General features: G+C 40.3%; 3 protein-coding genes and 2 long non-coding RNA genes across 24 annotated transcripts; 4 read left to right on the forward strand and 1 right to left on the reverse strand.

The window, feature by feature from the left end:
* Positions 1-144249: 144249 nt before the first annotated feature.
* STXBP5 (syntaxin binding protein 5) lies at positions 144250-259904 on the forward strand. 7 transcript variants are annotated; one of them, XR_015708265.1, is made up of 29 exons: positions 144250-145110; positions 146924-147021; positions 174677-174758; positions 175627-175727; positions 187619-187753; positions 188875-188938; positions 192518-192601; positions 203223-203346; positions 204698-204776; positions 210937-211091; positions 212167-212239; positions 214449-214596; positions 215009-215076; positions 216159-216199; positions 218334-218554; positions 219397-219575; positions 221401-221526; positions 221998-222149; positions 230035-230100; positions 233733-233792; positions 233888-233935; positions 241002-241052; positions 245199-245438; positions 246959-247328; positions 249908-250073; positions 250888-250999; positions 253329-253549; positions 254250-255093; positions 258249-259904. XR_015708265.1 is itself a non-coding variant. In XM_087774910.1 (28 exons), exons 1-28 carry the CDS (start codon positions 144958-144960, stop codon positions 254289-254291), a joined length of 3459 nt encoding a protein of 1152 aa, XP_087631036.1. In that variant the 5' UTR covers positions 144250-144957; the 3' UTR covers positions 254292-259904. The 7 variants fall into 7 exon arrangements, 6 of the variants coding, with proteins under 6 accessions (XP_087631036.1, XP_009464591.2, XP_087631037.1 ...); XM_087774910.1 differs by having other exon boundaries at positions 254250-259904; XM_009466316.2 differs by having other exon boundaries at positions 230038-230100; positions 254250-259904.
* A 33320-nt stretch (positions 259905-293224) lies between these two features.
* On the forward strand, positions 293225-860814 carry SASH1 (SAM and SH3 domain containing 1). Of its 13 annotated transcripts, XM_087775787.1 has the most exons (22): positions 293566-293699; positions 293855-294056; positions 294205-294952; positions 759229-759357; positions 795691-795741; positions 795863-795912; positions 807318-807358; positions 808933-809019; positions 810326-810438; positions 812140-812241; positions 826939-827071; positions 831100-831446; positions 835910-835981; positions 838418-838561; positions 840747-840882; positions 841890-842059; positions 843189-843398; positions 844111-844261; positions 846966-847079; positions 853493-854631; positions 855205-855336; positions 856985-860814. In XM_087775787.1, the coding sequence occupies exons 3-22, from the start codon at positions 294491-294493 to the stop codon at positions 857243-857245; spliced, it is 4044 nt and encodes a 1347-aa protein (XP_087631913.1). In that variant the 5' UTR covers positions 293566-293699; positions 293855-294056; positions 294205-294490; the 3' UTR covers positions 857246-860814. The 13 variants fall into 13 exon arrangements, with proteins under 13 accessions (XP_087631912.1, XP_087631913.1, XP_087631911.1 ...); XM_087775786.1 differs by lacking the exon at positions 293566-293699 and adding an exon at positions 293225-293383 and having other exon boundaries at positions 293855-294952; XM_087775785.1 differs by having other exon boundaries at positions 293855-294952.
* Positions 305039-324926, forward strand: LOC148053307 (uncharacterized). The gene is made up of 4 exons (XR_015708574.1): positions 305039-305085; positions 306899-306951; positions 322710-322811; positions 322902-324926. It is a non-coding gene; the product is annotated as an uncharacterized LOC148053307 (long non-coding RNA).
* Positions 860815-904352: 43538 nt separating the features above from the next.
* Positions 904353-1072197, forward strand: UST (uronyl 2-sulfotransferase). Of its 2 annotated transcripts, XM_087777011.1 has the most exons (9): positions 904353-905008; positions 968801-968844; positions 985226-985381; positions 992811-992890; positions 1009203-1009356; positions 1035615-1035712; positions 1037947-1038104; positions 1068966-1069242; positions 1069621-1072197. In XM_087777011.1, exons 1-9 carry the CDS (start codon positions 904726-904728, stop codon positions 1069796-1069798), a joined length of 1428 nt encoding a protein of 475 aa, XP_087633137.1. In that variant the 5' UTR covers positions 904353-904725; the 3' UTR covers positions 1069799-1072197. The 2 variants fall into 2 exon arrangements, with proteins under 2 accessions (XP_087633137.1, XP_087633138.1); XM_087777012.1 differs by having other exon boundaries at positions 1068966-1069757.
* A 148-nt stretch (positions 1072198-1072345) lies between these two features.
* LOC148053308 (uncharacterized) lies at positions 1072346-1076236 on the reverse strand. Its single transcript, XR_015708847.1, has 3 exons — positions 1076107-1076236; positions 1073468-1073654; positions 1072346-1072630 (listed from the first exon to the last, which is right to left on the reverse strand). It is a non-coding gene; the product is annotated as an uncharacterized LOC148053308 (long non-coding RNA).
* Between the last annotated feature and the right edge of the window lie 42909 nt (positions 1076237-1119145).

The raw sequence follows: 1119145 nt of genomic DNA on the forward strand, positions 1-1119145 counted from the left end.
GCTTATACTTTTCTCTCTTATACCACACAAATGGGGCATTAGGGGATGTGAGGTTCAGCTAATGAAGGAATCAGAAGCTGCTTCCTCTCACCTTGTCCTTACTCTTAACAGAATGAGTTTCACAGCACTTCCCTGGCATCATCAAAAGCATTAGGAAAAGCAAGGGAATGCTTTTCTATCATTCCAGTGCAAAAGTTTGGTTTCCCGAAAGCGTATTTCTCAGACTTGCTTAAGTGGCTTTCACCGAAACTGTTCAGTGTTAACAGTTTCAAAGATTTCATTGACATCTTAGCTTGTTTGAGTGTTTTCTTTTTGCTCCCATATATATTACTGGCTTAATACATAGCAGCTGCAACGTTGCAGATGGCAAGTGTTTTGATAATTGATGCTCTGAAATACCATTTATGCATAGACTCAGATATTCAAGTGCTGTTTAGAGTGTTTGTCCATCTATATCCATATCTGCTTTTTCTTAAAGAGTCTGATTTATTCACCACCAAACTAAGAAACTGAAAATCTGGAAACCTGGCTAAGATGAGAAGAATGCATTTCCCTGTCATACCATTTACAAATCGGATGCACAGAAAAGCAAGTCAAGATGAGGTGGCATTCTATTTCCAGTCTTCTCACTGACCTTAACAAGAGCTAGAGATCTGTTATTTTCTCCCACGTATCTATCAGCACGTGTGCTGAGTATATCATCTATATAATTTAACACACAGTCAGCACAGGTACAACAGTGCCGACATGCAGTGCAGAACAATTGCAAATCAGGTGCAAGACATTTTGTAAGATAAGGTCCCTGCTCAGTGGAATTCAGCTGGAGTTTTGCTAAAGGGCAGGACTTCGCCAGTAGGTTGCACAGGGTAGGACATGGCGAGATATCACCCTTGACAGCCTGGTTAAGTACTTTGCTTTCAGCTGCTACAGGGCCCAAAGTCTCCTTGTTCCATCCCACTAAAAAATTGCTTCCACTGGTCTCATTGCTGCTTTCATACTGTCACCCTGGTAGCAGTGTAGCTAGATGGGGAAGTAATACAGATAAAGTGGAAATGCCTTTAAATAGAAACCTACAGAAAGGTTGTGCCACAGTCATTTTTTTAATCAAAGATAGTACAGATAGTATAGAGGCAACGCATAACTGGCCAACTAAATCTGGAGGCTGAGTCATTCAGACCCTTTTAAAAATTCATAATGATGATTGTTGCCTGGAGGAATTTCTAAAATGAGATGTGAATTGTGTCAATGCCAACAGGTAATGTACACTGTGAATAAGGTAATTAAGAGAGTATTCAGCTTACTAAATGGCTTGTAATTTTTTGTGTAGTCCTAATGCTGTTTTCTCATGTAAAAATCAAAAATGCTTTATTTATTAAAACAAAATATGACAGCTTTACAGTCATTCTGAGGAGTCTAACACCTTCTACCCATATCAGGTGTTTCCTAGTCTCATAAAAATACAAACCAGGCAAACACCCGAGTGCACTTCCAGTGCTTCTTTGCCAAACTGAAGATCAATTTTTTTTCAGAGTAGTTGCAAAAAGAAGTGTCTTTCCACCACGAGCTTAGATCCCAGCACAAGCCTAAGGCTCCCTAAGATCCTGGGCCAGATGCACTAGTCTCCTCTCCTGAAGGAGGTATTTATTAAGACCCCTTGCCCAGAAGGGCTGCTTTTCCCTGCAGAGCTCAGCTTGCTGAGGCTCCGGCTGGGCGCCTGGTGCTCCGGTTTCTGGCAGAGGCAGGCAGCGACCGCGCAGGCACCGGCAGCACTGGGCGAAGCACCTTCCCTAGACTGCGCCTAAACCGAGACCAAATGCCGAGCTTGGCAGCAAAGGATGGACGCAGAGCCTGAAATGGCTCAACCACCCGTGAACGCCCGGCAGCGCTTGCCGGATCTGCTCACCAGCGGGAGGTGTTTCTGTGCCTGCTGCCTGCCTGGGCAGGCAGCCGACCCCTGTCCCCGGGCCCGGTGCTGCGGTGCTGCCCCTGCTCCTTCACCCCTTGCCCAGCCGCCGTGCTGCAAACTGGGGGGACAGGGGGACCCCAGGGGAGGTCCTGCTCTGAGCTGTGTCCTGGGTGGGCTTCACCAAACCTGATCTCTGAACAATTCACAGCTGCAAGAGAGAAATGCTGAATTTCTAGCTGACCTGGGCTTATTTCAGAGAGACTGCAGGCAAGGGTAGCGATCCTTTTAGTCTTTTATCTACCCCACAGCAAAATATGTACTCAGTTTTGAGTAGCGCTATAAGTAAAGTAAAAAATAGTAACTGAAAGGCACTGGTCTGCAAAATAACAAAAGCTTAGTGCTTTCAGCTAGGCCCTTCAAAGCTGTGCCATGTCTTGCCCTATTCTGCTTTTGAAGGCGAATGAATCTGTGTGAACTGGAAGGATTTTGCGTGGCTTTCAATCCCTCTGCCCATTCAGAGACAGTCTGTGTAACTGCTCCACAATAAATCTCAAACACAGCGCAGCTAACCAGTGGATGAATCCTCACTGCTGCGAACCCCCGTGAATGCAGACGCTGTGTCTAGCTTTAGTTGCCTCAAGCCTTTGAGTCTTGGAATACTTTTCCACTTTTTGTTTTCAGTGCTTGTCCTCAGGCCAGATAACTGCTCAGCTGACCTTTCTCCTCCAGCAAGGTTGACAACGGTACACACTATTGATCTCACTGCAGTACAAGAGGTGCAGCTGAAATACCGATAGTCACTTACCCTGTACAGTGTAGTACAGTGAACTTCCAAAAAGTACAAGTGCTTGTTCAGGAGACTGATAGAGTAAATCATTAAAAATACCTACTGTCCATTGTGCCTCTTGACATTCATTGTGCGGTAGCTGTGACTTGGTTTATTGACTCATTATAAGGATATAATGCACTGCGGAGTCAGTAACTTGCAAAGGGAAGTATCTGCTGTCCCATAAATTGTCCCTCTAATTTTGTAACACATTACAGTTTAAAGGCAGGTCATAATGTTCCCAATCAGCTACCAAAAGGTAGGTCTCTAACTAAAAATGACTTGATTTTGTGAGGAGCTGAGGAACTTGCTTCAAATTGGGGCACTGAAAATCAGGCCAGTTTGAATTAACTGCTGGTGGAGTCTAGCTCTGAAAACACGGGCTGCCATCTCCGAGTACAAGGCTTGCCTTTTAAAACAGATCCAGGGAATGAACAAGCATAAAAATATTCCAGACAACTTCAGGGTGCTGTTCAGTGGCACTGACCCTGCCTGTGCCAATGAGGAGTTGACCTGGAGGCCCTCGCCTTGAATGAAGACACAGTACAAGTGCCATCTCCACTGGATGTGCATTGGCTTGACCCTGGACAGGTTTTTCAGCTGGGACAACAAATCCACGCTCTGCATGTTGTACAAGAGGAAAATGGGGAACTGGGATAAGTGAGGGTCTGCTTTGTCCCCTCCAAGTACTCTTGCACAGACTGAGCAGCTAACTGTACAAGCAAGCTGAATCATACCAGGGGCTGCTTAGGTTTTTGAACAGCTGATTGACCTTCTCCTTCCATTTATGAATCTGATACATATTAGCATGCTATTTTCTTTCAGCAAATTTTTGAGTTGCAGCGCTGAGAGCTGCAGCAAACCACTTACATTTGTTTTAAGTTTTGTTTATTACTTATTTTTCAAATGTCAGCATGCACCAAAGGTCTGCAGGAGCCCATCAGTTCTCAGGGACAAGACGACTGCGAGAACCTTCTGACGGGGCACAGTCCGCGCAGTCTTCTGCCTACAATAAACTTTTTTTTCCCAGTATGTGGGCAACAAGACAGAATATCACAGAGATTAAAAAACAGATTGAAGCTCTCATTGTGTTTAAGCTGCAGTATATATTAGGATATGGCATTTGTCTAATGATGAGTCTTATGGCTGAGGTGTTAAAAAAGAATTAGTCTAGGCAATTTAGCCACCAGACAGCTATTGATATTAACAGAAGCAGTCTGATTGACTTTGAAAGTCTCCAATTATAATCCTTGCTATAATTATGATTATGCTTCTCTGTAGAGCACTACTGAGCCTCCACTATTGACTCATACCAGATTCCCACTGAAGTCAGCGGGAGCTGTGCTTGCAACCGGGCTCTCATAGGCAGTACTGTTTGTCCGAAAGTAAACAAGCTGTTCCTGTAAATTGGCTCCTTAATATGGACTGGTTTCCCCTTTGTATGGTAATACAGCTTTTGCTTTGTTCTGCCACAGGAACAAAGTAAGGTTTAAGGGACCGATGGTCTGGAGTATTTTCAGACTTGTCCAGCACTGTAAAAGTCTTAACCAGACTTTTCAGGCTGGCAGATTTAGGGGCTAGCTTGAGTCTCTTGAGTCTCCATCCAATAATTCACTACCAAGAATACCCTGCTTGCCTGTAAATCTTCTCCTCATTAGTTTTTGGACAGACAAGTAAAATATCTTTAATTGATTTCATCATCATGATTAAAAGGAGGTAAGTAGATTTACTGCAAGAGAAGTAAATACTCAGGTTTATTGTGGAAAGCTTACACGGGAAAAATCTATCTTCATCTCCTTACCTACTGCATGATATACTCGGGAAAACTCTGTGTATTGATTGTGGGTGAAGTTGTTAATTGCCTGGCCAGCACTGCAAGTGAGGAAACGTGTTTGGGAAGCCGCTTTCCATTTCTGTAGAAAAAGAGGAAGCAAAGACCAAAAGCCAGGGAAAAACTGAGGTAGCAAAATTCATGAGACTATCATTATTCGTGTTAAGATGCACAATGTGAGAGGAAGATCTTCATATTAGGAAGTTTCTGCAAAGGTCAGCTTGCTGACAAATTGCCCCCATTATGTCTAGAATCACTTGCTAAGCTGTAAAAAACATAAATCTCTCATCTTGCAAGCAGATCTGTGGAAGAACAGTCCCATGGGATTCTGCATGGCCCTACCAGCCTGGTCAAGTCAATCAGAGGATGGGGTTAGGGCTGCCACCTCAGGCTATGTTTGAACGTTGTTGTATTCTCTTATTTCTGAGAGAATGGGGGTCTTCACCCCTTCAGTATTTGTCTGGCCATCAACGAGCACATATATCTACAATCAGAAGTATATGGAAATTTCTTCATGGAGAGTTTTCAGATATATAATTACAACTGTCCTTAAACACCATGTTCTTCACTTTCCTGTGTCCTTAGCACTCTGCTACATGATGGCTGTGTTAACCTAAAGCTGTACCAGTGTTTTAATCTCAGGCTTTTTTTTACTGACTCCTCTTTCCAAAATTTGCAGTATCAAATACTTATAGTCAAGCACTGAAACAGAATGGAGAGTATCACTCAAAAAGTTTTCCATTGCAGTGGTGGCTACAGCATGTTACCCTACGGTATTTGAGCACTTGCATACAGGAATGGTTTCTGTCTCCTAGGAGCGCTGGGTGGCAAGGAGTTGTCCTAGTTTTGCAGAGAATAATTTGGGTATTAGCAGTAATACCACATAAGCATTGTGGCCTTTTGAAAGTGGTGTTAGGTGGGAGGCACAGCATGGCCACGGTTTCATAGTGAGTCTGGGGTCTTACAGGACCTGGGCCCTGGGCACACCATACTTTTGACAACCAAATCAATGCCTTCTCTCATTAATCTGTAGCCATGCTGCACAACTCAGCAGGAGAAACCCGCTGGCTGAGCACACATTACCTTCCTTCTGTTGGGAGGGAAACCAAAATTTGAAAAGTCAACTCATCCCTTTTTCTCACCTAACTTTTGCAAAATAAAAAGTGAGGCTTCCTAATGTGCAACCACTTGCATTAACCAGGCAGTGACTGTGTCTGAGAGGCACTCAGGAGTTCCCACCTGGAGAGGAGATGCCAGGTTAATCTCAGATTTTAACCTTTCAACCTGCAGCCAGCGGCGGGGGCGGCAGGATCCTTTTCAAGAGACACGAGTGTCATCTAGTGGTGAAACAAACCCACTCGATGACACCCCAAGGGCCACCATCTGCCCACTGCTTTCCATAAAGAGCATTGGGCGACACATTTTGTTTCTGCTGCACTTTAACAAGCTAAAGCAGAATGTATGTAGTAACGCTTATTTTAGCTTTTGTCCTTGTGGGATTTATTTTACGCAGGCTAATGGAAAATAATATGAGCCAACCGCAGTTAAGCAAGCAGCAGACACTAATGGCTCTTCTGCCTGAGGTTTTTCTGTCCCTGCGATGAGATACAGAAAGGGTCTGTCTGCCTGGGTACAATGACCGCCAGCACCAGACTTGCTCCCCAGGAGTTAAGTGAGAATTTTACAGGATAAAGGGCCGTTTAAAGCTTTATTTACTTGTCATAGTGTGTAATGTGCCCGTTGCAGGAATGGACATTCAAGATCTTTGCATTTTAGAGCAGATTTTCTCCCAAACTCTTTTGCCTTCTTTCACAAATAAATACAGATCCATTAGTGAAGCAGAGCATAAACACAGTAATTCTCTTTTAATCGGTCAAATATAAAAGAAGAAACACCTTCTCACCAGAAGCATCGCTAGTAGAGGAACACACAGGGAAAGGTGGCTGAGCTGATAACAAAGCAGAGTGGAGAAATACTGCCTGGTTATGTATCATTTTCCTGATTTGACTTTCTGGCAGTTCATCACAGTAATTGCAATGCAACAAGCCCAGCTCAAGGTGTTGTGCCAGTCTTCTGAGGAAAAGCAGACTTTGAATGCCTGCAAGTCACCTAGAAATCATCATGTTGTAAAATTGCTCCCACAGTTGGGATCCACTTGAGTGTACTCAGTGCACATTTCCAAGTGCAGAACTGGAAACCCACCCTTTTTCAGGACAAAGGTGAACTTCCCATATTTTCAGCTGATGCCAAGGACTGCGGCTTAACGAAAATCCTAAGTCCTAAAATCAGGGCAGTTGTGTAGGGGTTGAAGAATGGACGAGGGTGAGCCACATGGCCTCGTAGCCCTGCTCCCACCATGGGCAGTGCGAATAGAAAGCCCACAGCATCTTCTCACCCTTCCCTCCTGCTGAAACAAGGTCTGCAGGCTATGCCAATGGAGAAAAGACCTCTTCTCAACAACAAAAGAAAAAAACCTTTTGACTCAACTTTTTCTGAGGAGGAATCACACACCAAAATGACAAGTGCCCGATGGCCCTTTGGAACTGGCAAGGGAAGAAGTGTGGCTGGTCCCGACTATCCCTGGGACCATCTGGTTCCACGTGTGTCTTGCCACCAGTTCAGTGCCAGAGAAGCGCTCCTGTGTTTAAGAAAAGGCACATTTCTAGTTCTGCCCTTGAAGCTGTGAGCAAATGATGCTCTATCGGCAAAGGATTCTCTAGCGGCACAGAGCAAAGGATGCTGTAATTCCCTTCCCAGGGCAGAAGGCCTCCTTTCCCACCCTTTCACCCCTTCTTACAATTGTCCCCAGCCTGTCTTCTGTCTCTGTGCTGTTTCCTTTCTTTGATGCCAGATCCTTTCCCATTAACTAGACACTCCTGCGTAGCTCAGCATCTGTCAGGGGCTGACCTGCCACCTCCTCCCCAGTTGCTCACCCTGTGAGATATCGTAGTGCTAATGCTGCTGCCAGGAGCCAGTATGGCAGTGAAAAATGTGCATGAACCTGAGAGCCTAGGCTCCCCGATCCTCCTCCTCCTCCTGAGCTATGCTGCTCTCTCTGTGTGCTGTGCAAAGGTAAACACGGCTAATCCTAGATTTGCTCTGTTCACCAGTGCATTCTATATTGTGCCAGCAGCAGAGGACACACCAGTTTGCAGTGAGGCTTTTGAACAAGCAGAATCAAACTGTGCCCCTGGCTGCTCACTGATTAGCTCCTGACCCCAAAGCCCCTGTGGTCACAGGGACCATGTTGTGAAAATTTGAGGATCCAGTCCCTCTTCTGAGGAGAGAAACTAAGGGCATGCTTCATCGGTCTTCAAATGGCGCTTCACCTCCCACTGCCTCGCAGTGTTTTCTGCTAGAGCAGGCCCTGGGCAGTCACACCACGCATGTATCTTTATCGTAGAGGTGCATGCAAGGGGAAAAAAACCAGCAAAAACAACTTAATAAAAAGCAATGAATCCCTTTGCAAATTTGGCAGCTGGCAGCGTAACAGTGCACTGGGCAGGGCTCAGATCAGCCAGGTAGTCAGGGCTCTTGGAAGCCGAAGGCAGTAAAGCATATGGGTCTTTCTCCTGCATTGCTCCACACCCAGAGCCACAAAGGGAAGGGCGATCAAGAGCCACCAGCTCTTGCTGTTTGCCAGCCTGTCAGCCTCCCTCTCCCGTTCCCCATAAAACTGACCCGGCGAGGCTTGTGCTCGCTCTTTCATTTGTCAGCCCACCTGCGTCAGCAGTAATACAGGGAGCTCAGCTGCTCAGCATCCCAGCTGGTAATGTCTCGGGAGGAATTAGGCAAGGCATGCTGGTAAGAGGGAGAGAGTGGGTTTGAGGGAGAGTAATCACAGGCACAGTGATGGGAAATAAATGAGATCTGAAAAAAAAACCTCAAATGGGGTATTCTCAGGCTAGAAGGGAGTGTATTTTTAGGAGGATGGGGATGTTTCAATCCCAGCCGTGGGGAGCCATGGGATCAGCAGCAGGTCTCCCCGGGATTTCAGCAGGGTTTGGCTCAAGGCTGCAGTGAGCGAGTTGCCACAAGGCAATTAGCACTCAGCTGTGCTGCAGAAAAGCTAAATGGGTGGGCTGAGAGGCTGGGTTGTCCCCTTGTCCACAGATGAGATGTGGCAAGAGGCAAGGGAGGGCTCGCAGACACTGTCAGGTCTGCGTGGGCGCTGTGTGGGCTTTCCCTCTTCTGAGTGAAAGCAGGAAGCTTTGCTTGTCGCAGGCGCTCAGTCACACACCTTCGGCTGAGATTTGAAGCGTTCTTTCCCCATGAGGACAGTGCTAATGAGGAGTAGCCATGCCACAGACAGTCTGACTGAAGGCAGGGGAGGTCCTGGCGATGCCAGGAGCGTTATTCACTGTGCAGCAGCCAACTGGAGTCCAGTCCCTCCTACCTCCCTCGTCAGCAGAGTGAGCAAACAGAGTACTGTATCAAAAGAAAGCATACATTTAATCAATTCCTGTGGTGCTGTAAAACTCAAATTTAATTTGAAATTTTAAATCTGCTTCAGTGTTTTGCCCACTGCTAGCACCACAGTAGCATTATTCTTCCTCTCCCTGTCATGCCCCAGCAGAATGTGTCTCTTTCTTTACCCTGAAATTCAGTACAGATTAGGAAAATACTGTGGCAAGGTCAAGGATGTTTTGCAAAATCTTTATCTGTGTAGCCTAAATGGACCTGGCAACAAAACAGATTGTGCTCTGAACTTGGGGAAAAAGGTGAAATAACTCATCCCCATCAGTTATGTTATTTGTATGTGGGAGTAAAATTGGGCTGATAGTCCATCACCAAATGCTGCACTGACCTCCAGATACATGGCATCCAGAGTCGCAGTGCCTGGATTGTCCAGTGGTGTGCACCACGTAGCGGCTTGGCTCTCCCAAATGCCACAAAGTGACCACTGCAGGAAAGCCACGTGTCCAGAGTGCCAGCGCTGGGCTGACCACAGAGCTACAGACGAGAAGTGTCAGTTTAGAAAGCTGCCTTTCATGGATACCAGGGAAGGAACAGGTATGACAGTGCAGAATGAGCATTATTTGTTTGTTTGTTTTTATGAGTGTTGTATCATGTCTGCACACCTAGAACCAAATACTGTAATAATTTATGCCCATGTTTTGTTTTTTTGGAGATATGTTTCATTTTGGACATACATTTTCCATATCTCCAAATTCTCTGCGAAGTTCAACAGTAAATGATTATTTAACAATCAAAAAAAATGGCTTCCTCACCCTTTTTTTTTCTTTTTCTTCTTGCTAACTGGCCACCAACAGAAGAAGCACCATGAGAGTGATGCTGAAAACAGAAGCTTTAGCTAAGATTGTCAGAGTGACTGAGGGAGAATTGTCAAGGCAAAGGTGTCTGTTCTCTGCATATCAGGCCCCAAAAGGTAAGCCCTAAAAGGGGACACCTTGGTGATTGAATTCTTCGCCAGTGGCTACATTCGAATATTAACTGCTGTGATGGCAAAACCTCCCTTGAAATGAATTATTTTGCCTGACATCATGCCACCAAGTTAAACTGCATTTCATCCTCTTGCACAGAAATTATCCCATACAGTGTTTTTCCTTTCAGAACATGCCTGGAGTAGGCAGACATCCTTTGCTAATAAGCCCGAGAGGAAAAGCCTAGCTTACAGAAGTTAAAAATTGTCTGAAGGACTGATAATTTTGTCAGGAAGAACTTCATGCCCTCTAAGGGAAGATCATAAGCTATCGCCTGTCAGCTAGCTCATAAATTACCAAGCTAGAGCAAGTCTGATTATTCTTCCATTTATAAGAATATTTAAAATAAAATTAACCACCAAGGTTTACACTTTGTTGGTTGGTCCTCTATAAATCGTTACGCACGGCAAAGCCTTTCCCCAGGCAGTGTATCTCTTTGGGTATCAAGCAGGGTTTGGGGAACAAAAACATTGGTGACAGAAATGGAAAGAAAGTTGTGTTCATCAGAAACATCCCTTGCACTAGCGCCAGCCTCAGCACCCACTTTTGGCTTCCAGGTCTTTAGTGTTTCTGCTGCCCCTGGGGTCTGGGAGCAGGGGAATTTCACCCAGCCACCAGGATAACCATCTTCCATGAACAGCAAAAGTCTCTCGTATTATACAGTGAATTTTACAAATAATCAGGTCAGCTTAACATTATTATAAACTCTGGGTTGCTTGCCCTTATTTGACTTTGATTTTTGTTTGGGAAATTCAAAAGTCAATCCAGCCCCTCCGCAGTCTTTCAGCCAAGCTTAACTTCATTACCACCTTTGGGAAGCCTTCTGAAACGCATCACATCACCACCTACATTTACCTTGTTTCCCTGTTCCGTCCAACTGAAGACCTGTTTTTGCACAGCACATACATGTCCAGCCCGGCTTTTGAAGCAATCGGAGAGCAGCCTCCTGCACTGCAGGTGCTCTCTGCAAGAGCTACAAACACTTTTCTTCTGTCATTTCAGCTGATATTTTTCCCCGTAGGGCTTTGCTAGCTACAGTTGCAATAACTGGATGCAAATGCAGAGACCTGGGAGTAAGGCCCTTTGTTTTCAGTGAGACCCCACAGGGTTATCCAGACACCTAATTCCCCTTATAAATTAATCATCTAGATGATTAACAACGTAAGTAATGCCCTTCGGTGAATTCAGCAATGTGCGGGTGGTCCAGGAGAAGCTGTAACCAGCAGCTCACAGATGGAGCAGGCTTCGGTGCTGCAGGAGTGGATCTCATGGCAAGACTTCGAGAGTCAGATGAGGCCTCTTGGTGACGGTACCCCTCCTCCATACAAACCCAGGGTCCGTTTGGCTCAGAAGAAACTCTTGTCTAAACACTTCCTTAATTCCCTGCTCTGCTCTGTCAGCTCTGCTTCCCAAGGGCTGCATCCCTGCTCTGCCCCACACAGCAATGTGCCAGCCGGGAAGGGGAAACCTCTCTGGGACCTCTGTCCTGACATTAGCTCAGAAAAAGCTCAATCCTTGGATGGGTTAGGGCCTTCCATGAAAGCTGGGCCTAAGCAGAAGAAAGCCGAATGAAGAAAGCAAGCAATGCCTGGTGAAGGGACCACACAAAAAGAAACCTTGCCTCAGGCTGGCAGCAAATACAAAGCAGATCTCTTGGCATCGAGGTATATTTTGGGCTGAAGAAAAGACAGCTCTAGGTTAGCTGCTGTGAATAAATGGACTGAGAGCAGAGTTAAATGATGAGAGGCTATTGATGGAGAAGATGACTGGGTACAGGCTGACAGTCTGAAAAACAGGCTTTATCAGGATGGATGTCGGATAAGACAAGCAGCGGCTGGTACAGCATCCACAAGGACTGAAGCAATGCCTGCCATAAGCAATGCAGTGAGGATGGGACCAGCTGCCAACATCCTTCTGTGTGACAGGGCCAAGATGTCCGACAGTGTCTGAGTAACCATCACAGGGGCTTCTGCACCCAGGGAACAATTTAGGTAGGGATGCGTTTGGGCTTTTTACCCCAGCAGTTAGGGATGGCTAACACTGCTGTCCCTCTCTAATGAAACAAGCCCTTTTAAAATGTTTAAATATCCTGAGGTGCGAATTTTCTTGAAATCTGTCCATTGCATCTCTGTTTGCTACCTGCAGGACATAATGGGACCAGTGCTTACAGGTTTAATTGGTGTCCATTTGTAGACCGGTGGGTGAGTTAATGAATTATCCACTATGCTTGCTCCTTACTAAAAGTCATTTGTTCTCACTTTATAATACTAGCCGGAGGCCAGCAAAATCAGACCCTGAGATGACTAGGATCAGTCTATATGTTTCTGTCTATATCTTGATAGATATCTACACACACATGCACACACACACACGTAGAATAAACTGCACTTGAAACATGCAGGGTTCAAGACTAAGGTGGGAGAAGTGTTATCTGCATTTTATAGATGCGGTGCTGAACAGGAACAGGAGATGACATGAGTTTCAGCTCATACTCAACATCTGTGATATTGAGCCTAAACCTCCAGGGTTAACAGGAAAACAATCCCTCCTTCCTGGAATGGAAAGAGGGAAGCTAATACACAGGAATAAATAGGATTGTACCTACTGTAGAGTACTTGTGGTATTAAAATAACCTTAATTCCCTGCCTGAAACAGTCTCCCTGCTTTTCCTTCATTTTGCATTCAGTAGTCTAAAGCAGGAGGTGTGACACTTATTTTTGATTTTTTTTTTTAATTTCTTCATTTTTGCAGCAAAACCTACAATAAATCAGACTCAGAAGCTCTGTGAAGTTTGCAAAACCCAAGCCCTACTCAGCTCCAGGCATTTATACATGACGCATACACTCATCAGTGCTCACTGCTGTTGTTTCTCTGCCAATCACCTTACCCAATGTGAAGATGTGTCACAACACTGAACAAACATGGAAACAGCCACTTTAATCAACCATATTTTCCCCATCTGGTAACTTTCCTTTAACATGGTAGTCCAGCTTTCACACAGATTTTATAGAGAGAAAGTTTACAAGCAATAAAAATTAACAGCCAGTATATATGCAACAAACAAATCAACAAAACCCCCCTATAGTGTGTGTCTGAGTGGATCTAATTCAAACTGTGACTAAACTGTGGTTGCATTTCCATGAGATATTTTGCCTGGGGATGTGCAGTATGCAAAGAGTGTGTGATTCATCTCAGTGAGAACCAGACCAGGGGTGACAGGAAGAAGTTCGGAGGACAAGCACAGAAAACCAGCCATAACAGGAGAGGGAAGCCGCACAGAACTACTTTGCCCATGCAGCGGTGCCCATTGCCCTCAGAGCAGTAACTGGGCAGGGGAATTAGGGCCTTCCCTTCCCTCGTGCCTATGAAGAACTTAATGGGCTCCCTTCGTCTTTACCTATCCCTCCCCGTAATGATAAAACCAGAGCAATGTGGCTAAATGCTGGGATAGTTCATGTTTCCAAGCTCTCCCTCTACTCTGCCTCAGATCGCACCACAGTTAGAGCTCCTCCATGCACACCTGAAGGACATTTCTGTAATCACTTCTTTCCCAGGAGAACAGGCAGTCTCTGGGGGGACAGGGAGTGGATGCCTTGCTAGAAGTAATCCTCTCAGTTGTCTGGTTCATGTGTTGTTAATGCAAGGGCATCGTTTCCACTGGCATAGATTAGGAGTATTAATGGCAACAGAACAATGAATATCTGTGCAACCAGAATCTGACATCTTGTATTTGTCATGCCACCAAAGAGCTTGTTTTCAAATTATAAAACACTTGTGTGGTGTGAATGGAATCAGGCTGTGATAATTTGTATGTATGAACGATATTTTAAGGTCCAGTCTTTGTTGCATCTCATTCAAATACTGCAAGGATGGATGTTAGGTGAATGGAGGAGCATACATACGTACGTTCTGCTTCAAAGGCTTCTCTTCCCGTCCTTCAGTGTGGCTGATTAAACTGCCCCTCGTCTGGTTATTCACTTTCAGTAAGACTGTTGGGAAGGAGAAGACAAACCGAACATAGGCCAGCATCTGAGGACATAGTGTTTTCAGAGTTGGCTGTTTTCCTAAGAAAACAAAGATAACGTGACAGTTCTGCCTGCCTCTTTTTGTCTAATCTTCTTCCTTCCCCTTGCCCTTCCTCTTCTTTTCCATCAGCTGTCACCTCAGTCAAATTTGTCAAAAGAATTGAGGGATAATATCTCAGAGATACTAAGTGCCTACAGTTTTTGCCAAAACCAGATGCAGAGAAAGAGACCCTACTAGAGCCTCCATTGAGGGAGAGGCAGGCTTTAGCCATTGCGTTGCAGCCGCTCACTGGCTAGTCATTGCATACATTGCTCCCTGTTCCTTCAGTCATTTGCTGCTTTTTGTCCAGTTATTTTCTGCTTTTTGTGCAATTGAGAGGCCAAACACAAGTGAGGCAGTGGGATGGGATCAGGCTACATGTGGCAGTGGGATGGAGGGGGCCACAGGAAGGGCACAGAGGGATTGCAGGAGTGCTGGGCGCAGGAGATAGAAATCTGCAGCAGGGGTAGAAGTGGAGCTGGGGAACTGGAAGCACTGCAGATAGGACTGGGGATATTGCCGTGTGTGTGAGTGCAAGGCCCCTAAAGTTAGTGATGAGGAGAAGAGGGAATCCAGGAACAAAACTCTATCTATAATATTAACTCATCTTGTCTATTTTTGGTGCAGAACTCAAGACTGAATTAAAAGCAATGAGTCAAATGAGATGTTTCACAATTCATGCTTCCCATAACAAACTGTTTCTGAGGAATGCAATGGAAATACCTTCTAAGAAAAACAAGGGAGAAGAGAGGAGAAATTTGAGTCTCAAAACCAAGGAAAGATAAATATCTACATTTAAAATGTTCTTTATTTCCAGTTCTTTGTTCAACTGCTTAACCATTTCCTTTGATAAAATACACTTGACTAATTGGCATAATTTACTTTATTTATAACAATGAAAGTTAATCTCAAACTCAGTTAAAAGATGCTTTGTGCTCTCTGGTGATTACATGACAAGGTGGACTTGCAGTACCTACTATCCAGCTTGTGTTTTGGACTTAGCGAGGAGAGCGTTGTTTCCTCTTAGCTGCTTGGGCGGTTTTGAGAGCTAGTGAGAGCTGACGCCAAGTTAGCAGAGAGGAATGTCTCATGGGTAGATGCAAACAACTATCTCCAAGCATGAAAGGAGTGGGAAAATGTACGATCAATAACAGGAATGCCAGGAAGATATAGCTTTCTAGCAAGAATTATTACGGCCAGAGCAATCATATGACACCGATCTATGGGAACCTAGGCTTTCCCAGTTCCATACCGATGGAAATACTTGTTCTTGCAAAGTTTGCTGGCTTGGTGACTGCTCTATTTAGTCTTTGTTTCCCTGAAAGGACTAAGGGAATAGAATGCGAAACAACTAAAATAAATTCTTAACTGAGGAGTCTTCCTGGTATGTGCTTATATTTTTGCTCAGTGTATTAAAATATATAACGTTGTTAAGTACAGAAATAAACTACATTGACAAATTTGACTTCAATCCCTTCAACTCTATTCTCTGAATGTACGTAATGTACATGTGATCCAATATGAATTTCACCAATACAAATTTAATTGCCAACTTATCATCTGAGACTTTTCTTCATCATGGGATGTTTCAGCATTAAACTTTGCACCCCGACTCTGCACAGCGAAGATGCTGAATGACGAATGCTCTTTAAACGGCTCCTCCAGAAACAGTTGAAAATGCCCAGTGATCATCTCCTGCATCTGCAGCTGCACACTCAAAATGTCAGAACATTTCAGAACGCCTTTCTCCTCTGCTCCTTTTGGTGGTGGTGGTTTAGGTGCAGTAGTGCTATGTTTGGCCAGAGGAAACCGCAGCATTTTTGCAGAGCAGGCAAGTGCCAGGAAGTTGTCTTATATTCTGTCTTGGCATTAACTCCCAAACTCTCCCATTCATTTTTCTGATATAATTTTTTTTGTTTAAACAATCTCACAAACAACAGGCTTCCTCAGAACTGATAAAGATTTTTTTGCTCTTTTGACTGTGGTAGTGCTGTACTGTTCCAGCTCAGCTTATCAGGGCAAATTTGCTCGCCTTCATTAACTGCTAACCTTTCCAAAGATAACAAGGGGAGACGACAGTTTTTCTTTTCCTGATGAAAAAGATTTGTGAGGTCTACCAAGGCACTGACTTTCTCGTTCTCTAAACCCTTTTTCTTTTTTTCACCTGGTGATTGCTGGCATGTTGGAGAGCGGCTGACATTTTGGGCTGCCGAGTACCTCACCCGGCATGAGGACCTGCTGTTATCAATTCACGTGGGGCCTCAGCTTATTCTAGAGATTAATCAACTGAATACGAACAGTGAGGGTGATTATCACATAAATAGCCAGCTCTCCAGTAAATAACTAAACCATTTATCCTGAGATCTGTTAATTAACTTTATCAAGAGTGGAAGATGAATAAACACCTAAGTATCTAGGTGCCAGTAAAAGTATAATTTTTGCTTATAATAATACCAATCCTCTATGAAATCCCTACCTACTTTTTTGATGGTGAAGAAAAGAAAAAAGAGTTTGCCCCGGTGCCTGACCTTTGAGCAGACATGCAACAGCTGATGGGAATTCAGAGCTGCCTGTTTGCAAAGTCCTTTTCTGTAGGATGTTGTTTCAAGCCCATCTAGTTCACAAAACTCCCGAGTCACCCTAGATCTGGGTGTCTGAAACTGTCTGTCTGCAGTACTGAACCAAAGTGGAGGATAGAGCTGACACTCAGGTGCGATCTTACAGATGCTCTGACTCAGTTTTGGAGCTTGCCCTGCATTGGGCAGAAGAGCTTTTTGGCTTAGTTTTCTGTGGAGATGAGGCCTGGATGCCTGCAGGTTGGCCAGTGATTCTGCCCATTCTGATTGTCTGGCCAATTTCAGCCAAATTTGCTGGAAACATGGAGCTCACAAAAATTATGGTTTCCCTATGCTTTCAAAAGTTGTCAGCCAGGGAAAGAGGAGTTTGTAGTGCTACTGAAGGTACAGCCTACTGGCAAGGGAAGATGGGTCCAGTTTTCTTTTGCATCAGTTCATTTTACTCATCAGCCAATTAATTAAGAAGGAAGATAGTAAGTCACAGTAACTTTTCATCTTCAGCCCTAATGCACACCTGTCCTTCACATGGCTGTTTCTCCAGAGGCAAATCCTACAGCTGTGCTGTCTTGCTTTGAAGCATGGGCTGAAAATGAGGCCCCTGCAGAGGTTTCTCTGTAAGAAGGTTCCCAGCACCGCTGTTACATGTTTCCTTTGGATCCAAGTGGCCCCAGGCCCTAATCTCTTTGCTGCAAAGTGCAGCAGTGTGGCCTGTACCTTTGCTTAACTCTCTTGTTTCCTGAGCCCTTATCAGGACAAACAAACAGAGTCCTCAGCTCTTCCCATTTTTCAGGACCCGCTCTGAAGATTTGTTCAGTCAGCTGCGCGTGCAAGTCTTCCTGTGGTTTTAGAAATGGCGCAACATTTAATTTGCTGCTTCTACTTCTTAACCTCGAAGGAAAAAGGTGGTAACTGTTAATTGCATCACAGCGTGCATGTTCTGGAGAGCACAGCACTTTGCTCTGACTCTTGGTGTCCATGGGCCAGCAAACCTAACCAAACACAGACCCAAAGCACCACGTGCAGAAACCCAAGCCCAAACCGCACTGCAAAATGTCTATGTTTATTGTTCCTGCAGATTTGGAGGCAAGAAATCATTAAACATCCCTCAGAGCTCCTGACGCTAATGCACACAGATATAAAAGACTGTGGGAATGCTGACACACCCACTGGTGAGGGCAGTTACACACTGAAGACATATATGTGGCAATTTAAAAAAGAGACTGAAGCTGTCCAGATCAGGCATGTTGCAAGAAATAGGTTTCGAAATCTGATTTTGAGGCTCCATTCTTTTATTTTAAAGTTATGCCGGACCTCAGGGGTTTTGTTTGTTTGGGGGTTTGGTCTTTTTTGTTATCTAACAGTGGCTGCAGGGTGCACGGTGGGGTGTGCATTAGTCTACAGGGGAAGGATTTTGTGTGAAAGGCTGCAGGGATTAGGCTCCAGGGTGAATTCTGCAAGGTTACAAACTCTCACTGTTCCTTCTGCCTCAGGCTTGACCATTCTCCTTTTTCCCCCTCCCTCCTCCTTTCTCCTCTCTGCTCATCCTTTGCCAAGCCTAAAGCTGTCATTGTAAGAGGTAAGAGCTGTAAAGGTCTGTGCTGCTTTATAGCAGCTTGCAGGGAAGCTGTGATGATGGAAATACAATGCAAATTGGACATATTCTAATTAACCTCAGGAAAATTGCCATCAGAAATGCAGAGTATTCCCCTGGAAAAGATGCTTTTAAGTGGCTGATTGCGTGTTTGTCCATGAAGCTTTTATCAGACCACATAACAGCTTTGGGGAAAGCTTGTGAAGACTGTTCTTGAATAGGCTTCCATCAGAGAAGGAGGGGTGGGAAGCCAGCTCAGATGCTGAGAAGCAGTCTGTTGCATTTAGGAAATACAGTGAACAGCCATATAGAAGAGCAAAAGAAATGGAAAAAAACAACAGGGCTCTCTGTTTAGTGGCTCAAAGGCTTAGGGGCACCTCAGCCAGCAGAACCCAGCAATTCCAGACTGATGAGCCCTTAATCATCTCACACTGGTGAAAGCTTTTCTGCACCAGAACAAATATCAAATCATATCGCCACGCATAGCAACAGAATCTGATAAACTATTTAGGCCAAGCTACAAAATGAAGATATGAACTGGACTCGCAACAGACAATAATAAGATGCAACCCTGCAACTTCAGTGCTGTTTGTGATTTTTTTATTAGTTCAAAAACTGCTTCTGTGTGATTTTGAGAAGTCCATTTCAAATAGCACTGCAGGGCAGTGTGGGGCATTTTCCCGGACTGTCTTACCTGCCTTAGGGCTTGAGATACTTGTATTGAAAATGAGTCTCCCCTTTCCCCCTCGCCCCTTTCCAAACCTAGAGTTAATTTGTTCCCACACCTCAGTTTGTGTGAACAGATGCCTCCATCTCTGAGCTCACAATTGCTGGCTGGGAAGTGATTCAGCTACTAAACAGTTATAAGTGAGCAGGGGAATAATCACTGGGTATTGCTGACATCTGAAGAAATAATCTTGTGTTCATGGCTCCACTAGCAAATGAAAAGGGACAAAAATAGAGGCCCAGGCTGCCTCAGAGCGGGGCCACGTCTGAAGTCATCTGCAGCGAGGAGCCGACGAGCACCATAGTGCTCGCTGCGGACGACTTCAGATGCAGCCCCACTCTTAAAGGTGAGCCCTTCTGCATGCAGCACTGAACCTAAGCTTCTGGACTACATCCTCACATGGTCAATGCTGCTGACTTTCAGTGCAGAAAGAGCACTGAAAGAACAGGGCCAGATTGGTAGCTGTGGGCATTGCCTCCATGTCTTCCCACCATGGTCTCCTGCCTCTCCCCACAGTTCCTAGATGGGAGGTTCGACTTATAAGTGAGCAGTACCAGCTCCATGGATGATTGCTACCATGGCAAATAGATGGAGCCACCAAGGATGTGGAGACATGATACCCCTGTACCTGGGGAAGGTGTTGCAAAGCACCAAGTGCAGTCAAGCTGTGCTACAGAAGATGCCATGAAAAAACAAGAACCAACAAACAAAAAAATCCTAAACTCGTGGGTTGTAATGAGCCAATGGAGGGTTGCAGACATTTCTGACTCATTTTATGATTTTTTAAAAATCTTCAGAACAAGCAGTTAGTTTTTATAGTCTTGAATGGGTTTTGTGCATGTAGTAAATACATTGGATTCAGACTTAAGTGTTGAGTAGTTCCTAGCTTGAGTAGTTTCTTAGTGAAAGTAGCTGAAATAGCTTCTCACAACTTATTAATCTTTGTAGATGCAGTCTTTTCTTTTTTGATTAAATTATGTTCAGTTTTATAAAGAGAAATTTGGGGATTAAGATCACACACAGGTATTAAAGGAGAAGAATGTCAGTTTGCTGATTCTTTCTGTGTTGCATAATCTAAAGTGCAAAAGGATGAATTCAGTGAACAGCCAAAAATAAAACAAAAACTTGTGCCAGAACAATAGCACCTCTGCAGCATACTGACTGGTGCCTTCTCTTTTGTATTCTCTCCACTGCAATATTCTGTTAAAAAACAGACTACTCCAGTTAATAGTACAGGGGCATAACAGAATCTGTGGTCCTCCCAGGCTGATAAATCTAAATTGCACAGTCAGTCATCAAAATAAGGACCATAAACAAAGACTGTAGATCTAGCTCCAAATCCCTTTATCTCCATGATGGGCAAAACTATGATCCAGCATCAAAGTATTAATGTGTGATGGGACTGGAACCCCACATCTCAACATCATCAGACCCCCAGGCCTTAGCTTTTGTATATACTGCACGTAGGGTGACCACAGCTGTGAAAGGAGATTCTGACATCTGCTTCTGGGTCCAGGTGAGATTTTCCAGTTTGAGGATGTGTTGTATGTTTAATAGTCTTTGTCTACTTTGAAGATCAAAAGCCATCATATAGACATTTTGTTAGGCAATAGATATTAGGACTAACCTGTTCCCTGAGCACTTTTTTGCTTCTAAATAGAGAAATGGATTGGCATAGAAATTAGAGAAGTTATTCTGCTATACGGGTTCCACAGAAAAATTCCCACTGTGTACAGACAGTACTGAATATTGCCACTCATATTGCAGATAGGTATCTGCACAAGAGCCTGTTTTGTATTACAGTAATAGAACTCCTTGTACCACAACTACACTGATTTCACTCCTCATGCAAAGCAGCCGGTAGCAGTCCTGTCATCAGATTAGCAGGAGGTCCACAGGGAGTTCTATTTCTGGTTAAAAAAAGATTATTAGTTTTCAAGTGATAATGATCATGACAAAATCCCAGCTATAATTCATTCAAGAAAAAGGAATTCTTTCAATAAGTAAAAATTATTACCAGTACCTAAAACCATTGTGACTGTTCACCAGTTTCTTGTTAATGTAAATTGGTTTGCAATGATGTCCTGCAAGCCAACTTTAAACAGGGTGGATTGACAGAAATGAATATTGGTAAGGAAGGGGACATGAACACATCTTACCACTATGAGCAGGTAGGTGGACCACTATAAATGTTACCATAGAACGGAGGTTTTGAAGAGTAAAGGATTCAAATGCTTTGGTTCAGAAGTTTCTGAGGATGGCTGTCATGTTTAAGATAGCACTGAAAGTGTTTGGTATAAAAGTCCTCTAGCAGGAAGGAGTTTTATGTCAGGAATGAGAAGAGGGCAGTTCAATTAACAAGCATTTAACTGTCTTTCATCCTATTAAAATATATAAAAAATGATAATTATGAATGAGAGGCATCATATGCTCCATCACAGAAATGAAGATGTTGAGATAGTCTCTCCTGATAAAAACTGAAATAAAGCTGGGAATGCAAGTAAAAACAACCGTGGAACATAAATCCCTGTTGGTATGGGTATCCCCTGGAAAGAATTGTTTGGATAGTAGTTGTGATAATGGTGGGAAAAGAAAAACAAAGGTATAATTAAAGACCACACCTGAACAAGATTGTCTGGACAGCTGGACACCAACAGACTAATCTGGATAAGCTGGATTTATTTTACCTGGATAAGATATTGGTGAACTTCAAAGCTGTCAGTTTGCACAGTGACCTGGCAGAGAGCTACAGCACAGAGTCATGACAAAAGGCGTAGGATTAATTCTGAGATTCAAATACCTCAATGTAGATGTCTACATGTAAATTGGGTCTCTAAATTCCAAGTACAATCAATAGAAAGTTGGTAAATTCAGGCAATGGACCGTGAAGAAATACACAGCTGATCAAATGCAGTAGTCTATTTAAGATGAGCTGAAATATCTTTCTAGACTGTTGATGCAGCTACACCAAATTACCTTAACCTGGAGCTAAATCAAAGCCAAAATTGTCAAAATAAAGAGAGAAGGGGAAAGAGAGAGGAAAAGAGGGAGACAAGAAAGGAAGGAAGGTAAAAAGAGAGAGGAAGTGAGGAGCTCCTAAGTTTTGTAATTACTCAGAAAATCCATTAGAGAGAATCCAAAACAATCACCTGTACTCTGTGCCTCTGGAGGCATGGTTGTGGAACACTGCACCCCTGTGGAACAGACACTACAAGTTTCCCTGCCAGGCATGATGCCCCATCCCTTCTCTTTAAGGTAGGACAGGAGGCAGGTGCCTCCATGCCATTGACAGAGCCCATGGGAACCTCTATGGGTACCTGGCCATACACTGAACCTTACATGTTGCAGTATAGCTGGAAGAGCCACCCCACACCTGGCCCACACACATTCCTATATGGTCCTAGGGTCATTGCTGAATAATACAGAGCAGAATGATGTATATATGTCTTGTGAATAGGTCTTGGCTGGATTTTATCAAAGTCTGGGTATGTGGCATGCAGGAAATGCCACAGGAGGAACTCCAGAACCATTCTCCTGGATCTCTCATGGACCAGTTGAGGTGCCCTGCCACAGTTCCCAGCATAACCAGTATCTATCATATGGTTGTGTGGGCAGAGCTGTATCCTACCCACTACTTCCTGCTGAACAAATCTCATTACCCAGTAACCCTGGGTACAAACTCCAGAATTATAGTTACATTTTCTCCCAGCCCTCTAAGTGATTTCACAGGCTGGCAGTCCAGCCTGGATCTTTGAAGTGCCATCACAGAAGACATCTTGAGCAGCATGCTTGTCACCGGCAACATCATCATAGGTGTATTAAATTTGCAGTTGCACCAGTCTGGGAAGGACTGTGAATGTGCTGGAGACAGGATTAGAAATCAAAGTTAATTTGAAGAATGTGATGAATTGATGACCCCCTTCACAATGACATGAGATGTGGAACAGTAAGGTGGGCCAAGGCAGAAATACAGGAATGCATATGAATTGCATGAGTATCAGCTGTCCAGGGACAAATCCTGCTAGAGATTTCAGAGAGTAACAAGCTGAACAGGAATCAGAAACGTCACACTGAAAAGAAAATAGCACATTTCATGCTGGGTTGTAGTTACCGGAGCACAGCCTGAAAGACACATGCAGTAACCCTTGGGTGGATTGGCAGTGGATGTTCAGGTAGGATTTATTCAACTGGGCCTCTTTAAGCATGAAAACCCTCTCTTCTCTCCTGTTTGAAAGAGCAAGCCAGATGAGGAGAAAAACTGATAAATAGATAAGAATTCTGTGCACAGCAAGTAGTACTGAAAAGGGAGAAAGTGAAGCCAGAGATAGAGTTATTGCCTCATTTACCATCAAACTGATTATGACAGTTCAATCTACCTCCCAAGTTCTCTTTTCCAGTCTGGAAGGAGAAGCAGACAGCCTCTTTTCACATTACCAGATGGAAGCAGCAATATACACATACGAACATTGGCCCTGTGTCAGTTTTGCCCTACACCCACTGGAAGGAATTGCAGAATGCTCATTGACTTGAGTGGACCAGACCCAGAAGAAAAGGTTACTGCATAAACCTTTCCCAGTGTATTTGCAAGCTAGTGTGCATGGCTACATAGTCAAAGGCCTCTCTTCAATGGCATTATTAATTTCAGTCTTCTCTTATTTAATTATTTCATATAAACTCTTTAACAGCATCTCAGTCAGGGCTCCAAAAACCTCTGCCAAAGCCTTCAGTGAAATCCCTCCTTGGCAGGCACAGCTCTCAGAAATTTGCTTGCTATTTACCTTCCCACAATTACCCCTAACCACTGCTGTGGTCCTCATAATCTCAGAATTTGGCTGTGTCACACGAAGCCCAACACTGTACAAGCCCAAAACTTATCCCTAATCTTTAAGGTAGACTTTGTATGCAGCTTCTGCTCTTTATTTTCTGCACTTTAGGTCTCAGCTGTTTAATTTACATATGCTTAGCCCATCCAAGCTTTGTCATATTAACACAGAATAAAGATTAGACAAGTAAATCTGCCTTGCTTGCATTTTCTGCCAGTTTGTGTCTAGCAAACTTGGTATGATGACATGATAATGTTTTAGAATTGGTGATAGTATTATATAGTGATGCCAGCCCCACAGCAAAGGTCTCTATAGTGTGTAAACTGTAGACGCTACTGAGCCATCTGGGGTGGCAGGAAAGGAACATCTGAAGAAGCAGCAAATCACATCTTCTGTTTACAGCCAGCCCACATCAGCCTAGCAATAGCGGTCTGAAAGGCAAATTCTTCTGGACTGCTAAGAAATATGTGATAAAGCATCGTTTGTTTGAGGATTTGGATTGACTCAGCAGGTCTTGCAGCTATACTGCTTCCCCACACCAGGATCTTTCTTTTACCTTCTGTTTTTCTTAGAGGTTCATCTTTAAAATCTTTTGCATGAAACTAATTGTGGCAAAGTGAACAGTAGACAAAAAGCTTTCCCCTGGCAAGAACAAGGATGATACAAGTATGGAAGTAGTCTTCCTTATTTAGAAAGGAATGCTCCATCAAGCACATTTTGATTGAAAAATAACTGATCACTAACTTAAAAATCATAATAAAAACAGGTAATGTGCCTGAACGTCAAGAAGGCTGTGATCAGGGCTTTGGAGACTGGCACCTAAAATGGATCTCATCAGCATCAGTCCCCATTGTGTTGGATCCCTGGGGACCAATAATTGGGTTTTAGCCTCCTGAGACTGGCAGGCTGAGTGTACATAACAACTAGGAATTTTTTTTTTTAATTTTCCAAAAAGCGACAGCTTCTCTTCCAAATAGCTGAGCTCAGACACTGCTGCTTTGAGTTTCTCTGCAAACCTCATGGGTCCTGCTTCCATCTGGAAAGGTAGGCGCTCAGTTCATCAGGCCCAGAAAATCATTTAGAGGTGGAAAATTGGGGAGAGCTATGCAAAGCTTTCCAATGCTTTGTGTAATAAAGTAAAGTAATTCAAATACCCTGCAGACGTCAGAACAATATTTAATAAAAGACTCTGCTGTCTCTCAGGTCCATAGAAAAACAGCTGAGGATTTCTTGACTTCAAAAGTCATACTGAAAATTATTTTTACCCCAGAACCCTATAAGATGACTTAAAAAAAACCCTAACAGCAGCTGTTTTCTGTGAAAAGATATTGGATTTTGGAAAAATTTATTGCTTAATTATCTATTATGGAACCCTCCCAATATGGTTATAGCAGGAGTCAGCAGATGGCACTGTTACTCATAGTGATAAAATTTTTTACAGCTGTGCAAAGCTTGTAACATCTTTGAATAAATTCTGCATTGCTGCTCATTTTCTAGTGAAATGCCCTTGTCCAAAAACTAGGCATTGGCTCCCTGCCTCACCTATCAAACCAAAGAAAATACTTGAGACAGATCTGGCCTTAGAGAACTGTTCAAATTCCTGATAAAGGGGGTTGTTTGCATGCCGAGTACCTCTGTTGCAAAAAAGGAGTAAATAAATGAATACTTTAAAGCGAATAGTCATACTTTTTGTCAGTGACTTCTCCTCTGCTGGGAAGTGGATGCTTTCCAGGATACTGGTGCATGGGTCATATGGAGTCCATCTTGGAGCCCATGAGCACTGATGGAGAGGCTAGATGGGTAATACAAGACCAAATGTGTGCAAAGCAACCTGAGCCACACAAACCAAGGGGGTACTTCAGTTCTAGTAGGGAAAAAATCTTTATAAAAATACATGGTCATCAGATCACAGAAACAGGGTGAAGACGGTAGTTGAAGTGAAGCTGAGGAACTTTAGAGGACAGGGAGAAGGACTTGGAAACATGAGGAGACTCACCAGCAAGAAAATGGTGGAAGCACTTGAGAAACTGAGGTAGAAACATGTGTGGAGTGTTGCGGGGACAGCAAGACTGGAGAGAAATGACAAGGGCTGTGACAGGTACACCCGGGGACAGGGAAGTTTGCCCCGAGGAGAAGGGGCAAGGGAAGGCCACAGGGCACTCAGTAGTGGTTATTAATTTCCCGGGAAGAAGCAGCACCTCTCAGAAGACTGCTGGTCCAGTCTGAAGTATTTACCTCACTGGTGCCATGGACTGAAAGAAACAGTGCATAACACCCAGTAATTTTCTCTATAATTGCATCTGTCTTCGTTAAGGTTGTTTTTTCTCTTAAGGGTCTTGTAAAACCTCTGCGAACAAATTCCACTTGTCAGTGTTTTGCTAGTGTTTCTGGCTTCTGTTATTAAAATTGTGACATCAGTCACTTCAATCTGTCTGTTAATGATGAGTAGGCACACAGATGCAGACATGCAGACACTTTTTGTCTCAGAATGACTGTTCCTAAGGTGAAAAGGATTTTACTATTTGACTGAGGCTGCATGCTGCATAAATCATCAGCGGGGTCTATGCCTGGTGAGGACAAAAGCTTGTTTCTAGGAATTTGCACTAGGATGTTCCCATCTGGCTTCAATTCTCTTTGGTATATGCAAATCCATACAGATCCAGGTCCCACCAGAAGCGATTTGAAATTCAGTCAGGGTTGAGGTCTGATGGGCACCCTCCACTCTTCACAGCTGTGAGCCACAGCTGAGCCAGGTGAAGCAGAGCTGGGGGTGGGGGGAGAGCTAATAGGGCTCCTTCTTCCTCTCCTCTCTCATTTAAAAATATCTGTCTTGCTCTGTTTCTGTCAGTTAATGTCAGCGTCCCATCCCCAAGATACAATATAGAGTCTCTATGCCCTGTAGAAATTTGGAGAGTGCATTCTTTCATCAGAGTCTTCACAAAGTGCTCACAACTGGGTAAGTTTATAGGCAATTAAGAAACACAGAGCTCTAAAAATAACAGCCTATTTATAGTCTCTTTATAATCTATTGTGTTGCTACTGTAGTGGTCACAGTTTTCTCTAGTTTGCAAAATATATTGTAGGTTTTTTGTATTTAAAAAAAAAAAGACAAAAGTAAATAAGGACTGCTATAATGGTTGTGTTGATTAATGTTATGCTTTAGGCTCTAGGTTTTCTTAGATTCTGCAGCCAAATTGTTCATCAGCTATGAAATTTATTAAATCAAAAGAACTAAAAAAGATCTTTAAAACTGCAGGAGGAACACAGGCTACATTCTCAATCTGCTTGCAAAAAAATCTGTTGCTTGCTTGTAATCCATCCTGCATTTGCCTGTGCTAGTCAATATTTGCTCCATTATTGATTAAGGCAGGGGTGGACAATAAGGGAAACTGGTAACATGGACTGAGCTGCAGTACACAAAAGGGAAAAAAAAAATACAACTGCATAATAGACTTCTATTTTTATTTATGAGTTTCTGTACCCAAACGAATATTTTCTTACATTAGCTTCTCTGTAAAGTTTTGTTTAACTACTAGCTGAATTAATGAGAGAAAACTATGTCCAAGGCATTAAGGAGTGGGAACTGGATGCTAGAGAGATCCCTATTTACAGGCTACTAAAATATATGAGGAGCGCTGCTGTACAATGTGTTGAGCATATGTTCAATAAGAGCTGCAAGGTTGAAGACCTGCTAAAATCATTTGGAAACAAGTCACTTGCATGGCTTCCTTCATATGCCTTTAGGCAATTACATATTTAAACTCTCAGCATCTCTATCTTCTCTCTCAATGAACAAAGAGCTACAAAAAAATCCTTTTAAAATCCTATTCAATCAATGTCCAATTCTGCGTTTGTATTCCCACCTAATTTTGGTAGGTTCAATAATTTTTGTTGAAAGAAACACAGTCTTCCTATGTATAAAGGAAGAGGCCATAATCTGGAGGGGTGAGGGGAAAAAAAAGCACGTTTTTACAGTGAAGTACTATTACAGATAATGATTCTTCTCTATTCATTTGGATGAGAATTGCAAGGTAATAATGCTTAAACCTTTCAGTCTTTGTTGTAGAACAGATAAAAAAAGGCATGACCTTATTGTCTAGCAGCCATTTGATATCACCTGGAGTGTTATGAATTTGGAGACAGCAGCATGTATACCACTCTTCTTGTTATTCTTGGTTTTTGGACTTGATTGATTCAGCCTTATAAGGGTTTCACTGGCAGCACCCAGCCCACCTAGTTATTTGGCCTTTATCATAGCTGCCAGCTTATGGAGCTCAGGGGGAATATCTGCAAGCAGGACAAGAGGAATGGATTCATTACTTCAATGAAAAAGTACTCATTTCTGGATTGTTATTTGCTGGGCAATAAAGAGTTGAGACAAGTTATCAGCAAGGCTTTGTCTGCATGTATATCAAATATCTCTGGGTTAATGTGAACAGTTCATGGCCAAAGCCAACTTGCAATTTAAAAGGGAGTCCTTAGATCATCCTGCCTTCTCCTCCCTCCCTCCCTAAGTTTAAAAAGGGTATGACACAGTAAGTGTAAAAATGATCGTGTAAGAGCTCAAGACAAAGCTCTTGGATGTAAGAGGATACAAATGAGAATCCAGTTCTTTGTATGCAAGGGTTGCCTCTGTACCAAGCAACACCTGCCTGCCTGAGCAGTCTCCATTAAGAGGTTGAACAGGGCCAGTGCTTTTGAACTTGATTTTACTGTTCTCCACCAATGTCCATGGATAGCACACTGTAGCTGGCTAGAGTCAAAGTGTCACATACTGCCAGGAGGATTGTTGTCTCCTAGCCAGGGAGTCCTTTCTGGTGAGGCCCTGGGACACCACAAAACTGAAGGACGTGGCTCCCTGTGTGAAGTGTGGAGGCCCACGTCTAGGGTATGTAAAAGCCAGGGGCATAGCAAGAATCATGGGTCTCCAGAGACTCTTTTCATCAAAGTTGTGCTGGCAGAGACATCTGTTTAAGCACTGGTAGCCCTTTTACAGGCCTCACATGGGATTTGTCTCCTTTGCCAACATCTCTGATTGGGATTTCAAAGATGTCATTATTTGGAACCAGGCAAAGTAGAGGGCTATCTCATGCAAGGAGATGGCCTTTCTGAGTAATATCCCAGATCTCTGACAGAGGTATTTTGTAAATTTAGCATAAAGGCACAGGGCTTCACTCCTGTTTCTGTTGTTTTGTGATTCAGCCCCTTCCCTTCCCGGGGAAGGTTTGTTCACAGCCGTTCTGTTTTGCACAGCCTTGTATCATCAGATTTTTTTCAAACCTCAGCCTAAGAGCATGTGATCCTGAATCACTTCTTTTCTTCTGAAATACCCAAGGATTGTTTTTAGACAAGAGCCTTTGCTCATGGTGTTGTTTTACCGGAGAGGCAAGCAGAAGAGCTGTCCCGGGCTATGTTTTGCTGCAGTGCTTGGTTGGTCTGTCTGTGTAATTTCAAAACTGCTGATTCATTTCCAGGCTTTGAAACTAGTGACCCCAAACATGGCCCTTTCTAACTTGAGGAACATTTTTTCATGGTATGCAGACAAATGACATGTTAATGTAAATCGTCAGGTTTAAGCTAGAGTTAATCTGATTTGCTGTATGGAAGGCAAAACAAGCAAATTCCTTCAAGGTTGTTTCTCAGATTCAGACATTAGCTCAAGTCATAGCCTCTTTCTGTAGCTGCCAAAATATGAGCAGTGGTCAGAAAATGTTGTGCTTCAGCACAGGGAGTGTAACAGCTAACAAGAGCAATACCTGACCCATCCCTTGCAATCTAAACCAGTGAACAAAGGCAGCTTTGCAAGAGCACTTTCCAGACTCTCTCCTTCTCCATTAATGCTTTTGAGTTGGGCCATGTGCAGAATTAAGTGAGGCAGAAATATTGCCACTTCTCCCTCTCTATTTTTTTCCCTCTGGGGCAGAATGCTAATGGGGAGGGGGAGACGGAGCGTGTGGAAATTAAGCCTGTGCATCATACAGGGGAAAGTTCACTACAGGTCACACAGCTGCATACCCTGGGTTGGGTATGCATACCAAGGCTGCGTGCACTGCTAGTGAAACAATCTCTCATCACTGGGCTTTGCATACAGTCATATGGTATTGTGCACCTCCACAAGAGATCATGGTACAGAAGCCATGTTTCTGAAATTAGATTAAAAAGCAGGTGCAGGATGCAGTAAAGGCATGGGATGGGCAAGTTACTTCAGAGGTATGAATGTCTGAGCTAGTGCATGTGTGTGGGTTGCTTGCATGAGAGCAGGTTCAGCTAAGAATAAAGGGAATCCTTAGGAGATGTGTCCCTTTGCTTGTGTATGTATTTCACTTCACTCTAGAAAAATGTGTAGGGACTCAGCTAGTTCCATCAGCATTTGAAGGGTGTGTGAGCTGCAACTCTGCCTTTAGGTGTTTCCAATTACAGAAAGTACAGATCTTGCAGAACCACCTCTTAGCTGCTCACAGGTAAGCGTCTGGATGGATGTGCCTAGTACTTGATCTAAACACAGCTAAATATCTGCTTGAGCTACATTTTGGAGCAAAGAAAAAAAAAAAACACAAGTAATTAACATGTAGTGTTCTCTTCTTCTAATTGTTAAATGTGTATATTAGCTACCAGTGAAGCAAATACTTGCAGCTAAACCAGCTAAATGCGATAAATCTGTGTTTCGAAAATAATTGATTAAAGTAACTTAAATTTAAGCAAACTAGGACTGGACCTTGGCTCCAGGTATCAAATCCCATTTCCCTATAGCTTTCAGGTTCTGGTAATTTAATATTCCAGGGTGTATGTGATTTACCAGGGAAGAAAACCTATATCTGTTATTGAGATAGATATCTAAGCTTCTAATGTAGGGTACAGTTCATGCTGTTCTGAAAACAAAATGTCTGCAGTATATTCACTTCTGAACAGAAGAATTCCTTTTTCACTCTTCTGCAATGACCCATGTTTAAAAGGATGGAAAAATAGATAGGAACGGTGGAGAGGATGCAACTTTGAACTTACTGTTTTAGAGAGTATCCCCGCCAGATGACTCAAAATTCAAGCTGCTGCTCACTTTGCAATGTCAAGTGAAAGTCAAGTACCAACTTCAGTGGTGTGAAAGAGGAGACTGGATTGGACTGAAATACCTTGACCAAAAAGTGAGGTGGACCTGTTTAGTTGTATACCACCATCCCATAATCTTTCTGGGCTTCCCTCCAAGAGATGCATCCTGTAAAACGAAGATGGAGCAAGAAAGAGAAGACATGCAGGGTCACTACCTACAATTTTTAATAATGAAAAATAGTTTGAATGGTCTATTGGCCGTCTTCCATAGCCTGCAGTTAACTTCGCTAGAGCATTAAGTATTTATCTGTGAACTTAGAATTCTGGCTGGTGATGGTGTCGTAAAAGGGAAGAGATGTTTTGACATTATTTCACATAAAATTCTTCTGAATTAAGTAGGGAAACATGGTCTTTAGGAAAGTGGGTTGGGTGAAAAAATTATCATCTCCAGATAAGCTGCAGTCTGAATGTGGTTATCAATGTTTCAACTTCAAAATACAAGCAGGAGATATCAAGATGGATTCTTTGTATGAAAGGGTGTTTTGGGGTTTTTTTTGCTTTTACAAAGCATGAAAGAATAATCTGATCTCAGCCCTTCAAAAACAGAGCAAAAACATCTGAGTTCATTGAGCATTTTGCTCAGTGAGCTTTAATTGCAACAACAGAGGTAGAGATCAGGTGCTAGAAAGAAAAAAACAAACCCAAACAAAGCAACAATCTAAAAGTAAAGATAATGAGATACTGTCTTAGACTCGGGAAGCTGTGGAGGTCTTTAAGAACAGATTGGACAAGCCTCAATCAGAAATGGCAAGACTGAAGCTGGACCTGGGCACACACACAGTATGTCACTTCATAAAGTCCTTCTAACCATCTTGTCGTATAGTACTGTAACTTATGCATAAAGCTTATATTTGAAAAGGAACACACACATATTGCCTTCATGGAAAGGTTAACTTCTGAATGGCTGAACCAGAAGAGAGGTCTTTTTCTCCTAAGAAACTGGAAAATACTAAATTGATAATGATGTACTGAGTAATTCTTTCCACTGCACCATCAAATTACATGCCTGCATCTGTCAGCCATATGCCATTCCAGTCTTTCCTGTCTTGATTTCATTAATAGCACTGGGCAAAACCAGGCAGAATTCCTGTTTGTGTAGGCAGGTGACCTCTCATTAATATCTTCTTGCTTTCTGTTTTAGTGAGTATAACCCCAATAGTATGACATTTCAAAATCGCATACTTAGAGTTAGTTCCCAGACAGCAGAAATAAAAATGCACTGTTTATTTTCAGTCCCCTGCTTTTTGCACCTTACAGGGACCTCTCTTATGCTGTGGTGTTCCTGGATTGCTTGTTCTGTACCTCATCCTGAGCAGCGGGACTGCAAATCCTAGGAGGAGCTGTTGTAATACTGACAATGATCTCGGCTGACATGAATATGAACTCTGTGCTTTGTCTGAAAATAATTATTCTAGTGAATTGATCCTCTACTGAAGTGATGGCTTGACCTCCCCACACTGAGTTATTCCCTTAGAAAACTCTGTGGGACACATGCAGGAGGCTGTTTTTGTAAGGCTGGACGACAGTTCAGAGGTATGGGATGTAATTGTTCTCTGGCAAAAAGAAAATCTCAGTGGGACAGATATGCTAATAGACCTTGGCTGCTTTAATGAAAAGGCACCTAAATGTGTATTGCTGTGCCCAGAAAGCTTTTGGAAGATAAAGCCCAGGCTCTGTAATACAGCTAAGCAACTTGTGTATGATTGCAGTTTTGGGACAGGAGCTGGAGGTTGTTTTCTCTGAAATGGTGAATAATTATCACACCCCATTTTATCAGCTTGCTAAGGCGGCACTGTAATGGGGTTAATTCTTAAACTTCCTCCCAAACATTTCTCAAGCTTTTCTCTGTGCCCATGAATATGAGCTGGAAACCCTCAGGCTCCCTGTGAAAAACCTTGTGATTCAGGTGTTGGATTCAGGGTAGTGCAGTGATTACCCCATTGGTGCTGCACTGCTGTGAGTCATGGGGAGTGGATAGGCCAGGAATAGGTTTCTGTTTTTTAAACACTTGGCAAGTGCTGGGAAGAGGTAACAAGGACAGAAATTTTGACATGAACAAGAAGCAAAGTGGTGTACTACTGCAAAAATTATGGTGCAATGAGGAAGGTCTTTATATTTACGATATTATTCAGAGGGCTAAGTCGTGCTACCCCAAGACACTTCCTCCACAGGTGGAAGAAAAGGGTTTGGATCTAGCTGAACCTCATTCATCACAGAAGATGCCAAGTCAATGGCTTTTTTTCCCTGACTACGTTTAAATTATTTTATTTACTGAAGGGGCTGCTTTTTCAAAAATTGTGGTTTCCCTGACCTAACTTAATGTTCAGCATAGTTCTGTGGTTTTATAGTCCCTTCACATTAACTTTACAGTAAAGTTAATACGGTGGAATGACTTTGTGCCAGAATCTCTCAACATATTTTATTAAAAAAAAAAAAAAAAATCAAAACCACAAAACAAAACATTTTCTTCTCAAAAGAAAAGGGATGCTCAATCATTTGAAGACTCATCCAGCTGATGTGGAGGTGAGTTGTTTTCCTTTAAGGGGTATTTTTAGAAAATATCTAGTCTTCACTTGTACTCAAAGCAATTTTTTCTATCCTTTCTCAGTCCTCAGTTTGACCACTGACAATGTCTTTTCCTAACATCAAGCTTCTGGTTAAGAGAGATTTACAAACCTTTTCCAGAACAGAGTTGATACTTGGCCCTCCTACCTAAATCTGTTTACATACAGATTGCTTCTGATTTGGGAGTTTTTAAGCTCTTTGAGAGGGAATGGTATTAGCTTTTCCATGTAGATCTCAATTTTATTCTTATCTCAGATTTTATTTGTCTGTATCCAGGGCTGTTTTGTGAAGAAGAAAATGTTGACTTTAAATTTCAGTTTGTTGCAGGAATCTATGTAAAAAAAATTAACAACAAATGTCACTTTTCCCTTGAAATTAAATCCACCCAACTGTTGTTTACTTTGCAAAAAATAAAACTTCCGAAGGTAAATATATAGTTTCTTATGTTTACAGCAGAGCTAATAGATTTTGAAGTCTGACGTGATATGTTCAATTCTATTTGAATCGGTTCCATTTCGGCATTTCTACTTAATATAACCGAAGTGGCAGAAGAATTATTTATTTGATTGTTGAGAAGGTAAAGCATAATCTTTTGGTTTTCTATTTTTCCCTTAAACTGACAGACTGAGACCTGCATTTACAAAGAGATCCCCTTTCTATTCAAGAACAGTAGATGTAAGATAGAATGTGAAGATTGCCCTGAGATTAGCCAGGCTGTGTCTGGGATGGGAAGAGGTTGAGCTGAAGTGGATTCTTCAGCTCGCAAGTGTGTGTGTGTGGGGGGGCAATACATAATCCAAGGTGTATACTTGTATATATGCAAAGCAGTGCCTCTGGCAGCAAGACAATTCCCTTGGATTCCTTGCCCACAGGGTTAGGAAGAGGTTAGAGTGGCTAACTTGCCATGAGTCCCTGAACTCTGTTTTAGATGTGGATCCCCAGCCTCCTCCAAGTCTAGGTGCTCTTCTGTGCTGCAGGGAATAAGGGAGGGAGCAGATTTGCTCAGAGCAGGTTGCTCATGGTAGTAGAAGGAGTGACTGGAGTGGTGTCTTGCCTACATGTGGGATTACATTCTTTTTATGTATTGACATATGGGAGAAGAGGGTAAATCACTTTTACTGAGGCTAGTGTAACTTCTACAAGTGCCTATAGTGTTACAATTTAGGAGTGAACCAGTAATTGATACTATTTCTGAGATACCTCAAAAAGTATGGATTTTCTGCATAACTTGGCTAGAATATTTGTTTTCAAGTGGTGTGTAAAAGGGCCTTTCATTGTGTACAAGTAAATGCCAGACTACATCAGATAAGACCTACAAAAATCTCAATGCTCTTCATGGCCTCATAAGCTCATAAACTGAGCTGTATTAATTGGGTGGAGTTTCCCAAGAGCAGAGAACAGGACAGCTGGAAAGAAGGCTCAACTGGGCTAATACTGAGTAAATGCCCAAGAGGTTTGAATAGTGACTGAGATAAACATGGCTGAAATGAGGGAAAGATTTTGAGAGTCCTCTAATGAGATGCAAGAAAATTGTAGGGTCCTCACACAGAATCTAGACTGGCTTTTTTTTAAAGAGCAATAATTAAGTTTTTATTGGGATGATATTTGTCACAGTTGATATCCGGAGATAAAATGTATTTCTTTACTTCAGCTATTTAATATGGTGTGGGTGGTGTGTGATGTTATTCCTGAAGTTTACTTGATTAGCGTGGACTGAACCCATCTTGCTGCCCTTTGATCCATTTATGAAAGTTCATATATTATTGTTTCATTGCAAAGTAAGCAACAGAAATATTAATAGCATAAAGACTTCAGCCTCCATCACAGTCAGGATTTCAGTAGGATCAAATGTGTTGCCAAAACCACTGGAGAGTGTGAATTGGACAAATACACCTTCCCTCATCCACAGCTTTTCATGGGCTCTGGAGGAATCGCACATTTCATGAATGGGAGTTCTAGAGGATTGTGGACGGTGGCAGGGATACTAGACAGCTCCTTTATATCAGTAGATCATGTAACGCTCATCTGTAACAAAAGGAAATGTGCTTCAGACTGTTGAGACTGCTGATCTCTTGTTTCTTTGCTACATACCAGTGACACACCATTCACAGCCGCATAGCTGTCTCCTGGAGTGGGTGACAGCTGTACACCCAGCCTTTCCCTGGTCACACAAGCTTTGGGCACATAGAACAAGCGTCATGCAGCACATAGTCTCAATTAAGTCTTTTGCTGCTTTGGAAGTTGACACAAAAAGGCAAGCCAGAAATATACTCAGCTGGAAAGGTAAGTAGGCTGCATACCATCTATAGGTCGCTGTAGAGTTCTGCTATATGTATTACCTCAAATGCAAGGGACAGTAGGAAATTGAAAACATAGTTCATTAAATAGATATTGATTCTAAAAACATGGCTTCCTAGAACTTAATGTCTACAAATACTGGCATATTCCTGAAATTTACCAGCTTTTGTAGCCTTTGTACAGGGAACACCAATGAAACAAAATTGGCCTTGTTTCCTGTACCCATAGCTTTTCCTACACTGGGGAGGCTGCAGATGATGTGGCAATGGGGAAAAGTGGGGGATTTCAGGGTTTCAAGCAGAGCAATATATGAGTGAACAGCTGCTGCACTTAGATCAGTTGAGGGGAAAGACCAAAGGGTTTGAGCAACAGGGCTTGCCAGGATACTAAGGCAGGAAGGCAAGAGAAAAATATGTGGAATGGGAAATGCATCAGTAGCATGGAATTTGAGTACAGATTTATGGCAATGAAAGAATAAAGAAGTTCTTTACCTTCTCCTTCCCACCTCCCTTCCCCTCCTCCTCTTCCACTCTTTTCTTTGGTAGAAAAGTCATGTCTTCTCCCTTGACCTCAAGTAGGATGTCCATATGCAAACTGACCTGGCAAGGGTCCCTGTAACATCTTAGGTTTAGAAGCATGCCTATGAGTTTTTGGTATGGTGCTATTTGATAGGACCATGCGAACAACTTAACAGTATAGACCATCACATCCCCGTTCCCAGGAACAATCTCAAGTGTTATTTAATTAATGAGGATAGACAGCACCAGTATTCCCTTTCTGAGACACTTTGCTGAGTGTTCCTGGGGAGCTGCAGTGAAATGACAGAAGCTCTACTGATATTTAGCTACTGAAAATCTTATAGTTAATTGCCAAGAGGAAAGCACAGTGAAACAATCATCTCTTTGATTTCAAGAGATCCCTCTTCTTTTAAAACCTCTTCATCTGTTACATGCATACTTTTGTAGAGATGGTATTCAGATCCATGATACCTTGTTCTTGAAAAGCTGTTGGTTGTGGTAAACAGTGTTCATATTTATCCTGAAAGCCAGATAAGCTGATGTTCTGGATCTGTAGTTCCCATGTATCTGAATTAATCTAGAAGCAAGGTGCTATGCATCTTCAACTTAATATGACAATAGAAAAGAGACTACAGGTCAGACTAAGGATCCATATGGCTTACTAGCTACTAGTTCTAGCTACTACAGTAGCCACAAATGGAGGCATGTGGAAAAGTGAAAACAGTGCAAACATGGATAACCCCAAATATTCTCCCAGCTACAGCTGCTATTGTCTTGGAGAATGTTGTATATTAAACCTTATCCTTTTGTTTGCGCTGAACCTGGCTCCAAATGACTTTCTTTAATGCCTCATTTATTTTACTGGCAAAGAGGGCAAACAAGAAATCCCTTTTTAACCTGTTTGTGAGCTTCATGATTTTGTAGACCTCTACCATATCTCCCTTCGGTCATCTCTTTTTGTGACTGAGCAGTCCAATCCTGTATCCTTACTCTTTGTTACTTCCCATCTCTGAATCTGTTCCAGACTCCCACAAGAGATGACGAGACATAATATTAATGATATAATATTCATGATCCAAATGAACCATGGCATAAACAGAGAACAAAATGAGACCATCGTTATTACTTAACAGTGCCTAAACTTTAAGTTTTTAAGCATTGCAGAGTATTGAGCTGGTGTTTTTTGTGGAGCTTCCTATTACATTTATGTAGTTATATATTATGTTCCTATTTCTGTTATAGTCTCAAGATACCACTTCTGAGCGGTAATGGTCAGCTCAGTGGTAAGGGCCATCACTTATAGGTGAACCTGGGATTGTGCTTTTTCTTCTGTGCATCCTTTATTACGACCTCCACTGAATTTCCCCTGCCCCTTTATTGTCCATTCAGCTCTCTGGTCCTGCTGTTTTTCTGTTGGCCCACATCCTTAATAATTTAATATTTACAAAATAAGAAAACTTTCTTACTGCATTGTTCAGCCTACCTCATGTCCTTCACCAAGATGAGAACTAGCATTAGTCCAGGTAGAACCAGTAGTCTGCAAGAAATGAGCATTTACTTCCAACCTCTCTTTCCAGTCCTTTCAACTGATTATTTGTCTATGCTAACACCTTCCTCTTTTCTGCTGTAGTTGCTTGTTTCTACCCCTTTAATAAGATATCCTTTGGGAAATCTAAGTAGATATTATCAGCTTTATCACTCTTATCCATAGAGTTTCTTGCCCCCTTCAAAATAGTTTTGCAAGGCATAACTTGTCTTCAAAACCATGTTGACTCCTGAAATTGGTCATTCAGATGCCTATTAATTCTGTTTTTTTTTAATTGGAGTTGCCACTTACTTGCCCACTGCAAACACAAGGTCAAGAGGCCTGGGGCTCCCTTGAAACTGTTCATTAAAAATTGATGTCACATTTGTCACGCTCCTCAGGTACCAATGCAATGAGAGGCTGCACACTATCCTTGGTAATTCAGTTATTTCATCCTTGAGCTCCTTTAGAGCTCCTGGGTGAATACCATCTGGTCTTGGCAATTTGTTAAGTTCATTTTGTCAGTTTGTTCCATAACTTATTCTACAGTCGCTTCAATTTCAGAGAGATCCTCCGAGTTGCTCATTTAAAAAAAAAAAAAAATCCCTCAAAAGACCCCCACCATTTTTTTTTTTTTTGTTTTGACATGGGAATCTTCCCAGCATCTCCCAGAATGAACAGCAGTGCAAGAAATAACATGTCTTCTCTTCATAGGTTTCTGCTCTTACGTTATGATCAATTGACTCTTCATAATCTTTGACAGGTTTTCTGCTCCTCATGTACTTAAAAGTAGATTTATTACTGATACCTTTTATCAATTGTGCCTCAAAGTATTTTTGTCTGCTTCACTGTGTAGGCTTTAATCTGCAGGAGTTCATGATCCTTTTTATTCCACTCATTTGGACACACCTCTTCAGCTTTCTGAGGACTGCCTCCATTAATGTACCATGTAGCAATAGTGAACTCCTTTTGCTCCCTTTCTCGAGGATTTCTCAGTAGATTATATTTATTGGCTCTATGCTTCCAATATGGTGGCTTTACACAGCTTTGATTATAAGGATGTAATTCTTTTAGCTATACTGTGTCTTTAACAAGTTTTTCTTTAATTTTACATAGAGTACGGACTTTTTGCAAGTAATTTTTCTGCTGTGAAGAAGAAGAATTTTCATTTCTCTTTAGCTCTGAGTGATCAGGTCAGGGATTCCTTGTTTTTTTTTTACCTTGAAATTTGTTCTAGATATCAGCAATAGTTAGGTACTCACTTAGGCCCTTTGTGCACTCACTGAACACTGAACCCCCCCATATATATATTTTATGTATATACAAATTATACATACACATGAATAAAAGGGAATTTGTGTTGCGTTTTGGATGTTCAACCCACCACATGGGTTGAACTGGATAATTCTGGATCATTTTTATGACTTCATATAATAAACGAGTTCCTGATGATCCTGTTCCATAACCTTTTGATGTTTTTCTATGTCTCTCTCATTGGATGGCAGTGGCTGCAATGAACAGTTCTGATAGCTCATAGTTGCTAAGCACCAAGCAGGCCTTCAGTAAAAAGGAAAAGATAAGTGTGAGAATTTAAAAATACACCAGAAATTATTTTAATCCCTAACTGCATCATTTGCTTTGAAGTTACTTGACTTTGTCATTCTAAAACAAGCAATTAGGGAGAGTAGTGGTCTAACCTGAGCTTTGCTTCCTCTGGTTGTATATGGCATGTCTTGGAGCATATCTTTAGGAGGATCTTAACATAAAGGTAAGGCTACTCAGTGAGGTTTCCTGCTTACAAATTAATTTTATCAGTTACTAAGAAACACAGGCAATATCTGCTGGTAGCAGCTCTCTGCATGTGGGCATCCTGAAATATTGCCATATATTTAACCAGAACAGTCCTGTGCAGTTACATCTTTAAGGCTGATTAACATATCAGAGGAGTTGCATCCGAGTTTTAAATGTAATTATTAAAAGTAATTAAAAACCCCTCATTGTATATTTGCTTTCCTAATGCTATGAGTCCAGCTGACTTGTGGGCACATTCTTGTGTACTACACATATATCGTTGTCTTCCTGTGAAAGATGAGAAAAATGCCTAGTAATGAGATGAGTAAAGGGAGACATGCTGTTACCTTCCTAGCAATGACAGGTTTTACATCTAATGCTTTGATCCAACTGGCCCATTAGCAGCGAGCTTTGTGCCCTGTCTGTGCACTAAAATTTGTCAGAATGTGTCACAAAACAAGTCCCAAAAGGTTCATTTGCCAAAACCAACTCTTTTTGTTTGGATTCTGTTGAAATGCTTAATCTTGGGAAGGTCAAAACAATTTAGTTGTGATAAGGTTGAGGCATTTTAGTTCAATTTTATCCAGTGAGCTCTTCTCTTACTCAATGTTAGAAATTCTATTTTAGTGTATTTGAACCAGCTTTTAATGCTGTGTTGTGCCGTGACCAGAATAGCAGGCAGGGTGTCATGTAGAGGACACCCTCTGCGGGCACCCCTCTGGGAGCAGTGCCAAACCAAAGCAAGTATGCCTGAGTCCCTCCAGCTACTGCTGTCATCTGAGAAGAGGGAATATGATTGTTCCCTGTAAATACATCTTGACATAATGACCAGCAATTCCATGGATGTACACTGCATTATATAATACAGTGTGTAGGCATTCATAGAAAACTTTGCAATCACTGTCTCATTTCTTCTCCTTGATCAGATGCTGATTTACAAGGACTTTCTGATCTCTTTCAGTGGTGGTAGAATCACAACTTAACATTTCTTCTGGGCTCTAACACCAGCATAAATGCTGTTGCAAGTAATAGTTTATTTTTCAGTGAGATTGTTTAATTTTTTGTTATATGCCTTAATGGCTTGCAGCTGTTGAAAGACCAATGAGAAACTGCGATGGTATTTTCAGCCACTTGAATATGGTTTTTAGTGAAGTTAAATTTGCCTGCTCATTTATAAGATGCACTACATATGGTGAAATAGGATTTATTTTGCCTGAACTTTGTTCTCTGAAACTAGTCTAGGCAAGTTGTTTTGGATGTCTGTAGTTGATGCACAGAGGAAAGTACTTCCAGTGCTTGATTCCTCCCATGCACTGTGGTTGCCTCCATTTGGATGTGACAGATTGTCCTGTGGAGCAGGCTTTCTTTTTTTGTTGGCTGCATGTCCAGCTCATAAATGGCTTTAAGTTGGGTGCATAAAATCAGGGGTGTAGTTGAAGGATTAGGACTTCAGCAATCCTGTGGTAGGATTAATCTATGCAGGTAGGTCAAGAGACTTCTGCTTCTTTCATTTGCTAGGTAACCCATGCTGTTTGCTCAGGCATGGGGTAATGCTATGCCATCTTTTTACTTTTGATCTGTGCAAAACCAGTATTGTCCACTGCTCTCCAATGTATAATCCACAATAGACTTCTTTACAAACTGCATCTTGTTGTGTAAGCCTTATCAACAGGCAAACAGTTATTGTTTGCTGAATATAAAATATCTACTCATGTTAATATGCCTGGCTTCTTTAAATGCATCACGTCTGAGCTTTCCTGATGTATGACTGCACCATTTTTCTCTTCATAAAATGCTAAAATGCTTCTGGAAGAAGGTTCTGCTCTCCAAGTGAATGGCCTTTCTGAGGTAGTAACTTAAGGTTTGAGTATGTATCTACTAGGATTACTAGGAAAAACTTCTCTCCTTTACAAAACAAAGGGACTGCAGGTGTTCAGAGGCTGTGACGGAAAATCATGGGACACATCCCAAACCTTCTATAAACTGAAACAATCTCTCAAATTGTGGACTGGTGACTTAAATATATGGCTAGAGGCTGCCTTTTGAGAAAAGAGGTCAAAGGTATTTTACATCATCTTGGAGGCGTTCTGGTGGAAAAAACAAAATGCCCCTGAGGGAGTCACACTCCCACCTTGATTCTCTGCCACCTAAGTTTCCCATACAAACATATTTCGGTATTGAGTAACACTGCAATGTTAGCACCTGATAGTTTGTTTCTACAATTATACTTTTGTCTCCCCTCCCTATAGTCCTCAAGTTATTTAGTGGTGAAACCATCGCTTTGAGTGTCATCAAAGTTAAAATGCAGCAAATAAGCTTGGAGGTTGGAAAAGGAGGAGACAGAACATATCTAACTGTCTTGTCACTTACACCTGGTTATGCAGAAGGTGAAAACATGTTTAACCTCTTCCCAGCAGGGATTGCTGCTCAAAGTGATTCCTGCTTCCCCCTTGATGTGGCACTAATACATCCTTTGGGAAGGACTGTGAACACCTGAATGATGAAGGAAGCCTTCCTTCTCCAGCAATGAAAATCTAATGGCCTCCAGCACCTGCTAGCTCCAGGGATTATCACTTGCTGTGGCCTGAAGTGGTGGCAGAAGTGAGGGGTCATTAGCAGAAAATGCTTTTTTTCTTATTCATTTCCATAACCCCAGCTATGGAACAAAGGATTGTTTCCAAGTAGTTCTGTTGGGTAGGGGCTGGTATGTCCAACTGTACTGCCAATGAGTTTAAAAAAGAAAGGAAAAAAAAAAAACAACAAACAACAAACAAAAAAACCCCAAACAAACAAAAAAACCAGCAACAGGACACAATGTCTGTAGTCTCCTCCTGTATACAGCCGTCTCAATTGAGGCAAATTGACCGTCAAGAAACCTCAAAAGCAGAAAGACGAGTGTAAAATGCTGTGACTTAAACTACTGTGCAGCGGATGATATCATTTCATACGCAAGTACTGTCTGCAAGGCATGTCTAGCTAGTAGGATTATTATTTTTTTTACCTAAGCCTCTCTTAATTACAAAGAAGAAATTGCTGAGAAATTATTTCTATTAAGTTTCTGAAAGAGGCATTTTCAGTTGCAAGTGGTAATTATGAAACATAATTGTACTTAATTTAATTTACATGTAAATTAAATTGTATTTTGGTTGCGACTCAAGTCACTCTTGCAAGATTATTACTGAGTGGGAAGAATGAGTCAGACCTGAAAAGAGAGTAGACTTTATGAACTGACAATAAAATTCTAAATTATATTTCAAAATTTCAGTTTTAACTATATAATTGGTGTCACAAGTGCAAGACAGTTGAGAAGACAGAAAAAGGTTTGTAATAAAGACCTTTAATTTTCTGTGCACTGCTTAATATATTTGATATGAATAAAATCTGGTTTATTTAGTCACGTTTCACAAGTTAATTCCTGCAAATTCAGAGGGTCTTGCCTGAAAAAGGTGAACAAGATTTGGCTGGTCTGAGTCCAGATACAGCATACAGCTAATTAAGTTCACAGACCACCCACCCACAAAATAACTTTTACATCAGCATCTAAAAGCACATTGTATTTAATAGGCATACTGGAGATATGCAATCTGGGAGTAATGAAGGGGGAGGGAAAAAATATGCTTTTAGAGTTTCAGGCTCCTTGATCACTCTAATGAAACAAGAAACAGCCAGTCTTCTGGATTTGGAGTCTAATGGGAACATTTCCAGCCTAAGTGTAAGGGAAACATATCCCCATCAGCCAGGTACTTTTTTTTGCCAGATGTCTTTTAAATTAGTAACTAAACCAGCACCTTTGCTCCTTCTGCCTGCAGTTACCTATTGAAGCAGCCTGGCACATGAGTTTGTCTACCACATTTGCCTCATGAGGGGATCGCTTGGCCCGGAGTTAATATAAATATTGCTGCACTGAGAGTGGGGCTGACCATTCCAGCGATGTGTTGCTGTTGTGCTCCATTGCAGTGCAGCAGTACTGCCTGGCAAACAGATGTGACATCACAGCGTAGCCTATGAGACAGGCCAGGGTGCAGCTTCAGCCTGGCCTGTAAAAACAGCCCCAAAACCATTCACTCAGAGGCAAAGTAATTAAGTTGTACAAAGCATACGTTTGCTCCCAGACTCTTTGTGTATTAGGAAAATTGTTCTTGGAAAGCTTCACCTTGTTGTAAGTCATAGTGCTTGTGTTCATGCTTTGACCAGCTTAGAGTCCCTATTAAACAACAAATGTTTGTGGTCCTGCAAAACCCTGGCAGAGCTGCTCTGTGAGAAAGGCAAGAGAACCTGAAAGTTACTGAAAATAGCTGTACAGAGAGAGGCATAGGTGTTCTAGCTGTTACTGGCTATAGTCATGATCTGGTGAAGTGCGCATCATTGGTCTCAAACAACAGGCTTTATATTGCTTAACGCAACAGCTTTTTTTTTTTTTTTTTTGGTGACTTAAAACTTTCACAGGTTGCCACAGCTGAGCTCCAGTACCCAGTTTGCAGGGGGTGGGGAACCCAAGCAAAAATAAATGGCTTTAAGAAATTCATGGAGAAAAATGTAAGTTGATGATCAAGTTAGTTTTTTCAGTAATGTTTTGAAGTTGGCTTATTTACACTACTCTATTCAAATTTACACAATACAAGAATGTGTGCATATTACCTTCCTCACTTTTTAGGGAAGAAAACAACTTTTTTATGGCATATCAAAACTCCTAATTGCTCCTGGTTTAACTTCCTTTATTGGTGCAATACAAATATGGCATATATAACTAGGGTACTGTGTAAGAATAATAACTGAATCTTCTTGAGTTTCACTTCTGGACAATAGGTAGTGCAAGCACCCTATTATGTTATTTGTTGTGCTTATTAACTTATGTACCATTTAATGTTGTAATTTTAAAAAAAAAAGCTTCTTTTCAAGTATTATTTCAAATTAATTAAAAATGGAAATACATACCCATGCATTCTCAATACAAAAAAAGTGAAAAATGGGGAGGAATTATAACATTTTAATGTGGAACTCTACAAAGCTGTTTTTATGGCTCAAGTTTTTTTTTTCCATGATGGCTCAGCATGTACAGAGTCAGACTTCTTTCAGCTGGCAAGCACTTGCTTCTAATCATTTAATGAGAGGCAGTGTTCAGCTCCTCTCATATTTGAGCCTTCTAGATCCTGTGTTCCCATACTAACAACATTTTTCCTAATTGGAAGCAATCTGGGATCTTGCTGGGATTAGCACTAGGACTGTGAATCTCCAAGTTGACTTGCTTTGCAGATTGTTTACATATCTGATAAATTAACCCTGTCATCAAGAAATATGGTAATTATGTAGCAATCACTTTTAAACAGGTATGTCATGAATAAGATAAACTGTAGTCTAAAGGAATATATATACACATCTGTGTGCATATGCATGCACGTGGGCAGATACCTTGTGCACAGTTTTCTGCTGAACTTGCTGTTCACCTCTTTTGCACCAACAGTCAGAAGACCACTTAGGATTGCCAGAGGTTCCTGCCAGGATTTGTTCCAAGTGGTCACACTTCAGCCTGGTGCGGCTTTTGGCACTTACACTCAATGAGTAAGATACTGTTAGGGTTGGAAATACCTTAAACACTGCCACACAGAATCAAAAAGCTTTCACATTTGGAGCTAAGGTTCAGAGCAACGTCAACCTCTGTATTCACCAATGCAGAGGAGTGTCTTTTCTGTGCAAGGTGTCTGAGTTGGATTTCTGTTCCCGCTTCTTTTATGTTCTGTGTCTTTGTAGCTATTGTTTTATACAAAATTCTATACGATAAATTTATTTGCCCAAAGGCTAGTTGAAGTTGTGAGTTGACCTTGTCTTGTCTAGTTAAGGTCAAGAGGTAGACAGCTGGTAAAATCCTGACCCAGATGAAGATAATGGTTGTTTTGCTATTGACATTGAGAGATAACATTTTCCTCCACCAAATTTTCCCAAAGGACGGGCTATTTGTGTAAGGGACAGGGTACAGATGAGTGTTTTGATATGTACTATCTACTGGTAATAAGCAATATAATCAGCCCAACAGTCAATACTAACAATTGTGCTACTGAACTGGCTCAAATCATACCTAGGAAGAAAGGAGGTCAAGAGGGTTTTTGTTTTAAGGGTTTTCCCCAACAGTTTCATAGAACAAATCTAATTCCTCCATAGTTTCACTCCAGAGAGACTCAGATAGACCCACTGGTCTTCATTTTGCGGTATCTCCACTTTATTTTTTTTTTTTTTTTAAGCCCATCACAGATGGAATTAATACATGTATGGCTTTGGTAGTCCTATATGACATATTAAACTGAAGCAGTGATGAATGATCCACAGCTTGTTTGCAGAGCCATATTAAATATACAATGTTTCTGTTTTCCTGTATTTGCCAGAAATTTTCAGGCTTGGTCCTTCAGTCCAAAAAGCAAAGGCAACTGAAAGAGGTTCAACTTCTATCTAGTCTACTGTGCAACTGAAACAGACGTTTAATTGCCCTCCATAGTGTCTACTGATAGCAGAAATGTTTTTGTAAGGTAGAGCTGATCCTGAATGCCCCCTTCTCCCAGAGGGAATGCACCTCCTGGCATTAGGCTAATGGAGAATGTCCGCAACAGTGCATTTCTGCACAAGCGTGTCTTGCTTCCTTCTTTGGAAGTCCAAAAGCAAAGCCAGGCCTCTTGAATTGCAGCCCCTAGAGCGTTATTTCCTTCTTTCTGTACTGCATGACACACCTATTTGGTTTCCCTTTGTCCAATCCGATAATAATCCAGGAAAATAGCATATTCCTAAAAGCTAATGTTGTTACAAATGGATAAACTGAAATCCATTTATTGGTTTTGGAGAGACTTGTCTAAAGCTGAACAACTTTTTTTGCAGTCATGAAGGAAGTATGTGAAGGGTCCTTTGTTCATCTCGCTACTTTACAGAGAAGATACTGAGATATAAATGCTTCCATAAACATTTTCAGAAAATTGGTATTTCTCTTCCTCTAAAGTACCCTCTTCTCCTCTCACCTTTCTGTATAAATAGAAGGAAAAAAATGCTCAAATAATATGATGATGATAAACATAATTATTAAATATCTGGAATAGTTTTGGAAATGCGTGCGGTGTAACTGATAAAGGTAATAAGAGATGATGATGTCACATTTATCACACCTTGCTAAACTCCTTCATAAATAGCAAAGTTCTTTCATCTGTATGCAGAAACCATACTCTTTCTAAGTCTGTATGCATCTGTATTGGTACAAGGCCAGCTAAGCAACCTGTCGCACATTCAAATAACTCTTCATATGCAATGAAGTTAGAGCTTTATGTAGATATATTGCAAGTATTCAAATGGCTACATAAGTGTCTATATACAAGTTTGACTTCTTCCAGCAGCAGAAAAACTTTTGCAATACTCCTAGGCACGTGCTTGTTGTACTACTACACCTCCTGATGGGGTGAGAATCACAGCAGAATTTCAAACCTGCTTAGCTAAACCCAGTTGCCATCTAACCTGCCAAGGTGTGCTGGTAGTAAACTCTCCAAGTATGGGTTGGATAGCAGTGTCAGTTATACAAGCCTAAATGGCTGGTGTAACTTCAGAGCAGCTGTATATTCAGGACTTAGATTCCCTCTTCACGATCCTTTTCTGATTCTGAGAAGTACATTGCCTTTAGAGAGCTGGGTGCTAGTGTTCTCTAGGCATATACTTTTTTTAGGGTTTATGGTGATATTTTTGTTGCAGTTCTTACTGGAGTGAGACACCCAGAAATGAACTGCATGCAAATATGCAAGGTCTTGCCACCCTTGTACACTGCTTTTATCTTAGATTTTATGGTTTCTGTTTAAAATAAATTAAAAAAAAATAATCAGGGCAGAAGAATTGCAATCTGTTTATAGAGTTGCTACCTATTTTCTATGTAATATAGTTGTGTACTATCAAGGGACTTCTCTAAGTATCAACAACCAAAATGTGAACGTGTTAGGACTCTGCATCTGCTCAAGAACAGCAATCAGGGAGGTGGAAGGGGGTGGAAACCTATTTTTTAAAAATAACCATTTTATATTTGAACTCACCCAAAAAGAGCTGGGATATTACTACTGTGTTACAACAACAATAACAATGCTGAGGACTCTTGCAAGAAAAGCCCTTTTACCTGCTGTGCATAGTATAAGGTCTTTCTTGTGCATTAGATCTATCATATCATATAAAGGACAGATTACATTCAGTTAACCTAAGGAATTGTCCAGCCCCCTTGAAAGAGTGCAGAGGATAAGAAAATACTGTTGTCACACTCCACTTAGAAAAGAATTTGGAACTAATGCATATTAATGCTGAAGAATCTGGCTAATATGCATGGCAAATTAGTTTCCTACAGACAACTACATAAAGGAATATTCTAAAATGAAACCAGTATATAATCCTTAACAAATACTGAGGTGGATAGGAACAGGCAGTTGACTGAGAACACAGCAAGTTGCTAATGATATCCTTCAAATAAATGATTCTCACGCCAAGCCTTTTGCTGTAGTCTCACTCATACAGTACAGGTCTCTGAGGGGAAAGAACAGAAATGAATTGTGTTTTGCATCACTTGGCATCTCAGTATAATCAAAACCCCAGATCCAGGTGAGTGTGCTATTGAATTGTAAAGTATTCCGATCGCTTTCCTAAAAATGTCTGTTCACATGTATCAACTCTGCAGTCCTTGTTCTATTGCTTGAGCTCTGCTGCCAAGCTACAGGGAAACTGCAAAACTCAGTTCAAGTTGAATGTGATCATAAATGTCAGTGATACCAGGATTTCTGTGAAACTTGCAACAATAGGATTAGAAGGAAAGTCTGAATTTGATCCATGTTGCAGAGAGGTAAAATTTTCAAAGTACTTAAGTCCCAAATGAGGCATGGGGTCAGATTTTTCAAAGTCATGATGCTGTGTAAACAGGAAGGTAGGTAGATGCTAATTGGGAGTTTCAGAAGCGTTTGAGAAGCCTGGCTTCCTAAAATCAGCACTGACTCACGTTGACTGTGGTGTTTTGTTCTGCATGCATGTTGATGGTCATTTAAGTGTCTGTATACGAAAAGAATACAACTTTCCCAGCTGTAGGTGAAAAGGTGCTGTTTCAGTATGTTTTAGTTTTCAACATGCTCCATGAAATATAAGCACAAATTTAATTTGTCTTTAGTTTTTAACCTCATTCTGATCAGATGTTTGACTGTGAGCTGGCACAGTTCAATATTATTCTGCACTACGTTGTACAACTTGTACTACCTTGTACAACTGTATGCCAGCCCATGAAACTGAAACTGTTGGTTCTGAGACCCAACCCTGACATTAGTTGCTCTGTTTAATGACAACTTAGTGAAGTGTATCTGACAAATGTATCTATTGAATGTGTTTACCTTGCAGAGGGTTACTAACAGAAACTGTATGCTATTCCCTGTTCATTTTGTTGGTGTTCAACTCTTGTGTTTTTCCCCTACTGCAGTTTTTCACTGACTGTTTTTCTCCTAATGACCACATGTAATGACCAGTAACTCTTTCATAATTGCAGCAATAGTGTAAATGCCTTGCAAAATTTTTTGGGTTTGCAGAAACCTTAAGTTTTCCAGATGCCATTTTTTCCCTAAGATTTCAAGTTATGGTGTGCACCATGTAAGTGACTAACCAAGAAGTGGAAGGAGGTACCACAGCTGGGGTTTGGGGAGGATGACACACCTTAGCAGTGAAGTGACCTTAGAGCTTGACTATATTTTCTTTCTCTCTGTTTAAATTGGCACAAGGCATTCAAAATAGTAATACAGTCATGCTCAGATCAGAAGTGGTTCAGACCCTTGATATACATAATCTGTCATGGGACCACCACTAAATAACTTAAGTCCTGTATGAGTGCAACTTTGTACCAATCCCCATGCTTCTTCTCTGCCCTTGAAAGCCTCAGCAGCGTTGACTTGGGCTCCAGAGGCTTTCTGCTTCTGGAACTAAGCACTGCCACCAAGCCCAAAGAGGAGAAACTCCCTCATTGAAAACTGAAGTCTTACCAATTACCCTCAATCTTTTCAGTCCTTTAAGGAATGCTTTAGGTTCTCAGTATCTTGTTGTAAGGCTGGTTCTCTCCCTATGATTTTTAATAGCCAGAAACACGCCTTTTTTTTTTTTTTTTTTTTTTTTTTTTTTCCCTGCTGTGGGACACCTAAGGAAACTTGCCCTTCCTGCCCTGTAGCCCCACAGAGAGCAGCAATGGTTTGGGCTCTGAAACCTCTGGCTTTTCTGACCCAAAGTGCACTCCCAGAAATACGTGAGGTACTCACAGGTGACCATGACAAAGCTTGCAGAGGAGATGCCACCTCCTTTGGGACCAACAACTGGTGCTTCTCTGACTCAAGTCCTCCTTATCCCAGGAATACCTGAGATCCTGCAGTCTTTCACTGAGACTCAATCTTACACTATTGTTGTCTGTGTTCAGAAAGTCATGCCCTACCCTTTGAAATGTAAAAGGTCATTAAACTGCGCCAATACTAGTCCTCAATACCAAACTCTGTAGGCCCTACAGAATTCAGCACTCATTTGGACTTTTAAATAGAGGAGGCAAAATTGAATTTTGCTACTACAAGGATGTGGGACAGGGACCAGCCCATTGCTGCTATAGGAAGAGGATGGGGAGGCAGGGGATTAGAGAGGAGCAGGGCTGAGATGGAAGGTGGCTGTGGGGGTTGCCAGAAGATCTAGCCCTACTGCTCTTTCCAAGGCTTAATGAGGAAGGGATGTGGGAAAGGGAGAGTTTACTGCTGCTACAGACCCCAGCAACAGCCTGACCTACAAGCACTGAGCCCTTCCTTGGCAGTAGGGGTGTTACCAGTCCCACCACCCAGGGCTATCTCAATGACAAAGCAGTCAGTGAATGGTAGGCTGCTTTGCCACTCCAGCTGTCTGTCGTCTGGAGAGCTGTACTATTCTGATGGCCAGAGATGTGATGTCCCACTGCCCGCAAAGCCATCTTGCAGCAGATGAAGGAGCAGAGCTCAGCTCTAGCCGTGCCTGAACAGCCTGCTATCTTCTCAGGTCTGCTAACATTGCAAAATTTGAACAGGAGTTTTGGGAAAAGCGTGTCTAACAGATAAATTGTTTGGTAATTAAACTGTGGTCATTCTCTAGCTTTTTTCTTTTTTTTTTTTTTTTAAAGAATGTTTGTTACGAACCAGATTAATCTTTTCATTGATTGATCAGTTCACCAGACTCTGTCCCTTAGCAGCTGTGGAGTGTTTTGAAGCCTGCAGTAATTCATGGGACACTTGTCATAGGTTGTCCCTGGAGTAGACAGAACTGGGGAACTTTTGATCCTCTGCTGTGGTGGAAGTATTTCCAATGAAGGGTGTATTTGTCTGTTTGCCAAAGCTTCTCTCTTCTTATCTTCTCCCAAACTTGGAGTTGTAGCCATGCTCAGGGCTGAATGTCTGAGTGTGCAGGCCTACACTCAATTTCAACAGCAGTCAGTATCCCAACTTCAATCATTAGTTCAGGTTTTTCCTTCGGTTAGGAAATCAAGAGCTTTTCCTCACTAATCTTTAAAAGATATTTTAGTCAATTTTATCCATTTTTACATATTCTGCTAGGTGGCAATACAGTCTCTGGCTGTGTTCTGAAGGTTTTTTTATTCTATAGTTTTCACTTTGAGTCCTCTTTTAATAATGTTTTGAGCAATGTGATCATCCCTATTGAGTGTCCATTTTTTCACCTCCTCCCTTGAGACACAAATGTGTTTAGGAAGCTTCTTATTTTGGAAGGATGGGTCCCGCTCTGGTCTGAAGTGAAGGAAAAAGTTCTGTTGCATTTTAGGGGGCTATTTACTTTAATTAATACTTGCATTACCATGCGATTATGCTATAGAAGACCAAGTTCAAGAGATGTACCTTCTATTTGGCTTGGAAGCAGCACATTTTTTTGTTGCTTTTTGGAAGTTAATTTCAGAATAAATGTGTTCCCCAATTTCAGACTTCCAGCCCTTCATAAAGTTTAATGTGACAGCCTTATAAAATACAGAGCCAGATTTTCTGCTGGAACAACCCTTATCTTTAATAATTTATAACGTCTTGTCTTGCAGTTTGCCTTTCTTTGACATTCTGTGATTTTATTTAAGCTGAGTTTAAGCAGGACAAATGAAAAAACTAGGAGCCCAAGAAGAATTAGTTCCAAGGTAAGCATACTGGCCAGATGTATAAAATGTTTGGATATGATTTCATTCCAGGCTCACATTCAGCTGACCTAACACAGAACGGTATATTGGCACTTCTTTCTCACTGACATCTTGTTCCCAAGAATCTGTTTTCTTTCTTTTTAAATAGTTTCAAACAGTCACTGAGAAAGCTCTGAAAGCTGTGTTGTCAGTATAGTAGTGGCACTGGGGTGCTATGTCTGCTTGCGTTTTTGGGAACCTGAGAGAATGGCTTTGCAAAGGTATGAGTGTTCCATTCGTCACAATGCCCTGTCACGGTGTTTTAAATGCCAGCCACCTAATGTGCCGCTTCTCTAAGCGTATGGAAAAGGCCTGGCAGGAAAATCTGTCCTACTGTGAAGATGGCTGACTGTGGCAGTGTTACAGAAATACTTTTCCTAATCATCAGAGAGGACAGTGACTATCCCATACTTGGAAACAATGAGGCCTTTCTCCTCTCCCATCATTTCTAGTTGATATCCATCCCTTAAAGCAGCAGTTTTTGCAGTCTGTCCTGAAATGAATAAGCTTTCTATGTGGAATGACATTCACTCCTACAATTTCTATTAGTCCAGTCTGCAAGGTCATCCATTTCTTCCAATACAATTGTCTAACCCTATTACATCTCCATAATGCCTCCCAACTTCACAGGGTCAGCAAACTTCACCAGCATGCTCCAAATACTAACAAGAACATTATGTAAGATGAGACCAAGAGAACAATTGCTGAGGAACTGCCTGCCTTCTTTCCTTCCAGCTTGATACTCCCTTCCAAGCCACCTTCTTTAGCTGTTTCTTGCAGCTTACAATTCTCATAGGTATTCCCTATCTTCTCCAGTTATTAATTAATAACCTCCTATGTGGTAGCAATTTAAATAACTTTCTGATTTTAGATCAGCCATATATTTCCCTGTGTGAACACTAACTATCTCACCAGAGAAAGAAATCAGTCTAATCTGACCTAACACTGGCGAATTCACATTGTGTCTTGTCCTGTTTGCTATTACCTATTTCCTTCCATGTCTATAATGATTCTTTTCTTTAAAATTCACTTAAGTTTTGGTAAAAGCAAAGCCAAACAGATGGCTCCATTGCTGCCAACATAATTTCTGGTGCCTTTATTAGACAAGGGCATTGTATTTGCAGTTCTTCAGTCAGATAACACAGCTGACCCCCACCTCCCATATAAACCTGGCATATCGCTGGTTGCTGTCCCTAAAACTCTGGGGAGTGAATTGTCAGGTGCCTTTATTTCAAATGCATCAATTTCTTCAAGTATTTTACTTCTACCTGGCTTGTGGGTACTTCATCTCTATATACTAAGTGTCCTATTCTTGCTTTTTCTTAATGCAAATCTGAACCAAAACCTTAGTGTTTTGGGACCATAGTTGAAATGCCTTTACCCTGAATGTCCCTCCATGGCAGGGTGGATGGGCCCTGTAATGGCTCAGGAAAGCAGCTACACTCTGTAGGCACCGAGTCAGCAGAAGGGAGGACTCCCAGCTGGTAGATTTAAATAGCATGTCTCTCTGGGGAGATTCCCGGAGGAAACTGAATTCAATGAAAGCCTTTACAGGTGGAGGAGGTTTTCTTTCTCAACTCCAAGCTGAATGAAGGTATTGAACCTCAAACTTAGTATCGGCTGATGGTTTTATCCAGTTTTAGAGGAGTATCTGTGGCAAACATCGCTTAGATTGGTAGACGGCAAGAGCCCATGTGCTGACCTTTCCCAGCCTTAAAAATAGGAAGGACAGAGAGTGAAAAAGAAGGAAAGAATCCTCTTGCTTTAAAGAGGAAAAACACTTGAGGACAGATGCTGTCTCAGTTTGGGAATGTGCCATTGTGTCTTCGTGCCAGTCTCAATGAGAGACAGTAGGTGCGTCTGTGCCACTAAAAATAAGTCTGCAGTTCACTCTCTTTCCACAATTGCATAAGCAGAAGCTGGAATCTGTTCCAGTGTATAACCAGTAGAGACTGTATCTTTTCTAGTGCTCTGAAGTCCCACTCATGCAGGCAGAGTTCTGGGCAGAAGTCTGCAGTGCTTCACAGTGAAAAGCTATATGTGATTATGGCATGGTACCCTGAGAAGCTGTAAAACCTACTTCAGCTTGAATATTCTGAGATAAATTGAGCTTTTAGCCTATCTGTGATCTACTTAAAATGATAAATAAGAAATAGAAGTTGTTGGGAGTTTTTTTTGCCCAATGTCTTGTGGGGGAAGGGTGTGGGGAGGGGACAGGCTCCCTGAAATCCTACTAGGAGGGCAAGATTGAGCTCCTTTCCCATCAAAATGAGCACTAGCAGTGTGTGTTTATTTTCATGGTACTGCAAGCACAACCAAAAGACCTGCAGGGTCCTACTGCAAACCTCTATTCTGCAGAAGCAAAAAAATTCAGTGATGTAGCATGATATACAAGATGATAAGCATAGATTGCACTGTTGATCTTCTGTGTACCTTGCCTGAGGAGATCCTGTTGCAAGCATTTAACAGCCTAATTGCAATACTAGGACGTAGTTTGGGATGGGCAGTGAAGATTGGCTTTATCATAGAAAGTGAATTAAAAAACAGATTGGAAAAAACATTAGGAATGAGACCAGGAAGTTAGCCAAAGTGATGGAGGGTAGCACCTTACTTCTGTGAAAAATACTGAGAGACTGATTTATAAGACTACAGTTCTGAATAAACTCTGGTACCCTATGGGGACCTTTGATTTTGCTTTAATAAAAGTAGCTCCTTCCATTTTATTTTTTATCTTAACCTGTATCTAAAATATGAGAGGAGGAGGAGAGTATGTACATTCTTCCATGGGCAGACACCAGAATAATAAGAATTCAGTATTTTCAGTACATGCAAAGAGTCTTAGCCATCACCTTCAAAATAAATTATTCTAATCACTCCAAAAACAGTTTGGCAACCTTTGAGGCCTGCAGAACACCAAATGACTTATTTTAGTGTTGAGTTAAAAATCACGACTTAGAATAGACACTGAAAAACAAAATGCTAGCACAGTGACCTTTTTGTCAGCAGTCATGAGAGCTTACTCTGCTTGACTGAGCAGACTGGACAGTCAGAATACTCTTTCACTGTGGAAAATTGGAATGAAAAACGAACGGAAGTGGCAAAAGGCTGCATTCCTGCATGGAGTATGTGCATAAGAACAAATTTGCAATGGAGTGATCAGTGATATAAAATTGCTAAGAGTTTTCTGACTTTGGAGGAAAAATGTTCAGTAGACTTGAAATTACTTGAAATTTCCAGGCCAAATTGAACTCTGATATGCTAGAGAAAAATTGTTTTGCTATTCTTCTGTAAGGGTTTAACACATCAGTACTTAACAAGCTAAGAAACCTCACACTGTGATGCATCAGATCTTCTCTTTATGGCTGTGAAAGTAAAACAATCCACAGGAGGCAATACTTCAGGTGTAAATGCAAGGTTTGTGCCACAAGAATTATATACACACACAAGTACAGAGCGGGAGAGGTGAGCAGGATGCTTGCTGACAGTTTGACTTGTCCAGAGGAAGGTTTGCCCCAATAAGACAGAGCTACTTTACTGTTAGTTTTAAATCATAATATTGCAGCATTCAAATTCTCAAACACCTTGACGTTCCCCTGTCTGATATGTTTACTTACTATTTCCTCTCCTAATGTTCTGTGTAGTTCATTCTTTCTGAGGCCTTAGGTAGAGAAAGACAACCTTATTTTAAGCTGTCATCAGTGCTTCTGTTGAATGACAATCAAGTAAGGTAGAAACACTTTGTGGAGATGTATGGGAAAATGTTTTTTCCATTGTGTGATAAAATGGGCACTTGGCTTATTCTAATCCACAGCACCTCAGAAGGCACCCTGCTTGACATTAGGTCTCTTTCGTGTGCTACAAGAAACAGTAGCTCTAGTAGAAACATTGCTATCTTGGCTTTCAAGAAGCACTGAGCATTTTAGTCTGTGCCTTGTTTTCAGGGCCCAGTATGAAAACTCAAAAACTTGCATCAAATCTCAGCTATGGTCACCAATGCTTATCAGTCATAAATCATAGCCTTTCCTGGAAGCATATGGCAGAAAACTTGGTCAAGGTTCACTGAAATTTAGCCCAATCTTATCATAAAGCTGTGGCTCTTGGTGAATCATAGCTGAATTGTGGAGCTATGCTGGGACTGTCAAGCAGAGTCAAGGGAGCTTTGGAGGTGCAATGTTTTATCTGAGTGTTACTGAGCATGTGCTGCAATTAACTCTAAAAATGAATTGCAAAATGTTCTTTTCAAATAGGGTAAAGGGAGCTACCTCAAAAGCTACTCTGCAAAAGATCGGGAGAGATTTCTGATAAGATTTGTCCCAAACAGTCCTGTTTGGGGGCAGGTGTGGAATGTGGTTTGCAAGCCCTCAGCAAGTGCAGATGGCAACACAGTGTCATTGATGGTGAACTGCTGCTTTATTCACTGAGCCCCTGTTTGAGCATTAGTTGGAAAAGGATGTACATGCAGGTCCTTCTTACATCTGCCTTATAAAGGCAGATTTTCACAGCTGTGGAGACACAAACCATCTGGCTTGACATTCACAGGGGAATTATAACTGGATCTGTTTCCTTGACTTTCAATAACCTGGACCACATGTGCAAAGTGGGTAAGCGTGCACAGGGGTAATATAACACTTTTTGTGTATAGGTGTAGGAGATGTGTTTTCTGACTATGAAAATCTGTTGATGAGTGCTTGAAGGAGAAGGCAATATTTGTTATTCACATTTGCACGTTACTTATGAGGCTATGCATTTAAAAAGAGGCATGCCATTTTTCTCTGCTGTCTGCGAGTTGCTCAGTGTCATTGGGATGTCTATAGCCCTGGCATTAAAATGACATCTCTTTTATCTCCAACTATTTTTCATCTGCAAAAAGCGCATTGGCCCTAATGTGCTGCTGTTTCCAAAAGCCTGATACATTTTCATAAATATTAAGTTTCAAAAAATAGTGTTCCTCTTGACAATATTAGGATTTCAAAAGAGTTTAGAAACCTTCTTTTTCATTCAGTGCAAAACAGAAGTATAGCTTTGTTGTTAAAGCCAGATAATAATTGACCTATATTTCACATACTTTTATTTCTAAAAGTTGACAAAAGCAATGCACTCTTGAAGCTGATAAGAGCTTGTACTGGAACTGGGTTTAAACTTTTTGTGGTGGTCCTTTTTGCACAGGTTTTGAAGCTCAAATAACACTGATTTAAAAACTGCTGTACACTGAAACAGTTAGTGTGATGAGCTGTAGTTTGAGAGAAGAAGAACAACTCCTGTTCTTTATTACAGACAAGTTATGGGATGCTGTCCTATTAACCTTCACAAGTAAACAAACAAACAAAAAGACTACTGCCTTCATCTTTCCTTAGCCAAGATATGATCTACCTAAAATGATAGGGAAACCATAAGGTTTACAAAGTCTTTGTTGGTAGCAAGAGGAGAGAGAAAAAATCAGAAGGTCACAATAAATCAAAAGAAGTTGAACCCTGTAAAAAAACCCTAGCAGTAGCCTATAAATTAATTTACTTGCATGATCTGCAGGGCTCTTTATTTTAACCTGACCTAAGGCTGCCCAAATGCTTTAGTAATTCCAGTTCATAAAAGAAGATCAGACAATCACATCTTTCTTTGTTTATAGCGGGAGTTAAGAATAAGCATAACAACTTTAAAACATCTTGGATATGTATACAAATACTTGCAAGCTTATCTCAAATATAAATAAGTTTAGGCTCAGGCTTTTCATTCTTACCTTGCTCTTTTGTACCTCTGGTTCAGTCTTGGTTTTTTCAGAAGAATAGTCTCTGTTCCTTACAAATATCACATTTCCTTGAAAATGCCATGGGTTTCAGGTGTTCTTGTCATTTTGAGATTGGTGAACTGCATACATAATTAAAACATAGTGGAGTAAGGAAGATCATCTGTGTCATGAACAAAGTCTATGCTCTCCAGATAGTGTGTCTGGGTGCAGAACTGAACCAAGCATATGTGAGGATGCGCTCTTTCGCAAGGTCAGTGCTCCCTGACAGCCTGGGAAAAAAAACCCTGCAGAATCATGTCCACTAAACAACAGCCTAGGTTAGGAAACAGGCTGTGATATAGCTAGTCGGGAGAAAAAGTCCTGTTTTAAGGAATGAATCAGAGCTCCAGGGTATTACTGATGAGCTGATGAGTACCCTCTCTCAAGGTGGCACAGTCTGTATACAGAGTATGAGCTGATTATGTGTAAATTAGGTATGGCAGTGAAGTCTCTACAGACACATAAATTGAATCAGGACTTCTACAGCCTTAAAAGCAGTTATAGGTGGGAACTGGAGAAATGTCAAAAGCAAGGAATAATAGTCAATATACACTTGATTGAGTCACATCCTATATTTTGTTTTTCTCTATCTGGTGTAATTGCACTATGCCATGAATTTAAGCTCGGGTTGTGAAAAGGGAAATACTTTGGGGGCTGTTGTTGTTATAGAAAATTTTGCATTTATTTCTGATAGATTAGGCTTTTAATAGGTTTTATGGAAACTAAGTCTTTTGATTTGAAAACTGTTTTCCAATTTCATTAAAACCCTCACATCCAACATAATAAGATTTTGTTTGGTTCTATTGAGATTTTCCAGCCAGTTTTAGTAACTAAGTAAAAATTAGACATGTATAACTCGCAAAGAATTTTTTGTTTCAGCTTTTTAATTAGTCCAGATTTGTTTTCTAAAGCTCCCTTCCCCTATCCCACCCCAACCCCCATGGACTGCTGTAACCATATATTACTGCTAGTCACTTAAGGGAGACTGGCATTTCATAGAATAAGTATTGAAAGCGCAGCCAACCTGATGATGCTACATGAAGGGAACAGCCAATTTTCTAAAGCAAAGGTAATGCTGAAATTAGCAGTCTGCAGGTTGTCAGACACCTCTGGCCTCTTCCACTTGTGTGGAGTCCTGAATTCCTCACACACAAGTGAAGTCTCTTCTAAACGGCCACATTGTTTTCTTTAGAAGTTTTCTAACAAAATGTGTTTTCTGGTTTGGGGTTGGGTTTCTTTTTTTGTGATTAAATTTAAATGATATCTTCCCAATCTGGAAGAGAGAATAGGATGCATGAAAGAACAGGACAAGGCTGCAGACAGCTGTTCTTAATATGCTACAATTTATTGCAAGATTTGTTGTTTTGATTTATTAAATTAAAACCAAAATTCTTCTTCCCCTTACTAAGTACTGCAGTCTAAGAATAAAACAGATTCATTAATTAAATAAGGCAACAAATAAGGAAGAACAAGGAAAAATGTTGGTCAAGGAGAGAAATTTGATCTAAGTATCAGCCATGAGTGTGTATTGAAATGCAGTGTGTGGGTAAAACCTGCTGGCAACTTGAGACTGGGATGCAAATGCTCTGAGTTTGCTTTGCCAGCCTGTGTCTCCTCATTAGACATTTTCCTGCTTAAAAATGGAGCAATTCCTATTCATCAAAGAGAATACTGTTATATTCTGTGCTTAGGAGTATGTATTATTTTTGATTCTATGATGAGGTCTCTCTCTTTGTGAATACTCCAAATCGTAATTTCTTTTTTCTTTTAAAAATGCATGTTACAGAGCTTGGTTTATTACCAGGGAAAGGCTTTCAGGTTATTTTCCATTTCAAACAAAAAGGGAAACATGTTATATTCAGAGTTGACTGTAATTGACTGTTCTCTAGCAAACTTTCTGAGTAATGTCTGGAGACATTCAGTGTGTTGACATTATATTAAAAAAAAAAAAGGGGGGGGGGGGAAGCTGGGAATTTAAAGTAGATTCAATTCAGAGATGCCTGTGTGTATATTTGAACACTTAAAAACCATTCGTATTTTGGTGGGAACAGGTAAATGGTTAGTTAAACATGATTAAAGCCTTGGATGAGTATCCATTACTGAAAGCATGATCAACACTGATCTAGAATTACTTAAAAGATCATTAAACTGTGGCCCAAGGGACCCTTAGTCATAGATGTAATCTGCTCTGCATTTGGGGCTCGAGGGATGACAGCTGATCTGTGCACCCGTCGCCGCACTGGGAGCATCGCTGCCTGGTGAGGGCTCCTCCTGCCTCGCCTTGGCGCAGCATCACACAGGTGAGCTGGGGGGAAGTGGCCGTTCTTCCACCTCAAGTGCCATGTACCAGACGTTATCAATATTAACTAGTCAAAGCAGCACATAACCGGTAGCAGATCACAAACATAGTATCTGGTGAAGACTGGATTTCCTGACAAGGATTTTCTTAGCCTTGAAAAAAGCATATTCCATAAGAAAAACTTAAGCCTTTTCTCAGAAGAAACTCTAGTATTGTTTTTGAATTGTCTCTCTCAGTTCAGTAACATCCCAGCTCTGACTCACTTTCAGTCCTGCTTTAATGCTTGAAAGAATAGTAGTCTTTGATCTCTTAGAAGGACACGCTTCCCAGATAGCAAGAACTTCAGAATCAAACTTGGAAAAGAGGCTATCTTCAAACCATTCTGGGTAACTGGTGTTTCACCAGGTCATTCATAACAGGTGACTTTTTTTCTGAGGCAGGACCACCAGCTGTGTTTCTGAGTTTCTACCTCTTCACTCTGCATCTGACACAAATATAAATGAGAGAGAGGATGTTTTGTGAGAGTACCTAAACTGAAATAATCCTCTCCAATCCCATAATAAGTTGTGGTTTTCATAAGATTAACTCATAGGAAATGAGTTTTTTTACTTCTTCCTCTAGCTTCGGTGGGAAAATTCCACTCAGTTTTGGGTTGGCTTAAGTCTTAGTGTTCTCTGCAAAAAAAGCATGACTTAAATAAGAGATTCTCTTCAAACAGGTGCCACATCTTCCTTCTCACTGGCACCTGGGGATTTGTGTGTGCCTCAGCAAGTACAGGTGACCTCCTGTCTCTTCAGCCTTCTGGCGGTTTAGTGGCCAGTGCAAAGCTGCTCTGTGCAAGAAGGCTGATGATGGGAGTAAATGACACTTTGGTTTCTCTGACGCTGTGAATTGTAAGGTACAGCAGGAAAAAATGTTTGCAGGGGTAAGGATAGTGCAGATTTCTCCTCTGGTCCCTAAATTTTTATGAGACCATTTATAGCATGTCTACACTCAGGTCCCAGCAGTAACATGTCAGGTCCCTGGCCACCATGTTGAGCCAGCAGGATGTGATCCTCCTCTGGCAAATGATGTCAACAGCATTTGGCTGTCCAGAGAATGATGATGGCGGTGCAGGTACTGCCACATGTGCTGATGCAGCCCAGTAAGTGGCCCTGCTGAGCCAGAGGGTGAACAGAGCCCTTCCCTGCAGCTCAGCCAGGGCTGCTCTGCCTGGGATGTGCTTATGGGGCAATGCAGCCATGTGTACCCCCTGGCAAGGGGTCAGCTAGCTCTGCACCTCCTCAAGAGCCACTTTCTTAAAGTTAAGTTTCTTGTCTGGAGGGAAGAGTTGCTGCACTCATAGACACTGGCACTCACAGACAGGAGCGGCCTCGTGAGCTCTGTCTTCTTTAATGCCCTGCCATTGTGGGTCTCTTGCGCCCCCCTACCCGACACTTGCAGGAGGGCTTGCAGGTGGCAAATACCCAGCAAAGACTTACCAATATTTGTCTCTCAATATTAGCGAGGGGAGAGGATTTCTGCTGCTTTGTGCTCATAGGTCATGCCTTATCCCCAGAAAACTGCTAAGAGGAGGGATTGTGAAGATGTTGAGGGAAAAGGAGAGAAATAATGAGATCCGAATCAGGGATAAATCTCTGGAGAGGTACAGGCTTCCTCCAAGTCATCTTCTCTAGGTACTAGTCTATTCTGTCTTATTTTTGGCATGATTCAGCTTCAAAAGTTTCCAATGGCTATTAAGATTCTCTTGCAGAAATTGTTTCTACTATTTCTGGACTACTGGCTCGCTGCCCCCTGCTCCGCTGAGTTGACTCTGCGGGGAAAAAAAGCACTTGTCCAGGCAGTGACTGACAGCCCGCTGTCCCAGCAGCAGTGGCACCTGAGAGCTGGTTTATGGCAGTCAGCAGGGGATGTCACACATTCCAGGTCCTGCTGCTCCCCCACATGTACAGGCAGCACAGCTGAAGAGGAAACCTGCTTAATGTCTCAATGCACAGGTAGCACTGGATGCCAAATTAACGAGCCTGGGCGTCAGTGTTAATAAAGAGCCTATGAAAGGAATATAGTTTAAATGAGCAGCTGATCCTAGAAAGAAAATCTGTCAAAAAGTCCGTTTGTGTAATCCTGTAAACCAAGCACACAGTGCATCGTCTTCCGTTTGACACCTCTTGTAGCAAAAGCTTTGTCTCTGTAGCTGGGGTGGGGTTTGGGGGGCTGTATTGCTGTAATATTGCAGTTACTAAGTGCCAGCCTGCCTAGTGAAGCTATAGTATGTTCACATAAACGGCAGGAGGGAAAGGAGTAGTACCGTGGAAAAGCTAGCTGGCTGCTCGCTGACGTTGTTGTCAATCACTTACAACATCACACAAAAGCTTTACTAGGGGTTAACATAAGGAGCTACACTGCACAACCACATCTGTGTAGAGCAGGCCAAGGAAATCAATTTGGAGGAAGAATAATTCACCTTCTTGGAGTTTGTGTTTGCTCTAGCTGGTAGTTCTCCTGCCAAAATCTTAGTTCAGCTGCAATTTCAGAGGTGCATCTTCAGTGCTGAACCTTGCAGCAGGGTGCTGGAATTGGGCGTGGTACAGCGAAGGTTGGATGCGGGCACAACTAAGATCAGTACTTCTGTTCCTGTGTCCTATTTACAGCCACAGCATTCGGAGTGCGCTACAGACAGCATGGGAGTATGGAAGGACAGGCCCTGTGCCGAAGAGCTTAAAATCATTATAGATGCAGAAAGTGGAAGGAGGAGAGGAAAAATAGGCTTGGTATCAGACGTTGGCTAAAATGAAAGGGAGCTCTGGTGAAGAACTGCAGGACTGACATCTTAATGCAAACAAGTTTTAAATTTTCAAAATGTATTTAGAGGTTTCCTGGATGCCTAACTTCTCCAGAAGTGCTGAGCGTTTACGCTGGGGAAAAACAAACTTCCTTAACGTGACAAGTCCTGAATGCAGAATTGGCGGCATCTAAAATTATTGGTTTCTTTCATGAATTTTCACTTATGTACAAAGATCCAGATTAAAATACACCGTATTTCTGAAAAAAAAACTATTAGCAATGTTTTTAAACAGCTCTCACTGGTTTTTAGCAAGGGATTGTGGGCTTTTAAATAGAGATAATACACTGACAAAAAGTCAGTTCATGAATATCAAGAAAGAAAATATTTCGGACTTGACGGACAACAACAAAATGCCTTAAACTTAAACCCACAGGACCTGAACTTTAAACTCAGATCAGACCCGAAGCAGTGAATCAAACATGTGACGTAGGACATAAGCTGAGCCAGCAGCCTGCTGAGCTGATGCACTGCCTGGAGGGGAGGCCAGTGGTGCTCATGTCATGTATAATACAGGCCAAACAGGCTACCGGCTTCGAAACGGGAAGAATGCGCTAACCCAGAGCAAGTCAGACCACAGCGCTTTATACCAATTTGAACTGTCAAAGTCAAGACTTACTAGAGCCTTCCTATAGAGTATCAGAAGCAGGTTAGCTCCCAGGCCACAAACCCACAGACAGCCGTGTGTGTGGCTTGTGTGGTAAAAGGACTGTTGACTGCAGTGCTGATAGGGAATCAGTAGAGCAGGAAGCTACTTCAATAAAACAATTAAAAAAAATCATGGAGAAAAAGTTTAAAATATATATATATATGCAAGCAAAAGAAGTGTGTAAACAAAGTGCAAACAAAAGCACGGTTTAGCTCCGTGACTGTTGTTAGAATAGAGCTTTCTCTCTGTAGCTGCAGAGGAACCAGTTTGCCTCTTCTGCACTAGAGTAGCATATAGGAAGGGGCCTGCAACCAGTAAGAAGAAACCGTCCTTACTGGTGAGGGTAGGTGCCAGCCCGTGCAGGAGCAAGGCCTGTGCCTTACAGCCATGCCCACTTCTGGCTCTGGTCTCCTTTCAGAAGGAAAGCTCAGCCTCAGGGTGGCAGCCACAGCTGTAGGGCAGCCCCTGTAGCCTGCATATCGATGGATGCCCTGCAGCATGGTCTATGGGGCTCTGTGTGTGTGCAACGGGGCAGAAGACTTCTCCTCAGACAAAGCACAGGGTTAGTTAGAAGCAAAACTGGATACAGCTATATATGTACACTGATTGCTCTGGAGTGTTACCACCTTGGGCTGCTCCAAACTGTGTTACAGACAATATTTACACTACTTGTGCCTCCTGCAGGAATTCTTTTTTTCAGATTTCCTGTGCCCGGTGCAAATGTTTTTTGAAAGTCTGGAGTTGTAACTGAGCCCAAAGTAACCCAACTAATAAATGCTCAGTCTCAAACAGGAAGACTAGAAACAGATTCCTGGGAAAAGCCCTGTCTTAAGCCTACCCTTTGTCTTATATCTGTTTTCTTTCTCCAAAAGCTGCAGTTTTAGCACTGCTTTGTTGTTGGAGCCGAAACTAATGAATTCACCTTTATACTCTGCTTTTTTGTCTGTGCTCTGGTGGTTACAGAGAAGCCAGAGCTCCCTGAAAGCAGAGAAATAGAAGTAGTTTACAAAGTAATTGCAGAAATTTGCAGTTTAATTTAGACAGAGACATCATGGCACAACTGCGGCTGCAGAGTGCCTCTTAAGGGAGTGCTTTTAAGGTAACAGCTTCTCTTTTTCCCCTCCTTCACAAAGAGAGGCCACACACAAAACACGAAAAAATTGGCATCCTTGTTGCTTAGAATTTTTCACTAGGCGTTCAATGCTTTTAAAAGGTCATGGTGGGGTATTGCTTGTTAGATGTACCAATCACTGCAAACTTTTTAAACTAGCTTATGTTCTCTGCATACTTTTAAAATTTCTGCTGAAGTGCTTTTGATGTTTTGCAATATTTCACAGATGACAAATACCTGAGAAGGTTAGAATTGCCATACTTACTGGCTAATACCTTCTTTCTGCTAGAGAGGGGAAGATTTAAGACACAAAGGATGGTGAAAGGTTTTCATTTGGAAAATATTTGTATAGAAAACAGGTCACAGAGGCGACACTGAACAGACAGGATTAAAGGGCATGCAGGATTGCTCAGAAATGCTACTTAAAAGATAGTGATAACAGACTAATTAAAAGAACAGCAAAGCATTAAAGGATTATGTAATCTAAAGCTAACAAAAAGAATAATTCTTGACAAAAAAAGGGGGAGAAAGAAAAAAGAAACCTACTTCTTGTACAGGCAGAGAAGGCTCTTTCTTACAGTAATCAAATCAAGTTTTGACATTATGCTTTCTATTTTGCCATATGGATATGCTTGTTGACTTCCAAAAAAGAACCACTCCCCAAACATTCCTAACTTCCCAACCTAGGTAAGCATTGCTCCTGGTTACTCTTCCTCGAAGGAGTAATGACCACATGTAGTCCAGGCCATTAATTATCCTCCATATCCAATTCCTACTCCTTTCACACCTTCTCTGTTTCATGGTGTGCACACATATAGGGTCCGTAATTCTCACTTAAATGCATTAATCTTAAGTTCTGGGAAAATGGTAGTTCTTACCAAAAGGTAGAGGAAAATGTGACTTCAGTATTTGTTTTAAAAATCGCTGTGAAGTTAAATGTGTACAGCCCGCAGAGTGCTGGCTGGTACTTGAGTTGATGATATTTTTAATGAACTGATAATGGTTGATTCTTTGCAAAAGAAGAGTCAGTATTCTTTCTAAAGCCAAACCAAATCAACGTTGTCGTCTTAACCGCTGTCTATTCAAAGAGAAAATGGCAGGCTATGGGTCATTTCACTGTCTTTCCCAGGTTTTCTACCCTTGGATGACCCTGGTTCTTCCAGCTCCTTCCTATTAAAAATTGAATTATTTCCCTTGCTTATGGCCTGTGCTTTCCAACATCCCTACTGTTTTTTTGGTACCATTTCCATCAGGAGTCCAGCTCCAAAATCAAGCTTTGTTAAAAGTAAAGAATCTTTACTTGATATTGGCTTTCCTTGAGAAACTCACCTATGAAAAATTCTAGCAATAACTTTAGACCTTTAATATTTCTGCTCTTTTTGTCTGGGTCAAAAACATTCTAAAGAAAAATTACTGCTTGAAATGTAAATCCATTAACATTTATCTTGTAAGTTAGAAGAGCTCAAAGAAATGGAGAAAACATATCTCTTTTTGAAAAGGAAGAAAAATCAGAAAATTCATTCTAAAAAAGGTACCACTATGCAAAATATAAAATTATTTTTTTTAAACTAACACCAGAGGAATTCTAAGTCCTTCTGTGAACACAAATTTAAAAGCAGACTTAATTATATAATTTATTGAAATAATTATAAAGATGATATTTTGTATGGCTGAATAGCTGGCAATGACCAGCTGGCAATGTAACAGAGCCTGTTCCTCTGACACTTTCTCGCCTCAGGGTGTTATTTACAAAAAAGCAGACCCTTGTTTTCTCCTTGCAGTGAGTGGCTATAAATGACTGACAGGTGCTCAGCAATAGTAAAAATGCAGGTCTTCCCTCCGTAGTTTGATTTCAGACGACCTGGGTGCTGGGAAAGAGAAGTCAGTTACTGTATGCGTATATTTATGTGAAGTAAGTGTGTATTTCTCAGCTGTGTGGCCAAAAGACACCTGAACTTGCCACACAACACCCCCATTGTGTCGACACCAAACCAGATACTTTCCTCATGAAAACTTTGGGTTTGCTGTGCTCGCTAGCAGAGGATGAATACACCAACCTTTCTAGGAATCATGTACTCTTAGAGTTTCTTTTAGGTCAAGTTTATGATTGGGTATAAACTGCAGTCTGTACCATGCTGGTCTGGGGGCCAAAGAGAAAAATTTCCTCAAACGGCAAAAAAACCCTACTAAATGTGCACACAGGTTTATTAAAAGAATGGAAAAAAACCCTGCTTGCTAGCTAGCCATTTCATGGCTCACTTTATCATGTTGCAAAGGCAGAGGAAAGGACAAGATTCCCGTCTTACATCTGAAGTTATGGTGGAGTACCTCAGTGGTGCCACAGCCAGTTAGTTGATCTACTAGCTGTGTCTCGCTGGCTTGCACGGCAGGGGCAGAAACCATGGCACACAGGTGAGAAGGTGTTGGGACTCCTTTGCAGGAAGGTTGTTTGCATTCCTTTCTAACTCACAGAGCCAGTTACCTAGATGTAATTAAGAGATAAAAATACTTTATAATGGCCAGGAAAACCAGGCCCCTCACCTAGAGCTGTTTTGAGTGCCTTCCCTGGATGCAGCTGCGTAAACATAAGGCTCTTTTTTTTTTAGCCATTCAGGACAGAACAAGACTTTCCAACATGTTTGCTCACATTGGTCTGCCACTGCACAGTTCAGCACCAGGCTGTAGCTTTGCAAAGGTCAAGAGGAAGTTTAGATCTGAGATTTTGTTTCAGGTGCACTGTGAGAAAGAAAGTCAGATTTTGAATATAAGAGTGGTTTGGCCAGCTATAAAAGTGCTGGCTGCTCAGTGATTGGTACTTGTCATTTCCATATGCTCTGAGTTTCAGTCAAATACTGAAAATACAAAACAGGCTATTTGCTATGCGCCATACAAATACAGGTCTGGGTGCAGGTTGGGTGCTCATTAAACCTAATCTATTTGCCTAAGGCTTTTACGCCTGCAGCCTTGTAGCAGAAATTGGAGAACGAAGGAAAAAAAACCCACCATGTTCCTCCAGCCTTGACTCCTTTCCTTTTGTTTTCTATTCAGCAGGGCTTCACGCTAGAACTAAAGGGGTGACATCACTCCACTAGATAAATTAATTTAGATTCTCACCAGAAAGCTGGCAGTCAGTACCAAGGAAAAGAAAGGACTGCAGGAGGAGTGGGAAGGCCACCATCTGCACAGTGAGGTGGCTGGTGCCAAATGGGCCCAGGGCTAAAGGATGGAGAAGGGGAGAGGTTGACCACTGTTCTGTGTGCACAGCTTTTGTTGTTCTCCTAGCTACAGATGGGACGTGCCCAGCATTTGGAAGTTGCTGAGACTGCTAGGAAAGAAGAAAGGTGGAGAACCTGGTACTGGAAGTACATGGCCAGAATTTGTCTGGGGGACAATTTGTAGTGTCTAAGCATGTGTGATGCAGTGAATTACATCAGTCTTGTCCTTCTGACAGTGTTTATTTTAGAAAGTTGAAAGGTTTAATGTTGTGAAATGATCAAAGAAAGAGTTACTTCCTCATGCTTAACTTTCATCAATTTGTTATCTGTCACTTTTATCAAAGCAATATTTTCCTAGTCTGGAGAATTCAAGACTGTGATGATGTGTAGGAAATATCAGGATCTTCTCTCTGTATAACCCCATTCAGTCACTAGGAATCTGGTATCAGCTGGAGACTGCTACCGTCGCATCTTCAGTTCAGACACAGGCTGTTGCAGAGGAGATGCAGCCTGTGTTCTCCCACAGAGTATTTACTTTTAGCTTCTTTTGTTGTTCCCTTTTATGCAAAATAAGTATTTTTGAATGTAAATATAAGATTAGGACTTGTATATGGAAAATATGATTAGTGAGTGTGCGCCTACCAGCATGCATCTTATTTTCATTAATCAATGGTGACAGTCATTTTGTTTTCATGGTTTTTGGCAATCCGTTTGCTCTATTCTGAGAAACTTAGTATCTAAGGAGTTTGCTGGAAAACAGAATTTTGCAAGAAGACACTGGAAAAACACATCCTTTCAACCAGCTAAATGCTGTCATTGACAGTTACTCTCACATTATATGCAAACCCTGTGTGAAAGCACAACACAAGCTCCCCCCTTCCCCTTTTGTCTGGTGAAGGCTCATGGGGGTGTATTGCACATATTCCAAGATAAGGTTTTTTTAACATGCTCTTTAGGTCCCCAAAACAGGTTTCTGATTTTTATCAAAGAAGCGTTTGTTATATCCTCTAATCAAAAAAACAGTGAGATTTCAACTAGACCAGGTGCTATTACCTAACCTATCACCACTTCTAAACTAAGACTGTTTTCTTGCTTGGGAGATATCTCTGACTTTATGGCTATGTAATTTGGCTGTTGGCCTAAATAAGCATACATATGACTGATGTGTCAATGGTAGATTTCTTCTTGATGAAAACCAGGTGTTTGACAGTACTGCCTTAGCATCTCCTCTTGATAATGTTAATCACAAAGAAATGGGATCTGTCTTTTCCAGCTGTAGCCATCAGAAAATTGTTCCAGGTCATTCACCTATGCTCTTACAATAAACTATGCAGGCACTTCTTAAGAATAATTTGTTCAGCCTTTATCTCTTCCTACCAGCTAAGGAGATATGCACATGACAATAGCAGATATCTAACATGGCTAACCATAAATGAGGTGTTTCTTCCTTAACATGAATGATACAGTTCTGTCTTAAAGTAGCCATTTATGTAGCTGAGATGTAGCCTTTCATTCAGTTCCCTACCCAGCTGGGACAGTTGAAAAGTCACATAGAGCTAAAGCTACAAAAGGACTCATCTTCTAGGTTTCTATGACTTCAGTTCACAGTTTGAACCCACATTCTTGCATCTGGTACTTAAACAGCAACAACCTTGGATCCCCTCTCCTCCCTGGGGAAGCTGGCACTTTGGTGGGATGTTTCTAATAGCTTGAGCATTGAATTTGTAAATAGCAAATGCTTCAGACACAAGTTTGTATCTTAAATCTTACCCTTTTTCTGAATCACATACAGCTTCACTTGTTATAGGACTCCAGATGTTACTTAGACTACTTAGCGTAGTGGTCCGGAGTACCAAATCACTTCCAGAGCTGGGAGCCTGAAAGACTCAGGAGGCACAATTCTTTTTTAAAACATCTATCCCTGAGAGAGTCCTACTAGTATGAACTAACATCAGCCAGGCATGTATTTGATGACAAATAATGAATGAATGAAAAGTATAGTTACTACAGTTAGTGCTTTGAGGCTCTGAAAGGTTAGATGTGTTCTTGCTGCCCTGTGATTTCACATCTGTATAATGGAGGTTCATGTTCAAGAGTTGGGATGGGAGTACTATATCAGCAGAGGTCTGGTAGTTGAGAAGTTTTGTGTATCCCAAGGCTAGAGACAGCAAATCCAATTTGAATTAACTCATAGTTAGGGTACTCCCTGCTACTGGAGGGAGTAAGTATGCACGTGTTCATATGGTGAGGAAGGGACACTCAATGGCATTTCTCCTCTTTCTTTCTCTGTAGCTTTAAATGAATACAGCTTCCAGCACTGTTTTCACTGGGGATCAAACCTACTTATGTATATGTTTTCTAAAGAGTGTGCTGAGGACGTCTGCTAGGTCTGGTTCACTATGGCCAAGAAATATTTAAATTGAGCAGCCTGTCCAATTTTGGGAATTAAATAAATTTGTTGAGCCTGCGAGATGGAGGACTTGCTCTGAAGTTAAGCAGAAGAACTTCAGGGAACTTATCAGTGAAAATGCAAAATAGCTAATTTTTTTTTTTTTTAATTTCTCAAAGAACTAAGCAGAAAACTTGATGAGCACCATCAAGACTCTAGGACTCCAAGTTGCCACTTCTCATGGACTTGCTCCTTCAGCTCTCTAATAACATCTAAGTATTAGGAGAATAAATTATTAAAGTCACAAGTTTAAGATTCCGTGGCAGTGGGAGCCCCATAAGCACTCAAGAAATATAAAAAAAGAAGCCTCGAGTCCTCACTTCACCCACTTTCAGAACTGTTTTATGGTATTAGGTATATCATTTATGACAGTTTTTGAATGACTGTTCTGCTATAAGGGTAGAATATTAATTCTAAATCCAAAGTGTATTTTGGTATCCTACACACATATTGAGGCCTTCTTGCACTTCAGAAGAGGAACAATAAAAGTGGTATGAGACAATACAACAAAAAGAATAAAGAAACCAATTTCTTATTATTTGTCCCTTAAAGTATTACTCTGTTTAAGTTCAGGCCTCATTCTACTTGTAATACACTTACAAAGTTTAAGAGAGAGGAATACTACTCTATTGCATTTTATAGCATCCTAGGAGTAGTGGTCAATCTATTTTCTTTCCTTACTGTAAGTATATTTATCTCATACTATTCCACCCAGCCACCGTGCCACAGGAACAGTTATTTCATTGGGGTCATATGTTTCAGTCTCTCTCCCTTTTTATTTTGTGACTTCGTACCAGATGTCAGTGGTTACTGCCATAGTCAGACTCAGTTTTCTCAGCGGTCTTGCCTTAAATCTTCCCTGTCCAAAAATGTGTCTATTCTCATGGTTCAGGGACTGAAGCTGTGACCTTCCTAATTGCTTTCCAGGTATTCTTCAACCTTTTAAGATCACAGGAGAGTCTTTTAGAAGATGAAATGGCAAACAACTTTATTTGGAAAATATACAATATAGTCATATACATAAAAGTGAACAAACCCCACTGCATCAGCAGAGTAGCCCACAGTCCCAGTCTTAATAACTGCTTGGCTTATTAAGGGTCAAAACTCTACCCATAAAACATTCCTTGTGCATCTGCAGTTTCCCTCGTGAAATTGTTTAGACTCAGTCAGGTTGGCTGGTTGTTCTTCTCCATGCTCATACCCCCTCCAGTCCAATGCAACCCAGGTGCCCGGAGTCCACTCAGCCTTGCCACAACCACCTTGCTCTTGATGATGTTATGGTTTAACCCAGCAGGCAGCTAAACACCACACAGCTGTTTGCTCACTCACCTCCTCCCCAGTGGGATGGGGGAGAGAATGGGGGAAAAAAAAAAAAAAAGTAAAAAAGTAAAATTTGTGGGTTGAGATAAAGACAGTTTAAAAGGACAGAAGAGGAAGGGAAAATAATAATAATAATGATAAAAGAATATACAAAAATAAGTGATGCACAATGCAACTGTTCACCACCCGATTCCCAGCCAGTTCCCGAGCAGCTTCTTGTGCACCTGGCAGAGCATGGGAAGCTGAAAATGTCCTTGACTGGTGTAAGCACTACTTAGCAACAACTAAAACATCAGTGTGGTATCAACATTTTTCTCCTAGTGAATCCAAAACACAGCACTATACCAGCTACTAGGAAGAAAATTAACTCTATCCCAGCCGAAACCAGGACAGTTGAATAAGGCCAACCCTGCCTAATTTCTCTATTCTTGCCAAGGCTACCAATACAAAGAAACTGAACAAAAGAACTTTCTCAAACCTCTTGTCTTTCAGAGACAGCCCTGTTATTGAGTGGAATTTTTCTACAACAGTAGCCTAAGTTCACCTGACCTTTAATATAAAAAGCACTGTTGCTGTAAAGTAATTCAAATGAGCATTTCTCTTGAGCACCAGCTATAAAACAGTGCAGTTTTTTAAATGAGTTCATGGCAAGTACGCTGGGTACATAGATAACAGCTGCATCTCACTGGATAGCTGCCCTTAGCCTCTGTCTTTTTAATTCCTCCTGCCATTAATGATTTTCCCTCATGTTCCCAGTACAGATACAAAGAGAACAATTCCAAACCCACTAGAAAGCCAAATGTTCAGATGCAAATACCATGGTATCTACAATGATTCTGTCCTTCCTCCTTGTAGACAGAACCAAATTCGCCTTTGGTGTCATTTTATCATGGTCAATGGAGTTCCACAAGAAATGACTTTCAGGTAATGCCCAGTGGATACCCCAGGAGGAGCTATTTACATTGATGCTGATTCCCAGAGCTGTCCATGGTCTTTTTAGGAGAGAGGCTAGGAAAAGGAGTTTTGATTTTTCAGTATGGTGTTTCCAGTGAGTATTTCCCTTCTGAGTAGAAAATAAAATAACTTTAAATGCACAAAAAGTAACATAAAACTGTATGCAATCTCTTTTATTGGACTAACTAAAAATAAGAGGCTATCTTCCATTACTTTTGGCAAGCTGTAAAAGACTGGGGATGTGATTTAGTTGATAATCTTATTGAGCTTCTCTGACAAAGGTACACCCATCAATAACTTCTGTTATTATATTTTTATGTCCTCTAAAAATAGCTGCTTATTTGCTTTACATCTTTTTTCTTCTCAGAAACGGTTTGTGGGACAGCTCCCTTTAAAGAGTAATTAATTTTAGCTTATAAATTACAGGACTCCTTGAAGTTTCCCTGAATAAGTTAAAAGACATCATAAGTCATTCTATCTCCATTTCCCTTTCTCATACTTGTATTGCATTGCCTATGGAAGAGGAGAAAACTCCCATGCCAGTGTGGAACTGAGCAGCAGTAAGGGAATCTGGGGTTGGCCCATGGGCCAGGAGTTAGCACACCTAGGCACTGCTGTGCAGGAACAGCCGGTTACCACCTGGTGACTTCAAGACCTTTACTAGGTCATATGGAGGAGATTTAGGACCCCTATGTCTCTCTGTGACAAAGAGATCACCATCAAACTCATAACACAGGTAGGAACAGACAGGTAGGCATAAAGAAAAAATACAGCCTCATCTCGTTTCAAACAGCAACACCAGCCCCCATCAGGAATGTTCTCTGGGGATTAATATCTGCTAGCGGTTAATGAGCCAAAGCACAATGTGGGCCATTAACTCCTCCCAGCTCGTTATCAGTTCCCCAGGAAATGTCCTACACCTCAATCATTATTGTTCAATTACACCCACATCGCTGGGTCCTGCAGCCTTGCTGCGACATCACATTTCTAACAGCTGTGTTTGGCCAGCCACTAACTAAAAAGCTGCATCCCAGTTTGAAAGTCAGTGGAGGGAGAAGGACATGAAGGCTGGTTGATGAGCAGCTGTGGTCAGTCCTGCGTCTCCCTGGCTTTCCAGAAGAGCAGAGCAGAGTGGGCTGACAGTAGATTCAAGCGGAGAGGAAAGAAAGCAATAGTCATGCTGGCTCCTTAGCTTAGCTGTGGGCAATGATCAAGCCCACAGAACACGACAGCTTTGGTCAGTGGTTCCCATGCAGAGGTGTTCAGAAACCTGACTAGCCGCACTGCATAGGCAAATCTGATTTCTCGTTTTGTTTTGTAAAGCCTCATCTCTCACGCTTCCTATGAATAGGCACTGTGGAAACTGCAGTGTGAATCTGCTATCAAAATGTTTGCTTCTGATACTGTGAAACCTTTTTCATGAAGTTAAATCATTAGGTCGCTCTTATGTCAGAATACTGTCTATCTATACTGCATGTATGTAACAGCTCATTTAGTATTTAAGTGCACAGTAAACCAAAGTGGTAAAAGTTGAGATGAGCTGTTTTCATAGCATAGAATTGAAATGAGAAGGCTCATTTTTCAAATGGGAAGAGTCCAAATGAATCAATGCAGTCATCTTTTTGTGAAATGTGTCAATTTTAATAGAACTGTCTCTTTAACGGAAACATTATTTTGTCAGAAATTTTCCAACCAGTTATATACCCAGCAGCAACTGGTAAAAATGCCAGCACTGGCTTTGAAGGCTGTCCTGCTAGCCCAGGGCAGTCTGGCCAGTGAGCCAGCCAACAACCTCCTTTGCTTGAGAGGAGCTGCTGCTGCTTCCATGTGAGGGTGCGAGCAGGTTGCCCCCTGCCAGCCCCAGTGGTGGGACCTGCTCCCACCGCATGGCTGCTTGCAGAGTCCTCAGTTTTCCTCCTTCTCTGCCACCTTACATCTAAGTATCATCTCCTGTAGTGTCACATACCAAACTACCAATACTCTTTCAGGCAGAGTGTCAAACTGTGACATCCAAGGGGTTCACATCCCACCCAACTGTTCAAGTCCTAAGGGGCAACTAAGAAGGCACCTTCCAGTCCCTTGGAATATTTTTTATTTGCATTTTATGGGAAGGCGACTTTGCAATATTTTCTTTATTCAGTGTATTAAGTGGAATGAGTCAAGATTAAATAAATGAATATGTAAATACCTGGGGGAAAAAAACTGAAGTTTTGAGGAATCACAAGCACATTGGACGCTAAAAATGAAGAGTTTGCAAAGCAGATGGCTATTTATTGGCTTTAAGGAACAAACTTAAAAACAAAAATCCCAATAATGCCATGAAATTTTAAATTAATTTGCATCCACTGAGAGCTACATATGCAAGCACAGCAAATAATCACAAATGAAAATCTGAAAGTGTCACTTGTTTTCATGCATAAAAATGTAAGTAAGTTTTGGATATCCATGGGAACTCCCAAAATACCTGGAACTACATAGTTCAGGGAACCAGTCTGGAAAACTTTATCCTGCTTGCTGCTTGCAAATCAAGGCATAGTATCTGTATCTTTTACACCTATTAAATTCTCACCAGGTAAATGTGTGTTTTATCTGGGTTTAGTCAGAAAAAATGGGCTACAAGAAGTCTATTGTACAGGATCTACTTTTTAAAATGTAAATTAAACAAGGTTTCTTTTCCCGGATATAGCATTGTATCTTTTGTCCAGCTGGAATCGTCACTTGCAAGCAAGGTAGTATGAGTGTGAAGAAAAAAAAAAAAAAAAGACTTAATTTAAAAGAAGTATGTTAAGAGCAACATCTGTAGAGTGAATTCCAGACAGTCTCAAAATAGACTTTTGATCTTCTGTTCTCACCCATTGCATAGTGAGAGGCTGTTGCTACAGCAGAATGCAAATAAAGTAGGTAGTCTGTTTCTCGATACCGAATCTTACAAATCTCAAGTCCACTTGTACTCCTAATCGCGTACCTAGCTCGTAAAAAAATAATCCTTAAGAATAAAGGAAGTAGGTTAAAAGGTGTGAGGAGTAGTGATGCTGATTGAGAGCCCTGCCGTGTTATGCAGGCACACAGTTATCACCCTCCTTGAGGGGCGTCAGGGCCTTGCTGCAGGCTCTCTTGGGCAGACCTTGGTGGCAGTGGCAATGGCGATGCAGTCCGCATCTGCACAGCACCTGCCAGGGAGAGGGGGAATTGGGACAGCATTCAGACAACTTTTTCTTTACGCATTTCAGAGGCCAAACACCTCTACCTTCCCATTAGAAGATACTCTTTCTGCTGGCTCTTTTTGCTTTCTCTTTCCAGGTTTTGCCCTGAACTGACCTTGCAGTTTTGTCTCTCTTCTCTTGTCCCTCAGACCAAGCTGGACTGCCTAGAAGGTAGCAGTGCTACCAGGATGGAGTGGAGCTCAGAGCAAGCCTCACCCCCAAGTACTTGTCCAGCAGATCTCTGTGTCCTGCATTATGTTCATTATTATTCTGTTAGCGGTTTATTTTTTGTAGTTACTTTAAATATAGTTTACATGAGCTGCAGTTGCATCTTTGACAGGAGTAGCTAGGAAATCTCTATTGCCTTCTGAATGGCAGGTGCTTTGTAATCTGCCTTCAGAAAAATCCAAAATGCCTAGAGCTACAATGCCTAAATGGCGGCTCCTTCAGCAGTGACTTCAGGAAAGCTTTCTCCTACACACCTGTCTGTCAGCGTTCTCTCCTGCGAAAGGCAATGAGAAGCTTCTGCCATCCTTGCACTTGTAACTTGTGCTTGTAACTCATGAATTGTGCTACACTGCTATGCTTTGCAGACTCCAGCAGCAAGGTTCCCAGAACGAGAGCCAAAACAACTCCCCATAAATGCTAATGAGGGTCATGTGGATAAGTCTTTATTTGCTGCACATTAAACTTAGCCTGAAGGACAATTTCCAAGACTAAAACTTCAGTGAGATGGGGAGGGAGGAATATTAAGACTCTCTTCTAACATCAGTGCCTTCTGGCCAGCTTCGTTATATTCCTTGCCACTGATCCTTAAATAGAATTTATGGTTGTCCATTTTGCCCTCACCTTTCTCATAGGGTCACAGATGTATCCATGCAGAATGATTACTATCATATAGCCAGAGGAAATAAATGCTCCGGGAAAAAGAGTTCCAGGAAAAAAAGGAGGATAAAATCTCTTGAAAAAAAGTAAGCTTCTCCTATCTGCTGTAGAAAAGACCCAAAAGAGACAGAATAACTTTTCAGCTTTGCATACGTTATGGCAGCAGCTTTGTGGTTAGTCTCACCATGTCCGGCATTATCCTTAGTAAGAACACAGCTTCACAGAAAGAATCCAAAGTTCATGGAGGAGAAGTTATGCTTGTCAGCACGCTGGCAGAAAATAATCCATTTACTTGTAAGGATCATATCTTCGCATGCCATGAGAAATAATATGCAGTCCCTGAAAGTGCCATGCATAAAGTGAGGCAACAAAACATACACACTGTCCTAGTAATATCTTCGACAAAATCACCAAAATTATAGTTATACTTCACTCTGTTACTGTGACTCTTATGTGCCACTTCACTGGTGGTGTCTTATCACAGGAGCATGTTATTATGTTGGATTGGTTTTGTGTATCAGATGCAGTAGAGTACCATCTTTGATGTATCATTTCAGTGACCCTTTCTCACTCGAGTCAGTGGTCAGGTTTCTATCTTGAGGTGCCCTGCATGCAATGCTGCTCCAATATGTGCATGTGTGAAAGCCAACGTGTCACCATCTAACCTGATGAGCCAAGGAAATACTGCTGACAGGATGCGGTGTCCTGAATGTACTTTCTGTAAAGGGATTATGTAGTGTCTACAATGCCATCTGCAAAGAAAAACCTGCAGAGACCAACAAAGAAACACAGAAATGGAGAGGATCCTACTGGTTTCGCTGGTTTTTTAAGAATTCAGAACAAGGCCATGAATAATTTCCTTCAAATTGGCTGAGCAAGATTTTGAAAATTTTCAGAACTTCAGCCTTCAAAATGAAAGATAACACAGTAATTACTCCAGAAAACTAACACTGAAAAACTGTCTTACTCAACAGAAAAGTAGCTCTTACGTGATCTCTGTTAACTTTTGGCATTTTTTTATTCTGAGAGATTGGCTTTAGTGTGACACTAGCCATGTTACCTACTTATAACCACAAAATAGTTTACTGTGAAAAGGCAGAAAATTTTGAAAAGTTTACCATCTACTTTCGAAGAAGTATGTACAAGAATCTAAGTAAACTGGTCTTGAATTTTGAAAAATAAGATCTATTTTTTTTGTCTTTCATCCCTTAGCTTCTGTGTATCTTTTCACTTGGTCATACCTGGGACTAGAATTAGAAATGCCAGTATAACCATCAAAAAGATGCTAGGCACTCAGATCCTGTTTCAGCTGGAGTCGAGCATTCATGTACAAGGAGACCCTTTGAAAATCACAGTTTTCAGTGTTACTTGCTAGCTACAAGGGATCCCAAAACATTATAAGTTATGAAGGAGATAGGGGGTACACTTTAAAAGATGTCCACTGTACCTCAGGTGAAGTTACTCATGTGAAACACCTAGCCTCCTCAGAAGAAAGAATTATACAAAATCTTGCAAACATTTGTCCTTATGAAAACTTCCACTTTTTTTTTTTTTAATAACTCAAGAACTTGTAGATCTGAAACACCTACCTGTGGTAGTACTTAAAGTGAGGGAACTGGAACCTTTTGGAATATTTTCACGCTTTTTTTCACAATCAGCAGAGGTTTGCGAAGTGAAAGGTTGACATATGGGTCACTTTTGCTGACACACTTGCTAGATCGCAAGCAGCTGCCAGACAATTTGTTTCAAGGACACAGAAATCATTGGGTTACAGTAAGAGAGCTGCACACATCTTAATCGGTAGCTCCTCTGCAGAAATGTATACCTAAGTTTTAAAGTGGTCTCCTTCACTAAGTAGAGAATATATAGAAGAAAAACTGCTTTTTAGATCTTTTAGAAGAATTGATTTGCTAATTGTAAGATATTTTCCTCTTTCATAACATGATAGATGGACCAAAACTGGCACGCATAAAAATTCACAAACATAAAATATTTCTAAAGAAATAACCTTCCTCCAGAAAACCAAAAGCTACTTTTCAGACTTATGAAATTTCTCCTGAAAAATATCATACTTCCTTCACTGCTTGCTCAGATGGTGGAATTAGTGTGGCATTTGAAGTTCTTTATGGAAGAAGTCTCCATGTAAGGTTTGCACTTTCTCTTTTTTTTTGTGTTTGCACCAACCATGTGTACAGCAAAGAGTCTGTTTATGGTCCCGAAAGAAATTGGTACTACTTGTATGTAATCCTTGCTGAATGAGTCTTCTTCGTTGGCGTATTTTTTCTGCCAAAAAAGCTCTTACTAACGTTCTCATTTCTAAAACCAACGCAACAATGCAAAAGTGAGCCGAGCTATACTGTGATTCATGGAGAAGAGTTACACTTCAACTGATGGTCCTTATTACTGCAGAGGACACAACTTACTTTCAACTGGAGCTTAGGTTTATTGGGCGACAGAACACAGTTAAACAGACATCACTGAGAGACAGTAAAGATAAAACCTTCACTGACATCTGTAAAAAATTAACAAAACCTTCCTGAAAATATAAAATATATGGCATGTAAAGACAACTTCTGAGTAGATTTTTTTTCCTCTCAGGGCACACACGCTCCAAGAGACAAAATTATTAATGATGGATTAATCTTTTCCTGCTGCTTATTCCTCACATACACCTCAGTCTGTAACACTGCAGTCATTTGCTGTGGAGGTTGTGATGGTGCCATGGAGAGTAATGATTGCAGTTGACAAATTAGGCATGGAACAGGCTAACTGCAGCAATATTCTTGTTTATATCACTTCAACTTGCTTGCAGCCTTGAAACTGAGCACACAGCTAGTTTGTGTAAGTTCTTCTGCTTACCCTGGTTACCTTAAATTATGCCTTATTTCATCATGTCTTAATGTTGGCCTGAGTCTCTGAGTCTCTTCATGGTTGTCCTGCTACCACAGGCACAAACCAGAGTTCCCAGTCTTTACCTGACAAGTTTTTTATTTTCTTTTGCAGAAACTGCTCCATCTTCCTTGCCAGTTCACTCTTTACAATAGTTCTCTCCTTGATCCTAAAGCTGCTTCTGAAAATTGGCTACCTCTCCTCTCCACCCTCACAGATAAATTTCTTAGTCCCCTGCTATGACCAGAAGGCTCCTGCAACCATCCTTTTCCTGGCTTGTCAGTACCGTCTTGAGGAGGGTGGAGAGGTTGCATTCACTGGTAGAAGGAACTATTCATCTGAAAAAGAATTATCACAGCACTACTTGTCACTTCAGCTATGATCCACTACAAAACTTTTCTCTCTCTTTCTCTGCTGTGACACACCTGCCTAGACTATCCCCTTGTTTCTGCTGTTAACCCCTTCCTCGGCTTTGCCAATATTACCAGTCGTCTTGTGTTTTCCTCTCATGTAAGAAGAGGTCTCCAGAAGTTCTCCTACTTCAAAACTGTCTCTTGTCTTAATGCTGACAAAAAGCATATGCTTGTTAAAATTCAGGCAGCAGATAAGCTGGGGTTACTTCATTTCAGGCTAACTAGTATTGAGTCATCATTATCTCTCTGTTCCGCCTCCTGGTTCAGCAGACATTTTTCATTACTTACATTACACTTAGGTTTTAAATTCCTGTATAAGGTATGTACTCTACCTTGTAGGATGAGGCCTGCATACTGGATTAGTTTCTGACAGCTGCCTCAATACAATAACAGAAATAATGTGTTACTACCTAAGTTGTGGAGAGTAAGACCTGAACTTATAGGTTTGTCAGTCTAACTGGCACTTTTGACAGCCACCATAATTTGCATTAAAATAGCTGACACAGGACAAACTCCTGTTTTATATCAAAACACCTAGCAAACACAGACATAAAAGCTCAGCCGTAATGGAGAGAGTCAGAGGAAAGCTATTGATGAAGCAATACTTCACGGTGTTTGGCATGTGTAGCGTTACACGGTGTGAGCACTGTGTGTGTTTGGGACGGGGTGGGAGATTGGGGATTGTATAGGTACCTGTGAGACAGCAGCTCTCCATTAAGGAGTGTTTCTAGTTGGAAAGGGAAAGAGAAAAGCAAATGAACAAACTTTACATGGGAGATGGTTGCCTTTCAAAAAAAACTCTTTCATAAATGAAAACACAGCCTTTTGTCCACAGCCCAGTGAAGCCTGTAAGACCAGTTGGAAAAGCATCAGTCCCTCCCCAACAGGGTGCCCTCAGCAGGCCCAGTACCTCCTGGGGCAGGGGAACTGCCAGGGGAGGTTTTGCCTCTCAGCAGCATTGCTTGCCCCTGAGCACACCAACAAGCCATGGCTGAGGTCCCTCAGCAGACCCCCCCCTCCTCCTTTCCCTGGGCTCTTGTTCAAGAAGCAACAGGTCTGCCTGAGAAGCTGCATTTGGTGTCTGAGATGCTGCATTTTGTGATGTGGACACAGCTTGCCCCAGATACCACTGCTAAGGGATGCTGATGCACTACCCTTTGAGCAGAGGCAGGCTGGACAGACTGGTACAAGATACACAATGCTTCTGAACTGGCTGCTTTTCACATCCACATGAAGCATTGATAGCTTTGGAAATATATTTTTAAAGTAAGCTTTTTATAACAATGAGTGAACTCAGAGCCAGGTGAAAGCTAGCTATTCAAAAGTCATTTTGAAAGGGGAAAGTATATGCATAGCTATACAAGAAGTGTTTTCTATTAAAAAAAAGACCATAAAGTAAAGAAGTGATATGACAAAAATGAGGTCTATAATGTGGGCCTATAAACCCAATGTACTGCCAGCAATTATACATTATTTGGTATGGATGTGTTGGGTTTTTCTGGCAATGTGAAGAAACCATCTTATTTATGTCCTATTAATCCAGTGTTATCGTCTCCCCCGGCCACCCTTTCAAGTCAGATAAAACAGCATAACCCATTCTGTCTCCACAGGCTAATCTGCATTGTCCTCATCTTGCCACTTCACTGGTATTTAATGTTCTCCCTACAAATACGCTGATTCAGCTTGACCTTCATCTCACACTTAACATCCCCTCTCAACCAACTTTACAGCCACCTCGCCAGCAATCTTTAGTTCAGACACAGTCTGGGTCCTTGCTCCTCTGCCAAACGTTCATTTTTGTGTGCATCAGTCCAGATTTTCCATTCCTCTGCTTTGCTGTGACTCAGTTATGCTTAATTGAGTTACCCCTGACATCCTGCAGTGGCAGAGAAGAGACCTGGCCGATCGTCTTTGTTTTGTCAACTGTAATTCTCAGTTACAGTTTTCTTAAAGCTATCATCTCCAATTCACTGCCTATTTCAGAGCAGGGGTCGACAAAGCTCAATTTGTATGGCAAGTTGTACGTAAATGGCTTATTAGACCAGTCCCTGGAGTCCCTGGGGGAGCACCAGCCCCCATCGAGCTGGAAGCTGCCCAAACACCCAAGAGAGCCTCTGCACTGAAGGGCAGACAGTTAAAATAGACAAGAAGGATGGCTGGAGGGAAAGTGTCACCATAACAAAGATGTGGAACTGAGAAAACGCTGATTTGCCAGGCTTGTATAGAAGAAAACTGAACAGATAGAATTAAGGTTTGACTCACTATCTTTCTTGACAATACTCTTGACAATACTCTTCCTCCCCTCCACAAGCCCATTTTAAAAATGTATTTCTTCTCCATTCTTTCCACTACTTTTTTTCTAGCTAAACAGAGTTAGAGTTGGCCAGTTTGTTACCTAGTGCAAGGCTTGCTGTCCCCACTGAAGTCAGCAAGGGCACGCTGTTATACATACCTCACACATGTTGAGGCTGATGACTTTTATTTCTAGGAAATGCAGTGCTGCAGAAATAGTGTCTGTTAAGAATCTTTTTGCAGAATTTCTCAAGCTTTTACGGACACTTCAGGTAGTATTTGATGACTTTGTATTTTCTGAGAGCAATATGAGTGCCACCAGAGAAACAGCATGGGAAAGACAAAAGTGGTTAGTGTTTTGCCTCTTAAAGATTTTAGAACAAAATTATTGAATGGATGTAACAAATATGGATTTGCATGCCTGTTTACTCTGAGAAATGAAAATGGCTGACAACTTTTTTTATGAAGACGGTATAGAAAATGAGCCGTGTCAGAACAAAAATATTTCATCCTGACAACTCTTGTTTGGAAGGCACTATTAATTCTTTGTCACATGGCTCAGTATTTCAGAAAATAATTTTGTGCATATGTGCGCATTTAAAGATTAGCTAAAGTTCTTCCATCTTAATGCAAGCAAGTAAAAAGGTACTTTGTAGTTTATTGCATTACCATTATTCATTGTGTTTTATTGGTACGTTCTCTTTATTTTATTAGTACTTTATAGTAAAAACTTTGAGTGTGTTATGCTTTTTGAAAGGAAAGATTAAACTGCTTACTATTCTACAATAAACAGATGTAAAATAGAGGCAGCAATAAAAGCAAATAGTCTTTTGGTAAGCAGCTGGACGTGATATCAGGATCAGTGATTCAGGCTAAATAAATTTGCTATTTTAAATGAGAGCTGAAAAATAATCCTTCAAAAAGTAAGTTCTAAATTTGTCAAAATGTATGTCTAAATGTATGTTTTAACAACCATACCAGCATTGTAAAACAAAGGGACTATAGCAGAATTTCTTAAGCCTGCATTTCCCTGGTATGTTCTGAAAGCATGGCAAATGGCACCACTGAAAATTGCAAATCCCAATTTTCTTATATTCATGAAATTTTGTTCTAGGGAATGCTGTGATCTCTTTCATTCTTGTGCTGCCAGTGTTTGTGCATATATTTAACTTTACTTCCCTGAATAGTCTCATTAATTTCTCTAAAATTGATCATAATTTTAGAGTTAACAAGGGAGATGAGAGCTTGCAGGATCTGGAGTGCACTTTACCCTTCCAGTCTTAAACTACAGCTAATAATTTTCTAACTTTTACCTCTAGTAGAGTTCTTCTAGTCCCTTGCAACATCTTGCAATTTTGCAAGTCTAGAAACAAAAGAACAGTTTGCAGTTTTGGGGCTATGTTTTCTTAAGTATTGTATTTCAGAGCCCTTGTTAAGTTTAGAATAATGCATAATTGAAGCTGAAAATTATCTTCCTCCTCTAAATTTGTCTCTATGGACTTCTAGACCTCAGTATTCCTTGCCAAGTTTTAGATAATAAAACATGAAAAGGATTTTTTCTTTGACTATGAAAATAAGTCTTTTCTGTTGCTTCATTTACAAAGTATTTTAAAAAACAAAACCTGTTTTCTGAAGTGAAAAACTAGATTGGGATGCTGATATACTTAGTAAATCATCACTCCTGAAAACTGGTGCTATATTATGGTGTTTCACACCTTTCTATAAACAAAAATCATGTCACGCTGGTAAATGTTGCCCAAGGAGTCTTCCCTGCCCCACCTCACCCTTATTGTTTTTTGATGACTTCTATTAATGCCTAAGAGGAAATACCACATATTTCGTGTATAATATCATCTTATGCAGAATGCTGTATATGAAGTATTTTGATTCATTATTTGTCCTTTGAACAGATGTACCTTCAAAGATTTATAAAACAAAACCCCATTTTTTAAATCTGATTATGCAAACTACTGAATGCCCCTTCGTCTTATATAAAAAAATAAGTAAGCAGAGAGAATCAGAAAATCTATTATATCACTAGAGTTGTCTAATTTCACAAGTATGAAAATGGGCCCATTTCCAAGAGACATCTGCTTTTTTATCAAAACCTTTCCTGGTCTTTTTCCTGTACCTGCTCAGTTGCCAGAATCTGTCATTCATTGACCCTTGCATTTGCACAAACTGAAAAATTCGATGTAGCCTTTTGTTATAAATCTAGACTCAAGAACAAATATGACCTGATAAATCTGAAGACTTAATGAGGGAACTGCAGTTTATATGATAGTACACATGTACTCTGGATAGTGGGAATCCCTAACAAGTATTTGTTCATGTACTTTGGCTTGGATACTATTAACAATCTAAATATATTTTAAAATATATATATAACATACATATTTATGTTCTCATATATGTTCTGATAGCATTACTGGTATGCAGCTAGGGTACATGCTGGCATGATATATTCTGTTTGGAAAGAGGTACGGATTAACGCCTATTCATAAAAAGGCAGCTATTTAATATAAAACTCTAACAATGAAATAACTACCTGAAAAGAGGTTGTAGCAAGGTGGGGGTCGGTCTCTTCTCCCAAGTAACAAGCAATAGGATGAGAGGAAATGGCCTCAAGCTGCGCCAGGGGAGGTTTAGGTTGGATATTAGGAAAAACTTCTTCACCGAAAGGGTGGTCAGGCATTGGAACAGGCTGCCCAGGGAAGTGGTTGAGTCCCCATCCCTGGAGGTATTTAAAAGATGGGTAGATGCGGTGCTTGAGGACATGGTTTAGTGATGGACTTGGCAGTGATAGATTAACAATTGGATTCAATGATCTTAAGGGTCTTTTCCAACCTTAACGATTCTATGATGTTAGTATAATTAATGTGACAGCACTGATGTGAAGATCTATCTAATGTCAGCTATAAGGCACCAAAACAATTAAATCTGTGCATGGCTAATAATCTCTGGAACACTTCTTCCTAGGAAGTATGCTCCTTAAAGAACAGATTATCAAGTCTTTGTCTTTATCTTGCACCATGCCAACATAATTTACGTTCTAGAAAATAAAATAAGCCACAGCAGGCAACAAAAGTCCATGTTAATCTTACAGGTCATGATATAAAATTTCCACTTCTCACTTAATTTTTTTAGTATGGCTAAAACCCTGTTCCTGTCTTCTAGGCCTGTGAAGAGTATGTCATCTTCAACTTGTCTCTCAAAATCTTCACAGTTCTTTGTGTAAAAAATTTAGAAATTATTCCTACATTACATTTCTAAGAAAATGCCTTCTCATCCTCCTTAAAGTGGGGCCCTTATCTCACATGTCAGTTACTGCAACATCCTTTTCTTTCTTTGTGAAAGGCGGTCTCAATCTTACTCCCACCCACCCAGCCTGCTGCAAAGGTCTTTTTCCTACCATGCAACATTGACCATCAAGATTTCCCTGTGCACCTCACCCCTGGGCTTCCATTCTCTATTTCACTGACCATGCTGCTTGATTTATTTCTGTAAGACTGCTGATACCCATCCCGGCCATATGCACTTATTTCTTATAAAAATCCTGATCTCTGGCCAGGTATAATGCCAGCCTCCACTTCTGTTGTTAACCTTCAAACACAGAGTCTTCGTTTTTCTTCTCCTTCATACTCTAAAAGAAAGGTCCACAACTAGTCACAGAACTACCTCATTATTTTTCTTCCCTATCATCTTCCTTATAATTTTCCTTTGCTCTGATGCCTATAAACTTTTGACAACAGAATGCTCAGAGCATATGATAATCAATAAATACTGTTTCTTTACTCTTCTATTAGTCTTCTCACTTAGCCTAAGTTCTCTCAGAGGCAGAGGATGTCTTGTGGTTCCTATTTCCACAGTGCCAAGGACAATGGGCATCTGTCCATGAATTAGGCATCTAAATGCTATAATATTCTGAATAGTGACTTTTATTCCCTATGAGTAGGTCTCTACCCATGAAACAGATACATAAACAGGATTTTAGGAGCTTGAATTAGGAAGTAATGTGTTCTAGGGCATTTTCATGCTAAAGCCTTAAGGAAGTGGCATGATTGACTTTTGTTATGGGATTTCCTATTGTACATTTCTATTTTATATGCCCAAAGAAACCCTCTTCCACAACAGACTTCAGTTTGTCTTGTTCTGTACAAACTGCTGGCTGCTTCAGGGGAAGATTAGAAAAACTCTGTAGAGGAAAATTATGTAAAAAAATATGATAGAAAGTTTGTTTAATCCTGTATGTTCATCACTGGTTTATATGCTGAAGCACGAAGGTCCAAAAGTACTCATTTTCTCAAAGGAAAAACAATCCTTCCTGTAAATTATTGTGTGTATGACTATAATTCTGGCTTTGGAGATTTTAAAGGGAGGGATAACTAAAAGAAAAAAACCTGAAACATACTCTTTGTTATACTTTTCAACATTTTTCCCCATCTCCTCTCATTAGGAAAAAGCAAAGACCAGAAATAGTCACTGACTTTGGAACAGAGATTAGGAAATAAGATGGACGTTAATTACCAACAAAGTAGTAGGACTAATGGCAAAAATACAGCGATATTAACCTGGATAAGCCCAGTAAGTTAAAGATAAAAATGTACTCCTGACATGAATAGTCGTTGCCAGTTCCTGCAGAAAAGGAGAAAAGTACCCAAGGCAATGATGGCTTAGACACTCATGTAAAAATGAAGATTTTACCTTTTTACTGTAAGTGAATGAAATGCTACATGAAATGCTACATGATGGAAATCCTGGGACTGTATAGCAATAAAAAGAAATGACTATATGAATGAACTCTGCGGCACTAGGAAGCAAATAAAGAGAGTACTAGGTCTAAGGGATGACAAATGCAAAATGTCAGCATATGTGGAGACATTCTCGAAAGAAAAGAACATAACAAAATGACAAATAAAAGACAGGTTTGCTATGAAAAAATATTCTAAGTCATAGCTAAAAACCTAATCTTAAAGATACTATTACTAGAAGAAAATAAGTATGTTATGTCTCTTAATACGCTCACTGTAGTACCAATTAATAGAAACTAGAGAGATATAAAACATTAAGTGCAAATTTACTCCCTTTTACAAAGTGCTCAAGCATGAAGAAATGTCTTTGCGTAGAACAATGAAAATAAAGCAGAAGCAAATAATTGAAAAAGAGGGAAATCTAAAAGGCCACTTTCCTTAACAATACTTTCAGAAGTGCTGAGGGCTCTTGAACTTTCTCATGTCAATAATCTTCCTCACACTGATTTTGTTTTAGGTTTTCCTAACATGAAGTTTCTAACCTTGTCTGACTAACACATGTGTGTAACCTACCCATGTATGATGCCGTTGGAAGGGTTACACCATTAAGATAAGAAGAGCTTAGGGACTTCCTGAGCTAGAGGTCTTATCTGTGACTGTGCCGTACAATCTGATAACCTGCTGTGAAGAAGTGGTAATAAAACCCCTTCATACTGAAATAAATTAATGTGGCCAGTGTTATTTATTTGCTAGATAATTGCAACAGCAGCGCATTTTGCTTTTGAGATTCTTGACACTGTGAGATGACATTCAGAGGTACAATATCTAAAGTCTCTAGGCTGCCTGTCTGCTTACACACTGCAGCAAACTCTGGCACTGAACTCACCTCAGAAAAACACAGTGTCCCTGCTCAGGGAAATATAAGACTTCAGACATGCTGTTTCTTGCATTTTTCGTATTATGTAATAGCCACAGTTGAGAAAAGGTCTTGGAGCTCTCATTTAAAGAAACACCACCTGAACAGAGACTGTCTGAATCCTGAAACCATTGTTGATAGAGAAAAGATAAGCTCACACTTGAAGGAATATGATTATTCTTAATGTGTCATACCAGGGTAGTTTGTGAATCCCTAGTAGGGATAGGTCCCTGGATCTTCTGAGTGTCTTGCAAATACAGATGAGTCTTGCAAATGCACCAAGGATGACTGGGGCCACCTGAATGCCAGCAAGTTGTTCTAATTCGTGCACATTGATGTACACCTAGACATTCTCATTACCTGTCGGCAAAAAGTCATCATTTGAATCCCACTTAGGGGCTGCCATCACCTTCCACCAGCACTAGGAGGCCTCACAGAGTATTTGTGTTGGATACCCGATTGAAGGAAATCATGTGAGCAAGGAAGAAATTGTCACGTGATCAAGGTGTTCCTTCAAAATAAGGTGTCCTAGACAAATAGTTCCTGAATAAATACTTAAAGACACTGGGTTAATAAGGGAAACATTAATACAATTTATACTTCTATCCCGCTGTCTTGGAAGAGAACTTAATTGTCAAATATCCAAATGCTGTTCCATTAAGATAAATGCATGTTTACACTGGGTTTAGCTTGACAAATTTGATTTGATAATTTACATTAATGTTGTAGCTTATTGACAGTTTAGCTAATGCCTCTTGCATCTTCTATGCAATTGTTTGACAACATTGCTTTATGACTTTCCTGAGCTGTCAAACACACTGAATCTACATCTCCACATGAGCACGCATGAATGGTTCAGTAGCTTCTGTGTACATGAAAGCCAGAATGATGAAACGCAGAAATACAGTTAAAGGCATAGATAACCAAACCCAATTACTCAACAGAGTTTGCACTCTGTTGACTCTGGTAATTTTAATTGTTTTCAATCACAAACAAGACAAAGGTCAACATGAATGTGAATCATACTGTGTCATGTGGTTCTTGCAGACTTACAAACAGGTTTGTCAGCATTTGTGGCATACAGCAGCTGCATGATGGTACCAAATGTCTTATGTCTAAAGCTCATTAGTTTTTTCTTTGCTTTACAAAAATAGAAATCTGTGCACGCTTTGAAACAGGAAGCTCTGAACTCAAACTGTACATCACACTCAGTTATCTTTCTCTGAAATGCCTGCCTCAGGTAAGGCCATTAACATATTTATACTGATCCATTTTCATTATAGAACAAGGAAGTAGGTTAGTTACGAAGAAAATGGATCTATTCCTCATAGCAAAAATCACTCTGACAGTTTATTTGTAAATATAATGTAGCAACGGGGAGTGAGACAAGATACACAAAACTACCCAAGCTAGGAATAAAGGTTTCTTATGCTTTCTGTACCATTGCCCTCGCTTTCAAGTGCACTCTGCCCCACTAACTATACTGACGATTTTCTTTTCATAAACTCAATCTGTAAGAAATGATCAAATGAATGAATGAGATAGATGGGAAAAGGAGAGGTCAGATATGCTGGGTAAAATGAAATTGCTATTAGAAACTGTTTAGAAGGATAATCTCCCTATTTCTTTAACTTTCTGTATTTGCTTATTACAGAAGTAATTGTTTCAGTTGTTGACACATACAAGGGCTTGTCACACCTCACAATTTATAACCACTAGACTTTTTTTACCCTGTGACATTGATTGTTCACAGTGTAGCCAGAATGACTAAAACCTAATGTATGCTCTTCTAAAATGTTTCATTTGGGTTACAAATATATCTTAGGCCTGATTTGTTTAAAATCTATATGCATGAATAGATCAATGACACAGGATGCTAAATAATGAAACACTGGAAACTCTGCCAAGAGGGTAAGGGAATGTTCACTTTCTGGCTTTCTCATGATAGAAGCAGGATGGCCTGGAGGCAGGGCAATGAAATAATTAAATGGGCATTGCGAAGCAGGAATGGACACAGCCAAGCTAGCCACAGGATGTCTGTATTCAGAGGTTTTCTAAGCTGCTGAAATAAGTTGCAAATAAAAAGATTGGCACACTGTAAGCCAGTGATGACCCACTTCTGGCTAGCAGAAAGGAAAGAGAATTCTTGGTGTGACTGTAACCACACAGACTTTCAAAGCTGGAAAAACAGAGGAGGATTGTTTCTCTTCCCTGCCTCCTTCCCCCTCCCAAAAAAACCCCAAAAAGCATAATGACAATGGGCATCAGGGCCCAGATTTTGCCAAGATACCTTCTCTTCAGTGTTGTGATTTTTAACAAACAAAATTAAACAATAACAATTCCTGTGCCTATCTCCTTGGATGCCAGGAGGAAATATATTAATTTGCCTGGGCAGAGTTTTGCAATTGATTGATTTGACGCAATTTCCATGCTGCCTCTGTGAAAAGTCCCCTCAGGCTGCAGGTAGGAAGTGGTTGCAATATACACCATTATATTTTCCGTGTATGATATCTGTGCAGTGTCCATTACCTCCACCTCAGAACCTCATAAGCTTTGACGCATTTACTGTCTAGCTGTGCTGTGAGGACATGTAATGGTGCTACTCTTATTTATTAGTGGAGAAAATGATGTATTGGAAGGCTAAGATCTACATATTTAAATAATTAATTCCAACTAACCCCATCTGAAAAAAATTAAAGCAGTAGGATACAGACACCTTTATACCCCAAAAGATTTTGTTAAAACAGTGTGTCTAGGGGTACCACAGGGGCTTATGGGATCAGGGGAACTGGACCCGACTGTATGCTCTAAGTACAGATCCAGCCTTTCTCCCTAATTGGTTATTTCCAGTATCTCAGTATTCATCTCCTTGTAGGGGAACACTTATTTAGTGTTAGGAGTGGAGATGAGTTTATTTGCTGACTGTAAAGTCAGTACACTATCTAGCCTGAGAGAATTTATAAAAAGCTGTTATTACCCTAGGCATGTAACTGCATCCTTATCATGTGTTTCTGGGCATACGTGTCCTAGTATGTGCTTGTGTTACTTTACCTCTATCCATTTTAAAACCTATGAACCGGAATGAAACTAACCTTGTGTTTGAATGAGTCTTCAGTGCAGAAGCATAGCTCAGTAATGCAGAGAAACTCTCTTTTTTTGGCATATGCAAAGCCTGTTGTTAATATGCTTGGCCTTAGGGCACCAGGAACCCCACAAAGGTTTATTCACGTTTGACTGCTGTGTAAAAGGTTCATGCAGATGAACGGGAACATTTCACAGGAAACCGTAGGAGATTCTGGCTACTAGATTTTTGTGTCAGCTTCTGAGTTGCCTCGGATGTAGCTCATATTCTTCCTTTTGTTTTCACTGTTGCTCACAAGACTGTTCAGGGAGAATTATTTTGTTATTGCTATGATTGTTTTTCACTTGGACTGCTCAAGACCTTATCCAAATGCCTCAGAATCCTTCAGTAGTGTTCAATGAACCTTTACTAGCTAGAAGTTGGAATGGCATCTTCCCTTTTGTTCATTGTATGTTGTCCTGGACACACCTGAATGGCTTTCTTCTGCTCTGCCAGCCATTTTAATACCTACTTTATTGTAAGAACAATTGGCTACTAGGACAACATCAGCTTTCAGTGCAAGGAAAGCCTATTTTTGTATTTGAGAGCAACAACTGTTTTCTTTCCTAGTCCATAAATTTTCGGATTAGTTCCGTCTGCAGCATGCAGCTCTAGTCTATGCTGAAGTTCAGCCCTGAGGCCTTTGCCAGATCATCGTAAAGATAGAAGCCATCTGTAAAATCTGGATCTCTGTGCAAACTTCCTCAAGACTGGAGCCATTCAGATCTGAGGCTTTGATTTGCATGACACACTTCTGAATATTGACATTTGGCTGTGTCAAAAAACACAAGTTAAGCCAGCCCAGAGCTTTCCTCTCCACCTGTTTGTACAAAGCTGCCAAGCAGAAAAATTAAATGCTTATATTACTAAATGGGAAAACCTGTTCAAACTCCTGAGCTGTTGATTTCTGCAGTTAGTTTTTGTTTACTTGTTCCTATAAAAATGTTGCTAGCATCTCTTATCAAAGCTGGGTATCTGTTCAAGGGTGTTGAGAACAGTAGATCCCAAGTCTGGCTTCTCTTTTGGGATACAGACTCACAGAATGGCAGAGGCTGGAAGGCACCTCTGGAGATCATCTAGTCCTGTCGCTGCAGCTCTGTAGTGGGGTCATGTCTAGCTATCAGAAACTCCTGTCAGTGTAGATAAAGGGTTCCTGTATGGCCATAACAGTGGTGTTGCTCGGACCAAAAGCTTGGGGACAAGACTTACTTACCATCACTGCACAGCCCTTGAAGACTTATTCAGAGCCAGTTCTGCTATGTCGGAAACTGTGGGGCAGGCTGTGCCTCTCTTGTTTGTCTAATTTCAGGCCAGAACATCTATTTTACCCTCCACCAAAAGAACGGCACACAGGAACATAATGTGATAGCAATTGGAAATATACGGAAGGAGAAGGAGGGTAGTGACACTAGCTTTGAACAGAGGAAACCAATTACAGTCAGCAGACGGGGAAACATCTCGCCCATCTCTTGCTCTTTCTCTGGAACAGCTCAGGGTGACACTGACCTCCCCCTCACCCTCCCCTATCACTGCCCTGAAAACAAATCTAACAGCTGATGGGCAAGTAGGTGACTGAAGTGATCAAACACCTCCCAATATGTGCCAAACAGTAGGCACAGCTGTATGTTTGTTGCTAGACTGCTTCCTCTGCAGAGAAAATCAAATGGCATTTGTTCAGTTCTGTCTGGGCTGATATTTCACATCTCGCTTTCGACTCTTTTTGATCTTCAATCTGTTGACTGCATTTCCCTCCAAAATAATGAGGGAGCCTGCTGAGGAGCCACAAAACACGCGAGAGCCGGGGGAGAGAACAGCACAGCCCAAGGTTCATCATAATGGCAATTTAATGAGGCCTCCAGGGACCTGTACTTTAAGTGGCTGGGGGATATCTTACAGCATAAATTCTTATTTCCCTTGCAGAAACTGCACATTAAGAGAGTTACGGGAAATTACTGCTATGCCTGCTCAGTCATTACTTCACAGATGTTCATGCACCAAGCATCAAATCATGGTGCAAATCATGAGCTTTTTGACTGAGAAGCATAATTTGACACAGTTTGTAATTTGAAAAACCCTTTTCTGAAAGGCAAAAAGCGAATCTTTGCCACTGATTTCTAAGAGGGGGTGGTTTTGTTTCAGCTAGCCTGGGTCTTTTTTTAAAATACTGCTTCTGTTAAACCATCCCCATTCAAACACCTTCTCTTCCTCCTTAGAAGTTAAGCTACATACTGCCTATAACATATTACAGTTTGTCTCAGAAATGTTAAACTCAGTGCCTCAGTTCTCAAGATTAAGTGGCACAAGGCCAGTGTAAATTCATTCCTGCAGTGGATCCCTCTTTGGCTTAAAAAGTAGCAAATCCTGCTAAAAAAATATCATAAGGAGCAATGCAACATTTGGAAGCAGGAGAGCCTGTGAAGAGGCAGCACTGCCCTCTGTATGACATTAATATAGCACAGTGGAAATGTGTCATATTCTGAAACTAATTTTCTGTTAGGGATTAGAGAGAGAAAGAAATGGGTGGAGAAGCTGGAAGGAATCAGATTATATTTTTTTAATGAGAAGGGAATCCTGGAAATAAGAATTCTTTTAGTGTTTGAAAGGAAGAACCTATGGGGCAAAGGTGGAGAGAAAGCTCTTGCAAGGAATGTGTTTCAGAAATCACTGGGAGCATTTTGCAGACCGCATGACAGCACACTGGGGAGGAGAAGGTTTTCTTAACTTGAAGTAAAAAACATAGCCCAGAAAAGAAACCAGCTGTTCCTGATGTACCCTCATCCTGCTCATCATTGCCACCAGCATCCTGCAAACTGTGTAGTCCTGCCCTTTTCATCAGACTTATGGAAATCCTGGGTCCAAGCAGAATTTGGCTCTTACTTTTCCACTACAAGAACCTGACAGATATTTTATTCTTTTCTTCCCATCCACTTTCTAGATCTAGATTTAATTTCAGAGCTATTTATCCATTCAGGATTAGCTCCCTATCTTCTGTCTATAAATCAACATTGATCTCCATATTCTTTTAATTAATGCTTATTCACTGAGCAGTGCATTGAGACAAGTTTTACAAAAGACTGCTGCTGCATGGCAAATGAAGTTGGGGGGCATTGGTGGGAAGGGTTGGAAACAAACAGGAGGATACTGCCTTTTTCCTTTGTTACATTTCATATATCTCATGTTTGTTATAAAAGACAGTGGTGTTGTGTTGAAGCCAATCTTAGGGAAAAGGAAAGAAAGAGTCAGAAATAGAAAAATACCATCCCTAAGTAACTGAATGGCCAGAGCATATATAGAAAACACACTTATTTGTCCAGGATAGCTTAACTGCAGGCTGTTTCCAGCAGTCCTTTTCCTTCTGGATGCACAGCTTTGATGTTGTCTGCAAGGACTGCCTGGAGAAAAAGTTGCTTATGTCGGGTTAGAAGAGAAGGGAAATAAGAGAAGAGGAGGGAGGGGAGGGAGCCCAAGCTCATCTCCACTCTGTAGCTGCCTCAGTCTCTGCTCTCAGCTCACAGTCACTGGTTCCTGATTAAAACATTTTCGTTCATGATGGTTGTCACCCATCTGACAGTTGCCTTTCTCTTCCTCGCTGCCATCCATGGTCTCAGTAGCAGTATTCCACATGACCCTGTTGCCTGCATAGCTTGTAAACCAGCAAACTTCTCTGGCGTGGCTTCTACCTTCCTGCCTTCACCCTAAATCCCAAACACCATCAGTGCACACTAGCCCCCACACCGGAGACTACTGACAGCCATAACTGATGCCCCATCCTTGGCCTGGTGATGCCAAGTGCTGAACATGGATAAGAAATCCCACTTGTGTTATGTGTTCTGACACCGGGTGTTGAAATAGCTGAGAAAAACTAAGTCTCAACTTAATAAGTTCCATTCTAAGAAGACCTGTGCTTGTGAAACATGAACTCTGAATGGGTCTAACCAGCAGTGAAATATCTTTCACAGGGCTGTGTCCCAGACGGCCTGGTGGGCCAGCTGCGAAAGCTCACTTTGAGATAAAAAAAAAGATTTCCTTCTGGGGATCAGTAATAAATGCTGATCTATGACGTGCATTTGGGTCAGTCTGAGATGTGGAGAAGCAGTGCATTGGACAATGAGTTCTTCCCTCTGGCAAAAGAGGAGTGAAGCTCTGGGGGCAGAAAAGGGGCTCCAGGCCCCCACCAGACTTTGGGGAGGTTATTGGCTGTTTCTGCACATCAAGAGGGAAGCCAATTTACAGAAACTGTGAGTTCATGCCAAAATCTGAGGTGTTGTAAAGCACAAAGGGCATAGGTCACTGGAACACAGCTCTCCTGGGCATAGGCAACAGTTTGCGTTTTAGTACTGTCACACGCAAAGTTATTCAACCAGAAATGAAAAATTAAAGCCATGATTACAGGAAGGAGGTCCCAGGACACAGTGACTCTGAAAAGGACTCGGGGCACTGATGAACTGGACATGAGGGCTCAGTATACCTATATGGCCACTATAGCTCTGGGGAGACTGAAAAGGGAATATTGAGTAGCACTACTGACATTATGTTTCCACTGTATTCCTCATTTGCACAGCCACTACTAGAACACTTAGTCCAAATTTGGTGTTACAGATCAAAAACTACACAGATAAATTGGAGAGAGATCAGAGCAATGAGGATAGTGCAGAAACAACTCCTGGGGAGAAAGAGTGAAAGAACTCAATATATTAGCTTACACAGATAAACAGTGACTTGGTCTCAGTCTGTAAGTACAAGAGTAAAGAACAGAAATGTGGTAATAAGGTCTCTGAAGTCTAGCAGACAAATGAATAACAAAATCCTGAGCAGGTGATGAATCCAGAGAATTTCCTGAACCTTCAGGAACAAAGTTTAAATTTTAGTAGAAAAGATAATTAACTGTTAAAAGAAAATTTTATATTTTGTAATGGATCTTCTGTCATTGGAAAATTTTTCGTCATTATCGGACACCTTTCTAATAATGGCTTCAGTGCAAGCAGGAATTAATTCAGCCCCTAGCTTCTGTTACAGCAGAGGTCATGAAGGGACATTGATCAATTTTAACACCAGGATTAATTAACATGTATTCGTCCCATAGTCCCAGGAATATGCTTTTAACATCTGGACCTATAAGACCAAGATCCCCACCCATTCTCCCCTAAAACTCTTCGAGAACTCAGGGACATGTCCTCTAGAGGAGTTTGAGCCATATTATCAGGTGATTTTAGGAAGGATAAAACATTACTCAGAAAACCAAATTTTCCTCAAAACCTCCGGAGGAGAAAAGACGGTGAGAGCTATTTAAGGCTGTTCTGCTGCCACATGTCACACGTTGTGACGCACTCTGTCAGTGTGGTTACACAACACTGCCACCTCCTCAGACACAGCCGCCTTTCCACACAGGGCCTGCGCCCCCCCTGCCACCCCCCGGCCCCCCACCATGCCAAACACAAAGTAATAAAACTCTGCTGATATCTATCAAACCCACCAATTCTGAAGCAAGAATGCATTCTTCTCTTCCTAGAGACTTCTTGCCTCTCCTTGGCACACAAAACCCTTGCTATGTTCAAAATACAATTGCTGTTTTATTTGTATTAATTATTTACTGACATTTAATTTGGTGTTCTATAGAAGTCTTAAAGGATGCTGGCATTGCATATGAGAGAATCAATCCAGCAGTCTTTCCATCTCCTGGCACCAGAGTATGAAGCTATACAGTAAAGGTAAACAAGCTGCACAGCTAGTTTTGCGTACAGCCCTTCTGCAGCCTCACACCCATCAGTAGCCGGGTGAATCACTGGGTCTGTTCATGCAATAGGAACACTGGAGGGCCCTGAAATACTGTTTTGTGATAGTGTTTTGGTCAATATGAAAAATCATTAAAAATTAAATTACAACTATGATAGCTAGCAGAAACTAGATAAAAACATGTAAGTAATTTAACATGAGTATTTTGCCTGTGTTTTGACTGAATGACAAGCACTAAGCTTAAAATATATACTGCTGTGGTTATGATTTCTTTTTAAAAATGTTTCCAGACTTTAGAGATAAGCATGTGTTTACATAATAAACTACTGGCATGAAATATGTATATAACAAATAAGGCTACCAGTAATCTCTAAATGAAGGTTGCCCAATACTTTCCAGAACAGGGCTGTGCCTTGAAGTATTTACGGACCTGCCAAATTTTTTCCTTTAAACTGTAATATTATAATGTGGGTGTCTGCTTTTGAATGAATGTTTAGTGGGAGGGGAAAAAAAAAGATCAGCTATTTCTGACCTTGAGACTAAAGGAAAATACCAGGCTCTACCATTTTCAAAGTATACTTTCAACCATTTAGTTAAACTACTCAGACGCTGCTGTGTTTCTTTGACAAGGGAGCCAACTCAGGAGCAAAGGAGCTGTCCCTTGGGAAAACTCTGCTCAAATAGAAATTAAAAGCCTTTCAAAATGTGCATGCTCAACGGAAATTTCTTTGAGTATTCCAGCTAAACACCCCCACCATTCTGCCACACTAAGAATAATCCAGTCCACGATGCTTGGGCGAAGGGAAATGCCTGCACTTGCTCTTTGTCTGTCATGCGTGGCTCTGGCCTGAGCCATGGGAATACAGGAGCCACGGGAATACGGGAGCCATGGGAATACAAGGAACTGAAAGCAGCTGTCTCTGCTTTCATGTCCAGGCAGTATGGAGAAAAACAATGTGACGTGACCCAAGTGTGTAGGAAGGGAGAGTAAATGAAGGATAAGTGTAAGTTTATCGGTGACTGGATCAAAGACATCTTGGGTTGCGGATGACGTTAACTGTGAGGACTAAGTTAATATTTCACAAGTGATATTAGTGATAATGCTGAGTTTGCAAATTTACCATTCTCTGGAGGAAAAGAAAACACCGAATTTGAAAAGTTTATTCATAACAGAAGAGTCAAGCACTCTTGAAAAAAATCTTACCTTTATTTTTTTATTTAGATTTTTAGTTTTTTGCCTGCACAAACCAAAGGGAGAGGCAAACGCCACTAGTATTTTGATAATCCCAACCCATCAATGTCTTCCAAGGCAAACCATGTTTTCTTTTCAAAACAGCTTCACATAAAAATATCTCTTCCTTCTCTTTCACAAATACAAATGCAGCAAGCATTTCCAGAACTAAAGATCAGTGCTCTCTGGGATTAGTTGTGTTTTCAGAAGCTGCTAAGAGCTTTCCACCCTTCTAAGCCAGCAGGAGCCCAAAGCACAGAGGAATCTGCAGAAAGTTCCCAGTTTAAAACTGCCCAGTGCTGCTTCTGTTAGGATGGCTGAGTGCAATACACTGATACTTTGCTTCAAATACAATTGGTGACTCTCAGCTTCACAGAATCACAGAATGGTTGAGGTTGAAAGGGACCTCTGGAGGTCACCTGGTCCCACCCTTCCCTCCTCAAGCAGGGTGACCTAGAGCCAGTTGCCCAGGATCGTGTCCAGATGACTTTTGAATATCTTCAACGATGGAGACTCCACAACCTCACTGGGCAACCTGTTCCAGTGTTTAGTCACCCTCAGAGTGGAAAAGTGTTTCTTTATGTTCAGAGGGAACCTCCTGTGTTTCAGTTTGTGCTCATTGCCCCTTGTCCTGTCACTGCTGAAAAGCACCTGGCTTCTCTTTGTACCCTCCCTTCAGGTATTTATATACATTGATAAGATCCTTCTGAGCCTTCTCTTCCTTAGGCTAAGCAGTCCCAGCTGTCTCAGCCTTTCTTCATATGTGAGATGCTCCAGTCTCTTCATCATCTTTGTGGCCCTTCGTTGGACTCTCCAGTATGTCCATGTCTCTCTTGGACCAAGAAGCCCAGAACTGGACACAGTGCTCCAGGTGTGGCCTCACCAGTGCTGAGTAGATGGGAAGGATCACTCCCCTTGACCTGCTGGCAATACTTTGTCTAATGGAGGATACATTAGACTTTGCTGCAAGGGCCCGTTGCTGGCTCATGTTTGACCTGGTATCCGCCAGAACCCCTAGGTCATTTTCTGCCAAGCTGCTTTCCAGCTGGTCAGCCTCCAGCATATATTGGTGCATAGGGTTGTTTCTCCCCAGGTGCAGGGCTTTGCACTCTTCCATGTTGAACTTCTTGAGGTTCTTGTTGGCCCATTTCTCCAGCTTGCCAAGATCCCTTTGGATGGTAGGATGACTGTCTGGCATATCAGCCACTCCTCCCAGTTTTGAGTCATCAACAAACTTGCAGAGGGTACACTCTGTCCCATGATCCAGATCATTGATGAAGATGTTAAACACGATTGGACCTGATACTGACCCCTGGGGTACACCACCAGTTACTGGCCTCCAATTAGAATTTCCACTGCTGAACACCACCCTCTGGGCCTGGTCATTCAGCCAGTTTTCAACCAACTTCACTGTCACTCATCCAGCCCATACATCAACAGCTTGTCTATGAGGATCTTGTGGGAGACAGTGTCAAAGGCCTTACTGAAGTCTAGGTATACAATATCCACTGCTCTTCCCTCATCTACCAGGCCAGCCACTTCATCATAGAAGTTTATCAAGTCGGTGGAGCATGACGTTCCCTTGGTGAAGTCATGCTGACTACTCCTAATGATTTTCCTGTCCTTAATGTGCCTGGAAATGGTTTCCAGGATTACCTGCTCCATCATCTTCCAAGGAACTGAGGTGAGGCTAACTGGCCTGCAGTTCCCTGAGTCCCCCTCTTTCTTCTTGAAGAGGGGGGTGACATTTGTTTTCCTTCAGTCTTCGGGAACTTCCCCCAGTCACCATGATTGATTATAGATTATAAAGAGTTGCCTTGCAATGACATCTGCCAGCTCCCTCAGAATTCATGGGTGCATCCCATCAGGGCCCATGGATTTATGTGTATCCAGTTTGCTTAAGCATTCCCTGACCTGATCCTTTTCTACCAAGGGTACATCTTCCTTGCACCAGCCTTTCCCTCTGGTCTCTGGGACCTGGGATTCCTGAAGGCCGGTCTTGCTAGTAAAGACTGAGGCAAAGGCGGCATTCAGTACTTCAGCCTTTTCCACATCCTGCATAACCAGGTCCCCCATCTCATTGTTTTGGATTCAGTATGAGAATGATGTAGAAGATATATTCTGACATACTTTGAAAATTATTCGGTTCAGTAACTAGTTCAGGTTCAGCTCAGCTGAACAAGAGTTGAATCGAGCAAGATTTCAAAAATATTCCCTGTGTGTTTCTGACCAGCTCTAATATTGCTTGCTTTCCCAGAACAGTTTTTTCTTTGCTCTTCTCTAAAATAGTGATTTTATTGATTTAGGGATTTGTTCAGCTAGCCCTGTACATGTTATTAGAGTGAGCAAGCAAGCTGGGAACCAATGAGAAGAAAGGTCTAGTTGATAAAGGGAAAGAAATGAAGAGTGCGCTTGTGGGAGAGCATGTATCAGTGATATACCCCTACTACCATTCAGCTTTTCTAGTCCATTTTCTTAAGCTTTAATTCCTGAAGTCACCTGAAGAACTTAGAGTAGGAAGGGAAAGAGGTGGGCTGTGTCTATCTGTGGGTAATTATATTAACCTAAAAGTGTACACCTCCCTCGTCTGGTCCTCTGCTCAAGATTTTTACTTGATGGAGGCCCATGGAAATGCACTTCTGGTACAAAGCCAGATGTACTCAGGACAGAATATGTACTGAGGGGGTAAACTAGAGCCCAAGGAGAAGATACCATGGCATTGGCCTTAAGAATATAACAGCTGGGAGTGCTGGGGTCCTGATGGCAATACAAGGGTGTAAAGTAAAACAAATGAAACATCCAAACAGTTGATGATTAAGAACCAATTTTTAAATTGCCTGTGGTAGCAGCACAAGCCAGCAAGGGGATACTCTTCTACGTTTAAATAGCTGCTAAATCTTTGAGGCAGTTCTTCTGCTAACTGAGGTAACAAGAGCCAAAAAAGCATGCATTTCTACCCTGTCAGAGTAAGGTGTGAGTTCTCCATCTAGATTAGCGTCATAGGGTCCTAGGGAGGTCATGGCCACCCTTCCTCTTCATGGCCAGAAATGAAGGGAAAGGAATCCTAACTGTGTTTGTCATGGAGGGTCAGGGAAGACTGGGGTCATGCACTGTATCTTCATAGTGGTGAAATAAAAGAAGGGAGAAAGTAAAAGTTGGTGTCATTGTGAGGGCAAGCAGAAGGGTGGAGAGGACTGCTAAAAGCAGCAACACATTCTGGCTGAACTTCTCAGCAAGGGGAAAGGCAACCTTCAAACCCTCCCTTATCATCACAAAGGCAGAAAATTACTGCAAATAGCCAAAGTGTAACTTATCCAGGAAACACATTCTGTCCCCTTTTGGGAATATGACGTAGCCTCAGTGTCAGGCACTGCAAACTACAAGAATGGAGTGTGGATCTCTGCAGGTATTACACAAATGAACAAAAATCCATATTATTAAATCTGGCAGTACAGGCACACACATGCAAAATAAAAAAATATATTTAAAAAAGCAAACTTAATCTACCAAAACTCACCAGATTTAAAAATAAAAGCCACGTGGCTACACAAACTCACTGAATGGAAAGGTCCTGATATGTTCACACAAGGTTCGTACAACATAAAACTCCATAAAATTCTGTAACTCAGGAAAGAGGTAAGAGTTAAATTCTCTTATTGAGGAGTGCTGACCTTTTTTTTGTAATAGTTTACAATTTTCATTGAGGTTTCAGGCTGTATTGAGAGCATACTTAAGCTACTCAAGTGTAGTCATCTTTGTTAGCTGATAATATCCTAAACCTCTGTAAGCAAGAGGGCAGAAAGCCCTGTTCCAGAAGGCAACCCATCCAGACACAACTCCTGCTGCAAATTGCCCCATGAAGGAGCTTCTCTCTCCATTAACTCTATGGAAAGCTGAGAAAGACAGGCTGGCCGTTCAGGTAAGTGGTTTCTAACATTGCGGGTGTGGAGAAGAATGCAAATGCAAGAGAAGATGGGAGAAGAATAGAGTTTTCTTCTGAAGGAAGGAAGAAAACTTGCTAACCAGTAAAGCAGAGTTTCTTTTTTTTTTTCCATTGTCCCAGCAGCTTACACGCAACACAAGGAATTACTAACAACAGTGATCCAATAAACTATTTAAGTATATTCTTGACTTCAAATATAGGACCATCTACTTTAAAAAGACTGCTTGCATACTTAAGAATGTACTTCAGAATTTGCTGGATCAAGGCCTGTGTCATGAACTATGAAACCATCTGAGTGGTTTATTTGGAGGCTAGATCTTGATAGAGTTTAGCTCTTCCTGACCTTATTATTTCTACAGTGCTGCTTGCTGTACCTGTTTAATACCATGATGTGTATTAAATCTGCATAACTACCTATAGCAGGATTTGTTTATCAAGCTCTCCAGATTCAACGATTTTCCCACTCAGTAGGCAAGTCTCTTCTGCTTTTGATCAAACATATCTAAAGTTGTAATGACTTCTAAGATTTCACTCTGAAGTAATAGGGACAGGGGCTTTATCAGAGTGCTCAGAAATAGTATTTGTTCTGTGGTGTTAATTCTCCAACTTTGTTTGGGATCTGTTTGTTTTCTACCCCTGGAAAAATTTTATTTACTTAAAATCTGCAGCACAGCTGGGTAGGGCTGTTCCTTCAAATTAAAATGATTTTCCCTCAGAGAGTTTATGTAAATCTTTGGAAATTAATTTCAAAAGCCCTACTCTGGAGAATCCATGCTGTTCTTGTAGAACACACAATTATATCACAAAAAACCCCACTTCTAAAACAACATAAAACAATGCACATTAAATGGAACAAGTTTATTCCTTTCAGTAGGCCAAATCCTTGGCTTGTGTAAATTGGTACAACTTCCAGGTCTTCAGAATGTACTGGTTTATCCTAGCCAGCCAACTGTTTTCAAAATCTGAATGTCCTGAGACATACATTTAATTTTATTATATTTTGAATAAGTAGTTAATTAGCATGTTCCAAGCCCCAGACTAGAGGATTGCTGGAAAACCTGTAGAAAGGAGTTGCCAATAGCTGGGCTAGGTTAGTCAACATTAAATTAATGTGATGTTTCATGGCACATTGAGTAGAGCATTCATAAAACCAGTGGAGCAGGTCTTTTGTTTTATATAGGAGCAAGGGAAATCAGTTATGGAAATAATGCCATTCAGGAAATACAAATATCTGCACCATTCATCTGCTGCCAATGCATCATTTTCAAAGGTCATAAGCCTTATATATAGCATGAATGTTCTCCTCAGCCTCATTTCTCTCATGATTTTTTTTTCTGTTTGCTCTCCCTAGCTCTTCTTTTTCTAAATGGACCTCCCTGGGGTTCCTTTCACCCTCCATTGATCTATATGTATAGATATGTCTTCCTAGAGATCTATACTTCTTTCCTCCTTTCCTTGCTGTTAGTATGTCTCATATATACAAATTAACCTTTTGGTGTTAGTTCATCTCATATGTACAAATGGAGGTGAGATTTTTATTCTGCCGAAGAATAATTACCATTCCTAGACACAACTAATAAATCTATCCATGATTATTAGTATCATATTTAATCAAATATAAGCTCATTTCTTGTGAGTCCCAGTTTCATTTCTTTCACTTTTAGCTTGCCAGTCTAACCTAAGATTTTATGGGAAAAAGTAATTTATTCCTAATTAGCCAAATTTCTGTTGTGACCGCCCGGAATGTGTGAACAGAACAAGTATGCTCTTAGCAGAATTAGTGAAGTTCTCTGTAGTCTGCTTCGAGAGATCAGATCTTTATTTAATCAGCATCTTTATCACTCTTCTCAGAGAAAAATTATCCAAACTGCCTTTTGAGAACCCTTTTTCCAAGAATCAAAGGTCATCTCTTCTAAAGTCATAACTTCAGCCGGGAATTGCAAGATTGTAAAATCATTAGGGACTCTTCCTCAATTTGATGCTCCTTGTATGTTCTATGGCTTCAGAGTTCATTAAGCAGTTCGTCAATGAAGATGTTATGGTTGATGAGGTGTCTTCATTAAAATCTCTGTCATTAAGTCTTCATAGTTTTAGGGGAGAAAAATATTTTTTTTCTCTGACTTTTCTCTGCTAAAAAGTGAATGCTTTGTAAAATTTGGTAAAATTCCACTTGGCCTTTCCTGACTGAGCTCAGAGTATAAAAAATTATGTTCATTGATGAGATTCTTGGTGTGCTTCTTTTGCAGTCAATCAACTCCAAAATGGTCTCACCTATAAAAAAACCCAACAAAATCAAAAACACCCAGTCCTCACAGATGACTGTTTTAACTTGTTTAAAAAATGCTAAACTGTAAACAAGAGTATCTCTTTTATTCCAAAAAAAAATAGAGTCAGCAGACAGTAAACACGTAATTTGGTAATGAAAAAAATGCATACCAACAATGAGAATCCATGCCAACAGATCTAGCACTCTACTCAATGAAATAATTATTCATTTGCATGTGTTGCGTTTTATATACATCCAAACACAAATCCTTGGCACATTTGACTGGAAAGCACAATCAATTAATCATAATTTGTAAACTCATTGCAAAGCCTTTGTTCAGCAATGTCAGATCCATCTTATAAGAATAAGCAGTGGCTCAAGCCAGCCATAGAAAGACAGTAAGAGAAACAAATGGGATTTAGGTGTCCTTGCGTCAGAAAGGCTTTTATACAAAGCTGCTGATGCCTTGGAAAAATCTTTGAAGAAGTAGTGTTACACTACATATAACTTCTAAATCATGTTCCAGACCTTATGGTTAGGCATCACCAGATCTGACAAGCAGGAATAACCATGTCACCAGTTAGTTAATGCAGATTAGCTAATCCCAAATTTTGATGGGGCTAGCAGGTTTATGTTAAACCCTGTTTTAATTATTGTTTCAACCAGCTGTGTGCAGAGTGAGAATGAGAAGGATGGCGAACTGGCTAGTTCACCGTGCCTGCTCTCAACTCTAGGGGCTGTATATTCACAAGAGGGAATTCCACTTGTGCCAGACGGTATATGAATTCAGAACAACAATGAATTTGGAAACTTTTGTAATTTCCTGTTATTCTCCGTGACTCCCTCTTGACTTTATTACAAACTTACCTCCTTATTTATTATTCGTATCTTTATTTTACACACAGAGCATCTAATATATTGGCCCAGGAGCTAATGCAGTTATTATTATCCAGGACATGTAACTAAACTCATGCTTATAAATCAGCTCCTGCTCTGGGTTCAAATAGGGAAACAATATGCGAATAGTTTTCTCAACAACAATGTAATAATATACATCCCTCCCAATGAGAGCAAAATTCATCTAAGATCAAAGACTTTTTATATGCCTTTTCAAGGGAATGATCAATTTCTATAGTTTGTCCTTAAAAACTGACAAACCTAGTAAAGTCTAGAAAGTGTTGTGGGACTTGCTGCAAAAGCAATTCTCTGATCTCTGTTGGCTTTGGGGCACTGCATTTGCAGGGAATGGGGTAACTGATAAACTCCTCTTCGCTCCTGATCTTGCACAGTAACTTGCAGGCCACCATGGCATACAGGTCCCTAGGTTACCTTTATACTTGTAGCTACCCAGCAATAATGCACCGAGGCTTTATTCACAGCGAGAATCCCACAGAGATGGAGGCACAAAGGGTACAGGTTCTCATGAAAATCAGTGGCATACTGCATAGACAGAAAGGCATATTTTAAATGAAAGATTGAGACCTAGTAGTTTGTCAATACTTATAAGAGTCTGGGTGTTGATTTTTTATTTTTTTATGGTTTGGGGAACTTTGTAGTTTCCTTTCCTTTACATCAGTGCAGTAAACATGAACTTCATCACGTTTGATGCAGATTTATTTGGAGAATCTCCCATTTCCAGAATGAACCAATTAAAGATAAGCTGCATATATTGCAGTAATCTGTTCCTGCTTGTATAGTATTTTGGCTAATGTCAGAACAGTAATAAAGCCTGAAATAAAAAGGAGCAAATCAAAAATTCATAAAGCAGCTGTGCATTTCTGAAGTAGATGAGGGGAATTTTGGAATTCTGATGAATGCTCACATCCAGTTGTGATTTGGGACTTGATTTCATTTCATACCTGTAAATCCAATGGTGTTAGCGACCCTCCAGCCATAGTTCTTCAAATGATGGGCATGTTTTGTATGTGATTGGGGAGACTAATCTTCTAGGAGTTTATATACTATATGGGGTAATTAAAAGAACAACACTCTCATATAAAGACTATTTATGGTCATATAGAACTGCCACCTGAAACGTAAAGCCTGAAAAATCATAGCCGTTTATTTTATCTGCATGCTGTGAAACTGGTTAATTTACAGCCTTTTGATTTTCTTAAGGATGTATGGTGAGGAATGATATGTGCATTTTAAAACTAAGTTGATTACAATAGACATGAAACAGTCATTTTCAAAGATGCCTATATAAAGTTGATGCTTTCATTTGGTGTAATTATGAACATTAAGAAACTTGAAAAAGCAGGTTAAGATATTGAAATAAGAATGCAATACTTTACAGATTATCCTGAGATGACCTAATACATAAGTGAAGCCATTATGTTTTATCCTCACAAGGAATATTTAGCTCATGGAAACATCTATAAACAAACAATTCATGACCTTGATTATCTTCCCTTTTGTGGGTTTTTTTGGGGGCCAGCCCTAACTTTCTCTGCCACAGTGCTCTGGTATAACTTTGAAAGTTTCTGACTTCCTCCCAGTTATTCTTCTACTTCCAGAAGTGTTGCGCTTTAAATAAAAGAATAAAACCCTCATGCACTGAGAAGCTAAGCAATTAAAGGCCCTGTGGATAGAAGCCAATAGCTTAGTTTTCTTCCTGCAATTGTAGATGAGAGTTGGAAGGTGTTCTTGTATGAGAGCTACAGTACTGAACATTAAGTAGCTGTATCTAAAAATATAGGTAGAAGAACCAAAGGTCTTTCAGACAAATTATTAATAGTTTATTTTTATTTGAATGAAGGAATTAATACCACCATCTGTCACACAAAAATTCCTTTACTGAAGTGAGAGATACTATGATTCAGAGAGGCAAAATAACTCCATTATTATTAGACAGTCATTTCTATTTAAAAGTAAATAAGAAATAAATAGCAGTGACACTATAGAACATGCATGGGTCGGCAAAGAAGAGAAATAATTATGTTGCAAGAAGTGAATACATTATTATGGAAAGAAATGTTATGAGAGTAAGAAAAGAGTAAAAATTACCTGGTCTTTTTTATCACAGTAAATGGCTACATCTGTAAAAAACCAGAAACGTATCAAAGTTCCATCATAAGACTCCTTTTGCTTCATTATATTTTCAACAAAACATTATTAATCAATGGAAATCTTCATGCATTTAAAATGAAACAAATGTTAAAATGTATTTGAAATGGAATGGAAAACTATATAGAAGATATACTAACCTCATCCTATAATCAGGTCCATCCCTGCTGTAGAATGTTTTTTGCACAAAATGCAGCAAAAGGAGTTACTCTCCATAGTTTTACAGAGGCCAGAAGCTAAAAAAAAAAAAAAAAAAAAAATTTAAAGTTTTTCAAGGTCAGGCTGGACGGGGCTCTGAGCAACCTGATCTAGTTGAAGGTGTTACTGCTCATTGCAGGGAGGGGTTGGATTAGGTGACCTTTAAAGGTCCCTTCCAACCCAAACTATTCTATAATTCTATGATTGAGCACCATGTTAGACTGAAATTGATGGGAGTCAGTATTTTTTATTTTTGGTTAATTAATCTCTGAATATTTTTCAAATAATTACAAGTTCTCAGGTTTACTTCAGCGAGCCGTTCGTAAGTTTAATGTTCTTTTATTGTGAATAGCAACAGTTATCTCCCATCAAACCCTCCACAGCAATCTGTTGGTGTTTAGTTATATCCTTTCACACACAAAACCTTGTTCATTAATTTTATTTAAGGGTGCAATCTAACATCAATACACATCATGCTACAGAAAGTTAACTCCTTCAACAATTACTATTTCTCCTAAATATGCTTTTACTATGGTTTTCAATCTGCTTGTCATATTTATGTCCTCTATACATCTTAACCATTTTGCATATTGCTAGCAATGCCTAAACCTTCTTGGCTATACAGATTAGTGACATCAAGTTACAGCAACTGAAGTCAGCACTGATCGCAACATCATGTTTTCATATTATTAGCACAACTTTACTTTGCAAATGACTCATTAAAATTCCAGGTATCAAAACAATTCTGTTACCCAGCTCATATATCGTGATCAAAATTTTCATATCTTTTGCTCTGTTCTCCTAATCAGCTCTACCTTCTTTTGACTAAAATGAATTTACTTATGCCAAGCTACATGTTATACCAAAATTTTCCCTGTGTGCTTCGTTGCAAGGCAACACCTCAATAAATTCAGTAGAAGTAAGGATAATACAATCTAATTCTAATTTTAAAAGCACGCCCTTGGGCATAACCTGTAGTTACCCGAGTCTGGAATAATTTTACTGGGATGCTTCATAATTGCCTGCTCTGGTTGTTTTTGTACCTCTGCTGACAGACAGCAGTTTGTGTGCAATACACCTCAGATCTGATCCAGTATCACCAATCCCATGTTCCTAAACAGTAGCCCGCATTGCTGGAAGATCTAGCTGTGTACACCTTTGGTAAACAGAAAGAACTGATCGGAGGTAACAGTACTGGAATATTACAAGTAGCACAGAAGTTCCATTCCATTTTGAGGGTGGGTTTTTTCTCTTAGTAGTAGTTTAGATGTTTGCCAAAAAAAAAAAAAAAAGAAAACAAAAAAATAAAAATAATAATAAAAAAAAAGTCCTTTTTTTTCAAGATTCGAAATGATTGCACTTGCATTTGTTTTATTTCAATGAATATTTTCAGTGAAGGGCAAATCATTTTTGTTGAAAGCCTTTTACCATTTTGCAGAGTTTTTTTTGTCAGTTCCAGCTGAAAATGTATAGAAATGCTCCCTCAGCACCTGGCTCTTTAGGATATTAGCTATAAAAGCATCACAGCATGCTATGTTAGTGAAAAAAAAATTGCTTTGACCAAGTGCAGAGTCCTGTTTTCAAAAGCCTATAACTCAAGCAAATCAAAACAATTTTTCACTCAATTTCAGCTTTTAACATCTCTCCATTACAGTTGTACAGATGTTCAAAATAACACCACTGCCTTTTTTATAATGAGAAATGTCTGTCTATTTTCCCACGCTCACACTCTGAAATGAATTTCTGATCAAACATTTTAAAAATTATTTTTGGGTAGAAACCAAGCAAGGAATACTCTAGCCAAAAGCTGATTTTTTCTGAGTTTGAGAATAACTGAATAAAAAGGGAAATCATTATGCTGCCTCAACCAAAGCTTTAGTTAGCAGTATAATCAAATAACAGGTTGGTATAATAAAGTGAGATTACCTGAGGTGTGTGCTCACTGGGAAAAGAGGTAGAATTAAATGTATGGCTTTATCAAAGTTTAATTGTAGCCTGGTATTAAAAGTTACTAAATTCCTTGTCAGGGTGGGTTACCCATGCTGTACAAAATATTCCCAAAGTTGCAGCACCTGCGTATTCAACACTTATCTGCAGACACTGAGGTAAAATGCACAAAAGCACAAAAATTCTCCTCTAGTCCTCGTGAAAGGTTTAACAAGGCAGAAATAATTTGATACATACCCAGTAATATTTTATTTTCAAACACATATTTGGTTATTATATTCGCTTTTGGCATTAAAGAGAAGGTGAAAGTTCAGAGATGATAGCTGAGGAATGTACTGACTATAGTGGTGCTAACTAGGAACTTTTGTGCTGGTCTTTTCTTCGTGTTGCATTCATAAATCACCTGAAATAAAGTCTGCATCAAAGTCCAGCAATTTAAAAAAGAAGTCAAATTAAAAAATTCTACATGAACTTCCATCCAGAAAGCACAAATATACTTCTTAACAGACCTACACAGTCATGTTGCTAACATATCACGTACCATTAGTGGACCCACACTTATTCTGAAGTGTTATGAAATTTATGCCAAAGTAAGGTTGATGGTCAAGATTGTAAGAAAATGGACTCCAAAGTTAAAAAAAAAAAAAAAAAACACAACAAAACACAACACAAACAAAAAACAAAAACCCCAACCTTAGTAGATAGGCTTGCGTGCTTTCAGATGACGATAAAGGATTTTGAGCACTTCTAGTCCCACTCATACTACACTGCCAGGTACCAGAGACTATGTCATATCCAAATGGTGACTAATGGAATATTTCTTCTCCAAATTCAGACTAGGTTAAGGTTGGGACGTTGTAAGCTTGCTCACACCAGTGCTGAATTTAGGTTCTTGTGGCGTCAGAACCTATGACTGGTTTCACCAGCCTTACTTTGAGTACTTCCCTACTCACTGTGCATATTCCCATAGAGAAGAACTTTGTTTGAATCAGTTAAGGCTGAGTAAGTATGACATCCATGCAGAGAAAACTCTTGAAAGCAAGAAAATGTCAGATTACGGAACTCCTCTTAAAGGCACCTCAGTGCCCACACAACACATTTCCACTGACATGAGTAGACTTCACACCTCCCCACAGAACTTCCTTCTGCCTCCCAAATATAAGGGATCCCATCCAGCTCATTAATTTCACACTATTGAACCCCCACACTATAAGCCTAGCTCAACACTGATTATTTCATAAAGTTAGTAAGGTCAAGATGATGTATATGTGTGAGATTTTGAAATAAAGAGGAGATGGGGGTGTTTGAATTTTATTTATGCTTCAGATTTGTAATTCAGAGCTGTCCAACTGACAGCAATTTTATTTTTTTTTTTAAATATAATAACATACAGGATCTATTTCTAATTCCGTATTTCAAACTACCAGTTTGGAGAAAATGTTCTGCATTCATATAACAGGTGAGGCAGCAGAGGAGTTGGTCCAAAGATTAAATGAGGATAGTAGTAACTGAGAAGAGTTATTAGGTTAAGAATATGAATTGAAACATGCTGGATGAACACATGGGCAATTTTTAAATGGGATAAAGATACTACTTGGTTTCTGCTGAGTTCCTTTTGCAAATATCTGCTGTCCCATAAGAAAAAAAAAATTAGCATCATTTGCTAAGGCAGTCAGTTCCTGTGTCTTTCATAAACTACCCTGTAGTACTACTACCTCTTCTTATTGCTGTCACCTGATGTCTATATATGAAGGAATCCAGAATACATGCTTTGTAACAGCACTTGCTCACATATATTCTGCCTAGAGTAGGTAGCTCACATTAATGTTGAATGAAAATGTAAACTTAATGAGAAATAAAGTAAGCAGTAATGAAATTTTAATCACACGGTCACCTGAATATTGCTATTGCTTAATAGGCAAACTGGTTCCTTAGGCTCAGATTAGCAAAGCTATTTAGGATCTTCTGGATACAGAGAGGCACCAGGGAAATCTGCAAGTTTACATAATCACTCAGGCACTTTTGTAAACCTCCCTCATCTGCATGTCTAAATAGCTTTGAAATTCTGGTTTCATCCTATTTCGGGATTGGAAAGGCATCTTTGGTTGATAAAAGCTGAAGGGGCAAAGGAGAAGTCGTAGTTAAAACTCTCTTTTAAAGGAATTTTTTTGCTTGCTTGCTCCACCACTAGAAGTTTGGAAAGTGGTTTCTGCATTACTCTGAAGTGTACCTAATTTCGACATCAGCTGCCATTTCTTATAGTGCAGGTATTCTGGTCCAATCCCTACCGAATAAGATGCATCTGAAAAGATGGGAGAGTTATGAAAGCGTGATCCAGAAGGCATCTATAGCAACTCCACACCACTTGAGTAATCCTTAGTAGCAGGAAAGGTTTGAACTCCTGATAAAATAAGGGTTTTCATTTTTCCTTTTGTGATTGGAGCTATGCAAACGGGACGCAAAATGGAGCTGAACCTGAAACCACAACCGTTTTTAAATTCTACTGGTTAATTCAAAGAACATTTGACTGTAGGTGAATGAGAGAGCATGGTAGCAGAAATATAGGGGGGTGGCACAATAAGCATTGGATTTGAGGAAAAGGAATAGAAACTAAGATAGCGTAATGAGGGGACAATAAAAAGCATCAATGTACTTTTCTCATTACTGGAAACTATCACAATATTTTCATGTGGGAGAAGATGGGGAAAAGGGTCTTTTCATCATTTGTTTTTCCTTCCAGTAAAATACATTCCTGTGATCCTCTTGAATACTCTTGATCACAAGGTAGCAGTATTTCGTTCTCAGAAAACCATCATATGTCAGAGAATGCTAGAACTAGTTTGGGAAAAACAAATGTCTAACCCTGTAACTGAATATTTTAATGCTAATGCCACATTTGAGTCACTCTTTTTAAAGAATAGTACCTGAACTTGGAGCATATACACTAGGCACAGTAGAGCTGAAATGATGTTTCAAAGAGAAATTGCATACAGAGGTTGTTAAGCAGAAATAATGTCTTCTTCAAATGGATTTTCAGATATTTTTGGTTTTTGAAAATAGGGAATGTGCTCCTCCCTCATTAAAGCATAAGTAACTAGGTAGCAGGACTTAATCTTTAAAGGAGAGTTTTGATAGTTCCAGTGTTTAGTTGGCTCTAAATGAATACGGCTTACAGAATGAAAGATATATTTGCCACCAGAAACCTCTCTAAAACGCTAGACAAGCTAAAATGTTATGCAAAGGTAGCATGTTCTGCCATCCCCCAGACCTTTAAAACATTCCTGAAATTATTTAAATGCTTTTTGTATTTTATTTGAATGTATCTCTGTACATATACTATTACCATACTGTCAGCAATTCCTTCCTTGCAGAAGTTTATAGTTAATTTTTTTCCTTTGATTGAGTCAGATTTTCCCTTTTTCTGACTTGGGTCTGTTGCTTCTTGTCCTTCCATTGTGTGCCTCCAAGAAGAGTCGAATTCTGGTTTTGGACAGCAGAAATGTCTCCCCTGAGCCTTCTCTTCTTAAGGCTGAACAAGTCCAGCTCTCTCAGCCCCTCCTGGCTGAGCACCATGTGCTCCAGCCCTCTTATCATCCTGGCAGGCCTCTGTGGGATTGCTCCAGTATGTTGATGTACTCCTTAGCTTGGGCAGGCTTGTGAGCTTGGGCACGGAACTGCATGGATAAACCAGTCTGAGACTGGTACATCCTAATAGTTGGGTGTTACCACTCGAGGAATGTTCTTGCCTGGGACTTGCTCAGGCATCTCTCCACTGAAGGTTACTTCTCCTACAGTCTCAGCCAGAGAGGAATCCACATCCTCAGTGGTGATGAACTAATCTTCTTTCCTCTGCTCAGACTGTTTAGATTTCTGGTTTTGTTTCAAGAAATCAAATTCTAATCAGTTCCATGGATGGAACTGCATGCAGTCCAATTAGATTTAGGCCTCACAAGAGAAAATGTGTAGTCTGACACTAAATTAGGACCAAGTTCTGTCTCAGAAACTCATGAGGAAAACAACATGTCACTGGTATCCTAGTCAGTGCCACAGTGAGGTACTCCGAGGCAATGCTTCCAGACATTAGGAAGAAAAAAACATGTTAGGGACAGCCTCAGGCATGATTTATAAAAATCTGAGGTAATTATGAATGAGAATAATTAAGGCAGAGCTCCTATTTAAAAATGAACAATATTTTTGTTTCAAAAACTTTCACACCTTAATCACGGTAAACCTCTGCAGATTTTACTTTAAAAAATTAATCAACATAGCAAATCAAATATTGCTTGCAGAGCCCCGGAAGAAATTTTCTTTAAGGAAGACCTGAGTGAAAGAAGAATGAGATCTGTTTAGCATTTATTATTTTACTCTGCAATTTTTCCATATCAATCCCTGCATAGGAAATGTAATCGCAAGATTTATCCCTTTGCCAACCCAAAACTGGTTCCTCCTTAGTTTACCTCTGTTAGCTCCAGACTAAGAATGCATAAGCTTGATATCTGTAAGAAAAAAGAAGCAAAAGCAGATTTTTTTTCCCCTCCCTATGAAGCACCTGTAGTAGTTCATAAAACAATAATCTTGTCCCACTTCTGCATCCATGGATATCTAGGTAAAACAGGCCCTCATCACAACAGGGTAAATACACAGTTTGGCCTTCTAATTGTATTTTGTATACTGTCAGAAGAGCTCTCTTTTTTTAAACTGTCAAATGTTTAAAAAATGCACTTTAAAAATCTGCAAACCTCTAAAAGTATTAGAAAATTTCCATTCTTCTCATCATTAAAAAGTATCTGTTTAGATACATGGGATATGTGATACATGGGTGATTTTCCAGTTTCCAAATTTTCCTTGATTTTCAGCTGCCTAGTCCCGCCTTTGTATTTAAAGGGGCTCTTGCCTTTTGGATGTCTTGGTCTTAAAATTGTACGTCTTGGTACTTTTATGACCTAAGACCCCAAACGATCTGTTCAGTCCTTAGTGTACATCTCATTGCATGCTAGCCACTGACTCTCTGGCAGCAAGTATACGGCTGTGCCATAGACAGGGGCAGCATTGGCAGGTCTTAGTTTCACGCTTCACTCTGCTCCAAATGTCCTAGGCACATCTCTACAACTAATCTGTGCATTCCTTCCTTTGGGGATAGCAGCATGTCCCCCTTCAGCAGGAGATGCTGTAAGCCATTCACTGGTGTTTGCAGTATGTGCAGACAATGCAGCACTGGAAATAATTGCTTCCACTGCAACCCAGGTATTTATTTGCTTTTCACCTCCTGAAATCTTCACACATGCTTTCAGTCTGAAATCTTGAAACATATTAATATTTGAAGATATCCAACTTTAAAATAAGAGGTCATAAGTAGCTATAATTTAGAAAGGAAATTATTCTTCTTGATAAATCATGCTGAATATACTGCTTCTTTTCCCCAGACTGGCCACGTAATTAGCCACCGAAAATGGTTTGTATACAGTGAGTTTTTTTATTCTGAAAATGAGAGTCTGTTTAGGCATCTGTACAGAGTCTATAGAGGGTCCTTCACTCACAGTTGCCACTCAGCAGCATCCAGAGCACAATCAGTCTCCTACACTGGCAGCACTGTACATTGTGTCAACAGTAGTAAGCAGTAATGTTTTTATGAGCAGAACTGAAAACAATTTCTGCAACTGAAACTGTAGAGGAAGGTAGAAAATGAGCTTGGAAATAGCATGAAATAAAGTTACTCAGGAGCAAAGCAGTGAAGTGATGTGTGCTTGAGCTATTCTTGGCAGCTTCCAGAAGTGCCTAATCACAGTTTTTACTAAATATGCAAGGCGAGGGTTGAAGTTACTTCCGTACTTCCAGTGGAGTCACCTCTGCTGTGGGGAAGTTAATTATTCTTGAACATACACTTGAGCTTTAGGAATGTATTGTTCCCAAAAATGAACAAAAAGAATATGCATTTATTTTATTGTCTAATATTATATCTCCTCTCTGCCCCCAAGATGGCATTAAAATGCATTTTTTAAATAGTCCTGTGGATTTCTGGATAGAGCGACATATCCGTCAAGGTTTGTCCCCTAATCATAGCTCTCAGAAGTTATATTCTGATCACTGTACATCTCCACTGGTTCTCTTTGTATAGTTTTCCGTGCATTAACAAGGATTTCTTCACTAAGATGCACATACTACAGTCTATTTATAATAATAACTTTTAAATATTACATTAACAGTTAGACTTTACTGGTTTATCTTATTTGTAGTGTTATTAATGTTATGAGTAACATATAGTACTAAAACATCTATGTCTATATGATTTTATTTGTGTATATTTATTATTGTTCATTTATTTACACAGACATATATTAGGGTCCAAACGAGAGGCCAAATAAAGGAGGCTTGAGTACTCTAGGGCCTTTTCAAACATATGTGACAGCACATCCCTTCCTCAGAAAGGAAGAGAGCCCTAAACCAAAGGTATTAAAACCTGAAATATACATTGCCAGATAAAGGACTGGAAACAACAATAGTGAAAAAGGACAGATAACACAGTATGTATTTTATTCTGAGATCTGCTTTCTTGTAGAGGTAGACTCCTTCTGTGTGCAGCTCTGACATGGAGGAAGCACAGTAATGGGCAGTCCTAGCGCTATCCATGGAGCACGGTGGAGCAGATGGTTTCTCCAGGCTGGAAACCAGAGGCCCTTCCTGAACCGCTCCCAGTGCCTACACAGCTGCCACAGGCATTCAGATGATGGGCTTTTCCACGTCTCTCTTAAGCCTGTAGCAGAAAACCATATGTAGGCTGGATTGGATTCAGCCATTGGTCACTACTTGGATCATTCTCTAACAATAACTTTTTGAAAATACAGGTACTTTGATCATGTCTTTTTCTTACCAGACTTGATGTGATCTTTATAAGTCTATGGAAACAATAGCTAAGGGAATTAAGACTGATGTCTGATATTAATTCTTTTCCTGAGAAAGTCATGTGCAACATCCATGCTGCTATTGACATAGTTTTTTAAGGTTTGACAAATATGGTGACTCAAGCCTGTTTGTTCACTACAGGTACAACTAGGACTGTTTTTAAGGAGTGCCTGTTCAAATATGTATGCCACACCCTCCATATCAAGGGGAAGGCCTTGCTCCACTGTGTTGGTTAATCCTTCTAATGTTTTAATGATAATGCTACTTGTTCCAAAGTACTTAATTTGTTTGGAACAATGTATAGGTGTCATAGTACCTACAATATACACTGGACTATTCCATTACCACATATGCACCCATTAACATCCATTCAATCATCTCTTTGTGAGATGTTTCATTTTCAGTGGTCTCAGCTCTGAAATTCCCACCTAGATAAAAACTACTGTAGCTGCTGAGACTTCTGCTAAAGTAAGTGTACCAAAAATGGACAGACAGTCATTCTTCCCACAGAATTAGTCTGGAGAATGCCAAGGTTGATATTTGAGATTAGTAATACAATATTAGAGTGCTTAAATCTTAATATTCTATTGGTGATGTTTGCTGATGGTTCTTGCATACTGTCTATGATCCTTATAGCCTCAAACGCTAGGGCAGGTGAAAGTAGATACTGGCTTAGAGTGTTGCCAGAGACACAGGTACAAAGATATCAGGGAAGTTGTGCCTCTTAACATTTGTGCATCTATGTTTTGTGCTTACCCTGGTTGCAGGCACAGATATGAGTATCCACGCAGCTGCCCTGTCCCCTTATCTGGAATATAGCAGTGACTTTCTTGCCCCTTTCTGGAAATTCATAGTTTTATCATGAGTCTCATAGTGTCTGGTGTTTCTTTTAAATCCAGTCACCTGGTATTACCAAGTAAAATGTGCACCTCTTTTAATTTTCACAAATGAAAATATAACTAGCCCTTGCATTTGAAAAAAAAAAAAACCAAAAACAAACACAAAACAAACACCTCTCAAAGAATGACAAAAGCATAGCTCAAGGTTCAAAACATAGACTGTGAGTACAAAGAATCAAATTCATCCTCATCCATTCACAAAGAGGTAGGGAAAGCTGATGTCTTAGAACTCTGGTTATCAAAATACTAAAACACATGCTTAGCATTAAGCACATGAATGTCACATACCCTTGAGTGCTTAAATTTAGGCCTATGATTTTATATTTTGCTCACTCAATGTTAGTATATACATTCTATGAATGGACACTTACTTTCAAATAAAATAAAAAAAATCAGTTACGAAAATAATCACTACAGTATTCCACTTTGCTACTCACTTGAAGGAGAACTAGTTCAGGAGGCTTAGTATCTGTTTTTGAAAAAAAGAGGAAGTAACTACCACACTGAACAGCTGTTTCTGACAACAGGGAAGCCACTTAGGCAATTTATATTTGCAGTGTTGTTTACATATGGGAATCATACTCCAGAGCACAGTATGTGAGCTAAGGAAAGTAAACATACACCCAATTTGTAAACTTTTAATATGCTTGTTTTATCATAAAAATAGACTTGTAATTAGTTCCCAGGAGTTTTGGTACAATAAGATGAAGTCTAATTTCGTGCAAGATGAACAGAAGATTGTTGCTTTAGCTGAGACTTAGACAAGCATGCTAAGACCGATAAAATGAATGGGAGTCTTCCTACATGTTTAAATATCTTTACATCAGAATCAATAGCAAGAAATTGAGAGTCCTGACTGACAGTCCTGAAAAAGATATAGCACTATATCTCTAGACCAAAGGATTTTCTTTTCCTGTCTTCAGTCTCTGAGGTTGCTGTGTAAACACAAACATACAGTTTTGAGCAATTAAAAAAAATAGGATGACTAACTGTTCTGAGAAGGAGAAGGAGAGAAAGAAATCCTAAAAAGTAACAAAGTTCTAGATCCACAAAAGCATTATGGTATAAAATGCCCTTTGATTTCAGTTTTACTGGATCTAGACTAAAGATCCAATCCTGTAAAAATTTATTCATGAAAGCAATGAATTATAGTCATTTCCACATGACTACTAATATAAATAAAACACCAAAAAAGCAGGCTTGCAAAATTAGGTCCAAATCATAACACAATATGGTGAGGCTCTGCGCACATAAAATACGTGTAACACATAAAATACATTTAAATGTTTAAAGCTATTTTAGCAACTCAAAAAATGAGGGAAAACCAGAAACTGCAGCCTCCATGAGCATATTTGGTATAAGAAAATCAAATGTCTATGAGCAAAAGCTTGAAGGTTTTTCTGCCATAGTCATTAAAGACAGCTATAGTTTTGGGTTTCTTCTTGCATGTTTAATTTAGGTGATCAGCACAGGTGTTTCAGAGCTCATTTGTCTTTTTTGGCAGTATAAGCATGGTCTCATTACATCCCTTTTCCTTACATCCAGAACTTTGGAGACTCAGATGCAGTTTTGAGCATCTTGAAGAAAAGCTGAAAAAATTTTTTTATTTTGTGGTATTTGTAACAAGCTCCTAGAAGACGCTGCATGCCTAAGGCCACTTCAGTAAACTCCCTTGGAAAAATACCCCAATATGCCCTTTATATGCACGGATATGGTCAAAAAAGTAATAGCATATTCCCATTTCAGAAGATATCTGATTCCTATTCCTGCAATGTCTGATACAAAATCTTTAAAGACCCTTTTTTCTGTTCCCACAAAACATCATACAAACTTTCTCTGTAAATGAGTTGCTTTCAGTTTCTCTGTGCAAAGTAATTAAATTATTATCAGTGCTGTAATATGTCCCTCTCTTCCTATTGCTTTCCTTTTAAAGAATTACTTTTGTGTATATTGCTATTCCCTAATCTGGCTTTCAAATTAATAACACAGATATAAGCTCTAGAACTAATAAGTCCTGTTTGTTACTTTACCTCATCTGATGGTGGACTCCTCCCATGATATAGAGGGACAGGGGTTTCCCAAACATGACCACAACGTTCTTTACACAACGTTCTTTATAACAAGGTCTCTGGCTCTATCGTGTCTATCTAGTTGGTGATGTTTTATTTCAGAATGGATGGGTTTTTTCCTGCTTGTTATTTGGTTGGTGAGAAGAGAATGTCTTGTACCAGTTTAATCAAGGAAGATTATTATATAACATCTGTCAGATTGACTTGTACCATATGGGCCCTGGGCCATCTTCTGTAAGAGAACTTACAGAGACATCTCAAAATGTCTGTGAAAATAGAACATATTTTTAGAATTGTAGAATATCCTCCTACACTGCCAAATGAACCTGTCAAAAGCGCATCTTGATTTGTTCAGCTCCTACAACTCATGCTTGTTTGCAGTAACGATATTTATTGACCAAAGGTGGGTGGTAGAGGTTTTTCGTATCTGCTTTTGCAGATGTGAAATTAACAGTATGGAAGGATTTTTAGGGTGGAGTTTTTTTGCAAAGTTTTCTAAAAGTTCTGAAGCAATTTCTTTTTTAATTTTGCATGAGAGGAGGAAAGATAAGACACCAAATAATAAGAATAAAAGAGGAAAACAAAAAGTAACAAAATCAATAAAAAAATTTACATAGTCCAGTATTGTGGTTATGATCCAAATACAAAGATTACAGGTGCCTGACCCTATTCATGACCCAAAACTCTAGATTTTCAGTAGCAGTAAGAAGTAAAATTTTGAAATAATAATGCTTGGTTTGGGGGTGGCAAAATGGCACCTTGGCATGGAGCTACTGGAGCTGGTTTGAGGACAATGAGGAAAACAGGCAGTAGCAGTGCAACTTATCTGGCTGGGGTAGAAGGGCTTCAACGGGTCAGAGGGGAACTGTCAGGAGAGCATCTGGGAAATGTGGGAAAGCATCTACTGTCTCAGCATGTGGCTTTTTGACTCCATGTATTTTACTTACTTGGCTAGTGGTCTTTGAAGGATACACTCTTAGCCTACTTACTATGGTAGAAAGAGAATCTGCTATTGCTGAACAGGCAGGTATTCTAGCGAGTTCCTAAGAGGAAAGTCATCAAGCAGTTGGCTGCTCAAGTCATAGCTGCTAGGGTATGGATTTCTAAATGGTGGTGTCTAATAAATGAGGAAGCCTGAGAATAATTAAGACTGAACACAAACAAGGTTAAAAAGAAACATAAAGAAAAGGAAAGTAAAGGTCCAGAAATTGTTCTAAACTTGTCCGTTGTCCTAAGACTAACAGTAATATGGGTCTTTCATTAAGAGAGGTGTCCATGGAAGATCACGTTGTTTAGATGTATGCACTCACACCTGTCCATTGAGAGCATCAATGTGAGCTGGGAAAGAATGATTCACATGTTGTAAAGGAAGGTATACCAGTGGCCCACAAAAATGTGTCTTGTACTGAAGAAAGTGACTATTCCTGCAATCATCAGACTGTTATCAACTATGTATCAACTCTAGAAACCTACATACATCTAGGACTAGTTTTTTAAAGACAGTAAAGGCAGGATTATAGGTGCTTATCAGCGTCATGCAAGTACTACTGTCAAAAGCCACAGCTCCGTCACTACTTACCCTCCCAGCTACCTGGAGCAGAGCTACAGTGCACAAGGAGAGGAGTGCATAGCTGTCTGAACTTCTGTCAAATGAGCTGGTATGACAATATGGTGTAGCACATGTGCCAGCGTGCTAGTTTAGCCTCAGGAAGGAGTCTGGCTGTGAAAGGAAGCCAATGTGCATGAACTAATAAGCTTTACATCTCAGCAAGCCTAATGAGCTTGGGATGACACTGTGCTGATATAACTATATTGTGGACCATGCTCCTTTTTGCACTACGGACATATCCTTTTTCTCCATCTGCTGGCATCTGCTAGCAGCCTAAATGCTGCTTCCACCTCCCAGTTTGCAAGCTGCTCAGATCCTTAGCTCAAGTCACAGCTTTGAAGATGCTAAAGGATTTTAAGTTAGTAGATAGAGCGTCTCGGAGCATTTTTCAGGGCATACCCAATACCTGTGCCATGTCCCATACCTTTGTATTTTGGCACAAAGCCTCATTCTGAGGCCTGACACTTGGTACAAACATGACAGCTTTCCAGGCCATGTAGCTCTGAGTAGGAATATAGGCAAATGCCATTAATAAGCAGATGTACCAACACTCGCTCAAAGAATGCATGTCTGGACATGTGGATGCTGAAAGGGAAGGATAAGACTGTAATCTTGAGAAGTACAACAGGGAGGTATTTAGGATTATGATGTTTACTGCCTCTTTGCTTACTGTTCCTCCCGTGTAGCTGCCCAAGTAATCCAGTCTGTTCAAGGCAAAGTCAGCTTCAGGGACTAGAAATACTTGCATTGCCTTTTATCAGTTCTCACCCAGGAACCAGTAACTAACAGTTGAGCAACTCCTTGAATTGCATCCTAATGCAACAGACCATGTTTGTTTGAGGGCTGTGCCCTCAAAGGTTGGCCTTAAATCACTGGCACTTTGCACTGAAATGCAGTGAAGGAGAAACATTCACAATTCAGGCAGTAGTATCACCTGGGAGGCCACAACAAAAAGCTGAAGGGTGGTCTCTGTACCTTCCAGGAAAGGTCTTTCCCTGCCTGTGGGAGTGATTGCTGCCTTCTGTTGTAGGGCAAACATGGAGGAGCAACATGATTAAGTGCTTGCAGTAAGGAAGCAATTTCTGCTAAGAGTTTATGCAGCTAAGGCTACCATTTATTTGAGAATACACTGGGCAGAAGCAACAGCGAAAGACCATTAACATAGTCAAGAAGAGCTGGGAGTCAGTTTAGTATGCTACTGCATCAAGGCTGTCGTTGCCTGAAAGCACAGGTTAGCTTAGCATATGCTAAATACATATTTGGCTGTAAGTGACATTGGCATGACTTCTGTATTACTGGGTAAGCTGATAATATTTTAAGATGCTTTTGGAAGAGGTCTGGATGCAGCTGCCAGAGGGTGGAAGGGCAGTATAGCTCTCATCAAAACACAGCTGAGGGGCACAGTTAGCACAGTGCACCTCTGTGAGATACCACATGTAAGACAAGAGGAATTCAACTGCTGGTCACAGGCTACTAAGGGCTCAGAGACACCATCCAAATTTACCACAGCATAATAAATTACTCTGCTATAGCTGTTGCTGCATTTGCTCCTTGTGCATGTTACTGTTTGGCTAAAATTCACTTCAACTTTATTCTTTGAGGCTTAGGCTGAGGGACTTCACCTCTGTTTGTCAGTGCTCTGACTTTGATGTATAACCCATCCCCTCTGAGTCAACGAGATTTGAGTTCTGCATGTGCCCTAGCTTTCATGAGATTTACATAATGTAGATTTTTGGATTTGAAGTCAATAGGGAAGAACAGATTGATTAATATGCAATGCATGTAATGCAACTATGGCTCCTGACTTGGCAAATTAGGCAAGTAACCCGTCCTGTGCACTGCATGGTTGTTTAACCAACATGGTACTTGCTAAAATCCGTTGGGTATCAGGCACCTTAGTGGAGAGGTGCTGCCCCACTCAAACAAGCAGTCTTTTAAAAAATCTCCTAAAAATCTGACCCCATGTTTCCTGCCTCCTAAAGAACACGTGGTAGTGCAGGCAGCCACTTCTAAGACTTGCTATTTAAAGGCACTTAAGGTATAAAGAACTGGCATAACTGGTTGCCTGTATGTAAGCATAACATGCATGAGCTTCCACTGTAGATAGTCTCGGGCATTACCCAGTGCAACAGTAGCTAACTGATGCTGCTGACATGAAATGTACTGTCAATATGGAGCAGTTAAGAAGAGGACCTAATGCCAATTTTGCATCTCATTTACCTTCAGAGAAGGAAAAGAGATCAGTAGGAGGTCTACACTGCTCCCAGAAGGCTGAATGCGGATCAGATGCAGATCAGAAGCAGTATCACAATGTTAACATGCAACATGTGCTCAGGATAACATATGCTTCTTTTTAGCAGAGATTTGCAGCTTGGGCACAATGTCATGCTAACATGGCTATGTGATTTCCAGAGAACCTGGAGTACAGGCAAAAGTCATTTGAGTACATCCATACCTGCCACATAGCCACACAGACAAGAATGCATCTAAATTTACTTTTTCAACTTTTGTTGCAGTTATATAAAATTATGGTGCATCTGCATTGTTTCATTAAAGACAAAGACAGCACCTGCTTTCAACATAGCAGGAAGAAAGCATTGCTGGCTAGACCAACTCTGAAAATCTGAAAGTGGCCTTTGAAGCCTGTTCTTGCCTTTGAGGTAGCCATATGCATTCCAAAATGCAGGTTATTGTCTGATAGGCAATTACAAGGTTTTGATTTATTCATTTTCACAAGGGAGACAATTTGAATACAAATATAAATATTGCCAAAGCAGATTGCATAAATGGCAGACTTCTTATGTAACTCTGGATATGTGTCATAGGCAAGCATTTATAGAAATTCAGCAAATTTCCTTCATTAAGTACAGGTTAATTCTAGCTGATCTCTAGCTTCAGCTGCTTCAGGTCCAACTGAAAATGAGTCTGCAAAAATGCGTATTTTCTCATGTCAGTTTGAAAGCTTCTGAACCATTGATCAAACAAATTTGGAAGATTCTTGAAACATGCAGCAAAGGGAAAACAATCACATGTATTTCTTGAGCATAAATTGGCAAGAGGGAAAGGTCATTCTATTGACAGGCTGCAAACAAAGGGCACTTTTTTCTGGCAGCTGCAAACAAAAGTCACTGTTCCCTCAGAAGTGTAATATTTGAGAGCTTGAAACGTATTTTCACAGCAGGCAAAAGTCAAGAAGCGGCTCAGCCTGTCCAGTACACATAAGATGTCCCCTGTGCCTACTGTCCCCACTTTTCCTGCCTCGACCTCTCCCCCAAGAACAGTGCAGCACCTGCTAAGTAAAATTAAGAGAGGGAAAAAACCAAATTGGGCAGCTGAATACTTTTAACATGTTGGCTTCCGCTGTCTAACTGCTATGGTAACCAACCACATAAAGTAAGAACTGGAGTCTACTGACAAAATTGTCAATGTTAGTATTCTGAAATAATGGTGTTTACAAATAAGACATAGTTTAGAGAAACTGAGCTGATAACACATCTTACAGCTATTGGTTTAGGTTAAAGCACTGATGAATGCATCACTATATCCATTGGCTTTTAGACTATTTTCCTTACAGACACATGCATAAAGAAAAAAAATCTTAAAATCTGCTCAAGACAAACAACTTATTAGTTTTATAGTGAGAATGGTTTTGGTGCCTATAATCTGTGTATCATAGGCATATAATGCTGGTTGATGCCTTTAGGGCTCTTATTAGGCTTGGCAATGGCTTGTGGTAAGATTGTGCCTACATTTACTGAGATCATCTCAGCTTTTGCTCTGCGTAAGTTAAAAACAAACAATATTTTCTATGCAGTAGCATTAAAAAATAATTATTGGGAAGGATTGGCTTTTGCTATTTTAGAGGTAAATTTAAGCATGTTTGCGTTCTTTCCCATAAGTGGCAGATACTCAGACTTCCAGATTTTGCAACAGCCTAATGCTAACACTTATTTGCTAGGTTCAGATTTTGGTTTTGCATTTAATGTGCAGTTCTTCTCTATTCTGCTACATAACATGGGGCATCACTTTAACTGTGTTCTCTGCTTTTAGTCAGCTACACCACATCAATTTTCATACAATATACATAGTATTTCTTAGTTTTGTTACAGATCCAACAAGACAATGGGAAAGTGAACCAGATTCTATATTGCCAATAATCAAAACACTTATTCCATCTTCCATATGTACTGTGTGATTACAACAGTGTAATTAGAGGCAAAACAACTATTTCTAATATGTTTAGAGTGCCAAAGGGGTGGTCCATTATCATGACACGTAAGTCAGTAAAACGGCAATCTTGGTTTTCACATCCCAGAAGTAGTACGCTTTGCTGCCAATTAGAAAAATCTTTTTTATCTATGAAAAATCTATCTTGGCAAATTTTAGCAAAAAACACAGAGAGTCAATTCTAATTTTCAGAACAGAATCAACAAACTTGAACACAAGCCTAGCAAATGCAATATTTAGAAAATGTCATTTATCACATGAATATCAAGAGGCATCAGTTTCATAAAGTTCATGTTGTCTGTTTAAGAAGTGCATCCTCCTAATATTTCATGTAAGGAAAGGATGTTTCGTTATGCAAACAAGTTTCTTTTTGATATTATTCTCAACTGCACATACTGTGAAGTACAATTTACAGTGCAGAGACTGCAACAACTACTACACTGGTCTCTTGGTATATTTAGGAAAGTAAAACATATACACACAAATTTGGGAGGCTGCTCACCCCTTGAAATTAACTAATTTCCTTACCAGATGCAAGATGAAACTGAGGAAACTCTAAAGACTAAGTCATCTTTTCATATTATGAGAAAGCTGGCTGTAAAATTGGTCTACCCATAAGACTCCTGAGACTTTTTCACTGGGCAGGATATTAAAGCCCCAGTCCAACTTAAAGTTAATACATCATTTGTCACACAGAAGATTTCTATTAAAAATTTCAGACCTACATCATTATGCACCATCATTAAGTATGTTCTTCATGGCTGACTAAAGTTAGCAGAGACACACTAATAATCGGAGAGATATTACTGCTGAGAATTGTTAATGCCTCCTTTCATAAGGACAAGCTGCTGACTATGCTCAGGCATGCAATGGTTATATCTTCTTTCCAGCTATCTTTGGATACCAACAGATTCACAAATTATTGTCCTGCCTGGCATCTATTCCTTTTAGAGAGCTATCTCAAATGGTGTTAGGTGGCTGTCCTGGTTTCAGCTGGGATAGATCTGATTTTTTCTTCCTAGTAGCTGGTATAGTGCTGTGTTTTGGATTTAGTATGAGAATAATGTTGATAACACACTGATGGTTTAGTTGTTGCTAAGTAGTGCTTACACCAGTCAAGGACTTTTCAGCTTCCCATGCTCTGCGCGGCGCACAAGAAGCTGGGAGGGGGCACAGCCAGGACAGCTGACCCAGACTGGCCACAGGGCTATTCCATACCGTATGACATCATGCTCAGTATATAAACTGGGGCGAGCTGGCCCCGGGGGGGGAAGGGATTGCTGCTCGGGAACAGGCTGGGCATCAGTCAGGGGGTGGTGAGCAATTGCGTCGTGTATCACTTGCTTTGTATATTATTATTGTATTATATTATCATTATTACTACTATTACTAATATTCTATTTCATTTTACTTCAATTATTAAACTGTTCTTATCTCAACCCAGGATTTTTCTGACTTTCACCCTTCCAATTCTCTCCCCCACCCCACTGGGGGGGGAGTGAGTGAGCGGCTGTGTGGTGCATAGTTGCTGGCTGGGGTTAAACCACAACAGTGGCTAAGTATAGACATATATAGAGACTTCATTTTATTTTATCTTAATCAGACTGTACAGACTAACAGGATATTAAGCTTGATGGAAGGTCTCCTCACAGCAAGAATCAGAAGTAATTGTCCTGATTTTTTAGGTCTTCTCACCATTGACCATAATGTACTTCTGGCCTATATGGATGTATTTCAGGGATTTCACTTTGATAGGGGATTCCAGACTGCTAGAGAATTGATTTGTTCCTTGAACAAACTGTACTCTCTTTTGACCCTTCTCTTGTTTCATGAGTTATACAAAAAAAAATCAAGGGGATTCCTACTTTCATAGTGAGTTTAATATCTCCAATGTTTTTTCATTAAACACAAATTCTGAATTTCTCATTCCTTTGCCAGCTCTGACAGCAAGGGACAGCTCAGTCCAGGATTGAAGTTTGGTGGTAGAAAGGCATTTGGGGGAGCAGATAGAAGTTTTTTCTGCCCTGTTCTTTGACAGCATGTTAGCTTTTACCTCCGCACTGAGTTTTACTTGGAGGGTAAGACAGGAGTTGCTTTTAAGATGTTGATGTTGAGTATGACTGAAGCCCTGGGCAGCCTAGAACAACTGCAGGGCAGTCAGAGGGCTCCCTGGCACAACCCCAGCGAATTGTTCAGCGCCAGCTACAGACTTAAGTCAACACATGTATCAAACACCAAGCTTTCTATCTCTCTAATTAGGGATTTTATAGAGTTCCTGCCACTCTAGTATCTGAGCAATTATGGAGTCACTCCTGCTTCATGTCAATGTTGAATTCAGTCATATCCAGTGGCAGGAATTTCTCACTTGAGTGATTCTACCATCGGGACGTGCTGCCCTCAAAGGCCTGAATCTCATACCCTCCAGGGCGTGATGCTCTGATTTTTCAGATTAGCATTTGATTCACTCTTTTCCTTCTTGTTTTGATTTTTAATCTCCACAATAAAAACATTCACCAAACCCAATGCTCATAAATTACATTTTAAAAACAAATATGTATATATAAAAGTATATATATATATGTAATTATAGTATTTGCATACTTTGAAACAAATAATTCAAGGGTGAATTTCATTGCAATGTTTTGGGATAAAAAAGCATTGTGATAATATGAAAACCTGTAAGTGAAATAACCAGTCCAATGTTCACTCTCGAAGCACAACACAGCTGAAAAACAGATATAGAGTATTAAAATTATGTATGTGAATGGTCATGTTAAGTCTATAATATAGTAAAGAATCTTTGAAGACCTATATGTACATGCAGTGTTCTTTTAAAAGGCTCTTCGAGTTAGAAGTGAACATCCTCTGTAACTCCCTTCAATCCTGAAACACTACAAATGTTTCACAGAAGAAGCAGTTTCTTCATACGCAATGAAAATTTCCTACAGATATCCAGGCATATTCACTGCTTGAATTTCAAGTGTCTTCCAGGATTCTTGTCCAAATATTGATAAGATTTTAAATGTCAGATACTATGTTTGCCAGATATTTATAAAGTTTAACATGGTTTCTTAAACACATACAAACAATACAGGAAAATTTTCATATTTATATTACTTACGAAGCGATGAATCTTCCCATTAACATTGTTTAGAGGGTGGGAAATGCTTGTTCCAAGATATGAAGGGAAATTTCAGAATTCAGAGAATAATTTCAGGAACAGAAAGGCTCCTGCACAGAGGTTCAGTCTCTGCTAACAATAAAGTGAGATACTTACAAATATTGTAAGCAGAAAGAAACTCAGTCATAAGTAAAAAGCTATCACAAAAGAAACAAATGCTGTTTTAGTTGGGAGGAGAACAGCAGTTTATCAATGGAATTAAATCAGTGGTCCATATAATCCTGTTTCTGACAGTGGACAATACTTGATAGGTACAGGAAGTTAGAAAAAACTCCAAAAGGAAGAAATACAACTGATCTCTCTGTAGAGGAAATTCCTTCTTTACTCCAGCTAAATTCTGATTAATTTAGTCATGTATGTCTATATGTAATATTTTTCAAAATTGTCAGCTAATTATCAGTGGATGTTCTTATTAATCATCCAAATATCTCCTTTTAAAATCTTTCAAAACTCTTGGCTGACTAATTTTTTGCATGAAATTCCAACACTTCATTTTGTGTAGTATAAGAGATATTCCCTGTTGTCAATTTTTAATTTGTTAGCTCTTAGTTAAATATTTGTCATTTTTTTCTTGGATGACCAAGTATAAAGTAGACTCATCCCCTTCTCATAACACCTCATAACCTTCTCTTTTTCACTATTATTTGTATATAACTGATGCCTCTTCAATTCATCTTTCCTGAATGTCATAGACCCACTCTCCAGTATCTTCTTACAGTTTTCCTAAACAGGTCAGACTCTCCTTACCTATTTTCATTTTACAACAATGTTTAGAATGACAACATTAAGTCTCAATTCAATGTGCCACTAATATCTTTTTAGAAATGTGTTCCATTGATTGTGCACAGTAACGGTTTATTTGTTTGCTATTACCAAGCACAAGAGTTCTCCCTGAGCTTTCTACAGGCATGATGCTGGTAATTTAAAATGTGAAAATAAATATTCATATTTATATTTCAAATTTTCCCACTCTATATATTAATTTACCAGCGTTTTATTCTGCTTGTCATATGGCTCTTTTTAGCTTTGCGAAGTCTTCTGACTAGTTCTCTCACCTAGATGTCATTGACTGTCTTTTCCAGATCATTAATAAATATATAATATAGCAATACATACATTAAGCATATCTTGGAATATTCTGTTAGCATTATTATTGTTTTTAATTTACTACTTATTTCTATTTCTTTTTACTTTCCTTTTTTGTCTTTTACGCAGCTCTAGCCAATGACTTTTTTTTTACATAATAGCTGTTCAGATGGACATCATTAAAGATTAAATAAGACAAACCAAGTCTTCCTTTATCTATGTTTCCTTTGACAAACTACATTTTACTAAAATATTCAATATAGTAAAGCTGGGGTTTTTATTGTGCTTTTATTGGCTTTATTTGTTTTTTTTTTACTCTGTTAAAGGTAAAGTAAATGTACCTCCACTTTGAGGCTGTTTTCAGCGTCCCTGGTAATGTTAAGAAAGGAAATAGTCTTAGAGCAACCTCAGACACTTAAAATAATCCTTATGTGTACAAAGATACTTTAGAAAAGAAACTGCTCTTATTTTCTTTCAAAACAATCTCCTGTGATGCTTAAGACTTCTGCGTATAAGGTATATGAATTCAGATCCATTATTTTCATTTCTGTTATGATTTTTTTTGTGACATTGTTTACTATGCGGTAGGAAGGAAAAGAAGTTCATACCCTATGAGAAAAGTGGTAAATTATATATGATAATAGACATAAAAAACATTTTTTTCCCCTTTTTTAAGCCTAACTTCAGTTGCATGAAAGGAATAGGACTTTCTGAAAGGCCTACTCAGCCTTGTAAATTGATTTCAGAAACTTTATGTATATGCGCATAGGGCAGCATGGAAGAAAAGAGGAGACCTTCCCAAGAAAATAGCAAAAGTTAGGAATATAAGTATCAGAAATTAATTTAGGTACCTAAGGAGGAACAGGGTCTTACAGAACTTGAAAATGTTGACAAAATGCTTGCAGTTGAGATAATATCAGGTGAAGAGTAAGTAGGGGTAAAGAGAAAGAACGATACAATGGTAAATGATGGGCAAGGATGGTAACTTGTGTTGCTGCAGTTCATGGAAAAAAATGTGTGAAAAGATGTTTTTAAAGAAGCCAGAGAGATGGTACATTAGTTGCTATGGGATGAGGGCCCGAGAAAGGAACACACCCTTGAGGAGAGAAATCTTTGTGACACTGAGAAAGAACATGAAGTAAAATTGGAGCTCTTATTGCTGTAGAGAGGGAGCAGAGGGAGAATTCAAATATACTACTTTTAGTGCTGGTAGTGTGAGCTCACACTGTGAGCTGTGTCTGATGTATGAGCAACATGATGTTCTGGGAGGAAGACCAAGGGGTCTGATTCTCTGTGTGTTAACTGAAGGCAAACAAGGGTATATGCAAGACATAGTTAAGAGATGGTGCAGGTCTTTGGTGAAGGGTGACAGGCTTACAGATCAGCATCAAGAGATGGTAACTATAACTGTGATGAGATAGCTCCCAGGAAACATTAAGTTCAAAGTTCCTTCAGGATGCACCAGAATAAAGTATGAAGGACAACGAACCACATGGGGAGGTAGCCAGGATGGAGAAAAGCCAAGAGTACATAATATCTGATACTGCTCCTGATGATTATCTGACATCTGGCGGTATAGCAAGTAAATATTTTTGTATCTTTTGTTACCCTGTTACTGGAAAGTCCTCAAATTTTATGCAAATCTACACAATAAATTATCTCAGTAAATCTTTTCTGGTTCAAACATTTTCATAAAACTGAAAGCAATTTTTAAATACTTTTCCCTTGGATTTCCAAGTATCACATATACCTTTACATTAGAGCAATAAAAGGAACAGTTGAGGGTCATGAGTGCTGAATAAGACAAGTCCAAGAGAAAAATGCATAAAAATATGGGGGCAGGGTGGGTTATATCATCCTTTGCATAGTTCTCACTCATGTAATACTGTGGCAGTTGAGGTCAGTTGAAGCACTGTTGTGGTGTAAACTTAGCCAGCAATTAAGCACCACACAGCCGCTCACTCACTCCCCCCTCCCTGGTGGGATGAGGAAGAGAATCAGAAGAGTAAAAGTGAGAAAACTCATGGGTTGAGATAAGAAAAGTTTAATAATTGAAATAAAATAAAGTAAAATAATAATAATAATAATAATAATAATAATAATAATAATAATAATAATAATAATATATTTCTCATTTTCTGGCAGTTTATTATACAGTGGGGCCTCTTCAGCATGTATCACCTGCTCCTCTGGCGATATTCCAAAATCTTCGCCTTCTGGCCAGTCCATGATCACTTCCAAGATTCCTGGGTGACTGGGGTTTCCTGCTTTGAGCCCGTTGTGTAACCAGTGCAACCCACTTACTCCATGTAGCATCAGTTGCATGGTGTGTACAGGGGATCCTCCCTTTGAACATCCAGCCCAGCACTGGCAGTCGGGGTGCCAGGAGAAGCTGTGCTTCAGTACCAACCACTTCCGAAGCAGCTCAAACCCCTTCATATGCTGCCAATATCCCTTTCTCAGTTGGACTATAGCGGGCCTTGGATCCTCTATATCCCCGACTCCAAAATCCTAGGGGTCGACCTCGAGTCTCCCCTGGTGCTTTTTGCCAGAGGCTCCAGGTAGGGCCGTTCTCCCCAGCTGCAGTGTAGAGCACATCTTTTACATCTTGTCCTGCCCAGACTGGCCCAAGGGCTACTGCATGAACTACCTCCTGTTTAATTTGTTCAAAGGCTTGTCGTTGCTCAGGGCCCCATTTGAAATCATTCTTCTTCTGGATCACTTGATAGAGAGGGCTTACAATCAGACTGTAATTTGGAATATGCATTCTCCAAAACCCCACAATGCCTAAGAAACTTGTGTTTCCTTTTTACTAGTCGGTGGAGACATGGCTGTTATTTTGTTGATCACATCCATTGGGATCTGACGACGTCCATCTTGCCATTGTATTCCTAAAAACTGGATCCCCTGTGCAGGTCCCTTTACCTTACTTTGTTTTATGGCAAACCAGTCTTCAGAAGGATTTGGACTATTTATTTCCCTCCCTTTCTCAAAAACTTCTTCTGCTGTATTGCCCCACACGATAATGTCATTAATGTATTGCAGGTGTTCCGGAGCTCCAGGTCACACTATTTTTAACCCACTCATATACTTTGTATTACACAACAGAAATATTCAGCTTGTTCTGACTGGGGTGGGTGTGATACCTTAACGCTGTTTCAAGTTGCATGTTTATTTCACAAACACTACACAAGGCACATAATTACTTCAGAAAGTAAATATTAGGCAGTGGTAGATTATGATCTTTTTCAAACTGTATGAAAAGCAAGGCAGAATCTTGCTTTTCCTTATTTATTCTCTTCCTTTAATTTGTTTAATTTTGGTATTTTCCAGCATGAAAATACCTGAGCACATTTTGCTCCTATTAAATGTTAGAATGTTTTACTTCTACTAGGCATGAATTTTGCTGGTTGAACTGTCTCACAGTTTTTGAGTAGCAAGAGCTCTGTGGGGAAAGTTTGTTTAGAAAACATTCCCATTTTTTAGTATTTACTTATTCTATTTATATTCTTAGAAGAAATATTTCTCTCTGCTTTTGCCTTTATGAAAGCTTTTTATTTATTGTTTAAACAAAGTTCTATTTTTTCACTAAATTTAATTTACAGTTTTGATGAAATATGGATTGTCACAAATATTATCATTTTCTGCTTGAAGCATAAGGCACATTTCTTTGATCATACTTTCTCTCACATAAAAATACAGCAGTGCGTATGTGCAACCAACTCTCCACCTCAAAGAAAAGTACCAAAGGGAAACATTATACTGCTCACATAATTCTCCTTGGAGACTGAGAGAGAACAAGCTGTGTATGACAGATGAGAGTTATAATGCTGAATACAAAACTGGTGTTCACTCAACAGCTACAGTGGTGATAGTGGTAATAAGAACCTATGCAGAACGGAATAGGGAGACAAGATAAACTTCTTATTTCACTTAATCATTTACTTAGCTCAAAGATACCGTGCTTTCAAAAGACGTGAGGAAGAATTATTCTTCAGCGTCATGTAAACAGTTTCATGTATGTTCAGGGTTTTTTGGGGCAGTGTTCATTAATGCTTATATGTTGCATTTCGGAAGAGCTGAAGTTTTATCATAGCGTAACTCTAATATGCTTTTTTTCTGGGAAGACACCTTTTCAATAAATCTGTCCACACCTGAAAGCTCCAAAGTCACAAGCATTATGAATCCAGTTGTTAGAGATACACTTTACCAAATGTATGCTTAAATGAGAATAAATCCTTGAAAATACTATTCAATGGCCTAAATTCTTGGATCTAAAAAACTGTGTTTAGTGCAGGATCAGTGAGAGAGACAAAGGTATGTCAAAGCACCTAACAAAAGAAAGAGCAGCCTCACGACTCTTGTAAGTATGTGGTGGCTTCTGGTATGTGGTGGCTCTAGGGGAATCCTGAAACACAGTGTGCCTGTGAGTGCCTCCAAACCTGAATGAAGTAGCCAGGAGGAAGTCTGTAGATGTGGATATAACATCTAATATATGGAGAATTCCTAAATACCTGCTCAGGAATTGAGGACCATGTAAGTGGTGGAAATGTAGGTGACCTGATGTCTAGCCTAGCCTAGCCATCGGTCATCCCTTATGGATTTGCTCAATTTCAAGGGAACAAACTATCCTAAAAGCTAGTGCTAGGGACTGCACACTATTTCTGATAAGACTGGGGACAAAAGAACAAGAATAGCAAAATAGATTTTGGAAATCTTTCATAATCACTGCTTAAAATGCAGCATTTCTTTGATTTTAAGATACATACAGGTAGTTCTCCAAATCTGTGTTAGGCTTACAGTGCATAATAAAGAGCAAACAAAAGAAAACTACTTGTTTGCACTTATTTGTGATAACTTATTACAAGTCCTGTTTCCTTTCATTGTCACTTGTGAAGCCACCATGTAGTGCTGGAAATAAACAGGAGAACTCTATTTTAGTGGCAAACACTATGCAGTCAAATGAAAACATGCGACAAGCGAGACAGACAGTGTGAGTGACACAGATCAGAGAAGGCCAGGTTTTATTTATTCTTAAATTGGCTCTCACAAAAATGATGGACTCTCTTGCTTGTGAGTCAGAAGACTGAGAATGAGAAGATCTTTCCATTTACTTCTGTAATAGGAAGTAAGTGACATTGCACAATATAAATTGTAAACTCATTTTCACATTAAGTGAAACAAAAAAAAAAACTTTAATAATATCACTCATATTACATAACTATTACCAGATTTTCCAATTTTAAATTTGGGAATGGAGCAACTTTATATAATTTTTCCCCAAAAATCATTCTAGGAATATGAATGAATGCTGCACTAAACACACAGCAAGGAAATAACTCACTTACATTTGATATAAGGATTATTTATGAGATACATTTTTCTCTTTTAAAAATTTTGCTTTTGTGGAACCTCTAGACAAAAATAGTTATGACATAGAAAAGATTTCCATGGGACATAAATTAAGAATGCCTGTTGTGGTTTAACCCCAGCTGGCAAGTAAGCGCCGCACAGCTGCTCACTCACTTCCCCCCTGGTGGGATGGGGGAGAGAATCAGAAGAGTAAAAGTGAGAAAACTCACGGGTTGAGATAAAGACAATTTAATAGGTAGAGCAAAAGCCATGCACGCAAGCAAACCAAAACAAGGAATTCATTCCCTACTTCCCATCGGCAGGCAGGTGTGCAGCCATCTCCAGGAAAGCAGGGCTCCATCAGGCATAACGGTTACTTGGGAAGACAAACGCCATCACTCTGAACATCCCCCCCTTCCTTCTTCTTCCCCCAGTTTTATATGCTGAGCGTGATGTCCTATGGTATGGAATATCCCTTTGGTCAGTTGGGGTCAGCTGTCCCAGCTGTGTCCCCTCCCAGCCTCTTGTGCACCCCCAGCCTCCTCGCTGGTGGGGTGGGGTGAGAAACAGAAAAGGCCTTGACTCTGTGTCAGCACTGCTCAGCAGTAACGAAAACAACCCTGTGTTATCCACACTGTTTTCAGCCCAAATCCAAACCATAGCCCCATACTAGCTACTATGAAGAAAATTAACTCTATCCCAGCCAAAACCAGCATATTGCCCTTCAGATATGAATTGCTACTTTAGATGTCAGCATGAAAACGTCAGGGCCCCAGGGGCACCACCAGCCCTGACTGTTCCTGCCCGGTTCCCTGGGGCTCCCTCATGGCCCAGGACCCCACGTCAGCCCCTGGGGCCCTCAGCCCCTGCCCCAGCAATGCTGCAGCAGGGCCGGTCTCCAGCTCCCCACAGCCCTGCCCTGCCACAGGCCCACATCCTAACCCAGCCTCAGCCCATCCCCAGGGAGGTTCCTGGTGCCCAGGGCTGGGGCTGCCCTGGGACCTGCTGGCTGCCTGCTCCTGGATGGGGGTGGGTCGGGCCCTGGCTGCCAGGCCCTGTCCCGATGGACCCCCATGGTCAGCCCCCAACAACCCAGGGAGCCACTGGCCCTCACAGCACCCTGACAGAACATGTATCAAGCCTTCTTTACAATGAAATCTTCATGGCCCAGAGTTAGTGCAGTTTAGTATTTATTAGTTAGGCTGGAGTGCTTTTCAAAAGCTTGGCTGTCATTTTTGCCTCAAAAACTTCACAATGGAACTAAGGGCCGCTCAGCCTCCATGAGAAGCAGCCCACTGTGTGCTGAGGGAAAGGAGAGAGGGAGTGGGGCTGGCCAGGGAAAGGGAAGAGGAAAAATTTCTCCTCAACCTGGCAGGGAGGCAGAGCTGTGGGTACCCTCAGGCTGTGCCTGCAGCCTCCGCGATACCTCCAGACACGCCTCAACATTGTTACAGGAAAGCTATTTGCTTTATGGGTAAGGGGAAAAATGCAAATCTAATGCAAATTAAACAGCTTCCCCTGCACATCGTAGTTTAGGCCTAGCTATATGAAGCAGTACAAATTGTACCAGATACTTGCACAGGTAAACCAGCACGGCTTTACTTGTGTGTGTGTCTCAATTTCCAGTTGCTAAAATGAAGACAATCTTTTTTCCCATTCACCTGTCTATCTTGCCTAAAGATGTGGGCCTCTGCGCCAATAGTCCTTCTCCCACTGTTTCCCAGAAACTGCCTTTTTGGCCTGACCATCTACATGGTAATGCACTATAAAATATAGTCATGATTAATAAATGTTGGCTATTCCTAATTGGCGCTTTAACCAGCCCTAACTGGCGTGCTACAGCAGAAGGGATGGTGACTCACAAGGAGATCTGAAGGAGCAGATACTAATGACTCCTTACACACCTTGCCTGAAGTAAAGCTCAAAACTGTGATAATACATCAAGTTGCTGAACCTAATCCCAGCAATAGGTCTAAATTCTGGTCAGGACAATGCCATGCACTATAGCACTTGCTGAGCTGATCTAATTAAAGCTTACAATTTCCTCTAGGCTTTAATTCAATCAGTTACTACATGCCAAAGTTCAATTGCCTCAATTAGGGTTTCAAAAAGTCTTAGATTAAGTCACCAATTGGACCTAAAGCCTACTCAAGAAGCTCGCTGACTAGTGTCTTGGGAGAGAATCTAAAAAAATGTAAAGAATGAGAGAAATGAGAATTGTCAGGCTTATTGACTTTAATAAATTGGAATCTGTTCTGCATACTCTAGGCTTCTCCTACTCATTTACGTTGTTACCCATTTACTTTCTCTGAAACAATTATTTGCCTTGTTAATTTCAAATTAATTACATTCTTCTTAAATTGGAGGGCATTAGCATTTTCTTTGAAAAGTCTCAGCTGTCCTTGCATTTCACCTCCTGTTTCACTTGTTGGGAGGGACGGGGGAAGATGCGGAAAGAGGTACTGTTTGCCATGCTTGGAATGAAGTTAAAACTATACAGAATACTCTTGTTTTTATGGGAAATCTTTTAATTGTCTTGAAATCTGACGTTTTCTTGCATAACTGAGCTAATCAGAAAATTTAAATATGCATCTGGTATTATTATTTCTGAACTGGTGTTACAAGAAAGGCTTACATTCACAGAAAAATGCTAACATGAATGAAAATAAATGTACTAAAAAAAAAAGCCTAAAATTAAATGAAGCATAGATGCATTTTGGATCTTCTAGCTTCAACATCATTAAAGGGATTGTCCGCTTGCTTGTTTGCATGCTTAGCCTTGCAGTTTCTGTAATTCACCACTTTTAATTTAAAGTAAGAAGAAAAAATACCAGTGAAATAGTAGCCATTTTTAACAAAGGCCTAATGTTTGTGTAGACTAAATGAGTACTTGTCTAGGTTGTTAAACTGTACAACAGGAATCCCCTTCCAACTAATGCATTGTAATTACAATGACAGTAATAAAACATATGAGCTTTTTTTTTTCTTGTAGTGGGCAGTCACTTAAAATGACTCATTGATGACAGATCCTGTCTGAAAGGCTACACTTTGTACAAAATACTGCATATAAACAGATCACTATATTTGAAAGACATTTTTAAAATTGCAACACTATAAATCTATTCTAAGAATAGATAAATTAGTTTTGTCCATCATATTTTAGCTTTAATTCATTTAGTCCAAGAAAATCCTTCTTCACTTGGCAGACACTCGTACTTCATCTTAATTTGGCTATTTTATAAAGCTTGTGTTGATTTCACTTGTAATATTTTGCTGCCTTTTAATGGAGACAGATTGTATTTCATATTTACTTCACTCTGTTACTCAAGTCTTAAGTGGCACTGTAATAAGAAGCACTTGTATTATACTTTACTGAATACCATAAAATGTGTATGATAAGTACATATGAAACAATATTCTTCATTCAGTAAAGTATCAGCCCATATTCTTCTAGATGGATAAAAGACTGACCTTGTTTAAAACTTGGTCTGACTGTACTAGCATTTTATGTCTGAGATTTTAATCCAGGCTTAGGCCTACTATTAATGTAGAACTGATAAAACAGAAATAGCAGCACATGGGATGTGAAATTGTAGTTTTATTTTGTAATAATGCAAAAAGCAGAGGTTACAGCATCTCCATCTTTGGAGATACACAAAAATTAGACATGACCCTGAGGAACATGATTTGACTTTGAAGTTGGATTCAATTTATGACTGAATGGACACAGTTATTCAGTGCTTATATGATCCTGCATTAATACGTTTCAAACATCCATCAGAACAGAACAAATTGCAGAAGCAATATGATATAAGGCAAGTAATGATGCAAATTTTGTACTGATGACAAGTATGTCATACTATTAGTCGAGTAAATCATGTCTTCTCCTGATATAGCTTAAGCTTATACAAGAAGGTGCAGACTGCATTGAAGGAAACATAAGGTTAGTTACATGTTGAAGTGATGGCATATATCGGGTTAAAATTAGAAATTCCTTAGTGTCATTATTTGTAATTTTGCTTTGGTACATAAAGAACAACTACAACATATTAAGCAAACGTAAATGTTGAATGTACATATTACATGATCCTCCTGTAAATCATTACAATCCACTAGCAGTATCTGAGTAATGATTTTGTCATAAATACACAGACTGAAAACCCCAAAACACTTCAGTTTGAGTGAGAGATAAACATTATGAGATTAATTCATACACAAAAAAATCCATAAAAAATATAATTAGTTAGGAATAGAGGAAAATGACAAAGGATAAGATCCAAAGTATGACAGACGTGGATTTTAGGAGCTTAAGCACAACACTGCACTTCAAAACTGCTCATTCTGTGGCTGCCTAGCCCTGGTGGTGCTTATTCGTGACAAGAAAATGAGAATTTTAATTCAGACACCACACTTTCCACCTAATGAGTAGACACAATCCAGGGCAAAATGTCATGGGAAGAGAATCTATCCTCTACTTACTGTTTTTTTTCCAAAAAGAAAGTAGGTGACAGAATGAGATGATCTCTGCAGCTTACCAAGTATCCGCTTGGAAGGGAGGCATCCTGAACAGTGAACCCTGCTGCTAGGACTGTTTATGCACTATACCCTAGAAAATCATGAACAAAAAAGAAATACTCTGCCACCAAAACTGCCTGTTTTGAATGCACAAGAGATTAATTTAAAGGGTACAGGACAACCGAGGAAGCTGTTGTAACTACAAGTGTGAAGCAGGCGAGTAGAGTACATGCTAGGGTTGAAATACCTCTATTCTTAACACAGAGCTGGCCCAGGCACAAGTCAAACGCGATATAGAAAGCAGACGAAATCAACAGCCTGCATGAACAAAAGAGAACTGTGCATTTTTAGGACAACATAAGAACGAAATTAATTAAATGCCTGCACTGGCCAAAGAAGATTTGGATAAACAGAAAAATAAATTATTCCTTCAGACAGTGATAAAAGGAAAAGATTGGCTGGAGCCAAATCAGTCAGACTATGCTGCTAGGATGACCTAACCTTAGGTACTGAAGACATGGCTCAAAATAATGAAAGTGAATTTGAAAACAAAAAATGTGGTGTTAACGTGATCCTTAAAAATCACGCTCAGCATATAAAAAAAAAAAACCATCACGCTCAGCATATAAAACTGGGGGAATAAGAAGGAAGTGGGGGGGATGTTCAGAGTGATGGCGTTTGTCTTCCCAAGTAACCGTTACGCGTGATGGAGCCCTGCTTTCCTGGAGATGGTTGCACACCTGCCTGCCAATGGGAAGTAGGGAATGAATTCCTTGTTTTGGTTTGCTTGTGCATGTGGCTTATTACACTGTTTTTGCCTCAACCCGTGAGTTTTCTCACTTTTACTCTTCTGATTCTCTCCCTCATCCCATCAGGGAGGAGCGAGCGAGCGGCTGTGTGGTGCTGAGTTGCTGGCTGGGGTTAAACCACAACAGTCTTTAATAAAAGATGCCCAGGATCTGTGAGCCTGTCAAAGACCAACTCATCATATCAGTACAGGCATGGTCAATCAGGGTGTTTCTGAAATGGGTGAATTTACAAACAGTAGACAGTTAATTTCCAATTGAGGTTATGGCAAGTGCTAGCATAGCTTTTTTCCAGGAGCTGACTAGCTAATTGACACATGCTCTTCATTTCCTTCTTGTTTACAGATTATTCAAATTAAGCTGCAGAAATATCAAAAAGTTCACCTGTAGCTGGAAGACCTCCTTAGGATTTGTCACCAATGCAGATTATTGGGGGAGAAAAAAAAAATCACAGATGTTTGTTTGGCAAAAGCTCTGAGTCTAGAAAGCTTGAGCAGTTTCCCAGCAGCCAGGAAAGATTCCAAAACTCACTTGGAGCTGTGGTTACACTGCCTTTTCCAATACATTTGAGTAGAACAACCTGAATAGGATTAGTTCAGAAATGTTTCCCGGCTTGTTTCTATTTATGGCAAGGAAATGTTTGGCTAGGGCTCAGTCGATCCTGACTTTGCAGTGTGAGTGACTAAGCACCATTAAGAAGTTCTCAGGAAGGCTAAGCATCTTAGTTAGTCTTCAAAGCCTAGATTGACTGACTGTCAAAAGCTTTAGTGCAGTTAGAGGCCAAGTAGAGATCTTGAGGTCACTTCTGGTGGTCCTTTTCTCATCCATGCTGAGTAGTGCAATAATTACTACGGTGTGCAAATCACCTGGAGTACACTGCCTTCTCTGGATACAACCGGTAACACTTTAGGGGCCTATGTACAAACCAATGACAAACATCACAAGTGGACCTGTCACTTCACTACCTACCCACTGCTCTGGGATTATTCCATCAAATCTTAGCATACATTATAACTGGGTTGGCTTTTACTCATTCTGGCTTGTGTGGGACTATCATCATTCTCTTTCTTCTTCATGCTAAAGCTGGTGGTATACTACCCCACAAAAAAAGGAGAAAAAAAAAAAAGACTGTAAGCACAGTGATGGTTGCACTCTGCAGTTATCTGTGAAGTTATTGAGATTCTCTTGAGGCAAAAGACCCAGCAAGTCTGACCCGCACCAACTAATGATCTGTGGGATCGCACTGGTATGTAGGCCAACACTACATTCCCCATTGCCTCAAATATCTGCTAGGAATAGTGGTTGCTTATGTGGTATCTGTAGAATACTGATCAAGAAATGAGCAGGTGATCGTCTCTCTGTAGAATACTGATCAAGAAATAAGCAGGTGATCGTCTCTCTCCTTTTCTAGGAGCGGTAAATAACAGGATCAGTAAGAAAAGGTGGGCAAAGAAGACCAAAGCCAACTGGATTCATTTGGTATCAGGGATTTGTGTGGCCAATGAAGATGCACTGCTGGGGACTAAGTGACTCGTGAACATTTAACAGTGGCTCTGTCACAGCTGGACTCTGTCATAGTTGAGTACAAAGATGTTGCAAACTAGTTGGGTCTGATTGCTTCTTCCCCAGCTGTGCAAGATGCTTGGGCTTTGGACTGGGGCATAAAACACTGCTGAGAGATTTCAGACATCAGAGGCCGGAAGGTCTGAGTGGGCAACATGAAGTAAGGAGGTTAAGCAGAATTGGTCTCCTTTGTAAACAGGATGTGGTTATTGGGTAAGAGCTGGAGGGCCCAGAGAAGCTCTGAAATACAGCAGCTAAATCCTGAGAGATAATGGGGACGTTCGCTGAACTATAAAATTAAAAGGCCGACTACTGTTCCCACTGACCTCCAAGTGAGAGGGAAGGTTGCCACTAATTTTTTACAGGAAGAGTTGAAGTCCCAGAAAGCATTGCTTTGTTGAATGGCATCAACTAGAAAGTATGCGGGAAGAGACTGCTGGTGTCTCAACCTTGTGTATATCATTTGCTTAAATGTTTGCAAGTATTGGTACAATGTTGCAATAATGAATGAGGTTCTCCTGGTGTTGCGCGCTAACGTAAACAGAAACTGAAATCCAATCTCTCTTCTAAAAATGTTTAGCCCAGTTGAAGAACAGATTCAAGGGCCAAGCACATAGGAGGTAAGAACATGAAAGTGACTGTAGTATGCAAAACCAGTGCTTTCAAAGTCCTTTAATTCTTCATCCAGTTTTGAGTTTTATTGTTGTGGTTTTTTTTTCCTGTAATTTAATATTACTATAAATAATGAGGCTAGTTGTGCTATGAAAGTTATAACTAGGAGTGTTTGCAGGGCCAGGCCTAACATAGGCTGACAACAGAACTCAAATGGAGTATAACTTACATTCTTAAAGTTATACCTGTACACGTCTTTACCTGTAACGGTCTGTATTTACCATTTAGTCAAACATGGCCAAATTCTACAAGTTTTCTTCCCAGTTTAGTGTGTTACAATAAGCATGTGTGAGTAGATGGAAAAAGTAGACATTATTTCTGTAACTTATAAACTGTTGGCTAAAATATGTAATGGACAATTAAAGACATACTGAAAATGTACACATTTCTCTCTTAAAATTAATTTTTATATCAGATATTTACTGATCCTTATTTAAGTCTACTTCTTTTATTTCTAGGACTTTTGCCACCTCTGGAAGCATTCTTTCACATTTGATCAAGATGATTTGAGGAAGTCTCCAATAGTCCTGGTAACACAGGGGAACAGCTATGTAAGTTCATAGTCACTTTTTGTAAGAATATGTAAACTGTCTTGGTTTCTTTCAAATGCTGCTATATCATATACCTGCTGGTAACATGGCTGTAAACTGTCATGGGGTTAAGGGTCTAAGGGTTTGTGGAATTTTTACTTTTGAGGTTGTGATGACGGCTGTATCATAACTATTTTGCTGCATTCTGATGACGCTTATCCCTCTGTGCACCTTTACTGTGCTAATAAAGCATGCCTGGCCATCAGGCTGAAAACACCACTTAAAAGGACCATTTTACCATGTGCAGAGCCTTTTACTGCTAAGGCATTGACGCTGTGGCTAGGAGATGCGAGCCGATGTCTTGAATCACAACTCTACAAGTTTTCCCTCCAAAAGTGATGATTGATCTTCCAGTTCATTTTAGTTGAAAAGAAAGTTCAGGAAAGAGTCACAAATAATAATTACCTTCAGCAATATAACAACAGCTGAGACAAGAGTAATATCTATTACCTGGCCACTGACTAGGTAATCCAAAAATGTCATCTAGTACTAAAAGAAAAATAAAAGCAGAATACAGAATACAGAATACTGTACAACAGCGGTTAGCGGAAAGAAACGTTTAACTCTGTGCCAGCTGCTTAAACCACTTTGGCTGCCGCAAGAAGGAATGGAAGCACCTTCGCAACCCCAGCGCCTCGCCTCGCAACGCGAGGGCTGGCGGTGACTTCTTCGGATGGCGCCGGCCGGCTCCGCAGTAGCCCTCGGAGCGGCCGGTTTTGGCTACGAAGAGCTAACGCTCGCTGGCCACCGGCACGGTGGTTCGGGTGAGGGCACGGGGGGATCACACCCCGCCGGTAACCGTTGCTGCCGTTGGGAACGCTCCCCTCGCCTCGCCCCCAGCCCGGCCGCCGCTCCCCCGGCCCCGGTGGTGCCGCCAGCCCCGCCGCCGCACCGTGAGGTAGCGCCGCAGGGCCGCCGCCGGCGCTGCCCCGGCCCTGGCCGGCTGACACCCGCCGCGACGCCCGGGCCGCCGCCGCCGCCGCCGCGGGATGAGGCGCAGCCCCTCCGCCCCGCAGCCGCTGGGGGATTTTCCGCGCCTAACCACGCTCCAAGCGCGGCTCCCTCCAGGGCAGCCCGGCTCCCCGGGAGCCGCCGTGCGCCTCCAGCGCCCTGCCAGCGGCGGGGACGGCGCTGCCACCTGTTACCTGCTCCCGCCTCCGCCTGGCCGGAGGCCAACCCCCAGCTTACGCCCGGCGCGGTGCACCTCGCCGCCGCGCCGCGCCGCGCCCCCCCCGCACCCCTCAGGCCGCCCCGGTCCCCGCGGGGCGTCGCGGCGCGGCGGGGGGGAGCGGGCACCGCCACATCCGGGTGCCGGCGCTCTTAGCGCGCATGCGCGGCTGCCCCGCCGCTGCCAGGCAGGGCGCCGCGGTAGTCGCCGCCGCTCCTCCCCGGGGCGCTGCGCTTCCGCGTTGTCAGGCAAGGGGGAGCGACCGTGAGGCGGGGGAGGCGCCCTCCGCGGCGGCAGGAGGAGGAGGAGGAGGATGGTTGTGGGGGCGGGCGGCAGCAGCAGCAGTAGCCGCTGGCAGCAGCCGGGAGAAGCCCCGCTGGTGACTGGCTGGCGGCACACGTAGCTCTGAGGAGGCGGAGGGTGCCTGAGCCGAGCCGAGCCGCGGGGCGGGCGGCTGCGAAGGGGGGAGAGGCTGCGGCGGCGGGAGGGCAGCGGCACACGCACGCACGCAGTCACACGCAGACGGATGGCAGCAGCGGCGGCCGCGGCCGCCACGATGTGAGGCGGGCTGCGCGGGGGGGCGCGGAGGCTCCGCGGAGAGGAGAGGAGAGGCGACCCGCACAGCCCCGGCGGCGGGAGGGGCGGCCGGGCCGGGGCGGGGCCGGCCGGGCCCGGGGCGAGCCGTGCGCCCCGGCGGGCGGGGCGCGGAGCGGAGCGGCCGCGGGCGGCGAGTCTGGGACCGGCGGCGGCGGCGGCGCCGGTGGGCTGACCGGCTCCTCTTTGCTTGGCTCCAGTCTCCGTCTCCGAGCCCGCGGGCCCCGATGAAGAGCGCCCCTGCGCTGCCGGACTGACGCCTCGCCGCCGTCCCCGCGGACGAGGAGGAGCGGTGCCCCGCGGCGGAGAGCGCGGCGCCCCTGATCGCGGGCCGCCCCTGCACCGCCCTCCCCGGCGGGGGCTCGTCTGCCGCCTGCGGGGCGGGCGGCGCGGCGCGGCGGTGATAGCGCGGCGGCGGCGAGGCCGGGGGTGCGTGGAGCGCCGCCGCCGAAGACCATGAGGAAATTTAACATCAGGAAGGTGCTGGACGGCCTGACGGCGGTGTCCGCCGCCGCCTCGGCGTCGTCCGCCGCGCAGCAGCAGCAGGCGGGGAACCGGGAGACCGAAATCCAGGAGACGCTCCAGTCCGAGCACTTCCAGCTCTGCAAGGTGAATGAATGCTGCAGCCCCGAGCGGGCGGCCGGGCGGGGAAGGGGGCGCACCGCCGCGCTGGGCTCTGCGGGCTCGGCTTCTCGGTGCCGACCTCGCCGAGCCTGCCCGCCGCTCCTGTTGACTCGTTTGCATTTATTATTTTGGGGAGCGGGGGGGGAGAAGGGAAGGAAGCGGTGGGTGTAGCTGTACGGGTCCGGCTGGATTTCCGTAGTCATCTTTCCTGGAGAGTTTCAGGGTTTGTCGTCTTCTAGGCTCCTGCATGCGTGTAATATTGACCGTGTCCGTGAAGGCTTCGTAGAAAGAGTGGGATGGCTGTGGGAAGGAGTGATACCTAGCTGTAGTGCAGATCTGATTATCGCGGCGTTTGAGTAGGAGCCTCTGCTCATGGGCCCGAAGGACAGGGCATCTGTCGCTCTGCATTATTTGGAAATGCATTTATCCCCTTCCCTTGTGCCTGAAGAAGGCTGTAGACGTTTGTGGTGGTTTCGCTGCAGTGTGTTGCCAAGCTGCCGATGCTGCTATTGCAAATGTTCTCCAGAGACAGAGGAAAAGTTCCTGGTTTTTTATTTGCTTGTGTGTGATACAATAACTGCAGTTTGTGTCTGCACACTTCAGAAAATGATGCAGCGAATTAATCCACCAGCTGTACCAAGAGGAATAAACACTGATTTGAATATCAATACCTATTTTTATCTTTACAATGCACCCATGGCCTAGCTTGAGATGGATGAGCTTGTTTGTGGATCCTCCTCCTTCTTTTATCTAGTATTGCAGGTGTTTCTGCCACTTTGGCAAGTTGTTCATGAAGGACATGGACAACAGCAGAGCTGTTACCAGTTAGTATTTCACAGTGAATAAAATCTGAGAGTTGTGGGGTATGCCTGCAACTTCAGTGAAGTAAAAGAAGTATATCAGAAGTTTGCTATGCATTTATGAGGTTCTAAAATAACTCTACTTTAAACTAAAGGTTTTGAAATGGAAAAGCTGCCATTTGTGTGGCTTACATTGTGTGTATAACAGAAATAAGAGTAGGTGACACTTCTATTATATTCCCGATTCTGATTAATTGCAGCCTGAAAGTGTAATGGAGTTATTGCTTGGTCAGTTACCAAATTAGTCTTGGCTAACCAAAAAGCTGAATGTGCCAATAGCTTCATGTTAAGAAAGAATCTTGAGGGGTTTTTTTGCTTTGTTTCGTGGGGTGTTTTTTGGTTTTGTCTATTTCGGGGGCTGGTTTTTTTCTTCTTTGAGGGAAGCAGAGGGTGAGAGCTTGGTTCTGTGGAGCTTGGGTTGTTTTTTTCTTAATGTGCTGAGAGGTTGCACTGTCATATGAGGCCTGTTGGATTGAAATTGAAGTGATTCTCAGAAAAGCAGGTCTAGTAATTTGTAATAGTTTTAATGACAAGTCTGGCTTTGTTGCCAAACTTCCTAGGAACATCTCAGATTTTAATAGTTTAGTGCCTTTGTTAGAGCTAAAAATAAGATTACTCGAAGAATGAGGTAGGTGAAAAAATAAAATGCTGACTTCATACACTCTTTGTACAGAAGAAATGCAAAATTCAAATTAAGTTTCAGTAAGTATGATTGTCACTTGATGATCAAGGGTGAATGAGTAATTATGACTAAAAAAATCTTTTATAACTGGTTCATGTAAGACAGCTGATTTTCTCAGTCTGTTGTTAAAATGCTTTGTAGTTCCTATCTTAATTGTGATTAACACCGAATCCTGTTTCCTAACATGCGATATTGATTCTGTTTATTTTTGGTCTGCTGCTTGACCCGTCATTATTGCGATGCTCTGACTTGTTAGACTGTACGCCATGGTTTCCCCTATCAACCGTCAGCCTTGGCATTTGACCCTGTTCAGAAAATACTGGCCATCGGGACTCAGACTGGAGCACTAAGGCTGTATCCTTTTATATTCTGAAGTGGATTTAGTGCACCTCACGCAAGTGATATTTTGATGCAGCTGCTGGAACCATTCAGAAGTCTGGTGGGAACCAGGTATGTAGGAGGGGAGAAAAAAAGCTCTCTTTTCGGTTGGTGGGTGGCCTGGCTGTTCTGGTTGTTCTTTGTGTCAGTTCAAGTTGTATTAATGATGTGAGGTATGGCTGCTCAGTCCCCATTATCTCGAGTTAATATATACATTTTGTAGAGGGTTACTAGTGTGCTGACAGTTTATGGCAGCTGACTGTAAATCTAAAGAGACCTGGGCTGAGCTCTGTTTTGCTGTTCAGCTATATCCTCTGGGATTGACAAATTCCATGCTGGTTTGTAGTTTGTTTTTGGTTTGGTTTTTTTTTTTGGTCTTGTTCTTGAGATGAGCTTTGTAATACCGTATCTACCCGGTACTGCTTCTGTGTTGCCAAAAGATGGTTTCAAGTGGGGACGCTAAAGGGTACAGGAATTGTATCTCGCTAATAGTTTCCAAGTGACTGAGATGAGCAGAATGAATTTATGGAATAAAGCACCAGTAACCCTGCTTCTTTTTGTTCACTAAAAAGTGAACTACCCATATGTTCATAGGCATATGGTACCATAGCCATATGGTAGTATCCCAGCCATGTAATAACATGTGTTTAAACTTTTATTTTAAAAGAAGATGCCCTGTAGATTCTTTAATCCACACTGCCATTGCCCGAACCTTATTTTTCAGCAGAACAGAATGAATTCAGTTCTCTGTTGTCCTGAAATTGTCTGAACTGTGACCTTTTGGGGAAAGGCTTACGGCACCTTGCTAGAAAAATTGACTTGATCCTCTTTAAACTGTAGGTAAATCTCATCTTTTCCTTTGCTGCTTATATTAGTCTGCAAGTAGACCTTATTTTGTTTTCTTCTGTAACATCACTATGCTGTCTGTAAGGTTAATTGCCTTAAGAAGGTTGTCTTTTACAAGTTGAAAAATTAGAACCTCAGTATCAAATCAAAGGCTTGAAGAAGAGGCTGAAGTGAAGTAGCTTGTATGGTATCTATAATGATATCTATTATGAACTCCCAAGATCTCTTAATTCAAAGTATGAGTAACAGTAATGACCATGCAGTGTTCTTAATGCTGTATTTGAAACTACTGTTAGATCCATAAATTTTGGTTTTAAAAAGGTGGTAAAGGTGATTTAAATGAAGCATGGGTGGGTGGTGCTGCTAATTACTTTCATATTGGTAGAATAGATGAGAGAACAAAGACCTAGAAGTAAGGATTTGGGTTGGAGGAAAAGGAGATATCAAAATGCACCTGTTTAGAACTTACTCACCTGTAATTTTGGGCAACATGATGTTGCAGTTTGGGTAATGACGACTTGATGAAACTTGTTTACTGGCACTTACCCATGACTACACCTGTGAATTCTCAGAGTGTGAATTGCTTTCTAAATAATCGAGAGAAGTATTGCAAGATTGTGAGGGAAGAAAGAGTTACTGTGACAGGAAGCAGTAACATTGACGGAAAAATGTATTTCCTAAGGGAAGAAGTTTCATGCAGAAGCTGAAACGTTTGTGCTCCCCTAACTTGATGAAGGAGATGAATGTGCTCCTCTGTACCTTGATACAGATCTTGATTCTTGGAAGAACTGGTTAAAGGCCCTCAGCTGTGCCTGATAAGTTGGCCCTGTAACCAAACAACACTGCAGAAGTTACATCTTCTATGATTACTTGCTCTTTGGGATGGAGGAGTGCAGGCAGAAGGGATAGACTTGGACATGTTCTCAATGTAAAACCAGGCTCTCGCTTTCTGCCTAGTGAAACCAGTTTGAAAAACATTCTTTGGGAAGGAGTGAAACTTGCAAGAAGTGCTTATTTCATTCTATTGCTCAAAGATAAAAACACAACCAAAAAGTGCTTGTTGACCTACGGGATGCTTTACCTGGTAAGTTTTTTTGCAAACAATAAATTATGTGCAAGGATTCATTAAAGTGGGAGCCACTTACTCTTCAGAGCTGCAGAATTGTTTTTAATTGAAACGAGGTGTGGACTAGAAAGGTTGAGAGTCAGGAAAGAGGTATTCATTGAGGAGTAAATCTTAAAAGTGGGAGAAAAGTCAGTCCTCATTTTCTTCTGCATTCATGTTATGAGAGTATAGAAGTAAAGGAATGATAATGCTTCTTTCATTGACTACCAGCAGATGGGAGCTAGGTATTAGTGTTTTCCTTGCATCTTCAAGTATAGGTGCGTCTTGTCAAGCCTTCGGTTCCTTCCTATTGCAAGTAAATGATCTGAGGAACTGTGAAGCAAGGTGTGGTGTTTTGTTTTTTTTTTTAGAAAGGGTATTGATAAAATATTAAGTCAAGAAATGAGCTAACTAGTTTTAGATTTCATTAATATGTAAAAAAAAATAATATTACAGTCCTGATTGACTTTGGGCAATTTCTCAGCTGACCCCTTTACAGAACATGTTCTCTGTATTTGAGCAGTCTTCAATTCAGGTATTTTAACGTCAAAACCAGCATTGATGAGAACAGATTAATGTAAGCAGGAGTTTTCTTAACCACACTCCCATCTCATTCTTCTTTACGAGGACTCTGTAACCACTACTGGAGGAACACAGAATTTTAATACACAAATACGAAACGTTGTCTCTAGTATTGATATAGGGATATGTAAAAACAAAACTAAAGCTTTTTCTGAAGAACCAAAATCTGTGGATACAAATATACTGGGAGTTCACTGACTTAGTGTATTTATCGATTAGCAATAATTAAGGACAAAATAACATCAACACTGTAGTGAATTCTCTGAATCCACAAAGTAATTGTGAAAATGGAAATACCTAAACTATAGGTGGCGTGTTTCACTAATTGCATTAGAAGTAGAGTTACTACTCTGTTAGTATTCTTTGTCCTCGATCCTAGGCTTGGGTTGAAATTGGAGGAGAGCATTGTGGAGTTGGTGACTTAGTGTGCCAGAGGCAGTACTTTGAACTTCAGTGCCCTTAAGCAGCAGTTGGTTCTAGATCTTGCAGTTTGAAGAGGGAGAGAAGTCCATAAAAATATTGGGAGGAGACTGCTTTTAATGTAAAACTTTAACCTTATGAGTCACCAAAATTACAGTTTGGGTTTATTCACTAGCTTAACTTGCGCAGTGTATCCCTTGTATTCTTTTAAAAAAAAAAACCCCTTGATTCTATTTCCAGAGTTACTTAGAAATATTTCTAACTCTGATTTAGCTAGGAGACTTAAAAGCAAGTGTTTGAGGCAGACTGATACTGCTCAGGTATTATCCTTGATTAGAGAAGTATTTTGTGCCCTCCATAGAAAGGAACATTTTGAGCAATTAATAACAAAGGCTCTGTTCTTCTGTTTTCAGCTATGGACAACAACTTGGTTCCTTTACTGTGTATGAGGAAAAGTTACAAAGTGTATAGCTTAGTAGAATACAAACCTTGGAGAGAGGTCAGATGCTGGACCCACTACTCTTGACTGTAGAACAGCCAGCTGATGTGACCTTCTCCCTGACATTAGGATCTGTTGAAAACAGTTAAGCTGTTTGATTCTGTTCTCTGTATTGCAGGGGAAACTTAGTGATGATGTAGGCACAAGAGCAGAAGCACAGTGCTGAGTGACATAAAACCTTAAATTTATTTCTCACATACACCCACACTCATCTGCTCATGCTGTTCCTCTGAGTTCATGGGGCTGATCAGAGGACACTTGTTCCAGCTGCTTGAGGTGTTTGAGTCTTGGCTGGTGGCCTGGCTCTTATGTGTGGCAATTCCACCTCAGGCTCACCCTTCGGCACAGCGCTGGATGCTTGAGGATGTGTTCCCCACAAGGAGCAATTGTGCTCACTATTGATTTCAAGCTGCAATGGTCAGTGTAAGCTGCTAGTGGCCTCATTTGTCACTGCAGGCCAATATCTTTGACTTTCTCCATACTTAAAGTGATTTAGCTGTTGTTACTAGGGTGGCTTTCACCTTTTGATCTCTTGTCCCAAATGTGTTAGATATCAAGTAGTTAAAAGTTCATCTATGCTTTGCTGCTTTCCTGTGCATACCCAAGTCATTACAGCAGGACACATAGTCTGTAGTCTTTAGGAAGTTTTGTGCATAATTGGTTGTGCTTTGTTTTCCCAGCAGATATCAAAACCTTCTAATGAGTTGGAGTTGAGTGTATGTACTCAAGGTTTAACTTACCTGAATGGTGTGATTGGGTAGACTTTACCCTGTGACATCCTGACTGTGTTCAGTGTCATAGGTAGTAGCCCTGCTTCTGTCCTGTTCGTTGTTTTCACTCTTCTGCTTAAAAGTCCCTCAGGAAGTTGAATGTGATGTGAACAGGGTAGCACTTAAACTGTAAAGAGGTTTGAGAAAGGTCAAATGGACTTTTTCAGGATTTGTCTGTCTTTAGGATGTTGTTCCTCAGAAGTTTAAATTATTAATTGTACAGCGCTCTGAACTTAATAGTCAGCTGAGCTTTTTTGTTTGCTTTTATAAGAGGTAGAATAAGCTTTGAAGCTAAAGCAGAAAAATTGAAGGAATTCTCCTGCTCCCTGCTGTTTAACTGCTCCATCTTAAACAAGTTTCTTCAGTTTTCTGTGCTTTAATTTCTCAATAACAAAACCAGGACAGTATATCAAATGAGATGTATTTTGATTGTCTGCCAACATGAATGCAACATCTTTATTGGTGCTTCGTGCCTTAAAAATACTCATTTGCGGCCTGGAGCTCAGTCTCTCTCTTGATAGAGAGAATTCTAAAAAGGAAGACCATTTCCACTAGAAAGCGTTGAGAATAAAGGGGGTACCTGTAGAATAAGCGTTGTGCCTTCCACACAGACCAAATTGTGCCTAGAACTCTTTATTCCCAAGCAGAATAGGTTCTTTTCTTAAAGTTTGTTTTTTTTCTGTTGCAAACCCAGTTCACAGGAAGGAGAAAAATTAGATTGTTTGTCATTCTGTCATTAAATATCTGAAAGTCCCAATTGTTCTGAATGTCAGTGTCTGTTCATTTCCCCACATTCTTTTCAGCAGTAAAAGATGACTTTTGTGTAAACAAATGGCTGAAGTTTTCATATATTTGAGGCATATAAAACTTGCTGTCTGTGACTTCCATTCTCTGGCCTTTTGTGAGAAGAATTCAACTGTTACTCTTCGATCAAAATAGCTCAAAGCCTGGATGTGGTTCCATGCAGTCAGTTTCTGATGAAATCTTTATGTTGCTGCATCTGGATAGTTTTGCTGTAGATGTATACCAAAAAATTCAAGCCATTCGGTGAATTCTCTGAAGCTCTAACAAAATTCCATTTCAAACTCTGATGTTGTGATATCCATTAAAAATACTTTCCCTTTGGATCATTCAGACTATGGAAGGCAGTCTGACTGGTTTTTTTTTTTGGTTTTTTTTTCTTTCACTGAAACATCAGCTTGAGATGTGGGGTTTTTTTTGAAGTAGCTCTACACCTGCTCTTTCTCCCTGCTGGAGAAAGGACAGTAGGGTAATGGCTGGAGTTGTGTTTACAGTATGCAGAGCGAAGATTTCAGTTTTTCAAACTGAGCGTCTAACTGTGAAGTTGGCACAGCTTCAAGTGGGAGACTGGATCAGATGAACCTGGGGGGTCCTTTTCAACCTAAATTATTCTGTTATTCTATCTATTCTGTGAATATACCAAAGTTGAACTAAACTACTGCTTTGTGGATTGTCAGGGGTTTTTGGCATTTGTACACTGAAAAGAATAGTCTCAACCTTTGCCAACGTTCTTCTGGACTTCAAAGAAATCTTCCTGTTTTGGGAGGGGTACATCGGTAAAGCTGCTAAAAATATTGCAATAGTGTCATGCCAGAGCAACTCTGTGATTATCTGTTAATAAGAAAATGTTTATTGGCTACCTTGCCACCTAATTCACAGAGAGTAGCTTAAACAAGAAAACTGCTTTGCTTAAAACATACATTAATCCTATCACATTTCCATTTCTTTTAACACTACCACATTTCTTATCATATCTTCCAACACTTAGTTCATGTGGGTATTGTTAACTCTCTTACATCTTTCTTTCCATGAAAAATCCCAATCCCTTAAATAAAGAAAATCAACTACCTTTGCATATTCTGAGGTGAAATAAGGCCAAAATGCCATGATGAGACATGTAACTCTTAAAAATGTATGGAATTATAGCAAGTTAGTCCTACACAGAGAAAGCTATGATTGAATTCTTCATAATAAATAGGATGGTGTACTTGTTAAATCTATGGTTACGCTTGTTGGGAGACTTGATAATACTTCCATCAAAGCAAGAAAACTAAATGCGTCTTTGATTAGATGTATTATTGCATATACCGTAGTTCTACTAAACAGCTTTCAGTAGTAATTGCTTTTGTTCAAAAATACCTGACATATAACTGTATTAAATCTCATACTGTAACTTACAAAAATGAACTTTTCATAATGAAAAATTTTTATTCCCTATTTTACCAACAGAGTAGAAGCCTAATGGATATAGCCTTGCAGCTTCAAACTTGCTGGGTCATAGTGAGCTTGGGGAAGGAAATGTCTTCAGAAAGCACGTGAAGTTTGCAAGGCTGCAGGTGTTACCGTAGCACTCGATAGCCTGTTTCCTTGTACCTCCTAGCTATTTGTGAAACACCGAGGTGGTATGGATTGTGTGATCTGATGTTGTTAGGGTAAAATGTACCAGGGAGTTGGACAGCTGGGGCCCATCTTGGGCTTTCAGACTTCTGGTACAGTGCTCAATTCACTAGGCTCTTAATTTGACATTTTACTGGATTTGTTCTTTCTGAGTCATTCTAGAAGGGCTTTTAGAACTGAAGTAGCATTATTGCTGCAGGAGAAGAAATGAGCAGTTTCAGTAAAGTCATGTCTGAAAAAGTAGAAGCAGCTCACATTTGAGATGTGTTTAAAGCTTGAAAGTACAAATCAAGGTTGTAAACCCTTCTGAACAAAACTTACTGTTTGGCAGAAATTTTCTAACTGCATTAGACTTCTAAGAGTCCAGGTCTCTATTTTTACAAAGGTTTCACAAGGCAAATATAAGTGTTCTTACACATTACCTTTAAGGTGACTATAAGTGCCCTCTGTTGTTATTTTTGTTTCCTATGGCTCTTCTAGAACTGTTTGTTATTTCTCAGTTCAATGGAACAGTAGAAACCCGCATTATTTATCAGGGTTCCCATAGCACATCTGGTTTTGTAGGGTTATCTTTGTAGAAGCTCAGTGAAAAACAGAATAAAACTTGTGAATTATTATATTCTATATGAAATTAAACAAAACTGGAGGATGTGGATTTCGGGAACAGTTCATTTTGTCCTTAATCTTAGCTATGTGGTAATGGTTTCACACTTTGAAAAAATTGAGTCCTTAGCAGTGTTGAGAGAGTTAATTCTGCAGTAGGTCTTTCTTTAATCTCTTGTGTCTTTTCTTTTCCTCTTGCTACTCTTGATGTGGCCCATCCTGGAATGTACCATCAAACTGATCGTTCTAATTTTTTTTGAAAAATGCAGATTCTGAATCCTGCAAAGTACATCTGGTTAAGTAGAAAAGACTACTTCTCTAGAGATCCAGTTCTTTGACATGAAGTGTATTTATTTGTTTGCCGGTCTGAAGAAGTTGTTTGTGGTACTTGTGCACCAAAACAGCATATGAGAGCGCATTGCTTACTTGCTGCAAGTATGCCGTCTTTCAGCAGCTTTTGAGTTTACCTTATTTTGCTGAACCATAAGTTTAAATTGTGGTATCGTAATTGGTACTTGGGTGCTAATCAGCATAGCCTCTTAGGATTCAACTGGTGATGACTTGGGTGACCTTTTTCATGTCAACGCTTCTATCATAGGCACTTGATAATAATACAGCTTACATGTTTATCAAAGGGAACGCCAAGTAGTGATATTTCTATCACTGGATTTAGCACAGTTTAAAATAGTGAAAGTCTTGGAAATAGCTAAAACTGAAATATTTCACTAGTAAGGACTGTGGTAGAGTGGTATAATTCCATATTTAGTAGATTTCTAAAATATGTAGCAATTCTGTCAGCCTGTGGAGACTCATACTGAATCCTGATTCATCTTGATTTTTTTACAATGCTTTAATGAAATTACTTTTTCTGTGGCTATCATTTAGCCTGATCTGACACCTTGATGTTCAGTTTAAGACTCTATGCCACAAATGAGAACTGTGTTGTCTTACAGTTAAAATCTCTCCTTGGTAAGAGATTCCAAAACTGCTTTTTATGTCTGAGATCTGTACAACTTGATGATGGTCTTGATCTGTGTACTAGTTGTTCTAACTTAATCGCTTCCTGCAAAGACTTAGTCTACTTTGAATCCCTAAGCTTCTCTTAAAAATATATATATTTATATATAAAAGTTTCTAGTTATTGATAGTGCTTGTATTGAGGCAGGTATATTAATTGCTGACTTAAGATTGATTCTAATATTGTATTAGTAAAAATTTTTCACTGAAGTTCAGGAATAGATCTTCCGTAGTCATTTGTCCACAGTAGTTCTACTCTGCATTAGTGGTTCTGTACTTATGGATATTTCTTTTACTTTGAATTTTATCTTAATTATCTTAAGTGTCAAGAATAGTGAAAGTAGGTGCAACTTGAAATGTGTGTCTGATAGTATAGAAAACAAAGTGCAAGATTAAATGCTTTGAGGAATGCTAGGTTATGCTGATTGAGCTAATTAAAACATGTGAAACTGAAATTTTTCGTAATAACAATGATGCTGATCTTGTAATACTTGAAAAAGTGCAGTCTGAAGTGTTGCAGTTTGCAAAACCTACTACTTGATCACTCTTCTACAGAGAGAAGTTCATAGCTTCATAGAAATAACTAAGGCTACTTTATTCATTTTACTGAATGTCATGGGCTTTTGTTTCCTAAGTGCCTTAAAAAGGTAGTAACAAAACCTGGCTTTTGTTTGGGCAACTTGAAGCTTAATTTCCTTCTAAAATTGAGATAATTGCGGTGACCACTGCTTCCATGTCCAGAATAAGTCTTAGCCTGGTCCACTCAAACCAGACAGTGTTCGTAAGAGCAACACTGGTGGAGAGGGGAGGTCAGGTTCTCTTCCAAGAAGGCTGTACACCAAACTCACCCTTTTTTATGAGGTGTCTCCCATGGATTCTCCAAGAACTAATTGTCTCCTCCTGCTCCTGTATTCTTGTGAAAAATCTTTACAAGAGCTGTTTTAACTTTGGAAACCAGGAAACTAAAGAAAGAATGTGGATCCAAAGGAAGCAAGGCCTTTGTACTTCTGCTTAGCGAGCTACTATTGTATTGTGTGATTTATGCCATTTCAAAGCAGGGGATTGCATTGCAGAGCCTCTTGAAGCTGCTGCCAGACTTGTACTCTGTATGTGTTTGATTAACATTATTAGATCTGTGGTTCACTTTAAGATGATATGTTTAACACTTCAAGACTAGCCAACTAAAGAGGTAATCCAGCTGGTGTCCAATGTTTTTGATAACCTTTTCTACTAAAGGTCCTGTGTCTTTCCCACCAAGTAACACCAACTCGTAGTCAATAGAAGCAGATGGACAAAAGCAATTTGCATTTTTTCTACTTGCTCATTAGAGAAAAAGAATAGAATGCTAATTTTTCGTGATCACTTAATGTTAAATTGATAGGATTAGCTTGTCTGTAACTTTTTTTAGCATATGCTCTATCCAGTCTTACTACCTTGTTAAACGGAGCAGATGTTCATCTTCGCAGTTGAAAAACATTCTTGATTGAACTTTGTAGTGTTGATACTGGAACAGTTACTAAGCTTTAGTGATGCTTATTAATACGCAGAATGGGCTGCATAGCAATAACTTGCCTGGCATTCCCTTTTATACGTGTTCCAAACTTGTGCAGTAAACTGGTGCAGTGAGATTAGCTTCACAGCTGCCCTTAAATGTCAGATAAAAAGGAAAGCCACCAAAAAAAGCCCCCAGTAAACTTCCATTTAAGTGACTGAATATAATGAGATTTCTTGCTGGCATGGTGAATATCCCTTCATTCTTTAAAATAATTAGGTGGGGAACATAACACTTTGGAAAGAAATCCTGGTGAGTTACTAACCTGGAAAAATGAGATCAGGTAGCCTGCCTCTTTAAAGTACACAGTCTTATTAGTAATGTCCCCATGTTTTCATAAGGGCCCCTGGCCAAAGGAAATAGTATTTAAATAACAGCCACTCACAAAGAATACTACCATTTTCTTAATCTTGTTTTGTACTTGCTTCTCTATCTTTCAGTTAAAAAACACTAAATGAAAACATAGGTCCAAAAACTTTTTTCAATTACCCACAGTATACGTGGCTGCCTAGCACTTGATTGTACTTGTTTTCTTACAGACATTGCCCATGGAAGTACTGTGAATATAGTCCCTATTATGTTAATAGTCAAAGGGATAGTAAAAAAAAAAAAAGTAGTAAAATAGAATGGGATTTATACATGCTTTAGAGGATGCTGTGGGGAAGAGGCAGCAGGAGTTAACTTTTATGATATTGTTTCTTTTCTTATTTAAGTAGCAAAGGACAAAAACTGCTTAACTTTTGAATTATGGCAGTTTAAAAGAACTGTGGGGTTTTTGCACACCCTTTCCTCTGCGCCATGAACATTCTGCCAATGAGTTCCAGATCTAATAAATACTGTTCTGGATAAAAAGAAAAAAAAAATAGGAGGAGGAGGTGGTAGCATTTCCTGAGCAAACTTTACTGACTTTTGATGATCTGTTCTTTCTGCTGGCAATTCCCAGTGGGAGAAGCAGCACATTAGAAGGTGCTAACAGTGAAGTTTGGTTACAAAATATTTGGGAACTGCAGTTTTGCATTTTAGCATATCCTATCCAGAAGCAGTTCCAGTACTTCGTGATTGTCTTGTTGCACGTAACAGTGCATTCTGTCATTTCCAGACCAGGTTTTTCAATGACATTTGTGCAGCTTCTTTCACCTCCTGTGATTTTTCTATAGATAAACTGACTGAAACTTAGTAAACACATCTCAATACAGGAAAGTTACCTGTAGCACATTCAGTGTAGTATTAGTGCTAACAGCTGTAAAGGCTCCTGTTACAGCAGTTTGCAAATACAGCTCTACAGAAATAAAAACTTCTACAGGTCTGCAAGTATATGTACATGACAGCTAGTGCATAGCTATAATTGGAGAGCTAAGTGATCAGTATTTGAATGCATCAGTATCTCTGTGGTCCCCTACTTTGCAGAACTGATTTGTATTTGCAGCAGACTTTCTTTAAAGCTAGCTCTATTTTAGTGCCAGAGATGACAATTCCAAAGGGGTCAGAAATGTGATGGTGTGTGGTTTAAATGTGTGTGTATATGGTAGTCACTAAAAAAATTGTCTTGATGGGTTTTCTTGATTATAAAATAGCTAAAAATGAGGCTGTTACTGCTCTTGTGCCAGAGGGTAAGGTCATCTACCTCGGTATAATAAGCAGTAGAGGTGATCACTGTCACCAGTTCCTCTGGCAAATAGGAGCTGCCTGCATTTCACTTCAATGGACTAAAGTTGTAGAAATCCTTACTCTTTTGTTAAGGTTATGGACAGGGTCTTTTCCCTTAAGTGCTCAGAAGTGGCCTCAACTTACCTGTGTCTAGTGCACCCTGGCCTGGGCAGAATACTTACAGGCTTTAGCTGTTACCTTAGTGAAACCCTTTTAGAAAAGGATAGTTTCTAAAACTGGGAGGAGGGAACTATTTTGTTGTTGCCTACCTACAAGCTTTCATGACTCAGTGAAAGTTAGGTTGTCCTTTATGAATGTAGGCTTCTCCTATTTTCAAGATTGACTTGGGGGGTGGGGGCAGGGGTATGTGTGTGTGCAGAATAAATTCCTAGTCAGGCTGAAGAAACTTGGGAGACACTACTTCAATTCCAAGAACACTACTTAAATGTTTAGTTTGCAAGTTTTGTGTAAACTTCATAGAATTTCACTTGTCTGAATTCAAGCTGATATTTACTTGAGATTATACTAATACTTAGTGTATTATATATTTAATGTACTATATTATATGTAGCATATACAATATATTAAAGAAAAATAGGATTGGCTTAAACTAGGTCTTTGCTGCGATATAAAGATCATAGCAGTCAAAGTACAAAGCTTCAAATCAGTGAATACGTATTTTCGCTGAACCAGCCACTGAAACTTGGCTTTTTGATTTGTTTTTACCAAATCTGCCCAACAAACTTGGAAGAGCATGGTGAACAAAAAAGCATCATTTTACTGTTATATAGAACAACGGTGTGTCCACATCTTGAGTCCTGTGTTTTCCTGGTTTCTGCATTTTAAGTGGCATGGATTTCGAGGAGGGAAACTAGAATTGTTGAGAATAGAGTGGCTGCCTTACAAGAGGATTAACAATGCTTGGTCTCCTTAGTTTAGAGAGGAGGAGAAGGGGTAAATATGATCAAGGGTTGTAAAATCAAGAGGACACTGGTTAAAATGCATGCTGAGCTCTCATTCAGCAAATTTGCAGTGCAAAAACTAGGGGATATTCACTAAAGTACTATTAGACTGATTTAAAAGAGATAAAAAGCAATTTTTAGTTTGAATATAATGAGTAGTGCAATTCTAGAATTTGTGGGTGTGGGAGATGGTGTTGGCAGGCTGTACTGGTGGATTTGGGAGGGGAATGGACAAACTCGCAGACAACAGCTCTATAAGCAAATGCTAAAGGGACTAGACTGGGCTTTGTTCTCTAACACACCTAATCCACCCGGAGTGTTTGGTTTGGGAGTGGAAAGGCTGCAAAAAGTGGCCAGGCTTGTGTGCGCTCCTTCAATAACATTGATTGCTGCTGTAGGAGACAATGCTGGGCTGCATGGACCTCTGGCTTGAGTCAGCATGGTGGCTCCTGTGCTCTTAGTCTGGCTGACTCCTGTCAGAGGAAAGAATTCCTTAAACATGAAGTTGTTCAACTGTATGGTTGCACAAGCCTCATTTCAACTCAGTATTTCACGATGTAATCATTTTTATAAACACAACTTAAAATTTTCTCAGCTTCTGTGGTTTGTTAGCAAGGAGATAATCTTTGCTGCTTAAGCAAAATTTATCAGATGCCTGAACAGTTGATGAAACAGTTTCTATGGTATGGTAAAACATAAAATGTCAAGAGTGTTGGTGTGGTGTAGTGGTGAGTTTTAACATCAAGGAAGCTGACATGAGAACTCGAGTGTGGTAATCACACTGTGATCTGATAATGTTCTCTGCCTTTGCTTTTTTGTCTCCAATGGAGGTTACTCTTGCAATTAGAAGAGAGTGCTGGGCAAGCTCAGAAAACAACGGCCTTGAGTAAGTTTTAAGGGGAAAAACTACTTTGTGCCATTCTTCAAATGTCATAGTGTGCTATTACAGTTGTATCCAGTTTGACAAAGACGACATTAGTAACGCTTCCTGTTCTATCCTGCAGAGTAATGGACTGGCATTTTTAGGAATATAATCTCACTTGCTGGGAAAGCTCATTGAAAGAGACTTCTTGCAAAATATTCCTGAAATTATATTTAGCGTCAAACTTAAAATCAGCAGATTTCAGTTACGAAATACATAAAAGCGTAGTTTGAAAACTTTGTCCACATAATTTGTTCTACAGAAAAAAAAAACATCCAAAAGTAGAGAAACCTTTGTATTCTGAAACTTCTCATTGTCTGCTATAGTATATTAAAAGCATATAATTGTAAATTATACAAATGTACTTAATTTGGGGGGGAGTTCACTTCTGACGAAACTAGACTGAGTTGGGGATACTTGTTAGTGTTGTCTTAGTGTGTTAATGGTTAATCTTTAAAAATGGTTAGTGTAAGTGCATTCTGTATGAGTGATACTGAATCATTATAAATATATTATTTTCAGCTCCTAATAAGAACTTTTAAAAATATTTAGTAGTCTAAAGTATCTTAGTAGCTCAGTGCTGGTCTCAGCTATTATTTGGTATGTTACTACTTTGGTTGTCTTTTTTTAAAGGCCTACTAATAAATGCCATTCAGCAAACTATTTTTGTTGATGTGTGACTGGAATGCATGTATCAGTCTTGTGGTGGTTTTTAGTAAAACAGACTTCATCTTGGGTTTGCACAATAGGCCGCTAGTTAATGTTCTTTTTTTCACTTGTGTTTGAGGAGGTTATATGAAGAGATTGTTCCTTTTATAGTTGCTGTTTTGAATTATTGGAAATTATTGGTTAATAGAAATAATCTCTGCTTGTCTTTCAAAACCTAGTTAGTCTGTCTTTATCTTAAACATATGCAGTTTTCAGTGTCTGTACATGACTGATTTCTTTTTATCACTAAATGATTCTTCAGAAATACTATTTTACAGTTTTCAGGTGAGCTTTAGTACAGTGCTGCTTCTGGTGGAGTTAATTGTAGCTCTTGTCCAATAATAGTTTTGAAGCATGTATCCATCCTGGAAGAGGCCATCTCTGGTAGTCTGGGGTGAATGATTTAACTCTTTCCTCTTTCTCCCCTGCTTCAAAAGGATCAACTTTGTGTATGTATGTGGCTTATGAGGAAGGATGAGGCTTGATTCTGAAATGTTTCTTTGTCCCGACTGTGCAGCCTTGTTACCACACAGTGAATTTGAAGACTACCTGTTCTCTGTAGATTCGCCAAGTTTAGAGAGTGAAGCAGACTCAGAATGTGTGTGGGGATTTATAGGAGATTCTTGATTAAATAGCCTACTTCTTTCAGCTGTTCCTGGAGGCTGAAGTTGGGAACCTAGGCATTCATGGGGAAAAATGAGTAGTAATCAGACTTAAGGTTGCAGTGCTAGAATATCAATTGGGTTTTTTTTATAGTCCTTTGTTACAAAAGAAGTTGGGATACTTTGCAAGCAAAACACTTCCAGACTTGTAATGCTTCAAAGGATTAAAGTGAATCTGCATGCAGTTGGCCAGTAAAGATTCTCTTCTGGTAAGTGAAAATACACTTATCTTTTTCTTATAATATGTATGTGACTTGAATTTAGCTCTGGTGGAATTCTTTGCCATCAGAAGTCTAATGCTTTTCTTGAAATTTTTTTTTCAATTCACACAGAGCTACTGACCACTGTAATTATACAATGGGCTTTTTTCTTCCTGATTAAGATCGACATTGTGCTATGCTAACATTTGAAAGAAGAAATAAACTTTGAATGGTACCTTGTAAAGATGGTATTTATTCTCTTCAAACTTTTCTAGCCAAATCTTGGAAACAATATTTTCCCCTGTGTTTATTTTTTTCTTTCTAGTAAATGTTTAAGAGGGAACATCACAGGTGATTTAGTCTGACAGATCTCAAATGCTTACTACTCCAGCCTATATCTGAGCCTCCTGTGTTTTTACTCCTCACCATGCAAAGCACATGTAAAACTTCCACATGTTGCAACTCTAGTGAGTTGCAGTAGCTGGTTGAGAGTTACATCGCTGGTTTCCTCTTGTATTTTTTGATGGAAGGTTTTACAGAAGTGAACTTTGAAAACTAATTAATTTCATTTTCTCTATTGCTGAGTAGAAAAAGTTATCTGACATTCAAAACTTCAAAACAAATGTTTTAAAACATTTTGAGCAGTGAATTACACTGTATCAATGCAGGTTCTCCTGATTCAAAGCAGGTCTGAACTGACTAGGCTACAATGCCACATTAAAGTTAATGATCTGGATTTGCTGCTTAGAAACCATCTTGAGGTTGGATGAAGAGTCCTGTTCCAGACAATACTTTTCTTTTGTCTGAGGCCCTGGATATTTTCATGTTATGGCCCTTCTGAAGCGCTGTGTTTCACAGCTGGAAATTTCCCTAGAGAAGGTGGGAAACCCTGTCTATTTGACATCTGTAACTACAGGCTTTGAGATAAAAACCTCAGTAAAGCTCTGGACTGTGATAGTCTACCTCAAACAGTGTGTATTTGGTTTTTTTAATGTCTTTTTAAAATTTTATTTGCAGGGCTAGTACCGTGACTAGTGCTGATGACAGGGGTTACTTTTTTGGAAGATGCATGATTGCTAGGTTTTTAAATATTTTTCTTTTAACTAAGCAGCAGCCATTTCACTCTTGGAGTGGTTCTTGTGTAAATAAGTTGCTGAGGATTCCAGTGGGAACCAAATTGCTAAAAAAAAAAGTCCAAATTTCCTTAGTTTTGTACTTTAAAAACTGTCATTTTGAAAGTAGTAATTTTTTGAGGATTCTCACTGTATTTCTCTTCAAGCAGTTCTTTGTGCAGACTTGCTCTTTACCTTGCCTTCTTTTTAGCTTTTAAAAAAAGGGGGAGGAACAGTGGAAGTGTGAATGTCTTCCCTTGGCATTAGGGGAGCAGGGTGGTAGTGAAGGAGACAGCAGCACTGTGTGGAAAGGAAAACCTCTACTCTGTTTCTGCATTCCTTGACTATGCAGCAAGTGTAGACAAATGCTCAGCTTTCTTTACCCCCCATGACCCTTTCCTTGCTCGTAATAAATCAGAGGTCAAACTATTAAATTTCAGTGTGTGTATTTTTTAAGACAATCTCATTCTTGCAGAATTATTGCTAGATATTTCAGTTAAGCTTACAGGATTGTGGAGAAATGTTAGAAGTGCTGAGCAGCATAAACAAGTATAGCTCTGCATCTTTGAAGGGCTCGAAACTCTGATGTGCTGTAATAACACTTCCTTCAAGCCATCATGTGAAGAGAATGGCGTTTCCCCTTCCCTTGGAACTGGAACAGTTTCAGTTATAGGAAGCGAGTTGTAATATATGGATATTCATTATTTTGGATACTTTTATCTAGAGGAAAGAAACAGACATTTTATCTGTGAAACCTGCTATCATATGGCTCTATCTTGTAGTATAATTACCTTTTGAAATGTTTCCTGTGATTGCAGCATTTTATACAGAGCCTCTATTTTAAGATATTGAGGTAATGCTGCCACCTTTCTCCTTTTGATGGGATTTGGGCCTGATCTGGGTTTCTCCCCTCTCTTCAGCTTCCTATTTTCATAAAACTTACAGCAAAGTATTATCTGCAAGACTTCTTCCCTTCTGTCAAAGTTGATCAAAATAGCTCTTCAGCCTCAGAAATTACTAGCAGATGACAAACAAGTAAAACAAACATTCTTGTAATAGCAGGGCAGATAGATAATCACTGCCTGAAGTATCAGATGTTACTTGGAATCTGACAGGAACTGGAAGTACACAAGGCTAAAAGATGAGCAGATTCTCTAACATATCAAAAAAAAAATAAACGTCACTGAAACTAGATTTGCAAGGTAATACCTTCCCTCCATCTAGTAGTTAATGTGCCTACTAGAAAAACTGCAGGAAAGATGCATAGGAGAACTACCTTGGACTGTGCTTTTCTGTTGATGATCTGTTTTCCATCCTTTTGCAGTCTTGAACTGGGCTGTGGGTACTCGGAAATGCCGTAACACTGTCTGAATTATCCCTTTCCCGGTGCTAATAAAAGCTATTTGTTTCTGACATCCACAGCCTGTACGAAACAGTAGCTCTGTTCATACTCTCATGGGAGCTCTAGCACTGTCGAGTGGTGCGTTTCTTGGGACCAAGGAAAGCACCAATCTGAGGTCGTCAAGTACACTGAGAGCAGACTATAGGATCTAAGGTGGCATCTGCAACAACTTTAAAAAGAAGAGTTAAGATGGAATGGGTGGTGTTATTTTTAATGCTATGCTTCACATTTTAACGATATTGAAGAACTGCATGTTTTAATGCTAGGTTTCTTATCTGGCAACTTAATTTAGGTTTTTCTAATGACCATTTATCTCTTTTTGACACTATTTTTAAACAGAATTTAAGCTAAATAATGCAAAACATTTAGTAGTGATGCTGAGAGAGTGCATAAACTTTTAAAAATAAGTTACTGTAATACATTTGAGGAAATAATGAATTAAGGTTGCATAAGCAACTTATAGGGACAATGTCCACGTTTTAATAGTCCATCTCAAGTTGGATTTCTGGTAAACACAAGCCACAAAAATACCACTTCATGCAACACTGATATGCAGCTCTTTTTGTGGTGTGAAATGGAGCTATGTGTACTAGCACAAATGTCTGGACAAAATAGCTAAGTAAAATTACAGGTATTTCAACAAAACATAGTAATCCCTCTTAATATTTTGGCATGTAATAAACTATTTTTCCAAGTTCTATGAAAAGCACAGAAGATTTAAGAAACACTCTAATAAGTGGGAACTGGTTTTGCGTATTAAAAATAAGAATTCCAGCTCCAAGGTACCCCTTGTTTATATGAGGACATAGTTTCCCCTTTTGATTTTGGTGGAAGAGTGCCATCTACTGAATTGCTTGAATTGTACCTTAGTTTTTCGTTTGTAGTGGTAATTTTGAGCAAACCTTATATAAAGTTGCTGCTACTACTTTGATAGTAGTGAAATAGTAAGTTTCTCTGTTCCTTTGGTGATTTGCAAAACTAAAAATTATGCTATAGTGGAACCTGAGGAGGCTTAAAATAAAATTGAAAACACTGTTCTTAGAGTCTATATTGCAAAATACTTAAAGTAGCAATGAGAGGATAGTTATTGGTGGCTCGTATACATTTGAGGGTAACTTTAAAAATCTTAAGTGTCATTTTGAATGGAGAAGATTTAAGATGTCTCTCTACTTATGCCTTTGAGCTGGCTTCAGGGAAACTTTCTCCTGACACCCATTTGTTGCATTATGTTTGAATTAGGATTTAGACACTGCTAGCTGAAATATTTAAAAAGCAATTGCAGCAGTACTGCTTGTGAACATCACTTCAGGTATTTGGAACATCTTCCAGCTTGTGACCACTACCACTATAAGTCTGGGGACAGATTGTCCTGTCAGGTTGGTATAGACAGAGAGGTAAACTTGTATCTACCACCTTAATTTGGGGTTTAAGTTTCTACTTTTTGTGTATATAATGGAAGCGTTGGTACTTCTAATCTGTTACCCTGTTAGCACTTCCGCAGGTGAATTTGCTGGTAAATATTCCAAAAGGCTGCATAAGCAAAAAAAACTTGCTATACCTGCATCACTACATTGATAAAACTCCTAGTGATGAAATAAACTTTTTCCAAAAGGACGTTTGGAAGAGGGAGTTATTTCCATTATTGTTTCAAGGCAAAATGGTGTGGGAAGCAGAAGCGTGGATTTAAGCCTCATCCACAAGTTAAGTGATGAAGGATTGTGTCCAAACGGGGGAGCTCATATTGGTACTGGTAGACTGCAGCAAAATCTGGGGGAGAAATCTGTACACATGACCAGCTTAAAATTTAACTTAAGGTGGTCTTTAAGACCTTTTCCTCATCTAGATGTACCGGCACTCTGTTGATAATGTTTTTAGTTCTGTCTGCTTTAGTCACCTGCTTTTTATGCCTTATTTCTCAAAGAAAGTGAGTAAAAGTGGATATATGAAGAGTGATAAGTTGAATAGCAAAGGTGAAGGATGGTGCAAAACCTGGTTTGGGATAAGAGAAGAGTTAAAAGGGATTTATAGTTAATTTGAGAAATAAGGCATTGGTGCCAAAAAGAAAGATGATGTGAGAATAACAATTTCTGTAAAAGGAGAGAAATATTAACTGAGTGAAAGCAGAGGATCGGGAAGGGGGGGAAACAGTGTAGCTTATGTAAGTTGTAATAGTACCTGTGGTCTTACTCTATATAACCCCAAAATGATGTAAAGGGTTAATGAGATACAACTAAAAGTGGGACTAAGCAGACTAGACTAGCTACTACTCAGTTTGTAGGGAGGGGATTGAAGAATGAGCTTGTATTTGAACAAAGTTGAGATGAAATGACTAGTGATTACAGTTAGTGTCTTCTGTCATGAATATCCAGTAGTCAGTGACTTGAAAAGAACTGAAGAGGATTTGTTTTGCAGGCAAGAGTTAAGGGAAGTATTTTAGATCATGATGTATGAATGAAGAGAGACTTCTGGACCTAGCAAAGAATTGCTTGGCAGTCAGAAATCAGTGTCGATGGACAATAATTGATTGGGCAAGGATTGGCTATGTTCTTTGAAAATGTTAAATTGTCCTTCTTATTAGATAATATCTGTGGTTCTTTATGCTTTCATAAGTTAAACTAAGTAGGTATATAAATTCACTTAACATCTAGTTCAGAGCATTACATTTGTTAATGCTGCTGTTGGCAATGTCTGTACAAAATATTTGGACACTGGGAAGAGACATCATTCTTACTGCAAGTATTCCTCAGTTCTAGGAGCACAGAATGGCCCTGCCTTTAGTCTTGGCCAAGAAGCTATGGATGCAAGAGGAAAAGCCTGGTTAATTATTGTGATATAGTATGTGCTACCAAAAGGATGGATGAGGTAGGATATCTGTAAGAAATGTTAAAATTTGACATCAAAATTAAACTGGTTTAAATGGATGACAGAAGAGCAGGACTTGGAAGCATGCAACAGAACACAAAGATTTTTGCCTCTGAATTTCGATGAAGATCTTTCAAAATATATAATTATTTCCTGGATTTACTTTTCTGTAAAAAAAAAAACCCAACCAAACAAAAAAAAAACCTTTGGAAAAACTTTAGTGATTTAGCAGTTACTACTCATTTCACTGAATCTTGTGTAGTTGGAGGAACCATTATGCAGATGGATTTGTAGCAACTTCCTACTCTTTCCCTTTGTGTTCTACCATTCTCCTTCCCTTCCATCCCACCCAAAAAAGTACCATATTAGTCTACCTTTTTTGCAGTTAGTGCTGAAATACAGCTTTTAGACAAAAGTAGTAGAACCTCTTAGTACTAGAACCTGGATCAGGAAACAAAATGAGTAAAATCATGGAAAGCCTGTAGCCTTTTAGATTTTGTTTTTCAGTACTATGTTTAGTCTAAATTGATGTTTTTACCTCTTCATTTAACAGCATGCTTTGCTATCTGTGAATTGTGCATGTAGAAACTTATAATTAAAAACAATTTTGTTTCTTGTTTGATTTTAAATCAGAGATTTTTTTAATCCTGTTTGCATTTGTACTACTTAATTACATCTTGTTCTAACGAACGATTGCCTCTCACTGGCAGCTATAAGAAAATTCTACCAAATGAAGCCTTTACAGAAAATTTGCTGGCACTCCTCATAGCTGTTTGGGAAATACTGTATTTGTGCATATTTATGTAAGTAACTTTGAAGTTTAAGATGCACTTTGACTCCTAGCTATTATCATTGTTAGAAAATGGATCGAATATAACTACTCTAACTATAACAACACTATCCATTCCCTATCAGTTTCTATGCAAGCTAGTTCAATAATTGTTTAATTTTAAGATATAACTCATACTAATTTAAGCAAAAAAAGGAAGTGGTTTTGTGCTTTAAAATTGCTGCAACTTCCTGTATACAGAAACTAGTTAATGAACTTTAACTGAGATCTATGTACTTTGGTATTTTTTAAAACAGCTCCTTTTTCACCCTATCAATCTAAGATTTTATTTTTTTTTAAGGTTAGCATTGAATCAATTGGCTTCTGATGGAAGTCAGGGAGCTGAGCATTGTTTTATAAACAAAGTGAATACTTAGGGAAGTTGATCTGCATTTGTGCAGGAAATAATGTTATTGGTAGCTGTTTTGGAAGTTGAGAAATTCAGCTTCCAGGCAGTTGTGTAGTCAGCACTTCACTGGAATTTCTCAAGCTGCATTAGCAAACAGCAGTAGTAGTTTGCTGTAACCTTTTAAGGTAATATGATATTTGTAATAAGATCTGACATCAGCTGTTTAAATACCATACCTGTTGTTGCTCCCTTTCCCCCAACAGGAAAAGGACAAATGATATGCTCCCCGCCTCTCCCTAGGAAAGCATGAACTCTTAGGAGTGTCAAGAGATGTGAAAACTGCTGAACTCAAATGGTATTAAATAATTTAATGATAATGCATTTCAAATACTTTTTTTGGACAAACATAAACTATCTGAATGCAGCTTCTCAGCCTTCGCTATTATTTAAAAAAAATGAAACACTGAACAGTCAATACCGTTGCACTTTCAAAAATATTTGGGACCTTTGTATGATGTTAAGATTCCTAGAAGACGAGAAAAATAATGCATTTTCCAATATTTTGGCATGTAAATGGTTTCTTCCAATTTATCTTCCTGTTGTCCCCCCCTTCCTTATCACAAGAGAAGGGAAGACCTTTGGGAAAAACCTTTTGGTACCCTTCCAGGCCTGAGATCCTAGCTCTTTCATCTCTGAGGTGCCTTGCATTATTTTCATCCTCATGACTAACAGAATGAAGCTGAATGTAGAATTTTTTTAATTGCCTGGAAGTTAGTTCTTTACTCTCTAGGGACGCTGGATTTGGTTTCCAAGTATAATATGTGATGTTGACTTTTTTTCTGTCCAAGTAATGAGGTCAAACTGTATCTAGATATCAGCTAATTTGCAAGTGTTATATTTGCATGGAAGTTGCAGCCAGTGTCTTCTGACTGTCTGTATCTGATGCCTTCCTTTTCCTTATCCTGCTCCCTTACCGTCAGTTTTCTTGCCTTCTCAGTCTCCTTAGCCGGCAGAAGGAGACTGCATCATAATGGTCTGGCTGGAATTCCCATACTAAATTGTTACCAGTAATTTGATAGTGTTTCTACCTGACTAACTTTAATCTCACTTTTAAAGGCCTAGCTTGTTTTGCTTGGTGCTGTTATTTACATATAGGAAAGTAGATCTGAAATTTTAAAAAATATTATTGTATACTTTTGCAGACATAAATACTGAGACATGGGGAGGAAAAAAGACCTGCTTAGCTGGGTGATATAAACACAGCAAGATGCTATGCAGACCTCAAGCTTTAGAAGGAAACTCTAAAATCCTAAAGTTGTGGAAAAACAGCAATATGATACCACATCAGGATTGGTATGAAGTCTAAAACTCTCCCACAAGTATTTTGTAGATTTTTATTTTATCTTGTTTGGTAATACATGGATGTGAAAGGTCAAAGTCGGTTTAGTAGACAGTGTTGACTGTAGTACTTTCTGACTTTTTGAATAACTCTCTCTTGCTAAATAGCTGTGTGTCTTGATAGATTGTTCTTTATGAGATTGTTTCTGTGAGAGATCATGCTTTTGTATGTGGAAGTAATAGCGCTGAGTAGATCTAGGTGCAGGTAAGTGACAAACAGTTAGGAAAGTTGCATGAAGCTGCTCTTGTGCTGCTTAAGTCCTGCTTAGGTGTATCACCAGGACTTTATGGTATTCTGTAACTTGATGTAAATTAAGTCTTTGTTTTTTATCTGTTGTTGGATTGCATCCAGGCTTGGCAATGGTGAGTAATACCAGACAGACTTCTAATCTTTATATACTTAAAATACTATTTGGAAGTCTCACCATCATTGTGCGTTTCTTCTATGTTACAATAATTCTTGGGGACTGCAATCAAAGCACATACAAAAGTGTGTGCAAAATAAGTGGTGGCTTTGTCTATAAAAATAATTCAGGGTCTGATTATTAAGTAAAGTGGAATACTGCTACATAGCAATGCTATAGTAAAACATGCAGGTATAATAAGCAGTCCTGGAGAGCTATATGCTACAGACTAGTATACATAAGAATACTGTGAGTAGTCTACTGCCCTTAGTGTTTTGTATGTCATTCAGATCAGTGGTATGTTTCCCTCTAGTTGGAGATCTATTTTTTGCATCAAAATTGTCAAATGTTTAAATACTGTGATGTGTTACAGCTACAGTTTTGAGAAGTATTTAGGAATGAATTTGAAAAGCTGCTACAGTTTCAGATTTGTCTTAAAAATCTTGAGCTATAATAACAGTGGCAAATCTGATAGAGGAACATGGTCCATATCTTGCGCTATACCATCAAAACTTTTTATAGCAGTGTAATGACATGAAGATGCAAATATCTGGTGATAGTTTAGAAGGTGATTGATATTATAAATGTGTCTCTGTATACATAACTGACTTATGCTAGGAATTTAATTGATAGCTACAGTTTTTGCAACTGTCTCCTATGTCAGATGGGTCAACCACAGGTGAAGAACCCAATAGTCCCTAGGTCTACTTAGAGTAACTTAGCTTAAAGAATTAAAAAAAAAAAAAACAACAACCAAAACCTTTCTGAGGCTTTTATAAATATTCTGCAATTAGTTTTCTCTTTCAAAATGTGACTTCTAAGGGCAGATGTACACTGAGTTGCTCCTATGTAGATAAGCTATAAATAATAGTAATAATTTTTAAAAAGAATATTTTGCAGAGAGAACTCACGTATCACTAATTGAAATGCTTTAATTTTGCCTGGAAAAAAAAAAAGTGTAAGCTTAGGTCTGAAGCTTGTTTGGAAAAAATATCTTTTGGAACTGTTGCCTTTTCTCACAAATCAAAGCAAAATCAGTGTCATGCGATATTAAATTAGCGTGACACTGTGCTTTTCTTATGCATATGTTCTTATACACTTCTAGTAGTTACAAAAATGGACACTGATGTTAGGACATGAGTATGTTATCTCTTCCTTCTCTCAGCCACAGCTTTTGTCTCTTACTTGCTTTTTCAAAAAACGTGCAGTGAAGACAATGAAATACTAGTGCTTTCCAGGGTTAATTTCCTAATGGCAGCGGGGAACACAGAAGCAATATTCAAAGGTACACCTGAGAAGCTATTAATTTACCCTGTTTGTTAATATTTAGAATAGGGGATGAAGCAGGAATAGTAGAAAGAAATGCTTGGAAGTGAAGGAGGAAGGATGGGTCTTAGATTAGAAAACTGCTCAGAGCAGCCTATTTCCTCTAGAGCTACCCTAGGTCTTTGGCAGAGAGTTTTTGCTGTCTACAAAATTAAAATGCTTTGCCTGTCTTGTCATTATTCATTATAATTTTTGCCTGTTTTGGGGACTACTATGTGGTAGATGATCACTGCTTAGTACAGTGAGCTCCCTTGTCTTAAGCACACATAGGCAAGTATAGAGGATTTGGACAAACTGCATTCCCTGGGATGCTGCCTGTTTTGTGTGGTTGAGAAATTCTTAACATGTACTGAAATGGGCATGTATTATTATCCTTCTACAGTCAGTATTTGTGATGTGCTTTTTCAACTCAGCATACCCCGCAAAACTGGGAGGCTTTGCACTGCTTTAGAAAAGAAGATTAATGCTGGTTAGGAGGATGATATTAATTTGAGATGAGAAGAATAATTTTAGCTAGTAGGTGAAAAAGTGAAGATGACATAATCCTTGGGTGAAGGAACTAAATGGGACTAGCTACAAGGACTATTTTTATTTTTTTGATAACTGTAAGCACTATAAAGGAGGCCAAACTCTATTTTCAGATCTGTGTATAAGGCTTCTATTAATTTGTCAAAACCAAAAAGCTTGCTCTGAATGTTTTTAAAGCCTGTGTAAACATACTTGCAGTGCTGCATATTTACTGGTTTCTGGAGAGAGAACTGGTTCAGATGTCCTGGAAAATGCGAAAGAATTTTGTATTTAAAGAAATGTTCAAGTATTCTTAATAGTGAAAACTTTAATGACTAGTTATAACAGTGCTTTCGGAAATATTTGTATCAAAAATGCTTAAAAAATATTTGAGGGATAGAATTTGAAGGTTGGAGTAACTTGAGGAATCCATGGGTTTCTCTGTTTTTCTGGGTCATACTCCTCTTGTTTTGAGACAAGGCAGTTGTAAAGCCTCAATTCCAAATAAACTGTGGGTGGGTGAACGAACAAGGGTTACATTTAATTATGTTGGAAGCTGATGTTCAGGGGAGGAGCTGGGGAAATCTTCTTTTGTTGGAAAACTACCTGTGCCAGTGTAGATAAATACTAACAAGTTTTAAAATTCAATTCCTGTAAACATCTGAATTTCACTTTCAGAAATTGCTTTTTCTCTATTTCTGCAAATAATTATTAATTCAAGTGAATGCAAAAGCATGAGCAAGGCTGAAGCAAATCTGTTCTGAAACTTCTGGTATTCCTTGTGGGGATATTTTTTTCCAATCTAGCAATTTGTGTAGTCGATACATAGTTAATGCAAAAGCAATGATTTTACATTAGAAGTATTCTCAGTTTGTGTAGGAAGGTATTATTTATGGGGACACACTCCCCCTCCAAGTTTTAAACTTTGTCTTTTCCTTTTTTTTAAGAGCCATAAACTGTCAGTGGAATACAGATGACTTCTTTGTATAGGAAACACATTGATAAGAAATAAAAATACATGGGGAAAAAAACAGGTGAGGCAAGCAGGCTCCTTAAGCCCTTCCATGCCAGAACAAAATTAAATTACTAATTCTGTTCGGGGAAGAAAGCTGGTATTAAGTTTGCTGGATTATTCAACATCTGTTTAGTATATCTCTCATCACTTGGCTGGATGTTATGCAGATTCATTAGTCTAGGAGAAGAACGTGATTGAAGTTTAAAAGTTAAAATATTGCTGTGTATTGAAGCAGACTTGTTCCTGTTGTAGTTCTACTTACATTTTATCTTGCCAGTTAAGAGGCTGAACAGGAGATGTGTTTGAGTTTTGATTTGCATGCAACCTAATAGCCTCTTCAGCCTTTCAGCTGTCTCTAGTGTGAATGCGTATATTTTTAAAGGGTATTTGTATGCACTTTGGTTTTGATCAACAATTTCTCAGTAAATGGAAAACTTGCAGAATGGGTGAGAATTGTACCGTTTTATTAATTTCTAGCATATACTGAGAGAACAAATTGTACATTATGTTCCCTGTTTTGCATACATCTTCGGAATTATTTCCTTTCTTCCAAAAAATGAAGGTGCCTGTTTAAAACAAGAGGTGTTCATCTCTTTGACAAATCATACTCCAGAAGCCCTGGGCATACTATATAGATGAAATACTGACTGCTTTGCATCATTCATCTGGACTTGTGTTATTTCTGCTTTGCCTCCTGGAGATTGGTGAATTTCCTTAATTTCATATCAGAAGAAAGGAGATAACCACATTTGAAATACAGAATCTTTGCAACTAATAAATGAATCAAGTATGGAGAATTGAAAGAATCTGTGTTGCTGCTGCTTGTATTTGATATTCATTATGGAAATATAGGACTGATTTATGTGTGGGAGGAAAAATGAGCAAGCTTTTGTTATCTCATAGTTGGTGTGAATCCGGGAAGTCTTGATACAGAGATCCTGGAAATTTACGTTATACATAATTTCCCATTGACTCCTCCATATTTTGGCTACTGATCTTTTTATCTCTGTCACAGCAGATTCTTTTTAACATGCCTTGCATTATTCAGCTCTTTCATCTGTAAGTAGTGTTTAAAAAGGAGAGAAAGCTCTTTTAGCACTTGAAAAATGTGACTATTTGATTATGATGCTTATTTAGATTAACTTCCTTTTATACTAGTCCTGATATTTAACACTAGTAAAATAACTGCTTCATCATTCTCCATTATGTTCTTGTTGATGAAGAATCCCTTAAATAACTATAAGTTAAGCAGTTACACATAATTTTTGTATTCCATGGGGGTAAATAAGATGGGCCTTTTAACTTCTTTGTGTTAACTTTGTTGTTTATAAATGATTTTTTTGGTGATCACTCAGATCATGTGGTTAAATATGTTGAATGCACTTGCTAGAAGCAGGATGTTAACCTGTTTGAATGTGGTATTAGTGATAGTGACAATGTTGGTTATAGTGTTTGGGGTTTTTTTTTTTCCTCCTACGTTACATACAATTATTCCTTAATGATACCAATTCCAGCTTTGGTCGGCCAGGGGTTGAATGCTACTGCCAACATGACAGTGGAGCTGCAGTAATCCAGCTTCAGTTCCTGATTAATGAGGTTAGTAAAATGATGTACATATTCCATAATTCAGAGAAGACAGAGTGTATTTTCTTCAATTTCTCAATAAGCAAGCATCAAAATCAGCTAACAGAAGTGACTCTTAGCATGAATGGCAAACAGTAATAACAGTTATAAATAAATTAACTTTTTAATTTTAGAAAATGCTTGACTAACTGCTGAAAATATCCTTGTCTCTAGAGTACTCTTTTGCTATAAGCAAGAACTTTTTTCCTAGTTGTTTTTATTCATGTCATTGAACATTACAAGTTATCTCTTGAAATAGTAAAGTACGTTTTCAATAGTATTAACACTTTCAGTAGGTAGTTAATTTTATTTTGGTAGAGTTACTGTTTTAGACATGAGCTGAGCAATGATCTCTAATCTGATCACAGTAATTTCAGGTGTGTTTTTTCTAGGGGTGTAGCAGCTGAGATCTGACAGCAGTGCTGTTCTTGAGCTAGCTGGGGCCAGATTTGTAGAGGGACTTCTAGCTCAGAGGAATGGTGAAGTCAAACCTCAGTAGCTTTGTCAGCACATAAATATTAGCAGCTGAGTTCACTGCTTAATTTCTCTGCAGAGGTGGGCATGAGGGAACTGATGTGCATACATCAGAAAAAGCTTCTCCTTCCCCGCCACCCCTCAGTATAGCACTGAACCAAATGTGGGTGAGCTGAATGACATGTGATCATGTCAGTTATCTCGTTACTACTACTTAGAACTTACCTGTGTTATGGTATTTATGCACATGCTTATAAATATTTTTTTCATTCTGGTAGCAAATACGTAATATATTTCCACCATGATGATAATACACTGTTACTAGGGTTCTGAAAATAAGTTGACTAAAACTTTTTCTTTCTCTTAGGGAGCTCTTGTGAGTGCCTTGGCTGATGATACCTTACACCTGTGGAACTTACGTCAGAAGAGACCTGCTATACTTCATTCACTCAAATTTAACCGAGAACGGTAGGGATTGGATTATTACTTCTTTGCTCCTTACCATCACACTATGTGCTATTCTAAGATCAGATTTATTAATGCAGTCCAATTCATAACTTGTTAAATAATTGAAACTGGATTTACATTGGGTTTGAGTTGCAGGCTGTTAGGGCCCAAAGTATTTGTGAGTAGACACACTAGTGACCTAACCTGAGATTATTTTTCTATCACTTTCCATATTGCAATGCTCAACATCAATTTTCCCATCTTTAAAATGTGGAGGGATAGAAGACTTTCAATTTATGTCTCCAAAGGAATTTTGGAACAAAAGAAAAAATTGCGTGTATGTGTGTGCACCAACAAGAAAACAGGAAAACTAGTTCAATTTTTTAATTGGAAGTTTTACCTCCTCAGTGACAGGTCAGAGTTCTGCAATGTTGTAGCTCCTGTGTGTATCAGAGAAGCTGAAAACAACGTGCGTTTTGACTACCAATTTTGAGACTCAAGTAACAGTGTTGTAAGCAAGCTAGGGAGACATTTTAGATTAAATTTGTAAAAGTCAGTTGATTAAATTTCTGAAAAAAAAATCTGTCTGTCTTTTTTTAATAACAAGTAGTCCTTCCCTTTTAGGAAGTAGCCCTTCTGTTCCAGTATGGGTAAAGTCTCAACTGGAATGCTATGTCTACTTTTGAGCAGTGTGCTTCAGAGATGGACTGCTTGAGGAGCTCAAAGGATACTAGCAAGAACACAGAATAATCTGTGACTTGTACCCCTGTTGAACAGGGCAGGAAGTAATAAGCTTTAAGTAATGGGTAGCAATAGAAAGAGTAAGTTAAATATTTATGTAAAACCTTCTAATGTAATGTCATACTGTCATACAAAGTGCTAAACAGACTGTTGGGTGGGTTAGAGAGTAACCTTGTGGTTTTAAAGAGCAGGTTATAAACAAATTTGTCAGGAATAACATAAATGCAGATTACAGGGTTTTTTTTGAGGGTAGAGGACTAAGTGATTCTAAGTCCCTTTTGAGGTTGTTTCTATGATCACTGCATAAACTTTTTACCAAGGCCTGTAGGGATAGGACAAGGGGTAATGGTTTTAAACTGAAAGAGGGTAGATTTAAATTAGCTATAAGGAAGAAATTCTTTACTGTGAGGGTGGTAAGGCACTGGAACAGGTTGCCCAGAGAAGCTGTGGATGCCCCATCCCTGGAAGTGTTCAAGGCTAGGTTGCATGGGGTTTTGAGCAACCTGATCTAGTGAAAGATTGTCCCTACCCGCAGCAGGTGGGCTGGACTAGATGGTCTTTAAAGGCCCCTTCAGAGCCAAACCATTCTGTGATTCTAAACTCATGCTTGAAACAGAAAGCTCTGACAGAGCAAAGATCTCCTCCCCAAGGGAGTGATGGTGTTCCTTTATGCAGTATAAAAATCAAATGGAGAGAAATGCAATTCACGACCTCTAGTTTAATAAGGATTGTCCAACTATAGGAGTATAGTTGTGTATCCAAACTGAATTTTTTCCCTCTCCTTTCTCCCTTCTTTCTTAAATGACTTTTCTCTTGCCTGTAGCACCTACTTAAGTGTCAGTATGAAACTTGGATTTGCAGCCTGAAACCACACTTGGACATTGGCTTCTAACTAATGCTTTAAAGTAGATATCTGAGGAGGTGATTCTGGTTGTATGCAAATCTGGTGGAAGTTGGCTTAGAGTTTTAGATGTATGGATAACTTTGGTTAAACAGAGTGGATGTTTTAAACCATCCTTTTCCTGTAAATGTGGTAGTCTCACTAGCAAAACCTGTCACAGGGAGTTGAACTGCATGTACTCTTACCAGAAAGAGGGTTGGGAGTAGAAAGGAGTCTAGGTCACTCATGTCACTTCAGTGGCTGTATTTGTTATTATTTTGGACAGAGTACTGATTTTTCCGGGAAAACCTGTGCCTTGCTAAAATAGGTAATGAGAGCACCATAATTGCCAAGAGTGGTGAAGGTATAGTTTGATACAAGGCCTTATTCTTCTAGTAATTTTAATCTTAAAGTATCCATTATAATAGCATATAGAAGTATCCAGAACACTTAAGATCCCAGAACCATACATTGTCATAGCCACTTAAGTCATGCTGGATGACTGTTAACTGTTTTCAAATATTCTCTTTTCTTTTGAAAAGTTTATCAAATTGTATATTATTTATTTTTAGTTTATAAAATAAAGTGTAATCTCATTACAAGGGAATTACTCTGAACTTTAGAGAATTGTACAAATTCACCGTTGATAATTCCAAATAGGTGTCTTTATAACATTGAGTTCTTAGTAATTAATTATACCTAATAGGTTTGATATATGTGAATTTGAAGTAAATGGGCTTTGTTTAGGTCAGTTTTATGATGTATATTAACTACTAAGTTTATTGAGGAGAGTGTTCATGAATAAAACTGGGTCTCCTCAATTCACAAATGCCAAGTTGTTAGATACCTAATTAATAAAATCTTTTAAATAATTTATGTTGTGTGATTAAGGTTTGCTTATAAGGATAACTAACTTCTCAAATAGGAATTAATTAAAATATTAAATACTACTACAGAGCCTTGTAGCAATATCTTCTCTTATGATACTTTAATTTGCCAGCTTGTGTAGGCAACTTCAATATCTTGGAAATTAGTTTGGGTAAAAAAAAATAAGTATGTTAACAAACTGGAAAAAATGTCCTTGGAGGGGAAACAAACCCAAATCTTACTACATGACTGAAGCAGCTGTTCCAGTTATATCAGTGTTTGCTCTAGGCCTCTGAAGATGCTAAGGTTTAAAATTATATACCTGACTGGAAGTACCTGGAAGTGTGTTGACATTGCGGAAAAGCAGTATTTGTGTCCTATTTATTAGGAGTTGAGCTCAACATGTCACAGGCCAATTTTTATTCAGCTTTTGTTTCCAAATCAGAGTTTGATGTGAACTAGAAGGTTGGTTGTACCATAGAAAGTTAACTGTAGCAGTTAGCTACCCAGATTAAAGGATGTTCTACTCTTGAAAACTATTCTTGAACTATGTTTAAAAAAAAAAAATTAAAAATTAATGATAAGGCTATGACTTGTTAGTGAATTCTGTATTCTCCTGGCACAGCCTTTTACCTGCTCTGGCTAATTCCCTGCTTTTAGCCATACGGAAGAATTACTGCCCAGTGTTTAGCAATGCAATTTCTAGATTTCAGATTTGTTTCTCCTGTTGGTAATCTAGTTTGGCTAGCTTGCTTTCAGGCCTGTTTTGAACATCTTTCAAATAAGGACTAAAAAACAAACATAGCTTGTTTATAAATGCTTGTGTCCTGTGTATTTTGCATACTTACCTGAAAATTGAATTGTAGTATTAAGTTACCTGTAAACTAATTCAGAATGCAGTGTCTAGTATATGACTGGAAAGCGTTGTGAACTCTTGCTTTTCCAGTCACGAATTTTAACAACAGGGACTGGTGAGAGAGTTGCTTTTTCTTTTAAAATAATTCTATGCCTGTTACAGACTTCTTTCTGAGCTGTGGAAAACGTCTTCATTGGGTAACTTGCAGCTTTTTAGATTTGAGCAAAACATTTCTTTAAAAGTAGTGGCCAAGAATCTTTAAACAGGCTGCTTTCTGTTGAATCGTTAAATGAGTTGAGTATCTGTAGATAACAAACTGGCCATTTAATAGATTCATAACTCTTGACTGCCTTTTGTACCAGTGGTGGTTAGTAATTTGAAGCAAGTCTTCTGAACTGGTGATTGATGATGTTTGTGATGTATAACAAATTGTTAGTTCAAATTACTGGCAGATGTCAGAAGCACAGTGCAAAACAAGCTAGTTTTGGAATTTTTCTAGCCTTTTGTTCCTGTTGCATTTGTGTGGGTTTTGTGGCTGCTTCATGTTCTAGTTACCAAACAAAAGTTAGAAGATACTAAACCAATGTCTTACTAAGCTTGGTCACTGTTCCTTCACTGTGGGAAGCAGTATGTAGGGGCCAGGAAAAAAATGCATGATGATGCTTACATGGGCAGGGGCGGGGGGCATTGCTTGCATGACTTGCCATGCAAGTTAAAAGTGTGTAAGTAGGACCTCTTTGCGGAACGCACAATTTGGTGTGTGAACTTATTTAGTATCAAGTCTTGTACTTCTCTATGATTTCTTCAGTGAATCACAATGTAGTTTTTGTCATCCACACACCTGTATAAATACCCTACACATAATAAAATTGTTGTGTGTTCACATGTAATGCAAGCCTCAGGTCAAACCTGTTTTGACTTAGTAGCAAATGTTAATGTTAGGCTAGATTAACACTGAAATAAGCGTAGTTAACACTTGTTATTAGAGTAAATATTGAAAGCATGTTGTGAGAGAGATATCCAGTCTGGCTTTAGTTTTCTTGCCATGCAGGAACTGTGAAACTTTGTGCTGATCTAAGGTGTGAAAGGTCAAACACACATCACTGATGAACCGGGGACTTTCACAGAACCAATTTGAGAGGGTGAAGTGACAGACTAACTTGATTAAAAAAAAGTTGTGTGGGATGACAAATTTGAGTCTCCCTTACTGCAAACCAAACCCCAAACCAACGAGCTTTACGTACAAGTATGAAAAATTTGTTTAGTTATCTAAGACTTGCATGCTTCCTGAGCTGAGATTCCCTGTTCTAATGCCCAAAGAAAGTTTACTTGCTTTGTGACTTAGCATAAAGACAAGAACCAGAATCGTAGCATAAAAATAGAATGAGTGTTTAGTGTGTGAGTGCTTTGCATATCGATCATTGAATGCATTGATAGCAGTTTAATTTTTAATATGTCAACTTTTGTGCTATGGGATTTAAATAGTTTTCCTCAGCATGAAACTGCACAATTCAGACTTACAAAATTATGCTTTAAGTATCGCTGGTTTTGTATCCTGCTGTAAACAGCAACTTCAGCATTGTGTTTAAAACACAGTCTGTCTACAGTGAGTGAGTGAAAAATCCTGCTTGTATTTACTTCTTTATTAATAAACAAGACTTTAAATTTTATTATGACATATACTTTACCTTGTTAGATACTGTAGCTTTCTACCCAGCCTGTGCATTAGCAGACATTAGTTGCGAGAGAATTTTTCCTTCCACCTCACTGAACTTATAAACTGACCAATTCTGCCACTTTGTGGATGGCAGAAGGACGTACAGGTCATCTTGCCTGTGAGAGCAGGTGATGATAGACATTGTTTGTGGGTTTTTGGCTGTGGTTTTTTTCTTCCCCTTTCTGTGTATCAATATCATTGTTTCACTTCTAGGCTTTGTTTGAGGGCTGGCTTTTTCCCCTTTGTCTTGTGTTCTGGGGTAGGATTATAGTATAACAGAAGGATTACAGATACATATACAAACAATGCTTCTGAGAAGTTAAATATTTGGAGTCTTTGCAGAGTCAATGATATACCAAGCACAAGTTTAATATGACACAACTAAGTTTTTCACACATAACTAAGTTTTGTAGACTTTTTAAACTGGCTTTCTTCTTGAGAGTGAAAGGAAATGATCACCAGGTCTGCTTACCTTTATGGTGTCATATAAAGCCTTCTTTTACCTGGTTGGCTTAAAAGTGTTACTCAGTGGTGATCCACTAAATGATGTAATTAGGAGGAGTTTTATCTTGTTTCAAAAAGTTGGCAGGAGAAAATGAACTTCCTGACTGTCTGGATTTGCTGCAGATGTGAATCTCTTTCATGCAAGATCAGATTCCTTTGAAAAACCTTTTCTTGAGGCCGCGCATGCACTCAGGGTCCCATGTGTCAGTGCAGTTCATGGAACTGCAGTTGCATCAGTCACCTTCTGCCGCCTTTGGCACTGAGGCAGAACTGAAGTGCTGAGTCCTATTACTCTGAGATTTCACATTTCTAAGATTTCATGTTTCTAAGAAACGGTTTTTAAAAAACTGTCTCCATTGTCCTGTTAGCTGTTTTCCTTGCACACTGATGACTTTCACAATGGTATGAGGCACATAATGGCCATCTGCCATGTTCCTGGGCAGAATTCGACATCTAGTCTTTAAGTCCTGCCTGTCTGACAGACCTTTCCCCATCAGCGATGGGCGTAATTCTTCTTTCTCCCATGGGAAAGCTACATCTCTCACATGGCTATTTTTTAAGTTGTGGTGTGTGACTTCCCAGATTAAATGTTCAGCCTGAACTGTGTGTGTTAGAGCAAGCTACCCAAGTGTCTTCTGATGCCAAAGGTCTGTTTACTTTGAGTCATGTCAGGTATACCAATAGGAGCTCATAAATATGTAGTGCAGGGGATTTTATCAGTGGTAAGAGATCCTCAAATCTTTAGGGTATTTGGTGTGGATTCCTTCAATATTGAAAAATTTTCTTAGTTTTCAAATCAGTTGCCGCAAAAGGCATGTGTGCATTGGACTTTTGTCAGTATTACAAGCAGTGAAGCAGTCCTTTTCTCTTTTTGTGTATAAATAAAAATGTAGAGACCCCTTCTGAGTGAAGTACAACTGAAGCTTGAAAAGCCATCTTAAAACGGAGAGGTGAAATGTGACTTCAGAAAAGAAAGAACATGTAAGCTATGAGATATATTAGGAACATTATATCGTAAAAATACAAATACCTGCAGCAACCTAAAAAACCTCTAAAATTGAGCCTTTTTTCTGGAAAACTATCTAAATGGCCCTAGTATTGATCGCGTTGGTGGTGACAATTTTATTTCTGTTCTTGGCTTTTGCTTCCTCATTACTCCGTCTTGGCATCACTAGTGTACACCACAACTCAGATATTGAACATAGGTATTTTTCAGCTGTCTTGAGGCAGCCCTTCGAGTGGACATATTTGGAGAAGCATCATTTGAAGTGCTATTATGGGATATAAATGGAATTGAAGTACCTGGTCCAGTTTCTACGATATACTGCATTTATCCACGTAGTCTTCGGGAGGGACAATTTTGGGATTCATTGAAGAGGAACTCTTCCTATACATTTTCCTTTTGTCCCTTCAGGCCTTTTTTGTACACGTAGGTATTTTAAGCTTATTGCAGTTACCAGATCTGAAAACAGACCCCTTGCAGTAGCCTGGCAAAATCACAGGCACTGCTTGCTTCCATCAGTATGTCATTCTGACACTGGCTCTTAACTTTTTATGCCTATTGAAGACTTAACAAGAGACTGTGGACATGGAGTCTAGGCTAACATAAGAATTAAACTTTTCAGCTTCTGAATTTTGTGCAGTGTCTATCTCATACATGAAAGGCTGAAGACAGAGGTATGCAGAATATAACTTTGGTAGCTTAACACTTTTCTTCTTAGAAAATTTTTATTTTGCTTATACAATAATGATCTAAGCAGCTAGTGTAATTACAGTAACTGCAGACCTATAATGATAGCCTGAGGTTCTAGAAATAGTTCTAGTGACTTAAACACTGATAATGGATTTTATTTTTGTCATTCATGAAAGTATTTGTCACTGTGCTTTGTTAAAGCAGTGGAAAATTCTGAAGAACATATAATACTTCATAGTGCAGTAGACCAAGGAAAGGTAAAGATTAATTTAGAAGGGTTTTTGTTGTCATAATAACGCACTCAACATAACAGCCTGTCATTTTTACTTAATATTTCCCTTAAAAGCCTAATTCTTTGACTTACATATTAATTTAATAAATTGTATTCTTTGATATTTCTGTAATTAAATTCCTAGAGGAAATACTGTCACTTGCTATAATAACTGTTTTGATATATATTGTGAAACAACCACAATTAAGAATTTTTTCTTAACTAACTTTGACAGATGATCAGAAAAGACACATGGTCTGTAGTTAAGAAAGGAAATCCTTTCAGTAGGTTTACAAACAGCTTAAAGACACTCCTGTCACTGCTAATACTTTCTCATATGCAATAGCACAAATTATATTTTAAGTACAGTAAGGACAAGGAATATTTTGTGAGGGTTTCTCTTTTATCAATGTTTTCTACTGCTAGTGTACCACTGGGTTTTCTGTATATAATTTTGTTTTCTTGAACTATTGGTTTAACTCCTACAAATAAACTTCACAGGAAAGTGAAATTTCTTGTGTTTTTCTTCGGAAGGGGCAACAGGGGAAGGAGCAGCTTTGCAAATACATATGCAGTGACGAGGAAGATTTTGTACTTCGGGAAAAGTACAGCTACAGTAGAGTTTAGAACTACCCTGACTGTTTTGTGGTTGCATAATAGTACTTCATTTTAGCAGTGAAGTTAGCATATATTAAGATTATACTGTAGACTTTGGATAAAAAAATCTCTTTAAAGCATTACTTTTTTCCATAAAGGGATTTTTTTTTTTCTTTGTACAGGTATGGGGAAGTGGAATATTTGGAATAAAGTGCTGTGCACAATACTTGCATTATGCTAAAAGTTCAATCCACTTCACAAAATGTACTATACTTGCTGAGGTAGCTGAAATTTTCTTGGAGATAACATGAGGAATCTGTCGTGCCATGAAGGAGCTGCCTGCAAAAGTCTGCTTTCTGTGATCACTGTCTTGCAGTCCCAGGCTGTCTCTTTAGATGCACAAAACTGGTCTATTATTTTTGTATAGATGCTTCTGTTCTAGTGTTTTTGGCCAGAATGGCTTGATACAAGAGAGGCAGAGTATAGTACTCTGCTTTTGAATGATACATTGTTTTCATGCAGTTGGGATTTGTGTGCAAAAAAGACTTGCAAAAATTTTTTACTTGAGTTGAGTGTATCTGTAGTCTTTTTGATATGTTCCCAACAATTAATTGTATTTTCCCCATTTATGTATGTATCCATTTGTGGGTAAGGAGAGAGGTGGAAGAATGCTTGAGCTGTAGAAATGGCCAGAGCATTGTATGACAACTTCCACTTCTGTTGATCTTAAAATATATATATACACAAAGATAATATATGGAGTATATCATTCTAATCTTGTAGTGGCAGAAAGATAGGTTTCTGAAAGAAAAAAAAATCTGCGTTTTTCAGAAAAAACATATCCTGTCCTTTGCCAAGTGTTAAATAAGCAAGTATTGCTTCACCACCAAGACGACCTTGACCTTTTGTTTCCATCCTCCAAAACAAGTTTGAATCCCTTTAATCCTCAGTCTAATATTCAATGGAGCAAGCGAGGCCACTGAACGTAGCCTGTATGTTGACATGGTAGTGTGTTGTCACTGGTCTTTCAGATGGTCATAGCTTCACTGAATTTTAGTTTTTAAGAGGGCTGTAACATTCCCAATATTGTTTAAAATCTACATAGTTTAAGGTGAAGCCTTAATCACTGAAGAGAGAGAAGCTCAGTACATGGACTGTAATGTCGGAAATGTTATTCTGTAAATTGCTAAAATAAATGCAGTTATCTGAAATGAATCACTTTATACAAAAATATAATTGAATTTCTGAAAGTTAGAAGACATACTTTTTCTATTCAGAAAATAAAGAAATAACAAATAAAATTATATTTGCAAATGGAGAAACATTTACCACATTCAAGGTAAAATGGTGATTCTTTCATTATAGTAGGATGAGCATGACAAATACATGTTGGATTTAACTAGTCGTCAGTTGTTCTGTGAAACATAAAAGCTCTAAGAATATTTTTTAGGTTATATAAGAATCATACAAGACACTTCTGATTGTAGAAGACTGGTAAAAGCTCACTTTGAAGGATAAGGTTAAGAACCCTGTTTTATATGTGCCTGTACTTAACAATTTTGAAGTCTCTTCAACCTCCTGTCTTTGAGAGTTTGTAAACATTTTGTGAAGTTACTTGTTCGACTCTAATTTACTCTTGGTGTGGAATCATTTCATTGCTTGCTAACTCTTGACAAAAATTAATCTCACTTGCACAGAGGAGACAATAAATTGAATATGGCTCTATATTCAAGAAGAGTATCAAGAGTATTGAGGAGCTGGAAACTTCTTTAAGTGTTGCCCTTTTGATATAGCAGTCAAAGTTGCAGCCCCAATTTATGTTTTTGATCATCTTTAAATGACATGAAATAGATTGGTTTTTATAATGAAAGTGTTGGACAACTGTAATTCACAATACTAACTCACGGATCAAGACAGACAGGCCCATGACCCTGCTCCTGAATATTATTTCTGGCTGCTGGGCCATGTTTTTAGATCCAACTGCTCTGGCTGCCAGCTGCTTCTAGCACGTCGAGTCCTGGCACGAAAAGAAGCTGTGGCGCTGCAGAGTGTGGAGGGTTTATGTTTTCATGCTGCATCTCTTTCCCCTTCCCCAAGACTTGCTTGTAGTGGAAGAGCTCTGTTACTGGGCAGTAAGGTTTTGGGGCCTGCCTGGGAGGTGCATGTACAGATGTATGTGACTTAGCTTCCAATAAAATATTTTTTTCAAGGATGTTGAGGAAACTCAAGTCTCTAATCTGTGGTGTTTGCAGATTACTGTGGTTAGTAAAAATGTCACAACTTCTAGAAGTTCAGTGAGTTGGAAGAGCATTTTAAATCTTGTATATAGTCCTTTTTCTGTGAAACATCAATGAAAAAAGTTAGTGCGGCCTTTTGGCTTAAATATTCAAGCACAAGAAATCAAGGAAGTTAGGAAATTAATAAATAAAAGATTTGCTTGAGCAAACTGCATTCCCTAACTAGAAAGAAATAAAAAGTAAAGTGGTACACTTTTGATCCAGGTAGTATTACTATAGAAGCTTTAACTTTTGAAACCTGTAATACAAATTAACATCTTTTCAGCCATTAGCAATTTTTTTTCATTGCTGCTGTTAGCCTTTGCTTTTGTGCTGAGGTTAAATGTGTATATACAGCATCTAATGCAAAGGATCTAAAGCTGTTCTTTGCATAAGTAATTATTAACAGGCTTGTGAAGTGATGCATGGATTTGGCAAGGGAGCTCAACTGGGAGAAAACAAGGACAAAATATCTGTAAAGCTAAGGATTAGAGCTGACAGAACAAATTTCCATTGAATAATTATTTTAGCATATAACTGAAACATTTCTGAAAGCCCAAGTTTGCTAGTCCAAGTAATTTGGCAATTTCTTTCAATATTGGGCCCTGTCAGATTAAAATGGTTTAGAGTTTCCAGTTTCCAGAAAGATTCTAGACTCCAGTTTCAAGTTAGTATTTGTGTTGTATAGAAAAATCAGAACCTTTAGCAGCTTCAGTTCCTACAGACAGTTTTTCCTTATCAGTTTTGAAGAAATGGTAAACAATAAGCAGGACCCAAGAGGACAGAAATAACCAAGCTTTCAAATATTTGTGCTGGAGCTATGGTCAAAGAGTTCTCTGCTGGTACAGTCATTAGCTTTTGGGTTTTGTTCAGGTACTTCCTTCTAGCAGAAGAAAAAACTATAAGGCAGAAAATTAAAATGTGATTTAAGTAGAATAATAGCCCCAAATTTTAACTACTTTTTAATATGACTTTTATAATTGTTTATGGTTGGTTTTAGGTTCGCTTTTTAGGGGATACTTTGGGTTACATGTAAACTTACCTTTCTTATACTTTGTTTTCTGCCTTTTGTCTCCTTGCCTGGAACCAGCTGAATCTGCATAAGGCTACTTCTAAAAATCCTTTGTTCTTTAAAATGTGAAATTAGATAGATTTCAAAGGGAGATTTAGAGATTTTAACATAGGGATATTGTATTTTAAGTTTAAAATGACAGCAATCTTGAGCAAATACATTCAATATGATAACATTCAGATAAAAATCACACAGCCACCTTTAAGAGACTTACTAGTTTTAGAATATCTTGGTTTCTGTTTCTTGTTTAAGTTTCTACATTGTCTGTGCATGTCTGTCTCTTGTCATGTACTGGCTTTGCTACTTTTCTCTACCTGTAACTTGTCTTATTTTTTCCCGTTTGCCTATTGCCATTCTTCTATTTTTTGGCAACGTAGACCTTGAAGTGTAGGATATCTAAAAGACTTTAATTCCTTTTTTGGTGGCTTTCTCTTTCAGGATAACATTTTGTCATCTGCCTTTCCAAAGTAAATGGCTCTATGTGGGCACCGAAAGAGGAAACATTCACATTGTCAATGTGGAATCATTTACTCTCTCAGGCTATGTCATCATGTGGAATAAAGCCATTGAACTGTGAGTTTAATCAAGTATTGTCTGTTGAGGGGAGGGAACAGAAGTGTTCCAGATGTTATTAACATCAGTTGCAAAAATGTCACTGTTGCCTCGAGTGGCCTCCATATTAGTCTCACTATACCATGTACGTGATCAAAGTATGTAAATAGTCATGTAAATACTTTTTATTCTCATAAATATGAAGTATTAATGTATATGTTTCTGCCTATTACACTATCATAGTGCCTGGAATAGACATAAAAATAGACAAAATAGACAATATAAAAATAGACATAACATCATTATCTGTAGGGATAAAGAACTAGAAAAATAATATATGTTAAAGTATGATGTGGCTGGTACTTGGGCAAGCATGTTACTTCTACAGTTTTGGGGGTACAGCCCAAAGTATGAAGATACGCATTATAAGAGGGCTGATGCATGCTGAGTATAAAATTACTGGCTGAAAATATAAATTTAAATAAGCCTGTTCCAAGAGCAAAATATACTTTACAGTTATTGTCATTGCTCCTCCCTTTTTAATAATAAATTTGTGTATGTACATATAGTGTTTTATGAGTAAAAACATGTACTTGTGGGCTGCTGTTCCTGTGCTGTTATTTTGTTTCCAGAATGTTATGTCTATCTTCAAAACATACATGAAATCCATCACTTGTCAAAGGCTGTTGAAACAAACACAGCTTATTAGTCCATCATCTTCAATAGCAAGAAGTCAACAAAGTCTTAACTCTGTGTTGTTTTCACAATGCCCAGCTTGGAAAGTTTATGAATAATGGCAAGACCTGTTTTCCAGCATAAAAATAAACATTTTATCCAACTGTGTCAATTCTGTAACAACATTGAGATAGACATTATAAAGCTAATGGCAATTTTTTTCTGTATTGTGAATAAGCAGTAAATAAGCCTTTCCTTCTTACAGAAAGACAGAAACTAAGTGCCTAAAAATAGACAGAAAATATTTATGGGCTTGAAGATAAAAGTGACTCCATGCTGAGATGTCAATAGCTTGCTTACATGGAGTCTATCTGCAGAATCTGTATTACTTGCAATCATTTTGAGATGCAGTTTTGGGCAGGGGAATTTTTTGTTTTTTTAAATAAATGGAAATATTTCTTGTTTAGGTCGTCCAAATCTCACCCAGGACCTATTGTCCACATTAGTGACAATCCAATGGATGAAGGAAAGGTAGGATATGTTTAAAGACTATTCAATACATTATTTTTTAAGCAAGACTTTTTTTAAAGTATAGATACTACTGCTTTTTAAGGAAGGATTAAGTAGATGAGGACAATGTTGAAAGCATAAAGGAATGCTAAATCAAGGTTTTAGGCTCTGAAAATAATGTGAAGCAAGGTGGAGATATGACTGTAGGACCCTTTACTGGAATAACTGAATGCATCTTGTAATCAGAAACATTTGAAAATACAGCTGAAAGTGCTTAATTGCAAAAATTCTTGAAAATAAAAGCAAAGAACTTTACTTATGGTGGTAAAAATTAAGGTGTTACTAAAAAATTCCAGTCATGACCTGAGTGCGGAAATAGTGGAATCGAAATTAAATAAACTTTATAATGGTCTTGGGTGTTGCTGTTTCACAACTTTAAAATGCTTATTTATATAGCATATTTATGTTGAATACAGTGTACTTCATCTTCAGTTTAGCTAATCCAAGGCAGCAGTTTTTATGGGATTTAAGGTCTAACTGACATACTCTCATTTAGCAAACAGCATCTAGTGATTATAATAAATTGCTTAAAACCTAACTGGTCTGTAGCACAACTAGGTACTAAAAGTCAACTAAAACATGTAAGAAAGAGCTATGTATTAGACTTGTCTTTTCCTTCTTTTGAGATAATATTAACATAATCATCTTTTTATCTTGACAAAAAGTTTTACACTACCTGTTCTTGAAGCCCTTGCAAGACAATAATTTTTATGTCCTGTGACATAGCCACAAAGAACTTGAGCTATGAACTCAATGGTCATGAGTTCCTTCTGTATTATTAAAGTAAATCTACAGGTATTACCTTTTGCTTTGGGACATCTGTTATGAGGCTCATGCAAAAACAATGTAGAATGCATAAATTTTGTTCACAACGAAGGCTTCATGAATTAAAAGAGAAAGTAAGGAGTTAAAATGTTAGTATGCCTTCTCTAGGTGACAGCAGTTACCACAGTACCAATTCATACATTATCCACTTAAGTCATGGTTGCAAGACTAAGTCTGTGCTTCAAGGTAACAGACCTCTTCTGTGAGTCTTAGAGGGGAAGTCATGTGATCCCACACCATGAAGGATCTTCAGCCTCTTTAGCTTGTGTGCCCCATATAGTTATTGAGCAAATCTTAGTGGTCTGCTGCAAGTTTTGTTCAGATCCCTTGGTCCACACTGAAGAATAAGCAGTAGGGGTTTTGCAAGTTTTGTTCAGATCCCTTGGTCCACACTGAAGAGTAAGCAGGAGGGGTTTTCCTTAATTTTGACGATAGGAATAAAGCAAAATATGAAAGGATTTGAAAACAGCAGTCTTACATGTGTCTTTTCCAAGAGTGCATAGACCCCTGACAAAAGTATGGCTATAACTCAGCCAGAGACACCTTGATGCCAGTTTAAACAGATTTTCATTAATGACTCTGCTCTAGATTAATCAGGCATAAGTGATTTAATAGATTGAATTAAATTCTGAATTAATATTTTTCTCAGTGTAAGGTCTCAGAAATATCTTAGAGTTTTGAACTCCCATTTGTGAAGAATCTTCAAGGAGAAAGAAAATAATTTTGCTTACTACTGTTCCACATACTCAGGAGAAATATTTTTTGGTTTACTTGCTTTTCATTTGACATGTTAGTGGTGGATAAAACAGAGAGAGGGAATGATACTATTCTCTCAGCAGTGGTTTGAATATTTTAATAGCATGCTAGTTTATAAGCTGGTATCCTAGACACCTGAGGTTTCAGTCCAACAAGGAGAATTTCATGAGTAGCTTTTTTTCACTGGGATGAAGCTCACTGGAGTAAGTGCATAACTAATGGGTTTCTCTGTAGAACTAGGTTTGAATCACAGTCCAGAATCATGGACCCTAGAATATGAATGGAATGAAGCTACAGTAACTTCAGAAAAGATAAATGACCTATTTATTCTGGTGTATTCCACCTCCACACCACATTTAATTATTGTCAATTAAAGCTTAAGAATTATTGGTTTTATCAATCAGGCTGTCAGTCAGCATTTTAGAATCTGACCTTACACTCCTCTTCTTTCTCATAAGAAAAATACTGCTGGAAAAAAAACCTGTGCAGTTGCAAGAACCTCCTGTGTACTCATTTTTAAAATTTGTTCATGCTATTAGCATTCTAATAGCTGTGATTTTTCTAATGTTAGTTAAAATAGGAAAACTATAAAATATGGCTTATGATAAGCAAGATAATTAAAAATAATATACATGATACTGTAGTGAGAAAAAAATCTAATACTTTTACTAGATCAAATGTGTTTAATATCTTTAGTGGGTTTTAGTGCTGTATAGCACTGAAATAGATCAAATATTTTATCTGTAAGCTGGTAGAAGATCCTCTGTTATTTTTCATACTGGAAATAACTGTACACCTTGAAAATCTTAACATACTGAAAAGAGTATCCAGGCAAAACCTCTAGGTATGGCAATAGACCATATTGATTTAGAACTGTCCTTCACTACAATGTCATGTGTGAGAAGGCAGTGTTTTCTAACTTGTAATATGAAGGATGCTCATCAGGGCACTTCTGTTTGCTCACAAGAAATAGGCTGTTTCCACAGCAAGTAAATCCCAGCAGCCAACTGCTCCTTTTTTGTACGTCCATGCTGGGAAAAAGAAGTGGGAGTGAAGGCGTGCTATTTAATGCTAGGAGCTGCTACTCCTGTAGCACCATTGCTCAAAGGAAAGATCTCATGGTAGATCCAGCAACTATGAAAGATAAAGCTGCATTGTCTTCTTCTATATAACAAGTGCCAAGACTGTTACTACTGCCCTATGTTGGCTGTGTCTTGTTTTCATTGAGAGGTGTCACTTAGGAGAGTAAAACACTTAGATACTCAATGATGTGTTAGACCAATTATTATGAGCAATTTGAATCTTCACTCCCTGCAGAAATGGTTTAATCTTGCTTCAAGCAAAAAGATTATTTGGAAAACTATCTTGTTTAATTTCTCTCTAGCTTTCCTCTTATTAATAATGAATGTTCTTGGTGTTCCTTTAGCCAGTTATCTCAGTTGTAATTAATGTCTGGAGAAAACTTATTACATAATTTCTCCATAGACAATGAACCGCTACCTAGAACTTCAGGAAGGATAGTGTGTTCTTCCAGCAAATCTAAGCAGAACAAATTCCAGTGAGGGAAATGCACAGTAAAAAGCTTTGTTTTGTTTTGTTTTTTTTTTTCTAGCCCCCCCATTTTCACTCAGGAAGGAATACACTTAGGAAAGTTTTTAATGTTGACCTTTCTGGAACTCAAAGGGATTTCCAAGGACTCTTCAGAAGAATGCATTATTTTTTTTCTAATTTTATATGAATGTCAGTTGTATTAGCCGGAAGTTTAGGAGAATGACAACAAATACAAAGTAAACCTCTCTAACATTGCGGTCTTCACTTCTCACTAATTTTTGTCTTCATAACTACTTGCAGTTACTACATGTAGTGTTATGCTGCATCTCTGGGGCAAGATCTACAGGCATTGCAAATGGTATTTTTCTTATGCTTATAAAGACTTAATGTATCTGCTTATTATTGCAGCTTCTGATTGGCTTTGAGTCTGGAACAGTGGTATTATGGGATCTGAAGTCAAAGAAGGCAGATTACAGATACACACATGATGAGGTAACATTTTTTTCATCTGCATTACTTACTATGAGGATATCATTTGCTATTCTAATAGTGATTTTTTTTTTCTCCTGCTTCTGTCACCAGTGGATCAATAAATAGGTCTCTTTCAAATTGCAAATACGTGAAGTTTTCTCTAAAAGAGCCGTAGAGTTTGAATAATAGAAGCTTCAGACCGAATAAGTGTTCACTGAGTTGAAGTTTGTCAAGCAATGAATGGTGGTGTGGATTGGATTAAGATTAAGAACAATCATTCAACATAATATGCATGTTGATGTATTTTATTTAAAATAATATAAAATTAGTCTCAATTACATTTCATTGATTGTAAAATGTCTGTATCATTGTTCAGTACCAGCTAGGCCTGTTTCTTGTATCACAGCGGGTGTGTTTTCCTTAGCTGTGTGCTGAACTTTTCACAAGATGAGATTTGTTTTGTTTTGTTTTTTTTCTGGTGCATCTGGCTCAGTACTCACGCTTGTGTGTGCTTAGTTCTACCGATGAAGGGTTTCTTTGAAGGGGGAGTCTCTGAAGTAGTCTAAGCCTTAGATCATCAGAGCTGTATTAGAACATCAGAGCTGAATGAGGTTTCTTTGTGTGTTCAGAAATGTCGGTATAAGCCTCAAAGTATGCTGTGTGAAGAGCAATTTTCTACCTTCCAGTTTCATTGCATGCACCTAATTAATTCCCTCTATTGCTTTGTTCCATAAACTTATATCTCCATCATCTTTTTCTACTCTTAATCAAGTTCTTCCTATACCTCTTATTGTTCTTGCTCTTCTCTAACTTTCTTTTTAACCATTCTATTTTGTCTTTGTTTTATAAACTAGAAACACAACAACATAGTATATTCAAGACGTGGGCACGCTGGATTTGTGATGTGGAATAATTATGTTTGGTTTTGTTTTCTTTCTCTTGATCTTGATACTGGATTAGCCTTTTTGATGCTGTGAGCATTAAGCAGATACTTCCTTCGAACAACCTACTATAAAACTAGAGTCCTATTCTTCAGTGTTAATTGTCAGCTCAAAGTCCATTGCATTTATGCATCACTTCACATTTACATAGTTGGATAACAAAAATTTTTAAGTCTTTCTGCAGTTATTCACTGGAATCCTGATTTCTGCCTTAAATATGCTTTGGTACTGTCAGCAGACTTATCACCTTAATATGCTTGTTCTAATTTTCAGAGTTATTTATGAATAAACTGAGCATTACAGATCCTTGATGGTCTCTACCAATTACCTTCATCTGTGAACTAATCAATTATTGCCAGCCTGTCTTTATTCTAGCTTGCTTTACTTCCTGATACCCTAACCAATTATTCATCTGTTCAAGGATCTATAGTCTGTTTGGTTTTAGTTTCCTTTGAGAGATACTGTTGAAAGACTTTGACAATTGTGTAGACAGCTTAATTAGTGTTTCCAGTAGCCACATGCTTGTTAATGCTTTCGGAGGTGGTTGCATATGATTTCCTTTAACGAAAAGCATGTTGACTTCTCTTGCCTGGTATATTATACTCATCCGTGTGTTGATTAAGTCTGTTCTTTATTAAAGTTTTGTTGCTGTTTCTAGAAATTTACTCAGGGTAGACACTATGCTGCTTATTCTGTTTTTCTTTGGATTTTGTGGTCCATTTGTTTAAAAATTGACTCAAATACTTGTCATCTTCCTGAACCACCCTGATTTGAGAGGTTGCGAACAGCAGTGAATAGTTCAGCCGTTTCATCTTTGATATCCTTTAGGATTCATAAGTGAACGCATCTAGTTTTTCAGTTTGTTTTTTGAATGCAGAAGAGCTAATGAAATACCTCAGGTCAGATTCTTTGGTAAAGAAATGTGCATTATCATAAATTGGGAATGGATAGGAACAAGAGAAAAAAAAAATGAAGATCTATAGAGTGACCTTGATGAGTTTCACTGTTCTTATTAGTGAGAAGCAACATACATGAAATTGCTTTAAAAAAAAAATATTGGCCATTCAAGTCTTAAAAGTTGAAGTATGCTTTTTCTGTGAGTTCAGATTGCCCTTTAAGAAAAATATCTTTGGAAAAGGAATTACTGTATGCAGTAATAATTTGTTGGTTCTTATCCATTTAATATCATATGACAAGGAGTTTATTCTTCAATGGGCAAGTTATTTAGATCTAATCTTCTAAGGGGGAAGGCAGAATAGAATAATGCCCCTTTTTCGAATTTGGATTTGATACAGTTAGGCAGTTTCAAGTTCTTCTTGGATTCTGGCCTGAACGGCATAGAAATAAAATGATTAATTTTGTCTAACAGAATTGAAAAATACATGTTTCTTGAAAGGTGCTATTGCAGAGAGTGCTGTAATTGTTTCTGGACTGATGGCCTTGGGAGAAGATCCTATCAGATACAGAAAAGATAATTAATAGAAAGCTGCAGAAAGTGGATGATTATATATATGAGATAGATAGATAAATCTAGATTTATCTATCTCCTTTTTTTAGTGTGAGTCAGGTGAGGTGGGGCTTCTCCTGTATCTTTTTTCATTTTATTCTTCAGTGCCTCTTAGTTTTGTATTTAGTTGCAAAAATGGAGAATCCCCCTCAATTTGTCAGTGAAAGGAATATTCAACTCCATAATATTGTCTTTCTAATCATATTATGATCAGTGCTGACTAACTAGTAGCCTATATAAATATACTGTTCTTGCTAGTTTTTAGCTAGCACGGTTTCCAGTAAGTGAATGTAAATGTTAAGAAATGCAGAAGAAACAGGTTTTTTTAATTGCATTTTGCAAGAACAAAATGTAATTGCCAAATAATAACTTTGCTAGTTTTTATGAGCAGCTTCCTTAACAGAAAAGAGAGAAACATTCTCACTTGCTTAATGTTGAAAGAGGTTACTCTAGAAAGGTGGGTAACTTTTTGAGTCTTAGACAAGTGATACTGTGAAAAATGCTGACTGACACTGTTGGGATTCTGATAATAAGGTAACTTGTTCATTCTAGTTGAATGACTTAGCACTTCAAATACTTAGCTAAAAATGAAATGTCTATATATGTATAGTAAGCAAATAATTCTTTTCAGTGGAAGGCTAGTAGAGTTGTGTAGATTTTAAAGCAGAATGGAAAATCAGAAACCAGCGAAACTGACTGAATTGAGCAGGACACAGGGAAGGTACAGCTAACCAAGGTTTTGGGTAAGAGAAGAGTAACTAGTAGACAGTTGTAGGCAGAAGTAATTTAAAGTGTGTCTAGTCTAAATTTGACTGATACACCTTGATACTTTCTTGTTTCTTTTTTCCACATTTGAGACTGATAGTAGTTTTGTTCTCTTAACATGTAATACTGACTTAAGAGTTGAAAAACTTCAGTTAAGAAGATGCAACACAATCTGATTTTTAAGAGATGTAATAGGAGTAACCAAAGTATTCTAACAAGGATGTTACAGCCAGGATGTTACACAGTTCATACCTTTTAGAGTTAAGCTTGCTCCTGAATGGCTTTCTGGAATATATTTTCTTGTTGCCTGGAGTACTAAGACATTTGCTCCCTTTATAATAAAGGAGCCTAAAAAGTTGGTGGCCATATTCATTTTTTTATTTAGCTCCTTCTCCCCTCTATCCCCAATAACAAATAATTAGGTGACATATAATTATTAAAGTATTGTAACGTCTTGCCAAGACCTTTCAAAAAGGCAGTCTTACCCTGACCACCCCAGCAATATCTTTCCACAGTTAGTTGTGGCTGCATGATCATACAGCAAGTCATGGTATAATTAACTCTTTCCACTCTTCCTGTACACCCAAGAAAAGTTATCAGTTGGAAAGACCCATTGCACATGAAAACTTAAGGTTCGAGGAAAATCTTTAGACTTTCTGGCAATGTAGTGGTTTCCTTGCTCAAGAGAGTGCACAGAGTCTAAGCAGTGGTGGAACAACGCTTTATCTCATGAGATCTCCCCTGCTTCTGGTAAGTGTGGTGCCGAGCAGAGAAAGCTCTCTGCCATTTTGTTTTCTGCCAGCAAACCTTGTAAATTTGAATACTTCTATGCACAGAATCTTTCTAGCTCTTGTTTCTTGTTGATTTCCTGGTTCAGTGGCTTTCCCAGAGGCTTCTTTCATATGCTGACTGTAAGGGCTGTATTTCATCCATGAATGTGTTTCACCTCTTCTCTCACGGAGGGTAATGCATGTGATATTCTGCCCTGTAGCAGGAGCAGGATTTTAAACCTCAGGATTTATGTCCTTGGTTCTCCACTTGTTCTTCAACTGTGCAGTCTTCTTCCTGCAGCAGTGCTGCAAAACACACTTCTCTGTTTTGTTTGAGTGATGGTGGCTGTTAATAGGTGACTAGGCTCCATCAGGTGTCATGAACAGGACGGCCAGGCACATTCATACCATAAAGACTGTTTGCTAGAAGCTTTGCCATTGGATTAATCTCCTCCTCTTCTCTCATCCCTTTATAGTTGATGTTGGCCTTAAAACATGTAACTTGAGGGGCTGCACAGTCTACCACCGTCATTTGATGCAACTCTTTTTGACTCAAAATTTCAAATGTGTGAAGGGATCTAAATGTCATCCTTTATGATCTTCCTCTGCGAAGGAACAATAAGGGTCAAACTTCCTGCACGATCAGACATTTATGGAAAGATATCTGGGTGATTTCCTCAGGGAAGAAGCTGAATCCTATTATATCTTTTTGTAGCTTCCTGCTTGGTTTCATTCCAAACTACCTGACCTTTAGGAGGCTTTCTTGAAGCAAATTCCTATTTTGTGGCGGGGAAATCTCATTTGTTGCCTGAAAGCTAGGTCAGTGGAACACTGTCCATGTTTTCTTCCTGTCTGAGCATGTGTGCCTGCCCGGCACCCTGCTCTGATAGTTGCAGCACAAGAACAGTAGGAACACTCATCCCAAAGACAGGAATACTTATAGGGTGGGCAGCATCACCACCCCTAAAACCTTTGTAATCATATTTCTGCTTAACCATGGCTGGGGGAAGGAGCTCTAGGTCATGATTAGTCTTAGTGCTGATTGCTGGCCTATTTTTCCCTCCACAACGTCCTAATTTGTAACAGGGAATTTAGTTAGAATTTGTTCTTGATTTTTCTATATTACAAATGAGATCCTGAACTTCTAGTACTGTATACTTTTTATTATAACAGTAATATGTTGCATATTTAGAATTAGTTAGAAGAATGCACAAATGTAACATTCTTTTTCAGAGAATTTGGAGGAAATTCTCTGTGACATAATGGAACTGAAGTTGTGAATGAACTTTTCTTTAGAAAGTTTCTTTGAAACCCTTTCCTCAAAATATCCTTTTTGTCTTGGGCAGGCTGAGTGGAGAAATAAGACTGTGAATTCTTTTTGCATCGTTCTTAAGCCTTTTATGTTCAAACATTGGGGATATGAAAAAAAGTTATGCATTTCTAGAAAACAGTTTATACTACAAACGTTTCCCATTCTATATTTTCAGCCATGAAAGAAATAAAACAAATTTCTCAACTATTAGTTTTGTTTCTAAAAAATTGAATCTCAACTTCTGAAAACTAAAACTAGTTTTTTATTAACGTCCATTTTTCAAGTAGGATTTTGTTGTTCTAATTTAAAGTAAGCTTTGATAGCATTAACTCGGCAAATATATTATAGATTACTATTTTTAAGCTCAATGTTCTGGTACATGGCTGAGTGTAAGAGATTATTTTACAGCACTAAAATCACGTCAAAGTAGCCTGTGAGATGAAGGGGGGGGGGGCGGGGGGAACAACCCTGATATGTGACTTACCAGAAACCAAAGCATGTCAATGCAGTCATTAGGCACTAGCAGATTTCATTGCATCAAAACAATCTTAATGATATATTGCCATGTAAGTCTCAGCAGCTACATTATTTTATTTTTTTCTTTCTTTTGCAGCGTTTTTTCCCTTTCTTTCTTAGGCTGTTGACAAGAGAGTTAGCATAGGTACGCCAAAGTTGCTATGCTTGCTTTGAGTATTTTGGTAAACCTGTAGAAAAGAAGTCATCATCCATTCAAGTTTACTAGAAAATACTGTCTATGGAAATGGAGGACTGTCTTATGACAGTAAAATCTGAATAGGCTATGGTAAACAGTCTGGTTTGCAGAATAACTCATCTCATATCGTGGACCGTACCAATCATACACAGTTTATTTCAAGCTCAATTAATGGCACAAAAGACTAAAGGATCATGGTCAAATCCAAAGAATGATGAAAGGAATTCTTCATGATTCTGGTGCATTCCTGTGGAATGTGCAGAAACATTTGCCAAAGATTGTGTTACACTTGAAAAGCAAGCAAGGAGGTGCATATTATTTAAAAAAAAAAAAAAAAAAGCCAGTTTACTCTAGATTTTTTCTTTTGAGTTGTAGCAACTGTATTTGCTGTAGTCTAAACTTGGTATTAGAAAAATGGATTAAAAAAGTCTCTTAGAAACAGGGGAAACTGCTTAAATTAATAATTTTTATATTCACACCAAAGTAGCAAATTTTTGCATGTGTCTTGTAGGAAAATAGGATACTATTTCAGAACAGTTTGAGACTGTTCTTCGTATCCTTAGCTGTAGGATTAAAATAAGTCTGTAGGAATTGAAAAGAAAGGGATTTTTTGTATATGTATTTTATGAATTGAAACAGTTAAATCCCCTTGGTGGAAAAACACAATCAAAACTTGAGTCTTTATTGATGAACTTGTCTCTTAAATTGTGAGGTTGTATTTTAGAATTTTTGTACCTCTTCAAAGAATCAAGAAATAATAGTGATTTCTAGGGATATTGACAGGCTATTGCAGCAGTAAAACTCAATTTTTCATAAATGTTTTTAAACATACGTTGATCTCTTTAAAAGCTAGTGATCTACTTAAAATACTTCTGTAGGAGACTTGCATATAAATGCTCTTAATTTTCTTCCTGAGACTTCTTCAGTTTCTTATTTGTGATTGCACTTCACAGTCCTACAGTCTCCCTCAGGTAACTGTTGCTGTCACTGCAAGAATGTTTCCTTCTGAAAATCAGATATATTCACCTTCTATGCAGGCAATATAGCAGTCACTTTTCCACATGGGATAATCCTTCTGGAACAGCTGGTGAAAGTGAGGCTTCCTTTGTGCACAGCCTCTCTCCACATAATACTCTAGGATGGTTAGTTTCTACGTTTCTGGTTCAGTTTTTGGCATATGTAGGACAGTGCAGTCAGTCATGCTGGGTTTATTATTCGAAACAGTAAGATTTGATACCCCCCCCAAACCATATAACTGTCTCAGAAGTTTTGAAACAAACTTCCATATAGTCCAAAGCAGCTACCTTAACTTCGAATCAAAGTGAAGGGGGTAGTAGGAGTACTTTTAATAAGAAACCTTTAGTTAAAATTAAGTAAATTTAAAGATTTATTTAGATAAAGGGTTTGGTTTTTTTAGTAGAGTATTCTCTATGTAAGTTCATATAAAGATTCCCTGTATTCGGTGCATGTTTGTAAATGGAAGGATTCAGAATGTTAGTAAGGTCAGGACTTGGGTTATCTGTGCAGACAGCTCCTCTTTAAGGATACAAACACCTTGTGCCTTAAATATAGCAACAGTCCTCTGTGGTACTAGTGCGTGATCTTGTCAGAAGGGATTACTGTCTGTTTGGGATGCATATGACCAGTGATGTATTCCACAAAAATATTTGAGACACAGCTGAATCAGTACCAGCTGATTTAAGCATACTGCTGCATTATGGTACCAAAAGGGTACCAGGTGAAGTTTTAAATCAAGATGGGAATTATGATTAAAGCTTTGAGTTTTATTCTGGATCACTAAGGTTTTTTTGTACAGTACTGGGAAAAAAATTTATTACTCCTAGGGGCTTTTTAGTGTCTAAGAAGCTACGTACAGATTTGCAGCCTCAGTGCATTCTGCCTGATTTTTCTATCTTGGATGTTTTGCTTTCCTTCAAATTCTAGCATAAATATTAACCATGGAAAAAAGTCAAAACTTTTCCTCTTGAGTATTGGGATGATTTTTCAGTTATCAGTTTTGTTTTGGTGATTGAGGCTATTGATACCAACCAACTAGTGCCACCTAAAGTTACTGTACTTCTTTCATTGTAACACACTTGTCACTGCAGATATACTAGACTGTTATATACCTAGAGATTATGCTATAGCTACTTACAGGTCTGGTTTTATTTTTCAGGCTTACAAAAAGTTGTGAATTATGTAACAGCAAAGGATAGTGCACTGTACCAAAGTTTGTCATACTCACCCCACAGAATTGTTAGTTGGATTGTTTTAAAAATACACAAAACATGTATTGTTGTTATGCTTTTAATAATACTTAGCTGCATTGCTAAATGTAACAAGATGCTCTATAAAACTAGACAATAAATAGCCATAAAGCCAAAGGCCTCATTAGTCTCTTTTTTATTTCCATCACATCAGGTTCCTTGCAGAAATTAAGTGATAGCAGTCATCCTTCTCCTTTGTGCTCAGTTTATCAGATCTTATGTTCATAAGCATTAATGCCATTTCAACAGTAATGGGTTGTTGCACTCCTTTCCTCTTGACCTTCTTTTTCAAGAAAAGGAAAAAGTGTTCATTTCTCAGATTTATCCTTCCTTCTATAAAGCTTACTTTCTTAGTGGTTCTTAAGACCTATTTCTACATAAACATGTATAAAAAACTGTTCCATTTACACTATGTGCTCCTTACTGTTGTCAGGGTTAGACTCCACATGGGGGATTATTTACAAGATACTTATTACATTGTATTGCTAATCATAGTATAAATAACTTTTTTCTTAGTGAAAAGAGCTTTTTGAAATGCAACCTTTGCTTTACCGAGTGCACTTTCAGACTTGCTGATCCCTGACTTTGGTACTACATTGGTAAATGAAAACAAATCTTCAATATTTATGCAAAATTTCTTTTATAATACCTGCTTTTATTTGCTAAATAAAAATTTATCTTATGGATAGAATGAGCAAGACTATTTCACTTTGACTCTAAGAGACTTCATGTGAGATGTCTAGGTTTCTGAGCTACATATATGTAGATGTGATATTGGTACACTGAATCTACCTTCAAACAAAATCTGTAGTGATTCCACACTACATAGGGAACAAGATTAAATTTCACTAAGAAATACTAAACTTAATTAATCTGTAGTTTACAGATATCCAGATCTTCTACTACTTTAAGTCGGAGAAGTTGTAACTGGAGACTCCACAATCATGTAGTGTAGTCATTTTCCTCTGTCAGTCGTTTAATATCTGGAGTCTCCCAGTCGTAATGCTGGAAACTGCCTTGTTTTTCTGTATAATTTTAGGAAATGTGAAGATCTGATCTGTGTATAATCAGCTTAGGCAAAGCTAGCTTAGATTTGTCTTGTGTGATTTGCTCTTCGCCTAGTAATTTACTGCCTAAGCTAGTTCACTGCTAGTTAGGGTTCCCTACTACTCGCACACCCAGGTTTCCTCACAGAGGAAATCCCTGAGGAGTTGGAGTGAATCTAAGGCCTGCTTACAGACAGAATCCCTACTGAAGGTATCCACTCAAAAAATGGTATTGTACAGCCCATCAGCATTCGCATATTCAGGTCCTGCTTTCAGTTTACCTAGAGTAAGTCTTTACCATAAGTATTAAGCAAATCTACCTTCTCAGTAATATCAAAGTTCCATATTTCTAGCAGGTAATACTTTCTTCTGCACCATTTGGGTAGTAGAGAAATACTTTAGATTTTCATTGTTTGTTGATATTTTCATGCTATAACTAAAATTCCCTTGAACATCACCTAATGGTTTCATAATGTCTCCATGTACTAATAGAGAGGCTGAAACAGAAATGGCACCAATCTTTTGCTAGCTAATCTCTTTGCCTTATTTGTACTCTTTGCTTCATTGTTTACTTTTTCTCTCACCTTAAGGCAGCAACTAGATTTCATTTAGCCATCTCTTTTTCTGCAGTAAGATTTCATGCGGCATGGCTTAATCATTGCATTCCTAATTTTATGAATATAAAGATGATTCTGTATTCATGGAAAGATTTACTAGTAGATTTCCATGCTTTCCTCTACCTCAGAACTGTCATTGCAACATTAGAACGCTTATTCAAGCTAATATTTTGTTTTCATCATCATTTCCAAAAAATCTTATCGTTACTTCAGTTCTCATTTTACTTATGTTCTCAGCCCATGCTTGCTTCTTGTGCATATCAACATAGACATCTCAAAATGCCATTTAGAACTTTGACTTAATAATCCCATCAAGTAGGTATTTTTTGTATGGACAGTGTATTTTTCCAATAATAAAAAATTTTGGTTAGCAAAGCTCAAATAAGTGCTTGCATTTATTCTCTGCATGCTACTCATTTTTGGAAAATACTTTAATAATGTACTCTGAGGAGGATTTTTTTTTTCCCTTAAACATGTTACTGCAATGAAGACAGTATTTTTGATGGATGAACTATGTCTGAAAGAAGTACTTATGAACGGAAAATTTACTATGGGTGAATTAGGACATACTAAGAGCAGTATAATTTAATTAGTACTTTCTTTAATTTCCTTTTGCTGTCTAATGTCACTGAGGAAGGAGTAAGGTTAAAATGATACTAGGATACTCTACGTACACCGTTCTGTTTTTTCTCTTTTCTTGCATAGGCTATTCACTCTGTGGCTTGGCATCATGAAGGAAAACAATTTATTTGTAGTCACTCAGATGGTACCTTGACCATATGGAATGTAAAATCTCCTACCAAACCATTCCAGACAATCACTCCACATGGTAAGATGAAAATGGATACCCACTGTTTTTGACAGCTCTTAAAACACAGAACTTATTTTTAATAGAAGTGTGTTTTGCAAAACCAAGTATTAAAAATGCACTTGCAATGCAAGTAAAAACTTTCTGCCATATCAAATTCTGATAGATTTTGTTAAAAAAAAAAAAAATGGACAGTCTTTATGAAATAAGAATACAAATCAGTGCAGTTTTGTCTAAATCTCTGAACTTTAAGCTGGCCTTTCACACAATGGCATTGATCTCAAAATTAACAAATACATATTTTGTAGGGCTTACTTTTTGCCTGACATTATAATCCCATATGTTGTTTAAAATACATATAAGCAAGCATCTGCTTCATGTATAAATGTGTAGATTACCATATAAATTCTTGGAAAGGTTTGTAACAGAGTAAGACTAGCATCTGGTAAGATGTTTCCACTTCTCAGAAGTCTTGCATTAATGTTAATCTAGGAAATGAACATTACATGTTGTTCTTCTGGGAAATATGCTGCTGCTCTTCAAAAAAAGTTCTATACAAATGCCAGGCTTATATGATGTGCATGTGTCTAAGTCATGACTTAGCAAGTTATTTACCTTAGATTCTTAAATGTGAATGTAACAGTGAGGATAATCTGTGAGGTTACAGTTGTAATACAAGATGTTATAGTTAAGCATCCTGGTTTACCTGTATGAGCCTCCAGAAAGTCCATGTTTACTGTGCTGGGTGTGGACTAGAGTGGAAAAAGGAAGCTGTGGATTTCTATATGATCCTGTAGCAGTCAAAAAAAATAAAAAACTGACTCCTACTGTAGTAGTAAAACTAGTTAGACAAGACTACCTTTGGCCCCATGGGAAACTGTATCTGTAAAAGCTTTAGTTGCTAATAATGCACAGTAAAAAGTGGGCCTTCATGTTCAAATTCAGGTCTTGGCCCTTATGGATAACACTCAGAATAAACTTCATTTTACTTGTAAGCTGACCAATTTTAATTGCAAAACCGTAGACATGAGAAATTATAAATTTCCCGGTGCTACTCAAAACAACTTTTTTAGGGGAGGATTATATTTTTGAAAATAAATATTCTACAATGCTTTAAAAAAAACAAAAACAAAAAAAAAAACCTAAAACACACACACACAAAAAAGCTCTAAACCTAAATATTCTAGGTTGGTGTATTGAGAGTTTTAACAAATATTTAATGATATTACTCCAAGGCATACTCTATAATTGTCAGAGGTGTTGAATATATGTTTGTATGAATGTTCTACTTTGCAAGTTGCATAGTGAGTTTCGTAATTTGTTATCATGTTGTGGAACTGTAAGATTAATGTAAGAAAATAATTCACTTTAGGAAAGCAACTGAAGGATGGAAAGAAGCCAGAACCCTGCAAGCCTATCCTTAAGGTGGAATATAAAACAACTAGAGCTGGGTAAGGCTTGTTTTGTATGCAAAATTAACATATGTAAAATAAATAAAGCTCTCCGGGAATGTACTTTTTTCCCAGTTGTTGGGATACACATCCTGATGGCACTGAGCTGTGGTAAAACAGCTGAAATAGTTTTGATAAATCAGGTATTGCTGAATAGACTACAAAAACATGTGAACAAATTACCATATACAAACCTTAACTTAGGTAAAGATACTGCTAATGCATTATCTACATGCTTCTTCCATGCTACTAAACTCATGTGTGTGTTTGCTCAATCTTTTGAGAATATTAAAGAAAAAAAGCTGATAAAGCACAGAAGATACTGGAGCACAGACCTGAAAAACTGAACTGTGACAAATAGTAGCCTGATGTGAATATTCTAAATTCTGAATGCGTGTTGCTCCCCAAAAATGTTACTGACAGAAGCTTTTCTGGTAGAGTGCAGTAATTTATGCAGTGAATTGTGCCTAATTATGCACATTGAGAACGCAACAAAGCTTTAATTGCAACAAGAGGCTCAGATGGAATTACAGTATCTTGAGTAGCACGTTTTGTTACCAAGACTGCGATTAGGATTGAAGGATTTCATGAACTGTATGGAATTTTTTTCTAAAGTGTTTTAAAGTGTTTGAGTAAAAAGTACAATAGAAAGATAAGATATTCATGGAAACCTGTTCAGCTATTTGCAAATGTTTGGGTTTTTTTTCCATATTTTTTTAATTTTCTTTGACCTTGGGGGGCTTATGTATTGTTTTCTAGGCATTCAATTCTATAGAAGATTGTTACTTAATTGATGTAATATAGGTTTCTACTCTATATCAGTACACCCATAGATATACTCTCAGGGGCTTTGTATATTTTTATTGTTTGCTAAAAGTGAGGTAAATAGAAATTTAAGACTGTGGCTAATTCCTAGATATAGGAATGTCTATGATCAGTTGGAAAGCCATATTTTACTTGCAGCGGTCTACATCTGTCTGTATATTCATTTCTCCACTGAAATGTCAAAAGCTGATCAAAAAATGATACAGATAACCAAAAGTAGTCTCAGCTTCGCCAAGTTACAATTTCTGCAATCAAAAGCCTTCTGTTACGAGTAGTCATTTTGAAGGAAAAGATTAGTTTGCAGCTTGTTCTATGCAATTATAATATTACAATGTGAAAACTAGTTGACTTTCATACAGTTTAAAGAGGAGGTTATTCTAGCAGAACTTCTAAGAATATATAGCTCTTTGGGGAGACTGCTTTTTGCTAGTGTGAGCTTTTTTCTCTTACACCTCTTATTTTCCAGTGTTCATCGAAACTGAATGTTTTGATGCATTTGAATTTAATATTTTCTCTCTAATATTTTTTCCATCTTCAGTGTACTTGTAAGTCTATCACTATTGTGATACTCTTCCAGAACTTTAATTAAAAAAAAAAAACAACAAAAAAAAAAACCAACCAACAACAAAAACAAAAAACCCAAACACAAAAACCCCAATTTGCACTGTGGCGGTGAAGCAGTGCACTGAAAATCTCCATTCATTTACTGCTACATGTACTTCAGTTCACACTTGAATTTTCAGTTTTACTTGTAATCTATTACAAGAATTTTAAGGCAAGGCAGAACTACCTTTCAAATCTTATAATTTTGATAGTTTTTCTCTTTACCAATTGAAATTGATTAGGTATGAACATGATTCAGTTTTCACTTTTAGCTAAAGCACTGTCTTTTGTTGTTCATGGTTTAATTTCTGTAGCACCGAGGAGAATCATTCCTGGACAGGACCAAAGTTTTTCTACCTACTGAAAGAATATAAGAAACAAATGAAATAAACTTGCTTCTGTAGCAGTCTGCTCTAACTGTTCTTTCAAAAACAAACAAACAAAAAACTCAAAAGAAAACAAAACCATAAAGCTTGCCATATATTTAAGAAGTACTGTTTAATGTATATTTAAGTTATTTCACTGAACTTCTTTATTGTGAAAAACGGTGAGTAACTGTTCCAAGTTCACTTTTTCTATGCTCAGTATGGGACTCTAATCTTTCTGTCACCCCTTCTTTCTTGCTCCTCCCTTATCCAGAATGGTCTAGGATCTAGGTTGGTTTCAGTATCTCCTCATGTGAAAACACTTCATTGATGTAACCTTACTTGTTTTCTTTACTGCTTCTAATAAACTTTTTTTTGAGAAAAGGTGTCCAGAAAAACACAGAAGGAAGGAACATAACTGATTGCAACCTGTAGTAGGGGCTACAGACACTACTCTTTCTACTGATGCAGCTCTTCTTTATCCCTTCTCGCTTTTGTCCTCCATTATGTTCTCCATATTGTGAAGCTGGAGTCAGGGAAACATGAGGACATGAGGGTTTTTCTGGTTCTTACAAACCACTTATTTATCTTTGAAGTTTGTGGTTTTTTTCTGTTGTTGGGTGGTTTTGTTTTGTTTTTTTTTTTTTTAAGTCTACTGCAGATAGTGCCTGTGAAGTCTCCAAAGTCAAAGTTGTTTACCTTACAACAATAATATGTCTGTAGCTTTATTTCTGGGAGAATGTATGTAGAAAGGTTATTACTGTACCTGAGATAGGGGGTTGAAAGGCAAGTTCGTGGTATATTCCTTGAGCAAACTGGCATAATTTTCCAATCCCAGAGCATAATGTCGTTATTCTTCTGCCATTTAAGTTCACCTAAAATACTTCATCTCTTTGTGAAGCCATGAGTTCCAAGGTAGGTTACCTTTTGAGCTTGCTGAAATGGTTTCCATGTTGCCTTTTATGTGTACTTTTCTGTCCAAAGTGAATTTAGAGACAGTCTTGAGCTTCCTAAAGCCATTTCCCACCCCTCCTGATTCAGCCCCTTGTAGTATTTACTCTGGTTGCTATTAGAATTATGATAAAATTGCCCAAGCTTATTCTTTGCTACAGAGCTCTGTATAATAGAAATTACAGCTCAAAAGTCGCCTCATAAAACATAATCAAAAGGGTATTGTCTTGGTAGCTAATGCAGTTGTCATTTGACTAACTGTAGAGTAGTACCCTTTAGCAAGATGGATACATATAATTGGGACCCAGAGGTTATAATAATAATAATGAGGTCTCCAGGTAAGTAAAAGTTTTTGATCTTTTAATTTAGTTTGAATAGTATTATTTTGTTGTGTGAGCTTGTCGGCTCAAAAGCACACTTCCCAAAATGAATTTGTAATTTGTCTTTGCTACTACTTCAAGATTTCCAGTCTTAAGCTAAACTAACTCTTGAAGTCTTTTCCATCTTTATTACTAGGGGTTAGTTTCTTGAAAAATTCACGTATGGTTTGAAAAGTAAGCCAACTGGTACCAATGGCCTGACTTCTGTATATATTGTTCTCTCTCGTATCCAGATTGCCAGAAACTGACTGACATTGGACAGTTTACTTCTAAAACTGAGCAGAAACATTCTCCAGGGTTGTGAGCTGCTCAGCTCTCAGTTGTATTATGTTTTCATACACTGCAAGACCTAATCCTGTGTTTTCTGAAATTTTTTTTCAATGAAACATTGTCCCCCTTGTAGTGAATTTTTCATAGTGTTCCCCAATGATTTTACAGATTTAACTGATAAGGAAATTAATGTAAAGGGATTGCTTCCATATCTGCTAAAGCAGAACTGTTTCAAAGAAGAATCTCTGTATTAGCAGCTGCTAAAAATGCTATATAGCAATTCTCTAAGAGCTGAGCACTCCTTTTTGTTAAATGTTTTCCATTGTTTCAGGTAGGTAAAATGTAACTATCAAACTTGGATCCATCTCATCTATTATGTAAAGTACATTTTTTTAATTTTTCTTTTAATTTATGCATTTCTATTTAACATTCATGTGCACTATCCTTTTAATATATAGCACAACTGAAGGACAACACTTCCAAGTATTTAATTAGAAAATGCACAGCTTGTGTTTGCAGTAAATCCATGGTTTCATGAAAATATGAAAAGTTCATACACAAACCTGTATTAGTCTTCCTTGCAGACTAAAGTCAACTTTAATCTTTGACTCATCTGTGAAAAATCCATGTGACAGATCTGTGTAATCTATTCTTAGCTCTTCCATTCTCTGCTTCATAAGGATACAGACTCTGGCAAGCCTGCCCAAAGAAACATGATTACCTTGAGAAATGAAACCAGCATGCAGTTTTCACTGTGATGTATGAAACTTAGGAACTGAAATTTGTCACTTTGTTATTGGCAGTTGATCTTGGTGAACCCACAAGTCTAATAATTACTGCATATTGTCCTGGCAGCGTTATTTTTTAAAAAACTAATGATTTTGTGAAGACAAAAAATACTGCAATAGATCATTCCAGCACAATGAGATACTACAAGTACATCACACCAGTATTTTTCTCTTCATTGACATCCTGAAAAATATCAGTTTAAAGTAAAGTTTGTCCTTTTCCTGAAATTACTTCATTGACCTAACCATAAAAGATTGTGCGAAGTTCCAATATGAAGAACTGAGATTAAATGAAAACTTGGAGAAAACTTACTCCTTTTCTAGAAATACACTTTTGGCTACTGTTGGAGGCAGGATATTGAACTCGATGGACCCATGGTCTAATTTATGGCCATTCCTTTGGGGTCTCTTCCTCAGCCAGCAGAACACTGATCCTATCAACTCTTCAGTCACAGGGCTTTCTGAAAGATCAGGCAGATTGTGAAATAATTGTAGAAACTGAAAGCTTATCTCGGTCTGCTTTGCCTTCAATGCTACAAACACCGAACACATTTCAGCCAAGCCTTAAACTCATGAAGGGCAGCATGTGCATAAACTGAACCATTCATGCACAGTTTTCAAGAAGAAAGATGTACCTAATCTCTCATATTTGTGTTTCAAAAGCTAGCTAGTGAAAACCATTTAGACAGTATCGGAAAGATAGTGTATAGGAAAAGACAAAAAATAAAAGATCTCTTCAGCCTTGTTTTCACAATAGGTCAGGATGGCTTTTTTCCCCTACAAATTTTCTCCAGATATTGACATAATTGCTGCTTCCAAGGTAGACACAAAGAAAGGGTAGGATTCCTACCTAAAGTGAGCATAAAAGTAGATCCAGACAAATTTCATACTCTTAAGTGCCTATTTTTCCTCCAGAAATATACCTGGAATTTGAGACAATAGTCAACAACAGGTGAAATTTCTTGAGCTGTATACTTATAAATGGTCAGTCTGCTCTTTAAAAGGTATTATGCCCTATTTTAAACATAAACAGTATTAAAATGAGTGATGACTTTTGATAATCAGGAAAGAAGAAAATACCTAGTAAATGAATACATTTACCTCATCTTGGTTTTAATCATCTTGTTTTTCAGTAAATGAAATACTAAACTGTGTATTATGTGCATATTGGAGAAAATGTGGATGTATTTAAAAATATGTTTCTGTAAAGACTTTTGAAAAATTTTTGAAGGGAAGCCTCTAATCTCTTTTCTCAAGACTAGAATAAATATTTTTTCTTTGCTGTACTCAGCCATTTAATTATGCAGTAGGAGTAGTCTATGACATAGTAGTTCCTTGAATTTGGGGGGGGGGGGGGGGGGAATGGATAAAACATCTAGAGTAAATGTGTGATTAGAGAACTATGTGCATTTATTTATGTCCTTGCTTCTTAAAAGATGTTAGGTCTTTGAAGCTTACTGAGCAGCTGGTTGTTTCTCCAAGACAGTCATATTATTGTGACTGAAAAATTTATTTTACAATGTTTGCAAAATTGTTCATCCTCCAAAATTTAGGGTAATTCTGTACAGGAAGTAAATGGGACTAGTTCTTCCTGATCCTGCTGGAATATTTTATATGATGGGCTGTTGGCAAATCCAAATCTGCAGTTCAGTAGAAAAGAAACAATTCTAAAGTTCAACAACATTAGAAAAATCTCATCTTGGCAAACAGTTGCAAAGATGGTTTAAATAAGCAATATAGAATAAAAGATTTGGAAGAAATGTCTGACTTGAGTTGTAGTCTTCTAACTCTTGGTTTTTAAGTTTTGAAATGCGTACCCAAGCTACACATTGCATGGGGAGCTGGTTTGCATTATTCTTAATGTCTTCCTGCTTAATTATACTCATTGAACTTTATTATAAAATTACAAAAACTGCCCAATTTCTTTTTACATACTATCTATCTTGTCTTGATCCTAAATGCCTCTGCTTTATTCCAGGGAGCCTTTCATCATTCTCTCAGGAGGCTTATCATATGACACTGTAGGAAGAAGACCCTGTTTAACAGTTATGCATGGGAAAAGTACTGCTGTGCTAGAAATGGATTATTCTATTGTTGACTTTCTAACCCTCTGTGAAACACCATATCCTAATGGTAGGCTCTGTAAAGACTTTTCTCAGTACTTCAACCTTTTCTTTCTAGAGTTTTATCCCATCAGAATATTCTTTACTATTGCCTTTCTGTTGTATCTCTGGGGATCATACTGCAGCAGTAACATCTGTTATCCCTATTGTATGAAGTCTATTCTGCTTCCCAAAGTATCATAATAGAATAGTTCATTATGAAACCTGTTTTGCTTCTAGAAGAATGCCGATTACTGGTTGCATGGTTTTTCCTTCTTTTTTAATCCCAAAAGCATGTGCGGACAAAAAGTAGCATTACAATTTTAAGCTGTAGTTACTGCAGCAGATGTGTTCATCAATATTTATTTGAGCACATAAGACCTTTCCAGTCAATGCTAAATCTTGATTAGCATTTGTGTAGTACTCTTAACTTTTAGTGACTTTATTCATTCCAATATTCACATGAAGTTCATCACTAACCAGTAATCTCTCTTCTTCAGAAGGGGATTTTTTTTATCATAGTTTAAGTAGTTGTCCTAGACTAATAGCATTATATTTCTGATGACTCCAGTGATTTTAGCTGTCAACTTATATCAGAGTATATAAAACTGCTTAGCTCAGAATTTGAGGTCTGCCTGAAAGAGGGCAAGATAAACTTTGGAAACTCTTTGTTTTCTTATTTTAGTGTCAAGTCGGCTGTCTTTCAATCCATTCTGTGAGAAAGTAGAATTTAAACCCCACTGAATAGGAGGAAAAGTAGTTTGGGGGTGGGAGGGTGTTATTGTTCAGTAATTGGCTCTTTCTCAAAAATACTGCTTATACAAGTTCCTCTGCATGTTCCTTTTCCTGTTATTTGAGCTGTTTAAATGGTTCTAGCAAATTGGAAGTGTTGACAATATTGAATTAAAGGGAGAGTGTGGCTTTTCCAAACTTAACTTGGAGCATTCAGGGGGTTGAGTGTATAAAATATCTTCAGAAACTGTATAGTCATCTAAGTGGCTCTTCTACTCTCGACTGATAGAGTGCAAGGACTGATCACGTGCTTGAGGCTGTGCATGCAAGAACTACATTTACTAATAAGTAACTTTTTTCTTTCTTGTTTTCAGACTTTCAGGAACCATATGCTGTAGTTGTTCTCCTAGAAAAGGACTTAGTACTGATTGACCTTGCACAAAATGGGTAAGAATCTTATGTAGTCTTTTTAATGGCTGGCTGCAGTGGTCAGCCTGTTGTTCTCCTCTATAACTTTTTAATCTACCATAATACCTCCCTGTCCAGAACATAAAATTTTGAATATGAAATATAAGGTTTCTTCAGCAGAACTGAGAATCTTTATAGATCAACTTTTCTCAAATTAATATTTAGAAGACGAGTAGAATATTATGTGACTTTTTCCAGATTTGATTGAATGACAGAAACTACTCGGATCACTGCTGCTTTTTAATTATCACAGTTTATTTCTAAGTTGATCCCTTAGTGCTATGAGGGGAGGTTGGAATTTTGGGGAAGGGAGCAGGGGGAAGAACTGTTCAGATAAGCCAGCTAATCTTGGCTGACACTGAGTGGTGTTGTTATCACATAAATATATGCTGATTTTATTGCCAAATGAATTGCTGTCTGTATTGTTTTAAGTAACTCAATGCTGATGCAATAAATATCATATCATATATACATAAAATTAGAATGGTAACATCTAGTCCCTAGTTGACTGTTGTCGTAAGAGGTTGCTTAAAAGTAGTATCCTATTACAGTTTTCATGACTAAAACTTGCCTAACACATTTTTAATCTCTTGTTACTTTGTCCATGGAACAGTCTGTATACTCTATTAGATGGTGATTAAAAATTCTGGATCCTGCAAACTTTTTTATCAAGGGTTTTGAAATTAGTATAGGCAGTAACAACTAACTACTAAGGGATTAGTAGCAGAGGAACCTGACGGAGATGATCTTTCTAGTGTTCCTGATTAAAAGTCACCAATGGTCAATGAAGAAAAATCCTTGTGAAGAACATGCTTCTAGGGCAAAACAAACCTGTGAATATATATCCTCAAAGTCAATGGTGATACCTTAGATAATGAAGACTATCGAATTTGGAAGAAGGTCAAGTTTAGTCCCAATATCTCTGCAGCTAATGAGCAATTTCATTTAGATTTTCCCAATGTTACATGGCCATATGCTGTATCCAAAACTTGTTTCTGATATACCAATGGCATTAAGCTTTCAACATTCATATGTTGAAAGATTAATAAAACAAGTTTTAATGAGCTTGAAATAAAAAGGTTTGTACAAGGCTTTTTTCTTAAGTGAAATAGTTTAGTGTCTGAAATTTGAACTTTATGTTAAAGCTTGTTCCATTTCATGTCAAAAAATCTTCAGTAGTTATGTTTTAAAAAGGCTTATAGTCCTTTTTGATTGACTTGCAAAGTATTAATTGTTTCACACCTGAAAAAAGCAACAGAATTAATAGATTTTTGTTATGGGAGGTTTTCTTTTGCCCTGTGTTGTCATATGGGTTTATCATATTTTGTTAAAATTAAGCCTCTTTCATTAAATTTTTAGAGGATTGTTTTAGTATTCCAGATAGCTCTGTGTAAAGTTGTTGGTATGCAGAATGTTTTCATCTGTTGTTGCTAATTTTTCCTTTATATGGATTGAGAAGCTGTGTCCTTTTTCGCCTCTCTCTCAAAAAAAAAAAAAGGGGGGGCAAAAAGAAAAAAGCATATGCATAGTATGCATTTCTCTGGAGATAAGTGTGTTTTGAACACAGATATATTTACCTCTTTATTATTATTGGCTTTTTTCTTCGTTAAGGCTCTCACTTTTATAATGGAGGTGGTGGTGTGGAGTGTGTGTGTGTTTGCTTCTAGTTGGTAACCGAGTGTTGCTATCTATAAACTTTCAGAAAGTGCTCTTGGAGTTGCAAGTAGGTTATGAAGTGTTGAACAACTTTGTCTATGAACAGTTTAATAATACAAAGTGAGAAGTGGAGTCTTCCTATCTTTCTCCCTGAAAGAATAGACTGAAGAGTTAGAAATAAATTCATAGCTCCACATTACTACAATTAGGACTTGGTAATTTCAGTTTTTCTGCAGGCCATTAAAATAATAAGCTTGCAAAAATACAAAACTATAGGCAGTAGCAGTGTTCTATAAATATTCTAGAAACAGTACAAACTTCAGGTTCCATCTAGAGCACTACAGTATCTTCACAGTGTACTGGATGAGCAGTGAAGTTGCATAGTATATTTGTTCATAATCTCATTTGATATGCATTTATTTTCCTCTATACGAAAAGAATGCAAACTTAGTCTTCAGTGTTTTACTTGTTCTGCATTTAAAAGAAAAAAGTTTTTCCTAGATTAACAGTCTTCCCCTTTCATCCATTAAAGGTACCCTATATTTGAGAATCCCTATCCTTTGACTATACATGAATCTCCGGTTACGTGTTGTGAATATTTTGCCGATTGTCCTGTGGACCTCATACCTGCACTCTATTCAGTTGGCGCTCGACAGAAACGTCAAGGTTACAGTAAGAAGGTACAACATCTAGTACATACATACGTATTTGAAAATACTGAAGATCAACAGCTCTAAACAACATAAGAGTGGCCATACTAAGACCAAAGCTCCATCTGACTCATTATCGTGTCTCTGGCAGTGGCTAACAGCAGATGTCTAGAGAGGATATAGCATATGTGAAGCCTATAGTTATGCTTTCCTGATACGCTCCTATTGATGGCCATATCACTGGAAGCTAAGAGACTTCCTGGAGCCAGGCCAGGGGTGTTGTTTATAGCCCTTGTTGATTTCCCCCCGCTGCAATGGACATGTCCAATTACTTTTTGAAGTCATGTGAAATACTGGAATCTGCAGTATCTGCACTAATTTCAATGGCTTAACTTTGCACTGTATGATATTTTCTTCCTCAGTGTATTTGTTAATCTTCCAGGAATGGCCTATCAGTGGAGGCAACTGGGGTTTGATCACTCAGAGCTATCCAGAGATAATTATTACAGGGTAAGTAACACCATAGTATAGTGATATCTTTCTTAGCTGATTAAGTAGAAGTGAGAATGTTTTGTTCCTCTTATAGAAAACAATGTTCTGACAGTGATTTGAATAATTTAAGGAATTATGTTTACCAGACAAGTCATTTGCATACTTTTCTTGAGGCATTAACAAGAAAGTAAAGCAAAATGTGGAAGAGAAGGTAGGAACAAAATGATAGCAGGTGTTTTACAGGGATTATTATTATGATGTGGTATTGTGATTGTCTGCTTGCTGTCAAAATATGCTGTATGAAACTTATCTTTTATTCTTTAACTATTGGAAAATATTTAAGTAGTGTTTTAAAGCATAGGAAGTCCATTAAATAGTTATTGAGTTCAGTTCTCAAAGGGAAGCCAAGTTTTTTATTTTAAAAAGGACAACCCAATACTTAAATCTGTTCATTTTGATCTCTTTTGAGACTGATCCTTCTAATACTACTCTGAGGAGCATAAATAAAATTTAATTTATAACCGTGCAGTGCATCACTGAAAGTGAGAGCGCTACCTAAAGGTTTTTTTTCAAACAGCTCATTAGCCCTAATGAGGATTACTGTCACTTTATACTACATGTTGCAGAGGCTTTGAGAGACATCCTGTAAAAAATCTAGTCATCCGATTCTCAATTTCAAGGATAAATAAGCAAGTTAGGTGACTCATTTATACTGAAATACAGTATATTTAGGCATCTCTTTTACAAGTGTTGCTCCAAATAAAGGGCATCTTTTAAGAAACAACACATGGTAAGGTATACCAAACTGCTTATGGGAAATTCAGGTAACTGAAGTCAGTATTTAAAATGATAAATTAATATTAGTACAGTGGAATTTCAGGGAGTTAGCCTCCAAATGTTTTTTTTTAATCTCTTCTGTCTAAAAATAATTGGGGCACATGTTTGTGAAATACGGCTTCCCATAAATTGTGAAAATAAAGTGTCACTAAGAATACTAATAAAAATAGAATGTTAGCCATATATTTTCTAATCAGTAGCAAAGAGGTCTAACACTCCAACTAACCGTTTTACCATCTTATTAATTTTTTAATATTTCATAGGCATGCTGATGGGTCAATCAAGTTTTGGGATGCCTCAGCAAGTAAGTGTTTTCAGTAGAGATTTTTTCCTGTGCAGTAGGATTTTTCTAAACATACTGATTTCTCTAATGGAATATAATTGCAGACTAGTCATTCTCATTATTTCCTGCCTCATGTATAGTCAGTAACTCCATAGGAAACTTTGGTTTAAAATTAAATAAAATTAACATTATTTCTTAGTTAATTTCTTCACTGTTTTTACCCCCTCAGTGAAAATGCACTGGTAGGCCAAGGGCCAGCTACAATAGAAGAATTCTAAAGTTTTTTTTAGCAGCACCTTCTAGAAGCACATTATTGAGCACAGAGTGGCATGACAGGGAAATACATTCCTTTTTAGTACAATTGAATTTCAGTAAGTTATTTTTGTCTTTTTAGACAGGAGAGAGGCATGTGTTTATAAGATATCAGCTCCCCATAAATTACAGTATCTAAAAATGAGAATTGGAACCAGTAGTAGTTTGTGCTAATAAAATGATCTAGGCATTTGTGAAGAAAGGGAGGAGAACAGTAAATTAGAAACACTTTTTTTCTTTGGTGGAACACTGAACAGGCCTGAAGAATCCGATAACGTTTTACATTTCTCTTCAGTTAAAGGGCCAGTTACATCTGATGGTCTACACAGCTAACAGTGAGAACTGCAGTAAGAATTCAAATTAGAATGGACTACACAGAGTTAGATGTTTTAGTTCATCTAGTTCTGACTAACCTTACTCTTGGTACTTAAAGGCTGTCTGAAGCAATCTTGGAATCATTATCAGTTGTCTTTGAAAACTTGTGGAAGACTGGTGAGATTCCAAAATGCTAAGGGGTGTGTGGGCGTCGGAGGGAACAGATGCAATGTATATGTTTAAAAACTGGGAGGAGGAGTATTTGGAGTGTTACAGATCTTTAACTTCAGTTTGGGGTGGGGGTGGAACTGGGAGGGGGGGGAGGGGAGTGAAGAAAAGGAAAAAAAAAAAAACCAAACAAACAAAAAAAAACCCCCAAACCTAATTGATTTTGTGTGCTTAAAAATTCTTTTCAGTGTAGATCTGTCAAAAGGAGATCCTGTTAAAGACATTCAGTTTCTTTCTAAAACAGATAAATAAACCTGTTAAGGGAGAAACTGCAAGTATCCTGTATCTTGATTTTAAAACTTTTAAGTCTCTCTAATAGCACAGTCTTACAGATGAACTAAGAAAATGTGATTCAGGTAAAACCACTGAAATATGGAAGAAGGATGATATAAATTAGGTTTTCCTAATGGTGTGATTAGTATTTGTAGCAGTGCTTTGGGCCATTGACTAGAGAATATGCTTGTGAAGTTTGAAAGAAACACCAGGACAGTTGAAAGAAAATGTAAGTAAGAATTAGAGTTACAGTTGAGAATGATGTTGCTAATCATTGAATAGCATCCCAGACCACTTATTTGAATATAGGATCAATGATTTACACTCAGAACTTATATTCTGGGGGAAAAAAAATTGGAGGCCTAATGGATTGCAGTGTCAGTGTTGCACAAAAAAGAAACTTGATATTGGGATAAATAAATGGGAATATCCGTAAAACCAACATGGAGTATTTCTTTCACAATTTTAAACTGTGGCAAGGCCTCACTAGAACAGTTTTAGGAAATGTGCTATCAAGAAAAATGTGGACTGATCAGAAGGCAGCACTTCTGAGTGATCAGACAGCACAAAATAAAAATTGGAGGAGCTGCGGCTGTTAAGTCTGAGAACACAGGTGAGAGGCCACGGATTTGAAATACTGTAAGTAGAAAGGGAAGGAGCTTCACTTTCTCTGCCATAGGTAGGCTTAAGTTGTGGGTATGGCATATGTAACTAGATGTTATAAAGAGATCCCTAAGTATAGTTAAGCCTTGAGAAGCTGTGAGGGCTTATTTTATAACTGAAGCTTAGTATATATCTCAGGAAAAGAAGTGTTTGGTTTTTTTATATACTAACTGATCCTGCATTGGGCAAGTGGTGCACTGCACGGGCAGAGTCAACACAGACATTCAGTGCTTCTGGTCTGCCCTCTTTTGCTGAATTTAGTGGCTTTATCTATGAAGAGAAGTTACTGAATTAGAAAAATTAACAAGAAAGAAATATCTGTTTAGATCAAAACTAATTTTTATCTCTTTTGGTTTGTTCCTAGTAACGCTGCAAGTGCTCTATAAGCTAAAAACAGCCAAAGTATTTGAAAAATCACGGAATAAAGATGACAAGCCAAACACAGATATAGTAGATGAAGATCCATACGCTATTCAGATCATCTCATGGTGTCCAGAAAGTAGAATGCTGTGCATAGCTGGAGTTTCTGCACATGTCATTATTTACAGGTTCAGCAAGCAGGAAGTGACAACAGAAGTCATTCCGGTAATTAGTATAACCATTTTTTAACTTTGTAGGATTTAGCTATAACAAGACTGTTCTAGTAATTTAGTTCTTCATTGTTTCTTTTTATTAGTGAAATGGACAAAACCAATTGCCTCGAAATGAGGAGATGTATTTTCGTGGAGGCAAAATAATAAATTATGAAATTCAGCAAAAATGAAAATTGCACACCAAGATTTTGGTTTTCATTGGCTTTTTCGGGTTTTAAAACAGCAGAAAACTTTCTTTACACTGCACTACAATTAATACTAATACTGTTATAGACTCAATAGAAGGAAATCTGAAATCATGATGAACTTAGTTCTTCAAAATGTATGGTCTAGTTCAGTGCAACATTAAACATTGAACTAAGTCCCATGCATACGGTGCTACAACAGTATAAAGCGTTGCTGTCTACATGCCTTCAGCTCGTATTAGTTTTAGCATTCCTGAACTACATAAAACAAGTCATCTTTATAACTGAGACTTTATTATGTGCACAGAATGATAATTAAATCGTTCTTTTATCCACTATTTAATTTCTTTCCAATATTAAGCAGCAACCTTTTAAATATTGGGAAATAGGTTAGATTTTCAAGTTTTACAATCTTCAGATATTCAGTCTGTAGTTGTTGTATTATTGTATTTGTAGTGTTGTATTTCTGAAGACCACGTGTGTCTGTGTAGGTGGCAGTGTTTATTAAACTGCTGTTATCTTTTAAAAGATGGAAAAGTTGTAGACGTCACTTTTTTATCACTCGTATCTTCAGTTGCATTTCATTTTTCTCGTGTATAGTTTTTTGAAAGGCAGAATTTCCTGATAACTTTTTTACTTTCATTTACAGATGCTAGAAGTACGTCTGCTATATGAAATAAATGATGTTGAATCTCCAGATGGTGAGCAGGTGCCACCTTTACCAACTCCAGGCACAGGTTCCAATCCTCAATCCATTGTTCCCCAGTCTCATCCATCTACTAGCAGCAGTTCATCTGACGGACTTCGTGATAATGTCCCATGTTTAAAGTAAGTATATTCTGTTATACTTTTGTTGAGTGTGAAACTTCACAAGAATATGTGATGAGAATATATGTACTTAGATATTATTTCAGAAATGTCATTGTTGGTAAAATGTTTTATTTCTTAGAGCAACGCTTTCTAAATATCTGAAAGTTGAGTTCTGTTTGAAGAAATTAATATTGCAATCTTAGTTTCTTTAAACTTCATAAAGTGATTTTTAAAAAAATCTGAAAATTCTTACCTTATGACTGCTGCTTGCTTTAGGAAATTTTGGCATAGATGTTAGTATAGTTGTAGAAGCTCATGCTTTAGAGCAAACATTTTCAGTAGCAGCAATATAGTTATTTGAAACCTTATTGTCTATTGAAATGAGTAGGCAACTTAATGTTTTGTGTGTCTCCTTAACTTTAGGCTAAGTATGTCTGAATAGATTTCATCTGTTAATTTTCCAGAGCCTTAGATTTTTAGAGCCAAATCAAAAGCAATGAAAATGCTTACAAATAACTAACTGAAAGGTAACTCTTTTTAGGCTTATAAACGTATTTTTTTCATAACTCTCCAAGGGAACTACTTTGTATTTTGGGAACAGGAAACAAATATATGTCCCACTCTCATGGATCTTCATTTTGCATGATGCTTTGCAGTGTGTGTCTTTGACAATTTTCTGATTTTTTTTATATTGGAAGATTTTTTTTCTTAAGGTTCTTCATGTGTGAACTCTTACTCATTTGAGAAATGAAGGTTAAAAGAAGACAATCTTGTTACTCTTCTGCAAGAGAGCATTATAAGGCCTCTAGTACATCACCTTTTCCTCACAGAATGTACCTTGAACTTAATTTTCAGATATAAAGTTAACATATGTACGTACTTCCTGTTTTCTGAAGTTTTAAGGTCTCAACTTGGATTTTAATTCTGAGTGCATCCATCCAGAAAATAACTAATTCTGATGGAGTTATTTTCTCTGGGTGGGAGTTTTTGTATCTCATTGATTGTACTGAGTTGCAGAAGTGTCTTTTTAAAGACAGTAAATTCTAAAGAAAACCAGACGGAGTAGAAAAGTTGGAAAATTCTGAATTTTTATAAAATACTGGCAAACCAAAATATGCATTAATGAGAGTGTATGGGTAAAATAAGGGGAATTCAGGAACGGGAGGAGCTTATGTTCTATAACTTTTTTCACCTTAAAAGATGAAAGACCTAATCCTTTCTGCAGAACATTGATAAGTTTGTTTATCAGCGTGCAAAAAAAAATCTTTCCAGGTGCTTCAATTCTGCCATTACCAGGTTCATTCCATACAACTGGTCTACCATTATAGTTTACCTTGCTTTCATTTTTTTCTACTGTATTGTCAGCTTTTTGTTTGCGTTTGTCTCAATACATTGTGCTTCCGTTTCCCTTTTCAGTATGCTTCTTCCACACGCACCCCTCACCCCCTTCCATTCTCTAAATCAGAGTTCTTTTGGGAACTCTGAAAAGAATTGATAACGCTTTCCTTTTAGACACTGAACACCTTTATCTATTCAAGTCAATACAACATGCTAACACTGTTATGCCTTACTCTGAAGAGGGATGAAATGAAATATTTGTGATCATTGTTCAATTAATTTTCAATTAGGTAATGAATCAAGAGCCCTTAAAAAGAAGGGAATAACCAGTTCCAATGTGGTTTTTTTCTGGTTGCTTTTATGTATTTGTATTGATTTTTTTTTTGGCAATTTTCCAGCTTTCTGAAGTCCAGTGTGGTGTAGAGTTTAATGAATTCTTAGCCTATAAGGAAAAAATGGAGACTGGAAAAACACAAAAAGATACCATGTTATGTTTACTTTGCAGAGTTAAAAATTCTCCTCTCAAGCAGTCTCCAGGCTACCAAATTGAGCTAGTTATCCAGCTAGTGTGGGTGAGTGGAGAACCTCCTCAACAGATAACCAGCTTAGCAATCAACTCAGCGTACGGCCTGTAAGTATATTCTACACAGTTTTTTCATTATTCTGTTAGTCATTTAAAATTATCTATTAAAAAATTAGTCTCCATGTGTGTTCACATGAGCTGCACAGCAACACAAAAGAAGCAATCAGTCTCCTGTGCTTAAAAGGTGATTCCTTTTTGGTCATGGCAGATCCTGATGATGCTAACATCAGAAACAAATCAGCATTGCACTGTACAGCCAAGAATAAATGTAATTTAAGGCTCTGTCAGATAGGTTGGCAAGTACAATGAAGGTGATCTGTTCTACTCAGTGTCACATGTTTTTACAAGAGAACAATTAAACAATGCTGCATTCTAAACTAGTAATTTATAAATATGCATAATTTCGGGTAATTCATAAAAATTAGGAAGTCTTAAAAATCTGAACAGCAATGAATACCAATATAAAACTTTACCAACGTTTGATTAGCACCATTTTTCCTTCCACTTCTCTTTTTCCAGAGTAGTTTTTGGAAACTGTAATGGTATTGCCATGGTTGATTACCTCCAGAAGACAGTGCTCTTGAATCTAGGCACTATTGAACTGTATGGCTCTAATGATCCTTATCGCAGGGAGCCACGATCTCCCCGAAAAACTCGACAGCCATCTGGAGGTGAGTAACCCAAAACTTGTTTTAACTAACTGTGCCTTTCTTCTGAGCTTATCCTGGGCTATTAGCGTATATTCTTTGAATACGAGCATACTTTACTCCATTGTGGTTTCATCCTTTCTTCTTGATCTGTCCCTAATGTCACTATTGCACGTTTGTTACTTCATGTTTCCTTCCAAACTGTTGTTTAGTGGGATCTACTGATGCTTTATATCATTACTTATTTTTCAGTGTAATGTATGTTTTAAGAAAAAGCAGATGGGAAAACATTATCTGTGTGAATAGATATAAGTATAAATGTACAATGGATTTATGCAGTTTACAAGATTTTGACTTAACACAGGATGAAGAAGAAGAAGTATCCTGGTATTTCTGATAAACCTAGTACCCATATCACATGCTTGTGTAAACCCATTAATGTTTGTAGATAGCCAGGGTATCTGCTGGGATCTTTTGGCTTCCTGTTTTAAACTTTGACTAGAAATGTCCTGGACAAGCTAAAGCATGTTGTGTTGTGTATGCTGTTATGTTATGCTTGATTTAAATGAATGCCTTTGATTTAAATGAACCAAATAAACTTCCAAACACAAACTGGTAAAATAAATCTTTTATGAAAAAAGGACTTTGATTTTTAAATTATAGTGAAGGGTGTTTCTTTGCAGCTGAGGAGGAAAGTGACTTTTCGGTCAAAATTCCAAGCTTTTATTGCCAAAAGGAAAATTTAGTCTTTTGAAATTTTCTCCTCCTTGTTATGTAGTGGATACTTTTAAGTTAATTTGGAAAACGGCTAAAGACAGAATGGTAAACAATGTCACTGCTGCCCCAAATGATTATTTTTCTGTAGGAAATAAAATGTTCAAAAAAAAAAAATTTCTTCATGCTCTGGTGTTGATTGCTTTATTTTGAGATCCAGAATAAAATCCAGGTAAGTTCTTTAGGTAATATTTTATTCAAATTGAAATGGATGTTCCAAGATGTATTTTAGTAAATCATTGGTTTGAGAAAGATCTGGTTAGCACCAGTCAGCTTATTCCATCTGAGGAAACTGGTCTAAAAATCATTAATGTAGAGCACAACATACACAGTTGGTATCCTATCAGATAAAATATTTCCTTCTAATAAATAAAAACTTTATTAAAAATTACTTTAAGGGAGAAAGAAATAACTTTACTGGTTGACTGTGTTTAATTCCTCTTGGGAGTAAAGGGCTTAAATTCTGCTTCATGCATTTAGATTATAAACTGCCTTTTGGAGTGTTAAACATTACTTGCTTTGTTTTCTTGGCTTTTGTTATTTTAATGTGTTGGATTTGCATAACTGAGTTACAACTGTGTCTCTAAGATGTTAATGAATGAAGTTCTTTTTGCTCATGAATATAACTGTTACATGAAATCATGTATTTTTATCTTACATTTTAATACTAACGATCTGCATGGCAAGAGCATTTTATAAACCTCATTATACCAGTTATTCTGCCGGCTTTTCTGTCTCAAATGTACTGTTAGTGTCTCCGTCTTTCCTTTTCTCATTGCTTCATTAAAGGTATGCTGACTGTGGCTTCTTGCATGTGCGGCCTTTCTAACTTATATTCAGAGTCTGTGAAAAAGCTTCGCACCTCTTATATAAGTAAGTCATCTCATGGCAATAAAATGTTTTTGAACATCTGAATTTGATTTTTTGAGTTGTTCGTTCACCATAAATATTTTTGTTAGTCCATTTTAAGTAATTGTTTTACTTTTAGAAACTGATTTTTAATCCATCATGCATCTATTGTGTTTGTTGTTCATGGCATCTTTAAAAGAAACTTGAAGGAAAAAAGGCAATCATAATACTCTCTGTATTCTGGTTTTTTGAAGACATAAATATAAAAAAATCAAAAGGAGATCCTGTCTCAGAAGTTACTGATGTCTGCAGACCCAAGGATCTTACTTGCCAAACTTAGTGTTGTTTTGAGATCTGAGGCTAGAATCATCCCTTGCTTGGTCCCCTTTCTGGCAGAAAAAGCTTCAGAACTCTAGTGTTAGATTATTATTATTATTATTATTATTATTATTATTATTATTATTATTATTATTATTATTATTAATAATATTTAACATTGTAAAAGACAGTGGTTTGTCTATTAGAAATGAAAATTTACTTCTAAAAGATGTTGTTCATAGGGATTAAGAGTGGAGATGTCTATGTATTGCACAGCCCTGTGGGGTTTCCAAGCAGTTTTGAAGTTCAGGAGCGTATGTGATGGAGGTCAGAAGCCATCAGAACCATGATCTACCTGAGGGCTTCTGTGACTTACTCCATCATTCACAGCATCCAAGAATTTGGAGAACGTAAAGCTGATTTTTAAAAGCATAACATTATTCCTTTCCCTAGAATGCCAGTTTTCTCCAGCCCTTGGGCAGAGGTAGGTAATCTCACCCAATTTTTTAACGAAGGAGAGCAGAATAAAACTAAGCTAAGGGAAGAATGACCTGGAGTTAAAAAAAAAAAAAAAAACAACTTGATGTTGTAGTCCAATTCTGTTAGTTCTGCTATTTTTCTTTTCCTGCACAAGAAAAAAGAAATACATTTCAGAGAGGGTAGGCTCAATAGCCAAATAGTGCTTTCTGTATAGTCTTCCATCCTCTGCTGCCAAGGGAGAAAGGGAGCTAGGTGTAAAAGAAATGCCTCTACCTTAAGATGATACAGAACTGAAAACCAGAATCTGCCACTGATTTATTATTGTGAAGGGAAGCAAAAGATGGGCAGAAGTCCCAAAACTGGTTTCTGAAGCCGACAATTGTAAAGCTGAATTTACCTGGACTATTTAATTTAGGAATAAGTTAATCAGGTTTTGTACAAAAGTTAATTTCTTAACCATGCAGTTAATGCTCTTTCCTTCCACCATCCTCCCAGTATCTTGATTAGCTGGAGCTACAGTCTTTTTAAAAACCAAAAATAATTTCTCCAGAGTATCATTTAATGTTTCTCATTATTTGTAATTCTTTCAATGTAGGTATTGCCCAGACTTCAATAGCTTAAATTATAAAGCATTATTGCTGTATAATTTTCCACAAATAAGTCTGCTACATTTAAGAAGTATCCTTTGCTATATTTATAGGATTGGAGCTGTAAGAGTTAGTCAGAACACTTTTGGATTTTGCATTCTCCCTTTTTTGAACATTAATATCTGTTTTTAGTGTCTTCAAAGATGCAAGGAACTTATGCTTCCTTGGTTTTGTTTTGAAATATATGCCTTCATTGAATTCTTTATCTTTAAAACACCTGTATTTTAATACTTCTAAATTGATTTTTCTACGAATAAGACACTTTCAACTACTGTACAGCTCTAATAACCTTCAGGGAGTATTAGTACCTAATTTCTAAATCTTCCTAGAAAAAGTGCTTATGTATTTAATGTGGTTGTTTTGGAGAAACTGACTATGTTTTCCATTCTCTGAGACAACTGCAATATATTTAAAAAAATCATACTGGCCTATTCATGCATTCAGGCAACTTTTTAGTTACATTAAGTTCAGGTTCAGACAGCATACAACAGACCAGCATATTGGTTTTGTACATTGTATCCCAAGATTCGCAGAACCAAAAATTAAATTATTTCAATATAGAGGGGAGTACAAAAATGTCATTTGCTGTTACTCAACCACTTCCATAGGTTTTGCCCAAAAAACTCGGCAAGAATTGGTCCTTCCTCATTAAGAACCCTGCTATTCTGTATGTTCCAGCATAAAATGTCTTTTTTAATAGATTATCACTATCTGCTTACATATTTATAACTTAGTAAATGGCATGTCCTCAGTCAATCAACTGAAAATTTAAAAAGACTTTTTTAAAAAATGCGAGATTTTCCCTTCACTTGTGTTGCAAGAATATGATGTATGTTTCTGTCATCTTATTTTTTCTACTCAGAAAGAAATTCAGATTCCCGTCTTAAAGCAGCATCTATTTAGAGAAAAGGCTCTCTACACTAGCTAGACTGTAAACTGTCATTTCAGGCTAGCTCAACAGATACAAGCTCCCAGTTGGGATCGTGTTTTGGAATTTATCAATGATTCATACCAGGTATATTAATCACATGTTTTGGGTAGCAATTTATAGTTCGTGAAGCATGCAGTATATGTATTTTGTAAAGGCCTGCTAGACAGTGTCATCAGCTGCTTGTCAAGGATAAAAATAAAGTCAACCTTTGCCTTCAGGTTGTAATAGTGGGGCGGGGGGTGGAACCCAACTTTGGCCGTGTGCCAAAAGACACACTGTGTGTAAGTAAAAGCTTTATAGTGTGATGAAAACTCTCTACACAATGGAGGATTGCACTGTTTGGAGATCTTTGCTTGATATAGTTTGCTAAATATGACAGGAGCCATTAAGAAGAAAGCCAATATTGGTACCAACTTATCAAACAATTTGTAATTTTATGACTAAACACTGAAACTTACAGACAGTTGTTATTTTTTTTTCATGCTTAGTTACATAATTAAGTTCACATAAGACACCAATCTTAACTCTTCTGCAAGTTGCTATTGATGGGAGTTACAAGGTTTATGTGACTTCTGAACTAGTACAATATAATACAACTTTTTATAAGTTAGTATTTCTTAGTTCTACTAGAGGCAGTTTAGGGTTCTAACAAAATAGAAGCAGTTCTTGCGTGCACGTGACTTTTTAAAAATTTTTATTATACATCAAAAAGCCTTTTTTGAATGGAATTTACAAGAGTTTCAGAACTGGGGTTGAGACAAACCTGAAGAAAATATGTGCCTGGAACAAGCAACCCCACAAGAGTTCTAGTTGTTTTCCCTGTCCCCTTTCTCCTTGAACTGGATCTGGACATGAACTCTGTTTGAATTTTTAACTTAAACATCAACTAAACCAGACCAACATCAGCTGTGGCTAAGCCGAGTCCAGAACTGAATCAGAAAGTTTGATTGTTGGGTTTGGGTTTGTTTTTTTTTTTACTCTTTTTCAGGTTAATTGTTTTTAATTCTAACTCATACCTTCATATCAAGCTGGTTCTAGTTGTAATTTTTAATTAGGCTGGCTTCCAGTCAAGCTGTAGTTTCTTCAGATATATTTGTCTAAAGCTTATGTGACAAACTGACAAATGTCTCATGAAACTTACTTTATACATAAGTTAATTTCAGCTGTAATTCCAGGGTGTGTTACAGTAATTTGTCTTTAATTACACTATTTTTTTTCTATTCATTTTTTGGGTTTTTCAAATTCCTTGCTACTGGAGTTCAAGAGAGATAAGCTAAAAGCTTATTAGGTCGTCAATTTCCATATATTTGTGTCCTAGTCAGGCTGTAGTCTTTGCAGTTCTGAAATGGAAAATCTTGGATCAGTTTGCAATAATCCATAGCAATTTGCAGTAATCCATAGCAATTTGCGCATATGCTGTAAGCCTGAAACCAGAGAACTTTTCCAAGAGAGCTGTCTTACTGCCAGTGCGCACACTGCTTCTATCAGGGTACCTGGGCTTTTAAGATGAACAGCAGTAATGATTGTTACACCAGTTTCTTCTTCTCATTGGTCAGGGACAGACCCTTATAGTACACAGACTTAACTCAGATCATTCTTGTTGTTCTCTGCTTAGTTTAACTACTAATACAGTCATAGATAAAATTACTTTTTATCTATTCCTGTCCCTTCTTCTCTCTCTTAAATAATAGCAGTGATGGCTATGCTTAATTTCCAAGGTTTATGTGCCATAATGATTGTCATAATGCACACTTACTCTTCAGTGGGATAAGTCTTACCTAATGCATAAAATTAATGTATAGGTTTATGATGAGAGAACGTTTTGGGGGTTTTCTGTTGGATCAATTGATACAAGTTATTCATTAAGATGTATGTTAATCAAATCATAGCCTCAAGACTTCTTACAAAGAAATCAAGCATGCAGGTGTGTGACTTCATTCTTGGCTTAAGGCTATTCCTGTCAATGCAGGATTTCACTTTTCATAGGAAAACTAGTGTGAGAAGTTAAACTCTTCCTATGAAGATAAAGAATTAAAATATTTATGGGAAAGATGAAATTAAGTTCCTGAACTGCATGTTTGGATTTGTACAGTTTGGCTCCTGGAGGAGCATGATCTAGAAACACAACTATTTCTAAAAGCACAGTACAGGTTTGTCCTCCCAGCACTTCTGCTATCTAAAACTTGTATTGCTTGTCGGGAGAGCAGCACCTGGATTTTTGAAATATCTTTTTACACAACCCTATCTAGTACAAAACATTTAGACTCCCATGCATGTTCAAAATGCTGGTGCTTTCAGAGGTCAAATCATACTTTGTTAGAGAATATATACCACAATTATCCCATAGGTAATCATTGATTTACTGATAGATAAATAAATGAACAAACAGCTTTTTACTTTCTCCTGTGTAGTGGAAAGGTATAGCTTCCACCTGGGATTTCACCATACATTTTAGAATTGCAGTCAGTTCCTGGACTGTTGTTAAATGTAGGCTAAACCAAGCCTTGTGGTCGTTTGACAATTTCACATCAATCCTAGTCACTGAGTTTTGAGGCTGAAGCTGTACATGCTCTTACTAATCTTAAAGACTACTTTGCATAAATGAAACTGTGTATGAATGCAAAATACTTCTAATGTGTTCCGCATTGATATGATATTTCAGGAGAACCTTTTTTCATTTAAATTATTAACTTCTGTTCTCTTATTTGGAAATTCTACAGCTTTGATAGAAGAGTAGTGCTGTTCCTGTATATTTTTTTTGTTGTCTATCAACAGATATATACAGATGCACTAGTGAATATGTAGAATACAGCTGTATAGACAGGCTTTGCATGTGCAAGCCCTTGTTGCCTTAACCATTACCGTTACAACTGTCAAGCTTTTTGACTATTTAAAATATTTGTGTGCATGCAAAAACCTTTCATTTTAATAAATCTTTCTTAACTATTACTGTTAAGTATTATGTGCTTGTTTGCATTAGTATCGCATCATGAAATTTCTGAACAAAAACTTTATTATATAGACCTAAAGATGCATTACTAGCCTTAAGATATCAATAAAATTCACTTTTCTTAATCGTGGGCAGTCTTGACAGCAATTTCTTGTCAAAAAGGAAAATGGAAAAATTCCTTATATACTTCTAGTTAGTTCTGTGGAATAATATTTAGGACCCTTATGAGGCAACTTCTATCTCTAGCATCTGATTGTGGACTCCTATGCTTTATTTCCTTCACTGGAATGGAAGGAGTGAGCTCCTAGATATTAACACATTGCAGTTATTCAAATAATCAGATTTGGTGATGTAAGAATTTAGTGAAATTCCTCCATACAAGGAAGAACACTTTCGTAAGCACCCTAGAACCTAAATTCTGTAAGTGACATCAATAAAGAGTTATGCTGGAAAATGAACTTGGCAATGCAACAGCAAATACAAAGCATATCACTGTAACAGTGGGAAAATAATTTGAAAAAAGGCACTGTAGTTTCGCACATCATACTGCACACATGGTTGTAATCTTCAAGATCTTCTTTCATCTGACTTTCTTTTGCAATTACACTTTTAACATGGGATTTTTTCAAAACAGAAATGATACTTTTACTTAATATATATCTATAGCATCTAAATAATTGTTCTAAACAGTCTGTCTTGCTGAAAATATGGTGGTTTTCACTGAAATTTAATGAGGAAATGTGTTTTGTAAAGAAAACTTTAGTAGGAAGAAGTAAGTGACCCTATAGTCATATAGACTCTATAGGGTAATGCCCAAATTAAAAAAAAAAAAGTAATATGTAAGAGAAACTCTATTACAACTTGCTGGTTTGTAGCTAATAAGAAATGAAGTTCCTAACTGCAGTGGAAGAAAGGATAAAATAGCAGCTGTATTTATTATATGCTGGTTTTGTGTTCCAGCAGGTCTTTGTGATATTAATGAAGGTACGGTGGTGCCAGAAGATCGCTGCAAATCACCCACTTCAGGTAATCATAACTTTCTCTGATCTTCAGCTTCTTATTTGCCCAGAAGATGGAATGCTTTAAGTCAACATTTACTAGTTAAGTAATTACATAAAACCTGTTGTCCTCTAACAAACTGTTTGAGCTGTCATAAATTTTGCTGCATTGCACAAATGCATTTTTAAAACAAGGCTGATTTAAGAGATGCAATAGGAATATGTCATAAAGGTCAGTGAAGAGAGATTTAATCTGAAATTCTTATGCTTCAGGGAACATACTGGACAATGGAATTTTGAATCATTGATAAGAGATGCACAAATTCCTGTAATAGTTCATATGATTGTGTTTCAGAGTTAGGGTTAGGGTTAAAAGTGGTAAAGATTTTTTCTGTAAAGAGAGCTAGTTTACTTCTGGTTCCTCATAAGTGGTAAATTACTATTTTTCTTTGGAATCAGAGCCCTTCAGAAACTGGCATCATTACAAAGTAGGAGTTCCCTATTTAACATTCCCCCTCACCCCCACCCCTTTTTTTTTAGTTGCCACTACTGTATGTGAATATTTTAAATTAAAACTTCAGCAATATGTAATACTTAGTATTTTGTTTAATATTGGCTAGTTGAGGCTATAGCCATGTATGTACTTAATAGTGCATATCAATATATAGTATTTGAGATGAATATTTCATGTAGTAACTAAAATTTTGTCACTTACCTTCACCATTATTCTAAGAAAATTGTTAAAGTAATATGTCAATTTATCTGTTTCATTCAAAGCTGTACTCAAAGTTGGAACAAAGAACAAAATTGCAGGTTTACTCAACTACCTAAAGTAGTATGTGTACTCTTTGCAATACAGTGCAAAATGGTAATCAATATAGGAATCTAAAGATAGAGTCCTTTTCTATTGTACCTTTCAAAGCCAAGTTGAAAGCATAATGAAACAAAATATCCTGTTCGTAGCTCTAGTAGAAATTTTAACATAGATTTTAATTTCTGATTTGACAACTGCTGTCTTGATGTTAAATTGTGCAAAACTCTCATCTAAATCAATGTCACTTTCTTTTTTGCTAACACTTTCTTAGAGTAAATGAGATTTATTTATAATTAAAGCAAAATTTGGTTGGAAATTTTAATTAAAAAGTCTTAACTGAACATGTGATTTCACGACAAACCTGTGTAATGCAAAGCATTGGCATGCTGAAGTTGTAAAGTTCCTTTTTAATGCAAGCATTTTTTGTGGTGTTTAGAATAAATTACATCTTTCCTATTTCATTTTTAAATATAAAGATCAATGTCTGTGAACAACTTGTTGTTCAGTGCTGCAGTTCCAGTAAATCACTTCCTCCTTCAAGACTGGGGAAGCTGATGATAATTCTTACTAAGGTATTTGAATTTGAGCCATGTAAAGTCCAGGCTAAGTCTAATTTCTGACAGACTGCTATAAACTGTGTACAATGAACAGCTAATGAGTTGTAAACCTTAATCTGTATCCTTTTTTCCCCTTGCTCCAGCATCACTCAAATGTCAGCCCAAACCACTTCCAACTGTTACTGCTAAAACTTTAAAACACTATTTAATTTGAGTTAGAGGGTTTCTTTCATAATTTGGAGTTGAAGTGGAGTAAAACTCAATTCACCATTTCCACTAACAGTGCAATGAAAGCAAGCCCAAAGATGAAAATCAAGGTCTATATGGAAAAATCCTAAATTTCACAATTTGCTTCCCTTCCCTCTCTGTTTACCTCCCTCTCTCCCTCCCTCCTGAGTTGTGTTAGCTGAAGTAGGTTAAAAATTAATGCAATTTGGATATTTCTTTGAGGATCAAAAAAGGAAGCAACTTAGAATAGATGGATTCAAATGTCCTGAAAGGAAACAGAGTTAGGGGGGAATTCCTAATCCTGCAGAGGTAGATATCAATCTCCAATTTATGAGTTGACTATCTGAGAAGACTATTTTGAAGTTAGTTCATATTAGAATAAAATCTAGATGTTTGGAGAACTGATTATTCTGTGAAAAGAGTATATAATGTCTTAAGCACATACACAATACTAAAAAGAAATAAGTCTAAAGTACCAAAAACTAGTGAATGGACAAAAGATGGAGGGGGAAACCCACTGTTGCATTCCCCTGTAAAACAGAATCATGAGGTAGTGAGACTGGACTGTGCCTTGTTTCCCTTGGTTCTGTCCTCTCCTCCCAGCTCTCAGTGAATGAGATGAGGTCATGGCAGGCTTCTTCAGTTTTCCTTTGAGAAAGGTACTCAGAGGGAGGCACCTCCCTGATATGGAAATGGTTTGGTGATGTTTTTGAAGAGAGAAGAGCTGCAGTTCCTTCGGTTTGGTTTAAGTTTTATATCTTTTCTGGGCAAGAGCACAAGACTGGAAAGAAGCTTGAAAATGGCATTCAGTTTTCAGAGAAGTAAGAGAGGTCATTTTGGAGAAATCAGCTGCACAGTGTTGGTGAGCTTGAGATGCAAGACAGAGGCCAGATTTAAATGAACTCTTTCTGGTCTAGAGGCTCTGTAGTTAAGAGGAGAATACACTAGCACAAGAAGTTTGCTTGTTACTAGCTTTAAGATTGGAGGATGGAATTGGCAATCGAGTGCATTGTTGGCTTTGACTGTTACAATATGATATGTAAAACAGACCAGCCGCTGTTTGGGCTGTAGTTTGTATTTGCTCAAGTGATCTAAATCTTCCACCTTTCTGTGCCCAGGTGAAGAGAAGTGGAAGCTAACTTCCATTAGACTCCCTCCAGTGGATGGTTATACAGTTGAGAGGACTGTGAAAGGGACTACCTGCCTATGCGGGTTAGGAGAGTATCCTGCAGTTTTAATAACACAGAGCTACAGAAATACTGTGAAAATGCGAGAGAAATAATAACTTTCTCCTACTTTTTCTGCAGAAGTTAAATGGTAATAAGCTTAGACTCCGGGGGCATTTATCTAATGCATAAGACATTGTATAGCATTGTAAGCCATCAAGCTTTTGTGTTCATGAGTGTCAAAATGTTTGCATTCTATTCTTATTTCACACTTCCACAATATAAAATCCAATGAAATTTGGCATTTTTTATTCGAACTGTATTTGAATTTCATGACAATGGTAAGCCTCAAGTTGTGGCTTATAGCCATCACTGTTTGTTCAGTATTAAGGATTCAGAAAAATCTCAGGTGGCAGTATTGGCTCTGAGTTGTCTGCAGAATAGTTGAAGAACTGTGGCCCAACAGTGACTTACTGCATTGGAAAAAACCTCAAATTTTCAAAACCTGAGTTCATTGGTACGGCAGTGTTCTGTGAATCATAATTTAGGTTAATCTTTGTGTCTGGAACCATGATTGGGACAGCAATCTAGTTATTCAGTATAAATATTTTATTCAGTGAGAGAAATACTTCTAGCACTAAACTTGCTGCACTGTGCAACATTGTACCTTGCATTATAATTTTTGTGGTTAATCTCAATATAGCAGAATTCCTGTCATGCCAAAATCATTTGGACTTTATAGTATCTAGTACAGCTACAGAGAATACCAGTATCAGTATTTGATATTTGAATACATCTTTGTATTTTCCTTAAAACTCAAAGCTTGTATTAATACATTGGTTTTGTGTCAAAGATACATGTTTGCATATCCATTTCATTCTGTCTTCACTCATAGGTTCTGGTTCACCAAACAATTCTGATGATGATCAAAAAATGAATAATTTTATAGAAAAGGGTACAGTATTTTTCTTTTCTATAGTCTTATTTTTTCTTCAGTTCATCCTTTGATACACTTAGATTGATCCTTTTTTATTAAAATATTATTTACAGTGAAGACCAAAAGCAGAAAGTTTTCCAAGATGGTAGCCAATGACATAGGTAGGAACTAGAAAAATTCTGCTCTGTGCCTTACTCTATGCAACACTAACCCAGCAGCAAAAACCAACGTAAAATTCAAATTTCAATGCATTAAGTTTATTAATTTTTCATTCTTTATGCTAATTGGTGATTCTATGGGCTGCTTGTGTACTAAATACACTGGGCACAATAATTCTTAAAAAAATCAAGGATATTGGTGATTTAAATTCTCTGATTTTACAATTGTACTTCTCTGTTTTCTGGATGGGTGAAATTCTAATCTGTACTAAGAGTTCAGTCTATGCAAGTCGCAACATTATTCCAGTACTTTTGCAAAGGTACACTCTCTTTGAGAACATATGGCTGATTTATTTCTTTGTGTTGCGTTCATAGCCATATGGTCAGATTTCCATATGACTATGGTCAAGATAGAGGTAGTATCATGTTTTCATTTAATTGTCTGGAGGAGAACTTGGTCACATCTATATAAGTACACCCCATTACTGTTCCAGAACTGTATTTACTTTTCTGCATCCAACAGAGACACAATACCCTATCAGTTCCAGACTTGTGTCTTAACAATTTGGCAACAAAATTGCCTTGGAATATGTTGTATGCAGGTAGATTGAACCCTTTTATGATTGGAATGGAAATTAACTCTGCTTCTGACAACTGGGTCATTAAATAAATGACAGTGAGAGGCTGTATGATTTAATTTTGGGAAAGAGACTCTTCCTTAACTGGGATATGGCTATTTTCATTTCAAAATCAGTGTTAATGGTTCATTTTGTTTTTGTTTAGTACATTCGTATATCATTGTAGGAGGATTTCGTTTCATATCTTTGATCATATAAAAAGGTTGAAACTACTTTATATAGTAAAACTTTTTGATAAACTACTATTTCATAGGTTGTGTTCATCCTTAGTTTAAGACTGGGAAGGAAGAGATTTCTTTTCCTATAGTCTCCCTTTGATTTGCTGTTTGGCAAATCAACTTTTATCCTAAACCATTAATCCCTTTCATTGCAATTCAGTAATTGAGAAGAAGAATAAATACATGTATGATGAAGTAGTCTTTGGAATCTGAGGTACAGAATGAGGAAGAGCAAGAATATGGCCTTTGCTCAGTACTACGTTGAGCTCTCCTTGAAGTGATAACAGAAATGTTAGGGAAGATGAGTTCTGAGACAGTAGAAGCCTGAATATAATTCAGGAAAGCAAATGGCTGTCAAAAATATTTTATATTAATTCATCTGTAATTAAAAAAAAATTAGTATCATTTACATGGGTATCAATTAATATGTTCTCCTAAAGGAAATTCAGGCTAACTAGAAACTTACATTCAGTTCTTCTGATGAGAAAAACAACACTTGATCTTGTGCATGTTATACCAATGCCTGTTGATGAGGTAATGTTTCCCTTTTGTCCCAAAGCAGTCTCTTCTGAACTTAAGACAGCCTATCTTGTGCAAAAAACATAGTATGTTTGAGTGTGACTTCATTATTTTTCTCACTTTTTTCAAAGAATAATGTTATAGTATTAATAAAACATGCTAATGACAATTCTATGGAATATTGGCATCTGTTTCAGCTTGAAGCCTTTCAACTGGAAGTATTGTGAATGTTTTTCACAGCTAAAAAGCAAAACATTTATTTATAAGTAATGCATTCTTCAGGGTGTAAGTTAAACACAGAGTTCATTGAGAAAATAATGCATTTGACATGTAATTCGTAAGTGTCTCCCAGTCAGCCCATACTATGATTTGTGTAACTTGCACAGTTTATTGGAAGTTTAAAGTAACTTAATTATTTCATCTGCTTTCTGTTAGAGTTTTGAGTGGTTTGATGCCATGCACTGAATGTTTTGGGTTTTTTTCACTTCCATGTTTTCTATACCTTATCTAGCATGTTTACTCTGCATGGCTCTTTCTGAACTTATGTTCTAAGCTCTTCAGCATAAGTAAAACACCTCTTCTTCGGTGTTAATAGTTGCATGTTTTTGCATTTCATTGTTTTAAGCTTAATTGCCAACTAAATGTGAATGGACAATGAGTTCTGTAAAATATGAGTGTCACTTACTGTCATTAACTTCATGTTGTATGAAATAAATTGTTTACCATCAACTATGTTCACATGGATGAATTTGATGTATGTGGCATGGTTGTAGCTCTTTGCACTGGTGTATAGTGCAATCAGTTCAACTTCTTTCCATTCTTTGTCAGTGTGTGAAATATGACCTGTCAAATGGATTACAGAACAGGACAAGAATTACTTACATTGATAATTTCAGTTGCTGTTAATATCACTCCTGTGGTTTTTGTCACATGGGAAAAGTGAGTAAGGGGAATACTGCTTGCAAAGTGAGAAGTAATATCATTGCAGTGATAGGGCTGTAAGGTGGTAACATAATACACATGCATTTAGAAATATGAAGCCGTTGTCATTTTAATCACTATTGAAACTTACGTAGAAATGTCTTCATTTCTACAGATTTCTGTTATTAGTGACAGTATCAGAAGCAAGAATCCTTATTCTTGCTTCATTAAAGGATCAAAAACCTTCTAAGACTGCGACAATAGCATAAACAAAATGTAAATGCTTCATGTACCAACATTCAGCTTTGCCATATATACTGTTAAGATCAGTTTGTCTTCTGTTTTTTCCTAAATACTCAGTTGTGAATGTTCCGTGTTAAGGAATGGATAGTAACTCAAGTTGAAGACCTGTTGTGAATATGTTGCTTTTGGGTCGTGTTTCCGTTTTATTTGCATCAGAGGTCAACTTTGGAAAAGTTGCAATTACCTTGGATATATGGAGATACTTGGTGTAACTAACCATTTCTAGAAATTATAGAAAATACTGTGGCCATTATTAAAAGCAGCCATTTCTCTTAGGAATGGCAAATATTTGAAAGTATAAATAACATGCTGTGAAGTAGTACAGAGAAGTGTACTAAATGTAGATGAATTTACAGGAAGAAGAATTTGTAGGAAGTGTTTAATTTCTAAGGCCATCTGATTTTTATAGAAAGGCATTGTGATCCAACTTCAGTGGAAGCAAAATCTTAAGCTGTTTTACTCACACTTTGGTCAGTTAATTATTTGGCATGAAGAGATATATATAATTAAATATATAGCTATGAATCAGATCAGAAGTGAAGAGGTATTGTAATGTCCTGTTAGCTAACTGTTCCAGTAGGCTACATGTCAAATACTTTTCAGGAAATTGTTTTTATTTTCTGCAGTTTATAAACTTAAAAACAATTGCAAACAATATTAGTAGGCAGATCTAAGCAGAGTAGCTTTAATTCTAAACTTCTATAATTCCTGTTGTTACTATTGACATAAGGTTTCTCACATTCATTACATTCTAAGTGTGCATCTAAATCTTTCAAACAGTGCTAAAGTCACTGACTGTTAATACTGTTTTAATAGAATCAAATCTTGAGATGCTCATAATAAGTTCTCATTTGCCCTAATGCCAGAGTAAGACTTTCTTCCAATGTGTTTTTAACACTTTGATGTAATTTTGGATATATCAAGTACATGTTTTCTTACATTCTCTTATAAAATGGTTTTATTATTCTTATATCAAATTTGGAGATTTCAGCATTGATAATCTGTTTCTCTATTATACAGTCACCAGTACAGTATTCAATTCTTTAAGCATCTTGAAATTAGTAATGTAAATCTTTCACTTCTGTGTAGTTGTCAAATATAGAATAATTTGGGAACTTTGGTATGTCTAACAAATTCTAAGCTGCTTAGTTATTTCTCATGAAATGTTAAATGGAATAGGCTTTATGTGAACTGTTCTCTGTCAAAACACCAAGAATGCTTGTCTCTTATAATCTTTAGAATTTTTTTAAAGGGCTTAGACTGTTTCCTTAAATAAGGAACGGATGAGAAATCACTCTATAGCTTTCAAACTGATGTGCTATACATTGTAAAGTATCAGCTCAGGATAACACACCGCAAATAAAATGTAACTATTACTTTTAAGCCACAGCTTCCTATTGATAGTTCAGTCATGTCTCAGCCTTCAGGTTTTCTTCATTGAATTGGTTGAGCCTGCTATGCTGAAATATAACACGCTATGCCGAGGTAACCTTTCATATTTTAACACCTGGCCCCTCAAGCCTGACCTATGAGAAATCTCCAAGAATCCTGAATGTTGTTTTGGGGCAGTTCCCTAATATCATACTTTTATTTATTTAATTATATATATTAGCAACAGAAAGAATGTGTGTGTGCCTGTGTATGACTCTAGGTTTTCTAATTTAGAGGAGTATTAAATGTAGGTCTAAACACAGGCAAAATAGTCATTGTTGCCTTGAGCAGAAGGGTGCCAGGAGGAGCAAAACGGCTCCCCAGTCTCTGTCTCCTTGTCTCACGCCAGCTGCAGAAGGGTAGTCTTGGCTGTAAATGCTCCATCAACCACCACCACCACCAAGAGAGGTGTTAAACTCTGATATAACAGCTACTACTTTAGGTCAGCCACATCCAGCAGGAGCAATCCCCATCGTCTTTGCCCTGTTGTACATCTGCAGTAAAAAGCCTGACATTGGGTGTACTCTCTGTAGATCTCCATCCTATCTTTTTCATTTCTCTGATTTAATCTTTCATGTCATAGAAGTTGTCTAGCATGTTGCTGTTTTTCATCTGAGGCATAGCAAAACTGAATTTTTCAAAACTATTGTAAACTATAAGCCAGATATGAATACAAGCAGGTTATTTTTATACTAAGTAATGTTAGTTAAAAATGTCTTAGCTGGCAAAATACTCCTGTTTTCGTATTGCATCTTCGGGCACTTCTTTCTTTAAACACAAGATGGCACTACTGCTATTTAAATAGGTTCTTGTTTCCTATTTACATTTGAATTATTGAGATTTTTGACACATTAATGTATGTTTTGAAATGTATTTTTATGCATAGCACATTAATTCACGATTTCTAATAATGACATCCTTTTTAACAATTCATGTATCCTCTTGTCCTATTAATGAGGCAGTTCAGTGTTCGTAGAAAATGATGTCTGACAAATTTGTTTTACCTTATCAACCTAGTTCACACAGCTGGCCTTTCATTAGGGAACAAAAAGCTAAAATTGTGGATTGACTCTTAGAATCCAACACACTTGCCTGTACTTGTTATTACCTGCTATATTACCTAGGGTTTTTTTTTCTTTGTCAGTTTTCTCCAAGTTGTTAAAATTGTGTGTTAAATATGTCTATTTGAAAAGCCAAAAGTGACTGCTCTGGTCTTCAAAGTGACTAAGTTAATTAATCATTGCTGGTATTCACGCATGGTAAAAGCTGTGAAAAGCCAAAAATGACTCAAATCATTTTCTGTATGCATACTTGAGCTTTTGTTCAGTATCTCAGCTTTTATGATTTACATGTCTAACACAGAAAACAAGTCTTATGATGAGGAACGCCTCTCTTGTAATTCACAATTCCAGATGATGTTTCGTGATTTCTTTTTAAGCTGATGTAAGTTCAGGCTGACAGCAAAAAGTTGGGCTTCTGGTCACTGGTGCTGTTTTGTACCATGGTTTCCTGTTTGTATAGCTGAGCTCTGATCTGAAACAGGAGTTCATCTTGTTGAAAACAACCCTTGGCAGAAACTTCATTTAGATGAGTTCTGGCCTCACCATTGGCAGATGCCAGTGCTAATGCAAGGATGAGGGTAGAAAATGTGTAGTTGGACTACCCTTTTCAGTTTCAGCCTGCACTAAAATAAGTTAGTGACTAGCATTTCAGTCTGAAAGTAAGTAATTTCAATTTAATTTGAATAGGACATACTTTGTAACATTGACGTATGAAGGAAATGAGAAGATTATTTTTGGAGTCTTATTCTCAAATTTTTATAATGTATGATGGGAATAAAACTGTTCAACTATTCAGATAACTAGTATTTGCAATATTGATGTGCGTAATTTATGATACAATGAAGTATTTCACTTGTTGGAGAAGTGGAAGTAACTTTAAATCACACGCTGTTCTTCAGGATATGTAGAAAACGGAATGATATCTGTTAAAACGATAATTAGAGTGAGTTAATTCCATTTTTAGCTGAGAGAAGCAGCAAGATTCAGGCTGCCTTATGACTGGTATCCATTAGAAGGTACTCCTAGACTTATGAGGCTATTCTCAACATCTACTTTAGGTAGAGAACTATTATCCTTACAAGATAGTGAAGAATTAAATGATGTATCAAAATTCACGCATGTGGCTGGGAAATAAATTCAGAATCTAGCCCTGGTCTAGTAGTTAAGCTACATCAAAATTATTCCTTCTCTAGTAATTGTTGAAAGAAAGACGGAAGAGGGATGTATGGCTGCTAGTTTACTAGTGACTTTTATTATAGTAGCATTTGTTGGTATCATACTGCATTTTAAATGGACCACAAGATTTCTGTTCCTAGAAAGAGAATTTTCTGAGTCGGGATGAGTTCAAGTGCTATTTTTTACTTCAGCAATATTATCAAAATTATACTGTCTTTTGTTTGACAGTGTTGCAAGTGTTTGTATGCTGCTGATTTTATAATTATTCTCTGTAACGTCTTCATTCTTCTAAGGTTGCAGATTGCATCTCAGATTACTAGCTTTTTACACATGTGTATTAATGGTTTAGTGTAATTAAAAGTTCATCTTTTCTCTGTTTTAAATATCTCAGGTTTGATCAGGAAGTAGGGCAGAAGAAGAGGGGATGGGATGTTAACTTTATGCAAACTTGAGTGCACATTCTTGCAATAGCCAAGAGTCTGTATTCTGTCCTCTGACCTGAGGAGACAAAACTTGAGGTTGAGCCAAAGCAAAATTCATCCAATCCATCAAGTTCTGCCTGAAGCCTGAGGAGCAATGAAGCTTGGCAAAAGCCATGAAATGCTGTATTTGGGGATTTTGGTATCTTCCATGTTTTACTTTTCACCCCTCCCTTGTGGAAGTGGGGCTCTGCTTTAGTAGAAATCCTGCTAAGTACTGCAATTAATGTGGTAATGACATGTTAAATAATGGTAAGAAGCAAATGAAGGCCAGCAGAATCATGTTTATTCTTTTTAAAAAAAAGATATACTTCACTTTTCAGCAAAGATGTCCAGGAAGCTAAGTTTGCCAACTGAGTTAAAGCCTGATTTAGGTAAGTTTACATAGTTGATTTTATTTTCACTAAAACTGTTTTACAGAATGTGTTAAAGAAAGAGTCCTAAATTGTGTAAGCTATCATGACTTTGTTGCATTTACCTGAAGTGTAGAACTAAAATTTTAATTCCACTCTTTTGGGGGGCTCTCGGGCACAAAATGTCATTGCTGTCATAAGGTAAGCCTGCAAATCTTGTACGTGGCTTATCGCACTTTCGTCCTAATTTTTAAGTATCTGTCACTCACTTTATCAGCAGTGCTGTGATAGCAAAAGTGTGAATAAGCAGGTAATGTGAGGAAAATTGCTGCTTGTTTAGAACCATCTGATACATTTTAAATTTAAAAATTAAGTGTCTTAAGAATAACAGGATATGTTGAGGTCCACTCAACAAATAGTTGGACATAGTTTTACAAATATTAATTGTCTTGTGACCACCCTCTCTAAATTAAAATAATATATAGCTGTTTGGATGGATGACCAGTCTGAGAATTTCACTTTTCTTGAAAAAGCACAGTAATTTTTTTATATAAGAATCAGTTCAGTTATGAAGTCTGTAGTAATAGAGGTCATTATATTGCATAACTAAACCAGCATAAAAATGAGTAGGGTTTTTTTTTTAGTACTTTGCCAGCTTGTGGATCAGATTCAGCTCCCCTGCCTTGTTCTCTAAAGACGATGGGGAACAGCTGTAGACCTACAGCAGTAGATGCAGCCTGATTGTGAAAGCTGCCTCCTGCCTGCCACAGCTCGCTCCCCCTCCTGCGGCACAATTGATACCACAACCCCAGCAGAAGACAGACCAGGATCAGACTGGCAGCTGCAGAACTGTGTATTTGACAACTGCTGCTATCAGCAAGGAAAGAGTCCATGGCACTGAGATATTCTGAAACTGAGTTGGACCTGATTTACACTTTACAGCTTGCTCCACTCAGAGAAATGTGAAGTTGGAAAGAACCCTCAGAGATCCTTTAATCCGTTGCTATGGCAAGGATCCAGATGTCTGACAATTTAACCTCTCATCTGTTCATGAGGCTCCAATAAATAAGTTTTTTAGAAATATCCCAGACAAAGTCCCTATGTTTTATATTCAGTTAAACAAATTTCCTGTTATTTAATCAATCTTCCTTGCTTCCATATTAACTTTTTCTTGTCATTTCCACGATGAGCAGGGATAACAGTGTTCCCTGTCTTTTTGTTAGCCATCTTTTATGATGTTGAAAGCTGTCATTATATCTGTAACCTTTGTTTTGGCAGATAATTTTTTTTTACAAAGTTCAGTTCCTTCTCCTTTTTTAGGTTATGTTGTCTAAATCTAGGATGGGCTTCTGTTAATCTCCTCTGAACTTGGAATTTTTCCTCATCTTTCTAAAACTCTTGTGCCCAGAACCTAGAGGGATTTAACTGTGGCCTTCTTGGCATGAAAGAGCAGTAAAACTTCTTTTCTCTTCTCAATCTGTGTTTGTTCTTTGTTACTACATTTACTAATGGTTTAGGGATAATTTCAGTTTATGGTGAATTTTATCATATTTTGCAAACTGGACCACATTTGTACTTAAATATTATCCGATTCATTCTAATTCTACTGTTTTACTCCCGGTTCTTTCATAGCAATATGTACTTAGAAGTTTTTTATGAAGAATGGAGAAAAAGAGAATGCTGAAATTCCTTCAGTATTTTCTGATCCTGAAAGAATTTCAGCATTTTCTACATCGTTTAATATTTGCTGTTCTTTCTACTGAAATAATGGACTTTTTTTTTGTCATCTCACTTCTCATATACTCATAAAATAGTTTGTACCTTCCGAATTGTAGTAGCCTTTGACTGGTTTTGCTTGACTTTGCGCATGTGTGGATATCTGCACTTAGGTGCCTCCTTTTGTTCTGTGTAAAATTCTTCTAGGTTTTCAGGTCTGTAAATAACTCCATTAGGCAATTACAATCTTTTTTTTTATTTTACTTCTATCTTTTCTCCTAGAGGGATTTGCATAGTGTACGTCAGAGGTTGTCAGCTTGCTTGTATTTTTTTCACTTATGTGGCCATATCTACTGGCTCTAGGAGACAGCTGAAATGACTTTCAACCCAAGTTCATTATCTGTATCACTTTCTCTTTGTTCTCTCCATGGCTTCTTGAAACCTACTCTTCCATGATCTTGTTCTTTCAAATTACTTTTCTGTCTTTAGATCTTTAACCTACCCCTTTTCCTCCCTAAATAACCAAAACAAAATCTAAAGTATGTGCTTCTGTATTTATCCTCCACTTTCTAAAACAGAAGTTATCTTGAACATAATCTAGGCTGCATTATACCATTGCTTTTCAATGTTGTAATCCAGATGATTAAGGTACCGTTGCCACTAGGTCCTGTCCTTTGGTTTAGTGGCTCAAGAGAGCCTCATCTTTCCATCCTTCTGATGAAGTGGTGTGTAGTGGGTCATCACACTGTTGTTCCTCTTCATCTGAAATTAATCCATTAACAAACCATAGTTTCTTCCTTGACTTCAGGATAAATAATATGCACTAATGCAGTTAAACTCTTTACCCCCAGTTCTCTTTCCTGAATGAATGTCCACTCTCCACAATGCCTGTATTGTCTGGCAAGTTAATTTTTATGGGGTTTTTCCTGTCTGTTCCAATGCTTCTGGAATTTGTACACATGCAAATATTCAACCAGATGCAACTCAACAAATGCACGTTTAATTTTGTCTGTTGCAGTTAATGTATGATTATATTCAGACTGATTAATCCATGTTAGAGTTGAAAAAACATTGTTAGTAAATATTCAAGCCTGAAGAAACAAGCATCTTAAGAGGTTGTGGTCATTAGAAGAATTATAAAAACAAATACTTGTTTCCATTGTTTTACTCTGGATTTGTTTGTTTTGTTTTTTTAAATGTGAAAACTTAAGATGTCAACATCTGAGTGGTTGACCTACTTTCTTTTTATAATCCATGTTTTATATTTGACTTGGCTAAAATTCGGCAAGAAAATAATTTTTCTGTCCTTGTTGGAATAAGACAAGTATCTCCTGAGAAGATTTACTGTTTGTGTTGAGTACATGTCTGTGAGTCAGTTGCAATCTAGTGTGTATGCTTTTAAAATGCATGTTAGATGTTCTTTGTAGAAAGTTTTGCAATGATTTAATTAAATTAGCATAGTGATACTTCCAGAAAGTATGTGGTTAAATGTTATTCTTTAGCTCTTAATCCTGCCTTAAAGATGCCTGTTGCATCTATACCCTACCCAAAGATCCAAAACAATAACTTATTTTTTTAAAAGTCATGATCTAAATTGCATTAAGCTTTTAATAGTAAGGGTTGTCTCATGCTAAAATTTTGGAATTATGAGTTAAAGCATTAATTTGTGAATGCACAGATAAATTCAGACATGCTGTTGTGTTAAGTATCACCACATGTACAGACAGCACACAGCTAGGATGGAGCAGCACACTTAGTGGTTTGAAGCTTTTGTTAATATTAGAATTCACTCTCTGTTACAAGGACCTTATTTGCTAAGCAATGAGCAAGAGGTTCTGAAAAGTTTTGGTGCCATTTTATACAGTATTCAAAACAGAAATCTTCAGCTTTGCATACTAATGCCAGGTGGCATTTGGTAGCATTTGATGTTTCTCTTAATAAAAGTTCAGGTGTGTGTAAATAGCCTGTCAGACCTCCCCCATACAGTTTCCTAAAGCAGGACAATATTTTTGTGGGTCATTACAGGTTACATGTTATCATGCTGTCTGGATATCACTGCAATTCTTAAACTAAAATAGTTACATCTTCATAAGATTATTAAACCATGTTCCATGGAGGCCAATATTTTTTAATCTGATCAATGAACTAATTGGCAGAGAGGTTTGTAATTCAACTTTTTTAATGGAGGAATCCTGTTTGATGATGACTGTTATTCTCTGTCATGACAATTACCTAATGGCAACCTCTGCAAAAAAAGATTGTGTGCTTTGTTCATGATATGGCAGTGAAAACTGGGCCAAAAGGAAATATGACTAAGGAAGAATACAAGAGTAATAATCAATAGAATAGTAGTTAGTATATACCTCATGCTAAAGAACAAAAATGAAAATCTGAATTCTCCTAATGCCTGCATTTTGCCATTCTTTTTAATTAATACTGATTTATTTTCAGATGTCAAAGACAACTCTTTCAGTCGATCCCGGAGTTCTAGTGTAACTAGCATTGATAAGGAGTCACGCGAGGCAATTTCAGCTCTTCATTTTTGTGAGACTTTCACAAGAAAGGCCGATACATCACCTTCCCCGTGCCTGTGGGTTGGGACCACGCTGGGTACAGTGCTTGTCATTGTACTGAACTTACCCCCAGGAGGAGAGCAAAGACTTCTTCAGCCAGTAATTGTTTCTCCTAGTGGTATGTACAAAGCAGATGGGCTAAAGTATGCTTTGATAAAGTATTGTTGTCATTCTTCGTGGATTTTTTAAAGAAAATGTTTTTCTCCATTATAGATTAATTGAAACTTGATATATACTTCATTGGTTTAGTTACTAACGTTAACAATCTAGATTGGTTACTTCATTTCCAGAGTTTTAAAGTTGCAAAGTTGAAAATATGATTTCATATAATATAAAAATACCACTTTAACGTATACTTGCTGAGAAATGCATGTTTCTAACCTTAATGTAGTACCTGGCAATTGTTAAACAGAAATAGCAGAAGAGATGAGTATTTCAAATGCTCAAATTTTTTTTAGTCATGAGGCAGGGAACTTTCAGTTTTCCTGCATTATGAAAAGGGAATACAAATTAAGGGTTGTATATTGAACAACTAGCTTTAAATATTAGTGATAAAATATTCCTTTGGGTTGCTGTGAGAAGTCTTGTATCTTGTTTTTCTGATATACAGCAACTGACTTTATTGTAGTTCTGTATTAATAGTTTGCTGAATGTGCTGTTAGGCATAAATTTAGCTTTCCTGCTACCACTGTCTCATGCAGAACATGCTGCTCTGCTCTACTTTGCTGACACAGATGGTATCAGGACATGCAAACTGCAATGCTATTTGATTGAAATAGTGATTAGGAGTAGTGTGTGACCTCTGGACTGTATTTGATTTGTGCTTATTGAATATGGTATTGGCAGCAGTATTCAGATTTGGTAACATTTGATCATAAAGGCAAGGCTGCAGACTGGACAGTATGTTTAATCACTGGATCTGCAGCATGAACCTTCAAAGGTACTGCCATGTGTATGATTCCTTGTGTACTTAACAAGTGTTTATGGTTTTTAGTTTTTTGGGGTTTTTGTGGGTTTTTTTTTTACTTGCATGTGAATAAATATAAGTAAAATAAGAAATGTATTAGCTTAAGATCTGGCATACAGAGATAGTGATTTAAACAGTGGGGAGGGAAAACTTTTTCAGTTTATGCTAGAGAGAAGTAGATTCAAGTGTGAACTGCAGCAGGAAAAAAGCCTCACGCATTGCTTGTTTCTGAACCTGTCTGTATTGAAGAAAAAGGGAGGTGCTCACCTTTGACTAATAACACTTGTTGCTGATATTAAGCATGCTGTGTACTCCTCAGGAGGGAATGAAATTAGTTGCATTTGTGATGCTAAACTTGAATACAAATGTGCATTCCAGCTTGTCTCTCTTAATAAATGTATATGTTTCTGTTTAAATTAATGGAAGAGTATGCATACACTTAACCCTTGAAAACTGGTTTAATGTTTTCTTGAATACGTATGTGCTCTTGCATGTGCTTCATTGGTTTTTAGATAAACATCCAAAGGTTTTGGTGTGTCTGTTTTGCTACAGAGGTAAGCCTGAGTTCTTGTTTTCTTCTCATTTTGCTAGCTTCTTAAAGGAATATTTTGTAGCTTGAAACACAATTTAGGAGAACTGTTTTAGAAATGTGCTCAACTTCTTTTTCCTAGGAACCATCCTGAGGCTAAAAGGGGCAATCTTGAGAATGGCTTTTCTGGATACCACAGGATCTTTGGTCCCACCAGCACATGAACCCTGGAGAGAACACAATGTTCCTGAAGATAAAGATGAAAAAGACAAATCGAAAAAACGACGACCTGTCTCAGTGTCCCCCTCTTCCTCTCAGGAAATCAGTGAAAACCAATATGCAGTGATATGTTCAGAAAAGCAAGCAAAAGTTATCTCACTGCCGTCCCAGAACTGTATTTATAAGCAAAACATAACAGAGACTTCTTTTGTTCTTCGTGGAGATATAGTGTCATTGAGTAACAGTATCTGCCTTGCATGTTTCTGTGCCAATGGACATATTATGACTTTTAGGTAAGACCTGTTCAAAAGTAACTTAAATATAAAACAAACAAACAGTCTTCTGCTAGATAAGTTTCCTTTTCCATAAGAATATGAATCAAAAAAATCTGCATTCACTCAGTGTTCGTGAATGTATAACTTGGGCCTGGATAATTTTGATCATGCATTCCCATTAGTTATGCCTTTAACACATGAAAAAGTTTACCAGTTTAGCTCAAGCTACCCTGATTCAACAAATAGTTCCAAACATGTGATATAGGTCCTTGAGTTGATGAAGATTCTCAAATGTGAATTTACTCCCTGATGGAGAAAACTGCCTTGAGTCAGACCTTCAGATGGTACCTGACCACAACTCTGCATATTTTTGTGCAGCTGCTTGCATCACACTCATGCCTCAAGCTTAGCTTTTTTGTTTTGTAGCTTGCTCGTGTCTTAAGGCCTTAAACTCAGGCTATAAAGGCAAGATTAATTGCTAGCAGTTGTAGTATAGGAATAAGTAATCTAAAGTAAGGAGTTTAAGTTAAGAGTTTAAACATGTTTAAAAGTAATGTTTGAATGTACTTACATGCCACCTATGTAATTAACCCGTCCTTTTCCTTGAATATTTCCAAATGCTGTTTTGTTCTGAACGGCAGTGTGTATATATCTACACTCTTGCACCTACATTTTAGTCCTGGCTGATGCCAGGACAAATGTGGTATTATAAAATGGTGCCAGTAAAATTCCTAAAAGGTTATTTTTAAGGTTGCAAAAACAAAAACAAGCTCTCAGCTTGGGAAATTCTCTAAAAAGATACTTCTTCAGGAAGTTGTTAGGAATAAAACTAAAGCTGATCTGATGCATACTACACTTAAAAAATAAGTTTTGATGAAATCTGTTAACTCCATTGATCTATATCCCAACATATATTCTAAACATCTTTAGAAAATGCTGCTTGCTTTGCAGGGCAAGCACTCTTTTTTTCCCTAATTAAAACTGAACTTAATAATGTTCAGGTACTATATATTCCAGCAAATTCTGTTTTCCTCAGGATTCATTTTGTTTTCTAAAGAACTTAAGTGCTAAATTATAAATACTGAATTGTTACATTGTGTAGGGCAGTTGAACTCCTAAGTATTAACTCCATTTCATAAGCATAAATTGCTGCTAGGAAGTGGACTTAACGTGCTGTTTGTGTAAAACTGGCAGAGTATTGTATCATACCCAAGATGCCCAATATTTATCTACTGATATAAGTTTAGATAGGACTTATGATTCTGTTACAGATTTGTTTGATACTCTGAAAACGCTATCATGGATGTCATGCTTGTCCTATCTGATCTAATGTTTTTGTGTTTTGTCTTGAAGCTGTAAGGATGTTTTATCCTTCCATCAGTCTGAAGCAAAGCGCTTTCTTGTTACTCACTCTTAGGAATATTCTTTTTTTAGATACATGCGCGGCAGAAATGTCATTTCTGGGTGATGCGCTTGCAAGAGAATGTTGCTTTTTATTTCTTACCTGTAGAACTTGCCTCCAAAGTCATGTTACCTCAGTTTTGGGGTTTTTTTGTTATATATGAAGTCTCCTGCTAGGAGATAATCCACAATCTGTAAAATGCAAGCTTAACATGTCAAAATCTCAGTATCATACAAAAAAAAACCCCAGCACTTACTGTTGTGGTTACTACATCTTTTTCATTGCTTTCTGCTTCGCTTTGCCCCTTTACTGCTTTTCTGGTTTCTAGAAATAATATTATGCAGATGGTATCTGCAGCAGAAGCTGCTTAATGTATTGTTGGTACATTTGCAGGTAACATCTTGCGTAAATTATGTTTTTTACAAAAATTTCACAGGGGATGTTTTTGAGACAGCAGTTTAGCTTGGGTTCTCTTTATCAAGACATCAGCTGTTCAGTCACTTCTTACTTGCATTTATTGGTACTTTGAGGGAGAGGAAGGTTTGGTAGCAAGAGCATTGTTACAGCCTGAGTGTGTCGCATCTGTTCTTCAGTAGCTTGATGCAGTAAGTACTGCAGTTACATGTGCAGAATCAGAAAATACAAGGTAAGCAAACTTTACTCCAAAAGGACTTCCTCTTAAATATGCAGTCAGACAGAAAAGGTGGACATAATTCCTAAGATTGTTGTTCGAGGCTACTGAATTCTGTTTTCCTTTGGAAGCACACCCCTGTGTATTTCCAAGTGTTCTTGAGGAGAGATCTTTTAGACTTGTATTTTTAGTCAAGGAGAAATTCCTCACCTGAGAGAAGAGGCAGGATGTTTAATTATAAACTTTTGGCAGATACTTATCAGAATACTTCATTAGTAATTACTGAATAATGCTTTAAGTGAGTCTGTGATTTACATGCTCAGAGTATCATTTAAATGATGCTTTTAAATGCATCTGTGATGCAGATGTTAAATTTCACTTTTGAGGTGCTACCTTGAAAAATCTCATGTTTTGAGATTTTGTAATTGCATTAAATGATACCCTGTTTATGTGGTACTTATGCAGATGGTGAAGAGAAAAATAATGTATTGCAGTTTAAAAATGAGCCATTTTATCAATAACAGACAAACCTGCTATATTAAATTTTTTTTAATTCTTTTTAAGTTTGCCAAGTTTAAGGCCATTGTTGGATGTATGTTACCTGCCACTCACCAATATGCGGATAGCCAGAACGTTCTGCTTCACCAATAACGGACAAGCACTCTATCTTGTCTCACCAACTGAAATACAGAGGCTCACCTACAGTCAAGAAACATGTGAAAATCTTCAGGTAATGAATTTTTAAAAAATGACTGTTTTCTGACATAGATATGCTCTGAGGTTCATGGTTCTAGATTCACAGTGCTTACAGTGATTCAGTTTCTCATAAAGCTGAGCACTTTGGCTTTCGTACTTTGACTTTTTTTTTGTCACTGTAGAGTCTGATTCAGGATGAATCACTTCCCCGACTCTTAAATGTTACTGTTTCATCCATCCTCTCGTATTTGAAACAGCTTCTTACTTAATTTCCTTTTTGATCGGTAGGAAATTTAACATGTGCAGTTAACAAAACTCCCTTGTTCAATTGATGCTGGTGGCGGTGCATGCTGACACAAGCAGGGGATGCTAACTCAGGATACTTGAAGGAAGCCATTATGTTTCAAGGGTATTAATGGCTTGAAAAGATTCTCAGCCATGATTCAGTGTGGAAGCTGTATAGAATACTGAAATAGCAGAGATACAGGCTGTAAGCTCTATGTTCATACTACGCGCAGATATGAGTATTAGTAGATACAGTTTTAATAGAACAGAATCAGGAGTGTTGCCCAAGTTGTTGAAGGACAAATACAGCTTTACTCAAACCCATTTCTTTGCTACTGAATTTCATGAGCTATAAGCTTCCAACTATCGGAACAGATGGTTTGGACAGATTTCCTAATATGTTTTTATTTTTATTTCCTAAGTCACCTTGCAAAGGCAGATGCCTATTAAAGCATATTCACTTGGAAATTCAAATCCACAAAATAAATCCTAAAAGCGAAAGAATATTCCGTTAATTTGTGTTAATAACGTATGCCTTGTTGTATCTCTTCTTCATTGCAAAGGAAATGTTGGGTGAGCTCTTCACTCCTGTAGAAACACCAGAAGCACCAAACAGGGGGTTCTTCAAAGGGCTGTTCGGAGGTGGGGCACAGTCACTTGACAGAGAAGAACTCTGTAAGTTTTTACTATTTGTTATTTTTCTGGTATTTCTACTCAAGGAAGCCAGCGATCCTATTACCTATGTTAATAGAACATTACATTTGCAAAGAGGAAAGTAAAAAAGGGAATGGCAACTACTTTATCATAGCTTTTGTTGTACATGTTACCAACAAGATCAGAAAAGCTTGGTAATGTTTTCTCACAGGCTTCTTTACCTCATTTATTCAGGAGCAGATAATAAAACAAGATATGGGACAACTGATCTTATTTTTATTCATCTTTAGGAAGCGTATAGTACTCACCATGATTTTCTTAATGCTTTTAAACAGAAAGGGGCTGGTTCAGACGAACACTATTTTGGACAGTGAGAAAATTAAAACTCCATTCTACTTCAGTTCATTTGCTAGATTCTTTTTCCTCATTTGACATGTGCAGAGATGCCTTAGGAATGAGAGCAAGGATAGAATTGTATGATAGTTCAATTCAATCCTATGTTCATAGGACAGTAAAATTCAGATTTGGCAATTTTTATTGCTTTTTTCTCATTGGTTTTTGATCATAGCTTTATTTTTTTCCTGTGGTCGCATGCAGCATTTTAATATATTTAAGGAAAATAACTTCCACGTATTCAGTTATTTGCTAGATGAAACACCATATTATGCAAGTTTATTTGTAAGAAGAACTGTTTCCTTTTTAGCATGAAACGTAGCTGTTAAAACAGACAAGGCTCCCTGGCACTCCTTTCTTTTTTGGTTCTTTTGATCTATTCAGGAAAAATTAAATTAGTCTTTACTACTTGTGCCTGTACATTTTGAATAAATATCAAATACTCAGAGGTCGCTTTCTGTGTTAAAAATTCCATTTGTATTTATATATGTGTAGTATTCTGAAAGGTTGGTCGGGTATTCTATTAGAGAAATTTGTGTGCACAAATTATATGTTTAATTAGTATGACTGGGACAGGGGAAAACTACCTCTTCACGGCAACAGAAAAGCACACTTGTAACTTTAGAAGCTATCTGTTTACATCATTTCAAGTTTCCACCATTTTGCCCCCTGACTCTTCTGACCTATTTTTAAGGAGATGACAATTTTTTTTATAACTCAGTCTCAGGCTTTGTTTGTGGATTTTAATAGAAAGACCTGGTTTGGCTCAGATGTTTAAGAGGAAAATAGTAATGAACAGGGGAAAAAAGCCTAATGAGTTGTAGCCTGAAAGTGAGTTCAATGACTATTTTAAACATGTTTTCAGATGTCTTTTGAATTGTCATATTTAACATGAGGGTCACAGCAGAATCTGTAATAAATGAAATGATTTCTCTTCGTCCTATAAATTCTCAAGACAAAAAATGTTTATAGTGTTAGTCGAAATCTAAATTCTTCTTCCTAGAAGCATAAAATCAAATCAGAAAATCTTGAAATACTGCAACAAAACTTGTTAAATAAGTTAATATTATTTTTCCTAGAGGTAAAAAAAAAAAAAAAAATAAAATACTTAAACCATGTAAAACAAAAAATTGTTTAAAAAAAAAAAAGTAAAGATTATTTGGTTTGACTTCAGCATCCAAAAATGTTCTGGTCTTCACTCAAATTTTTATAGAGTATAAAATTCAGATTGACACATGCGTTAAGTGTTTAGACTGAACTAGGTAGATGGATGTCCCATTATGAGCAAAGGAGATGTAGTCGGTGCGGTCACTGGAGTCTAGAGAGCTGTTCAGCTGACCATTCATGGTTGTTTACTTTAGGATGAGCTGATTTGTTCCTACAGCTGTATTGCCTTTTCATGATTTACATACTTTTTTTTTTTACAGTAGTGGGAGAAAAGACACCTAATCTTCAGGTGTCTGCATCTAAAACTGAACTTCCATCAAAGGAAGCTTGTGCTGGTGGAGTCATACTGGCTGGCTACACCAGCAAAGCACTTCCAGAACTGAGCACAGCTTGTGTTTTCAAAATTCTCCTGCTTTGTCTGCTGAACTCTGACCATCTTCCCTGTGAAGCAAGCTATATTGTTAAAAACCACTTCACCAGCACAATTCTGCTGATGACTCTGATGCAGCACTGTTGAGAGAGTTTTAATTTCACACTTGAGCTGTGAGAAGGTTGTAATTTTATAACCTGCTTGGAAGCTCTGAAATACGTTTGAAAAAATCTCAATTTTGTTATAGTAACATCTAGTAACATTGAGTAGTGAGTATTGCTTGTAGTCATGCCTATGATTTGGTGTTCAGTGTCCATGCAAAGAAATGACACCTCTTTATAAACTAGTTACATTGGTATTTATGTAATAATGATAGAAAACCTTACTACTCTGTTTTTACTGCTTTGCAAATGCCTCCAGTTGGAGAATCAGCATCTGGGAAGGCATCAAGAAGTCTTGCCCAGCATATTCCAGGGCCTGGGGGTATTGAAGGTGTCAAAGGAGCAGCATCTGGTGTAGTTGGTGAACTAGCACGAGCCCGGTTGGCACTAGATGAAAGAGGACAGAAACTAGGAGAACTGGAAGAAAAAACTGCAGCTATGCTTTACAGTGCTGATTCTTTCTCTAAACATGCTCATGAGGTGAGTCCATTGCATGTTAAACTGAGAGCAATAATCTGATTCTCTATCACATAAATGCAAGTTTTGCAAGTAACTGACTTCTGCAAAGGCATGTTAGAGGTATCTAAAGGGAATGCAATATCATTGATAAAGGCCACTTCACTTTTATCTATCAGTCATTGCTCTTAATTATTAAGTATTAATGTAAGCAGCTTTGTCTTATGGCATGTTGATCTAGAGCATACCCTCTGCCCAAGTGGCATGTAGACTTCCAAAAGTGCAGTTCAGTTCCTGTTACTTGAAGAATTCGTCACTGAATTGCATGAGTAATGCTCTGTGTGATTCCTGTGGTTCTTAAGAAAAATCCAGTTGTTGTATGCAAACCCCATGAATCCAGCCTAATTTTTTTCCTCAGTAACTACATAGGATGGCTGTTCTCTTCCATGTTCATGCAGATCTCTTCTGTCCCCTGAACTCTTGTGCAACCTTCCCATTCTCCCAAAAATGTGCATCAGCACATCATCAGCAGTGATGCTACCATTAGAAAATTTGTCATGCTAAACCCTCACTGTTCAGCAATGTTGTTGTTGCAGTTTTGAGAAGCCTTACTAAAGTCCCTCTTTCTCATGCTCCTTTGTAAGCATATAATTTGTTTGTATCATTGTCCTTTTTGGTACATCATAGAAACAGTAATTAGAAATTGGGTTTTTTTGTTTTTTAGATGATGTTGAAGTACAAAGACAAGAAGTGGTACCAATTCTGATGACGCTCATCGATTACATCTGTTTAATTTTGTCCTGATGGAAAAATCTTGGATTTGCATTAATTTTGGCAGGACAATTGAAATTTGAAGGAGTATTCACCATTGGATACGGTTGTTTCCTAGCACAAATCACACACTGTTTTACCTCAGTCCTGGCTTTAACTGAGGAGCTTTATATTTAAAAGAAACACACACACAAAAAACCAAACTTGAGTGTTTCTTAGCTGTTGGTTAGCTGAGAGTCAGAACAGAGAAGGTAACTAGAACATGTGGAAAAGAGAGTAAAGGGAAAATGTAGTGTGAGATGGGCAGGGGCAATGCAGGGTCAATCCTGTGTTAATATTTCATATGCCAAAAGTTTTTGTGCTATTGTAATTGCTGCCAGTGTTATACCCTCCTGTGAGGAGAGGCAATAAATCAGGGGTCCAAGAGCTGGAATAAAGTTGTTTGTCTTGCTGGACAGTAGCTGACTTACCCTTACCCTCTCTAGGACTTCACTATATTTACCATTATTGTTGAAGAAGAGTTGAAGTTTGCTGTTGCTTCTTTCGTCGAAAAAGCTGGAAGCTTGGAAGATTTCATGTTGAAAATTGTATACATAGTTGACCTGTGCACAGTCTTTTCTTGGACCCCTGATCTAGTATTCTTGTATTCACATCATATTCTGTGAAGTGCAAAACAAGAGAATACACAATTTTTGCATTAAAGAAGTCAAGTGAATAATATGACTGGAATGTGTCATGCTGGGAGTTTTCATTTGTTATGGCCGTGCAATGTGAAATGTGGCAACATCTTCTTTGTGGTAAGAATACTTTAACTTCTGTTCAGTTAAATATTATTTTTTGCCAAAAATAGTTATTGGTTCAGTTTGTATAACATTTAGAATTGGCTGTGGGTTCCATTCATGATGTGAATTTTTATAAATGTTTAACAGAATGTATCTTTACAGCCATTAATTAAAATAGCTGAGATAGTTTTGCTCAAAACTTAAGTTCCAGATGCCCCTTTAGTCCTTTACTATGAAATCAGATAATCTTGGACTCAGGTTTTCAAACAGTTTTACACTCCATGGAGGTGCTGATGCATGAATAATGGCAAGCATCCAATACTTAATAATCGTCAGTATATTGTTTAGCAAATTTCTAAACCCTGCTAGTAGAGCTATTTTACAAGTACCTATCTCAGCCCCACCCAGCACTAAAGGCAGTTGGCCTAAACTTTGGATTTAGTCTCTAAAGCAGTGTTTTCAATGTTGGCAGTGGTAAGTGTTCACTAAAACTTCAGGAACTGGTGATCGTGTTCAGTTTGGGTGAGGTAAATAATATAGCTGAGCTACCTTGTTAATGGCTGCTGCACTAAAGCTAGAACAGTGGAAATGACCAGAGCTCTTCTTTAAAAGAGAGGGTTCCTTAAATATTCACATTTCAAAAATTTATTTAGACTTTTTTCCCCTCAAAGCAGGAATGGTTACTGGCTAGTTTTGTTTTTTAAAAGGGAGTACTTAGAAGCTGATAGGTCTACGTTGTCTGAAATTTAATCATTTGGGTTTGCTTCTCCAAGCATCACATTCTGCGTGGTTTTTTTGCACTCTTTCTGAATGTTCCCAAAACAAAACCTTGATTATATTTGTATTGTAAAGTGATGTTGCAGGTACATAAGTAAGGCAACCTTACAAAACACTTAAAGGATGCCAAATATTGAAGTTACTGATGGTTCTTAATTCATTTTTCAAATGAAAAGCAAATATGTTTGGGCTTTGTAGCACAAGTTGATAAATTTTCTGATTTTATGTGTAGTAACATCTAATTAAAAAAGACAAGTGAATTCTGTTGCCAGTACGAGGGCATGCCATACCATGTCCACTGTTCAAATAACCTAATGAGAACGTGACAATTTGAACAGGCAGCATTATGATTTCTTGATGACTCTGTCCCATACCTACTGAGGCAATGTTAACTCTGGTTACTTAACTCAGCTTACCACACAATTTTTGCCTCTGCATGTTAATTAATTTCTTTTTTGTAATGTCTAGTTAATGCATATTTAAATTAACACCACTTTAGTAAAAATCCAGGTAGAAGAAAACTAGATAAACTACTATCCGTACCATTTCCAAAAATAAAACACCCTAGCTGACACTTGTCCCCTTCCTTGTCTCACATTTATAAATTGAGATGACTGATTACTATTTGACCTGGTGAAGATGAACTATATTTCAGAGCAACAGAATCCTGGAAAATTAGTCTGGTCAGGTTCTGGGGGAGAGGATGGCAAAAGTACTCTTCAGCAAATCGTGGTATGAGTTCAATGGAAGGTGACCTTGGCTTGAAAGGAAAGCATACTTAACTTTCCCATCAAGAAGCATTTGACAACCACGAGCAAGCAAAAAAAATAAGAGGCAACGAGAGACCGTCTGCCAGTACAAAAAGAGTAGTGGCTTACTTGGTATTATAGAATTTGTCATAGTTGAATCTTTTTTTCTGTTGCATATGTTCAGAGCAGGCTTCTAGATTTGAAAACTAATGAAATGCTCATGAGATGAATACGCAAATGGTTCTTGGTCAATAAAAGGGGCTATGTACAATTTTAGTCTAAAACGTTCCTTTTTTCCTTCTGTGGAAGGAAGGTAATCGTACACACGTAATTGCATCTTATTCTGCTATGGTGGGGCACCTTTTGTACAGCAAAGTATATTGAAATCTTTGGGGGGAAACACCCCGGTTTTTTCGCTAGCATTTTAGTTGTGTGAAACTTTTTTAGAGTGTCTGGAAAACTATAAAATAAAATTGAGCTATTTTTTATTTTTTTTGATGGAAGTGTAAGAAACTGCTGCTACCTATCTGTTTATGTGTAGTGTGTCTCATTAGGAACTGTAAACTGAAGAAGCTTTTCTTCACCTTAGTCCTGCCAAATTGTAACTTTTGAATGTTGATATGTGTAAATACGCGTGTATTCCAAATAAGTCTGAAAGTGTTACACCACAGGCATCTCAGTGATTTGTTCTTCAGCAAACAGTCAGTTATAAAATATAGTAATATATAGCTGTGTTCCTTGTCTGTCTTTATGGAAAGATTTTTGCCTGAGGTGGTACTTGCATAGCAGGTGATGTTGGAAAGCTACATCCAAAGGAGGATTTTTGGAAGCAAGTTAATTTCCTTTTTTTCCTTTTTGTTTTCCTTCTCTCTTTTCCTTTTTTTTTTTTTTTTGCTTCATTAATGGCACTGATCTTGCCTGAACTTTTAAACTTGAATTTTTCCTGCACTTTAATTCAATCATGGTATTTTATTCCTTAATTTTGTTTCGACATTTGTGCAGTTCAGGTTCATTATTTGTATATAAATACACACATTCAATAAAGACTTTAGAACAGATTTACTTTTGGGCACATTTGCTAATTATGTGACTATCACTTAGAATGTGTGTTTTCTTAGCAAAACATGTATATACAAGTATATACAATATAGAATCTAATGAAAGGCACTTATCCTGTGTCGGCATTCAGTTTATAAATTACTGCAACACTTTCAGATTTGTTACTAGATAATACAATAAAATCTGTTATATTTATACATACTGCTTAAGAATATACTTTTAGTTTTAAATAATTTTTATATGTACACTTCTACCTTTAATTTTAAAAAGACTTATGTTCAATTTTTAAGTCAAAGTACTTAAAGTATGTATATTATCCATAGAAGAAGTTGTTTTAAGCTTATGAATACATTCATATCTCATATCGAGATGATACATTTACTAAGCAATGAAAACAAATAGCCCATTTTGCTTTGCAGAAAATAATCATACTTACTTTTACCTCCTGTTTTGAACATTCTTAAACAGTTCCCTAAGTATGGAGGGGGAAGATAGTGCATTCAGAAAACTAACCGAATGAAAAAGTTTTCTTAATAGCTGCAGTCTGTGGCTGACTGGTTTTTCTATGATTTTATTTTTTTTTAGGTATACATGTGAAAGATGTTTTTTCAGCTCTGTTCCTCGGACTTTTAAAACTCCCCAAAATTGAAGTGAGGTTTATCCAATAAATATTTTCTTTGAGTAATGTACGAATCTGGATTATACACCAGCTCTTTACATGTAAATCAGGGTTGGTTTTTTTTTGTATACCGGACATGTATTGGAAAACTTAGAGCCTGTGGCTGAAGTGCCCTGTTCTTACTCCTCATGGTTTAACGCACCCGGGCGGGCACTGAGAGCAGCCGCAGTGCGGGGGGGCGCGGTGCGCAGCGCCTCGCCTCCTCCCTCTCCCTGTCGCGGGGTAACTCCTTGGTTGAACCTCGTCTTCATTCTAGCCAGTTTCCTGTATAACCTAGGTGAATCTCTTGGGGTGGAGGTTGATAGCTTTGCTACTACCACAAAATCTTCAAATACTTTGTAGACAGAAATTAATGTTTGAGGGGAGGAAGTAAGTAAAACAGAAAAGATGTGTAGTGTAGGCGAATCAGCTAAACCAATTTTATTTCAGTTTTCATTGAAAAGCTAAGTTAAGCTGGGCCAATTTCTCCTTCTTCTGCATGTTCAGAGATGTGCTGGATATCATCTACTTTACTACTGTTTCAAGCCAGATGAGTGTACTGTGTTTCTGGGTTCTTTTACACTTTATAAAGTTTAAAGACATGGATGTTCATTTAAAAAAAAAAAGGGGAGGGGGGAGAAATGAGACAAACATTGAACAATCAAATGAAAGGTGTCAATCGGTATTCCTTTTAGTTTTTCATGTAAAGCGCCTAGAAATGTTTAAGTCATACAGTTGTAGGTTTCTTTGGCACTTGTATTTGATTTTGTTAGTACCTAAGTTACATATTACCAGGCAAATAATAACTAGAAGTTAAACCGTTTCAGTTGAAAACATGTAAGGAGTTGTATGTGGATTACCACTACGATTCAGTAATAGGTGATGCAAAGGGAGAGGGGTGGGAACATGTTTTAAATATTCCCTTTTAAAACAGAATTGTAAATAAGCAGTACTGTGTTATTTTAGACCTGAGCTCTGCTATCTGTAGTGGTTAGAACTAGGAAAACATGCTGCTTTCTAGTTATGCTACTGTTTCATTGTACCAGCACCATGGGGGAAAAATAAAACAACATGAGTAAATTTTTCTAACATTGCCCGCTTGTGGGTAAGCATGCTTGATGTGTAGCAGTTCTCGTTTATGTATATCTTAGTGTGTACATGTGTGGGTTTTTTCTTTTTGTTCATGGCAACTTATTCTTCAGTTAAGTCTTGCTGAGCCCCACTAGCTCTTCTGAGGGTGATTACTGGAATATGCATTTTAGGTAGGGTTGCAAATCCATCTGTCTACAAATATAGTTTCATATGAACTGCAAACTGTACTGTTACAAACACAACTATGTTAGATTGCATAGAGTTATTTTACTTACATGTACTTGAACTGAACTATGTCATCATAACAAAGTTAAAAAATTAAGTATGGAATATTTTTGTAAATAAAAATACCTGTGCAGCTGGTATTTTAAATTGAAAATGTATTATACATTAATGTTTCAGAAAAAATGTTCATATATGTGTATATGAATGTGTCATTATGCTGAAGGGCTCTGATTGGGCAAAATAAACTATTCAAATCTCTCCTGAAATGAGTGGAGCTCACTCCTTTTCTTCCTGAGCAGTTCTTCTCCCGCTGGCTGGAGCGCGCGGGGACTCCTTGCCAAAAGAGGCTGTTCCATTTTGCATAAGTTTTTTTGTGAGACGCACTTTGTAATGAGCGGAGCGGTGTGGGCTTGAAGCGCTGGCAGCTGAGAGCGAGGAGCCCCTCAGGAGCACGAAAGGTGAAATGGTTCATCCGTGGTGATGTTCCCAAGCAGGTCTAAAAACATTCTGAAAGGCACATCTCGATGGTGACGATGCGAGGTCCTGTTACCCTTTTAAGCTCTCGGAAACGTTAAGGTCATTCATACTACAAAGGCACAGTAAAGCAAAGTATTTTCTGTAGCTGCATTTTGACAGTGTTCATTAATGTAAGAATCTGGGGTGCAAGGGGAGAAGAGATGAAGTGGATCTTTTTTTTTCTTTGACGTATTAATGGCATGGCAGATGTATTCTTTTCTTTGGTTGAGGCTCAGCTTTGCCACAGACCAATTTCTAGCTTGCAGTCTGTTAATTTTCTGTCTTCTGCTGTTGGGGGGTGGGGGGGGGTGGGGGGGAAACACCTTCGTAAACATGCTCTGAATGATGCACAAATACTGCATCTGAAGAGAGGCTGGGGCAGTAATTCTGAGAAGTCAAATTGCTGCACCTCAGTGAGGTTTTTTGGAATCTCATGATGTTAAATAGTAAAATATGTCAGTGCTGGTTGTTTTACTATGTGATTGATGTAGTGAGAATGCAGTTTCATCTGTGGGAGAAGTCTGCTGGTTCTAGACCTCTTCTGCCTTCCTGTTTTTTCTCTCATATCTGATAGTTATATATCCTGAACTTTAAGCTCTGCAGCACATGGAGCTATAAATAGGATGATGCATTGGAATAAAAAAATCGTTTTAACTTCAGTCCAATTAAATTGAAGTATTTGGAGCTGTCACACTGCCTCCAGCTGCTCACTAGCTCTAGTAACCTCTGCCCTCACCAGCAGTGTAGCAAGAATAGCTGCTTCCCTATGGGGACTGTGGGGCTGCGCATAGCATCAATGGACTGACAAGAGGAGGGGATTGTCAGACTGAGGTTGCAAAGTGAAGCACTTTGATTTAGCGAAGGCCAGGATTTGATGAGACCTACATAAAACTTGCTCCCTTTGCACGTCATGTGTTATGACAGTTCCAGTGCCAATGTACTGTAAATTAAATGCACCTAAGACATATAGACACACAATGGTATGCCTATTAGTATTAAACTGTGCTAATCACCGAAAGTTTTCCTTACCTGAATTCTTTACTGGGAATGGCCCCTGGCCAACTCTGCCTGGGAGGAGGCTGGGAAGCCCTGTAAGGACATGGCAGTGGGCAACTGAGGTCCAGTACAGAGGGACTGTAAGTTGGGCAGTGCTGAGGACTCAGTACAGACGTAGGGAGCAGGCTCATGTCCCAGCTTGCGGAGGCAGTCTTTATCCAGGATGGGTCACCGGACCAGCTCCTCCTTGTTGCCCATTGGCCTGTGGGTGCTCAGGGGCATCCTAGCCCTGGTGCACCTGGGCTGCTCCCTTGGCCATGGGTCTGCCAAGCAAGGGGCACTGACTGTTCCCTCTTAGGTAGCAGCCTTGCTGGAGGCATCCATCTGGCCTAGGGAAATAGGATGTTTCCCCCACAGTCCTGCACTGAGATAAGCCCACAAGAGCAGAATGTCAGCAACACACCAGTTTCTCACCTTCTAGTTTGTTGGCTGATTTCTCACAATGTGTAGTTAATGCTCCCTTAGTAAGGGCTTGGGGGCTTGCATATGTAACTCATTATAGTAGCAGAGTTCTGCTCAGTTGCTGTAGCAAACAGTTTTCTGTATTTTTCAGCCCCAGGAGACAGCCTGGGCTGAGGCTTGTGCACAGGCTGCTCAGGAGGGAGCTGTACCTCCTGGCTGGCTGAGACCTGAGGAGTGCTCCTTTAGCCTCAAACACTCAGAGCTGCTTGACTCCAAAACTACATAAAAGGGGTGATGGAGGATTGTGGCAAAGCCACGGTCAAGAGAAAAATGGGAAGACTGATGTTCTGTTTTAGAGGAGATAACAGTGTTTCTGCATCCAGTTGCAGTGTGAGCAGGGCTTCAGAGAGAGTTGATCGTTTGAAGGGGTTTGCAATCAAAATGTCAGGTTGTGCTTATGTTCTGATAAGTTTACCAACTCCTCTGCCTAATTAAGCAGGCATAATGAGAAATTTTATATAACTGATTTCCAGGGTACAAGAGACCCCTGGGAAGAATAATGTGGAATGCAGCCTCCTGCATGGGAGTGAACAGAAAACAATTTCAAGCTGGTATCTCCTAATTCTCTTGGGCACCTGCAAGTCTCTTAATACCACCTCACCTTTTATCTGAAAGTCAGAATGTCACCTACGGACTACGGTGCTTTTTCTTCTGGGATCTCAAAGCACATAGCGCAGTGGGCCAGGCCCCTCGTGAGGCTTTCTTCATTATGGTTACTGTCTTTAGACTGAGTATGCACATGCCTGTCATTCAAGATGTATATCACAACATGGTACTAATTCATATAAGGAAGGACTGGGTTTTTTTAAAATCCATCCCCTATGAAAGGAGTAGACAAAATTTAGTAATTAAAAAAAAAAGGACTAATCAAGGTCATTGTATCAGGTTTTCTCTTTAATGTGCTTAAATTCAGAGTCAATTCTAGCCATGAACTTAGGAGGCCCCAATATTCACCTACTTTTCATTTTGTCTTTAAGCACAGCAGTTTCTGGTTGAGAGTTTCTAGCATTTCTTGAAAGAAATCTGTGAAGCGCCTGGGAAGATAGAAATCCATTCTTCTACTGTTCCAGTTAACCCTCTTTAGAAAACTTTTTTTTTTTTTTAACACATTTCTGAATGTAATTTGTTGCCAGAGCAGGATCCGTGGAAGCTGCATTGACCTCTAGAGCTTTCCTCTGGTTGTAAAAGGCCAGCAGTTGGTTTGGCTCTAAAAGTCTAACACAAAACTGCTTGTTCTTGTTGGGATTCTTCTGGAAGCTGCTGCTTCCGCTCCAGTGGTCCAGTCACGCTGCGTGCACCAATTTCAGCAAGTAGCTTGTGGGCTGTCACTGATGCAAGCTTTCCCTTCCTGTAGGTAAAGGAGAACTGAAGAATACCTAAGCGTTGCTGGCCAGGAGGCTCTGATACCAGTATCACAACTACTTGAATGTGTTTAGCAAACTATGCCCTAAGGGACAACTGAAAATCTCTCCCTGTGCACTCTGCAGGGCACAGCGCAACACCCCGGGACTCATACCGTGTCAGAACCGGGGAGCATTGCATCCAAGGCCTTTCACTAGCTCCTTGTACTTTGATACTGGGAATGTGAATGGCTGTCAGCCTGAAGTGGATGCATAGTTTACTGAGGGCTTTAATACAGAGCTTCAAGCAAAGAATAGACGTGGCCTTCCAAAACACAAACAGTGACAAGGACTGGCCACGTATCACATCCTGGAGAGCTAATTTCAAGCCTGAAAACACTGCTCCTTGTCATTTAACCTGGAGAAAAGGCAAAGCTGATGTGAATAATGGCTGTTTGCCATAGTCCTACATGGGACTGATGGCAAGCAATAATCTAAAATTTCTCCTGTAGCTGTTGAAAAGAATTTCTTTACATTTGCATTATAAACTATAAGGTTGTGATTTGATCTTGGTCCGAGTGTGGGCTGGGTGTATTGCTATATCGTTGAGAGCCCTAGTCGTGGTCTACTACCTTATTATTACAGGTGTAGGAAAAAATGTTGATCCTAGCCTGGCCCCGTAGGCTTCAGCCTGGTAAAAGAACAACTGATGTAGGTTAGAGAGGCAAGGGGGCAGAAACAGGGAGACAAGGTTTGGCTGAGCTGGTTGGCACAGCACTGCTTCACTTCTTGCCACATTTTTGCAGCTGTTGTGGCAAAAAGAAAAGCTTTTAAGAATGCATTTAAAATGAAAAAAAAGTAGCTGGTTTTGTAGTTACAGGGAGCTGCTCCTTGACATGAACAGCAGCATGGAAAAAGCAAAGTGGGACCGTTTGAAAATCTAACCAGGATTGATAGTTTGGCATAGTTCACCAATCCGGAGAGATCTGGCATCCCACTGAAGGAGCAGTGACAGCGCTGGAGGGGACAGGGTGCTGAGAAGGCAATAAACATTGAGACAAAGTGCTTGTGGTTGCTGCTGTCAAGAAGGGGGGAGCAAAGGGAAGGCAGAACAGGGGGAGGCAACAAGCAGGACACAGCAGGCTTTGAAATGATCTGTGCCGGCTGTGTTCTGTATGATGGCATTTGTCAGAACCAGAGGAAAGGATGTAAACGAGCACTGATGTGAAGCTTTGTCATGTAGACGTATACAACAGGCTTTGTTTTAGAAGCGATGCATAGAAAAGGGCCTGTGAGACAGCAGGCAGCCCCATCGTCAGCGCCTGGGGAGAGGAGCAGGAAACGATGCCTGAGGAGACACCTGCTTGACCAAACAGAGGACCCACATTATCCCAGGGATCCCTTCACACACAGACAGCACGAGATATGGGCCACGTGTTTCCAAACACAGTCACACCTGGAGCAGCACTGCAGCTTGTGACAGCCCAGGAGTGATGGGCCCCAGATTTGTCTGGCAGCCAGGGTGAGGAGAGCACTGACCCTGGCTCCTCTGCCAGCAGTGAGGAAACTGAGAGCAAGAGTCTGATGTTGCTGCCTCCTCCCCAGCATCCAGACCAGGATCTCTGTCCTCCTCAAAGGGATACAAGTGGGCTTCTTGCTCTTCACAGCTGGTAGGAGGTGAGCCAGGGACCCCTCGTGCGGTCCTGCCAGCTGCTCTGATGCTGACACCAGGGCACATGACCCCCAAGGTTTTTCAAGGTGGCTCTGAACCAAACATAAAAAGACAGGTTTTCTTTTAGGGTTTCTTTAGCAGGGAAGGTGATAATTAATCAGCCTTTAATTTTATAGATCTTTTTCCTTAAGAGAACAAATGAAAAACCCCACTGCTCTGGACCAAATTAACTGGCAATGTTGCTTAATGTAGCTAAGGCACAATGTGTGTGCGGCTTCCTTCAGTGCGCTGACATGCGGCCATTCTGTCCACAGGGCACTGCAGATGCAAGCACCCTTCTGAGTGAAGAAACAGTTAGTTGCAGAGTGCCCTTCAAGTAGCTTTTGACTTCACAGTTGTTGTTCTTCAGGTCTGCCTTATCTTGGGACTCTCCCTGAAGTGACAGAGGAGCAGATTTTTTCAGTTATTCCTAGAGCTTACAGTGAACTACCACATTCTGGCTGAAGACACACAACACGGGGCTTCGTGGGCATGCCAAGTTCCTGAGCTTCACTGCCAGGCTGCTGTGAGCAGGATCTTCAGCAAACTCACAGTCTCGGCAGCAAACATGCCCTGTAAGTAATAAGCCATGTGGCTCTTGGGCACCAGATGGATGTTGAAGGGAGAAGTACTAGTAACATTGCAAATTAATAAGTAGAGAGCCATCCCGTTCTCATTGTTACCACCCATCCTGCTCTGGAGTGAAATAAAAACCCCTCCTGCTCCATAGTTTTAATTGAAAGCTGTGCTGGTACATCATAGGGCATTAAGGATGACTGAAATTGCAGACTTCTCTTCCCCTCCACTGGAAGATTTACTGTGTAGGCAATTGGGAGTTGTATGTCTTCCCGATAGCGTTATCCTTTAGTCCTTTGCACACCTGAATAATACAGTAACTAGTATATGCCATAGTAGAACTTCCCACAAAATGTTCCTGTATAACTAAAATATGGGTCTCTAGAAACTTTTGCTTTGATAAGGTCGCTTAAAAGATTCACATGCTCAGCTCTTCTTTTTTTTTAACTCTTCCTACCTGTGTGTGAGCTACAGGAAAAGCTTTCCCAAAACCTGTTCTCCAGTTTTTTGGATCAGCACAGCAGCTCGTTGTGAAGGTTTTTCCTTGTTCTTCATGCCAAAAAAATGCTGCTGGGCCAGACGAGCAGAGGCATGGCAGATGTACCCTGTGGAAGAGGAAAGCTCCTCCAAGACTTTCTCTCTTCACAAATCGTCTCCCTTTTCCCATCAGGTGGGTGAAGAGCATGGTGTTTACGCTGGGAGGAGAGATGAGAGGCTGCAGGGCAGGATACGGAAGGTTTTGTGCAGCTGCTGCTGGCCAGCCCCTGCTTCGTGCCCCGTTCCTAGGCACGGGAGGGGACACCTCAGGTGGGCCCGGACACAGACGTGGCCACGAGGCACTGGGCTGCTCAGGAAGGGAATAGCTGGAGGGACCTGGGCTTGGCGGTGGTGGTGTTTTGAGTGTGGGAGGGGGCTAGGCAGGGCTCCAGCTGGCTCTGCTGCAGCCCAGGCAGGGTACAGCTGTGTTTTGGACAGGTGAGGGACTGGGAGAAGAAAAAAGCCTGTGGATTGCCAACACAGTGGTGGGCAGCTGGCAAGTTTGGAGATGGAGGTGGTGCTGGCCAAGGATGGCGGGAAGAGGTCTGTGTGGGCAGCATTGCTGCTCTGACTGCACAGCAGAACCAGGCTTTGCCTGCTGGGACCTAATGTCCTATTTTGCAAACATTAGGCATCACTGGAGACCCACAAGAAGCAGTTTGGCTTCTCTGACTCTTCCAACTCATGCTATTAGTTTTCAATTTAAACTCATCCTCTAACCAACAGAGTATAATAGAAGGACCAGCTATGCACACTGCCTTTTATCTCTCTAAGCTTTGAGAAAATCCCCCGAGGTCAGGGACAGCAGCAGCAGCATGTGGGTCACCCAAAATCTGACTGAATCAAGCACTTGGGGATGTTGCGCCCTATATAATCCTACTCACCTCTAACTTGTGTCTGCTGGGAAATTGTTTCTCAGAGGATCCTCTACACAGGCCTGTGATTACTGCCCATCTGAGGGGCTGAGAGTCGGAGCAGGGGGAAAAATTTGCCTCAAAATACATAATGAAGGCAACAGTGTGGATTTTCACCTAGGTCTGACTGTAATGAAGTGATCCCTGGGTCATTTAGCAATTATTATTGTTGATCAATAATAAGCATTTCATGAATTAATGTATCCAGCTCCTATACAAGATGATGGTTTTACAGATAACGACCTTTGCCATGTTGCAACAACTCTGATACAACCATCCAGGTCTTTTCTAGTGCTGAACAAATCAGCTTTTGTCAAAAGCACAATGAGACATTAGGCTCCTGGTCTGGGTTCAGATATGTCAACGCTGTGGTTTCTCAAGAGTTTTTAAAAATAAAAACAAAATGCCTTTACTCAGCGTAGGCTACGATTATAAAATGTCATTGTGCGTAGATTACAGATTTTGCTAGAGTTTAACAGTCAATCTTTTCCATATGAGCGCATGCTGTTGGCTGGGAAAACTATTATCTGAATATAATGGCTTTCTTTTCAAGCCAAAAACTGAGTATGGAAGGCACATCCAACTGAAATGAGAAATGCTGCATTATTTCAGTTTTTGTAAAACTGCTGTTATTTCTGACAGTGGTTTTGCTGAAGACAGTTGTTTTGCAGAAGAGATGCAATCTTTCTCAAACAGACTATAAATAATAGCTAAAAACTGAATTGGAAGCAGAATAAATAGAGACAATTAATTCAACTGAAAAAAGGCTAATTTTCATTCTGATTACCCATGCTAGCACACAATCATCACTTAATGCCATTAGGAGACTGTAAGATGAGGAACTAATCATAGAATTCAATTGATAAAATAAATGGTACAATACGCGTGCTGTTCGTTTCAATCTGTCAGTAATTATTCTCCGCTGTGTTACACAAAAATATTCCCTTCCAGTTTGAACACAGTTTCAAAACTCATTAGAAATTTCAAGACACATATGTAGACCATGGGGGTGATGCTCGGTTCTCAGTTCTTCAGTGTTGTGTGTCTTTCCGCCTTCACTTTCCAAACACAGACTTGGAAAACCTTCTCAGTTGGCCATTATGCTCATGTTCCCCCTCTATATTCTAAAATATTTCACTTAAGTTATTCCTCTAACTTCACACAAATCTTGCTGCTTCCCCTCAGCCAGCTAATTTCCCAAGCTAGCCCACAGTTAATTAATTTTTTTTTGTCCTACTGTGCTGGACGCGTTTCATTCCTACCACCAGATGCCAATCGAAGTCCCCTGTAAGTGGCAGCTGTCATCCAAAATTGGATCTGGAGGAAAGTCCGTGCTGCTCTCTGCTGGGAGCACCCAGAGGTACGTGCAGTGTTTGACGCCTCTGTTGGTTTCTCACTGCAATGCCGATTTTCCCTGGAAAGCCATTGCAAGAATGCCTTTTGAACAAAATTTCTCAATTTTATCGGTGTGGTCTTCATTTTTGGTTTAAAAGCGTCACTGTCTAAAAGCTTTATTTCACTGTAAGACCGACCTTTCCCACCCTTACTCATTTCTGCCCATGGGACAGGCCAGGCCAGACCAAAAACTGTCCACACCTCAGCATTTCTGCCATGGGGTGGGGGTGTGATAGCACTAATATATCTGCATTTCTCATTCTAATAGTTGATGACCAGAGAATGAATCAGAATTTGGAGGGGATTGCTTTTAGCGTGATGTTAAATTTAAGTGAAATTGTAAATTGACTTTTAAGTTCAAAAAAAATTTTCTCAGCATAGGCAGCTAGACTATATGAGCACATAAAACTTGTTTTCCTGAAAAATTGGGCTAAAGACCCGGTTTGAAACACTCTGTACATTTGGATCAAACAGTACAGAGAAATCAATTTGAGAAATCAATTTGAGAAATCAATTCAAGAAATCATATAAACAACTGTACCTTAAAAAAATACAGTTTTAAATGTTAATTTCTAACTGGTGCAGCAATGTACTCTTAAAGAAATTCTGCTGTTAGCTAGCTGAAAACTTTTCCAAGCCTATCTTTCAGCTTATCTCTCATCTTTATAGGCTCTGGGAAGGCATGTTAGTCTCTAGGCGATGAATATGATTTGTTTACTCAAAGACCTTCCTGAAATCACTACGCAGCACTACTGTATGTTATTAAAAGATAAAATATGTATTACTGTCGGGTGAAGGGTCAATGTCAAATCCTTGTTATATCTGGCAAATTCAGCTTTAAAGCTGAAGCAGTCTTGAAGATGCTGAATTGAAAGCATCATATTCAGCAAAAATATCTCATGATACCACATTGTTTCCTAAGTCTGGGTCCATCTAGTGTTGTCAGGAGAGAAATATCACCCTAACATGCAGCTGTCTGTCAATTTACCTCTCTGGATACTTGCAATAAATTACAAGTTGTACAACAAAAATAGAAATTTAGAGAAAGACCATCTTTATAACGTGTGTGCCCAGGCGGGAGGAGAGGAGAGCTGGGCTGGTCTGAAAGGGCTTGCTGGAGTCTTTGTTTCTTTCTGGCTGCAAGACGTGGTTCTGCACTGAAAGGAGACTTTTAAAATGGCATTTGTATGTACTGTATCTCAAGGGAAAGAGGCAATAAAAGTCATTTCTGTCAAACAACTAAGCAGATGTGACTGGATATTGTAAAGAGCTATTCAGTGGGAAATCAGAAGTCACTTTTACATAACTGCGTTCCAGAGGAAACATTCTTTAAGTTTTTACTGCAAGACTCAATTGAGTCTTGGGTACTTGTCTTTTCATTCAGTTTTACAGGGATACTCTCTTCATAAGGGTTACTATAACGTATTTTGTAGAAAATATGATTATAACTTGCATAATTATTCTTGCCCTGGGAAATTATTAAAAAATATAGAAAGTCTCTTTGAAGTACTTATAGTCACAGCACTGTGATGAAGGTGAAGTAGCACAACTGTAACTTTTTATACAGAAACTAAACCAAAATGTCTATTGAATTGTGGGGGGGAGCAGAGCAGTGTGTTAAGACCACAAGGCAATCTGTTCTTCCAGCTAAATTGTAGGAATCCATCACATTGCAATGAGGTTCTCAGAGGCAATTTAAGTAACTTTGATATACATCTCAAAATAGTAATGGTAACAATAAACCACAGAGAAAACAATTTACCCTGTTTCTGACAATTATTCTTTCAATCTTGCAGTGACCCCATTAACCAGCCATGTGCATTAGAAAATCCAGCATTTCAGCTAAGAATAAGGGGAAGAATAACAATGTTTAAATGGGTTCATTCTAAATCTAATAGCCAGTTGAAAAACCTATAAAGTTTTTATCAAGCGTATAGATTCACCTAAATAGACAATGTTCTTACTTATTTTTCCACTACAGAAAAAGATGAGATCCTTAAATCCAAGGCCTTTTCCACAAAGGGCTTGAATTTCTATTACAAATCTTAGCTACTGGAAACTGCTTTTGTATTGACATTTTTCTGACAGCAGAGGACCAAATATTTAAAATGCCTAATTTATTATTGCTCACATGCAAACAATTTCTCTCTTCCAGAATGAATGAGTGCAAATAATTATTTATGCATTCCTGACAGAAGAGGCACATGAGTTTTTCCTGCCACATAGCGAGACCATCGACCCATCAGGTATGTCTCCCGCAGTTGTTCTGAAGAAAAAAAATTAATGTCTTTCAACACCTTGATATGATAGCATGTAACATCAGCGACTTACGATAAACCCTGTTCTCAAACAATTTTGCTGAGAGAGGAGTTCTGCTGAGTTTCCATACGAGCAATAGTCATTGATATATTTCTGCCACAAGCAGCTACTGCGGGCATTAACAAATCATGTTTTGTTCCCTGGGAGAGCCAGAGCCCAGTGGAGCTTGTATCATGTCTTATCTTTGCTTCAGTCTACTCAGGCATTTTACTTGGGTTGCAGCTCCCATTTCCTAACATGGTATCCCTAGAACAGACCATGTTCTCGCAGAGCTGCTTGTGTTTTTATTTCAGAGTATCCCTATGCAACCCCAGCCTCATTTCCATAGTTTTGTGCATTATGGCAGAGCTTCTTGACTGGTAGAAGACACACAGGGTGTAGATTCATTAATGCCAGCTGCAAAGTAGCAACTTGTTAGTTTCAACTCTTTTGGTACATTAAAAAAAATGAGTTTTAGATGTTTCTCTTCAAGTGAGATGTGGTAGAAAGTTAATATTTCAAATTCTTTACATTTTACAACAAAAAAATTACACACACAATGAGAACGGTGTGCCAGTCAATCCAAGTGTGGCCTATGTAACATTTGGCCATATGTAGATCATTCTGGAGTTTGCTATTAACACCCCTATGTACACCAGTAAAACAACTAGCCACTGCTAATGAAAACACAAAGCAGCACAAGCTTAGGGTCTGGCTCCATCTTATGCTGTGGCCCCATGTCATAAAGCAGTTAGGACCAGATCCTCAAAGATATTTGGCTGCTTGATGCTCTTTGAAATTAGTGGAAATCAGGTCATGTTTACCTGTAAAGCTTTGCTTCTTGGGGAATTTTCAGAAGCACTTAAGCACCAAATTATCACAGCTTTCTCTGGGAGCTGTGAACCTAGGGGGTTTAGCATTGCTTTTGGGTGCCTGTCCACATGCTTGGGTATCTACGTATCACTGAGACTCCTGCCTGTGGAGCTATGATCTCATTAAATTACAACAGGTAAATGGTATCACAGCTGATAAGTACTTGAACGATTTCCCTGACACACCAACAAGCAGCAGCAGCCCCCTCATGCTAGACATGTCCTGTTTTATTTGATTGTTTGTGATCATTCATAATCCCATGGCATTTTTCATAAAAGACCTCAACCTGCAATTTAATTGCAGGCTTACACTGCAGCGCCAACACAGCTGCTATTTGAAATGGTAGGTGTGGTCTCACTGGGAGCCAGGCGGTGATGGAGCCAGGTTTGTAGGGTGACACAGGGTGGTTTGGTGAGGCTGAGGTGCTCCATTTCCCTCCCTGGAGGAGAAGGGTGGGCAGGGAGGTGGGGAGTGAGACAGGAGCACTGGACCCCACACAGGTAGGGATGGCAGGGCCACCGTCAGCTCAGCCCCACTCCTCCTCCACCAGCCAAGGACAACCATCAGCCAAGGGACAGCACAGCCCATGCCACACATGGCTGGTTTTCCTCCCTGTTGTCATATAATCACTGCTATTATAAGCAAAGAAAAAAATAATTTTAAAAACTGCAATAAATTAATCAAAGGCCGCTACTGGAAAGCAAAAACAGAATCGGGAACTTTTTTCAGCAACAGGTTCCAGAAATACCGCTGTGTAGCCTCCATTTCTTTTCTTTCTCTGGATTTGAGGTGCTACATTAAGGCTTCATGTCAAGTAAAGCAACTGTTTGTGACCCCGGGAAAATGACTGTACAGACATCTTATGTTTTCATTTGTGCTTTCCCTGTGTTTCAGAGCGAGACCTCTGTGGCATGGTGGCATAAATGCTGTACTCTGTGCTGGAGCATTCACCCCTGGTAGGACCAACTCTGAAAAATAGTTTTCCCCAGGGTAAGTAAAGTTCATCAACCCGTGGTGGTGTGTGGGCTCTCGTACAGCTGCTTTGCGCTTAGTATTTAGGAGCCAAGAGTAGAATGTGTTGGTTGTATGAGGAGAGGTTTTTTCCGTAGAGTTGTCTTCAAAGTAGTGTTATGATCTTACTGTCTCCTAACAGTTTCCATCTGACAAGCTACTTCAGATTTCTGCAAAACAGAGGCAGGCAGTCTGGATTCAATTCACCTCATTCACGACCCTTCTTGTCACACTCATCAGCAAAGTCTCTCTTGTGTCAGGCTGAAGGGTTTGCAGTCCCTCTTATCAATTTGTGTTGCTATGCCCAAGCTTGTGTACTATTTATTTTACTTATAATCACTCATTCAGCTGTTAGAAGTGTACACCTGTAGTTTGGACCTTCGCAAATAGAACTAATGGTAACTAACATTTAACAAAGTTTGTACCAAATTAAAAGCCAAGGAAGGAAAACCCCATGTTGATAAGAGAAGTTGTGCCTGCTCTCCATCTTCCATCAAACTCCTCCCAAAATCTGTTAATCTGGGATAAGAGCTTGGAGGTTTCCTAGTTGCCATTTCCTTTTTCTCTGCTTTTAAAAATATCTAGGAAATTTAGCAAATGCTGGCATAATGGCAGGTGGAAAGTTAATCCACTTCAAGCCACAGAGATCTGTTGGCAGATGGGTCAGCAGGGCTTATTCTGAAGGAAATCCTTTGAGGGAAAACAAACTGGCTTAAAACAAAGAGTGGTTCCTCCCCACCTTTCAAATCTATAACAGAAATACAGACAGCTATGATGGGAAGTTGAACTTTAGATGTTAAATTATGCTAATCCTTTATGTTTTATGCACATAAGATCTATGTTTTTGTGCTAACCTGAAACATAGCAAACAGGTCAGAACAGATTGCGTTCCTATTTTGGACAGTGAAAATTTAAGCCACTTAAGACACAATAGCTTTGCTTTGCATGTATGTTGCAGGGGCAATTCTGCTTACAAGGCAGACCTTTTCTCCTGGCCCCTGTTCCCACACACTAGGTTTTCTGCCAGTGCCCATCCCCACCACCACTGCCCCAGCCCGCCTGAGTGCCCCGAGTACTGCTGGGGACCATGGGCTCCTGCCAGAGCAGTGCTTGGTCCCCACCATACCCATCCTGCTGCTCCTTCTGCCCTGCAGCTCATCTCACCAGCTACCCCTGCAGCACCTCACACCTTTCAGCCGTGCCCTCATTTCTCCTGCCTTCATGCCAGGAGGACCCTAGAAGGTCCAGATAGGATCCTATTAAACCCACTTTGCTGATTATCCCCAAATCAATCTCTGGTGTCTGTATCAAGCTCAGCTCTCCCCTTTCCTCTAGGGCAGTCTGCTCCCTCTCTGGTCTCCTACCCTATCACTCTTTTATAGTTCCTGCCAACCTGACTTTCTTCACCCATATCATCTCCAGTTCCGTAGTCCAGTGTTGACTTCCCAGCCCCAGGTAACCCTCCTTCAGCCCCAAAAGGGTTGAATCAATAATTTTCTGCCTGAAAAGAAGAAAACTTTGACAAGCTTTTGCTGAATTGAATAGACAAGGTTTAGCAAATTATTTTATTTTCACTGATTCCCTCAGTGTTCCCCACCTTTGAACACCAAGAAGAGTAACTAAGGCACACTCTGAAGTCCAGGAGCCCTCCTTCCACCAGAGAGCCTGTTGCCAGGTGTAAAATGCTCTGTCCCCTCCTCCACCCCACAGCTTTACACAGCCCTAGCGATGGGTCTAAGCTGGGCCCCGTGGGAAAATCTGCTTTTTGTCCACTTTAATAATTGCTCCATGCGGTACTGCTTTCAGTCACCACACCGTAAAATTGCTTTTGTTATTTATGTTATAAAAGCACCTTGAGTGCAGCTTCAGCGGAGCTTTCTGTGTAGGTGGTTGTTTTTTTTTCCTTTTTGCCTTTGTGTCACAATTTACTGATTGAGGTCCTTATACAGATGATTAACATCCCAGCACCTCCCAGGACTACTGAGCGGAAAAGTTGCATTTACCTCTTTCTCCAGACAGGAGGTCAAAGAAGTGTCTTGTGTATTTAGTCCTGAAAATGGCAAATGTTTTGGTCATCTCAGTACCATTTTGTAGTGAGCTACAAACCTCAGACTCCTGAACTGACTGACAAGGAAGTGAAACGAAACACAGGCACTCCCCCAGTGCCACTGCCGCAGAGCTGAGTGCTCATAGTTCTGATCCAATTACAAATCCCAATTCCATAGTCCTTTGGACTATACAAATACAAATTACAATTTGTTCATGAAACGAGATGAATCAAACCTTCCCTTTGATTTGTTGTTAGATATAGAATTGTTAAGAACAGCAGGGCTGGGATGATATGGTTTTGATAACCTGTGCTGCCTAGCTCGTGTCCTTTGGTCAGCAATGCTATTCTTGATGCAAACAATTTATATTCGTATTTCAAGCTTTCAGTTTAAAACAGTGTTTATCATACAGCAGTCTGAATTCAACAGGAAAATTGCTGCTGCCTTTCCAGCTGTCAGTCGGATCAGAAGAGCATCACTCTCCTTTCTAGCAAACTCTCCCGTGAGACTCTTTCAAAGTCAAAGAGTATCTCAAGGCTTTCACTGGACAAGTAATGCAGTAGTGCCATTTCTTTCCATTTCACACATTTACCAAGTATGATAGAGACATATCTTAAATAGGATTAAGCATTTTAGAGTTTCTATCACAAACGATGAGTCTTTTCAGAAAGAAAAAAAATAGAAAACATTTACTTTCTGCTATTGAATTTCACCCTCCTGAGAGCAGGATATCCACACAAATGAAATTTTTGCATTCGTTGCTTGAGAGTCTTTTGGCAGTTTGGGCACCTCCAGGTGCCACCAAGGACGAAACATGCCTGGTGGCCAGGCTTGGAGGTTAGGATTTTTAAAAACCCCAGTGAGATTTGCAGTGTGAATTGAAAGCCCAATTTTTTAGGTGTTTAAAACACCAAAATGTGTGACTGCAAGTGTACTTGTTGTTTTGTACTGCATGGTTAGCATCCATTACTGTCTTCTGGATTTTGTTTTCATATGATGCACAGAACTTCTAAGCTACCTGTAAGCCTACGTACCTAACCTTCCCTGAAGGTTTCAGATTTTTCCTCGGTCTAGGTCATGAATAAAATAGTATGCTGAAGGGAAAATGGGCTCTGGACATCCTGTGAGTATTCTCTTTTCTTCTAGACAGTAGGGTTGGGTAGGTAAACTGCCTGAATATTACCTGCTCTTTCAAAAGACCAACAAAGCTTAGTGCAGGGAATTTTAGAGTCCTTGACCTAAAGGACTCTAAAGACGTGATCTAGAAGAAAGTCAATGCTGGCCTGTTAGAGTGAACAGGAAAACTGCTGGTGGTGACAATGGCAAAAAGTCAGGGCCCACCTGTCTTTAAGATAGACAATTTGATGTGTAAAGTCTTCAGGGAGCCACTGGGCTGAGAAAGGCAAGGGGAGAGAAAAAAAAAATAAAAAACAAAAAACAACACTGGAAACTGTAGTCCATGTTGGGTATAATGACTATTTGTTTTGATATTTTTCCTCCATTTTTGTCTAACCACTAAACTGGCCTGAAGCAATGTCTCACGTGGCCTTCAATCTTTTAGGATTAGTAGGTGCTGTGTTCTTGTGAATGCGCTTCTTGGTGCAAAAGTTTCTCTCCTAAACCTCATTGCTTTCTCTCTCATAAGCATTTAAAGGGCTTTTTGTATGCTTTCTGAAGTTTGGTGACCTTGTGCCGTTCCCAGTCTTCAAAGCAATATGAATTGATGGACAGTGAAAAGGCCATACTTTGAGGCTGTGATTTAATTTCAGAGATCTGGTATTATTGCAGCAAGTTAAGCACAAAGAGCAACACTGAAGTCTCCCTCCGCTCACCTCCCTCCTCATAAAGCAACAGCTGTGACTTCAGAAACACCCGGTACCAGATATTAATTTAAGTTTGCGGAGTTTCATTTCAACTAATTGCATGAGCAGTGTGCCAGTGTACTGTCTACATTTCTGAGCGTCATCCATTTAATTTCTTCATTCTCAGCACTAATTCATGTGAATAGCAGATGACATGCAGACCTAGCAGTAGTCTTGTTGCTCCAGTTGTTTCTATTTAATCTGTCATCTTGAGTGCCATTACGCGGCACATGTGGGACAACCGGGGGATCAGGCTCAGCCAGCATGGGTTTATGAAAGGGAGGTCCTGCTTCACTAACCTGGTCTCCTTCTATAACAAGGTGACCTGCTTAGTGGATGAGGGGAAGGCTGTAGATGTTGTCTACTTGGACTTTAGTAAGGCCTTTGACACTGTCTCCCACAGCATTCTGGAGAAGCTGGCTGCTCACGGCTTGGATAGGTGCACTCTGCGCTGGGTTAAAAACTGGCTGGATGGCCGAGCTCAGGGAGTGGTGGTGAATGGAATCAAATCCAGTTGGCGGCCGGTCACGAGTGGTGTTCCCCAGGGCTCAGTGTTGGGGCCGGTCCTGTTCAATATCTTTATCGATGATCTGGATGAGGGGATTGAGTGCACCCTCAGTAAGTTTGCAGATGACACCAAGTTGGGTGGAAGTGTCGATCTGCTGGAGGGTAGGAAGGCCTTGCAGAGGGACCTGGACAGACTGGATCGTTGGGCCGGGGCCAACTGTATGAGGTTCAACAAGTCTAAGTGCCAGGTCCTGCACTTCAGTCACAACAACCCCATGCAATGCTACAGGCTTGGGGAAGAGTGGCTGGAGAGCTGCCTGGCGGAAAAGGACCTGGGGGTGTTGGTTGACAGCCACCTGAACATGAGCCAGCAGTGTGCTCAGGTGACCAAGAGGGCCAATGGCATCCTGGCTCGTATCAGGAATAGTGTGGCCAGCAGGACAAGGGAGGTGATAGTGCCCCTGTACTCGGCACTGGTGAGGCCGCACCTCGAGTACTGTGTTCAGTTTTGGGCCCCTCACTCCAAGAAGGACATCGAGGTGCTGGAGCGTGTCCAAAGAAGGGCAACGAAGTTGGTGAAGGGTCTAGAGGACGAGTCTTGTGAGGAGCGGCTGAGGGAACTGGGGTTGTTTAGTTTGGAGAAGAGGAGGCTGAGGGGAGACCTTATCGTGCTCTACAACTACCTGAAAGGAGGTTGTAGCGAGGTGGGGGTCGGTCTCTTCTCCCAAGTAACAAGCGATAGGATGAGAGGAAATGGCCTCAAGCTGCGCCAGGGGAGGTTTAGGTTGGATATTAGGAAAAACTTCTTCACTGAAAGGGTAGTCAGGTATTGGAACAGGCTGCCCAGGGAGGTGGTTGAGTCTCTATCCCTGGAGGTATTTAAAAGATGGGTAGACATGGTGCTTGAGGACATGGTTTAGTGGTGGACTTGGCATTGCTAGGTTAATAGTTGGACTCGATGATCTTAAGGGTCTTTTCCAACCTTAACGATTCTATGATTCTATCACGAAAACCAGCCTTGGAGTAAAGTTTTCAACATTTCTGATCTTCTCAGCTTGAACTAGCTCTTCATCATTTCCCCTCTAGCATCAACAAAGATTCTACAGAAAAAAACAGAAAAACAAAGGACTGCATTAACCTACCTCTGAAAAAAAAGGGTAGTTGATGGAGAAGGGCACGCCACCAGTGGCATGACTTTCCTCTGCTCCAAGAGAAATTCTTGTATCGTTGGTCTCCAGAGATTTCATTGCCACTGGCACTGGAGGATATGAAAACCACTAAGTTCTATGAAAGTACACCTGGAAATTCAGTAATTATTTCTTACTCGTTTTTCTTCTCTGCAAATAATTATGGTTGACAATGTATATTACAATAGAAATGGTCTGACAGATTGCAGGTGATGGGGTGGAAGCTCACAAGAGTCACTGACTTTGTTAAGTTGTCATCACTGTTATGAAAGCCACTTTTCCATGGCTTTAGGCATTCTGTCCCTTCTTCCTCTTGCTGCCTTTCAAAATTTGGACTTGCATTTAAATGTGTTGGCTTGTTGTTGAGGTTTTTTTTTTTCTTAATCAACTGCACAGATTGAAGAGGATGTCACTGCTGATGACATTCTAATTCTCTGGACTGGGCTCTTTGAAAGAGCTTGGGTACCCAACCTCTGAAGGCTGAACTTTTGCCTTACAGTGTTTCCATCCCCTGCTAGGACTCACTGAAACAGAGCCCCTAGCTGCAACTTCCACTTCCCTGTTGGCAGCAGAGTCCTGTCATCAAGTCACTGTACTTAAAAGACTTTAAAGAAATCAGCAGATTTTCCTTGTATATATAACAAATGGCCCTTAAAAAAAGAAAATAAGATACAACTCTTTGTCATTATCCAGGAAACATAAGAGCTCTTAAGCCTAAAACCAAATCCTTTTTCCTTGTGACCATGTAAGATTCCCAGCCCCTAAGAATAAATGCCTTATAAAGACTGCAGTAAATCCAAGTTAAAATTTAGTGTACTTATAACTAGTGACGGATTCCCCAAAATAATTAAAATTACATAAATTTGTACTTTTGAAGAAATTATTGTTTGTTATTGTGTTACTTAGTTTTGTATCAGTAGCACCAAGATGCTCTGTGACATTTACAAAACTCCAGAGGGAAGGTATCTTTCTTGTAACTCAGTGTTTCATTCATTTTAGCCACTCACATTAGAGCCTTTGCTGATTTGCTGTTCTTCATTGTACTGAATATGAGCTTCTAGGCCTGTTTTCCAAATCTCCTGTGATTTAGCTCTGACCAAGCTAGCTGTGGCTTAGCGGGGGGAGCTGACTGCTTTTACAGCTTTTTTGATGCAAATATGCAAATGACCTTCAGTTTGTCCTCCTTTAAGTGCCTCTAAGCATAGCATGAATTGTCCCCAATATTTAGACTGCTAATACGACCCCTTTCTCCAAATCTCTAATTAGTATTTGCTTCTGTGTTGGTGCCTGCTGGAATTAATTGATATTTGTTAGATGCTGAAGGGCAGGAACATATGGTGCCACCTTGTGTGCTGTGCTCATCTGTATAAAACCCTGCTGCTGTAGCTGCTGAGTCAGTTCTTCCCTTTCCTCCGCAATGGCAGTAGCTCCAAGACTGACAGGTATAGAAGGTGGAAACATTTAACCCAGTGTCAGAGCACTCTGGCTACAGCTGCATTAGAGCTGTATTGCCCAATAGAAAGATATTTGTAGAGAGAAACACCCAGACTTTCAGACTATACCCAAGTCAGGAGGGTTGCTTCGGACTAGGTCGATTCTGGGCTGAACCCCAATATGCAGACGAAGCACACTGCATGTGTTGCTGGACCATGTATTTTTGTTTAGTTTCAACCAGAAGAAAACAAGCTCCTGTGCTCCAAGGCTCCTCTGTGATGCCTACCAAGCATTTGCGAAGCTCTACCAAGTTTATCAAAGCGGTAAGCAGGAAAAGTTGGGAGATAATAAATGTAAGCACACCCTATACATGCTAAACTTCTCATCTGTAGCAGCAATGCCCTGTGTGTGATCTAATATCCAGTTCATTTCCCTACAGATGTCCAAACTGTGAATTGTTAATTCATGCCCTGGCTTTGAAATGGGTTTGAACTAACCATTTCCTTCAGCAAGAAAACATGGATGTGATGAGAGGGCTGCTAAAGCCAAGCCCCATGCCTGTGGATGCAGTGCAGATGTAAACAAAACTGTTTGGCTTTCTAAGACTGATGTAATCTTCCAAAAATATCGCAGCAACCTTTGTGGCCTCTTTCACTCATAAGCTACATACAAGTCTCCATATGACACACATAGACATCGTGCTGTAAAAGATTGCCTGTGGTGGGTTTTGAAGCAGCCAGTCATTTCTGTACCGATGGCCAAAGCACACAGGGGTTTGGTGACTTCAACGCTCTAGCTTGCAGTTGTTGTGACTTGGACTTTGCTTCAAGCAGCAATATAAGAAGACAGCTCAGCAACTGCTCGATGCTGGCTTTCACTCTAACAGTGCAGGATGCCAATCCAAACACAAAAAGGCAGCCTACCTGAAGCCTGTTGAAGAAAAACACAGCCGTAGTGCAGCAGAACATACTGCCCTTGCTTTGGCATAGAGACCTTTGGCATGAAGCCTGTGTCAGAGGGTCTGATCATACATGACTCGTTGGGGTTGGGGCCTGGGCTTCATGTAAGCTTGTGTGAGGCTGCAATTCCAAACTCCCCTGTGAGTTTCTCAGTGACTGGAGCAGCTCCTGGTGACCGTGAGCAAGTCCTGCTCAGCAACCTTGGCCATAACTTACTCAGGCCTCTCCCAAAGAGCATGCCTTCCCACTGCACAGGAGTCCAGACCTGGGGAATATCTTGTCCTGGTTTCCATGTTTTGGGGAGATAGAAGAGGGTACAGTGGCTGTGTGTAGAAAGCAAACACCGTTTGACACTGTATGTGGGCAGTGAGGTGTGAGGAGACAGGCCACAGGGCTCAGAGGCAGGGAGAGGCTTCCAGAACCGCTGGACCATTTTTTTCCTGTCCCATGACAGCTACGCGTAAGGTCTGAGCTGCTCAAGCTACCGGTTCCCATGTCTGCCAGGGGCGAGGCACCACTTCTGCATTGCATCGACCCATACGACCGCTATGCTCCCTGGCAGCCTGCTGCAGAGCGCAGGGCACACGTCCCTCCTCAGGAAGGTTTGCCCTCGTAGGCATCCTTGCCCTACCACACGCCACCAGATAGGGATGCTGCACATCATCACACAAATGTTATTTCTTAGAAAGCACGGGCTGAATTCTACATTCACTGACACATTGCTGCTGCATGATTAAGGCATCTGTGTTCGTACTCTGGGTGCTTTTTTTTCCATCACCCTTATTCAGGGACTAGTGGTGGTAGTTTAAACATACGATGTATTACCAGCTGACTTCATTGTTCCCCTTCTTTCCTTCAGAATAAAAGAATTGAAAATACACTGGAAAGCCCTAAAAGAAAAGAGAAAAAAACCAAGAGCCCAACCAAACCAAAACCTAAAACTAAAACTAACTCCCCATTGCAAAAAAAGGTGGTGCCTGGGAACCAGAAGTGCTGAAAAACTAAATTGGCCATGGCTTTTAGCGCTGATTTGCTACACCTTGCTCCCAGGTCTTCATCAGATGATAGTACCAAGGGATTAGTGCAGAGCTGGGGATGCAATCTAGACTTTGTTATTCCTAAACCATTCAGCTTAATCCCTTCTTAGAGAGGACACATGCATTGAATAAAAGTTTATTGGTTTTAAGGCTATGCTGTAGACCCATCTATTGAGGTTTTGTTTTTTTTTTTTTTAAATTTATGGACTTAACTACACACTGGTAGAAAGTTGCATACACATTTTTCTCAGCCAAGGAAAACCATAAATTAGCTGCATTTACTGACAGAAGAAGGTGCTGCTAAGGCAAACATTCTATTTCCTGCTGAGAGGCTGTGAATCATAGCACACAAAGCAATACATACAGAGGTTTTATTCCATTGTAAAAATACTGGGGTGAATTTGTTGCCTGGAAGAAATGAAATGCAGTGATGTAGTGTGAAATACCTTAATCTGTTGCTTGCTGACATAATGTGTTTTGGATAGCTTTCCATTATATTACCCTAAACAGCTGGACATTTGAGTTGATGAGATTTTATCAATTTTTCATAATTAAAATAGGCTTTTCTGAGGGAATGATATTTCTACCACAGCAAAGGGTTATTTTATTTTCCTTATTTTACTCTCATTTATCTTCACGTCTCTCTCACTGACTTTTTATTTCAGCACCTTTTGCTTTTCATGGGTCTTTAGTTCCATTAAATATCCAGCGCTAATTAGACTCTGTTGTCTAAACTGTACCAAACACTTCACTCAAAATCAAAGAGCATTTAATTAGTTATTCTACAGGTTACACCCTATCTTGCAACATTAACGCAAATGAACAGTTGAAATGCTTGTTACAGCCTAGCAAAAATGTAAAAAAAAGCTCCTTTAATGGCAATCAAGATTTCCATTTCACTATTGATGAAGGAAAGCATGACAAGTCCTTGCCACTCAGACGACTGCTGGGCTGTTTGCGGTGGAGGGAAGGCAGAGGAGCAGTAATGCTTATTTCTATCCTTTCCCAAGAACAGCTACGCAGGCAAAGCCCCGTGCCTGTGCTGAGCGCCCGCAGGGTCAGAACCGAAGGGGTGAAGCCGCAGAGTAGCCTTGGCTTAGCACGCTCTGCCACTGCCATGGGCAGGATTAAATTTCCAGGGAGTTCCACTCCTGCAGCTTTTTTGGATCTCTGGGTGTTTATTCTGGCATTCAAACGGGAAGCAAGGAAGTCCAGAAACAGCTGCTAATCTAGTAATATCTAACTGTTTCTAATGAATACAGCAATAGGATGCTAAAGTTCAGTTTATCTGTGTTTGTTAAGTGTTTTGATATCTCTGAATGTGCTACTACCGTGCTACCAGGCTCTTCTGATTACCTGATATTTTAGTCAAGTTTGGGGAGGGAGGAAGTGCATTCCAGTTTTGGGGTACATTGACTACAGTGGCAGCTCACTGTTAATGTACCTGTCCATATCTTCTAACCATTCACAGGCAGAAGAGATACTAAGCCCATAAATTTACTGACTGGCATCCCTAGAAAAAGTTGGCTTTTTATATTATCTGGCGAGGGAAAAATAATTCATCACACCACATCTCTGCAGACTAAATCTGACACTTCAGCTGACCACTCTGAACCAATTCTGATTTTATGAGGCTAAGGCTGGTCAGAGATAAAGATGCATTAATGTGCTACCTGGGTGTTTAATTGGACTTGAACGAAACAGGAATTGCTCTAATATTTGACTAATCCAAACTAAGCTAGTTCATCATTATTTTATTAATGTTAGACTTAGGCTCTTGGATCAGAGCCTTGAACTTTATGAGGACATGTTTTAGCTTGTTTCAAATCATTAGCAAGACTGAACCCCAGAGGCTGGCGTTAGATGGAAAGGCAGCTGTGCTTCATGGCACAATTCTGAGACCTGGTCTCCCAACCACCCAAATCAAGATTTTGGTTGACATAAGCAATAGCTGTCTGTCAGTATGTGTGACATATGAGCAAATGCACAGATAGCTACCTGGACCCCCAAATTCTACTTTGGTAAGAGGTTGTGACACAGCTGAAGAATTCACCTGGACACCTGGGAGCTCAGAAATGTCCTTGGTCCACCAAGCTGAGACATAGCCTTTCTCTGAGAAAGACAGACAACTGCGTCTTCTGAATTTGGCAACCTGAAATGGCGATAAGAATCAGGATGTTGACAAATGCCAAAGTGTTGTCAATGAGGCCATTTCTGGACTAGGTCTGACCCACACCTAGATCAGAGTTGGTGTCACAGCTTGGATCATCTCACATATGCAGCCCCTTTTCACTTACACAGCAGTCTGCTCCTACATTGCATACTCCGCTGAAGTGGGTGAGACATGAAAGCCTGCAGCGGACTGGAAGGGAAGAAAACATTTCTTTCATCCCGCTACCAGTATTTCCAGGTTTAACAAGCAGCAGTGATCTAGACATGGTATTTTTGAAATTTGAGAACTGTTTGCTTTATAACTTGTTTTTCTCCTGTCTTCTCCCACCAGAGGTGCAGAGATTAACCCATAGAACTTTCTATCTTTCTGCAACCAAGGTCTGTACCCCTCAGCAACATTCCCAGATTCACTTCAAATATAAGCTGATAATTAAAGATGGATGAGGGTTCAGTTAAATGAAAGTGTTTTTATATGAATGGATACTGCATGCATGGCATAGAGAAATGAAGACTCAATAATATGAAGATAAAAAACTGCTGTTGAGCTACTGGTTGTTGAAAAAGGAATTAAAATACAATACATCAAAAATAAAAAATTGGATGTGTTCCCTGGAGATAAAAGCCATCATTCCGATTTTGAATCTATGGAAAAACTCTGGGTTCTTTTAGCTTGCATGACTCTTATAACAAGGAAAAATTTTCTCAGAAGGACGGAAAACACATGTTACTTCTTCCTTTTTCTTCCTTGCATTTCTAATTATGCTGTTATATCAACTTTAGCAGAAATATGTGTGGTGTAAATGAATTCATATGATTGTGAGAACTTTTGTTTGTTAACTCCCTGATCTTATAATATTCCGTTAGTCTTCTATTTGTCCACCTAAACAGTTAAAACCGCACCGGTGTACCAGCCGTGACTGCCTGTGTCAGGAAGATACTGGGTATCAGCTGCAGGCAGACTGGAATCAACACTGGCTTAATGAAGAGTCAGTGCCGTGCGGGCGGTGTGGCAGTTGGCAGAGGCAAGGCAAGAGTGATGGGTCAGGCTCTTGTGACGGGTGATTGACTCCTGACATGCCAAGGGATGGCAAAACGAGTCCCAGCTGGAAAAAAAGACCACACAAAAGGCGCAGGAGCTGGGATGCGGCGCTGTCTTTTGGGAGACCTAGTTGAATGACTGACAAAAATCTATTACGGAGAAAGGGGCGAGCATGACTAAAAGGTCTCACAGCGTTTATTCTGACAGGATGATTAATTTCTCGTTACTCATCCAGAATGGGACTATCTGAGGGGAATTCAGGGAAATATTTGATTCTTTCAAACTTTGATTATTTTGAAAGAAGCTTGTACATAAATCCAAACACTTTATCCTGTCTTTGTTTTGAAATGGTATGGCGGGAGATTTCTAATTTCTTGGTGGTGGTTCTTCAGAGTCTCAGCACTATCGAGACTCCTTAGTTCAAAGCCAGGAGCCAAATCCTTAGCTGCTTCAGAGGGTCTAACTTACTTGGATCATGCTGTACCCTTTCATGCCATCTGCTTCCTTCTCCTCCTCCTCAAGGTTTATAGGTCCTGCTGATGTGTTGGGCTCAGGCCCATAAGAGGAAAAACCATGACTGCTAACCTGCAATGCGTCTTGTCTCCAGGAATATTTACCTGATAGCCACCTGGATAATAATCTTGACTTCTTCCTGCAAGGAAGCACTTTACGTTTGATGACCCTCAAGAAACAGAATAAGTATTTGTTGCTTTACTCTTGCTAATTTCTACCTTGCATGGCTCCTGCTTTTATGCCTTGTGTCTCAAGTGCTGTTCAGGAAGCTCTGTGTGTTTATACCACCTACAGCAGCTGAGCTCAAGAGAGAACGGGAAAGCTAGGAGAGTGCTTTGGCCTTTCACAAAAACCATACATAGACATGGCCATGCTGAATCAGCCAAGAACTCCTTCTAGCCCAATATCCTGTCTAGGTAGCAGGTGCCTAAGCAAAAAAATAAGTATATGAACAGGGAAAACATTACAAGGGAATTTTCCAACTTAACTATTTTTGTTGGAGGGGCAGGGGGAAAGAATTAGATCTGGACATAGTAAGAGAAGGAGAAAATAACTGAAAGTGAAGAGTGTTAACAAAAAAGCCATTCAGCAGAGAAGTCGTGAAGGAAAAGGGGAGGAATTGTGGAAATAGGAGATGATGAAAAACACAGTCCATGAAGCAGGCAGAGCTGCAGGAAATTGGTTGGGATAATAGACATGGAAGAAGGATGGATGAATGGAGCAGATAGGGAAAGAGCTCATGGAATAAGGGAAGCGAGCGTATGCCAGCGGGTAATAAGAACAGCCAGTCCCTACTATTAGCTATGTAACAGAAAGGAGTTTAAGAACACAGTTTTAATGCTTATGTACTTAAAAGAGTCTGAGTTTTGAGTAATTTTGAAAATGTCGTGATTTTCTGTCTATCTTCTCCTAAATACCTTATAAATCTGGGCCTTTGCCTGTATGCCTCTGAAGAGAGGCAGAGTAGAAACAAACATGGGAGAAACTAGGACCTGGTTGTCATACGGCAGCTTTTCTGATAGCTCTGTAAAACAAATGGGTGACACTGCTCCAGAAGGGCACAGAAGCCTCAGCTGTTCTGAAGGGAATGGCAGGGTTTTTTCCCTAATTTCCCCTGGGGTCAGGATACTACCTTGTAGTCCTAGGACACTGGAGGACCCTTTTGGAATGGAGAGGATAATTTCTGAAGGGTTCAAGGGTTCCCCCTGCCCTGACATATGCTTTCTGTCCCACAGTAATTACAGCTGGTAATTAAAGCTAGTGCCACAATTTTTAGGGCAAGCTGCACAGGCTAGTTAGAAATGATGGATCCATTTTTGCCCATTTTATTAAATTCCTTTTTTTTTTTTTTTTCTCCACAAAATGCCTTGGTGTCCTGGAAATCTGATGCATGATGTTTGCAGATTTTCAAAATGTATTTGTTTAAGACATATGACTATGCTGACTGTAAATGTGTTCAATTTTATTAGGCAGTAGCTGTATGCTCTGTAATTCAATTTCTCACTGGAAAAAAAAAAAACAAACAACCAACTTGTAAGCTGCATAAAGATTGTTGTTTCATGGTTTGTGCATGTGTCTGATGAAGAGTTGTGGAAGTTCATAGAAAAAAGGGGACAGAAGCTCACAGTAAATGTCCAAGTGAGCAAAGCTCTCAGCTTTTTGTTCATTATGATTCCAAGACGGTATTGCATGGATGTGCTAGATTTTAAATTGTGAGGATGTAAATATTCATTAGTTTTCTACCCACTGTGCTGATACTCAGATGGTATTTCTAGGGACTTCCACAACTTAAGCAGTAGAAAGAACACTACTATTAACAATAATTTAGAATGTCTTCTTATATTTACCTGCAATAAGTAGTTCATTTAAACAGCATTCAGTGTGAAGCAAAATGTTTTGAGTACAGGTAAAATTCAACCGTGTGCACACCATATTGGCATTATCTTCTGGCTCAAAGCCACTAGTGATGAGAGTTGGTCAGTGGTTTAAGTTTGTAAAGACAAACCCACCCTGAATTATTGTAGGGAACCATTTCTTTATGAAAAAGGTGTCTGTCAGCACCTGATAAAATAGCAGTCACAATATATTTCTAGGGATAAAGTGTATTTTTGCTTTGTTTAGGATAATATTGTTTTCTTTCAGGATAGAGTTTTTGCCATGAAAGGCCAAGAAGCTAGTACTTGTGCAAGTCAGTTTTAGTTTCTCATTGACAGGGACATACAAAAAAACATGTTAGAGGTTGGCTGGTGAATAGAGAATTGGCTGCTCCATGGAAGATGTTTAGCTCTTACACCTTCTCCTTCTGTTACTGAGGAAAAAGAGGCCACATTTTTAGACTGAATTCTGGTTACAGGACTTGGTCTGAGGAAAGGAGCAGCCTTGATTTGGATATTTATTCCCATTTCTATTCAATTTCCTTCTCTATTGCATTCAGAAAGTGATCTTCTAGTTATCACAGACTTGATCTTAAATTAATGCCTGCAAATTTTTAATGGGAAAGGAGCACCACAGTAAATAAAGTAGCTACTTTGTTTCAAATGCACTCTCAAATCCAAAATAATTTTATCTTCGTGACAGAGAAAAAAAGGGTGTTTCATCAGCTAGACTTTTTACATTCCCAGTTAGATAGTCTCAGTGAGCATTAAATTATTACAAACATAAATATAGAGAGTAAATTTAGGGTAGGGGGTCATGTTTTTGTATATTTTAAAGTTTCCTTGAAAATGAAAACATTGCTTTATTTATATAAAGTACTAAGTGATAAATTTGTTTTTGTAAACAATTCTATTTTTACACTTACATTTCATATAAATTCCTTATTGCAATGTTCTCATTAGTCTCCTTTTTTTTTTTTCTTTTCTGTGATAGAACTTTTGCTTAAATAAACCTTCATACCTCTAAAACAGCATCTTTTCAAATTTTTGTCTGCTGAAAAAATATGATGAAAGACTAGGAGAACTTGGTTTGTTCAGCCTAGATGTGAGAAGGCAAAGGGAACTAAAAAGCAGTCTTTCACTATCTATGGGGAAAGCTATAGAGAAGACAGAGCCAAATCCTTCTTATAAGTGCTCAGCAAAACAACATGAGACAAAGGGCACAATTGCTTTGACTAGACAGGAGGAAGAGATTCTTCATGGTGAGATTTGGTCAGTGCTGGAAGAGACTGCCCAAAGAGGCTGAGGAACCTCCTTCCCTGCAGATTTTCAGAAGTCAGCTGGACAAACCCATCTGCAACCTGATCTGAGTTTGCAATTAGTCCTGCCCTGAGCGGGGTATAGGACTGGGTGACCCCCAGGGGTCCTTTCCAATCTAAATTTTCCTATTCTTCTGTGAAAGAGTACTTAAAATAATGGTCATCTGATTTTTAATGAGGAAAAATCAATCTCCAGAATATTTAACAGTCAATACTATTCATTAAAGTTAGTACAGCTCATGGGAGTTGACATGATGTGTACTAAATTTTTAAGTTCTAAGCGTTATACACAAGCTTATTTCTCTGCAGAGTCTACATGAGCAAATCTTCCTTTAGATGCTGAGTTTTGTTCTCATATATTCTTTAGATAAGACACAGGATATTTTCAAACCATCTCTCACCATCATCATTACGTTCCTCTGGACTCTTTGCCCATGTACTCCAGGTACACTCAAATAATTGCAACATTTTACACAGAAGTATAAATAGCCCTATTTACCTGAACTAATAGCCTGGTTCTGCAAATATTTGCCATTGTGTATGAGCAGTTCCATTCATTCTTGTGAATTATTCCATTTGTGCCCTGGTGGAAACCCTAGAAAAGTATTTGATAATCTGCTTCTGTTGTTTCAGAAAAGTACAGAAATATTAGCTCGCACTCATTCATTGCACGGTCTTCATTGCAACATAATCACGTGGCGCTCCCCCACTCTGTGTGTGAATCTGAGTTTCCTTTTCCAGCTGAACAAATTCACAAATACCTTAACGGAATTGTATTAATTTCAGAGTCTTCCTCTCATTCATCCACTATGTGATTCCTCTTCTAAGTATTTGCGTTCTTGTCTAGCTTTTTTTCAACCATCAAATACGTCAGACATACATATAGCGTATGGTTCAAAACATTAAAAAGTATTTAGCTATCCAGAGCAAAGGCCCACATTGCTTCCTTAATGTGTCAAAAATCAAGTAAGTACTGATAAAGGTAGAAAAAATAAACAGCTCTAAGGATTCCTGAATACATTTTGTACCTAGGTGTAAGTTAGCGTTCAGCTACATTTTTATTTATCTCATCCCAAGCAAAATGCCTATATATAAAAACGTCTCACGGTATAGAAAAAATGCATGACCATAGCTTTTCAAAATCTGTCATACATTCTTGTCAGATAATGTAATCCAACAGATAATGATATATTTTAATAGCAACCCCTTCAGAACAGAATTTCAAGGATGAAACTTTTAATTCCTTGGCACGCTGCATAAATCACGGAATCACAGAATCATTTAGGTTAGAAAAGACCTTTAAGATCATAGAGTCCAACCATAGATGCAGGGTGCCCTCTGTTTAAAGGATACCTAAATCAATGATTCTGTTAAAATATCCTTTATGTTTGCTAAGCAAATCTGACATTGTTGTGCCATATCCTTTTTGGAAATATCAATCACATTTATGTTGTATTACATGAAAAATATAGTCTGACATGGTGAAACCTGCCAGGAAACTCAGTTTTTCCTCATAGTGGGCCTGCAAAGCTTACAGAACAGAAAAAAACCTCAGGAAAAATAGTATTTTCTCTGCCATGCATCTCATCTGGACTTGATTCTTCTGAATACAAGTTAGAAATAACTTTTATCCATTTTGCTGGAAGCTGTCCTTAAATGCAAAAATCTGGTCCTTACCTTCCCCTACCAAACTGTTTATGTGTAAAAACTCTACCAGCAACTTCATAGCAAACATTTCTGTACTTGCTCTCCATACGTGTGTATGTATATTGTGGCTGCAACATAGCAATCCTGTATCGTCAGTGTGACTTCTAATACATCTTCCCACCTTTATTAGCTGCTGAATTTAAAAAGAAAGTCAGGACTGAGTTTGGAAATGTTGGAGACAATCCAGTCATATGGAGCGCTTCAGAAATTAAGCCCATTGTGTCAAATATTCAACAGCCCACACAAATAAGTTCCAATCAAACTGTGGATTGATTAACTTAAGCTCATACAAGCTTGGAAAGAAGTGGTCTTTATTCAAACGACAAAGTATGGAGAGCGGGGAGAAGTGTCCTTTTCTCACCTATTTATAAAAGGTTAGAAAATATCATTCACCACGTGCTGAGTGTCTCTCCTAGGACAACACAGTTCAGGTTTCCTCTGGGAGCCTCATCCTTTCTTACGTAGTCCTTTGGCAAGGTCAGAGACAACAGACCGTTCCACAGCCTGTGCACGGGCTTAGGTAACCCTAGAAAAGAGGATGATTATTTGCATGGTGAGAGTAGGGTATGATACTAAATGAAGAAAGCCGGGATATGTGGCACTAATATGTTTACTTTTTAACTCACCATAGCTTCTTTCTGCTGTTTATCCCGGAACTTGACGGCAGACTTACCTGTCCATGCTTTGTCTCATCCTTATTAATTGTCTGCTTGTGCTCCCTTCATTTACACATTGCTTGTGCTCCAGCTCTTTGTTTAGGCCCAGCCTATTTCCAGGGTATGCCAGGAAGCCCTATGCATTCAGAGAAAGCTTCTCCCATCTTGTAGCACACAAACACTTTAATTAGCATGTGCATATAACACAAGTATAAATAGTGCACAGCAGAGAGAAGCTAAATTTAAGGTGAACTACAGTATCTATATTCCACCACTGAAATTAATCTGCAAATACTGTTTAGAGCGATACTACCCTATTGATTTAATAGTTCCATAGATACAATACGCAAGATTGGTGGGGCTTTAAAATCAGCAAGCACACTCTTAGGTTTCAGTTGGATTGAAACCACAGTTCAGTATCTCAGAAATTAATGTTTTTTGCATTTAATCATCTTTAATAATAATTTTGCATTTAATAAAAAGCACATAAAGGAGGTTTTCAAACTAAGCTTGCTGTTATCGCTCAAAACATGCCTCCTTTTCCTGCTCCACTGCTCTGTGACCTTTCTCCTTTTTCACTCTCAAATTAGCTTCCCAACATATTGACTACCCCTCCCAATTTGGTGTCGTCTGGGAACTTGCTGAGGATGCACTTCACCTTGTCACTGAGAGCATTAGGGAAGATGTTGTACAGGGCTGGCCCCAGTATAGACCCCTGAGGAACGTCCCTTCTAACTACCCACGAAAACTTCATGTAAGTAAGTCTTCACGAAGATTTGCCCCTAAGTTTTCCCAGGCGGTGAGGTGAGGTGGACTGGTCTTTGGTTGCCTGGACTTCTGATTGTCTTTTTTAAAGGTGGACATAACATTTTCTTTTTAATTGTTCATTTTTGTATTTCAAAGTCATGTAAAACTTTGTTGTATTTGCTACCAGGTGAACTCATTTTGTGAAACTAAAATCAATGCCAAACACAACCAGAGAGAGTTTCACAATGTTGTAACCTGCTGCCAATCTCCATGCTCCCACAGGAGTGCACGACTTCTCCTCCTGCTGTCCCCTCAGAAACTAAGATCCTTCCCTTTTACAGGTGGGAGACCTGCAGTTTTCCAAGCATGTCTGAATCATAACATTTACAATACCTTAAAAGCCTTCCAGGACCCTTCTAAAACGCACACATAAAAATGAGGTAATTCTGTACGTACTGTCAATAAGCCTGATGAATACGGGCTGTACCAGTCAGTTTTTCCTATCTCTGACACCATCAATTCCAGCTCCAGTTCACAGCACCTCATTGCTAATTTCTCTGGCGTTGTCTGTCTTTCACCAGGTCTGTGAAGAGAAGATAATTGCTGCTTCAATCTCCGTCTCTGGCCTGAGAAGAGACTTTGAAATATTATGTGGCCTGGAAGGAAAATAGGATACAGAAAAAGAAGAGGGATGGAAGGAGATTTTAAATGGAATAAAATGCTGTTCCTCCTTTTCTCCCCTTCTAGCACATGAATCTGTGATCTCTGGGCTTTATACTCAGAGGCTGTACTTTAACCACTTGTAAGTATCTAACCTCTTCAAAACATCTTGCAAGGTAATGTGTTTTTTGGTTGTTTTTTTTTTTTTTTTTCGAGAATGCTGCTATGCTATGTAATCCTGTGCTGAACTACTGTGAAGTACTTAGGGCAAACGTGGGCTAAAAAAAGGTCCTTCAGGAAGCCTGTTACAAATAAACCCCACCAAGTTACAAAAGGGAGTGTGCTGCTCCTCCGGCACACCTGCTGCTAGCAGCGGTGTGCTGCGGGGAGGCAGGGTGGCTGCCCCCGCCGTCGGTCCCCAGCTTCCCCGCAGCCCCTGCCCCTTCTGACGGGCTCCGACGGGCAGGGCCAGCCCGAAATGCTCTGGCTGCCTCCTTACCCCAGGCACCCCAGGGGCTGAAGGGGCTGCTGAGGGAGAGGGCTTTTCGTAAGAAAACAAGTCTCAACCTGTTTTAGATTAAAACGGCAGAGGTGTCCACGCCTCACCCCGCCGGGGGTCGGCAAGGGGAGCGGGGACCCCGGCCCCACCGCCCGCCGGGCCGGGCCGGGCTGCGCTTCCCGCGGCGGCCTGGCGGGGGCGCTGCGAGCCCGGCCTTGCAGGGCCGGCGCGGCGGGCAGCCCGCGGAGCCTCCGCCGGCCCCGGGCAGCCGCCGGCGGCGGGTGGGAGAGCGGGGCCAGCGCCTCCCGCCTTTCCTCACCGCTTCCCGGAGACGCGGGGGGACGGTCGCCCCCGCCGAAAGTCCCGCTCCCCACGCCCCGCCGAAGGGTCGCCCTTCGGCCGCGAAGGTGCTCGGTGCCCCCGCGGGGGAGCCGCCGCCGCCGCCGTCGGTCCCGCCGTCCCAAGGGCGCTGGGGGCAGCTCCCCGGGCCGTGCCCCCTCGGCGCCGTGCCTCTCCCTTGCCGGGGGGAACGGGGACGGGCAAGCCCGCCGGAGAGCTTGCGGAGCGGGGGCGGCCCCCCGCCGCTGCCCGGCCGGGCTGCCCTGTCCCGGCCGGCCGCACGCCGGCTCCCCGCGCCCCCGGCGGGTCGGGCAGGGGGCGGCCGGCGGCAGAGACGGGGGGCTGGCAGCGGGGAAAGTTGACAGGGCCTTGGGCAGAGCCGGGGCAGGGGGCTGGCAGCGGGGCGACGGGCGCGGAGGAGGAGCGGCGAGAAGCCGCAGCGGAGCACCGGGAGGAGCCGGAGGAAATCTGCTGGCGGCGCGTCAGGCGCCCGAGGGGTAGGGGAGGAAGGAGGACCCGGGAGGGGAGCCCCGCTGCGGGGTACCGCTGGCAGGGAGGGGAACGCACCGCCACCAGCCGGGGGAGCGGGGGCAGCGCCAGTGACCTGCCGCAGATCCGCTCGGCCGCCGCCGGCGGAGGATGCGGGGAGCGCCGGCTGCCCGCACGGCCCCGCCGCCGCCTCCCGAGGGCGGCTGCGGGCAGCGGCGGGAGCGGCGGCAGGGACGGGGAGAGCGGGGAAAGTTGTGAGCGCCGGGCGCGGGGCTGCGTGCCCCGGAGGGGCAGGAGGGCACCGCCGCCATCAGCGCGGAGAAAGTGGGGTTGGAAAGCAGCTTCTGGGCTCGCTGCCGGCGAAGGGCATTTAACCATCATCCCAGGGATGAAGGGGAACTGGGAAAGTAACTCGGAAAAGTGAGTGGGATTCTTATTTATTTATTTTCCTTCCTTCTTTTTTCCTCCTAATCCGAAAGGACCCGTTTAAAAGGAAAGCAGAAGCCGCCGGGTGCACCCGCTGCCGGGAGAGATACGGGAGAGGAGGGCACTGCACACCGGCACCCCTGCCTCTGCTGGGCGAGGGTGCGGGATCCTGCGCTCGGTTCTCCCCCAGCACGGTCGTGTAGCAAAGCAGCTACACATAGTAAACAGATTCATCATGCGACGGAGCGCAGGAAGGTGAGACAGAAACAGAAACTAACACCGAAAGGAAGAAGGGGAAAAAAAGACAGCGACTGCGAATTACTTCCAGAGAAAGTGGGTGGATGTTGTGCGGCAGCGACTTGGGATTTTAGGGGATGCACCCTTACATTTTGCTTCTCTCTAGTCCGAGCCTCCCTGCTCCGGTGGCAGAAAGCGGCTGTTCTTGGTGGCAGGAGAACAGGAGGAGGAATAAACAGGAGGGGTTCGTTCAGCGGTGCTTGCGATGCCCTACTGATCAGCTTTAAGGATTTTTTTTTTTTCCTGGTGGATGTTGATTTCTTGACCTTGATTTTGAGACCTTGTAGTTGCATCGCAGTTTTTGGTTTGTGTTTTTATTTCCTTTGGCGAGCAGTGGAAAGGGGGAGGCTGGCTTCGGTCCCGAAAGTTGCAATCATTATTTTGGAGCCAGCATGTGCACCAACATAGTCTACGAGTGGCTGAAGACCCTGCAGCTCCCCCAGTACGCGGAGTCCTTCGTCGATAATGGCTATGACGACCTGGAGGTTTGCAAGCAGATCGGGGACCCGGACCTGGATGCCATCGGCGTTGCCGTGCCCCACCACCGGCGCCGGATCCACGAAGCCGTGCGGCGGCTGAAGGAGGCGGACGAGGCGGCGGCGGGGCTCTACTTCACCCTGGAGCCGCAGCCGCCGCCGCCGCCCCCCGCCGCCGGCCGCTGCCCCCGGCGGCCGCTGGGGCCGGAGGAGGCCCGGCGGGGAGCGGCCCCCCGGCAGCGGCCCGGCGGGCGGCGGGGGGCGGCCGGTGGCGGCGGGGGGCTGGCTGCCTACCCCCGGCTGAAGCTGAAGATCATGATCCGGGACAAGCTCATCCGCGACGGCATCAACCTGAGTAAACCCCCCTACTCCAACAAGGTAAGAGGGTCCCCGCCGGCCGCTGCCCCCAGGAGGGAGCGTGGTCCCGGGGGCGGTGGTGGCAGCTGGAGGAGTCCTGCCACGGGCAGAGGTTGGGTGACCTGCAGCTGGAGAGGAGGGGGTCCGGCAGGGCCTGGTCCCACCTCTGCCGTGCACCAGTGCTGAGCGTCTCGGCTGTGCCTGCGGCATTTTCGGAGGGAAGCATGGTCAGGACTTGGCGCCAGCCAGGTGTGAAGAGGAGTGGGGCCAACGCGGGTCAGATCCACCAACGTTTGTTGGCCTGATGTGGACTTACAGGGTGGTGCAGTATTGCGCTGTGTTTCGGTTTAACCTCTATTTTTTTTTTTTTTTTTCATTAACCAGTTCTTTTAGTCCAGTCTAGTTTGGGGCATGAAGGCAGAAATTGACAGGACAGTCTTAATGGTTTGGCGTTTTGTTTGTTTCTTTTTCTTTTCTGTGACACTTTTCCATTGTGTTGGAAAGCGATGGCTTCTCTCATCTTTTGTTAAAGGTCATATTTTAGTGTCAGTTTCTGTTGGCGAAATGGCTCATGAACCAAGTGGTAATGTGACTGGAGGAACAACTCCTGCTGCTGCCTGGATTTATTTACTGGAGGATGGTAGTGACTGGTGAATGTCAAAACTATTCATCAGCCGCTCCAGCACAGGTTGGTCTATATGCAGGACACACGGTCTGCTGAAAGGCCAGAAAAGCGCAGGTCTCGGAAGAGTACATTCCAGTTTGATGAAACCCCAATATTTACCTAATTCTTGTCTTTTGAAAAGGTTAAAATGTAAGACTGATGTGGTTTGGAAGATAGAAATTGTTTTGTCTGAAGTTTTCTGTAGGTTTCCTGCTGAAAACATCGCATGCAGAATAAATAAAACTATAGAATTAAATGGATAATACCATGGAGGAGAAAAGGATTTGTGAAAGAAAATAAAGTATTACAATGCATGGTTGCTTCAGAGTTCAGAATGAAGTGCTTCAAAGTTGTTTGATGACCCAAGTTGCCTGTATTTTTTTAATGATTTGAAGTCTGATTTTTCAGAACGACTGAGCAGTTGCAGTTGACCTTCAACTTGTGGGTACTTTTTACCTCTGAAAAGCTCATGAAGGTATGGAAGCAAGGTGACCAGGAAGTCTGCAGGTCTCGGGTTACAGAAATGTGAGGAATTACAATTGAGAATGAATTATCTGCTCTAGAGGACCTGGATGTGAGGATAATGAGTAAAATTCAACTTGGATAATGATTTGGAGGTGCAGATAATAAGACCGATAGGACAATAAGTTTCAGGACTGTAATTTTTTAATGGCTTGGTGATAGAGGGCCACTAGTCACTTCTCAAGTACGGCACAGTTGACTGGTTTGAAGTATTTATGTGTTCTCTTTTCCTGAAACATCTGGCTGATGACATTGTCAGAGACAGTGTATCAAATCTGATAGGACAGTAGCCAAATCTAACAAAACATCCATGAACATCTAGTCTAAGTACAGCATCTTCCGAAAGTTACTGTATCATTTCAGAGATATTTTTTTCCCTCCCTTTGAAGTGATACATCATTGGACTGACACCCTTCTGAAATTACCATTACATGTCTTATATAAAAGAACTTCTATGAAAGTTCTCGCTTATCAGTGCAGCTGCAGCACGTTACCCACCTCGATAGCTACGTTTCACTTCTGCTTTTGACTTTGTGTGTGCCTATGTTCATAGTCACCAATTCCGTCTTACCAAGTGGATCCTCTACCTTCTCTCTTCTACACCTCCTCCTTAGGAACTGTAAAATTTCTAAGATGCCAGCATATGACATCAAGGAAATTCAAATCTTTGGCATTGATTTCTTCTTTAGCTCACCTTATTTTAATTTGATGAGTCCGATAATAGTGTGGATTAACTGTCAGGGCAAGCTCATCTTACACAGAAAGCATCATTCAGCTTTAATTGGTTTAAATCTAAATGCCAGATTTTGAAATAGAAAGAGGAACCAAGCTTACTGTCTTAGTTTTATTTCAGCCTGTGGTGTCAATGTATTTATTTTGGATGATAAATGCATATAACATCATTTTTTTACTGTAATAGAAAAACTTTCTCCATCTCCTCAGTGTGAATCACTTCACATCATAGCATGTTGTAAGAAACCATAAAGCTGGCAAGATTTGAGTGTGTGTTGCTCAACATGTTATTCTGAATGCCACCCACTGTAGTAATCCATCTCCAAAACGGCTTAAAGGGAATAGCAAAAGATCACATCACTGTACATTATTCATTGGATGTTGTTTAGAGCAAGAAAAATTAAATACTGTATTCTTTCATTTGGGAAAGAGCCATATTATAACAGTGTCTTTTTTTTTTTTTTTTTTTTTTTTTTAAAAAAGCACCAACAAAACTTTAGAAAATTGTGGCTATAGTTTAAGCAACCTGTATTATACTTTTTATATAGAATATGCAGTGTACAGACTTCTGCATGTCAAAAGGAACTGGATGTATTCTCTGTTGTGGACAGGATTAAAGAATCAGTTTGAGGTTTGTGTCAAGTTTTTTTTCTACGTTTATCACACATCCATCTACAGATGGTCACGTGGATATTCTGGAGCAGGGCACTAGACACCAACCTATTGGACACCTGTTTGCATTTTTGGTGGTGCTGAGCTGCTGACTGGCCTTCCACTTCCCTCCATGGCTTACGTGGAGAATGCCATCATCTTTTCCTCTTAATATCTATGAATGGAATGTAGTATCTATGAATGGAGGAGCATGCTTGTGTGTCTGTGTATGTATGTATGTATACATATATGTATATGCATTTTACTTGTTTCCTGAAGAATACTTCATGTGTTCAGTTATGTACTTCTCAGACAATTTTGGAGTTTTACTTGAAAATGTCCCTGGGAACTGGAAGTGCTGCTCCTCTGCCTTCTTTATAACCTTTTGCTAGCTGCCTGAGCTGTAGACATGGCAAAAGATCAAAAATTAGTATTGGATGTGGATGTGGAGATGTTAAAAGCATCCTTTTGCTGTCCTTCCAGTGTTGTTGCTGTATTTTCAGATGAAGAGTGAAATAACAGAGTGGGAGGGATACCCATTGGCATGGTAATTTTTAGTTTAACTTAGTTTGATTACAGTCAGAAGAAGTGACTAACAACTACTTAGCAGAGCTTAATATAAATCTCTTAAAGATGTTCACACTTTGAATTGAAGCCATGTGTGTGGGTGACTTCAGACATGGAGAATTATCACAAGCCATCTTGATTATTTCCATGGAGAATTAGAGCAAGGTCTCACCTCCTCAAATTGCATCTTATATATTTTTCAGGTATAAACCAGGGAATAGAACTGTAACTGAGGAGAACTCTACGGAAGTCAGTTTTTGTTCCATGTTGGTAATGCTCCTTCATACTGAAAGCCTTCTGTTTTAGTTTCACACCTGCTCTTGCTGGCTGATAGCCTTAGAAGTCTCATATATCTAAGAAACATCTTGTGGAGGTGATGGGCTCGCATGCCGTTCAGACAAGAACCTGTGGTACTGCTCTGAGTCAAGTGAAACATTTGTCTCATCTCAAAACATCTGTCTGCTTTTAAAAAATTCTCCTCGATGGTTGTAATTCTGTCCTTGATTAGGAAAGTAATTATGCCCAGTGTAGGAGTAGTATTAATATTCTTTTGCCATGTAGAAATTTTGGGGGATAGGTCTGATGGCAGAAGGAAACCAAAATGAGCAGCCCCCCTGGGTTTCAGCGAAGATGAATGAAGGAAAGCGTAGCACTGACCTGAACCAGCCGGATCAGAGGAATTGGAGCCTTTACCTCCGTACGGAGACACTTGCATTGGTGGGCTTGTTGCAAAATGGATTATGTCCATGCTGGGTTTGAGCAGGAGTAATGTCACTAAATGTCACTGTGGTAGGGAAAGCAGAGAAGCACCAATTTTGTCAATATAAAGACAAGTAGGGTACATGTGGAACATGCCAAGAGAAATTAAGTATTCTATATATCTTGAATATAGATTAAGTGACATTTAATAGTTTACTGGAATTTCATTACTACTTCTAATTGAAATAAATGGCCTGACCTGTTTCTTGAGGAACTTTATTCAATTTTTCATCTGCGGAGAATTGCAAATACATTAAAAATCACTGAAAACATACATGCATTAAAAGCTCCCACACCAATTAAGATGATTTGCTTAGCCTCAGTAAAGTTATACTCATGTAGTTTTCAGTATTTATTAGAGAGAATAAAGCTGTAGTGTGACATATATATGTGTACATGACCTCATTGTCACTCACTGTGCTGTTCACGATTATCAGCGTGCTTGGAAAGCAAACACTAAAAATTCAGCTGCATTTGAGGTCATAATCTCAAGAGTTCAAGCAGATGTAGAAAAGTAAGAAGTCAGATCCAAGTGAGTATCTGCTTAAACACCCAACCACATTTTTTTAAGTTCTGTGCTGATGATATAGCACAGATTTGTGGTTCTGATTAAATCTTTGTTTAATCCTCACCACTACAAAATGAGGAATATTTCACATAAGTTAAATGTTAAGAGGTGAAGATGCCAGCAATACTGCTTTGAAATAGACTGGTTCAAGCCGAGTCTGGGGCTGGATGATGTAGTCAGCATTTAAGGTATCTACAGAAGTTAATTCAGTGAATTAAAAATATTGTTCTTTGAAAAAATGGCAATATTCACCCATACTAGAATTAAACATCAACCTTTTTCTAAAGACCTAGCTGCTTTGGAATAACTGCATCAACTCTGATTAGCAGAGCGTTCTCAAATATGCCTTGGGGAAAGCTGCCTATTGACAAAAGTACTAGTGCATTAAGTAGTAACAATATTTTCATGGCAATAAATTAGCAAAGCTACAGGCAATGTTCAGGAAGTGAAAAGGTATTTTATAGAAGAAACCACTGAATTTGCCTTTGACTTCATAACTCTGTTTTCTTTTAAAGAAAATATAGCACCTCGTGTAGTGGGCAGTTTTTTCAAAGTCCTGGTTTATTAAACTCAAAGAAAACAAACTGGAAAAGATCTTCTTCCAGTCAGACGATTAATGCACAATGTTGCAGAATATGAATAATACAGTACTGTGCCGTATTTGCATTTGAATTGTTCCTGAATATTTTAAAATGTATTCAGTCTGCTCTGGAAATGCTGAATGTAAATCTTCCTGGGTTTCATTACCTCTCAGTTTTGAGGGGAGGAAGATCCCATTAGGGTATATTAAAGGTGGAGTCCTGAGAGAGGACAGTAGCAACTCCACAGCCTTCTCGCTCCCGTTGTACGATCACGCTCAGTTCCCCAGTGTATTTTCTCAGCTCTGGGCGTGGTGAGGGCTGGCAGAGGAGAAGGGGAGCGTGTGGCTCCCAGCTCCGAGGAACTGCGTGGGGCTGAGCAGCCTGCCACTGCGAGCAGCAGCAGCTGCCCTGTAAAGGGAATCCTTCCTTTGTCCTCCAAATGGCTCAAAGTTTGAAGGAAAAGAAGGAAAAGCTGAACTTACAGGTCCCTGGCAAAAGAGAAATGCCTGCCCTCTTGTTGTTCCCTGAAGGCTTTTTCTTCCCCCAAAGGACATGATTCAGTCAGACCTCTGTGGTGCAAAGCTGAACTGAATTTTCTCACATAATGTGGGGTTTTGGATGTGTGCTGCACATCAATAGGGACACCACCAGTGGTGTGGCAAAAGTCTAACTACCAGTTTCACTCCCGCACACTGATATACCTGTCTTGTTTTAAATAAGTTTGGTGATCATAAGTCTTTCTGAGGAGAAAACACATTTTAAGGAAAATATTTCTGTTGATACCCCCACCCCCAGAGCTTCTGTCTCCGCCATATGTAGGATGCTGAAGCCCATACTGCTACACAACCATGTGTGAGGAATACCAAAGAAGCCAAGATAATTTCTCACCAACGCAGTAATCTTGTGAACCATGTTTCTAGTTTTGTTTATGACCAATATCCCTATCATCTCACATATACCATAATATACAGGCAGCTGTGTCCCTGATTTCAGATGTGAAATTGAAGGATTTGCCTAAAGTCATGACAAGTTTTAGACAGATGCAGCATTGGGACCCACTACTGCAGTGTCATTGTCCATTGCCTTAAGACTAAACTTCCTTATGTGTAAGTAGTAGAAAAGTGATCAAGGAATAACCAGTAACTTGCCTATATGGCAATTAGTTATGCCTGTTAATTTTGCCTGTTAGTTATACCCTGTGTGCATATGCCATTATGAAGAATCCCTATCCACTAAGGTATATCAATCCATATGTATAATCTGAAACATACTAACAGCTCTTACAGAATTTTTGAAAAGTGCAGCAGAGGGGTTTGAAGTGAAAGGAATATTGTTATTGCGAATTAGGAATGAATTTATTATATCACTTACAGGAGCTCACTTACAGGTTTGAGACTCTTCCAAAGCAGGAGAGGACGGAACGAGTTAAGACTAGACTGGTAGGTTCAACTTTTAAATTTCTTGCTTTGTCAGTTTGAATGAGCCCCTTTGCTTGGCGTTTGACAAAGCTATCTGGTTCAATCTCTTTGTCTAGGCTAATATGACATCTCATATTGATGTGCTTATCTTGACAAATGTGGTGGCTTGTACACGCTGCAGGAATTGTCGTTTATTAAAAGAGCACGACAGCGCTATGTTTAGCACTGCCGCGTTATTTTGGGACCGGCTGTGCAGCAGGAAGGGGAGAATTGGGTGAACCTTCCCTGACACTGGCAGTCTGCGAGCCGGGCTGGCCCAAAACCATCTCCAGAGACTCATCCAGCCTCTTCGGTTTGTTCCTTGCAGATAGTAAAAAACTTTTCTTACTGCAAAACAAAAGAGAAGTGGTGTGTCACGTGAAACACAAGTAGAAGGGCCTTCAAATAGTATCTTGTCCTGGTTCTCACAAAGTCAGCAGGATGTGAATGACAGTGATGCATGCCTCTCACGGGAGCCTTGCTCCTCCGGTTGGTCTCATTCCCAGTGAAGTCAGTGGGGGTTTTGCCAGTGATTTCATTTGATGCTGGGTTTGGCGTAAAGCGTTCGAATTTAAATCAGCTAACAAGCACACCCTTACTGTCTGTAATTGTTGTGGTGGGTGAGAACAGGATGACATGAGATGAGAACGATAAATACAGCAGTAGCATGCAAGAAAAAGAAATCAGAACTTTTCAGAGCTTTAAATATCACCACTAGCAGCTTGAACAGCAGCAAGGCAGACTTATGAACATAGATCTTACAGGTTTGTGCTAGAATAAATATTTGGTAAATATTCTCTGAAATCTACACTAATGTATATTGGCTGGAATCAAGTACATGTAGTTGTTTACAGCTGTCCTCTCAGTAACTTCAAATCAGGGAGAAATGGCAATAATATATAGCAAATAAAACTTACAACCAGGTACAAACGTATATCTTCCACAAATTCTTTTTTCCCAAGAAGAATTGCATTGGTTTTGAGGATCCATACCCCGAAGCAGGGATGTGGTGTTATCACTGCATGTGATGTCAGTGGGAACTTTATGGGGAAAATAAGTGCGGTTCTGATGGCTATGCCTCAGAAACCACACGGTAAATTTGGTGCGGTTAAGAAAAGAGTTAAAAAGCTGGAAAAAAAACATTGCCTTTCAGTCAGAGACTAAGAAAAGCTTGTACTGTTTTTTTCCCAGAATTAGTTTAAGTGGCCGCTTGGCCATGCTCTCACATGCACGGAAGGAAATATTTTTATTAGCAGAAAAAGGCATTGGGAACTTCAGTGGCTGAGAGCTGGAGCTAGGCTATTCACGCTGTGAAGAAGGCCAAAAGCCAGTATAAACCAAAAACTTAATAATTCAATATTCCATAGAGGAAAAAAAACCCTCAAAACCCAAAACTAGGAGTGGGCACCAGTTCTGCATCAGTGCCCTTGGTCTGTGGATAGAGATGTTTGCTCGGAGTGACTCTTCTGCACTAGCAAGCTCCTGTCCCTTGGGCTCCACATCTCCCAGCTCTGCTGCCCCAGAGCCCTCTGTGTACCCCAGAGCTACCCATTCCCTGACTTCTCCTAAATCATCTCCCCTAAGTCTGCCTCAAGGCATGCTACTTCTTCCCTAAAAGCAATCTGTTTCCCATCTAACAATGTACATCTTTTGCCCTAGGTCTCCCTAACCTTTTTCTCCCCAATCTACATTGACTCAACAAAGCTGAGGAGTGTTAACCATGATCTGTTTGGGTAGAAAGACAGAACTGATGCAGCGATACCTTTTTGTACAGCTTGAGACAATGCTGTGTCTTTCTCACTTCATCCCATCCCATCCCAAGCCCTGTATGAGTTTCATTCAGTCTCCCTCTCCTGCTGCCCTGGAGTCCCAGGCTGTAATTTGGATCCTTCTCTCTCCTCCCCCACCCTCTGTTGAGAAGAAAGGCTTTCTCTCCCACCCAGGAGAGTGGGGCCATCACTTCTCTCTCCTTCACCCTCAGTGCCCCCAGCTGCCTTCCCACTGACCAATGCAGGTGGCTGAGCCCAAGTTGTTGTCTCATAGAGCCAAAGCTCTAGACTTCGATCTTAAAAATTTTGATCTTAAAACTGCCACAAGCTGCAGTAACCCAAAGTCCCTCCAGCCCCAGTTCTGTGGCAGAAAGAAGGGAGAGATCTAGGAAAAGCAGGATGTATTATAGCTTTCGAACTTAAGTATGGGACTGACTTGGTCTTTTTGAAGCAAGACTGAATGTATTGTTAAAAAAAATAAGCTGTAACCTCATCAAAAGTTATGAGTTCAATGCAAAAATTGTGAAAGATTTTTTTGGCTTAAGTTTTTAGTGCTAATCATGTGATCATAATTGCTTCTTATTGCAGGATCTCTGCATTCTTGTCCAATTGTTTAGTGATTGCCAAAATGTTTCTCTTCAAATTTTGTTTAAAACTGTTCTACTAGTAACTGCTTGTGTCGTACTGCATTGAGAATTTTTATAGAAATGCATCTATGATCTTTTGTATACATCGTAGTTAAGGTTTCCCCCTAAATATCCACCTATTAGTTTAGCAGAAGTTTTTCCATAGCTAGGGAATGAGAAGTACCAGAATAAAGAATCATCAAGAATTGAATTTGCACTTGAGGAGGTCTGTTACAGATCTTCATGTGCTAGTTCCTAGGCTAAAAATCTCAACCTAAAGATGAGAATGAGTGACTATTTCAGCCTCTGAGTCTACATTCTCTCTCATATCAGACCAAACATCACAAGGAAATCTCATTTTAAAACACTATCCTGAAGAAACTCAAGGGTTAATAAAGAAAACTGTGGAAAGGTTAAGGTGTTAACATTCAAAAAAGGGGAAAAACAGAAAATAAGGAAATGTGACTGAAACTGTACCAAGAGATCTGGAAAAAAAGTCATTTTGATTTCACCTGCTTTGTTATTTTCATGTGAAGAAAATTTATTGGCCTTTTGCTATGATAACTTCTAAAGAAGATTTTGCCAAGAGAGTATTTCAGAGGGAGGATTTTCACATACACTTGGTATTTACACAGTGGTAAAAATAATGCTCCATAGCTTGTGGAGCAAGATGGAGCAAGAGGAAGTTTGACAGGAATACCACTAGCTGGTTTCTGTCCAGGTTTAAAAATTACATGCAGTAAGAACATACTTTGTGCAGCCAGTGACTAGAAGTAATAAAATGTGTGTTTGTCATTGCCAATAATGCCAAAACCACACAAAACCCCCCAACGTCACTTATTTTGTATCTCTGTAAGAAGTAAGATTAATATCCCTAGCAAAGGTTATGGCAAAATTCTAAAAAGTTGACTTTATTTCCCAGCTTTGTGGTCTAGAAACTCAGTGTTTGAAGCAGTATTGAAAAATTCCCCTTTCAGTAGTTCTTTGGGTCCTGATGCAATTATCCCCCAGGAAAAGGATTTTTTTATTTTTGACGAAAGGCGTGCATGTGCTGCGTAGGGAAGGGAAGGGAACTAACTTAATTGCTATCAGGTAGCAATGGAAATCAGCTGAGCCAGGCTTGCTCCTGGGTCCTCCCAGGCTAATGACCTCAGTGCTCATTTACTTCTATAAGTATGAGTAGCACTATGTAGGATTGAACTAGTTTGGGATATTTTTCCAATGAAGTTTAGATAATTTGCAATGCCACTTGTCATAGGTAAGTTTTATGCATATCAATGAAAGCAGAGATTATTGTAATGAGAGGTAGTCTGAATTCCTTGTGGAAATTGGCTTGTGCTGATACTGTAGCAAGTATGTGATAGTGTGGGTGCTGTGCATTTTATAAAATATTGTATCACTTACAAAATTGGGTGGTTTTCATATGAGCCTTCAGTAGCGGGTATTAATTCACCTATATAGGAAGTGCAAAGGACTGAGGTGTTTCCCTAAGGAATTATTTCATCTTAGAGGTGGGAACTTACTTAAAAGAGAATTTATATTCTAAACTTAAGTATATTAAAAAGACCTGCTCATGCAACCACTGGATTCATTAAATCAATTCCTATGGTGCCTAACAGGAAATAAGCCATTGCAGTATATCCTTCCTCTGTATGCGTGATGGTTTTGGTTTTGCAAGGAGCACAGATTTGTCCAGGAGAACTAATTGTTTTCATAGAACTTGTTTTATAGATCTTTCAGTGGCTGAAATCGATGTAATAGTTAATAGTATTGATCTAGATTTGGAAAATAAGGCAGAAATTCCTTTGTGCTGAGCACACTTCTTCCTGCAGGGGTAAGGAAATGCGCATCATCTTAGCTTCATACTTACAATGAATATGAATTCAATTCAAGGTGAAGGTAGTGAAGGAATTTCAAGTTTATTCTCCTTTTCTTCTCCTTGCCTTTCTTGTCATATTTACCATGGAAAAATGTCTTTCTCTAATTTGAATTTGCTAAGTAGTTGGACAAAAGCAATTTCATCCTTTTCCTTAGCACATTCTAACTTAATCTTCCTTTTTTTTGTTGTTTTCCCTGATAGTTTGTGCAGTATGCATATATACTTCATAGTTTTCAGTTCCTAAGTGCCTAATTTTCAAGATACGCTATTTTTAACTGAAGTGGTAGCATTGTTTTGCCTTCAAGTTAAACATGGTGTGCCAGGGGAAGTTTAGGTTGGATATTAGGAAAAACTTCTTCACTGGAAAGGTAGTCAGGCAGTGGCACAGGCTGCCCAGGGAAGTGGTTGAGTCTCCATCCCTGGAGGTATTTAAAAGATGGGTAGGCATGGTGCTTGAGGACATGGTTTAGTGGCGGACTTGGCAGTGATAGGTTAACGGTTGGACTTGATCTTAAGGGTCTTTTCCAACCTTAATGATTCTATGGTATTTAAATTCTGTTATGAACTTTTAGAGGTGATGTCATAAGAATGACTTTCAGAATGATTCAGGTGTCTTCCTTGCTTCTTTAGACAGTCCCTCACAGAACTTATCTTGGCTCTTTAGTAGTACAAGCTTGCTTTTATTTTTTAATTTTCTGCTGCCTTTCCCCGCCCCCTTCCCCTTCCTTCCTATTTGCTGATACATTGTTTTACTTCTCTGGCTCCTGCTGACAAAAGATTAAAAAATTCTATTCTAAATGGCATTGCTTTTGACCAGTCCTTCTTTATTTTAGTGTGGGTTTGTCTTGCGAAGTGTTGCATTTACAGAAAAAAAACCCAAAACAACCCAAACAAACAAAAGCAAAACAAAAACAACAACAAAAAACCCCAAACAAACAAAAAAACAAAACAAAAAAACCAAACCACCAAACTTCTCTGTAGACTTTTAAAGGTAGTTACCTGAATAGTAGTTGTCTATTAGTGTTTATGTATATCACACAGACAAAGAATAATATACTAACAGAGCAATATTTACAGTTTTTATATTGCATGGTTTTAGGGGCATGCATGAATATTTAGGTTTTAGGGACTTTGTAATGCTTTTTAAACAGACTACAGCACTGAATTTTTGTCTTTGTGTACTTTCCTGCAGTCTGTTTGCTAGCTGCCTGAAAGTGAGATGTGCAGAATATGTAACTGAAACAGGTACGTTGGTAGGTAAATAGCTCTTTGATATTTTGATATAAGAGGAAACTTCTGCAGTTTAAGCAGCAAGTGTTATCAGTTACCTTTTCTATAGCAGGATTTTCAAAAGTAAAAGTGTGTTTACAATAGATTCTGGCAGGTATGTAGGCTCTGACCCTGTTACCCCCTTCATGAAAGTCGGTGGAAATTTTTGCTGTTGATTTTGTTGGGAACAGACTGAGGTTTTTGCAGAGGACCTACAATTCTGCTTTCAAAGTACTAAATTAAAAAAATGTAACCATTATGGTTTCTGGTTGAAACCTTGCCTTGATCTAAATGGCTTTTTAGACATATTTTTATTAGCTGCTATTTTCATGAACTGGTAACAGTCCTTTCTCTTTGGAACGAGCTGCTGAGATTATGGGTGCTGCCTCACTCCCCCCCCCCATTACTGTTGCCATCTACATACCATTAAATTTATCTGTACCTCTTTTCTCTCTTAGTTTTTTTTTCTTGCTTTCCTCTTATCCCTCCCCGCCCTTTTCGTTTTCAGTTTAGAGGCTTGTGAAGTAAGCCTTAGCCTGTCAGTGTGGTGAAATTCTGGATGGTTTTCCATTTTTCAGCTAGAAGTAAGGGAATAGAAAACATAATCACTAAGAAGGAGATGCTTTTTGGTACATGCGAAATATTTAGAAGGCAAGAAATGAAAGAAGTTGTTAACTGTGCTATAACTATTTCTTGATGTTGGATAGCCCTTTCAAAAGGATTTTTAGCCTATTTAAGAAGAGTAATCCTATACGTTAATTGTTGGTGCTTTACTGGGCTTAAACTGCCTGGGAGGAGCTAAACTTGGAAAGGAGGTAAGAGCTGTAGTAAAGAAATCTCATGAGCAGCCAAGTTGAGAAAAAGGTTTTTTAGACTGACAGTTTGTATCCCGTTGTTCTGGAACTATATGCCCCAAGGAGGAGATCACTCTGGTGAAATGGTGGGATTTGTTTGGAGATGGGTAGATTGGTTTTACTTATGTGTTCGGTCAAATTTCCACCTTTCAGATTGGCAGACGTTGTAACTGATTTCCTGTTCTTTTTTTTTTTTTTTAATTTAAAGTGATGTGTTCAGAGGAGTTGCTGGCCGTCTACCCACACGCTTCCTCCCTTTTTCTTCAGAATCTCTGGTTTCTGCTCCCTTTCCTGATAAACACACACATTTTTAGACCCTGTAAGCTCATTGCTTGTGACTATGTAGACCAGTTTATGTCAGCCTGGAATTGAAAAAAAGGCATAAAAAGGTATGCAAATAATACTCTAGGGCTGTTTTCTTTCTATATTCCCAAAACTGTGTGTAAAGAATACTTAAACCTTGGTTTTCCAAATACTGTCAGTGTTTTTTAAATACAAGTAAAAGTTGGAAGAGAAAAGCATTATTATTTTTTTCATAGGTTCATGTTTAAATCACAGCTCTGGATGTTGTTTAGACAGCTTGCAGCTGAAGAACATCTTTAGAAAAAGACTCCTGCAGTTTTATGCAAGCTGATTTTCCACTGTACAAATAAGTGGTAGTGCTGCATGGAACTGAACCAACTGCATCTCCCTAAAGAGCAGAAAAAGCAGTGAAATTGGTGCAGCACTTTTCCATGTGTTCCCCTTCAATGTATTTAAGGTTTGACTAAATGGAGATTGCCAAAGTTGTAGAAATAATTTGTTTATGTGACATCAGATCCACACTGGGGTTTAAGTGTCCTTCTGTTGTTTGGCTAATTGATAGTACCAACACTTAGTAATTTTTGCGATTTAAATACTGGTCCAATACATCTGAATAGAGGTGACATAGTGGCAAGTGCTTTCCTCAAATGTGAGCTGGATTTTGAAACTAGTGATTCACAAGCAGTTATCTAACTTTAGAGAGGTTGCATTACAGGTGATCTTAATCTTGGCTATTAATCTTTTTACAATGCTAAGCTGTCTTTGCCATTAGAATTTTTTCCTAGTATCTTACCTAAATCTTCCATGCAACAATTTTACCTTGTTACTTCTTGCCATATCTGCCAGAGGTGTGGAGAATAGAGGTTTTTTCTTTTCCTCTGGCAGCAAGCTTTAGCTACCTGAGGGTACTACTAAGTCCTACCTAAAGGTCTCTGCTAAAATAAAGATGGTTCATTAATCCTCCTTTTAGATTACACTTTCTAGACCAATTCTCATTCTTTGAAGTTGGTCCCTTCTGTACTCTCTCCCTCATTGGTCTGAAGGGGTCTGGACATGGTATCCCAATGGGGGCTTTGCTGGTGTTGGGCAGAACATAGGTTACTCTGTCTTTGCAGTTTATAATTTGGTTCATTTACCCCCATATAGCTGTTACCCTTTTTGAAATGTTATGATATTGCTGGCTTGTGCCGTGGATCCACAGGAGGCCCCGAGACCTTTAGGTAGCAGGGCGAGCCATTTCTTTCACATTATTGGTGTATGTAATGATTCATTGTCAGGTGTGCTTTCTTGCTGTTGTTCCTGATGAATAACATCCCTGCATTTACCAGGCTCTTCCTCCAGTTTAAGGCTACTTTGAAGTCTAAGCCTGGCCTCCTGTGCACTTACACTCCAACCAATTGAATGTGACCTGGTGATATAAAAAAGCATTCTCTATTTCATCATCCAAATTAGTACTAAAATAATGATTATTGCTGTACTCCCTGCAAAACTTCCCTTTATACCTCTTCAAATTTTGGCATACATAGTTTGTAAACATGGTTTTCCTTGTATTTTGTCCTCACTTACTATTTTCATTTAGGCTGTGCTTCCCTAGTTTGCAAATACAAATGTCTTGTGAAACAGTATCAAAAGACATAATAAAGTCAAGATTTTTGGCATCTACTTATTTCCTTTATGCTGGGAGGCTTGTTGTCTGGTGTACAAAGAGATTGGGTTGATTGGACATAATTAGTTCTTAACAAGTCTATGTTGACTGTTAAACATCCTGTCACTTTTTGATTCATGAAACAAAAGCATTTTTATGTGGGAGGATCAATAAGGTTTTCCCTATACAGCATAATAATCTTGTTCCAACAAATACAGGTTTGTTTCATCCTTCTGTTACCCATACCTGAAAAGTAACTGCTCCTGGTCACTGCTGTACCACCAGTTTTGGGAGATGGTAGCCTGCTTTCTTGGTACACAGCAGACCATCTCCTTGCACACAGTCCATTTCCTCCCCCCCCGTGCTACCACTCTAGTTGTGATCATAAACCTAACCTAGTAGGTGAACTCCTTTGTAGAGCTTTTTGCCCCTACATACATGGTGTCTGTCAAGTGCAGACACCTATGTGTCCTCTGCATTTCAGCTCCTGCTAGTTTTCTAGTGGGTAGAGGGAACTGCGGATGAGACTGTGCTGCACTTTAGCACTTTGTGCCTGAGGAGAGTTTGTCTGCAGGCACTACAGGAATGTGCACGTGCACAAGCGGGGTCTGCCAAGGAAGGCCTTGAGACACTGACATAAATTGTCTCCTGGGGAGTGCTGTGTGCATTTTGGCCACTGCCAAGGATCTGGTCTGATGCATACTGAATGCTGTGTGGCATTCTGTTGTTCAGGATGCAGACGAAGAAAACAATAATGTGCCTGGGTCACACATGAATCATGATTACATTTCTGATCCCTCAGACATATCTTTATTCTGTGTTAGTCTGAGTCAAAAGTATAAACTGCAGGAAACACTTTTCCTACTAGGCATGTCATGTAAAAATAAATGTGTTTGTTCTGTGTCTCCCTGCAGGCATACTGACCCGATTCAGGGTCACTAAGGGTAGGACTAATGTGGTTTTTAATCGCAGGCCTTTGGGATTTTACTGTGTACTTGCAAGTATCTCTCTCTCTCTCTGGATAACCTGGTGGATTAGCTCTTCTCAAGGAGTGTCTGCTATTCTACATCTTTCCTCTTGCATCAACACCTCAAAGTTTCATGGACTTTTTGTAGGTCTGGCAATGGTCAGATAAGTATCCTGCAGTTTGTTTGTGGTTTTGGGGTTTGGGGTTTTTTCGGTTTGTTGTTTTGTTTGTTTGGTTTTTTTTTGTTGGTAGAGAGGGTAGACTAAAAACCAAACAAACTAAACCAAAAACCAGTTCATTAGTTTGCTCTAGTTTGCAAAACATGCCAGGCACAAAGGTCCCAGAGTAGCCTGCTGTACAAGTATGAGCAATTGAATGGGTGATACAGGAGCAGACTTACAGGGCATACCACAACTTCCCTTCATTCTGCTCAGAGAAAAGGTGCCTTCTCCTTTCTCTCCCCATTGTGCTTCTTGCTGTTGTTTTGCCAGAAAGTTATCATTCATGCTTCTAATCCCTAGGATCTTCATCCCTTTTTAAATCCACTTAACCTGTCCCTTATGTGGGAGAGTCCCAGCAGGATTATTGTCAATCTCTTCTTCTGTCAACAAGTAGTCCAGTAATGAAATCTCTGATACCATTACCCTGAAGAAGGGCTCTTTCTCTATTAATTGCACTGCATGATGGCTATACATTGTGAGGATCTGCCTGCTGTGATGTTGCAAAAGGCAGAAGCAAGAGCAGTTGACTGTCACACCTTAAGCATTTGTCCTAACAAGAAGAAATCCTTTCCTGACCCTAAAACAAGTGCTCAGTCGTATGCACAGCATCCTGAAACAGAGCACAGTAATGTAACTGTGGGGAGGGATGTGCTGCTGAAAGGAATCAAGTTCATGGAAAAGCCCTAGAGAGTTCAAATGCCCAGGCAAGAGCAAACCAGAGCCAAGTGACTCTGTATTGATACCGGGGATTGCCCCGACCCAGGTGCAGGACCTTGCACTTGTCCTTGTTGAACCTCATGAGGTTCACACAGGCCCATTTCTCCAGCTTGTCCAGGTCCCTCTGGATGGCATCCTGTTCCTCAGGTGTGAGGAACACCACTCAGCTTGGCGCCATCTGCAGACTTGCGGAGAGTGCACTTGATCCTGCTGTCTATGTCATTGCTGAAGATACTGAACAGCACTGGCCCCAGTAGGGACGCCTGAGGGACACCACTCATCACTGATCTCCGCCTGGACATCAAGCCATTTAGCAGGGCCAATAGTGACAGGACAAGGGGTAATGGTTTAAAACTAAAGGAGGGTAGATTCAGACTAGATATAAGGAAGAAATTTTTTACAATGAGGGTGGTGAAACACTGGAACGGGTTGCCCAGAGAGGTGGTAGATGCCCCATCCTTGGAAACATTCAAGGACAGGCTGGATGGGGCTCTGAGCAACCTGATCTAGTTGTAGATGTCCCTGACAATTGCAGGAGGGTTGGACTAGATGACCTTTAAAGGTCCCTTCCGTCCCAAAGCATTCTATGACTCCTGTGTTTCTTCAAGCCTTAGCAATGGAAGGGGTAAATGAGGAAAAGCAGCATCTGCATCCCCATGTCTGCTTCTCTCTAGTGCTGTTTATCTTACTCCTTACTTGTCTAATCAGCAGATCTTCCGGTTAATGCAGTGGGAACTAATTTAGTGTCTTTAAGTGTTGTCTGCATTATTTTTCTAATGGACCAAATATGTTTTGATTCACAACTGCTGATCTTAATATGACGGGGGCAAGCTCCAGCATACTGGAGATTATACTTAATTACTGAACCACACATTCGTCTACATGTACTTATGTGAAGTTTGGCATTTTCAACAGTTTGTTTTTAAATAGCTGAAAATATTCTTAAATAATGCTGATGTTACCCACTTTAAGCATGCTGTTCCTGAAAATGAACAGTTCAATATATTGCTTTTAGGGGAAATATTTTGCATGGCTGCTCCTAGCCTGGAGCTTTGGGAAAATTAGGAAATAATTTAGGGGAAGTTAAAATCAGTGAAAAAGGACTTTGAGATTAAAGAATGCTTCTTCAACCATGACTGTGGCTCATGATAGGATGTTATAATCTGGTCATGTAGAAATTTTTGTGTTAAAGTTGAGAGGAGAGGGAGGACGAAGTATACTTTTTACCTTGTTCTGTTCAAGTTCTGTCCCTGGAGGTTCTGCAGGATGGATCTGCAAATTGTCCTGATTTTGGTTTTTTAGTGTCTTTAATTTAAGAAAACCCCAGCAGAATGAAAAACAATTGTTACCTACACAAAAATAAACTTTGGTGACCAGTGGAAGCAGACAATGACATCGGTATGTAGGTGTGGAAGAATCTTTCTGATTTAGGAAACTGGTTTATTCCTGTCATTCATCCTAATAAAAGCACTTCCAGATCCTCAAAACTGTTGGGGTTTTTTTGCTTTCTTTTTTTTTTAAATAAGAACTGTCTGCTAATTTCCAACCTGCATTTATTAGTAATTCGTTATTCCTTTTTTTTTAAATTAGTGATGACTTAGTTTAAGTAGGTTACAGTGTAAAAAGAACAACATGGTGCCCCTCCACCTGTGCGTAGTCTCCAATATGGGTGTGTCTCCAATATGGGTGTGTCTCCAATATGGGTGTGTCTCCAATATGGGTGTGTCTCCAATATGGGTGTGTCTCCAATATGGGTGTGTCTCCTTGCATGTAGAGATTAATTGTACCCACACAGTAGTTCCCATTCAAGGAATACCCCAGATTCACCAGCATGATGAGAGCAGTCATCTCTCTTCTATGTCTCCATTCTGATAGCTCAAACAAGGAAAGCTCTTCCAGTCTCTCCTTGTAATTTGGGCTGTCCAAATCCTGGTATCCCTTTCCTACACCCATCTAAGTTTTTATTACTCTTTTTTTGAATGTGGGTTTACTCCAGATGAATTTTTATTCTAGTATTCTGAGATGTCTAGTCAGCATACACTTTCATATATCTAGAAACATTAACGCCTTTTCCTTTTATGAGTTATTTAATTTTTCTGATTTCCTTTCCACCCCTTCTAGAAAACATGTATTTCTAGAAGCCAATTTTCTTTTTATTAGCAAAGAAATGCAATAGATTGCCCAAGTAGTGTGTGGGCACTTAAAAAAAAAATTCCTAGACAGTGTTTTACTACTCTGTGGAATGTTCTTGGGTGGTGGTGTTGGTGGTAAGTCATACCAGGTGTTATAAGCTGTGTCTTGAAGCTTGTAATTACAGGTCCAAACTACTTGTATACCACTGCTGGCCTTTTCAGTTTTTATTTATAACACTTAGAACAGATTTTTTTAAATTTTGTGATTTTGATGGCCCAATGTATTATACAAACAAGCAGGAGTGCCAAATTTGATCCTCAACACTTTAAAAATATTTTGTTAAATACTCCAAAGCAACTACTGCTGTCCCTGCCACTACCACTCTGTTAGATCAAGTAAATGTTTTTAAAGTTAATTCTGCAGGGCTGCAATTCTTGGCAATAAAATAATCTTGAACACTAGTAAGGGAATTTATGGATTTCAATTATAGCTTGTAGTCTATCATAAGTCTAGTTTTATACCCTGTGCAGTTCAGTGTTTTGGATTTTTAATGGGTATAGAGCAGTAATCATAAAAGTGATTCAAAATGCACCCAGTAATTACGGAGATTTGCTGTTGCTTTTGCATTAAAAATGATGATGATTTACAATCAACAAAATTGCAGTCTGTGGTTTTACTTCAGATACTCATGCTATTACACTGCTTATTAGTTATGGTCAGTGATTTAGAGCTTGAGCTACATGTTAGAAAGCTGTAAAATTATTTATTCTTTAATAGATGATAACAGTAAATTTAAAACAGACGTTATATTAATTATAATCTTGTACAGTAAAGAATACATATGTAACCCTTTGTATCTTCTTTTGTTGCTGGAAATTAATTACAACTAAAATGAAGTAGTTGTACTACAACAGCCAGAGTCACATATTTTTTTTCCTCTTAGTTTCGATTACAGTCCAAGAATTTTAAGGTTAGCTGCCAGACTCATTTCTGTCTAGCAAGTAATGTAAATAAGTCCTTTTCTTCACCCCTTCCCATACTCCAAATGCATATCTAGGTCTATATGAATTAATTAAAAGGTAGCTAATATACTGTAATTGTGAACATTTAAAATCATATAGAAAGAAGGATGACATATTTTACCTGCAAATTATTTTTAAGTACCTTTGGAATAAGGTAAGAATACAGAGGCTTTTTGCTCATACTTCTTCTTGTCCATTTTCTTCCTTTCCTGAATATTTCCTCTTTACTGATACCTTCATGCATCAAAACTCAAGGAGAACAGATTACCACCTTTAAGAAGTATTATTTCTGAATTGGGCTTTGCATTTGGGAACCATAAAAGTTAAAGCTATTTTAACAATAATGTGTTTCTTTAGAATGTTCTTGAGCGTTAGCATAAACAGCACTTTTCCCTTCTTATTAAACCTGGATTTTAACTAAGATAAGATAGTGATCAGGTACATTAGCAGTCAAGTCACGATGTAGAACATACTTGCATAGTTACTGATTATACAGCTGTTTGTTAGAAATACTGACAGGAAAACTCAAAACTAGAGAAGTTTCTGAACTGTTGGATGACAGTGGTTTGTTTCTACAAGCTCTCGTGAAACGACTGTTCCAGTTATTTTTGATCAATAGTGTTACTAGAATAAACTTAACAATACTCTATTTTAGCTTGTGTTTTATGTGGAGCCCATAGTTGACTGAAGTTTTAATCTTACTGTGTGCAAAATATCTTAAGTGCTGGCCTTGGGAAATTCTCCTTGTCAAAATTCTTCATTTGAGTTTTGAAATGCAGCAGAGACCACCTTGGTACTAGTTGCTCTAGAGTTTGCATACTCTGGCAGATTCTTTCCACCTTAGCACCTTGTTTAGGTGGTTAAGATAGAATGAGACGGGGTGTACCGGAAAATTAGAATAGCAAGATTTTATCTTTATTTTATCATGGTTAAAGACTTAAGCATTTGTAAATGCAAGTAGGAGAGATGAAACCTGTACTTTCACTGTGTTAGCTGAAACAGTCTGAATCAGAATTAGGCCCTTATTTTACAAGCAGTTTAAACTGCTTGTGTTGATTTTTAAAAAAATAAAGCCTTTCTTGGGCAGTTGATTTTAAGTCTGTGCTACCTTCCTCTCTTGTACGAGCACACACACAAAAACCTCCTCTTGGTGTGAGAAGGATTAGTTTTGACTTGGATTACTCCTATGGTATGCACAAGTCCATGGTCATGCAAAGACGGGTGGCATAAGGAGCATTAGGAGATGGAGTAGAAGCAGAGATGAGGATGTGAGGGATGGGGGGAATTTATGAATGCTTCTTCAGAGTCAGGGTTTGCCTCTGCCTCCTTAAAATGTGACCCTCCATCCTGTGCGCCGTAGATTCATGTTTTGTGAGCAGAATTATTTCAGCCCAATATTAACTGGAAGGGGTAGTGAGTGATGGATGAGTGGCAAACAGCCCTGACAGAGTCCTTTGCTCAAACTAGCTTTTCTTCCATTTGTCAAGAGAGTCCAAGTCTTCCTGTTTCAAAATAGCTATGGATTTGCAGAAACAAAACTGATGGGCAGAGTTTATTCTTTGTCTATTTGTATAGTGGATTGTGCCGAACGGGTTAATACTTGCTGCTAATAATTCAGTGGTTTCTCTGTTTAGACTCTTTTCCATGTAATACAGGAAGGACAAAAAGTAAGACCTTAAGTTCCCAATAAGTCTGTAAAGCACGAACATCTGCTGGAGTCATGAAGTGTGTATTGACTGTGTTTGGTAACAGGGCAAAGGCAGCTGATCGTGACCGTCCTTCTCTTAATTACTTTGTCAAATGTCACTACAGTCCCATGTAGGGAAAACAGGTATTTCCTTAATGACAAGGAAATAAGATAAACAGCAAGCAAAAATGGGATAGGCTGCTGGTATGCTGCTGCTCTTAGTTTTATTTAATCATAACTGTCATTTGTTATGTTGAATTATTTCTTGCTAAGATCTCAGTACCTTTTTTCTACCAAAATACATGGTCTCAAGTTCTAGTTTAAAGGCTGTTGGCCTTTCATCCTTCTAGTAATTACCTGAAGTGAATATAGGTCAGAGTTTCAGTTTAGATGTTCCTTCTGCCACTTTTATTTTCTCTAGCCTTGTGCTCATCCACCCTAATATTGATATTATTTTTTTTAATGTTGTCTTAATGAGTGCTTTTATGCAGCAAGATGAGGAAGAGATATACTTTGCACTTTTGAATGGCTTACCAAAATGTAAAATGGACAGACTTCAAATGAATCTATTACTTGAAGATCAGCCTAGCAATAGAAATTATATTTGAGGCCTTTGGACCTTCAAGGGACAGTAGTAATCCATAGCTAATCTATGTTAGTAAAATCAAAGACGTGCTAATACCTTTTTAACACTGAAATATTTATAATATTCTACTCCAAAAGGGATTGAATATGTAAGCCAAAATATATTATATCATGCTAATTCCATATTGATCATTTAGCTTGTGAAGCTTGAATAAGGCATTTGTGGTCTGTAAGGCAAAACAGACCCACGACTGTAACAAACACGACCTCTGACTGCATGAAGGGAAAATCAGACTTTTTTTAGATTAAAGCTAGCTAGATGATAGTAGTAATATCACAGTTTAGACTTCAGTGTCGACTGAAATTCTGCTGGGAATTTTCTGGACAGCAAGACATATGCACTAGGTACATGTGCAAGTTACACTTTCGCTGTCCTGGAGCTGAGCTTGGTCTTTTCGATTCGTTAAGTACTGTTGAGTCCCCTGAGCATTTCTCTCTGTGGGAGTGAAAGACAGAAACAGTTTCCTGTGCAAAACAACCCACTACAGCTGTTTGTTAACACTATAAAAGTGACTGTTTGCCTTCAGTCATGCTAAATTATGCTAGCCTTTTAAGATGAAATATTCTGAAACCAGCTGCATTTACATGCATTATCTGAAGTTGCCTAATTAGTTTAATTAATTAGCATAATTAGCTAAAGCTTCATTGTTCTGCCGAGTTAGACTGCTGGGTAAGCCTTTGGGCTCAGAAAGGGTATTTGAAGTACCTGGGCTAAGCTAGCATAGACAGGGAGGAACTGACTATTTGTTTATTAATCTCAGAAGTAATAAAACATGACATGGAATTTATTGAAGGTACTGGTGGGGTTAGTCTTTGTGTATAAAGAAGATCTTTAAGTTTGCTAGGATGTAGAGACTTCTCATGTGAAGACTTACATGAACTTTATTTGTGCAGATTTTCTTGTAGCAAATATAAAACACAAGTTTGAGATATGTTACAGTGGCTGCATATGAGACGAGCGTAACTTGTGATAGTTTACTATAACCTGTCAGCAAACGTTCCAGTCGCTTGTATCAACTTTTTAGGTCATAAATTCCATATAGGCTGCTTGGGAGCTTTGTTAGGTACCTGCAAACGGCAGTCAGGGCACTGAGAAGCACCAGCAGTGGAAGCTGCCGTGTTCACTGCTGTTTCAGATGTCTGGGCACACTTGGTTTGCTGATAGCAGAACAGCATCTCTCTGATGTCTGAGAGCAACACACCTGAAGCAGTCGGAGTGCTTTAGTACTCTGCTCTCCACACCCGCAGCCTGAGACCGTGCTGGCCTCTGTGCCATTTCACAGCAAGTACACGTGCAAAACAGGTAGGCAGCGGGCTGCCGTGACCATGTGTGAGTGCATGCTAACTCTCAGACTGTCTGTGGGATTGGTGCTTTTTTCTAGGTTGGCTGGCTTCTGGAGAGGTGTAGGTGTATTCTGTCTGTGTGCCTGTATGACTGACAGTATAAAGGATTGGGTTTTTTTGCTTGACTGCTCACAAAACTTGAGGGGCAGGATTCGTCCCTGATGTAGCGTACAAAACTTTTGTGGAGCCACTATAGAGTTGAATCTGGTATGTTTTGGTTTGTGTCTTTTCAAATGAAAACAGTAGTAGCAGGATGAACAATATTTAGTAAAACAAATGTAGATTTATACTTCAGACACTGTAAATTTTAAGGCATGATGTTTGGTAAATAATACTGTCACAAGATAGATTTATGGGGACTTCAGGAAAATTGAAGCACTGCATTATTTGCCTGTGGGCTAATTCTTTAATTATTCTGGATAAAGTCACAGAACTGCATCACAGCCATCCCTTCTTCTGTTCCTTATTGAATCAGAATTTTCATGTCTTTGTCCTAGAATGACTGCTGTAAAATATATTAGTCCTTTTATATTAATTTGTAATGATCTGTGGAAGTGTGAGAAAGAAGATGGCTCACGCCAGTCTCTTTCCCTCTTACTGGTTTCCCTCTTAATACATTGCAAATGTTTGAACTTCTATTGTATGTGTTCCGGTAAGTGTGCGATGCCAAATCATGCAGAAGCATTACACCAGCGACTGATTTTTGAGGCTTGTATGACAAAGGTATGATAGGGAAGTAAGAAATTATGGCAAAGTTATACTTTTGTTTATTTACAAACAAGTTTTTTAAAATTATTAAAATAGGGAAATTGAGCAATAAAGAGTACATGTATGAAGTGGCAGCAGTTGGTATGAACTTACATAATTTCAAGTGTGAAATTGAAATTGTCTTGTGATCATAATGAATGTCTATGTCATTAATATCTGGTGTATTGGTTCCTACAGCAGTAGTGCTGTACCTCGTCTGTAAAGTAATATGTAGTAGACACTATTTCAGTGATTAGCCTAAAAATAATTTTAAAAGGTGCAATTTTAGAGCCTTGGTTGGAACCGTAGACACTTCTGACTGATCAGTCCTACGACACATTCAGTATGGAAGCTCAGCATGAACATATTATTCATTCAAAATCTTGCCTCTTGTAAAGAAGTGGAAATGTTATTTTACTGTGTGAGCATTTCCTTCACCAGCACCACTTGTTTCAGAAAACCTTGCAGATAAATGATGAGTGTATACTAGGGGCCATATGGGTGGAGAAGAAGTGTTGAAAGCCAGAGTAATTTATTACAATCAGCTTGTTCCTGGAACAGGTGAGGTAAATCATTAGTTGCCAAGGACATCTCATGAGGGTGCAGAGAGGCAATACATTAACTGAGGAAAAAGCAGACTGCAACTTTAATATTCTCTTGTCCTAAATATAAATAAATGAGGAAGACTGTGGTACAAACACAATACTCTGCCTCTCAAGAACTAGGGAAGCCATTGCATTGTTTTTTTTGTTGTGGCAAACGTGTATTCCTGTGAGCAGCTAAGTTTTATTTGTCCTGCTAGGTGTCACTGATACACAAATGAGCTCTTTGGAGTCTGCATTTTGTGATAATGCTCCCCTGTTTGTTCTTTAGACAGTTTTCTGCACCTGATTATAGGCCTAAAACTTCAGAAACCTGTGGCTTCCCTTGTCCAAATTTTAAAACCAGCTGCTGTTACACTTAAATTCAACCAGCTATACTGTCCAATTTTTTTTTTCTGACAGTATTCTAGTGAAGCAGGTTTTTTTGATTAAGTATATGGGATTTGATACTACAGCATTTGTGGAATGTTTCAGTTTTTCACAAGAAACAGCAACATTCATTACAGTTTAAAAAAGGCTTCAAGTGGACAATTTGGAATAGAGTACTTCATCTGGAGGTATTTAAAAGATGTGTAGATGTGGCACTTAGGGACATGGTTTAGTGGTGGACTCAGCAGTGCTAGGTTTACAGTTGGACTCTATGATCTTAGAGGTCTTTTCCAGCCTAAATGTTTCTATGATTTTATTTGAATAAGGCTGTACATCAAATGAATGTGTTGTGTTTTGGGGGTCTTTTTTGTTTTATTTTTACCCCCTATGGAAATGATGAGATTCTTTCCTGGAAAATGGAAGTGATAGTTTGTTTCCTTTGAAATAAAGAAAATTAGCAGGTGCTGATGCAAGACTTGGCAGCTAAGGAATGTGGGAGATGGAAGTAAGGAATACGATGGGGTGGAGGCCACCCAGGAGAGCCATCGCAAGTTTATTCTTTCTTCTTTTGGAAACCGAGATAGATAGAAATGTTGCAGAGTAAAAGGAATACAAAGAAGGCTGAGATGGAAGCATAGGTGAGTATAGCCATCCTGTGCCAAAGTACCAGACCTAGTGTGTGCCTGATTATGGTTGTATTTTGGGGGAGTTTGTTTCCTGTTACAAGAATTAAATAAAGCTGTGCCCTGCCACGTTAACTGATGCATCCTTGCTGCATGTTTGAACAGTGATAGCTAAATGCTGTTGGATAAGGATATTTGACTTGCTTTAGATAACTGGAGTCTTCTAAAGCATGTCTACATGCTCTGGGTGTTTGTTTCTACCCTTAAGGTTTGCATATCATTATTCCAAAATAAACTTGGGTCTTGGCATTACATGACTATTTGTCTCTCTGCTGACACCCTAAACTCCTCTTGATCATGCTTTGTTGTAACGGATTGCTTCCAGATTCTCTTCTGATCTGTGATGAAGGATAGCAGCTTTTTCTCCATTGTCTTTCTTCCTGCATACACCCTAAACCAGGTCTCTACTCCAGGTAGTACATACAGTGCATGACACAAAGTTTGCACGGAACTGGTCTCATTATGCTCATACAACTCTGAAATTAAATCAGACCTCAACTGTTGTATGGGATCTCAAATGATGCAATTTCCATCCTAATCAAATTACTCCAGTTATAGCAACATTTCAAGTTATACTGCTAACTTTGGTTTTCTTTATACCATCAAGCTGTTCAAGCTGACTTCTATAGGTGATGTGCAGAGAATCTCTACATGTTGCACCTCCTCATTTAGATTGTTTCAGGAATGAGATTCTCCCATTTTATATATGCCAATTTTGATAATGTGTTGCAGATGTTTATTATTGTTGATATCCGATGAAGGATGCAGCCCAGTCTAAGAATAGTATGTCTCTTTCTCAAGTTAGATTTCCATTTGTCTGGACAAGATGACCTTTTCTTGTTCAGGAGGCTGTTTGGCTGAGGGTCTCAGGACCTCATCTTTCCAGCCTTTGCCCTTTCTATGTAGGGTGACATATTTGAGAAGGGAGCCGACTGTTGCATCCTCCTGGCCCTCTAAGAAATCCCTGTGGAGATAAGACAGCAGAGTAATTGTATCATTAGTCTAAGAGCACTGGTATTTGAATAGCTGTGATAATCAGTTTAGTCTTTGTCATAGGAGAAGGGGGATTTTTTTCTTTCTAGCACTCTATTTTTATCATATTCTCTTTTGCCTGCTCTCCAGTTGTTTAATAAGGCACCCAGATGACTGAGTTAATAACTTGTGTCTTCCTCCTGCTCTGCATACTAATCCAGTTATTTGCAACTGCTGTGTCCAGTAGGCAGTTGTGGTTGGCTCTGGGTTTTTTCCTAAGCTGCTTGGATCTCCTCTGAACTGCTCAGCTGGTGCTTTCCTGCTGCAGTGGAAAGCAGGAAATGTAATCTCTGATTGGTGTCGAGGAGATGCAGTGTCCTGCTGAGGGCTCTGTCATCAGTCTCCCTCTGTGTCTCGAAATCAGAAGATTCTTTTCCTACTGGTAAAATATCAGTGATTGGAATGCATGTATGGCAGCGTAAAGAGGTAACATATGAAACAAGTCATCTCCTGATGATGAATTCAAAAAATATATGTCACAGATGGCAGAAGGGCTGTAACAGAGATAAATGGATGCAGTTAAATTCTATACTAAAAAAAATAAAATCTTCTCAATAGCAGACTTGGTTGAACTCCTCATTGCCATATATATGTGAAAAAGCAAGGCATTTGAGAATGAAGGTTGTTTCTTGAGTCTTAAAAAACAACACTAGGAATGCTTACTGAAGTGGACATTGCTTTTTAAAATTATTATTATTATTATTATTATTATTATTATTATTATTATTATTATTATTATTATTATTATTATTATTATTTTAAGTGTTCCAGGCTTTCTTAGAGAATTAAAAGGCACTATGGTGTTCCATCTTTAAACAACTGAAGGACAGTGATTGAAGTCCTGGAGCTGGAGTCAGGAAAACAGGTACATAAATGCAATTGAATGGGATGTTTAATATGTATTTGTGTAATGTGGGTTTATATGCATTTTTTAATTTCTTTTGCACTCCTCCAGTTCCAGGACTTCACAGAGTTAATCAGTGTGCAGAATGTATGCTGTCCTCTGCACAAGACTGTTCTGCACATCGTGTGGTCGTTTTCCGACACGAAGCAGCAGCTCTCAGAAGATAAGAAATTTTTGAGGATGGTAGAAGGAGGAATGGGAGGTTCCCAGCCTTTCATGGGAAACTTTCTGGAGAGAAATGGGTTATGTTCTGATCTTGAACTGAGTGATCAATGTGAGATGGGATCTAGTGCCATTTTAAAAAACAAAACCAAAAAAACCCTCCAAACAAAAACCCCTTCAGCATTAGTTAAAGTACAATTATTGCAGGCGAGTGTTTTATTGCAGTAAATCTTAGATAGTTCTCATATCCTTTATAGTTTAAATGTACCAAGTTCAGCCAACAGTGAGTGATTTGGGAGACTACTGCTAAAGATCTGACCTGCAAGGTAGTGGAGATTTGCTGAACTTATTACTCAATTCCTGAGTATCACCCAGGCTCCAGCGTAGCCTACAGGATGTACAACCTGAGGTGGCAGGCTGAAAAAATCTCTGTTTTGGTACTGGGTGTTGTGATATTTGTTAATGAGCATTGTCTTTGTACCAGGTTAGCACTTGCTGCCATGCTGCTTTATGAACCTGTTAAGGAGACTGTCGCTTGGACTTACCATCTGAATAGGCAAGATGAACTATGAAACAAGGAAAAAACAGTGAAGGGTAGAGCTGATGAATATCAGAACTGGGACTAGGTTTTCCAGGTTGATAACCTGTCTTCAAAGCTATGCTGACTATTGATAAAGGGAAATGGGGACCTTTCTCCTAGCTACTCCTGTCCTTGGTACAGCAGCCCTGCAGTTTTCCTCTGGGAATCTTCTTTTTGGGTGATTCTTAATGTATGAAGCCTGATGGTTTGTCATGGGATATAGTCTGCATTTGGTGATCTGGTGCTGCCGTTGTGCCAAGTGATAGAATTTTTTTTATCTTGCCTGGAGTATACAGGAATGACATAAGAATTTTCCTGTTTCCCCCTTCACGCGGGTAGCAATGATGGCTGGTGAGCTGGCCCACAACCTCCCAGTACCTATCTGCCTCTCCTTTTCATCCTGCAAACACTGTCGTTTTGCTTCATGTTTCCAACCCTCTCGATGACAAAGCTATTTTTCTCACTTAGCAAATGTAAAGTTTTTGAGTGTTACACACAATATTTTCAGTGATAGAGCAACCTGAGCATAAATAAAATAATATAATCAACAAAAATATGTTTATGTTTTCAAGTAGACAAAGACTTAGCAATGTCTCCCCAGAGATGGGAAGACAGTAGTACTGTAAAACATAATTACAAACTACTTTGCTCTGTGCTACTGTTGGCTTTTGTTTCTGATAGTGTTGGGTTTTTTAAACATTGTTGCTCAGTATCAATGGTTTCAAGTTAATGTTTAATGTTCTAGCAGTTTGGGTTTCATGGGAGTTGAGAAAGGGCCAGTTCATAGTTAATAAGTTCCTTGGTTTTCTAGCCAGTGCAGTCATATTTCTGAAGTAGAAAAATATATACAAATCTAAATTAATATTTAGTTTAGCTGAATTGAGAGACTTATTTTCTTTTTCAAGAAAGCTATAGGTGATTTTTGGAATAAATTAATCACTTTCCAACAAAATGCTTTTCTTGCAAAGTGGGAATAATTATTTTAGTAGGGTTTTGGATTTTTTTTTCATCTGTATTATCTCAGCAGTGATACTCTCAAGGCTGTGGGAATACTTTTTAATATTGCATGTAATAATTTTTTTCTTCCTTTAATCTGTAGATTCTGTAATCTCTTGACCTAGACGCCTACTTAGTGAACTGAAAAATAAAAGTACTTGATTATGTAGAGGTCTTCATCAGTAGATCTCAAGTGTTTTACAATGGAAATAAGTACCATTTGACAGGTGATGAAACTTATTAATAGTAGCAAAATAAATCACCTGAATGTGCTCATTAGATCAGTTGAAGATCTGGGAATAAAATGCAATCTTCCTGTGCCTCTCTCTTGTTTTCTTTCCAATAAAAAATACCTCCTCGTGCAGCCATTTTTTTTCCTGAAATTTCAGTTTTTTCCTGAAAAGAATAGCTGGCAGTTACTAAAAATAGTAACAGGTAGCATATGTGTGTGCCTATAGTGCTATATATAGTGCTTGCCTGCTCATGACTCTTTGCAAATGCTAATTATTCTAATTATCTGCAAGGTTAATATACTTCTCTGCAAGGTTATATTTTATTATATAAGTATCATTAATATTCCTAATTATCTGCAAGTTAATATAATTTTTAAATTCAATCAGACAAAGCCGTCTCTTCTCCAATGACAACATCAATCTTTATGGTTTAAAAGAACGTTTAAAAAAAAAGAGGGGATTTGGTTTATTATATGAAGTGAGATTTATCTCTTTTTCTGTAAAGTTTGGTGGTGTGTGTTGTGTGGCTTTTTTTTTTTTAAAGCTTGAATAGAGGTCTTGGTATTGGCTTTTTGAAAAAGCTGTAAGACTGGTTATTCTTGGCCTTCGGCATAGATCAAAGGAAGTAATTCTGAAGTGGGATTAAACTTTTATTTCTATCATTAACATAAATGCCCTGTATACATAAATTGGATTTATTTCATCTGAAATGGAATATTTCTATTGTATATACCTTGTTGATCCATCACTGGATTATATTTGCTTTTCCTGTGGGCAGTCTTGTCCTGCTGGCACTCAGTTAATTACAGTTTGTTTATACTCAAGTCTTTCCTCTTCTAATGTTTTGATATAAACTGACCTTGCACTCTGAAGTGTTGTAGCTGTCCCTTTTCCGTACAGTAATCCGTGAGATCATTCAGTCCTGTGTAAGACTGACCCTCCTGTGTGTTGGTGAACCTCCCCAGCTTTATGATGTTCACAAATTCCACTTGCTCCTTTATTCATCTGAGGGGAAATACTAAATAAGATCAGTCTTGGGACTGATCATTGAAGAACACCAGCAACAGCCTTGTTTCCATTGCATAGTTCCCTTTTCACTATAACCTAGCTACATCTCTGACTGCTTTCAAATTCATGTACTAATCACCCCTCTGCCCCTCTAGGAAACTAGATGAATTTAATGCAAATTGGGAGAAAATGTGGGACTGAACAGATGAGGTGTTAACAGTTCACCAGGACCAGATGCCATTCACCAAAGGGTACTGAAGGGACTCAATTGAGACATGTAAAATTGCTGAGCTGCTGGCCAAGTTGAATAACATTGCATTTCAAATGGCCACTGTGCAGATTGCTAGTATGGCTCCCATCTACAAAAAGGGCTTAAGTGGCCACCCTGGAAACTAGAGACCAGTAAGTCTGACTTGTATCCATGGTACAATGGCAGCGCCTATGATAAAGGATAAGATCAGTGAAAAGATGGCTAAATGCTCTTGGGAGAGGGTGAGCGCGGCTTCAGCAAAGGGAAATCCAGCAAGGATTTTGAATGTGTCCATGGTGCATGAATGTGGCTTGGGCATCTTGTGGACATAATGCTGTTGGCTTTTCAGAAAGACTCTGAATCCACACCGAACACTGTTAAAGAGGCCAAATTGCCATGGAATTGGAAGAAAGGTACTTTCATGGCTAAGGGACGGGAAGGAAAGAATTGGGGGTTAATAGTAAATTTTCAGGTTGGGGCAGAGTCAGCACAGGGATTCCCACTGGGATTTATACTGGGATAGGTTTTGATCAGTATCTTCTTCACTGATGTGAAGTAGAGCTGAAACAGTAAGTCCCTAATCTCATAGGTGATGTTAAGCTTTTTTTTTTTAGTGGTCAAATGCTGTGGTGATGTCAGGGAACTGCAGGTGGAGCTTCACAAAACTGAGTGAAGGGGCAAAAAGGCACCAGATGGTTTCAGTGTAGAAAAAAATATGTAAGTAGTACATTGAGGGGAAGAATAATACAAACCAGGCCTACATGTTTCTGAACTTGGAAATGCCAGTCAGAACTCAGGAAGATCACTGCATCATGGACTGCATTTGCTAGTCCCCAAATCTTGTGACATGAAAACTACAGTGGACTTGAAACTTGTAGGATATGGGTATAAAATGGATGAAGAAAGTGTTCCTGACATAGCAAGTAGGGAACTTCTAAAACTGCTCATCCTCACAACAAGGAGGGAGATGAACTGCAGAAAGTGGCCCTTCCCATGCCTGCTCTCTCAATACCCCTTCCCATTGCTGCTTCTGCTGCTGCTGGGGGCAGAATATGGATCTAAAACGACCAGTGGCCTGAACCATTAGGACATTTTTCTTGTTCTGCCACAAGTGATGTGTTAGGTTTGTGCAAGAATCTTCCCACTGAACTGATGACTTTATTTCCTGCTCACAGTTATGGAAAGCAGATCATCTCGTTCTCGACATTCAAGCATAAACCTCTATCTTGAATAGTCTGAGTTCGTTCTCTTGTTTGTCTCTTGCCCTCATGTTCTGTATCCTCTGCTATTGAAAGCTGAGCCAAACTAGTTTTTTGTTCATATCTTAAATTTAAACACTATCCTCCCCAAACTTTTTTTTAGTGACATAAAAGAATCAATTTTCTACCTCTTCCAGCAGCCACTGACCCTTGCTGTTATTAGTTCCTCTTTTTTTCATTAATTTCTATGTGGTAGATTCAGTTACTGAGATAACTGTGTATTTGTGGCTTCTTGAATAAAACACTGCTCTTCACTCATAGCTTCAGATTTGTGTTTAAGATGAATTTGATACAGCAAAATTTTGGTGATCTGTGTGAATGTTCGCCTTGATGCATGCTGTGAGCAGCCCAACAGTAGGAGAACGTTTATTGTGGAAAGTTAAGCATACGTATAAGCCTTCACAGGATCATATTTCTGTGTTCCTCTTCATCAGTTACTTAAATGCTTAAAATAGGCTATGACAAGCTCTTTTGAATTCAAAACTACTTATCTTGTGTACATTTATGTGGGACTTTTCTTTTTAAGATTATAACAGAATAAAATAGGGTCAGAGCAAACTTCTGAGGGACTGGAGGGCCTTTCAAAGGGTTATTTTCAAGAGCAAATGTCAAGGCTTAATTTTTTTATATTTCACTTACATGTTTTAAAAAATTAAATACAATAATGCATGGTGTAGATATCTGCTGGAATTTCTTTAAAGGTTTTACATGTCATCATTTGACTTGTCTCTCACTATCAACTTGACATAAGATAAAACATTCTTTTTTGTGTGTGGTTGAAAGTTTATTCTTTGAAGAATTTCACTAGTAAAGGATGGATAGTGGGTTTTTTGATATGGAACAACACAATGCTATTTTTGTTTTGTATTAAAACACTGTTTTTTTTTTTCTTTGTATTAATTTTCCTAGTTCAGTATTTTAAGATTTAAAACAAAAACAAACAAACAAACCCCAAACTACGATAAGCAGTACTTTGAAAAGATGCATGAGTGAAATTCTCTGTGTAATGCATCTAGCACTAGTGGTTGCACTACGTAATTTGGTAGGATACCAAATCAATTAATAATAGCCTAGTAGTTAACATACTGGCACCAGCAGGCAATTATTTCAAGTGTGACTTATTTCCAGTCTCGAAAAAATGTTGGTTGGTTTAATGCAACTTAGAATAATAGTATAATGAAAAATTTCATGAGAAAAATATGCTTTTAATATGAGTATGCTTTGAAAAAACCTGATGTGGTCCACAGACAAAGTTTATGTTCTTGATGGGGTCGAAAATTTAAAAAGTCTAAGAATACTTCAGAATATGTTGGATTGCTTTTAATAGTAAAATAAAGGGAAGTTGTTCCTGGGTTTTAGGACAGTAACAGAGCACAAGATCATCTAAACATCTTCATATCCTCGACCAAAGAATCTCTCCCAATTTCACTTGTGCCTGTACTCTTGGAAGTCTTTATCAAAGTATGTGCTCATGCTGACTCCTCTGGAACAGCAGGTTGAAGCACAGACATGTTCCATTTAAGCTATGCGTAAGCCTCTCACTAAGATTTTTGTTGGTGCTTGGGAGGTAATGTGATCTCCTGCAGCAAGCGGAGTGTGGCTGTTCAGTTAAAGCTCGCAGGGAGTGCTGGGCGTCCCCTCCCCAGCTCCCTTCCCCTCCTGCTCCTCGCCCTGACTTGCCACTCTCATCTCCCCCAGAAGAGCTGGGGGAGATGTCCGTGACGCGCGTTTCTGAAGGGCTGATTTTCTGCCTTGACAGATGGGCGGTAAATCGTAAATTCTGCTCGCATTCAGTTTTGCAGGGACCGTCATCCCAATGAAGGCAGTTAACTGTCAACACCTAACAGTGCTTGAAGATAATGAATGTAATATAAACCTGAGAAGCCCATGAACAGCGTTGGCTTCCCACATAGCAGATGAAATCCACTGGGTCTCTGCATTTCAAGAAAGCCTCTTAATCCTATTCAGGCATTCATAATAATACAGTGCTTATGTAGAAAATTCTGCTTGTTCAAAGAAGCATCTTAACAAAAAGAAGTTAAAAGTATTTAAGCATCCTATGTTTAATGTGTTCCAAAACCACTCCAGGATGTTGACAGCTGATTATTAATTACAATGCCATGGATAAATATGCCATGATAATGCAGCACATAATTTTATGTAACTTATATACACATTCTCCAGCACAGGCTCAGTGTTTCCTTGGTGGATTTCAGTAATAAAATATGATATGGTGGGTTTTTGTGTTCTTCATTAGCTTAGCTGCTTTTAGTTGAGTGCAATGTAAAGTGAATTTCATTATCAGTAATGTTTGTGATACCTGCTTATTTTTCGAGAAGAAAATGCCTTTGTATTTTAAGTCACTTTTTTCCTTCTTTTGGAAGGAAGGTAGGAGGAATGAGCCCTTGGTTAAGACTCTTTCAGAAGGACTAAAAGCAGGAAATTTAATGATGAAAGAGGCCTGGCTTTCAAAATCCTTTGAGATGAAATGGAATACAAAGTATTGTAGTATAAAGTAATCCCCAAGGAAAGTAATTAAATGGAGAAATGATCATGAAATGTGTGAAGTAATTGCTGAGAATCATGCATACAGAAATAATTTGTTTTGTGTCAGTGTGTGTGGCTTTAACTAGAATAGAATATTGTTTGAAGACACAGCTGCTGCTGGTCATGGTGTGATTTCCCTTCTATTTGGCTATTGCTATTTAAGTGACTTGAGCTTTCTAATTACATGACCCTATATGATAGGAGGGATTTACAGTGATAACATGACTTTTGTTGTAGAAATTGCATGCTGTAGAAGTGTTCAGTAATTATTACAAACACTGGTCCATACACATATCCACACACGCACATGATATTTACAGAACTATTAGATGATGGAGTTCCTGCCAAGAATCAAATTTACTGTAATAAATAAGTTATCTGTGTTATCCTCAAACATCTTCATCTCTTTTAGAGAGGTGTGCACTTTGTTGTCCATCCTCGAGCAGTACAGTATTTAGTGTATTAGTTAAAATAGTAGAGTCAAGTTTGACAATGGGATGCAAATTGAAATTCATCCATAGCACATGTGAACCCACTTGCTGAGCTTGTGATGCTCTTGGTAAGTCATGTTGTTGTGGGAGAAGAATATAAAGAACAACAGATGAAGCTGGGGAGAATTTACACCACTTATGAAGGCAATAACCCATTTTATGTACTTCCTTGAAGGGGCAATTCAGAAAAGAATTTCAACTTTCTGACATAGCAAGTGTCCAAATTAAATCTGCATGGGGGGCGGGGAAAGAACAGCTCCCCTCTCCCCAGATTACTCTGAGGGCAGGTAAGTAGATAGTTACTGTGCCCCGAATAGTTACGCACTATACAACATCCTGACTGATATTTTCTCATAGTCTCTGTGGAAGCTCATCATTGCTACTTCTATTTTTCTCTTTAATACTATTTCTACAGAAAGAAGAGACACCTGTTTTTGTACAAACTACAATTATTTAATTCAAAATAAACAAGTGACAACTTTGAAGCTGTACAGTAGAGCTCTGGATTAATTTTTAACTAATAGCAAAGTATATGCTTAGAATTGGAGAGCCCTGTGTTAAACAGTCCTAAGAAATGCTGCAGAAGCTCCATGTAAAACTCTGCAAAATCCTGGGTGCATTTCAGCTATTACTTGCATAGAAAATGGATTTTTTACCATTTATATTATTTACACCTTTGTAATGTAGAAAGAACAGTTGGTTAGGAGGAGGGATGCATTGGCTTTTGGAAATTTGTAAGCGACTTATGGGGAAATATACCACTGTGGGAATGAATATAGCTAGTGAAGGATATAGATAAAGTTGCTGTGCACTAATAAAACTGATACACTGAGCAATTAACTGGCTTTGTAGAATAAGGGTCTATAAACACTTGTGATGTTAGCTTAGTTTTATACAAGTGAGCTATTCCACTCAAAGAAAAAAGTATGTCTCGCTCATGTCTAAAGTTAAGGAAACATTCAACTGTTTGAAGTGTTAATCCCATGGAGGCTGTTTTCTGGAATGAGAGTTAGTATAAAAATGTGATTATTACATTTTTGCATATTCCACAAGACAGATAATGCTTTCCTGAAGAGAAAGTAAGCTTTGACTAGGAGATTGGGAGGTCTTTTTTTTTTTTTTGGGGGTGGGTGGGTTGGGTTTGGTTTTGTGGGTTTTTTGCTTTTTGTGCGGTTTTTTTTTTATACTCTTCTTGTGAGCATCTCTTGGTTTAATGTGTTGCACATGCCTTACTGACATTTCTTTTTCATTCAAGCCTCAGACATCTTCCCTTTTATTGTGGGGTGTGATACCAAACTGAACAATACTAGTTAGTCTCAATTTTTTCCACTTTGGGTTCGGGCCAATAGCTGCATGCCACAGTCGGTGATCAGCTCAAATTATAGAATGGAGCATATTTTACATGAGTGTTTGATAATTGCATATATTTAATTCTAACTCCTGTTTCGGCAGTTCTTACAGACAAAACATTACAGGGCTGCAGTGGATAGTGCACATTCATGTGCACTACAGAATCAGGCCAGTAGTAATTTTTCCCACTGGAACATGCTATTGAGAGTCATACAAAGAAACAAGTCAGCCAGTTGAAGGAAAAAAGGAAAGCTGGGCTTTTCAGTTAGTTTCTCAAGTAATCTCCCCTGAATTTCTCAGGAGAATAAATAGCAAAAGGCAAATTAGGTAAAGTGAATAAAAAAGGATTATTTCTGTAATGTACAGCTTTGGGAAGACTTCAAAATTTTATAAATACTAGTATTAATTTCAGATCAGAAATAAATGGGTTAATCTTTGCATTTAGATCTTGTTTCTACTTTCCAGCTAGTTCTGCCAAAAAGTCATTCCACTGGAACATTAGGAAGGAAATAAACTTTTAAACATAATTTAAGACCGGAAAAATGTTTTATGGTTGTATTTTGTATCATGACTTTTATAAAAATGACAACATTTATTATTTCAAAAATGAAACAGTCTTTCAAATATGTACAGGAAAAAATAGTACATCCCTGGGACCAAATGTCAGGCATGTCACTGTTTTCTGCACTTGTTTTAATGGTTCTAAGTGTTTAACATTCTTAGCAACTAGTTCATATACTAATGGCTTAATTCAGTAAAATCCTCTAAGAATACAGAAATCTGCCCAGTCCCTGAAATATCATTCTGGGGCTTGTTCAACAATGCAAGTGCTTACATAAGAGTGTGGGGGGTCTTCAGGGTTTTTTCAAATATCATCCTAAAAATATTTCCCTGTTGGTTTTTGTTTTGATTTGGTTTGGGTTTTTTTGAGGGACCTGTAACTCTGAAGCAGTTTGTTTATTCTTTTCAGACAGTATAAATGTTCTCTTTTTTTTCCTTTTTGTCTTTTTACTTAAAGCTACTGTTGCAGTAGAACTATACTTGATGCCATTATTTCCATTGAATAACACCTTATTCTTGAAGTATTTCCAAATTCCATGTATAAGCTGCTACTCGTAAGAATAAGGATCTTGAAACTTGGTCCTTCTAGAGAAACCAACAAACGTTAAGAAGCATATTTTTTCATATAGTTTGAATAACTGTTTAGATTTATTGTGACCTGCAGAATTCCATAGCTTATTGTTTTTATTCTTGCAAGATCAACAAATTAGTCCAATGGTGCCAGCAATTCTCCCTTGCCATTCCTTGGAAAGAACCTGCATGCCTTGGGCAGCTCTCAGACCTTCTGTATATTCAATGAACGGGGAGGTAATTGTATATAGAAATTTGGTTGCCAAATTTTGGACAATGGGCACATATTCTGAAAAAAAAACCAAACAACTTTGTGATTATTACTGTTTTCTCTTAAATATTCGTTGGATTGCCATTGAAAGCAAGTCATGCTTGTGACTAAGTGTGAGTAAAGCAGGTGTAGGCTGGTGGCAATGGTCTGCAGCTATGTGCCAGCTCAAGCCAGAAGTGTTATGGGAGGCCTTGTGTTTATTAACAAAAAGGTATACTTTGTCAAATGTTAAAATTAATGTTTAAAATGTTGACTGGGCAAAGTGAACCACAGGCATATAGATGATTGAGGCGTGTCCTTCTAGAGTCAAATATAGATGATTGAGGACTCGAAGTCCATTGTGAAACTAAAAAAAAAAAATTGTCCATTTTTTTTAAACTAGCAGATTGCATGTGCAGGGAGGGCATCATCTGGGATATACGAAGAGGATAAAAACACAGTTCAGTCTTACAACTGAAACAATTTTCCAAGAATTCTACTGATCCTATCATAAATCAATTATGTTTTTAACTGAAGGTAAACCAAAGTGTTTTCAATCAAAATGGTAATTTTCAGAAAGAGTTAATAAAACTGCCACTTGAGCTATAGCTACAGTCAGTCTCATAGTAACACTTCAATGTTAGACATCCTTAATTCTTGTAATTGGGAAGAAGGAGAAACAAAGACAAAATATCTTGCTTTGTGAGCACCTGCCTTAATAGTGGTTTCCACAGTTTATTTTCTTTAACATGGTGCCGTTTTAACTACTTTGGCATGCCCCTATATAGTTACAATTTTGTTTCAAAAACCATTGTGAGATGATACATTACCAGGCTTTCATTTCCATAACTCCATACTACATTTTAGCAAACCATATGCATCTGTGGATCCTTCCCTCCCAGTCTGATGCCAGAGGCCTTACTAGGTCGAAAACTAGAAAATAACAGAATCTAAAAACCAAAAAATACCCACATTTAAAAAATAAAATCTAAATATTTTCAAGAACGTGAAGAGTCAGTGCCCCTGGAAAAATGGCAGGCAAACGTATTCTGTCATCCTTCTGAATGGAAAGGGTAGAGATTGAGGGGAGAAGAGCTTGGAGAGTTGCATCTAAAAGCTGCACAAATGAGAAGTATGGAAGGCAATAAGCAAAATAATAAAAACTAAAGTATTCTCCATAGGAAGCGTGTGTAGTAAGGGGAGAAAATAGCTATGCATTCAATAAATTTGAACATGTGCTGAAGAATATATGAATTTACTTTGCTGTCTAGTCAAATTACTATTAATTGGAGTAGAGAATTAAAGTAACAGAAATAAATCCAGTCTCATTCAAATATTTGTTTCACGTGCCACCTCCTTTCCCATCCCCTTCTAGTGTACGAAATAGATGAGAGGAGAAAATCTGGCTGTAGAAACAAGTTGAAGCATTCCATGATGAATTGTAAAGAGTGCGTGTTACTGAGATGAGAAATTAATCAAAAAGATCTGAAACTTAGCACAGGGGGTTTTGCATGAGTTTAACATGTTAATGTTTTTGAAATGCATGCATTAGATGTGATTGATTGTAAGTGACAGGCCTTGAGTTTGCATCTTTACACCCTTCTGCTACCATCCTGAAAATCCTTCTTCTAGATTGGATGCTCTTATTTTAAATAACCTAGATTAATCTCGCTTGTTCCATATTAGCCATACTAAGTATGTCCTTTACTAGCTAGATGAAATTCAAGATTTTCAATTAAGTCTATAAATTCAGTTTCTAAAACAAGAAACTTCTACAAATACTGAATTCTAATCACTTGGTTTTATTATTTGATCAGAATTTGACCATGTTATGAATTGTAAGCATAAAATGAAAATAACTTTTAAAATGTTTAGGTCTCTTTGTGGAAGAAGTAGTTATTATTTTGATGATTGTTAACAGAGATTTACAAATAATGTATTTGATAGGTTTTTTTTTTCTAATATTTCAGAGAAAAATAATGTTTTGCAGAATGCACTGGTTTACATGATCTTACATCAGTGAGATAATTTAAGGTCAGGCCTCATACAAGTTAAAAAACGGTCAAATATCATGCTACTGTATGTCTAATATGTATTCTACTTGCTGTAAGAAGGTTAATTATAAAGGAGAAGCCTTCAACAAATTGTAAATGTGATTATCAATCATTTTTCAGGTTGCCTAGGGGCAGTGTGCATTTCTGTAATTAAAGGTGCACATTTAACCAGCACAAACATGGGAAAAAAGTATCAGTATCTTAATACTGTGTTTGTGAAGTTTGTGTTCATTTCTTTCCTGAACTGGACTAAATAGATGAAGTTACTGTATCAAAATCAAACATCAAATAATCGTTGCTTATATTATTTTCAGTAGTTTTAATGAAAAAAAAAAAAAAAACAACAAACTTCCAAGGTAATGGAAACATTTTATTTTGACAAAAAAGTTTCAGTGTAATGCTGTCTATAAATATTAAGTAAAGAAGATAGTCATTAAAGAATAATTTCAGGTGGTGTTCAGGAACTGGGTCTTGGCTTTCTGGAGAAAAAAAAAGTTACTTCTGTTCAGATGTTAGAATACGAAAAGAAAAGTTTAAATATGGGAGGCTGGCTGTTACTGAAAATCTTTCCCTCCCCTGCTCAGTCCTTGCATCTCTCTACCCATGTTTTGAATGGCATAAAATGGTATTTGTATGTCTTGGTTTGCGTGCTGTGTTGTGTAGTCTCTCTTACATAAAGTAACTTGATCTGTTGGGTTTTTTCCCCTGTTATTCATGATGTGAATAATTTAGTAACCTACAAATGTGTGTAGTAAAAAACAAAACAAAACAAACCCCACAAAAACCACCACTAACAAAAAAAACCACCCCTCCAAAAAAAAAAAACCAAAACCCCAAAAAACAGAAAACAAAGAAACAAACAAAAAAACCCACCACAATATGTTAACTTAAAACTAGAGTTTTTTGTTGTGGGTGGCTTTGGTTTGGTTTTTGTGTGGTTTTTATTTTTAAAGTAAGTAGAAATGGAATATTCTGTGGTGTTTTACCTTCCTGAAGGTCTTTGTCCTCTCACTTCGAAAGGAAACTTTTGTGAGTTGGAGGTTCAGCCATCCTAGCCTCCAGTGTTTATCATGAAAGATACCAGCTCTTCCAAACCAACTGTGTAGCGCAATTGGTATAATTAGATCTTAGGCTCCTGGTGTATGTCAAGAACAGTTAAAATGGAGTGTCTTGTGTTATTGTAGATCATCCCTGTGTCTCACTGGTCAATTTATGTGGCATGAGTACTGTATGCTTTCTTCTTCCATCATTTTACCTTGCTCTTTTAGCTCTTTTACTTATTAGTATATTTTTAATTGTATCTTTTTTCCCCTCAGTTCATCCAGAAGTCATTTCTGTATTTGCTGTCTCTGAAGATTTTATTCAGGATCATAAGTTTTAATACCAAGTTGTTTGCTTCAATGGATATAACATACAACAGTTTTGCTCAATATTTCCACTGAGGTGTAATATTGCAAATGTATTCAGAAACATTCTAGTGGGTGGCTCTAACACTGTGTTGCCCAGAATAAGCTCATCATAGTTCTTTGTTTTCTGTTAGCTTAAATATAAGAGCAAATTTAATAGAAAATTGAGAACAAAATTGTGTGGTTGAATTGAAATCTATCCCAAAAAGCAGGATGCAGTTGAACACAACTGCAGATGCCTACAGTGTCCTTCTGAATAATATTAAACGCAGTGGCTGACTATTCTCTACTTAAACTGATATAAATAAGAAAAAGCCTTTCCTACTTCAATCCTTCCCCTTGTGTGTACAAACAAAATACGTCAAGTGAAGAAAATCTAGTTGAACAATCACTTGGACTCTTTGTGAACCCTGTATTTTACTGCTTTTTGAACTGTATACTTCATTAAAAATCAAGGCAACAACTTTGATAAAAAGACCCTTTTTATATAATAAAGAAAGCAAATGGAATGTCATGTCGAGCTGCAGCACGAAACGAATATAATGTGCATAGATGTACATTTAAAAGGATATGTTTAAAACAAGTTAATTTAAAATTCTCATGTGCTGTGTACAAATAGCCCAGAACAGAGAGAGACTGTAGATCTGTACAGTAATGTGAAATAAATTATTGCAAAAATCACATGCATCAAATTAAGAGATCTGTTAAATCGTTGGTATGTCAAGAGATAATGTGTATTTGACAGCCCGTTACTATGTAAAGCATTCTGAAATACAGCTATTTACACAACAGTTTATGTGGTCTCTTATTTCTCTCAGTATTTCAAAATGTTCTTCTTCCAGTCTACCACTTGTCAAAATGTATTAGTTGGCACTTGCCTTTGTTAAAGATTTCAGAATCCTGCCAAGTTAGTTTAAGGATTTGTTGACAATGATTATTAGGGAAGCTTGCAATATAATTAATATTTTATTTCATGTTGTATTATGATGCTTTACACATTGTGTTGCTAAATGGTTAAAACTGAGTTTTTCTTTAAAGAGAAAAAAACCAGTTTGTTTCAGTGATGTTAATAAAGAAAGAATGTTAATTTAGAAAATGAAAACCTGTGTTAAATGATTTAGTATGGTAATCCCATGATTTGGTTGAGATCAACAGTTGCTTGGGAATAAAACAGCTACTTAACACCTGCATCAGTTTAATAAGGGTAGGTACATTAGAAATGAGGTACAGCTCATCAGGTTTTACTCTTCAAAACTTTTCTATCAACAGAACTTGAAAAATAACAATTACTTCTCCCTTCTTTAACTTGATCCTCATTGTTGAATGATCCTCATTGTTGAAAATCAATATGCTCTATAGTAGGAAATAGTGTTTTGGAAGAGACAACTAGCACTTGCAAATGAGTTTCCTTGGGAATATGGGGATAAAAATGCATGCATGTACACTTACAAGGATGGAATAGTGCATAGTTTTATGCTTATGACTAATTTCCTTATGCTGACTGTAACTTGCTCTTCCTGAGGCTGTTTCAAAAGGTCTTGTTTTCAAAATCAGAAGAAGGGGTATAACATTGGCTAAGTTTTAAAATAGAAGCACTTTTGGGTGTTGTAAAAAGGCCAAGATTTCCAAGCAGACCTTGTTGGTTGCTTTTCTTGTTATTTAGATTTCCTATATAGCACAATGCTGATCAGTGTGGAGAAGAGTCCACCTTACGTGCCTTGCGTTGAACCATATAATCATCAAAATTGTTATGGGAGGATGAAGGGTTTGAAATTCTGACTAGTAAAGTAATGTGAACTAAATGGGGTGGTGCAAAGGAATAGACTTTCTGGATCTGTGTGAACCCACATACAAGTAGCACCAGGCTATGTCTTGTGCTGTAAGCTGTGCTCTGGGAAGCCTGGCACGTGGTCTGTGCCAAAGTTGTTCTGCTCAGTGCCTAGAAATCCTCAGACGGTTTTGAACTGCAACTGCTTAGGTAGCTAGAGTATTTGGAGCATGTTCCCTGGTGTGATGTGCCTAGAAGAGGCTGTTTGAGGTGATGCAAGTGCTGGACACGTGGGTTTTTAGTGGATTGCGCTTTCAGCTTGAGCTGAAAAGCTCCCTAAAACATATGTGGTCCAGGTCAAACTTGATTGTTTGGCAGGTCTAGAAAAGCAAGAGTGTAATTTGGAGAACAGTATAAAAATGTTTAGCCGCAGGAGGCATTGTTTTCCTAAGCTCCTCTATGCTAAACTTAATTTGAACAATGTTTTCTGAAGAGTAATTCTTAATATTTCCATCCCTAAAACATTTCTTTGTTTTACTGAGAAGCTGTTTCTTTATCTAATCTTCTTATGCCAGATTACACTGGTTTGATTTTATTTTCAGGGATGAAGCAAAGCACAGAGAGACACAGACCTTTGCTGAAAAATCTTTGAGTTCTTGTCCTTGTGTGTGCTAAAGGAATAAGGACAAGTGAGGGAAGAAAGTCGGGCTCTGATGAAAGAAGTAGTGTTTGGTTACCCTTGATCATGTTTAGTTTGGCAGTGTTGCAAATGTAGGCTCATGATGAGATATACATTTTTCCACTTTCTGTTGCATAGTGTATATGTACATGTTTTCTTTGGAACCGGTAGAGAAAAGTAAATGTCAGGGGATACACTGGGCGTACTGGTGCACATCCTCTCCCTGTAAAACATGCTACTATGTTGCTCAAAATGAGAACAAGTTTTTAGAAGTTCTACAAATGCTGTGTGCCTTTGTTACGTTTTAAGTGTAAAAAATGCAAATGCTTTTTTGTGGGTTTATTTGAGTGCTTTTTTATGGATATTTTCCAGAATAGAAAATGAGCAGATGTTTCAACAGATGTCACAGGGGGCCTCTAGAGAGAAGAATAGCTGTTCCATGCACTGACAGCATTAGGAAACTACCGAAAGGAGGGAAATCTAGAGTTGTGCAGTAAGCTAGAACTCAAAGGCTTTGAGATTAGAAGTAGAACCTGCCACTTGCAATATCTGTATTCTAGTGTCAGGGCACATATTCAGAAACCTTCATCACAAAGAGTATTCCTCCTCCTTTGGCAGCTATGAAACATCGGCAACGATTGCAGTGGCCCTCTTCCAGTTCTTGTGCAAAGTGCTCCATCACTAAGAGGGGTGTCAGAAGCAGATTCCCCTGCCTTGTGAGGAAAAACCTTACTTGGGCCTCTGCAGAAGGAAATCAGGCACACCTATCTGGAAACATGTTTTCTGGGCATGTTTTTCAGTGAAAACTGTAAAAGTGAGGGAAGGATGAAGAACAGAAGTTAAAACCAACTTTACAAAAAGGTGGAATGGGATACGAACTTTAGATTCTTGCTGCACAGTTAAGTGGGACCAGTTGCAGCATTTAGTCAGCTCTAAATTGAGACTAATTTAATTTCACAGCAAGGAAGAATTGCCACAACCTCCACATCCTGTCTAGCAGTGCCTTGCTCAGGAAACAGCTTTCCTATCATCCCCCCGCCCTTTTTTTTTTTAATCAAAATGCCTTTCCTAGTTCGAATAACCGTAACAAGAAAAAAGAAGTTGGAGTTAAAATTAGATGATAGGCAACTCGGTTATCTTTATTCCATAATGTGCAAAAATGTTTTTATACCCTATGGGAATATTGGCTCCAGCAGTCCTGAGTCAGCATGATTATTTGTAGGGTGTTCATGCCATGAATGTGATATACTCCATTCTGTGGATGCAGTTTTGTGGAAAAATGTCATCTTGCTAATGACTACAAACATATATTAAGAAGAAAAAGGAAGACCCCATTTCATTTGGGAATAAAAGCTTTTGTCAGTGAGGCCTTGTAGCTTCCAAACATATCTGAATCTTCTGTCTGAATGATACAAAGCTACAGGGAAAATAAAGCGATAGGTCTTAGGAGTCAAGAAAACCTTTCAAAAGGCAAAACAAGCCTTTGTCTTTTTAATTACCCAGAGTGGGCTGTTGAAAGGAGTGGGATGATGGAGAGGGCAAAGGTAAGGAAAGCAGCTCATGATTTCTCATAGAGCTGAACTTGCCCAAATCTGCAGAGGCAGGAAACATACAGTTTTCCAGTTCATTAAAGGCAGCAAGCTGTCAGTCAGATGCTTATGAGCCAGCTCAGTTGAGAGAGGGCACATGCCTTGGTTGTTTACACAGAAATCCTATGACTGCTGCATGAGTGCTTTTGCAGCCACTGTTGGCAGCACTTAACACAGTGGCATGTTGCTTTGATTTCAGACATGCTTCCCGGCTTGGACCTACTTTCCCATGTCATCACAAATCAGCTCAGAGGGCTACAGAGCACCCTAGATTAAGTATTTCAAAACTGAAGTTTGCGTGCTGTATTTTACCTGTGTGTATCTGTTCATTTAATCTGAGTTACTGCTTCTAAGAATAAGTTATTGCAATAACTTGTACAATAGAAATCTGTAGTACAGAAATAGAATGATTTCTCTGTAAATCCATCTTTTTCCCTGCTGCATGCTGCAAGATGAACAACAGCCATCATCCTACTTCAGGGGGAGAAGGATTGCCAGGGCAGGAGGAAGAGAGATTAAAATTTTAAGAGGATTTAAGAATTCCCGACAAAATAGTTTTTGCCTCATGCTTTTCCAAAACGGAGCAAAACAAAACCTAGAAACATGGAGCTCTAAGAATGTATGAGGTGTTTTGTTCGGTTGGGGTCTTTTGCCTGCAGTTTGTTTGCATTTGTGATTTGAGGAGTATCTTTTGACTCTGGGCAGTACAGAGCTGCATGAACAACACTGTGTATGAGTGCAGAAAACACTAAAGAGCTCTAATGAGAGGAGTGGAGCAGAGCCTGGGACCATCCTTGCCTACCATTCCCAGAATGGTGTGATGTCCTACAGGGGTAGGATCAAATGGAAAACAACTAAGAGGGAGAAAAATACTCACCGATCCCTTATGATACAGCATATTATCATGGCTTAAGTGTCACAGCATTTGGAGTAATATAATATTTTGGTGCAAGTGTTGTGAAAGATTTACATGTATTATCCGCTACCTGAATGGAAAGAAATGTTCTGCCAAATTCTCAGTTGTGAAAATGTAAATGGCTGGAATTGTACTCAGAAAGATGTCTTCCTTTTCATTATATCATTTAGTAGGTCCTGAAAAAAAAGAATAGTTTTGCTGATTCAAAGGCCTTGGAGATGTTTGTTGCTATTTTCCTAGGTACCCTAAATCTCATTATTTGTACTTTCAGCAGCAAGCTGATTTGCAGATGTAAAGACTGAAATTTATGGCAAGAAACAGAGGACTCCAGTGGGTTTAATACTGTCCACAGCTGAAATAAATCCAGAGTAACTGCATTTAAGTGTAATAGTTGCTTTCAGAACTTTTTTATTGCAATACCTTTTCTCTCTCCAATGTGTCTTTTCCTTTATTTTTATTACTACTTATTTATCAAGAATCATGTAACTTGAGACTGTTAAAAAGGGAATTGAGAATTAAATGTTGGATATTTGTGACCCTTATTTGAACATCTGCTTTATTCCTAAAAGCCAACCTGTTGTGGTGCGGGTTTTCTGTGAGGTTTTTTTGTTTGGGTTTTTTTCCTTTTTTAAAGTAATGCACAGTGAAAATATGTAAAGACAGTCTCTTACATAGTGGAGATTAATCCAAAAAGAATTGTATCTATATTATACTGATGTATGCATTTTCTTGATTTGATTTAAGATACTACATAAGACAGCATACTGCAGAGCCACAAAAAATGCTTCTCTGTTCCAGGAAAGTGCCAATGCAGGCTGCCTTCCCCCTTGAAAATGAGAAATGCAAGCATTAACAAACCATAATTGTTACTTTTTATGATAGTCTTCAATATTTTCATGCATTTGTGATCTGAAGGTGGAGCAGGCGGTGAAAGTGTAGTTATACTTGATGTGTGCATTAAATGAACCCCCTGCACTGTGGAGGTGTGGATGTGTTTGCTTATGGTGCAGGTTTATTTATTTTTCCATTGACATACCTTGACAGAAAGTCCCATGGAAAGATGTGGGACTTCTGAGATTAGAATCCATTGCAGAGCAGTGAGATTCTTTCTAAAGCTTTGTATATCAAAAACCATGAGCTACTTGTTAAATGCCTAGGATACAGTATGTATAAAGAAGTGAAAATACAGAAACGCATATTACTTTTTAGCAGGGCCAGATTTGTTGCCCAGAACACAGAGAATTTATGCCATGAGAAGGATGATGTGAATGGGGGAGAAAGGATGCTATCCTTATGACTGTGTTTTAATTCCATTCTCCGTGGTCTCTTTGGGAACCAGGGGCTGTGTAATGCCAATGACCACAATTATGTTCCTTTAAAAAAAAAAAAGGAAAAAAAAACCAAACCCAACTATCACATATGTAGGTATGTGTAATAGATCTGCCTCTAAATGGGAACTTGGGGAAGAGTGGCTGGAAAGCTGCCTGATGGAAAAGGACCTAGGGGTATTCGTTGACGGCTGGCTGAATGTGAGCTGGCAGTGTGCCCAGGTGACCAAGAAGGCCAATGGCATCCTGGCTTGTATCAGGAATAGTGTGGCCAGCAGGACCAGGGAAGTGATCGTCCCTGTGCACTTGGCACTGGTGAGGCCACACCTCGAGTACTGTGTTCAGTTTTGGGCCCCTCACTACATGAAGGACATCGAGGTGCTGGAGCGTGTCCAGAGAAGGGCAACAAAGCTAGTGAAGGGTCTAGAGGACAAGTCTTATGAGGAGCAGCTGAGGGAGCTGGGGTTGTTGTTTAGCCTGGAGAAGAGGAGGCTGAGGGGAGACCTTATCGTGCTCTACAACTACCTGAAAGGAGGTTGTAGCCAGGTGGGGGTTGGTCTCTTCTCCCATGTAACAAGCGATAGGATGAGAGGAAATGGCCTCAAGTTGCACCAGGGGAGGTTCAGGTTGGATATTAGGAAAAACTACTTCACTGAAAGGGTAGTCAGGTATTGGAACAGGCTGCCCAGGGAAGTGGTTGAGTCCCCATCCCTGGAGGTATTTAAAAGACGGGTAGTTGTGGTGCTTAGGGACATGGTTTAGTGGTGGGCTTGGCAGTGCTAGGTTCATGGTTTGACTTGATGATCTTAAGGGTCTTTTCCAGCCTAAACAATTCTATGATTTTATAATTTAACCCAGCTCTGGGCAGTGGAAGGTATTTCCTCCAGAGGCCTATTTAGATACCTGCACAAAAACCTGACTGGGTTCGTCACCATCATTTTTACCTATGAGGGACATAGTGGATTCTGCAGTAAATCTGTCTTTTTGTGCTGGATGGGGTGAGGAGCTGTCATGTTTCTCCATTTGCACAAGGGACAAATACTGCAGACTTTGCTGTGTTTACCTTGGTGGTACATGTCCTCTTAATAGTGACTTAATTACTTCAACTCCTTCCTGGCTAGGTTTAGGGCACTGCCATCCACAGACCTTACTGAGAGTGCAGCAGCCCTTTATTTGCTCTTCCAGGCCACCACAGCTGTATTACCACTCAAAAAAACAAAATAAGGAAATTGACTGAAAACCATGAGATCAATTCAGGTTCTTTCAGTTCTTCTGAAATTTATTTTTGTCTGTTGTTTTTACTTTTGTGCTTTTTAAGCTCTTCACCCAGCTACAAAGAACACATTATTAAAGAGTGGATGCTCAGTGGGTTGTCACTTAACCATATGCCTCAGGAAAAGAAAAAAAGTGCTGATAGCACTTCTGACAGTGTTGTAGAAGTTGGCAATGTGCTCATATTCTCTCTGTGTTCTTGACAGGGGAGGCAGGCTGACTTTGACACTTATATTTTGACACTCTAAATGATTTGGCTGACATTCATGTTAAAAACAAAAAACAAGAAGAAAAACCACAACCCCCTGTTTTTTCCACTGCTGGTATCTAAACAAAGAAGTGACAACCACATTTAAATGTACTGGTGTCACAAGACACTTGTTATGGTCAAGCACAGTTATAAAAACTCATTGTCCCAGATTTCCTCTTTCCACATAGTAGAACTCCAGTCCTCAGTTTTGTATTTCCAAACTGTTCAGTCTTTTCAGATTTTTATTTTGTGATCGTTGTTTTCCCCCCTATAAACTTTCTTTCCTTTCTTGTATATTCTATTATCATAAAAATTAGCCTCTCTTAAAACAAATACACATCTGTTGGATTGGTGAATTGAGTTTTATTGCACTTTCCTATTGTCAATGCAGCATAATAATGCAAGAAATTTAAGGAGAGAGTGTTTTAATAATAATTAATTCATCTACAAGAGGTATTCCAATAACTTCAACTGTAGCAGTAACAATATTTACTGTATATGCTTTAAAAAAAAAAAAGTCATTACAGAAAGCATTTGCAATAGTAGCAAGGACATTTAGCTTTACTTTAATCTACTGGTTGACAGATTACCTGTCATCTGTGGATGCTGACCAGTTACTAAAGGCTGAATGCAGTTATGTTTCAACACAGCTAAAAGTTAAGTTCTCTGATACTTAGTTGAAAAAGAGAAGAGACAAGTCTTTTAACTGACTTAATCTGTAGCACCCTAAATAATTAATTAGTTTGAATTATATATTTTTTTAAAATGCCAAAAAAAAATAGAAGGAAAAATGGAAAGCTAAAGGACCATAGAGGTGCTACTTAAGTCACCAATAGTGTTCCTCTGCTGTTTATTTCCAGTAGTTTGGTTCAATGCATTCTTTTAAGACTTTTCTGTTCAATTAGGTTTTTCATGCTCAGAAAATAATGTACTTTTAGCTGATGTTTGCAATTTAAATGTATGATTTGGTAACTGTTATGTTAGGGATTTTTTTTTTCTGTGTGTCAGGTAAACAGAATCATTGACTGTATGTGATGTTTTCTTAAATAGGCATCAGGAGGAGAGGGTGTCAAATGCAGAGGAAAAAGTAATATGAAAAGTCACAATATAAGTTATGGATAAAAGTTATTTTTAAAAATGTAGTATCGATGACTTATTTTTAACTAGTTGATCCCACTTGGTCCATCTTTCTCCAGACACTTCAGTTATTAATGTAATGCAAACAATAAGTCATTCAATTTCTTTTAGTTTTCTTTATGCTTGTCAGACACATTTCTGTACAGACTGTTTTGGCAGCAGGAGTGATAAAATACATTTATTGACTGCAGTCGCAGCGATCTAAATAGATACCTGTCTTTCCCTAACACCATGTAATAGGAATTTGTGGGTTTATATCCCTGAAGTAAATCTACTTAAAGAATTCTTCCTACCATAGGTTTTAATGTTTGGTTTTGTCTAGAGTGTTTTTGTTAACTTTTGGAATACTTACAGAAGGTAAGAATGTGGTTTCCTGTAATGCAACATTCCTTTGGACATACTTTGCTATATTTTGCACTTGTTTCTTAAAATTAATGTATAAAATTTTGTTCTTTTTCTGTCAGTAAAAACAATCATTTGCTGTTTTCTATAAATGTGGTATAAAAGAAGGCTGAAATAATGGGGTTTTTTCCTTCATTCCAGTGCATGACCCACCTAATTTTCTTTGATTCATTTTTCTTCTTTTCAGGTTATCCAGAGGACTTCTTTAACTAGTTCCAGTTCTGAGAACTGTGCAATAAAATTAAAGCAAGCTGCTAAAACCAGTAGACAATAAGTTTTAATGGGGAAGTCCTCAGCATTGTGGTCTCTATTCTGCTACCTGTATCTCTATTTTGTAGGAAACAGTAATTGGATAAAACAGATAATTCTGTTAGGAAAAGGTATTGGTTGGTAGAACAGTGGATGGATGCCTTTGTCACGGACTGGAGTAGCACATGCTTTTGGGGGGTGAGAGACATGGGAGGGTAGAGAGTGCAGAGATAGCACCAAGTTCTGCATCACTGCTTAAGGCTCTTCAATTACCTTTTTAACAGACCCAGGTTGGGAAGAAACTAGAAGATGGACCACATGTTACATATGAGTGGCGGGGAAGGGTATAGTTTCTGCATTGCTTCAGTTTCTCTGTGTGTGTGTGTGATTTTAGAAGTCACAGGTCATCTACTGCCCATTCTACTCTATAATCTTGCAACTGTAACTGTGTATTGACTGGTGTTTTCCACCAAAAATACACTTTCCTATTAAATCCCTACTAAATCTCTACATTTTTACTACCATTGTTTGTTTTGAAGTTGTGAAAAAACTGAAACACTTCCTTCTACTCCATCTTTACCCAAGTGGTCTCTGAAGGCTTTTCTAAGAACTCTTCCTACCATCTACTCACTTCTCCTTCTGCAGATTGCGTTCTTGGTGAGATGTAATGGCTTACAGTATACACAAGCATGCAGCTACGTGGTGGACTTAAGTTAATGGCACGTATCAGCCAAACTTACTTGATCAATATCCTGTTAAAAAACTTCTGATACAACTGCAGAATTTTTGGACATTTGTGAGCAGGAATTTTGGTTTTGATAGTGATATCCAAGCAGTACATTGCAGGTAAAATAAGCACCCTGAACAAAACTAACAATGATAAGGATCCTATATATTTGTTTAAGTGACAGTTTCACTTGAGTTATAAATTAGTTCTTTCCTGTTGTGATGTAGTCTAGTATAATAATGTGACACACATTCATGAAAAGTTTGCTTTGACTTCCTGGGCCAGAGGGAGTTGGGCATAAAGTGATGGAGTAGGATTTAATAAAAAATTCTTGATAGTTCTTACCCATTGAGATTCTACCAGGCACCTCAGTGAATTTTTTATTTTACTAAGTAGCTTTTACAGTCTGATATGGAATGGTTTCTTTCAGTCTTGGGCTTTGGCAATCCACCTAATTTTCAAAAAATAAACAGCATGCAAAGAGTTAATAAGCTAAAGAATTCGGGAAGACACTATTATGGCTGCAGAAACAAGCACTCAGAATGGAGAAAATATCAAGTTGTGGCTACCTGTGCAGTTTTAACTTCTTTACCCTTTCTCCTCTCCTTCCATGTGTATGCTATTTCATAGATAATTTTTTTTTCCTAACTGGTCATAAACTTTTTTCATCACATGGGATGTGTCATGTGCAAAATGTTACTTTTTCCTCACTATATCCCTAGTACATTTTTGTATGCCAATTAAACTATATTTAATACAAAATTACTCATTTTTCTGTGGGCTTTTAAGGTGGATGTCACTGAAGCATCTTTGCGCTTCACAAAGTTCATGAATTTATTTTCACGATATCTCTTGATGTACTATCTCCATTATACATTTGGGTAGCTTAGGCACAAAGGAGGAAAGCCAGTATCAGAATTTTTAGCATATTTAACATCGTATAGATGTACTGTCAGGTTCAACTATAATGACAGAAACATTCTTCAATGAGGTCTTTAGCTTGTCATTAGACAACACTCTAAGCTGGCTGTCACACATTGTAGATGATTACGGTTCATATTAAATACCTCACATAATTACATTATTTCTTTTGTGGAAAGGGGATATACCCATCATCTTGGTGAGACAAGACAATTAAATAAGGTTATTCACAAACACTGCAGCCCTGTCGTGGTTTTGCGTAGGCTTCTCTTTGATGTTGTGTATCGCTTGCATACCTTGTTGATTTTAAATTAAGTAATATTCATAGGGTGCCTCATGATTTATGTATCCCCTCACAGGCTTGGTATTTATGATTGTTTTTCTCAGATTCCCCTGTTGGTGCCATGCTTCAGAATCAAGAAATAGGTAAATGATTTTTAATAGCATTTGTCTCCAGTGGTAGAGACCAGAAATATCACTGCTTTTAGAGTTGCCCCGGATGTTCCCATGGCACATACGGTCTTGTAAGTCAGTCAGTAGTTAGCTAACATGTTCTAGAAACATGAAGTTAATCACGCAGATGGGCATTTAGGAAGTCAGCGTTTTCTCAACTCTACGGGTTGATGATGATTTTCTTTAGGACTAATTAGTAGGGTTATTAATCCAAACAATTAAATTCTCTTCTAACACTACAGCTGTCTAATTAATGAATCTATTAATTAATCAGTAGGTTCTCCAGATGTCTACTGAGATACTGTCCCTTGAGCAGCAATATTAGTTGTTGAATTATTGTAAACCAAGAACTAGAATCTTTCATTTGTTTGGCTGTGTATTAAACAGGAGCTGGATTTGTTAAAAGTATGAGTTGTATCTTTTCCTCTTTTCCTCTGAATAAAAATCTATTTTTAATTATCACTGGTTATTTTTTCCATTCAGCCACCTGACATACTTGTGAATAGATAATGTGTGATTAAAATCTAAGGGGTTGTTTATTCAAATGCATCCTTTCCAGTGACCCAGAAAAAGCTCTTGCAAAACTGAATGTTACCATATAAACATGCACATAGCTTAATTGCTTTCAGTTTCAAAAACCTGCTTACCTTGTGCCAGTAAGTCATGATCTTACCACAATGCTGCTGCTGCTGAACTCTTGCATTTACCTGGATATGTTTGGTATTTTCCTTACTACTGAATGGGAACACACTTGCTGAGCCCAAGGTCATTATTTTATTCAAAACTTTTGGGAAATAAGCCATTACTAAAGATCGGGTGAACCTGCTGCTGCCCTCCCACATGCTCATCTCTTCTCCATTTCAAATTATACATGTGCAAGGACAGGGAAAGTTATTACGCCTGCTTTCACCTAGAGATTACACGTTGTCTTTGGTACAGGGAGACCAATCCGTGTGAAAGCGGTGTGCGCCATATCATTCCCGAAGGTGCGTTCTTATCTGCAGCATGCTGCCTCGCAGTGCAGCTTGAAAACAGGCTGTTGTTTGGGTCAAGTCTGGCAAAGTCATCCTGTCTGGTTTAATTTGACCGATACTGTTTATCCCATAGGAATGGAAAGTACTCTGACCACACACTATGCATACCTTTATGTGCACAGGTTTGAAAAAAAAAAAAAGTTTCTCTGCATACTGAAATATATAGGATATGCTGCGCATGTTTGTGCTGGTCTGCTTGGTTTGTAATTTCTTTTGAAAAAGTGGGGTTTCCAAAATTAAATATTAAGTCTTGGTGTTTAGCATCTTTTGTTTCACAGCTAAACAGTTCTCAGTTTATTCAGTAATGAAATCTTAGTCATCTAAAAGTAATGAAACTGGTGATCGTGCTTCCCTCTCTGTTCTGTAGAAGCCAAGGTATAAATTACCTTGTCAGTTCTAATTATCATACAACAGGCTGGAATGTAACTGCTAAGCTGCCATGACTGCATTTTTGCTAGCACATTGTCTCCCTCGGAGACAAGGACCTATTTTATTTCTCCTCTCACTCCTTCCTCTTAAAATTCCCTTCCTTTTCCTTTATCAGGTACAAAAGAAGGTAAGGAGGAGGAATTTAAGCCTCAAGAAAATTGTATTCGTTTTAATTAAAATCCTAGAATGCAATCCACACCTCTCATATTCCTGTGTTGGTGTGCATGACTCCAAAACTTGCCAGCCCACAGCTGTCAACGTTGCTGTATTATTGGAACATATGCAGAGCTGGCTGCTTTACCCAGTGCCATGCGTCCTTGCTGAGAAAGGTGCTATACTGGGAAAGGATGGTGTCAGAGGAACTGAGGGCATATGTTCTCAATTGGAGTTTGTCCGTAGTGACGTTTTGCTGGAGGCTGGAGCTGTTTGGGAAGGTAGTTTTACTGAGGTGACAGTCTTGGTTTTGCCAGCTGGCATTGAACTTATGCAGACTATTGGCAGCAAGAAACAACTACTTTGAATAAAACTTTGTAGGAGCTCAGACCTGAGTGAAACTGGCTTTACTCAGGAAAAATCTTGTTCAGGTTCCTTCAGCTTCTGTCCGTCTAATTTAGTGTTAACATGGATATTTTAGGGAGCTTTGAGATTACATTGGCTCAGTTTCCAGCTGAGTTCTGGGAACTGAAGACTGAGCGAGGGTAGAATTCTGTTTCTAGCTATAGACTGAGCTAGAGATAACTGTTAAGTGTTTATTGTCTGGACTATGCTGTGCAGAAGCCTACAGTTGCACTATATCAATAGCTGTCTGCGTGTGGCTAACCAAGCACAGAGGGCTAACTGGAAAACAGAAAGAATGCTGAACAACTGAGGAAATAAATCCTGAATCTATTAAAGGAAGAAAATAGAAAACCTAGCTCTATAAAACTCTTCTGAATTAGGAAAAGCCTCAATGTGCTTCAAGGGCAAAAGCTTTATTTAGCTGATCTTTAAAAAAATTCAGTATTCCTGTTCCTCTAAATTCTTTCACTGGGATTTAAAAAAATGAATCTGACGTATCATTAATTGAAAAACTTTCAGTGGCAGCTGAACAGGTAGTATTTTGGGTTTTTTTTCTTGTAATTTATATAATATGTTTGTATACCAATAACTCTGAAAATCATTCCTTGATTATTTTTAAATAAATGTTAAAAAAAAGCCACACCCACCCCACCCCCCAAAAAAAACCCCCAAACAACAGAACCTTAACTATGTAAGTATTACATAGAAAAGAGTAACCACCTCTGAAACAAATGATAGTGTTGTTGGAGAGCTTTGTATAGCTGCATCTTAAATATTTTTCTCTGACTAAAGAATCTTTGGAATCTGGCTAATCAGAAACTAAAGAACAGTTTCTGTCTCTCTCACACCTCCCCACACCCCCCCTTGCTCTCATCTCCCCCCAGCCCCCCTATCCTAAGCTCAATTCATTATCTAGTTTTAGAATTTTAGTCACTTTCTATTGTATTAGTCCCTGTATATTAGGTGGATTTGAGGGAATAGTGCTAAGAATCATTTGAGTAGTGAAGTGAAAATGAGGAAAACCCACTGTTTGCCTGCTTTTATCTTGACTTTCCACTGTGTCATAGAGGTTTTCACTCTGTGGTTCACTGGTTATTGGTGGTCTGGGAAGTATATGGCAAGTATTTGATCCTTAGAGAGCTAGCAAATTGTATGGTTTTAACTGTCCTCTTCATTTTCAATTTTAAAATTGCATTAAAAGGAAGACAAAACCACATTGCCAATATTTCTCTCTTATGTAAGCAATTTAGATAGTCATTGAAAAGGTATTATATGACTTGTGAATGGAAAAGGAAAGTTGCCTGTGCTTACGAAAGGAAGGATATATGTTTAAGAAATATAACACTATGTTAAGACATAGTCTGCAATATAAAGACATTTGAGAAATCCTGCTATCCAACCTCAGCCTCAATGTTTTCATGGATTCAAATTCAAGGATAAGCAGTGCAGTCCAAAACCTGGGTTGGGAAGTTTTCAGAGGCAGAATTAAGACGTGCCCAAGTTCTGCTGATCTACAAGACAGTTTGGAGCATGTCATTGTATTTTGTGCCTTTGAAATTGTTTCCTGGCAGTGAAATCAAAAGGTTCATTTTTTAGTCTTGGCTCTACTAATGTCTTGATTTCCCCTTTTTGTGTCTTAACCAAAGCTATATTTATAATATTTACTCCAACCTCTTTAGCCTACTTAGGAAAAAAAGCACCACATAGCTATCACTGCTATATTACTCTGCATCTTACACTAGTGCTAATAAAGACTACTTCAATAAGACAGAACCTTTTGCCCATCTTGTTTATATCTATTCTCTATTATAGACTTCCACATTAAGTGCTGAAGAAATATGGGTTTATGATCTCTACAAATTAATGAGAAACTTCCTTCTAGGTTGGACAAAGTAGGTAATTTGTTACAATAAGCTCCACTTTTGGCTAGGGTTGAGAAGTCACTGAAGGGCATAGGCTAAAAGCATACCTCAAAGGTAAAATTATTTCAGGAAATGATAGTGTTTACCTCCATGCCAAACTCTTCTATGCACTTGAGTTTCTCACCACCCTGCTCTGTTTCATTCCTTTGACGCTAGCTGTTTGTAGTATTTAGAGAAACTTTTACTTTGTCAGGATGGTGTCGAGTACAATAGATCCTTGCTATGTGAATAACAAGATCCTTTTGAAAGCTGAGAGAATGACATGCCAGCCAACTTTCTAAACAGGTATAAATAAATTCCAAAGTAGATTTCACAGAAATGGATTTGTACCTTTGGTCCCATTTCTTCAGAGGGTAGGACAGCATGAAGACTACACTATGTTTGGCAAAGACAGGTTTTTAAAGGTAACTTAGTTTGAACCTTCTGGTTTTTGATGTCTGTGGTAAGGATCTTTGAACTATGAATAGCTTTTTGTTCTTCCAGCCTACCTAAGTGCAGCTCCTGGAATGTCAAGTCAGTTTTGAATGAAAGCAGAAAGGCCCCTTGGTCTCCTATTTAGGGAGACTTTCTCAGCATACGGTGCATGATACTTCAGCACTTTAAATAAACATGCTGTGTCAGGCATACTTGATCAAAGGTAGCCTTCCACTTCTGATTAGGGCAGGTGTGCTTAGAGCCTGCCTTTTTAGAAGTGCTGAGCATCTACAAAGCTCTGAGTCACTTGCATTTGCAAAGGCTCAGCATCTTTGGAAGTCACACCACTAGCAATGACAAAATTGGAGTGTCCAATTAGGTGATCTCATTATAAGTCCAGTTAAATTATAGATGTTGGTATACTTACAGATGCAGGTAATCATGTGAATGCTTACCTTCATTGAAATCAATAAATGTTAAATTACTCAGTGCCTTTGAAAATCCCATTAGGCACTGAGACAGCTGAATAACTTTAGAAATCTGATGTATGGGAACATTATTTTATATGTATGGCATCCATTATGCTAGGAGACTGTGGAAGAAAGCTGAGCTTTTTAGAGGGAGTAAAAGAAATTACATGCCCAGTCAATGGGGCATTCAGTGGCTAAATGTCATAAGCCACTTTAAAGCCCCAGATTGCCGCCTCTGCTTCCAGAGGTTTATGGCCCATATGTGGGAAGGGAACAACTTGGCATACGGTGACACTGAAGCCCAGCAGAATGTTTATAATATTCAACACTCTGTTGCCCTTGGCAGAGAAGTCTAAATATTGACCGACTGCCATGCTTTCTAACCACTCTTAGTCAAATTCTCTTCTCGGATACATTCATGCAATGCCATTAAGTTCAGTGGATGGAACCTAATAAACATCAAAAGGGGCAATATCTGGAAAAGCAGGAATTCTTCTAAGTTGATTATTTTTTTTTTTTAGTATCAACATATTTCACTAGATTTTTTTTCTCCTGATCTTTGTGAAATATAATAAAACAGTATTTTCTGTCTTGAAAAGCTTGTGTGTAAGAAAGGGTTATAATCTCTTATGGAGGGAAGGGTGAGTTATGGATGATAAGCAGAAAGCCTGAGTGGTCGAATTCCAGTTATAGCATTAGTGAGGAGAAGAGTAGATATTTAGCCAATATGAGTCAGATGAGATGATGCGAAGATATGCAATTTTACTCCCATGACAGGTGTTCAAAACCTTATTTCAAAGGCACGCCTAGAAGCCTTCAGTGAATACAAATGTATTAACAATGTTACTCTTTTTTAACGTTTCAAAAAATAAAATACATTAAAGCTACCACTCGGCTATCAGCTTCCCCATGAACTTTTCCAAATGCCAGCCACGGATAGAAAGAAAGCCACAGAAAGAAAGTTCATTTCATCAGATATTATCAGAAAAGTCAAATTATGTCTTAGTTGCTCTTTATTGAAACAAGTGGCATATAGAAAAGGATTGAAAACGTTATTCAAAATTTCCTTCAGTTGTGTTTGTTGTCTTGTGTTACCTTGACTACTCTAGACAGCTTTTTGAAAATACATTTTTAAGATCTTAAAATGTTAAGAGACTTTTATAATGAAAATTTTAGAGTGTGGTTAGTTAATCCATTTAGAAAAACAGTAAAAAGCATGTCTTCATGAAATGCATTTACTTGGTTAAACTTTTGAATACAGAAGCTGCTAAAATTAAGGGTTGAGTACCAATTTTGTATGTTCTGAATATATTCATGGTCTCACTTTGTGATAACAGCAGTAATCAAGCTATACATTTTTACCTAAAAAGCATCTGGTGAAACGCAGCTAAGTTAGTGTTTGTTCCTACAGTGCTAGTCCCTTTTCTCAGGGCAGGGGGGAAGTGAGGAGGGGTGGGGTTGGGAGCTTTATGAGGGGGTGCTTTTTTGATGGGGAGGAATGTGTTTTTATTGGGACAAATCTTGAGGATGGATGTTTAGCAGAGCTTTCAGCCTTCACATTTTTTAGGTTCCTTTCTGAAGATAAAGATCTCTGTCAAAAAATATTGTATGTGCCTAGTGATGATAATATTTAATAGTGCTGCAAACTGACCCCTGTGAATGGATCATTCTGCACGACTTCTCCCTGTTGCATGACATTATAATTTAGTGTGTAATAAACCTGTAGGTTTTTTTCTCCATATGGCATGTATTTGGAGGTATGGTAATTTGCTATTGTTTGACTTGAGACAACTTTGTATCTCACCAGAATGACCTATGGGAGCAAAGATATAATATTCTTGATGGGACTGAACACTATGTTTGTATACACGTGTTTTAAATTTTCTGTTTTAGTTAAATTTTTAATTTGAGTATTTTTAAAAGTTTCTGGCAAAATGGTTGTCACGGTTTCTGGAAATGAGATGAGGAGAAAAAATGTTTTACATTTAAAATAAATCCAGCAGCTTTTATTATTATTAGCTTTATCTACTGAGTTCCATAATTGGGAGCACAGCCTTGAAATTTAGGAGCAGGTAGCCTTTTTGTCAGGGGTTTGTCTTTCATTTTTCATTTGCCAAATTATAAACTTTTAAAGTCTGCTTGCATGGGCTGAATAGAGACAAAAGGGAGGTATTGAAAAAGGCTAATCTTCTCTGTAGTTAATAGCAGACAAGTTCTTCCCGGGCTGATTCAAAGGATCAAAGTTAAGTTCCTGCTGAGTTGCTCTCTTCTTTCATTACTTCTGGAGGAAGTCAAGGGAGAGAAAACTCAGTTGACTGAAGTTAGCCCTGATGAATACTCCTTTTAAGGTTTCCTGAATTCTCTGAAGTTGTGTGTGAGCGTTTTGCTGCACTTTTTAGTTCTGCTTGTGCTGACCAGTCTGTGCACAGATCAACCCCCCTGAGATACTTAACATGCTTTAGCCTGGAGCTGCATCATTAAAGTTGGATTCATTTTACTCCAACTGCTGCTCCTGGCTGAAGAACTAGCACTGAAACTGAAATCATAGCCCCTATCTTGCTGTGCTCTTGGTGAACCCTGTGCTGGCCCTGCAGCAATGCTGTGGAAGAACAGGAGTGTGCAAAGCAAGAAGGAAGGAGCAGGGCCGAAGTGTTTTAGTGGCAGTGGAACAACAGCAGTGGGAGGAAAAAGAAACAGTAATCTTGAGAGTTCATATCTTTTTGTGACACAGGGGGAGACACTGATTGGAGGAAAACCAAAACAAAACCCCAGCAAACGGGGCGGGGGGCGGGGGGGGGGGGGGAACAACAAGCAAACCCAAAACAAAACCCTCTTGGTTCTTCAATGTCACTACAACCCTTGCTTTTATAGGTTTTCTTTTACTTTTGTTCCTATATTGTTGCCCACTGCTTTTTCATTTCAGTATTCCATAATAAACTCATTTATACTCAAATGTATGAGAGAAAGATGCTTTTGTGTGTTGAATGTGCTTTGACATAATTTATCTAGAACTTGACAGGGATGTCATCCTTGATGATTAAAAAGGCATTAATGAGATGGGTACTTGTCAAGACTGGATTATGGCCATCTCCATGTTAGTTAAATGGCAATGGAATGACTACTGGAAACAAATGTGAAGCACACGTTTTTGCAATGAATTATTGATTGTTCTTGATAGAGGAAATAAGAATGACTGGGCAACAAAATATATAAACACTCCTTGATATTTTAATCAGGCATATTATGATATATTTGATGTAAGATAAAAAGCTGCACATGATATGAAGTCATTTCTCTTTAAAGAAGCCTAATTCTGTTTAGACAGGAAAAAATGAACACATGGGGTTTTCTTTTTTGATTAAGCCATAATGCACTATGGTTTATGCAATATGCAAATAGTTAGATTTCTTCAACATGTACATGAGAATTCTTAATTACCATTAGATAAACTGATAATAATTCAGCTAGATACTAAGCATATGGTTGACATTACATCTGTAACAATTCTCAGAACTTAAAAATTTAAGCATACACTAATGCTGATTTAATTTCGTAGCTATTTAGTTATCTAATTTTATTTGACAAACTGAAATAGGTGGCATCTTGGGGAACCAGCCCAAAATCTGATGTGTAAAGGCTTACTATCTTTACAAAATGCTTTACAGACACTGCTTTGTTGTGAAAGTCTCTTCACAGATTTTTTTATCTTGTAATGTCAAAACAATTAATGGGAAAATAAACATTTCAGGATGCTTCATCTTGTCTTCAGTTTGTGAACAAGCTCCTCTCTCTGTATCTGGCCGTTTTTAATATGTATGTGTGAGGAAAGACGTACTGCAGTGCTGCTGCTGCTTTTTATGGGGCAGTAATGTTTCAAGAAAATTGTAACCGTGAATGAATATTCCTTCATTCCCCCCATCTAATCTCTGAAGTATGCAATGTGAGATACAGTAAACATTTCCTGCTCACCGTAAATTTGTGTGTCTTCCAGCAAGAGATAAGAAAAACAACGTATTAGGATTTGGCATCTACAGAATTTTGCCTAAACGTGGAGGTATTTTTAGGGTATATTGGTCTCTAAAATTGGAAAGAAAAAAAAAAAAAGATTTTCAACCCTTTTTTTGCTCTTCTTCTTATCATGCAATTGAAGAAAAATGCAGGAAAATGGTTTTAATCAGTTTTAATTCCACAATACAAATTTTACAATTTCTCTTGTGTACATCAAATAGGCAGTCTTTATCCACTTTCTTGTTCATTACTGTACCAGTGTACTTTCCTATTTGAAACCTCATAAATAATGGTAGCTTTAATTCCAAGACATGAGGAATGAGCATGTCTGGGCTTTTAACACTTGATCTGAGAATTTTAAAAAGCCTTTATTTTCACATCTCATTTTCAAACATTATTTTAGCAAACTGCAACAAAGTAGTAGTTAGGAGGATCCAGCACTGACATTAGTATGTCCGGTCTTGTGGAAAACCAAGTGGTCCTCTGTTACGAGTTAGCTATGTACTTTTGTTGGCACTTTGGTTTTGGGTTGTAGCACAGGGATTACAGGATTACACTGTCCGCTAGGTTAGCAAATGATTCCTGCCTGGCTTCAAGGCAAGTGCAAAGCTGCTGCTACAGCAAGGCATACCTAAATTTTAGCTCTTCTTTTTAAACCTTTTTGTTTCTTACTGGCAATAACTTAGAAAACTGCTCCCGGTCTCCTCAATTCTTTCTGGCTGTGCGTGTGTTTTCATGATGGCAGGTAATTTATCTTATAAATATCTAGGCATAGATGTCTTGTAACACATTTATGGATATAAGCATGCCAAAATACCCTAATTAGTTTACTAGGAAGTGTGATCATCATGTGTACAAACATTATCAAGCACATGATCACTTGTTGTGACTTTAACTTCCCCCATTTGGCAATAACATGAGATAATCTGCCTCCTCTTAAGCACTGTGAAGGGAACTGTTCCCTGCACCCTGGCCAAGCAGCAACACTGGCAGAGGGATCCGCTTTGCTTCTGCCACGCTAGGATTACACTGGGAAGAATTTCCAAGCAAAGTCAGCCATCACATGGAAGGGGAAAGGGGTGGGTGCGTGTGGGTGGGTGGGTGGTGGTGGGGTGAATAAAGACCATTTCAACAAGAGTTTGGTCTGCTGGCTTTTTCAGCTAAACTAGCACTCAAGCTAATGAGAAGCAACTTAAATACCTGCTCAAGCTGTAAAGTAGCTGTTGGCAGAACAGCCTGGCTGGTTGGGTTGTGCCTGGAGGTGAACAGCTACATTTTAGACATATAGAGTAAAACCCATTCAAGTTTGCAATGCACATTAGCTTTTTCATTGTAAATAGTAACTTTTGGAGTATTGGGCGTTTCTTCAAATTGCTTCTGTTAATATAAGGTTTCTGCATTTAGAGAGAGAGAAATACCCCTTTTTCCAGTTTTATGATGCTTGAATGTTTTACCTTTATGTGAAGGTTTTTTAAAATAATGAGAGTATTTGGGGATTAAAATTCTTCTCTCACTGAAATCAGTAGGAAAAACTCATGAACTTGACTGGGAAGAGTATCAGGCCAATAATGGGTAGGAAAAAATGAATCGTGCTCTGACACCAAGCTGGTTCCACTTGTGCCGAAGCCCATGGCATTTTCTCACACGACGACTGCTGGGAGGTTGCATGTGTCAGCCCCATGCTGGAAGCCCTGGGCTGACTGGAACTGCTCCAAACAGACCTAAATATCACCAGATACAGAGGCGTCTGTTGCATGTTCCCATTGTTCCTGCCCGTAAGAAGCCACTCATGGGTAGGTGTAGGCAGGCATAAAAAGTCTAGTTATCTTTAGGTTAGGTTGCAATGACAGTTTTACCAGGTCTGCCACAAAATTACAATTCGAGAGAATGATATGTCATAGCCAAACCTGTTACACCTCGGTGTGATTTAGTCCTTGCTGAGAATTTAGCCAATGTAGCAAGTTGTAAGGCTTTATGTCAGCATTTTGCAGCTGAATCAACACAAAACATTAGACTCACAAGGACTGTTCTTAATACAAGTCCAAACATACAGTGAAAATTAAGTTTCCTATAGAAACTCCTCAAAATATTAACTGTGATGATTCTACTGTTATAAGTTGTTAGATCCTATTTAGTTGAAGAATATTGTGGGCATATAAGTAACTATTGAGTGGAGAGAGCTGTGAGAGAAAACGGGTTCTCTCCCCATCTGGTAGTTTTAAAAGAAAAATGATGCTAGATTAGAGGTTTATGTTATCATTTATTGATGGTATTTTTATGCTTCTGTAACATCTTAAATTTGAAAATATCAATGCCTCAGGAAGCTAACTCATTTCTCTGTAGGTGCTAACATTTCCATAAATGTGTGGTGTGAAATCTGATAGATTTGTTTTTACTGAATTGAGATGTAACTGAGGCTCTATTAACTTGTTATAATCCCTCTGCTAAATTAGGTTCTGCCTATTTTCTTACTGTTAAATTTCACTATGCACTGTATGTATTGCAAATATGTAACTCCACAATTGACTGGAAATAGTTGTGAAAAGGTTGTTATGGTCTCTCTTGCGTAAGTAATACATCTTTAGAAAACAGAATTAGGTCATTGGCGCACACATTTAACAGTGATTTGACTCAAACAGAAGAACTGGAACTGTTTCTTTGCTCCCTAAGGAAAAGAGCCAGTTCTCTGTGTACTAAAGTCCTTCTGACTTTTCATTGTAGGCTGCGTTATGATTACTGTCCTTCCTTTAGAGGAAGAGATTACTGTCCTTCCTTTAGAGAATTAGACCTTTTTGTACCAGAGGATACTTCTTCCCTTCCCACCAGACACACTGTTTGGCCAGGATAACTGCTATGGCTGGGCACACTTAGGGAGCTGAGCTCAAGCTCTTAAATTGAAGCTTGTGAGTACTCGCTTTGGAACATTTTTGCAGTTAAAAATTCCAGAATGAAACTCAAGACACGCAGTACGCTTCCTTTGCAGTGATCAGAAACTCACAAACTTAACTATCCTGGAATTTGCAGTTCCAGAGAAGCTTTCAATGAGGCCGTCAAGGTATTCTGCAAATGTTAATTAAACATTACACTTTGGACAGTGGTTTACTTTTTCTCCTGGTAACTGAAGCACCAGCAAGCTCTGGGGTATTGCTATGGCTGTACACTAAATCAGTAATACAAAGAGATAAGAAATTCAGGAGTCCAGACTGCTGTATGTTACTATTGAACTCCTATTTCCTCTGGTATATTTAATTAAATAACATCTAAAGGTTAGCTATACATCCAAAACTGGTAAGCAGTTTTACCAGTTTGTATGAGAACAATTGACAGAAGCCTTAGTTTTTAAAGGATCTCAGCGGCATGAAATTAGTTAAGAAGATCGGGTGTGTTACTGATGGAGGATGTTGGCTACCTGGAGTGACACTTGTCCACATGAGCTCCTCAGTGAAGTCTTGAGTTGCTCAGTCTGTGCATGTGGCTGTGCCTCCGCTCTGTGGGAAGTGCTGCATCAGCATAGCTGTGGAAAGCCATACGCATGGATCTCGGTGTCCTTCCTCCTCCCCACCCCTTGAGTGCGAAATGGCTGTTCAGAATATTATATATGTTATATTTAAATCTCCTTTCGTTTGTCTACGTGAGACCCTGTTAAGGCTGTTTCTTACTCAGGAACAGTTTTATACCACTTTCACATTTTAAAGACAACTTCACATGGCCTCAGTTTACATCCCCCACCAGTGGGATGTGCCTCACTGGTGAGCTGGAAATAAACTGTCTATGAGCTGCAATGCAAAATGTAAGCAGATAAACTTTGCGAGACCTGTACTGGTCTGTTTGTTATTTCAGTCCCCAAATCTTGGTGCGGGAATTTTGCAGCCATGACAATTTCCCAAGAACCATGGCTATGAAAAGGCTAGGAGCAGTTATTCCGCACTGCTCCATAGTGCGAAAGAATGTACAGGAGAATTTGTTTCCAAGTTTTTAAAATCTCTGTGTAGATATGCTGGTCAAAATAGAATAGCTTCATTAAATCCAGGGTATATATTCTGGACTGGCATTCAGCAAATACAGCAGAATTGTCACTTTACTGGTTGAATCTTTTGTTTCGTGCTTAATACAATATCCTTGACAGAGGAAAAATGTCTTTGTGTAAAAAAAACAAACATCCTGGTCTGTGGTAGTAGGTTGCATAAGAATCTCAGCACACTTTAAAAATAAATATATGAAGTAATGCTATATGTAGCAACCATCATATGGTTTAATCATAGTTTAATACAACCAAGTTCAGCCTGAGTCCAAGAGATAGTTATCCTATTAATATCCAGTGTGATTACGGAGCTGTTTTCAGGAAAGAGGGGAAAAAGGGCTTGTCAGCTTTTGGCACTGCTGAGGTGTTGGACTTTGATCAGAAACTTTGATTCCTGTGGCTTCTATTACACAGGAAAGGAACTAGTCTTGGCACATCTTCTAACAGGTTGTGAAAGATCTGTGTTGCTCATGCCCGTTGGAAGAACTTTCTTGACTATCAGACATCTTGGTTTCATTATATAGTTTCAGAGAAGTCATGAGTTAGAACTTGAGCATTCACAAAAATGGGTTTAATAATGAGTTTCCAGGCACCATATTTATGAAGCATGGGAGAATAGCACTTCCCTGCCTGCCAGATATCTGGAAGGAAAAGTTTATTGAAGGTTATGAGATGCTACACTTAACTGGAGATTAAAACATGGTAAGGGAATGGAAGGTGAAAAGTCATTTGTAAATACTGGTATGAAAACTAGAAGCTACTGTATATGATTTATTTTAATAAGCATATTAATACAAATGCTTGAGATTATATATAGTTTCTTAGGTTTTACATTTTGTATTAAATTTACAGTTTGTATGATTTCATTCCCCTCTTAAAAGTCAATGTAGTGCTGTAAGTGGTCAGGTTTTTTTTGTGTTTACCCCTCAGAAGCCACTGGAGGATCTGAAATAGGAAGATGTACAATTCCAAACAGTGTCAGTAAAAAGAGAGTAAAGAGTGAAAAGATACTGACTGAATCCACCTTCTATTTCTTTGATAAAGCTGAACACTGCAAGCATTTTGGAAAGCCCCTAGGCAGGCATGGATTTTCTAGAAGTGGACAAGTGTTGCTGCTTCCCCAGCACTGCGTGCTGCAGGGCACCTTGCCCATGTGAGATGGGAAAGGCTGTGTATGATCTCCACTTACCAACCAGCGAGCCCACTTCCATGTTTGCAGATACAGCTGGCCACCTACTGCAATTTTCAGAGCTGTGGAGCTCCCACGGGCTGATCTCAGTCATATCCCAGTTGTCAGCCACCTGAGGCCTCAATACTTCTGAAAATTCAGCCTTAGCTCCCCTTCCAAATGTTCCTCATTATAGCAGTGTGAATTTAGAATGTAATAGCTGTGTCTGATCAGCACCACATCCAGACCCTAGCAATAGGGGTGCCTATGCATGGAGTTAATCAGAAACACTTTCATATACAGCTAGCCAGACTGGTTCATCCAAGGTGATGGAGACTGGGAAACACAGTATTCCTAAGTCCATGCTTGTAACCTCAAGCTTTACTTTATCTTTTTCTTTAAATGTAGCTGTTGTATTGGTTGGTGAACAGTGTGGACTGAACACATGTCTGCAAGTGTGTCCCATAGACCTGAGATGCCCTAAAGGTATCCCAGCCAGATGTGGAAAACTAGCCTTTCTTATAGGGAAACAGGAACTGCAGGAGGGGCACTGGAGGATTCTTGGTGTTATTTTATTTGTATTCTCTCTACAAAATGGGCAAGTGCTAACTCGGTTTAAACTAGATCCTGGGCTCTAAGCCACACTGCCATCTGCGCTAGCTAGTTAGGATTCAGGATACCCAGACTCAAGTTAAACTTTTGTCTCTGTGGAGGTGAGGAGGTTTCAGCCAAGATTCAGTAAAAACATTAAACTATTGATAATACAAAAAGGACAGAGCTAATTTTATTTGTCATTAACTTTCTGGACTGAAATGGTTTGGTTTTGTATCTCTAGTTGGAGATAATACACAAACAAATTGCAGTCTTTGAAAGAAGCTTGGGGTAACTGTAAGTTTCCATACAAAATAATGATATTAAAAAAAAATAACAACCTCAGGACCTGAAAGGAATCAGTGGGTTTTGGTTTTCTTCTTACCATTCCAAGGCAGAATTCTTCAGTTCAGCTCTGGGCTTGATTTTCACTTTGTATGATGCAACTCTTGCTCTAACTGAATAGCTAAAGCTGTCATGATGTTGTAATAGTTATTTAAGCCGAAGACGCTACGTAGAATTTTTTAAAATCTTCCCTGGTTCAGAAAAAAAAAAAGGAAAGTAAATTAAAAACATAAGGGATTTTTCAAAAATATATCCTTTCTATGTTCTGTATACCATAATTCTATGTTTAAACTTTTAACCAAAATCCAGCGTATTTAATGTACAACATGCAGATCAGTGGTTTCCAATTTTCTGGTGTTTGTAAATCCAGTTCCAGCATTACAGCCTTTTTTTCCAGTAGTTGCTCCTTTGGTCTGTGAATGCTGATTTATTTGAGAATCACTGAGTTTGCAGAACCATGGCTATGGGAAACCTCAGTGATGAGGAATGAGCCCTTTGTTTGCAGGAATACCAGTTCCCAGTGCTGCCTTAGCTGGTGTCCTGGCTCTAACAGTGCATTTGACAGCATCAGATAACTGAAGTTGTAAAAATGGCACAGTAGGCAGATAATTTCTTCTTCACAACTGTTTTCACCCTGATTACAGATATTTAAAGACAGGTTTAAAACCATAAAACATGAGACTTTAATAGCCTTTCAAAATGTTATGTTGGTTTCACAAAATCTGAGTATCCTTGACAGCTGTGCGAGTTATGTATGGCTATCAAAACTTCAGATATATCCTTGGTCTTATTTTGATTTTCTTTTTCCTGTAAAACAATACTGATAACTTTTTTTATTTCTGAATTTCTCTGCCTTCAGCTTCATTGCATGACTCCTTGTTCTTGTATTACGAGACAGGGGACTCCGATTCTAACTTCTCTATGCAATTGCTATTTTACTGTTACATCCTAGCTGTTCTTATTCTTCTTTTGCTTGAACAAAGCAAAAGGACTTAAAATTGCAGTCTCTTCAGTTTCGTGCTACCAGGTTTTCCCATTTCCCTAAATCAGAACGGTGCAGATCAGGTTAGTGGGTAGACCATGACAGATCATTGCACATTTCCCTGTGTGTACGGCCTCTCCCTTTTCCTCTTCACAGTACTCCCAGCTGCATTTGCCTTTTATTTGCTTCTGCATTGCCCCCACTAGTTCTGCGATGTCCTCTCTATTTTAAAATATCCCAAATGTTTGGCCTTCTCTGGACAAGAGGCAATACAGCTGGGTGGATGAACATGCGCTCTGGCTGCACAAGTAATGGAGGTGGCTGGAAACTGCTGGGCCAGTCGGTTTCTGTCTCTTGCCTGTCAAGCACTTGTGGCAATTTACTGTTTCATGGTGTACTCGTTTTAATAACACCAACATAATACAGGCGTGATGAATTTAATTTGCTCTTTGGTCAGCCTGGATTGCATAATTAAGTGTATTGGTATATTGTTGATATGTTTACTGTTTGAGTATGCAACTTCAGTTCAGCAGGGAGGTGTTGGAGGCAAAATAAGTAGTAATGAAAATAAGCATCAGAAAGTGAACTTCTGTACAAATGTCTGAGAACTGTTGGTGGAGAGCGACAGGACAGGAAGGGGTGGCAATGCAGTGGAGAGCTAAGGGAAGGGGCCCGTTTAGGAGAGAATATGACTTTTCTTGGTGAGGCAAAATGGCGAATGAAGCTGGGATGGTGGTGGGGCTTGTCTGAGGCCTTTCCTAGTTACCTGCAGACAACAGTCGGTCTTTGTGTTGTAAATAGTTTCACATAGAAATGCCTTTTTTTTTTTCTAAAGCGGTGTGAGTGCTACTTGTGTTTTAAGATGGCTTTGCAGCTCTCACTTGTCACAGATGGCTGGAGGCCCAGCCTGACAGACCAGCCATGCCAGGGCCTGTTGGACGTGCACAGCGGGTAGGCTGGGCAGCGGCGGGGGCTGTGATGTGGGAGGCTTGCTGGGCTCTGCCGTAGGGCCCGCAAAGGCTGCAGGTCTCCAGGTCTAAGTGGATCATCCCTCCAAGCAAAACTGAACTTTTCTCCTCTAGAGGTGAGGGGCAGTGCTGGACAGGCAGAGAGAGATGAGGGAGCTGGGGCAGGCTGGCTGCCCAGGAGGGCAGGGCTGGCTCTTTCACCCCCTAGGCCCGAGTCGCTACCATGCCTTGTGCCCTTCCTCGGCATCACCGTCAGCACCACCCGCTCCTCAGAGATCTGGCACGGGAAACCAGGCAGCAGGGGAAGGACTATTTTCCTGCCCCCAGCAGTCCGCTGCTGTAGGCAATCGTCTACTTCAGCCACACACATTAGAGGATCCTGCGCCGAGAAGTCCGAAAGTGGCAGCCTCGAGCTGTGGCAGCAGGTGAGTTCTACCAAATGCCAACATATTGGAAAACTGGATTCAGAGAGGGAGGAAATTTTATTGTATCTTGATTCAAGATGTCAGTACAGGTTCTTTTATATTTATATATATATATATGTGTGTGTGTGTGTGTGAATGTGTATTTATGTATGTATGTGTATATATTTTTATACATGACATAGTAATTAAGCCAAAGGGAAAAGCTGTACAGAAAGATGTTGGGACGGTTGGTTCACAGACCAAAGCATAACAAAGGGCTGTACCCCTTAGAAGAAGATGCAGAGGTATTTTATGCAATACTTTCTACCCTGTGTTGGGATAGATGTCATTTTCCAAAGGTGTAATTTCATATGCTGTTCTGGGTATGGCATTTCTTTAGTAAGCAGAAGAAAACAAAGAGAGAGACTTTCTGAGCTTGCTAGCAATGAGGATCTTTTTAACATCAGTCTGTTGAAGGGATGTGAAGTTACTTTGCAGGGTATTCATAAATCCTTTCTGTTCAACTGGTATTTGCGCCTTGTCCTATATTTTTTGATGAGAGCTGTGTTATACTGCATCTACACTTGTGATGGACCCCAGAAATCATCATACTGAATTTTCTTGCAGGGTTGCAATGTACGTTTCAATAAGTGTTCTTTATAGTAAAGATTCTGATAAAAGATGTGCTCTGAGAGAATATGCATGGTTTTACAAATTATTTGCTCAGATTAATTTTTTATGCCCAGCAAGTCCAATAGCAACTTATAACTGGAGTTTTTTCATTAAGTTGTTGGAAATAACTGTACTGCAGCAAATGATAAATATGCTATATTATTCTGAAAACTCTGCACTGTAAAGCATGAACATAATTTTCTTACTTATAAGATACTTTCCATGCTGTGCACAAATCTCTTATTATGTGTCTTGTGTTATGGTTGTCCTTATTTTCATTTAAATTTATTGCAGTGCTTTGTCTGAAGAAAATATTTTGATTGGTTAGTAAACATGCCACAGGGGGTAGGTAATTTACATGAACTGTCAATTCGGCTGAAATTGCTATTCAGCAGTTTAAACTACCTATTTCATCCCTGCTGGAGTTAAACAAGGGGAAAGAGCTCCCCAAAACATGACCTAGCAAAAAAAACCCAACCAACCAAACAAAAAACCCCCCAAAACCCCACCCAAACAAACCAAAACACAACCCCCCACCCACCAGTTCCAGAAATACAGAATAGATGTCTGTTTATTTATTTGTTTCTAATAAGGAAATAACTTACTGGGAAAATAGTAGGAGCATGGTGTGTTAGTCTCCATGAACACCCCAGCAATGTGTTTCTATTGCAATAAATTCTTGTAACCATCGATGCTGTTCTTGTTCTGCTATAAAACTAGGTGGGACTGAAGTTCATTACTAGTAGCTTGAGACAACTAAAGTTAATTTCTCAACTACTCCAACTAGCACTAAAAGATGCCTACAAAGTAGCAACTTCATTGACAAAATGAAGCAAATGTCAGAGATACGTCAAGTATGAAGAATGCTGTTTCCTCCAGAATGTGAAGCTTCTTGAAAAGCTGCTGTTTGTTCTTGTTCTGGTTATAATAAATCTGTTAAGTATTTAATAACTAAGACATTATGAATTCTGTAAAACCACCTAATACCTTAGACATAACCTGAAGATTGTTGAGGAAGGTTTAAGCTGTAAACGGCCTCCCAGTTCTGCTACAGAACTTTTGAAAGTTGTGCAGTCCTGGGCCTCCGTTTCCCAGTCTTTCATGACTGTGTCAGGCTCCAAGTGAAAGCATTTGTGTTTGGGAGCAACTGAAGCATACGTAATGCTGAACACTTTAAATATATAAAAGATTCTGCTGTGGGATGTGACGCAACAGAAGATGTTCTTTGTTACTCTTGGGCGTTGCGGAGCATCTTACACTCTGTACATACTTGTGAAGTGTTCACTGACAAACTGCTTTCTGCCGCCTCGCTCCTTCTGTTTCCATTTTCATACATTCCAGTGAAGTACTGAAATCCAAGCCCCAGTGGGCCCAAAACTAGATAGAAAAAGAAATTTAGAAGCCTAACTATGTTCTCAAGATATGTCTAACCACACACATGTCTCAAGTCAATTAGTGCTCAGATTTTCATTATCAAAATTTTCTGAGAGCTAGAAGCTCTGTTTCTGCCTAGGCATTAAAGTGTCTGCCATATCCACATGATTATTCCTGTCATTTTGCTACAATGAAAAATCACAATGGGGCTGCAAAAGAGGGGGGGGGGAAACCCACCCCAAAATGTGAGGGAGGGGGCAGCCTTCCCATGTCTGTTTTAGAGAGCTCAGCAAGGATATGAGAAATTGAAAATTGTTTCTCTCTTCTGTCTGGGAATGTGCTAGCCCAGACTCCCCAGGAAAGTGTCCTGCCTTGCAGATGACACTGAGGGATGGTTCTCAGTTGAAACTGTTTTTTGCACACAAAAAGATGTGAGACTTCTCTAAAAACAATAAACACAAGAGTTTAGATTTTTAATGTTCATGCATCTGACTCTTGGACTACATTCAAAGCTGTTTAAATGGGCACATTGCTGCTTGTGCTACAGGGGAAGTTGGGTTGAAGATGCACCATTAGGTTCCCTACTAGCATTTATGGTTCCCGTTGGCTACCTTTGGCATCTCCCTAGCCAGGTTGCTGGTTTCTGAGGGTGCCCTGTGAGGCACCTCCTTTCCCTGTGAATGCAGAGTGCTGTGCACAGGTACTCAGCTCAGGACTGTACGGACAGTGCCTGGAAATTTGTCAATGAAATCTAGGCAGCAGGTAGCTCAGCCTCACAGGGGCTGTCTCTCTCCCTAGAGAAGGTATTTGTCAAGTTGTATTCTCTGTCCAAGAGAAAATAACCTGTAAACTTACTTTGTAAGTCAGGATTTGAAGCCTACCTAAGCACTTCAACTTCATGATTAGCATTAGCCCGGGTGATTTCCCCATCTGAAAACTGCAAAAAGTTTGTACCAGGACAACAGAGGCAGCATGTGCTAAGCATGTCCACGTATAACATTGTGGCTGAAGAGCCAATGATTTTACTTTTTCCAGATAGTCGTCTTCAAAACATAGCAACACTTTTAAATCCTGTACATCTGAAGAATTAACAATAAATCTTGAGACCATCTGTAACACATCTGAAGATTAAATGTGGTGATCCAGGGACAGAATAATTAATTCAATGTGGAGCCACAGATCTACAGCATCCCTTCTGCTGTATTTCATGATGCCTGTGGATGAGTGTGTGAGTTTGACTCACTACCCGGAGTATACAACAGAAGCTTATTAGCTTTTCACTCATTTTTCAAATACTTTTTGCACTGATAAAAGCAATGAATTAAAAATCAAAGCATAAGATACTGTAATATTTCTTCTCATAGCTATATGCAGGCAGTTTCTGTTTTTTCTTTTATTTCTTACTTAAGCTCTTCTGATTCAGTGACAATTCATTTATGTAAATATAGTTTATAAAATGTACCTCACAGTTCATTCCAATTTCGCAAATGGTTCACTTTAGAATGCTATCTCTTTACTGTAGTTCTGTAATAGAAATATTTTGTGTCACGCACACGAAGGCCAGGCTAAGTAGCAAGCTACACCAGAATTTTCCTGGCTTCAGCCTTAATAGGAAGTGATCAGGAATTTCCTGCTTTGAAATGTTTTTGATGGAGTTTTCAAATTGTTGTGACATTCTAATTTCACACTATTTAAATGAAATAGTTCTGCTTTACTCTTTGGTGTTTATTTCAAAAGCTATAATAATTTACAGTAAAACAAAAAAAAATGCAGGCATCAAAATAAAACATTTTGATTGATTAGGATTACTTTTGGCTTGAGGCCATGTTTGGATTTTTGATGTTTTGTTCATAGTTAGAAAAAAATATTGAAATTTTGGGCGACAGCAAAACTGCTTCCATCTCAGTCTAGCATTAATACTGTATTAAGCTAGCTTTTCATATTGGAAATTATGAATGGAGGAAAAAATAGGGTAAGGCTATATTTCTTAGGCATAAGAAGAAATCATTATGAATGACATGAAAAAAATGCTAACCTTCAATTGACAAAGTCAATGTCATAAATATGTGAATATGTTTGTATATTCTCTAGCCTTAAAATAGTTTGAAAGCAACAGCCACCGCTCCATTTGAGCATTTTCTCATAGTTTAAATATCTCCCTGTTTTCCCTTTTGCTTCTTTTGTGTCTCCTCACTCGTGCAGATGGGTTTGGTATTTGTAACATTACAGATGTTCTTGCTGCCCTGAAGTGTGCAAAAGCCCAGTAGCTGATGAATATACAGCATAATAACAATCATGATGATAATGAATACCAATTTATTACTCTGTCCAAAGCCTAATCTGATGCAGTTGTCAATGTCAGATGCCTGTGAGGTTGTTCTTCTTTCCACATTACCAAGTTAGGAGCAAATTGAGGATTGGCAAAAAATGGCAGGAACGTTTTCACTCATAAATTATTTTCTACATTTGTGAAATACCTGTTGCCATTTGACCTTTTACTGTTGAGCTGATTTCTGTGAAGTTATGTTGGTACTAAAATGGAGAAGAGGAACAACTGTCTACCCCAGAAACTAAACTGTTGTATTGAAATTTTGCATAGATTCTGGATGTGTGTATGATTTTATTGGAGAGTTAGTATGAGCCAATGTAGCTATCAGAGTGGTACAAAGCCTATCAACCATCTCCTTTTTAGCTATATGCTAATATATTTTGAGACATCTATTTTTGGGAACAGCCCATCCCAACAAGTAACTTATTTCTGGGCAGTTAAACTTGAGTTACAGAAGCACAAACAATTTTTTTCCTTGTCTGCCTGTGAAGGGATTCAAAGCCCAGGCTGGAAGTGGGCAACAGCAAACCTCATTAAAAATTGCAGTTTGGCAAAAGTGTGATGTAGTTATCGCAAAGCACTAATGCCGCTGATTATTTTACAGGCAGAAAACTCGTTATAGGCTGCAGCTGGGCATAGGCATGGAGGGGAAAGGAAGCATGCCAAGACTGCGAGAAAGAAATCACTTTTTGTTGAGCAAGCTTAAGATGTTCAAGGCAGGCTCCCAAGTCACTGGTGCATGGGTTATTTGCCCACCTGAGAAGCAGAAATACACCTCTTGGGTAAATACGCATGATGGAAACAATGACAATAGTATCTTGTTGTTAACTGTAGTCATTTTAAATGGCTTAGAAATAGTAGCCATTGAAAAAGCAAAGATATTTCAAGGTGGTTTAGAAACAGTAATTTAGGTTGGAAGGGACCTCTGGAAACTGAAGTCCAGCCCTTCACTCCAAGCAGAACCAACTACAGCAGGTTGCCCAGGGCTTCATCCAACCCAGTTTTGAGTATCTCCAAAGATGAGCATTCAACAACTTGACAGGGCCCCTGTTTCAACGCTCGACTGTTTCATTGTGAAAACTGATTTCCTAATACCTCACTGGAATTTCCTGTATTGCAGCCCGTGTCAGTGTCACTCATCCTGTCCTTGTGCACTTCTCAGAACCTCCCCCCCCCCCCATTTAGCTGGCTTACATTGCAGTGTTGTTATATCCATCCTGACTGTAAATGGAAAGAAAGAACAAGCAGCCTTGTTTCCAAGAGGAGCTGCACATTCAGACTCACATAGTTTTGCAGGGACCCAGAATGAGCAATTAAGAATACAAACCCAACATCAAAAGTGCAGCATTTTGTTTATGTGTCGTATTAAATATCAGTAGCAACAGAGCAATAATTTTCTGTCTGATTTTTTTTTCCTGGTTTAAAAAATGCATATCTTAATACAATATTTAAAATATAACCCACATCAAGATAGGCTCTAAATATTATTACTGACAAGAGTCTAGTGTACACCTTTCCTCCTTTTTATGATTTCCAGTCTGACTATGTGTTGATACTAGTTATTTAGCTTTAATAATGACATGTCTTCAGTTCAAACATAACTTTGTCTTCACATGCTCCTTGATACATATCGTAACAGAAAGAAGTGCCCTCTCTTCCTCGTCCTCTTAGGCAGTCCTTTGCCTGCCCCAGTTCACTGCTGAGCAGCTGCTGTGATTTATAGGATAGTTTCTGTGCCAGTTACATAAAGTGTGGGGTGGCAAGTTCATGATTAGTAAAGAATACGTACAGCTGATCACAGTAAAAATTGATCATGCTAAATGTGATAAAATACAGTACAACGCTGGTGCCAGTGTGGTGCTTTGATGAGCCAAGGACAAATGCCTGACATGTTTTTCATGCATATACTTTTGCTTTATTTTATTGCCTAGGATAAGTTTTGAGTCACCTAAATCTAGCTGTCTGGACAGGCACCAGTCTTGAGCATCTACACAGTGATTTTTCTTGCCTACATCCAAAGATGCTCTCTACTCTTTCCTGTGATAAAAGAAGAGTATGTGCTTGGACTCTTTTTCTTTCTTTCTGTTTTGGTTTTTTTTTTTTTAAGCTGGCCAAAACTAGGTAGATAAATCCTGCACCTAAGCAGTATCTATCCCTTGTGTAATTCCCAACTTCATTTTCATAACAGCATAGCTCTTTTCATACCTTCTACTTCTCATTTGTGGATTTCAAAACACAGTGGAGACCAGTAGCAAAATACCCGTTTCTGGGTGGGAAACTGAAGCATCATGAGCTGAGAGTGGAAAGAGATAACAAGAAAGCCATAATTAGAATCTGTATTTTCAACTTCCCAATGTACTGCTCTAACCTCTAGAACAAACTGTAACATGAGTCCTTTAGGTTTTTTGGTTTTTTTTTGCAAATGCTAGAGCTTGGAATTAGGTTATTATATGATAACTTCAATTTCCTTTTTAAATTTTAATTAAACCCCCAGCTTGAAGACATAAGACTCAAAACTCTAAATGTATAAAGAAAATAAAGGGCTTTACATAGAGTTCCTAAAAGAAAGCCTATTTTTAAACATAATCTCCTGAGCTTTGAAGAGGGCCTTAGTCATGGCTCTCCCCTCCCTAAATGCCTAAGATTTCACTTTTTTTTTCCCCCTAACTTTTACTGTCTCTTATGTTTATGCATTTAGCCCGCACAGTATGCTCTGTTTATGCAGTGATGGTGGTAAATAGTGATAAATATATTGCAGAGTAGCAGGTCTTTGCACAGAGCGCTGTGGTAGTAGTCTAATCTGTCTAGTGCAAAGATGATTCAGTATTGAAAATCTGGGTGGTCTTGGCGGGAAAGGAAACAATACCCTGTTTTAAGTAGCTATATTTTAAGCAGACCACCTCCTTGCTTTTTAGTAGGGGGTAAAAAAAAAAAAGTGAAATGATTTGATCCGTCATCAAAAGCCAAGCAGGTCTGGAAGAGCTTCTTTTCAAAAATTATAATTACATTTTTTTCAGTTTCAAAACAAAAAGAAGAGAATCTTGTTGGAATTCTTTATTGTGTTTGGGGGTTTTTTGCATGTCTTTTCATAACAATGCTGCTCAGATACAATGGTGGGAGTCTCTCCTTCTGGATCCATGGCAATTTACAGTAAGGATCTGCATCTGTTGGTGTGGAGTAATTAACAATATAGAGCAGTGCAGGTGCTTACCCCTGAACTGAAGTCAATGAGACCTTTTGTGTTTTTAGAGCTAATTGCAATAAGTCTACATAGCAGGGCATTATACTGTAGGAAATATCTCTTAAACATTGTGGTTTAGTCCAATGTGAAAGAATTTAGCAGTAAGGCTGATTAGGATTAACGAGTTATGTGGGTCAAAATTATTTCTCTGGATAATTATCTTAGAGTAAAGGTAATATAATTTTGCTAGTGGTTTTCAGTCACCTGCAAGTAGGTAGATGCTGGCTTTATGCCTAATATACTACGTGATAATGTTCTGTATAATGTTCAATGATGCTAATTTCCTAAACTTAACAAATATAAGTACAATAAATATGAAAAATGTATCATTCTGGTAACCTAGAACGGTGTTAAAAAGATATAGAAGGGAGTTCAGAGAGGTAAATGTTCGCTTTCTGTGTGTTCTTCTGGGAAAAAAATTGAGAGAGGAATGCATAACTACTTCAATGTGTGTGGAGGGATAAAATATATGTACTCTTGTTATCACCTCAGCATATGTATATGCTTCATTTCAGTAAAATGAACTTACTGCTCATAATGCAGCAAAAATCACCATTAAGTGATGTTTCAGAGAGTATTTTAATTAAAGCCTCTAAACAATGAATTTAATTACTAGGTTGTGTTCCTTAATAGCGTCTAAATAAAAAGGAATTTGTTTTGTTTTCTGTTGAAAAACAAGTGGTTTCATACATAATAAGCTGCTTCAGGACTTCTCCTTTCTAAACCTTTAAAAGCTCATTTGGTCTTTACAGAAGAAAATTCAATTGCAGCTCCCACTTGTGTTGCCCTGCTGCTAACATACCTAGGGAATGATTAAGATGGTACTGCATGTTACTGTACATGTTGAAGAAAACATAATGTATTTTCAGCACTACTCTCTATTTTGCATGTGCACGTATGCAAATGTTACATGGTTAAAAAGTAAACACCAAGATCTCTAGCTGAAGCTGTTTGTAAGCGTTGATCAGCTACTTTTTTCTCCTAAATATATGGCTATATCACTGCATATATTTGGGGTCATTTTAGATACTATTATTTATTTCCCTTCAGTAAATGTTGGCTGTCTGCCTTACTTCATTTCTTTATGTCTGTGCTTGTGATAAGTTTCTGGACAAATAGTGCTATACTTTGGAATCATGCTGTTATAGCTCAAACATTGTTTTAGCAGATACTTGAAAGGAGCATATTTACTATTATTTTAACTAAGCTGTAGCCTTTTTTTAATTGGCAATATAGTATACTTTGCCATATTACATTTATGAAATCAATTTAAAACCCATATTTTTTCTACTTATTTTTTTATTTGGCGGTCCCTGAAAAATATCTGGAACCATAAGTATTCCTGTTTATTCCTTGCCTTTATATTTATTTCTTCCATTTCATCTATTTCCCTTCCTTGAGGTTTGCTTGCTCTTTTTTATGTACGATCTTTAGATTCATTCCTTTGCTTGAAGTACAATCACTAAATTTTATGGTATCTTCGTAAACAAAGTGATGGACTATAGCCCTTGCTATACACTTGTTGCATGGCTCAGATTTGTTTTTTGAGACAGTGCAAACAACCCTCAGAAATGGAGAATGGCTTCATGGGGAAGGGATAGAGATGTCCTTTTGCAACTGACCGTCACTTACTTGAGTTGCTGGTAGGAAAACAAGAATAGAAACAGGACCTACCAAAGAAAGCAACCCTCCACCTAAGGAACTGGATAATATGGCACATATCTTCAGGTGAGTTTGTGCTGTGCTCCCCTCAATGAAATGCAGCAGAGGAGCATTAGGGAACATATATTGCAACAATATAGACTCGATTTACTCTCTTCTGGAGCATGAGGAGGAGAGGAATACAAATGGAGTCAGTCTCCCTTTTAGACTGTTTCTGAGGCTGCACAACTCTGTCCTGTTTCCTTGGGACCTGCATTGACTGCAAATTTAGAAAAAATGCCATTTTAGGCTCTTAACAGGAACCAGACTGGTTTTATTTGCAGAACTCTCCTGCACAAAGCTATATTTTAGTCCTAAGTAATAAAGCTCATGTGATTAAAAACATGTGACATACTGCTAATTGCAGCAGCACCCAGCTCCTAGCATTTGTAGTGCTTGTCCTGAGGAAATCTGAAAGCACTTCAGTAAGGTTACGGCCATTGGCCTTCATTTTGAAGAATGGGAAATTGAGGCACAAAGTGGCAAAATGATATGTCTAGGTCAGTGAGGCATTGGCAGGTCTTAGTCCCCGCAGCGTCAGCCCGACGCACAGTACAGTAGGCCATTAACTTCTGTTTGGCTCATCTGTTGTCAATGAAAATGTGATTGATTCAAGTGCTCTTTGGATACATAAGAGCACTGTGTGAATGGTCTGCTTGTTCCTATTAGGTTATGAAAGATTATTTTTTTTTTCCCTTTAATGCTGTTAAATATCTGTCCATGTTCTGGAATCAGTCATTGTCTTGTGCTTTTAGTCTTTTGTTTTCATATTGTATCTGATCCATCTGTCTGTTTCTTCCTTATCTGTTAGTTTAATTTTAAAACCTTTTTACAGTTTGACAAAGGTTGATGGATTTCCATAATAGTCTTTATACTTACACATTCTTAACCTGAAATCAGTTTTCAACAATAAGGATATAAAAGCTTAATTTTAAAAGGTGGAGTAGAAGTTTCGATGTATTGTGTGATTTTAAGCCATGGATAGCGGTGGCAAGCACAGTTGCTGCAGCTTAGACAAGAGAGAAGGTGTTTGCCATGCGACACTGCTCGGGGGGGCAATCCAGGTATGTAATATTACACCCCACTAAAGCCCTATGAACACATGTTAAATAATGGCAGTACTTGGCACTAGATTTTCAGAGATACTTCAAATGGGCATTTAGATTTCTATGGCTTTGAAGGCAGTTGACATCCCTCCGATCCTAAACTCTATGTACTGGATGTAGCAAACAAGATTGGATTTTGTTTGGTTGTGGCAATATATTGCTGCTGTTACTGCTAATCCTCTCTAGCGTGTTAGAGCAGTTATTCTGTTGTTCTGCTGCAGCATTAACTTAGCTTTAAGTATGTGGTATGCCTCCTGCTTACCTGCAAATTCCCAGTTAGAATGGATGTGGCATATTGTCCTTTAACACAAAAGTTATCTTCACACTGTCAAGTAATTGGCAAACGTTTACATGCTAGGATTGGCTTTGGCATTGCTAAAAATTAAATTGATACTACGCCAAATTCATTCATGCCGTAACATCATTGACTTCAATGGCATTACACCAGATCTGAGTTTAGTCTATTGTGCTTCTGTTGCTTCGTTTTTCCAGGCACAGATACAGGAAGGAACAGGGTGGATACAGAATAGTTGATATCTTCTTTGCCTTTCCCATGATTCGTTTTCCTTGCAAATTAGTTTCATTGAAGGAAATGATATAACTTAGCAGATTCCTGGCACAGTTCTTCACACAAACAAAACACATTATGGAAAAAAAATCTTTGTCCATTATAGTTTGACAGCATTGTGTTTACTAACCATGTCTGACATCGAAAACATAATGGGGCCACTCCATCTGAATCAAGGAAGGAGGAGAAAAAAAAAGCATTTCAAATAGGATGGCAATGACCAAATAACTTTTCACAATGTGGGTTTTTGTTTGCATTCTTTTAGATGTTTTATAACATTGTGGTAATCTTTGCAAAGCCCAACCAAACCAAAGAGTTTACGCAATAGTTTTGTTTGGAGTATTGTCAGTTAAAGTAGGACACAAAGTAGCAAAATAGGCAAATTTAGCTATGCAGCAAATTTGGTCTAACCTGATGATTGTTACCATCATGTCTCATGGAAAGAAATTTAAGAGGGAAAGCAGCTTAGTTCTGGATTCTACCCTGTGGGCAAACAATAAAGTGTGAATTGTGAATCTGAAAAATAACATTTTGGAGAATATCTCTTCGTATTTTACTTATTTGTTTTCCATTCATTTCTTCAACAGCTCTTGGAGCTGGCAGAAAAAAGGAGGACAAACTTAGTTTTCATCCTCTCTCTTCTGTAGGCACTCATCCTTCTCTTTGCCCCTGTAAATGAAGCTTGCTCCTCTTACCTCATTTCAGGTTGCTGCGTGGTATGTCCTTTTCCTGGCCTGTTGCATTGGCTGTGCTGCTGAGTCTGAGCACTTGCTCCTTCTTTTCTACTACGCAGCTACCACAGATACTTGTCTTTGCTTGTTATTTGTGATCCGTTCCCTTTTGGCAGTAGCCTGCTCCTGCACTGGATAGGTCTAACATGAAACTACTCTTGGGGACATCTCCCTTGCACCAGCCTATGATCTTTGTCTCCATTGCCTACTAAAGAGATTCTCAAATGAGCACCCATTGCAGTTTCTCGCATGCAGCTTTCCATACTTGGCTGGAGCTCATGGCAAAGATCTGCAGAAATATACTTCATTGCTCTCCTTCATGTCCCTCCTTTAAACTGGCCTTCAGCATGAGGCCTATGGGAAACAGACTCTGTAGGTGGCTGTTGGACTGACCCACACTGCTCCTACTTTTTGTTTTCCTGGACTTCCATCTCTCCAAATTCATCTCCCCCTCCTTCCCTATGGATAATATTTTACTAAAAGGAAGGACTATCCTTTTGTTCTTCATTCTGTTTTCTACAACAGTGAGATCTTGATCCATGAGTAAGGTGGACAGTAAGTCATCTTATTCGTATTTGTTAGCAAGTTGCATGGAAGGATAAGGAGAGCAATGCTCAGGAAGAGTGCTAAATTAGAAAAGTGGCTGAGGTATCAGGACCAGTCCTTTTAGAACCGATGGCACATGGCACCGTTCCTTGCAATAGGATTTTTTTCAGGACTGTTTTTCTTGATTGTTCTTTCAATTTCAGTGTCAGCTCCCTGAAATATCTATCATCTCCAGTGCTCTTGAGGGAAAATTGTTTTGTAGTTTAGAGTTGGCATGCAAATCTTAAAATTAAAACAGACTGGTAGTTAAGCAGCTCTTGAGAGCAGCACTGCTTTGAAGTAAAATTCTGTTCTTCCTGCAACCCTGTTCATTTAACATACAAGAACTGGTTTGTGCGCAGGAGACCAGCCACGATACGCAGCAGTACAGATAAGAATTAGTGGGGTTTCCTTTGGGGTGGAAGAGGTATGGGAAGAGCAGCAGTTGGACAAATTTTTATTACGGATTTGATTTATGCCCACTCTCCCGGTTTGCCAATTTTTTTGACAGGAAACTGGTGAAACTCCCTTTAAAATGGTATTTTGGGGATGGGGCACCCTGTGTGTTTCTGAGGTTGCACAAAGCCATTCACTAAAACACCTCACTATCTTTCTCCACTGTTCCCTCGATGAGAACTGCACGTTCTTGCTGATTGTTGTTGTACTCTGAAGTAACTGTATGTATGATTTCTTGTGAGATTTAGAGCTCTGTTTTTTTGTGGGTTTTTGTTGTTTGTTTGTTTTTTTTCCCCTCTCCCTGGCATTTTCTATATATGAGTATACATCATTACAGTGGTAGGTTCTTCCTTTATAGGGTGTCAATATCCACTCTATTTGAACCTAACATATTACATTCATACATTAATTTTTAGGTGTGGTATTTGAGCATGTTGCCCTTTAAATCCACTGTCAAATTTCACAATCCGGTGAAGTAGCACAAGTGTCTATTTTAACTATTTTAACTATTCCAGCAAGTGCCACAAGCCAAATCCTGTTCTGTTTTATACCAGTGTAACACAGAAGTTTAGGATTTGCTTGTCTAGCATGGATTTCAACAAATGTCATTTGGTTCTCTGGACTTTGCAAAAATATGCTGCTATTAAATGAAGCATACTAATAAAATAGAGCACAAAACAAATTACATCTCTCAGTATTTTTTTGCATTCTTTTCTAATAAGTGCAAATAATAGTGATGGGCCTGTTTATGAAAAAAGTAGAAGCCACGTGAAAACAATTCATGCATTTTCTTTTTTTTTTTTTTTTTTAAATCAAAATGTCTTTTCATAAAGCTTCATTGTGCTGACAGTGCTTTAAACGGGAGGGGGGGAAAAGCCCTGATGAAATACAGAACTCATCCTCTAGCTTATTTGTTATTTATTGCCTATGAAAATCAGGGATTAGAATATTTTTTTGTGGTGGAAATATAGAACTTAATGGTGCATATGACATTGTGGTTTACAGGAGCTTAATTGTCAGGGGGAAGATCTGTTGCTCGCTCTTGTCCAGCAACAGGGCATTTGTTTAGTAGCAGGAGAGCATCCAGTGTAGCATCAGCTATGCCTTCCCCAACAGGTGGGCAGCCGAGAGGGCTGCTGAGTTTGCTCTTGGATTGTGACAGGTGAAAAATGCTATTTAATGAGTTTCCTTCCCAGTCAATTAGCAAGAGGAGAGAGCTTTCCCATCTGTGCCTGACACAACCAGGGTTTGCCGGTTGCCACATTTCCTTTGTAAGAGTGATGGGCAATTCGTAGAATGAGGTAGTGACAATGACTTTGCTGACTGCAGTCAGACTCATTAGCTGCTCTGATATGTTTAATCTCAGGGGTTTTTTATTAAATACTTCCCACTAGTGAAAAAGGGCAATGTGGAAGAAGGATTCTCACTAGGATAGTGCAGTGCTGTACATGGGCTACGGATGTCTCACAATAAAACAAAGAGGAAAACCAACCAGCAACTCCCAGGCTGTACTTAACATTCTCATCTATACACGTAATGTATCAATAAGCGATGTATGTTTGTTTGGATTGCTTACTATCTGCAGGAGCGACTGGTAAATGTTGCCTTGTTTTTCACTACTACTGGCTTTCTCGAAGAAGTATGTTATACCTACATCAGTAAAATATACATAAATCCTTCTGAAGTTTTTATTAGTCTTTTCTTTTTAGGGTACCCTAGTAAAGAAAATTTCAGTCTGACACCAGAGAGCACAAAAAAAAAAATCAGTAGATTACCATTCACATGAATGTAATGTGCCTTCCTCTCTGCAAATTCTCTTCCTAATTTAAACAGAATTTTCTAATGGCGTATTTTATTCATTCCTAGACGCTATTAATCCGTCTAATGCACAGACTTCAAATTTCTTCACACATCGGTTCTGCTGAAGTAATGGAAATTAGAGCACATTAACATATCACATCCTACTGCTGATACATTGTATTTACTTGCAGTGATACACAGAATTTTCACGGAGGAAAAGGCAAGATGGGTAGCTATGCTTTCTGTACAGGAAATCAAAATCTCCTTGCAGGTTATCCTGGAAAGTAAGGTTCTTGTAACTATATAGCATTTGGCTAAGAATCTATATATTGGATGGCATTCAGTTGCCTGGTAGCAGTATTATTCCTGTTACCTACACTCTTAGTATTTATTTTTCACTTTCCAGAAACTATTTTTGTCTTAAAATCTACTTGAGCAATTTTATTTCATATGTTTTATTGTGAGTTTATAAACTAGCATAAATACAGTTTCGAGTAGAGGGAGTTGCTTTGGTTTTCTTTTTCTTTTATTTTAAATCTTCAGTTCTGTGAAATATAGCCGCCTTGGGGATTCCTTTGAAAAACCTGATAATGAATGTAAGATGTGAGTGACTGGTGTGTGATTGTGTTGATGTTTTCCCTTCTCTTGAGCCCAGTTTGAAATTCAGCTCTGCACAGCAGGGATTGTCCTCAGCCACATATGACTATTTTGAAGATTGTGTGCTCGAGTAGCTGTGCAGGCTTTGGGCAACTGGCAGCAGTTTGTCATGGCTGCCTCGAGGCTAGTAAACCTTGGGGATTTTAATCCCTGTCCCTCCCTGTCAATCAAGTCTGTTTCACTTTTTAATGTAGTATCATATATTTTCAAACAAATGGTGTTCATTCTACAGTAGGTGCAAAAATACCAAAAGGCAAAATGCATAATGTAGGGGGTTTACCTATTTTCCCCGGGCTGTGTCACTGAAAATTATTTGCTTTGTGATATAATTGTTCATATTTAAATCATCAAGCTCGCTTGCCTATTTTCTCATTGTTTTATTTTGATTGAGTACTTTGATGCTGTGAATCCTGGCTGCATTTAATTCATTATAATCATGTGAAACTAAACCCTGAATGGCTTCCAAATGAATAATATTTAATTTTCTTTGGCATTCACACAAACAGCTTCTTTGCCAGCTGAGTAGTAAGTATAGACACGTTTTTCACTTGTGTGACATGGTCAGATTTTAGAGCTGTTCTCTTTTGCTTTTCCAAGATACTGAATATGCTGTTCTGAATATTATTATTAATATTTTTCCTTCCTTTTAGTCCCAAGATGTGAAAAGTAAATGGTGTTAACAGTTGTTTCAGTGCTGTACAAGATGAAAAGAGAGTTTCCACACTTAATAGCCAGGTACTGTGCAAAGATGATCAGACATACTGAATGTCCAGGAAGTATAATTTGATGTTTATTTGTGACACATTTTATAATATTATTATATAATACGGGAAAAAGAAAAAGACATTTGTATGGCTTTATGTGTATAGCTATGCTATTCAATTGCAAAACCTCGCACTGTAATGTTGAGAGGACTTCCAACACTCTAAGTGAATTAGTTTTGATTTTAGGTTTCTTTTTGTCCCTTGTTCCTTCTTGGGCAAGTCAGTGAATGTGGTTCACAGTCTCCATAGGTAACTCATACTAAAATGTTAGAATTTTGATTTCAACAAATTAGTCGTGGAAAACAAGTTAGAAACAAATTATGCTGAAATATAAGTGATTTCAGGAGGAGGCTGAGGTATCATCTTTTATTGCCTGATGTGGTAGGGGAATCAGCGTGGCTTTCAAAGGCTTTTTTGATTGCTGAAATCATACAAATCTTTGCATGTCTGAAAGGAGCAGGCAGCCAAGAAGTCAAAGGTTGCTCGCAGTGAGCTGATGGAGCTGCACTGCTAACTGTGGTGTGCTAGAAGCAAACCAACAAAACCCATCCTCTGCTGCCTTCCCCCAGTGGAAATAGGCATGGAGTCTAAACTGTGGGTCTTTGCAGCATTTTTTTTTCTTTTTTTTTCTTTTTTTTTTTTTTTTTCTCCAAAGGAAGGGCAATGTAGTTCCTGTTCTGTGGCACCCCCATTGTTTTCACAACCCATGAAGCTTGCATACTTGGACTTTGGCCCCATTTTTTTTTCCTACCTTTTGAGGATTGTTACCCTATTGTAGAAAGATGAGTGAGTTTGTTTTTAATGAAATGCAGGATCATCAGTTGAGGGATTTCCCTCCCCTACAGCAGATTATGTGATGAGCAATAGCTTTTATGACATGACTATAGGGCTAATGCCAGGTTGCCTGTCTCCTGCCTTCCTGTTGAGTCTGAGAATGGGTAAGTCCCTAAAGCCATTGCTTAAAAGAGGGAAATGGTAAAAACCCTTCATAATGGATTCCACGTGGGACAAAATCCAGAGACTTTGTTCAGAACACAGAGGTCATCCTTTAATGATGATTAACATGGTCACTATGGTACATGTGTTCCTATGAGACAATATCTTCCCTTCTACTTACTTAGTTTGGTTTTATAATAGGGTTTGACTACATAAGAACTCCATGCTGCGCTGCATGTATTTGAGTGGTAGGAACATCACCCCAAAACAAGAATCAAATGGGAATCCAAAGAATCCAAAAATGAAGTGGCAGTCAGTCCCAATAGATGAACAGGAAAAAGGGAAATGGAGGAAGGGCTTAAATTTCATGAGATGCTGGAGACAACTCTTGCATCCCATTTCAATATGACAGTAAGGAGGTATGTTAAATACAACATACCGTGCTTGCCCTTCTTGTGTTCTGCAAGTCTGACCAGACATTTGATTTTTAGAACCCTTGCTGGCCCGAGACCTGAATTTCCTGAGGAAAATGCTTAAGTGTCTGCATTTCCTGTAGTAGTATTTTCTTTGGAAGCCTTTTTTCCCTTGTAATTTCCATGCTGTTATTACTCTGTTACCTACTCAGTCACCTAAACACTGTGCATTCTGCGAAACTTTGACCCAGGCTGTCAGACTCCCACAGTACAATTACAGAATGCATGAGGGAGGTTTAAAAATTATTTGGTCCCCTAGTTTTTAACAGTTTTACATATGATTAACTACTAACTGTCTCAAAATGCTGCTGTAAGCACCATCTTTATATTCCACCAGAGATGTGCTCTCAGGAGAACAATGAGACATTTATGGTATTTGGGTGGGAGGGAGATTAGAAAGTGTAAAATAATTTCTTTACTCATAAACTCCCAGTAAATTATCTTTTCATTTTGTAACAAAACACTTAATTTCAATACAGAGATACATTAGTGGATTGCCAGAAAATGGTACTATATTTCTAGTCCTTACTGAAGGGTAAAAGTGAAATAATCAGATGTTTTTGGAAATTGTTTCTCACAAATCTTTGGATCTTTATTCGTGGGAATTCTAGTACTGAGCCCTCTCATTTATATTCCCTTCTCATCTCACTTTCATTAATTCCAAGCCTTAAGTTACTGAATTGCAAAGTCTGCTTTTGTTTTCATTTAAATTGCAGAACATTAAACAACAGTGATATGTTATACTCAGATGGCAGTGCCATTTTTCTCCTGCAAATAGAAGACATACAGCCCAAGACCCAAATCTTCCTCTGCCACAAAAGAATAGATGGTCCCATAGAAAGTCAGGGTCCCACTCAGCCCTGGCCACCTGCTTCCTTTACACTCTTGCATTGTCCTACATGGAAGATATGGTCGCAGTCTGTGACTATGTCACTTTTCACAACATTCTAGGTAATGGCCCTTCTCCATAGCCTACCTGGTCTTTGGTATGCTTTTCTAAAGAGCTCCGTAGTCTGGATTAATTTTATGTGTGGAAAAAAAATGAGAGTGATGGATGCTATGGAAGTATTAGAGACCTCTTTCTATCTCTGAAATTTCAGCTTTCATACGTAAAGCTATGTGGAAGCAAGACGATTCGAGGGCAAGGGTGTTAGGACAACTCACAAGCTTTTCCTGCGATTCAAATGATGGGCTTTTTTCTGATTCTCTTTCTGGAGTAGAGCAGCTCACTTTGAGCTGGATCATCAGGCTGCAGCATCACATTTGCTCAAAACTTGCCTTGTGGGTTTAAATTCTTCAGGTATAACCCTGGGAATGGAGGTAGAATTACCTTTACACATGACATCAAAGACAAGGTAAAGAGTCTGAAGATCATATCCTTGGGCACAGAGGTGATTCTGATTAAATCCCCATCTATGTACAAATCCCCATCTATGTACCATGCTTATATTATGGATCTTAGTCTTACAGTCTGACCTTTGGAAAACCAGCCTGCAACACAGCTGGTAACAATTGGTTAGAGATCTTCAGTATCCATAAAACACACTTTTGATATAGCTCTGTAGAGTTGCATAATGTCTAATAGATAAACAGAGGTATAGGTGATATTTCCAGTGAATAATGAGCCTCCTTCATTTGTTATAATCCTTATTTGTTTATTCTCTCATTTTTAAAAATAAGAATTGCCATATTTACTGATATTATCACTGTTTAATTTTATTTAAAAAATTATACACAGTCCATTCTTACGCCATCTAATTCTGCACTAAAGCAGAATGTTAGTAATTTTAGTTTTCTAGATGGCTAATCTCTGGCTTCAGACTCTTTCTTCCTCTCTGGTTGATTCAGGTTCCTGGTGTTTTCCCTTAATGTCCAGGATTCAACAGCCTAAACTAATGGACCTGTGTGTGTCTCTTCCAACAGCTCACATCAGTACCCAGTCAGCTGAGTGCTAAGCAGCTGGGGATTCTTTCACCAGTGACTCTGCCCAGCATTTTTTTAGGGGTGTGCAGTACCTGGCTGATCTGTGGATATCTTTTTAAATTGGGAACATTTTAGATGGACGAAATAGATTTGACAAAATACATACTTTTCTAAGGGAAGTTCAACCAACTAATTTTTTGCTCTTGTATTTATGAATTTCAAAGTATATGGCCATACTTCAAATAGTGGATCAGCTTTCTTGATAGGAAGAACTTGCCTAAAATTACAGTCATGTTTTTACACTTGCTTCTCCCAATGCAATAGAACATGAGAGATGCAATATGTGAATGGCATACTCAAAGCAATAGCTTGAGGAAATGGTGACAAATGAGCACTGTTGCATTTATCAGCCTTGGAGAGAAAGATAATGCCATAATCAAGATGCAAGATGCTGTGGGCTTGCATGAGCATTGTAGCCATGTGGATGGATACAGAACAGCCCTATCTTCCTTCCTTCTCCCAACAACCCATACAGCTCATTCTGTTTCCTTTAACTTGCACTAGTGCCTCAGTTTGTAAATCACAGAACTAAAACCAAAACAAAACCACACAAAACCCCAAACCACAAATGCTACATTCAAGTACAAAGAACTAGAAACTATTTTGCTATACTGTCTTTCCATGCTTGCATGAAAAGTAATTCTCTGTGGAATTATGTAATTCTTTTTTTTTTATTTTTAAATCAAGGATCATACCAATTATGAGGTCTTCTCTTCAGTTGTTTTCTTCATTTGTAATACAATACATATTTATAAACTAGTAATACATATTTATGGATTGCTTCTAAGACAGGAAGTATTCCACAGTTTGTATAGAAAATGGTTCACAGGGCTCTACTATGTAATTTTCAGAGCTTGCGGAAAAATAACAGTATCTGTAACCTTCTTTTGAAGAGATACAGCCTTAGCAGATTTCACTGTTAAATTAAAAAAATTTAGAGCATGCCTGTATAGCTACTAAGGCTTTGCTTTGGAAACATGGCAGGAATTCAATTGCCCTGAAATAGATATTTTTTTTTTCCCTTTTTTTTTCCTTTTTCCCCTGCCTCCCCAAAGCACAAGGAATGGAGAAGGAGTGAAGTGATGTAGGTAATCTGTAGCCTTCCCACTCACAACAAGCAGTACAATCCGTTGTGTTTGAGAGGAAGCCTGTGGACCAAACAGAAACATTGCTGTGGCTATTTTGGGGTGTGAATCTTTCCTCTGGTAGCTAGGGGAAGGAGCTGATGTGAGTTATGGAGCATTCTCTAAGCAGTTTAATACATCTAAGAGACATAAAGGTCACTTTTGCTTCTTCATTCTCCTGGACTGAGTCTACTCTGCTGTACTTAATTCACCCAGCACAGGATATAGCTGTTGATTTTTGTGTCCCAATTAAAAAGAATTAAGCTTGTGAATCAGAACCAATCACTTTTGATGCATGTCTTTGTGCCTGCTTTCTTAAAATTGGCATATTTTAGAAAGAGTCGGACAAAAAATGACTGGAGAACATAATAAACAAGTCCCTAGGAAGTTGATAGAGGAAGGACTTGTGCCTACTTTTTAAAAGCAGGTAGCAATGGGAAGGAGTAATTTCCTAGACTTAAAATGTTCTGCCTTCATTCATAGCATAATATTACTGATCACTGTAACTTGTGTTTCACTTCCACAAGGGAAAAACTGGGGTTGTCTGCTTTCTCAGTTGATTCATGCTTGTAGCGTGATCATCTCTGCCTCGGGGCTCGGTTCAGTGGCCAACAGCATGTCTCCCACGTACATAGGAGTTAATCAAAGATTTGGATTTACCCTGGGTCTTAGTTGCTCAGAATAAACATCTTCTCTCAAGTGAATCTAAGTTCACCTAGCACTTGAAAAACAGTTTTTCCTCCTGTAGGATGAGAAATATATTGCATATGTAACTTGAGGGAACTGGGCACTTCTGTTTGTACTGAGGCTCACACTGAGTGAATGGAGAAAGTGAGAAAGATGAAAGCCTATTTCTTCACCGCTACTCATCTCTAAATTATGAGTCTTGTAATGCCCCAGCTTCATGTTGGGACAAGTCTAGACCACACAGTAACTCCTCCTACTCCCGTTGCCCTCCCCCCTTTTTTTTTTCTTTTTTTTCCCTTCCATCTTTTCCCTGCACCCATGCACACTCAGGTTGGGTGCTCTGCAGTTCAGACAGAGTCTTTGTGACTAACAAGCCCCAGTGCTGATGGGAATCTCCAGCTGCCTTGTTACTGCAGCACCAAAGGAGCTAGCTGTAGGACTACAAGGCAAATTTTGTTACATTTAGAGAGATTTTTATATTCTGAAACCCTGTGTGTCTTGTACATCTTGAATATTTTACCTTTTAAGCACTATTTTTGTGATTTTTTTTCCTATGTTCTTTTTATTATTACTTTAATGATAAGTGCTTGTATTAGTTTTGTGGATGCTATGCTACACTGCTGAAAAAAATGTTTGAAGGGCAAAGAGAAATGCTTTGAGAGAGATCTGAAATTTACAGGTGCTCAGAATACTTTTGGTAAAATAATTTCTATTCAGCTTTATCAGGGTCCAAACTAATTCGTTTGCAAGATCTTCCAGCTTTGAATGTTCTTAGCAGTATTAGAAAGTTAAGATTTTGGAGGCTGCTGGTATCTTACACTGTTTCAGTAAAAGTCGTATGCAGAGATCACTTTGCTAATTTGGGAGGATAACTGAAGATACCATTGCAGTTTTGCCTTTGCACTGTGTAGTCCTCATTGTCTAGAAATGAGCAAGGACCTTCATGCCGAGGGGAAGAAGAAAGGAGCTTTCTAATGAAAATTCCAGAGAACCACAGTCTCTGTGCTTTGTTCAGAGGACATAAGTGGAGATAATATTTCTTCCCAAAATTTACAGCCTGTCTTATGTGGCTGATGATTGTAGTCAAAAGTAAGAAACCACACAACAAACTAAAACTACATAATTTAATATCCTTGACTGCAGCAGTACCAATGTGATGGATCTGAAAACAGAATTTCCTGTCTCAGGGCTTGGCATGCAGTCTGGGAGCATAATGCCTGATATTAAAACCATGGCTACTAAACTGCATAAGGTAAACTAAGCTATGATTCTTAGCAGTGTTTCAGGTATCAGCATCCAGGCGGAGTGCTGAGGGCTATCTTGAAGTGAGCACATATACCTGCCAGTCAGCAAGGGAATTCATAGCAAGGCTGAGGCATTAAAGAGAAATATAGATGGCAATACTTTTTGTTTCGTATCACTTTCAGGGGAGAAAAATACTGTTAATGTTTCAAATGGATCTGTACACAAGCTTGGTAGGTGTTTAGGTTCTCTTATTTCTTACAGGCTGTAATAAGGGATTTCTGCTCTTTGTCTCTTTCACTTTCTTAACTGAATCTGTTGCATGTAGCAAGAATGAAGAGTTTTACAGTGCTCAGAAATGTACAGTGAGTTTATGGTCCCAGTGCGCTCCAGGTAACCGGCTGATACAGTCCTCTGCTGACAATGTTGCCACTGTGTTTTCTTAAGGCTTTGTGACTCTGTCATAGTAGCTGTGCTACGTGGCACTCATTTCCATTTTAAACGATTCACCTTAGTGCTGGTAGTTCAGCAAGGTTAGTTAGTCTTAATGGCTGAAATACTATATGCTCTTTCACCCTCCCCCAATTTATATTCACTAATGTTGTCATGCCTATTTTTGCTTAGTGTGTTCTGTTTGGTTTTGGGCGGGGATCCTGTGACCTAATCGTCTGAGGTGTACACATCCACATGTGAATTCAGCTACCTTTGCAGTTCATAGAAGTGGCACTTGGAGAAAATGATTCACACATTCATCTCTGACAGATGTCTAGAGCTGGTCAGGTGAATCACAGCCCAGAAATGCCCTTCTCTCATGGTGAGTCTAGGCAACTAGCCAAGATGCGGATGTCTGCGTTACAGAAGTCCGAAGCTGTGTCCTTAAAATAAAATGTCATTGCTTTCATTTCCTGAGCAATGCAAGCTATGGTATTCTAACACTATTAGGCTATTTAGACATTTGTGCAAAAAAAGTTTACTTTCAGAGTCTGAACTTTAAGAAAATCATGTAAAATGATGGTTGAGTAAGTTAAGTAGTTGAGAAAGCACATTTATTTAAAAAGATGGTTAAGTAATATTGGTATTTCCTTTGTTTGATTTTTGTGAGAAAAGTAGGACTTGTACCTTATATATAATATGCAAAATCATTTTTGCATATTACATGGAATATGTTGTAGGCACATAGAAACTTTTGTTCAGTGACTGTAAAGGCAGATGCTCCCTCTAGTGCCTAAGACTATTTTCTTGTAATGGCATTAGTTTTGTTGGGCTTTCTGCCATGTTTTGCTATCCGGTTGCTTGAGTCCCTCAGGTATCAATCTTAAAATGGGTAATATGAAACGGGGATAAAACCTTCAGTATTGCATGCCTCCTGCATCTTTCCCCTTGTGTGTAGCAGAGGGAGTCAGATAATGCATTAGGATAAAAGTATGGGAAAGTTAATGTAAATATATTCTAAATATTCTTTTAATTAAAGCAAAGGGGTTTTTATAGCCTATCAAGTCAGTAAACTGTTCCTTCAAATTAAACATCATCTGGGAAAACCGTGGTACTTGTGCACATTTCTGAACTGAAGGAGGGTTCATTGTGTACATGGAGTGTGAGGTACTCAAAAAGTACCTAGACACTGATCTCAAATATAGGTCATTGTTCCCTTTTTGATATTTTTGTTAGATGATGTTTTTAATATGGCTATTGAAGGTAGCAGACTGAAGTTATATGACACGTTCTAAACCAGTATATAACGTCACTGTGTAGAAGGAAGAAATGCCTGAACTGTCTAGACAGCTATACACACTTTTTAGTAAGAAGGTGTAAGCTATGAGCAGCATCTATGCTGGCATCTGGGAGGAGGAGAGGGGAGAATGGAGTGTATTTGTGTGCCCTGTGAGATGCCTGAGGATGCATATCCTCCTTGCTCGTTAGGCTGTGGCTGCGTTCATCCTGGCACACAGTCCTTTCTGAAGGCAGCCTTTTGATGCTGTGTGTGTTCTACAGTTTTTAAATGTTATTTTTAGAAATACGCATTCTACAATTTTGTGTGTATCTGTAAATCATGCTTAAAAATAAATTCTGTTAGAAATAGTATGTGTAGGGGGAAAAAAAAAGTGTGAATCAATGTATATTCATAGCAATGTTCCACAATAAGTTGTAAAATCCAAGGTTATGAATAGTACTGCAGTAATGCATTGTCTACACCGTTATCAGGCTCTGGTAGGTGTGACAGCAGAGGGTTTTAAGGGGATTTGAGGGAAGAGAATTGGTAGGGGTTTCTGAAGAAATTTCTCCCAAGTATGATGGTGAGTTAATATTCTTGTGCTTTGTATTTATCCTGACTAAAAGCTGTCTGAAATTGTGAGCTTTTAATCTGAGGGGTTTTCTGTTATTTCTGTAGGTAGTCTGTGTGTCCCTTCTCCCTCCTTTGCCTTCCCCCAATCTTTCTCCCCACAAGGAAAAAAAAAAAATAGAAAATCTATTATAAAGGCTCTGTGGACATCAGCATTCAAACCCAAGAAAAATGTATACAAGTAAAATGCATGTTCTATTTAGGTGCACTGGGAATATCAGTAATATTTTTCATTCTGTAGCTTGCATTTATACAGCTGAATGAAAGAGTGATACAGTGCAATTCGAACTAGCAGCAGCCTCTCTTCTTACCTGGATCCTTGAATCTTCCTCTTTCCCAGGGGGAGGGAGTGAGGAAGTGTCCATGTGTTTTAGCAATCTTTCTTTTCAACATGTACCAATACGCAGTGTAAGAAAAAGTAACTGAAAGTAATTAACTACACTTGATTACATTTTAAAGTAGTCTGAAACTGGAGCTGGGTACAAAAAAAAAAAAAAATCCAGTAACTTGTTACAATTATAACTGATTGTCTGTTAAAAGTTACTTTCTCAGCATTGCCATTGGCAAAGCCATTGGCCTGCTGTAAAGATTCCTTTTCTCCTTGCGGTGGCATTTTATCAGCATTACTGGGTATGACAGTAAACAGCAAAATCATGTCATTTAAGAGTTAGACTCCACTACAGATAACCCTTCCATGAAAAGGATGCTTCTTAGATTACCTCTTAAATTCTGACAAGGTATGTTTACATCCTATTTGATGTCTCCATATGCCTGTAACCACTTGGAAGTTTAAATGCTGTGCACTTGCTCTTTTGTTTCCAGCTGTGCATTGTAGATTTTGTGCAGTAAAATGTTCCACTTATCTGCTTCAAAACTACTAGGTAGGCTGAACCCTTAGCCAACTGGGTCTACACTTTATTGTGGTTTTTTGGGTGGTCAATGACCTTGTCAAGAAGGGGACATCTTTCCTAGGAGGGGAACTTGGCCTCTAACTTTGTATTGCGTGCTACGTGATTACCTTTCCTGAGGTTCTCTCAAGAGAAATGCTGTTTCTTGGCAATTGCAGTATAATGTCAGTAGAGACAAATATGGTTCAACGGAGTCATATTCAGGAATTTTAAAGATCAGGTAACATGTCAACATCCTGAAATACAGTATGGAAATGATCATTCATGGGGATGCCGTTTGCATGCAAATATCACATTTCTTTTCCCTGAGGAAACGGGAAGGAATTTATCCATCATGAGCATTTGCATTCCTGCTTCAAATAAAGGTGTGTTTTTTCTTCAAGCTGCATTGAGTCAGCAGGATGTGGCCAATCCCTACGGTTCCCTCCTTGCTGCTTCTTCCCTCTAAGACTGTAACAATTAGCTGATAACCTGTTGCAATAGCAAATTATTACTCCTCTCCTGCTGGCTCTGCTTAAGGAGGAAAAAAAGGAGGATAAGATTTTGGATATGAAATGCTGAATTATCTCCTTTTATATCTGATGATCAGCCCTTGTGTATTCCAACTGAAGATACGGGTGCTATTTCAGAAATGTTTAATGAAGTAGACTTTTTCTTGTAATCCATCCTTAACATTGTCTTATAACCATTGCTGTTATGGAACCAAGATGCTCAGGCTTGTGATCTTAGGCCTGTTTCTGCTCTACTGCATGTGATTAGCTTCATGCTTCTTAGTTAAAATTGTGATGTTCATTTAGAAATGACTAAGAACAGACGTGCACAACATGATGCTGCACTGATGCAGTTATTATAATTTCTGTCTAAACATCAACAGCTATGAGATTCAAACTTTAACATCATTTTTAGATTTATACATTTGGTTTTATTAGTAAAGGGTAAAGTCTGCCCTGCAACTCTGAAAAAGTGCATTGGCTTTTGGTTTTTATATGATATAGTAGTTTATCAGGTAAGGACAGGAGAATTTCGTGTAGCTGAATATATATTTTAAAAATGACTGTTTCAGTAATTATTCCTTGGAGCAATTTATTTTTGCTTCCCAAGTCCTGGGAATGTCTCAGCAGTGGGGCACTGACCCAACCTGTAATTCTGTCATGAATTCAGGTCCCATCATAGCTATTCCGATTTATATCACTGCTGAAGTTCAACCAGATCTCAACCATTTATATGCTATATAGTAATTTTTTTTTCATGTAGTTTCTCTTTTGTGCAAAAAAGGTGACTGTTGACTTTCTTTAAATTGTAGAATTCTTAATGTTTTCTGCCAGTCCTGTTGTTCTGAGTCTTCCCCTGAATGCACTTGCACACTGTGAGAAAGCTGATTTTTGTATGATGCAACACGAGGATAGAACTTAGCTTGATTTTGTTTCATTCTAATAGTGACCTCTTTGACACAGTTTTCAGTTCACCTTTTTATAGTTATAAGTTCATACTCTGTATCTTAATCTTTATATTTCATCTGGATTTTCTCAAGATAGACCTAGTGGAAAATGCTGTCTGTGACAAAAGAGCTTTAAGATGATAAAGCTATTGCTTGAATCAGACCTATATTTTCTGCAAAATGAGGCAGCCATAATAATGAAACAAACCCCCATCAAACCTTTAGCATTACCCTACATTCCTAACTCAAAACTATAAAATAAAGCCATTGCTATTTCTCTCAGTTTTCTTTTGTAACAGTTTATCATATTGATAATCTCATTTACACCATTCATCTGACATGTGCTACCAGGGGTTATCTTTTAAGTGTAAATCAAGCTTTTGGAAATGCTCCAGAATATATCACAGTGTGATATATGTCATTGTATAAACATGTAGGCCAAGCTTACCTCAGTATAACTCTAGTGAATTGGAAGTGTGTTCATGTATTTCCAGTGCCTATTTTTCCTTTTCACACTTTCGTGATAGTTGACCTGCTTATCTTATGTTCTCTTCTCTGATTTGTATGCTCTTGCTCATTTTCCATCCGAGTGTTAGAGTGCTGTATGTGTTTCCTGACAGCCAATTAATTGGCTAGCTCTTCACACAGCCAAGAATAGAGGTAGCAGTTCTACATGGACCCCTCATGTCCATTGGTGTGTACAGCAGACATCCTAAGAATGGGGACACATTTCCCTGGTCTTGAGGCTGCATGCTGTTCACATCAATTTCCCATTAAAAGGTAATTTAAAGGTATAGCCCCAGGCAGACTCAGGAGAGAGTTATAAAAAGAGTTTAATTAACAGTTCAGGGTAATATAATCTAAGGTTGAATAGTCTGTAACCAGCTCATTTTTTTGCTCACATTTGTCATTTCCTTTACTTGCAGATTAGAGGAGATTTCCTTGTTTGGTAAAGAATGCAGTGAAATAAGTCTTCGAAGAAGCTTTGTTGTACGTGTCTTGGAGCTAGATCACTGCATTATCACGAGCTTTAAACCTGCCACTGCTTATCTCTGCTCTGCATTAGCTCACCTCTTCTGGTCAACACGTTTTAAGAGAAGAGACTCAAGTCACCTCACAGTTGGGCCCTCCATGCTTTTTGAAAGCTTTACTGCCATTCAAAAATGCATTTAGCCCAACTAGTTCCAAAATACGCTACAGAAAGAGCTATTTTCTTGTGGAGAAAATAGTAGAAAATGGGGCTAGAAGAAATATAGGAGGCATTGTATTCAAAAGCAAATACTGTTGTCTCTCTTTTCTCCCCTTCTTGGTTGTATTTTTGATAAAACCTTCTTTGTGGGGATTTTGGTTCTCTCTCTCTGCCTCTCCCCCCACCCCCATGTTTTTGTGTTGTGTTTTTGTATATCAGCCAGGCTGGATATAGCAGGATGTGTTACTTTCATGACTCCTAACAGCCTTCAAATCAGAATGATTTTCTGTCACACTGGCCTGACCTTTTCCTGGAAAAATTTATTACCTAAAAGAAGAAAAAAAAGACATGTAAGGGGATCTGAAGTAGTCTTTTCCTTGAGGGCTAAAGATATACAGTACTTGTTGTCATTTAACCGTCCACCCACCTAATTCATTCTAAAATGCCAGCTACAAGTGCAACAATTTGTGGACATGACATATCTTGCGTGCTTTGTACGTTAGGACTACAAGCTTGACAATTTTATTCTCCCACAGAAATCTGTCTTGCTTTCTTAGATCTGCCTCCTTTTCTCTTCCAGTGGAAAATATGTAGATTTCTTAAATACTTTTGGTTTTTACATAGATCACTTCTGAGGAATAGAGTGAAAGCAGTGACTGAACTCTTGTTTTGCCCTGTGGTCTAGTATGTTAAATCATTCCACAGTTAAATATGGCTACGCTAGGACATATTCTGCACAAGTTAAATAAGCTTGACTTGTCAAGTGTTGAGTTTGTTTTGATTGCAGAGAAAATGAGATGAGGCATACTTTGATCTTTATTCTTTTGTGTGCCAACTTTTTAAGTACGTTATGACAGTTTAGAAAAAAAAGAAGCAAAACAGGAATCCTTTCATATGATTGACAGAAAGACCCCTTAAGAAGTGCTTGAAGTGACTACCTCAGTGAAAATTGTTGTGGAGCTAAATCAGCTTTTGCAGTATCCAATTAACACTGCCACAGCATCCAGATAGTTTGTTAATTACTGTTCTGCTTCTCCCTCCAGTTGCTATATCAGGTAGGCACAAAAGTTAACATGCACCCCCATAGCATACATCAGATCTGTTAATTTTCTTTATGCTCTCACAATGGAAAGCTGTAGAGGTGATCAAAATAATTTTTAACTATAACCATTCTGAAGGCTTAGTTAGCTTATGAGGCAAATGTTAATTTACACATGTCTATTTCAAACATGTGGTGGGTTTATAATTATAACTGTGGAATGGGTTGGGGGGGGGGTGGTCTGTCTTGTAGAGCTGAAACTAAAAGCAACGTTTTTCAGGCAAGCCTGAAAAACTCCTATGGTGCTGACAACAGGGGTTTTCCAAAGTGAGCATAACCCAAGCAGGCTTGATGTTCAGTGCCAGGAAACTCTGACTTCAGGGGTCTCTAGCATTCATGAGTTCCAGGGAGTGGGTGAAGGAAATTAAAAGTAAATTAAAAATAGAGCTGTGTTTCTCAGCTGTAGTGTAGACATGCTGTCTCATGAAAATAGTCACTGTGTTACTCTTCCCCCCGCCCCCCCCCCCTTTTTTTTCTCAGTTGCAATGCCAGGCTCCTGATCTGTATCTGTGCTATACAACAGACCCTGTATTTCCAAAGGCATAAAGTTTCTATACGGAGATGAGAGCACTACAGTGAAAATGGACTTTACTGCCCTATATGCATACACAGCACTTCATTGCAGGATTGAGCACTGCTGCGGAAGAGGTCTAGTGCTTGACTTGTTCCAGTGCTGAAGGACACCAGAGGTGATGTGAGCAGGAACAGGCACATCAATAGCTCCATTTTATTCTTAGCTTTCTGTTTGCTCACAGGTAGTTGCTGACCTATACAAACAGCATATATGCTACTCACTAAGCAAGTCTGGCTAGTATATGCAGCCATCTGGAAACAAAGTTCTGCTTATCTGCAGTAACTATCTGCTCTGAGAGGAATGAGGATAAAGCAGTCCAAGTTTCTCCTGTGATGTAGGCTTGAGGACTTGATAGCCCAGGTAAAGATGAAAAGGAGGAGACGGGAAGCTTCTCGCTGGGTTGCATATTGGAAATCCCTGTCTATCTGTAACTTGCATAGGCCTGAAACTACCAATTTCCAAGAATGACAGTAAGATACATCTGTGTCAAACTGTCACTCCATCTTGTATTAGGTTCTCCATCTTGTATTACAGCAAGAACACATCTAGCCTTGCCCAAGACAGTGTACTGCAGTCTACCTGCTGAGAGGGGCACTTGACAGCTTGTACCTGAGAGCCATCACAAGGTGATCCTGGACATCAGTTTGGCTTGTCTCTCAAAAGTTGCCCCAGCTAGAAGGGACAGCTAGTTTTCTGTGGAAGCATCACTGAATAACTAATAACATCTGACACTTCTCAGCCCTCCTACGTGGCAGAGAGAGACAGTGCATTCAAGGGTTTGTTGACCAGCCCTGTGCAAAGATGACTGGAGAACAGGAAAACAAGAGACGCTCTGCCTGCCCCAGAACATTGGAAATTTTTAGACTCAGGAAACAGGAAGATTAGACAAGAGTGGGCAAGCCCAGTACCTTTATGGTTTGAATTAGAATTTAAAAAAACAGAACAAAACCTTTAGACTATAGTGGCTGTGATTAGATAATTCCCTTCTTTAGCCAGATTTGGTAAAACTAGGAACAAGAGGAGCCTGCAGTCAGGGGAAGAATTGAGGAAGAGTGAGTTCAAAGTGGCACCAAAATTTTCAGAGGAGGTATGCGTCAGACCTGGAGAGAGTTGGATCTATTAAGAGCTAGTGGGTCTGCAGATGTTTTAACTGTTCAGCGGTGGACTGGGCCAAACTGTCGCAATGAACATCTTTTGATGGACTTTCTTAACTGCCGCAAATGCAATCAGGAGAAATTCAGCACGTTGCAGTTTTAAAATCTATTTGCAGTGTTCTTTCATTTCACCAGCTGTTCTGTCCTTACTTCATAGTAGCTTCCAAAGTTTTAATTATTCTTGCCCACAGTTAAAATTATGCTTGTGTGGGTAAATGCAAGTGTGTTGTATCTAATGTCAGAGATAATTGCTGGCTGCCTCAAGAGACTTGATAGATTCATTACCTCTACATATGGTAGGAAGAAAACTGTCAGATTTTATTTAAGCTTTGAAGAGCCTTTAGAAAGGGTTAGAAATTGTCACAGAAAGAGCATCAGTTTGCTAAACAAGGTCCCACACGTTGCTACATTAGTGCAGTATATTTAGATTGATACATCTTTCCTACTTGTTTTACAAAAAATAGTCTGGAAACAAAAAAGAAAGGATTTATGGCTCTCTTTCTAATTCCCATAGATCTTCCAAAATGAAAGCACTTCATGTTGGACTCCATTTTGAATGTCTGTAGGAGGTCTGTCAAATATACTGAGATATTTTCCAAGCAAAATCTCTCATGCATCTGATGCTATCACTTACTAAGAATATGGCCAGTTCAGCAAACATTACAAGTGGCACATTCACTTTGACATCTTCTTATTTATTTTATTGTATTTTTCCAGTGTGATTGCACTTAATGCCCTCATTGAGTTTGAAGTTGTATGAATGCAGATGAGACGAGTTCCTGTCTCAGAAAAGTAACTGAAGTTCTTGTAAGCACCTAACAGGAATTTAAGTTGATCCCACTACTGGCTGCATAGTCCTACTCTCCTCCTTTCTTTGCTGTGTGGTCTCATCCTACTCACTTGTGCCAGTTCTGGTATTCATCAAACCTGCATTTCACCACACTAAGCCAGTAAAACACTGATCCCAGTAGCCAGTAGCTGGTTTGTTTGGCCTGCAGTAGAGCTTCAGCCTGGAGGTGCAGTTACATGTCATAACTGAGCTCATCGAGAGCTGTAGAGAGGAGTCCTCCCTTGCTCCTCCTGTCTGCTGCTAAGCACACAGTTCTACCCCTCTCAACTACAGCTTTGGCTCCCACCAACTTTTAATTTAATTCCTTCAACTTGCTGATTCAGCAAAAAGTTCTTCAGTTCCTCTTCTTGGACTTCTTTTCTGATGAATGACTCTACCTGGTGCAAAATCGGACAAGCACTTGATGTGGTGGTACAAAGGAGGATGAGGGGCAGATGAAGCAACTGGGATGACGGGGGGAAATGGCAGAAGAGCTGGCAACACTGGGAGCTCCTTCTTCAGTAGCAGCATACTTCAGATCAGCTCGGGTCATAAAATGCCACTGCTCCCCAGCACCATAACCGGAGGAGCAGGTAAAGCTGAGGCCAGGAAACAGAGGTGCAGCGATGCCAGTAGCATCAGAGAGCTGGGAATTAGCTCAGGAACCCTGTACCCACCAAATTGGGCTGTCATCGTGCTTTTTTATGGTCTTTGTGAACTTGTGGCAGGGTTTTGAAAATTACAGCTGCTGCAGAAAAAAAGCGCAATAGATTTTATTGGACGTTTTCCCATTTGCCTCCCCTGAAATATTTACCTGAACATAACAGATACTGATAAGATATTTATTTTAATGCACTAGAAACATTACAGGCTAATTTCAGTGTGTGAATGAAATATTTAAGTAATAAAGGAGAGGAGTGCTTAGTGGTAAGAACAACGAGTACTTTCACTGACACAGAGGAAACGTGAAGGCTGTAGGGCAGTGTGGTGGCCTAAGGAGGTTTCCCAGTGGCACTTGCTGGAATTCTCAAAAGCTTGAATCCTCCCTTTGTGCTGAGCTGTCATGGGTGTTTAAATCTGTCACGAGCAAGCAGTGAGTTGATCAAAATATAGCATGCATTTGACGTAATGGCGGCTACAGAAAAAGGGATTAAATCTGTCACAGATGTTGACATATTGTAGTTAGCTCAAGTGGAAATCTAGCTTGTCTTAATTAACACACAGAAAGCTGGAATACATACAAAGAGAAAAGCTCTTCAGAGCAGATAGGAGATCTTTCACCTAGTTAGCCAGCTTGCTCTCATCTCAAATTCAGAATGACATGACTTTGGACAGAAGTGTTGGATGATGAAGCACAACTGTCTCTCATTTTTTCAGCATTTAAGGTTAAGGAGTTTGGTTATCCACAAAAAGGCCATTTGTAAAAAAGTTGTTGTGCCTAATATCTGTAGCAAACTGTTGGGAAACGGTGGAAATCAAAATTGGTGAAGAAACAGCAAGGAGATTCTCAGCTTTTCCAGTTTGGAAGTCTTTCCTTCCAGTCAGCCAAGCACCACACCAGTGTACTACTACCAAATATGGATTACTCAGATATGAATTTTATATTAAAGTAGATGAGAAAGCACATAAAGTAGCTACATTACTATGCAGAATAGTCTTATAAAGCAGTGAAAGCAAGTGTGAAATTTTCTTCCATGTTTGACACGTGAGAAACAGAGGGCTGCTCTGCAGAGTGGCATGTAGGAAAGCAATTAGTTCACGGTGTGATATAATGTGCAGAGAGAGTCATAAAACCCTTCTGTAGGGTTTTATTTAGAAGTCAAAGAGCATTTGTTTGTTGTTGTGTTAGCCTCCTTTGAGGAGAATGTATATTGGTTCTTTTGTCCTCAATTCTGTCAGAGAAAAAAATTCCGTGCATTCTGCACGTTTCTCTGTTTCTCTCTCTACATTGCAATTTTCTCTGTTACTCTGGGGAAGAGAGTTCTTGAGGCCAATAATTTAGAAATTTTGCAGATGTCACCCAGAAAGTGAAATTTCTCTCACTATTGTCTGAGCTCTAGAAATTAGCTTGTGAGGTTAACGGTGAAATAAAAAATGAGGTTTGGTGCAATCTTTATTGTTCGTGATTTATTTGTAGTAATAGCCTCTGTCATACAACTAATCACTTTACAAGTGTTCAGGGAGGACGTTCTTTGCTCTAGGGAACTCGTAGCACAAGGAAAACTGGTCAAGGGAATGGCGGACAGTGACAGGCAATTTAAAGCTTTGAAGGTGATGACAAGAAGCTTAAATTTCATGTGATAGAAGTGGAAGGCTTCAAAGAGGGAGTGACTTGACATGATCAAATCGACAGGTGAGGAAGATGGCTGTTGCAGCTGTGTTTTGCATGGAATGAGGGGAGTCTTTTGGCAAGTCAAGGAACAGGCTTTACCAATGCTCAAGGTGGGATATAATGAGGGTCTGGGTAAGAGACTATAGGAAGCAGCAGCAGTATCTTGGAGATGTTAAAAATGAAGTAGCCATAGAATTGAAGTGTGACTCAGCTGTGTGGTAGAGGAAAGAGCAAAATGAAAATTAACTCTGAAATTGTAACTATAAGCGATGGTGAAATCAGTTGAGTTGTCATCTTTCATAAAGAAGTGGAAAAGTGGAAACAAAATGTTTATAAGGAAAGATGTGGATACTGTTGTGGCAGTGTTATATAATATCCACGTACTTTGTTACTGGACATTGAAAAATAAAATTAGAAGTGAAATGTCTTTCACTTCAGTTTTCCAGGCTATAGGACAAAGATGCAAGGAAATCTTCCACTGTGTGCAAGTCATCAACAGTTCAGAGCAGAACTGTGTATGCTGTGGAAAACACAGGAGCAGTTTAGAGAAAGAAAATTTAATTCACCATGAACTAGGTTAAAAAGCTTCTCAGAGCAAAGCCACGTGAATTTTACTGATGGGAAAAAGTTCATTTCAAGTCTCAGAAGTCAGTGAGATATACAGAGAAGCTGTGTTCAAGTGAAATCTAGGCTTTCTGGCTGAAGAAAGGGCTATAGAAAGCTCAAAGTCAAGCAAAACCATTTTAGTATCTCATGTTAAATCCTAAAATATTTCAGCTGTCTTCCATGTGCAGCCAGAAGCACTCTTGTCTGAAGAGCAAAGGCCTAACCAAACACAAAGAGCTGGCACAAATCACAGCAGCATAGTAATTTTCAAAGTTATTTTTTCTTGTTGGTTGTAGTTGATTTTTTTAGGGGATTTTTTTGTTTGGGTGTGGGGGATCAAGGCTTAAGGAGGTTTTTTTTGAAGCATCCTAATAGACTACTGGGATTCAAAGCCACAACTCTTTCTGATCAGGAGAGTTTTCTAACCAAATGACTTCAGAAGGGTTGTCTTTGGGTGGGAATCTAATCATGAGGCAGTACCTATGGAGAAGATGCCCATTTCATCAGTCTGTATCTCACCTCTTAGCTTCTTTTTGAGGGACTATTTCTTCTTGGCTGATGTCAGAGTAATATATGAGAATTATGAAGAGTTTGTTTTCTCTAGATTTCTCCATATATTTTTTGCCTGCTTGCTTAACTTACAGGATATGAAGTCTGTGGCAAAAATTATTCTGTTGCAGGTTATAATTGTGCATGATATTAAAATAAAAAAAGAAAGAAAAAAGAATCCTACAAAAATCAAATTAACAGTCAGATAGCACTTAAAGATACTCTGAAATTGTTGCCAACATAAGAATATTTGGAAAGCCAGGCACAGATGATTTTAGCCAGTCTCACTGCATAACAAAAAATTATGATCTGCCAGCCTGTCTTTTTCATGATTCTTTTCTTAGCCTTGAGCTTTATGAAACACATTTATTTTAATTTTATTTTATATCACCACCTGAATAACATGGTGGCTGAATGTCAGACTGGAGTGAAATATGCGCTCCTCTACAATGGGCTTTCACACAGGCTTTTAATTCCCCCTGTTATTGCAGAATATCTCTTGTCTGAGCTCTCATCGTGAAATGGGCTGCAATTCTCTCTGGCTGTCTTGGGTGGTTATGGATTGCTGCTTTAAGAAGTAGAAAAGTTTGCATTACTTCACAGACATAACTCTTAAAGTAAGGTAACGGAAGAGGCAAGATAGCCCCTTTGCTACTGTAGTGGCACAAGCAGTGTTACATTTCATGTTGTACTTGCTCGTGGTGACCAGAAAGTGCTAGTTTTTTACAGGAGTTAGTGGCCGGTGGGACAGGACTAACAGAAAACTTTCTTTAAGACAGAGTATCTGATGCATAAAGGCAGAGGGAAGAGAGATAACGTATAATTATTATCGTGATAGAAATCACAGGCTTCCTGGGAGTCATTGGCAGTTACTGCAAATAAAATTAGTGGGCAGGAGCTGTATTGACTTATGGCTGGTCTGAACGTGAACATGTTAGGTTGCATTTTTATAAGGGTGCAGAGACTTTGCCAGCATCCATCAATGTTTTAAGGGAAATGAGGTTTAAAGCATACACTGTGTGTTTTCATTGCAAGACCAATGTAGTTTTGCAGATGCTTCCTTGTGATGGTGATTTCTTTGCTTTCAAACTTGCACAGTGAAGATTTCTAAGTATTATTAACCTGCTAGTTTTTTTTCTTATCTCTCAGTGTAGCTACCTGATTACATAATCCAGCTTTCAGTTTACAAAGTCATGTTACTCAGTGATGACGTCTTTGTGGGGTTTATGTTCCCTTTCCACGGAGGTATCCTGGAGAGGACAATGTGGGAATGGAAAACCCACAAGGAAATGGCTGTATGTTCAGAATAAAATAAGTCTCTATCTGTCATACTAAGTCATATTCTGTGTACTTATATTACGTTTTTCTACAAGGTAAATGTAATGTGTAGGGGTTTTAACCTTTGAAAAGATGATGTTTAAAATGCAGAAAGACTGAAACAGCAGTATTTAATGTAAGGGCTCTTCTACAAGAGCAAAGGCCAGATATTATTATGATTCCAGAGAAAAACCCTTGGTATTTTAACTTCTCTGTCTACAAGAGTTACTGCTGTTAAGTGTGTGGGTGACCAGCTGCAGATGTTGACCATATATGAGTAAGGCAATCTTTTTTTTTTTTTTACATATTATCTCTTTCAATGGCTGTACACATATATACATTAATATATAAAGTGTCACTGGATAATAAGATGGCTAAAAGCTGTATGTATAAGAATTGTAAAAAAAAAAAAACCAAAAACACAAAGGATAGAAAACAGGAGGTGATATATTAGAAAGGACTTAAGAGATGTGGAAAACAGAAACCCAAATTATACAATGCGAAGTCATTCCATACAAGAAGGTCTGTCTCCCCAGACTTGGGTCTTTATTCCCCATATTAAATTCTAAATTCTGCAATTATTTGTATATTTTGGTAAACACTTGACAGTTCCTCGTCTGTGTCCAAACTGGTATTATTTGGATGGACTTAAGTAAGAGGCTGTAGTAAAGAGAGACCTTGAAAGAGAAAGCAATTTTACTTGTGATTATTTTGTTCCATCTTTTTATTTAGTAGTCATCCACAAATCTACAATAAAAAGAAGAATGGCAGATGCACAACCTGTAAAAAAGCACACTTGCATGTAATAAACTGCAATGTAGTAGTTACTGGTAACTTCTTAAGGCCATTGCTTTTAAAGTTTTAGCAAACCCAGTATATATAAAGACAGACATTCAAGCAAAATTGTATACCATATTTCTTCTGACATATATTCTTTTTTCAATTTGTTTATATGCTCTTGGAAGAGGAATTTAGCTGTATATTTTGAGGAGATACTGTTTAGAAGGCTCTGTCCCAAATTCCCTACAATACACGATCATGTGCTATGCTCCAAGTATTAGAACTGACTTCGGAGTATTGAGAACGGTAGCAAAAGATTAGCCATTTGTGAGCTTCCAGAGGTGAAAAGAAAGCTGGTTAGATTTTTTTTTTTTTAAATTTCCATTTCATGCGTTCATTTCACATGAGAGAAATGTTAACAAAATCTTTGTTAGTTAAAAAAAGAAAACACCAAATTCTTTATTCGGAGGCACAAAGAAAAGGCATATGGATATGTTGGTAAAGCATATGGAGACCCTTATGTAAAGACAAAACAAAAGCAAAATAAAGTTACTGACCAGACCCCCAAGGTGCAGCACGTAAGAGCGTTTGGTGGAATGCTGCCAAGTCTCTTTTCTTCTGAAGAACAAAAGTTCCTTTATATCCTAAACAAGTAAAAACAAATAACATAGACAGTATACATCTGGTAGCAGCAGAGAATTGCACACTGCTTGAATCTCTGGTTTTATACTGGTTATTTTCACTCAGTGCTCAGAAAGTAGTGACCTTGAAAAGTTCATGGCAATTACTATATTACACTAGTTGGTTTATTCCACACGAGTGCAATGCACTTTTTTCTCGGACTGTGTATCCACAGCATACGAAGATTGCTACTGCAGAAACCTCCTTTCTGTTAACAAAGATCTTTACCCTGAAGTGATGTTTTCCCACTGTAGTAACTTAACTACATTTGCAAATAAAACTTCACTGGCTGAGCCCAGAAACATAATTTAATGCACTTACTGTTTCTCTAAATTTTATGCAAATTTTTGTTAATTTTTACTTCTTTAGTAATGGTTTCTGTCTCCTCTTTTCATTTATGGCAGCCATTTAGACACACCAGCTGTGCAAAGGTAAACATGTACTTTAAAAAATTAAAACATTTATCTTTTACTGAACATAGTAACTATTAATAGCTTGCTCTGAACATATTTGAATCAACCCCTGGGATCTACTATAACTGACGCACACTGTCATTATTAAATTAAACATGCCAAGAACTGTTATGGCGTATCCATACACCCATAATACATTTTCACACTCTTTTCATGTCCTCCAAAGCAGAGGCAGCATGGCTGTAGGCAGGCTGCCTATTAGGAACAGTCTCTAGTGTATACTAACCCGTGAACCGTGGCAGGAAATTGTTAGGGAGCACACTGGTCATCACAGCCCAAAAGCATATCCTAGTGATTTAATAGTAGAGACAACTAAGGTTTGGTACGCAGGAACATTCCTTGTCACAGTAAAATTTACTACTGTAAGTGTACCAAGGAGTACTTTTAATAAGTTGTCTTCTAGGCTACTCCTGTTTCTCTCTTCTGAGTTATTCTTAAAGAATATTGCTTGCAAAAAGAGGCCTCCTCATGGAGTGTTATTGCTTTTCAGAGCACGCACAGAAACCATACCTCATGTACCACTGTGTGTGTTGTTTTTAAAAAAAAAGTCATCCTCTTTGGAGATTTTGACCTATGAGAACTTTCCAACATTGCTATTTAGCAGATGGCTAATGAATTGTGTTGAATTTTTTTTAAGGACTCAGAGTTGAGTACTCAGCAACAACCACTAAAGATGCCTTGACAACTTCAGGTTCTTTTGACGATAATGGTCTCCGGTTTTATGCTATCTTTTTATGATATCCTTAAAATTATTAACTAAAAACCCCATAACAATTACTGTTGCAAATTAATAAAGTTTTTTCTGTGCAAAAGAGTAGAAGCTACACCCCAGCTCCCAATGTATAACTGAGCTTAAGTTCTGAAACGTGAAGAACATATTTGGGAAAGCTGAATAGTTGCCATATTTTTCTACACTGAGATATTATGTCCTAAAGTATATCTTTAAATTACACACTGCAGTGAAGTCGGAGCATGCATGGACATGAGGGGAGAAAGAGGGTATTAGACCCCCAAGGCGGGGAACTGCATACCAGAAGCAACATCACTCAGAGCTGTGGCTAAGACACATACAGTGTCTGCAGGGGCACTTTGACAAGACCTCCACAGCACCGTTTCTACATCAGCTGCAAACTGTTTTAAATGCACAGCTTCATCTCAGTCCTGCCCAACCTAGTACACGTGAAACATGATTGTGTCCAGCTTCTCCCAGGCTAGGATGATATCCTGCAGGTTTGAAGGATGGCACTGGCCTTCCCTTCAGTCTGTGACCCCACATACCAGAGAGAGAAGCTCGTACATCTGCCTCTTACCTTGGAGACTGCTGTGCTGTGCTGCAGCTGAGTGTGCTTCCTAGTGTAGCTCCATGCTTGAATAAAGTCCTGCTAGAAAGCTTCTTGTCTTCCCTCCCCACATTTGGAGAGGATTGGCACAGCCCATCTCCTCTTGTGTGGCCAGAAGTATTCGCTGTGCACACCTCCATTGTGTGAGCCCTTGTAGGAAGAGAAAGTTGGTCTCTGCCTGTAATACATCTCAGGTTTCTGTAGTGTGTCTATTTTGGTTTTGGAGAAGGTCTATAAATTATGTTGTTAAACGTAATTCATTAGGAAGGCAGTTTACCATGGATAAGTGTGTCCAGCTGTTAGCGCGAAACAAATAGACAAGTGATGCTTGGCCCCAAGCCGTGACAGAAGAGCAATTGGGCAATGCGTACTACATGTCACAATTTGTTTTGCCATTTGTTGGATGTAATTCCTCTGATATGGAGAATTCATCTTCTACTTCCACCTCTCCTTTTTTAAATGGCAATAGAATTTAAATTGACAACAGTTCCACAGACAAACTTAGCATTCCTTAAATGCTAAACACATTTCTGTAAATGAGTTGGAAAAAAAAAAATCTTAAAAAGCCAAGCAAGCTATGTCCTAGTTTATGTCAGTCATCTTAGCAATTTGCTGTGATTAGTTTCAAAATTCATAAATGATCTTTACTTTTATTGCCGATCAGTTGCGCCAAAGAGAGTTGCATTTTTTTTGCCTCTGTAAGTGTTCTTAAATGTCAGACTGATAGAAACAAATGCAGAATATCTTTGCTTAGAAGGATGTACTAAGAAAAAACTTTGAAAAGAAATGTTGAGAACATAGATGTAGTATGGAGAGTGAAATTCTACTGCAGATAGAGCAATTCTTTTTCTTCCATACCCCCTGATTCGATTGTGTTGATAAGGGTCTATGTTATGCTACTGCATTAGAATATTAAAATATTGTGGGGAGCTTATGCAGAGTGTCTCTGCAAGAAACGGACCATCTTTTCAGACATGTCTGTGCAATCCCATAGAACAGGGTTTGAGATGGAGGTCACAATGAGCAGGAGAAGATCAGGAAAACTGGTAGGCCTGCTGTCACACAGATTTAGCAGCCATTCTACAGAGAGTCTGGGCATGGGAGAGACCAAGGAGCTGCTGCTCTGCAACACAGTTAAGGAAGGAAGATAACTTTCATCCTAGCTTTATTACTATCAAGTATTTCTGCTAATAAATGTTTTTGTCCCATGGCAGTTTAAATATGCCACATTATTAAAAGGCACATAAGAGAAGAACAGAAAAGCTGGAAATTACAAGACTGTCTATGCGTGAAGGCAATTTTCCAGAAGACTTCCATTGCTAATACATTCAAATCTTTCTAATATGTTGCTGCATTTGGTATTTTTTTTAAACTTCTGCCAGTTCAAAGTACTACGATATTGTGAAGAAAAAAATGAAGACTCTTTCAGTTCCCGATGTTATCGCAAGCAATAGGTAACAGCAGTGTTTCCCCTACAGGTATATAAATAATTGCTTTTAACCCTCAGGTAGGTTTCGATCCTCAGGTAGGTTTCACCATAGGTTTAGTGAACAAAATCTTCCTGTTTCTGTAGTACAAGATGGCTACAACAGTTAGAAGGCACATACTGTCACAGTGTAGAGTTCCTTCTATTGAATGTTCAGATAGCAGCTCTGGCTGAGTCCTAAACAATTGAGCTCCGTGTTTTGAACCTTCCCTCACGGTCCCTTAATACAAGTAGTTTGTATTGTTATTGCTTTGTTTGAGCTCAGTGGCGTATGATGGTGGTGAAGGCTCTCTGCCTGTTAGTCCTCCATGGCAGTAGGTACTTTTGTGATTTGGCCATGCTATTGCTGGTTCCTCAAAGACATTCTAGGTGTGCAAGAATCATCTTCAGAAGTTAATGATTCTCTGTTGTTCTTGCTATGGCAGATATATTTTACGATTTAGACAACAGATGATGGATTCCAGGTACGGTGAGGCATTTTCTGACAGTTTGAAAAATCAGCCAGAATTTATCACTTGTGTATACACAGTTTTTTAGAATATTTGGTTCTACAAACACTCCTCAGACTCTTTCCCAGTTTCTTGAGAGTGACCTACAGGTATCAGTTGGGTGGATTTATGTAGGGGAGGCCTAATATTGAAATAAAACATAACAGCAGATTAAAGGAAAATAAATTGGAAGTCAGCAAAAGGTAGCCATTTCTGTTGTTGAAGTACAAGATCAGCTGGAACAGTTGACATCTCGCACTGAGTAGCACCACGGTCTGCCAGCATTGCATGTTTTACAGAAGGATTTTTAAAGGCTCAAACTAATTCTCTATGCAAGCAGGTTATTCACTCTGTTTTACTGAAGTAGAACATCTTGGCTACAATTTTTTTGTCCTTTTTCACTAACCTTTATTAGGTTTTTTTGTAATTTTTAATATTGACAGCAATAATAATTACAACTAACTTAAGGTATGAACACAATATAGTCCTATAAGTGTACTGAGATAATGAGGAAATACTATTTTAGCTATTTTTAGAATTATAATGTTATAATAGTTTTTTATAATTGTTTATAATTGTATTTTTTTATAATTTAATCATACATGCTTTTTTTCTTCCTTCTTCAAATCAAAAAGGTGCTAATTTCCATTGCCAAATTGCTTTTTTTGTATTAAGTAATTTTAAAGTATACTTTAACTTCAGATCTTGAAAATTTAATTTAGTAATTTGAATTATGGTAATAGCAATGGAAGTGCAGGTTTGGGATAATATGCTTGCCTTCAAAATCAAAGGCTCGATTTTAATCAGAATTAAAATAAGAAAACTTCTTGAAAGGGAGCTGTGATACATCTTCATTGGTGTACCTGTGGGGAGCCTGCCGATATCAGTGGTTCATGGACTGTGAATGGTCCTATGAGTTCTGGTAACTTGAGGTCTTCATCTCCCAGAGTGGTATCTTCAGTTTCTGTTGTTGGGGGTGTAAGTGTGTGCAGAGAGGCAAGGGGCTAAATATTCAGTGAGCATTTTCCTCCTCCTCTCAAGGAAATTGATCTTTTTATCACCAAGTGATTTCTGAATTTCTCATTCTGTTAATCAATATAGTACATTATTTTTGCCTTTCAGAAAGACTCAGACATGTATACTTTAATTTTACAATGTTGCTTTTCAGAATGGAAGTTGCATTTAGCACCTCTGATTTCCTACATAGCACATTAGGAAGAGATTTGTATGTGTTTAGCAAAATGCGCAATGTCATTCAAGACTATTAATCCCAGGCTATCAAAATTATTTTTGACAGCCAGAATTGCAAATTATTTAACACTCAGAAGTACCAAAATGCCAAGAGGGAAAATAGATGTAAAAAAAAAAAAAAAAAAATTAAGCCTGAGAGTAATTTTGTAGAGCTAAGACAAACTAGAATTTGGTCACACTTAAAAAGCTGAAGACTAGAGCTCTCTGCCTTCCTTCAGCCTTCACGTAGATGCTGGCCAGGTATTATGAAGCATATCCTTATGACTGAAAAGTTGTCACGTCCTCCAGCCGTGTAGTGCTCCCACTTACAAAACTTCAGCAACGTGAAGAAAATTCACTAGCTTTAACAAATTGAAGGGAGCTTGAGAGGAAGATTAGTAATAAAATTAATTAACATATTTATAACTCCTCCTTGCTGCTAACATGGTCGTGTGTACATTTTATGCCTCTGACCTTGCAGCTTCATAAGAGGATGTTTACTTTAGGAATGCATGATAAACCATGTATTTGTAAATTTTTATAAGTATTTTAGTGTTTGTGAAAAAGACGATACTGCATCATTTAAAATGAAAGCAATTCACTTGACAGAAAAATATCATTATCAGAGAGATGAGAATTACACTTGGTTGTCAGTTTGCTGTAGATTTTTAAAGAAATTATAATAATCTAAACCATATGGAAATTTATAACCTTCTGCTATAAAACAGCTGTACTAACTGGTAAAAATTATGCACGTTTTATATTTGTCAGATTAACTGCTGGGTTTGGTTTTTGTCAGAGCTGCTGTTACAAGATAAGACACAAGTATTAAGTTCATCTTTTTAGAGCTCACTCTTATTGCTACTGTTGTTATTATCTCCTTTTTTCCCTCTTTTCCACTCCTTTTTCTCACTGTAATCGTTCCCACCCCATCTCCAAAAATTTTTTTCAAACAGGCTTAAGTCTGTTGTTGAAATTGGTGTGAATACACCATTAAGAAGGTGATAAAGTTATGCTTCTGGGCCTTTGCAGAGGAGAAAAGTTATGAAAGAGTAAATGTTTGATATTGAAGAGTAAGTGTTTTAATTCCTATTTCTTTAACACTTCTGAATCCTTACCTTTCAGTGCTTATGCCCTGTCTACCCATTTTTTATGTCTTCTGCGTTACTAACTCTGAAATAAGAGTGAGATTGCTTATCTGATTGCTTATTGTCCTGTAAGCAGTGGTGTTTTCTGAACAACCCTATCATGATTCATGATAAGATGCTGATTTCAGAGAGCAGTCTTTTGTATAGCTCTTTCAAGGAACCAAAGTTTGCCCTCTAGTTATGCGCAGAGCTGAATGAAAAGCGTCTCACTAGGCTACGCTGACTCCCCCTAACCTCTGCCTCCCAGGTCCTCTAGCTAGACAAATGGGCTGTCTGCACAGGGTATTAACTCTTGTTCAGGAGCTTCATGTGTTACATCATCCCATGAAAAGCAAGCAGCTGATGCTGGGTAATAAACACCTCATTCCCACTTTGCAAAGGAGAAGTGGGAGTTCTCTGTTTTCTTCCCTTCTCTCTCCGCAGCTGCTCCCCTTCTCCTCTGTTTCAGACTGTGAAGATATATCTCCTCCAGTGCTGCTATTAGAATACTTGACCAGAGGTTTCAGGTTGCTTCCATTTGTCTCTATTGATGTAGACGAAATTAATTTTGAATGATGAGTTATTTCAATTACACAGCCTTTTCTGCCTGCTTGTCTTTAGAAAGAATCCTTAACTGTCTTAGCTATACATACTGTAATTATTGTTTTCTACAAGCTTATTATTCATTGGTTTAAAATAGAACATCCATTACTAAGGGAAGAAGAAATCTCAGTACAATGTCTACTGTTAATCTGGATATCTTTCCCCATCTGGTTTCCTAATAATGATAGGTTGTGAAAAAAGAATGTTTATATTTACAGCTGTAATGAACTGCATGATCACATGAAGAATTGGTAGGGGCCTGCTGGGGATAATTCGGGAAGAAGGAAGTGAGACACAGAACACAAGTGCCGAACACTGTGTATAATTAGAAAATCTGCAGCACATTCTTACGAACTGTGACCACTCATCTGCACTGCATATTTGTCCTTACAGGCCTGATCCTGTGAGATATTGACTGTGATGCTTGCAGGGTATGGTTCTCGTTGATATTAGTGGGAACTGAGGGCATATGTCACCTTGCATGAACTTACGCTCAGAGGGGTAACACCAGTCACCTCCCACCACGCGAGTGCCAGCTTTGATCCATCACAATGCAGTTTCCCAGATGTGTCCTGGGTCAGATCTCTGTGCTCAGCCGGTATTGTACACCTAGACGGCGAGTGTCCTGTATCACTTCTGGACCTGGGAGCCTATTTGAGCCAGCACAGCTCAATTACTGCAGTGACAGCCCTCAGAGTTTTGTGGATGGGTGAGTCTCCCTGTGTGAGTGGTGATGGGATATTTGCTTTTTAAAAAGAAGAAAACTGGTCAGAGGAAGAAAATACAAAGCCTAATTCTCCTTCTGGAGGAACTGCAGGCTGATGGACTGTTTTATTCAACTCTGTTAAAAGTGCTCAAAAGGTACTTACACCACCTCCTTGATTGTCATGACAAAAAATACACAGGAGGAATTTTGCTGGAGGCAGAGACAGCACCAGAACGTCTGGCAATTATATTACCCCTTAAAAATTATCCTAACCTCTGCTTTTAATCAGCATCTTTAGCAAAGTTGTTTGTTGAGGGTATGTATGTGTTTGTGTCTGTCTCTTCCTTCACCTTCACTTCCCACGTTGTAATGGAAATGCAGGATGCCTGTGTACAATATTTCACCTCTGACAGCACGTACTGCATACTGCACACAGCTGTCATGGTAATGACAAGTCTGGTGCACCAGGATAATTGGGTACTTGAAGAAGATTCATAAGGCAATATGCTGCACAGTACTGTGTTGTGCCCTGGGGCAAGGGGAAAAAGAGAGAGGGTACTAGGCAGAGTAGGGAGTCTATTTGTGAGAAATGATAATCTAGTAATGGGATTTTGTTTGCCTATGAAGCGGTTTCCCTCATGCCTGCCCACCCCACAGAATTACGTTAAGGGTTTCAAAGTTGGTTTGTACTACACAGGAAATTGGGTTCCATTTTATAAGTAATGGAATTGAAATATCCCAGCGGAGTGAAGAAGGTAAGTGTCATCACAACACTGTGGTTCTCCGTGAGAAGTAGTTTGGTGTCAAACCACACTATAATCCTGCCATTATTAAGAAACATCAAGAACTGACTTTATTACTGTAGACTATAGTTGGCTTATCTGCAAATTAGCATCTTTTGTTCCCTTGTGACAGATTCGGTCTGCATTTCTGGCATCTGTCGTGAGGTGTTAAGGGGGAGCATATTTTTAGTGTTTAATGTGATAACAATTAACCTCTGGTCTCTTTTTCTGATACGTTTCCCTTTTCATTATTGTTGAAGTTATTTGTCTTGGAGTGAAGATGAAATGCTTGGAGACCATGTATTTATGCTCACTGATACTGATAGTCTGCTTAATGCACTATGAGATGTTTAACAGATTACTCATTAGAATTTTTATGATGGCTTCTCTCCAGCGAAAAGAGAGGAAGTGTTGGTCACCATTAAAAGCAGGAACCTAGGATTCAAACCTTCCATCTGAATCTCTGATTTGTTTCTGCGTCCTTGAACAAGTCATTTAATCTCTTGGTATGATGGAAATAATAGCCACGGTACCTCACCAGCATGTTGAGAAATCTACTTAATTACTGTTTATATAGCACTTGGGTACCAGTGAATGACTTGTGGCAGAAATATGAAGTACTATTAGTAAAAATAGCTTGGAAAAATTAAGAACTGCCAATATTGTTCTGCCTGGAGAGTTTTTTGTGGTATCATACAAACAGAATTTTCATTCAAAACATAAGTAATTAAAAACTGAGATCTATAATGCAATTTATGCTGCAGATAATATAGATAATGATACCAGCATAACACCATACCAGCACTTGTAAACAAGAGCTGACTTCCAGTTATGTAGAGGAAGGTCATATGCCTGAAAAGCTTTTCCAGCATCACCAATTTTGACTATTACAGAAAATGAAACATGTATCAAGGCATTCTTATGTTATTAAGAATAATGAGGTTGACATAGGCCACAGAGGAGTGCTGGAAGAAGCGCTCCTTAACAGGCTAAATGGTGAATTAGGCTGATACATCTTTACAAAGAACTTTTTACAAAAAAACATTTATTGTTTTGTAGATCTCATCTTTTGGGAGCCCAAGTTTTTGGATACGCTTCAAGGAAATTAACTTGATGAGTTTTTCATTTTGCACTAACATATTCAAAAAGTAATCTAGAAGCCAGCGTGCTGTCTTCTTATGTCCTGTTTCTGGCAGACTGAGACTATGTATTTTGAGTGTGTTTGGTCTTCATCTGAACAGATGCTTCCCTTCATTCCCCCTCATTCCTCTTATCAAAAAAGGACTGAGCTTTTTCACTGCATCCCTATCCAAAGGTGCCTTTGTATTTTAACCATCCAAGGAAGGCTGTCTTAGGACAGTCCAGCTCCCGTTGGCTTTAAGTAGGTGTAATCCTGCAAGGTGCAGAGCACTGCCACTTCACAGTGCCCTCAGTGGGAGATAACAGCTCTTCATGCCCTCGCAAGGTTTGTGCTACCTTGCAATATATTAGTATTCTAATACTTATATTAGAAATGGATAAGTTAAAAGGCAGCATACAGGTGGAAGCATGAACTATTTAGCTGCTGAGTCGCTTGCTATGTTAGCTTTGCATTTTGATGACTTTTGATTAAACCATTTTCAATTTTTAAGTATTGAAGAGGATAACCTTATACTAGTCCACACTTTATTGGCCTAACTAGCATTGTACGCAGCTCCCTCAGATAACTCATAATGTATATGCAAACCCAAAATACATTGGACCTTTGATCAACTGTACTCTCTTGGCCAAATTTTCCTGAGAATGGAATATGATTTCTTTTCACTCCTCTGAGAGCTGCAGACCTAAATTATCTTTGGATGTTATTTTCAGTGCAGTGATGAAGCACAAAGGGTTATTTTTTATGATAATACCTCTGAAATCTTTAATGCCCAATCTTCATTATTTATTAGCACCGAGATGATTCATGCTATACTGTGTGGAAGCATGCCTCTGTCTGCTGGCTTTTGAAGACACGTGATGCAGGAAAATTTCACTGCCCAACTGATAGTCCCATCTGGACATCTGGAAAGCTCTAAGGCTGGGGTGTTTTTTTGCTGTTGTTTGTTTTGTTTGTTTGTTTTAATTCAGTGTTCCTTCTTTAAATACAGCAAGACTCAACCTTAGGTTCACTTTTAGAAACAAATTACTTAGGTTTCCAATGGGAAGATGAGTGCTAGCACAAATTAAATATATTGTAAAGAACCTTATTCTTGTTGTGGTACAGATGAAAGAAAAGGTCAAGTAAGGAATTAAATTTGTACCAAAGCAGGCACAAGTCCATTACACTATTTTGTATGCTGTGAACTAATGAGTAAGCTTCAGAAAGTATCATGGTTTGTCCTCTGAGAGCTTCTAGGGTTTTTCGTTCTTACCCCATTGGCTTTAGTTCACTTTAAAGGATCTTCCACAGGATTGTATCCATGCAACTGAAAGCTCATTTTACTCTACTATTGCACAGAATGATAACCTGGGACTTTAATTCATTTTGTGAATATGCTGCAGGTTGGTGATGACAGCAGGCATATTACCAAAGCCATTTACCAAGTAAATGGCCAAGTAAAGACAGTGGCCTGGATTTCTAGCTGCCCAACAATGCAGCTTCTGATTCTGATGAAAGTCTGTGCCAATGTGGGCCTAGCACAGTCTTTTTTGAGTGTGTTCTGTGTATAAATTGACTACAATACTTAGTAAAAAAGAGCCCTGACCATATTATCCTGTTTCCTTTAACATATATGTTATAGTGGGTGATAGAGAGGTAAAGGTTAGATATGCCAGGTGGGATGATCTGCCTACAATCTGTCCCTATGGACCTGCCAAAAAGGCAGGTTGTTGCATCCAAGGATTTGACCTGGATTATTTAAAGTAATAAGATTGAGCCCTGTGAAGCTATTGGGGTGTGAGCACATGTACTTGACAGGGTGGAGACCTGCAGTAGGTGGGGGAACTTTTCACATTTCAAACTTCATTTCCAGGAAACATGCACGTTTCCCAAATGAATTTAAGCGGCTGTCTCTTTAATTTGAAGAAATGGGATTCTTCATCCTCACCTATTTGTACCATGTTAAGAAGCCTTTTGAACCTCAGGAAAAGCATATTCCAGTTTAATGATACCTAAAGGGTTAGACTTTCTTTGCTTTCCATAATGCTTGCTAATTATAAATGTGCATGTGAAGAACTAAATTATAGAACAAATAAAGACTAATACTTACAAATGCTTTCACTCATTGAGTTCATTGCTGCTATCAACAATCTTTACTCATAAAAAAGTATGGGTATAAAATACTGTTATTCACAGAGGTTTATTTCTCACATGAGATTTTTGAGACCTGTTCACCACATGAGCTAGTAATTTTAAGTGAGTCCACAGTTCCTAGTATTGAATGAAAAAATGTTAACTTTTAACCCTAAGCAGAGTATATAAAACCACAGTAAAAATTATGTTTATACAGCACAACCAATAAATCACAAAATACTGTTCAATAACAGCCTGATGTTTGACATCTGAATTATAGAGTTTATACACATACCAAATTCTCTAGACATAATAATCTGTAATTAATGGTTTCATTTTAATATCAACTAAAGAGAATCGTGAGTAGTTGGAATGAGAGAACCTATTTTTAATAAGTGAGTACATCTTTTAAGTGCTAATTAATTCACTACTTGTTCATCTTTCACCATTCATCTCTTTTTTACTTTCTTTTTTTTGAAGACCATTGTTGCAGCACCTTTTTGCTCGGTGCCTTGAGCTTGTATGCAAAACTGTCAGATATTTAGATTGGCCTGCATTTTAAAAATTAAAAATGTTACATTTATTTGGAGGAAGCTCTTCAGTCTTCCCTTGGTTTTGTTTTATTTATGTACGTATAAAAAAAAATCATAGCGATCCTTGTTTCCCCACTCCACAGAAAAGCAGGTAACAAAGGAATCAAGGCCTTAAGGACTGCAAGGAATTACCCTCAAGCCACAAACACAGGTCTTCAGCACTATAGGCCAAGAAAATCTCTGAGGAAGTCTGTTTCCTTTTTTGCAGAGCCTGTAGGATCCCTAGTAGGGACTTCTTTTGCTGTGACTTCAGTCAGGGCCCTTCTCACCTTTTGCAGTCTGTTCCCCGTGGTAGGCTGTTAGCAGCATCAGTAGGTGGGAGCCTCATAAAGTCTTTCCTGCTGCAGCTACTGCAAGGTATAAGCCACTTGGCAGGCTCTTCGGCATAATCAGCTGGGATATCCATGAAATCAGACAGTTTATTTATTATGGTAACTACTCCCTGGCTACTTCAGCTCCTGTCCTAGACATGCCCATGATTCACAAGGAATGGCAATATCATAAAGTAATGATAAAAGGTGCCTGAGGAAGAGCGCAAACAGAGCAGCGGCTCCTCTACCCTTTATCACTCTTACACTACTCACACAGGTTTAGTTGATCAGGTGTCTTACTTTCTCTTGAGTTTTGTTGAGACCATTGGGATCAGTATCCAGAAAGTAACAGAACTGTAACTGAGGTACAAAAGTAATTTAATCAGTGAACATATGATGCTCTGATTCAGTCTTTTGTATCTCAGTGCTTTTTAGGATATATGGGAACAGGGCAGGAAAAGGTAGACAAGCAACTGTCCTGAGGCATTAGTTTAAATTTTGATGATATTTTTGACATGTGTGGTATGCTGTGGAAGAATAGAGAGTTGGTCCTCAGGGGAACTAGCACATTCTTTTATGCAGGCTGAGGCTTAATGTGACCAGATTGACAATACTGAAGACACTATTTAAAAATGAGACACAACAAAGCACCACATCGTTTAAAAACAATATTATTGGAAACAATGATGGTAAATATGATTTACTGGTGGTAAATTGAAATCACTGATTAAATTATATCTTTGGCTAATAAATTCACTGGGGGAACAGTGCACAGTAAGTGCCAACACAGCACAGCCCTAAGGCATAAATAAAAGTTATCTAATTGATAACAAAGATAAATCAGAATAGAAGCAAGTGGCTTGTTAATGTGCATACACAGAATTCATTACAGGTGGTGGAAAAAGCTCCTGTTCTGCACGCTTCGCTGCACAAGGCAGCCCTGGTGTCCCTCACTTTTACCCACCTGAACTTGTTACCTTAAAGTTTCTCATGCATGTGGGTTCTTTTAAGGGGGTACAACAGGTATCTGTGAAATACTCCATTCTTACTAGACTATATCATGGTTAAATTGACACTTGAGCTGTCTTTAATTGCTTCCATAATTTTTCTCTGTTGCTCAAGAAGCCCTGAATATTTTACTAGGAGATGTCTTTAGTTAGTGGAGTGAGTCAGGATCCCAAGCTGATTTCAAACCTACCTCTCTCAGTATAGTGAACGAATTCCTGAACCAGCTCTAGCGGGGAGCTACAGTTGTTTCTAGTCAGTGCAATTGCCTGTACAGAGGGAAGGGGATGCACTCTTTGAAGATGTTTTCCCTGGAGTAGACATGAGATCAACGTCAAGTTTCAGTCTGATGACTGAGCAGCCATTAAATGTCACTGAAAAACTGTGGTATGGAAATTATCCTTTCTTTGTAAAATACTTTGTAGTATCCTTCGTTGCGGCTTTGGGCTATATGATCATGTGGTTAGCAAATGAATGCTTAAAACAACCCATTTATTGCATAAAAAAGTGAGTCTGATTCTGCAGCCTTTGAGATTTATCTTTAGAAGTCAATGGGAATTTGGATATCATAGTTATTCAGACTTAGTTCTTCAGTTCTGTATAGATACATTTTTTAGATCAGAGTCAGCTTTAGCACAAACAGGTAGGCATCACTGCATATACTGTGCTGTCTTATCTGCCACTATTTATGGTTGTGTTCTGCTCTCAGTGTCACTGAGTAAGACTCTTGGGTAACTCTACTGCATTTAAGGAATTTATTATTCCTCTACACATGGCTGAACAGAACTTGTCCTGCTACCTCAAACTGACAATTAGTAAGGATCTAGTCACTTCACAGAGGTTATATTGTGCTGCTTCTTTGAGATGGGAATTTTGTGATTGATATTCACAGTGTCTCTGCAGACTAAAGCTGAAATATAAATATTTATGTTCAAATAGGCAGCAGACTTAAGCTTCAGTAGAAATCCCAGAAACGTTTCCAGTCGCATAGTTAAAGGCAACCACATGTCCCACATAAGACAAAGTGTAAAAGAATATAAAAGTGTTACAAATGCAAGTAACTGTTGCATTTGGGGAAATAAAAACAAAAACAAAAAAACCCAAAAAAAACCCAAAAAATAACCCAAAATGCAGTTCAAACCTGACAGTGTTAAACCCTGAAGGACTTTATGGTCCTCCTACACTAGCATTAGCAGTCTGGTTTTTCATTGTTCTTTGAAAATTTGGAGCTGCAATTTAGTGGGAAAACCAAGTTATCTTCTCTCTTTGAGGTAGAAGGGCTAATGGCTCAACTTTTCCTTTCTCAGTAAGTTAAGAAAAGAGGCAAAAATTGCCTTACTTGAAATGATTGTGTAGTTCTCCAGAGACAGAATGGCTGAGCAATCATGATAATCATATTGACGTATTATACCTGCCTTGTTGAGTGGACACGTCATTCAAATGAATGCTAGTCAGCATTGCATGAACCTTTGAATGTTGCTGATTTTTTTTTCATAACGAAGCGCAGCTTCAGGCACTGATGAGTTTGTAAAGAGAAGCAAGGTGAGTATGCGGAAAAATTATTGCAGTGAAAAGGAGACTGGAGTGGGAGGAAACTGACTCTGTGTTAAAAAACCACATTTTATACATAATAAGATAAGTGGGACAGCCTACGTTTTCATTTCCAGATGAAAAATTTTGTTTGCTGTTGCAGCATATTTTTCTCTAACCTAGCTCATAGATATGTGTATCTACAGATTGTGGCCAACAATATTCAATTTTGAGTGCAAGAAAATGAAATGGTATTGAAACAGCTAAAATAGGTTTGTCCTGATTGAGGTTCCGGCAGCCTTTGCTAGAGCCATTACTCAACACCTCTGAAAAGAGTTTCTTTTGCAGGGATGGCTAATTGAAGGTGCTCAATTCTGAGGTAAAAATGGGCATGTTTTTTATGTACACAGACATTCATTCAGAGTCTAATGTTACGTATACCACATGCATGTATATGCTGAAAGCTGTCCATAACTGGATATGGAAGGCTCTTTTTCCTGGTGGGTCCCCTAGTGCTCATAATTAGTGGCAGAGTAGAGTGGTGGGTCCGTGGTAGCCTCTGAATGTGGTATAACAGAAGGAAGCTCTGGAGGTAAACTGAGTAAGAGCTACCTATCGTTTGCTCCTTAGTCTAGAGGCTGAAGGAAAAGAGGTGATGGAGTGGCAGGGCCTTTGTGGAGGGCTACAGAGCCAGCTGCCACTTTGGAAATGGGTTCTGTACCTTGAATGCCTCCATAATTCCTTGCGCAAAGCCAGCTGCTGCTGCTGCTCTTATGCATGGGGAGGAGTAGGTTTCCCTTGTAATGAGTATAGGTGTCTCTTTAGCACTGAAATGCATTACTTATTATAAATGGCAGTGATGGAAAACCTCCTGAGGTTATTGTCACGGCTGCGTGCTATCACATGCCTTGACATCCCCATTCAAGGGATTAGAGGTACAAAGAGAATGCTTAATGAGCTGATTAAATCAAATAAACAGATTTTTAATTCTCATTAAAAAACATTAAATAGCTACTGCTTTTACCAACAGAGGGGAAAAAAGCCTAATAAAAATCTGCTGCTGTAATTCAGAAAATTTAAGGCAGTGTTTGTATTAGAAATATTGGGCAAATGTAAGTGTATCTTGCTGAATGTTGCAAACCTTTTGCATTACAAGCAGCAAAAATGCCAAGGAACATTTTGTATTAATCAGTCAAAATGCAGAAAGTAAAATCTAAAACCTCGTAGAGCAGCAGAGGATATTCCTCAGGGGCTATTTCTGTGGAATTGCCTGACTTCTGCCACTGCACAATCCAGATATCCAGCTATTGATTTAAGTCTAATTATATGCTTTTTAGTAATGGTTTACATGTGTATTAGAACAGGTTTCAGGAATGGAGTCAGGTAGTTGAGACACAGAGGTAAAATGCAGGGGTAATCAGGAATAGAGGAGGATAAATTCAGAAATGTCTGAATTGTTGTGAAACAATTTTGTGCTTATGTGATGGGAGAATCACGTAATCAGAAAGCCATTTTATTGCAGGCATAAACACTTTTTGTTTAACATTTTTGCTCTTATAAATGAACATTTATTTTGCTCACTATTTGGAAGACTGTAAAAGCAGAATTAATAAGTTCATTTAGTTTGCTTGTAAAATTGTAAAATGTACTGAAGAAGGGCAACTGATTTTTAGACTGGAACAGATAGAGAGACAGAAGGGAGGAAATAGGAAAAAAGAACTGGGAAGAACTAGATGAATACCATCTTGGCTTGTCCATCTGGTTCCTTCTTTCCTTCATCCGTCTTCTTTTCATCCTTCCCTTGGCCACCTGCTTTGTTAGCAGCTCCCACTGGTGCTGGGAAGATGAGCACATACAGCAAATAGTTTCCATTTACTGGAACTGGGGGTTGTTCTCTCATAAAAATGCCAACCACTTTTGACCACCTTCTGAACCAAATACCTCATTAAAAGTTCCATTGGAATTTAGCAAAAGAAAGTCTCCCAGTTCAAGTGTAAGGTAGGCGCCTGGTGGTCGAAGGCTTTTCTATAGTCCTCCTAGCAGCTGTGGATTTAAAGTCGCTGCATTTGAAAGGTTCTTTATTAAATGAGAAAGAAAGCAAAGCAAAAAAAAACAAGTGAAAGGAAAAAAAAAAAACAAAGTGAGACAAAGCTCTTTCAAGCTTCTGGCATATTACTATGAGGTTTCTTTCGACTGAAAAATATGTGTAGTTCTGAACATAACTAACAGTACCTTTCAGTTCTCTGTTGTGAGATTACTAAATTAGTGGTGAGAATGTTGAGGACCAAGTGTATAATGGTTATTCCTTGAGGGCCCATTCTAGCAAACCACTTAAGAACACACAATACTAAGTAGGGAAAGAGAAAAAGATAGTAGTAGTCAAATAAATAAAAGTTTACACACCTGGGATATGTGTACAGCAAGACTGAAGACACGCTGCATGCTTCACAGAACCCTTAGCTTGCTAATTTACACACATTTAGAAGAACAATTAGAAATTTATTTGGATAATAGTTGCAAATCAATATTTGAAGGTAAGCTTTTACAAGGTTAAGTAGAGAACTGCAAAAAATGAATAATACGTAATTTCTTATCCTGTCATTACTATAATAACAAGAACACTGTTTCTCTTTTCGATCAGAGTCCTAATGATTTCTCTTAATGAGTTGGTCCTGTTTCTTCATTTTCTCCTCATTCAGAGCATGATTCATCACAAAAAATATTTGTTGTAAAAATGGTTGAGTTCAGTAGTAGTCTGAAGTAGGAAGAGATCGTATTTTCAGGAGGACTTGGTATATTTGAGAAGGTCCTGAGATGCCTGCCTGTAGCAATGAGCACCTAAAGACCTTGACAGTTCTGGTCGTGACTTATTTTTGAAATTTGTGAAGTTTGAAAGTGGACGCTAAATTACATACCCTAAATCAGAACTTAGGCACTAGGATGACTATTTTAAGCATTTCCCACTCAGTAGTATGAAGTGTGTCAAAATCTTTACATGCACACAGCTTCCTTATCTTTTCTGAGCTTCCGCAAGACAGCAGCCGAACAGTTGTTTTATTTAATAATGTCTTTGCGTTGTATGGACATTTGACCTTGTTCCTAGATAATTTGATTGTACTTTTTTCCCAAGTAATTATCCCCACTGAAGTTAGACAGTCCCAAAATATTAGGAAATGAGTAATGGAATGATACCATGGACTTTCTTAAGTGACGAATGAGTCATGCAGATTCCATTTACAACTTGGGTGATATCCTTATCAAATTCTTCTTTTCTGAATCATCTGGTTAACTAATTGTGTTTATTGTTCCCTATGGAAGAACACTACAAGGTATTGCTCAGAAAAGCCAGTGTGGACAGAGGTGATATATAGACTCTTAAATAAATATTAACAGATTTTTTTTTCTGCCTTAACATTTGTAAATTATCTGGTTTATCTTTTTCCCTTGTCAGTCTCACTCTAATTCTTCAGTCTATTTGGAAAAAAAAAAAAGAAAGGATAAATTATGTCTAAATTACTGCATGGAATTAAGATGTAACTGCAAAATAGGTATATTTTTCTGACTCTCCCTTTCCCATTGCCTCCTGAATGATTAACTTCTGTTTATTTCTAATTAGAAAAGCCACATCAGACTAAGCCACAAAGCATGTCAAAGAGTATGCAAATAATGCAGAGTACTTGAAAACATGGGGCACTTTGCCTTTAAATGCCCTGCGTGGTTTATTAAACTATAATTGCACTCTCTGAAATGTCGTATTGCAATTATGTCCTGAGTTATTAATTAAAAGAAAAGAAACTATAAATGGTAAAAGATAATTTTGCCCATGAAAAGCTTTATTGAGATTTTAGAGAAGGGCATTCAGACAAAAAGTAATTTGTGAGAAAAGCTCCCACTGAAAGAAAATTAGATGTTTTGATCACCTTCTGGGGAAGTGAACCCGCATCCATTCTCAGCAGGCTGGGAACTGTACCTAAAATATAGTGAACAACAGAGGAAGAATTGTAGGTGATACTTATGCAAATTCATTAACACCAACTTATATAAGGAAGCTCTCATTTTCTCTAGTCATATCTTTGAGAAAAAAAATTGTTTGTTTTTTAAAAATATGTTTACTTGTTGGAGTTACCATAACATGGAGGTTGTTAATGTTCTTTAAATATTGATGCAGATGATGAAATTTCAGAGAGTATCATCAGCATTACCACCGCTTCTAGAAGTGGAGGTTATGTGCAAATCTTCACTATTTAGGAATGGCACTTCAAAAGAATAAGCGTTCATGCACCTGATAGGAATTTACTTTCTGTTTTCTATAGAATAATATGGCTTTTTTGTAAATGGAATTTAATTTTATGATATATGGAGCAGATCTAAAATGGCTGCCTGCTAAAGTAGGAAAGAAATCTTCTGAAAGCCACAACTCACTCTTGTATGACTTTGCTTTAGGAGTTTGTTTATGATTTAATCCATCCGGAAAATGAGGGATTTCAGTTTGGCTAGAGCTTTCTGGTATAAAAGGATCAGGTTTTTGGGTCCTTTTGTGCGAGGATGCATTTATACTTCTCGGAAATCATTGTGCTGTTGGACTGTATTGCTGAGATGGAGCATATTGAAGCATTTGTTGGTTCTTCTTTTCTATTAAAGCATTCCTCCTGTGCAAACTGCATACTCACACATTACTGCTTTGCAGAAAATAAAATCTGGCAAGGTGCAGTATGTGTTTCTGTCTACATGGATATTCTCAGTCAGACCATAAATAGACTATGTTTTTACCTCTCTATATAAACCCGGGAATAATTTTTTCTTCTTCAAACAAATCCTACAATTAGCTGTTTCAGGAGAGGAGGAGGAACATCCATCAGATTACTTCGCAGGTTTGTCTCCAAAACCAATTTTCTGTGCTTCTGCATACTAGCAGTAGGTCAGGATGTGTGCAGTGCTTCTGAAAAGAGGATACCACAGTAGCTGTTTTTTCCTCTAAACATTGTTCTGTCAGTGCAAGTCATAAGGTTGCTAATGTTGGAAGAGTGTTCAAGTTATGTGTTTTCAGCATATGGCTCTCATTTAATTCCAGAGAGATAGAGGAAGCTGGGTCAAGAGGTACTGGCAAAGGAGGGAGAAAAACAACTTTTAAAAGTCAGCTTTTGTGTTACTCTTGCAGGTGTAAGTAATTCTTACGGTCAAAGGGGCTGCTGGAATGAATGGAAGAGTGTACAAATAATAAATAAACTGCACCTTAGACAGCACAGAAAGACAGCTTTTTATGATAAAAGGGCTCTAGCTCCTATCTTTTTCTTTCAGCTGTTGAGAGGAGAATAAGCTCAGGTGGTTGGTTATTTTGTGGAATACTAATCAGAATATGCTTTTTGTTATACTTTGTCTTTTAATTGATAGAACAAGAGGCGAAGAAAAGAAAATAAATATTCTTAGAGGGATTTTTATACATCTCAATGAATGAAGAAAAAGCGAATCCTCTCCTCCTGTTAGGGAAAAAAAAAAAGAAACCAAACCCAAAGCCCCACCACACAGAGGCACAAAACTCTTTAAATTCACCTTTGTATGGTCTCTTTTGGAATGTGTCAGGCACAAACACTTTTAGGATAGTAAGAAAGTTTCACTGAATCTGGTGTCCCAGTTTGAGAGTTGCTGGAGGAGAGGAGCACTTCTTGGAGATATGCCACTGTTAAACCCATTCCTCTCATAGGAAAAATGGAACAAATATGACTTTTTTTTTCCACAAAGAAAATAACTGAAAAAAAATAACCTGTCTGAACTGCCAGAAAGTGGAGTACATCCGGGAATGACTCAGGAGCTCACTGCTTCATTGTAGCCAGTGATCTTTGGCAAGCTCACAGTTGTAAAATAGTAAAACATCTATATCCGTATATGACCTTATCTGCTCTCTCCCTCTGATAGAGACTGCATTTCACCTTCTGTTTCTTTAATTACTTGTATTAGAGATACATTAAATTTAGGAGCTCTTGGAAGTAGCTGGGGAGAATAGTTGAGAAGTTTGTTCCAAAGTAGAATGTTTATTGAAAGAAAAATACTGTTATCATCTAATTGTTCAAAACCTAAGTGATGGAGAGAAAATATTATGCCTTTCAGCAATAGCCTATAAAGAATTGATAGCATGATGTTTGATACCATTTATTTTTAACAGAGACAACACTTCTAATCAAATCAAGAATTCTTAAACCTAAATACTTTCTTGCTACTAGGTATTACAGCTGTTTCATTAAAGCACGCTTAAAAAAAAATCAAGATAAATGTAAAGTTAAAATCAAGTCCAATTTTTTTATTATTTTAACAATACAATTTGGACTCATTAGCAGCTCATCAGTAGGGTCAGGATTTCAAAAGCTCAAAAAGTTGTTTCATCTGTTAATTGTTGTGAACTTACATTACCATTATTGTGAGGTTCTGAACCAAAGCATACATTTAAATAACTATTTAATTGAAGAGTGTTAAGACAGCACTGAAGAGTCTCTGCCATGAAGGTGTAATAAAAGTTAAGTCATAGTACTGTAAAAGACTCATATTTTGGCACTTTTACACTACTTTTAAATCTTTATAAAACTTTAGAAATAAGTTTTTCAACTCTGTACATAAAGGAGTAATGAAGAATTGGATTTTCTACACTGTTAAGACTGCACTGAGCTTAAGCACAAGGAGCTGTGGACTGACTGTGTGAGAATGGGAATTACTGCATCTGAATTTCCAGAGCTTAATGTGCTCAGTTCTGGAGAACTGCACAGTTTATACCCCAGATTTCTGAGGAAATTTGCAAATAAGATTGTTGGTTTGAAATTAATAATTTTGAAGGAACCTACAATGACAGGAATAATATTGAAGCATAGCAAATTATTTTTAGAGAGGAATGACAAAAACTATTTACAAAACTGGGGAAGATGGGGCTTAGTATGTGAAATATTAGGAAGTGAAATAGCTGGCTAACGGGACATGACAGTGGATTGTATTGAAAAAGAAAATACTGGCTTGAGGGGGAAAAAGCAGTGGAATTTCCCAAAGATGAAGTTAATAGAGTTAGTCGTATTTTCATTAATAATATTTTAGCAAGTTGTAGCACTCTGCTGTTGCAGTTGACACAAACTTAGGAGAGACTGTCAACAGAGAAAGAGGGTTGAGATAGTGGGACAGGAAGAACCAGATGAACTTGAAGATTATAATAACAGAAGCGTAAAGAAGTTCCGTTTTAGAATATGCACGATCATTTTTGTAGATTACATGTAGACTGCTAAATAAAATGGAGATAGGTCATGAGATCAGGCAGTGACTACAGATTGTACTGCGTAATTTTTAGCATGGTCCCTAATTATTAGCATGTTCCCTGATGTGGTTTTAGGCCATGCCAACTAGCCCTCTTCAAGACAATGGTCAGGTATGGCTCAGGTAACAGTGTGCTCCAAACACCATTCCTGACAGCCAGTTTGGACACGACAATGTCAGCGTTGACACCACCTAACTCACAGGCTTTGCACTTTCAAACATTCCCATATGCTTTCATACTGCACACTTGTGCTGCACATTATACGTAACCTCTATTTTGTAGCGTAAAAATGCTACAGTGGTGGGCTACAATATGGGCTTCTCATTATTTCAGTTACTTCAAACTGAAAAACCCCACACAACAACAGTAATAATACTAATAGTAACAATGATAGTCATTGTCATCCTTGCGCCAAATATACCCAATCTTAGACCCTAATGCTGTGTAGTGTGTACGTGGCTTTAGGGATAGAGAAGTCCTGGGACTTGTTTTCTTTAGCTTTACAGGCTACCAGTTTCTGCACTGAGGTGCCCCCTTCAATCAGAAATTAACAAGTAAGAAAAAAAGACCTGCTAGGACCCCATGTACCAGAGGTACTTGCATGCTGAGTCCATAAATCAGGCTGTGGTATTAGCCAGTGGGAAACAGTGCATCTTGGTAGAGATAGAAGAGCATTCATGACATTGTGCAGGACAGTGGAGAGACCTCGCCTGACAGTTTTGTTTAGCCACATTCATGGAAAATGAATTTGAACTGGGACATCTGGAGCTAGGGTCATTAAGGAAATGGAAAGCTTGCCATGTGGAGGGGACAAAAAGAGCTTGGCTTGTTAAATGTAGTACAATTAAGGCTGAGAAGAGCGATTACTCCTTCAGGGGCAGGCACCAGAGAAGGAAGTGAAATAGCTGTTTCAGCTGAAGGGCGGTGGTAGCACAAGAGCAAAATGAATGTAACTGTCCCTGGATATATTTGGCTTGCGAGATTTCTCACCATGAGACAGATAGGGTTCTGGAGGAACCTGCCAAGAGCAGCAGAGGGAGCAAAAAAACTGGGTAGTTTTACAATGGATCAGTGGTGACTTGTGAAAGGACCAGTGATCAGCGTAGAAATTTAAAAGATGGAATTGCTTGCACTCCCTGGGCTGTCCCTTCCAGGTTTATCTTCTTATTTTTGTCTAGCGGAATGAGCAAAACTATTTGGCCATCAAAGAAAAATGAGCTTGAACGTCAAACACATTCAGGACAATACCAACAGTAGTCTTTAGTTTTCTCAGGTTAAGCTGTACTGGGAAGAAGCTGCAAACACTCAGTGATCCTCTAGTGCTAAAGAATAAAAACTCTGTGTACATCAGAAAACAATGCAAATAAACTTTTTTATATTTTACTAATTAGTTAAATCTTTGTGATTTAAAAATCAAGTTTGAGTGACACAAAGTACCTTCTATGAAATGCCAGTGTTTCCCACTTTTATTGTTGACCTTTTTCAAAGATGAAATGTAGTTTTGAAATAGATCTAGGCTTATTTGTTTTCATACCACGGGAAGCCAGTAACATCCCCAAGGAGTCATGGTTCTTTCATTTTATCTTGGATATAGCATAAGCTTATATTCCTAAAGAAAACTAAAAATTCTTTTTGTGTTCACAGTGAAATGAATTGCATAAATCCTGTATGCTCTTAATTATAAGTATAAAATGGTAATGCTTTTATAGGCTGTATGAGATCTATGATATATATTGGCTACAATTTTCCAGTTTATTTTTTTTTAAGTTGATTAATATTTTATGTATTTGTTATTAGAGTGTTCTTTTAAGAGAGCTTATTTGATACATAAGAATATTTAATGCTGTATTTTCCCCATCACTTTTTTATTTAATCTTGCAGTAGTTCTGGGGATTGTGATTTCTGAAGTTCATCCAGGTATAAAATGAATAATATTAGGTTAGCCAAAGTTTACCAAATAAAAGCATTTCCCAACTTTTAGTAGTGAGATAATACTCAACACCACACTTAATTTGGCAGTCTTACTTTGGGTGCTGCTACTTTTTGCAGCTCTTGAAGATATTATTTGGGGAAGGGGAGAATTTAGGAACATTTGTTTTTAGAGGACTTGTGACCAGTTATGGTTTCTTTTTCCTGTACAATGATCTGATAATAACTGGGCAAACTGTAGAGGGAGAAGGTCAATAATAGAGTAAAAATGTATAGTTCTTCAGGAAAAAAGTTGCTATTATTTTTTTAAAAGTTTGTTATTTTAGTGAGAGACATAAGAGTTTTCAGGGTAACACCTGCATTCTGGGGCTGTACATCCAGTATTACCAGTGGTGGAAAAGTTGATTCATTAGGGACCGTGTCTGGACATCTACCAACCTCAGCTGTTATTTGTAGGATATGCTGCTATGATCTCAGTTGTTCATATACCCCTATTTTTTAACATGACAGCCTAGTCTTGTTAAAATTTCTGTTTGTGCTATATTAAAAGTACCCATTCCAAGAAGAATTACTGGGGGGGAAAGGCTAGTTTAAATATATCATGCAATTATCTTTATATATTGGCATTCTCAAACATTATGTATGTCTAATAACTTTTCCTCTGAATAAAAAGACCCAATATATGCAAATGTATGAGGAGGCATCCATTGTTCGTCTGCTTTTGTGCCTGAGGGCACTTTATGAAGTGTCGGTGATTACAGGTGCTTTTGTTTTGAACGGCATTTCCCCTAAAATAGCAACAATCACCAGTAAGGGGAAAACAAAGCCTTGCCAATACCAGCAGCATAAATGAACTCAAGGGTGCTCAAGGGCCCTTCTAGCAAAGATAGCTGGTAGGGAGATGGTCTCCTCTTGGCATATTAAATGTGTTTTATTGGTTTTTTTTTTTGTGAGAGAGGAGAATTACGCCTCTGAGAAATGCAGTGGGAATGGCATTGCAGTGTAATGGGGCTAACTTTTATGCCTCCACTTTAAATACCTTATCACAGTAGTGATAGATTCAGGGAATGGGAGCTTCTAACCATTGCTTGCGTATAGTCCCCACTGTGTGAAGATGCTGGAGAGAAACTAATATATTGTAAAGAAATGTAAATAACCTAAAAGGCTCCCTTAGGAAAAATGTTACTATATTGTTACAACCACAGGGGTTTAGGCATTCTCCCACTGCCCTTGCTTGCTAAGGACCCTCTGGCTGAGGCTGGTTGTTGGAAGGCATTTTGTTCTGAATGATGCCTTGAGTTACCTGTTGCCACATCAGCCACTGCAGCTCTGCGCAGGAGCCCTTCCACCCTGCCTCCTGCTTTTGACTACTGTACTTTGGTGTTGGGTACTGTGAGCGCTGTTGAGTCCCCCACTGATCATACCTACAGGTATGGAAAGATGAATAAAAAACATCCTTAATGAAAGATGAATCTTCACATAAAATTAAGATGTTAATACTTAGACCATGGTAAATATATTATTAACACCTGTATTAGAATTTGAGATAGCAAAATACAGGAAAAATCAGGCTCATATCTTCCTATTCTTGTGATTAACTCCAAAATATTTTTCTCTCTGTTACATCTCATTGCAAGTTGTGGGGACACTTGTGTAACATCATAGCTGGGATCCAGTCTGATACTGACTCTTTCTCCTAGGCTTTTATTGCTGAGTAGAGCCCTGATTCGAAGATGCAGGTTTTGTTATGTGCCCAAACTTGCCTAGGATGCTGAGGATGCTGTGCATTCTCTTCCTTCCATTGCTCTTCTGTGGAAGAGGAAGACAGTAATTCAGAATGCCTTAGCAATATCCCTGAAGGACTACTGAATGCAGTGTCTAGCTTCTAGAAATGCAAACCTGGATGTGGTATCAGGTTGTAATCTCATGTCCAGGCAGGGAGAAGAATGTGTAAACAGCTCTCAACATTTTAGCAATGATGTCTTGCATCAGTGTTAGCCTGTTCTAAGGTAAACCATTTCATCTGATTCACAGGTAGTGGCTCACAGCTCAGGTTGTTCATGCTCTGAGAGCTACATTTTCGATACAAAGGTAGACAGATAATGATTCTTTATGCAAGCCTGCATTTAAATGAGAAAAATGCATCTGCCTCATTACTAGCTCTTGAATGAAACTAGACTTAAGATAGCCATTCTGAAGAGAGAGCATGTTTGGAAGAAATATTTTGGAAGAACATTTTTTTCTATTAGCTGTATTTTGTTGGAGCAGCGGTGTTTCATTGGATACTGCTGCAAGTGTAAAACAGGAAAATAGGAATTAAATGAGTATGTTCCCTTTGGCATGAAACAAAATGTTATAGGCTTACTTAAAACAATCTTGAGTAGATTTTTAGATTTTTATTTTCAATTAAGATTTACCAACCTTGGTAAGAAAAAGGTTGATGTGAAAGTAAAGTTAAAAATTATTAACAGATTTCACAGATGGAAGTGATGCAGACTTGCACACTTGGAGATGAATGACTATATAGTGCAAAATCTAAATAACAGCAAAAGAAATAGACGTGCCCAGCAACATTTCAGAGTGCCAGGCTACTGTGAACTAAAATGTATGATAGCTCCAAAATCAATAAGAAAATCCATTTTGGGGAAACAAAGGATGAAAAAATTGTGGAAGATATGTTGGTTCCCCAGTAGACTCTTTAAAAAGCCATTTTCAATTTCTGGTGATGCATCAAAAGAAAGATAACATAATTTTCTGTAGTGGTGCTCTTCTAAGGCAGAGCACATGAAGAGTTTCTACGATGAAATAGATGAAACATCAGATGCAATTAACTTGCATCTAACTCCTTAATTTTGCATAGCAGTAAATGCCATTAGCAAATCTGATCTTTCCTTTATGACAGAGTGTATCAGGTCCTTTGTCTCATATTTGTGTCTGTATGGAGACCAGTTAATTACAGAGTAGTTTTTACCGAGGTTCTCACTGAACCAGTTCTTATTATAATATGTATGACTTACCAGAGAAAAATACTGTCACATAGTTTTCAGTAGCAGCCTAGCTCAATAGACTATAGTAAGTAATCCAGGTCTCAGTTGTCAAAGACGGATCCAAAAAAAGAAAGTCCAGCTTATGGATACAGTCTCTTTTCAACAGCATAAAAGGCAGTGAGCTGAAAGGTAGACATGTAGTGGCCTTGCAGTACAAGGTATGTGCACTACAGGAAATAAATTAATTTGGAGAAACGTATATTTTGCCAATAACCAGGTAGCTATCAGGTGTTTTAATTGTTTTCAGGTTTCTAGAAGGTCTTTTGGCATACTATGTCATTAAATGTAAGTTGTACAAAAGTTCTACAAGCAGTTTTATACTGTATACCATTTTAAAATAAACCAAGAAAAATCCTTTAAAGCAATTATTGTTAAATAAAGACAAATAGTTCTAAAGCATGAAATTCCTTGTATGAGCTATGGGCAAATACAGTATTTAAGAAGGCTTTTCAGTATTAAGTTAGTGCAACAGTCGTGGAGCACACACAGCCTATTTGCTTTGTAATTGAAATTTCCTGGGCATCTGAGCAGTCATATGACCCTAAAGAAGAGAATTAGTGATTGCAATCATATCTAGCTAATCAAGGCTTCTGCAGTGAGCCGTATTTGAAAATTCTCCACGTACACAGGATGTTTCAATCGCCTTCTAAATTTTTCTCCCACATTTTCACAACAGTCCAATGTTGCATATTTGCTAATATTCCCTTATCTCATTAAGCAGAGGATGGAAGGTGGATAGTTGGTAGGGGAGGAGAATAATGTCAGACTTCTGTGAGCAGAAGTTCAGCTGCTGTGGCTGCTTTGTAAGAACTCCTGTTCTGTTTGTTGCTCTGATGTGAGAATTGAGAAAGCTCTGAGGTGCAAAACCAACATTGCTTTTGAGTGAGGAACAATGGCTGATCCCCTAGAGAAATTCACAGGCTCTGTGTTTTCCTCTATTGATTTTTCATTTAATGAAAAACATGACAATGTGCTAGATGCCCCCAAATAATAATCTCATAAATAAAAATGTTTATTTTTATAGGCAGCATTCTTTATGAGACTTCTTTTTGAGACATCTTAGCTCCAGCCTGCAAAATCAAAGTTTCTTCCATACCTACAGTGTCACTCATGTTCACATAGCAAATGAGTATTTTCTGCAGGTTCTGCCATAAAGAAGCAGTCTATAAAATGATTTAAGACAAGGAAAAAACCAACCAAACAAAAAACCTAACCCTGAATTGTTCAAACTATGACAGAGATCTTTCTCCTGATTGGTTACAAGCAGTAATTTAATGAGGTATTTTCCATACACATTTAATGTATGCTAGCTCTCTTTCCCATTTAAATTCTCTCACTGGAGGAAGAGGGATTTTGTCTGTCTTTGCTGGCTGAGCTACAGCTAAAGACAGCAGCACAGGGCAAGACTGTTTTATTTGCAGTAAAACACTGACTTCGAGGCAAATTTTCTATGCCTAGTTCTATAAATTAACAGGGAATTGAGCCTAGGGTTTGAAATCTTGAATTCCTGCATCCTAACAGCGGTTCTTTTTATTGATTCTCACTGTCCAGCCTTGTACAGAGATGGTGGGAAGTGTAATGTCAGATTAGATGATCATAATGTCCTTTTCTGGCCTTAAAAATCTATGGATAAAGCACTTCAACCCCTCTGTTGCCCAGTCTCTCCATTTTGAAATTGAAATAATTCTTGCACACATAGGTCATGGGATATGCTAGGATTATTTAGTGTTTATGAGTGCAATGAAAATAGAAAGGCATATATATTTTTAACAGAAATACTCAAATACTGTTAGAGACTTTCCTTAAACATTTACCAAAGTATCATTTGGCTGTCAGAGTTAATCTAATATGATTAACAATTATATTATTGTGATATGCAATGCAGACATTTCAATATGCATTTGCAAGGGGTTGCTTCTGATTAATTTGTATGGTAATCCACAGTCATTTATTCTACTTTGTGCCTGTTTGTATGGGGTGGTTATAGTCTATATTAAGGTGTTTGTGAGCTGGATAGGCAGCTGTATTCATGCTCATTAAGCCTCGAAGCCTCTCACTTTCTCCCCTGCTAGCTGTGTTCAACGTGCTGTGGTTTTGTGATTTGGAAGTACGGCACTGAGGGAACCGAGCTGAAACCACCAGTCTAATTTCACTTTGGTCTTTTTTCACTTGACTGATCAGAATGATTTTCAGTCACTCCAGTCAGGCCTGGAATCCCAGAGGTGAAAAGTCAGCGAGTAATCCATTTAGCCACCAGGTCCTCCAGGTGGAGCTGAGCAAACTATAACAATTATTGTATTCTGTTCTCTCTTATCATAGCATGGCCATTGCTAATGTTGTGTCGGAGCTTCCATTTTAAACCATGCTTTGCAGGAGGTGTAGAATTTGCTGTAAAAATTCCCTACGTGATGAATCCGGACACAAAAGGTCACAATGCAAGAATCATTTCTGGCACCAATTTAAAGATGAGCTTCAGTGACTTTTAATGAAAAATTGACTTTTTCATCCAGAATATTCTCCCCCAAAATCCATGCGCAGAAGAAATTTTCTGTGAGGCAAAAAGGGGTATTTGGTGGGATATGTGTCACCATTTCTTCCCAGCTGCTGCATAAGTTGCAGAGGGCCCCTCAGTTCAGTATTGTAAGAAACGTGGAATAGCAAAGGAATACCTACGGACTGATCTATTAGTTAAACATGATGGAATACATTTATTTATTTGACCAGTGACACCTCCTTTTGTTACAATTGAAGTACCGTTTAACCACAGAAATTGCTTCTCATGCTTTATGGTTTGGTTAAGCCCTTGCATTTCTTTCAGGTTGGAGAATACAGATCTGAGAAGTCGCTTGTGTAAACAGGCAGTTTCAGTTATCAGGTTCCCTGTACTTCAACATCTGAGAAGCAAATATCACAAATTTTTTTGGCTTAGTACAAAATGGTGGAATCAGGGTCAGTTGTTTTATTTATTTTTTTTTTTTAATAAATGCGTTTCTTGAATGCCTGTTGCAGAAAAAGCTTCATTTTTTTTAGAAATTAAATTTAAATTAATATTGAATTAAATTAATATCCTGCCTTTTAAAAACTATCTTGGCAAGTCACACATGTATGTATACATATATATGACACATATATATATTCTCACATGTGAATTTTTAACTTACAAAGAAAGTAACCTTTCTTGAAAACATGAAATCTTATAATGAAAACCAGATGGACGATGATAAGGTCATTGTTATTCTTTTAAAAGCAACTGTTTTATAACCAGTCTTCTGCTTTGTGAGGCTTTACTGTTAAGGACTACAGACACTTGAAACTGACGGAACTCATGAAGAGTTAAAAACACTCAAAGGAGATATTTCTGAACAGTATTCCATTTACTGTCATTTCTCCTGTTTGGGTTTGGTTTTTGGTCTCATACCATTATATTCCTCTCACTCCCAAGAAGAAAACATTTGAAGGTTGATGGCATTTCTGTTCCCAGACAGGGAACAGGATTATACCCTTAACTCGTTACTGTTGTTAACCATGCAGATACCTTTCCAGACATTATTCTTCCAGTTTATCTCAAGTGCTGCCATTTCTCAGGATTCAATGGCTCCATGGAATCGCATAAAAGCTTTTGGTAGATGCACAATTTATACTTTAGCCATCTCTTTGAAAATTCAGCCTCAAAAAAATAATGGGGGAGGGAAACAACAGAAAAATCCCTTCTGTTTTGTGTTACTGACTTTTCATAGCTGCTGTACAAACCTTATAATTTTATCCTGAATTTCCAATAAATGATGTAACATTTAGCAGTATCACTACATCCTATTTCTCTTAAATCCTTTTTACTTGGATCTACTTTTGTACCTGGGAACAAGATGGTATGTATAAATTTTATGCATTCAGATTATCCTAAATGTTTTCTCTCTGGGAACTGAAAAACAGGGAAAATTATCAAATAGGGGGAAATATTTTGAATGTGTCTTTCAGTGTACAGAACACAATGGGAAAGCTGACAAAGCATTCCTGAATTGAAGATCCTTTGTTTATTACAAATCTTTAACAGTCTCTTGGTTGTTAGAAGCGAGATGGATTTAATTATTTTAAAAGTGACAAACTATAATCAATATTCAATTATTGGTGTGTTAATTGGTAGATCATGCCTTGTTTCTATTATTAGCACAGGCAATTTGCTGCTGAACTTCTTTTCTGTTTTGACTGCTCAGTCTCCAGTTAAGAGTTAGGATCACCATGGAAGAACAAGTGGTATAACAGTTGCCTTCTTGGAGTTCTAGGTTAGCATTTGGCCAATCGGCATTGTTAAGAAATTTCATAACTTCTGTGAAGAAATATTTCTATGGGATAATGTTGCATAAAACACTTTAAAGAGCTTTTTATTCATTAATTAAGCAAAGGCAAAACTGCAAGAGATGTTACAATATCTGCCTGTGCTTGTTTGTAAAGGGCAAGTGCACTGCTTTGGAGTCAGCTGCAAAACATTCCTTGACTTCAATGCAAGCTAGCTTGGATTATTAGTGTGCATTGCAATTGGGATCATCTTTCTGTGAAGCTAGCTACATATTAAATACATGTCTGGACTCCACTTTCAAACTATTAGGCATCGTACGTACACTCGCATATATTGAAGGCACATTTCAATTTTGGAATCAGAGTGGGGAACTAGAGCTGGAATTATTTTTCACAGTCATAAAAGCCTAGAAATTTATATCCTATCAAATGGCTGAATTGTTGCTTATAAAAGTAATCTTAGAAATGCCACTAAATTTAGGACACTGTTAATCTGTTGTCTGCTTCTCAAAGTTCATTTATTTAGGACAATAGAACATTAATGCAAAATAAAATGGTCTGAGTCAAGGATTATTAGTAAAGAGACAAAGTTGAATGCAAGCTCATTTTAATCTGTAAGATGTGAGTAAGTACTGGAGCACTATGGCGACATGCTTTTGGTGAATCTACCTGTTCCTACAGAAGTTGGACTCCTGAAAAATGAAAGATAATAATACAGACTTTCCAAATCTATTAGGGTACGACACCTAGGTAATTCCACATGATCAGTACTCCTCTTGGAGTATTAATCGTGATACCTAAGGAAAACATTGTATATGCTAGTTTTTAGTATCATGCCAATCCTGATTTAAAACACCTAGTGATTCTGAAAAAAATGTTTGAGTACCATCACTTTCCAACCACAGTATAACACTGGCAACTCTTCTCAACAATGGTTCCATCTGCCTTTTTGTAATTTTTTTTTTTCCCCCAGGACTTTCCTGCTGGGTTACTAATGCACATTGCACTACAGCTTTGTATTTTTTTAAGTATTAAATATGAATTAGAACACATACAGTTCACTCTTACTCATTTTTCCTTGTTTTATGATGCTTCTTTTCACCCTTTGTGTACAAGGGGGAGAAAATGAATGTTGCATGTTGAAAGGGACTATGTGGAGAGGAGTGAGAATGGGTGGTTTTGCTCATCAAAACCTGCCGATGTGTAACCCACTCTAGCTTCAGCGTGTTTTCAGATACAGCCTTTTGCCTGACCACTCTGTCTTACCACCTCTCTGCAGAGCTGAAGTCCTCAGTATTCTTCCCACCTCCCCATGCTTTTCTCGGTGTGATTTAGCTGGGCAACACTTAATTAAACTCCATTTCCTCTCTTTACGCTTCAGGTATTATTATGCAGCTCCCTTCAAGAGGTAATTTGTGGGCTGTTTATCAAAGCTGTGAATTTAATAATATCAAAGCCATGCTATTGCGCTGTTGCTGTAATGAGATGTATTGACATTTCTTACGAGCAGAATTTTCTCTCCATAAGTGTGTTGTTCCTCTGATGAATATTGTGGGCTTTCAAAATAAATGAAAAAAAAACCAAAAACAAAACCAAAAAACCCCCACAACATATACATTATTTAGTCATATTTTTCTATTACCCCCACCTCCTTCATAGTTAGATATTGCCATCTAAAAAACAGAACTTCAGCACCATAGTACTTTGACTGCAACAGGAAAACCATCCCATGTTTTATCTAACAGTGTTACCTGCAGCACTCAGCTAATATTTCTGATATGACACGTGAGAGGAATGACAGCAGTGCCTTGTCAAACTGTTGGAGATACAGGTAGTCTCCACTGTGGTTCCAGAGCAGCACTGATTATGTAATTCTAAAACTGGTCAAAACCACAGATTTTTGTTTCCTGTGGAAATTGTGTATGATTTGTTAAAAAGTTGGGTTTTTTTTAGGAGAGAGAGTTCTGAATAAAAACCATAATTATTGGTATAGAAAGTAGATGCTTTATTTGATATAATGGAAAAGTACTTGGTGATTTTTTTCTCTGCAGTTTAACAATAATATGTAGTATGATTACAATGTTTGTTCTTTCCTTAACTGTTGTGTATAGCTGTGCTTTTTGTGTAATTTGCTCTCCTTTCCATAATTCTTTGCCCTGCATTCAGGAGGTCTGCTGAGACTGCATATCTAAAATGTCCAAAATGCAAATGCTAAAAAATGAGCACGGAAGGAAGTATGGAAAAGACCTATAACAAACAAAATTACCAACTCTAACTCCTGCTCCCTTTTTTTTTAGTTTTTCTTTACTTTAAATTTCAGGAAAGTAGTCGGATGAGAAAAGGAGCATCTTGTAGATGTCATACAATCTACAATGATTTTGGTCATTTTAAATTTAAAGGTCAGAATATGCAGTATATATATAGTATATATGCTAATGTCTATGGCAGCATTGTGGCAGCCCTGTGGTATTTTTGAACAAAAAAATATTCTTGAATATTCAATCCAAATCTTTTATAGCTTTTTATTTTAAACTTGTAGACTTTGTTCTTCCACTTCTACGTTTTGGGGTTATTTTTAATATTCTTTTTTTGGAGAAAGTATGAATTAATTCTTTTCTTAGCATTAAGAACCAATGACTGATGGTTTTGGTCCTCTACATGGGCAACCCAATTCTTGTACTGTTTCTTCTTTGAATGAAAGTCTGCAAAGATTCTATATTTGGTTCATGTGTGACTCATGTACCTGAGACTAGATTTATTTTGAGTACTACTGTAAATATTGTGGCCACGGATGCTACTGTTGTTGAAAATTCCCGGCATAAGATTACCCTTGCTTATCTAAAAACTTGCTTTCTGTTGACAAAGTACTTCCTCAGAGCAAATGCAGTTATGTGCTGGCTGCAGAATCTTTGATAAGATAGTCCTAGCTAGGCATTTTGACAGAAGGTACAGTGTCTCTGAAAGATCCTCAAAAAACTGGTCTGTCCTCATCTGCACTATCCTGTAATCTCATCTGCTACCTCAGTGATGTAGGCGCTGGTATAATCACATAGTCCAATCCAGAGGGCTTTGTCATCAGCGGTCCTCTGCTCCTTTTCCTTTTCCCTTCCTGGTGATGCTGCCCGTAGCCTTCTCAGCCTGTGAAAAAGGAACATACAGTGGTCATTGTGGAAGTGAACATCCCACATGAGAAGACAAATCTAAATCCAGAGACGGTCGCTGGAGACTGTGGAATTGCTGCACGCTCCACAGAAAATGTGCAGCATATCTTCAACCATTTATTAGCATTGTCCAATGACTTCAGTCTCATGGTCAGAGAAGCTGAGGGCATATTTCAACCTCCCCCAGGTCAGCTGTCCCAACACTAGTTAACAGCAAAAGGATCGAAATGGTCACCAGCTTTAGCTATGTTTGTTGCACTCTTCTCAGATCAGTAGCAAACAACAATGAAATCTGTCTTCTCACTTTCAAAGAGAATTCATCTTTTAGTTGTGAGGAAAAATACAGATCTGATTTTCACTTCACTTCACTTCACTTCATTTGAAGTACTTTTTGCATTTCTCCCTGGATCTTGGATTCTGTACAGTCACTATATTCAGCACCTTGAGCTGATGGAGTAGCACAACCTGTGCTGGATTCTGGAGTTCCATTGTCATGACCAACATGTCGAATGCTGAGGACATGCTGAGATGTTCTTCAGTACTCATTTGCATTGGGCTGAGTACACACAGAAGAAGGAAGTCTAGGATTCTCAAATGGGACTTTTACTGCCAGTTACCTAAGCAACAAAAGAGGAGCTCGAGGTGTTCGATCAGCTCAGGAGAGGAAATTATGCAAGGACAGCATAATTAAAAGTAGTCCTGCAGGGGAGACTACAAAATATTTTAAGATGATCCTAAAATGCTCCCTTGAATTAACCCTGTTAAATCAGTCTCAGTATATAGTAACCAGAGGCTTTGAGCTGAGAAAACATATCAATTATGAGACTACCATAGTGTTTGTGGTGAAGTATACGTTCAGGAGAGAGAACAACTTCAAAGAGAATTAGTCACCACCTTTCAGCTGTGTTAATTTGCTTAGTTGACTTGTAACTGTGTTTGTTCGTCAAATATCTGTCTGTTCTCACATGAATGTTCACATAGACTGTGAAAGTACATCACACTGAAGAAATGGTTCTTGACCACAACAAAGGACCAGCAGGTCAAGCTTAGTGTGAGAGCAAATGCTGGCCGCGTGCTCTGTCTCCTTCTATGACAGAACTTACTTATGTGAGGGACAGTTGCATTCTCATTTTGTGATTGGATTTTATTTCCCCTATTCTTTGGACTTCTATAAATTTGGTCTTTGGAAGGAAAAAAAGTAACTTTACATTTATCTGTACACTTAGCTTCTCCCTACTAACTACCTTTTTCAAGAGGCTACTTTAGTCATTGTGGCTGATCCCTAGGCTCCTGGCTTTTAGGCCTACCTGCTGTGTTCTTCAGCATGCAAACACTCTTGTGGCTTCATCAGCTCTGGAGACAGCTGAACAATTAAGCTATTGCTGTTAGAGGATCCAAACCAACTGTTTCTGAGAAGCCAGGAAAAACTTCAAGGCTGCTATTGTCAAGGGCTGTTGTTCTTGATCCTAGACTCATTATTCCAAGACCTGTGCCTGTAAGCATGAATGTTTTCTTTGTCTCAAAGGATTATGCTGCCTCTGGTGTTCTCTCCTCTGCAGCACCTCAGACAGACACTTGTGATTTCCACAGGTTTGGTGTTAGCACCAGTCAACTCCAGTCAGGCCACATAGCTCAGCACTGAACATCTCATCACTGAAGCTGCTCAGGACATTGGCCAAGCTTATGAGTTAGTTCAGTGTTGAAATCTGCCCTACTAAACTTCATGAAAGATAGGATATTCAGGTACTTGCCAGCTCCAATTCCACTTAAAACGGCATGAGGTAAAATTGGCACTCTGCAGATCTAGGCCCTCAGTGGATGATTTTTGTCTCTCTTTCATCTGTCTCTTTGAAAAGAAGCCAGGGTGCTCTCTCCAGTCACTTCTCCATCACAGATCTCATAGAAGGAGGCAATACATTGGGCCATTTTCAGAAGATGAAAAAGGGAACGTTTTCCTTACAGCAACAGATCATCTATTCTCAGTGTCCTGTGTTCTTCAGGAGCCTTATAGGCCTTGGATGTCAAAGTCTCACTGGATTGTGAATTTCTTTCAAAGGAAGTTCTTTTAAATGATCCTATTGTTCCAAGGTCTCTCTCAGAGGAATTGGAGTACCTGGTTGCCTTTTGTACGTCTATTTTTTCAGTCACTAGAAAGCAAGGAGTACTTCATGAAGACCTCTTTCAATAATGGTCCCTCTCCAAATTTATGAGGCAGTCCTAGTCAGGTGCTTTCCACACTTATTCCGCCTCCTAAGATATGGTTTAAGGACTTCTTAAGGGGTAAGTTGCAAAGATAAGTAATCATGGATAACTTGGGAGAGGTATCACAACATTTTTAATAACATACACACAACAGCTTGAAAATTATCATCTGTTGACAGAGTGCTGTAGGCACACTGAAGTCATTGGGCACAATCTCACCTTCCCCAGAAAAAGGAGTGGGAAGTACTGCTAGGTCACAGCCAAGGAGGAAATCTTGGATGGTAAAATTTAAGGAATGACCCATACAGTGGGGACATGTGAAGGGTGTTATGATTCAGCTGACCCTGTGACAAGCGGCTAGTAAAGGAACAGTCTGTTTGCTCTCCTACCCCAACACCATGTTCCATCAGAAAACTTTCCATTTTTTTGTGTTGGCAGAGTTGGTTTTCCACAGGATGAGCCAATTGAACTCACCGTGTAGTCGCATAATTCACTAAATCTGACACAAGGCAGACAGACAAAAATCCTTGACACAAGAATGCAGAGAAACTGAATTGCTTTGGCTGTAAAATCCATTCAAAGGCTAATATCCAAAGTGAGGTAGACAGTGCTTAAGGTCTCAGACTTTAAAACTGACTTTCGCCTGGGGGCCCTTTAAATAAGTTGAATTTGTAAAATAAATGTTATTAATATTTTATGCAAATAATGTGACTCATAAATGAAAAAAACCCAAGCTATTAAGTTGACTATGCAACACACTGTTGTATAATGAACATTTTACACTTTGTATGTATGAATGTTATTGCCAGTGCTCACCAGGATGCATATCTTTTCTTATTGGCTTGGATACTCTTCTTTTTTTTTTTTTTTTTTGCATGCTTGTTTTCTTCTAGTCATGCACACACAGACCGTATCACAGATCAGCTCCGTTTTGAACCAGAATCTTAAACTTATTTTTTTACACGTGTCCATTAATATTTACCTGAACTAAGTTATGAAAGGAAATAATCTTGATGCTTTTCTGATGCAACTGTACATTATATAGTCTCTTGTGGTGGTGCTAGTTACTCAAAAATGAGAATATAAATTCTCATTTAGGAAAGACTCATTACATTTTTAGACCTCACTTTAGAAGCTGAAGGTTTATCTTTGAATGTGCTGCAGCTGTTCTATGATCTTCTGAATCAAATGCTAGATTACTGAAACTGAAATGAAGTAAGCAATTTGCTTTTTCCAGTCAATAAGAAATGAAATGAAATCAGATGGCCCCACCTGTAAATATTCCTGTGCTTGTCCTTTGAATAAAACAAAACGAAGCAAAACCCAAATCCAAATTTCATTCTGCTTGGCTTGTCATGTGTTTTAAGGCTACAGTGCCTTGTAGCCATGTACTGTGTTACAGCATTCAAAAGTTTGGTTTTTTTTTTCACACATACTTTAAAGATTTAGCAGCAGAAACATATATTCTTTCCCTATTGTATAGAAGAAGAGAGATGAGAGGAAAGATAGGTATTTGCCATAGATAAATGTGCATTTCTAGAAACATGGGAAACAATTAATGATCTGAAAGGCCTGTAAAAAACCCAAATTTGTCCTTCATTTTGATGTTTTCCCTTTGTACAGTAGAAACTGAAACATGGAAACTATTAAATAACAGTTGCAAACTCCGTACAGTAAACGTAGCAACTTTTTACTTGCTGCCAGACCGCAAGGTGAACTCTGGGAACGTTGTGTGTTCTCTGAGCTGATCTCAAGGAACTTTGCTCATGCTCTGAATTGGGAGTGAGAATTGTGTGGGCAGCAGCATCTTACTCAAATCATTCTGAAAATATCTTCAACTGTGTCTCTATGAAATTATTCTCATCAGCCACATGAGAGCAGCAATTAAAATACAGCAGGACACTGCCCTCACAAGTTGTTCTTTTCCAAATGATGTCAGTGATGGTCAGTGCAGTAAAAGCAGTAACAAAAGTGAAAGCTTTTTTCCTTCCTTTGGTTTGGAAATCTGACAAGGACAGCGTGTGCTCTTGCCAGTTAGTGTCGTGTCATGTTCCACAACTGGAAGAAGACACCCTCATATTCAAATTAATTCTTTCTGTCTCTGTGTACACCAGAGGGTGTCCCCTTTTTGTTTTCTTTCTGTATCCCAAAATACTTCCTCTGTGGCTCACTTAGTAATGCCTGCTGAGTAATATGCATGCTACTTTATTTGTTCCCTGTTGTGTCCTACTGAATTGTCTGTTGCTTTAATTATCTGTGCCCCCACGGGATATCACAGAATGTGCTCCAGCATAGCATGGTGAGAGAAGGGCTCATTCAGCCTTTCTCTTCTTCTTGACTCTGCTAGGAGATCTGTACTTTTCCTGAGGGACTCCTGTGGTGCCTTTCTTCTTTGGTGATGTAGCCACCATGTGAGTCATATAAGGGAGTTAAATTCTAGCACATGGCAAGGGCAGGTATAAGTCCAAGCAAGAAATTCAGGGATTATTTTGAAGTTTGCTAGAGGTGTTTGTTTTAAATTTGGGAGAACTGAAAAGCAGGAAAAATACATGATAATGTGAAAGTGGGATCATATTTTCAGAGTGTTAGGAAGAAATACTAATGGAAGAGAGGAAGGACTTGGACCATGCAGATGTTGGATAAGAGAAAAGGGATATTCAGAGAAGACACAGAGGGAGATTGAAATAGCTTTAGTGATAAGCACGGCAATTGCAACATAGGGAAATAATGGGGGCAATAAAGGATTGCATAACAGAGAAAAATAAGAAGAAAAGGAAATAATATGGTTAGAATGGAGAAAGATTTCTAACAAGATAGACATGAAAAAGAGAAAAATAAATGCAGTGTGCAGGAAATTAAACACAATTTTTTTTTCCCCACATTTTATGTAAAAATAGTTTAATGAACAGCTCAATTATAATGGTTCTTAAGAAAAAAAGATAAAAGATTGTGACAAGTTGAATTGGAATGGATGGATACACATAAAGACAATAAGAGCAGTGGCAGTATTTGTAGGAGTTGTGGAGCAGCTGTTCTGCATTGTCCAGTTTTAATTTCTGTCCTAAACAAATTCTTCTACCTGCCTGGTGATCAAGTTTCTCCTTGATAAAGTTGCAGTTAAGGTCAAACCAAATGTGGAATCAGTGCAGTATTCTTATTCAAAGCTGCATTGCGAATGCTGTTGTAGAAGGTCCCTTCCAAGCTTGCTCTATTGACCAGAAAAAGTCAAGGCAGAGAAAGGGCATAACATGCAAGAGGAACAGGATAATAGCAGATGCAATATGTCACTGTGTGTGTGTACCACATGTCATGCTGTAATGTCCTTTTCAGGGGGAAGCAAGTGAGGGTGTGTTGTTTACTCCACACTTAGTTCTTTCCATGTGGCCATAGATTGGATTGTGTTGGCAGCCAAGTGTCTAGTTGTACTGAGAATTTATCTTTTGGCCAGGCTTTTAATTAAACCAAGGATATTAATTAAGATCTGTACATCATAAATGCATAATGTGTTAGGATTTTAAAATCAAATTACTGGTTATGAAATGTTCCCAATGATTATTAAAACAAAGCCCCAGCAAGGCATTAAAACAACTTTTTACTGCCGTGTAGAAGGTCAGCGCTCTGTAGTAGCCTAACACAGCTTTTTCTTTTGCTGCTCTGCTAGTGCCTCCATGTCTGCCGCCATCAGACGTACACATCAAAGTATGGTAAGAGTTCATCTTGCTATACTAGGATTAGGCAGACTCAGCTGTGTTATCAGCTTCAAGATTGCCCTCAGCTATACGTCGGTAGCCATTGCATGGATGGTGAACAGCAAGCTCACTGCTTTAATAGCTGAGTGCTCAGACATGGGAAACTTCACGTCTTCTGTTTTTTCTAGATTTTGAAGGAATTTCTTTGTCAGAAGTAAGCAAGGGATCAGGCTTTTTTGGTCGCAACACGAGATACTCATGGACAAGTTACTTTATTACAAAATAAATTAAGCCTAGTGTTGTGGCAAAACATCCTGTTCATGCTCCTGACAGATATTGCTACTAAAAGAGATGGAAAACTGTTATCCTGTGATGTACGTTTGATCTTAATACTTTATAAATTTATAAATTTAATTCAATAACATTTTCAGTTCCATTGAAGCTAATGGCAGAACTCCCTTCAAATCTTCATAGTTTTCACTGCCGTATTTCTCAAATCTACCTTCTGTAGTTTTGCTTCTGTGTTTTTAAATTATTTTCAATGCACGCGATACCTTTGTAAGTATAAAATGTACAAATATTTCATGTGTATCACCTTTAAATCTCAAATCCATTTCCAGTTATTCACAGTGTCTCTTTTCTCTATTCTCTTGGCTGCTTGTCAGCATGAGGAAAACCTGTGGCAATTATTTCCTGGGGAGAGCTGCCTTGGGCCATAGGATTCCGAGACTGTGGTTCTCGCCTATTCAATTCTCACTTAAAACCAGAAGGCTTAGAGTTTAACTGTAGAGTAGTACTTTTCTGGACTGCTTTTCTATTTGTACATTAAAATTAAAGATACAATCTTTAAGGTAAATGTAGATTATATTTAAATTTAGATTAAGTTATAGGTGCAAATCATAGGATACTTGAGGATCTTTGTTAGGCTTTCCTAGAAAGTGAAGGATTCAGAATTTGCTAATTTCTAGTGATTTTATGAAACTTTATGTTTTGATAGTATTTCCTTCAATTTGATATTTCGTGTAGCTGCTTCATTCTTCAGCTGTAGGTACCTATCAGGCCTAAAGTTTCCTTCCAGTTAAGTCCTTGGATTTGGAATTGATGCATATCTTCCATTGTATTTTCAGTGTTGGATTGAGCAAGAGAAGAAGGTGTTGAGATGGAAGTCCATTCTCAAATAAATTCTTACAAGCAGAAGTAAAACATGGCATACATTAGCATACATTTACATATTTTAAAGATTGGTCAGTCTGTCAGAAAGTTTTCGCTAATTTGGATCCTCTGTATGATATGACATACTCACAGTTTTGTCCACAGTCAACCCAAAGGTTTTGCTTGAGAGAAACTGTAAAGATGTCTATTACCAGTATAAGTAGCCTTGCTACTCCCCTAAAATTACTCCTTAGCCTATAGGTTTTTTCCCTTCTTTTTTCTTTTGTTTTCTTTTTTCTTTTTTCTTTTTTTTCTTCCTAGTTTCTTTTTCTTTTTTTTTTTTTTAATTCTTACTTCTGTGACATACTGATATGAAACACCATCTGTGTGTTTTTCAAGGCTTTTAGCACATTTCTTTCGTAAAATCTTAAGGTACAGGCAGGAACTGTTAGTTCGTTTATGACTTTGCAACTGTTTAAGGTATTGGGTCTTTCAGAATCTGCTTCTAGTGAAACTTTTCCATGAAACGTTACTTGAATGATAAAAGCAATAGTTACAGTACTTAAAGATGACAGTCTGTGCATTTTTAGTGAAAACATGCAAAATTATGATTCAGAGTTGATTATTTTATAATAGTCTCTAATTACATTATTGTTTGCAAAAACAGGGCGGTGTTTATAGTTGCAGCAGTTTGAAAACTAAAATTTTCCAACACAATAGCCTTGTTGGAGTAAGACAGAATTGACCCCAGCAAAGTGTCTAGACAAAATTGACCCCAGCAAAGTGTCTAGCCTGGGGTGACTCCAGCATAGCGCCTTTGAGTAAGAGCGAAGGGGAAGGAGGGTGTGTTCAGCTGCAGGCTGAGGCATGTCAAGGTTTGTTTGGAATTCCGAGCTCTCCTTTCAGTGATACTCAGTGTGTACTTAAGGTACGAGCATGTTCATCCCGGTCAATTTGAGAATTACTGTAATTTTCTTTTACTACGCTGCTCCATGCCTGGTAAATTGCTTTACAGCACAAAAATAATGTAACACAATGCCTTTTTCACTTTCAGGAAGACATGACCGACTGGCACTGAATAAATCCCATGATATTGCTAAAAGGACAAAATGCTAAAAAATAGTAACTTGTCTCTCCTTGCGGCATCAGCTGAATTTTCTTTCTTGTTGTTAAATTTGACTAATACAATAATGCTATTAAAAGCATGTCTGAGAAGCACTTACAAGTTTGGAGGATAATATTTTTGTATACTGGCCTATAGACTAAGAGTCCTCTTCCTTTTGCAATCCTTTCTCTGTCGTCTCTTCCAGGGCTGTTAAAATTCAGCTGCATATTCACACATAAGGTCTCTGCTGTCCTGTGTATTGCCCGAGAGGAGCTGTTTGGCAGGAACTTCTTAGTGGGTTTTTTTGATAAACCATAAAATCCTATACACACAAAAATGGCAGGTAGCAGCATGAATAGAAGTGATATAAGGTTTCTTGGATAGAAAGTCTAGCGAGATTTTAATCACCAGTATAATATAGGTGTCCAAGTGTGGTATGATGAAGTGACTGTGTCAGTGTCCTTGTATCTTCCATAGCTCCTGTTGTTTCTATGCAACTATAAAGGATAGCTGCAATATAACCAAAGATAGTGCAGTACGAGTAAATGATGACCCTGCCTTCACTCTGTATAGATACAATACTTGTGATTATATGCATTACTGAAATATTGTCATCTTTGAATCCCAGTAAAATACATAACAAGGATCAGCTGTTGAGTATCTGAAGAACTTTTCTTTACTCCCCTCTGTGGTCTTGTCAAATGCCCAAAGAGACATTGTTCTTAGCAGAGAATATTTGACAAAATGTTTCAGAAGAATGGGTTTCTGTTCAACATTTATGAGCTTGCTTTAAGAATGGAGAGTTAGTTTACCATTTACTTTTGCAATTGCATCCAAATTTTTCTATGTTTGATTATAGTTTTACCTAAGAAAGGACCAGAGGCTGAGGAATTTTTAGATATTAGGAAAGTTCTGTTAAGTTACCTGTCCTTCTGTCTGCCATTGCAGACTGCACCATTGTTCTCCACGGGCAATTTTCCAGTGGTTTGTCTAATTTGCTTTTAAAAACCCAAAACAAATTGTGCTTTTGCCATTTCCTGTGGGAAGATGATATTCAATGAATCTCAACAACCATATATATATAATTTATTTCAATTATACGTGATGTCATCAGAACTTTATCATACAAATAAAATTCAAGCAGAAAAAATATTTTTATTTATATTTGTTCAGACAACTTCTGGCATTGTGGTGATGTGTTCTTTTTCATAGTATAAATTTTATACCTCAGTGCACAGCAGCTGCCTATACTGCCATATTCTACAGGAGACTTCCGAGGAGACAGATTTATATAATACAGTCATAATTCACAGTCATTAATATGAAGATGTTTTATCAATTACCTAAGCAAAAATACCATGCAGAATTTATATCTCTTAGTTATTAAAAAGTGTTGACTATCTTAAATTAGTTATTGGAAATAAAGAATTCAGCAACAGAAATTAATCACTGTCACATCCTTGTGCATGTCTTGTAGATGCTAGGCTGTGTAGAACATTTGTTTGGAAAAGGGAAAAATATTATTATGATACCCTTAATAGAAACAGACAATCAAACAAATCTTAATTTGAAAAGGTTTTTGCAGTCATAAATCATAATGGCACTGTGCTCTAATGGAGGAAAAGCATCTTCATAACTGTATGACCTTGGTGCAGAGGGCCACATTCTGGGAGGGATATGCACTCATCAGACATTTTTATTTTTCCATTTCAAAGACACATGACATTTTTGCCAAAATACAAAGTTAAAGACATGCATCGTAGCTCCTGATAAAATCATGTTGTATTTATCCTTACATTTTGTGGCAATTAAATACGTATTTCACCAGTGTGTTAAGATTATCTCTCTCTTTGTTAATAGATACCTTATGGTCATTTGCAATGTCACTGAAGCCAGCACAAATTAAAGGTCAAGATATGTTTAACATAGATTTAAAGACCAATGTGCTGCTAACTCTTTGATTGTTAGGGTCATGAGTACTTGGGCTGAACAGAAAGAAGTAAAAAAACCCAAAACCTCCAAAAGGAAAAATATAAAATATGGAACTTATGCTGCACAAACATCAGTTGGGGATGTAACGTAGCTCAGCTGCCATTTAGGCAATCTGCCCATACCATCGAGAGAGGATTTATTTTTACATACATATGTATATTAAAGATAGTAATCACATTTTCATTCCCATTGAAGAGAAGATAGTAGAATATTGAGCAAATTAAAGGCTGAAATGATGAAGATATTTATCTTCAGCCTAAGAAGAGATTAGTATGAATTTAAACTAATGAAGAACTGGATAGGAAATTAAGATAGATGAATTGTAGTTATTTACATCGTTTACTGTGTTCTTTATTTACAAAAGCTACTGCCATCTCACCTATTACGTCGGTGTGAGGCAACTAGCATAGTTAAAAAAGATGAGAGAGATGTTTTATGAATTAATATAGTTGAGATAACTTACATAGTTGATACATTTTATATAATCGGGGTAACTGCCGCTGACCTACAAGGCCTGTTTGTCTCCCTCAGTCATATCCCTGAGATGTGCTGAGAATGGTGCTCCGATGCCCATAGAGTGTACATATGTTTAGAAAAAGGTGATCTACCTGCCAAAGAGCAGGGTAAAGTGTGTAAAGACAAGAGAGAGTAAAGTTAAAGGGATGTGGACTGTGGAATTGAACCGATACCTGCTGAGCCCAGCTCTGACACCTGAACAACATCTATAGTCATTCAACAGCCTGAGCTGGTTGTATTTTGAGATATGGTGGTGAATGGGGTGGAAGTAAGATTTGATCTATATCTTCTGAAAAGGAAATAAAAATAGAATCATGGAATAGTTTGGGTTGGAAGGGACCTTTAAAGGTCATCTCGTCCACCCCCCCTGCAATGAGCAGGGACATCTTCAACGGGATCAGGTTGCTCAGAGCCCCATCCAGCCTGACCTTGAATGTTTCCAGGGATAGGGCATCTACCGCCTCTCTGAGCAACGTGTTCCAGTGTTTCACCACCCTCATTGTAAAAAAATTCCTCCTTATATCTCGTCTGAATCTACCCTCCTTTAGTTTAAAGCCAGTACTCCTTGTCCTATTGCAACAAGCCTTACTAAGATGTGTCACTACTGAAGTAATGAAGGGCATAGCAAAAGATTAGTGATATTGTTCCCTGGTAAATGCTTGTTGTCTATCAGTGTGTGAACTTGTACTGTGTCTGGCTTACGTCATCACTGTGCATGTCTACCGACACTCTCTCTTTGTGTAATGGGATGCACTTCCTGCAGGTTTTCTCAAACAAGGATTTTTGGAGTAACATTTTGGAGTAATTTTTGAGTGTGACAGATTTTCTTCTCCAAAATGAACAGGCCCCGTAATAAACAGCTCAGCTGTATCAGGTCACCTTTTTTTTCAGGTCACATTTTTTTCAGGTCACCTTTAAAGACAGACATGGTGTTCCTACTGTGCTACATGCCCCCAACAAACTGCTTCCTTAGCAGGAGCTCTGTTGTTTTATTGATAGCACAACTAACTACAGATAAATTCTCTGATTTGGTAAGTCCCTCATTACCTCCCTGATACAAGGCATCTCCTACTGTGTTTCCTAACTATCGGATGATCAAAAAACTGAACTGTGAAAACAACTGTAACCATGAATGTTCCTTTCAGAATCCAGTTTTTGAAATAAAAATCTTATAATAAATTAGTAGATGAATGAAATGTATCTCATTAATATGCACTATAGCAGTGAGAGAGAGCAGATTTTGCACTAATTAAGGAAATAGAGTAAGTTGGAGAGAGTTCAGCTTTGCTCTTTTACTAATGAGCTATATCGTGTGGACAGTTAGTCATTTAAATTACAGCATGGTACGTGATTCAGAAGACACCTACAATTGTAGATGCATAGAGTAGAAGAATAATGATTGCGTATGGTGGTGCATTATCCAGCTTATCTGTACACAGGATCACGCTGTGATCTTAGAGTATTTTTCTGTTTGCTTTCGCTGAAGAAGGCACTCACAAGGTTTCAGCACCCACTCTGAAAGGAGAATCTGGAAAAGTTACTGACCTGATTGTATATATCAGCTATATGTCAAAGCTTCACAACTTTGCTTTAGCGAATCTCTGTTTTGGGATGTAGTTCAGTCACATACTTTCTCATGAAATCTCACTGCCTAAAGCATACTGAATGTATCTGGTATCCCACATGCATCTTGTGTGGCCCTGTCAGAGGGATTTTAAGTCTGTGGTCATAAATTAATAGCTTCCCAGATTGCACCTCCAGGAATTGTTCAGCTGTACTGCAGTATTTACTCAATAGGGGTAGGAACTAGCAGGTCAGAAATACCTTAAAGACATTACGGCGACTTTGACCCAGTCTTGGTAACAATCACGTTACATATTAAAAGGCTGGTTAAGTCTCTGGAATAGCTGCTCTATTATAAGAAAAATGGGTAGTGGTTTGGGCTGTGGATTTGTATAAAACAGGTCCTGTTCTTCATAGTTTTTGTATGGAGCTGTTAGCTAATAAAAGTGGCACTTGCTAGACTGCAAGTATTGCCTTTCCTAGTATTGCTTCTGGAAGAATCTCGAACAATTTGAATGTGTTTGCAGCAGTCTAGAGGATCATTCAGTCACTGAACATATTGACTCCACAAACCCGTCCAGCACAACTGAAAAGAAACCTCTGCTTCTCATCAGTCTGGCCACAAGAGCTGCATTTTGTCTGAGATTCCTGTGATCTGGAGATCATAGAAAAAGAAAATGCTGATGGGAAAAAATTAGCTAAGTTTTTCAAAGCTCAAAAAATGTTCCGTTTCACTGTGATTTGGATTTTGGATAAAGAGGCAGTGGAAAGAGAACATAGTTTCTTTTGTCAAGACTGGTTTTGCTGCTCATCTGATTTCATGTTATTTCTTAATGTTATGTGTTATGAAGATCTAAAGAGCAATGGGTTATACTTCTCATATACATATATAGATATATAAACACCCCATTTTTCTTTAGGAACCCAGATCTGCATTTTGTGTCTGACTTACAAAATACGGCAACGTGAATTAATTTGTTTAAAGAAATAAGGTAATATTCCCTGATTGTGGCTATAATCAGAGTACCAATATTCTGTTTCAGAAACAGATGATGTGCCCAAATCTTGAAATAAAGAACAAAAACTCAAGAGTCAGTGTAATTGCATTTAGTGTGTTTTCCGTACACTGCAAGTAAAGATGGAGAGAGAGAAAAAAGGAAGGGCTAGAAAAGTAAGTAAGGTAAACCAAGAGGCTACTGAAACTTGTTAAAATGTAGTAACAGTGTAATGAGCACCTATGCAGTATCCCCTAGATAGTGCATTCCTGGACTTAGGACAAGGACAGGAGAACTTGCTGTAGATTTTTCTCCAGCTGGGGAAAATCCTTTCTTGTTTTTTTATTGATGAGGTGAAGCACGGGAGGTTGGAGCTGTCACTTTGGTTACTTTATGATGGTAAAGGGCTCAACATAAAAGGGTTGTAAAATGCTAGGGTTTTCAATGTCTCGCTTCATAAATGATCTTAAAAAAAGAGGGCAGTCTTTTTTGGAAATAGAGGACCACACTGTCATCAGTTGGACGCTGTCATTGTAATCATATTACCTTTTCACTAAAAGCAGTAACATTGATGGCTTAGGATCCAAAACCATAAAGCATCAAAATAAAAATGGATTTTGTGCTCTCAGAAAACTTATAAGAAACTTTCCAACTGTGTGGTATTCAAAACTGAAATTGTTCTGTTCCCCTAAGGAAGAGAACGGAGAAAGTAGCTTTCATCATGCACTGATCTAAAAGCCTTTTTCCCCAAATTCCACGAGTTTATTTTATGATGAAACAAGTTTATTATGTTTTGATTATAGATAAGAAGCATATGGATAGCATATGATAGCTAGGACCTACATCTAGATTATTTTCTGCTTAGCAGAAAATGTATATCCGGTTCAGAGAGTGTCTGAGGTTATCACATCCTGGAGTTCAACACATACTGCAAACAGACGACATCCAGCGAAGACATCCACATTCTCTCTTCCTCGAACACATACATTCCAAATTTTCAAGAGTTTTGGCTCTAACTATAAAGATGTCTTTGATTCACAATAAAACAGAAATGTTAGAGAAGCAATGTATAGGCTGCCTGAAAGTGACTTGTCATTTTACAAATGTAATGAAGATTGTTAATTGTTTGCACAAGATGTTATTTACAATAATAATTTCTGAACCAGGTAACGATCTTTTACACTTCATGTAATGCTTAGGATATTATATCATGCTCCAATGCATTTGGACTTATTATCAAGTCATTACAACAAGGGTAAAGTTTTCATAATTTATAGAAGTGATTATGCTGCGTAGTGTAGGAGCTAACCAAATAAATAATTGAAAATGGCATTTTTTCCTCAGGTCCCCTGCCACTAGCACATTTCTCCACTCTGACTATTAGAAAAGTGTCCCCCGAGCTACTGTTCAGACAATACAGAACATGGTTACAAGCCTCTTCATTTCCATCAGTCTGAAAGTGATATGTGCTTAATCAATAATGTAAACTTCGTATACTGGTACTACTGTACTTACTGTACTGATAACTTCTGATGTAGAGAATGGAGTTTTATTTTTTTGCTTTTCAGATGCTCGATGATTTCACTCCGTCATTTTTTTTTTACAGTTACATATGTTGTACAGATCATCACAGCTTTAATTCTGCAACCAATATCTCCTTAGGGCTTTTGCCTCAGGGCAAACCATAACTGTCAAGTTTCCTTGTTTAAATTAGCTTGTTTAGAGTGTGTAGCAGGAAGAGACCGAGTAATGAAATCCATACCCTGACAGTATTTAAAAAAAACTTTTTTCTCCGTGGAAGATCTGAACCTGTGTATTAATTTTGGGTTGGTTGTAGAAAGGTCTGAAGCACCAATTCTAGACTTGTGAGCAGTCCTACTTGCAAACTAGACCAAGAAGTGCTCCAGAGAGCAGCGTGGCTTCTGAAGGAGTAAATTAGGGGTACAAATTTTAAGCTTTCATTTAATTCTCAGCTTTTTACTATTAAAATCTTAAGTGCATGTCACATGGCAATCAGCTGCAAAAGTTAAAGAACAGCCTACCAATTGCCTGCTCCTGCTGAACAGCTGCATCAACAGGCCATGTGAGAGTTCCTCAACCAGTGCAAAGTTAAGTGGTTTTATTTTATACTGTCATGGAAATGTGACTTGGGCTAAGCTGCTGGATTTCACACTAAGTGGCTGAAGAATGCAGGTCGATGCAGTAACCTCCAGCACCAAGTCAGTAACATGTTGCTGTGAAACAGCAGCATCTTCAATTACTGTGGGTGGTTGCTAGGCAAAATATATATCTGATCTTTAAAATCTATATTCATTTAATGAAGACAAGGATTCATGACAGCCTTTGCGTGAGTTCCAGTGCATAGTTTAATAATTGGATCTTTGAGTATGAGCTTGATTTTTCATTTCCTTTTTTTAAAGAAGGATTAGTTTTTGAAGGTACATTGTTGTGCTGGTTGGCTGGAATAGAGTGAATTTTCTTCATAGTAGCTAGTATGGGGGTATGTTTTGGATTTGTGCTGGAAACAGTGGTCATAATACAGGGATGTTTTCATTGCTGCTGAGCAGTGCTGACAGAGAGTCAAGGCCTTTTCTGCTCCTCACCCCACCCCACCAGCGAGGAGGCTGGGGGTGCACAAGACGCTGGGAGGGGACACAGCCGGGGCAGCTGACCCCAACTGACCAAAGGGCTACTCCATCCCATATGACATCACGCTCAGTATATAAAGCTGGGGGAAGAAGAAGGAAGGGGGGGACATTCGGAGTGATGGCGTTTGTCTTCCCAAGTAACTGTTATGGGTGATGGGGTCCTGCTTTCCTGGAGATGGCTGAGTACCTGCCTGCCGATGGGAAGTAGGGAATGAATTCCTTGTTTTGCTTTGCTTGCTTGCGTGGCTTTTGCTTTACCTATTACACTGTCTTTGTCTCAACCCACGAGTTTTCTCACTTTTATTCTTCTGAATCTCTCCCGCACCCCACCAGGGGGGGAGTGAGCAAGTGACTGTATGGTGCTTAGTTGCCGGCTGGGGTTAAACCATGACAATTGTCTTTTTCTTTGCTCATGCTATTAGGTTAGTGTATATGCATACTTTCAGAAATCTAGCTGCTCTAGAATGAGGATTTTAAGCACTCTGACAAGTGTTTTCCTTGACAGCTGATGTGTAGTTTTTCATACGCAAGAGTGAAGTAATGTGTTGATTATAAGCATTTATTTAGAAGTATAATAGAAGAGGAAGAAGGTAAAGAAGAAACTGGGAGGACTTTTTAAAACAGAAACACAATCTTGAGATCTCTTTCTGTCCACACCAATATACTGAGTTACTGGCTTCTGTCGTACTCATAAGACTGATACAGAGTTCTTCTTTGTTACTGGTTCTTCTGGAGAGTATCTTAAGATTTTCTGTTAAAAAAAGCATAGCAAAAAGGAAGAGGATAGTGTATGCCACACATCTGCAAGGTTCTCAATAAATCATCCACAATCATGTGTTTGAGAAGGGAGATGTATCAAGAAAGGGTAAGGAAGAAAACACAATACTTTCTTTTAGAAGTTTTGAATCTAAGGTCCAGAAAACAACATTCTGAACAAAAACCTTCAGTAATATGAAAAAGTAATACCCTGTTGTAATCAGAATGTGTCAGGTTGGTAAACTGCCATTTTATTTCAAGGGCTTAGCTCTGCATTGCAGCCTTCCCTTTGCAGTGTCATTGTCACTGTCTGCTGGGGTGGGTTACAGCAACAATTTTGTCACAGATGCTTGACAGCTAGTGGAATGACAGGCTCCAAGTGGTCACTGTGCAATAAAAGGCCTTTGACTGACAGACATTTTCCTATTACAGTGATAGTTTCTCATTTATTAATCAGTCTTTACAGAAAATAGAGGGGAATATGTATGTGTGGGTGTTTGAGGGAAGGGAAGGAGAAGACAAAGCCCTGAAGTTCTCTAGTGAGAAGTAATCATAGTTAGCAAGGTCCTCACAAGGCAGGCTTAGCTGGATAGCCCAAGCAAACTCATCAGCAAAAGGATCCATGCCACATAAGGAGTATACTCTTGTCATGGCTCTTTGTCAGTTTGATAACTCTCCAAAATATTTTGTTCAGACAGAGGTGTTATAAAGTTAAGAAACTTGATTGCCGAGACTCGATTCTTTGCCTTCTTGCCATGTTTCTCCAGGAGGTTTAGCACATCTGCAGAGAAGTAGATTATGTGGGGGCAGTGTCTATGGGCAAGGACCCATTCCTTGGCCCTAAGCTCAAGTGGCACAACAGAGTTTACACCCATGTAGCTAACGTTTTTCCTCCAAAAAATATCTTGGCCTCATCCACACAGCCTTTTCAGCACAGTTCCTGGGCTCTGCTACAACTAGGCTGTTACCCAGTCACACCAGTGCTATCTGGTGTGAGCCAAAAGCACCAGAGAAGGTATTAATTACAACTTTGACAATAAGTGAACACAGAGTGGTGCTGGAGCCTATTCCCAGCCCTACTATCCATACATTTGGGAGGAATGTATCTAAGTATCTGAAGTCACAAAGTAGGGGATACTCTGGCTGGACTTAAAGATGGCTGATCCCCCTTGTTTCTGGGATGCCAGAAATGATAGTGCCTTTGAGACCTCTAGAACCACAAGACATCATTAGTCACTAGGCAGACTCAGTGGGCTTTAGATCACATGGGAGGCAACAGGTATGGCTACATGTCAAGAGGCATGCCCATCCATGACAGGACTGACTAGGTCATTTCCATGTTTTTACAATAGCTTGCTTAAAAGCCTATGCAAGTACACAAGTGATGAAGAAAAGCTGAGAAGAAAGCCTTGATGAAGAAGATAAAGGAGGTATACTGCAGCTGCCACAGTGTCACTTCTTGTTCATGTTCACATAATGAAAGGAGCAGGTTTACTCTTGCTTACATAATGCTCTAAAATGCTCTAAAATGCTCTAAAATTGCACTGACTGACGGTTCTTTCACTCAGTCTAATCTTCAATTGCAAATGACTGTAATGTAAAATGGAACAAACCTACAAGGTCATACAATTACTATAAGGGTATGTTTGAAAGTTTTCAAAGGATTCGAAGTTGATATACAAAATTCACCCTGAGTAGTCTTTAAGATGTAAAATGTAAGAAATATACATGTATGTCTGCATATAGGGTACCTTTGAGTTTCTAATGAGTGCTTGATTGTGGGGATTCTAATCTGATAGCAATTTTCATCTTCACTTCCTTATTTCTGGCAGGGAATACTCTATCATAAAAAATAGACTGCGTTCTTTTCAAGTATATTCACAATAACTGTAGGGAAATGCATTTCATGGTTTTACAATAGGGCTTCAGACTGCACAAAGCAACTGTATTGGGTTTTATGCATCCTTTCAGCATCTAAGTAACTTTATTCAGTAGTAATCACCAGTAAAAGGCATAGCACTCTCTTGAGATGTGAAGACATTGATTGTAAATCATAGTTTTGTAGCGGTTCAGTAGAGAAACTAGGAATATCAAACTATATGTATTATTTTTTTGTAAGTGCCTGAAAGTAACCAGCATCTTTCAAGTAAATGACAAATAACCTGATGTAGCACCAATGAGTTTTGTTTAGGTGAATGCTTCAAGACTTGATCTAGTGAAAATCTCTCTCTCCCTTCAAAATCTGTAGGCGATTGCCCAAGCTCTGAGGCTGACTAAGGGAATGGAGAGTAGAAACACTAAGCAGAGAGTGCAGAGAAGAGAGGACCTGACCTTTTCAGGATTGGCACAGACTCAGATCAGGTTAAGAAAGTGCTGAGACCACAAGTGACATATACCAGGATGCTGGTTGCAAGCATGGGCTTCCCTGGGCAGCTGCCTGCACATCCTCACTCTGGTTCTGCTCCTTGCTTCCTGGACTGTGTAGGGATTTTATACAAACCAGCCAGCAAATACGCTCACTTTAATTGATGCTCTTCCTTCAGCTTTTCTAGTCTCTCAAGTTGGATCAAAATTACTGCTATGTCTTAATTTTTTTTTGAAGAGTTTTAGTACCTTTGCAAAAATTATATGCTGATTCAAGAGAAGGAGGGGAAACAGGAACGCAGATGTATGGGGAGGGCAGGAGTGCTTCTTTGGGTGGCAGAGCAGATTTAACCTGGCATAGGTCATGAAGCTACACTGTCTCCCCTTCCTCTTGTCAGAGTTGAGGACAAGGCTTGGTTGAGGTATGGGTTAAGAGTAGAGCAAGGTTAGTGCCTCTGCAATTTATATAACTACTACAATCACTATAGAGCAAATCACCTTATTCTGCAGCCTCAATTCCACTGTTACAGCAATGCTTCAATATTAATGTGAAAGCAATATATTTTTGGTCCATGTCTGCAAAGGTAATCAGTCTTCTTTTGATTTGGGTATTAGCTGATTTGGCCTTCAACCCTTCTGTGCTTCAGATCTTGAACTCTGCAACACGTGTTTTTTTCCTACCATTTCACAGGAGTCTTAAATAAGAAATATGTTTAAAACTATGAAAATTCAAATAATGAAGTGTGAAAATGACCCCTTTATTGTTTTGCAGAAAGAATAAGAGACGGTGGTTGAATGGGGGATGTGGAAGATAAAAGGCACTAAGAAAATGTCAAAAAAGAAGAATATATAGGAAGTAGAAAGACCATTCTGGAAGTTTGGGAGGCTCTGCCTGTAGGAGACTGTAACTTTCTGGGTTTACTTACATAAACATTTCACAGAATCTAACAATAATGATGACTTCCAAGATTCAAGAGATAATAGCAAACCTGAAGCCAGATCATAGCTTGGTCCTTCCATGAATACACAGAAGCCTTTGTTCCCGTAGGAGCAGGCCAGCTGACCCAATTTAACAAAGCATGCATCCCCCCTGATGCTTAAAACCACAGGTTCTGTTGGCAGAACATTAGAAATTGTAATCGAGGCTGAATGTGCCAAATTTCAGAGCCTGAAGCCTTCAGAAAGACCCAGCACATCAGGAAGGTCTTTCAAAGGCTTTAGGAAAGGGATGCAACAAACAAAACTGTAGCTCTTCTCAAAAACAGTTGTGCTAAAAAGCAGACAGTGATTACTTCTGAACTTCTTAAGGCAGTAAAATGTCTATAAATTACCTCAAAGGGGTAATTCTGTCATCTGGAAAGGTTAATAGCTCACTGTAGTCTCTGTTTTTCTCATTGGTCATTGATTTCCAGGAAGTGGCTGGTGCATCCAATAATGACTCCTCAGATAGACAATAAATATAATAATAAAAATAATAATAAAAATATAATAAATAATGTAAAACAAGTAAGCCTAAACTTAAATTATAACAAACTGTTATTAAAAATTGTAGTCATGCGCAATAAATAGATTCAACAGTATTAGACAGTCAGCATCTAGTAACTCTCTTCTTGATTGATTTGCTCTGATTTCTCAGACACAGTTGCCAATAAATACATACATTTCTGGATAACTGTCTCCTGTACTAATGTTGCCATTTAGCCTGCTGAATCACTTCTGCCATTGAAGTCATAGACATTTTGTAAGTGAATATCACCAGTTTTAAATTGGAACAGGTTTTGTATGTGTTCTGCAGATAAATGTCATTCAAGAATTGGAATTAGATAAACTAATTTTAATTAAGACCTTCTGTTTGGACATTGAATAGTCATGCTGGCATTTTCTTACTGGGATACTTAAGTAAGGTATCTAAGTCCATGTTTACACATCAGAAATAAACACTTAAGTTGATTGCCAAAGGTTCCAAATCGTAGAAATTCAATTAATTGCATTTCTGGAAATCAGGCTGCTTCCATTTTTATACAACTTGGCCATCCAAATTTGAAAGGATTGGCCAAACTTCTACATCATGCCAACAGTGGTTTGGTGCTTTTTAGGAAAAAATGCAAACAAAAAAATTCATTTTTAATGCTTTAGGGTTTTTTTTTTCTCAGTAAAAATATCCCTTGTGCTCTCTGTGGGTACATTGATACTGATAATGAAGAGGCCCAGGACGTGATCTCAGCTAAGAGCCTTCACACTGCTCATAGGAACAGCCCCACGTGTTGTTTTGGCCTCTCCAGTTAGCTCTAAACCCAGACACAGCTATGGTGGAGGGTCCTGAGCAATGTGAACTCGAACAGAGCAGTTTCTGACCATCCTGTATTCAGCATCATGGAGGGAACCTGTGTTTCCAATTAATCTGGTGCCTGTTCTAAGTCAGGATCCAGAAAGGAGGCCATCCTCTCCCTGAATATTCAGAGCGGCCTGATCCACTGAGTGCCTCAGAATATCCCAAAGAGGTCACGGCCAGCAGAGCTCCTCACAGAGTGTGGCTGCAGCTACCACGTGCTGCTGGCAGAGATTGGGCTACAGGTCTGTGTCATCTTCTGCCTTTCTACTGATTGCCTTAGCCTTAAGAATGCATCCAGGAGCTGCAGGTCCAGGTTGACTCCCTTCTCAACATTCGGGCAGAGCTGATCACCAGCAGCTTCCTTATTTATTCTCATTTTCATAAGCTGTAATTGGTTAGGTATCAGTTAAAGTGATTCTTGCCTGCTTCTGCCCTGCCGGCAGTGGCTTTTCCCTCAGCCCTCAGAAACGGCGCTGGGGATGAGCCTGCCCAGCCGAGGGGGTGAGCAGCTGCTTTTTGCAGCGCCAGAGGCTTGGAGAGAAGCAGCCAAACTAGTGCAGGAGAGTCTCTGCCTTCTCACTGTCTTCTCTTCCCACTGGAAGTTTATGCCTGTCAGTTGTAATCTGTGGTTAATGCCCAATCAAATACTGTTTCTAAATTTTTGATGCAACTGCTGTCTATGGAGGTGGAAATCTCTGCCTGGGATAAGGGGAAGGGAAACAGCAATTATAATTTTTACAGTTTGTATTTACTGCTGGCCTTTTTTTCTGGTTGTAACTGTTAAATAGTCAGCTCTCTGAGTTTTGAACTTACACTGGAAAGGCTTGAGGTGAGCATTTTAATCTTTGCAAGGTTCGTGGAGGCTCAAAAGGGGCCCCCAAGGACTGGTTGCCAGGGCTTTTGAATCATAGAATCATAGAATACCAGGTTGGAAGGGACCTCAAGGATCATCTGGTCCAACCTTTCTAGGCAAGAGCACAATCTAGACGAGATGGCCCAGCACCATGTCCAGCTGAGTCAGCATAGCAGAGTCAACCACTTCTCTGGGGAGATTATTCCAATGATTGACTGTCCTCATTGTGAAAAATTTCTCTCTTACGTCCAGTCGGAATCTCCCTGGGAGTAACTTGTACCCATTACCCCTTGTCCTCACCATGTGACTCCTTGTAAAAAGGGAGTCTCGATCTTCTTTTAGCTCCCCTTTAAGTATTGGTACATGGTGATGAGATCACCTCTAGGCCTCCTTTTCTCAAGGCTGAACAAACCCAGCTCTCTCAGCCTGTCCTCATACGGCAGGCTTCCCAGACCCTTGATCATCTTGGTGGCCCTTCTCTGGACCCCCTCCAGCCTGTCCACATCTTTTTTGTATAATGGGGACCAGAACTGTACCCCGTATTCCAGGTGTGGCCTGACAAGTGCCGAGTAGAGTGGGATAATGACTTCTTTATCTCTGCTGGTGATGCCCTTCTCGATGCAACCCAGCATCCTGTTGGCCTTCTTGGCCGCAGCAGCACACTGTTCACTCATGTTGAGCTTCCTGTCCACCAGGACCCCCAGGTCCCTTTCCACGGAGCTGCTCTCTAGCCAGGTGGATCCCAGTCTGAGCTGCACTCCTGGATTATGTTTTTCCAGGTGCAAGACCTTACACTTGTCTTTGTTAAACTTCCTAAGGTTAGCCCACTCTTCCAGCCTATGCAGATCTTCCTGCAGGGTGGCTCTCCCTTCCAGAGTGCCTACTTCCCCCCTCAGTTTGGTGTCATCTGCAAACTTCATCAGGTTACACTTCTGAGCTGAGCTCCAAACTGTTTCCTTCATTCTGCTTGGAGCCAGCATTGATTCTTATGAGTTGTCATGGTGGTTAGACATACTAATTTTATTTTTTTTTTAGTGATTTTAGGTTTCAAAATAGTTTAGGGCTTTTTCTCCTTTATTATTTTCTCTAGAAGGGTTCGGTATGTTAAAAAAATCAATGGATAAATTATTCCAATCCAAATGTGCAGAGGGAGGACTGTGACCCTTCCTCCCCTCCCCTACAACCCTCCATATTTGACTGTTTCAAAAGAGACCTGCCCTGCGTTTTGTTTTGCATCTAGTTTGAGCAGCTACTCTGCTGTGAGATTGGCCTGTCATCGTTTTGAAGGAGTATTTCATATCCCATTGAGCAGTTTTGGTTTTCTATAACTATGTAGGACACAAATTGCAACATTTGTGAGTGAGAAGGGTACAAAGACTTTATTTTGAAGTGCTGTTTCAGATATAGCATGACTGTAGGCAATGGGAACAAGGTAGCCTGTGAAAACGTACATTGCATTCGTATTTGTTAGGTATGTGACTGCATTCTTATGTTCTCATAATACACAGAAATGTGTTTATGCTTAGACTTGCAGTTTGGAGCAAAGATTACCATAATAGGAATGATATGTTGAGATTTAACTGCTCTGTGGATTGTAGTACAATAAAGCAGTAATCCGTCTCCCCTGTGATGGTTCTAATTTTTTATTCAGCTGTGGCATTCTGTACCATGCTGTTTATCTTGTACTTTCATTCACTCATGGATCTGATAGTTGTGAAATTGGCAGATGGTTTGTGATGCTTTGCTAGGAGTGGTTGTATCAATCCCAGTGATTAAAAGGCTTGCTGATTTGCTTACCCAAAAGGATTAATGACAGGCAGCGAGGGCTTTGTTTGAAAAATCCATGCCCCATAATTCAACAAGGGGACAAAAAAGTAGACTGGAAGTAATCCAGTATTAGAGCTGCTTTATGGAGAAGCTTTTTAAAAAACTTACTGACTCAGCAACTGGACATTTCCTGATGAGATCTGAACTATCAAGGAAAATGCAGCTTCACACTGTTTTCTCAGTCATTCCACGAGAATAAAGTTCAAGTTTTTAGGCAGGTCAGCAGAAGAACTGAATGGCATGTAAAACGTCGGAGAGCTGCCCTGCATATTTTGCTTCTGTATAAAATCAGAAATGCAAAGTACAGAAGTATGACCTTGACCCATCCTCTCCTACCTATGTAATTTAAGCATTCATAAATTGCTGGGGTTTTGTTGGTATAGTCAAATGCTCAGGCAGACCTGACTATGAGACCAGACTGCTGCTTAGGCGGCTTCTGTAAGTTATTGTGATGGTTTCCTAGGAAATTGTAATGGCAAATTGCGAACTATAGTCTACTGTAGTAGTAGACTATAAAATTTAAAGTGAAATGCCAAGTACACAACACATAGCCTAGTGGAGAACAAACTCGTCTGGGAGTTCAGGATGCTGGTCCCTGTTCTCAAAACCATTTCTAAGGTGTATGCAATGATCCTTGAATGGGAACAGAGCTACTGTATCAGCCTTTCTCACACTTACTTATTCTCTCTTCAGCCCTTCGCCTCTTCCATTCTTGGTTTCCCAGCTCTGAGAGGAGGCAGCTCCCTCTCAGTCCTGCCTCTTGTCAGATGAGCAGGGCATTCCTGAGCTGTGGACTTCAAATGCTCTCAGGCTGGGAACGCCTGGGTCCTGCCGCTGTCAGCAACTGTGCTAACTACTGGATGCCCCACAGAGGCAGGCATGGCTTCACCTGCCCAGTGTGAGCTTCCCATTTCAGTCAGTGCAGGCTGCCTTAGTAATTTGCAAGTCATTTGTTCTAAACGCATCTACTGACTTTATTTCTTTGGGGAGTTTAGGTGGAGGTAGGTACACCAGAGCTTAGATGACAGATAGATGCCTCTCCACAGACTAAGGTGCTTCTCCATATTCAAAGATATCTATTTTGTGGCTAGGAAATTGAAATTGAGGTGTTTCTTGACTGCATTTCTGAAAATGAAGAATGGGCATAAGACTAAACAATCCAGGCATACCTATTTTGGGACCCTAATGGACTGTAGGCAATTGGTGTATGGTGTCATACAGTCACAGTGCTGCTAGCCCTCCTTCTGTATCTCAGCTATTTCTGCATATAGGTATCCTTTCTTAAAAATAAGTGGCATCCCTTGTATTTTTTTGCTTAATAACATTATCTGAATTTTGGCACTTTGTGCAAGCTTCAAGTCTTATTAAATATACATTGAACCAGCTCCACTTGCTTTTTGCTTCCGGCCCTTGCTTGTGATACATTTGCATTTTTAATCTTGCCTACGGGGTGAGAAACTGCAGCCTGGTGGCTGTCGCTGGGAAAATGAGAATCACCTTGTAAAGGACTAATTCTAAGTCTCCTCAAAATCTCCCTCTGAGATTTCTGTCCTGTAGTCTGATCAAGAGTTGGTCTTTTATCTCAGCTAATCCTCTCAGAGTTGCAAACAGCTTTTCAGCCTTAGATCAGCCACAAACCTTTCTCAAGGCTTAATTTATCTTCTGTCCTCAAGCTTAAAACATATATGTTTTAAAACAAACGTGTCGGTCTTACATGAGGTATAACTCTCCGCAGCTATATGCAATGCACTTGCACAGTTAGGTCCCTCTGCATGATTGCCAACCAAAACACATCAAGAACACAGGAATCTGCTGCTATCAGACTATTCTCTGCATGTTTTTCTTTTCACCAGCACCCATCCCTTAAAATACAGAATGTGGTTTAGATCTCTTGCAGTTGCCTCCCATATATCCAGATGTTTTCATCTTTCCTGCTCAAATTATTTTCTTCCTGGTGCTAGATGCTGTTCAGAAATCGCTTTGGACCACAGTGCTTGGAGAGAGACCCTTACTTAGGGGTGCATTTTTAGTCACTTCTGCTTAATGGAGAGTGTGCTTCTTCATGAGATCTTCCTGGGTCTTCCAAAGAATGAGCAGAATTATGTAAAGCTCCAGTTCTTCTATCATGTGGTATTTGTGAAGATAGCCAGGTTCTTCATCTGGGGTGTTGTCTATGGAATCTGAGACGCAGCTGGAAAATCTGTCTTACAGACCACAGATAAAGTTGTCATATGTGAGCAAATAACCTAAGATCCTACCTGCAAAGGTGAAAAAAATACTTAGGATTCTAAATTTCATTGCAAGTACTCCTTCTGCATTCTTTTGCATTCTTTGCACTGGTAGATTTAAATCCAGGGATTTTAAATATGCATATTTTCCATATTGTCTCAGCATACTCTGGAGACGCTCTCTGTAAGCTGTTTTTAATTAGATTTGTGTTAAAGAGAGACTGCCTTTATCCTAGTTGAGCAACTAGGCATATGTTGAGCACTTTTAATGGCAGTCTCTCACTGCTGTAATTGTATGTGTGATTATTTATTATCTTTTTCCAAGTTATAAAAAGCAAACCCAAATTAGCTTCAGGCAATAGAGGCATGACACTGATGTGATTCTGATCTCACAGGTAGTAGATGGGAATAAACTGCTGACCCCAGAAACACCTGAAGAGTGAATGAACTTAAGATGCCCATTTACCTAAAATTTAGGATAGCTTCAGCAATCAAATAATTTTCCTTTCACTTAATGCCTCCACATGTGGGCAGGGCACTTTTTAGTAGACATTTGCTTTAGACAAAATTTTTCCGGGGCTTTTGTTTTGACTAGAAAGGATTGACATAATGAGGAAAAAAAAGTCCTGCACATGAGTAGTGTTTGTTGCCATGAGGAAGAGTGAGCAGTTAAAGACATCTAAGGGCAGCAAATTCTTTTCTATTCATGTTCTTGATGTATGGAAAAGGTTCTCAAGCAATACAATTTTAGCTTTGACTCCACAAGTACCTAATATATTCCAGGGTTTTGTTACCCTTCTACATAAGTTATTTGTCCAGCCCGAACAGCTTAGGTTATATCACTATTTTCCTGTGTCCAGGAGTAGTTGATTAGGCTGAGCATATGTGAACTTCTGTGTATCTGTGATTAAGCACATGTGCATATCCCAGTGCTGTTGAGTGGTTTAGGGGAGAAGAATCAGAGTACGTTGAACGGTATTGTGGAAGAGACTTGTAGTATTTCCGTACAGATTTGTCATGTGCAATCTGATCATTTTATAAATACAGTATTTGCTGCAATGAACAGAAATGCAGCGTAAATGTATTTTTGCACCATAGGTAGTATATTTGCTATCTAAAGCCACTTTCACCACAGCTAGCTTTATTCTTCTCTGTGACCGGCTTCTGCCAGTGCTTTTCTCTCACTAGAGTGCCTTACAAAGATGCATCTCACGCTGAAAAAAACATACTAGGTCTTTCCAGTGGGAAAATTCATACAGTTCCATTGTACCTCAAGTTAAGGAACAGTTAATTTTGTAACTTTGGAGTTGAATAGATTTTTGTTCAGTCTACTGGGTTTTTTGTTTGTTTTTCTGTGGTTTGTTTTGGATTGTGGGGGTTTTTTCATAGTTAAAAAAGTATCATCACATTTAGCCTGTGGAATCCACTGCTTCCTATTTGAAAAGTGGACATAAAACTGGTTAGGACAAAAGTAAGCTTGTTCTACTTTACAAATCCTTGTGTGAACATAGGATACAGGCATTAATAACATAATTTTCAAGCTTTTTTTTTAAGGAAAAATGCTTTTCTTTTCCTTTCTGATTTGATCGCTAGGTGTTCACCTAATGAAGACCTGTAGAATCTACAGATTTACCTCTAATGGAGCATGCCCCTGATTTTAATCACAGTTTGTAGCCTTTAACCATGGGACAAATATCCCTTTCAAAAGTCTGATCCTCCTAGCAACTCTTAGAATGGCTTTAGTTTAAGACTGTGTATAATCTGTAACTATCAGTTCCCATTCCTTAGACCACAGAGTGATCCCCTATTTCATTGCGCTACTTCTATTGTGTAAGGTATAAAAGAATCAGTGCTTTACCCTTCTATGCTGAATAAATATTCTCCCTATTATAAAAATGAATATGTTCCCTGGAGTGTAAATACTGTACTCCTAGGACAGAGTGGTTGTCACAGGTGATCAAGTTAGACGACAGAAAAAAACTATTGTCTTGTGGGGACCTTGAGAGAAGAAACAGGCAAAGAGGCTGGATCTTACCCACACTGTTTTCTCCAGGATTAGCATTAAGATTTTTTATCTTCCCCATAGAGTACTGGTCCTCCATAGTGTAAGCCTTATTGAAAGTAAACCTTATTCAAAATCAGATTGCAGGTAAAGAAGAAAGTAGCAACCATTATGGAGTAAATTCAGAGAGAGCAATTACAGGGATGAATTAAAACATTGTGGTTTCGTTCAACAATAACCTAAAGTCTTCTGAATAGACTTTTATATCTTTAAGATGTTTCAAGTAAAACAATGAAAAATGCGTGTGTGCACATATGTATATCTGTGTGAAGCTGACAATTTTATATTAGTTTATGTTCAAATCTGAGACTTCAAAACTCAATATAAATAGTAATATTTATATACTGTGTTTTTCACCATTTCAGTGTAAGTACTGTCCAGTGCAAGTTTAAATGTACCTGATAAGAAGGAACCTGTAAGCTAAAGTGAAATTATCTTTGCCCAGTATAGGGTTTGGGGTTTTTTTGAAATAAGTAAACAAACACATAAATATTGAAAAGACATCCTAAAAATTAATAAAAATTGGATAGTTAGAAGTACCAGAAGGAAAAAAAAAAATCCCAGGTATATTATTAGTAATAATTATCCCACTGTGTCACTCGGAGATTTCAATGAAGAAAAGTTCGTAGTGACAAATGTAAAGAGGCAAAAGAACAGTTCACAGTCTAAAGATTAAAAACAGATGGGGGCTAGAAAAAGAAAAAATCATGTAAGGAAATGAATTTGGGCAAAAAAACATCCTGGCTTTTTTAACTGTATGTCTACTTATTCTATTTCCTGATTCTAATTAAGTGCCGGATATGTTTTTATTTGTTGTGTTTTTTACATTTATTTTACTTACGTAAAGAAAGAATAGGTCTCACCACCTGCTTTGTTTGAGAGTCAGTTGAATATATGGTTCAGAACAGGTCAGCATACCCTAGCACACAGATGTGTTTTTTCCATTTGCACAGTATCGCTTTCCCAGATGAAAGTTTGGCTGTGTCTTGCTGGGTTGCTAGTGTTTTTGCCAATACTGGCTTTGGTCCATGATCTATCTGATATCTCTTTTTGGATCTGTGTAATGTAATGATGGAAGAGAGAGAGGGATTGTTTCTTAGCATTGACCTAATTCACTCTGCTTGTTTAATTATATGATAGCTTAATGTGATGTCCATAATGAAGCTAGTCTGTGATGACTTCACTTGGGATGGAACCAGCCTTAGGCTACAAAAGAAGGCCAGCCAAAGAATTTTTTTTTAAATACCTTCAAAAATCTTCTGAGCTATCTTCAGCACTCTCCTGCAGTGATGTACTTTCTGCCGAGCTCATTCTCTGTGCCTGACTATGTAACATTAAAAAAAAACCAAACAAACCCGCAGAAAAACCCAAGAGTTAGTTCTCCAAATTGGGTATTCAGAAATTGGGAATCTGCATTAAATTTTGAAACAAGGTGTTTTGAGTGTCTTTCAAGATATTGTTTTTCAATAATTGATGAAAATCAAAAGCTAGAATACCCTATCACTTGCCAGTGGGAGACTGGGGATGTAGTTTTTTGAGAGATCTTCCAAATAGGGACTGAAGGTTAGTATAAGAAAACAAGAAAAAAGAAGAATCCCACTTCTCTCTCTCTCCCCTTCCTCACCCCCCATGAGATTCTGATTACAGATTTGATTAATTCTGCTTTGGGAAAAGCTAGCTGTGATTTTTTGCCACCGTATGGAATAACAGATTTGTATGAAACAAGATTTGTACTGCAGATGAAGACCAGAGAACTGGTGCAGCATAGGAATGACAGGTGCATTAACTTCAGCTGAAGATAGCATGAATCTTTGTGTCTTATGCCATGTTCATGAAAAGGATGTATTTTTGTCCTGTTTCTAGAATTTTAGCGTGTCTCTCCCTTGCAGGTAGAGGTATACCATTTGCAATAACAAGGAAGCGTGGTATTTGTGTATTTTGTGTATTGTGTATTTTGTGTATTTGTGATATTTGGTTCATGTTTTCTACTGGTTGTTGTGTGACATTTACAAGCTCAGCAAGTCATATATTTTCAAAAAAATAGTTCTGTATACTATTTAAATAATTTTTAAGAGCAATGATGGCTTTAGTCTGATTTGGAGTGAGTGACAGTGAGACTGAAAGGTGAATTTATATTTTTCTGTAAAAAACTACCATATGATAGATGAGTTTCAATTAATCCAACAAACGTATTAAACAAAGTTGCTGGCACAGGTGGTAGCTGGTTTCTGCCAAACATCCACAAAGAAAGTGACTTATGTCATCACAACATGATACAGAATAGGCTGCCCTGTGTGATTCCTTTGTGAAGGAGATAGGTGAACATCTCTGTAATACTGTTCAAGAAGAGCTTACATCTCCTCACCTGAACTGGTGGCCTTCATAAGGTTTTCTAAAAAGTACTACATAAATCTTACTTTTTGATGATTTCTAAGATTGAATTCAGTTGAGCTGAAGCCTTTATTGCATTGAATTGCAATGTGAGTCAAGGACCAATGGACATGAATAAGAATTAAAGAGATGCAAGAAAATAGCCCTAATAAAAAAGTGCAGCACTTGGATGCCACAGTTAGTTTGAGTCCTGAATTGTCACTGATGGGTTTCTCAATCTTGTCAGTAATGATGGTCTCCCATGGTGCCAGCAAACTGCGAGCAATTTTCTGCAGTAGCTGCTGTGACCAGATTGTATTAAGATGAAATGTTGTCATGAGACAAATATACGAAAACTTCTACTTGCTTGTGTCTGATGCAAGGAAGAAAGCCATCTTTCTCTGCTTCATGAAGCATAGAGAACCCTCCTCGAATCAAGGCTGGAAGAAAATGTGTTGGTGTTTCAGTCATGTGCCATTTATTGTGTCTTTATTAGAGACAACTTTTGTACCTGGAATAAAATGAGATTGTGTATGTACAGACTGTTTTCAATATATTAAATATCATTTGGTCATTTATGTGGATATATTATCTACAGTAATGTTTTCCTCACTTATTGCATAGTAGAACAAATGTTCTTTGCACGAAGAGTAACCTAACCTAGTATGAACATTTGTAGATAGCATTGCATTATGGCTAATGCATAATTTAGATTTGTATTTATTAGAAGTAACCCAGAATAACGGTGATGGAATGGAATGGAATGGAATGGAATGGAATGGAATGGAATGGAATGGAATGGAATGGAATAGAATAGAATAGAATAGAATAGAATAGAATAGAATAGAATAGAATAGAATAGAATAGAATAGAATAGAATATTTCAGTTGGAAGGGACCTACAACGATCATCTAGTCCAACTGCCTGACCACTTCAGTTGCTGGTGAGACACAAGGACAAAATTGTTTAGATGGGTTTGAGAAGCGCTGACATAGATAACAGGTATCTACGTGAGAGAGATTCAGTTCTGTTAAATCCGTTGCAGTCTTTCATTTGAAGCCTTTAAAATGACAAAAGTTGACAACTAAACAGCTTTCTAATGGAAATCTAGCTATTTTCAGTTATAATAAAATATGAACCTAATTACACCAAAGTCTGGAAACAACAGGAAGTCATCACAGCCAATTAAATTTGAGCAGGAATTCTTGGGAAGGATGCTGTTTAAGGTTTGTGTTCTTGTGGCTCCTTTTGCCAGTAGTGAAAGAGACATACTAGCAGGTACTGCATACAAACCAGTTTCTGGGCATAATCAGTACATCAGAAAATTTCTATCTTTGGATAATTGAGAGGGATAGTACTTTCAATTTTAAGTGGATAAAGTACATAAGCAGTCAGGTGCAGTTGAGAGAAAGTAGAGCAACAGCTCTAAATCCTTTAGACACATCATTAGCTGAAAAAGACTTGTATTGCTTTGTTTTGTTTTTTAAAAGGTGTTTATTCATCATTGTTGTGTAACTAACAGCAGCCTATAATTCATCACATAAACCACTCTAGTAACTGAGGATTGGAAGGTGGCAAAAGTGGCACCAGTTTTTAAAAAGGCTTTCTGGGAAGCCAGGGTTAATATAGACCTGTAATCTGTACAGATGTTAGTCTGTAACAGACAAATATAATTTTCAGGGAAATGAATAAAAACTATGGTAAAAATAGAATTAATGGACACATGGATAAATATGATGAAGATTCATATTGGCTTTTTAAATGGAGTGCTTGACTCACAAAGCCACTGGAAAATCTTCAAAGTTGTCAGCAAGTACATGGGTAAAGGAGATTGTCAGAATTTCCAGGTGGCCTTCAACAAGACTTCTTTCCCAAAAGTTTTAAGGAAATGAAGTGGCTAAAGGGTTGCCACCTATACAGTTCCTTGCATAGACAGATAGTGGACCAAAAGACAGAAATGAAGGAATAGAAATGACTAGAATGAATACAGATATGACCAAGTCTGTTAATGATATTAAAATTAACTCAGTATAGTAAAGACAAGATTCATCAGTAACAAACTACAAGATGAACTTATAAGCAGTGACTGAGCTGTGAAATGGCAGATGAAATGCAATGTAAATAGATAGAAAGTGATGCACGTAGAAAAACGCCTGAACTTCACAAAGAAAATGAAGGCATTGAGCTCACCACTAATACTCAGGAGAACCGAGAGTGGCCTGGACAGGCTGATCACATCTTCCTCTATAAGTAAGAGGGAGCTGAACTGGAGGCAGGTTTGGAGCAGTAAAAGGGGACAGTTTTTCACCAGTCATGGAACTCCTTGACGCAGAACGAAACTTTGCTCTGGCCCAAGGTCTTATCTGTTAAAGCTAAGGAGCTAAAATGGTCCTAAAAATTATTTCAAGGACAGTTCTCTCTCTGATAGTCCCAAAACATGGCTTATATTGGTACTAGCAGATGATAACAAATAATAACCTTCTTTGGCCAACAGACAGAGCTCCTGAACTGTGCTGCTGCCAGCACCTTTCACAAGCAGCCATATAGTAATACTGACAAATCTGTGATGTGTTGCTTCACTGGTACTGTTTTCAGTCTTGTGAAGATACAAAGGACAAATCCCACAGGTACTGTGCTGTCCTGGGTGAGGAAAAAACCTGAAACACTGAGTCTGAAGCACTCACAGCTGAACAAACAGGATGCTTTTGAAGTGGTGAAAGAGAGAAATTGCATTTCTGAACTCCTAGACCCAAAAGCTGAGACAGGATGAAGTGAAATGGAGGAGTTCAAAATAGAAGAAATACACCAGCAAAGGTGATTGAGCTTGACAGATACCTGTGAGCGAAGTGCAATAATAGATCCCTGCTACAGAAACCCAGAAGCTGCCTGACTTATCTGGACAAACACATATCTCAGTTGCTGATTCATAGGGTCGAGTGAGACTTGAGTAACTTTTCAGACCTCCACTAAAATGACTACTTCCAAACATATTTTAGGTGTACCTGATTAAGTAGTTTGGGAAAAAAAATTCTTCCAAAAAGTTTATGAGATTTTTTCCTTCTGATCATGACAAGATGTCACAGCTTTCCAAGTGGACACCCAGAAGAGGGAAAAAACATAGTGCCTTTTCTTCCTTTTGCTTTGTCAAGTCATTTCCTGTTAATTCAATGGAAGTAACTGATCTTTTCATATCAGCATCATAGCGCATGTCTGCTCTCTGGCAGAGCTTAAAACAATTATAAGTGCTTGTTGTGTAACGTTGCTTATTATCTTTTTAAGATTGTTTTGAGTCCTTCAGTAACTTAAGTTGCAGCTTAGACAGGCAGTAAATATATGCTCCAGTAATCAATTTGAGATGAGTATTTGGAGAGAGCCGTACATACTTAAGTGCTGTTAATATATCCTTTAGCTTGCAGGTGTACAGCATATGAAAAAAAAAGAATACAGCAGGTGGGAATATTAAAGACCTCTGGAAGTTGTTGAAACTCACGGCTGTTCATCCTGAGAAAACATGTGGTTTCAGCTACTGTTAAATACAATTTCTTTATATGTTGCCTTGATTAATTATTTGCTTATTTAGGATGCTTAGATTGGTTAATGTTGGTTCTGCCATTTGTCATGGACACAGGGTGTCTTTGTGTCTCTGGTTGCCAACACTCATTTACCAGTCTCCACTTACTGCATTTTTGGTTTAGCTTCTGACCATTCTTGAGGCCCACTCAAATTCTTCATCTGTATCTTCTTTACCTTGGGCATCTCTCTTGAGTAGATAGTCAGCCTTTTGAAGCGGAAAAATCCCATCCAATACTAATTCCTTGAATTTTCTTCCGTAAACTACCCATATTTTCCATACCACCTTTCTATCAATGGCCCTTTATTAACCATTTAACTCTGAAGCTCCTTTAAAAAAAAAAAACAAAAACTTCTACCAAGCATCTATTTCATTCGTCCTCAAGTTAAAATTCTATTTTTCTATTGCATGAAGCCTCCTGATATTTTTCCTCCAAATGGTCCTTCACACCATCCCTAGATACTTTCCACTTCAAAATATGCCTTCCCATCTGCCTTCTAAGAGGTGTACCCTTTCTTTATCCTCTCCTTCCTGCAAGCTCCTACGTTTTTCTTCTTTCCACATCTCATGACCACCCAATACATATACCCCTCCTTTTGCCTCTCATATGTATATTGTTATATTTTAACTGCTCAAGATCTCTTCTGTTGTAAAAATGACCTGCTTGCTTTGCTTCCATGTATTGCATCCCTCTGCCTCATCTCACCAGTTTTTCTTCTTTTCTAATCCTTGTATTCTTCTCCACAGTTCAGGGGGCACTTACATTTTCTCCTCCTTCGAGACCCTCTAACCGTCTGTTAAGAATCCATCTGCTAGCTCTTTTTTTACATCTCACTCTCTTTTTTGCTTCCCCTCTCAGTCATCCAGAATGTAAGCTATGGAAAATGGTGTTTTTCACAGTAGTGCTATGAAAGTGAGACCAATATTTCCTCATTCTCCTTTGTGGCTTTCATATTCTGTATTGCTGGCATAAAAGGACATAGGGCCTCGCTATGAGTAGAACTGCACTCCTGAGAAGTTGGGGCTGTATGTGCTGCAGTAAGTGCCCAGCCATAGGATCAGCTTATGGCCCAGAAGGTTCATTTTGACCATGTCTTACAGTGAGAGGAGTTCTTCGGACGTTGGCTAACCTCATTTATAATCTGGAGCAAAATAATCTCCGTGAGCATTAATAAATAAAGCCTTTACAACAAAAAATTGCCACAGAAATGTTCTGATATTGCTTCCAACAGTGCACAACTAGAATGCTGAATCTGTAGGATGGGTAGACATAAAAACGATTGGCCAAGAGATTAAACTTCTCTGCCGGATGCTCAAAATATATTAGGTGCCTAACATCTAAAATATCAGCTGTCAAAAACCTTAAAATCCTGCTTCTTGAGCAGTATGATCTCAGAGCTGGGGTGGGAGGAAAGGTTATCGCATACTGAGATGAATGTGTATTGTGCTGGTTTCTTTCAATTCCTCCAACTTTCGCCAAGCTTTCTGTGTGCAAAAGGAGAAACAGATTAAAGTGGAAGACAAACTTTAAAATGGATGGTACCTCAGAATTTAATTCAATTTATAAACAGTCACAGACCCATCTGCGTTTAGTTGTTTTCATAAAAATGCAGTGTTTTGTAACTTTTAATAAGACTGCAAACAACAGAAGCTTCATTCAGACTGTTCACCAAACAGATTTTAAATACTTGCATCTTTTTTTCTGAAAATATATCTAAATGGCTAATCAGAAAGGATTATTTCCTCCAGTGATAATGGTTCTGACTGAAAACAGCTCTTCTAATGGGTAAATCTTTATAAGTCTTTAAACTTCTGTGGCATTTGTAGTTGGGTGAATATAAAAGCACTTACTAACAGAGAGGAAAAAATGGCTATCACAGTACTAATCTAGCAAGTATCTTCTATATTACATTGTCTGTGTATGATTTAGGAATAGGTATGTAAGTATTCTGTTTCTGAGGGGGAATTTCCTTGGCTTTCGTGGTCGTAATAGTTGGCACAATCTGCAGTTACATGGGAGGTGTTGATGCCTTGACTTGTCATGTACATGATGGTGCTGGAAGGTTATTGTTATATTTTCAGGGAACCTGTAAGGCAAATGCTGAATGTCTTATGTTAATTATAGAAATATCTAAACATGTTTTTCCCTTCGTCTTTTATAGTCTTCCATATTCCCAATCTATTTCCTCCCACCTTAGAAATAAAGTTTGAAAAGACAGCCTGTACAACATTGCTAATTTTCAACTGGTTTTTCCCTTGTAAGATTTTTACCTGAACTTGGTCAATTAGCTGAATGGAGTCAGGCCACATCTGTTTCTCCAGAACAGCTAATATTGAATTGCCTGATCATGAAAAGCAAGTGCGGACGGGTCCTGCAAACACACAGTGGCACTCTCCCAAGCTGCCCTAACTGCTGCTTCTGGATTGCGATGCCGTTTATTGGGCACAAACAGGCAGACCAAAGTGCCAAACACCTGGGCTCACTGTGTGGTACCTGCACATACCCACAGTTAAAACACCATGCTAGTTTCTCATGAGAACTGGCTGGCTCCAGCTCCAGCTATTCCTTTCTTCTTTCAGGGGCTAGCACTGGCCATTGCAACCTGACCCAGGGGGTTTCCAGCAGAGGAGTCCAGTCTGTGTTCTCCCTTTTCATCCAGGGGAGCAGAGAATGCATATGAGGGGGTGCACCCCACCATTTGTGGGGTGACTCCTACCTGCAGAACTGCTGCATGAGGCAGTGGCACCTTTCAGGCATGGGATGGGATAGAGGCACTGGGGGAGGATAAGGAAAAAAGAAAAAGCTGCTTATCTGATTGTGTTGCAATCATTTTCTTGATGTACGATATATATGGATCTGTTCTGAATATTTTACACAGAGATATCTTAAACAAATTATTTCTAAGAGTTGTCCCTGAAATTTCTTCAGTTTCTGAAAATCATTTTTGGATTATGGATGCCAAATACTTGTGAAATGCTCACATGTCAATTTAGCACTGTGGTGAAGTCATTATTTCTGCTTAATACTCCTTGCTCATGCCCAAGGATTTCATTAGTACATCTTGTCATAACATCATCCTGGGAGTTCATGTTCTCTCTGAATCTTTTTCAGCTTCACCATTTTCCAGGGTTCAAACCTCCTGTTCTGTTAGTGTGGCCTGTATTCTCAGTTCCTAGGTGTGCTTAACTTCCCAGTTTCTATGCACTACTTCCTTCTCCATATCAGAGTTTACAAGCAGTCTTTGTGTAATTTGAAAAATCAGCAATGTCTTTTTTTTGTATTTACTCCTAGATTATTTTTTAAAGTGTTTAATGGGATTCTCTCTAGTAGTCAACATTACAAAATCACACTTTCAGCATTTTGAGAATGATTCAGTATTAGATAATTTCAGATCACTTGGTATTCTGAATGTCCACTTTACTGGTATTGTCCAGTGTTGCGCTGGTTTCTAATTAGTAGCTAATGTGGTTCTAACTGAACCAATACAAAATTCTAAGAATATCCCGACTTCATAGTTAGCAATTTATAACCTCCTAAAATACTAGAACTAGGTGTGGCTGCCAAGACTTTCATTATGTAACCCCAAATGTAGTGTTTAATTGTATTCCCATCCTCTAGAAACCAAATCTTTGGCAATCTTTTCTTTTACCATGCACAGCATTCATACTTCTTTCTTTGCCTTCGTTGCATACTGAAACGTCAGCATGTTTCCAGATTTCTTAGGTTTCCTCAGTATTACAAGGTTTATGTAAAAACCGGTAATAGTGGTTGAAATATCTCTCCAACCATCTCCACAGAGCTTTGGGAAGTCATTATAAAAAAGAAGCTGATTTCGTAATCCTTATCCCTAGTCCATGTTAGGTATTTATCCACTTACGTTACTCACAGAATGAAAAAACCTTTCATCATTCTCATGTGATGAGTACCACATTCTGCTTTTTGCAAATACAAGTATTATTTGAATACTTGAGCCTCATCAGCATGTTATGAAGTTTTATCATTTCCATCTATAATTGAAGTTTTTACTATTACTAAGTCTTCTCTTGTTACTATATTTTAATGCCTTCTTCATAATGGCTGCGTGCCTGCCATCTGTGATTTGATTCTGGTTGATCTTAGATCTCATCCCCATGTTTCTAAGAACATTCATTGCACTGGTAATGATAGCTAAATAATTTCCCCCAAGTCAAAATCTCTGGTGTGGATTTGGCATTAGCTACAGCCCTTAGGGGGTGGAGGTAGAAAGGGAGAAATATCAACCAGTTGAATCCTATGATTCATTCCAGTTCAGTCCCTGTGTAGTTGTGCTTGAATAAAGTTCATCTTTGCTTATTTTTAGGTTTACCAAATCAGTGACATATGTAATATTTTGTTGTTTGTATAGAATTTTCTAACTAATATTAAATGAGCTCCTAAAAATCATGAGAAAAGCAGCTCCAATAAATAATCCCAAAGTCAAGGATTTTTTTAATATCAAAAATAGATGTAAAATAAAATTTAGCAAAGCAACAGTATTTATCAGTTTAGCCAAAGAAATCACACATTGCTTTTGCAGATAGTTAAGGTCTGACATAGAAATTGCTTGTATCTTCTGAAACAAGTTTTTATTACCTTAAACTTCAATGTAGATAAATGTCTTCCATGTGCAAATCCTTTTCTAAATATGCCTGTATCAGTAGGCCAGGCGTCATGTCGTGAATCAAAAATCATGTTGCTTTTTGCTCCCTCTGGAAGGCAGGTGTTGATATTTTCTGAGAAGCTGTTTGCTCTGTAGTTACTGTGCGGGGGCAAGTCTGAAGACATATTACCATGGAGCCTGCAGGTTTTCAAACATAAATGGAACACCCCTTCAGCCTGCTGTGACGAATTTCCTGCACAGTCATGTCCTTGAATCAGAAGCAATCAGTGAAGCATGGTCGCAGGAGATGATTCTGGGAGAGAAACCTGAGGAATAACTACCTTTTAGAGGGACAAATGTAAGCATTAAAACTATAGCTCTGATCCCACAATCAGCTCCAGGTTATTCCTTGAAATTATGTGTATTGAACCTGCCACAGGATCTTGGTCTTGAAAAGGCACAGGTCTGTAATAATGATTTTAATCTTAAATGATACAAGAATTGCCCTCCTAATTAGAGATTCTTCCATTCTTTAATGGACATTGAATAAAAACCTACCTTCAGTTATTTTAAAAGGTGCTGAATGCCTTCAAAGAGAGCTGTTCGTTTTTCATGCCAAAAACCCAAACCTTGTAGATACCTAAGTATAGATTTAGGAGTCTGTCTTTAAGCACGCCTGTAAAGAAAATTCTGAGTGCTCTTCAGGGCAAAAATTTCTATTCCCTCCTCTGTCTTGGATAAATGGAACTAACAAAACCTAATAAAACAGATAAGGAAAGTAGAGTTAGTGTCCTAGGTACAAAAATGCAATTGCATACATTTTTGTTAAGCTCCTCAAAAGGAACTTTTTTTATTAATACAAGACCTGATTGGATATTTTCTTGTTCTTATTTTCTTAAAATTCCAGCAAACTCCAAGCAAGAGGTTTATCTCAGTACCCGTTCCCAACAAATTTTGGGACAGACTGCCATTGGGAAAAGAAGGATTGAAAGTTAGTTTTTGATATATTGAAAATAATGTAACTCATAAGAAAAAAGAATCTCAAAAAGATAGACTCAATAGAAAACAAAATATTAACTGTTGAAGTAAAAGACTACCATGGGTTTTTTTAGAACAGTTTATTTGGGATAGAAGATCGTTGTGGAAAGTAACTTTAAAAGTGCAATCTAACCTGAAATGCTGATACAATCTTTCTATAACCCAAGTAGAAGTCTCTCAAATGCTCCTTTATTTTGATGTGTTCCTCCAAAAAATATTTGCCTAGTAGGCCATAAAAATCTTTTTAAGTGACATTGTTGTTTGTTACTGTCCTAAATATTATTAATTATTAAAGCAGCTGTGTTGTCTTCTTTAAAGTAGTTATCTGTCTGAATAATTGATAACGTAATTGCTTGTGCTTATTCCTATTACCTAGGGGCTTGTCTATTTGCCGTTTTAACATAGCTATCTGGAAGGAGGCTACTGATAATATAGAAAACATTTTTAGTGCTTATTCAAGAGGATAAAATGGTATTATACTGATTTTTGGTGAAGAATTGCTACATATTTATACAAAATGTATGCTATATTAGTGTCTCAGGGAGGAAATGTCACTAGGTTTCACCTTGGAATATAATGATATAAAGTAGGCAGTCAATACATTTTTGCGTTCCTCATTTTCTTTCAGCCAAGCAGTTGCTGAACTCTATCCCTTACGCAGTAGCTTAGTTTAACAGCACCATAATCTCCTAGCACTCTTTGTTTCCCGCATCTTGGATCAGATGGCAGCATGCAAAGCAGCTTAAAACCAGCAGAATGGCTGTCAAGGGATCAGAGTGGCAAACTGGTAAGGCTATGAGGAGGGGAGGAAGGATGAAGAGGAGCATAGACTGATCTCATGATCACGTGTGACACATGGCAGCCATGCTTCAATCCTTGAGTCCTTAGGACTTGGCAGATTTTTGGCTAACACTGTGAGAAAATTATAAATTGTGAATAGGATTTGTGTGGGCATTGTGTAAAGTATCCGTTGGTTGGGCAGGAGGATTGGCTCTTGAGCACCCGGGCAGTGAGCTGCACCCTGATTGCTGGGCCTCCAGTCCATATTGCAAAGTGGAGTTTTCTGTTAGGACAATCCTACTATTGCATTAGAGAGCTGCAGGAGATGAGATGTGTTTTTTTCTCTTGCTACTGTAAACAGAAAGAAGAGCAGCCCCTTCAGTTATGTTCAGCTCCACTAATAGTCATAGGCATAGAAAACATGATAAATGGTTCATGATTCATTCTTTCACTTACAGGGTCTTTGACCTGGGAGGGTGGGGTATGTAAAGGGAAGGAGCTCTTTGCCCTGTCATAAAAATTGAAAGTTGTCTCAGCATGGCTGTAAAAAATTATTAAGAATATGAGGAAGGAATACATAATCTCTGTGGAGAGTGGTTTAACTGTGATGTTTCAGTAGGGGAGTAGTTGTACCAACAGCTTAAGAGCTTTCTCAGCTTCTATATTAGATTGCACAAAATGGATATAATATTATAGACTCTAGTTCTGTGATTAGTTTCATACTACATTTTTGTAAAGAGCTAAAGACCACAAGCTCTGGAGAAATTCTAGGTGGTTATTGCCTTATAAAGCACTAGAGAACCAATTGCAAAAAAATTGTAAATGGAGATGCTTGCCTTATTTTACAGGTTAACAAAAAGCAGCTACCACTTCTTCTCAGTTAGTGCCACTGTAAGCATTGACAAGTTTGCTTCCAAGACTGTGCTTTAAGCAATTGTCATGCCGCATACATAACAATGTGTCTGTTGGCTGCCTCCCCATACTACTTTGTGACAGCAAACCAAGTACCCCTTCCATTCTTTGCCATAGCAGTGGAAAATAAACATCTGGCTATCTGTATCTTCAGAAAATATAAAATGCAACTTCTGAGAGAGTGTCTACATACCAGAACATTACTTTGTCAGAGAAATAATGCTTTATCTAAGAAAGCAAGCCCCCAAAACTTGAAAATCACAGTGTACGGCATTAACATCTGGTTTAAAGTGTGTTAAGAGCCAACAACTCAATGTCAATTTGGTCTGACTTTACAGTATTTCTTGCTTGATTATGGCTCTCGCTGGGGGAGCCGAGCATTTCGATATCATCCAAAGCCCTTGAGAACGATTCAAACCAGCTGGTATTCTCTATATTACATAATTACGAAGCACACGGTGCCGTTCGGCATACTGAAGAGGCACTGGGGGCCCACTTCTCAAAATATTTACAGCCTTTTATTCTTCTCTAAACAATCATTTGCATAGTAAAAGTGATATAGAGCACACCAACATGCGGGTATACTTTATTTTCACTTTCTCAAACTTACCTGAAAGTTGCTGTGTTTAGCAGCGAGTAGGCAGAAGGGACATGGAGCCAGCAGGGATAAATGTGTCCAGGAAAAGCTTTATGTTGACTTGGTCAGTGAAAGATGAGGAATCTTTCAAAGAAAACCTGAAAGACGTATAAAAGTTCTCTTGTCTCTGTGAAAGCAGAACATGAAACATGTCCTCTGGAAGTGGAGAAGCTAGAAACCAGGAGAAGTTGCAAGTGAGCAAGCTGGTCATGACAGGGTTGTTCTTCATGTGTAGATGAGATGCAGTGGCTGCATCTTGGTCAGAGTTGTGTGTGTGTGTGTCTGTCTTTTGAGTAATATAGTGAGAACAGCTTCTTTCTAAGGCAAAATTGCTAAAACTGTATTTTATCTAAAGTGAAAAAAAAAAGCCATGGAAGTTATCAATGGTTGAGATGCCAGAAAAAAAGACAAGAAGAAGAATCTGTTGGAGTTTCTATTGTTATGTATTAGTCTGAGAGAATTAAAGTTACAGACAAAAGGATAGGTAAATGGTTAATGATAACCGTCTCTCTTCTCCCTACCACACCAATAAAATATATGGACTTCTGGTACACACACAACTTTTGAACTGCAAACCTCTATCTGATCTTAGCTCCCACAACTTACCATCATGCCATGTATGGGACACATTGCACAATGTAGCTAAAATCATTAAATTCATGTTTGTCAAAAGGAATCACATACAGCAATGTTAAATGATAGATTAATGAATTTTTAAAGGCTTTCGTGCTGTGTAGTACAGGTTTTCTCTCGGTTTTGTTTTCTTTTTGAGATCATTCAAAGTACTTAGTTATGTTGTATGTAGGGCTAAATCCCAAATCCTTTGTCTTTTTATCCACAAAGCTTCAAATCTGATTTGAACCAAACTTTTACAGCTTATTAAATTATTTTGGGGAGGAAAAAATTATTAGCTGAAAGTGAGCATAGGCAAATTATTAGATACATTATAGGGACACGGTATTTACATATTGTCCAGGATCTGAATGGTTGGTACAGACAGATATGATTACTTGTAAATCTCTGCACCCCTGTGGGGGGGTGTTATCATTCAATTTCCACACAGCAAGAGTTACCAAAAGTAATTTTTGGTGCCTCTTTGCTTCCCACTTTCAAGATGTTTTAATGCATTGCATAATTTGGACTGTAAGTGAAGGTATTATAAGTGCAGAATCAAAATGAGAAATGTAATGGCAGTCTAAGTGGACTATTATAAGTGTTTTGCTGAGCGCAGTGACACAGCATGGGAAGTGCCACTGTGTAGTTAAACCTCAAGACTGCAAGCCTTACTGAATTCTTAACTATTTTTTGCTGTCTGGTCCACTGCAGAATTTGACTGAGTGCCAGTGGGTTTCACAGCCGACTTCCTAAACCTGTGCAAGAGAGAGGGCAAAGAAAGGATGCTCCTGTCGCATGGAACAAAGAGACAAACATCTTCACTGTGCAATGTCATGTTAACATAACGAGACATAAGCAGACCATGGGATCTCCCATTGCACTATTTCTTAATTTAGGCATACCACCAGAGTACCTGCCGCAAGAGATTCTAGAAAAAAATTACCTTAAGCCTGCTGGACAGCTGGAGATGAACTTGTCCGTTGCCTTAGTTTCTCCAAGAAAAGACCTGACTGCATTTTAATGTATGCTGTTTCTGTAAGAGCTGCATGAATGCTCAAATAGGAAACTATACCACTGACTGTTGCTTTATAATTCATCTCATCCTCTGGTTCTCATTCTTTATGGTTCTGCTAGTTTTGCCTTACAAGCCTTCCTGAGCAGAGACAATACCATGAAGGAAAAAGGGGTGAATTGAAGCTAAAAAGAGATTCATTTATGACACAAGTGATCAATGAGCCAACAAAGGAAAACACTCTGCTGGACCACATACTTACAAACAAGGAAGAATTCCTTGGGGATTTGAAGGCCAGGGGCAGTCTTGGCTGCTGTGATCGTGAAATGGAGAAGTTCAGGATCCTGCAAGGAGGTAACAAGGCAAAAAGCAGGATCGCAGCTCTGGGCTTCAGAACAGGCTTTCACCTGTTGATGGACCTGCTTGGAAGGATCCCATGGAATATGGCCCTGGAAAGAAGAGGGGTCCAGGAAAGCTGGTTGATTTTCAAGGCTCTCCTCCATAATGGTCCAGCCTGACATGCAGGAAGTCAGACAACATTAGCAGGAGGCCTGCGTGGATGAACAAAGACGTCCTGACAGAACCCAAATGTAAAAAAAGTAGCAGGCAAGAGGTGGAAGCAGGGGTAGGTGACTCAGGAGGAATATAGAGACACTGTCCAAGTCCACAGGGATGGGTTTAGGAGAGCCAAAGCTGCAAGCAAAATGCCATGCACAAAATAGGCACTGATATAGACTAAAGGCTTAGCTCTTGGGTCTCACAGACTGATAATTTCTTTTCAGAAGTGGATCTGTGTATCCTGGCACCTGTTGCCCTAATAACAGCCACAAAGCATAGAAGGAAGTCCAGATTTTGTTTGTTTGTTTTTTTATTGTGTCTTTTCTGTGTGTCATCTTTAGGCTTTTCTGAATGTTCTGCTGTCCTAAGGATAACACAGATTTAGCCAGACACTCAGTTGAAGTGCAAGCTTTTATCAGGCATCCAGTCTTCCAAACAAAATAAATTTTTGTTATGTTCTGATATCTTTTAGGACCCCCCTTACTTCTCTAGTTGCTCAATATACTGGAAAAACCTAGTTCTATATTGTATGACTGTGTAGACGCTATGGGTTGTTGATGAGACAGAAAAGGAGACTGCAATGCAGGGCAGAAATTGTCCTGCACTTTTGATAATTTATTCAGAAATAGCAGAAACCTCCTGCACAGTAGCTCACTGAACTCCCAATGATACCATTCCCCCTTCTCATCCAGACAAATAGTGTTCCCACTCTATAATATATACCTGAGAAATGCCCCAGAAAGGTGGACAATTACATCCATCTGCTCTCACTACAGAAAGAGAACAGTCAAAGGCATATCTGGTGAAGTTCATGTTCTTTCAACTATGCTAACTTTTTCAAAAGCCATGCACTGGAGCATCCTATTAGCATGTATATTTTTTAACATAAAAATGCCCTTCGAGTTTGTATTTTGAGGTTGAATTTGGAAGTCTACAGAGGCGGAAGCTTGGAGCTTTCAGCTATATGGTACATACTCCTTTCTATATACTCTCTGCTCATTCTGGCTGTGAAATCAAAGGAGAAGAAGGAGGGGCAACAGAGTCATTGACACAATCAAATCTGATAAAACAGACGATGGATTTAATGGAATTCCTCTGGAGCCTCAAAGAGAAATCCATAAATCAGCTATGAATAACTCAGCAAAAGTTTACCTACATGGATTTCAGATTTGTTGTCATAGCATGTGACCTATTAAGGAAACTTGAATCACTGTAAGAACACTTCATAATAAAAGTCTAATTTCTACTAAAAAGATAGATCCCTCGAAGAAGGCTGCACAGAGATTGGGTCCTTCCACACAGCGGCTGGAAGGATGTTGTGAATTGAACACCCACCTCCCTGAATGAGCTCTGTTCTGCACACCAAAGAGATACAGGCTTTGCCTTTCACCCTGAGACTTCAGACGCATGTGCATGTAGATGAAAAGAGGGTGTTTGACAAGAGTCAAATTTAAAACAGATTTTTGTCCCCTTGCTTGTAGGTTTTGCTGAACAGTTAATGCAGCTTTCAAATAGACAGTCTTTCTCTTTGTCACATCTCCAAAATAGTATTCCTTTGCATTCTGACATCTTTTAGCACCTCTGTTACCTCTCCAGCTACTTTAATATAGCGGTGACACCTGGTTCCATCCTGCGTGATTATGTTGTTGTTTATGAAAAATGGAAAAAGCAGTTGTAGCTGGAAGCCTGTCTGCCTCGATATAGATAGACCTTACTAAGTAGTTACTCAAGGCTGACTGAAAATTCCATTAATTACATGTGAGTATTTTTCTCTCCAAAACCTAAGATATTTTACAGTCTCTTCTGTGTTGTAATTTGCTTCTGAAACAGAAACTTCAATGAAAAGTAGCCATAATCTTCTTTAATGATACAGGCAGAGTGGATAGCGAATTGCTTGTAGAACAGACGACATACCTCTCCAAACCTATGTAAAATAGCGCAGCTTCTTTGTTCTTTGCTAAGCTTAAATCCATTTTTTAGCTAGCAGATTCAACAGTCTGTGTGGTGCTACTACACTATTTAATGATACTTAATGATTGCATTCAATACTATTATTAATAAAGTTCAACAAAAAGAACAGTGTTGTGGAAAAGCAATAATGTCTCTTATGGGAGCTCAAATAAGGAAGTAACCGTTATTCTATGAATATGTGCCGTGTCCTGATAGGATTAACTTTAATTCATGTTGAAAAGGCTTTTCACCTGTTACAAGAGAACAGGCTTTTCACACATAGTTCAATTTCTTTTACTGGCTTTAATAATTGTATTTATCTGGTACTAATTTTTCTCCTTTGCAAAAACGTGCATAGTAATTTTTGTGTGTATAAATATTAACTTGAATTGCCTAATTTCTGAACTCTGTAAAGCTGCACTTTAGAAGTCCACACATCTTGCAACAGGAAAAGAACCTCTGTTGTGCGTAACTAGTGTTGAGATATTCAAGGTGGATAATGCAGTTTGTGTTCTTCTGAATTTGTATTTGTGCAACTTTTTAAATGTTGATCTGTATGACATTGTTATAAATCATAATTGAACCCTTACTTGCTGAAAGATTATAAGAAACATCATTGTAAAATGTTCCTTAAGCCATTTGGTTGAAAGTGATACCTTTTTAAAATGCATGGCAACTAGCATTTTGCTACTTGAAAAAAGAAAAAAACCTAAAGCTTAATGAAGCAAATGCATCAATTAGTTAATTAGCTGAAAAAGCAAAAGGGAATTTCATGTCACTTTTACTTACTAAACCTTAGGATGTCTTCCTAATTTACATGTTAGATTTTTCTCATAAAGAGGTCAATAGATTGTGTGATTGTAACTTCATTTACGTAGACGGTAAAAACAGCAGACATAGAAAAGGAAATTTGTAAATCTTGAAGAATGATGCCTACTGTGGAAGAGTAGATTGCTCTAAAATAGGTCTCAGCATCTGAAATTAAAATATTGATTAATAAAATCATGCTTTGGTTTCTTTAACTCAGTTGCAGGAAGAACTTAAATAAGAATAGTGCACAGAGAGAATATTATGTCTTGAATGCTATGTTGCAGTACCGGTAATTATCCTTACAGCAGAACACTGAGGTTTCCCTCTGTTAGAAGCTGATTACCTCTGTTAGAGAGGCAGAGTTTCCAGCCTTTCTTTCTCTGTCTTTACTTTATGGGATCCAAACATGATTTCCTTGTTATGACTTACCTTTGCTTACTTGAACAGCTATGGATATATGTCCTCACCGTTGTACCGCAAATGCAGGATGAGGCAGGTGAAAAGAAAGGATTCTGGCAACTGTGTCCTGATTTGTAAGATGACGTGACCTCCCTTAAAACAGCCAATAATGCATATCCATTTCTAAAAAGCACCTAATACTTCCCCCCTCCGGTGAATTACGTCTGCTGTTTTTTTGATGGGTGAGGGTTGTTCTTTTTTATACACACAATGTTTTCCAGCCACAGTGTTCTAAGAAACTTGTGCAAGACTGCAGTGGAAATGAAACAGAGAACTTCCGCAGTTTTATCTGTTTCATCGTACTAATATGTAACCGAATAAGGCCCAGAGAAAGGGGCATCAGTATAACAGTTTTCAAAACAATGAAATTACTGAGAGATGTTGCATATCTTTATAACCTGTTCTTGCAGACTTTTGGTACAATCCTTAATCACTGAGTGTTCTTAAATCTAAAGTTCTCCTGCATGAGGATTTTATAATCAAGTACCCTATCAGTGCTGATACAGTTCTTGATGCTCTCATTAGAAACTTCTTTCAGATAACACTTTGATCATTTCTAGACATACTATTGCTTTCTCGCATTGATTAATATCCAAGGAAAATAGCTAATGAAAGAGATTCTACCTAGTTAAAACCCTGACCTTGAATTCTGACATCTTGTCTTTGCATGCAACATCTGCTTCTGGAGACTGATTGACAACTGACTTTTCTTTGAAGCCATAGGTCTTAGCTTTTTTTCTAAGAAAGGGATTTTCAGAGGCTCACCTAATTCTTCAGGGTTCTATGAAAATCCCAGATTAATTCTTGATTCATTTGGCTATTGACTGCACAGCTCTTTTTCCATTATACTATTAGCCTCTATCTTCAAATAAATTAAATTGTGTTTAACTGGATTTTATGGGTATTTTTCGTAGAGGTACTTGTAAGGGCTTTTAAAACTCAATTTATAACTATTCGATAAAGCTTAACTGAAAATTCTAAATTCCTCAGACTGACCCAAAAACCTGAGTCTTACCTACTGAGGAAAAGCTTACCATCAGGCTGTTCTGTAAGTTAGATTTCTGTAAGCTGCCAACCTGGCTGTGTTTGGGATGTATCTGTATGACCGCTATATGCCAGCTGAGGGCTTCTGTGCTTCAGCAGAGGAGCAATAGAAATGCAAGAATTTACTTGCCTGTATCAAATTTCTCTGTGGACTCCTGTAACCTAGCTGCAACCAAACCACAATTTTTGACAATAAATCCTTATGAAATAGACCAACATGCTTCAAAAGTCAATTTGTACTTCCGTATATCATGAGGCAGTGTGCTTGAATCAAGGTCACTCAGATGCGACCAATCTATTCCAGTTCCCCGTTTTACCTTTCCTTTCTCCTCTTTTCCCTGCTTCATTTTCTACCTCATGGTTCGACTACAGTCCAGAAAGCTCTAGCATGGTCTGTGAGCCTGCACGGCTGCCATTTGGCTTCCCTTCTGCTTAGGGACCATCTTGTCTCCATACCTGCTTTTACTGCCAATGCCTGTACTGCCAGTCTTCATAGGCCAACAGGTGCAAAAGTAACTGGAATATGCTTGAAGAGGTTCAATTAAGCTTTTTTCTTTCTTTCTTTCTTTCTTTCCAATTTCTCTTTATTTGTGCCAGATTGAGTTAGCCTGCAATCTTACTAAGCCTAGCAATGGCTTTTATCTAAGCAGCATTGCTGAGCGTGTCTAATTTCTCGCACCATTGGCCTGCCAGCTCCAGTGGACTGGCTAAATGGTTGTGAGCCTGTCAGCACTAAAGGACAAGAGGGCAATATTTTGTTGCACAGCTATAAAACCACTTCAGCAAAGCCATAAGGATTGCAGAACGTTATTGTACTAGGATGCATAATATCATCTGAACCTTTCACAATATTGATACTAAAAAAATAAGAATCATGATACTGCAAAATATGTGATGCTATGAAACTATTTAGGTTACATTTTAAGAGTCTGGGGGTCTCTCTTTTTCCTCACTAACACTCTGTCTTCCAGACGGTCTTGGTTCTGTTGTGGATATGAGGACATTTCTCTGGGAGATTTTGCCTTATATTATCAGCTCTTTTGCTGCAGCTTGTGAGGACTCTCTGTCCCTCATGAGTGGTCCCCCCAGCTTCCCTCCAGCAGCCTCTGACCTCACTCATGGCGTTTTGCTGGCAGAAGTCTCTTTTGCAACGTTGCTAGCGTGCACAAGCCATGCTTGCTGCACTTTTCCATGCTTGGGCCAGTCTGGGATGAGTTTGGCATGACAAAATGTAGTGGCTTAGCGAAGGGCCAGACCATGTGTGGGACCACAGAACGAGGCACAGGTGTGGCACCACTGATACCACAGTAACATTAATATGCAATACCTTTGATAATACTAACAGGTTTCAGTTTATTGCTGTTCCAGGAAGAGGATCCAAGCAATGGAGTTCATTCCTGATCCTTTGTCTATTATATGTATGCTCCTTATCTGCCCAGGATGATGGGTTATCTTGAAAGTGGAAGTATTTCAGGGAAAAAGGATATTAGAGAAGTTCATCAGGTGAACAATCTTATTTAATATTCTCCTTAATGACCTTGACTCATGAATGGAATTTGCAGATAAAGCAGAGATGGGGTCAATCTCAATGCAGAAGAGGAGTTGAATAACAAGTAGGATGAACTGGGTAATACCAAGAGCTGAAATGAATAGAGAGAGATGGATTTTAATAGTAGAAAAGACAAAGCCATGCATCAGAAGCAAATAATAATTTCTGCTATATTCTGAGCTCTCATCAGTTAGAATAAAAAAGACTTAAGTGCATTAGGCAGTCATAGGATGTTTATGAAATACTGATGAGATTTGGCTATGCAAAACACACAATAGCAAGAGGCATATGATAAGGTATTTCTAGCCCTTGTACTGAGTAGTATCAACTATTTAAAATGTTGATGGGCTTCCTTCTGAAATGCCATGGGCATGTCTGTCTTCAAGAAGGATGAAAATGATAGTTAAATCACTGTAAATAAGGACTCCCAGGATTGCAGGTTATCAAGGAAAGGACATGTTTGTTCAAGAACAATTAGATGTCAGCCAGTTGTGTGTACCTCTTGCCTGGAAAATTTCTGCGAGTACTGAGACAACCACTGCACTAGCTTTCCAGTGGGAATAGGAAATCTAACCAGATTTAAGATGACACTTGATAAGGTTATAAACAGGATTATGTGACACAATTGCTTGTCTGGTATAGCAGGGGACTAGATTTGGTGGCATGCAATTGCTTCAAGTGTATGTTTTCCCTTTGAAGAGAGCTCTTAAGTTTTCAAGCATTGAAAATGAAATTTAATAATCCACATCAGAGAAAGGCATTCTCACAACTCTTTAACCTCTACAAAAGAGGCAGGATAGAGCTGTGAATCACTTTCGCCAGAACTATTTTTTTTCCATAAGGGATTCTGGAGGGTTGTGTTTAAGTTTCTTTGTAACAGAAGGAGAGTTTTGCAAAGTATTGATGCTTCCCGGCTGACTGGAAGAACCCTTTCTTCACAGAATCTGGGCCCCCCTGGTTTGGAAATAAAAATATTTATGTCCTGGACTTTCATGATTTTTCATCATCCTAGAAGGAAGCTTCCCCTTCTGTGTTAGTTTCTCTGAGTCACCAGTCCTTCTTGAACTTTGCCATAGTGTAGACTGATTCCAGGCAATGCCTTTTTGTCCTCTTTGGTTTTTTTCTGTCTGCAACGTGTGTCTGGATTGTGATAGGAAATGCATAAGCAACTTGTTGATAATGATAACATATGTATGTAGTGACAAAATCCTTCAGCTGAAGACACTTTTCAGCTTTTTCATAATTTTTCCAGAAGTGCTCCTTTATTCTCGGCCCAGGTTTTGCTATTCTAAAAAAATATTCCTGATTTTAGTTCAGATACCAAAGAAAAAATTCCCATTGCTTTTTTCCTAAGAATATCTAAGTATTTGCTCACAAGGAACTCCAGTTACTTTGACAGTGACCAGATATAATGCTGGTTACTTTCCAAGTTCTCATTAAAGATCATTTCAAAGACCTCAGAAAACAGGCATCTAATTATTACAAGTGCCTACATCTGAACAAAAAAGGTCAGTGGCTTTACCAGATCCAATAGGATTCATGAGAATGAGAATAACAGAGTCCCTCGACGGTTCACAGAAATGTAATAATTCAGTTACTATCAGAGTTTTAACATATACCAATTCAGCATCCACAAGCAGTTTTCTCTCAGACTCCTAGACGTTCATGTCTTAGGCTTCAGGACAGGAAACTGAAGGATTTACCTTCCAGACAATAAACATCATTGTGTTTCTCAGTCAGCCTTAGAAAATACACACATTTTGTGACTTAGGCATTCATTAAAGAACTTGACCTTTATTGTGCTCCAGAAAGGACAAGATTTCAAAATTCAGCTGAGGAATACATTAGTGTTCCTGTACTGTTAATTATACCCATATCCTAGTTTTCTGAAATTTTGTGTTTCAGTGGAAGAAGCATTCTTTAATTTTCCTTCCAGTTCTGGATCTTTTTCCCAGCATGTTCTAATTTCCCAAATTCTTAAACTAAGTCTGCAAGAATAAGTATAGAGAATTCCAGGAGGAAAATATTGTACTTAATCATTTCATTCTCATTATTCCCTGAACCCTTGATAATTTTACAGATGGGAGACTTCTTTTAAAAAGAAATTTCTATTCAAATATTTCGTATTAGCAGTTATAGTGGACCCATAGAGTTAGTATGTATTGACAGCTTATGCATCTGGAATCCTTATGTGTGCATTTTTCCTTTGCATACTGTGGCTCTCAGGCCAAAAGCAGGATTTTCTATCCTCTAAAAGGTTTGGTTGGAATTAAAAAACATCCACCTGTCTCTCTCTGTTCTAGGATTTTCACAGCTGAACTAGTTGACTGCGACTTTGGTTGACACAACCAAATTAATGCAACAGTTATCACTGAAGAGAAAAATTACAGCTAGGAGGTACTACTAACCACTGTCCACTACTTTCAGTCTACATACCTAAAACATTTCTGAGTGCATGTAATGCTTCATAAAAGGTTTTCCTTGCTCACTTAAAGAACAGGGCTGCTTCTTGGGCAAAGAAGAGCAATGTTTCGATTTTATCAATTTGCTGCTTGGCTTCCATATTTTCAGTGCATTTCTGCACTTGGCACTTAAAAAAGGGGAAGAGAAGAAGAAAAATACAAGTTGTTCAATAAATGGCACTACTACATCCTCACAATCCCTATCTTCCTGCCTCTGCTCTCCCAAACTTCTCCACCAGTTCTTCCTCTCCTCCAGCATTCGCTGTCTTCCCAGCTGGGGCAGGAGTCATCTGCTGCTGGGACTGGCTTTGAGTTCTGGACATACTGGTTGCCTATCTGATTTCTGCTGCTTAAAATGGGCAAAATGCTCTTTCTACCTCTACTTTCAGAAAAAAGGAGACACGTATGAGAGTCTTACTCCTCTATCCAGGTGATATATAAGAATTTCACTCCCTTTTAAAGCACGGTTAAAGCATTTAAACATAGAATACTAAAACATTCGACCATATTTAAAGAGGTTCAAAACAGAGGTAATAATAATTAAAATAAAAAAAAAACAACAACAAAAAAAAACAAAACAGGGATCACATAAGGCTCTAACAAAAGAGAAAAATCCGTCCTTTTCCCTCATTTCTATTTTTTTACTCCAAGATGTAAGATTTGACCAACTATAAAGGATCATGGAGCACTATATGCACATTAGTGAAGGAAATAACCCTTCCTTGTTCAGCATGCTTTTCAACAAGAGAATATCTAGAACAATTTGTTAAATAATCATTAAAAATATTCCAGATGTATAACTAACTGGTGGGGGGGAGGGGTCAAAGAGAATTAAATGGGTCCCATGGGAAGACCTATTTAGCAGAACATGAAACGTAGATCATTTTGACTTCTTAGATTTTGTGGGAGGAGGGTTGATAATTTTGGTTGACCTGAACCTGAGATCTACAACACAAAACTATAAGATGTGAACGACTGCAGAAGCAATCTTTGAGGAAGTAATTTAGGGAAAAAGAAAATAATGGCAGGATGGCCAGAGAGATTGTTCTCAAAAATATCTTCCATTTTGTCAGTAGAAGGGAAAAGGACTTATGTCATTTAAAAATACAAGTACTATCTGGCAGTCTGCTTTTAATAAATGTTTGCTGTTTGTTAGGATTTCCACAGGGCTGGTTTAGATTAGCCGATAGGAAAGTTGCTGAAGTATGAGAAACGTGTAGCCCTCCTTCAATATAGTCTTACTCTCCACCTTTGTCAAGGGGTGTTTTCTCCACGTGAGATCTGTTCCCAAGAAGTAGTGTGGTTGAATGTGTGATAGGAAAATAAAGTAATTTCTTGTCTTGGGAAGTATAAAATCTGATGGGCAAAAAGGACTCTGATATTTTTTGTATTGTAGTTCTTTTTGTATTAAGCATGTCTAGGGAATTTTGAGACCCTCTTCTAACTTTAAAAAATATAAAGCTCCAATAGGTGCTACTCACTGAGAGTGTTTCAGATTATTCACTGCCATTTTAATCAATACTACTTTTCCTCTTTATTTTTCCATTGCTTTATTATCCCACTCACACACAGTTTTTAACTCAAAATACTGTCTGTAGCTATTCCACCTTCAGGTAGGTGCCTTGAACGATTATCAGCTATGATTACCAGTCCCAGTGGAGAAAATATTGGGTGGCTTTTTTTTTCTTTTTCTTCTTTCTCCTGCGTGCCGCTCCAAAAGACATTGACACATGGTACTTCAGCCTTTGGACACAACAGTTGCCATGGGAATCTGAAGTTTACCCCCTGGTCCTTTGCCAAAGTACACCTTCCTTGTGGCAAAGGTGTTTCTATGGTAACATTTTACCGGAGGCCATAGAACTTACACGGGATGTGCCATAAGGCTTCTTTTGCGCATTAGCTGTCTTAAATATGTCAATGTAGGTTTAGCTATATTAAGGCAGGTAATAGTGAGAAGTAATGTTTCCCTTGGTGACTAGACTCTCTAGGAGTTATCGAACACAATTCATCAGAATTTTACTTTATTCCAGGTTTTTATTCTGTGCTCTTTCATTATTTCTGATGGGCTGCCCTATTTTTCAGTGGTAGTCATTCTCGGAATAATATTGGCTGATTGTATTATCTTCAAAGGAAATATTCTATCAGTATCACTTCTGGTCCTTCTTTAATAAACCCAATAGGACTTTTGATTTCTGAGAAGATGATGATGGTGTTTTTCAACTTCCTAAGATGTCGCTTTGGTGTTTGTAAGGAAGTCGCTATCTGTAGCAAATGTACTGGACTGAGGGGTTAAGTATGGGGTTTTATTGTTTCTTTTGATTCACTATAGATCATTGTCACCTCTGATAATGGCTTTCACCTTAAAAAATGAGATGACACTTCCCAAATTAAAATGGGCCATGTTTTCTCGCTGAGAGCCATCCATTGATGTCGGCTTCCATTTACAGCAGAGCCTGAGCAGGCAGCAGTGTTCTTGCCTTGTAATAAATAATTTTGGGTTATCATCATTGTTTTATTACTGTGCTATCAGCCTTTATATTTATTCCTATCCATCAGTGAAGGGACTCTTATTGCTGCCAGGTATGTGGGTCCATTTTGTTTCCCTGCCTGTTTCAAAATGCTGGTCCAGGCTTTGCATCAGCCATTGCTTTGCTTTCACTATTTGTGACTAGCTACAAAATGGGTTATTATTAATGTCGATCATTCTCTGCTGGCAAGGGTACAAAAGAAGGCTTCAGCCAACACTGTGCTACTTTTAACAGGAGTCTTAATCAGATCATCTTCCTTGGCCAGGGAAAGGTGTAGAACAGAAAATGAGATGAGCTAAGAGAATTAGGACAAATAAAGGCATTTTGTGAATGCATTTCTGACAAGTTAGCTCAGACTGCAAATAGAGATTGATTTGTTTGAGTGAAATGAATTGGTTCTCAGGAACATAAGGATCAGACTCTTCAAGTTTAAGGTGAGGGAAGGTATATTTAGAACCAATGTTAGCTTTTCTTCTGGTATTAACCCTAAACTGAAAACAGAGTCTGAAGTTAACACTGTGGAAGCTTCTTATATGTGCAGTCTTCTTGGGTAGGGAGCAGCTGTTCTCACACAGAAGTTGGATAAAATGCAGTTTCTGAAAGTGAGAAACAAACTGAGTCACACCTGCTAGAATTAATACTGCCTGCCACCTTACACACACTGCCGCCACAGAGGAGGGTGCCAGCACCCCTCGTGCTCACTGGCCGAGAGGACTGCAGAGTCTTATTCACTGCTGGCGCACTTAGATTCACATCCACTTCAGATGAGTCCCATCAGTCTGCTCAATCTAAATACTCTGAGCTGTTTGCCAGCGTATGATTGATGCTAATTTTTATCTTTGCTATGTAAAAGCCCAGAGAGGGGAAAGGAAATTATTTCCGTCCAACCTGCTGGCATTTGGAGCATTTCATTCAAGACAGCATTACTTTATTCTGCTTTATAACACAGGTGCCATGCAATTAAAAGCTTTACATGTGAAAAATTCATGCACACATGACTTTATCTGGCATTAAATCTTCTACTTGGAAAAACAAGCAATTCAATAAAATATGGAAGCCATTTTTTCAGAAGGGTCTCAGTGAGGCATCTGAAATTATTCAAGTACTTTTTAACAAGCATTCATTGCCATGCATAAGTTAGGTGACTGTGCACACAATCATTTGATCCTTATGTGTACCATTTGGTGCTCAGTTTCAGACTGACTCAAAACTAGAACATTTGTTTACTTAGCTGGATTGTTTAGAAATGTGTTTTGCCAAGACTTTAAGCAAGCCAAATGTTTATAGATGCTGTTTTCTAAGGGTTCTTCCTAGGGGAAAATCTCCTGGACCCCAAGAGTTAAAGTATTAAGCCAGTTTACTTGAAAGGGGATGAGAAATGCTCTGTGATGCTACCTGTTCCGCCTCCTGCATTTCTTTGGTTAATTTCCATCCATATGTCTTTACTTCTCTGAAAGAAATCATTTATGTGTTCAAATTAATCAGTTTAACCCTTTTGTAATTGAATTGTGCCCAGCCAAATGAAGTCAGTTAATTCTAGTATCTTGGCCAAATCAAATTAATTAATGCTGGCTTCCACTCCTTCCTCAGGTCTTCTCTGCTGTTAAACGAAACTGCACCCTGGATAAGCAGCAGGCCTTCAGAGCACCATTTATTTCTCTTTGCTTAAGCCTGCTGCCCCTTCTTCTCAGCAGTTCAGAAACTATTTGATACTGCCTTTCCAGGCCCAGGAAGAAGGATGAGGCACAAAGGTTCATATAAACCTTGTTCTCATCTTGTAGACTCTGAGAATATAGCTGCTTCCTCACGTCTTCCTTCTTCTCTTCCTTTAACTTTTATCTCTAGCAGCATCTGCACTGCTCAGTTTTTGTACCTGGATTCTCTCTTCCTACCCGTGCTTGTTGCTCTTGGAGTGCAGCCCACTGATGGAAGACAGAGTTCATGTGAAAGGATAGCAAGGCATTTTTAGTTTCTTCATGACTTGCAGGAAAAAGAAGCCTTGATGTTTTGTTTTGTGTTTTTTTCCATGGTGTTAGAAGACAATGATAAAGTTAAATAAGGGGTGTGATATGAAATCTGCAGTTTGGCATGCAGGGAATTCTTCCTTGAGATTGCACAGCTCAACCTGTGCTCCACCTGTGCCCTAGGAGCTGAGAAGTTTTACAGAAATGGAGGAAGAGAGGACCTGGTGATGAGCCATATTCCTCTCCTTTTTTCCTTAGCCGGTAGCAGGTTTTCCTTATCCCTTGAAGTACCAGAAGAGAGCTGTCATTTTTGTCCTGTCATAGAGGGGGCACTGGCACAGGGAGGCAATCCTGTACCCAAGGAAAATGGAGAATGTAGAGAGGGCCCCATAAGTGCTCTGGGCTGCAGCCTCCACCATGGGATCCTGACCTTTCCTGCAGGATTTAATTTGGAGTACGGATCTAGTTTAAGGCAGAAAAGGAGATTCCTGTCTTTGTTCACCATCTCCTCTAACCTCCTTGAAAATTTTTGTAATATTTCCATTTAATCCTTGTGGAATTTTGGTGAGAAACTTCAAACCATATCACCCTGGATATCACTGAGAATCAGGGTAACCCAAGTAATATTCCAGTATTAAACCTTCTCTTGTGGCATCAGTATTTGCTCCATAATTAAAGTAGAAATTTCCATTATACATTTGATTTTGGATCCTTCAGTGAAATCTGTCTAAGAATTTACATCAGCTTCAAAATGGTTTAGATTTCCTACAAGACTCAGAATTTCTTCCTTCCTTCCTTCCTTCCTCTCTTCCTCTCTTCCTCCCGCTGCTCCCCCCCCCCCCCCCAAAGGACAGGAGTTAGATAATATTTGCCTGAAGACGATATTGCTTAGGAAGAGGAGGATGTGTACACATTTGTATCTAAACAAGAAAGAATAAAATAAAAATTGGGATTTCAGATAGGCTGATATGGGAGAATGAGCATTTTTCTTGTTAAATACTTGTTAAGTATTTAATTTTTATAGTGGTAATTTATAAAAATGTGTTGTAATGAAGATTTGTAATGCAGTAATTGATAGGAGTTAGCGCGGTAAGTTGATGGCAGATTTTTCCATCAATGCAGTTTTATTGTGACCATCCTTTCTTTTGTTTCTAGTTCTCACTTACGTGAAATAAGAGAGCGATGATACATATATTTTTTATGTGTGTTCAACAACTAATTGCTAGTTGGGATGAATATGGATATACTTATATGTACCTAGTAGCTTGGCAAAACTAATTATAAGCCTTTCAATATTTTCATGGTAGCATTCCTTTGACAAGTTAAGTAGAAAGAGGTCCCTAAACCTGCTGTTAATGCAATTACCTTGAAATCATTCTCAATGGAGAGAGAATTAAATCCGGGACTCCTACTTCCTGGGCAAATTCTCTAGCCACTAGGCTGAGACTTGGTACCACCTGTCTCCTCCCAAGTCCTTAAAGCAGGTAATCAAGCACAGCTGAAAGTTTGGAGCTTTTCACATTTCTTGCAGTGATGTTATTTGGGGGCGGGGCTTGGCTGGAGAGTGTCTGTCCCACCCCACCTAGCCAGCAATTTCAGTCTCGCTCATAATAAGATATATAGGGTTCAGTAATACAGCACTCAATTACCATTTGGATATCCTGTACAGCTATGTTAAATGAAGCTCTAGCAGTAGATCATGTGAACTCAGTTACGACTGACACAAGATTTTGAAAGAATTGTTGTGACTGTTTTTGCACTCTCTTAACTAGCAGCCAAGGTAGGAAATACCATTTTTGTTCTATAGGAGCAAAATAATTTAAAAACATATGAACGAACAGCATTTATTATTCTTCATTGTACCAGATTCTTCTATAATTAATTTTGGCAGGAGGATATAATTAAAGTAAATAGTAGTAAATGGTGACAGTAATACATGGAAGCATGTCAAATAAATAAATAGGTATCTTGAGAGACTTTATGGAATAAATTGGCTTTTTCATAGCCAATTCAAGCTGTAATATTGTGCAGTGCTGTATTTTGCATATTGTGTTGTGACTTGTTATTTGAAGAAGTTTTTTTTGTTTTTTTTTTTTTTGGTGGTGGTTAACTATTTTTAGGGATACAGTCACATTAAGTCTAAACCAAAGCTTTACTTGTCATGTACTTCCTTCCCAGTAAAACAACGATATGGCCTGCCCTATTACTGAAAGGTAGCTGGCTGAGTTAGCTGTCATTTTCTTTTGGAAAATATAGATTCTGGGTTCTAATGCTTAGTACCGTAATACTGATCTCTTCATGTAAAGACATATGGAGTGTGTTCGCTGTAGTCTACTAAGAGAGATGCAATTCTTTTAGATTTGTAGTGCTTGGAAATGTTCTCTTGGTTTTCCAAGTTTGTCATGAGCAGAGGCTGAATAAATTAGTAAGGAATGATATTACCAAACTTAAAATCTTCAGATTGCAGTTCAGCGTCTTCCATCTTTATGTGTTGGGGTCACTCCAGAATAGCACACCTGTAGGCAGAAGATGTCATGTGAAAAACAACCTTATTTCAAAGGAGAGTTGAAAACTTCAGAGTGGTCCTCATAGGAGGAGCAGTCACATCGTCTAGTGCTCTAGTTCAATCTAGCCCTTGTTAAAGGTTAGTGGGCACAGAGATGCAACTACTATTTTTTTCTGGATACTTTAAATCAAGGAATTCCAATAATGTTGAAAGGTTTTTTTTTTTAATTTATTTTTTGTCTTTTTCAAGATAATTTTAACAAAATTCAGTCATAATTTCTTTCTGTCATTCAGGCTTTCAGTTATATAATACTGTGTTGCCAAAAAAAAAAAGGTGATTAGGATGGGAAAGGATTGTTGGGTTATCTTCTCTGTTATCTCAAACACATTGAGCATATTGGATAGGAGGCAACATCAAGTAGCAAGAATTTAGGGATATTTTTTTATTTTCAGCACTATTAACTTTGATTTTGCATAAATTCCATGTGCCTCAGGGGCCTTCTAGCTTGGACAGAGGTTAGCCAGTAACTGCTAACCTTGTCTGCGTTACTATTGATTCTGTCTTTCAGGCGCAGTTAAAAAGACAACTTTCTAAATAAAAATTGTGTCACAGTCCATTGCAAAGTGTTTACCAAAACAAGAGCAAAAAATATCTAAAATGTGCCCTTCTGTCTTCTCCTTAAACAGTAGGATTAATTTTAAATAAATGCATATGCTTTAAATGTGCCCTGTGATCAATATGGTAATTGGATATAGTATTCTTTGATAAGCAGTAGAACTTTTTAGATGTTTGTTCGTATTTATTGGTTAAATATTGAATTTTAAATCATTAAGGAAAGACAGGAGAGAGAGAGAGATGATAGATCTACCTTTGTCCTGGTCACCATTCCTTGGGTTTAGCCTTCTGGCGAGGATGCTGGAAGAAGGTTTCTCTTTCCCAAGAGCCATTGAGCTTCCACTTTTGTCACTGACAGCAGAGTAGAGCAGGTCAGCCAGCAGGAGCCTGCAGCTCAGCACAGCTGGGGAGACCCAGGGAAAGCTGGAAGCCGATGGGCACTGGGAAGCCCAGTCTCTGAGCTGATGAAAAGATGAGGGGCTTTCCCGTGCCCTCTGATACGACGGCAAGGAGTTTAAGCCTAGACACTGAGAGTCGCTGAGCTGAAGGCAAGGCAATAGTTTGTCTTCAAGCCCTTTTGTTTACTTTTTGTCACGCAACAGTTCTGAATTTCTTTAGCTGCAATTATCTTTTTCTAGTAATTCTTCTGGTTTAAAAAAAAAAAAAGTCTTAGAGACTGCAAATCTTCAATTAAAGACTGCAAATATTTGGTGTCTTTAAGGATGCTTGAAAGAAAGAGGGAGGCAGTTGGTATCCCAGGGCTCCAGCTGCCTTGAAATTATGTCAGGCTTTTCTTCAGCCACTTTCTGGTTTGCACCATTAACATGAAATTCAAACCATCCTAACAGAAAAGGGTAGGGGGGTCAGGCAGGGAGAAAGTAGTGATCTATTGTGTCCCTTATCCAGGGGGTTAGAGTTGCTCTTTAAATCATGCATGCGGTAGTACATTGTGTCACTTTGTCCAGCCTACTGTTAGGAATCCCAAATGAAAATGTCCTTCCTATGATCTCCTTTCCTTAATGTCATTGTATTTTCATTTTTGTATCTTCTTTATAACACCTTAGGTACTCTAGGCAGTCTACAGGCTGCTTTTACACCTTTTCAAATGATTTTAATAGAGATTGTTTTGCTGAAAGAGTTGGGTGTATTTGTTTACATTTAAATATTAAAAATTTTATCCCAGTCTCCAGGTGTTTATTGGTGATATTGTAGCACCATTAAACCAATGTATCAAGGTAGAACTTGGCCAGCTGTAACCATTTGTTCCTGTGGCATTCCCCAAAAGTCACAAAGTGGTAAATGAAATCCTGTGGCCTGGTGTCCACCAGCACATAACCACCTGCTTGCCTGCTTTTCATTTACATGGATGGGTGGTCTACTGTGAGAAGTCCTCCTCTTTACCCATTACTGGATAGAGTAGCATGAGAAAAAAGGTTATTGTCTGAGTGAGTCCCAAGGTCTTTGACAGTGAGCTTTGCCTCACAAACAAACCAGTTCCAGCACTTAAAATAAATATTCTGAATGTTCACATATTTTCTGTAATAGCAAATGGTAAAGTTAGAGTGGTTTTTATAAGTTGCTTCATAATAATTTAATCACACATCACAGTTTCTGCTGTGCATTTTTCTCAGCGATGTAGTAAGAGCAAAGTGTACGGAGTGGCTTGGGCAACAGCGTTAGGGGAGAAATGGGATGGAGAAAGCTCAAGGGAATCAGTACATCATCTTTCTACATGAAAATGATGTTGCAGTAGTAGTGATATTGTTCTTACTGAAAGCTATTCTAAATAAATGAAATATTCCACTAGAGGAAACGGAAAGCAAATTTGCTTTGACTTCACAACATACCAATAAATATTGTATTTTCAGTGGCGTGAAAGGAAACCTTTGCTATAGCCAAAGGAACAACATATTTCTATTGTAAGAAATAACCTTAAAAAGCAAAACAAACCATGCAATACTTTTTCTTTAAATAAACAAAATGTCTTTAATGAGGAAATGGAGGGAAAAAGTCATTATTTTCACTCGACAACTAATCATTATGCCCTTGCCTTGGTAAACATATATTTCTCTCAGTTTAGCTGCATTACATAATAAAATATTCTGGTTCCAGCAAGTGTGTTTTCTGCTGAGTGTTGTGAAATTTAATAGAGAAGTAATGTCTTACTGATGCTTAGTTTTTGTGACCTTTTCCGTCTTGTATTAGTGACATATTGGTCCTCTGTCTCCAGTACTATGGGACTCTAATGGATAGTATAGAATGGGTCAGATAATGAAAGTCCCTGGTACATTAACTTTCAATTTCATGAATGTCTGAATACTGCCTGGAAGATGAATAACAGGCATTTCCTTCCTTTTGCATTTTAACATTTATGACCTGGTTACGATTTTTTTGTCTGTGTTACCTCACAACAGGTCCTATATTATCATATTAAACTGTGTACTTCTGCTTTTGGCAAAGATCAAATATTGTAATTTGCAGAGGGAGGCAGATAATGCCCAAATTCTCCTAAATGAGATAGTCTAATGCCAGTTTTTTATTAGCAAAAGCAAATTTTTTTGCCCAAAGTTATGTTCCTTGTTTAATAAGGTCTCACTCAGCTGGTTTAGGAAAGCACTTAGACTTTATTAGTGGTTGATCTGTGACTGAAAAAAAATGGTATTACTGTTATAAGCAGCATTTGAGCCTTGTAAGGTTGTAACAGTAGGCATGATATATGGAAGACAGCCAAGGACAGGGATTAACCAGTATTTATAGGATGTATCTAAGTGTACATAGGATACAATATTACATATGTAATATACATATTATATTGTATATATGATATAATAGGAAGCTGGAAGTAGTTAGATTTGATCTTGCCTGTGTTGAAAGAAAGAACAGTTAATGATATGACTGAGGGTACAGCGAGGTGGGAACTCAATCAGTCTTCAGCCTCTTCATAATATATTAATATAGCAGTTAGTCTTTTTGCAAAGTGCGTAAGAAGGGACCTGAGGCTTTCTAGGCAGGACTTTCAGACAATGTTTCAGAAGGTGTTACCTTGCAGGTGAGAACAGCCTCTTCTGCTGATTTCAAGAAGCCTATACAATGTCAAGTTGTGTAGAAATGGGTATCAGAAAATTTCTGAGAATACAGGTGATAATAATGCCTAATGTTAAATAACACCAGTGCAACATCTTCAGAATCTTTCTGTGGAAAACACTGTACAATATTTGGGAGAACAGGATAAAGCCCCCATTCCGTAGAAGAGTTCAGCTGCATTTACTCTCTTTCCATTCAGCAGCATTCAGAAACTGGAAGCAAAGTTATTAGTGTCAGTACTTGTTTCATCCGTTGAGATTGATGGATATAGATGAATAGGGTGGTTAACAAGATGGGAATATAGCCAGTGCACTATGTCTAAATAGGAATTGAACTGGATTTCCTCATTAAAGTGAGGTCTGTAGTTTCTGTTCCAGATTTTAAACTGATCTGGGGTTGGGACTGGTGGGAAAAGGATGTTTCTCCCATGTCAGGAAGGAAGAAAATCCACAAGCATCTTAAATTTAAGTGAGATTATCTAGAGGGAGGTATGAAACGTGATGCCAAAAACAGGGTAAGTTACATCAGAATGTTTTATTGTTTTGTGGCTGCAACAGCTGAGTCAGTTCACAATGCATCTCAGAGACAAGTTATATGTCAACGATTTTTCAATTCCCAGCATCAACTTTATTTATGATCCCAAAAGAAGAATTCAAAACATTCTGGAGCTGGATTGAATCTGCTGCCTAGGACCCCATTCTTTCTCTGAAACCATTTTATGTTGGAGTATTTCAGAAATGAACAGCGTGTGACACTGAATTTAGCAGAGGTTCTGTGGAACCAATCATAACACTCCTGCGGTTATGTAGGCGCTATATAACTAACTAACAGTTTGATAGACATTCTTATTCTACATCCAAAATTGTAAAAAAAAAAAAAAAAAAAAAAAAAAAAAGTAATAGCTTTTTTTGTAACAGCCTATGTTGATATTTTTGCTTTCTGCAAAGGTGTAATTTAAAGGCCAACTGTAATTTAATAATGGAGTATGAATGCCAAATGTACTATATACTTTACTAAAAAAGGGAAAAGAAAGTTTTCTTGGGCAGGTTGTATGCAGGAAGACCAAAATTTAACTGCAAAGTAAGAACTGCAAAGCAACTTGTGTTGTACCTTTTGATTTGAAAAGTCTAAAAGGTGCCTTTTTAAAATAAGTATTTTTGGGGGAGGGGTTCCTCAGCATGGGTCATGCTCACTGTCATTAGCAGTCCCATCTGTTGCAAGAGCAAGGACTTGTTTGTGAACAGCTGCTGATTATGCAGATGCTGTCTCTTTTACAGAGGTTGTGTCATGAAGTAGAACATGACTGTATATACACATGGGGCATCTTTTACCTGGATTCAGAGGATTGCTTCATCTTTGGTAAAAAACATAGTTGCAAAGACTGTGCCTGAAGCCTTGTTTAGCATTTGAGAGATATTGCCTGACAGGCCATAAAATCCTGTTCGTGTACTTGGCATGTGTAAAAAATAGGCTGCCTCATACAGTAGCCTACTATAAATAGCCAGCTAACTGCTTTTCAATTCTAGTCTGGTTCCAGCATCAAACAGGAAAGCTGGTGTTTAGAGGGCTGGTGCATGTGCAAGTGTACAAAATAATTCATGTCTCAGGTTGTCCTTCTTCCATCCAGGTCTAGTTGCCTTTGGAAGATCACAGCTGAGGTTGTGGGGTTGCTGCCGTCCCTTTCTGGACAGACCTTTGACTGTCACTGTAGTTGATGACATTGTCAAAACCAGGTGTAATGGTATTTGGCCAGAGGTAAATTCTACAAAGTACATATGTCATCTACTTCCCTAGTTAAAAAGGGTAGCCTACCATATTCAGTGTGAAGTAGAGCAAAACTGTGCTACAATGGAGAGACAGTGAATCAGGCTGCCATCTGGAATGAACTTGGTTTACTTGCATTTTAAAATTAACTGGATTGCATCAATCAGTTTTGGTCTACTGTTAAAATTTCATTTATTTTAATGCACAGACAAAAAGGTATTGAAAGTCATCATTTCAAAGTGCAGACATAAAACGTTATACAGCGTGCTTTTCCCAGATTTAAGAAAGAATCAATAGAATAAAAAAGAGATAATCTGCAGTTTAATTTTATTACTGTTAAAGCATGTACAATACAGCCAAAGAAGATGTACACTTTGTAGCAGAGATGAGTATACAGTTCTTTAAAATGAATGAAATAAATCTGGTAAAATTAATTTAATATTCAGTCTGACAATATATTTTAAACCAAGGCATGTGACTCTGTATGCATTACATGGCACATTCATGATTCAGACAAATCTTACAGGTCCCGTTTTCAGTCTAAAGGTTCTTGTCTGCCTGGTCATTGCATGAAGTAAATGGGAAGTTTCATTTGTGTTGTGCTACACACCGATCTGAGTGGCTTTTAAGATGACGGGGATTGCATTGGTCTCCATTGTCTTACCAGGGTAGTGATCATCAGTTTTCTTACAACGAGGAATAGAGTGACCTCTTTCTTTGTGGGGTAAACACTGTTCAACAGCCTCGTGAAAATCAGAGAGGGAGCACAAGGGGGTATTCCTGCACCAGCACATTACACGCATCCTAAGTATAAGACCTCTGTGCTTGAGGAAGAGGGAGTTTGTAAATAACTTTTTGTAAATAAACATGTTGTACTAAGAAAATGCCCAAGCTCAGGGCTGCATCAGGGTCTCTTTAAGTGAGAAGTGGCTCTGGAAGGCCGCTGGGTGTGGTCCTACTAAGCAAAGCATCTACAATACTAAAATTTCAGTTATCAGCAATTTCATTCTCTATTAGGTCTAATCAAAACTACAACCTGTTGAGGTGGTCCTGCTGCAGCCTTGCTAAGAAACGCTGCTCTGAAAAGGTATGGATGGCTGTTCTGCAGAAATGTGCATGCCTGACCTAGGGCAGAAGCTGGAACAGTGGCAGTGCAAATACAGCTGGTGTTTCTTTGAAAAGGCTAAGAAATTCTCTAAGGCAGGAGAATTCTCGTTAGAAAAAGAGGGTTGGTGGTGCTTGCAGACACAAAATGTAACTACATATTTTCAGGGCGAAAATCCAGGAGACCAGTGTGCTTGGGGAAAGCAAGCTCAGGGGATGTGCCTTAGCAGGGAAAAACTGATTGCAGTTTCCAGTGATTACAGCTACAGCTTGATGGATTATTGGTGATAAATTCATCAAGTTCCATTTGAAAACTAATTAGAACAGTTGCCTCCCTTGCTTATACAGACTAGTAATTTCCTTTTAATTCCCAGGCTAAATTTATTTGTAGTTAGCTTATACACAGTTTTTCTCTTGCCAGCATGACCAGTTTGCTTTGATGTCTTTTGCTCTTCCCCAGTGTCTGTGCGCCCAAGCATCTCTCTGGTTCCTTATATTATTTGGATGTCCAGTCTAGCTTGTACCTTCCTCCTCTGGCAGAATTTTCCTTGTGCATATACCCTAATTCACACACACAAAAAACCTATTATAATTAACTACTCTGCTCTTATCCCTTACAGTTAAATTCTCCTCTTTCCCATTTAGCCCCATTTAAGCTTTCTGAAATTACACTACCCAATGCTAGGAACTCAGGCTAAAAACCTCTCCTCTCATGACGCAATATAAAACGCTGATCTTTGAACATATTCCTCCTGCCCAGTTCAGTCCAAGTAGAACACATTAAAGGTGGAGATGACATTTAACTTCCATTCACCAGAACTGCAAAAAGTGCAACCAGGAAACCCTATGACAATTATCATATTTCTCTCATTTTGTTGGAAAGTTCCCTTTAACCCATATTAACATTTTACACTAATTGAGAAGGAGGTAATAAATTACTTCATGGATCGTTCAAAGTCTGATGATGCAGTGACACAGAAAGGTTTTCTCTGAAGAGTCATTAACTGATTATTTAATCTTTGCCAGAGACTGAAATTTTATATTTATTTTTAGGCTTTTTTGGAAGACTTAAGTGAAAGATGTGATGGTCATATCCTAGAGATACGGTGCCAGAAAATTAACAGTGAATGTATAATCAGTATTTCCAGCATCTATTGATTTATGTCAGTAATTACTCGTGAACCCATAATGCTGACTGTTGTCAAAATAGCCTGCTCTGTATGGTGTAAAATACTAGTTGTGCCAAGGGCTTCCTTATTTATGTCAATAAATTAAGGATAATAGTGATAACTCTAAGCAAGTGTTTATATTATATGGCACCTCTGACACTGGCCAGAGAGTAATTCATTCAGAAGGTTTCTAGGCATGAATTAGTAAAGCAAATAGTAACTCCAGCCAGAGTCAGACAGCAAAACCCTTGGGTTGAGTCTGGTCAATGCTGATGTAGAATATAGTTGAAATATAGTGAGTCGATATTCCTGAAAACTTGCACAGATTCTGTTCTGGTTTGACACCTGTATTTGATTTTTTTTTTTTTTTTTTTTTTTTAAAAATAAGAAGCAACAGTCTAAGTTGTATTGCTAGGAAACTCTCGTTACACAATAAATTACACCTTATGGAAATTGAAAAACAGCACTGAATTTCTCTAGGTTAGTAGTTCATAACTGATTCTGAAAAAAAACAAAGGCCTGCAAATTTACCAGTTTATTGCAGTTCTGTCCCTGATGGTTTGTATTGAGCACTTCTAAAAACAGGAGCTTTAAGTTGCCAACTACATAATGCTTTTTCAAGGTGTAAGGTGTTCCCAGTTTCATCAGCGTTCACGGGGAGCTGCAGAGGACTGGAGTCATGGATTTTCAGTGGCTTATAGGTATACTTAGCTCCTTTCAAAACCAAACCCACAGAAACTGTGGCTGTGTGTCCTGGTAATTGAGGAGCAATATTGAGGAACAGTAGTTGGTACAATCACAATTCGGTCCATCTTAGAATATTTACAGAGTGGCCTCAGCTTTATACCTGACTTGGCTGTAATGATGTTAATTATCACAGCGGTAATTCGTGTCTTCAACAACTTGACTGTTTGAGTGTTCACCTGTTGCCTAAGCGTATTCTTCTTTTGTTTGTGATAAACACCCTCCTTTACCGACTCCTTATTTTTTGTGTTAAAATCACCAAGATTTTAAAGGAAAAGAAACCATAAAACCTCTTTTTTTTAAAACTGAAAAGAACACTAGGAACATGGGCTCTGATTAATTTAGACATGATGGCAAAGGCCATATGTTAGTGCTATCAGTACTGCATTACACTAGAGCTTAAAATGCTTAATGGAAGTTGTTAAACTTTATTTTTCTAGCATTATTTAATATTGACAAAAGATTTTTGCTGATCCATACTGCTTTAAGATTAATTGTTCAAATTAGCAGTGTAGTTTGCACTTTGTATGAAAGGTCTTTTACCACAAAAGTCACTAAAGATATAAAAAACATTTTTATAGCAGAAATCCTCTGGATGAAAATGCTTGTCCCTTGTGTGTTTCCCCCATTTTTCTCAGTTAACAAATGCTAAAAAGGGTTTGGGTGTCTATTATCTATGTTTAATATTCCATTATATCTCAACGGTCATCACATAACCTGGTTAAGTAACAATAATACTGTGACACACGCTGAATCTATTAAATTAAAAATTCAAGTGTAAAGCTATGGTGAATTAGAACAGTAGAAAACTTGCAGACATTCCTCTGGTTTCTATTACATCTTCTCTTTAATAATTTCACTTAAGAGTCAAACATCTGAAATGAGAATCTAAAATATCTAAAAAGAAACTGTAGATAGATTATGAGTAGTCTACATTACTGGAAATCAAAATAAATAATACAGAGGTTAAAAAGTCTCATAATGAGTAGGACAACTGAAGACAAAAAATGTAAGAGCAAATTTGAAAAAATTAGAGATGGATAAAAAGTATGTGCTGAATGTTTTACAGGCATGTTGGATACTCAAATTTAAGAGAAATTATAGGGTGTTTTGTAAATCTATTACCTATGAACATCTGACTTTTTTAGTAAATGGTTGTACAAATTAAATGGCAATAGTATACATTGTATAGAAAAATAGGATGAACAAACTTTGGAACCCATAATGAGATCATGAAGAAGAGAAAATTTGGGAATGGAGGAGCAACAAAAGAAATTTCTGCTGGTCCTGTGTGAAATCCTAAACCTGCCACATTGACTTGCCTGCAACAGCAAGCAGTCCTCCGTTGTGGTGCCAAGGTCTAGGTGCTAAAGTGACCCTCAGATTGTGGGAACACACCTGCTTGGGCAACCTCCGGAGGCGAGAGCTGCAGAAATCAGTCCTCCACTTTGGAGTTACCCTATTTCTTCCCTATGGGACATAGCTGAAGCCATCCTCTGCTGATGCCCAGCTGCCATGCTGATCTTAAGGGAGAGGTCACTAAAAATTAAGCCTAGTAGAACCGCAGTTTATAGGCTATTGGAAACCACAGTGAAGGGTTCACCTATCATGTAACTACATCAGGAACACTAAAGAATAACAGTTGCTGGCAGCAGGGCTACATATCTCTTGGTTTTGCTGGTTTTATGCTTAAGTAAATAATACCTAAACTCTGCAAAGTTTATAAAGATAGCATTAATAAAAAATCTTATGTTTACCTAATCTGGAATAGACAGATATATTAGGAGTTAAATTGACCTATACAAGTTATCATTGTAATTAATTTTATCTGTAATTCTTATGAAGTTGATACAATTCTTTTTCTTTGTTTACATGATTTTGAATACATAACTTTGCATTCTGACATGAGAAAAGAAAATCATAGGATATACTTTTAAGTCTCTTAGCTTCTGATTTGTAATTCAAGAATATATTTAGCTTACTTGTCTCTACGATATGTTAGAACCTTGGATTTTGATTGATGTTCATTTGCAATAGTTAGTATGATCAGAAATTAGAGAATGTCCTAGAAAAATTATACAAGTGTCTGACAAAACAGGTGGATAAAAGAAGCAAGCAGTGTGTTCAGAGGATAATCATTCAATAAAATTAATTGAACTAGGCAGAAGAGCTCCAGGTAACTCCTCCTTCTCCAAAACTGTTCAGTTATCCTAACAAAACTTTTGTGGCTGGAATGTCAATCAGATAGTCAGTCCCTTGTGGCTTGCCTGATTGCAAGTGAAAGGATTTTTTTCCCCTGTTTGCTACAAAATTAGCATAGGTACAGTGTAGAAAGTAATTAACTATAATATGACCCCTAGCACCAGAGAAGAGTAATGCAAAATAATATTTGGGAGGAATTTTGAGTTTGTGGTAAGGCCAGATGAAAAAAATAGAGGGTCTTCAGCACAGCACTACATACCCACTTGGAGGAGTACGGGCATGATTCCTCCAAGCTGGAGAGGCAGGGCAATGTTGGGAAGTTCTCCTCTTCGCCCTACTCCAGTCCCGTCTCCAGAGACTGTAGGAGCCTACAGTGTTTCTGCCTGTATCGGGATATGGTGTGTGGGTCTCCTCAGGCAGCTCTCATGTTTCATCTTGAACAGCTTCACTTCTTTCCCACACATAACAGTTGGTGGCTGAGTATAATCTCTGACCCGCTCAGGATTTCAACAGCCACATAATTCACAGGTGAGGTCTCCAGTGGATTTAACAGGAGGTTTCGCTCTTTCGCAGCCTGGAGCACATGGATACTCAGCCTTGCTTTACACTTTTCAGATTTCCTCTATCCAAATCAAGTAAGGGATGAGACATTGCTTCCTAATTTTGAGTTCACTAGGTTTATGATTAAAAAAAAAAAAAATAAGAAAGCAAGAAATATTCCCTGCTAAAACTATAGTCTGTGAAGAACAGATTTGGATGTTTCCTTGAGAATGAGGAAATATGAAACAATATCCTTTGATAAGTCACATCTACTGAAGTTAACAAGAGGAAATGCATATGAGGTAGTCAGCTTCTGTTATTCAGCATTTCGTTTGTGATTGGTAATGCTACAGTCAGTCCTTCTGCAGTCAAGGACTTAATTTAAAACCTTCATATTTAATTACATTATTAATACTTCAGAAAGTTAGCTGGCAAAAAAAAAAGGTGCTGATAAAAGTTTTTTTCTGAGTTACATTATAAAAGCATTGAATCTTTCCTTTTTGTCAGAAATGGGTGTTAATATTTTACTTACTATGAACCTGTGGCTTCGCCTGTGAGAAGCAGAGCTATGGAGCTAGCAAATAAGGAGGAGAGAGAACTTTCTGTGGTACCGCAGTTTGTGACAGACACAGCTTTTAACAACCTTTCCCTCTCTGAAGGCTGCAGCTAGATGAGTATTGCAGCCACAGCTGTGATCAGCAGATTCTGCTGCCATGGCTCTTCTGTAAGTAAAACTTTTCTTCAAAAACAAAAGCATCTTTTTTGATGAAGAACTTAATACCTTGAGCTCTCAGCATGACACGTGAAGTCCCAGTTGCCTATAGAAAGATTGAGATGGTAACTCTCAAGAAGAGTTTGAATTCCCATCTGGTCCAGAAAAAGAAGTAAGCAAGAAATTTAATACTCACCTGTCTGCCTGTACACCAAGCTTTCCGTTCAGGCTGGAAAAGAGGGGTTGCTAGGGATATGTTTGTATTTTGAGTGGATACGGCATCCTTTACAGGCAGATTTTTCCATGCCTGGTGACCATCTAATATATCTCTGTGTTTCTAAAGACCATGGGCTATGTAACAATAATGTTTTTCTTGATCTTGAGGAAGAGCCCCGTGACAGCTGTTCCTTTGTATTTTCTTCTGTTGTAATTCCCAGAAGTTAGCATCTCTAGCATTAGCAACTACTTTGGTGTTTCTTCCAATGTAACTCATTTCTGAGTGCTGAATATATCTGAAATTATATATACCTTCAAGGTTTTACACCTTTGTTTTATCACCTCGGGTAATTCCAGGGGCAATGTCTTTAATAAATATAAAAGTTTTTAGTACATTTGAAATCTGCTGGGTTAAGAGAACCAAAACCACAAAATACAAAATAAGAAGGTTTTGTTGACAACCCAGACTGGGCTATGGAAGGATTAAATCTTGTAGGGAAGGAAAGTTGATATTAAGACAAAGTGCTAATAGCTATAATCATTGTGATGAGTGTAGACTGAAGTACATAGCTAGCTGAACAGCTCATAAAAATAAGCTGCTGTTACTAAGACTGAAGGACAGGCCAAATCTTACCTTTGCCAGCGCAGTAAAGATGTCTAGCTACGGCCTTGCACTCCATCAAAGGAGTCCTAGCAAATGAGTGCAATGCAGCATGCACATACTGTTTTTTCTGAACTGAAATTGCAAAGCTGTTGACTTTATCGGAGGTGTTAGTTAAATTGGCAGTTTGACCTTTCTCTTCTGATGACAAGCACTTGGGAATATGCACTAGAAGTAAGCTTGACTTGACTTTTGTGCTTTATTTGGTGCTATTGCTGCTGCCTTTTGGCTTTTGTGAGGAAAATTGCCCTTTTCTTGCATTCTCAGCTCCAGCTGTAAAGCGGACTGCAATGAACAAACTTCTGCCCTGAACACCTAATATATAAGATCTGCTTGCCAGCAGTTTGCTGGCTGCTATTAAGCACAAAATTGGTGTCTTAGGGTATGATCAGGTTTTTACCTTAGCTTTATAAATATTCATTATCTTACATTTTCACTAATTGCTCCAGAGCAAGAGAAAATGTTAATTTTTAATCAATAATACAGCCTCCTTGAGAACATTTTACAAATTAGGAGTTCATTTAAGTCCCAGCATATGTTGTTAATGTTGGTTGTTACATGCTAATTAGTTTGGATTTTTTTAATCAGGAATAGCACTGGAAATGCAAGCTATGGAACTGGCATTGAGCAGAAATTTTCCAAGCAGTGGTCAAGTAAGAGCTCCTGTATAGAAGAAGCAGGATGTAGTTACTTGCTGTTTGAGTTTCCTCTATGAAATCAGTTGATAAGGAAATTAACTGCCTTTCCTAATATAGGTTAACCAACTGTATATGTAATGCTCAGGAATTTCTTCTGATTAGTGATTTCACCATTTTAAGGCACCATGATTATAAATTGATGGGTTTTTTGAAGGTTAAGTATTTGAAAGCACACAGATTTATTCATGCAGACTATCAATTACTTTGATATCCTTTGAATTAGCTTTAAAGTTAAGGGCCTTTGAACTGAAAGGATTTCATTAATTGCAGGCAAAAGATATGGAGTCCATAATTCCTTTGGATGTAACTGTCATGAATCTTGAAATGTGGCAGGAAGAGTCATTAGCAGAGTGCCATTCACATTGGCTCATCAGAAAGGGAGTTTGATGTGATTGCCTCAAGCAGAGTACAGAAGGTCAGCGCGGGCCAATACCCTCAGCTAACAGAAATGTAGAAAGTTCACAGAGTTGCATGACGGCTAGCTCCAGTAATCCTGACTCCTCTGTCCAGATGAGTTGTTTCTCTGGGAGAAGCCTATTGTCAACTGCTCAAGGCTCTTGCCATTTAAATTCTTAAAGGGATTGTATTTTTTATTAGGTGACATTTCTATAATATTCTACATGACTTAACATTATTTTTAGGGGTAGTAGTAGGGTTCAGTTAGAGATTAAGGATCAAGATGATGCCTGCTCCCTATTTCTATGTGTTTCACTTCCAATTTTTCTCTGCGTTTAATGTTCTTCTACTATAGCTCTTGTGTAATTTCACATACTATTAAATGCAAAAGGAAAATCTTGAATCTTTGCAGACTGAAAAGATATGTTTCAGGTCAGGAAGGGACATTTCTTCACTTCATTTAGCAGAGCTTGGGCACAAAAAAGATGGATGTGTGAGAGAGAGCACGCACCAGTCACCAATTCTCCGTTCTTTCTGCTTTAGCTTATTCTACTGGTGCGGGACCAGGAGAGGAGGCACACTTGAATGACTGGAGGCATTTAGCCTTTTCCCCCCTGCACCACTAACGTGGACGGGCACAATTCTGAGAGCGAATGAGGAAGTGCGGGCTGACAGAGCCACCAGAGGCAGTGAAACATCAGAAGTATCTAGAGGGTGTCCAATGTAAGAAACTTAAAATTATGTTAGTAGGAAGGAGAATATTCCTCTAAACTTTTGCTATTCATCTTATCCAGCATCAAAAATATGAGATCTGGAGCTCTTTCAGATCCTTCGCTAGATTTCAGTTACAAAAGTTAAAATCTTAACCAGTTTTGTAGTGGATAACGAATAGTTTACTCTTAATATGGCTATTGAAATTATATATATGATTTCATGACTCCTGGTTGACTCTCAGAAGTCATTACAAGGGATATCTGCCTCAGTCTTCCCTGCTTCTTAATCCTTCTACTACCCCATTGTCCCATGTTAATGTTAAAGTGAATATTCTCCAAAATGAGATGCTGAGACATCAAATTGACCCAAGTGGCCTGGCTTTCTGGCTGATGCAGGTTGTGCGTGACTTCATGCCTACAGAGGAATGAAGGGAAGAGATTAATTTTTCTGAACCTCAGTTATTTGTGTTGCTTCTGCGGAACAGATACAGTTTCTTCATGACACTTACTGGTCTCAGCGTCTACAAGAAGGTTATTTGAGACTGGGATTGACTGAACAAACCACTTGATTCATAAACGTTTCAAGTTACTAAATTGATATATCTGGAAGGACAGGAGAAAGGATGAGAAAGGCCTGGACCTGACTGATTGAAAAAAATAGCAAAATATAGCTTTTTTTGATAGCAAAAATTGGTGTCATGTAAAGATCACAGTGCAGAACAAGGTTCATTTTTTGCTTGGGGATGGAGAGGCTTTCTGTGGTGGTTTTTAGTGTGGTCATTACTTATCTTTTTATACAACTGCCTTTTAGGAAGTGTGTGAGATGCAGTTGGTTCTGGTTGCATGAAAGTTCACGCTTAGCCTCTGGGGCTGTGAAAAAGTTCAGTTGATAGTTAAAATAAAAGGTAGGTCACTTACTCCTAGTTGTATTTTCAATCTGGTGATACTTTTGGGGAGCTACTTTCCATGCCATTACAAAGGCACTTTTCCCCCTTTTAATTGGCATTTCAGGTTGTAGCTATATTTTGCTCTCATAGTCAGTTCTTGAGCTTTTATGCCTTCTGTCACAGTGACAAAGTGTTAACAATTTCATTCAAGCAGTCAGTCAGTCAAATTAAAATCTCACACCATCTATATTGTTTATCTGTCTTGTCCTACTATCTTTCAATAATCCTTTTTATCTCTAATGGTCAGTGACTCTTAAACCTTGACCAAAGTTTAAGCCCAAAGGGTTATTTGGGGGTTTTCTTCTTTATTGTTTAATTAAGTATATTAGGTCTGTGCCTGATCACAGTATCTGCTTTACTTCAGTCAGATTCATAAGTTTTGGTGCTGTGTACACTCTCATATTCAAGCCTGCCAGGCAAGTTCCAGCCCTACTAGTCACCTCTGAATCAACAGCAGTCAGAAATGTTAGAGCCTGGAAAAATTATGAAGTCACAAATATTTGTATTTAAAGTAACAGCCTCCCAGATCTTCCATATACCTCCTGTTTTATTCTCCCCTGGCATGTAAGCTACGTTATTTTGACTCAGCTATGAGTACATGCAGTTTTCCTGGTAGTAAATGCCATGGTTTAAAAAAGTGGCAATTGGTGGCACTACTGCCAAACAATGGAGCTCCATTATTTCTAGGTCTTTTGTATCCAGACTCAAACATATGCAGGATCTGAAAATATTACTATGCTGTATGAGTTATTTACCACTTTTGAGATGCTTTTTCTGGCAAAATACAGTCCTTTTAAAAAGACATTTAAATTTTGTAACTGGTGATGGTGACTTGGCCAATGGTGATACAGCTTTTTCGTATCACTTCATTGCAGTCCAGTAGGGAAGAAGCAATAGCCTCATTTTGTGGGAACTGGAGATGATAGTATCATCACGAGGGAAAAAAGCAGAGTAAATGACGAGTTGGAGGGTTTACATATAACTGTGTCTGTGTGTGCATATGTATGTATAAAGAGCAGACAAATCTGATAAGACCAATGAGTGTTTTAATTTGGTGTGATTTTCTAGTTATCCCAGAAATCCATTGAGCAACCTTTTTTCAGATGTAGATTAAATCTAAACATAAATCCAAAGCAAATTGCATATCCGTTTATTCCACACAAGGGAAGAAAATGCATAAATAATCTTAGAATCAGCTTAGAATTTTTTTTAATGTTCACTTTATTACACATCCCCCTGATAGTTATTTATTTTTAAATGGTTTGGGTTTTGAGTCATAGATTTTGAGCACATATCTCTTCAAAGAGATTATCAGTGCTGCTGCATTCCAAAATAAACTGTGATATAAATAAAGTAAAAATGTTTCAGTAACAAAATTTAAAGGTACTTAATGTTGTAGTTCACAAATCTCAGATAATTTTAAACACCGTTCCTTTGTTTTCTAGGTGTTTTCTTCACTTTTTCATATTTAAAAATATGATAAATAAGTAGAATATAAACTATAAATATATACAGTGCATTTAATAAAAATGTAACAAAATATTGCATACACTATAGACATATTTTTACTTACTGTAAGCTGATTCAAAAACCTGCAAGACAAATTCAAATGAAATTCCCAATATTCAGACCAGCTCACCTACTAATATGAGGCCTGCTTTGATCCAGACCTGTATAATTTGGTCTAAAATGGGGTTAGGAGGAAATGGCTTTGGTGTTAGTATCAGATTATAGGAAAACACATCCAACTGAGGCGATGCTATAGATGGAAATATTTCAATACAGCCACTATAATAGGGTACCTAAGTAATGTTAGCTTGTATTTTTTTTTTTTAATTTTGCCTTTGAAGGACAAAAATCAGTGAGGGCTTCCTTTAAAATACATATTGCAAAACAAAAAAGAGAAAGACACACACAGACATGCAGAAAAACAGAGACACTAAACATACTGGGATGTTAAACATTTTTCTAGCACAAACTCTTAATCAAGGTAATATATTGACTTGTCTAAGGGTGGCCCTCCACCTTTGTCTTGTGTTTCTTCAAGTACCCTCATTAAGACTTAGAGAACTTGTAGCGTTCCTAAGAAGAGTCTTATTGGTGAAGAAAGAAATTAGCATGGAAGCACTCAAAATAGTTAGAAATGTCACTGCCTGACATTAATTTTCAAGTAAAGATCCCAGCAACATTGATTTTTTTCAGATGTTTCTACATTTTCAAAGCCACAAAATGATCTCTCTCAGGCTATCAAAGGCTGCTTTAAGATTATGTGAGCTCTTTGTAAGAAGAGTCCTTGAGGATTCCCTGCCATTTTTGATCCAAATGTGTAGCTTTCATGTTGATTCAACTGAAATTTTCATGAGAAGAAATCTCCTTGTAGCATCTTTCTCTTTTATACCTCTGGGTAAAGCTGTGCTCCCCAGATCTCAGTTAAATCAGCACTGACCTTGCAACTCCCAGGAGAAAACATGAGACTTTGTCTTGTCACTTTTTTCCCCTGCTGTTTTCAAGAAGTTGTGCCCTCCAGAATTGTAGGAGCAAATTTTCAAAAATACTTCCGTAGTGTGTTTTGGATATATTTCAAATGCAATCTCTATATTAAAGGTAACCAATTACACAACTCCTGTATTATTTTAACTATTTCTAGAAGAAGTCTGTCAAAATTAATTCTTCAGTTCTGATTTGCACCATTTGCTAACCTCAGGTCTCCCTAAATTTCTGTCTGGGAAGGTGCTGTGCCATGTGCCAAGCTGAACTTGGTAGTGGGGGTTATTGGGATAGGGCAGAAGCAATATAGGTAGAGCAGGGTTTATCATAAGTAGGTTTTAACTACCAGTTGAGGAAGCAGGTGAGCGTTTTATCACTGGGCTCCGCCAAACCGAACGGCACACAGGTCAGCCACTGGATCTTATAACAACGAGTGGGTATAGAGGGCAAGCTGTACAGGAGATATATAAAGACTGGGACCCTGAGAAAAGTGAACCCCGCAAAACTGATTTTTTTTTTCCTTCAACTCCGCAGAAGGCCTTGTGCGCATATGTAGTTTCTACGAAACACAGAGTATAGACCTACAGTGAAGCTGATGCTTCCTGAATTCTAAAGGTGGAAGGATATTTTTACAGAAGCATAGACATTCCTAAATAGGGAATGGATAATACAAAGACAGTTACAATTGATTTGAAGGCACTATATTTTCCATGTTATTCTCTATGTTTTATTAAGCATTAACTCAAAGAGAAATTGCAGCATATTTTGCATTGTGACTATTCCAACTTTTAAAAATAGACTTCTCCAGTAGTTTTAACTGCCTGTAATATTTTTTTAGAATATGGTGCAGGTGTTTTATTTTTCTTCTCTTCCATCTTTCATTCAGGAACTTTGAAAATCCCTTATTATGTATTGGAAGTTATGCCATGCTCTGTTCCAAGAATACAACAAACCAAACCCTAAAGACCCATTCTGTTGGGTTTGCTAGCATTTACGCATTTTAACTATTGTCTGATTTTCAGAGGCATCTTTTCTATTATCTGAAGGGCTTTTTCCTCTTCAGAAGTAATTTTGTAAGGTTAGGTAATTCAGAGGCTTGTTAAACCCCTGGTCAGGGAGGACTGTTTGTCTGTTCTAAATTTCACTCTGTTTTGGATTTTTTCTGTGTTTTACTTTTGGCTTTGGATGAGTACTAAAATCATGTTTGTTATGGAATTGGGGAATTTGCTAGCCTTCCCTGCTATGGGTTCTTCAGTAAAACATGTTTATTCATGTGCTCTCCCCAAAACTACGGAAGTCAGCTCCAAATTCATTTGTCCCTTTCTATTTACGAACCAAGTAAGATGTTCTGACTGGCTTTTTTTCATGTATCTTGTGGGCATTTGCTGTATATAAGAGTGCAGGTTTTTTTGCTCAGCATTGTCTGTTATAATTATGTGTATTATAGTAGAGTTTGCGGGATCAAAGACAGACAGCCTTAATAAATTCTCTTGTCTATGTACTCTAAGCACTTTCTTGTCTCCAGTCAGACTGGAATATGTCTGTTGATTGTAATTGCTTCTGCAGATGCTAAAGGGAGACAAGAAGAGTTGACATTTGTTTTGCATTTCGCTAAAAATTTTGAGAGAACTGTGGCCTGGTAAAGGCAGGACAAAAAGAAACCAGCAGTAAGGTGTAATTGGGCTTAGACTCTGAAAATCTGGGACTCGGAAGTTGTCCAGTCGTAGCCTGATCTGCTGTGCTTAACAGAAATAGGTCACGTAGTTGGGGGAAGAAATATAAAAGTGGCAGGCATTTTTGCTAGTTTGGATCACTTTGTTCAGGTGTCATTAGCTGGTACAAAAAGGTGTAGGGTACAGGATATATATAACACAAAGTATTAAGCAATTATTGTCTAACTAGCACACAGAAGATAGGTAGGATTTAATGAGCTATTAGGCTAAGCATCAGTCCATAAGCATTAGCATTAGCTATGAGGCTAAGCATGCGGCACCTCCAGCCAGCATGAGCCTGGCGGGGAAGGGTCAGCCTCTGCAGCCCCCGGCAATGGCTCTGCAGCGCTGCTGAGCTGCCGTCTGCCACCAGCTCTGTCATCACTGCTGTCACTGGCAGCTCAGACCCATTACCTGATGATTCCCAACTCGCTTGACCAGCATCTGTGGCTTTTCCCTTTAGGATTTTATACCTTTCCCTCTTGGCTTACCTTGCCCGATTGAATCCTTGAGCTACTAACAAGCCCCATCTCAACAACTGTACCCCGTTTGTAATTTTTTTTTTTCTTGTCTTTCTATTCTTTCACGCAGCTCTTTCTCCCAACTTAGTAATTTTCTCAGAAACCGGAGGCACAGTTACACAGTTGGGCTGGATCAGAGCTGGGCCTCCAGTCCTAGAAGCACAGACGGCCAGGGCCCTAGGAGACAGAGGGGGAGTGTATAAAGCATCACTATCTGTTTTTACTATAGCCTATTTTTTTTACTGTTTATATTTAGCTTTATCAATTTTTGGCAACTAAATAATTCTGAACATTTTGTTTGTGGAAGCATAGCATTGCATCCTGCGTTCCTCCTTACATCAGTATAGGCAGTTGTTCTATATTGACCCAATATTTCATCTTTCTACATTGACCTATATATATATATATAAAAATTACATATATAGAATAATAATAGAGTATATATAATAGAATATTAGAATATAGAATATATAGAATAGAATAATAATAGAGTAATTATATAGAATAATTATATAGAATATAATATATATTGACCTATATTTTATATATATATTTTTCTATATATTCATCTTTCACTACCTTTTCAAACCATTGCCACTGTTTTCTTTTCACAACCACTTTCAGGCGCATAGCATATGCTGTAGGTTTATAATACAAATTCTATAACCAGGAAATGTACGTATTGCATGCATGACAGATGAAAGTAAGTCGTATTTCCATGAGGGCATCTGTGCTTTCACTTCACAGCATAACTATGTTATCTTGCTGTATTCACAGAAGCAGTCCTTATAAACTGATATTTATGTAAATGCTGAAAAAAACAGACATCCAGTGAATTATTTTTTCCAGTATAGATTTACATTTGGTCCAAATTCCTTTCTTGATTGCAGATTGAAAATATATGTTTTGAATATCAAGGAAGAATACCCTCTATTTCAATGGATTTTGTATACTTATGCAAATTACTACTCGAGTTACATAAATTTAGTTTGAGGTCATTTTATGGATAATTTGTTACTTAGTAAAGTAGTTTGTCAGGTTATGAGACATTAATCTTCCAATAGGTCTTTAATTAGGAGAGATGAACTAAATAATTCATAGCAAGACTTGGCCTGAAAACATTTATACTACTCGGTTATACCATTTCACATGGAATGACAAATTGTTTTGGTGTAGTCTGGAAATAGCGGGACTTAATTAATTACTTCCAAGGTTTTAGACATCTGTGATAGGTTCTTTAAATGCATTAGATTGGAAATTCATACAAAGGCTAAAAATAGAGTTCAAGTCCTTGGGGTTAAAAAGCTGAGATGAAAAGAGAGCATTCTGCTTGCAGAAAAGAGTGGGAAGCAGCTGAAAGAGGAGAGGAATGGCAGCTAACGAGTGTGTCCAATTCCCCAAATATTATTTTTGCAAAACTGAGCTGGAAATCATTAAATACTGAAAATGACATGGTTTTAAATTTTAATAAAAGGAATGTGCAATTACTTGAGCACCTTTTACTCATCTGGCCAATTAGATGGAAGAGGTGGCTGAGAAAGGAGCCCTGAATAGTTTAAAGAGCTTAGAAAGAAAAGAAAAAAAGGTGAGATGTTTTTCTATTCTGAAATCACCTTGCAGATGAAATCAAATAAATGAGAAAAATTTACTAGACTGGAAGGAGAGATTCTTTTTTTTAAAAAAATAAGCTGGATGTTGTAGTAACCCAAGGTTTAGTGTATATCATAAAGGGGTATCTTCAGATGGTGAAGCGGTGAATCACGTTGCTATTGCACTTACAGCTAGTGGGAAGAGCAAACAGGAAAGGGTTATAGTCATATGATCATATAGATCTGAGAAAAAAATTCATTTTGATAAGAATATTTACCAATTTATGCTGTGGAGGAGGGTATTTTTTACAAATTAGATACCTCCTTGAACACTTGAGTTAGGAACTCTAAAAGATTGACATTCATCATCCCAAATCTGGAATTAATCCCTGAAAATGGTCCTTTTGAGTATGGAGAGATACCAAATTTTTTTTTTTCCACAGTCAAGTTGCTGACCTTTACATGTAGCCTCACAGTTGGAGCACTCATCCAGTGCTCTCGGGTTCTGACTTCAGTTTCCTCTGTGGCCTGAGAAGACTCAAATGCACATTGCTATCTCGCAAGAAAACATCTGGGTTCAGTAAAAGGAGCTGCACCATTGTGCTGAATACAGCTGTCGGTGACCAGAAAATGAGCTATCAAAAGGGAGCATGATGGAGAAGATAAGTCATTTGCATACTACATGATGGGAAATGGCAGTTTGAACACCGTACAGGCTGAAAAGGGTGTTTTATCTACGACTGCTTTCTGACTTTTTGCTATAAATAACTACTGTGTACCTACCAGCAGACCTTGAGGTTATGCCTGTTTAATTTATTAGTACCGATATGGCTTGTGGGGACAGCTGGAAGTTTGTGAAGCATCTTCCGTGGATCCGAGCCACTATCTTCCACTTAAACTGCATGTTAGGTGCCTCAGCACTTGTGCTGTTTTAGGCCTTTGTCACTTGAGTTTCAGGTTATCTGTCTGTTTGTGAAAGTACTGAATTGAAAACCTCCTCTGACCAAAGCACTGCTATTAGGAACAGTGGCACTGAGGACAGCAACAGGTATGAAAACAACATGAGGTGGCTGAATGGAAATAAGAAGGGAAATAGTAGTAGCCACTACTGCTGGAGTGCACATACCTAGCCTCATTCATAACAGATTTCACTACTAAATCTTTCTAGTGATCCTAGAAGTCTCAGAATATTTGCCACCTTTGGGAAGATTCTAGACACCTGTATAAAATTTCAAACAGGTCCATATTTAATGGAGAAAGATTCTGACATCCACCTCAGAAGCAAAACATCCCAATGTATTATAAAGAGGTACTGGTAATAGAGATGCAAGAGGCAGAGGAAAAGGGATGTGTAGGGTCTCAGCAAAACAATGTAGTTATATGAAGAAGGGTAAAAAGCTAAGGGGCAGACTTACTGATTGTCCAATGCAGATATGTGGGTTAGGTTGAGGCTGAATTTTATGGGTTACATGTGAGTAAAGAAATCGCATTTCACAGCTTCAAAGCAATTGCTTTATTTCATAACCATCCAAAATCGGATGTAATTTCCTCGTTCCATTTTTCAGTCAGAAACGCATTTTTACAGAACCCACTTCTTAGCAAGTCAGGGCACTTAGCAGGGAGCTGCAGCAAAACTCTTTCAATTCATTTATCAAAGCATTTGCAGCACCCATTATAAAACAACAATAGATGTTAACAAAAGGAAGTTAATCTGTATTCTATAAATAAAAAGCTAGAGAACATCAAAGCTACTTGCAAAATCTTGTGCTGCTTTTAAGTTTCATTCAATTTCCCCTCTTTGCATCCATGTGATGAAAGTTTATTTAAGGAGCCCAGCTAAAATATTCAACATTGTAGAAAAAACAAAACAGCCTAGATAAAGAGAAGTAAGAAAAGTGCAGCTGAGTGAGAAAGATGTCAGAAAACAGCTTAGCTGTCGGTAGCTGTCATATGCCACTGAGGCAAAGCCCTGCAGACCGGCTTTAGTTGGCCGCTGCCCTCCTCAGCGTGAGAGGTCAGCGCCCTGAGCAGCTCCGGCAGCACTGCTGGAAGGAATCACAGAAGCACACTCTCTCCCTCCAGCATCCACAGCCCCAGTGCCTGCCTGAAGCTGAGCCTGGGTTTCGAATTAGCTGATGCTGCCAGCATGGTTCCTCCCAGTCCACCTGAACAAAACATGAGCTGTTGGCCTTCCAGGGGCTGCTCTGCATTTTGTGTGAAGCTTTGCGACCCTGCTGCAGTCCACTCTGCTGTTTTGAGTTTGTTCTGAAGGAACTGATTGATAGAAGCAATGGTTGCTCCTGTGCCTCTGGCAGTAGGAGCAGAAGCAGTGGCTGTGGCATTAAAGCACATATGCCAAGATGGCACTGAAATAGTCTCTGCCTAAAGTCTTAAAATCAAAATAAACAAGAAAAAAAAATGGTAAAGTGAGTCTCTCAAGACAAATTGAAAGGTCACTGGAGGAGTTTCAGTATGGAGTCTAGCAGAATGGCATCCTCTGCCAAGATCATCCATTACACGTGAAGGATGCAGGGCAGAGGCAGCGGTGCCAGTAGAAGTCAGCATGATCTATCTCACCAGAGCCTGGCTGCTGAGAGCCAACATCAGGCAGTGACAGATGCGGTCCAAGTTTACTTCCCTACAATAGAGTCCACAAACCCTGACATAGGTGTCCTTTCAGGGCTAGATTGCCTCTGTCATTTTCTGAAGAGCTTTTCATGCTGAAGCTTGTTGTGTGTTAGTCTAGTGTTAATGCTTCTCAGTTTGCTGCATAGATCTGTGTTGTCATGTATTTCTTAGTCATTCTCACTAAGAATGTTACTAAAATGAAGAATACCGACTATTTCTCAAGCTACTTAAATATTATTTTGCATTTCTCTTATTTTTCAAATCATTACTCAGATGCATAGAACCATCCTAAGTGTACACTGCAGTCATGAGATGGATCTTAAAACAAGGAAGTATTGGATAACTCAAGCAGGGTTTCTGTATTTGACTGTTTGCAAAAACAGCTATTAAATGGTGGGAGTGGCAAGAAATGTAGAATCTGGCAATGAGAGGGGAAAAAAAAAAGAGAGGCTGTGACATGCAGGAGCAGTCACGCTGTGCTGAAGTGTGCGCACTGTGCCACCTCTCAAGTGTGGCATTTCAGGTACGGGGGCGCATTTGGGCAGTTCATGTCTTTGTTGGTGTTTGGTCATGGTAACATTTTTCTTTCCCACGGCAAGGCGGATGAAATGCAGGACTTTCCTCCTGAAGAGCTGATCCCTCTGGAGCCTGAGAGCTGCTCCTACCTAGCACAGGCTAGGAGGGCTCAGGTCACAACCGAGCTGGCCATATTTCTGGCCCGTGCCTTCTTCCCAGTGAAGAAGCAGCACAGACAGGCTCTGAGAATGCCCCTGCACACCCCGTGTTCCCTCAGCCGCCCCAGCGGCACGTTCAAGCCGAGGCACATGCCTTTCTTCTACCACATGTCACCCATCTCGGGCATCCTCAGGAGCAGCTGGTGCTGTAGCCCACCTCTGCCTCCGGGACCCACATGCAAAGGAGAGGGGCTGGAGCGAAGCCCCTGTACTTTTGGGGTGGGGAGAGGCCACAACTGTGTCCTTGGGAGAGCTGGTTAAGCAGAAAGGATTGAAAATGTGCTTTTGGGCTGGGTGGGTGGGGGTTATGGTAACAGGCCTGGCCTGTGGCTGGGAGGAGGGTGGCCTGGCCTGGCCTCGGGCGGGCATGCAGCCCTGCCTCAGGTGGTCAGCAGGACCTTGCTGGCCAGGCAGGCCGTGCTTCCCTCCATGACCAGGAAGTGTGGCCCCAAAAAAGATGAGGGGGGCACGGGATGCGTGCCCTGGGCAGTGCCGCGCTCCTCTTGCGGCACAGCCGCCATGCGGGGTGTTGACTTGAGATGCATCCTTTGCTCATGCACTGTAGCTTGCTTGGTTTTTAGGGAGTCACTGCAAACATACAGCTCAAAGCTTGTTATATTGTATAGATGTGTACAAGCACCTCCTGGGCACAGGGATTTGTTGAAGCTCATTTTCTGAAGATGGGGCTGGAAGGAAAGGAGCGTAATGGGCAGGCAGCAGGCTCACCTCCCTGGGAGCGCAGAAGCTGCCCTGCCCGCACTGCTGCAGCCTCGTCGGGGTCCCCAGCATTTGAGGTGTGTGCATTGGGAAATACAAAAGTCAAATGAACATCCAGCATTCAGAGATACACGTATCTTAAACGGAGCTTGTCTTCTGTGGAAAAGTCTTCTTTATCTATGAATCAGAAAAGGCTGAAAAACACTGATTAGCAGATAGACAGCCGTTACTATTATCTGTGGTGTTTTCACTTCTTCCTGGTTGTAGTGTGAAGAGCAGTCTGAAAGCTTGTCTCTTATACCTCCTTGCTGTAACACTGCATTAACTTTTGGATAGAAATAAATCAAGTGCTAATGCTGCTTTTGTGAAAATACAATATCCGTGATTACTGGTAGTTAAGGAAATAATTCACTCTGTTCCAGAAACTCTTCATTCTGCCTTCATTTACTGCTGGTTGTCAAAGGCAAGAGATACTGTGTAAAATACCTGCATAATAAAGTAATCTGGAAAACTAATGGTGATATTCAGAAGACACATTCAGGATACTCTATGTTCACATCATTAGGTAGCATATTGTAGCTCCTTGGCTCTGGGTATGTGCCGAATTTGCTCACCAACATTCAGTGTTTTAAAAGCTTCATTACAGTGGAAAACAGCTAATTTTTAAACTGCTTTCTGGTGCACTTGCAGAAATGTTTCAAAAGTGAAATAAAGCTTTTGAAGCCTGCCTATACTGAGTCCCTCAAGGTGATGTTTCTTGATGGCTCCAGCCAGATTTCTGCACAGCCAGATAATCTGGTGGACTAAACTTGGTCTGTAATTAGGCACGGGTACATGCTTGGTCTCTTCTACATGATAGCAGTCATCCAGTAGCAACTTCAACCTTTACAAAGCTTCCTGAACTTTGTTTAAAAAATTCAGGTGTAAAAAACAAACAGCTAATGCCCTCTCTACTCAAGTGCCAGTATCTTAGACTGCCTTCTATGTATGGAGTTTTTCTTCAGTACCTTTCAGTGGGCTCAAACTGCATCTCTCTGAGATGGTATCATCCATACAGATCTTCATGAGAATTCCCAGGAGAAGGAGGATTGGAAAAATGTACAATAAAGACTTAATGGGAGGTCTTCTGTGCGGTCCATGTCCTCTGCCCACCAAGAAAGTCATTTACCTCCTCTTTGTTTGCTAGGACCTTACCCCAGATATTCTGACACTGTAATTCTTCAGCCAGTTATGTTTCTCTCCACAGTATTTGTTTATCACTTTGCACGGGGATCTTTTCTCCCTCTTTGGTCTCTGTCCTTAAATACACTAGGATTTGCTGGGGGAGGAAGCTCCACGAAATTATTGGTTGGAAATGAGGGGAGAGGGAGATGAAGTTTGCCTTGGTCTGCAGAACAACCTCCTTTGACTGGCTTGTAAAACTAACTTTTAATCAAAATGCAATTAAAAAAAATTACTTTGAAATGTCTATGAACAAGAACATAGAAAACATTCAGCTGCCTCTGGTTTGAAATACATTCTGCAACTCTATTCAGGCCTGCGTTGTCTGGGCATCCTCTGGGTGAATGGTGTATGCCTGGGCCTAGTTTCAATGCAGAAAGCTCTACCTGTCACTGGTATAAGCATAACTATGTGAAATGGGGATTGAATTTGTCTCATGATAACATTACTATTGAGAGAAATTGCTAATTCTGTAACTGCTAATACTGTAATAGTATATTCCATTGTAATATTCAAGTAATCGATCCTTCTGTTTAAAATGTTATCATTTAGGTGACAAGACTACCTATGCAGATCTTTCTTATACTGATGTATTTTTTTTTATGCCTCTATGATATTAATTCAGTGGTATTGGAGAAATATTAAATGTTTGTATGGTCAGAGCCAAAAGGCAGAGGTCCAATATGGCCTGGGATCCCTCACATGTGAGTAGGGCAAAGACTTTTGCACGGAACTCTCAAGGAGAAACAGCCATGAAATCTGTGTGGGAGAAAGAAAGGAGCATGGGCAAGGAGCTGGGTTTGCAAAAGACAGTCTTTAGCAGGTGACTTGGAAAACTGACTGTGGTGTCTGCTGGAACCAGCTGTCAAAACCTTAAGAATATGCTGGATTTGATGTGGTAGCTTTTCTCTTTTGATGGTTCTTTTTATGTATTGCAGACTTTGCTAGGTGAATGTGAATACTTGTATTATGTATTACGCTGTACTATTTTAAATGTGGGTAAATGGTGAAAAATTTGGGGGAAAGGGAAGAGAACTGGTGAGATGCATTGCATAATGTACCACTTTCAGGTATTGCAGGCAGTAAACACATGTGAACTGAAAATGTTTCCTTTGGTTGGACTATTTGTCAGTCAAAACTCTGCCATACCCGCCATAGCAGGAGGCAGGAAAAACCATGCTGGACCGCTTCCTTTAATAGAACTTATGAAAAATCTCTTAAACAGAAACCTCCATTACATAAATGGTCCTTTGTTTCTTACACTTTGGTAATAAAAGAAAAGCAAGTTCACAAGTTGATTAGATAATTCTTATTATCAAAATGCTGTTTTCAATCAAAAATGACCTTTTCTTACATTTATTGGGAAGCTAGCTTTACAACACATTAGACTGAAGCTTTTGTGCTGCCGCTGAAAAGCTTGCTGTTCCACAGAGATGATCTTCAGTTTGTTTGCGCTCTACAACCCTTATTACAGACAGCTGGCTGCTTGATAAGATTTGGGGCGGGGGGGGGGCTGTTCTTATATTTTGGCTCAGTCTTCCTGGTCTTTCAGGCTGTGCTGCATGTTATTAAGTCAGCTTTACAAAACCTTTGCTCTGCTTAAATTCTGGGCATAAAGAAAGGTGGATAAGAGGTTGTTTTTAGGTAAAAGATTGTCCCCTGAAGATTATGCAGCAGCCTTATTACATAGGGTACTGCATCAATGTTATCTTTAGATGTTGAATAAGATGATTTTGTTTGAATCAAGTTATTTTAGAGAACGTAAACTTGCTATTTTCAAGTTTGATTCTTATCTCCATTCTATTACTAGTTGTTGTTTTCTAGTAATGGCATTTTTATATTAAATAAACTTCTGGCTCCTTTCTGAGCCTTTCTCATCCTGCTAAACAACATGGGAAGCACAAACAAGGATCTAACTTACGGTGGCTTTTGAAAGAGGGAGAAAAAAAACTGTAGCAGTTAGGTGGTATTTGACAGAGCAATGCTTTCACCTGATGTCTTTTATGTTTCTTTTGTCTGTTCAGTGATATGTTTTTCAGAACAGAATTTTTATTCTTGTCCAACATTGCTTTTTGTGAGTTTTTTGGTTACTGATCATGGTAAGGAGTTATCTCAGAATATTGGCTTTTGCTACAAACCATTTAATATTCTGTATTTTCCTGCAGCATTTGAAAGTACTTAAGCATCTGGTTTTTTCTGTAGATCAGTTTCTCCTTTATGCGTGAAAGTGGAAATAACACTCTTGTTGAAGATGTTAGCTTTGTTTTTTTCAAGCTGTAGTTTTTTGGTCATCAGTCATTGCAAGACTTGCTTCCAGACATACCGAGTGTTTTGTATGTCACGGCCATGGTATGTGAATTATGTTCCCCTACCTGTTGCCAAGTAAAGTGTTCACTATATTTTTTCCATATACTCTTCTGTATTACAGAACGTATAGCAATGCCAAGCAGGACAGAGCTGCCTCGTTATTTTACACTGAGGGTATGGTACATCTTGCTTAACTTAAAACAATCCCAACACAGGCATCCACAAGTGACCTCGTGTTGTAGACCCCCTTACGTAGTCAGTGAAGAGAAAAAGGTCTTTCTAGGATGTGGTCAAGATCATCCTAAGGTTAGGGCCAAAAATACAACAGAAAGATCTGTTTCTCTGCACTGACAATAAAAGTCATCTGGAAGTTGTCATTCTCTAGACAAGTAAAATGACATTTCTATCAACCATTTCCTCAAATGTGGAAAGTGCCCAGAGAGACAGACTGTGAGAGCATTGCTTACTGGGGGTCAGTAACACCTCCATGTGTTCAAGTTAATTGCTGTGTATTTTTTAAGTTCTTTTGGAAGAAAAATTGTGGGGTTTAAGAAAACAAGGATTTGTTTTTAAATGGGTGATAATTTTAAAATAATAGATGTGCTTTATGGCTTAATACCTAGGGATGTCAGAAATATGAGGGAGAGAGAGAGAGAGAGAGGGATTTGTGGGCAGAGGGCAGGTGAAGATGGCCAGAGGTGCATGATAAAAGCAATTTATCAAGTACTTTTACTGCATAAAAACTGCATTTATTCTGTAGGTAGTTACCACGTAACATTTTTTGCTGTAATTCATCACAAGCTGTGCCTCTATCATGCTACTGCAGGGGGCACGAGGTAGACAGTGACTCTTGTTCTGTTCCTGTGCAGGAGACTAGCAGAGGCTCATCATTTTCCACACTGCTTCTCACGCGACTTCGTGAAGGCTCTGATTTGTGTCACACCTTACCTAAGATTTTGTGGAATGCCTCTGTCTGCAGTTTCAAAGAATTACAATAGATTTGGAGAAAGCTTGTCTTTTATGTCCTAATTGCTTGATGACCTGACAGAAGAATGCAACCTTCCTGTTAAAGTTAATGGTATACAAGCTTCTTGGAATCATAAAAGACAACCTTCTGTGTTTGTTTAACATGACAAAGTATCAAATGAAAGAAGCTGTTGTTTTTTTAAAAAGCCTGTTTAAATTGAGGTGTGTGCAGATAAAAATCTGCTAAAAGACAGAGAAAATTTTTTTAATAAAGAAAGAATTCTGATATGTATGTATTGGACAAACAGGCATAACACCTCCACAGGTAAATGTTTTAAATCATTTGAGGGGTAAATGGAGCATAAAGCATGAATTATCTATACTTTTCTCCCGTATAAAGTTACCCAGATAATATATAAATATGAAAGAAGACTGGAATTCAGGCTGTACGTCTCAGTGTTTTTACATGCGGAAATTGTTTTCAATGCTGTATAATTAGCCACGGTATCCTAAAATTAAAAGAGAACTTTTTGTCTGAGAGGCTGATGTGTTTTGTGGTGTTTGTGATATGGCTTTTACCAGATCACCTCTCACATAAAACATTGAATTTAACCCATGTTACCATTATAAGTACTGCTAAAGTCCCAAAGACTTAATTTAGGAAAGTTTTGACAGAGACATGACAGAAGTTCAAGCATTTCTTTAGTTCAATTAATTAACATTATGCAAGCTTTAGAGTAAAAACTATTGCACCTTTTAGTTAGACCTTAAAAAAGAAAAATAACAAAGAAAAGGTTTCATCGAGGTCACTCCAGGGTACAAGAGGGAGCTATTAATGGCTGTATGCGGTGTCGTGTTATAAAGTACGTGAGAGCTACCAGGAACAGTACTTATTAGTGCAGTTTGTAACCTCCTAGAGCATCATTTGAAGATTCTAGGGTGGCTCGCAACCTGAACATCACTATGTGGAGATAGAAGTTATATAGTCCGCATTACAGTATCAGTGAATCGTGTGAAGGAAGAGCAGTCTGATAGTAGTGTAATTTAACTCTGAGCGAACAAACACAACACTCAGAAAGGAGTTGTTTTCTTCCTTCAAATGCAAAGACCAAAGGAGAGTAAGAATAGAAAAATACTTCAATTTGCTCTTAACATATTCTGATATGTGATTCTGTGAATGGGTGGGATAATTTGGTTATTTAGGTGAATTTCTGACTTCATGCAAATGAAAGCTCAATGAGGCAGAAAATGGAAACTCCACGCTAAATAGAGGCTGTTCTCTTTACTCACAGTTAACTGATTGGAACAAGTGGAAATTAAAAGCAAGCCTGGAATTTAGTGACCCACTGATAAGATGCCTCAGTTCAAGTAACACAAGGGTGGGAGAAAAATTCATTTGGTTCAGGAAATACTATGCAAGGGTGCTGTTACCAGACAAAGAAGGATCAATTTGCAAACTGTGTGAACTTCATCAGGAGTTTCTCCCAGACTTTCAACTACGTTTTATTTATATATATATATAAATGTATATATAATAGAAATATTATAATGTATATTTTACATGTATTTTTTTAAAGCACATTCATTTTCAAATGGCGTGCTAATCTGCAATCCTTTTGATCCCTTGGCAGTTCTTAAAAAAAAAAGGTTATTAATATTACATTCCTGGCTCTTTTAAGGTTTATGAGAGCAAGTTGTAATATCCACAATTGCATTCCGTAAGCATTACAAGCCATGTGAGGAAGCACGTCTTTCTTACACAGTTGTTGCAGCAGGAGCACTGAAGTCATAGTTAAATATTTCCAGTATCTCTAGTGTGCAAATGCTTTTTAAAACTCAGTTCTGATCTACTGACACTATTTTTTTAATTTATACATTTTATGATTATGTAAGTGTGTCTCCAGAGAGGGGCTTTAAAATGAACAAGTATTTGGGCTTTTCGCTCACTTTTTGATAGAATTCTTTTTTCTCAGTTGTCTTTATAATATCATTTCCCTTAAGTAATTATATAACTGAGCAGACTAACCTTCATTTAGTCTCCACTGATCCTTCTCAAACTAGAAACAATCACAGATGGATAGTGAAATTTTCATCTGACAGCAAAAGTCTCAGCTGAAGTCCTACCAAAGGATTCTACAATCTGCACTAAAACCTAGACTTTGAAAATTTTTTTCTGGGTCTTATTTCTTAGTAGTGAAGCTAGCAAAGTGCTAGTGGGAGAATAGATTTTTAAAGGTGGCAATCATGACACTTTTACACTTCCCCTCGCCTCTCTAAATTAGCACTTTCTACATTGTAGAGTTAGAAATAGAGTTGAAGGCTACAGGGTTCAAAGCGGGGGTTTTTGTTTGTTGGTTTGTTTCAAGTTTGGTTTGTAGCTAATGCTGAAATAATGCATCCATATTTAAACAGGGTTCATTTGAAAAAATTATAGACAGACTTTTGTTGTAACTTCAAGTACACAGTTGCAACTGGCATAAATAAAAACTGTCTTCTACTTAAGAGTTTCCACAGTATATATATTTTTATTTTGGGATGAGTATTTTTGCCAAAATACATGATGAAGAGCTAACTCTTTTCTGTGCTTAAAATGGGTGTTGTCAATTTCAAAACACAATGGTAACCTTCTCTAGTATCCCATATGAGAACAAGATCTCCCGCCCGGGAACATAACGGATACATTTTAGACCCACAGCTTTAGGAAGAACGTGCTTCCTTCCTACCTTTGCAGTTGCAATTGGCCAGGAAAGCTCCGTGTTCTCCCCGTGGCTCTATGATGGCCACAGTCCTCACATTCTGCAGTTATGAGGAAACTTAATTTATCTTCTAGGATGTTGATAACACTAATTAGCACACTGCAATCTATGGTGTGCCATACTATTTCTACTTTCTGTAGGACAGTTTTGAGAGGATTCAACGGTGACTTATATGCCTTTATCATTCCGCTGCTTCTTGGTCGGTCTGGTTTTGCTTTTGAAGTCAGACGTTCATGGGGATCTTACACCAATGGTGAAAGTTACGATATCAGGTAGTGCTGTTCCGTAACAGTTCCTCCCTTCAGCTCCTGTCCTCATGGGACCTGCAGTCATCTTGATTTTCTTGCTCTGCTCCAGCCCATGTTGGGAAGAGGAGTACAACTGGCTGGGAGAAAAATGCCTGACTAGGCCCTTTCCATGTATTGCTAGAGCAGGGAGCACATGTACGCAGTATTTCTTTACTCGGTAGAGAGAGAAGGATATAAAAGCGGAGTTGCACAAAGCCACAGCACTAGGTTGTGAGGTTAATATCAGCCTACTGGTTTTTTGGTTTTTTTTATTTTTTTTGGGGGGGGGGGGTTCTTTAACGATGTGGTTTACCAGTTGTACATTACTAGGAGGACCATGGCAGTGATATCACTCATCATTGAGTTCTATGAACTTTTACTTGTTAATTATGTATTTAAAAAAAAAAAAAATATTAGTTTTTCCCCCTCTATGCTTCTGTATCTAATTTTCATTTAATTTAGAAGGGAGGTTTAACAGACAAGGGTCACTTGCTTATAATGCATGTAATGCATAAAATAAGAATTTCCATGACCCAGAGGGCTGGGAGGGGTATTTTTGGTTTTATGCATATGCATTTCTAATATTTCCCTCTAATTATTATTATTCTAATTATTTCCCTCCCTGCTTCAGCCAACTATCAAATCTGCTATAGCTTTTCTAAGGTGGTAAATGGAGAGGAGATGCTTTGTGATTAAAGAAAATACTCGTGGAGTCTAGTTGATGAAAATCAGTATGATACTTTTCCTCACTTGACACACATCACCTGAGAGGTCTCATCCTTCCAGCATTCTCTCTTCGAGCTTTTTCTCTGACATGCAGGCATGAGGCCCTGATAAAGGTTTGATGGTTGTGCTTTGCTTTCTATTGTATTCAGAAGAACTTTTCAAGGAAATAGAATCAAATCCCTGTGAGTTTTCAGGGAAATATCATTTTGATGTTGAAGTGTAGAAATCTTCTCTGACCTAAATTTTCAGAAGTGACAAATGCTTTGGGGAATTGCATTTTCTAATGCTTGAGCTGAGGTTATGTAAGGAGACCTTTTATGGAGAATGAGAGCTAACAACTGGGGAATTGACAAATCTTAAGTGATCTAAACTGGTTATCTGAATATTCATGCCTTAAAAATGTAGAGCTCCTTCTCTCTAATTGTATAACATAAATACATCTTTCAGTATTGCAAAACCTATTCATTTATTAACTGGTGCACAAAGATGTGCTAACACGAGTCAAAGCAGGATTTTTTTTTCTATGTTGATTGATTGCTCTTAATATTTTTCCCTCTCTTTCTGATTCATTTTATGAAAGCTACATTAAATATGATTCAAAACAAACATTGGGATATGGATAAAAATGTAAATCCACAGAAGTCAGGAAAATAAAAAGCGGGGTTCTTGTGATCTCTGTCACTGTTCCTATTCTGTATAGTTATGTAGTGTTTTGTTACTTAGGTTTGCAGTGATAAACTTACAGAATAAGGGAGCTGCTGCTGGAAGAAATCTTTTTATCTCTTGATTTTTGTGCTCCTTTATTTTCAACAGGAGTTCCTCAAATTTTGTTTGTTTGTTTTTTTTCTGGTAAATGTAATTTTTTTCATTAAATTCCATTTGACCTTGGGAAAAAAATGTGAGTGAAGGGATACTTCATTTGGAAGAGGGATGGAGATGAATGGATGTAAGGCTTCTGTACTGTCTGATGGAATAAGATTTTTAGGCTTTCCCCCACACTGACTGAGTGGCTTTTGGTGGTGGTCCAGCAGATGCAAAGCAGCTTTCTTAATTGTGCTTGTTGTAGCCAGTTTTTCATGCTGATGTTTAGAACTTCAAAGAAATACATGCCAAGAAAAACTGTTCTCTTACACAGATGAAACAATAAGGAATTGCACTTCTTTAGAGATGGTCCGATGTCTTCATAATATTCCTGCATTAGTTCGCGTATGCTGTATAAAGTACATAAGTCCGTGCTTAGGAAAATGTATATCAATTTTGAAATGGAAATATCTATTTGTCCTTTAAGTAGACAGTCCATGGGTACCTTCAAAACAGGTGGCAATCTTCATCAATGTAATGTGAAAAAATGTATATCACTTACAGAAAAGCGATTTAGCCGGAGAAGCCAGTTACTTACGTCTTCTTACCTGTTACTGAGAATAGGCTGGAGTTTAGAGAAAAAAATGGAAATATAAACCATCAGAATTAAGGCTTGCTGATTTAGAGAGCTAGAAATGTGTCCTTGGTCTCAAAACTAACTTTCAGTGGGTGTCATATTGAGTAGCTTTACCTTTTAGCTTTACCTTTTAGTTTCATATTCAGTAGCTTTACAAGTGCTGCTATACTATAACTGAAGTTAGTTGGTTGTATATGAGAGCTGACAATGTTTTTAAGTGTATTGTAGAAGAAACTGTTTTACTGCTGAATTATAAGCAACTTCTAAAACCAGGATGTTGACTACGTTGGATGAAACTTAAGTCAGTGTTACTTGATTGAAATTTACATCCAGAAGGATTGTGTATTTTAAGGGTCATCCTTTGATACTTAGCATTTCCATGTCCTTTCTTAAAAACTAGCTTAAGCAATTAGGGCAAGATTTCTAAATGTGTGGGGTGCCTAAAGATGCAGTGAACGCCTGGCAGGATTTTGGAGTCACGTGCATCTGAACGTTATTGATTTATGGGGTAGCTCCTGAAACTCTGTGTGGAGGGAAGAGTCTACGTAAAGATGCAGCTGCCTAACAGTTTGACCATACTGTGACCTTAGGCACTCTGAAAGTGATGGGAACTTGCAGCTTTTAAGCCATTTCTGTAACTTAGAAAAATTTTCTCATTCTCACATACACTGAAAATAGTTTTGCGCCTTTATGTAAGATTTAACGGCAGATGATGGCAGAGGGGAAAATCTGGATAAAAAGAGAGGTACAAATACCCTATGAACTGAACTCTCCCTGCCAGGGAAAAGAGAAGGAATGTCACAGTAGACGGTATTATTGCAAATTTAGTTTAGTTTAATAAGCTTTTAAATCTCAAACTCAAGTGCAGAATTCAGCTGCAAAATAGGTAGCCACAAAAGCAGCTGTTAGGATTTACCCGATAAGGTAATTTCTTGCTGTTAAATGCTGCATTCAATACAATAGCTGGATACATCCTCACTGCACAATGTTCTCTCACCACTTTTTTTTCTAAGTACATTTGTATGAAGAGCTCAAGAAGAATTTTCCTCCTCTTGAATCTTTTGCTCCTTCCCCGTGCAGAATTCCACAGTAATGCTTTTGAAGACAAGAACCCTCTCTAAACATGCTTGGGAAGAGGGGAAAGGGGGTTGTTGTTGCTAATTTATTCAACATATCAGCCTCATTGATCTCATAGGATTTAGTAGTCTTCTGCATTAGTAGTTCACTATTATGACCACTGAAGTAATTATGATTTGTTCTTTAAGTTGTCATGAGAAAGTTTCTTGTTACTCTTGTGCATACTCTTGAGTATTCAGGCAGCTAATTTGGGGGATTAAAGCCAGCAACATCAGTGTAAGTGTATATGCTCTTTTAGTTCTTCCATGCTATTGTGTGAAGACAGCTCTTCATACTCTGAAAGCCTCTCTTTTGGCTGCCGAGTACTAAGTAAGAGCTATAAGCAATTTTGAACTGGCAAAGACATAGAGTGGAAACTAGCACATCTACTAGTTAGGAGATTCTGTTGGCCTGGCTGAATCTTTGCTCAGGGCTATCAGAGGATGCATCCCACAGGATTTAATTCAGTTTGCTGTATTCAAAGAAACTGTACACAGATGCTAATGGAAATGCCCTGAAGTAGTGTTCATTAAGTTACCTTCAGTAATAAGATACTGGTAATTTGTTGCAAGTATTACAGCAAAGCACCTATAAAAGCCCTTGTTAAAAACACCTTTTCAGTTAAATCCTTGTTTTGAAGTGACGTTGAAACGTTCGTACCTTATGTGAAACCCCTTTATGTCCATAGAACCAACAGAAAAGAATAAAATATGAGGGAAGCTAAACAGTTAAGTCAAAAATCCATTTGCAGAGGAAAATACCCAAATACATTTGAGCTGATAATAAAATTCTTCTTTCCTTGCACTGTGCAATTGTTTAGATCTTTGGCTTATGATTTATATGTAAAGTGTTAGTGCAATCACATTATTCCTAATTAGCAGAACACCATCACATGTTTTTCAGTATATGAGATAACGAGTAAAGATTGACTACATTTTCAACAATGAAATGTTACACCATATGATGGTTTTGTTGTAGAATAACTGTAATACTTTGCACACATTCAACTTGAAAATATTTGAGAATCTTCTTTCTTTCATGCACTTCCTTCCTCATTCATTCGTAAATGCCTGTGTTTTATGCAGCTGTATTAAGGACTGCACGTGTGCAGCTATGGATAGTTTTAAATTTCCTTTTGAAAACTGTATGGTTATACTTGAGTTTGTAGTTTCCTCCTGTAAAATGTGAGCCATGTCAAGAGCAGTCTAAGCTGCAGCAGCCTCCTTTATTATATCACAGCCACTGATCCTGTGAAAGGGCTATGTCATGCTGTGTTGTGTATGCGTATTATTTCTCAAAAGAGAATCGCCATTCGGAATAATTAATCATAATTAGCAGCAAAGCAGGAACAAGGTCAAAATACTAACTGATTTTTTTCATTCACATCAATCCCACGTATTTATGGTGTGGTCAGAAAAAAAGTCATTTCTTAGAACGTGTGCTTTTGTAGTTTGGATCCAGCAGCAAAAGACATTAAAATGCAACTGTTGCAGCTGAATTTATGCAGGTTTTTTTCACCTGAGAGAAGTCCCTATTTAAGCACTCAAGTTAGTTAGTATTTCTTTTGTCATCCCATAGGAATTCTAACTAGGATGTATTCATTCTATTCAGGGCTGTAGGTTGTTGGGGTCTTTTTTAGTTCCTTATAAGTATATTCCCGTCAGTGCTGGTGACATATATCAGCACCGCAGAGTGAAATACAGAAATTAGAATAGAATCTGAGGCCAGCACATGTTTGCTAAAAGCACTGAAAGAGATGTCCTTAGCAATAAATGAGAAAATAAGAGGGTAGACCATGACAGGATTTTGTGCATGTCCTCCAAACATGCGCTAATGCTATAAAGCTGTACAAATGGCAATAATAAAGGGAATGATTTTACCCCTAGGCTTGACTCCAATAACTGATAAAAAGTAAGAGGACGGACAAATCTGATGACCTGTGTACTGAAGAACTGGAGAAAAGGTTAGGACTGATTTGACCTTGGATACATTAGGAAATCAAGCTGAATGCAACACGATGCTGGTTATCCTTGTAGATAAGAACCAACCAGTTGAAGGCATATTTGAAAATAAGAACTAGATGTTTTGTACTAAATGTGTCAAAGCACCCTGAAAATGTTAAATCAACGTAGTAGTAGTTCAGTTGCTATCCTTCTACTTGAAGGACAAAAGGTTTGACAAATGTAAATAAACCAACAAAATTCTTCCTATTCTTGGAAAGTTAATGAAAACGGATCTTAATCTTTGTCCCTTCCCTCTTTACATTTCCTTTTTTTTTTTTTTTTTTGTGTGTGTATACAAACAGAAATCACTCCTGACATAAGAGAATTATTCCTGACCTTAAAAACAATGTTTTAGGCATCATTTACATGCTCTACATCAGATGTTGTAACTACAAGTTTTGATAACTTGGAAGCATAGGTTTTTGAATGCAAATATATCAATGTTCTCACTACTAAAGCTCAGGAGGGAGTACTGCTGGGACATATCACAAACTATTGAATCAAACCAGAGAACACAATGAATTGCTCCTTAAGTAACTGCAAATCATATGAGGAAAGGGAAATACTGTTGAAAGGCCTCAATTTGCAACAGGCATGCTAGAAATTGCATACAAACAACATTTTCTACAATTGATATAAAAGTTAACCTCTATAATTTTTTAACCTTGTCAAGTTCTGTAAAATACCCTTTTAGAAGTGACAGTGTTTCAGAAAGAAGGGGAAAAAATGTAAATAGGAAAATGCAAAAAAAAACCAACCTCAAAGAAGGCCTTTTGTAACATATACTTGGCAATAGCATTTCAATGCCAGTGAACCCAAACAATTTAAGCTCTAAATTAGAGCTTGTGGAAGAGGTCTAATTACAGTGGACCTAAAGAGTGCGTTTCAGTGTATGTGAATGCCACATTACAGATTTGGCAATGAGATTTTTCATAAGAACTATTGATCTTTAAAGCTGGTAGGGGTGACATGTGGCTCACTGTTTTTCCTTCTCCTTCCTAGTATCTCTTTCAGCTAGGTTATTTTAATGATGATATTTTTACTTTGTTTTCCCCTCATGGAAGATCTGACATGAGATTTCTGAAATACATCTCAGTTCTGTTCCCATTAGAGCAATATCAAAGTGAAACAATATAGCACATATTTTTTGTATTTTATATACATTGTGAATATATATCATGAAATATTTAACAACTAAGTAGCAAATTAGGAAGAGTTTATCTCGTTTCCTTTCTCTGAAGGAATACGAAGAGCTAAAGACTTGGCTTTACTCAGATCAATCCAAGCTATCAGAAAACTGGGTAAGGCTGGAGGAAGTCATGTACTCATCACCTTTGCATATTTTCTGTCCGTGTATATTCATTTGACTAAGTTACTGGAAAGCTTAGGAACTGCTGAGGACAAGATTTTAGACAGGAAAATATGGAAATCACTGTAGGAATAACTAAGTATGAGCGCTCTTGACTGGAGAACACACATGAACTGGAATGCCATTGTTTGAAGTGCTTGTGATCTCCTCATAAATTACTTCAGTGATTTTTTTCATTACTATAGAAGAGTAATTGTTTATTACTGCTGCTCTCTGTTCCAAAGTGCTGCATCATTCTAGAGTGCTCTGCTGAAGGGATGCTTCCCCAGCATCCTAAACGTTGTGTTTTAATAAGCAGATATGTAAAGCGTGCTATTATTTTTTCCTGATAATTCCTTGCACATTAATGTTTCTGAGGTGATTTCTGTAAGGTGATTAAAACAGATTGTTCAAAAGCAACAAATCCGAGCCACCAGGGCAAGACAGATTAACAAAATTTAGATGAAAAGCATGAAGCCAGCTTTATGGTTGCTTTATTTTGCCTTAGCAGCCAATATGCCCTTGACTAGATAGGGTCTAACCATCTAGTACAAATTCTTATACTTGCTGCTCCAGTGAGTTTTGTTGAAGACACTGGCTTCAACTATATGAGTTAGCAGTGTTTATCAATTTTAATATCACGCCTCAGGAATATTGCCACTTACACTTCAATATGACTTTACTTGTCAATTCAAACCTTGTTTTTTTGCAATTTTAAACTCTCACAATGTTATAGTTTATAGGGCTCCATGATGATTCATAAAACTATGCCTGCTGGTTCTTAGCTGAACAGTTGAGAAAGATGTGGCTTTTTGTTCTTGCAATGAACTGTTTTATTTGGCAGGTTTTATTTACTATATTTAAAGGTGTAACATTGAGAACATTCTACGTGCAAGTTTAGAATTTCTTATTTGAATCACAGTGGGCATCTCAATTGGAAAATGCTTCTGTAGAGTCCATTCTGTAAATATTTAAAGCTTGTTGCTGATATGCCCTACAAAATTCTTTGTATAATCAGGTTTTAAAAACACATCTTTTCTAAGCTTACTCATATGGGAAATAAACATGTTCTGATACAAACCGATACCTTAATTCATTGCACCAGCACCTCCTAATACCCATCACAAGGGCTCTGTTTCCCAGAAACACAGCCCTGAAATCATGACTCCTTGATACAGCCTTTGGTGTAGAATTTTGCAGGCAATGCATCATGCGAATTTGGGGGATTTGCAGTGCCATTCTCAGTTTTGTATGGCCTTTAGCAACTTATTTGCCTCCTCTTTGCTTTGAAGTTCCTTGAGTGAAGACAATAAACCTTCTCCCTGCTCACCCCACTCTGTGTGGATACCTTAAAGTCATCAAGTGACTGGCATATCAGAAGGCTGAACCGAGTTCCTGGTGTAAATCACTTTGTAAGCGGTGTGATGTTGTGGGCTAACAGCATCTTCCTGTGCAGGAAAGAATGTGTACTTCACTGCCTTGGCTTTTCAAAAATAGAGTTAGGTTGTATTATCTCTATGCACTTAAAACTTTAGTGGCAAAGCAGTTTTTCATTACTTATATAAAAGGACAATATATTTGATTAAAATAAACAACATTTCTAATTTTGTGTCATCTTTTGTCCAAATGGTGTATGAACATTTTAAAAAAAAAAAAAAAATCTTATAACACATCTGTGAGATTATGTAAAAGACAAATTCTTTACATGCATCAACTATTAATAAAACAAAATTGTTTTTAAACACTTGCTCTGTATTATGATATAAAGCTGGGAATACTTTATCCAAGGTAAACTGCAAGAGAATTCAGTTAGGTAGAATATAATTACTGTAATCTAATCACTGGGTTGAGATTTTCATGCTCATGGAGCTCTTTGTTGAACCAAAGGTCTTTAGTGATCACTGATAGTTGAAACTTCCACATTTACATCATGTATTATCTTCTAGTTTTACACTTATAAATTGTATAAGATATAGCAAGATCAAGTTCTACTTAAATAGCAGGGGAAAAAAAAATTCTCCCATCCCTAGAAGCTCATAAATATGCCCAAAGAGCAACAGGTATCTGTGAAAAGGCATTCATGGTTTATTAACCTACCAGGCAGGTGAAAGGAAAATTAAAATGAGAATGAAAGGAGGAGGAGTAATTTGAGTTATGATACGTTTATCTGCACCAAATGGATTTTAAAGAAGAAGGGCTGCACAAAGACATTGCAGGTACCGAAATACTGGTTTTGGTTGGCACTAGGACTTCTCCGTTGATGTCTGGAGATTCTTCAGTGTGAAATATGATTGCAACACTGCACAGTTCCTCTTGTGTTTCCTTAGGCAAACCTTGCTGTCATTAACAAGGGAATTGCAGAGCAAACCCAGCTATTTCCTTTATGGAGGTTTTTGGCTCACAAATGGAACAATGCAAACCAAAATCATGCTTAATGAACACTAAATCCCAAAAGCAGGCTGATAATTGAGCAAACTGCTGAATAATAACTTTCAACATGTTTGAACCTTGATTATGGGGAGTAGTGGGGGTGGCGTAAGGGTTTAGAGTTTTTTTGTTGTTCTCCTACCCAGTGTTTTATCAGCCCCACTTTTTTGTTTCCCTATTTTCTTGTCTGTAGCCCTCACTAGTTCTACATCTACAAGTTGCTCGGTACACTTTTTTATTATCCCTCCTGCCACCGAGGTTCTTGTACTATTTCCAGAGTGATACTCCAGGCACAGAGATGATAGCTGGTGGGTTAAAGTCTTTATCAGCTGTAAAAGAATAGTTTAGGGAGGCTGTTTACTCTGAAGCATTAACCTGCAAAGGTGGGCTCAAAACGTCTGCTTGCGGAAAATAGTATTTCCAAAACATGTTGCTGCTGTACCGACTGATAGAGAATTCACGTGCCTCCATTGTTGGGTATTACAGTCTGCATGCATATGCTGACAGAATAAGGGAAAACAGAAGGAGCTCCAAGGATTTAATTTATAGTGTATACTGCAGTTATAAAATTGTATTCTTGTTTTATGTGTTTAGTTTTCTCTAAACTGAAGTTTATGGGGAAAAAAATATAATGAATCCCTATATATCACTTTCCTTTATTCCAAATTTATAGCTTTAACAGTCTTCAGTGAGAAGCTGTTTATATCAGCTCTGTGCATTTTGACATACAGGGCTCATGTGGCTTCATTTATTCAATCTAGCATGGTTTTGAAAGAAACACCAATTGCAACTGTGAATATTCAGAAACATAGTGTGATTCTTTATGAAGAGGGACATTTTCTTTACCGTATGCTCTCTTGATTTTTCAATATTTGTACTCTTTCATGAATAAAGTAAGCATTTAGGTACAATTTGTAGAAATTTAGTATAATTCTTAAAAAAAAAAAAAGTGAGGAAATGAAATAACTTCTTGTGTGTGTGTGTGTATATGCATGTACACACTAACTTATTAAATACTGAGCTTTGATATATGTAGTGCTCTTACATTTACAGAGGATAGCTTCAGTGGGGGTTCCTGACAAGAAAACCTTAGAGTTGTGCAGGTTTTCTTCTGTAGACATCTGCCCTTTGCCATTCCACAAGCTGTGTTTTGGGTTCAACTGAGAGTGTTTGGAGCATATTAATACTACACAGAAGTTAGACAAAAGAAGGAAGCTGCAATACCTCTAAAGGTTTCTGTAATTTATAATTTCTTATAGGTGCTTTCCATGCACATGCAGGCTTATTCTGAGAGTAGAGCTGAAGCAATTAATGCGATAATTTTAAATTGGGAAGGTGACAGGCTTGAGCTGTGGGAAATTTGTGATAGCTTCTTAGAGATGGGTTTGGGGTCTTTTGTTTGTTTGTTTTTCCACAATGCTCAGCAACTTGATGATCTTAAGTTTTCTTATTGTCAGAGTCAGCTCTTCCTTCTTTTTCGTGATCTTCGTTCCAGTCACATTGCAAAAAAAAAGTTTAAGTAATCTTTGTGATATTTACAGTGAAGCTCAATATTGCCCTCCTTAGATACACATTAAGCCTTGGTTCCATAAATTGGTCTGTTCCCCCTGGGAAGAGCTGTTACATCTGGGCCCACGCAGAGCTGAACAGGCGTTTGTATTAATGGAGCGCTATGTGGTCACTGCTGCCGTGGCTATCTGCTGTTTCACAGATAACATCACAGTCTGATGTGATGTGTATGAATAGCTCCCTGCACTGAAAACAATATTCTACCGATCCAGCCTTCCAGCTCTTTCCTGATCCTAACTACTGTGCTATGTGGTTTTTCTCCTAGAGGTTGGACTTTCTTCATTATGTAACTGCTCACATTCTTGAATTTTCTGTCCTTATTTATATGCAAGGAATGCTTACTATATGCGAGCGCTTGCATTCCTTCCTCCCTAAACTATTACTGTAATGCAAGCACTTGCATTCCTTCCTTCCTAAAGCTCAGGTTTTTGTTCCTCCCTCCGAACCCAACATATCCTGGAAATACATTATATTTCTGCGAGATACAGACTTACCACCTCCTTGTCTGTTTGTGCAGCACCTTGTATCACTTCTAGACACCTTTCTGACCGCAGGGTAGCTCTGGTTCCCCCTAGAAGAGCCCCCATGATTGAGTTTTAAATTAGGATAGTGTTGTGGCTTAGCAGCGGCTAGCAGCTCAGCCCCACACAGCCGCTCGCTCACTCCCCCCCCCACCCAGTGGAATGGGGGAGAGAATCGGAAGAAAACTCGTGGGTTGAGGTGAAAACACTTCAATAGGTTAAGCAAAAGCTGCGCACGCAAGCAAAGCAAAACCAGGAATTCATTCCCTACTTCCCATCGGCAGGCAGGTGTTCAGCCACGCCCAGGAAAGCAGGGCTCCATCACCCATAATGGTTACTTGGGAAGACAAATGCCGTCACTTGAACGTCCCCCCATTCCTCCTCCTTCCCCCAGCTTTATAAGCTGAACACAGCGTCACACGGTGTGGGACATCCCTTTGGTCAGCTGGGCGCAGCTGCCCAGGCTGTGCACCCACAGCCTGCTCGCTGAGGGGGCAGAGCAAGAAACAGAAAAGGCCTTGATGCTGTATAAGCACTGCTCAGCACTAGCTGAAACATCCTCGTGTTATCAATACTGTTTTCAGCACAAATCCAAAACATAGCACCATATGAGCTATTATGAAGAAAATTAACTCTATCCCAGTGAAAACCAGTCCAGATAGTTAAATAAACTGTATGACCTATATCACAAGATCAGTAAGGGGACGTGTTCATTAACAGCAATGGGTGGCCAAAATTTTAAGTAGCTCCTGGTAGAGTGGTCAGGAGGAACTGCAACAGCAGAAAGCATGTCTCTGAGCTCCCCTGCCAAGCAGACATCTCCTGCCTTGGCTCTTGGGTAGATGATGGCTGTTAGGTCGCTTCTAGCACTCCTGTACAGATCAAACACCTTGACTATGTGTTTGTCTGTCTCTGTCCTGATCTAGTGAGTCTTTTGGAGACTCTGTCTTAAGTGTGATGGCCTTGACATATGGTAATGTTTTACCACATAGTAAACCCAGTGTTTTGTGATATTGCTTGTTTACTGTGTTTCTTTGTGATTTACCTAAAGAGGTTCACACTGCCCGTTTTAATGGTCTAAGTATGTGTAAGTGGCTCTCAACCGTCTCTTCACGATTGTTTGCATCTATTGCAGTGAGGCATAAATGAACTGTGACTGTCTGGAATTTTTTAGTAGCAATGCATAGCCCAGGTGATCGCTAATCAGACCCACAGCCTGTTTTATTCCTTTAGGTGAGTGCGGAACCACAGCAGTTAGCTGTAGCTATGAATTTTGATCAGAGTAAACACCAAGGGCTCATTTGTTACTGAGATAGGTGAGAGTATGGCAACAGGTGATGATGGAGGAAAGCAGGGCTGCGTGCTGCTAAGAAATGAGACAGTCAAATAATGTTACACTTCACAAATTTTTAGACATGATATATAGTATGAGGGTTTACAAAGCTGGTATATAGTAAGTGCCTGGCATTATCTCATAGCACTTGGAATGTGTTACTACTGGATAATTGAGTGTTTGTGCCTACGCTATTCAAATAAATCTTTTAGGCAGTGCCTCTAATAAAAATTAGAGAAAATTGAAACTACTTTCAATAAAAGGCATTTACAAACTGTGTATAGTCTACAGCTATTAGCACATGTCAAAAGAACATCTGTGTTAAAACTGGCTGCTTTATCAAATGGAAATAGTATCTGATGTCCAGTTAGACATTGTTAATTTTACTTGTCTATAACATTTCCTTTGATTTCTGTTCCCACTCTTGGTGGCATCATCTTGGGATTGTACAAATTCTGATGTTCTATCTAGCACATTGACATGGTCTACCAAAAGCAAGTGATGTCTTCTCTCCACCCTTCTATCATGTTTATTTTATTAGTTTGCTCACCTGCTTGTGGTGAAGATAGGCTAAAAGAAGAGACATGGGGACAGGTGTGACTGCATTTGAAACACAAGTGACAGTCAAGATCTGGGTTGTATTGCTAATTGGTAAGCTCCTAAATATTGCAGGAAAAATTCTTTTGTAACTCTAGGACCTTCATTTTCTCATCTTCAAGCAGCTCTCAGTTTTACAGCAAAGGACTTCTTGTGATACTTAGCTTTAAGGAATATTAAGATAATTGGAAAAGATACTGTTTTGTTCACTATTTGCACTGTACAGTATTTCTAAGGCCCCAGTGAGCTAATACGTTACTACCTTTTAAGAAAAAGTTGGTCCCTGCCTCCAAAGCTTTACAAAGTCTGTTTAAAAGAACATAGTGACATTGCAAAGTCAGGGGCTCAAAGCTAGAGTGCATCTGCCCAGGCTGCCCATGCAGCTTACAGCCAACTCTTTGGTCTGTGAGAGTTATGGAATGCTGTTCCTTATTTTTCCTACTCCCCAAAAGCCACTACCTCATCTAGTACTCCAGATCTTGATGGGTGCTATATGGAAAACTAATGCCATTGACTGTAGATCATCTGCCTTATTTGTTCTCCTATTTAGAAGTTTGACACCCCATATGCACAATTTTAATGCCTCCAATTGCACAACTACCATGGGCGTGTGTGTATATACGTATATTCTCTTAGAAGTGTTCAAAGATAAGTTCATCAGAGTTAGTACACCACTCAGATTCTGCCGTGATTGAACGGCGTATAACTAACCATCCACAATTTAACAATTCTGCCAGGATTTTGGTGGGGTGCTGTAAATACAACTTGGGCTAACACACAATTTCGCAAAGATAAAGTCTGCCTGCCCGCTGAGCAGGTGCTGCACAGAGATAAAATTTCAGTACCAACATTGCACAACCCATACTTTTACCATTGTGAAATATATTTATGTATGCAAGTTTTATCCGCTTGGTATTTATTTTTGGCTTTATATTTATATGCATTTTAGGTTAATAGGTGATTTAGGTGCCAAGATACCAGACACAGAGAGTTTGCAAAGTTATGTTCAGTAACTTACTGAAAGCCTGTCAGTGAAAAGGCGAATTTTTATTTTAAAGAAGGTACACACAGAACCAAAAGATATCTCAACAATGGGCAATGTTGGGTAGAGATTTTATGATTAGCACTGATAAGGTGTTTCTGTAGCATGGTTTTATGAATCAGGCATCAATTGTTTTATGTAGTGACCAACTTTATATTGAAAGGAATTCATCCAACATTAAAATGAATTCTGTTCACACTGCCACTGAGGGAGGCACTGAGCAAAGCAGAAAAATGAGATATTTGGTTTTTATCGGAAGTAAATTTTTTCATATTTGTATGGAGGAATTGCAAAAATATGCCAGAACTAACATGCACGAGCCTATTTTATAAAATGGCTTACTATTTTATGAAAATAATACAGACTGCCCCCCCCTTACGAAATATTTTATAAAATAACGACAGGCATTGTTCTGGGAAACATATTCTCAGATTTTATACAGTATATATTCTAGAAGTAGTTCATTCTCAATCACTGGGCCTCTGACAGTTTTTTCGGTGCCACAGTAGATATCGCTCTCAAAATGTGATGAAATTGTATTTTATGCAGCATTTCTTTTCAGATTTTCTTCTTTGGTTTTTGGTTGGTTTGGGTTTTTTTGAGAACACAGTGTGCCTGCCAGTGAGATGGTATAGGCAATAACTACATTATTTTAAATCTCTCTAACTTAAGGCATCAGAGGCTGAGCTGACGTTGTCTCCAGTGGGTGATTACATTTCCTGCTGGCGGATTACTGTCAGGAGCGAGGGAAGAAACTCTTGGTGGGACAGATAGAATCTACCAATCCGTTCTGCTGTAATTAATGCAGAATTTAAAGCAGAAATTCCAGACTGTTGATGATGTGTTCAGTAACTCGTGCCAAGGCCTCTTTATCAATAATGCTTATCTTTGGAAGGGGCGCAGTTAATTTCTTCAGTAGTCTGTAAGTTATTACAGAACTTACAAATCTGCTATAAAATCAATACAACTAATTGTAAATTAATAGATTTCTAAGTGTGAAGGAGCATGTAATAATGTAGATGAGTCCTTGAATGAGCATGCCAGTTCTGGTGTCAGGGGTGGGAGCTTCCCACTGTTTTATGTGGCATCTTCAAGTGTAAACACATTTCTTTTCCTTTCCCCAACTGATTTAGCCTGCTACCATAGCAAGTAACATTTCCATTAGCCTCCTACCGTTAAATCGTGGAGTAAATATAATCACAAAGACATCCACCATGCAAGCAAACTAATAGAGCAGCAACTGTGGTCACAGCTTATCTCCATCTTACAGGCATTTTTTGTGAGTTCACCACAGTTGGTGCAGAAACAAATCCCTTTAAACTGAATCGAATGAAGAAGAATAAAAATGGATGGTTATAATACAGACTAAGGGTTTATAGATATTCTTGAGTACGCTTGGTAGAAAGAACAACGTTTGTGTTTTTTTCCTTATGTGCAGCACTTAGCAGCAAGGCAGTGTCCTGTGTGTTGATGCCTAGACTGCTCAGGATTGAAGAGGTAGGAGACAAATAGTTTAACATCAGGATACTTCAGATTTTATTTAAAGTGAAATATATGTAGGTGCTGAAAGGTTCAGCGATGTTACAGGCTATAGAACAGAAACAGTTTTAAGGCAAGAAAAACTTTCCTGTTTATTGCTTGCACTATTTTGGTTCTTCTAATGTGTATGGACTAAACCAAACTGTGTTTGCATATGTACAAAAGCCATAACTTTCTATGATTTAGCTTTCTTTTTAATGAGAATTAAATAAAAGATACCTTCCATTGCATAGCATACTAAGCTTTTGTTTTCTAAAATCTCAGTTTGGCAAAGCATGTAGACTTGAAGCTGAAGTGACTCTGAAGCAAGGTTAACTACACACAGGTTTTTCTGATCTGGGATTTCAAGGTGTCCTTATCTTCCTCTGAGACTGAAGTCTGGAAACTTGGCACAGAGCCATTCATGCCAAAAGCTTATCCTGCAGCACAGCTTCTCTCTTCTGGATACAGCTGTACCTGTTAGTATTAATGAGTGTGCTGGTAGAACCTTCAGTACCTATGTGCTGTGGGTTTGGTTTGTGGGTTTTTTTTAAATAAATGAATAGGATGATGAGACAAGGTCTCATAAAGAGTAGTCTATATGTTAAATATATGCAGTAATAGGACATTTTATGTAGGAGTAATATACACAGTGTGTCATAGTTTGGAGGGAGGACAGAGTCTTAATAAGATTCGTAATGAACTACTAGAACTAAAATGTATAGAAAGTAGATGCTTTTGCTTTTTTTGCTTTTGTTAATTTTCTTATTTTAATTAAAAGTGAACTATGGGATTTTTCTAACAGCACGTTAGGTGACCTAACAGCGGGGTGATGTGGAGGGGGAAAGCACAGCTCGCTGTGCGGCACTGCCCAGGAGGAGCAGCAGCAGTAGAATTGCAAGATAATTCCTAACTGTATCATCAGACACCGCCCCATGATTTTGACAGCCACCCAAGTTAAACATTTTGGTAACTCTTTCCAGGATTGCTGCTTACAGTTTAGTAACTCTTAATGCTTATATACATTTGTTAAAAGTCAACTGTTCTGTGTTTCTAACTATCCTGTAGCAGTAACATAGTGGTAGAAATAAGAGGTACCTTAGAAACAGTATCTGACCTGTGCTCAGTGTCCCCAATCCTGGTTTGTCAAATATATCGCGAATATGAATTTTCTTGTCCAAATATAAGCATTTGTTTAGTGCCCACTTTGAGTCCTTCCCTGCAGAGTGTCTGTTTGGATGAAAGGACACAGGAAAGCAATGTCTTAGCTGTGGGTAATATGCAAACAGTAAGTGAAAGGCTCAAGGGAAATGCATTTCTCAAAAGGTCTTAGCTTAGTTAGTGATGATATGAGTTTTAGAAAAAAATGAGAGTTAACGAAGAGCTCTACATAGATTGACAGAGGGGGTTTTTTTTGGTGTTGTGTCATCCCCGTCATGTGTCGTCCCCCCTCATCCTCCCCTCTGTCCCCTTGGATAAAGGATGGGGGTAACAGGTGAAATCTGCTGAATGCTGGGTACGAGCAGAAAGCATCTACAGTGTGCCAGCATTGATCTGTACTCTCATGCCCAGGCAGGAGGTCCCGGTGGAGGAACAGTCAGCTATGGAGCTGCTGCGCAAGTACCCCAGTCTGCCAAGGCTCCGGCGAGGGGCAGCTCAGTCCCCCTGGATCAGAGGGTGGCACATCATCCATTTTTCTCTGTAGCTTTATGATGAAAGAGGCTCTCTGACAATGCTGCATGACACAGCCTTGTGCTAACTAGATGGCATCTCTGTCTACAAAATAATAGGAACATTCTTGCTGTGCTAAAAAAAAAAAAAAGTATGCACTTTAAATATATGTTGGAAGGGCACAACTGCATACAAACTATTCAAAATCTTCTGAGAATTAGAGGTTTATTATATAGTCAACTATACTGTGTAGGAAATCCTTTGTTTCTGCTTAACAGGCTTTCAAAGTTCCTTATTTAAATGCACAACATCATGTTTTAAATGATTCAAACACTTCCTACGACGGCAAACTTAGAAAAGGAGCAGTGCAGTTCAAAGGTGGTATCAATTGTAAATGAGGGGCTTTGTTCTTTTCCTTTTTCTCTCCTCCTAACCATTCTTTTAAGTGTCCTTATGCATTAGGCATTTCATGTGGTTGAACAGTGGTGTATTCTCAAACTGCCCCTTCTTTGATAATACATGCTAGTACTTAGAAAGATTTTGAATGTCTGTATACACATTTACAGCAGAGACAGTATGTTCTATTTTTAAAAAGCCCATGTTGAAGTAATTTTCAGATACTATCTTATTTCAGATTTCACTAAATTCGTATTTATTATCACAACTGTTGCTTACAGAGCTAACGAATTATGGAGGACTTCTAATCTAACACCACTCCATTTATTAAGAACTATTTTATGTGTACTGGATTAAATACTATGCCAACTGTATAGCTGTTGGTTTTATAATAATGTATGAATTTAGTTTTCACTTGCTCTTAAGTAAAAGGCCACTGAAATCAATTAAACCATTCAGAAGGGGCGGAGCGGCCTCAGGTGTGCCTTGACTGAGTGACCTTTGGCTGTTGCTGCAGGCAGAAGATTAGTGCTGACACAGCCCTGGGAGGGAGCGGGCAGGTGAGCTGGGGGGCTGGACCCCCGTCAGGGAATTAGCCAGAGCAGCCATTCCCTCCATCCCTGCCAGACAGGGCTTGTCTCTCCACCTCGGTTCTCCCCGTCACCCTAAATTATATATCCCCTTCCCAGTATTCTGAATTTCTGCTTTGGATAAGAGGCATGTTGATGATGATGATGTGTATTGATTAAATGTGTGTGCTGGTTTTATTACACATGCGGACTACTATAGTTTTGTATGCCCTGCAAAACAGCTCTTATGGTTTTGGTTTTTGTGGGAGGAGGGGGGAAGAACGGAGAGTCAAAACTGAATGAAGTAAAACTTCTTTCCCTCCCATAAATGTCAGGTCTGTAACATAGATTTCCTGATATATTATTTTGATCATCTTTTTTTTTTTTATTTCAGGTAAGTGGAAGCTTTCTCTTCATGACTCAGGGAGGCCTTTAATTGCTGTGGTAAGTGTTCTCTATCACATGAATATAGGGATCAGCTGTGTGTAAATTAACACCATAACTTGGCTTCAGAAGTGGCAGCAGATGGTTTCTAGAAGGTTGTATATATGTATATATATATATGTATATATATATATATATGCTTCTCCTGCACGAGGTGTTGGTATTTTTGAATACAGAAGATGATCTGTCCTCTGCGGATCTGCTCAGTTGCACAGCTTGCAGGTATCCTCACTCATTTTTATTCATGTAGCTGTGGTTTAGCATTAGCTTGTTACGTTACATTTGGTCTTACAATACAGATGCTTGTTAGCTAAAGTGGTTTACCTGTGTTTCTGTTTTGACTACCTGTCCTCCAAAGTTCATGTGTTCAATTATAGTAATAAATGTTGTTTTCCTCACCTCCTTTAGCATTATTTCATGCTGCTTTGCAGTAGCACAGTTCTGATCATTAGTGGCTCGGACTTATTGCTGTATGCATTTTTTTTAATTGCAAATTACTTTATAAATTGCATGTGTGTATGAAAGGCAAAAAAAAAAAACCCAACAACCTAGCTGTGAGTTCTTTCAGAGTAAAAATGAATGCTCGAATGTTCCTCTCATGTATTCTCACTCCTCTCTCTGGCCGCAGTTGCTCAGGTTTTCTCCCCCACTTCCTTCTTAAATACATTATCCCAGAGGTGCTGCCACTGTTGCTGATGGGCTTGGCCTTGGCCAGCAGTGGGTCCGTCTTGGAGCTGGCTGGCATTGGCTCTGTCTGACACGGGGGAAGCTTCTAGCAGCTTCTTACAGAAGCCACCCCTGTAGGCCTCTGGCTACCAAAACCTTGCCACACAAACCCAATACACCATTCCTGATATACTATATCTGGGTGAGAGAGAAGGAAGGACTGTTTTTTAGGAACTTGGTTTTTAGGTGGTAAGGGGGGTATTTTCTGTTTAGGGTGTGCAAATTCCACAGGGTTTTTTTGCCTAAGCAGGTGTATGGTGAATGAGCCAGTGGACTGCAGGAGAAACCTCCTTTTGTGTTTCTGGCATTGTCATGGGACTGTCAATATACATGTAATCCTCCTGTTGAAAGAACTGTGATCCCATATTCTAGCATGATCTGTTTATACGTGGCTTTGAAATGAAATTTTATGACCCTGCTTGATTTTTGGTTTCTTTTGGAGGGGCTTGGGGGTTTTGTGGCCATAAATCTTTATGCTATGTGTTTTTCATTTATGTATTGGATTAAACAATTAAGCACATAAGCATTACTTATGGTGGTAATATTTTAAGTATATCCAGCATGTTTAGCCTTTGCCAACAGCATTATTTATATTGATGGTATTTTTGGATGGAGCTAAAGAAGGTTATGCTGGTGTAGAATAGCTCTTTACTTCATTAAAATGGCTTTTTTTCAGTATTTTTTTTTAAAGACATACACTGTTTGTACACTGTAACAGAAAAGTACAGTTCACTTTTTTTAGCCAAATGAGGTTGATTTATTTGTATTGTGATTATCTTTTGTTGCTTTATCAAAAATATAACAATGATGATACTTATCTTAATTTTTTTAAATAATCAGTTATTAACTATGAAAGTGATGGAGCTGTAATATGTCCTGCTTCAGAATGATGATATGAAGGCTTGGCACAGTTCATCTACACTGGCATGGCCGTTTTCTGTGGAAAAAGATTGTTGTATAGTTAAGCCCAGACTTGTAAAATTCAGGTGTTGCTCAAGGTGTATGTCAATTTGCTGGAGGATACCCAGTTGCATGTTTTTTCTTTTCTTTTTGTTTTTCTTGCTTAAGGGAAACATTTACTCAACCTTATACCTAGTTCAAAACTGGATAGATTTTTTTTTTAAAGGCTATAGATCATTGCAACAGCAGAGTTAATACTGGGGTGAAGGAGAAGCTAGTACAGCAGACAAAATCACAACACGTGTGATTCTGTACATATACAAATATATGAACTTTTTTATTTTAAGATGTTGTCCAATGATTCAAAAGTCTTCCGGTGCTTAAAGTAACTTTGAGAAAACAAACAAACAAAAAAACCTTTTGATAACATGTAAGTTTGAAGTAGGTTGTATTCAAAGTAATTTTTTATGGGATTCAATGAGCTGATAAAGAAACCATAAGATATAGGTAGGAGTACAAAATATGCTTACTTCTTGTTTCAAAAATTTGGAATTTATAATGGGAAAGTACTCTTTTGCTTCAAATGTCCTTTTCCCTCATCTACTTTTTTCACTGAAGGCTTGCTAAAACATTTGATTTTTTTTTTTCAGATCTTACCAAAAAAAGATTAAATTTGTTGTCCAAAGAGACAGGTAAAAAAAATTAAAAATAACTAAAATTCCAATCACCCGTACCAAAACAAATAATATTTTATTGCCTGCTAATGTCGACTAGAAAACTGACAACTCTAAGAAACAGAAAATGTCCAAATGGAAGAACATTTCATGCCAAAGTTGAATAAACAAACTCATGGAAATTGTCATCCCTGTTGCTTCAGTTGAGCGTTGGCTATGTGGTTAGAAAGACCAGAAACTATCCTGCTAGTGATACCCATCGTAATGGGGGAAGGGAGCCATGTGCATGTGTAATGTTATACACAAACTGTTTGCTGATGAGTTGCTAGTGGTCTATGCGTGAATAAAACTGCGTGCTTGGGAACATAGTTGTATCAGTGTCAAGCCTAGTTACATATTATTTTTTCAGCTTTTAAATTTTATCTCCTTGTTGGGTAAGAACACTTATAAATTAATTCCTGGCAGACAAATATTTTTTTCTTGAAATGTACTAAGGACAGCAGATGTTAGATACTAGGTTGAGGTCCACACCTCATGCTGTTTCCAACCCTGTTATAGTTTTCTTTTCTATTAAAGAAGCAGGACTAGAAAGATCAGAAAATAGAAAAATGGGAAGGTGAAGAAGGTCAGGTTTTGTGCTTGTGTAGGCTTTTTCATACTTGTGCTTTGAACCCTTTTGAGAATGACAGTGGCACTCAAATACAGATGATGTTTGAAGAGCCATGTCAAAGGAGGTTGGTCAGAGCAAATCACACCAGTGTCAAGGCAAACCTGTGCTGTGGCTTTTTTTTCCAGTCCAGCAGCTTGACAGCTGCACCCCATTTCAAGTGCTAATGGTATACTGGTAAGCCTGCCTTTTCTTTTGCATTTGGTTTGAGGGTGCTCGTTCCTGACACCTGAAGTTGCTCACTGTAAAAGCTGCAGTTAACAATTTGTCATAGTTTGGTTTTTGGTTTTGTTTTTTGTTTTTTTTTTTTTTTAATACTGCTTACCCGTAGTGATCCTCATTTGTACTCAACATAGTAAAGTTTGGGGGTGTTTTGTTTGTTTTTTAGTGGTGACAGATATTCTTAGTTTGCATTGTACTTCAGCAATCTTCAAGATGTTAAGAACTGAATTTGGGATTAATGCAGATATTCAAAATTTTCCAATTCATTTTGCGGCTCAGGTTGCTTTCAAATTTCTGTAGAGAAACCTTAGTAAAACAAAACAGTTGTGTAGAAACTTGGAAAGTAAGCCTTGAATCCTTTATACCCAGCAAACGTTTTAATTAGTCTGGCTTTGCAGGCTTTCTTGGTCATCATTATTTTAGGTTGTAAATGTTTCTAGTGTCACTTTTCCATATTCAATTACTTGTTACATTCTTGCTGATCAGTTTTAGTTTTATTTTCAGAAATCAATTAACTTTTTTTAAAAACCTTTAGCTTCCAACTTCTACTACCATGTTGCTTATAATCTTGCATTAATAGCTAAGACAAAGGCTATGGTAAAGATGTTAAAGCATCAAAAGAAACAGCTGTGCCTTTTGCTGCTGCTGAAAGGAAACACCAAATGTAAAATTACACTATCAAAAACTTGTAAACACTAAAAATCTTCTGGTTTTAAAATAGCTATTCAAAATAACAGTTAAAGTAATAAATGTTGGATTTGGTATTCATAGTAATTACTGTAGACCTGTGAAGTTTGCTACGCATGTATGGGAGGGGAAAGCATTTCCGAACAGCTCAGCAGGTTACTTCAGCTGAACGTGATTTCAAGCCGTGCCTGGAGTGTGTGCATTCCTAGGTGGATGAAGGGTATCATAAAGTTTCTCCATCTGCCTAATGGGATAACTTTCATTTCAGGAAGAACCCTGGATTTATGAGCTTTTAGGGGTGGGGAGTGTTGAGGGTATTTTTGTGGTGGTGTGTTGTTTTTTGGTGGGTTTGGGTTTTTTTTCACTTGCTACGTTTCTCAAACTGTTTTTTAAACTTTTTTGCTAGACTGCTTGTATATTAACAAAATTGATTTTTTAAAATATTTGATTCCAGAAAGTGCTTTTTTAAGCTTTTATCTTAAAGGACAAATCATTGCATTTCAAGATGTTTCATGAACAAGAATGAAGCAAATAAGATATCAGTCTTCTGACAGTACATGGTGGGGGGGGAAAAAAAAAGAACAACCCAAACAAACCATCTTGTCTTTGGAACAGATGTAAAATTTGCAATGACAGATTGCTTCTAATAAATTTACTTCCACTGCATTAATCTGTTAAGTAACGTCTAACTTTGCTTTTCATGAGATTTTCCTAAGTGGCCTTACTTCTACAGCAGGCTGGTTTAAGGTTATCTGTCAAAGAAACTTCAACCTCCACTGAGGTTTCGTTCAACTAAACCAGTAAAATAATAATCTAAAAGTTTTGAAGCTGTATACATGTGAATATATGTGTGTGTGTGTATGTGTAAACATGTATGTAACAAAGCAGATATATAATACCAACCTATCTAGATTATACTTTCCAATTTGTTGTTTTGACAATCAGAACTATGTTGCTTTTCTGATTTTGTACACAGACATTTTGTATTGCGTTCTGATCTCTTGTAGTCCGTGACCTCACCTTTACCTTACCATGTTTTTGGTGGGATTAGTCTGACTCACATTCCATAAAGCATGTTAGTTGCATTAATTCAGAAGTCCAGACCGGAGGGATTGTGGTCAGAAGCTTATCATTGTACTTTTTAGTCTATTAAATTGAATTTGAAAGGCTTAATAATAAGCTTGTAGATGCAGCTTTTTTTTTGTCTTTTGTTTCTTAATTTTGAAAGTGAGGGGTGAATTTGTACGGAAACAATATAGTCCCAGAAGATGCACATGATCCTTCATAGTAGGATTTGTTTCTTTATGCTGAAGTGAGTTGAACCACTACGGGCAGTAATAATAGCGAGGTTCTGTGCGATGTGGTTTCAGATTACTTGTTTTACTTGGCTTTCTCAATGTCCCTTGTACAAACCCAGTGTGCAGTAAGTTAGAGGTGACACATTGTCTTGTTAAACTGGAGCTCTTGGATTTGACCAAGATCCTTTTGAGAGCACTTAGCTCAATGTTTCCCTGCCTTTATTTATGCCGGTCAAAGCAGGACGTTGAAACTAAGCATCTGCTAGGTTACATGTTACTGGGGCAGTTGGCTAGCCTTAAACATTTTATGAAGGCTTGAAAATATCATGATATTTTTGTGCTTTTTCCATCAGCTAGTGAGGACAAACTGAAAGTCAAATTATTATCTGGTGTTGTGTATCAAAATCAGATGTTAAAAAAGAATCATAGTGTTGTTTGTGGAGAAGAATAATTCCAGAGTATTTAATTGCTGTGAACACACAAAAATTAACAATCATATCATGGATTGCCACATAAGTATTGATCTATACCTTTTACTACCATGAAATTTTTTTTGAAACAAAGTGGAATTTATGAACTGCAACTGAAATCCATTTTTTTAAATGATTTATGAAATATTTAAGTGAAATGTTTGTTATTTTGTGATTATTATTTGAATGAGTGCTTTCCTAATTATATGAAATATCTGTTTTCCTCAGGGTTTGTCTGACAAGAAACAGTAAAATGCTATTTTATAGCTTGTTAGTAATGGTGGCTGGTTTTTGGGTTTTTTTTAATTTTCCCACCTGTGAGGATTTCTCTCTCATTCTTCTATATTCAGAACTTATTTTTCCCTTTATGGAAAAGAGATGGGAAGAGAAACTTGTACACATCTATAACAACACCAGAATAGAGCGACAGCAGAGGAGTTGACAACAAATTGTTTTAACCTTTATTTACAAATGTAATTAAGAACTGAAAAGATAACCTTAAAATAAAATCATGGGGGAGACTCTTATGCATGGTAGAATCTGCTCTTTCATTACTGCACACTTTCAGCACTCATTTACATTGTTATTTCCCGAAGTCCCTGCAACTGTTAAATTATGCAAATCAAGTTACCATAATATTCAGTGCCAAAATGTTTTATTTAATAGCAGTCATTAATTTATTTCTCTAATCGAATCCACTAGGAAATCATTTTAAATGTATCATTTTGTTTTAAATAGGTCCCAGTTCAGCATAACGAAGACTTGTTGGGCCTTAGAATCATGGGATTTTTTCAGCACATACATGACAATTCTGCAGCGATGCCCCCCTCTTTCTATTGTGTTTACCTAGTACTTATTTTGCGTAATGGGAGAATCAAACAGCCTATTTAAACGTGACTTAACCATGTATTTTATAATGCAATGAATAATTACTATTGTTAATGCTTCTGCTCAAAGAGGAACACTGTAAGAAAGAGAAGAGTTGAAGCAGACCTGAGAGAACTAGGGTAGCACCTCTGAGAGATGGTGAAGGCAATGCTAATGAGATTAAAAAAGAAAAAGAGGAGAACTTCTTGTCTAGCTCCAGGTCTCTGATTCATGTGATCTTTAGAATAGAATACAAGGACATCTTGAATGCTGCAATGAGGTAAGTTCAAGCGGTTTCTGGATCTCCCTGGGAAGGTGATTTTTTTTTTTTTTTTTTTTTCTTCCCTAAGTCTTAGCAAAGGGGAGGCAGGGGAATTCCCTGTTGATTCATCCTTCTGCCATGTGTATTTCAAATGTACTCTTTAGAGGAGGGAAATTTTGAGGCACATGATTTTGTATGCTGCAAGTACAAGAAGGAGCATGGAGTTATGGAGTTAGAGCTGCCCTAGGCTTTGGGAGGGCTAAACATAATGTAAAGGTTCTGTGATCTGAAAATACTATTCAAGTAACATACATAGAATTTCTTTTTGTCAGAGAAAGCTATCACATTTGAAATCCTGAATGTTAGGCATAAAATAAAAAGCTTTATATGCATATATTTGTAAGCAAAACGTGGATACTGGATAGATTTTTTTTCCACTAAACTCTAAACCTTCATGCCCCCCCCCCCCCCCCCCCCGCCCCATCCCAATACGCTTGTGCAGCTGTGGCAGGAAATTAAATTCAGTGCAGGACTGGAGATTGCAATCGTCTCTCCTCCTGTATCTGACACATTTTTACCTTGTTCCATTACAGGGAAGATCCAGCAACTTGTTTGAAAATGTGAGTGAAATATTTTTGCAGGGACAAATAAGGTTAACTTTGCACCATTTAAAAGCCACAGGGAGCAGAATATCCTGTTGTCTTTGAGAACGTGCAAATGAGATTCTTGTCTAATTGAAAAATAGGACATTTCTGGGTTAATTGCTTGAAATGACCAATTATCCAAACATTTCCACTAAAAGAAACACCACCACCCCTCTGCTATCTTTCTTCAAAGAAATTATCCTAATCTTTAATCTGTAGCACATTCACCAGAAGGCTACCTGATTCTTATTACATGATTCTTATTATTCAGCTTTGTGAATAACTGGTAAGATCGTTACCTAGCTGCCTTATTTGCCTTTTGAAATTAAATGGAGCAACAGTTCTGATGACAGTGCATTGCCTCAAACCTGTCAGTGTCCACCTTAGCGACAAGTTACAGGTCCTTAAGCACATGAAGTGATGGGAAAAAGTAGGTAGGTGGCCATCGCCTCATATTTTCCCATCTTCCCTCTATGCAATTTAATCGAGCCCTAAACAGGTTAATTCCTTCCATGTCCATGCTTCCTTCTCAGCTTTGCTTCTAGAAGTGTTGCTGTATGAAGCAGAAGAATTAAGAGTGGAGAATCTGACCATTATTCATATGGGGCGAAGGGCCAAACAAGACTGCTCTGGTCTCATCATGCTTCCTCTCTCCCCCTCCCCAGCCCTCCTCCTGCGGATAGGCTTGAGGAAGAACATTCTTGGCTTTAATCCTTAAAGCAATCTATAAGTGTTTATAGGTTTCTTCATATACTTATTTATATATGTTTTTCATGCAACCTCAACATAAAATAAATAACGTGATGGGGTTTATGTGTCTTTTTGCCTAGTTAATGGTGCTTACCTCAGGTCACTTTGACTCTTGATATGTAAAATATCAGGACTTAAAAGACATTAGAAGAATAAGTAGGTCTTTTAGAGAATTCTGCTTATATTTCTTTGATTTGAAAACTAGGAAGTTCTTAATACTGAATAAATGCTTATTTTCATGCTCAGGACAGGTTTTTATTAATAACTGTTTTCTGAATTAAGAACAAATTCAAAACAAGAATGGCACATAGAAAAAAGATATTAACATTAGCCAAAATAATGTAAGCTGCCTTTGACTAATCTCCCCATATACAGATGTTATATTGTGACAGAAGTAAATATTCCATTTATTTTTAACTAAAATAAAGTAATAAACAAAGCAGCAAGCAAAATTGGTGACTATCTCCTCTTTTTCCCTTCCTCTTGACTTTGTTCTTGGCAGACTTCCCATGTGTGATTATATATTCCTACATTCCCAAGATATAAAGCTCTCTGCTGAATCTCAATGACAAGGAAAAGTCTCAGCAGGTTTATTCCTTAGCGATCTGACCTTTCCTCTGTCAACTTGTTTATTTACAAGTAGTTCTGCACCCTTGATTCAACCTGCAGTTTACTGAAAAGCAAGAAGCAAAACTTCTGAGTCTGCCTCTCTGTTTCTGTGGTCTGTAATTTCTGTTCAAGAAGAGTAGTTTGGAAGATTAAAGGGAGTATTTTTTTTTCTTTTTTTAGGAGCTCAGAGTCTCAGACTTGGAATTTTGTAGGCACTTTTTCCTATCTTGAAATGCTGTTTGCCTCACCACAGTGTGGGATATTAATCAGGTCAAATGGAGGCAACCAGCTGCTAACACTTCAACTCTTGTCGCTTCTACATAGAGATAAAACGCAGTAGGTAAAATGCCAGCTCATCAGTCCTAGGTTTTTTCTAGTTTTCTGGTTGAATTTCTTGAGGGTGATCTAGAAACACTTGTACAAACTCAGCAATGTGAGAAGCCACTTGTGAGGGAAGTGTAACTCTGGGCTTGAGGAATGAGGGAAGCCTCCGTCAAACCTCTTGGTGACCCACCTGTCAGCCTGAGCCTCACTTTCAGGAATAATCATTTTCATCTAGGTCCCTCTTCCCCTCCCACCATGTTTTTACTTGTCCCCAGTGACTAGACTCGTCTTAGCTAAACAGAATCTACCCATCTCTAGCACTTCATGCAAGCATATGTGATTTTCTATTGGTTTTGCTGGTTATGGTAAATGTGTAGGCATTGGGGTTTTTTTAATCATAACAACATGGTAGAGACTGAACCGGTACATACAAGTGTTTTTCAAATCGAACAAAACTTCCTTAGCTGAAGATTGTCCAAAGCTCAGCAAGGACATCTCCTTTTATTAGGATGTTTATTCTTGTCATGTATCAAGGCGTGTCCCATAAAACAATCTTGACTTTTCTTTCCCTCTTTCTTTCAGGATTTGGTTTACTGGTTGTATTGATGAGTATTTTTTTTAAGGTAATAGGACACTGACTTAGAAAGTGTTTAGACCAAGGAATGTTTGCATAAACTACCACTTTGGTCGTCTTTTGTAGCTGTCCCTAGGCTTTTCCTCCCCCAGATTTCCCTCTAGAAGAGCCTCTCTGTTCATGGCTTGTGAGGATGCTTGGGGACCTTCACATTGCCTGGCAAGTGCTGGGCCCTCTGAAGGTGCCCGGGGTGGCAAGGTGGGCTTATCTACCAGCACTCAGTGAAGACTGAGGTAGTCTCAGTCTCATCACCAGCTGGTAGTGAGGATTTTTTTTTTCAGGAGTTCAGCAATGACTGCCCTGATCATTTGCTGCACCTGCTACCAATTAGCATTATCTGCAAGTAGTGTGTTGGTTACTTGTTAAAGCCCAGATTCTCAAAGTTATTTATATGACCAACTTCTGAGGGTTTCAGTATGGAAAAAGTTGAATAAATTTTGTGGAAGGTATAAGTGACTTCTCAAACTTCACTAACATCTACAACCAGTTTGCACTCAGCTTTGTTTCCTTGATAGCCATCTGCTATGCTGCTGCTGCATACTCGTACATGTAGAAAGTGGATAAGGGAGCTTGAAGTGTATTTGCAGATTGGTTGCTTGTAAGTTATTTCCATCAAGAAGACAGTGGCTAAGAGATTTCTTTTTCATTTTTTTCTTTTTTTTTTTCAAGCATGTAGTATGAAGCACCTGAAGGTGTACAAATGAAAATTAATACTTGCTTTTTTTACTGTGCATTTTTACTGGTGACTTTTACTTTTTTGTATCCTGCTTTATTGACCTTCATCATCAGAGATTTTTGTGTATCTACTTGTCCTGAGCTTATTTTTACCACAATATGATTAATTTGTATGGAAGAAGTAGCAAATGATTTAAAAGGCCCTGCTTATCTGCAAAGATTGTTGTTCAAACTATAAAAAGGATCAACATTAGCGATGTTTAGTACCAACTTTGAAGCCATTGGTATCTGTTAATAGTCTTCAGAGCCATCAGCCTGAAATTTCAAGGTGTTCAGTACTTTTACATTTCATCAAGTACATAATTATTTTGCTATTACTCAAAGAAATCTATGTAAATTAAATATACTCTATACTTCCTTCTACAGATTAAAAAAAAAATCTTATAAATTTGAAATTTTAGTTCTAAGAGTAGGCTGAAATCTTGCGTAGCTTGACAAGACAATCAATGTGAAAAGAATGCTGACTAAAAAGGACTTAAGATATCTAACTAACCTTATTCTGAGTGGGTTAGTGATAGTGCTGGTACAGCCTATACTCTCTTTCAGGCAGAAATTTCATCTGTTAGGTATCTGTTTGTCTTGGTCATATGACAGAATAAATCTCTGACCAATAGAAATGCAACAGCTAGAGTGAATATGTATCTGTTTACCTTTTGAGTTGTGTAGGAGTTGTGTAAAAGCTGTGTATCATTTCAGCCTGTCTTATACCCAGCTATTCAAGGAAGGAACATGCCTGTTTGCTGAGATTCTTACTATTCTGTGTTTTAAGTATCATAAAACCCTCAAACTCTTATTACTCCTTTCTAATAAACTGTTTTTCAGAAGAAGGCCAAACATAGAAACAGCACAGCATTTTGGCAATATTACGTAATATGCTCAAAACCATAGTTTCTTTTCTGAGTCAAAGATGTTGGCCTTTAGTCAACTACATCATTGCTGCTAATAGACACCACCAGAAAACTGATAACAAAACTCACCTCCATTAAATGTATTTGCTCAGCAGATGCATATTGCTGAAAATGAAGTTATAGTCATACTTCACTCAGAAATCCAGCAAAATGATCTCTGGTATGCTTCAGTCCTGCAAATTGAAGTGATAGCTGACTTAATCTTCTCTGTCAGACATTTATTTAAATTTCTTACAGGGAAATGCATTGCACATTTAGAAAGCCACTGAGACGTGTCACAAAACCCCAAAAAATTATTGGTTAGAAAAAGATTTATCTATCATCAACACGGATGACATCTCATTTAAGTATGATGAATGCATGTTTGTATAAGAAATGGGGCACCCTGATGTTGTTGCACATACATCTTTGCAATTGCCATTGTGCTCTCTTCTAAGAAGCAAGTTTGTTGCAGACAAACCTTATTTTTGCCGGTGTGATTTAGAACGCCATGGGTACTTGATTCTCTAGTAATCTGCAAGACAACCTGAGAATCTGTTACACAGTGCAGAATTGGCCCTGGAAATGGTAGTAGATCCTAAAAACCATATGGATGATTTCTTAGGGTGGGCTAGAGGCCATGGGAGCACGATCCAGTTTCCACGTACTTTGAGATGTCGGTGTGCCTCCGGGACTTTGTTGGACTCTGTATGTCAATGAAGTGGAATGCCTTTGGCATTACTTTGCTTCCTATGTGGCTGTGGTGGCAGCTCAGGTATTAAATGTCTGCTAATATATAAGCCTCATGGAGATGTTTGTTTATCTGTGCAACATGAGCTTTCCTGTCAGCTATTCATCATCTCCTCCAAAGGACATAGTAGGTCACATAGCAGCAGGCCAGGTTGTTCTCACTCTTTCTCCCTTTGGGGTAAGGAAAGTTAAGAGGAGTAGAGCTTGAAACAGCAAAATTAGTGATACCAAACAGAAATGAAGTGGAAGTATCATACTGTTGTCCACTTTGTAGTCTGGTTTAAGTTTGTTTTACTAAATATCTCACAATTATCTTGCTCAAAAAGAAAAAAAAAATAGTTGGCAAGTTATTCTCAGATCTTTGCTTTGTTTTGTAGTACCTTGGGCTGAGCTCTTAAAATATGATATTTTCTTGTGTATTTATTTATAAAAGTATGATATTGATATGCTAAATTAAACTTAATATATTGCTTTGTTTGTTTAAAAACAATAATGCACTGAATAAAGTACAGGCCACTACTTCTGAAGCCCTCTCTCTGATTAACCTACTCGCGTTCATATTTATAGTAATCACATCATATAATTTTTAAAGTGAAGATATAAGGACTGATGTAATGTTCTATAACAGAATAATCTGTTTTGGAGCTGATAATATGTGAAATTGTAACATGATATGGAAATACAGAAAATTGTTGTAAATGTGTAAAAATAATTTGTTGTTTGAGAGCAGCAACATGTTTTCTGTGCTCAGATGTATCGTTTGTTCATGGGAAAAGAAAGAAATATTTGTGGAAGATCGAACAAGATCATGTACAGGGTAGATTTTATGGTTCACATAAAGTCTGAACCTTTTCTTCTAAAATTCATCTGACACCTGTAGCTTCATTTGGTTGGTGATTTTCCGTATAACAGAATTTTGTTCTATATAACATTCAGTGAAGCGACTGTACACAGTCAGTGTCATTTCATCAATAGGGAATCCATAGTCTGTGATATCAGAACAGGGATACTTTAAAGGATGGTCAAATCTATACTTTTAAAAACAAACACATTGAAAATCAGTTAGTAATAATCAAGTTTATCAAATAAATTAGAACCTGGTCTTAAGGGTTAGTTCACATTTTACTTCAATACCATTTGGAATATTAAATTTGAACAGTGTCACAATCAATCCCACCTGTGGCCAGATAACTGTCTAGACTGCATACAGCAGATCAATGGCACGATACTTCTTGGACACACTTGAGAAGAATTTCTGTAAGTGTATGTGCATTTATATAAATGTTTGGTAGCTTAACATGTATCAGGTGCAATTTAACAAAAAAAAAAAAGGCAAAACAGAACAAACCTCCCTGGGGTTTGTGTCAGTTGCTGTGCATGCCAAGCGGAATAGAAATTCCCTCACTTAACCATCAGTGAGTAACCTGATAATCTTTCAGCATTCCAGTATGTCTTCTCTTGGGGAAAAAAAAATATGTTTGAGTTAAACAAAACCAAATAATAATAAAGTCAAGGATGTATTTCTGTTCCAGTTGGCATTTCAAGTAGCAGACTCCTGATTTGCGGCATTCAGCTCAAGTAAAGGGGGGATTCCTTTTGGAAGGGCAGAGGGAAATACTCCCCCACATACTGCGAAAGCACCAGCAGAGCTGCCCTTCAGTGACCCTGCCACTTGTCCTGGCCTTTGCATATGCCTCCCTCAAAGCACGGGCATCATGACAGATCCTCAGCTCCTCCTGTTCCTTGGTCTGTCTTAAACCCTGCAAACACTTGCACACTTATCTGAATCCAGAGAGAAGCCTTATGCCAAGTACTCGATGTGAATGTAGTGTGTGGCTTCTTCAGTTCACGCTGCTCAGCCTTCTCTGAACTCCTGATAAAGCTGCCTTTGCAGCTGGAAAACAGGGATGTAGAGTTGGCTGCTACCTGCTTGCTTGTTTTTCCTCTGCTGTGTTCTTTAGCTATCAGTCAATGCAGTCTGTTGTGAAAATGAGTTGCTTATTCAGCCACGTTGCCACTGTATTTATTTATACTCTTCTGTTTGAACTCTGGCTTCTTCTAATTTCACTACAATTCATATTATCATTACATGTGACAACCTGTTTCCTTATCAATGGGAATACAATGGCAGAAATCAACTCTGCCTTTTTTCAAATGGCTTGCAACTGACCCGAGTGCAAGACTACAACTTCTAGCAAGCTGAACCCTCAGCATCTGCATTTCAAACCATTTTTACTTTCTTTCTGTTTTGCATTGCACAGGCCTGTTCCTTCAAAATTACTGTTGTTCTGTGTTTCAAAGATCTGATCAGGTCCTGCCAAAGCCATGGCTGGCTCCACTACAGATGCAGTCTATGTACTTCCCGGAGAGGAGGAACCATGGATGGTTCTTCTAAAGCTTTCTAAACTGTGGGAGAGGCTGGCGAAGGCCTGGGGAAAAGTGTGGCAGAACTGGATTTGTAAGTCTGAGGAAGTAACGTAGTCCAGTACCTGTTCTATAATAATTACGTTTTCTTAAATTGCATGCTACAGGGAACTTGATTCCTTGCTGTGTGTCCCATATCAGTTTGGGCCACTGCATGTAGGCGCTTTTTTCTTTTTAAACTTGTGTGGCATGTCTTAAACTGTATATAAAATATGATATGGAGAATGTATCAATGGCATTTCTAAACATGGGATTCCTGGTTTCCTTTCCCTACTTTGATGTCAGGGTTTTGACAACTGCCCTTTACTTGTATGCCTACCTGCTGCAGTTGGGGGCCCAGCTTATATGCCATATCCTGTCTTTAAAGCTATGTTATTTTTCTTTTGACATTTTTTCTTTTTTTTTTTTTTTCCCCTCAAAGGATTTTGTGTTTTCATGCTGGTTTTCTTTTATTCTATTTTTTCTACTAATAGAAATAAGCCCACCCAGGTTCAGTACTTAGGGTTTTCTTTTGTTTCTGTAGTTTTCCAGCTTCCCTGTTGCTCACAATGTTTGCATAGACATGCTACACTTTACAGATATTACAATCTAGTCTGGCATTACATTGTATAATCATTTGTAATCAAAATTGCTTCAGATGATTTAGCAAGCAACATTGAATGCAATTGCTAAGTGTAGGAAGTATAGGAAAAAGAGCCTGATTTAGAGCCTGCTCTTAGGTCTTAAAGCATATATGTTCTCTAAGGCTGGCATGATAGAAGCCTAAATTATGTTATTACTGTACTGTAGCCTTCACATGTAACAAATACTGCTACACATAAGCAGAACACAGAGAGAAATAAAATCGGCTCTGTCAAAAGTGAATTCACAGATGCATCTGAAGAGGACGGGCAGTGTATTTGTTCAGTTCTGTTCCTGATGGTTTCCCTGTTCTGAAACAGTGCAGTTCTGCTAAGGATTTTAAGATCACAAGGGTTGTTTTGCTTCAAATTAAAATTGAGTCAGGGAACTTAGATTTCTTATTTTTATTCTCCTGTTTCTCGTAGCAATAAAATACAAATATTAGATAAGTCTTTAAAAGCATAATAAAATGTGGCTGTGAATAATATGCTGTTCAGGGGATGCAGGTGTAATTTACTTCCTCTTGTGTATCATCTTGAAAAAGACTGTTAAGATTTTAATGGAAATATATTTTTGAACCTCAGTCTGAAGGATCTGTATATAGATATTAGGATATAAAGAAAAATGTTCTGATTCCAGTTTTAAAACAAACTTTTCTTTTTAAAATATAAGCAAGTTACTTGTTTTCTATAAATCTTAGTGTTACTATGCATTGAAAAAAATAATTAGGAAATCATGTTTGGACATGTCTATGAAAAGCTAGGACATTGATGGTGTAAAAGAACTGCACCCAAGCTGTTTTCATAGCTATCCTTGGGGAAAACGGTTTGAGATGGCTCATTCTAGCAAATGGTTAATTTCTGAAGCGTTCTGGAAAAGTGAATGGAAATACTGGCTAGGAGAAGAAAAATGAAAGGAGCCTTCACCTTCAGGGAGGAAAGTTGAATTGGAACTCTAAAGTTAAGAAAACTCCACTCCTGCCTTCTACTTGTATGGCATTGGTATTTCAGTTTCTTGGTCTACAATACACAAAAAGCCTTGTTCATTGTTTTCAGCTCAACTGGTAAGAGCATGTGGTCCTTATGGCCAGGGTGTCTGAATGGTTTTATAGACAAATACATAACTGGGATAAGTGGAGAAGGTGAAGTACTTGGGATTGATGGGCTTGTTGGCTTTTACTTGGAAAGGCAAAGATGGGGCAAAAAGTGTTTCCCCTGGAAGAGGAAAATGATTCCTGTTGAAAATGCCAAGGAAAAAGAAAGCTAATGGGGATAAGTGTGATTGTGTTTCATGGTGCAGAATGATGAAGAGACAGAAACATTCTTGCATTCTGTGATCGAAGAGGTTAGATATGATTTTTACTTCTGCAGATGGCTATAAGCCTTATTCTTTAGCTTTCTCTTACACCATCTCTGTATTTAATTTATAGAATTTTTAATTTAGCACTGACTTGAGTGGTGCTGGTATTGATTTGCAACAATTTCGGACAAATACAGCTTAAACGAGTTTCTAACACAGGCTAACATGTTGTTCTATTGATGTGTTAATTAAGCTCTTAATTAGGTGGTGGTAGACTATGACAATATTGTGTGAAGTGGCAGCATCCCCAAATTGTTCCTGGAAAGTTATGTGTTTAAAAAAAGGAGTGGGGGGTATTGCAGGTGGGATGTTCATTTCCACTAAAATGGTAACAATGCAGTTTTTAAAATCAAACATATTTTGTTTTGCCCTGAATAGATACGGCTTCAAATTTCTTCTTTTACTATGCTTAACATTTTGATTTAGTAACGTAGTTCCGAAATGTTTTCTCTTAATATATTTCTGTTTATGTTTATTTATTGGCCTTTACATTCCATTGCAGTAAATGTGTTTGCAATTTAATGGATTTTAATTTAATTTTTTTCAAAGTCTTTAGAACCTGGAGGTTAGCACTGCTCCGCATAGAAATGTCCAGGTACAAATTCAGCACCCTCCCGGTGAACAGCACGGAAGACAGCAGGCTTCCCCAGGAGCATTTCATTTGCCAACGAAGACGGTGTCTTTTCAATTGAAGGAAATTTATTATTATTGAAAAATCAAAAGGCACTCAGTCTTTTGGTGATAAATTCTCTCATTGCAGTCAGACAACACTTCTTCTGAAGACAAAGACATTGATAAAATATTTATACTGAAAGGTGTAGCAGGCAAAGGGATTGTGAAGCTCTAAATGTGAGGTCGCCAAGACAATTATTTATTTATTTTTTTTTCTAACTTGAGTGATCTGAAGGTGAAGAATAAGGAACTTATGGAATACATTAGTGAGTTAAGCCAGAGTCGGAAGTCACTGATGCTGTCATTTCACTTATGGTGGCAGACATGGAAGTAGCAGTGTCAAGAGTTTTTACAGCTGAGTGATGTAACCTGTGCCTGGGCAATAGTACAGTAGTTACTGGTGAATAAAGTGAGAGATGTTGAGGTGGTAACAGAGAACTATTTTTTAAATACTCTGATTTTTACCCTGGTCCTTAACTACACTTGGATTTTTTTTTTTTCTTTAAATCTTTCTGGTATTATTTCTGTCTGCACGGTGTAATGGTGGGAGCATTGGTATGGAAAGGTACAACTGCCCTCTGAAGCTGTTTACAGACACTGCAGTCTCGGTAGCTGCTCTGTGCTAACACTTCTGCAACTGATACATCATAACAGGTGGCACAAACATTGGCTGCCCAAGGCGGGGGAAAAAAAATAAGATTATTGTAAATAAGATAACAGTATATCTGTATAGGATCTTTGATTCTCTAATTACCTATTAGTGCTGTGAACTATAATTATTTAACCCACCCCCAGTTTACAATTTGACAACACTGCTATATAAGCCTAGAGTTATAACAGTGGATAATTTCAGGCTTCAAAGCTCCCAGGGTTGATGTGTCCAGAAGTCCATTCTGCACTCTGAACTCTCTGTGGTTTTCAATTACTACATACAAAGGTCATGATTTCCAACCCTATTGTTCTGCTCCCCACTAGCTTTTCCAACCTCTGATTTATTATGGTAGAGAGAGAGATAAGAGCCAGTAAGTTAAAGTGTCTACGTTTTGATGGGGGATGGGAGGAAAGGCTGCAAATCCTTTTAGTAAAACAGAATGCTCTCTTGGTGGCTGCTTTGCTGGGTTTTATTAGTTCACCTGCCTTCAAATGAGTCCTGCAGGTGCTTTGACAAATGGATTGAGAGATTGCCTAGTAAGTTCCTCTGCTTCGTGCAAGTACTTCTGTGTCTTATGTAGATGATTTGTAACTTCCTATGCCAACATGTCTTTGTAAATCGCACCAGAGACCCCTGTGCCTTACAAAGCCACAGCGTGGCTTGAAAAGGGAAAGGAGTGAAAGCTGAAGAAATATGCTGACAGAAAAAATATTAATAGAGTTTCAACACCTTAATTTTCTAAATGCGTATTGAGGAAAGAGATGTCTTTTTCCCTCTCTAGTTCTTCCCAGTCATGGCAGTATATGCTGCTTGCACCTGGAATTCTAAGACCAGTTCTCTCTTCTGCCAATTACCAGAGTCTTAATTTGAATCTCCTCCTCATAAGTCTCATTTCTGTTGTGGCTTCTCACTGCACTACTTCTGCTCTTCAAGTGATGCTTCAGACTCTTGAGTTTGGCCCGTCCCAACACCACCTTGGCCTTCAAAGAGAAGTTTAGGCTTGACAGGGACTTGAATTATTCACTCCTGTTGACATGGTAACGGATTTGATCTCTCGCAATATTTAGAGAAAAGATGAAAGTTGTGGATGTTTCCGATGCATGAAGAAAGTGGGGTGATCATGTTTAAAAAAAATGAAACAAAAAAAAAAAAACACCACCAAACCACCACAATTACACATGTAATAATCAATTTCATTTCACCCTGAACATACTTTAAAAACATTTAGTTAATCTTATATGCAGTTCTGAGATAGGCAAGTGCGATATTTGTACAGAGGGAAGAAGGGGGGAACATAGCATAAAGTTAAATGTCATTTCCAATGCTCAATCTCAGGAACTGGAAGTTCCAGAGTCTCCTGTTTTAATCCCCTCCCTGTTTATAAAGAGATTTTTAGTTTTCTGCAAGACCCTGCTGGTTGAAACTTGGTGGGTTGACATCTTGGTGGTACATAAGCTAAAATGACTTCTTAATTTTTTTTTCATACTTCCAGAGCATGCTTGAAGTCACATGCAAGATGCTTGGCTCCATACTGGGGTAACTGGGTAGAACTGAATTTGCTGTGATTTAGTAACACCTGACTGATTCTTCTTCTTTGTAGGAACAACTTTTTAGGGACATAATGGGACACATGCGTTTGGGCTGAGGAAAAACTATTTTGTAGAACAGGTGTTTGGTTTTAATCAATTCTGGAAATATTTCCTTCTCTATGTAAAATATTCCCATGCATATATATTTGTATGTATGTATTAAGGCTGGGAATACTACTGCCATAACTCTCTATGTAAACTTCTTTGTAGATATCCTTATCTTATAATTTATTCTGAAGTGTTTACTATCAAAGCTGGTCTCAACATTTTAAGATTAACCTGTTAAATTATATCCAAAATGAATAGCATTTGAATGTTAAAGATACTGATGGGGTTTTTTAGCAGGAAAAAGTTTTAGAAAGTAGGATTTTCAAGGTTTAAACATCTCTTGCAAATTCCTTTGGTACTTTGTGTTCTGATTTCATGTAACATATTCTGTGCTTTTTTATAGCAATGCTTGATTCTGAAGTCAAACTGAAGAGAGATTATTTCTGAGAGAAAGAGCACATAAGAAAATTCACTAAAATCTTAGCTTGTTTTGTAATTGAGCAGGTTTTGGCGTCCTTTTTCTTTTTTACACAAATGGATGGGGTGGCAGGGGGAGGGGCTTTTTGTTTCTGCTTCCTTCCTAGAGGGTTAGGCTGCACTCTGCCTGGCCCTCAGTAATTTCTGTTTCAGTTTTGGATCTGTATCTTTTTATCACCTATTCATTTCAGAAAAATTAGGGGTTTTGAGCAATTTTTTACCTGCAGTTTCTCTTCCCTGTTGGTACAGGAGGTTAATTTCTCATCCCACTTGGAAAGTATAGGTCCCTCTTAATCAGCTGTGTTTTCCTCTCTGTCCTCCAGCTAGGGAAAAAGAGTTTTCTCATAGGTCTGACATTCTTCCGATTTGTTTTGTACCTTAAGTCTTAGGCTGTGGCTCAAATGTGCTAGTGTGCTAAGGTTCCTTGGTTTCAAATCTTGGTGTCGCCTCTTAAAATTCCTGATGGAGAGAAATTAAGAAAGATTTGTAACTTTTTAGAAATGCTATTTCACCTGCTGGGAAAGTTACAACGCTTCAGATGATGTAAGCGATAAATGCAATCCCAGGCAACCTACAGATTAACAATGACCTTTGATTGACCATGGAAGCACATGGAGTCTTAATAACTGACTCCATACAGAGGCAACTTGTAGCCCATTGTAGCTAGTCATAACTGAGGGCCATTATAGTCTGATGGATATTTGGAGGCTTGTACAAAATGAGGTGGCTCTTTCAGGCTAAACTTGGGTTGACAGATATCTGTATCTCTATAGATTCTTTTATTGGCAAAGGCACAACTCAGGATTGATGTAAATTGTCTTCATGTTAAGATCATAAATAAGGGCATAATTCATTCTTTGGCCAAAGCAAATATTTCATTACATTTTTTTGGTTTAATTTTGTTTCAAATCAGGAATACAAGGGGAGAACTGATAGAGATATGAGTTCCAGAAAAATATTTCAAAAAATAGATACAGACATCTGCCTTGATCAGCATTCATTAATGCAAGACAGAAAGGCCTTTCAGATTGGAATTCCAAATTATTGATCAGATTTTGTATTTAATTTGCTGACCGTCAAGAAAATCTCCAATAGATTTTAATTTTAAAGGGAAATTTCAAATGTCACTGAAGGCCAACTATAGAACTAGCACTAATAAAAGACCTCTACTTCCTTCTTTGTACACATATGCATACGTACTTCCAACGTTCTTTCTTTTTTCTCTTACACAGTGTTTGCTAAGGAATGGACTAAGTTCTGTTTTCTGATGGTGATTACCACACAGTGGGATATCTGGGCTCTTGGGGCTTTCTTAGATTACTTTTTTTTTTCTTCTCTTGTGTTAAGCTGAACTAATAAGATTGTCTTTCTTTACACAAGAGAAGTAAAAATGTTCACTATTTCAATTTATCAGTGTTTTCATTTCTACAAGCTTGGGAGGTGATAGAATTTAACAATAAGAGTAGTGTTTTTTTTCTGAAGCATTAGGGGAACAAAGACAAGAAAAACATTGAGCCATAATTCTGAAAAGACATATGGTGGAGCACTGCTTACCTTCTTGATGATCCTTCTTCAGCACTCTAACAGTGAAAATCTGAAAGCACAAAACCAGTCATCTCACCATTCAAATCAGCATATAGTTTTATGGAAAAATTTCTAGGTGCTTTGTACAATCTAAGCTTTCGTTACAAATACTAACTAAAACTATTTTCCATTAAAATAAATTGCTTTCCAGTGTGTACTTATAGCAATTTTACTTAAATTTTATTATATTTTTTGTTATTTAACTCTTTGCTGTAGACACTGTCTCTTCCTACGCAGAAGAGAAATAGCGTTCTGTTAAATCAGTCAGGTTACTGAAGGTGTTTAGGAATAACAGAATAAAATGCTTTTGAGTTTATTGAAAAAAAAATCAAGCTAACTCACTCATGTTGACATTTGTCTTAAGAAATGTGTACACATTAAGTGTAGTAACTTTGAATTATACTTTGATGAATAAGTTAAACAAATTTTTGTTTCCACTCGGCATTTTCAGTATCTGGTTTTGTACTGTGTGGGTATTTCAGTGAGCCAGGCATGTTTATAGCAAGGTGGGGATTGATTAGGTGGTGAATTTGGGTTTTGAGATGGTTTAGTACTAGATCAAAAACATCTCAACCATGTAAACAGTGAACAATTTATTCCAGTTCCAATTTGTTTAAAAGCTCTGAAAGAACAGCTTTGTCCAAAGAAGATTCAGATTGTATTGGGTACTTTCTGCTTGCTTACGCTATTTGGTATTCAGGCAAACTTTATGCTGGAATGGTGCCTCAGTCTTGCTGCAGCATAAACACCTGCATGCACTCCAGTTAGATGGAAGGATGCACAAGCATATCTTCAGGCTTGATCCATTTCAAACTGGTACTATATGGTGTGGCATTAGTGAATACGACATCATGGTATGAGAAGCCCATGTAAATATACTGAACACCAACTCAGAAAACTTTTGTTGGAACCCTTAATATAAAGCAGAGCAAAGCCACCTTGGTCACTAGAAGTAAAAATAGCAGTATAGATGACAGCACCACAGTATGAGCTGCCTATTGAAGAGAACTGAAAGCTGTGTTGGTACTGCATGTTTTCTGGATTCTGCCTCAACCTTTACAAATGGATCACAGCTGGCGTATTTGCAGAACTTTACATCATTGGGGCATGCTCAACACTGCCTTTTAGTATAGATCCATTTTTCCTTTTGCTCTCTCAAAAGGAATTGGAGTACAGGTCAAAAAGAGTATCTGACTGAAAATACCCAAGTCAAGATAGCACGACAATTAAAACAGAAAGAAAAGGGGAAGAATAATAGCAGGACTTAAGCAATCACCAGATCATGGTAACCTTCATAGCTGAGCCTGACCTCTTTGCCTTTCAGCTCCCCATGTCGTGCTTACATTTTGGGAACATGTTAACTGAAAAGAGAAGAAAAAGCAGACACTAACCTAAGAATACTAAAATAGCTCAGCAAAATGGAGTATTGGTATTGCAATCTGAATGCTATTCAAACATTGTTTTAAAATGCTAATTTTCCATTTTTTAATCTTTTTTTTCTGAAGCACAGATATACCCGTGAAAAATGACACTTGGCATGCGGTGATTTGAAAATCACTGTCTGCCCCTTGATGTCTTCATCTGACAACATCTATGTGTTGCCAGGTTGCCATGACAACTAAGTACAGTTGTAATTGCAACCCTGGAAAGGTAATTCTTTCACTCAAAACGTGGCATACATTTAGCCTGTCTGAAGTTTCAACAAACCATCTTTTAATGACAAGTATTTTGAAAGGCCTGAATGAGGTAGTTTCTTTGATGTCAATTTTTTTTTTATTATCTCATGTAGCTTAACTAGATAGATATGTTGGCTTTTATTCAGTGGAGTCTGTATTTTTTAACCTTTTTATGCTTTATTTAAGTTTCAAATATATGGTATCAACTGTGAATCTGAAATTAACATATGAAAGCAAAATACCACATAAAGTGTTCATTTACTTGTATTGGCAGTTCTGAAAGCAGAAGATCTTGATACATTCCTCATACTTACCATCCTTTGGGCTAAATCAAATGGGTTTTGTTGTATGGCTGACTGTATTTTCTTAACTTAAAAAAAAAAAAACAAAAAAAACCATACCCATCAAAACCAAAAAATAACTCCAAGTGTTTCTACTCAGTGGGCCACATAGGATTTGTAGTACCACAAAGGCAATCTTAAGAATCAGCAAAACTGCAGTAATTCTAAGAAATTTCCACCTGAATTGTATGCCTGTGGGAGGAAAAAAAGAATTGGGGATTATGTGTGCATAGCTGAGCCTTATTGTTCATCTGCAGTCCTGGGTACTGAGAATTGGCAACATGTAGCTGCAGTTTGCCCTGTTGACAGCCTGACCTGTCTTCTCCATCTATGATGAGGTACAGTCACTCACCATCCATTTCCATTGCACAGGGAAAGTAACGTGTTGGTCAACTACACCACTTTGTACTAGTGGAAAAAGCCACCTTCCTTGGATGTTTTGGTTGTCATTTAGGGCTAGAATACTGGGCTTTATACTCTCTGAGGGGTTTAAACTAGCTCTGGAAAGTAAGAATGAATGTAGTCTTAAGCTTTCAACATTAATTTCCTCAAACTGCAGCACTGCTCCATGAGGACATGGTAGGAGCATTTCTGTAGGTTGCTGAGTTCTTGCTCACTAAATGATAGTACTGTCACTTGGAATTTCTGGGCTAAATTGGGCAACTTTAGTCTTTGAATGTGTTAGAGCTTCAGTGAAAGCTGAACATAAATAGTGTGGGTTTAACTTCATATGGGAAAAACGCCTGCATTTAGCTGCTGATTTGTCTCAGCAATCCACAACACTAAAATCACCCTCCATAAGACACATACAGATATTTGTGATTTTTTTTTTTTTTCCTTCCCTGAAAAAAAAGAGCAGGGTGAATGTGTTTTGAAAATCAGGTTGATTTTGCTACAACAGCTTTGACTTTTCAGAGTAAACTTCAACTGTCAGTTGAAAAATACTTTAAATGCATCGAGGCCATTCACACTCCTGATATATTTTATTTTTATAATAGAAGGTCTTCTTGCAAGTCTAGACATCTGTGATCATTTCAGAAGGACAGATCCTCTGAAACACTTGTGGCATTATGCCATTTGATTTTATTTTTTTTTATCTGTTCCTTCATGCTTGAGATTATTCAAAATGTTTTTCTTTGTCTCTTTATTCATTGCCTCCTAATGAACCAGAGGACAAAACCATGGTATCTCTCAGCAAAACAGAACTTGTATATTTTGAAACAAGTCACAGATGTGTCCCTAGAGATGTTCTAAAGCTCATTATGACCAAAGTACTGAGGTAGGCTTTCGATATTCTAACACACAATGCAGTGGTATAAATTGTAGAGAAAGAATCATGATTGTTTGATTTGAAATAATCCTTTTATCTCTGAGGCCTGTGCTTTGCATAGATGTGCTGTATCGTTTGAGCATTTTCTGTGATCGGGTAAACAGTGTTCTAATTGTTTTTGCAGATCACTAGTTTAAAAAGCCAGGCACGCCTCCTACGCAGGGTGGAAAACAGCCATTCTGTGATTAAAAGACATTGAGCAGCGAGCACATAACCATACCAGTTGGTAAGGCAAGTGGAGTAGGAAAGGGACCACAGCAATCCTCAGTATGTCTCTGCGTATCTTACTCTGAATATTAATATAGAGAGATATTCTAGTGCCTCTGGGTAAACGTACCAGGGTGTGCTGGCATAATTCAGCTCACAATTTGCTGCTTAGTAATATGAAATATATAAAGTGTTTTATTTCAAAAGTTAATTTTCTGCAACATAAATGTAGAAAATAAGCCTTCGTTTACTTCTCTCTGTAAACTTTAAATATCCACTTTAGCACACAGAAAGATCAACGAGGGCTTTACAGCCTGGTTTTTGGTTTATGCTGTATTTGTTACTTTTCCTTTTCTGAAAATACTGAGATTTTAAAAGCTGGCCCAGTATCCTTGCAGGAAAATGGGTTGTATGTGTTTTGAAACCTAGTTATGACCGTGACTTTGAGCTCTTATCCCAGTTGCTGCTGTTTCCTGGCAGAGGCACTATGTTGTGCCATTGAAGTTTAGGAGTTATCACAATGCTGTAGCAACTCCACACTGTTGGAGTTTACCTACTGGACTGTTGTGCTCTGAATCTTCTCCTGGCATATGAAGCGACAGGATTCTTTGTTTGCTTTTCATTTATTTTTTTTTTACCTTTCTTTTTTGGTATTTGGGTTGTTGGTTTTTGTGGTGGTGTGAGGTTTTCTCCTCTCCTCTCCTCTCCTCTCCTCTCCTCTCCTCTCCTCTCCTCTCCTCTCCTCTCCTCTCCTCTCCTCTCCTCTCCTCTCCTCTCCTCTCCTCTCCTCTCCTCTCCTCTCCTCTCCTCTCCTCTCCTCTCCTCTCCTCTCCTCTCCTCTCCTCTCCTCTCCTCTCCTCTCCTCTCCTCTCCTCTCCTCTCCTCTCCTCTCCTCTCCTCTCCTCTCCTCTCCTCTCCTCTCCTCTCCTCTTCTCTTTTTTCTTTTCTTTTCTTATGTTTGAGTAAAAGTTTTTGCCTTCCTTTCATGAGAACTGTGCTTTCAGGCTGACCTGGAAATCACTTACATGCTCTAGTACTCTGCCCACTGAATGCTTCGTATTTACAATTTATCTTTTCAGGCATGCATCGTAGGCTATAACATACAGATTTGCTCATGTTGCATAGGACTAGAATGTAACTTTTTCTTAACTTGCACAAGAAATGCAAAAGATAGAAATCCCTTTAATGTATTTTCTCAGTTGCCTCAAGGTCCTTCAGAACCCTCCTTCTGTTTTAAACCCACTCGCTTTCACCCTTTGTCTGACCCCGTACTTAGACAGGACTCCACCTGCTAAGAAAGCAGGCTTTTCCCTTTCTGTTTGGTGCCAATGCTTGTTGGGGGATCAGTTCCTTTATTGTACGCTGCTGACTTCTTCACTGACCACTTCAGCACCCCTTTGCACAGAACCTTTGACAAACTGGTTGCCCATCTAGGCAGCTTGCTTAGCCTGCCCACTCTTGGGTCAGGGGAGCAACATTAGAGTTGACCACTTCACCTGATCCTGCTTCCCACAGAGGCATGTTACAGTCCCCCTTCCCACAGACACACACTCCTTCTTAAAGCAATTACGTGTCAACATTATAATGGTGCCAAGAATTCATAAATTATATATAGACTGCTTGTATCATCATATTTCTTCTTTGTCAAGGAAACCTCATTAGGATAGAGGTGAGCTAGTCCCCTGGGTGCCTTTTTGGTGTTCTGGCATCTCAGTCACAACACACCTGCTTATAATCCTTATTAATTGAGACTTCCAGCTTTCACTTTGTTTATGGCCCCCTATCATGTAATTGTTTTAGGTCAGTTTTCATCTGCCCTGTGTAAATCTCCTTTCTCATTACACGTGGGAAAGCTGTACAGAAAGAAGCATTCAGAGCTTCCACTTCTCCTTAAGTTCATTCATCCATGAAATCTGTTTTTCACACACGAATATTAAAGAAAAGGATTTACATGAGGTAGATGTGAATTAACCTGTAATGGTTTTGCGAACCTCTACCTCTGTGTGATCATTGAGACAAATGGGTGATTGTGGTAAGTTTGTAGGAAAAAGAAGCCACTTATGTGTAGTTTTGCCATTGGTGTAGAGTCTTCCTGGGGAAGTTTGGAGTCCAGAGCATATTTGTCTGCTTGTCAGGTGAGACTTCTAGTTAGAAGAGGGTAAAGACTATACCTTTTCTATTGCCAATTTGGTATATGTAAAGAAGTTGGTTGTTTCTCACGTAGAAATATGATATGGAGATAGTGCCTTGCATACTCTGTAACAGTTCTGGTCTTGAATATGCATACTATGATGAATATAGTCCTCACAGCCTTTGGTTATAAATGTGGAAACATGGTCTAATCTGTAAGAATCAAACTTTCAAAATGTACGATCCTTGCCCATAAATCTAAGAACCCATTTTGGCAATGGAAAACGTGTTTGAAGGGAAAACGGTATTTAAATCAGAGGGTCATACGACATTTTCTTGAAATCATAATTCAATAAAGAAAACGATGCTAATTAGTGTTTAAATCTCTCATCTTGTCAGCTCTATGTGTGGTGCTTTGTTTGAAGTGAAATGTTTTTTGACACAGCCTTCCTAATGCAAAATTTGTTTTCCTTAGTTCTTTCATGTTGTCGTTAAAGGGAAAGACATAAAAAACCTACGTTCTCTTTAGCAATAGTAGTAAAGGAGGGGAATTGATTTAATATTTATATTAAATTCTCTGGGGCTTTGCATATAAAGCATCAGCAGCTCTGACCTATCTTTATCAAGAATAGAGAAAAAATGATTTATTTTTTGTATTATAGTAGCACCTAGAGGCTCCTTTCAAAATTGGCTTTATCACATTTGACATTATACATGTTAATGAGCATCTGTCTTCCAAAAATTCACAAACAGGCCAGACAAAGACTATAAGGAAAACCAGTGTTGTAGTAAGCTGAAAGAAGGTACCCAAGGTCATTCATAGGTCCACTGCAGAGCTGGGAAATAAAGCATTACAGAGAGTAGGACCCAGCCCAGCACCCTCATCCCCGCTGCTATGCTAGTGCCAGCACAGCAGCATTTGGGGGGTTTTGGGGTACTAGATCTCTTAAACTCTGCTGGACTCCTTAGATCAAACTCTGCCCTGTCTGGATAGCTTTGTGGAAATGAATGGGGCAATGGCAGCAGCAGCTTAAGGTGAGCTAAAGGAGAAAATGGTGGCAGTAAAGACTTCCTACAAGAGCATTGACACTATACTGAAGTGCACTACTTCTGCACTATATACTCTTAATGCAGTGTAGTGTAAAAACAGATGAGCTTGCTTTAAATGCTGTGATAGTACAGTGCATTGTAATCTGCTGTTCATCTTGCACCTGGCAGATGCATAAGCCAAAATATTCCAGGTGTAAGTGAAACAGAAATCATAAAATACACACTATGAAATAATAATGTGAGGGTATGTTTGTTGGGGAATGTATGTGTGTGTGTGTAGACATCATATAAATCATAAGTAAACCAAGATTATATAATATTATGCACAAAAGCAGTGTTAAAGTAGCCTTATTAGGGTCATAAAATTTAGCTTTCAGGAGATGTTGTGAAGGTTTTCTTCATGGTCTCCATTTAATCTTCTTGTGCATATGCATTGTAATTATATTGCATACACTATATTTATTCACCTCCAAATTCTTAATTCATTCAGGAAGGATTATTCTTTTTTTTTTCTTCCCCTCTCATTCATTCTTTGTGTACAGCCCCTATACCTGCTTTACTGCATGTTATTTAAATCCTGTTCAAATAGAACAATTTATATCCTTGTGAGTTTTCTAAGGTGTTTTATCATTATACAGTCCAAACACTTAAATGTTAATAAACCTATCGACAATACTATTGTGAAATGGTATTAACATTGTAGTGAGGTGGGGGTCAGTCTCTTCTCCCAAGTAACAAGCGATAGGACAAGATAGGCCTCAAGCTGCACCAGAGGAGGTTTAGGTTGGATATTAGGAAAAACTTCTTCACCGAAAGGGTGGTCAGGCACTGGAACAGGCTGCCCGGGGAAGTGGTTGAGTCCCCATCCCTGGATGTATTTAAAAGACGGGTAGATGTGGAGCATAAGGACGTGGTTTAGTGGTGGACTTGGCAGTGATAGGTCAGCGGTTGGACTCGATGATCTTGAGGGTCTTTTCCAACCTTAATGATTCTATGATTCTATGAAAGATTAGTTTTTCCAGACTTTTATCACAGAAAGCATCAAAAATGCCGGTTTACAAGTAGTAGTAAGTCTAGAACTGAGGCAAATAGACTATGGTCAAAAATAGCAATTAAATTTACTTGCCTGATCCAAGATGTCTGGGATCATGCTTCTCAGGGTACTCTTTCATTCAAAATAACAGCTCCTGCTTGGTTCCACAGCTATGAATTTTGAACCAGACTCTTCAGCTGAGAACCTAGACAATGGGAAATGCAAACATTTAACCATCTATGAAAGTTAAGGTTCTGATTTGTCCAATATTCCAACTTCTCACACATTGAATATGTAAATGCAGAATTAAATTCACCATGGCAACATCCTTAAGGCATGATTTTTTTTTTTTTTTTCTCTGCAGTATCTCTCCAGCTTTCAGTGGGGCAGAGGGAACCCCAAGCCTGAAACAAATGACACAAGAATTTTTTGGGTGTTAGTAATCTTTATGCATCCCCAAGGATAGGTACATGATATCCAACCCCATTTCATATAGAGAGTGAAGAAAAACAGTATCTGGTCAATTTTAAAGATATATAATGCAGTTAGCAGCCAATGTGACACATCTTGTTTATTATCTGCCTTATGTCGTCAGGAATGGAAACTGTAGGACTACCCACAAATGATGACTGAGTTAACAGAGTACCCAACAGTAATGGAAAGCTATTTTTCTTTAGGTCAAAGGGAAGATACTGAAGGATTGGTGGAGAGGGTCTTGATTTGGTGTTGGATGTTTTTTTGGTTTTGTTTTTTTTGTAGTGGTTTGGTTTGGTTTGTTTTTTTCTTCCTGAAGCACAGTACAGAAGACAGTTGGCCAGTCTTACAGCCAGAGGTCTTTTTTGAATGCCTGTATCCTAATTTAATTTTCCTATATGAGCATATTGTCTTCCATTGTAAGAAGAAACCAAATTTTGGTAGCGCATAATGAAATTTTTAAAGCTGTTACTCTGAAACTAAATATAGCAAAAACAATTAAAAAAAAAATTATGTAAACCCTGGGTGTATCTTTTTTTTTTTAATATCATAATTTTTTTTCAAGTCACCCTGATGACTCTTGAATAGGTACAAAAAATCATAAGTTGGGGTAAACTAAGCCTCATTACCAGATCTAAAAAATAGAAATCAGCACTAAAATAGATTCTTTGTCTCTATACATAGCACAGAATTAGCTAGAATGTGGGATACATCTGAAGACTTCTTCAAATCCTGTGTTAGTATTAAAAGATGTTTCATTTCCAGTGTTTTTAAATAATAATCAATTGCATGAAACTTTACGTTTCTAGATGAATTGATTTATTTTATATTATTAACTGTGAATTGCAGTTGCAATGTTTGTTTATATTAATGATGCATCCTCAGTCAATAAACAGCTTCCAGCAAATATTTGAAAACAGCAATCAAATCTGTTGGTATTTTCCATGGATTAATTTGTATTGTATGACATCTGATTTTCTACTCAGAAATTTCCTCTCAAAATAGCAATTATTATAATGTGAACTTTGTGTGGAATATCTTTTATTAAGAAACCTGATAATTATTGGTTTCCTTATGATCTTAAACATTTTCCTTTATCAGTACTATTATTTGTTAACTTGACAATTTGGAAATTTTCAGTCCTCCCTTGCATTCTAAGGCAACCCTAAATGTGTAGTATGATGGTGCTGGAGAGCAGCGAGTATAGAGAAACCATCTCATGGAGCTGTCTGAAAATCAATGATACTCATTAAAGATAAATTCTAATATATATATTGCTACTCCCAGATATCTTCTCTCCTTGGATTAGGTTATGTTCCATTTGGGTGTTCCTTCTTTGCTTGCTGCGTGGTATAAAAACGTTACAGCATTCAGGCTATTTTAGTGATCTTTTTAAGTATCCCTAATACTGTTGGTTAGCTGATCTGCAGCAGAGTGTTATTAGTCAAATGAGCCATTTCCCATGTTCTAGCAATAAGTGTAATATTTAGAGATCTAAATTGCACCTTTCATTTTGTGTAGGCGTTACACTGTTATTTTAATATATGAGTAGCTTGGAAAGGCCATAAGTCTCACTTCCATAGGAAGAAACAATTCTTCTGATCTCCAGGGCACACCTCTGCCAGCAGCACGGTTTGAGGGGTGTGCTCTTCTGTTGTTGGCTGTTTCTTCCTCTCATGTCATGTATTTGTGTCTTTCAGTCTATGACTTCCACTTAGGTCAAGGGCAAGCTTTGACAAGGCCTTGCCTTTCTGTAGCTGGAGCTAACGGCTGTCTGTTCAGGCCTAAAGGAACTCATTTTATTGTTAATACGGTATGTCAAAACATTTGTGCACTTGATATTCACAGATTCTTTAATATAGCACTGGCTTTTAGAGTTTCCCCAAAGTAAGTAAGCACAGAAGAGCGCTGATTGTAACTGCAATTACCACCAGCCCTGGCTGCCTACGGAGCTATGTGAACACCACTGTCTGCAGGAAATACTACAGTTGTTCAGCTCTTGCTCTGCCCCATTCGAAAATGTCATTTTGTCAGACCGAATGCATCACTGTTAGTGTGACCCTTTAGACGGCAAAGAAATTTCCTCTTGTCGTAGGGCAATATGTTAAATAGCAAGTGTTAGTAATGTCAACCTTAAAAGGTTTTCTGTGTGTGTTTTTTTTTTTTTTTCTATTATGTAGCAAAAGATCTGCCCCTTAAAGGTCAGGTACTCCTTGGTAGCATTTTGATAAGCAAACTTTTTGGTTACTGCAAGATCAGTTTATCTTAGTAGCACCAAAAATATGGCTCAGACCTTTCCCTGCGTCTGTCATATTGCCACCAAGTGCTGCCCAGTCTGAATTAGTAAGAAAATTACGGGTCTGCCAGAGCAGTTTAAAGATTTAGGAAGTGTAGCCAGGCAGGAGGGATATTCTAACGGCACTGGGGCTGCAGCAGAGAAATGCTTGTTCTCAGATTTATCTTTTGCAGCGTATAGTTATGCTGAAGGTCTGTGTGTATTGGCTTGCTGTACCTGTCTGACATCTATATGTAAATCTATTTTGTGTCCATAGATAATTCCTTAGTATTTCATTTGCCTACAAGCATAAAAACTTTAGGAGCGTGTTACTTTTCTCTTTGATAATGTCGGAAACATGGGTTCGGGGCTTTTAATCTCTAATTAATCAGGAGCGTATGAAATTTTTTGCAGGAATGCCATATGAATTTAGTTAATTGCATGTGGAGGATAAATACGTGTTCTAAACACAGCCCTCAAAGGCCCTAAGTTCAAAGGTACCCATGCTGTGCCTAGATAATTCAGACCAGTATCCTGTGTGGAATATGTATATTACTTTTTAAGCTAAAAACTCATGTACACTTGAAGCTAATATTGCTAGTGGCTGTGCAGGTAAGAAATAATTTAGCCTTTGTATTGCATCAGTATGCTTTGTCATGAAGAAATGAAGTCACTGTAATTTTTCTATTCATGAGCAATACTAGTAAATTCTGTGATTTTTTTAATCAGTTCATTGTGGATTTGGATTCCATAAAAAAATTTTAGGAGGCTCTCTTCTCATGTTGTCCATATAATTCTAGTACTGATAATGTGACCTCTGGGTCACCTCTTCATTGAAAATGAGGCTAACAAAATATATCTCGATATTTAGATAGCTAGCTAGATGTAGACATTATAAATATGTGTTATTACATAATCAATACATTTAAATGTAGAGGTAATTTAAAAATACTATGAATATGACTGGCTATATCTGTAGAAATCATAACATGCTTCAGTATTTCTGAACTTTAGCTTACTGGAGAAAATGTTTTGCATTCTGAAACTCGGAACACTTGCTCATATAATTTAATACTTTTGCTATGGAATTATATGCAGGAAAAAATAAAACTAAGTGCATCTGAAGCAAGTATACAGAATTAAGAAATGATCACAAGATAATGCTGTAATGCTTTATCATTTTGTGGGTTGTTGACCACTTAACAGTCATCCGTTTGAACCACTCCAGCCCAAGATAGCGAAGAATTTTATACCTGTCAAGTTTTTAATAATGACCTGGAGGACTGGCCAACTCACTTCAGTCCCTAACATTTCACTGGTAGCGTCAATACATTAAATCTTGAATTACATTTTTAAAAGCTGGAGAGGTATTTTTCTGAATTGGAATATGGTACCTTTGCTGTACTGTGTTTCTTACTGACCTTGTCTCCTTTGGACAGAATGGTAAGGTGTGGAGCCATGGAAGGTTGGTGGTGGGCTTCTGGGCAACTGGTACTGTATACAGATATTAGTCTCAGTAAAATAACTTTTTTTCCCTTTGAAAATGATCGGTTTGTCTTTCTCCCACTTTATGGCCAATGCTGATTACATTTGGAGTTAGTAAACCTGTTACCTAGCAAATCAGAAATTAGTTCAATTGCTGTTCGTCTTGAAAACTGAATAAACTCATGAAACTGTTGTAACTGAGTATTCAGTTGGTAGAAAGAGGTCTTGATGCAGGGTTTAAATTTCAGACTTTTTAAAACTTTGTTAAAAAAATAGATGTTTATTTTCTTTTGGGGATGGGTTTTTAATGGTTTTGGGTCTTTTCAGTCAGTTTTTGTGGCAACCATTTGGAGTTCACTCTGCCAGATGAACAAGCAGACTTGTTTAAAGGAAACTTGCCTTTTGGTGTCTTGGGAGAGATAATTTCCCTCTTTAACCCTCTCAGACTAAAGGAGCTGAAAATGTGCGGGGAATGGATGTCCTGGCACCCCAGAGAAGAAGAAAAGCTGTACCTCTTTCTTTTGTCAAGGAAACACTCCTCTCTGGGCTGGAGGGAAGGAAGCTCAAGTGGAGAGAGCGCACTTGACAGGAGGCAAGCAAATGTAGGCTTCTGCAGTTTTCTCCTTTATGTCCACTGATACAAGGCTTTGATTTGGAAGACTACATCTGAAGGTGCCTTTACCTATGCAGTTATGGGTTGCAAATCAGAAGAAGGAGCAGCACAGATTTATATTCTTTGGGTAGCTTGAATGAGGGAGATCCAAAGGCCCTTAAGCTTCAGTTAAAATTCCTGGAAGACAGAACAGAGTCTGGATCACGTGTCTCTGAAAGCAGTTAGGGTAGCTCGTGAATAATTTTGCATCAAATGATTTTTGAGAAAGCACAGTCCTCTGGCCCAAAGACTTTAAATCTTGATTAGATTCAGGCCTCATGGGTTGGGCTCGAAATAAATTTATGCATTCAGTGCTAGAAATTAAAAGAAATTGCTGTCTCTTGAAAAATGAAAGTCAGCATTTGTTGAAGAATCCCTTTAATTATATTTCTAGTCTACATTTTTTTAAAAAAGATTAATTCAGCATAATCTTCACTGCTGTCTCCAAAATAAAACTTGGTTTAGTTAATTGGCTGCTGAAAATGAGCAGGCTTTTACATAGTTGCAGCATGACTCTTTCAGTGATAAGATGGGGAGCAGGGTGTATCCTCTATGCAGAGCTATCAGGACATGCATATTGCTGCTGACAAGAGTCGCTGCACTTTCCATTACAATACTTGTTTTCCTTCTGTCTGTATTCCAGACAAGCACTGAATATTTGTATGTGTTTTCACGCACAGCTCTGTCAGCATATTTTGACACTATGCAAGCCCCCCTTATTTCTTTGCAATAGCTGGTAAACATCAAGCGGCACAATGTTTTTTTTGCGATGAAGGTTAGATGACAGTGATTTGTCTGAAGCCACCAAATCAGTTTTCAGCTTTGGCCAGAAATGGATTTTTAAACTAGCTCGTGGTGATAGACTGGCAGAGTAAGTTGTACAGAAGAGTCATAGGTGATAGTAAAGCAATAACTTGGTAATACTATTCTTGTTATTGGACTGCATATCAAGTTGCAATAGAAACGATGATTAAAAATCATTTAAGAAATGTTTCATTAAACAGAATTAAAAGGCTGAAAAGTTCTGATCAAACTTAGTTGCATGATTTTAAATACTTTAGAAAAACTTCACAATAACTTATTTAAGAAAAGATAGGTCCTTTGTGAATAATGTTATTAGTGGAGTCCTTGAAGCAAGTGCTGGAAAATGGCTTTTCCATTACTTCAGAGGCAGCATTAAAGTACCATGAAATTCAGAGCTTCTGGTTTTATCACAGACATTTTTATACCAGTATTTAAGCATTTCCCTTATAGACTTTATATCTAACAGCCAGCACTTTAAGAGAACTGATATACCTGGAGATGGATCACCAAGTGATCATTAAACAGCAAGTTATAAATCCATCAGATTAAGTGTTGTAGATACTTGTATATCATTAACTGATATTACAGAACGTATTTGGGTTTAATTAAAATTCTAGTATATATAGAACTTGCCTTTGTAATTGTAAAAGGATGTTGTATATTTAGCTGACCTAAAGCCAGCTCTTGGATCTTTTTATTTATTATTTTTTCCCAGTTAGGTGGGCCTTTACAAGTTAAATGAAATTATTAGGTCATCCTTTATATAAATAAATAAACTTCTAGAGATCACTCCAATTATTGTACCTGGTCATGATAGGAAACTTTCTTTCCTGTTGCAGTGTCACCTGCAGTCTATAGAAGAAAAGATTTGCATTTTATTCCTCCCTGGAGACGGGTTGTAAGAAAGAAGAATTAGTAGGTAAAATGGAGCAAGTCTGAGATAAAGCACTTGTGCTGACTGCCCACCCCACCATCAGTCTCCCCTTGCCAGCAGATTCATTGAAGCAATATTTTTTCAGACCTGCAGATTATTTAAGGTAGCTGTGGCTGATGACTCCAAGAACACAGCTGCTAACACCTGGGTTATAAATAGGGGTAACTGCAGAGGAAGAGCAGATACATACCTGTCTCCAAGCCAAAACATTTTACAGAAGGAGCACTTTCAGAAAAACCAGACTAGGACAATGGGAACAGTTTCAAAGAAATATGCTTAAATGGCACTGTACCAGGGGCAGGGCAAGAGGTGTTGCAAAATAAGAGCAAACACTTTGCTCCATATCCAGAGCTATGGCTTACAGGAATCCAGACTGAGGGAGAAGCTGGGCAGCTCAAGAGGTTAGAGGGGCATTGCCATGCATCTTGCTATGGCACTTTTTCCTCTCTTAAATAAGGATAAAGGAACACAGTATTACAAGCCTCTTCCTTTTGTGAGATATTTGAGTGCCTGCCTAGTACATGAGGCAGATGTATTGTTCTTTTCTTCAATTACTGGCCAGAGGACTGCTCTTTGAATATTACTGGTCAGTGTTAACTTTACAGAAAAACATAGTATATTATAGCCATAGTGTTTTGTCATCTTCTCTCACTGTGCTAAAGGACAAGGCACAGCGAAGGCTGGTCAGTACTTGGTTGGTAAATCCATTAAGAACTTGAGATGATTCATAGGACTGGTTGGTGAAGGCAAAGGGGGATAAATTGTTGCATTAAGAGAATATTACATAAAGTTTATTCTCTTGGAAAAGTTGTAAATCTAAGGTTTGATCAGTTAAAGTTTTGACATTCTGTTTCACCTTTCATAAGTTGCTTTCAGAAGTGACAACTAATGATGTCCAGACCAAATTTGACTTTACGTAATTGTCCTCTGACTATGTTGCAATTCTTGTAAAACAGTGTAATCGCATCCTCCCCCGAAACACGGTCTGGTGTTACTGCATTTTATAAAATAATTGCTCCTTCTTCCCTAAAGCATATGTATTGAAGGGGAAATAGGTAAATTGCTTCTGACAGAATAATTTTAGGCAAACTAGCAAGGAAATAAGGTTGCCTGATGCTTTCAATTATTAAAGCCTGCTTCTGTAGCTTATAGTTTTACCAGACTTAAATTTCTGGTTTTGTGTTTTCCATGCGTGATATCTGTCTTAGGACATTTTTTTCACCAGATTAAAAATGAAACTTGAGACTGCAGGTGCAAACTCTTTGCACTGGAGAAGGTTTACAAGTATTGCATACACCTATAATTATAAGACCGGATCATTGGAAATAAATTTGGTTTGAACTGGTGAGCTTACTGTTAAAATCTTGTGAGCTCTTGTATGCCTTTAAGAAGGTGAAGTATTTCAATAAAATTAATGTGGCAGTCTTGTGTTTGGATAATGTAAGAAGTAACTGAGAACTGAGAAGTCACAAGTTACCAAATATTATGTTATGTATAATGTTCTTTCCAGAAATTTAAAGTTAGTTCTTAGTATGATGAAGTCATAAGCTTGAAAGGAATTAATCTGTTCAGTGACCAACAAGCTGCAGGAACCACCCAGAGGAAGAGCAATGGCCTCTATTTCATGACATTCTTTCATTTGATCATATCATTGTAGTTAGGAGACAATGTTATCTAGATTTAATAAATTTTCATTTGCTATGAGATTATATGAAATGTCACTTGGAAATATATTTCCAATTGACTTAAATTTAAATACCCTTTGGTGGATGAAAAACTGACAGACAGTAACCCAAAACCACTGAATGATCTGTGACAGTGCACTGACTATAGGAAGGAGGATCTGTTGAGGGCGTCACTGGTTGTTGGTAGCCCTGCTTATGCCGAGTGAAGAGTTTTAGTAGTAATTTTGTGGGGGAAAATGCATTTTTATAAAACGCATATTTATAAAACGTTGATTACACTAAACTGGAAGAGAAAATAAGAAGTGGAACACAAAGCAACTATTAATATAGACAGGCAATAACAAATTAGATTTCATAGAATCACAGAATCATTAAGGTCGGAAAAGACCTCTGAGATCAAGTCCAACCGTTAACCTAACTGCCAAGTCCACCTCTAAACGATGTCCCTAAGCACCACATCCACACGTTTTTTGAACACTTCCAGGGACTGTGATTGCACCACTTCCCTGGGCAGTCTGTTCCAATGCCTAACCACTCTCTCTGTGAAGAAATTTTTCCTAATATCTAATATAAATCTCCCCTGGCACAACGTCAGCCCATTTCCTCTCATCCTGTTGCTTGCTACCTGGGAGAAGAGACCAACTCCCACCTCGCTACAGCCTCCTTTCATTTGTTATACATCATAGGTTAAAAACAAAAAAAAAAAAAAACAAAAAAACAAAAAAAAACCCAAACCAAAACAAAAAACCAACAGATGCACTTTTAGTTTAAAAAGAGATCTTGTCATGCTGGGGATATCTCTGTTCATAGTAAGGATATAGTTTAGCATTATCAGGCTCTGGTGCAACAGCACCAAAGCTGGACAGCTTGGTATTAGAAAGATGTGTGCTGAAAGAGAAAATCACAAGTTGAACCTACAATAGTAAATCATTGGTTAGAGATTGATTTCTGGCTAGTAGAATAAAGAGGTCCAGAGTCCCTGAATTCCACAGCATTCACATTAATCCCTTCTAGACTGACTTGATAGTCCCTTGGAAGGAGAAGCCAAAGCAAGTCCCCACAACGTCACCTCAGGTGTGTCTGAGTGAACATTTTCTCTTTCTTCAAAGAAAGAGACACAGATAGAGGGATGTGTTGGTTTTGGCCCAGGGTAAAGTTAATTTTCTTCATAGTAGAATCATAGAATCATTAAGGCTGGAGTAGCTAGTGTGGGGCTATGTTTTGGATTTGTGCTGAAAACAGTGTTGATAACACAGGGATGTTTTCGTTACTGCTGAGCAGTGCTGACACAGAGTCAAGGCATTTTCTGCTTCTCATCTCACCCCACCAGCGAGGAGGCTGGGGGGTGCACAAGAAGTTGGGAGGGGACACAGCCAGGACAGCTGACCCCAACTGACCAAAGGACTACTCCATACCATAGGACATCACGCTCAGCATATAAAGCTGGGGGAAGAAGGAGGAAGGGGTGGATGTTGAGAGTGATGGTATTTGACTGCCAAAGTAATTGTTACACGTGATGGAGCCCTGCTTTCCTGGAGATGGCTGAGCACCTGCCTGCCAATGGGAAGTAGGGAATGAATTCCTTGTTTTGCTTTCCTTGTGCACACAGCTTTTGCTTTACCTATTAAAGTGTCTTATCCCAACCTGCAAGTTTTCTCACTTTTACCCATCCTGCTGTGGGGGGGAGAGAGCAAGCAGCTGCATGGTGCTTAGTTACTGGCTGGGGTTAAACCACGACACAGGACATGACCCATGATCGAACTAGAAATCCGTGTTATTTGGTGGCATACATGTATCCTCAATTGTTTGTGTTGGCTGGAATGACTTTCTTTAAGTCTGATTGTTCTCTGCAATGTTATATAGTAATGGCCTACAAAGAAAGATTAATAAATATGCTAAATTAAGATAGAAAATCTTGATAGTTTGTGCTGGACTAGTTCCAAAAAACTTATAACCTGATGGGTCATTGGTCTTTTTGGTTGTTTTTTTTTGTTTGTTTGTTTTTTTAATATATCCAATGTCTTCCACACCATTCAGACTAATAGTGTATGCTATATGCCTTTAAAAAGCCAAGAGTGACTGTATTGGTAAAAAATTCCATCACTCTGATTATTATTGTTCTTCCCAAGCTAATGCAGTTGATGACTGTTAACCTGAGAATTATTAGGTATGGAATCAATGATGTGTGCTATCTGTAACAACGAAATTGTAACTTTAAATGGCAGAAAGCATAAATGTCTGACACTGGGTATTAATAAAAAGGTTTGCATTAGAAATACTATAATTGACAGAATCAAGGTACTAATGAGATTTCATATCTAGTTCTATTAATGTCAAACATCTAGGGTTTGTTTTAGAATCTAAAATAGAGATCTAAATCTAGATAGATATTCCCAAGGGGAATATCAGTGCACATTGTCGAATTTTAGCAAAGTAAAACTTATGAATGTTTTTACAAAACCAAGAAAGCTTCTTGGGGTTGGTTTTTAGTTTTGGGGTTTTTTTTCATTTTTGTTTTTTTTAACCTCCACTGTATTTCTCATTTTTCTTTTAAGAGCAGAGCTGTTGCTGAAATTAGAAGTTATTATGGGATAAACAGTAAATTTTTTGGATTTTCTATGGGTTTAGGACTGAATAAGGGTAGACAAAAAAGTCTGTTAAGATCTTTGGTCAAAATAGCTATCTGAAAAATATTTCAAGTATATGACTATACCTGACCATTTAATTATTATTTTTTTTTTTTTAATATGAACAGGTACTTATAAAACTAAAATTCAAAATATACTGGTCATTAAGGTCTAGCATGTTTGTTATGGAAAATAATCCCCAATTTGATGCCAATATATATGGTGTAATTACTGTATACTGAGGCAGATTTTCCAAGGTGAGAGCTACTATTATGCGGCATTTTCTGTGATATTTTCCTTTAAGATGCTACTTTGTTTACATGCGGTTCCCAGTGAGTCCCTTGCTGCCATGTAAAAAATATATTATAAAAGTTGCCTGTGAATATGTTCACGTCAATCACTTTGTATGAAAACAAAAATTCCATCTGAGCAGTGACCTGCAGAAAAGAGGGCAAAAGAATGAGCAGTAGGATCTATGCCAACAGTATGTCTTATATCTTGAGGAGAATGACTTTCTAAGATTAATTCATTTTAAGCAAGAGGAATCACCTTGTTTTATGACCAAGTAGTAATCTCAAGGTCTGTACATTAAGCTTTGTCATTATGAAAGGAGGATTCTGAAGTCATAAAAAAAAACATGACCTGTTAGAACAATCCAGTGCACAAAGTCTATTTGCAAAGATTGTGTTATAAATCATGATTCATTGTGTGATTGTGATCAGCATGTAGTAGGAAAAAAAAAAAAATCATCTTTTTCAGTGGTGTATTCTTTTTATGGCCTTCTTTTTATACAGTTAAATTGCTTTACTGCTTTGTTCTTTATCTGAGTTTAAACAGTTTTTACATCTTTGCTTGCATATTTTCACAGTATCTATTTTACAGCACTGAAACCTTTAAAAGAAAAGCTTTTTTTCTTTCTTTTGTTCTTTATAGAATCTTACATTTGCATTCATGCATTAATGTTTCAAACGTAAGACTAGGAATGTAATAATGAAGTATCACCTTGCTCATTTTTGACCCAGATTGTGGCCGATGCCTATTGCCAGAGGAAGAATCGTATAAAGCACCCCTAAGCCTTCTGCACCACTGGGCTGGGCTATAAGTTATAGCCCAGTGGGGAGCAAGCCAGTGCTGCTAAGCGTGGATGAGAAATGAGGTAGACACCGTTCCTCACTGCTCCTTTTCTGCTAGTCAGTGTGCCTGAGCTGACACAGAGGTGGGAATGATCTGGACCACCATAAAGCTGGGGCTGATTATGTCCCTTGCCTTTGAGTTACTGCCTGATATGATTGCAACTATGTGCTTCTCCCTTGGGCTTGTATCAAAGGCAGAATTTAGTCTTTTATAAGCAAAGGATACAGGTGTTTGCAGTCTTTGTGAAAATGTCATTTTCACCGACTCTCAAATGATTTAAAAGTACAGTTCTGGTCTAAAACGTGATGACGTTACAGACTTGAAACTTTCCTTTACATGACATGAGCTCGATTTACACCCCAAGGTTTTTCATTCTTCTGTGCTTGAAGTACTTGAAAATATTTTTCTCTGCCAGCAAGTGCAGATAGCTTACAGACCCTCTGTATTTAAATACCCCATGTATTTAAGAGGGTTGGCAGTTACCAAACTTCAACAGTGTAAGGAACAACAGATGGAGAGCATAATAACTTTACTATCTCGGTAGAAAGCCAGAAAGCATCAAACTGTCTGACATATGGGCCCAAGAACACATGAAATTATACAACATTTTTTTTTGCTAGAGAAATTGTAATCTAAGATCTCATTTGACCCACAAAATGCAAAAGGTACACTTGGACATATACAGTTTTTAACATAAAAAATGCATTTGCAGTAGCTTTCTTATTTACAATCAAATGATCACTCAAGGATCTATAACCATAATAATTTAAAAATAAGTAGTTATAATACTTCACTCTAAGAATCTCTGATATAGAGTACTCTATTATTGAACTGAGTAAGACACTTATAAATCTTTCCCTGTTTTGTTTTGTGTGCAGAATCTTGAACTCTTCTATTGAAGACTATCAAACCAAATGTCATATCTTCTGCGTACTATGATTAACAATGTGCAGGCCTTTGAAACTTTGAGCTAAGCTTTTCTAAACATATCAGTGCGTGATTTTTCTTTCTTTTTATTCCAATGACATGATCCCTGAATCAAATCAGGCAAGGCTTGCCTTAGAATTAGTCTCTGTTGCTTTGAGAGCAAGCCAACAAGGGATGTGTAAATTATGCAGAGAGCAAATCCCAACTGTGTGCCGTTTACTTGCGCGACAAGCTCAACTTTAATTAAGCCAGGGCCTAAGATCCTTTGCCAAGTTGCTTTCAGTACTGATTTTACAGTTCATAGAGCAACATCCTCACCTATATGAAAGCCTTTTTAACCCTTCAAAAACCTGCCTGTGGTATAATGTACGTGATAAGGGGCCCTCATAATGCACTGGCTGACAGAAACAGTCTATGATAAATATATATATATATTTTAGCAGATTGAAGACTTGAATTTAAAAATGCAGATTTTTAGACTTCTTTAGCGCAACAGGCATAATGATTGGCGTGACCTACCACTATAGTGTCGCTATTAAATCTACGACATTATCGCCTGCTAACATCAAACTGAAAGGATTAGAAAGAGGTGACCTAAAGGGCACACCCAGGATTTGGAAGTGAGATAAATTCTCATATCTCAAGAACACTGAAACTCCCATGTGAACTGTGAAGGTATTTCCCAGTGAGTGGAATCTGTTCTAGGGATGCTCATTACCGTGTGAATTCTTTCCTCCATGAGGAAATAAAATATTAATCCATTTTGCTTATATTCTACAGAGCTATATTTTTTAGTTCTATTACAGCTGCCAGCTAGCAACTGTGACTGTTTCACTTCAGAGGGAATGTGGTTGCTGTAATTTATATTCTAGTGTATTAAACATTATTACTAAAAATTATAGGGTTTGATTTCCCATACATTTCCCAGTGTTGCACCTAACAATAAAGTCTATCTAAAATCTCATTTTAACAAACAAGAAATTGAAAAAAATTGATCACCTTACAAAAATTAGTGATAATTAAGTGTTCATGGTTAAACTTGTCATGGGCTGTTAGTGGTTTGGGCTTAATTCTAAGTATTAAAAGAGACCAATTTCACCAGATTAAAATAAACTAGCAAGAAAATCAAAGAGAAAGAACTTTTAAAGAAGAAATGCAAATAAAGATTGGAAGGATTTTTCTGATTTGTTGGTCGTGCTTTTTAAAACCACTGTACTAGCTCTGATAAAGGACTTAGTGCCTTAAAGCATGTGCAGAAGCAAAACTTAGAGGAAAGTAGGTTGTATAAAAAGTAGTGGCTAGTTGGTGGGTGGGGCAGGTGGAAATCTGTTTTATTTTGTGCTTTTTTGGTGTTGGGGGGTGTTTTTTGAAAATTAGACACCTCTATAATGTGCATAATTTAATAGTAAAATGTAACCTTTGTGTGTAAATATTAATGCCTGGTTCAGATTATGTCTTCAACATTGTCTTATGTGCCAGCATGTTTCTTTGAGTTTTTTCATTCCCATAAGACACTCAATGGATGGTTTAAGGTATATGTTTCTGTTGGTATTTTAAAAATTCTGTGTGGTACTGAACAGTAATAAAAATTCTACTGGTTCCTTTTAATTTTCAACTCATGGTCATACAGTAATTCAGCAGATGTTAGTTCCCCACTAGGCACCCTCAGTTTTACTGAACTTTTCTCTATGTAGTTTTTTTTTTTCTTCATGAGCTTACCATTGGTGATCATGTAAATGTTAGGCCTAGAAATATTGTAAAGATTCAATATATAGTTATAAGATATACAGACACAGTCTCTACAAAGACTTCATGCATTTTTGTTTCTTTCTGAAGGATTGCACGCATCTTCATATCTTTTCCCAATTCTAGATTTTCCAGGTTTTTCAGTAGCCTTTTTATATGTTTTTTTTCTAGTCATGAAATCTTCTGTAGTCTCATCATTGTGTCTTACTCATTAGCTTAAGCTTAGTCACAAAAAATTGTCACATTTTCCTTTTCCAGCTTCATATAACTGTTGCTCCCCCCACCAAATTTCATGCAGTATTCTTCAATGTCCTCACTGTAACTTATGGCCCAACTCATCTTGACTTAGTGCATAGCGATTCCATAGCTCTTAGTCCTGTGATATTTTAGAAAATTACTGAGTTTTCATTATTTCTGAGCCCAGTTGCTCATTTCTAGATCTTGAAGCTTTGCACAAGTATTTTTTTGGTGGAGTCTACAGATGAGTCCTAGCTCTTTTCAACTTCTGAGCCCTCTGGTTTTCTTGATGTTGCTGTTTTACTGCCAACAGTCCTCCTATTTGGTCTTTTTTTGGGGGAGCGTCTTCTCTTCTTCTGATATCCCTTCTTTTTGAGGAGCTATGTCCTTGTAAGGTAGTGTTTGAGTAAAGACTTCTAGTAGTTTATAGAAGTTTTGATAGAGATCAAACCTACTGTCTAGCGACATGTCATGTGTTGGAGAGCCTACAGCTGCCTGACTGTGGGTAACAGATAATTCCCATAGCCTCATATGTCCAGATCACCAGAAGGTCAAGCTAGTTAAAAGGAACAGACAAAAGTGTAGGTTAATAGTAGCAAATATAAATAAAACAAATATGCATTATGGAAAATGTACCAAGCTTTTTAAAAGAAGCTCTATCTAGCATGTGCCAAAGATGACTTCCCAGCATTGCTAGCACTTAAAACCATCCCTTTCAGTTCTTAAAACATCAAAGCACATGTTCAGTGGTATGTAGTTTACAACAACATCAGCCCCCCAAAAGAATAAAATCTGGGCAGGTAATGTATGTAATATTAACCTAGCTGTTACTTAAGATTTCTATAGGGAGACTCACTAGTTATGGAGAGCAAACAGCTCTGCCCTTCAGGGCTCTGCTTCTAGGACACTGAATTTCAAAGCAAAACTTCAGAGGTATTTGCTGAGCAGAAGTCATCCATGGCCTTGGTAATCACACTCCACTTCAAAGATGAAACAAGAATAGTACTGAAAAGCTCAAAAAAGCAGAGGATGATTAAAATGGTTAGGGGACTGGCGAGTATAACATAGGAAGAGAGGCTGAAAGAGGTGGGTTTTACAGCCTGAAGAAAAGAAAGATAATCAGGGATATAATTGCAATTTTCAGTTAACATGTGGAGGAGGAGGGTTATAGAGAAAGAAATTGGATTCCTCTTGGAGGTGCACAGCGAAAGGACAAGTGGCAACAGGCACTTGGTTGCACATATGGGGGGAAAAAAATCTTCCCCATGAGGATTCAGCACTGGAACAGAAACCCAGGGCGGTTTTCATCTCTCCACCCTTAAAGATATTCAGAACTTGGCTGGACAAGGTCCTTTGCAACTTGATCTAGCTTTGAAGTTACATCTAAACTTGAAAGTCATCCTTGCTTGGGCAGACGGTTTGGCCAGGTCACCTTCAGAAATTGATCCCAGGCTTAATTATTTGGTGATTTTATGATTTAGTATTAAATCTTCTACGTGGCATTTGATTTGAAATCACATGGTTAAAAGTTCAAAATTTATATCATGTACACAGAATGGGTTTAAAATTGCGAACCAGTGTGTATAAACAGAGGGTAATTCCCAAAGGAGTGTTTTCTAGTTGGGTCTTGTAGGAATTTATTCTTGTTCCATTGCTAATTAATACTTTTATCTTTCACCCCACTTTCTTCCCCAGAATAGAAAATATTCAATGGCTGGTGAGGAAAAAGAGAAAACCTTTTTCTTCGGTTGTTTATTTTTCTTAGTAAACAAATGCACATAAATTGAAACAGTATTGAAATGGAAAAAAAATTTCCTACTGTCAAAAATATGATGTTACCAAGCAGAAAACTGGTTGTGGGTCTTTGTAAGAAGAAAATGTCAATTCCCATAGTGTGAAGTAAAACTTACCTTGTTTCTCATGAAATACCTTGTATAAACTGAGAATACAATATAGAGAATAGGAATGAAAAGACGTACAAAATATTCTCTGTATATTCGAATTGCTGAAAGAGAACTCTAGTTTGAAAGTCTACTTTAAAAATTGTTATTCTTTCAGTTACCTTTTTTTAGTCTTACTTTATTTTGCCATCCTCATCACTGTTTAAATTTTCCATGAGATGTTGGCCCATTGTGGCATCCAAAGTTGTAACCTGTCTCTTTTCCCACCTCCCGCATCCCTCCTGAGCCCTGGACTAGGGAAGGCTGGGACTGGAAGTGAGCTTTGGGGCTGGATCATGTTCCTTTTCTACTGTGGATGAGAGTAAACATGTTGGTTTCATGGCAAAGTATTCACGGCTTTAATTCAGTTCTGTTAGTTGTAATTTACTTTGTTGTCATGTACGATAGCTATATTGCCCTTAAAGGGAAGCTATTTTTAGAGAAGTTGTTTTAATCCATTTGTAACTTCATTATCAAAAAAAAAAAGAGTAGGAATAGTGGGCTTATCTTAAAAGAAAAAAAAAGAAAAGAAAAGAAGTCCTGAGTTATTTGTGAGCAAAGGGAGGGAACACCAGAGATCAAGGAAAGAGTGCAACTGAAGCAAGCCTGTCTCCAATATTTTGCTTAGGGACAAGAGGAGGGAGGGAGTCTTCTAACTCCTGACTACATCCTCTCTCTTTCCCTGCACCTCTTAAACACTTTTTGATTTAAAATTCAACCAGTAAGATTCTCATTTTAAGCTGTCAAACATTTATTTGAAAACTAGAATTAAGTTGTCGCTTTTAATATGTTTTTTTCATTTATTTAACTCATTATAAAAAGGTAAAAGATGGGAAGAAGAGAGAGGAACACCCTACCAATTGTAATGACTGGCAGAAAGGTCCTTAATATTTTTAAGTGAGCATTTTTGTGCTTTGTCATTGAAATCTATAAAAGGAGAGTGAATTGATTCAGGACTGTTTGTTGAAGCGCAAGTCCATGGATGAGCTGGGATAGACATGGGACAGACAAAATGCCGGCATGGTTCTTGGTCCCTTTGCTGTGCTTGTATGACGGGGAACAGGTAGAGAGTTATCCAGTACTCAGGTAATGTTAGCCATTTCTTACCTCACACTCATATGTGGAACGGATTTGAATATGCCCTAAAGAGACTATCAGACATCTTTAGTGCATTGGATTAAACCCAACGTAGGCCTCGCAGGTATTACCAGGAAAAGGAGGGGGAGGAGGAGGGAAAAAAAAAAAACACACCTGCATAGGATTCTGCTTATATCAGCAAAAGAAACCTCCGAGAAACTGAGTTATGCCCAAGAAAGAATGCCAAATTTGTGCTATAAGGGGGAAAAAAATTAATTAAAGTGGCATTGTGTAACAGGAATTTGTATTTGTTTTGGTTTTATTTGGTTTCATTTTTCATTCATGCATCACCCCTAACCTTTAGGGTAAAAGGTATTTCACATTAGCATAAATATTAAGCAGATGCCATTTCTGCTACATAAAGAACTTTCAGCTAATCATTTTTCCATGCATTTAAATAGGAATATTAGAATGAGGGTAATTACTTCAGTTTTCCATGAGTGATCCATCAAGACATTGACTTTCACTGTATATTGTTGCACAGATTAGTAAGTGTAGAATTAAATTAGAAACCAGTGTTGGAATATTTGAAGTCTTTTGACAAGTTTGATATTTTTTAGTTTTTAACAAAGTTAGGATTTTATTTTTAAAATGCATTCCCTTCTTATGAAGAGGTTATTTTGCCAGGAAAGGGTACATCAAATTGGATGATAAGGGAAAATTTTAGTTTTAAGATATGACCAGTTATATGAAGGAATAACCTAGCAGGAGTGAAATAGAGAGTGTGAACAAATAAGTTAGAGAAGTTGCTTTAAAATTAGATTCCAAATTATTGTTGTTGTTGTTGTTGCTATTTATTTCACATCAAAAATATCACTGTTGGCGTTGGGGAAGGACAGTACAGCATTGTTGAAGCAAATGTAATTGTAACAAACAAGTATGACTTGAACAAAAGTATCTCTGGGACTTTCAGATTTGGCTATTATCAAATAAAAAGAGCTTTTATTTGCTCTTCCAGTTTTTGGCCACTGTACCCAGATAAATGTTATTTTCCAAGTCTTTACAAGAGTGTTCCACATTCAAAACATCATGCTGAAAAATTTGTATTTTTATATACCAAGAGGCTAAGCAGCTGTCTCAAAAAATGTCTCGCTAAGCTAGGCTTCTAAGGAACTGCCAAGAGTTATGCACCATCGTCTACTATCCACCTTGCTGAAGCACAAGAATGTACCATTCATCCCCTATCCAGGTACAGAAGCAGTGCTTTTTTTGTGTCCATCTCTGCTTAACTGTGTGCTTGAAAGCTAAGCAAGAGATGGGACTTGGAAAGAAATTTGCTTTTTAAGTAAAACAGATTGCATTGCCAGAACGAAATATGAGAGGAACTGCGTATTGCGTGATTGCAAATCTGATGTTAACAGGATGCTTTGTCAATGGTTGGAAAAATCCTAAGTAGGCATTGACTTCTCTTGCCAATATCAAGATTTATTGGCATGAGAGATATTGACTTCAGCAAATCCATGACATTATTATATCTCAAAGATTAATAAATCTTGTTACCAGCCAAAACCATAAGTCAGTATAATTGTGCTTGATGATGCATGTTTTCCCTACAGATCCCAGCTTCATATTATACTTCCAAGAAATATCAAAATACCGAGAAAAAACAACTAAGGGAGAAATCAGTATAAATAACCACATTCACGCTATCATAGGTCTCATAGTCTCTGGGTCTTCATGTAAGGCACTTGCCTGTTTCTGTGCTATTTCATATGCTTTTTTAAATGGGTTGGTTTTTCTTGAAAAGTTGGTCTCCTTTTCAGCAATTGGATTCAATTTTTATTATTGAAAAATAACCAGATGACACATACATGTGTCTGTGGGAACTTCTGAATTCACAGATAGTCTTGTTTCCAAATTATATTGTAAAATATGTAGGTCTAATGGGCTGCATAGGATTGTGGTCTGTTGAAGAGACCATGTTTTATAACACCCAAAGGAAAACAGTGGTCCAGTGTGCAATTTTGGTAAAAAAATCAAAAACATGCTCCTTAATAACCTGATTTATTTTGAGCCCATTTATTGTTTTGTGGGAAAAGTAATTTTTATATTAAAAAGACCTTCTGTCATTGATTATACCCAGGTTTTATTTTCGTTGGGTTTTTGTCTTGGATTGTGTTCTTCAAAGCAGAAGGAAGGCGGGGAAATCCCAGGAAGGCTCCTGTGGCCGAGTGCAGGCTGGCTCACTTGCTGTGTCCCTCTGCCTGCGGTGGGAGGGAGCCCCCCTTGCCATCCCTCCTGGGGACAGCACGGGACCCAGCTGAGATCTGGCACATGGATGCTCCCTGTGCAGGGGGTGGACAGCAGAACTACTCAAGATTCACAGTGTCTGCAGTGAATAGTTCAACACAGAAACAGCATGGCTTTGGGACTGCATTTGTGGTTGCACAGTAATTTCTGGTTCTCTGTAAAGTGTACAGTATGTAACTAATGGTGCAGAAGCAGGGAACGGTCATGAAAATCCCTTTGCACTGGATTAGTTTTGACTTCTTTCTGGATTTATAACTGATTTTACAAATCTGAAGAAGCTTCTGTCTGAAAATATATAAACTTTTTTTTTTGTTTCCCAAACTATTGCATGATTTCAGATAGTTCTTTTAAATGATCCTTTTGCTGAGCTCTTCTTTGTTTTCCTATCTCAACCATGGCTTTTTTTTTTTACCTGTTGACATTATCAGCATTAATAGCTTTTCTTTTTGATTTACAAAGTAAGCAGCAATCATCTTATTGTGGAAGTTTTGGTTTAATCTGTTGACGTAGAAAAATACATAACATCAAATGTATAAGCTAGTAAATTTCTGAAGAAAAATGGGAAGGTTCACAAAATGTAGCCATACATTAAATTACACATTTGTATTTTTTCAAAGAAGATATTAAAAAAAAAAAAATATGTGAAGACCTACAGTCACACAGCAGTGGAGGTAATAGCTCTGCATGGGAGTTGAATTCAATTTTGTGACAAACCAGTTACTGAAAATGCATTTTAATAAAAATGGAGATACTGATGGGGTTGAGGAAGAAGATAAATTTTAAGTTTGTCCTTTCTTCTCAATTGCTTTAATTTCAAAATTGTCACTAATTTGAGGTGAGAGGGCTTTAATAAAATATCACATGGTCAGCTTTTTCCTGAGAAGTCTAAGCCATTTATCAAAGGAGGAGGACAGCATTAAGAATAGGTGCTTTGTCACATCTGATATAGTTGGGTTTGCAAAACACTTTCCATATAATGTGAGGGGATGTAAAGTATTAATGGCTCCATAAAATCAGGCAGCAAAATCTCTTCCCATAATCTTCCTTTTGCTTCCACAAATTAGTTGGAAGATTGCTTTACTTCAGAGCAAATAAGAATTGTCAAGCACTTCTCAAAAGCACAGATTAGATCAGGGAGATTTATCATGTTACAGGATCATATCAGTTGGTATTTTAATTTTTTTTTCCACGCATGATGTGGCTTATATGTTATTCAAAAGTTGAGGTAGTTGGTTTTACATGATTTGAAGCCATTTATAGAGATTAGGGTTGCAGCATAAGAGAGTAACAAGAAGCTAAAAGTAAAAAAAAAAAAAGCTGCATACAAATGCTTACAGAATTACAACAGCTTTTTAAACCCTGTCTGTCCTGTGCTACTCATGAGGTTTCAAGGTGGCACCCCTCCTAGAACTATGGTCTTCTGCTAATAGAAACAGTACTAGCCCTGCAGGAAGAAAACAGTTGCTACTTCATCTGTAGACTCAAACAGCATGTCTTTTCATTTGAATTGGTATATGTTCTCCAAACCAGATTTTGTGGGATATATCCTTTTTGAAGTACTCAAAATATTGTACTTCGTATTTTAAAGATAGTTTCACAAATGCAGTTTCCCCCTTAATGTGGTATATTCGTCACAGCGCAGAGCATAGCACAGGCAATTTTATCAAAAAGAGGTAACAGAACCTATGGTAAATCAGTGTATAGTAAAGTCTAACTTGATCACTTTCTGTTTTGGTAATCTTCCTCCCTTTCTCTTCTGACTTAATGCACGCACATCTTTTTTTAGCTGGTGATTCTCTATGGCCTCTACAGTCCTTTGGTAGAGATCGCATCTACAAGTCTGCACGCTGACTGGGGGGAATTTGTGGCAGTATTGCACAATCATGTTGTGGTTGAGAGGACCATCGCGTTTTGGGGAAATGTGAACACATGGTTAGATTAATTGTTGTCTTCTCAGAAGGTCCTAGGGGAGAGCAAAGGAGCATGAAACTGCGTAGGAGGAGAGGGGGAAGCAGCATCTATGGGAAAGGCATTGAGGAGAGCTGTGCTAGAAAAAGGGACAAAGCGCTATAATAAGTACAGATACAGTTAAAAAGTCATTCCTCTTTTGTGAAGGTAGTGGGGATAAAAAAACCAAAACTGTACAATGAGAGGGTCTATGAAAATTAAAGACAAATGTTTATCTGTCTGGGGTGATAACGGGGAATTGTTTTCTCTGAGACTGCTTTGGCTTCTCTGCACTGCTCTGGAATCTGTCTCTATCTCTGATGTAACCAAGGCGGAACCGTGACTTGCTGAGGTACACGACACATAAGAATTTCAGCCTTTTACAAAGCAGGTAGGTCAACCCTCTGTCCTAGTACAACTTTAATGCAAAGTCTCTAAACTGCTGAAATCTGTAGCTAGGCAGCATGTCTGCAAGGAAATAATTTTTCATATTTCTAGTAGGTGTGTACAGCAAACTTCACCAAGTCTTTAATTTTCCATTTCGAGTTGGTTATAATAACGATAGTGTGGGATGGCTGAGACGCTGTTATAATATTACATTATCTTAATTTTACTGACATCTGTTGCCTTTTCCAAGGTGAAACACAAGATTTCTCAGTAGGTTATGCAAAGGCAAAAGCAAATATGGCACCTGCCGTTCTTTAAAGGCTTTAGAGTAGCACGGCTGGAGCCAGTTTATACTGCAAATACCAAACCACATGCTGTGAATTTCCTGATGAATTAGTGACTTGTCATCTTGCTTATGCTGTATGGATAGACCTGAAATACAAAATTCTGTACAATTTCCCTAATCTACTGATCAAATCATTTTGTTTATGAGCAATATAAGATAATGGTATGTTGTACTGTGTGCGTAACTGAGCTATAAACCTTTGCTCTCTGCTCTGGTAGGGGTTCAATTTGTAATCTTTGATTCAAGCCATTGCTCATTCTTTTTATATTCTTCCCTCGGCTGGCTGAGTCCCAACACAGTTTGTTCTTTAAGCAAGCACTGGGAGCAATAACCATTAACCTTTTTAAAGTGGCTTTTTAGCATGTCATGAGTTTGGATGTCTTGCTTCTTTTTGCCATTAACCTTTCTGATGGGACAGTGCGCTGTGTTTTGCTTACTTCAGCATGTCATGCCCATTTTCACCCCTTGCCCATTTGCAGGTGCTGTATTTCATTACAAGAAGGATGGGGGAATGTGGTGGGGAAAGGACAAAGGCAGTGCATGCCATACCTTTTCCCCAGGCACATGAGCAGCTAGCATGACCCTAGTTAAGAAAAATAGCCCATTAAAGAAGTATCCTTGTTCGGGTGCAGAAGCAGTTCCTCTAACACTATCACTGGCACTTGCTACAAGCCCTTAATTGTCAACCATGATAAGGCATTGAAACCAAAGCCCTCAAAACAAAAGCCGTTCATCTAAGGCCAACACCAGTGAAAGGTTCAGTTATTCTTGCTTTACTGAGCATGAAATGGAATTGAAAGGCAATATTAAATGGGTTATTAAACTTAAGACATGGTGTCTTGTGATCTTCTCTTGAAATTGCCCTTACCACATGCATATATAATGTGTGAAATATTCTCTATAGGGCTAGTCATTTGTATAGCCTTTAAGTTTCAAGAAACATTAGCACTGCAATTATTCAGTCATCATTTTATGATAAACTAAAAATATGGTTCCTTTGGAAACTAAATGTCTGTTCTCTGGTTATTTTCATCCTCTCTATATGCAGGCAGGTATCTACCACAAAGAATGATTAAGTGGAAAGAATATACTTATTTCTAGCACAATTTCCTTCCCTCTCAAAAGTTCTTACAGTGAGAAAGATGTACTTTTGTTTCTCTTCAACATAAACACTATTCTCTCAAGTTTTTGGTTTATTTTACGTAGCATTATGACTTCCATCAAGTCCCATTGAAATGGTTCTAGGACAATTGACGTATGTTTCCTGAAAACAAACCAGGTGTTTAAAAATGAATGCCATCATCTAGTAATGTTTTGATCAGAACCTTTTCTCAGGTGAGCACTGAACAGTTGTTTCCATGGACTTTAGCTGGCTTGAAGGCAGGCCCAAAGGAATTGCATGAAAGCACATTTCTAGTGCTGGATTCAGTGTTTGTTCAGCTTGCCTAGAAACCAGAAAGGGCTGGAACATTAAACAAAAGGAATTGATCTAAAGGGCATTTGCCAATTAAACCCAACAGCTAGTAAAGGTGCTTGGTAACATAGCATTTCCACTGTTTGCTCAAAAACTACAACCAAACTGGACTAGGAAGCTCCCTTGTACGTTGTCATTTGCCTGGCAACAAAAGTATTTTCTAGATATTAACTGTCTCCGTAACAATTGAAAGGCTTATCCAGACTTGTTAATTATCGTCAGACAGGACCATTCCGTATCACGGCAGTAGCATGAAGTAGAAGCTGGAGGAACTGACACTGCCTAACTGGCAATTAAGCAGAAGACAGAGCATCAGTTAGTTTTGTTAACTGAAGCTTAGCTGATATCCAGTTTGTGTTTGACCATATACCTAGGTGTTCTTGCTAAAGAATTGCAAAATTGAGAAGGGGGAAAAAATATGCCTTGTGAAATGAAAGACGTGTTAGAAGATAATTCCCAAAAGATATTGCTAGAAACATAATCACTTTCACTAGGATTTGTCTGTCTTATTTTGACAGTTTGTATTGAAAACAGCAACTTGACTTAGAATCATGGTATAAATGGGTAATCTGTATTAGAATTTCTAGTGCCTATAGCCGCAAGGTATGGATCTATTTCTAAAACTGCAGTAAAGAAATTCACATTTTTCTTTAATTATTCTGAAAATATTTTTAATTATTATCTCTTTAATAATTCACCTAACTCTGGAAGATCTGTCAAACAGCAAAACAAAAAGAAGTGGTGATACAGTCAAAACACTTACAAATAGCCTTAGAGCAAGAAAAAAAAAAATGAATGGAATTAAAGATGCCACTGGGGAGGATTTTGGTTTAATCTAATGACTTCATTTGGTTTATGTCTGCTGACAGACAGGTAAATTGCCACAGCTTCATTTTAACATTTTACAAAATCATCTTCCAAATTGCTAGAAGCACAAAGAACATTTAAAGGCAGCTTTTACCTGAAAATAAATTTCTATATCAGAAGAAGAGTAAGGCTAAAATTAAACACTTCAGCAGATCATGTTTGAGTTGCTTGGACCAATACAGATGCTGTAGTGTTACTCTAAAGATGCTCTGAAATTAGGGTTCCATCTTATTCAGAACCAAAACTATTTAATTTCAGGTATTCAAGGTCCTACCAAATTCTGGTGTGTTTTATGCCTGGGATTTTGGCTTATCCTAATGGTTTTTCACAAGAACTATAGAATATGACTTCTGATTGTGGGGCCACCGCAGCCCGCATCTAAATCCTTGATGCACTATTCATAAATCACTTTTTGGTCATAGTATTTTATGGCTATATATGGGAAAAACAAGGATTTGTGCCAACAATTTTGTGTATTTTCTTCTTTTTGTTTACAGCAATGAAATTAAAAGTTGGGGTTTTTTTTCCATGCCAGGTATTTCCTCCCCCTGCCGTTAAATCTTCCGTTGTTCTTTGGCACAACCCCTGGAGTCCAGGGAAATGTACAGAAGTGTGTTTTATTTCCAACACTAGCACTACTGATCCTGTTTTCTGTGTTAAGGAAATGAGTAAATCCATCCTTCCTGCATGGCTCAATCAATTTCCTTTTGAAAGGGAAAGCCTGTGCTTCCTTTACCTTCAAACAATGTCAGTATTTCTACTGTGATATATAGGCAATGGATTTAGAGGGATTTTTTTTTTTCCACCATAAACCAACTAGACCCACACAGACTGTTTGCTCTGAAGTTCATGTTTGTGGTACGCATACTACAATTAGTCCTTCAAGGACTGGTTTTAGCATTGCAGTTTGTGCTTCTGCCTACGTGAGGCTGGCTGTTCTCGCTACTTCTGCTCTCTTACGTCATAGTGATTCAAGGACCTGCAGTATAGATTCACACGGTTCTGCAGTGCTTTATGCAGCCAGCGATAGTCGGTGCGTTCTGTCTTCCAGTGATTGTGTTGACACGGTGAAGATCAGGTTTTGAGTGCTCTCCATAGTGATGCCGGTAGTCTCTGCGTCTGAGCTGCATGTCGTTTGCATTTAGCTTGCTGAGGCTCAGTGAAAAAGAGGTAGTGCAATACACAAAGGTGTTGGAGTGCTTTGTGATTTTGTACCAGAATCTTCTGCAGTCTTATGAGATCTTAGAGGTTTGCTCTAAAACTGTCAGAAAGCCAAAGTCTGTATTTTTTGGGAAACTTCAGTTTGAACCTAAAATTTGTCTTAGGTCAAATTGGGTTTGGATGCTTCAACGTCTTCCACTCGTTAGCTTTTCTGTAAAACATCAATTTACTATAGCAGCTGCAGGAAGCTCCAGCATCTTTCCCCCCCACCCAGCCCAGGGAAACCTATAAGGAAGCCAGCCACACTTTCCTTAAACAGCCTTGTGTTCAAGAAACCCAAAACATAAAAAACAACAACAACAAAAAAATCCAAACAAACAAAACCAAAACCCCACAAAAAAACCTGTAAATATGCTATAAAGATTGACTTTTTAAAATTTCATTTTTAAAAGATAAGATGTGCTTCCCTAAAAAATCTTCAGGCCAGTTCTGCTTGACGTGAATTACAGCTGTCTGACACTGGCAAGGGCAGGGCCACAAAGAGGTGAAAGTACTCTCTTCATCACACGCAGAAACTTTATGGTGACATCTAACAACAAAACACAGGCTTTTTTTATTTTTAGCTCCTACATCTTACACTTTATTTATCTGGTTTTCCTTTTATATTTTACAAAGCATATCTATCAATCACACCAATAGAAGATGAATAATTTTGTACTTAGTTTAAAATGCACGCGGTTTTAAGAGAAGCTCAGTCTGGCATTTGAAAACCTCCACTGGGGACAGAAGTAAAAGTACAAACTTATGTTGGTTTTCAGGTCTAGGACAGTATTCGAAAGAATATGGGAGAGTATGGAAGAGAATATAAAACAGAGTATGGCTGTCAATCCATCCTACCCCTCACTGGGTTCCCTTGGTAGAACAGTGGCTTCCGTAACCTGTTAACATATTGAGAGGCAGTTTATGCTCAGCAGATTTAAAAAGATTGGAAAAGGTTTTCTCCCCCGCCCCCTCATTTTTTTAAGGTACTTCTAAATCTCATTGGTGTCTGCTCTTACATGCAACAGGGATTCTTTTTAACTCCGAGGTGAGGCCTGAGGCTCTAATCCATGTCTCCAGGTGACCTGCAGTTAAGGCTTGTCAGAACGATTACATCTTGCTGTGGACAGGCGAAAGCATTCTTTGTCTTTTTTAAGATTCTTCCCTGTAAACTACCTGACTGAGCTGACTACCCTTCACAATGGGGGAGGGGACCATAAAGTAGAATTAGCTATGCATGTCCTGCTGTCAGCCTGAGATCTCCATCATTGACTTCTGTCAACCTCCTTGGCAGGAAAACAACCTATTCTGCTCGTGCTTTGCTTTATGAAAATAATTGCGTGCTCATTAAAAAGAGGAAGACAAAGAAAAACAAAACAAAACCCACCATCATTTATTCATTTACATCAAATTGTCCCAGAAACCGAACCCCACATGTTTATTAAGATGTGTGTCCCTGTTGCCGTGACCACCTAGCATTGCCTTGAACTGCAAAGAACAGACAAGGAGTGATCGAGTGTGGATTTTTCCTCTTTATGTATTATACTTGAGTTTAGTCTCAGTCTGGCTCCTAAATAGAATAATCAATGCCATTATCTCTTCCTCCCTTATCTAAATCACATCAGGAGATCAATAGCTACAACAAAGACGGCCAGTGCTTTCTTTCCACTGGGACTCATTACTTTGCTGCCCAAGATGGGGGTACAGATATTCTCAGGAAGGTTATCTGGTGTTCCCTGGTAGTTAACAACAACTGTCAGTTATTAATGGTGCTCTGCAGCCTCACCTTTACAGTGCTGTGACTGATAACAGGACATGTTTATAACAAAATGAATCTCTGCCTTCTTCTCTCCTCACCCTCCCGATTCTTGTTCATTCTTTAGTTTCCTTTCTCCACTCCTGTCTGCTGTTGCAATCTGAGGCAGCATGTCTGAGAGTATCAAATGTTGGGGGCCTTCTCATTGAGATTCCTTGCAAGTGCAGGTTTGCTTTTATACAGCCTAACATCTGCTGCAGTATAACAAAGACTAATTAAAATAAATTCAGATCCTAAATTAGTCTTTTCAGTAACATTTATTACACAAGACACTGGGTGATAAAGTGTATAATACGGTTAAGCTGAAGCAAATGTCCTATTTTGACGGGGTTTGCTGGCCAGTCAGGAGCAATCTCCCCAGAGAAGTTTACATTTGCAATACAGTACTTTCCACTAGACGAATAATTGAAGTCTACCACAATGTTTTCCTCATGTTTATTTATACATATCAACTAAATGTAAAAAAAGCTTAAAAAAAAAATACACTTCTGTCAGTTTGGACTACACTCCCAGTTTTTCTTGTCAAAAACAGACAGCCAGTTTGCAAATCCTAGGTGAACAGTATGACAGACAATTCACGCATCAAGTCATCAAATCCTCAAAAGGGTAGTTAGCCGCTAATTTAATGGCTTCACTTTCTGTAGTGGCACAGCCTCGCTGTAAGTGCAGATCCCACCCTACCCCATAATCCTGTCATGGGGGTCCAGGCCTGGAGCTTGGGTAACCTCGAATATGTGTTTCTGTGGAGCGATGAGCAAGGAGAAAAGTCAGGCAATGGTACCTGAAGTACATCGTGTATCGAAAGTGTTTACAGCAGTTAGAAATACCTGGGTGACCAAGATCCTATTTATTCTTTCTTATGTGCTTCAGAGAAGCAGAACAGGGTGCCCACACAACAACATTGTCGCTTTTCTGGCCTGTAAGCTGTAAGCGAATGAAAATGGGGGGAGAGCAGTTGTGATGCTGCACTCCAGGCACTTGACAGTTGTTACACTAAGCGAAGGAGCCCAAACGTAAAGGAGTTGCACTCTTTTCTAACACAACATCAGGATTTCTTGTCAAATCTTATGGGCCTGACCTTACGCACATGAAAATAAAGGGAATTTAGCAGGCAGATTCAGGTAGGAAAAAGAGTCAACTTTCTCTGCAGAAATACTAAGGATTTTCTGATGTATGGAGTAGAAAAGAACATGTGATGTTTTAGGCCTTCAGATGGTGAATGAACACCACCACAATGTGAAATGCATAGTTGTAAAAAAGCTCATCTTAATAAAAAACTGAATTGCCCATATTTCCCCTCATTATGCCGCTTATTAGGAGAGGTTATTATGGTGGGGGTGGGTTGTGACTCTCTTAATAATTCCTTTTGGACTTTTATCTGCAATCTCTCCTTATTTTCTCTGAAATGGACTAAGAAAGAGCAGAAAACATTTTTACTTTTGTTTGCATTGTCTCTTAACATACCTAAGAAAATATTCAGCAATGTGGGAGTATTGCTTTCCTTTGCCTGCACAGCATTTAAAGTGCAAAACATCTTGGCCTAGAGCATTCCCACTTTTATTTCTTTATGCATTGTAGGTGCCTTTTTTTTGGTCATCTTTTTCTTTAAAGATTTCGAGGCTTTTTTTAAATTAATAACTTGGCATCTGTCCTGATACTCAAAGACTCTGTGCACCTTCCAGTGGTTGGGAAATAAGTTAGTTGGAAAGAACCTGGATTTCTTGGTGTTAGAGAGAGAGCACCCTCACATATGCTGTTTGCTTTGATAGTATTTATTCAGGACTAAAATGTAACTTGAAGAAATATTTTTCCAGTACCTCTCCCTTGGCTACTTCTTTTTTCTTACATGAAACAGCAAAGTGAAGAAGTTGATAAAAGATAGGTCTGTAAAAAGTGCATAATACATTACAGACAACTCGGCACCAATATTTATGTTTTCTTTTATTCTGTCAGTCCCCAGATTATAATATACAGATCGAGTATTTCCAAGGACACCACAGGGAAACCTGTGGAAAAATCAAAATAGGCTATGGTAGGCCATAATCATAACAAACAAAAAGTCTCTCAAAAATACCCCTGAAACCAACCAAGCTTCAGAGTAAGATAATCTCGGCAAAAATCTTAAAAGGAGCATAATGAATGAAAGAGATGAGCAGCAGAAGTGACTGAAGCTGTCTTAAATTAGAAAAACATAAAGGAAATGGAGTTGTCTATGTCTGGATTTTTTGAGAAATGCGTGTAAAGTCCCTTATTCTCTGATAATTTCTTTTTGTGACATAAATAAAATCACTTGCATTTGGTTTGCTGCCTAAAGTCTGTCTAGGAGTAAACATGAACCGGTAGTTAAATTACGGATAGGCTGATACCAACTTTTTACATCTTTGTTACCTGGGTGACATTGTATCTCCATCTCACATGATGATGAAAGGCATATATCTGTTGCAGTACACCATTCTTTTCTTCATCTGGCAATGTTTTTGAGCTTTTCTCTGCTGGTTTGGGGGTTTTCTATGTGCTGGGACCCATCCACCATTGTTTCTATATTACTTTTGCTGTCACTACTGTTCAAGACCAAGAAGAGATCAAAGCAAACTACTTATGTCTTTAAATCAAAGTGTGATCATTAACTAATATGAACACCTATCTCTGCCGTGTAAAACTGGGAAGCTACATTAATGCGCACCCTCACCTTTGCTGTGCTGAAAAGGGAGTGGTGCTGGAATTTGGATTCAGTCTTGCATGAGCTCCTAAAATAGTGAAAGTTTAGTCATACAGTTCACAGCATAATGTTTGGCTACAGTTCAGCAAAAAGATGAGAAGGGAGGAGTGAGGCAGCAAGATAGGCACACCATGCAGGAGCGCTGATGCTGATGAAACGTTTCACAAAGATGATTAATGCCCATTTACAAAATTGGGCTATTTACAAAATTGAGCATGTAACTTAAAGACTGCCTGGGTTAAAAGGAAGTGTCCCTGCCCGCTGACACTGCTTTTATCCCGCACTGTTCCCTCTGTCCCATTGTGCCGTAATTACGGCTGAGCCTTGCGCAATGGCCTGTCTCGGGTGGCATTAGTCCAGGTCCTGCTTGCTGCTACTGCTCCTGTCTCTCCCGGTGTGTTGTGCCAGGCTGCAGGAGCGAGGGGACAAGGGAGCACTTAATGGAAGGCAAGGGGTTTCCATTTATGGCTGTTATTCCACCCTGATTCTGAGGTAAGAGCCATTATAAGGGTGTTTCAGAGCACAACAGGAAAAAACTACCATAACTAGGAGTAATGGGATAAGATTGAGCAAAGACAAATGGAGGCCATTTCCTGACAGTGAGATCTATTAGACTGTGGAATAGATAAGTCTCCCAAGGGAAGTGGTAGAAGTCCAAGCACTTGAGTCATTTAAAACTGCAGTGGACAAAGAGCTCAGGAGTATGTAATAGGGAATAATCTACCAGTGGCCACAGAATGAAAGATTGACATGTGTCCTTCCATCTCTAATTTCTGGGATACGTACAGGCTGATTGAAGCTTTCCAGCTTGTAGTTTCCTGCTAAACATTTTTTTAGAAAGTCCCGTTTATAGAGGAAGAGTAGTAGCTGCAGGTGTCTCTTAAAGGAACTACTGCTTGCTTTATAATGCTGTTGCACAACCTGTTTTGCAAACATCTCCTCTGCAGGTGACAAGTTTCAGGCTTTTGCAGTTAAGTGAAGTCCAGCTCAGGGGACAGCTTCCCTTTCACAAACACCATTCTCCCTCCACCCTTGTTGTTCATCACACCCTGTACCCAAATGTACATAGCATTATTAACATTAGCTTCAGGCTCTTGGATGCCTTATACCTTGTTTAAACATTTATATTAGTAACCTCAAACATAGAAATAAGGTTTCATCTCGGTGCTAGCCATCTCCTTCACCTTACAGCCATATGTTGGCATGATAGAGTGGGCCTTGCAGGAAGGCAAGTCCATGGTCCTACAGTTAAATTCAAGAAAGTCACCTCATAAATGAGGGACAGCAAGAGTGTGAAACATAAAGAAAGTACATATGAGAAGCACAGCAAAGTCTAGAATTACTAAAAGAAGAAGAGATGGAGAATGGTGTGGTTCAAGACGAGAGCAGGCAAGGTAGGAGCAGCACAGTTCTTAAGTTTACTTGAGCATGAACATGATGCAGAGGGATAGTAATGTGAGCAATGCAGTGCCCTAGAGCAATACACCAGATACACCAAGTTTTTGATAACTTGAAGGCAAAATTAAAGGTGTTGAACAGGAGGCACTGGGGAGGGCAGAGAAACATGTTAAATACTTCTGGTTTTGGAAATTCTACTGCCTCCAGTAGACAATATTGACCTTATGATGTATTGAGTTAAAAGCTGCATCTAATCTGTAGCTTTGTCCTTCTTTCACTGTTGCATGTGTAACATAACCTTAGATTAAATCACAGATTGCAGAATTCATGAGCAGGTTGTGCAACTGTGATTCACTCCTCCTCTCAAGCTATACCCCTTAGTGGGTATTGGCAGAACAATATTGCTAGCATAAGAATTGGCTTGATCTAATCTGCCATGTTGTTTGTGCTAGAAAATGGAGAAGAGAAAGTTATTGAAATGGATTATGTTCAAGAACCCCTAAGGGTGGGCTAATATACTAAGAAATCTTTAGCACACTGTAATTATTTGCTGTCTTCAAAAGGTTGGTTTCTTTTTTTTCTGTGACTTGTATTTCTTTTAATGTTGCAAGATTCATTTTTAACAAATCTGATGCAAACATTGTATTGTTTGTTCCATATTTTTACCTCCTTTCCCTGTTTTGTTTTTTTTTAACATTTGTATGTATCATCTTTGCTATCTCAAGATTGTCTAGTTAAAAGCCATAGCTGACAATTGAAACAAACGTGTTAACCCACTCTGAACTATGTATATATCACATTAAGTCTTTTTATGTTGGGCTGTGTAAATGCATGGATCTTTGCCTTGTGCCTAGATGGTGATTGGATTTTTTTTTTTTTTTTAATGTAACTAGCTACGATGGCTAATTCCAAAATTTTGACCTCTGGCTAAGATGTTCATTTGGTCAGCACCTCTATATTTCCGTTTCACTGGCATGGGTGGTCAAGATATTGAAGACAATGTATTGTGGTGCAACTTGGCATGTCAAAACAAAGGACAAAATTGTTCACTGGTCTTTTTCTAATTCAAAACCCCTATTTTGCTTGATGTGTCATTTCCAGTTAACAATAGCAGCTTAAGACAATTTTATGTGTTTTCTGTTGTCTGTACTAAGCAGACAGATCTTCTGTTTCTTGCTGTTCTGTTTTTTGCAGAGCAAATGCATAAACTTTCTGTCTCAAAAATGATTTGTATAGGATAATAATAAAACTTAAGTATCAAAGTTTTACCAGAATAGCTGTTACTTTATATATATTTTATATTTATAATGCTCTTCTATATTTAAAATAAAGAAATGCTAAAGGAGGAGCAAAATTCCAGTGACTATACCAGTATTTATCCACTAAATGAACACCTTTATTGTATCATTTACGTGAAAGATGGATACATTAAAAAGCATGTGTGACAGTAGAATACAAAGTGTGTATGCATGCTATATATAGTCTGGTAGAAAGCTATGCTGCAACATGTAAAGGGATGAACACAGCATATGTAACCATAGTCTATCAATATATATATTTCCATGTTACTTCTTGTAAAGCATTTTCCAAGAGGGAAAAATAAGAGCATGTGGAAGGAATACTGATTCCACTGGTAATAATGGCATCTGATCTACAAAGATGGCTAGTAGATTCAAATCACTGTCAGCTCCTGCCTTCTAGGCAGCAATCTTTCAATGCAGGATTTATCATAAAGATCAGAAAAACAGCTGGCAACTAGCAACTTGTTATATAAAAGACCTTTAAATGTCTTCTGCTATCTAGCTGTGATGTAGGGTGATTTACTTAAAAATGTAGCTAATGAATGCACAAAATTATTCAAGACCCAGAACTCCAATTAGCTGGTAAAATCCAGTTATGGCTTTAATTGTTTTAAGGTTTCTGTGGGGATATGAGTCTGTGAAGAGCTGAAAGGGGGCAGGGATGGACTGTGTTCTGGAAATTCAGTTTCCTAACTGTGGCAGGAATGTTTCACTGGACACATTTGCGCTGTCGTTAGTGAGCAGGAAGCCATGTGGCCAATATTACAGAAGGATAAGATAGAGCAAACTGCAGAAAAATATAGCTGAAAGGAAAAAAATTAATTTGGGGGCTGAAAGACATGTTGGACACTTAAAGCAGGGGAGTAACTGAGGTAATGATTTTCCCTGTCACTCAGAGCACCAGTGCAGGTGTACAGTCCATACAAACCCCTGCGCACTCTACACTGCTGGTGGGAATGATGTACCTGCACCGCAGTCACTACTGAGAGAATTGGATTGGGATGATTTTGAAGGTGGATCTTCAAGGGACCTTCTTTGCAAAGCAGAAAGCTATGAGAAAATGTAGTTGCCAACAGCAGGATTTTTTTTTTTTCTAATTCTTTTGTAAGGTGCAAACTTGTTCTTTAGTTGTCCATACTCACCCCTTTTTTTTTTTTTTTTTTTTCCTTCTTCCTTCTCCCCCTCCATGATTCCTGGAGCTCTCTCTGTATTACCAAGTATCTAATTCAGCTTTCATATCTGTTTTAGCTATTTATCTCTCTGTTATAGCTACTATAGCTATATTTCAACAGGCTATCCTGCTAAAATATCCTGTCTGAAAACTCAGACCGACAGCTTAGAGAGTGAGTTTGGATGGATGAATAGATAAATGGTTATCCAGAATAGCTCTTAGAGCTGTCTATTTTAGCAAACTATTTAAGCTGTCAGCCTCTATGTATTTATAGCCTACTTATCACACTAGTATCTGAACACCTATCAATTTAGCATTAGAAATCCAGTCCAAGTCTCAATCCAATTGTGGAGACTCACTGGCTGTTCCCTACTTGCCTTAGATGAGTAGAATAAAAGATGTGATATCCAGCCATGCTTTGCTTTTTCCTTCCTAGTCTATTATCTAAAAGCCTGATCTAGGGCTTCCTAAACTGTCAAGAGAGGCTCTTTTTGGTGATTCCTTATAAAAGGTTGTTTGTACTTGTTCAGAGCTCTTCTCTGAAAAAGGTTTACCTCTATCTGAAAAGGAATTTTCATTAAAAAGTCTTGCAAAATTTCCATTTTTCCCAAACTTTTCCTCCTTTTTTAGTATTTTAGCCTTTTCCATGTCTTTTATTCATGAAGTTGTTTTTGTTTTTCACATAACTAGTTGGGCAATATGCCAAAGAGAGAAAGTGAAGATTTTTTTTTTTTTCCCAGTAAAAACAATGGATAACACTCTGTTGGATGTATCACCAAGTGGTAGAGATATTCACTTGGCAGTCAGAAATGCTAAGCTTTGACAGTGAAGCGGTTCTCCAGTATGCTGAGTTGAGAGTCATCTAGAGAGAGGAAGAAGGAAATGTTAAATAAAATGGAAAGCTTCGCATCCGATAGCTTGACCTTTTTTTTTTTTTTTTTAAGAAAAAGAAAATATTTAAGAAAAAGAAACTAATGGTTTTCAGTGCTATGTTCGAGCACGAGAAGGATATCATGAACATGTGGTGGACTGCTCTCGGGGTTTGTGCTGATCACAAAACTGCATCCCACATCTATCAAAGCAGGCATCTACATCTTGTCTTTAGAAATGGTCAACGTTATAGACCACGTAAAAGAAAAAATTGTTTTCATTACTCCCTAGGTTAAAAGGCAGAATAGAGTCAGGGTGGGACAAAATACAGTATGATAGCGCAATACAGCTCTTTGTGCAACCTGTGATATTGATCATTAATGCAGTCATATGTCATTAGTAGAGCTCAGTCCATTTGTACTCATGGTAAGATCCTCGCAAAGGTCCTTCTGCAGCACTCAAGGTTCTCATGTTACCCCAGACGCTCTGAGGAAGCACTGATAAAAGGAACCAGGTCAGCATGGTCACAAGTTACCCACATGCATACAGGTGTAAGTTCACAGCTCCATTATTGCTCAGGTCAGACAATTTTCTGGTCATACGTCTTATGAATAAGCAAAGAGGAAGACCAGACGTGTGCAACCAGAGGCATGCCTGCTTTTGTTCAAGAAAGAGAGTTTGTTTCTCTTCGGGGGAAAAAGCTTCCTCATATGGTGGTCTCAAGCAGCAGAGGATTTCTTGGGTTTTTTGTCCTTGCTCAGCCATGGCTCTGAGGCATTTGAGACAGCAATCAGTCTACAATATATGAGAATCCATCTCTTGGCCAAAAGAAAGTGGCATTTGTGGCCGACTTCAGAGTTTGCAGTTTCTTAGCCTCTGTTGCCAAATCACACATGGCCCATTTCTTCCGTGTCCATGTTTCCATCCCATTTCCACTAGGGGAGGTCAAAAAGGAAAAAGCTTGGATTACACTGTTTCCCTTTCATTGAGTTTGAAGTTCTAGTGCAGATAGGTGATTCATTCCCTGATTAATTCAGTATGGAACTGAACTTGGAAGAGTATTGATGTATTTGGCACTTCAGTTAAATGGAGAGATCCCAGGGCAATGTACTAGATATTTTTGTGGACTCACTCAGCAGGTTGCTTTTTGATGCAGTCAGGAACATGCATATTTTTCTCCTTTCTTTTTTGTTAATTTTATTAATTTTTTTCATATTAAATTAAAATGAGATGTGTGTGAAATACCAAAGCACACTGGTTTTCAGGAAAACAAAAAAATCCCAAAACGTTTAACTGGTTGGAGAAATCCAAGTTAGAATTGGGAAAGCATAGCAGAGAGTTGTCAGGGTATCTATTCTCCTGAAAGAGCTGAAGGAGAGAGCAACCAGAAGATGAGGATGCTGCAGGATGGATCTTTATATTGGGTCTGGTTGGGATGGAGTTAGTTTTCTTTAGAGCAGCCTGTATGGTGCTGTGCTTTAGATTTGTGGCCAAAACAGTGTGGATGACACACCAATGTTTTAGCTATCAATGAGCAGAGCTCGCACAGCTTCAAGGCCTTCTCTGTTTCTTGCTCTGCTGTCCCAGCAAGTAGGCTGGGGGTAGGCAAGAGGCTGGGAGGGGAGGCAGCTGGGACAGCTGACCTGAATTGAGCAAAGAGATATTGCAGCCCATATAACATCATGCACAGTTATAATACAGGGGTGGGTAGTTTTTCCAAAGTAGGCATTGCTTGGAGGCTAGCTGGGCATTAGTCTGCTGGTGGGAGGTGGTAAGTGACTGCCTTTGTATCATTTGGTTTGTTTTTTTTCTTGGCTTATTAGACTGTCTTTATCTCAAGAGTGAGAGCAAGTTTTTCTTACTTTTGCCCTTCCTATTCTCTCCCCCATCCCACTGTGGGGGAGTGAGTGAGTGGACTGGGTGCTTAGCTGCCAGACAGCGTCAGCCCACCACAGTCTGTGATGACCTAACAGTGAAAAGAGTGGAAACACTGAAAAAGGCCAAGTCTCTCCTTTTGGAAATAAGAACTTGGTATCAGCTCCTCCCTGCTATGCCGCTATATTTACTGCTGACATACTTGTATTCATAGGTTGTTTGCAATAAAAATATAATGGGGAGAAAAGGACATGCATATAAATATAAATCTCTAGAGGTGTTAGTGACAAGTTGCTCTCAAAGGAAACAGCTGATCAATGTATAGGAAAGATGAAGGGGTGTGATCATGATTAGACAACAAGGTTAGCAATATCAGCCAGATCTCCTAAAATAGATGGAAGAGTTGCAATTTCATGTCTTCAGCTACAGCCTGGCCTTGTTTGCTGGTTTCAAATATAAAATAGCAATAAAGCATCCATCTACCTGACATCCTTTTATGTTCCCTTTCAATCATGGGCCGCAAAATGTTTCTTTTCAGGTTTACTCTGGTTTGGCAGTCCTGTTATTGCCTATCACTTTAAGGAGTTGAAAGGCTGAGGATTGATTTCATTTTCTTTTAGCTTGCGAGCTTTTTTGTGTGGAATCTGTTTCTCACTTGGTTTGCATTTCATCTAGGATAATGCTGGCTATCAGTGCTTGAATAATAATTGAACTGAAGCAAGCTGTTCAGCCTAACGTCTCAAGCTGGGAAAGCTCTGTATGTCGTGTGTGGGTATTTCAAAAGAATTTAACATTCCAAAATTAAGTTGCAAGTAAACACAAAGGGAGTGAAAATCTGCGCAGCTCTGGCTATGCAGCTACACCACTGGCTTCAGTAGTTCCTCACTGTACCTGAGAGCTAGCCCTTCGTGTGCTTTAACCATTTTCATCAATGGTATGCAGTAAAGCATTACAGCACTGAGAGGTGGAAAATAACATACTGGTAATTTTGAAACATGGATGAGCCGTGTGGAATTGGTGCTCCTGCCCCTTCATATGTTTAGCTTCTGTTGAATGGGCCTTTAATAGTTACCCGACTTGAAATTGCTGCTAAAACATAAATGCTGGTTGAAGCTTTTGTAATTATGTCGCTATACCTTTAGTTTACAGTAACACTATACCATTATTGCTCCACCACCTGTAATCTCTGCTAATAAGAATTTGAAATTGTGACTCAACTGGCAGGAAAAGGAAGCTTATTTCACAGCATCGGTCTATAAATGGATTGGTGATTATGCAGTTTGTAGATTGCTTATACTGAATGCCACTGTTTGACACATCCTACTTGAATTTGGCAGATGTTGGTAGTTGGAGGTAAATGGTTTGGGGTTGCAGTCTGGGCTCACCTGCAGTGAGTGATGGTAAGCGCCAAGTACCCAGAAAGCTCCTTCTGTCTGCAGCAGGCTTGGGCTGTGACTTGGGGGCAGGGTTTTAGCTGGAGGTAGAGGAGCAGAAAATCGTTCACTTCATGAAACTTAACAGACGTCTACAAAACTACAGAACATTTTATCTTTTTTTTTCATTAGATTGCTGTTTGAATCATTCTAATCCTCTTTATAGTCTCCTATATAAAACTTTTTTTCTTCAAGTTGAGGGAAAAATTCCATTAATGGTCCAAATAGTAATTGCATCTTGTAAGTCACAATCTGATGGCTTGAAACCATGGGTTAATTAAAACTTCATAGACTGTTTTAATCTTTGAAAAGCTTTAACCTTCTCCTACCCTACTTAATCCAGATATGGCACTGAAACTTCACCAATATATAAATGCTTTTCCATGTTTTACTAGCTATTCACATGCACAGTTACTGTGCTGCCAGTTAGACAATGTCACTTCTCTGTGCTCTGGAGATGAGAGACAAGAAAGCATGTGTTAAATATTAAGAAAAGGTCTTTCTATAAGAAATTTGCCATTTACGTACAAGATGCTACAATACACAAAAGTGTGAGTTAGTCACAGAGGTTAAACCATAAAAGAAAAAGTCATGCTTAGAGAGAGAGATATTCCTGTTGTAGCTATCTATGAATTTATGACACTGCTGATGGATATCTTTTAAACTTCAGAGTTAATGAGCACCCTGAGGACAACAAACGATAGTTGGTTAAAAAGGAATACAAGAGTGAAGGGCCAGTATTGAATATAAGTTTTTTTGCTCTGCAGGGGTACAGCATGCTAAAATCCTTTTGCTGATAAATATAAAATAATAGATGTTGGGGAAAAAATCATGCTTCAGCCAAATAAGAAATTGCACAAACAAGTTACAGTATAGCCCCCACAGCTTAGTTCCCTTATAATGTAGAACAACAGACAGCTAAATAGCGTAACTTAAACCAAAAACCCAGCTTTATTTTTTTTTTACCTTTGAAACTTCAAGGAGAAATGCCAAGCTTTCAAATGTCAGACCATACCCAAACTGTTAGCAACTTCCTTTTTCAGAAGAGAAGAAACGAATTAGGCTGCCTTGGGACTGTATTTTGCTGTGCACATGAAGTTAGGAGAGGAGTGTATGCGTTTGAAACACCCCTTCCTGAGCAGGTGGCTGCAGAATCCCGTAGCGTGTACATTTGCAGTCTTTCTGAACTGTTAACACGTTGCAATTCAGTGTGAAGTACTTGCTTAGTATTTTCTTTCTTAGGTTTAAAGTGCTTCTCATCAGTTTTGAGCACTCCAAATCAGGGACGAGGTTTGCTACTTTTGTTGCACTGCTCAGGCTGATCCACATGATCTTGATGGGTTGATTGAGTCAGACTGGCCTCAGGCTGGCATCTCTTCTTTTTTGAGAGCCCTGGTACAAAGTAAGATTAGTCACACCTACAGCAAACCTCAAGAGGTATTCAGCTTTTCAAAAGGGCTGCAAGCATTTGCATGGGCATGTCCTGGCAGTGGATGGTCGGTGTGGTCATGGGGGTGTGGATTCAGCTTACCTCTCTTGTGGGTACACACTCTGTTACCACCCTTGTGCAGGTCTTGGGGTTGCACCTGGTCTCTCACTTGGCTGTGCCAAACCAACAGCCATAAATCTGTCAGCAGCCCAGCAGTAAGTAAGTCTTCAGGTTGTGAATCTGCTACCCGCATTATGGAGGGAAGGGAGCAACATATTTTACAGTTGTGTCTTAATCTCATAACATTGTGTTTTTATTCCACACCAGATGCCTTCATCTTTGCTCCGTTTGTAAAATATTTGGGCAGTTGTCTGCAACTTCCAAGTTACGTGGCATCTAATTGTGAAATTTGATGAGTTTTTCCTTGCCTCTACAAAAACTTTTCCTTTATCCTTTAAACATCAATTCAGGCATTTGTTGAAAAGCTGTGCATGGCTGACAACTGCTTTTAGTTCCACTTATCCCTCCATTCCTCTATCTTGTCAGCCCTTTTCATGAAGAGCTCTCTTTCATATGAGTATTTTGTCCTTACCAGGGCAGAGGGAGTGCCTTGCTGTTTCATATAAAGCCCTGAGATTTCCCTGTATGACTGGGTTAGACAAGTAATTCCACCTGTCCTCACACTTTTTGTGTCTCAGGCTGATCAGTTTTTTCTTTACCAAAACAAACTTTTTGATAGGTGAGCAAACCGAGGAGTATGTGACTGCAGTAATTAGGACAAAATCTTCCCTCTTGCAGAGTTGGAGTTCAAATGGTGAAGAGAAGGAAGGTAAGCAGTCCTTCTCCGCTTGGGGGATGTTATCTGGAGAAACAGCAGTTCTGCATCTATTAATGACAGCAGATACTGGTTGAACATTATTTCCCAAGGCAACAGTGAGGCTAATATTATCTACAATCTGTAGCTACTTACCAACTTTAGATTTTGAACTTGGTATGAGTACTGCTGGAGTACTGTGTCTAGTTCTGATGTCCCCGGTACAAGAAGGAAACCGGCAAGTTGGGAAGGTCTCGGGTAAGAGCCTTGCAGTGGCTGACTAAAGGATCTTAACTGGTTCAGTTGGTCAAGAAAATGATTGAGGAAGAACTAAATTATTAGTTCAGTAGTACTTATACAGAGAACAGAAGTGTGATGTTAGAGGGCTTGGCAATCTAGCTGATAAATATATCTAGCAACTGGAAGCTAGGCAAAATCGAGAGAAATATAGTACCTGCTTTTAATAGTGATAAATAAACACTGGCAAAATGTACCCCAATCAAGGATGGATTTTCTAAACTACATCAATGGAACATGACTCAGTATTTTCAAGACATGTTGTAACTCAAATAGACATTAGTTTCAGGAATATCAGAGGCATATCCAGGAATATTCTAACCTCACATGAAAGTTTTAAAAATCGTACGTAATACACCCTCCACCTTTCTCTTTAATTCCATTATGTGCATTATTTATACTATGAAATAATGCCTTTCGCTGTATTTCCAGACTCTCCAGCAGCTTCTCCTTCTGCTAGACACAGTGCCTGTACTGTATATTGGGGACAGTGATGTGAAGATCCTGACTAGGTTTGGTCTGAGTGCAGAAATAGCAATATAAAATGTGAGAGCAATTATTTTCTTTTCCTGTGCTTTGAAACTGCTGCCTTAGAGGACAAAGCAGAATAGAGGAACATGAGAGTATTTCTAATGTCTGGCCATCCTCATCCCTTTTTCAGACCTATCACAGTTCCTACTTGATAAACAGGTCTATGCTAGCGTTAGGTTTGTAGTATTAGCATTAGACTGCCCTAGTAGTAACGTAAAGGTATACCTATGTGTGGCCAGCAGGTCGAGGGAGGGTATTCTGCCCCTCTGCTCTGCTCTGGTGACACCCCACCTGGAGCATTGCGTCCAGCTCTGGGGTCCTCAGGACAGCAAAGACATGGACCTGTTGGAGCGGGTCCAGAGGAGGGCCTCAAAAATGATCAGAGGGATGGAACACCTCTGCTATGAGGAAAGGCTAAGAGAGTTGGGGTTATTCACTCTGGAGAAGAGAAGGCTCCGGGGAGACCTTACTGCAGCATTTCAATACTTAAAGGGGACTTGTAAGAAAGATGGGGACAAGCTTTTTAGCAGGGCCTGTTGCAATAGGACAAGGGGTAAGGAAGAAATGTAAGGAAGAAATTTTTTACAATGAGGGTGGTGAAACACTGAAACACATTGCCCAGAGAGGTGGTAGATGCTCCATCCTTGGAAACATTCAAGGACAGGCTGGATGGGGCTCTGAGCAACCTGATTCAGTTGAAGATGTCCCTGCTCATTGCAGAGGGCTTGGACTAGATGACCTTTAAAGGTCCAACCAAACTACTAAAGACTTCCCACCCAAACTACTCTATGATTCTATAAAACGTTATGTTAAGCTTACTACCTTAATTAAACATGGGGTTTTTTAGTAATCATTCCTGAAGCCTGTTCTTTCACTCTTCATTTCACTCAGATACTTTGCATGGATCTCTTGAAAATGAGCCCTAGCTCTGCAGCCTCCTGAGCCTTCACCAGGGCTGTGGATGGCAGCTATGCTGTGTGATTTTTTTTTTTTTTTTTTTTTAAATAAAGGTGGTTCAGTGCCTGCAGTACTTCATGCTCAGAATTGAGAAAATGGCAATGTTCTCCCAGCAAGCATCAGAATATTTAATCCCTAGTGCTAGGAGGTTCAGTGTTTATATCTGTATTTATTTCTCAAGGGGTTTTAATGTCTTGGGTTCCTTTTACAAAATAGGGATGCTTTTGCCTTTTTTTTTTTGATGAGGAGGAGAGTACAGACAAGACAATAATAACTTCCATTTTCATTAGCTACATCTCTGCCTGTCCTGACATTTTCTGATGAATACCCCCTAGAATTTCAGCAGCAGCAACAACAGCAAAAAATACTGACTGCACTTGAGGTTTATTAGCAGGTTGAGAGACAGGGAAGAAAAAAGAATATTCCAAAAGTATATTGACTGTGGCAGAATTTGGGTCTGCTTCCAAGTGATTAATATAACCAAAAATACACCTGAGAAATAAACGCATAGGAAATCATTTATATTCTCAGAGATACTCTCCCTTAAGCATATACTATTTGTATTTCCTCTCTCAGAGTTTATAAAAATACTTTTCTACATAGCTAGCTTGTGTGTTCTCCCCGTGAAACATGACACTTCTGAGAATGAGAGCTACTGTATTTTTAAAGCTTTATCTGCTCCATGTGTAAATGGTATAGACCAGCTACAACTGGTGCCATTTGTTTTAAACACCCCGTTGAACGGAACGGTTTTATGGAGAGTTGGCTGACACAGTGGCTTCAAATAATGGCAGTGGCCAGGCGGGCAGCTATGCCTACAACTTTCTCAGCACTGCTGTTGCTATTTGGTCTGACTCCTCAAAATAAGTATGATCAATTCTTGAAAAAAGCGTAGTGGGTAGACAAGTCTTTACTATTTAAAAAAAAGTATTTCCAAATTCGATCTGCACAATTATCTATCTGTCCCAGTGTTTCTGTCTCCAGCAGTGGAGAGTATTAGATCTCAGAGAAAAGTGCTAAAACTCCCACAGTGGACAATTATGGAATAAGCTGCTCTAAGGGAAAGTTCCTTCCTAACCCCAGGATGCCTTGAAGTATTTCTGTTCCATCTAATTTAATTGTAGATCTTCATAATACTCCTATAAATGCCAAATCCCTTTATTAATCCTTCTGCAAGGTTAGTTCTTTTAAAAGTCAGTTCTGCACAGTGGCTGTTCAAAAGAACTAGAAATTAATCTTAAAATAAAAAGAGATTCTTTCTGTTTTCCAAGCAGGACAAGATCTAACTGATAATTTATAAACATATTTCTCTTCATGACTAGCCTGACACATTCCAGTTGAAAGACAAGAATGATTATTCGCCCTGGTTGTAGGCAACTGAATAAATGATGATGCTGCTAGAATATTCTTGAGACTTCTTTTTAATGTTGTTATTTTTTTATTTACCTGTTCCAGTTATTCCTACAATTCTTTGTATAACACTCATTCCATAATCCTTTGAAACGCACCTCGGATGGTCTTCAGAGCATTCTACACCTTTTTTTTTTTTTTTTTATGCAGGTTCATGATGTAAGTTTTAAACATGTAATTCACTACTAATCTTTGTAAGAAATAGGCTCATAAATTCAGGCATTAAAGATAAATATTAGGTAAATTATAAGGCTAATATGTTACCAACTAAGTAATTTTCTGATAAGCACTGACATTTCTGGAAGACATTTAATTATTGATGTACAATATATCAGGAATGATTAATCAAAAGGGTATCATAAGTTCAAATAGATATAAATTGTATCTTTTATAATGCTGACATTATTTAATTTACTAGTATTTTAGTTTAGTAGTCATCTTGGATTAGACAATGCAGAGGAACACTGTGGGAATATTAATTTTGTCTGACTTCCCACAGATTCTGAACCGGCAGGAACTGGGCACAGTCTCCAAGGCTAAATTCTATGTAGAATTTCAATATGAATGCATGCCTGAAAGACTGTTTAACTTGTATAATGGTGTCAAACACAAGCAATCTTTTAAAATAAAATTACAGTGGCTTCACTTTTCCAGGATTGGGGGGGTGGGGTGGGATGTGTGTTTAACCTTTTAATGATCTTACCAGCGAGACCTATGTTCTACCATAAGGTGGTGAAAACTACTGTCATCCATTTTTATCTAAGATTTAATATTCCAAGGTTACACTGAATAGTTTAGATGCTGTAGATTTGATTTTTCTTTCTGACACAAATTTTGCTCTGATGTGGTAGTGCAGATATTGCTTTCTCATGAATATGTAACAGCATAAGGAAAGAACTGGACAGTATGTGTTCTATATTAAGAAATCTATTTTCTCTTCATTATAAAACACAAATATGTTCCTAACAGAGCTATCCATACTGTAAGTGTGTTTAAATCAGCTGTTCCACACTGGTCTTATGCAAAAATGCAGTTATTTTATATTCAGCTTCCGAACGTGCTGTCTATGGTGCTATCTGACAGATTCATTGCTAGGAGGATTGGGTCTGTGGTGATAATTTCTCGGCCCTCCTGAAGGCTGTATAATGTTTCTGGCCTTTCAACTTTGAAATGAGTTTCCTTTTCAGAGCCAAACTCATCTCCAAAATGCCTTTTCCAGCTTACCAAAAATCTCCTATGGTAACACAGTACCAAAGTAATTGGGAATCTACGGCTTTTTAAAATAAATAAATAAAACCAAATGGAAACATTTTGGTGGCCTTCAGGCAAAATCGTGTTTTCAGTGAAAATATGGGTACAGTTTTAACTAGAGAATCTGAATTGGGGAATGCGGGCAGATAAGAATGTTTGGGCAGTTTGGTATTTTCTCTCAATCTGACTTGCTCAATCATTCAAAGCAGATAGAAAGTCCATTATTAGGGCCTTTGGTTATCAGGTCTCTTAAGTGTATTGGAATAATACAGCTCTTCCCACGGCTTCCATGGCAACTGAGGAATACTTAGAGGTTCAGTTCAGCAGCACGCATCAGTGATAAGTAGGAAAAAGACAATAGCTGTCTGACAGTAAGCTCTCCGCTCTGTTACGCTGGAGAGCAAACTAATGGAAGAAGGAAAAGAAATACCCCATCTCTGTTACAGGTGAGAGCAGTCTTGGGTTTGCCTGAATCTTGTGCATGGAAGAATAGGTGACTTCTTAGGCCTTTTGCTTTCCCAACATACCATCCAGCCATTACTGGAAGTCATGTAGACACATATCAATGTATTACTTTTTTGCTTTTTTCTTGAGAGAGGTGACAATGTCAACTGTACAGCCAATACTTCATTCAAAAAGGAAAAAAAAGCTCATTTCAGTATGGTAGACTTCAGCCCTTATGATGATGCCATTGCTGAAAATTCATGCAACTTCTTTTTTATTACTACAATATCTGCATAAGGACTGTGATACTCTCTTTTGTTCACTGTGGAAGGATTAAAGATGAAAATATCTTAGGTAGAATGTGCTGAAAGGCTTTTGATGGGTTTTTGCCTATGCGCTGATCATTTTCAGTAAATTGTTTATAGTGGAGGGGTGAACACTGCAGTAAGTCAACTGTTAATTACTGAAATAAAGGGATCTTGCTAGTTCTTTTTCTCATATATCTTCATTGAAGGGAGGAATATGTTTCAGGGGTTGAGATCAGTGCAGTTTTAAACAGTAGCATTAAATCACATTTTTAGAAGCGACAGAGTTCTGTATCAAGAAAGACATTGTCCAACAGCTTGAGTATTGAATCTGGCTATAAGTAATTTAATCAGCTGTAAGGTCGTGACTCTGTAAGAAACCTTTCTGTTCTATAGCTATTGGCATGTTTTTTAGAAAAAACCTTTAACCACTACACTTTCTTCAGGTTCATTGTACACCATGGTACAATAACATCCTTTTGAGCTGGTGAATGCTGTACAAGTACCTGTATTTTAGAGACATGTGAGGAAGATCACCCTTGTGATCTTCTTCATGCGTCTGCAGATGCCTTTACAGAGATTCCCTGTTGTCTGTTCTGACTCCTCCATGCCCAGCGAGTCTGTTCCTGACATCTGAAGTTGAGCGATTACCTTCATGAGTGGCCTTTTACTGTAGGCATTACTTGGTTTTTCTGGTGTGTGCGTTGTTTTTCAAATTGTGTGTTTGAGCTACTTTGGTGCAGGTCAGCATGATTGAGATTTTGTTCAGGATCTTAGCTTGATTTTGGATAAACAATGTTATAGCAAATGACATTTGTTAATAGCAAAGCAATAATGTAAGCAAATACAATGGAACTTTAAGTAAATGAAGAAAGAATGGAGAAACATGATTCCCTCACGTGCATCATGTGCTTCACCTGGCTATGAGAGCGCCGAATCCCAAGGAATCACTGAAGATGAAGGGTGAGGTGGTGCATGTTGGGGGCATTTTCTGCTTAGTGTCACCCCAAAACAAGTTCTGATCCCTAGTGTTAACGAATTTAACTGTTATGATTAATGTATGGCAAGGAAAGATTGGAAACAGCAAACAATACTTGGTGGAATAAATCTTGAGGGATGCATATATGTTTGTATAGAGGCATTTTAAAATTGCATATTTTAATGCATCAAATGCTAAGGTCAGTTTGTAACTTCAGAAGACACTGCAGAAATTGTCACAAGATAGTTTCTGTATTTTATAGAGTACATCTTTTCTTCTTTCCTCTTTATTAATTAGAAGAACTTAGAAGTTTAAAAAAAAACCCCATACTTTCTTGGCTAATGAAATTGTCGTTCTGTGGGGAGTGAACCTTGGATGCCTAGAGCAAAAACCACAAACTACATGTTGCATTTGGTCAAAGAGTTAACTGTAGTTGTTTGAATTTTTTGTTTAAGCTTCTCTCTGTAGGGGTCAGACAGACACAGTATTGTGGAGTGGGCTGCATTTATCCAAAGGGGGTTTTGCTATTTTCTTGTAAAAAGGCTTACGAGCACTGAGTCTACAGCATGAATTTGGAATGGGGAAAAGTACAGAAAAAGAGGAGAAGAGTAAGCATTTTGCATTTGAGAGATATTGGTGTATTCAAGCATGGTCTTATTTACCAGTAGAGATTTTCTACTTCCTTTCCTCTTACACACCATGAAATGTAGCTTAATACTGTTATCTATTGCATCAGTTTTATGGTGGCTAGCTGCATGGTTAGGTGTAGCAGGCAGTGTCCCTATCTGAAGGCAATCTAGTAAGGACTCATTCTGCTGCTGCTGAGTTAAAATTAATCTGTTTAGGGAGAGAATTCATCTTACCACTGTTCTTTAAACAGATGAGAAAAGGCCTCTTCTGCAAGGGTTAGAGTCTTTTCAATAGTCAGAGTTGTCAGCCCGAGTGAGTGCTCTGTTGGCTTTCGCTCTGCAGGGGCCTGTGTGCAAAGTGGAAATTCAAGGTTGAAATGGGATCTCTGCAATCATTTACGTGAAAGTTGTACAATGATGCCCCTAGATGAAAGAATACATAAAAATTCATAAGATACATGAGGAGCAAATTTCATTAATATTTATCAGCCTTCTCCTTTGTGGAATATACAGATGTTAGCTCATTGTTGCATTTAAATGCAGTATACTCAAGACAGGAAAGAAGTAATGGGCAGTAAATTTCAGCAACCTAATACTTCTGAGTATATCTGTACATGGCCACGCAGCCAGAATGATAGTATCCCTGATTTTAAAACAGCATTTTCAGCTACTCTTTTCCTCACGTCAGTTTGTGGAAATTAATCAATTTTATTAACATCCCAAATTAAGGACTGCATTAAGGCAATTTGGTTTTTAAAAGTTGGCCTTCAGACTGTTCCAATTGCCTACCATCACAACCCCAGCAATACTGGAAAACTAAATTCTGATGGTAAAACGCTATTTCTGTTAACATAGATGGTTTTCAATCTCTCACGCTCTTTCTGAGAGAGGACAAAAGTTCAGCCTGTAGCTCATCATTTAATGCTTCTCCAGAAGTGTAGCTTGGAGAGGGTTATTTGGAATTACAAGTGTGCTAAAGTCTATCAAATTCTGCTGTGGCTACTCTTGTTCTCACGCTAGGGGATAATTACTTGGAACCAAGGTGCTTGGCAGATGTACTTTGTGCCATACCAGAAAATCAGGCTGAGCGGTGCAGTGTTGTATAACATGTTGTTTCAATTAGCTCATGCCAGGAGCTGTTAACAGCACTTTCTCCCATTTTTATTTCCTAGCCAAACACAACAGTAATACCACTGGAAAACACAAGAAAACAATTGCAATCAATCCATCAGTTCTAACTAAATGGCAATACATAATCAGTTACTGAGGGGTCCTGCACTGTTCTGTGTTGACTGACGGGGCTACCCTGAAGTAAAACCAGAGTGTGAGCAGTCTTAACTGTGGTAACTCTGCTTGTGCCTCAAACTCAACAGTTTCACCTGCTGAGGTTCTCACTTGAGACTTTATCGAGCTAAACAGCATCCCATTCTTCCGGGACCTGGGAAAGATACCACCACCTACTTCTGTATAAAAAGTGCCTATCTTGGTTGACAACTTCATGCGATGCCACCTACTTCTTGTGATGCCCTGCTATCTGTGATCATAGTTGCCTGTCGTAGATGCTTGTTGTTTTCATGGCAGCCTCCAGGACCCACACAGTCTTGGCTTTTGCCTTGTCTCTCTCTTTAGCTGCTGCAAGATCTGGCTAAGTCTGATCATAGAATCATTAAGGTTGGAAAGGACCTCTGGTTTCCAGCAGTGCGTGCCTTCTCCTTGCAGTTTTCAGTTGAGCAAAATGCAATAGCTATTGAGAGAATTTCTCCTCAGTCCATGTTTTAGATGAGATATTTGTGGAGATCCAAGATACACTGAAGTGCCAGAAACATCTGCATGAATTTCTGCTAAGCGGGCCCTCCAGTTTCATTCACACTGCATTACTGTGAGAGTCAACTGTCAGCTGTAAGACAGCAGCTAGACCCATGCACATTCTCCAGGCTATTCAACAGACTTCAGAGAATTACAGCATTAATCTCTGTGTCAAAGGTGGAAAAAAATTTAAATAAAACAATCAAAATTGATGCAGTTCTCTCTGCGGTGAGGGCCAACCCTAATGGACTGTCAGAGGCACACTCTGGTGTGGAACTGTGTGTGTCAGACCTGGGCGATGCTCGCCACACAACGGGCTATTACACAAATGCTACCAGAGGAGCAGTTTCAAACGGCCCTGAAAAAAAAAAAAATCAATGATCTAGAAAAACAGAGTTGAAGAAATGATGATAAGAGTCCTGAAGGAATTGAGGGCTCTGACCCTGAGATGATTTTAACTAAATGGCTACTTAGTTGATTGGATTTACTTGGTGACAGAGGGGTGGAGGGACAGGGAGGAAAAAGCTTAAATGAAGCTGGATGGAGAAAAGATTCTCTAATAGATCAGACTGAACAATAGTAAGAGCTTTATTACAGTCTTGTTAAAATTCCCCCAGCTGAACAGTTACTCAGTTATCATGTTAAGATCCCACTATAACATGTTCCTAAGGGGTTTTTTCAGTCTCAGAGGTTGTATCCATGCCATAGTAGAAACAAGTCAGTAGTTCTCCAGCTTTTGTGCCAAGGGGAGACTGTGAACTCCTTCCTTGGGAGACATCAGCAGAGCTGCACAGAGCTTATCAGCCCAATGTGAGCCAGCTACAGACCATTTAGATCAGATTTCTGCACTTGCCTTTTCATCCAGGCCAGAGAGTGTGTCTTTCATTTCTTGCTCTTGCCTACATACAGCCAATTTGCTTCTTTGTTCTGCTATTAAAATGTCACTCCTTGGTTTTCCTTCACTGAATAGCATGTGTCTTTGAGTCTTCCCAACAACTCTTGGATTTTTTTTTTTTTTTTTTTAGATCTCCTACTAAGAACTACTACTTTGTATTATTCTGAATATATTCCACTGCTCCAAACATCAGTCCCCCTCCTCCCTCTGCGTCTTGTAAACGCTTCACTTTGGCTGTAGCTCAAGATCATTCTGATCTTACAGTAGGGCACTTCAGATCAAGTGATGGCCCTCCAGCTTCAATGACCTTTTGCATACAGGCAGATTTGTGCAACTGTCCTACTAGGTCTAGTAGGGGGATGGTTAGATGTTTCTATACAAATGCAAAGATGAAATGTAGTGCAAAGGACAGTGTCAGATGAAAACGTGTGAGCAGATGGCAAGCTGCTGCTGCTACTACAACTACTGGTTTATTTGTTTCCATAGCAAAAAGTGTGTAGGAACAAATATTCTTGGTCAACTAACTGAGCACACAGCAAGCCTTGGGGGGAAAAACAGAAGTCTTTATCACTGATTTGCAAGAAAGAAAATTTCTATCATGTAATTTCTGATATCACAGATTTGATCAAACTGTTCCTCCTGGAAGAGGCTGCTAGGTCAGACCAAGTCCTTAGCTTGGTGTTGCAGGAATGCCGTTAGAGGACACATCTGTTAGGGACTTTCTCCTCCTGAGAACGGATTCCTGTGGCCCAGCTGTCTGAGGATTAGTAGTGACCCCTCAGGCTGATAAAATAAGTCTTCCTCCAGAATGCCATGTGGATTCTCTGGGGCAACTTTTTACCCCTTTAGAAGTGTTGTAATGGCTGAACTTGTCATGTGATATCAGCAGAGGGTTTCTGTTCATCCCCACCTTTTTGTTAAGGAAGGAAGACTCAGGTAAGCATAGATGATTTAGAAACCAAAGAATCGTGATCAAAGTTCATGAACATAATGCTTTCTTTGTAGTTGACTTTTCCTTGGGAGTCTAGCTTGTTCAGAAAGACAGTTCTGTGCTTTTGCGTCAAGCTCAGATAGTAACTTTATTTTAAGCAAGTAAAAGAGGATCCAAATGTAGAACATCTCTGATCCTTTTATTATCCTGCTGTCATGAAGTGTTGTGCTCAGCACTGCAGAGTGATTCCCAGCAGACCCTGCTCAAGGTTCTCTTCTGAGTGACCTCTACCCATAGACACCAGTTGTCAAGGGCAATGCCAGCCTGCTGCTTAGCAGGAACCCGTTTAAGTTGTTTTGTAAATATGGAAATTAAAAACCATTTCATATGGAATTTGCACTTAAAAAAAAATAGTGCCTAATCTTGTTGGGATTGTTTCTAGTCTTTGGAGTTTTTCAACAGCTGGATTCATGATGCATTTTCATACAGAGTTTGACTGACAGAGATGCAACCTGAACACACCTGCTTACGAGCAGTATGTGCACCTTGCCTCTCTCTGTACTCCTGCTTGTTACTGACCCAGTACATCTTACATTATTTAAAAGCCTTGATTTTGCAGACATTTATGTATGCTCTTAATATCCTCACATAAGTAGTCTGTCCTTCAGAAAAGTGTTGTCTTATGCTTAAAAAAAGCTTTTAAAGACTAATCTTAGGTAGGTTCTTAAGTAGCAGGATCTTTTTTCAGTGTAGGAGCATGCCATGCATTTAGTAAAAGCTGCTGAATGTTCCACATGTTTGAAAGTAAGGCCTTTATTTTTATTAGTGTAAAAAGGTTGTCTTGTATGAGTTGACAGTTTTCTTCAAAATTTTGGATGCATTTGCTAGATGAGGACATAACACTGGAAGCCTTGGGGGCTTGTTTTGGATGGGTTAGAACAAATAAACCTGCAAGGACATCCCCGTGTCCCACAGACATGGAGGACTGAAAATTCTGGGGTCAGAAAGAGACCATATGGCAGAAAACATCGAAAATGTTTCTACATTAAGGGTGCATGGAAACAGGCTGATGTTAGCCCATGATGAATTACAGCAGTATTAAATGTTGCAACCGAGTACTGAAAGAGCGTCGGCATAAACGTTAAATCAGCAAATACTAGGAAACAGAAATCAGTTGCAGATTGTTATGACAGGTGTTATCTCAACTCTGTCTCAATAACACAACTACATTTTATTTATTAATCAGGAGGAATACAGAAGTTTTACAAAGAGGAGGATGGAAGTTGAGTGTTTTTTACAAACTTGTGTTGTGTTGCATTTAGATTTCTCTCTCACCTGCAGTTTGGGTGGGACTTGGGTGAACGTTATGAACCAGTGCTCCAGGCAGGATTACATGCACGGGAGGTGTTTCAGGCTCTGCAGAAGCCCTGCCTGCATCTCACCCAGGGCTAAGGCACCTTCAATCAGTTCATCAGCAGGCTCTAATGTGATTTTTGCTGTGTTTCTTAGGTATGATCTGCAGGGCGTATTGGACTCCCATCTCTCACAAAGGCAGGGTAGGCTTAATGCTAGCTTGGGGAAGAGAGAGGCATCCATCTTCCACTGAGTTCCTGCTGACATTACAAATGTCTACAACTTTGGGAAAAAAAAAATCATCTTCAAAATGAAAGGGGAGGGACATAAAAAGAGAGAAGGACGAATACCTCAGCATTGTGAACAGCTATGATAATGTTAGAGAGCTCAGGAATGATTTGCACTTTACATAGATGTAAACATTTACAGAGAAAATTATGTGGTTTTAATAATAAAATCCTCCATATTAGAGGAATCACTGGAGCTATAGCTATGTATGCTTAGTGACTTGGAACTTTTCTCAATTACATATTTATCCACTGTAGATTAGTTATTTAAATAATTATACATCAAGTAATATTTGTGAGTTCAAAGAGGTAGCAGAACATGGTGCCTGCAGGTAAATCACCTTTGTGTATTTGGAGAGTAAGGGATTGAAAGAGGAGCCTTTTCTCAATGAAAATACAATTGGAATTTCTGACTGTACTGCTGCTCAGCCTACACCTTGATAAAGGATGGGTTTGCTGTGCTGCTGTTGGTATGTAAAATCCCTAGAAGATATTCTGGGTTTAGACAGCTTGCTTTGAATATTCATTCACTGAATTCATATAAATTCAGATGATGGTTGTCACAGTATTTAGAAAACAGACTGGAAAATTATTTCCATAGTTCTAGTAATGGTTAACCACCAGCAGAAGAATAATAGAGGGACCAATGGAATTATAGTGCATTTTTCAGATTTTTCCATATTTTTACTGTGCCCTGTAGGTTTTTAAATATAAGTACTTCTCACCTTGTAATATATACAAAGTATTATACTGAATAGTTGGTCTTTTACCCAGTTTGAAGTTACTGAGCAATTTTTAGAGCATATTCTGCTCAATAAAGGACACCAGCACAAATTATATCCTCCTTTTCATGACTTTATAAAAAATAAAATCAGCATGACTGAAGTTCTGGTTATAAACTGAAATATGTAATTTTGAGAAGAATACAGAAGTTCTTGAATTGTTGGTATGAAAAGAAGCATCAATCTGCCTTCCTAGGGGCAAAAAAGAAGTTTCTCTCTATTGACTGTTTTTCAGTGTTTAAAGTACTTGTGAGGATTGTGTATTGTTTAAATAGTATGGAAAATTTTGGAAAAATATTTGAGTTATCCTGTTATCACAGAGGAGCTGAATTTTTGCACATTTCATTTTGATCCTGGCTATAATCACTTTGACTAAAGGCTCTTTACTAAAGCTTCTGCAACATTAGCTATTTGAAGTCATTTCAGGTTATTTTTTCTTTGCATATGAATTTATCAAAATGTTTTCTCGACAATTATCCATGACATTTATACAAATTATTTCCTTGCATAATCTTAGCAGCGGCACTATGAAATTGTTAATTTCTTTAAAAATATATCCCATTTATAAACCTCTTATTCTTAAAATTACTAGTAGAAATTTTTCTGTGTTTGCTTTAGTGTTTTGTTGAATGCAGATGGACTATTATATTGAGAATTAGTTTACAAGACTTGTAAATATAGGGGTGAAATCTGTGAATTTAAATACTGATACAGGAATTAAGCTTTCCTTCAACAAAGACAATTCATGATAGTTCTTTTGGAAATGCTGCAATCTGTTAAAGCTGAAATGACATTAAAATACACATATTAAATATGTATTAGATAAATCTTAAGCCTGAAATATGCAAATGTTGGAGCTTGTAATTGCATTTTTTGGTTTTACTGATGTGTCTATTGATTTTTTTGATGACACCAAATTTTCCTCTTCTGATCTTTTAACACTTAAAAAAAATACAGCCATACCAGGGTTAGTTGCATTATTGTCAAATCCACAGTGGATTGCTCTGCTGAACTAGTGACTCACCTCACCTTCAGTATTTATAAAGTACATTTGGTACATCTTAGATATTAAGGGAAGTAAATAGCTATATAAAACCAATTTCCAGTCAAATGCCATTTGAGAATTTGGAGTAAATATTGCATTATTGTATGCACTATCATTTATTATTTACATGGAATAAAAATAAGCTTTGACCTTCAGTGATTCAGTTGTTTTCTAGGATACAATGAAGGTTTCACTAAATGTAATTTGATGTCCTGGAACATGGGTAGAAAGATGTGCAGATACAGACTATAAGGAAAATGTTAATTATCTTAAATTTAATTACAGAAAAAGATCATGATGAGAATACATAAAAATGCTTGAAATGCAGCCAAAACCTTTTCCAAAGAACATTAAAAATGATCGCTGTTTACTGATCACAGATGATGTAGACACAAAGCTGCAGAGAGAAAGATGTTTGAATTTCACCTCTGTGGGTAGCAGTAGAGAATCAGGGCCAGATGTAAAGTAAACTGGAACCTGAGTCTTACAAAAGAGTAATTTGTCTAAGGCTGAAGCAGAGCCTTCCCCGTTACCCCCGAAGCGTGCCAGCTGGACAGGTCAGCAGCCTCCGTGAATGACAAATGTCTCCACACGGACTTCCTCGTCCCTAAGTACCGATGCACACAAATTGCATGATCTTTGTGAGGAGTCCTGCGTCTTTCAATGGTGTTCAATTTTGTGTTTAATGTAAAGTCTGAAGATTACAGGTAGGAAAGAAGTAATGGTACATGACAGCAGCATTACCTACTTGATAACTGTGGGTGTTTAAGGATTGCTGTCTTTTACATGCAGCTGGGAGCTTCCTTCATTGTGGCAAAGATGGAAAGTTTCACAGGCCTGCACTTTCAGGCAAGAAATGTGTGTTAGCCAGGGGTGAAGCTGAAAAGTCTGTTTATTGGAAGAATTGCTCGTGACTATTGATTTTCATCTGAGCACTCTGACTCCCAGTTCCTTTGAAAGTACTGCTGATTTCCGACAAGCCTCGCTTTTATGTTGTTTTATGCCAAGCTGAATCTTGCCTGTTCAGCCAAGCTGAATCCCAGAAAGCTAATTTTTATTCCTATTAAATGTAGTATTTGAGATTTAGATAAGTCGCTAAATTCAAATGAGCATTAGAACATGCAAAATTATTGTTTCCTTTCAGAATTGTTTGAGCTTTTTCCAGTTTTGCTTAGACCGCTCCCTTCCTGCCCCTTCCTCCAAGGAAACAAAGTGTAGGCAATTGGGCTGGCCGTTTGGCTGGCTGGCTTCCAGTTCTCCTCTTCTCCTTAGTTTGATGTGAACAGGCAGAAAAGACAACAGATAGAAATATCCACAGAGACATGCTAATGAAAATGGATTGGACTTCTCACTCCTCCTTAATATCCAGGTGGTTTGTATGAACCTTTGTATTCCACAGAATACTACAGTATCTCAGACTGCTAGGAAATCTGAACTTAAACTTCCCAAATCTGAAGGCAAGGCAAGCGCAAATTTTAAGGTAAGACAAAGGATAAATCTTCAGGTAATCCACAGACAATCCCGAGACAAGGGTTCAGGATCATCTTCCTGATGGCCTGTAATGCACTACTTGAAAGTATCACCTCCCTCATCCCACCCCCATCCTTTTTTATCGCCTTGATAAATGAATTAATTACTCCAATGCCAATTAGTCTTAAAGTGAGAAGAGGAAAGAGGCCTGAGATACTGCAGGAAAGAAAGGAGGGACTGGAAAGGAAATAGAGGGGACCAGGAGCGGGACAGAGCCACGGGGTGAATGGGAACGCAGAGCAGTGCAGGGGAGCCTTGGCCCCGAGTCCTGCACGTGCTTTCTGCTAACAGCGAGATCTGGCCTGTCGCTAACCTACCCTTGACATCTGTTGAAAAACCGAATTGGAGAGTAACAAGGAGTCTGAAACGCCACGCTCTGTCCCACAGACTGCAATTAGAAACCTCATGCAGCCTTGGCTGTGGATTTGGCACGAGTTTGCAAGCCATTTTCGGGAGAGGTTTTATTCTGACCTCTTAGGCAGCGAGCACCGTGAGCTGGCGTGGGGCTGGCCCCCATGCCCAGGCGGGAACAAAGGGAGCTAGGGGAGCAAAACAAGCGCCCAGCAGAGCCCTGGGAAGGCTGCTGGACCTGGCACGCTTGGGGAGAAAGGATTCATTATATTTTAGGCAAATCAGAAAACACTGTGGCTCATAGACCTTACAGGCTGTGCAACAGATGGTGTTGTTTTGGCTGGCACAGGAGGCAGGTGTTAAAGCAACTTCCAGAGATAATGGAGCTGCAACCGGCAGAGTTGAAAAAGAGTATGGAGAGTTACAGGGCATAACGCATTTACATGGAGAACAGGAGAAGAAGGCCTTTGAAACTGAGCTCGGATTTTGGAGGCAGCCACCTGACTTGTTCGCTGCTTCTAGAAGGAAAGGAGATACGATGGCATGAGCTGCTTTGGGCTCCCACGGGAACAGTGTGAAATGCTGAAAATACGTAACCTTGTCAGGGCTGAGACATTGTAGTTATCATCTTTTATTGCCGATGTTTTCCATCCCCATATATCACTGAAAGAATATGCTGTCTGGGAGAAGTAAAAGTTGTGAAAAATGGGTGTAGACAGTCCCTGAGCATGGTAGTATTTATCCACCAGAGCGGACTGAGAGGAGAAAAAGCGTTCAGCCAGGGAACGGGTCTTCTGGCTGCAAAGGGGGTCTCATCTTCAGTGATGAATCCCAACCTGTCAATTTCTGGGGTTTGTTTCTGTAGCTGAATTTCAGATTCAGAATATAAGCCCTTGCTGGGCACACCTCTGCCAAGCTGCAAGTCCTGCTCTGACGGTGGGCCTGGCCCGACGTCTCTGGCGTCTGCCCTGCAGCTTCACCCCTCCGCTGGGGCGGGTGGCAGACCTGCTGGGGCAGGTGCCGCCTGGGGAGCCTGCTTGGGGACACACACCGGTTAGACCGTGCTCAGCCGTCTGCTGCTGTGGCCACATAGTGCTCGCTAGCGAATCCTACTGGCTTCCTGGTTGAGTTAATGCTTGCTTGGCTACAGCTACTTGTACTGCAACCTGGGTGGACATATCTCGTATTCAAGTGAAATTCCAGAGGCTTGTGGTACAGGCTTAATAACAGGGCAATATTAAACCTTATTAACTCTCTCTATTCATGTTAATTTGCCCCTTGACAAAGACCTGCTACCAGTCTGCCCAGTTTATTTTGTGACTCAGGCATGATTTCCCATAAAGGGACACTTGAAATGCAAAAGCAAGGCTATCACACTGGCTGTGCCAGAGCAAAGAAATGCAGGATGCACCTGCACAGTTTTCTTGCAGGTCAAACACGGAAATTGCTCCAACCTCATCAGGTCAAGGAAACCTTAAAAGTGCAGAGACCAGCGAGTGTGATGCCCGTACTGCTGTTGGTGTGCTCTCAGCTTCAGAGCCCCTGACTGGGAGAATGTCTTTTTAGGTAGTTCTTTCGAGCTGTAATTTCAAGGGTTATTTCCTCTATTTCTTCTCTATCTTATTTTAGCTAATTTTATTTCCATTTCATTGTGGCATGTTTCATCATTGTTACCATGAAAGTAAATAGTAGCACAGTTGCTACAATAGTTACTGTATACAGATAATTAAAATAGAAAAATATTATTCCACTCATTTCCTTTCACTAACTTAATGAAGAGTCATTGAACATCTCAAATGCCACTTACTGTTTAAGATGCACTGCCTGATGGTGTTAGCTGCTCACTTGGCAGATAGCGTAAAGAAATACAAGCCGTGTGAACCAGTTAGAAAACTGTAATAATACCTGGGTTATTGCATCATGGGGATCCTTTTCATCTAAGGATTGGTGTAAATAGATTTTGCAAAATATTTTAGACCTTTAAGTCCCTAGAAATTTTTTTACAGATTTGTCAATCGTGTGATGTGTTCTTGAAAGTATGTATGGATTATAACTGGTATATAGAGATGAATAGAATATAAAATAGTCGTCTTGGAACTATAATCTCTCAGTTTTCTAATTTAGACTGCTGAGGTTAGTTCTGAGTGTTAGTTATGATCTGCCAGGAAGATCGTTGCTCAAATTGTCTGAATAGGCAACTGGAAGTCTCCCTTTACAAAGAGAGCTACAAAGCTGTTCATTTTCCAGTGACTGAATTCTACAAATATGTATTATTCTTGAAGTACAGTTCTAGATTTTAATTGATTTAGGGACTTAGTTTTCAATAGGACATTGTGTCTAAATACAGCAGTGTTGTGATATCATCCATCTTAAAATAGGGGCAGTACAAATTACCTCTTAGGCATGTCTGTGGCAGAGTGACCAATACAATATTTGAACTGTCTCTGATCTGTGCATATTGCTCTTGGTTGTATGCTGCCTGGTAGTCTCAAACCCATAACTTTCAACATTTGAGGTTGACTTACTAAATGACAAAATAAACTCAACACCCACCCTGCAAAAAAAAAAATCTTGTGTAGAAACATAAGGCAAAGAATATTTTAAACCTTTTGCAGAGCAAAATGCTTCCAGATTTTTTTTTTTTAAAAGTGTCAGGTTGTATAAAAGCATAGGTTTTTATACTTTGTTTTTCATTGTCTAATCAAGCAGATTTTTCCCTCTTTCAATTTGCATTTAATATAACGGGTGCTTTGAGAAACCTACTGTAACTTAATTTGACGTGTAGTTTGTATATGCTGCACAAATTTATAATATGTGGCACTTAAAACACACCAAAGGTCTCAATCTTACTCAGTTTTGCTAGGCAAAGAAAGATGAATAAAATAATCTCATCATGAGTCTTTGGAAAAGTCAATATGCATTATTCCTTCCAAGTAGTGCATTTGTCTCGCCTGTTGGCCTAAGTTATCCACATTCTTGATAAAATGTGAGATTTCGCATGGCAGTTGGTGTGAAGTTAGCAAGGTGCCTAATTTCTTGGCGAGTATTATCAACAAGAGATTTGAATATAAAATTATACAGGTATTATCAATAGGTTAGAAAATTTGGATTTTTTTATATTCAAGAATAGATTGGTCTCATTTTCCTTTATTGCTGTTTGGACATATCACAGCATAATTCAGGTTTGAAGAAAGATCAGGAGGCATCTATTCCAACCTCTTGCTCAAAGTAGGGTGAGCTATGAGTTCAGATGAGGTTGCTCTGGGTTTTGTTCAGCTGGTCTTGAAAATCTCCAAGGATGGAGACTGCGCAGCCTCTCTGGGCAATCTGTTCCACTGCTTCACTGTCCAAAAAGTGAAAAACACCTTTGTCTGATATCCAGTCTGGACTTCTCATTTCAACTTATGCCCGTTGTCTCCCATTCTCCTGCCATGCACCACTGTGAAGAGCCTGGCTCCAACTTCTCAATAACTTCCTTGTAGGTACCAGGAGCTGCTGTCAGGTCTCACCAAAGCTGTCCCTTCTCCAGGCTGAACAAGCCCAGCTCCCTTAGTCTCTCCTCATGAGGCAAGTGCTCCAGGCCCTGACCAGGGGCTCTCTTCTGAAATTGCTTCAGTTTATCAGTGTCTTTTGTGTCTTGGAGGGCCTAAAACTGTGCTCTAGGAAGTCCTGAGTAGAGCGGGGCTGTGGCCGTGGGGCTCCTCTTCACGCAGCCCTGGGTGCTGCTGGCTGTCTTTGCTGCCAGGAACGCTGCTGGCTTCTGCTCAGCTCGTGCCTGCTCACACCCACAGGGCAATGTCCTCAGAGCTGTTCCCCAGCCAGTGTTGTTGTTTTAGGGATGATTCCTCCCCAGGTGCAGGATTTTGCATTTGTCCTTGTTGAGTTTCATAAGGCTCCTGTCAGCTCTCTCCTTCAGCCTGTCTAGGTCCGCCAGAACGGCAGCTCTGCTCCCAAGCGTATTGATGGCTCCCACTGCTTTGGAGTGAGCTGCAAACCTGGTGACCATGAGCTCCGCCGACTCAGCTGGGTCACTGACAAAGATGTTAACTAGGACAGGTCCCAGGACGGACCCCTGCAGCGCTCTGCTTGTAACCAGCCTCCGGGCAGAGCGCGAACTGTTATCACCCTCTGAGCCCTACCAGCCAGTCAATTTTGTACCCATATAGACTGTAGCATCCTGACATGGATTCAGGAATATTGTGGGAGATGTATTGAAAGCATCGCCGAAGTCAAATGTGCCTGCTTTTTTCCTTGTTTGACCTTTTACTTCTAAAGTATCCATATGTTTCCCTTATTCTAAGTGCTTTTTGCTGACACTGTTTATCCCTGTTCTTTGGAAATTTTTGAAGCAGCTCTTTTGACTGACTGGACCAGAATCTCTTCTTTTAACGAGTGGCCTTTCGCTTTTGTTTTATTGAGTAAAAATCAAAATGAGTGATATTTGCCGTTTAATAAAAGAGGCAGCAGAGACCATTAAGGAAAGGAATGCTAAAATTTTATAGTTTGTTCAATAAGTAATAATTTGCTGTGCCAGACTCTCTTTTACGCTTTTTAAAAATGTATATCTGTAGTGGAAATTATTTCTATTAATTATAAAGACAACTTATAATACAGTCTAGTGGAAAGCTTTGTTTGCATAACAGTATCTTTCAAAAAGGTCATCCTTCAGCCTCAGAAGTTGCCTTCAGGCAGACTCTGTTTAGCCTGATTTTTAAATGTGGTCTTACAGATATCCTGTCCAAGTAAGTCCTATGAGAATGCAGAAGTTCATTTCTAAGTAGTTGCAGTCCCTAAGCCATCACAGTTCAGGGATCCGCATGTAATTTTTGCAGTTAAGAAACTCCCCTGTGCCTGTATGTGCATGCACAAAAACTTACATCTTTGACATCAAACTACTGAAGAACCTGAATTCCATTTTCCGATATGGCAGGTGGTGTTTCTAAAGCCGGCCAGGTACCAAATGATTTACACAAGCAGTGGGACTGTTCAAAGCATCTGGGTATCTATCTTCATCGTACTTTACCTGTCTCAACTTTAGTCATCTTAAGCGTGTAGTCAAAGAGAGTATCCTAGATTCCCCCAGCCATCAGTAGAGAGAGACAGATCCACCACACAGTGAATTCTTCAATGCAATTGAGAAACCTCCCGGACTGCTTGTGCCCTGTACAATTTTAGATTGTATACTGCTGCCATGATTAAATATATGTTTATATTTGGGCCTAAATAGCATGAGTGTATCTACTCTAATAATTTAATATCTAAGGCCTGAAAAATCAAATTCTTGAAAGGATTTATAAAATTATGATTAAGAATTTTTCAGTCCTGATTTTTGTTGTCCATATTTAGCACAAAGCCCATAAGGCTGATCTTAAAGTCTGAAAGACTTCTCAGACTCGTTTTTGCATGTAAAAGCAAAATGGAAAAATGAAAAGCATTCAGAAGTTATGTTAAAACATACTTCTATGTATACTGGGGGGGGAGAGGCGTTCTTCCTTCTGTAGTACTTACGTGGCAGTTTTCATGAAAGTAGCTGTCTAGTTGTCCTCTGCTGCGTACACAAGGAAACAGGGGTTTGGGGACTTTTCACTTCAATGGTGGAAATGAAAACAGAACACATGGACAAACTGCAGAACAGTTGCCCTGGCCAAAGCCCACTCTGTTTCATGAGTCCGATTACATTTTTCTTCATGCATTCAGATAATAAGAAAACAATGTATTCTGATTTCTTCATCCTGTTAAAAAATAAATATGTATGAAGCAAAGACTAAGACTTTATTAATATTAAAGAAAAAAAGTGTGCTTAGACAGGTCAGAGGTAGTAAATGGAAATACTCTGGAGAAATATTTCATATTATATGGAAATCTTTATGCATATAGTAAAAGACTGCATAAACAACCTCCTTTTTATTCCAGGTCGTAAGTGGTAGTGAATTTCTTGTAGAAAGGTGTCTATCAGAAGCTATGGAACAGAATTAATCAGAGTCCCTTCTTTGGGATTTGAGCTCATCCAAATAACCAGATTGTGGGCTCTCAGTCTGCAGCCATTTTTCATGGCACAGCACCTAAGCCTGGAAGGGAAATGCGAACTGCCTGTGTCAGCACGCAGTGCAGAGAGGCAGGCGAGTACCCGGGTACCTCTGCTGTGAGCAGAGTTTGAAGCAGCAGCCCTGGCCAGGAGGGTAAGAGAGAAGGGGAGCGAGGTGGGGACGGGCTAACGGGTACCTGGAGGCATGTTGCAATCGGGATGAGGAGCCACTTAGGCTCCTCGGCTCTGCCACCCTTCAGCTCAAGAAGCTCTGGGAAAGAGATAAGTCAGTCAGTTAAACACAATAATTATATTCCTTCAAAACCAAGTGAAAGTGGCACATGTTCAACACGGATCTCCTCCCCCCCCCTTCTTGATCATAACAGAAGATTTGGGCGGATTTCCTATTCAGAGGCAATCAGTGAGCGTGGAGAGCGAGGGATGCAGGATGCCCTGGCTGACCTTCAGAAGAATTATTGTTTCTTTCACTCATGGTTTCTCCCCCCATCTCCCTTGTACAAGGCTTGGGAGCTGCAGAAGCTTTCTATTTAAAAACAGGTGCATAAGTGGAGCTGTCTGCTGCGGGGATGTAATTGATTCAGGACAACAGTGCCCCTAATCAGACAGCTGCTTTTGTCGTCTTGCCCTTTTGTGTGAGGGAATAGGAAAACAGCTATCACTATGCGTTTTAGTCAGGAAATATTCAGGAAATATTTGTCAAGTAATGTGTGTTTAGAATATTGCTTGAAATTATACATATATTTAACACTTTCCCCTCCTTTACTGTTTAAAACTGTCAGGCTTTAAAGGATACAATTTAATTAGCAATGGCATTTTAATACTGTTACTGGCACTGGCTGTGCTGCATGCAAATAATTTATTTCAGGGAAATCATATTGGGATTGAAAACGTTTTTTCTTTTCCAAGAAGTATTATAATTCCTAATTGACTGAAGCTTTGCTGATTTAGAACCGCATTCAAAGAAACCGAGACACAAGTCAAGGGTAGAGGGGGATTAAAGTTACTGTCAGTCTTATGCAAATGTCTGTCACCCCGCACAAGGCTCACAAATTAAAATTGAAGTGCCGGTTTGCTGCCGCAGCCATGCTTTCAGAATAATCAGTGATGAATTCAACTGACATACCACAACTGTTTCCTAAAACCAGAGCATCATTCTTGTGTAACACGGCACATTTATATTGTTAGAGAAGATTTATATCAATTTCATTTTGCATTCAGATTTTTGAAAGTTGCTAGATATGAACCAAGTGCACTTGCTTGCCCTGAAGACGAGTTTTCCATGTGCAGCGCCATGCTTGTCATTACGGATTAGTGCTTCGTTTAGAGGGAAAAGGGATAGATAGAATAGATAAAATATTTTGCATATGCATAATCAACACAATTGCAAATAAAGGCAAAAGTCTTGGGAGGCAAAACACAGCTGTAATGCTAATGCTGAGTGAATAATTTTCTTGATGAATTTAGCCTCTGTATCTGCTCACCGAATGTCCTCAAACATAGTGTAATTTCTCAAAATTTGGTTGTTCTTTAGAATTGCTGCTCTGTTTTGGTTTTTTGTTTTATTTTTTACTCTTTGGATTGCATGCAATTTGTGATTATAAAATATTTGATATTCAGCCTGCAGGCTTTATTAGCTAGTAGTCATCGATCATCTAAACATACCTCGTTCCTATCTACTGGTTAGATTGGTGTAATTCCTTTAGGAATACCATGGGCAAATGGTTGGCCCATAGCAAAGTGTCAGAACTTTATTTGCGGTGTATTATGGTATGTCCTAGAATTAGTTGCTTTCCATATGTAAGGGAAAATTTTTAAATGTACATAGTTGCAGTCTTTGAAGGAAGGGCAAAAGATAAAATGATGGTATGTTTTCCAGGGGCTGTATTTTCTTTTCTCACCACGCTTTCATCTACTTGGTGTGGTTGGACTTTTTCTTGCTATTTTTCTGTGGAAGGGAATGTTGATTTGCTTTTTTGTCTAATGTTAATAATTTCATTTATAAGCAAGTTAATGATGATCACAAGCATTTTGAGAGAGGCTCTGTAAGAATTCTCTGTCTGAAAAGAATTAGAACCTCTTTCTGGTACAATAGAAACAACTTACTAGCAAGGAATAAGGGAACAAGCGTTATTTCAGAATAGTTATTGTCCTTCCTAGAGTGATTAGATGATTGCTTTACATTTTGTGGAAGGAAATAAATTACTTTAGTAGTAATAAGTTTTATTTCACTTTCTTATTCTAGTTATTGGAAACTGCTGCAGTGAATCCAATTAGGCAGTTCAGTTTTGTCTTGACATATACACAGGCTGCCCAATGATTTGGGAATATTCTCTGTGATTGTGTTCTAATGGGTAGCAGACAGGTTAAATCGAGAGCCATTACAGAAAGTATAAAGCAATAAACCTTTTGAAGTATTTTCATACAGAAATAAAATCTTGTGTTTTCAAAAACAGTAAATCAAGAATATAAATGTCCTTACAACTTGGGGGTGAGGGGAGAAAGACATTAAATGGACTTATTTTAGTTCATGCAATTTAAAACTATTTAGATGTACAAGCACCAAACAACAGGCTGCTGCTTCTTCCAGTAGTGTCTGTATTCTTGCATTTGCTTTTCCATAAATCCATTAGTCAGGCACCACTCTTGAACAGCCTCTGTATTGGGTTTTACAAAGCATTACGTTCAGTTATTCTAAAATCAGCAAGTTATATATACCAGAAAAAAATCACAAATACTGCATTTGTCAGTGGCTCTGTACCGGTGGTAGGGTTGCAATCAAACGCCCATGCATACGATATTGTTAATGGTTCTGATTGTGTAATCGTCACTCTCATAATACAGGAGAACGAAAGATTGCCCAAAGCAAGACAGTGTTTGCAAAGAGCTCATCATATGCCATTTTCTTTCATGATAGGTTTGATGACGAAGTACAAAACCTTGCTAACTCCATAGCTATTATTCAGGAACATGATTTATTTTGATGTGGGGAAGGAAGGTCAAATTCATTTAACAACACTGCATTTCCCCCACCTGTGTTTTTACTAGGTTTAGTGTCTAGATGTTGACTATCAAATCATGTTTCTCAAGGCCTTATTTGAGAAAATTATCTGGATGCAGTTTTTATGTTTGTGACCTGCACCGCATTTTCAGGAATTATTAGATGCAGATCCACCGGATGGATCCCTTTAGCACCTGTAATTTTTATTCTCCATTTTGCAGCTTGCTGTCACCCCTGCCCACAAGCATTCATCCCCAGTGAGGCACGCAGTATTGCTGTTGGTACAGTGGCTGTCTGGCGTCTGAGGGCTTTGCTTGGGGTTAAAGCTGTTCCCTTACAGGTCCTGACTTTGCAATGTATTAAAGCAGTACACCTCAGTGCACCATATCGGCTATTGCTGTCCTTCCACATCATGAAGTAACAATTTACAAACTGGAACTACCTTTTCTTTTTCCCTCTGAAAGTAATTATTACCTACAAAGCTGTAATAAATCAAAGCACATAAAGATGGCCCAAGGGAGCTTTTATGTTCATAAAACCTTGTCAGTCAGGGTTTGGTTTTGCAAAAACTCCAAGGAAAGTTCCTTGTTTTGTTTTTATTTGAACTTTCAGAGCAATGAAGTTGAGAAGGTTTGGATTAAAGGTTCTCGCTGGGCTTTGCTTTTTTTTTTTTTATACTGTTGTCAATGCTAATTCAGGTACTAAATATAGTAAATCAGTTCTCTCTAATTCCCAGACTGAAAAACATTTAAGCTGGGATGAAGAAAAGATATACGTTTTTAGATCTTTCACAGATCTACCTATGTCTAGCCAGACCATTTAATCACTTACATTACTTTCTATTTGAGGATGATTTGCCTTGAGCAGCGACATGGCTTGCAGAAAAGGACACATCATGCTCTCAGCAGTGCTGGAGAGCTAAAGCCAGACTAAGCCAGAGCATTAGCACTGGTGGTGTTAGAAGGGTGCACTTACTGTACTGGGAGCTGCAGACATTTTGTGTGCTCACAGAGGTTACTGCAAACGCAGGCACCTCAAGTCCTCCCTTTACAGCAGCAACTTTATTTTACATACTGCAGATGTATTTTGCATTCTGCACAATGTTATCGGAAGTGCCTCGAAGTACTTCTGGTAGAGCATACAAAATATCTCATAAGATGGGGGGTTGGACTAGATGATCTTTAACGGTCGCTTCCAACCCAAACCGATCTATGATGATATGAAGATACGATGTGCTGGAAGAAATCTCTTGAAAGAGAAGTTAGCTCCATCATTGTCAAAGATGGTGCTGTTACAGTGATTTGGCAACTCTGCTCCTGCAAACACTGAAAACTAAAATGATTTTTTAAACTATTCTAAGTACTGAGCCTTTAGTTTTATCTCAGTAAAATGAATTTCTTCTCTTAATAGAGAAGTCATTTTTTTTTTTACAGTGAATTAAGTCAGAGTTTCCAAAGTTGATATATATGCTCTTTCAACAAACTGAATGGGACTAACTTAATGGCAGGTTTTGGTAGGGCAGACAAGGTTAAAAGCATTAGTGGAGAGAGCAGAGACATAGGCTGTCTAGAGAATATCTGTTGGAACAGTTGAGACAGTTTTAGCAAGGATAGTGTAGTTACAAACCATTTTCTGTTTACTGTCTTTCTTCCAGACAGTAAATCTACTCACTAGTTAGTACTTGTAATGCAAAGAAATTGGGGAGAGCGAAGAAGTGCTGATGGACTCATGAACCTATATTGGGAATATCAGAGGTGTAAAGGTGAATTGGCATAACGGTGGAAGAAAGAGCACAGCCCTACAGCGTAGTTCGTGTGGGCATGGGCTGGAGTTGATGATTTCTCATGTTTTAACTCTTTCCTGCCCGTTGTCCCTCTGCTCCACTGCAGCAAAGGTAAAGAGGTCACAGAAAAAAAAAGTTATCTTCCAGTGATGTATATTGTAAGCCACTTTTTGTCAATTCCCTAATCTAGGAATGAAGCTGTTACTGTAATTCTTACTGTATTTGTGGAGTACCTGCAGGCCTGATTAAAAAACAAGCAAACCAAAAAAAACCCTAAACTCCTAAAAAAGGTGTCTTAAATGAGTGGGGACTGTTAAACTGCTGAACGGGTGGTTATATGTATTTGAGAAATGCAAGTGTTACTGTAGGTAACCGTCTAGACCAGGGCATAGTGACAATGCATTGATACGCAGGGCCAGCTATCTAAAAACTCTAGACCCCCATTAAAATAGACACTTTTTTTGTTGTTATTAAAAAGTCATTGAAGTATGAAATGCAATGTTAGAAGAAAAATGAAAAAGGAAAATTAAATAATTGCAAATAATTCTTCCATTTCAAACACTCTCCAATTAAATGCTTGTGTAATCTCTCTAACTGAGATCAGCTAATGAAGAATGCACAAAACAGTTGGGCTGTAGCTCTGCTGTACAATCAGCCTGTGAATAAAATTGTTACCTGGTAGTAACAAAGCGTTATTGAAGCTGATTGATAGTAAAACTCCAGCTGACTTTGATGGGAAAAGAGAGGAGCCAGGATCTCACTCTCCATCTTTAGCTAATGGAGAGAAATTTAACATCATTGAAAAGGGAAAGAAATTCTGCTTCAACTTTTCACTGAAACACCTCCAATAAATAGGATTATACATTTGTAAGCTCTTCTGATCTAAAATAAAATCAGTAGTCTAGCAAGTGCCTGCTCACACAACTGAGTGGTCTGATTGCAGAGGGTGAATGGGAACTCTGAAATGAAGGCAGTGTATGTAGAGTCAAATCATCCCTCTTTAATTTCTCTATACATATATTGGGAGAATTAGTGAAAAAACTTGTTCTCACTGCCAATGATATACTCATAAAAGTTTCACAAATCACACACAGAGTCCCACATACATTTAATGGCATGTTCCCAAATGACAGTAATCTTCTCTGCTTCTAACATGTTAAAATCTATGCAGAAAATCAGGCTGTGGGTGAAAAGGAGCAAACATAGAAGTAACACTGGATGAAAAGATGAAACGCTGAAGAACTAAACCAAGATGTTATTTTGGTCTTACAGTCTCTATGCGCAGTGAGAAGCACGAGCTCCTTTTTGATACTCCACACAACTTCAATACCTTGCGGGGGTGGGGGGGGGGGTGGTGTTTTTGTTTTTTTTTTCCTCCCCTCAAAGCTTCAGGCTCTCTTGGAGATGTCACTCCTTCCTCCCTAATAAAGATTTGTGAGTTGTGCACATATTAACTCCAGGCTCAGCAATCCTAATTTATAGGCTTTGTAGCTGCATGCAAAAATGCAGTAGAGCTCCCAGCTGGCAGGCTGTCCGGCTGCCCTCTGGGACAGCCCCTTGGATGGCGCTCATGCTGGGCTCCTTCCAGCAGCTTTAGTCACCCCTTGCTAAACCTGCTAACAAGGATCTGTTGCCCATCTTTGTGTGGAGGGCGTAGTGGCAGCAGCAACAGCCTGTTAGTTTTAAGCTTGTTTACTCCTTTTTGGCACTTCCTTCCCCAATTCAAAGGGGCATCTGAGAGGTCATAGTTGCAGCCCTTCTGCTTCTCTTCCCCGCTGCAGGCACATTCATTCTCTGTTCACCTTGCTGTAACAAGGTGAATCTTTTAATCTGCTAGTTCAAAGGCAAAACCAGCGGAAGGGTGTTCAAAAGCAATTAATTACTTTGCATTTCTCTAGAATGTCATCATCTTGAAAATTGTATTCATCAGTGAACCTCTGTGAGAAAGTCAAGAACATCTGGTCCTGGAAAAACAAATATTAGGTGAACGTCTAGTTTGACCATTGTTCACCATGAAAAATTACTTTCCATCATAAGAAGATGATATTTACTTGGCATTGCTTTATATCCATAAATCTTAGCTCCTTTTACTCTTGCCAAAATAGTTTTTATTCTGAAAAGAAAATGTCAGAGAGTTGAGAAGTTTAAGACTTTTGTCTAAAGTTGTTGCTGTTATGTGGAAGATGCATGAACGTTATAATGATGGGGAGAAATGTAAAAACCTTAAAATAAACTTTTTTTGGAACTGGAATGATCCAATGAAATGAGTAGAATTACTGTAGTATAAATCATGGTTTGGCCCAAAGTCTGAGTATTTCTGCAGTTTTTAGTAATTCCATGTAAGGCCCTTGTAATTTTGTCAGCGTACAGCCTGTGCAGTCCCTGTGGCCATTTTCTTCAGGTTAGCCCTAGTCACGCTTGTTGCCGGTATTTTCTAAATGTGCTGAGTGGTGGCAGGACTTTTCTTCTCCTGTGAAGAAACCCAGAAACAGGAAAAAGGATCCCATAATGCTTCCTTAAACTGGACTGTCAACAAACCCTTACTAGTTTCCAGAGAAAGCAAATATTCACTTATGTTTTCATAGCACAGAAACCATCATCTCAAACCAGGAATAGTGCCAGCAAACTCTGATTCCTGAATAAGCAGTTTACTTGCTCAGACTCTTAGGCTGTATGGGAATCGGCACTTTTCTCCCCCACAAATACCTCTGTTACTTGAGATAAGTAGCCCAAGTGTTGTACATATTCATGATCAAGGGTTCATACTTTGAATTCAGTTGAGAGAGTTATTGCATGTAAAACCCGATACCTTCCCTTCACTCAGCCTTTGCTAGCTATTTAGAGTTGATTAATAACAAGTTGCAACTATACGAGTAAGTGAATTTTTCATATGTTTGTATGGGATTAGATGGGATCTAATCTGATGGGATTGGATCAAATTTGCTCTTTGATACATTTGGTGTGCCTGATTTGGGAAGTTGAAGTTTCCGGGCAGGCCCAGCACTGCTTTGAAAGCTGCTGACTGGGAAGCTGTCAAAACCTAGGTCATAACCTAAATGCTAGTGTCAGTACAACACCCAGAGTTAAGTTTCTTCAGCTCTAGCTTTGGCTGCTTCTAAAATGATGAAGAAAGATGCTGAACAGTCTCAGGCGCGAGGTCTGGGGGTATGTGTTCGGTCTCTTGCCTCCAAAGCAGCAGGAACAAGTGGAAGTGTCAGGAGGTCACCTGCCTGAGACCTTGTCGTGAGCTTGCGGCACAGCTTGGCATGCGCTGCTGTGGTTGGGGCTGCGTTCGACCAGTGCCAGGCTGGAAGAGAAGAAGTCGGGGTTGTGTTTCATCAAGTGTGCTGTTAATAAGCTGTGTGCCCGCTCCTCGTTGGTACTGTGTGGTTTCTTCTTTTTTGGGGGGGGGGGATCAGTTTGCTTAGTTTCTTTATTGGCGTTCTGAAATTCTCCAAGGAGAACTGAAAAGCTTTAATAGGTAATAAAATTAAGCCTTTTACAACAACAATAGTGAAAAAACGACGTTAATTTCTCAAACTATGTGGTGCTGGGGGTTTTCCGTAGTGTTTGTGTGTGCATGTGTCTTTTTATTTCTTTTAGTATTTTTATATTATTATTTCTTAAGCAATATCAGTATTCTGAGAGAGAGAGAATACTGATTGCAGAAGTGGGAGCGCAGGCAAGTCGGGTATTCTGAAACAAAATCTCTGGAACTGGGAAGTCCAGGGTTGCAGGTTGTTCCTGCTATGGGTGAAGGCGCTGTAAGCACTCACAGACTTCACAAAGGTGCAGAGACATCTGGGGTGATTTTCTCCTGGAAAAGAGTCAGAATTAGCTCTCTCAGTGCTTGCCTGCAGGGAAAACTTGCCAATGTAATTAAACTGCTCTAGTTACACAGGTATAACTCCTTCGGTCACTCTTGTTTCAGGAGGAGCGCCCGGGCAGGGAGTTTATACCAGAGTAACCGCGGCAATGTGCTGCCATACAAGTACAGCGAGGCCATTTGCCAGCTGGTGCGTGCCAGGTGGCTGCCATCTGAGATGCTCAGGACAGCATTGCTCATGGTGAAAAAAAATTGCCGAGCTGTGCCAGGGCCTTAGGCAGGACACACATTCCCATCAACGCCCTGAAAATAAACATTTTAAGTCATAAGTCTAATCATTTCCCTATGTATATAAGCTCCAGCTGCCTTTGAAAACCTCCTATCACAGCTTTCTTTCACAGTTCAATTTGAGAAAAAGATGAGTCTTACTGTTAATATTCAGCAGGCTTCTGATGTTTGATCCTTAACTCGGTTTTTCAGCACCCCACTTTCCTACCGTCCCTCATTTTCTCCACCCTGCCTGTGGCTGCAGCGTGATTCCTGACTGAGGGAAAGGCTGGGAAAGGGATGAGGTGACTAGCTGGAAGCGTGGGTGACCTGGCTCCAAGTCCTTGCTTTGCTGCAGACTTTCTGCATGGTCTTGGGTAAGACAATCCCTCTGCGGTTTGATTTGCGCCCTGCAGAGGTGGGGAGCAGCACGTCCGCGACTCCGGGAAGAGTTGCGAGTTGTGATAACCGTGGCAGAAGATGAGCTGCACAGGTTGTGCAGGCTGAGAGGTCAGGTCAGTATCTCAGCTGCATCGCATTTCCCGGGAGATAGGGACTGAAAAGTTGTTCGCTCCCCAGCCAGGCTGCTTTTCTGGAGCAAATCCACTTCGCCCTCCCTCCTCTTCCCTTGCTGAGCAGTCTTCCAGAGCCTGAACTGCCCAAACCAGGTTTCTGTTTGTATTAATGCACTAAAAAGTACTTTTCTGCAAAGGGATAAATCCCCTTGAAAACCCTTGTGACTTCTGATTATTACAACCTGAAGAAATAATTGATTTTAAAGCAGGAAGGTTCATGACACTTCTCAGGTCATTTGTCTTACCAAGATTTGGCTGGAGAAAGACAAGCCTCGTTCAGAGAGAGATGTTCTAAGGAAGCTGACTTTTCAATGTACAAGATATCACAGTTCATTATGGGACAGGCTCTGCTGTTACTGTCAATGTTTCCCAACAACAGGTTCAGAAAAATTGGCAGCACTGGATGTTACTCTTGGAGACCGAAAAAGAGAAGAAAAAAAGGAGGGGGCGGAAACCATTAAATCTGAGCTAAAGCTGGGTTGCTCTTCATCTCTTCATCATCCACATGCAGCCTCCCATGCTTCGCCTTGTCTGGACTGGAGTTATTTATTTGATTAGTGGTTTTTGCAGGGTGTTCCTGAACTGCTGAATATTTTGCGTGTGTTCATCAGCTTGCATGATTCGCTCTTACTTGTTTTACACCAATCTCTCTGAGGGGGAAGAAAGCACGTATCTTATGTGGGAACTCTGTTATACAGGTGTTAAAAGCAGCTGTTGGAATCCTACTCTTCAATCTTTTCTGTACTGCGTTTCAAATGGGACAAGTCAGATTGTGAGTTTAGCTCAAGGATATACAGTGAGGGTAATCAAACGTCTTTATATAGCCTCAAATTTGTGTCGTAAAGAACTGCAAAAAAGGCATCCAAATGCAACATTGAAAGTTAGATGGCAATTTATTTCTACAGTGTAATCTGGCAGTCATTTCCCTGGCCTACAACAGGCTTGGAAGTGCTCTGCTGTGGTGTGCGCACTCTAGAGAGACCCACATGAATGTAAATACACGCCGATGTTAAACGTACCTTCTGTGTTTCAGAATTTGTGTTTTCTTGTGTAACTGTAGGCGTACAATATCCCTGACATAAAAATGAAGGGATGGGCTAATATTTTATCTGTAGTCATCTGTGTTCCTTCTTCCAGCCACACGGCTTTTTCAGCGTTCGATGTCTGGCGATGGGAGAGACGAGCCGCAGCTTTTTAACAGTGAATGGATTGCGCTACCTGTCTGGCCCGGTCCTTGGTCAGAATACCGGACGGCGTGATGGAGATGTGCTTAGTGGGTAGGAACTGCCAGCTCCAGTCCCGTTCCTTACCCAGGCTTTGGCCAGCCTTCCCTCCCTCCCTCCCCAGGTTAGCGAGCACTCGGCTGAAATTCACCCACTTCTGTTTGCTCTGAAAGCTGTCTCTGGTTGCATATCCCTTTCGGTTTTTTTATTCTCTCTGCAGAGAATTATTTTCAGCAGAATAGTTCATTCCTGTCTCTTTCAGCGTGCAAAGCAAAACAGTGCTGTGTCCTTTCAGATCACGGACGGATCTGCGTTGCTTTTTTGCGAGGAGGCAACCCGGGGTGGCAAAGTCAGACCGGGCCTCCAGTCCAATAGGCGCTATTCAACTGCGCATAAAATCTGAGACGCTTTTGCAATCGTGGCTCCTTAGGGGGAAGCGCGCAATATATCCAGTGCTCCGTACGATTGGTCCCTGTGCAATGCCATCGGTGGTGGAGCGGGCTTGCTTGGTCTCTGTGTTGGGCTAAACAGCGATGGGTGGGGTCGTTCTGTTCAAAACTTGCTTTGCTACATATAAAAAGCAAAACAAACAAAAAAAAACCCAGACGCGGTGTTTCTACGGCCATTTCGGGTATAAATAATCGTCTTTCAGACCACTGGTAAGTTTTGTAGCAAGTTTTATCCAAACACACCCTCTGCGGAAATGACCGCATATCCCCAAGCCGCTGTCCCTGGCAGTTGGGGGGGGGGGGGGGGGGGGAGGGGGTTTATCCCGTCACCGCTGCCCCAAAAACCCCTTCCTGGGCCGCGCCCCGGGCAGCGCTCGGCAGCGGGGCCGCCCCCCCCCGCCCCGCCCCGCCCCGCCCCCCCCCGCCCCGCCCCGCCCGCCGCCGCGCCGCTTCGCGCGCGCGGGCTGACACCTAGCGGCCGGCGGCGGGAGCGGGGAGCGGCGCTGGCCGAGGTGCCCGCCCCGCGGTCGGGCGCCCGCTGGGTTTCGCTCTGCCGGGGCCGGGGTATCCGTACCTCTGGCGGTTGTGGCACATCTCGTCACTTCATTAAAAAAAAATAAAAAAAAATAAAAAAATTTAAAAAATAAAAATCCAAACAAATAAAAAAAAAAAACCCAAACAAACCAACCCCCTCTCCCTCCTCAAAAAAAAAGGAAAGGGGAAAAAAAAAAGAAAAGCTACAAAACGCCCCTTGGGATTAAACGGTAGGGCCTTGGGGCTGTGGTTGGGTTGGGGGTCTCCGTGATTAATTACCCGGGGAGGGGAAAGCCCGCCAAGCGCCGAATGCTCCGCCTGCACGGGGGTCCCCGGGCGCGGGCGCGTGGTCGCCTGGGTCGGGCACAGCCCTCCTTGCCGCAGTCAGGGGGCTGGGGGTGCAGGGGGCTGGGGGCGGGGGTGCTGTCTGGGCCGCCCAGAGCAGCCGGCTGCCCACTGTGAGGTGGCATCAGGGGCTTTTGAGGGGTCTCACAACATCAGTAACGGGGGAGAAATCAACTTTTGTATTTCAAAAGAAGTAAATATTTGCTGAAGGAATACCCCGCGTCAGCCAAAAAAGTCTATGCCAAACAGCCTTTCCCCCCCTGCCCCACCCAAAACCCCAGCAAAATGAAGGAAAAAGGAAGAAAACCATAGGACAACTTAACTTAAACAGGCCAAAGAAGAAGGGAAGCAATGATTTGCCTAGGTACAAGATTACAACTTAAACGCAATATAGAAGAAAGAGCTGATATTTTGTCCTGGCTTAATAATCATAATTTTACTTGCAATTTTTTCTCTGAAAATGAAATACTTCTGATAAGGAGGATGATATGGCTTAAATAATTTAGCCATTCAAACTGTTCTTTCAAATTATCTGTCATCTATTCATTGAAATGAAGTTATGCCTTTGGCTTTTTCCAAGGCCTAGATTTGAAACTATGATTTATTTGCCATTTACAGCCACTTCATATCCAAGATCACTACTGTAAGGTTGCTAGTATTTGCACTGTATTTTGGTATTAAGCATTGCAAGATCAGTAGTCTGTTTATAGCACAGAAAAGTTGTTTCATTGTGTGCTTTCCTGCTATGCCACACCACCTTTCTGAAATCAGTGGAACCGAGCACATTGGAAGAGAGAGAAAATTTGTTGTTTATGATATTCTCGACAAAAATAGATGAGGCAACTGACTCCATTGTGTTTTATGGCAGAGAACTGTGAATATAAGCAAAATGCTGAAGGATCCATTGGTGCTAAGAGATTTTGATTTCCCATTTCTAATGCCATTTTAAAAACCAGTCTTATTTACCTTATTATGTTTATATCTTTTAGGCATCAGACTTTATGTATCCCTTCTCTGTGACCCTGAGTACTTAAAACTTGATGATATTTATCATGAAAACTGAGCTTCTCATAAATAACGTGATTCCAGGAGCTGAAGCTTTAAAAAGAAAGCTATGGTTATATACCTTTGCGAAAGCTCCAAGTTACGAAAATTATGGTAATTAATTGACAGTAATTGGGGGGTTTGGGGTTTTGTGTGCCATTTTTAGTTATCAAAACATCTGTGGATATTATATATAGATAATCAGGAATGAGACTGACCAACAGTACTGCTAAATATTGTTCTATTAAAGCTACATGATGGGGAGGGATGGGGAGGCAACCACCTCTTGCTAAGAGCCAGGTTGGGACTATAGTGACTTCTAGCCTTGGACAGTTTTTTCCCATCAACTATGAAAGCCTGACTTATCCTCCATATAGTACTGTCAAGGAGTTTGATAAATATCTTGCTGATTATTTATATACTTTATATAATTCTGGCTTATTTTTGACAGGTAATCATATCAGTCTTTGCTGCAATCTAGCTTGTGCTATAAATGTTTTTCCCATGCTCTCACGTTGCTACATTAAGTTGAACACAGGGACTGCCTGCCATAGATGGAGAGAAAACGGTGCTGCACAAGAAAACGACGTTTAAAAATCTCTGTTTGCAAGTCTAAACAGAAGAGAGGAAGAGCATTATTTACTGTTGTTTACTGGAGGACTTTATACAAGAACAAATCAACTTCTTTTTGTTTCCAATCAAGATCTGTTGACTGAAAACTACTTTAGCTTCCAGGATTTAGGATAGTAACTCTAATAATTGGTAGCAGCATCCTGTTAATGGGTAAGAAAGTTGTGTAGGAAGCCAGCAACGTGAACAACATCATTTATGGAGCCGCTGGAAAGTCTGGAGTAAGATGACTTTTTCCTCTCTCTTTCTGTCTTTTTAGGTAAATGAGATGGTAACTTTTTTTAAAATCAGTGTCAACTTTTACTGCGTTGTTTCCAAAAAACACATAATGTTCATGTCTGGTTAGACCTGACTGAACAAAAAGCATCAGTGGCTTTGTGTCCTACCTTCCAGCACAGGCAAATTATAGGATAATAATAACGTGCTGTATGGGAAATTCATGTAAGCACAAACCCACTTTTCACAGAGATTTCTGGTATCACTCCTGCAGAGGCAGCAGAGCTGCCGAATGGTTTTCTCTTCCCCCTCCGGAGTGGCAGAGCTCTGCGTACATTGTCTGTAACATACAGCACTGCATATATAGTCAACAACCTAAGTACACAAAACCTAGGTCAGATGAAAGTAAGGCAGCTAGTGGACATCAAACACTTTGAAGAGCAGATGGGGTTTTTTTGTTTTGGTTTGGTTTGGTTTGGTCTTTAACTAAGCTTAAAATTGCAGTTGTCAGTCTATCCAAGCTGGTGAGCTCTGCTAAGGAAGAAATACTGAGCCACTTCCTTGGAAAGTAGCTAAAAACACGTTTTTTAAAAACAGTGAATATTTTATTGTGCGCTCCTTCATTCCACACTAAACCCTTGCTTTACTTGTGTTGGTGTCCAAGTGTCATGATCTGTGCATGGGATGTGTGTGCACAGATAAACGTCTTGAGTTAGACTGGCTCCAGATGGAGAGCTACGCCATCTGCTACCTCTAACTCGCAGCCCCAAAGACCAGAGATCTGATGCAGGGGAATGCCTTTGTGCTCCTCTGCTTGCAATATTTCTTAAATGTTTCTCACACCTCCCATAGGAGTTGATCTTGACGTCCCAGCTTCGTTTCAGCAGTGAAAGGACACCTGCTACTGCAAATTTTTTATTCGTAGCAGGGTTTTCTGCTACAGGATCTATGAAGAGGAAAAGAGCAATGGGAACTTTTCCTGTCAGCACCCTGATTTCAAAAGGCAGCATTGTTCCTGCAAGGAGGAGGAAGAAGAGGAAAAAAAAAGTGTAAATAGTTAGAAAACTAAAAGCAGCATTTCCTTGCTCCTCCATTTTGGCAGAAGTATCTGGGCACATGACAAAGCTTTCGTACCCATTGATGCTGAAGACCTGTGTAGGGGTTCCTGGACGGTGAAGATGCTGATCTCTGCTTTGAATTCCCAAACCTGCCATGAACTTTACTGTCCCTGCTTAGTGTCCCAACCCCTCTGAAGTCTTCCTGCTCTTTCAGTGTTTTAAATGAATGAAAATGAGGACTGAAGAAAATGCAGTAAAGGGGTGATAAAGCTTTTCCTAGTTAAATTTTGTCCTGATCTGCTACAAATCTCTGTAGCATAACAAGCAAGGACAAATGGTAGAATTTAAGGTTCCCTTAGCACAGCTATGTGCAGATTTACTGATTTACTCTACAGTTTGCATTTGGAGTTACTGTTAGAGATTAGAGACCTTCCTGCCCCATTTTCTCTTTATTTTATCAATTACCAGAGTCCTTTCTGTTGTATCCTTATGTACTGCTCTGTAGTAAACAGGAAGAAGAATTCCTCTCACCCCTCAGACTTTGTAGTTAGAAATGTTGCTATTTCATGTAATGAGAATCTCAGCTGTAAAATTGAATCCAATATGGAGAGTTTACTTAGAGTTCAGAACTGTAGGATTTTATGATCAAAACTCTCTTGGTATTTCACGACCCAAAGGGGATTTTGGAGTATGAAAAAGAGATCATGTGCACAGATAACTGTGGAGATTTATAGCAGGCTTGTGTTTGACCGCTTACCTTTGTCACGAACAACTCAAAACAACTATTTTTAAGGATCTTCTAACATGGTACATAGTGAGCATACCATAATATTTAATATCCAAGGTCTAGAACCACCATGGCTGCTCATGCCCCTACTACACTTCTAGCTCCTCTCTTATATTTTAACTTGATGAATCTGATCCAAATTCCATTGGCATTAATGAAGAACACTCATTGACTTCAATAATCTTTGAATTGCATCTAATATCAACTACATTAGCATAATCAACTGAGAGGCAATTGTTACGGATGCATTATTTAGCACTGATTGGGGAGGTGCCATCAGCTCCCAGTGTCAGCTGGTGTTAGATGTTATTTTATAAGGGCTCGATTATTAAATTACTATTGCAGGTTATGAATCCTTCAGTTCTGCTTTCACTTCTTACTGTGCAATATTCTGTGTTTACGTTATAGTTCCCCTAAAGCATACATTGGAAGAGTTCAGCCACTTTATATAATTTCCAAACCTGTAATCTCTTCTTCTACAAAGTGGCATTTCTTACAAACCTGAGTGAAGTGGAGGCCACAATGTTCCTCACGTTCCTCTCTGCATCACGTAGTGAGATGCATCCTGCATAGCTGCAGATAAAGCTTTGACCTGACAGCACTCATTTGCGCATTAAGTGGGAGAAGGAGTATGCCAGGTTTCTGATGCTGCTAATTCGAGCCAGGCTCTTGGTACAAGTGCTCCTTAGCTTGAAAGTTGCTGAAGGCCGTTAAGACAATATCAAACTACCGATGCCACATCCTGGAATACAGCTTCACCAAGCCCTGTTTGAGGGGTATGCGCAGCAGTCATAAAACGGGCAGTTGCAAGTAGGAAGCAAGATGCTGGCAGGTCACGCGCGTATGGCAAAGCTCTCACCTGGTTGTTTTTAGTGATAATGTTAGGTGTTGCCCTGTCCACTAGAGGCTCTGCCTGTGCCCAGGACGCGAGCATGGTTGGGTTGGTACATGCAATAACGCATGTTTTTAAGTTTTTTAAAATTGGTATTCAGATTGACTGTATCTAGAAGTATTCACGGTGCCAGTTGCTACCAGTTTAAAAGCCATACTTGATCACAACTTGAGTGAGCAAGTCCAGAGGCCACAGTGGTGTAGGAATAGGAGACAGGATATTTTCTACAGTAATAATCTCAGTTTTGTTGATACTCGCGGAGCAGTTAAAAATAGTTTTGTTGGTGATCAGGGTTTTTTTCCAAAGAGCTGCAGGAGATGTAGACCTCTGCTGCAAGTTAGCTGCTTGCCTTCCAAGAGCATGTAATTTGCTTTTAGTGAAGTCCAAAATGATTAACTGTCATATTAGCCAATGCATATACTTGTGTCAGCAGTTAGAAGAATTTCACTTTAGATCCTAACGTTCAGGCTGATGGACTTCTGTGCAAGTGTAAGACTTCATCAGTCAATAAAAGTTGATCTGCAACCTTATTTCATGCTGCAAAAGCCAGACCTTACCCAGTAAACCGGAAGTGAAATCTTCCTTTGCCGTGTCAGATTGGCGAGAAGATGCTGGAGAAGAGCGTGCTTTAAATTTGGGGACAGAGACACATGTGCACATCATGTTTGGCACAGTAGTGTCACAGTGGGCTGTCCTAATCGCCCACAGGATAAGGGAAATCCGCAGCATTACACCAGTACGTAGAGATGACCCCTCACCGGGGGGAACTGCTGCGCTTCCACAGCTGAGAGAGAAGAGATGGCCCATTAGGATGTGACTGTGGTACCGAGGTCTGCTTCAGAAACAGGTCATTAAAACCAGAATCTACTTGTAATTGCTACAGAAACCAAACCTTGGAAATCTTTTTCACAAGTCAAAGCATGTACACTGTGCTGAAGTGCTAAGGAATAATATTTACAAGACATTAGTACAAGTGCATGGTTTTAACATGGAGCTATTTACATAGGTATTGAAATTAAAAGATAAAGTTGGATGGGGGTCTGGCTGGTACAGGCAGAAGCATGGAGCTAGATGATGGACATGTTCAGAACATGTTTTCTGGGGGGATCAATATAAAAGAACTTCAGGAAGGGTACATAAAGGTGATTTACTTTTCACTTTTTTCTGGCTTACTGCAGAAAAATGTAATTGAACTTCAACTGGTCTCTGAATTATTTGGCCTTCTGTTAAGGCAGCAGAGAAAGATCTTTGATAGATGTTTATTATGATCCTGATGGAAGATTTTATGCTGTGTAGCACGAGAATCAAGGGAGAAAAAAGAAAAAAAATAGGCTTTTAAAGTTGGTTTCTACTGTGTGCCATTTCACCTCTGTGGTTTTCCTTGCCATCTCTATCCCAAGTTCCTGCTTGTAGGATCCAGTAATGCACAAGCTGCCATCACTCCCCCTTTGCTCTTCTTTTTCACCCTCCCCCTCCAAATATTAGTTTGAAACCAAGAAGTGAGTCACTTAGAATTTTCACCACAGTTTTTCACCACGGTATTTCTGTCAAAATTGTTTTCTAGTTTCTGAAATAACTAATCTAAGATGAGGTAATTTTCTGTGTAAATTAAATTTCATAGCATAAATTCAAATGCTCCTCAAAATAAAATGCTTAAGGAAAATAAAGTAGTATTATCATGGTCAAGTAACTGATCTACAAAAATTCCGTAGAGCTTACAGTGGAGCTCAGCGGCGGGACATATTTCCAACCCACTGGGTTCAATGTACATGGTTCAAAACAACAGATAAAGTATTGGAGACATCCTGGTTGTAACTGGAAAGCCCAGAGGGTTAAGGATCCTTTGCAATAGGACAAAGATGTCTGTGTTCCACAAAATGCCAGAAGAATTGTATTCATTTGCCAAGTTGCAAATATATAACAGAATAAAGCAGGAAAAACAGACATGCCAATAAGGAACAGTTTGCTAGCTTTTGCAAATCAAAGAGCTTGAAAAGCAGTAATAATAGATTTATTGCTGATCAACATCCTTTGTAATTATTTATTTCTGGACAGATACAGGATGATCGGCATCCTGTTTTATTTAATTTTGTTTGTATAAGTAAAACACTGAAGGGATTAACTGGGAATAGCTGCTGCTTAAAGGTGCATCTAAATTTATCCCACGTTGTTTGGGGATGGCATAGACTCGGGAAATCTGAAATCAGATCATTGGATTGTGTGTTGATCGGTGTGTTAAATAGCACAAGTCTATCCCAGGCCAAAGTGTGCAGTCAGAGTCCGGTAAGCATGTTTTACTAGCCTGGGCAACTCTATTGCGTGAAGACATGGCATTTTTATTCTCCATTTCATTTGTCCCACAATTAAATGCTGTTTGAAAGTGTGTAAGTGGTTCAGGCTATAATAGCGTAGATATTACACTACTATATACATTATATTATTAGGTATTTTATATATATAGGTAGAATTTCCTAAGCTGTAAGAAGGTGGAAGGCTTTTCCTACATTTTAAATGATTTAACAGGGCGATGGCATTACTAACATCTTACCCAGCAGAAAACCAGCGGGTAGATGTTTCACACCCTAGCTGTTGAGGGGTCACTCTGCCCGTCAGCCCGAACTGCCCCCCAGACAGGCTGGCCCGGCCGCCCCCCGCTGCTCCAGCGGCCCGGCCCCAGCAGGAGCTGCCCGGGCTCCCCAGGGAACCGCTCCCGCTTCCATCCACCTCGTGACTTGGTTTTGCCTGTCCACTTCTCCTAGTTACAAGAAGAGCCCACAAGCACAGCAAGGGTGTCAGAGGAAGTTGTTAAAGATAGCAGCTTGGCAGAAAGTGTAAGTTTTAAATATTAAAACTTGGAGCTCTGGACAACACTCATCCAGATTGTCTCAGCAATTTCCAAGGCAGTAAGGGCTGCAGCACATGCGGTGATCCCAACTCATTAGGAAACATGAAGAAGTGTGGAGTGAATGCTACCTCAGACCTCAATGTGTCAGAAAAAGCAAAAGCTTGCAAACAAAAAAGGGTTATCCGATAAATCTGTTGAGGGCTGGATGGTCATATAAAGGTCTGCAACAGCATTTATTTGCTTGGAGTGATATTTTTAGACTGCGACTTGAAAGATTTTGAACCTTCGCAAGGTTTACCTGTGAAAGCAGCTGACCAAACGTTTTAAAGTTAGGCGGATGAAATAAATGACAAATCTTGCACTGGAGTCTCCCAACGAGCAGACGGTCATTAGGTCATATTTCCCCCCTTTTCAATCTACTGCAGAGTTGTTACTAAACTCCTCAGCCTCTCTTCTCAGGGCACTACCAGGACTGCGTGTCTGTGGAAAAGAAGACGCAGTGTTTAGATTGCCCCTGGATCTTGTTATCCCCATTTCTCAAAAAACGCCATGCAAATTCTTCTGTCCTTTTCTTGGAGTTTAGGGGACTTTTTTAATTGTTAAAAGTGACAATTATAAGCGCATTTAAATACGTTTTTATAACTTCTTCCTAGCACAACAGTTGTGTATTGATCTAGTAATGCATTGTGGCAGATGTTTTTAACGTGTGGATTATGATGAACTTTATGATATTTATATACGTAGCAAGCAGGAAGCTACAGTTATGTTCCACACACAGAATGTAACTTCATACGCCTTAGGGACTTACACTTCAGAGACTTTTAAATGCAAGCCTCTGGCTTGAAGCTATCTTTCTCTTGGCTGCACATAGCACCCAGTAAAAGTTTGTGTCTGGCACGTCATTTTTGAGGTGTGGCAGAGTTATAAATGGTAATACGAGTTGAAGTTTTACAAATGGTTATGTTAGAGACTTATGAATCCTTGAGTTCCTTTATTATACGTTGTGCAAGCATTCAGTTAGCTGAGGCATACTTCGCTTTTGAATCATAAGGAAAATGCCACTACCCAGCTTGCTTGCAAACTCGTTTGCTTAGAAGCCTCATTGCATCAGCGAAAACAACAGTGCGTGTTTAGAGTGCTCTGTGGAGCACAATGTTTCCTTTTCTTCGGTCGCTAATTTAAATGATTGGAGTGATACTTTTGACAAGGAAGAAATAATTTCATTGTTATGGATCATTTTTCAAGTGAAGCTGAGTTTTGGAATAAGGTGATGGTGAGTAAACCATGTGAGCGGGGAAGGAGGGATTATTTTTGTTCCGAGTTTTATTCAGCAGTTTCTGAAAACTAAGATGGAAGTGATTTTGGTGCTCTGAAGGCAGGGCTATATGGTTTTTATTAAGTGGAAAACATGACATATTGATTAAAGAAGGGGTGAGACAGTAACAGGCATGCTTGCTGCTGTGTTCCATGGGAAACTGGAATGTGAATTCTCTTAATATCGAGATACAAATCTGATTCACAGTTAGTTCATCTGACTTCTTCTGAAAGGGAAACATGTCAGCTCATTAAATAGATGCATTTTGTCTGAGCAGCTGCTTTTAATGTAATAGTAACCTAGATTTTCAAAATCATTTGTGGTATTGCTATCTAGATATTTAAAGAGATTGGGTTTTTAACTTTAAAAAAGGGAAAAAGAAAATCAAAACTTAATTTTATTTCAGATGGGTGAAAACTCTTTAAATGACTAATTATCATTGTTCTCTTTCTGGAAACTGCATTCTCTGTATTAACTGTATTCTGCATGTTCTGTAAGTAGCCATTTTCTTTTGTTTCTTTTTTCTCTTTTTTTGCCATCAGAATACAAATAATATTTCAGTCATTGTATTATCAATTTTATCCAAGGAGAGAGGGTGGTTTTTTTAAGTCCAAGTTTTGCCCATAAGAGTAAAGAGGCCAGACAAAATAATGCTGCTTAAGTATAGGGAGGTAACCATATGCGTAGCTGCAGGTTAGGACAAGTAAACTTCATTGTGCCTTCTCTTGTTGCTGATGGTAATCAGGACATTCTTGTTAGCCTGATGAAAAGAAAAAATCAACTGGAGGTTTTCTAAAGTAACTTAAGGAACACTTTTTGTTTTCTGAGGGACAGAAGCAGTGTGATCTAGCTGGTAAAGCGTATAATCAGTGTGTCTGGCTTATCGTCTCAGGCACCGCCACAGGCAACCTTAGATGAGTTTGAGGAAGCCGCTGTACAACCAATTTTACTACACTTGCAAAGTGAATGGTACTTTATGCATGTGGTAAGGTACACCACCCCACCCCCCCAAATCTTTCGGCTTCCATATTTTTAAAATGTCAGTAATTTTTGTCTCCTTCACAGGGCTGCTATGATTCTTACTCATTTGATGTGCTTAGTGTTTGATGACACCATTTCAGCCATCTGTAGGTCTTTCCTCCATAGGCAGCAGTGCAGTTGGGAGAGAGTAATTAATATAAAACATGTTCAAATTTGCGAGGACTTATTTGTATTTCCATGTTTAAAAAAGGCAACTAAAGTAACCATTTGGCTGTCCAGCTGCTGAAAACACGGGAGTACATAAACAACCTGCATTTTAGACATGTAGGAGTCATGCTAATCTTTTTCCATATAATTTAGTTGAAGTTTGCAAGCTATGAAGTTCTTCATTTTGCTATCTTATATATATATGATTTGTACAAACATCATTAGTCTGTGACAGCAGGAAAGTGGAAATTATCATCCTGTTGAACCTTTAGGCCATGGTCCTGCAGTCTGGTTGTAAACCAAGAGTGCTGTGGGTAAAGACAACGTCTGTGGTTGTCTGAACATGTATATTGAGCAGGTTCCCACGCGTGGAAGTTACCTTTGCAATTTAGTTATTTCGAGTGAGCTTGTGCCCGGTGACAACTTTGGAAATGTTTCTCCTTCATGATTTGTATCTATGGGTCAGGTTTGAACTGTGACACTCAACAAGGGCTGATGAATGGGGAAGGTCTCTGGACTTCCCTCCATGGCTGCCAGCATCCTGAGCCTGGGCGTCACTCCTGTGGGCTCAGGAGTGCCCTGCCGTCCTTATCATCTGCTGGAGCATTTCAATTGGGGTGCAGCTAGTCACCAACAAAATCTCTCAGTGAAGGGGGTTTTCTTCATATAAATGCAGAACTGCTGTGGCATGCCAGTTGGTGTCAATGCAGTGTTTGAAATGGGCTGAGAGAAGGAGAGTGTAAAAGAAGAACTGTTAATTGCCAGGTCACGGGCTTGTGGGGTCTGTCTAACCATAGGAATAGGATGTGCAAGGGTTTGCTATAGGCAAGTGCAGTGTCACTCTGCTAAGATTTTTGGGATGTAGTTCAAAAACTTGGCTCTGCAAAACTGTAAGTTAACTCTGTGTGTTGTCAGCTTCACCGTACAATGGAAAGAGTGATCACACTTTAATTAAAGTGGTTAAAGTAAAAAGATGAGCTAAAAAGTGCTTTAGTGATAACAGAAGCACTGGTAGGTTTTAAACATGAAGTTAAAGAACACTGAAGAAATCATGGTTTAAACAGAAAGCAACCCTTCTTCTGAACTCAACAGGTCTTCCGCAGTCTCAGGTGTAGAGGGGGGGAAATCTGATTTGTAAGCTCGGGTGCAGCAAGGGAGTGGGCTGCATCTTCTCCTTGTTCCAAAATGCTGATTGTAGCCAGCTTCCCTTGCTGAGCAGAGGTCCCACCAGTTTTGAGAGGCCTGCTTTTGTCTACGTACAGTCTGCCAACATCTGAAATGCTTTACCAATCACTGACCAGGTGGAAAGTTCAAATTCATGTGCATGAAGAAACTGCTGATCCATTTGCATGGTATGCTACAGTCCTGCTGCTTTTGATGCAGTTAGGTAGTAGATAGCAAAAGATACTGAAATATATGCTATACACAACTATTATGGAAAATCCCCCCCCCCCGCCACCCCTAATTTTCTCTCCCATTTTACTATCTCTATTTTTGTGTTTCTTTTTCATTCCATCTGTGAAACTGAAAGCACTGTATCTGCTGCACACCTGCATTTGTTTTCTGTCAAGTCATCCAAATTCTGAAAATCCAAACCCAATATTTACAGGTAATCTGCTCATCTGGAAGCCAGTAATTTTTTTAGAATCAGGTTGAAGGCTATATGCTTCCCCAGAGAAAATACACATATATTGATGTGTTTATGCTTTGCAACAATATTTGTCCATGTGAGAAAGTGTGAAGTTTTTTTCTTCTGCCATGCCATATGGTTTATGACTATTTACAATCCAAACAATAACAGCTGCTGCTACCTAAAAGAATCCATTCCTCTGAGCTGGAGATGCACTGAATAGCGAATAACAAAGTATATGTCCACAGATGTATTCCAAATATCCTTATCTACCACTCAACATCCTGTCTACCATTCTCTTATTGAAAACTGTTGGAGCTTTTTCCTTATATGCTTAGCTAATGGGGAGAGCTTTGTCAGCTTGGTTTGGGAGTTTGGGAGCAGATAGAGAAGCTGTGTCCGATGATGGCTATCCAAATGGGAGAAGGGAAGGACATTCTGGTTGGGTGCTCAGCAGAATGAAAATGCAAATCATGCTCTTAACCCCTTTAAAAGAAAAATCAGTTGACTCTCTTAATCAATAAATTAGAAGTTTCTAGTTGGAACAATAAATCAGGTAGTCTTTAGACCTTTAAAATGTGGTTCACTTCATGCCCTTCATTGATGGCATGCTTAAAGTTTGGAATTCCATATTACAAAGATACATGCTGCATTTCTCAGCTTGTATCAGTCATTTTGGGCTCCTATCAGATGCCTGTTTCAGCCTCTCTTTTTTCTATGATTTTCTGCTGGCCATTTTGATAATTCCGGAATTTTTGCATCAGACGTTGTAAGAGGTGACTTACCATTGTCAGTCATTCCTGTCAACAGCAAGAGGACAATTTCCAGATATTATACAATTGGGCTACATGCCTGGCCTTTAACTCTAGTGCTGATTGGAAATGGCATTTAAACCATGTCCGTGGCTGTGAGCAGGTTCTCTCATATTTGCACCGAATTGTTCATGTACCTGCTCTTTCCCAATAGGTTAGACAATTGGTACATTATATTTATCATGACTTATCTCACAAAAGCATATTCCAGGGAGGATGAAATGTTCAGGGCAGGTATTCCCTGGGCATATTCTTCATGTCACACAATAATCTAACAATGCTCATTAGCAAAGAAGAATTGCAGGTTTCTTGCAGTTGATGCTTTATCTGCCATGAAGCTTTGGTGGTAAATAAAACCCACTGGATTTCGTCTGACTTCAGAGTGCATTGAAAGGTAGCTATGAATAGAAGTGATCATACTTTCTAACAACATTTACTGTTACATAGAATCATAGAATCATTTAGGTTGGAAAAGACCCTTAAGATCATCAAGTCCAACCGTTAACCTATCACTGCCAAGCCTACCACTAAACCATGTCCCTAAGCAGCACATCTACACATTTTTTAAATACCTCCAGGGATGGGGACTCTATCACTTCCCTAGGCAGCCTGTTCCAATGCTTGACAACCCTTTCGGTGAAGAAATTTTTCCTAATATCCAACCTGAACCTGCCCTGGCTCAACTTGAGGCCATTTCTTCTCATCCTATCGCTTGTTACTTGGGAGAAGAGACCGACCCCCACCTCGCTACAACCTCCTTTAAGGTAGCTGTAGAGAGCGATAAGGTCTCCCCTTAGCCTCCTTTTCTCCAGGCTAAACAACCCCAGTTCCCTCAGCCTCTCCTCATAAGACTCATGCTCTAGACCCTTCACCAGCTTCGTTGCTCTTCTTTGGACACGCTCCAGCACCTCGATGTCCTTCTTGTGGTGAGGGGCCCAAAACTGAACATACGCAAGGTGCGGCCTCACCAGTGCCAAGTACAGGGGCACTATCACCTCCCTGGTCCTGCTGGCCACACTATTCCTGACACAAGCCAGGATGCTATTGACCCTCTTAGCCACCTGGGCACACTGCCGGCTCATATTTAGCTGGGTATGGACCAACACCCCCAGGTCCTTCTCCACTGGGCAGCTCTCCAGCCACTCTTCCCCAAGCCTGTAGCGTTGCATGGGGTTGTTGTGACCCAAGTGCAGGACCCGGCACTGAGCCTTGTTGAACCTCATACAGTTGGCCTCGGCCCAACGATCCAGCCCGTCCAGATCTCTCTGTAGAGCCTTCCTTCCCTCAAGCAGATCAACACTCCCGCCCAACTTGGTATCGTCTGCAAACTTACTGAGGCTGCACTCGATCCCCTCGTCCAGATCATTGATAAAGATGTTAAACAGAACTGGCCCCAATACTGAGCCCTGGGGAACACCACTTGTGACCAGCCGCCAACTGGATTTAACTCCATTCACCACAACAATTTTGGACCTGGCCATCCAGCCAGTTTGTTACCCAGTGAAGCGTACACCCGTCCAAGCCATGAGCAGCCGTTTTCTCCAGGAGAATGCTGTTACTGTGGAACCTTCTCACTGAAAAGCCTTAGAATTAAACCAGATTAATTCCTTGACAGCGTATAATGATTTCTATCATTTACATTTTAATTTTGTTGAACGTATCTCTAGTACTCCTGTGCCACTTGGAATTTTTCGTGTCAGGGCTACAGCTACCATAGAAACACAGGGACTGAGAGGAACCTTCTGAGCCTTACTGGTAGTTAGGCTGGCAGCCCCAAACCTCACTGCTTCAACAACCCTTTAATTTGGATGCCTTTGTGGTCATCTTAGAGAGATGTTTTTAACTTTTGTTTTGTTCCCTCTGCTTGGTGTGAGCAGATCTCCATCTCAGACTCCACTTTACTAAGGTCAACGGCCTCTGCTCCTCTCATCGTGTACGCTAGATGCTCTGTTTCTCTTTCATGACTGTGCAGCGACCACAAGGGTTTTGAAGAAGGGACCCCACAGAAATGAATAGGTACTCGTGACTACTGAGAACGACCTTTAGGGCACATCCCGTGTGCCAGTTCAGCAAATAAATAAAGTGGGGCCAGGTAGATACGGGTCAAATCCCTTTATTGTAGAGCCCAAGCAATGCTGCTTATAGTTAATGAAAAATCTTCTTTATAAATCTAAGGGCTGTGATACGGCACCGCATAGTTGTGATTCCATAATTCATGTGCTGAGTCAGCTTGTTCCCACATGAAGGAAGGCATTACTTGAGAACATGCTCCTTGGTGTGAATTTCATCTCGCTTGCCAGAGATAAAATGGAATTACCAGAAATATTTGTATGAAAAGCCATAAGTGCAGGCTTAATCTACATCAGTGCTACAGGAAAGAGCTTCTAACATATTCCTACCAGAAAAATGGTGATAGGTACCATCTCCTGCCCCATTTCTGTTTCACTAGAAGAGACAAATTACTTCAGCTTTCTTGAATCAATGCAGCTGTGCCCGGGTTAAACTTGGAACTGCATGAAGAGAAATCAATATAAAACGACTGACAACAAAAATGGCAGATGGGAAAAATCGCTCTGTATAAACGAAGGCTACGTTTTGTCATGGCCTTCGCATGCCAAAGCTGTTCTGTGAGCAGTAACAATGGGTTGCATAAACAAATTTAAGGGATTGATGGAATTTGATTTCATGCTTTATTCTTTCTCGCTGTCTGCTATGTTGAGCAGAGAATCCATTTCAATACCCACTATGCAAAATTCTAGAAACAGCTGTGAGTATTTACTTCTAGGGTGCTGCCTAGGGATAGCTGGGCTTGTTGGCAACTCTGTGTTAGAGCAATCAGTGTCAAGAAATCACCTAGTGAATAAAATTGTTTTGCTGACCTGTGACATGATTTGATGCCATTAATACCAGATGTCGAAGCCTCTGCTCCTCCTCTAGTCCTACTCTTAGTTCACACAACAATGAGATGAGAATTTGCTATTGAAAGCTGTCTCTGCTGCCTAAGCAGGGAACCCATGCACGTATTCTGTAGAGGAGAGCCGCTGTATTGGCTTAACTTAAGGGAATATCCATACAGACAGTTTCTTGGTGTTGGCTTCAGAAAAACAAAAAGCATATTGTCACACTGTCCAAATGCAGAGACTGAGTTTACACCCATCCCTTCCTGCTGCCCCGTGGCTTTGGAAACACTGTAGAAATTAATCGCAGAGGGTCTGTGCTTTGCTGTCAGCTTTGCAAGCCGGTGAATTTGAGTCTCTCCTGCACAGAGGCATCCTCGCATAGCAAAATTGCTTAGCTTTGGGACTTCATAGGTGTTGTCTGCATTTTGGCTTCAGACCAACAAGCTAGAATCTAAGAGAGTAATCTCTCAAATCCCATGCACTTGCTTTAGCATAGCAAGTTAGAGCAAGAAGCTGTGTTTGGACAGCATCCCAGTGAGACAGCATGGAAAGTATGGAACCAATTAATGTCAGAAACCTGCACCTTGATGTGAATCCTAGTGTCCTGGAGTTGCTGAAGCACACCTCTCAGAAGTCTCCTCCTGGAAGTCAGGCTCGTTGATTTGCCCAGAGACCTTTGCCAGGACCCAAGTGAGTGATCTGAATGCGTTTACGCAATAACCTTGCGAAAGCGCGTCCATTAGCATCAGGCAAGCACCTCCAATAGCAATTGTTTGTATGGTTTTTACCTGGCGTGCCAGAAAAGGTTGAGCAAGGGATGAGGTAAGAGGGAATCTGGGGAAGTCTTCTCTCCATCCTACTTAAAAGTAAAGAAGAAAGTCCTGCTCCTTCCATCTCCTGTCTGTAAGGGATCTTCTTTCCCATGTTTCCACAGGCTGATGATATAAGGACTCGTTTTGTTGGAAAATACAAGGTAAGGGTAGCAAGATAATACAACAGCACAATCTTACAGGAATTAAAGTGCAAATCCTATGTCTTCCTCCTTTCCCCTCCAGAAATGCCCCATTTCTTAGCTCTGCCAAAGAGCAGGGATGCCAGAAAAAGCTCAGCAACCCTGGGACTCCAAGATCCTCAGGGGAGCCTCAGGCCCCACTGTACCATTTGGAAAAGCATTTTGGGCCATTCCCCCCAACGTGGCTGTCACTCCATCTCTTGAGAGTGCAGAACAGTCAATCAGTGCCCCAGGCAAGCCTCTGACAGGCTGGGAGCTGTGCACGAGCAGAAGGGTTCACAAGGCTTCAAGCATCTGCATGATCTGCTTTAACGTGGGCTATTTTAGATTTAAAATGTGCTTGAACTATCATCCTAGACTAATTCCTGCAACATGAATTGTACTTTGCAGTGCTATTGATCTTATTATTTCTGCAATTTCATTCCTTTTATTGTGAGTTTTATCTGGAAAAAAAAATGAAAAAAAAACAAAAAAAAAACCACAAAAAACCCAATTTACTGTTCACCACTTTCTGCTGTCACAAGATGAACTTACTTTTCCCAATACCTTGACTAAACCAGTGGTGCAGATCCCCTGTGAAAAACCTGCAGCTGTTACAAGAATTTCTAACATGTATCTTCAAAATCCATTTTTTGCCTCTTGATTTAATAGTCTTCTAAGCCAATATTTCAAAAGGGGATGTTGCCTATTTTTTGATGTCTTGGGTTCAGTAGTTAGTGATAAATGAATCTCAAGAGAGAAAATAACTGAAGATGATGAATAGAAGAAAAATGTTCATTATTAGCTCAGGCAGAAAATAAATCCCTTTTCAGAAATTCAGAAAATTGATAATAGTGGATTTTTTTTTATAGATGATTACCCTCATGACAAATCTATCACTTTGCCTTCTCAAACAAGTATGATATGTTTTGTCTTTTTTTCTTCTTGACAAGGGAATTCATGACATAATGTCACCCTGTTGGAAAATGTGTATGTTTCTGGTAATTACTGGAAAATGATGCCATTCTTAATTTCCATATTACGCAGGGTGGTTGTGATTAAAAAGTTAGACGTTGACATGCAAGAAAGTGCTGGGATAAGTCAGTTAATTTCTCCTAGCTGCAGCAGACATTTCTCTGTAAGAAGACATACTACCACTTGTGTGTGCTTTTTTTAACTGTTTAATAGCAATCCCTGTACAAAGCAGAGCTGTTATCCCACACGGATGCTGAATTTCTGTGCTATCTTCAGTGAAGGTACCCCATCTGTCATGTAAATTTTTACCTCTAGGAACTCTGCGATACCTTTTATCATTGCAGCACAAAGCAAAAAAGAAAGAACTGTTGTCTTATCTATTTTCAGGCTTATATCTCTTATTTTCAGAGATGGAGGGGTGAAACTTCACCTAAGCACCCATCCCCCTACAGTGATGTGTTGCATTTGAAACTCAAGCAGAGAACAAGACGTCATGCTGTCCTTCTTATCTGTAAATCAAAATAGTATCTCTGCCTTCTTTGGCATACCCTGCCTTTGGACTTCATTTAGTGTTTCTGTCCAAATTGTTCTGTTACGCAGTCAAAGTCAAGGGTGACAGAACCACTCTGTCACCACGCGTACTCGTCGCTCCTCGCTGTCGGCTTAATGAGGGAAGTCACAGCTTGTATTAAATCTTGCCCAGCCCTTTATAACTCCTCAGCTGCATTTAACATGTCACATCTGGCCACGCTTAGGCGTGGCTGGCATCTTTATTTGAAAGATGTGATGGCATGCTTTACCCAAAACGTTTGCCAAAGCGAAGGACTGAAGGAAAGCCAAGGTTTAGGGTTCCTTGGGAAACAGAAAGAGAAGCTGGCAGCGTGGTCCCCAAGGGGTCCTTCCAAAAACCGCTGGGGGAGAAGTACTTGGTAAAGAGGGGGAATCCGAAGAAGGGCTGATCCTCTTACCAGTACCCCAAAATAAGGCAAGGTTTGCATTAATGCATTGCTGCAACACAGGTAAAACCTTAGAGCTTTCTGAACTTAGAAAGGGTTTTTTCTGACTGGTCACGGTAGAGAAGTAATTCTTTAACGCAGTGAGAATTTATAGTATTGCAACGCATTTTTCATTTTGAAAGTAGGGTGGAAAGCCTAAATCCTGGGAAGCATCATAAATTCACAAACTAAAAATAATTAAATAAAAAATGAGTTATAACATCTCTTTTTGTTTTCTGGCCCTTTCCCTCTCATTTTTCACCTTGTTTTGCCAGGTTTTTGGGTCTAAAATTACTAATACTTCAAAACAACAACAAAAAAAATACTGCCAGAGAAAAGACAAGCTTTTGCAATCCGTTTTGTGGTTGGCAAATGAAAATCTTTTATAAAGACAGGATGTGTTCATTGAAAAAATTTGCAGTTGACTCTACTCTTGAAAGTAGTCCCTTCAAATCCATGCAAAATGCAGATAAAATTCTCCTTAGCAGTCCCTTCCCCTGGACTGTGGTTAAGGAGTCTCAGTCCTGTGGGCTCAGGATGCAAGGTGAAAGCCTGTTACATTGACTAGACTACAGTATAATCTGGGTTGAGCAATTGCATTGATGTGTATAGCATGTGGCCGAAAGCTTTCTGAAGGGAAAGGAAGAGGAAAGAAACCTTGTGTTAAGCACCTAGATTAAATTCCAATAATCTCGCTGTGTTATAATTGAATGATTGATAAAGGAATAGCATACTATAAAATGATGTGAAAAAGATTAATACCGTTCAACAAGATTAATATGCTAATAAAGGCGATTTTTTGCTCTGAACTAATTATAAAATCTGCCTCCTGCAAACAGCTGAATGGGCACAAGTTGCTTCTTCCTAGCATTTCTTTGCTGCTGGTTATCTTTTAGCGATAAAGTTCGTTATTTGCAATGTAATGGTATAATGAAAAGTAAGAGAACGAATTGTCATCAGGTCAAGAGGGTTAGGGGTTTTTTCATCTTTACAGGCTTTCTGGCAGTTTCATTTAGCTTTCAAACATCCAGAAAGCTGTATTTAAATTTTAGACCTTGGATGCAGCGTACAAAAATTTCAAGCAGATGTTTTTAGCCTGAGCACCGGTCAAGCAGAGTGGAGCCCTGCACGTATGCTGACGTGTGGTGTTCCCTGCCTGTGCTGCAGTGAGAAGCGTGCCGGATGGCTTTGGCTTATTAGAAAGGTTTTGTCACGTGCGACTGACAAAAAAAGGGCCTTTCTGATACGATTCCTGTGAAGCTGTGGAGCGCAGGGAGCTATCAGGGTGGAGATGATGGAAACACAGGATAGTTAAGCCAGAGGAAGACAAAGACCCTCTATCTACTCCTGTGCTATCAGTAGGAGGAGGTGGCAGTAGGAAGGAGGTCGTTCTACATAAACAGGACAGATGTGTGGCAACTCTCTTAAAAGATTTCTCTTTCTCATGCAAGGTCCTCATTTTCAAAGTCGCCTTGCTTTCACACAGTTTTTGTCTGATCTCACTCTCTCATCTAGCATCCATGGCCTTTTGGTCCTACCAATGGCTGCCTAAAACTTGTGCTGCCTGAAAGGAGCCCTCCTTTATCTTTCTGAAGCATCTGTTCACCATCTAATTTCAAAGCATAGCTAGAAATATGTGTTGTTGCTTTTTTTTTTTTTCCTCCCTATCCCAGTGCTTTTAAATTTCTTAATCACTTTGTTGTTGTTGTTTAATTTGTAAATTTTTAGATCTGGTCCATTGGGTTTTTTTGAGAGCAAAAATATTGCCTTAGATTGATGTATCACAACATATATCAGAAATGTATTAGTTAATAATACTTAAAAAAACCCACAAAAACCCCTATCATCTTCATTCTGTTTGAATCAGTGTAATGATTTAGACCTATTTTGTTTCACCAAACAAAAAAGCACAAGGAAGAAATCAGCTCGCTGACTGAGAAGATGAAATAGTTAACCTTGGTGGATTTTCACACATCAGTTTTGGTCAAGTTTTTACATTTTTTTCCCCTAATACTGTAAGTCCCCTGTCTGATGCTGGGATGCTTGCCATGACAGTATAATTCCTGACTTACAGATATCGTATGTGCTCCTTGGTGCATGCAAGAATAACCTCAGATTTCCTTTCCCATCCCTTATTCCCCTCTACACGCCCCCCCCCCCCCCCAGCTTTTTTTCCTCATCTGTATTTATATCAATAGTGATGGAAAAAAGGAGGGAGAGATACCTCCTACCATTTCCTTCAAGGCCTAAGGAACTGGGGTACGTATCCAGCTGGGTTACAGTTTTCAGTTTATGTGGATTTTTTTATTCTCTCAATTTATAGACTGAAGTCAGGAAATGCCTTCCTCTTACAGCCAGCCACAATCTGAGGCTCTTAGAGAAGAAAAAGGAGGGACCCTGAGAACTTTTTCTTTCCCTTCCCTCTCCCCCCACCTCTTCCCCCTTGAAATCACTGGTCCAGACTGTCTCATCTCAGCCAAACACATCTTTTAAACTGCATGGATACATTCCTTTCAGATCTTTTAAAACTCATTATTCAAGGAAAAGGAGTGGAAAATTTGCAGTCCTTAGTGTGTATGGGAAAAGCCCTAAGAAAGACATATCCAAACACACCATGCTGAGCTTATGACAGAGGCTCCTTCCCCTGAGCACCTTCTGAGCTGCATTACTTGAGTCTGCTCAATGAGAAAACAGCATGCTGGGCATTTTCACCAGTGCAGCTTTGCTAAACATCTTGCCATGTGGATGGCCTGCGTGCTGCACCACTATGTATGTTTGAAATCTGACACTTGGACGAGAAAAAAGTCTTTTTTTTTCACCAGAAAACTGGAAGTTGCATCTTATTCTTCCTTAGATAATATTTTGGTAGCAAATATTTTTCTTCTCTTGCTAGGTATTTGGGGGCAAAGCCTCTTTTTAAGAAATGGTAGAAATTATGAAAACAACATTTAGGTTTTCATAGTTCTCCAAAATGTTTGAACTCTAGAAAATTCATTCTCCAAGAACAAGAAATACAGATGATGTGAGTCTAGAAAGTAATAGTAATTGTAGCTGTAAAGGTATGAAAATCAAGACGATCCACTAGAGATATTCGTGCAACGCGATAGTTGCTATTCTTGCCGCTGCAATAGATGCCTATGGCTGAATACACAGGCTTGTATATATACACTCAGTACTGTAGCACTGGTCCTACTGAATCCAGAAATCCTGACAACTCAGTTGAGAGGTTTTGAAAAAATCCACAAACGTTGAGTTACAGCTGTAGCAAATAAGAATTCTGCATCTATCATCAGTGGAATAGTTTGGCGGAGGGGGAATCTCATCTAAAAGCAGGTACAACGAGTATGATTTGCCTGAGTTTCTTCTTTGAACTTGGAGAGAAATGTTCTCCACCTAGCTGAGCAAGAGCCAGCTGCTGTCTTGCTTATACACATACATGTCTGGTCCTGTAGAGTGGGCAGAAACGGAGCTGATGCACTGAGCAAATGTAATTTAAATAACAGGTTTAATTACAGTCCTAGAACTGGAGTGTCAAGTTTGTGACAAACACGTAGTAATTTCCACTGCACTTCATGGAGTCAGCAAATGTTGATCAACAGGTACTGCTTACTCTGTCTTTCTGAAGTTTTGATTTAAAATAACTGAGATCAAACCAGTTCTAGGAACAAGATATGCATGCATCGAATTCTTGGAAGTTTATTCATTTTACCAATTCAGGTTTTTTCATGGTACCTATTCTCAGTAGCACTACACATTGCAAAAAACTGCTATGACAAGATAATATGGTTTTAAAAGCCAGTACTGTTGAGTGCAGGAAAAAGAATTAGAGAAATGAATAGCTCTTATACAGACTTAGAATTTGTGTGCGGTGACAGTTGTTTTCCTGCATATCAGTGGTACATCAATAATCACATCCTATTCAGGGCATATGTCATCAGGCCATTCTAAAGGCTACTAACTATGCATTTTTCATTAAATCAGTCAGAGCTGTACTGCCCCAGCATTTGGAAAATCTTCCCTTAAATCTTCCTTTTAGTTTTAGAGTATGAATGAAGCCCCTTATATTAAAATTATTTTGCCTCTGGTTAACAGTGTTGTTAATGCAAACGAAAGTAGAAAATGCTGCACAAGCACTTTATTTTTAGAAGCCATTTTCTAAACATTTAATTTGTTTTACGTCCATTACCTGCACTAAAAATGAATGCCAAAGTGGGAATTATATTTTAGAACGAAACCTTTTTTTCCTCTTTAAAACATATTTTGTGCCTTTTTATGAGGCTCTCTGGAGAATGAAAGCAAATAGTTGATTCTCAGAAGGACTTTCATTTGCTTAAAAGTGAGAATTTTTCATTTTTATTTTTTTACAGCAGGTTTTGGTTTAAAAAAAGTTATTCAAGCTAAATGGGTTATTGGTTTCCCGTTTCTTTGTTTTTCCCAGTGCCTTTTGCTTTTCCAGAAGACTCCCAAAAAACACCTCCATGTATTTGAATGTTCATTTGTTACTGTTAAATCATTGTTAGAATTAAATAAATTACTCCAGAAAATATTTTAGAATTTAAAATCTATCAATTTTATTTTGTCCCTTTTAATTCAAGCACACTTATTCTGTTCCTATCAGGAATCTGGGCCCCTCGATATTTCTTCCCTCTCCCCCTCCCCTAAACCGTTGCAGCATTTTAGTCAAATACATTGACAACTCCGGGATTTTTGTTTTGTTTCTATCCTCCAATATTTGAATTCAAGAAATAAGCTGTATCTAATCTGTTCAGTTTTGATGCCTCCGATGTCAAAACCCAAGTGGGATGCACTGAACGCCACCTTGGTCTCTTCAAGATGAGAAGCCAATTTTGTGTTGTCTTACATCTGCCTCTATGTTTTCCATAATGCATGATTAATAGAAAACAAAAGGTCTTATCCCCCGTATTTTTAAATTGATCAGTTCTGCTTTCAAAAAACCATTTGCTGAACAAAAATTTTTACCATGTGTTAACTCTCTGCTCTTTTTCTTTGGCAAATTTTAGACCAACTTGCCAATTTCAATCATGCTTGAAAAATAACATTTTGGGTTTATTTTTCCAGTTAAGTTTGTCAAGACCTATGAAATAACTGAATAGAAAACATATATTCCATTTATATATGAGCAGATTTTTGCTTTGCTGTTTGCAACATGAGAATAAGCAATTCCATTAATCAGCTATTGAATACATAGCAAGACAGATAATGGGAGCTTCATGAGCCCGGCTGGATGTGAGGCATTCCAGGTAATGGCAGTGAGAGAGCTGTGGGTCCCATTGTGCAGTTTCCCAGCCTGGTTCCCTTATCTTTACACCTTTCCATCTGAAAATTCCCATTCTCAGAAAGTATCTTGATATCTGTAACTGGCAAAATTGTGCACTATCTTTCAGTGCATTTGTTCCAACCATCCCCTACTCCACCCTCCTGAAGGGACAACCCTAAGAAGACTTCTGTCAGTTCTGCCCTAGAGTATCCTGCGTGAAAGTGAGGCTCGAACTTTTCCCCACGCATAAAACATCATGAACTTCTCCCAAGACTTGACTTGGCCATTGCTATTCCTTAGTGTGATAGGACACCTTGACTCTACAAACAGGGCCCCCCTCAAGTCCTCCTCTTCTCAGGATGCCTCCAGAAAGAGAAGTTGCAGTTCATGCCACTCCACCACAGGGAGAAGGGAACGATGCACGTTCCCTCCAGGCTATCTGCTTCTTCTTACGGCGTTAGTCAAAAAGCTGCCTTGGGACCTGAAGACCTGGGGGGTGACGCTGTAGAGGTGTTCATGACTTCTTGTTGCAAAGTGGAGAAAAGATCTTCAAGAAAGAGTCACAGCAGAACTATCTGTGCTGGTTTTGCACTCTAATAATATTCATGTTCCTCCTCAAGTGCTGATGAAAGCAATAACTCCGTTAGATACCAGTGGTCTCTTTCTGTTACTTATACCAATCCTGTTAGGTGCTGTTGTTCATCCAGATGCAATCCAAAGAAAGGCAGGCTGATTAAGAAAGAGCCAGTTGTCTGGTGTTACAAATACTGGCCTATGGCTTTGCCCTTAGTGACCTAAGAGGTACCATAGGTTGAATTTTTGTTAGCAGTACTTCCCCAATAAAGCTATTTTGCCTCAAACATCACATATTAAATTGATTATGCACCGTGTCATTTTAAAAGTATGCAGTTGCTCTTTGATTTATATGGTCAGACTGCCTGCCAACTCAGCAATTTCCATCCTAAAATAACAGATCCAAAAAAACCCCAAGCCCCGCAGTCGGCTGCTTTATGTTGTAATGAGTCAGCTGCAGATCTGTGCAACCACTAATTTCAGCCCATTTGTCCAAAGGGACAAGCAAAAACATGCAATTTTCTAGCAATTACAATCAGTGAAGAACTCTGCATGGAAATGGTCAGCAGAAATATCAAGAAAAGAATTTTGACTAGGAAGCATTTTCTGCTGTTTTCTGCACTTGCTCTCTCTTTCTAGATGTGTATATATATATATATATATATATATGTTTCCAGTAAACAATTAAATGACAATCACAGACCTTGTTGGCCAGTTCTAGGAAAAGAAAAACAAGGCGGGGGAGGGGGAGAATAAAAACAAACAAACAAACAAACAAACAAACCCAAACTTGGTGAAGTCAATGAAGTTGCTAGAGGTTTGCAACTAAGTGTATACTTAAGTGAATGGATGCTGGCAAGGCAGAGCAAGCCTTAATAATGTCTCTTAATGCCATAACAAAATGGATGAAAAATTTTACTGGCAGCTTTTCTATGTGTGGTTATTTCAAATGTAAACCAGACAGGCCCATGTGTGTTATGTATGTGCTACTCTGTCATTGCACAGCACACAGACTAACAGAGAGTAGTAGTAGGCATGGAGAATACAAATGTATGGTCATATCTAAAAGCAAGAAAAAACAGGGAGGCAGCCCACAAAGCTAAATAATGCTGGTACACTCTTCATGTGTATAATATGCATCTTGGTATTAATTAGGAAGGAGCAAGAGAAGAAATGGGTTTACTCTTACTTCTAGTAGCTCAATATATAGAGCTTGCTGATCTTTTCAGGATATTGTCATAGAGATACCTTGCATTGACCACTTAAAACCCACTGCACCATAGTGCTACAGTCCTTTCTTTGTGACTACATGGAAAGCTGTAGCGTAAATTCAGGGTAAGAAATGGCATTCTCAGAGTTCTCTAGTGGTAGCGGGAAAGAAAAAAAACTCAACCCATGCAGTATGGCATCTGGGAAACAGGGAGCCCGTCTCCATTATCTTCCCTTTTGGCACTACGAAGGTCACCAGGAATTCAGGTATCCTTTTTGATATGAAAGAGCCAAAGAGCATCTGACAATCACTGGAGACGCTAGCTTTTATCAGTCCAATCACTTATGACCGTAATTATGTGTGACTTTGTCGTTTTAAGGTGATCTATAGAGCCTCGTACTTAACTTGTATATTGTTTCTGTTAATGATGCATAGTTAAGCCCAGAGCAATAATGTAATGAGACGAATCCAATAGAGTTCATTTGTGGGGCCTGTGAAAGGAACATCTTTAACAGACCTTGCATTTAATGAGAATATGGTATTGATTAAATTAGATCCACAATGGCATAAACAATAACACTGAATATCCAAAGTATGCTCTGATTGAGCTACTATTTCAGATTTAGGCTCTAGGGTTAGAAATGGGGTGAATGCATATCCATAAATAGTGTTTGCATGGCATCGGTACTAATTAGTATAATTATATCCCAATGTCATTTGCTTAATTTATGAGTTGGCAGTATGGCTGAAAGTAGGGGTTTTTTCTTGCCTTTTCTGTTTAGAATTTGGTTATTAGGATGAGGTCGTTAGTTTACAATTAAGTCACTTTATTTCCTCTAGCACTAATATTAATAGAACACTTCATCACTGGAGCCCATATCTTGCCTTTCTGGTAAATAGAGGGAGGAACTCCTATGGGGTTTAGCTTCCCACTCCATCATTAAAGCTGCAGGAGGAATTTCTTACATGTGTTATATGAGACGATGAGGCAATTTCTTATGAAGTCATTTTTGTACACACGTTCCCACCTTCATGCCTCCAGTGGGCTCTTTGGATCTTCCCCCCATCCCTCTGCCAGCACAATCCATCAGTTTGGATGTGGAAGAGGGCTTTGCTTTGTGTGTGTGGGGGGGGGGGGGGGCGGGAAATGTGAAACCTAGCTTTAATTACAGAGTTTTACCAACCCAAATCAGCCCTAAGCATTCAATTCTAGGATATGTGGCTGGCAGCAGTTGACATCAGATTCCTCTGATGAAGGCTTTTTCTCCTTGGTGTGGAAGGGGGATAAAGGAGGAGACCTGTTCTTTGGACCACTCTAGACTGTCAGTGTGCCACATAAACAAAACCCTAGTGTTATCAACATCTGATTCTTAAAAACAAAAAAAGAACATAAAAAGGGACAAAAAGGTAGGCAAGATTCCTTTTTTCTCACCTGTATTAAAAAAAAAAAAAGAAAAAAAAAGAAAGAAAAATTGGCTAGGGGCTTTTTATTATTTGTCATAGCATGATCTGTTTTAACAATCCAGCTCTCTCTCTTTGTATCGTTCCCCTCTAGCGGCGGATCAGAGGCGGAGTGAGTGCTGCTGCGTACCCGCAGAAGCTGCTGCAGGGGAGAGCGAGCTCCTTGCTTGTGGAACTGGGCAGCAAATGTTTGAGTCACATTTTAGGATGCAAGTTTATAAGCAGCTGTTCCTGTTGTTTTAAATACTGTCTTTTCCAGTCACGTAGTTACATATCCTTTCATAGGTTTTCTTTTTTTCCCTTGAAACTAAATGACCTCCAGCTACATGCCACTGCCATAAAGCACATACTTCCCCTTTATGGCCCTCTTTGCCAGCAGTATCCACTCAGAGCGCGAGGCATGCTGTTATAATAAAACACTATTTTAATCCCAATTCACTAGTTGTTTCTTTTATCCTTCTGAGTTGTTCTAGATATGTTTTAAAAGAATCTCAAATCTAAATGCACCTGAGAACGTGTGCTATGGCCTTTTAATAGTGTAGCTGTGTTTCATGTACACATAGGGATACATGTCCCTGCATATAAGCTATACGCCTGAACCTTCTGAATTGGCTATCTTGAGTTCATTGAAAAAATCCTCTCTGTGTTTTCTAATGGGAGCCTTGGGTGGTTGCTTTGCAGTGGGCGACCATGTGAGGATGTGTCAGAGCAAGGGCTCTTGCCAAGGCTGGCCTCCTTCCACCCTCTGTGCTTGCCCGTTGGCCTCTGGGGGAAGGTGCGCACTGAAGAGCTCTGCCCCTTGCCAGGAGGATTAACTGTATCCCCAGTTTGCTGTAGTGGTGGCAGGGGGTGCGGAAGGGCCGAGGCTGAGCAGCTGGCAGGGCTGTGAAAGCTGTTAAATGGAGAGCTGGGGTATTGCCTGAGAGTGGAAGTCTTGTCCTGGTGTTCCTTTGTCCATCCCACATTCCAGCCTCCTGCATTCATCTCACATGTCATCCAGGATCCTTCCCAGGACAAACAGCTGCCTCACGCTTAAGAGAGGAAATACTGAAAGCTCCTGAGGTTTTAAATATGGGGGGTTGATGCAATTTCTCCCCTTTGGCAACATAAACAGCGTTTAACTCATCTCTTGCTACAGTCAGGGGCTGAAGAACTATCCCAGAATTTTTTGTTTGCTTGGGTAAAGGATGGTACCTTATGCAGGCTCTCAGTGGTCTTAAAAGTGGATGGCTCTTTGATATGAAATCATATAGTTTAACAGGATTTGAAAAGCTATACTGAGGAAAGGATGGAAGTGATCTGATATTGGTACACCGGCTCAGATTTTCAAATCTAAGGTACCTTAAGCTTGTTCACCTAAAGGTGGCTATTTAGTGCAGTTGTTGGAAGTGTCCACTAATAGTTAGGAGAACAGATAGATCATTTAGCAAATCTCATTTGTTTGCCCTTTTGAGACCCTGAATAGCTATAAAAATAAGAAATGCGGGGGTTTCTCTACTACAGTGGCTGAAATTCTTACTATAATGCCTTTGGAAGGGACAGTCGAAAATAACTCTGGTATAGGGGTGGCTCCTAGTGATTACTCACAGACAGAAGCAGCAGTCTTATAGGGGTCTGGCAGAGAGGCTGAAGTCTGAATGTCCACACACATGGATATGTTCATGCATGTATTGATGTAAACAGGCAACTTCTGAGTTGGACTTGCAGTAGATGGATGTTAATTTTTAAATAAAGTGTCAGATAGGTATTTTGAGTCATAGACATATTGTCCCATTCCTGTAAGAGCATGGTTTAGCTTGTGTTAACAATTGCAATGCTGTAAATCCTGAGTAACTCCCTTGAGACAGTGTCTTTAGCGTAGATTTTACCAGAGTGTAAAGGGGAACAGGTACCTGAAGAAGGGCAGTTAAGATGCGGAAGATAAATTAATTGCTGTAATACATGCCGTAATTTCGCTAGATAAACAGAGGAGGTAGAGATCACATTCATATTCTTTAGAAAAAGAAACAGCAATTCTTCATAAAAATAGAAGCTAAAGGTCCTGTAACTAAATGCATATGAAGTACTTTTTCTTCTCTTCATGTCTTTCAACTTGCTTGCTTCGCACATTTGACAGTACTTCGAGGATAGCTGTGTTTGCTGTATCCCCTAGCATATCATTTAATCAGTTTTCAGTGTTGTGCCCAGGCTGCTGCTGCTAAGTTTTTGCAGGAGTGCCAGCTGTATGCTGGGCACTGTCTAAGCACTTGAGGATGGCAGCTTGGACAACTGGTAAGGCAAAAAGAAATACTATTACTTTGCGCAGCTTAAAAATCAATGTATTTTCATAAGCAGCATGTCGCAAGTGGATCTGCCAGGTTCAGGTAAAGCAGGGCTTTTGGGGAAATTTGAACAGATGGAGCAAAAGACAAGAAAACTCTGAAAACCTGTCAGGAAGGAGGGCTTGGAGGAAAGGGGCAGGGGGTAAGAAGTTAAGATAAAGCTTAACAAGAGGAAAATAAATTAAAAGGACCCAGGATTACATTGAGCTTGGAAGGTGCTGACATCTGTTATGATTTTGGAGGGAAGCCAACGGTGAAGCTAAGAAAGGGATGGAGGGAGAGGAAGGAAAAGAGGTGATCAAACTTCCAGGCAAGAAACACATGTTTATTTGGCAGCACTTTGATTTGTACGCCTTTGTGCACATGGGAAGCCAGAAAGGAGGAATGCAGGCTGCGGTAATCAAAATGGGATACGTGTGAGAGGTGGGGCAAAGGATTGCACTCAAAGGATGGAGATGAAAGGGTGAATTCTGAAGATGCTGAAGAGATGTGTCATGACTTGGAGATGGTTTGGATGTGGCTAAGGGGGAAGGAATCAAACACAACCCCCAAACGTGGACCAGAGTGATAGAAAGAGGAGTGGTATTGTCAACAGCAGTAAAAAAGTTTTGTGAGGAAAGGTAAATTTGTTTTGGCCATAATCCATCAAAAATGACAAAGAATTACAGGTTTTCTTGGATAGCTAATTCATACTTAATGATTTTTTTTCATGGAATTATTACGGTGTTAACTCCCAGCTACGGAAACAGTTGCCAGTTAATTGAAACCACTCTTCCATAGGTCTGTAAAAGGCCTCACGTTTCATGACGTAGCTCTCTTGAAATGGTTGATAGTTCTTGGATTATATAGGTCTTTCAGATAACAGCGGGGTAGGAGAAATACATGTATTTTTAAGGGAAAGTGTAATTGGAAGATCCCAGAAGTTAGCAAGGAAATGTAAGGCAAAATATTAGTACGTTAGGTAAGTAGTCTCTATGGGGATATGCCTGTGCTCCCTTTTTGTGTGGCTCGATTTCATGATAGCCATTTCTCTTGAATTTCTATGGACATCAGTCTTTGTCTTGCTCTTTTTTATTTTATTAGCACAAACAAATGTAGTATCAGCTTGTAGCTAATCAAGTATGATGGCTAGTATTACTCTTGATGCCTTCCTGGACCACAGTTCAGGAAAAAGCTGTTTCTCAGCCACGACTGATATAGCTACATAGAGCTGTTTATTCCAAGAATCTTTACATGAAAGTTATCAGTTTTAGTCTACGCAGCTGAAAGTCATGGCTGTTTCTTTCAGGACTGACAACAAAGTTTGTTTCTCTGGCAGCTGTCAGGTCCAGGGCACCCATGAGAAGTCATCTCCTAATGAACCATTATGGACTACTCAAGTGGGAGAGCCTGACAGTTGTTTGACAGACATGCATCAATCTCGTGGCAGCATCGTGACTTGGTTGGTAGACAGCATTGAAACTAGGAGTTGCCAATATTATTGTGTGGTTCACAAAACTAAAAAATCAGTGAATTAAGCATTTCTCCCCCCCTCTGTGCTGCTTCTTTTGCTGTCCTCTGCTCCCGAAGTGGGATGGTGCTACTGATGCCAACCTGGCTGTTCCTTGTGGGGAGGTGAGGGCAGCCCCTGCTCCTGGGGGAGGCTTGAGGGCAGCCACACTTTCCTTCCATGCCCTCTGTCCAGGGGCACCCCTTTCTTTTCCCAGTAAAATGCCAGAGCACACCCACATCAGTGAGGTTAAGTGGCACAGGAGCTGCAGGGGGGTGAAAGAGGAGGCTCCAGCATCATTCTGCATTTCAGGCCCCACGCAGAGTGAAGGCCCCCAGGGACACACCTGGGCTCCCAGCAAAAGCACATCTTTTACGAAGCAAAGGGGTTAGCACAGGAAAGAGATTCCTGATGCCAGTGGGATGCTCATAGAAACCAGTCTACTGTCTGACAGTACAGATCTAAATTCTTGAGCAATGTTGTGTCTTTGGTCTTATTTTAACATACAGATGAGCGTACTGCTTCTTTTCAATGTCATGGTGCAAAAGAGAGCTGTAGTGCCGTTGAGTTTAAAATGCTAAAATGTGTTTATAAACCTAATGCTTCCTCCAGCTGGGAGCTGGAGCAATTCCTGCAGTTTCTTGTTAGCTACCCAAGGACACTTGTGGCTGGTCTGTGATAAGAGAAGATTATTCATGTGATCTGTCTGGAATACAGATTGCATCCTTTATTTTTAAACTATTAGAGGAAGTCATGCACATGAGAGATGGAAGGAAATAAAAATGTCAAAGTTTTTAGCAAAGTCAGCCCACCTCCTGCCCCTCCCCTCAGCAAACGTTTCCTTGTGCAACATTGGGAGTTTTGCTTTCCTTGACATTACTATGTGCTATCATCATCTTACAGCATTCATTATTATTACTGCAGAAAATTGAGCCGGAAACCCCCCATTTTTAAACCAAGCATTGTTTGCTGATCAGGCTATTATATTTCATTTCAGGAAATCACGGTCTAATTTCCTGCTAAGCAATCTATTATACTGGGGGGGAGGGAGCTGTAACTGCTGCCACTGTTGTTTTGAAGTGCTTGACTGCCTTTGCTATACGTAAAGTTTGGGATTGCCTGTTTCATATGTATGTAATAACTAGGGAAAAGGAGCTTCAGCAAGTTTTGATGACTTTCCTCCTGAACCAGACTGTGCTGTCGCACCCCTCGCTGGCCACCTCCTGGGACACTGCACAGGATTTGTGGCAGTCAAAAGACCAGAGAGCAAAGAAAAGTGGCAGCTGTGGAGAAGCGCCAGCAGCGAAGGTCTGCCCTTATCACTGCAGCCCCAGGTTGAAAGTTACTCAGACCACGATAGCTGAACATTTCCTTTATAGCAATTACTCTGAACATAAGCTTCCTCCAGGACATAACTGGGTCACTTGCAGTGGGTTTTGCTATCTGTCCGCTATGCAGTCTTGCTTGAAATGTATAAATGAGTCAAGAACGCTGAAGTCTTGTGGGGAACTGTTTTCAGGGTTAGATCAGGATTTGTGTGTACATACTCGCAGAGGCAGGGCTTAAGGTATGTAGCCCTGCATACAGAGACTGCCTGCTGGCAGAGGGGAGGTCTGTGCATACTAAGACAGACTGACTTTGTTCCACTTCGATGCTAACAAGAATGCAGGAGCACGCTAGGGTAGCCAGAATAAATTGAAACTAGATTACTCTATACTTGCTTCTGAGAAATGCAGAACAAGAGCATCTCCATTCATATAATATTTCTCCACTTAGGCATTCGACTAAGGAGGCATGAGGGAGTGCAGCTTCACTCTAGCTAGAAATAAAACAGCCCTAGCCCGCATCTCCTGATTTCAAAACAGTGCTCTGTGGCAGTATTGCTTCTGCTTGGCTGGAGCAATAGCTCCCATCTTGTTTCCTTCCAGTTTTAGTATTGCTCAGCTAAATACAGCTTTGCTTATCACAGTCATCTAATCCTTTACAAGAACAAGGCTGGTATTTTTTAAGGAAAGTAATTATCTAAAGCCATTCAATTTCAAAGCTCAAACCATCAAACTCATTGATTTCTTGTCTTGCTGCATTTCCAGGTTGACTTGTCAGATCACTTCCAAATGTGTTGGGGGATATTTGGGAACCAGAGCTTACTTTGCACCTGCAGTGTCCAGGACCAGAGTTGACTGATCCAGTCGTGTCTTAACCATTACCTCTGTCTCTAGGGTACCTATCTCTACCTTTAGCTGTTACACTGCAGCCTGTGCTCCGCTTTGATTGCCTCCACTGTTCAGCTCCATGTTGTCCTCTTGTTGCAGTGGCTCAGCTTCCAGCATGGTTCTAGAGCACAGATTTTAATGCCAGAGAATCACTGGTATTACCTGCACAATACAGTGCCAGGGATTTCGGCATGGAGCCCATTCAACCCATCATTTATGTTGGATCAATGCTAGGGATCCCAGATGCAGTCTGGCAGAGAGGATTCATCTTTGTCTGTCCCTTAAGTTATGGAGGGACAGTTGTGAAACCATAAATAGCTTGACTTCAGCACTTTGATTGCATTGGTTTGTAAAGTCTGAAGTGAACAAAGATGAAGAGGAAGGCTAGGGGGAAGGCAGCACATTCATCATCCACCAGGCAGAATCCACCAAGAATTACATTTAGGATGCCTGAGCAATAGTGGCTGCCTTGGCCAGCTCTGTCTCTTTCCTGTGTGCATGCACACATATGTATATGCGTGCACATACACAAATGCATACACACCCGTAGTCTTTGACACAATAAAATTTGTGATGCTAGCTTGGGTCCTTTACCTACGTGTCAGTCCTTCCAGGTATAACATATGCTTCTGGGGAGCACAGTAACACCACCGTGCCAGCTGAGATCTGTGAGCAGTTGTCCTCCTCTGCTAAAGCAAACATGCTCTTTCTTCTGATGAGATGCCATTTGTCATTTACATCAGCCTTCTTGCAGTGCTGCATCCCTCAGGCTGGGGTCCTGGGAGGGCAAAGGAAGAAGGATGGCTGCAGCAGAGAATTATGGCTCATTTCAATTTGGCTTCTGAATGCCCAGGTGTTATCTCAGTAGAAATGTAACCCATTCTAGTGTCCACGTCTGGCAGTATAAATCTCATTACTCAGGATGTGCCTGAAAATTTTGTGTATATTTACTATAAAAGCAAGAGATGCTTTAAAAAAATAGAAAAGAAATGTGACTTGTTTGTGTGATTTGTATAGTGAAGTAAGTGAACGTGATCACTAATGAGCAAAGTGCGAAGCATGGCTTGGAAAGCATGCAAATCCAATGAAAAGTATGTCGGATTTCAGATGAGAGAAAGAGGGAACGCAGATGTGAGAGGGAGTTTTCCCTCAAGCCAATATTGTTGCTGTGCTTGGTGAAAAGGAAGAACTGCTGTGAAATGGTGAAGCCATCCAGACCCAAATGCATTAATTCAAAGTTCAAACAAACCAATCCAGGGCTGGTGTTGTTCAGTTTTATTTTTTGTGATCCACCCGCACATCAGGGGTAAATCTGTCTTGCATTCTTAAAAGTTGCTCCTTCTCTCACTGGCGATGCCATGGAGAAGCAGAAGGCTGTGCTTGGGTTCACTGAGCTGGAACAGCATATTGATATAAACAGACCTGGGACCTGCTGAAAGAGATGCCTGCTTGGCAGTAACACCACCTTGAGTTCAGACGGGATGTACATCTGTGCCTCATTGATAATGTAATAACCTTCATTACATTTTTGGCTGAGAGCACCTGTGCACAGCCCAAGAGGTCAGCCCAGGGCAACCATTTTGATTGAGGTGATATTAACAGCTCTCATTAAAACTGATGACTATAGCAGTGCCCAATAGCACTGCTGTACTAAAGCGTCTGTCAGCATTTCTATTACAGAGCTCTATTTTCAGGAGTTAATAACTCGGCCATAAAAGTTTGCCTACCTCTGAGCTGAAACTTGAATACAAAATATCAGACTGGGATGTCTTCAAAGCAACATAACTATTATAGGTCTAACTTTCACTTTTTTCTGAGGCTATCTTGTGCTTTGTTAGCACTGCAATGGCATTTATCTGGCAATCATAAGATGCCAAAGAAGTCACGTGTCTTCCTAGGCCGGAATGGGAGAGCTGGAAATGCCTGAAAAGTCTTGGGAATCCATTGGAGAAGGTGTCCTCCATCTGCCCTGAGAGGAACCAAAGCAGGCTGTTAACGTTTAAAATTTGGCATCATTCTAAAATATAGTAATATGACTATCTTATTCGTAATCGAACTTTGGCTTTTTTATTGAATTTCATGTATAGGCTGCACAGTCTGTCTGGAGAGTAATAATTAAGGAATAACTATTTCAGATCAAATGTTCCTGGTTAGCTTTCTACAGGTAGTCATGCTTATTTCAAAGTAAGAATATCATCTTCATACTAATTTTTCACACTTTGGAGAGTGTGTTTAAGTAATTTCCAAAACTTAGGCATTCCAATTTTGGAATATAAATTTTTCTACTGAGTTATTCCTGAATCATGTTCAATTTCAATATACTTGCCAGTGGGGACAGGTCCTAAAAGATGCTTAGATTCATTTAAACATGTAAAGCTAATGCATAAATACAGACCCTGAAAATGTCATCTTTCCCATGGTGAACTTCTCTGGCAAGTAACATTAATGTGTTTGAAGAGTTTAAATCACAATATTTAATTATATAATTCCTTACAGACACAAAATGACCAGCTAAATCGGTGGGACTGCAAGACTGCAAATACATGTCAGCAAAGAAGAATGTGGATAAACAGCAATTATGACACAGATCTGACAAGTAAAAAATCCAGCTGAGCTCCAGAAGTTTATATTTTGGCATCTGGCTCTTTGCCAACACCAGTGTTTCATACTTGACACCTTACCATGGACAGTGTGTACTTTTGAGAATATTCTTAGGCAATTATGTGCATCTTGGTGAGCCAATGTCCCCCTTAGGGAAAGGAGGGGGTGGGAGAGAGAGAGAGGAGAAAGCAAATAATGGGAACATTAATGATGCCTCTTATTAGTCATAAATTATAGAATCACATAGTAATTTAAGTTGAAACGGGTTTATGGAGACCATCTAGTCCCAACCGTCTGCTTGAAGCAGGGCTAACTTCAAAGGTAGATCAGGTCCTGTCAACTTTTTACTGTCTTCAGGGATGCCGATTCTGCTGACTCCCTGGGTGCCCCTTCCAGTGCTGAACCGCTCTCACCATGAAGAATTTTGTCGTTGTGTCTAATCAGAATTTCTTGTTGCAATTTGTGACTGTTGGCTCTTCTTTTCCTGCTGTCATGCATCTCTGAGTAAGAGTTTGGCTCAGTCATCTCTACAACTCTGCTTTTGGTAGGTGAAGACTATGGTTAGGTTGCCCTTCTGCCTTCTCTTTGCCAGGGTAAGCAAACGTGGCAGCGTTTGGGTTGGGTCCAGCTTCACAACTCTTTAGCCTCTGCTGCATTTCTCTCCAATTTACCAGTATTGCTCTTGTGCTGAGGGGCCAAATTGCTCACAGTGTTTTCGATGTGGTTTCAGGTGCTGGAGAAAAGAGAAAAAACTTTTTCCTATCTTGCTCATGCAACGTGGTATACAGCTAGTCTCTGTCACTGCAAGGGTGCATTGCTGGCTCACGTGCAACTTGATGTCCAACAGGAGCCCCAGTGCTTTTCTGCAAGGCTGCTAGCTAGCCAGGCAGGCCAGGCTATATCAGTGCCTTCTTTGGTCTCCCAGTATATTTATGGGTGATTTTTTAGTTTTTGCCTTTTTTTTTTTTTTAAAAGGAAACATTTTGAGATTTCCACGTACTTTTATTTAAGTAGCAATGGAGACATGAGGATAGACAGGAAAATTAGTTCCTGTAGTCTATGGAATTAATACAATCAATGGAAGAAGGTAACCTCATCTGTAAGTCATATCCATTGCCTGTCTAACTGTTTAACATGTATGTATAAAGTTTCATCATCCATAAAACTTGTCTTTTATACAGATGAGTAAAACATGCTAAACATCCTTTCCATGTACATTATCTAAAGCACAACACAGGGGTATGCTACTTAAACATTCCTCCAAATACTTCAGCAAGATAGGAGGATAAACATTACGACCACCATATAGGGGACAGGAAAACTGAGACACAATGGTTCAGCTTTTTCCAGAGGTCCATGCAGTGAGTCATTAAGTGGGCCAAAAGGAAAACTTTCCAATCCTTCTCCTTAGCGATGTAGCCGTCTCGGTTACCTAATCTATATACCTAATGTGTGTTTTAAATCTAGTATCTTTACACTTTTAGTAAAAATGATTTGAAGACGGTCTGAGGAAGGCATGAGTGTTGTGCATATTTAAGTTATGAGTTAACCAAATGGTTTCTACTTCTGCCTGAAAAAAACATTTATGACAGGATATACCTATAAATTGCCAGAAAATCAGAAAATGTTTTCCAATTCCACAAATGAAAGTAGGATTTGGCTCTTAGTGTTAGAATGACTACAATTTACAGGAACAAAAAAAACTCAAAAGTATATTAAAAAAAGCCAAACAGCAGTAAAATGAGCAGTAAAGCTAAAGTTAAAAGACAGAGAAAGCGGCTGTGATTTGAGGAATGTGGTCCTCAGAATGCAAAGACAGATCCTCAAATCTTCACTTTCTGGAGGAATCGATGTAAATAATGCCTTTGCAATCAGTCGTTCCCAGAGCAAGTAGGCGATGCTCAGTGTATTGAGTGTTTTAGATTAATTCATATGGGGTCTACCAGCCAAACCTAAGAGGTGGGAAAGCAGATCAGTTGTTTGGCACTCCTCTGCGGCTGAACTCAGCCAACAAGCTGTTCATGATGGCAGCAGATGTTCCTGCCTTTGCCTTATGCCAAAGTTCGCCGTATGGAGTTAGTTTGTGGGCCATTCCTCCCAGCTGCAAATTCCGGTGCAGGCAAAAGCCTTTCAAAGCAGAAAAATTGGATACTGGGGCATCAAGACCTGGCACTAGTCAGTGTTTTCAAAAAGATGAATGATAGAACAACAGTAATCTGCAATGTAACAATGCGGATATCAGAATTGCTTTCTTTTCCAGTCTTTGGCCCAGTGCTGTTCGCTTTTGTTTCAGTGCGTAAACATTGAGGTTTTCATGGCTGGACCACATTAAAATTTGCACTTCACAAAGTCCACGTTGCCTTTGATGTAGGCCGTGAACGTCTGGGGACAAGGTTCCTCAAGGCCATGATCCAGCCCCGTGGAACAAATGCTAGCATGGATTTGCACAAGCAAATAATCATATAAGAAGATTTTTTTATTCATACTTCTTTTATCCAGGGAAATCCTGGTTTCACTAATGAAGGGCTTCACAAATAGCAAATTTAAGACTAAGGCCAGCTCTGGTGCAGAGGAGACTCTCAAGAAGGAAACAAACTTTGTCACGTGCATCAGTGAGGTGTAAGACACAAGTGCAAGCTTTTTCCTTCTGGAAGCTCTGCATCCTCTCTGAACCTCTGAAAAATGAGCAGGCGCTGAAGCCATCCGGCGAGCGCACGAGTAGCCTGCTCCTGCCTTCAACGGGGAGCGAGGCTGCGCTGGCTGCAGCAGGGCTCCACCCGGAGAGACGCGCCTCAGGCTGCGGGGCTGAAGCCTGCGCTCCAGGGGGAATGGGGCTTCAAAAATCACAGTCTTCAGTAAAGAGATCAAAATTCTTTTTTAACCTGGGGGCTTGGGGGGCTTTGAGGTGTTTGGTTTTTTAAGAAAAAGAACTGGGTGGCACGTGGCTCATCATTTTAGAAGAAATAGGTCACTTTTTCAATTACTCATGTGATCTTGCTCTAACAAACACATTCATTGTTTTATTTTTAAGCACGGAAAGTCAATTAAATGGCTAGTTTTATAATGCTGATTTTTTACATATTAGAGAAAGATAAATGGACCCATCTTCAATTTTATATTCCTTTTTACGTTGCTTTTATCAGTGTATAGCAGTTATTAGTAATTTGTCTATTTTGCTTTTAAAAAATCAGAAAGTATTACACAACATTTCCTAAATTCTGAAGAAAACTTTTTTTTGCACATATTTTACTGTGAGGCATGCTGACTAGTCCTATACAGGAGGAAGGCAGAAAGCACACATGGATGCTCTTGGAGAAGTATGATGTCAGTATTTCTATATTTATTACTGCAAGGGCATTTTTAAATATATAATGCTTTTCAGTTTTCATAAATGGGAATTTTGGAGGTATTGGCTTTTATTCAAGCAAGAGAGAAACCTAAGAGTGGTTATACTGCTGAACAGGATTTCAGTGCCTTTGGAGCTCCATTCCTGATTTTCAAAACTCAAGCAGTTAATGTTTAAATCAATTTTGAAAATGGGACTTGGGTTGCAAGACCTTATAACTGCACCTGAAATGTGCTGCCTTTCAACTACACTACAACTGAATCACAGCATCTGGTTAGGAGATGTTTAAAATGTATAGCGTGGCTGGCACCTAATGGCAGAGCTTAACATTTTGTTTATTTCTTAAGAGGATACATTGCAAAACCCATCTTTTTTCTTTAAAATTGGTTAGTTATATAAGCCTTAATTTTTCCGCATGCTTACTGACAGTTTGATGGAATCCTAAGTAAGCCTCGGGAATCAATTCCTCTGTTTTATACACCATGCTAAGAGTGATTTCATTATCCCTGTGGCTCCAAAAAAATAGCCTGCATCTGTCCTGAATTGAAAACAGATCCGCATTAAAGAGCATTACATCAGTATTGCTGATACACTAGAAATGAGTCAGTTGGGAAGTACATTTTCAAATAAAATATGGTGGAATTACAAGCAATTAACTTCTTCCTTGGATTAACAGAGATACACAAGATAAGCGTTCTGTTTAAAAACACCTCCCACTGTTAGTTAGAGAATAAGATAGAAATAATGTGCTTAAAGAGTGGACTGCACAGGTAGCAAGGAGATACGTGCTGCACAGCATCAGGGACTGTTCGCTTCAGCCTCACCCACGTAAGTGGTAGATGTTCAGTCAGTTACATGGGCATCGCTGCTGCCTCCTTCAGCTGAAAATATGGTCTAACATCTTTAGGCATGCCGGTGCCTCCTTAGCTTCGTATCAGGCTCTAATCTGTGTTTTAGATTTGCTCTTACTGTGCAGGAGACTATAACTCTGTGGAGCCAATGCTTATTCGTAATTCATACAGTACATTCTTCCTCAGATCGATCCATCTTTGGCACAAACTGAAAAATTACTTACATCATGGGCATTTTTACCTCTCTCGGGTAATGAGAACACAGTAGTCAGTACTGCGTCTTGGTAACCATCAAAATGTATTTAAAAAGTCCAGTAGTGAGGTAGGTTTTTCATTTTAAGCATATGTGAGATTGACCTAAATTTTTTTCATCAAAGGAAACCTCATTTTAGCAAATTAAAAAGCAATATGTCAGTATCTGAAAATTTTAAAACTATATAAACCATGCTATAATTATTATCAAAGTCCTTTGGCTTTTCTACCTCTTCATTTATTTTGCTTTTCAGCATTTTGATGTATTTAAGGACCAGCTTATGGCAGAGGTGACTGAGCAAAACATGGAGCATTTTGCTGTAGCTGGTCATTTACTTTGAAGCTGCCCTTGACTGTTTCACCTCCCTTAAAAAAGTTAATGAATAAAGTTACACTGCTTTGCTATTTTAGTTCATTGTTTTGGCATTTGTGTGGAAAATGAAGTCGCTTCTTGGTATCTGGAAGAACAGTGACAAAAATTAAAATTGAATCATCTAGATATAAGTTGAGTTCAAGTAGCGGTTAGCGCAAAGAGAGATGGGACAACCGCTTTGTTGATTGCTTTTGGACTGTCTGCCTGGGACAGGACAAGACCGTGGGAGGCAGTAGACCCAATTTTTAAGGAAATGAGGCTGTGAATGAAAGATTGACTCCCTGCAGGAGGTATGAGTTACATCCAGTGACTAAAACCACGTGAAGAATAGAGAGCCAAATAGCTGACAAAAGTGGAAAGAAGGATTTTTGTTGATTCATTATAAGAGAAATAATGAAAGCTAAGAAGATTTTGGAAAGCTGGGGTAAGAGTCACTGGGAAAATTTTTTCCTTTCCTCCTTTCTTTCTTTCAGAGCTGTCAGAAAAGTGGGAGCAAAATCTGATCTAGTCAGCTACCACTTTCTCTTTTCTAAGTCCATTGATCATAAATATTGCGGTGCTGTTGAGAGAATTTATGTTACACAAGATTCCCATAACTGAAGTAACGATATATTGGCCAAGAGGTGATCTTTTCTTTAGAAGATCCAAAATTTTGTTGTTTTGGGAACTTGCCAGCATCCCTTAAATGATGTCAGATTTTCGTTTATGCCAAAAATAACGGCAGACTGCCGTGGGACCATCCTCACCTTATGATCAGCCAGATTTTTTTTTTTTTTTTTTTTGTGGCTTATTTGTGTTCACCTAACACTGAAGGTCCGAAAAAGTTGAATAGTAGAATTAACAGATTGCCAATAGCTCACACCATTTGAGTAATGGATCATTGAGAGTCAGTTAAAGAAACAGATGAACGGATAGCTCTTCCATCTCTGAAAACCCAGATCACTCCAGATCAATAGGAATGGGAAGTTATCTTTTGGTGGTTGTATTCATCTTGTCCTTGAACTCATTTTAGATCAAAGTTAAGAACCTGTCCCTTGTTTTTGATTCACTGGCACTGCTGCTGACAATCTCATCATGGAAGGGGAGCGCAAAGAACAGAGAGATAGTGCTGTCTCGGGGTGAGATAGGGATGTGCTGTTTGTGCTCGCGTAAGTCTTTCTGCATTACTTATATAAAAGAACAAAAACCATTACTTGAATGTTTTACCACTACGCACGCTGGATTTTTAAAGAAAATCTACTGCACCGTTATTATTAATTTAGGTTTATGTGTATGCTATTACTGAAGAAACATGACAACATTTGTGAGAAAAAAATTAACTAGTCTCACTACAGTTATTTTGTTTGTTTTCTCTCTACAGTTAACTTGTATGTGTCAGATTACCTGGTATCCACAGAATTTGCCTTGAAATATTTGCACAATCCCTGAAATTTCAGAAGTTGCTCCTGGCCTTGCATGCTTTGCAGGTTGTCATCAGGCGTTAGTCATCTCTACTCTGTAGTCAGAGAGTAGGAGAAATAGTCAGCAGACAAATAGCCAAAAGTGTAAGTATTATTTTACTAAATTACTCATGTACGAATTATCAACATGAAATATGGTCTCATTAACAGACCGAATGATGGTGCCATATAGATTAGTGGAGGAAGAAAGAACAATGCAACGATATGGGTGCTGAGCCATCTCGTGAACCAGTGTTACTGGGTATCTGTAAGATCAGGGAAGGGCACTGTCTCCTTAGCTTCCCCCTGAGAAGTCTACATTTGTCATCTATTAGATTAGATTAGATAATGAAGCTTTTGTGTGGAAAAATACATTAACTTTTACAGAATTTTTGCTTAGTGGTAGTCAGCTGGCTGAGCCCAGGGCGCAGTGGTGAACGGCCTATTGCAAGCCCTGATGCCTTGCCTTGGATGCTACCAGCTGATTTGCTCAGAAACAGTGTGACACCACGTGCTCAAGTGACTCTTATTTCTTGTTCTAACATAGCTAGAGCACAATCTTGCCAGATACGGCACTTAAGCATGAGTTTAATTGTAATCACGTAGATAGTTGAATTGAGATGACCCACATTTTTATTCTTAAATACGTGTATAATTGTCCTGTTGGACTGACACCATAGCACTTTCCAGCATCTTGTCAGAACAAGACACTGTTTTATTATTTGGCAAAACAAAGTAACATAAACTATGTATGGGTATGTCTGCGCTATACTTGTAACCATATCGGGACATCCAGCTATAAGACTACTGGTTTTGTCCACCATTATGGGGCTTTTATTTCTTATTTGGTTGGTTGACTGGTTGAAGGAATTTTTGTTTTGTGCGTGTTGAACCACCATTATGGTGGCTGAGGAATATCCCTGATGTTTAATTCTGTTTGTAGCCATCCTCAATGATGGGGTTCTTTCGACAGCCACAGGTAACACTGACAGTACTAACAACGTACCGTCTCTCAACTTCTTAAAAAGTTGATACTCAACAAAGAGTAGCTTTCTAGTTTTGACTGGGGAATGTAACATAGGAGGAGAAAGATAATAAACCAGTTCATGACTTTTTATTGACCGTATCACCAAGACTTTCTATAACCTGTACATCAATGCATATCCATATCTTGAATACTGATTTTATTATTGGAGTTTTTTCTGAAAAAAATAAGATCCTCATTTTCAATGGGAAATATTTATTTTATGTTAAGACATATGGTCTGTATGCTTATTTTTTCATGCATTAACTTCAGGAATAGACGTTTATTTTATTTCTAATTTTTGAAGGATTTCTATCATCTCAGCATTTCTAAAGGGAAATGGATGATGTGTGTTGATTAATACTCTATATGTTTTTATTAATTAGCAGCTATGCCAAATGATTTGCAAGCAGGTTAATACCTTAGAGGCAGCTATCAAAAAGGTTTTCTTCATTTTAGAATCATAGAATCATAGAAGTGTTTAGGTTGGAAAAGACCTTTAAGATCATCAAGTCCAACCGTTAACCTAGCACTGCCAAGTCCACCACTAAACCATGTCCCTAAGCACCACATCTACCCAACATTTAAATACCTCCAGGGATGGGGACTCAACCACTTCCCTGGGCAGCCTGTTCCAGTGCCTGACTACCCTTTCGGTGAAGAAGTTTTTCCTAATATCCAACTTAAACCTTCCCTGGTGCAGCTTGAGGCCATTTCCTCTCGTCCTATTTATTCAGTTATAGACCATATAACATAAAGGACAAATAAGCGTCAAAAACTCAGGTGTAAATTATACACTCTGTTGTATTCTGTAATGTTTTAAAAGTCTTGTATTTTAAACCTCTGCTTGCTTGGCAATATGCCGTTTTTTTAAAGTTCAGAATGTACATACATTTGGGCATGCAGATAGAAGATCAGAAGTTACGTTTGTTCTCTCTGTTACCATTTGTCGTGAGCATCATTGCAATTACTGCTTTGTCAAAACCAAAAATTCTCTGGTCTGCAAGAGACGTAACCTCTTTCAGACTATCAAACCCATGGGGAATGTAAATTTGAGGGCTTTCAAAGGCATTACTGGTGACATTCTAAAGTTTATGACAGAAAGACAGATAATAAAGTGCTGTCTGAAGGGAAGGCAGCAAAATGAGGCGCTGCCTTTTCACAGTGTCTGGAATGCCAGCCTGCACTCAGGAGGGTCCAGCGGCAGTGCTAACTCGAGATCCCTTCAGACAATTCTCTGGCTTCCTCGGGGTAAATTTCAACCTGAACTAGCCTGTTTGAAAACCTGCAATTTATCTAAGTAGTCTGTAACCTCTTCTTTTTCCTAATCTGACCTGAATTCTCACCCCTTTGTCACTCATCTTAATGGTGTTAGACACCTGATAACAGTTAACATGGTTAGTGAAACAGAAACAACAGAATCTTTAAATGCATTAGCGGGCTCTGTAGTGCCCGTTTGCTTTACGTTCCTCTTGGACTGTGGATCAAAGCATTTCCTGGTCCCTCGGGTTAAGCTACTGTACCGCCCTGTCAGGCCTCCAAACACAGCCAGTTTGCAGCTCAGGTTGCGCTTTGATTCAGGTGTAAGATATGGAAGTACAGGGAAGGTATTTGCCCTGTCTTAAGCCAGTAATTATTCCACAGAGTAATTTACATTCTGACTGATGTGTCTCTGAATCTTACTTAAAAAAAAATACAGCTTTTCACTGTTGCCCGGTATATGTGATTATTTACTGTTGTTCTTCACGTGTCAAAGTTCATCTGGCAAGATGATTTTGTAAAGGTATTCTGTAAGGAATCCAGGAAAAAACACAGTTTCTTTTTGAGATGTTTGATACTCCCCTTTATTCTTGGGGGACTGGAAATTACATCCCTAAGAAAAAAAAATCCCCTTTTGAACAGTTGTTCCTACCTGTTGTGCAAAAATGCAGTGGACTAACTTGGCTGCTGCAGTAGTTTTCTAAGCCAGCAGAACTTCTGTCAGTCACGTAAGGTTGTGCAAGCACTCAGAGCAAATCTCACTGGAGAAGCACTGCCCCACACTGTCAGGAAAATATTGCTGAATTCCTTTGTATGAAAAGTTAAGTGTTCTTCACGCATCGAGACCTCTTTGCAAATGTTTTCCATTATCTAAACTGTTGGCCCAGATCCACTGGCAAGAGCAATAGTGGGAGTGTAGAGCAAGTGGTGAATATTGTTGTCTCTTTTCGTTCTATTAGATTTCTCATGATATTTGGTATCTTTGCTAATCCCTAGTTACTGAATATAGTGATTACATGAGAAAGACAGCTTTTATTAAAATAAAATAAATGAGAAGTTGCATCAGTGGTAAAATTCAGCCCTTGCTGTTGCAAAGACTTTGAAAACATACACTCTGGATGTGCAAAGCTCCAAATGGAAAAAGAGCCCTGAAATCTGCCTCCTACACATGAATTTAAGCCACTGTAGGACATTGGGGAGTGCAAGCAACAGTATTTGAGAGTGGGATGTCCACAATCTACGGTATATGCATTACAGACCAGTTGTTCCTTGCTAGCTTCGAGAGTAACACATAAAACGGTAGTAGCGAACTCACCGCGTCTCTGCTAAACCTCTTTTGCCCAGTGAGGCGGGAATGGGTGAAGCCACTGGGGAACCAGGCACTTCCCGATAACACCAGATGCATGTTAAAAGTGATATGCAGTGTCCTCCTGCTCTTTTAAAATAGCTTTGAAAATCAGAAGGTGGTAGTGTTTTCCGAAATGGAAGAATTCAAACTTCTAAATGTTAGGCCGGTAAGATTTAGTGGGGAAGATAATGTAGGTGAGGCCATATCTGTTTGCATTGCTAGGACCAAAACAAGACCAAAAAATAAATCTTAACATGCAGGCTCAATGCGGTGAGTGGAGTGGTGTGGATGAGCATGGCCAGTTTGTGAGCAAGGCAATTTCAAAAATCCAGCTGAATTCTTCAAGAAATGGTGTTGATCTGAACCGGAGCAGGAATTACTGGCCCGCAACAGGGAGCAGGAATCCCCCTGGGCAGCGATATTCCTGTCCCAATTCTGAACCCGTGCTCCAGGGGGCCCTGCACGGCCAAAAGTGCTGCTCCCGCCTGCTCACCGTCTGCAAGCAGAGGTTTCTGCTGCTGCAAGCACCGTGAAACCACGCTCTGCTGCCCCGTGTTAAATCAAGTATCGCAGCAGTAGCTACCTCCTGCCCAAGTCCTGCACGCTTCCAAGCCGTCGCTGATTGCTTTTACCTCCGTGCTTCCTGGGGCTGGCACGATGCTGCTCCGGCTGGGAAAAAGTTGCTGCGTTCCGCCCTGGCGAGGATTAGGTTTCAGTGCTGAATGCAGTAGTCTCACTTTATCATATATAAATGTCAGCTTATATGTCATCTTTAAATTCTTTCAGAAGTCCTTAAATGCTACAACACATCTAAGGTTATTGTAGGAGTGATGGTTTATTTAGAGGGAAGTATTTTATTTCTAAATAAGAAGAGAGCCAACATGTGAAGAGCAATGAATTTTGTGTGTTGTGTTTGCATGCTTGTGATTGTTTTCAGACTAAAAACAAAATCAAGTTAAAAATGGCCCATCGGGGGCTTGCAGTGCTTGTGAATTGTTTTCTGTTTGTGAACTGTGGTAGGACAAGGAAAGCGAGTATTTAGTTCTTCGGTTTTACATGGTCTTGTTGTTTAACAGGTTTCAAAACAGTTATAGGGCACCTCTTAGAAGACTCCTGATCTCTGTCACATCATGGTGCATAGCTCTCTTCCCATAGTCTTCCAGGTCCCATCTGCAAAACTGGTATACGTTGCAAAGGGTGAGAGCAGCTGAGTCAGTTAGCTGTAAAATGTTTGGACTGTCCAACACCTCTTGCTTCCTTTAAATAAAGTGTGCTTCCATATCACAAATTAACGGAAATTCAGACTTCCACCTTTTCTTTTGGTTGCTTAGGTTTCAGCTTACTTTGTCATGTGGCCTCTGACATTGTGCAAGAAAAGCACCCCGTCCTTTTAACGGTTCCTGTCATTGAGACAGCCCTTCTTCCAGGAGGTATCGGGAAGTTTTAGCTTGCAGTATTCCCTACGGTGGGAGAAGAGGCTTGAAATGAAGCTTCTTGGAGCTTGGCTAACCTTGGGAGCCAGAGGCAGCCTTATTCTTGATAAGTTTTAGTTATTTCAAAAAACAGTGATTTGGAAGTTGAGGTTTTAGAGTTGGGGGTAAAGATTTTTTTTTTCTTTGGCAATCTCTAGGTTTTGTGTATGTAACAGTAGATACAAGACAGTTTTCTGGAGTAAAGAGAGGGAATGCAATGAGTCAAGCTCTTACGTGTAGTTGGTTTTGTGTATTAAGATTAATAGTAACTGTGATAGGTCACGGAGCAAGCCTCAACTTTTTCAGTTTTCTGCAGATTTATATAAAATGCTTACCTAGTTTTGTCTCATTGATGGCTGGAGTTTAAAAGATATAAAACTGCCTAGTCTTAACAAGGGTGATCATTCTTGCTTCAAAGCCCTTTAAAAATATCAGTGTGACAGACTTGGGACGCTGCTTAAAGATGCAGTTAGAAACTGCCATGGTTGTAATCATGGCCTTTTTCCACGGGGCACTATTACCAAGCTTATAAAAATGGTGCCGAGCTTTATTTAGCTTTACAAGGCTTTAACTTTATTCTAGCAGAACTGCATGAGCCTGTTTCCCCCCACACCCCGTGAGAAGGAGGGAAGGTTTAAAAAGGGGGCCCAGCCATTACTAGTAAATGCCTGAACTGTGCACACAAATCCCACTTCTCAGGGCCGCAGGAGACTGCTTTGGCTGTGGTTCCACATCCAGGAGCAGCCCTGTTTGAATAACACCTCCCATAAAGCAGCCTTCCCTCTTCCCTCTCTCCCACCCCAGGCTGTGCCAACAAAAGCGTTCATGCGGCTTCCTGATGTACCTGATCACAGAAGTGACCTGGCCGGAAAAATAGCCTAGAATTTTATTTCAAGTTTCTTTTCTCCCCACCCAGATCAGCTCCTTGATACATTTCACCACACAGCTGCATAAATAGTTGGCTTTGGCAGAGCGCAGGGAGCGGAGTGGGGTGGGCACCAGTGTCCAAAGAAGGAGAGCCAGGGAACTATCCTTGCCATCAGAGAAATGCTCCAAGAACCACAGTCCCCGCTGCATGAAGTGCAAAAGCACAGGTCTAGACTGCCTGCTGCTTTCAGCGTGCATGAGGAACCTCTGCAAAATTGGGAAGCCATTGCATACAAATATGAGAGTCTCCGTGAACTGTTTCTTTTGCGCGGGCTGTTCTCAGTGTGCCATTGCTATGAACCATGCTGGTTATGGTTGTTCAATATTATCTTGTTGGATACCATCTAGATGTAGCTTCGTGCCTGTAAAAAAGCAACCTCCAGATGTAAATAAAAGTGACCATCGGAATGGGTGATGCTAGTACCGTGATCCCACAGACATCCATCCTGCTTACCTGGCCATTAAGGTCAGGTCTGAGCAATACCAGATCCAGATCAACTGGTAACATAGACATGTCCCAAATCAGACTTGGGCACGTGGTTACTCAATTAGCCCAAGCCTGCAAAACAGCGTACGTTTCAGACTTCTGTTTATGCTGGATTCAGAGGACAGACAGTTCATAGTCAGGAGTAACGCCTGTCAGAACAAAAGTTATGCTTCAGAAATACTTTAAAACAAATTAGAACCAGAAATGTAGGTTTGGGCAGGTTCAGTGTTTTATGTCAAATCGCTGGATTTTATTTTATTTGGTACTATGTGCCCTGGAACCAGAGTTACCACATCGTGTGACAACAACCTGATATTCTGCCCAAGAGCTACAGAAGGAATGAAAAAAAAAATCATCATAGAATCTCCCCAGCTAAATCAAGTTGGTTAAAATCCAGCTAACAAACGCTAAACCGCCAGTAGCTCATGAAGCGTGCAGTTTTCTCTACTTTTTTTAATGCCTCAGACTTGCAAAACTGTTCTGAGGCAGCTGAACGAAAAGTAATAAGTTTCTTGTTTTGTTTTCGTGGTGGTCCTCTTTTACGGAGGGGGAGATGGTTAATTTTGGTAGCTATAGCAACTGAGAGCAGCATCCCTACCTCTTAATGAGTCAGCGGGGGTGTGGATTTTTTAGGTACCCAGGAAAAAGCTTTGTACACAATGGCTGTTTGCAGTGTGAGATTTTTGAGGTGGTCTCCATCTATGGAGGTGGTTGTATTGCAGTCTGTGTGGACATACCACTGGACTGAATACCTGCCAGGTGGCTGCATCTGACTGAACAGGGCGTTTTGCAGAATCCTTCTGGAAGGAAAACTGGCTACAGAGGTCCATTTGAACACTTGGGATGATGACAGAAAGGAACAGACTAAATTTTTATGGAGTACCATCCTACAGGTCACAGAAAGCAATTTGCAAACATTGGAGAAATGTCAAGGAAAAGAGAGGCAACAAGGTCCATCCAGCTCCAAAGGCATCTGTGAAAAATTACATAGCCCAGATGGCTGAAATGTTTTTCACATTCATTGCACATGTAGTCTGGTTTTAGCTATCTCCAGTGCAGTCGTTCTGCTGATCTATGGTAGTTATTCCCCCCTCAGTGCATGAGCATGTTTCCCATTCACATAAATAAGAGTTATGTCTTTGTATCCAGAGAGAGGGGATTTTATTTGTCTAGTGCCGAAGCAGCTTCTCACAGGACTGTTTTCCTCCCACACTCTTGGTTTTTTTCAGCTCTCCTGACCTGTGTTTTCTTTGTTTTGAACTGTTTGGACTTTTGTATTTTAGGCAATAAATGTCAGTAAACTACTGGAGAAGGTGAAATGGCTAGAAATGGAGTCCTTAGTGGGCTCAGCCACCTAAGTAATGGAAACTAAAATATGAGAGGTTGCTAGAAAGAGAGAAAAAAATCTTGAAAGTTTTGCACCATAGAAGTAATTTCATTTTATGTGATGATATCACCACATTTTTCCCTTTGCTTTCCCCCAGTACCTATCAGTGAGAGTCTTGCTTTGCCGTATGTGGGAAAGCTTACTCTTATTTACAGGGCTTTCGTGCTATTTAGCTATTTTTTTGTCAACTGCTTTTAAAATCTCTGTCACAATGTACTATTCAAGCAGTGCCAGTGATGGCTATGGCAAACACTGCTTAAAAGCCTCTAAGCCATAGACCATGGGTTTCTTCGGTGTATCAGTTTAGGTTGTTTAATTAATAGAGTGCAATACTGATGACCAGGGTACCTCAGGCCGTACAGACACTGGTGCTGTACTAGCAACCACAGGGTCTCCTTTGACACCTCCCGTTTATTGTCCAAGACTGTTGCTGGGAAGGTGGAGCCGGTGATGTTCACTCAACGTTAGCTTTGATGTACCAGGGTTCTGTGGAGCAAAGGTTCATCAGGTTGGAATAGTCAATTTTTCCATTTGTTCTCCCCTCTGTGCGGTTCACTTGGTTACAGCCATGCTGTGATGAGGAGGTTCAGTGTGCTCTCCTCCCTGTGAGCTTCTGGAAGTGTTGCTGATGTGTCTGCTTTTCTCCCCCTCGTTTTTTTGAGGGGGAGAGGGGAGAGATGGGAGAAGAGAGGCAGCAACAAATTTTTTATTTTTTGTTTCTTAATTTTTTTAATTTCTTTTCATTCTTCTGGCACTGTTACGAACTAGGCCCCCTGCCCACTCCGACCTTTGTCTCTTTTTGTGTGACAAAAGCTGTCATGCAACTTCCTGATGATGTCATTTCTCTTCACTTTTTCTGTCTCTTTTCCTTGCAGTCCACAATTTTCTTACCTCACTCGATGCCTGGTTAATCAAAAAAATTGGCACGTAGCCACCTTGGGAAACAATTGTATAACTAAAGATACCAGGGAGAACGCAGGGAAGGTTTCAGCAGCGTAAAGTCGGTAGCGATGTGGGAGGAATGAGCTCCTGGACAGCACTGCATGCCTGCTAGCGTCCCCTTGGCTGGCTCCTGCTAAGTCAAGGTCAGCTAAAACCACAGACGGGGTTGTACTTGTACTTTAAGCGAGTGCCCCGCAGGGTGCTTGGTTACTGTAGCTCTAGGATAACTTTGCATCGGGCTATAGATAGATCCTGCTCTTTTGCATCCTCCGCACTGGTGAAAGGCAGTTTTGCCCCAGCTCCTCGTGGCGCTGGGCAAGCGTGCTGTTTGCCCAGCCGCTCCCTGGGTTATCAGGGGCTGCAGGAGAAGCAGATTAGGGCCATTCACACCGGCAGTTTCCTTAGTGCTTTTCGGAGACTGATAACTTCTGGTGGAGAGGCAGTGACGCCAGCAGGCAGTAATCTTTTCCCCCGGGAGAGCTGCCTGCCCTGCGTGCGTGTTTATCCTCACAGGTGTGGCTCCTGGAAACCCTGTCTCCACTTCTGGCTTTTGGCGCCTGCGACAGTATCCCAGGCTGGTCAGCACAGCTTGCCCAGCTCCGGCAGCCCACCCTGGAGCTGCTTCTGGACAAGCTCTCGGGGAAGAGCCGCTCAACAGCAGCCTCATCCTTTGCAGGTGCCGTGATGGCCCTGCCGAGGGACTATGTGCTGAGCCAGCCTGGCTGCAGCCCATCACGGCCTTCACCTTCAGCCTGGCAGCGCGTGGGGAAAGGTGTCAGCTTGTGAAAACAAGACGGGCTAGGTGAGGAAACAAGGAAGAGGCATGAGAATACCTCGGTTTAATTCCAGGCCTTTGCGTTTCAGTGCTGCCAGTCAAAAGGCAGGGTGCAGCCTGAACAGCCCGGGATGGGTGGCAGGGGAGCGTGCCCACCCCGGGTGTGCGGCCAGCGTGCAGCGTGCTGCCGCAAGACTGTGCTGGGAGCGCGACCGCAGTCATGCGAGGCAAACGCTTTCTGAGCAGCAGCGTGGTACGGGCGGGCTGCTGGCCCCAATTGCTGCGCCTCGCGCAGTCCCTTTGCACAAAGGCAGCGCTAAGTATGGGCATGCCCTTAATCTTTATTTCCTATCCTCACCTTCGGGGGAGTTACAAAAGCAAAGTCCTACTGTGTTTGAGGATTTTTAAACAGGGCTGTGAATGTATATTAGTTTGCTTGGCCCGGGATATAGCGAGCTACTGAGAAGGAGTGTTTACTGAAGTGTACCCTGGCATCCCTATCCTTCCTTTGCAGCTGCTATTTACCAGACAGCATTTGTGGTGAATGTAGCTGGCAGGAAACATCGTCTAGGAATGAACTGGATGAGTTAAAGAAATTTTCACACTAACATTGTTACAGGCATTTGAAAATACTTCACATGAAGGCGTATTTTTGTGACACTGAATTAAAATAACATTGCATGAAGATGGCTCAACTAAATCAAATTTGCCATCAAAATGTTTGGTGTTTTTGTTTTGGGTCCCTGCCTTGTTTACAGCTCCACTGTGTTACGCTCTGTGTTGCAGAGAGCATCTCCATCCACTCTGTTGACGTGTTGTTTCACAAATGCAGCAGCAGCACAGCTAATTCATCAGTGCAGGGCGGGATGGGGGTGGGGGTGGGGGCTAGATTTAGACTTTTTCTTGGCAATTAAAGAAACTGATTATGAAAATGCACTTCTTCCTGTTTTAGTCAAAAAGGCCTGCTATGACGCTATTTAAGAAGCTCAGATCACTTAACTAGAATGAGAATGACTTCTTTAAAAATTATCAGAATAAAGTAGCAGGATTGTTTCTTTCCATAGGCTGTTCTGAGATTTGGAAATCGCTTTCCCTGTTCTGGGGTTTAACTTGCCAGTCAGATGTAATTATTCTTCTTGTAGTTTTGTAACCTATGACTGGAACTTTTTTTTTAACCATCATTCCAGAAACTGAGAAAACTGCTTAAAAATAGATTTTAGAAGAGATCAGAACCCAGAAAAACAAAAATACACAGCCATTAATATCCATGTCAGTCCACTGTGCGGATTCTTTGTTTGTAGGTTGTGCAATCTACGCCTTCCCTTTACCCATTGTCTTTGTTTTCTTATTTAGATCCTTGTTTAGATTTCTGGTAGGACTGCAATGCTCTATTTTGTTTAGAAAGTTCCTAGCAGATTGTGGTTGCTATAGCTATGTGGGAATGGACTATTTTTGTTGAGTTATTTATTTGAATTGGGACTCTCTAAAACCCCCTGCTTGTCATCAATCTAATAGAGATGTTCCGACAGTGTATTAGTCACTACCGGGGTGACATGAAGCAGAGTGTAGTGTTTGGAGACGCCCTTTCAGTGAAAGACACCGAGGTTTAAGCCTCCTCACAGATGTACTGAGCTGTACTAGCCATGCCTAACTCCCTTGCATGCTTAATAGGCTTTTTGCCTATAAATCCCCATGTGCCATTGAGAGATTGGATCTTCGTAGAAGGGCTGGATTTAATGGGAAGCCTGGATGTCCCTGATTTATCTCACAGCTCCTGTCCTCAGCGTTGCTCATGGGGGTGGGTGGAGTGTGCTGCCCCGACACCAGCTTCTGTTGCCACCCTGGTAGAAGCAGCAGAGGGGGAAGATCTCCCTGCCCAGCACCCAGAAGCAAGCTCAGAGCTGGGGCTTTGTCTCCAGAGCTCTGACAGCAGCATGGCCATGAAACAGCTGAAGTAAACAAACCAACAATGCAGGCATTTTTGTACAGAATAGATCCATTATTCTTCCTGACAGCATGACTTGGATTTTGAGTTCTCATTCTTTGTATTGTTCCTTATTTAAAAAGAAAGAGAAAGCAGAACAAGGAATAATACAAATGAGACAGCCTAGGGCTTGTGCTTGCCTATGGGATACTATTAAGGTCCTGTTGGCACTACAAATTGGAACCATTTTGTAACCACGTCCCTTAACCCAGCTGTATTTTTAAAGCAGTCAGGCCCTAAAGTCTTATGTGCTTGCATGATCGATTTGCCTAGGACTTTTACGCGGAGAACAGACTAATAACCAAGAGGCAATAAGCAATAACTTACCGAGACCTGTTCATTGATCATTCATCGTGCAGACAACAGAGTTTTTCTTAGCTGGACAACAGGGCGCAGACATTCATATAGAGTAGCACGTGTGCGTGTATTTACTGCCCTCTCCGTCTCAGCCCTAGGTGGGATTTAGGCCGGAGGATGCTCCGTGGGCCGCAGCAGGGATGCACACCGCGGTGCCTGGGCATGCTGAGCGGTGAGCCCCGTCTGCGGCGGGCTGCCAGGCTGGTTTCTGGCCCAGGCACCCCTGCCGGGCACGGGGGCCTGGAGGGCTGCTGGAAAGGTGCACGAAGCTGTCAGGGCTTTCGGACAGCAGTTTGTTGCAAGGCTCACACTCAGTAAGGCTTCGGAAAGGTTGCATTATATAAATTTTGAGCCTTTTCTGGTCATTTGGACTGGAAGTCCGTACTGTCTGCTGGACACAGAATAGCCAGAATGGATTCTGGGAAACAACCGTTTTCTCCTTATTGCAGCAGAAGCTGGCTATGCTTGAGAAACAGCCCTTGAGCTTGCTGAAGCATCAAGGGTGGAGACATTTCCCACCTCCATCAAGAGAATCTGGATTTCCACAGTCCCAAAAGCACGTGAACTCCCCACCGAGGGGTAATGAGTCTGTCTGGTCTGTGTGGTAACCTCCTCGCCTGGCCGAGGACGACTTCTGGGGCGCTCCTCAGCTGGAGGAGGTACGGCTGTGGGGAAGCCCTGTCTGTGGGAGAGCTGAAGGAGGGTCTGTTGAAACCATCACGCTCTCCTCGCGCTCCTGTTTTCCAATCTGGGCAGCCATAGCAAGGGACAAGCAATAAAGCCGTCGTTGCTGAAATGAAATACACTGTTATCATAATCAGATTGGCTATCCTGAGCCTGCTCCTGGAAAAAGCATATCAAGAACATTAGGTAGAAAGTTGCTGTATGTTTAAAAATTGTTAAACTTACTGATTGCATGTGTTAGAGACATAATTTCTTGGGTTGTTTTACGCCATTTTTGTTTTAGTTTCTGCACTTGTGATTTTTCAGGGAAGGACATGGAATAAATCGTTATTCCACCTTGAAAACTGCGTGTAAACCTCATTTTAACTGGGCAGTCTGGAAGATCTTTCATTCAACTAGACGCCATTTCTGTTTACACATCTGTAGCATTTAAACATTGCAGGATTGTCTAAACGCAACATTTAAATGCATTTAACATTTAATGCATATATGTTTATGTTTAAATGCATAAACAATGCATAAATTTATATTTAAATGCATAAACATTGCATGACCACCTCAGTTCATGGTCTTAAACATAAATAATTGGGGGGTTTGGGCTGAAGCAAGCAAACTGACAGTGGAAGCATTAAAGGAAACCACAGAACATCTCTCCCTTATTGACAGATAATAGATAACAGAGTAACTTCATTGACAGATAAATAAATAAGTGGCTGAGAGTCATATCCATTAACAGCGACCAGTAAACCAGCTTCCCCACTTACTCTCCCAATACAGTTTGAGAAGCCGATGCCCGGACACCTGGGAGTGCTGTTCTCTTGCAGTGAGAGGTGGGAAAACGGAGAGGACAAGCAGCGAGGAGGACAGGGTGCATGAGGAAAGGAGGAGGCCTAAGGAACTCTGGTAGGCGAGTCAGATGCATTTAAAAATCTTTGGCTGAGAGACATGGAAAAATGTGGAAGAGAGAGCTGACAGGCATCTAGCAAGGGAGGTAAAGGGGAAGAGATGGAGGTCCCGGTGCAGGAGGGCATTAAAGCATCCTGGTCAGGAGACATGGAGAGGCAAGGTGAGGGGACACAAATGTTGTATATCTGGAACAGGCTGTGGCATCCAGTGAGGATCAAGGGATGGAAAGGGGTCACACATGGGTTAATGTCCATGCTTACTTGAAGGATCCCGGTACCTGGGACACAGGGACATGGATGGCATGGAAAGACTAGAGAAGACCACACTGGGAGGACATGGGGTACACGCAGAATTGCTGGCACGGGGACACTATGGTCAGCTGTGGGAACGTCCTCTGTGGCCCTGGGAGAAGTTCAGGCCCTCTCTCCCCACACCTTTATTGTTCAACGCATAGCGGAGCCAGCACATGCAGTGAGACTGTCCTCAGCCATGCACTTCGGAGGATTGACAGCAATAAAGTTTCCTCAGGAAATACATTGTGCATCTGTTCTCTTCAATGGGAGTAAGGTAGGAGAAACAGCCAAAGGTAATTCACTGGCTTACTTCCCACTCATACTTTAAATTTCAAAGCTTAAGCCTTTTTTTTGGCACTGTGGCTGTTCAGCAGAGGTTGTAAAGCTCTACTTTCAGTGGGGAAATTGATCAACTTGAAAACCAAAAATTCTGTCTGTCTGACACTGTCTTTTGAATTCTGTAGTTTATGCTGTCCTTTTGTCCTTTTTCTGCTTTTGATTTCTTAGCATGGGGTAGTTGTGCCGTGTTTTTGAATGCATGCATATGTCTAATTGGACATTTGTCATTAAACATATATAAATTTCACACAAACACATTAAGCATATGGAAGTCTTGTTAAGACGGATTTATTCCCTCCGTGGCCATATACAAACATTTGAAATGCTTGAATCAGACTGAATCATGAGGCTAAAAATAGATCAGTAAAGTCTTCATATTTACTTTCTGAATTTTAAACCCTGTGGAGGCGTAAGGAAGCATTTAAAGCTTTCTCACTTTAATCTTTTTCTCTGATACCAGAAGGAATAAACAGGGGGGTTCTTTCCTTTTCTTTTAATGAAAACAGGAGATTCTCAAGACTTGAAATGAAATCCTGAGAATAGGCGACAGCGTGTTTCCTGCTTCCTTCCCGTGTTGCTCCTGCCAGCGATCCTCAGCTGTTGGGCACAGCCCCGGACCCTCCTGCACCCCCTCCAGCCCACCCGCAGCCCCTTCCCTTGGGGCTCCTGCCCCTCACCCCCCTTGGACAGTTGGTCCTGTGCTCAGATGGGCCAAGGCTGCTCCTGCTCACTCTGGCCCCAAGGCCACTGTCGCTGGGTGTAAATACAGGTGTAAATCCCTGTCCCAGAGCCTGAGGACGGTGCCTGTTTGGCATATGGATCTCGCTTAATCTCAGCCCTTGTTCCTCTTTGCACAGCAGTAGGGATGGGCGGCGGGGTTAGGATGGTGTGCAGCTCTAGCCCACGCTGTTTGTCCCGCTAATACTGAGGTCAGGCCCTGTTTCTCCTCCTGGGAGTGCAGGAGAACCGGACCCTCCAGGAATTGCCGGATTAATAGCTGCAGATGGAGATGCCACCTACAGCGACTGCAAAGAGCTACTGCTGCTGCTGCCAGAGCACCACTTTGCTTTGCAAATGCAGGAATTGCAGAGCTGCAAAGGTGAGCTGATGAAAATAATGGGCTGTGGGGAAATGATGTAAAATCACCACAATCACCACTGTCTGTAGAAAATTGTTTTCTGCTCTTCCAGTCCTCCAAAACAGCAATGCTTATATGAGAAAGGAATCAAGACATTTTTAACCTGAAAAGGGAAAGTCTAAGAACATCAGTGACTTACAACAGTGTGGAGGGACTTGATATATGGCACTCCATCTCAGAATCATTTTACACCTTTTGAATTCACAGTGATAGATGTCTTTGATACAGTATTTTATTTTTTAATTAGCTTCTAAATAGAACCTGAAAGGTATTTTAGAAAATTATATGCAGGGACCTTTCTAAAGGCCTAACATTTAAAGTCTTCTGTGAGTGCGTGCATGCATATGTCTAAGAGAAATTTGTGTGTGTATGTGTACATAAGAACGAGTCACAATTTTCAACACATTGGCTTGCTTTCTGCACTCCAAATTCACTTTCATTTGCACAGTTACAAAGCTTTTGCTGTATTTAGTCCTAGATAAGATTCAGAAGGCCAGGACAAATTGGCAGTACAATCCTTATCAGCGGTTTTCATAACTGGCAGGAGTCGGGTTGGTCCAGGCTGGAGGGGAAGCTGCGAAGGGGCCTGGGCTGGGCTGGGCACCGGGGCCAAGACCGCGACCTCCATGCGAGGGGCAGCCTGGGGGTGATGCTGGGGGGATGCTGGGGTGATGGCGGGGAGCGGGGCTGGCCGCTCCCCTCGCAAGCCGGAGAGCCCTTGCGTTCCCGGCGCAGCCCTGCCGCACCGCTGTTTTGGCAGTCGGCGTTAGTGGGTAGCCAGCGCGCAGTGGTGGAAATGACACACGTCTAGCAGAAAGGGAAAAAGGTGTTTGTCAAAGGAAGGCCAGCAGCTGGACAACTGCAGCTGGGCAGCTCTGCCTTTGTGTGAAATGTAGTGCTGGGGAGTCAGCAAGGCCTTTGGCTCAGCTCCTCTGAGCCTTTGTATCTACCTGTCAATATACTTTTTCACATTTTAGTGAGTAGTTACCCAGCGTTTGTAGGAGGCATGGCTCTTCTTCAGGGATGGGACTGTTTGGCTTGCTGATGCTTTTCATCTGGAGTATGAAGTGCTGATGGCTGATGGTTTTTTTTTCCCCTTGCTGGGTCTGGAAGTTGGTGGAGAAGTGAGTGGCACAGATGCTTTGGCGAACAGTCTAGGCTACAAAGAAGAATTAACTTAACACTCCTTATTGAGACAGTTGCTATTCATTGGTGTCAGATGGTAAGTCATGTAGATCACTCCATCCTCCTATATTTCTATAGCTATTTACCTGTATTTCCAAACTATGTCCAGATTACATTGATGATTTTTACAAAGTTATCGTATGGTTAATTATGGCTGAACTTAATAGTTACTAGCATTGCATATTTGATTAAAAATAGTTACTTTCAAACTGGTTTCACCCTGAGAAATAGAAATATTACTTCTGATATTACCATTTGTGAACAGTTCTGCTGCTTGCTCTCTTCCTATCACAGAAAGGTAAGAAATTAAATTAGACTGTTATTTATAAGCACAGGTAAGATTTTAGTGTTGGTTTATATTTTTAATTTCTCCCTTTAAATAAAATTTGTGGATAAATATGAAGGCGAGGAATGTTTAAACTGAAAGGAAAGAGACCAATAAATACAAATGTGGAGCAGCAGGATGTGGATAAAGGGTAGTCGTGGTTTTTTTTCTCTGTCTCTGCTTTAAATACTAGTGAAAACTTGCTTCTTGAACTTAGCTTGAATTCAGATTGTTTCTCACTTGCTGCATTTTCTGATTACTCACCTATTCACATTGGTTTTGAGCCAACAGAAACTGAATGTTGCTCCTAGGTATTCACTTGGTCTAGATATAATTTTCTGTTCAGGGCACCCATATCGGAGAACATAAAACCTCAGTGATTCATTGAGTGACTGAAGCTGTTAGTACTTCCCAGGGATGGCACAAGAAATGAAATCTCAATTAAGAGTGACTTTCCCTTACAAAGTAAAGCCTTTGAATCAGAGCGTACCTCTGAGCCTTTTGTCTGCCAAATGGGTGGGGGTAATTCGGTTGAGAAAATGCAGTCAAGATGTGAAAAAAAAGTGCCTGGGGGCATGCAAGGCCTGTTTCCAGTGATGCACGGATGTTAGCAACATGCTGAGCTTTAAGATCCCAGAGCACAATAAGGCAGAATGTTCCCTTCTCACTCTCTGGGAATTAAATGAGGTGTCAAACCAAAGGGCTTTAGGAAAATAAAATCAGAAAACGTTTGGGTTTCAGTTGGAACTTTTACATGACTTACTTACAAATTTTCTGTGTGTGAAAGCTTGCAAAAATACGATTCTTTGTTGGCACTGAAATGAGGAGTTGTCACCTTTTTAGTGTCAGTGCCTTTTATATAAGCGAGTTGTAACTTTAGCTCAGAAGCTGTTCAATTATATGCCTAGTTTCCAAAAAAATTGCAGACTATGCTTCAGCAAAATGAATGCTAAAAATTTTTAAAGTATCAAGTATGCTTTATAGCATATAGTACTTTACAGTATATACACATTATAATAGATAGTATAAAATCAAGCTTAAAATTCTTAATTCTTAGCATTATGTGTAGAACTGAACCAAGTTATTTTAAAAGTTCCAGTAGAGACTCTTGTTCCAACTAAATAAGCAGGTTTCCACAAGTGTAATCATCTTACATACTGTCGTATTATACTAGTACATAAGAATTTAAAATGAAAGAAAAAAAATTTGGACTGTTCAGTTTCACTGTTCCTTCAGTGGTGATAAATACAGAATGTATCCCCATCGAGAAGTACTGAAAATACATTTCCAAAGTCCCTACACGTTCAGAAGACTCATTAGGGAAAATGATGTTGACAAAAACAGGACTTGAGTCATTCTGGTTGGTGAAGACTTGGCTATTTGCTTGCCTCACTGTATCGGTGGGAACCACTGCACCCTAAAGGGGCTAAATCTGTATTTCTCTGAACAGAGAAAGTAAGTAAAGTAAATAAAAAGGAAATAAAAGGTAGTGGTGCCATACATTTGCTTTAAATGAATTTGAAAGATATCACTTGAACACTGTATAAAGATATCATTATGGTGGGAGGATTACCTCTAAGTGCAGATTATCTATTTTAAGATAAAATCTAATAAAAAATTAAAGAAACCTGGCTTTATTCTCTTTTCTTCATAAAATATGAAGAACACCTTTTTTTAATACTTTCAGTTTCCTTCCTCTTATAGTCTGTTGTAAATAGGCAGTATTCTTGATCTCAGCTGCTCAAGCTTAGGTTAGGCTTCCTGAATAATGAGGATTCTTCTTTAAGCAATTCTCCCCAATACATTTTTGGTAACTTTTTATGGCAGGTGGGGTTTTTTTCAGTATTTGAAATATGCTGAAATTGTATTTTCATGCGCTGTAAAATGAAGAGGGTTAAAAATCCCTGCTTTATTCTCCTAACCTCCATTTCCATTAAAAAAAATATTTTCTGTCCACATAACTTCATGTGTTTGTAGAGGGACAAGGAAATGACAGCTGTTATAAATTCTTAGGTTGAAGATCTTCCAACTGAGCTAGCACTAACTCCCAGGCAGTTGGTTTTTTTTTTGAAGGACATATTTTGTAGACCTAATAACTAGACCTCTAGGTTATTTAATATGTTCTCCTCTGGACTCTTCTTAATTGATTGAGATCTTTTTTGAAGTGCAGTGTCAGCAATGAGTCTCATAGCCCAGCTGATGGAGGTCCTGCAATGCTGAGGAGAACAAACGATTTATTTTACGTGCCGTCTGTTAGTAAATCTTTATATAATGGCTACTTTTCCACGCCAGCAAGACAGAAGTTGACTCATGTTCAGCCTTCAGATCCTTTTGTGAGAACTGCTGCAGGGCCTGCTGTCTCTTGTCTGCTGCTTATCCTCCTAACTTATTTCTTCCCAAGTGAAGTATTTTGCAACAATATGTCCTTTTTGCCTCCTGTTTGTCTTAGCCCATTTCTCCAATTTCCATATCCATCTGTGTATCTAATCATGCTCTCTGATATGCCTGCAGCTCCTTCTAGCTTTGTGCAATCTGAAAACTCAGTAATCAGGTTGCATCATCCGCACCGGAGGCTAGCCTACGACATGGCCCTGTCTTACTCGCTCATGATTTTCAGTGCTTTCTGTTGGCCTCTGCAGGCTCAGGCATTTCTTGCAGGTTGCTGCTGAGCAATGTGATCTGGAGAGGGCTGTTACTGTCCCTGGAAAAGCCTCAAAATGGACACCTTGGTCACAACTCTCAAAATGTGAACAGCCCCTAAAAGGAGTCTGTTGTAAAAATATCGAATAGTGCCAAAATGTCTTGACACATCTTTCCAATTTGATGAGGAACCATTGATAAATACTCTTTGATATGGTCTCCCTGTCATGCACTGACATGCACTGATAATTTCATATAGACCCATTCTCTTCATGAATATGCCGTGTGAAGCAGCAACAGGAACCTTATGAAAATGGAAATCTATCTCATCTGCTTCCTTCTTATTTGTAAGGTATGTATCATTGTACTGTTGAACAAAAATTAGCTTTATTTGACAATAATTTACATTGTTTCTCACAAAGGCCCATGACCTTGAAATATTTACGTGCTTACAAATACCACGTGTGATTCTTTGTTCCCAAGCATTTTTTCCTGTAGGTCAGATAAATGTCAATGGGGCCCCTGTGAAACCTACTTTCGGCCCACAAAGATGAGCATTTACTTGCCTGTTTTCTGTCTCCTGCCACGTTAACTGCCTGTATCGCTGTGCCTGGATCTCTGCTATTGGCCTCACCAGACCCGTGCCAGGAAGAATTCGGTGTCCCTGGCTGAGGCAGCCGGAGGGCAGAGGCGGCGTGGGGCAGGGCGATGGCGTGGGGCAGCCCTGCAAGGGGCCCGCAGGCCTGCAGGGACCCAGACCGCCCAGGTGACCTCTCCGGGGGTGGGTAGGGCTCAGTTTCTCTCCCTGTTTCATGCCCAGGCTGCATCTGCCACCGTGACCACCTCTAGCCACTTTCTCTCACTTAGATAGCAAAGACTCGCTTAGTGGTCTGTGGGGTTTGTGTTTCAGCAGCATTTGGGTAGTTAGGTCTTTCTGCTTACTAGCAGGTTCTGCTTTGTGTGACACAATTCAAAAATAATCCTTTTTCACCCTGCTTTATACCTGATTTAGTCCTCTCTAGTAGGTGTTCAACAGTACCAGACCTTTTGTTATTTTTCCCTCTTATTAATGCCCCAAAACTCTCAACAGGGCTTTCTGCTCTGTCTTTCCAGAGTTTGGGACAAGCGTAGGTTACCTTTGAAATACAAATGCAGGCCTCTCCCTTGCCTATCATTCCCGAACAAGCTGTACCTTTTCTATATTAATATTTCAGTTGTGTGAATTGTCAGCAAGTTTCTGTTACGCCAGTTAAATCTCATACTTTATTATGCATTAAGACTTCCAGTTCCTCCTGTTTTATTCCTCATAGCTCTTTTATTAACACACAGGCTTTAAATACCTTCGCCAGGCTGAGCTGCTATTTGTGCCGGTCCCTCTTGTGACCTTACAGTGAACCCCAGTATCTCTTTTCCCCTCTTCCCCTCTTCAGAGTTTGTGCTCTTTTTTTTCCTCCTCTCCATCACTTCCCTGGGTTTTGACCGTTGTCTGCATTGTTTTGGTTGAGAGGGGAGAATTTAGTTCACTTTGTTGTTTTCTGTCTGTCTTCGCTAGATGGATAACAGGAGAATAGCAGGGAATCTGTCGCGGAGCCATTATCCCATGATCAAAGAAGTCAAAGCCCTCTTGGCCGTATCCTCTGCGCAGCCGCTGCATCCAGCCCCAAGGTGTGTGCGTGCATGTACGCACTCACGTCCATGGGTGCCCCGCTCCTCTGCCTGGTCTTTTACACCAGTTTGGTAGGGTCTAAGGTGAGGCTTAGGGAGCCCTTGTGCCTTCTCCCTTATGCCCAATTATTGTCTAAATTTGTCCCGCTTTCCCTAGGAATCCATGGGTTTGTTTCTGTGAATTTCCTGCTCAGCTTTCTGAAGTAAGAGAAGCTTCTTGCCCCTCCTGAAAGCGGCCAGAACTATGGATGAAGGGAAGTCACTAAGGTGCCTAAACACCTGGAAAGGAGCAGGAGAAGGAGTGCTTCCCACTCGGGCTGGAGGTGCCTGGGCTCCTGATAAATTGAAAGCCAGCAACAGGCAAGGGAAGAGGCTCAAGACTCTAACAAAGGGAAACAAACTTCTAAATAGTTTTTTTTTTTTAAAAAAAAACAACTTGGGAGAAAAATCCTGCATACCTAAGGGCTTAAACGTCTTAAAAGAGAGTTTGTCATTTCCTTGAAATGGCCACCTCCTCCTTTTGATTGCTTCTTCCTGTAAAGACTGTGCAGTCTAGTACCGTGTACGTGTATTTGAGGGCCTCTGTGCTACTTAGTTAGTGTGTCACCTAACTGCTAGGACTTTGCCATGTTGAACTGACTACTAAACTGCCCCAGAATAACTAATTATCCCACATACTTTTTGCTTGCAACAGTTCCTACGCGTTAGCTGTGGCTTCCATTATTATTATTATACCATAATTTAACGGTATATTCTGCATGTTTAACCATTGATCTGGTACCGTAACTTATTTAGGTAGTTTCAGACTCTGGTTGAAACTCAGAAAAAGTGATCTGCAATCTTTCTGTGTTCCTAAAGATGTCTAGGCGTAGATGCAAATTGGTATGGTGAATTTAAGGCTATCAAAACCTAAGAATTTTTCTTAATTACTTTATAAGGACTTCATTAAGATACTTAGTAAGGCCTCAGAAGTCCATGAACCACAAGCTGAAAACCACAGCTTCAGAAACAATATATTAGGAATTCATGGTGAATTCACAGTGTTTGTTACCTGCCTTGCTGCTAGTAAATAAGAGGGAAGCATCTGCTATCTATTTCAGCAGTGAAGATGAGCAGTAGAGGTTTCAAAAGCAATTCATTTACTCCACTGATATCGACATGGAAGGGGCTTCAGGAGCTAGATTATTCTAAATGTCTCATTTCTCTTTCTCCCCTTTCACCATATTGGCATATAGTTTTCAATATGAGGAGGTAACATGAAATACAGAAGGATGTGAGAGCCTGAAATGAAGAGAGAGAAAACTCTGTTGCTATGATTCTTATAAACCTATATTAGTGCGGTTGTAGTTGAACACTCTGTGATTCTTCATCTTTAGTGCTGCGTCAGCAAATGATGACCATGGGTAAATACGATATAGGGTCCGCTACTTCTATAATTATCATTAATATCATTTTACATGGAGAATACAATTGAAATATGACTGCCTGTCACTATGCTCCTTTCCAGAAAGATCACAGTGCTGATGAAGTTCTCCAGCTGACTATAATGCTGTTAGTTCTAAGATATCAAGTTTCTTTGCAAAAAGACTTTAAAAATATTTGATATTTCAGTTCAGTTTCTTGTGAAACTCTGCATTTTGCATGCACTTTGTAGTACAGAAGTATTGCTTTCCAGCAAACGCTCCCACGTCTTTGCATGGTTTGGGACTTTATTACAGAGCATTTCCCCTTCCCAGTTACAAGAGTAAGTATCTGCTTACAGCTGCATATTTTCTGTGGCTGTTGCTGTAATGTTTTTAACAGGTTTATTTCTGTTATGCTTCATTGTGTAGAAGGTGTCCAGCAAAACAGATCATTTCCTAAGATATCTTTGCTTTCTTAGAGTCACGGCGCATGTGATGTGCAGCCTGGACTGGTGCATGGTTATTTACAGCATGAGGAGCGTGGCGTGGTCCAGCAGCAGAGCCCTGGACTGCAACTCGGGAAGACCTTGATTTCCTTTTTGGCTCTGCTACTTATTTGTTGTGTTTCCCAGCACAAATAACCAGCTTTGTGCATCTTCACCCGCTATTTCTGACTCAGATGTAGAGTGAAAATTCCCTTAATCTATATGCAGTGTTCAGTACAATAAGAAAGACCTTGTTCTTTAGGTGAGGTGTCTAGATGCTTCTGTCATAAACACTAAATACATGCTAAATGCTAAATAATATTTGGTCAAGTAACAAAACGGTCAGAAACTGGAAGAACATAAAATATCTATTTGGGCAAATACTTGTTAGGAAAATTTTCATCATGATCCCACTACCTGTCATGTCCTGGTCCTGAATTTATTCCTGCATTATTTATTTCTAGACTTTCCAGAACCTTATGCATAGACAAAAGCTCCCATTTTACTTCATATGTTCCTCTGACTTTGGTAACTCTAACTTTGGAAACATTGTCACTCATTATTACTGCAAGAATTATAGTATCTCGAACTGTGGATGAGTGTCATCGTGGCAGTTCAGACAGCAAGAGCAACTTGCTTAGAAAAGAGGGAGCTCCCTTTCACAGTTGCCAAGGTCATCGTCAGCTATGATAGAGTCAAAGCACTGATGATTTTAGATCGAGTTTGTCTGGGTTTTGACACAGAAGATAGTCATACCAAGGAGAAAATAAACCCTCTTTTCAGAAGCTGTGGTTATTGCTTTATATCTGTGTCAACATTCATTTTCTGGGTTTTGTGCCAATTGGATTAGTTTTCGGACATTTTAAATCAAGCATAAGTGGCTAATGCAGGAAGGGAGCGCTGGGATTTCAGGGGAGACCTTGTCTCTGTTCGATGAAACAGGGAGAATGGACTGCCTCTGCCTGGTCCCGCCTGGATTATGAGGGAGAGAGGAAACTTCTTGCTGCTCTGTTGTCCTTTCCAGAAACTGCTCTTGTTCCAGGGAAAGGGAGTGGGAGCTTTACGATTGGCATTGTACCTTTTGCAATGTGCAAACCTAGCATTTACTAGGAATGGGTCTAGACCCTTCTGGCAGGGAAATGAGATACCTCAAGTGTATGCTGCCAACTTCATTCCTCTTTCAACATTTGTGTTTGAGGAGCAGGAGTGTATTCCTACCAGTGCAGTCTTTAGCCACAGTTATTGCACGTTCAAAGTTACAACAAAACTCACTCTGACTTTTGTGGTAAGGCATTTAGTCTGGAAAGGATATGTATATGTTTTTCCCTTTTTTCACCCTCTGATATAAAATACTGCTGCAAAAAATATTCCAAACTTTTCCAAAGGACTTTTGCTGTGGAAAGGTCTAGTACAAAGAGTCCTTTGTTTCACTGGAATATCCAAACCTGTGGTAAACTCTTGCATGATTTTTTTTTCCCCCAGACAGGTGCCATGAAGCTCTTTGACATTTGTAGAGCAGATGGGATGCCATTTTACTGTTGTATCTAATTGACAGAACCTTACTAACTCTCTCCATGCATCCTGCCTCGGAAAGTGTGGGCCGTGGAGTCTTGGAGAGCACTTTTTCCTCATCAGCAACTTGCTTAACTCACTTACTGCCAGGTGAAGAGTGAGAGCGATAACTTGCTAACTGGCCTGTGAAGCCTCTTGGCAATTCATAACCCAGGGAAATGATTTCTTCCTGCTGAATTTGCCATTTTGGCTGGTTGGTCACTTGCTGTTGACTTGGCTACCATACATTATATTATGTGTATGTGCAGCCACAGATGCTATCATGTGCATATATTTTAATGTAAATAGCAGTGTTGTCTGTCTATGCAATCACATAATGACATACGTAATTGAATATGTGTAGAATACATGAAGATGTCTGTGAAACGCCGTCTCTGGGGATGTGTGAATGCACACGTCTCTCCATGCCTCCTCCCCCTCTCAGGCTCCCAAAGGAGGGATTTTGTGAACGTCCGGTTTCGGCATTCCAGACATGGGGAAAGTCTGGTTTCCAAAAGGCTGGTGCCTGCGAAGGTCTCAGAGAAGAACATAGCTGTCCCAATCATTTCTGCAAATCTTGATCTGCCACCATCGTGCTCAGTTCCTGCATATATTTATGGATCGTCGAAAAACACAGAATAACTGTTTTGTGTGTAACTTCTGCTAAAGGTTTTAGACTCCTTTGCAGGTCTGGTTTGCACAAGAAAACCACATTTGCAATGTGCTTCCAGCATTTAAATCCCGATAGACACATATGCTTCCCCAGAAATTGCTTCTTTGAAGAAAGCAGGCGATGATTTCACTTTTGGAAAGGTAGCTAGACTGTGTTTTATGGTGATTGTCACTGGATATGACCAAGAGGGGTCGGAATACCCAAACAAATATTTAATGCATTTCAGCTGGAGTATAAATGAACAAACAAACCCCTTGCCCTTGAGCAGCTGTAATTTTTAGGATTATTCTGATGAAGTGTATTGAGTTTAAGATTCTTGGCTTCCTTGTGCAGCAGCCTGTCCCTCTGGCAACTGTCATCCTCAGTCATATCAGTTACATGCTGCCACAGCCACTCATGCATCTTGTGCAAATGTTAATATTAAAAGCCGGCCAGGTGGTAGCAAACTCTGGGATAGATCTTCAGGTCTCTATCAAAATCACAGGATTTACAAATAACCTGTATAAAATTTCTCCAGTTCTCTAGGTGTCAGTAGTTGTTTCTGTGGCGCTGGCATACAAAGCATTTCAAGCCCTTTGTGGTATCCTTGACACCCGTAGGCTCTAATTCTAACTTGTGGCATCATATATTGGCCTTTCGGCATGAATGCCATTCAGATATCTTTTTGAATAAATGCTGGCTGCTGTACATAGGGCTTTCACAGTCTGGTTTTAAAGAATTAAAACACAAAAATGTATTAGAAAAAAAAAGACTGGAAAGAATCTTAAGAGGTTCTTTAGCCAACCCCAATCCCCAGAGTAAAATCAGGTGTACCAAAATAATGGGATGTTGGGAGGCTCACAAGAACAGGTTAGACAGTGATGAAGGCTCCACACTGACCCCAGGCAATCAATTCCACCACTTTTACAAACCTTGCAGTTAGAAAGCTTTTTCTAGTGTTTAACCTAACATCACCCTGCTGCAGTTAAACCTGTTCATTCTTGCCCTATCCCCAGCAGACAGAGAAGTTTATTCTTCTCAGTAAAGCAAAGCTTTTACATATTTGAAAATTATTAGCCTATTCTCTGGCAACCTTCCTTTGTCTTGGATAAAGCATCCTCGTCCGTTCAATCTCTGCTCATAAACGTCTCATTCATGTAGTTGTCTTCTACGTTTTCTCTCATTAGTCCCTGTCTGTCTTGAGGTCTAGGGCATGCTGGTTCAAAACATGACCCAGTACTCCAGCTGAGGGCTTGGCCTTGGTGAGCAGTGTATAGACTGCTACGTCTTGCACGTGGTTGTGTATCCTACTGGCTGCACTGGGTATGTCCTACTATGAAACTTGCTGCTCTGCAACAAGATGACTTATTTGATTCATGTTCAGTAGTTATTTTCAAGCTCTCTGAGCTTTCTGTCATCTGTAAATTTAGTGAGCATATTCTCTATTCTACCAGCCAAGCTGTTAATTAAAATATTGAAGGACAGATCCCTGCAAAACCCCACTCGATATATTCTTTCACTTTGGCTGCCAACCACTGAAAACTAATCTCTGAAAGTGTTTTTTTCAACCAGTTGTGTACCACTTTATAATGGTATCAGCTGACTGTGTTGAATAAGGTAGAAACCTTATTAAATTCGATATGTATTCCATCTGCTGCTACTTCTTATCCAGTACCAATTATCCTCCAAGGAAGGAAATTAGATTGATTTGACACAATTAATTCTTGACAAATCCATTCGGCTGTTTTAAACTCCTACAGGATAATAGGGTGGAAAAAGAAACGTTATATATAACTCGTCTGTGTATCTTTCCAGCCCCATGCTTGCCCTCCCTTAGCCTTCTTGAACTCTCCTCTTCAGGAGTCCTCATTTGTAATTACCGTGGTGCAGGGCTGAGAACAAGAGATGGAGGCAGCAGTCATTATTGCTGCCAAAATCTTTGTATCTTAAAGCCAAGCCTGGGCATTTTTGGACAAATGTGAACAGGTTAAGCTTATTTGAAACCACCAGGCACACTAAGTAGCCTCTAATACTGCTTACTTCTTGGACACTGACGTGAATTGTCTGTCATATGTGAAGCCTGTTACAGTTACTTCTTATACATCCATATAAAAACAATTCAGCTATTTAACCTTTGTTACCTATATATACACAGACTTCTTTGGGAAATAGTAGGTGCTAAAATATTTTAAAACTGTTTCTCCCTTGCCAAAATCTTTGGATGCATTTGAACTTGTTAGAGATCAGGATAATATTGCGCGTGTTTGGGGGTGCTGTGAATAACTAGATCCTTTGAATTCCTTTCTGGTTGCAGACAAACACGAACAATAGCTGGGCAAGTACAGGCAATAGAAGGCATAAGTTTAAATCATGTTTGATACATCGAAAGCTGCTTTAAGTAACTAGCCAAGAGAACAATTGTGTTTCGTTTCTAACATAAGAAGTCCATGTCTGTTAGTGTGTTACCTGGAAAATACAAGGAGATAAAATGGTATCATGACATTTGGAGAATGCTTTTAGGAGGGAAAGAATTTGTGTTTTTGACAAGTCAAAATGCAGTCTTTTCTTAGCTCTGCTCATGCAGTTTACATATACAAATATAATAAATAAATAATACTAAACAATAAATATAATAATGATTTTTATCTCCAGTAGTTTTAAATTTCTATATAAAAAACTGAAAGCTGGTGAGTAATGAAAATCACCTAAATGAGGCCCAATACCTTGCTGGCATCTTACCACATACTTATGTATTCCCCAAATGCCACATGTGTAATCATGGGGAACCTAAGGGCCGCATAGGCTTTTCAGACTTCTTAGGCAATTGCCCAGGTAGCATACCCCTTAGAATTATCCATTAAAAACACCCAAAATAATTCATGTAGCTGCAAGCCATGTGAAATTAAGTCATGGATTGTATCTAGCCCAGAGCCTTGTGGGCTTACCACCCGCCCCTGCTGCTGCCTCCTCAGTGGTGGAGATGGCAGATAATATAAAGGGACTCCAGAAGGTCACCTGGCTTGCCCCCAAGATGCAGATTTACTGCTGCTGTTTCTCACATTCCCCTCACCAATATAGCAAATTTCTTTCGTTCCTTTTTGTCCACTTTCACATATTTATTCATCAATGACAAATAGCGATGACTTCTGAAATGACCAGAGCTTCTTTTGCATACACAAATAAAGTCATTGTTTTAGGAGCCAATATTTCAGGGCTTAAAAACACATACATTTATCTCATTGCCCTGAGTTACACCCTCTTGAGCTTTCTTCAGCGATCTGACTTTCCCCTTGGTGTTTACACACCCTTCATGCTTTCAGATAATCACTGCATCCTTTCCAGTCCCTTTAACCTTAATCTAGCCAAGCAACAGTTGTTTGTTTAAATTTATTCTCATAAATCACATCTTCCCACAGAAGTCAAAAGGAACGTGTGATGCACTTCTGGGATCAAGTGTATTAGTAACTTTCAAAACCCCAAATCTCAATTACTTTAGGCATATGTTGCTACAGGATACACATTGTACTGAAGAAACATATTTGGCCATCTTCAAACAGAATTGCCTAATTATTAAATCCTTGCAAATGAAGATTCATTTTTCTGAGAACTAGAGATACCAGCCTACTCTACATAAACAAAATTACTTCCTTCTAAAACTTCATCAACATGGAGCCAATGCAGTTAGCTCATTGCCCTCGAGGGCTGTTGTATCATCATCGATGCAGTTGGTTGAGTTGTGGAGGGTAAATTCCTCCCACTCACACCACCACGGTCACAATAATCCTTCTGTTCACAAGCTTCCCAAAATATTTATTGAGAGAATAGCTCGGAGGTATGTTTTCAGCAATGCTTAAGCCTGTTTTCACTTGTCTCTCCCGCTCGCCTTTTTTTTTTTTTTAATTACATTTTGGGAGTGGGTTGGCCAGTGCTTAAAAGCTGGGGTTTCAGATAGATGGCTTCTCCTCGTTTTAATTAGTTTGACAGGCACCTCTGCTTTCCAACTGAGTTGCCCTAACTGGAAGCAGCTGCTCTTTGGAGTTACTCCCCCTCCTTGCCGTGTTACAGAAGCAGTCTCATGTCCCTTCAATGAATTTATGGACGTAAAATGCACAGTTCCAGGGTTTCAGGTGTGCCTGGCTGCAGAGGGATGTTTCTCTCCTTTGTCTATTACTTCATGTAGTTTTATGAAGTGAAACACGTCATTAACAATATAGGGAAAACGAAATGTACAGATTGGATATGATTCTCCGCTTCCTTGTTAATTCTTGTTAGTGAGCCTAGAGCAGGTTTTAATATATTTTTCCATGGCAATTTGAAACTCTGATTTGAGAGAGAGAGGCTTGAATGATTGTACAGCTTGCAAGGCAGTGAAGAGTAAGGCTTCTCCAGAAGAGCACAGGCTCTGTGAATCAAGCTCATGCCTGTGTTTACAGCCACAGCTGAAATGAATACTTATCATCTTGACTACATTGTCACAGTCTTGTGAATGCTCCTGATTTCATCACTAGCTTGATTATTTATTTAACATCCTACCACCTGGAGCCAAGTGATGTAAAAACCTCAATTTGCTGCTGTTTTTTTAATAATGGAAATGTAAATTCCAGCTTTTATTTTCCAATAAAAGTATGAAAATGTGACCTAAGCATGCCCTGATGACTCAGACAATTGGAGCTGAAGCACTCCCAAAAGTCTTATGTTAAAAATCCCATTATATTTAAATGAAAGTGTAATTTTCAGGTGCCTGACATCTGTGAGTTTTGAACACTTATCATTACAACAGAAATTGCGACAACACGTGTAGCACAAGTGCTTACCTACTGCTTGCTAGTCAACTGCTGTTTGTTTTTCCATAAATTATCCCTTAATGTGCATGTCTGGGCTTGCTCGGTGGTGCACAGGACAGCTAACCCAGGGGCACAACCCTAGGACAGGGAGGACACCCATGTTTTGGTCTGATCTGGTGCTCCAGGGAACGGGCAGGAAGCATTTAAAAGGAAAGGTAAGGCAGCTGTTTGGAAAGTGAGAGAAAATTGGGTGCTCTGTGTCCATCAGAGCCTGCTCGTGAGAGCTGTTTCTAGGGATGGAGGCAAGAGGAGAAGCTCCGGTGATGGAGCAGGAGTTATCCTAGCAGAAAACGACATGAAAGAAGAGGCTGAAGCCTGTATGTTCTTCTCAGTGGCAGTAGTAGGGAGAATTGACCCTAAGCTGACATGATCTGCAAGCAAACATCAAATAATCGCGTGTGGTCACTGGTTTATTTTCTTCACCTGTGGCTAGCTGTTTGGTTGGCATCTGCATTAAGTAGTCCCACCTACTCCTTCACTAATAGTACATCTATGTGACTTGGGATATAGGCTTAAAAAGTGTGAAGTCTGAGTTCAGTACTGCATCCTTATAGGACTGAAAGTCAGGCTTTGGGAGGGTCTGTTTGCTGCTTATTCAGAACGGTGCTGTATTCATTTTCAAAGAAGCAGTTGAGGAAATCCTTTGTACTCTGTTATGTTTTGGGGCAATGTTTAATTAGTAAATTGGGGAGTGGGTGCTAGATGGAGTGTGGAGGAGGTGACTTGCGGGTAGAAGTAGTCTGTTCTGGAAGAGAAACTAAGCAACTCTTCCTCTTTTGTTTTCTTGCAAGTCTCTACCATTGGCATGTCTGTGTCATGTGTACTTTGCTGTAATGTTTTGCCAAGGGCAGCTCTGTAAATTTTTATCTCTCCCTTGAAAGCAGATAACTTTAAGATCTACATTTGCATTGCATAATTGGCTGCTTTTGCAAAGGCACAATTAAAGTTCTTGGGTTTCTTGTTCGAGAAAGTATTATTTTTAGGAAAAATATTTCTCCCTTTCAAAGGGGACATGCAATAAACATCTTCTTTGAGGTGTATCCATTCTTATTCTAAAAATTTGAGCTGGTCATGGAGTGACTAGTAATAAAACAGTCACTGTGTGAGGCTGGGCATCTCTCTGGTGCTCCTCCTGCCTTACTACAGCCAATTCGTGTGATATTTATGTCAGCACTGAGCACCTCTGAAATCCGCGGCTACCACATGCTACTAAGTTGTACCTTATTCTTGGCTGGTTTTATGATGCGCTTTGGGATGAGGTCATCAGACTCCTTTTCATTAGTAATTTACTAAGAGCTTCAACAAAGGAATCAAAGGACACCGTGTTTGGAAAAAGAAGAGGCCAAAGTCCTATTCCCAGTTCTGAGCCATGCTTTTCTCCTTTTTCACTTCCCCAGTTCTACAATTATTTGGGATAAGAGCAGCCAAAGGACACTAAGGTAAATAGTTCTGTCTCTGTGGATTTTTTAAGTCTTACAAAAAAAGGTTTGTATGCATCCTTTCTAGCAGACACTTACGAAAAGAATATAAGAAGTTGAGCAAGCTCCTGTGACCAACAGTGTAAAAACTACCCCCAGACATCCCAAAGGATGCTGAAGTCCTGTCTGAAAAATTAATTAAGGTTTATAAAACATTTTGTAAAAACTGCTGCAGAAAACTAATAGAAAATGAATGCTAACTATTTAAATGTTGACAGGAAATAACAAAGCTTCAAAGCTGGCTTTGCCACGCAGCTAGAGAAGGGGGGATGCTGAGTTTGGGTGGAGAAGGCAGAAGTAAATAACACAAAGAAGCAAGAGTCTTAGTGTATTTTGGAAGTTGTTCAGACAGTGCCTGACATCATGGGAGGCAAATAGAGTCCTGATCCGCAGGCGGTTTTGGAGCAGCGCGCGGTGCACCTAAGCAGGATTGCAGCTGTGCTGTCCCCAGGGATGCGTGCTCCTTGCTGGTCACGCTCTGGCTCCCAGAGCCCCTCCGCTGGCCGAGCTAGTGCTGCTGCCGCCCCGTTAAGAAACGCGGTGCTGTGCTCCACGCCGGGGAGGGGAACTGGGCAGGATATGAGAGGCCTTTGTGGAGCACATCTGCGGGCAGGAAGGGAGGATACGGACCTTTCCTTTCTCCTTATGAGTCAAAAGGTATCCTTCCAGAAGGGCCGTGATACTCGCTGTGTGCTGTTTTAGATTTCTTTTCCTTATACGATTTGTCATGCAAAGTCACAGCCACTGTATTTTAACTGAAGCCTGCCAAGCTTATCAGTATTTGTATGTACTGAGCGTGATGCTAGCCCGAAGCGTTAAGACTACTGGAATGATTTTCCTGGGCATGCGTCTCTCCCTCCTTCTTATTTTTTAATCTAGTAGGGTACTGATATCTAGGGGAATGATGGATCGAGTGTAATGCGGAGAGTTCAGACTTTTATCAGAATAAAGCAATTCATTGTTCATAACTGCTTTCTACTGATAGAATTAAACAGACGTAACTCCATCTGGTTCGTGTTGGGTATATTAGTGTACTGCTCTCGCTGTGATGTGATACTCTGTAGTCGTGAGGCTGGCAATAAGACTGGGAACTGACAGCTAAGCCTCTAAAAGAATAAATAATGATATCTGACTGTACAGCAAAGAGTCTATGCTCTAAATACTGTCTATTTTAAAACCACTGGATAAGTATTTTCTGCACCGCTTTTAAAATCAGGAGTATTTTCTGTAGTTATCTAACTGGCAGAGGATGCTGAAACTTGATCATTTCAGGAATATATATATAGCAGTCTGATCTGCAAATGCACATGATAGATCTAGTACTCTCTTATAATTTATGCCTGTACGTACCAAGAGTGTCTGAGACAGAGCAACAGCCTGTTTGGCAGAACGGCTGATGGGCTGGGTGTGTGGGTCCCCATCCTGCCTCGTCCTAGAGGCTTTCTGGAGCGGCCGCTGGCACGTCTGCTTTCTGCTGGAGAGCAGCTGCCAGCTCCTTTGGCTGACACAGGTGATGCAGAGAACCCCGCTACCAGAAATAATAATCATAAATAATTGTTAAGGAAAAATACTTTTAAAATGAACTAACAGGTGAGAATTAAAAGAAATGGTGCTTTAGAAGGACTTTCAAAAAAATCTAGTGAGAACAAGGAGATAAAATTGTTCCAAGATGGATTGCGTTCAGTTGATGGGATGGAGCCTGCAACCAGTCAGGGTTGCAGTTCCAATCAGAGGCTGTGATGTGAAACTCTGCATGTTTCAATTTGATGACCTCCACCAAGGGGAAAGAGGGAGAGAGCTGAAAGGAGGTACAATCCCTGCTAATAGTGTGTTGCATTGTAATTTGCTTGTGTTAAGAGCTTTAGGGCTTTTGCAGGTCACTTGTAGGGGCTAGGTGGAATTTTTATTCCCCTGCACCTATGCTCTGTGCATACAATGGCTTGCTTATTTATTTCTCTGAAGCTTTGATGTTCCAATTTAGACTTGATATACTGGGCAGGGTGTTGTTAGTGATGTTGAGAAACCTCATGTGTTTTGTTCATGCACGCAGAGTTAATTGCCAGGCCTCTGAGCAGGAAGCCATTTCCCTCAGGCCATCTATCGGGAACCCATGAAGTTTGGTGTCCATTACACTGTGGGGCATGATCCACTTCCCAAGGCAACCTGATCTCTCCCGGCCTCTTGCATGTAGTTTAAAATTGATATCAAAGTGCTGGCTGTTGTTTGTGGTATAGATTTCTTGGATTAAATGCCTTTTAAGTGTTTGCCAGCAGTTGTGATAGTCTGGTTCTGATGGCGCACGTCAGCTTTTCCAGTTTATTTTGATGCTTATTTCAACTTTTCACTATTAAATACTTTGTTGAAACCATTGTGTCACTCTTGTGTGACACTGTGGTGAGATGATACACACTACTTTGGGACAGCAAGATTGTCATCTTTTGTCTTAATGACTCAGAGGCTTGCGTTTGAGGTTTGTGCTTGTGAAGAGGCATTCACAGAGAAAGAGTTTGGCGTGGTGAAGGCCATCTCCCTAAACCCTCAGTAAAGAAAGGAGAAAGATGAGCTTCTCTACGGCCACCTTAACCCGGAGTGAGGATCCTGCTCCGAGTAGCCCTCTAGAAGAAAGTCCGTCTCTCTGTAATAAAGAAGAGTGCTCTCCAAGCTGGTTAATCCTGCCTGCTGCGTAGATGTGGGAAATTTAACTACACGCCCACATGTAGCTGATGGTGTGATAGGAGGATACACTCACATGCACAGTGCATCTGCCTTAACTGGGTGAAACTAGATTCACCGCATACGTGTTGATCGTTTCCATCTCCTGTGTAGAGATTTGCAGGAGAACAACTGCGGGGAGCTTCGTAGCTGCTTTGTGGAGGGACTTTCCATCCAGAGTGCACTGGAGCGTATGTGAGAGCAACCACGAGCCCGTGCACTGCGAGTCCGACACACTGGGGGATCATATCAGGATCGCTGCCCCACTGCCTAGTGCTGCCCTGTAGGTGCACAGTGACCATTTTCCAAGATTTCCAAATGTTAAGTGCCTGGTCAGAGCTCCTGTGACATGTCCCAAAAATCTCAGAAAATTGACCAGATTTATTTCTTCCCAGTAGCATAAAGAGGTCCAGTACAGCATGCTTCTAGAACATAGTCTCTTGTGGATGTTTGAGTTACCATCTTCTCAATTACAGATAAAAATGCAAACAAAAACTGTACTGTAACACGCTAAATTGCTATTAATTTGTAATTCTGTAGTAGCAGTTGTAACACAAATAAAATACTGCAGTAATAGCCGGGCTTCAAAACCCTTGTAAGATCTGAGTTTCTGCTTGTTCTAGAACTCTAATACTCTTGCTGCAGCTGTTTTTTGTTTGGGTTTTTTTGTTGTTTTGTTTTGTTTTGTTTTTTTGGTAAAATGCCCCTGGGATTTATTACTGCAGGACATTGGCGTCACTAAAAAAGACGATGTGATATCTAGAAGGGGCAGGGGTGTCTATCTGAGGGAAGGAGAGCAGGGAATATTTTAGCATGTCATAGTCATTGAATGTCTTAGAAAAATGGCATCTTGTGAATGTCTGAAGATGAATAGATACTATAATTGCAAGACCGTAGAAGATGGTAGCTACTGTAAACTGCTATGGGTTTGTTGTAATTCTCATGTCAATTTGTTTCTTAAAGCAACTGCTCCCGGAGTCAAGTGATTTTGCAAGATCTTTTTTTCCTTGTCTCCCTTTTCAAAATCAAAGGCTCTGTGTCTCAAATAAATTAAAGTCGGCTGGCTGAGGGGAAGACTGCCACAGCCATGCATCATGCTGCTCTGATGAAAGTTGCTGCCTTCACAAAAGGGATGACATCATGGCTCAGGAAGCAGCTCTTGGACCACCACAATATATAATCTAGTTTCTATTACCTGTACTGCAAGGCTGAAAAGTGCAGATAATCAGGACCTGCTTCTGTAAGGAGCAATGACCTCCCTTGGCAGGGAGGGGCAAGGCAAGTGGGAGTGCTGCCCCTTACACCTATTTGGTCTTAATTTATTGCTGCCTGTCCTGGTTTTGGCTGGGATAGAGTTAATTTTCTTCCTAGTACCTGGTATACTGCTCTGTTTTGGATTCGGTATGAGAATAATGCTGATAACACACTGATGTTTTAGTTGTTGCTGAGTAGCGCTTACACCCGTCAAGGATGTTTTCAGCTTCCCATGCTCTGCCAGGTGCACAAGAAGCTGACCCAGACTGGCCAAAGGGCTATTCCATACCGTATGGCGTCATGCTCAGTCTGTAAACTGGGGGGAGCTGGCTGGGGGGGCAGCGATAGCTGCTCAGGGACTGGCTGCGCATCGGTCAGCAGGTGGTGAGCAATTGCATTGGCTATCACTTGAGTTGTATATATTATTATTATTATTATTTTCTCTTCTTCTGCTGTCTTATTAAGTTGTCTTTATGTCAGCCCACAGGTTTTACTTTTTTTTTTCCTGATTCTCTTCCCCCATCCCACTGCAGGGGGGAGGGTGAGCGAGCGGCCGTGTGGTGCTCAGTTGCTGACTGGGGTTAAACCACAACACTGCCAGAGTCAGAACAATAAGGGTTTTTTAGACTTTGTGCTGCAGAGCTGTTGTTTTTTCTTAAAAAATATGCCTCCAAAATATAAAAAAGGCAATGTACATAAAACAGTATCTGCAAGAGGAGCCCATCATATTTAAATCCTGAGATCAACAGTGTGCCTTGTTCAGATATTTTGAAACTAGGTTGACATTATGATTGTAAGTGGTTCAACATGGATTTCAGAGGGTCACTAAGTAAATTACCCCTGACTAATTAAACCAGTTTTGAGTTATGCAAGCCATCTCAGAGTACAGGGAGACTTCACTGGCACGCCTTTATCCTCATACTTCATAGGCTTATAGTCACATACAATTTAAAGGTCAATTAGTAGAGACTTTATACCTGGTTTGGGCCTTTCATTATTTCTCATTCCTAGTCAATAATATGATGAATTACACAGTGTGCATCCTAAAGAAGGGTCAAGGAAAATGTGCAGATTTCTACATCATCAGGGGTTTCCTTACCAGTTCCAGCACTTTTTCTACCTGTGCCACCCACCTCCTTTCGCCTGTTCTGCGAGTGCCATTCACCACTACAGCAACAGCTGTAACAACGCAGCGCTTTGAAAATGTTCGTTCCGTTCTGTGCGTACCAGTCGCTGAGAAAGGGAGCGTTTTGCTCAGCTTTTCTCTCTGGTGCTAGCCCACGGAGTTAAATAATCCATCTGAGCTTTGAGGACAGAGAAAGAACATCGCTGGGAACGTGGGGAGAAGATGAGGAGCACATAGGTCACCCCACTTCTGCTCTATGCCTACTTCAGAAACTATTTTAAGCCCTGTTAGCAAATGGTGTCATTTGTTGCTGCCGCCGCCGGCCTCATCAGCTGCGGGGGCCCGGTGCCGGGAGACCCCGGGGCTGGGCGGGGAGGGCGCCCGGGTGCCGGGCCCGGGCCCGGCCCTGGGTCGCGTCTGGGTGGCGCAGGGCGCGCAGCACCCAGCGGGGCTGGCGGGACGCTGCAGAAACTGCGAACTGCTCGGGGCTGGGAGCTCCGAACGCGCTTGGCCGGCGCGTGGCAGCTGTGTATCCGTTAGACACGTCGCCTTTCCCCCGCCCCGCGCAGGCACGTGCTTCCAATAAGCATCGGCTCGAAGCCGTAGCTCTTCCAGACGCACCTAACCGTTGCAAGGCCGGGGGGCGAGCACGGAGGCTCAGAGTAAAGGATGTCCTAGCAGCCCGCCCCAGCAGAGGCCGGAGCGAGGCGTGCGGCGGCGGGCAGGCCAGGAGCGGCACCGCGTCCCCGGGCTCGCCCTCCCGCCCCGGCCGCCGCTGGCCTCTCCGCTGCTTCAGGTGCCCCCCCAGGAGCGCGCTCGGGGGTGCGTGCGCGGGCACCCGGCCGCCTGCTGGGAGGGGCGCCGGAGCGTCCCTGCTGCTGCCTGTAATTAGTGATTACTTAATTTCAGTATACTGGGGGCGGGGGGGGCGGGGGTAGTAATCGGAAGCAGGAGGCGCTCAGGTGAGGCGGCGGCAGAGCCCGGTCAGCAGCGAGCCCTCCCCCGGCGACCGCGCGCCGGCCCGAGCTCTTGGGTTTGGGGTGGGGGAGGCGCCGGGCCCCGGGACCGGGCCGGGGCGGCGCCGGGGCCCTTTGTTGCCGCCCCGGGGCGGCCACGTGCGCCGGGCGAGCCCACGGGCGGGCGGGGGGTGCGGGGCCGGCGGCGGGGGGAGGAGGGGCCGTGCCGCCGCCCCGCCGCCGGGTGGGCGCCCCCGCCGCGCCGCGCCGCAGTGGCAGCGCCGGCCGCCCGCTCGCTGGGCCGAAAGTTTGAGGGGGGCCGGCCCGCGGTGTGCCGGGGCGGGACGGGGACGGGGCCGGGGCTGGGGAGGCGGGGCGGGACGGCGGCGGCGGCGGCGGGGAGCCGGCGCTGATCCGGCGGCCGGGCCGGGGCATGGAGGGGGAGCGGGCGGGCGGCCCCGCCGCCCCGGCGGAGAGCGGCACGTCGGAGGCGTTTGCCCAGCTGTGGGCCGACGTGATGGGCATCCTGGTGAGTGCGGCCGGGACGGGGCGGGGGCCCGGGCGGGGGCCCGGGCGGCAGCGGGCTCGGGGGGAGTCTGCCGCGGGGCGGGGGTGGGCTGCGGAGCGGGGTGGCGGGCGGCGCAGCCCTGGCCGGGGCGGCCCGGCACCTGCTGCGGAGTTCGCCCGGGTGGGCGGGTGTCCTCGCCGTGCCGGCTCGTGCGTCCCAGAAAAAGTTGGTCCGTGGGCAAGCCCGAGCGTTGTACGGGCGGCCGCTTTCCTCGCGGGTCCGGAGCGAGGTTTCCTGGGCTGTCAGCGCCGGAGGGGCAGCGCCGAGCGCCGCTGTAGAGCTGGGCTGGGGCGGGGGCTGTTTACCGGCGCCGAGCGGAGCGGACCCCGCGTCTGTTTACACGGCCGGCGGCGCTTGTTGAGGCCGATCAATGGGCGCATTGTTTCCCGCTGCTGCGGCGTCCTGGCCGGTTCCGTCAAACTTGGGCGAAAGTCCGGCTCCTGGCCGCCTTTGCATGCCGCGCACGTGCTGCGGCGCCCCGCGCCGGGCCCGGGTGAAGCCTCGCGCCTGGGGGGCGCTGCCGCGGGGCGCCCTGGGCCCCCGCGCCCCGGTGCCGCTTGTGGGGCTCTTGTTCCCCGCAGGTTTTTTTTGGAAACGAGCTGCGGGGCCGCGGCCCGCGGAGTTTCTGGGCGGGGGGGTGTGCTGAGGAGGGACCAGCCCTCCGGAGGCGCCGGCCACGAACAGCAGCGGCGGCCCCGGCAGCCGGGGCTGAAGGAGTGACATCGGGTGGGCGCGGAGCGCACCGGCAGGGTGGACTGGGTGGCCAACAGTAAAAACACAGGAAGAGTCAATTCTTTATGTCTGCTTGCAGCGAGAGAATAATATTTACTTTAGGTGCAAGATGATAATTACCACAGAGGACTGCCACTCAGCAAAAAAACAAATACTGATGTTATATACGTTCTGGAGCGGGCAGTTTTCCAGCGATACAGGAAGGTGGTAATCAACAGTGGAGTGCCTGTTTAAAAGCAAATGAACAGGCTTGATGTGTATTAATTTTTGTTGTTAACGTTTAACCGACAGACCTTGAGGAACATTATGAGAAATACCTTTTGGAAAACTGCTGCGGAATGTAATGAATGGTAAACCCATAGGCTCTAGTTCAGAAGCGTTATAGACTTGAAGGGAGAATTTAATTAGCATTTTACGCTGCCATTTTTTTTCCGCATGGACTTTATTGTTAATATTCAAAGTAAGATGAGAAAACCTGCCTCATTCCTTTTCTTCGTAGAAATTCTCCATTGACATGGCATTCAGTTTAATAGCACCCGGCTGCGTACGCTCTTTCACTGTTAATGATTTTAATGTAAGAATGCAAGCAGAGTCAGTTCTGCCAGTTTGTAGGGAGCACACAGTTGGTACTTTATGAACAGTCTCTTTCTCTCTTTTTCTGGCAGGTTTCAGTACTGCATTTAGTAAGAGCAAAGTGCTATTGGATGCCCGGGAAGGAGTGTTTGAGGAGGCCAAACCAACAGCCTAGCATGCTGGAGCTCAGTGCAGAAAAAGATCGGATTCTCACACAACTAATAACTTGAATAGGCTGCTTCTGGCTGCACAAGCTAGTTTCCTTCCTGAGAAAACAGAGCTATTTAATTATTATTTGTCTTCTAATAAAACTAAGCTAAAGTCATTTGTCTTAGAGTTCGTCTGCTTTACAGGAAGGAATCATCTTGTAACTATGAAGTTGCTGGTTTATATCGGTTGCAAGCATCAACCAGCACTATTATCTTTTCTTACTGCAGTGTTTTGTGTTGCAACACAATTACAAATATGAAAGGATACCCTTGTGTTGGGTCTCAAATAATAACGTACCTAAGGGAAGACGGAAGCTCCTCTCACTGCAAGCTGTCAGGTTTCTTCAGATTTAGGTTTTTAAAGAGTTTCTAGTCTTTGCGGCTGCAAAATATGTCTTAATGTGAACTGAGTGTAAACTTATTTAGTGCTCTGTCCTTGTCTGAAGGCAAGGAAGAGGTAGCTCCAGTGCCATTTTCACTGTTCGTCTTTGTGGTACGTAAAGCTTTGTCCTTTTCAAACCTGCGCTGTGAAAGGCAAACAGTAAACTAGATTTGTGGCTTCCAAATGGAAGGCTGTAGATGGTTGGTCATGGTCCGTGAGGCCACACAGTAGCCTGCAGAGCTGGCTTACTTCTTTTGCATCATCAATTAAGTGAGAGCATGCGTCTTAAATTCCTGGGATTTACAGTAATTCATGACCCAAAATGTTTAGGGAGCACAGAGGTAGACACTGGAGTGATTCACTGGGAACGGCTCTCTGAACCAAGAAGTTGGTGCAGTGTGTTAGGCTGGCTAGGTTGGCCCCGCAATAGCTTGAAAGCCACCAAAGGAATGCACTAGCAGGGGGGAAGAGGCAGGAGACAAGAGCCAGGACCTTGGGAGGGGAAAACTAGAATGAACTGAAGAAAGAAGGTGATCATCGAAAGTTTGTTGATTGAATGAGAGAGAGAAAATTGCATTCTTAAGCAATGATCGCAGGATGATGCAGGTTAGAAAGGACCGCAGGCAGCATCTAGCCCGACCTCGAGCTGAAGCATGGAGAGCTCTGAGGCCAGGTGAGGCTGCTTGGGGCTTTATCCAGTCGGGTCTTGAAAACCTCCAAGGACAGAAACTGCACAGCCTCTCTGTGCAGCCTGTTCCACTGCTTCGCTGTCCTTGCAGTGAAAAAGATGCTTTTCATAAAAAAGATGAAATACCTGATTCTGTCCTCCTTATACTGAGGAGTTACAGCAGTGGGGAGGAGGAGGGGAAGATGTTGCCTTCCTCCCGCTGGCCCTGCTGGAAGCCTTGTGGGGCACGGTGGTGGCCATGGGGGTGTCTCCTCTCGGTGTGGGTTTAGGAGAGGCCATGGAAGCCAGCCCAGCTGGTATTTGGTACTGCAGTTACTTAAAATACAAGTTGAGCCCCTCTCGCTCAATGGATAAACATATTTCTGTGTTTGTGTACATTTAGTTAGGTTCCTTAAAATAGGACCTTATTAGCAGGAACCTGTGATGGCAGATCCCAGGTCCGGAGGGGAAGCAAATGCTTTTCAAATGCTGCTTGTAGGCAGCATATTTTACAGACTTTGAAGCCACATAATAACTCTCTCTATACTTGACAAATATTGAGTGTACTTACAGCTGTATTGGGATTTCGCTGAAGTAAATGCGACTTTTCCCTTTTGCACTTATTCTAATGAAATATTCTATAGGTGCAGCTGTGGTAAAAGCACCTTAAAGCTATTTGTGCTGTTAATGGAGCTCACTAGATAAGATAATTATCCTTAAAAACTTTTGCTTAGTCTGTATCAAGCACGTGTTGGAATGTACTGGTTAATTACAGTTCGCGGTGTCTCAAAGCAACAATGGATGGTGGAAGTGTGTTAAGGTTTTAGAAAGATGGCAGTGGGTGGATCGTGAGCAGTAATATAGAAATTCTGTGTATCCCCAAAACTCAACACCATAAAAAGTGATATTTTTGGCATAGAATCATCTATTGATGTGGCGATAGCAAACTCTTTGTTGCTAAGAGTCTGAAGGTTTGTATGTGATCAGATATGGGAACAAATCATAATATGAAGTGAAAGTTGTGAACTTTAGTCTTTTAAAGATGCGCTTTCAAAACGTGACTATTGACCTTAGTATGGGAAGACACTTCAGTGTCTGTCTTGTTTATGGGATGTTCTTCCTTCTCACATAGCATAGCTGGAACAGGTATCTGGGTCAAATCCTGACATTAATGAAATCACTGGCAATACTCTGATCAGTTTTGATACAGCAGGGATTTCACTGAAGAAAATGTCTATTTGTTTGAGGAGCTTTTGTTTTCAATGGCCAAGATGCAAAAGATAGGAACTTGCAAGAGATGCAATGAAATTAGAAGTCTTTCCAGCTTTTTATTTCAAAGTGATAGCTAGTTTCTTGTTTCAAACTACTGAATCAATTATAAGAGCTGAAAAAAAATTCTTTATTTTTCAATAATATTTTGTGGTTATGCTGAGAGAAAACCAGTGCTTTCCCACAATCTGCTGTTAGCTAAAGAGAACAGAATATTTTGAGGACAATAAAGCTCACTTGGGTTTGTACTGGGAGCCCTAATATTTACATATATAATCTATCTTGCTCTCTGTGTTTCAGCAACTATTTGAATTTCTTATCAAAGTAATAAAGAAAGAAACTGAAAGAGAGAAAGACGCCAGCTGATAGTACTACTGTGATAACATGTAATTACGGACGGGCTAACATACTTTGGGGAGTGGAATTTGATATTAAGCCAGGGAGCCTGGATATCTGGAGAGATGGGGGAAGTAGATCCCTGACCGATAAAAGCAGTCGGAGGACTGCAAGGAGGAGTTGTGGCAGCTCACACCAGCTGCAGATTTCTCCCAGGATTGCTCTTCCTTAAACCATGGTTAGTTCGCCGTGACCTCCCGTGGAAATCTCTCTACACCACTGTTCTCCCAGTGTCTCGTTCGGATGACTCCGTTTCTCTGATGTCTGCTTGGTGCCGAGAGGCCGCTCCAGCTGAAGCCATCGGCGCTCAGCACGGCTGTATGGAAAAATGCAGGCAAACGAGTAGCTGCTCCAAGTAGAACGTGCTTCTGAAAATGCAATATACTCTTTTTTTCCCTGATTTTTATTGACATGTCAGCAAAATGGCTGTGGCACTGTGTAATTAGCTCAAAAAGCACTTTGGGACATTCTGATTCAAAACATTTATGTTCCGACTTCTACTTTGGAGTGCATTTTTAAAGCATATCCCAGTTGCAACAGTAAGGATCAACCCAGAAGGCCTGGCCTCTGCTCTTCGAACCAGCAGGTATTGTTTTTTCTATTTTACGAAACTGTGGAGTGTATTTTGCTTTCAAATAAAGACATCAAAATGGAGAGTGACCAACTGTCAGTTTAGGTGTTTGAGTCAATTTTATGTTTTAAACTTAACCTGTTGCATCTCCTTTCCCTCTCATCTCCATGCAGTGTTACGCCTAGCAACGCTAATCCTGTTATGAAGATAGATAGCTCATAGAGATAACCTTTGGTCTAGGCTTTTTCTTGCACGTCAGGTCACATAAAACAGATGTCTCCATCAGAGAGTTTAGTCCTTCAAGACCCTGTGCAGTCAGGAATGATAAGAGATTTTGGTTCTGGTGCCCTCTTCATTCTTTCTTGAAAGCAAACTCTGGGTTTCCCTGGCCTTTGAATTGCAGAGGAAAAAGTAGGGACGATTTTTATATAGTGTCTGCTATGAACTGCTGTTTACTAGAGAATAACTAAATTTAAGGTAAACTTGAATCTTTGTGATAAAATTTTATTTTCCAGTGTGTTGCTGGTTTGCTGTGAATACTGGCTCCATTATCAATATTTAGAAATATTCTTTTTCTTCGTATTTTTTCTTGTTTTGAAAATCAATCAACCAAGCTCTCTTTGTCTTTTAAGAGCAGTGGAATACCAGATTGCCAGAATTTGCCTGTAATGATGCCTCCTTCCTCTTGTGGATGTGAAAAAATGGCAGTATCTAAACAGAAAGAAAATGTGAAAATTGGTGTGGGAAAATGAAAAAGTGTTGCACATGCAGTACAGGGAGCACTTAAAGGAATTTTATTATGTGGAACACGATGTATTATGCTACACGTGCTTGTTACCATTTTCTATAGTCAGGTGAAAAACTGTTTTTTTTTTTTTAGTTCATCTCGGAGCAAATGACATTTTACAGAACTAGATAACGATTAATCTAACTTATTCAGATTCTGTCTAGAAATCAATGTAAATTAGTGCTGATTGCACGAGGTGCTGTGCAAACAGAGGAGCAGAGCTGCGTGAGCTGAGCGGAGGGACCTGTGCGTGGCAGAGCGGGGTCGCTGCTGGATGTGGCGCAGGGCCAAGGGGTGGACGAAATGGGCAGTGCCTGGGGCAAGGGAGTTTGAGTCAGAGGGGAGAAGAGGCTTCCTTCTCCTTCCAGACCCCGGTTGAACTGTTCCAGCTTTGGCCCTGGGCTCGGCTCCGTCAGGACTTTTCTTCCTCCAGAGGTGGTGGGGCGGAGGAGAGGGTGCCGGTGCGCCCAGCCCTGCTGCCTGTGCCTTCCCGGGTCTCCCTCCGTCATTTGAGTCTCTGGTTGTAGCTTTTCCTTCGTGCAGCAGCCCAGGCTTTCTCCTTTTGCGCTTACCCCATTCTCACGGTATTAATGGTTGTAGAGCACACGTTGTGCTCAGATTCAGGGTGTCCAGTAACGCAGGATGAATAAGAATGACTTTGTAATGGCCCAGCAAAGCGATGTGTCACAATACCTGTTTAAAGTGCTGTTAATTTTCCTCTTGCGTGGTGCAGGCTATGACTAATGAACCTGCCGCTTTGTCTGTTGCCATTATTGGCAGTGGGAAGAGGAGGAAGGTGGCTGTTGTGACTGCGGGAACGCTGAGGTGGCTTTGCAAGAATTTGGATTCCAGGTTTTTCCATGAGGAAATGAACACAAAGAAGGAACTGGGTTTAATATGTGCAAGTCTGTAAAAATTAAGTTTCTACTATAAAAGCATATTCTCCATTGAAGAAGTACATAGACACGGGTTGTGCGATTAGATAAAGAGAGATGAAGGGCTTTTATTTCTTACTGTCATCAAGAGACTTAGCTGCCCCATTGGCAGGAAGAAATTACAACACAGTTCACTGACAGACATTTGAACCCCGGAGTTCACAACACAGATTTCCAGTATGGAAAAGAGCTACTCTGAAAATGAAAGGAGCTGCCCCCAGCGCAGTGCAGTAGCTGTGGTGTGGGTCAGGTGTGGGCACGCCGCCGCTGCTTCGATCTTCTTGAGGTGAGGGGAACGTTTTTCCTGGCTTATGGTAGTAGGAGAGCTTTCCTGTCTATGGCCATGTTTTGAAGCACAAAGTTATAATGTACTATTTTTATTGGAACTAAGATTAGTATAATAAAATACTTAATGGTTTAAGTTTTAATGACACCTGGATAAGCATTTTTGAGCTATGTGTGCTAATTTTAGAGGCACGCTTCCTATGAAGAGTTTGAAATTGAGAGTGGGGATTGTGTAACCTATCTGGAAAACACTTTTAAGCAGGGTATAACCAGAAAATTAGATAGACAAGCTTAAGAATATAATACAACAATGATTTATAAATCACACTTCACTTTCAGGCTTTTTTATGGAAAGTCATATGATAAATTGGAGAACCGGTTCCTAATATCCATGTCGCGATCGGAGTGCGATCTGGTTGGAGCACTGTTGCAGGTCTGCTCTGCTACAAGCCTGTTAGATTTTGCTGGTTTACCTTCCCTGTGGCCCTGCATGAACACGGGGGTATACTATTGAGATCAGTTTACATGATCAGGCCTCCAGATGGAAAAAAACATGGTTGTTCTTATGTGCGTGGGTGAACGCACACATTGAAGCTTACAAGCATGGTAATATAATTATCAGGAATATAAGTACATCCTTTTCTGTTTCATTATCGTCACTGTATTTACAATGATATACAGTGCTTTTTGCTCTTTGGTAACAGCATACTAAAATTTTGTATCGCAGTGTTCTCCACCTTCAGTATATTCTCTGTGTGTGGGAGTGTGTGTGTAAAGGAGATTAGGTAACTATTTAATACAATAGTAAAAGCAATACTTTGAAAGCTTCACAGTGAGCATGATGAGAGTCAATAGATGGTAGTGAAAACAATACCATGATTGTTACAATATTAAATCAAGAGTACATGAGCAATCTCTTGATTGCAGGACGCTCATAACCCTCTCGCTTGCAACTGAAGATGCTTTGTGCAGTGCTGATGGGTATGACGGAAGCAAAAGATGAAGAAAAGAACAAATGATAAAGGGTCTAATTTCTGCCCTGTTTACATAAAAACTCCATCAGCCTAAGGCACAAGGTTTATTTATACTGGAGCAGTGTGTGGCCCGTAGGTTTTCAACAAGAAAGGAAAAAGCAACTTTTGTCATTCCTTCACAAGTTCAGATGAAAGGACCAGGAGCCTCCTGGTCTTTTCAATGCCAGCACCAACTTGACCCTGCTGTGCAGAGCTCGCTCTCTGCTCAACTGTCACCCCGGTCTGACTTGATGGAGGAAAAAGTGGATTTGAGAGCACTTACCATGAGAGCTCATCGCGCCACGGTGGCACTGTTACAAGTTCTTTCAATGAGTGTGTGTATGTCCACAGCTGGAGCTTGGGTGAAAACACGTGCTAGGGCTGATTGCGTAGCATTACATTGCACTTCAGGAAAAAGGCAAAAAAAGGCTTTTAAGGTATTTTGCTTGCCAGAATAATATCTTACCAGTCATAATATATATCTCTAGAAGTGCTATGTCATTGCTGTAGAGTCTGTGTTTTTTATGCACTTAGAACTGGGGAGGTATTTGGATGTTTGTTTTCTATGTTTATTATCTCTGTTTATCCGTATCTGTTACAGTGCTGCAAACACATTCATCCCCTTCGGATTTTGTGCTTGCAGTCTTCCAGCAGGAGCTTCTCGCCTATTCCAACCCAGCCGAAAGGGTTTTTTTTTACACCAGAAATTTCTAGTGCAATCCTAGGGATGCAGTGCAAATTGAAGATACTTATTTCTCTGCAGCTAAATTGAGGCTCACCTCTTTTCACTATCCCTGTTAGACATATTTCATATTGTTGTTGATGTCACTGCATAGACTTAAACGTAGCCTTCAGTTACACGGAATAATTTTTAATACTTGTGAGTTTTGGAGCTTTCAGTGGTTGGCCAGCTTAGTGCAGTAGCTCTGAAAGCTGACGATGAATGCTTTGCATTTAAACTGAAATGTATACTCTGTAAGGATGAAAATAAGAAAAATCCTGTTTTATACAGCAATGTATTTGTATTTATACGTAATATGCACCACAACTTGCAGGTTGTGGCTTCCACTCCATTATTAGGCTTCTTTCCTACCTTAGAATTCATAAATAACCATGGTAAAATGGGAACAGACGGGGGCAGGCTGCATGTTGTGTGTCAGTCGTGGTTTCTGTCTTGCAAGTTTCTATTTTCAAGATGACTATGTTTATGCTTCCAAAACTGGATGCTTCAGAGTCTGTAGTGGGAATATGTCATGTTTTATATAAAAGTTGGGGAGAACAGGTTTCCACGTGCAACATTTTATCATTGGACTAATAAAGATACTGTATTTCAAAACAAAAAAAACTGGTAAGGTGAGGAAATTTCTAGTCAAGCAAGCAGTCAAAAGCTCATCGTCAACTGTTGCATTGGGGATACCACAAAATACAGCAGTTGATGGGCAGTGGAGCAGGGGTGCTAGTGCTTGGGGCACTGAGCCATGTTGGCCGGTTTCTGACTTGTTCTTCATTGGATTTACATGATACTTTGTGTCAGACTGAGGACTAATTAGGCTCAGAACAGGTATTTGCTTTTTGCTGTGTCTCTGGCATATAAATGTGGGGTGGTTTTTGTTTGGGTTTTTTTTGTTGTTGGGTGTTTTTTTTTTTTTTTGGCACAGCAAAGACAGCGGGGGATCTCTACCACAGAAACTGTTTGTGTTCCTGCTTTCCCTGAGGTTACTTGTGATTTCCCACCAATTTTGGTGGAAGTAAGAACAGGCTGCTTATATCCCTTGAAAAATGTTGAGAGCAGGGGTAGCTCCAGGTACTGCAGTGAAGGTGCGCGGGCACCAACGTCCCTGTGCGGCTGGAGCACTGGTGGGGCTGCAGGAGCAGGTAGAAACCTCTCTTCCCCCACGGGATGAGTTTCCTTAGGTCTGTCTGGTTTCATTGCACTGGCGAAAAAGGGCTGAGTAAAGGCAGATTTCCTGCTGGCAGGGCACGTTGTGAATCTCCGTACATGGCAAATTGTTCGGACGTTTTTCTCTGTGTTTTTACATACTGCGCTTATTTAAAGTTTCTCTGAGGTCGTGTTTTCCTTATAGAGGAAGATGGCAAATTCCTGGTGTCTCCTCTTAATTATCCAAATTTCTCTATCAGTGTTTCAGCTTGTAATGTGGAAGTTCCCACCTTGCTTGCTGTGCACTGTACAAATAAAAATTGAAATTGAATTTTTCATTATATTTTATGATGATGCATCCTGTTCATTGTTTGGAGAGGTTTGGGGGAAAGGTCTGTTTTATTTCTTCTTTTGTCAGTGGAGACTGCTTGGCTGTAGGTAGTGCAAAACGCTTGTCGGTCCTTAAAAATGCTGTTTTCCCCGTTAATTACTGCTACCTTTATTCTGAGTGTTTTGCAACGAGGCATGAAATGGAGTCTAATCCTGGGTCATCCCTCTCCACTGTGATGGTGTGTGATGGTGTGTGCTGTTGTGTACTAAATTGAAGGGATACTGGGACGTGTTGGCTCAGTGAGGTATATTGTTTCTTGCTCAGCCTGGATCCAGCAATGTATTGTTTAGATTTTGCGTCCGGGAGTGAGTATATACATGCAGATGGATAAAATTTGTAAAACCTAAGCTTTGCATGATAGCTATCTAAACTCAGGAAGTTAACAGAGAACATAAGGTCAAGGACGTAATCAAAATATTGGCATGACGATGAAGAGTTGCTTCATACCGCATATGGTGTGTGTTCATGCATAAATGAGAATGGAAAGGGATGCTTCTGCATATCCTTGTTACAGACCGGTTCATGATGAGTCTCGTTGGGTTTAGTCAGCGAGGAGACCGAGTTCCTAATTGCCAAAGTTGAGAGAGAAGAAAGAGGTGGATGTTGACAACGTTGCTTTCTCTCTCTGACGGAACGGTACTTTCTTCAAGTAATCTTTGCCAAGTTACTTGTGGTTTTTAATCCTCATCTCAAGCGTACTTAGAATACAAAAGATTGTACAAATTTTCATTTTTCATCTGCCAAACCTAATTACAACTACTGCAAAGTGCTTACAGATAGTTACTTATTTTGTAAACTGCCATGAAAAAGAGAGGGGAGGGAGGTAACAAATTATGTTAGCTCCTTTCTGGCCCTTCTGCCTTTCTTAGCTAGGTCTGTTGCTGTGTGTGTTTGAGCAATTTAAAAAAAAAAAAAAAAAAAAGCAATCAGGTTTTTTTTTCTCCAGACTCATGCCTCTCTTGGGAAAATACCTCTCATATAAAGAGGAAACGGAGGATGACAAGGGATGGAGGTGCAGCAGCTCAGTATCCAGAATTGTTTTTCTGTGGCTAGAAAAGTGAAAAGAGAGTCCCAGCCGAGAAGGGTAACTTGCGACTGTTCGGGAGGGGGATTTAGGAGGCTCCTGTGAAAGGAAGACTTGCCGCCTTCACGGCAGGAAATGGCCGGAGCTCGCGGTGGGCCCTGGGCAGGGGAAGGTCAGCGCGCAGGCCGGCCTCGGGGAGGCCCAGAGGAGGTGGCTGGGCGGCGTGGATGGACGGGCAGGGAGCAAGTGGGAAGTACGCAATGGAGACTTCAGCCTGGTTCAGGAATGACAGGGCTCGCTTCAGGCGCTGAGTAGGGATATCAGAGGGCAAAGTAAGCCTTCGTGTCTCGTTGGTTGCCCCTTGTTTTGGTTTTGCTTCAAGACAAATACAGACTATAGGTGGGTAACCATTGATGTGCATGTGAGTCATGTAAAATTATGCCATTCAGGTATTGCCAGTAGATGCTTCGAATGGGTAATTTGTAGCAGAGGGCTGGTTAGCTAAAACAGGCTGAGGATGAGAGTGCTATTTACTATTTTGCTAGAGACACTCTGATGCCTTGACTCCCTGTTCACACGTAACTCATTCTGAACCAGCCTTTGCGTTTCGGGTTGTACCTCTCGCGCTTTGAAGAGATCTCCACATCTGAAAACGTGTGCTTCTCCTTTCTCCTTGAGAGAATCATGCGGGAAAACCTTTGTTTCCCTTCAAGTCCTGATTCTTTATGCATGGGGCAACTTATTTACTCTACGTCCTTTGATATGAAACTGATAATGGTGCATACTGTGAAAAGTGGTGTAACATCTTCCTTTTGCTCAGGGAGCTCCCTGCTGTTTCTGTGGTGCTTCAGATGCATCCTGGTACATAGGTTGTCCTGCTTCTCTTGCTGCGTTCACGGTTTGGTGTTCCCCGAGACTGCAGTCTTTTCTTTCATCTCAGAAGCAGAGTCTGTGCGGAAACTCCTTCCATCTGAGACTTTCTTCTTGTGTTAGTTGCTTTTACAACTAGGCGAGATGTTTTTCTTTGGCATGACAACTCTTGTGACAAATGGTTAGTTAACAGGATCATCTTCTTTTGATGTTCAAGTTGCTGTGCCTAGAGAAATGGCTCAAGTGAGAATGTAGCTTACCCTCCAAGTCCAAGTGTCTTTATCTACAGTTGTTTGTCTTTCAACCTGTGGTTCAGGGCCTTGGGTTGGTCAGAACCAGCTACTGGGTTTTGTAGAGACACAGTTTTTTTGTGAGCTTTATTGACACTGGTGTTCTGCCTGCTTCTGCTTTTTATGATCTCCTTAGCCCCGTGGGGCTCTACAGATTGTTTCATGCTTCAGTTCGAGGTGCATCCGTGATGTGCAACACTTGAGTAATGCATTCAGTCTCCAGCAAAAGCAACATTTATTATCAGTGGGCAGAGCCACTGGACTGACAGTGCCCGTGGGCTTAAGCGCTTCCTTCAATAAGCATCCTGCTTATTGGGGAGCTCCTGTAAGTCATAAACTGCGTGTTGCCCCTTCAAAGAAATACGTGCTTGAAACACCTGGGAGATATGGCAACCACACAGTTATTCAAGCCCAGACTCTGTAGGATTTGCTCTGTAGGCAAGCAGAAATATTTCTCTTTTATTTGGGTAAGAGGCCTGTTTAGCCTAATTAGGAAGTGCTTTGGCAATGATGAAGCAATATGAGCACAGAGGAACGCAAAAAGCCCATCTTCGCTGTACACAGATAAAGGAAAATAAGCAAATAAAATACGAGATCCCAGAGTAGAAAGGATTATAAATTGGCAAGAGATACAGTTCTTACTGCTAGGTTGATATCCCTAATTGATATAAACATGAAGCCCTGTGCAGTCTGTGGTAGCTAAAAGATACGCATCTAAATAATATTTAAATAGATTCTTGCATTTTTAAGACCCACTAGAGTGTAATTGTATTCAACTTAATTAAATGAACTGAAACCCCCTGATAACTGCGCATTACTGCTCCTAAATAAAACACTCTCCAAAGAGACTTCAAGATGCTTAGTTGAGGCAATAAAAAAAACTGAGCCCAGCGCCATGGAGTTTTGCATGAGCAGCTTTATTTTTAGTGCATCTGTATGCTACCTGCAGTGGCTGAGAGTGTGTGTTAGCAGGGCCGCACCTCTGCTAGAGTCAAAAGCTGAGGCTTCGCTGAAGTGCTTCAGGGCAGAGTCAGTCTTTCTGGTTTTACATTATTCGTATTAATGCAGAGTGTGTATTTAAGCTGGCTTATTAATGCCGCCAAAGAGCGGGAACCCCTCTGTGCCTGTGCCAGCGGTGGGCACCCGGTCCCTGCAGAAGCGAGGGTGTGCGGGGGGAGCACGGGCAGGCGGGACGGGCGGCCTCGGTGAGGGGGGGCCTGGGCGCAGCTTGCTTACAGGAGCTACAGGAAACCATTCCTTCTGCTGCTAAGATTACATGGGGAAACATGGATTGCTGCCATGCTCAATTACGGTTGTTTCCTTTCCTGGTAAAAGACAGCCCGTCAGGAAGCGGTAGGAGTGAAGGTGAGGTTAGTCCCTGGGTATGCAGAAGTGTTGGGTGTACGCTCCAGGCTGCAAGCTGCTGAATTTCTAGCAGGAAAAAAATAGATGAATAGGAGAAAGCAGTTTAGACGTCAATGTTCTGGTTTTCCGCAGCTGACAGCTAGGCTGCCCTCTGCGCTCACAGCTGTAAATCAAGGGCTGCATCTCTGGGGTGCACAGTACCCTCTACCGCTGGGCACAGCAACCAGGATAACTAATTTCCATACCTGTTCCCAAAACAAGAGGAGAGACCCCATTGTGCCTTGGTGTGCAGAACAGTATTTTTTTTTATGCTTTATAAAACTGGATTTTGGGGTGAAGGCAGATACTCCAAGATTCCCTTTCCCCCTTTCCAAAACCTTCACATGGATAGCAGGAGAGTGGCAGTCTCTTGGAAGTAAGCCTCTTAAATGGTACATGGAGGAATAAGTAATTGTGCTTACTGTCACACCCAACTTTGTAATAGCATAGTAGCATTTCTAAATGTCGGGATGCTCATTGCTGAGCTGGGTGCTGCATGAATAAAGGCGCAGTGCTGCCCCATAGCTCTTGCCATGCAAGTGCAGATGAGGCGATAGGCTCATCCAGCCAGAAGAAACCTGGGGCGACTGCATCCCCGCCGGGCTTTCCTGGGCACTGGCTTCCCTGCAGAGCAGGAGAGGGCAGTAATTGTAGCTGGGGGGGAAGGCCTTGGTGCACGATTCAGCTGCTGAGGTGGTGAGAAATTAGGGAAGGCATGGAGGGCTCTCCTCCTTTATCGGTGCATCCCTGAAGCCAGTACTGCCGGGTTTCCGTGGGCTGGGGCAAGCTGCGGTCCTTAGGGAGGGCCAGGCAGGAGCCCTGTTCAGGATCTCAGGCCTGGCTCTTGAAAAGGGTGTGTGTGGGGGAAACCCCAAACTCAGAGAAGTAGAAATAGAGGGGCGAGGGGAGCACAGTGGTACACTGAAGAAGCAAGGGAAAGGGGCAGGGAGAACAGAGAAGGAAGGATAAGAAATTCCTTTGAGTCAGCTTTCCTTTTTCTGGGCAAGGTATGTCCTGCTTGTGCCAAACTGTCCTGGTGAAAAGCATAGCCAGGTTTAAGATAAAGATGGTTATTCTTACTACCGTGACACTTGGAAAAAAATACATGAGAGGAACAAAGGTCGGAGTAGGTATTTGTCACTAACATTTTTTTTATACAGCACCTAGCACAAGGCAGAATGAAATACCATTTCTTCCACAAAGAAATTACAGATTATAAGAGCTTCTTAGTGTCAGAAAAAAAAAGAAAATTAAACACTTCATAGGCCAAAACAAATTTAGTGCATTTTATTTGGAGAAACTATTTAGGGACCACCAAATTGGATAAAAAATTATTTTACTAAACAGGCAACTGTTTTGCCTTGGGTAGTGTGGTGACAATTACGTATATGCCCCTTATGCATATACCTGTTAGGAACCTGTGTATGCTGCATCTCGGGCAAGAATTAACTTGTGCAGTAAATACGTAGGGTATGGGGTGCTATAAAGGTTTTACTGCCATGTGTTGATGCAATAGAGATTGACAAATCCAAAGTTTAGTAAATGCTTTCCTTACTCTTTTATGATGTTGATAAAGTACTCCACTTAAAGGATAAAAGGATTAGGTTAGAATAAAATCCCATATAGGAGCAGAATATTAGTGTACCAGTATTAACATTTTGGATGTCATTCATGTATGGAGGTTGACTTGCAGATGATTAGAGTTGCAAAACCAGTAGAAAAATAATTGCCTATTCCTAAAATAAAATCACCCTTTGAATACTTCTCAGCATACTCTTATATGTTCATAGTGAAACCCTTATTTTACAGTAGTTTCTGACCAGAATTTCATACAGCGGAATCATTGTTAAATAGGATTTCAGTGCCTTTGGGTTCATTGACTTAGATTAGTGCATTTTATTGTTTTATTGTGTTTCACCAATACATCCATCTATGAGGGAGTGCCCCTTAGTGATTACTGCTATAAAGTAGAAATGAGTTTTGACTATGCTTTTTGTAGTAAAACTTGGACATAAACATGACCAAAGTTTGCGTTCTCTGAATCTACCATACAACTTTAGCACCTTGGGAAGTGCCATAAACCACACTTGCTGAGCTTACGCAGTTGTCCTGAGATACTGTTGTCTTCTCAGTTTGTTTTGTCTTTAAATATTCAAATTGGTTTTTTTCTTTACATATTTTCTGTTTGGGTTTTTTTTTAGGCTAGTGTTTTAATGAGTTGCTCACACCTCAGTTGTAGACCCAAACAATCACAGAAGATTGGTTTTTGTCATATTGTGTTACTACTATATATAAAGAAGATATGAATTTTAATGAGACCTCCACCACTATTGCAGTTGATATGGCCATCTCGCTGAGATAAAGATTTATTTCATCATCTACTTAAGATGTTTGGCTTTCGCATATCTATTTCATTAGACTCTAACTTAACTCAAACAGGAACCCACCCCATAACGTACGCTAAACTTCACGATTATGAAACAAGAAATTCGTCTCCATCTCCTTAATGGTGCTTTAATCACATAGATGTTCATTTCTTAATTCTTCCCATTCTTCTGTTTACCATTTGTTTCTGCTCCAAGTGTCAGGATAGAAGCCCACTGCAGCTGGTGTGCAGGAAGAGACGCGTTTCCACTCAATTTGAGAAAATGTCTCAGAAAACACAGTGTGCAAAAGGAGGAGGGTGTGAGAGCAAGGGAAACAAAACTAATGAGAGGTGATGTCAGCTGCAGCTATTATCATGGCTTAAGGAGTTGTTAACTTGTTCTGCTTTACAAGCTGGCAATGATAACCTGTGCCTGACTGCTGACCAGCCTGGTGGGTAGTGGTGGCCTGGCAGGTGTCAGAGCAGACAAGAGTTTTGAGTTACATTTTGATGAGCTTAGTGCAGATCACCTCGGGGAAAGGAGGATAGAAGACAATATACTGTTATTAGGGAAGCTGGACATTAAGGGTGCTTTGAACTAACTTTTCATGAATAAAATTTGCATGTAATCTTGTCTGTCAAGATAATGAGCAAGTGAAAGAGCTGGTTCTACTTGTGATAAATACCCGCTTTTTAAGTATGTTGGAATGTACATTTGCATAGATACAACTTTTTTGTCATCATGCATATATATGTATACACAGACACATATTTTTATTTTTTACATAGAGGACTTCCTTGGTTCCATGCCAGAGGGAGGGATCCCAGTAGTGTGCTTTCAAATCGATTTTAATTTACAAAGGGAAAAAAGTAAATCATGTTCAGAATGCTTTTCCAGAGATGCTTTGTTACACCTTCTTGACAAAGATGTCAGGGCTTTACAGTGAAAAGTGAGGGGGGGGGGGGGGAAAGGATGGTGCTAATGGTGAAGGAAACACTTTATTTGCAGAATTTTGAAAAGGGGAAGAGTTTGTTTTGATGTAAACGTAGGGCAAGGTTTCATATATATTAGAAAAAAGTTACATAGCTGTGTGGTTTAGTATAAAGTTTCTGGGTCTAGAGTGACTGCTCTGAACTCAGTGAGCTGTATCAGTTATTTCAGATAGCTGCTGCAAAAGCTTTTATGTCAAACTGTACCATTGTGCATTCTGCTTATTGTACAGAATCTAGAACTGTTTTAACCATGCTGCAGAGAGCTTGACACAGTTTTATTAGATCTATTTTTGTAACTCTGTAAAGTCGCATAGCTTAATGACTCGACCCTCGGATGCTGTAAAAATTAATGGAAAGTCTTCCATTGAATTGGTCTGATCTGTATGTTCTCTTTGTTCTCGCAGTGTCCAGCTATAGAGAGGTCAAGGGAACCATGACAACCCTTCAGCATCCTCTAAAATAGCTGTTCTCAATCTAAAAATGTCATGACTTCTACGCTATTTTATGCCTTCCCCTGAATATCAAGGCAAGTGCTGGGCTGCCTGGCCTCGTGCTTCTGCCTCATTCACATTTGTGACCCCGCTGACTGTCAAGACAGACTTTGAACCTGTCACTTCGTGGATAGTGGAATTGTTACTTCTGCTGAATGGAAGATTGTCCTTTCCGAGCCCTAGGAAAAGAAGGGAATGTTTCTCTAGCAGCTTGTTGGGTTTATTTTTAATGGCAACCATTTTGAAGCTGAGCCAGAAGGCAAAACATCAGCCTTATTCCTGGCAGAAATACATTGCCAGGGACAGGTAAGAGGGTCAGAAATGTGTAACAGATACAATTACCGTGAAGCTCTGCAGGTTTTCTTATGGATGGCTGTCCTCACTGTGTGAGTCTGTGTTATTGTAGCAAATAGAGATGCAAGCCCTAGCCAGAGAGGTAAATGCAGATTTAACTCTTCTGTTTTGAAAAGATGTGGATCGGATTTAAATCTGCCTGCTTAGAAAGAACTGTGGAGGAATGTGAAACACAGTCTCTCTCAGACTGATCACCTGAATTCATGTATTGGTATATTTTGCAGTGGTGGAAGGTAGGCTGCCAGTCCGAGGTTGCCTAGGGAAGGATGCACAATTTTCTCAAGCTTCTATGAGTCCACGTTAGGAAAAATATCTAAAAAGGACTGGTATCTTATTCAAAGTAGTCCCATGAAAATCTAAGCATCCCTTGCTTTCTAGGTAAGCTAGTGCTGCTTAACTTTAAATATCTCGTAGGATGTGTGCTGTGCAGATGAAGTCCTGTTGAAAACGTGTTTATTAGGCACAAGCACGTTTTCCTTCAGCAGATGTTTTCATTTCACCACTTTTTTGGTCCCTCCTGCCTCTTACCCCTCTCCTCTCCCCAAACAAGCCTGTTTGCTCTGGCCCACATTCTGCCTTTCATTTATGCACTTCTTACAGCTATCCAAACCAAAGGTATTACTGAAATGCAGAGTTGTGTTCCACAAATTTTTGGTAGGCATCCCTGTTAAGATCCAACTGCCAGAAATAAGCTGCTGATATTTACAGTGACTCCCCACACAGTAGTCTTGTGTTTCAGGCACGGAAGTGGATTTTTTTTCTCATCTTGGGCTGTGAAGGTCAAAAACATGCCTTTGCCAGGGCATGATTGCAAAGTGCTGTGAAAGAGCATCTTCCCTTCATCTGTGCCCATTCCACATACATTTATACTTTTAATAGGAAAAAGTCAGATTTTTTTTTTTTTTTTTTCCCCCCTCCCAGTTTCTGACCTGTGCCTAACCTCCCAGTTTATGCACGTGCTGTGGCCGTAGCTGGAGTGGTTTTTAAGTTAGGAACTTGTATAGCTGCATTGTGTGCTGTAATCTGTGTTGCCATGTGCAGATGGAGACCCATCTGTCTTGCTGACCGAAGGGGCTTGTAGTGTGCACATCTTTTTTTACACTTTGGAGATTCATGCAGTTAAATGAATTTCACCCAGTGGCTTGGAGAGTGAGCACATGTATCTGATAATCATGTCCTCTTCCCTGACATTCCTAACATCTGCTGGAACAGGAGGAGGATATGCTGGAGTATGCAGTTTTGTAATACATTTTTCAGAATCTGAGACAGAAAAGTACGCACTCAAACACTTGTATTTTTGGTAGCTTTTTCTAAAACTCTTATTCTGCATGGAAATTTATGCAGAAAGTATGTATGCTGTGCCAGTGCCTAGTGTTTAGGTCCATATGCAGGTTCATGATATGTATACGTTACTTAGCAGAGTCCATTATTCCTGCTTAGCTAATAGTGTTTTTATTTTATTACTGTTATTAAAATATGAATGTATTTTTACTTAATTTTATTGCCAGCATTGCTCTCTGACAAAACATTTTTCTCTTTTACACTTTCATATGTCAAATACAAAGGATTCTGCCAGCGCGTTAAACTAACTGATGTGTAGTGACCGATAAATCCTAACTTTATAATAAGTGTCAAATTGTTCCAACTTTTCTTTGTAGTCACTCCATTAACAGGAATCCTGATGGATTCCTTTGGTATTCACATGCATATCAGAACTAATTCTCTGGGAATTCCAGGGCAATTCATCATTTAATCTGTGTTTTATGATGCCAAAAAATGTTGCATGCATACATTACAAGATGGAAATTTAGGAACATATTTGACAACTGAAAATAGAAATCTGAGATAACTTCTGTTTTCATTAGAATATTTTAGTAAATCTTCATTTTAGGTTTAACCCTTTAAAACTAGTGGGTGGTTTACTTTCCTGGCTATCAGACTATTTTATGGAAAGGTCTCAGGCAGTAGTGAAGTCTTAAGAGAAACATGTCGTAACTTTTTACGAATAAATTAAAAGCATTCCAGGAATGGTATTTCTGCTCAATATTTGTGTTGCTGACGAATTTGTTCCACCACAGAAGATCTGTGGGATTATATAGCTGGAACATTGCAGTTTGTATGGCAATAAACACAACTGGTGCAAAGGAGTCTTCATGGTAGGGCTTTGCTTAACTGTTAAATTTGTAACAAAATGAGAAAGAGTTTATTACGAGGTCTTGGTTTTAAAAATATTACGGACCTAAAGCAGTTAAGAGCACATCAGTGGCTGCTGAATTACAGACATACCAGTAAGAATAAATTTGAAAGCTGTGTCTTTTTTTCCTTACTCACGTAAGCTGTTTCAAATATGGGACCCGTCTACATCAAAATGGGACATAGTGGCACATAACTGAAGGCTTATTATAAATCGCATTGTCTTATTATTTTTGGTATCAAATAGCTGTATGCTTTTTCCTACTTGTGAAACTAAAATGGCAGTCCACATTTGTTTAGACCCTGTTGTATTAGTATTGGAATCAAGCCCACAATGTAGGGCTATTAATAAGGAAGAAGAGGAATGAACAAACTGATGGGTTTAGACTTTTATCTCTATCTTAAAAGTCTTCTAGGTTTTGGCTTGCATATAAAAGTAAAAATGTAAAAGGAACTTATGAAAATTAACATTGGCTCTTGTTCTTTATGCATCAGAGTGAAATATTTTTAAAATATTATTATGAATGCTTTTATTGTTCTATTTTATTAATAATGCTAGGGATTTGTTTTAAACATTTCAGACAATTCCTTTGACTCTCTGTGCTTTGTAAGGGAATGAATGACTTCTCAAGCTGGAGCTAAAGTTTTGCATATGGATATTTTTAAAATACTCAATTAACTTGAAAACAAAATAGAAATACAAAGCACACCGGTGGTGATTTTGTGTGAGACAGTTCAGAACTGTTTGGAGAAGCTGGGGGTCAATTTAATGAATAGACAGGCAAAACGCCATAGTGCAAAATTCATCTTCTGATTCGTTGTACTTGTGGTTTGATGATATCTAAAGTAGGTCCTCTCGGCCATTATCAGTGCAGCAGAAAAATGAAGCATCTTCTCTTTTTTTTTTTTTTTTTTTTTTAGTTTTGCCATGTTTTTAATAGTACTTGAAGAATAAAGGAGGATAATGGAGATAACTTAACATAGAATTGTACATCTGATTTATATTACCTCAAATTTTGTCCTTACATATAGTTATGACATTATTTCCTTATATGTAACGTGGGTGTGAAATACTGGCTGTCTTTGGCTTGGGTTGATTTGTGTATCTGTTTCTTTTTCAACAAAAGCAATGCTTTCTGAATACCCGCACGCATAAACTCATAAAAGAAGCTCTTTGCCACAGAGACAAATGATTCAGTCGTCATCTTCCACGACAGCTTCCTGGCGAGCTGCGATGTAAATGCAAATGTTTGCATTGTTGTTTTCATTTTTTGAAGCTTGAGACTTCAAACCCCAAAGCTGTCCACATCTGGTCAGGAGGTTGCTTGCCACTTGTGGAGCGTTTAACTTGTAAAGCTATCTGCCCTTATCTGCCCTCAGTCTGGTAACCCAGCAAAAGCAGGGTTGCAATGAGTACGTGTTTGACTTACAAATTCTCATCTCTAAGATCTTGTGGTATTTCTGTTCCTTCATCTTTTTTCAGATGTTAAGCTTGCTTTCACACAGGACATGAGCTGTATTTGGAGCATAGCCCCTAATTTGAGTCCCAAGCATTGACAACAATCCCTTCTGTCAGTCAGTCAGTCAGTCAGGCTGGTGCCTGCAGCTCAGCTTCTCTGGACGTTGTGGCACTGGCGGGCTGGGTCGCTGGTGAATAGGCCTTTCTTTGCAGCCGCGTGCTCGCTGGCGGTGGGGCCACCCACGTTCTGTGGGCTTTAATTGGGGTGCTGCAATCGAGCTAATTTTGGTCTGGGGACAGTCACAAGCCTTTAGCCTTGTAGAGACCACCTTTAAAAAAGCACAGTGAACTGCACGCCAACATAAGTCAAAAATGAGCACTTGTTCAGCTCGGTTTGATCCATTGTGCAGCACCGCTGCTGTCCCGCAAGCGGCTCGTGACCACGAACCTGAGGAGCACGGGTGTGGGAAGGTGCGTGGAGTGCTGGAGCGTGCTGCAAATCCTCTCCTCGGCTCCACCTGGCTCTCAGCTAGGCTGAAGTTCATGTGATATGTTCGGATTTGGAGTATATCATTCAGTTTCAGCCATAACTTTACCTTCATAAGTTATACCTATTTTCAAGCAGGTTTACTACATAAAATTTAACGGTTTCCAGAATTGAGAGGACTGATAAAGTAAATAGGCAGATTTCATATTGTTCTAATAAAATGATGGGTTCCCATCTTGCCCTTGTATCATTACTGTTTTCAGCTCATACACTCTTAACTGGTGAAGCTTATCAAGGAATAAACGGATGCTGTCTGGGAAAGATAGTCCAAAGTGGGAATTTTTGGTAACACTTAGAGAGGGATGTTTGTTATGATGGAGTGTCTGGGATTCAGATGTCACGCCATCACTTTGGAAGCCATACAGGTTTTCCTATTGCCTGCAACAGCAAGCAAATGAAGGTTAAGTGTTGGGGTTGCTTTTTCTGTTTGGTGTTCATTTTCCTCCCCAGCACTGCAGCTCTAGTTATCCCTACTGAGTGTGCAAACCTTGTGAAAGCAGCTTGTTGTGCGTGTGGGATCAGCAAGCATGCCCTCAGCCACTGGAAGAGTGTCCAGTCGCACAGGCAGATGTGTGGAGCCTGTGGCACAGGCAGAGAGTCCGAGTTTCTTCCCCAGCTTGTTGGGAAGTGACGGACGGCAAGGAGGTGGCTGGAAGAAGATGTATGCTTGCTGCCCACTGGGTGGGTAACGCTGCTGCTCTGGTAGAAAGGCAGGGTAGCGCTGTCGCGCTCTCAAAGTCGCCGTTGTTTTGTCCTCCTAAACTACACACTTGCTTAGTGGTGTGGGAAGTTGTTTGTCTGAAGTTCGCAGAAGTGTATTTACACTAAAGAACCCGATCTTTTAACGTTTGAAACGTCTCCCCTTTGAGATCTTTGGCTGGTTGAGAGAGAGGAAATACAACAAAAAAATACATAGGCACGTACAGAGGAGGGTGTCTGTATAGATACATATTTAGTGTAGTTATTTTGCTTCTGCTGCTCCGACAAGTGACATGCAAGTTGTTTTCCACCTCTACTGTACGCAGTAGTTTTAAGAAACTGCAAGTTGTTCTGAATTTTGGGAATGTGACCTCTACAAAACTTCCTGGGGAATTTGAGATACCTGTTACACCTGTGGAATTGCACTTTAAAAAAGTAGAGAAAGTGTTTCACGGAGTCTGAGATTTAGTAGGCTTTCACTTTCATTTAAACTGGAATGTTTTTTCCAGTTCTCTGGAAGTGATACTTACTAAAATGGATCCACCTCTTCACCATAGTTAAGAACCCTGAGAGCAGGACCACATACTTATTTCCAAATGGCAACAGCTTCAGTAAGGTGTGGTTTCTGATAAAAAGATTTCCTCCCAGCTCATATGCTAAAAGTCTGCATTGCAACTTATGTATATTATTAGCATAATTATTTTTAAGTGATTTCTCGATTGCTTAGTTTTTTATTAACAGCAACAATGAAATAACACTCTGCAGTGTATTCCTGTTCTTCTCTCAGAATATGCACAAAGTGTAGATTGTTACCTTTTAAAAAATGTATACAATAACATATATACTCTTTCATAAATTAGACAAATGGAGAAACAAAATTACTCCATCCCATCTTTTGGACCTATTTTAAGTGTGTGCATATTGTACCAAAAAAATTGTTACTACACCCTGCCCATCCCCTTGCCCGGCCCTCTATGGCATACATATCTACAGTTTAGAAGGATTTCTCATGCCACTTAAAATCCAGACTGTTGTTTGGTTTGGTTTGGTGTGTCCCTCCTTCTTCCCCCCCCCCCCCCAGTTTATCCATCATTTAAAAAGTATGAATTTTGACTGTAATTAACAGATGACTATAATTAGATTCTTGGCTATAGCCATTTTATTAACAGGGTAACAATCCTGCCTAGCAAAGCAGACATTTGGGACTGAGCAAACCATGTTTCTGCCTCCAGTATATCTTAAAAGACCAACTGGCAGAGCGTCTTTGTAGGTAGCATAAACTTGCCTGTTAAAGTCATTTGGCCGGAATTGTTTGCAGTCCGGCTGACTGTGCTTATAAGCAAGAAGTTTAATGCTTTAAATTGCTGTTAGTCATTTTCAAGGAAAGCAGGGCTACTCCCAAGTAAATAAGGTCAGTGAAACGTATGTAATGACTGGTTATTGGATGAGTGGGCAGCTGCTTGGGAGAACCAGATGGAATATGAATATATGTGGGTGGGAGGGAATTGAGGCAGATAGTGCCTGGGGATATATTGTTCCTCTGCCGTGAGTTGCTGTCCCTGCCTTCTCTTTCTGTGTAGGAATTAGCAAGGACCCACCTGTTTCTGAAGAGCTACTGTGGTACTGCAGTTCCCAACTGTTCTTGCATGCTTGAGGCTAAGGATTAAGAGGATGACCCAAAAGCTGTGTGTTGGACATGCTGCAGGGAGAGAGTCTCCCTCAGGGTTGTGGTGTTACCTTTAAATTAGAATTTCAAAATTGATTAATGTCTTTTCTTTTTCTTTGTCTCCACCACAGGATGGGTCACTGGGAAATATTGATGACCTGGCACAGCAGTATGCAGACTACTATAACACCTGCTTCACAGATGTGTGTGAGAGGATGGAAGAGCTGCGCAAACGGAGGGTTTCCCAAGACCTTGATATGGTAGGTAGAGAAGTTATGACTTTATTAACAAATGATTGCCATTCATGCCTCGGATGAAGAATCAATATTTCAGCCTGAGGAGTTCTACCCAGGGAAATAACTATATGTGATTGTGTTCACGCACACAAATGTTTCAGCCAACTCAATGAAACACTTGGAAATTAGCAGGATTATTTTTTTTTCTAGGTATTTGTTATGATTCATTAAGCCTTGGAGCCTGCATTTCTTAGTTCTTCTTTAATTAGAGTACTTGTTGCTTGCGCACATGTGTTTGCAAACCTCAACTCTTAAGAGGCAAGACTGTCTGACAAAAGCATCATTTCCTTGCTCCAAGATGCTCCCAGTGTGAGCACAACAAAACTGTGCTGTTTTTCAGTTACACTGTACAAACTGTTGAAGTACTGCTTCTCAGAACTCGAAGGTGCAAATACTGGTTTCAGGCTCCCAAATGTAAGCAATCTTCAATTTTGTGAACCCTTTTCCATTATTGCACGTTACAGGACCTGTAGCGGGGGACATTGGGTCACCAAGTCCTTCAGGCTAGAAGGGACCTCAGGAGGTCTCTAATCCAACCTTCAGCTCAAAGCAGTGTCAACACTGTATTCAAACCAGCTTGCTCAGGGCTTTATCTGACTGGGTTTTTAAGACCTCTGAGGATGGAGGCTTTCAGCCTCTCAGGGCAACCTGTTGTACTGCTTCACTGTCTTCATAGTGAACTACTCTTTTTTTCCTGATATTTTATGAGATACCCCCCATGGCAATTTATACCTGTTGTCTCTCATTCTCATGCCGTGCACCACTGTGAAGAACCAGGCTCAATCTTTTTGATAACCTCCCCATAGGTACCAGCAGGCTGCCAGTAGGTCTCCTCGAAGCTGTCTTTTCTCCAAGCTGAATCTCCTAGCTCTTCTTGCAGGGCAAGGGCTCAAGTCCTTGAGCACCTTGGTGGCCCTCCCCCAAAACTTACTCAAGTTTATCAATGCCTGCCTAGCATGCGGGACTGCAGAGCCAGAGGCGGTGGTCCAAGCGTGGCCTGACAGGTGCCAGGGAAAGGGGAAGAATCGCTTCCTTTGGTCTCCTGGCTACACTGGTGTTGGCACGGTGTGGGCTGCTGCTGGCTGCCATTGCTGCTCGGGTGTGCTGCTGGCTCGTGCTAAGCCTGTGGTTCCCCAGGCCCTTTCTGCAGAGTAGGCTGGTCCAGCCAGTCAGTCCCCAGCCTGTGCCCGTGCATGGGCTTACTCCTCCTCAGGAGCAGGACTTTGCGTTTGTCCAAGTTGAATCTCATGAGGTTCCTTCCAGGCCACTCTGAATGGCAGCCCTGCTCTCGAGCGTATTGACTGCAGCCTGAGGTGGGCATCATCCATTACCTTGACAGGGGTGCCCCATCCTCAGGTATCTAACAGGATAGGCCTCTGCACTACTCTGCTTGTAATTGGCCTCCAAGTACAGCACATTAATTAAATGCTACTCTGAAAGCCCAACTAGCCAGTTTTTCACCCATTCAGTTGTGTAGACTCCCTGGGGGGGTCCCACTTTAGCCAAAACTAATCTATATGCACATCATCTCCATACCTCATTTTTGTTAGATTTAAGGAGGAACCTTTTAGGAGGCCTATCACAAAAACATCAAGTGTTTTCACTTGTTGGACAATTTCCTTACTGTCCTGTAACATTAGTAAATGTTTGTCGCTACTTAGGGTATGTATTACTGATTGCTGTGCTTTTTTCATTGTAAACTTCTTTGTTAGTTTTCATAACATTCATAAAGATCATCTGTGACAGAGCAAAAAGCTTTTAGGTCTGCTTAGTTACGTCTTCAGCGTTAAGTTTGTGTTTCCCAACTGTACTGTATGTTTTTACATACCGGACTTACAGATATTTCCTTCAAGTCTTGTCTTGCAGAAAACAGATTACTGAAGGAATTATTTTTTTGTCACTTATGGTTTTGCTGTGTTGGTAACTTTCGTATAACACATACAGAAACTCATAAGCAAAGTATGGTTAATACCTCTGCTGAGGCAGAGCCAGCATGGGATCTGATCACAATTCTGCAGTTCCTCTACAAGATCAAATAAGACAAATTTGGGACCTGAAGTTGTGTAATTGTGTCTTCTACCTCTGCTTCCCCAGATCCTAGCACTGACTAGCAGCAGGGAGTGGTTTGTGTCCTTTCTCTAGCAGCTGTACCTGATGACATAGATTACTTAAGGCTACTTTCTTTCTTCTTAGGATTCCAGTTTAGCAACCGAGAGGCTTCCAGAGCTCGTACACAGTACAAACTTCAGTTACACAATGAAAGACTGCAGGATCAAGGCAGAGAGAGTCATCTCCTCTGCCCCACTGAAGTTTCCTAGTTCCTTCTTTATTTTTAAATGAAAAAAACAAAACAAAAAAACCCCCAAACCAAACGTATTTTGCAGATCTGTTGCTGCCAAGAAGTTCCAAGTGTTAAACAAAAGGTTATTGTGGGAAATCCCTTTGTAGACAGACCCTTGAGGCTTCTGTGCAAAGAAGCTGATGGCACAGAATCGTGGTTCTCGTGAAAACCCTCACGCTCGGCATACCTGGTATTCTGGGTAGCTGTTGGCAGCAATGAAACCCCCTTTCCTGGCGCTCTTGGAAGGTGGCTCCTGTGCTGAGTAATGAAGCATGCCTTGTGGTGGGAGAGGACTCCCTTCCATTTAGACAGATGGGCCTAATTTGGCTCCCTTCACTTTGGAAGCTGCAGAAGCCAGGCTGGGGAAAGCCATGTGAGCTTAATTAACTCACATCAAAGGTGCAGAGCTTCACGCTGGTTTAAATAGATGTGAGCTAACCCAAGACAGACCAGCAAGGGATTCACTAGCTCATTCTGCTCAAGAGAAGCTGTAGTCGGAGAAAGTGGCTGTGCGAAAAGGTGTCCTGGAGATTCCTCTTCAGTGGCTCTCATATTGAGTTTGCTCACTCTAGTAGTCCAGTGATGACTTCTTGAACTGCCAGGTCAGAGAGAAGATATTGCAATTGAAAATGAAATTAGTGCTCAATTTTTTGCTACATCTGTCACCACTATAATACAGTTTCTGGACATCAGATAGCCATTCTGTTGATAACACATGAGACTATAGATATTAGCTCACTTCCACAACAACAGCATCCAAACAGCGCTGACTGCAGCTGAAACTTGCTCGCATCCATAAGTAGGCAGGCTTGACTTAGGTACATAGGGCGTGGGAAATGGCCGTGTTGACTAGAACGCATTTTCAGTGTGACAGAGTAGTATGCTTGTGTTTAATCTGCTGCAGAAACAAGAATTGGTTTAAACAGCAGAGCTGCTGAAGTGACTGCAAAAGTACTAATGTGAAAGACAGAACAGAAGAGCAACTCATTTGTTGTAGTGTTTTTCCTCTCTTTACAGCTTGGGGAAAGGTAGTGTATTTGCAGAGCTTTTGGAATAGTGAATGGGGAGTAATGCTGGGGGAAATGCCAGCTTCATAGCATATCCCTGATGTGCTATGATAGTAAAATATATGCACCGAATAGCAAATACATGCACCCCCAAAATTATTATGCACCAGCATTATTGGGCTGTTAGTCTAGCCTGGCTTTGCTCTGCTGTACACTGCTGTCCTAGCTGGGATGAGGAGAGACAGTGCTGTCATATAGATATATACCTTCTGTATATATCTACCCCCACCCCCCGCCAATGGTCTTCTCCCTCTCTTTAGCAAAACGACAGAACAGAGCAGAGCTGATATGCATGTAGTGCTAGTGCAAATTTCCAGGGGTTTGCTGGAGTGAAGGTTACTGAATCATGCGAGGGGGGTACCATAGGATAAACCCAACCCCTGCACTGAGATCAGGTCTAAACGAGGAATAAGGAGGCAGCGGGGAGAGCCTCTGTTAACAGCTATCTCAAACCTGCAGATCCCGTGTGCAAAAAATTTCATAAAGCAAAAGGTATTGGGATACATCTTTAGATTTTATAATCATGAAAGAGTAGGCAATCAGCAGCTGTGATATAGCTGGGAGACTGCAGCTTGATTTTTGGATGGCAGTTCTGATATTTTCCTCTGAAATTCAGTATGAGTGATAAATACTATGTAGCAGAAACATAAAAGGCCAAAGTTAGGGTTGGAGCTGCTTTTACTGAATGCTCTGAACAAAGAGAAAGAGTGGGTCACCCCAGGGGTCGAAGCGTCCTCTAAAAGTTGCACAGAGAGGCTGCGTCAGGAGGAGCAGCGTACTAACAAAGAAGTGCCTGAGCTGGCAGAGCTTTGCCAGGAACAGGTCTTTAGCACCGGCTCGCCCAGATTGCCCTTTGTAGCATGGGAAGGACAGAAATATGAGCTGTTTATTGCTGCTTCTGTACATGTTGAAATCATTTTAAGCTGTTTGGGAGCAAGTGTTGATATTTTGATTGTATATTGTACTTTCTAATCAGCTCTCCAACCTTTCCTATCAGACCACAGCCATTTCAGTCTGGATATCCTGCTCTGGAGTTGAAGTTTTAAAAAAAATCACTTGGTAAAATTGTTTGGGAGAGCAGCATATCTTGTAACAAAACAGTAGCTGCAGATGGAGCTGAACACAGAGTATTTTTCCAAATGGTCGTGCCGTCAAGGATTGTTAGTTGTCCCTAACCACAGTAACTGCTTTTTGCATTTGGAATTTTGCCTCTGTTTTTGTAATGCAGAATGTGCTTGGGTTTGGACATTAATGTTTGTGAACAGCATGGGAGTTGCCCACATTTCCTAGCATTTGGCCTATTCCTGTGCACCATGTGGTTTTTTGGCTGAGGAGGAACTGCAGTCGGAGTAGATATAGTGGATTTTCAGGACCATAATGGATGTATCACTGGTAATATTGAGCTGGACATCTGCTAAAATGCAGTTAGGGCCAGAAAAGTGACTCAGTGAGGATGGCACCTTGTTACCGCTCATATCTGCTTCCTTTGTGTCTTCAGGATCATATCTGCCTGGCTCACTGACAAAACCGGGTTCGCCTTGCCTGTCAGCAGGGCAGGATGGCATTGATATAGCTGTGAAAGAGCAAACTGCATTCTGTTGTCTCATCCATCACTGACAGCGGCCAGCTAACTGCTGCTGCCAAGGTTTGTATTGTAGCGGATGATCTTGAAGTCAAAGAACAGCTTGAAGTTTTCTGACGGACTCTGACAGCTACGGTTGTGGCACTGAGAAGTTACAGTAATCTTTTGACTTGTAAATTACATAAATTTAAAATGAATGCCACTGGAAAGCTATAAAGCACACAAGTATACCTTTTTTTCCTCCATCCATTTAATTCATTTTGATGTGTAAAAGGGGGAGTGTTCAGGATCTCTCTGTGTACGTGGTGGTAAAGTACAGTGCATGTTTTTGATAAATTGACTTGCCTAATCCCATGTGTTTCTACAGTACCTGCACATGTACAGATCCAAAGTCAGAAAATAGAAATGAACGCAAAACTAACCGAAGTTTCTTGCCTTGCTGCCCAACATGTATGTAGTCCTCATAGGTCTTGGCCGTGCATGGTTTTGAAAGGTGCTCAGCAACCAGTTGTTTGGTCACAAATGGAGTCGACCATCTAGACAATGTCATCACGTATAAATGGTATGTGTCCAGCAAGGCAGAGTGGAGGAAAAGTGGCACAAGTAGAGCAATTAGTAATTTGAGTGATGGAGTAATTAGGCTTTATCCTTTTTAGGCGTGAATTTGGCTGATACTGTACTGCTGGCTGGCGATATCCTAAGGCTACTTGAGAAACTAGCCAACCTGCACTAAAAGAGACTAAAATACCCAGAACCGTTGCAGTCAGTGATTGATGTATATTTAAGAAATCTCCGAGGGAGTTAGCCACCGAAGCTGGACTTACGATGCTGAACATCTTTGTGGAATCTGCCTGTGCCTGCACTATAGCTGGCTCTAGCCATGTCTGCTGTCTTTACATCTTACATATATTAAAATCTCAAGATCCTAAAACAGATGGCTTATTCCCTGCCATGAAATGATCAGCTCTGCTTTGCAAATGCAATACTGGCTGCTTTTACCTTTGCCCTGAGAGGACACCTCTATATCTTGCTGGAACAGAATCCCACTGTTTTGTTTTGTCTTACTGGCTGTGAGAGGCTCTCCAAAGTATAAACAACATCTGAGTTGGATTAAAAAGGTGTCTACAGCGCAAAAAAAAGAGCTGGAGAACACATAGATAAGACTTCATAAATTTTGGAGAGTTTCCAGGCCTTATCAGGCAGACACACAAAAGAAAAAGTAGCCGTAAAAGACATGGACTTTCAAGCTTGCTTTTTTTTTTTTTTCTCCAGTATAGCTTGAAATAGAGGGGGGGGTTTGCCTAAATATGAGGTTCATAAAGTAGATTTACATAGAAAATATATAATAGATATTTACCATGTGTGCAGTCTCAGTCTCTCAATATTTTAGGCTTTATCTCCACAAGTTAAATTCATAGTAATTTTTTCATCATTAATGGAGCTTTTCAAAGGTAGACACAATGGCAATTCTGGAACAGACGGGCTATTTTTAGTGTCTCATGTATCACACGCCAAGACAGCAAAGGCATTTAAATACAGAGCTAGCATTAAGCGTGAAAATAAAGCAAGGCTTGTTCCATACACAGCAAAGTGAATACCATTCTTAAAACAGTTCTTAGTCCACTTAGTACTAGCAGACTAAGTGAAAATCTCTCAACTTTCTGTAAGCTAATGATCTCCTGCAGTCTCACCACTGTTTTTGTTGGAAGCCCATTTATGAATAATCCCTTAAGCAAAATCTGTCTATTTATAGGCAGAGTTTATAGGCTGGAGACTCGGCAGACTGCACAGCTATCGTGGTTTGGGTGACCTTATCTTCCTTGCATATATTCAGAGGGTCCCTGCTTTTTGGAGCAGGATCTTCAGTTTAACACTTCTGGTCTTCTGAAAATGTTCGTATTTTTGGCAATGTCAGTGTTATGGGAAGAACAGGTTGTCAAAGGTAACATTCTTTCTGAACTGGTAATACTGTTATGAATAAAATAATATTTATGTTATAAATAGAAAAGATAACATATAAATAGAAAAGATATTAGAATAGAAAAGTTATAAATAGAAAAGATAACTCACTTCTGAGTAGTCTGACTGGTAATTGTGGCGGGGAGAAATTCTCCTTAGTGTTATAAATGTTCTTCTAGCTATTCTTAATCTTTTAGCATCATCTGTAGTGATTTTCTTGTCCCTTTACATTCAGCAGGACTTTTACTTCGAACCTAAGATCAGTTGAATATATTCTTACTGTGCTGTTCTTTTATCCTAGAAGCAGTGTGTATCTGCTGGAACTGACAGACTAGATTTGTATTAACTCTCTGATTTAATCTCATTGGAGCCTGAGGACTTTGAGGGGAGGGGGGAATTGGTTCACTAACTTCAGCTCCCTTTGTGTATTTTTTTTTTTCCTTTCTCCCCTCTGAATTTAAAAATGACAGCGTCATGCTGTCTGGACCATTAGGTAAATTTCATTGCAAAGGACACGGTTGTTAAAAAAGATAGCAAATTAAATTGTCATTTAAGAAGGTGGATCTCTGAGGGGAGAGGGAAAAAAAAAAGAGAAAAAACAAAACCAACAAACAAAGAAAAACCCCCAAAACACCCAGACTCTGTGTTGAACAGTTTCTGTGGCGTGCAGCCCAGCTTGCCATTCACATATTACGAGAAGAATTCCAGAATACCAAGCTGAGTGGCATTACTCTGGGAGGACAGCAATGTGTATTGGCTGGGTCAGAAGAGTGTCAGACTTGGTAGCAGCTAAAACAACAGAAGAATGAACCTAGAAGGTGTAATGTCTTGTATTTAGATTACTCCTCTTTGTGCTTGTGTAGTTTCGGCCTGACTCCCCAGGCAGCCTCTGTGTACCTTCCTTCTGTCTCCCAACCACTGCTGTCCAGTCCATCTATGTGTGCTGAGGATGGCTGATGGCAGCTTCAGATGTCAAGTAATTGTTGCACTAGCTTGCACATCTAAGTCCTTGGGTAGAGGAACACCACCCTGGGTCCTCAAGGAATAGTAAGGATATTGCTCAAGACAGAAGTCTTGAAATTAGAGAGGTATTCAAAAACTGCACTTGTAAGAACCATAACAGCCTTGCAGGTCATCAGGGAGAACAAACAGGTCTTAATCAAGAATAAATCAAGAGCATGTTGTGATGAGAATGAGAAACACATCATGAGTATTTGTGCACATCTGGATGTGCTTTGGACTGTCTGTTTCCCCTCAGGAGAAGGGTGCTCCTCCAACAAAGATGCCCAGAGGAAGGCAGGCCTTCATCTGTGAATTCAAAGGCGTTGGTTTCTTTTTTTTGGTTTGGGTTTTGGTTTTTGGGTTTTTTTTGTTTGGTTGGTTGTTTTTGGTTTTTTTTTTTTTTTTTTTTTGCCAGCCTGGCCCTGCTCTTCATGATATAAGTTCTGATGTTGCACAGCTACTCTCCTTTGATCTCTCCATGCTTTATCTTCTCTCAGTGTTGTGTAGGTTTCCTGTTTCAGCAGGGTCACCTGAAGAACACAGAGAAATGCTCTGTTTCAGACAAGATGGTCTGTGAATTTTGTCTTTGAAGGAGATCTCCAAGCATTTTGAAGAGATGTGACTTCTTTGGTGATTGATCAATCTGGTTTCCACAAAATAATAAAAAGGAATGCCTATCAGCTGGAAACCCCTCTTCCTGACTCCCATGTCATATCCCTCTTGATTTATATTTGTAAGTTTTCCCCAACAGTTTAGATTGCAGCTGTATCTTGCATGAGGGAACAGAGTAACTGAGATTACTACATCCAGATTTTCCCTGACTCTTAAGTCTTTTTTGGCTGTTAAAGCAAATCGAGTTGGGGAAGGCAATAATCCTGTAAAAATATACATATGAAAATGAATGGGTAATATTTTGCCAGAGGATTCAATTTCATATCTTAACAGAGGGATGAATTTCTTGTGTTGCTGGGCATGATGAACAAAATCAGTCATGGATTAGAAACTAATTAAAGATGAAAGACTTGAAATTATTAGCAAAATTTGGAATTCATAAGTTCCTTACCAAACACATACTGGTAATTTTTTGTTTATGTCTGTGTCTTTTGCTTGTTGCTGTTGAAGCTCCTGATAAGACTGCAGTTACAATCATTTGGTTTAGGCTCCATGTGAAAATAGTGGCAGTATGGTTGTGTACTCAGGCTCATTTAAGGACGTAAAGAAAGCAGTGTTTGCAGGAATAATGTCTTATTAAATCAGTGGATATAGCTGTGGAAAAATAGACAAGCTTTTAATTGTGTAAGTCTTTATTCACAAGCCATCCAGATAAATTAGGAAGACAGAAAAGCTAGCAAAAGAAAAATCAGAATTTGGAAGCTTCCTTTAAGACAAACTAGGCTGATAAATTAAACAGTATTTGAAAGAAGTCTATCTCCCCTTCACCTCCAAGGGGCACGCTTTTCAGGCTTCAGTCAGCTCTCTGTCTTGGTGCATCCATAGACCTGTTCAGGTTTCTCCTCGCTCTAGTGTCCCAGCAAAGGTTAAGCCATAGTTCAAGTCCATTTTGACAGAAGAGATAGCTTTTAAAGTTTTGCAGCATGTGAGAGGTGCTGAAAGTCATGCAAATGAGAAGTAAGAAGGAAGTCAGTCATCAGAGTTGCTTTATTATGTTCACGTGGTTAACTATTGAAAGCCACATAATTGGAGCTTTCAGTTGCTAGCCTACACAGAAGCTCACAAAATAGTTTTATTTCTCCTTTATATAGCACTTTCCACCCTCGAAGTCCTTTAAAAACATTAATTAGCCTTTGTTGCATCCTTTGAGCTTGGTAATTTGAGTACCATTATCCCTATTTAGGCCTCACCTCCCTGGGATTCAGCTGCTGCTGAAGATTTAGCTGTGTAATTCCCTAATTCCTCTTCTGTAACTAAGTTTGCAACAGAGTAGCATGAAATCTGTGGTAAATTCAGAACAGCGTAATAACAGACAATGCCATTAGTCTGGGTCTACCCTCAGTGTAGCTGCCACAAGAACTAATTAAGCAGTGCATGGGCAGTGAGTGACAGACAACCTAGGTGACCTGTGGCTCAAGCCTAAAGTCCAGTCCACTGTCTGACACTTAAAAAAAACAGAAGTCAGATGTATCTTAAAGTTGTGCCAGACTATTACAGCACTCCTGATCTCCCATCTTTCAGCGAACTGTCCTATTTTCCCCTGGAGTACGGAGGTCTGGTGAAGAGTCCAGCTCTACCGGTCAACAGCTCACTGCCAGCCATCTCTTCTTCTACCATGCTGCCTCTACATTAAATGACTGTCTGACATATGGCAGGGATAATGCTAACACAAACGCAGAGGCAGAGAGCTGTTCTACTTCACTGTGGAGCAGGCTTACATTTCTTCAACTATGCATTAGTTTCACTGCAATAATGTTAGCTGGTGATGGCTGAAAAAAATGCTATTTCGTTAAGCCCCAAACTAAATACTTCATTTTGAACACCTGTGGGAAAGTATGAGAAATGAAGGTCATAGTATGCAAAGTAGTAGGAGGTGGTGGTTTGATCCAGCGGTGTAGAAAACCGAAGTTTGGTTCTCTCCTCTGCCTGAGGAAACTTGAATTCTTATCTCCTATCTTGAAGCAGACTGCTCTGCAATTTAATATTCTGTAGTCGTCTTAACCTTATCTGTTCATCAACCCTATTTGCATATATAAACAGTTCCTGGTGTAGCAGTGGGAATACCAGTGTCTCATCTTCCAGGTAAGCATCTTCTCTACAAAGCTAGTGAATCTTTTCTTCTTCACTTGCAGGTTAAATAATTTAAATATTTTAAATGGGGTTTAACAGCTTTATTAGGAAGGAAGTAGGAATATGAATCTCAGCCTAATGGTTTTTGGCTCCTTTTTTACTATTTTATGTCTTTCGGTTACTTCACATCGGAATGATACTCTAAAAAAGAGCCAAGCTGCTGACTCTCTAGCGAAATTCAAGTTTATTTTTCTTGATTGCTGTTTTTGACTCCATAACTAGTTTGGATAACTTTTTGTTTGTAGGATAGACAATAGCAGGCAAATTATCTCTCTTGATCTCTTTGTTTATGAGTAGCCTCCCAAGTCAACAGCAAGACTAGAACGTAGCTTAATGCTTGACTGGATGAGCATTTGGAGGGACTTGGTGACTTTATTTGTTTTTCCTCCTTTGAACTGAGCTATGTTTAGCATTAGTGGATTAATTTTGTTGTGGCTATTGAATTGCAGGTGGTACCTGTAAGCTTACATTTTTGCTCTTGAAATATACAAATGTCTTGTAGCAGTCATCCTGATTTGTTAAGAAATGTTAATGTTCTTCAAATTTTCTTTAAACAAAGGAAATGGAAAAACACTATGATTTGCATCAACTCTTAGACTTGTCTTTGGTAATGTGGACATATGAAGTATCTCAGGAAGCTTTCCATGACTGAATGACAAGGGCTAGTTAGACATGGAATGCATGTTGTTAGAAACATGGAGAAAAACAAATTAAATATATTATTTTCAGTGTGTTACAGTTTGGCTAAGGTAAACAGTTACTACAGAAGCTAAGTAGCCATGAATTTTTCTCACCAAATTTTTTGGTTCAAAGGGACATAAATTTTGGCCATTGCACATGCTCTTTGGAGCTCCCTGCTCAATTTTTCCACTCTTGCAGGTTTTGTTGGGATATTTAGACTTTTCAGGTACAGGAGGTGATGAGTGCTGAAGAAAGAAGCCTTAGATTTGGGCAAGTGAGAGCAGAATAAAGAATCCAAGAGGTTCTGGAGCAGGTGCCCCAGGAGCCGGGACCTCTCACTGCCTTTGTCAGGTGGAAGAAGCGGAAAGAGAGGAATTTGGTCATTGCTTACCCACAAGGGTGAAGAGTGAAATGCTAGAAGTTTCAGTGAGTAGGTCACTAGAAAACTAAGCTGGGGTAAAGAAAAACAGGTGATGCACTCTGGCTGCAGGGGAAAAAACTGCCACAAAGCAGCAATCTATTTTTGGTTATGTGAGCCCTGAACTGGCTGCATTGATCAGGGTACCATGGCGGTATAACATACTTTAAAATATGATAATAAGTAATGACCAAAAAAAAAAAACCAAAAAAACCCAACCCAGTAACATAGCCCAACTTTGGTTATTTTAAGGCACTTTTAAAAAATCTTTCAATTTTGTTAAGAGTTAGAGCTAGAATGGTTGCCACGGCTTGCCAGAAACATCATCACTCAGTGGTGCACTCTTTTTCTGTGACTCTCGTGGTCACTGGCCATAACGCAGGCTCAATTTGATGAGGCATGAGGTCAAAGGAGGAGATTTTGAATAGCAGTTTTGACCTTTTCATTATAGGTACTGCAGGAGCAGCAGTGAGTCACAGACAAGGCTCTGATTCCCACTACGACAGGTTGCTCTGAAACTTTGAAAGCTCCAAGATGAATGAGAAAAGAGAAATGAAAGGATTGAAAAGAGAGTCATGGAAAGGTTGAACAGTTTCTTCACAGAGTGTTTTATACACTTGAAAGCACCTAGGGGAAAAAAAATAAAATTGAAGTTAGCCATATCTTAGTCCAGCTTCACAAAATGACAGGAGGACTTAAAAGTGTTAACTGTTAAGAATAAACTGCACAAGTTTGGTGAAAGCCTAAGAAGATCCTGGAATACAATGCATTATAGCCTCATTTGGAGCAATGGCAGGGTATGAATATCCCTGGGGTTTGCATCTTTAATGCAATTCTTCTACTCTTAAAACTTACAAAAATAGAAAAGTCTTCCTGATCATAGTTCAGGCAGCAAATGCAGAAGGCGGCAGGAAGACATTTTAGCTGAGTGAGTGATATTGAAAATCTAAGGTCCATAATGAAGTTTAAGGAGATGGGCATTTTGCCAAGTGACTTTCATGGGAAGCATAGCAAAGTATAGTAGGAAACGCTCTTTGTGTTTTCTTCTATGTCCGTGCTATGTGGAACAGGAAATACTTATTGTTTTCTCTAAATAGTGCAAACACAATTGATCTTCTCTTCTTAGTAGTGATGCATTGAGATTCTTCTGACTGAAATTATTCAGATTTCTAAAACAAGAATTATTCAATAGTGGCCTTTGTTGACAGTAAAAGGAATATAGTTAGGGCAAGACATCGCAATTGGCTCTCAAGATAGTTTGGCTTATAGCAAATTACCTGTTGTGTTTCCTTTTAGCCTTGATGGAAATGGCTTCTTTAATTCTTCTCTGTTGAATCTTGGGGTCTTCCTAGCGCTGAAGAATGTTTTATCATTATCTTTGAGATAGTTTGAGGTGATTCCTTTGAAAGGATATTTCTGGTTGCACAGTAGCAGCTCTTGAATTGTGCTTCAAGTATGAAAGCTTTCATTAGAGATGATTATAGCATTTTTCAAATATCTACCTATAAGCTTATGGACTCTCTTAAACAGCTAGCATTCTTGAAATTTTTTTCATGATCTCTAGGGTGTGGGTTTTTTTTTTTTAACACCCATGTCTCATTATCATTTTGTGACCACAGTGCTTTTTCACCCTCTAGCGGCCTTGAAAACAGGAATATAGAATTTTCTGTATGAGATTGCAACAGTTTGCCAGGACCTGAGGCCTAACAATTTCCTCCTTAAAAAAAAAAAAAAAAAAAAAAAAAAAAATCTTATTTTAATCTTACACATAAGACAGGGCCATTTTGTTTCTTACTGCTAATGCAATTCCCTCTGGTTGATCTCTGTTACCTGAGGGACACCTTGAAAGTCATCAGCTTTGTTTACTTGCAGGGAGAGACACTTCGTCAATGAGTAAAACCTAAAAATTTGATGGCAAAGTTCATATAATTCCTTTTCTATATGAACACATATTCTATCATAGTAATGCTTTAGGTAATGTAACACTTGTAACACAGAAATGCTGACCCCATAGCATGTAGAATCTTGCATTATTCATACCCCAAACCCACCCAAAATGGAATGATACAAGAGGAGCTGCGTCTTGTCTCACCTCTTTAACTGGAGGGAAATGCCACATTCCACTTAACAGCTGATAGAAACACTAAAGGAGGTTTGGAAAGCTAAAAGGTATCTTACATAAATTGGTCTTTTAGCTGTCTGAAAAGTAGAATGAAAATGAAATTGAGGCGTATTGTGAACGAGTGTGACTCATGAGTATTTAATGTAATTTTAATAGCTCTTTTTATTAAAAGTGGCCTATTAGAAGTTTTTAAGGATCCTATTGACTTGTCCGTGTCCCCAGCTTTGGAGTTTGGTGTTTATAATAAGAGTGTACAAAAATTCATCTTATGTATCGTACTAAGAAAATTAACTTTACTTGGCATGAATCACACTGCTTATCCTGGTGTCAGTAGCTGCTGTTGCTCATCTGAGGATTGGATAGGTGAGCAAAGCTTACAGAAGTTGGACCTGTTTCTTAACCTGATTCATTACCCACAGAACATGGTAAACCCTTTTGAGTAAGAATTTATAAGCCTGCAGAAAGAGGTTTCTCCAAAAGAAAAAATAGGTTTCTTGAAACATAAGCATGTCAATCCCTGTACCCCTTCTGTTACCAGCAGCTTCAGAGCAACTTGGATGCAGTTATGTTGAGTGGCAAGATACATTCAGACCGGAAGATGTCATGAACTATTACCATGTGTTAGGCATTTTTACTGTTCTAATACAGTGGGTTTTGTCTCTGGGTTTGAGCATAAAACTTCTATTTCCACCGCTGTTACAGAGCTGCTAAATGGCAAATGAAAGGTTTTGATTACCACCACTGGATTTGTCAGCCTCTTTCCCTGAGTGGATATAGGATAAAATACCTGAGGAAGCCGCGTTGTTCCAGAATTAACACATGCCTATCTCTCACCTCCATCTTTTATCTGTAATAATTCTCCTTCCCTGACACCATCTCTTTTCTCAAGACTCTTCTCGCTCATCCCTATCATCTTCATCTTCCACCCCTTCCCTTAGCAGCTCAGCCTATGCCCTCCTGCCTTCCTCATTTCACTCCACCTGTGCATCTTTTCAAAGCTTCACAACCCTTTCTCTCTTCAGCATTCAGAGTAGAAAAGTCCTTGCAGCACCCCTTCTCCATTCACTTTGTCCACATGCTTCATTTTCTCTTTTCCTTGAGTGCTTCCTGCACCATGCTTTTCTTCTACCCTTCTGTATTCTTTATTCTTTCCCATACTTACCTCCCTGAGTTGGATGTTCTTATCTCACGGAGAGCAGGAGCTTTGTGAAAGCAGCTATGCTACTTTTGCAGAATAGCAATAGAAAGAATTTAAAAGATCAGAAATCTACACAAAAACATACCCTGGAAGACTGATGAACTGAGAGTAGCGCAAAGGTACAATGTCTCTTAAAACACAAAATAAATGAAAAGTTAAGCTTCTCTTCTTTCAGTTTTGGATTAGACGTCACTGTAAGCAGCCTGCATCTCAACCACACCAGATTATCCGTGAGCAGGTGTTGCAACCTTAAAGTTGCCTGTTATTGCAAATGGAGGAGTGGAAATTCTCTTTGTAGCTGTGTGTGAAATGTATAAACTGGAAGTGAAACACAATTATAGCAAGATCTGAATTTTTTTTTGTTGTAGTTGAAGATGGGTTACCAAACTTATTCTTTTTAAGTTTTCTGCTGCCTCAGTCTCTGTTTTTTACTGCTGTTGTACGACATGGAATTTAGCTTGGCTTCATCTTATAATTTTGAGAAATCAACTGGTGCATCCTTTGCCCCAAGACAGGTTCAGCTCTGTTTATCACTCCTGACAGATGTTGATCTGACCTGTCTTTAAAACTGCCCCAGCATGTTAATTCCACTGTCTCCCTAGGCAAGCTATTCTAGCATGCATAGAGTCCTTTCCACTGAGTGTTTTTATTGGTATCTTACAGACATATCTCTTTAACTTTTGCTGTCTTCCATGGATGCCAAAATTGTTCTTCTTTACAGCAACTTTTTTTTGTATTTATGAAGGCCTTTATGTTCTCTCCCTCCCTCTTTTCCTCTCGTTTTTTTTTTGTTGTTGTTTTTTTTTTTTTCTCCCCACAGGTTAAACAATGCTAATTTCCAACACCACCTTTTTTTAGACCATTCACAAATACGACTGTGTCTTTTTCTGGATTCTCATCAATTTGCTGCCTCTTTTATTGAACAACAGTACCAAAAACTGAGCACGTGATTGCACCTGAGGTCTTAGCAGGACCGACTGGAGCAGAAGGGCTGGTAGCACACCATTATCTTGTTTATATTTGTAATATAATGGCAGTTCTTTATACAACAGCATGACACAAAAACTCATGCTTATCTTATGATTCATGGTAATCTCTACATCCTTTTCTGCCAACCTGTTAGCTATCCAGATGTTCCCCACCCTGGATCTCTTTGTCTGGGTAATCCTGTTTAAACGCAGTACCTTTCAGTTCTCCATACTGAATAGCATCTGATTTCCAAACATCAGGCCAGAATAACCTGTTTTTCATCAGTTATTTCCTTAGCAGTGGTGGTGGATTGACATGTTTTTGCTTTTCTAGAATGGAGCCTTATAGGAAAGCAAGCTTTATCTGTGTAATGGGTAATGACAGTGCCTTCCAGCCCTTTGCTCCTTGGTAATAGAAGTAGACAACAGTCTCTCTTTGCACCTTGCTTGTTTGATCTGTCAGCAGAGATCAAGCATATTTTTATTGATCTAATATGTATATGTGTATATATATTAAAAATACATATGTGTATATTTATATAGATCATGCTAGCTTTGGCAAAAAGTAGTCAAGATTCTGGGGTGGCAGTTTTTAATTGAGCATTATGTGCTCTCTTCTTAATTGATGTAGCTATTTTTCAACTCCTTCTGAAAAGCATGTGCCACTGGATATTTGTAGGAAAGGGTCAGTCTGTAAGTAAGAGTGACAGTGAAGGGTCCAGAGAACCCCCTCTATTTTCATGTGACCTTACAGAAAGACAGGAGAGAACTTAACTGGTCTCAACACTGCGGTCATGTGCAAAATGTTAAATAACTTATTCAATGCAAATTATATTCCATGGATTGATTTGGTATATACTTACTATGTAGAAAATCTTAGCCATCCTCTCAGATGGAGTTAGCAGTACTATGAAGTTGTTTTATTCATAATGCCTTCTTTAGTCACTATTTATTGATTTCTGTAGTGGAGCCTTCCATAAATTTAGTAATGAATTACTTGATCTTGAACCCTGAAGGCCTTATTTATTGCTTGCTACAGTAAAGAAAAAAAAACAAGAGGTCAACTCAGGCAGTAACATGACTGCCATCCAACCTTCCTTTCAATGGAACTGAGCTGTAAAAGCAAATGTTTATTGCTTTTTCTCAATTTTATGTAATATTAATACCTGCTATTTTGTGTATGTTTTTAAATTTTCCTGATACGTTCACAAACCAAACACAATTGCATTCCTACTGATCCTGATGACTTTGAAATCAAATTACAAACAATATTGCATAGATTTAGAATTATATAATTGCTTTGTGAAACAAAATTATTTGTGTAACTTGTTTCCCACTGTCGGCTATTTTGTTGTTCTGGAATTGTGTTTTTAAATCCTGATTTAGTTTTTATTGTGTCAAATACAATATCCTGAACACGTCTTATGATGGGGAAAACTCTATAGTTTTTAATATAGGTGTTTGTCTGCCATTTTCTTAGTTCACAGACTATTTTATGACCTGATTTTCATCAATATGAAATAGTACCCTATTCACAAATACTCCTGCTGAAATTACTTCACTGTTTTTTTATTTCCCCTCCTTTTCTGTGGAAAATACCATTCTTCATCAAAAAAGGTTAAAACCATGCAGGAGAGGATACTTCTGTGGTGCTCACTTGATTTGTCTCTAAAAAAATCATTTTAGAAGCGTAAGGGAATATCATGTAAAATAGCTTCTGTCCTTCACCAACATCATTACATCTCTTTCTGAAGACTTGTTTTCAGGTAGTGGATTACAACTGCCATGAAGAGGACAGATTTTGTAGCTACAGCACTGCGAGGAATTACTGTTGTTGTGCCATGATATTACTGTGTATGCAGACAGATTATTGTTACCTATGATTTGCATCCGTGCATTGCATAAAGCTGAATGCTAAAATATCCACTTTAAAGATGTTTAAACAGAGGCATACGGAAGCTAAATAATTTATGTTGGAAGACTTTTGGGTGTGATCCAGTGCCTATTGACAAAGTCTGTACTCTTGACTGGGTGTGGATCAAGCCTGTGTTGGGACAGTGACTGGATTTGACTAAAGACAAATGAGGCCTCTTCAGTGGCACTGAGAAATAAAACAGCCCAGCGGTGTTCCTGGTGTTTGGCATACGCGATGTTCTGCTGCTCTTGGTTTTCTTGACAGTTGGCTGCGGGCCATTTCTGGATTTTCATTTGCCAAGATAAATTTTCTCAAAATGGCAAGAAAATAAATTAAGCTGGTAAGTGTGAATGTAGCAATGTTCATTCTCTGAACTTGATGAAAATTTCAGGACATTCATTCAGATATATGTGAAGGGCTCTTGAAGTGAAGAAAGCAACAGTCACCAAAGGAACATAAATTAGCATTTGAAGGAGCTGCAACAAACATTTAGGACATTCTGTTTAAGGGATGCTAGGTCCAGAAAAGATGGGAAAAAAGTATATTCATAATGCTGTCCCTTTAAATTATCTAGAAAAGGTAATATTCTTGTGCAGTCAGGAGAGATTTTTTTGGGAGAAGCAGAAGTCTTTCTGTGGATGGTTTCCGTTTCTCATTAATACGTGGCAGACAGAGCTTAAGTCTCCTTTGCATTGCTAGATGAGGACCTTATCTTAAGCAGTCAGCAAGGCAGTGCTGATAATATGAAAACATTTGCGTATACTGTGAAATTGGCATATAGAAACAATTACATTATGGCTACAGAGGGAATTTATGGAGCGCATAAATATGTTGGTTTAATTAGGGGCACAGTGCTAATTGCTGACACATTCTCCTCAAAGTCTGCTTTCAGAGCACAATTACTAAATGTTTTTTTCAAAACAGGGGAAGTTTGAGGAGGTAAATTAAGTTGGGTAATTCAGTTGGGTTTTTTATGCGAGTGGTGGAAGTATAGTCACAGTCCATGAAGTCTGCAGGGTGGCTTGTGTGTGTGTACCCAGAATTGGAGCCAGAGTTGACAAAGAGCAAATCATGAATTGCTGCATAGATCAAAATTATAACGGTAGGAGATGTTGATGTTATCTCAGCTTGGCACGCACGCTTTTAATAAATAAAGCAGGGCAAATTGAGAAGAATGAGTTTTCAGGGAATTGGATTGTCATAAAAATGTGGTTACACTCTCTTGTTTCCCCCCTGCCCCCCATTTATTTTTTCAAAATGGTTATTTACTCTAAAAATTAAGGACCTGACAATAGTCAAACGGTTACAATGACCATAAGGTAGGGTGAACTATTTAACCTACTGAACAAGACTTAGTCTGTTTGCTGTGGCCTTTGCAACTATGCTTTCACAAAGGCTACGTGAAAAATAGCTCCTTTCTGTCTGTGGTGCCTCTTTTTGCTTTCTTGGACCCCTAGAGATAGCTACCCCTGCCTTTGGTGATCAAGTCCTAATTTTTTGGCAATGAGGTGGTTGCAGCAGCAGAGTCCTCTTTGGGCAGCTGGCTGCACGCCGTGGTCTGACTTGAGACTGAGTGTGTTGATGGCCATCAGCTGCAAACACAGGGCACCGAGGAAAGGAGATGCATGCTGTAATGCCAGTTATTTATACCTCCGTATGTCTTTTCTGAGCTGCTCAGGCAGCTACACAAAAACTTTGGCATAGCAAGTAAGTAAGAATTCTTGTTTCCAGACAAATGTATTGAGACACATAGGTTTTAGGTAACTTCCTTGAGATAAAATAGAAAGCCAGTAGCAGAATTGGAAGAGGGACTGAGGGTTTTTAATGTCTAGATTTCTCTCCTACTGTTTTGGGAATGCTGTTCACAGAAGGTAAGGGGGGGAACGCTTTCGTTTCCATGCTGTGTTTGTGGTAGTTTCGTGGTTTTTTTATTTGTGGTTCTCCTCCCACCTTCCCTAGAGGATGTGCTTTTTATCTTTGTAACAGATGATTCTCTGTTTTGTCTTTGGACAGTGTAGGAGGCATGTTATGAAAGTTTTTGGCAGTTAGAGGCAGAAGAGGCACCAGTAATAGCTATCTTTTACTTTTTTGATGTGATAGCCTGGGTCATTCCAGTTTATGCTCGTAAATCCTTGAGAGGCTTGTTCATAGTATTTGCAGCCAGAGCACAAGAAAATAAGGAAGAGGAACTTTTTTTCTTTGTAGGTTTGCTGGATGAACCTACCATAGTGTTATTCAGCACTGCATTGAGCTAGTTTATTGCAGGAGGAGCAGTAGGCATGAGGAGCCTCACTGTCCATTGGAAGACCACAGCTGTCTAAGTAATGTCAAGTGTAATCTACAGATACATCAGCACTGCGCTGCTGGTTTTGTCTCAAGCTGTTTACCCCCAAGGAGCACCACCTTCTGAAGTAGTCTCCTGTGTGTTTGGGCTTTGTGCCATGTTCTCTTCTGACTATCACAGGATGCTCTTCCCAGTTTGGCCTATGGAGTTGCTGGTCTGCTCTTCAGCAGTACAAATGAAAGAGTTCAAAGCAGTACGCCAGATGTGAACCCAGTGGCTGTCCTGGTGGGAGGCACAGTCTCAAGGCTGAGTAGGTTTTGGTTTAGCTTTTCTCTTCCTGGAAATATCAGTGCATTGTGTGTTTCATGGTCACCACATAAATCAGTTCTCTAAGTGTGTAGCTGTGGAAAGCCCTCTTGGGAGCAGGTCCCACAGAAACTAGTCTAGTACTAGTACTATAGTAAAAACAGCTCTAAAAAGCAACTATTTCACTTGAGGCAGTACAAAGTGCAAAATATGCAGAAGAAAACGCTGGAGGAGACTTTTTTTTACCTCTTTGAAGACTTTTACTTCCCCTTCCCCTGGTGTGGAGGACATAAAAATTCATGGCTTGCAGTACGCCCGGAATTAGAGAGATGGGAGATGCAGTTGGAAGGAGACAAACAGGCTCAAGTTAGCCTTGCATGCCAGCCTCTAAAACTGCAGTGGTCTTCTTTCTGTAACTCCTCCTATTTTACATGGGCTGCTAATCAAAACAGTTTTGTTATTTTCAAGCTCAGCACATTACAGGCACATTTATAGCTACCAAGAAACTGATTTTTCAAGATATTAAAGCAAACAGATCATTCATTTTTCATTCCGACCAGCTAACATTTTTCTTTTTTCAGTAAACTGCAAAATGTCTTTTTGTCCTCTAACACTGAGACTTGAAGTGATAGAAAGGGACGGTATAAAAGACGAGCATTGGCCAGTGCTAGAGAAGCCAAGGACGTGCAAAGAAAACAGATTAATTTAGTAGCAAATAGGCAAAGGCTGTGAAGAACAGTTTTTACAGCAGATATCTTGCATAGCCAGCAAAGGGACTGGAGTGGGAGTGATCTACTGAGATAACCTCACATTTTAGTACCTAAACAACAGTAGCAGCATTCTGAATCTTTGCAGGCACTTCAAGGCCTCGTCGAGGGGGGCAGCTGCAAGAGAGTTGTGAGAAGCCGTTCAATCCACGCCTTCTGAAATGTGCAATGATGTGGTGTTAAAAGTTGTTTCATAATTAGATCTGAACGGTACTGAAGGAGTGAGCAAACAAAACTGTTAATATAAAAGGCTAATAATTGAGTTTATGTAATTAATAGTGTCTAATTTGAGCTGACAGCTGGGAGGCAATTTAGTGTTTTTTTTTTTTAAAGTTTAAAGGTAAAAATCACGTCAAATCAATGCTCCCATGTTATTTAAGCTTAAATTTTGACATTTTAAAGTTCTAGCGAGCTACACGTGATTTGAAAATGGGCCTCTCTTTTCAGTATGTACGTCTGCCATGCATTTTTTACAAGGAGTTAGAATTGGGTACTTGTCAAGGACAGGGAAACATAAGAAAGAAATTAAATCAGTTGTGAATACAAGTATAGCACTGGTCTAGTGTCATCATGTACTTTGGAAAAAGTTAACAGTTGGTGGATTGATTTTCAGGGTTTGGTCCCCCCCCCCCCTTTTTTTTTTCTCCCTCTATTTGAAGCATTGCTTCAAATCGGAAATTAATCTGGGTTTGGCATTGCGATTTTTGTCAGGGTTTGGAGCTTGTTTTCAGAAGTGCAGAGTCCCAGTAGGTCTCTGACATTTAAGGAATTCTGTTACATCTGCCTTTGCAATTTAGCAGTCATAGGAGCTCTCACAGAATTTCAGTGTGCGAGGAGCATACCTGGGTGTGAGGATTTGCATGCATTTATGAGGAATGGTGAATAATGAAACTGGCTTCAGGTAATCTCCCTGTCGTTGCTGCAGCCCCCGCTCTTTCCTAGCACTGACTGGTTTCCCCCCTTGTGTCGTCTTTCCTCACGCGATCCGATGAACTGACAAAGAGCAGCCTCTGGATATGCTTGGACAGTGAGCGATTTAGTGGTTTTGCAGATTTAAAGATCTGTCTATCTTCTAAAGGCTTGGTTAGTTGTGTAGAAACTGCAGCTTATGCATTGTGAAACGTGAAAGCTGCAGTTTCTAGAGGAACTGCAATCCCATGCAATGCAAAATGAAGGTACCCTGTATTATTTACTAACTTCTCTTACTGCTTGTACGCTGTCCTGTGGGATCAGGACTCCATCCAGTAAAGCATGCAAAAACATGCCGAAGTTTGAACATATGAGTACTGTTGCCAGTCATGTGCTTCAATACTTTGTTGTCCTAACCCCTCAATTTCTCTGAAAGATGATATTAAAAACGTATATGTTAGAATGATCATAGATTAAGCTAAATGAAGAGCAGACTAGAAAGACAGGGAAGATAATTTAATGCTGATGCACTGCACTGCATGTCTCCTCCTGGTTTGAAAGCCAGTGGAACTACATAAAACCATAGTTTCTTTGTAGAAGGAAGTAGCACCCTGAGCACATTGCAATACACTCGATCTAATTCGTATAGCAGAACCTGTTGGTATCTGCAAAAGCCTAGTGTAGCATATGGGAAATTGTTCGGTAGTTTCAGCTACTAATGTACTATTTTTTTCACTTGTTTTTAACAAAATCTTGTGTAATTGAAAACCCATTCTGTGTCCATTGGTGTGTGCTTACTCACAGAGTGCTCGTAACCTTGAATAAGAGACAAAAAATATTATTGAGGAGCAGTTTGTGTTAGAACTGCATTTGAAGCAAGACAAACTTTTAAAGAAACGGTTTATGCACTGATGAGAGCCTCAAGCTGTTGTAACTAAACCCCGTTAGGGCTATAACCTGAGAAAAACCCGAAGATACTAAGGGGAGTCTGAGCAGAAAAAAAAAAAAAAAAATGAAGCTTTCGGTCAAGACATTTTGTTGCTGTTGTGATTAAGGCAGACTTGTTTCCAAGAAGCCAGGGCAGCTTTCCCTTCTGAAGGCAGTTGAGCAGAGGAATTTGTACCATGGACACTCCCATAACAGTGGCAGCACCTGCCCAAACAAGCAGGTCTTGGCTGCAAAAACCCAGGCATTTAGAAACTCTTGCAGGTGTTTGTACAGCTTAAATTTTACTTTGCTCAGACTTTCCTTACCACAGTAAATTAATTTAGTTGGAGGGCCTACTGGCAAACTGAGTCATAACGCTTACACAAAGAGATTTGCAAAGATGGGTTGTTTGGTCATTTGTTCGCCGGGTTTTGCATGCATAATTTATATTTGCTGGAGGGAAGAGGAGACAAGACGCAGCACGCTGCCTTCCCACAGCAAACCCTTGCTTGTTTCAGGCAGGCAGTTTGCAGTGCACTTGCTCCGTGGGCTTGCCAGCAATGACAAAGCAGCACTGAAAGCACTTGGCAGCAAATTATTAACTGAAAAGATTTGATTTCAATAGATTTTTCCTAGAGTAAAGCTTTTGACTGCTATTTGGTTTGGATTGAAATTGAGAGTTGTTATCGCTCATAGCAATACTGCAATGTCTCTAAGAGGCACTAGGGCCTCTGGACTTGTAGGTCTGATTTACTCCATGTTTGTAAGCTCTGTTTCTTTTGTACCTTTGCTACTGCCTTTCTCTTTGAGGGGTTTGTGCAATTGGTTGGGTTTTTTAACAGTTCTGCTGATGACTCTCTATTCCAGATATTTTATCTGTCTCCAGGATGAGGTCTGGCTCAACACTTATTACCTTGAGGACTGCAGTGTACAGTCTGCTCTGCTCTTTCTCTTACCACACGCATGTCCCAGGTGTCAACATTGTTTTTGTTGCTTCTAGTCTTGTTATGCCATTGCTCATAATATTTCATTTATCCCCTGGGTTTTTGTTTGGTTGGTTTTGGTCTATTTCTGTTCAATGTACACACATCTTCAGAAGATGATTGGGAAGGCTTAGTTAGGTGAAGTAGGAGTCATGACGAAGCCCCAAGTTTCTGTGGCAAGATGGTAAAAGATGGCCTTTATGTTGTCCTTAAATCAACTGGGCTTAATGTGGAGCATGCTTGCTCTAGCTGGCCTCCAGGGTTACAAAGGCATTTCTTGCATTTACAGTCGTAAGTGACCTCCTTCCAATTATTTAGTTTTACAGTTCTGTTAAGGCATGTGGAGGGCTGAACTTCCTCTGCAGCAATACAGATGAGGCATACTCACGTAATTTGCTAGTTTTACCTAGTTCGTCGTGGCATCCCTGTAATTTATGGCCAGCTCTTGCGCTGCTGCAACGCCTGTGTAGGCACACTGTTTAGCGCTATTAGCAAAGGGGTTGGGTTTTGAATGGACCTCCAAACAGCAATAGTTACTGGTTGCTGAGGGCTCTGTTTTGCTTTATGTTTGGAAGATACGTTATAAAAAATCAAAGCAATGTATGCCAGCATTTTTAATGCCATAATTTGATTAACTGTGACTGCAATACTCCTTTAATAGTAAAATATGACACTGAGTTGATAGGGTGAATAAAAAGGTGCATGAGGGAGTGCAAAGCTGTACAGGCTTTGCTGGCATGAAGTGTATGTGCTACTTGTACACACTACATCACTGAAAAACTGTGGGTCGCTCTTGGAGTGCAAGTCTGCTCTGCACTTGTGCTGCTTTTGTTTCTGCATTGCTAATTCTGTGCGTCCTTCTTAAAGTCAAGCGTGACCCACAGTCTGGTGGAGAGAAAGGCCGAAGTTGCAAGTGGAACTTGGGAAGCAGCTTGTTGTGGTTGCCACTTCAGGAATAAAATGGTCTAAGCAGCTGAATTGTGAGTATGTAGTCTAACTGCACAGGGAGAAAAATGTTATGTGAGAGCATCGTTTGTAAGGCTTTGCTGGAGCACTCTTAATTCTCTGGTGAATGGTTGTGAATGATGGTTGCAGATGATTTGCTTGGAGCAGCGGTGGCAGCTTTCTTTGCAGATTCTTCAGGTCTGAGTTTTCTGTGATTATTGAAGGACAGCTGTTTGCTGAGGTTCAAATGCTTTCTCTGTAAGCAGCATGTAACAGTGTCAATTATTTTTTTCTCCACGGATGTTCTTGGTACTAGGTTTGTTCATTATTCAGCAATTGGCCTTTTGTTTGGGAAAGACCCTGACCCGGTCTGTGATGGGATAACTGCATGTTGTGTAAAAAAACACTAGGCTAAGCAAAATTGTGTATAGCCATCCTGTGCTAGCCTGGAAGCGATGCAGTGCCCCTGGGCTGGAGGGAGCGGGAGTCAGTCCCAGGGATGGCACAAGCCTGATCTCACCAGGAGCCTGCTGTGGCCCTGGGCAGAGGGTTCTGGTCCCCACTGTCCTCTCCTGGGGAGAATCTCTCAGCCTCCTGCTTTGACAAAGGAAAGGAGGAGCGTTTTACAGCTATTTGACAGATCCTCAGAATTCAGATTTGTTGCCCTTTAAATTTAAGAATCACTGAAACATGTGTTAACCACTTTGCTGCTGTCTGGCCGGTGTGCCAGGGCAAAACTCACCTTCTATCCCAAGTGCTGGTTATGTGGCAGGAGCCCACTTGTGCCTTTTCAGCAGAACAGCTGAGCTTGCAAGAACTGGCTGGAGCCCTGCCCAACAGTGGGAGCTGTTAATGGCATGATTGAAGCCTTTAATTTAACCCCTTACCAGCAGTTGTGCTGATCAGCATTGGAGCTGTCAGATGTCACTGTTGCACCATTACCCTTCAAAGCAAAATTGATGCAGTGGTAATCCCATAGAGCATGGCTTCTGTTTGCTGCACCACCACTTGGGGCCATTACTGTTAACTACTCCATTTATGGCCTAAGTGTTTCTAGTCCAGTCTTACTTTAAATGTAAATAGAAAATGACGAATATTTCTATCAATAGTTGTGTAGGTAGAGATTTCTGTCATGAATGTGTAGAAGGCAATAATTACTACTTAATATTATCAAAGATGCTGCATATCTTCTTTGTAAATACACAGAATTGTGCCAAATAGTATAATGGCCTTCAATAATAATTTTTTCCCCTCTGATGGGAACAATCGTCCATGTTGTCTTTGGGCCTAAAATATGTGATACAATGCATCAGAGTTGATTTGAAATTCAGTTTGATAATAATTATCATGTGATGGCCAGTGATGAAGACTTAAATTTTAAGTAAGGATCTGGCCCAAAGCATCCATCAAATATAGGCTTCAATTTCAAAGGTAGAGAGAGAATGGCTAATTTAAAAGTCTCTTTATCAAAGGTGGTTTTTATAGCAGGGAGGATGTATAAATACAGACTACCAATTTGTGGGCTAATCCTTTTTTGCATTAATATGGTTAATTTGTTTTCAGTTCTCTTGTTCAAGAAATTAATTTCTCCCTCACTTTCTAGGAGACTTTGAAGTTAGCATCCAACTATCCACCTTTGTCTATCTTCCCTCACCCGCTCACATTCCTGGAGTGCATTTATGCAGGTTGAGAGCAAGTAGTTCAGTGCCTAGCTCTAGGGAATGAATTCATATTATCCATCTTAATTTTCAGGTGTTCAGTTTCACATGCCTACGTAGTAAACAAAACCAGTTTGATTTCAAGTTACACATTGATTCTGCTTTTTAAATGGTTATAAAAGTCAGATTAAAAAAAACCAAAACCAAACTTTTCCTAGTATGACCAGTTTCATTCCTGCTTCAAGTGTGTTGTCTGAAAAAGGATTCTGAAAGAAACTGCTTCTTCAAAATTAGTTTATTGTAATGAAAAATGTTAGCAAAGAGTCAGTTCCCCATACACTGACACCACTTTGTCTGATAGAAAGTTTTTTCAAAACTTTTTCTCATCTGTATTCTTGCTGTTTCCACTGTCAGAGTGGCTGAAAGGGGAGTGAAACCTCACCAGCCCTCCATGTTTATAAGTGATGAAATACACGGCATATCTCATGTCATTACAGCTTTCTGACTGGGGTCTTCTCATGAAACAATGAACGTAGGAGTCACTAAGGGGGAACTAAACTGGATTAAAAACATTAAACTGAAAGTGCAAATCAGCAGAAAAGGCCTACCGAGTCTAAAATACTGTGAATGGATGGATTGAAAGCTAGAGCCTACAAGGCTTCTGCCAACGAAGACCTGAGTTCAGGATGTTTGCATTTTTGAGCTTGCGGCTGTTGATGTTTTTAACCTCTGAAAGAGGGAAAAAGAGGTACAGTCTTACCGACATTTGGAAAGCAAGAATCCATTTTATCCAAAAGTTTAAAGTTTTGACAGAATTGTTTTTGCATGAAAGGATGCAACAGGAGGCTCTTTGAATTTCTTCATGGAAAGATGAGAAAACCAGTAAATGTGCGTGGAGGTATAGCTTCGTGATAAGACTACTTGTTGAGGATGTGGGATAGTGTGGCTCAGTTTAATTCTGTTACGCGGTTCTGTTGCCTCTTTTTCCTGTTTTCTACTGGATTCTTTCACTTCTTTAAAAATTGGAAAGAAAAATCCATTTCCTGAGCAGTAGCACTAAAACTTTCAGAAATTCTGTGCTGGGTGCGAGAAAATCTTAAATCTGGTAGATTTTCTGTAATTTAATAAAGGTTTCAGTCCTGTTCTGAAAGGTTTGATTTCACGTTTAAAAGAAAATACAGAGAAGGTGTAAGCACCTCTATACGTACAGACTTATTAAAATTGGAAACTTGCATATAGGTGCAGATTTTCCCAGAGGCGTATGAAGCCAAGAGGAGGTCATGAGCTCTGAAGAGCATGGCCTGATAGCAGCAACAGGCAGCCCAAAGGGTAGCAGTTGTAGAAACAATGTTGGTGACAGGTTTCTCATGAATTGGTGCTTTTCTTCCACTGCCCATGATGCTGTTGAGTTCTGAGTTTTGGTTTTGCCCACCACAGCTAAAGGATCCAACAGAAAGAGACAGATTTCTTTCATATGCATTTGGTTTTTGTTTTGAGTCTCTGTAATGTGAGGTGTCTCAAGTAAATGACATGGGGAGAATGGTCTAGTTTTGCTGCCATAGCCAATCTGCGCATTACACTGACTGTAATAATGGAAGTTTCCGACACAAAATGCATTGCAGGTTATCAGCTTGACATAAATTAGAAAAAAAAAAAAAAAGTGGGGGGGAAGTTTTAAACTAAAATACCCTGTGTTTCCCACTAGATAACTCTTGTAACTTTATCTGTCTCTTTTTTAACAAAATAAATCACTGCTTTCCCAGAATGAAATTAATGCAAAGTATCCTTCCCCCCCCTCCCCCCCCCCCCCCGCCCCGCCGAAATGAGGGACTTCATTGCTGGTACTCCATGCATCTGTGGTAATACAAAAAACGCCTTCTTTGTGGACTTCCTAATGAGTAGTGCTTTCTTCTGATTTACCTACTCCTGAATATCACCAGGGTTTTTAAGGCCTTAGTAACTCAAAGTCAACTGTAGTTTGTGGTTTCTACTATAGGTCTTCTGAATAATTTATTGGTAGCTTATTGTTTGTCACAACATAAAGTGAAAACAATGTAGAGTTTTTAAATGTTAGCTAGCACGATAAATGATGATGTGAAAGGGAGTATACTTGTAAAAATTCATCAGTATTACAGTAACAACTCATTTCACAAGAATCCCTGAGCCTTGAGTGTATTGATTGCACGAAAGCTTCTATTCATTTGCAGTATAGATCATATGAAATTTCATGTGCTGGAGGCACAGCATTGGTCTGTACGTGCACAAATACAGTTTCAATAGAAATACAACATACAGTGGACCTTTGTTGTTAGCCTGTGTTTCCATGGTATGTCAGTTTGAAAGGATTTATAGCATGGCTGTAGAAGTTTCCTGGAGGCCTTGGTCTTAGCCTGGGTTTCCCTTTCTCTTTCCTTGCCAGTTGTCAAAAAGAAAGTATATCTTTTGTTGGTCTTGGAAGTATTGAAGAGAAATTGAGAAAATGGCAAATGAGCTTAACACAAATGTAGTACAGCTTTGTGTACATGAAAATGAAAAATCGGTGAAAAGTATTTCACAGAGGGAAATGGAGAACACCACTGACCCAGAGGAATGGGTATCCTGAATTTGAAGAGCATATAAAAATGGATCAGGACCATCAATATTCAAAAAGAAGTTTGGCCTATTCTGCCATGGCTTTCAAGATGAGGAGCTCCTTGTGATTATTTTTGTCTTATCAGCGATGCTGTGAGTGCTTCACTTCAAAACTACTCTAAATCCCTGGCCCCACAGTTAGAGGAAAGCAAGGTACAGAGTGGTGGGGGGGACATGTTCACAGAGATGCTGGCTTCCCAACTGTTCGAGGGCATCAGTTCAGGTGGTGACTGAGGCCGAGGTACCTGCAAGCTGCCATAGCCGCCCTTGCTGGAGGGCCAGTAGCTGGGCAAGGAGTCTGTACCTGGCTGACCAGACTGTTCCTACCCCAAAGTACACTGTAACAAACTTGTTTGTTTGTTTATTCATTTATTTTCTCCCTTCCTTGTGTCGTTTTCCGACACGCCTAAACCCTCTCTGGGGGGGAAGTGGCAACTCTTCCCCAGGCCACTGGTCAACTCCTGCACAAGGAGGGCCCCTCGCTTTGGGCAATGTCCACTTGGGCTTTGCCTCATGCCTCCCTTGCCTGCATCATGTCTTGATCCCTCTCTGTCTTCACATTTAACCATTCTTGATGTGGTTTGGTGTTTTGTTTTTTTCATCCCTCTGAAACATTACAGCTCTTCGCAGTGCCACGAACACCCTCGCTATCTTAAAGTCCTCCCTGGAAACCCACATCTTTCGCTGTGTTTTCCGTCGTTATTTCTCCTCATGAAAGTTCTCTTTGGCCTTACCTGGACAATAAAAGGCAATGCTGACAGACCCGAGTGAGTTTTAGGCAAAGATGGCAGATCTTACTCATCCTGTTTATACAAGCAAGAGCTCTAGTATAGATGCAGTTATGCCAGCACAAGAGCAATTTACTATTTTACCATTTGGGTAATGGGTGTAAAAATACATCAATCAAAGACCCGCTGTGTCCCAGTCACGTATATATGCCTTTATATTAATATGTTTTTAGCACAGAGACAGCTACCATAGTTATGGGCTTGCTTCATCTTGTTTGGGAAATTGATCAGAAGGTATTTGATTTCCCTGCTGCAGAACGCTATGTTCTATTGACTTTCTTTTCTCTGGAGCCCATTGCTGGTGGTTTTTTGTCTTTGTGCCATAATTTCACTGAATTCAGCCCCCATTTGTTACAAGTAGATTTATGAGTTAGCACTGCCTCGCTTTTCATTGTTACAGAGCTTTACAAAAGCTGCAGTTTCTTTGCAATTGGTAACGAATTATGTTTTTCAAAATCATCGTGGAATGTTTTTCAGCCCCTGTGGCTTCCAGCCTTAGTGTTGAATGCAATGTATTTGAGATGGACAAAAAAACCCTTCTGGTTTTATTGTTGGCAGAGGGGAGGGTGTCAAACACATCCCCCCATGACGTGTTACGTTCGATAGATTTCAGCATTTGCATCAAGCTGAGAGGCATGATTTTTCTTCCTTACCTAATACTCAAAGCAGGCATGTGAGTGCTGTAGCAGCATGTTCTCTCTGAAGCTGCATTTCATCAGTAGTTAAGCTAAGTGTTTACCTGTGTCTGCACGGCTGTATGAGGCACTGAGACGCTTGGACTGTTATTTCACATGTAGAAGTATTTATTGTTTGAAATCCCATTTTTTTTAACCATTCTTCCAGCACAGCTCATTTCCTTGATCCAGAGTTCTGCTGCTGCTGCAGGATGTTATCATTTAGCATGTGTCAGCTCTGGCTCTAACGTGCAAGAGTAATGGAGCAGAAAGCCTTCACTCTTCACTGAAATGGCTAAGGGGATGGTCCAGAGGTTGCGGTTTGAGACTCAGAATGGGACTTCTACTAATCTGTACCACTGGAAACTCACTGAGCTGGTTAATTCCCTCAAACGCTTGCTGAGGGGATTGCCACAGGGCTAGATCTTTTCTATTTCTTTGTTCTAACCTGTGTCCTATAGCTAGTGTCTTGTAGGCAATTTCCATTACACACCGGCATACCTGCACTGTCTCCGCACAGAGGCTTCCCTTCACCTTCTCCAGAACCTCTGCGGAGGCTGAAATAGGGTGTGTGGTGGAGGACCCTCGGGCTGCTTTCACAGTAAAACAAACTCTTAGAGACCTTTGGTGCTCTGGCTGTCTTTCAGATGTAGCTTTGCTTAATCATTCCTGAAGCTAGACTAGAACATGCAGCGCGTGTTCAGAGCAAACAGGGTAAATGTTTGGGGGAAGAGACCAGCAGAATTTTCTCACAGAGGCTTTCTGCTGTAGGTGCCTTCTTTACACCTGCTGTGAAATGGTTTCATAAAATTAATTACAAATTTATGAGCATTTTAGCCATCTCCTTTTCCACTGGTTATGTTAACTGAATTTTCCCAGCACTCACCTGGGTCTCACTTTACACAGTTGCTGTCTGCACAGTGAGATTAATGATGTCTTGGGATCTGCAGAGGAGTGCTTAAATTTATAATTCAAATGGATACAGCTCCTGTGGCAGAAACTGTGAAGAGGTTCATGAATTTCTAATTAGAAGGGCTTCATTCAATGAATATCATTTCCTAAACTAAGTTGCAGTGCGGAGCACAGATGAAGCTTAATGTTTAGATTCCCTCTAGAATGTGTGAGCCCTACCCGAGGTGCCCAGGTTTCCTTTTGGATGCTCTTCTCTACCATGCTAGTGTATTTTGGGAGCAGAACAGCAATGCCTTCAGATAGGCGGAGATGTCCTGTATCTGTTATGTTACATACAGAACAACTGAACTGAAGTTATCGCAGGAGAAAAAGTCCCTCATGAATTCAGAACCTGCCATTCCAGTCAGAAAATGCGTTTCCAGCTTCATCTCCGTGTATTTTGTGCTTTGTACTTTCTTCCCTTATGCATTTTTCAGGCTTAGCTCATAAATGGTTGTAAAACTGTTTTCAAGATTTTTACGAAAAAGGTAGTATATAAAATCAAAATCACAATATTTAGAAGTCTGCAATTATCTGAAAAGAAAATGTATCCCAATGATCACATAAATCACACTGTACAAAGTAAGCAGAAAAGCTACCTGTGAAGGAAGTTTCTTTCTTGACCCCTGAGGCAAGCAACTTAAAGCTTGAAGCATAAGCCACAAATCCTGCTTATTAAGCTTACAGCTCGCGTTTTCTTTCAAAATGAGAGATTTGTAAAAAGCACTTTTTGCCGATTCGGACTTCTGCACCAGAGCTCCCAAGCCTTATCAGGTCGGCTCCGCAGTTGCTTTCTGCAGTGCCCGCGGTGCAGAAGGGCCGGTGAGAGCAGGCAGCAGCTGGGCAGCGCGACGCCTGCGGACCTGCCCTTCCTCCAGCTGCTGGATCACAGCTTCAGCCGGGGCCTCCGGGCCTTGTCCTGCAGCCATCGTCTTGGTGGCATCGGCTTTGGGTGAAGGAGGAGATAGGAAGGAAACAGGGCTGCTAAGAATATGGCTTTAAAGCTGGGAGAACAAAATGTTTCTGCAAGTGGAGATTGTTTTAAGTTGGCTGTAGGGGTCTCGATGGAGGAATCCCTAGTTTAAATTCAATGGGCTTCACTCTACAGGATATTAGCATTACTAATTTTTAACAGCTCCCTCTGGCTTTATTATCAGTATTTGAGATTCTGTGCCGCGCTAACCTTGGACCTCAAGGGGAGCTGGGCAAGCTGGTGCTAAGCCACCGTTTGCCCTCCCTCTTGTGTGTTCCCTGGGGGGCTGGATACAGTTTATGAATATCTCCGTTTCTCCAGAATCTTCAGATCTGGGTTGCTGTGATTGAACAGTGTATTGGACGTGTGCAATATGGACCAACAGTGTCTGGGTACAGGATGGGTGACTCAGGCAGGGCCCCTTAAATCCAGAAACCATGCAAGTAAATCTGACGCTTCTGGGAAACACTGGATTTAATCACGTCTGCACTTGATCAGGTACTTTCTCAGATCATTGGGTTTCTTGCACCAACACTGCATAGTGTATAGGTGGTGTGAATGTCTGGTACACCTCAGGCAAGCTTTATGGGCGCACGTGGAGGGCGGTTATCTGGGGCAGCAGACTGCTAGGACAGAAAATGCCTATCGCTTTGATGCCTGCTTTGTCCAGACCAGAGTCCTGGAAATGCAGGCTAGGGATGTCTGTTACTGCAGTGGCTGTTCACATAAACCCAAGCTCTCCTCTATTTACCTTTTAAGATTCAGTTTAGAAGGGTGAAAGATGTACTTTCATGAAACTAATCTTTGAAAATATTTTTTGAAAAGATGTTATAGCGTGCTTGAGAGTATGCCAACGGTACATTTGCTCAACCTTCTAGAATTAGCCCTTGGTATAAAAAAGGCCCTGATCCTTCTGGATTAAAGTCAGTACAACCTGTGGATTTTATGTGAGGTTTAATGGATTTTAACCTAAATAAATAGAATTCCTCGAGGCTGATAAAAGTTCTGTGATCTGTATTATAGATCTATGCCAGGAGTTCAGTCAAGAGTAGTATTTTCCTAAGTATTTTCCTTTGGTTTCCTGTCTAATAGCAACAGGAAAAATACCATTCTGCGGGAAAGGCAGGTAGGTATATTAATCACAACAATACAGGACTGTCAGGTGTTTTGCATTCCAGCATTGCAAAGTAGAGGTTTTGAGGAGGGAGAGTAGTCCTTGCTTCTGTCCTCCACAGTCATCTTGATCCTATAAAACTGTTCCTGTTCTAACAGGGTGGGCTTGACAGTAAATGAGAAAAAAGAAAGCAAATACAGTCAGCTTTTTTTAGGATTTTGTTACATGGGATGCAGCTGGCTCTTCAGCTGAATAGTTTTAGGCTGAAAGTAGTAACTTTCCATCTAATTGCAGTCTCAGGCTTCATGAACAACTGCTCAAGCAAAAGACTTCTGTAAAGCCTTGGGAGCCCAGATAGCATCTTGTAAATGATAGTTTACAAAAACTAGCATATTTAAAAAAAAAACAAAACAAACCACTTGCAGCAAGCAGCTTTTTAGGGCAACAGATGAAGCATCAGGAAGTTGGGATCTAAAGGCATGTTGGGGGGACAGTGGATTCTCCTGACTGGCTATGTGAAACTTTAAGATGGGATCGCTGATGAAATGTTCCTTTTTTCATCTGTGCAGCAGTGTGTGGACAAACAAGGTGCTCATGAATGGGAAGCGTTTGGAGCACGAGGCTTGTCTTTCCCTCCCTCCTGGTGGACTGCTAGGCGGGGGTGGGAGGGTGCCCGAGGAGGATTCGCAGCGATGTGCCTGCAGTCTTTTCCAGATGCAAAACTTTCTCGGATTCCATTTTGACAGAGCTAATGGAGAAAGAGAGGGATGCCTGGTTCCAAATAGCTAATTTCACTTTCCTAATCTGTGAACATCTGTGGAATTTCCCTGGGCTCAGTCCAGCTCTTCTTGACTAGAGGAGTCCTGTTGGATCTGTCCGTAGGTTAATGTAGTCGCCTTTTCGTGCCGACTTCCACTCAAGAACTTCAGTTCCCTTTTCATGCTATAAAATCAGCAAAAGCAGATTCGTAGACCATGCATGGTCAAGAAAAATCCCCCAGCTGGGCAATGACCCTGTGTCAGCCTTGTTGACTAGCAAGCACATGGCTGTGAGCCATCCTGTGCCCTCCTGGCTGCCGTGGCCAGCAGTGCAAGCTGACTCAGTTGTGTGATGGCAGGGTAGGCTCCTCTCTACTCCAGATCTTGCAAACTTGCTGGGTGGGCTAATCCAACACCGCTTTATGGCAGTCAGTGGTAACTTCCTAATTCGTATTAAAAGGCTCCATTTCCAGAAAGTTGTGTCTGATTTTCTTTTTTTGTGTTAAATCTTAAGAACGTTTTGTCACCTGTTCTGTAAACAAAGGGCATAGGAAGTACAATTTCACAGAGATAAGAGATTTACATGTAGGCTGAGGAATGCGTGAACAAAAAGACCTCCAGTATTGAGAAATAAATCCATGTACTCTGATTTTTTTTTTTTTTTTTGAAGTGTGTATACTGCTGTGGTTGCTTACTCAGCTATGATGGCCTTTTGGTTACAGTACTCATTTTGCAGTAACTTCACTAGGGGTAGGACTGGCTGAGAATAAAATAGCCATAAGTAGGTTCCCCCATGGTTTCACACGCAGATCAACCAGCAAAGTGTAGTTCTCGGTACTGACAACTGTAATTTCTTCCTCCATTCTCATTGGAGTTTTCCCACTGACTCGTTGTTAATAGCAGGTGCCTTGTAGCTGGCTTGCAACCTTAATTTACGTACCACCAGAGGGACTTGCCTCATCTAACTTGAGGCAGCTGAAACCTGTTGGGCAAGTTGTTCAGTAAGAGTTCTTGTCTCTCTCCATTGACTGCAAAGGGAGCCTGGATGACCAGGTCCTGGAGTAGATGGTTATATCCTAGATGTTTGAAGGAAAGTGATTTGAATTCCGTCCTGTTGACAAATTTCTGTGTGAGAAACAGGCCTTGCTGAAATGTATCGGAATCCTCTCAGTATTTTTGGCTCAGAGAATGCTCTTTTAATGCCAGATTTTTCCCTGTATATTCTTCCTGAAGGTAAATGTTGGGAAATTGCACTTGAACTTGTGTAACAAATTGTGTGATGATCTTGTGAAAATAACACATTCCTCTTTCTGTTATGTTTTGAATCACTTCTGTCTGGCCATTTTACCCTCTTCTATATTCTCCAGTGTTAAGGATGGAATTAACTGTTTTACTGGAGTATTTCAGAATTTATCCTGAAAGTGGTTCCTTCTGGAGAGGTTAGTGTTTCCCGTTTGAATGGGTTTGAGGTAGTCCTAGGTTCTGTTACCCTGTTTCTTCTTCCCTTTTTCTCCCCTTCAGATTTCTTTCTAGTGTTTGGATATTTCATTAACCTGACATCTGTTCTGCTTTAGGAGAAGCCTGATGCCAGCCCCACATCTCTACAGCTGCGATCCCAGATTGAGGTAAGCACTTGGATTTTGATCACCCATTTTTTTTTGTTTGTTCTTTAATTTGATATTCTGCATGAATTAGGCAAATGCTGCTCTCATGTCTGCTCTCGCTGCTATGTCTCTGCTCTTGCAGGAGTCACTTGGTCTCAGCAGCACCGCGTCAACACCCGACACTGAAAGAAAGTAAGTGAAGGTACAGGAGGTGAGAAAGAAGGGAGGGGGAATTTGGTGCGTTTTCTTTTTCCTTGGAGTAAATTCATTTTAGATTGTATTGGTGTTTCAGAATTTCAGATCCAGCCACTATTAATGGAACCCATTTTGGAACCCGCTCCTTCTCTCATTCTCTTTTGGCCTTTTATTATTTTGTTTTTTAGATTGGGGAGGGTTATTTTTTCTTGGCGTACACCAATACGACTGATAGTCATTTTTGAGGAACATCACTGACTTCATTCTCTGCAAATTAAACCTGCTTAAAAATTAACTTTCTGTGACTAGATCTAAATGCAGCCAGAAAGAGGTAGGTGAGGGGAAGGGAGAGTTACAAACTTGCATCACTTTCACTTTCCTGTACGCTCCTGGGTTTGTAACTGTGCTTTTGAAGACGGTGCCAAGGGAAAGAAGTATTTAAAACCAAGTTGAAAGGAGCTTTAGTTTTAGCAGTCCTTAATATAAACCTCTCTGTGAGGACTGAGAGGGTTACTGTCACCTCCTGCTGCAATGCGTGTGCTTGTTTTCTGCGCCTCCTTCCTTTGATTCCAAGATCTTGGACCCCTACTGCTAAGGGTAACGTGCAGCGCTGCATGGAGACAACTGACACTGTATTTCCAATTGCCTGCACTTCATGGGCTAGTGCCAACTGGACTGGCTCAGAGGGAGTACAGGAATCCAGTTGTGATGTGATGCGCTTCCCTAAGGTTTTGCAGTCCCACATTTGAATATCTTCTAGTGATTCAACACTGGATGGTAATAGGAAGGTTGTAAGAAATTGCTGCCCTTGCTCTTGCTGGTTCAGTGCAAGGAGTGTCAGTCCCAGAGGGAGCTGTGGTGGATGCAGGGTATGAGACTCACCTGGGCGCCAGCCACATGGAAGTCAGTTGTCCGGTAGGGAACAGCTGCTTAGGGGCTCCCTGTGGGATCGTCTGAAAGCTGGTTCATGCTAAAGATCTTGGAAAGCGATAAATTATCTTTTGGAGGTGCCTGCTCTCTCTCCATCACTCAGAGAAAGCCGTGATGGTTCGCTTGAGGTAGACGCTCATTTTCAAAACAGCTTAAGACAGATAAGGTGAATTTTACCTTGGGTACCATCACTGCCCTCGTGTTACATGCTGTTAACAGAGAAAGCCTAGAAGGCTTAGAGTTTAAAAGTGGTGCTTCAGATACTGAAACATGAAAAAGTTTTCTTCAAGGATACCTCCCTGTCTAACATTATAATGAAACCAGAAGTGCCACAAGTGGATGGGAACATTATGAGAACTGTAATCTGGGAAGTAAGCTTCCAAGGTTATCCTATAATCATAATACTTTTCTCTCAGTCTCAAAGCACTTTCCCCATGGGTAAATATCATCATCCCACCTCAGGTAACAATGAGATAAAGATCTCGCAGGAGGACAGCACACAAATGGGAATAAACTCCTCTTACAAGTTCTAGCCAGTTTCCTAAAATGTGTGTCTATGTAGGTGTTGTACCACAAATAACTGAGTGAGAAGACAGTATCCACAAAAGCATCTCCTGAGTGACTCTATTCTGAGAGCACCCATTTACCTCACTGAAAGGAAGTTAACCTCGTTATCTTAGTTCAGATGGAAGGGACCTGTGATTTTTGTGGACCTTTCAAGAATGGAAGTGTCCCGTTCGAGGATTTGTCTGTCAGTTGAAGGGCGTAGATGATTAACGTGATCATATATATGAAACTGGCACAGGGCAGGTTGTGTCAAATATTTGCGCAGTAAGAAACAAAGCAACGTGATGCGTACTAATTGGGCAAAGTGTTGAAAATAATAAATGATATCTACTCAATACCATACAAATTATTCAAAACTGAAGTTATACAGGCCTGTGTCTATTAGTGACAGCCTGCCATATCAGTGCTGCTTTCATCCCTCTAGCCTGGACAGCTGAATTGTCACAGGCATGCCTCTTCCAGGGAGGCAGAGTTTACAAAATTGATCTGCAGGAAAATGACCACTTCCAAGTCCATCCGATACGTCTGTGCTTGCTACTCACACGTTGAATTTGGTCTTTTTTGGGGGAGGATGGCATGTTGGCCCTGGAGGGGTTTTTTGGGTTCAGTTTTAGTTGATGGCTTTCATCTGAATTTGCTGCGTGGGCACGCTACAAGATGGGAAAGCTTGTCCCTTTGGGGACACTGCTTTTGTGGCCCCCTCATGCTGCATGAAATATCTGGGGTAAACCTTTTACAAAACTTCTTTTGTTGTGAGAAGACTCCAGTTTGCCCAACCTGAAACTCGATGCAGATGTGCATTCGTTTCTCATATTCACAAAGAGATCTGGGGGGCAAAAGGAAAGATTTGTCCCAAAATAGCCATCCAGATTTTCAGGAGCTGAAGAATCTGTTGTTGTGAGTACTCTTCCAAAGCCCAAGTAAAAGCTTGCCCAAGAAGAAGTTATATTTCTACATATTGAAAATACAAACATTTTCCCAGGTTGAGGTGAGGCGAGTTGTTTCTGGTCTGGTGTTCTGTGCGGGTTGCTTCAGAAAGTAAAAGCAGTCCCAAGGAAAAACCCGTGCTGGGATGGGGAGGAGAGAGCAAGCAGCCAGCTGGAACGTGGTTGCTGACGGTAGCTTCCTTGCCCAGCACTGCTGCCTGCACACCCCGCGGCTTAACGCTGCCATGGTCTGAAGTTTTGAATTACACACCTGGATGGTTGTTTAATTTGCCAGAATTGAGAGACTCCAGACAGAAAGAGGCTTTGAGGGAGTCTGGAAGAAGTTATGTTTGTTTTAACCTGATTTGGTTTTCCTTTTCTGTGGTGCCCAACCGAAGAGAGAGCCTGACAGACTCCACTGTACACCGCACTGAAAACAGATTAGCCTTGGTGCTCCATGGTAGGAAAAGATGTTTGTGTGGACAAGCAGTGTATGTTCGGTCTTGCCTTGAGTCTTACTAACCCTGCTGCCCTGGTCATTATTATTACTGTCTGTTCAAAGCCAGCATGAAATTAGTCAGTGCCCTCAAGTCCAGCAAGTTGCTCAACAAGTATCTGTCAGTGGGTGATGTGCTGTAACACAGAAGAGCAGCCATAGTGCCTGGAGGGAGGCAAAAGGGGTTAAAGGAGTCTGGAGGCAGAGTTGCTTGTCACTTCATTGTCCCTCCAAAAGGCATTTGGGGCAATACTACCTTCCTCTGTTGCTGGCAACACTGTTCCTGTTAATTAGATGAAACTACAAAAAAGATGGCACATATGAACTTGCTCTGTGCATTAAAAATGCCCTACCAAAGATGGTTTTCATTAGATTGATTCTGACAAAGAGAGAAGAATTTTTGCTGTAGCAAAGACCTCTGAGATTTATGTGAATAACAGCAAGGGTACTGATGTGGCCTGAAAAGCTATCCGTAAACAACAGAAAACAAAGTCACGTTTGTTCAAGCTTTGCTTCACAATTGCTGTGATTTTTTGACCATACTGGAGTTCCTTCTGTAAATTGAAACAGTTGGGCAGGCTTCCGAGTCATATAATATTCAGCAAATAACGCAAAGCATGGAATGAGATGTTAGTAGCTTTCTTCTCTTAATAATAAATTTCATTTCCCTCTGCTCTTTCCAAGATTCACGTCTTTTAAACTGCAGTCAGTTGGTGGTACTAGTGTCAGTGTGCAGATTCTCAGTGTGCCTTCAGCACAGTGGCAACAGCATCTCTAACAGTGATATTCCTCATTTTCAACAGAAATCTCCCTAGAACTGCAGGTGCTCCTATATAAGCACACTGACTTCTGCTTTTGCTAGAAGAATCATCAGTGTAACAAATAGGCAGTAAATGTGTTCTTAACAGTTGCTATTGCTTCGTTGTACCCATACCATGTTGATCTGGGGATGTACTGTATATACAATCCCTATTACTTCCAAGTGATGGCAACACCCCAAGGATGTTTACTTGGTCAGGGGACTGAGCAAGGTTTTCTCATAATTGTAAACAGAGCATTTAAAACAATGTAATCCAACTTTTAGCCTGTTCCCGTTTTTGAGCATTCAAGTCTACATGACAGACTGATGAGCTCTGCATGTTTGCCAGGAAATCCAGGTTAAACCCAGTCCCCTGAACTCAGGCTTCTGCATCCTGACTCTCATCCTGTTTTTAGAAGAACTGGGGATGTTGCAGAGGGGAAGTTGTGTGTTTTCCCTCTTGGGAAATAGATCTGTTTGCTGTCAGTGTTTGCTCCAGCGGCCTCTGGGCAAGTTTCAAATGTGGTGTGTCAGAGAGCTGCCAGGAAAGAGAAGGAAGTGGGTGAAAGACCCAAGAGCACTGCATACAGATAGGATGAGGTGCAGTCAATCCTATATACTATTTTTTTTCTTTGCAGCTGCAAGAGAAAGGAAGGACAAAACCCTACGCATGGGATAGCAGTTGTGGCTGCATCTGGCATTTTGCAAGCATTCCCACCACCTTCCCATGGCAGTGGGTGTTACAAATTGTCGCCTCCTATGTGAATCACCTGCTGTTTCTTGAACTGTACCGCTCAAGCACGCTCCTGACCAAGTAAATGGTCATACTTCATATGAAGTGCCACAATTCATCCTGCTGTACTCCTCAGCCTGCGGCACAGTACAGTTTTCTCAACCCTGTGATCCTCAGGACCTAAATCCCAGACTCTGCCAGAGCAGGGAACTGAGCAGAAACAGACTTGTCAAGCAGAAGGTGCTGGAGAAAAGCACGCACACACGTGTGGGGTGCAGGCGGCACGGGGCAGCATTGCTCGGGGGCTTTGCATTCCCCTGGCATGGGGGAGCTGCTGTGCCTCCAGCAGCTGTGTCCTCAACTCCTTGCCTCAGCTGCTCCCGAGAGTGAATGTCTTTGTCATCCTCTCTGCATGTGCAGGACGCACGTCTTAAACAGGGCCCCTCGCACGTTCAGTTCATACAGTTTGGCCAGATCCCCGATGGCTTGTTGGGAATGTCAGAGGAGTTGTAGGCTGCTCGGGCGTTACGGCTTTCTCTGAGGTTGTTAGCAGGCAGCCAGTGAGGCCACAACACCAGTGGCTGCTATCTGCATGCTGTTGTCTCTGCAGGAGAAACTTTTGACTGAATCTATTTTTAAGGATGTTCTGCAATGGATGTGCCATAGTAAAGCTAGTTACCATCCTGTGGTATAAACTTGAGCTCCAAATTAGCCTGAGTGCCTGCAGTTCAGAGTTTCCGTCTTCCACAGTGATTTTCAGTGAAAGCAGCAGTCTCTTTAAAAATGGCTTTCGTTTTGCCCAAGGATTCATGCAAGCCTCAATTCTGCCCCCTTTGGTACACTAATCTACTGGCCTTTGCCAGTAGTCTTCAACACTAGATTTCCTAATCCTCTTCCCCTGCAGCATCCAAACTGCAGGTCAGGCTTTGAATGCAGAAGGTTATTAAATCGTCCCTCCAGGTCATAGATGGGGGGCCTTAAATTCCATCACGTTTGATTCTGGCAACTTCTCAAGGTGCCCAAATTAACTTCGGCAGGTATTTGTAAGCTCATCTGCAAAGAAACAGGAGTGTGGCTCTGACAAAGGGTGTGAGGCAGAGAAAGGGCAGAAACTGAGAAGAACAAAGCAGAAAACAAAGAAATCCCCCAATCCAGGGGTCCTAAATGCTACACTTAATGACTAACAGAATAAATTGCTCCTTTTGCGTTGTTTAAAAATGGAAAGGAATATTGGAAGAAAAAGAAGTAAGAGCTTGCTGTACTTGAGATGTCTGCATTTAAGATACCTTTTTTTTTTAATACCCTGTGCTTGCAGGAATCGAAAAGAATCGGTGAATGTGTACGGCCCTGTTTTTACTTGTTTGAGGCCTGATTTAGTCAAAGCCAAATTATTCATGCTGCCTTTAAACAGCCTCCTCAAGAGAAGTAGGGCAGGAAACTCCCACAATAACCCGCACAATGGGAGCGAGAGGCCAGCCAAACGCCGCCTGGGACACGTGAGGAGGGAAACCAGTGCGCCTTGGAGCAGCTGGAAGAAGATTTCAAGCCTGGTAATTTTGTACGAGGAAGCATGAAGGGCGCCTTTCACGAGAAAGCCCGACTTGTCGCAGCTAGTTGACACGGCACCGAGTGAGCAGTGCATGCAGAGTGGGGTGCATTGCATGCAGTACGTTGGGCCCTGCTCTTTGTTATCAAAGAGTTTTTAGCTGACAATTATCTGCCTCCTGGCTGGGACCCGCTGGTTGGTTATTCAGTACATGATGTAGCCTCATCTGCCCGCTGCCAGTCACCGGACCGAGCCCGTGGGACCAACGTGGTGGCTTCTGTGCTGGTGGTGGCAGAAAATACGCGTACGCACGCACGGCCCACAAGCAGCTCAGTGTTTGTTTCCACTGAGAAAGTTTTGACCTGCTTAAAGAGCCATTGCTATGGAAACCTAATGAGAAGATAATTGAATGAAACGTCTTTGCTTTCCATCCCTTTCTCACACTGGTGCCAGCAAGGTCAGAACCTTGCAGGCCTGCTTTCTCTTCAGGTTCATGCAAATTTGATAAAAATACCAAAGGCCCATTTTCTTCCCTGTGCCAGCTCTGGTTAGATAAATTATCTTGTATTCAGTCAGGAGCAGTTACAAGTCTGTCAGTTTTTCATACTAATTATGTGACTGGGCCATTTCTAATGTACGCGGATAACCAAATGGCTTTGCAGCAGAGCCAGCGTGCGCTTTTGCATTGGTTTATTCACCGCTATGAATGTGCATAATATTTGTAGATTAAAAATACCATCCAAAGCATTTTCCTCAATGGGCTATAAATAGTCATTGGGAGGGAATAAGAGGGCCACTATCAGTTTATTGAAGATCATAACAGTAGTGTTTCATTATCAGATGGTGCTATGCACCTGTGGATTTTATGGTCCATAAATGAGACGAAGCCATGTGTTAAAGCACATCTGCATTTAAAATACTTAGTGTTGAAACAAAAACCCATCAGAAATCCTGTCATTCTCAGTTCTCATGTTTGTTCTGTTTCGAGAATGATGAGCTTTCAAAAATCAACAGGCATATTCATGAAAGCAGCACATGGTGTCATTTGTTTCCTTTCCCAGTTCTGCAGTGTACCAGCACATTCACGTCTCGGGGTATGTATGACTGTGTCTCTTGTAACATCAACCGCTCTGTATGCAAGATAAGCCCCAGCGTTTTTTTGTCTGAGATCAGAATCTGTCCAGAGTTAACAGGGAGAGCTGTAGCCTAGTAGCTCAATACAGCCTAGTTAAAACCCTCATTAATAATCAAATTAATAATCAGATACAGTCTCAGTTGGCTTGTGAAGCAAATGCATACATTGATTCTTCCTTGAGCTCCAAGTTTTGGAGCCCACCTCCAGGATTCAAGGGTTAATTTGTGAAAGGGATTGCTTAGGTATACCAAAGTCACCCCCACTGCAGCGCTTTTATGGAAAGATAGACTCAAAAGCCATTTTGGATTCCTGGCTTTGCCATTGTTCATACAAAACCCACAGGCTGCAAAAGAAGAACCAGAAGTGCCCTCCAGAGGCAGTCCTCATGTCCAGATCTTTGTTGTCAAAGACATCTGGTCTCTATCTTTCAAGCACCCTCTTAAAAGCAGTTAGTTTTTAAAGCTGCCCTTCCTTTCTCTACCTACTGTTGGAAGTTTGTCCAAATAGTTAGGAAATGTTAACTCCTCTTTTCTAATTTCTTTCCAGATTATGTCTACCTGTTCCTGTGCCTGATTATTTAATAGGCAGTAAATTAATCTTCTTGCAGCTTTCAATTTTGTCAGACTGAACAGGCAAAACTTTTCTAGCTCTCTGTTGTAAGATAAGCTGTCCAGTTCCCTGACTATTCTAACAGCTTTTTTCTTTACTGCTTATGGTTTGAATTCATCTTTCTTGAGCATGAGTATTTGACGGTTGTACAGCCGTTCCCATATATATTCATTCTTTGTGCTGCCATTGGAATTTCCCATCCTTATGCCTTTTAGGATTAACGGGTTGGGTTTTTCTCAGTCATACTTTTTCAGCTGGTATCCCCAGATACTCTGTCATTTGCAAACCTCCAGCATTTGAAAGAGTGACTTTCGTGTCCTGTTTGTGTACTTGCACATTTTAGCGTTGAATGTAAACTCATTTCTGTTAAGCCAGTCTTCCTAATCAGCTAGTTCCTGGTCCAGGTTCTCCACGCCGGCTGTTGCTACTAAATTTTGTGTCACTGATCACTGAGCGGTCTGATGTAATTTACTAAACTCCGCTGAAACCCATCATCTCTCTAAGGCAGAAACATTTGGTTACTCCCAAAAGTAGCTCCATTTTTAGATTATCTATTGTGCTGCATTTTTTTTCCCCCTCACTTGTTTATTTCAGCAGTTTAGCTCTAAGAGGTCCAAAGTATCGGCCTAGAGATACTTTTGAATTTGTGAGATTAATGGAGTCAAGTTTTGACCCCTTCTGCAGCTCACTTCTAGAGATTATAGGTTGATAAGAAAGTACTCTTTCCCTCTGGCCATAAATCTTTTTTTCTTCTTTCTTGTCTGAATATATACCCATACATTTCTTCAGCTATATGCTGTGACAGAGTACTTTTCATGTGAAAGCTTGCTAATGAAGTTGTACATCAGACCACAACAAAAATGAAGGCCTCCACAGTGGAGTAATGGCATTTGGCTCCCTTTCAGACACGCAGTGCTGAAACTTCTGCCAAATGTCACTGCATCATTAACTTTCAGTACAAGTTATCAGTCTATGAATGGAAGAACACAAATCACTTTCAGTACACGTTCACAGAGGAGCTGCCGATTTAACAGAGTAAGGGAGTGTAATTGGCAAATCAAACACACAGCGACTCCAAGGTACTTTGGAATTTTTCACCAGACATCTAGGAAGTAAAACACTTGATTGATTTCACTGAGGATTTTTAAGCGTCAGAGTTGTCTGGTGGAACTAAAAAGCAAGTGCCTTATCAGGCTCTATGTGGTAGGTTTTGTCGGCGTTTCCATCTCTTCAGACCAGCTGTTAGCATTTTCAAGGTCAGCCCAGGCATGGAAGATTACCTCTTTAGGGAATGCATGAAATGATAATTGGAATTTGCATCCTCTGATGAAACTCGGCATAGTTCTTAAATCAGTTACAAAGGAGAAGGTGGTCTGCTTGCTGTGGATCCTACTCTTCTCACCCCCTCTAGCTCAGGCGCATCACAAGTTTGCTCCTGCTGCTCTTCCCCTTCTTTGGAGGCCAGTGTGCGACAAGTTGGTGGCCTCAGGCTAATTCCCAGTGAACAGATGTCCACATCACAAACATTGCCGCTACACCTGCTACTTACTTGCGTCGTTGTTGGCAACTGCGCAAGAGAAGAAAAGGCTTAAAATGGATTTGGAGGCTGAAGAGCACAGGAGACTGCCTCTCCGTTTCGAGGCTGCTTTCACTAGTGAGGCGAAGTTCTGATCATTAACAGATTTCATTTTGTAAGGAGGGTGATTTGGTGCATTTCATGGATACTAAATTCATTTAAGATAAATAGAATAACTGCTTGATGGGTGAGGTCTGTGCTCGGGTGCAAAACATGTAGTGGATTAATTCTGTCAGTTCCAACAGAACTTGGCTTTCTTTTTACCTGGTTGTCTCTGTATACAAGTCCACATACTTTTTATCTGATTTACCTTTATTTAGAAAAATACTCGCTGACAACTTTACTTTGAAGTGTCTGGATGAAATCCTGGCCCTGTTGAAAGTCTTTAAATTTTGACACTGGCTCTTCTGGAGTTTTTACCCAGAAAGTATGGGGTTTGTATTTTTCCTTCTGCATTTGTTATTCAGGCTTCTTAAAAACTAAGCATTTGGTGGGATATCAGCCATATCATTCACTTTTTCCCTTCAAGGGTAAACTTTATCAGCAAGGAAAACACTAAATGTCTCCCTCCACCTGGTGCACTACAGATCTGAAATTTGGTTGCTTCAATTGGTTCGTAGTTTGTGCTGGATTAAATTTCTAATCAGCCTGAGGTCAAAGGAGGTTACATTTCAGAGCTTCACTGTGCCAAACCCTCCTTGTCTAAATTACTAAATCAAACTGAAACTTCATACTGTCTCATTTCCCCTTTAATGATGTCTTTGCAAATTGATGAGCATGTTTTTCAGGCTTGCAAAACGTTGGCCTGTAATTGCTTACGTCTTCTAAACTCTGAACTGGCTTGAACTAAAATTTTCCTTCAAGTGGTTTACCGAATTGATCAAAAACTCTTCATTGCCCTCTTCTGGGGGTCTAAGAAAGCGCAAGGAGCCTGTGCAAACACTGTGGACGGCAACTGGAGTGTAGCGTGCGTGTATTATCATATGGCCTCATTCAAAGAACGACTTGGCTTGAGGTCGTCTTGCTATGCTGGGGTACGCATGTTTCCGTTCCGCATGGCTGCGGTACAGCCGCCGCACAGTAGGGCATTGTCACGTCGCGGGGCCGAGCTCTCAGCAAAGACGCCGCAGTAATGCGTTGCACTTGGAGCCTCCAGCAAAGCCATTGAAGCTGGCAGAAGTCATTTCACTGGCTTGGCGCAGCTTGGTTAAATAGTGATTCCCATAGGAAGGCTTCAAAGAATTGCACAAGATTTGGTAATTTCTATTAGGTCCATTTATACAGACAGAAAAAAAGGCAGTGAAGGGGGGCGATGTCTCATCAGAGGTCCCACAGTGAACCTTTGGCACTGAATTGGAATCCATTATGGAAAACTAGTTCAATGAACATAAAGACCGAGAACAAAAGATTTACTTACTATTTTAGTGGGTTGTTTGTGAAGTCCATGTTCTCTTAAAATAAGCCGCTCCAGCTAGCTTATGAGGAAGGGAGTATACGCTGGTGGGAAAGCACACAGAAAGGACTTGGGAGAAAGAAGCTGTAGTCTGCAGTCATCTATGGTTGTGCTTCATAGGGTCTGGACAAGCTTTCTTCACCTTGTCTGTAAAAAGATCTCTACTCCTCTCTTCCACACGGTGGCTTCCGAAAGTTTAATAAATATTTATAAAGCATTTTCAGATAAAAAACAAATAGGCCGAAAACTGTTATACAGCTAAACAAATACAGCATCCCGGTGCTACGGTTTCTAAGGCAGCCAAAATACTGTTTTACAAATGGAAAGGGGGAAAGTATGTGAAAAAGTGTATTTCTGAGGGATCCCTAGATTCCTTTGCCTTAACCGTAGGTTTCTGTCGGTATGTATTTTTCTATGCTGGTCACAAAAGGCATGTTTAAGACGGGAACTCAGTTACTGTGGTCGGACCAGTGGGTTCAGTTTTTGTTTTCAACTTGCTGTGTTGGGAAGAAAAGGGAAGAGAAAACAGCTCATGATATATTGTTTGGAAACTATAATTTACTGTAATCAGACAGCTCCCATGAAATGTAAGAAGCCTACATCAGTAAGTCCACTTCTCTTTTTTGTCCTAGGCTCTCCATTCATAAATCAAGTTCGGAAGAAGGCTCTGTAGGTCAGTATATTTCATTTTATTTGATACTCCTATAGAATTCTTAAACAGGTTTTGAGTTTTGCTTGTGCTGGGATGTGAAGAGCTGAGTAAACACAATGCTGGCAGAAGTCAGTAGCATTTGTGCGGGGGGTGGGGAGGCGAGTCTTAGCAGCTTTAAAAGCTGGATGCTGGGTGTCTCAGTGATCACTGAGACTGCCCAACCAGCATTGTCATGTGATAAATATGCATCTTTTGACCTGTTATATTGAATTTAAAATGTCTGCATGTTAGATCACTCTTAGCCTGTCCGTTTGTACTCTGAAAATTACCACCGCCAGTGAATAACTGGGGTTTCTGTTATTTTTGTTCATGTCACGCCAGTCTCTTCCTTTGTTTCTGAAATATTTTGCATAAATATGTATTTGTTTTCCATTGTCTTTCACTTTTTCTTTTTTTTCCTTTTTTTTTTTTTTTTAAACTTACTATAATTAGTTTGTATTGCTATCCTAACTTACTAGCTGTGCTGATACAATTTTGGACAGATTTTATATTGCTCATTGGAGAGGAAAAGAAGAACTGGGAGGTTTTTTTCTTTGCTTCTTTTTTATTTTTTTTTCTAGGGACATTTCCACACAGTCTAAACTTAAGCTGTGTTTCAGAGAGTCAGTAAACCCAGCTCTAGGGCTTCTAGGGTGAGATCCAAAATACTATAGTCACGTGCTGAAACTCAGTGGCACGGTATAAGCTGTATTCATTTGAATTTTTCAAAAGCAGAGGGATGAAGTAGCTCTGTATTAGTAGCATTTCTGCCAGATCAGGCACGGTACGTTCTTTTGCAGATGGCATAAACTTTGTAGCATGTGCCCTGGTTAATTCAACGGCACAGTTATATGCCCTACCTTGAGCCAGATTCCATTCTTTTTTAGAACAAATTACTTACTTCTGCAGCATCAAACCATACGCAGATCTGATATTAATGGACATGGAGACCCAGCCCTGTACAGTCCAGACATACAAAGAGCAAGAGTCAGATGTAGCTGATGGTCTTACAAAATTTCTCACGCCAAGTAGCGGAATATGCGTGTGTGCTTGTGAGTATGCGTGTGCATGCGTGTGTGCATTTATATATGTGTAAAGTATTTCTTTCTGTATAGATCTGCACACACATATTAGAAAATTACTTATCTGAGTTGTGGCTTAGGCTGCATAATTGCGGTTCAGTTAAAGAGAATAAACCAACAAAATACTTCAAAAACACATCCAGACTTGACATTAACAATTCAACAGATATCAAAATGAATGTAAAATATTTTCTGTTTATAATTCAAAATATGTAAGTTACTGGCTTATCTCAGTCTTCTATAGCATTGGCAATTATAAAAGAATGTGCATTTCCCTGAAATGGCTACATCAGCATAGTTCTAGTACAGAATAAATCAAGAAAAACAGAAAATTTGAGATTTTTTTTACTCTTGTTTTTGACTTAAAAAATATAACTTAATGCTTGAAAGCTTCTCTGGCATTTACTAACTGATGTTTTTTTCTGAAATTCTTTTTCCCTTTCCCCTCATCCTCCCTCCCCACTTTCCTTTTAGGGAAAACAGACTGGAAAAAGAAAAATAAGTTTTTTTGGCAGAATTTCCGAAAGAACCAGAAAGGACTAATGAGGCAGACTTCAAAAGGTAAATCTTTTTTAAGGACACGCAACCTATCCATATAAAATAGAAGGAGCCAGCATCACAAAGGAATAAAATTTACTTGCAACCGTGTGGCACTTAGGGGTCTGTGGATCTGGAATTATTGTATGTTTGGTTCGTCATGAAAGAAAGACGAGTCATATTCTGTGAGATTGCATCTGTATGAGGCTGGGACACCTTCTCTCCTGACTGTCAGTGAATGCACATGCACAAAGTGACGCAGTTAATATATTTATAAGTTATACCTGTAAATGAACAAGATGCCTTTTTTTCTGATCCTGGCATCATGAGAGAAATGCTGATCTGTTTTAATTAGAAAGATGTTTCTCCTTTCTTTGGCATTGGGTTACTTTGACCCATTTGCTTTAGGCTTGAATCCAGCCTCTCATTGTAGGAGAAGACACTACAAGAAGTAGTAAAAGTGCATCTGGTGCCTAGTGCACATGTAGGATTGATTCCACGTAAACTGTCAGGTGTCCTTCTCTAGTTCTTGTCCCAAAGATGCAGCTGTGCATTGCTTTAAGTATTTCTCTTTGCACAGAAAATTCCTGTTTCCCCATGTGTATCTGTTAGATCCTTCTGTTGCAAACATGCTTTCCCCACGTCACGATGTCTGTGTTCGGATGGATTGTGAAAGATGACCGGAGCCCAATTACGAGGTCGAAAAGGGGCACATCGACACTCTCAGTTAAGCGTGGGTCCTTGCTGGCTCTCAAGGCAAGTTCTAACTGTCCGCGCCGACACACGAAGCTCATACCAAAAAGTGAGGTCCTGGAGTCGAGGGCCCCAGTACATCCAGCACCATGTGCCAGCTCAGTGGCCGATCAGATAGCCTGGATAGATCGGGGGATGTGGCCAGTCCACAGCAGAAAGCTGCGAGAGCCCAGCACACCATTCCTGGAAGGGCTTCCCATCCGCTCTGGCAGCTGACTACAGTATTCCTGAAGGCTGAGCGCAGGACTTTTCTGGCATTAGCACTTTCTCTTTTGATTCTTGTCTTTCAGGGTCAATAACTGTGTGATGACAGTCACGTTTTACTTCTCCTTGTCATGCTCTCCTGCTCTTGGTGTCAGAGTAAACTTAGCTTTCTGGCCTACTTTACTTCCTTTTCAAAATCATTCAGTCCTTTGAAATCATGCTGTGAGACTGCTCTGAGGAAGGTCTGTTTCTGGGCAGCCAGATCCACATGGTGACCAGATTTCAGAGCACTGGGTAAAATCCAGTTTCAATATACCCCGCTCTGTGCCTGACCTCTTACGCATGCTTGTTATCTCTGTGCTTTTTCCTGCAGGAGAGGACGTAGGGTACGTGGCCAGTGAGATCACAATGAGTGATGAGGAGCGGATCCAGCTGATGATGATGGTCAAAGAGAAGATGATCACCATTGAGGAAGCACTTGCTAGGGTATGATACGTACACACTTCAGTTTCCTGGAGAAACATGTTTTAGGATGTAGGATATACCAATTTGGAGTTTTCATTTCAAAACATAGGAGAAGGAGAAAAAGCTTGCCGGTTTGTCCCATCGCACTAGGTAACATAAATTAGATAGCAATTCCTTTGTTTATGAGAAAAAGTGAGATTTAGATCAACCAAAAACAGATGTCTAAGGTATGGCAAATTAATCGAGACCTAAAAGCATTTGCTTCTCTCCATTGGCAATAAAGGGCGCCAATCAGAGAAAAGCTCAAGTGTATACGTTTTCATTGCAGCTGTCTAAAGGTAAGGGAGATGAATCCCACCTGTATTAGTCCGTATTTATCACGCTCATTCGTAGGTTTGTTTAAGTACTAAAAGGAATGCTTCAGGTTTTGCTGAGCTTGCCTTATTTGTTTAGAATGTGTGTATTTGTTATTTTCCTGCTGCTAATGGCTGAAGGGCAGTTTGAAGGCTTCCATTTTCAGCAATTAAAACTTTTAAAAAGACTAATGTTTAAGCTGAAATTTCTTCTGCTTATTTCTTAGCCGAAAAGGTGGTGTTTTGTTTTAATAGCCTTCAGGAAAACATATTCATCTGTTTTTGGCATTTGACATTAAAATCAACACATACGTATTTTTTGATAGGTACAGTGGCTGTCAGAAGTGTTTCTTTACAAAATCTGAATGTTAATAAACCAAAGAAAAATAACTGTAAGGAATTGTATTTGTGCAGCAATAGGGCTGAGATTTTAATTGCTCAGGAGCAAAAAGGTCAGTGTTCAAGTTTCCACACCACCTTTGATTTTGTACCCTTGTGCAAAATACTGTGATGGAACATGGGGTATTCTGTATGGGCTCTATTAGAGGTGCAGAAAACGAGATTTAGATTGTGAATTGGCACTCAGATAAATTTCTGTACTGACATACTATATCTTGAAATAGGTTATCCTAGAATAGAAAGTTATGTTATTTTCTGAAGAAAATATTGCTTTACTGGGAGTCATATAATGAAAAAAAATGCAAAATTTTAAAAATTACCGGGTGGTAATATTGGGAATTCTTTTACTTCTCTGTTGTTAAAAATTTTTGGGGGTAGGTTTGTACCTAATCTGTATGGTGAATATATGTCCTTGTACTGTTTCCCTCTAGTGGCCTGAGCTACTAGCAGCAACTTTTTTTTTTTTTTTTTTTTTTTAGTATCATCAGTTCTTGATGGTCCTCTCAACAGTTTGACTCCAGTAGGATTGGTTTTATGTCTTAAGCCTTTTATTGGAAAGTGGGAAAGATGGTCTTTAGTTTTAAAGTTCTAAAAGGTAGTTCCTAGTCTACTGCACATCATTTTCTTTATGAAGGAAATTGGCAGGCTATTGTGATTTAGTCTGTCCGATGGAAACTGTGCCTCTGAGATGGGGATATATAACATATTTTACCAAAGACATTTAATCAAAATTCAGTGTTTACAGATCACATCCTTTAAAAAAAACCCGCATAATTAAAACTTCTGATTCTAAATCAAATTAATTTATTTTGAACAAGTGAGGCATACAATGCCAAAGTTCTGATTTTCCCAGTTCCACAATGATATGGGGGAAAAAGAAACCTGAAAGGACGTTAACTCTTGCTATTTTAATGAAGATTGATAGCTTCTTCTCACTGGAAAATGTTCTCTCTGTCTTTTTAAATTTCAGCTGAAAGAGTATGAAGCCCAGCACAGGCAATCAAGCAGTGGAGATGCTACAGAATGGCCTGATGGTTCTTACTCAACATTTGATGGGTCTTCCAATTGTAATGTAAGTACCTGTCATTCTGATATAGCTCCCCAGTATCATTTAATATTTAAATTCTTTAATTTCAGTACAGAAATATCCTGATTTACCTGGTGATAGCAAATGTGTCATTTGACCTTGTGATGCTATGTTCTGTCTGCAGAAAAGCTTTAACATGGATTTTCAATCTTCGAGGTCTGTTGTCGTGGACTTTAACGATCTTATTGTATAATCTCTCTTTTTTCTTTTTTTTTAATCTGACCCTTTGTCACTGAGCTTTTGAAGCACGATTTATCTCAGGCAAAAATGTCCATGTTCCAAAATGCACAGAAAAGGTTTATGATGTTGTTTAGAGGGAACTGTTTAACTTTACTTCTCAGTTACCGTGAATCAGCAGAGTTTCTTGGGCCTTCCTAGCCCTTTTTGATGCATCCTAGCTGAGGGTCTGGCTAAGTCCTCACTGCCTACTGCTTTCAGACAGTTCTACCTCTGCATTTGCAAACTCTCAGCTGAGAGAGTTTGCAGCTTTTGCCAGACCCATAAGCAGTAAGGCAGCTTTCCTCCCTCATTTTTACTTCTGAGTTGTGTAGCTTCTGTTGTTTTTATGGGCACCAGACAGTCTTTGTGTCATGTCATACTGAATTAATTAATTTTTCCTCCCAAATATCTTCATTTGCACTGAGTAGTTTATTCCACTTCATTTCTCTAATTGGAAGTTCACAGATAAATCATGGAGAAGAACACATTCGGCTGTCAAATCCAAGCTCTTTGTAACCCATATACTTGAATCATAGGCTTTTGAGACCACTGATTGATTTATTTGTTTTATTGTCAATGGAATTTCCTGCTAACTGCAGCAGACAGTTAGCTTCTCCTCCCTAAATGAAAAGAGGAATGCTATGTCATTTTATGAGATGTTTACAATATTTTGTGGTGGAGAAAGATTTTCTTGTTTATATTCAAAAAAATATGCCCAACTTTAGTTAGATGGGAGCAGAGGGGTATTGATGTGCCTTATACTCTGTTCTGATATATCAGAAATGTGCAAAGAATAGAGAAGGAAGGATCCTGACTCTTCTGCACTGATTGTTTAGCCAGCTGAAAGATGTCTAGATATTTTCCTCATTAGTATTTATAGCCTGAACTTTCCCCTCTTAAGGCCTTTGGCTAAGGTACTTACAGCATAAAAGCCTCAAAACTCTCATTTAGCATGGTCAAATCTCAGAAGGATACTGAGTTTCTCTGTTAGATCTTCTGATAGTGGTTTATGCTTGTGTTGAAGTTACTGAAAGCTGTGTATACCTCTGAGGACCGAACATGACTCAGTATTTGCTCCCTAATGGAACGACTTGCACCTTTTCTCTGAAATTATTTTCCTAAGCCATCTTTGCACTTTGAGTTAACAGCTCTGTTGCTTCTCTCTGCTGTCCTGGTAGAATTTGAACCATCTTCCTGCTAACTTCGACGGGGGATCTCTATTCCATTGTTGTAGATATCTCTCAAGATTTGTGCCCTTGCTCTTAATTTTTATTCTGGTTACATTTAACAGAAGCTGTGAAACTGCTTGCCTTCAAGGGAAAATCAGATCATCAGCAGAAATGAAACTTCATGTTAGAACAGAAGTCAGCTTGGCTTCTTTTTTTGTGGACAAGAAAGAAATCAGGGTTAACTGGGCTGAAAAACTTTGCGCTATAATTGACATGCAAGAGGGAAAAACAAACAGTGCGAAGTATCAGATATGCCTAGAGATAGGGCGCGTGTTCACCCGGACTATTTTACCAAAGGACTTCTCTATTAATCTGAAATGACCAGCTTTTGAGAGGTACAAAGATGATTCTGTTTTTAAGCCCTCTCTTTGCCAAATGGTTTGACTTTCACTGCCATTTGTGTGATTTGTACTCTGTGAATTTGGAATCTCAAAACTACCCCACTCATTTTATAGAGGCCATGAAGCAAAGATGTTTTTCCATATATTAAAAACATTTTGTTAGATAGCCCACTGCCTTCTAACCTCAGAAAGTAATTGAAAATATGAGTCACTGAAGTTTCTGGGTTGAATTAAAACTCCTTGGGCAATGGCTCTTCTGGTTCTGTTGGCATTTTTTCCGATTTCTTTTTTTTTCAGTTTCATGGCCAAATTGTTACTAGGCAGTTTTTAATGGAACATTGTGATCATACTTGATCATTTTGTAAACATTTTGTACACACAAATGGTAAAAGCAAATTGCAGGATAACTGGAGGGAATTTAGGGAAATAATAATTTTACTTGCTAATACATTTGTTTGGTAACCTTGGGGATTTAAGAGATATCAAGACACTAGTATAGTGGCTTTTTTTTTTTCCTTCACATTTTATCTTCCCAGGCAGAGAGACCTGCTGGTAGTTAGGAGGACTTGGGAGGATGAGCTTTTTGTGGAGAATCTTGGTCTAGCTTTGCCCAATGACTACCTTTCAGGAGGAAAAAAAAAAAGGTAGAATCTAAGCATTTGGAGAATCTAAAAACGAAGGCAGGATGTCTGGAGTGTTCTAAGGGTTTAAGTACTCCATACTTTCAAGCCAGCTCTGCCCACAACATAAGAACATCCACCTACAAAATAACATCTAAAAAAACCATCTAAAACAACATCATTAGTTGTTGTTGTTTTCCTTTCTAGGAAAAAAAAAAAGACAACTCTGTTTGTTTTTTTTTTTTTAATTAGCGTGTATAACTATCATGTGTTTATGACTAACATCACTGGTTTGATCCTGAACTCATTTTAAAGATTGATTTAAGGATTCTTTTTCCAGCTCCTCCTCTTGTAAATTACTGTACCAGGAAATGGAAACGTGCACTTCATACCCTTACAAAACTAAACCCTAAAGATGAACCACAAAGGGTTGAAGGGTTGTCATCTCAGCACTCGAAGGGAGGCAGCTTGATGTCATTGCTGTGCTGTTAATTGTATGTCCTGTTCGTTTGCTCTTAAGAAACAAACAAACAAACAAAGGCCTTGCCAAGCCAGTAGGTGACTTGGTTCTCTGCCACCTGAGAGCAGTTTGTAGCTTTCAGTCTCGCTACTGTGATCCCTTTGTTTCACAGCAAAGTATGTGTGTTATTTATTTGCTAATGTGGGAATGCAGTTGAAACTGTTTTTCTTTTTAGTCAGATGTATCAAAAGTCTAAAACGCCTCATCATTTTTTACAAATTTATTTCTGAATATTTCTGTTTCATCTCTGTTGGAATGAGGGCTGCTCACAGTAACTCTAGACAAGCTTTCATTGCCTTGTGCCAAATGTTGGGATGTAAAGCAGGTGCAGATTACAAATGGATCCCTTTCTGGATTTTAGATAAGGGCCTATTTGTTCTCAGGAGTCAGAAAGTCCAGGGAAAGAGAGGACTTCAAAATTGTAGCACATTCTTTCTTTATACTGAGGTGCCTTTTATGTTCTTAAAGATAGAAGCCCGTTTGATAACTTTGGGTGCTGAAATTCTCAGTTCATCTAAAACAGGGCTGCTTCGTCCCCAGAGCCCGCTGGTACGGCTCCAGCCCAGCTTGGAGGACCAGCATTAGGAGAAACCGGTATAAGTCCTTTCCTGTGCCCTCTGCTGAAAGACTGCTAATTGGTACCAATCGCCATGTTTGATGCAGGAGTGGGGGAGAGAAGCAGGAGGGAGATTGTGACAGAAGTGTGTATCATACGTGTGCTGCCACTGAAACAAACCACCAATTAATTTCGCTGACAGTTTCTGTAGATGCAAGTTAAATGAAGTTGTAATTATCCCTGGACTGAACTGTTTTGTTGGTCTCATCGGGCTTCTGTGTTTTGGCTTTGATCAGCGGATAATGGTCAGCCATCCACAGCTCATTAACGCGAGCTTCCAGGTAGCGTAGCCAGCCTTCCTTTGAAGGGTGCTGCCGTGAGCGGTGCCGGGCTCCCCCGGGACCTCCTCACCTGCCACATATGGCCTTGGCAGCCTCGGGAGAGAGGCCATAAAATTTACGAGCGGGGAGAACAAAAACAGCATCTCCCTCCAACAGCATGGCCCGTGGGTGGGTGGCGGGAAGCCCGCAGTGCTGTTTTACCTCCCTGCCCTCCCAACACTTCTTTACCCAGGACTGTCAGCACAGCGCTGTCACCAGTAGGAAACTGGCACCCCGTTTGTTTTTGCTGGGGAGAGGTGCAGCAGTTGTGCAGACGTGGAGGTGTGCCATGCACATCTGCATCTGCCGTGAGGCCGATGCTGGGGAAAACTCCCCCTTGCATTGCCGCTCTTTTCCGTCTTCTGGCAATCTGCTTCATAACAAGCAGCAGCAAATCGAGTCCACACAACAGCAGCTCTAGCTGGAGTGAGGTAATCTTTTTTTGCTCCTGTCCTTCATATTATTTCCTGAGGACGTTTTCATTTACCAATCAGTAAATGGAGCTAGAAGTTGAAAGGGTGTGCAGTATTGGGTTTGTGTCTACTACCATTGTCAAAGGCAGAATAACAGATGAGAACGGATTTTGGGTTGTATTCGTTTCAATCCGAGAGATGCTGAAGCTGTTGAATCAGGATTGTATTACCTATGGTGGAAAGCCGACTCTGACAAAAGACGAAGTCTGGTAGAATTATCTCTGACTCACGACAGTCATTACTGTATTGTTTGGTAAGTGTGAACAGTAGGAAGAAAAGAAATAATTACAGTATAACTTCTGCAGCACCAATTACCTCAAGAGTAAATCCAAGCGTAACTACAGCAAATCCACATTATTCAGGGTTATACTGTATTTCAGTGATTCAGATTGTGGATGCTTTCTAAATACAGCAATTTTTAAATTGATTTTTATTCATATTACTGATGGATTCTTAAAATCTTTAACCATTTGTTAACATTATTATTGCTTATACTACAGGACTGTTCCAGTAAACAGGAAAAAGCCCTTCTTTTGGTATCATCAGTTTAACTGGTTAGAATTAAGCCAATGCATATTGGGAACCAGCACTGGACATCAATGGAGGCTAGGTTATGGTGAGGTTTTTTTTAATTTAAACAGTAGTGTTTAAACCAAAGCAACGTAGATACTTCGAGCGTTTTGAAAATTGTGCACTATGTTAGCCTTGGTTTCGCTGTTATCACAGGACTTACCAGTTTTTTTAAGTTATTTTTTTTCCATGAAAGGCGAAAGGGTAGAAGAAGATGTTTCTGTGTTTCAGTTCTTCTTGCACAGCTTGTTGCTGCCTCCAGATCCTGCATGCTCTTTGAAGTAATGGAGGGCAGCTGATGCTGAGCATGGCTATCAATGAATGTAGAGCTTTCATCTTTGCTCCAGAGAGTCTAGTGACCCAATTTCTGTTAAGATTTCCTGAAAGGCACTGGTGTGCCTCATTGTATTGGATGGTATATTTATTATTACTATCCAAGTTCCTATAATACTGTCAGTGCTTAGTAACAGTTATGATGAAGAAAGAGCCAATAATAAGACATGGCTTCAAAATGATAGTGCTAAATTCTCACGCTATGTGCCTACCACAGGAACCTGTCCTGGGAGGCACTGGCTGCCCTCCTTTTCCGCTGATCTCAGGGACGGTGTCCAGCACGTCTTGGTGAAAGCTAGTAGCAAAAGAATTACAGCGTATTTTGTTACGATCTTTCCCCCTTCTCTATCCATGCATAAAAGCAGGGTTTCCCATGGGTGTAGTAATACAAAAACCTTCATGAGAGAAACGCAAATCATCATTACAGTTCCCAGGACACAATGCAAAGTTTTAAGTAAGGTCAGTGCTGTGGAGTAATGATAGCAGAGCAAGAGACCATCGATGTGTTTATATTTGGTTTTGTAGAACACTGTAAGGAGTTTTTTACCTATTTGGTCTGAAATTTTGCAGAACGCTTTAGAATTTGCAGAAGAAATGCATTTACTTAGGAATAAAACTGTATCACTTCTTGAAGTATTATTTACTATGCAAGACCTGCCCATGTTGTCATCAGATGCAGCTTGGCTAGGTATGTGTCCCTAGTGGGACTAAACATTGTCACCACAGGATTGTACTGAACAGTTGGCAGTAACGTAGCCCAAGTAAACCTCCTGCTCACTGCCAGTAGGAGTTGCTCCTGTGGATGTGAAGACTGGATGTAATTAGTCTGTTGTAAGGTCTCTGAGAAAAATCTTCCTGTTATCATGACTCAGAGAAGAGAGCTTACAGTAACACGCAAGCAGTGACTGTAATTAAGCGTGTTCATAACCACTTCTGTTTTGACTGCATTCAGACAAGCCCTGTTGACTTACTTTACCGCAAAACGTTTGGCTGCATATTTGGGGAGGGTGGGAGGTGGGAAGGCAAATTAATTTAATATTCATTCTAACACATTACTTGGCTTTTTTATACCTTTTTGCCCCTGGGCAGCTGCCTAATTTCTCTGCTTATTACCTAGAGGGTGGGGGACAGTGGTAACAGCTTTTTCCTATTCTCCCTGCATGCATCAGCCAGCAGGAGATGCTGTAATCCATAATGTGGTTTCCCTGCCCCCATCTTTTCTGAGACCAAGCCTATTAAATTGGAACAAAGCCTTGCTCAGTTCAAGAATTAGGAATCTCAAAAGCCATGTGTCTCACTGCCCTATTTGGCAGACCCAGGCTGAATAATCTTTACTTGTGGTACAATAGAAAATTTTAATTGCGCTCCTGTCGGTTACCACTTGCCCCCTGTCCCCGCCACTGGTGTTTCCTTCCTTGCACTTAGGATGGTAATGTTAATAGTTTGATTGTTTGAAAATACTATAAGAATGTTAATTTACATTACTACACCCTTCACTAAAGGGCTCTCATTCTCTCTTTTTTTTCTTTTTTTCCCTGATATGAATTTCACTGTATGTCATGTATTGCCGTTGCACCCTTGGTTTTCTGAAATGTGGGGAGGTTGGTTTCCAGCACCAGTGGTGTACTCCATTCATTAATAGTACAGCCTACACCAAAAAATAGGGATTGTCCCCAAGCCCTCTTAGCCTTCCCAAAACACAAGATGCAGTTGAGAGTGCCTTGTTAGAGAATCTTTCCCATGCACTGAGGAGTCTGCAGGAGAATTGGAAAGGAATGCTGTACTGTAACAGATACGGAATAATGTAACGCAGAGCTTTGTTCTGCCACATATACCTATGACAAGTCATACATGAGTACAGTTGTATTGTCATTAAAATTAATTATGCTAATCAGTGAGAGAAACACTTTGCCATGAGGAAGTCTGTCTGGCTTGCAGATGCAAACATCAGCAATGTGCTTCTCAAAAATTATTTAGCTAAAACCTGGAAACAGTTAACATCTAGGAATTTGCCTAAGCAGCTATTCTAGTATCAAGACAGACCTCCTGGGAGAATTAAATTTTTGTGCTCTCGTTACTTATGACAAATATTTCCCACTAATTTCAGCAAGCAGTGTCGTCACCAGCGAATGTGTAATATATCTTTCACCAAAGTAGCCGTTGGATGCTCCTTTGATTTCCTTGTAAGTAATCGTACACCAAACCCAGACATGGGATTGCTGTTCCCTTCAGCTTACCTGGGGGGGGGGGGGGGTTGACATTACCATTGCACATTTCAGACTTGCACAGCCTTTGTAATTCATACTCTTGCAGTTAATTATGTGAAGTGGCAAAAACATTTATGACCTCTGTTAATTTTCTTAAAAATTTTGGAGGCCTTTATTTGTAACCTCAGGATATGATGCGGATTATCACATCTGAGCTTCACACAGTTTTCTATAAACAGCCTCTGCAAGGATTAGAGGTTTGCGAAACTTTCTTAATGAAACCCAAAACCTTCAAAATTCAAGTTGCAAAGCCCCAAACTTAGATCAGTTTCACTCATGGCCATGAACTTTTAAGGGAATCTGGGATACATTTCAAGGAAGTCGCTGTCATGTTTCATTTGATGTGGGCTGGTATGTTACTGAAATTGGAGAACACTGGCTGGTTTTATCTGAAGCTTAGAATTTTCTATAGGGTTTTACATCAGAGTTTTGGGGCTGAAGTAATTCAAGGGTAAGAACCCTACTACAACACACCAGTAAATCTAGTTTACAAGACCACTAGGGAGTAGAAAAGCTGTGTACGGTCACTAGTACAAAGATGAAGAAATTGAAAAAGGATATTTGGCTAGGTGGCTCATGAAAATCAGCCAGTCATCAAAAGATATTTAGTCCCGCTGTGGTTTCACTGTGTGATTGATCTGCGGCGAATCCAGATGAAGTGGCCATTGATGGTATGGTCCTGAGTAAGGGGAATCTTTTCTTGGCTTAAAGAGGGTGCTGTTGTGGTATGCCTTCGCTACTGCTTTCCACCACTGGCTAGTGCTCCGAATTAGTAGAGGTTTTGGTCCGTGTTTTTCTTGTGTTCTGAGAAGAATTGTCCAAATTCTAGGTTTGTCCCAAGGTTTGGGATTAGGTACGGTTGACTATAAGAGGAGTGCCAATTTACTTGAGCATCTCAGAGTCTTTTTCTTAGGATGGGAGGTCTGAGCCCAGCCTAGGAGGAGAAGTTGGACGTCATGCTACAATGCTTCATAAAGCCGCAAAGTGGCTAATTCTAGACCAGTCTGAGATTTCCAAATTAAACATCATTTGGCTTTCCAGTTCTCAGTGATGTTCTTTTTTATAGCACTGAAACCAAGGGGAAAGAAAAAAAAAAGTATCTAAGTTCACTAATTTAAAAAACATTTAAGCAAGGTATATTTTTCTGTCAAATTAGCCCTTTATAAAGGGAAATTCTCAGGGGGGCTTCTTGTCAAAAGAATTTATTAAAAAGTGAAAATAAAAAAAGCCTGGTAAAGGGCTTAAGTTATATTTCCTATAGAGACAGCCTCCACTCTAGCAGTCGTGTTTGAAGGTCAGTCTTCGTCCTGGCTTTGCGGAGATTCTCTGTATTTTTTTTCTTTCACTGAAATTCCATAGACAGTAATTAAGGAACTGAAGGCCAGCAAGAGGTCAGCAAGCCTTCGTCAGTGAAAACAGGGATTGTTTGCCATGTACAACACTCCCTTTTTTCCTTGTGGTGAATAGAAGATTTGCTTAGAGCTGATGACTTATGCCTTTCTTGCAAGTTATGCAGCTAGCGAGTAACTGGGGGAATCAATCAGTGAGCAGAAAACAGCTAATTGAGTCCAGCATCACGCTTTTTTCTTCTTTACATATTCAGCGCTGGAATCGGAGCCAGTTTGGTGTCTGATAATGTAACTCCAGAGAAGAGGCATTTTGTGCGCAGGATTCAGAGCGAATAGAATACTTAAGAAGAAGGGTCTGATCCTAAATTTTAGGGTTACGAAGCTGACAGCAGTTGAGGACTCAGGGGGAATTACTCGAAACTGAGCTTTAGGCCTATAAATGCCGAAGCTGGTAAGTCACTGAGCATGTAGCATGATGTGGAGAGGATGTGCCTCCTGTTTCAGAGAGGGAGAAAGAGAAAAGGCTTTTGTGGCTATTCTTAGGCACAGCACAGCATGCATAGCTTTTCTCAGTTCTCCTCTTCCTTTCCTTGGGCTTTTAAGTTCTTTTCTGTTCTATTTTCCTGTCTCTGACTTTATCCAGGCATCTTTAATAAAACTTTAAAAAAAGTTAGAATGGTTGTTTTTTTTGGCGGATGTAAAGGCTGTTAGAGGGAAAGGACACGTGTAGCCACGTCTCCTAAAGGGAACAGCAAAATCTCTTTGCATTTACTATAGAGCTCGTAGTTCCGAAGTGAGCTAGCCAGGGGGGGTGTGATGTGATATGCCCACAAGTCTGAATGTGTGTTTTTTACCCACTTTGCTGAACAAGAATTGTCTGATAGCCAAAAATAATTGCAGCTTGGGCTTTATCAGATATTAAGAGATTTCCTGGTTTCTTAGATTGGAGGTTTTCTAGAGATTTCAGTTTGGGGCTGAACTATTACTGGGCATAAAGCAAACTGTAAAATTTTAACATCTCTCTAAATGGCTTCACAGAGCTCATGTAAAAGTCACGTATGTTTTTGTTTATGGAGCTGAAACAGATGAATCAGTTATGATAGCTTTAACTGGATATTGTCCTAGTGTTTCTTAAATGTTTTTTTTAGGACTGGCTAGCAGGCTTTGCCGATATTGTGTTTTTTAAGGGCTGCTGCTATAACCCTGAAGTGTTTCCAAACATAGTCCTGCTGAAAGCTAGCTACTTGCTTCTGGTTTACATTTTGCCAATTAATTCCAAGTACCCTAATAAATGTTAGTTTTCTGTGTGTGTGTGTGTGTGTGTGTGCGCGCGTGTGTGAAGGACTAATTCAAAGGGGGAGGTTAGGATTGTTATTTCTATGGCATGTGAAATGGGCTGGGTGTTAGAGCGCGGCAGAGCAAGGCGTGTGCCTTGCCTCCAGAGCAGGCAGCAGCAAAGAGCCTGCGTGAGAAAAGTGGGAGAGAAGGCAGAGGGGGCACCGGGAGCAGAACTGTAGAGAGCTCCTTGAATATCAAAGTACATGTGCCAATTTCCTATTTGTTCCTGAACGTAAGGCTTTTTACTTTGATCTTACGTACGAGACGATGCAAAGCGTGGCCTTCAGAGGTGCACGAGTAGGAAAAGTATTCCAAGCAGAAGGGACGCTAGAGGTGTCAGAGGGAATTGCTCTCTCCTGGACTTGATCACATCTTCATAGGTTTGTTAGCGGCGAAGAGCTGGGTGGTGGGGATGGGCCTTGGCGTCTCCATCCTTTTCCAGCCATGTGGTACGTGGTGGCTGCAGTCCTCTGCATGCAGTCCTTGGTATTTCCAGATGCTGTTAATTTAGTCCCTGTTTCCCTGTAGTCCTTCACGCGTTTGTGCAGCCGAGCTCTCCAAGCTGGCGGGTTTCCGCACCGTGAGAGCATTGCAGATGTGTCGGGGATGCACTTGCTCCAAGCAGGGCAGGGAGAGGCGGCTCCGCCCGGCCGGCCCCGCCAAGGGGGCCCCGCAGGCTGCGCCGGCTCCCCGGCAGCCCGGCGGAGCCCTGCGCTCTCTCTTTAAAGCAAGCACGATTTTTGTGCATCGGCTTGGCCAATTTGTTATGGTTTAAGGCTGTGGAGCCAGCTGTCTGCAATCTGATGTAATGTTGCCCTGGAAACGAGAAATGAAACACTTGAGCATTCACCACAGAATTACTACATACAGTATTAGCCAAAATAATTAAAAGTTGAGCCATATGGGCTTTCGGATGGAAAAATTTGGAGCAGAGGAGATGGAAGTTAAGTTGTTCCTATTTACAGTACTGCAAATCCGTTTGTTTTCCCCTTGGAGCGCGGGGAGAGGCCTGTTCCGGCGGCGCGTGGAGGGGACGGGGAGATGGAGGGGCCCCGGCTGCTTTACCGGAGCATTAACGATGCCGAGGCTTGGCCTAACGGGGGACGGCCGGGGGCCGGGAGGCGTTGGCGGAGGGTGGTGCAGCATGGCCTCCTCCTGTGCCGGGGAGCCTCCAGCTTAGCCTCTTGCAGAGGCCTCGTTCCCTCTTTAACAGACTGTGTCTAGCCTTTCGCAGTGCCGCGGCACACTGAAATGCTCATTAAGGGGGGAGAGGGCGAGAGAGGGGCTGGCAGCCGGCTGTGCCAAAGTCCCGTGCCAAGGCCTGGCTGCTAGAGCTGTCCAGGAAGCCATTTGCCCGGCCCGCCACGCACTGGGGAGATTGGAGTTATTTTCCCATCTGAAGTCAGGGACAGCCACCAAAAAACCCAATTCGGTCACCGTGGAAGCGGGGAGGGTAGAGTGGGTCGGGGAAGTCAAAGCGTCGAAGTTCAATGATTTCCAAATATGTCGCTTATGGCCTGAACGCTTTATGTTTCTGTTTTTTGTTTAATATTAGCTGTAAAAGAAAGCATTGCTTGAGCTGGAAAATTAAGCTCTGTTTCCCATGTGCCAAAATGGAAACTTTTGATAATTTCAAGGCCTTTTTTAAAAAAATTGTTTCAAAAACAGGAAGCGAAGCAAAAGTAACCCTTTTTCAAAACGGTTTCATTTTCAAGGAATCAGCATTATTTGACAAGAAAGTTTCCTGAGCGGCACCACTGGCGTAGTCACTGATGTTTTTAGGCCTTTTTGCATAAACTTGTTAGCCATTCTTTTCCTTTACAGAAGATTTTCCGTGCCACATGCTACCCGATATGATAGGAAGTAGGCTGCTGGAGAGGGACTGACTTGGTTTTCAGTCAGCCCATTATCTGGCGGCTCCTGTTGTTAAGCACGAGCAGTTCTCGCCTCTTTCGGCCAAGCACCGGCGCTAGGAAGGGTCTGACGCTGCCTGCGGAGGACCCCAGCTCAAAGGGTGCCGGCACTTCTGAAGCGGCGGGGAAAACCAGCTGGCACCTGATTACGATGGGACTTTATTTATTTTGACGTGTGGTAGGGACCCCCTGTACCACCCACTCGGGGTTGATGCCAGTACTCTTGCACTGATGCTATTTTGGCGCTCGCTTTTGTGGTGGTAATCGTGAATGCAAGTGTCAGACATTGTAAAAGCTTTTGTGGTCGTTGAGTCTTCATAGCCCTGAAGGGGACAGTTCTTTATCGGATACCAGTGGTGCAACAGTAAGACTAGTTGTTTATTCTTTGATGAAATTCTGGGCGGGAGGACCAGGTATGAGCCATTCTCGAAGTCTTGCAGAGCTCACAGTTTTACAAGCAGTAGTCTTACAAACCAAGGGTGTACAAAAAGTAATGAAGGAAAGCAATGACTTAGAGTAATTGCATTTAAAATAAACATATCTTGAGTGCAAAGTATGCATGATGGTTGCTTGCCAGGATGCGTTTGATGGTGTAAGAAGTCTTGACTGAACTTCTTGATTACAGTCAATAATCCATTTGTTATCTAAATATGTCTGTCTCGTTGTTCGACATGTCACTAAGTTGTCCCAGCCATAATCTCTGAATTAATGCTTATCTTGCTGCTTAATTTATCTTGATATAAACAAGTCTGGTACTCCTCTTTACAGCCCTATTATTCCCAAAGGAAGATTATTAATTACCTAGCCAGCCTGTACCCGTAATAAACGCATTCCTGTGTCTCTCGGATGGCAGAATGGCAATTCCTACTGCCATATGTGGTCCATTTGATATTCCTTCTTGTTTTGGAGTAACACGAAGATTGTGGGAAATCAGTAATTGACAGTGCCCTTGCAGAAAGCGGCTGAAGTTTGCTCTGGTGTGGTTCTGCTGGCCTTGTGAGGTGTGTGCCTGCGAGGCAGGCTTTCAGAGCTGCCCTGGCTCCTTCAGGTACTGTCTGTGCCTTTGAAAGTGTGCCCATGCAAGTGCTAATTGGTGTCCTGCCCCATGGCATCTACTGTTATTAGCACATCCTGATATTTAAGTGTATTAGAAAAGCAGAAAGCGTTTTTATATTTGGCCTGGCTTTTATTCAGCCTCCGGATAAGCAGACAGCATTTTTGCTGGGGAAGAGAAGAGGGTGGCTCTTTTTTTTTTTTTTTTTTTTTTTTTTTTTTGGCTTGCGTTTGTTAGGGATTTTTCTTTTTTTAAAAGTTTAATTAAGGAGAAGGAGAAAAAAGGATGAGCGCGCTGTGGAAACCCAGATAGCTGCGCTGACAGGAAGTTGCATGAGGGCTTTTACAGCCAACCATTAGGAATGCGGCGAATTGGCTGGGACCGCGGGCGAAAACAAAGTAAGGTATACGATCCATACTGTGCTCCAGCTGGAGCCCGCGCAGGAATGTGCAGCAGCGCGTGGTGCCAGGGCTGTCCTGGCCGAGCCAGAGAGCCCTGCCGGCCTCCTCTCCTCTCCCCTTCCCTTCCCCCTGCCGCCTTCCACATTCTGAACTGATTAAAACAGAGGAAGTAGCACATTGAACGTTGGATCTGGCTCGAAAATCGAAGTTGTCTTCTCGTTCACAAGGAATGGATTGTTTCAACTTGTTGTGTCACTGCTGCTGGAGAGAGGGGAATTTTTTTTTGTCTCTGTAATGTTTGATACTTGAGGGAAAACAGCTGGAACTGAGCATACTGGATCAGATGCAAAACGAAACGGGATGCTGGGGAATATGGACTGCACTGTATATCTGAAAAGGTCAGAGTTTTCCCTTGGTCAGTGCTGGAGGAATGTTGTGTCCATCTTAATTCCAGGCTCGAGAGCCTTCAGGAGGAGTGTAGGGAGCAGGGAGGAGGAAAGGAATATTTTGTAGCTGTGGCAGTTTGTGAGTGAGGCAGATGAGGTCTCCTCCTTCCTTTTCCTTCCCGTCCCTTTCTTGTGCTGCTGTTTTTGATTTTCTGGGAAGACTGGGGGGGAGGTGGGGAAGGAGAAGTCGTCAATGACAGAGCTTCAGTGTGGAGAAGCTGTTTATAACCAGGTTTAAACAGCAAGTTCTGAGATGCCAGACAGACCAGTGACTGACCCAAACCACAGGAGCATAACTGGTATGGTAAGAAGAGCCCTGGGAAAGAGCCCTGCCTGAAACGTACTGAGAGAGGACGTGGAAGTAGTTATTACACAATGCATGGGAAGAAATAAAAGGGCAGGAATGCATTTCAATGCCTAGGATCTTACGTTGCACAGATTTAGAAATCAAAATGGTATGTCACGCTTTCAGAAAAAGAAAAAGGAAAAAAAAAAAAGAAAAAACAGAAAACCCTCAGTAATTTAAATGTTTCTATGTGACCTGGGCTGAAAATATAACACCAGTTACAGAGCTGCATTGACACAGCGCGGCAGATGAGCTGGGTTAACTTGACTTGAAGGAGCAAGCCGTGGAACTACTACTTTATTAATATTCCCTTTGTTTCTTTGCCAGTCAAGAGAACAATCCGATGATGAAACAGAGGAGTCGGTGAAGTTTAAGAGGTTGCACAAGCTGGTGAATTCTACTCGCAGAGTCAGGAAGAAACTCATAAGAGTGGAAGAAATGAAAAAACCCAGCACAGAAGGTAAAAAGCAACGTGCATATGGTTAAAACTGCGTGTATGAATACATGTTTCTGTTGAGAGGGGACAGAAAGTGGAGGGCTGGAGGAGGGAGGGGTGGAGTGTTCTTAAGGGACAGTAGGAAAGACTGCCTTGTCTATGGTGCATGCCCTACCCAAGTACTTGCATTTTGAGACTGTGGAAGGAGGAAAATGACAGCCTAGGATGTGGTTACTGATGATCTGGTATTCCCAGAGCAGTGCTGGAGAGCCCCTCATTAAGAGATTAGAACTTGGTTTATGTTTTATGCCCCATGCTGGGGAGGGAATGAGACTAGGAGCAATCCCAGCCGGCTGCCCCGCGGACTCAGCAAGGAGGTAAGCAGAGCCACCACCACGCTGCTCCCTCCTCTGAGGCCTGGGACAGCACACAGGTGAAGCTCTCACTAGTTTTGGGAGGGTAGAGGCTGGTTGGTGGTGCAGTTGCACCACATGGCATCATCCTGTGGCAAAAGTACAGAAACTCTATCAGACATTCTTGTGGGATAGCGACTGCCTCCTGTAATATTAACTCCTACTTCTGGGGGAGCCTGCTTGCAGTTTGGCTGCTGAATGAGCCCTGCTGCCAAGAGAGAGGGGGAGAGAAGGGAGGAGGAGGAGGGTGGGGAAATGCGAAGCAGAGTTCTGTCCCTGGGAACAGCATGCCGCAGAATTAACTCCGGATGACCTGTGTCCGTGTGTGAGCACTCAGATTAATGGAGCCTGAGCCTCAGGAGCCTCTCTGCACAGCCCTGCTTGAGTCCTCACTGGAATTGTGGGCAGCCCTCTATGTTAGTGGCCTCCCCTCAGCTTTGCAGTGAGCTGAACCATATTATGATTCCTTCCTAGTGCATTTAAGGAGAATGTGTGCATCTTCTTGGGTATGTGGCAGGAAGCTGTTGGCAGATTTATGATCTAGCTTGCCTCTCCTGCATGATGGTGGTGTTACTGGCTGGCATGAAAGGCACAGCCAGCCCAGAGCTCTGGACCAGGCAGCTGTCTTGGTCTACAAAGGTTTTGTCACCTCATAGGATGAGCATAAAGCTGGGTTACTTGGAAGCAAAACCATGGTTTATGAGATGGGGCAAACAAAACAGGACATTTTTTCCCCTGCTCTGGGGACAGAAGGACCCCAGAGAGGCCTGTCCTACCCCCTCCCTCCCTCCCTGGGGGCCTGGGAAAAGCTGCAGGGAGCAGTCAGCCAGAGGCTGCAGGGGTGGGAGCAGCTGCAGGAGCAGGCAGCCCAGGGGCCGCTGGGCGCGCAGACGCCTTCTTGCAGTTTGACCAGACTTTCTCTTCAGCATGTTAACTGTTTTGCTCTCTGCTCCCTCTCGTATAGCGCTTCACCTCCTTATTTCCTTTTCTCCTTCAGTGTCCCAGTTCCTTCCAGTTTTTTTCCCCACAGTTTTCCACCCCTGTCCCCCACAGAAAAATCACTGAATTAACAATTGTCTCAAAAAAAAAAAAAAAATTTGCTCTGCTTACTTCTTTCTCCGTCTCCTGCCTGTCTTCTCTGTTTTAACTCCAGGCTTTTCTGAATAAATTATCTAGAACTCTGCATTTGTACTTTATCTGGCACTCTGGAGCTCCTTTTTAGATTGGCTCTTGGGAAACTGTAGCAAAAACAATTATTACTAAATAACAACATGGATTACTTCTACATAACTTCAACATAAGTAGAAGGCCCCTTAAATGTCCAAGTCTACATTAGGAGTAGGTATCTATGACTTTTCCTTCAGTAAATTCTCCCCACACCCAAGTTTTCATGTGGCAAATTTAAAGTGCTTCATAAATAAATGCTGTCCCTCCCCATATCTCATAATGTAGGTCTGTATTTCCATTTGGATATGTCAGAGGGCTCTGCCAGATGACAAAAAATACTGTAGTCAGATTTGGGGATTGCTGCCTGGCCTTCCAAGTTACCTGCAGTTGACTGGATCGGTTCTTGAGCTGTTTGCTGCTGTTATTTGAATCTGTGTTATGAATGTGAAGTAATGTGAAATCCTAGATGGCTAGGTTTTGGAGAGTTGGCTATAAAATTTCATTGAGTAACGTCAGTAAAATTTCAATAAATTCGTCAGTGTTCAACAGCCTTTAACAAAGTGTGAGAGTAGGCTTGGTTTGAAAACTGACGTGCAGTTCCCCAGAAGAAAGATTCCTCATAATCCTCCTCAAAAATTTCTTCACAAAGAACAAGTTTGCCAAATTTCCCATATATGTTCCTGTAGTTTTTAAAGAAAAGTACACTAGTCCCAGATCCTTCTCCCACTCCCACACTTCTGCTATTGACTCTGTTATCACACTACATATACATCTAGATGATCTGATACTCACTAGAATGTGCCAATATCTTGAATCCCTGTGTATTTTGTGTTAGTCTGCTCCTAGTGAGCTAAATAACTGAAGCTTCCTAATTCCTGGGCACCATTCTTGTATAGCATTTAAAAACAAATCACATCTACATCTGTGTCATTATGGCTTTGTGTCATGGACTCACTCCAAATAACATCTGTTACAGTGTTGACACACAATGCATATTTTACAAGCTGTTTAAAAACATATTTACTCAGTGTACTAAAATTGTTTATCAGCACATATTCAGTCCCAGGAGAATGTCTATTTTCTGTTCAAATTGAGAAGTTGAGCGGAAAAAGAGCAAGTTGGACAGTCCAATGAAATTGGTGTCAAAATCAGACTCCAATCTGCAGACCAACCCCCGAAAAGTACTCAAGAGTGAAAGTTGTGTGTCAGATGTGATCCACTATCCCTTCACTGTCACAGCGAGTTTTATCTTGGTAAAATAGCATCTTAGGTTTCAGCAAATACATGTCAAATATGTTTTGCCAACAGAGTGAACCGAAGGTGAGACAGGAAGCCTGTACAGGGCAAATAATCTTCTTTCGTCTTGAAGTGTGTCCCCTGTTATTCAATGAGCAAGTTTAGTAAACTATAGGTATTTTGGTAATGGTTCAAATTTAGCTCTGCTGTAAGACTGCAGAAGCAATCAAAGATGAAGGCAAAGTTGGGTCAGGCAAGAAATTTATTTTGGCAAGAAATAAATACAGTCACATTTCTGTGTGTTTCTGATACATACCCATGAACGCTGTGAAATTTGTCAGGCAGGACTGAGGAGGATGTGTACTCTTATTTGACTCTTTCCTTGTTACTGCATCTGATACCTCAGCCCATACTTTGCTCAGAAGAAAACGCCAGAGAAAAGTTTCTTAAATGATAAATGTGAAAAGGAATTGCAATTTTAGGTCCTTTATTCCCTTCTTTTCACTCCAAAAAGGAGACCTGGCTCTTTGCCCATCTCCAGTACTTGTGTTGCAAAAAGTCTTCTTTCCTTTCTGTGAAATATGTATTTACCGGGACACTGTTGAAATTGGCACACCCGCAATTTCACCTGCTTTTTTTTCTTTGCATCTGTTTAAGTAAATTCTGTGTGATTAAAATTGGTGCCTCTTCCCCCATCGAAAACGCAAAACTTTTAATTTCATCCTGGAGCTCTGCTTTCTGGGAAAAACACTGCTTTCCGCAGCAGCACTGGGTATTGGAAAACTGGACCTGAGAGATACTTGTTTTGTTTTTGATACCTGGGTATACTTCTGACCTATTATAATCTCACTAGAGCTGAGCATCATATGCAAGTATCAGAAGGAAAACGTGAGAAACAGATCCCAGTTCCAGCTTTTAAGGGGTTCTTAGTGAGAGCATCTGTGGCCTTGCTTAGCTGCAGATGAAAGAGAGAAACTTACAAAAACCGATGAGTTTACTTACAGGTTGCTGTCATCTGTCTACTGTTAACTCATCCCAGAACTCTCACTTCACAAATGGAAGGAACCGCTTCAGATTTATCCACTGACAAATACCTTCTGGGCTGCTTATATCAGGAAGAGTTTTCTTCCATTTTAAGTGGGCGATATCTTAAATAAATACAATAAGGCTCTACAGGGAAACGTCTTGGAGAATTATGAACAATGACATGCGTTGTGCTGCTTTTGTCCCCTGTAGGTGTGGAAGAGCACTCACTTGACAGCTCTCCTATACTGGATGACAGATCGGCACTTTACTCTGGAGTTCACAAGAAGCAATTCTACTTTGACGGCTCCTGCGAAAAGCAGCCAGAGGACAACTTGGACTCACTTACTACTTCTCCCTCATCCAGCAGTCTTGATACGTGGGGAGCTAACCGGAAGCTGGTGAAGACCTTCAGCAAAACTGATAGCCGTGGCCTTATCAAGCCTCCCAAGAAACTCGGGACATTTTTCTCTTACCCAGAAGAGGAGAAGACCCAGAAAGTTTGCCGCTCCTTGACAGATGGGGAAATGAAGAAGAGCCTCGGCTCGCTGAGCCACGGGGTAAGTACAGAAAGCATTTGCTTTTATGACAGCAACAGGCACAAGCACCATCTTCTGGTGTCCCTGGAGGAGATTCAGAGTGTAAGGAAGCAGATCCGATTGAAGAAAATGGATACTAACTATTCCTGTTCCAGAGCTTTTCTTTGCCAGCGCCCTGCTAGGAAAGGAGCATCTCCTGCAACTTGCGACCTACAATTACTGCGGCACAAAATGAAAGGGGGTGGAGGTTGTGGCTTCCCAAACAGAAGGCTACGAGGGCGCACTTCTGTCAGCGAGTTCAATATTACCTATGTGGTGGAGAGAAGCCTGTACAGTCACCTCAACCTCTCACAGCTGGTGCGTCCCGTTACTGACAGGACCCTGAGCAAGGCCGACAAGCAGGACCTGAGGAGATGCCTGCTGGAGGAGGATGAGGAGGCCAAGAGGAAGTGGGCTGCCACAGTGGATCGCTGTACTAAAAGGGTTCTCTTGAGAATCCACCAAAAGTCTGTGAGTCAAAGAGTTGCCATGAAGGTGGTCTTCCAGTTTCTGTGAGGTTGCAGTCAACACTTCCTGATTCATACTTTTAACTAAAATTCAGGGCTTCTGCTTTCCTTGCTGTTAGAAGCTCTTAAGCACTGTAATTCAGCTGTAAGGGAAGAGTTTGATATAATCCCGTCAGAGAAGAGTTTTGTTGAGTCTGCAGTTTCTGTGTGTCCAGAATAACTTAATGAGAGAGAGCAAATATGACAAAATGCTGCTTTTTTAAATTCACCTAGTGCAGAAATTGAGATCACTGGTGAACAGAGGAGCTTTGAGATGCTATAAACGTGTTCTTTGTGATGCTTTGGGAGTCGGTATTCTCTTACAGGGATACCGAGAGATGAACAAAATTTTCAGAGGATTAGAGCATCCTTAGTCAACTGTGCTCTATTTCTCTCCTGCTGTCATTGCCTCATATTGGCCCTCCCCTTCTCAGTTTGCATCTCATCAGTTGACCCACCCAGTTCTGTATTCTCCGTTACACACACAGCTACAGAAAAACAGGGAGTTTCACATTATTTAGGCGCTGCCTTACTGCTTGCTGTTCACCACCACCAGAAGTACCCTTTCTGCTCTGTCCGTGGCCACTGCTCCTTCTTTCTAGCATGGGGTGAAGGTGGCACTTTCCCTCAGAGCGTTGTGGAAAGGGAACAAGGGGTGGCCAAAAAAGGAAATTGGGCTGTACAATGGGAAGTTAAGTGATTTGAGCACTCCAGAGAGATCCAAAACTGCTTCCTGATTATATGACCCAGTTTTGACAGTTCCCTTAACCATCATGCTGAGTTTCCTAGGAGCATGCCTTGGGGGCCAGCCAAATCTCCAAAGCTGAGCCAGCTAGTCTGTTGTCTAGTTGACAATGGAGATAAGTTCCCTACTTCAGTGGGTGGAAACAGCAGTGCACCCGTAATGTTAAGCAAGATATTGCAGTGAACAATATAGTAGAAACAGCTTTTTCTCTTGAACTACAGATTATATTTTGAAAGGTCTCTGCTTCATTTCTTCAGGTATGAGGTATTCTTGATATAATTCACAGCCTTGGTCTCCTTGAATAGCCTGTGGGAGGTGACCAAGCTTTCATGGTTCGCTTTTGCTCTTCAGCCACAAAATAGATAGGTTTTTTCTAGCCAATACCATAAATGTTCTCTCTTGGCAGCTTCACTATTTCATCTGCATTGACTGCTTGCCCTGCCACTCACAGGGTTCGGTTTATTTTCACAGACATTGTACTCAAAAGACATTGTTTTCCCATAAGGATATTACAATGATAAGAGAAACCTTACTCGTCCATCTGTGGGTTGAACAATAGAGGTATCTCGGGCAAAAGAGCATACTTGTATGTGCTAGAGATGCCCCATAATTAAAAATATCCTCTAAAACTGTCTTTGTAAATACAGATGACAGAAACAAACTTTTCAGTTCTTCTAATAAGTAGTCTTGCTATAGTAATTTCATTATGAAAACCATCTGGACTGACTTTTGCTAATTCACACAGATAGAAACAGAGCAGAAATGGATAGCGTGTTGTTGTTGAGAAACTCCACAGTCAGCTGCTCCTCCAGCCTTGTTTGAACGGGATAAATGGTGGAGGCACACTGCTTTTACTAGCTTTTTCAACACACTTCTTCCTGAAGCTGCGAAAAGCTGGCAAACTTCAACTAATACTACTCCTTCTTCCCAGAAACAGTCAATGTTTGTTTGCTGCAACCTCAGGGAAATTGCAACACCTATGTATTCAGTGGAATTGGTCACTCTGTCTTGCCTTGCCATTCATTTTTGTCATTTATATTTGTTTCAGTGACCTGGACATGCATGAAATTTTCAAATCGCATCAGTTTTTCTTTTCTCCCAAAACGATAATACTTTTGATTGCATGGCCATTCCATTGAATATCCCTCTCCTCATCCACAGACCTTTTGTTTGGTACAGTATTGCCAGGGTTGCTACTGGAATCTGAAGGCAGAAGTTAAACGTATGGGGAGGTCCATAATGAAACAATAAGCATCCTTAATGTGGTACATTTACTCAGAAGCTTTTAACCAACAGACATTTTGCTCGCTGAGAAGAGTGCTTTAGGAGGAGCTCTGGCTGGTTTGACAGACAAGTTTGCTCAGAGCGGTTCCTGATGTCCTGTCTTCGTTGCTGGGATTACTGTATACCGTAGGTTTAGTTAGAATGCACTCTTCACAGGACAACGTTACTCCTAGCTAAACGTGCTGTGCTTTAAAAGCTGATCTTGTTATTTGTGGTTGCTCTCAAATGCTTGCCAAAAACAATTTTTAAAAGCTATGCCATAGTCACATTGCCTTCTGGAAAGAAACACTTAAAAAAATTCTACATCACAGCACTCTTTTTAATGTGTGTGGGGCCTAGACAAAGCTGGCTTTGAGTTTTAGTAGAGTTGTGGTGGGTACAAAAACTGTCATCCAAGCACTGTAGGTACACAGCACCCAACATAAAAGCTAGAAAAGGAAACTTTTTAAAAGCTATTAGTAAGTATGCCGATTAGCAGTGAACAGGGCAGGAAGAATGTTTACTTTAATAGAACTAGTTGATATGATTGTTTATTAAGTGGCACAGTTTATAGAGCTTGCTTCTTCCGAACAGAGTGTCGAAGGAGACTGGTAGTTCTCAGGTGGTGGCTCTTCACTGACTCCTAAGTACACACTGATGGTACTGATTGGGCAATCCTTTGTAGGTCTGATCTGATGCTTAGCTGAGTCTTAAGGTCTCTTTGAAGTTACTCTGTTGGGTAGTTCAGGCCCTAAGAACTTCCAGTTCACAAGTGGTTGATCTTCTGCCTCCTGTTTGCCTCTAACTCTGAAGAGAATACTTCAAATAGACATCTGCCTGCCTTGCAACCCACATGCAGAGCCCAGAGTTGAAGTTGTGCAAGTAACTTGTAACTGCCATACCTTCATTTCCTTGGATTGCACTGTGAGACTTCTGGCAGGGCCAGGTACTTGAGTACTGTGCAGCTGGTTGTTCAGTGGCCGAATGAAAAGTCAAAGGTTTTACCTTTTGGACTGCAAAGCAAAAGCTGGATGCTCTCTGAGCCCCCTAAGTGTCTGGTCTTTTTTCAAGTGATACCAAAGCTTTAGCAGAGATTCATCTGCCACAGTTAAATAGTGGTTGGCTGTGGAAATGCACCTGTACTGACTTTGGTTGCTGTCTGCTGTTGGGAGGGAAGCAGTGTCATAGTGCTGATTTTCTGTTTTATCTGGGATGATTATGACAAACTGCATCTGTGCATTCAGCCAAAACTGCGTCACTCCAATAGGTGATTGTGGCACTGTAAACATAGTGTACTTTTTCCCAGAAGTAGCAGAGCTGCCACATATCGCCACAGGTGTGGTGGTGAATACCTAATCTGGAACCAGGGCTTGCTGAGTCTCTGGGCACACAATGCTTATGGATAGCCGGGCTGGTTTTTCCCTCCTCTTACCAAGGGCTTGCCCTACAAGGCCTCTAGCATTTCCCTGTATTTCAGTGGAAATGGAGTCTATGCAGCTATTCCCAAAGGTAGGTTATTCAGTGCTTTAAAAGATTGGTGGTTCTCTGTTTCAGTGCTACTGTGGACTTATTTATGAAGGCAGACGGGAGTGCTGAGGTGGAGTTGCCAGCACCCTGGAAAACTTGATGCATAAGATCAACAGTTTCCTCAGACCAAAAAGTCTTTTTTCTTTTTAAAAAGAAAAGTAGGCAATAGATGACTCAACAGCAGCAGACCTTAGGCCAAGGAGTTGTCTCTGGAAAAGACGAATGACTCAAATTGCTTTATAACAGATTTCTTGATTTATAATCTCCCATCCTTTTGTTTGTTGGTTTGTTTCCATTTTTGTAGACGTTTGTGTTTTCACTGGTGTTCTCCAAATCACAGATGTTTTGAGTGAGCTAGTCATTGTGATAGAACTGTATCCATCCTTTTTTTTTTTTTTTTGCAGAGAACCTGTAGCTTTGGAGGATTTGACTTGACAAATCGTTCTCTTCATATTGGAAACAGTTCTGACCAAATGGTGAGTTTAAAACAAGAAGGCGCAGACTTGAAATAGCATAAAATGAAATGCGCAATAGAGTTATAATAGACTGAAGTGTAATTTAGGTCTGTAATAACTGTTTGGGGATCCAAGAAAGCAGAGTATCTTCGTTAACCTCAAACTTCCTTAGCTTTGAGAATAACATACCCACCCATATCCGTGTGTGTGTAAGTATTTATGTACCATATGTGTAAAGAGGCAGGAACAAGTGATCAAAGAGCAGGTCTGGGGGTATGTCTGTGGGCTAGTCTTATGTCTGACTTCCTCAGAGCATCACCCCAGACAAAACATATAATTATTATACTTTCTTGGTAAAAATATTTACTATTTGGAGTGATGAGGCAAACTTTCATTTGCTGAAGATCTGCAAGTTATTTGGGTGGAAGTCATTACATAAGAGACTTATTATTTGTTTTCTCATTGTATCTAAGAGCTCTGGAGTAGACCAGGATCCCATTGTGCTGGGTGCTGCGCAATTGATCTCAGAGCTCTCTTTGTCTTTAAAAAAAAAAAAAAACCACCTCCCCTGAGAATTAATTCCATTTTATGTTACTCATGTTGATCCCAGTGTTACTGTTGGTCAGCCTGCGGCCAAAAATAACAGAATAGAAATGAGCCAGAACATTATATCAAATGAAATTGCCAACATATTTTTTCCTTTTGCCCATATGTTTTTCTTTTCTGTTTGAACATTAGCTCTGATAACTTCTCTGTTCACTTAAATCAAGTCTAAATTCTGAAACATTTTATATGCCAGCATTATATTATTTTTTTTTTGTCAAATGGGTTTTTGGAGTGGGTTTTGGTTTTCTGATTTTTTTTTTTTTTTTTTAGTAGCACAAATTACCCCTCAACTTGCCGAAACTGTGGGTGGTTGTTTTATTCATCTATTTTCAACTCAGTAAAAAAGTTAACTTCCAAAGTTACAGTGTTTATCTTTAAACATAGATACTTTGGCATATTTTGTTTGAATTGGTTTTGATACAGGAAAGTGTGAAATTTAGATGTTACATTTTTCCCTACTAGGATCAGGAGTGGGAGAGAGGTAGTGCACCAGAACAATGTATGCCGATCAAGTTTTTTTCCTTGAAAATGTTTAAGTCCATTAAGTGGAAGGTTTTTTCTTTCCAAAAAGATAAGGCAAAGAGCTGTCCTTAATTTCTGCTAAAAGACCAAAAGTTACTAGAGAAGTTGTAATCACAAACAACTTGTGAAGGAAAAGAGACAGAATTGCCAGAAATGAAGTATCAGCTGAATTTCAGAGAAGCTTTTTGGGAGAACATTAGTAAAGTAGCAAACATATATAAACTTAGAAAAAAAGAGAAATCTTTTATGTAAAATATAGTGTACACTTATTTTAGTGTTTGTTATCCTATGTACCTAAATTGTCCTCAGAAGGATTACTGAACCGAGTCAGAGACCAAATTCAGTAGTCAACCTATTTGGCCAAACAGATTTTGGTCCTTTTTGCATTGTGATTTTTGGTGCACCCTTGCCAGTGGAGGGTGCTGGTAATAGCTCTAATAGACCTGCCTTGCTGTGGTTCCTGGCACACTGTAGAACGAAAGACCGTGTCTAACATGCTGCCTGGACAATCTGAATAAGGGCGGAGTCATACAAGCAAGTTTGGCAAAAAGTCAACTGATCCATGTTAATTCTTCATGTGTGCTTATAGCATAAGTAAATGCTAGGTATCTTAAGCTGGTTTAGAAAAGGTTAAATGCCTTCAAAACAGTTGGCCTTTGTCATCCACTATATATGGACCAGCTAATTTAGTTTGGCCGTACCCTGTTGTGTGTCCTAAGAATAGCTGTGCAAGTGTAACTTTCTACCATGGTTGATGGATTTAGTAGCTTTTTTTGCCTTTTTTTTATGAACAATCCACAGTAAAACCACAAAGACAGTCATCAAGAGATGTTAACTGAACGCCTGCCTGAAAATAAAAAGTAAATTTGGGTAACCACATGTAGGTATCCATATATATATATATACACACAGATATATATTTGGCTAGAATCTCAGAGGTACCTTTACTCTTGTTAAACTGCGTGTAGTATTGACTAACATGAGCCACAACTATTGTTGTATCTGCTGTCAGGAGGGCTTAGCCTGAAACCATGGAGTTCTCTATCAGGTCACATACTTACCTGAAACTCAAAGGGATAAAGGCATCCTAACAGACCCCAACACATCTACACACAGTACCTGCAGAAAAGGTTACAAATCAGCCCTTAGAAGTAAGGTACAGTGGACTGCTACACTGGTTTGCACAAGGTCTCAACAGTGAATTTAGAGCAGTAAACAAGACACCATGCTGCCGTCCTGCATCTGCCTGGGTACCTCTGCAATGACTGCTGACTGAGGAGAAAAATGGTTCTTGCATTTTATAGGCTTAAACCCTGTTTTATTTTGCAGGGCAAAGAAGGAGACTTTGTTTATAAAGAAGTGATCAAATCACCGTCTGCCTCCCGTATATCTCTGGGCAAAAAGGTGAAGTCTGTAAAAGAAACCATGAAGAAAAGGATGTCTAAAAAATATAGCAGCTCTCTGTCTGAGCAGGTATGTAAGGTCTGCAATGGAATCCACTTAATAGTGTAGAAGTGATAATCAATATTGATTCCCATGCTTCAAGGCATCTCTGAAGAAATTTCTAACAAGACTATGTGGAGTGGCTTATTCCTATGTTCTTATAAAATCCCTCACTGTGAAATGGCTTCCTATAGATGCCAAACCATGAAAATGCATTTTCAGATTTTCATTCAAGTAGCTCATCAGCAGAAGCCTGTGGTTGATGGCATTACACATCTCGCTCTATATTTCCATTTCTTTATCTATCATCATTATTTATTAAGGCAACTGGTCTGTGACACAGGGTCACAGTAATATATTTAATCTGCAATTGACACCTTAGTTTAAATTCCCAGCGTAACTTCGCATACACAGTTCCTTTCTGCTATTACAGATCTTTTCTCCATCATAGCTTGACCTCTGCAGAAGCCCATTAAAACAGATGCACAATGTAGTCAGAAAGGGGCATCCCACAGAAGATTTTCCTATTATTCTTTCATTACAGATTTTTATAGCTTATTCTTAAAGGCAAACCTGAAGTACATTAGTTGTAAATTAGGCTTTGAATTTCAGTGGCCTAGAAACAATTGCTGTCTCTTTCCCTTTTGGCATGCTTTGGTCCTTGCTTTGGTGGAGTGTCAGAAATTCTTCAGCATTTGTTTAAAGCCGATCTTGCCACTTAAATGTGTAAGCAATAGCTTAGAAAGCCGCCAGGAAAGCAGACCTCTCTCTGGCTGACGTCGCCCTCAAGTGGTCTCGTACCGGCCGCTGGATCACCGGGGATGCTTGCAGCCATAGAGAAATGGAAATGGAAAGGGAGTCATGCCCCACCAGATCTGCCTTTTCGTATTAATGCAAAGCATTAGTGCCTGTAAAAGGAGCAATTCGTAAGATTCAAAATAACACCCCCAGACTGCAAAATATGGAGACAGCATAGAGAGGCAGAAAAGTGACCAGTTTTATGCAGTGCTGTGCAACATTAGAATCCCTTTCCTGTAGGACTAATAGCCATCCTTATTCATAACCAGAGGCAGTGCTACAGTTATGGTTATTTAATTTAAATTTACAATTAAAACTTTTTAAGGTCTAACATGATTTGATATTGATAAGAAGATGCTTTGGTGTCTGACTGCCCTTACAGTGCCCCTCTGCAAAGTCTGCCTAAGAAAGGGATACTTTGAGAAATCGGTTTACAGTGAGCTAGCAATACTTCTGCTCTCTAGCTCTCTCCAAGATTGACTTGACCTCTGAAGCCATATGCTGGGATGACTTTTTTTCTGATGATTCTGCAGCATGCAAATAATAGCTTTCATCTAAAAGTTTTATGACCACACATCTCCACAGAAACTCTTCTTGTATGCAAGCTACAGTTCTTTTGTTTTCAAACTTTTTGGCACAGTCATTTTAGGATATTTCTACCTCTCTGGCATCATGACTCAAACTATGTGCCAGTATCTCTTTCTGCATTCAAAGAAACAAGCAAAAGCTATTCTGGCGCAAGTATCTGCTGCTTTGCTTTAACTGTGCTTTGCAGAGGATGACAGAATTTCAATGTAGGAAAGACCCTTTTTGATTTCCTGTAATGCTTGACTGAATGAAAAGAGAAACTGCCTTACCTATTGCATATGTAGCAAAATCTTTTTATATTTATGCATTTATGTTTATGAGTATTTATACTGTGCACAGGCTGCATTTTCTGGTTAATTCTTTCTTTTTCTTCAAAGTAAATGAGCAAAGATATCAACAATTCACTGCAAGAAAAAAAAAGTACATTGCCGTGTGTCTCACTTGCATTGTCTGATTTGTTTGTATTCATCTTTGTACAAAATCCTGATTCAGAAAGCTGAATTTGGCGTTAACTGTTGTGCAAGTATTGCTGGCAAAAATATCATGTGTAATTAAAAATTTTGAATTGGCAGTTTTGTGTAATGTTTCTTTCTACATACAATGCTAGCTTTTTCAGACTGGACTGTTTGCTCCTGTCCCCGCTATCATGCCTAATAAAGTGGGGTTTCTGCCACAGCTGAGTCCCATGAAATAAGTAGATAAACACAGAAGGCTTCATCCTGTCTGGTAAAGAGCAGGAAAAGAGAATCTCTTTCCTTGGAGATGAAGCAGCAGCTCCTGTCAGTGCCTGTGTTCATTTACCAAACTGAAATGGTTCAATCCCTTTCAGGAGTCCAGCCCTGGGGTCATGCCAGGTTCTCCGCAGTCGCCGCCGCCAGACACTGACTCCCTGGATAAACCCAAGCTGAAAGCCGGTGGCTCAGTAGAGAGCCTGAGGAGTTCCTTAAGCGGTCAGAGCTCAATGAGTAAGTTCGGTTGTAATTGCGTTACTCCATTTCTGTGGCTTCAGGGAGCAGAGATCTCCACAGTAAGCAGAATCAGAGAAAGTCAAAGCAGAAGCAGTGGTTAAAAAGTAGAAAGGCTGATGCGTTAGTCATTTAAGGGTTTACAAAGAACCATAAGCTCTTTGGTGCAGACACAATCTTTTTTGCTTTGTGTTTATACAGAGCCCTGAAAAAGTGAAATCCTGCTTTCTGGCTGGGTCTGCTGGGTCCTGCTATTATAGTATAAATGATTAGAGTGAGAATTACCGTTCTTGGCCAGTAGTAAACAGGCTCGTCTTTACACTAGATTTCTCCTGGGCACTCCTGATGGACTTCCTTGAGGTTCTCTTGTTAATTAGTTAGAGGAGTATTATTTAAAACCTCTCTGGTTAAGATTGTCGCTACACAAAACAGAGCTTAAGTGGGACACAGATGTTGTAGAACTTGCTTCACTATGGATTACTGACCGTTAGAAACAAAGAACATACAGGGGGAAAAAAAACTGAAGAGAAAGCTCCCGTTTTTAAATAACTGAAAGTGTATTCTGGAAATCATCTGCCTTTTTTTTTTTTTTTTTTTTAATATCAATACAAAGTGTTGCCATAAAACCAAATTTCTGGACATGAAGGGGATTCTGGAACCCTCATGCAGGATTCAGAGCTTATTTTCCTCACACCACTGTGCTTTTTTGTGGGCACAACTTCCCAGAAAGCTGACATCTCCTGTGAGGTACCATAGATGAGACACTAGTTAAGCAGCTTCTCAGTTAAATATTGAGGAGTTGAATTTGGGAAAAGAGGAGTGCGAAGTAGATAACTAACTCTCCCATCACATGTGTATATAAGAAATAGCAGCATTTAAGAATTTTTAACTTTGATTACCATGTTTTGTAGAAAGAAGGCCCATTTTCTGTCTTGCCTCTGTTTGTTTCTGAACCTTCTTCACAAAGAGGTTCTTTTTTGTGGACTGATACAATGTCTCTCACACAGGTGGTCAGACAGTGAGCACAACAGATTCCTCAACCAGCAACAGAGAGAGTGTGAAATCAGAAGATGGTGATGATGAAGAGCCTCCTTACAGAGGACCTTTTTGTGGAAGAGCTAGGGTTCACACTGATTTTACTCCAAGTCCTTATGATACAGACTCTCTGAAGCTCAAGGTACCAGCTATATCTGTTTTTTAAGGCGTCAAACATTTATATTGGCAAGATTGTTAATTAAGAGCTCTTTGCAAGAACCGTACAATTCTTAGTCTTTTAATGAGTTTACATGTGGTTTTTTGAAGCCCTTTAACCTGTCTTATTCTGATACATTTAAGATTTGCCTGAATTATAGCAAAATGTTATAGAGCATAAGTAGTAAGTATTAGTATTTCTCCACGCCCAGGGAAAGACACTTGTGTCTTTTGTTTCGGGGAAAAATAAAAATGTGCCACAAATTCATTTCCATTTCACAAGGATTTTGTTTGAAAGATTGGAAAAATACTTTGTCTGTCGCAATAAATTAAGCCATCAATGGAAAAATTTTCAAAATCCTTGGAAGAAATGTGGATGCGCCTACGCATACAGTGTCTCTTAAAGGCATTTCAGTTAATATAACTTTTTTTGAGCTAATATTGAATTACTTCGCTGATTTGAGTTGTCACACCCCCCCCCCTTAATTTTTCTGGATATAAGATTTTATTATTTTCAGTTGTGCTGTATTCAATTCAAACTATCTGACTCCCTACATTCATTACTTAAAATTCCAAGGGCAGCTAACTCCTATTAAAGCAGTAAGGTAATCTCTTCAAGGATACAAAAACAGTTGTGTGTCCATTTCTTTTTTATGGTCAGGAGCACATTAGGAAAAGCAACAGTGTTGCACGGTTCCTTCTGCATACACCCCCTTTCCTCAGGAGATCTCATGTGAGATTGTGCCCATATACACTGCACATGTTCTTATTTGCACCAATTTCAGATAGTTGCACAGCTTAGAGACATTTGTACAAAACAGCAATGATGCACTACTGGGGTGTAAGCAGGTTTGCGAATCTGGACAGTTGGGGTCCATTCCAGGTTCTTTTGTTGACTTGCTCTGTGGTCTTAGGCATGTCACTTAATTCCCTTTTCTTCCATTTGTAAAACAAGTATAATCAGACATTTTTGCAAGAGCTGCAATTAACCTTTTGAAAACTAAAGAGTGTTGTCCATTCTGTGTACGTGAAAATCTAAGAGAAAGTGGGTGTGTTTGCTTGAATATCCATCAGAAAGCATGCCTAAATGGCTTTCTTGCTGCTTTGGTCTACAGAAAGGTGACATCATTGATATAATCAGCAAACCCCCCATGGGCACTTGGATGGGCCTGTTGAACAACAAAGTTGGCACTTTCAAATTTATCTATGTGGACGTGTTAAATGAAGAGGAAGAGAAGCCGAAGCGGCCCACCAGGAGACGCCGGAAAAGCAGACCACCGCAGCCCAAGTCAGTTGAGGATCTCTTGGATCGCATCAACTTAAAGGTCCAAATTCTCTCCTTCTGTTTACCCTTCAGTTTTGCTTGTGGGAAGGGGGCCACACCTTTGGAGTTGTTAGTTTTGAAAGCTGCACACCAGATTCATAATCCGAAGGATCATGACACCACTTAGCAGAATCGGGTCTTAGCTACAGTGAAAATAGCTGAGTCCAGGCAGAACTGCCTGTCAGGCTTGCTGAAGTGCTGCAGGCTGCAAGTTGTATGCACTCGGAGACCATAAATCGTTGCATAGTATGGCTACTAGCTAACACACTTCAAAAGCAAGCAAGAAGTGTAAAATAACAGTAGTTATCCTGTCTTTAAAGAGGAAGGTTTTTTTCCACGTTTCTGTTCAGAAGAGCTAGGGATAATGCAGCTGTCATTCACCCTTTGTACTTCTCCCTTCATACAGAGCTGTGCCATGTTGTGCATCCGGGTAGCATGCTACCCAGGCCATTTAATACAGTGCGTTCCAGATACAAAAATATGTTCAGCATTCTAGTTCTGGCACAGCTACGTCCCTGAACTCTGAGCAATGTTTATACAAGCTATAATCTTATAATTTTGCTGCTTTACAGTGGTTTGCATTTGCTAAACTACTGCTTTTTTTTGCTGGTTGTGAAAATCTCCTCTAGTATCTTTAATGACAAAATAAGTTGAATTAATATGTTGTCTTACAGCTCTTTTTTTTTTTTTTTTTTTTTTTTTCTTTTATGCAGGAGCATATGCCCACTTTTCTGTTCAATGGTTATGAAGATCTGGATACCTTTAAGCTTTTGGAAGAAGAAGATTTGGATGAACTGAACATCCGAGATCCTGAACACAGAGCTGTTCTCCTCACAGCAGTGGAACTTCTACAGGAGTATGATAGTACGTGGGATGTTTGAGGTTTTCGGTTTTACTAGAGCTCTGCCAAGAACCTTGTGAACCCCCTAAAGCAGAAAACTGCTTCCAGGATTTTGATCCTTTTTTTTTTTTCCTAATCTAGTTATTTTTAGGGTAATCCTGTGTAACAGCATGTAGATTTTTGAGGAGTGACTTAAGACTTGCATTTATTCTGTCAGAATTCTTTTGTTCATGGAAGCCTTGCTGCCCAGCTTATTCAAGTGATGTCAAGTGTACAACACATACCCTTTAGAATACTGATGTTCAGGAATAAATCCTGAGATAACCTACTCAAAATAACAAGCTGAGGCATGGAGAATAGGAAAGAAGAAACTTCTAGACTAGAGGGAAGAGATTGAGGTTATCAAGGGTAAGAAAAAGATCAAAGCCCAGAGGGCTGTGGAGAAAGGTAATGTGAATTAAACTTTCTCTTATTTTACCCGCACATGGATATGATTCTTGGACTGTGAATTGCAGGATTGTACAGGTAGCTTCAGGTTGTACACATGACAACACAGCGATTTTCAAAGGGAGAAAATATATCAGTCAAGTGCAGAGTGAAAGACAGTGACCCAGCTATCTAAGGTGCAGCAGTTCAATTCTGCCCATCGTACAGATGGTCTCAGGCAAGTGATTGTGAAGATGAGGGAAAGCAGAGTAAGCCATGGCAGTCAAATTCAATGGCATCTTTGCTGCACAGGAGGAAGCAGGGCTGTGCCATCCACGCAGTAGTCATGGCAGAGTCATGGTAGAGTCGAGTCATTTGAAAAGCAAGTGTAGCTTGAGACAGGAATTTAGATGCTCTCAATACCTAGTTGTAGCAACCTAAGCCAATGCTGAATTTCCCCTTTATCCCTAAGTGTCAGCAGAAGTATCCCACAGAGATGAATCAGTGGAATGGATGGTGTGAGGGCTTTCTCAGCTGCTTCTGTGCAAAATCCTGTGTTTTAGCTTAAACTGCCATAGCAGCAATTTAAACAGCTGCATATTAAGTGGGCAATGTTTAATTCTGTTATAGAGAGATGTGTGGTTAGTATCTCTAGACAGTGCTGTGTGGCCTGAGCTTTCACTGACACGTAGCTTTCTTGTTCATTTCATTTCCCAAAGAGGCATCCACACTTTCTCCTCCCTCCTCTACCCCCCAGTAAAACTGCATTTGCATAATTAGATTCTTTTCACTTATATCGGAGTAGCTTTTCGTCACCTAATATGAGCTTCCCTTCATTATTTGCAGACCTATTTAGAATGCTCACTTCCCTGAAGTAATAATTTTTTTTAAGGCCCTTCAATTTTGGTTTGAAACCTTGAAGAACTATGTGATGTGGTGGTTGGAAAGTATAAATTCCAGCTCCAAGTCAGGGTGATGAGGAGAAAGAGAAGTGGGGACCAGACAGCTGGAACCTGGGAGGAGCAACAGCACTTAGTTCCACCCCATAATTACCTTTTATGTGCTGAGAATAGGAACTGTAATAGCCATTTCTGACGTTTTATTGCAGGGGAAAAAAAACACAGCATAAACTATATCCTTGCAGCATGAAGCCGAGTTTCTATATCTTCAGCTCCAGATTTAGTTTCTTTACAAAATATGATTTCTGACCAAACATTCTGGGTAAATTCCTGAAATCCAGCCTATGCAGCCTGGATGGACCACACTTGAGTGTTGGCTCTTCGCACAGACCAAGAAAGGAGGGAATTTTTACCACTAGTCTCTCCCTTGTCCCTTTCCCCTTCATTAGGGGACACTATCTAACTTTGCCAGACCCACTCCTGATCCTTCCTCTTGGTCCCTTCTGGAAAGTAGGTCAGGATTAGGATTTTATTCTTTTTTACTTGATTTGGTTCTTTTCAGTGCTTTTTGCTTTTGTTTTGGGTGTTGGTGTTTTTTTAAGTCTTAGAAAGAACTTTGACACCATCATTTTAAAATCAATTTCCATGACTGTAAGCTGCAGGACTTGGCCCCAAGGCAGCTGAGGCGCACACATGGTCCATTCTGCTTTCATTATGTACCACACTGCTCCCTCACACTTGTGCTGAGGCTGTTGCTTAATCCTTTACCAAACAGGATGAATGTTTGCAACATTGTGATGGCTGTTCCTAATGCTCACTCTTTTCTAAAACAGTGATCTGATACAACTAATAAAACAGGAATGATCATAGACGCGTTTAGGTTGGAAAAGACCCTTAAGATCATTGAGTCCAACCGTTAACCTAGCACTGCCAAGCCCACCACTAAACCATGTCCCTAGGCACCACGTCTACACGTCTTTTAAATACCTCCAGGGATGGGGACTCAACCACTTCCCTGGGCAGCCTGTTCCATGCTTGACAACCCTTTCGGTGAAGAAATTCTTCCTAATACCCAGTCTAAACTTCCCCTGGCTCAACTTGAGGCCATTTCCTCTGGTCTTACCGCTTGCTACTTGGGAGAAGAGACCGACACCCACCTGGCTACAACCTCCTTTCAGGTAGTTGTAGAGGGCGATAAGGTCTCCCCTCAGCCTCCTTTTCTCCAGGCTAAACAACCCCAGTTCCCTCAGCCGCTCCTCGTATGACTTGCTCTCTAGACCCTTCACCAGCTTTGTTGCCCTTCTTTGGGACATGCGAGATAATGGTGTTGGAAATGGGAGGTTGAGAAGTTCAGCCGGATTTTCTGTTTGCCTGTTTTTCACTGTATTCTCACATCCCCTAGGTAACAGCGACCAGTCAGGATCTCAGGAGAAACTTCTCATTGAAGGCCAAGGCCTAACCGGATGCTCTCCTCGGGATTCTGGTTGCTACGAAAGCAGTGAAAACCTGGAGAATGGTAATGGTGACAGCAATGATCCTTATAATCGCTGCAGCCTTTTTTCAGTAGAGAACTTCATACAGTTTCTGCTCCTGTTCTTAACTAACACAAGCTACCTCATGCTTGACTTTCTCCTTTGCTCTGACTGCCTCTTTCCCTCTTGGCTTGAGCCATTGGTTTTCATTGTTACTGTTTCTAATTTATTTATTTGCATTGGTAGGAAACAGATCGCATTTCACAAATCCTCTTTCTTTTGTGATCCTAAGGCAACAGGCACTCTCGCTGCCATTCCCTGCCTTCTCCACTCCCTGTCATATTCTTATGCAACCATGCCTCATGAGGCTTGCACTACTTACGCTCCAACAGCCCATGCCTAAGGGACCACTGGCAATGGAGACGTCACTGAACTCCACTGAGATTAGGAGGATTTCTTCTAAACCCACCCAAAAACTGTTTAGAAAAAATGTTCTCTGTTTTAGGCCATATTTTTGTGTTTGCTTAGGTTGCGTGTTGCATTCTCCTCTGATCAGAAGCCAACTTCAGAGATTTAGGACTTTTTAGTGTATGAACACCAGCAAGTTAAATTAATTGAGAAGTTGGCAAGGAAATAAACTATGAAAAAAATGCTTATGATATCAATTCCCATTTCCTTATCTTGCATCAGTGAAAGGTGAGGCACTGAAAAATTGCCAAGACAGATGATAATAGAGATCACTTTCTCTGTTCTGAAGAAATCATGTTGTTGTGCTGACTGAGCATGCTTTACTTGAGGGATGGTGTAAACTTGTCAATAGCCATGAAATATTAAAATAGATGAAATTAGTCTGAGTTTGGCATTATCCCTCCAAGCATTTGAGCCATGGCTTGGCCTCAGACTGCCGGGTTTCATCACTAACATCCAGCATAAACAGGAAACCACACACAGAATAAATAGAGATACTGTACACCCCTTGTAGCAGCTGTTTTTCCAATTTAAAATATGAGCTAAAGATCTTTCTCTTCGTATGTGCATTTTCTGTCAGTGTGCCGCTCAGAAATAACCATTTATTGAAGAAAATTGCAATTTGCTTTGAAGCTGAATGCCTGCAATCGGCAATATACTAAATTCCTGAAGGCAGAGAGAATTTTTTTCTTGAATGTGAATCCCCATACAGTAGGCATGCTGGAATATAATCATAGCTAAATATATGGCATATGTGACAATTTTCTTTCCTTTTTATCTCTAAGTGCCATCATAATGGTAGCTGTAGCACTGAAGTTAAATTGCTGCCTGTACATTTTCCTTATTTTAACAATATAATAAAATCTTTAGAAAGCATTGCCTGTCTGCTTAGATACTTACTATTACATTTAAACTAATATTTCTATCTGAGTTTTGCAGAATGTGAAATACCACTGATAATTTTTATATTGCTTTTCTTGTATGGCTTGCTGCATTTCTGCATCATTATTGCTCACAAATGCATTTAGTGCTTGTTTTGAAAACCGTTATGAAAAGAACATTGCGTATGGGATTCATTCAGAGATTTTGTCAAGGCTGGTTAATCTGCAAGGTGCTCCACCTTCTTTGCAAAGTTCATGGACCATAGTTGTTTATATGCATATTGTTTTCAAAATATGTTGGGTTCTCATCTGTTAAAATAAGGATAATCATTTGTCTAGTATAAACTCATAATGTGCAGGTCAGCAACAATAAACTGCGCTTCATAAAAGGGAAATGCATTCTGAGAAGGAATTGGTCTTCGGATTTTCTGGGGAACGGTTATACGTCATATTTCGATGACTGGTATAGTGTCCTGTTTTGGGCTGATATTGGACCTTTTGGCATCAGTTCAAGGCTTCAGAGCTGCTCTTGCATTTTGGCTAGAAAATGGTTTGCTGTGTACTATGGCAGTGGTACAGATGTATCTTTTATAGGTTCTTCTCAGGGTCCCACTGCAGAAATGTTTGGGTATTCTCATAGGTATCCACAATGTACTTACAGCAGCATTGTGATTTTATTCCAGTTCACAGAGAGCAAGGAACATACAGTTTGTGACCTATTCAGTGTTAGACAGGAAGAACGTAAGAGCAGAAGGCAACCATCCATGATCAGACCATTAGTCCAGATAGTCCAGTCCTCGGTTTGAAACAAGGCAGAGAGCAAGCTCTCCTTTAGCCTTCCGACAATGGTGCAGTTATTGGGCTTGTTTTGCATGCAAGCGTTGTCTGTCTGAGACACATTTGGAAACCGTATCAGAAATCTAGTTCTCACAGGACTGGCCAAAAGCAGATAGCTAGAGAACAGTATAGGAACAGAGCAAGCATATTTGATACTTCCCAGGGTACTCTTGGGGAATGAATCATTTAAGAACTTAAGGACTTCAAAAATTGGGTACTGTTTCCTGGCATTCATCCATTTTCCTGAAACTGTTTCTCTTTATGAACATCCCTGGTCTTCTTCAGAACCTCATACCTAACAGTGTCTGTGTATAGACCTCTGTCATGCTCCTTCCCAAGTCATCTCTTTTCTAGTCTGAGAAGGCCTGTTAATTATTCCTTATAGGTCATTCATGTCCCTGATCATGCCTGGCTTCTTTGAACCTTTTCTTGTTGTGCTGTGTAGTTTTTTTAAGGAGAGAGGGGATGTGAAGAGATCAGAATTGCACATACAGTGCGCAGAGCTGAAGAAGCAGACAAACCATGGCTTTATCAGGTGGGATAAGGGTGTTCTCTGATTTGTTCAGAAACTGAAGCCCAGATTTCTGTAGTGCCAAGTAGGCATCCTAGGCACTTAAGCTTAATGCCAAGTAGGCATCCTAAGCACTTAAGTGCTAATTAAGTGAGAAAAGGAAGCAACAGAACAGGTGGCCACATTGCCTAATGTAATGTGCATTTCTACTAGTTTGTAATCAGTAAAAAAAGCCATGAGGCTAGGATTGTCTACCCTGCCATCTTATTTGTTATGTCAACAGAGCTGTTTGAAACGCACGCAAAATATAGCCACAGAAAGCAATGCCAAAATGAAGTTAAAATCTAGGATCTGGACAGGCCACTGAATGCATTCTGTGTCTGGTTTTAAGTACTTAAATTTCTGAGAATGATCTTCCATATAGGGAAAAAGTACGAAGAGAAATACTGAAAATTCGTTGCTGTAGCTCTGGTACCTCTGCAAATATTCCCCAAGATAATCTGCTTTTTTCTGAGGCAGATGATGACAGGGAATTGAAAAGTTCCTTCTAATAACGAGAAGTACCATGAGAGGCGAACAGTGCTTTGTCTAACAAAAACTGCACCATAACATTAAACAAAACAGTTGAAGTATGCCTGTAGCTTGAACTGAACCTGGAAACAATATAAACTTCCCATTCGTTTTGTGTAAGGAGCACCTTTGTTATCTTCATTTTTCACCCAGACACCTGTGTCCTTCTGCACACATGTAAATCAGAGATGGTACTGTGGTTGACAGCACTATGAAAGGCATTACACTGCTTAACTGTACCAGGGAATCATAAGAATGAATTCTGATCAAAAATGCTAACAGTAAAAATGTGTTGTAAACCTTACTAGCTATACACTTTAACCCTTGTAGATTTTTTTCATTTTTTTCTGAGATAGGGAGGGAATGTTACATTTGTGCATGTTGTTTGTATAGCTCTCCACTTTATGAAAACAGCTTAAAACATATTTAAGTGTCTGTTTTCAGGAAATATTACCTTCCTTTCTTAATGTCTCAGAAGCATAATGAAGTTGCACCTGGCAGTCAGGAGGAGGGAAGGGATAGCCAGAAAAAGAGAAACCACAGCTGCCCTCCTGATACTGCTTTTGACTTAAATCTATGTAAGAGAAATTACATTCAGAACCCCTGTCCTTTGTCCAAAACAGTAGCATTGAACCCAGCACTTTTTTTAAACCATTTTGAAGCAGAGAGCTTAAAGATTGCATGTTCAGTTACATACTTTATAGACAAAATGTTTTGAACTTCCTCCCATTCTCTCCACATTTGTATTTTCATGCAAAACAGGGCTGGAATGAACTGAAGATTTGATTTTACTTGCCCAAAATTTTTCTTTTCTCATTTTTCTTGGTTATTTCTTCTTCCTTTTCCTATTCCCCATTTCTTCTTTTTTTGATTCCCAGGCTACTGGCTGTACACAGACATATCCCATTTCTAAATAAATGAAATGTTGTTTACTAGATACCCTTATGGCCTCAATAAGAGCTTATATTGCACAGTAGTAGCATTTCCACAACTTTTCTTTCAGTCTTGAGGTTCCTAAGTATGCTTTCCTAAAACCAGTATAACCCCGATCAATATTTCAGATTGAAAAGAAGGTACATGGATTTTGTTACGTGAGCTGTGACAGCAAGCCCCAGAAAATATGGTGAATTACTGCACAAGTCAGACATGTACTAGCAAATATGAATAATGAAAAGAGAACACTCCTTTCCATACTCATTACATATTGACATTATTGCCTGAAGGCACTAAAAAATGAATGTAACATTTTTTACACGTCTTTTTAATGTGGTTGTAAGTTATTTTCAGAAGGCAGTGGCCTAACTCCATGGAAAGGTGCAGGCAGAGAAGTCTTTCTGTTACTTCTCTGAGCTACCTGAACCCAAGGTAGTAGCAAGGGAGCCAACTTAATGTGTGATGTGTCTTTATTAGCATTTTGGGGAGATGGTAATATTTAGCTTGAGTTGAGCTGTGAACCGTACAGCTTCTGAGAAAGGAGTTCCTGTATGCTTGCATTCATCCTTGTAGGCACACCTTGACTTTTGGATAGAATAACCTTGCTGGCATACTGGTAAATGCAACCAACTTTTTTTTGAGGGGAATGTTTTCCTTATTTCTCTTTAAATGCAGCCTCCGTTTTCTTTGCTAGTTTTCTGGATACTGTGTTTTTTAAACTCCTTGAGCAGAGAAAGAGGCAAGAGAGAGAAAGCAAGCTATTTCTCTTTTAGGTTAAACAGGTTCTTTCATTCATATTCAAAGTAAGCAGTGTATATTATTCAAAAGCCAAGCATTGAGCTTCTTTCAGGATAAAGCTTGGAAGACAAGCTGTATGAGAAAAAAGCATGTATTGCTTGAAAGTACACCAGATTAATTTAGTTCCAATGAAGTTAGCAAAATTTCTCAGATCTCTAAAAGTAACTGGTCCTTTAATTGGCAGCTATTGGTTGCCTGTTATTACAGTCGTTTGATACCATTTAGCCAAATCTGTTGGTTTGGTGTTTTTTCGGTTGCTTTGGTGTTTTGTTTTGGTTTTTTCCATTGGAAAAAGAAATTTCAACTTTCATCTATCCATCCTGATTTTAGAAAGCTTACTGTACGTGGGGGAAATGATCCCTGTCACCCTGAAAACAATAACTGTTCAGGATGTGCTGTCATCCCGAGAGGCTGTCTGCTTTGAGACAAATATACTTCTGTCTTGTTAAAAAGAAACTTTTTAAAAATCTATGCGGTATTTGAGAAATGACCTTGTATTTCATACTAATGAATACTCTAATGGCCTCAGTCTCTTTGATCAGAATTTTTCTGTCAAGCAGATTTGATGGACTTCACTGTTTAAAAACCAGTGGTGCATATCTCATAAAAATATCAAATAAAGCTTACAAAGGACAGGTGGTTCATATTGATTCATGTCATCTCAAGTGGTTATAATAAAACACCACATCTCTAAGACCTTCCATTTCAATAAAACACTATGACATGAGACTAACACTAAGATTAGTCGCAGCTGAAACTCCCTTTTGAAACACTTCTCCATCTCATAGTATAAGACCTCTTTCCATAAAACTCTGCTGTCTCTAAAAGTAACTTTACAAAGGGACTGGTGCAAAACCAGTCTTCCAACAACACTTTTTTGCTCTCTGGTTTGCCATTGTAAATAGTTTGCTGCTCATTTAAAAGATGAAATAACACCGTTGGCACACTTTGTAATTAAAATGAATAAACAGAATCTTTTTTTCTTTAAAAAAAAAGCTCTCCTGAGCAATCGAGTAAACTTCATTAGAAGGTGAACATAATTATCGATATCCAAAACAAATTAGAAAAGTAGAAAAAAATGGTAAGTCTTTTGAGTTATTTCTGTGTGGGGTCAGACCAGTTCATATAATGGGTATAGGGTATCAGTTCTAACTGTAGGATATTTTTACACTGAAAGAGGTTTACATGAGCTAAACCTCAAATCTCTGCAAATTGGGGAGTACGAAGGATATTAAGTATTTTAAATGTATTTTCCTTACGTGGTCACATTTACCAATTCTTCATTAATAAATCTGAAGCTCACCAATTCATATGCTTAAAATGGCACTTGAGTTCTTGTATGTTTAGAGTTAACAAAAAGAGAGTAAAGCATTTTGTTTCAAAGGCATTTAGAAGTGATCTGTTACTTACACTGCAGATTTTTTTTTTTAATGGTGGATTGTGATTTATTTGCTTCTAGGTAAAACTCGAAGGACCTGTCTTCTGCCCTCAAAATCAGCAAGTGAGCATAGCTTTAAGGACTTCAGCAGAAACCAGCTATCAAATTATCCTACGCTTCCACTGACCAAGTCAATAGAAACTCTACAGCAAGGACAAAAAGAAAGCCGGTTGAGTTGTGCGCATCGTGCTCTGAAGAGCTCTGTCAAACCTCCAGCTGTTACAGGTCTGAAGAAGAACCGTAGAAGTTTACCAGTTGCCGTCTGTCGGAGCTATGAAGCTCTGGATGGCCCCCAGAGTGTAGATACGTGGCCAAGATCTCACTCGCTGGATGATCTCCAGGGAGAATCCAATACTAACCTACAGGACGCCAGCAAGGAAGTAGGTTCTTTTCCTCAGGATTCACTGGATATAGCAGAAATGGCAACTGGCTCTGCACTGCCACCTCAGTCTCATGGAGGCAGCTGTATGGTAGATGACTTGATGGCTAAGCAGGGTAAAGGAGCTGCTAGTTCTCAGAAGGGAAGAGCTAAGGAATTGGACTGCTCTGTAATGGAGACTGCAGGTGGAAAGCCTGCTCCGTTCCCCCTGAAAAACTGTGAAACTCAGCCTGCCTTAGTGATGCATCTTGCAACAAGGATGCCTCTGGAAATACAAAGTAAAGGCTTTCATGACCTTGCACGGGCTGATTATGCTCCAGTCCTCAAGGGAGGTCTAGAAACTGAACAAAAAGGCACAAATGAGGCAAGAATGCAACCAAAAAATCCTTCTCAGCCGCCACCTGTCCCTGCCAAAAAATGCCGAGAACGCCTTTCTAATGGATTATATCACCCTTCCGTGACCGCAAGTGGGAACCACTCAAGTCTAGAAGCACCGTGTTTGCCAGTAAAAAAGACCAGCTCATCCACTCCTATTGATTGTCACGGAGTACCTGTCCATAGGACATCTTCTGAACAGGAGCCCAGTACCCCTCCTAGCCCACTGCCACCCTGGCTGTCAGAGCTCCCAGAGACTGCTAGTGTTCAGCAGCATGTGATAAAGCTGGGTCCTGCTTCAGCGAGGAAAGTCTCTTGTAGCAGGGGAATGGATCTGGAAATGGTAATAGAAAACAAGTTGCAGTCTGAAGACATTGATCTTACTGAAGAACCATACTCTGACAAAGTAAGTGGAGGACATTGCTTCAACTTTTTTATTCTACTAGCATTCCAAGGGATAATCTTTCATTTATTTGATCTGATGTATTTTTGTGAGTAACCAGCCTAGATAAACCATAAGTTATTGGGATATTAGATATTCTATAACTATGTTTGTCTTTACTATCAGGCCTTGTGCCTAAAGTAACTCTTGTGTTGGGAGGGGGGCTGAAAAATCTCAGACTTATTCTGGGATAACCTTCATCTTTTCAGGCCACTAGTACCTTGGTGGCATTGGGCACAGAAATGTCTCTTTCTCTGCTAGTGTGGGGAAGTAGAGCTGAAAAAGGAAGTCATGATTAGATTTTATGCTCCCAAGAAAATCTGAATTGATAGCGTAGTGATTAGGACATCTTTTTGGGAAGGAAGGAGTCCTAAGGTCCAGTCCTTCCTTCAGGGATTGCTTTTTCAGTTTTCATGGAATCTCAAGGAAAACTCCTTCTTGCTCCCATCCTGCACTTCTCTTTGTTTGCATTGATTGGTCTGTATTGATACACTTTCATCTATCCTCTCTCCTTTGTGTCTGGCTGGGAACATTCAGCATGGTCGCTGTGGCATTCCTGAGGCTTTGGTACAGAGGTACTCTGAAGACTTAGACCAGCCTGAAAAGGATGTTGCCACAAACATGGACCAAATCCGAGTAAAGCAACTGAGGAAGCAGCATCGTATGGCAGTGAGTATTTGCATAGACCCAGTTTTCTTATTTATGAGTGAACTTTTAAAAAGGACTGACCACTGGTAAAGGGAGATACCTGTGAAGTCCTGGTACACAAGTGCTCCCTGTGTTCACCCAGCAGGTACAACGTCAGTAGGGGTACTACAGGGGCAGGAGGTACCGCCCCCTGTCCCAAAGGAGGACAAGTTAGTAATTGAAAGGAGAGTGGATAGCCCTCTCTCTTGACTGAATAATAGTCTTGAAAGTCTAAACTGACTGCAAGCAGTGGTAACAGAGACTTGCTCGCTAAGGGTGGCTTGTATTAAACACTTCTGTATTGAAACACTCCTTTTTCATTTCTTAAACTATACTACTGTCCACTCCTCCTTAGCAAAAGCAGGAGGGGGAAACTGTTAAAAGCTTTCATGGGTTTTTATAAGAGAGCTTGGTCTGTCTGAGGAGGTAATAGGCAAAATTGGTATTCAGAGAATCATAGAATGTCCTGAGTTGGAAGGGACCCACAAGGATCATTGAGTCCAACTCCTGTCCCTGCATAGGACAACCCCAAAATTCACACCATGTCTGAGGGCGTTGTCCAGTTGGTTCTTGAATATTGTCAGGCTTGGCGCTGTGACTACCTCCCCAGGGAGCCTGTTCCAGTGCTCCACCACCCCCTGGGTGAAGAACATTTTCCTTATGTCCAACCTAAACCTTCCCTGGCATATCTTCCTGCCGTTCCCTTGGGTTCTATCATTGGTCGCCAGGTAGAAGAGACCAGCACCTGCCCCCCCTCTTCCCCTTGTGAGGAAGCTGTAGACCGTGATGAGGTCTCCCCTCAGTCTCCTCTTCTCCAGGCTGAACAGACTGAGTGACTTCAGCTGCTCCTCATACGGCTTCCCCTCGATACCCTTCACCATCTTCGTGGCTCTCCTCTGGACACTCTTTAGTACCTTTGTGTCCTTTTTGTACTGTGGCACCCAAATCTGCACACAGCACTCAAGATGAGGCCGCAGCAGTGCGGAGTAGAGCGGGACAATCACCTCCCTCGACCAGCTGGCAATACAGTGCTTGATGCACCCCAGGACACGGTTGGCCCTCCTGGCTGCCAGGGCACACTGTTGGCTCATGTTCAACTTGCCGTCGACCAGAACCCCCAGATCCCTCTCGGCGAGGCTGCTCTCCAACCTCTCGTTCCCCAGTCTGTATGTACATCCAGGGCTGCCATGTCCCAGGTGCAAAATCCGGCACTTGCCCGTGTTAAACTTCATATGGTTGGTGATTGCCCAGCCAACTCCGGTGATTACCAGGTTGGTGTTCTCTTGCCTTACTTGAGAAATTAAGCGGATCACCCTGGAAAGTCTTGTCACTGGGCATTTTTTACTGATCTCAAACTAATTCAGAATGGCACATGATGGTCGTCCAAGCAGCTGGGTACTGCCCGCTGCATCTGCATTGCCAAAATTATTGCTGTTGCTCCTGTGCCAAGTGATCTTAGCCTTTCAGCCCACACCACTCTCATGCTGACAAATGTGACATGAGAGAAGTTGAAACATCTGCTATGAAATTCTGCCAGTTTGGAAGAAAAACCAAAAGACTTGCTGTAAAACAAGAAGTTAGGTTTAACAGTAAGGGTTCTTTTCTTTTTTTTTTTTTCTTTACTGTCCAGATTCCAAGTGGAGGACTCACTGAAATTTGCCGAAAACCTGTATCTCCAGGACTTATCACCTCTGTATCTGACTGGCTGATTTCCATTGGTCTACCTATGTATTCCAGCCTGCTCACAGAAGCAGGATTCAACACACTGAGCAAAGTGCCTTCTCTGTCACAAACTTGCCTTCAAGAAGCTGGCATCACAGAGGAAAGGCACATAAGCAAGCTCCTGGCAGCGGCAAGACTCTTCAAACCTCTTGATCCAGAGGCAATTTAACATGCTCCATAGCGTGGCATTGCCTGGTCAAGAATCCACTGCTTCTTCCGGCACCAATATTGCTCTAATTACTTCACATAGCTAAAGGGATCAAGGAAGTGGCTCCCAAGGACAGGCAGATATCGTCTTCAAAGGACATGAAATATTTCTATTGCTGTCTTTGGCAACTGAAGGAGAAGAGAAGCAACCACCAGGTAACAGACATGTGGTACTTCCCTCCCCCCTCACTCCCCTGTAAAGTATTCTTATTTCATAAAGTGCACAGGGTTGGCCTGAGGGTCGGACAGCTTCACAGAATTAAGGGACCCTTGCGCATTTTCCTCAAGTTTGTGAAAGTAATAGGCCCTGTTTCCATGCGAGCTCCTTAGGTTGGGGGGTCTTCTGTACATCTAGGTTCCAGGTACCTGGAGTCAGTCCTAAAGACCAGGTACAAGCCAAGGTGCAAACTCCAGTAGAAGCTGTTTGGCAAATGCCTTTTGTTTATTTTAGCAACCTAGAGCTAAACACAAACCTCCCCAGTCATCTTCGCTGTTGCTTGGTATAGGTCCCAATATGCCACAAAGCCTTTAGCTAGGCCAAAGTTAATGGACTGGAATTAGTTTTCAGTATGGTCCATCTCTGTCACTCCAATGCAACTAACCCATGGAGAGTCAGAAAGCTTCTTTTTATTTGTACAGAGCTGAGGTCATTTTTATAACTGTTTTCTAGCAATCAGCTTTTTATTTGCCTTAAAATAAGCTTTTAAGCAGTTACCTAGTGTTCACTTACCTGTATTCATGTTTCCCAAGCCTTGTTTCAACTTGTCGCCCTTAAGCTGCACTTAGGGTGATTTCCAGCTGAAATAGCTTCTATAAAATGCCTCATCATAACACCTTCTGTGTTGTAGAGATGCTTTTACAAATGCAGGGTTATGCTAGGTTTTGGTTGTCAGGCTAACTTCTTGTTCACTACAGTCTGCATTTACTGTTGCTACTAAACAGTTCCAAGATATACTGCCTTGTATATATGTAACTGCTTTTCATTTTAATCATATTCTGTGTACTGTGTTATATTGTCAATCATTATGCTGCAGCTTTGACTTGGTATCCTGACCATATCGATTCCAAACAGTGGGTTTCTGCAAATGAAAATTTACTTGTGGGAGATAAACTGCATCAAAAAAGCAAATTGTGTCCCATAGAAATCATCAGATCCACTAACTCCATTGCATGGACAAAAAAAGTCCTATATAGTCTTATGAATTACACTGTGATTTTACAACAGTTGATATCCCTCATGACTATGTGTTAATGTTACCTCTCACTGGAAGAGAGCATTGTTCTGGCATATGTGGTGAACCATTCTTCAATGATGTAATGATATTTTTCTGCCTAAATCCATGTAAAACGTTCCATTCACATATGTGGCTAATGACAGATTTTATTTTTCTATATGAGTACACATTTTATATACCAAATACAGATTATCATGAATAGCACGTAACTAGCTTTTTCTTTGGGGTCCATATATGTTATGTCCTTCAGCTTCTCGTAGCACAAATGCTCCATGGAAGACAGAGCAAGCTTACTCTGGCAGGTAGAGGGGGATAGTATAGAAACCTGGGCACAGGCCAGGCCGTGTGGCTGTTCCCACTATCAGTTCTGACATCAACTTACTGTATAAAACCAGACAAGGCACTTCACTATTCGGTGCCTCAGTTATCCCAGCCTCATATTGAGCTAATGACACTTTTCCTGATAAAACACTCTCAGATTGATAAATGAAAAATTATGGTTACTCCATGATTCCTTACTATATATGGTCCTTACGTGGCCATGTTTTAAGTCAGATGAACGATACATTTTACTACAGATGATAATTAGTTTGGCTCCTGGTGGAACTGGTGTTAGGTTTACTGTTTGTTTCAGATTTCACCACTGTCTACTGCACGCCGTCATGTGAGGGCAACTAATTCACTGATGTAACTTGAAATTGTTCTCAAGCAGAGCTCCTCCAGATCTTTTTCTGTAATGTTCTCCTCGGCGTGTGGATAATCAGTATGTTCTCATATGACGGCATCAGGAAACATACAGCATAGTTTTTTGCACAGCTAGTGAAAATCTAAAAGAAGAAAAAAACTCTGGGGAAAAAAAATGAAATGTCTTTTTAATAATGATGATTTGTCTGTTGTTCCCCTCTGAGGCTTACATGGCGACTATCAGTAAGCAGGAGATGGAAAGAGTATTGAGACTTCCTGGGATTGCTGGCAGGGGCCAGAACTGAGTAGAAATAAGTAGACGGCAGCTTCGTTGGAGCAAGGGAAAAGTCCAAGCCGGCTATATGCAATAAAAAAGGAAACAAATTTCCTCATGCTGCAGGGAAGGCGAGTCACATAATAAAGCTCTCCCGTGTTACTACTTTCCCCTCTCTTAATAACAGCAACAGAATTACAGGGATAAGCTGAACCTGTGTGCCAAACACTCTGTAAATCCGTGATTTTTAAATGATTATGTAGCCGAGGGAAACCAAATCATACCCATCGGGACTAGAGTGAGCAGTTTGAGATTTGTGAGTTTTAATAGTTGCTTCGTTTTTCTTTTTAAGACTTTGCTCTGTGGTCTTACTTGAATTACCATTTTAGTTTTTATTTTAATCTAAAAAAGCCTTAAGCTTCTCAGCGTTTTAGCTTCCCTGCTGTGGTTTCAGTGACCGGTGGCGTTCCCTGAGCAGGTGAGGCGGTGCAGTAGGAGAGCCATAACCTCTTAGATTTCCTCGCAACCGTGTAGCGCTCTAAGCAAAAGTTTGCTCGTTGGCTCTTGGGAAGCATGAAAGAAACCTGCTGCTGGAATCCCAATCTGCTCTGCTCAGGCTAACAATGTTAAGTATCTATCCATTGTACCGTCGTAACTCAAACAGCTATTTAACAGTATAAGCAGCAAGCCCAAAATATTACCAAATGCCGTCATAACTGTCAGCTTCGATCGATAACCTTCTGTCACTACGCAGGTGGCAGTGACGCCCATAGTTGCCTGTGCTCTCTTACGAGCCTGGCTTTGAATGCAAACGGGGAGCATGATCAGAAGCATTAAACATTGCATTATTCAAACAGGTCATCATCTCTAAGAGCAGCAATAGTGGTCAATTCACCAAGTCACAGCTGTGCAGTTGTACTGTATTATTTTTAGAATAAATAATACTTTTGGTCCAAGATACTTTTATCTTTAATTGACACCCTCTGGGGAATCAAAACTGTCAAGCAAGTTATGTAACAACTAACAAAGTTGCACTTTCTGTATATGAAATCAATATTTAAATAACTTATTTTTCTCCATTTGCTGTTCTTAAATGATGTAAGTAGCTGTAATATACCAGTACTCAATATGTCCTGCAGTTTGCTTCAACCCAAGAAAGCTGATTATTGTAAAGAAAAAAAACCACAAAATATGAATGTGTAAAGATTATTGTGCTGTTTCCTTTGGCAAAAAAAAAAAAAAGGTTGACAAAAGGGTTTTCCTGTGTATCAAAACTTGTCTATAATTATATGTCATACTGTTCATAGATAAAAAGTAAATAAATTTCCTTGGTCTCTCTCTTTTTTTGGTGGTGTTTAATTTAGCTAACAGATCTTCGTCCAGCTATTTAATTTCTTTGCTTGTATCCCAGGCCCTCTCCCTCCAGCTTACCAAGCCTGTAGTTCCTCACCTTCTAAGCACTCTCAACACTTACCTACAGCAGGAGAAAAAGGTTAACAAAAAAAAAAAAAAAGATTAAAAGCCCTGATAATCCAGGACTAGAAGCAGCCCTCAGTGTGATTGCATGGGATGTGGATCATCAGTGTCCAAACTGTGTGTCTCGTATCCCATGGATGTCCAGCTGCTGGGCTCAGGGATGTGTGCGAGAGGTCTCCCAGGTCTACCCTTGGGAGCTTTTCCACTTGCAATGGAATAATTAAAAATTGGTGGAACCAGAGAAAGACCGTCTGAGTATAATGCTCTGGAGTTGTAGTGACAGCTCTTGCCTGCAAGAAGGGATTTCAAACCTGGTTTTCAAATGCAGCTCCGCTTCATTGGGCTGGCGAGGTGCCTTACTCTGGAGAGGACAGCTGTGACTCCTGAGCAGTCAGGTAATCTCTGCAGTCTGTAATAAGATGCCAATGTCCAGGTTTTGGGGCAAAGGAGCCTTAGGACATGACTCCTGGCACGTCCTTCTAGCTCACTCGAGTGAGTTCTTGCTTAGTATGTTACGTTTGTTGGTCTAGTTACATTTGCTGTGTAATTAATGGGTCTGCTTAGCTACCTAACAGAGTGCTGGCGGGTCCACACGGTAACAGTGCACCATAGCTGGAAGTTAATCCTTTGTGGATTTAGCCCTAAGTCACAGGGATGGACTATGCCTGCATTAGTTGTCATTAACCAGAAGCTTAACTCTGGAAATGACATAAAGCGAAAACAAACAAAAACTCTGTCGTTTGAGTTGGATCCAGGCAGCTGAATCTTCGGTTCCCCTCAGGCAACGCTCCCACCAGAACTGTACAACGTGGCAAACAGCTCATGGGAATGAGGTAGCATGTCAGATGTGAACTTTTAATTTTTCTCCCCTATTAATATCTTTCGGTTCAGCTGAGGACCAGGCCACTGCTGTGCTTGCGCAGCAGAGGGCACTGCTCTGCTGGCTGGAGGAGAGCGTTCAGCCAGCCTCTGGGGACTGCCGCTGGCTCCAAGACAGGCCGTTTCCAAGAGTCTCTCAAGCAACAAAACAGAAATAAAAACAAAACAAACACTGGACAGACAACATGAAAAGCCAGAGCGCTTGCCATTTCTGCAGCTGGAAGGAGTATTGCTTCCCTTCCAAGACTGCTATGGTCCAGGATTGTTTTGGGAGCAGCTGAAACACAAAGCCCCTATCTATTGCTCTCAGCTTTTTGCCAGCGTGTTTGATCCAAATGTGTGCTAACCACCAGAGCCGCTGCCAAAACCGAACACCGCCACCCCCCGACACGTACGTACCTATCCTTATTCTAAGAGTTCTCTCTCCACAAGGAAGTGTTTGCACCAGAAAAAGAGACATGGGAGAAACGTGTTAAAGTTCTTGCTACTAATACTTATAAAAAGAAACTTTATGCCTGCGCAGAAGGTTCACATGTAAGCCCATGGAGACTTAAAAGCTGTGAATGTAATGTTACATACACCACCAGAGCTACCTCAGGAGACTACTAAAGGTTAATCATTTAACATTCAGGAAGCAATATAAAGCAGAAGCCTTACGAGCTCTTAAGCTTGCCCTTTTGCAGGTACTGCAGTCTTTCATTGCACAAACAGACAGAATTATTTTTGTCCTTCAATTCTGCGATGCTGTTAGTTTATGCTGAACTTATGCCTGCATGACTGTGCTTACAGGTGTAAGCATACTGGTGATGTCCAAGCCCCGACCCCAAAGCTCTGATATTACTGAGCTTCTATCATTTCCAGTGGGTTTGGGCCTGCCTCCATGCAGAAGGAAAATTTTTACACACATAAATGAACTTACAGTATTCTGCACCAAAGAAAGAAAACCAAAAACAACTCTTCAAAAACTTTTCAGGACATTTATGATGGAATTAGTATGCTTCCAAAAAGAGTCAGACTAGAACAAAGCCATAGGTCTTATTTCAAGGGAACCTTGTTGCTTAGGCTGCTGTGTTTGGAGTCCATAAAAACTCTGGGTGCCTAAGGTCAAACGGGAAGACGCCTGGTGAGATTAGTTGCTTCCAAGACTAGACAGGTTCGAGTAGGAGAGAAAGGTGAGTTGAGATTGCAATTTTGCACTTCAAACAGCTTTGTTGTTTATTGAGCCCAGCCTTTTAACTTCACCATCTCCGAGACGACTCCTGCAGAGGCTTGGAGGCTCTAGACTTGGCTCTTCCAAGGCGGATCCCATCCCAGGTAGGCAGAGCGCTTTGCGTCCCTGACAAGTTCTACACTTGTTATGTTGGCACGTGCTATTCTGAAAGTCCCACGAGTTGTATTTCTCCATTTAGCCATAAAAAGCATATACAGCTGTGCAAGTTTATGAAAACAAGACCCGTATTTATGTCCACAAATCCTGCCTTAAGGGGGGGACGTTTGAGAATTAGACTATCAAATCTGCTATTATTGCTCTTTGGCTCCACTGGCTCCTATGATGCTGAATATGTACTCACCAGGTACTAAAAATGAAAGTTACAATTTTTTATGTTTTACTGAAGCACAGGTAAGCCATTATCTAATACTGGCGTTCACTTTTAAAGTTCTGATTTAAGTTGCCCATTTGCAGTTAGCCAAACAAAACCCCCACCACCTGTGACCAGTTCCCTGCCTCAAAGAGTGAAACCAAATCGCCTCTCTTGCAAGTTCAATGTTGATTAAAAACAAAATGCAATGCCACCTCAGCCACACGGTGAGCCTTTCCTGTACAGTACCAGCAGTGGTAGAATAATCTGTCTTTCACTCCGATGTCCGTATGCCAGAGTCCCCACTGGAACCAGCTTGGTACCAAGAGCTGAGGTTAGTTCAACTTCCAGGTCTTAGCCACCTGGATCTGCTAGTCAGGTCTTAGCAATTCTACAAAGCCAAAAAAAAAGAAAAAAAAATGGCAACACTGTGGACCATCTAATACACCGAGCTGCCAGTAATTTTGTAAGTTACAGTGGCTATCTGAAAGCAAGATTAGTGCTGCTGCTGAGCACACTGAAACTACAGGCAAACACTATACACCTTTGTGTTTTCTTTTAGCAGCACGGAATTACCCTCCGTCCGCAGGAGCTGCTGCATGAGGAGGACGGTATTTGCTGATAGTGACGAGCAGGGCTGCCCCCCTCCCGCCTCCCACCCGATGCCTGCTCACCACTTCAGGTCTGCTGCTGGGACGGAGCGGCACAGGCTGCACTTGCTTGTGAGCATCAAAATACGAGCATCAGAGAAGGTGCTTTGGATTTGGAGCAGTGCAGTTTCTGAAGAGCAGGAGGGTGGCTTAGATGAATTCAATTACACAAATAAGCACTTCTGTGCTTAATAAAGTTGTCTAATGAAATGAGATTAGAGATGAGAGGCTCTCTCCATTCATTAAGCCTCTTCCCTTTGAGAGAGGCTTTTTTATCCCCCAAGGGCTGGATTTAGCACATTCCTTGGGACCAGTTGCTTCCTTCTGAGTTTTCTTCTCCGCAACATGACGGCAAAGCAGGAGAGGGTTTCAGGCTGCTTTCTAATATACATGGGAGTGTGAATCAAAATTTGCCTTTTGGCACATAGGGAAAACCTCTGGAATGCATCCAAGGGGCTCAAAAACTTACTTTTTTTTCTCTTTTGTGTGTATTTTAGCAATTCAGTCGGTCATGTCTTGCTTCAGGAATATGGGAGGCTTCTACCTGAGCCTATGAGGATTCATGCAAGCTAACATTAAAAGCAATGGCACAAGCTCCCATGCAACACCTGTCAGCGTGTAGATATGCCTCCGCTGGAGCAGCCAAGTGTCTGCAACACACCACATTCAACCTTGCAGGCAAAGCTTCCCAACCATAGATGTTTCATGCCCAGGAACACATAAAAGCAACACATTTGTCTGTGCTTGTCTGCATAGATTCAGCCTCACTTCTTGCACCTTTGCAAGCTGCATCCTACTGCATCCTACCGTCACGTTAGTTGTTTGGCGTGTGAGGAGACCAAAGCCAAGGTTTTGCCAAGTTCTGGTCTCTGGCTCATTGTTTGGTGCTCACTTAGGTGCGTGCAAGACCAAAAGTGGCTCTGTGACTCCTCGTGCAAGCAGCACCAGAGGTGTAAAGTCACAGGGAAAATGCAGTTAACACGACACTGATTTGGTGAATACCTCGTCAGGGCCTCACAAAAATCCTGCATTCAAATGGGAAACAGAGGTGAGAAAACAAACCAAACAGCCAGAGGCCCTCCAAGCTTGGAACTATTTCTGCTTATTTTTCCAGGTGTGTCTACTTTCCTGAGCACTTGTGTAAAGTTCTGTGAAGTCAAGATGCTATTTGGAGGAAAGAAATTCAGTTCAATCAGGTAAGCGAGAGGAGCATCCAGGCCAGATGCACTCTTTAATTCTGAGTAATGTTGCTTTTGCCAGGAGCGTTGGGTCCTGAGGCAGAAGCAATGAGAGGCCCAGGAGAGCAGGAAGGTATGCTGGATAACGGTGAGATCCCACAGACACTGTCTTCTTGATGTAAGTGAAATAAATCCAGATAAATCCAATTTAGAGCAAACTGCAAAGATATCTGTCAGGTTGCACCCCGAGGCTTGTGCGAGGTTTGCACAGTGCCAGAGTAGGAAACATTTTATTTCTGTTATTTGTTCTCTATTATTTCCAATACCATCCCCAATAGTGTTCTTCACCTCTGTTCAGTCCTGCGTGTGGGAATAACATTTACGGGCTGTGCCTCTCTTCTTCCTCCGTGCCCTCCCAAGGTGTGCCTGAGCCGCCCACGCACGGTGGGGCCTCCGAGCAGCCCAGGCGAAAAACCGGCTCCGGAGCGTTCCTGGCATGTGCTTGCTCTGGCTGCGTTAGGGGTGCAGAGGAAGGAAAATGGATCAACCAGCTCATGGAACAGCTGAGGTGGTAGTGAGGATCACTGGGGGAGAGAGGAGGGAAGGAAGGAAGGGCTGGATGAAGAAACTAGTGGAAAGCTGATGAATGTCATAAAAATAAGAGCAGCGTTTCTACCTTCTGGGAACACTGAGGTCTCGCGTTCTCAGATGTATATTTGGTGTGTATTAGACAAGGCTGTGCCATGCATTTAATGAGATAGTTTCAGAAGATGTTTTTCGAAGAGGAACTACTTAAAATATATAAAGAGTTGAAGGAAAAGAAGAAAGTCCTCATTTATTTCTAACCGCTTGTGGGAACTACGGGCTGTTGTCCCCCAGAACAGGCATCTCGTGGCTCAGGACAATTACTACTGGACAAGACGAGACATCAGGCTCTCAGCATGGACCGCTGCTCCCTGTTTCTGTGTTGTTCCGAGCAGGCTGTCGCTAACTCCGAATCACAACAGCGTCCGATTCATCCCTTCTCACACATAGCAGTGGCAACATAAAATAGATTGTTAGTTTTCCCAGACATATAGTTTCTGCTCACTGGCTTGACTTATAAAGACAGTAGCAGCTACAAGGTTTGTCATCACCATCGCATTAACTACCTCTAAAACCCAAGGGCTTTGTAAAACCCAAACAAAATCCAAATGATGAGAGCACGCCAAATGAGCAACCCCACACTTGTTGCTAATGAGGCAATTAGCCAAAACCAGCGGGAGCATCTCTCAACCACGTTTGCAGAGAAACTCTGCCACTTGGTGCCGTTATCTGCATCCCATGGAAACCTACAGTTGCTTCCAGCTCCTCTTCAATCCAAAGTGGGATGCAAACAGTAACTGATGTTGGTACAAGGCTCTGAAAATGTAAACTGTTCTGGAAGTGCTGATGCTTTCATCTCTGTTACGGAAGGGTCAAACATTTCACAAAAGGACATTTTTGCCTCTATCAATCCATACTTTTAGAAATCACAAAGCTTCAAAACAAATGTATAAATGAAATGATGAAAAAAAACCTATGAGGACTTAGAAATGGGGAAGGTTATTTAATATTAGCAAAATACACTTGAATCTCTATTGATTTGCTGCCTTCCCTTCACTTTGTGTCTTACCGACTTGTCGCCCTTTTTCGCAGAAGGATGCGTCCTACCTCTCTTCAGGTAACCTGGCTGGACTACGGCTCTCCCTGCCTGCGCAGCCCGGAGCTGGGACACAGCCGTGGGATGATGAGGCGCACTTCAGCCACCACCGTGTCACACAACGCACGGCCGGTGCCCAACCCCCTGACCTCCCTGCCGGTGCCCCTAAATCCATACCCGCCCCCCGCTGCCTGCTCTGGAGGGAAATACCACCACTCTCACCCACCCCAGACTCTGCTGAAGGCTCTGGTGACCTGGGCAGGTGGGCTAGCTGAACAGCCAGGCTATCATCAGCTGCGGCAGGGTCCGTGCCAAATCGAACATATTCTGTGGGTTTGATCTTACAGCGACAATCCCAGAAATGGCCCTGGAGCAATGTAAACAAGCAGAAGAGGCGTAGACACTCGTGTGACACACAGCCACTGTCTGGAGAGAAGGTCAAACAGAAGGGAGAGGATTCAGGGAGTTCTGTGCCTTTTTTTTTAAGCACAAGAAATGGATTTACGCCACTCCAAGAGCAAGTAAAATTCCGAACGAGTAGACAGCAAAACTTACATTTTTACCGCCCAAGTCTTCTGAAAACATCAGTGTAAGACACTGTCATCACTAAAACAACCAGCAGCCCTTAAAGACATTAAAATCTTCCCCTTTGCTGAAAGGCGCTGCCATTTCCACACACACTTCTCAGGTCTTATTTGTTCTGGCGTTGTCTCAAGCTGGCCAGCAATATAATAAAACACCGGTCAAGTGATTCACTTGGATAACGTTCACGGTTCGGAGTTACATATTCTATGGAACTAAAGCCCCCATGGACTTGTATACAGAGAAGTCTCTTCACATGATCGTTTTACTGGCCAAATACTGGATTGCCATCTACTGGACAGTAAAGAAATAAAATCCAATAAACCGGTATTGCATACTAAGGGAACCATGTTGCCTGTGCATTTTTGGCTTTAACTTTCCCTGCTTTGATGGCCTATAAAATTGTTTCTCTGTTATGGTAAACAACTTCTGGTCTTCACTATCGTCAAAGTCAGACCACATAAATATTACTTTTAGAGTGAGGCACTTCAAAAATTTAAAAAAAATGTTTCTTCAAAATGAGCATATATGGTCCATTTAGAGCTGGAATTACTAGATAAGCAGCCAGAAAAAAGTGTTGCTAAGGATTAAAGCTTTTTTAGTCCTGAACTTCTGTATTTATGTGACCTTTGTGGTCTAATGGTTGTAAGAACGGCTACTGGATAGCTAAATAGTATTACTACTGAAAGATAAAATTACTACTACCAGAATTTATGCCAAAGGCAAATTAAAAGGAAATACCTAACGCTTTCTCCCTCTGTCCATCTCCTTTTGCCTGTGTAATGAATCTGTGTATTTAAGCCTATTAATATATTGTACTCTCTTGCTGTCTTCCAATTATTTTTTTTAAAAAAGACTATAAAGTCAAATGTTCTTAGAAGATAGCAAGTAGAAGAATTAAAATGGGTGGTACAACCTCAATTCACTCTACCAAGTGCTCTACAACTGCCTTCGATGAGCTGAACGTGTTTCCTACGGGATGCACCTCTCAATCACTGCAGAACCTGACGCCGCATTAAGAGACTGTCCAGGTGGCAGATTTAAAAGAAGGAAAAAACAAAAACCACTATAGGACTGTGGACTGCGTTACTGAGGAAGTTTAGGGCAGATATCAAACGAGGCAGATATGTACAGTAACATAAAGAATGGTTTCGTGGCTATATGTCAGTTGAGGCTGGTTTGAGTCATGCCTGTAACATAGGAAATATGAAAAAAACCGAGATACTTTGCTTAAAAAGACAGATGAAGGGTATTGAAGGGTTGGCTGTGCTTCAAGAAGAACGTGCTCCAGCCACCACAGCTCTTCTGAGTCCTTCTGCCCACCTGCACCCCTGCCTCCTCCCCATCTTTCTTTACAATCTGTCCTGTGCCAGTCCCGTATTTTCACTCCCCCTTTTCTCCTCATCACCTCTCCTTGCTTACCTTGTCATTAGGTCATCTGTTGAGGTGCTCATTCCAGCCTATTCCTTTCCTGCTGAATACCACAGCCATGAGTATTTCACTCAAGACAACTTATTCATGCATTGCTGGGGAGGCTCAGCTGGTGCAGCAGGAGCAAGGCATTTTGGGGAACGTCCCGTTCAGATCCTGCAGCGTTCCGGCAAATCTGCTGAACGGATTCGCATGGTGCACGGTGGCTGCAGCTGGTGTTAAGACTCGCTTGAAGCTGGACCATTTTCAGGGCAAAATAAAAAAAAATCTTCTCGTCATTTAACTGTCACATTTTAGGAAATAAACAAAAATCACAGAAGTGATGAGACCCAGACTTTGCCAATAGCCATGATCCTAAAGCAATGAGGCAGCAAGTGCTCAATGACAAAAGAGGAATAAGTACAGTTGAGGGGTTATTGTTGTTGTTGTTATTGTATCATTTTCCTTACTTTTTTTTCTTAAATGGTTGAATGATTTTTCTTAGGGGAGAAAACAGATCAGTCTGCAGCATAACCAGGAGGGTCCAGCCTCCCAGGGCTGGATGCTAGTACTTACTAGAATAGTGTTTGTCACATTAATTTGGGGGTTTCCTTTCCAGGAGAAAGTACATTTCTGCTAATCTCCTTTCCTTGAAAACAAAGCAGATGATTGGTTTTATCCTCTGCCTGTCATACAGGGCATGCTTTATCTCTCTGAAGAAAATCTACCACACCATCTCACTTTTTGATCGTATTCCACTTTGTAGCAACCCTTAAGACAGAGGCAAATCTCCGTGCTAAGCAATGTATGACTGGGAGGGAAAAAAAATCACTTTGCTGTTGGTGCAATTACCCTCCAGGCTCCAAGTCAGGAGATCAGTCTATCGGTTCAATTTTCTGTGCAGCAGTTTGGATATTTTTCCATTTTGATGAGACTATATTTCTTGAAAACAAAGAGAAAAAGCCAAACAGGGCGGGGAGCTGGGGAAGTTTCCAAGCAGAGCTCCGCGAGATGGTGTGCAACAGACAGAAGCTTCAGAAATAATAGTGTATTTGTTTTGTCCAATAAATTTTCTGAGTGGCATCAAAAGAAAAGCGCTCTGCGATTCGCTGTCGTTCAATAACATTTCACGTAGCTCTGTGCCGTGCCCTTTTACTTGCTTCTGGTAGCTCCTACAGGAACCAACACCACGTGTCAGCCAGCCAGGCGCCCCCGCAGTCCCCCCGCCTGTGCCATCGGGGTGCCGCTGCAACCCCCTCCCAGCCGGGTGTCCAGGCGAGGGGCGTCTCGCAGCCGGCAGCTCTCCCCCTGCCCACCGGCGTGCCTGGCTCCGCCAGAGCCCAATCAGCCGCCAGGTTTGACCTGTGGGTGCAGAACTGGGGAAAGTCCCGTGTCTGCTTGAACACTTCCCTGTCCTTGGGTCCAGAAACCTGGGCTTAACAGCAAATTAGCGCTGTCTTGAGTTTGTGTCTTGCTGCCAGTGGCTACTTTATATTTGTCCGAAAATGAGCGCCCATGTTCCCATTTCCTCATCCTGAGTCAGCTCATACCTCCAACTGGGGTATAGACAGCAAAGCGATTGGCCTGGACAGCCAGCTATGTCTTGTAGAAGCTGAAGCCTTTTGCAAAGGGAGTGGGAGAATGAGAAGTCTGTGAACTATTTTTTGCAAAACCTTTTAACAACCTTCTTCTAGAGACTACAGCCAAGCTCACATGTTACTTCTTTAAGTTTTGTTACTTTCTCTTTACAACAACAAAACATAGTGATATTCTGCAATATACTTCCATGGGCTGCCCTGAACTGAGGCACGCGCTTCTGCCCATCTTGATTCATCAAAATGATAAACCAACCTATTGCTGGCCCTGGTGCCATAATGAAGTCTGGCATATAGCTTGATATAATCACCCAAGCATGGTTTTGTGTATATATTTATTTATTCAATGCATCCTTTGCCTTCAGTGGTGTGTCTTGAGGACAAAAAGACAGGTTTTTCCCACCCAAAATATGCATATTCAGCCTTCCTTATCCACAAACACGGTACTTCCCTGTACACCATCCTTGTCTAATTCTTCCAGGGGCTTCAACGACCCCAGCCACTCTCTTTTCTGCTACTGTCATTACCCCCTCCCTCAGTACTTTCCCTTCACAATATTAACCCTACTTTAGCCTCGGCTGTCTTAAAAATCAACTGCCCGAAGGCCCTACCCCTGATAACTGCCCCTCTTCTTCCCCCGCCGTAGTGCTAGTCCTACCAAGCAGGCCGCTCCTGCCCGTCCGGTGCCGTTGGAGGGGCATCTCTTTAGGGTGGCACGTGTTTGGGGCAAACCTCGCTCTGTGCTAGGGCAAGTCTCGGAGGGCCTGGGAGCAACTGGAAGAGTCCAAGAGGACACTTCTGGACTTGATGTAAGGCCAACGTGGGTCCCAGCGAAGCGGGGCGCGGGCTCTGTTCTTTCAGTGCAGTTATCTGAGTTAGCGACATTTAATGGAATAACTTCCTTCCTAACTTAATAGCTGTGGAGTTTACATGTTTATCTATATCTTACCTCCTGGATGTCCTTAAGGTCACCGCTATCTCAGGTGGTGCTGTGTTAGAACTATATGCGGTACAGGATGAGGACGGGGATGTTCAGTGCGGCACAGCTTTCATATGAAGAGAGACTAAATAGCTCTGAAGTCTGAAGGGAGAGACCGAGGCAGGATAGGATGAAGGCCAGTGAAATGATGATGGCCAGGGAAAATGTGAATGGAGAACAGTTTGCTCAGGGTCTTCACAACACAGTGAACCACTGATATTAAATCAGGAAGAGGAAATAGTTGTTCATGACTGTGTAGCTAAATTGTGGCGTTCCTTACAGCAAGCTGCTTCAGGGGCCACAAGAATTAAGGAATTGGAGAGATTGTGGAATAGAGCTTCATTTATGGCTGCTAAAAAGATTATGGTGTGAATGCAGGCTTCACATCAGGGGGAAAGGTCTCATACTCTTTCCACAAACATAGTTTAGGATGCATCTGAAGGAAAGATACCAAGATGAATAAACCCTTAGTCTGACATAGCACAACTGTTCCTGTGTTAACGCATCTGGGAGACTTACTGGTAGACTGGAAGGTGCAGGTCGTGCTTTCCTCCTTGTATCTCATTTTTTCCATAGTCCAGACTAGCAGTAACAACATAGATTTAGCCACAGTGGTCAAATGTGAGATCGCTTTTCTTTTGGCTAAGAGCAATCTGCAGTACCTCAACCCCCAGTTTAATTGCCCAGAAGCCTGTGAGAATTCAAATGAAGTAAGGAAAGGGCTTTCCCATTAAAAACTGAGTAGCTCACTACCGTGTTACTCCATAGGACTTCTCAAACTTCAACTGATGCCAACAGCAGCAGCAGCAGAGGAATGATCTCTCTTGGCTGATGCTCCATTTTCATATACAATTTATGGAGCTTAGTGTTAATATATGGCCTTAAACAGATGCTGCTTTTCTCCTTCCATGTGATAATGAAGCTTGTGACAAAGCCAGGAGTACCTGATGAGAAGGAAAGGAAGCAGAGGTGTTTTCATTGCAAGGGTCACCATGGGGAGGCTTTGGTGAATTAAGCAGCTGTGCAATGGGTGACATCAGCGTGTTTCGGACACTAGCATTGCTCTCCCGTCCTTTCCTTCCAGCTTTCCACTAATGCCTCGCAAAGTGGGAAGCAGAGAAACTATCCATCCCATTTAGTCCAGACAAATTCCAGACATCTACTTTCTCACTGTTACTCCAATTACTAATTTTTCAGGGTCGAGGTGACCGCACAAACCAGAGCAACAACTGCGGCAGCCACCGCCAGACCTCCAGCGCCTGTCCCTGGGAGAGGCTGGGGGCTGCTGCAGCTGGTGGGGGGAGCCTGGCAGAGCACCCCCTGTGCCGGCGGCCGCCCCACGGTGCTTGCTGGCCTGTGCTCCAGCAAGTCCTCCTGGCACACGCTCCTCCGGGCTCCGCTTTACTGCCATTCCCAAAAAATAAACAGGTCTCTGCGACCCATAAAGCCCATCTTCACCATGTGCAGCCTGCACATTGAAGTCTGTTCCTTGCTGTTGTTTTTCTACAGGAAAGTGGCTACAAATCCCTCTGTCGGTGCCACGTTTTTCCACGAATAGGGCCTGTCGTGATTAAGTACGTGCTCATGAGGGAGCTTTCCAAGCTTGAGCAATCCATCTGGCAGCAGTATGCAACGCTATAAGATTTGTTTCTGCGGGACGGGACCAAGAGCTGATTTAGTTGCGTTAGTCACCAAGCAGCAGTACTGCTGATCTTGGACCCAGAGCGCTGGCTGGCCAGCGAGTCTCGTGGTTATTTTAACTTTGTTTGTTTGACCTTTTCAGTGGTCCAGACCCCTCGAGGAGCCGAAGAATGCTTCAGCCCCCACTTCGCCTCTGAAACGCAGAGCAGCTAGGGCCAAGCGTTAGGCTAAGTATCAGGATGCAGAGGCTGAGTAATGGTTCATCTTCACAGGGGAAGAGTCTGCCTCTTACTGACTGACTTAAAAGAAACCGATTTTTAAATAGTGACCAAATTTGGTGGGAAAGAAGGAAGTGGAGCTGGCTGCTGGTTATTGCTCTGAGGTTCATCAAACATTTATCTCTTCATTTATTAGCTGTGAGATTTCTTTATAGACAAATAAATCACTAAATCTGTAGAACAGAACCAAAACCTGACATTTAGACCCAGATTCAAGTTTTCCCAAAGTTTGTGGGTGTTCGACACATGTTATGTACTGATTCAAGCAGGATAAAAAAAGAGAAGCTGAAAAAGTTATGTCCTAGTAGAAAGTTTTCAAAGTCCAGCAGGGCTCTCTCTTCAAAGTAGATCATTTGAAGATACATATTGTGTACCTAATACCATTACTTGCTGCAATTCCCGTTACTGTAGACAAAGCATTGCACAAGTTTAAGTAGGTCTCCAAATAATATTTCTAAAAAGCTGTTTACTGCCAGACTGTTATTTTTTTAACCTCTTGAGCCAAACTCTCTCAAACTGTACAGCATCTGGGGAGGAAATTAGTGCTCAAATTGCCAGTGTCAGGACAGAGGCCAGACAAACTTCGTTCCCTAGCAGTGGTATCTCGCGGATTGCCGTCTGAACCGCACGCTTGTGTATTGAAGTCCTGCACTCTTCAGCTTTCAGGAAAGCACTTGTCAAAGCTAAGCTGGCGCAGGAATTCGTACGTGAGGAACCATCGTCACAACTGCCTTCGACTCCTGATTATCAGCTGGATTATCCTGCATGGCAGGTGCGGAAAGAAGAGAAAAGCTAGAAGGAATTTTGCACCAAATATTGTATAAAACTGTGATACTAACAGATGAGTCATATAGACATAAGGATGAAATATATAAAATTTATTATATGAAACCTGATTTCATGGACTCCATACCCTATGGAGCTCAAACGACCTCCAGAAAAGCCATAAACTTGATAGTCCAAAACAGTTGAATCATAACAAGCTACGACACGAATGAGATCTCTGTTTTCGTAATCTTTATCTCACAAGATCTTGGTAAGATTTGACAATGTATTCTTTTTAAAAGATCCCCCAGCACAGAGTTTTGAGGATGACAAAGACGCTCTCAATGTGCTAACGGGTTATTTATGCTTGCTCCAACACTGAGCTCGCAGGTTGATGCTCCCAAAGTCAGAATAGTTACCCCTCAGGGCAAGGCTGCTTTTAGCTGGGAATACTTTACTGTTTGAAACTTCTCAATTAATGCTTCTTGGGAGTCTCTAAATAGCCGGGGAGGAAGATATCTGTGTCCAGGTAAAAGATGTTTGTGGATTTGCTGTCAGAGACATGCAGTTCCCAGAGCAGCATTACCAGCGATCCCCATGAGCCAAAGGAGATGGTGAAAACGAGGCCTCTGGTAACAAGGAGTGTGAGAGGGACGAACGGGTGGCCACACGCAGGTGCTGGCTCTGGAGGTCAGCTAAGACTCCAGTAGATTATCCAGTGAAATTTTCAATCAGAAGAAAAACAACATTTCAATTCATCCAGATTTATTTTTGCTCGCTTTTACTCTGACCGAGGAGTCAGGGCAAGCAGCTGTGTTTCCAAAATTCACTTTTATGATGTGAAATGGCTTTACAAGCTAAGGGGAGGGGAGGGAGCTGAGGCTTGGGTTTAGCAGAAAGTTAACATTTCAGACTAAACTTCTTTTAGCTAACTAAACCATGATAACCTTTCTTCCTGTACTGCCACATAAACATATATGGTATGGCTCCATCCCAGCTTCTGAGGTTAAGAGCTCCAACTCCGGCTCTACTCTGAAAAGACACTCTGTAAAAAAAAACACATCCGTATTTATTGGTTCTCAGTCACTCAAACCTCAGATCTGCTCATTTAAAAATAAAAAAGATGTTTTTTCTAGCTGCCAGTGCTTAAACTGCACCTGGCTCACAAATCATCTCTCTCAGACTTCAGCTGCACCGTAACTGCCCCTGCGAGGCATCTCGCTGGGCTGGGATTATGGATGAGGCAGTCGGTGCCAGGAGGAACACAGCTTGTCTTTCACAGCCCTGAGAGGGTGTGCGGGGCTGGCAGCCTTATAAAACATCTTTTTTTACTTATAAGCTGAATGCGTTCAATCCGCTGGTCAGCTGAAGCATTCCAGAAATCACCTGAGATTGTCCTGAATACCCCGAAAGCAGAGGTGAGAGGTGGTGCACATTCATCATGTAGTTAATGGAAGAGGTCACTATTCTTCCTTTTATGAGGTGGGCCAGCTTCCTCGCAACATTCCTGGCTTTCTCTCCAACGCACTTCTCAGGAGGGACAATGCAGTTATGTTACATGAGCCACAAAATCCTACCGGAGGGAAGAAATTGTCTGCATGGGTAATTTAAGTGACTCTTTTTTTTTTTTATGTGGTTTCATAAACTTATAATTGGAAGACATCTCAGCAGACGAAGTCCTCGTAACTCTCTAGAGCACCAGGAAAACAGAGGGCAGTGCGGCTCCCAGGAGAAGGGCTGAGCCCGCGGCCGTGGGGAGGATGCACTATCAAGGGAGCCGCTGACCCAGCCCCGACCGCCACCAGCCACCAGGCCTATCTGCAGGAAACGCTCGGGCCCGGCAGCAGGAGAGGCCGGGGCTGGGGAGACACTAGAGCATCCGCAGGGAGTGCCGAGCCCATGCTGGAAACAGGCAGGAGCACAGAACAGCAAGGGTGAAGGCCAAAGCCCCAGGAGCCAAGCAGAGGAGCACAAGGGTAGCTGCACCTGTAGCTAGCCTGGGCTCAGTTTTCTTAAAAAAAAAAAAAAAAAAAAAAAAAAAAAAAAAGGGATGGCTCATCTGATAATTGCTAATTAGCTCCTGCTTGCAGGGAAGTTGGAGGTTCTCTCAGAAGTAGGGAGGGAGCCCTGAGTTGGTTTTGCTAAGGTAAGCTCTGCATCAGTATTCAAACCCGCAGTCCAGCCTAGTACAGGGGCTGTATAACGGGGGTCTCCGTGTTGAGGCAGGGTGAGCAGTGTAAGGGGGGCAGCTGGGTCTGGGTCATGCTAAATCTTCTTTCCCAAACTGAATGTTCCCCAGGTGTTCACCAACTGCTGTGGCCGCAGGAGAGATGGTTCTCTGTGTTCAGTTGTATTCCTTGGGGAAATTTCTGTATTTTATCCTTGGCAAAAATGGAATTGTGTTTTGTCAGGAAGCAAAGGGTGAGCTGAGGGAGTGCGTGGGCCATGGTCGTCTTATGTGTTTGATGTGAGGTGTGCTGCAAGGGGCAACTGATTGCTGGCCCTCCTCCCTGTGCGTGAGTCCTCAGCCTGTGTCTCCAGAAGGATCGTTCCTTCCTTCTTACTCCCTTCTTTATTTTTATAGGTTTTCCTCCCATCCTGTCCTTTGACTCCTTAAGCTAATGGATTATCATTCAGCTTTAAATTCTTTTAGCTTTAGCTAAAAGCTTTCCTTGCAGTTTAACTCCACATGGTTGTTCAAGCAGTAGTGGAGAGCTCTTAGCATGTTTTCCTCTCCCTTTGCAACTTGTTTGTATTTCTCTTGTGTAACTCTTTGAATGATGTCTTCCTCTTGTCTATGCTCTCTCCTACCAAGTTTCTGCCTCCCAGATCTGCTTTTCCCCTTCAGCGGCAGTTTTTCTCTCTCATCTATATTTGTGTGGCTCTGCATATACTAATAATGGGGTTCAGTGCTTTGCAACAGAAGGTAATTTTCCTTGCATTACAAACATGCATAAATGTTCCTATTCTGAACCAGTTTGATCTGTGCTCTCACTTAGCAGAATGATAAGAAACTGTTTTGCTGAGTAACTACCCATCTATTTTCAAGCAGTCCAGAGGAAAAAAAGTTGGCAGCTGTTTCATTTATTAAATCAATGTCAGTGCAGTTATGCTTTTAAATAGGTGCAGTCTGTTATTGGAGGGATGAAAGCTGCCTAGTACAGGCCATCAGAGTGTTGTTACAAATAGTTTTTAAGTGGCAAAGTTGATGTAAAGAATCTCTGTGTGACTAATAAACGCATTATCATCTTTAAGCTATAAAACCTGAACAATTCCCTCCTCCCTTAGGAAGGGAGGTATCATTCATCAGGCACTACAGCTTCAGGGTGTGGGAGTTCCAGGCGGCCTGTGGTGATGCAAGCACACTTTTTGCACAATGCTGAACCTGTAGGGAGTTATTTCATTTTTATTTTGAGGCTAAGAGGCAACTGAACCTTTATCATGGGTCCATGGAACACATATGTATATTGTTTCCAGTTCTGTTAAATCTCAGTACACGGGGTTATGCTTACAACAATAAAAATAATTTTGGCAGCTACAGCAGAAGGCAAGAGAGACTAAGATAGTTCACACCACCAAGGAAAAGATAATGCCTTCTAATTAGGATAAAGCACGTGGCTGTGGAGTGTGGGGGACCAGCCTCTCATTTACCCTCTCCAGCGGCACAAGGGGAAAAGTGGTTTAGCTCCCACCGACTGCCAGTAGCTAATTCTCTCTGTGCTGTGGAAATCAGAGGGAGTTTTTTTTCAAAGGAGAGCAGGGAAATGAATGTCACAAAATGGATGAAGACTACGCTACTCGTTGGTTTTATGACTGTTGTGGCTCCAGGGAGCACAAGATCATTGCCTTCAGCCTAACCTGAGCTATAGGTGGCTATAATTTCTACCTTCCCTTATCTCAGGAAGATTTACCAGAGCATCATTTCTCTAAGTCACTGCACAGCAGTGACAGCATTTGTAAACAGATGATGATGAACTACCTGTGGGAATTATTCCTCCTATACATAGGGCTGTTGGAGGGCAGTATCTGCCTGGTAGCAGAGAGCTGCAGGAATCCAGCACGAGCAGAGGGACTAGAGATATTAATCTTCATCCCACTCTTCCTGCCCTGCAACAGCTTGACTTTTGGTGGGACAGCTTTGGGTATAGCATAGTAAACGTGCTGTTAGCATCGCCCGTTTGGTGATAGGAATAAACACCACACTTGCTGAAACAAGAGGCTGGGATGTAAGAAGGGAGTGAAAAGGGGGAGGAACTGTAGCTCTCTCCTACGCAGAAGTATCAGTGCCACACGATCACTCTGTTCCCCGCTGCAATGCTGACTGTACTGCCAAAGCTCTCCAGCAAATACACTCCTCCAATGTGTCTACATTTACGTTTTCAGAAGAGCATCTATCAAGGTGTGATTAAAACCAGAATATGCTACTTGACAAGGCCTGGTCTAGGATATCCAAGGGTCAGTCTGGTAGAGCCAGAATGCTCTCTGGGGAATGGCTACAGTCCTTTGGGGATGGAGCTGCATCCAGCTTCAACTTCTGCCAGCACTTGCAGATGCTATCCCCACTAGCAGTCAAGCCTCACATGTGCTGCCAGCTACCTGGCTAGACAGCCCTTCAGCTGCCCCAGCGAAACCCCGTCTCCTACAGCACCGCACACCCCATCTGCCCGCCAGCACTCTTCAGGACATGCTCAAGAGCCTCAATGCTGCGAACCGATTTAACACGTTTTAAGAAGATAGTTCCTTAAAAATAGAAAGGAAAGCAGGTTTTCTTGTTTCTTTTTTTTTTTAAAAAAAGGTCCCTTCTCCCATATGGGCATGTTGAGTAAAGAACTGTGTAAAAACGATGCTCTCTTCTCCCCTCCCTTTCAGCTCTAACAGACTTGCTCAGATTTTAATCTGGTCAAAAAAAAAGCCCAAAGTATCAAAGATTTCTTTCCCGCTTCAGGGAAGTGCAGTCTTCTACTGGCAACCAACAAGATCATTCATCTGTCACTTCTCATCATGTTTCATGAACTTTATGACATTTCAAGCACCTCTTTTTATGGAATGCAGAACAGGCCTAGTGAATTTTCTGTATCGCTCACAAAGATTTCAGACACGCACGCAATAAGCCAACGCGCAACATCTTTAATTTAGTTATTTCTATGAAAGAATATTTTATGATTCTTTTATGATAAAGATCATCTGTCAAAATGCTTTCATAAGAATATAGAAGACATACAACATTCTTCTAGTATTAAGATATGAAATGTACGTGTCTTGGCTTGGAGTTTATTGAACCTTACCATAGGACTCGTGCTTGGTGGGGTTTCAGCGTTGGGGGTTTTTTTGGTTGCTTTTTTAAGCACACTTGTTAGTAAGAGAGGGCATAACACCAAGGAGGACAGACTCCTGTAACATCTAGGAGCTAGTCAGTATCCATTTGAATAATTAGGTGTTTTCTAGTGCGCTTCACGGTCCTCTCCTTCCACCAGGGCCTGACAGAAGAATGCAAGACTCACTCTGTGCACCGTTACATTATATGTACTATGTCTAAGTGATTTGCGAGCACAGCTACCTCTACCCCACCCAGAGTAAGAAAGACTGGCATGATGAAAAAGCATGGCTAATAGCAAGAGCGTTTTGCACAGGCAGGCATCCAGGAGGCTTTGTTAGGAGGACGGCTGGCACTGAACTGCGGGTGACGAGCCCTACAAGCAGGCACCCTGGTGCTCAGCCTGGCTCCATGGTTGGGGTGCAGGGCTGCTCAGGTTGCTCTATGCTGTGCTGCTGCGACATCCCCAGAGGGCTCTCCTGCTGGGGCACTCAGCACCCTAGCCTGATGGGCTCCAGGGGGTCATGCCATGCTCCACACCACAGCGGGAGCCTCCCCAGAGCTGGAGAGCCAAGCAAAGCACAGCCAAGCTGTCCAGTCCCAGAGCACTGGGCAAGCCTTTTGGCTCTGGTCTGGCTCTGCTCTGCTCCTGGCTGAGTCCTGACCTGAGCTACTGGCTTGTCTCTGTCGCACTCCCAAGTCTCTGTGTTGTGCTGGTAACATTTTTGCCCAGGACTCTTACCCACAGCCTCTCCAAAGCCAAGCAGTGCTGTGTCGGTGGGGCAGTTGGAGGGAATGACACCATCCATAACTTAGATATGGAAAACCACAGGAATTCAGTCTTTAGGGTGTTGACTGCTACTGTTTTAAAAGTACTGAACTGTCTGTTATGATCACACCAACTTTTCATCTCTATACCAGACTCAAACCCTCTGGGAATTTATGTATTTTTGAATATGTAGATCAACATATATATTCACTGAATGGTGGTGTTATGACCTGTTGCCCGGATTTCACAGGGTAGAACTCAAGCTATAAAATGTCCGCACATTACTCCATTTGCACATCTAATGCCTAGTTTCTGTAATGCTTATAGTCGTGTGCTGGATATAATAGAGTTTGATGAAGCATATTAACAATTTAACAGCATATGCAAGATACCACACAGTATAGCAAACTGAACAAGGAAAAGATTTAATCCATGATCTTTATCATGTGGTGTGCCTGAGCACCTGAGTCTAAATTTAGACACTGAAATGCTAATCATGATATTTTCAGATTGATGTTTGCAAGTATCCACCTTTACCTTTCTTGACCACCAGGTCTACATCGTAAACGCTGCAAGAATTCCCTTGGGGTTCTCACGTCAGCCAACATTTGCTGGAGGCTAGTCCTCTCTTCCCCTTACCTGAGTAAACGCTTTATGCACTCTGTGAAAGAAGAGGTTCAGAAACAGACTCCCAGCTCAGGTAAAACCACATATTTGGGTCCCCTGAGAAGAGGTCCTCCATCCCCAGTACTGCTGTATCTAGAGAAAGAGATATTATGGAGCAATATTGCAATGCAAATCCAGATCACCATGTCCAATATTTGAAAATTAACCTACTCAGATATATTGTTGTTTAAACATGCTCTGGTAAGAAGGCAAAAAATCTGCAGAGTAGATCTCATTTGGATCAGTTGAGGTGAATACCACTGAGGCTGCAGAGTTTTGTAAGCTGTGTAGGAGTAAAGCCAGATTCAAAGCCAGGTTGAGGAAACCTTCAGTAAAAGCAACACAAGTTTTGATTGTTGGATTTGGTTTTCTCCCTGATGGAAAAGCAGATAAGGGTTCAGGATAGCTAGCAGCATGCTAGCTTTAAGGAAAATAATGCAGGAAAATCTGTGGAGTAGGATGGCAAATAGAGTTGCTGTGAGTACACCTGTTGGCCTGGTTTACATTTAGATCCTTTTCTGAAAAGAATCTTTCTGGTTTATCGTGGCTGAGTGTTTCTCCCACCTCCATTTAAAACTTGAGACAGGCCTTAAAAAAATACAAAAATCAATGACACATGCAAATAAAAATCTGACATAGGGGTCTAGCACACTTTTGTAACTAGTAATTTTTTTCAGTAGAAAAGAGATGACATAGTCCAATATAGAACACGTATATACTATATGCATATTATACATTCCTACATGTAGTTTGGCATTTTAAGTTTGGATAATTTGCCATTAGTGACCTAGGCAACTTATCTAAGCTCCACCTCCCATGCGTGCCTTACTGCTTCTTGGTATGGCTTTACGTTTTGTTCATCACTGAAGCTCACAGTGTATACTGAAACATCGGCTGCCAAGAGAAATAATGTTCCTCATGGTGTTTTTAGTGATGAAAATGTTTTTTTAAGGCTCAAGTGCTAATGCCAAACTCATTTACAGTTACTTTTGGCATTGTATGCAATAGGGCTGTGCATTCTGTTCAGAAAGTATGTGACAACTTAGGTTAAGTAAACAAAAAATGCTTTTGCATTCTTTTTTATTAAACCTTCTATGTAGGAAGGAGGTAGCCTGCAGAGACAGTGTTGGAAACTTATTTCAAAGGCAGGTTATAGATTACTGAAGAAAGACCCAGTAAAATCTGGGATGAATGATCTGTCCCAAAGCCAAAAGAATTTGAAGGAAAAACCTTAACCAGTTGGAAGAAAACTACAGATGATTTTGTCAGCTTGAATCAAGCAGAAGAGTGAAACTCAATTTCCTGGGAATTTATGAAAAGAGGTATTTCAAAAAAAAGCTATCAAGTAAGGGTGCTGCATCCAGATGGTCAAAATCACAGAGTGAAAAACTGTCTTTAGCAGGTGGAGATTGCCAGCCTTTTTAAGTGGTGATGTCAAGTCTCATCAGCTAAAGCACCGCAGATGCGAGCAGTAGCTGGGCAGGAAGCAGCAGAAAAATGTATAAGCACCGTGTTTCTCCCAGCGACTTGCTAGATGTCATTTCCTACTCGGGACAGAGCACACGCTCCATCTCGGTGCTGAAAGGCGCCATTTGCAGAGTGAAACAGTAAAACCGAGCTGCTGACCTCCACAACAATTCGAGAGAGATTACTGCCATTTTTGCCTAACTAAGAGTGGTGATTTCCACCCCAGCTATTTGTTTTGTTGGTTTGGTTTGGGGCTTTTTTTCATTTCCACGGTGGACAGAATGTCTTAGAAGTTTTGAAAACAATAATATAGATGTAAATGTTGGCACTGAAATCTCCGAGCTGGAGAGGACAATGGAGCTAGCTCAGAAGTCCTGGCTCCAACCCCTTCAGGTTCTGGATGCCCTCTGGAGAAAACTGCACGTGGTGCTGCCGCTCTGCTGTGGGATGAAGCATTAGGAGCCTGGCAGTCAAGGAAGAGGGGTTGCTGGCTACAGAAGTTCCAGCCACCTAAAGCTTTCCTACCCTTAAAAAGTAAAGGGCCAAGTACAGCTCTTCTGGCTGCGTTACTGTGTCTTCAGGTACTGGTCTTAACCACTTGCACTGTTGCTGCTGGTTTAAAATTCCAGGTGGAAACTTTTCACTTCTGCATTCTCTCCTTAATCTCCTATCTGGTCCTCTCTTGTATCAATGGGGTTTTTTTTTCACATAAAACCAAAGCATTTACCCAGCATTCTACACTTGTAATTTGGGGTGAGTAACAACAAGACGTTATGCTTGCTGCAGTCTTCTGCCTAGACTGTTGATGTGAAGACTGAAGTGCTCTGGGTGTGGGTTTTTTCTGCTGTTTTCATGGGCAAAGTCTGCTTCCTATCTTCTGTGCATACCGCCATTATTTCGGACGGAGAGGCCCAGCCCAGCCGTGGGGGAGCAACGAGTTAGGGGCTATTTTGACTGATATTGACTGTATTGAAATCCATAGACCAGCTGATTCACACAAGAGTACTGACTAAATAATAATAAACCTTTAAAAAAAAAAAAATCACCTTCCATTTTGGGATAGGTGAATCAATTTTCATCTCCTGACTCTAGAATTTTTTTTTCTAGATGGCCTTCAAAAATTGTTGAGCTCATCACAAATATTCAGAAAAGAATAATTTATGAACATATTTTTGAAAGATTTACTTCTGTTCAGAAATACTAAGTACAATCATTTTGATTGTACAATCAGGCTGATTCAGTGCTTTAAGTGTAACATAAACATATTCTTGTCTTTACATTTCCTATATTAGCTAACTTTCTACTAGAATGATCAGCAGTAAAAGAGTTAACAATGTTAACATTTACTCTGTCATCTTCAGATTTCAGAGTTAGTATTTTATAGGGATGAACAGTTCAGACCAATTGAAAATTATTCTTTTGATTGGCTTTGGTCTCTTCAAGATAAGACTGCGTCAGTTCTGTTTGATTCATGTCTTCAAGGATTTCTTCACAGCCATGACTCTCAAGAACATAATTTTATTTCAAATGGGATGTGAGACCTTGGAGCACCAGCTTGATAACAAATTTAATAACAACATAAAATCTTGTGTGAATGCAGCACAAGAAATTTCAGAAGCACAAGAATTCAATTGAACATGTCCTTCGTCCTTCCACCTTCTTGCTTTCTCCCTGTCATGCTTAAGTTCAGATTGGTATGTGCTTACAGAGCACGCACTAAGCTAAGGCCAGCTATCATCTCTCAACTACTCCGACCTGTTTATTTCCATCTCCATGAAATATTTACTGCTGTTTCTTATATTCTTATATCCTGAGGGGTACTGCTTTTGTTTACATCTTGACAGAATTAAGTAGCAGGATGTGTTTGCACAAGCCTTACAGGCATGCTCCTGCTTGGTCTGGTCAGGTATTAATTAAAGCTGCTTGTGAGGGACTTGAAAACTGAAGTTTTGTACGCAAAGGTCTATGTTTCTAGTAGAACAGAAAGTGTTTTACATTACAGAACAACAGAAAATGTGTAATTTTGGGACCATTCACCCAGCTGAGCAGTTTATTTCCCTGCAGTAATAAATGTTTTCTGTATCTTTCTACTCTGGATGCAATTCACAATTCTGTATGTTTACCTATAACAAGGCATGGATACAACCTAATCATATGGCAGAAGGTTTGCCAGTTTAAAGTCTGTTTGCCTGTCCCTAAATCTACTGCCAAACAACTTCTCATTTGTAGTTAAATTTACAAAAGGATGTAATGGTCTTAACACTGCAACACTTGATTTAGGGACAAGCATGGCCTTCCCATTTAAGGTGTAGGAGACGAGTGTGGAGTCTTCCTCTTGCCTCAAACAATTCAAACTTGGATCTGCCACTTTTCTGCAAAGCTCCGTCCTTCAGAGGCTGCTGGTCTCTGCTCCCAGGCCCAGGGATCTTCAAGTCTTTAGGCAAAGTGAAGCACCTTTAAAGAGGGCCAGCATGAGACTGTCTGAGCCTCATGTCCCATTTTCTCTGTGCGCTGAATAGGCTGATAGAAATTGTCAGTGGAAACAAAACCTCCTTGCATGTCTACCTGGCACCTGAGAGCTCTGAGTAAGTTATTGTCTCTACGTTTCAGCTGACTTCCGTGGCAGGAAAATGGATATTTATTACAATCCAATTTAAACCGCACGCATAAACTGTACATACTGTGACATACTTTTCCTCCTAGAAGTACTGAGAGGATTATGTGTGTGAAATTGTATTTACAATTAAATAACTCTTCTTAGCTGCTTCTGAGCAAGTCTCATGGGGTATGTCTGTACTGCTAAATAAACCACGGCAGGAAGCAATGCACGGCCAAGTGGAACAGGGTGCATCCTGTCGGTCCTCCCCGTGCCTGGCTCCCCTCTGAGCAGAATCTGCCCCGAAGCCCTGCTCACTGCTCTGCCCTGCGCCTCTCTGGGGCCTCATCTGCTGCACTGAGGCCCTAGCACATGATAGTCAGGTTTTGGGGGGTTTGGGATTTGGGGTTTTTTTCCTATTTCAGAGCTTCTGAAGCAATCTGGGCTGCATTACAGCCCACAATATCGATGGTTTTAGAGCATGAAACTGAGGGTATTGTCAAACACCATGGGGCCAAGTGGGAAACGTTTTGTAGTGCAAAGCCTGCCAGAATGATGTCAGAAAACCGTGCAAAGTGGAGGGAGCCAAACTTGGGGCAGCCGTGTCCATGTTGCCCTTCAGGAACAATCCATGGAGTGAAATATTGTCAGAAATGCACCCAGTCTTTCTCGTGAGGAAGGTTATCAGGTGTAGCCCACAACAGGGAGCTCTCTAGCGACTGAGCAATATACCTCATCCGAGCCATGGTGCTAAGGCTTGCTGCATGGCCATTTTTTGTTTTAATTTAGCAGTAGGGGTGTGCTCAATGAATCTCAGCAGAGGTCAGGAGCTACAATTTCTGTCCTTGCAGAGGTAGACTGTAATGAGGGAAAACAGACTGCAGGAGGCATTTTGCTTCCCAGCTTGCTCAAGGGTTGTTTATTTGAGCCATAGGATGATACTGGCTTGGGGAAAGAAACAGATGACTCCTGCAACTTCTTCAAAATATGCACATTTAATATGGCTTTAATGGTCAAGAGGAATAAAATACATCTGGGGAATATCTGTCTCTAAAAAAATATAATCAATGAATAAAACCAAAACAAACTGAGATTGGAGCAGGACATACAAAGAAGGATTAGGAGGTAAACATACATTAAAATATGTAAACATACATTAAACATAATGCAAACATACATTAAAAATAAATATTTTATTTCTGCTTTTACTTTGTCACTTAGGTCTGGGACACATTTTCAAAAGCAGATTTCAAAAAACTAATCTAATATCTTAATAGATAATTAACCTCCTAAATCACTCAGATGTTGCAGAAAGTAATCCCCCGCTCCCATTTTTTAATTAACTAATTAACTTCCTTAGAAATAACAGCTTAGTTAAAGAACATCTTAAGTTAAAGGTTTCCATAGTCTGTCATGCGTTGTAGGGAATAAGAAAGGTTCCCTAAAAAAGTCAGAACTATGATTAATACACCTGTATCTGTAGGAGAAAAGAATTTAGACTTCTTTTGTTACGTTTCAGAGAAAATGCTAGTCGGAAGATTGATGGTTGGTGTCCAACTTTCAAAGATAATTCTCTTAATTAGGACTCTTGCTTCATCACTTTGCCATTCCCATTGTCTGTGAAAATGAGAAGTTTGTGTCCCAGAGAGCAGACTTAAATGGCAAAAGGTAGAACTGCCTGCCCTGGTGAGAGATCATCAAACCATAGCGCTGTCCCTACTTTTGAGCCCTACGTATAAATAGGGTACATATAAAAAGGGTACAACTGAAGTCATGGACAGCAACAGCAGTGAGCAGAGCTTAAGGAAGTATGTGACCAGTGACAAAAGTCCCAGGAATTTGGTTTGTTTAGCTTGAAGAAAAGGTGGCTTAGGAAAAATGGTAATAATCTTCCAAAATGCTAGAGACCACCAGGAAAAAAGGAATAAAACTGTTTTCCATGAACTCTGTGAGTAGGACAAAAAATAATGATCTCGAACTGCATCGAGTGAGATGTAGCTGAGACGTGACCGGTCAGAATAGCGAAGGACACGAGTCTGGTGAGGTGGTAGGCTTTTTGTTGTCAGAGGTTTTAAGAAGATCTCTTCAGATGTTTAAGTACAAACATCTGTCAGGGTAGTCTAGGCACAGCCAGTTCTACCCTGGGAGAGGTGGATATGCTAAATGACCTACCGAGGTCCCTTGTGGACCTGCTTCCATCATTCTACTACTCTTAAAACAAAACACAGCACTTTTTAGCTACTGTATATGTAAAAAAAGAAAAACCCACCCCTTTTTTGTTTTCTAATGCTGTTCTCCCTTGAGGTCGCAAATGGTACAGGTATCCTCATGCTGTAAGGCTTCTGAGCAATGGTTTAGCCAAATGTTGTCCAAATGCATCATTTCTACCCCCTCCCACTCTACGTAGTCCTAGAAAATTGCTTTACATCTGAGCGGAAAAAAAAAAGTCTCTTGATGCTCAACCTTCACCACAGTAACTTGGAAAGAGAGGTGTTCTACATGAGCAAAAACATGCCTTCCTTTTTGGAAAGTGTTTTCCATGTTTATTATCTTGGCTGCAGAAGCAGAAAGTGAATGATATATAGCTGTACCCATTGCATACAGGTTTTTTTCACTGAAGGTAATGGCAGAAACCAGACCTACAGCACAGCCTTTTTCTGTTAACATCCTTCATATTCCATAATTGGTTGGGATTGTTCCTGGAGTCAGCCCATGCCACCTTTAAGCCTACTCAAAGGGATGAAAACTTTTCCTCCCTCTATAATTAAAGCCTCTTGGCCTTTCATGTTAAAGTATATGTGAGAGAAGTTTTTAAGGTAATGAGATGGATATCTATTCAGCAAAATGTGTACACATGTTTTTTGGAATCCATTTAGTTCTTGATACCTGAACACACTCAAGCATGGGCCTTTCTGAATCACAACTGCGATGCCATTAGACTTTGCTGGTTCATAACCATGGAACTGAGAAGCGTAGTGCTCCCTGATGAAACTTGAATACCTCCTAAATGTAGAAAAAAATGTGAAAATGCACAGTAGAGAGAATAGCAGGTTTATTTTCTTCCAATCTACTTATATACCTCTAATCTACACTCTTTCTAGTCCTGCTATGCTTATTGCAGGCTGCCCGGTCCAGCTGACTCAGTCATTTACTTTTGAAGATCATCTATTAACCACTGGTGGCTTTCAATTCATCATTCAGCACATCATCTCCTCTGCCATACTGTCTCCTGCTTAATTTTGGTGTCCTCAATTTTTCCTCTTTGATTCTATGATTCCTTCTCATTTCAGATCATCTTAGATTAAGATCAAAGCTTTTAAATGTCTGTCTTAGTCCATATCGTATCCACAGCTTGCTTCTGTCCCTTGAAATCTCTGTTTCTTAGGAAATGCACAGATAAGCACCCTTTTTGCTTTTGTTATTGCTGCTGGTTTTCACTTATGCCTTTGCTGTTCAGGTTGTTCATTAATACATATCAGATTCAGTCACCTTCTCACACTGTTATACTCTCCAGGGTTTTAAATTTGAGGCTTCAGTAGGATCAAAAAACCCCACACAGAGGGCAAAAGGACATTTAAAAATGTACTGACTCAGATCTTGGCTACAAAAAGGCATATATCTCCCAAATGCTATGCTTGGAAAGTGTGACCAGGAAAGATCAACAGCATTATGCACAAGAGGTCTGACCAGGATTAAAACTAGTAATTGGGCCATGAAGCTTGTGAGATACGCCAACTGTACTCCACCTGAGCGCTTCATTAGGACTGCTGAATGCTGGTGGGACCCTGGGTCTTCACACGGACCTCTGGCCCACGTCAAGGGAAGTCTCTTGGGGAAGAGTCCTGCTTGCCCTATGACTAAAAGTAAAAGTCTAAAAATTAGTATTTTGTTTTAACAGATTTCATTTCTGGTATTCTTTCCAAAAGTTCTTTCTTTCCTTGTCTCCCATTATATTTGCTTATATTTCCAAAGGGACAAAAATGGACTTAATTCCGTAGTTAATGCCTCATCCTATGTTCTGCAGCCTGGGCTGCAGTGATCATGCACTGGTGGAGTTCGCAGGCCTGAGGGATATGGGTCAGGCAAAGAGTAAAGTCAGGACCTGAATTTTAGGAAAGCAAACTTCCAGCTCTTCAAGGAGTTAGTCAATAGGACCCCCTGGGAAACTGCCCGCAGGGACAAGGGAGCAGAACAGAGCCGGCAGATTTTTAAGGATGCTTTCCATAGAGCACAAGAGCGCTCGATACCCAGGTGTAAGAAATCAGGAAAGGATCAGCATGGAGGAGTCGAGACCTGCTGGTCAAACTAAAGGGCAGGAAGGAAATGCATAGGCAGTGGAGGCAGGGAAAGGTATCCTGGGAAAAATATAGGGACACTGCCTGGTTGTGTAGGGATAAGGTCAGGAAGGCCAAGGCACAGCTGGAGCTGAACTTGCAAAGGGATGCAAAGAATAAGAAGAAGGGTTTCTACAGGTATGTCAGCCAGAAAAGGAAGGTCAAAGAAAGCATATCCTCCCTGATGAGCAAGACTGGCATACTGGTAACAACGGATGAGGAGAAGGCTGAGGTACTCAACAACTTTTTTTGCCTCAATCTTCGCTGGGAACCTCTTTTCCCACACCCCTCGAGTGGATGGACTGCCAGATGGGGACTGGGGAGCAAAGTCCCTCCCACTGTAAGAGAAGATCAAGTTCATGACCACCTGAGAAACCTGAACATACATAAGTCTATGGGACCTGACGAGATGCATCCCAGAGTCCTGAGGGAATTGGCTGATGTAGCTGCCAAGCCACTCTCCGTGATATTTGAAAAGTCCTGTCAGTCAGGTGAAGTCCCTGGTGACTAGAAAAAGGGAAACGTTGAGCCCATTTTTAAAAAGGGTAGAACGGAGGACCCTGGGAACTACCGACCTGTCAGCCTCACCTCTGTGCCTGGGAAGATCATGAAACAGATCTTCCTAGAATCTATGCTAAGGCACATGGAGGACAGGGAGGTGATTCGAGACAGCCAGCATGGCTTCACCAAGGGTGAGTCCTGCCTGACCTACCTAATGGCCTTCTATGATGGAGTGAGTACACCAGTGGACAAGGCAAGAGCTATGGATGTCATCTGTCTGGACTTCTGTAAGGCCTTTGACACGGTCCCCCATGATGTCTTTCTCTCTAAGTTGGAAAGAGATGGATTTGATGGGTGGATTGTTCGGTGGATGAGGAACTGGTTGGATGGTTGCATCCAGAGGGTAGTGGTCAATGGCTCAATGTCCAGATGGAGATCAGTGACAAGTGGTGTCCCTCTGGGGTCTGTATTGGGACCAGTACTGTTTAATATCTTCACCAACAACATAGACAGCGGGATCAAGTGCACCCTCAGCAAGTTTGCAGATGACACCAAGCTGAGTGGTGCAGTTGACACGCCTGAGGGACAGGATGCCATCCAGAGGGACCTGGACAAGCTTGAGAAGTGGGCCCACGTGAACCTCATGAGGTTCAACAAGGCCATGTGCAGCGTCCTGCACCTGGATCGGGGCAACCCCTGGTATGAATACAGGCTGGGGGATGAAGGGATTGAGAGTAGCCCTGCTGAGAAGGACTTGGGGATACTGGTGGATGAAAAGCTGGACATGAGCTGACAACGTGTGCTTGCAGCCCAGAAGGCCAACCGTATCCTGGGCCACATCAAAGGAAGCGTGGCCAGCAGGTCGAGGGAGGTGATTCTCCTCCTCTACTCCACTCTGGTGAGACCCCCCCCCCGGAGCACTGCGTGCAGCTCTGGAGCCCTCAGCACAGGAAAGACATGGACCTGTTGGAGCGGGTCCAAGAACCCAGGTTTTCTAAATGTTTAAAGGAACAGTTAGTGTTCCTATATCACTTCTAACCCCCACAGGAAAGGCCCCATGTCAAAGCTAAGTATTATAGTTTAATCTCCATCCCTGACTAACGTACAAGACAAGTTTAACTTATCGCCTATTTATTTATTCATTCTTCCTGTGTTCAGAAACCTTTTACATGATAGGTATATCTGTAACATCAAAACACCAAAGGAATCGTACTCTCATAAGCTGATATATCTTTAATCAGCTAGATTATATTCAACTAACTATGCATTATCTGAAAGGGAGAATTGATAAACTAAAAGGGGATAAACAAGCTACCTTTTTGTAGTGTAGAGGGAATTAAAACGCAATGCATAATGTTTACATGTCCATCATTTACAAAATTGCTCTGCTTCCAAAACACTAACTCTGCAACTTGAGCTAGAAAAATCCATCCAGTCATTCTTCTATGTGAATATTATACAAAGAAGAGATGACATAAAATACTAGTGTCTTTTTCTCTTCCCTTTTTGCTTCTGCTATTAATAAAAATAAGAAGTAAGAAAAACTCATTATGCAAGGTAGGTTATTCAGTATGCTAGTTATAATTCATATGGAAACAGAATATTCATTTTTATGGAAAGGCTGAAATGAGATGAAAAGATATGAAGCATCCTTTGGTTAGATGAGTTTCTGGGGCTAACTACTTCAACCACATTCAGAAGCAAAAACTGCACTTCTAAAAAGAGAAATAATCCTGAAAACCAGACTGCAAGACCATGACACATTTATCTAAGTAATAAAATTTCTCTAATGGAAATGACAATGGATAAAAAAAGGAACATTTATAGCAGGCAAAATGATCCACTGGAAGAAAATAATAGATGCCAGTTTCAGTCCAACGTCGCCTTTTCCATGAAAAATCAATGACCTATGGTGTATAGTAAATTAGTTAATTATGTAAGATGTCAGACCCTGCAAATGATGTAAGATTTGATTTTACAAATCAGTTCTCCCTGTGAGAAGTTTTGCAAAAGTAAGTACTAGTGATTAAAATGTCAGCATGAAAGACTGCTGCAGATTCTACCACTGTAATAACAGAATGCAATAATTACATGCTTGGAAAGTCCACATAATAACAAATACAAAGTTCAAATTATTTTAAAGAGTGGTTTCAACTCAAAATTAAAAAGCAGCACTAAGGTGCAGCAAAGTGGTCTCCATATGTGGCCCTTTTTTTAATCAGAACATAATCTACAGCTGCCTTTGCAGCACATTTACCACCCTGCCAGCCACAGGACCCATGTTTGGGGACAGGGTCAGATTGCCTGTGTCTGGCTTTTACAAAAATTGCACATATTCTGAACATGATGCATTTGGAATTTCTTAAAACACTCTCCTATTCTCAGTTATTTGCATTCTTCATTTCCCAGTCAGCCAAATCCCAACAGGACTTGACGGTTTCAATGACAGAGTTTCATCTCACTTTTTAGAGCATAACATAAAGAAAACACAGCAGAATTCCTATAGGCTTTACTTTACCTCTTGATGTAGCACTTGCTTTCAATATAAGATCTGTTCCTTCATTCCTGACAAGTCTAGTACTACTATTTTCAAGTGTGAAAGGAACATGTTCCATCACACAGTAGTCACAGCTCAAAACTGAACTATGCAGTAGCAGTTTAGGTTTATTCGATAGGCAATGTCTTCTTTAAAAGACAGAGTGACATTATGTGTATTTCACATTTACCAAAATGTAGATTGTTGGAAAACAGTGGCAATGGAAAATTTTTTTGAGCTCTGAATTTGGAAATTTCCCTACTGTAATTTTTTTTTTTTTGCATGCTTTTCCTGTTTATCATCTCCTTCCTATAGTTTGCTTTCATTCAACTAGAACTGTATCTGCTTGCAAGAATACAGCTTGTGCCATTTTGTTGTTGTTACAGATGTGTTCAGCACACTTCAAGACTTCTGATAATTTTTGCATCTTAATTTTCTCAAAAAACTTCTTTGAAGCATTGCTGTCCCTGAAGCAACTTCTTTAACAATTTCTTCTAGTTGGACACACTTCCAAAGCAGGTTTGTGATTATTCTTTTTGGAGACTATGTTACAAAGCATGCTCAAAGTGCAAGCATCTGGCAGCTTCTCTAAAGCAAAGAACTGAGCTGCACACAGTATGTTCAGCATCCAATCTCAGATTCTCACTGCAGACATCCCCAAAGCATTAACATGTTTTCATATTCACTTAGTAAAGGACAGTTAGAGTTTAAATTAGGAGACATTGGACAAACTTTGGAAATTCTCACCTTGCTATCATCAGCTAATCCTTGCCTCTCTGCGAGTTAGTGTGCAGTGCCGCAGGAGGGAGTAGATTTCTGCTCACAGTAGAAATCACACTATGAGTAATTTCCCTTGAAAAACATAAGACAATGATGTAAATGTTATAAAATGTTTCACAGTCTCTCTGCCAAACTTCTCTGGGATCTTCCAGCCCTGCTTTAATTTACAAAAGTCTTGAGCTATGCAGAAAAACAGCACGTGGGGTACTCATGTGCCTTTACCATTCCCCATTTAATAAGTCCCACCATTAAGCAATGTTACCCAAACTCTTCTGAAATTATATTGATTTGTTTGCTTCTCAGAGTTTTCCCAGCCATAAAACTCTAGTAAAACGACTACCATCACCCCCTCCTAGTTTTGGTTGCTTAGTTATAGGTTTGCTCTAGCAAACCTATAACAAGTCCATCTATTGGATGGAAAAGACCTTTAAAGCAGAGCCAGGGGAAGAGAAGTAGAGGTGTCCTGGGGGTTGCAGGTAGTGTGGGGGAATTATTTGGATTTCATTTATCAAACAAAACCCAGTGGAAGGAACACCTATCCGGTTGAGATACAGGAAATACGGGGGACTGTCTTCAGGTGAGCTGTGGCTCTGCCCCAACAGCAAATGGGTTCCCCGAGGAAAGGGAAAGACTTGGGAAAGGACCCTTATAAGGTTCATAAGCCAGGATTCACTTTTCTATAGGCTTGTAGGAAGGGAATATCTTTTCAAATATTTGGAAATAAAGCAAAGACCTGGAGGCTCATACTATGTGGGCATTTGGTCACCCATTTTTGCAGAGGCTGGAAAGGAATTTACATGAGAAGTTTAATTAACTAATTGTGCCACCCAAGATTTTGGCTTTCTGTATATCAACAGGAGACAGGTGTGGCTATTAGGAGAGAAAGGCATGTTGCTTCCTTACAACCTAAGGGCAACAGGAGTCCTGACTTTCAGTATGCAGGGCAATAAAACCAGGCTGCAGAAAGGCAAAAGATACAGGAGCAGGATGGAAGGCTGTAAGCTAGAAATATTCCAAAAGGGACCTTTAAGGAGCATGGCAACCACCAGACCAAGTCTCTTATTTAATGGACTCATGCTGCAGGTGGCACACTAAACTCATGCACTGAATCCTCAGTATTCCTGTTTTTAGATATATAAAAAGTGATATATAAATAATAAAACAGCTTGCTGTTTCAACACTATGGCCAATAACTGGGCTTGTAGTACTTGTGCATCCAAACCAAACAGAAAATGGATTTAGACTTCCATGTCCACAAGCCCAGAGAAGCTGAAATGTCTCAGCTATAATACAAGACTTGCAGTTACAAGAACGTCAGCTGCTTATTAATATTAGAAATCTTGACTGATAATTAATAGGTAATAAAAGTCTTTTACTCATCTTATATTCCCTTAAGAATTCAGAGAACACAAGTGAAAAGCCTTTTTAAAAAGAGAAAATACAGTGAGTTGCAAAAGGGATATAGGAGAGAATGTATCCTCTGTAATAAGAGATGAATGTTTGTCATTAGTTTAATGAAGGGGCCCCAGAAACCTCCCGCAGCCCCCCCATTAGTCTAACAGTTAGTCCATTGTATGCATATACAATACACAGTCACTTGTCCTTGTGGGGGATCATGTCTGGGGCAAGTCTCAAGGCTAAAAATGAAGCCATTTCCACATTTCTGAAGCTTAAATTTAAAGCATCAGGAATTTAAAACAAAACAAAACAAAACTTTTGATGTCCCTATTTTTCTGAAATAATATCTCATCGCTACAACAAACTTTCTCCTTCGGCTTTGGCTGAGGGCTTGGTCTGATCATGATTTATTTCCATCTAATATTTATGTTTCTGGTTAAAAGGAGAATAATTTTCAAAACATCAGCGTTCAGTTTTGCACCTATCTCCTCTGGCTTGAAAAAACATACTATGTTTGTGAAGATAGAGACGTTTTGGCCACTTGTGTGAGCAATACACGCAGTAATGAAGAGTGGGAAAATGTTAGCTTTCCATCTTGAGAAGAGTCAGGGGTACAAGGCTGTCATTTGGAAAGGGAGCTTGAATGAGGATAAAAGGTGCAGTTTATCCTCTACTTGCTATGATCCGTAACTATATGGATGCTGATGGTGTAACACTCAAGCGAATAACAACTCAAGTGATCGTTAAAATATCCTCTTGGGGTGAAATTCAACTGTTGCAGAGACCAACAAGCCAAGCACTCTCTGAAGAAATCTCTGAATTCAGTGGGAGAATCACACTTTTGACCCTGTATCATAATTTCTTCCACAGCACTTGCATTTCATACATTTGCAGCACAGTACTGTAGTTTTTTCCTGACCTGGGATCAGACACAGATGATCGCAGGAGGAATAATTCTTCATCACGCTGTGTTTGGCACAAGGAACCTAGGCTGAGGTCCAGAAGAGTGGAGATGCAGCTGGTGCAATGTGCAGATTTTTGAGCAATAGCCTTGTCCTGTCACCTTTCTCTCGTTATCTGCCCTAAAGGAAAGAGGGGTTTACATACCACATGACCTCCGTATGTAGTTGGGGGTTTCCATTACGCAATTCAGGGTGACGTTTCCTACCCAGATGTGCACATCTGTCATCTCCCATCCTTCAGCCAACATAAGACTCTAGAAATGTAAGAGGTCTGTAACTCATCTGAGGGTATAAGCAGGGACCGTCATACACAGTCCTTGCAACAGTCTTCTGTCCACGGATAAACGTGGCTGTGAAACAAAAAAGCAAGGCTGGGGAGAAGGCAACAATACTTTAAGCAGATCTTTAAAAGACACGGTGTACTGTTCTCTTAAATGCAAATGACATATGGTTGAGCCTGCCCGTGTTAATTTGAGATAAAAAGAAAGGGAAAAAAAGGTGACATCTTTTGAAAGAGCCTCCCAGAAGGGCAATAGGAGCTGCCTTTACAAGGTGTGATGTTAAAGTCTGGCTTAGCTCAATCAGCAGCACACACACAGTCCCACTGAAACAGCTAAGGTCGCTGCAGCAAGAGGCAGAGAAGCAAAATATAGTGGAGACAAAACAATATCAGCAGCAACAACAGAGTCAATTTTTATTTCACCAAGAAACAGAAATCAGACCAGTTGATCATAATTGTTGCTCTGGTTTTTAAACTCAAGTCTCTCAATCAGGAGATTAGTCAGTTGAAGGCCCAGTATAATGAGAATATATGCTTTCTTTTTCCACAAGAATTGGAAATAGCATGATCTAAGACTGACAACCCCAGCATCTGGGAGTGCTTAAAGCAATTCATAGTTTTGCTCCAGTCACGTGGCTCTGGAGAAAGACTGCAGAAAAATCAAATTGGTCCAGAGGAAGCCTTGATGTTGGGTAAAACTCAATAAATTGAGCAAGGAGCCTTTGATTTATTTGCCTTGATTCATTATAAATTAATTACATTCTTTCTCCTTTTGCAAATGCTTGGCTGCTATTTTTGTGTAAACATTCATGACTATGTTAATTGCATTGCATCTTTTTATAATAATTTTATAGATTTTTATTGCTCTACTTCAGAGGTCCTAAATAATTGATTTATATAGTCTACTTTTTCAACAGGCATTTTTGTAGGCATTATCTTCCAGAAGTATTTTGTATAGGTTTAAAAGAAACGCTTACTGGATACCAGAAATACTGTTGCCAAAGAATCTAATTTAAAAATGGGGGCAATAGTTTATGATATGCAGATCTACTCGCTGCTTTGCATATTTCACATTTTAACAGCAACATGAAACTGCACAGGTGATAAGAATGAATTCTTTAAATGAGAGATATTCTTACTGAATTAAAAAAATTAAAAGGCGCCGTATTTCCCACAGTTATTCTGCAAGCTGACACTGAATAAAACTCCTAATCTGACTGCATAGAATCAAAATGAAACTTCACATACAACTTAAAAACTTTCAGGTTTATATGCGCATGTGTCAAGGAAATGATAGGAAGCCAAAGTTATATATGTAACTGTCTGGGAAATGAGTCAAAGCTAAGTCAGAAAAAGAACTCTCTGGGTTGTTGCAATAAGCTGCCTGAACTAACGTTAAGTCAGCATTTTATACCTAAAGCTATCTCATATATGTGTGTGTGCATACTTGTATTCAGGCTGGTGTCTTCACCTTTGGTGCACCACTCTTTTCCAGTCCCTCGTGAGAGGGGAGAATTATTGGATATTGCTCGAGCAATTTGAATATTACTCTGTTGGCTTGAGGTTTTTAAATTTTTACCTTCCATGTCAGTTCTCGGTGATGTTATCACCACTCTACAGTAAAAGTTGGCTGATAAAACTAAGTGCCTAAAAGACCAAGTTACCTATACAGCAAAGGCAAACAGTTCTGAAGGACATTACCTCTGCTGTAGCTCACGAGTAAAGTTTATATCATCTGAAATATGGTGTATTTCTCTTTCGGGGTTGGAAGAGGCAGGGCATTGGTAGCTGAAAGAAGAGCAAAGGCAGTTTCATGCAGCACATGCACTGTGGGGCCACCACTCATGTGGCAGGTTAGAAGATCTATGTTAAAGATGAAGTGACCTGATTTACAGACTTTACAGTAAACTTTATCTTGTGGGTCAGTTCCTTTTTTGTACATTGCTTTTTCCAAAATTTGACCTAACATATGTAATGACATCCCTGTGGCAGATTACACAAAAGCAGCCAACGCGTAACTCTATTTTTGGTTAATACTACTTTACCAAGTGAGGGATCCATGCTAAAGAGCTTGACATTTGCTGGCTTTGTGATATGTGAACAAACAGTTTTTTCTGAAATACTTACATGCAATCTGTCTATGAATAATTCAGTAAAGTATCTTTCAGCTTGTGAATTGTTTCATATATAAGGCCTGAGACGAGCTGAAAAAACACAGGGCCAAATTGACTGAAGGATTTAGACCCCCAGTTGTTCAGACAGCTGCTTTTGAAAATCCCACCTAGAGTCTGAGACTGCTAAGGATTAAATGCACCACATCAGGTGCTCTTTTCCCCACCTGACTAGGAAGGAATTTCCTTCTCCCCTGTAAGTACAAATCACCTCTCCACCTTGCACTCCACACTAGGTGTATGATCTTCTTTGTCTTCACCTTTGGTGCACCACTCTTTGCCAGTGCCTCATATGAATCTGCTTCCCACTTCTTTTTTTAACTTCTTTTCACTTTAGCTTTTTGCCTTCCTTCTCCCTCACCTTCCCCCTGCCCCCAAAAACCCTAAAAGCAAAACCCAAACAAGTTGGAGAGTCTTCTCCCACTGGTTGGAGCCCTCACCTGTAGGAAAGAGAGACCTTGGTTGTAAGTTTGCCTTATTTGATAAGACAGGAGCGGTGGCGTTACTATTAGTAGAGTATTACGAGTTAGAATACAAATTTTAGGAGTGGTTTCAGAGATGTGGATTGAGGTTTCTTACAGGCTAGTCTAGATGGCTTTGTCTGACAAAGTCTGTTTTATCCTCCTGTCACATTCCCAGCTGCAACGCCAGTGCACCTCTTGGCGCGTTACCTTACTTCTCCCCAAAGTTCTTCCCTATGCTACAGCATGTGGTGCACCACGGGGAGCTGTAAAATGGCTCTGGGACTGGCTGAGGTAAACCAGTGCCAGGATGGCTCTGCCCACCCTGGCTAATCCTGTTGAGAGCCCTGCGCTAACCCGGCTCTGCTGCTCCCTGGTACTGCAATGGCATAGCTCTGCATGGGGTTGCATGCATGCACCAGCTATTTTGGAGGTAGCTGCGTGTTTCTAACATATCTTTGCATTTCCTGGATTTAGACATAAGTGCCTAACTATCTACTTTAATTAGTGCCTAATTAGCACCAGGACTGTATTTTCCCCATGTGACTGTCTCCATCTTTACATGTCTAAATCTGTCCAGTACATCATATGGTGTTACTCTGTTAACTGTCTAAACAAATGTAGCTTTTAATGGGTCTGCTGTGTGAAAACTCATGTTTACACATTGCAACTTCTGCCTTTCTATTAGTAGTTTCTGCAGACAAATGCAGGAATTAGACTGCTATTGGAAAATCAATAGAAAGAGGACACAAAGTCAAAGGGAACTCAGTTGGGGGGTTCTGAGTGGATAATTATGAGAGGAAAAGATTGATCGGCAAGACGATAAATTATACAACATCCTCTTGTACCTCTGGCTTCAATTGCCTCTTCTGAATGATATGCACACTGATTAAAAAGGAAAGCATCCTGGTTGAATTCTCTTGTTACCCATTTTCTGAGAAAATTAAGCAAACAAATAAAAACAGTGGTATCAGGAGTTAGGACAGCCCTGTGAGTAGCACTTAGCTGGAGACAGCCAGCAATAACAAGGGATTAGTATAAATACCTTTTGATAAATCCTGTTAATCTCCAAGTGATGTTGATAGAGCACGCTTATGTAATTTCAAATACCACTTCAATTACAAATTATAAATACCTCTTCCAAAGTGAACCTGCTCCATCGGGGTGTTGCTAAGTTTTATCCATCTGGCACACAAGCTCATTTCCCTGTCTTCCGATATTTACCGTCATATTTTTCCCAGGGATATATTCCTGAACCTTCCACAAAGGACAGAAATGAATACAACCAGCTAGCACAGGGCTGCAATTCCAGTTCAGTCAAGGCAGATGAAACCTGCAAGCATTCTATATGCATGAAATGAAAGGGCATGGTGCACCCTTATTTGCTCTCCATCAAATTATCAACTGTTGCTGAATAAAGCAAAATGAAGCCTGCACAGTTGCCATCAATTACTCTGTTATGCCCTCAACCCTTTCTGAAGCAGAGAGAGTGCTGGAGGAATCTAAAGCTGCGATCTTTCATGGGTGCTTCTCAGATGACATTACATTATGTTATTCTGTTATACCAGTGAACCTTTACTCAGTGAAGCCTTGCATCTAAATTTCCTCTGTCTTTACTGTCTTATGAAAATTAGGGCCCCGGCTATATCTTGGCCCTTTCTAGTTGCTTATACCTTTGCAAACTGCCTATTCTGAAATATCCCCAGCTGGGGAATTTTGCTTAATGAGAATTTATTTAGAGAATTTATTTAGAAAATTTCAACAAATAGTGTTCAGATGTTTCTAAGAATAAGGGAAAGATGTTTTGTCTATGTTAGAAACAAAATCCTACCACTGCAAAAATGGGAAATTGTAGCGCATCTGTTCCTTGGAGCACTGGCGTTTGATTTTTAGGCATGTGTTTTTTGCTATTCCCACGGAAGACTAAAGATCTCTGTACAACCTCGGACTATGTGTGCTCAGTAAAAAAGAGCTGCAGCACCCCAGCAGCCTGGCGTAGGCATTCCCAAACAAGATAGTAGTGATGTAGGCTCAGAATCATGAGCATGCAGCCCGGTTGGCAAGATGTTACAACCGGGCTGACCAAGCAGCAGCACTGCCTAGCCAGTGGGTAACCCATGCTGATGCAGTCAAGCCAGCATCTCTGCCGAGTGCTGCCAGACACGCAACCTCCACATGTTCTTTATCTCGCTCATTGAACTTGTTTCTGAATCCATCCATTTGGAGTTACGGATCAGCTCAGGAATCTCTAGCACAGCACCAATGCAGACCCACTTTGAAATTTTCGGCAGCTCTGTTCTCCGCTCCTTTGGTTGTACTGAGCAGCCTCTTCCAGCCCTGGGGAAGCGCCTCTGGGCTCGCAATGTCCTTCTTGCTGGAACCACTGCAGTTGGGAGAGGGATTCAGCCGGAGCAAAAGCTGGACCTAGACTGGTCATGGAAGGAAACAGATTTGGACAAAGATCCTGGAGCTGAGACTAGATCCAGGAGAGGAGGAAAAAAAAAAAAAAGAGTGGGCCAAGGTCAAGGCAGGCAGAGGATGAGGACTGCTGTGTGAACACTGCTCTGAAAATGATTGATCCTGGGTCTGCTAGCACCAGAGCACTCCTATGTGATGTCAAGCAGATTACTTGAACTCCAGGTAGCCACTGAGTACTCTTTTTATGCTTCGTTTTTGGTTTGAGAGCCTGGGGTCTGATTTGTAGAAGTAGTTAGCATTCACAGCTGCGTCTGAAGTCAAAGGGAGCTATGCTTCAAACATACAAAGTGCTGCATAATGCTAACTATTTCACCAAGGCAAACCCCAGTCATCTCAAGGCCGGCAACCAAAATTAATAGACACATTTAACCTTAATCTCTCTGTGTCTCATTTCCCAATCAGTAAAATGGTGATATGAGCTACATCTCATGAAAGTAATTCATAAGCATTCATCATATGCTCAACGTACTGTAACAATGAATGCTGTAGAAAAGCCTGTTATGATGTTAATAATTCCGCATTACAAGCAGGATGCAAATAGCTTTAAACAAAGCCTGAGGACGTATGTCGAACAAAGAGATTAAAAATAAACGGAAAAGCTGCACATTCAGTGAACAGTATCTGTCCCATGCACTGTACAGGGCAGTGGTCCCCTGAGCAAAACAATACCATCATGCAGTTAAAGGCTAAATTGTAAGTCATACCCTCTGCAAGTCAAAACAAGTTTGTCTGAAAAACCTCACCTTTGGATTATCCTAGTGTCGACACTTGGCTTTTCAACCGTAATATTCCTTTCATGTGGGGTTTGTGTTTTGGATTCTTTGGGGGTTTTTGTGTGAATGGGAATGTAATAAGTTAAGGATGTATATATGTTTTAATTGCTTTACGCTGTTCATGCAAAATCATACTGTTTTCGTTAAAGTAGATGAGTTACAGGGGAATTAAAAATAGGAAAACAGTTGTACTGTATCAAGCTATAGCCACAAAGTAAATAGTATTTATTTTCCTGCTCGTTGCCCTAGTTTGATTTAGGCATTCTAATTGACAGCATAACATAGGTGCAATAGTTCATATATGTGAAAGTAACTGATTTTACAGCTAATTTATACATTTAAGTATATGTTCCAGCAACAAAGATTTCTATTCTTCTTCCTCCCAAGAGAATTTTTTACCTGTCAATGCTTAGAAGTATGGCAAGAACTCCCTCAACAGTACAGTCTTCCCACTTAAATGTTACTCCACTGATTGGCCTGGTTTTCCATCTTTTTTTTTTTTTTTAATAAAAATTCTCTTCCCAGACATCAAAGACATTCTTTGCAACCAGAAAAATAAAGATTTATTGATTCACCTTACAGGTGTTGTCTGTCTTCTCATCAAAGCATCCATTTTCTTCAAACCTTCAGTGTAAGTGCTTACCTGTTTCTCATCCGCGACAGCAACTAGCACTATTGAGCAACCCTGCAGTGTGGTCACTCAAACAAGCCATGGATATGGAAGTATTCAAAAGAATATACAAAACAATGTTAACCGTCCATGGAGGCAGTGCGAGACGAAACACCCATGGCAGAAGCGCGCGTTAAGTAAGCCCCCAATACTTCCTAAGTGTTTCGGAGCAACATTCATGAGAATTAAGAAGTGGTAGTTTAACCGTGCAATTACAGTTGTGGCTTTATCTGGTGAAAGGTGTTGGATATTTCTGTGTAAAGTGAGCGGCAGTCCTAAAGATTTACCATTTGCTGTCTCTTTTTTTTTTGGTGCTTAAACACGAGCCCAAAGTGGACTTATTTTTTGTATCGTACTACTTTTCTCTTTTTCAGAAATGAGGTGTGATTCCTAACTTTGTCTTTGCTACAGGTTTTGTGTAAGATTGTGAAGGATCTGTGCGGTGATGCCGTAGAACTGTGTAACTAAAACCAGGAGATTCCTCCTGAAACTATCTAAGAAGGTCTGCTCTTTCAGCCAGTGAGTGGATATGTTTTGTCAAGGAATGCAATGGGACTGGTTATCTGTTATCAGATTCTGGCTTTGTGCTCCTGTCCACACTAGCAAGATTAATTTCCATATTCCAGCAGATGCCCTTTGCTGCTGGGTGCCAGCAACAAAACGAAGCCAGCAGTGTAGGTAAGATTCAGGCATTTACCCAAGCCTTTCAGTGCAAGTGGACATCTGAATGCAGTCTCCTGAGCAAAATTTCCAGCTGCAAGTGTGCAAAGATTATGAGTCAGGCCCTCTAAATCAGGATGCAATTTTTAAGCCTAAAAAGGAAAAGGGTGATTGCTTTTTAATTTCTGCCCTGGTGAGTTGCACTGGGGTCATGATTTCCTACTTTTCTCCCAAACCACAGTCGACCGAACTTGCTGCAGCTTAGAAATGAAAAGTCTCCTGTGGTCCCACGAGCAGGACCTTGGGGAAGCTCCCCCTTCCAGCCAGGTCCATAAAACGAAATGGTGAACTGGCAATGCCACCCCAAGGCCTCTCCTCCCACCACTGCTGCGCTGGCAACACAGCCACACGAGGGAATGAAATGTATTTGTAATTCCAACAATGCCCAAGGGCAAGAATAGCTCCAAATAAGCCATCGGGACATATTGGGGACATATGTTGTATAAAGAGGATGAAGCAATTAAACAGCTCAGCCCTGAGTGAACGCCATTCACCCTATGCATGGTAGGAAGCGGTTCTCTAGGAAAAACAGCATGATCGAGCAATTAGAGGCTGTATCATAAGCCATATGTACAGGGGGGTCAAATTAAGGTTGCATGAGCAATCTTAATTTTCTAATTTCCGTACTGGTCTAAAGCCTTGTCCCCGGTAGACAACAGCCCTGCTTTAATCACCCCAGCAAAGCTGCAACGAGAAGATTGATCCCTCTCTTCCCTCACGAATGATGTGACGTTACTACAGAGGCGCGGGATCTTAACGCTGTATTGGACTCGTCTGAATCACCGTAATATTGAACCTTCCTGCTGCTACCATCGCTGCAAGGGAAGATATGACAGCCCTAACGTAGCGCCTGTGGGCCACTGGGGCCCTGGCGCCCGCCGGGTGGGACGAGACCCCTCGGCCGGGCTCGGAGCGGGGGCCCGGGGCCCGCCCCGGCGGGAGCGGGGCGGCCGGGGGCCATGGCAGGGTTTGGGGCGAGTCAGGCCCAACGGCTGCTCCCCGCCGGGCCGGCTGCCAGGGCAGAGCCCCGCGGCGGGGGACAGCGAGAAGCCCTGTCACAGCCCCTGCCCCGCGGGCCCCGGCCCCGCTCCCCGCGCAGCCCCACGGCCCCAGGGCAGCCGGCGGCGGCAGGGGCGGGCGGGGCAGGTGGGTTAGGCCGGCCGGGGCGGGCCGGGCCCCCGCCGCAGCCAGGCCGCTGGGGCGGCGGCGCCCGGCGGCGCCCGCAGGGGTCGCTCGCGCGGAGGCAACGGGCGCGTCGCGGGGACCGGGGCCGGGGCGGGCCGGGGCGGGCGGGGGGCGGCGGCGGGGCCGGGCGGCGCGCACAAGTCGGCCGCGAGTTGCAGGCGGCCGGCGGCGGAGCGCTGGCTGTAACTTGACACCGGAGCGAGAGGCCGAGCGGAGAGAGGGAGCGAGAGAGCGGCGGAGGAGGAGAGGAGCCCGGGGGAGCGGGATGGTGACCACCTCCTTCCCCTCCCCTTAGCGGCGCTCCGCAGCAGCAGCCGCCGCAGCGCCGGGGACTCTCGCCTGCCGCGGGGCCGGGGGCAGCCGGCGATGGGGACGGGACGGGTCCCCTGAGCTCCCGGGAACTTTCCCCGCCGCGGGCAGCCGGAGCCGAGCAGGCGGATGGAGGATGCGCTTTCCCCGGCGGGCTGCGTGACCCGGCGGCGGCGAAGGGGAGGATGAAGAAGAAGCTGCAGCACGGCGGCGGCGGGGAGTGCCCCGCGCCCCGGCCCCCCGCGGCGGCGGCGGCGGCGGCAGCGGGAGGGGGCCCGGGCCCGGGCCCGGGCCCGGGCCAGGGCGGGGGCTGGAAGAGACGGCGGCCCCTCTCGCTGCTGCCCTTCCTCTCGCTGCGCGACTACGGCTTCTGCATGGCCGCGCTGCTGCTCTTCTGCCTGGGCTCCCTCTTCTACCAGCTCAACGGGGGGCCCCCGCACTTTCTGCTGGACCTGCGGCACTATCTGGGTAAGGGCGGCTGGCGGCGGCGGCGGCGACTTGTTGCGGCTCCTCCTCGCCCCCCGTGGCGGCTGGGCTGGGGCCTCCCTCCGGCGCCGGGGGCGGCCGCGGGTCTCCCCGGCTTCCCGGGCGGCGGGAGCGGGGCCGGGGTCGGCGGGAGGCCGGGGCTGCCCGGGAGGGGCGGGCGGGCGGGACGCGGGGCGGAGAGGTCTGACACCGGGGTGGGAAGGGCCGACGGCGCCCTGGGAGCGGGGCGCGGGTGCGCGCCCTCTCAGAAGTTAATTTTGGCGAAAGGTAGGGTCCCCTTGAGAGCCCTCCTCGGGCCCGAGCCGGACCTCTGGCCGGGGGCGGCTCTTGCCTGCCCGGTGACCGTCGCAGAGCGGGGTCTGGCGGCCGCCTCTTGCCCTCAGTCGGGGCTGAGGCGGCGGCGGGGAGGGCAGCGCGCCGGGGGCTCGGGCGTATCGGTCCTGTCAGCGCCGCCGCGCCGGTGCCGGCGGGGGGGAACGGGCTGACAGGGGGCTCCTGGCAGAAGATGCTGCTGTAAAAACAAACACGCCAGCCCCCAAACAGGCGAACCAAACGCGCCTACTTGGTGACCCGAGCATCCGCCCGTGTGCAGCGGGTTCGCTTCGGGCGAGAAAGGTGCGCTCGCCGGATCGGAGCACGCCGCTCCGAGGCTTGAGCTGGCCCCGGCGCTGTGCCGCAGCCTGCCCGGCCGCAGCCTGCCCGGGCGCCCCGGCCGAGCCGGTGCGAGCCCCGCGCCGTGGCCTGTCGTCACCGTCCTCACGTTGACCACAATTCTGCACGTGGTTTTTCTTTGTGCCCAGTTTCCACACCGCTAAACGTCGCTTCCCTGCTTAACAGAGAAGCTGTGAAAAACAGAGCGTATCCTGAGGTCATGTAAGTACCTGGGGCTGGCAGGACTAGTTCAAATAGGGAGCAAAAAACTAAGGGTTTCTCCGTGTGGGAGGATTACGACAGAATAATTTGCGGTGTGAGTTTTTACCACGTTAGCTACTCTGTGTTAGTTGTCTGTGAAGGTAAGCCTTTGGTGGTACATGCTTCAGGAGGGCAATCCATGCGAGATGGTTTTAGGTTGCAAACAAAAATACTTGTATTTCAGAAAAATAAGCTGAAAATCTCTATCTGCTTGAATGTATTTTACGAGTATCTTGGGAATACGACTCGGTGTGCGCATCTGTTGCTTTTCTTTAAGGGAAAACTATCCCATGGCTTCAGTTAACTGATGAGAGAGTACAGAGAGGACACAGCCAGGATCCTGTGGGAGGTGAACGGCAGCAGGACCACAGGCAACAGACACAAGTTGCAACAAGGGAAATTCCAGTGAGATATTGGAAAAAAAAAATCTCAATGCGAGGGTGGTCAAACATTGGAACAGGCTGCCTGGGGTGGCTGGGATGTCCTTGCAGATATTCAGAACTCGGCTGGACAGGGTCCTGAGCAACCCAAGTCAATTCGTCCCTGTTTTGTTGAGGGGATAGGACCAGGTGAACAGAAGTTGCTTCTAGTTCATGTTATTCTGTGATTCTACTGTAACTGGAGAAAAAAATCAGTGAAAATTCAAGTGAAAACAGAAGAAGAAATGCTTTGAATATTACTTCCCAAACACAACAGAGTATTATCTTTTTGGCTTGGGTTTTAATGACTTTTTTTTTTTTTTTCTTCTTTTAATGCTATAATTAGGAAGAAATTCCTCCATTGAAAAGAAAATAGACAAATTTTCCACCAAGGCAGAAGCAGGTTTTGCTTACAATTGATTGACTTTTTAATGGGATCAAGCACAGATGTCTCTTTCAGAAGAAAGCTGATGTCAATTTTTTTTCATTTTAATCTTCATCAAGGATGAACATTGCTTGGCTTGTGTGGGAATAGGCTGTGAGAAACACAGGGCTGTGCAGCTTCTCACTTTGTGTCCTTTTGACTGCTTTGGATGGATCCGGGAAATAAAACTAGGATCTACTACCCTAACCACTCTAGCCAGTAGTTGTGTCTCTGCTGGAAAATCTTCTGAGGCCTACAGATGAAAGGCTTGGAAACTGCTGCGTCTTGGTGGATGGGTCACGATAATTTTTGTGAGGCGCTCAGCAAGTGCAGAAAAGCCTTTATTGTGTGTGCCTGAACGTGATGAGCCTCTGGGGAAGGAGTGCACTCCTCTTTGAAAATGGTTTGGGGTTTTTTTCTTTTGAAGTTTTGGATTCTCTCAGGAGTCGGGAGACAAGTCTATCTGTTAATGAACTTCAGCACTTGTTATATCAATTAGTATAGGAATTTCCTCTCTGTGCCTGGGTCACCTGGGATGTTGAGGAGACAAGGACTTGCCTAACACCCTGCAGCAGGCCAGTGCCTGAGAGGGAAGCAGAGTCCTTGTGGCTGGAGTCCTAGTACCCACTAAGCAAGCAGTGCTGCTGCCTCTGCCGAGAAGCGGAACATACTTTGTCTGGATGCTAAGGTGCCTGTGTGCGTGCTACTTTCTAAAGTTATTTTACACTTCCTTGGTGTACAGTTTCACATGGGTTGTCAAAGTTGGTCCGTGTGGATGACATTGCTAAGGATTTTTTTTTTTTGTACTGAGTGTACATTTTGCAAGAATGGTGCGTACTACTTGAGGTATCCAACTGGGAAGGTTTGCAAATTACGAACAGTTTTTTTGTAACCAGTAGTCCTGTTGTCTTCCAGGGAACTAACAGAACTGTTTGGAGGAATAGGTATTGGACATCCAGTCCTGCTAACTACCAAAGCCCTACATATGTACATGTGTGTTTTATACAACAGTTGGACTAGTCAAGTCTCATGATATTAAAAAAATTAACCTTTTTTTTTTTTCCCCCTGAAGCCACAGATCCAGTGTACAAGCAACTCTTTCCTTCCAGTCCTTCCGACCCACAATTTATGGTGTTAACATTTAAATCCCCAAACAGAAAGGAGCAGTTAGTTTGCAGACCATGTTTGCAATGTGTGAATTTTGCAACCGCCCTTATTGCATTTAAATCTACAAGAACCGAGAAGGCCTAGACCAAAGGGAAAACTGATTTCTCTGTTTAACCACTTAGTGGCCTCCACAATGTGGGGAGGGGTCATCTTGTGTCACTTTGGGTTTTTATTTGCATTGCAAGTTTCAGTGTGCTGCTCGTGGCTAGTGATGTTATTCTGGAGGGAATGCTTGGGTGTTTTTTACCTCAGAACTTGAAAGGATGTTCCTAAGTAACAACACAAAACTTCAATTGCGATCAGGATAGAAATCACACCTGCATCAGGCAAGTGTGTGCGTAAAAGAAAATCTAGGCAGTGTGAAAACACTGGGGTTGAGAAGCTTTCATTTTGTTCTTAGGCCTGTATCATACACTGTGGAGGAGGAGAGGAATAAGTTTATATTTTCAAAGGAATTCAGTGTGAAGATTTGGTAGTTCTATGAACTTTCCTTTGGTGGTGGTGGGAATGAGTGTATTTTCAGAATATTCAGACTATTAGTAAATTTTTTTTCTCCTGGACCAGCTTCTCTGGTGTCCTGTCCGTATGCACCTCCCTTTTTGTTTGATTGCCATACTGATTGGGGAGAATCTGTTGGAAAAATATTTTGGCAGTTTGTAGGGGGAGAAGGTAGCTATATTCAGTATTTTCACTTCGCATCACCTTCTCTTCTCTTGTAAAACTCTAGCAGAATCATATGGAGCACATGAAAGTAAATTAGTAGATACAAGGCGGTGCTTCATGATTTATTCCGTTCTGACTTCAGGCTCGTAATACTTCAGAGGACAGAAAGGTCTGTGGAAAGCTAATGGTTTCTGCTGTCTGTTCTGGCTGCGGTTCACAGGAACATGCCACAATTTCACACTGTAGTCATCCCATCAGGGTAGATCTAGAGCCCTGGTTTTCAGCATGTAATCAGTGGGGGTGTGGGCGTTAGTGGGTTATTTCTGAAGAATCTGTGGAAGATACTTAAAAGCATGGCTGTCGCCAGTAGGCTTAAATTTGCTGTAGGGGGGTGCATACCAGACCTGAGCCATCCATGAACTCCAAAAAACCAGAAAGTTTAAAAACTGCCAGGCTTTCCAGTAATAAACTGGAGTATTGGGGCTTCCACAGCATCTATGAGGTCTTGCTTGTTGATTTGGCCAAGGTAATCCTGGCTCACTAATCAAAACCCAACTCCAGCAGTGGGAGGAAGTGAGAAGAGTCTTCCCTTAGATGAGTAAGACAGAAATTGTAAATCTTGGACAGCCCTGTGGCTTTTGGGGAATGCATTGGGGACTCAATTCCCCTGCAACTGCGGTGATTTTGCATTGCTTTATTCTTCCCCGCTTTGGCTTGTGATATATACATGCTTCAAAATACAGAAATGAGTATTTCCAAGGGCTGGTAGCAACCCTCTAATGGCCAATTAAAAAAAAAAAATCTTTCGATCTTCAGTATTTGCAGTGAAAACTTGTTATTGTTCAATGTCAATTAAAGCATTTCCCCTGTTGAACTCCGCAGGAGCCTGCCAACAAGTACACTGGTTTGATTGCATGTGGAAGTTGCCTGTGCTGTGGCTTGCTATGCAAGACAAAAGACTTAAGTGGCCAGTTGTGTTCTTCAGACAATCTCTAAATTACTCCCTACTCTCACTCTTCATGCCGCTGGAAACTCTCAGGTATTTTGGCCAGATGTGCTCCGTAGGCTTAAAGCTGTCACAACAACAGTTATGTTTATTTTGGACACGTGGGGGAATATAACCATCGTTTTGTCAAATAGAAGAAGCAGAAAGAAATCTGAGTATTCGGGGAGATTGTAAGAAAAATCTTAAAAAATACTTTAAACACAAAGTGAAAATTTTTTTTTTTTAATGGCGGTAGTATGAATTGGCTTTATTTTGGTAGGGTGTTTTGAGAGGGTGGTGGGGGGGGTTGGGTTGTTTTTTTTTTTTTTATTCCGAAGTGTCTGGTTTTTTCCTGTTAAGACAGAGACAAAAAAGAAACTGACTATCCAAAGCAAACAATAAAAGTGACTGAGAGTATTTCGTATACAAATGTTATTGCTAAGCGGTAGAAGGCGGGGGGGACACAACAGTTGGAGGGGTTTTGCGGGGGGTTGGTTTGGGTTTTTTATTCTGGTAATACTGCATTTATATCTAAAATGATGGAAAGCACATAGTTCTTCAGGGCAAGCTTTTCTAAACAATAAAAGCACCTAGCATGCTTCGTTATAGGTGAACAGCATGGTGCTTTTTTATGGCCAAAAAGGGTTATCTCATCCAGTTTTGTTTTGCACATGGATCATGAATCCTTTATGGTTTTGAAGGCCCTTCAGGTGTGTGACTAGGAGAAACACACTCAAGGAAAGACTGTGAGGTCTATGGATGAGGTTTACTGTATGCTGACACAGTACCTGTTTCTGAAATGAATATGCTTTTAACAAGGCCCTGGTTACGTTCTTATTGGCAGGTTTTTTTCTTATTGTTTTCAAGAACGTGTAGTGTTCTGAAAAGAGTCCTTCCATACTTTAAATAATTTTGATTTTTTTTTTCCTCTTGCTCTTCAGTGGATTGTTTAATTCCATTGCACTTAGAATTTATTACATTTTAAAATTCATTAACGTTGTAAGGAACTGAAAGGGCAGTTTAGAAGCTGCTTCCTAAAACCTTGAAAAGAGATGGTCTGAACCAAAATGACAAGTCTGTAGCTCTATCTTTCTTAATTAACTTTTCTGTCCTCTTTGGACTTCCTCATTTTGCTATTGTGAATGTGATATGTAGTGTCTTTTAGATAAAATATGTTTGGCCTTCCATTTATGTTGCTAAGCTCTCAAGCTATAAGTGAGCTTTTTTGGAAGACAAAAGATGTGCCTCATCTCCAAGAAGCTTTTGTTAAAAGGCTGCATGACTTGCTCATCACTCACAGCTTGTCCGATTGTAAGATTAACAAAGCCCTACCTAACGCATGATGCTGTCAAGGAATACTCGACGGAGAAGCAGAATGCACTCTGTTTTATGACTGACTCGAGCCTTCTGCTTTCAGAAAGATGAAGTGGTCACTGGACTACGTTATCCTGGCTGGCCATAAAACACTGTGTACAGTGAAGTCATAGCAAAAAATGTTTAAGACTGTGTGAATGTGTTGTGATGATATTCTAAATATATTTGGAAAATTGGACAGCATTTATTCAGAGATGTATTTTCTGCTTTCAAACTCAGACTTCAGTCTGGGAATCAGGTATTGCATATATGCAGCTGTGTACATTTTTCTGTTTCATTTTGTCAACTTTGTTTGGTGACAAGGGATTTAAAGGATTAATTCATTTCCTGGTGACAGAGAATCTTACTTCAGCTTTTTCAAAAATGTATTTCGTTTTGGTTTACTTTCAGATTATATGACAATGGAGTATATACACCTGTGAGAGGGCAAGTCTGCTGGTTAAATGGGATGCTCCGCTTGGGCTTGGGGAGATGAGGGAGGTTTCAGTTCGCTCCCCTGAGAGACTTCATGTGACATTGAACAAGTTGTGCGTTAATTCTACCTGCATTTAATCTCTTTTTGTCCAAAGGACATTTTGAAGATAGATGTGTAACAGAATATAATATTCTCAGATATTACAGTGATAGTAGCCATAGAAATACTTGAAGGAAAAAGATACTTGTGATAAATCCTGTTGTTGTGGAGGGATTTTGGCCATGTCAAAGAGATAAGGCAGTAGAGAGTGTTAGAAGGGAACTCCTTTGTAGGCTGAGGCAAAGTCAGTGGTTCAGCTACTTTTCTTTCAAGGGTATCGCCGCTGTACATTAACACTGTCTCTGTGCAGTTTTACTTCAGGAGTTATTGCTATAATTGGTTTCCAGAGTCTCATCAAAGGGCATCAGTTTTTATATGTGTCCTCATATAGAAGACTTCATGCCCAGGAGGATGTACCCAGGTCACTTATTTCCAGTCGTGTCGCATAGACTTAATTTGCAAAGATGAAAGTAAAAATACAGTCTCTTGAAGCTTCATTCACCTGAAGCGAATGGCAAACATTTTGTGCTCTATGGGAAAATACTTGGCCAAAATGAATCGTGGCTGTCATGGGAGCAAAAAAGTGGTTGCTGCAGTAGTTCTCATATTTTCATATGTAATTAGGGAGGAGGAAGATTGCTTTTGCTTAGGGTTTGACAAAGAACAATAAGCATTAAAGGCTGCCAGAAAGGGAGACTCTCTAGCAAAAGTAACTCATACAAAAGCTTCAAGACTTCGTGCTCAGTGGGGAAAAGAAAGGCTGTCTAATTTTTTTTTTCTCCTTGAAGGATCTGAAATAAACATCTGTGCTAACTCTACTGCACTGATTCCTGATAAAACTGTTTTGAAATGAATAGCACATATCAAAATCAGCAGTGACAGTAAGTGGAAGTTTTTCATTCATTATTTAAGTATAGGTCTATATTGTCAAAATTTGTAGAACGTATGATGAATGTCTAATGGAGGGATTTGATTTTTATGTGATTTTTGGTGGGAACACTCTGTAAAATGGTTGAACAGGTCAAATAAGATCCTAGGACTGTTCTGACACAAAAGCTCAAAACAGTAAATACAATGGGATGAAAAGAACAACAAAGCATTTATTATTCATATCTCATATTTTCCCAGTATCCTCTTCTACCCCCTGTTTCCAGCTGGTAATCAATTCTTTCTCCCCCATCCGCCTCTTCTGATCCCATCATTTAAATTTGTATATTAATAACAAGAGAGAGTTTCTAATTTCTTTTGTGTCTAGCAAGAAACTGGAATTACTGAAATTGCTTGAGTGTGTTCTGTATGCTAATCACCCAATTTTTTTGGACATAAATCTGGGGCACTTAAGAGAGCCCTTCTTCCTGGGTTGCTGTCTTAGCCTTGTGTGAAGGTACTTGCACGTTGTTAGCTTCTGGCTCCTGTAATCCATTCAAGAAGAGCACTGCTGGTTATTTTGGTCTCATAGCTGTCCCTCTGTGCAAAGACAAGTTTGCAGGTGAGATGTAAGAGTTTGTTTTCATCTTGGACTGGAGAAAAAAATCTGTTTATAGTTTTTTTGGAAGTTGTGACTTTGCACCTGCTGCTGACCCCCTGCGCGCGCTGTTTTAAATTGCAGTGCTGTGAAAGGAAGCCCTGTGTGCTTCCGCTGTTACAAGTACAGCCAAGGGGGTGAATAGCCACTCTGTGTGCTCATGCGAGTGTGTATGAACACGCTTACCAAAATAAACTGCCGCGTTGTTATGCAGGGCAGATAATTTTTAAGGATGCGTTTACAGCCCTTCCTAATGGGATTGTCTTTCCTGAAGAACTGGGTGGATGGGAGAGGTCCCCCTGCCCCCCTTCTGTGCTGTTGTGCTTTTGGAGCAGTAAGTTTTGGAGCGAGGGCTTGCAAGGGTCCAGGGGCTGCTCATTCTTACCATGGGGGCAAGAAAGGGATGAGAATCCTTTTGAAATTGGTGAGAATTAGGTTCCTCTTTGGATCTCTCTGTGAGATTGCTATCACTCTCAGCTCTTTGTCTGGATTTCCTGTCTTATCAGTGAGGGGAGAGAGCCACTTCCAGGTTATTACAGTTTATGATAGACATATGATGCAAGTAGGATCAGCCCTTTTCAGAGATGTCAGTCATCTGTAGCCTGCTGCCATTAACTTGGAAGGGAACACCAGGCTTGAGTACGCTGCCAGTGCCTTAGCCGCTGCTGCCTTTCCCTGGGCAGCGGAGGTGCTTGCCTGTAATCTGACCGGTGCAGCAGTGGCTCAAAAGCATAAGCTAAAAGCTTGTGGGTTTTTTTTATTGTTATTTTTTTTAACTTTCAAGTGAAAGCTGTGGAAAATGATGACACATGACTTTTCACCAAGCAAAGTTTCCCCATCGTTACTGGTGAGCAGGCAAGTAGATTTTTCAAACATAACTTATGTTTATATAATGAGGCATTTGTTTTTCTTTGTTTTAGAATCTGGGTTAGAGGATGTTTGGAGACTGGAGGGGTGGATGGGAAGTGGAGAGCAATTATTTGACTGAAATTTATTTTACTCTCTTGCTCTTTAGAGCTGCACTGAGGGAAGCAGACCCTCTTGTGTGGCAACTAGATGTTTGGCTTTGTAAGCATGGAAGCACAATGATTAGGTTTGTATTATGGTTTCTGAGTACTAAGGCTTTAGAAACAGACATTTGGATGCTTGCCAAAGCTTGCTTCATATCACTCTTAATGATTCTGGATAGAAGTCATCAGGAGGCTGGGATGGAGATCATGGAGCACATGGCAGTTGGAGTAAAGAAGCAGTGCATCTCTGCCATATGTAAATAGTATGTTTTAGCACCCCTGAGAATGTTTATTTTAAAAACCTCTACCGGTCAAGTGAATGGTTGGCTCAGTTTAATGTATCTGCCCCAGAGAGAGGATGCCAACATAACATTGTACTTGTACAAGGTCACCAAACTGCTAGCAAGTGACAGATCTGTGAGATGAGCTACCAGTGGCTGGATTAAAAGCTGCTAGTCTGAGGGGATTTGACTTCTTATTTCCACTTCTTTTTTTTTCTCTTTCTTTTTTTTTTCAGTTTGGAAAGTCATTTGGGGAGGAGGAGGTGCTCCTTACAACTGTCCTTGCAGTTTAACAATAGGTGTTTCTAAAATACGTACAACAAATTTGTAATAAATAAGTGAATGTTTCCTAGCTTTTGCCTAATTGCTACTAGGGACTATTGTGAAGTCTGTGTTGTTGCTTGGCTTTTGATCAGAATGGCAGGTTACTTTGGAGGAAACTATGATTGTCTCAAGGATTTTTACACAATGTTTCAGCCCAGAATTCAAGGCTTGTTCTTGAAATCTAAATTCCAGTTATGTGTCTTTTTACCTTGTAAGAGCCTTTAAACTTGACAATTCTTGTGCAGATTAGAACTTGCATTGTTTTTCTGAATAGATTTTTTTTTTTTAAATTGTCTATTTAGAATATGAAGTTGTACACTTTTGCTCAATGGCAGTGTCTTGTGTTGAAACAGGCACAAGACCTGAAGGGGTTGGGACAGATGGGGAGATGTGAGAAGAAACCGAGCCTTATGTTGTTGTTTCAGAAGGTGTTTGAGAATTGTCTCACAATATACCAGTTTCAGCTTCAATTTCAGGTCACACAGTAATTTTGTGAATGCCTACAGTAATTGATTAGTGTTATTATGACTTCGTTTATCCCATGGCAATTAGCAGGAAATAGCATTAAGAATGGTCCATTTTTTCCCTTTTTTTTTTTTTGTGTGTGTGTGTGTGTCAGAAAGGAGTTAAATACAGTACTGATGTAGTCTTTTTCTTCGGTCTCATTTTCTCTCATCTGTTTTCTTACTGCCTTCCAAGACCTGAGCACATCCTTTTGCTTCCGCTCCCCTTGTATTTACAGGTGGTTGCCCAGTCCTCTTGTTAATCTGTTCCTATAAAACACCAGAGCATGTTTAGCAGCTGGTGGTTTCCAAATCATGTCTTGCTGGTGGTCCTACTTCCTTCAGCCACGTTCTCTTTCCTCAGTGGCTTGCATTATAAAGCAAATACTCTTGCCTCTTTTGTCTGACCTACATCTAGAGAAGGGCCATCTGAATCTCATGTTCCACGAGTAGCCCATGCCTTTGCATTCTTCTTAAAAGGTAAGGAAAAATCCTAATGAGGTACTTTGAAATACACAGAAAGATCTTGGAGCTGGGATGTTGGTAGGCCTCTTCTGTACAAGCTTGATGAGATTACAGGTAGAAATTGCATTCAGATTGGGCAGTACAGTGCCAAGAAGAGATTTTTAAGTGGGAGAGAACTAGTGGGGCGAAGAGGGGACACACAGGTGTCTTGATGATCAGAAAAAGTTACACGAGATTTAGACTGTCTATAAGGCCCTGACTCCTTCTTTCAGAGGTTCCCTCTGAAGTCAGCAGGGAGAGGCAGAGGTCTCTCCAAAGAGCAACTCAGGCTACCTGTGTCTTTATGACAGCTGAGCCCCTGGCTTGTGCACTGAGAAATGCAAAGTTTGGTGGGAAGAATCTGGGTTGTCATGGTATTTATTCTTAGAAACGTTGGTTGACAACCAGTGGAAGGCTTCCAAAGAGGAGCAGGAGGAGGGAGAGAATCCTGGAAATTAGGTTAGCAAGATTTTTAGATGGATAGGTCACTTCATGTCAGTGGGTCATTGAAACCTGAGTGCTTAGGATGCCTAAAAATAAAGACTACATAAAGCACCAGAAAAATAGCACTACAAGGGATCTCTGTCCCTGCTTGCTGGGAGGATTTGATGCCATGTTTGTTTCTCCCTAAGTCTTGCAGTTCCATGAAAAGGGTGTGTGACAACAGCTTTGATATAATCTGAAATGTTGCAGCAGATATTGTAAGGCAAAGGCTGTAAAATTGCTGACTTCTCAGTTCCTTTCATATCTGCAGCTGATTGTTCTTTCCTAGCAGAACTGCCCATACAAATGTACAGATTTCTTTTGTGTTGCCTGTTGGGAGATATCACAATAAGTAAATTAGGATGAATAACAAAATAGCAGGGCCTAAACCCTACGACCTGTGGTTGTTTGAGTTTTTGGAGGCGGGTTTTTGTGTGTATTTTTTGGTTTGGTCCCTGTCCCGCCCCCCTCCTCCCCCCGCCCCCCCCCAGTTGTGTCATTTTGGTCATCCCTGCATCTGTGCAACAGGCAAATAGAGGCAGCTGTATATGTAAGTGAATAGTAGCAAATGTATTGGCTGCCATTAGGAACAGGCATGGAGGCGGGAGAGGCTGAGAGTTAGCTGCAATCTGAAGAGGTGTTGCCACTTACTGGCTGGGGAAATGTTGAAACCAGGGGCAGTTTGGGAGGAAAGAGAAATTCGATGCTTTATGAAAATCAAGGAGTAGCTGCTGTAGGTGCACATCCCCTGATTGTTGAGTATTTACCAACCAATTAATTTTTTGAGAGAACTAAATGGTTTTCAGCCACCCTCACAGAATCACAGAATGGTTGAGCTTGGAAGGGACCTCTGGAGGTCATCTGGTCCAACCCTGCCCCGTGCTCAAGCAGGGCCACCTAGGGCTGGTGGCCCAGGACTATGTCCATGTGGCTTTTCAATATCTCCAAGGATGGAGACTCCACAACCTCCATGGGCAATCTGTGCCAGCGCTTGGTCACCCTCAGAGTGAAAAAGTGTTTCCTGATGTTCAGTGGGAACCTCCTGTGTTTCAGTTTGTGCCCATTGCCTCTGGCCCTGTCACTGGGCATCGCTGAAAAGAGCCTGGCTCTGCCACCTTCTCCCTTCAGGTCTTTATATACATCGATAAGATCCCTCTGAGCCTTCTCATCTCTAGGCTGAACAGTCCCAGCTCTCTCAACCTTTCCTCATATGTAAGATGCTCCAGTCCCTTCATCATTGTTGTGGCCCTTTGCTGGACTCTCTTCAGTATGTCGCATGTCTCTTGTACCGAGGAGCCCAGAACTGGACATAGGGTACTACAGGTGTGGCCTCACCTTCTGGACAAGGGAACGTGATTTGAGAATGTGCGAGGGAAGTCCTTTGCAAAGTAGAGGCTTCTTAGGACGTCTTTTTCAGCACATAGGGAGAGAGGAATCTGAGTAAATACCACATATTTGCATATTGTCTTTCTGTTGCAGATTGTTTCTTAAATCACTTTTCAGCTGATGGAATTTCATGTTAAGAACTGGGTAATATTGCCACTGTTTTGCTCATGAAGTAGCCATTCTCAGAAGTGTGATTAAATGAAAGCTGAAGTAGTAACTGCTTCTTTCTGTAACTGCGAGCTCTCTACATTGCCTCACTAATAAAGAGCAAAACCAATCCCTTAATTTCATCTATTCAAAAACATTTTTCTGGCAAGTTAGTCAAATTCAGCATGAGTTGTTTAATCTTCTGATAAATGACCTTACTCTATTAAGCCTGTTGCATTTTCCCCTCTCTAGTTTTGAATTTGATACTTGTCTTGTCTAATCAATGAGGCAAATTTTGGCAAAGCTCTGGGATTCTTTAGAGCTCAGCAGTTATCTGTTTTTTGCACTATGCTACATGGAAACAGCTGACAGCTTCATTTTTTTTCCCCTGAAACCTTTTGGTTATGAATGTTAGAAGCTGAAAGATTTTTAAATATCATGTAGTGTCTTTCACCTTCTGACCCCAGCTCAAATACAGCTGAGGTTGACAGTAACTGGATCTTATTACTGTGCTGAAGTGTTCAGTGACTTGTGTGCAGTAAGTTCATTGTGTAAGTTGTTGTGATGCCATTGCTGGCACTGCCGCTTTCCTCACTCTGCTGGCTCAAGGATACGGCGTGTCAGGCCAGCACGGAAGCGTATAGCGGCAGTGGAGGATCCAATGGATTTTATCTGGTGGGGATCCCAATGGGCTGGTGCACTTTCCTCCCCGTTTCTGCGTGCTGTGGTGCTGGGCTTGGTGCTGGCGTATGCGCTGTCCATGCTTAGTGCAAGAGGCAGAAGAGATTCAGGAAGATGTTACTGAGGGTTATAAAGCTTGGGGGGGGGCATGGACCCAACTGTCCCCAAGGTAAGAGCTGTGCCTGTATAGCAGATTTATTTGTACTGCCCAGCTTCATAGTTAAGAGCTGTTTGTTTGGAGCTGTTCTATCAATGATAAATTTATTCCCTTTTTTTTCTTTTTAAAAAGGCAAGCTTGGAATTTTCTGCTAGGTGTCATAGACCAAGAAATCTTTCCATCTTCTGCAAAAGAAGCTGCTAAATATCCTCCTCACTTCCTCTTCTCTCTCTGTCGCTACTGACCAGAGAGTACAACTTTCTGTTTTTTAGCCTCATATAGCAGTTTCTGTCTAGAAGGTCAAAGAGGAAGGTAAATATTAGCACTTTTCTTATTTAAAGGGCACAGGGAGGCCACGTGCCTTTCTTGGTGTCATTTGGCTGATCAACAGCAGTATCAAGAATAAGGCCATGATTCCCTGCATTCGTAGAAGGGCAAGGGTTTGCCTGGAAACATGCAGTGTGTCCAATAAAACGCTGATGCCCAGCAATAAGGAAACCCTGCTGCTTGCCCTTATCTCAGCACCTACCTGCCTCTCCTGGCTGGGGTGATTTGAGTTTGTACAACCTGTAGGGCTCATACCTGCACAACGTTCCTGAAAAGTGGTGAAGTTGTTTTTCCGATGGGGCTTCTGAAGCACAAGATGGTTCAGGGAAGTGTGACACCAGGTCTACCAAACCATGGAACAGCTTTTACCCAGCAGAGCCTCCATCCAGCATAGGTGTGGAAACTTGCATTTTCCTGTTCGCAAGCAGCAACTTTTTAGAGTCTTTCCTCACCGTGTTCCCATCGGCAGGGAAGCTGGCTACTGCAGAGCCGTATGTCAGGCTTGGGGCTCTCAAAATGACAGGGAAGCGTGTGGGAGGGAGTGATAGCTGGGAGAACAAAAGTGGGGTGAGAGAAGGACAGGTTGCTGGGTAAAACTTTCCTGATTTAAGCTAGAACAGCATACCTTTTAATGTGTTCTGCTTAAAATGAGCCTGCAAGAGACAAGAATAGTACTGGGGGAGCAGATAAGTGATAAACGGCATGTTAAGGAGCCTATTCCCACTGAAAAGTGTTTCTTGCTGCTTTCTGCAGCTGTCTTCAACACCTCTGTCGAATTTGCTCACCAAAGTCTCTACTGTGGGTGGAAAAAGTTGTATTTGTGGCATGGATAGATGTTAAAACAGCTGCTTTATGTAGCCAACACAGCTTAAAAGCTGTACAGTCAGCTTCAGAAATGTTTCCTTAACATATTTATTCTGAACACAGAAATATTTTTAATACAAAGGAGCTCATAACGTGAAGGAGTTGATGAGAGGTTCACACAAATTTTATCCATCTCTTAGGCCCTCTGGCTATTTTTGGATAAAATTTTACACCCACAGATTTCCTTAATTCTGAGGTAACAGTTGCATTGTATGAGGAAGAATGACCAGAGAACTTGTTTTCTCATTCTGACAGAATCATTACTGTGTCATGAGCACAAAATAATTACGAAACTTCAAGGCAGCTCAGTTGAATGGCCTATGCGCTAGCTCCTTGCCCTTGCAGCATGATTATGTTTTCGATCACAGAGTATGAAAATGTTCTGTTTTCAGGTAGAGTACTCTGGATCCTCATTCAGATTGACATTTCATTTCTGTAAGAAATAAATGTGGTGGTCTCAGACTACTCCTTTCTGAATATGGTCAACATCAGAGAAAATAAGAAACCCACAGTGATTCAATATGTAGTTAAGTCCGAGTTAAAAATGACAGGTTTAGCTATTCAGTCGTAATATAGCCCTGGTTAAAAATATTTCCTTACTCATACTCTATAAATAACATCATAAGTATGGTTTACACTCTTTCTCCAAACAGCCGTGCTTCACTTCTGTTCTAGGCTGTTTGCACTCCTGATCTCTGACTGCACTGGGTCCTGCTCACTGGCCAGGCATCTCTGATTTTCAATAAATCTGTTCTTCGCTTTAGTGACATGCTGGTACAGAGAATGGTTTGTGGACTGCAGAACTGAGGACTTCGAGTTCCTGATGCCACATGGCTAGGTAGATTTCGTAGTACAAACCTGTATATTGCATTTGGTCGTATTGCACAGAAGCTTGTAATACTGTGCCAGTGACACCTATAGTTTGGCAAATGCTCCTCCTCAACTGGGAAGGAAGGTTGGAGGGAAGAACAAGGAAGAGGAAAATTGTAAGCATTCTTTCTCTTTCCTTCCTTCACTGTGTTTTTGGACGCTTATAACAAAGTGATGTTAGCACTGATGTGAGACAATGTGTTCTGACTCTTGCAGCTGTACTTCTTTGTGAGCCACAAAGAACAGTTTATAGAAAGTATAAACTTGTGAAACATTCTTTTGTGTGCTTTTGAATGCATTGCAATTGCTTTGACCAAAAAAACTGCTTTACCAGCCTAAAAATTCTGGGAAGAAAAGGAGTGTAGAATTGGGAAAGTTTGTATTAGGCAACTACAAAGTCAGAGTTTGCATTAATGGTTCTTATGTGAGTCTTACCAGTTTCAGTCTGTGTGTGACACAAAAGTTAGGTTCCTGCTGAGAATTACAGTTCAGTAGGGCCTGATGTTTATTTTCTTTAACTAGAAATAACACAGTGTGTGTGACCGAAGTAGGTTTATTATATTGGCATATATTGAAATTTCTTAGAATTTACATTTCATTATTTAATATTATTTTATTTATGCAACTCTATCTTCAGTTTGTTTTATTTGGAGTTCAGTCTGTAGGGCCATATTTTCTTTTTTAGGAGGAAGGTCTGCTAGATTTTTTTCTTTCATAGTAATTTTTTTTCCTGTGTGGTTTTGAGTGTAAAGGTGGTACAAAACTTAGATACTGGGATACAGGACTTTTTCTGTAATAGAAATAAGACATAGTCTGCTTCTGGAAAAAAACAAGATCAATAATACATGTGTGTGAATATATGTATGAAAATAGAAATCATATTCTAGGTTACACACAGTTTAATCAGCATGGAAAGGATGCCGCTGTTCATGCACAACATAAAGCTGAAGCATGTGTAACACATTGTTTAAACCCATGCTTTCTTCTTTGCCTTGCTACTTGTCAGTATTTGTGTCCTCCCTCTGAGGTAAAAATGAATAAGGAATGGATATAAAGAATTAAAACACTTACCATTGGACCTCCTTTATCCATGAGGTTCAGGTGAGAAAAGCTTGATGATGTATCTCCTATGGTAATAGATAGCTGGTATTAAGCACCGGTTGAAGTAGTTAGTAAGTTTTGTGTATAAGAAGGGTTAAATAAGTAGATTGATCCCAAATGCTCTCTGTATTTATCTGTTTCATAAAAATTCTTCTCAAGATGAAAATGGTCACGTTGCCTGTGAATGTAGATACCAATGTGCCTATTAAGAAATTGATCTGAGGTGCTGTTGAAAGTAACTTTGGTTTGTCTGGGTGCTTTCCTCTTGGAATTCAGGAGCTTAGAGAGCTATGAGTGTGCCTTGCGCCTGTAAAAAGTTGCTTTATACTTCAAACTTCTTAAATATTTTCATAAGTTACGGCACGTGAACTCACCGATGACTTTCTGATAAGATCTGTATTGAATCCTTCGTAGGAGGAGTACAGAGAAACTGTTGAGCATGCAGGGATGGGGTTAGGAGAGCCAAAGCCCACCTGCAGTTGAATCTAGCGAAGGATGTGAAGGGGAGCAAGAAGGGCTCCTACAGGCATATCAGCGGCAAAAGGAAGAGCAGGGAAAATGAGGGCTCAATGGGGAGAGAAGAGGCTGAGGTGCTTAAACGCCATCTTCACCTCAGCCTTTACTGGTGAGATTTGCCTTCAGAAATCCTGGGCAAGGAAGACTTGCCCTCAGATGCAGAAGATCAGGTTAGGGAACATTAAAACAAACTGGACATACATGAGTCCATGGGGCCTGATGGGATGTACCCATGAGTGGTGAGGGAGGTGGCCGGTGTCACTGCAAGGCCACTCTTGGTTATCTTTTGAAAGGTGATTGGAAGAGGTTCCTGAGAGCTGGAAGAAGCAAAAGTCAATTCTATCTTTGAGAAAGGCAAGAACAGCCAGCCAGTCTCTCCTTGATCACTGTGACGGAGCAAATAATCCTGCAAACCACTTCCAAACCTATGAAGGACAAGAAGGTGATTTGGAATAGTCAGCACCAGTATATGAAGGGAAAATCATGCCTGACCAACCTGATGGCTTTCTGCAGTGAGATGGCTGTATCAGTGGATGAGGGGAGAGCAGTGGATATTGTTTGTCTCAACGTTGGCAAGGCTTTTGACTCTTGCCTCCCCTGGCATCCTGATAGACAAATTGATGAAGTGTGGACAGTGAGGCTGACTGGCTGAACTGGCAGCTCATCAGGCTGTGATCAGCAGCATGAAGTCCAGACAGAGGCAGTCACTAGTGGTGTATTCTGGGATCACCACTGGGGCCAGCACTGTTCAACATCTTCATTAATGACCTGGATGATGGGAAAGAGTGCACCTTCAGCAAGTGCAAGAAAGGTTTGGGCTTAGTGGAGCGAGTCCAGTGGAGGGCCACTAAGATGATCGTGGGACTGGAGCATGTGCCATGTGAGGATGGGCTGAGGGAGCTGGGACTGTCCAGCCTGGAGAAAAAGATCTTACCAATGTGTACAAACACCTCGTGGAGGGAGTAAAGAAGATGCAGCCAGACTCTTCCCAGTAATAGCCAGCGACAGGACAAGAGGCAGTGGGCACAGACTGAAATGCAGGAAACTCCATTTCAACATAAGAAAACACTTTTTTTATGTGAGAGTGAACACTGGCACAGGTTGCCCCAAGATACTCGACGCCCATGCCTGAGCACCCTGCTCCAGCTGGCCCTGCTCTGAGCAGGGGGTCAGGGCGGGCGAGAGGCTCTGCTGAGGTGCCTTCCTGCCCCGCCATGCTGTGGGGCTGTGCTCCTGGAATCTCATGCTGTGTGCTGGCCCTTCAGAAACTTGCTTAGGAATAAGAGTGAAAAGTCAGCTCTAGTGTGAAGTGCAGGGAAAATGCTTCCTCTCTGGTGCTAGGAAATGAAAGGACATAGAAAAAGCATTCATCGTACTACTCTGTATTTCTCGCTGTAGATGAGATTTTGTAAAATTAAGACTTTGAACACTGTGAGAAGAAAGTCCAGTCCATGTAGCCAGTTTTCACTATTTGTGGTACTGTACTTTATGTGGAGCTATTTCGACTCTAATGTATGCATGCATTAAGGAAGGTGGACATAATAGACGTGTTGCTGATTAGTGGCAGGTCTAGGAACAGAGCTTGGGTCCTAGTATCAGTCTCAGCCTAAAGGAGACTGATATGTCAAAATTGCATGTCACATTCATGAATTGCTTCGAAGACCTGAATTTTTTTTCAGGACTCTGGAAAATTATTTTTTAGGAATTGGTTAATTGAACATGGAAGAACGTAATTTTTGTGTTGCAAAGGGAAGAACAGACTACTTGACTGCTAAGTACTTAACTTTAGACACTTCAAATCTTACTCATTCATTTAAGCTGGAAGGTGGAATATGCTGCTGCAAACTTTTCTTGATCATGGTGTTTCTTGCATAGGTTTCTTTTAGTAGCTGTGTGAAATCTACCTGTTGTCTTGCATCATATCGTTCTTAAAGAAGGATATACTGAGGGATTAAAGAGAAAAATAAGTAACGACTTCGGTAATAAACTTCGGTTTATGTTTTACACACAGTTAAATATCCAGTTGGACTTGAGCCGAGGAATCAAAATAAAATAATTTAGACCTACAATTTACTTTTAGAAGTAGTGTTTGATTAGCTTCTGTATGTATTCTAAAAAATCATGTTTTTCCAAAAAAGAGTCTTAGATAATGTATGTGTCTGAGTTTGAGGGAGAGAGAGAATGGATTGGAAATCCAACAGAGGATGATCATGTTAGGAAGGGAATGCTCCTTAGCGATTCCAGTTATCTTTTATGACTTTAGCGCGATTGCCTTTTTTCCCCTTTTCTTATTTTGTGTGTTTTTCTTCTTCGGTCAGTAGGAGAGCAATTTCTTAGAACAGGGAAGTAGTACAGTAAATCCATTGTGCCTCTAGGACATATTAACTTCAAAAGATATGATGCTTCAGTCTCCTAGCTAATGTCAGAGAGAACCTAGCCTGCTTGTTTTTGTTTCTCTGACTCCAGCATGATTCTATCTTGCAAAGGCATGGTCTAATTTCTTTCAAGTGAAAAATATTGAAGCAGATTTGTTTCAATGAAATTGATACCTCTGGCAAGTTGGATCTAATTCAGATGGCTGTGCCAAGGATGGGAGTCTTGAAGTTTAAAGAGACAAAAGAAAACAAAGCATTTTTTCAATTATAGTTTCATTTAAAAAAAAATTATAGCAAGCTTAGCTTGAAATTACATGTGGATTGAGAGTGGAATTGCTATTGTGTTAATTTATTTACTGAGATGAGCAGTAATATTCTGAGATTTTCCTTTACACACATGACATTCATATTTGGCACTGGTAAGCATTCCTATCTGAAGGAATTTTTCTTGGTTTTTCGCAGCACTTTTTCTGTTTCCTGGAGTGAAGGAAGAGCAACTTGAACACTTTTGCATCCCTTTGCATACAGTCCTCCTGTAACTGAATGTGTTAACTAGATCTATTTAAGTGGCTAAGAGATTCTGAGGAATTTTTAAAGGAAACCTTTAAAGCATCAAGACTGAAAGGATCGGTGCTGTTCCATCAGGGCAGGCTTTGGTATCTTTGCAGAGGTTCAACGAATGCGGTGATGTTGCAAGTTGACAAAGAATTCATTTGAATAATTCAAATGATAGAATTTAGGTATAGAACTGCATTTAATTGATTTTTCTTCTTTTTTTGCCCACTTTCTTTTCCTCAAATATCTTAATGATCATAGAATCATAGAATTGTTTAGGTTGGAAAAGACCCTTAAGATCATCGAGTCCAACCGTTAACCTAGCACTGCCAAGTCCACCACCAAACCATGTCCCTAAGCACCACATCTACCCTTCTTTTAAATACCTCCAGGGATGGGGACTCAACCACTTCCCTGGGCAGCCTGTTCCAGTGCCTGACTACCCTTTCAGTGAAGAAATTTTTCCTAATATCCAACCTAAACCTTCCCTTGCACAACTTGAGGCAGCTTCCTCTTGTCCTATTACTTGTTGCTTGGGAGAAGAGACCGATCCCCAGCTCGCTACAAGTTGTAGAGAGCGATAAGGTCCCCCCAAGCCTCCTTTCCTCCAGGCTAAACAACCCCAGTTCCCTCAGCTGCTCCTCATAAGACTTGTTCTCTAGACCCTTCACTAGCTTTGTTGCCTGTCTTTGGACACGCTCCAGCACCTTAATGTCCTCCTTGTAGTGAGGGGCCCAAAACTGAACACAGTACTTGAGGTGTGGCCTCACCAGTGCTGAGTACAGGGGGATGATTACTTCCCTGGTCCTGCTGGCCACACTATTCCTGATACAAGCCAGGATGCTATTGGCCTTCTTGTCCACCTGGGCACACTGCCAGCTCATATTCAGCTGGGTATGCACCAACACTCCCAGGTCCTTCTCCACTGGGCAGCTCTCCAGCCACTCCTCCCCCAGCCTGTAGCGTTGCATGGGGTTGTTGTGACCGAAGTGCAGGACCCGGCACTTGGCCTTGTTGAATCTCATACAGTTGGCCTCGGCCCATCGATCCAGCCTGTCCAGGTCTCTCTTTAAGGCCTTCCTAACCTCCAGCAGATCGACACTTCCACCCAACTTGGTGTCATCTGCGAACTTACTGAGGGTGCACTTGGTCCCTTTGTCCAGATCATTGATAAAAGATATTAAACAGAACTGGCCCCTGTACTGAGCCCTGGGGAACACCACTGGCCGCCAGCTGAATTTAACTCCATTCACCACAACTCTCTGGGCCTGGCCATCCAGCCAGTTTTTTACCCAGTGAAGAGTATGCCTGTCCAAGCCATGAGCAGCCACTTTCTCCAGGAGAACGCTGTGGGAAACCGTGTCAAAGGCTTTAATAAAGTCCAAGTAGACAACATCCGCATCCTTTCCCTCATCCACTTAGTGGGTCACCTCGTCACAGGAGATCAGGTTTAGGCAAGCAGGACCTGCTTTTCATAAACCCATGCTGACTGGGCCTGATCCCCTGTTTGTTCCATACATGCTGTGTGATGGCACTTAGGATGATCATAGAAGTCTTTCTTGTGATGTTGTCCATTTAAACAGATACCAAGTACTTTCCTCTTTTTTTAAAAATGCTTTGCTTTCTCTCTGTATTCTCTGTAGCTCTCCCCACTGGGTTGCCTACTGCTTGCCTAAAACTCTGAACACCTGAGTTAGAGTAGCAGGAAAAGGACAAACCAGCTGGAGTCTGCTACTGAATCACCATTCGGTGAGAGGTGAAGAACACTTCTGAAAAAAAAACCCCAACACCCCAAAACTAGGAAACAAAGAAAAACAAGAAGGATTATATACTTAAAAGACAACTTGTGACCTTTGTGGAAGGGTGCCTGTCTCTTAAAATTTTAATTACTCAAGTACATAAAACAAGAGGGCAGCAATTCTCAGATAACAGGCCTGTGTAATTGTCCCTTAAAATTGGCAAACGCTTTTTTTGCTCTGGGAGCATGGACATGCCCTGTTAGTTGCAGGCCATGTGAAAGATATGTTTCCTTTAGTGTGGTGGGTTGGTTTGTTTAAGACAGACATGAAAAGCTTTTCTGCAGTTTCACTGTCCCTTCAGCTGACTCTCTGATGTAAACTGGACTCAGTGACATTGTGGGTGGACACTGGCATCCAGACGGCAAGCACGAGCCAGGCGAGAGGGCCTTCTTGAGAGGGAAGGGGGACTGCGGTACTGCACCACTGTCCAGTGGTCATTTAAAGCTGATGATTCTCTGCTCGAGAAATAAACAATGGCAATAAAGAGACTTGGGAATATAGATAAGCATTGATACTGTGAAGTGAATATTCAGTCCTGCTTTATAGACTTGTATGCCATTTTTAGAAAGCTACACTTTGTTGCTCTGTGGAACTGTACGTGCTGTTGCAAGGAATAGGAAATTTCCCTTAAGTAACCTTTGGGTAAGAGTGGTTTCTCAGCCCTTTGTGAGATGGCAACTTAATGATACACTGGCAGCGAGCATTCCCTCATGCACTGTGTTTGCTCTTCCAGTCTACCTTTTCTTGGAAGGGTCTGAGTGTAAGCAAATAGCACAAAGAATTTCTACGGAAGTTGCATTGGAAATCAAAATTTATCTCCTTAAAATACATGCAATACCTTGCACTGTGACTTCATTTTACTGTTTGGAAAAATGATTATGTGATTTCTTGTTCTTACATGTAGGAGATTCTTTTTTTTTTCTTTTTCTTTTTTAAGTTGTGCCCCAGTTGGATTGTCATTTCCTTACAAACTGAAGGGAGAAGTTTTCAAGTTAAAAATCTAGATAATCAGAGCAAGGTTGTAGAAACAGTGCCTATCAGAAACCAACACTAAGAACCCAGCACAGATATCTTAAAAAAAATGTTTGAGACCAGAAAGAGGAAATAGTCTAGGAGACTATGTTCATTATTATTAAATACAAAGTAAACTTCATGAAATACAGACTTTGTTTTACATAGACAAGAATTTACAAAGAAGGAACCTTTTATAGCAATAGGGAGGAATGAGAAATCACTTGAGTTTTAAGCTTATTTCTGTCAGTGTGCCATTCGCTGCATCACATGAACAAGTATCTAGAAACAACCAGGAATCAGATGGTATTCCAGAAAGTTAGCAGTGTTTTAAGCTTCAAGGAGGAATGTTTGAAATTGCAGGAATTTCTGAATATCTCTTTTGCTGTTCTCTTAAAGAAAGAATTTGGATGTGCATTTGAATCTGGCTTTCTGAAAGTGAATATCAATATGGTCTATAAATTTTGAAATATATTGTGATTGTCATCACATAGCTGACATTTACTACTAACAGTTAAGAAAACCCCATAATCTAAAGAGAACAAGTAACCACTGCTTACTGTTGGACTCACATCAAAATCCTTCTCGCTCTTTCAGAAAAATGCAGCTGGCTGTAGCTGCCAGCTAATGTACAAACAGAACCGAGAGAGGGAACAGCTGCACTCTGAAAAATAGCACAGCTCAAAGGCAGCAGCGCCTGCCTCGGCTCCTCTGGTGTTTGGTTTCAGGCTAGAATTATATATTTTAGGGTAATTTTACATATGGAAGTAAGCTTTTCTAGATGATCTGTAGGATTAAAGATTTCTCAACTGAAAAAAAAAAAGTAATGATATGTTGGTTTTAAGAGTAACTTCATCCTGTTTTTTATTACCTTTGTGCTTCTAGCATTTCTTACACATTTCTGTGACAGTCAGTGTTTGCCGGATAGGGATTGTAGGTCCAATATTCTGCAGTCAGCATCCCTGATGCTATTTGGTGAGCATGTGTTGGCCAAAAAGGCCTTATGCCTGGTTCACCTTGATTATGAGGAATATCATCTAGAAATAGGTGGCGGTGGCCTAATGAAACATTTCTACTTGGTGGGCTTCTGCATTGCAGGAAATTTGACCCCTTCGTTAAGGAGCGAATAGTGTGCGTCACGTTTCAGTTAAGACTGCAGCTGAATCTGCACGTGGCAGATTTAAAACAAGAGACTAAGTTGTGACTAAAATTAGAGAAACTACACTACCAGAAAAAAGTAAAGCAGGGAGCGTAAAGAGTGATAAGTATGAAGGTGTGCATTCATGCAGCTTTTTGTGTGCATCATGGTGTGCCAAATATCACTGTATCTCACTGAAAGGTACTTAGAGCTTGTCATATGGAAGGAAGTTTTTTAAAAAACTAGAAACTCTTGACTAACCATCTTCTAGTGAATATAAATTCAATACTGCCATAAAATCTGACTTCCAATGACTGCATTAAGTGACTCCAAATTTTAATACAGTATTACATCCATCAGTTATTACTGAGAGCTGACAGCATTTTGTTTCTGTCACTATTGTGTGTTTTGTTCCAGATGCCATAGGATAAAGTATCTTATTTTTGAACGCCACAAAAATAAGCTTAGCACTTTATTTGCTCCAAGCCAAAAGAGCATTTATTTCCTGTTTGTTATGTTTTAGCCAATGCACTATGTTTTAGGAAGGGTGTAGCACTGACATTTTCTAGGTAACATGACTATAATTTGTCATGCAGGAAAAAAATTGCATAGATTGTCTTAATTTCCAAAGAGGTAACTTGTTTCTGGGTTCATGTTACGAAGTTCTGGTTCACTGAGGGAGTAGGGATTACTCCTCCCATGGGCATATGGTGTTCCCTTTTCTGCATAAAAGCTGGTAATTTTCAAGGGCAAGACAATTGCAACTTGTTTGCTGTTTTTTAGAAACTTGGGTGCTGCTGTTGCCAAGCATACAAAGTAATGTTTTACATTTGTTTTTGACAGGGCCACTAACATGCAGCCAGGACCTGTCTGTCTGCTCCTTCACTGACGCCTTCCTCCTGGAAAGTCTTTCCTTGCAGGGAAGGTGGCAGGTGGAATCTGTCCCTGGCCTCACTGCCCTGGGGTCCGTCACCTCACCTGGCCACGGGGCACCCTCTGGTCAGAATAGTGGTCCTCATCACTGGGTGTAGTTTTGAGCACAATTTGTCTGACCTACCAACATAAAGTTTCCCCAATAGATGGAGAAATAGTGCTAACGTGGCCCCTGGTAACAAATGTTTTAAAGGACGTGGCAAAATAGGCATCTGAGTTTAGTAATGGCTTCTGTGAGCATTGTGATACATTAATGTACTTAATCAAAAGTATATTTCCATTAATAGTGTCCTAAGTGATTCTAGTGGAGTCACTTCAGGTAGTTTGGGACAAAATGAATACTCAAAGTAAACTTACTTTTAATTAACACTATCTTTGCTGGTTGCAATAACATTGTTTTTGCAATGTCTTACAGTTTAGGAAGAGAGGAGAAACCCAATTATGGAAGGCACAAAACTATTAATTTGTTTTTAGTTTTATAGAGCATATGAGATTTATTCCATAAATACAGAAGGTGCTTCTCTGAAGAATGAAGGTGAGTCACTTTTCTTTTTTAGTTTTTATTCTAGTTGCAGGGAGAAAAAAAGCCTGACGCTTACTGGCCACTTTTAGTTTTCTGTGAAAGGCATTTAAAAATGTTATAATGGCAAGTGTGGTGGTGGCAGCAGCACATAAGCAAGGTTGAAGAAAAAAGAGAGAATTGGCAGTAGCAAGATAAAGCTTTGAAGGTTTCTCAGAAATGGTAGCATTTTAGCTTTATTCATATTTTAGTTCACAAATTTTTTTTCTGTTGCTTCAGAGCTCTGGAACCTTAGTAATTCTTGCATTTTGTCTGTACTTGGGTTTTAGCATGCACTCAGTTGTTTTCTTCTGACATTCTGGAAAACTGATGGCTCCTGGGATGGGCACATCTTTGACAAATTATAAAGCTGTTCAGTTTTGTGAAATGATATGAAGAATGTAATACAGATTTTTGTATTAAAGCTTCTAGTAATACTGAACAGCTGGAAAAAATTACGAATGTTTAAAAACAAAAATAAACAGAGCAGATGCAGGAGAATATTGTTTTGGGCATGCTGTAGCCATATCTTCTGGTAATTGCAGGCCATGGCCTGGTCATGTTGGCTGGTAAACGTCTCCTGTAGAGCTGGAAGTGGAGTGGAGGGTGCAAAGGAACACCAGCTTCCCTCGGGGTACGCCAGTGGTGTGTTTTGGGCTGGGGAGGTAGCCCTGCTGGACCTGTGACTTTTTGTTAGTGTCAATGACTTAGGAATAGCGTAGTCAGTATTATCTGTTAAAATACTGAATTGTATTAGCTGAGTAATACTAGTTGGATGGATGCTGAATCATGGATGCCGACCGTTGCAGAATGACAGGAGATGCCATTGTAGGCTGTGTGTAGCTCTTACACTGTTGAATTGCTACCATCAATGTTGAAAACCGCTTGAAGGTTGTGGGACTAAACACATAACGGCTTTGTGGCTTATTAACCAGAAGGTGTTCATTCAGTCTTACCAACAGGGGACCTAAGCTGTGTAAAAATCCTTGCCTTCCTCCAAAAAGCATGACCCTGCCTGTGCAAGGTTCCAAGTCTGCTCTGGGCTCTGACTGAGGGGCTAGATGGCCAGCCAGTACCGCTCACAATGGCACTGACTGCATTTGGACCAGCACCCCGTAGCTCTATGTTAGCTTTTTTTTTTTTTGTGGTGTGTTAGAATAAATTGTCGTGTATCGCTGTGGATAAGGCCATGGGGGTGCGGAGGTCGAAGAGGGTGCTCTTTCATGCAACACCTGGATGCCTGTGCCAGTCCTGTAGCACGCCCATAGGCGTGTGTCCTCACTTCTCATCCTAAGTCATGGAGTTACCTGTGGCAAACTGATAATCTGAATAGACGGATTACTTTGTGAGACATGGTAATAAACTGTGTGTTGGCTAAATTATGAATATGTAAACTATATTTACTTATATTTATCCTTAACTTTGGATTTAGATGTAAATGTTGGGAGGCTGTGCTTGTCAATTTTCTAAACAATTAATCTCTTGCCTTTCAAAAGGGACACTCTGGCCTTGATCATGATACCAGATCCCATATGTCCTAGCTGGTTTCATCATGCTGTTCCAAATTGTGTTAACACTTGAATGGGAAAGTAAATGTTTGCTAGTTTGTTTTGTGTGATGATAATAAAAATGGGATTTTGAAATTCAAGAAACTAGTTAATGTTAAATGACTGAGCCCTTTCTGCAGATCTTGGAGAATGGCATTTACAAAAGCTGGAAATGATAAACTGGATTAGATTTTGGAGATGTTTTTTTGGGTCTGTTGAAAACTGATTGCAGCAAACTTCTCGATTTGAGCACTGCCAAGTTCTCTGGGAGTGCTGTCTTTGTCTTTTGAACTTTGCAGATGTCAGACGTTTCTTTAGTGCATTATATGGAAGCATTGAAAATACGTGCATTGAGCAGTGGCTTTATGGAAGTATTTGTAGCATAAAGCTAAGAGTGAAAATACTGTTATGTCATGTGTGTCTTCCCCAGATGTCGAGAACCTTTGCAATACTGTGGTTAAGATGTTTTGTTTCAATTTTTTCCTCTATGTTAGAGCTGTTGACATTTTAGGAATTTTTGTAGCAACAATTCAGCGGAGGAAAACATGATTAGAGGCTTGGAATGGGGGAGACAACCCACGTTCTATATATGCCTCTACTACTGGATATATTTGGTACATTGTTTAAAATAGCTTACCTTTATTTTCCCTTTCGATAAGCATATGGGCTGAGCTGTTTGTTTTTGAATAGTAAGCCACACTGTGGTGGTGCTGGATGTATAATTACTGGAAAGGCTCTGAACATAATCAAACCTACTCTCTTGGCGTTGTCTGAGTTGGACCAAAATAAGCAGCTTTTAATAGCACATATCAGCAAACCTGCCTGTTTCAAAGTTGTTGACTTTCTCTCTTACACTTGAATTTTAAAATTCAACTGAAACCTCAAGATGATGTGGCATAATTTGCTGGAAACGTGAGGGTGGGTTTTTTTTCTGTTTGTTAGCTCTTGTTGCGTTGTCAAGAGCAGAAAGTTGCAAATAAGCCAAAAAAAATCTGATGCTGAACCACTTCCAAATTTGAGTTTTATGTTCAGCAGCATAAATGAGGCACCGTGTTTGAAGAGACATTTCACCCCTCTCATGGGGATGCTGGCCATCAGCAACAGGGTGCGGAAGCTGCCCTTGGCCAGAAGTCCGCAGTGAAGAAGTTCAGTTCCCCTATTGAGTGTTTGTGGATTAAGCCCAATTATTAGAAATGGTCTAGCTTGTAATGTTTTCTTGTTACAAGCAATTATTTTTTGTAATGCAGATCACGATACATCATTTGCTACAGATTGAAAAGAATAAAGAGGAAGTGCAAGTTAAGGAGAGAAAAAAATGGTGGTGAATGTTTTGGAAGTATGTGAAGTAGGTTTTATTGAAATGAAGATTAGCATCTCTAGCTATCAGGTAGCTGTGGCTCCATGGTGCATTTCGTACCAGTTGATGCCTCTGTGTGTTGATTGAGCTGTAACGTGAAGGACTGGTTTTGGGAGGGGGGTGTGTGTGATCTTGTGCTGAATCCGTACTCGCTCTGTTTAGATATGTTGCTGGAGCAGTAAGCTGTGAACACAAGTGGCAACAGTAATAGCATTGAAACTTTTGGGTGCAGGTCTTTCAGCTCCGACAGTTAGGAGAGGCGAGAACTCTCCCCTCCTTCTTAGCAAGGATCACTAATTTTTTAGATGGCTGAGCTTGCCAATGAGTTTGAAACCACAGAGGGATGTTTTTAAGATAATGTACTGAGGCATCCTTAAAGATCCAGCTCTAGGAACGTGAGCTAAGGACTGAGCACCGTTCTTGGGCATCCCACTTCAGTGCACTTTCTCCTTCATGTCTTCTCTGCCTCCAGGGTCGCTTTGAAAGCTCACCTCGTTCTGGAGAGTTCCTGATCCCAACTTGCATACTCTGGCAACAACAAGAGATTATGGAGGGAGTTGGAGGGGATGGGTGTTGCCCAGCAGCTGAGATCCCTGCCCTTGTGTTTTCTTCTAAGAATATGCATGAATCCATAAACAAATAAAAATTACAGGTTTGTTCATAAATGCCGTGTTCGAGGACGCTTTTATGGACACTGGGGGAAACAATAACCGATAATATTGGCTAGGTCGTCAGGCTGCCAAACTGTGAGGAGAAGATTGCAGAACGCTACCTGAAGAAATCTCAAATGCTCTTTTCTTTTGAGCAGAGCTAGAGAGTTGTGAGCTATGTAACACAGAAATCAAAGCTAGGAATACAGGAGGGAAGGACCCTACAATCCAATCCCCTGCTACTGTAAGCAACTACCTCCTATAATCTATTTAAAAAGCATTTTAAAACTAGTTAGGTTTGTTTACTTTTACATTCCTTCTGAAAGCTTGTTACCAAACAACGCTGCTCTGATGTTTAGAAAATTCCTCTCATTTCCAGCTGAAACTTTTCACTCTGCTATCTTTATTCATCTTTGTTCTTGTGCCACAGTCTTTTTTTAGCTTAAATAGCTCTTTTTCCTCTGAGCCTGTAAAAGCTAGCATAGCCCTTTCATGTGAAGAAAAACAGCACTTTTAGTTTCTCACAGGACTCCCTCTTTTCCTCTGATGGTGCTAATAACACTTCTTGCACCTGTTACAGGATGAATTACTCTTTCTGGAACAAAATGGACAAGAATGGTACATGGTATTTTATATAAAGTCTCGTGCAAGACTTTGTTCAGTGGTGTTACTACTTCCTTTCCTCTACTGGACATAACTTTCCTGATGCACACTAAGCTCCTGTTTGCCTTTCTTAACATTCATTATCATCTTTTTATAGATATGGATATGTTAATTGATATCCATTGTTTCCAGGTGAAAAGCTCCTGTCCTATTAGGGAGGATCCCTCAGTGTGTGGTTTTGTACTATTTAGTTTCACATCATTTCTGTTACTCTAATCCTCAACATCACCACAGTTCTCCATAGGCTACGTTGTAATCCTCCTCTGCTGACAGTTCCTTCCAGCTTCGTGTTGCCAGGAAACTTCATTATAGCCATCCTAAACTTTGTCCCAAAGTAATTACCAAAATTATGCCATTCTGATTATAGACTGCAGCATGTCCAAAGTAACGTTTGTGCAACTTTCGGTTCTTACTATACAGTTACAAACTTCTTTTCTGCCTTTCTCGGGCAGAAATGATTAAGTTCAAAGCAGAGGGCCAAATTCTGTTGTGCTTTGGTTTGGTGTTGAACTACAGTTATTAAGTGAAACTGTAACAATTCTGCATTTCTTCAAGTATCGGACTAAGATCAAACAAGCCCGTCCCTCTGAATTTGCCATTTCAGTTCCTTATAACTTCAAATGTATTTGTAAAATATGAACATATAATTGGAAATTATGTAAGTCTGAGACGGATGGTAGCAGGGAACACTCTAAGATTACTAATTAGAACTGGACAACTGTTGCTGTTACTTTTCCCCTGTATTTCGTGTATGTGTTCTGCATCATACCTGAAGGTGCTCTGTGGGAGCTTATGTGTAAGGTCCAGTGTGTTCCTTCCACAACCCTGGCAGAGCTTGCAGGAGACAAAAGTCAAGATAAAAGGATGAGATTCATGCATGGGTGATTGCTCTGGCTAGATCTTAAAAGCCTTGTCAAGTCATTAGTTATTTATTTCTTGAGCAGTAACATCAAATATTTGGAAATTCCTAACACTGGGGGTTTTTTTGATTGGAAAAATCTAATAGATCACTGAACTACAGGTGTTTAATATGTTTTCTAATTCAATTTAAAAAATATTAAAGTGATATTTTTGACAAATCTCTGTGAACTACAAAACTAAGATCCTTTCAACAATCTTACACAAACATGATAAAGAATAAGATTGGTTTGGGTTTAGAGATAGGCTTGAGAAGTTCTGTGCCACAGTATGCTGAAAAGTCTTCTTGGAGGTGTGGAACCATTTCAACAGTTGCTATAAGATCTGTGAATGTATTGATTTATTTTATGAATGAATACCACAAGTGAAATCTTAGTCTGTTAGGTGTAAGCTGCATACCTTTCCCTTTCCATGTGTCTTTACTTTTCAGGAAAAAACATACGGAGTCATTTATGTCAGATATTAAAGTATCTTTTCATCATTTCAAACTTAGATATACTCCTAACTGTTGACCTCTGTCTCCTCCTATATTTTTGTATGTCTGCTAAAGCAAATGAACTGTCACAATGGGGATAGATGTTTCTACCTCGTAAAACCTGTAAGATCTGATCTATTAAGCAAAAGAAGGACATCTGCAAGAGAAACTTTGTGTAGAGCTTTAACGTGTGGGTGGTCTGTTTTCATTCTTGGAGTTTTCCAAGGTTCCCAAAGTACCTGAGTATTTTATTGCAAAGAAAAGCTTTCTGATGTTTTCTTGTGCTGGAAATAGGCAGCGTTTGCCCCTGTACTTGGAGGCAGAGGGAGAGCTAGGCTGAGTCATATGCTGGGGCAAGAAAGCCCTGCTAAAAAGACTTGCGAGTAAGTTTTTTGCAGGATTGGGCTAAATCGCCCTGGTTGAGATGTATAGCCCAGGAGTGGCTGTATCATCTCTTGTTCCTACTATTGAATTAGGCAATTGATAACATGGCTGATGGGCTGCTTGAAAATTAACATCTGCTACTTGAAATCTTTCTAAAATGCCTTAAGTATATTGGTTTTGCTTCCTTACAGCAATTGTTTCTATCTGCTAAGTGACAAAAAGTTTGTCTAGATGCTGAGAAGTGCTGTAAGTGCTTTGAAGTAGTCAAGCAATCCACGCAGTACTACTGAAACTGAGCTGCAGGTTTGTCCGATCAAGTGCTCCTGCTGTCAGTCCTGAACAGGGGGTTAGGCCAGCTGCTAGTGTCTTACCTGATGCAGGGAATTTTGTTAGGAAGTAAGTTTAGGCCATTTTGAAAGAAGTAGTAGCTTACGTGAACAGCCAATAATCCTAACATGATCATGGATGCATAGGAAAGTGAATGCCAGACCAATGTTTTCTGGGAGATGCTGGATTCAAGAGGCAACTTCTTTGTCAGAATCTAATTACAGTAGGACCTGTCCGTGCATTCAGTGTGATGGATAGTGCTTGGTGTGGTGGACGGTGCTTGGTTTAGCCTCTGGAAAACTAGTCCTTATTTGCCAGGAGTTCCCGCTTCAGTTCTGTCCTGTTTTCCCTCACTGATTAGGGCTGGAGGGGATTTGTGTTTGGTTTTAGTCTGATGCCCTGTTTTTTTTATTATTGTTGCCTTTGTGCTCTGCTGCTGCTGCGGTGCAGTAGAGCCCTATGCCAGGACTCCCTCTAAGAGGCTGAGAGGAGTAAAGCAGGTCCACAAAGTAGAGGGAGGGTAATGTGTATTAATACTGTGCCTTTTTAGTCTCTCTGGCCTTCTTCTCAACTGTTGCTGTGCATCGATGACCTTCGAGTGCCTGTCTTGAATAGAATGGGTGACGGATCGAGACTCAAAGTGGGACAGAAATCGGAGGAGTGATCCTGCCCTACAGTAAGCATCCTTAGCCCTGGTGGATTTTGCTGACACTTCTGGGTAAATGTATTTCCATCTAAAATGGCTTAATATGTAGTTGTCTTTGTTAAGCAATGCAGAGAGGCCGGCCCTCTTGTATCTGAAATTCTTCATTTTATTCTAGCCTGAAACTGATAGAGCTAAGCAAACCATGAAAAATGGCACTGTGTCATACTTCAGAATATTTTCTTTGAAGTTGCGTTGAAGCAGAATTCCAATAACTTTACAATACTTCTCAAAGCTCGGAGCTGAGGGGAGTAAAAGTGTTATAGTTCCTTCCTAAGAAAACTGACTGACATTTTTGCAGTTCAGTACAGCACTGGAGGACAAGTCAGCTTCTTGCCTCTTCTTACCTCTTCCTCTGACCTTATGACTAAGTATAGTTTATTCCCAATTACTCTGTCTTTGCTTTGTAATACAATAGGAAATTGGGTCAACACTTTAGATGTTAACAGTTCGTCCTCTTTGATATACCTCAGTAATTGGCTTCTTAGGGATTAAGATGCAGTAGGAGATCAACAAACAAAGGAGAGGCTGTCCTTTTTCCAGAAGAGATGATGAGGAAGTGTAGTTCAAAATGTGTGGTGAAGTTAATAGGAAACAGTAACTGGAAACAGATTTAGGCTGGAGACTCTTCCCTCAGCTAAGTTACTAAAAACAATAGAAAGCCTTATATTTTCCCTTGTATTTAAATTTTGCTTAGAGAGTTTATTGGGGAGCAATATGACCTGATGGTGTTACACACCAGAACTTCAAGAGTTCAAGACAGAGGAGATGGCTCTGCAGCTTAAACCAGGGAGAGTCACTGCTTTACGAATTAACTGGTAGGACAGACAGAGGAAAATTAGTGTTTTATATTGCATTTAGTTTCATATCCCAATGCAGAATAAGAAGGCTAAACTGAAGAAGGTTGGAGAGAAAACAACCCCATCTGTATGCATCTTTCAGGATACATCTGAATCAAAAGCTGCTGATATCTTTAATGCTTACGGTTAACAAAAATGGCTGAAACAGTAGGAAATTCAGAATAGGATCTGCTGGTTTTTAGATCTCGTATTGTCATGTGTATGCCATATGACTCAGGTGATTAGATACACCTCAAACTCCAACACGTATGGATTGATTTTGAGGAATTGCCAAGACAGCCTGCCTTATGCAATGGTGACTGGCTCTGTGCAGTTTTAGCTCATGGGAAATCGATAATTTTGTTTTGATTGATAAAGCTGGATGGAAAACTTTTGTTACAGTACTTGCAGGCACTGTGGGTGTCTGACCTTGCAGGTTCAGACAGCAATATTGTAAGACTGTGTGTTTCATACCATGTTGCAAGGAAAACTTAGGCGTGCAGTGAAAGTGAGAGAAAGTAATAGCAAGAACCTGCATTTTAAGGGTCTCCAAGGAGATCCACTGTCATTCAAGAAAGGGAAAAAGTATGGCTGTACTGGTCTGAATACGGACAAGTATGTTTGTCATGTAAAAAGCTTACTGGAGTGGCAGAATGCTACAATTCTACTGAACAGGAGAAGAATAAGAGAATAATCTGTAGTCACCTTAAGCTTTCTTTAGTTGATTTAGTAATTCGTGTACTAATCAGGATAATGAGTTCAGTGAGTACTGTGCTAGTGCAGTGAGACTGATGCAGTATCAGAGTGGCTTGTTTTCAGGACTAGCTGGATGTCTCCCGTGGAACTTCACTGGGCAGTGCCAATGTGCCCTGAGAGCTTTCTGGTTGTCTGGCCAGGCTACATCTCAGCTCTGGTGAGCGCAGCAGTGACTGCGTAGGAAAAACCAGTGTTGTGTTTAGTTTGTTCTAGGTACAGTCTGCCTTTCTTTGGCTGTATGTTTGATTTTGCTGGAATAAGGAATATCTTTACCATGGCCACAGTCAGGAATTCCAGCCTTCACAATGGTTCAGGCCTCTCTGTGTTAACTCATTCAATTAAAAGGAATGATGGACAGCAGTTGAGTTTTAGTATTTATCCACTGCTTGTCCTTGGACAGAGCCTGTGATCCTAAATCCTTCTCCCTCACATCAGATAGCACTTCTCATGCAAAAAACTTGAAAGATTTCCATATCTGTATTCACCACACAGACAAATTAACATTTAAAAATTATTATATGTGGAGTTACTCATATTTGCAGAAATTGATACTCCAGTAGGTAGAGAGCACAGTGAAGAGTTAGCCCCCATAACAATCTTTAAAGTGTTTGAGCATATGCAACTTCTGCTTTTGCATTCTTGTTTCCATATGTGCAGGGACAAGGATTTAAACAGCAGTGAATCTGCATCGGAAGTGATGCTTCTGCCAAGCAGGTGAAGGCTGCTTTTTCTGAAATAAGATATGTTTTTGAAAGTTTCTATTCCTTTGCAATTGGTTTTACTTGTTTCGAGTGACATATTTATTCGAGAGAATTGGGGCCTTCGAGTGCAATTACCTTTACTGCTTTTTCTCTGGAAATGATTACTGTTGGTTGTACTGCATGAAGCTGGCAGAAAGTGTTTCTGCTATTAGTCTGCTGGTTGCGGTTGTTTGTGAAATAGGTCAAAGGGGTTTGAAGATGATACACAAAAGATGAGAGGCATATGTTGGGCTTTTCATAGTTAGGCGATTAAGTAAGAGAGTTACAATAGCAACGAAGAGGAAATAAACGGTCCTGCGTGCTGGAATCTCCCGGCTGCGGGATTTCATGCATGTGCTTGAAGGTCTTATTGTAGGTTCAAGTATTTTGCCTAAAACATAGGGATTATATAATAATGAAAGATATTACTTCAGTTAATGTTTCCTAGGAGGAAGAAAAATTTGAATCCTTTATTTAGGGAATACCTATTTCAATAATAATGCTGTCAAACTCTTGTGTTCGGGAGGTGGGGAGAAGAGGGGGGTTGAATTGGCTGTTACAGGAGAGAGCTCACACAGGTGCAGAAGGAGATGCCAGGAGACCGAGCAGCGGAGAATGTGATACTGGCAGTTGTGGCACGTCCTCGCAGGAGGTGCAATACCTTCCTTCCCTTCCCATACCTCCTGCCTGCACTCTTTGTTTGTGTAACTTGGCTCAGAGTGACAGAGTTACTTTGGGGGCTGTTCTGCTGGTGATCTCATGGCCGCTACTCTTCTAGAGGTACAGGCTCTGGAGAAGCATGTGAGTGTTTTTAGCCATTGGAAATGGTTAGGAATAGTTATAAAACAGCCATGTTCTGTTTGAAGGGGTGGAAAAGGAGATGGTAGATAAGCTGAGGAACAGAGAGAGGAAAGAAAAGTCTTTACAGTTGTCCCATCCTATCTTGTATAAGCCAAAAGACAAGAGAGGAGAAATGATCGGTTGAAGTAGGGAAATAAATGACCTTTTTAAACTTCCTTATTTTGCCTTCTTCACAAAAAAAGGTCTTAGAAAAATGATTAATAGGTTTGCAAGTGAAGACAAGTTGAGTCTTTTGATATTTCCACCACAGATCTCAAGTCCCTTGTGTGGGGGGTGCTGAGAGTTTTCTGCGTACGCTCCAGTCAGTTCTGGAGGCAGGGAGAGCCCCTTGGCGCGGGCTGGAAAATGCTGTGGCGGGAAGGAGCTGGCTACATGTGTCGCACTGGCTTCTGGTTACTGCCTTTGAGTCACTTGTCCTGTTACAGATATGTCTTTGCAGTTACTTTAAAAAGGTACATACATTTATAACTGGGTGCTCAGGGTCATACCACAGATTTAGGTACTGTTTGGTTTCAAGTTTTGCTTTATCTGCTAGATGCTTCATGTGTACACACATTCTTGTTAGACTTCAGAGAGAAGATTGCTTATATTAAAAAAGAAAAATGCAAATGCGTAAGTACTGAAATGATTTTTCTTTGCAAATCTGAAAGCTACTGTGTGTCTCTCATCTTGTACTGTCTTAACTGTGGATACTGTATCAGAGAGAGATGCCCTGAAAATGAAAGGGTGAAATCGATAGTGCTCTACTGAGTATTGATGTCAGGGGGAAGCCCTGTGTTTGTGCATCAGTGATGCTTCTGCCATGTTCCGGCAGAAGTACTGGAACTGTTCTGCCTTCAAGAGAGGAAAAAATGTTCCATTTCTGCCACAGGATTGATGAAGCTGAGCATTATGGAAAGAGGGCTAAGGTTAGTTTTTATTAGATAATGGTTATGACTGGGGGGAAAAAAATTAATTTCTCCGAAAAAATGTTTGCTAGCTGAGATGACTAGTTTGTGAGAGCAGGGTCCTTATTAGCTCTGCAGATGTACTCAATATTTCTCTTCTCCAGTACCTCAGAGATCCTGGTTTCTTTGCTCTGCGGCTTGTATGTAACCCCCTTATTTAATCCACAGGGTCAATAGGGTACTACACCAAACTATCTCCTGGCTTGCTCTCATGAAGGGTGTGCACACCCCAGTAAGGTTTATGCTGTCTTTATGCTGTCTTACCTCATCGTGAAGAATTGCCAGTGGTAAAGAAGTACTTTCAGGTAGCCATTAATTGCTATTGTTTGCATATTTGGTAAGAGAAGACTTCCTTTTTGCATACGTCAGGTGTTACTTCCTGAAAGCCTACAGCACAAGGCAAAGGTTTGATGCAGAAAGTACTGGTCAAAATGGCCAAAGCTCTTCTAGTTTCTAAGCAGGTGGAAACAGGCCCTTACAACAGGAGGTGAGTGCTGCCATCGGTCGTTGGCACAGCTGATGGTCTGTCCCTAGTTGAGGTTGCTGCAAGGCTGAGGGAGCCCAGCTGAAGGCTGTGTGGCAGCCTCCTCTCGTCAGACCCAAGTGATGGTACAAGGCCACACCTGCAGTGCTGGGACACCACTAAGCACACAGAGATGTCCATGCCAGCGTGGGCAGTGCTGACGAGGGCAAGCGCTCCCTGCGTACGGGACCAGGGCAGCAGAAGCGCGTCACTGGACAAGGCCGTCACATCGGCAGTACGGCATGCCCCGGTGCACTCTGGCTTTATAACATTTTAGCCTGAGCGCTGGCCTGCTGTCGAGGTGGTATGCTCTTTCTGTTTCCAGGTGTGGCTTTGCGATCTGCACCACCCACTGTGGGGTACAGAGGTGTCCACAGTTGCATGCTTTTGTGTTATCAGTGCATATTTTGGCAAAACCTAGAAATGAGTATGTTTAAGTGTTTTCTTGCTTTCCACCAGCTTTATGGCCAGTTCTAATGATGTTCAACATTACTGTGAGAGGAACTTGTTAACATGGGGGTGGTTCAACAGATTCAGGAAAGAAATGCTGTTTTGAAGAAAGAACTTCTAATGGAAATGGAATGTGAAAAAGAACTACTGGAGACCTCTGGAAAAAATGTTTTTCTTGTTTCTGGTACTAGCAGAGCTTCAAGATGTAAAGGTCTGCCAGCAGATCAATGAGGAACTGGTGCTTGCAAAGCCATATGCTAACATTTCGAGAGATTTAGATGTGAACTTGCTAGTTCAGATTCACTTGATCTGTATTTAATAATCTGAAATACAAAATCTGTGATACTTAAAATACAAAGGGAGAACTGAAAGACCTAAGACCATTCTAAAAATTCTCTGGGCATCATCTTTGTTGTTCGCGTGTTGAAAGGGCAGATGCTAAGTGTTTATATTTCTTGTTTCGTTTTAAAAGCTAAGCCCAGGCAAAGGCAGGAGGTACCTGTGAACTTCTGTGTACGTCTGTCTAAATTGCCATGATAGCGTAGGAAATTGCCTCTACTTATGAAAAAAAAAAAGGGGAAAAAATCTACCAAATGCTCAAAAAAAAAAAAATACAACAAATAAAGTTCTTTTGGGTTTAAGACATTGTAGCCTTTTTGGCTATGTCCAGTCAAATATTTCCTCCATAAGAAAGGAAGATAAATTCTGCAGAAATATAAATATATATATATGGCTGGAAGACATCTCCAGTCGTTCTGTAAAACAGTGTTTTCATACAAAACATGATGCCTGTATGATGACCAAAGATGATGACAGATTTCGTTAGAAGTCATGCTTTGACTTCTGCTGCTGTAGACTTAATTTTTTTTAATGTAGATGTGCTATTTCACTTCAGAAATATTTAATGACAGTGACCGATGTGAGGTATAGTTCAATGGCTCTTGACAAAATAGCAGTTTTAGATCATAGCTATTATTAACTTCCTACAGAGATATGTTGCTTGTGCCTGCTTAGAATCAGTCAGTACCTGCTGTCTTTTTGACTAAAATACTTGATGTTGATTATTGTGTCTGACCAAATGGAAATCAGTCCCAATCATAGAATCGTCAAGGTTGGAAAAGACCCTTAAGATCATTGAGTCCAACCGTTAACCTATCACTGCCAAGTCCATCTATATCATGTCCTCGAGCACCACATCTGTCCATCCTATAAATACCTCCAGGGATGGAGACTCAACCACTTCCCTGGGCAGCCTGTTTCAATGCTCGACCACCCTTCTGGTGAAGAAGTTTTTCCTAATATCTAACCTAAACCTCCCCTGGCGCAGCTTGAGGCCGTTTCCTCTCGTCCAATCACTTGTTACTAGGGAGAAGAGACCGACCCCCACCTCGCTACAACCTCCTTTCAGGTAGTTGTGCAGAGCAATAAGGTCTCCCCTCAGCCTCCTCTTCTCCAACTAAACAACCCCAGTTCCCTCAGCTGCTCCTCATAAGACTTGTCCTCTAGACCCTTCACCAACTTCGTTGCCCTCCTCTGGACACGCTCCAGCACCTCGATGTCCTTCTTGGAGTGAGGGGCCCAAAACTGAACACAGTACTCGAGGTGCAGCCTCACCAATGCCGAGTACAGGGGCACTATCACCTCCCTGGGATGCCATTGGCCCTCTTGGCCACCTGAGCACACTGCTGGCTCATGTTCAGGCGGCTGTCAACCAACATAGGTCAAAGGCAGAACTTTGAAAGACTAATCCTGAAAATGAGTTGGACAAGTAATACTTGTAAACTCTAATAAACAGCGTTGTCGTGTTCATCTTTTCTTGGCTATTAGTGTTGCCGGTATCAAGTATAGTCATTCAAGGAGTAAAACTTGTTTTGGTTGTTAAAATCTGAAAAATCCTTCCAGTCTTGCAGAGATACACTGGTATTTTATATATCTAAATATCTGTTAATTTTGGCCTAAGCAGCAGTCGCTACATCAGTAGTATAATGTTTTTGTCATCCAGATTTAGAATCCTTGCGAATACTTAAATACATAAAATTACTCAGTTGTGTAGGTCAATATTCAAGTTTAAGCTTGTGTTATGTATAATTTTCTTTTTCCTGTGTATCAATGTGCCCTTCAGACTGATGCTGTGGTAAAAAAGGAATGATTTGCTCCTCATACATGTGAAGAGAAGAATAGTGAGATGACATTTATCTCTGCGCATGGTGTAATTTTGAACAGCCCCATTTTTAGGAGGAAAAAACAAATTGGAGAAGTACTGGGAAAAAACCTGTAAAAATGATTTGAGGGCTGAAATAAATACCTTGCAATGTGAAACTTGGTATTGGTTTAGCATAAAGAAGACTGGGACATAACCTGATCACAGCGGTCAAGTACCTTTGCAGGGAGAAAATACCAAGGAAATTACAGTACGTGAGAAAGCCATAACAGGAAGCAATAGCTGGAAGCTGCAGTCAGATAAATTTGAATTGGAAATAGCAACAATAAGGCGATTATGTGGAGAACTGGGGACAACCATAAGATATGTGAAGAGAAAAATCTGTTGTGGAGAAGCTGGCTGTGACAAGGTCAATATCAGTAGCAAGTTCTTCATTGGAAGTTGTATTATGAGAAACATTTTGGCTTTCCTATGCTGTTTGTGTAGAAGCTATGGAAAAAACCCATGTTTTTTAATTAAGGGAGGAGAAAAATGTTCTGGGAGGTTATAAAAAAATGTAGGACAAAAACATTTCTTGTGGCAAGGACTCAAAGATATGTCTTTTCTGAGAGGGGAAAAAAAAAAGAAAAAAAAGAAAATGTTATGCTGATTTTTTTTGGCGAATGCTAGAGTTGTAATACGCGGCACTCCAAAAATAAGTCAGTTTTTTACAACCTCATCGTGGCCCTTTAGTTTTGAAACAAAACTGGCTGTAACAGTCTTTGTCAAAATGGACTTGAACTGTTTTGAGCCGTATCAACTGCTTTGCTTCTGCCCTAAAAAATGGCAGCTCTCACAGAAAGCAGGTGGTCTCTGTGAATACTCTATGGGTGGGAGAGCTGGGCAGTAATCAAGGGCTACAATTTCCTGACCTGTTGTACAGGACTGATATGAGAATAACCTCTTCTGGCCGTTGGGAGGGGAGAGGAGGAGATGCTTTCTGATTTCAGGAAAGAATTTGAACTTTATGCAGCATTTTTGGCTGTGTTTGTTCACTCTACATACTTTGCCCAAGGGTTAAACTCTGTGTGCTTGAGCTGAATACTTGTCCCTTTACAAAATACGGGTGCTGCAAGGCTTGATATTCTAAACAACTGTGGATAATAGCTTGCTCATGACACAGCCTTGCACAAGCAGCTTGTGTGGGAGCCAGAGAGAGGAGAGCTCCTGGGCTCTAGCAAACTTTGTCACCAGCAGACCTACAAAACTGTCGTGGAAAGGAGTTCCCCATGAGCTCTCTGAACAAGCTGTTCAAGTTTTCACTGAGCAAGTTTTTCAACAGGAATGGTTTCCTATCTGTTTTTCCCCCACATGATCCCCCTTCCAGATCATCATCCCTTTTGACTGCAAGGGAAGAAGAAAGGTTGCAGGCACAACATGACTTGAGAGGCGCAGGGGCAAGGGAGGATGCTTCACTGAGCCCGAACCCAATGGAGCCAGGTTGCATTTTGCAGATACGGGCAGAGAGAGGAAGCAGGCTGGGGAGGGGGCAGCGGGAGCCAGAGAGGCTGGCAGAGGTGCTGCAGAGCACGGCCAGCAAGCGAGGGCTGCCTTTGGCTGCGCCATCTAGCCAGCTCTCGCAGCTGACCGCGGAGCAGGACTGTCCCAGAAGTGGAGCCAAGCGACCAGCGAAACAATCATAGCTGCTCTTGGGAAATTTTCATACATGCCAGGGGAGAGCTTTCCTTGTGCTTTTCTTGGATCTCTGTCTTGAGCTTTTCATAGAAAACAGCAAGCGGGTTAGCATTAGATTGAATTTGGAGTTTGACCTCCTGAAAAAGTGAAGTTGGAAATCAAAAAGCAAAGCACGTGAATTCTTGTGGTATAATAATTGATGTCCGGTTTAATTAATTATATACCTCCCCAAAACAGTGCATATTTCCAAACAATTCTAAACCAGTGCCAAATATCAACATTAGTGCCCTGTTTCTGCATTGTCCTTGCAATACTTGGGCCCTCTTCAAATGGATGACAGTCAGTCTTTTCTCCTAATGGTAGCTGAGCCTTTTATACGTATTTTCTTAATGTTTTGAATAACAGGACTAAAAATGCTGAGTGATGATTCTTTCCTCCTATATTCCTTAGTGGAAAAGTAGGAGACTAGCCCTCTGTCATAACTGAATAATCAGCTGCTCTTTCTCATTGCAGTTAGTCCTAGGCTTTCACGCGTCAGGAGTAACATGTATATGCCCAGCATTACCAGTGCTAGCTGTGAGCTGGTAATCTGCTTGAAGATAGACTAGAAGAGTGCTTTTCCTTGGGATGACCACCAGAATGTCACTGAACAAGCTAATTCTATATATAGAATGGTTTTAGAAAAACAAACATACCTGTTCTTGTGAATGTGCTGTTAAGCCAGATGTGATAGGTAACAATTTGGAAAGAAATGTTTTGTCATTTGAAACTGTGTGACCCGAGGCACAGAAATGATTTTTCTGAACTGAGAGATGACAGTTGCTTCTCACACAAACACCCCAAAGAAATGGTATAGTGTCTCTTCCCAGCTTTACGTAGAAGTTAACGATGTTCTGTAGTGCTCGATCATCTCATTCGAATGTGAATGCGTTGGTTGCAGAGAACATGAACTAGTTTCTCAAACTTTGAATGTTTATTTTGAAACCGACATTTACTACTTCGGAGAAAAAATAATGCCTTAAAATCAGGGTTGGGTTTACCATGGCTGATAGGTATTGTGATATTGTTGTGTGGTTTGAGTGCCAGCCAGGGTAGCACCCCTAAAGAGGCTGGGAGAAGAGTCTGTTGTGATCTGTTAACAAACTAATCAGTGTCTGAAAATGTCTGAAATTGGTATTTTATCTGTATTGAATGACTTGACGGTATCAGCCGCTAAAGTATCCCCCTCCCTCCCGCTTGTCTCTCTCATTGGCAGTAGCAGCCTGCCTCCATTTTAACGTATTTTAGCAAGACTATTCTGTGCTGTGTCTGATATTGCTGTGGGGTTTTGTGGGTGTTGGGGATTTCATAGCTTTCAGTGCATGTTCTTGCAGATCTAATAGACCATTCTGCTCCTCAGTGTCTTGTAACAGCAACGCTCTGTCACAGGTGTAATTGGGATCGTGATCCATCAGGATCGTGGCAGGTTTTGGAGGGGGAGCTGTGTAAGTTCGGGTGGTCATTCACACCTCTTAAAGGAAGGCAAAGTAAGCCTCCTGTAGGTCAAGTCCAGCCTATAGGTTGCCTATGAGACATACTTCAAATAAAAAATGTAAAGCTGACACCAGGGCTGTGCTTCCAGAGGAACACAAATTGTCATGAGTGACAGCAGAAAGAAGCTACTGACTATTTCTGTGTTGTTGTTTCAGAACTTTCTGTGTATCGAACTCCACATTATCAGGTGCGAAACAATATCTAGAAATATTAGGCAAAAAGGAATTCTTAATTACATGCATTTTTCAAGTTGACTGATTTATTTGAGTGGTGTTTATATTACCGGGAACAAAAAGAACTCTAATCTATCTTATGAAGAAAAGTCATTAAAATGAGACAGTTGGGATCAAATTAGCACATCATCTGTATGCTTAAGACTCTGAGGATAAACAACTACCGAAATTCAGAATATATGAATTAGTAACGGCATGACTGTTGCACACCTCACTGCAGTATTTCACTGTGATCACATTCCACATTTATTTTGCACACAACTTTTCCAAAGGAGCTATTTAAAACTTGGATTATGCTTTTACCATCCCGTGATCCTGACATTCAGCGATAATGAGTTCACATAGTTAAATTTTCAGTACAAAACAAAACCACAAAAAAAAAAATGCAACCCCCAAAACAAAACTTCTGTTAATTGAATTCAGATGTCTTGTCTGGAGAACATTCAATTAAACACAAAAATAGAGCTTTTTTTTTAGTTTTAATTTCTTTGTTGTTTCTTGTATAATTATGTTTCTTACGTGGACTGAAAACTGTCTGGATAGCACAATATCAAGCTTTTGTCTGTATGTATTGTCTTGCTTTCCTTTTTTCTGCTCAGTAAAAAAAACAGGTTGTGTTTCCAGCTGTAGTTTCCATGCCTAGCTTGAGAGTCTGTTTCAAAAGAAATGTTCACTGTTTTTACAAGTCTCTGTAGATTATAAAACTGTAGAAGGAAAGTGCTCAAAGTTGTTCACACATTCTGCAGTTCAGATTGCAGAAAATAATGTCAGTCTTAAAAATTCACTTTAACCTTCTTTGTAACATGACTTGATGTCAGAAATTATACCATATTGTGAAAATAGTGGTTTGGCTGGGGGAAGGAGGTGAGTAAAAGTGTGTTCAGTTGTAATAGTGCCATGTGAAGCTGCAGACATGTGATAGTTAAAATATTGGTGATGTTTCCCTCACCATTTTCATGAAAAGTAGTCACCCTTCTTAATTAGTTGTTCTGTTGTCAAGCTGGGAAGGTCAACGAGAGCAGATCTCCCGTACCCACCCAGGCGGTCACTGGGCAGCGTGCTGTGCTGTCAGGACCACTGCCAAGGACCAAGGAAGGAAAATCAGGAGACAACGTATATTGAAGGTGTCGGTGATAGATGCCAAGGAGAAGCTGGAGAATAGGTGCAGGACTCTGTGTTGCATCAGTGATGCAGGGAGGCAGGCTGCCCTCGGCTTCATCAGGTGCCGGTGTAAGACTGGTCTGAAATGAGGCAGAAAGTGGTAGGGTGGGCGAGGAAAGCCTCCCACTGGCAGCACCAGTGCCTTGCTGGAGGTTGGCGTTTGTTCTTGCCTCTGCAGCGGGCACCCCAGTGGGCAGCTCGGTTAGGTCAGCATGTTTGCAGGTGGTTGCAAACTGAGTATTCCTTGTCTTCTGGACACCAAAAGGAAAATGTTTTGGTCAGATTTCTGGAAGCTTTAGGTGCGCGAATGACACCAGCTGCAGTTCAGGCAGGATGCTTGTCTGCCCTGCGCACGGGGAGACTGTTTTATGGCCTGCTTTGTAATTCCAGCAGCTGCTGTGTACATGCATACACGTGTTACATGCTTGCTAATGCTCTCCAGTGGCATGTGTACCTTGGCCTGTCCTACCAGCAAGGGGGCTTGTTACCCTGAAGAGCTTTCCTCCAGTTAATTGCTGCTGTGGCTGCCTGTGTGGCCGTGGCCACAGGTCTGAGTTACTGTAGGACCGTGGCGCCTCTGTGTGAGGCAGGAATTCCTGCTGGGTGCCTGTGGGCGTGGGGAACATTAGGGTTTCCATGGTGGCCTTGCACAAGGATCGCTCACGGCCCCGCTTGCAAAACTCTGCTGTGGGGCTGCCAGCCAGGGCCCCGCAGGGTTTGGCTTGTGCGGGGGCCGGCAGGGAAGCTGTACCAGGCCCTTTGGAGGAGAAGTGTGGTGGCTCAGCTCAGCAGGGGACTTCAGATTCTGTGTTGGGTAGGGTGGCAGTTGAAGAGCTGATGGGACTGCAAGACTGAATCGATGCCTACCTGGCTTGTGTTGCACGCTTGCCATGACTTGCAGCAAGAGGCTGTCAGGAGCTTTAGTTTGGTTTGTGTCGCAAGTGAGGTGTATCTGTAGTCCTTGAGTGAAAGCTGTTATTCGTAGATATTGTATGGTTGGGGTTGTGGTTCGGAGCTTTTCTTTCTTGTTATTGCGTTAAAACGGCATTCCTAACAGTTGAAGAAGGTGCAGAATTGTCATGGTTAAAGTGTTTACGGGAAATGTAAACATACGATGGAGTATACTGGAAGAGCAATTTAGCTGGCCTTCTGTTTAATTTGGCAAAATCTCAAATATCATTGAGTGGTAGTGGGTTATTCAGCTGTCACTTTGAATGTTTTCTTTCTCTGTGCTCTTTTCCGCTCTTGCTGCTGATCAGCTCAATGATCGAATCGGGAGAAGTTTAGGAAGAAGCACATCATCAGCAGTGGCATGGCTCTCCCACTTCGGTACGGGATGTTCTCATCACACCAGAAGTACTATTTTTTTTTAAGTATTTTGCAGAATGGGGTTTTCTGCTAAAATAAAAGCAAGAAATTAAATGAAAATGTGTATGTGCTTGAGTTTTTCTAAAAGCAGCAGTAGGAAGAGAAAGCAAACAGGTTTCGGTTTCCATAGAAACAAAGAGAAAAAAGAATATCTCAAAGCAGCTTGTAATTCCTGTGTCTCCTTTCTCACATTAACACTTAACCAGAAGTCTCGGAAGTAACCAGCTTATCAGGGATCCTACTTCCAAAATGCATGGTTTCAATTCAGGGCGGCTAGAAACGAAAATACAGTAAAGAATTAGATCTCGATGAATAACTTCATATGTGCCACATTGTACTTTTAGAGCATTGAAAGCTGCATTTGCTGATTCAGTCATAAAGTAATTCAAGTTTAAAAACCACCATAGTGTGTAGCATCACACAGTTTGCTATCAGCCATAAAAACGTTACTGTTCAAGTGCTTTACACAACATGCCGAGAAGCCAGAGGGTGACTGCTCCGTGCTGGGAAGAACGGTCTTGCTACGGCGGCTCAGTGCTCAGAGGTTGTGTTGAAAGCCGCTCATGGAGCGACTGGTGCGACGCTTCCCGGTGCCGCTCGGAAGGGAAAGCGGCACGGCTGAGGTGCAGCCGGGGTCCGGCTGCCGCAGCTGGGCAAGGCGGCGGGAGGCTGCTGCTACGGTGTCAGCCCGGGCACTGCGGCGTGGCACCGGCGGCTCCGTGATGCAGGTGCCATGTTTGCGCCCGGGGGCAGCTCAGGGCAGGTTTGCAGAAGGCAGAGGGAGACTGTGCTCTGGCCACGATGGTCTCTTGCGGTGCTGAGCATGCTGCGGGTTTGGAGTAGGGTCTGGTTGCTGGATGTGGTTGTGTGTCATTTAGGGTGTGCTAGAGTGCAACACCACAATTATAATCAGAAACCTGATAATGTTTTATAGAAGCAAATTTTCTTCAGTTCATTTAACCTGCCACTCTCCATTAGCACATATTCTTTATTGAGGAGAATAATAGTAATGAGTATAATATTTTTCATATACCATGGTGCTAAGCTATAATGGCATATGTACACATTAAGGAAGGTGTCTATTAAGGATCAGTACTCTGGTTTAATGCAACATCTGCTTTAATGCTTAGAAAGTGGAGAGTTAACATTTTGATTATATTTGCAGATGATTCTGAAATAAAGATATTGTAAAAGCCAGTAAGGGCAGAGATACATTTCAGAACAATCTAGAAAAATTAGGTTGACGGTAAATAACAGGTCAGTTGTGGAAAAAATATGGAACTGGCATAATTGGAGAAAAATAGTTAAAATGCCAAAATTGCATAATGTTCTGAGTACTAAATAGCATACTAACAATGGAAGTCAAGTCAAAAGCAGGTTGTGTGCCAGACTATAATTTCAACTGTGTGAAAACAGTGCTGTGTTAGACGTGAAAATATTCTTCCATTTGTAATGGCAGAAGATTTCTAATCACTGAAGACATTGTAACTGGGTTTCTGACATTTCTGTGCTGCCTTTATGAGTTTCCTGAAAAGTGTGAACTGCCTTCGCTTATTTCTGTACTAAAAACAAATTTTGAAACTGTAAAATGCCTGTTTCTCTGTGATCGTTTTAACAGAAACCGTAGCTCCTCCAGGATATTGGTCAGCAGCTGGGAGGACTAAAACCACTTTCCCCTTTGTGATCTTTGAGTGACTAAATTATTCCTAGATCTTAGCTATGCTATGAAATCACATTTCCCAACCTACCCTAACTACTTCTGACATTGCTGTCCTGTTCGCTCTGGGCGAAGCCGTTGCTGACTAGCCGCGTCGTATAGAGTAACTTAAACACATTAAAGTTCTTGAAGTTTGAGTCACTTTTTATTTGCCTGTGGAAACTGCTTGTGCGCTTACGGATGCGTGCATGCTTTGGAAGGAGTGCCTTGACTGTCTGGTATTTTTGTGTTAATATTGTCAGAATATTGCACAGCCAGTGAAGTGTCAGAAATGTCCATCTAATAACAGCTTGGGTCTGTGCAGAAAACCCTCTTCCCTTCAGAGGAGAAACTGTTCTGTGTAAGCAAAACTTCACTGGCTGGAAAAGTTTCCGCTGATTTCAGCACTGACTTCCAGCAGAAATTATTTTAAAAGTTCATTTGGGTTCTGATGACCCAAGTATCTGTTCTGCAGAATGGTTGAGAAATGAACATCAGCAGTCCCTAGGTTAATGGTGGTTTTGTTTTGCCGTCTTGCCTTCTTTTTTTCCTTGTGGTTTGTGGCTAGAGCACAGTTGTCTAATGTGATGATATAACCTATTTGCTTCTTGTGCTTTGCCTGCCTTAGTCCCAGCAACGATACCGATGTCAGTCAATGTATTGGGTTAGCTCTGTTGAATCTACGAGTCGGAGAAACAGCTGCAGAAGTCCAAAGACTCCTTAACAACTGTTCAGCTTACTAATATTTGTTTTCCAGTTCATTTTTGGTAAAAGAGGAGAGGGATCCACCTGATGCTGCAATGTTTTGCTCTTCATTTCTTGAGACTCATCCTCACTGCCCTTTTTCTGTGTTAGTTCCCGCAGTAGCTTTGAATGTGTTTACAGTCTGGACCAAGGCTTGTGAGTCCTGGGAGCTGTGGGCATTGGCAGTTGTGAACATGATCTCTTAGGCTCTGTAGACATTTATCTTAAAAGAAGTGGTCCCACTGTTGCTGGTAGCGCTCCCAGATTCAACAGTGATGGTTGAAGAGGTTGAGGACGTGGCCCAGCCCCTTGAAGCAAGGCTGGCATTTTGCATGGGGTCTGGGCTTTTCCTTGGGTCTGTGTACCTGCAGCAGCCCGGCTGCCAGAGTAGCCCAGGAGGCTGCAGCGTAGGGCTGAGACTTTGCAACGCCAGTGACGAGGTGCTGATATCCATGTTTCTGTCTGTTTTTTTCTTATCCCGGGGAATTCATAAGGGATGACTTCTGTTAATAGCTTTCAGTCGTGGTACTTAAAATTTGACTAAACATTCAGAGAGTGCCATGAGAATATATGGTGAAAATGTATCCTGTCATTCAGCTGTGTTATAAAAAGGGAGAATATCATCAGAGATAAGTTTCATTGAGTGTTAGAAAGAAGCAGAAGGCCCTGAAATCTTTTCTTTGACTGAAGGTGGCGGAAGAGGGTATGCTGAGCCTGCTGGCATCCTTCCCAGCCCAAGCAGAGATATAGTAGCTTAATACGACATGATAAATCAAGTGCAAAGTTGCTTTTCTTCCCATGGAGATTGTATGTAGAATAATCTATGACTCCATTACAATGAAGACACAGTTCTAAAGTAGCAGGGGAGGGGGAAGGAGAGAAGCAATGAACAAGTCAAAACCGAAAAGGATGTACAAGGGCAAAGCTGACCTTCCTGGTTCTGCTGTCGAGCTTTAGGCTTTTTTGGTTTTATTGGGGGGGGGGGGGCAGGTGCACTGGTTTCCTGCTGTGATTCATGCGCCAGGCCAGTTGTTTTAAAAAGAAAACAAAAGCAACCCAACCACCCTGGTTTCCACTCGGGGTGGTATGTGGGAGTCTGCGTCTTGCTGTAAAATTGTGTGGTTTTATATGAGGCTCGTATAGCTGCCTGTGCACAAGCCTGTTTGTGCTCGCTCGCCACATGTTCCAGCTGACGGCACCGTATTTATGCCTCTTCCTTTAAGTTTCCATGAACTAAAATGGCAGCATATTTCAGGGTTTCTTAGGAGGCGAATGCAATGCTTGTTTACATCCCAAAGAAAGAGTAAAAAGTGTAAGAGTATGTAAAGTCCTGGACTTAAATGAATGAATAATAAACTCTTAGTGATGTTGGAAACTTGATGTGTTGTAATTAACTTGTGAACTTAGTGAGTGCTGGGCCCTACATGAGCATGTCAGAAGGCTGTAGCTTCTTTCCAAAGAGGTGCTAATCTGAAGGCTCAATCCTGCAAGCGTTGCTGGTTGTAAAACTTATTTCATCAGTTGCTCTCATGGCTTTGCAATAACTATGTTACTAAAGTAGCCCTTCGCAGGGCTTTTAGATCAGTTTACTTCTGTAATGGCTCTTACAAAGTATGTCAAACAACGATTCGGATTTTAAGATCACTCTGAAGAAAAAATTGCTGTTAGAGATGTTTGAGGTGACATGGTTTTGTCTTACTTTAAGGAAGGATTGCAAGGAAGGGAGGAAAACTGCCTGGCATGGGAGTAGGAGCTCTGGGCCCAGTTGAGTCATTTGAAGCACTTTATTGCTTGTGCCTTGGCTGTGAACTCACATTTCAGCCTGAGTAAATACACTGGGTGTCTTCTGAAATACGAATATTGGTAGTGTCAGTGCCACAGCATTTTGTCAAGGTTTCTACCCCAGTTTTACCTCCTTAAGGTCCTATTTTCAGCTCCCTAATTTTTAACCGTTGGGCTGGTATATTTTCAGTGCCAGAAGTCTGCCTCAGGCTGATTTCCTCCCCCGCCCCCTTAATATTTGTTTTAATTTGAGTAAAAAATAATGTACTCTTTTTGAGAAGGCGGCTAGGGGAATTACATTGTTTCTTAGTGTTTGACAAAAATAATTTCCGGAAGGCTCTTGGTTAGTAAATAATGTAATACAGTGGAAACTGTGGGAAAGGAGAAGAAAACAGTGGAGACCTCTAAAACGGCCTGTATGAAGTTGCAGCGGAGAGGAGGTATTTTCACAGCTGTATTTTGTTTGGAGTTAGGGGAGCTGAGGAGCTGACACTCTGCCTGACCATAGCATGAGAGCTGCTGATAGCAGATCCAGAAGGACGTCAAGACTTGGAACAAAATGACTTGTGGTGGGAAGTCTGAGATGAATTTTTGAGGGCTAGGGAGGAAAATAATGCCACAAAAGTCCTGACACGTGTCCCAAAGCCTGAAACGTTGTCAGGCCAAAGACAATGAAGCCCTGAGCAATCTGCTGCAACCGTTGGTGAAAGGTTATTTCGCCTTCGTAGCAGGGTAGCAAATTGAGCATGCCTGCTGCTGTGGCAGTGCAGTGCAGTCAAATGCACTCCTTTAAAGTCTGAAGGCTGCATTCGTATTGAAAGAAATCTGGCGTTGGCATTATACTGATTGTTGGGTGTTTGAAATAGAATCCTGTTCTCACGAGAGTCCATTCGAAGGAGAGTTCAGTATTCATCAGAAAGTACCCTCTGTCTTTGGATCAGAGGTCAGGACAATTGACAAGTGTTTAAACTCTCTGTGAGTAACTAATATAGGTATTGCAGGCATCATCCATGTACTTGTCTGTTTGTCCTGATGATTTTTACACTGCAGATTGTTTCTATGTCTGGAGATGCTAGGTTCCTTAATTTTGAGGTACCTGGCTTCAGAAAAATCTGAGCATTTACCCTCTGAAAATGACTTTTTTCAAGATGCACAGTGTCCATCCTGTTAGATGGCTTTAAAACATAAGCTTTAAAAGAAAAAAAGGCAAAACCTGTGAGCAGTGAACACTTCAATACACGGAATGAGATTTGATTTTGTTTCTGTGGTGCTTGTGTGAACACATCTCCATTATACATCTCCTGAGTAATGACTGCCAGTCAGGCTAAATGGGGCTCGCTTAGGAGAAGCGAGTTTTGCAATATGTTGCTGACTGGGGAACTCAATAATTTAACTTCAGAATAACTGTACTCGGAGAACGTCTGCTGTAAAGGGACAGAAATCCAACGTGAAGAAAGATAAAGCCATAAGAAAATAAATGAGTGAGATCTGGATGATCTTGCCTTACAAGAATGTTTTTACTTAAGGAAACATAGAGCGTGTAAGAGTAAACTGAGCTATAATTACACGTAAGTTAATATTTAAGCTTCTAATACACGGAAAACCACAACTCTATAAACTTTGTAGTAGGGGAGAAGATACTTCTTATGTGTTAAATTTGTATAAGTTTAATTTTCTTCGTATTCTTCTTGTCTTCTCAGCTACAAGAAAACAAGAACCACCCATGTTTAGTCATTTATCATGAACTTTCCATAAACTCAGCTTAACAACTGCTGCTGTTGGCAGTTAGATAAAATTAACAGCAGCCTGGCTTAGCTCTAGAGGGTCTTCAGGCTTTCTCTTATGTAAAACAATAAATAATTCTCTAGATTAGATTTCTCTAGGTGGATTTCTGTATCATTGGTGACCAAATGTCATCTTTCTGAGAAACATAGTCCTTTATTCTGCATTAGATTCTAAGAATTGCATTTTTCATGTATCTGAATGTTAATTTCAGTATGCTGCAATTTCTTTACTCTGTATCTCAGCCAAGCTCAATGGAAATTTGTAGAAATGAAATACTATCATTGAAGTGACCCTGTGAAACATTGTAGAATTACACCACTATGCCTGCTGTACGGTTAGAACGAAAAGCCTATTCTCACCTTTCAGCAAAAGTTTAAAAGTATTTCCGTAAAGCTCTGGCATTAAAAAAAGCCTTCTTATTCTTACAAAGGAGGCTGAAAGGCACGTCCTAAAAATAATATACCACCTAATAATATAGTGCAATAATACATCTAAGTTATACTGTCCTGTAGTATGTGCCAATATGAATACCTTTCTTTTAACTTTTTTAAACAACTGATTTCATATTGGTTAGGAGTCTCCCAGCCATTCAAGCAAAGTAGAGATTGTTGCTCATATATATTTATATAGTTATATGTAGATACAGTAAAAAAAAATTCTCTTAATGCATGGGTACACTGAGAAGCTGAATTTAGATAATGGCTACTATATGGTGATAGTCGACATGGCACAGATGTTTTTTGTATATTTTAAGATGTCTCTTGCAAGAAGCGTGGTCTGCAAGAGGGCTGGTGAGTGGCAGTTAGAGATCTATTAAACTACCACATCTTAGTGGTGACATCCTGATGTGGTTCTCCAAGCTAAATAAAACACAGGAAAATGATATAAAAAGAAAGAGCACGCCTAGGTAATTGTTACCAGTGGTAAATGTTTGCATCTCAGAGTTCATAAGTGCGGTCAAAGCACCCAGAGCAGTCCTAAATAAACAAACAGTTACCAAGTGAGTCAAAATGCTTTTTAGACCTTCTTAGTACGTTCATCGTGTTGAGCTCCTCACCAGTTAGGTTAGTGGTATGTATAGAAAGTGCAAATCTTTCTGGGATAGATAGAGAGCAGGAGAGAAATAATGCCAATTTCAAGACTTCTGCTGAGGTTGATGAAACTTGGACTGCTTGTGTGGTTGTATGACACTGCATCCAGTGTAGTTACCTTTTTAACATAAAGATGTTAATGCAAAATCTGTCATTGCTGACATTTTTGAGACACTTTTAGTCGTTGGAGAGCTTAAGGCTGCAAGAATTAATCAATACATCTGAAAACTCTTCATGTGTCCGTTGTCTTCCCAATGTTTTCACTCAAACTTTTGAAATTTGAAAGCATGCTAAATGCTTGATAATTGATAACCCAATCTTTGATGTTTACAATCTGAGAAAAAACGTCGGTACATATTTATATTTACTGCTGGATATGTTTATGAGTTGATGAAAGTCTTGAGGGTTGTGTTGTCTCTTCCCTACAGGTGAGCCTTGCATATGCATTGTGGGTCTTAGGCTTCAGTAACAAGGGCAGCATCAGATTTTGAAGAGCAAAAGTTTTTATAATAATACATTCAATTGTTTTTTCATAGGGCATCCTACAGAATGTTTATAAATCAATCTAACAGATCATGTGGTGGTGCAAAAATGGGTACGAATCTTGTTTAAGATCATGAGAAATGAGACAGAAGGCAGGAAAGGTCATCTTTCTGGAAATCATGATGTTTGTGCTGGGCACTTGGAGTGCTTTGTAGAAGAAGAAAGTTCTTTCAGAAACATTGAATTTTAAGTTATCTATTCCATGTACTAAAATGACTCTTTTCTCAGTAAAGGCTGAAATCTGAAGTAGGAGGTAGGTATTGCAAAGGGTTGGAATGACAGGAATGGGGTTAATCCTGTTCTTTTACAGTTGCAGGAGATAAAAGGGTGCTGACATGGAAAGGCAGGTTTAAGCCAAGTTCAATGCTGTATGGTTGCTAAATCTTGGCTCTTATTTTTAAACATGCAATTTCTATATAGAAGTTCCTAAAATACAAAACACTTGTACCGAGAAGTCTTTTTGTCACTCAAATGCATTTGTTTGAGACATGGGTAGAAAGGAGTTAAAATGTCTTCATGAACAGAAGCCAGTAGCTGGATAGTGTGAAAATTGAGCAGTTTGGCCAAAGCATTTATAGTAATGGAAAATATTTGTATTAAATCATATTGAAGTCTAGAAAACCATCTGAAGCTTTAGTATTTTTTGTAATAGAGATTAATAAAACTTTATGCTAATGTGTCATAGAGAAGAAATAGCTCATTTAGGGTACAGTATGTTCCTTATCTGACCTACTTACATATTCTGTTTTGCAGTTATAGGCTTCTAACAGAACTTGGCAAGAAATGCTACTTCCCATTTTGTGCCTGTTAAGCCTTTTGAGGATGGGAAGCTAATAATGGTTAAGCAATTTGTAATTTTTTAAAAATCTTATCTTCGGAGAAGAAAGCAATACAAAGATAACCACTTCTTACACAGAGTGCTCTTGCTTTTCAAGGTATGTAAGTATAGGAAGAGTTCTGCAGTGGTTCTCTCGTGGCACAAAAAAATTGGTAGAGAGGAAGAAAAGGAGACAGACTTGTAAAAAAGCTCTGCTTTTATTTTCAGTCATACTTTTTGAGATCAGATAGAAAGAGAGCCTGAACTGTGAAGAAAGTGGAAAACTGTACAGACATACAGCTCGATCCCGCAGGCTACCTCATATGGGGGGTCCATTACCCTAAATGCAGCTGCCTCTGTAGAGTAGTGTGGCAAAATCATAGCAACTGTATGACTGGAGAGATGTTGCGAAAAGCACATGCAAGGAAAACTCATTTGGCTCTAGCATGATAAAAGTATGAATAATTCTTTAGAGCTTTATGTGACCAATTGTCTGAAGCATGTTTGTTTCTTCTCTGCTAGGAAGGTGCCGCTGGGGTCAGACCACAGACGTAGGCAGCTTCTCAGAAATGTGCCTTCAGGGACAGGAACTTCAATCCAAGTGCCCAGCAAACAACCCATTCTGGATAGCATTTGCGGCATATTACTTAATAATACTAATAATAGTAATAAAAGTCTTCCTTGAATAACTGGTGACTTGCCAGCTGGGTGTTTTCCAAAATTCATTGACTTGCTCTTTTCCAAGATTGCCTGTGCAGGGGGAAGAGAGGGAGGTGTATCTGAAAATATCTGCATAAATGCAATGGACAGGAATAAAGCTTGCAATTGGCTTAAGTTTAAATAATAAAATTCTTGCCTCTGGAAAAACGTCATGCAAAAGAGCAGAGCCGATATCTGGTATTGATGTAATAGGAAACTCTTGAGACTGATATAATCTGAGAAGGTGTCTGGTCAGATACAGATTCCCTGGAGTTTGTATCATGAATGGCAGAGTGAAGTGAGACTAAGCAGCCTCGCATGTGACAGGGTCTTCATTGAAGCTTCATCATTACGTCCTTTGTCCAGCCCTCAACCCCACCTTTAAATTGTCGTCACTTTGGTAAGGAGAGCGTTGTAGAGAGAAGGTTTATCTGTGGCGTCGCAGTCCTGTGCTTCAGATGTGCAGAGGGAAGTCTCCTGCACGGAAGGGGAGAGCGTGCGCATTGAAAGGGGAAGTGTCATGGCCCTGCCGCCGTCTTTTGTCCTACAGAATTTCTTCCTATACGTTGTGCATTCTGCAGTGTAGAGGTAAAACAGCTTTCTCTGATGAAGGCAAATGGCCTGCGAATATTCTCATGCCTGTTTATCACTCTGGAGGAAAAGGGGGAAACGGAGTAACCCTAGGCCTTAAAAGTTTCTTCATATGACAATCAATTAAAACAGACTTCTTGCCAAGCTGGTGAAACTATCACTGTACATTCAGCTGAAGTGGAAAGATCTTCCTGAAAAGTTTTCACGGAGTGTTCAAAGAGATCCAAAGGAAAGGAATTCACTTCCTATCATCTCTCCCCACGCTCTTTTCTACAATTTCCCCTTTGTTTCCGTTCTGCTTTTATAAAGATGCTGCTCTTATCTGAGCTGAAATTTTTATGCTTGTTTTTACTGAATTGCATCTTATGTTTTCAGAACTGATCGTCAGTATCTTTCTGCATTCGCCCCGGAGTTTCAGCAGATTTCAAATCCCTGCATTTGGTATTGTTATCAAATTTAATACCAGTGCTCTTTAATGCATTTTTTTCAAGTCACGAATGAGAATATTGAGTGATAGGACCCAGAAAAACACCCAGGGGAAGTTTGCTTGATTAAATAAAAAAAAAAATCATTAAAAAGAAATAGGGCTGGAATAGGAGCTGGTTTAATTTGCCTGTTGGTTCTAAAGCAGCATGGCAACACCTGGGTTGTGCCTGGCAGATGCCTGCCTAATCTGTTCTTGGTGATCTCCAGTGGTGGCCAGTGTGCATCCCCCTGACTTACTGCAATGTTTTTCTGTTTCCAGTTTGAGTGTTGGTTTTTGATAACTACTTTCAGAGTATTGTCTTTCAGCCAGATTTTCACTCATTCGTTCGCTGTTAATTCTCAAAGATAGTTGTTAATGCAGCCTGCCACAGGCAGTTTCCTAAGTATGCAACCTGAATGTCATTAAGTCTAGCTCATTTCCAAATGTCAGATGTTTCTAACTACTCTCTAACTTGCTAGTTTCTATGCTGCACTGATCCTTTTTGTATTCAGCCATAGTAATTTGACACAGTTTCCACTATCCTTATGTTAGCCAGTTACAAAATGAAGTAGGAGACCAGTCTTTGTGTGATTTCAGTGAGTGGCAATTTAGCTGTTGAACTGTGAGCTTTTCCCAACTTGCCCCTTAAATTTTGAACAGCTTCATTTGTAGTTGCCTAGCTTTAAGTATTACTTGATCACACATTTTGGGAGAAGAATTTCTCCCAGGGATACCCCAAAAGGCACCAAGAAACATAGTTCTGTGTGTATTTATAGAACTGACTCTGCATTTTTGTTAAGGTAAATCTTGCTAAGGAAATTAAGAAGAGAATACAAGTCATCACAAAATACTTGGCACGCTTTGTGCCAGAAGGTAGGATAAAAATCTTCTTTGGGGGGAAAAAAAAAACAACAAAACCCACCCATGCTTAATCAGCATCTGCTTGCTATGTGATACCAGAAAGCAGAATTTGAGAACCAGCTAAAGAGTAGAGTGAAGATGAAGAACAAATTAATGAGGCTTTGAAGTCCATTTAGTAAAGAGCTACCTGGCTGCAGAGATAGCTCACAGTCTTTGTTCTCATAGCGAAATGCATTCAAATAAAATCAAAATAGTTCGGCTTAATGGAAGCTTATTTTTTTGGTCATTAGGTTTTCTCTGCGCTCTCTTGATAGAGAGCTGCATATCTGCTTTTCCTTTGAGTGCAGGAAAATACCTGTTGGGGCTGGTTTTATTACTCGATTTGATTCCCCGCCCCCCCCCCCCCCCCCCATCTCCATGCCCCTAGTAGTAATAAAGCAGTTTATTGACAAAATGAACAATAAAATGAAACCCTGTGTGTGCGTTTTGAAATGTTTGTTACCTTTCTGTATAAGGTATGTTGAAGTAAGACTGAACCACACAATTCAGAGAGGATCTGAATTCAGAGTAGCTTTGTCTTCTGGAGTCTCCTCTCTTTGCAGGAGGAGGGCCATGCCTAGTGTGCACCTTCCCCTGTCCTGCCCGCACCTCTCTGCATGTGCCAAAACCAGGAGGACGGCAGTCAGCCTCTCACCTGGTGTAACTGAGCAGGCGGTGTGACGCCGTCAGGTGCAGAAAGGATGACCGAACCTGCAGAGAAGGGTGAGGAGGATCCTGGAGGAATAGAAAGGGCCCGAGAGCTAGCAATGTAGCGGATAAGACTGCTGTTTGTAGGTACGTTGGGCTGCAGCCAGAATAAACTGGGCTATGAAGACTTCTGGGTGCTAAAGGCCAGTACAAGAAAAAAGTTGGTGCTTGTAGTAGGAAGATTATGAACTTCCTGATGTCAAACCACCTAGGTCTGTCTTTGTGAGTTTGTAGGATGGAAGGATTTTTCTCCTTATTTGAGAGCAGTTTTAGCCAAGACTTTTCATTATCGAATATTCAGATTCAATTTCATCTAGCCAACATTTATAAACGTTCATTAAGACGGGTCTTTCATCTTACAGAATTACAGGCTGGAAAGTCTGTCAGTAGAGGGTGGAAGCAAAAGCAAAAATCACCAGGAATATCACTGATAAAACCAATGTCTGCGATATTTCCATTGTAGCGCTTGCTGTAGATCATATAATTTGGCTAGATGGGGTCGTATCAGAATTTTGATTTTTGTTTGTTTGTTTGTTTGTTTGAATTAAACCACTGAAAGTTTTGAATTTCTTATTTATGAATTGTAGTTATACATTTCAGTATGTTTGAATGTGACAAATACAGTTAAAGTGGACACTTTTCCTAAGAAATTGATCTGTGGAACAAGTTAACACTCTCATCTTGAGTATGTTAAAAGGCAATCGTATAAATATAAACACTAGTAGATTTAGACAAACTGATAAATAGACAGAAAGTCAGTATTCTTTAATATTTGTTTTCATAAAGGTGTTTTTCTTCATTTAGAATCTTTCTCTGATGTATATTCTGCATTGCTTTAGAACCTACCATTATCCAAACCCTTCGTATCTTTGTTCCAGTGGTACTTTTATATGTATTACATATGCAGAATTACCAGTAAGTTTTCAAAAACTGTACTTGTGTGTGCCAGCTTCTCTCCTAATTGGGTTAGAAGTATAAAACTGGTAGGTAAACAAATTCAAATTATGTCTTAATGAAGTTTCCAGGGTTCAGTTGACAGGGTAATAAACCAAATAGGTATTTTTATCATGTTGCAGCTTCTTTGCTTCATTGCATGCAGTGATGTAGAGTGAATTAAATATATGGGTTTGGGGTTGGGTGGTTTTAGTATTTATGATTTAAAAAATGAGGAATAACCAGAATGTTTTGAAGGGCAAGAAAGGAAGCAGAAAAATCCATTTCAGGAAAAAAAAAATGCTTACTCTACATTTTTTTTTTTTTTTTTTTTTATGGTCAAAATGAAAATTTTGACAGGATGTTAGTTTTGCACAGAGGAAACCAATTGTAGGTACAGAGCCTTTTACATATGATGGAAGAAATTGCAGTAAGTCACTTTGTATTCCAGTGCAGACTGGTCAGTGGGGTTTTGCTATGTTTTGCTATGTTAATCTCTGCACGCCTCTGAAAAAGTTCCCTCTGTTAAAGGTGGTATGGCTCTGCTGACCTCAGCAATAGCAGCGTTTTCCTTTTAGGTTGGATTTGAGCTGGGCAATGCCATTCTCCTAAGCTGGTGGTTTTCAAGTTGTAGTCCCTAGCCCCCTTCCTGCCTTTGGACCACAAAGGGCTCCATGACATGATGGCTAAGAACATATTATTATTTCAGATGCATAAAAGTCTATGACATTTCTACGGATGTCTACTGCTCCACTGGGAGGAAAAAAAAATAAAGAAGAAAAAACAAAAAAAAGAGACAGACACGTATAAAATGCAGGAGGCAGAGAATAAACTGCAGAAACCACCGCCAGTCTACTGTTCCCAGCAGTCCTATCTGGCCTGGGTACCTGCTGCCAGCCACGGGCATCCTGTTTGAGTTAACACTCCTACCGGTGGAGCCTCCCCAGTGTTTTCTGTATCGGGAAATTTTTTGTGGTGGAAAGAAAAGAGCGAGGAAATTGCATAGAATAAAATGATAACTGGCACTGGGGAGCCATGAACTGATTTTGGTTGTGGGTGGCTTTCCAGTTTCTTGCTTCAATAATTTTTTCGTCTGGAAGCAGAGCAGAACTGATCCTCTTCTGATTACTCACTGGCACTTTCATTTATTTTGAAGGTGCGGTTCTTAATGATTAGGGGTGCTTGGTGGGGGAGTTGTTCTTCAAAGCCTTGATTTCCAGACCAGAAGGCTCATCAGACAACTATTAAACTATTCCTTTTCCTGTAGACGTCAGTTGATCTTGGGATGGTATGCCAGTAAAGGTTGTATTGGCGCCCGGAATTTTGAGACGGTGACCAAGCGAAGAGAACAAAGCGGGATTTTCACAAGACACATTAGATTTGGCAGTAGCTGGATCCCAGCTCCCTTAGACTGCTGCTTTGTGATTCCCACCAAGGGAAAACCCTGCTCCAGGAAAATAGTCAAAACTCCACATTTTCCATGTTGGCTTTCTCCCTTCATCTCTACTCAATTCTTTCCACCTGGTATCTAAATTGTTCAAATGGAGTGATCCTGTTTCGGTTGCTATCAAAGGGTCCACAGTTCATACATAAGCCCATTTACCACCTCTTCCCGTACTCCCCAGTCATTTTTTGGGAAGTTCTTTTTCCAGGACTGCAGTTATTCTTGTTTTCTGTGGTTCTGAACTGGACACAGTAATGTTTCTCCTTAATCCTGGTGACTGACCATCTTTCTCTGTGTAAACCTGGCTTGCTTCAAGCAAAACCCCCACACTTCAGTGATTCCAAGAAAAAAGGAACATAACCACAAGGTTTCCCCAAGGATTTTGCATACAGCTGATTCACTTAACCTCAAAGATAATAAATTATGGAAAAATTTGGACTGCTTCCACATATTCACCATGTTCTGTAATAGAGCTGAATTCCCCCCCGCCCCCAGCAGAGACTGGAGGAGACTCTGTTCAGTCAGCTCAAGCGTGCTGTTGAGCGTGTTTGTGGAATGCATAATACCGCTGTTTTGAGACTTGATTATTCTGTCTGACTTGTTTCTAATGCCTTAGACTTTCGCGCTGTTACAGGAAGGCAGAATATATTTTAAGGCCGAAAATTTCATTTTTAAAGAATAAATACTCCTCTCCAAGAAAAAAAAATAAATCTAGAATTGTCGGGCAACAGACAAGAGTGATGATGTCTTTAGTAAAGCTTTATTAAAGGACTTTAGAGAAGTCATCATAATAATTCAATGACATAGGTTGCTTCGGGGCAATGGACTAGATTCTTAAGGAAGAAAGATGCCCTCCTCTTCTATCACTTTATCATTTCCAGCACAGAAAGCCTCTTCTCTTCTTGCGGCACTTAGTGATGTCAAACACATGCTATCTGTGCGAGAGCATATAAAAGCTACATAATAATGTTCTCCATCTTAGATAAGCTTGTCATGTTGATACAGTTACAGTAAACACTTGAACTTATGAACAGTGGTTTCACTGTTCATGGTATTCATTCCTAAGTCCCTGATTTTTACTGTGCAACTCTCCTTTTTGTACTACTTTGTCATCTCTTAGTAGACAATAGTTCATAGATTGGCTTTACCTTGGTATTTCTCCATTGTTGCAATATTCATAATGCGGAATTTTTCTTTTGTTTTTAAACTAACCTAGTCTGATATGTATTCTCTGAAAAGTGGCCCTACACGTGAAAGCGGCCTGCTGTCTTAAGTTCATAAAACTTGTAAATATCCAACTTGGGAGTTACGCTTACTGTGCTTTTCATGGCCTCTTCTTGTGTTAGAAAGTCATCATCCTTCCTGCAGGTTTTCTGCAGAAATGTTCTGGCCTAGGTACACGGTTTTCAGGATATTTCTGCATGCATTAAGGCTCTTGTAGTGTGGCCCCGGTTTTGCAAGCAGAATGGAAGCAAGCCCAACTCTATGATACAATGATCAGTGAGAGCACGTGCAGGGCTTCACGGGGTTAAGGAACTGGCCGGCATACCCCAGAGCCTGCCCGTTCCACTCCATCGAAGCTGGATTTGTTGAGCTATTTTAGTGGTTTTTACTTATGTATGAATCATACAGCAAAAGGTTTCACTTTTATTACTGAAAACAAATACGCATTGTAAACTTGAGCCCAAAAGAATTCAGACTATTGAATTGATGTGGCATGCTGTGGATACTGAGGTAGGCTCTGGTTCATGTGCCTGAGGAGCAGAAATAGGAGATCGGGCAGGGGAAGGGAACTAGCTCAGCCCAGGGCCTTTGGGGCAGCGTAAGGGAGCGGGGAACGTCTGCAGCTTTCCTTCCATTGCTCTCCATTTGTAAGCTATTCTGACTGGGTTTCAAATCAGTACTCTTAATTTCCTTGATCACTTGTGTCTGTCTGGCAATTAGTTTCTATCACCATGAGTTGCTTCTGGATTTGAGCAAGCAACTGCCATGAAAAAGACCTTTATGAAATGAACCAAAGTTGTACAAACAACTGTTCAAAGCCAGGGATATTTTGATGTAATTTTAATCATTAAAAAATTACAAAAGAAGGAAAATGCAGCATGCACACTAAGAACATAGATTACTGATACAGAAAGGTGAAATTGGTTGTTATTGCGTCCTTAATTGTAAAGAATGTATCAAAAAGGTTCCTGTAGGATGGCTCAGACACTCTTGATGCTGCTCTGTAAGATCCTGTATAAACTATGACTGTAATGATCTGTTTTCCCAAGAGAAGAAGGTAATTTGAATCCTCCACAGCAAAATGGTCCGTGATAGGTGATCGCTAAAGATATAGGTAATATATATGCAGTTAATATTCCTTTTTATTTGTATAAGTATAAGCTGCCTATGTTTTGGGGAGACGAGAAATGCATGTGACTATTAATGTATCCTTCTTAATAGCAATTACAAAACTCAAAGTTTTGTTACTCTTTTTAACAAATTAGTAGTTTTCATATAATGTTTATGGCATTTCTAATGGGTTAACTTGTTTAGACAACAAAAATGCTTTTTAGCAAACTTCACTTCTTTTAGCATGAAATGAAACAATCCTGCTGACACAATGAGAAAACCATAAGAGTTATTTTTATCAACAACAGTGGCAGTCTTTCAGCTTAATTAATTACAAAGAGGAGAAAGTTCCTATGAACTACAGAGTAACAGCCTGATCCTACAGGAAAGTTAAATCCTGAATGAGTGTGAAAGGAGAGGCACTAACAGAGCTTTTTCTTGCTCCCCTCCCGGGTGTAACTCTGCGTTTTCCTGAGATGCTTCTTTGCAAGTCCATCTCACTGTGTATGGAGTAGCTACTTTACTGGAAAGCCATACACAACTCTGTTAGCAGTCTGGGAACTGAATTACTTCCCTGGCAATTAGAATCGTGTCAGAGGAATGGATAGTAGAAATGTTGGAAGCCTTTTGACTCAAGTTTTCATAACTTTATAGCCTATGCTAGAAAAGCATAGAAAAAACCAGAAGGCAATATACTTCTGCAAAGTAATCCTGACTTTTTATTGTACATGGAAATTCATCACACTCACTCACACACAGACTTCTGCTTTCTGCCTCCTGGATCCAGAAATCTCTTTGTTTTTTCTGGCATTCTGAAAAACAACATGACACAGTGTCCTTTTGGCCAGATTGACAAGACAAGAGCTCTTTGGTGCCAAATTATATTTTGCTCCCATTAGCCTGTGTTGCCCCAGAGGCAGTATCTGCTGCCCACTCAACACGCCAGGAACGGAGATGCTCATGAGCAGGACGTGCTTTTTACAGTCCTCATACTGTTTGGGAACAAAAAATTAGCCTGGAGGTTGGGGAAAATCCATGTTAGAAGAAAGATAAATGAATGCTTGTCAACTCCATCAGACGAAAATCTGATGAAGGCCTTTGATACTTTATTATTTAAGAAATCTTTTTGAGGTTAACTGTGCTCACTTGCTTAAAATGTACAAGGATGCAGCTGACAGGTTTTGTCATGCAAATAGTTGAATGCCGTGATTATTTAATTAAAGCTGCCTTGGCCTGTTCAGTTCTTCGCTAAAATGACAATGTGCATGTGATCTTTTATCACAAATGTAGCCAAAGCAAATCAGTTTTGTTTTTCTCTTGTTAATCAAAAATTAAAGCAGAGAGTATTTATTTTTCTTGAATTATTTGACACCACAGAACCAGTGGGATAGAGATACACTGGTTCCATGAATTGGCAAGTTTTGAAGTTGGATTACTTTATCTCCATCCTTCTTCTTTTTGTAGGAAATTCCACTTATTTGGATGACCACGGACCACCCCCTCAAAAGGTGAGCTGCTGTTATTTTGTGTTTGCTTTCTTCTTGCTTTTTTGGCTTTGGTTTTTAATTAATTGTACGTTTACTTGTGTGCAAAGCAACTCTGCTGAGTTTACATCAACAGCGCTTGGCCTTTTCAACTTTTTTCCCCCAATGTTTTCAGGCATTTGTAAGTAACTTGGGTTAAATCTCTGTGTGACTAAACTAATGGAGTTTTTGTCACTGAGTCAAGGGGAGACAAGATTTTAGCAGTGTTTTGTCTGTCAGGACATTCTTCAAAAGCAAGACACTGCAGTTGGAGCTAATAAGGCAAGTGAAGATGGCCTTTTTGCTGGCAGCAGTTCCTAGAACATGGGTTCTGCTGCAGGTGCAATGCTTTCAAGCAGAGCAGTAGGATATGTTTAATGAATGTGTGTAATGAGTCCTTTTATAGGGACAGGGTACACTGTTCCCATCACTATGACTGTGCAGCTTTGACTTTTCCCTCACCATCATCATGGTGCCTTATGACATTTCAGGTGAGGACCAGCATCGCGATGGTTTATTCAAGAGGAAGAAGTAGAAGCAGGCACTTAGGGTCTCTTGTTTTATTTTCTTTTGTTTTACCCTGTGTTGATTTATTCTCTAAAACATGATTTGGTACTATCTTGTGTCTGTCTTTCCAGAAAAGAAGGCTGTTATAACTCCTTTGGTATAGTAGCTATTTAAAAAAAAAAAAAAAAGACAGCAGTTCTCTTGCCACGTTCTAATTTCTCCAGACTCACTTTATTTCTGTAGGTACGGTGTAGTATCTTATTGAGGTATTTGGGTAGAACTAACTGTGGTTTTGGAGTCTTTATTCTATGCAGTTGCAACACTTGGAGGTGCAGCTTTTCTGAAAGTTTCCTTTCCAAATTATGCAGAATTCTCACTGTTACTTGTAAAACACCAAAGCAGAAAGGGGGGCGGAGATACTGTGTTTATGTATATTATAATAGTTAGCCATAGGCTAATTTATATAATATAGCCTATGACTTTAATATAAAACTTTTCAAGTAGTATTGTTTTAATGGAATTTAGATGCCTGAATGCTTTCAAAAGCCCTATTGGTATTTAAGTAGAAATTTTACCCGTTTTAAGAACTCCCCATGAAAGGGTGAGATTTCATGGTCACTTCTAGCCAAAAAGTGCATTCTGCTGATGAAAGGTTCATTCTTTCCTCAGCAGTGCAGGATTCCCGCCGGGCTGATGCAGGTGAGCTAGAGCAGTTACTTGAAAACATGTCTGTCTTCTAGTTTAGTTTTCTGACAGATTATTTCGCTGATGTGGCCCACCGTTAATGCTCGCGCAGCAGGTGAGAGTGAGTAGTGAGAGATGGGGTGGAGGTGAAAAGCCACTATCTCTGATGGTAGTCCTCACTCATCTCTGTTCAAACTGACCATGAAATCACATCCTGAGCCACCAGGCCTTGAGTTTGAATGCTCAACCACGTGTGTGCATCTGTGTGGTGAAACAGTTGGCTTTCGGTCAGGGGAAGGAGGGAAATGTGGAAAGAGATTCTGTCTAGCTTCGTTATCAGTGAAAGCAAGCTACAATAATCTGGGTTTCTTCACATTTTTGCTGCAAACTCTCTGTGCACGAGATCTGTAATTTTCAGCTGATATGTGGAAATTTGTTACGCTCTTAAAGTTCAGACAGCTCACTTAGAGGGATCATATACATCTGATTTTCTTCCTTTCAACACAAATTACTCAGGTTTTCTGCATGCGCAGTTACAAAAACAAATGGATGTAGACAGAAGTGACAAAATCAACCTGTTAAGTTCATCATTACTAACTGAGATGGGACAGGGGGGAATCTAAGGCTAAACAAATGTTTCACACTTAAAATTTACTTAGTACCTTCTTGTGCTCTTGAAAGATTTTTTTTTTTTTGTTGTTATTTGGGTACCATCTGCTTCGCTTGCCCAGAAGTACAGCAGCTTGCATGGAGTAAAGCATTATGTTTGTCAGGTCACCACAGTGAACACTCAGCTCGGAAGAGTAAAGCAATGCTTCTTCTAGACCTGTATTTTTCATGCTTGTGTTAGCACTCAGAAATGCCTAGCTGTGCCAGTAAGGAAGAGGCTGTAATCTAGATAAGAGTTTTTAACCTTAAACTTTAATCAGATTTTTGTCCTTTTACTTCAGGAATTTTGCGTTACCAATTAATGGTGCTGTGGATGGGAACTGTGCTCCAATGGGCAGTAGCAGTTGGACAGATTTATCCAACCCAGACACTTGGCTGTTTACATTATGAAAATTTCTTTTGCCTATCTAAACATGTACTTTTGGGCTGTATTCATGCAGCTTCATCCAGCTGCAGCTCAGCTGTCTGTAGAAAGGCCAGCTGATTAGATACCTACATAATTGATTGATTGGCTGTGTAGGTACCCTTTGATTAGCTCCTTGAAGTCAGTTAAGTTTTTGGGCTTCCTCTGTTATCATCCTCACTCCTGAAAGCTTAGTGAATAACAGTGGAATAACAGGCTATAGCCTTGTATAGGTTACAGGTATTTTGCTTTTTGAAGTACTTGCCTGTGTTTAGAAATATTGATAAAAGATGGATGCATACATTTTTGATCATCCCTTGGATAACCTGTGCGCAAACCTGCTTGTTCTTGGGTGGGGTTTTGTGTTTTGTTTTTCATTCTTCTAATCAAAACATGGGCTGGGTGGGGATTTGTAAAAGGGCAGATAATTCCTGGTATTTGCTTAGGGTCATGTTTGGCAGGAAGATGCTCTTGCTTTGTAAATCTCACTCATTGCATTATTGGCTAAAAGTGTAATTATTTACCCTCCTACAGCTTCAGCTCTGAGCTGTGAACTCTGCCTGTGTGAGTGAAACTAAATTCACTGTAATTGTCATTATATTTCAGGTAGCCTCTAATCATATGGCTAGATAACTGTCTCCATTTAAACTAATAGGCCAGGCTGGATGAGGCTTTGAGCAACCTGGTTTAGTGGAAGGTGTCTCTGCCCATGGCAGGGGGGTTGGAACCAGATGATCTTTAAGGTCCCTTCCAACCCAAACCATGCTATGATTCTGTTATTCTAATAGATGGTTAAGGTCAATGAATGGTTTAATTTGACGTATAAAAAGCTGTCAGAAGAAATTAATCCTGAATCCAACATTTAAAATATTTCGTTACAAATAGTATTTTCAGTTGTGATCCTCACAAAGCACAGGTGATATGATGCACCTTTCTTCAGTAGCATGTGTAATGCACAGATGAAAAAGCCCTCAATTTGTTTGTTTCGATCCTGGCAGTCACTTACCCTGGAAAGCATACCTTTGCCCTGCTGCGTTCAACTGTGGTCAGTCCTACGTGGCACTATTATGCGAAGCTCTCCAGCGTTTTCCTAATGCCCGCTGTATTCATCAGGGGAAATTACAGCATGCCCTGAATGAAATGAAAACATCAGAGGGGGATTTGGTAGGTTTAGGAAGTAAGTTTTAGAGTCAAAAGGATTCTAATTTTATGTGTCTGCTCTAAAATGCTTAAAAACTACAAACTGAGGTAATGAACAACAGTCTATTGCCCAGGGTTGAAATGACCGATAGCTAATATCGGCAGTATGTAGTTAGCTGTAGTGGAAGGCCACCAACGGTTGATATGCACCGGGCTGTAGCTGTTTTGCAGGGTACATTCCAGTGTTTTGTTGGAAATTGTATTAGTTTTGGCTTTTCGTCATGGCTCGGTGCCAAAACTTTTTTAAATACTATGTGGTTTTATTCCCACTGGAAGAACTGAAAATAGCACTTGTTCTCTGAATAAGGAATGTCATCATCATGTTTCAGGAGATCAGGGTACTGGGCTGTTTTTTCAAATAAAGGTGGCAGCAGCAATTTTCTCAGTGTAAGCTGAGAAGGAAAGCTTTGCTCACTGCTGTACATGAACATTGCTGGTGTGGCTCTGGTTCTCCCTTTAAGGCCAGTTGAGCCAGCTTTTCAAGTCTTCCCCCAGTAAATGTTTACTTGACTGTTAAACATTAGCAGTGGTTACGCTTGCCAGTGGTGTGAAGGTTGCCATGCCAGTGGTATGAAGGTAATGTGTCTGGCACAGACCACTCTTCTTTGGTCCTTAGGCACCAAGGACTTGACCAGAGATTGACTAATCCTAGATTTTCACAAGTTCTAAGGCAGATCTGTGTGTGCTTCTCTGCAGGCAGATGCAACCTCCAGTAACCTAGCACACCTCTGGTCTTGCTGGTGTTAGTATGTGACACATAAAAAGGGAATATAGTTGAGCCAAACGTAATCTCCTACTCTGTTAGTAAAAATTAACTCTTTGAGTTAAAGAACTTGAACTTCCTAGTTCAAATCTCTTATCTCACTACCTTCTGGGTTTTTTTATATACATCTGAAAATATCAATTTTAAGGTTTTTGCAAAGTGATCATTTGTTTATACTTTCTCTGTAGATTGGAGTCTAAGTGATGCCTACAGATGATGCTAGCCTGTTTTTAAAACACACCTGTGAAATTGATGTTCGTTAGTGACTGACGGTGTTCAGTTGATCTATTTCTTGTCTGAGCATTTCAGCAAATAAAACAGGTGTATGTTGTTCCAGTATTTGGGCTAGCTATTTTCTTAGCAAAACTCCCTGAGGTTTTTTCCTGCATCCAAGGTGATGAAGCTGGCCTTTGAGGACAAATGATGCGATATTTATCAAACCTACTGTTGTTATTGATTGAAAGCTTTTCCCCTGAGAACTTGGCATGAGCATCAGGACATGTCCCTCTTTTCGTGCAGCTGATATATATGTGTAAAGGAGCTGTGCACACAAATGACAGATAAATAGCATTCAAGTGGTCTGTCCTCCTTTTCTTGACAGTTTTCTGGGATGTCTGTCATGGACCCAATGTCTTTTGGCAGCTGTTTAGGTGTCAGCAAAGCCCTATGCTTAGCACATGTGTGACAGTGCTTCAAAGCTTTAAGTGAATACAAAAATGGATGTGGGTCAGGATGAGGTCAAAATGAAAAGAAATAAAATGCATACATAAAATAAGTTTGATCTGATTTTATTGGTTTGAAGCTGGGAAGTGGATAAATACCCTTTTCAGCATTCTTGCAGTTCTTAGCTGGTACTTACGTGATAATTCCTGGAGGTATTTAAAAGATGGGTAGACATGGTGCTTGAGGACATGATTTAGTGGTGGGCTTGGCAGTGCTACGTTAACAGTTGGACTCGATCTTAAGGGTCTTTTCCAACCTTAGTGATTCTATGATTCTGTGAATTGTTCATGTTCTCCTTATGGATCAAGACTATGGGAAAAGATAGAATCCTTGAGTGGCCTTTGGTATGTACTGTACCCAGTCCTTGTCACCCTCTGTTGTCAAGCAGAATTTTTTCTTTCTTTTATTTGACTTTAAATCTTACTAAATGTTGATATCAGCATTGCCCCAGTTACATTGAGTTTTTATGTTCATCACATTTGTGTCAGCTTTATTTTTTCCAATTCTTTTGATAACAGTACTAAGATAACAGCCAAGAGCTGTGCATTTTTCTTTTAATTTTGATTTTTTTTTTTTTAGTGTATACTTCCTGTGTTATTTGAGCTTGTGTTTTAGTTCTAGCCATCTTTTTTGAGAACATGGTTTTTACCCCTTCAGTGCCTTACAGTCTTAAGTGATTGATTTGTTAGGGATGAAGTGCCTGATCTAAAAAAAAAAAAAAAAAACCCAAAAACAAAAAACAAAAAAAACCCAAACACACACACACAAAGAAACAAAAAAAACACCAAAAAAACCCAAACAAGCAAGATTTGTTTCCTTTTAGGTATGTGCTTATTAGGGGTGTTAAGAGCATGAATAGTAGTGTGTGTGTTTTTGACAGAGCTGAAATTCTCTGTTTAGCTGTTCTAAAACAAACGGTGGATAATCTTTGAAGCAACCCATCCACGGTAAGGTGGGAGGAGATTTCAGTGATTGAAAAAAGCCCTATTCTGCTTGTAAAATGAAGAGTTGTTTATGAGATGATTGTGCAGTGTGAAAGTTTTCGGCTAGCAAAAATTGTCAGAATTTAGAAATGCTAAAATAGAGTAAGTAACTTCCTGTGATTACCAGACTCAATACCTGGCTGATAAAATCAAAATATCAAAAGAGGATTCAGTAAGTGTCTTAGCCACAAAGATCCCCTTTATAGTTTGAAGTACTGTTTTACTGTAAACCTGAGCTTTTGAGCCTAGTACAGTCAATAAAATACTGCAATTTTAAAGAGAATAAAATGTTTCTCCACTTCCTTCAGTTTATTAAGGGCAGTGTAAAATAATTGTAGAAGTATTGGGAATAATTATTTTATGTTCTTTTTAAATTGTGTTCTCATTCCTTATAAATCACAGTATCTCAGGGGAACAAAAATCTGATTTTTCCAGAAGATTTCACCATTGTCTGTTAATTATAATCAGTTGGAATCCTGCTGAAGCTACAGGTGGTGAATGATATAGCACACTAGTGTTACGGAGATATTGCCAAAGGATAGAATTGAATCTGTACTATTAAGTGTGAATTGGGTCATAAAAATATTTGAATAGTACTGGAGTACTAATTTCTGTTTTGTTTTAGTCACATTAATTTATTGATCAAGAATCTTCAGGACAATAAATTATTTTGTTATTTATCTGTTCATATTATTTATGTGTTATTTACCAAAATAGAGAAGAAGATTACATTTTTTTAAATACTTCTTCAGTTTATAGTATATCAGAAAGGTGGTGTTAACGGGGAGGCTGACAGATAGTAAATGGACAGTACGAAGAGACTCGGGAAACTAAAGCCAGATTGCCTGTCACAAGAAGATAAATCCGTGAGGGATACTGTGCATGCTGACATCCTGCAAAAGTTTCAACAGTAGTGAACTGGCTTTTTACTAAGCCGGACATTTTCAGCCTCTCAATTTTGAAGGACACTGAGAGACGACAGGGATGCAGGTTTTGTGAATGACAGTAGTCTGTAGGTTTTATCCATCTAATTTCAAAGATGCTTGAAAAGTATTTCATCTTTTGGTTTGTACTTTACTTATCAGGCTGTGTGCATAGTTAAAGGTGAATTTTTCTTGCCTCTGGCATTAACACAGCAGCCTACCGACTGTTACAGAAAATAGAAAAATTCTGATATCACCAACTTTGCAACCTGTAGATTTTGTTCTGTCACATACCATAGCTAAAAAACTACCCAAGGCCTTAGGGTCCCCACTTCTGAAGCTAGTAGAGCTCTGTGATTTCACTGAAATTTAGGACGTAATCCATTCTGAGTTGATTTTTGTTCACCTGCAAAGCATCCATGCAGGTTATTCACAGCATATGAATATCTCTTACAGATTACAGTTTTAAATTTCCAGCTGTCCAATACATTCCCCTCTTCTTCCTCTTCTTTCCATGATAGGAAGGTATTCATAAACTAACATAGCATAGGAGGAGGTCATAACCACTCAGTCATATCCACTCAGTCGTGGCCATCTTCATTATCTTTTTATTAGGAAGTGTTGGATTATAATACTGAAGTCCAGTTACAGGTGGGTCTGTGATTTAGGATGACTTAAATCTTCAGCGGAAAAACAAAAATCTGTCATTCTGGATAGGGGTAGCATGACAGGGAATCCTTTGAAAGTGACAAACTGATTTGGTTGATGTTGCTAAGCCTTGTGACTCAGTTGAGTAACACTCATGATTTTACCATGAGTCTTACTTGTTGATGCTGTTCTTAAATCTTGAACTGTTACCATTAAACAGTTCTGAAAGATTCTCAGTTGACCTGAAAAAAAAAGAGGGTTTTCTAGCTCCAATGTTCGAAGAAGACAAAACTTGAAAACCTGGAACTTGGGGTGCTGTGGAGGCTTGCAAAACTGAAAAACCAAAACAAAACGAAACAAAAAAAAACAAACAAAAAAAAACCCCAACCAAAAAAAACAAATAAGAATTCCAGTATTATTTTGAAAGCCAGATGATTTTGAAGATGAGCTGGTAAGTCCTGGCAGTTTTCTACTCGGGCTTTACAAAACTATAAAGTGTAGTTCAGGTGACAGTAAATAGTGGTGAAGGCCTTGAGCTTTCATCAAAACTGAGATTGTGAACTCGCCTATGAGTTGTTAAAAGTAGAGTCAAAACATCAGGCAAAGAGGACAGGGTGTCTTGACTGGGCTGAAGGGGTCTATATGATGAGAGTGGTGGTATCATGGTAGTTCAGGTGAAGGAGGAGTTTGGGTGAGTAATGTAAGGACAGGGCAGTATGGGTATGAATAGGTAATTCTCGGGACAGCACCCATGACACCCCAGCGTCCTGGGGCACTGTGGAGACCTTTGCTGCTGGCACTGTTAGGGATTTTGAGTAGATGCAAGGAGAAGCTCCCTCCATTGAGATGGAAAGGAGTCCTGCCTTGGTCAGCAGGAATGAGGTTTGGTTTGCCTGAGCAAGCCAGATTAATTATTTCAGATTGCAGAAGGGTGAAATGGGAGCGCTTGATGCTGGGTCTCGTCCATTATTGCCTCCGACACGTGGCATCTCCAGCATCCACTTGTGACTCGGACGTGGACCGTGGTCAGTCAGGGAAGGTATTCTGGGCTTTTGAGTAATTTTAGATGACACTGGGATTTCTGCTGTGTTCTGGCTCTGCTGGAAGAGTTGGCCAGCAGCACGTTGTCCTTCCTGTAGGTGCTTCTTGGTGTTGCTCCTTCCAGGTGGTGACACATTGTCGTGAACTAGATTTGAGTCTGTTACCTGCAGAAGCTGTGATGGAAATTCAGTCCCTTTGAGTTCCTCTGAGCATGCGGAGCGAGGGCACCTCAGAGCCAGCTCATCAGTAATGAGCATATGGATTACAGCCCAGCAGCACTGGCCTGTTTTACAAATTAAATTCCAGTTACGGCTATAAACAACCTTTATTTCATACTGCAATTGACTTATAAAGTGCCTGTGCAAAGTGCAGTGGAAAAGACAAGCATGCTGGAGACATTAAAATAAAATGTGAAACTACTGAAGGGGGCCTAAAGTAAAGGGCAGGAGGGCAAAGTGAAACACAGTATGACAGATCCTTGGCAATGGTGAAACCATGAGTTGTTGCACTAGCTGCAGCCGAGTAGGTAGTCAGCCACAATAGGAACAAAAGGGTTAAAGCTTAATGTGAAGAAAGACAAGTGCATACAGAGGAATAAATTATTTAATCTACCACTGACCACATTCAAATCCAATATTACTGGCTCCCGGGGTGAATTTGTGAATATTGCATTGGAAGGATAGAAGCTACTGTAAGGTAGTTATGTTACTTAAGGGAACACCAGTGCCGTGATGTATTAGAAAAAGTTTTAAAACCAGGCTTAGCTACTTAATATCTCTCGTTTTGTAAGTATCCAATATAAACAAGTGGGTTGGATGTGATAGGATTTACTATTTAAACAAAGAATAACTGTGCCAGTGTGTTCTGAGCACATCACAGAGTGTACAAAACCCTAGGCTCGGGAGGAAAACCAGCAGTTTTAAACTTTACAGTTCCAAGATACATGTACATAAAATGTGAAGCTGCTCTGGAGTTAAAATCTGGCTTGCACAAATTCTGCAGCTTAAGGGGTTTTTGATATTACATGGAAAACCTTCCAGTGGAAAACTGGGTAATTAAAGTGACACCAAAATTCTTAACCTACCTGAATTCATGCTAGTTCCCTCAACGAATACCAGTGTCAGTGAACCATGTCCTTACATCATTTATCTCCTTTATCTTGTTATGAGATAGGTGCATATCAGTAAGACGACTTCCACAATGTGATGAACTTTAGAAGTAAGAGATGAAAATAGTGCTTCTCACAAGAAAACTAATGAGGGTCCTCCTGTTCTTTTTCTGTTGTAATCTGCTTACACTCATGTAGGGTAAAGAAGAAAGAGTGATGGCTTTATGTTCTGCACCCCTCTCTATCCCAGAGACAGTCCCATATGCTTTGATTCTTCTAAATGCCATCCTGAGATGTATTAAAAAGGGATGTCTGCAAGATAAGAAGGATAACTGTTCAGTTCTCTTTGGCATTAGGGTGACAAGATATAGCACTATATCTAATTTTGGTTCCAGAAGAGGTGAACAAGTTGCAAACTGCAGAGGAAAGCAAGAAGAATGAAGAGGAGGTTGAAAAGCACGCTATCTTAAGAAAGGGCAAAAGGAAAAGATTTGGTTAATCTAGCAGGTGTTGGTTGTACCCCTTCCCCAAGCAATTATCTGTTTGGTGGGGTGATTGCCTCTCACCCGCTTCATCCCTGAGAGGAGCTGGAGCTGCCACCGCTTGCGCACAGCGAGTGTTGCTGAGTGATGAGAGCCAGGAGTCCTGCTCACACCTCCAGAGGCTGCCTAACATCAGTGACCACCTGAAACTGCTGAGTGAACAGAGCATCTGCTCTTTACCAACCTGTTTGACTCTTGGTATACCTGTGCTGGATTTGAACGTTGCTGTAACATCACGTGCCTGAAATAAACCTGGTTCTGCACTCCCTTTGGTGGGGAATCTTGTGCAGCAGATTGCCGAAGTAGAGGTTTTGCTCAGCTGTGAGCTGCTGTTGCAGGAAGGTAAATCAGGTGTAAGGTATAAAAGGAGCAAAATGAAATGTATTGACAGGATGCAGCCAAACTTCGAAAACTTGATCTTTGACCTTTTCTTTGTAATTTTCCCAGGTTGCTATTGATATTGTAGTTTCAATTTGCTGTATGTATAGCCATGGTGTCTTGTAATAGGACCTGATCTGAGACTTAACGGGAGACTTTGCTATGCTTTGGACTGAGCTCTTTTTAGGTTTGTAAAGGTGCAGTACTTCTTCACAGAAAAATTATTGGAAGTTTTGATATTGGCTATACAGATCTGTTTTGTGGGACACATCAGGAACTATTAGCTTTGGTGGACGCTTCATAGTAATGCTTTTCTTTGGTCTTAAGTTTGAGGACTATGCATACAAGCCATCCCCTTTTGCTGCTTGTGCTCCATGCTTATGTTTTCAATTTATTTTGGTACTTAGGGATGTTGAATCATTAGAGAACACATTTTAACTTATTCTTCCAAATATGTCAGCTGCTAAACAGATGAAATGCACTGTTTGGGGCAGGGTGGGGGGGGAAGTCATCCTTTTTCAATTAAATTAGTTGCTTAACGAAGATGCAACAGAAGAATCTTGTGTTACTTCTTCTGCCTTATTTTCAGTGCTCCACTGCAGCTATATGGCTTTCCAACTGTGAAAGCAAACAAACTTCACCCTTACCTTTCTTGTGGTTTCTAGTGTTATTTTCAGTGACCCATAGAGAAGATTGTGCTGGCTGGTCTGCTTTAGAGTTGGTTAATTCCAAAAACTCTGTCTCTGTCTAATGTCACTACACTCTACAGGTGGCTCTTGACATAACTGGATCTGTGTGGTTTAGCTGGGGAAGAAGGAGGCTAACTAGTAATTTATTTTGTTTTCTCTCTTTTTCATCTTTCAGTCATGTTTTCTGCTGACATATCTTTGTGCTAGCGATTCTTCATTGTAATTGCTTTAAAAGTGAGTAAGAATAAGTTGATGCTTGTGTGGAATGAGATTTTGTGCAGCAATTCCTGAAGTTGGGTTTGGAATATGTTATCTGTTAGTGGCCTTAGAGTTTGTCTTTAAATAGGCCATGGCAGGCTTGTGACAAACCTCAATTAAAGAGAGGCATCCAATGGACCTAAGAAGATCTCAAAGCTGGTGACTGAATTGTCTGATCTGTCTTCATGAAACCCGCAACGCGAGAACGCAGATTCTCTGGAAAAGGTAGAAGATGAGCTAAAAATGAAATGCATGGTGGGTAACAAAATTCTGGAATTTGTTGGTGTAGTAGGTTGTGTAAGAAATTCTTCAGGAAACAGGCAAGGATGTGCCTTCTAACATCCCATGTGCAATCTTTGGGGGCACTGGAGGAGGAGGAGGAGAGATACTGCAGAGAAATGGACTGCTGACAGCGCTCAGGTTTGCAGGTGCCTAGTGAGCATTTTCCACCACTCATGAGCCAAATGGGCCATTGCTTTGACTCAGTAAGCCAGTTTTAAAATTCTTATAGTTCTGTCTCGGTTGGACAGGAAAAAAAACGGAGAGGATGCACTGGGAAGATGTGATGCTATATAGAGATGTGTGACGTCAGCAAATGTTTCCTTGCTTTCACGATTTTAGCAGTTTTGTCCGTGTTGAACACGGAGCACTATCTGACCACAGGTTAGTGTCTGCTCAGAAAGGAGAAGCCAGTTCTGGCACCCACTTCTGGCCCCTCTCATGAGTGAGGACAGGGTTCGCTTACTTGCAGAAGCTGTGAAGATAATGGATTGCTTTCTGGGAACATGTATCTCTGACATGAGTTATTTGTCTGGGCAAATTGCACCTGGGCTGGGATATTTTTGGCAAATGGGCAAAATTATACTGGATTTGGCTCAGTAAAAGTGGAATGATTTAGGCCTTCGGGTGGATCCCTAAATTGTTGACACTGCAAGTAATTATCCAGCCTAATTTTTTAAGTGCTGCAAAGATTTACCTGGAGACAAAGCCACCACTGAAGCCTGGCTTTTGTCAGGCTATCTGAGAAATGGCTCCCCTCCTGAGACTGGCAGACCTACCTTGCAGAGCTGCTTGACAGTTGTCATCCGTAATGCAAATTCATTTTGGGATAAACTTGCTTTTTCTTCTCGATTTCATTCACAGTGGTTCTTGACATTTTTAGCTGTGGAGCAAAAGAAAAAAAACCTCAGTTTGAACTGACAAGTAAATTGTTATGTAACTTTCCAAACCCTTGGAGAGAGCTGTTGTAATTATACTGTGGGTTTTACTTTTTTGTAGCTGTACGTACTAATTCATATAACTCCAAAGTGAATTACGTGTTTGGATTGTTTATATTACCTCTGGGCTTTGATGCAGTGCTCAGTAAAGTCACTCTGTAATTATTTTGAAGTTGTGTGTATTGTTACATGAATGTCATGTTGCCAGAGCATCACCTCAGCAGTTAGTCAGTCTACATTGTAAAATAAAATGTAATCCAATTAGCATTTTGTAAACCTCCAACTGCTCTTTTCCATCTTGTTTCTGCTAATAAAATAGGAGCCTTCTTTTCAAGTGCCTCCTCTGCCACCATCTCTTATATTGGCTGAGCTTGCTGTGAGTATCGTGAGGGGGAAAAGAAAGAAGTTCCTCTCTGAAAAAGTTGTCAGTTTCTTGCACTTTTAGATCTGCCTGATACAAACTCAGGTTTCTGGAAGAAGTATTTCTTCTTCTAAGACATTACTTAGACATTTTTCTAAAATGCAGAAAGCAGATTGGCAGTGTCCTAAGGGAACTGGTCACACTAAACAAATACTTGCTTATGTACCAAAAGCCTGTGCGCTGCACGGCTGTGGGTGCTGGGCACACCCTCAGGTGCGTTTAGGTGAGTCAGTGGAACGGTGACGTGAACAGACGAAACATGAGCAGAGCTTCAGCAGCGCATCCCTAAAGCTAGCCACATTCAGCAGCGCTGCAAGTGAAGTTTTGATTGCCGTTAATGACGGTGTTCTTCTGAAGCGAGCTTTGAGCTGTAGCGTTTATCTTGAATCTTGTCCGATTTTACCTAAGTGCATTCAGATGTTTACTGAATCAAGGCATTGATATATTGGCCTCCTTTAGGCTAAACAGTTGGCTGAAAATAATAGCCCTTTATTTCAGTTTTCTCTATCTGCAGTGAGTATTTGCTTAGGGTTTCTTTTTGGGGGTTGCCATGGTTATCATCTGCCTGCAGAACAGAATTGTGCTACGTAGGAAGGTGAGTTTCAGAAACAAAGGTGAGAACAGGCCAAACTTGGTAGCAACTGTCGGGTTTTTTTAGCTGGTAAAGTTGTTTGCACTTAGAATAGTGACTTTACAAAGGCCTGCTTTAATTTTATTTTATTTTTAAAGAATGATATGAATAATATTCAGCCAAAGTTCTTGGCTAATCAAATCAGGGATGTAATTAGAACTTGAATGTAATCTGGGTACAGCAAAATTCCACTTGAAATGAATGAAGTACCAATGAAGAAAAAATTTTGCTCGTTATATTGCAAAGTGCAACTCTGCTATGAAAATCAAAGCAGTTAATAATTATGAAGTATTTTTAAATGTTTCCATAGCCCTACAAACTCTCATCATTTATCATATTTCCAGGATGCTAGGCAAACACATGCTGTATGGGATCTTGCTCCTTCACTGGCACTTGTCAGCATCTACTTAGCATTTCTCTTGAAGACTTTCACATACTTGCACAGCAAAGTATGCCAAAAGCATATGCCTGAGCAGAGAAGAAACTCCCATTCCACAAGTTCAATGTTGTTGTGTGGATAGTGCTGCAGGGCCATGGCAAATACTGATGCTGGGTTTTGTTAGGTGAAGAAATGAATCAAAAAGGGGACAATCCAGAATGTCTCCTGTGTGTGCTTGCATAAGAAAAACTTTAATGATGGTGACCCTGGTGTTGTAATCAACGTAATAAAATGTGTTCAAATGTTAACCTTTCAGACATCATTGGCAGTTTTGGAAAAAGTTAGCTAAAGCTGTAGCACAGAGGTGTTAAATTCATCACCTTTGGAGTTCTCTAATCACTAAGGCTGGGACTTTGCATTTTGTAGGTAGCAAGGCTTCTGAAGGAAAGATTGATAAAGAATAAGGCGGCTAGGTTTCTCATAGAAAACTCTACAAAAATGTAACAAAATAGTAAGGTTTGATGTATTATGTGGGGTTTGTATGAGCATTGGGAGGCCCATGTTTACTTGCCGAATCAGCAGATGTGATGTCTTGGAACTTGGAAAGCTTAACTGAGGCTGTGATCACCAAATACCTACCCCCTCCCCAGGTAATTTGGAGCATGGCAGCTTCCATGTTTATGTTGCAGTGGAGGATATCCTAAACATTGCAACCAGTAACGATACTAATGTTCTTTTGGTCATGAAGTGTAACGTTGATAGCAAAGTGCCAGTATGTTCCCATTATACATAAGGGAATCCAGATTTTTCCTTTTTTTTTTTTTTTTTTTTTTCATTCTAGTTTGCAGTCCTCTCTGAAAGTAATCTGAAGGGTTGCCTGAGGAATCATTTTGCTTCCCTGATGAAGATGTATTAGCTGCTCAAATACCATGGGAAGTGCCAGAAGCCCATATGCCTCATCTGACTGCTTTTATCTTAGAAATCCTTCTGCTGGGAGAACGTGATGGCATCATCAGCAGAAGTAACTATAGGTTGAGGCACACCATCACTTTGGCACGTAAGCCGTTCCTCACGCTGAACACGTCGCCTGGCACCCAGGTGCAGGCCCTGTGTTGGGAAACATCTTGTGCCGTCATTTTAATAGAAAAATGAGCTTTCCATAAGTGAGTGCCATACATGCACCACTGTGGATGAAACTGTGAGCTCCTGACTATGTTAGCCAGTTTAAAAGGCTTGAAAACAGAGGCCTCTTGGCCTATATTATCAGATGCTGCTGCTATATGCTATGCACCAAATACTTGTCTAGTGCAAGAGTGTGACTTCAGAATGCCTTTTACTGAAAGGATAGCCCATGGACATCGCCCAGGAACAAATCAAGGCTGCATCCAGTGCGCTTCAAGACAGTGAATTGCTACTCACTTGTTCTGGTTTCCCAGGGAGGAGAGCATGGTGCAAGAGTTAGCGTGGGCTGGAGACCATTCCTAGTGGGCAGGTTGGATGTGGCTCTTCTGTTTCGAGGTTTAGAGAACATTGCCTGTACGGAGGTGATCCTACTGTGCCAGTTGGCCTCCAGGCCACCTGTAGCCCCAGTGTTGTTTATTCCACAAGTAGATACCTAGCCAGTGGCATGATTTGTTCTCTGAGTCTCTTTGGAAGATTCGTGTTTATATTTGAAATTGAAACAGTTGATAAACTTTAGCTCTATACAACTGGTGGTTGTTTGGGGTTTTTTTCTTTTTAAGCTGAAGTTTTGTAATTCAAGCATTCCTCTTGTGTTATGTCAGCTTCACTTTGAGTTGCCAAACTGTAGTGCAAATTCACTCCTCTCTGTTCTTTGTATGGGAGGCGGTCAACTAAAACTGACTATTTGCATTGAGGTTACAAGCAGCAAGCTTAAGCCCATCATCAGCTTCACTAGAAGACATCAGTTTTTAGTAGCTTAGTGTTTCTGGAGTAGCTACCAATCCGCACTGTTACATTAAACTGGATCAGGAGGGGGAAATCGCAGCTTGCCACCTCCTGAGCCATGTGTTTCTCTTCTAAAAAGCTTCTGGCTTGCTGGTGGAGGTGAATGCTTCTGACCTGGGCAGGGCCCTAGAAATTCTCCTGTACGTATCTGTTGGCTTACAGTCAAAACATGCTGTGATTCAGAGGTACACAAAAATACCAATATACTGACTCCATTTTTTCAATCTTTAGGTACTTCCTTTCCCCAGCCAGGTGGTCTACAACAGAGTTGGAAAGTGTGGGAGTCGAACTGTGGTTTTGCTTTTGAGAATTTTATCAGAGAAACATGGATTCAACCTGGTTACATCTGACATCCATAACAAAACAAGACTGACCAAAAATGAACAGGTAAGTTACTCATGCTCATCTTAGATGCTGTTTCCTTATTATGTTTGTGAAACTGAGAAACAAAGTCATACGCTAGCAGAAATTGTATTGAAAAGGTGTACTGCTACTTTGGCCTGAGTAATCAGCCAGCATTCATCCTCCTCTAAGTGGCTTCAGTTAACAGGAGCAATGGATGGTAAAGCCAAGAGCAACACGATGTGGAAGCTAACCAAAAAAACTAACTTCCAGTGAGTCAGCTGCTGAATTTAGTCAGCATAGCAGTTAGTCCAGCAGAGAGGCAAGAAGGGTTAGTACAAGTGAAGTTAGGTGCTAACAGCTTCTGGGACCTGTATGAATGTATCTGCAGGGCACAGCCATTTCTCATATAAGCGGGCCAGCTTATTCAGACCTAGCTTGGGTCTCTTTAAGCAGAGCAGGAGTAAATAATAGCCAACAGGGTTTGGGTTTGGTTTTGGTTTTGTTTTGGTTTTTTTTTTGCTTGCTTTCTTAATTCACTTCTAGTAATCACTTGCTTCAAAAAGTTGTTTCCCAGGGCCATGCTAACCCATGGTGCTGTAATCTGACACGTCCTTGATCCTATCTCAGCCTCTTGCTCATCTGCCTTTTTCATGTTATCACAAAACCCTCACTAAAGCAAGTAAAAATACCGCATGAAACCTCTTTACCCAGACACCCCTTCTCATGTTCCCTTAAAGTTGTAGAAGGTATTATTTTTGCAGCTCCGATTCCAAAAAAGATCCAGTTATTTAAATTCCCTTGTATTTAGGGCAACCACGTGCCCTCTGTGAGTATCATTGCCATCAGTAGGTATTGATGCAAGTAACAGAAAAAACTTCAGACTCCAGAGTGTACGGACATAGTCAGATGCCATACACACGACTGTTGCACACATTGCCCACGGCTGCTATTTTGATCTGCTGATCAGGTAAATGCCGCACTAACCGCCTGCGTCACTCCTAAGACTAGAAGCCTGCAAACCACAAAAGGATGTATGCGATGATCAAAATACGGACGTGGGCCTGCCCGTGGCATTGTGCTGTGATTGGGGGTGATTTATTTGTAGCCTGTTTATGAGCATAAGTTTGTTATTTTTAGATACAGCAGTTCATTCCAAATGGAAATTAGGGAGCAGATATGCTTTTCAGGCATTAATAATCACCAGCTTTCACCCTCATCAGCTACTGCGTTTCAGTTCTGTTCTGCCTTTCTCTGGTAGGTTGATTGTCCTTTATTAAACATCGTACAAGATCACATCCCAACAGTCTTCTGTGCTTTAGTCCAGCATGTGGTGAGTCCAGAGAGGCCCCAACTTGTTTTTGATGCAACCAATACACTGACAGAGGATAAATATCTGCATTACTTTTTGCACTCCAGAAGCTGTTAGGTTACTAGACAGCGAATATGCTGCAACGCAGATGGTGCTGGACGTATTGCTACAGAGCTGATGATTTATTCTATAGATTGCCCTACTATAACTTGAGTCCCTTTATTTTAATTTATGGCTCATTTACATAGTTACAATAGGCTCATAATTTAATGAGTACTTTTGCTGAAAAGTGCCTTTGATCACTAGGAAACATGCCTGGAGACAGTAACTGTTCTGTTGTTCAGGGTATTTTTAGTTGTCTTCTCGTTTTTTATGAGCAGAATATGAAAAAATAAATTCTTTCTCCCACCTTTAATGTGATGTACACAAGAGGAAGTTAAGAGGATGGATGGTCCTGGGCTCCAGGCATTGGCACAAGAGAAAAGAGAGCTGAGCTGGGCTGTAGGCTCCCAGCATGAGCTTGGGCTTCGCGCTTGAGATGATAGGTCTCTCTTCCTTCTGTCATTTTCTGTCCTATGTTTGGTTAAAGCCCTGATCCAGCCAAGACTTCTCTGTAAATATTTAGCTTATGCAGTCTGCTGTTGTTAAATAAAGTTAAGCAAGTAGATGTTCTTAATGACTATGGAGATTGCACGTAACTGGAATCCATATTTCTCCTTGCCTTTTCCAGTCTCCTTCCTACTAAGAAATTTTCCTGAATTATGTGTGCCTGCTAGCAATTAGAAGTGCAGCCTTTGAACATCTATGGGCATAAGGGAGTCAGTTCTGGAAACACATTGAGTTAATCTGTGCCTTACCATTTGCTATATTTCCAAGTAAATTAAATACAGAAAATAATATGTAGTTATATCTGGTATACAAAGTCAATCTAATTGATGTGGCTTTAAAATGACACACATACTGTTGCAAAATGAATTCTTCCTCTTCCCTGACTTCCCGCCCTCCATTTTTTTGTGTTCAGAGATGTAAGAATAAGTATGCTTATAGATATGCAAATACTGATCACATACGGGAGTAATTGGTATTTTATCAACATATCATTTCACTCTACCACCCATCCTTATGGCTGTGCAGACAGCTTTATATATAATTCCAGTTTAACACACTAAAAATCCATCACTAATTTTTCTTAAATGCTTTTAAAGACAGAAAATTGGTCAAAGCAGCTTGGGGAGTGTAAGAAATTCTTGAAACCATTCCAAATTTTTGAGAGCTGAAAATGAAGATCTAGTCTCATTCCTGTGAGTTGTTTATGGAAACGAATACCGAGATGAAAGTGATATACCAAATACCTGTAGATACTTGTGCCTCCTGGACCCTACATGCCTTCAGTAGAGACCAAAACCAGTAGAAGAAGGTAAACAACTCACAAGAAAGACAGATACAGAGAAATTCTTGTCCTATTTGTATCAATGTTAGTGAAGACCATAGTGTCATCTAGCTGACTTCGCTTGGAAAATCCCAGTTGCCTCACCATTTTTATATATTTTGACCTTGCATTTTCTCCCAGTGAAATACAGCAGCTTAAAAAAGTAGTAACATTTCAGCTGTTGTCTGGGCAGGATTATTATCTGGTTATTTTTTTGTTCCCAGTAGAATTTACCTATTACAAATCTTGAACCAAACGGGCCTGCTCTGAGCAGGCAGTGCAGGCGGCTGGCAGTTTCCAGAAGAGGGAAGGAAGGTGTCCTCTCTCACAAGTCTGAGTTGAGTTTTTGTGCAGGAACAATGCAGTGGCTGGAGCAAAGCCATCCTCCACGTTTCTTCCCTTTCGGGGAGGGCCCCATCCAGTCTCTCTCAGAGTCACTTCACTGTGCCATCTGCTGGATTGTTATTTACAATGCAGCAACAGCTGAGTACAAATACGGATGATGCTGAGCCATTACGGTTTGATTTCTTCAGTATGGCCAACTGCAGTCCTACAGTGGGGTAGTGTAGGACAGTAGACAAGGAAAAATCTTTCCTCTTGGAGTATTGCCTCTCGTAGTGTTCTTGCTCAGGTGGGCTTTAAGATCTAAAAATAGCTTATGATTTACAGGATTGCCTCTGTTTGCAGATCTGGCCTTCTTTAAAGGTCCTGTTTAAAAGTCAGTGCAGAAAATGAATTTTGGAGAAAAATTTAGAATAAAAGTTTAAGCAACGAGTCACAGTGGTAGAAGGACATTATGCTAAGGAGCAAATCAGCATTTAGGTTACTTATAATTAACTGGTGTTGGATGGGAGGTGGAATTGGTTTGGGTTTTTTATGGCATGTAGTTTATGTTTAAATCCCAAATATTACTGGCAACGGTGGGGCACTGCCATGGGCTCCACGGGTGGATGGGAGCATGTGGGCACAGGGTGCCACCAACTGTTTCTCCCCTCTCGCTCTTGGGTCCTGGCCTTTCCCTCTCTCTGGATCTTTGTTTAGCAGCATTAACTGTCTGGTGCAATTTAGTTCATTTCAAAAGCAAATTACTATGTTTTTCAGCGCTGTCTCAGTGAAACAGCTAAAAGTTAACTCCTGTAGGAGAGCTTGGGGCAGTAGCAAAAAAGAGGAATACCTCTTTAGAGGCCCTTATCATAGTGGGCACATGCTCCTTTCAGTCTTCCCCAGGTATTTTTATAGCTTCTCCCTCCAAAATTGGATGTATTCTGGTTCATCACTCCCCCAACAGTGTTTGCTGGGGTAGTTCAGCTTCTGCTGCTTGTGTCTTTTCATCTCTTTTCAAACTTAGGTTGGTTTAAGACCATCTCCTAGATGATCTGTGCTTGTATGTATATCTCTCCTGCATCACCCATTCCTTCCAAAGGTACTTGCTTTCCTCAGCTCTCGTCCTCTGCTCACTCTTCTTCTCTGTGGGTCCTCTACATTAATGATCTTTTAAAAAAACAAGCAAACAAACAAACCAAAAAAAACCAACCACCAATCCCCCCCCCCAAAAAAACAGCCCACAACACAAAATCCAAACAAACAAACAAAAAAAAAACAGCAAAAAAACTCCACTGGAGACCTTACTCTTCTGGGAGATGTTGGAAGATATTTTATTTATTTATTTATTTATTTATTATTTAACATAATCTTAAAAGGAAGGCTGATCACTACGTATTCTTGACCAATATGTTTGGCTTATTAGGCTGAAATCAGTTCAGCACAGTGGGACCAGAGAGAGAGAGGCCCATGGGAAATATGGCCACAATCTGCATGTGGCCATGAGCCATTACAGTTACTTATTTTTCCCTCCTGACATCTGTGTGTTGTTTCTCTTGAGCCTTACTTACCCTTTTGGCAGGGTTTTTAAAAGAATGCTTTTGATTGTTTGTTCATATGAACATTGTAGCTCTATCCACATCTGCTTACAAGTCCAGTTGATCATTAAGTGTCTAAATATGAAGGTACTGTAAGTCAAAACAAAATTCTCTGTCTGCTTTGGAGTAAGCTATTATCATAGCTCAAGAGATTGAGTTTGGTAGCAAGAGATTAAAAAAAAAGCCAGGAGCCCGATGCTGTCCCGCTCTCTGTGCATTTTTGCAGTCTCCCGTGGCTCCTGAGGCAGAAGTGCCCCTGCTAGCCTGGCAGCGGGTTGACACGAGCCTGACACTGACATCAGGTGAAGTGCAATGGGAAACGTGGTCGTGGTGGTGCAATGTGAATCAGCCTGGTGCTAGCAAATTGGTACCAGCCGCAGGGCGAGCTGAGGGGCAAGGGCGGCTTGCGTGGTACTTTGTAGCACTCACCTGTACCCACGCACACATATTTATCTAGCGGTGTTATATTAAAGGTGCCTGTCTTTTTAAACTCAGTGGGATTACTTTGTATGGGTATACTATCTTTAAATCTCCATATTTATACTCTAATGATGGTTTTTCATTTATTCCAAGATGGAGTTATTGTGGTGGCCATAGTGGTGTGAATGGAGTTTTTATCCCATATCAATAACTTCCTTCTGCCGTCTTCCTTCCTTCATTCATGCAGACAAAGTAACATAGGTAAAATGCCAATGTAACATAAAGCTTCATACAGTTCTGAGAATTTCACTTCTCCTGTAACTTGTCTGGGTAAAAAGAAAAAAAGAAGCCAATTGAGGCATCTGATACCCAGCCTCTAGAGTCTCCCCTTGTTTCATTCTGCAAGGTGAATGAATACAATTTTTTGGCAGAGGCAGTTACCAGTCCTAAAGAAATGTCAGCGTATTTGGTTTGCTAGGAAAGCCTTTGTCTCTTGAGACCATTAACAAACAATACTCAATTACTTTGTGCCAATTATTGCAAAGTTTCCTGGGCTTTCTAATTCTGGTCAGGGCAAGCTCTGCTCTTCGGTTGTATTAATTTCTTGCTCATAGCATTTATATTGTACTGAAGGAGCTGTATAAAGACCTGTTTGTACTTGAATCAAACAGTCCAGAGATGATTGACTAAAGCAGGGGGGCTATTCCCTGCGTGCCTTTTTTTTTTTTTTTTTTTTTTTTTTTTTAAAATAATCTCACATCTTCTCTCTGTTTTCTCTTGTTTCTCTTTTCCTTTCATATTGTCTTTCTTTTGGTAGTCTTTTCTTCTTTGCCTTCCATTCTCTTGGGTTTACAGCCTTTCTCAGGCCTAACATACCTTGATATACCAATCTACCTTGATACACTTTCTCAGACCTAACATGCCTTGATGTACTCAAACTAGTTTGACAGGAAAAGGCCCATCCTGAGAAGATGGACAAACTGAACTGTTTGCTTCAGTGCTCATCGTACATGTATGTGTATAAAATTGCTGAAGGCAGAGGAAAAGTAGGGAAAAGCATATTAGTGTGTGCACTTTTATGTTCGGTCCTAGAAGTTAAATGGCTGTAGCTTGTGTTGTCTGAAAGAAGAAGGCAGATAATGTGTCCTAGGAAAAAAATGGAGAATGAAGGATGGATGAGAAGCAGTAAAATGTGACAGACAGTGTAAAAACCATGGCAAAATATCAGTATATCAAAACTGGGAAATAGAAGAGAAGAAAATAACAGGCTGGACCCCATGTTTTTCTTTATTTTGTCTATGTCAGCTATAGCATTCAAGTTTTAAGAAATAGATTTTTTTTTTTAATTAATGTCCCCTTAATTGTGTTTAAATTTAGTATATGAATTGATATGACTTAAACGAGAATGTTTGGTTCACCTTCTCTTATCTTTTTTTTTTTGTTGTTGTTTATGAGTTTCTGTTACTTTCTGTATTACTTTCTACTACCCAATTTGTAAAATGAATAAACCTATCATTTCAAATGCATTTGTGTTCAGTGTCCATAATATAGCCTGCTTTGCGCACAGAACAGAAGATCTGAAAATAAATCTTAGGAAATTAACAGTAAAGAAGCAAAATTAACCAGGACATCTCGACTCTCCAGCGTGATGCTCCGTTAGACACTTTCAGTTTCCTGTAGATCGTAGCTAGAGCTCTGCTTGCGCAACAGAGATATTCATATCCATGGGGCACGGTCTTCAATATATGCTGTTTACATTATTCCATTTTAATGATCTGAATTTTTTTTTTTTAATTAAAATGGTGTGAATGTGCCTGAACTAGAACTTTGCATCATCTTTCTAAAAGTGCCCATTTGATTTGTACTCTTAACTTGCTGTAATAGTAAAAGGAATGGCAAGTGCTGGTTTCTGTATTTAAACAGGTGAATCATTCAGTGTTTTGTCAATGTTGGCAATTTTTATTGTTATATGAAAATGGTCATTGGCTCAGCCTCTGCTTTCTGTTACAGTTTCAGACATTTTACCTTTTGGCATTCTGGTGAATAGAGCCAGTGTCTTCAGGGGGCAGCTGCCACTTGCAAAGTTCTGGTGCAGATTTAGGCAGGGTTTAGATTTTTCCTTTAGTTTGTGCCTTTCCTTAAACTGATACCCACTTCTGGAAGTATATAAGCTCTGTGATAGCAGGATGGTGTCTGCAGCTTAACCTTTCTTTCTTAGACATTAAATAGTAATTGTGCTGTCTTGATGACAGTGTTTGGGAGGGATAGGGGGGAAGGAGTTCCTGAGTAATTTAGACTTGAAAATTACATCATCATATGTTGTTTGAGAGTTATATTTGTCTCAAAATGTGCATTGACGTAACATGGAAAATTTGATTTGTTGATTCTTTTTAGATGGAATTGATTAAAAACATAAGCACTGCTGAGCAGCCCTATTTATTCACTAGACACGTTCATTTCCTCAACTTCTCAAGGTAAGGCATTTTTTTCAGTTAAAAATCTTTTTCATTGATTTCTATTAATTGTAATACATAGAACATTTCCCCTCCTTTTTTACCTATAAACAATAAAATGTACTTTTTTCCCCCTCTTTCTGGCATTGGAAGTCACATTCAGAAGTTGTTTTTTCTTTTCCTGCGATCTCTTTGCTACAGAGTAGTTACGTACAGTATGTTTGTGAAAAGCCAGGATGCTACTGCATGCCTTTGCCTCCAAGATGATCTTGGTTTATGACATTTCCAGCCAACATGCATGAGATGGTAACTTGGGTCTTTAAACTGTGCACTCGTGTTTTAAAAGTGACAGCATTGTGAATGTTTCATCTCTGCATAGTCGGATACTAATACAAGACTGAAAACTCCACTGAGTTCATTAATTTTGTACCTGGAATGACTCTTCAGCAATTTAACCAATTCAATTTTGTTCTGACAAAATAGTCCCCAGTCCACAGGATACATGAGTATTTATAAACCATGCAAACGGATTATGCTCTGTATCATGGGAGTGCAGTCCCTTCTGGCAGCTATTTAAAAGTACACAGCAAGACTCTAGAGACATTTATGGCGCAGAATGTGAAGAAAATTGAATTTGGACGAAACTTCTGAGGAATTTTTGGAAGGACGCGAAAGAGTGATGCCAGTTAGCATTTAGCCAGGACACAGAGGTTAAAGCTGACTGCAGATGGTTATTGCCCAGGCTGTAAATTTAGCTTGGAAATTATATTCAGGAACTATGCCATCTGTGCCACTAGGTTGGACTCCTCACATTTAGATAAAAAAATTTCTGTAGAACTGTGACTTTTCTGCAGATCTTTGCAAGAGCTTGCCTAACTTCCCAGCATTTTGTTCACGTGGTAATGTCAGTGCATGTCCTTTTAACGTATGTCTTCAGGCATGGGTAGACAGTGTAGTAAGACATGACAAATTGGGGGGGGGGGGGGGGGGGGGGTGGTGGTTTGTTTTGTTTTGTTTTTTTAAAAAAATAAAATATTTTGAGCAACCGGAAATTCACTTGATATATAGCTTAACTATGGGCATGACTTCATTACATGAAAACAAAATTCTGATCTTCCAAGTTCTCTATTCTGATTCCATGAGAGTTCCATTTCTAATGTATTATCTTTAAAGAATAAAACTCATTAGAATAGGATTTCAAATCCTTGGTAAATGATCTCTTCTCTCTGCTGAAATGGAAGATCAAACAAGTAGCCACACCTGAGGGTCAAAGGGATGTTTCTTGATTAAACTGATCTTTCAGAGATGGTACGCAACATTAGGTACATGAGAAAAAGATGAACATCATTACCTCTTGCTCCTCCCAAGATCCCATTTTCTATGTATATGGTACGTGCTTGCCACATAGGTAACAGGTTTCTTCTGTAGTGTATCCATGAGATGAAATTGATCTACATTTTTCTTCCAATACAAATTTGTAAAAATATGTAACGATTATATAAGATGCAGAAAAGTATTTGCGGCTTCCTTTTTGGCTGTTCCTTGCAAACCTGAAAAATGTATTTTTTGTTTTATTGAGAGGACACTTGGTTTAACTAGTAGCTGTAGAGTAGTGAAAAGGGTGATGAATCTTTTAAATGAGACATCACTGAAGTGCATAAACATTGCTTACTTTTGGTTTAGCTTTTCCTAGTGTTTTCTGATAAATTAAACAGTTCTGTGAGTTTTAGTCTTTAGTTTCAAAATTCATTGGCAGTGTTACACCTAATAGTGAAGTAGCATGTTGAATATTTTCTCTGTTCCTTAATTCTAGGGTGATTTTTTTTTTTTTAAACTGAATTTCATGAGGAACTGGAGTGTCAGGTATTGATTTTGCAGAAATTTCAAGTATGTGATTTAAATACACATTATAAATATTACAGTATTGTCAAAGTGTTTTAGTTTTGCTTGAGTTTTTTGAAACTGTTCCTTTATAGACCATCTCTAATGGACAGCTGAACTTAAATTGTCTGTGGAATATAGTTCTTCCCATTTGCCCCAGCTTTTCTGACAGCTCAACATAAAAGCCATGCAATACCTCAAAAACTAGAAGAATGGGGGTCAAAGTATCAATATTGTCTTTTCTGGCTGATAGCCGAAGACCTTAGACAGCAGGTCGCCAGGAGCAGCCAGTGCAGTGGGGAGTGGGACGGGTGTGCAGAGACGGGTGGGAGACAACCCACTCCTGACTGCAGGCTTAGGGCACCTTCAGATCCATGAAAGGCTCAAAGATAAGCCTGAAGATTGAAGAATCCTACTTTGGTGAAACCCCTTGCTCCTTCCTGAGGAAAGGCATAGGGCTTTCTACATGCCACAGTAGCAGAGCCATTACTGGAAGTCATGAATTTTTGCAGGTGCAGCCATCCTGGGCGTTAGTCCAGTGACCAAACTTGCTTCTCTTGTTTGGCATTTTATACCTTTGAAACCAAGCTTTTGTTTGCAGGAAGGGATAAGGAACGCTTTATTCTCCTTCCTCCTGCACGTATCAAGCTGGCAGACAGGTAGGAGATAGAAGGCATGTTATCTTTGCTACTCTTTTGTTAAGCTCGAAGGTCACTGTTGGGACAAAAGGAGTCTCTTCCACTCGCCTTGCACTTGTCTGGTTGAGTGCTTTCAAGATCTGTGGGCATTGCGTTAAGCCAATTAGAGCATATCACCAAGGTACTAGAGAAGCAGAGAAGATGTAAGCAGAGACATGCAAAATGGCAGTCTTGCTTTGCTTTTGCTTATTGGTGCTTCTCAGCTTCCCAAACAGTAGTAAGAAAAATAAACTTGATTTTTTTGTTTAACATCACTGATGTGAATAGCAGCAATGACAAATCACTCGGATTCCCCCCGCTTCGCACCCTGCACCTGCTTATAAACCTGTCAGCACTTAAAGCTCTCTGATTATTCAGAAATGCATCACGGCATTTACTTATGATTGTTTCCAACTGAATAAAAGGGACTATATCTTCTTTCCAGAAAAAATCTCTAGTGGAAGTGAGCTAAGCCTTCAGTAGTGAATTTGAGCCCCTGCATGTTTCAAAGGTCTGAAAACCTGAAAATCTGATCCTGACCTGAATGCTTGCCAGGGAGGTTTTCCCCTCATTTTTGAAGAGTGTTTTAAGAGTGCCTGCTGGTTCAGCTGAGTAAATGAATCCTCATTTACTCTCCTACATCTTCATTTTTTTTAGTTCAGTACTATCTTTTCTCAATCCGAAGTAGTGGAAAGAGGCAGACAAAAAGGCAAATCTTAAAAGGATGCGTTAAAGCAAATCTTATGTGAATTTTTACAGATGTAAATCTAATTAATTGCAGCTTCAAACAGAAGATAAAAAAACTTGGCTTGTTGGTCTTCTTTAATGTGAGTGAAATTCTACATAGTGCTGGTCACAAGAAAAGCTTTATTCTCAGTGGTTTGCAGCTTCTGTTCCCAGTCTCTTCCATGAAGCTAGGGCTAGCTTTAGGAGACGACCCAGTGCCTCAGGAGGGTGGCCACTCCATCCAGTTCATTTAAGGACCATTTCTTTTGGGGAAGGTGGTGCTGTTTATTGAATTCTCCTTTACTTGTGATTCCTGGGTGAGGCGTTTCATTATGGCTCTGTGGTCGTCGTCCTGCTCTTTTCATCCTAAATGCTGGACTGACCTCTCCATACCTGGCTTTCTTCTAATAACCCTACTTGGAAATGGTCTTATACACGGAGGTGAACGTTTAGATGCTTTTTGGTGTCATACTGGGTGTTGCTACTGGGGCTAGCCCAGCATGGGATTTTCTTGCTCTTGATTGGAAAAACAATATATTTCTCCGAAGTCTTCCATGAAAGCATCCAGGCTGCTTTTGAAGGCATCGAGTTACACCACCTCTGCCGCTTCCTTGGGCACTTGGTTCCAGTTGTCTGTCAGCTTAACTGTCAAATTATTGTGGCTAATTTCTGATGTGAAGTTCTCTGGCTTTTGCTTCTTATTGACTGAAATGCTTTTTTTCTTCCCTGGTGTTTCTCCCCGTGCATCTATCTGCTGCTGCCACCTCCAAACACTTTTCATTCTTCCTTTTGATCTCAAACCTCTTGCCAGTGGGTGTTTTCCTCATCCATTTAATAACTCTGTGACTCTTCTCTGAATCATCATAGAATGCTTTGGGATGGAAGGGACCTTTAAAGGTCTTCTAGTCCAACCCCCCTGCAATGGGCAGGAACATCTTCAACGGGATCAGGTTGCTCAGAGCCCCATCCAGCCTGTCCTTGAATGTTTCCAAGGACGGGGCATCTACCACCTCTCTGGGAAACCCGTTCCAGTGTTTCACCAAATGTCTCCAGTAGTTCCATAGTCTGTATTAAGTGTAAGCATCAAAACTGGACTCTGGACTTGCATCAGCTTCACTAATGCTATATATGGTAGAAAAAAAAACCTCTTTGCAGTTGCCATGCTTATACCTTCTAAAGCTACAGTTGCGCCAGAGCAATCTGGGCTTTCAGGGAGAGTTGGTTTTCTGGTGTGTTTCCTAGATCCTTTCCTAGCTGCTGTTTACCAGGCTGCCATTTCCCATTCTGTAGAAATGGTCTTCATTCCTTATTCTGAAATGTGTTAACCAAGGGGGAAAAAAGGAGCAGCGTGAAGCATGCAAAGTTACTAGCTGCTGTCCTACTGCAGCGGATGTTGTGAAGTAGGAACTTCTTTGGGGAAAAAAAAAAAGAGAAAAAGAAAATCTCCTTTGATATTTGTGTGTACTCTCAGAATACTGAGATTTGTTGGCCTATGTTAAAAAAAAAGAAAAAACAAAGAACTTTCTTCCTCACGTCAATTCTCTCAGGGATTCAGGAGGCTTGCCTCCACGCAGAGATGTGTGCCTGAGAAGGGCACATTGCAGGACCAGGATGACAGCTATCATTTATCTTTGTCATATTCCACTTCCTTTTCAAAGTCAATGCTGCATGTATTTAAAAAGAATTGTGGGAGCCATTAAATTAGTAAAAATACTGACAATTTTTTTGTCTCTTTCTGAATTGAAGTTTATATACTAATGTTGCTGGGAAAAGCATCCGAAATGTTAATCAAAAGCAAATATTAAAGCATGTCTGTACTGTAAGCAGGTAAAGATTTATATGCTGATACATTTTCTGAGATTGCAGGTGTTATTGGTAGATCCAAGCAGTACAGTTAAATAACCTGCAGAGAGACAAAAAGCTGTTTCAGGATAGCTGCAGGTTGTTTGTTGTGCTTTATCGTAAATGCCACTTGTCATCTATTTATTTAGTCTGACAAAAAATGAAGCAGGAAGAAGCTTCAAGTTTGTGGAAAAGCCCTGCTTGACCTCTTGGTAATCTTCTGCTGAATTAAGTAACTATAACAGTCTTTGGGCAGCTACTGAAGATGCACAGTGTGTGCTCCAAGTGTCACAGATTTCAGAGAAGCAGAAGGAATGTTTGCGGGAACGCAGATGGGGTGGTGAGGCCACGGCTTTGGGTCAAGATGAGTCCAGGATGGGGAGGATTGCGCAACTCTCATTTTGGACATGGGAAGGCAGCTTTCCTCCCTCCGACACAGAATTGTTGCCTTCAGAGCACGCACTTACGGACCCCGTTTCAAGCAGAGTTGGGAAGCTCTCCTGTCTCAGGGTAAATGAACGTCACAGGGGAATGTGTAAAAACCTAAAGATGTGCCTCTTTCAGTGACTGGTAAGTGACTTTTGTTTGCTGAAAGGCTGGTTGTTTAGGTCAGGGTAAAGTCATAGGAGGCAGAAACATTTAAAAGACCACCCAGAGAGAGAAACAGGCTTTTTCATGTCTCACTGGAGCCATGAGTTCTTTATTTTCTGTGGTAGTTATAGGCCACCAGGGAATGATCCACTTTAAAATTTTCTGTGATGTGGCAAGGAGAAGCAGAGATAAAGCATGGACTCAATTTAATCTTACATTTTAATTAGCCCTCATAATGCAGTTCAGTATATCTTATTTGTTCGAAGCCAGGATGAATTACCACCCAGCATTAGTATGTGAAGAGTCATCCTTTCTGCGCTGTCAGGCTGCTGCCCTCTTCTTCCTTTCAGCTGCAGTTTTAATATCTGTGGTGTGTGCATCTGTGTGCACGTGCTCGAGGGGAGGGGACAACACTTTCCTTTTAGCATAATTTTCTAAGGAAATAAGACTCATATAGCAGTTACAACTGTTCTGTACGTCTTTCTGGTTTCCACCCACGCCCAATTCCTAAATAATTTCTGAACCCGTCGGCCAGTTTCACACCAAATTTGGAAGGCCAGTAGAAGACTCGGAGACAACCACACCACTGCAGGTACACCTGCTGAAGGGAAAGCCAAGCAAAACAGAGCCGCTGGACCTTCTGCTGAGCCACAGCCAGCAGCCACTTCCCTGTGCCATGCTTGAATGCCAGCCCCAGCTCTGCCGTGTCCCTCTTGCTTGGTGCATGAGGGATGGGGGGGGGGGGGGGAGGGGGGCAGGTTTTGGGGTGGAGAGAAAGATCTGTTGGGTCCTCTGCTTGGGAACATACTTATCTTTAGTCCCTGGAATTGACATAAGAAATATTTCTGGGTTTCTGTCGTTCTTTAGCAGAGTTAATGTGTAAAGTTCTTGTTTTTCTTGAAAAAGTAATTTTTGGTAGACAGTCTATATCAGCATTACTGGCTTTTTTGTTTTTCTATATTACTCTTTTAAACAGACACAATGACCAACACTAACTAATAAAAATGAGTAAATCAGGCTGCTGTAGCGGCAGACAGTGTCACATGCAGCAGTGCTGATCAGTTTGGACACTTTCCTTCAACTCTGACCTGAATTCTGAATTATGGATAGCAATAAACCACATGCTGTATGAAGGCAGAGATAGACAAAGAGAGGTTCAGTCTGGATAAGCCCCAAACTAAACTTAGCTTCTGAATATTGTTCATTTTTTTTTTGTTATTCATCAGTTTGGGGTTTTTCTCACGTAGAAGCAGATCTAAAAATTAGAGTTTAACACAGCACTTTGACATTACAGCATTCCCTGTTCTTGGGCTCTGCAAAATGTGTCTGTACCCAACAAACAAAAAAGAGGTAAATCTTGAAGAATTAGCTTGACTATATGTCATGCAAATAAGCTGCGTGTTTGAAAGCAGGAGCACACTCTGTGCTGACAGCGTGGTGTTTGAAAGCCTTGCATGTTAGCTTGTTGATCATTTGTAAGGGTCGGATGATGCATTTACAGGTTTTTTTTATGGCAAATAAATATCTCGCTTTGCCATGAGTTAACCTGTGTATGTGTCTTTGGTCCATTGATTTGGAAATAAAAGTTCACTGTTGAATTTTTTTCATAGACGGGTAAGAGGTCGGTAAAACCAGGGTGATTCTGTGGTGCTGTTTTCATTGACTTAAAACAGAGTCATGGGATATTTGTCACAGCAGTCAGATTTATTAATAACTTGAGGATTCTTGTTTCTCCCTTTCTCTGGAACAAGTAATACCACACAGAGCGTAGATGTTTTGCAGAACATGCCTATTATGCATTTTAACCATGCTCCACTAGCTTTTGAAAATAGTGTGCTGGGCAAATGCATGGAGCTGGCATAACAAGATGCTGAACGTCCCTGACCCTTTGAATGCAAACGCAGGTATACTTTGTGTGAACAGCAGTAGTTCAGTCAGCTCGCACTGATTCTGTACAGCTCGGCGGTGGGAGGGATTGGGCTCTTTGAATGCCTCCTTGAATCAACATCTTGAAACAATGATTGCAGCCTAAGATTATCTACTAAAGTAGTTTCATATTGTGCATTTTTTCTCCTTTAAAAAAAAACCCTACACACCTAGGAAATGTCATTAAAAATATGGTAACAAAAAAATTATTACCCTCTGGGTAAGCTCTTAAAAGTAGGGAAATGTCAGCTAAACTTATGTGCATGGCCTTAACACTGTGTCTTTATGTGTGTTCATTATAATCTATACTTTTTGCTAACACATCATGAAACACTTTCTACCGTCATGTGAGGTCTGCCTTGTAAAGTACACATTTCATGAATGGCCACATGGTACTGTAATCCCTTCTACATCTTTTTTCCTTTTTTATACTACATTTTTTTAACGATGTGAGTGTGTAGTGATGTTTTTTAACTGTGACTTGGTGGAAGGCTAAGCACAAATCTAATGTGCAGTTTTACCTTCGTATGGTCTAAGGGTTTTTTGGTGGGTTATTTTTTTAAAAAACATTGCTCTATGGTGAGTTTTTCCACAGATTTTAAAATTATCTGATTTAAAATTTATTTCCGTAGATTTACTGTGTTCTTCGCATAACAGACTTTTTAGCTTTCATTCAGCTGCTAATACGATATTCTCAGAATGGAGATGGTTGCTTGAAATTTAGTTACTGAAGGTGGGATCAGGAATGACACCTAAATTATCCTTTTTCTACTGTTGTTTGGTTTCTATACTCACATTCACACTATAGATTATATTATCAGTTCAGGAGTAACTTAAATTAAGAAAGAAGTTGGTTACTCCAAAAGAGTCCAAATGAGGATAAAGAGAATGATCAGAGATGTAAAAAAGTGACATGTGAGGAAAGATTGAAAGGGCAGAGAAAGAAAAAAATGTAGAGAAGACTGGGAAAGAGGGGACTGTGATAACACTTTTGAATTTTGAATATTTAAAAGGTTCTGCAGAGATAAAGGTACTACTATATGGTTTTTTATGAGTAATGATAGCAGAAGTTAAATTGCATCGACAGAGTTCTAGATCAGACATTTAGGAAAAGGCTTGAATAACAAGGACAGTGAAGCAACAGAATAGATCGTACTTGAGGATTTTGGAGCTGGTAGTGGCAATTGCTTTGCTGATCCTGTCTTCTTCCTGTGCTCTCGCAGCCCAGAAGGCCAAATGTATCCTGGGCCACATCAAAAGAAGCGTGGCCAGCAGGTCGAGGGAGGTGATTCTGCCCCTCTACTCTGCTCTGGTGAGACCCCACCTGGAGCACTGCATCCAGCTCTGGGGCCCTCAGCACAGGAAGGACAAGGACCTGTTGGAGCGGGTCCAGAGGAGGGCCACAAAAATGATCAGAGGGATGGAGCACCTCTGCTATGAGGAAAGGCTGAAAGAGCTGGGGTTGTCCAGCCTGGAGAAGAGAAGGCTGGGGGGAGACTTTACTGCAGCCTTCCAGTACCTAAAGGAGGCCTACAAGAAAGATGGGGACAGCCCTTTTAGCAAGGCCTGCTGCGACAGGACAAGGGGTAATGGTTTTAAACTAAAAGAGGGTAGATTTAGACTAGATATAAGGAAAAAAAATTTCACAATAAGGGTGGGGAAACACTGGAACGGGTTGCCCAGAGAGGTGGTAGATGCCCCATCGTTGGAAACGTTCAAGGACAGGCTGGATGGAGCTCTAAGCAACCTGATCTGGTTGAAGATGTCCCTGCTATTTGCAGGGGGGATGGACTAGATGACCTTTAGAGGTCATTTCTAGTCTTTGTCACCCTAGTGTAATGCCATGATACAGACTATTTAGGTTTGAACCTAAAACCTTTATCTTTCAGGAAGGAAATTTAAGTCTTGATTCAAAACCACCAGTAATGAAGAATCTGCCGCCCCTGGCAAATGCTTCCAATACTGAATTTTTCTCTCGGATTGTAAATGGTGAATTATTTTTCTTCTTAATTTTTCTGAGAAATCCAATTGACTCCTTTTCCTTGGATCTCAGAGTACATTTGCCCACTATGTAAAGACGCCTTTTATCAATTTTTTCCCCTATGTAAGCTTTCATGTGTAATTTCTTACACACTGTGGTGCAGTCACCTCTCAGCCTTCTCTGTAATTTTTTTCCCCTTCTCATTTTCTTTTCAAGCTGAAGGTTTTCAGTTTCTTGACATTTTTCCATTGCAAGGCATTTTTTTCATCCTTCTTGTGACTTTGCCATGAACTTTGTGTATGCTTTGCTTAAAATGGACTCTGTTAATGGTCACATCAGTGCTGTGCCAGGTCTTTGCTCCTCTCTGCTCCCGCTTCTCAGGACAAGGGAAGCTAGGATTATTCTGGCCTCTAAGGTCTCATGTGCTGCTGATAATCTGTGGAGGCATGCAAGTCCTTGCCAGAACTGCTCCTTCCCTGTGAGTGTCCTCTGCTTCTGGTTCTAGATGCTTCGGGTTTTATTTGCCATATTACAGTGCATGACATTTGCTTATGTCTTGCTTGTCCTGGGGCTCAAGTGGCTCTTTACCAGCAAACCGCTCCCTTCATTGTTCTCTCCTTTTGCAACTTTGTTGTCTGAAAATGTTATCGGTAGTTTTGCACTTATTTTCTGAATCATGGATTATCATGTTAAACTGTAGATTCAAAGCCGCAAGCATCATGATATCCACAGCTCCCTATTTGACAGTGATTATGTAGAATTTTACATCTGGGACAAGGCAGCCATGTTTTCAATTTCAGTTACACTGATTTTTATATTCTATACATTGTATACATGATATATACTGCCAGGTTACAGTGCTGGTTTTATTATACCCAATTTACTGTATTTCTATTTCCATATGGACGTTCTCAGCATTATCTTGAGTAGCGCTCTCTGCGACAGCCATTTCCACAGGACAGCTGGAATCACCCATGACACCCTTGGTAAATGTGTTCATATGAGAAGCTGAATATGCAGTGCCAAGTGCATTGCAACATCCTTTGCATTACAACCTACGTAAGAAGTCAAGCCCCAGGATTTTATGTGAACATAACTATCTCAGCCAAATCTGTGGTCTCATCCAATTTTGAAGATGTATCTTTTCTACACACCATGTTTGTTGATTTAATACTTTCCAAAAAGCTGTGTCAGCTCTTCTACTATTTGCTGGGAATTTATTGTAATAATTTTTAATTAGTTTTTATGTTCCTCTGAATAATGTGCAACATTTGCATCTCTGATTTATAATGAAATGTTAATCAGAGGTCCAGAGAGATCCTGAGCCAGACCTTTGGGAAGTCTTGAATACAAGGTATCCGGAATTGAGTACTTTTAAATAATGCAGAGTTTGACTATAGCTGCTGTTAGTGTTTTGTGGAGACTTAGTGTTTTCTCTCTTACTTGTTTCCAGCTATAACTTTGCATTGCATAAATGAAAACCCAATTAGTATTTCCTTCTCAAGTGTTGCCTTTACTTGAGTTGGGGATGCTATACAGACCCCGGCAGGATTTATATCAGTGTTGGTGGTGTTCATTATGAATTTATATTTTAAACTACTTTGATATCCTCAGCATAATGAAAGGCATAGGGAAAAAAAAAACAAAACAAACATTTTTTAGCATGCATGAATGGAAGACTGACAGAAATATAACATAAAATATTCTGGGAGATTTACAGGATAGTGAAACAGAGAAATACAAGGCTTTATATTGTAATCTTTTAGCCATTCACTAGTCTGAGGCAGTTTACTAACCAATTCCCAGAGGACTCCGTTATGATTTTTACAATGGCGTTACCCAGACACATCACTTGAGAAGGTGAAATTTCTGCTATTGAAATCACAGCTCCAGAAACGGTAATTAATGAGTGGAGCGTTGCCAGTTCGCACTATTTTACTGTTAACCTTGAACCACTGGGCATTTTGCATACGCACACACAGCCCCCTCCCATTCAAAGCCAGCCCATCCAGGGACGCAGTTTTGGAATGTAAAGATTTATCTCAACTCGCTTTCCTTTTAACCTCCTAATTCCAAAGAAAAGCTTGAAAACATGGCCACAGTGTAGGGTGAAGGCACAAAAGCTGGAAGTGAGACACTACAGACAAAAGCAAGAAGATAAACTCCTTAATTTTGGAGGCTGGCAATACCATGTAGTCCAAGGCAGGTAGAACCTCAGCCCGCTCCTCTGGGAACCTTTGCAGAAAACGTAGCAGCTCATCCTTGAGGAGGGTCCTTGGGGCATCCCAGAGGTGCCTGCTGCCTTGTGTGCAGAACAGGGTTGCTTTGCCACAAGTGCATGCTAATACAAGTTGTTATAACAACTTTTCATTTCAAGATACCTTTTTCAGAAGATAGATTTTGATGTAACTGCATCTTATTTAAGTCCTAAAAAGGTGAAAGTTGTACGTTAGTGCTTTTACGTGATCTCCCCATGAAGCTGTGATGCAGAGCAGGTAATGGAGCTGTAACATAATTGATGTGTAAAGCTTGCTGGGCAATTGTGCTCTCAGCGCGTGATTCTCCATTGTATGAGGCTGTAAAAAGAAATTGTGCTTCATTTCTAAGAAGGACACAATATGTCTGTCCCTATTAATAGTAGGTGACTGTCAGCTCTCGTTTGCTTCTGTTATATTGAACTTCTAGCAACCAACTCATTTGTTTAAGGGGAGACATTTTACATTAAAAGAGTAAGAGGCAGCCAAAGTTCTTATAAAGAATAGGTTAGGAGTCGTCTTTTCCTTGAGGAATGTGGTTTGCCTGCAGGGATGAAGAAGCCTGCTTGTGAAAAGTTTTGTGCTGGACAGAATGCAGCAACCTCCTGAAGTGATGTGACAGGACTCCCTTTATTTTTAACCTTTCTTAAAATAATTGAAATGAAAAATAATAGGAGCTGAGAGATCCTCCATTTTACAGCCAAGGAAATCACTTCGGTTGAATTTTTTTGTTTCTTTTATTTTTTTGTTGTTGTTGGGTTGTTTGGTTTTTTTTTAAACCCAGAAGGGGTTTGTAAATGGTTTTGAACAAAGATTTTGCTCATGTAAATAATAAAATTGGAATTCATCAGAGACATTCTTCTAAGGGGCAGACTTGCAACATCTGGCATACTTTTCAGGCCTTTTTTTTCCCTTTTATTAAAAATTTATTGATGAATTTATTATTAATGAACCTAAGTATCATTGATTGAAGCCTGCACATATGCTAGTTATTTTGATGGGGACTCCAAAATTATACCTGTCACAACAGAGCAGTTAAAACTAATGGGATTTAATAATATATACTAAATAAATCAGGAGAAGTACAGTACAGGAAAAGCACTGCAGAAGATTGGTGTATACATTTGCAGTCCTCTGCTGGAGTGGTGGTGTCGTGGCCCACTCTACCCCGTAGCAGTGATGTGCTGCTGGGCATGAGAATGATCAGGTACCTTTATCATGCAGGATCCAGTCTTGATCACACTAAGAGAAGATAAGTCTTCTGCGTAGGCCTAGAAAAATATGATTGTGTCCCTTTTTGAATCCTTCACAATAGGCATTTGAGTATAAATAAGGTGACATGGTGTATAATGAGAGCACAATATGTTATTGTTTGCAAGAGCATTTTCACGTGGGTGGTGTTAATTTGAAAAGTTTCACTCTGGGGAGCTAAGTAATATTTAATATGTTGTGATTGATACGTACCTAAAAATATGCAGAACATACTTGAACAAATGGAGCATTGATTTCCCCTTTTTTTCCCTCTAAATAGCTTGTTACTGATTTTTAACCAGTAGGATTTTTTATGCCATGTGAGTGCTGCTTAGCTTCCATTAAAAAAGTCTCAGTACAGTCCATAGAAACAAATGGTTGGAATTTGAAGTATTATAAACTATGTTTTAAAAAAAATGCAGATTTGAATAAGAGCCAGAACAGACTTAATTTTTCTAAAAATTCCCTGCTTGTTGCTTGGTGGGGCAACTGCAGCTGGCTGTAGACCAGGCTGGTTACAGTCTGTAGGAAATCAGAAATTCAAGTTGTCCTGTGTTTGGGGCGGGGGTGGACAGGGACACGACAGTCTCCATTTCAGAAATGAGAAGTTCCTCTGTAGCTCTTTGTGAAAGAGTGACCTCCCATCTCAGCTGTCCTCTTGGGACGGACCAGCTTGCATGTGCCTCTTCTCTCAGAGCTGTTGGTACCGAATTTACAGTTCATGTGTTCAGGGACGTGACCTTACCAGCAAAAGGACGGGCTCTGACACTTCGGTGGGTTGGGTATGCAATCCAACCCCTCCTTTTACTTCAGAAAAGACAGTATGTGTTCAATATTTCCATCTAGACAACTAATAGCTGCCTGCTTTTGATTTTTCTCTCTTTTGAGGAGCATTTAGGCTTAGCATCGTCTACAAAACCCAGGCAGGATATCCCTGCTTTCTTGCTTCTCTGAATCTTGTAATCTTTCTGTCTCTATCTTAAGACAACTTGCTGCTGCTGTCATCACTTCTTGCTGTCTTCATTGTGTCCCCTTTTCTTTGCTCTTCTCCACTCCCTTCTGTCTTTAGATTATTGCTGATCTGCATCAAGCAGCAGGAAGATAATGTGTTCAGTAATTGAGGTGCAACCTGTTCTTGCCAGCAATTTCACTTTAAAAATTTAGTTTTCATGGCTCCCAGCCATGGCATTCACCAAAAGCTTTCTATTTGAATAAATACTGTCAAAGCTTAATGCCCTCATTGTCCTATGGTATTTGCAGCAATGCCTTTTTTAAATGTACGTTTTATTTCTGTATAAAGACAAAAAGCAGCAAAGACAAGCTCAGAGAAGAATTCAAGGTTCTGAATTCGGGATACTTCCCTTGCACACCCGTGTCCAAACCCGGGCTATGCGCTAATCAGGAAGCAAGGAGCATCTGCCTTCTTAATTGGATTGTTTTAAAGTTTTATGCTGTCTGTGCAATTTCAAATTATGGCAGTGATCCTGCAACACTGAGGTCGATGAGATTACTGATATGCATAGTTATTCACGAGACAAGCCTTTGCAGACTGTATTTAGTGGTCTGGGGAATCATGCAGAATAAAAATCAAGTTGAAACTGTATGGGATTTTTCTCTTGTCTTTTGCTAGAATTCATATTTTTAAACAATTTTGCTGGCTCTTTAATATTAATGAGGAGCCCTGATCTTTCATTATACATATTCAGTTATTCACCTGACACAAAGGTGAAGAAAACCTGAGAGGATTTTTTTAATCTAAAGGGTATCTTCAGTTTTCTCTCTTCTAATCTAATATTTTACATTTAAAAGGAAAATATATAAATTGTGACTCAGAAAATCATCAGAACAGCATTGAAATAGTTAAATACGGCTATGTCCTCAAGCTCCCAAAAATAAAGCATAAGCTAGTGCTTAAGTAAGGATTGTTCTCCTAAACTGGGGAAACAGAAGGGAGAAACATAATTCATGTTCTTAGATCAGGCAAATTCCAAGTTTAATTTATCCCATGAACTTCTCAATCCAAAAAGGTTTTGATTTGTTCTTTATCTCACAGCATTTGTAGTCCGTAAGTCTGTTTCATAGCATAAATGTCCACTCTTCAGTTTTGACCATGGAAGAGTGTAAGCAGCTTTCCTTTTTTTCTTCCAGTTAGGCCTGTTCTCCTGATGCTGTGTGTTGATGTAAAATATGCAGTCAATATTTTAACGCTGTGAAAATACAGTATAATCACAGACCTTCTTAAGCTCCCTTTTCCTCCTTTCCTCTTTTTGTATCCCACCTATTAAACTGAAGATGTTTGTCATTAACTACCAGGAGGAGGCATACAAGAGGGTAAGGTCAAGCTAATGAGGTTACTCTGGTTTATCTTCTCACCTCTAAATTGCAGGTACCTATGCTGCATTTTGCTTTTGTGCAGAGCCCGGTCACAGCTGGTTTTACCTTTTCCTTTTCCTTGGACTCGTGTGTATTTGAAATTGATACTTAATTTCTTTTTTGAAGCAGGAATTTTCATATTGACTTCTTTTAAAATAATCTTCATGAAGTGCAGTACAAGGATAAGGCAGTGGATAACCACGAAATAACCTCAAGTCCAGCCGGTGGTGCAGGCTAGGGGTGAGGGGAGGAAGATCTGCACAAGTTCCAGCAAATATAAAGATGGAAATACCACGCATATTTGTCAAATTCATCCAAATGAAGCCTTTTGAAATAAGCTTGAATGTTGCAAAATCCTCTGCACATTACCACACTTACCATACAGGTGAAGGTGATCCAAGGCTGCCTTATGGCAGTTAGTGTTAGGCGGTGCCTGCTCTGACGTGACTTCCCAGATGGGAAGCGAGTGTTTAGAAGAAGAAATGCTCATCCTCAGATTCAGCTGCAGAAGATCCTTCATCTGAAAACAGCAAGGCGAAAACTCGGGAAGAAAAACTAGTGACACAGTGGAAAAAAAACGGTCTTAAACTAAACTGTTTGTAGTACACGTGTAGCTTAATGTCATATCATAGTTACCATTCATCCTAAAAAGATCTTACATGCTTTTACAAAGTTTTAGTAACTACTTTTAAGCTTCTCAGTTTCACTCCTGGCCTTGTAAAAGCTCTGAACTTCTGCAGAGAGTAATTTCAAAACATTCAGGTGAAAGGTGGATACGTGTGCCTATGTGAAACCTTCTGATGAGATTCACCCATTTTTCTTCCCACCAGGTTTGGAGGAGACCAGCCGGTGTACATCAATATTATTAGAGATCCCGTCAATCGATTTTTATCCAATTATTTTTTTCGACGTTTCGGAGACTGGAGAGGAGAACAGAATCACATGATCCGTACCCCCAGCATGAGGCAGGAGGAAAGATATCTGGTATGTTTAAATGAAAGGCTCTGATTACTGGTTTCCCAGCATCATTACATAATGCTGATGTTCAGACTGGATGCTTGAAAAATGGGAGACTGAGGCATCTTCTGTCTTGCGTTTTTTCCCGTCTTTGTCTTGCCTGGACCTTGGTTTGGTCAGCTTTAGTATGTAGAGCGTTGCTGATGAATTCAGTGATCCAGTTTGTTCTTGTATAAGCTGACAGCAAGTCCCAGATTGCCACCGTTGAATTACAATCCTTTCACTGAGTTGGATTTGCACTGTATAGTGGTTAGGCATAATAATTCTGCCCATATTTATCACTGTGAGTATTCAGGCAGATTTTTAGATTGAAACTATGTCTAACTGTGCAGCCTCAGAGGAAAACCGGGAAATGGAGCAATTCAGTGAGCCCAAGTCTCCAATGTTCTTGCTGGTAAGTTGTGCACAGTGTTCTTTATACCAGGGCTCCAGTCTCAGTTCTTGGTTTGGTTTTGTTGCCTTTTTTTTGCATTAAGAAGGTGTCAATAACACTGGATAAGCTGTTCATAAGTTTTAATCTTGCGCAACTGCTGAGCTGTCATAACGCCTGTCAGCCTTTGTCACAAAGGTCCCATGACAGTAGGTGTTCTACAAATGCTGAATGAGAAACAGAAGCTAGGGAGGTGGTCGCTTTGTTTGTTACAGATCTCTTTGCGTGCACACCAACACCTCCCTAAGAAGGCAGAAAGGTGGAATTAGTTCTTACCCTCTCTATAATGGAGATCCAGTTTGATTGGACTCAGCCTTCAGCCACACTTGAACCTGCAGAGGGTTCAACGACACAGCAGTGACAGGAGAGCTCGATGGTCTGCTATGAGATGTTGCAGGCCAGACATAAAATCAAAACAAGAGACGGCTGTGTCTTCTGGAGAACAAAGAGAGAGGATGTTTTGATGATGTTTTGGAGGGGCAGGACAGTACAAGACGTGATGTGGATGAGCTGTAGAGAACACAGCTCTGAACGACTGCCACACAACACGTTTCGGTCCTAGCTGAGGTCAGATGGATCCAAGGAGGGCTGGGTTTTTTTCCGTATGACAGGGCTGTGTTGATTTCTTCTGTACTTTACTACTGTTGTTTGTCATGCAAAGCCCTGTGAACAGATAAGCTTATAAATTAGGAATAATTGAAGGAGAGGGTTATCAGTGTAACTATGTATAGCCTTAAACTTTAATGACATCTGCTATACAGATCTAGACTCATTTCAATAACGTTGCAAAGGGTTTCTTATTTGCTATAAGTCTAGAGATGCCAAAGAGGTCCCTGTGTCAGCTGAGGAGGTTTTGACCTCCTGGCGTGCAGAGGTGGAAGGCAGTCCCAACAGCTTTGCATGCCGTGTGCATGGCCTTTTGTTCCCTTGTCCGTGAGTGGGACAGGGGGGGTTGCAGAAATGAATGTGGGCTGGGTTTTTTACTGCATGATTGTTTTGCTAGCGCTGTCATGTTTTCTTTTTTGAAAATGTTAAAAATCAGCAATACAGTTTGTACTTTGCTCTGAGTGCCTCTACTTCTCATTTGAAGTGGAACGTGCAGGGATTGGCACCTCTCACAACTGACTGACTCTGTAAAAGCTGGTATTAATTCAGAACCGCCTGTGCAGTTTAAGATGTGATATGTACAGCCAGTGAAATTTTGCTTCAAGCAGAACTGAAATGAATAGATCTAATCCCTGTTGTTTGTGTTGATTTAAAAGCTAATAGAAAGAAATCACCTTGCATTTTCATTTGCGTTGGGATGTTCTTTAAGAAATTAATTATTTATATGCACGCACACACATATGTACACATCCACAGATCAGTACAAAAGCAATAATGAAAAGGAAATAAAAAGTCGCCATCTGAGGTCAGTAGTCATTTTGCTCAAAAGGCAATTTGGTGGCCTGAGGCACCATCAGCATCCTTTATAAAAACTATTTTTGCTTTTTCGTTTTGGTCTTCTCTGTTGGTAATTCAGTGTTAGAAGCCTGGAAATGTTTTTGGAATCTGTCCTCCATCCCTCCTTGGAAGGCTTTGGCTGTCACTTGCACTGCTCAAAGAGGGCAGTTCCTCCTGTCACAGTAACGTATAGGCCACCCACCAGTGAAATTCATTTTAACAAAAGCCACTCATTCCGAATGTTAAGCATTTTTAAGACTTGTGCTATCCAACTACATAATGTATTGCATGACTGCATTTTAATCTTTTCCTCAGTGGTGCAAGGAAATCTGCTGGCATATATTTTAAAACTCAGGTAGTGGATTTTGTGGAAGGGTAGCTTCAGAAATCTGCTAAATCAATTGCCTGATCTAGCTGTGAAGAAAGTAAGCAGATGGTTTTACCTCTGAGCATAAGCCAGTGCAGCCCTTTAGCACACGACTGATGGCTGGCCTGATTGCTGGCCTCATACCTTTTGCAGTTCTTCCCTAATATTTATTTTTCTTCTTTTTTTTTTTTTTTTTTTAATTGAAAACTCACCGTAAAGCATTGGGTTTTTTACAGGGGACTATTTAAAGGGTAAGCTTAGATTTAGCATATTAAATAATTTCTATATTGATCACAGTATTAAACCCAAGTTTTTTGGGATGAGGTGCGCCTGACTGTGAGCAGATATGTGAAAGCTGGGGGGAGGATACAAGAAGCTTTTACTTTTCTTCTTCCATCATGCCTCAGATCAACAGCTAGGAAAATACAAAACTGCTGATTGCTCCACAACATTGAGCTCATTGCTGAAGAGCCTGAGAAGCCTTGTGTTGGCAGCTGTTATAGACTTAGAAAATGGACTGGAAAAGCTGTAAACGTAACTCCTCTGTTTTACCAGGAGAGACAGGTTGTGTACATCTTTTGAAACTGGGGTATTAGGGGCTAATTGTGCTTTTCTCAACCATGATGTGTCTGGCTTCCCATCTTTTTGAAGGTGTCTTGGGCAACTGGGAACCTTTCCAGGCCATCTTGGCATCTTGGTCAATAGCTGCCAACACTGGGCCTCCTCCCTTGAAAAGCTGAGGGCAGTCTGCGTTTCCTCTCAGAAACTGCAGCGTGAAAGTGTGGGAGCTCAGGACCTCTGTAAAGCAGGCTCTGAAGGGAGGAAGGGCATTTTAAGATCAGGTTTTGTATCCGATGAACTCCTGCTTGTCCACCGGGTTGTGATATCCTTAATGGAGGCATTCCCTCCCCTCAGTTCAGATCCTTAAGAAAAAAAGGGAAGTGGGAAAAAAAAACCAACCTTGAAGTCTTGTAGTATGTTGGGTGCTGCTTTTTAACTTTGAAACTCTGAACTGCTGACATGGCAAAGATCAGAAACGGAGACAGAAATTTCCACTGTTCGCTGATCGTTTGAAATTTTCTCTGAATAGAGCTTCAGGCTTTGACTCTGTGCCAGAGAAAACAACCATTCATTCAAGAGTCAGATAAATTGTTTTAAATGTTTCGGTAAATGTCTGTGTTTACCAAAATTTAATTGAAAGCCAGGATAGAAAACAAGCCCTTTATTCATGAGTCAGATATGGCAGAGGCAGCTGCTGCAATGTGAGACTTTCCACCCGGATCAGCCAGCTCCTTGCCCCGACCTGGCACTTTCTCTGCTGGAGTGAGTTACTGTCAGGGACCTACAGAGATCGCTGCCAGCCTTCCCCAAAATAAATAGCGGCAATGCATTAGTGTGGAATATGGCAGAGAGGTAATGGTCTGAAACGGTGGCGAGCACCTCAGGTCAAGTCTCAAGCACACTTGTGTGAGTGTCGCCCTACCTTGTAAGATGAGATTAATTTACAAAAGTTAGCTTAAATCCATCATAGTGAATGTGTTTCAGGTTGAACTAGAGTTCTTAGAGTAAATACGCTTCAGTAAAGCAAGTAACCCCTTATCAGTGCAGCTGTGAGTGCTGCTGGTACCAAGCAAAAGAAAAATATGCACCAGATGATTTAGTTTAAGGCCTGAGAATGCAGAAGGTAGGAAGCACTCCTGATAAAAAGCGGGACTACCATAAATATTTGAAAGCTTAAAATTAAAAATTGTCCTTTCCAGAAGGTTTGTTAGTAATTACCTAGTAGTTACTACAACAGCAGCGTGAGGCATCAAATATAAAAGGTATACATGGGTTTTTCGTCTTTCCTTAATACTTCCTAAAACTTTGATCTAAGACCGCTAAGGCTGAATGAGCGTGTGAAGCGGCATGGGCTGTGTATTGTTGGCTGAATTGCAGGAAATCTGGTTATATGTGGTTCTGATCTCTAGGCTCATGAGTAGCGTGGCTCCTAACTTAGTCAAGTGCAAGATCTTCACATCTTCGAGCTAATTTGCCAGAAGAGAGAGGTTTTGTATAAAAAAGGTTGTTCAGTAAATTAAGAACTTGTCATCTACCTATAAGACGTTTCAGATTTTCATTATAATTAGTGATTAAGTTTGCAATGCAGCTCTGTCAGGCTCAGCATAGTCTTTCAACTTCATCTCTGAAAATAAATGTGCTTTTCTCAGCTAAAAATAAAAATATTCTAACAATATTCAGGCTCAGTTATGCTAAAGAGTATTCATGCAAGTAATCCCATAAAGGAGCATCTGTCTTTTTGTCTTTTAAATTAAATGTTAAAATATTTGTAAGAAGTGTGTTAGGATTACTGCAAAGGAGGGAAGTAAAATTCAAAGGACGTCAGGGAACTTTCAAGTTTCTTAAAATAATAGGGACCTCTCCTGTGGCAAAGATTGGCTTTTCTTGCTGAATATTTAAACCGATGTTGTTTAGGTTATTTCAGAAAGTTTAAACAAAATTATAGAAAAAGCTGAACGGTTAAACTCCATAGAACAATTTTTTCCCTGAGTTTTGAGAATTTCCTTTTATGGCTACATTGTTTTTCATTAACATAAGAATTTTCACTAAATACCCTTAAGCAATTTCATTACTTATAGCCGCAAATTTCTATCTACAATGAAAAGTATGTTTTTAACAATTGCATTGGTTTTCTGATGGCAGCGAGCTCTCTTAGTTCCTGCCTTTATCTGGGTAATAAAAATATTTAACCATGGCTAAATGTATTGTGAATTTTCAGCAATAGTAACACATCGAACTTTCTCCTTCATGACTTTAGTTATATTTCTTGAAGCTATTCAGTCTGCCAGGGACGTGTCCTCCAAAGGAGAGACCATGGTACAGAGCCCACGCCTCCCCCTCCTGACTGTCACTCTCATGCCTGTGCTTCTGTATAAAAAAAAGGCAGTAGGAGAGTTGCCTGCCTGCAGGTATGGTGGCGGAGGGAGTAGAGGGTTCCTTTCTGTATGGGATTTTTCTGCTGAGAACCTCACAAGGGGCCACACGCGTTCCTTGGTTGAACCTTGCAACTTTCGGTGAGGGTCCGGTGAACTTGGCTAACACTGTTTAGATGGGAAACCTGAGGCATGCAGAGGTTAAAATGATTTGCTTATGTCTGTGCAGTGCATACCAGATATTAGGCAGTTAAATATATAAATAAAAAAAGTACATTTTTCAGTTCTTGGGTTCAGAGCTGTAGTTGAGAGACTAAACATTTTATGCACCCTCAGTGTTTTTCCTAGGTTACCCCCATACACACAGTAGTCCTTTTGCTCCCTGCGTTACATGTCGGTGCTGCGATGGTTTGAACTGGTCATGGGACGCCCCACAAGGCAGCGTGTCCTGAGCCGCAGGGCAGCTTTGCAGCTGTAGGTCTGGATGTGGGATCCCACCGTAGCGCCCGTCGCTGGGGCCGGGGCCGGGAGGGCGCTGCCGAAGCGCAGCCACCTGTCGGCGCAGCCAATTAGAACAGTTTGCTGCTTCTTCCCTCTAATGAGGGCTTTTAATAGTCTCCAGCTGTTCCCTTCTACCGCCTTAACTCCTCACAGCAAAATTTCGGGCCCGTTTTTGTGACTCTTCATCTGCTGTCTATGCTCTAAAGCACCGTCTTTCCCTTAGATTCTCCCATTTTGTATTAATAATTTATCGAACCACAAAGTTAATGATAATTCAGACCTCAGCTGGAGGAGGAACTGATTAAACAACTTATAAAATGTAATATTAAAGGAAATGTTTTCATGGCTGAAGTTTACTTTTCAGTGGCTTTAATTTACAAACCAGTATTTTTTAATGTTCCCCTGCGGAGTTTGCATTCCAAACATTGCAGCACTATGCAATTATACGAGAGCAAGAAAATGTGCCTTCCTAATCTGTTTTCATTTACTAGTCGGAGTCGATTGCACATAGTAAATAAGCAATATACCATTGGTTAAGATTGCAGCACTAAAATCTTGTATGTAATTCATAATACATACTTATATTAACAGCAAAGATAAAAAGATCTGGATTTTATTAATACCATGCTTTTATTTTAATGATACCGTTCTGTCTTGCATTCCTTTTCCTGGAGGCAGGATACAGGATAACCACAATATTTTGCTTCAGAATGTAAAAACGTGAGGTATTTTTTCATGCAATGTTGTACTGGTCTGAAAATTTCTGGCTGTTGCAAATGTTAAGAAACTGCACGAGAAACTAGAAGCCAAGTAGCAGAAGAGGCCTAAGCACCAAGTACCCACAAATCTTACTTAAACTTAACATTATTACAGGGTCTTACCACCACCAATAAGCAGCATGTATGATATTTAAGACATTTGTATGTATAGTAATTTATGTTCTTTTATTTAAGGACCTAGCTGTATTAAGAAAAATCAAGAATGATGAATCTTCATTTTTATGGCAATTTTGCCAAGTTTGTTATTTGTGCCCTTCTGAGCATGAGTACAGGATAGCTCTTGGTGTTCCGTTTTGTGTTCTTTTTTGGTTTCTATGTGTTGTGGTAGCCTGGGGAACGAGTTTTCTCCAGCTTCTCTATAGGAGGCTGTTGTTTGTAGAGTGGAAAATCCCAAACACAGAACAACGAGTCTGATATATTGATGCTGGCCTTCTAAGGCCATATAAACTGTATAAGAGAAGAGAGTATGTCCATGTTATATTTTCAGGAGATGTATTTTTGGAGATTGAAACAAGAACAGAAAGGAGCATTCTTGTGTAGCCCAGGGATAAAAGCCAGCCTTGCCTTCAGCGAAGGCGGGAAAGCGGTTTCGGGGAGGATAATCCCTATTTCACGTAGAAAACGATGGGTTCTGTTACCAGTCAGGAATGAGATCTTGTGTGTGTGTGGTGGATGGTTCTACCACAGCATCAGCTCAGTTCTCGGTAGCACTCAAAAAAAGGCAAATCCAAAAGCAAGAGAGAACAAAACAGAGAGCTCCATTGTGTATAAATCTGTAGTGTGGCTGTATTTGACTTCTTTCATTTGACATTTGTGACCACCCATTCCCACAATGAGTTTGGAAGAACTGGAAAATACTCAAATTGGTGGGAGCAACGATTAAAGAGTGGAATAATATCCATACGAGGAATAACTAAGTAGATTAGGACTCTTCAGATGAGGAAGAAGTAAACAAAGGAGAGGATATGAGAAGAAAAATTTGCAGGAGGCGTGGAAAAGTTGCGTCAAGGGCTAGTGCTTGTGAGCTGTTTCTGTGTGAGACCTAGAAGATCCCCACTGGAAAGGGCAGTTGCCAGATCCAGGAAAGAGCAGAACGATGCAATAGTTCGGACAACATGTAATTAAGCCATGGAAGTCCTTGCTGGACATTGTTGTTGAAAACAGAATTTTACATGTGTTCAAAAAGGAAACATTTTAGGAACCATTTCTTTACAGAGGGGGGTGGTCAAACACTGGAAAAGGCTTCCTAGAGAGGTGGTCAATGCCCCAAGCCTGTCAGTGTTTAAAAGGCATTTGGACAATGCCTTTAATAACATGCTTTAACTTTTGGTCAGCCCTGAATTGGTCAGGCAGTTGGACTGGATGATCATTGTAGGTCCCTTCCAACTGAAATACTCTACTCGACTCAACTCTATTCTACTCTACTCCACTCTATGCCACTCTTTAAAAAGAGTAAATATGTAGCCCTCCAGGGCTATTAATTACCAAGGCAAGATCTCTTAAGCAGAAAATCTCTGATAAGTACATAGCCGGAGCCTTGGGGGTACCCAGAAAAGGGGTAGAGGTTCTTCATAGCCCATACTGATTTTCTGAAATTAGTGACTGCTCTGGGTAACTCAAAAGCAAACTTTGTAATTACATGCTTGCAAATGAATTCTACTACTAGGTGATTTATATAAGATAGTTACCATTATAGACATCTCCAGTTGAATGTATTGTATCTTGACTTTGAGTGTTCATGGGTTTATGCCATAGTGGCTAAGGTTTTGTTGTCTTACAGCTCTGCTGATAGAATGAATTTTTGTAATTTCCAAGCTGGCACTGAAGCTCTTAATTATTAACACTGTCGTGACTATTCTCAAATTTATCTTAAAAAGCGAAGATGCAAATACATTTAAAGTATGAAATGCAACCACAGCTTTACATTATGCACTGCTAATAGTAGAGGTACCAAAACAGAAGATGTGAAAATCCTGAAGATAGTGGGTTTAAAGATTTTTTCAGTGCGTGCTTTCCAGAAAGTAGAAGTCTCTTGGTTTTGATGTACAATACTTTCAGTATGGATGAGTTTCAGGTGTTTTGATAATTTTTGTAAGTCTCAATTTGAGTATTCGCATTTTCAGTTCTCGTGTATTTTGTTAATGTGAAAGCAACAGGAAGACACATGTAAGGAGACAACACTTAAATGGTTCCCAGTATGTGATGACTTAACAATAATTAGCTGGCACGTAACCATTGCAGGTGAATGGAAACAAGACAATCTGTGTGTGATGTGAACGTTATCTTCAGTGCATAGTCCAACATTTTGTGCATTGTGAAGCTGGAGAGTGGTCTTTAGTAGTCAGCAAGTAAAACTAATTATTGATTGATATTTTATTTGTCTTAAGCTGGAATAGAATGATTTTAGAACGGCAATGTTTTATCATCCAGAAGAAAATCATGGAAGAATGCCTCCAATTTCCATTTCTGTTAGTATAAATTTTAAAATTAATCTTTTTAAAGTTACATTTTTTACATGGCCTAAATAAGAGAGATGGGGCATTGACCAGCAAATAGTCTGTTTTAAAAATATGATGCAATCATATATGTGTGCGTGTGTGTGTGTTTAGAAGTCTGACTTTTTGAAATGTTTGGTATTGTATTCATGTTTAATTAAAAAAAGGTTTTGAAGTCTTGTCTAATGAAATCGTGGTAGCCTTCCCTAGAAAACCCTTCTAAATACCCTCCTAAGCACACTCCTTGCTAGGAGTAGAGCTGTTTCCTTTTCCTGGTTGCTTTATGCTCTAACCACCTTAAATGGAAACTGTTTTATGGGCAGTGTGATGGGGAAGGAAACTGCAGGACCTTTCAGTCCTCTTGACAGAGGAAGGGCAGAGAGAGGCAGCCATCCCCTTACTGCCAATGCATTGAACCTGTTCAGGCTGTGTCCTGATAATGTAATTTCAAGCAGTCAGATACTCGCTTCACTCTGTAGGTGTCAAAACCTGCAGGAACCGACAACCTGCGAGAATAAAACTGGATTTATTAGCCTGTTTTATTTCTTGTCTGTCACTCTCCTTCCTCTTTCCTTTTTGTGGTTTATACATAAGTTTTCTGGCTGTCAGCACTGCCAGCGAAGTGAAATAAACTGAAATCCTGATCTCTCAAACTTATTTGCTAAAGCAAACCTGAAGCTCTCAGGTGGTGGATGGCAGGGAGAATTCAGGGTGGTGGGGTTCGGAGAACCGCCTGGCCGTGGTGCGTGGCTCACACGGTGAGGATAGCCATGTTTTCATAAAAACATCCAAGTTTGTCCTGGGCTTTAGGTGTTTGTTGTCAAAAAAATTATTCTATCGTGTAATTTTTGGTGATGGTGTGGACTCTTCTGTTGACTGCAGAATGACTGCGTCACACTTGTGAATTCTGTATTTTTTAAGATTCTGAAGTAGTTTATGTTGAAACCACATGCAAGCGGAGATGCGGCGTGTTGCAGAAAAAAGGGACATTCAGTGCCCAGACATACTCAAGACTTAGTTTATCCTATTTCTCGTGGATCTTCTGAAGTCTCTAGGGTTTATTCTAGGCTGCAGAGTGAAATCCTGTGCCTGGTCCTGGTGCCAGCTCCCATGGACCCTGGGGCCTGTTGGAGCACAGGGTGCTCCTTTCTCGTCCGCACCCAGGCTCACGTCCCTGGAGCCGGGGCGCAGGCGGGGTGCCTGAGTGTCTCTGGGGACACAGCTGAGGTGTGTGTCCACACAGGGGGGTGGGAGGCGCTTCCCAGCCAGCCCACCGGGCAGAGCCTGCCAAGCCTCCACAGCTTCTTGCCTCGCCGCCTTTCCCAGCGACTGCACAGTGTCTCAGCTGCCCCGGCACGCACCCTTCCAGCAGGCAGTGGTGCTGAAAAGTCACTGCCAAGGTTTTTCAGATGCTAAAGCCGATATATTGTCGTCTGCCCAGGCTAAATGAAAATACTAGTGCCTGTGACCAGTAGATCTTCTACTGGGGAAACCCCTGTCCAGTACCGCTTCTTTGGACAATGTCAGACCATGGCTTTAAGGTTTGACTTCTCAACAAAGAACAGCTTGGAGCACCATGGAAAAGATGCCAGCCCTGCTTAGTTTGACAATGTAATCTTTCAAATCAGGATATCATGTGAACTTAGGACCAAGAAGAAGAAGGAGCTGGAGGACTGGATGGAGGAGAGAAGAGGGGGAGCTGCTGGCGGGAATGGGAGGAGAAGCCTCAAATCCAAGTCCTCAGTGCAGGGATCACAATGTTTTCTGGGTGGTGTTGCTATTTGTTCAGATCTTTCTAGTTAAATGGAGGAAGGGGCAAAAAATAGGAAGGCCACTTGAGTTAAAAGGACTAATGGCAACAGTCACAGCAGGAATGTCTGATTCAACATTAAAAATCTTTTCATGTGAGATTTGAGGGCATCTGTGGCCGCTGTTGAGGCTCACTTGTCCTCTCAGAGCAACGCTTTCTATTTTAGAGCACACAGCCTTTACCCTGAGCGTCACACTGGAAGCTGTCGGGACAGGGAGTGCACCCCTGCGCGAGGCCCACCTCCCCGTGCACCGCTGTGATCAGCCCTCTCTGTCTCTCTCAGGAGTGGAGAAGGACATGCATCCGTTTCCCTGCAGCGTCAAGTATCGCCATCCTCCTTTGTTGAATGTATGTAGCAAATGTATGTCCTATGTAGCGTTAGTAGTAAGCAAATGTAATGAAAGATACTTAAATTGGAAGGGTCTTACATTCACAATATTGTGAACACAACGCATTGCATGCTGAGTAGTGTCTCTTTTTTTCTTTTCATTTAAAAATAAAAGTAACTATAATTCTTGACCCACTAAATACATGCAAATAAAGGAACGAACCTTTCCTTTATTTCACAGTAGTGGAAATGAAGCACAGAGGTGCAAATTTAGTTTTTGTTTCTGTCTCATCACAGAATGAACAGATGTGAACTGGGGAATAGTTTTCCCAAAAAACAGGTGTTGGCTGTCTAGTCTTGCTCTGTTTGCTTCGGTATGCTCCTGTGAAGTAGAAATATTCATTTGTGTTTCTACAAAACAACAACCAAATGCCATAGGTTTTTGTTGGCAACTGGATTTGGGATGTTTTCTCCGGTTGTTTGGCCCTGCCTGGCAAGTGGCTGGTGTGCTTTCCCACAGGAGTGCTCTTCAGGTGTCAGATATTCCAGAAATCAGATTTTCCATCTTGGCATAAAGGATATTGCTGCAGATGTTTTTGGTTTTGTTTTTTTCTTAGAGATTTTTTTTTTCCCAACGGTGTAAGTTGTGTTATGAGGTTATCAGCACACTAATAGCTTCAGTTAAATGAACTTTTTAGTATGGAGGCTCCAGACTTGTGTTAGGTGTCCTCCCTTCCCATTTTTTACCAAAGGGATATAAAAGGATCAGAGACTTCAGACAATGAGGAGACGGATTGGCATCTTTGCCAATTGCAATCAGAAGAGCAGTTGGCAAGTTTTGTTGCTTAGTGCAGTAGCTTTGGGAAGACTAATGGCTTCTGTGCCCTGGTACGAGGACTGACTCAAACCACATACTCTAAGGCATCTTCGCGCCTTAATGAAATGGAAACCCGATGGAAATAAACCCAGGCATCTGAAGGATACTGATGGGCACTGAGAGTCCTTCAGAAAGCTATGCACACCCTGATTCCTTCAGCCTTTTTGTGGTGGATTTTACCTGAATTCAAAAGAAAAAACTAAAAGCGGTTTTTCATAACGTGGTGAGATGGCGTTGCCAGAAGAAAACCTGAGGGAACAGACTGTGCCAAGCTGCAAACCTGTGTTTGTTGGCACTGAGTGGGGCTTGGGGCATTTGGCCATTGTTTCCATATGGTCAGTCAAGTAAGGAAGGGTATTGCTGCCAGGTACTCATTTTTTGGTCTTTCTTATAATTCTGCCTTTTTTGAAGAAAGAAATGAGAGAAGACAAGAGACAAGTGTCAACTGTTTCAAATGCTTTGGTTTTTTTTCTTAAGATGGCTGTTTAAAGTCAAATATCCTTATTCAAAAATACATGCATCCCTCACCAGTTGGCTGATGATGTTGCATGGTAGTGAGCTATCATGGGGGCGGGGGGTCTTGAATGAGAAGGTAATTCCATCTTTCAGAATAAACAGTAGACCTTCCCTGTCAGTTGAGAAAATATGTTGACCATGAACTGCTTCAAGGTAGGGAAATTTTCCTTTGCAGTAAAAGCAGCATTCACTTTTTCTGATTTTTATTCTAAATGTTCTTATTTTTTGTGGTTGACTGGTATTTTCAAAGCTCCTATATCTATAGATGCTACACATAAAAACAAACAAACAACCCTGCCAAAAAACTCAACAAAGGGTGTTCAGCTGTTTATTTGTTGTTACAGGCTCTGGAAAATGGACTACCATTGTTTCAGCAAAGCTGCCTACTGCTCAGTGAATTATTGAAACACAGTCTAGTGAGGTTACCTCGAACACAACTTTTTCCTATGAACTCTGATCCAAGCAAAGCCAGCCACTATTCATAACTGAGCTTGTCAAGAGTAATTTCCTTTTTCTTGGGGAAAAATCCACTAACTGGTGGCAAATAGGAAACTTTCCATGGTGAATATGGATTGCTAAATGAGATTTTTTTATTTATTTTTTTTTTTAGAAATCAATTTTCTGTTCTCTTTAAAAGGAAAAAACAAAACTAAAGTGCTCATCAATGGTTGAAGGAAAAAATAAAACAAAATTTCTTCAGAATGTAGTCCAAAGAGATGATGTCTTTGATAAACAGGAAGAAAAAAAAAGCAGATTTTACACTTTTCCCCTCCTTCTAGCACAGTTATTAATCTCCATGAGTTCATAATTGATCTTGTTCCTTGCTGTGCTTTTTGAAGCCATAGCACCTGAGATGAGGGGATTGCGAGATTCTGGGTTTCTGTGTGGGGAGGGAGGCATGGTTTTGTTTTTCATAGTTGTAGACAAGAACTCCAGCAGATGACTCAAGGTTCAAAAATTAAAAAAGGGGCAAATAGGAACATTAATTATGCCTCCGAGCCGTGTAATTCTAGGAGTTTTTAAAGACTTGGAGCTGTCAATAGAGTGATAGTCTTGTCAAACTGAAATCAATATTTGTTCCATTTTGTGGCTGCTATTCAGAACGGTAGTGCTATGAATGATGCAAAGTATTAGTAATTTTCCAGAAAAGCATTAGAGCTGTTCAGCAGGGGGAAGGTTATAACTAGGGAAATTAGATTGGGGCAGCAGAGCAGAAACCATCCCCACTTAGAGCAGCAGGGAAGCCATATGCAGAAGCAGCGTGGTTTTCTTCTCTGCTCTGCAGCTCCTTTTGCATTTCAGCCCTGAGAGATGAGGGGAGAGATTCAAAGTCAGTCGGTACTGGGCAGAAGGCTGATAAGAAGGCAAAATTAGCACGCAGCTCGCACTTCTAGCCTTTTTCTCACCATTCAAGAGACTTGTGGTAAAGTGTCACCACAAATGTGGTGGGTCAAGGGGACATAAAAGATGTTTAGACCTTGCTGCTATGAGGAAGCCTGTAAGCCTGTTATTTTTTTCTTAAAGGTCAGTACTGTGCTTTTAAGATTTATCATCTAACTTTAAAAAATGGGCAAACCCAAAGAAATTCATAACCTGTACTCTATGATGATCATTCATATATTTTCTCTTTTTTTAATGGAGAGGTCAGCAGCAGGTTTTTTTTTTTCTTTTTTGCTAGGCAGTGTACTTGATGTGACTGGATTATTTCAGCTGCACATCACGAACTGTTGGATACAGTCCCTCTCCCTTTAGCATCAGTGGAAGGGAATTGCATCACTGGAGTTCACAACAGCAGATAGTCTAAGCTATAACTGAGCAGTACGTTGAAATAAAACTTTGAAGATGCATCAGCTAGCTAGTGTTCATTTTCTTTCGTGAAAATGTTGCTACATCTGCGGGTGAGAGAAGCTTAATAATTAAAAGAAATACTGCTTACTGAAGCCTGCAGTAACTTTTTAAGATATATTGTGGTGTATCTTCTCTTCTTCATGTATATACTCTCTTATTTTGAAGATTTATATTGAAGAAAGTAAGCATTTTCCTCCCTAATTCTTGTCACGTGAGGTTCTGTAAAAATATATGCAAATGGAATGAAATCTCTTGTTTGTTTTGCCTCTGTCTTGACGGGATGTATGAGAGCAATAATATTTAATGCTCATTGCCAGTGAAATTAACTTCCTTTTGCGTCATGGATTGCTTCCCTCTGATAACATCTTTAACATTCAGAACTCTGACATTTGTTTTAATAAGCCTCTTTTAAACTTTTGTATTGTTAAAACTGTTTTTTATGGACCTCTGCTGAAAACAATGTAATGCCTACTTCAAGATGTTGTGGCATTCGTAGAACTTAAATGTGTTTCTGTTAGTATATGTGTTTTTGAGGTTTGGGCTAAAATCTGCTGAGCATAATTTCTGTGCATGCAGTCAAGCTCTAGAGGAATGAGAACATTTGACCTGGGAAAGAAGATGTGAGAAAAATGTGCACTACAGAAATGTCTCGTTATTAAAATAGGTTTTCCTGTATTGTAGCAACGAAGCAATATTTTGAAACATTTAAATCCCGTGATATCTGTGCAAATGACATTGTGTTATGTGTAAGGGTGTGAACTTTCTGCGTTAAGCCCTTCTTGAGACATGAGCACCATCCCTCCCAGCTGGGGAAGACAAGTACAAGCTGGGGAGAGGCTAAAGGGTTGCTTCCCCTTCAGTGTCCTCCCAGCTTCTGAAGTTCTTCAGCTTACCAATTTCCCGAGCCAGACATTGGTTCCGTATCTGTGTTTAATAGCCCTTGATAGACCTTTCTTCTATGAATATATCTTTTTTTATTTTCTTTTTTTTAATTATTCTTTTGTTTGTTTGGTTTTTTAAACCCAGTTACACCTTTGTCATCCACAGTATTCTGTAGCAAGGACCTATGCATTTACCAGCACTGAATTTCTTCCAGCATTTTATTGCCTAATCAGCATTGTAGGGTCCTTCTATAACTCCTTGAGGTCAGATTTCTTATCTGCTCTCATTAATATTGCCTGAAAAATTTGCTACTTCACTGTTAACCTTTCTTTGTTACGCACAAGAGATGTGTCAGCACAGATGCTGTGTGACCCTACTCAGTGTCTCGTTTCGCTAAGAAAACTAGCCATTTTGTTCCTGTCCTTTATCAGCCTCTCCTCTATTTCTTTTTTTCCCCTGAGAATTTAGGAACGCAGGACTGCGTTTATCACGTCTTTAGTGACTGAATCAAAGAACTGTTGGAAGTTGGAGAGACACAGCTTTCTCTGCTGACGTTGATTCTTCCCCGTACTGGTTGTGTTCTTCATTAAAGTATCGTCTAATGCTAGCTGGTTCTGGCTCTTCTGTTCATTTTATCTGTTTTTGCTAAAGCATCTTTGACAGTCATTTCAGTTCGAGACTTTTTTTCTTGACTTACGCCCTCTGTAGAGGGCCCTTTTCTGTATGTGGAAGCGTCCCAGATCTCCTGTGGTATTTTTTGTGACACGATTTTTCATTCTGAGCAATCTGTAATGCATATCTCTGCTCAGTCGTGAGCAGGACTTGCTCTCAATCCAGGACACACCGAATCTTAGTATTATAATGTACTTGGCTGGACAGCAAGGCTTTTAACATTAACAGAGGGGTGTATTAGAGAGGTGATAATCTGCGGTGTTATACAATGATTTCCTCTGTATCTTCTCCAATTCGTTTTTTAAAAATGTGTAGCACAAATGGTTTCTGGGATCCAGCATTTCAAGTCAAACAGAAGATGCTGGGTTCCAGGAGCCAGAGACATGAAATTATTCCTTAATTCCCTCCACGGCGCACTCTTGTTCAATGAGAACTTACATAAGGCACCAGCAGGGTCTTTTCTGCTTTACTTGGAGCTGAAAAAGCCTAAGTTAAAACGTGTTCTGTTTTAGGACTTCCTAAGAAATTGAAGAGAGTCCAGAAGACAGTCTTAAAAAGGAAATACTGTCGGGAAATGTAAGTCTTCAGATGAATAAAATTGTGCTGTGAAGCAGATGTCCTGCATTTATTCCATGTGTTCATCAAGATTAAGGCAAAAAGGAGTTTCCTTAAATTATATTAAGGTGGTTTTGTATCAGATACTAGTAAAGGTTTTCTGACAGTAGGAGCAGTAAAGCACTGATACAAATTAGAGAGGATATGAACATTTTTATGAACAGATTGGACACATGGCAACCCTAGTTTAGATAATCTTAGTTCTCCTTAGCAAAGGATGGACTAAAATGCTTCTCGATGTCCTGTGTCTTCTGTAGCAGCCTTTCTTGCTGGGATGGGCAGCAGCCAGGGCTGCACTGCATCGCCAGGTATGGTGAGACCACCCTGCCTGGAGGACCCTCACCCACCAGCCGTATCTCTGTCCACTTCCAGCCCGCTGACTTTCAGCCTCATAGTCAGCTCCAGGCAGAGGCCATCATCTGTCAAAGAATAACTTTTATCAGTGCTTCAGAACTACCTTTTGTAAGTGTAAATTGTTGGATATATCTGTTGACTCACCACTTTTCTCACAGGCATCTGTTGGCTAGGGTCCAGCAGCACTGAATTAGGGAGGGCCGAGAAGCCCTTGAGGTGGGGGGTATTTCCTGCTCAGCATTTGCAGAATTGAATATATGCCATCCCTAATTGACTTCATTAAGGGTCATCATCCGAGCAGACGAATTTTCCAGGTTCTTTTATGAAGAAGTGTTAGTAAACAGAATTAACAGATGTACTGTGTCCCTGCTGTTAGTTGCTACTGGGATTCATTCTTGATTGCAGTATAATGGCCTGTATTTTTGGTCTTCCCTGGATCTGTGCCCTCTGTAACAGGATGGTTATTTAATGCTTATACACTTCTTCCAGCTGGCAGGCACTCTCCCTTTTTTTGGCATAATTTCTTTCTATTTTTTTCATGTATTTCCCATACAAAGATGGTTCAAGGTGAAAAATACAACAGTGATGAAAAAGAAAGAATGAGAAGGTGCCTACTTAAAACTATGAAGTGATTCTGTTCTAATTGGTAAAACTGGTCTTTCACAAATTACTAATATGATTTCTGATAACAGAGAAGAGAGAAATATATCCACCTATATATTGTCTCGATATTTTACATCATTATAAGTTAGAAAATCAGGATCTGCAAATGTGTTTAATGTTTGTCACATCTAACTAGTAGCATTGTGGGCTTGGTTCATCATCTCTGCTATGTTAATGGCAGCAAAAGTTTGTATATGAATGAGTAATTTATGCCTGCACTAAATGAAAATGTAGACGGTTAGCAGAAGACGCTGTTTTGTTAGCTGCTGCTTCACTTGCTAAGGTGCCAGGAAGAAGAGCTGAATACATTGTTGGCAGAAAAGCCAGGCAAATTAGCCCAGCCAAAAGAGTCCGTCAAAAAGAAAAAAGTGGGAATTAAACTTGGCAGCCTATTTGCTTATGTGGTCTGGGGGAAAAAATGAAAAACACGTATTTTGCCAGAAAAAAGAGGAAAGTCAATTCAAAGAAAACCCAGAATTATCCTCTGAAAAAAAAAAAAAAATCAAGGAAATCTGTGCTGATGTAAAGACAGCACAAATTATATCTAAGCAAGCCATAGGCTACCTTAGGCTAGCTTTAAAAAGTCAAGTTACCTCATTAGAGCACAATTAAAAGAAGGCTTAACTGAACCAGCCTTCATATCCTAACATTTGAAAACACTTTTATCTTTTTCTCCAGATTTTCATAGTAGAATTTTCCCTTGAATAATTGTACCCTTACAGTATAGGCTTTTCTAATTAAAGAAAAAATATCTCATATTATGAAGCAAAATGAAGTTTCATTAACTTGCAAGTATAAATGTCTAGCCTACTGATGCAGTTACTCAGGAAAAGTATCAAGCTTTAAGGAGAGGAATAGAAGATGTATATATTCCTTAGTATACTATCTCTGCTGATATTTAGGTTTGACCTCAAGTCATCAATAGTCGCCAAAGGTTCTGTAAGCTTCTCATCTCCTCTCTCACATGCAGCATTAATGTGCTACCCTGGAGCGTGTGAAATAGAAATATGTAGTATAAGTCTGTAAGCTGTCCTTGTAACCATAGGTGAAGAAGGCTTAGCAGAAAGCTACGGGGTGTTACGGCATTGCTGCTGCTCAGTGGTGCAGCGCGGTGGTATGCTTTGCACGCGCCAAAGAAACGGGGCAGCGAGGAGGTGACCATACGTGTTGTCTAGATTAAAGCCGTTTTTGTCTGTGAGAACAGCGGTCATACTACACGTAGATAGCAGCAGACATATCTACTCAAACCTTTAAGTTTGGATGCTGTTTTGGGTACAGAGGTAGGTTCAGTTTTGATCTAAATATGTTAATTGGTGAAAATTCATTCCCTGGAGATGAAACTGGAAAAAAAAAAAAAACAAAAAAACACCCACAACTATTTCTAGGCTTTCCAAGGTTTTATCACAAGTACCAGAAATACTTTTAAATTTTGTTTTCTCAAGTCAACTAAGAGCACTTGCAGGCAGCTCCTTCCACCCTTTCTCAAGGTGGCTGGTGGACTTCCCCCTGCCTGTAGGGAAGGAGAGCTGTCTGGCCTGTCTTCTCCATCCACCGGGTCTCTGAGCTGGAGGCTCAGAAGAGGAAACTGTAGCAGTCCTGTTCATGAGAGAGTGTGCCATGCTAGAGAATGAACAAAAATGCTTCTTTTCCTTTAATTTTATTTAGATTAAACATTGGAGAACTAGGTTTTTTTTTCAAGTTTAAGTGCATTTTTCTTTAAAGACAGATTTTTTCGAATCAGAGACCTTTTATGTTTCCCAGTTTTTTAGTGTATTTTTTTCTTGTATACATGGTTGACTGGCTTCAAGCCAACATATTGGTGTGACTTGCTGTCCAGACCAGTAATGCCAGAGCGGGAGCTCGCTCTCAGAGAGGGAACAAAATGTCTTCGGAGCCTTTTGGCTTGCAGTAGCCTAGCTAGACAAAAAGGCTGATATGGAGAAGAGCTGAAGTGTGGGCACTTGAACGTTGTCTCCATCCGTAGCTGTCTGTTGTTTCCCCAGAATAACTGTGTATGTGGTAACTTCTCATAAGAGTCCTTTCAAAAATAGTCCAGTGAATAATCAGGAAAGCATAGCAGGGTCCAGTCCTCCCAGTCGTCCTCATTGTTTCCCGGGGACTCCTCAGGGGCTTTCTGCAAGACACCAGGTTGGCCTTGGTAGCCCCTGGCTACTGACAGCATGCTGTCACCACCTCTCAGTCCCCAGGACTTCTCTTCGCCTGCGTGAAAGCCAGTCGTCCACAAGAGGGAGACATCGTAGCTCGTAGGTAAACACCCCCATGTGTCAAAGCAAGTGGTTGACTAATGATTTGCTGACAGAAGTGTTGGTTGTAGGAAGCATCTGAAGAACTGGAAAAGAGGGGAAGGGAAGAGAGTCTGTTTCCAGATAATAAGAAGTGAAAAATTATTGGCAGGGGGAGTGGAACTCGACACACTTAGAGCACATTGCTTTGTTTTACAGGACAGCTTCTGTTTTGAACTAACCTTTAAATAAGATGGCTGGAGGATAGCAGCTTGAATCAAATGAGCTGGCACTACGAGGTGCTTTTGCTCATCCAGCTCACTGCTGCTAGGAGTCCTTGAGACTTTCCAAAGGATATTCTTCTGATCTCCTGCGTAGGCTGTTACTCTGTCTCTTTCTCTAGTGGTGCCCTGGGCCTTACAGAAATATGGGTGATGAGAAGCATCTTTTCTTCTCTTCATTCTGTAGTTGCTTTTGCCTGCTGCTTTTTATCAAATACGTGATTTAGCTGAAGGCAAAGAGCAGTTTGTTGAAGAAATGATTATGAGGGTTTTTGGGGAATTTAAGAGATCAAGGACTTATTTTTTTAAAAAAAGCATATTTCAACTCCTGACAAATATGTAGAGGAAAGGAACTTGAATACCTGCAAAAGTGTGAAATGTCTGTGTAGCCTTTCAGAAGCTGTACAGAAGCGTTCAGAAGTGTATGTCTTCAAAAACAGACATGCCAAGCGAGAAAGAGTTGAAAGGAATGTTATCTGTGACTGAAAACTAGTTTTAAAATGCAAACCTCAGCTCAGCTTTCAAATGTAGTGTTCGTCAAAGGTAAAGCAGTATACCTCTTGGCCTTTAAGCAGGAAAGCCATGGTGAAGCCAGCTAGAAGAGGTCATCTTTGGGGAGCGCAGCTCGAGCTGTTCGGATGCCCCGGGCACTTCCCCATTTTGTGCTTCAGTCCCCAAAGTCCTGTCACTGGCCTCCCTCTGCTGTAGCATCTGTCTTCACAGGGCAGACCTGAATCTGTTGCATGGACCCACCAGAGGATTGGCCTTACTGGATGTCTCTGGTAGATGTAGTCTTCTCTTTCACAGCAGTTGAGATCCTTGTCGCTCCTCTTCAGGATGAAACACGAGGCCCACCTCTGCTGTCTTGTCAGTAACTATCTGAGATCTGCCAGGCAGCTAAAAAGACAGCAGAAGTCCCTGGCATCCGTGGATTTCACAGTGCCACAGAGGAAGACGCTGGCAGCGCGGGTGGCTCTTGCGGTGGTGGCAGTATTTGGGCGTACTGGACAGGCAGTGCCAGGGTGAAATGGCCACGCTCTCTGGTGACTGTTTCCCAGTCATCATAATGACCATGGTGGCAAAATGACTAAAAGAAATGAACAGGGTGACGGAAGTCATTAAATGTGGCCTGCGTTGCTCCGAGGGGGACAGGCCCTGGGCAGCTGGAGTGCAGCAGTGCTGCGGTGGCATCGCCGCATTTCCATGAGCAAGCCCAGTGTTGTTCACTCTTCTGGTAGAAGACCAGGAGGCAACGGAGGGAAAGAAAAGGGTTTCTGTTGCTTTTTGAGCTAGCGGACCCTGCACAGGAGTGAAGGTGCCATCGCAGCTGGTGCAGGGGGGCGTTTGGGGGCAGAAACCCACATTTCGGTTAGCTAGATCAGCTCTGCCATCTCATGGAGCTTCTCCCCAGAGCTCCCACGGCTCGCTCTGCAGCCTGCCACTGGTGTCCCAGTAGACTTGTCCAGCTTGCTGTTGTCTCCAGAGGACCATCATCCCACCCAGTCTGGCACAACCCACCGCACCTGGCAGCCCTCCTTGGAGGGACTTGGTACCACAATAGCATGGGCTGGGAAACACTTGGCTTCAGCTGTGTTGGCAGTGCTGGTTTGAGAAGTGATGCCCAGCCCCTGCCCAGCCCACAGCAATCTTCTGCCAGTGCCGTTAGCATAGACACACCAACGAGTACCAAATGCCTCCAGAATCCGAAAGAAATGGGTCATCTTGCTGCTATGTGGCTCTAGTTATCCAAATACTGATCGAGATTGAATAGAAACATTAAATATCACCTGATGAAGTAAAAACCTCTCTAATTAGGTTTAAAAATGTGTAGCATTATAGTTTATTTTCCATAAAAATATGTAAATATTTTGTGCTCCTAAATAAGATTTAGTAAGTCATGTTACGTTTATATTTGAAAACATTCCTGCCAACTATACCTTGACATTTCAATGTCTTTCTGCAGCCTTACAAAGTAGGAAGTTGTGCTTTTCCTTCTTTCATTTCGTATTTGCAGTCCCGAGCCCTTTTCTGAGCTGTCATGTTTACATTTTCTTCCCCATCGCTGTACAGCCACCCAGAGCCTCCCTAGCTGGGGTCAGAGAAAGCGGCAGATTATTTTTTCTTTTAGCGTGGTTGTATTTAGTTCATATGATGCAACGTTGTCCTCAGGATGTAACGGTCAGTTTGACCTCTTCACAAACACTGAGCAAATATGTGAGAAAACATTTTACAAGCCGTGAGAGGATTCTTGGGGGCTCTCAGCAGAGCAGAAGAATTTTCCTTGGCTGGCGATGGTGAGGACTGGACTGCGCCGCTGACTGTAGCAGCGTATGAAGAACAGCATTGTGAGCAGGAGAGGTCACCGTAGACTGGGCTCACTCACTGGTTTTCCACATCGTTTTATTTCATTTCCTTTTATGGAAACTTGAAAGGTATTTATTTAGGTTGCTGCTTCCTCTGTAGCCTTCATGACACACCTCAACTTCACATCTGCAACCTTCAGGCTTAAGTAAGGAGCGTGCACTGTGGCTGGGCTGTAAGCAGGGTCTCCTGGTTTCACAGAAGTTGCAGTATCCTACAAGGGCAGGGCATGGAAAGACAACATGTTGTATTTTTCATTTTGATTGTGAGAGAAAGGCCAGTTTTACGGCTTCCTGTAGATTAATGGATGATTAATGGAAAAATACTTGCAAGGCATGTATGTATTTGAGTTATGATTCCTCATTTGAAATTGTTATGGATACTAAGAATTGCTGTACATCCGTGGCAGAATCTGGTGTTTCTGTAACCTTTGGTTGAGATGCTGAGGATCAAAAAATAGGGAATGCTTTTGAAGCTCAAGAATTATTTCTTTTTTTTGAAGAACTTAGGTGTTCTACTAGACAAAAAAAAGTTATTATTTTCCCCAGTACTCTTAGGATTTTATATTAGGAAGAAAAAAGAAATCAAACTCTCAAATCTAAGGTCACATCTTTTTGTGTATGGCATAGTATTTGCAATTAGTTAAAGACATTAACTTAAGCAAATTGGTTATTGTTCTACCAAAAATACTTTAAAGTTTGCTCTTTTTGTGATAGCATTAAAATTCCCAAAGGAATTTTGTATCCTTGAAATATTTTTAATCATGTGCTGACTTCTTATGACATGTATGAACTCGCTATGGCAAATAAAACAGTTCATTTGTTATTAACTTTAAAAAAATATATATTAATAACACGCCTTTGATACATTTCTGATAGATCAGTAGTCTGGCTCATTGACAGATGAATAGATTAGGGCACGTTGTGATTTTTATATGAAAGGCAATTTTACAGAAGAAGGAAGTAGACATTACCATTGTACCACGTCAGCCAAAATTGTAACAACAGAAAAATACGGTAGTATTAAAAAGAAAGATCGTTTCTGTCATTACTTGCAGCCCCAGGGCTGGTTCCCGGGAGTCCCTCTGCCCTGCTGGAGACAGAAGCCCAGCGGGACGTGAGCAGTGTGGATTGTAGCCAGGAGCTGAGGAATAAAATAAGATTCCTCTTTCTTTATTGCGAAGGGGTATGATCAAAGTAGCTCTGTTTCCTTCTTTCTGTATATCTCTCAGCTGTGTTTGAATAATTTTTTTTACAAGGCTCCTCCAGTGATTTAAATGAGCAAGGCTGTCATCTGTCTCCTTGCAATTTTTTGTCTCACATAAAAACCTTTCTGCCCTGAAAGATCTGTGTCCTGCTGGGAAAACATGCTCTTACTGGGAAATGTAGCATTAATGTTGCTTGGACTAACAGAATAACACTGCCTAGAATAATGAGATATCACCTTAGCTTTTCATGCTCAGAAAAAAACAAATTCTTGTAAGTCCTGCTAGCAACCGAAGAGCAGCTTCCTTCGGGTGTGTTTAAGTTTTATAACGACTAGCACACCTCAGGACGACCTTGCTTTTGCCCCACCTCTTGGTTAAAAACCATGATTTCACATCTCATGGAGCTGCATAATTATCATCAAGTAAAATCTCCCTGAGGGGATGGATGGTGGCTGGTGATTTATTTCACAAATTATGAATACATTAAAATAGGAAAGGCGAGCAGGTGCTGCAAATGCATCGGGACCCTCCAGCCGCTGTAATGCAGATCACAGCGACAGTGGTAAACGGAGACTGGAAAGGGGCAGTGCTTTCACTGCAGAGTAAACCTGGTGCTCCTGATGTCGGGAATGTGAAATGTGTGCCATTGCGTGGCAAAAAATTGTAGGTTCCTGTGAAAGCATACCTGGCCTTTATCTTAAACCTTGAGTGCATCAGCGAGGAGGGGGGGAAGATTTTTCTCTCTCATCCTTTAGCATTCCTTCCACAAATCAAATTTGAAGGGAATTGCCACTTCATTAGTTTAAATTAGTGCTGTCCCGGTTCTTTCAGTGATCCTACAGCAGTTTACCCTAAAAAGAAATATTAAAAATCTCTTTTTGACTAAATATAAGCTGTTCATGCGTTAAAGGTGCAGGATTTTCCACATGAATTTACATTGCTTTTATTGTATGGATGTTTCTCCATCCATATTAATCAAATATTGCATTCAGAAGGACAAGGAGGTCCCTGTTACGCTTCTGGATTTTGTATTGATACTTATTTATCTTAGGGAATATTTTCTGACTCACTGTATTCATTATTCCTGCAAAGAAACAATAAGCGTCTTTGTTGTGAGTTGATGTCCCTTCACCTTCGTGTAGGAGTGAGAAAGGAGGAACAGCTCTTGGTTGGGTGATACTAGTGTTTTTTAAATCTTACCTTTTTTTCCTGCCTTCTAATTAATCCATTAATCAAGTGGAAGCTGGCTTGGACAAAATTTAAAGTATTATCAGGACAGTATTTCCATTTTTTTTAACTCCAAGCAATTTATGAATTCATTGCAGGTCTCTGCAGGTTCTTATGAAAACTGAAAATACGTATCCCTGAAAACATCTCTGGTGGTGTCTATAGTAAGAGCACAATAAACCTTTTAAGAACTGCAATTTTTAATTCATGTTAAAAAAGCCAACTATCGGGATGATAGGAGGGCCACATTGGCTGTGCCACCTTACTGTGCTACCAGTCAATTTCTTAGTAATATTCATAGCATTGAGAATGGGGGGCTGATGAACTGTTGCCCGCTGATGTGTTCTCTATCACATTTTATTTACTTGATGAAGTATGGATTTGATTAGTCAATGGTTTGATATTGATGTGTATCAAGCCTATTGCATTATAAAAGCACGCATCTTTAAATAAGAATGAAGATTGGTTTTGCAAAGATGAAAGGATCTTATGTTGTCTTGCATCTTTTTTTTTTTTTTTTTTTTTTTTTTTTTTTTTTTTTTTTTGCCCTGTACGTCTCTCTGGGTCTGCTTGCAGAGTAAGGGTCTATTAGACTAGATAAGGATAGTGGAATTCAATCCCACGTGCATGTATGTTTATTATTGTGCTAGAGTAAAGCTAGAAATGGAATACAGTTCCTCAGGGTTCAGTAGCTATGCCCTAGTCTTTGAAAAATGATAAATAGCTCCTAATTAGATGAACGCTAAATCAGGAAAATGATAAATACTTTCTGATAAGCCCTTTTTTCAGTGAGGGTTTACACAATAGGCTCAATTTTGAACATCTGAGGAATGTACAGAATTGTAATCAAAAGTGATGTATGTTTTTATATCAAGAGTAAGCCGTGCAAATTACAGCTTACGTTTGTTCATTCCAGTCATTGAATGAAGCAGAATAAAAAAGAAAATAATTGTTGTCTCAATTTGATTTATTCTGGCTACTTCACGTTTCCCCCAGGGTGTATTTAGAAGAAAGAAGAGTCTGAAAATAATCTCCTGAATATTTTAAATATAACTCAATATGAAAGTTGATCCGTGTGTCCGCCTTGAATCATGCAGTAATCTCAATATAATAATTGTGTTATTTGCAGCAAGAAAAAAAAATGTTTTACGCATTCTAGGACAAAATCACTCCCCCCCCCCCAAAAAAAAAAAAGCTTTCTAATGGTATTTAGAAGTAGATAAATTGACTGGTGGATGACTTTTAAGGTATTTGGTATAGCCTCAGCACAACTCTTTGACTCTGAGACGACTGTATAAAGTATGAGATTAAAAAAACACTTGTTAATAGAGAAAGGAAGATGCAGTATTCAACCTCTTTATTTTTTTTTTTTTTCTTCTTTCCTCCCCCACAGGACATTAATGTATGTATCCTTGAAAACTACCCTGAATGTTCCAATCCCAGATTATTTTACATCATCCCATATTTCTGTGGACAGCATCCAAGATGCAGGTAAATACATACAAGGTATCCCAATTTGTTCAGCAATAGCTATTGCCAACATTTTGTCAGAAACTGATAATAGAGAGGCAATAGTTACGTGAAGTACAAGAGAAAAGTGGAAGTACAATGTAGCGCTGTATGTGGTAACTCCATGCATGTATTTTCGAGTAAGGAGGGTAATGCAAATGTAGTACTATTCTTTTTTCTTGATTTAATTCTTGAATAATTCATCAAATCTGGATGTATTTATGTGGATTTTTCTTTTCTGGGTTGGCAAGGTGAAAATGACAGTGACCGTATGTGCTTGTTATTCATTTTACCTGCACTGTAATTTTGTAATACATGTTTTAGCTCTGCTCGGATGCTCGTATTGGGTCTATATTTGAGGAATTCCAGGTTTCTATGTCCATGTAAGAAATCGTAATCTTTCTTAAAACTATGTAAAGTGCAGCCGTCTACTGCTGTAATTGAGCAAGTTCATTTTTAATGTGACTATTTATGCCATTCTCATACTGCTGTATTACTGATACTGCACAGTAAACTTTTACGCAATAATACGTGAATAATTTTAAATACCTTCTTGTTTTCAAATACTGTTGTATTGTCGGTCACAGCATGTTCTTTATTACGTTTGTTCAGGTTCAAGGTGTTCTATTTCTTGTTACCACTTCTCTATAGTAGAACAACTGCACATGTTCTCAAAAACTTCTTTTGAAAGCCATACTTTTTTGCAGCAGTAATAGCAAGTGAAAATGTGTTCATTCTTATGTCTCAGTTTCTAAGTATCTTTGCTGTAAAATCCTGCTTTAGTTTTTTGGCACAAGCAAGGGTATGATTAAGAAACAAAACAGATTCATGACTTCATTTTCATTACACTTTTTTTTCTTAATGTATTTTGGCCTCATTTGCAAATGCTTAGGTTTGCACACTTGTATATATGAGTAATCCCATTAACAACAGTGACATGTCTGAATACTTCCACGACATATCTCTATGGGGTTTCTGAGCACTATATTGAAGTACTGTTTTGTAGCTCGTTCTAGATGTGTCTCCTAGCACGCCATTGCACTTCCTTCAGCTACTTTCTAGTCTCACAAGGAGCTGCAAGAAGGAGGGTCGTAGTATTTGTTAGGACACTCTGCTCTTCCAGAAAATGGACCAATGCAAAGAAGGTGGTAGGGAGTGAAAAACCTGCTCCAAGTCAGCTCTAGTGGGAGTGTAAAGCAATAAGCTTTTCCGCATGTCATCAGAGCTTCTGACAAATGTTGGAAGTTCATTATCATATAGAATTTGCAATTAGCCTAATGGAAGTCAGGGAAGAGATGTGATCTCCAGCCCCTTTCAAGTAGCCTGTGTGACTCCGATGTTCATCATACTAGCTGGACCCTGGGAAAAAGCTGATTTCCTTTAGTTTGGGACACTGGCATTATAACCCTTATCAATATGAATGCTGACTGCTGCTCCCAGGACATAACTTAATATGAGTTCATCTAAGGGACTTAGGATTCATATTCTTGTCAAACCTAATTGTGCTTCTTTGAAACTGCAAGAGAAGCATAAATATGTCCTGGTGTCCTGCCAGCTTCTCCCACTGGGGGAAAAGATAGAATAACCCTAAACTGAACTTCAAAACCAATATCAGTCAGAGCAAACAAATGTGAACCCTGTAGCAGAGCCGCAGGGCAGTCAGGGGTAATGGCAGGGAAAGGGAAGCTCATGGAGACTTTGGCAGAAATTAAAATGAAGGACAAGGTGGGAAACAGGCCGGTAGCCTCCTGTGTGGTATTCGCTGGGTAACAGCAGGCAGTGGTTGCTCACAGCAGTTCTCCTGATGTGGTTCAGGGAGACAGCCACCCCTTAGCACTTTCATCACCCAGGGAAGTCGTTCCTCCCATGAGATGGGTCGTGCTTCCAAGTTGAAATACAGGAGTTCACAAGTTTGAGCTTACAAACAACTTGGCGAAAGATGTCTTCAGAACGGAGTGCTTCCATGCAGTGCTTAACCTCCTTTTAATGTGATTGTGTTTTTACATGCCAAACCAATTCTAGATGTTATGCGGAAAAGCTCAGTAAGCCACTCAGGTGTGGTGGGGGGTTTTTTATGTTCTATTAGAAGTACAGCACTGAATATTTTTTGATTCAGTTGTGTTCTTGGCTTGAATTTCTGAAGTAAATGCATATTTAAACTGTTGGGGTTTTTTTTTTCTCTCCTCCCTCTCTCTCCCTCCATTAATTTCATACAGGGAGCCTGGTGAATGGGCCCTTGAAAGAGCAAAGCTGAACGTTAATGAAAATTTTCTGCTTGTGGGCATTCTGGAGGAGTTGGAGGATGTGCTGCTTTTATTAGAAAGATTCTTACCTCATTATTTCAAGGATGTGCTTAGCATCTACAAAAACCCAGGTAACTTTTTCCATTGAAAGCTATTCTTACAGAAACTTTGGCAAATCTGCATGGCTGTGGAAAGGTACGTGTTTATGTCTTGTTTAGTCAATGAAGAGATTTATCTCCCTTTTAGGGAGCAGATTTGATTGATGGGGAAGGATACATATTCTGCTTTTATTCACAAGGTTACTGTGTGGTTTTCATTCCTGGGCAAGCACTTGGTGCTGCAGTGATCTTGCCAATTGCCAGAAAGCTTCCCATTTACCACTGGAGTGGCTTTTTCTTCTTTTAATTCTGTCATACTCAGCTCTCAAATAATACCGTCAAAATATTCTCAAAATGGTGTCAGCTATATCTGCCTAAGTAAACCTTCAAGAAATGGTTTGGGGAGCTGGACAGTTTGGAGATTCTCCAGTACCAGGATATTTATTTTTCCCTCAACCTTGACTAAGAGCTGAAATAAAAAGAACCTCCACTTAAACTGAGTTTAGGTAAAGTACAAATAAGAATGCGTATTTACAGTACTTTAAGTACAAACCATGCTGAGGAGAAAGACTGAGGAGACTTAAGTAAAGAAATGAAAACAGAGAGCACTTAATCTACCCCTTAATTTGCACCCCACAGTCAATCTGAAAGGGTTCTCTTTTTCTCTGCGTCAGTCCATCCCTCCCAACACTTATTTATTGCTAACTTCTTTAGAAGACAGTCTTGTGTCCTATGCCTAAACCAAGAAATACGATGCTTCTGTGGGGCCGTGCATGTCATTCCAGCAGAACTGATTTCCTGCTTACATTTGGCTGGGTCATCAGCATCGTATGAACCAGGGAGGGGTAAAACTTCCCTTCTTGCTTGGTGACTTGGTTGCATTCGTGTCAGTGTGAAACGCCTACAGCCACTGAAATGTGTGTTTTGTACCAAGCTGTATATTAAAAACACATGGATCAAAGATTGAATTTTGCTTGTAATGCGTGCAGCTGATGGCTGGCTTTTGACTGAGCGCTAATCAGTCACTTTGGAGAAATTAGGGGTTTCTGTCCATAACCAGGAATTACGGGGGACTGTCCACCAATCCCTGCTTCCAGGATGCATCTTTGAATGCTTTTTATTTAGCAATGATACAGATATTACAGGGAAAGTGTGGCATTCCTCCTCTGAACGTGTCAGTGGGTCATTATCTGCTTGCAATAAGGCAGTTAAGGCAGCCATTTAGAAGGTGTGAGTGTTACTTTGTTGGGGTGCTATATCCAGCCATAGAGATATTTTGCTCAATAACAGACATAAAGAGAGCATGGTATGGTATTGACATGAGAGCAGTGCCCAGTTTTGAATCAGTTATTTCTTTTCTTTGCAAATTAAAAAATAAAAAGACCTACGTTTGTAGTATGTGGAAATCTTCCGAAAGGTTTGCACAATTCAGTCTCCAAGTTTTTCCCATGGGGATGTTAGACAAGAGGGAGGCAGGGGATCAATAGAAGGATGCTCTCTTTGCAATGAGCAGACTTTTCTGTGGGAATCTATAGGACTTCCTCAGCTGTTCTGTGCACCACAGATTTTCACTTCTCTTACAATGGGGGAAGCTAACAAACAGCACATAGGGTCTTGATTTTCATCAGGGTGCCCTAGAAATCATCAGGTGTGAAATAAGCAATCTCCCAGAATCGTTAAGTGCTGGATAATATTTCTCTTCTCTGTGTATATTCCAGTATCTGGGGGAGATTTGATCCCCTGTTTCAGGGTGGTGATTTCCTCTGGGATTTAATGTGTAAGACTGGTCTTGTGTGACATCTGAAGATTCATCTCTTTCCTTCAGTATTCCCTGTGCAGATTAAACTTTTGTTTTATTTTTCCCTCTTATGGACAAGGAAGAATAGAAAGGAAACAGTTTCCTTGTGTTAACTCTCTCCTCCTCTTTTTGTACATGCATATGTTTGGGGTTTTTTCCAATCATAATTACTTTCAGGTTATTTCTGAGTTGGTAATAATGATTACAAAAAACTTAACAGAATCAACCAGAAAGATTAAAAAAAAATAAAAAAAAAAAAATCAAGTGCTGTGTAAAATCGTACATCATTCTCTTCAGGGCACCTTAGACCTGATCTGCAACACCCTCTGCTGTTGCATGATGAAGTGCTGGGAAGAAGAGATGTTATTCTGCCCAGCCGTGTGGTGATCCCACAAAGCAGCAGATACTTTGGGCCAAAACTGACCTTTCATTGCAACTAATTCTTGCAGATTAAATCTATACAATGTACAGTTTTGACTGCTGACCTGCTGCTCCACCTGAGATACTCTTATGGCAGTCTTTCCTCTTTTCGTTTAAAGAAAATAAAGCTTTTCCAGAACTTACCTTTTATCAGTTGAATATATTGAGATGAGAAGAACACGGTGAAGGACCGTGTGCAGAAAGGTTGTTCACTTCCAGGTCAGTGAATCTCTGCACCAGAGTCCACTGCAATAAGCGATTCTGGATTAGACACAATTCAAAAATTTGGATTTGTAGAGCTGCTTTGAAGCAGAAAGTAACTGAAGGAAGGCAATTTCCATCCCATGTTGCTTTAGTGGATTACATAGATTAGAAAGCAGAGTAGGAAATTGGTGATTGCTGTCCCACCAACGTCATAATCTAAACCAAATTAAAAGCACCTGCCTCTTGCTGTGGGAAGCAAACTGCTGGATGTTATCAAACCCATAAAATCACGTGTGCATTTAAGATATGTCTGTGAGAGTTCTGGGTTAAACCCCTTCTTCTTCCTCCCAAAGTTGGGACCCTCCTCCCTTGTTACAGGTGCTTTGGGCGGGCACTAGATGACTACAGCTTCCATCCAAGCAAACTTTTTATTATCAGAAGCCTTCGGTATAGTTTGATGCTAATAGAAATCAGGAAATCCGGAAACTTTTTCTCATCTCTGATTCTTTTAACCATGCAAGCCGTATTCAAGCTGCTTGGTTCGTTCTGTGTCTGTAGTAAAATTTCTCATCTGAGAAGGCACGTAACAACATTTATTAAGGAACTCTTGCTCAGTATCCTCCTCCTAGGTAGAAACCAAAGCCTGTAGCCTTTTTACCTTCAAAAATACTTCGCTGCTATTTTTCTGAAGCAGAAGATCAGTAAAACTGTGGCTCTATTGATCAGATAGATAGTGAGACATTTACATGAGAGAGCACAGAAATGTGAGTGCAGGTGTCTGTCTATATACATAATGACACAGATAACTGCTTAATGCAATATGACTTGAGTGCTTTTGTCGGTGATGCTAATGATTTGTTTTACATAAGCTGGCAGAAGGAGATTGTGAAGAAAGTTAAAATACAAAAAAATTAAGAGTGAAACGCAGTTGAGTTGTTCAGACATTATCACTGTGGGATTTTGCGATTTTTAATATATTTTGCTTGCCAGCTGCTGTGTATTTGTTCCGTGCTGGCTTTTTCTTTTCGACAGGGTCACGTTTTGAAATGCACACTGATTTTTCTCAAATTGTGTCAGTTTAAAAAAGTTGTCAGTTCTGCATGACAGGAAATTTTAGTGTCAGAGGACACTAGGAGGATAATTTTCTTCATTGCCTTAATAAAAATGTTGCCTTCAGCTAATCCATATGCCAGATATTTTGACTTGTGTGTTTTATAACAACGTACAACAAAATGTGAAAGCTCTTTGTGGTGCTAAAGTTTTCATTGGAACCAATCTGGTTTTATCTTGTAGAATACTTTAGAGCTACAGGCTTCCTGTTTTTCTCCTTTTCCACTCTCTCCTTGAAATTAAGTATTTTCTTAATGTTGATACCAAGTCAAGAATTGTGAAAGGACTCTCTGATGCCTGTCTTGTCCAAAGTGACAAACTCTTCCTGCCTTGGCAGCCAGAAATGCCTTTGACAAGAGATCTGGGACGGGGGGGGGACGGGACGACAGATTGTTGAATAGATAGATGGATTGATAGATGGGTAGAATAAAAAGAATATTACTGTGTTTAGTAGATTTCTTTGCTAACACAGTAAAATTTGCTGAAAAATTTGTCTTTCTTTTTTTCCCCGGCACTGGAGCAGATAGGGTTCAATTGCAGAGCCTTGGATTATATTTACTTCAAAATTTGGAAGTATTCCTTAACTCTTTGAAAGGCCTGAAATAGTTATGGCATAACTTTACATGTAAAATCTCTCCTCGCTTTCAGGAGCACAACTGAAAGAAAAATAATTGGTCAGTCCTGTTCATTTTTGCTGGCTGTAGCTCACTTCCGTAGCCTGGCTGGTAGCCAGAAAGCAGAGAATACTTACACAGTTTCTTTTGAAACGGGCACGTGTGGGTTTCCTATCTTTGGTGGTTTTAAGAGGCAGAAAATACACAGCATACACAGTAAAACATACAATTTTCTTCTGCCTTGTCAACTTCTGTGGCATTGGGGTAAAAGTTAACAGCATCTAATGTAAAAGAATAAGCAATAAAATGTTTTTTATCGCCTCAGAAATAGCCCATATCCTCTCACCTTTCTGCAGGAGTTCATAAATTTTCTTTGGCACCAGAAGCCCTATAAAAACACCTCTTCCCAATACCAGAAAAAAATCTTGGTTTCTTGGAAGTTACATTTTGCGTGGAGAATGTATAGATCTTACTCTAAAGCAGGAAGACTGACAAGCTTTTCAAACCGTGGATTTTATTGAGTGCAATGAAATTACTCATGCTGTCAGCTGCAAGAAAATATATTGTTCAGGTAAACTGTAAAATGTGCTTCTTTTGAAAATGCAATACAAATGTGATTATCCTTAAGAATCACATTTACAGGAATGTTTTTAACTGTAGTAGTAGCAGCAGTATCCAGGGTAATATAAACTTGCTGATTTTTTAAATCCATTCTGTTCATGAATACTGGTGACACAGTCTTGACGCTTTCTATTTATGAGCTTCCCCTTCTCTTTAAACCCGGTAAGGAGAGAGATGCTGCCATTTGTCATTATTGCAAGGCTGAGGTCTTGTGAGGCAGATGGTGAAGCCTGCTTTGATGGAGTTAGGAAAAGGGTGGGATCAACCCTGGAAGCCTTTGCAGTGTGCTGAAGATTGCTCCTGTGCTGGGGCAGCCCCGAAGGTGGGGCATGCCTTCAGATGACTCCTGTGCTGGAAGCGGGAAAGAGCATTTTCCCACTCTTTGTCAAAATGAAACTCTTTGGAAGTGGAGAAGGCTGAGAGAGGCTTTCCTTTCTTTCCTTATCCCCCCCTTCCGGGCCATCACTTCTTTAGCCTTTATCACTTCAGACTCCCCGTAGTCTGACTGATACCTTTAGTACTAAATTCTTGTGGCAGCCTTTCTCCCACCCTGTTCTTGGGCTGCTCTGGCAAGATGTGAATGCTATGCATTTGGAAATGTTCAGAAACTGAGAGTCATTGCTGGAAGAGCTGCTGTGATATGAAGAAAGCAAAGGGCAGGAGGGAAGATGGCACTGGTTTTTTTTTCCCCTCGAGGAGCTGGAATGGATGTCTTTGCAGGCACAACCTCCAAGAGCAAAAACTCTGGGTACGGAATGTTGAAAGAAGTCTGATGGAAGGAGGCAGTGCTTTTTGTGCAGTGTCCTTAAATAGGGATCATCTTATATTCTGCCTTTGTTCAGCACAAAATGAAAGGAAAGAAAAAATTAGGACAAGTCATCTGCAGCTTTTAATAGTCTGCCTGCTTCTCATGAGCCATACTTTCTGGAGAGGGTTGTGACTGGTATGTGGAAAGGGAATATATTGACTCTTCTCTTGTGCACGAGTGCACAACCCTTCTCTCTCCTACAAGCATCTGTATTCTTGATGTGAGAATAAAAGAGCTTGGATTAGATTCAGTTTAAATTCCGAGATTTTTTTTTTTGCATCACTTCTTCGCATCTGCTACTTTCTTAAAACAGAATTTGGGAAAACTTCAAACACATTCAGATGTTCAAAACCTTTGGAGACTCCAAACATGCTGTCTTTTCTTTTGCCTCACACTCTAAAACAGCTTTGTGCTTTCCCTAAATAATACTCTCAAGAGGAATCACTGTGTATGAAATTTTTCTACAGAAGAGGAAAATTTTAAATTTTGTGTGGAGGTAAAACATGAGGTTGGACTTGGGAAGTAACTAACTGCATAACACTTCCATGGCATGTTCCTGTCCATTATGTGAAGCAAAGTAACTGTATGTGCGACTTAAAAAGTTTTGTCCAGAAGGTGGTGTAATTTCCCTGCATTTTCAGGACTTTCAGGGGACTTGGACACTGCGCCAGTGGTAACAGCACATGTGAATTTACATTCTGCCTGGGTGGCGTTTTCTTCTTTATCAGCCAACATCCTGTTCTGAAAATAGAAAATAAAAATAGGAAATGTGAACAAACCGCTCCTTTCTTCTCCCTCTGAAATCTGAACATCAAAATTACTTAGAAGAATGCTCTAAAACAATGTGTATGCTAAAATAGGCAGTTTAAGCTCTAGGAAGAGTGTTTAATTGTATTTTTGTTTCTTGTGTTGTAAAATGAATTCCCAGCTCTCTGTGTGCAAGAGAGGAAGGAAAGAGGAAGAGTCACAGTGCATATCCCTGAGGACGTTTGTTCCCAACTAGGTCGATAGCATCTAGGACATTCTGCACATCTGATCTGCTCCTTGGTTTGTTTTGTAAAGCTGAAGGTAGTATCAAAAGCTGTAGATACGTTATTTAGCTCTCCAGCCGTGAAAATACAAGGTTTGGAGAGCAGGGGTAAAACCAGACTGCCTGATCTGGGATGCCTTGAACTTAGTGGACGCACTGATCAGTAATAAGCACAATCAGTGGAAAGAGCCTTTCTTTTTCCAGTTCCATAAAAGGAAAAAGTGTTGTTTTCTGTCTTTCAGAGGTTTCAAATCCCATTGTGAATAAACTAAGCAGTTTTAAGAATAGGAGTTCTTGGAAGGATTTGAGCACTTCTGAGCTTTCTCATGACTCTGTGTTTTTCAAAAGATCCACTAGGTCTTTGGAAGATTTGGCTCAGAAGCTAAACTTCTCTGTGGCGAGTTCTGCAGCAAAGATTGGCAGCTCATAACAGTTGCACTTCTTGTTCTGCTGAGGAAGGTGAAGCCACTCCAGACTATGTGTGTGTTGCATGAGAGACATAACTGTGGCACCAAAATATTTGTCCAAGATAGTATCAGTCTCATTGCTAAAATACGAGCAACAGTTAAGGTGTGGCAAGAGAGTTGGGCATGGCTTTCCAAGCCCGCATGGAGCTTGTATGCATCCAGGCTCAAGTCTGCTGTATTTACTGTTCCCTGCTAGCATGTACTTGTTAGATTGGAGTTAGCTCATATGTGCGTGGTTACGCAGCAGAGTGTTTGCCTATAAACACATCTTGTGGCCCAAAATGAATGGCATATTTTGAGACGAAAAGTGAGGTAGGTGGCAGCCTGACATGACAACAGTGCTCACTCCAGGTAAATCTGCTCCCTGAGCTTACGGTGCAGGGATGTGCGACTTACAGGTCCATCTGCCAAACGTATTACTATGGGTCTGCTTTCTCCTGGAGTCCAGATGACTGGTTGACTTTGTAGGTACAGCAGCACCAACAATAATCACTTAGATCAGGTGAGAAATTGACGTATTTCATATTGGCAGGTTGGGATGGTGCGCATGGTTCATGAACTGGAGGAATGAGGAGGGCCAGTGTTGATCCACAGTGTCCCTGCCCAGCGCTGCTGGCATTTGAGGAGGTTGGCCGCCTTCCAAGTCTCACCACTGAATATGGCAAAGAAGGATATGGTTTCTCTGCTTGCCAGTCACAATGCAGACTTTTAAATCCTTATTTTAGGCTTGGATTTTCATGGGACTTGAATTTGTAAAGGCTTTGCTCAGAATGAGTTGTAGTGGAAGGTGAAGTCCGTGTTCCCTCAAATCGTCATTTGAAAAACCTAGATCAAACATTTCTCTTCTACTAAAGTTTCTGGACACGTGAGCTCATAGACTGGCTCTGACAACCTACAATGTATTGTAGAGATAGGCTAAGATATTTTTCCTAGAATTACTGAATCTTTCCTTTCTTTGTGCTATAATACACATTGTATATAGAGAGCTTGTGCTCTGCAGTCTGCTACCTTTTTCCTGTTCCTCTCCACCACCTTTTTCATGTTGATCTTTCCCATCAAGTCGCAAGGTCTCTACCTGGAGCCAAACACACTTTATTTTTTGGCATGCTCTTGTCTGAGCCTCTCCATCATGGGCAGAGTTTCCCCTCTCTAAATTTTCTGTATAATGCGTTTATACCTGTAGGATTATGAAGGCTGAGACCACCTACGGCACCATCTTCATCTTTTAGTGCAATTCCAAAAGACTTCATCCTCCAGATTTTGCATTTCATCCCACATCTTCATGATGCTTGCTTTGTTTCAATTTCCTTTCATCAGATCTATTGATGTGCTGTCTGGTTTTGGACTAAACCTACACAGATGTAATTTCATACTGTGTTGCAGTAAAAACAAAACTTATTTGTGGTCTAAATCCCAAGGGGCCAGTCAGCCAAACCCTTGCATCCCACGTATCCAGAATTCATGTGTATTTCTTTTTTGTGTCAGGAGATCATTTGGAAGGGTTGGTGCTGGTATCTTTCAAGCAACTGTCATGTTTATCTAATGAGCGTATCAGTCACTAAAGATGTTATGGTTTATAACAGTGCTCCTACTATTCATCGGAGCTTCATTCCCTGATGCATCTTTTGAATGTTTCCTGTTCCTAGTATAACAAAATGAAAAACCCGTGGACAAGCAGCTTTCTTAAAGCTCTGGCACAGAGGGAAAGCTGCATTCAGATACAGCATTAGCTATATCTCATAAATAATCCAGGGTCACTGATGACAAAACACCACAAACTTTTTAATGACAGACAATTAAAGCTTGCAACGACAGTTCATTCCTTCTTGACTAACTTACTAAATAAATTCATAATGCTATTTTAATCAGTAACATTCCAGCTAAACCTCTGTTACTGCTTCTGCTTTAAAATTAGCATTTGAATAAAAATTATAGCAGTAACAGATTATGCAGATTGCTTCTTTGACAACTTTGACCTCTATTCAGGCAACAGAAGGCACAGAGGAGGAAGCGGACGGCCATTAAATCCCAGTTAATAGGCCTACTTCTGTTCCCAGCTGCAGCTCCAGTACATTTGCATAGGTCTTCATTTCGCCTACATGGAAACAAGCAAGTTGCATAAGGTGGCTGAGGCTGGAATCTGAAAAACTTTTGTTAATAATAGGACCAAAACATCTGAGAATTTAGCTCGATTGTCATTGTGTCCCACAGTATGTTTTCAGGGTCAGTGTTTGGGGAGAAACATCTTTTAACTGAAAACTGAGCATATTTGGCATTGAAGACAGAGGAACAGCATGGAGCAGATCACAGAGCTGACTATTCACTTTGCTTTTAGGAGCATAATCATATTTTCAGTCTTCAAAGAAGGCTATCGTATTTTTCCCTCAGATTAATCGTAAGTCCTGCCTATTGTATCAGTGATAGAATAGGCTCCAGGTTAAACTCATTATTCTTATCCTTGAGGCATCTTGCAAGAGCAATGCAAGCACCATGAGACAGTATCTTTGATGACTCAGAAACGTTCTGAAAAGTATTAAAGGTAAAGTAACTACAGACAAGAAATTTAATTACAAAAAAGCTTTTACCTGTAATTTTTGTACAGTAGAGACGAGCAGCCATTCCTAAGGAATTACTTGGGTTTTCACATAAACATGGCAATTTAAGATCAAGTTTTTACAGTGATACAAATGAGCTGCTATAATAATTAAAATGCTGTAGTAATTAAAATGAGGAAAACATCAAAGAGCATAAATTCTGACAAGTTAGGTGTGAAATTGTAGCAAGGCACTTTCTGGCATGCAGCTTGCTGAAGGCATTAAAGCTAATACCAAAAGGTTTTTTTCAACCACATCAGAACTAGGTGGCCCACCAGAAAGTTCAGGAGAGGGAGACGGTGGGTAGCTGGGAGAGGTGGCAGGGAGGCACTCTCAGGGAAGACACATCCCCAGAGTACATCTGTAAGTAGACCGGTTACTCCCAGAGGACACAGTGTATTGTGCTCTAAGTCATCTTAAGACCACTGTTATTACTATTAGAAAAGAAGGGAAAGAACTAGTAGAATAAATTTCAGCAAAGGGCTGGCCCTTGATTACAAAGTTATGAAAATTAAAATGAAGGAAATATATTAGCAGTGTAGCTCTCAGTCTTTTTGGTATGACTCCCAGCCATCACCCCTGAGGAGATAATCTGCTCACTTGAGCATAGCTTCACACCATGCCTGTGCTCTGTCCTCCAAGCCCCTTTGCTTTGCCTGCCCTGGAGGCAATTTGGGATGCTGGAGAGCTGACCCCTTGCTCTTCCAAGAGTGAGTCTTTCTTGGAGTTTATGCTCCCTACTTCCTTTCCCGGTTGGAATTTCCAAGCTTTTTTGATCTGTCCCTCTTGAAAACTTGCTCTCCGAGAAGCTATAGCAAGAGAAGAGGTTTTTACTAAATATGGCTAGGAAGATCCCTTTTTTTCTTCTTTTCTCTGTTCTTGGAGTGGAATCACAAATTTGCAAATGTAGTAAGAAGGAGCGTCCTCCTCTCCGCTGCTCTCTGGGCTCACCTTCTCTGTCTGCTCCCTTTCTTCCAAATTGCATTTCCATTGTGTTCTTTAATTAGTGTCTTCTTTCCAGTTGGGCTGCATTTTGTATCTCCAACATTTGCACAATTGTTACTGCACTTTATAGACCTCATCTTTTCAGTTGTACTGTTTGGACTCAATTTGAATAACTTTTCAGTTACTTGCAGATGCCATCTATAATACAGATAACAAATTTGGTGTTAGGATGTGGCGGTTTTTTCTCCTCAGCTACCTTTCCTCCTTGGCAGTGTCAGGAGTGCTGCTGTCAGAGCTGGTATTAACCAAGGATCTCTTTGAAACGGCAGCTACCAACTCTGCGGTGTGTCCTGTCATTCAATCAGCGGCTATTTTGGAAGAATGGAAGGCAGTTAACACGACTCTAAGCTTTTAAAGGGCTGCAGTGGTCACCTGGACAGCAACAGATGAAAGAATCCAATTTATATACTGGTAGGAACTGTAATAAAGAATGGGATTAATAGACAGTTGGGAAAAGTCAGTGTGGTGTTTGTAGAGCCTCATAAATCAACTAGTTCCTTGAACGAGTCAGCAAGCACAGGGATATGAGATGGTCCAGGTGTGATTTTCAGCAGGATCTCTGTCGAAAGCTCTTAAAGAAAATAAGTTGTCAGGATATGAGAGAGAGTGTTCTCCTGCAGGATAAGATCGGTTAAAGAGGTAGGCATTAATTGTTCTGTAGTCTCTCCTTACTTTAAACAAGCAGGGGAGTCCTGCAGGGTCTGTGCTCCAGCCTGGGATAAATGTTCTCTTAAAAAGATGAGACTGAGGTGAGAGGGGTCACTGACAATATGAAATTACCAGGAAGCAACAAGAACAACACTGAAGTGTTTTAGTAATCGTAACAAAGCAACGCGTTGAAATTCAGCTTATGTGCAGCTGAGGCGGTCTGTCCGCGGCACTCAGGACTGCAGTCCGCTGATGCTCTGGGTCCTGGTCTGTGTCCAGGTTGGTAGGAAAGTGCATAGATTGTCAGATGGGTGGGTATTTTTTTCTGCACGGGGAAGTAGTCCCCTACAGATTGCCCTAGCCACTGGGCAGCAGCATTTCTATGGCAAAGAAATTTTTATGTGAAGCTAGATCAAGCCATGGCTCAGTTTTTCCAGATGGCAGAAAATGATGACGCAGGACAGAAAGGCTAAATCCTGGCTAAATCTCAAGAGCAGCTGAAGGAAAGACGTTCACATTTGAGGTGCTGCCCTAGCTGCAAAGCAGGGAGTTCATACAGCTGTAGTTCTGACCTACGTTTGATTGTAGGTGATTCGGGAGCATCAGTACGTACCTGCTCTTGCTCCAATTTATCCATTCTCTTTCAAGTCTGTGTTCTGGGTAACAGGCAAAAGGTGGCAAGGATGACAGTGAAGCCAAACAAAAGTAATTTTCTGTAGAAACACCAGGCCTCATTTGCCAGCTCGGCTTACCAGAGGAAGAAAGAAACTGTTGAGTTGGTCTCTGGTTTTCTAGCAGTGAGCAGCAGCTGTTTTGGTAGCAGTAGCAGCAGCTCATATAACAAATGTTGCATGATGAATGCAAACAAAAGCCAGCCCTGAAATTCCAGCTCCACTATGTACGCATAAAATATAAAACCAGTTCAAAATAACATAACTACTCAACTTAAGGGATTTTTTCCCCCCTCTAAATAAATTCCATATGAGCATTAGTGTTCAGTCTGCTTGGTTCTCCAGGGCTCACCCAGAAAACATTTTTATCGTACAGGCTGAGGGCAAAGAGTGAGCATAAAAACAGACCAAGAAAAAAATATTTTTCAAAGAAGTGCACGTGCAAAGAGGTGTGTGGTTTGGGGGAAGGTTTTGAGAATACCAAACATGCTTACTGGATTGAAATTACTGCTGATGGTTGTGAGTTGGCTGAATTCACTTGCCTCCAAAATAGGTCTTGGAGGAATTCTTCATGCACCTCCATGCAATTTGGTTTCTGAAGATGACTTGTGGTTTTAAAGGCATCTACATGTTAGAAGAGTGTTATGCCCTCTAGCATGAATGTCTTTCCAGATAGCTAGTGGGAGGCTTTCTGGGGAATGCAAGTTGCTGATGAATGCGTACTCAGGGGAAATGAGGGTATTGAAGAGAAGGAAAAAAATAATAATTGGAGACTCAGGAGAAATAGAAGAGCTATCCAGGGGGCAGTGCCTTAAATTGTCATCTTCCTCCAATTGCTCAAGTTAAAACAACAAGTAAACCCCTGCATTTACCCATCCCTCCCTGCTTTTCTGCTTGCTGAAAGTCTGGAGCAGCATCTGTTGTCTGCCCACGCAAGCAGTCCGTCTCTGTTCTCAGGCCCTGAAATACTCTCTTTTCACAATCAGTTTGCTTTCCCTGTGGCTTTCTTTGACTCCTCTGGTCTGGCTTCCCTGTAACTGTGGGATTAATCAGCTCTGGGCATCCACCGTAGGAAGAAACCTTATTTCTTGTGTTCTGCCAGATCAATGATAAAACAATATACCCTATTCCTGTGCCTTTTGCAGTATGATTCCATCTAATACTTTTTGTGTAGTGAAAATCTTAGATGAGGTAATTGTAGTGGTCTGTCTTCTTCCATAGTGTTTCAGTTGAGTTTTGGAGGTTCTATGAAGTTGTGTTACTGTGTGTTGTATTGCTGAACTTGGGATATGCGCGTACCTGTACGTCATTATGAGTATTACATCTTTGGCATTACAGAGCGTGCAAATGCAAGGCTTAGAACAAAATCTGTATGCTTGCCTTGGTCTTTGCTCCTCCTGCTGCTTGACTGCTTTGATTCATTTCCAAACAATCAGCTACGTTATTTGATTTCTTGCTTTTTGTGGAGTGGAAAGGGGAAAAGGAGATGGATAAAGAGCACCATTGGACGTAGCAAAAAAAAAGAGGAGAAAGGGGGTGAGTTGTTTCATTGTTTGCTTGTTTCTAGCCAGAAAGAAGTGCAACACAAGTTACTGGGAGAGCCCCGTGGCTGGTTGTGTTGTGCCTGTGTTGAGGGAAGACGTGGAGCATGCTGACGTTGCTGCAGCAGCGTATTTGGTGCATGCCTACCTTGCAAGGAGCACACGTGTGCACAGTCTGGCCGGAGCCCCTGGTGCTTTGCAGAGCTGCGCTCTCGGGGCTTTCGGGATGTTAGCGAGTTTGGAGGTTTACTGCTTGGGCAAGAACATGTGCTTTTTCTGTTACATAAAATGAGAGTGTGGTATTAATGTGTGGCTGATATACAATATACGTCTCCTAAAAGCTAGTGGAAATTGGACATGACAGGAATGAGAGCATAGCCAAAGCAAATTTATTTAAAATGTTGAATGAAAATATTCACAGAAAACTCTGCTTTAACATAAATACCACTAAATATTTTGCTGGGCATTGAAGTCTTATTTTTAACTTCTCTTCTGCTCTCCACTGTCCTTGTAAGTGCTCTGCCAATTTCACAGTAGCCATGACTGATCTTTGAAGGGTCTTCAGGCAGCTGACAAACCTGATTTACTTCACTGGGTATTGACATTACTTAATGTCAGGCGCTTAAATTATGTACCAGGGAAACTGAACTCTCTGCATGACCGGTGAAGGGAGGTAAATGGCTGTTTATCTCTCTCAGGGTTTGTTTGATGCCCTGAGTGGCTGCCTGGAGTTCAGCAGCAGGTATATTTCTCACTCGTGCTGTATACTGGTATACAGTTGGGTAGAGATGGAAGTTGTCAAGGAGCTGTCATGCAGTAGCATTTGTAGGAGCAAGGATGAAGTATGCATATAAAACCAAAGTTTATATCATGCCTTCTTAGTGCTCTCCTTGTCTATCCAATAGATCTGTGCATCATTGAGTGCTATTTGAGCCAAGCTTTTGGTGGAATTGTTGGGGGAGGACGGGATTTGGAGTTTGTCTGGGGGTTTTTAGCACCCTTGGTAGTATCTTTTCCTGCGATGTTTCCAGGAGCAAAGTCTGTGACCTAGTTCCCTGTGGGGCAAAGAAACACAGCAGAAGCCCAGGACTTCATTGCCAAGCGCAAAGGAGATGAATGAAGAGGAAGACCTATTCTAATAAACTCTCGAGAAACCCCTGCGTGGTGACCAAAGCAGCTGCTAGAGGAGTGCTTAGAGTGAATGGACTGCAGAAGACAGGAAACCTGGGGAAGGAGTTTGGATAGTAAAATATGAAGGGATCTTGAAGAGGGTGAAGCATGGCAGGACCAGCTGGGGTAGGGGACAATGGTCAAACAAACCTACTCAGGTATTTGGCAGTGAGGTAATTTCACCAGTTGCTTCCTCCATGTTCTCTCCAAGGTTTTTTGGATGCAGCACATGTGAGATGCCTCTCTGGTCTTGCACTGTCCACAGCTTATGTTTCAGTGTTTGAGAAGTCCTCAACCTGTTTCTCTGCACAGAATCCTGGTTCACAGGGACTAGTGTTTGTCCAGTTTCACCATAAAGGTATCAGGTAATAATGCTTTCCATGTCTTCCTTAGGGTTATTATTTCATGATTTGTGGATCTTTCGGGTGTGGGATTTTTTTCCCTCTAGATTCTTATCCTAGCCATTCCCATTCTTAATTTAGTTCAGTAAGCGGTAAATTCAGTGCTAAATTTTGAGTACCTGTGATGGCAATTAAAAGCCATTAGAGACAGGGTATAATCTGGGAATCCTGGATGCCAGATAGCACTTTGAAGAGGTCATGGTCTTTCCTGGTTTTGGGTACTTAGTTTAGCCCATGATTTTGTGTGTTAAACTAATTGATTTTCTTGAATGACCAGGTGAGATGCATAGCATGGAAGATGTATACTCTTTTTAAGCACAATGAAACAGGTTTATCTTGTTAAGATTATTTTGTTTTGTTTGCAAATGGCAAATTGCTCTTTCCAGTCAGCATGGTGGCAAAGGGTGAGATGAGTGCTGTTGGTGTCCAAGCCCTTGAAAGAAAGACATTATCCTGATAGGCATATATATATATATATACACATACATATATACACACATCCTGATATACATATATATACATCCTGATATACCAAGAACAGCTCCCATGGGACTGCAAACCCTTTTCATAGTCAACCATTTTCAGCTCTTATTAGCTGAAAATAACAGGAACAAATTGCAGCTTGTACAGCTTTGCCTGTTTGGTGCAGCTATATGCCAACGCAGGTGGCTGATACCAAGAAGCCTCAGTCTGTCATCTTGTACTTTAGGAAACAGCTTACCAAAAATGTCAGCCCAGTTCATTTAGAATTTCTACTAACAGAAGAGCGGTGAAGTTGCAAAGCATATTTGTCTGTATATTGAATTTCAGCATTTACTTGGCACTGCCTTCTGCTGCTGGTGGAATACGGCATGTGGTCCCTGGTAGGCTCCAGTAATTTGCGCAGTTGCAGAACACATTATTTAGCCTATTTTAAGGGCAGACTCACCACTTAGCCAAAGGTTCTGCTTTGAATTGCTGAAAATTATTTTCCTTGGTGCATGTTTTTGCAAGCTACTTGTAGAAATCAATGGTTTGAGTTCCTGCTTAATTCAGCTATTCAGTTCGCAGGCTGCTTCTGTTATCTTTCCAGCCCACATCTTAGTGTACATCCCACTTGTTCAACGGGTATATTGTTTTAACAGAAATAAAAAATTAGCACATAGACACTTTGTATCTCATGTGCAGAAAGGGAAAAACTCCCAAGTCTCACACATCTTTTCATATTGTATGCACGTGTGAGTAGTTTTGTAAAGAAATGGCACATGATACGACAGTATATTTTATTAGCAATTGGTAATGCCAAACCAACATTTTGATTTCAAAGTAGTGGCAGAAGTTATACAGATTGCCACTAAAATCAAAGGGCAAATCTAGCACTGCATCCCTGTTTCTAAGGCTTAGCAGACAAACTGGATAATCAAAGGCAAAAGAGATACAACAAAAGTATTTTGATAAACAGATGTCACCCACTTTAAAGTGTTGGATCTCAGTTTAATTTTTCCCATGCTACATAAATAGTCCCTTCACTTCCTCCTGCCTTGTGGTTTTTCATTTCCCGCTGTTATTCGGACCAAATGGGGAAAAAAAAAGTAGTTATATTTATGAGGCCTCTATATTTGCTCAGTTTAGGGGGGTTTGTTTCTTCAGTAAATGTACTTAACAAAATTAAATGCTCTGGGAATGTGCCAGAAATGCCGTCAGCCACTGTGGCAAGCAGATGGATGATGTTTCAGCTGAAGGTGATGTGCCCAGGTTACCGTGTTCATTTAGAAAATGATGCCATAGTCACTGGCCACACCAGAGTAACCTGTGAGGAATGTATGTTTAAAGAGCTCGGAGTCACAATTTCATATTCCCAGCACGTGCAGGCTTACAGGAGAACTTGGCCTCCACCTAGACACTGAGCTGGGTTCTGGGACCCGTATACTCAGCACTAAGACAAAACCTGATTGCATGCATTGGTCTCCCAGTGAGTGCTGAGCCTGGGTCAAAACATGCGCCTTCGGGCCCTGTTGCCATGTGTAAGTGCGTATGCACATCCAATGCGGTAGGTGTCCCTTCTGCGTAAATGTACGCCAAGTCTCCCAGAGATTAATTTTTTATTTTTTGGACAGGCCTTTACAAAGCTCCCTTGATTTTATTTTTTTTTCATTGTTTTTGTTACTGCAGAAACCCTGAATGTACCATTCTCTCGGATAACTTCTTCAGCATGTTTTCCACAGAACTTCATTAAAATATTCTGTTTTAAAAAAAAAGAATATATTCAATAGTGCATTCCGTCTGCAGATTTTAGAAAGCTGATCATTTATGGTTTCAGGATTTCTTTGAACTGTTGGGCAGGAGTAAAGTTTAGGCATTAATTCTTCTGGTAAGCTTAGCAAATTGAATAGGATTTCATAGATTCAGAATCAGATTCGTTGTTTTGATAAATATCTGTTGAAATTGGGCACTGAAATGTTAAAACTCTTGATTCTTAATGATATTTTCTGTTACTTTACCAGAGAAGTTAAATTTACTTACAGGTTGCTCTCTTGCTTTTAGAATTAGCCTATGAAGTTGAAGAAACCTCTTGCCCTGAATTGCCTTTTTTGTTAAAGAAGTATTCACAGTCTGTGCTTTCGGACAAGCAACAGTTCAAATCTGTGGTAAAGGCACACAGGGTTATCATTTACTTCTGATTCTTAAATATGAAAAAAAAGTTAAAATTAGTTATGTTTTATAGCTTTTTAAGCACAAATTGCAGCGTTTTGCATTATTCGTAGCTCTAATCACACCGTCTCAAAAAGGACCTAGAAAAAAAGGATCAATTAGAAAAGGTACAAACCAGGCGGAGCAAGACGGTCAGGGACATGGAATGGCTTTCATAGGAAAAGAAATTTAATAAATAGACCTCTGAGTTTGGAAAAGAGACAACTGAAGTGGGATATGCTAGAAACAAAAAATGAACCGTGCAAAGAGATTAAATGAAGAATGATTAGTCTCGATTTCTTAGGGAGAATCAGTTTTTAGAAGTTTAAAATAGACATAAAGGGTTGGGTGTTGTTGGTTGTGTTTTTGTTTTTTTTAAACTAACAAATAACTGTAGCGTGGAACTCCCTGCAACACACCATGCCGATGACCAAAACCTTGGTAGGATCGCAAAACGGCGGCATTCATGGCGAAGTTCGTTGTGTCAGTACATTCAGTAGCCATCCGTGCGGCTTCTGGCTGGGGGGTGCATGGCTGCTGAGCACCAGAAGCTGCAAGGCGGCGCTGGGGGGAGGCACGGCCTGTGCCTCGCCGCTCCTCCTCCAAGCGTCCGCTACTGGCCAGCGTTCAGATACTCAGTATAGTGACTAAGTGGGTACTTCATCTGATCCACTGTGCCTGTTATATGCATTATGTATGTATTTTGTGTGTATTTTAAATTTCCTAGAGACAGGTGTGACGGGTTTGCCCACACCTGGCAGCAGCTGTTGTTACTCTGCTGGCTCTGGATGGGTTCAAGCTAACTTTCTTTATAGCAGCCTATATAGTGCTGTGTTTTGAATTTGTGGCTAAAACGAAGCTGACAACACACCAGTGTGTTGGCTGTTGCTGAGCAGAGCTCACACAGCATCAAAGACTTCTCTGCTTCTCACTCTGCCCCCTCCGTCAGTAGGCTGAGGATGGGCAAGAGGCTGGGAGGGGAGACAGCCAGGACAGCTGGCCCAAATTGCTCAAAGGGATGGTCCATACCATATAACATCATGCTCAGCAATAAAACCAGGGATGAAGGAGGAAGAATGGGGGTTTCGGCTTCCAAGGTGGCCGTTGCTCAGAGACTGGCTGGGCATCGGTCCGTCTGTGGGAGGTGGTGAGGGATTGTCTTTGCATTGCTTTTCCCCTCGCCCACCTACTAAATGGCCCTAATCTCTACCGCGAGCGAGTTTTCTCGCTTCTGTTCTTCCTGTTCTCTCCCTGGTCTCACGGTGGGGGCAGGCGGAGCAAGCAAGCGGCCGCATGGTTGCTTGGCTGCTGGCTGGGGTCAGCCCACCGCAACAGAGTTTTTATCTTGGTGCAGCTCTTAACGTTGCATGTCTTGTGAATAATGTTGGGGGCTTTCATTTCACCAGTCGTGAAAATCGCAATGTAAAAAATTGCAATGTTCTTCAACAAAAGCCTGGTTTATTCCAGGTTTAGTGTTCTTTTTAGTAACCTCACTCCCTCCCAAAATTGATTTTTCCTGAAGAGCTCTTCCTAATTGCTGTCAGATCCTTCCTGGTTTCTGTCCCATTTTATCCTCATTCAGAGGTGTTAATGTTTACATGTGCCCATAAATACTGAAATAGAAAATAGCAGCAGGCCATTTTATCTCCTATTTTCTTAAGCACAAGGGGAAGTGTTGTGCGGTATAACCTTGAAGCACAGTAGTCATTATATCAGGGCTAGTATTGTCATTAAATCAAAGCAGTGCAGTCATCCTGGAAACTTTGATACTAGCCAGTCTCTCTAACACTGGAATGAAAGTACTGATTGAAACACTGCAGACGTAAGACAGTTTGCAGGACTAAGTGCAGGAGCAGTGGCTTTTCATACCCTGTAAATCTCCCGTTCTGATTCATGGGTGTTTTCACAGTACTCAGCTAAGTCCTTTAACCTGCAATAGAGTTAAGGCTACTGAGAATATACTTCTGTAAACAAGGTGATAGATGGCAGAACGATGTGCCCATGTATCTCTTCCCTGTCAGCACAGTCACGCCAAATGCAAGTCGAATTCAAAAGGATCATTGAGCAAACTCTGTTTCCTCAATGGATTGCTCTTGGTGCTGACGCATGACCGAGAATGGTCAAGGTGTGCTGGAGCTGATCACGTAAGTCACTGAAGATAGATGAGAGGTGCTAAGGGGGAGGCTGTCTTTGCTCCTGGCTGGTGCAAGTGCACAGGGTGCGTAGGGAGGCCTTCATCTGCAAAGGTCTTGGTCTCCTAAGTATGTGTCAGAAATGCCATTTCCCCCCTCCTGCAGGAGGAGAAGCTATTGCCTGGAATACAGAGCAAGTACATGCATGTGTAAATCTCAGTAATGTTTGAACAGCATCCAAGCACCTAAAAATGTCCTGTATTCATTTATATTAACCCCAGCAGATTAAAATCACACTTCTCCTTGAATTGGGGCCTGCTTCCGAAAACTCTCAGACATATAAATAATTGCTAGGGGAAGTCTCCTGCCACAGCTCACTGAGACTCTACATCTTTGCGCTTCGGTGCTCAGAATCAAACGGGTCATGCCACACCTAGGGATTTTCTTCTACCTTTTTCAAGTCCTTATCACTTGCCTGTGGCTGTGCTGCTAAAGAAGTGCTGAGGTTGGCGTGAAGAGCCGCTGCGTCTCTGTGTAACCTCTGCAACAGCATCTGCCTCGGAGGTTTCGGGGAGGGGCATGACCTCTCAACTTGCAGCAAACCCCAAGTGTCCCAGGTTCCCCATCGCAGACCAGTGCTGCAGGGTCTGTTACAGAGATGGGAAGAAGCCCAGGTGTGAATTCACCTTGACTTGGGTTTAATGACTTTGTGGAAATCCAGCAGGAGCCTCGGTCACTGTGAAGTCCTGAGACAGCTAAATATTTGGCTTATCTGTCTGTCAGACTCTTCAAGATTTGCTAGGTGCATAGAAATTTCTGTCTTTTTATGAGTGAGGACGCTCGCCCTTCACACGAGCTTATTAGTGCAGGCACGGAGGGGAGCAGTGGGTCACCTGGGGCTTCCTGGAAGGAGGAAAGATGCATTCTTGTTTATGGTTCGTAGTAACCTTGGGGGACGCAAAGACCCTGGCAGCCTTAGGGCTTAGCCCTGTTGAGACATTATACTTTGCCTTCTATCTAGCCTGAACGGTAGAGAATCAAGACGTTCCCTCTCCAGGAAAAACATGGGGTGAGAATTGCATTATCCACGCTAGGAGATTACTCTCCTCTCCCAGGACTTCCAGTTAATATAATTCCCCTTCTTTTTAGTTTTTTGTCTTGCTGAAACAAGTCTGCCTGTGTTAAACAACGGACCCTTTTCCTCAGTTTTGGCCAGAGGAGGAAGCCTTTGTCCCGATACCCTGGCAGCTGGCCAAGGCAGTCGGGCTGTGGGCCAGGAGGGGGTGAACTTGAAAGGAACAGTGTGTTGTTTCTGCTCTGGTAGCATTCTTCCTTCTTCACCAGTGCCTCAGCCCCTGGCCGCCTTCAGTCGCTCATTATACACAAAAGAACCTAAGGGCAAAAGAGAGAATTTTCTCTTGACTGCCTGTAACTTGCGATAATAAGAAGTAAAGCAATTTCAGGGCTTTCAGTTGTCTGTGTGCAGACATAGTTGGGAGAAAATCTTCTTAGAACTGGAAACTTTCTCACAAGGGAGAGGAGAACTGATAGCTTTTTTCCCCCCTCTATTTTCATAGCAGCTTTCATACAGTAAAGTACATCTTCCAGTCCTGTGTACCCTATCAGTAGTGGTTTTACCTTGGCAGTGCATAAATTTTATTATTGGCCATTACTTTAGTCGGAGTTAGTATTTTTGCTTTCATTTCTCATTTCAGTAGTTATTGTTATGTAAAGCAATAAGCAGTCATATGTATGCTCTAGGAAGACAGGAAGAGGCAGCACTTAGAATTAATAATTTTTTAAGGCCATGTTCTCAAACTTCTTAAAAAAAAATGTAGTGTTACTTCACATTCCTGTAAGGCCTGATGCTGCAGGGTGGTAACCACTAGGTTTGAACAGCCAAAGACTGGAAAAGGTAGCAAATGAGGTGTTCAGACATCTTCCAAAAGTGACATTCACACTGTGGTATCTCAAAAGCACTGACAAAAAAGCTTTCGCAAGTGGTGCGCCCGACTTGGAAGCTGCCACGTGCAAGACGTTTGGAGCTTGCATCTATGAGAGACTTAAATGGACCGCTGGGTTGTTCAGCTTGGCTTCTTGTGTGCTACAGGCCACACAGTTTCTCTTACTTCTGCACAGAGATCAGTAACTGGGGTTGGTTAAGTTATCCAGCATTGATGTAAAAATATCAAGTGATAGCAAATCAACTCTTTTTGTTTTGTTCTAATGATTAATCACCTTCACCACTTTAAAAAGCTGTGCCTTACTTCCAGTCTGTATTTCTCTGGTTTCTGCTTCCAACCCGTCAGTATCCATAGTTTTCTCACCATGAAAATATGCAGATGCTGTAAACAAGTCACCTCTCAATCTTCTTTTTTTGGTAAGCTGACCAGAATGAATTTATCATCTTTCTCTAAAGTGTCCCTTCCAACCCCAGTATTCATTCTGAGGCTGTTTTCATACCCTGTCTGATTTAGGATGTGGTTACAAAACTGGATGCTCTATGCTAGTGTTGCACTGATCAGTACTATATATGGAAATAAAGACACCTCCACCTCACTCCGTCCCTCTTGGACATCTTAAGCTTGCACAGCATGCCTCTTCCATCGCTTCTTTTTTGTGGACAAAAATCACAGATAGCAGCCTACTGTGACTCGAAGCACAAAGGCAAGATGCCTGCTCTAGGTTCTCAACGCCCAGGCTGTATCTCTGCAGATTTTCTGCATAACATACCTGTGGTGAAGCTTTTCCTGCTCGTGAGTGCCGCTGAAATTTGTCTCGATCACTGCAACTTTCTCTTCTCTCTGCAAAAAAGTAATAATGTTAGTATCTGCGTAACCTACTATGCAACACTGTTCACAAGCGATCTGTAAGAACCTATTTTTAAATTGTGGTTTTGTCAGATCCAGATTTGACTGGATCCATTCGATAATACTTACACAGCTATAAAAGATATATTAGAAATTGCATATGAACTGCAACCGTAGCAATTCTTTCGGCAACTCGAACTAGAGAATCCTGGCATTTCCTCTGCAGATGACTTTGGTTTTGGCACCTCCAACTCTGTCTAGTTCAACTTAGAAGTTGCTTAACAGCAATACAAGTACCTGACCACATTCTCATAAGAATCCGCGTTTTTGCTCTACCAGTGTGGGTTAATTTTCAGCTTTTTTTTTTTTCCTTCTGTGTTAACTTACCTTAGCTGGGAATGCAACATTAAAGTGCACCAAACAAAGGAGTCTCTTAGAAGATCCTGTTGAGATTTGTTATCTGATCATGTGTGAGATACAGCACGTTTCCAGGCTGGGGCAGCAGCAGAGGCACTGTGTGGTGCAGGAGGGTCGGCAGAGGTGTCTCATGCAGCTGGAAATCCACGTTGTTGGATCCACAGCTCTGAACTGGTAGGAGCGAAGGCATAACACCGTGAAGTTTCCAAGAGAAGAGTTGGAGATTTCATGATAAATACTTCCTGGCTGAAGAAGAGACCTCAGAGAGTGGTAGCTGTTTACAAAGTATGGAGAAAGTTATATATTTGCATTGCTGAGTGTGTTGTAAGGCAAGTGTTTCATAATAGTGATCTAATGCCTTTAATAGCTTAAGTAGTATTTCAGAGTGCTGTTGAATGCATATCACTGTTACATTGTCCAGTTGACAGCCAGACCACTGCAGTGTTGACCTCTGCAATATATTCCCAATATATGTTACTTGCATACTGTAGCCTGGACAGGCTGGATCGTTGGGCCGAGGCCAACTGTATGAGATTCAACAAGGCCAAGTGCCGGGTCCTGCACTTCCGTCACAACAACCCCATGCAACGCTACAGGCTTGGGGAGGAGTGGCTGGAGAGCTGCCTGGCAGAAAAGGACCTGGGGGTGTTGGTTGACAGCTGCCTGAATATGAGCCAGCAGTGTGCTCAGGTGGCCAAGAGGGCCAATGGCATCCTGGCCTGTATCAGGAATAGTGTGGCCAGCAGGACCAGGGAGGTGATAGTGCCCCTGTAGTGGGCACTGGTGAGGTCTCACCTCGAGTACTGTGTTCAGTTTTGGGCCCCTCACTACAAGAAGGACATTGAGGTGCTGGAGCGTGTCCAAAAAAGGGGCAACGAAGTTGGTGAAGGGTCTGGAGCACAAGTCTTATGAGGAGCGGCTGAGGGAACTGGGGTTGTTTAGCCTGGAGAAGAGGATGCTGAGGGGAGACCTTATTGCACTCTACAACTACCTGAAAAGAGGTTGTAGCAAGGTGGGGGTCGGTCTCTTCTCCCTAGTAACAAGTGATAGAACAAGAGGAAACGGCCTCAAGCTGCACCAGGGGAGGTTTAGGTTGGATATTAGGAAAAACTTCTTCACCAAAAGGGTGGTCAAGCATTGGAACAGGCTGCCCAGGGAAGTGGTTGAGTCTTCATCCCTGGAGGTATTTATAGGATGGATAGATGTGGTGCTCGAGGACATGGTTTAGTGATGGACTTGGCAGTGATAGGTTGACGGTTGGACTCGATGATCCTGGGGGTCTTTTCCAACCTTAACGATTCTAAGATACTTCTTTTGTTATTTTCAGCCTTATTAGCCCAAAGTACTTCTTACATTTATTACTAACATTATTCTTTCTTTCTTTGTCTTTTTTTTCATGTGTCCTCCTTGTTCTGATTTTGTGCCATGCCTCCTTGGTGTTTACATCCTTGAGGATTAGTAGTTGTTTGATTATGTGTCTTTCAGGTTATCTCTGTGAGCTCTTCCTGGCTAATCTCTGTTTTGGCATCGCTCCGTTTTTTTCTGCCAGGTTATCATTCTCTGAGCTTCCTGCATTGTGTCCATGTTAATGTTAATAATGAAATTATATTAGGTTAAGAGTGACATTATTCTTCCCTCTGGTTTGCTTATTCATTGTAGTGGTAAGAAAGAAGAAAGCATGGCTATAACTGTCTCACCTAGTTCAGTCTCTGTCCTTGGCAGCCGTCGCTTTGCAGTGTCCATGCTAATTAGAGTCTGGTGTATTTGCTCCCAAGATCCCTGTTTGATAAATGGGACATCCGATTTGCCTGGGATTGCAGGTCTCTGGAATTCCGGGTGTTTCCATGACTCCTGGAGAGCCGTCCTTTCAGAGAGATCCATATCTGACCTTTAGGAGATGGGACATTGCTGTGTGCCAGTGGGCTAGAGTTCTCCTAAGCCCCTGGAGTTCGGCGTCGTTCCATGTCATCAAAGCAGCACAATAATTCAGGACAGAAATGCTAAAACAAAGCAAGCATTGCTAGTGAGCCTAGCATAACTGTCCTCAGCATGCACGTGCGTGTCTAATCTTTATCTATATGTTCTTAAAACTTACACCCTATTTTGTTGATGTGAACAACTGAGAAGAGACTAAACTAGCAGTAAGGAGGTTGGTAATTGGGATTCATAGTATTTCAGACAGACAAAGCTAGTAGATGCTATGGGGCAAATTACTACTTACTTTTTCATCAGCTTTGGTTTTTAATATAGTTCTTCCCGGTCAGTGACTCTGTTAGGTTTTCTCTACCGTCCCTGCTTGCCTTCCTTGAACACGAGCCCACGCAAGGCGCTCGGTCGCGCCGCACGGCTGCAGCGCACCACCTCCCTCCACCCGCCGGGGACCTGCCCTGGGCCCAGCGCGCTCCTGGGCGGTAGCAGCCCCGTGGCCATTGGAAAGATGGCCCGCGAGCGAAACACATTGGCGTCTCATCTGTTCTCCCAAAACCATCCTTTCCCAGATATCCTTCAAGAGCTCAGCTAAAAATTTCAAGTTTGAAAAGCGGACCAATTGTGCCAGAAAATTTTCTGCTGAGCTGCAGTTAGATATTCATTTCTAGCATAGCCATCAGAGCCCTGTTTTAGCACCACAGCGATCACTTGAGTGCCATATCAAGCAGAGGCCCTCGCCTATTCGTACGTCACGTCTAACCACAGTGACATACATTTATTTCCATTTAAAACTGTGGAGAAGTAGGTATGTGCTGCAGCTCAGCTGCGTGTGACTGAAACGCGGGGCCTCCCCGTGTAGTTGCAGGAAATGAGTTTGCTGTATCTGTGACAGCCATCGTGTTCACACAGCCTTAGAGCAGCAGAGCTCGGCGTGGGGTTTTGCCACCGCAAGCCCACAGTTACGCTTGCCTGCAGCCGTCCTGCGCCGGCTCCAGCCTGGCTCACCTCTCCCTGCCAGATCCCCGAGGGCACCAGGCTCCCTGCTGCTTCGTCCAGGAGCAGCGCTGGGGAGCAAGCCTCTGCGTCGCACCCGCCGAAACGGCGGGGCGCTGGAGAGAGCGTGACTCTGAAATCCTTTTCTGAGGTGGAGAATGCCTTTAGGATCATTTTGTCTAAATATGGCAATCCAAGGGGTTTTGAGCCACAAAGTATAAAAAACACTTTTCCCTCTGGTTTGGATTGCTGCAGTGAGTAACACTGATCTCTTAGTTTAAAAAAAAAAGGGGGGGGGGAGTGAGAGTGGGGAAAGTAATGGTAAATACTCATCACCTGGTAACCCAAAAGAATTTAATTTTCTTCATCCATATCTGCGTACCAATTTAGTCTTAATTCAAGGCACGAGCAGGCTGCACTGGGAGGTTGAGTTACTGTATAGTACATTCTTTTTAGTAATTTAAAAGAATGCCAAAGCAAACACAGTTTAAAAAAAAGAACCCTAAAAAGTAAATGGTGTAGTTTGTTGCCCTCCGTATGGTTAGCTGTCTCAAAGGTCATAAAATGGGGGTCCTTTGGTGGGACAGCTGGGTTTATGTAGCATATGTAGATTGTTATTTTGGCTTTAAGCCAGATCTACCTAATTTTTCCATTTTGCTTCTATGATGAGGAGGGGTGGTTAAGGTGACTTCAAGGGGCAGTTTTGTGATTTCATTCATATTTGTATTAAAGAGCCTTTTAAGAGTATTTAAGATTAGAAACCAGTCCACATAAAATTCAAGTGCAAAAAGAAGCGAAGTTCACTTGTTTTATCAAAAGGCTGAGCCTGCAGCCAGGCACAGCCCCAACTCGCACCATCTGACAGCCAGCACCTCGCAGCTATTTATGCACCACAGTTACTGATGATTATACTGCGAGGCGAACCAACAGAAGCCAGAAAATCTACGTTGCTTCTGTAGCCTTCCAGAGCGTGGATGTTTCTATCTGTACGTACGTGTACATCTATAGACAGAGGTGTGCGCATAGAGCAAGGAAGAATTGCACGCATCCAGGAATCCTCTATGCCATGAAGTACTGCAAATTCAGAGGAGGAGTATATTTTGGTACCGGCGGGCTGCTCCCAGCCTGGCACACCACCATCGTATTCCCCTTTGGCTGGTCCTGCCCCACACTGACTGCCCCCCCAAGAAAACAGTCTAGCGCTTTTCACCTTGTCATCGTTGGCAGCGCTCCTGGGCTGAACACAAGTGCCTCTCTCTGCTGGGAGGAGCAGCCACCAAAGGGAGCTGGAGCTCTAAGAAGTGGCTTTTCCCGCTTAGAGTCCTGGAGGGGTCGTATAAGTAAAGAGCTTTTTCCAGCGAGGTAAATGGAGTTTTCTGTAACAGAAATAACCTATGTAAAATAAAAATGAAGTTGGCAAGCAGTATAAAGGCTTAAGCTTAATAAATGCAATATTTAGTAGTGTATATTTGCTGCTGAGTTTGTAAAGAAAACCAGACTGCAAAGCTGGCGGGAGCTACCAACTAAGCAGCAGAAAGAGGAATGTCTTGAAGTGCTCAGTAATGGTAAGGCAGCGGTTGCCTTCTCACCCAAGGACAGACTGAGTACAGTGTCCTTCCTGGAGTGTATGCATCTAATACCCGTCAATGGCAACTTGAACAACTGACTGAGAATTTAAAAAGATGAGACATCTGTTAGTCCGTTCCGGTCTGTGGGTAAAGGTGGTGTAGAAGAGAATGAGCTCTTGGGGAACCCAAATATTTTCAGCAAAAATATTTGACCCCATTCACTAGCTACAAGTAGTGCTTTCTATGCTAATGTCTATTTTAAATGCAAGCATTTCATGATCCTTCCTCTACACTTTTTTTCTTAGCTAGACAGCATGTTAAAGATCGCTTCTTTATTTTTAATTCAGTTTTTGTATATTTTAATCATTTTACTCCTATCTAAGTAAAACTACACGAATTGGTAAACTGTGAACAGTCAGTAAGTATAGAGCATATATCACCATACATCACTGTAATTAAAGAACAAAGAACTCTGTGTACTAAGTTGTTTAATTGCTTAGGTATATGAGTAGAGAGAGAGATTTCAGTGTAAAGAACCACAAAGTTTGGTGTAAAAGCTCCATTTAATTACAGAGCAGCATGTTTTAATTGTTACCAACTAATGAAAACCATTCTTCCTTTAGAGAAGGAATTAAAAGTACGAATGCAAAATAGAATTAATGCTTTAAATAATTTTTTTGAGATTTAGAACAGCATTATGTTTGGCAAGCTAATCAACCTATTCTCTCTTTGTATCATATTCTTCCTACGTTTCAAACTACTCTGCTGTAATTGGTAAGCAAAACTGAGAGGGAGAATGCCTTTCAGATACAACTTTTTTCTTCTGCACCAGATGTGTGTGATGCAATGAAGACAAATTAATATGAGAATGTTCAGCCCAGCAGCACTTGCTGTCTCGTGTAGTACTATTAAAATGAATGGCTTTCGAATGTTTTTCTTTAATTCCTTTACTCTGAAGTAGGAAAATGTGTCCCCATTGTCTGAAAATTAGAATGTGGTTATAGGTGTGGGTACCCTAAGCTATAGGAACATTAATCATTTACAATGTAAAAAAAGCAGCTTGTGTTCACATAGCTGTGCTCTACCCTTCTGTTGTCCTTTTCAAGATTTAAAATCTTGTATTATACATATTTTTTGTGTAAAGATCATTGCTGTTGTGTTTGCTAGCTGGACTTACTTATCTTTTATTATCTCTTGAAATAAATGAGTTTGCCTTTGATTAAAATTCCTCTCTTCCCTAAAAAGTTATTCTTGATTATTTCTCTTGGATGAACATATTGCTTGTGGAATCCCAAGAACAACTCACTTTTCCTACTAGGAACCATCGATCCGTCCCTTAGCCTTACATGTAAGCGATTGTGAAAATGTGTTTCTCTGTAGAGCTGCTAAGCGTGTGTTTAGCTTTGCTGGCAGGTGCTTCAGAAGACCTCAGTTTGGACTGCTTACATGAGCAAAACTCTGCCCATGATAAAATCCCATTTTGATTCAGGGACTCCCTCTGGAAGCGAGGGTGGTCACTGCCGCTGGGATTCGGTTGGAAACATGAAATGTTCTTTCTTGTCTGCTTCCTCCTTGTAAGTTTTTTCTTTGCCATGCCTCATGGCCCGACCCTTTTGAATTCCTCCAACTTGCAGAACTGCTGTTACAATAAGAATTAGGTTTCCATGTCAAAATCCAGCTCTTCTTTACTGCAACAGTTTATCTATGTAGTCATGTAGAACATGGGTGTTTCTGTTTGGCATTTGAGGCAGCACAAATAGAGGATATAAATATTAAGGAAAGAATGAGCAGCAGAAGCCAAGACATTATCCTGGAACAAAAAAAAAAAAAAAACAAACCAACAGCTCTTGTGCAGACCTTGCTAAGCCATTCTCATGCAGACCTTGCTCTTGTAGCAAGGAAGGGAAGTAAGGACTGACAAGGCTAAAATTAATCTATTGGGTTTAGAGTCATGGAAAACAGCCTTAAGATGTCCCCTAGTCAAGTGGCCTCCCTCAGGAGAGAATCAATTAATCTGCTCTTAAAGTCCTGCAGAGAGAGAGCTTTTGTAACTTCTGTGCTCTACTGCACTGCCTAACTATCCTTGCCATGAAAAAGGTTTTTTACTAATGTCTAACTGGCATCTCCTTGCTTCCATGCAAGCCCATTCGTCTTGCCGTGTCTGGACCCAGGTGTATTCTGAGGCTATTACTGTCATTTCCGTGGGCATCACGTTCTCTCAGAGTAACACATCAGACTTACTGGATTGGAGCACTGAGGTTTCAGAAAACCTAATTATCGAAGCTAGTACCTCATCAGTGTAACATTCATCTCCACTTCTCCTAAAGAAAGTTGCAGTTGTTAGGGGGGATACAGTGATGCTACAGGTCAGTACTTCCAGCTTTTTCTGTTCTCTTCTTCACAGTTGACTTTCAGTTACATTTCTGTCTTGGAGAAGAAGAAAATACTTAGGATGCTCTGGCAGCCTGTTGCCATCTGGTAGAAAACAGCAAAATGATTGCCTTGAGAGTTTGCTTTACACCTTGTTCAAATACGTTAATGGTAGAATAATCTATTGAGAGAGGAGGCAAAGAGGCAACTCAATATTTTGTTAGTAACTCTCATTCTTTATCAACAATAAAGGTGTTTTATTTCAGTTTACCAAAGCAAAAGTTGTCAGGTGAAGAGAAACATACTGAAATCTTCCAGTCCCAGGGCACGACAGGAGGATGAGTCTAGTTTAACTAACAGGTAGAACAGGATGAGAAGGTCAACAGGCACATTTCGTCTTGAGGTATCGTGGTGATGCCAACGATGCTTCGGTGCTAGCCTGAGATGGATTCAGACTGATACATATCTGTTTAGATTTGAACAATAATAAAGCACAACTGAGACATGATGTAGTGTGTCACATAGGAAATAACTGATTAGCTCATCTCTGTGCTGGATATATACTTCACATGCATCAGGCAAAATTTCCAAAGCTAGGCAAGATTATGGGTTTCTCTACATGTAGTTTATGCTCATAATTGGTATGACCTAATTTGCATTTGCAGGTAACCATTGCCAGAATGCCATGTATGAACTAGCCCTATTTAAACATGCAAGTCTAACTTCAAACATCTATATTTTTTCATCTCTCACTAAAAGTAAATCCATTATTAAGGAGACAGATTGAGCTCATTTGTATCAGTAATGCAGTAGGGTCGTGCCTTAATCTTTTAAAAAAAAAAAAAAGTTTAGGTCTGGTCTCATTAATCAGCACCCACTATGTTGCTTGGGTTTTTTTTACAGAACATAGGAAACTTGGCAATCTGACTGTGACAGTGAAAAAGACCGTCCCCTCTCCAGAAGCAATACAGATCCTCTACCAACGCATGAGATATGAATACGAGTTTTATTACTATGTCAAAGAACAATTCCACCTGCTAAAGCGCAAGTTTGGACTGAAGTCTCATATCAGGAAACCACGTCCCAGACCCGAGTTCTTCATTCCTTCTCCCCTGGAAACAGAGGAACCGATGGACGATGAGGAAGATGATGAAAAGTGGCTAGAGGATATCTATAAAAGGTGATGGATGGAAGAACTATCCTTTCTTTTCTGGTGATCCCTCCAGCTTTCTTAAGATTTTTTTTTAATTATTATTAAAAGTAATTCCTTAAGGAACTGAGTTAATGCGCAGCAGCATTTCAAACGGAACAAAAGAGACCATTCCCACATGCTGGGGCCATCGGGAGATACCTGGTTTTGCGGGTTTGATTCATTGTATGGTGTTGGCTCTATAGCATCCTTGCTATAGCACAGTTCAAGAGAGAACTATCTACTGTCTATCACAAAATAACTTTTGGAGTACACAATAGTCCTCTGGGCACCTGCAAAACATAAGAGAATAGATCAGGTGGTCTTGCAAAGTAAATTTTACAGACTCTTGTCTCTCTCTTTCTCCAGAAACAAGTCTTCATTGCATAACACTACGGCATTACTCCCGGCAATGCGGACTACAGGCAGTGAGCCATTTGGGAAGAATGCCTCTTTCTGCCCAGAGCACGCTGGTATCCCAGTGGTACGGCCAGAGCCATTGCCCTGTCTGCGCACATCGAGGATAACAGGCTCAGCAAGGGGCTAGATAATGCCTTCTGAATTCCCCTGTGCGGGAGGAGCGAGGCTGCTATTCTGGCAAATTAACATTAGTGGACATCAGACAAGTTACAGGAACTAGATGTTTTTGGTAAACCCTTCTAGTTCATAGAGTGGAAAAAGTTGCCTGGTCAGTGAATGGCAATAAGAGATGAAAAGTGCAAGGCAGGGTTACCTGAATGGTAGAGTTTTGTTTCTGCAGCTGAGTACTTTTCTATTAGACTCTGAAGGAAAAGGTGCAGCATACGGTTTTTAAGTTCAGGAAGGGTACTTGTAGATTTTTATTCTTCTTATGGGTCACAAATCCAAAGAGATACAGAAGTCGTCACTCATTAAAAAAGGTAGATGATCTGGAACTCCTATTAAGCATGCCCAGTAATTCTGCTATCGCAGAATTTAGTTGTTCACTTCTGAAGCTGAACGCAGCTGCCCCACCAGAGCAAAGACCAGATGCCTGCTTTTAGCATGGCTAGAAGTAGAATTAACAATATGGACATACACAGCTTCTCCAGTTGAAATATTTCAGGGTGATAAAACAAAGAAAAGAAGAAGGCATACTCTGTGAAACCAAAGCCGATTCAATGATAGGTTGTTAAGAGAGTCACTGTGAAAGTTTGCCCTTGTTAATCACTACAGGAATTATCAGCAAACACTAGAAAGGGGAGCAGTGGGGGCTGGGAGGAGAAAGGGGAATGGCTCCAATATGTGACGTGCTGTTGTCTTTAAGGTGGGTGTCCCCGGGGTTCCCTGTGACACGAGGGCTTGCTGGCTATTCGACAGCCTGCCAGGACTGGTGCTGCAGAAGTGACGGACCTGCACGCAGCCATGGGTGGAGCTATTTGCCCATCTGCTCCATAGCAGAATGGGGGGATTTGGGGGTCTTGGTGAGGCCCTGGCCTCTTGCGCACCGTTGTTGCCAGAGGAAGCTGGACTAGTAGAGGATAATAGCAATAAATTCCAGTCCTAGAGCCCAGGAAAGAAGCAGGGCCGAGGAGTTGCAGCTCCTTGCCAGGATAAGTCCTAGTAACACTTCGGGGGCAATGCACCTCTATCTAACTCACGTCCTTTCTCAAACAGCTGCCCGGCAATTTTTGCTTCCTATTCTGTGGCTGCCTCAGCAGCGTGTCTGCCGTCTGCGAGGTCATACTTCGGTCTGTAATAACAAGCAAAAGTTATTTTGTGATGGACGAGGCATATAAACTCGGGCTCAGCTCGAATGTGCTTTCCAAGGGTTTCCTCTTCCACGAGCCTGCTGAGAGCCAATAAACATTATGGCCCATCTTCATCACCAGTCAGTCTTTACTGTACCTACACGCAGAGAACGAAAATAAAGAAGTGTAATCGTGTTAAGACAAGATGCTAACTTACAGAAAATATTATGTAGAAGATTCTGTTCTCATTATTAACATCCCAGGTTGGTGGTAGCCATGAACTACCGTGGGGGAGCACATTAAAGAAAGCCGAAAATGGCACCGATAACAACTAACATATTAGCTAAAATACGAATCTGCTGCATTGTATATTTTAAGTGGTTTCTATGAAATTACATTGAAAGAGTAATGATTAGTTTACACACTGTGGAGTTGTTATATTTTGGAAAGAAAACTAATATTCTCACCTTTCTGAAATTCTGTTTTAATCCTTTTTGCCAACGTCGTAACAGAATAATCAGTCACTTAACACATTCACCTTTCCTGCAAGTTCACTGCCGCTTACCGTAAAGTCTATTTTTATCTGTTTATTTAATGGTATCTTCAGCCATCACTACTTATAACCGAATAGCAAAACCTGTTTAATGATTTACTCGCTAGGTTTTAATGTTGCTGTATTTTTTGTAACAATCAACCTGGCCTCTCCTCCTTGAATGGTACTTCATAAATTTATCTGGCACATAGCATCTAAGATTCCTGGTCCTACGGCCTATTTGTCTGTCATGAAATATATTTTACGTAATTGTTAAAAGGTACGTTTTAAGCTGGTTAATCTTTGACTTATTTATTGAAACTTTTCAGCACATTCCAAATTCTAAGTTGCTCAGGAAGAAGTTGATTTAAATGATTATATTTTGGTCTGATGAATATTTCTTATTAAAAAAAAAAAAAATCATTGTTTGTAAGCCTTTAGCCCACGACAGCTTTGTAGGAAGTGCCATGCATGTAACGTGTAAATCTTTATGGGGGAAAAAGGTGGGTGCTTGACATTTATGAAAATAAGAAAACATATGTGTACATTAGCTTAGCTATAAATGAAAGCAACGTATGTTTTGGGACGAAATATTCTTTAACTTATTCACTACCATCTCCTGAAATATAAATACGCCATATGACTCTATTTTTTGGTCCAGTGATGTTTAAAAATAAAACTTGTACATGTCTTCCTAGCACCATAGTCCACTTGCTTACGCTGGTTTTCTTGCCTGGGTACAGCGGCTGTGGGTAAGATGTTGGAGTTGCACCTAGCAGAACAGGATCGGATATGGCATACTTTATCATTTAGAAGTCATACTTTAGCAGCGAGATTGGGTTATTCTATGTCCCGAACTGTCTGGAGGTGTGAGAGTGAAGGCGGAATTATTTTACTCACCTGCGATGAGCAGTAAGTGCCCTAAGTACCTTGTCCCATGTGCTTTGTGGCTGCTAAGTAGAAGGAGGTTTCATCCAGGAGAGAAACAGCTTGGTCTCCATACACTGCGTTTTACTAGATGTGGTATTTGATGGCCAGGTGTAAAAGCTCCAATAGCCCAGAGTGATGTTATAATGTAAGTAAAACATCAGTGCTTTCACACTGAAGGGAGAATCAACCGTTGTTAAAATGCAGCATTCTGGAAAAAATAAATTTTAGTCTTACGTTTCAAGTGACAGTGACAAATGGTACAGTTTTTTGTTCCTGTTTAATTTACTTCTCTTCCACGTAAATTGCGCTGATGATGCAAGGCGAAGTCCAAGTATCTGAACCATTCTCTACTTATATGTAGAGAAGCAGCTCAGCAGAACTGAAGGTATGTGAAGCCGATGGTGTATTTGAAGCATTTCAATTTCTTTGCGAGTCTTTATCATTGGACCTTTGCTGAATTGTTTGAATGTTATAATATGGAATGGTATGTAGTATCATAAAGACACAAACAAAATTACAAATTGTAAACATTGGAGAACCGATCTGTGGATGCCAGCCATTCAGTTCTTCCTCCTTTCAATACTTGATGTAATAAAAATATTTAATATAAAGGTAGATTTTTTGACTAACAAAGGAAACCACACTGCATGCCAACTTGGGTCCTCTTATCAAATGAAGAAACATCATCTGCCAAAGAGTAAAACTCTATATCCTCTTAAAAGATAAAGGTCTGTAATTCCCGGTTAAGGGTAATGGTGCTCTGATCTCTCCCTCCATTTTAAGAAAGGGAACATCTGTGACGTTAGACCATAGCCTAAAACAACACAGCAACATTTTTGAGAGCTAGAATACTGTAATACAATACCACAGCATTCTTTCTGTTTTATTTTTAAGGAATCAGCCTTTATTGCAAAGAGTTCAGCAAACATATAAAACACTGTCGATCCATCTGCTTGCATGAGCCAAGACCAGAGAAAAGAACTGAGCGTTGTTACATATAGACCTCCACACACAGACTCCATGGGAAAAACAAGAAAGGTCTTACCGAGCCTCGGAAGTGCCTGCCTAGCGGTGTTGGAGTCACCGGGACCACTCTTGCAGGGTCCGTCCCAAGGGAGGTTTGCGAAGTCGGTCTCTGCTTAGGTGCCCCCAGGCATGGTGGGAAGGGTGCTGGAACGCAGCTCCGTGAGAAACAGCCATTGCGGGGGGAGGGTGGGGTGTGAAAAAATCTCCTACAAAACGTTAGAAGTGGATAGAAGGGATCTTATTTTGAAGGTTGAAAGTTCAGTCTCAACCAGCATAAATCAGTTGCTGATGTCTCACAACTGAAAAACTGTCATACATTTTCTTCGGTTTGCCCAGAAACGGCATTGCATGCCAAGCCGCAGCACAAAGTGAACTTCAAAGCTCAGTTGTAAGGTTTGGAAAATAGGCATGTGTAATGGAAGCACCAGCACACCGTAACGGTTGTGTCCCAGCACCGGTGGCTGATGCCGTCATATTGGAAGGTCCTGGAGGTGGGATGGAAGGTTGTTCTGGGGGCAGCAGGGGATGGGGTAGGGGGAAGGTTTTCTGCAAATACGTATTTGGCCTTTCAGATGGCGTAAGATGGTAAGATTTGACCAGTGGTGTATTTGAATGTGGATTTTGAATATAAACCTGTGGATTTCCTTTTCTGAGTATGTAAAGGAAGAACGCAAGTCTGGTTTTGTATTTAACTGGTTGTGGCTGAAAGGGTAAGTTAATAACACTGCTATCAGGCAGGCGTGGTAGGAGCGTGCTTTATGCAAACTTTTGCTATCCTTCTGTTCCCTTTTTTGGATCCAATGGGCAAAAAGGCCGATGGCAAAGCGTTCTGCCACACCACAGGGAAATTGGTGCTGTGAAAAGTAGAGATTAGCAGGAATACATGGAGGTGGTGCTCCATTATTCTTAATAAAGCATCAAGTAGAAGTGTTACACAAACTGCTTGCTCTCTTTATGGCTTTGGCTTATCTGGAAAACTTGAGACCATGCTTCAAAATCAAATGCTGCTTCAGATTTGTGATTTGTATTAAGTTAGCATTTTTTTGGCTTTTTCCATGCACTTCCAAATTACCACTCTACCTCAGACACCTGGCAGAGTATAAGCACATGGCCTATACCTGTATCTGATGTGTAGGAGCTGATCTCAGACATAGATCTGATCCTTCCGCAAACTTCTCTCCGGGTTGAGTGTAAGTAGTGAGCTGAGTGAAACAAATCCTTCTCAGCACAGTGGTGCTGCTAATGAGTGGAGTAATATTTAGTTACTGTGCCGCAAGGGAAAATATTCCTGCATTTTTCCAGTTTACCAGGCCAGGACGATACGGGATAACCTCGGCTCACAGCAGCATTGTCAAATACCAAAGGCCAATTGCATCTCCCAGTTTTGAACTCATGATCGTCTCCAGTTTGGGTGCAGGAAAAAAACAGAGGCTGTTACAGTCCATGGCAGGCACAAGAGCGACAGTCCAGGGTATGGCTTCCCGCAGCAGATGGGAATTTCTCTTCTAGGAGCCTCCAATCTAGTTTTTGTGGTGGTAAGCTCAGGGAGGGGAAATCAACTCTAGTCATTAGTCTCTGATTCCCCAAAGAAGACAAGATTCCCAAGATCGTGCTGGAGAAGTGTGCTGGAAGAAGCGGCAATGAGGCACCTATACCTCACTGAAGAGCTGTGAGCCTTTTCCATTTTCACTTTCTCCATTTGTTTGTATTTGAACAAACCGTAGGCCATATTTGGTGTATTTCCCAAGGTCAATCTGTGTAGGGTATTTCTGCACTAACCATATTGTCTGAGCATCTTGGAAAATGATTAATATCTTTATCCTTTTGATTCACAGTGGAGGTAAAGAAATGCCGTTATCCCCATTTCATACATTGGGAATGGATACAGCCAGTGGTAAGTGATATTCCCAATGTCACACAGGAAGGTTGTGAAAAAGCACTGATTATAATTTAGCCAAGTGTCTCAATCCTTGAACTTTCTTTCCTGCTCTAAGATCAGTCCTAGATTTTAGAAGGCAAAACAATTATCATGGAAAATTTTAGTTACATGATGTTGTCTCCCCTTATCTTTTCCTTACAACTCTGAAAACTTTTCAGGTAACTGCCTAAATATGAATGACTTCTTAGCCTTCAGCAGACCATTTATGTCCTTTTGGGACAAAGATTAACTCCTAGCCTTATCTGTTTAGTTGCATAACGAACACCTGCAGAAACCGCATGGCTGTAAGGTAGCTTTACGTTTGGGAAAGGTGATCCTGTAGCAGTAAGAGCAGATAAGCAGATGGATGGGTGGCTGAAGTCACATCTTGCAAATTCAGCTGTTCGCAAGAATATGGTCACATTTTCTCCTGAAATATGTGGCGCTGTTAGCCTACCTGAAAAGTCATCAAACCTGTGTTCATGTATCTCGTCTAAGTTGTGTCTTCCTTTGTTTTTCCACAGTGCTTAGAAACCCAGAACATTAAGCGATGCCTTACTGTTCAGCAACCAACACCAACAGGGAGTGAAAAGAGAGTTCTCACTCAGCTCACCGAGTAGTTGGTTTTGTCTGGTGTATCCATACACCAGAAAGCTGCTCCAGCTGTCAGACAGGGGTATATGCCTCTCATCTGAGAGATCTGGTGCTTTCCCCTCATCTCCTCCCAGTCCCTCCCTTACCTGGGCAGTACGCGGCGTGAAAGCTTTTGCCTGCGTCTTCTGGGGAGCATCTTAAGGAAGAGCGAGCAAACGGGAACGTAATCCAAACTCCTGTGTCCAAGTGCCCATGCTTTGTGGAGGAGCATGAGCTGCTGAGCCTTTCTCTAAACTTTGATATCGGGAGAAGGCTGAGTCCACCTTGTAGGTGTCAGCTTCGCTCCTGCTGCAGATCTAGTTTCTGGTCTGAGTATTAGGGTGAGTCCTGGCCTGTCTCTGTGGAAATAACTGAGGCTTAGCAATGCCAAATCTGTCACCTTTGGCTTCAGGCCGGGAGGCTGAAATGCGCTGGCAGGTGAGCACATCAGGGTGCAAAGAAGTCTCCGCAGCGTCAGTCCTCCGACGTGAGCAGAGACACTCGGTGTCAGCAGCAGCCCTGGAGGCTGGTGTCTGAGCGGGGAGAGGGAAACAGAGCCAGTTTCTCAGTCGTAGCTAGCTGGTGGGCATTTCTGCCAAATCTCCCTTGGACAAGTTCTTGCTAGTCCTGTCAGCACTTGCTGTGGGAAAAACCTTTCTTCCTGCACTTCTTGGGACAGAAAGCTGGCAAGGAGAGCCCGGCAGCACCTCTCTTCCAAGGAGGCTGGAGGGATCCAGGGGAGATGTAAGGGTGCAGGGGAGGGAGGGCGGCCGCCTCCTGCCTGCCTGCCCGCCCCACGGGGGGCTGAGCTCCAGGCTGTTTCTCACCAGACCTGGGCAGGACGGTGCTGATAGAGGACAGCGTTGCTCCTTGAAGCGTGAAAACCCAGCTCCTCACCATGGGGTTTCTTGTCAGAAACTGCTGTGAAAAATCCCTGGAGCCTGCATAATTGCAGATTTCCAGCAGGTTTTGCCCCAAAGAACGTGATTTGGCCCATCAGTGTTGGCTGGAAACTGAGCTTTCTAGTGACTCCACAATCCAGCCCTTGTCAGTCACGCCACTTGGGTCCGTGCATGGGGCTCTTTGTGATAAACCTCACTGGAATTTGGAAACGGTTCAGCAAATTTGACCTCTACTTTGTCTTATAAATATCACAGTGTCAAGCAGCATCACGCATGTCTTATCACTCCAAAACTGGGAGAAGGAGATGGAATTATTATGTGGTCAGCTCTGATTTTCCAAAACAATATCTTTTGAGTCAAAGGAAAAAGCTTTTTGCTTCTCAGAAAGAAAAGAAAATGTCCTCTTTTTTGCCTGGGGGAAGGGGGCTCTTCTCCAACTTACTCTGCTCCCTCCTGAGCAGGTACCGGTCACCCAAAGGAGCCTAAGGCGTTGTCGTCTTTTGTAGGGAGAGCACCATGGCAGCCAGCTCCTGCGAGGAAGGCAAGATGAGATCCAACGGAGGCATCGGCAAAACCTTGGCCAAGAACAGCTCTGACCAAAGTTAAGAGCTTCTAACTTCTCTGCAAAATAGATAGAAAAGTGCAAAATAGATAGCGAAGCTTACACTGGAGCAATCCAGGGCAAACAGGGAAAATGCATTTAGCCGCAGGTCAGCATCTTTTAAGAAAGCTGCTGCTCCTTGCTAACATGAGGAAGGTCAGGCCCGTTCTTTCCTTAAAAAACATATGTGATCCCGCGGTGCCCCCTCCCCGGCCCCCCTCACGGCCGCTGCCCGGGCTGCCGCAGCCAGGCCGGTGCTGTCACAGGCGGCAAAAGAGGATGCAGCGGCACCGCTGCTCTGGCAGCCCCGCACAGCTGGCGGCCCGGCTTGCTGCCGAATCGCTGTGTGGCCCAGCCTAATTGCTTAAAGCTTTCCTTTTCCCCTCGCCACGAAGGCTGGAGTGTAGTATTTATCTACTCTGCAAAACTTTTATGAGAATTGGTACGGTTTTGTAGAATTCCTGAACAACAGGGATCACAATAGCTGTGGCGGAGCCAGACTTCGCAAACCCCAACGCCTGCGCTGTTTGTCTTATTTACGCGCAGTCTCTGCAGGCAGGAATCGGGCTCCTCTGCCTCCCACCAATCCCAGCAGCAAGTGCCCCAGACCGCTCAAAACCCAGCTGAGGTGCCAGCGGCCAGCCTGCCCCGGGCACTTCGGCCTCCACCTCCCGCCTTCCCTGTCAGTCCCGGGCACCAGCAAGGAGCCCCGGTGCCACTGGAAGGCAGCTGAATGGAGCTCTCTGAACCAGTCGGGGACTTTGCACTAGTTCATATTCCTCTGGAAATAAAAAGGAGGCACTGAGAATTTCCCTGGGGAAATTTTCCATGGGGAAAACCTCCTCGCTTTCCTGCCAGATAGCGAGCTGGGAAAAGTAATTTGAAACAGGACAGGTAATCCCCACCTTCCCCAAAATATCCCTTCAGGTTTTGGCCAGCCCTGATGTACTGTGAAGCCAGCGGTGTCACATCATATCCTTGAAGACTCCTCTTACAGGCAACATTTAGGATCAAATAGTAATAGCAATGACTACTAGTAATGATAATAATAATGTGTTTACCTCACAGTGGTGTTAATGTTGATGCTGCAACTGAAAACAACCAGAAAAATGCTTCGTATGCAGAGGAAGCCTTATGCAAGAGGTGGATGAATGCAGGTTAAGCTGCAGGAGCCTCTTGCTGAGGAGGCCTAGACCGCAGTGCTCGCTGCCTGGGTGTAACTGGCTTTTCCTTCTTCCCTCTGCTCCAGTGCGTGCCGGTCATTTCAGTTTAGATGAAAGAGACTTTTAGAAAAAACTAGCAAGCCAAGCCAAACCCAGTTATCCATTGTTTTCTCCAGCCTGTCCCTCCAAAAGTGGTTTGCTTTCGTCCAGTGAGTCAAAAGGTATTGCTCCCTTACTCATCATTCCCATTTGCATTTCTCAAGAGGGCACCTGGCAGAGAAATGGCGTGGACAAGCCCTGAAGCTTGCACTGGGACTCGGTAGCTCATTCTCAGGGAAACTCCGCACTAGCTGTTGGGATTTCAGGCTTGGGGACTGTCTAAATGGTTGTTATTTGCTCAGGGCCAATGGAGCCTGCGGGAAGGTGCCACCCTAAAGGGAACCGCAATCCGAAATAACCAAGTGGAGCAAAGCTGGGTTGGCGCACGCAGCAATGGCAGGTTCCCACCGCAGCACGGCAGTCAGGCAGTTAGCACGTGTTAGGTTTCCGCACTGTATAGGAACATAAGCAGGTATATGTGTACAGCTTCAAAACACTTAACTACGGCCCCCTGGAGCGCCGCAGGGTTTTTAGACATGAAAGACAGAAGAGTGTTGCTTCTATAAAGTTTGAAAGAAGTTTGGAGACCGGAGCTGAGAAACCAGAAAAGAGGTGAGATGCGTGGCGAGGCGTGAGGAGCAGAACCCTGTACAAGGGGAGGCGAGGACAGATGATACTCCCGGTGCAGGGATTAAGCAGCTGGATATCCCTAGGGGAGCTGGCAGAAAGGCCAGTCACAGCCTCTCTTGCTCCACTCCCCCTGCCCCTGCTGCCGAGGGCACGCGTTGTGAAAGCCCGTGCCTGATAAAAAGACAAGGGCACGCAGCAACGGGGAAAGGATTCAACCCAGGTCCAGATGCAGGGATAGGTCCAGGTGAAACTGCTTAATAACCCTGGAAGTCAGTGGCTTTCAGGTGCTGGAGCCAATCTGAGGGGAGGCGAGTAGAGACGGGATCCTTTCTTCCTTTTCACTCCCGTCAGTGAAGGCCACTGCTGGTGCAAATTAACCAACACTGCACGTTTATAAAAGGAAGCAAAGCTGCCTATAATACTGTTTCAGGCTTTCTCCTAGCAACCAGCCAGTATCAGCTTCGTTTAAAGGTTTCCTTCACCTCTCAATCTCAACGTTGTGCCCTCCGCTTCTCCAAAAAAAAGTGCTAAAGTCAAGGGAGGCTCTGGGCTGACTCACTTTTCTCAGAGGAAGGGTTTTTTCTCCCGCCACTGCGGTCCCTCGTTCCCACACCTCGTGGGTCTCTGCATTTCCATGAAGAGCCTGTGCTCTGCAAAAATGCACTGCAAGCTTTCAAAGAATGCATCTGTTTATATTACCTCTCCCTGGCCCAACATCCTGTTTTGGGAAGAATAGCTTCTGTAATGAGAAGCGAGGGGAAAGCGAACAACTGATTCTTCACGCAGGAGGTGACCGCCTGCCTTGCCCCCTTAGCTTCTTTTCTGTCTTGGGGGTGGGCTCGCTCTTTCCCAGACTCGCTGCCTGGAGAACACGGCGGGTAAGCGCGGTGCTCCCCTCCGCGCAGGCCCACGCCGGGCCCTCCGCAGCCCGGCAGCACCGCAGCCGGCCCGGCGGGGCGGCCCGGGGCGCGGCTCCGGCCGCGGCAGGGCCTGGCCCCCGCCGGCCGCCGGGCGGGCGCTAGGGGGAGCCGGAGCCGCGGCCGCCGCCGCCGGGCCCCGGCCCCCGGGCAGCGGGAGCAGCGCCGGGGGAGCTCCCGGTCGCCAGAGAACCCCCAAGTCTTGCTGTCCGAGCCGGCTCCGCGGCTTCGCTTCGGGCTGGGGCTTTTGCTCGGCTGCGGCCGGGTGCCGGCAGCACCCCCGGCTGGCTCGGCTCCCTCCCGGCGGCGTCTGCCCGGCCCCGGGTACCTGCGGGCCCTCGGGAAGGCCGGGGCAGCCGGCGGGGCGGAGGAGGACGGGCTTGCTGGCGGGAGAAGGGAGCTGCCCGAGAGCGCCCGGAGGGAGCCAGGGCCGCCCAGCAAACGGCCTGGAAGGCAGCGAGGAAGGCGAGAGGCTGCGGGCGGGAGATGATGTGACATGTGGCAGGATATTAGACAGGAAAACCGGTGAGCGGCCACGTCTCTGGAGACCCCAGCAAGGACAGGCTCGCTCGAGGAGAGGGGGCGCGAGAGGAAGCGCCTTGCTGCGTACTGAAATGACTACATACAGCTTGCTTTCAAGAGCCAACCAAAGAAACCGAGTATGTGAAAAGTCCTTTCCAGGCTGGGCCTATAACAATCTTTGATGAACAAACGTGAAACCTGCAAAACCATATTCCCATTGACTTTCGGCAGTGGGAAGAACAAATTAAACTTCTGCGCAGGTGCTACCTTTCTTCTGGCAACACCAAAGCCCAGAAAAGATGAATAGCCTAAACCTTGTCGCTCTCTTGAGAGATCATTCACTATCATAATCCCAGCTCTGCCGGGCACATGTAGAAGCACGTGGCTTACCCAGTCCCGCACTTCAGGCAGGGGAGCCTAGGTTTCTTCCTAGCACCTTGCTTTAAACAGGAGCCTCCCCCCCGCCATGCTTTCCCCCCTTCCCATTACCTCTCCTCCGGCAGCGCCGTTCGGCGTACAGGCAATTACCATTAGGTGAACTCGCGCGTGCTTCCTTGTTCGCTATTTTGGTCTGGACAGAACATAGATCCTGGGACACGGGCACACAGAGAGATTAGGTGGTTTAAATCTTATGCCTCGGGCCCCTCTCCAAGGAAAAGCTGTTGCTAACTTACAGCTGTCTCGTGCTCTCTGTGGAATGAGAGGGAAGTCCATTCAGTCTGGTGAAAATAAACCCACCATCATAGCTGGCATTCTCGTTGGTAGTCTCAGTGCAGAGGCCAAGGATTTGAGGGCTATGACACATGAGGCAGCTCACTCCTAAAGAGCTTGATCTGGGTTGAAACGTGTCATCAGAAAAGCATGAGGAGCCTTGTGCTCCCGCTGTCAATACAGTACTTGCCCTCTTCACACCGCCTGGCTTTCCTTTTCTGTCCTGCCAGTCTGGCACACGGCACGGGGACCTTTACTGTACATTCGCTTAAAAGGAGAAGGCCATCCACTTTCCTCTCACTATGCTCAAGGACTCAACCATCAATCCTGCAGCTACCGTTTTGCCATCACCATTTGCCCTTCTCTCCTGAATAAAAGGTTGTGCCCTATGCGACACCCCATCATCTCCTCTGCCTGTTTGCCCTCCTTTCTTGTTCCCCAGCTCCTCCTGGGCATGTGGCCGAGTGCCCAGGCTGTCGCTGTACCTGGGTACAGTGGCACACAGCTGGGCAGACTCTCAAACACAGGAGAAATGGGCTGTTTCACGGACATCGTTCTGCTACCGGCCTGGTGAGGAGGGCTTGGGAGTCCCTGCAGACACGACTGCACCATGCTGCACCCCAGGGAAAGCCCGGGGTTCCGGGCAGCAGCCATGATTTTTGGTCTCCCGATGACAGCTCTCAAGGGACTTGAGAAACTCCCCTTGAGTTTGCCAGCCCCGCAACATCAGCTGTTGGAGCATCTTCTAGCAGCCGGACTTCCACGAAGAAAAACGCTTCTGGTTTGTGAAGCACTGTTGGCTGGAGTGCCACAAAAATAGTGCTCACGCATTTCATTTGTTGCTCTTCACATCACTTAAAATGAAGTTACTATGAGACGTTGCGAAGGGGGACGTTAAATAGAGGCATTAAATCTCGTCAAAGAATTGCTGGGCTCGCTGGCTCGCCACAGGTGCAGCTCTAAGAATAAAGCAGTTGTCAGGAGCTCTTCCAGGAGCACGGCAGCGATGTAGCTGTGTACATGCTCTGCCCTTGTCAGCCCTCCCCGCCAGTTTAGGATCAAGAGCAAGTCTAGGGCTGTGCAAGAGGCTATCTCAGGCAAGAAGTGTTGACTCTAGTAAGGCTATTTATCACACGATATGAGAAAGCAGAAGCTTTCATCGTAGAGGCCTGGAGGTTCTTCTCTTTGCTGTTTTGTCAACAGGTCTGAGAGTTTATACAGGCTCCTCCTAACGCATGAAATCTCTGTTGAAGTGGGTTTCATAATCTTCCCAGATGAATTTATTCAATATGGTAAACGTAAGCGTAGCACGCAGCAAATAGGCCAGAACAACTCTGTGAGACAAGAAGGTACAGCGAGCGAGACAGACGTGGTGGTGGGATACACCACCAGCAGAAACCGGAATGCAAAGAAGAGCCTTCTAGAAGAGTTGTCATCCATCAAAACTGATTTGCCGCCTTGCATCGCCACTGTAACGGTCTCCCATTTCACAAGCTTTTCCTCATGGAGCCCAATCCAACGGCCACTGCCCCTGTGGGTGAAATTAAGGAGGTGAATCACTCTGGAGATGACCTGTGGGCTTTTCAAATGAAAGAACAATTAAAAAAAAAAAAAAGGTTAAAAAAAAATCCGTCTTAAGTCTCCGAGCTTTCCCAGGCAATTCTGGGTGGCCTGGTTTGATCTCTTGCCCCTGCATTCACTGACATAGGGGTTTTCTTGATACAGCTTCCACATGCTCACTGTGAGTCCTCCTCAGAGCTGAGCGTGCTACGTGCTCATTCTCCAACTTAAAAAAAAAAAAAAACCAAACAAAAAAAAGGCTGGAAAAACGTAAGCAAGAGGTGCTCCAGTGAGGCGGTGTGGACAGCTCTGCAGCGCCCGGCTCCTGCACGCCTTCCTCTGAAGGCTATAGAAAGGGTTTTAAATTATACGGTGCCAAGAGAAGGGGAGGCCTGCAGCTGGTTTTAGTCCTGGGGTGAGGAAGTTAAAAGAATAAAAGAATTAGAGGGAGCTCTTTCACGTAGGTGATTAGTGCAAAGGAATGTCAGATTCGGCAAAGAAAGTTTGCTTATCAAGCTGCAGATTTATTAAACGCGTTCCAGACTTGCATTGCTTCATTCAAGTTTAACAGAGCTGTAATACTTAATATGCCCTTTAGCAATTTAATACTCTCTTGTACAAATCATTGGAAAATTTAAAATAGAAAAATATGTCCAGGCTTAACTGTAAGAAGAAGGGGAACTCTGTACAAAAACAGAGGAGAAAGAATGCATGGGTAAAGCTGGATATTACTGAATATCTTACCACATGTATTATTCTGCTGAGTTGTTAGTACGTGCACTCTCATCTGCCGGGTAAAGGAGGAACTAGAAGTAATACGTTGCAGCACAACAATTTTCAGCGTCAGGGCTCGAGACTGGCATCACATCATGCCCAGAAATTACTCCTCAGGAAACACGGTTTATACTTTTTTTTTTGCCTTCAGAGAGCCACAAATGTGGGTTTCTTCTTTAAGGAAATGAAAATCAGTTGTTGGTGCTGCTTCTGACGGACAGACATTGAATTGGTACCTCATTGAGACATTAAAGACAATCTTTGGTGGAGACAGAGAGAGGACAAGCCTGTAAAATGCCTCACTGCTGCATGATTACGAGTGGATATAAACACATCCGTATAAACATATTTCTGCATAAATATTTTCTGTCCTATGTAAGAAAGTTCCTTCGAGGCTTTATGTGCCCAAGGTGTGCAGGGACCTGTCCCAGTTTGGACAAGAGGATGTTATTTAATATTGGACATGCATGTGGGGAAGAAAGGAAGGGCTTTATTTTGCGGTAGTCAATTAGACCGCTTGACTTTTGTTTTTTCAAAGGAGTAAAGGCTCTTAAAGCAGCCTTCCCAGCCAGTTAGCTGCATTATAAAAGCATACTCCTGCATCTGTAACTGCCCTGCAGCGGGTTGGACCAGAAGATGCAACCATGCCTGTTGCATCCTACAAGGAGATGTTCCCAGGACAGACTCGGGGTGTAGGAAAGGGATAGTTACATACGTGATGAGTGCATCCATCTCCATCTAGGTGCAACCGATACAAAACTGTATGTAGTACAACACTATATACCGGCCACTTCTAATGACACTGAATCATTCTGTCAGTCAGTATATTGCTGCTGACCCAGACTGACTGCCAGTAGCCAGCATGAGTCAACGATACACACAGATCACAGGGCCTTACAGAGGCTGGGAAGAGCCATCACTCCCAGGGGACAAACTTACTCAGAACATAAAGGACACCGGGATCAAAGATTTGCCAAAACTCGTGAATTGAGTTAAGCAACAGCTGGGACCAGAGGCTCCCCTCCTCTGCCCTAGTCACACACTACCAGGCCCTGAGCCATTTTTAACAATTATCATTGCCTTCTACTGGCCACCTCAGACTAACTCTTTCCATGCTATTTAAGGGCTGCAGGACTGGAAGTGACCTCCTGAATCACTGATCCCAGTGCCTTCTAATTGGAGGCAACCACATCATATGAGCCTAGTCAGAAATGCCTCAAAGTGAGTGGGGTGGTGGGACGTGTGATGATTTCATCCTTCCAAATTCCAGAGGCAACACCCAAGTGGTTGTGGCAGTGATTGTCTCTTGCTCAGACATTACGGGAAGACTACGGTCGCCTGTTAACAAAAGGAATTTGTGCTAAAAGGTGTTTTGATTTGCCTGTAATTTTCCTGCCGTGGCTATGGAAATGCAAGTGAGGTGGGATCTGGGTAGAGCAGCCACTCATTTCTCCCACCATGCTAAGTAGCAATGAGCTAAGTAGCACAGAGTACTAAAAAGCAACTTGCCAGCATCTGAGACACTAGGGGAGTTTGCTAGACCTCAGAAAGCCCTACTGAAGCCGAAGCTGGTGCAAGATATTGAATATCAGAAAGATCTGATGTGTGGTAGTGGGGCCTAATTTAGGCATGAACGTGTTGGCAATGGCTGCCTTTGAAAGGCACATAGTTCATGGCCTCTGGGATACACAGAATTTATTTCCTGAGCAGGGGGAGAGGGCTTTGATTCTCCTTCTCCATTAGCTTCCACCTCCCACTTCTCTGCTGTAGCTTTGGCACGTGGCAGCCTGCCTCTGCGCCTGCAGGAATGACAGGAGGGAGGACCTGGGCAGTCGGTGGTTCTGTCTCTGCAGAGAGAATGATTTTATTTTTCTTTCTTGTCCTCTGGTCCACTTGGTAGAAGGGATGCCCTGTGGGATCAGCACTCTCTTTCGCTGGGAAACACACCCTGCAAGCACTTCTCCTACCAGTTCTTTCAGAGGCCATGAGCTAGGGAGGGGCATGGAAGCAGCACGGTGACCCTGAGGTGGGTATAAGTGACCACGAGAAAGAGCGGGGTGAGCAGGATATTGCTTAGATTTTGAAGGTGGGATAGAGAAACAACTAAACCAAGAGGTATAGGGCTGTCACACCAGCCTCTCTACAGACCTTAGAAGCAGCTGGGGGTCCGGGTCACCTGGATGCTGCTTAAAAAGCACTGTTGGGCATAGGCAATATATGAGGGAGTCTGAATATGGCCCAGAAGCACAGGGGGAAAAGGGACGGAAAGGACGGAAAGGACGGAAAGAAGGGAATGGATGCTTGCAGTAGCTCCTGGCTTGAAAGCCAGAGCTCCTAGCAAGTGTTGGATTCACCCAGGCATGGCAAGGCCCAACAGCATCTTCCACCACAGCAAGGCAGAAACAAGCAGCGGGAACTGAGGACTTCAGGCCTTCCACAGAAACAACCCTCTTGTGCTGGTGTCCAAAGAAGCTGCCAAAGTACAATGGCAAACAGCTATGTGTTAAAGAACAACGTTCCCTTAAATATCAAATAGTGTTTTAACTTGCTCCAAAATGCAGGGAGGAAACTGAGTTTCGTGTCACCACTGAATTGTGACAAGCTACCAACATAACCTGCTTTGGAGAAGCTGGCATGGTTTGCATAGCTGATACCCAAAAGCTACACAGAATTATCTGCAGCAACAAAGTGAGGGTAACAAGCAAAGAGATTCTGTGTCAGGAGCAGGAAAGGGGAATCACATAGCTCAGATGCACCTAGGCAGATGATCCAAATATCTCAGGTTTGGTGTTTAGTCTCGTCTTCAACAAATACCTAAGAGAAGAAATTACTAAAGCTGCTTTCTCAGGAAGAAGGAGGCAGATTACTTGTATGCATTGTGTGCATACACTCATTCACATAGCATTAATAAGCTGCTAGTATAACTGTAACTCAAGTACAGCTTATTTCACTTACGTATTTAAATTTTTAAATTTAAAACTAACACTCCTGTGAGTCCTGCTATTTAGGGTACTATAAATTAGTGCAGGCTAGGAGTCAAGATTTGGGATTTGGGTTGGAAAGAAGTGTCGACCCTTGCAGGAAAACAGTGCAGTCCTGCACCTAAAGGCTCAAGAGGTCGGTCATTCACAGCAAGTGGGATATAATTGGTCAGTACAGAGAAATTCAGCCCATTCCCAAGCAGTTAAAGCTGTCATTCTCCATGAGGAGCTGCAGTGGCCAGGGGCTTGGGCATCTCCATGCATCAGAGCGTGCCGATGGGCAGCCAACGTGTTCTGAGCTTTCCTCTCTTTTCATAAGATGCTGTGGGCGTTAAGGTCAAAGAGAACCTTTGATGTCACCAAAAAAATACACAGAAAGCTTCATCCATTTCTGCTGGAGATTTATCTGGTTATTTCTACATGTGGTTGTGTGAAATTTCTTGGCAAAGTTCAGCTTCTAGGAAGTATATTATAGAATAGAGATTGTGCTGCATCAGCATTGTGTGAAGAGATATTAAAAATAGACAGAAATAGGAACCGCAGGTGTTGGTAGCATCAGTCTTTAAGTCAATTGCATGTGGTTTCCATAAAGTCCTTTCCATATGAAAATCAGTGCTAAGAAAACACGATGACTTCTGCACCTACTCTGGAAACAAAGAGATGGCTGTGCAGGACCTGAGGAAGAGACCACCTCAGCTGAAAACGATGCAGCATGCTGGTGGCTCCCATTGCTCTCCCGTGCCCTCAGCCCACTGCTATCCCTGGCACAGGAGCCGGAGTAGAGTAGGATTGCCTCTCACCTGAGGACTTCTCCACTTGCAGCAACTTTTACAGTGTGCTTCCAGAAGCAGAAGGGTAAAATTCCGGCCTCACTGAAGTGATCCCATAATCCCCCTTCAGAAAAGGTAGGATTTTTGCCTAGTTAGAAGGAAGATACGAAGTTCTTCCTTGCACCAAGCTGCACACTCCAGGTAATCTAGGAGCCAGGACATCAGCTCCTGCTGATCTTCCTTACCTTGCCACGTTTTCTCCCAAAGCTGATGACAAAAGACATGGTGTGACCACAGGCTTGGATGGGGGTGATAAGGAGGAATTAAAGAGAAAAATTTTCACATCAAAAACAATTTGACATGTGCCCAGCTGGTGGGGGGGTGGCTGGCGGTGGAGCGACAAAGCTGTTTCGTGCATGTGGCAGGTCAGTTCTTAAAGCCCAGAAGGTGCTGTGATGAATGGCCAGTTTTTCCTAGTAGTTCATGTTGCTACATAGACAAATCGAAGCGACCTCTGCAGCTCAGAACATCAGTACCCATTGCAGGTTGACAAACCCAGATGTCTCTCTCAGGCTTCAGGTTCACAAGCACTTCTCTTTGATGAGAGCAGTAGGTTTGGGGCACTGTGGGCCTCTCCTTCCTCCCCAGGTCTCTCCAGGACGAACGGTCTGCTAGCACTGGGACAAGACGAGCTTTCATCCATGCCTGGGAAACTCTGGTCAGGTGGTAGCACTTGACCAGACTGTGGAAAGGCCATCCAAGGTAAAGGTGGATTACGGGAGTCCAGCCTCCAGGATGTTAGAAAGAGAAGACTTTCCAAAGCTTTAACAGGGAATTCCTCACTACTGTAAGGAAAATATTGAGCTTATATCTCCAAGAAAATACTGGCAGTCCAGACAGATCTTCAGTGTCACAAAGGGTCTATATTACAGCTGTGGAAGAAGGTTCCCCCATCCAAATTAGAGACTCACTAAGCCTGCCCACTCTGAGAATACTGTTAGAGATATCAGAAGGTGACGGTGAACTCCCAGTTTCCTAATGAATAGTTTTCATTTATTACAGTATTTGAAATGTGAGACCCTGAGATAATGACTCAAGGATTGCTCAAGAGGACAGGATGCAACCTCTCTGAAAAGCCTCTTTCTGCTCTTTTGCTGGTAAGATAGCTAATAAATGTCTTCTGGAATGGGGCTCTGGTGCACATTGCCAGAATTCAATTTGTGCATTTGTTCTTCTGAAGCAAAGATGCTGAGTGATGAAAACCAAATTGCCAGTGTCAGCTGGGTAAAACCAGTTAATATTCTGCAGCCTGGAATAAAGTTCCCATACCTGCATTCCTCCTAGGTGCAGTTCACTCAGGCATTTCAAATATCCATTGAGTGAATACTTTGGGGTTTGGAGGTCAGCAGTGGTTAAAACAGAAGTGCTTGGAGGCTAGTTCGCAGAACAAGCTCTTTGACTGGAGAAAATGAGATATAAACCAGCACTTTTTCCTGGGGCACGAAAGAGAGAGGGTAACTCAAGAGCTTGAACAGCTTGCCTGCTGTTAAAACACACGCAGTTCTGTTAGGCGGTTCAGTGGCCAGGGCTCAGCAGCGTGCCCTAGCAAGTGAGCTCCCAAGCACAGAACATCTACAATTTACAGCAGCAGAGAAGAGGTCTTCATCTATTGCACTGTGCAGCTCACAGTGGCAACAGTGGTACCACTACTACAACACAGAAATAGCCAATGATGGGATAACTGATCTTGAACAGTAGGTTAGTCACAGTTAAGCCTTTCGGGGAGTTTTTAACATTCTGAGCCTAAGCATAATGAAAGGGTGCTTCTTCAGTTTAGTGTTTTATATGAGAACTAATGCTGGTTTAGTAGCAGCATGTGGATGCATGCACATGTGAGTGCATGAACATAAAGGTTTGACCTGGACAGTCCATACTTTGAGGTTGCTTTGGGTTAGACTGCATACCCCATCTGGATATAAGACACTGTACCCATGGCTTTGTCTCAAGGACCATAAAACCTTTCCATTCAGGTGCTGCATGTCAGTACTTCCCCCGATAGCTCAGCCAAAAGTTCCAGCTGGCACTGACACAGTCATCAGTAGCTGCAAATGCAAAGGCGATGGAGGCTCTGTTGGCATCCTGGTCCACTGATCTCTGCCCTTGGATTTTGCTGATATGGACAAGACTTTGTCCCTCGGACCACAATGCTCCCCAGCCTCCTGAGTGCAGGCAAATCCACTTGGATTGTTAGACTGTGCCATGCATTGTTCAAAAGCCTTTCACATCTGCTTGTAACAAAAAGTTACTTGAGACAGGTGGCAAAAAAAATTGGAGAGGAGCAAAGAATCAAATTTGCAAAGCCTGCTGTTTTAGCTCAGAGGTGACAGTGGTACTAACATGACTTGTGAGCTGCTTCTCTTTGTAAAGAGTTGATTTCTGGGAGTCTCTTTGATGGGATGTTTGGATCCATCACAAACCATCCAGACAGATGTGTTTGCCTACTAGAACTTATTCAAGGAAGATTGGAGGAAGGCTGAGGGGATGAAGATAGCAGATTGCTGACCTCCTCTTGCCTTGATACTGTATGTTTTTCTCTGCTGAAAACGAAAGCATTTCTCTCCTGAATGCCAGAACATTACAGCAAATGAGACAGTAACTACTGAGATGAGGACCACCATTATAAACTTACAGAGCAAATACTACCCAGAGGAAGGAGCTGATGCTGCCAGGACACCTGCCTGTTTGTGACCATCACTTTCAGTAAGCAGCCTCTGGCCTGGCAGCTGAAGGAAGGTGGAGACTCAGTCATACCAGGGCCTGGCAGTCATCCATGCAGCTCCATGCATTCCCTGGAGTTACAAACCATTGGCATTTGTGTCAGCAGGAGCAGAGTCAGTCCCATGCTTTCTTGTACTAAAATCCTGAGGAGAGGAGATCCACAACAGACAGGTCAGCCCTCCAGTGATCACTGGAAACAGGAGGGGATAAATGCAGATGCAGAAACCAAAGTATTTGCAATTTTATGCTGAAGGAAGTTTGTAGCTTTGTGGTTTATTTTCAAGGGTAGACATTACACTCACTGAGTTGAGCACAAAGCATCTCTAGGTTTGCATCTGTCCTGTGGGATTAGAGTCACTGGATTTGGAGCCAACCAGCCTGTTATTTGGGGAGTGTGAGGAGGTGGCTGTGTCTGAACTGCCCACCTGATCTTGCCAACACTTCAGTGACCTTTCTCTGGAAGTGGGGAGCTGGAGTCCAGCGGGAGCACAACCATCTCTTCAGAAAGGAAAGAAGTGGAGGCAGCTTCTGATTTTGGCAGCGTAAGCCCACCTGTTTCAGGGATGCAGCAACCACAGACCTCACACCTGAGACTGAGCCTGGAATGTGGTTTTCCCTTCTTAGTGAAACCAAATTTGGGCCGTATCAATAAGTATATAAGGAGATGCATATGTATGTCTGTCTTTAATTGCTGGAGAGCTATGGCCTAGAATGCCAACGTGCTCAAGCACCCTGCTCCCTTAATCGTTTAAAGTGCTGTGCATGCTGCTTGGATACCTCGTAACGCTGTTTGCTAGATCAGATATCAAACAGGAATGTTAAACTTTGAAAGCGGGGCAGCGGTATGCCTTCGTAATTGCCCTTCTCTCTGAATAATGGAAGCCCGCTGGACAGGACAATGATTTATTGACATTGCCTCTCCTGCCTTCCCCTTTCTCCATGCACCATCTCAAGCAATTCAGTCAGTAATTTTTTATCGCTGTATTTTATCGTGGCATACTTATCCTAGAGGACTAACAAATTTATGCCCCTAGAAAACTTGTATTCTCATAGTTGTTGCTGGAATCCAAAATATTTTTCTACCATTGTTGTGTGAACATTTTTATCATTCTCAGAGCCACAATGGTTTGTATTGCTGCTCTGGCTCCTATTCCCTTTACTTCCATCAATAACAAGAAATTGCTGGAAGTTAGAAGCAGTCCTAGGGCTGGGATCTGGCCTGTGAGCTCTTCACTGCTGTGATGGTTAGGATATCTCGGACATGCCAGTAAACCCAGGTGTGACAGAGCAGGGTTTGAACTGGAGCCCCCCAAATGCTAAGCAAATTGCAGGAGCTGCTACGAGAGAGGGCCGCTTCCTACCCCACAGACACCGCTGCTTGCGCTTCATTTCTAGCTAGTCTAGGAAATTCGTCATCTTTCATCTGCTCATTGGCTTTATGTTTGCTGAGTTGTTAAATTAGTATCAGGAAAAAAATCTCACTGTGCACAATGGTTGAAAGCCTGTGAAGCTTTTTGAACGTCCGGTGACGCTTTTCCCTCTGCTGCTCCAGGGACTCTGCCCACCAGCACCATGTTTAGCTCAGAAAAACCCAGTTAGCAGAGGAGACAGACTGATACCAGCCCATGGTCACCTGCAGGTGATCTCTCTGCTGAGCAGATGGAGGTGTGTGTCCCTCCTGGCGTGGGTGCTGCACCCTTTTCTCACTCATGCTCCAGTGCCTGCACCTCCTCACCTCTGAAGCCCGCGGCTGGACGTGGCCTGCTCTACCTGCCCAACCTACACCGTGCGCTGCTGACTGATGCTCCAGACCAGCAGGCACTTGCTGTCTCCTCAAAGCTATTATCTCAGAATCTGGAAATAATAGCCCAGTAGGGCTTCTTGGACATGCCTGCAAGACTGAGAGACAGATCTGATTCTACGAATCATGAAAATTGCTGCTCTTTGTAACAGGGCAAATTTAGCCCCTGTACTGCCAATGGGACTTAAAAGGCCTTATTCACGCAACTGCCACTGTTCTCAAGAGACTGCAATAAAACCTCCCAGACTGGAATGGAAGCAATTGACATTTGCCAAGTTCATGTGTAAATGATTGGTTTTTGTAGCGAGCCAAATAAGCCACTGGAGCAAGCTATCCAAAGAAAGTTTTCAGAAATAACTGACTCCTGGTGAAGCAGGTCAAATCTAACTCTCTCTTTCAACTTGAAGTTATGGTGAAACAGAGGAGAGCACTCAAATAACTCTTCTTTCACTGCAAATAAGATACAAAAGGTACACAAGATACACAACCACAGTCAGTCCTACTGTTAGTATATGCCAGTTAAATCTCCCCTCTCCTTAAAGCATTCCTCTTGTTGCTCCCTGATGGACATCATGACTGCACTAATCTTGAAAAGAGATTTTGAGGTTTTGTTGGTTTTTTTTTCAACTGATGTCCGAGCTGTGGGAAGCAAACTGTGTCAGAACTAACCTCTACGCTAGACAAACACATCTTTAACAGCTTACTGAAAATGTGATAGATGTGCCCCAAATGGATCCTATGAAAATTGTTACCAAGAGAAACTCAGTTCATGTTTTGCAAAGCAGTGACCCTTGCTGTGATCAAAACATATGCTTTTTACACATACTTTGCTAATAAGAGTCAGTATTTTATCCTTAAAGGGGAGACAAACATATTTTTCACTCCTTTACAGCGGAAGCGTCATTCTCTCCTTGTGGGCGGTAGCTTGCAGGTGGACCATGTTCCCACAGGAATGGCTGGATTTGGCCCATGAGCCAGGGAATGGTAGGCACTTTGGGATTCAGCCATGGCAGACATGGGAGGAGGCTGATGTGGAGCCTGTGGGGCAGCCTCTCCACAAACAGCACAGTGTGGGTCCCATCCGTGTGCCCTGTGTGGGACTGTCTCTACAAGCACATCCAGGGCTCGCCAGCTCACCCACACAAGATGGAAGTAAACGAGTCTGATACTGAAAGTGGTCGCGTTGCTTCCCTTTACAGGCAGCCTAGATATAGGCATGTGCCCGTCAGCATGTTTCTTCTTTCCATGCTTATCTTGGCCAGTGATTGTTTACACTCATCTGAGGGACTGGCCAAATTAAAACACCAAGCAAAGGTGTGCCTGCCCATCTTTCTCCCTCCCTATTCAATGAGCCAAATTCTGCCCAAAGTGCAGCGTGGAGAGGTCTTCTCACTGGGGTCTTGCTAGAGCCACCCTGTGCCTGGGGTCTAGCTCAGAGTGCAGCGTCATGTGAAATGAGGAGAGAGACTGGTTGTGCCCAAATCAGCTTTGCTTTGGGATGCGGTGAAGAGGCTTATGTTGAGAAAAGCATATCAACATAGGTTGGAAACATTCACAGCACCAGTCTTTCCAGTGTTGCTTATGCTTACTGCACCTTCATAAATATTTTTAAAAAGCAACCTGTGTCAATGGAAAACAGCTCCCTTGTATCAGGAGGCCTGATCTCAATTGTTTTCATGGAGCTAGGCATTCAGTCCAATCACTTGTCCAGAACAACTCAGAAGAAAATATGGTATCATATCAAAAAGTCATTTCCTGGTAACGTGGCATCTTCTTTGGCAAAAACTTCTTAAAACAAACAAAAAAGGCACAATAGATAAATTTATCAATTCCAGGCTTGTTTTAGACCATATCTGCCAGACAGCAAGCACTGTTGGTCACGCAGTAAGCAACTTTCCCTTCCTTCCTTATTCCGACTCCGAGGCCCTGCACACACTCGATGTGTGTTTACAGATACAGCTCTGCGATTACTTTGGAAGTGCAAAATACTTGGCATAAGGGATTGTGACAGAGTTTCCTTGGCTCTGATGAGTCTCCTCAGTGCCTTCAGTTTTGGCTAGCCCGAAACAAAATCTTTGCTTCAAAATACCATTCAGTTTTTCAGCAATAAAACAACCGTCTCAGATGGCACTCTCTGGTGTCGCCTGACCATCCAACCAGCTGCCTTCAGGATTTAGGAAGGAGGCTGGGGGAAGAATGCTAATGTACACCTGAAATTGGCACTGGGATTCCTGGCTTGGATTCCTCCTTTGTGGAGTCCTGTCAACCAGCCAGTTGTCTGGGTGTGAGTGTTTGAGTGGTCTTCCCTGGCCATTTCAGTGTGAACCGTTAATCAGCAAGTGTGTGGGACACAGTCCGCTCCTTTGGAGACAACCTTGTGCTGGGCTTTGAGGTTATTTGTTGCTTCGGGTTTGCTACAGGCTCTTTACTCTCAGCTACCTCGTACCTGAAACGTACGTTTTGTATTGTCTCCCTTCCCTTTTCTACTACCTACCCACTCCTGCTTCTTCTGGCTCCAGCCAAACCTGCATTGGACAACTCAAGCTTGTGCTTGTTACTGATCTCGGGGCTGCTCAGGACTTTTGCAAGAGCTCCACGCAACATGTGCATGGCGTTGGTGAATGAAGAGTTTTGTATTGGAACAGTAATTACCAAGGGGCCTGGCGCAGAACAGGAAACACAAGTCCTTTTCTTACATAAACATTTTGAGTTTGGGTTGGCCTAATACCTGGATACCAGCTGTCTATGGTTTGGGATCCCTTAGGTTTATTTATCCAGTTATGTTCCTGTTTTTGAATTTAACAACTCCCTAACTGTCATCACCATGGTAGAAAAAATATTGATACGCAAGGTACGGGAGACAATTTCATGTTCAGTTTCAACAGAAACTAAGAAAACTATTCAGCCAGAAGCATCACTGAGCAGCTCTGTCTATTCACACAAAAAAATGGATGAACTACATTTGTCATTTCTTGCCATCAAACAGCATTTTCTATTTCTTCTGCTTTCCAGAATGGGGACTTAAAACTCAGACACAAGTAAACAGAAACTTTTTTTTAAGCTCTCCCCATTCTGATAAGAATATTTTGTTACAGGAAAAACAAAACCAAAAACCCTACACATAAGGAAATTGGGCGTTTATAATACTACATCCCACATGGTGTCTTAATTGCACCAGTATCAGAGAATTGTACACTGGAAGAAATACTGTCAACACTGAAAAAACTCTGAGCAATACTGCTTCAAGTTTTTAATAACACAGAGTATCAAATAAACAGGGGTTGGGGTAAATACAAGTACTGGTTAATTATGTCTCATTAAGTAGAAAAGAGGCAGGGGCATTCTAGAGGTCAAAATAAAGTATACTGCTTAATACAGTGGAAATAGATTAGGGTTGAGAAGGGTGTCCATGAAGTAAGTTCGCTGATTTGTCTACCTCTCGGTCAACCTTACTCTGTCTGTCTGCCTCTACCCCTCCTCCCATTTTGCTCTTGTTTCCAGCACAAGGCCACAGATGGAGACTTTGGGAGGGCTGGGGAGGAGCAAATATGACGAACTAACTGCTTTGTTTTTTAAAAAAATTCTGAAGACGTAAGATTCGCTTACAAGATAATCCTTGTCTGAAAAGAATTTCTAACAAAAGGGCATTGTGCCCATAGAGGTAATTCTTTTGGTTTTCTTTATACTAGATGAAGATAATTAGTGACTGAACTGAAACTTGATAGTAGCTGGCCTGTAGCAGCATGACAGTCGGTAGGGGCAAATGGAAGACGCTGCTGATGAGTTGTAGACATATTTTCATAAAACCAGTTTCCTGGAACTGAGAGGAGTTGGGAGGAAAAAAGTAGGTAGAAGACTAATGATTATTAACTAAGAGACAAATGTATTCAATAGTCATATAAAACTGATCGAGTAATTGGGTAAAACTGAAGAGAGGAAGAAAGCTTGAGTTAAAAGGAAGTAAATTGGACCAAAAGCTGATCTAAAGTGATCCACGCAGTTGCAACACTCACCCTCATTCAAGTTTTCAAAATTTAGTGAGATTCAGAGCACATCACAGAAGAGCCTGAATTCCCTACTGAAGGAGATCAATTCTTCTAGAGAATGACCCAGATGCCAAAACTTCAGACCATATGAATATTTTAGTGTCTCTCAGAAAATTGTCTCCAGTCATCAGGAGCAATATTCAAGTGAAATTAACTATGCATTAATAAAAGAGAGAGAAAAGTTTGGAGCTTTAGTAACACAGAAGATGTAAAAAGCAGATGAAGACAAGTAAGAATGGGGCAGCCGTATTTGTGTCATAAGCAACAACACGACTACTTTGATGCAAGGAATACTACAAGAGGGAAATGGCCCCTTGATAGATAAAAATGATAAAATGATCAATAGTCACGTAGAAAAGATAGACTTATTCCATTCTTATCTGTATTTGGAAGCCAGAAAGCTAATGAGCGTAAATGTCTTCTTTCCACTCATAAAAGAGGACTATATTAAACCACACGGACTCAGAATGAATATTTTGAAAATCAGCAGCCTTAGAAAACTTGCAGTCAAGAGACCTACAGAGATAATGGAGAAGATCCTGGCCTAGAAATACTCATTTTTAGTGAATCTTGAAACACCAGAACAATGCTGAGTGTTCAGCCAACGTCACAGTAGGTCACCAGCACACTTGACAGCACTACAGCTTAGTTTGCCTGACAAGGGATCCTAGGCAGCAGAAAAATGAATTGTTAATGAAATTAGATGGGAATACAGTCACTAGAAGTCTACACTGGTTTACAACATAGCAATCTTGTAAGAAACTAATGATATACAATGGCTGTGTGGTTTCTTCCAAAGGGATTAACACAGGGCTTGAAGCCACTCCAAAGAGCTCATGAGCTGGTTCCCTTCAGATAGCCATCTGTATGCAGCAGGTTATTCCATGCTGCTTAGATATGACCAGACCGAACCAACAAGCAGTTAGACTGTAGTTTGACTACAGCGTCTCAGTCATCAGCTGTGGGTCACAGGTAAGACCAAGGCAGAATCGACCTTGCCACGTTGGCAAGGAACTGTTCAGGTGAAAGATGCATGACTGATCTCTGCTGTAAAAAAGAGGTGAAAACTTCACAAAGGTCCTCGAAGATTTGACCTTTTGAAGCCAAGTCAGGCGATCAGTATGACTTTGAGCATGTGAGCAAGAGACACCAGCAAAGCACCTAAGGGAGTGGGACCTCATTAGTGACTGGAATCCAGTCACTATTAGCTTCTGATAGCGACTGAAAAAAATCATCTCAGAATAAGAAACAGAAAATTGTACTACCCCAATCCAGTTTGAGCAGGGATGTGCTTTTATCCCTGTGTACAGTATTAGGGAGATTGTTTCAATGCCCACAGTTTTAGAAGGTTGTTGAAATATTGGAGTGGGTGCAGAAAACAGCCACAAAAATTATGCAAGGTCTAGAGAAAAAGGCCATAGCAAAGACTTGGAGAACTCAGTCTGTTGAGTTTAATAAAGACTTGTAAAAAATGAGAAATGACTCGATTACAGAGGATGTTTCCCCCCTGGCAGATAATGTCATGGACTAAAGAGCTCTTAATCTAGCAGAGAAATGTGCAACAAAAGCAAATAGCTGAAAGCGGAAGCCTGGCAAATTCGAATGAGAAAATAATCAGAAATGTTTAACAGTGAGAGTAAGCACTAAAACAAATTGCCAAAGAAAGTGGTTGGTTCTTCATGTCAAGCTATCGTCACATCAAAGCTCCAGGCCTTTCTAAATGACAAGCTTCTGTTAGACAAGCCATTGGGCTCCTTATGAGAATGACTGTCCAAAACCTAATGGCCCATCCCAAGGACTGAAACTTAACTGGCTTTGGGAGGCTCAGACCAGATGAATTATTGGCCTCTCTAGCCCTCATTTTGTGGGTCTAAGAGACTGGTACGGGTTAGTTTAAATTTTTAAATTCTTACCAACCAGCCTTATTTGTCATCTCTCTTGTAAACAAAGACTTCTCGCAGCTTTCACCTGTCTGGACTCTACAGGTGGGCAAAGAACTGACTGCATCTCTGGAGATGCAAACCCTCTGCTGACTGAATCTCTCCTTGTAGCTAAGTACCCTACAATAGCAGGGGCTTTTCTTTTCCCAGACTTTTCCATTTTTCCTGGAAAAAGGGCAGTTTCTCTCTATCCATCTCTCTCTTTCTCTCTTTCTCCATCTCAAGCCACAATTGCCAAGTCTCCTGGAAAATATTTTCTAGCTTCTGGAACGGATTATTATCCCTGCTCGGTGCAGATCTTCTGTACTGTATTTCTCTGGGTGGTTTTCAGAGCCTCTTGGGGCCCACTACTTCCCATGGTCTGGCAAAATCCCTGACCGCCACTTGGGACCTTGGTTTGTTTATTTTAACATTTATAGTGCACAAAAACTGAAACCAATCGATGCCAACCATTGGTACAGAACAAAAAATTAATATAGACCAAGCACATTTCTATCCACTAAAGAAAGATGTAGAATAAAGGCCTCACCCAGTGTCAAATTAAATAAAGGCCAGAGTTAAAAGTTTTGTCTTGCGACACATTCTACAACTGTCCAAACTGCGTGGCAAGAAGCAATAAATACTGGAGCCAAGGGCTTGGGGGGACGGTCCTCCTGCCTGGTCCCAGCAGCTCAGGCCCAGAGATAGACAGCAGGAGCATTCTGCTTCATTTCAACCATTGTAAAAATTTAACAGCCCCAGGGCAGATACCAGCTCCTGTTGGAGAGGACGGGGCTGACAAGGCACTCGGCTCTAGGAAAGCTGGTGTCTTAAATAAGCACACGTGGCACAGATCTCAAAGGAGCACTTGCCTCTCACCTAGGGCCCTACTCTTCTGACACTCTGGTTTTCTTAATTCTCTTCTGCTCTCTGCAGGAGGTGGGCTGTGGGACTGACTTACTCCATGGTCTTTACTTTGACCTTTGCACCTCGCTCCACAGTCTTCCCAATTTGGGGGATTTCTCTGCTCTGTTAAAAAACAGGAGGTGAAGGAATTAAGTGTCACTGAGGCATCTGGGAAAAGCTGTCTTACACTTCATGGTGGTGTGCATGCCCAGGTTGAAAATGACGATCTGCCTCGACTCCCTTTCCTAGGTCCCTGGTGTCGCTGCTCACCCCAGTAGGGCTCCTGGGTTTCCAGCCCTCAGTTCCATGGCTCAGACAGTGCCAAAGCCATTGTTTTTTGTGCTGGAGCTATGTGGTCTCTGTGCCAGAATTATAAGTAAACCATGAAAAAATATTAACATTTTTGTGTAGACTTACGCAACTTTTTTCCATGAAGACCCTCAAAATGGCAAAAGTCTTGTCTTGTCTTTAACCATAGGAAGTGTGTGGTGCATGCGTGTCTTCTTAAAGGAGCAATAGTTTGTCCAGAAAGAGCATATTTGCAGAGCAGAGATGTTCTGAAGGACATCACATATACAACTCCGACCCAAAAGCCTCTGCAAAGGCCGAGGTAAGCAGATGGATGTAAAATCTGCTTTTCAGGCAAACTGCAGCCTACAAGCACAGCTGCTACTGTTCTTGAGCAGTCACAAAGCATGGCTACAATGTCAATTAGGCTGGGGGCAAAGTCCTACAAAAAGACCCAGCATCCTCTAGGTCCCAACACGGAGCCACTTTTTAGCAGGAGTGGTTATCTTTTCCGTCCTGGGGCAAGAATGGTGGTCATCACCAGCCACGCGTGCGTACTCTGGGGCCTGCTGGCTTCAGCACTGCCTCTCACCTAGGGGCCCAGCAATGCTCCCTCTGCTCTGCTACCAGGAAACACTATTGTACAATGAGATTCCGAACACTTTATAAAGTGCTTTGAGCCTTAGCATGCGTATCAGCACTTTGTAAAACACACGGGGATGGAAAAACACATGCCAAATTCTTCGAGCAGTGAGACTGATTAGTGGTTCAAGGTTTGTCCTGAGGAAATGCTCGCTTTTATAAAATAGTGGCTTGCTATCACTCATGTTTGAGCAACCTTCATTGCTCAGGAGCTCAGATATATCCTGTGAAATCTGCACAGACCACCACGTGTTTTCGAGGTTGGTGGGTGGACATGTGCCCATTACGGAGACCAGCTATACAGATGCTCAACAATTAAGCTGTTAGTGGACTCCTACACACTTGTAAGGTACACAGGACTCATGGAGTGCCTGCCAAGTTCCTCAAGTAGTAACAGTTCATGACACTCTTGAGATATCTGCCAGATGCCGACAGAGTGTTCTGAAGTTCCTATTTCAGGACATAATTTTAAAAATACTTCTAGCTCAGGATTTACATGCCAAAAAGCATTTGTGTATGAATTGTAATGTAAACCATAAACCCAACAGGAAACATCAGAGCCTTCTCCTTTTGTAGATACGATGTGACTAAGGAGTGTTAGGAAAATGTTCCTTTATTGGCAAGAAAACAAATACATTTTACTGTCCCATATGTGCAAAATGAAACAACCAATTAACATATATCTGGCAAAGAAAGAATATTTTTACCTTCCAGCATTGCCCACACATCCCAAATTGTATATTGATTGCAACATTTATGAGTATTGCACAGGGGGCAGATGCTGAACACACTGCTAAGCACCGAGTTTGGCTGACAAGGAGGCACTGCAGTTTTAATAACGGAACCAGCAATTCAGCTCAGCCTGAATTTGCTCATGTTTCTGGAGCTCACACTGGGAATGCTCAGTGGCCTAGCAAAAGCTTTAACATAGTCATTTCCGTATCATCAACTGGCTGGCATAATCACTCTCATAGTACTAATATAATTCTTATCCTTTCTGTAGACGTGAAAATTAATTGCAGTAGAAAAGCAGTCCCAAAAAGAGACACTTGTTTGCTTTGCCTAACATAAGATCTACATTCGTAGATCTAAACTCAACAAAAAGTGAGTGCATGTGTATGTTGTATGTATGTGTTTTCAACACATTGGCCCTTTGTGGCTGACTTTTTTTTTTTTTCTCCATTAAGATTCAGGTGGGTATGAGGAAGTCTTAAAGCTAACAAGATGCTACCCCTGTTTTTCCCGGTATGTTTTTACAGGGGAAATGCAAAGACAACAACAACAGTGTGAGCAAGAGAATGCAACTCCCACTGCTGTGGTGAGCCATCCTCAGTGCATGTTTTTAGCCCGGCCACACCAGCCTCTGGGCCAGAAAAAAATATGTATTTGTTGTTTCTGGGATATTGCCCCAGGCTCTTTGTAACTGATGAAGAGATTCAAATAGCCCATACCACCATTTTGAGCCAGCACCCCCACCCCCCATCTTCTTTATCAAGTTTGTATATGTCAGGCTCCTGAGTGCACTAATAAGCCTTAATGGCCTTGATCAGCCTCAGCTGGGGCTTCCACCCACACCCATGGGCCCAGAAGCCCCATTTCAGCTCAGCCCAGGGCTGTCAGTCCCTGGGCTGAGCTGTATTAGAGGAGTGCTGCTCTCCAGCTTGTTCATGTCTATGTCCATGTTTTTGTTTCACCATGGGCCTTGTTGATCCAGACCTCAACCTGCAGATTGATATCCTGGCTAGACCTCAGCCCAGCTGTGTTGTTGTGGACCTTCCCAGCCATCACTAGACCTGTTCTTAACCCTAACCTACAGATTGAATTTCCAGCTTGACCTCAGGCCCGTCTCATTGCTGTGGTATTGCTGTATGATCTGGACTCTCAGCTGGTTCTGGCTATCATCTCCAGGTTTGTCCTGTTCACCTCATTCAGATACTGTGGATGGGCCCTGGTTGGGGAGGCTGGGCCCTGCTGGCCTTGGGTTCCCATAACCTCCTGGCTCACCGTGCTTTAGGGAGCAGCTGGCCTGTGTGGTGCCATGGCAGCGGGACCTGCATTTAGGTTTATAGGAGCATAAAAATGGCCAAGAGTGTCTGAACAAGAGTCCCCCACTGCAGTATCCTTTCACACAGTAGCTAGTAGGCAATGCTTACGGAAGAGTATAAGTGGCCTATGCTGCCAAATTTCGTGAGCTGGTGCCTGGGGAACCTCCTGAGCCAGAGGTGACACCTTTATGCTAAAGCTCAAAGTCCAGGCACACCAGTCCGTGCCACTGTTGCTCCTTATGGTCAGTCTGTAGGCTGGTGACCAGGTCTGGCAGGAGTCCTTGGGCTTGCCACTGGCAATTACCTGGGTCACCTTGGAAGCTCCCCAGTTTCCTCACACTGTCACTCAAACTTACTTCCCAGTGTGTGTCCACTGATAACTGCTAGCCTTGAACAGGAGAAGTTGTCAGCAGCAGTCCCTTTGTTCCTTTTCACTGTGCTACGTCTTTCTAAGACCCACTGCTAAACACAAAGTGATCAGGAAGGGCAAATAACCCATAGACAGATTTCTAGAGAGATTCTGGTTTGCAAATGAGGCCCAACACGAGGATAGTTTGGGTTGGACAATGCAGTATGATGGGGTGGAGCTCGGGCCCTTTGGTTAAAAATAATATCGAGGCCAAGCCTCTATATCAGTGTAGTTATACGTTGAGGTCTAGCTTTCGAAATCAGTCCCATTTCTAAGACACTGAAATGCCATATGAGTGATAGCTTTGAACCCTTTCTACTGAAAGCTTTGGACCTCATAAAAGTAATCTCCAGGCTCGTGTAGCATGTTAGTACACTCCACACTGACTCATAAGAGGCATAAATAGGGAGCTCTGGTTTCCCATGTATCTACATCCCCTGTCTCCTATGGTCTCCACCAAAATAACCCTATCTTCTTCTTGGTCTCTTAAGGCTTTCTCATAACAATGTCCCCAGGCTCTTTCCACGTCCGTAGAATGCTTCCTTTTCTGGTTCCCTTAAGCCTCTGCTTCATCCCATGTCTTCAGCATTTTCCCTTACAGTGATAACTCCATTTCATCCTGCTCCTCAACTCAAATATTTCCTCATACTTTCACCATCTACCATTTTTGCCTGGTAGGTGAGCAAGAGGCTGTGTGTGCAAGGGCAAGGCTAGAGCTGCATGCCTACCAAAGCCACAGGTAATGGCTGCCTTTCCCTTGGGAAGGGCACTAGTTTGGATGTCTCTCTTTGCCCCCTTCCTCTTCCCTCATGGATTTCTGTGAAATGTGAAATTAGTTTTAAGAGGCTGCTGCTCTCTCAAACATGATTGAAACTGGCCACTGGGTTCAAGAGTACCTGGGGAAAGGGCTGATGCTAGACAGATGGGCTTTGCATAAGCCCTTGTTCCTCTGAACTCTTACACTATTAAGTGAGATTACAGTGCTCAGGGAGTGGAGTTATTTTACCAACCTCATTGTTTAGTTCAAATTCATCCAACAACAACTGTAATAGTGTATTAAGTGTATTTAAGAATAACAGCTTTCTACCTGTGCAAGATCAGCATTTTACTGGGTTGTGATAAGAAAGAGCTTTTGAACAGCCATTACGCTGCACAAGTATGTGGGGAACTGCTCATCATTAATTTAGAACAAAGGGAATTTTGCAATTCTGAAAGAAAGACTAGTAAGTGTAGTTTAAATGTGCCTCTCTCCTTTTCTTTCACTGTTTCCACACCAGCCTGATGTGTAACCAGATAGTTTTCCGAGACCTCCGTTAGCAAGCAGAGTTTAGTGTGCAGGCACCAATCCTAATATTATGGGAGCTTAGAGGCCTTTGAGTGCAGAACAAATTGGTTTTAAAAGCAATAGCAATTGCTAAAAGGATTATATTACCATGATAGATATGGAAGCTTACACTGTGAGCGATGCAGCAAATGAGAGTCGATGATGTAGATGAAGTACTTTGCAAGCTGCTGGGAGTAAAGCAGGTCCAGATTATTGCATTGACAGAGGTGAGTTGTGGGGGCAGCTGACACCTCATTAAAGTCAGGGCTTTCAATCCATCCATGACTACTGTGGGACTTGAGAAGGGTGCAGGAGCAGCACTATTAGTCACAGGCAGGGTGAGGGAAGAAGGAGAAACTGTAGCTGGATATTCAGTAGCGCTCTGCACTGACTAACCTAAATGCTGCTGTGATAAACATAATAGTAATTAACTCTAATAGGAAATGAAGGAAAAAAAAAAAAAAGGGGGGGAGCCCCAAGTAAAGTGAACTCTAAAGAGCTCTGCATGATCCTGACAGAAGACACCAAGGCCCAGACCCCCAGAGCTGCTCTAATGAGAGTCGGGTGGCTGAATAACTTTTAAGATCTCGGCCACAGTCTGGAGAGACAGAAAAGGAGCTGGCAGCCTACTAAGCTGCTTCGCGACAGACTGCTTTTTGTCTGTTTTGAGAGGAACCATGAAAGGCTGAGCTGTCAATATTTTTCAGAATGTTCATGCTATTGGGAATTTCTCATGCTTTTATTTACTGTATCATAATACTTGCATTCTGGTTTACATGTGGCATATGCATTGGACGTAACTTGAAATTCTAGAGGTTTCTTTGCCTGGCTGCCTAAATACAGCGACATCTTGTTTGGCAGACTGAAGTAAAGATTAAAAGTGTTTTGGCTGTAACTCCCTGCCATGGTCAAATCAAGACCTTGATTTCCTCAAACACAAACTCCTCGTTAGGACCACACTTTAGCAGCAGTGGTTTATGTCTCCAAAATAGAAGAGTTATTATTAGCTAAAGCCAAAACACATTCAGTCAATCAGATTCTGGTGTGGGGATGTTATGGATGGCATGTGAAATGAAGTACTAATGACTGACAAAATAGCACAGCAATGAAATTCTATTCATAAATTCATGCTCACTGGTTTCCAACCTATTGTTAATGGCAACTTCTTTCTGGATGTCAACAAGGCAGGAATGGGAAGGCGGAAAAACAAGAATCACTAAATTAAACTTTAACGTGCGTACACATACAAGCACACATGGATGCACATACATATACATGCTTGTGTTTATTTTTACAAGTGAGATAATGCCACGTCCATTCTAAGAGTTGCTTTTCTGCTGTTCCATCTGTACAAAGGGTTCTTAAAGCAATTATAAAAAGATACGGAAGACGAAGGGAGGAGCAAGGGAGTATATGACCCAAGAGAAGCACACAAATCATGTGGACACATACTGTGTGGGCAGTTTGAGCTGGCTCACAGGCAGCACAAGATGAGTCTGTCTCGCAGAGGATGCCACTTTGTGCTCTGTCCGCTGGCTTTAATATTTTGCAAACAGCCTGCTGGCCCTCAAATGGCTGTAAGGATGGTTTTGAAAATGTAAGCTAAAGATATACAAAGGTGTCCACAGGCAAGTGGAGCAAGATCTTCAAAGATCTGAACTTTTGCCATTCATCTTAATGGCATGTTATTGCTTAAAGTCATGCAGCAATATACAGTTTAGTATTGTTAACTATTTCATTGCTGGGTAAAACTTGCAAGGAAAAACTAGGATGGCAAGTAATAGGAAGATATACACTAGTCACTCCCACTGACATCTCATTGTGGCCTCACATGACAGTAACATTTTTATCTGAGCTTCTTATTTGCATTATAAAGTATTGTCTTGAAATTGATTGCTATTAAATAAGCTGATATTCTCACTGTTCTGCTGTTCACCTGACAACCTGCCTTTACATCACAATTTGGCACTACTGTGACCATGAGATGAGATAAAATTTAAGCTCCCAAGGAAAGGAAGGAAGGCAGGGTGATAATCCTGGACTTTAGGAGAGCAGATTCCATCTTCTTCAGGATACCACAGGAGGCTGCCATAGAGCAGTGTGAAGGAGGTTCACATTTGTTTGATCTGCAAGAAGAGTCTCCTTGGAGCACCGGAATGGTCCATTCCAGTGGGCAAGGAAATGAGCAGTCCAGGCAGGGGACTGGCTTGGGAACAGGGAACTGCTGACTGAAATAAAATGTGTCCTTTGGGGTTTTCCAGACTTCACTGGATGGAGCTTTGAGCAACCTGAAAGTTATCCCTGCTTCGCACAGCAGAGGTGGGGTGGTCCAGAGGTCCTTTCCAACCTGAATTATTCTGGTTTTTATGTTTATACTGTGCCTTAATGGGTATGTACGAAAAAGGTATATTCTTTTCAGTTAACAAATGGAAGACTCCCGGCTGTTGCTTGAACTGCATATGCTGCTGCTGCCAATTAAAAAAGAAAAGTCTGTCTGATACTCAAGTATGATGGTGATGAGCCCAGTACAAATGACTCCATGTCTGCAAACCAAGGAATTGTGTAGTGTATTAGGTAACAGTAATCATCCTTTTGCCTTTCTGTGCAAAATGGTGTTGCAAGACCCAGTCCCTTCTATTTTCTTTAACTGTCCGAATAAGCCATTTGATTCACCTGTTCATTCTTCCAATGTCCTTTTTCCTATGCAGCTTATTCTGATTCCCCGCTGTAATACAATCAAGATATAAATCTCACATGACAGCAAAGATCAGCAAGAGTCATGCAAGCAAATGCAGACAAAAAGGTTGATATGTGCTTTGTCCAGTGTTGTGTCTTAGTTATTCTAAAAGCTTTGAGACAGATTCTGTGCTCTGTTTCACTAGAGGAAGCAAATATCTCTTCTCCAAGTAAAAATAACATGCAGATCTTTGAAGGCAGGACACAGGTATCTATCACAATATGGCAAGGCATTTTGACAAAGCGTGGCATTTTGAAATGCTTATTTCTTGTTACTCCCTACTGAAACGGCTGTGTTCTTCACAACCTAAGGTGGTGTGACAGGACTCCAAGTTGACTAGAACGTTGAGGCAGATCTGCCAAACCTTTTTTCTTAAGCTGGGCACTCCCAAGACTGCAAAAGAGCTTTTAAACTCAAACCCGAGTTTTATTTTACCAGAAACTAGATCCCATAGCTTTTAAAATAAGACTTAGAGTAAGACAGAACAGAAATGAAAGCATTTGGAAACTGAATTCCTTCTTGCCCAATATGTCCTGGCAGGAAGGGTCCTTTTTTTCAGGCTTCCTCTCAGTTCAGCAGCTCAGGAACTTTCTGTATTGCAACAAAACTCTCCTCTGAGAAGATCTTCTTCGAAACTCCAGGAAATATCTTTCACCCCATCACCGAGGCCTGGTTGTGTGTCTGCTCTTCTGAGCAGTTTGCCAGTCTCTGCTCTGTTCTTGCTGAGTTTTCCTCACACCCTCAACATGAGCCCTTACACATTTTACTCAGTGATGAAGTATTTTAATTTGATTGCTATTTAATTGGATTCTTAGATTACACACTATCTAAAAAACTCACCTGAAAAATGAAAGAGGCTGATAAGAGGGGAACTATCTGGCGGGGGGGGGGCGGGGGGAGGTTGGAGGATATAAACTGTCGAAGGAAGTTTATTTTAAGACCAGCTTGGCACTGAATGTATGTGGTGAAAGAACACCATGTAAAGCAAAGTCTCTGGCCAAGTTTTTAGGGTTGGTTTCTTTGTTCTTTTTTTCTTTAGCTTTACCGGTTAATACCATATAAATTGCACATGGCATGATTGAAAGAACTGGCCCATAGAGGAGATTGCTGTGGTTGTCAGACAAGGACAGAATAATGAAGATCTTCGGAAAGGGCTATAAAAGACAAGGTAAGAAAAGCTACAAGAGGTAGAGAAGCATCAAGCACTGGCAGAAGGAGAAACTGAAATGGAGAGATGATTTTACCATGTGATAAGATGTCGTTTTATAGTAATATTGTAAATACCATAACAAATTTCAATCTATATTGTACATAGACTCTTCTAGCAAGGTAAGCTGCATGTAGGAAAGAAATTATCTGGTAAATGCGTGTTAACATAAGAAAGTAGCTTTGCTTACACGCACTTTTTAACAGAAAACTGCAAGAGGCATATGGGTGTTTTTCAAAGATTTAGTTCATTCAGTTTAATGCCATGTAATGCCACTGCTTGTCATAAGGCTGTTCTAGCCCCCAGTTTTGGCTCTTAACTATTTTTAATCTGGAATTTTGAAACTAAACTATCAGAGAGTCTAACAGTACCTATTTAAAGCAATCATTCCCAGATGGACAGAGAGAGAAAAACTATACAAATACCTTTACTTTCTTTTGCTTTTAAAAGGACTGTGTGCATAGAAAACAGTGCAGATATTTTGGTCATTCCACTCTGAGCGACAGACAGCCGTGCAAAGGAGAGCCCAGGCCCATCTCTGAGTCCGCTAGCCATAACAGATGTGCAGCTGTACAGCTTGCCAGAGCAGATGCCACACCACCAGTGGCTGTGGTGGCAAGACAAAGACCTGGTCAGGCCAGGGAGATGGTGGGTTCCTGGCAGTTCATAGTGGGAGGAAGGTCCAAGTGTGAGGGGAGAGCATGGCACCCAGCTGCTGGTCACAGCTGCAGGTTGGAGTCCCAGAAAGGGCAGCGTGCCGGGGCAGATATGCACGTAGGAAGGTCAGAGAGCTATTCCTTAATGAGTCTGCAGCATGCCAGTCTTTAGATTGGCATGAGTCAACCATTTGGTTTTTAATCTCTTCCTCTGCATGCATAGTGACTATTCATGAGAGGATTACTATGAAGTGCCCTGAAACTAAATGGCATGTTTAGGAGCTCATAGCTACATGAACAAAAGTCACAGACAAGCTTGGATTAGCACAAGCAAGATGCAGCCTTGTTCACATTTTCAAAAAAAAAACTTAAAAGATCAAATACTCGGTGTCACACTCTTACTCACATTTATCCAAACTCATAATGCAGCATCAGCTCTAAAAGTTCAGTTGCTGCTGCCAGTATGTAAGCGAAATACCTCACATGGGTGTCACCTCTTCAGGATCACCTTGTTCTTACGGCTCGAGAAGTCAAGCAATGGGAGCAGGTGATCACATCAGCTGAGAAAGTAGACAAGCCAGTATCTTCTGCAGGTCTAATTTTTTAAAATGTTCTAAACAAGCATGTGCCTGCCTGGATTTACCCTGTAAGACAATATAATACCAAGCTGTGTAACTACAAGGTTACTGCTTGCCAAAATAAGACTCCTGTAAAGCTGAAGTTTTATGTACATCCAGGTACTTCAGGCTCACCCTCGTCTCCAGGGCACATTTTGCAATGCTTCATTGTTAAAGTTACACATATGCTCAGCAAAACAAGATCCTTTCCACTGGGGGTGAGGGAAATGGGGGCATGGCAGCTCACTATCAGCCTAAAGAAAGAGGAAAATGAGTCACAGTCATTAAAGAGGTCACTTCCACTTTGTGTAAAAGTGCTCTTCCAGTAGTCAGGTTAGCCTCTGAAATAAGAAACTGGGCTCAAGTTTCCTTCTGTGCTTGCTGTTTCTTCTCCAGATAAGTGGGGAAAAGTAAGGAAAAAATCCCTGTATAAAAATTGGTGTTTCCAGCTGATGAATGTATGATTGTGGATTCTAGAGAAATTATTCTAACTCCCACTGACTGAACATGTGGTTTAGTTTTGTTTCATGCATCTATGTAGCTTCTTTAAAAAAAAAATCCCTCTGTAGCAGCTGCATTGGCTTCTGCTAATATTTGCTTCCCTTACAGAAAAACCTAAGCAGTTCAGCAAAAGATGAAAACCCTTTCTTTATTTTTATTTCAAATCATGTCTTTGAAACGTGAGTGTCTGCTGGAAGATGGAACACAAGCTTATCTGTAGCGAGTGGGAAGTTGTAGTCTTACATCTTCTTTCAGGAAGCCTCTTTGAACCCAAACAGGGGGTCAAAGCATTTTGACTGCCAAACCCCCCAAACAAGGGGGTTTACAGCTTTTGAAGATCTAGAGATAACAATGTTTTTTTCCAGGAAATTTCTCAAAGAAGAGGGAGGGGTATTATTATTGTTGTTGTTTTGTTGCAGCAGATAGACTGCTGTCTGGAGGTTTGTCCTTGCTGGAAAATTGATTACAGTTCAGTTTTGAAAAGTGGGTGTTTCCTCTGCTTTTAGTTACCATATTAGGTTTTCATAAGAAAAAAAAACACAACTCATTTCTCATGTTCCTGTTACTTCCCTGTGAGCTCCGTGTCACGACGACTTACTGAATGTGAAGCAAGCTGCTGCTTCTTTTTTTTTCCTCCCCCTCTAGGAAACAGTTGCTTTAGGACTGATTCTGGTAACCTGATACCACTTGATGTATTTTTGCTGGAATATGGAGCCTACATAAATTGCACCATAAGCAAATTTCTTTATAATGGAAGGATCGGGAAGCTGCAGCTTGGCAGGCCTTTTCATTGGTGTGGTTTTTTTAAGGTGGATTTTCCAGATGCTTTTTAACAGATGATATTGGAGACTTTTGCAAAAGGTGTTAGGAATATGCAGTTGTCACTGTTTGTAGAGCGTCCCACCTGTAAATAAAATGCTCTACATTTGGAAAAGGTCCTATCTGCCTGACAGATACCACTCTACAACCTGAAAGAAAAACTGCTGTTATTTGCCCTTCCCAGTGTGCATAATTATTTATTATCAGTGTTACATGAGCACAGAGGCTCCTGCTGAAATCAAGTCCAATCTTTGCATCGTCTCAAATACAGACAAAAATTTGGTCCTGTCCCCACCACCCCGGAGATGAACTGACAAAAAATCCACAGAGAATAGTAAAAACTTATGCATTCATTAAACCGAAACATCATTCCTTTCTGACTGGGACACAGTAGTTGATACAGGGACTCATCTAGATACAGGATGGGCAGATGTAAGTGACTCTGCAGTGTGGCGTGATGCAGGCAGGGGCTCTTCCAGTGCTGGTTCTGAAAAGGAGCTGGAACAGAGCTTTAAGCGGGAGAGTTTCCCCCCAGCTGAGCAAAAGCTCTTGCACATTACGGCTAGAGTGAGACCAGCCAAACCGGCTGGATCCACTGCACGCAGAGTGCATCCCAGGGCTCCCCTTCCGTTTGAGCGTGTAGTTTCTCCCCAATAAACTGAGCCTGCGCTCCAAAATTTTTTCTTTTAAATTGTTTGCGTTGGAAGTAATGTTTATTAAAGGAGACAGAGGGAGACTGGAATCCTTTGGGCATCCATGGGGGCAACATATATAGCAAGCGCGGCTGTGAGAGAAGCTTCCCCAGGCTGCCCTGCCAGCGGATATTTGGATCTTGCAGGGCTTCTCCTCTGAGGGAAAAGGAGAAGTAAAGCTTCAAGGTGCCTTTATTTCCTTATTTCTCCCGAGGACACTGTCAACAAGGGTGCCAGATGAACCAGGCAGGTGCCTATAACACTAATGCCATAGCTGCTAACCAAACTCACCCAGGTGACAAGGCAGCGTGTAGGTGCAGCAGTCCTGGCCACAGGTCCCCAGGGCCACGGGCTGTGCTGCAGCTGGTGAGAGCCTTCCTGTCCTCTTGCTGATGTCCTGAGACGCTCAGCCCCCAGCACCTCCTGCACTGGGAACAGATTAGCCGCAGCATGTCCTTTGCCTCAGGCCCTTCCAGGGCACCACGCTGCTGATGCCTTTGCTAGGATTTCCTGACAGCTCTGAGAAAAACAGTTCCTCATAAGGCCGAGACTTATTCCTGCTATCAGTGGGAGCTGCCATACCTTCCTGCATTCAAACAACAGAGTGGGAAGCCCCGGCCGGTGGCTTTGACATGGGAAGCACTTTCCAGAGAGTTTAAAACTTGCGTTGTTTGCCTGGCACAGGCTGAGGTACTGGGGAATGCTCTGAACTACGCGGACCATGCAACCTCTGTCACCACATCATCCCGATGGGAGAGCTCCATTACAACCCATTAAAGCTCCCAGACCATTCAGACTTGATCACGTTGTCATTACAGCATTATCTGTCCCCAAGATATTGCAGAGTAGCGCACCTTCCGCCAGCTCTTGCTCTCACCACAGCACGCGAATGCCCGTTGCATGCGGCTGAGCTGTTTGTCGGTCTGTGCCGTGCGGGAATTTCTCCTGATAAGGTAAACCCTCACACTCTGCCCAGAAACGAAGCCTAGCTCTCCAGACAGAAGGAAAGGAGGAGATTCCCACTTTATTCCTTTCACTGGAAAGAATGCTGCCCAGTGATCAGACTGAAGTAAACACGAGATAGGAAGCTGGAATGCAACTCTTGCCTTATCAGCTCCTGGCCCCTGTCTCAGGAACCCTTTGTCATCTCATAACATTTATTATGGGCTTACCAAGCATCAGAAAAGCTTCTGGGTTTTGGGCTTCTGCTGCTAAATAACTTGTGTGATGATAAATGAGTACTTTAAACTTACAGCAGATTGCTTCATTCATCTCCAAAACTCTTAGCAGGAATTTCACTGGGCTCCCTGGAAACTCAATGTTCATAAATTGCTTTGAGATCCTTTCCTCACAGGCTGTAAAGACGCAAAACATATCTTCTTGTTCTGTATAAGCAGTGTAATAACCATAACTCCAGGTTATAATTCCACAGCCAAGTAGTAAAGACCAGCTCAAAGCCGCACTGCTCAGGGTTTGTCTGCCCTGGAGCGGGGTGGCTGCATCCATGCTGAGCTGCTGCCTTTGGCCTGGGTTTCCTCTAGGTCCCATGTAGCATAATGGTGGCTGTGAAACTTAGCTTTTCTTTTATGTGTAGCTTTTTTGGGTTCAAAGTCTCTGGAATAACCTGGTCTCCTGACAAATTGCCCAATGAGAAAGTCCTTCAAAAACAGTCTCGGAGGCTCCTGTTCAAAGAAATGGTTACAAGAAACTAAGCTATGCATCATCACATAATAATTATGATAATTAGGTCCTATGCCTTAGTCTTATGCTTTAACTCTTCAAAAATGAGGGTATAGCCTTAAAAAGCCCTTTTTAAAATATATGTTTAGAATATGTGGCAACCTGGTTTCCCTAAGCAAAAGATAATCTCTGCTGCTTGCTAACTAGCTGGGACCTAGATCCATCAGATTTGAAGATCTGTTGCATTTGTGCTCTAATAAAAGAAGGAAAATAATTAGCAAGCAGTTTGCTTAACTGAATTTTATTCTTTACTAGAGTTTTACTCTTAATTTTGGTTGGGGTTTTGGTTTTCCTGTCTTGGTCTATGTCCTCTTGTTACAAATTTAATGTTTACTTTTTCACTTTAGTAATTTTTTTCTTGGTGTGAAGAATTCTGAATGAGTTAAGTTATCCCATAGGGACACACAAAGGAAAGACAAGGACAGAATAAAACTAGGAAGAGTGCTTTGGTAGAAAACATGGTATATCTAACAACATATAACTGGCAACAGAAAATTGGTCATGTGCGATTTTTCTGGAGAAGACCTTCCAAACAAGGCTCTGACACAAGCTGAAGTAGTCACCTAAGGGTGCTTTGAGATTTCATGTGCTGATGATAGCCTGTGGGGAAGGCATTCAAATGGGGTGAAGTCCATGCCCACTAGTTCAACTGGTCAATTCCCAGTGAGTAAATTATTACTGTTCTTGTCTGACATTGCAAGGAACAGGTATCCAACACTAAAGCTGTAAAAATACGGAATAAAAAGCAGATCATCATTCTATAGATCTCATAACTCTAAGATGATGCTAAAAATTGTACATTATTTGGCTATGATAACGTCCAAGTCTTACCTGTTTCAGATGGAAATCTAACTGAGCAATGCTAATCAGAATGTACTAGACATTTTCTGTCCTATCAATAAAATATCAGTACAGATATTTAAACAATAGGTTACTTCCCAGACAGAGTAAACAGCAAGGTATTCATAGCAGAGCTTGTAATATGCTGTGCAATCTCTGCTGCTACAAAACAAAGCAATTCCTTCTGATTTGGGGATGTCAGTGAGAGATCAGCAGAGCTTTGTTAGCGAGGGGGGAGTACGTTGTTCAGAGACAGAAATAATTAAAAGACAAGACGCATGCATGCGTACATCAGAAATACATGCAATATTTGTTTTTTCCCGTTCCCCATGTTCAGGATTAGCTCTTTCCTGTACACAGCACACTGAAAGATGATGATAAAGTAGCGGATGAAATTCAGTGGTGAGAAATACAAACCAAGGGATGCAGAGAACAAGAGAAATCAAGCTACCTATGTGGTATGCTGGGTACTAAATTACTTACTGCTGCTTAGGAAGGGGACGTTGGAGTCACTGTGGCTGATTCTCTGAAAAGGGTTGCATTAGACTCAGAAAGAGTCAAAAAGTCTCTAAGAAAGGAAAGGAGAGTGAAACAGAAAAAATCATTGTTTCACTGTGTAAATTTATCATCCACCTACACTGTGGTTATTGCAGGCAGTTCCGCTCCCCTGTCTCGGAAAGAGCTGGTTGAATGAGAGAAGGGACGGGATGCTCAGAGGTATCGAATGTGAGAGGAAACTAAACAGGTTGCAGTTTTTTAGCCTGAAAAAAGAGGTAATTGTGAAGAGATGCGATAGCTATAAAACAAAGGTGGCAGGGGACAAGATACATAGGAAGCACTTACTCATTATGTCTTGTATCAGAAAAGCTAGGCATCACCTGAAAGAATGATCAGGCGTCAGGCTGAAATCAATACACACAGAGCACAATTGTGCTGTGGAATTCATTCCCACAGGATGCCACAGCAGCCAGCAGAATAAATTAATTCATAAGAAAATATTAGGCGATTTATAGAGAATAGACAATCAAGACCTATTAACACAGCAATCCAGATGTCGTCTCCTGCTCTGGAAATCCCCTACCTGCTGATTGCTGGAAAGGTGTATCAGAGAAAGGACCACCCTGTCCGTACTACTTCTGCTCTGTCTCTAGGCTTCTGCTACGGTCCATGACAAGAAATCGGATACTGGGTCAGACTGGCTGGTACAGATACTCATACTGTCCAAGTCTGCGCCAGTTATGCGAGCTAAAAGTAACACTCCACAATGCAATCAGAAAGTGAACGTTATTTACAAGAACTAAGTTTTCCAAAGGCCTTAACATTACATTAAGTTGACCAGAAGTGTCAGGAATAATAAAATTAAACACAGAAGCACAGGTCATGTTTTTTAAAGTCCTTAGAAATAATAGTAACCTCATTCAATCAACAGAAGAGTGATTCATTGGATAACTGTTTTCCTTACCAAATTCTTTTTTTTCTTTGGGGATGCAGAACAAATATTAGAAACTAATCATCGGGGTCCTTAATTTACACCCAAATTACAATGACATTATTTATAACAAGGAAAAGTTATTGCTCCACTCAAGGTGGGAACGTGAAACTTTTAAAGCCGGTGACCTATTGCACTTCAGGAGCAAAAGCACCACTCTAATAGAGCAGAGGCTGGCTGCTGGGTGGCCCTCACAGGGGCCTGCTGCAAGAAAAGCTCCTCAGCAAAGGAGACTGAGGCACTTTCAGAAGGAGTGAAAACCCAGTAGCTTTTGTTTCAGCGTCGCAAAGCATTTCCTATTTCCATTCCAGGACAGATGAACTTCTGACAAATAACAACCTATTTGGGCTCTGTCTACCCCTTGGTAGCCATAGTGCAAGTGCCTAGCAGGTATTGTCTGTCCAGATACTTTGCGTCAGAGCGAGAGCAGTGAGTGTCAGCACCTGAGAGGGTCGTGACATTTTTCTAAAGCCATGAAACAGTTAAGCATATACAGGTATTTGTATGTATTTATACACATACAAGAATACATGCACACACGCTTATGTATTCAATATATTCAAATAGGTTGCAATTTTTTAGCAGAAATTGTGCAACTGGATCTGTGTGACAATATTCAAAATTATCAATTTTCAAGGTTTCTTCAGCATTTCCATCATTTTTATTAAACATTTTTAGAGTCCTCTTTGAATTCCCATCAAACCTTTGCATTTTCCTAAAACGGTTTGTTTCAGTAAATGAACATATCTATCGATTGAGTAAATTTGACAATGGTTTTGTAGAAACTTTTGTGTTTCTGTTGGTGAGTTTTCACTCTGGGGAAAAAAAAGAGGCATTTTCTGCTGGAAAAGACTTCTCATATACAAATTTTTGACTAACTTTAATAAAAAGTCAAAGAAAAGAAAACATTCAAGTCTCTTGGCTCTTGCCCGCTCCTGCTGCTGCTATTTGTTTTTAGTTTATTCCTTTATTTTTATTATTACCGACCATTTATTAGTACTGTAGTGGTGCCCAGAGCCTCCCCACGACGATCATAACTACACTTTGCAGCATGATTTACAAACAGGCGAGTTGATACCGTTTCTCCCACCAAGACCTCACGCTCCCAGCACACAGCCAACCAACCTGGAGCCAGGAAGAGCGATACAACAAAATCACATCCCGGCTTTGGGGTATGCGTTGTAAGCAAACACAACCAAGGCGGATTTTGAACAGCTGCAGGCAAAGACAGTTTGGGGGACTCAGATCTGCATGCTGTGGACACGGGTATATCCATCCTTCGTAGGCAGGCAGGGCAGGGTACAGCCACCGCGCGGGGAGCCTGCGTGCGTTTTGTCCCTACCGAGGGCCTCTGTAGGTGTCACTAAAGGGGGAGCACAGGGCCCTTGGTAAGGGAAAGGGTTTGTGAAGACGAGAACTCAGCTGGATTTGAAGCCCAAACATGCATAAAAGAGAGGAGCTAGATAACCAGTTACAGCAGAGGATAAAGTTTGGGAGGGTTTGAGAGGGTTTTGAGAAGGAGAGAAGCATGTGGTCTTGTGTTATTTTGAGAGTGTGGAGGGCATGAGAGAGGACTGATGAAATGTAGTGAAAGGAGGGAAGACATCAGGTCCACTGAGGCTGGGAGAAGGGATTTCCTTGCCTACTCGCTCCTTCTGTGTGAGAAGGTCTAGTCACTCGGAAGGAAAATAATCTCCAATAGTACACCAGAAGTGAAATCTGTGTTTTTTATAAATAGACAGAGGTTGGGAGAAAGGTATTAAGAGGCTGCATACACTCTCTATTAGAAGACAGTGGCTAAAAACATTATAAAGTTGTCGAGTGGAAGGAATGCAGGTGGAAATGTTCAGGACAGAGTAGCACAGTGGCTTTGCAGTAAAAGACGTGCTGGGCAGGACTGGGAGGGCTCAGCTGGTAGCACCCGAACCAACAACAAGGGGAGGAAGCCAAAAGTAAGCCTGAAGTAGGAGAAAATGAAGGAGTAAAGAAACTAAGGCTGCTAGGGCATTGGAGTGAGACGTGCCTGTTGGGATGTGGCGGGAGGGTAGAGCTCACTAAGCCCGGCCATCTCCCGCTATAAATAAAAGTAATTCCCGTGAAGTTAATGGACTGGGTTTGACACTCATTAGGTGAGGACAGCAAGAGGATGAAAGAAGATGATGATGCAAAAGAGAGCTCTGGAACATAATTCGTCTCTAAACCTGCCAGATAATGTCTGGCTTGGGCAGGGCCACGCAGTCAGGGATACCAACAGCAGGAGAATAACTGTGCCTGCCATGGTGGTGAGGCTGAAGGGAATGAAGTGAATTATTAACAGTAGTTTTATGTCAACAATGGCATAATGTTAATCCTGTAACAAGCTGAACTGATAATAACTTTTAAGAACTGTTTATGGCTTATTCAATGTAAATTAAGCCAACAATCAGTAAAATATAATCAGATATGCAATAAATGTTAATTAACAAAGTAGAGACACTGAGACAATCATTGGCAAGCATGATTATAAATGCTTAAATACTGTAGTAGTTGCAGAGCAGATGTAAATTAAGTTAAATGGACTGAATGTCTTGGTGACAGAGAAGATATATTTGACAGGTAATAAAATCAGCAAGCAAAACGTTATTCTGCAGTGGACTCAGAGGATAAGACAGGGACTATGGGAGCGGTATTGCGTTGCCATATATTGAATCTTTTGTTTATAACATAGCCATGATTTCTACATCTTTACAAGAAAAATAAAACATCCATGTTCCATCCATGATAGAAACCGTATCTGCAAAATTCACCTAGGCCAGTCTGAAAGAGCATGGGAAGTTATCATTCTTTTTGATTCAATAATCTGGAGATACTTGCCTTGGGAAGGTATTAAGCACGTTATTTGCAACAACTATTAATACTATATTAAGGATGAAATCCAAGTAAGCTCAGCAACTTACTGCAAGCAAGGGTAAACTGGTATGTTAAACCTATAGTTTGCTTACAGTGTTTATATTAGCAGCCTCATACCATCAAAAATGCAATTTTTTGGAATACATTTTGTTATGGCATGTTTCTTTTGGCTGTTGGGAATTGTCCTGTAACTCAGATCATGCTGATAAAGAAAAAAGGACTCTACCTGGAGTACTGCTGTTGTCACACGGTATTTGTGTTGCTGATAAACAGGAAAATGTTTGCTCAGCATCTTGCTGTAAGGCCATCGTGAAGCAACATGTGGTTTCTGAAACGGAATTAAGCTACTATAGCCTGTATTTTAAGGATAACATCTGAAAAATTATGTGTGAGATAGGAGCCTTTTTGTTCTTTTAATGTGTTCACTCTCTTATCCCCTCCTGGCAGAACCAAGCCTCTGTGTAGGAGCTACAGTGCTGAAGTCTGGAGCTTCACACTTACCCCTCTCTTCTAGCTGGGTAGAGCTGTGCCCTCTCACCATCCAACTGAGTCAGGTTTTCACGTGGCCCCTGCAAATCTATTGTCTTTCTACTTTTTCCCATATCCAAATATTTAATTCCCAGATTATACACTCAAGGGGCATCAGTCAGCATCTTTTTTAAAAACTCCAGTGGGAAAGCAGAAAGAGTTGTCTTTCTTCTGTACAACATGGCATATTAATTTTCCAGAATAAGCTCTTTCTGTGTATAATTTGGTTCAAAAGAAAAAAATCTCTTCTGAAGACAGAATGAGTGAAGGTTCCTGCTTCAAAAAATGCATTTTGTATTCCGTATTCTTGGAAGAGATTTTTATTGTCCTTTTTTCTGTTTGATTGTTTTGGTTTTGTTAGTGGAGAGGAATTCAAGGGAATGAAATTAAGCCTATGAACTAGTACCAGTAATCACATTAAACATGGGAGAATTGAACTTGCAATTTCCCCCAGCTGTAGGCAGTTTGTGAACTGCCAGGCGATAAATCCACTGCCATCTACCACAGAAAGAACTGTTGCCTGGTTTCCCTTCCCTCTGCCTTGGGATTTGCTTTGCGTTCGGTAGATTGTTTCAAATCCTTGCCCACATTCAGAACGAAGGCTGCAGTCCAAGAGCAGCCGAGGGTTTCCTCCTTTGCAACC

The sequence above is a fragment of the Nipponia nippon genome, unplaced genomic scaffold, assembly GCF_047370975.1.
Source record: "Nipponia nippon isolate SJK-2023a ecotype South Korea unplaced genomic scaffold, ASM4737097v1 scaffold_4, whole genome shotgun sequence".
NCBI classification, from domain to species: domain Eukaryota; kingdom Metazoa; phylum Chordata; class Aves; order Pelecaniformes; family Threskiornithidae; genus Nipponia; species Nipponia nippon.

Bases quoted from the DNA above. Each gene is read 5' to 3' on its own strand.
- STXBP5 (XM_087774910.1), top strand. From the start codon at position 144,958: ATGAGGAAATTTAACATCAGGAAGGTGCTGGACGGCCTGACGGCGGTG. The intron at 221,527-221,997 runs GTAAGTATATTC...CTCTTTTTCCAG, and splicing joins ATCAACTCAGCGTACGGCCT to AGTAGTTTTTGGAAACTGTA. The intron at 233,793-233,887 runs GTACAGTATTTT...TATTATTTACAG, and splicing joins GAATAATTTTATAGAAAAGG to TGAAGACCAAAAGCAGAAAG.
- SASH1 (XM_087775786.1), top strand. From the start codon at position 294,491: ATGTGCACCAACATAGTCTACGAGTGGCTGAAGACCCTGCAGCTCCCC. The intron at 809,020-810,325 runs GTAAATCTTTTT...TTTTTCCTGCAG, and splicing joins AATGAGGCAGACTTCAAAAG to GAGAGGACGTAGGGTACGTG. The intron at 835,982-838,417 runs GTGAGTTTAAAA...TTTATTTTGCAG, and splicing joins GAAACAGTTCTGACCAAATG to GGCAAAGAAGGAGACTTTGT.
- UST (XM_087777011.1), top strand. From the start codon at position 904,726: ATGAAGAAGAAGCTGCAGCACGGCGGCGGCGGGGAGTGCCCCGCGCCC. The intron at 905,009-968,800 runs GTAAGGGCGGCT...TTCTTTTTGTAG, and splicing joins GGACCTGCGGCACTATCTGG to GAAATTCCACTTATTTGGAT. The intron at 1,069,243-1,069,620 runs GTGATGGATGGA...CTCTTTCTCCAG, and splicing joins CTAGAGGATATCTATAAAAG to AAACAAGTCTTCATTGCATA.